This window comes from Alligator mississippiensis, chromosome 2 (assembly GCF_030867095.1).
Source record: "Alligator mississippiensis isolate rAllMis1 chromosome 2, rAllMis1, whole genome shotgun sequence".
Classification (NCBI taxonomy): Eukaryota; Metazoa; Chordata; order Crocodylia; family Alligatoridae; genus Alligator; species Alligator mississippiensis.
In genome coordinates, this window is record NC_081825.1 from 9,427,127 (window position 1) to 10,580,559 (window position 1,153,433).

General features: G+C 42.5%; 2 protein-coding genes and 1 pseudogene across 10 annotated transcripts; 1 reads left to right on the plus strand and 2 right to left on the minus strand.

Moving 5' to 3' along the window:
* The first annotated feature begins 5,556 nt into the window (after positions 1-5,556).
* On the plus strand, positions 5,557-890,403 carry CTNNA2 (catenin alpha 2). 9 transcript variants are annotated; one of them, XM_059721435.1, is made up of 20 exons: positions 13,801-13,904; positions 118,719-118,803; positions 137,726-137,832; positions 224,310-224,505; positions 280,122-280,288; positions 289,573-289,692; positions 293,937-294,203; positions 343,515-343,718; positions 697,083-697,163; positions 727,672-727,824; positions 790,621-790,713; positions 790,996-791,152; positions 797,850-798,050; positions 822,245-822,396; positions 832,013-832,126; positions 838,459-838,640; positions 843,475-843,580; positions 848,303-848,437; positions 868,065-868,208; positions 889,241-890,403. In XM_059721435.1, exons 3-20 carry the CDS (start codon positions 137,731-137,733, stop codon positions 889,526-889,528), a joined length of 2,862 nt encoding a protein of 953 aa, XP_059577418.1. In that variant the 5' UTR covers positions 13,801-13,904; positions 118,719-118,803; positions 137,726-137,730; the 3' UTR covers positions 889,529-890,403. The 9 variants fall into 9 exon arrangements, with proteins under 9 accessions (XP_059577420.1, XP_059577419.1, XP_059577417.1 ...); XM_059721437.1 differs by lacking the exons at positions 13,801-13,904; positions 118,719-118,803 and adding an exon at positions 5,557-5,623; XM_059721436.1 differs by lacking the exon at positions 118,719-118,803 and having other exon boundaries at positions 13,772-13,867.
* On the minus strand, positions 620,325-620,452 carry LOC132248909 (U4 spliceosomal RNA; annotated as a pseudogene).
* LRRTM1 (leucine rich repeat transmembrane neuronal 1) lies at positions 628,436-632,521 on the minus strand. Its single transcript, XM_006261037.4, has one exon. It carries the CDS (start codon positions 631,539-631,541, stop codon positions 629,976-629,978), a length of 1,566 nt encoding a protein of 521 aa, XP_006261099.1. The 5' UTR covers positions 631,542-632,521; the 3' UTR covers positions 628,436-629,975.
* Positions 890,404-1,153,433: the final 263,030 nt, after the last annotated feature.

Genomic DNA, 1,153,433 nt, shown 5'->3' on the forward strand with positions numbered 1-1,153,433 from the left:
CTCGAATAATGCATGCAAGAGTTCGCCTACTATATTTTCTTTGCTTCTCTTGTGTGTTCAAGATCTTTTTAAAGAAAGGCACCTGGGACTGCAGAAGCACTGACCCACTTTTGGGAAGAGATTATCTCTGTACATTGCCTCTGAGGCACTTACTGTATTTTTGGGCCGTTCAATAAAAAAATAAAAATTTATAGATGATAGATTCATAATAAATATAATACATTAACCTAAGTAGCTCATGGCAGCATGCCTGGGCTTACTAAGGCAGAACAGGATTTAGTCCTAACCTTGTATAATTTTTAGCTGACAGGTTTTGCTTCTATTGTTTGTGTGGCCTCTGCCTAATTCACTAGGTGTATGATCTTTAAAATATATTAATAAAATGGAATAAAGTATATATTTAAACTAACCTGGCAGCTTTTTGCAGAGATATATAGATTAAGAGTGCGAGAAGGAGTCAGGCTATTACTAATGTATTATTCTGGGGCTTGTCGAGTATCACATAATTATTCTTTTAATACTGGCCATCAACTCTCTTCCAGACCAAACTGGGTGGCAAATGAATCTCCCATTTTTGCTGTTTTTTTCTTTGTTGTCCGGACTTCGTTGTTCTTATCACTATATATCCTAATGGTTGCGTGCCACCCATGTCTGTGTCTGGTATATCAGATTACACTAATTCTAAGATGTCTTTCTATCACAACATAATTTTATACCTTTTGAAAAGCTGCATGGTTTAAAACAAGATTCTGCTATGTTGTAATTATGCCCATATAAACACCTAATCTTTCAAATTTCTCCACTGACAGACCCTGGTTTGTGAGTGAATTCATAAGGGCTCTGCATGGTTGCAGATCACAGAATCATAGAAAATGAGGGTTGAAGGGACCTCAGGAGGTCACATCTAGTTCAACCCCCTGCTCAAAACAGGACCATCCCTAATTAGATCATCCCAGCCAGGATTTTGACAAACCAGGCCTTAAAAACCTCCAAGGATGGAGATCCCACCACCTCTCTGAGTAACCTGTCCCAGTGCTCACCACCCTCCTAGCGAGAAAGTTTTTTTTTGGTAATATCCAACCTTAACCTCCATTGCTGTTCATCAGAGGTGGATGGCAGAGATCAGAGGTCATGATCAGAGCCTGTTTGTGTGTTCGGGACCTACAATATACTCTCACATGTTTGGCTATCAAAACCACAATTATCTAACATTTCTGTGGCAACTAAAATTTGCAATTTGGGGAGGTGACCCATCCCTCGCTCTGCGACTCTGAGAGTGGTGGGAAGAGCCTCTCTGTGACTCTCTGGTTGCTGTCACAGCAGCACTGGGGCCACACATGGCCTTGGTCTCTTTTATGTGGACAAGGAAAATAGGCATTTTAACTGCCTCTAATGCAGAGTATTCTGCCCCTTTTCGAAAAGAAAAAGGCTAATCACACTGACTCCTCTTGCTCTTCATTCCTTCTCTCCCTCCAATTTGTTCTTTTCTCTCTGCCCTTAGGCATGCCTCTTATTTGGCTATCTTCTCCTCTGGACATACTGCCTTGCTACTTGGCGCTTTTCCACCATTGAATACGTTGCCCGGCTGTTTTGTTCCCTTTTCTTCTCGACTTTCTTTTTTTTTTCCTGTTGGCTTGCAGCTCTATTCCCAGTACAAATAGGGAGCCAGAAATCACGTGACTTGTCAGTTCTTAACACAATACCAGCAAGGGCTTTGTCACCATGCTGTGGTCCTGGACCATGTTTTGGGATCCACTGAGATGCAAACAAAAGCAGGATACATTTTTAGCCAGCCTTGCATCATCTGATATTGCTAAAAATTCTAGACTAAAATCCAGAGTACTTTGGGTCAGATTCACCCCTGCTATAATTACTCGAGACAAAAAGATAACTATATCCTTGGTGTAACCCTTAGTCATCTAATCAGCTGCTAAACATAGTGGTCTATTGGCAGCAGTATAAAACCTTCAATTCATTATGTCAGACTTTTTTTACAGGGTAAGATGCACCTGTGATTTCTCACTTTTTATACTCCTGCCATCTACCCTCTTACTGCATATATGCCATTTAAGATGTTTCCTTAGGGAAAAAAAAGGTTAGTTTTGTTCTGTAACCAATCCATCCCTGTGGATTTTACTAAATGCCTTGTTGCACCTTACACCATGAGCTGCACAAATGTTGACTGGTGTTACTGCTAGCTCGAATTTGGGGTAGTCACACATTCAAGCCAGCAGGGGTCTATAGGACTGAAAGGTAAGAACCACTCTCCTCCCATTCTGGGCTTCTACCCAGCTTCTAGGGCTCCCCTCTGCTTACTTGTGGCTGCCTGTGCTGTCTGTCCCAGGGGAGCAGGCAGGAAAGGGTTAACCAGCTTGTCCGGAAGCCACTGCCAGGCTGTTGCTCTTCTCTGCTTTGCCCAGAGAGCAGCAGTGGTGGCTGGGCAGGCAGGTTAACCCTTCCCTACCTGTTCTCCTGGGACAGACTGCAGGGGCAGCCACAATGAGTGGTGGGGGGAGGCAGTGAGCAGGCATGTGGGGTGATAGGGAGGGCAGGAGGGCAGTACTGGGGTTGATCTGGGCCAGCAGGAGAGGGGAGGATGGGGTGTTTACACTGAGGTGTAGCCTAGAGTGGCTACATCTTATTGTAACGTGAGCTGGCCAGCATGCATCAGAAATGATCTTGCCCTGGAGCAGGGTAGCTTTGAGCTGCTTAATGTGTGCTTTAAATTGGGTTCAGGTGCTGATGTATGGACAATCCAGGTGCTAAAAGCTCCAGGGGCTGCCCAGGATTATCATGTAGATTCATAGATTGTAGAGTCAGAAGGGACCACAATGGATCATTGTGTCCGACCCCCTGCCCCTGCCAGAAAGGAGGACCGAGGTCAGATGACCACAGGCAGATGACTAGGAAACCTCCTCTTAAAGACCTTCAAGTTAGGTGATAGTACCACCTCTCTTGGATAGTACCACCTCTGTCCAGATTCTGGCCACCCTTACTGTAAAAAATGTCTTCCTAATGTCTAACCTAAATCTACTCTCCACTAGTTTGCACCCATTGTTCCTAGTTACTCCCTGGGGCGCTCTGGTAAATAGTGCATCACCAATTCCTTGTTGTCCTCCCTTGATAAACTTGTAGGCAGCTACAAGGTCTTCCTTCAACCGTCTCTTCTGAAGGCTGAAGAGATCCAGATCTTTCAACCACCCCTCGTAGGGTTTTTCACGGAGGCCACTAATCATGCAAGTGGCCCTCCTCTGAACCCACTCCAGATTCTCCGTGTCCCTCTTTAAGTGCCCAAAGCCCAAAGCATCTTACCACTGAAACCTGTCTCTGAAACTTGTAAAAAAAGAGGGCAACCTATTCTTGAATAGAGGGGACTCTAAAACTAGATATCTGGTCATTTTTTTCTGTTCACTGCATTCCCTTTGATTACTGGTTGTGTCAGCCAGCTGTACATGAAATTGGATGCTCAATGCCACTATTTACCTCATTCAGAAGGCAAGGCCGTGACACCTTAGAAACTAACTGGTCCAGAGGCATGAGCTTTTGTAGGCAAAAACCTACTTTGCAGGTTGTTGGCTAAGTAAGCTCATGCCTCTTTGTACCTCTTACAAGTTGACAAAATAGGTTGTTGCCTATGAAAGCTCATGCCTTAGTCTCTAAGGGCAATTTTACTTGTGCTCCAAGGGTGGAGAGCGGCTCTAATGAAAGTGTGCTTCAAAAGCTGCTGTAATTAAAGTACCATTGCACGTCCTGCATCATGTATCAGTGTTCCCGCACTTAAAAATGCCAGCAGGGGAGCTTGAACTAAAGCTTATTCAATGTGCTTTAGTTCAAGCACCCCCACCACCATTTTTGAGTGCAGGGACACTGATACATGAGATCCAGGAGACAATTGCCATGCTCCAGCAGACTCAATTAATCGAGAGCTGGAATTCCAGAGTGTCAGAGCAGCCTCCATGCTCATGTATAGGTGTCCTGTGGTGCCACCCTGCCCTACCCTCTGGCTGACTTCAGATTAACATGGAAAACCACCTGTGCATTTAGCTCATAGCGATGTTTTGGGAACAGAGGCTTATGAGTTTATGCTATAATGGCCCCTTATTAATTTATTTTTAAAACCCGATTAACTTTATGTCATTCCATTTGTATTACGGTGATAAAATGTTTTTCAATTGAAAAGTTTTCCCTTGGATGCAGACAAATCACAGTATAAAACAGGCTGTTATTAAACAATTTTAATACTGAGCACATTATATGGCTTCTGCGCACTGGCCAACAATGTGCCATTGAAATGCAACTGAATTCTTTCTTTGCACCTGATTTCTCTTCATAGCAGTAGCGAGCAGCTTTGATATTTTAGTGTGGGCTGGGCTGTTTTTTGGGTGGAAGAGAAGCGAGATTTACTGACACTACATATGCTATAGTGATAGGAATCTGGTCTGGAGTGCATCTGAGATTCCAGCTGGGGTCTGCAAAGAAAATATGATAATGTCATCATTATATTTTGCATCTTCTGAGTTTGTCTCAAACTTTTAACTCCATTTCGTGGACTGTGTTTTCATCTCCTGCTTGTGCTGCTTCTGTCTCCTTTCTTGAATCTTCCTTGACCTTTCTACTTTCATTTATAGCCTAGTGCTTCTCCAGGAAAAACTAAGCTCCGTCCTTTTCACAGTTCATGAAAGGCTGAATGGGATCCAAAATCATTTTCTCTAGTCTTCTTCCTTCTCTGCTGTAGATTATTAATGTCATTTGAGGCCCTCATGGGCTATTTTCAACACCTCGCTGGCTCAGGGGCAAGTGTATCATGAGAGATCTAGGATATGTCATCCTCTGGCACCGGCATATTCTAATTCTGTCAGCAAGGGAAAAAAAGAAAAGGAAATTAGTAGTATTTCACTGTGTGAATACAGACTCATCAAACCTCAAGACATACTTTGCACAAGCCACTATTAAATGTGCCATCTAGAAGAGTGTGTGCAATTTTGCTCACTCATGCTCAAGAAAAATGAACTCAGACTGGAACAATTACAGAAAACAGCTATGAGGATGAGGAGGAGAATGGAAAGCTTATTGTACAACAGAAGACTAGAAGAGCGTGGCTTGTTTAGACTAGCAAAACAAAGCGATACATTGGGAGAAGGGAGAGGTAAACACCAGGGAGGATAAAGAACCATTTAAGCTAAAGGACAATGCTGGCAGGAGAACAAAGAGGCATAAATTGCTTCGAATAAATTTAGAGTAGAAATGTGAAGGCTTCTAATGATCAAAGCAGTGAGTGTCGGGAACGGCCTTCTAGATGGAGAAGCGGGGGGTGGGGAGGGCAAATACGTAACTAATTTTAAGATGGGCTTTGATTGAGACCCATATGGTGTTCCTGCTCCCCTGAGCCACGTAAATGCAGAGAAAGAATAAATTCCAGGGACAAGCTAGACCCACGGGACAAAGAAACACCATCTAGCAAAAGCAGCCTTGGCTAGCTCTGCAGCAGGGACGAGCTGATTCAGCAGTTTGGACTCTGGATGTTCTCTTCTCTGTGCAGATTGACTGTGGTCTAGCCCCTTTCATCCCCTCCAGTCTACCAAGGTGTGAGTGGATATCTTATCGTCAGGTGGGAGAACTAAAGGTAACCATTTATGATGCTAGCTAAATCCTTGGTAAGCTGCTGGCTACATGCATTGGTATACCCCAATGAGCTACCTATGTTTGAGATGGACATAGATTGGGATTACATGAAGTACAAGAAATCTGTGGTTTTATACTTTACTTTTTTGTAGTGGAGTGCTCCCTATCTGATACCTTAAGGTACTTTCTTTGAAATAAAGCTTCCTAAAGATATGCGTTAATTTAGATTGTGGGCATACATAGGAGCGAGCCCCAACCATGAACCAAAGTGTCATTTTCTTAGGCATTGTGCAAACATAAAAATACAGTTCCCATCCCAAAGAGTGTCAGAGTATCAGAAAGGACAACAAATGGCTATAGCAATGTATGGGAAATAATGAGAAAATGCGTGTCCCCATGACAGTCAGTGGTTTGTGAATAGCAATTGCCTTTCTGTTAATTTCTTAATAGGCGACATGGCCCAAAAGAGTTTTTAGGAGGGATTTAAGGAGAATAATTCCATGCATTATCGGTAATTTTTGAGAGACAGTGGTGGTTAGAGAGAGGTTAAACCAGTTATTTAAGGCCATGTATAAAGCTGAAAGAGCCATTTGCATCCGGAAAGCCACAGTTCCCTAGTGTATTTTAACTTCCAGAAATATTGATGTACTATCTTAACAGTGGCATTTTTGTATTGCTGAATCTAATGTGTCAATGCGTATTGCATATTGTCTGACTATACTCCAGACTTCATGACCCCCATTTCCCCCTTCCAAATAGGAAGAGACGGTACATCTTCTATATATTGAGCATGTCTCAAAATTGAAGCACAGCTAACACCTACCCACGCGCACACACGTAAATGAAGAAGCTGGCATGAACAGAAGTCCAAAGTAGAAAAAAATGGCAAAACTATTGCTGTGGTTTTGAAAAGTAGTCATTAAAAAAGTGCTTAAATCACAGTCTCCAATGAAAGGCATGAATATGTTCAGTACTGTAGTATCAGGGAGGATTGATGGGAAATGCTGTAGCTTTCATGTTTCTCAAGTCAGCTTTCTAAAAGGAGTAAAGGTAGTTGCCCCATGTCTTTGTAATATAAAAAGAGGGGGTGGAGGTGTCCCCTGTGGTTTTTCAAAACAAACCACATCTGCTACTTGCCTTCAAGCTACCACAGACACAGAAGCCAGGGTAAGTCTCTGGCTGATCTGACTGACAGGTTCTTTAGAGCAAGAGAAGGCGGTCAGAGGAGGTGATTGAGGGCACAGACAGACAGGAGACCCTTAGCGACAGAACTCAGCTTGCATATGACTCCTCACACAATACCCAATTTAAATTATCCACAAGGTTTGAAAGTGTCATGCTGTGCTGCTCACGTTAATATGTATTTCTGAGTTTTTATAAATCAAGCTTCTTATTGCAAATGACAGACAAGAAATCTATTTTTTTTTATAACTAATCAAACATGGATGCCAGAAGTTACATACTTAAATCCATATGACAGCAAATAAATCTCTCTCTTAAAGCATTCAATATGTGCAGCAATCTAAAATGGATGTTTATGGTGCAACATGGATTTAGGTGCATAATTTTAAACAACCCAAGTTTTAAAATGGATTGCTTAATAACTGACAGTGCAAATAGCTCTGCGCTGCACTCACAGCTGTCTCTAGGGGTGTGTGGGGCCCAGGGCATGTCAGCCTGAATGGGGCGGGGGGCGGGGGCATGGTGTGTGGCGACTGCCCACAGAAGCTGGTGATGGTGTCGATGGGGGGGTGGGTGACAACTGTCCGCAGAAGTCACCAGCAGTGGGGCCCCGGCAGGGCCTGTATGGCACTGTCCGCAGGGCTCCCCCAAAGCGTGGGCCTGGTGCAAATGCCCCAATTTGCCCCTGCCCCCCCACACCTCCAGGGACAGCCTTGACTGCACATATGAAATCTTAAAGGTCTATTACGTTACATACTTCAGAAGCAATCATAAGCAGCTTCAGCCTATAGACCATAAATGAGAGATGGCAAATCTGCAGGATGCATGCCAGAAGTGGCATGGGCAGTCTCTATGTGTGGTATGCACAAATAGGGGAAGGGGAAGGGACCAGAAAGCAGAGCAGCATATCAGGCAGGGGAAAGGGATCAGAGTGGCACTCTGGGACAGTTCAGGGCTTCATTTGTCGTATGCCTGCCTAAAAGGTTGGCTCGCAATGGCATAAACAGTCTTAAATCCACCTAAGCCCGTACCATATAAATCCTCATAAAATGCTATGCTACCACCACACTGTCACTTAAAATAAATGCTTTGTATCAGTCCCATTTATTTCCTTCATATAGGTAAGCAGGAAGCACCACTCATAATGAGTAAGGGTTGTAGATCTGAACCATCAGTGCACAAATGCTACTGCCCAGGGCCAAATTCAGCAAAGTACTTCAACATATGTTTACCTTCATGAACACGCTTAAAAGTCTCTGTTGAGAAAAAGTCTTAAGAATATGCTTTAGTTCCATTTCCTTTAGTGGAACGAAACAAGTCACTTTTAGTCTACACTACAAAGTTATGCTGGCGTGCTTGTGTCATTTATGGGTATGAAACAATTAAATATTTATTTTGGTTTCTTCCTCATCTTGATTAAGCTATTTCTGTGATGGATTTCTGCCAGATAGGTCTCTGTCTTTTGGTGAGAGCTATGCCAGCAGAAAAATCCCTCCTGCCACCATATGCCATCTCTCCAGTAGAGGGCTTGGCTGGCACTGCCATAGCCAAGTGGCAGGAGCTTCTTAATGTAGGGAAGACCAAGCTTAAATGCGTTAAGTAGGTACTCACTTAAGGGGCCTCAAAAGTACAGAAACAGAGCATTTAAGCTATTTCTAGCAATCTCTTCCGCATTATAATCTTTTCTCAATTTTCTTATAAAAAGACATTTAGTAATTACGAATATTAAAAATTATTAAACGTGTACAGTTAAGTACTTGAAATTCGGGAATTACTAAAAATTAAGATTGTGCAGGCAACCTTAGCTTCACCCCTTGTGTGTGTGCATTGTACTGCACTTTTTAATTAGAAGATCACATATTATTATTTCCACAGGGGCCCTGCCTGAAACATACAGTGCAACAGGCTAGACAGTGTGCTGTGAATGAGGCGGCAGAATGATGAACATTTATATTTAGTAAGTTATTAGAACAGAAGATAACAGCTGCACTCGGTATCTTATCTGTTACTGCTGAATTTTAAAAAGCCTGTGAAAGTCATAAGTTAAACTAAATACTAATATTTAGTATTTCTTAATTCCATTAATGAGTCATTTGGAGAGGCCTGAATAGAACAGAGACATTTCCCTGCATCGTAGAAATGCGGTTTCATCTTGTAATGAAGACAGATTTACCTGTTTGAAATGTGTTCACAATTGTTTAACTTTGGAGATGCAATACGCCTGGTTTCAGTGCTAAGCCTGACACTGAGAGCAGCTGCACATCTGCCTAGAATATGGCTCTATATCAGTGATTCCCAACCAGGATGCCACGGCACACTGGGGTGCCTTGAGGTCCTTTCAAGGATGCCATTGGGTGCCATGAAATGTTAACAACTGTTTGGTTTACAAACATGATTCACAAGATAAACCCAGAGATTTCAAACTGAAACCTGTAGTTGTGGTCTTTCTAGTGTCTTTGCTATAGAAAAATTTGTTCTATAGTCTTGTTTATTGAGTTAAAAAGAGTGAAAACTAAGAACTGGCATTTTCCATGGGGTGCCTTGAGTCTAACCAGGGGTGTTTCAAGTCTAAAAAGGTTGAGAACCACTGGCCTATATAAACCCAATATAAACCATGGTCAGTAAGTACTCAGAACTAGAAGTATCGGGGTATTAGCAGCTCAGAAACGGACTAGCTCCCCTTACTTTCAGGGCTTTGAGTCGTCAGTTTCACGAATCTCAGAATCTTTGAAAATGAGGGGAGGGAGCAGCTGTGAAAATGACTGGCTCCTGTCACTTTCAAGGCCTCTAATAGTAGCCCTTTGACAGCTGCTTCCCCTTCATTGTTTCTTGCAGGCTTGCAAAGTAGACAGTCACAGTTACAATTAGTATGCATATGACAGGAGCACAATTAAGTTACAAAGTAAACAGTGGATGCAAAAGATGCTACGTGCATGCAGATAACAGATATCTGCATATAGGCACCGTTTGGGGACGGATATTGTTTTATGCAGTTAAGCAAATGACATAGATTTACTGGTTTGCAAGTAGGTTGCTTACACCCTATGTTTAAAATACGTGGAATCTTGTCTCTACTATACCAGGGAACCAAACCTCAGGAGTGTAAGATTTACCACATCTGACCATAGCCGTGGTCTATTTTGTTCATTATTCCGCCTCTAACAATTGGTAGTACTGCATGTTTTAGAAGACAGCACCAATTTGTATGTTAAGACAGCAGGTGAAGCATGTGGGCTTATTATCACTGTTTTTATCCTTTCTAGCCTAACTCTGAGGCTAGAATTTCTGTGGGTCTTTTTTTCTTCCTTAATGTCCATATCTTGCCCTATATCTAGGGACCTACCTAAGTAGCAGTGAGACAAAGGGTTTTTGTGGCCTGCTTGCGGCAGCCCTGCCTGTCACTGCTGATTGGCAGAGGGTGCCTTTGCTCAGTCTACCTCACAACCAGTTTTTTGGTTGATTTTGCAGGAAATCGTGATTAACGCTGGATTTCCTGGTGATCACGACAATGCTGTTTTTTTCCACAAAACCTGTGAAACGGTGATTTGTATCTTCCATAAAATGTTTCCAAGTTTAATTTCTCTAAACTCTTGGACCCATTAGGTTATGTTGTGGCAGTGAGTTTCACAGATTATGTCGCATTTCAAAGCAAACAAATAGACATGTGTTTCATTTCGCTAGGGTGCTCTCTTCCTCTTCTCGCTCATCAAACAATATTTCAAATATTTGCGTAAAGCCTCTTTAACACAGGGGACAGCATGTTGAGATCAGAAGATCTGATGGCAGTTGGCAATTCACTTCTCGCACTCCCTGGCAGGCCACATTTGGACCTAGGGGCTTGTGGCTGGCCAGCTCTGGAGCTAGTGGTGGAGCGAATGGCATAAGAAAACTGCAGGGGTTGATGCAGTTGCCCGCCCCCAATTTCTGGCCCTTAGGAGCTCCACAGGCCAGGTGACACAGCTCTGCAGGCCGTATGGCCCTCCTAGCTGATGAGTTCCCAAGTGTTTCACTGACGGGACAGATATGCAAACTCCAAAGCAACGCTTAGCAACTTATTTCAGTCTGGGGGTAACTGTGATAGCTTTACGGAGTTTAAGACAAGTTAAACAGCAATAAAAGAAGAGGGAGAAATAAGAGTAGTTTAAAACAAGGTAATACGTTAATGGGAGAAATAAATATCTAAAATCAAGTATTGGGCAGAAATCTCTTTTTGGGACCACATTCTTGCTGCTTTTCCAGATCTTTAGACTTCCTAATGGCATTCCAGTGTAATACTTACATGTGGCCTAGCCTTCAACTGTCTCTCTCTCCCTGGTTTATCTTTTTTATCAAATCTTGACATCATGTACCTAAAACTATGTGACCTGGTCCTTGATTTAGGATGTGACACGTTGAAAAAAACAGGAATATGGAACAGATTTTACCATATTATTTAGTTGAAACTAACAGACATTTCTGCATCCTAATTAATAGGAAAAGAGGTGTAGTGATAATCAGATTTATTTAATGTTTGTGATGCTCACTGGTTCACTCTAAAAGGGGTTGGTTTTATCATACACCTGGGGAAAGGTTTAACAATCAATTAGTCATGTAGTGCACTATAACTTACCCTATTTTATTCAGGCAACTTATTGCTGTAGCACCCATTGTGTGCTAGCTACTTCCGAACACTATGAAGAGATTTAATCTAAGAAAGATGGGGCAGACCAACGAAGGATGCGGGGGTAGAGATAATCTTCTCTGATTGCACAATATTTTGATTCTTTAAATGACCAAACTGTATGTCAAGGCTGGCCTCACTGATCATGCAAAGGGGGGCACAAAAGTATCATGGGATAAAGCAAAAAGAAAGGTATGGAGAGGCAGTTAGCCCTGAGCATGAAGACGCAAAGCTTGCAAAAGATATCAGGATAAACGCACTGTGTGTGGAGCTGCACAGGACACAGGCAGCAGGACAGCTCCAGGCAGAAGACCCGACAGCCCAAAGTTCAGACATTCAGTGCTAGTTGCAGGTCAATGCAACAGTGAATATGTTCCTCTGTGTTTGAAAAGTGTCTAGACTAGAAGATCGCTGGCATCAAGCTGGTAAGCCCAGGCTGCCCAGGTCTTGGGCCCTGGTTCTTTGGCTTCTTCTTAAAACTTACGGTACCTTGGACAGTGTTTAAAACTGTGCCATACTGTTTTCACAACAGAAGAGCTTGTCTCGTCTGGGCCTGTTATTTCTGATGCCCGTCGGGTGTGCAGAAGAGCAACATGTACGCAGTGCAGCGCATCTCTGTGCCAATGCAAGCAGCGCTGGGACTGTCGGGATGGCATCTGCCTCCCGCTGTCCTGTTCTGACTACAGGCCGCCAGCCATGATCTGCCCCTTGCAACTGCTGCCCTGGCGATGCTCTCTCCTTCATCCTGCTCCCGCCTGCCTTGCGCTGTGCTCCCTGCTGCCCCAATCAGTCCCTGGCTTGCCACCCTGCTGCGCTGGCCTCTGACAGGCTGCTCCTGTCCAACAGCTGCCTAAGCCCCGTCCTGCCCCTGCCCCTTCCTCTTGGAGCTGCTGGCTTTCCGACCCCAAAGCGCTCCTCCCCATCCCCCACCCAACCCTTGCCCTGGGGCCTGTTGCTGCCCCTCCTCCTCCCTTGACCCATATCAGTTGTTGCCCTTGCTCCAGGGTCCCCCACCCTGTGTGTGGCTAGTTACTGTCCCCTGCGACCATCCCCACCCCTGGCCCCTCCTTGCTGCTTCCCCTAACCCAGCCCCGCCTTCCTTCACTGTGCCATGCCCCGCCCACTCCATCACTGCCCCAGACCTTGCCCCATGCCCTGCCCCCTCCCTCTATGTGCCCCTGCCCCACCCTCTCCTCTGCCCCTTCCCTGTTGTTGCCCTTGGCTCCTCCCTCCCTGCCAGGACCCCTAGCCCAGACCCCGCCCCTCCCGGTAACTGCCCCCCAGCCCTGCCCCCTCCCTGTCAGTCACCCATGCTCCATCCCTTGCCCCTCCCCTCCCTCTAACTGCCCCTGCCCACCCCATCACCCCTATGCCCCACCCCATCCCTGTAATTCTCCCTCCCCCACCCTGTCAGCCCCATTCCCCGCCCCATCACTGCCCCACGCCCCACCCACTCTGTCACTGTCCCCTGCCCTGCCCCGTACCCCGCCCATCAGTGCCATGCCCACCCCCTGCCGCACCTGTTACCCCATGCCCCACCTCCTCTGTAACTGCCCCGACCACCTGTTACCCCCCATGCCCCACCCCCTCCAGTAACTGCCCCCGGCCCCACCCCTGTCAGCCCCTACCCTGCCTATCAGTGCCATGCCCCGCCCCCTCTGTAACTGTGCTTACCACCTGTCACCCCCATGCCCCGCCCCTAATGGTAACTGCCCCGCCCCAACTCTCACCCATGCCCTGCCCCTCCCTCAGTCACTGTCCCCTGCTGCACCTGCCCGTCAGTGCCATGCCCCCCTGCCCCACGTGTCACCCTATGCCCTGCCTCTTCCTGTACCTGCTCTCTGCCCCGCCCCCTTCCCCACCTATCACCCCATGCCCCGCCCCTTCCCATAACTACCCTGCCCCACCGGTCACACATGCCCCGCCCCAACACTGCCCCATACCCCACCCCCTTTGTCAGTGTCCCCTGTCCCACGTGTCACCTCATGCCCCGCCCCTCCTCGTCACTGCCCCGCCCCACCTTTCATCCCATGCCCCGCCCCAATGGTAATTGCCCCGCCCATCTGTCACCCCTGCCCCGCCCTCTGCCCCACGTGTCACCCCACGCCCCGCCCCTTACCTGCCCTCTGCCCCGCCCCCGTATCACGCCGCCCGTTGCCGCACCTGCGCACTGAGGCGCTGGCGGCCGTTAACGGCTCCACCGCCGCACACCCCGCGCCCGCCCGCGCAGGCGCGCTGCCTCCTCCCCGGCGGCGGCCGTGGGTCCCTCCCGAGGCGGAGGCGGGGCCGGCGGGGCGGGGAGGGGCCGCTCCGCTCCGCACCGCACCGCACCGCACCGCACCGCACACCCAGCCCGGGCTCCGCGCTGCCGGCGACGAGGCGGCGGCGGCGGCTGTGGCAGCGGTGAGAGATTGTGCATCCCCCCCGCGCCGCGACTGAGGTGAGGCCGGGCCACAGCATCCTCGCCCGCCCCATCCCCATCCCCATCCCCATCCCCGCCGCCGCCTCCCTGCCTCCATCCCCGCTCCCCTGCGTGCGCCGCCGCCTTTGTCCCGCCACCCTGCCCGGCACCGACCCCCGGCTCCTGCCTGCAGGATTTGGGCTCGGACCGAGGGCGGCGAGGGTCCGAGGAGGTGCGCGGCTCATCCCCACCCTCCCCGGGAGCGGATGCCTGCCAGCTCCATGTTCTTTTCCACCATCGCTTTTTCTCCTTTTTTTATTTATTTATTCCCCTTTCTTCTCCCATCCAACATCATTTGACCCCCCCCCCCCCGGCCTCCCCCCACACCCACCTCTGATTTCCAGCCTCTCCGATGGTCTCAGGAAGAAGCCACCAGGAAAAGAAAGCCACCTCTCTTAAACCCCCCCTTTCCCTTTAGGCCTCTGCCCCTTTCCCCAGCATTTCAAACCACCCGCTTCATCTCGGATTTGGACTCCAGCCGGAAAAGGTCCTCGGTCCCGTCCCAGCCTTGGCTTTGGAGTCGAGGAGCTAAAGTTTAAAACCCAGGCGGCGCGACTTGGGCTGTCTACCGGAGACCTTCAGGGCTAACGAGGCTTGTGGCGGGGGGAGGGGGGCAGTTACCGGTGGGAAGCGACCGACAACGTGTCCGTGGGCTGGGGACAGAGCTGGTTTGGACGAGGGGGGATTTCGGTCGTGCGCGGGGCGAATGCGCAGCGTTGTGTTTTGCAGGCGGCGGGTTTATTTTTGCAGCTTGGGTAGTTTGGGTTGTGCCAGGCGCATGGTATCGCAGGAAATGTCAGCGTGCAAAGAAAACGGGGAAGAAACTTCCCCGGGGAATATGTCTCATGCACCTGTTCTCGGAGCACGGGTGGATAGGGGCGTTGATGCGCCGGAGGCATAAGATGGTTTTTCTTTTCCTAAAGTGCTGGACCTATGAAGGTCTGTCTTGATGGGGTCCTTTGACCCCAGCTGACTTCCTGCCCCCTGTGCAGGGGGGCTGGACCGGGGGATCCTACCCTTCCAGCCCCAACGTCTATGAAATCTATGGGCAGGCATTTAAAATGCATCTTTATGTGCCTTTTCACTCTTCAGCTTCAATTCGGTGGCGTGTGAAGCATGTCTGTGATGGCTGCTTTTTGAGCAGTTTCCTCCTTTCCTCTTTTTCAAGCCAGCTCTAAGAAGTTTATTTCTACTTTGTCAGGGGAAAAAAAAAAAATGTGTGTTTAGCGTCCCTATTATTTTGGCATATAAAGATACTATAGGAACCGATGCAAAACTCTGTCAGTCAAAGGACTAGGAAAACCTGAACATTATGCCCTATCTTGGCATGAATTCCCTCGGAAATGTTAAGATCCTGTTAAATTGTCAAGATTACAGCAAATATAGTTAACGGTGTATTTTGGAGCAGAGTCCATGGAGTAGAGTAGATAAGTAATTTAAACCGGAATAGGCATAAATCTAGGCATGTGTCGGACGACAGGCTTTATTGGCTCTGTAGTTAGCTGTTACCTGAATGGTTAAAATGTCAAATTGTTATGATTCATGTATATATTTTGTGCCTTTATTTTTTTCCCCCCGTACTTTAATTGGAAGAAGAAACATGCAGATGAGCAGAGCTCCTAGAAATGTATGACAGTTAAGCTGATAAGATTGACTGAAATAGTTCATTTGTTTAGAGATTGTTTCGTAAAAACGTACCCCAAACTACGTAATAAGCAGTAATGCCATGAATGCATTCGGGTGATGACAAAAGCCACCAGAGTGCAGCTGCAGTGGCTCATCAGGGTCACTAGGACCCTGAGATGAAATTACAGACTTAATTTATGTGTATTTTTTGGAGGCTACTTTTTAACGTTAACACTGAAAGTGTATAGTGATCATGAGATGCCACAGTGCCACTGGCCACCACTAAAGTTCACAGATTCATGGGGTTTGCGGCCAAAAAGGACCACTAGATCATTTAGCCTGATCTTGTGTGTACCACAGGCCATTGACCTTTCACCAAGTTGCCCCTGAGCACAGTAACCTCTGTTTTGTGAGAACATCTTCCAGAAAGGCATCCGGTTTTGTTCTGAAGACACTTAACGAATGGAGAACCCATTAGTTCTCTTGGTGGTTTGTGCCAATGGTTAATCATTCTCTCTGTTAGAAATTTGCATCTTATTTCCAGTTTGAATTTGTCCTGTTTCAGCTCCCAGCCACTGGTTCTAGCTGTGTCTTTCTTCACTAGATTAAAGAGCCTTGTAGCACGGAGTATTTTCTCCCTACGGAGGTACTTGAACACTGTAATCTAGTCACCTCTCAGTTTTCTTTCAGAAAAGCCAGACAGATTGAGTTCTTCATGTTTCGCACTGTAAGGCATTTTTTTCACAACTTGAATAATTTTTCTGGCTCTTTTCTATATCGTCTCCAATTTTCCAATTATTTGCTAAAATGTGGACACCAGGACTAGAAAGCAGCATTCTAGCAGTACTTATTTTACCAATTTTGCAAGTAGCAGTAAAAACACTTCTCTCTTCCAGTCTGCTATTTATACATCCGTGGATCACTTTAACCCGTATTACATTATTTACATTTCCAGCTTGTGTTGAGTATTCCGTGTCTCCTGTGTCCTTTTCAGAATCAGTGCTTTCTAGGATATAGTCCCTCATTTCTGCAGCTATAGTTTACATACCTCGTTTCTCAATTTGTAAATTTGCCTTGTTATTTGCTTTATTAAAAATCATTGTGTTTGAATGGGACGATCTTACCAAGTGATCTAGATCATTTTGTGTAACTGGATTTATCCTCATAGTTATTTAGCATTTCACCAATTCTTATGTTGTTGTATCAATAACAACTTTTTATTTTATTTCTGAATCATTAGTAACATTTTGAATAATGTCTGGTCTAGTACTGATCTCTGCAGGATGGAGTTAGAAAAACACTGATTTAATGGTTTTCCATTGGCAACAACTTTGAGATGTTTGGTTAGCTAGTTTTTAATCCATTTACCATGTTCATTGTTGCTTTTGTATGGTGCTGATTTTTAATCAGAATGTCATGAAGTACTCAAATCTATCCAAAAGTCTAATGGTGTTACATCACTACAGCTACCTTTTACCTATCATACTTGTAGCCTTATCAAAGAATGACCTATTTTCCATAAGAACAATATTGACTGGAATTGATTATATTCCTAACCTTCTGTATTAATTGAATCTTGTATCAGTTTATCTATTCTTTGCCCAAGACTGAATTCAGGCTAACCTGGCTTTAGATAACTGGGTCATCGCATTACCCTTTTGAAGCTATAGCATTAGCACTCTTCCACACTTGTGGAGTTTCCCTGGTTATTCCAAAATTTATTAGAAAGTAAAGGAATAAGAGATATTGCCGACCTTAAAGGACTCTTAAGTACAAGTTACATTGGGCCTGCTGGTTTAAAAAGGTTTAGTGCCTAATAAATACATTTACTATTTTCTTAAGTACTGCTGGACCAAAGAGTAATTCCTACTTTTGATAAGGTACAAGTGTCTCATCTTGCTTATTTTAAAATGCAGAACAGAAATATTTATAGAGTATTTTCTGTACTGTTAGTAACAATATTACCATTTCTAACTGGCAGTATGCTTATACCACTATTAGGATTTATTTTGTTCCTGCTCTGTTTAAAACTCTCTTGATTGTCTGGCCAGTCATGGAGTCTTCTCTGATATTTTTAGCATCCCATATCAATTTTCTATGCTTGGGATGTTTTATTTATATCATTCCATCATCTTTTATCTCTGTTATGTTGTTTTGTTTTCTAATAGCTGTCTTCGTAGAACCTTCTTTTATTGCCAGATTATATTAGCTATGAAGTTACATGCAAGTGCTGCTTCCTGCCCATACCTCTTGGTTTTAATACATTTCTTCTATGTACATTGGCCTCAGTCACTCAGTTCATTATATTTAGAGAACTGAATGGATTTCTGCTGTTAGTGTAGCATATCTGGTGGGTTGATCAAAGATGATAGGTTATACCCTCATATATCCTACATCAAACAACCTTTTTGAAAGAATAACAAAATAAAGCATGTTGATTTTATGTTGGATTTTTAAATCTAAAAACAAAGGCACTGCAAGTATAAGCTCAGCAACAAAGAATGCAGACATTAGCTTAATACTTATTAAAACATTATTTGTATGACATTTTAGCACCCTGGGCTAAATACAGGCAGTCAAAAACCTTGAGGCTGAGATTAAACTAAAATGCAGAGATTAAACTGAGAAACAACTGGCCACGCATTTATGTTTGGTTCAGGAGATGCAGCCACATGCCTGCAGTGGCTCAGACCAGAAGCCAGGGGTTGCTAGAGCACACTTCTCTGGCACAGCCAGCATGGGCTGTGTGTTCGCTTCCTCTTCCTGCTGCCCTTGAGGTCTCTGGGATTTGCAGAAGCAGGACTGCAGAGCTGCTCATTACTTCTTCCTGCTTCCAGTTGCCTCTGGGTTTTGTAGTCCATGGTCACAGCCGGCAGTAAGTTTCAGTAGGTTTAGCAGGGCAGGGCAGGGTAGCTCTGTGCTTGGGGGAAACAGGGTTTAACTGGGAGGAGGGGGTGTCCCGCCCCGGCTCCAGACCCACCCCAGCCAGGGTTTGCTGGGTTGGGGAGGGCAGTCATTATCAGTAGACCCACCTCCCCCAAACTCTTCTCTGCTAGAACAGGCAGCATAGCCTAGCCCAGGCATGGAAACCATGCTGGGATGCTGAGAAGCACTGATTTAACTTAAACCAGGAAGGGGTCTGGGACAGAAGTTTCATAAACCGATTTGACCCATATCAGTCAAGTCTGATGCTACATTCATCCAGGTTTATGTTAAACCAGTCTCAGCCATTTTTGAAACTGTTTTATGTGTACTGAACTTCTGTTCTGTTACAGGTTTAAAGCAGTTTCTGATCACTTAAACCAGGTGATGTGAAACTTCTGTCCCTAGCCTTGGAGTCTAAATCAGGGTTGGGGCTCTGTACAGACAGGAACCCAGCTCTTGTCCCAGAGAGATGATTTAAGATGAGGCCAATAAGAAGGTATTACACAATAAAATATTAAGGTTATGTTAATACAGTTTAGTTATATGCACAGCTTGATAACTAAAGCCATATAATATCTGTTTTTTTTTTTTTGTTAGTAAGATATGAATAAAAAAATACCATCAGTTACTACTGCCCATGTTTGCTAAAATAAACTTTCTTTTTTGTGTACAGCTTTAGCAACCTGGCATATCTATCAATTGTTCAATTGCAAACCTTTGTGAGACTTTCTCTAAGGTTGCTTTCAACAGACACTTGTCCTGGTTCACAGGAGTTGTTACCATCTTCTGCCTTGAGCATTGTTAAAATGATGTAATGGATAGCTTAAATAGGACAGAACCATTTTAACATGATTGTAGAAAATGTGATTAGGAGGTTATCAACCTTAAATGTAGGATTTTGAAAAAGGGTGGTGAGATCAGGATCATCATGCCTTTTGGCTCTGGGGCTGGCAGGACGAGGCAGGTACTGCTGGATGCCCATCTGGCTTGGGAAGAGGGGCTAGGTAGCTCAGCTCTAACAGGATTGAGCCCTCAGCTCCCATGGGCAGCAGAAGCAGAGGAAGAATCGAAGGGGCATGTGACTATGCTACGTATACCTCTGGATTTGTCCTTGGTTGTGCTTGTACAGAGGACAGTCACCAAAACTTGGGTGATTAATAGGATGGAGTTTACAACTAACTTAATTGTTTTAGAACTCCTGGTGTCAATTCTTTTTCTAAAGTTTAAAATTTATTTTTACAAAAGTAGTCAGTGTTGTTTTAGTTGCCACTTTACAATGCTTTCTCTTAGTTAGAGTTGAATTAAGGCAGCATTTGTTTCCCATTGTTTTACTACATTATAGAAAATTTTGAGTGAGCCATGCAAGAAGGACTTTTAGAATTGGAAATCTCGTGGGATAGTTTGCTGCTATTATTTGAGTGGAATTCTTTACTATTTCTGAATGATTTCTATTGTCCAACATGTTTATTTGTTTTGACCATTTTTCCTGTTGTTTTTCCATGTGTTGTCAGACTCTTTGTCCTTGCATTGATCTTCTTGTTGGAGGGTTGAAAATGCTTTCCAAATATGAGGAGGTCTTGTCCCTGGTTTACAGCTGTGGAAGCCAAGGCACAAACCAGTTATGTGATTAGCTTATGCTCTTAATGGGAGTCAGTGGGAGAATCAATAATAATAATAATAATAATAATAATAATAAGTCTTTCCTAATAGTAAGTTGTGGCATGTGTTTTGATCAGATAGCACTCTAGTTTAAATAAATACAATGAGGCATTTCAGGAAGTTCAAATAAAGACCCAAGGAAATAAAATATTGCTAAATAGTGCTGCTTGAAATCCAGGCTTTCCATTTTAGAGGATGTAAGAAGTGAGGTTGCTATAGCTGCACAGACAGAAGAAAGTTTATTTGGCATGAAAGGTTGAAAGGAAAATGTCTTGCCAGCTGGAAATTTTGAAAAATTCCACGCACTTGTTGAAGCCTTTTGTCTCAAGTTGCGTGTCAGACAAAGCACTTTGGTCTTAGCAAAATGAATTGCTTCAAAATTTTTTTATCAGTGAGGCTGAGAAAAGCAAAGATGATAGGTTTCAGAAGACCCCTGGCTTCTGGTCTGATCATTTTAGTTTCATTCAACTGGTATTTTCAAGCAGAAAAATGTTGCATTAGACATTTTTGACCATCTCTAAGCTAATTATTGGCTACATGGTATCCTGATGCTCAAAAGAGGAATCGGTCAATATAGTTACAGACACTTGACCAAGGTTTTAAGATTTAATAGAGAATAGCATCCAGGTTTTTGGAGGTAAGAAAAATACCTGGCATTAACACATTCAAATTGTTTTACATGCATCAGCTAATTGGTAGATATTTAAGACCCTTTTGGCATCCGCCTGTAATTAGCAGTGGGACTGTAATGATTAAGTAAAGTGTAATCTCCATATTTTTCTTCCTCCACTTCTCTTTTTGTGTGTTTAGTCCCATTTTATGTTGCAAAGGGCTTAAAATGCACTGGAAAAATGAGGATGGGATGGTTTATAAATTTAAAAAGTCCAAACTTGCTTTTGAAAGCTATAAAACCTAGTGGCTTTTGATCAGTTAAGCACACAAGTCACTTTTCAAAAGTATTTTGAAATGTCACCCAAAATGATAAATTTGCCTCACGTTAAAGAATAACTTGACTTCTTAATTTTGTGCAGTGTTTTTTAAAACACCTGGTTATTTTCTGTTAAGCCAATTTTTTGTACAATACCAGATGTGTATTTATGGAAATACTAGCCAATTACCTGTCAAGAATGATGGGAGGGTGGGCAGGGATGGAGAGGTGCAACCCAGTGCCCTGCGCTGCCATCGCTCTGCCTCCAGGCCTGTGCACCCCCCCAGCCACTCCACCCTGCGGCGCTGCCACCTCCCAGGGCAGGGGGGGAAGCTTGCACATGGCAGCCACAGCCGCCATTCAGCGCCGCACGCTACCGACACTGCGCATCTGGCTGCGTGCGCAAACCCCCTTCCCCCCCCGATCTCCACCCTCCCTTCTGGCTCTTCTCAGGGCCCAATGACGCAGGTGGTGGCTGTGCCCCCCCCCTCCCCTTTCCAGTTCCCTCACCTCTCCTCTCTGCTGCCTTCCCCTCCCTGCCATTTTTTGTTGGGGTCTGATGGCAGCGAGGCTGGAGCCAGGGTGGGAGAGGCCAGTTCTGTGCCCCCAGCACCCTCGGCTGCTGCTGCCTCCAAGGAGCAGGGCTGGTGGTGGTGGGAACAACGTCAGCACTGACTGTTGGCCTCGGCCCCCACCCTCTGTCCCCTCTGCCCCCATTGTCATGGTGGCACTGCCAGCCTAGTTCGTCCCTGCCGTTGCCTGTTATGACTGATGGGAGGGTGGGTGGGGGAGGTGGTTGGGGACAGGGTGCTGCCACTTTGCCTCTGACCTCGTGCACCCCCCGAGGCCAGCACTACTGGCTTCATCCCCTGCTCCGTCCCTGCCATCATGGCAGCTCTCCGCTGTCCCAGTCTGCCCCTGCCATCCCCATCTGCATCCAAGGAGCAGGGGGGAGGGGGAGGGGGAGGGGGGCGAGGCTTCTCTCCCCTGCTCCGGCCCCTCAGTCCCTGCTGTCATGGCTGCCCTCCGCTGGGTGTGTCTGCTGTGCAGAGCTTTGTGATTGGTTGTTTCAGTCAGCATTGTGATTGGCTGCCGAGACAACCAGTCAGAGTGCAAATTAAGTGTTACGGACAGACAGACAGACAGACAAAGGCTTTTATTATATTAGAATGTAACAATTTACACTATTGCTCATCCAACGCATTAGGGCACCATTAAAGCTCTCAAATTTAGTGAGTCTTATAAAATGAACCAGTTGGTAACATTTTGCTTCTCATACTCTGAATTAGGAAATTGCTTCTGTTTGATAGCTTCTACCATCTTCATTCATTACTAAGATCTCTAGTCAAAGTAGTTTTCTCAGAATGTTGTAAAATTTGGGGAAAAATAGAAACTTTTTTTTGTTTCTATATTTATGCAAGTACATGTTACAAGTATATATTTTGTGTTTAAATAACATACATGGTATAAAGATACAATTTATATTTGTAACTTCAGAATATTTTTGTTTTTGTATTAAGATTTTTGTAGTAATTGGTATGATTTTCTATTGCATTACTAGGTCATCTTCTTGTCAAATATTTGTTATAACTAGATATTAAATTAGTAGCAAGTGAACTGTCACGGCTGAAGCAGTTCAAGAGCTTTATATTAACAGTAGTGCAGTGAAATTAATCCAAAAGAAATTTTAGTTAAGCATAGTAGTAATTGTGCCCTTTCCAGGGGAGTAATACTGACAGGTCTGCATATAATAAAACCTATTGAGAAGAAATAAAAAAAATATATATATATATTTGTAGTTCTAACTTGCTTGAATAATCTGAGGCAGACATTTATCTGATGAAATTTTTTGATGGTTGGCTGCTTTTGGAAGAGCTTTTGTTATTTGCCATTTCTTTTACCATCAGCTGTTCCCTTAATTTTAATACATCTCCTAATGTATCTTGTTGTTCTACACATTTTGTAAATTAATGTGTAACAGGCTGTTTTGAGTGATTTAAATACTTTTCACCCTTTAGGGTTTTGTTGAACATTTCTATCTTTCTGCTTTATGATACCAACAATTTGTCCTGTGATAAAGCATTCATTATTGACAAAAGCTCTGATTCTGCAATTCTTTGTGTGCAAGTTGTTAGCTGTGCCTTCGTGAAACACAGATGCATCAATCGAAGTCCACCTGAGCACAGTGATATGACTGCCAGCACTGAATTATCTGATGGGGCCAATGTTAACGCTTAAAATCTGTAAAAGGCCTTTGACATATAGATTGATCAAACCTAAATTATGTAACAAAATACATGGACAATCGTCTTTATATTGGAAAGAGAGCAACATTTTATGTTTAACTTCCTATTTGTAAATATTAGATTTTTTTTTTTTTTGGTCATATGGAACTATATTGATTGAGAGACTTCTAATACAGAATCCAATTCTGATTGGTTTATATCTTTGTAAATACTGAATAAATCTACTGAGACCAATGAAATTACTCCAGGTTTCATTGGAATAAAATGATATCAAATTGTGACCTGTGATGATTTTTTTTTTTTTTAATTTAGTTTCTGGAACAGTAATGTCTTTTTCTTTTCTTTTCTTTTCTTTTCTTTTCTTTTCTTTTTTTCAAAGAAAAAAGTAACTTGGGGAGTTTACTCTGTTATAACATGGCTAAATATGCCAGGCTGCTTTCTGCTACTGTGCTGGTTTCTGTTCACAGATTATAAAGCCAGAAGGGACTGTTGTGATCATTTAGCCTGACATTCTGTATAACACAGGCCTTAGGATTTCCCTGAATTAATTCCTGTTTGATTTGGAGCTTATCTTTCAGAAAAGCATCTAATCTTGATTTAAAAGCTTCCAGTGATGGAGAATCTCCTAATACTCTTGGTAAATTGTTCCAGTTGTAAGAATGTGTGCCTTATTTCTAATGTAGTCTAGCTTCAATTTCTAGTCACTGGACTTTGTTTTTTGTCTGCTAGACTGAAGAGACTTTTACTATCAATTTTTACCTACCATGTTGGTATTTAAAGTCTGATCAAGTCACCCCTTAACCTTCTTTCATTAAACTGAACAAATTAAGATCCTTGAGCTTTCATTATAAGGCCGGTTTTTCAGTCCTTTAATCAATTATTTGGATCTTCTCTGAATGCTCTCTATTTTTCATTGTGACTTTCAAATTGTAGATACCAGAACTCTACAGTTTTCCAGTAATGGTCACATTCCTAAATAAATACAGAAGAAATATGATCTCCTGACTTTGCTCTGCAGCCTGGGACAGGTGGAAATCAGAGAGGATCATGCTCAGCAGCAGAAGAAAGAACTAGAGTTTATCAGCTGGTTTGGTTATGCAAGAAGATTAAAGGCACTGGGATAAACTTTTGGAGGGGATAGGATGATAGAAAAGGGGAGTCCTGGCTCTCATGGCAGGGTGTGTTTTACATGGAGTTGCACTGCAGAGTGGCACACGTATGCTTACCTCATGCTCCTGGGGTTTTGCTGGTCCCTTTCTGTTGTTATAGGTGTCTGTCTTTTTTCCTTCCCTTCACCCCCGCCTTCGTTAGAAATAGTAGATTTTGGCCACAGATGAGACCTGGGATTCTGACTTGTGTACTGATGGTGCTGCTGGAACTTCAAAAAGATCCCAAGGGTTGTTGGCTAGATGGTCTTCTTTGTCTATTTAGTGGCCAGATATGGGATCAGGAAGGAATTTTACCCCATGGACAGGTCAGCAAGGACTGTAGGAGTTTTTGCCTTAGTTGGGGCAGGGGGTGGGACATATTCATCTTTCTTGGACGACTTGGGCCCATCCAGATGAGTGCGGTCATGCAATACGTGGCGTTGTAAACATGTTTGCAGTGCCACATATGGCACAGTCTAGAACTCTCCATGCTGCAAGGGCTCACTGCCCTGTATTTTTTCTTTCCATGGTGTTTTGTTTTTTTGACCCCTGGATATTCAGAGATGACCCTAGCCTGAATGAGGGGTTGGACTAAAAGGTTAACTTTTTGAGGTCCCTTCCAGCCTTGCTTTTCTTTGATTCTGTGATTCAACTCCCATTTAATATTTTTCTCTGTTTAATTGCTCAAGTACGACATTAACCTTTTTGGTTATGATATCGACTTAGGGAGTTTGAGCTCAGCAGATTATCCACCATGACCCCCAACAATGATCATTGCTTCCCTGAATATAGCTTTCGATCCTGTATGATTTTATGGGCACGTTCACACATGCAGGCACGAATGCTTCCAGCAGCTCAAATAGGAGCAGCACAAATTTGCGCTGAAAATTCTTGGGGCTTCGTGACACAGCACTGGTATGGGCATGGGACAAGGCTGCAGTACGGAAGTTGCTCTTGCAGGCATGGCTTCTGCCAGCAGGTCTTGTCCCATCCCATTTGGCTTGCTGGGTATGCAGGGTGCAATTTGTGGGGGAGATGTGGGCTTTTGGGGGGTTAGGGGTGTGGGGAGTGGGTGTGGGGTTTGTAGGGAGGGCTGGGGGGTTCATAGGTGGGTGTAGGGTTTGTAGGTGGAGCTGTGGGGTTTGGGCAGGGGTGGCTGTTTGGGAGGGGTGGGTCCCCTGCCTGCCCCCTGTATAGCCCACAGCCCAGCTCAGCAGCAGCAGCAGCTGTGGGGGTGGCCAGGGCCCACTCTTGGCAGAGCCCCACTGCAGTGTGGTGCAGCATGGCAAGGCCCTAGCTACCTGGTACCCTGCATTGCCTATACCACATCATGTGGGCCTGGCCCAGCCTGAGGGTGTACGCCTTCGGGCAGGACTGGGCCGCTTTTGATGTCACCCAGGGTCCTGGCACCACTCGCAGGGGCTGTACACACTTGAGCCAGCATGGGTCCTGTCTCCGTGGAGTCGACCTGAGGATGCAAAGCCCCTGCGAGCAGTGCCAGGGCCTTGGGTGACAGCAAAAGTGGCCCTGTCCTGCCCAAAGGTGTACACCTCCCGGGCCGGGGCTGTGTGGTCATAGAATGATAGGGCTGGATGGGACCCCAAAAGATCATTTGGTCTAGCCCCCTGCATGAGCAGGAAAGACTGCTGGGGTCAGACGACCCCAGCCAGGGGACCGTCCAGTCTTCTCTTGAAGACACCTCTAGGGTAGATGATTGCACCACCTCTGTGGGGAGCCTGTTCCATAGTCTGGACACCCTAATTGTAACAAAGTTTTTCCTAATATTCAGCCTGAAACTATCTTCCAGGGGTGATGTGGCACAGGGGGAGCTGGGTGCCAGGTGGCTGGGCTGGGCTGTGCTGTGCTGCGCTGCGTTGCATCATGGTGGGGGGGCAGGGAGGAGGCCCTGCCAGGAGCAGGCCCTGAGCACCCCCACGGCTGCTGCTGCTAGTGCAGAGAGGTTGTGGGCTATGCAGGAGGCAGGTGTGGGACCCACCCCTCCCAAGCAGTCCCTGCACCCTCACAGCCCCTCCCACCTCCTGTGCCTACTTACCTGGGACAGTGCCTAGATCTGGGCCACTGCTGCAACCTTGGCTCACTCCTGTTTGCCCCTCATGTTGAGGCAGCATGTTGGAGTACTGGGGCAAGAGGGAGCCAGAGAGACGTTCTTATCAGCTGCCAGTGTCTCTCTGGAGGACCCAGACTCCGGTTGCTTCAGGGCACACTACGGGACCATGCTCTGTGCCGCTTTTCTCCATCAGGTATATTTTTATTTATTTATTTTTTATACCTGGGTTTCCAGGTATCAAATTTGGAGCCCACGCTGCAAATATGTAGGACGGGGGACATTTGTTTGTTCCCAGCGTGCTTCTTGCAGCATCTCAAAGCAGTTTGAGATGCTACAAGAGGCATGTACACACTCGTCTGGATGTGCCTTGTGTGTCACTGTGTTAATGCATGCGTTTGCCTACTGCCAGTTTACCAAACAGTGTAGGTTTTTGCATTAGTGACTTTTTTCAATGCTTAATATTCCACCATCTTTGCATGCTTTTCATGCTTTATCAAGGTAATGATTTTTTTAAGGCCAAAAAATATCCATGTAGTATCAGGAGGCAGAGATACATAAGCTTTCAGAAGCAACAACACGCTTCATCGGATGCTAGAAATATAGCTGCTTAAGTCTGCCTTATTTCAGACCAACACGGCTAACTACCTCTCTCAGCTCATGTAGTAGTATCCCACTAGAATATGGTGACCGTATTTCCTGAGTCTCAAAACGGGATGCTCTGCTACCCCTCCACCACCTGCTAGCATGTTCAGCTCTCTGAGTTCTGGTCTTAGCAGGAAAACCTCCTCCCAGGTTGCATCCCCTTCAGATCACTGCCACCACTCCATTGGGCCAAATGATGGAGACAAAAATGTTCGTCTGGCCAAACTGACAAGAAACCGGTGTCATCTATTTGGAGCAGGATGGTTGGGAGACAGTCCTGGCAAAACCAGGATGCACAGTCACCTTGCATTTGTAACACACATGCTCAATGATATTTCTTTGTATGCGGTTACATTTTATAACCTGTGGATTAGCTAGTTTTTAGTCAATTTGGTATGTACCATGTTGAATTTCATATACTGCTTTTTTTAATGAAAATATCTTGCAGTAACAAGTCAAATGCCTTACAGACATCCGAGGGTGTTACATTGATGATACTGCTTTTATCAGCCAAACTTGTAAACTCATTTAAAAAACAAAACAAGATTTGACAGGATCTGTTTTTCAAGAGTCCAAGTTGAAATGTGTTAATTACATTCCAGTGCTTTAACTGTTTATTAATGGAATCCCCTATCTTAATTTTACTAGTCATAAATTTATAGGCTAACACGGTTATAATTATTTGGGTCATCCTTTTTACCCTTTTAAAAATTTTGGTGTTTTAGCTTTTCTCCCATCTTGTGGAACTTCCCCAGTATTACAAGACTAATTTAAAATCAACATTAATGGGTCAACATAGCTCTGTGGCCATCTCTTCTAAAACTTTTAGTTGAAGTATGCTAGATCTGCTTATTTATTCTTTTTTTTTATAATTTTTTTTAACTCTATTTTTAGCTGTTGTTTCTTACAACAACCTCAGTTAGTGTTCAGTGAAAAATACTGTATTATCATCATACGGTTTAACTGCAGCATCTGTTTTTCCCAAATACCAAATGGAAATATTTATTGAACTATTCTGTTTTGATGTTATGAACTATAACTTTAACATTTATCTCTAATAATGAACCAGTTAGGTTGTTATAGTGACTTTTCTTTCTAACGTGTTAAAAAATGAGAACAATAAAACTTCAACAAATCCCAGACTTTCACTCTCCTAGCCATTATTTTTTTTTCTTGTTGTACTTTTGCTCCTTTTACACATTTTCTACATCTGATTTACATCAGTTTTATCAGCTTTACCTTTTCATCCTTTGTTATAGAAATGTCATACATTTTTTTTTTTTTTATAGGTTCTTTTGCTTTTCCTCTAGTCAGGTTATTGGGTTTTTAGCAGAACAATCTACTTTGCTACTTATTTTTTAGCCAACATTTTTATTTTTTATTTTTTTTAGTCAGTTCTCAATTATTATTCACATTCTTTTTTCTGTTGATATTCTTTCAGTCAACTGACTTAGCTACTAACAGTTTTCAGTCTTGTGATATTGTCCTTTTTAAAGTGCTAAGTATTCATTTGGACTCTATTCTATATGTTGATAACGAAGTAATCAAACTTCAATGGAGTTTCTCTAAACTGTGTCTATAAATAAACATTTGGTCCAGTTCACTTAATCCTTTCAAATTCTGTATGTTTGTGTTTGTCTTTTAAACTCCTTTGAAAACCCAGAAGACTAATTGGAGAGTGTGTGTGTGTGTGTGTGTGTGTGTGGACTTGAAAATTGCAAGAGCATTTTAAATGAATGGGGTAATTTTTAAGTTTTTTGTAAAAAAAACAAACAAACAAACAAAAAAACCCCAACAACCTGAATTTGGGTTTTGGCCTAGGTTTTTCTGTAACAGATAGGCTAGGGAGAGACATTCAAAAAGCTGGGGCCTGAATTAATTCAAGATTTGCAGATTAGTTTAACCTGCCTAGATTGAACCAATTTGCAAGTGAACAGGCATTCAGGAAATGCAGCCACATGCCTGCAGTGGCTCAGGCCAGAAGCCGGGTGGCGCTAGAGCGTGGCCTTCAGCTTCAGGGAAGCTGTGCTGGGGCGGGGGCATGGCCAGGCCCTGGCAGTAGCCTGGAGTGAAGTGGCCAGAGTAGTGGTTTGATTTCCCCGTCCCTGTCCCACCAACATGTATCCAAGCCGGGGTCTGATTAGCACTCCCTCCTCGCTGCTGCAGGGGCAGGAGCACAGTCAGACACTGTCTGGCATGGCCCCCTGAGGCAGAGGGGGCAGGGAGAGGGTTTATTCCTCCCACCACCCCCTCTGGCCCCAGAGGGCCACAGCCAGGCTCTGCTAGCCCTGGTTGCCATCTCTGCTGATTTGCTCCCCATACGGGGCAAGAGGAGAGAGAAGCCCCCACCCTGTCCCCTCTGCCAGACACCACAGGGAGGGGGAAATAACCCCCTTCTATGCCCCCTTACCTAAGGGGGCCATGTTGGCTGGCCTCTGGCCATGCCCCTGGCCCTGCCACTGGAGCAGCAAGGGAGCAAGGACCCTACCAGGGGCAACAGCCCCTGTCACGGTGTCCCGGGAGTGGAAGACTCTTCCTGGACGAAGGCTACAATGGGGGGGGGGGGGCGGGCGGCGGGGAGGGGGACAGGCAGAGCTGCCACAGATAGAACGGCTGGAAGTTTTAGCCCCATGGCTTCTGCCTAGTGCCTGGAGGTCTGGCTCCAGCTCTGGTTGCTTTCCACCTGTCCCTGTGCCTCACAGGCTGCTCATCGTGCTGGGCGGGCAGAGTGGGCAGAAAGTAGCTAGAGCTCAAGCCAGAGCTCCAGGCACTGGGCAGAAGCCACGGGGCTAAAGCTTCCACCTTCCCACCCAGATCTGCACGGTGGGGCAGGAGCCAGAGCTGGAGGTGAGGGGAGCAGAGAAGTTCTGTTGAGTCTAGCCAGCATGTACCTTCCCTTCGCCTCCAACGGCTGCTGACCCCTCTCCCTGCTGTCTCTGCTGCGCTGTTCCCAGTGGTGAAGGTGGGTTGCTTCAGTCCAGGGCATGGAGGTCTGGCAGCTGGAGCTGGATCTCCATGCTCTGAGCAGAAACTGTTGGGCTAAAGCTACCCCCCCCCCCACCTGCTGCCTGGAGTGGTGCAGTAGGAGCAGGAGGGGGAATGGAAGTAGCTGCTGCAGGTGAGGGGAAGGTAGGTGCATGTTGGCTGGGCTCAGTGGGGCTGTTCTGCTTCCCTCACCTCCAGCTGTGGCTCCTGGTCCTGCCCTGCTGCATAGCACTGCTCTGCATGGGTGGAAGCTTTAGGCTGGCATCTTCTGCCCAGTACCTGCAGTTCTGGCTCCAGCTCTGTCTGCTTTCTTCCTGCTCCGTCAGCCTGCTGCAATGAGCAGCCCCTGTGGCAGGTGGAAAACAGCTGGAGCTTCAGTTTCATGTGCTAGGCAGAAGCCATGGGGTTAAAGCTTCCACTCGGACACCCAGAGCTGCGCAGGAGCAGCAGCTGGAGGCCAGGGAGTTAGAAGAGCTCCTCTGGCCCCAGCCAATGCACAGTCTGTGGTGTGGTTGCAGCCGGCAGGTGCTGCATAAGACGGGTGTGGCAGGGGCTGGAAGCTCCAGGCCCACTAGCCCCTTTGAACTGGCCTGGGCAGCTTGCTGCTGGGCCAACCACCACCCATGCTGCTAGAGTGGCAAGGGGGATGAATGCCTGATGGGTTGTTACACCTGAGGCAGGCAGACCTTGGTTACTGTACCCTGGTGGGAAAGGGGAGCAGGGAAATAAACCCCTTCCCTGCTCCCTTTGCCTCAGGGAGCCATGCTGGCTGGCATCTGGCCATACTCCCACCCCAGCTACAGAGTAGAGGGGCGGGGCCAGCCCTGCTTTCTGGAGCAGACTGCACAGCTCAGCCCTGGGCTGCAGAGTATGCTGGGATGCTGGGGGTCTCTGGTTTAACTTAAACCAGGAAAGGGGTCTAGGACAGAAATTGTATAAACTGGTTTGACCCTAATCAGTTAAGTCTGATACAGTATAACCTCATAAATCTGGTGTGCTCAGGACTGAGCACCTACCAGAAATTTGAAAACTCTGGATTTTTGAAAATGTAGTGGTTACCAGTCCCAGACTAACGGCCGCATGACTTAGCAGCAGTGCAGGGTGGTGGATGGCAGCAGCAACCTCTGCGTGCAAGCTTTCCCCCTCCATTGCTCCGGGACCAGCCGCTGCTACTCCCTGATCTAGTGTAGTTTTAAGAAGTGCTGGATTTTTGAGAATTTATGACGTTATACTGTATTACGTTCAACCAGGTTTATCTTAAATCAGTTTTGGCCATTTTGATACTGATTTATGTGCACTGAACTTCTGTTCTGTTACAGTTTCTGATCACTTAAACCGGTTTATTTGTAACTTCTGTCCCTAGCCTTAGTGGCCTTTCCAACCACTGTAGCAGAATAGGTGTTGTGTCCTTAAGGCTTCTGACATCATCATCCATATTAACAAGAAACGCGCAAAATCCTCGGGTGTTTGTCAGCTTTTCACTTTTAAAATGTATTTGTAATGAAGATTTTGCACATATTCCCTAAAATCATTCAAAGGTATTAACCTTTTGAGGACATATCATGTTTAATTTTAAAAAATGACTATTTAAAAACTGACGTGTACAGTTTCACATTGTGATTTCATGTTTGCTGCGTGTCCTTGATTTCCAGATCAAATTGTGTCACTTCACTGATCTTAAAAAAAACACAACCCATTTTTTTTTTTTTTTTTTTCAAAAAATTGTTAACATTGTAGACTCTGTCTAAGAGGTAGAAACCAAACTGAATTCTACATAGATTGTACATTTATCTCCAGTAATACTGCAGGCCAAATTTTTTTTTTTTTTGCTTGTGTATCCATGTTTCACTTGGGCTGCACATGCAGGCATAACTGAACAAAGACATTAGTTCATATTTGTATGTGCACTCTTTTGTGTAGCAGCTAAATGTTGTGCAGAAAATTTAGATTATATAGAAAACAGGTGAACTTTTTAAATTGGATGCACACAATTAGAATTGTAATTTTTTGTCTCGTAGTAAATTTTCATATCTTCTGATGTGTATGCGTGCACATCAGAGACTTATTCACCTACTGTAATGCTAGTTTATGCATTTCTTTAACTTTGAACACTGTTCAGTAAGATTTTTTTCAGCACCATTTTTACATAGTGTTTTTAAAAAAAAATGATAACTGAAATCCAGTCATTAAGCATTAAATTAAGGTTATTAGATGTGAAGGATCAATTTTATTTGCATTTGTTTAGCTTTATCCCATTGTATACTAAACATTTTAAAACTGGGAGAGTTCTTCCTCCTATCATATGTCTCCTATGTAATCCGCTAATCTGTCTGACGTTGTTAGACTTTAATAATATTTAAAGAAGTTACTTCAGTTTTGAGCTGAAACAAAAGAGAGATGATTTTAAGTGCAATATTTCAGTGAATAAGCACTACTAGTCTAGTTGTCAAATGTGTATTACCAAGAAATGCAGGTTATCAAACTTGGATTTCTTGGTAATACACGTCTTAATACACATTTGATTAGACGGGGAAAAAAGTATGCATTGGTAATGGGAGTAAATTTTAACAGCGCTTTAATATTTCCGATTTTATGGGTAAAGTTTACCTGTACATACTGGAAAAACTCTAAATTGTATTTAACACTGCATGTACCATTCATTTGCACAGCGCATATATTGTTATCAGATTTGCCTATCACTTTGGGGTGTGCTCATTTATTAGGGACACGTTTCTAGGGTCTTTGTAATTCTATCAATGTGCTGCTTGTGTTACTTGTGTTTTCTATATGGAGCTGTACCTCTCCCTTCTGCAAGTCCTCACCCCCAATGGAGCTATCTTGCAGGACTCGGTTTCAATGGGGCTGGGTTCCTCCAGCCACCAAATCTCTCTCTCTCTCACACACACACACACACACACACACACACACACACACACACACACGCGCGTGCGCGCGATACCCCTGACCCGGCTGGGTTGATCAGCATGTACAGGCTGATGCCCTCATATGCCAGGAATCAGTTCATTAAGGTAACAATAAAATGCAGCCAGACGCAAGCACGCAGGTAAGCAGAATACCTCTGAATCCGGCTGGGTGTCTAGCTGACACCCTCATGGGCCAGCATTCAGTTCATAAGGGCACGTCTGAGCCAAACTGGGTCAATCAGCCTGTACAAGCTGACTCCTTATGTGTTTCAAATGTCCCAATCTTTTGCCTTAATTGTCCTAGTAGTGGTAGCCTCTTGATGAGCAGACCCCACAGTATTTTTGGGCTTCACAGGGATTTTTAGCTTGGGTAAAAGAAGTGTTGCTGCAGAGCAAGTGGGGAAGGAGAAGTAGAGAAGGAAAAATATACCCAGTTACTATCAGTTTGACTATAGAAGTTATTTATTGCTGAGTATATGAAATGTATAATGGTACTAGTAATAATAGACATGCAAAGGAATAATCAAAACAATTACAATACTACCCTGGTTTCACTAAGTATTTGGGGAAACTTACCTTAAACTTAACTAATACAATTCAGGTTCAGAAATCTGTGCCTAGAGAGAAGAAGAGAAAGAGAGAGAGCGAGAGCTGGGGTCTCATCAGTCCAAGGCATTCGGCTTCCAGTGCTGACAGGTAAAGTTCTTAACATAACCCTTGTTTTGTCCAGCTTCTCAAGAACAACAGCAGGTGGTGTCAGAGAGATTTCGCTCTTGAAGCACACTTGTTTGATGATTATACAGATTTCTATACCTTTAGCCCAGCTTCTTCAAAGCATTAATTGTGTAAATAATTATCTTTTCTATTGATAAGGGGTTATCTGGTTTGGAACATCTCAAGAAAGTGATCAATAACCAGGAAAAACATAAGGTTAAGGAGTTACCAGACACTTAGGAGCCAGCTTGAAATTCTTATGGATAGCAGATATACTGGATGGGATACCTCATTGTTTCTTCTGAGATAGCTTGCAGTATCAGGGTTTTGTATTTTTACCTGTTGTGAATAGGCCTCAGTTTAGCATGAGTGTTCATAAACTTTGTGGGGAGGACTTCCACCAGTCATCCCGGGAAAAGTATGACATTTGTGGTCAGGACTCCAACAGGCTGGACGCTGTGATGAACCCTTTACCATTGTTCAAATGTTGCCCACATCCACTCTGACTCGGTCTCTTTGCCTCAGCATTCCCTAGCCCAGCAACCGAGTTTTAGTCAATCAAGTTTAATTAGACCTCCCATAGTGGAACCGGTGAATGTATGGCCCGAGATGCCTATTAAACTTTATTTCTGCTTTGTTCTGGTTAGGTGAGGGGTGTGGGGGTGGGGAATAGAAAAAGTCATTCATAAGTCCAGCAAGCTGGGGGCCAGGCCTCCCTCAGGAACACAGAGCTGACAGGTAACAATATGGTGATATAAATTGCATCATATTTTGTTAATGCTCCTGTTTGCAGGCTACACCCCACATGCATCTCCAGTACAGCTAGTCTGTGGACTACCCTACTTTAACAGCTTTGTAAACTGCCTTCTGTTTGTAAGGAGATCTTCTGAAAACGCCATGAAGCTAGTTTTGGGTTGAGCTGTCCCTCCAAATCTATATCCAGCGTAAGTGTGAAGTTGGATCGGCTTCAGCATACTTGGTTTATAATTTTTGGGCTTCTGAGAAGGATGCTGAATGTACTGACAATGCAAGCTTGTTCAGGTAGTCTCTCCGTAGCCTGAGTGCAGAATTTACTCTTTGTTGGTTGCCTGACACTCAGCCAGTGAAATTTTTTTTAAAAGCCTACACAACTCAAAGACATCCCTTTGGTTGAATTCACTTACTGAGTTCAGGATGAAGAGGAGGAAATCGATTGAGTTGAGACATTTTTTTTCTTCTGAGAACTTTTCTTAATCGCACGTGATTAGGGAGTGCTCTCAGTTTTCCTCTATACAATAGAGAAAATTGGTAGAATTTGAAATCCATTTGCTGAAGCCATTGCTTACCAGTGTGAAGGAACTTCACATACTTTGGTTATTGAGGGAGAGCTGTTCTGCTTTGTATAAATAATTGCATATTCACTGGGCCTGAGAGCGGCAGATTGACTAGCACTCTGGTTAGGGCACTTCCTTGTGACACGAAGACAAAAGTTCGTGTGTCCAAGAATTTTTTTTAGTATAAAAAGTGGAACAGCTCTAACAGGTAAGATTGAGATGGACCTAACCCAGAAGAGCCAGTTGTTTGGTAGACTGGGTATTTTCTTATTGGTTAGGAAGCTGAGGTCCAAGTCCCTGATGTGAATTAGGCAGAGTGGGGATTAAATTTGGGTCTCGTACCTCAGCAGTCAGGGCCTCGAGAAGACAGCCCAGCCTGTGCTGATTACCTTGTGGGCTACACCTGCCTGGGGCTTTGGCTGACCCCTTAATTATGGTCTTGGCCTCTTGATTTGCTGCTGGGAGAACAGCTCCCCATTTAGCTCCAGCTCTGGCAGTAGACTCCAGGCTAGCCAGAAGCAACCTGGTAATCTCTGCAATCTAATAATTCTGGTTTTCAAACTCTGCCCACTCTGTTCCTGGGCTCTGGCTTCCAGAGTTTCCCTTTGCTTTAGTAATTTAGGCTCTGATTCCTGAACTGCAGCCCAGATTTTGCTCCTGGATTTCTCCTGGATCTGGTATCTTTTTATCTGGATTTCTCCTGGATCTGGTATCTTTTTATCTTTCTCCTGACCCATGATTTGGCCTGTGTTTTGGACTTTGGCCCACCTCTGGTGGTGTAACCACATAGCCAGATCATCCACAAGATAGTCTACTCCAGTTCCTAGCCAGTCCGTGTTAGACCAGTGGTGCTCAGCCTTGCCCTAGAGCCTGTTGATCCCAGATTGGCCTTGCCAGACATCTTTGGACCCACAGATAAGGCAGTCATGGAAGAAAATCATCCTTGACTGGAGGATTGCTGGTGATGGCAATGGTGCTCAGCCTTTTGGCTCCATGAGCCAGATAAGTGGGGAAGGGGGGGGCACAGTCTGTGGGCTGGATTGGGGCCTGGCATCACCTGCCCTCTGCCCATATCACTGGGAATGGACTCTGGGACTTGGCACTGCCCTCTCCCACCCACTTGTGTTGGGATTGGTCCACAGAGGCCTGGCATTGCCCCCTCCCATCCCCACACACTGACTTTGGTCCTGGGAGACTGGTAACATCCTTTCCTATCTCCATGTGCTAGGATTGGTCCCTAGGGGCCTGGCGACATCCATTCTTGCCCCTGCATGTCAGGACTGGTCTCCAGGGCTGCCTCTCTCCCACTAGGACTGGTTCCTGGGGACCTAGCTTTACCTCCTCCCACCGCAGCATGCCAAGAGTGGGTCCCAGGGACCTGATGCCATCCCCTCCTTGCTTTCTACACCCAGGATTGGGTTCTGGGTCTTGGTGCTGCCCCTGCCCAGCCCTGTATGCTGAGATTGGGTACCTGATCCACTCTGCAGAACCTAGGGCTCCCCATGGGTCTGGAAATTTGACAGTGGGGGAGCAGGGCCACTGCTCCACTGCTGCCAAATCTCTAGACCCGTGGGGAGCTGCATGGGCTGGGTGACGCAGGGCCATGTGCTGTATCTGTGTTGTAGGCTGCATCTGTCCTGTGGACCAGAGGTTGCGCACCCCTGCACTAGACGATTTTCTGTATCTGTCTTCCTCTTGCTTTTCATGAAGAATTGCAGACGGTCTTTGTTTTATCTAAGTGAGAAATGGAAACAATTTTGAAATCACAATTTTTTTTTTCCACCTGCCCTTAACTTGGAGTGAGTGGTGGGGAAAAAATGGTTAGAAGAAAAATCTCTGCATTGGCTCGGCTATTTGAAACGTGGCTCAATTAGAAGTGCTGAAGGAAATAGCAAACTCATTCATATATTAAAAAAATCCAACTTTTTCTTAAATGGTCGGAAGAAAAGTTCTAAATACTAGGCCAAACTTCTTGCTGATTAAGTTAACCTCCTTTGTGGACATAAAAAGGCTTCTTTTCCCTTACAAAATCATCCTTGCCCCTCACATGTCTGGAATTAAATGAAATGCCAAGCATCCAAGTTACAGGGATGTGTTTGGTAGCTGTGTTGGTCTAAGACAAAAAGAACTGCAAAACTCCAGAACTCCTGGTTCAGAGATGATACCCGTTATTAAACCAAGTAGGAAAACACAAAGAAAATTAGCTTGCTTTGCAAGCTTTCAGGCGCACACACCCTTCCTCGGGCTCAGGGAAAATTAAAGATGGTAAAAATCACCATAAGTTCCCATGACATTTGTGCTGTATGTGCAGCTCCCACACTCATGGCCCCAGCACTTCCTGGAGAGTCCCGGGACCTGGAGGCAGGGGTGGGCAAGGCAGCTGGCTCTAGCGCATGGAGCTTCCCTCTAGTGGTGTGTGAGTGCGTGGGCCGCGTGTGCGCTGCACGGAGCCCCTGTGATAGAGGTGCCCTGGCCCGGGCTGTGCCCTCGACTGCATGTGCAGCTCTGGCTGGAGCTGTGTATCAGGCGACAGACAGTGCCTGCACTGGGTATGAGCAGTGGAAGGACTGGGCAGGGTACAGTTTTAGTGGGTGTTGTGGGCCCGATGAAAGTGCCTGGCGGGCCATATTTTGACCACCCCTATTTTAAGTCAAGAGCAGTAGGAAGAGATAGTGGAGATAAGCAACTTAAATATTCCATTTTTTTCAGAGAAAGATATATCTCTGCTACCTTGGAGTACTGTAGTGAGTTCCAGTTCTTCATTGTATGCAAGGATCTCTAAAATGAATTATTGCTGAGAATGTGGAAATAGATCCAGTTCAACTTGCTTCTTTGTATCCCACCTATTCTCCTAGTCAAACTCAAAGATCATGTGCTGCTAGTTTTCAGTGTATTCTGGGACATGTATTTCTCAACATTTGATTACAGTGTTTTATTTTTGTTCACCTTTTCAGGTTAGCATGGGGGTATTTGAAGAGAGAATCTTTTTCTGTCATGGTGGACAAAGTGATGTTAATCTGCCTTAATTGGCTTGTATTCAAATATGCAACAAAAAAAAAATGGTGCAAATGTATTATCATTCAAATAAACACAGCTGTGTTTTTCAGTGTGAACATGGAATACAGTACATGTTTAAATTGTTAAGAGGAAGAAGTGTCTGCAAAATTGATTTGAAATTCTTCTTTATTTTAATTAACTTAGCAGAAAAAAAACAGATCCTGCTTAGTAGTTTTAAGTATATGTATTATTTTTAAAGCATTTCTTAAGAGGTGGAGTTGTTTTTAGAAATGAATTCATTACAAGTCTCAAGCATTAAGCCTTAACAAAAGTAAGCGATGCATTTCTTAACTGGCAATAAATGCCTCTTACATGCTCATATTTCATATGAATCTAGAAGGAATACCATTTGAATGAGAATAATGGAAAATAAAATTAAAAAATTCTAATAGTTTTTCAGGGAAATATAACTTTTATCAATCTACACACCTATAATATCTTTTGCTGTGGTACCTGAATGCCAAAGTTAAAGACTATATTTTACTTCTTTTTGGAATTTGTTTTCCCTACCTCTGATAGGTTGTAATTTTATTTAATGTATAAATAGATATTATGTATATCTGATGAGAGAAACTTAGTCAAGGAAATTCGTGTTGCAGTGTAGTTCTGCACACAATGAAGTTTATGCTCGTTCTTACTGGTTCTTCTGAAAGTTTTCTATATGGTGCCAATTAGCTCATTATGGGTACACAGAATTAGCATTCTGGTAGACAGTAGCTGAAGTGGGAACTTATAGTTGTAGAGACAATTGATTTCTACAGCAAGCTGGGTCAATGTCATGGGGAGGTCTGAATGGGAAGGCAGATGCCTTATTCAGCTAGATTTTCTTCAGTAGCGTGGCAGTGTTGAAACCACAGCACCAGAGCTTCAAACATAACGTCCTGGGTTAAAAAGCAGCTAGGGTGCTGAGAGCTGCATCAGCTGTTTTTTTTTTTTTTTTAGGTTATTTAGGTTAATTATCAAACAAAATAAGTTGCAAATACATGGAGCACTTAAAACAGATAAGAACTTCTTAGTATGGGGCACATTGCAAATAAACTTACCTTTTTGATAGCTGGGGCTTTTTTTTCTTTCAAAATCAGTTTTTTGTAAATATTACATGAATATGCAGTGTTTTCTCATGTGCAATAATATTTACATTATTGAAAACAATGAGAATTTAAATTGATTGTTCTATAAAAAGTGTGAGCATTTTTTATCATCCAGTAGTACTAATCTAATAGGACCTGAGTTCAGTTGTGAACTGACTTAGGAACTTGTCTTAAATTTTCCTGGAGATTGAATTCTGCTCCTTCATGAAAGCCCTCTTAAATTCTTAACACTTACTATGTATGATCCCTGTTTTCAGTCTTGCCTGGGTTCATCCTCAGCTAGCTACTATTCAATCAGGTGCTGATCTCAGTTGTGTATTGAAAGCTAGATTTATTTATATCTGCTGTAATAGAAATGTAGCACTGGCTTTCCCATGCTATTAGCTCTTAATGTTGGGGATTGTTTCATTGGGATTCTCCTCCCATTAGTGGGGGTGTTGAATAAGAAGACATGGGACATCCCTATGGGATGGGACTCAGCAGCCATGAGTGTGGAGAAAGAGTTGTCCCTTTGGATGCTGTTGTATGCAAGACTTGGAGTATCCTTAATGATGAGTAGTAGTGTTGATAATCGGTCATACCAGCTGTTTTAAAGCAGCTAGAGCTAGGTAGATAAGGATGAATTTATTTCATGAATTTGTGAACAGGAGCTAGCAGCAGCATAAGTATAGTAAGGCAAGCGGGGCTTGGCCCTGGGTGCTGATTAGAAGGGCTGCCAGGTGCTTATTTAGAGGGGATACCCACAGCATCTTTCAGTGCTCTGGGACTTCCCTCTCCCTGGCTTCTAGTGTTGAACACTACCATTCCCACTTTCCTTGTTATCAGGCTTTACCTGTATTTGTACCTGGGGTGGTGAAATTGCTATTTGCCTCCTACAGATCTAGGCTTAGTTCTTTTGGTGGGTTTGCCTCTGTACTTCATCCTGGTCAGTAGTTTAATGAAGAAGCTGCAGCAGCAAGAGCCCTGGCACCTGTCAGGGATAATTAGATGGCTAGCTGCATTAGCTTGTTTGGTTAAAATGGGTTTTTAGTTGCTGGAGCTTGCAAAAATGATCACTTGTCACTTTTCTTTTTCTTTTTGGCATCTTCGCTAGCAGCGCAAAGTTTGCATTAAGTAATTTTGGAATTTGTTGGGGACACATGAAATGTTGAAGAAAACTGTGGCATTAGTTTCTTCTAATATGGGGGTGGGGGGAGCTCTGAATTTTATCTGGAAGTAAAGGAATAATCTGAAAGGGTTTGCATGGAAGTTGAAGAATCCATAATCCTGTTGTAATGCGGAGTCTGCATCCAGAGATTATTTTTGAGAAATCTTGGGAAGTATCAAGTTGTTAAATTTAGTCCCCATTAGAGCCAGGTGATTTTGGGCTTATGTGCTTATTTGAAAGAAGCTTAAGTAATGTAAAGGGATATTGTTATCTTTGAAGGAGAAAGGTTTGGACAGGATGGACATAATTTTTCTTAAAACAAAAATAATATTCCTCTGATATCTTGACAGTCAATTCCAACTTATTAACAAATGGTATGTTGATTGTATACATTTGAACTGTACATATTTCAACTCTTTAAAAACACATTTTATGATCTATATTAATCAAATTAGATAACTGCAGTGTTACATTTAACATAAATCTTAAGGTTTTTTTCAGATATTTCTTATAGTTCTTGATTATGTATTATTTTACTTCATGTGCTTAAGTTTTGCATTTTAAAAATACTGTTTTTTTTTTATTTTGCCTAATAAGCAAATTCAACAAAGTTTAATATAGTAGTAATAGAAGAGTAAAGTTGTAGTTGGGATGGTCCAGAAGTTATGCGAGAGTAAGGATTGTTTAGGGTAGTATCTTTTATTGGACTGACCGTGTAGTTGGAATAAACTTTCAACTGCAAGACATTCTTTGTCACATCTTAATATTGTAGGAAAGAGTACAGTAGATTTCAGGGTATATTAATTTTTAGACTATTTTCTCTTATAATCAGTATATAATCTCTTAATTTTATAAGCTGCATAGAGACATAAACAACCCCCCCCCCCAAAAAAAAAATAAAAAAAAAGAGCTTTACTTGAAAATTTGTATGCCCCCACACTGAACCCAGTGAATGCCCAGAAGTGGCATCACATTAGTTGGACCTGGCTTGCCCAACATCTGTATAAATTGGGCACTTTAGTGAATGAATCAGCTAGCTATTAGATAAAAGTGCCAAAAAGCTCTGCTGAAGTACCTGATCTATACAGGCACTGCAGAGCCAAGTTGAACTAATGTGCTGCCTTTTCCGGTAGAGCACATTTGGTGCCCCCCCCCCCCCTCCGTCTGTCAGCACTTGTACTGTCTAATGCTTGTGATACCATCTTTTTATGAGGAATACTTTTGATTTCACAAACATTGGTGATTTATAAAACCTAAATGATTGGACAGGAAGGGGGTAAACTTTGCACGCCCCCATGTGAAGCCCAGCAGATGCCTTGAAATTAAGGCTAGCGTGGCCTTCTTTTCCCACTTCAGAACTTCTGAGTGTGGACTTATAAACCTAGGGAAACAGCCCATGTTATAATCAATTGTATAACTAGTTAATGTTTTTAATATAGCTATTTTTATCAACAATGTTTTTCTGGAGTATTTCCTAGATAATATTGCCACCTGGATATACTGAAGCTATCTTGTCTTTAACTCTAGGTAGAGTGAAAGTGATTCATTTGCCAGAAGCGCTATATTTACTCGATTCCAAGGTGAGGGCTCCCCCACCCCACCCCCCGCCATATAATATGTGGGGGAGCCCTTTACCTTGGACTCAAGTCCAGTAGGTGCAGGTAGCTGCTGCAGCTCCAGCTCTGGCCCCACCCCAGGTAGGGGCTAGAGCTGCAGCTACTGCCTGTGCCCTGTTGCCTCTGCACCCCTTATCTCTTCTTCCTGCAGGCTTGTGCCCCCATTTCTCTTCTTCTCCATCCCTCCTTCACCTCATCTTCACCCCCCCCCCACTTCTGCCTCCTTGCAGCCATGTCCTCCCCACCCTTGTACCCTTGTTCGAGCACCAGTAGGCTCCATTCCCCACTCCAGTTTCAGTCTCAGAGCACAGCCCAGCCTGGCTGTACAGCAGTGGCTTGGAGCTAAGGGAGTCTGAGGCTGCGGGGAGAGGGAGGACAGAAGTAGCATGGGGGGATAGAGAGGGGCAGGCACGAAGGGGTATGAGTGTGGCAGAGGGCAAGCTGCCCGCCTCTCCCCTGCACTGCCTCCACATCAGCTCCTCCTACTGCCTGTCCCACTGTCATTGCTTTCCTTGCTGCAGTGGTGGTGGGGATGAATTTAAGATGATCCTCCAATAATTCGATTCTAGACATGGAAACTTGTAACAGGTTTATAAACTTTCTGTTTATAGAATCTAATTGTTGAGGGTCATCTTAAATTCAGGGTTGTCTTGGTATTGGATAAATACAGTAGTTTTGAGGAAGAGCCCTTTTGCTTTGTCTTTTGCACCTTGAGGAGACTTACTCAAAGGTAATGAGCTAGGTTAAGAATTGTGTCACTTTTAGCCATGTGGTGTCCATGAGAAACAGAGCACTGGATGTAGTATGAAATTATTGTTTTAGATGTGAAATTTGTGCAGGCTGTGAGTTTGTTTTGTGATGACCTTGAAATAGCACCAAGCATCTGACATATTCTGACAATTCCTACAAATCCTTCTTAGCTGAGTTTCTTTGTTACTTGTTGCTTCAGCATGCATCAGTGTGTTGCCCCCCTGAATTAGGAAACTGATTGTATTGCATCCGTCCTGCGTTCTTTGCTAGCTTTTTGGAAAGTAACTTGGTGACCTTACACAGACACAATATACAGTATACTTTTAAATCCTTTGTATTTCACACTTGCTTCTTGAGCCTTAACCTAGCAGGTATTTTTCTTTGCTGTGATATTGCCTCTGTCTTTTAGTGTCATCACAATCTTGTTAGGTCAATGGGTCTTTACTAGACCAGGTCCTGTGGTGTGGGACTTTTTCTCCTACATCCATTTATACCAAATGAGAAAAAACAATAACATCTTAAAAAAATTGTGTTAAGAATGACCACCATGAGCCCTGTATGTATTAGTCATACCTTTGTTCTGTATTTCCTTTAGTTTGTAAAGCAGTGGTCTCCAACTTTTTTTAAGTAGGAGATCACCTTTGGCATTTAAAAGCAACCCAAGATCTATTGTGTGCCGCTGCCAAGCCCCTCCCCCCTTCACTCCCCTGGCCCAGCGGGGAAGGGTGGCCAGATCGAGGCAGATGGAGAAAAAATTATTTGGGGGTGCACCTTCCCAGCAGGTAAATTCCACCCAGCCAGGGCACCATTCAACTTGCCCCTGCTCCTTCCTCTGCGGCACTGTCCCTCACCGTGGGAGCCTCGATCTAGCCCCTTCCCTCTCCCATGGACTGACCTGCTGGGCTGGGGCATGTGCGTGCATTCACGCGGTCACTCAACCCCCCCACCCCAGCCTCGGATCGACTCCAAGAGGCTCTGAGATCTACTGGTAGATTGAGATCCGCAGGTTGGTGACCACTGTTGTAAAGCATTGATTAGTCTTTAGAAGAGTCTTTAGTATTTTCTGATATTGGACAACATTCTGAGACGTTCTTGATTTGATGCTTTTTAAAAGCAAAATTACATGTATGGATAAATTATTCTTATTGAACAGTTTCTTTTTAAAACACAAACTGTTTTGGATTGCTATTCAGTGCTTTTTTTTCATCCTTATAGGACTGATGGGTTTTCTTTCTTTGTGCTTTGGATACAGGTTATGAGAAACCTTTTATGATTATTCTTTTCTTTGTTTTTTAAATTTATGCTGCTAAGCAGTTTCTTCCTACCGCTTCTTTTGGAGAGAAAGTAATGTTCTGCCTTCTGCACCTGTGGAAGGGAGAACGTTCCTTCTGAGGTCTCCTCAGACCCTTTTTCTAAGGAAGAAAATGATTACCTTTTCCTTCTACTCCTTTTTCCTTTAAGGAAAGGTTTGGAGAGAATGCTCACAATTCCTTGATCTTAATGCATCTCTTATATTCTTAGCTGTTGAAACAAATGCAGTGCTAAGTGTCAGAAATGAAAGGCTAGTCACATCTTGGTGTCTTCTTTTGTCTCACTTTGGGTATTATTTCTCATGCATGAAAGTAGGATGATATGGTTTTTCTATTGTTAAACTCTGGCCTATATTTTCCTCCATATCCCTGGTGCTTATTCAGGGGGTCTGGTTAGGTTCAGGCTTTGTAGTTCTGACCTTTGGGGAAACTGGCTGGTGGAGAACAGAGTCAGATTAAACAGCCAGGTTAAACCAACGTATTGTTTAATCTTAATAGTGGTAATAGGAATACCATGAGGGAGACCATTTCATAGCAACAAGCAGTCTAGTTGTATCTTACTAGAAGCTTGCCATTTTCTGATAGAAATCTAAAGTGGCCTAAGTTCTTCAAATACACCAGCAGGTCATGGGTGTCTGTCTGAACAGCTTCTTGGCAAAAGCTTCATGTCCTCTTGACCAAATGCTATTTTTTGTCATCTGAGTTCCATTGTTCTGTCAGCTCCTATACGTCTAGTTTCTGATGCCCATAGTTTTATAGGCCCGGTATAGGCAGTACCCTTTTACCAGGATAAGTGATTGGAAACCGGTCTATACCTGTAACAGAAAAGAAGTTTGGCGCACACAACCAGTTTATTCCCATAACAGAACAGAAATTTGGCGCACACAGGCTGGTTTAAAAATGGCAGAATCCAGTCTAAGGTTTGCTTCCCCTCCATCTCCCCTAAGGATGAATGTATGTTGTGTTCACTACCGAGCTAAACTATGCTGCTTACAGAAAACCGTGTAACTTAGGTTGATTCTGTCTTGGGCTTTTTGAATATCTGTGTCTAGCCTTAGTCTTGGGCAGAATTTGATCTGTTTTATTTAGGGATAGTGATTTACGTATAACACCTGCTCACGGCTCACTGGAAAGAGTCATGTCTCTAGTCATTGTTTACCTTTCTGGTACTTTTCCCAAAGGTCCTGCTGACTTAGTTCAGTCGAGTCATACACCACTCCAGTTATTAGAGAGTAGTTCAACATCCATCCTGTTTCAGCTGAGCTCCAGAAGTTGGCATCAGTACAGGCTGGAAACTGATTAGCTAAGAAGCAGCTCTGCAGAAAAGGACCTGGGGCTTATAGTGGACAATATCTTAATATGAGCCAACACTGTGCCCTTGTTGCAAAGAAGGCTAGTGGGCTAAGTGGGCTGCATTAGTAGGAGCATTGCCAGCAGATCGAGAGAAGTGATTCTTCCCCTCTATTCTGCACCGTTGGTCACATCTGGAGTACTGTGTCCAGTTTGGGCCCTACCTCCACTACAGAAAGGATGTAGACGAACTGGAGAGAGTTTAGTGGAGGACAGCGAACATGGTACAGGGGCTGGTGCATGTGACTTCTGAGGAGTGGCTGAGGGAACTGGGCTTATTTAGTCTAGAGCAGAGGAGACTGAGAAGGGATTTAATAGAAGCCTTCAACTTGAAGTGGGGTTCCGAAGAGGTTGGAGCTGGACTGTTCTCAGTGGTGACAGATAACAGGATAAGGAGCAATGGTCTCAAATTGCAGTAAGGGAAGTTTAGGTTAGATATTGGGGGGAAAAAACTTTCTCATGAGCAGGGTAGTAAAGCAGGTTACCCAGTGAAGTTGTGGAACCTCCACCCTTGGAGGTTTTTAAGACCCAAGTAGACAAAGACTTGGGTGGGATGATCTAGTTGGGGATGGTTGTGCTTTGAATAGGGACTTAGAAAAGATGACCTCCTGTGGTCCCTTCCAATGCTAATTTTCTATGATTTTACAATTCTAACCCCATGGCCATTCAGTGCTATAGGTAGCAAATTGGAACTACTATGGAGCTAGATGTTTTTGAGGCAGGTCTTGGGTTTCTAGATTAAGTATGGCTTCTATCAGCAAGAAACATGTTGTTCAGAGGTGAAGAAATTGAGGATCTTTCTTACCTTCGACTGTTTCTTGTTTCAGTTTACTTGTAGTAGTCCGTAGCTGAAGTGACCAGTTTTCTCAGCTTGTTTTTATCTACTGCTGTTTTCCACACTATATTCCTTCAGAGGTCAGCAGGGGTACATATGCGAGGGACAGATCTGAATTTTGACTTGGGAAATGAGGCCCATCCCTGTTCTCTCGAGACAAATGGGTTTTGTGTTCTGATAGTGTTAGAGTGAAGTTGTAGCTATGAAGATCCAGGAATTATGCAAGAGGCAAATATTTCTTAGGGTGATATATTTTATTGGGCTAATTAAATAGTTGGGATACAGTTAGACATGCTTCTGAATGCAAAACATTCTTCTTCAGGTCTGAGGAGTAAAAGCCAGCACAGTATTGTATTTGGAGGGGGTGGGGAGGAAGAGGGGGTGAGAGATCTCCAAGGATAGCAGGCAAACAATTAACAGAAAAGATGCTGATTACTGGGAGATCAATACCTATCAAAAAAGGATGAGGGTCATTATTTGCCCAGAGAGCCACTCAGGCTAAACCAAATTCAAATGGACATATTTTGTCAAGCACTCACGACTGATACCTCCTTAACTAACTTTAGCCATGATTATTTTAAACAGAGGGAAAGGCTAATTTCTGCGTCCACAGGGACCATTTAAAAGGCATTTGGATCTGAAGTGTAAAAGCTTGCAAACATAGGAAATTCCTTCTTTATGTTTCAAAAGATGCAGAGCTGAGCTATATCTTATATATTAAAATTTGAAGCAGTTATTGGCCTGAACTTAACCTCACATTTAAATTGGTGTAATCTGCCATTACACCAGTGTAAACAAGGAGTGGAGACACAAGTGTACATTTATTCAGATAATCTGGGAGAATTCTCCCAGGTTGTTCTCCTGGAAGAGAAACTTGCTCAGAGCTGTGTGTACAGACATTTGACTACTGAAGCCCTGAAGAGTGGAGAGCTTGCAGCTCTGACACTGTGCAGCTAGGGGGGAGCCCTGTGCGCACATCTCGGGGTGCTTTCTTAGTTTGCTGGGCAGATCTGATGGGCTAACCCAGACTGCTTATGGTCAGCCTGTGGAGTCAGCATGTACAGACGTTCACTCTCTCAGGAGAAACTATCCTGGAAGTGATATAACCCTGGTTGTTCCAAGGCTATTTTTCTCTTGGAGCAGCTATCTGAACTGTGGGAGAAAAACCCTGAACATCTGTATACTCATGATTTGTCCTGGGATGGCAGTAACTCTCCCAGGAGAAACTGAATGTGCAAGGCCAGTGTGAGATGAGAAGAGGAGCCAGAGTTGCAGTTAGCTGTATAACTTATTTACTTAAGTTATTTCTTATTAAGTAAAAAAAGTCTTATTTCTGGTGCTTCAACTATCTTTACCACCTAGGAGAATAGGAAAATAGGTCAGGAATGGACCACATGAGGTAATTTAGTTCAGCCTCCTGCTCAAGGCAGGATCATCCCTGATTAAACCACCCCACCTAAGTGTCCATTTAATCTGTTCCTGAAGATTTCTGGGATTGGAATCCAGGTATTTGAAGACTATTATCAAACCCCCCTCGCTCTTCTCCTTTCTAGACTAAATAACTGAATATATAGTTCTTTTAGACTTTCCTTAAGTTGTGTGTCTCAGGCCTCTTACCACTTTTTGTTGCTCTCCACTGGACCTTCCCCAATCTGTCCACATCCTTCCTGAAGTGTGGGGCCCAAAACTGGACACAGTACTCCAGGTGAGGCCTTAGTGGTACCAAATAGAGCAAATGATTCACTTCCCTTGACTTGCAAGAGGCACTCCTGGTTAGTACAATTCAATATGCTGTTGGTTTTTCTGCAGCAAGAGTACACTGTTGACTTCAATCAGCTTGTAGTCCGGTGTAAGCATCAGTTCCTTTTCTGCAGTACTTGCTGTCTAGCCATTCATTCCCCAGTCTGTATTTGTGCATGAGATTGTTCCATTCTAAGTGCAGGACTTTGCACTTGTTATTCTTGAATTTCAGCTGCTTCAGTTGATATCTAAGACGTCATACAAATGTACTGAAGAAGGAATTCAGACAGGCAGTAAATCGTGGTAAATTGCAGTGAAAGAACAAAGAAAGGTAGGAGTGAAATAACCTAGAAAAAGAAGAGCAGAGATGCTTTTCTGTTAGACTAGAGTCTACGGAAAACAAAAGGCAGTCAGTCTAGAACGTCAGTCAGTTTGAAAAGGGTCAGGATACATTGTGGAGAAGAAAGGCAGAATGCTAAATCAAGTGAGTTAAGTATTTTTTATCCCCAGTATTAATAGTAAAATTTTGGGGGTATTGTTTGAGATCTTGTTGTCAAGCCTGTTGTCAAGTTAAAACCCAGAAGGGCATAATGAAAGATTCAAGAACAGTTTTTCAAGTTTTCAATATATCACAATATGTTAAACTCACAAGGGGTGTTCTCTTTGAACATCAGCCAAGAATAGTGTATGCATTAACAAACCCCCAAATTAAGCATTTGAATGGGTATAAAGCCCTATGCAAATCATTTGATTTTTATTGCCTTTTTATACAGCTCTTGTCTTAAATGTTCTAGCTGTACAGTGAGCAACATCCTAGTTGAGTGAATATAGAAGTGCTATAAACTAGTGGCTATTTCCTTCCTTCTTTACTTAAAAGCTTTAAAAAGTGCCAGTTAACTTGGCAAAGTGTATTAATAATTGTCGTCATCATTTATCTGTTACTATGCAAACTACTGATGGATGAATCATGAACTACATATTGGCAGAGTGATGTTTTTATATAATATTCTTATCTTCCGTTTACCTTTGTCTTCAAATATTTTTTTATTTCTGCCTCTGTATTTATATGCTACTTTCTGGAAGCTCTCTAGTTCAGCCATTTTTCAAAAAATTGTATGATGAGGTATCTGTTTAGGATAAATATTGATCAGCTTGTGACTGGAATTCTTTTTATGATCTAGACCAGGGTGGCCAACCTGCAGCTCAGGAGCCATGTGTGGCTCTTCAGAAGTTAAAATGTGTCTTCAGAAGTTAATATGCAACCAAATAGAAGCTGGTTACTGTGTGCTTGCCCAGAGATTCAAGGAGACATGTATTTAACTTCTGAAGAGCCACATGTGGCTCCAGAGCCACAGGTTGGCCACCCGTGATCTAGACCATTTTTTGGGGGGGTTTTTTTAGTTACTTCTATAGTTGTTTGAAATAAAGTCTTCCTTTGCCATCACATTGCTTTTTGGTTGCCAAAATGGTTTTAATGAAATGTTTAAGTGTTGATTTTCATATTTGTTAATTTAAAAACTATTGTCTTGGCTTACTAGTAATAAAAATTTTTCATGACTTGAGACTCAGAGTCTGTTGAAGCTCTTTTATTATTAGCAACTTGTCAAAACATTTTGACAATGAAGCTTGACAGAAGTTTTGAAACACAAAGCTGGTAATGTGTATGAAATCCAAACTTTTACATATGCTGGAATAGCTTTTACTTTATATTTCAAAGTTTTGCATATCTCTTTGGTGATTCTGGCAAAAATTCTTTGTTTTCGATGCAAGTAATCAGTTCAGCTATCTGATTTGTATCTTGGTATGTTTTCTTATTTATTGTTATCATCTGTAATTGAGGATCCATCCTATTTGTGGTAAAACCCCATGAAAATGGTGATCCCTGCAATTCTGGCACAGAATTTTCAGGAAAAAATGAAGTCCTGAAAATAAAATGCTGGCTCGCCAATGAGAGCCAGTGGTTCTCAGGGATGTTGGGGCCTGGCTTCGCAGCCCATCATAAGGGGGGAAGCCATTGACATGAAGGGGAGGAGCAAAGATGGTGCCTCTCCATTGTTGATTGGCTCAGAGGGCTGCTCATCATGAAGCCAAGCCCCTCTTGGCCAATCAGTAGCATGCGGTAGAGCTGCTAGGGTCAGTCGGTGGTGGAAGGGGCAGGGTCCCATGAAAAGACTGTGAAGATGGTGCTGCAAGTGGCTTGTAATTTCCTCCCCACACCCCTCCCCTTGCCTCAGCAGGAATCAAGTAGATGCCTATCTATAAACTACCTACGGTAAAAATATATTTATATTATCTGAAATTATATTTGTTTGATGGAAAGAGGTTTTTTTTTTAATTTTTGTATTTTGTTACTAACTTTGTTCCAAACTTATCTATTTTCCTTTGTTCTCTTTTTTTTTTTTTTTTTTGTATAGATGGACTAAAATGTGATTTGAAAAGGTAAAGGGCTATTGTCAAAGTTAAATTATAGATGGAAAGAGAAAAGGTTGGGCGGTTGTTTTTTTACCTACTTGGAAAAACTGAGTTGGTGTTAGGAAAATTAGCAATTAAAAAAGATGTAATTCACTTTTCATTACTTACATTTATTACTACAGCAAAAGCTGTGCTATCTGGCACTTTATTAATCAGCATGTTCTATTAACTGGCATGCCGATTGAAGCAAAAGTAAAACCGAAAGTCTCACCGTGGCACTTCGGGTTTCATAGATTGCCACTTCACTATGGCCCAGGGAAAAAACAGCTTGCATGGGGCTCCACTTCCTGTCCCCCGGCACGCTGATGCCAGGGAGTGAAAGCCCTGGTGCACCAGATGTGGCAGGAGGGGCGGTGACCCGAACAGGCAAAGTTGCCTCTCGGGTAACCAGCATATTGGATTAACCGACGCTCCCCATTCCCCATGGATGCCAGTTAACACAGCTTTTACTGTATTAAATTAGTTTGAACCTTTAGCTGAAAATAAGTTTTTAACCAGTGAGTCATACACAGCAGTTTATTACAGATTTGTAGGACTAGATGAATGGTTTAGAGGGTATAATCCTATCATGGAGCCATACATAATATGGGATTTGTATGCTCTCTTTAGGTCTGTTGGCATGAGAGTGGTATGAGAGAAAGAGATTTGTAGCCTACCCGTGTCCTTTAATTACATCTTGAACTGTGAGCTGCACAAATGTTGATCAGTGTTAGTGTTGGCTCGAGTTTGGAGCATTCACACTTGCAGGCCAGGAGGAGCGTGGAAGACTGAAAGGTACGAATGCTACCCCCTTGCCCATTCTCGCCTCCCCCTTGCTCCTGAGTTCCCTCCTGCCTCTGCCTACTTGTAACTGCCCAGCTTTCTGTCCCAGGGGAGCAGGCAAGGAAGGGTTAACCTTACTGGGCTGCTTCTCTTGTGCTAAGCCCAGCCCAGAGAGTGGCAGAGGTTGGGCAGGCAGATTTAACCATTTCCTGCCTACTCCCCTGGAACACACAGCATGGGCAGGCACAAGTAAGTGGAGGTGGGGCACAGATGGCAGTGAGTGAAGACCTGGAGTGGTAAGGAGGGTAGGGGGGGACAGTGGGCCCAATCTGGGCTAGCAGGGAAGGGGGGCAGGTGTTTTGCACCAAGGTGTAGCCTAGATACAGTGGCTATATCTTAGAGGAACATGAGCTGGGTAGTAGGGATCAGAGATAATCCTGCCCTGCTGTAGTGTACCTTTCCACCACATAAGTGCTTAAAACCAGTTTCAGGTGTTAATGGGCAGACAGAGCTGGCCTTAGGGAAAATTGTGCCTTGGGTGAATTTGTATTTTGGTTTTCCCTTCCCCGTGTCAGTCGGGGGCAGAGGCTGGCGGTCAGGGGGGTGGGGCTCAGCCCTGCGGGAAGGCAGAGTGGCATAGTATGCCAGGCAGGCAAGTGGGCAGGCACTGCTGCCGTTGTGCAGGAGCAAGGTGGGTGTATTGAAGCAGGCACCACCCTGCCCACAAATGCCTGGCTTGGCTCCTCCTGAAGAGCAGCTGGAGGCAGGGGACGGGCTGGGCTGGGCACTGCTGCTGGGACAGGGTGGGGTGGAGGGAGAGCACTGCTGTGAGCATAGGCTGCTCACATGGGTGTGTGCATGCATGTGTAGTGTCCTCCTGACCATGGCACTCGCCCCTAAGGCCAGCTCTGCAGATGGTCCAGGGGTTAAGAGCCAGGAGCTGCCCACTGTGTAACAAGGCCTTCAGTTTCTGATATTTGGGCTCTTCTCAAGTTGGTTTTCTTCAACAGGAGTTCAGGACAAAGTTTCAGGCCAGTAGCATTGTTCTGTATTATCTCTGGGTGTTCAAGTCGACCACATATCTTTGCAGTTCCCAGGACAAGGCTGTGGAGGCATTCTATGCAAATTTGGATACGATCTGTTTGGTCACGTAGTCTCAAAAGACCAGTCTTCTTTTGAAAGGGGTCCTGGCTGCTAAGGGAATGTTTGATCCTATTTAAAGTGAATGGTATTTGAAGCACCCTCTTTCGAGTTCTAGGGAGAAGTACATTTCTGTACTTTTTTGCAAGAGGAGATTAGAGGCTGTTTGTATAAAGTTTCTGTACTTTATCTATCCATTTAAAACGCACTTGGCTTTGGCTCTTTATGACCAATTTCTCTTCCCTTTTTTGTGTTGACAGCCAGTAACAGGTAAGTTTCCTATAAGGACTACAAAGAATGAAGTACTGAAATGTCAGCCTTGAGTCTCGCCACTGAAATGCATGAACAACTCAGTTGTTGTTTTGAGAGGGGAAAATTGTTCAATATACTTAATAAAATAAAATTGCACCGTTCTTCTGGGTTTTGATGGTTTGCCTGGGGACACCACTAAACATGAACAACCTAAACATTTATAACTTTTTTTCAGTGCTACCTTAAAGAGCATGTTAGGTTTTCCATTACAATCCTATTTTCGGAGGCTTTATCAACTCTAATTTGCTCATTATGGGAACATTATATGGAAAATCTAAAGTTGAACCAATAAAGCTTTATCTACAGAAAAATTACTCTCAGAAGGGCTTTCAAAAAGACAGCTACTTAGCAAAAGTTGTGTTTAAAAAAAATTAAAATTCCTGCTCATGAACAGAAGCAAATTTCACACAGGGTATAGCATATTCTTAGAATGAGTGAAATTATTATGATTTCAGGATTCAAAAGTACTTTAAAAAATATTTTCTTTTGAATTTACTTAATTATGCATAAGTGCACAGACTCTAGGACAGTTAATCATATTAAATTTCAAATGAGCAACATGTAACCCCAAATATCATTTTGTGGATTTTAAGACCTCCAATTAAATATAAAAGTCCCTCTGCTGTTTTCTTTCAAGCTCACCTTTAAACATTGCAATTCCCTGACCGTTTTGCTGACGTCTAGTCATCTTTCCTTCATATCAGACATCTTCATATCTCTTTGCCTTTATATACAAATAATCATTTTCACAAATGTAGAAATATTTGGGCTACACAAGTGCTTTGATTTTTAATCTGGCATACAAGTTTGTATCCACCAGAAGTATTACTTCTTTGGGGGGGGGGGGGGGGGGAGGGGAACTAACCCTCTCCCACTGCCGCCTTCTCCCAACTTCCTTTCCCATTCCTTCCTCTCCCACACAAAACAAAACCAAAAAAGAAAATGATGGTCAATTCAGTGTTGTGACCCTTTTTTTTTTCTTCTTTTTTTCTTAAAGGTACTAGAAAGTAAAGGGGAATATAAATTAAAGTTACATTGATGCAAATGTAATCTCATTGATCTATAAGGATCAGGAGAGAATCCAATTCTCTCTCCTCCCCTTGTCCATCTGTACTTTTCTACAGTTTTATAATTATTTACTTTTATTATGGGAACCCTTATACTTTCTAGTTGTGTTTTTAGGACTGTACAAAGTTCGACCTCTAGCCGACAGAGTTTACAATATAACTTCTAAGACAAGAAACAACAACTATATACATGGAGTAAAGGAGAGATAAGCAGGGATCCTTGTTTTCTCTATTTAACAATCCAAACTTCTCTGATTTAAAAAAAAATAAAAAAATCCCAAGTTCTCCAATTACAAAACACCAAATCTGTTTGTTTGTTTTTTTTTCCATTAAACAGAAAGCTTTATTGATATATTTACAGTTTTAAAACAATTTGGAAGCCTACCAGTGCCTCAATCATTATAATAAAATAAATTCTCCATATCTATGTATTATGGCATTTGATTTTTTTTTTAATCAGGTGGAGTAAGCTCTGATTTTACATGTCCCCTTCGCTCGCTCAGACACAGGTCGAGCTGCAACTGTCCCCCACTCCCACTGCTTTGTGGTGCTGAGCAGCCCTAAAATGCTGGTGCCCCACCCCTGCCTGTGCCCCTCAGTCCTAATGCACAGACCCCTGGCCTTGCCAGTGTCCTTCATTCCTGACCCACTGCCCCCAGACCACAGCCCCCAGTGTGTAAGGAAGGGGGTGGATGTGTGGAGAAAGGGGGCTGTGGGCACATGTTGGGGGAGGTGGGAGGCACAGGCAATAAATTGTGGGGGGGTAAAGAGGGCACATGCCCTGCCAGGTTTCTGCACACACAGTGGGGAATGGGGCTACAGCCTGGCCAGACCACCTGTGTCTAGGAGCTGCCTCTGCCCCAGCTGGTGGGATCTGGCACAGGAGAATGTACCCTACCACCATTTTCCACCAAGGTGAAGTACCCCCTGCCTGCCTGGTAGCAGTGGGGGACACTACTCTGTGCCACCACCACACCTCACCTTGGTGGCCTTGGTGGTGCAGTATTCCCTCCTGTAGGGGAGCACCGATAGAGATTTTGGGGCCCGATACTGATGGCCAATTTTTAAGGAGGCATATTGGCCAATACTGATAGGATTTTTGATATGCAGTGTGGAAGCTTGAAGACCTGTGTACAGCTGGTAAGTCTGTTGTGGTGGAGGGGAAGGGAGAAGGGAAGGTTTGTGATGGGGCAGATCAAGGCCCCTGCAGTGAGAGAGGAGTGGGTCTGGGGCAGGGGCTGGGGCAGGCACTTCCCAGCCAGAGTGGGGTTGGGTTGCAGGATGGAGACACGGCTCATCCGGGGGGTGCAGGGAGGGGGGCGGCTTCCACCGCTGTGTCCACCCCAGGAGGCATGGGGGGCATGTACTCCCAGATCTGCATGGGGCAGGGTGGCTGCAGCTATGAGCTGGGACTGTGCCAGGGGTCTTCCCAGTGGGAGGGGCTGGCCCATACTGTACTTGGGGCGGGCAGTGGCAGCGCTGGGGGGGGGCGGGTGCTACCTGGAGGGCTGCAGCCACCCCAGAATTCACTGTAGTCCCCTCCCAGCCCTTGATTTGCCCCCCACTCCGCTTCCCTCCCCACTCCCCTTCCACCACAACAGACTTTCTGGCTCCACACAGCTCTTCAAGTTGCCAGGCTGTGCTCCCTGCCTTCATGCTCTGCTGCGGCTATGCGCGTGCACGAGCATTTATCGGCCAAATTATTGGCTACATCAGGCCGGTTTCTGATGCAGTAAATTTTCTTCATATCAGTGCTGATCCGATATAGGTGCATCTCTACCCTCTTGCACTGGGTCTTGCCTCATAAAAAATTACTCCAACATTACGCTCCCAGCTGGGTCATGAGGTGCTACAGGGATTTGGGAGCGGGGCTAAAGGGTCTGGGGGCGCAGGTGGTGTTCTCTTTGATCCCCCCAGTCTTGGGCTACGGGCTGAGGAGGGAGAGACGGATCCTGGTAGTTAACCAAAGACTGCAGCGCTGGTTATCCAGATGTAGAGTGAGGAGGATGCAGAGAGAGGGCCTAAGATGGTGCCTTGTGGAATCATCAGTAGCATTGGAGGAAGGAAGATGAGATGCCTTTTTTAAGGGCAGGAAACAGAAAAGAAAAGCAAACTCAGGGGGTGGGAAAGAAACAGCTGGTGTTGCTGAGCTGAGATTCAGTTAAGTTGAAGAAGAAGAAGAAGAGTGGTTTAGTTAAGAAGATGTCAGACAGGAATGAAGAAGGGAGGAAGAAAGAATGAATTTGTAGTGATGAAAGACTCTGTCCATGCTATTTGTACTAGAGATGTTCCTTAGTATCAGAGCAGGCATGTAGGAAGTGGATAGATAAATTGGGCCTAATCCTAGAGGCTGATGGTACAGACCTTGCAATAGCAGAGGGGGACAAAAGAGTTGAATGGAAGAAAGGTAGATGGTTGCTGAATGCAGAGGAAAGAGCAGGATGATAGACTGGAAGTTGCAGAAAGGCTGGATGACAGGCCAGGTGAGGGTGGAGCTGATTGGTAGCCTGAAAAAAACAGGCAATGGTTTAAGAGGACAGACTTGTGTGGAGGAGAGCAGGGGGGAGAGAGAGAATGATGCTTAATGAGGACCAAGATGAATGCATTATCATTTCTGGAGAGTAAACCCTGAATCAGAGTTGCAGCTTAAATGTAAATTTAGTCAGGTCAAGGAAACATGCAGCTTAGGGTCACTAACGTGGAAGCTATGGTTGCTGAGGATAAGTGTGGAGAGTGTGGGAAGGAGTCAAAATTGGAAAGGAAGGCTAATGTAGAAGAATTGAGTGAGTGATAAATGCTAGGAATATGGAAAGGAAGAGGAGAGAAATGTCAAATGAGCTCAAAGGAGGAGTAAGCATGGGAAGAGTGAAGAGATTGTTTGGAGTAGGAGAAGGCAACTTTCCCTATGGTCTGACTGAAGACGGAGAATAAGAGATGACTTTTTAAGAGGACACTTTTGTGGAGCCAGTGTAAAAACAAAAGTAGTTCAGGCCTGACAGGATGTGGAGGAGTTTGAAGGAGTAAGGTATGAAGAGTCTGTCTGCAGACTGAATGTTACAGAACCTGTGAAAGATGAGGTTTAGTGTGAGTTGAGGACTAGTGGTATGGGAGGAGTGGAGGTGATTTATGGCAACAGGTGTAGGGGATTAAAAGAGTGGGGATGGGCAAGAAGGACTAAGATTGCTTGTAACGGTCAACATAAGTACAGAGGAGTTGGAGGGGAGGGCCTTAGTGTTGGAAGAAGTGAGGATCCTGGGTAGAGATGCAAGGTATAACTGATGAGAACAAGCAATGTGGAGTTTATGGCTAGGGGCAGACTTTACATATAAACTGGTTTAAGATCATAAACTGGTTTAAATCTGTAACAGAACAGATGTTAACACCATCCCTGCCCCTCCCCCCACCCCGAGGGCCCTGCTGGATGGCATCTAGCCATGTCCTCATCCTGCTGCTACAGTGGGAGGAGACAGAGCCCTTGGTGGTGGGGGCAGCAGCCCCTGTCATAATGTCAGAGAGCACGAGTCCCTTCCTGCAGGGTGGACAGAGCTGTGGCAGGCTGCGTGCCGCAGCACTGAGCCCAGAGCTCTCCAAGCCCCCCGTAGTGCCGCTGTGGCCCACAGCAGCTTACCTTGCCCTGCAGCATGGTCCCCCCCGCCGGGAAGAGGCTCTGCTCAGGGAAACCGTGACAGTGGTTCCTGCCCCCATCGTGGTTGCTCCCCACTTTTCACTTCAGCGGCCAGGTGATACCACAGCCAGATGCTGCTGGCTGGGTGGATCCGGCCTGTGGAGGGCCTTTGTCTAGCCCCCAGCAGGTCCCTCAGTCCCACCAGGCTGAGGCGCCGCTCTCTGGGCACGCAGCTGGGCTGGTGCTACTCTGGTGGGACTGTCTTCCTTGGCAGGCTGGCCCCAGCAGCTCCTTTGCTGCTGCCGCTGGCCCCAGCCTCATGGTATAGGTGGGGACCAGTGCATGCAGCCCTCACCCCGTGCACTCTGTGCTGGCTCCAGGCTCGCCATCCAGGCTGAGCAACAGCAGCATGGGAGAAACTGCTGCTCAGCGCGGGGAGAAAAGTGGCCTCTCCCCTTCCTACTGCTGGTGCTTCATGGTGCAGCTGCCCAGAGCTGGCACTAGGCTGCCCTGTATCTTCGTTGCATCACTGCTGCATCTGGGCTGCCTTGTGGGGCAATGGTGGCACCAGAGCAGATGCAAAAGCGGTGGCACAAGGTGCGCAGGGCAAAAGTGGCCCCTCCCCCTCCCACTGTCGGTGCTTCCTGCTGCAGCTTAAACTAACCTGGACAGGTTGAATCAATTCAGGCTCTGGCTTTTAAATGTCTATCCCTTGCCCTGATGCTCTTGTATAGAAGAGGGAGATAGTGAGAGCCATATGCAAATAGCCGATGGACAAGTTTAGAAAATGATGTTCTAAATAGCTACTGAAAAAATCTAGTTTACTTACAGCAGTGCAATCATTATGACTTGCTAAATTATTTTGTTTTCTAGTGTTAAAGTATATGGCATGTTATTTAGATATATTATTAAAGTTACTTAGGCAAAAGAGACATTAACTGCCTTTTTGCATTGTACTTAGTTTTAGCTAAGTTGTTAAGAGTTATCTAATGTTGATGTACTGCTTCATTTATTAGGAGCATTTTAGAATTTACAGTCAAAGTCTGTTCTTTGAAAGCTGGAATTAAAAGGAGAATGTTATTTAGCATAAGCCCAGCTTCCAGTCAACCTTAAGGGCAGTGACACAGAACAAGATGGTTTGGGAGACTAGAGATAAAGATAAAATAGCATTAAGAAACTAACCAGTCTCATAGCAATCTCTTTCTTTCTTTCTAGATGCAATTTTTTTCCTGTTACTTAAGGAATGCATGCGTCTTCAAAGGCAATTTATTCTGAGAAAGGGTACCCTAAATTATTTTGTGCATGTTTATGGCAATGTCTTTATGAACCCCTATTGTATAAGGGAGGGGTGTCAGACTTACGAGCCCTGCAGGCCAGATGAGGTTTGCTAGTGCAGTCTGAGGGCCGTACCCCCTGTGCTGTATGCACAGTCTGTGGCACTGGGTTTAGCTTGCAAGCTGCATACAGCACATACTCTCTGGGGCTCACTGTGCACTCTGTGTGGACTGGACCCAGCGCTGCATGCAGCACAAGGGTTAGCCCAGGGTGTGGGCTGTGTGTGATGCCCGGCCAGACCAGCTCTGCACGCTGATTCCAGGACCAGTCCTGATTGGGCTATGCAGAGCCAGCACTCAGGACTGGTCCTGAAGGGTGCTGCATGCAGCCTATGGTGGACTGACTCCCTGTGTGGCATGATCAGGTCCAGTCCGGGGTGCATGTGGCATTAAGAGCCCCGTGCCCATTTACAGTTACCCCCACAGCTGGTTTCAGCCATTCCCGGGGCTGCTGCAGTAGGGTCTGTGGTAAGTGGGAACAAGCAGATCCCCAGGAGGCACAGGGTGCAGTGCAGCTTGTCCCTGCTCACCTCAGCCCCTGCTGCAGCAGCCTGCTGCCGGGCTGCCCTGGCGTTTGTGGGGGAAGGGGGAGTGGTGTGTGGCCGGACGCAGGGCGGGGGAACCTGGCACCGGTACCTGGTGGCCACTGCCTGGTTGCTCCTGGTGGCCTTGCCTGGCCCCTGGAAGGGGGAGTGGTGTGTGGCTGGGTGCAGCATTCTCCCTCCAAGCCCCCTCCCCCCCCCCAGTGGGGATCGCAGCTCCCAGCGTCTAGGACAGGGCTGCAGACAGAGCCACTGAGGTGCAGCTGGGACCCACCTGCCTTGGGAGTGATTCCTGCAGCCCCTCCTGCCCTGCCTGGGGTCAGAGCTGGAAGGCCCGTGCTCCCAGGCATCAGCTCCAGCCCCTGGCTGCTGCATGGCCACCCCCACCCTCCCTCACCCCCCCCCCCAATGATTGGTCATAAAACTTTGAACTGAAAAATGGGTGTAAATCAGTAAAAACCGAATAACTTCAGTAGAAAAATCCAGTAATTTACCAGTAAAAATTGGTAAAAACTGAAAATGCGGTATACTAAGCAAGTCCCAGGCCCAGTGTATGGAGCCAGTGTGCATGGACAGTCTGGTGGGATGTCACATGTAGTCTGTGCCCTGGACTGACCCCCTGTGCAGCATGCAGTGCTAGGGGGCAGGGCTATTGTATCCCATGTGATGGGCTAAGTCCAGAGACGTATGAGCTGGAGCATACAAATTTGTGGGCTGAATCCCGCCTGCAGCCTGCATGTTTGACACCACTTGTATAAGGCTACCTAATTAGTTTAGGTGAAGGGTTGAAAATTATTACCAGGTTTTCTTTTTTCAAGTTACTTGTTCTGCCAAACTTTTTGTGCCTTGTCAAAGACATACTAGTCTATTAAGTTCTCTTATCTGGGGCAAAAACCCTTACAAGGCAAGCAAGCCATTTCACCTGTGGTTGTGGAAGATGCAAGCACATCTCAGTGTTCATGTTCCTGTGGATTAAATGAGATTTTTTTCCATGAATCTGCAGAAGTAAAACTGTTAACTTTCAAAACTTAGACATCTGTGTCTATTATTACAGTTGAGTCACAGTAGGAAAGTCGTCCTTTTTGGAATATTTGGTCATTTTCATTAATACTTTCCTCCAGAGAAGAATGCACTGTTGTCTGTTTGGTACGTTAGTAGCCAATATTCACAAACTAGCAGGGATGAAGTTCAATTTGCTTGCGAAAGAAGGCCTTGCAAGTAGTGTTAACTTGGGTCTCCATGTTATGACTTATCTCTTCATCTAAGCACAAAACATTTTCATCTGATTTAAAACTTTTTTTTTAATTTTAATTTTTTGTAGTGCTTCCAACCTGGACTAGCAGACCTACGTGCAGCTGTAGGCAAGACATGGATGCTGTTTTTACTCATCCTGGTACTTGGTACACTTGGCCTCCATCCTCAGTCCAAAAAGACATCTGTTTCCTTTTTGTACCCTGTCTTCTCCCTCCATATGCCCCACAGGACAGATGAGGTTTTTCACAGTTAATGAAGAGAGTTTCACAGAGTAGCTAGGTTTACATCAGCATAAAAAACTATGAAATGTGCCTGCAAAAATCCTTATGACTTGCATGGCTGGTGGTTGCCTCAGTGGCTAGGGACAGACGTTCAGAAAGCTTGAGCCTGAATTGATGCAATCTTTGCAGGTGAGTCTAATCTGGCTAGGCTGAATCAGTTTGTAAGAGTACAGACATCCCAGAAATGCAGGCACATGCCTGCAGTGGCTCAGGCTAGGCACCGGGAGGCACTAGAGAAGCCCTCTCTTCCCTCTTACAGTGCTAAGCTGAGGGGGTGGGTCAGGCCCTAGCAGGATACTCTGATTATGGAGGGGTCCCCTTCCCCCCTTCTGACCAGCCCAGCAGGGAATTGATAACATGGTGTTTATCACCCCATTAAGAAAACAACAGAGGGACATTACCAGCTACCTGTTGGTTCTGCCTTTGTCCTGTCTTCCACAGCACAGACTGTAGCCAGCATGTGGTCTGCTACCTAATGCTGAGAGGTGTCTGTTAAAGCAGAAGGGACAGGGGATCCTGGCTTAGCAGGGAGTGGGGAGGAGAGGGGGAGAGCAGGGGGAAGACAGGCAGATGCCTACAGTCTGCTGAGCTCCAGCCAGGGAGCAGAGGGGAGGGACCAGCTCTGCTGTGGAGCAGAGAGCATGCCAGGATGCTGGGGAAGTCTGGTTTAACTTAAACCAGCATGGGGTCTGGGACAGACATTGCGTAAACCGGTTTGACCCAAGTCAGTTAAGTCTGATACTACATTCAACCAGATTTATCACAAACCAGTGTCAGCCATTTTCAAACTGGTTTATGTGCACTGAACACCTGTTCTGTTACAGGTTTAGACCAATTTCTGATCACTTAAACCGGTTGATGTGTAATATCTGTCCATAGCCAATAAGGACATCAGAGCATGGGAGAGTATAGATAGCACTTCAGTGTGACTTTACACACCTTGGCTGGACTGACTGAGGTTCGTAGACCTAGGTGCAATCAGTCAAGTTAATTCTGCAAGGAAAATGGTCTTGCAGGCTTTACCGTGCCAGGCAGCTGGTATTTGAAAGATGAAACTGTTGGTCAGTAAGAATGTTTTATTGCATCGACTTTTGTATAAGTCTATATATTTTTTTTGTTGAATAGCTGATCAGCAATTGTAGTAAGTGGCTGGCCTTTATTGAAATCTGGAAAGTTACAGTAGCAGTGTTTTACCAAATTTTATACTGCTGTCTGAAAAATGTTTTATTAAACTAAATGAAAATTCACATCGCCATGCTTTTTTGTAAAAATGTCATGCAGCTTGAACTTTTTTTGTTTTCATTTTCATTTCTTTTAAACTTCTAATTTTATTCCACAAAACTGAGACACCTTGGAGGCAATAAAAAAACAGTTTCTTCTTTTTTTTATAGAGAAATACATCAATTGTGCCTTATTTTATTCCCCCACAAAACCTGAAATTCTTTACAAGCATACTGCAGCTTACAGTTTAGGTGATATTATGGCAGTGTAGCTGGAAAACCTATTCCACTAGACACTTTTTGTTGCCATTTATTTTATGCTGCTTAATGGGAGAGAGAGTTCTTGAAAATCTTGTTCCTTTCAAGGACATCTCAACATTTCTGATCAATTACTATATTCAGTTTGTAGTTGAAAAGTGTACATAATGTACAAACAGCATGGGGAATAATGGATACAGTTAAAAGCATCTTTAACTATAATTGCTTAGTGATTTGTTGGATTGAAAAGTTGTTCCATTGTTTGTATCTTTTTCTAGAACAAATGCATAGTAACACAATGTGTTAAAAGTATTTTTTTTTCCCTTGTTCTCTTCTGTCTCTTTGTTATTAGGTTTGTTTATTTCAAACTCTTAAAGGTTCCAGTATGTATAATTCTTTAATTTGTACCAGGGGATCTATGCATAAACTGTTTTATTGAAGATGTGCTTGTATCAAATAGGGACCGTAGTTGAATTAGAATAAGTTAATATTCTTTGTTACCTTAAAAGAATAAAAAATGTCTTCAGTATTAAGGCAATTTATATCTGGGGTTCTAAATAAAAGAAAAAAAAATCTCCTACCAAATGTCTATTGCATGACAACATCTGCATGCCTGTGCCTGCTGTGTTGTAGCTATGATAAGGCTGCCTTTTCTGAACACTCTCAATACCATTGTATTGAACCTCACTCACTGAAGTGTGAAAAAACAGCTAAGTTCAACTATACAAGGTTCCCAAAAACAGTATTGACCAAACTACAGACCACCCATTGATGAAGCAAAGATGAAGGAAACCTTTTCCAAAGCTGCTTAAGAGCACTCTGGTTTCCAATTCTGGAAAACAAGTGAGAACCCATCAACTGTTCTCCAAAAAAATATCTATTCTGGTTTGCACTTTTGCTTTTATTTGTTGGATTCTTTCTTGAATAACTCCTAACACAAAATTATTTTGCCAACGGTGAGTTCTCTGAGGCCATAAATCCTAAAAGATGATTCAGGTTGCAACACATGATCAGAGATATGCTGGGTGCATTTACACAAGGTATTTACAGCGGAGGCTAATTAGCTCCTCAGTAAACATTGCGTGTCTACACGTATGACCCTATTAGGCTGGAGTAAACTAATTCACCCTGCAGCAGGATAGTGCTTGTAAATACTTCCTGTGGAGTTTTTTTACTCTGCAGCAGTTCATGTGTAGATGCAGATGTGGCTGGCTGGAGCATGAGGGTGCTTCACTGCAGGGTCTGCCTACTGGCCAGTAGGAGCACCCTCATGCCACAGCCAGCCCCTCCACAGTACATTGAGCTGGGTGGGAGCAGCCCTGGGCTGGCAAGCTGACCTGCCCCCGCCCCCGACCCACTGCTGGCCGGGGCTCCTGCAACCTGGCTCAATGTGCTGCTGTCCTGGGCACGTGTTCAAACGGTGCACCCAGGAGCAATAAACTTTGGAGCAATAAGCTCCTGAATTTAGTGCTTCACATAAATTGCATGTGTAGAGGCACCCACTGTTGATCAACTTGATTCTCTGTTTTAAGCAGCTACTGTGGCATTTTCTGCTTGTTGACAGGGCTGATCCAAGGGTAACTGGCGCCCTGGGTGAACTGTGTACCTCTGTGCCCCCATTGCTTCTAATACAGAGAAAAATTAGGATAAGGTTGCCAGCAGTGTGCTCTTCTCATAAGTCCGTTTGAGAGTTAAAGGTAAGAGTTGCGATTCTAGTGATCTTTCCTCTAAGATCTTTTCAGAGGTCTTTCTCCCCTTACCGAACCAAAGGTCTTAGACAAAGGTGGAGCCGTAGCTGGCCAGGGTTGTTATTTAGAATGATTCCTCTTGTTTTGTTCTGCATATCATTTGGTGCCCTAGGCAACTGCCTAGTTCAGCTAATGGTTGGACCCACCCTGTCTGTTGAACTTTTTACAGCTCTCTGCGGTATAGGCTCTAGCCGTGTTGATCTACGGACATAGGCAGACAAGGTTCTTTGGATAAATTTTATTTTAGTTGATCTAATAAAAGATATTCCATTTACCTAAAGAACTTTGTCTGCCTATAGCTCCTTGTAAGCTGACATATGGGCTACAACTTGCAAGCATTCCATTCAAGTCTCGCAGTAAATGTTATGTGCATATTTTTTCCACGTCTTGACATCTTCTCATGAGTGTTTCTTCAGTATCCACTACAGAAAGTTGACCTTAATTCAGCCTTCATTGTCTTGCAGATGTAGTGCTCTGATACTGGAATGCGCAGCTTGATTCATTTTGAAGAAGTGTGGCCCAGGATTTTTGTATATTTGCTCCAAACGATGTGAATACCATTGAACTGTTATAGCTCTGGATCTTGTTGAGGTAGTGCTTTGAAAGCTGGTGTGCGCAAATCTGGCAGATTTACTTTGCTACTATGGTGACATCCTTGGAAGTAGTCACCAGTTGACTTGCTAATAAAGTGTTGTAGTCTGCAGTACTGCTACAGTTAAAATTAACTGTGGGTGAGAGGGGATTTATTGACCAATGAGACTTGTTCAGTCACAACTTGGAAGCTTTATTAGGACATACAATAGCAAGGACTTATTTAGATCAATAAAGACCATACTTATATAGCTGTGGATTCGGGGAGAAAATAGGTCCTCTGGCCAGGCTTTTCTGTTCCCCTAGGGACTTGACCTTTGGAGAAGTCCAAAAAGTATACATCCAAATTTCCTTCCAGCCTATGCCTAATATTTATAGATGGCTTGTTTTACTATTCTAATGAATGATCGCTGATGGTTTTACTTAAATTTCTTTCTTCCACTGAAACTTTCAGAACTAGATTTTGGGGGGGGTCAAGAAAATGTCAATTAGTTGGGATTTATATCCCTGTGAAAGCAAGAGGAGCAAAAGGAAGGCTTCCTTATCTCCTTTGCCTTGCCACTGTGGAATTATTATTTTACATTGCTTTGCTATTCCTCCACCTGAGTTCAAGACAAGGCTACTTGGTTTTTATTGTTTATCGAAGGAGTCTAACAAAAACACATCTATTATAGCAACATAACTTCAATACACTTGGTTACATTAATCACTACTCCTAATTATTTTAAAATTAAGCTACTATATAGAATATTTGGATTATTTGATGCATGGTTCTTCCTTAAAGTGTTTTCTTTTCTGCTCTGTGCTCTGTTTGATTGTGTCTAATTAAATATATGAATGTCTTCCTTTGCTTTGCTAACAAGCTACATGCTGCATCTACGAAGGTTCATGTTACGGTCGCCCAGCACGAGCTTCTGAGACCTTTCTGCCTTAGCCACATTTCTACAGCTTAGGCCTAGACCTTCTTCAAAATGAGTGAGCCTGGCAACAGCACATAGCATTGCCTTACAGTACCAGCAAAATAATGATGCATCACCAGCGTCAAATACAGTGACTTTCAATGCAGGCTGTAGCACACATCTCAAACTGGTGATCTCTGGACAGAATTTTGTTGTGCAATTGCGATAGCCTCTAAACAGACATGAACCGTGTCTTCTCATCTTATGCACACTTCTTCTGTTCTTCTTTTCCTGTTTACATGATGATGCAATTTCATTATGTATCAAGCAGTCACTTTGTTAGAAGTTTTTTCCCCTATAAACTCTGAAAACCTATCTGCCTGGGTATTAACCTTTTTTGTCTAAAGATACATCTTTCAAAGGATTATGCTTAAAGTTTTTGATGATCCTAAGTAGTTAGTCTGCTGTTACATGGAAGAATATCTTGTAGCACTTTCTATAGGCTTTAGCTTACCTTAGAGGCAAAAGAGAAGAAAAATAGGCCCTATGTTGAAAACGGAAACACAGACTCCCCAATATCAAACAGAATTCATCACCTCTGCACAGACTTATTCCCCAAAGTTGTCAGTCCTCAGTACCTCTGAAAATCAGGTTACTCTTTATGCATCTAAACAGGGTTTGGAGTTGCTCAAGTTTAAGCTTTGAAAATGTTGGAATTTAGCATTCACAGTAGGGGATATTGCTGTTAAGTTACTTAGTCGAGTCTGTGTTATCTTCAGGATTGCACTTTAAGCAAAATTATTTTCTGTAAAATGGGTAGTAAGATGGATGTCATTGTTTTTGGTTTTTGTTTTCCCCTCCTATATTCTGAAATTTATTACGAATCGGGAGAAATTTCCAGAATTTATTTGGTTAGTATTGCGAAAGGCAGAACATTTTGTATGGGTCTAAATAAAGGGTGTTCATGCATGTATATTGAAATTCATTTTCTATGACTGTTCTATCAAACACTCTAGATTGCTCTGTAATACATAACAGGGAAGACGGGTCATTTATATTTTGCCAATTTTTGTCTCATCTAAAAGTTACTCTTTTCTCATTTCCCCCCTTCCCCCCCCCCCCCCCATTATAGTAAGTATTTAGGAACCACGAACATTTCTGACTTCCCATGAAAGGTTATTAGGCTGAAAGGGTTGAGAAAATTTGTCCTGCTCCAAGAATGGAAAAGGACAAAGCAGCATCCAAATTGATTCCCTTGAAGCTGATTAATGAATTGATTTTGGCAGACTTACTTCACAGTGGGAAAGATGTGCCAGAGATAGTTAAAGCATTTTGACTGGATCAATTGTTTAATCATGTCAGACATGAGCATCCTTGCTAGGGAGTATTAGGGAAGCTACCTGGATCTTGAGTTACACTCTACCATACATTGTAGAACTGATATTCAGACAGCTATGAATGTGATTGTTGTCCTACGATAATTAAAGGGGAGTGTTATATTTGTCTCAAATTTAGCTTCTAGAACTGCATAAGGAGTTCTCAAACTTTAAACTACTATTTTAGGTGGATGGGAGAGTACAGTTTTCATTATCTGATCACTTCCTTTTTTTCTAGGCTTAGATAGCTACCTAAATTCCCTTAGTGCACACATACATAAGTGACTGTCTGTTACATTCTTGGGTTTTACGGGGGTGTTCTTATATACGGCAGGTCTGGCTAACTGTTGTCCTGTATACGGTTGCTTGAATGGTTAACGTGCTGCTACCTCTCCCACTGTGGCATGGCAGGTGAAGGGTCTGTGGTGGGGGGCTACATGCTGCTGGTACAGTCCATGCAGGAGGGGGTAGGGATCACATGCTTTTGGTACTGGGACTATGTGCCATTGGCAAAGCCCACTCAGCTGTGTGTGGCCTGGCCAGAGTATGGTCCCTGGCAGTACCAAAATTGGGCAGTTTTGTATTACAAGATTTTTTAGAAAACAGCTTCACAAAAACAGTAACTGATACTAGTTTTGTAGCATGTGGTTGAAGCCTGAAGGAGGGTACACATGGGTCACGGTATCATGAGATGTCTTAGTGCTTTGTTCTCATTTTTTCTTTTTGCAAACCTAAGCTTCTGAACTGGTATTGGCAATCTAAAGTTAAGTATATTATTCGAGAGACCGTTGTCACTTAATATTTAGAATTATTCCATGTTTTTAAAGTCCAGTGTGTGAAGCTGCAATTATATGACATGTATTTGTGTGATCAGGGCCTAACAAATATTAGAATTATTATTATGGAAATCTCAAGTGTTGATTAAAACTCTCAAAAGAATTAAAGAGCCTGAAAGTAAAGTTTTTTTTTTTTTTTTTGGTTTTATTTTTTAAATAGTTCAGATTTACATCTTATTTATTGGAATTCTCATTTTTGAGATTTACCACCCTTTTACAGTGGAAAACTTAAAATATTAAGTTGAGTCCGTGATGGATGCAGAATAATGCTCAACAAGTTCCTTAAATAAACATATTTAAAACATGGCTCAATGTATTTATGTTCTAGAAGGGAGTGGGATTGTGTTTCCTTTGCTTTCAAGGACAACAGCTGTTACATTGAAATTAGTTCATGGTAAATTTTAATGCAGGGGTGCTCAACCCTTGGCCCATGGGCCAAATCCAGACTGCAGAGCCTCGAAATCTGGCCTGCAGGGCTCTCTGCAGGTCAGGAAATTTGGTGGCAGGGGGAGCAGTGTCAGTATTGCTACCCCTTCCCGCTACCAAAATTTGAAGCCTCCCAGGGTAGGGCAGGGCAGACCTGGCCCAGGACCTTGCCCCATGCACTGCCAGATCAGAGCCAGACCATGCCCACTCCCTGCCCCTGCCTTCCAGCCCCCTGAGTTGGGGCTGGGCTGTGTCCTCGTCATCCCATGGGGCTGAAACATGAACCCTTCTCTCCGCTTGGCCAGGTTGGGGCTGAACCATGCCCACTTCCTCCTTTATATTCAGGGTATGCCCCCTCTCCCTCTTCCTGTGCAGATGATTCGGGGCGGCCCACGCCCTCTCTGTCTTTCACCACAATGGGGGCCGGGCCAGGCCATACCCCCTTCTTACCACCTGGTCCAGTTGTGGCCATGCCATTTTTCTTCCTCTCAAGGGGCTGGGCCGTGCCCCCTTCCCCTGTAGGGCTAGACCAGGCCCAGATCATGGGCCCTCCCCACTGTGAGGCTAGGGTGGGACTGGCCCAAACCCCCCTTCCACCGTGTGGCTGGATCAGGGTCAGAATGACCCCTGCCCACCTCTGCACAGTCAGTTGGAGTCCTCTGTATCTGGCCCACAGAGGGATTGGGCACCGCCCATCTGGCCAGCCAGACAAAAAGATTGAGCACCATTGTTTTAATGTGCTAGGAAAAAAGCTGAATTGTTTGACTTGGACACTAGTGACATTTCAGTGGAGACTGTGGGGTTGGGGTCTGATAAAAGTGTAGGTGAGAGAGAGAAGGAGAGACAGACATCTGATTGATTAGACAAATTGTCAGCCACCCAGGGAGACAGGAGGGCTTTCTTTCCTGCAAATAATTCTGTTTAGGGAAGCATTCTATAAAACCCTTGGCTCTTTTCCATGTGGAGAATTATAGTTGCAGAGCTGATTTAAGAAGGATCACCTACAGAAGTCCCTGGGCCTGTTAAAAGAAAGATGTATGGAATATTTTGAATTCAGCAAAGGAATGATCTATGTTATAGAAAGCTATCGTGTGTGTGTGTGTGTGTGTGTGTGTGTGTGTGTGCATGCGTGCGTCTGCGTGCACATATTTCTTTGCTGATTTTAAAATAAAGCTTCAATATCCCAGCTGCTCAGGAGAAGAGGGAGTATGGCCTGGTCCTATGGGACATGTTGGGATCGGGCCATGCCCCCTCTGGCCAGACAGAGTGAAGGGCGCACGACCTGGCTCCCATCTGGCTGTTGGAGAGGGTGGGGGGACAGGGATGGGTCCAGGTCTGGCCCTGTCCTGCTCTGCCCTGCCCTGCGTGGCTTGGACTTTTGGCAGCGGGGAGGGGTGGCTGTTCTGCCACTGCTCTCCTGCCACCAAATTTCCTGACCCTTGGGGATCTGTGCAGGCCAGATCTTTTACATGCACCAGCCACATGTTATCCCCTACATGCACCAGCCACTAGAGAGGGTATTGTGCAACACTTTACTGGTTTAGATATTTGCTAGACACCTGAGTAATCTTGAGAATTCTAGGTTCTACCCTTTTCATAGGAAGGTGTGCAATCTAGTTGTTACAGGCAGCATGGTCAAATACAGAACTTTGGCTGTTTCTATAAAATTATGTGGGGGGAATGTGGGTGTATCTCACTCGGGGTTGAGGCCCTGCTTTGGGAATTGTGGCTTGGAAAGGTTTTCTTGTAACTGGATATAAGTGGCATTTGGGATTGGCGGGATTATTTATTCATGTATGGGTTTGGGCTGGGAGGCAGTGGTTGAGGATGGGGTCAGGGAATTGGGAGATCCCTGTTTCAGGGATGTGTTATCATAAGCCACTTTAAGACTTGTGCATAGGCCAGGATATAAATCTAAGAAATAAAAATTAAATTAACGAGACTTCTGTCATATTAAAGATGGGGATTTTGCCTGATTTCTAACTAAAGTGATCTGAGCAGATCGTCTGGGAACCCAGTTATAAAACAGGAGGTGGGGGGGTACGTGGAGAGAAATCAAACTTGCTAGCCCTCAAGGAAAGGAGTATAGCATACACATTAATAATGGCACATGGAAGTGACCATCCTGAGATTTCAGAAGCAGATCTTGTGCTAAGCTTGAAGTAATGATTTTCGTAGCCTTACAACCTGACTTTCACAGGGCCAATAAAAGGACGCCAACACTTTCTCTTTTAATATTGAGCTCCTCTTAGCCAATGTTGGAGATCCTTGATATTTTTCAAAAGAATGATGGTGAATAAATGCCATTAGGAAAGCAAATTATCTTTTTCTTATTTCCTGTCTTGAAAATAGCTTGATGTGCAACAAAGAACAAGCATGGAAGGTTTTTCACCCCAGGTGGCTGAAAATTGACAATTTCAGCAGGTTGAAACAAGGTGTTTTCAGGGATTATTATGCAAATTTAACTGTTAATGTTAACTCTGCCTTTGCACTGTGTGCAAATTTAATATACGAAGTGAGTGTTTATGTAAATAATAATAATGAGAGAGATGCTGCATATTTAAATTGCATCTATTATTCAGCTTGGATCCCCTCAAATCTTCTATTTCCACTAGTGCATTTACCTTGAGACTTATTCTACCGACCTCTTCTGATTTCAAATAAGAGCCTTAAAAACAAATCAACAATGTTTCCTTGCTCTTCTAAGTCTTGACAGGGAGAGCAAGTATAGTAGAAAGAAGCTGGAAAAATTGCCTGTGTCCTAGACACTGGGCCTTTAAGTAAATTTTTAGAAATAGTGAAACTTGGAGGATAAAAAATCCCGTAAGCCAAAAAATACCTTTGTGCTTTTCAGAAAATATATAAACCAATCTTTCAGATGGAACAAATTTTATCTTCTTTTGATTCTAATTGACTAGATATTTAAACCTTTTTCATACAGGGTGAAGCTTTATTATTACATGTTTGTATTATCATGCTACCCTGAGTACATGTACATCTTTAATTACCCATTGATTACAATACCAGGCTTCTTGCAACTGTAGGAAAGAGGAAACGGTTCCATATTTAACATGAACATAAAAATGTCAGCCTCATTTAAATGAATCGTATTCAGTAATTAATTGGGAGGAAAATTGATGCTTTTGTTTTAATTGTTTAATTGTTTAACTGGATAAGAATGCTAAAGGTGATTTTGTGCCATGCTGATACAAATTGGTGACGCACAAAAGCTAATCATTTTAGAAATAAAGGGAGATTGTTTTCCTCTGGTGCTTTTCTGTAGTGGGTACTTGAGACAATGGAATTGTGCGCTAAGAGTTTTCATATTGGATTTTGCTGTTGGGTAACGAACGTATGATCTTGCAAGTCTGGATAGTCTAGCAATTGGAGTGGGACTCCTTCCTTGGCAATGTCAGATTTTTCTTGAAATTATATTTTCCAGCATCTGTGTTTCCCTAATAATAAATATCCAAAGTAATGGTGATTCCTTATTTCTTCTGCTAGATTATTCTACAGTGTTTAGTAGAGGTCACTATGAGAAAGATGTCTTCAATTGTCACTTTTTAGTTTCATCCCTTTATTCTCTGTTATATTTCTGCCAGAGTGGATTAATTTTTAAAAAAAATCCAAGTGATTTAAATGACTGATTTTTTAGTTGTGATTTAAATAATTTTTAAATTGTTTTGCATTTGTGTTTTTTCTCTACTTTTCTCTTGTACTTTTCCATTAAAAAAGTGAATGACCTTTGGTTTGCAACACTTAAGGCACGCCAGTGTCTAAATAAGCCTAGGCAGTTAATACATTTGGTGCATGTGTGTGCTTACCAGATCTCTATATCGAAAATGTATTAATGCAGTAATACAGCTACATGAACCAGGGTGTGTTGGTTTTTTTGGTGGAGGGGTGGGGTGGGGTGGTTCTACCTTGCCTTCCTCAAAAGCACTAAGTGTTGGCTGTAGCCAAGGCTGGAGATTTTGACTGAGGTGTGCCAGTACTACTGCTGGGGCTAAAAACTCAAGGTTCCTGGCTTGAGGGTCTTGTCCCTTCACTTGGGGTCAGACCTATTGCCACATTTAGGGTCAGGAAGGCATTTTACCTTGTGGTCAGATTTGTACAGACTGTGGGGATTTTTGCCCTCTTTTGTAGCAGGAGGCATGGCCCTCCTCTTTAGATCTCTTGAGTGTATTTGAACAACCTTTACGGCAGCAGAACACTGACTGCTGCTGTGCCCGATTTACCCATGGCAGTTAGTGTGCTAGGCCTTGTGGGTGTGTGACAGGGTCTATTGTTTTAGTTTAGTAATAGGTTAGACCAGGATTTGTGTGGAATAACTTGGATAGGGATGCTGCTGCCTTGAGTAGGGGATTGGACTAGATGACCACTGGAGGTCTCTTCTAGCCCGCTTTTTCTATTATTCTATTATTTACTCATATTCTTAACATTTTATTATGTTAGAATATAGTGAACTTCTCTTAATTATTCAGTGATTTTGGGGGGGGGGAGTGTTGTTTATTCCTTGTGGTTGTGGCAAGCCTCCTGTGGATGAAAGCTGTAAGTCATTTAAAATACAGAAAGCCAGCATTTTAAATTTTTTCTATTGGTTTAATAAAATTGTTATAAGCGCTGCACAGGAGAAGAAAGGTTTGTCAAAACTTATTTTGCATATTAATTGAAGTGTTTTCAATAATTTAGTGCATTAAACTGACAGTTCTGGTCACCATACCCAAAGCTTTTATAACTGGTAGATCTCAGACTCTTGCATCTAGTTCTTAATTATAGACTAGAACAGGAAATACTTTCCTGGTATTTTTTAAATTCCCTTAGTGTCTCAACTTGAAATTAACTGGTTATTGAACTAAGCTGAAATGAAGAACATTTACCACGTTTTGTTAAGTGAAGGACTTGCCCAATGTACAAGATTACTTTCTTAAAATCAAGCTACTTTAATTGAATTTTAGGACACTACATTATTGCTTTTAGTTACAAAGGTATAAGATTTAGGAAGGGAACGGAGACAATCACTTACCCTATCCAGAATAAAGGTAGTCTGATTTGGTTATCCTCAGGTCCACAAATAGTGCCTTTTCTTAGGGGAACCTTAATCGAGTCAGTTATTTTTATAGAATCATAGGACTGGAAGGGACCTGAGGAGGTCTAGTTGAAATTGCTCAAGGCAATAAAACATAAATGTTTCTCTAACCTTTACTTAAACTTCCAGTGATACTAATTTCACAACCTTACCTGTCCCAGTGCTTCCATACCTTCATAACTGGAAACAGAAGCATAAGTAAAGGTGGGCAACTAGGGCCCACCTTTAGTTATGCTAAAGCCTGGTTGCAGGCTTAGAGGGGGGCACAGGAATGGCAGCCATTGGTAGTGTTAGTCTGAAGACGGGCAGAAAGCAGGGTAGAACACGGACTCGGACATGTGTCCTCTCTCTCTCGCTCTTTCTTATTTAGTTAGTTTATAAAAGGCAGGCAGGCTTTATATATGCATCATCTTGACTACAAATAGACTAAAATATATCTATACAGATCTATACATCTCTCTTTATAGATCTATATAGATCTGTAGTTATCCCTTAATTAGTTTATAAAGGTGCATATATAGATAAAGCCTACCTATTTCTACCTATCTGTAGATGCGCACAAGCTGTGAACGGTCTGTACAGCAGTGTACAGGATGGAATGAGTGACTGAAATACAAAAGGTAGAAGGGGAAGAAGGACAGTTTTGCGAGAAGCAAAGAACCCATAGGAACAAAGGCGTCGCAAAAAATAATCCAGGTCACTGGATAAGAATTTGCATTCCCTGTTTAAACCGTACTTAATGTAATCCAGCCTGTGGACTTCTTGTTCCACAATTTCCCATAAAAAACAGTTCTTAAAATTTTGCTGCCTGAGAGCAGCAATCCTGAGGTCTTCAATGGAGTGTCCAGGGAGGTTAGTGTTCGGACACAAACCTTCATGATTTTCTGCAGCTGATGTCAGATCATTGTTCATTCATTCTTGCACTTGGAGATCGCCTTATCTGTCTGATGGAGACAGCATTGTAAGCAGGTGACGGTGTAGGAGGCTGGCAGAGGTACAGGTGAATGAGCCTTGAATGTTGTACTCCTTGTTATTTCGTCTGGTAATGATGTGGTCTGTATTGATGTGGGAACGCAGGAGCCATTTGGGTCCACTGCAAGGCCTGGTGCCTTGGTGAAGATGGGAGGTTGAGAGATGCTGATTGAGGTTGTGGGAGTGGGGGGCTGCCTGTAAGCCAGGACAGGTCTGTCCCCATCTGACTACCTTGAAATGTTCACTGTTTTCCAGGTATTCTTTTGTCCTTATTTCAGGTTTGGTATTTTAGCAGGTTGGAGTCAGGTCTGAGTTTTGGCTTTTATTGAATTTGGCTGCATCAGTGGGCCCAGCTGCCACCACTGTTCTTGCTGCTCAAGGTGCAAAACCTGCTTGTTTTTCGTCTGATTAGGAAGAAGTTTCTAACTTGTTGCAGCTTAATTCCTTTCCTTCTAGTCTGCTACTGTGGCCCTGCAGAGGAGCACGCTCCGCCCATCTGCTAGTGCAGATTTTATTTGAAACCCAGGAATGCAGTGATGAAGCCAGGAAATGGAGAACTTGAATAAATGCCCATGATGGCACCCCTGAAGTGGCTTTACTATCACATTTTCAGGTGCGATATGTGGAAGCAGAAGGTTGATGCGTGTTCTTGAGAGCGGGTGCCCCTAGCAGCACTGGAGCGGCAGTGTAGACATACATTTAATCACATGCCATCCAACACCGGCAAAAATAGAAAAAGTGTCAAAATCTGGTTCTAGGTGTTTAACAAATAACTTCTTCTAGTTTAGTGGGTTGACTTTCTTGAAATCTTTAGTAACAGATACATTCTGGCTTCATACTGTGCATTTTTTTAATTTTAAAGGATTTCCGTAGTTTACATTTAGCTCTTCAGATTACTTGTCATAATTTGAAACTGGCTTATTTTTAAAAGACAAATGTATCTGATTTAAATTTAAAAGCTTTCTTTTAAAAAAACAACCCCACATTTTTATCACTACTAATTGTACCATGCTTAAAATATCTCCCAGTTTGGTTTTGGTGTTTTTGGGGGGTTTCTTCTTTTTGTTGTGTTTATTCCTTCCCTGGCCCACATCTACACACATTTTAGTGATATTTTATGTCTATCTTAATATTTTTAATAAATAAGTTCCTACAACATTTCATCATTTTTGTTGCTGTTTATTTACTTCCTTCCAATTTGTCATTATATACAGCTGGATGTTTCCCCCAGGCTGTGATGGAGCTGCTCACCCAGCCTTGACAGCTACCCTTCTTCCATCCCTCATTCCTCCCATGTCTCGGGGCAGCAAGTTTCCCCGCGGCTGGGATGGAACTGCCAGATGAGCTGGGACAGCTCTTCCCCACCCCACAGAGATCCAGGATTAGGCAAGCAGCAGTGTGCCTCTGCTGCCTGGGCTGACTGGGAGTGATTTGCTTCTAGTCAGCATCTACACATGCAATACAGGTACTAGAAAATGGTGCATTAGATTAATACACTGCACAGTAATTGCTATGCACATGTTGATGGTGATGTTTTACTGCACATTAGATTAGTCTAATGCGCAGTAAAGCATCTTGTGTAGATGCATCCTGTGTTGACAGTTTTCTGCTTGGCTATTTTATCAAGCAGTAGAATTTGAAAAGGTTCAGCCTGGCATACTGTTTTAGTTGGTCCAGGTAAGTAGTTTTTAGATATGGTCAAAACTTGTATTACTTTCAGGTTGTCTGAAAGTGAACTCCTGGTCTCTAAAGGTGTTACATTTTCAAAAGTGGCTTCTATATTTTATTTCAGAGGAATTGGATGCACTTCAGAGGAATTGGGGAATATAAATTAGTTTTAATTTTTGTGCTTCTAAGGTAGAATGAAGCTAGAAATTAATTATATTGATCATTAGCTCCAACAACATTTAAAAAATGTAATAAAAAGCTCTAATGTGATCTTACAAGAGAATATTGCTGATACATATCAGACTTTGATGCAATTTTTCACTTAGAAATAGGAAAATCCTTTTAATTTGCTTCAGTGACTGGGAGATCTCTGTAGATTAGAGAGTAAAAGAGAATATTCTGAAACAGATATCAAAGGCATAATGGGTGCTGACAGATGTGGAAACCCCCTCCCCCCCCCCCCCCCAGCACTTTAGTGGAAGAGGCATCATGTCAGTTTGACTTGGCTCCCCAGCAACTGTATAGCTCGCACACTTCAGCTGATTGAATTGGTCATTAGATAAAAGTACCAAAAAGCCCTCCTGGTGCATGTGAGCTATACAGACACTGGGTGAGCTGGGTCAAACTGACTCGGTGCCTTTTCTGGGCATGTGCTGTGCTCAGCGTGAGGGTGTGCTGACCTGAAAGTAAAGCACTGATTTTTTTATTTTTTTATTTATTTTTTTTTGTTTTTCCCCCCACGTCTATAAGTAGTCAATGTGACAGAGTTCCTTGTTTATTTTGAAAATAGGGCTAAGTATTTAATACAATGCAATGAAAATATACAGTCCTGTATTTTTATAAAATTAAGTCTTGGGATGGGAGACCAGATTTCCCTTTACCACTGTTCTATCCACTTCTGCCAGTGCAGCTGTGGGATGGTACTTAAATTCAAGCAAGTATTGTGTGCCTAGGTACAGATGTTCAAAAAGCCCGAGGCAGATCCGATCTAAGTTGCGTGATTTTTTTTGTAAGCAGCTTAGTTTAGATTGGTAGTGAACAGAATCCACGTTCACCCTTTGGTGGGAGGGGGAAAAACTTAGACTGGGTTCCAATCCCTTGCAGATCATGGGAAGAGTGCCATTACTTTTCAGAAATATATTAATGAAAAAACTACAGATTGGAGAGTTTTCCAAATGTATTAAGATCACTTCATTACACTGGAGGGGAGAGGAGGATGTAGGCATGGTTTGTGCCAGTGGAGACATGCTTTCATGTTCTTTTCCTATTGCAGACAAAAGACCAGCTGCTCAATTTCTTCCAGAAGTGTTCACCATAAAGGGTGATTTGGGAGAATCTTATTTCACAGCAGCTCTTTCTAGAAATACATGTGTGATGTCAAAGAAGAGAGGCTGAAACAAACTGAAAGTTTAAAAGATAAATAACCAGGCATGGGCTGTACATGTACAAAATTTCTGAAAGAACTCAGCTAACAAATCTCTGAGTGTCTAAGCAAAAAGATACAACATTAGAGGGTAGGAAATACTGTCCTAATATTTTAAAAGGGCTCTAGAGGTGAACTGGAGAAATTCTATTTGGACCCTGCTGTTCTTTTTCTTTATAATGATTCTAGCTAAAATATTTAATAAACTTTTATGGTAAAAAAAAAAAAAACAACATAAAATAAAAAAATCTGGCAGTAGGACAGTACTTTGCCAGGTTATGCATACAGGTATATAAATAAGGAAATGTTTAGCAAAATGAGTGATTAAGGTAGAATTCATTGGCCATTTCAAAGTAAGTGTGAGAGCAGGTACTACCATAAAAAGTGGATCTATTCTGTCCCTAGTTATTTATTTGTATTTCTATACCATAATAATTTTTTAAAGACAGATGTTGTAGTAGTCGATACTACTGGTAATCAGAATAATAGGAAAGTAGGGCTGGAAGGGACCTCATGAGGTCATCTAGCCCAGCTCCCTGCTCAAGGCAGGAACATCCCTGACTAAACCATCTCAGCAAAGTGTCTGTTTAACCTACTCTTGAAAATGTCCAGGGCTAGAGACCCCAGAGCTTCTCTTGGTAGTCTGTCCTAATACTTTACCACCCTCATAGTGAGACAGTTCTTTCAAATCTCCAACCTAAATTTCCTCTGTTTCTGTTTGCAGTCATTGCTCCTAGTCCTGTCCCCTCCAACCACAGAGAAAAGGCTCTGCTTCTATCCTATCTGTCATTTTCCTTCAGGTATTTGAAGACTTTCTTCATAAGTCATGTTTCTGAGGCCTCTAATCATTTTTGTTGCATCCTCAAATCTCACTCCAGATCTGTCCATATCTCTCTCCAAGTGTGGGGCCCAAAACAGGACAAAGTACTCCACGTGAGGACACAGTGGTGCCAAAGAGCAGCAGAATCATTTCCTTCGCAAATGAAATGCCTATTGATACAACCCAGTATATTGTTGCCTTTTTGCAGCAAGAGCATGCTCTTGGCTCCTATTCAGTTAATGGTATACTGTAACCTTTAGTTCTTTTTCTGTGGTACAGCAACCTAGGTAGTCATTCCTTAGTCTGTATTTGTACATGCAATTATGATGTCCCAAGGGAAGGACCTTACATGTGCCTGTTGAATTTAATCTGATGCATTATTTTTGGACCATTTCTACAGTTTCTCAGTGTCTGCAACTCCACCCAACATGGTGTCATCTGCAGATTTGCTAAATGCACACTCAATCCCATCGCCCAGATCATTAACAAAGATGTCAAACAACATTTTACTCGAGACAGACTCCTTGGTAACTACGGGTGCATCGATAAAGATTGTTTGGGCTGATACTGATGGCTGATTATTAATGAGCCATATCGGCTGATACTGATCCGATTGCCGACACGCAGCCTGGCAGCTTGAAGAGCAATGTTGGGCTGGTAAGTCTGTTTGGGGAGGGAAAGGGGTGCAGGGGGAGGGAAGGTGCATGGGGGGGGCAGATTGAGGTCCCCATACTGAGGGAGGGAGTGGGGCTGGGACAGAGGCAGGGGCAAGCACTGCCCAGCCCCAGTGGGGTGTGGGACAGAGCCATGGCTCATCTGGGTGGTGTGTGTGTGGCGGGGGTCAGCTCCCACCACTGCTTAACCCCCTGGGCATGTGCCCCCTGGACCTGTGCATGGGGCCAGGGTGGGCTGCCTGCTGCATGCTTGGGGCTGGGGCTGTGCCAGCCTCTTCCCAGTGGGGGCTGGGCCCCTGCTGTGCTGGGGTGGGAGGGGCAGGGGGTGGTGGCACTGGGAGGGGGTGTTTTGGGGGGGCTACAACCAGGCCCAGTCCCTGAACCTGAGTGCGTAGTAGCAGCCCATCTTTGCTCTGCGCACAGATTCAGTGCCCCATGTGCCTCCCCTGGGGGTGCACACAGCGGTGGGAGCCACCCCCATCTCCACTCTGTAGCTCTGTCTCACCCCATCCCGGCTGTGCAGTGCCTGCCCCACTCCCTCCTTCTAGCTAGCCTCAATCTGCCCCCCTCCTCCCCCTCATCTCTTTCCCCCCTACAGACTTACCAGCTGCATATTGCTCTCCAAGCTGCTGGGTTGGACTCCTGGCCATGTGCATGCTGCAGCTGCGCACATGCATGCCGCATTTATCAATGACATTGTCGGCCACATCCGCCAAATAAAGCCGATTTGCCTATTAATGTCAATTTTCCTTTTATCAGTACTGATATAATATAGACTAGTACTTGATACTTGCTCCCAATTATTCGTTGAATACAATTAGCAAAACAGTTATGTATCAACATTACAGTACTTTCATTGAGTCTGTACTTGCTTAGCCTGGTAATGATAATGTCAAGGGTGAGATCAAAATTCTACCTGTGAAACAAAAAAAAGAAAAAAAGATGCGCTTAGTCTGCTGGCTATAGAAAAGTCACAGTATACCTTGCCCCTCTCTACGTGGAAAGAAGACACAAAACTAGGAAGGCAAATATAAAGAATGAAAGTTTGCAAATGAAGCTTGCTTGCAGGGTAGTACTCCTCTTTTCTTTTAAGGGTCTGACTGAAATTCTAGTCAGGAATTTAAAATGCATTTAAGGCAGAAACGAAGAGAGATAATGATTGGCAGGCACTCCTTAAGGGTCACCTAGTCCATCATAATATATTATAACAGCTGTGATTTCATTGCATTTTAACCATATCATTAGATGATCTTGATTGCATCTCCTGTTTTAATTTTTTTGCTTAAATACCTTATTTACTCAAATACAAGATGAGCGTTGGGGAAACAAGCCCCTCATCCTATATTTGTATGCAAGGAAACCTCATTAAATACGTTGTCTATCATTAAACTGCTGCCAAAAGCAGCATGTGCTCAGCAATGCAAACCAGTTTTGAAGCTGATTAAAAGCAGACGATGCTGAGCATGACTATAAAACACAAGGCCCATATTGGGCAAACATACTGATGGAAATCTATCACAAGGATATGTTAGTGCAGCCCATCTGAATAAGATATGTGGTAGTGCCCATTGTGCATAGATAAATCCTTTTTTAAAGTCATGGGGAGTCACTACACTGAATATATTTTGACTTCCTCTTCACTCCCACAGCCGAGCTGTCCCTTTCTTTCCCATTTCCAGTGATTCTTGTTTCTTTGCTAGCCTTAACTATCTGATAAACATCACCAAGTGAGGCCCCAAACAGTTCACCCAGAATCTCTCTGTTGCTCCCTCTGTCAGCCTGTTGTATATGTTTAGTGGGGTGGGCTAATTAGTACAAGGATTCTTTGTAGGGGGGTATCTGGAGTATATACCCATATGAGCTGTGCTGAACTGTGGGGCCACCATGGCTTGAAAAGCTGTTGTTTCTGTTGGGGCTCAGCCCGGTGAACTTTATGTAAATCATGAGTGGTAAGGAATACTGAGAAGAGTGTTGGAGCAATGATGGAGCCTTGGTTAACTCCCATCTTTAGCTCCAAAGGATCTGTGATAGATTCATTATTGAGGATCATCATGGAGTAGGCCTAGAATGATGATAAATTTCAGTGGGCATCAAAGCACTTCTTTGTTGACAGATTTGAAGGCTTTCATAAGATCAAAGAAGGCCGTGTAGAGACGTTTATTATTCCCGTCAATTTCTCGTCATTTTTCCTGCAGCTGGTGAGCTGTGAAGATCATGTCAGTTGTGCCTTTTGATCCCCTAAACCCACACTGAGATTCCAGGAGGAGCTCTGCAGTAAATGGAAGGAGATGGTTTAGGAGGATTCTCACAGTGATCTCTTCTTTGGTGGCTTTCCTCACCTTATCAAGGGTTGGAGGGATTCTGAGATTGTCTCTGCTACCACCAGCAAGTTTCCAGTTGGTGAGGAGCTCAGTTACTGAATGGAAGGTAAGCTGTTTAATCTCAGCCAACTCCGAGCCAAAACCGAGACCACCCCGACCCCAATTATTGAGTTCCAGTATGCTGATGATGCTGTAGCATGTCGTCGCTGTGAAGCAGACCTTCAGGTAATGTTGTCGTCTTTACAGAGGCACGCAAGAAAATGGAACTGATGCTTAACATTCAGAAGGCTAAGATCCTTCAGCAAGAAGCTCTTAATGAATAGCCCCAGCTCCACTAATTCAGGTTTACAATGACGTTCTGGAGAACACTGAATATTTTCTGTACCTCGGGAGCTCTTTCTCACAAAAGGTTGACATGGACGGAGATATCAGTATCATCTCATATGTGCAAGTGCAGACGTTAGGCACCCAAGGAAATAAATATTCAAAGGTTGTGATATCAGATCCAAAACCAAGCTCATGGTTTATCAAGCAGCCATGATCCCCAGCTTACTATATGGAGCTGAGCCATAGATAACTTATAAGAGACATCTCAAGTCATTGGAGAAGTACCATCAATGCTGTCTGTGGAAGATCCTTCAAATCTAGTGGGAAGATAGATGCACCAACATTAGTGTCCTCTCAAGTATACACTGCGAGCATCGAGGCAATGATAATCCGACATCAACTTTGCTGGGTCGGCCATGTCATCTGGATGTCCCGCTTCCAGACTGCTGAAATAAATGTTATTCTCCTAGATCAGTCAAGGAGTATGCTTAAGAGGACTGCAGAGAAAGCACTTCAAAAATGTTCTCAACTTGAATAAATGGAACATCAACATCAGCTTGTGGGAAACTGTCACCCAGGACTACCTCAACTAGAGAAAGAGTCTGCTGCAAGGATCTCAGTATTTTGAAATTTACAATGACAGCATGAAATAGAAAAGTAGGAGTGACAAAGAACATGCCATGGACCAAATAAAGAATCCAGAGCCACCCACCTTGCACGGAAACATGTGCCTGAGATGCAACAGAGTCTGTTGATCTTGGATCAGCCTCATCGGCCATCTTTGGATCCAGAGATAGGACAGTCATGGAAGACGATCATCCTTGACTGTGAGGGTCTGTCAAAGAAGAAATCACGCGTCTTCTGGCTAAGTCTGTGTATACTTGTAGTAAATTGTTTGTGTACAAATTACTACAGGTACGTTTCAAGATCAGTGTTTTCAAATTTTCCCCTCGCTTCCATGTGCGCAGGAAGGGCTGGGTCTGATGGTAAGGAGAGGGGAAAGGGGCTACCAGGGAAAAAACTGGGGGAAGCAGAGACCAAAGGGCCAGCCTGACTACCCCATATATATTCTCTTTGCTGTAGCAGTGAGAGGGGGACAAATTCAAGGCAAATCTCCGATAATTAGATTCTGTACTTGGGAAATTATTACAAATGATGCATTTTTTTTAAAATCTAATTAATAGGGGGGTTGTCTTATATTCATGGTCATCTTATATTTGAGTAAATGTGGTACTATAATTGCTAATTTGAATGATTTCTAGTATTACATACAGTATGCATTGGAAAAGTCAACATATCTCCATTTTCTCTCACAGAAGAGGTTGTGAAATAACTTCTTTCCTCTCTCTTTTTTTTTTTAAATACTTCCCAAGGTTCACTCAGATGAGGCTATGATATAGCAGTATTTGACCTAACTATAACCTTTATGGCATGAGGGATTTATTTAAGATTCCTGTTATCTGCCTAATCAAACATTTAAGGGGCTAACTTTATTTGTGAAATCAACTTAAATGCAATTATGTCCTGAAAGATCTGGTCTTCCTTTTATAAAACTGAACAATGTATACCGAACAACTCCTAGCCTTTTAATCGGAAGGGATTCTAACATTATCCTGAAATTGTAATACCTGTATATTTTATAGTATTAAATCATCATTAAATAGAAAATGTAGCAAGAACCTTGCTAATTCAAAATTAAATAGTCCTTAAGCTAAGATACTGGCAATAAAGCCTCATGTCCTTTAAAGAAATATATTTGCTTTACCTGATCAATTATTTTACCTTAAGGGTAGATCATCAGCTGGCTGAAATCAAAGGAGCTATTACAATTTATATTGGCTGAAGAGCTATCCCCTACTGCATTTGCCAGTCTCCTTAGGGGCCTATGTCTGTATTTAATTTTTTTTTCTTTTTAATAGTAGATTTGCAGCAAGCAGTTTACTTTGTAGCAGCAGCCATGGTAATATATTTTTTTACTTTATGAGGCTAGAAGGCATCTTTTCATGGCTCACTATATGTACATCAAGCTTGTTCTACCAAATCCGCTAATTTTAAAGTTTGGCAATTAGCGTGTCCCTGGAGTCCAGTGTGACTAGGTTAATCTTTTGCTATCCATATAGCTTGTGCCAGGATCAAAATGAGACTTATTTTGTTTCCTTTTTATAGCCCGTTGTGGCTTGGTTCAGAATAACCTGGTATGTGCACCCTCTTCCCATATGAGCAAGCGAAGCATTCCAAGCTGGCAGAAGCTAGAGTTTTCTGCTTTTAAACAGTAGATGGCAAAGTTACCAATATTGAAGGATATCTCATTTATTGCTAATCTTGGATAGAGAGAGTGAGAGAGAGATTAAGATGTTTCTGAGATGATCTTAACATCCAGTGGAATATTCAGTTTCTGTTTTTTTGTTTCTACAAAATGCACGCTGGCACTCAGCATGGAGGAAAGAAAAGGATGGACTAATATAAGAATCATGAGTCCTGCAAATCTAAATAGAATAGAAAGTTGGTTTAGAAAGGCAGAGGAATATAACTGTTATGGTATATCTGACCATTAGTTCAAGAAGTTTAGTAACATGCCTCTGCTATTCTCTAGTTCCATCAGAGGATGATGAAAATAGCTTGCATGGCTAGTCGATCAAACCATACAGTGCTCAATAAGTAAGTGTGTGTTGAGAAGCGAGGGAGTCTAGTTTGGTCTGGCAATTTACGTGGTTTGCCCAAAAACATGAAGTGCGATATTGAAGTAAACTGTAAGGGGAACCAACCGAGATCTTTATCACCAGCAATACCAGATGGTAGAGTTTCTGCAGCCTGATATATAGCCTCGGTACGTTTGTAGATTGAAAGTTACAAAGGGAGAAAAAATCACTTGAACTCAGTTGGCTGCTACTCAATTATTTGTTTCTGGTCTAGTAAACACAGGTCCTGAAAGGCAAGTTATTTCTTTTCATTTGAGTGGAAGAAAGAAGAGAAAGGCCAAAAAGATTAGTGGGTTTTGGAGTCAAGAGGGGATAATAATGTTTTCTAGACTTTGAGCCTTTGGTCTTTACACATTTTCCACTGTGATGGGAAGGGGCATTTTAATTAGAGTGGCTCTTGGAATATGTAGTGTCGTGTATATTCAGTGTCCTGCACTTCAAAACGACAGTGGGGGTGCTTTAACTAAAGCTTGTTCAGTGAGCTTTACTTAAAGCACTCCCACCACCATTTTGAAGTGTGGGGTCACTGAATACACATGACATGGAGGCTGCTGGAGCATGCTAATTAGCATGCTCCAGCAGACTCAGTTGAGTCTAGTCCGATGCATGCTAGTTAGCACTCATCAGAGCAGAGGTCCAGCATTATGTATAGATGACCTTAGATTGACAGATGTTAGATACTTTCAGCCTGTCTTTCACTTTTTATATATGTGCTTGTGTATGTAATGACCCCAAAGTATTTGTAAAACAGTATTGTTTTTATTGTGGTTGTTTTTTGTGACCACAAATCATGTACTATCTTCCATGTTTCTATTCATGTACTATTTGCCGTGTTTTTCAATTGGGACATGACCCTGATAAGATGACCCTCCAGTATTTATTTAGATCAATGTATGGAAGCTTTATAAATTTGTTATAAATTGCCAGGTATAGAATCTAATTATTGGAGGTTTGCCTTGAATTATTCCCCTTTGCACAGCTACAGGTAGCCCCTTTGGTCTCTGCTTCCTCCCAGTTTTTTGTTTTTTTTTTCCCCTTAGGAGCCCCTTCCCTCTCTTCTGCTTCTGCCTGACCCAGCCATGTGCCAAGACTTAAGGGTGGGAGAGGGTATGCGGGTACAAGGGGTGAACACAGTGTGGGTCCAGCCTTGCAGCACCCGGATAGCCCTTGACTCCTGGCCCCCTTTCCCCTGCATCCCCTCGCCCAAGTCTCTGGCACATGACTGGATCAGGCAGAAGCCGTGCCAGCTGTGCCCATGTGGCCTGACCTGGCATGCAGGAATACAGCACAGCAACACATTTGTGGCACCCATGCCTCTACCAGGCCCCAGCCTGGCAGAGCCCAGATACCCTGGCGGTCCTGGCCCTCTTCACCCTGCAAGCTCTCATCTGCCAGCAGGGAGAACCTTACCTGAGCTTTGCCGCATAAGGGGTCCTGCTATCTAGTCTGCGTATGGTGGCAGGGTTGGAGTGGCACACAGACAGCCTCAACAGGCAGAAGCTTGGCCACAAGCTCAGCACTCCTTGCCTTGGAGGGTTCACTGGGGGCACAGGGGCAGGACAGAGTGGGCTGGGCTGCACTAGGGCGAGGAGCGGTGGCAGTGGCTGCTGCTTCTGCTGGTGGCTGGCATGGGGAAGGCAAAGGAGTAAGAGGTGCCAAAAGCCTGGGCAGCCATGGGTAGAATACAGTTCTCCTTCAAAGAAACAGCCATGAGCTGGATAGAATCATTTGGTGGGCTGGGCCTGGTCTGTGGGCCATCTTTTGCCCACCCCGGTCTACAAATATAGCACCTGTTACCATGCCTTTCTCAAATCCATCTTCTATATGTGCGGGCTGGGAGCGATCCAGGCCCTTTTTCGCGCCGCGCGGGCTGTGGCCAGCAGCCCGGGCACGCTGGGTCGGAGAAAACAGGTGGCACGCTAGAATTAGGCACGGACGCGTAATGGTTGATTCAAGATTGTTTACTTACACCGAAGATGGTCGCGGTGTAGGCTGGACTGTTTCCCAGGCACAGCTCCGATTAAATCCTCGTTTGAGGACTACGACAAGCTCGGGTCTCTCCCACGGAATTGTTGAGGCTCCGTGGATCCTTTTGCGCACAGGGAAAGGGATACGTCGAGGATTGCGAACGGCGACGGGGAGAGGCTAGAGGCTGATCAGACCCCTGTTGCCTGCTTGAAATGCGCTGGGTCCAATAGGCTCCGCAGCGCTTAGAGATCTTCACACAGCGTGAAGATCCCTCCTCCTGGTGTTCGTGGAGTCCTCCAACTTGGGCGGAAACCACTCAAGCTTTTTATACGGCTAGCAAGCCAGTCGCTAGCCGCCACGTGTGAATAATTTCACACAAGCCAGTAATGGGGCTCGAATTATCATACAGATGGTGGGAACTCTTTGCAACGAGCATTTAACTGCAAAGAAGAAATGCACACTGCAAAGAAAGCTACAAATTGGCGGGAAAATAATTCAGTGGTGCCAAAGCACACACAAAACAAAAATCACACCCTTGGGTTGTGACACTATATGCTGGGTGATGTTTAGTATTTGGCTAGTGCAGGACTTGCTTGGTCTAAATCTGGCTGGTTCTGGTATTACTTGTTATTTGATATGAGGTGGAAGTTGATTGAGAACAAGGTGCTCGTAAAGCTTAAAAAGGTGGCACAGAAATGACATTGGCCTTAATTTCTCTGGGCCAGAAACATCCTTCCCTGGCTTTAATAGAGCTGTTCCACAGGCCTGTCAACATAATTAAGGTACTCTAAGGGTTGATGATCCATTGTTAAAAAGGCATAATGTCCATTACTAGTTTGCAGGACCAAGTGTTTGATCTGCTCTGCATATGTCACCAAGTGTAGCTACTTTGCTATTCTTCAAGTGACTTATTCAGGGATCAGGTTCATCCATTGTGTAGGGCATGCTAAAATGATTTTCCTCCAGATCAGTTTGTTGTCTGATCTTTATTTTAAGCTGTTTATTCAAAGAACTACTGTTGAGCAGAAGTTTTTGAGCCACCTGGCTGGCTGTGATGCTGTGCTGTGCTGAGCTAGCATTTTCTTGCCTCATTTATCTTAGCCACTTATGGACAAAAATATTTCTACACAGCTAGAGAGAAACACATGCACAGTTTATATATTTAATTCACTAAACGATTGATCTCTATAAAAGACTTTTGCAACTTAGTATAATAAAATAATAACTTCAGTAAAAAGGAATAGATATGCAACTTGTGTGTGATGGAGAACATCTTATTAAGAAGTCACAATATGCAGGTTTTCATTGTGGGTCCAGAGAGGTTATCTGCCAACAGGAGAGAGATGAGATATGAACCTTAGGCTAAAAAGGCCCTGCTAAAATGGAGAACATTCATTACTTGTCTTTCATGTTGGGTCAAATCACAGTGCTAGATTTCTGCTGGAATGGATCAAGAATGACCATAAGAATATGGGGAAGGTTCTCAAGGATTTGAAAGCTTAGGTGGCTTCCATGGAAATATCCCACTCCCTAGAGAAGGAGGACAACAGATAGTTTAAGAATTAGTGCCTTTGGGAAGGTTTTGCGACGTTCAACAGAAAGACGACTGTGGAAGAAAAAGCAATAGTTTGGATGAAGTATACTGTGTTTTGGTTAAAACCACTTTGTGGGAGAATTTATAAAACGAATTTGACTAGGATATCTCTGGGGTCTGCTGTAGATCCCCAAGGATTCCATTTGAGGCATGTAGAGAGAGCTTTAATAAATAGAGCAAGCGAGAAGCACATTATGGGACTCTTAATGGAGAAAAAATGATACTCATAGTCGTAAGCCCATGTGTGCCTGGATCTGATAGCAATCACTTCTCTTCTTCTAAATAGTCCCTGAACCAACAAAAGAGTATGCAATATTAGATTTGCTTTTGGTAAACAGTGAGGACATTATAGAAATGTTTGGTTGTAGAAAACAACCTTAAATCAAATGATTGTTCACTTTAAATAGCAGGAAAAACAAAGCCAGATTCTGAAGGTTTTGGATTTTGAAAGGGCAAACGTTGATTAAACCTGGGCAACAATTGAAGAGTGTTAAGGAGCTGAATGTGGATGGGGCTTGCCAATGTTTTCAAGTTTAAATATGCAAAAAATTATCTGCATAAATGGAGCTTGTATCCAAAGCAAAAGGAAAATTTGAAAGGCAGGACTCCAGACTCATGAAAAATAAACAGAGAGCCTTGAAAAAGAACAGAGAAAGAGACTGATCAGAGAAAAAAGAAAGAAAAAAGCTGGAAATGTCAAAATGAAAGTTGAGAGAGATTTTGCAAAGAAATTAAAACAAATAATGAAAGATTCTTCAGCTATATAAATAAAAAGACATCAAGGATGAAGTGTGGATGATTGTAAAGATTCAAGATAACCTAAGAATGCCTCCAAAAGATAAATGAATACTTTGGCTCAGTTTTCAATAAAGACAATGAGTAAGGATTTCCGGAATTTGTGCTGGAAGCATGCGGCTCAGCGCCTCCTTTAATCTTCAAGTTTCCTCTATGCACTCCCCGGCTGATGCTCAGCAGAGGGGCCCGTTGCTTACTGCTCGCCACCTGTGCCTGATTGCCGAGAGGCAAAAACTGCAGTATATTTAAAACTGAGGTTTTTGCCTCCTGGCCCTCAGGTATGAGTGGCGAGCAAAAGGGCCCTTCTGTCAGTCAGCGGCAGGGTGGGTTGCAGAGGCAACTCTGAGATAAAAGAAGCTGCCGTGCACTTCCGGAGCAAATTTCAGAGATCCTTAACAATGACATCCCAGTCTACTGCACCTGGCAGCACAGTCTGGGGGGGGAGGTTAGCAGCTAGCAGTGGCAAAAGAACAGGTTAGGAACTATTTAAAAAAGTTGGATGTGTACAAATCCATGGGGCCAAACAGGATGTACCTGAAGGTACTAAGGGAGTTGACATATATGATTGCAGAGCCCCTGTCCATCATCTTTGAAAACTCATGACAATCAGGTGAGGTCCTGGACTATTGGAAAGGGGCAAATATAGTGCCCATATTTAAGAAAGGGAAAAAGGGGGATCCAGGGAACTGCAGACCAGTCAGCCTCACCTCAGTCCCTGGAAAAGACATGGAGCAAGGCCTCAAAGATTCCATTTCTAAGCACTTGCAGGAGAAAAAGTTGATTAGGAACAGTCGGCATGGATTCACCAGAGCAAATCATGCCTGATCAACCTGATCATCTTCTATGATGAGATGACTGGCTCTGTGGATGTGGGGAGACAAGTGGATGTGGTGTACCTTGACTTTAGCAAGGCTTTTGATATGGTCTCCCACAGCATTCTCACAGGCAAGCTAAGGAAATACAGGCTGGATGAATTGACTGTAAGGAGGATAGGAAGCCGGCTGAATTGTTGGGTTCAGAGGGTAGTAATCAGTGGCTCAGTGTCTAGTTGTCAGCCAGTGTCAAGTGGATTGCCCCAGGGGGTGGTCCTGGGGCTGGTTTTGTTCAATATCCTTATCAACAATTTGGGAGATGGCATAGAGTGCACTCTCAGCAAGTTTGCAAATGACACCAAACTGTGGGGAGTAGTAGATACAGTGGAGGATAGGGCTAGGATTCAGAGTGACCTAAGCAAATTAGAGGATTGAACTAAAAGAACACTCATGAGGTTCAATAAGGACACGTGCAAAGTCCTGCACTTGGTTGGTCTAATAAGATATCAAATTCACCCAAGGAATCTTGTCTGCCGAAGTCCTGCACTGAGCATGGAACAGTCCCACGCACCAGCACGGGCTGGGGGCTGACTGGCTGGGCAGCAGCTCTGACGAAACGGACCTGGGGGTTATAAGCTGAAAATGAGGCAGCAGTGTGCCCTTGTTGCCAAGAAGGCTAATGGCATCCTGGGCTGCATTGGTAGGAGCGTTGCCAGAAGATCAAGGGAAGTGATTATTCCCTTCTCTTCAGCACTTGTGAGGCCATATCTGAAGAACTGTGTCCAGTTTGGGCCCCCCATAACAGAAAGGATGTGGAGAAATTGGAGAGTCTAGTAGAGAGTAACAAAAACAGTGAGGGGGCACATGACTTATGAGGAGACGTTGAGGGAACTGGGTTTATTTCATATGGAGAAGAGACAGAGTGGGGATTGAATAGCAGCATTCAACTCCCTGCAAGGTGGGGGGGGGATGTTGAAAGAGGATGGAGCTGGATTGTTCTCAGTGGTGGCAGACGACAGAACAAGGAGCAATGGGCTCAAGTTGCAGCAAGGGAAGTTTAGGTTAGATATTAAGAAAACCTTTCTCACTAAGAGGGTAGTGAAGCACCGGAACAAGTTACCCAGAGAGGTTGTGGAATCTCTATCCTGGGAGGCTTTTAAGACCTGGCTACACAAAGCCTTGGCTGGAATGATGTGGTTGGGGCTGGTCCTGCTCTGAGCCGGGGGTTGGGTTAGATGACCTCCTGAGGTCCCTTCGAACCCTAATTTTCTATGATGCTATTATAAATAACAAGAGGCAGGTATGTAATGGGAATTTAGTGTATCAGAATGAAAGATACCACTTTCAAGTTGAAACCAAATCGGAGAACTTTAATGCACAAATGATGATAATCAGAATCTTAAACCTGGATTTTTGGAAGAATTGTTACTTGATGTTCAAAGTCCAATAGCGAGCTTTAATAAAGCTGACAAATTATGGTGGCACATTATGATATGTCACTATGCATAAATGGAAATGCAGTGCTTATAGTTAAGGAACAGTGGGCGGTTAAGTGATTTTAGGCATCTATAGTTAGGCTGACACATCTTTGACTTTAGAACAGTATTTGAAAGAAATAATACAAGATATGGAGGTAAATGGAAAATGGGATACAATGCAGTATAGATTTACCCTAGATCAGCAGTTCCCAAACTGTGGGTCAGGACCCCAAATGGGATCACAACATTAGCGGATGGGATCATGGGGGTGGGAGGATGTGTGTTGGGAGTAAGGTGTCATGCTGAGGAATTGGGGCCATACATGGTGTCATGCTGAAGAAAAGTTTGGGAAGCACTGCCCTAGATCATTGTAACCCAGGAATAGTCCACCTGTGTCACATGCCACAAGTGGCATGGACAATGCTGAGCCCTGAGCATCGGTGAGGACAAGCACCAGAATGGAGGCAGGGAGTGGAGTGCCTTGTGGAACAGTGTGGGTAGGATGCTGCCAAGATAAAGAGCTGTCAGGTGTCACTGGCAAGAGCCAAGTTAACCCGTCCCTGGCCTTGCATCTGCTGCTGAATTCAGGGCTTCGAATGCTCACTTGCCATATCAAACTAGAGCGGTTATGAGGTCAGGCAAGGGGAACTTAGCTTTTAGCAGTGACACCTCTTCTTGCAGTAGTATTCTGCTCTGGCTGTGCTCTGTATGGTTATGACCAAAGGCTCGAGTGGCTCTACACCCATTCCAGTTCCTCAGCGTGCAAAATCTTGTGGGTATGTGTGTATAGCGTATAGGGCAGGGATCAGTGTGGCACTTAGGAGGTGTTGGGGCTTAATTTATGGCATGCCTGCCAGAAAATGTTGGCCATTGCTGATCCAGAGTAATATGATACCTCTTCTCTAGTAAGTTAGTTTATAGTTATCTTAATTTATAGATAAGACCACTATGGTCTTATCTATAGAACACATTTATCGTACCATGTGAGAATTTACTGAATTGGAGAAAATGGAGATTATCACATAGAATTAAAGTTATGTAAAGATGAGTGAGAAAAGACAGTAGGTTGAGCTGAAAGGGGAACTGTCAAGTGGAGGAACATTATTAGAAGAATTCCGGAAGGATTGGTCATGAGACTGATCTAGTCTAATTTTTATTAATGACCTTGGCCCAAAAATTAAAAGTCTGCTAATGAATTTTGATGATGACACAAAATTGGGAGGCTTTGTAATACAGAGGAGGATTAGCATACTATTCAGGAAGGACTGAATGACCTTGGTGATTGGAGCAATAGTATGAAATGCAGTCATACAAAGTGCAAGTTCATGTACTTGGAAATGAATATTGGGCACCTTATTTAGAAATATCTGAGGGGTCATGTAAGTCAGTGACTGAGCCACCTGTGTGGTGTGGCCATGAGGCAATAAGGCAAAGATCATCTTCGAATGCATCAGGTAAAGAGTTTCCAGCAGAGGTAGAGTAGTATTTAAAACCATTCTTAAGGTCCAGGTAATATCTTACCTGAAATACTACTAAGATGATGAGAGGGATGGAAAACTTATTTAGTTGACTACAGCAGTCTAGCCCTTCCTCTGCCCACCCCCCTTTCCCAGTTAAATAATAAATCTAAGAGGAGGAGGATGTGATTGTGGAGGAGTAAACACAAGGGAAGGAAAAAACTTTTTCAATGTAAGGGCACTGTTGCCATAAGAACAAATAGGTAGAAGCTCGTGATAATATATTCAGGCTGGTATGATTGTAAACTGCATCTGACTGGAGGGCCTGGTGGCAATGTGGTGGGGCTAGTCCTTGCAGGGTAGCTCCTATAAAATACCACAACGTTTCAACTTCCAGAGGAAGCCAAATATAGGGTGCCTCACCCCACTGCCTTGTGGATACCCCTTGGTTGGAAATAGGTTAAAGGACTTTTCCCTGACAAATGTGTCCTCACTGAGGTGTTAGGCAATAGGCAGCAGTTCTTATTTGTTGGCTAGTGTGATTGCAGAGCCACGGGCCATCATCTTTGAAAACTCATGGTGATCGGGAAAGGTCCTGGATGACTGGAAAAGGGCAAGCATAGTGCTCATATTTAAGAAAGGGGAAAAAGGAGGATCCAGAGAACTACACACCAGTCAGCCTCACCTGAGTCCCTGGAAAAATTATGGAGCAGATCCTCAAGGAATCCATTTCTAATAGGGCTGTGTAAAGCTTCGGTTGCCAATTCGATTCAGAGGAGATTCGGCCCAACTTGGTATCCGGATCTCTGAATCCAAATCGAATCAGGAGACCAATTAACAGGTCTGAATTGAATCAGAAGCCTCTGAATTCATCTGGCACTGGTTTGGAGATTCAGCCATAGACTAAACAGGCAGCGTTCCTCACCACTCTGGACACAGCTGCCTCCAGCTGGTAAGTCTGTTGTGGAGGGGGAAGGAAAGGGGTGTGGGGGTCAGATGAACACCCCCATAGCGAGGGAGGGATTGGGGCTGAGGCTGGGACAAGTTGCCCAGCCATGGTGGAGGGGGAGTGGGGATTGAGGGAGGGGGGCTTCCGTCACTGTGCCGGCGGTCCGGGAAGGCATGGGAGAGCGGGTGTGTACCCCTGGATCTTTTCGGGGCAGGCTGGGTCAGGCTGCGCTCCAGGAGGCTAGCTCCCTTCCACCCGGAGCAAGCCGCTCCTGCATCATATTCCCCCCACCTCCTGTTATGGATGGGCAAGCGGCAGCAGGGCATAGCCCCCACTCCCAGTGCTGCTGTGCTCACATTAGCACTGGGAGCGGGTGTTATGCCCTACTGCTTCTTGCACAGCCGGTGCAGGGTGTGATCATGCACGGCTCTCCCTGGGCCAAAGGTCTAGCCTCCTGGAGCACAGCCTGGCCCAGCCCGCCCTGCACAGATCCAGAGGTACATATGTGCTGTCAGGCCCTCCCATACTGGAGACATGCAGCAGCATGCAGTGGCGGGAGACCCACACCCTCCTGCCGCAGCTGAGCAGCTTGCCCCAGCCCCAATCCTTCCCTTCATGTGGGGGCATTTATCTACCCTTCTGCTCACCACAACAGACTTACCAGCTGGAGGCAGCTGTGTCCAGTGTGGTGAGGACTACTGCCTGTTTAGTCTATGTCCAAATTGGCGCTGAATCTTTGGATCTAATTTGGCTGAATCAAATCAGGACAGTGATTCAAATCACTGATTTGAATCACCGTCCTTGCAAATCAGTTGAATCTGAATCCGAAGCTAATACCTGCCGCTTCTCACAGGCCTAATTTCTAAGTGCTTTGAGGAGAAAAAGGTGATCAGGAACAGTTGGTATGGATTTGCCAGAGGCAAGCCATGCATGACCAACCTGACTGCCTTCTGTGATAAGATAACTGGCTCTGTGGCTGCGGCAGTCCGGTGGAAGTGGTGTACCTAGATTTTAGCAAGGCTTTTGATAGGTTCCCACAACATTCTCTCAGGCAAGCTAAGGAAGTACGGGCTGGATGAATGGACTGTAAGGTTGATGGAGAACTGGCTGGAACATCAGGCTCAGAGTAGTAATCGTGGCTCAAGGTCTAATTGGCAGCTGATATCAGGTAGAGTGCCCCAGGGGTTGGTTTTGTTTAATGTCTTCATCAGTGACGTGGAAGATGGCATAGGGTGTATGCTCAGCAGGTTTGCAGATGACACCAAGCTGGGGGGAAATACGCTGGAGGGTCGGGCTAGGGTTCAGAGTGATCTAGACAAATTGGAGGATTCGGCCAAAAGGAATCTCATGAGGTTCAACAAGAACAAGTGCAAAGTCCGGCACTTAGGACTGAACAATCTGATGTACTGGTACAGGCTGGGGGCTGACTGGCTGGGCAGCAGCTCTGCAGAAAAGGACCTGGGGGGACAGTGGACAATAAGGTGAATATGAGCCAGCAGTGTGCGCTTGTTGCCAAGAAGGCGAATGGCATCCTGGGCTGCATTGGTAGGAGCGTTGCCAGTAGGTCAAGGGAAGTGATTATTTCTCTCTATTCAGCACTGGTGAGGTCACATCTGGAATCCTGTGTTAATATTTTCGGCCCACCAAGACAGAACGGACGTGGACAAATTGGAGAGTGTCCAGTGGAGGGCAACAAAAATGGTTAGGGGACATGACTCTTGAGAGAACTGGGTTTATTTAGTCTACAGAAGAGGAGACCGAGAGGGGACTTAATAACAGCCTTTAACTATGTGAAGTGGGGGTTCATAAGCGGGTGGAGCTGGACTGTTCTCAGTGGTGGCAGATGACAGAACAAGAAGCAATCAGCTCCAGTTGCAGCAAGGGAAGTTTAGGTTAGATATTAGGAAGAATTTTCTCACTAGGAGGGCAGTAAAACACTGGAACAGGGTTACCCAAAGAGGTGGGGGAAGCTCCATCCTTGGATGGTTTCAAAACCTAGCCAGACAAAGCTTTGACTGGGATGATCTAGTTAGGGCTGGTCCTGCTTTGAGCAGGGGGCTGGACTAGATGTGACCTCCTGAGGTCCCTTCCAACTCTGACTTTCTATGGTTCTCTCTGGCAGAAGTTACAACCAGTGAGATACTGAACATCTGGACTCAGTCTGGCTTTGGATTCTGTCTCAGTGGTTTAAAAGGGGGATGGTAGGTCTTGGAGGAACGGAGGCTGCCCATGCGCTTGCCTAGGTATACAAGTCGATGATCTTAGTGTGATGGTTGCAGGACTCCAAACCAGCAGTTTTATCAGACACCTGACTAGACCTCTTATGTAGAGTTTCAGTGGTTGTCTGCTATGTATAGACACTTTTGTACAACTCATGGACTAAAATTTTCATATGCAAAGCACCTTAGAATATGCAGGAAAAATTATTTTCTGGAGTTTTTGGTTGCGTTTCAGATACTTCTGTGACCTTGTAAAGCTTCCTTGGGTTCCCTGTATCTGGAATAATAGGACCTAAAAAGGACTTCCCGGGATTACTAGGAATAACGGCCACAAATTGTTAGAAGGTTCAGGCCGGACATCAGGAGACATTGCTTTACAGTTAGGGCTGTGAGGCTCTGGAATGGGCTCCCAAGTAAGGTGGTACTATCTCCTACTTTGGGGGTCTTCAAGAGGAGGCTGGACAGATATTTGGCTGGGGTGATATGACCCTGGCATCCATTCCTGCCCGGGGTGCGGTTGGACCTGATGATCTGTTTAGGTCCCTTCCGACCCCAAGTACTATGATACTATGACTGTGGACGCATGTGAATTTGGCCAACAATGACCTTGGTGATGGCCAGATTCACACGCCTCCACGGTCCTTTTGAAGTTCAAGTCCCCCATGCACTTTCTTTTTTACAGTGCTCTCATTTAGTGCTATCTGATCTTTATATGGTAGTCTCCTCAAGTTTTCTGTTGATTTTTATCAACTTAATTTTATGTTTATAATGGACTTATAAGTGATCAACTAGTGGTGAGTTGAGGTGAAAGAACAGGATGAAATGTCCATATGAATTTTCAGCTCTTGAATTTGTACCTACTTTTTTCTCCTTAATTTATTTTTGAGGGTAAAGTCCTACGGTTAAATTGGGCTTTCTCTATGCTTTTAATCAGTTAACATATTTTGTGGCCATTCAGTTGTAGTGGTACCATTAAAATAGGTTTGCATTGAAGGCTTTCATCCTTTAACATAATATTAAGTACCCTTTAATAACTTTAGTATCTGTTAAGTATATTCATTAAATCAGCACCTGCTATTTAATATAAAACGTATTTTACGTTGACATCATAGTTAGTTTCCTAGCAACAGAGTTCTCCAGCTGACCATTGTCATTTTCAAGGTGTCTATGTGCAGAATGTTTTCATTACCTTTAGTTTTTGTTTTCAGACTTAATGTTTTTCTTTGTATTAATCAGAGTTTGCATTAGAAGGACAGGAATTGATTAAAAGGAATTGAGTTCCATAATGTTGAGTTGCTATATTTAATTTAATTTTAAATCTGTTGTGATAAATTGCAATATCCTATGTAAACTAGTTCATGAAAAGAACATAACAGGACCTTTACATTTTTAGAAAGAGTAACAGGCTAGTACTTTTTAATTCTTAAACAGGTCTTGAGTTTCCTGTATCTGGGGTTCATGGCTTAAATCTATTGATATGGCTAGCTAAGTTATTAATAGAATTTTTCAAGGATTATATTATATGTATAGTCATCCTTTACACTACTCTTGTATGTATGTAAATGCTTGTGTGAAGGGCTGTTTTTGATGAATGTTACTATTTTAGGGAATGATAGTCTTAAGAGTAGGGATAGAGCCCAGATCTCTCTTCTCCTAAATGTGTGCCCCAACTGCTGCACCTCAATAAAACCCAGATGGATCCCATATTCTGGATGAGGAGTCCTAACCATTAATACATTAGCTAAACGGGGATGCCTTCAGCATCATCACTCATTCCCCATTGTTTTCTTTTTTTCAAAGGGACAACTTCAGCATCTAACTTCAAAAGAGGGTGTCAGGCTGTCAATCCATATATGATGGATGCCATTCCTGTAGGTGTTTAGGCCCTAGAGAGTGGAATAATTTCAGGGTGGAAACAGAGATCCCCTTTGTGCTACCACCAGATCTGGGTGTGGAGATGGAGGCAATGGGGATTCCCTTGACCTGCTGCACTGGGACATGATCTAACCCATGCCTCAGCATGGCAAAGAGGCACGAGGCAGTGAGGGACTCGGGGAATCTCCAGTTGAGAGAATCACGTTCCCTGTTGTCCTGCATAGGGGACCCAGTGCAGGACAATGGGTGACTTGTGTTTCATTGAGTAAAGCAAATCAATGGTGACAGGATGCAAGCTGCCATAGCTGATTCACTTTGGTATGGCAATGTCTGCTTTTACCCTAAAACACATCTGCCTCTTCAGTGGTCTCAAAATGCTAGGTTAGACAGCACCCCGTTTGGCATGTAAGTGCTTGTGAATTCCTTGTGGCCACACACATTTTCCTGATTTTGTTTTCAGTTGGGTAGTGAAGAAGCATGAAAGTGGACTTAAAATATTTAAATAAATATTAAAATAACCAATAACTGGTTGTTGCTAGTTTGCTGAGTTATCAAGACCATGTTTGTTAATACTTGCTACTGCTGTGGAAATGACCTAATTCCGTCATTCTCTAATTCAGTCATGTAACTACAGTTCTTTATTTTTCTATTAGGATTTCCCTGAGTGACTTATCCCATAATTTTTTGTACAAAATTATCTCCTAAGGTGTTAATATTTGTCTTTGCAAGGTAAAAGATGACCTCTGCTTAGAACATTATTATTTTCTTAAATAACATCAATGAATCATTCCTAAGTGCACAATAATAAGAAAGTTAATGATTTAAAACTTGGCAGCTGAATGAATGCATTTATGGTAGCTCTCTGTAGAAGTTAAAGAGCTATATTCTGCCCTTTAAAATCTTATACTTTTCTGGTTTCTGTGACTCTCCTCTTCTGGTTTTCCATTTCTCTTCCATAATTATGGCACAGTGTACTATGGCAGGGTTCACCTCTTCCATCTCCTTCAGCTGATGTCTCTCAAAGCTCTGATCTTAGGCTATAGGGAGAAGGGCAGGGAATTATTTATACAAACTCTTGCCCGCAAACACGACATCCAAAAGTCATCATACCCACAAGCGTTTTCCAGTTATCGGGTTCCTAATTGGAACATTATTTTTAACTTACCCCTCTTTTAGATGGACACTTCCATGCTTTGTTGAATTCTGCTGCTTCTGCTTTAGAGATTCAGCCTTTTCTGTCTCTGCCTGTTGCTAGTGCCCTTGTTAAAGCCATCATCTCATATCTGAACTGCTATAATTATTTTCTGCAGCCTTGACACCACTCACAATGCTCTCATCATGTCAGTTCAAAATGTTGTTGCTAGTATTATCTTTGTCTTAATGTTCTGACCCTTCTGTTTCTGTCTTTCCACTGGCATGCCATCTTCCATTGCATCAAGCACAAGTTATTTGTCTTAGCATTTGAGGGTATGTGTTGTTTTTCCTTCCTATCAGATCTGCTAATTTAGCAAATCACATAAATGCTATTTATACCAGGTTTATGGTCACTTCAAATTGTCAGTGGTATAAAGGGACTTTAATGTGAATGTGAATCAAGTCCTAGAATTTTATTTTATGTTTGCTAAAGTAGATTTTTTTTAGAATCAAGATGATTTATTTCTACAACAAAGACTTAGGGGCAACCAACATGGGTTCATTAGAGGCAGGTCCTGTCAGACCAACCTGGTGGCCTTCTATGACCAGGTCACCAAATCCTTGGATGCGGGTGTCACGGTGGATATAGTCTTTCTGGACTTTAGGAAGGCCTTCAACACAGTCTCTCTCACCCCATTCTCATTAAAAAAAACTAGGAGACTGTGGTGTCGATGCCTACACAGTCAGATGGGTCACTAACTGGCTGGAGGGCCGCACCCAGAGAGTGGTGGTGGACGGGTCCTATTCAACCTGGAGGGATATGGGCAGCGTGGTTCCCCAGGGCTTGGTCCTCCGGCCCGCACGGTTCAACATCTTCATCAGCGACTTGGACAAGAGTGTAAAAAGCACCTTGTTCAAATTTGCAGATGACACTAAGATGTGGGGAGAAGTGGGCACGCTAGAAGGAAGAAATAGGCTGCAATCAGATCTGGACAGGCTACAGGGGTAGGTGGATGAGAACAGGATGGGTTTCAACACTGACAAGTGCAGGGTACTGCACCTGGGGAGGAAGAACCAGCAGCAGACCTACATGCTGGGGAACTCCCTTCTCGTCAGTGCAAAGGCAGGGAAGGATCTTGGAGTCCTTATTGAGGCCAAAATGAACATGGGCTGACAGTGTGAGGATGCGGTCAGGAAGGCCAACCGCACCTTGTCATGCATCCACAGATGCATCTCAAGCAGGTCTAAGAAGGTGATACTCCCCCTGTATGCGACACTGGTCAGGCCGCAGTTGGAGTAATGCATCCAGTTCTGGGCGCTGCGTTTCAGGAGGCACGTGGACAACACGGAGAGGGTCCAGAGGAGGGCCACCCGCATGATCAGGGGTCAGCAGGGCAGGCCCTACGAGGAGAGGCCGAAGGACCTGAACCTGTTCAGCCTCCAAAAGTGAAGGCTGAGGGGGGATCCAGTGGCTGTTTACAAACTAGTCAGGGGGGACCAGCAGGCATTGGGAGAGTCCCTGTTCCCCTGAGCACTCCCAGGAGTGACAAGAAATAACTGTCACAAGTTGGCAGAGGGTAGATTCAGGCTAGATATCAGGAGGCGCTACTTCACTGTCAGGGCGGCTAGGATCTGGAGCCAACTTCCAAGAGAAGTGGTGCTGGCTCCTACCCTGGGGGTCTTTAAAAGGAGGCTGGATGAACACCTGGCCGGGGTCATTTGACCCCAGTATTCTTTCCTGCCATGGCAGGGGGTTGGACTTGATGATCTGCTCAGTTCCCTTCTGACCCTACCAACTATGAAGCTATGACTTAATTTAGCTGTATAAAATTAACCTCCCTACATTTCCACAATTATAAGTATTTTTCATCAACAAAACATCATGAACATATGCTTTATTTTATATTTATATATAGCTGCACATGCACACGCACTCCATTATATATTTCACTACCTTAACTAGGGTGTGTAAATATGTGTAGCTATTCTGTATTGTGCATACTTACAAAACACCTTTCGTACACGAGCCTATGAACTTCACTTCATAAACCTAAAAAAAAATGGACTCAATATAGACATTGGATTTATGACGCGTTACAACCTACCTGACATCTTATTCACCAGGAACCTTCCACACCTGAGCTTTTACACTATTTCCCCCCCCTTCCTCCCTACCCCTCCTTTTCTACCCTTTGTCTTCCTAATTTCCAGCTATTTACTTTTTCACAGACTGCCTCTTTTTTACCTTAGAAAACTACTACTGTGGAGTCTCCCTTACTTACCTTTGACTATTTTCTCCCTTCATTCCCCCCTCCCTTCCCTTTTCTACCTTTTGTTTTTGTAATTTCCACTTATTTGCATTCTCACTGACATCCCATCATACTTTTAGCTTCTTTCATTCCTTGGAGTCTCAGAATAGCAGAGTCTCCTATTGCCTGAAGAAGGGGGATTGCACCTGAAAGCTTGCAAAGAACTTTTTCCCAACTACTGGTTAATAAGATATCACATCTACCAATGAACCTTGCCTTCCTTAGACCAACATGCCTACAACCCAAAACCCAGTAAGCCTATTGTGGGTATTTATTGCTTTGCCATTAAGCTCACCAAGTCGCATCTTAAAGTATACGAAATCTAGTCCTGTATGTGAATAAAATACTTGACCTGTAGGAATTGCAGCACCTATGTTTTTATATGTCTGTCTCCTCTAGTGGAACTTGGAATCCTGTGTTAAGCTCCCTATGCCAGTGGTACTCAACCCCTTGTCCTGTAGGGAACACCCAGCTCCCAGCCTGGGTCACCTGGTTCATAGGGCTCCCAATGAGTCTGAAAATTTGATGGGGAAGCAATGACACTGCTCCCTTGCTGCCAAATTTCTCGACCCTGCGGGCCTGATCCTGGTGGGGGTGGTCCCAGGGCTGAATAGAGTTTCAAGGGACTAGAAAAGGACAGCATAGCCTCTGGGCCACTGTCTGGGCATGCGGGGCCAAGCAGATGCAGTTTAGGGCCTTATCTTATTGTGTGGGTTTTTATCCAGCCTGCGGGCTGGCCCTGCACTGCTCATCTGGTCCATGGGGTCAAAAGCTTGAGCACCACTGCCTTATGCCATGGACAAAACCAGGTGCCTCAGTATAAGGTCCACAAAGAATTCAGCAGCAGGCTGAAATGGAGCTTCTTAGGCTTTTCCTATGACTTATTTATGTGATAAGATAATGTCCTGTATTCCAGGAGCTACTTCAATACTTTCACCAGGGTCTGGTTTATATTTCTGTAAAATGCACAAACAATCTTTGGAGCAGGGATTGGTCTAACTAGTTTATGAGAATATTCTTTTCACTAGGTTGGAGGCTCAGGTTCCCATTTTTTGGCCCAGGGAAACTCAGGTTTTTTTGCTCAGTGGAATGGCTTCAGTAGGAAAGGTGGAGAAAATCCTACCCCAGTAGTCTCTAATCTGGTGGAGAGTACTTTTCAGGGGATTGAGAAATGAGTCTTTGATTCCCTTCAGGCAGAAAAGGGCCAGAAGTCCCACTTCTTGGACGAGTGCTGTAACCAACGAGCTATTGTATAAAGGCTGTTGTCTGCTTCATCTCTTCCTCTGGCCATGTTTTATGAGAAATTGGTGGCTGCTGTTGCCTTCTGCGTGGAGTCTGATGTGAAAGATGTATAATAGTAAACACGCTCTGAAAATGTCTGTCTGTCAGGCATATGTGAAGTGCCTAGTACTTGCTTCGGATTAGGATTTGACCGATTTGGGGGACAGTGATTCAGTTTGGTGATTTAAATCACTGTCCCGAATTCATTTGGCTGAATCAGCCAGACCCATCCCCTGCCTGCTCTCCCAGCCCCGACAATGGCTGCCCTGCCCACCCCAGCTCCCAGAACTTAGAAGGAAAAAAAAAAAAAAAAAGCTCCCGTTGTCCCATGCTGCATGTGGGGCTTTTCCCCCTGACCCCTTCCCCTGCTGTCTCAGTCCCACCCCACCCCACTATGGCTGCCCTGCCCACCTCAGCTCTGGCCATTTAAGAAAAAATCCCCCAAAACCCTGGACTCACCAGTTCCTGCCTGATGCAGGGTGACTCCCACTGCCCCCCACTACTGCCCCATGCCACATGTGGGGTTCTTTCATGAGCTCCCTGAAGCAGCCTCCGGGCTGCAGGAGCTGGTGAGCCTGGGGTTTTTTTTGTTTTTTTTTTTCCTTAAAGGGCTGGAGCTGTGGTGTGCAGGGTAGCCATGGGGGTGGGTGGTGGGGCTCATGCAGAGTTCCCCACATAGTGGGGAGGGGGGTGGGGATTGCCCCCTCCCCACCCAGCAGCACTTGGTGAGTCGGGGCCTTTTTTTAAAGCGCCTGGAGCTGGGGCGGCGGGGAGCAGGTAGGGGCCAGGGGGGCTGGCTGAGGTCCCCCCCATGGTCCCCATCCTGCTTCTCCAGCCCCCCCTCCCTTGCCCCCTACTTACCAGCTTTGAGTCAGGCTCCAGTTCCCTGCTGCAGTGGGTAGGGACTCCCTGAATCATTGATGCTTTCTGAATCTTTTCTTATTTGTCCCCTGATTCAGTTTGGATTTGGAGATTCGGACACCAAATAGGGCCAAATCTCCTCCAAATCGAATCAGCACCTGAAGCTTCACACAGCCCTACTGTCTGTATCAAGGTGTTCTGGGGAGAAAGGCAAAGGAGCAACTAGTTATGCAGCCTGATTGGATTTAGGATCTTAGGGCCTTGCTACCTATTAGACTTTGCATATCATAAAGAGTTAAAATGTGAGGATCTATGCATTCAAGAAGGAACACACATGCCAAATATGCTCCTACCATTGTAAAGTTAAACATTTGCACATGAGGAGTATCTCCAGGCTGTGTTAAGTAAGTTGTTAGGATCCAACCACTGCATGAGCCACTTCTGGTCATCCAGCATCCCAGGATGCAGTGTTCCTAAGCTCCCAACTTGTACGGATGATCTATATATTTGCCAGCACTCTACTGCCCAAGGGGCTGGTACTGGCCTGAAATCAACATCCCCACCTGTCCCCAGGGAATGACCCCACCTCTTCACTACTGCTCTGGGAGGATTTTAAATCATCCTGGGCTGCTTTGAAGCCCTTGTGGGATGGAAGACTGGGGAAGCAGCTTGGAGAACTCACCAGGGAGGTGCAGGGCAGGGGATGTACTGGCCTGGACAGTTGTGTGCCTGGAGCACTGGGCAGGCACAGTGAGGACTGGGGTAATGGCGAGGGGAGTGACATCCCAGCGGGGGCTGTGCATCACCTTGATTCCCTCAGCTGGCACATGTGTGGGTCCTGGCAGTGTATGTGTGTGCTCATGTGCACAGCCTGTATCCTGGGGTTGCATGAGCTAGGCAGGGAGACCCCCAAATTGCAGTTTGTGGTGCTGCACCAACCCCGTTACCTGCTTCTCCCCTCCTCCCTACCCTAGCCCAGGCACCAGGGGAAATGGGCCTTTTGCAAACATGCCCAAACTGAGAGAAGCCTCTGCAGGGCAGGCTGGTGAGATGAGCAGGCAGGTCTGTAGGAGACCCAGCCACAGGTCACCTCTGTATGCCCCTACTTCCTAATCTGCCTTGCCAGGTAGTCCCCATGTGTTATGGGCCTCAATTGCCTGGGCACTGGGCATGGAGAGTTAAGAAACACCTTAAGGGCAGGGGGTTGGATACCCTGGAGCTGGGGTCCCCTGATTGACAGCCTGGCTTGGCTAGTGGCTGGAGAGAGCAGCAGGAGTGCCCGGGAAACCTAGTCTGCAGCATGGCTGTTCCACATAACTGCTCAGATGCCTGCTCGCCAGCCCTCCAGCAGCACGTCAGAGCTCTGCAGCTCGGAGATCGTTGGAGCTCACAGTAACCATTAGTAAGTGACTGTTCAAACCTTGTACTAACTTTAGTACCACATAACATCGCACAGGGTTAGCATGTGCAAATTGTTATGTGTAACAACCCTGTCACTCTGAGGGCATCTATACGTGAGCAGCGAGGCTGCTCCAATGTGCTGTAATTTCAGCGCGTCGGAGCAGACTCGATTAATCCAATCTGCTGGAGCGTGGTAATTACTGCAGTTCAGCACACTCCAGCATCTCGTGTATCGGTGTCCCCACGCTGAAAAGTGGTGACGGGGGCACTTTAGTAAAGCTCATTCAACAAGTTGTAGTTAAAACCCCCCTGCTGCCATTTTTCAGTGTGGGGATGCTGATACATGAGATGCTTCAGGTATTTTAATTAGTGCAGCACTCAGAGCTGCTCTAATTAAAGCACCCCCCACCCCCTACTCTGGGAGCACATGTATAAATGCCCTGAGTGGCTCAGTCTTTTGGTCACACACACAAGCAATATTTCAGCTATCTGATCTGAGGCACTTCAGTGCTGAAAACAGGGAGGGCTGAAGAGCTGAGCTCGTCGAAGTTAGGTTGCAGCTGTGTGAAGAGTTTCAGGCCTGAGATTGTGAACTGGAGCGCCTAAATACAATAAATTTTCATTTAGGTGTGAAAACTCTCTATTTGTATCTGGCTCTAGCTGTTCAAAGGAGCTATAATTTTGGAGCAAACAGGTTTCACGTAGTTACTGATTGGATTATGGAGTATGTAGAAGGATTTTCTGTGTGATTCATCTTTATTGTTTTTCTCAGGATAAACTCCAGGTGGGGTGTGATAGGAGGAACAGGCTGCCTTGGGGGATAAAGTGGGGAGGGTGCAAGCATCTGGGGGGGGTGGTAACTGGTAGGGAAGATGGTCAGCAAGGGCTACAGGCACAAGGGGGGCAGGCAGGGGAGTGGCTGTCGGGGGGAGGGGACAGGGGTCAGGCCACTTGACTGCCATGCCAATACCCTCACCACTACCTCCCCTTTGCTGGACAAGTGAGGGGAACAAATTTAAGATGACCCTCCAAATTGGATTCCAGACATCGAAAATTATAAGAAACGTATACGTTTTTCCATGTCTAGAATCTAATTATTGGGTGTCCTCTTACATTTTAAATTGTCTTGGCTTTGAGTAAATACAGTAAATTCTTCTGATTGTGTTGCAGCTAGCCTATTTTCTACCATGCTTGATGTTGCCAGGTTAACAGTTGTTTCTTTTTGATTATTTTAGGTAACATTATTGTGGGCCACATGGTACTCTGGAGTGAATGAATTCTGGCTGTTGTACACTAGGCATTAAAAGGGCTATTTAAAAGCCTTTGCAAAATTGGGCAGAAATCTACAAATTAGCACTCAGTTAGCTTAATTATAGATTCTAACTTTTAACTCAGCTTGCTCCATGTATTTTTGGTGCAGAAAGTTAAAGCTTGATGTTACAAAATTAAATCTTAATCTTAAGTGTATGAAAACTAAATATCTGTATCTGTGTAACCTTACCTTGCACATTTCACATCAGTATTTCCCATTATTATTAGCATCTGGAATCATTTATGTAAATATTGGTCTCATCAGCAAATGTGCAGTTTTGCAGAGTTGACTAGTTTGAGTGTTTGTTTTTAATAATATTTTGAGTAACATCTTTAATCCTTTTAAGAAATGTTGTGAACTCTTAATAAACCCGTTTCACTTACCCCTGGCCAATATTAATGTTTTCCTTACCTTTATTTGTGTAATGTTACATATAATATTTGTTTGTAAATAAGCAAAGATAAGGAAAAGAGCCCTAACTAATTAAGGCATAGGTCCAAGAACAGAACATTTAAAGGAAACATGATATGAATTTCTGAACTGCAGTCTGCTTTCACAGTTGCTATGGAAATTCTTTGTTACTGTTTTTTGTGTGTGTGTGTGTGTGTGTGTGCATGCGCATGTGTGCATGCAATGAGGCATTTAAATGATCGAAGGGGTTATAGATGTAGTTGAAAAAATAAAGATGGCTAAATCAGATGGTGCGAAGATTCAAAATCATCTTCAAATTCTTTTTTTAGGTTACATAGCAATGTGTTGTTTGTATTTACATGATTTGGTCTGGAGTGGGGGTGGGGAGAATGACTGTGAGCTTCAATGCTACTCTTAACTGAAGATGATCGAAGTCCAAGTGAAAAATTCATATGTCATTCCCATCAGACTTCCATCTTGATTATAGTCCTGCCTTTCTAAAAGTCTAGGAGGATGGGTTCCTCCTGGCTATTTTGGCCTCAAGGTGGGGAGCGAGCAATAAAGTCCAGGTCTCCCTAGGTGGAGTACACTGCCAGTAGCTTTTCTCTCTCTCTCTTTTTTTTTTTAAACTGAGGCGGCTTTTTCTTGAATGCCTTCAATTTTCTTCACAAGTACTATGTTGTTGCATGGAGCTTTGGGATCTTAAGCCATTATTACTTTTCAAGGTCAAAAATAATGAATAGCCACGTTCTATTATAGATTAACTTTAGTGGTTGCTGGTTCCACGTATAGACCTAAACTGTTTGATGTTGGTGTTTCTTTCATTTAATATGGATTATTAAATGTGGATAAGTCATTGGAATCAGGGGAGGGTGTCCTGTGCAAACAGTTTCTTGTGACTGAAGAAGACAGGTCTGAATGAACATCTTTCACTTTTGGTTTTTGTCATGTAAGTGAAGGACTTTATTTCTGTTCCATAGATCTAAAACCCACTGTGTTCTCATTTTGACAGTCGGGAATGGCTGGTTGTTTATTATGACAGTATAATCCAGAGACTTTGATAGAGAAAATATACCTTGCAAATAATAAACTGCAGAAAAAGATTTATCTTAAAAAAAAAAAAAAAAAAAAATCCTTTATCGTTGTTAAAGATGGGAAGATTTTTGGTTGCTAGTCCAATGGAGGGGGGTGTATTTTAGAAATATTCTCTATGACTATCTACAAGTTTCCAAGAATATCTGAAGTTAACTATCTTAAAATAAGTGTCAAGAGAGAATGGCAAGGTGGGAGGGAGTAAAAGATAGGAGGTCCTTCAAAAATGACTAAAGGCCAGTCACACTTGAGAACTTTTTACATGGCCCCTTCCTAACTAAGTACACCATCATATAGGCCCTGAGCTGGGCCTCTTGAAACTAGCAGTGAAAATCACATTGGAACAGGGAGAATCTAAAATTATCATCTGCAAGGAAATACGTATCTTCATGAAACTGTGGATATGTGATATGTTCTTTTGGAGTGGAACCTTGACCTGTAGCGACAGTAATATTGCTGATGTGTAGTGTCAGTGATAGTAATTCAAATGTTAAATTAGATGAAATAACATTAGATACTTCCAAGTGAATGGAAATTGCAATCCTTATTTCTAACAAAGGATATGATAAAGATGGATAAGCTGTTAATTGGAGACTTGATTCTTACATTTCAGTTCCTAAGGTCACCAGAAAAAAAAATCTGACTAGTTTTTTGCAGTTTCTGTCTTGTTTCAGTAGTTACTTTTAATGCCTAAGTTCGGCTTTATAAAGTTTTTGAGTATAAGATGCATCTGTTGCGATGACAGAAATTGGATAGCTGAGCAAATTAATAATCATGCGTTATTTCATCTTTTTGTCGCTTGTTAAAACCTGGCCCTGGTCAATAAGAGCTGAGAATTATCTGAAAGCTGTTCTTGTTCATTGTGAAATCATTTTTTCAAGGCCAATTCTTAATGGACCAGTGTCCATGCTTAAACATACCCTTGCATAACTCCCTTACCAATATGCTTTTTGGAAAGATCAGAATGAATGCAAGCCCTTGAGTGTATGTTGATCTTCATTTTTATACCTTTTAATTTAGTGATTTTAGGTTCATGCATTGGCCAGTATGAAAAAAACTGTTTTCTGCAGAAATATTTACTTACTGATATTTATATTTGCTATGTGCTAAACAAAAAAACTCACCAATTTGATGCTCTGAGTTTCCATGACAAAATCATAATATAGATTTCTTCAAATAAATGTGAAATACTTTAGCCTCTAGGCTGCACCTTTGGGAAATTTCAAACTAATTTTAATAAGAAAAAATACACGAGTTAAATCTCTGGCAGTGGGGAGCGTTGTAATGCTGACACTATACACCCAATAAATAAATATCTTATTTAAATGCTGGTTGATGATAAAATTACAGTGGCTGCTAAGTTAAGTAGTTTTGTATTGTTTGCTAGAAACTTGATCTGAAATGTGATCATTATGGGATGTACTGGACTAAAGGGTTGAGATGGGAAGGATTCAAAGGGCAGTGCATTGACCACGATCACAAATGATGACCGTAAGGGAAAATAAAATTGGTGATTTTTTTTTTTTTGTCCTTACTTTATGGTGCCTGATAGAGGTTTGAAAGATTTGTTCAAACAACAAAAAACATGAATATCTTTGTATTAAAAATGTTGGTCTCGACTGTCCTGCAACTTTACAATAACCAGAGAACTCACTTTCTCGGCCATATATTTTCTGTGTCTGGCAGGAGCTTCATGAAACACAGCTTGTGACCCTGCCTCTGCTACTTCTGAGCCAAGTAGCGATATAGTCATGTCTGTGCAGTACCAAAGGGAGACTAGAATTTGAGTGGCAGTGGCATTTGATGCAAGTATGCTAATCAGTTTGCCCTACAATCTCACGTAGGTGACTGCTGGTCAGTGTGGAAAATTACACAGCAAGTTTTGAGGGTGCAGCTGTTGGGCAGGATACGTTTGGCATCTGGATGTAACCCTATGCGTATTAAGACATCACAAGAATGAACTGACTGAAAACTGAGGAAATGAGAGAACCCACAACCCTAGAGGAAATGAGACATTGAGCCAGTCTTACATACTCTTCTATTGTAACATGTTGGCTCCAATACTTAATGTACACTTGTATAGAAGACATATTTTGAGAGAAAATTCAACAAACTGTCTCCACTGTTCTGGAGCATATACATCTGTGTTTTGTGTCTGTGCACACCAAGGAGTTCCTTGAATTAACTGTGATGAAAATCAGATGAACTCTCTAACATTTTTGGCATTGTGTATATGTGCTTATATTTGTGTGTATATATTATTACAGTGTTTGTGTACCATAAGAAGCAGAAAAAGATAAAGATTGTATAGAAAATCTTGATAAGCCATCTTTTAAAACAAAAATGCATTGAAAATCATATCAGTAGCACAGAATAATTGCAGGTGTTAGGGTTGACTGGGGCGCATATAGACAGTCTGACCACGTTCAGATGATCGTGGCCATGCGGTATGTAGCACCACAAACACATCTGTGGCACCACATACTGCACATTCATCTGTTCTCTGTGCTGCAAGGAAGCAGCGTGGGGATGAGGGGGGGTTGACTACTGGATATCCAGGAGCCAAAAAAACTTGTACCAAAAATAAAACAAACGGTGGAGTTGGGCACACGGGAATAGTGCATGCCACTCAAAAGTGGAGCCAAGGTTAATAGGTATCAGTTTGTGTTCAGGATATTGAGACGAGGTTGAGGTTAGGGCAACCAGTTCATCAGGCCAGGAGGTCCAAGATAGGATCAGGAGCAATTGGGAATAAGAGCCAGAAGTAGGCAGGAGGGTTCAAGAGAGGCCTTCAAACCTGCAGATCACAAGGCAAGATTACAAAACCAAGATCAAAGTCAGTATCAAGGTCCAAAGTCAGTTCAGAAAAGTTCAGAGCAGGCTTGGGATACAGCAAGGCAGTTTGTTGCCCTGACAGCTGCTGTTTGCTCTGGCCTTTTAAGACATAAATAAGTGGGATAATCTTCCTGCGGCCCTTTAGGCTGGCTCATCCACATCTCTGATTACTCCCAGTTGAGGTCTGAAGTCAGATCTGCCCCAGATGGGCCTAGGCTCATTACAGCAGTTCCCAAACTTATAATATGACATGACTTTTGACAGTGCCATATTAACAGATAACTAATTACCAGAAGATCTCTTAGTGAAATCAAAATGGAAGGTTGCTGCATGATTTATCTAGGTCAGATATATGAAAAGGCTAGTTTAATACAAAGTATAAACTGCAATAAAAAACAGTCTTCACCAGCCATGTAGGCTTCAGATCCTCAATAGAACAAGAGTAAAAACTTCCATTGGGCAAACTCCCTTTCCCTTCACCAAGATTAGCGTCTCATCCTTAAATACTTCTGATATTGTTTCCTTTCGTACTGGTTAAGATGACCTCTTTAGGACCATACTGGAGAGCCTTGCTATTTCAAATAGCTTTTTATCTTCACAATACCCTGGCAATTTAGGAGAATTACTATTTTCATTTCATAGGTAGGAAACTGAAAAAGAAGACACATAAAATGACTTCTAAAAAGGTTATGCAGGGACTCTGTGGTTGAGCTGGATTTCAAGTTACCTCTCCCAAGTCTGCCCAGGTCCTGATCAATTAATCCCATCACAGAATAGCAGGGTGATTTTTCTAGGAAGCAGTCACCATCATTATTCCAAGGTTTTTTGTGCATCGAAAGAATTTAGTGAAATACATCACAAGCATCCACAACTGTCACTTTATTTAAAGGATTAGTTTACTGATTTAATCCACAGGAGAGGGAGCTGATTAGTGATGATACCAGCAGAATTATATAAATCACTTTGCTGTGAAGTAATAGCTATGATTGAAATTTAAAGGTATAATTGAAACTTGTATATTAGTGTGGAGGTTTTGTAGCAAAATAAATATACGTTCAGCTTGACATTTTCGGTATGTAGTCAGGTCTTACCTTGTTTTCCGTATTTCATGAAAGGAAGTATATCATTGCCCTAGTATGATCATATCTTCTCCCTTTAGTGAGAAGCAGCTTCTGCCCAGTCCTGTTAGAATTTTAAAAATTGTATAATGTGATCCAGGTTTGGAAATGTTTTGATGATGATCTGCATCCTTGGGTGTAAGGCGATCCTTATTTCTGAGCAATTGCTTTTTGGTAATGAATACTGAATTATGTTACATTTTGTCGTCTTATAATAAATGAGAATGAAATTCGTTGTACCCAAAACTTTTGTTCAGATGTATATTTGATGCTCTGGCTGTATTTGTCATAGTTATGGAAGGAAAGATAAACCAAAAAACAAACAAACCCCCAAACAGGTAAACTTATGTTGGAAAAAACTGACTTTTGCTGAAATGTTAAGGAAATAATTGAGTAATTTCTGTTACACAGCTCATGGCAAAGCTGAAGTGGTTTATATCACCAGAGTGAAATTGTTTGCTTCATCTTGGGGTTTTTTTGGCATTTGTTATTTCATGAATTCTGCAACTTCTTTCCTTCTTTCATAAAGCCTCAACAAGCAAAATTGTCCCTGTTGTCACGTAGGAATGAATAGCTTTTCATTTGCTCTTGCTAGGACTGGTGCTATTTTTTTATAGAGCTATTTTCCTTTCCACCAACTTCATATTCTAAACAAGTATTCATTAGGGAATCTTAAATGTAATTAGCTATACATAATCATAATTTATTTGGGGGCTTTTTAAAATGTACTGGGCACCTGCATTTTTACAAACTCACCACTGGATCCAAAGAGAAGTAGGCATGTTTGTCAAGCTCAGGCAAAAGAATATGAAAGCGTGCATTCTCTACGCACTAAGACTTTTGCCATTGGTACAAAGTGGAGTCTAATTTTTCCTAGTAAAATATGACCTGGAAGTAGTGCATTTGTGTGAATGTTTTCAAATGATCCTGTTGAGGTTTCTTATCTACATGTGATCAGAAACATATATTATGTTTAATAGAACCAGTAAGCCACAACTCATAACTTTCTGAGATGAGATATGAGGAGTGTAATTTCTTTGCAAAAGAACAAGAAGTCACCTTTTTTAATCAGGATTAATTTTAGAAGTGTGTGTTGCCAGCAGTGAAGAATGGCTGTATGTATGATTTATGTCATTTGTATTGTGTGTGTGTGTGTGTGTGTGTGTGTGTGTCTCAAAAACATGAGTACAAAGACCTGTTTACCTGTATTTAGGGTTGGCAGAATTTGATATTTATTTTTTAATCATTTTGATGGATAATATCAATGTCTATTTTTAAGCATCTATTTTTATGTTCATCTATTTAATTTTACAGGATTACATGAAATTATGGGGGTGGGGGCAGGCAAGTTATTAGTGACTATATTGTGAAAAATTAATGGTCACATGTCAAAATATATGAAGAAAATACCCATAAATGAGTGCATCATAGCTGCTTAAAATCATTCTGTTCTTTTGGTAGTACATTCATCAAAAATGTGAAAAAATTAAAAAAAAACAAAAAAAACACCCCTTGGATCTTGTGTTACAGTTAATGGAATGCATTCATTGCTAGATTCATCAGACTAATCCAGATTTTGAAAGCTCTCCAAATTTTGAGTTTGTCTTTATTGTAGTACAAAACACTGAGCTGTGCAAGTCTGTCCTCAGAGAGGCGTATGCGATGTTTGACTTGAACTTTTCTGAACAAACTGAATGATCTTTTCACAGTTATAGGCGTTGCGAGTGCATGTAATGCCTCACCAGATGCGACAGGGAGTGAGTGGGTCTCACTTTTCCAGTAATGAAGTGCTGTTATGTTGCTATCGCAGGGCATTTTGTGTGCCACGTATAAGTCAGTTGTGCTTGAACTCTTTTGCCTTGCAAGGGAAAATACGCAGAATATTTTCATAGTCACTGCAATTGTGTGGCATCTGAGCCTTGATAAATGGGTCAAACCCTTTACAGTTGGCAAAGATGGATCCTGATCCATGGACTCCGTCTGGTACATTGTGCGATATGGTTGCCTTCGGTTTGCTTTGAAATTCTGAAGCAGAGGCTTGCAGGGCAGATGAGAGGGGCTGGTGGTTAGAGCCCCGTCGCCTTGAGTTCCACCTTTTTCAAAGCATTATTTACATCAGCAGCAGCTTGCAGGTTGCAATTAAGCAGAGCATCAATGCAGTGGATCCGGGGTGCATTTGTTTCCATTTGGAAATGAACAGCGTGGTGTTTTTTTTTTTTCATCCCCCCCAAAAATGCACAAAGAAAAGGTAACTTGCAGTACAGCTCTCACTCATTTCCATCGTCTTCGCCCCTCCTGCATAGCTGTGCTGCCTTCTTTGAAGTGACTACGTCTGGTTCTTTTGTAAGAAGGTCTGTCGCCCTGTCTCAATGTGCACAAGTGTATTTGGGTGCAGGAAGCCAGGAAAGCCGGTGAGATTGCACAGTACATGGGGGCACATGCAAATCCAATCAACTTGCATTGTTGGCACAGACTCGAAAAAATGCTCGCCTTTGCTTGTTGGGTATGTTTAAATATTGCTGGAAAATGTACCACAAATCTGTTGATGTTATGGAACTCATCTGTTTTTAATGCAAGATCAGTGGCCACATGTAAAAGATGAGCAGTACATGGAATGTGCAGCAGATGTGGATGCATTTCTTTTAAGTCTTTCGCTACACGATGCATGTACTTTGTGGAGTCACTATTGATTGACGCACAGTTTTCCCTGTTAGGCCACACTCTCTCAACACATTGAATTTAAACTGACATGACCCCTGTGTTGTACTGAAGAGTAACAGAGGATTTTAATAGAACTTTATTTACAGATTTATTTTTATCACCGTAGAACACTGCAAGGGTGTTAATTGCCGGCTGTCCTGCAAGCTCGGGGGTTCATCAAGTACTAAAGAATTTCTCACCACTCAAACGTTCCTTAATCGCTGCTTGGTGGTGGGCGAAAACTTTAGGCAAGTATTTTTCTTCCACCTGATGTTGTTCTGGGCAAGTGCAAGCTTCTGGTGCATTTTTGTGAAGCAAAGCAAATAAATAGCTTGAATCCCAGGCTGCATTCATTGGAATTGCCTCCAAGCACACTGCACGTACCAGATCGTAAGGAAAATCTAACGCTGCTTCTTTCCATTGTCTCATTCTTCCCAAGCAGGCTTCCAGCCTAGCCTGTGTTGTCTTTGTTTCGCTTTCTTTTAATTTCAAATGAGTTTTACTGTTCAAATTTCATGAATGTGATCTGCCTGCTGGCAGGGTGGATTTGATTTAAATCGTGATCTAAATCACGATTTAAATTGCTGGTCAGGAAGCCTTGATTTAATTGTTGTTTTCTACAAAAAGTGCATTTTTATTGTTTAATATAACCTTAATACATATTATTCACAACTCAGAGATTAGATGTAGGTTTCATTTTTAGAAGGTACACATTATCCGTAGGGACCTACAAAATTAATGGCAGAGGGTGCGTGGCAGCTCGTTTAATTTCTCATGTTCCCCAGTGTGGCCCTGCCCCTTCCTTGATTGGGAGAGGGGCACACCGCTCCCTCATTGGCAGGGAAGCAAAAACCACAGTTTTAAACATGGCATGATTTTTGCCTCCCCACTGGGCAGCAACCGGCATCAGGGCTAGCAGGGCCCCTTAGCAAATCAGCAGTGTTTCAGCGCCATATTTCAAACCACAGTTTTCACCTCCCCACTGAACAAGAGGAAGCTGCGAGCGTGGCCTCTCCAATCAGTGGTGGAGCAGCACACGGGAGAACCTGCAGGATTAGAGCTGCAATGCACCCCACTTCTGCTGTGAATTCGGTAGGTCCCTAATTATACATGTTAAGTAGTGATTTATTTTGGTATTTTTTTCAGATTAATTTTGCAGGTACATCAGAGAACTGTGTTTTAATTTGATTATTTTATTTACCAAAGCTAATTGATGCAGATACTTGTGAAGTCACTCGTAGGTGAACTATCTCCAGTTCAGTAGATTAATCATGGATACTTGGGAGATATTTTTGCCATTCTGTATTAGGAGGGCAACAACAACTGCCACCAAAAACAACAGACATTTAAATTGTTTTATTTCACTAAAACAATAAGCTTATGTATTTTGCATATTTTTCTTCAACAACAAACATGTATAATTATTTTAGCAAAACTAGCATATGTCTTTTTGAATTTTTAACCATTTTAGTTATAAACGTTGAATTAAGTTTTTAACAAAAATTAAATAGATTATTGAAGCCAGGTCAACATGAGAAACTTAAAATACTGGGTTATGCAGCAAACTTGGTTTTCACATTCCTCTTCCTGTTTATTCATAGAGTGGAAAAGAAAGAAAAGCTTTCCAGCTTTTTCAGTTCCCAAGTGATTTCTCAATTTAGAATGAATTAGTCTAAAGGAAGAAGATATTCTTTCTACACCTTCAGAAGAAGCTACTGCTCTTAAAAGCTGGATTATCACTCCAGTAGTCTGATGGATCCAGTGGCTTTAAATGACTTCCACCAGGTCATTTGTGTGACTTTCTTTAAAACTTCACCAGCAAACGCACATTTTTCAATGGCTCATCCTTAGTCCTGAAATGTATTATAGTTGATATTATGGAGGGATGATTGCTGGATGCCCATATCATAGCCAGCTCCTCTTCTTCAGCAGTTAAGGATTGACTCTGGTACCGAGTATTGAGAATAATGGCAGGAAAACTAACCAGAGAGAGTGTTTGATCCATTCATTTTTTTTAATGCCTGTGATTTAATTCTGTCATGCCTATTTTTCTTTTCAAGGTCTCACTTAGTTTCTTCCAAATTTCAACAGCATCAACAATAAAACAGTGATTTTCCCTGCACTTTGTTCAAGGCTACAGAAATTGGCTTTGGGATAGTCGGCATACATTCTACATTTCTTTTTAGCCCAATGTTGAGAACTTTGGCTATGACAGTTCCATCTGTTTTGTCACAATTTTGTTCATAAATTGTCAACAGATTAGTCCAGTTCTCAATATATCGCTCAAAACCATCCACTACTGAGCTCCATTGCATGTCTTGTGCGAGAGTTAGTCTGGTTCCTCCTGCTTTCTTCAGAGCAGTTGCTTCCAAGTGGTTGTTACGGAAGTATTTTGCAATTTTAGTAACATTAACCTTTATTTCAGGAGCACTGAAGTCTTTGGCTAAGAGGTGCATCAAATGAGCACTGCAGCCATATGTTATTAGCTTGGGGCTTTCTTCACTTTCTTCTAGACTTCTCATCTTGGATACATTTGCAGCATTGTCTGTGACAAAGCTGTGCACTAGACATTTGGCTTTTTTACAGTTATAGCTTTTACTGCTACTACTTGTAACTATTCTGCTGTGTGTGTGTGTGTGTTTCCTGATGTATCAATTGTTTCTGTAAGGCAGACAGTCCCTTATTCTGTTGTCACACAAGCACATATTACTGAATCCTTGTGGACATTGCTCCACCTCATGAAGACTCAGGTTAACAGTTTTCCCCTCTAGACCCTTTGCACACTATTCAGTTTCTTTCTCATACACTGTATCCAGTGATTTGCTTGCTATATCTGCTCTGCTGGGTGGAGTGTATCCTGGTCGTAATGACTGAACCATGTCAATGAAGTGTGTGTTCTCAACCGTATGAAAAGGAGAGTTTGTTGCATAAACAAACCAAGTGATTTTTTGCATCAGTTTCCTCTTGCTGTAACCTACACATTCTTATTACAAACTTATCTATGGTTGTTTCTGAATGATGGAGATTTTTTTTTTCTTTTTGCTACAGGTGGTGTACTACGTGACGGGTGTAGGCTGTAGCCGTGTTGGTCTAAGGACCTAGGCAGACAAGGTTCCTTGGGTGAATCTGATATCTTTTATTAGACCAACTCAAATAGTTGGAGAATGGTTATTAAGCAAGCTTTCAGGTTCAAAAACCCTTCGTCAGGCTAAGGAAGTTTTAGCAGTTGGTGTGTGCTCTTCCTGGATGGAATGAAAAGTAAAGAAGCCAGAGGCTGGGCTGGGGAGTCAGTTGTCAGGCAGATTATAATATGTAAAAAATCCAATGTCTATATTTAGTCCATGATTTTTAATATCCAGGAGGTTGATGAAATGGAGCGCATAGGCTCGTTTCTGGGAAGTGTTGTATAAGTTTCCTTTGAGGATCAGGACTGAGAGATTGGAGAGAGAGTGGCCCTTCTGTGAGAAATGTGCCTCCACCGGTAATTGGTTATTTCTGTCTCTGATAGATTTCTGGTGTGCGTTCATTCTGGTGCACAGTTGTTTGGTCTCCTACGTATTTTCCATCAGGGCATTTGGTGCATTGAATGAGGTATATTATATTTCTGGAGGTGAAGCTGTAAGATCCATGAATCCTGATGGCTCTGTTGTGGGGTGTAGTAATAGTGGGGGTGGTGGAGATATGTTGGCAGGTTTTGCGTTTCTTGTCCTGGAACAGATTCTTTTGGTGTGTTCTGGGGTTGAGGAAGTTTGCTTCTGGGGATGAGGTTAGCGAAGTTCAGTGCTTGTTTGAAGGCTAGGATGGGTGGCTCTGGGAAGATCTTTTTAAGAATAGGGTCTCTTTCTAGTATGGGTTGCAATTGTTTGAGGATTTTTCGTACAGGTTCAAGGGAGGGGTGATATGTCATAACCAACGGTGTGCCATTTGGGGGGGGGGGAGGGGGTTCTGTCCTGCAGCAGTTCTTCACGTGGGATCCGGGTGGCTCTTTCAAACGTGTGATCTATCTCTCTGGAGGAGTGTCCTTGTTGGGTGAAAGCCTTTTTAAGATTGGTATGGTGGCAATCCAGGGTGTTCTCTTCTGTACAAATGTGCTGGTATCTGAGGGCTTGGCTGTATATCACAGCTTTTTTGGTGTGTTTAGGGTGATTGCTGGTTCTGTGCAGATATGTATGTTGCTCTGTGGGTTTCTTGTCATACTATGTGACATATATTTGGCTGGAACACTGGTATCATTAGCAGATAACCCTGAAACTGTAGACCGTGATGATGACATTGAAGATACAGGATTCTCCTGTATGTTGAGGATGGATCCTCCTGAACAAAAGAAGTCAGTGCAGTCACTATAGTACTGTTCTTTTAGTATTACTCATTGCACTGAGTACCAATTTAGAAGTGAAAATGTAAAAGGAAGATCTATTTCAGCCAGTATTTTATATCACAACCGCATTAAAAATATGATAGTTCCATAAAGTAACAACTATATTTTTGCTTAAATATTTTTATGAGAATTCAAGTAGTCCAGAAGTCCACCCAAAAGATATGGACAGGGAAGATGGGTAATGTTTAAGAGAGAAGTATGAACTAAGAAAGTTTACTAACCTGGAGATCCTGCATGTTCAGACATGTTTCATTCATCATCTTCAAAGCAGCTTCCTTCTGAGAAGAAGCACTTCTCATAATGGTGCTAAATTCGGGCAACCAGGCCTTGCATTTCTTTGTTGCACGGTTTAATTTTGTACGCATGCCTGATCTACCCACAGATAGATCAGCTTCATTAAAATATTTCCAAACAGGATCTCTCTTACGGCCTGGCAAGCCTGCTGCTATGATAATTTTCCCCTTCTGCCATACCATTTCCTCACTAGATCTCAAATCAATGGAGAGGCTAGACTTAGAAATGTATCCTTCAAGACTTCTGGAATATTCTGCTCAAAATGTTTCTCTTGTTTCTACTGACACTCCCTCCTTCCATTTATCTCCAGACTCTTCCTCCTTGCGCAGATCTACTCCACCCCCAGCACTCCTCTATTAATTTAACTTCTTGAAAACGTGCACTTTTAGAGAGAGGTAAGGACTTGACTCTGTTTACACAAACCTACAGAGAGACAATAGGGCTGTTGGGTAGGTAATCAAGTCTGTTGTGTCTCGTCTCATCTCCATAGACTACTGATAACAAAAATTTTATCTCTAAAAACACAAATCCACAGTTTGAAAGCTGAAACTAAGCAACATAGAGATGCTTAATGGGATCTTCTGCACTGAGCACTGAGTCCCATTGGGTAGAGTGGTTTTCTTTAATTTTTCTGAATATATAGAAGAGCCTCTGCAAACTCCATAAAATTGGGCCCATAACATAGTTTATCGCCTGCTGTGACCTATATATATAACTCTTCTAAAAAGGTTACATGACTATATTGTCTCAAATAGTATATAATTAGAAGTTATAATCCCCATTACTTGATGATATCTTTGAGCTTTTTACCTATCTTAAATTAAAACCATCTTTATATAGGTTTATTTTTTTTAAAGCATCTTAACAAAAAAAAGATGCAATTTGATTTAAAAAAAAATCTGATTTAAATAAAAAACATTGATTTTTATCCACCCTGCCTGTCAGGTGACTTTTGTCTTACAAATTGTGCAGCACAAACTCTCCTCATCTCCCTTGCCTGTCATTTTAACCACTTAAAATTCTAGGTGAGGGCATTCACTGCAGTATTCTTATATAGATTGTCTTTTGCTACCCAGTATTGAAATGAGACAAACCCCACTTAGTATTTTAGTGCAGTTCAACTGCCCAGTGTGACAAACATAACTATGTATAATATATGATCTTGCTTAGCTTTAACTGTACACTTGAATGATGCGCATCATAACTTATTCACAGCTCCGCCCCAGAGCAGTTCGTTATAGCCAGAGATGTAAATACTTGCTCCACTCATCACGTTTTCTATGCATTAGTGAACTCTAAGTTTTGAGGCATCATTTTTCTTAGGTCCCCTTTCTATAAATTTTGATTATTAATGGTGAAAATATTTTTAATCAGTCTGAAGTGAAATCGCTGTTTATCAATGTTTACTGATAAAAATTGAATCCTGACAAGCCTACCCATAGTATAATTAAATGGAGAGATACTGATGATGCATCTCATATGTTTTGATATTATAAAATTGTTTTAAAAGATTTTTATGCTCAAAATAAAGTTTGATCATGTATATACCTTTTTACAGAGACATTCAATTTAGAAGATCAAGTTAAAACAGGTTTTAAGTGTGTGTGTGTGTGTGTATGCAAAGAAAGCTTAAAGTGTGACTGTGTGTGTCTGTGTGTTTGTGTATCGGGAAGAACAGTTTGCAATTATTCCATAATTAAAAAAAAAAACCCCAACGATTATATCAATCACATCTATGCTACTTTGTACCCTAAACACTTTTTCATTTTTTTGTGAAGATAATTTTAGAAATATGTTTTAATCTGTTTTAGAGGCTCTTCATCCTCTTCCCCTGCCAAGAAGAGAATGAAGTAAACATTTTTTCAGTTAAAGTAACTTTAAGTGAGCCTTAAATAACAGAAAAAATACCTGAAGTGATTTGAAGTAACAATATTTGTTTCACTATAAGAATAATCTGAAGCTATGTGTTCAGTATGGTAAGACAATGCAGTAGAATGAAACCTGCACAGTAATTGGGTTCAGAGGACAGGGAATCTAGTAGTGTTTATATGCTTTAAATTTAAGCCTTTAAAAGGTGTTTTTTATTTTACTTTATTTATTTTTTTTAAGGAATGCAAGGAACATTAGAGCAAGGCCAACTGTGTATAAAATCCAAACTTTCCTGTTTTTCAGATGCTTAATGGCTTTCCTTGGTTAGCTTTCATATTACTAGAACTAGAGACATTGTGCCACCATGGGATGACCTTTTGTCTGATCAGAATAAACAAAGATCTTATTGGTTCCTTAGTTCTTCGGTGTTAAAAGGGACTAGAAATACTTTAAGAAGTAGTAAGGGAGTGAAAAAATAAATAGATGGGTGAAATAGGAGACAAGTCAGTTGTGTATGTGTACTCTTGACAGGAACTCAGGAGTGTATAGGAAGTCATCTGTATCTGCATTTTAACCCTGTTTGGGGGCAAAACTGCATCTGTCAAATGTTCTTTCTGCATTTTATATTTTTGTGTACACTTATTATAGGTTTCTAAAGAAAGATTTGACATAAAAATGCTGGTAAAAGTGGATGATGTTGTAAGCTGACTTAAAGTCAACCTAACACCCATTAATCCAGACTGGTTTACTCCCCTGATTTATATGGACAAATCTCTGGGTGGATACCATTGAACAGAGCAAACTGGAATTGCAACCATGAAGGTGCAGGCAAATGTTGAAAAAGGTGCATTAATTTGAGGCACCACGTCTAAAAGTTTATGATTTGCTGTCCTCTGGCCCATCCAGAGAAGGGAAAACAACATAACTTCATTGGCTATGTCAGCCAACAAATGTTACCACTGTGACCTGCTGAGTGATATTGAAGGAAGCCCACTGCTGTGAGGCACCTACCAGAGATGACATATTTTTGTTGTCCTCTGAACTCTTTCTAATCTTGACTTGGATACTCCAAAATCCGTGCAGTTTAAAATTACCTTTTTCTGTAAGGCCATGTATAGGTGCTCCCAGGATCGGAACTACAATTTTGCGGCTTGCTTTAAGTGGTATGATAGTAAATCAGGTGCTAATGGGTCCAGCAGGGGGAAGGAGGGCTAGTAGGTTCCTGTAGAGGAGGGGAGGGCAATTATTTTGGGTGGAGAGCCGCTTACCCAGTTTTGGCAGGCTGTGGAGGGCTGCATGGGTAGCCCTGCCCCTTGACAGGTGCCCCGCCCCCTGGTCACCATCTTGGGACCAATGTCCCAAGTTCTTGGTACCAGTGTCCCAGGGCCAGCACCGGTGGGGCCCAAAGCAGGGCGCAGGCTGGCAGGGGTCTGTGGAGCTGGGCTGGGCTGCACCAGCAGGGAGGGGGGAGCTCCATAGAGCCCCTGCCATTTGGGACCCTATACCCCTGCCGCCCTGCTCTAGGCCCCGCTGATGCTGGCCTTGGGGCACTGGTGTGGGCCCTGTGCTCCCACTGACTCCCCGCCCACTCACACCCAGTGCCCCCCAGCCCTGCAGTACAGGCAGGGGGTAGGGGGCAGTGCACAGCCCCGACCCCCTGCTTGCCAGCAGGGAAGGAGCTGGTGCTGAGTGCGGGGAAAAGTGACCCCTTGCCCACCCCATGGCTGGCGTTCCCTGCTGCAGGTGCTCACAGCCCATGCAGGGCTGTCTGGAGCAGGCACAGGCAGCCCCCAGTGGGCTGCAAGCAGCTGCAGTGTGGGGCACCTGCCACACAGTGAGTGAGGGGCCGCTCTTCCCTGTGCTCAGCACCAGCTTGTAACCTGGCCCCGCTGCCAGGCTGCAGCAGGGAGCGCGGGCCACAGGGCGGGCGAGGGGCTGCTTTTCTCTGTGCAGGGAAAGAGCCCAGGGAAAAGCTGAATGGGAGGGGAAAAGCGGCCCCGCCCCATGGCCAGCGCTCCCTGTTGCAGCCACTCGCAGCCCACACAGGGCTGTCTGGAGTGGGCACAGGCAGCCCTACATGGGCTGTGAGCAGCTGCAGAATAGGGCGCCAGCCACAGGGTGGGGAAGGGGCTGCTTCCGCGCCTGCACTCCTTCCCTGCCCGGGGTCCATCCCCCCCACTTGCCTGCGGTTCTGACGCGGGGCAGCCATGTGCTTCTGGCTGGGGGGTGGGGCCTGGCGGGCCCCACTTGTTGGAGCGTGCTGGGCTTCCCCTTGGTCCTACTGCCCTTGATTCCTGTATTTTGCCCACCCCTGCTGTAGAGGTTCATGGGGTGTGTAGACAGGGGCGTTCACAGGATCAGAGAGACTAGCAGGTCCATGGAGGGGTGTTGGCAGTTATCAGCAGGGATCCTGGTTTTCTCTTGTTTAAAAATTGCAGATTGTCCGATTAAAAAATCCACAATTCTCTGATTTAAAAAGCCCAAATCCATATTTTTCCGCAATTAAAACGAAATGTGCCTCTCTCTCTTGCTGTGTGTGTATATATATCAGTCAAACACAATGTTTTATTGATATATATTTACAGTTTTAAAGCAATTTGGAAGCTTACCAGTGCCTCAATTGTTATAATAAAATACATTCTAAATATCTAAATTTTATATTATACCCTCCTTGAGTAGAAGAATCACTTCCTTGATTTGCAAGCGACACTCCTGCTATTACATCCCAATATGTTACTGGCTTTTTTCCTAGCGTCGGCATATTTTTGATTTACTCTCTTTGAAGTCTGTTGCACACCTCCTACCCCAAGATGTTCTTAAGTACCGTAGTTTAGTGAATCACTTCTTGATTTATGTATTTGATTTTTCTGTCCGTATAGGACTTTGCATTTGACCTCCTAGAATTTCATTCAATTAATGTTGGATATTTTTTGTAGCTTATCAAGGTCATTCTGAATTGTAATCCTATCTTCCAAAATGCTGACCACTCCTTCCACCTTGGTGTCATCTGCAACTTTTTTTTTAAGTCTCTTCAATCCTGTCCTCCAAGTTCTTAATGAGGATATTAAGCAGTGGTGGACCCTGGGCAGATTTATACAATTTGGGGGAAGTTCAAGATCTTGGTCTTAAGCTGCCATCTCTCTGTCTCTCTCTCTCTGTCTCTCTCTCATATGGATATAGATAGATTAGAAACTACTTACTTTCATGAGTTCACCTCTCCTTGAATATCACTAATGCCGTAAGTGGTCTACCTACAAGTTACTAGATAAATACAACAGGCATAAAGCATAGCAGTGTGCTCCTTAGAGACCCAGCACATTCAGAAATGCATATGCTTTTGTAGGTGGTAGCCTGCTTTATCAGATGCTGTTGCTTATGAAAACTTATACATTTCTGAAATACTTGATCTCCCAGGCTGCATCCATATGAGTGTGAATATTTGTTTCCCCAGGGACAAGAAGCAGTGGTACACCTTGTGCCACTGCTACTTGTCCCCGGGAATGCCTGAGCCACACACCCTCTGGCATGCAGCAGGTTACTCCAGATGGGGTAAAGGAGGCTGGGGCCAGTACTGGGCTGTCCCCAGTAACCTTTACATGGGATCCTGGGGGCCTCCTGGATCTGCAGCACTGGTGATCCTGTTGTTTGGAGCCTGGCTGGCAGCCAGAGTGTGGATCTGGCCAGGCAGGCTCTGGCTTTGGTGGCATGCCTCACGTACGCTGCTCCGCTTTTTTGTGTGTGTGTTTGTTTTTTTTTAACCCTGGGATCCTGACTCCTTTTGCTGCTACCCCAAGATCTCCCCTGCACTGCTACCATGCAGTACAGAGAACAGCTGAATGTGCGGTAAGCATGTCTGCGACACCACATACTGCATGACCATGCTCATCTGGGCAGGGTGCAAGGTGCCAGTCTGCCCTATCTTCTGCCTCACTTCAGGATAACAGGGCAAACTACCTCTTTATAAATAACGGGGAGCAAAGGTTTCTCAATTTTCACAATGAATTAAGCTGTCCGGGCATGCCAAAAAGCAAATCTTGCTCTCTAATCATTTTAGGGGAACTGAGTGCCTGTAAGTAGAGGAGCTAAGACTGGAGGAGATTTTAGTGGGGTTCTGTTCTGTGATTGGGTAGAACATCTCCCCCTTCCCTTGCCCCTTTTGTGGGAACATTTAAAAAGGTAATCCTATAATGGGACATTTAGAGTAAAATAGTTTATCAATGAATCTTTTAGTTGTTAATGATATTTTTTTCATGTTTTGGGCATGGCTGTAGACCAGGGGCAGGCAAAATAAGGCCTGTGAGCCAGATCTGGCCTGCCAGGCCATTCTATGCAGCCCACAGGGCCTCTAAAATTTTTAGAAAATTAATATTTATCTGCTTCTGGCTGCCTGTCAAAGATGACAGGAGCCAGGGGCAGTAGGACCCAGGGGAAGCCAGCAGCAAGGCCCACCTGGCCCCCCCCCAACTGGAAGGCCGGTGCCTAACAGAGCCTTCTGGCCTGGGAACTTGGGGCTGCTCCTGCCTCTGTGCTGGAAAGGGAAACTCAGATAAGAACATGGGGGCAGGGGGGGCGGGCAGGGGAAGATTGTGGGCGCTCGCCCCAGTCCTTGGGACCAAGCCAGTTCGTGCTGAGTTCTGAAGTTGCAGTTTATGCAGCCAGGAGCCACAGGATGCCAGAATGGCTGGCAACAGGTAGAAAAGCAGGGAAATAGCAGTGTGCATGTGTCTGCAGGGAGGGAGGGACTGAGTGTGAGTGTGCAGAGAGAGGGAGGGTCAAGGGGTGTGTGTGTGTGTGTGTGTGTGTGTGTGTATTTGTAGGGCGAGTCCCACATGCACACCCTACCATACACTTGCACCCACACCCCACCTCTCATTGCAATACATGCAGACCTCACCCCACAGCTCCTCATATACCCCAGACACCCTCCCCCACACAACCCCCCACAAACTCCATACCTACCCACACCCCACATATCCACACACATACCCACATGCCTTCACATTTACTGTCCCAGAGAACCTCACACACACATCAATACCCTTCCCCACACCTCACACACCCACAGCTCCCCACAAACTTATACCCACCCCCCATTCCTTCCAGCCCCCCAAATATACAAGGATAAGACTTCATTTTAAGCTATTGCTCAATCACCTCTATGTACACTACGCAAACACGTGTCAATCAGGACAAAAATATTTTTTGAAATCAAATTAATGCATGTTGTAGATGTTTGCTTTTTAGAATAGAATTTGGTATTCTTCTGGTTCTGCAATGGCAAAACTGCTTGCTGAAAAGTACTTCTGTGGGCAAGGGGAAGGATTTCTGATGGAAAAGCTCAGGCATTAGGGGGCAGGACTTCTAGTCCAAAGTTGGTGACCAAGGAGTGGGGCACCTGTCAAGGGGCTGGCCTACACATGTGGCTTGCCAAAACTCAGTAAATGGCCCTCCAGTCAAAATAATTGCCTGCCCCCACTCTAAACTCTAGAGTTTAGGCACATTTATGGTCTGGGTCGAAGAAGCTTGCAGATTTTTTTTTTTTTTTCTTTTTAGTACTTTTAAATAAAGGCCAAGGGAATGAAGAGCTACATTTAAAAAACTGCTAGAGGAAGAAGGCTGATGGTGGTTCCCATATTATCCTGTTATCCAATATCCTTGAAGAGTACTTCAGAGTAAATTACTTTCAATCTTTCCTGTTGACACTGTTTCACTTTATACAGAATCTCTTAATTATTCATTGAAGCAGGGATTAGAAACCTGGTGTCCTAACTGTCCAGATATAGTGTCAAATAGTTTTTTCTGCCTTGATCTTGCATTTTTGTGAATAAACTTGGCCAATTGCATGCCCCAGGGCTTCACTTAAAAGATAATATGAATGAGCTCCCTCCTGGGAGAAATGTTGAGGTTGAAAACATCCATCTTCTGTGAGAGAGATTGGGCTAAGTAGCTTAATTAAGTAACCTCACTTCTACTGGTTGTCCTTCTAAAAATTGAGATACGTTACTGAAGCCTCTTTTCTGCAGTTAGATAGCCAGTTATTTTCACTTTTTAAAATAACTTTTTCATGTATAATTGGCTAGATTGTACAAGATAATGCTTATAAGTCTTCAAGTTGAGTTTATGGTCCTGGGTATGAATGATAAAACCCTAAGGTTGCCTATAGATGTGAAACGAGGCTGCTCGAATGCACTGTAATTACCGTGGTCCAGCAGACTCGTGTCATGTGTATCAGTGTCCCCGTGCTGGAAAATGGCGGCGGGGTGCTCATCAGAGTTTTAGTTAAAGGACTTTTGCCACCATTTTTCAGCACAGGATACATGTGATGCTCCAGGTGCTTTTAATTAGAGTAGCTCTCAAAGCTGCTGTAAAACACTCCCCCTCTCCCCACTCCCGGAGCACATGTATAAACATCCTAAATGTCCTGCAGTTGTTTTACCTATGCTGGCATGGCTGTAATCCATTGGGCCTGAGCTCTATCCTGCTTGTCATAAAAGAGAAGGGGAAACTGTTGTGGTGTTTCTTGTGAGGTCTTTGTGATTCTGGAACTTACTCCCCTCCAGCCATGGGATACTCTTGGTTTTGTATGCATATAGATGTCACAGGCCCCTACTTGTGTTTGGGAGGAAAATGTTTGCAGTTATAGTGGATGCACACGTGAAATAGTTAGCAGTGTCGACAGCCTCCACTGTTACTTAGAATGGAAAAAATAATCATATGAAAAATACAGACTGTTGCCATGCACAGATTGCCAGTAGATTTGTCAAAAACAATGGGCAAGATTTTATGAATGTAGCATTTAAAATTTGCTGATTACACCTGGGATTAAATGTATTTAAATTTAGCCATACTCTCCAGTTTTAGGTGGCCTTGTATGGAAAGCAGTTAAAACTTTCAAAGCATAAAAATGAAGATTATTGGGAGCTTAAAACAAAGTTGCTGTGATTGCTTTGGAACTACCGAGTAGCTCTTCAAATGATAGCGCACATTATCCTGATTCAGCTTTCTTTGGTAGAACCACTCATTTGGAATTACACTTCCCCTACCATGCTAGATATATTTAATGAAGCACGTTTGCTAAGAAACAAAACTGTGGACTATCAAGTCAAAGATCTTTACCTCTACCAACGATTTAGGAATATCAGAAAATAAATTAGTTGGGCTAGGTGACCTAATGCATCTTTTCCAGTTACTCTTCAGGATTCTGCAACCACTATTTTTACATTAGCTGGAGAGGTGAATAATTGTAAAAGACTGTTTGGGTTTGGGGGGGGGGGTGGAGGGAATTTTGGCTTGATGCATTGGAAATAAGCCAGTTTAGGCTTTATGAGCATGGGCTCACTACAGATAGGTTGGGTCAAAGAAATCTAATGTGTTCAAAGGAACAACAGATATAATGAAACTAGGACAGTGATGTAAGTTACCAGAATGTTGGTAAAGTCTGCAGGAACTTGCTTTACAGGAAGGTAGATGATGCGCAAGATGAGAAATCATGTAAGCTAGCAGGAGCATTCAGGAGGGTTATCATCAATGGCAGTAAATCCTCATAGAGTGAAATAACAACTGGGCTGCCACAGGGCTTTGTGCTGGAAACAATCCTGCTTAACATATTATCGATGGAGATGGAAAATGCAAATACTGTTTTTGCCTGGTATGAAAACTTACAAGTGGTACAAAATCAGGAGAGAGAGTTGCTACAGTAGCCAAAATAATGAAATTGTAGAAGCTTTTGGACTGGGCAGGTAGATAATTTTCATTACAGGAAAAATATATAGCATAGCTTTTGAGGCAGTAAGACCAAAAACCAAAACATCAATTAAATGTATTAAAGCTTAATGATATGCAAAAAGAGTGGAAGCAGAAAAGCTAGGGTTTTTGCTATGAACATGTTCCAAACAGAGGAATATATTGCTTTAAAAAAAGGTATGAGATTAAAGCTTAAAAAAATTAATCTGTTCCATATGCTTACACCTGGAACCTTTTGTGAAGTTTAGGTAGCTTAATTGAAAGGATATTTAGTTTCTAAAGAGAGCACAGAGAAGGAATGGTATTATGTGACTGGCTGATCTTATGTTATGGAAAGGCACGCTCATGAAAAATGCTATTATGTAGTAGAAGCCACAGGCAGAAGTGGGGCTGGTTCTTTTTAAAGTTTTCTAGTCTAAGAGTAGGCACTGTTGCATTTTTTTAAAGGAATAGACAGTATATTTTTCATCAGTAGAAACATGAGAAGTAAAGTGTAGGTTACATTTTAGGAAGGGCTTCTGAAGAGTTGTTAGAATTTGCAAGTTTTCTGTGCTATACTGGAAATGCACGCCTGGAAATGCATGACTAACCGGAAGGTAATCACCACTTACATACTACCTTGATAAATGCTCTGTAAATGTCAATACCAGTACCTAGATACTTTGAATAGCAAAGTATGATTTAGCTAATCAGGCTTGCTGAAAAACAGATGATCTCTTTTGGCAATGTGTGAATGTGAATTAGTTTTGGTTAATCACAAACATTTTATTTCTACTTACTTTAAAAAGAGCGAATATTGCCATTGTATTACCAGCAAGTGATGGGAAGGATTATGAGAAATGGTCCAGGCTGAGCAATACGGTGAATATATGAACATTTGCTACTTTGGAAAGTGAAATTTACAGCCCCGTTGCAGAGGAGATGCGTTCCTGAGAACGGGTAGGCAGCATTTCATGAGTTCACTCAATCTAGTGATTTTATTTCTGAATGGTGATCTGCACCAAGTGTCTGAGTTGAGCTCAGAGGTACTGGTTAGTAGTTGAGTCTCTTGGTATGGACTTCCCTCAGAAGCCAAGGGGAATGTAAAATGGTTGGTGGTCCAGAGTGACGTTTGCAAATGGTGTAAGGATGTGGTTGCCTTTCAGTGTTACTTATGCTTCGAAGTGATCAAGGTGCTTTTGAAAATGGGTTTTAAACCTGTAAGAAATGTTAAGTCTAGCTACTTAGCAGTAAGCGTATTAGTTTTGATTAAACGTTGCCATCTTGATAGTTCAAACATTGACACCTGGCAGTCCCATCCATCTGTCTTCCCCCTGCGCCCTGTGACAACATCAGGCTGAGCATCTCCTCTTGGCTTCTCACCAAATTACTACTCAGGGACCCAGGCACTATGTCCTTCAGTAATTATTATTATTATTATTATTTAAAGATCTTGGAGTCTGAACAGAGTCTAGGCACTCTAGCTGAATCTTGGGGTCCCTTGTGCATTTCTGATTTGTAGGCCTTCTATTTCCTGCTCCAGAGAGGTGGTCCAGTTGCCTGTCTCAGGGTTCAGCACCAATTCCGTTTTAGGTTTTGAGCTGCGCTGAATCAGCAGCTCCTACAGCCAGAAGGATTACCACCACCACTGCAGGTTGCAGAGTGAGGCAAGATGACCCACCTCCTCAGTAGCTTGTAATGTGCTAATCTACCCTGCCTTCCACCTCCTCGATCCAAATTCGGCTCATGAGTTATCTGTTTGACACCCATGCTTAAATTTAAAAAGGAAGGTTCATTCAGAAACTCTGCAAAGCTTGCATCTATTTCAGTGCATCTGACAGCTCGCAGCCATCATGTGAACAAGCTAGAAGGCTCATACCTTCAGAGAAAGTCTGGGACACAAACTCCTGGAGAACCTGTTTCTATTAGTTGGAGCTAGCTTATGGTCTAGGATGTTTATATTTAAATTTAAATATGATCATCCAACACAGAGGGGCACTTTAAGGAATATGTTTGTACAACCTAGGAGTTCTGTGGGAGTTTCTGAATTCTCTGTACATAATCTTTAACAGGCCTGAAAAAGATTATGTACAGAGAGTTCAGAAGCTCCGAGAGAACACCTGAGCCATACACTCGGGTCTCTCTTTGTGCAAATACGCTTATATGCAACGAACTCATTTATACCAGAAACTCTATTTGCGCGAGAAAAATTCGATCTTATGCGAAGAAGCATGCACTGCGGCTATGCCGTGATGTGAGTGAAGCATTGTGGGAGGGTGAATGAGGCAGCTATACGATGCCATCATGCACTTGCCTCAGTCTCGCATCGTCCATTGTTATGTGCGGTGCTATGCTACTTGCACTCGTATTGTGGTGCGTCTATTTGTCTTTATTATTGAATTAAGTGAAATATCATCTAGGGGACCCTCTAGTGCAACTTGTAACCCTGCCCCTTCTGAGCTAGCCATGAAGCAAAACAGGAGGCTGGTACGTATCCGTATTAATTAAATATAATAATGGATTCACTGTATGCAAATCCACTTTAGGCAAGGTTTTTTTGGAATGCAACCCTTGCATAAAGAGACACACGAGTGTACAAACATATTCCTTAAAGTGTCCCTCTGTGTTGGGTGATGGGGGGTGTTTTTGATTATTTTATTACTTTATGCGTAGGAAAAAAATCATATTAGAAAACTTTGGACATGTATAAATGTACTTTTTCTCAGACACACTGGAGATCCACTGCTTTGAAGCAGACTCGACTAATCGAGTTTGCTCCTCACGGGAGCAGACGCGCACCACGCTGCGCTGCTTACAGTCGTGTAAACAGTGAAATGTGTGTCAGCGCAGAGAAAATGGTGGTAGTGCATTTTTTTTAATGGAAGCACCTCCGAGGTGTTTTAGTTCGAAAGAGCACCACCACCGTTTTCTTTGCGCTGACCTGCATTTTGCCACTTTATAGAACTGCAAGTGTCGCTACACTGGGAGCTTTGAAAAGCACCCGGTGCTGCTTTGCTTGTACTTGTAAAAATGCCCATTATCAATAAATATGTCAGAAACTTGTTCAGACGAACAGAGACAAATTTTGCTCCAATATATCCTGTCCCTTATTTTAATTTCCCTTCTCAGGAAAGGTTATTCAGGCCTCCCATGTCAATTCCCATTATTTCCGCCAGATCTGCTGGAGGCTGTGCTGTGTCAGTGACTGATGATAGGCGCTCTTATCCACAGGGATTGTGTTTTCAATGGCCTCTTCGTTGTCATCTTGTTTTTGTCCTCTTCAATGTTAGCAGCTTTTCTTCTTTCTTTTTTCTCTCTTCCCCTTCATATGCCCGTGGTTTTACCACATCTAAGTTCCTCATTAACTCTTCACACCCTTACATTTCTGTATTTCCTTCTCCACCACATTCGTTGTTTTTTTTTTTTCCGTCCCTATCCTGACGAACAGAATCCAGTGGACTGGAAGTAGGACTAGGAACTGGGATTTTGTGAGTTCCCTTGCTGTTGCATTGAAATGTTGTATGGCTGTAGTCAAGTCACTTTTTTTCCCCCTGTAAATTGTAGTTTGTAATGGGGAACGTAAATTGATAAAATACAAGAGCCCTGATAAAGAGGAGTCACTAATCTTACAATAGTTTTCTATCAAAAATCATAAACGGACTGATCACTAGACACTTGGTCTGGAAACTTGCAGTATTAGTACTGGGTATTGGAGAGAGAAGAAACTGTGCATCAGAGAAGGGGTTTGCTTAAATCATCGAGGAGGGGGAGAGAAGGCACGACCAATTTTCATGGCTTGATCATGGCCTAAAGTTCTATTAATGTGGTCGTTTTGCAGTGGCCCCTCCCCTCAGCACTGATTGGCGGAGAGGCCGCATGGGAAGGATGGACAAGGGGGGTGGTTGCCATCTGGTCTACTGCCCTTTATGCTCCCCTGCCAGCCAGTACCTTCCCCTCCTGGCAGTGAGGACCGCTGGTTCCCACTGGGGGGACACCATTTAAATTTTATTAAGTTTTATTTTTTGTTGATTTTATTTTATTTTTTTTTTTTTACAGACAGTCGCCAATTAAGTAGGACCCCACTGACTAGATATGTTTAATATGTTCCAAATAATATTTTCAACAATTGCACTTTTTGTAAATTTGAGATATGGAGTTGCTCTAGGACCCATCATTGTCACAAAATACTGTAGCCATGAAGGCTGCACTTATTGAGAGATGAGTAATTGTCAGTGGTATGGAAGCAGAGCTATGGTTATTTAACTGTGCACTAGTGTACTTCCTAATTAAAAAACTGGCAGTATTCCTTTAGTATTTTTCTAAGTATGTTAGTGTTAATGTTGTGTCAGTAGCTGTGCATCTGCAACTCTGAATTAAATGTTTTTGCCTAGGACATTATCTTCTTATTTGCCTCACAGGACTGTTCAGGATTAATTTGTTCATATTTCCACTTCACTTTGAAAATTCAATTTACTTGATAAGGTCTAAGTGGTGTGTGTTTCCCCTTTCTCTTTTCTATCTCTCTTCTTACTCTCTTTCTGCTTTGTTCATTTCCCCCCCTGTATTTAACCCTCTTCCCTTTTTCTGTTACTCCCAAACCAACAAAAAGAATAACAAACCAGCAAAATATATAGACATGTTTCGCCTAACATTGTCTAATTGCAATCACTAATGCCACGTTAGGTGTACAGTTCTTTGTACTTACAGTGTTGCTACTAGGGTCATCCACCATGATGACTCGTTATCTAATCTTTAAAGCAGTGATTTGCAACCATAATGTTAGCAGTGTTAGATGTGCAAATGTGATTCACAGGAAAACCCCAGAGATTTCAGGTAGAAATCTTGAGTGTTAGAAACATCCTGACTTGTTGTGGTCTTTCTGAATTCTTTGCAACAAAAGAAATGCTTTATTATTTAAAAAAAAGAAAGAAAAGAAAATGGCAAAAAAATAAGAGGGGGGATTTTCTGAGGGGTGCCTTGAGTCTAAAAAGGCCAAGAACCACTGCTTTAAGAAAATCAAATGTGGGTTTCTTCCATCTTTCTCTGAGGATGCTCTGGGTGCTGTATACCCTCAGAAGTAAAATACTGAGGCAGATGCCACAGATCTTATACAGTCTGGCAATTCTTTTTCTAGGAAATACATATACAGTAAAAGCTCTGTTACCTGGCTTCCCCCGGGAATGGGGGATGCTGGTTAATCAAATATTCTGGTTAATCAAACATACACCGTCTGGTGCACTCTCCCGGCATCAGTGTGTTGGGGGACAGGGAGGGGAACCCTGCGCAGGCTGCTTTGCCCTGGGCCGTGGGCCAAAGAAGTGGCAAGACCTGTCCTCGCAGCGGTGGCGAAACCTGAAAGTGGTACTTTCTGTTTTGCTTTTGCCGTGTCCCTCGGATGCTGGTTAATAGAGTTTTCTGGCTAATAAAGTGCCAGTTAACACAGTTTTTGCTGTAATAATGTTTCCTTCGCAGATATTGCTTTAATATGGACAGCTAAATGGTATTTTTTTGTTTCACTTAAGTCCCTGTAAATAAATAAGATGAACTAGAATTTCAAATGCTTGATTTTGACCATTGAAATGGACTTTAAAGTGGATGTTAGTAGAACTTGGAAGGAAAAGCCATCTCCTCTGGATGAAAATGAAAATGTGTGTTGTGTTTCTTTCCTCGCTTCCAAGATCGAGAGGACAGAACCTTTTTATATTCAGAACAAGACCTGAAGATTTCTTAAAGCATTGTTGTCAACGGTGCCTGTTGCAATACAATTTTCTTCTTCTGATTGAAGTTGGTGTGAACCGCTTTGCCCATGCAGAGTTCTGTTCACAGAGTTCTGTTCTTGTGTCCATAAGCAGTAGGCTCTTTATTACCACAAATATGTTCAATCACCTTCCAAAATAAGAGTTTTAATTTAACTGACATTGTTCTTAACTGCCTTTCTCGTAGATTCATAGATTCATAGATGTTAGGGTCGGAAGGGACCTCAATAGATCATCGAGTCCGACCCCCTGCATAAGCAGGAAAGAGTGCTGGGTCTAGATGATCATGCTCACCTTTCCTATAGTGCAGGGGTGGGCAAAATAGATTTTAAAAGAAATATCTTCTGGAAGAAGTTGGACTATTTGAAGACTGCTCAAAAATATAGTTTGATTTGCAGGTGTTGAACTGGGTTGAAGGGGAAAATGGATTTCTTCCTTGTTTTATGTTTCAGAACCACTAAATCAAGTGGAGGAGAAATTCTGACAGATTCCTGGGATAGGAATGTACAGTAGGTGTCTGTCAAGTTGTGTGATGATTGAAAAATGTGGAGTTGCTTTTAAGATACGGACTACAATCATCTGTGCAAACGTTTCATCAAAAATATGGCGTCTAGACTATATTATATCTCTTTCACTGTTGACAACTTTCTGCAAGGCTCAAAGATGAAATAATGCTCTGCCAGTAGATAATAAAGAGGTGAAAAATAGTGAATAAGTTTGTCAGTGAAAGTTGATACTGAAAAATACATGTCCCCTCCAATAAGTATTTAGAAGTGTATCGGCCACAGCGCAGTTCAATGAAATCTATCCCGAATAACAAGCAGCATCATATACTTGTAAATGATAAATGTTGCCCTCCAAAAAACCTGACATAAGAAAGGCTGAGGTGGTATTTATCTAAACATAATCTCCATACAGTTTAAAAAAAAAAAAAGAGAGATTAAATTTATTAATAGCAGAAACCTCTAGAGCAAAACAGGCAGGAGATAGTAAGGTAATATGGGAAATGCTGGTGTTCTTTCTGCCTAAGTTCATCCCCCCCCCCCCATGATTGGTCTCGCTTTCTCTCTCTCTCATGAACATATATTTTTTGTGCGTTTAAATTAAAAAAACAAACAAACCAAGGTGTGATGATTTGCCATCATCCTCTACTATTAACTGATAATACAGAATATCCTGCTTGCTGTTCTTCTGACAGAAAACGAGGCAGAAGCCTGGCATTAGTTGTGGAGCTCTGAGGTTCTTGTGTTAAATACAGTCTTCAAGGCAGTATCTTTTGCTGCTTTGGGTAGAAGAGATAACAAAACATGATGAACAGCCTATTTCATGTTTGACTCTTTTATCAGCCTAGAATGAATGTGGTAGGAGTAGCAAGGAAGACTTTTTAATCTCTACAGATTATGCTTAAGCATGTAACTCCTATTCAGTCATTTATCATGCTGTGTTGTTACAGTGGCAATAATTAGTGAAAAACAATGACAGTGTGTTTGACTCAATGTTTGTATGTTTGTGTGGTTGGTTAAATGATCTGGCTTTGCAACAAATATAAGACGATCTCCTGCTCTATGGCAAGGCACAGATATTCCTTGTCTACGTGTTATGATTCATTAATTGTAGAGTTAAAGAGATTTTCTCCTCCCCTCCCACGTTGGTTATGATTCTAAGGAATTTTTCTTCTTTCTCAATCATTGTGGAGGTGAACAGCCTTCAATCTCAATCACTGAGGGCTGTTCATCACTTTAGGACTAGATCTGAGCATGGCATGTAAAAACCAGTGTTATTTGCATCAGTTGTGTGGACAGATGCAAATTATACCAGTGTTTGGATGGGCAGATGATCGGCCTTCCCCCACCCCAGAGAAGCCTCTGTACCAGATCAGTGAGGGCCAACCTTTTTGATAGGCATGTCACAAATTGGCCTACATCATCCCCAAGAGCCACTCTGATCCCCGTCTTCTGCCTGATTTGCTTTCTGCTTCCTGTCCTGTCTGCTGTTGTGCTTCCCCAATATGATGCGTGCCACAAACACAGGTTGCCTGTACTGCTTAAGGCATGTGCACTGTGATTTGGCAACTCCTGCACTACGTGGCAGGGTAATCGCTTCTTTACACTGAATTTTTTATTGGCATCTGCCAATATGGTTGGTAAATAATAGGCTATCAGTATTGGCCAAGAAAATCTTTATCAGTGCACCTATAATTTTTTACCATGTCATGATTTGACGAAGTTTGACTTGATTTTCTTTTCATGGTTTTCTTTTAATTTATTCATGTACACCCCCCCCCCCCCCCCAAGGCTCAGGATGACTTACTATACCAAAATCATAAAAAAAGATGAACTAACAAAATAATAATAACACTATTTCCCAAAGAATTATCCAAAGTTTAATTCTACCTGCTAAAAGCATGCCCAAATAAATTTCCAGGATTGATAACATAGTAGTTGACATATACGTATGTTATAACTGATTTGTTTTAAAATGCAAAGCGTTTTAAAGTACTGACATAAACTGTTTTTTTTGTGTGCTCCAGCAGCCTTCTGCATCACATGTATCAACATCCCGGCACTTAAAAATGGTGGCACATTGAATGAGCTTTAGTTCAAGTGCCTTCAACACCACTTTTAAGCACAGGGGGGACACTTTAAGTGGGGTACAGGCAAGCAGGGCAAGGGTGAATATGAGCTGCCTGCTGTGGGCTTGGGGCTCTCTGCCCTGCTGTCTTTGCCCTGGGAGCTCCGCACTGGCTATGCACCCCCTGCCTGCCCAGCAGCGGGGGACACAACTTGCGGGGGGCAGGGGGCTCTCTAGCAAAAGACAGCAGAGTGGAGAGCCTTGAGCCCATAATGAGCAGCCCACATCTGCCGTATGGAGAAATCGGGGGTGGGGGGGCACATGCCCCACCCCCCATGCCTCCCCCTATTGGGTGCACGGAGTGGTGAGGGGCTGCCCCCGGCCGTGCCTCCTGGACAAGCCACACATAGCTCCATCCAACTCGCCATCCTGGCCCCAGGTCCCATGCACTACCCTGGCTGGGCAGTGCCCTCATCCCCTATGCTTGCCCCTACCCCACTTCCTACCTCACCATGGGTCCTTGATTTATCCCGCCCCCTCTCTCCCACCCTTTTGTCTTCATATATTTATCTGCAGGGAGCTGCTCTCCACACTGCCCGACTGTATTCCTGGCCATGTTCATGCATGTGGCACATGCATGCAACACCCCCTGCATCTTGTTCCTGGCAGCCCCAAGCAGGACCCCTTGCAGGCTAGAATGCTGCCTGCCTGGAAAAGGAAACCCACCATTTCCTCAGGGAACCCAGGCATTTGGGGGCTCCAGCCCAGTGGGAGAGAGGGTACCCAGGTGTCCAGGGCCCTGGCCAGAAGGCATAATTATTGGTAAACATTGGTTACAACGGCCAAAAAAAAACTAGTAGCCAATAAAGTTGTTTCCCCTTTTATTGGTGCTGATCCAAGAGGCAACCGATATATCGGAGCACCTCTATAAAATAAATAAATAAAAATAGTTTTAAGCGTTGTGGGGTTCAAACCTTTCTGAATCATGTCTTTAAACTCTTTCTGAAATCCTGTATGTTATAAACTCTTTTTTAAATGAATGTTGAGATTTTCCTGTAATTGCCTGTTTTGAAGAGCTGGGGCTTTAAGGAATACTGAACACTGCAAGAATGATGATGAAATTGCAAGGGTTGGCAGCTCTGTAAATAGATTCAGTGTAGGCAGCATGACGAGTTTGTCATTAGGGATGGGGGTAGACACGCACTTTGTGAATGAGTTCAGATATTTTGTGAAATTGGCAGTGGGGCTGGGTACACATAGATATCACTATTTTGCAGGATTATCTGATACATATCTTGTGTGCATACAATATGTAAATAGCTCTCTATATGCTAATTAATTAAACAGTATATAAAACTATGCACAATTTTACAGGTTAACGTAATCTTGTCTATTTTAGGGAGTATGACTTCTGCAACTTCACCTATCATTTTAAAATGGGACCCCAAAAGTTTGGAAATCAGGACTCTTACAGTAGAGAGGCTATTGGAACCACTTGTTACACAGGTAAGTTGTGTTTTGTATATTAGTTATCTTCCATGTGATGCCATATCTAATCATAATACAAAAAATCTTAGCACTTTGTTAGTAGAGAAGTATGACACAAAAGCTCTACCATACCCTTTGTACTAAGCACTCTGCAAACATAAAGTTAGAGGCTCTTGTTTCAAAGAGTTCATAGTTAAGGAGAAAAATAACACAAAATAGTATTCCTTTTCCTTTATATGCACAATATAATATTTAAAAAATATATACAATATTTTTATTATGTTTATATATGACATAATTTATAGTAAAAATGGGTCTACTAGGGGTTACTGATATCTGTTACCCAAGCCATCGTATGTAAAGGATAGATCTTTGTGAGTGCTTTGAAAGATGCGTATACAGGCTTTTTTCTAAGAGTAATATTGGAAAGTCATAGCAAAGTATGGCTGGAAGGGACCCCATTAAGTCATCTAGTCCAGTCCTCTGCCCATAGTAGGGTCATCCCTGACTGTTGATGGATCCAGGATTTTGTAAAGGGGATGCCAGAGCAATGACCATTGCAGCAGGGGTGGCTGCAACCCTGTTTCCAGCCTCCCCTCCTCTCTCACCCCACCGGAACAGATGCTATGCCCTAAGAGCAGCAGCTAGGGACTCTTTTTAAAGTCCCAAATCAGATAAGAATCTTCCCTTTACCTCTGCCACTGTCTCCACCTGGCCCTAGGTCCTGCTCCAGCCAGGCTGCATGGAGAGTTGTATTCGGCTGGGGGCAGTGGCAGCAGTGGTGGGTGAGTTCCTCTCCCTGAGTCCTTGCGTGGTGTGACAGGGAACACCTGTAGGGACCAAGCTGGAAGAAGGAACCTGCCCACTACTGCTATCCAGAGATGAAGGGAATAAAAGAGTATGGGATGTTCTGCTGAGCATGAAGGGAGAAGGGAGGTGGGGGAATTCTTAAGTGGTTTGGGGATTTAAATGAAGTGCCTGGTTGCTCTTTCCATGGTATGAGCTGAAAGGGGTGTAATTGTGCCATTGTATTCCCTCTGGATCTACCCCTGTCCCAGACTCAATCATCCCAGCCAGGTGTTTGTCTAACCTATTCTTGAAAATTGTTTTTTTGCAGCTTGAGGCAGCTGTTCCAAAGGCTTATTTTAATTGATTTTATTGATTATTTTAAAAGCAATACAAAAATCAGAAATACATGTATGTCAGAAACAACAAGTAAGTAATAAAGGAGAAAAGAATGAAAAAGGAGGTGGGAAGAAGGAGGGATAGAAGAAGAAAGCAGTCTGCAAGGACTAATAATTAAGTTATTTAAATATTCCAAGAACACTTTCTAAATTGCACCAAACTTTTCAAAGTAGATAAGCTTGCTAAATATGACTTTCTCCATAGATGCCATCTGCACCATCTCTTTATACCAGATTTCAACCTTCAGGGATGCTCTACTTGTCCAATGCAAAGATATAGTCCTGTATTAACTAATGAAGCTCAGCCTGTTCCAGTGCTTAATTACCTTCATAGTCAGGAAATTCCTCCTAACTTCCATCCTAAATTTCCTTTGCTGCAGCTTAAGGCCATTGCTACAGCCACAGGAAAAATGTCTATCTGCATCCTCTTTATAATCACCCATCTGGTATTTGAAGATTGTCATCAAATTCCCCTTTGGTCTTCTCATCTCCAGATTACCATATTTACTCAAATATTAGACAGCCCTGAGTATAATTTGCCCCGTCCCCACCCAATAAGTAGATTCTATATATGGGAAATTTATAAATGTGTTTAATTGTCCAGGTATAGAATCTAATAACTGGATGTTTGCCTTGAATTTCCTCCCTCCCCCTACTACAGCATGGAAAATAAATCTGGGTGGGGAGGGGTCAGGTAGGCTCCTTGTGTTCTGCCTCCCCCAGCAACTTCTCCCTGCAGCCCCCTTCCATGTCCTTACTGTCAGACCCTGCTCTCCTTGAGCACATGGAAGTGAGGAGCAAATTCAAAAGTCCTGACCTTGAACTAAACATAGCTGTAGTAATTTGCATATAGTACTCATACACTTAGTTTATGCAGAATTGATGCATTTTACCTTTTTGAAATTCCTGCAGGTTTTAGCACAAGTACTCCATAAACCAACTCCCTTGGTATAGTGTGCTGCTACAGTGAAGTAACTGTTAAAAATAACTGTGCCACACGTACGGCACTGTACGGGTTATTACTGCACCGATATATAGTCTTTCCAAAAGGAAGAGGTCTGACACAGTATTGCACAAAAACTGTACCAAAAGAAAGTACTAAATCACAGCCCAGTAACATCATTGACATAGCAACACATGTAGATGTGCCCACTATGCATAATATTAGTCCAAAGTCAAAAGGCTCGTGATTTACCTTATCGTTCATTGGGCTGGACCCAGTGGAGTCGATGGCATTTCAAGCTTCTCAGTACGTGCGTGTTCTCCAGATACCCGCTCCACAAAGGACCCATGTGCTAATTAGCCCCTGCTCATGACTGGAACCTGGTGTTCTTGTCACAAGTCCTGGGATCCTCCAAAAACTGAGATGGAGATGCAGTGCAAGGCAACCTGATCTGGCTTCACCTCATGGATGGCGGGGGCCACACTAATACGTGACAGGCTGAGAGAGGGGACGACAGAGGGATTCTGGGTGAAATGTTTGGGGCCCTGTTTAGTGATGTTTGCCAGACATTTAAGGCTGGTGAAGAAATGGGACTCATTAGAAATGGGAAAGAAAGGCACTTCTCAGCTGTGGGAGTGAAGAGGAAGTCAAAATCTATGCAGTATAGTGGCTCCCCATGACTTGAAAAAGATTTGGCACTAAGGGGGACCATGCTCAATGGGCACTACTGTGTATCTTGTTCAGAGGTCCTGCGCTAACCTATCCTTGTGGCAGGTTCCTATCATTATGGTTGCCCAAGATTGGGCTATGTGTTTTATAGTCACGCTCAGTGTTGGCTCCATTTAGTCAACTTCAGAGCTGGTTTCTATTATTGAATGCATGCTGCTTTTGGTAGCAGTTTATGGTAGACAATGTATTTAACGAGGTTTCCTTGTATGTAAATGTAAGATGAGGGTCTTCTGTCTTCATGGTGATTGGGGAAGAAACCCTGTCTTGTATTCATGTAAAAATGGTAAATAATTGTAGTTCTTTATTTTTTTCCCTCGAAAGGCATGCTTCCCAAGCCTCTAGTCTCTTTTTGTCACACTGTTGGACTCTTTCCAGTCTGTCTACATCTTTTCTGAAGTGTTGAAATTAATATGAATACTATTTTGTACAATTCAAATAAAAATGGTGTTAAGTATTTTTTTAAATGATCTCCTTGTATGGCTCCCATATTGCTTGTTTCACATTACATCACTTACCAGTAAAATTTCTGCCACCAGAAAAGAGCTTGGCTCGTCTTCTATATGATGACAACAGGATTATACATTTTGTTTTCAAATTACAGTGGACATATTTACCTGGACTTATTCAACTCTGCTGAAGTTTTCAAAAGGTTGTTGGTTTTACTTTGTGTAGTCTGTTTTCTTGCTGACATGGAGGGTCAGTCAGAGTGGTCCAGCTGATGGTCTGAAACCGAGCAAAATTATATCATGATGCATTTGTGCAGTGAGAGGTTGACAGAAGGAAAGGGTGATGAGTCTTCCAAGGATGAATTTGCTGCTGCGGTTCCCCACGGTGACTATAGACAGTGTAAGATCGTTCAAGAGGGGAAAATTCGTGGTTGTTGGGAGGGTGGGTGGAGACCCCAGGGACGATTCAGATTTCCTGGGCAGTTGAGAGCAGCGATGGAGCTGGGATTTTCGGGGTTGCCTAAATGAAAATTGGTCTGTCTGGATTCAAGTTTGGCAACAGTTGTTTACATTAACATGAGTAAATAAATTACCATATCTAACTCGGTGACCATGGTTTCTGCAACAGTGAGGGATGACCTGCTTGAGGCCCTGAAATCAGCCACTAATAAGAAGAGTACAAGAACACGTATGAGTTTGTTTTTTTTTCACTTCTTGGCAACAAGGGCAAGGATGGAGGCAGTGCACAGCCCAGCTCCTGGAGGAGACAGTTTGTAAAGTTCAGATCCTTAAATAGTTCCTTTATTTCCCAAAGCCATAGATTTATTTATTTATTTATTGTTTTTTGTTAAAGATCAAAATAGAAAATTTGATTACCTAGTCAGCTCTCTGCAACATAGGACACAGAATTTTGCCTAGATGCTCAATATTGAGTCCAATAATTTGTATTTGATTTAACACACCTTTTCCAGAAAAGGAAACCTGTATTGATCTGAAGGCATCAAGAGGTGGAGAACCTGGAATTCCATTGGCAGGCTGTTCTTGTAGTTAACCACTCTTAATGTTTAAAAAGAAAGTGCATTATTTATAATTTAAATTAATCTGGCTTTAATTGATCAAGCAATTTTATACCTTTGTAGGGTTAAATATCCTGTTAGACCTGATACTTTTTTTCCATCTATCATGTTAAGTCACTTAATATTTTTTGTAAGCTAAAGAAGTAGAATCTAAGTCTTTCATTATAAGGCCATTTTCTAAATTTTCTAGCCTTCAACCTATTTTTGAGACTTTTGTTTTGTTTTGTTTTTTTATGGCTAATGCTGCTGGAATGCAAGAAGAATCTAGGCAAAGAACACTTAAAAAAACCCTACAACCCAAAACAGAAACATGTTTCAGAGAAATTCTTTGTGTCTCTGTGTCAACCAGTCTCCTATTCACTTGTACAAGTCATCTTGTGCAGTTTTGTTTCTGTGACATCTCATAGCTAATAATATGTCAGTCTTACAGAGTTCTAGTAGAAATGTTGAAATTGTATGGGAACCTTTATAAAATTGCAGGCCATTAATAGATCTCTCCCTGACGTTTGATAATGTAGTTCACATTTGATTCATTTGATGCCATGGGCTGTATAGGCAGACGTGCAGTCTATGCAGGGCAGAAGATTGTGTACATCCCTGTGTGGCCTACTGATGTGGGTGAAAATCAGTGATGGTTGGATACTGATCACTGACCTTTCAACATCCAGTTGTGATGGCAGCTGTATTTTGAAGACTCATTGAATACTTAGTCTGATACTGCTGCTGCTGGGCTGCTGAATATACCTTGAGCATAATGAAGACAGTGTATCTACATGTTAAACCATATAAACCTATTTTAGAAGACTCCTGGATTCTGTGAAGATAATGAAAAATGGCAAAGTGCCAGCTTCTGATTGCATGCCAGCAGATATCTAATGTAAGGTATATGAGCCCTATCTGACAGACTGCACCAGCTTTCCTCTTGAATCTGGGAGGTGAGAGTTGTTCCTCAAGACAACTTGAGGACCTTGATTAAGATCTTTTGGGGATGCAAATGTAATTACAATCTGTAGCAGAAAAGCAGTTTGAATGGAGAATTTTGTTTGTAAGTGATGAAATACAAGCCAGGATACCCGTAACCAACTGTTTGTGTGTATGCTGGGTGGCAAGCTCCCAGGGACCCTTCTTTATCTTAATTTATAATGGTTTCTAGTTGGTTATCAAACCTCCAAAATTTTGAATGATCCCAGCAGCATAAAATATTGGTGATCTCTATACTTGCTAAAATTTCTATACTGTTTAATTTGTTTATTAGCAACTTGGATGACGGGGTGAAAAGCACCCTGTTTAAATTTGCAGGCAACACCAAGATTTGGGGTGAGGTGGGCATGCTAGAAGGGAAGGACAGATTACAGCGGGACCTGGACAGGTTACAGAGGTGGGCAAATGAAAATAGGATGGGATTCAGTACTGACAAGTGCAGGGTGCTGGGCTTGGGCAGTAGGAACCAGCAGCATGCCTATAGGCTGGGGAACTCCCTTCCCGAAAGCATGGTGGCAGAAAGAGATTTTAGAGTTATTATTGACTCCAAGATGAACATGGGCCAACAATGCAAGGACACGGTCAGTAGGGCTAACTGTACCTTGTTGTGCATCCGCAGATGCATCACAAGCAGGGCCAAGGAGGTGATCCTCCCCCTCTATGTGACACTGGTCAGGCCGCAGTTGGAGTACTGTGTCCAGTTCTGGGCACTGCACTTCAGGAGGGATGTGGACAGCATGGAGAGGGTCCAAAGGAGGGCCACTTGCATGATCCAGGGACAGCGGGGCAAACCCTATGAGGAGAGGCTATGGGACCTGAACCCGTTCAGCCTGCGCAAGAGAAGGCTGAGGGGGGACCTGGTGGCCATCTATAAACTTACTAGGGGGGACCAGCGGGGTTTGGGAGAGACCTTGTTCCCCTGATCGCTTCCCGGAGTAACAAGGAATAACATCTATAAGTTGTTAGAGGGTAGGTTTAGATTAGACATTAGAAGGCACTACTTCACTGTCAGGGTGGCTAGGATCTGGAGCCAACTTCCAAGGGAAGTGGTGCAGCCAGCTGCCTTGGGGGTCTTTAAGAGGAGGCTTGATGTTTACCTAGCTGGGGTCATTTGGGCCAGTTTTCTCTCCTGCCCAGGGCAGGATGTCGGATTAGAAGATCTACAAGGTCCCTTCCAACCCTACATCTATGAATCTATGAATAAAAAGTGCAGTGTCTTCCAAAACTCTCAAGATATCTGGAAATGTAAATATAGTGTCATGGGAAGACAGTGTCATTATTTTAAGCCAAAATGTTCCCAGTCTTAAACTGGGCTCTCTTACTAATTACAGATCTCAGTCTTTTATACTCTCTTACCTCACTTGTTTGCTATTTGCTGAAACATAGCTGGAAACCATCTTTTTGTAAATTGTCCTAAATAAATGGACACTGAAGAAAACCATATGCATCCTGAAGGAGTGGCAGAGCTCAACTTGCCAACACTGATATCTGTTGACTGCATCTTACCCGTAGCCTGATACGGATGGGATATTGCAAGCAAAGTGGCTGTTCTTAGTTGTCTTGGTGGAACTTGGAGGCTTTGTCTAGGTTTTTAAGACACAGCTAGAAAAAGCCATGGTTGGGATGATCTAGTTTGAGCAGGTGGTTGGACTAGATGACCTCCCAAGGTCCCTTCGCAACCCTACTTTTCTATGATTTTATGATCTTATGGGAAAAATGATTTTAGAAGTTCTTGATTATATCCATTCTGTTACAGAGGTTGCTAGCTGTCAGATTTAGAGGAATGGATCTTGTGAAAGTAATTTTTTTCCTAAATGTATATGTCAAGAAGATTTCACATTAGTAGCAGCAGGTTTCTAGCACTATGTCTTGATATCGCAGTTGAAGTTTTCAGCATTAATATGAACTTGCTGCAATGATTTAATTTTTGTAGTCATTATGAATGACTGGCATTCACTGTCATTACCTTTCCAGAACTCTTAAAGTTGATTTATTACTTTTCAAAAAACCTTTTATGAAGAATACGAAAAATAGGAGAAAATACCAATCCGTGATAAATAAAGATGCTTAAAGCGTTAAACCTTATGAATACTCTTAACAGGGTGTGGCCATTAGCAGTCTATTTAAATTTTACTGTGCAGCTGAATTGATTACCCAAGTAGTGTGGTACAAGGAAGACTTAGCTGCATACAGATATTCATTTCTGCCAGAAGAAATCACTTCCAGTAGAAAAATAGCCTGCGAGCTAGACTGTACAGATAATCCTCCAGCCCGCAGCTGGAGCATTTTACAGGCAAGCTCCCCAGCCAGGGGCATTAATGGGTTATTCCCTGAGCCACTCCTGCCCTTATAGGAACTGGTTAATTAACAGCATGTCCTCTCCCCTGCCCAGAGGGAGCAGGCTGTCAAGTGGCAGTTGGCAGCTGCTGAAAAGTAGCAGCTGCCACAGCTAGCCCGGGAGGGTTCCTGCCCCAGGAGTGTGCCCTCCACCATCATCCTCCACCCAGGGATGGATTGGAGAGGGGCACTCTGCCATAGTGGGAAGCCCCCCCAGTTCTCCTCTGTTGGAGAATAGCTCTGCTCCGTTAATCCCTCCATGCTGACGCAGAGCAGTGCGGGGTGAGATTTGGAGTATTTTGCTGTGGTATAGCCTGGCACATGAGCCTGCCTTGCACAGTGCTGTTCTAGATCAGCTGGGGAGTGTGCATGGCAAGGGGAAGCCAGAGGGTCCAGGAGCCAGGCTGGGAAAAGCCTCTGCATGCCTGGCTCTCAGTCCCTCTGGCTGTCCCTTGTTCCCCCTTGAACTGCTCCAGCAAACCAGCAAAGTAAAAGCTGAATGTCTTTACCTGTCCTTAAATGAGCAATCTATTTAGAAAAGGGGGAAGAAAAAAAAAAAAAAAAGAAATCCACCTGTCTATAGAGCTTGCATTTTCTGCTCTGATATCTGAAGAACTATACTCTTTAGGCACCAGTAGTTGTACCTATGAAGGCTATATTGCTACCATAGTTAAGGTTGCATTCAGTTTTGCATTTAGGAACACAGGCCCTTTGTCTTCTATTAAAAGGACAACTTATCTGTCCCAAAAGTTCAGCGCAAATTATTTGTATTGAGCTTGAATTTTCTCAGGAGTTTCAAGAAAATTGGTTCATTGGTTTCTTATTTCCAAGTTAAAACTTACTATCCAAAAAAGTTGTTTTGTTACATAGTTAGTCCCCAACCTTAAGGGAGTGTGTTTTTCTGAAGCTGTGCAAAAGAGATACTAGGATCTGGACTGGGGCAGATTTAATGTTTTGTTGTAATATCTGTGTGGCAGTTGGTTCCAGTAGAGGTAAGGCTCTCTCTGGAGCAGAGGAGTAAAAGATAAGTCATGTAAGATTGGACACCTTAACTAGTTCCTTGGTAAGTGTGTTTGTTTTGTATTTTGCATATAAGTGAATTTTAACGCATGAACAGGAAAGGTTTTACTATTGATGTCCCCCAACAATTAAGTAAAAAAACAACAGTGTTATAAGATGCATTATATTTTTCTTTTAGAAACTATTAAACATTCAGTTAAACCAATTTGGCAACTCTGTAGATGGATCCTAAAATGAATCCCCATAGTATTACAGAACCACTGGCCATCTTGAAAAATGAAGTCTCAAATGGGACACACAAATGTCTTTCCATGTCTTCTATATTTAAACTATTTTCTTTTCTAACTTTAATTAAAAACCAGTTGTCAAATTACCTAAATGTTAAGTGCCCAATGATTGGTACCTTAAAATGCATTTAGGTACATAAATGCATGACTTGATTTTCAAAATGTATTGAGGAAAGAAAGCTGCCGCCATGGAATAAGATCCTTTTTTTATTTTGGTACTCATACTTGAACGTTTCGGCATGTTTTTTTAATGCACAAATTGCAAAATATTAGCGATGCCTCTTGAGGAATCTGGAAAAGTCATAACTAGCCCTTGGGGATCTAAAGGTAAAGGTCAAATTTTCAAAAAAAGAAAAGCCTACATTTAGATGCTGTGTCCATATTTAGGCACATTAATAATTGCCCTGATTTGCAAAAGTGCTGAGGATCCAGTAGCTGCCATTGAAGAGTAAAAAAAAAGAGCACTGAATTGACAGATGGATTTAAAAAAAGGGAAATAGCCCAAGAAAAATAGTGATTCATTGAGACATGGGAGTGGTATATTACAACTGAATTTTAAACTAGCTAATTATTCCAGAAGCTAAACTAAGGGTAACCTGTATGCTGATATAAAAGGAAAAAAGTACACCAAGGTTGTCTGAGCTGGAGGCAAAAAAACCCATTAACTGGTCATGACAGCGAATAAGAAATGACAGAACTGCATTTATACAAGGAAGCCCTGAACCAGCAGTCTAATTAAAGCTTTCCATAGCTGTCAAAGATCTGAGACGGAGAACTGGAACTTGCTGAAGTACCCGTGTTCCCATTGCTTGTCATCATATTGAAAAAACAACAGATGTGCTGTCACGTGCCTTTTGACTTTCACACTACTGCTACAATTAACTGAGACTTTCTAAGAAAAAAATGTAATTGAGAGGAATTTAGCAGACTTTTTATTCCCCAGAGGAAAAAAAAGGATTGAGTAGATTTATCTAGCAACTGTATCATTTTTTGTTGTTGTTCTCCATTTCATCCCAAAATGAAGGGCAAATATGTAATTTCTATATTCCAAAACGAAGGGCAAATATGTAATTTCTATATTTGTTTACCGGTTTGTTGTTTTGTTCTGGCTGCCATTTTTCTATCAAATGTCGTCATTACAAATCTTACGTCACTCTATAAAAAATAATTGAAAGTATTTCCTCAAGGAATAATGACCAAATTGAAGTTGTACAGACTTGGGGTATTGGCAGTCCTGGACAATAATTAAATAGGAATGGTGACTCTTACGGTGACACATCAGCTGTGTACAAATTCTAGCCACCCATGTTCAAGAAACAAGTGCAGAGAGGGGCAGTGAGGCCTGCTGGGGGAAGGAGGGGCCTCTGTTAGGAGAGAAGTCTTGAAGAGGTAGGCTTGTGCAGAGTAGTGAAACACAAGCTGAATTGCATCAGAAGAGTAAATCCCAGCAAAGCACAATAGATATTTAAGCTGAAAAACAGTGTTGTCACACATGGTATAAACTATTTCCAGATCCTCTCATTACACCTTTCTCGATACCTGTTTCCTGCATGAAGCTCCTCTGTAAGGTAGATTTAGCAGGGGACCCTAAAGGTGCAGTCAGAAGTTATGATTGTCATGTGATTGGTCCCTTGAAAGCACTGTCTAGCTATGCCCTTGTAGCAAGAAACCTTTTTTTTTTTTTGCCTGTCCTCCCCCACCACCTCCAATGTGAAGCCCCTCTATATGGCAAAAAGCCCCTTTTGCAGTATTTGCCCTCTTTTGGGGATGCTTTCTCTTCTACCTGTTCTTCCTTCCTCCTCCTTCTTCTTTTATTATATTATTGGTTTTATAGAATAAAGTGTACTTGTAAAAAAAATATAGTTTGTAGATGCTTTTATAGGTATAAAATAATATTCTGCATCAGTGTGTCCCCCTCCCCCCCACATTGTATTTGGTCTATTTGTTGTATGTGCCATGGCATTTCACCTTTTTATGTTTTATAGTCTATGCTTTTTAACTTTGTAACAAATGTACTTTATGTTTAAAAGTAAGTTGTACCATGTAACAATGTTAGCAAGGGTGGGAATCGAACCTCAGCTTCTCTGTATGGAGCAGGTCCCTTGAATGAACCTTGGTTGATTGCGTAACACAGTAGCTAGACAGGATAACAGGCTAACGAGTGGCACTTAACTTCTACCAAACTACAGACTAAGGAGAGGAAAGGATCAATACAGAGCCAGGAACTCCCTGAAACTTCACTGTTAAAGGTGCAGAAGCCCCGGTTTGAACTAATCACAGCAGTGAATTAATCAAACTTTATCAATGGACTCCCAAGACTGCATGTACCTGCAGACATGACCCCTGGGGCTGACAGCTACCATCCAGCAACCACCAAGGGGGACATCCCTCAAGGTCAATGATCCCTGGATTGGGTAAGCCTCAAAATTGGGGAGACACCAAAGTCTGCCAGAGAGGGATAAAAGGCAGTGAAGAATGACCCCCAGTGGCGCCCTCTCTGACCTGACCAGCACCCTTCCTGTCCAGCCAGAAGGACCAGCTGGCGACCCCCTTCTGAGGCAACATCGCACCGAAAGAAGCCTCGACTGGCCATTGACGGCAGATTCCAGTGCTTGGGGATAGGTATATCATGACAATGGTGCCTAGTGTTCATAGCTATCTGCTGTGAGTGTGCATGTGTGCATGAATGTGTGTGTGCTTGAGGAGATCATCCCCAAGGTTTATGATCTGACTTTTGCATCTATTTAATAAACAAGAATTTTATGATGATCCAGTGAGTTGGTCCTTTGTAGCCAACACCCTCATGCAGCCCAGCCCTGCTCCCAGTGTTGTCTTCAGAATGGGAAAGGAGAAGCAAGCAGAGGGAGCTCCATCTGGGGTTTTTTCAGCTGGCACTGGAGGGTGGGGTGGGTGGATAAGAGCCCCTCCCCTGAGGTGGGGGGTCTCCAATCCATCTCTAGTGCTGGATGAAAAAACCCAGTCTGAGCTCCCTCTGTTGCCTCCCCCTTCTCACATTCTGAAGACAGTGATAGGGCTGGGACAGGGGAGAGCTGTTGCAGACTTGCAGCTGCTCCAAATTGCAGGTGGGTCCCCCAACCCTTGGAACCCAACAGCAAATGTCTGTTGGGTCCAGAGCGATCACTGTAACTCATGGTGCTTCCTCCAAAGTGTCATGAGTTACAGTGCGGCGCTGCACCTTAGGAGAACAGCCAAGATGGTTTCCATCGATTTTGATTTCTTCTTGAAACATACTCCAACAGCTCTGAGGAGGTTTAGGGAAAGTTTTTTCCAGCCCCTTTAGACCCAATATGCGTGCATGAGGCAAACACCTGACTAGCAATATAGGATGACTTTTTAATGTTTGACAAAGTTACAAGCAACTGAAAAACAGGATGGGAAGTATTAGACTACTATAACTATACATGTTGCTTCTAGTGCCAGCTATATTTACTGTATTCTAACACAGCATTATAGTTGAAATATCAGATACATGAACAGAATAAAATTAAAATTACAATTCCAGTGCTTCTAGAAGGAACTTCTAAATTATGATATAGAAATAAATACCTTCTTTTGTATTCCAGAATACTGCCTCTGTGCAAGTATTTGAGCTCTATGTGCTGGATGGCCCTAATTTTTTTTTGGCTTTGAAAATAATATTCAGAACTAATTTTTTTGTTGATAGTACCAGTTAATTAGGGGTAATTGTTTTTAGAGTTAGATTTACAAAGCTGATTTAAAAAAAAAAAGAAAAGAAAGCTCCTATAATGCTAAATGAAAAAGTTTAGAATATTTTTCTTTCTAAGCTATTTTCTCAGCTTGGTGGAAAAGGAATTTCATGAATTCCTTCAGGATGTGTTGTGAATCTCATACTCAAAATTAAGCTAATAATTCATTGTTTGTATGCCAAGAATGATTTAATAGTACCACACCAACCTTTTCTCATGCTCAACAAAACAAGATGGAAAATGATCTGCCTGCTAACTCTCTGCACCAAGTTTTTATGTCAAATATATAAACTAAAATAGAATAGGATTTTGCCACATCATATTACATTTCTTGAACTAAAATATGGTAGCATGATTAATGGAAAATAGGCTTGGTCAAAGATATTTTATTGGATTATACTTTTGCTTTATAAATGAAACGCTGGTATAACACTTAGAAGTCTGTAAGATGTTTGACTTAGAATTGCATGCCATTCTGATTAAAAAAGCTGTACAAAATCAGTGTAGCACATATTAAGGGTTTAATAATGAGTGAACATGTAGATTACAATAAGTAATTGTAAATGAGGAATCATCACCCAATTACTGTTTCTTTCTTCTGTTCTTTCTTTTTTTTTTTTTTTTTTGCTCTAGTGGAGTCCTGTATTGATTTTTTTTTTTGAGCCCAGTTCTATTTAACATCTTTATTAATGCCCTAGATGTGGAAGAAAACTTAACCTGATTACTGATAGAGTTTGCTGCTATCACAGCTTGCAGGGTAGCATGACAAGCAGTGGGTGAGGCGCCTCCAGCCCTGGGTACTGATTTTAGATGAGATGCCAGCATGGCAGCCCCTGGGAAAGCACCACGGCAGCCCCTGTAGGCAGCAGCAGCAGCCTACGTTTCAGGGAGCTCAGCTGCAGCTGCCCCTATGTGTGGAAATCAGCATTTAGCCATCTCTCCTCCTGTCCCACTTTTCCCTCCCCAACACCAAAAACCCTAGTTACACCTCTGGATCTGTACAGAAAACTTGATGACTCCAGGAAGTTGGTGTCATTTGAACAATGTGTGTGTTCAGTATAGTAACATTCAAGATCAAATATATACAAAAATAATGTTGTAGGTGAGGCTTACTGGATAGTGACTTTTCTGCATCTTGGAAAGCAGCAACTCTTGAAGGGCATTTGGAGGTCATAGTGGATAACCAATGGAACATTAGTTCATGGTGCATTGCAGTGGTAAAGAAAACTAGTGTGATACTTGAATTGTCAAGCTGGGGAACATGAAGTAGTAGTGATATGATCTTGTTATATATCGGTGATAGTATCTTGTTATATGACATTAGTAAGCACATTGTTAGAATAACTCCTTGTTTGGTTATTCAGACTTGAAAAATGGTATTGATAACTTGGGAAGTGTTCTGAGTTTTTGAAAACCTTGTTTCTGTTGACGAATTGAAGCTTGATCTGTTCTGTGTATCTGTCTGCGCAGGGAAGTTAATTTGGATTAAGATAATGGGTTAATGAAAAATGGATTCATTCCCTATGTGGACCCTGCTGTTCTGGAATGTGTGTGAAATATGATGAAGCAGAATAAGGCTTTCTGATCTTGGATTTAATCTGGAATAGCGATTAAAATTGAAACAGGAAGTCTATCAGGAATGCTGATTCTGGAATGATTTTCCAGGTAGACAAACCCTAAGAGAAGGTTAAGACATAGTTTGGTCATGTTCTGTATACATTCTTGCTTAAACTGAAGAAGTCTCATAGAAAGGGTTTCTAAATTAAATAAAACAAGGTACAGTGGATGGAAGCAGAAGTTGGAAATTTAAGGAAAAATATTTAATGGCTACCAGAACGTTTATTTAGTTTTTGGGTAAGGTATTTAGCTATTGGAATAATTTATTTTGGATTGCATGGGATTGGTAGTCATCTAGAATCTTTAAATCGGAATTGGATATTTTTGTAAGAGACATGCTGTAACTTGCAAGTTTATTGAAGTGATATGGGAGTTGATGGGAGAAAACCTGTTATTAGGGGAGGGAAGACTAAAAGAGCATGTTGGTCATTTCCAGCCATACAATCTACAAATCAAGAGGCAAATAATACTGAAAAAAGTTAATCTCACTTTGCAGATCAGGCTCCTCAGAATCCCACATTCCATGAAATTAAATAGAGATATTTCCATTGGGTTTCAGGGTCTTTGGATAAAACTTAGATTAAGACTTGTAATGAGGATGAAGCTTGTGCTATAGCATGATATTACATTCTCATTTGCTTTATTGTTATTCACTGAATTAATTTGCTATATGACTTTGTATATTGTTTGTCTTTAAAAGCTAGAAAAACAACACATTCATTTGGATTAGTAAAAGAATAAAGCAATTACCCAATTTTATTTTAATCTTCATTAAATTAATATAGTTCTTTTTAATCCTTTGAAAAATAGTAAAGTTTTTTTTTCTCCATTCCACTTCAGTGGGCATACATCTACACTGAGCATTTGCTATGAATATTTTGAAATATGCACACACATTGCACAGTCCTTTGCTTCAGATTTTCCTGCGACTTACCAGGGAATATTTAGTTCTATTGTTGAATACACTTTCCTTTTTAAAATCAGATTTACATAATGTAAAGTTCTAAACATCTTTATTTGCTACCTGCAATGTTAATCTTTCTGAACAAATGCGGAGGGGCTAGACAAAGAGACAAAGACAAGTTCTACCTGGATGTGTTTAACTAAACATTACTTTTTACTCTGAAAATTATGGAAATGAAGTGCAGTTGAGACATTTTAAAGTGTTTGCCTTAACTGGTCAAAACTGTCATGGTATTTTCAGTCTCCCGTTTGCTAAAATCCCGGTAATAAACAGCTTCTGCAGCTTCATATAGGTTAAATGCAGACATTCAGGGAGGTTAGTGGGAAGTTAGCTTGTGTTAAAAATGGCCCCCCGATCTAAGGTAAGACAGTATCAGGGGTCTAGTGGGGGTCTGGGAGAACTAGCAGGATCAGGAGGGGATTGGGAGTCCATGAGAGGAGTGGGGGCAGGCAGGATCCATGGGAGTGATTACGGGGATGGGAAGGGCAAACAATCGACAGGAAGGATTGAGGGGCTGGCGGGATCTGCAGGAACAATCTGGAGGCAGGCGGGGTCTCTGATGGGTTGGTGGAGTCCTCAAATGTTTAATGGGATCAGGGAGGCTCAGAGAGTCCCGAGGGAGGCTTGAGGGGAACCAGGGGCTAGTTTTAGCACCCCACACGGGGACTCTAAACCCCCCATTCCTTCTGCCTTCCCCCCACAGATACTTACTTGCTTAGCTCCCAGCAGTGGTGAACACTGATAAATCCGGCACCCAAAGCAGCCTGTGAGGTGGGGCGTTTGGGGAGGGAGGTCAGGCTGGTCCATGAGAGGGCAGAGCAGTGAGGGGCTAGGGCAGGGGTGGGCAAAATGCGGCGCGGGGCACCTAACATTTTTTGGGTGCCCCGCGGGCTGGATAGAATGGCCTGGTGGGCCGCATCTGGCTCCCTCACCACCTGATCTTGGGTTATGTTCAGTTTCTCTTTCGTGAATAACTGTGCTGAAGAAACAGTCAAAAAGTTACTTTAGCAGTGTTGTGAAACTTTTAAACTTCTTTTTTTGGATGATGGAAATCACTGATCTATCTTACTCACTTTTATAGCCAAATATCAGTACCTGAATTTAAACTCTCTTTTATTTCCTTAAACCCCATCGTTTTACCAGCTATTTTGGTTCATGTTGTATAAATAAAATAAGCGAAATGCCAGTTGCTCAAATCTAATGCTTGGTGACAGTCAGTTTGTAAAATAAAAGTTTCTCAAGTAACCACCACAAGCAAAACAAAGAGGCTGTAACAGCTCCTACTGTTTTATGTAAATGCAAGCACGTACCCAGTGACTTTTCACTAAAATGTCTATTCTGGGTTGCACGTTTGCTTTATACTTAAGATTTTTTTCCTTAACTCCTTATGCCACATTTTTTGCCAACTGCGAATTCTATCAAGGCTTAAAGTTAAACATGCTCCAGGTTGTAACACAATCAACTACATCACACCCTTGATCAACTCTGTTCTCTATTTTGGGCAGCTGCCCTGGTATTTTCTTCCTGCTCATCCTCTTACAGCTCTCTGCAAGCTGTGACGTATGGATAACAGCTTCCAAGCAGCCCATTCAAGTACGTGGAGCTTTAGGCATTCATTTCTAGGTGTTGACATCCTCAGGAAATTTAGTTTTAGGCTCTTTTTTGTACCCACCCACCTGGTACCAGGCTATTTTTAGCTCCCCAGCCCCTCGCTGCTCCCCCTCCCCACGGACCAGCCAGACCTTCCTTCCCAAACTGCACAGTAAATCTAGCTTTAGGCATTCATTTCTAGGCATTGACATTGTCTCACCAAGTCCTCCTTCAGTGTCAACCAAAAAAAAATTACTATAACTTGGACTTTCATTGTCTTGCGGATATAGCGCTCCAATATTGCATTATCCAGCTCTGAATTTTGAAGCCATATGGCCCTGGTTTTCTTGGTGTCTGTCTGCTTACTTGAAATGCTCAGAACACCCTTCCACTGTTGTAGCTTCAAATCTTATTGAGGTAGTGCTCTGTGAGCTTGCTAGCTGGCAGGTAATTAGTTTCTCAGGGAAAGCTTGTGCAGGTAAATCTAGATGTACTTTGGCACTATGGCAACATACTTTGAAGTGCTCACCAGTTTTCTTGCTAATAGTCTTGTTCTGCATTACTGGCAAAATAACAATATATCACCAGTGTCAAATATGGTGACATTCGACGCACACTGAAGCATGAATTGGGGGGGAAAAAATGGTGATCTCTGTATAGAATTGTTGTGCAATTTTTACATAAGGTACATGCACATGAATAATATCCCTGGATCTTTCAGCTCTTCTTCTGTCCATGTTTTCTTGATTGTACAGTGCAATTCATTATTCATCAAGCAATTTTCTTTGTTTACATATCCAGCAATGGCATGCCTGTTGTGCTGATTTTTTGCAGCATCCTGTTAGAATTTGCCATCTGCATGACAGTGGATGTCCTGCCGGCATATTTTCTAGTTTTGATTTTCTGTTCCATTATTTTTCATGTGTATAGTAGAAATGAAAATAATATGCCTTTATAGATGCCAACATGCAGTAACTTAAGCAGTTACATAAAGCTTAAAAATAAAAATATAGTAGTTTTGAACAGCTATTTTTAGCTTAAATTGTTAAACAATAAAAAGACAAAAATACAAAGGAATTGCAGTTGCATGCGTTTGAAAGGCCTGTGCACAAAGCTTATTCCAACTAGGTGGCATTAGGGTGTTAGGTGAAAATCAACCTGACATCTGCTTTTCATGAAGTCTGAGTTCCTGTCAGCTTGCTTAAAGAGTTCATAGGTAGCCCATGTGGTCTTCATCCTGCACTGTGAATACTCAGGTGAAAAACAGAGAAGACCAGCATGGACAAATAGATTTACTGATTAAAAGGTCACACGCAAGCATCCAGCTAGGCAACAGTAAAAAAGTATAAGTGCTTTTATACTAATGCCAGAAATTTAAGATCCAGGCTGGGGAAACTTGACTACTTAGCAGTCATTAAAAATATTGATGTAATAGGTATCTCAGAAATGTGGTGGAATGGGGAAAATCAGTGGGATACTGTGGTACCGGCATACAAATAATATAGGAACGATAGAAGAGGTTAGACTGGTGGGGGAGTGGCACTCTAGATCAGACTGAATTGAATCAAATAGGGTAGATTTTTTAACTGATAAGATAGGTACCAGAGAATCTCTGTGGATAGAAATTCTGTGTTTAAAAAAAAGAAAAACGTACATCAGGGGCTATACTATTGACCCCCCAAGACCAGGATGGCAACAGCAAGCTAGGGTTGCAAAAGGAGTTGAGAGGACATGGCTGGGTCAATCTAACCTCAGGCCAGGATGCGGAGACGAAATTTTTTGACATTACAAAAGACTGCTTTGTGGGGCAATTAGTCTTGGAAACTACAAGAGGGAAGGACGTTCCTGACCTAGTTCTAAGTAGTGCACAGGTTTTGGTGCAAAGGGTAAGTGTTACTGAGTCACTATGCAATAGTGTCCACAATGCAATTGGGTTTGACATCTGTGTAGGAGGGGATATTAGAAGAAAATCTACAACAGTTGCCTTTAGTTTTGAAAAAGGAGAGGATACGAAAATGTGGAAGCTTTTTAGAAGTTGAAAGGGACCTCTAAGGAGGTAAAGAACTTGCAAACAGTTTAAGAACTCTGTATTCAGAGTTTTACAGATACAGAGCAAATGCATACTGCAAATCAAAAAGAAAAAGGCAAGCAGACCAAAAGACAGCCAATATGGTTTAACAGCAAACTTACAGAGGCAATGAATAGAAAAAAGGCTCTTTTCAAAGGTGGAAGTCAAATCCTAATGAGGAAAAAAAAGAGCACAAACCCTGGCAAATCAAATGTAAAACTATAATAAGACAAACTAAGAAAGAATTTGAGGGGGAACCTTGCTAGGAGCGTATCAAGTAACAATAAAAAAGTTATTTAAGTACATGAAGCTAAAGACCTACCAGAGGGTCTGTTGGGCCTTTGGATGGTCAGAGTGTAAAAAGACTGCTGAAGGGCAACAGGGCTGTTGCCAAGAAACTAAATATTCTTTGCATCTGTCTTTACCGTGGAAGATATTAGGAAGATTCCCTCACCAGATTCACTCCTGTCTGTGGACAAATCAGTGGAACTGATGACCCAAAATGTAGGTTTCAGTGGATGAAGTCATAGAGGAAATTGATAAACTAAAAAGTAGCAAGTCAGCTAATGGCATTCATCTTATGGTCCTGAAGGATCTGAGACCTGGAATTGCTAAACTGTTGTATGCAACCTATCACTGAAAACAGAGGACTGCCAAGGTGACTTCAATATTTAAAAAGGGCTCTAGAGAAGTCCCAGGGAACTGCTATCTTCTGTTCCTGGAAAGCTGGTAGAAACCATAATAAAAGAAAGATTTGTTCCATGTGTGGATGAACATGACTTATTGGGGAGAATCAGCATGGTTTTGTCAAAAATAAGTCATGCCTTGCTAACCCTACTTAGAGTTCTTTTGATAGTATCAATAAGCAGGTGATATAATGTATCTGGACTTCCAAAAAGCCTTTGATGAGGTCCCCCATCGAAGGCTCTTAATGAAGTTAAATAGTCATGGGATTACAGGGAAGGTCCACTTGCGGGTTAGACATTAGCTTAAGGATAATGTGAATATTAATGATTGGTTTTCAGGATGGAAAGAAGTCATCAGCAGGTCCCCCTGGGATTTTTGTTGGGACTGGTGCTATTTAACATATTCTCCAAATAAGGGGGTGAGTAATAAGGTGGCCAGGTTTGCAGATGGCACAAAATTATTTGAAGTGGTAAAGACCAAGGCAGACTGTAAGGAACTGCAGAAGTCTCTAGCACGATTGAGCAAATGGACAACTAAATGGAAGGTGAAATTCAATGTAGATAAGTGTAAAGTGATACACAGACAAAAATTCCCAAACTATGTTTACACTATGATGGGCTATACATTAGCTGTCACCATACAGGAAAGAGATCTGGGAGTCATTGTGGACAGTTTGCTAAAAACATTGGCTGAGCGCTTAGCAGCCATCAAATAGGCAAACACAATGTTAGGGGCTATTAAAATGGAATTGTAAACAATACAGAAAGTATCGTTATACCCTTTTATAAATCCATGGTGCATCCACACCTTGAATATTATGCCCAGTTTTGTTCCCCCTGCCTCAAAGAGTAGAGAAGGGCAGGAAAGATGATTAGTGGTATGGAGGGGCTTCCATATGAAGAGAGACCAAAGAGGCTAGGCCTATTTGGTTTAGAAAAGAGACACTTGAGGGGGTTGTGATAGGGATTTACAAAATAATAAATGGCAAAGAGAATGTATGCAGGGGTTTATATTTACTCTCTCGCAATACAAGAAGTAGGGATCACAAAATGAAACTAATTGGTAGTAAGTTTAAAACTAACTAAAATAAATCTTTTCGTACAGCGTGTAATTGAAGTGCAGAACTCATTGCCACAAGCTGTTGTGAAGCTGACAGTTTAAGGTTTTTGGAGGAAAGTTGTATCAGTACTTACTGAACATGGGAGTTAGGGGGACAGCCTCTGAATCAGAGATTCCTGGACCTTAAATGCTGGAGACTGGAAGTGGAAGAGGAACAGGAAATTCCTGGTCAGGCCCTGTTCACTCTCTCTTTCAATACACTTCTGCCACTGTGCGACACAGGATATTGGGTCAGATGGACCTATGGTCTGACCCAGTAAATGGCAGGTCCTGTGTTCTTAATAGTAGTAGTAGGCATCTATCTATCTGTGTCATGAGACAATAAAATTGTGCCAAGTGAAACATCAGCTCACTCAACATAATCTTTGCTTGGAAAATAAAGTGAAGCTGGAGTGACCTCTCCCATGTGCAGAAGCCTGGGTAATGTATATGGAGACACTGAGTTGCCTACACACCAGTGTCCCTCTCTTGCTGGTAGTTTGCTGGTTTAATCCAAAGGAAAGTCAGGTGCTAGTATGTTTGAAACCAGGTTGGCTGCAAGAGCTGCTGGAGCAAAGGAGAGCATATATTTATTCATTTATTAAGGCTCCACTCCTAGACTGGCTGTTGACCAGGGTTAAAGAGCCCAGTCTACCCTATCATGGAGTGAGTGGACTTCAGTTCTACAACCTTTTGGCTGCATTTCCTTTGCCAGGGATAAGACTAGTTTCCCCCTTTAGAGTGCTCTGCACAAAGCCATTGCACCATAGAGGTTGCCTAGTTATTTAACCACTGCCCAGTCTTCTCTTCCCCAAACTAAATAAACCCAGTTCCCTCAGCCTCTCAGAAGTCATGTGCCTCAGCCCCTGAACCATTTTTGTAACTGTCTGCTATACTCTCTCCAACTTGTTCGCATCTTTTCTAACCAAAGATAACCAGTTTTGAATGCCAAAGCTTCCACTCCCCTAGTGGAATTGGCTCAGAGACTTTCAGATAGAGGTATCTTTCCCAGCTTTCGTGACTGAATTTAGTTCCTTATTCACTTAACGTTGAGGAAGAACTGACTTTGGATGACTTTGGTTTTACATGGATTGAGGCTGAGTCCTCTTTTCATAGAGGTGGTGGTCTCCTCTGGGAATCAATGTTTGTACCTGTGTTAGTTAGTGATGAAAGTGAAGGTTGTGGCAACTGCAGATTTCCACATGATCACTTGTTAGTATTGAAGAAGAAGGGATGTAATAGATCTGTTATACTCAGCAGGTGAAGGACTTGGGAAGGAGGAGTTACCTCTATACCTCTTTAGGTCCTGCTCAGACTTATGATACAACCGGTTCCTGAAAACTGTGTCCTAAGTTGAAATGTCGTAACTGGGAACTGATTTTCCAGTAGGAATGTTATAAATGGGGGATTGGGTCCTGAACCAAGGCCCGATGCCCTATTTTCACCAGAAATAACCCAAAATTTTGTATCCAGTCAATTATAGATGAGTAACATAGCTACATTAATGTATTTATATTGTAAATAGCAATCATGTTGATTTGGAAGGACTTCTTTGAAATGACTGTGGACTTTTTGAAGGGCTCTTGGTTAGACTTTTTGAAGGGTTCTTGGCTGCAGGCTTTTCTGGAGTCTTGTCTGCTTTCTTAAAGAAGGTGTCCAAGGAAGTTTGGACAGATGATCTCTAGCGAGATGGGCAACTTAGCCAACTTGTTCGCTGGCGTGGCATGGTGTGGTTTCGGATTAAGCATTGTAAAGTCAAAACTCACATCAGAAAGCTGAAACAGGGTGTCAATTTATAAATGTCGTAGGTGGTGTCTGTTGCAACTCGAAACTTCTTAAGTTGAGGACTGCCTGTAAATAGGACTGTTGTTGTTCTGTGTTTCCTAGTACAATACACTGTAAACTGTTGCTGAGAAGAGGCCACCTTTTAGTGCCTGTCTGTTTATCTCTGCATAATTTTCTTCGTCTAAAGAGCAATTAAGAACATGGGATTGGGAGGGACTTTCCTGACCATTGATTCTAATATTCTACATTCTTAAGTGACCACTTATTCAAAACAGTACACAAGACTATCAACTTGGACTCCTCTAACACATCACAGCTGAGAAATATATCCTTGATTTTTCTTTCCTACAATATCGGATTGAAGGCCTTTTATGGTATTGATTTAAAATTGTTAGACCTGTAGTTGCCTTTGTTTTTCTCTCATTCTGCATGCAGTCACAGCATTTGATTTTATCTACCCATAAGGTATTATCATTGAATTAACTGTCATATTAATTGAATTCAGTGTGTCCTGCAAGAGTTATTCCATGTGTTGCTTCCCCCCCACCCCATATTTTGGGATGCTAATTACCTGGAGCCCTGATTTCATCCCGATTTTAAAAATCTTAAGTTTGGCCTTCATCTTGTGTTTGGTCATTTCTATTACTGTATCCTCATTTCCATCATTTTGTCCAACCTTGCAATTTCTGTTCTTTCTGAATTCTGTACTATGGGCCCTTGAGAGACATTTAAATAAAGGTGTGACAGGATCTGTTGCAGGATCCCAACAATTGCACTTTCTGCCATGGCCACATGTTCATGATGTGCTCCCTTGGCTGGAGGCCCCAGTCATCTGAGTGGGGCTACCAGCTGTGGGAACAGGGGAGCCCTGATCAGCTGAGTGGCCTCCCAGGATCTGAAGCACACGGGAGTTTTGAAAGGCTGCCAGGTGCTCCAGTGAGTGGGCACTGGCCTCACATTCAGTTAAGGGTCTGATAGGAACCAGCCACAAAGTTATTGCACAACATGTGTAATAAAACTTTGTGGCTTATCATGCCATAAATTGATTGAACATGTGGCCAGATCACTACTTAAGATGTGATTAGCCAGTTAATCGCACTGGAAGTGTAACGTTTGTCAGGGGCCATAGAAAGTAGCTCCCTTTACTGGTTCATCCTTTTTTCCATTAAAAAACCGTAACAGCCTCAGAACTTATACCAACTTGAAGATGAAAGCTTGTGTATTTTCAGTCAAGATTTATAAGGCTACCTCTGATTTGTAACGCTACTGCTGATTTTATGTAGTCTTGTCAGACACTCTTGAACAATGTTATTTCAGTTCTCCTTGAAAGCAGAAGGTATATTCCTTTTGGTCAGAAGTTTGATTTGTTTGTATAGATCAAGTTGTTGACTTTGTTGCTTTCAGGTTTGTTTTTTTAAATATTATTGTATCTTTATTATTTTTAGGGTTGTATTTTCCTTAGACTAGGAAACGTCCAAGACCTCAAATGATTGTGTCTCTGGACTGAGCTTGCCCAGCTTTTGCAACCAACATTTTCTGAAATGCTACAGCTTTCCAAATGCAGAGCTGTAGAGTGAGATGACATCTGCAAGGTTATTTTAGATTTTATTTAAATTCTTGCATGTGGAGACACTTGTTCCTGTCCCCTTTACTGCCACTGCAGTAAATGTACTTTGAAGAAGCATGAAGCCATAGCTCCCACTAGGAGCTGAAGATGACATTCTCCATGCACATACACACATGTATGCGCCCCTAATCTGAGCCATAAGCTGTACTTGAAGGAACTGTGAAGAACCATCAGGTTGTCAGTGGTTTCCAGAGAGACCTTGGGAAGCCACAGATATCAAGGTTCTGTTATTACTGGCAGTTTCAGGGAGGGCAGGGCCTCCTTAATTTTGAGCGGGGAGCAAACAAACCCAGCAGGCCCTGAAATGGTAAGGTGGGGGGGAGGGAAACAGATTTGAAGGAGCAGTAGCAACTTTAGAATGGTTTCTTGAGGCAGCCAGGTAGCTAGCTAGCCACCTAGGTGTGAAGGAATCCAGGGTATCCATATACACGGCATCCTACAACTTTGAAAAAAAAAAAAAAGAAGAAATGGTGAAAGGAACTCAAGGGTTGGTGCAAGGCAAGTGTGGATCAAAATGCAGGAAGAAAGATTTGAAGAGTGGGCAGGAGTCTGGGAATGTTCTCATTCAATGGGAATAGCAAGAAAAACCTACTTAGTTACTGTACATGCTCCAAACGTGATGTGATATCAAATTTTTACATCACAAGTATTGTTCACCAAAATCTTTAAAGGAAGTTTTCCTTTAGAAGAAGAAATTCTTCCCAGAAAATCATGACTACCTATCCCCAGCTAGTATTACTGACAAATATAGTAGGAGATAATTTATGCCTTGAAGATCTTATAAGCTTAAAAAACAAAACAAAAAAGAAACAAAGGTCAATGGAGGGGGGAATGCAGAGATGGATATCAAGTAAATTAATGAGGGTCAGAAAACATATTAACAGCAAAACTAGGACTGTAATTGTGCTCTTTTGGGCTTCCTGCCTCACATGCTGTCTCCTAGACTGGGGTGGGCAATTACTTGGGCTGGAGGGCTGCTTAATGAGTTTTGGTGAGCTATTGAGGGCCCTATGGGTATCCTTGCCCCCAACAGTTGCCCCACCTCCTAGTTGCCATCTTGGGACCAGAAGTGTCACCCCTAGCCCCCTGACCTTCATCACCAGAAGTCCCTCCCCTTGCCATTTTGGGCACTCTTTTTGGCAGTACTCCTTTTGGGAGGGAGGCTTTGCCATCCTGAAACTGGGGAAAAAACCCTGACAAATAATATACTAAACAAATCAAACTTTTATGGTATTTTTTTAAAATGTCATTTAAAAATATATTTTTCTCCCAATTGATGTGTATTTGCATAGTGTATGTAGAGGTGATTGCATAATAGTTCAAAATGGTCTTACTTTTGTATATTCTGTGTGGGGGTTAAGCGAGTGTATGTGCGAGCTGTGTGGTTGTGGAGAGGGTGTGGGTGGGTGTATGTGGGGTGTGAGTATGGTGAATAGGGTGTGGTGAAGGGTGGAGGTGTGTGGGATGATGTGGATATGGGAGCACCCCATAGTGATAGTGATAGTGTATGGGGGGCTGTGGGAGGGTGTAGGTGTGTTTGGGGGTATGGTGGAGAGTGGGGTGTATGGAATGGTGTTAGTGTGCATGTGTGGATATTGTGGGGGGTCTGAGAGTATGTGTGGATGTGTGTGGGGTTATGGTGCGGGGACTATGTGGGGGGGCTGTGGTTGGGTTGGGGGGTGTCTTGGGGTTATGGTGGGAGGTGGGGAGCCAGCCCTGCCGGTCCCATCTCAGCTGTGGCGTGCAGTTCCTGGCTGCAAGGCTGGTACCCATATGGCACAGCATGGGGCCAGTCCAGCCCAGCCTGGCACAACACGGTTCTGGCTGCAAGGCCAGGATTTATGTGGCATGGCACGGGGCCAGCGCATCCCGTTCAGCCAGGTGGACAGAGAGGGTGGAAGGTGGCTGGGAGCTGAAGCCAGAGCGCCATATGCTGGGCAGGAGCCTCCTGCTAAAGCGTCCTGCCCACCCATCCTGAGTGGCATGATGTGGCAGGAGCAGTGGCTGCCATAGCTGGAGGCAAGGGAGGCAGAACAGCCCTGGCAGCCCCAGCCGGCACACAGCTCGGTCCAGCACAGCGCAGTTCTGGCTGCTAGGGAACTTTACAGCTGGGAACTGCGCAGTGCAGCACAGAGTCAGCCTGGCTTGGCCCATCCTGGCAGAATGTGGTTTCCCACTGTAAGGCTGGGACCTACACAGCATGGCAAGGAGGGGGTGGGCTGGGCCGGGCCAGGCTGGCCCCGTGCCATGCTATATGGTTTCTGGCCTTGCAGCCAGAACTACATTGTGCTGGGCCAGGCTGCATGCTGATGGGGCTTTTCTACTTTGCCTTCAGCTGTGGCAGGGTGCAGCTGCACTGGGAACAACCCTGCCAGAAGCTGTGCGCGGGCTGGGGCTGGGGAAGTGCAGGCACAGGCTGCCTGGATGGGAGCAAGTGGGGCTCAACCCCATGTGGAGCATTGCATGGGCAGCCTCGGGCAGGATCCAACCAGTTGGCAGGCCATATTTTGCCTGCCCCTGTCCAAAACCACGTGTCCTTACACATGCACACTGTCCTACGAAGCAGTTCTATCCCCAATACCTTGCGTGTGATCGCTGGAACTCTAAGCATAAAAGTTAAAAATACAAGAATAAAGGCTTTAGCATTTATGCTTAGAGTCCCAGTGATCACATTCAGTTAAACTTTCCTATAATATAAAATTAACGTGTTCATCATTCAGACTCAAAATCTGATTAACAATTTTAACAGTTTAGTCTAAAAGTAGTCTGTTATTATGTAGTAAACAGTGTTCAATTTACTATAATGAGCATAGATTAAACCCAATGAAAATATAATAGACACTTAAAAAACACTTACCAATATACAAATAATAAAGCCCAAATGCAGTATGCTGCACATAAGAGAAATCTATGTAAAAAACCAAACCAAAATCAAAAAAATCCTTAAACCAACACCACCAACATGCATTACACTTACAAAATAATAATTTAGTGGAGGATGGATTGATTTATATCCAGGAAATTGAAAGCAATAAATATGCTCAACACCAAAAAGCCAATTCAATTTTATTTTCATGCCTAAAAGGAAAAAGAAATTATCTATTGAAAGAAGAGCCAAAAACACCTTTCTAAACTATATACATTGGATCAGAATGACAGGTTTTGTATATAAGGCCCTACTCCCACATTCATCTCTCTGCGTAGAGCGCTGCAAATCTGCAGAACAAACACTGCTATCTCCAACAGTGCTCAGTAAAAAGTATGCTTCTCTTCAACAGTAATTTATTTTATAAAATAGAATACATTTCCCCAGATGCTTCATTGTTGTTATTGAAAAAGTAGGAGTGTTACATGTCTGACTTGCTACAAATTAGAGAGCCATAAATATGGCAACTTGTAAAATTAAGCCAAAAATCAGAACTTTGGAAGTCATAAACCTTTTTCTTTCTTCCCTTTTTTTTTTAGTTTCAGTGCATTGAGGAATCGGTGCCTTAATGTGCTTGACTATTTTCTTTCAGGTTCTAATTGCATGCTGTTGTCGCACTGTTTATAATGCCTTTTGGCACACAGTGGTGAATGTTCCTAGTCTCCAACATTTCCCCAAAGTTTTAGTGCCTTCTGTTTCCTGCTAAATATTATAATAATCAAGTCAAACTCCACCCCCCCCTCCCCTTGATCCCTTTGTTCTGGTCTCTGATCCCAATTCACAGATTGTAAAAATAGAAAATGAGAGGGGCTTGGGTGGGGGGTAATAACAAAAATGTCAACCTACAACTGACAACAGAGGAGCTGGCCGGGGCAGTGACATGCAGACTGGTTTGTGAGGTGAGCTATCTAAGTTAGGTTACCAAGCCTTTGAAAAGAGGCTGTTAATCATTATAAAAGGGTTTCTATACCCTCAATAGCCCACCTCTTAGATCATGCTGAGTTCCAAAAAGACTGTTTTGTGAGAGAGTAGCTTTGGTATGCCTCAGTAAAGGCAGTGAAGGAGGGACTTGCTCGTCTCTCTCTTTAAGCAGCAAAGTAGATAAGGGTCAAATATGATGTACAATGCTGAGCTCTAAAGTCCTGATCCTACAAAGCATCTTTATCCTTATACACATGCATATTCCTTGCTGGATCAGAGGCGTGGTACTCAGCATCTCCCATGACTGAGCCCAGAGAGAGGTTTGCTTTCATAATATGAAAGCTGTTCAATTCCACTTTCTTTCTCTGTAAACTATGCTGAAGATGCCTTATCAAGTGTAATTTGTGAGAAAGATGTATCTGGATACATTAGACTAGAGGTTCTTAAACTGTGCTCTGTGGACCAACACTGGTCCACAAGCTTCATTTAGGTGGTCCGCAGAAAGGTTGCGGAGCAATCGGGAATATCTGTATTTGGTCGTGCACTTGATTTATTTTTAGTTTTATTAGTTTTATTAAGTGGTCCGCCGAGACCCTCATCAATTTTCAAGTGGTCTGAAAAAAAAAAAAAAAAAAAGTTTGAGAACCACTGCGTTAGACAAACCATTTCCCTTAGTTCCACTTTCTATTTTTAATAAATCTTGATTTTATTAAGATTATTGCTGAATGTATAATTTTATGAAGAAGTCTTGAGCAAAATTGTTAATGTCTGAGGAGAGGATCTGAAGCGAATAGGATTTATGGAACCTATATTCTATCCTCCCCTTAGCCTCAATGAAGGTGCCTCAACAAAGACCTCCCATCCCAGTGAGTTGCTGTGCCATTAAGTCACGGAAAATGAAGGAGTTTCCAACAAAAGGCCAAAAAAGGGCACAGAGTTTAGAGGTTTGTTGGTGACAGACACTGGACAGATGATTAGTTTACCTACCCTACAGTAACAAACTGATTCTTTGTCACAGTCTGCGGCGGCTCTGCCCGCCCCGCTCCTGCCCGCAATGCAGGCCCCCCCCAACAGGAAGAGGCTTGTGCTCTTGAGACACCATCACAGGGGCTGTTGCCCCATCAGGGTCCCTCCTCCCTCGCCAGTCCAGCAGTAGGGGAAGAAGCATGGCCGGAGGTTGGTTAGCATGGCCCACTTAGGTGAAGTGGGCAGGGAGGGGGTTTATTTCCCCCCTCCCTCCAGTGCCTGGCAAATGGGGCAGGGAGGGGGCTTATTCTGCTGCTTGCCTCATGCAGGGAGCAATAGGTGTAGGTGGCAGTCAGGGCTAGCAGTCCCTGACTGCAGTCCTCTGGGGGTAGAAGGGGGAATAAACCCCTTCCTTGCCCTCTTTGCCTCAGGGCCATGCCAGCTGCTGCCTGGCTGCACCCCTGCCCCTGCAACAGCAAAGGTGGGGGACCCTGACACAGGTTGCTTCACCCTGGCCAGAGAGACCACAGCTTGGGTCTGCCACTGAGACAGGAGGTGGAGGGGGGAATTAAACCCCTGTCTGTTCAGTTCATGCTGCTTCTGGGGCTGGCCATGCCCCTGCCACTGGAGCAGCAAGTAGAGAAATGCCTGGCAGAGACTGCTGCACCCCTGCTTGGCAGACCCTGGCTGGGGTCTGTGCTGGTGGGACAGGGGAGGGAGGGGGGAATACATTTCTTCCCTGCCACCTTTGCCTTGGAGCGGGGGGAGGAGGGCAGCATCTGGCCACACCCCTGCTCTATCCAGGGAGAAGAAGGGTGGGGCCAGCCATGTTCTGCTGGAGCAGAGTGCACAGCCCAGCCCAGGGCTGCAGAGCATGCTGGGACGCTGGGGGACTCTGGTTTAAATTAAACCAGGAAAGCGTCTGTGTCAGAAGTTGCATAAATAGGTTCGATCCTCAATCAGTTAAGTCTGATGCCACATTCAACTAGGTTTATCTCAAACCGGTTTTGGCCGTTTTGAAACTGGTTTATGTGCACCGAACTTTTGTTCTTTTAAGGGTTTAAACCAGTTTCTGCTCACTTAAACCAGTTCATGTGTAACTTCTGCCCCTAGCCCTGAAATTCAGCCGTGACTTATACAACATCCCCTGTGAGCGATGCTGCGTGGACCCCCCTGGGAGCTTCTTGGCAGCCTCGCTGGCCAGCCCCAGGGATTGCTGCCGCTGGATGCAGGAGGCTGCTGAAGGCAAAAGCAGTGAGGGCCCAATCTTGCTTTTGGTGGCACCTCTCTACCTGCCCTGTGGCTGGGGGTCAAGCTGCTGGCAAGCTGGGTAACCCCTGACCTCCAGGGGTGGCCAGTCCTTTCCTCCACTGTGGTGGTACCCCCAGACCCAGCTGGGCTAACTGCCAGCAGGCTGGGTGCTGCCCAAGCTCCCAGGGTCCTGATCCAACTTCCAGGAAGTCTGGCAGCATGCTGCCTCTCTCATGAGCCCACCCAGGCTTCCAGTGCCTCTCACCGAGCCAGGGTCGACTTATACAACAGAGCTACAAAAATTCTACCTTTTTTTAACCTGAATATGGGGTCAACTTGTATACTGTGTTGACCTATACACCATAAAATATGGTAATTCTTTTTAAGTTGCGCAAAAACAGAGGTGAAGGAAGAGAATAAGGAAGGGGCTCTCTTAAATGTTTCTTTTTCATTATTAAAGTGGTTAGAGCACTTCTTCATGGAGTGGTACACCCAGGTCCTAGACCCCACTCAGCCCCGTGGTGTTTAAACCTACCTCTTCTACTTCACAAGTAAGTACCTTAAATACTAGGCTATGAGTTTAGGTGTCTTCCATCCCTAATACTGAAGCTGGGTTCACTGAATGGCTACGAAGGGGGATGATACGTGCTGTTAGAGGGAGTGTGTCTCAATGAGGGTCTTGTTTCATGTTATATCATGAGCCAGACACAAGTTGATCAGCGTTAGTGCTAGCTCGAGTTTGGAGCAGTCGCACTTTCAGGCCAGCAGCGGCCCGGAGGATGGAAAGGTAAGAATTCCCTCACTCCCATTCCAGACTTCTGCCATGCCCTCCCCCCAGGGCTTGCCCGTCCTCTCCATTTGCTTGTGGCTGCCTATGCTGTCTCTCCCAGAAGAGCAGGCAGGGAAAGGTTAACCTGCCTTCCCAGACCCTGCTGCTGCAGGGCAGAGCCTGCCCAGAGAGCAGCAGCCAGGTAGGCAGGTTAACTCTTCCCTGCCCACTTCCCAGGACAGACCATGTGGGCAGCCACAAGTTAGTACCAGGGCAGCAGCCTGACTTCTCAGCGCAGGAGGGGAGATAGTTACTCTTCTCAGCCTTGGGGTTGAGGGGAGGGAAGAAGGAGGGAGAAGAGAAGCTGAAGTCCCCTGCCATGTCCCCTTCTCATCCTCTGGGCCAGGTGAGAGAGGGGCCTGGCTCCTAGCTCTGGGGGCAGAACCATGCCCCTCTTCTCGCTTCTGCCTCCCACACCCCCACCCCGCCAGCCTTCATCAGTCTGATGACTTAAACCAGTTTATGTGTAATGTCTGTCTCTAACTCTGAGGTCCCTTCCCACCCTAATATTTAATGATTCTAGGATTGTGTAGCCTAGAGTGGCTACTTCTTAGTCTAAAACAAATTGGATAGCACAGATCAGAGATGATCCGGCCTTGGAATAGCATAACTTTGAGCTGCATCGAGTGCTTAAAACTGGTTTCGGGTGTTAATGTGAAGACAATCCAGTTGTTAAGAGCTCCAGGAGCTGCCTAGAATTACTGCAGAACAAGGCCCCGAGATGGGCACTTCCTACCACTGGTTGCAGACAGGGACACTGGGAGTTGTAGATGCTGAGAAGCTGGGAGCTTAGGCTTTGAAACAAGAAGCTCCCAGACATTTCCTAGCCCATCAGGATGCTGCTGAGGCACAAGGAACCCCCGACACAGACCTCTGCAAGTGGGCTGCCACGAAGCAGGAACACTGCAAGCCCAGACTCTGTGACTCTGGATCACACCGGCTGCCAGAGCGCACCGTTTGCTCATACAGTCCACTGTAACCCCCGCGTCCTTTTCTGCAGTACTACAGTCTAGTCATTGATTCCCCTGTCTATACATGCATGCAGTTATCCTGCCCTAAATACAGGGCTTTGGGCGTGTCCTTACCGAATTTCATTTGATTGATTTCAGACCATTTCTCCAGTTTATCAAGGGCATTCTGAATCCTAGCCCTATCCTCCAGCCTGTCTGCAAGTTTATCCAACTTGGTGTCACGTGCCATTTTGCGAAGTTGGCATTCAGTCCCATCCTGCAAATCATTAATGATATCCAATGCCTGATCTTTCTTGTATTGTTTTTTTTTAAAGGAAACAGGGAAAGAAAGCTTGTGCCCCAAAAGGATGACAAGAATATTTTAAAGAGTATTCAAAACGTGTTTAACCAATGGAATTGCATCTGTGAACAGTGACAGGCTTGGCACTTATTCGAGATCCCTGAGTCTTCAGGTTTTTAAAGACAGACTATATAACTATCACGGATGTCACAGACTCACTGGGGAGTGGTACTGTAGACTCAGACTTGTGTATTTATACAAAGCATATGACATTACTGTGCCCTGTGCGTATAGTGGGGTGTATGGAAGAGACATGTTGTTTGGAAGGGTGCACAGGCTATGCCTGTATCTGCAAAAATATTCTGAACACGCTGCTGCTTCAGAGACGTGAAGGCCCACCTGGTCACTGCCCAGGAGAGGAAGAGAGAGAGATGTCTTTCCCTTTAAAAGGGACAAAGATTAATGACTAAAACTTTTACTATGGTACATTTGGGAAGGTATAACCTTACAGAATAATAGATGGTTAATTAAAACATTTGAAGCCATGCATTAAAGCTTAATCACTCTGTTCTATAGTGTGCACAGATATGCTTAATTTACTATGAAAATTTGAATAGATTAATATATGTCCTCTGAAAATAACTCAATATTCAGTAGTCATTTGGAATGCTGAATTGATTATGCTTCCACATGAATAGCTAGTAATAAAAGTACTTACTATTAGCATAAGAAGGTGCAATACATTTTCATTGTTTTAGAGAAACATGAAATGAATAGAGAAAATTAATTCCTGCTAGAAGATTTCATTTCTCTGAATTCTTTAATACAAGGGAGTGTAACTTAACCCCTTTGTGCAAGCAGATGGGGGGGCGGAGGGGGGGGGGGAGATTTAACATAGTCTCAGTTAAAAAAAAATTGATAGAAACTTCTCAAATCTAGAAAGCAGCAAAAAAGATCTGTAATAAACACAAATCAGTAAAAACTTACAGATTCTCTTGGAAGCAGTGCGAGTTTTCTAGTTTGATGCATTAATTCACAATAAGCAGTCAGAGTCACTTACCCCATGCAATGAAAATCACATTAAACTATTTCCAATCTCCAGCATGATGTCTATAGGTCTACATACAGCAAGTGAAAGCGTGTGGGGCTACCATAAATTTAAAGATACTGGGATGGACGAACTATATATATATATATATATATATATATATATATATATATATATATATATTTTTTTTTTTTTTTTTTTTTTTTTTCCTTAAAAAGATAAATGTAAACACCGTTATCTTTATTCAGGAATAGCTTAATTTTCAGTAGTTTACATTGTAATTTGTCCTTGAACTAGGAAACAGCCATTATGATTACTCTACCTTTAGAGCAAATTTGAGGGTAGCTCCTGAGAAACCGAGGCTGGTTTTAACTGTGTGGGAATGCTTTTTGTTTAGATTTGTTTCTGTTTTGCTTGTCTTTAGTAGACTGGTAGACAGACAAAGTAGCCAAGGGATTGGAATTTTAAGTTCAAAACCCTAATCAGTTGAAGTCCCACAACCCCAGGCTAGCTTTATTAAAAAGAAGATACTAAAACTGGGTCAGAATAACCCCCAAACCCTTGCTAGCAGCCACCAGAGGCTCTTTCCATCCAATTGTTAGTAATTTTGGCTGGAAAAGGAGAGAACTTTTCTTTCAGGTTGCCTTCCTGAAACAGCTTTTCCTTTTGTTTTAAAGCTATGTTACAGATCACTCAAGTGATAAGTGAGGAGCTTGATTTCAACTCCTACTCCAGTGATTCTCAACTAGGGTGCCATGGGGGGCTACTCCATATTATCATGCAAACACCTACACATGAGTCACAAGATAAACCAAAGATTTCAAATAGGAATCTGCAGTGTCAAATGTATTCTGACCTGTTGCAGTCTTTGAATTTCTTTACTTTTTTTCCCTAATCGAAATAGAGGATAAGAGCTGGCATTTTTGGCTCAGTGCCTTGCATCTAAAAAGGGGTACCCTGAATCTAACACGATGGAGAACCTCTATTGTAATCTCGTGTATACCAGAATGCAAGGGATGTTTTTATACATTTCCTCACGATCACATCTTGCACACCCATTTCTTCAAAATGTCTTGGGAATGGGGGGATATGATGGATTTAGGAGAAAAAACCTGACTGATCCTGAATGCTTGAACCCAATTATATAGCCCCAACCCTGCAAGAATTTTCACGATTACCCATCTCCTGGTTCGGAAACTGCTATATTGGGGGCGGCGGGGAATATCGATATTGATATCGATATCTATGCACTCAGCTGAGCTGGAGGCGCTTCAGTTAAATTTTCTACTTACTGCACAGACTGACCTTAATTCCCTGAATTCAAAATGCTTTTTTATTGAAATCTCACCTATTCACTACAAAGTAGGCCACTATAATTTAAATTTTACACCTACTGCTTTGAACAGCACATTTAAATATTTATTCTCCCTTGAACTACTAGCTCAGATTTAAACAGGGTTAGTTCACACGTTCATCCTTTTTGGCTATTTATATGGCATCAGCTCGAGTGTGTGTGTGTGTGTGTGTGTGTGTGTGTGTGTGTGTGTGTGTGTGTGTTACTGAGTTGGCCATTAAAAAAAGTGAAGCTGTTGACTTCCTTTGTGATTAAAAATGCATTTTTCCATACTCTCCTGCTCACCACAATGTTAGGATATTTCTAGGAGCTTGTATAGCCTGCTAGTGACCGCGATTACATTTTGTTTGTACATGATGGATTACAGGTGAACAGAAATGAACTATGTGGAAGCTTCCTACCTTCACTGCCTAGAGAATACTAATTTGTTAATGGGACCTTTTTTGATGCTGACTGTGCTTGTTCCCTAACACAACAGATTCTCTGTACAGGTTACAGACTGAGGCCTACAAAGGCACCTCAGACTTAAGGTCCAGCATGTTTAAAAGGACACGAATATTGTCACATCTTTGCTATTTGGATGCTTTATGCATTTTACATTAGGCAGATGATGGCTAAAAACAGGAATGATCGTGACAGCAGGGGCTGGAACACAGATGTCTCCTGTTCCCCCCATGCAGTCAAGCACCATAATCACTAGGCTATAGGATCAGGCTCCTTTTAGTCTGCATTACTGCCCCTCTGACCCCTTGACTTGCATTCAGCAGCTGAGTTTTGATAATAAAATCATCAATCTTAATCAAATTGGATTTTGATGAATCACTGTTGTTTTGAACACATACTAAATGTGTCATATGAATCATGCAGCTATTCTGATATTCCTCCTGTTGTTCTGTTTGGATGCCAAAAGGGCATTCACTGTATTGAGTGGGATTGTTTGTTTTTAGTGTATATTGGTTTGGTTTTACTTCTACATTTATTAGACAAGTGCATTTTTTCTGTATTATTTTCCCCATATTAAAATCCGTATGAATAGTGAAAGATGTGTTCTTTGCTTTTTAATTTTTGTTTCAGTAGGATCATTAGCTATGGCCTTTCACCATAGAGCAGATAAAACACCCATCCATGCTTTAGTACATGGAAACCCCCCAAGTGTCCCCTGTGCAGATTGTAATTGTTTTTTTTTTTTTTTTTTAAGGTCAGCTCTTCAAACCTCTGTCAAATTTCTTTCTACTTTTATGGATGAGTTCTCTGTTTCATAGAATGATCTGGGCCAGCTTTGAGAATAAACCTGTAAATAATTGGTTTCTGAAAGGTATTTTAATATGGTCACCTTATTCTTGTTCCCCAAGTTGTTGAACATTTTTACCATATTTACAAATAAAGAAAAGATTTCAGATGCAGTCCTGCATGAGCATTAAAGATGAGTCAATATTGTTAGGGGGTCCCTGGCCCACACCAAATTCATGAATTTAACAAATAACCTCCCCCCAGTGGCTGCTCTCTAAACTCAAACTATTCTTTAAGAATCAGAATTCTTTTCTCATGCATCCTTATTAGTATTGCAGATTCTGCGTGATCCATTTTTGAAGGAACAATGGCATAACCATAGGGCTGGTGGTGATGGAAAATATTTTTTCAATCTGTTCCCTTTCGTAATTGCAAGAGATGATGAAATTTTCAAAAGTGGTGCAGGAAACTAATAGCCACTGGTTGTCAAAATGATACAATATCTCAACTCATTTAAGCTTGGAGTTTAATTTAAGTCACCTTACAAGGTGGAACATAAGCAACAGTAATAAAGAGGAAAACCCTAACCCTAAGCTCCCCCCCTGCCCCCAAATATTCTGCGGCATAGAGATCAAAATAGGAACTGCTGCCCAGCACCTTCTCATTCATTGTTAGTAGTAGTTTGCAGTCCCCCTGTAAAGTGTAGGCTTAACGGACTCTGGGTATGAGCAGGCAGTCTTTTATAGCACTGAGAATTTTTGAGACATTTGTACCCTAGAAACCTTTCTGGGACAGGAAGCACTATAGGCATTGAGCATGCAGCTGCCCTCTCTTCCCAGCTCCCCATGCCTTTCTCAGACTGGGATGATTCTGGGGAAGGCATAGGGAGCAGTTGTTGCTCTACTCCTCCCGTTCCCAGAGGGGCAGAGAGAAACTCCCTCATTTCACCACAGATCAAGGACTTTCCTGGTGTCAACCGGGAAGGTCCTTCTCTCAGAAGGGGCAAATTTCCTTGAGGAGAAATTGAGTAAATGGTTGTATGCTCCAAGTTTCTACCAGGAAAGTGATGATTTTCCTGGTAGAGAAATTATACCTGTAAGTAGCCTTAGTCACCATGCATGTTTTACCCAGCTCCCTGGGACTCATGTGGACCCCAGGAAAGGTACATTAGGATAAGCCAACTAGGAGGAGGAAAATGAAACGATGAGTAAGTTATGTGTATATAAAAAAGAAATCCAGGTAGCTGATGAAGAGAAAACTCAAAGAGAATTTTTAAATCTAGTTCCAGTTTAAGTAGCTCAGGTGCTGGAGAACATGTTGCTTCCTTATTTTGTGTCTTTCCTTTTATTTTAAATGAGAGAAGAACTGCACTAGCAATAGAAATGTTGTTATCTATTGAAAAGGAAACCATTTCCTCCTTGTATCTTCATGGAATTGAAAAGTCTCATTTGTTGCTCTGATGAGGCTACATACAGCTCACAAGAGGGACATGGTTTATGGGATTGTTTGGCGAGCATTTGAGAGTACTTTGTAGTCCCAGAGTTAAACAGCGAAGCCCTTTATAATTCAGTTCTGTACCTATGTTCCTTTCTGTATTGTGAACAACACCTGGTGATCAGAGTAGATAAGGTATTTTTTTTTTTTTGTTTTATCTGAAAAGAAAAGGGAAACAAAAACTTTTATAAAAGTTCTCTCTCTCCTCTCAACAAAGCCACTTTATTTCTGCTTCAAAAAATCTGGAGTAACCAGTTAGGTTATGTAGATCTGTTGTCCTTTCAGCAGCAATATGCATCTTCTGACAAGGAGCTCTGGGTAGTAACCATTTAAGGTCGCATCATTGTCAATTGGCATATGATGCTTACTCATAACCAGGGATCTGGGTTTTCTGTTTCTCATGGAAAAAATGTGGATTTTCCTTTTTAACAGAGAACCCCCCCCCCCCCCCCCCGATTTTTCATTTTAAAGGAGAAGCACGTGGATTTTCCACTTTGCAAAGAACTCTCTGCAGATTGGTAGAGTTCCAGCCTGCAAGAGCTTCTTGCATAAAGGATGTAAAACCCTAAGCCCTGTTCTGAGGGGGGAGGGCGAAGGGGAAGGGGTGGGCCTGAGTCTCTCGAGTCAGCCAGGACTTGGCTCAGACTTACTTTTCCTCCTGGAGCCTTTGGAATAAATGGAGCTTACAGGGGGCTGGAGACCAGCTGGAGGCCCCCTCTGGTAAGGCTAGGGCTGGTGGTGGCCTTTGGGTTGGGGATGGGGGACACCAGGAGGGTCCTGTGGGTCAGGTGGGTGCAGGTGACTGCCAGCGCTGGGGGGAAAGGTTTGGGGCCAGGGTGTGGGTGGGGGCTGAGGGAGTGGGGAGATGTCTGTGAGTGCTCTCAGGCCAGCTTAGGAGAACCTGGGCACCATCCCCATGCCCTGCTGGGGGTGGGGTAGGCAGGCAGGTGCCTAGCAGTGTTGAATAGCTGGGGCATCATCCCTGCTGCCCGTTCCTGTGAGGTGACAGTGGCCATGGTGCAGTGCTACAGCTCAAGGGACTCCATGGCATGCTGTAGGCTAGGACAGGTGCCATGCTGCTGCTCCTGTCCATGCGCCATTGGGCCAGGTGGGCTCTGTGCTTCCATGTGGAGCTTCTAGGAGTCCAGTGGGAAGCTGCGTGCGGAGGCAAGCAGGAGCCCACCAGCCCGATGGTGTGCAACTCCGTGGCTCCATTTGTGGCTTCCCACTGGAGTGCCGGAAGCCCCATGTGGAGGGCCAGCCTGATGGTGCATGGACTAAGAGCCATGCACCATTGGGCTGGGCAGGAAGCCACAAATGGAGGCATGAAGTTGTGTGCCATCAGGCCAAGTGGGCTTCTACTTGCTTCCAGATGTGCCTTCTCATGGGGTGCTGGAGCCTCAGAGCCCGCCTGGCCTGATGGCATGCAGCTCCTGGTCCACATGCCATTGAGCCAAGCCAACTAGCTCTGTGCCTTCATGTGTGGCTTCCAGCACTTTAGTGAGAAGCTGCACATGGAGGAATGGAGTCCGACCAGCCTGATGGCATGCAACTTCCACCTGCAATGCCATGAACTGCCCATGCTGGCATGGAGCCAGCCTGGTCTCGTGCAAAGACAAGTGCCAGTGGGCTGAGCCGACACCATGTCAGCATGTGCAGGCCCTGAGACTCAGCCAGAGGCACAGGCCAGCAGGGGCTCTGCTGAGCTACCGGCAGTGGGGACTTTGCATCACAAACCCCAAACATATACCCAAAGCTGCCCACAAAACCCACGTATTTCCATAGCCACCTCCCCACAAACTGCACACCCCTCCCCCACATCATCCTGGTGCATAGGGGGGGATCTGCTGCCAGGAGGGAGCAAGTGAGGGGGTAGGGAAGGAGTGAGGGGCACTGCCAGGGGTGTGGGGGGGGGGGGGCTGTGGCTTGAGAGTGAGGGGAAAGGACACATCAGGGCTGCTCAGCACTACAAAGCAGGTTGGGGTGTGGTGATAGACAACCGCAGCTGGACCCGCATCCTGGTAAATGAGAGGGGGAACAGGAGCTCCGCTTTTTCCATTATGAAAACCCCAAATCAAATGCCAAAATACATAGGTATTTAGAATTTATTTTCTTACAGTGATTGAGGCACTGGTAGGCTTCCAAACTGCTTTAAAACTGTAATATGTCAGTAAAACATTGTGTTCAACTGATACCTGTGTGTGTGTGCGTGTGTGTGTGTGTGTGTATAGATAGATAGTGGCCTTCCATTTTAATAATGGATTTTGTGTTTTTAATCAGAGAATTTTCAGTTTTCAAACAAAGAAAACTAGGATCCCTGCTCATAATTAGGGCCTGGTTTAAATCTTGGACCCAACTTGCTAAATATCATGGCCTGATCATGGTGGGGGCCACCATTTTCATACCCAGATCATGTCTCCTCCCCCCCCCCCCCATTGGGTCAGGTTTAATTGTGGCAGCAGAGGCCTCTGATCACTGCTGTAAAGGCTCTCCCTTGTCTGGGCTTCAAACCCCAGCATCCCAATTTTCCCACCCAGAGGAGCAAACAGCCCCTCCCCTACCTATTTCAAGGGCTGTTGGCCAAGGCAGCCCCCAGGTGCCCCCCACCCTAATTTTCCTGCTCCATGGAGCAAACAGCCCCTCCTCTACTCATTCCCAAGCTCTCTCCTCCTCCTGTCCCTTTTGTAAACCCTTTCTCCCTCCCTCGGGCTGCTAGGCTTTTGTTGCTGGCTGGGGATTTCCCCAGAAAGTGTCCATATTGTGGCATTTCATTTCAAATCACAGGTTTTGTAAAAATCATTTAATTTCATGATTTTCATGAAAAATGCAAAATTGCAATTTAAACCAGGCCCTACTCATAACCTATGGTGACTCTGAGTACACAGAATAGGCCATTCTCAGAATTTGTTAAAATATGTGGTGCTCTGTGTATCGGTGCTTATTGTTGTCTACTTTGCCACTGGACATCAAGGAACACTAAATATCAGAGGGAAATGTTGCATCTTGATGTCTCTTCTTTGGCATGTGAAATAGTGGTGGTTACAGAAGGTGACCTAGTACAAGGCAGATAAGGTATTTGTCTGAGACAAAGGTGATTTATTATGTCACTAATTTATTATCCATATTGACCAGACCATTAAATGCAATGTTTTTGCAGGACCATTCATCTCATGTGATGGGCTTACGGCTCAGAAATTGGAAAGCTTTTCATTTACACACAAAATGGTTGAATTTGGGTAGTGTTTGTGAAGTGCTACATAGAAAGCTTATTTTCCCAGCCAGAATCAATGCATTTTCTCTTGATAGGTCTAAAGTAATATCAGAAATGGGTTACAGCGTACTTCCATAGCTTTAAAAACAGTAACGGAAGTTTTGAATTTTGGACACCAAAGAGGGAGCCCTTGAGTTTCTCTTTCTACCCAAAAGAGGTTTTTTCCCATATACTGTGCCTTACAGCAAAAGAAAAGATAAATTAAGGTTTGCCCTCTTAAGGTAAATTTTTGTACATTAACAAAGCTTTCCCTGGATCTCTTATTAGACTTCTTTCTTTTATAAAAGTTTAGCATAATAGTGTTGTGATGGAAATCTGACCTCTTTTTGCCTTGCTTCTAAAATGGCCAAAGGCAGAACTTTTCACATATGACAGATGAGCGTTCAGCTTGCATCTTGTGTTCAGAAAATGCCTTTGGCAGTTTGAAATGTATGGATCTTAAAAGAGATTTCCATCTTGCAAGCCATTGTTTTCAGGTGGTTTGTGGTGTAGGAGTAATGGTGTACAACAGCATATGCAGAAATATTCCAACAGGGTGCTGATTATCCTGTAGGCTTTTGCTAGTAATATTTTTTTTTCTTTAATGTTTGCATAGGTCCTAATCAGCATGTTAATCTATACTTTTTTAGACCCTGATTCTTTGACACACATGTGTATGCCTGTATTTAAACGGGGGTAGTCTGTTTGTGATTCACTAGACGCTTATTCCCTTACATTTATGAAAAGCTACTAAAAAACTTGAAGGCTGCATTCTTTGCAGGTCTTCTATTTTCTTGGGGCAGGGATTTGCTAAGTTTTACTTGAATCTTTGGGGGTCTGTTCTGTGGGTGCCGTCGGGGGGGCATTCCTGTTGACCTGCCATCCAGAGCTCATTTTGGCAGTTTTGCAGATATTGTTACCATAAAATGCCTGTGTGCCTTGGTTCTCTGGGGATGATATCATTTGCTCCCTTTCCTACAGATGGGAATATGTGGAATGAAATTACAAAGGCAACATACTAGTGGTTGCTCTGCAAATGTGTTGCCTTTTGCATAGTCACACTTTGCCTTCCTCACCAAAAAACCCCCAGTCCTATTTCCCCTCCTACCTCCCCCACCAGAAACTGAAGTCAAATGATTAGGAAATTAGAGAAAGAACTAGTGAATGGTTGGGACACTTTCCTCACTAGTCGAAAGTTACTTCAGAGGTTTGTAATTAAGTAAATATTGGTATTTTTCAAAAGAAAAGTGTCCACAGCCCTGAAGTCCCCCTCTGCCAACTGTCAAGTCCTTATTCCAAATCATGGAGATGCTACAATTCTTCAATAAAACAGCTGGCATATAAAAAAAAACAATGATCAAAACAACTCGTTTTTCCATAATTTTTTTTTGGAAATGGTTGAATGATTCTTGCCAAACAAAACAAACAAACAAAAAAAAAAGAAAACAAAAAAAACCCCAAAAAAATCAGCCTCAAGCAAGCATGGAGAATGGAAACTTACAGACTTGAACAAAATTTGTCAAAGTTGTAAGCAACCGAAACCAGTGTTTTTGTGTTGAGCAGCCTCAACCACCGGTGTCACTGTCTCTCGCACTTAAATTATTTTTTAATTATGAAAGATAGATTTAATAATCATGTAAATGCTACTTTTCTAATCCCAGACTGTTTGTGGTACTTTCATTTTTGCTATATGTCCTAATAATCTTCCTTAGCTTCAGATCTGAGATTTCCCGTAAAAGAATGTGGCAATTTTCTCTTATCCACTCCGTTCACGAAAGCACTTAATTTTGCTCTTAAATTGCATTGACTGAGCAATTGTTTAATGATAAGCTCATCCTCAACTGCTTGCTTTCCTGTGGGAAGTGCACTTTTCCAGTTGTCTACTTCTTTTTATTTTTGTTTCTGTTGCCATGTATGTTGAAAAAGCATCAAAACTGTTCCAGTTAACTCTCCCTTTCTCCTGTTGTTGTCAGGAATTAACATTAATCTTGGGGTTCTTTCTTTCTTCTAGGGTTATATGACAAAAAATAAGTTTGCAAGTAAATTCAGTATAAAATCAGAATTAAGCAAGGTCAAAAACAGATTTTATGGTGGCTAAGATTTCACGCTTAAAGCTTCTGCGGATGCTTCTAGTCTATTTTAAATCACATAAATTGTTAGAAAAGTGCTAAGGCTAAATGCAAAAATAAAATACATATTAAAATGGAGCAATGTTAAGTGCTGTCTGTGCTAAAGGAGTTTTATTGCTAAAAGAATATATCCACATTTTTTTTTTAATTGGGGTATTTTTTTCAGCACAACAGATGTTCAATCTTTAAGATTTAATTTTTCTTGATGTTAGGATAAAAAAATGACACTCTACCTCCATAATTAAATGTAAAGTAGAGATTACAAGAAAGTTATCAAAATCTGCTGCCACATAATAGATGTTCACTGGTGCACCCTAACACTAAATATTCCAGCTAAATATTCTACATTATTCATGCAGACCATTTTGGGCAGCCTCAGTAACAAAAGCAATAATAGATCCAGGCAAGCTTCTGACGGTTTGACAGCATCTCATTGGAGCTAAATGACCCAGCTGGTTTGCATCTCTTAAAACAAATTGGGAAAGTATGGGAGGAGGGTGGGCTTGGGTAGGTTTGTAATTACACTGGCATCTGCAAGGAGACAATTTCTCAACAGAAAGAATCTTATTAATTCTAATGATGGCTTTCTTTTGGTCTGCTAACATTACGGTGCTTCTTAAATTATATGAATGATCAACTTTGTTGCATGGTGGTCAACTGCTTTCAGGGTCAGGGAGGCTTGCAGGTGGCCAGCCTCATTCTGCAGCGGAGCTCTGCTAGAAAGTGTTTGGGGGTTGGTGGTTTTCTAGGTATCATATAATTGTATGGTGAACATCTGATTCCTACAAAGGCCTGACATGCTCAATTAAGTTGGGAGATCTTTTTGAAGTAGTCTAGCTTCTCTGAGTGTCCATGGAGTAAGTAGACGACCTGTAGGAGCACTGTCACAAAGGCTAAGGACAGACATTACACATAAACCGGTTTAAGTGATCAGAAACTGATTTAAAACTGTAACAGAACAGACATTCGGTGCACATAAACCAGTTTCAAAATGGCCAAAACCAGTTTGAGATAAACCTGGTCGAATGTACTATCAGACTTAACTGATTTGGCTCAAACCAGCTTATTGTTAGACCTTAGAGACAAAGCCCTTGAATTTTTCCTCATAAATCAGATCTTCTGTATGTTTCTGGAAATAATCAGGGGGCATAATCTGCCAGAAAGATGGTATAAGAGTCATAACAGGTTCTACTTCTGCTTTGCAATAGCTGTGTGTAGGGCTGGCACATTATTTCTGAGTTGTGTGAGGCAGGACCAGGCTCTTCACACCTCAAGTTGGTTATCTGTCCATAGTTTCATTTACTTGAATACCTGCCTTTAGAGTGTGGGGAAACAGCCATACTTGCTTTAAAATCAGACCAGAAAAGAAACAACAAAAATGTATTTATTAGGCATGAAACATAATTGGGTTGAGATGCTATTTTTAATTAAAGCATGGAAGAATTTTGGATCTACTGATTTTGTAGGGTTTCCATTGTTCCAGTAATTTCAACTTTTGCAAGTGAACACGTTAAGTTCTATATATATATATATATTTTTTTTTTTTCTTCCCCAGGCATAGTGACATGAGGTGGGTAGGTGGGTAAGTCTAATGATTACAATGAACTTGTACCCTTCCTGCACCTAAATAGGAAAATTAACCCTAACAATTTTATTTATCTGCCATGTGAAAATGGGTGCCTTGCCATTTTACAATGCAGGGTTAAACTGACTTGGAAAATGTGCTCAACCTGATGTATTTAGCTTTTCTACTCCAGTCTTAGAGATTTAAAAGAGGAAAAATACCTCATCTGTCAGGCATGTATGTTTTGTGTATCTTTTCCCCCACATCCACCACTGAAAATTCATCATAATTTTGACAATCTGTCAGTGCAGCCAGTCAAACTTATTCCTGTTAGAATTTCTTGGATATCCTGCTCACTGAACAAAGAATTATGTTTTAATTTGTTGTTTGATTATCCTCAAGCATTGTACCTAATACGTGACACCTCTTGGTCTTCAGATGCTGAGACTATATTTTAATCCTACAGTTTTGACAACGATCACAGTAATAACAAACTAAGTGCACAGCTAGTTTGCAGTCAGCAGAAGGTATGCGTGTTGTGAATTGGTCCTTGTACAATTCATTGTAACAAACGTTTGAGAACAAAAGTAGCTTGACAAAGTACAAAGATGTCATGGAAGGGGCAGAATGGCTTAGAGTAGGATGCTGTTTGCAACTTCTGTATAGTTCTGCAACGGTCAAAAATAGATCCTGAATTTGTTGACCTTTATAGCATGTTGCCAAGCTGATCTGTTCTCTCTACCTTGATTGTATTTTAAATGTCAAGTTGACCAAAGGGGATTGTCCTGAAGAAGTCCAGAGTTTACTTTATGAGAGGAAGAGGAAGTGCAAGATCATCAAATGGGTGTCTGAATGGTTCTTAGGCTTTGTCTACATATAGAACATTTGTGGGCACTCTTATTTCTGTTGGGGTGGCTCATTTTGGTTTAGCTTAAACACTTATTCGATGCATGATAATGAAAATGAGCACATCCACATGGAATGTGCTCTGGGTCTTGCACTGTAAATAAAGCAATTGGAAAACATCCTTTTGGTTCTGGTCTACTGACAAAAGGTTTGTAGTGTAGAAGTTGCCTTCTGCTTCCACAGGTTTACCTGTGTCCACATACACACCTATGCTAGGGACAGAAGATACACATAAACCGGAATCAGAAACTGGTTTAAACCTGTAACAGAACAGAAGCTCAATGCACATAAACCAGGTTGAAAATGGCTGAAACTGGTTTAAGATTATCCTGGTTGAATGTGGTATCAGATTTAACAGATTTGGGTTAACTTGTTTATGAAACTTCTGTCCCAAACCCCTTCCTGGTTCAAGTTAAATCAGTGTCCCCCAGCATCCCAGCATGCTTTCTAGCCCTGAGCTGGGCTATGTGCTTCAGAGGATCGGGTGCACTCAGAATTCCAGCCTGGGTATATCGAGTGGGATAGCAGTGTAAGTCCCCAACTTCTAGCCAGGGTGCACTTACCTTCTGTCATCTGAACTGCTTGCACTGAGATTGCACAGTGCTAGAAAATGAAGTTGTGTGTACACAGCCCAGTGAAATAATAATGTCACTCACTTTAAGCCAACAAAGCAGAACTTTCTAGTAAAGAGAGAGCCTACAGGAAGGCATAGCTTGAGATAAACTGCTGCAGCTCTGTCTGTAAACTACAGCTTAGGGTCTCTGTCTCTTTTCCCCTCCCCACATAACCTTCCTTCTCAGGCACCTAAGTGAAAGTTTTAAATTCTGCAGTGCGCATGTGAGCTATCCAGAGATATTTTGATAAAAGCCAAAGAAAAAGCATCAATCTTCTATCATAATAGATACTATCCATAATTAAAAATGAAGCTCTGATTTGCAACTGATATAAAAATCTCAGTCAAATTAAAATGGAGTGCTCAGAAAGTTATACTGGATAATGATTAGACTGTAAAATAGGAGCAGAGCTGCAGCAGAAGGTAAGTGGGGGGTGGGGGGGGGGGAATGGGGGCAGGCATTAGGCCTGTGTGAGTAGGGAAGTATTTGACTCGGATTTGGATTTAGCCAACTCGGAGGACAGTGATTTGATTTGGAGATTTGAATCGCTGTCCTGAATCCATTCGGCTGAATCAGCTTTGGAAGATTTGGTGCTGATTCAGAGAGATTTGGTGATTCGTATTGGCTGGGGAGAGTCAAGCACAGCAGGGTGGCTGCAGGTTGTTTTGTGACTCCTCCTGCTGTGCCTGCCTCTCCCTGGGTGCAGGGAGCTGTGGAAGAAGCCACCATTGCTGCCCTTCCTGACCCCATCCCCTCCCTGACCCAGCCTCCTGGCACTTAAAAAACAAAACAAAACAAAAAAAAAGCCATGCACTCACTGGTTGCAGGAGCAGTGATTGGGGCCCCTGAGCACTGGTCGAAGAACCCCCCCACATAGCATGGGGCAGTGGAGATCACCCCCCCCCCCGCCTGGCACCCACACAGCAGGTGCACCATGGCGCTGGTCTAGTGTAGCTCAGCAGGGTGTTGTACGCTGTCTAGGAACTGGGGCCACTCAGGCTGAGCAGTGCTGGGCTTTGGCTGACATGAGGACCTGCCTCACCTCCCGGGCAAGTCGAACTGGGGTCTGGGGAAATGAACCAGGAGCTGGGAAATCAAGCTGGGGGCTGGAGAATTGAACTGGTTCAGTTCTCCAGCCCCTGATTCGGTTCCCCAGCCCCCTGTTCGATTTGCCTAGCAGCTCTACGTGTCAGCTCTACGTGTCGGCTGGAGTCTAGCACCACTCAGCCCCAGCAGCCCCAGCTCCCAGACAGCATGCGGCACCCTGCCAAGCCCTGCTGCAACCGTGCCATGGGTCAGCTGCCACATGGGAGCCAAGCGGGTGGGTTGCAGTCCGCACTGTGCCCCACTAACCTGCACTGTGCAGGGAATAGGGAGTGCTCTGCCATCAGTGCCCAGAGGCCCCCAATCACCACTTCTGCAGCCGGTAAGTGCAGGGATTTTTTTTTTTTTTAAATAAAGTGCCAGGAGGCTGGGGCCGGGCAGGGGGTGGGGCCAGGCAGGGCAGCCATGAGGGTTTCTCCTGTGGCGACCCTGGCTGTACCTGCCTCTGTCCCAGTGGGGAGAGTTGTGGGGGCCCTGCCTTGCTGCTGCTTGCTCAGCCAGTGCGTGGGGATGTGATGCAGGCATGGCTCGCTTCGGGTAGCAGCAGGGCAAAGCCCCCACTCCCAGCGCTGCCGCGCCTGCATCAGCACTCGGATCCAGGGTGGGGGTGGGGGCTCTGCCCTGCTGCCACTTACCAGCCGGCATGGAGGGAGCACAGGATGCAGGCACAGCAGCTCTGGAACCGGGGGCTATGCCCTGCTACTGCTTGCCCACGCCTGCATCCTGCCCCCCCGCCCCCCCCCGCCCTGGCTGGGTAAGCAGCTGCAGGGCAGAGCCCCTGCTCCCAGCACTGTTGTGCCCCCCTGCCTCCCCCCCCCCCACCTAACGTGCCTTCCGCCCCAGCTGGGCACCTTGTCCCAGCCCCAGTCCCTGCCTCCCTCCTCTTCCAATCCCAACAGACTTACCAGCTAGAGGCAGCTGTTTCAGCTGCCTGTTTAGTCTATGGCCAAATCTCCGAATTGGCTGAATCTTTTTCTGAAGCTTTTCCAAATCAATTTGGATGCTTCAATTTGATTTGGAGCTTTTACTTGGCCTCCTGATTCGATTCAGATTCAGAGATTCAGTCCTCAAATTGGGCTGAATCTCCTCTGAATCAAATTGCCTACCAAAGCTTCGCACAGTCCTAGGAGACATAGGCATGGAGTGTGAGGGATAGGGGACAGGCTGCATGGGGGAGCGGGGTGGGGAAGGCAGGGAGGAGCGAGGCAGGCAGAGGTGCATGGTAGAGAAAAGGAGGATTTGGGTCAATGCACAGACTTTTAGATGCCAGACCAGGACATCCTCTCTTCTGTTTTTACTGAGAACACAAGAAAGAGTCATGCCAGCACAGGCCACGGTGTGGGTCATATCTCTGGAATTTTTACCACAAATTTCATATGCTGCTTTTTGTAGTGTTCATATGGGTGCATTTATTAACAAATGTCTTAAAATTCCTCCACGTTATGGTAGTATTTGGGCAATGTCATAGCCATGATGGTCCAGGATAAATGCAAGAGGTAAAGATATTTGTGAGGGATATCTTTTATTGGACAACTCTATAGTTGGGAGGTCTACAAACAAGCTTTTGTGTATGACAATACATTTCCTCATGTCTCTGAGGAAGTTCATCCAATAGAAGATATCACCCACAAAAACACTTGCTTCTTACCGTTTCTCACTTTTCTATGATTCTTTTGAGTAACAGCTCCTAAGAAACTGCCTAAGGCTGTAATGTTGTCCTAAGCAAATGGGCTTGACGGTACTAGATATATCTCTTAGGCTCTACTAACCCAAACAAACTGCAAAACATTGAGCAGTTATATGTTACATAACTAAATTTGGGGAACGTGGGGTATATATGTCTTGCAAAGGTGTCTGTTAGGAAGGTAAGTATGGGAGGGGGACCAAAAAACTCACCAAAATCTCCATGTTTCTTTCAGTAGTTTCCTAGTTTTGTTAGTACAGATGTAATTGTTGTAAAATTCAACATATATTTAGATAGTTTAAGACCAGATTTATCACCTAGTCTGAGCTCCTCCAGAAGTGGCCACAGAACCTCACTCCCATATATTTTACTGTTATTGCCATTTGATACATTTATTCATTGCTTGTGGCTGAATGAGTTCAAGCAGGTTGTTCCCACTTTCGGTTTCTTACGCATATCTACTTTGACACTTGTTCTTTCCTGCTACCTTCCACTTGCTGGTGGCCAGCTATATATTGGATCTCCTTTTTAAAGCTAACACCATTAAAAGGATCAAATCATCTGGCTCTGGTGGTGTCTTCACTCAGATAACTTGTATCTGTAGTACTGATCCTCACTCAGTAGAGGCAGAGGTTGATGGTAGATCAATGAATCAGACTGCCACCCCAAATTTGGGTCAGGATTATTTGGAAAGTTGGCCTAGGCCCTAATGATGGTGGCAAAGATGGAAGGAAGGGTTGTTCTTTCTCCAAGAAAAATAGCATTGCCTTATCATAAAAGACAAAGTAAAATCCAATAATCTGGTGGGCAGAGAAATGCCTTGTACTGTGGTGGTTATAAAGGTTTAGGCACCATATGCAATGGGATAATTAGATGCATTACTCATGATTTTGTTAAAACAAACAAAGTAAAAAAAGTGTTGCTTTTCATGCAACTACATCTATATGTGGAACGTGTGGGACAGAGGTAGTTGTTAGAATTAAGTGGGATGGTGCTGCTGCTCTGGAGGTTTCAACGGAAGAGCTGATCGGTGGCAGGCATGCAGAATTTGTTTCTGATGCCAACATTTTGTCTTGTTTTAAGAAGGAGCCAAGTAAAAGACATTTTGAGTTGGGCCAGCTATAAAAATGGATCTTTGGATAGGTTATTTCAATTACTGAACTCCACCCGCTTTGCCAGCTTACACTGCCAGAGGGGATAGAATTGTAAAATTTAATTCTGGGAATTTTTTATTAGGTAATGCCGTCTCTCTGTCTCTCTCTGTCTCTGCTAAAAACACTATTGCCCCCTCCTTTCTGCTACAGCAGTGGCACTTCTCAGCTTCCAGGTGTGTATTACAGTGGTGCTACTGTTTAGAACCTGGTGTTCCGTATATGAAATAATGCACTGAGACTTACTCAAAGGGATGCCATTTGCTAGCTTGAAATCTAGCCAATTAAAAAAAAAAAATCACCCCCTCAATGTGTCTTGAGTGTTTCAGAGAACTTTGCAATGGCACAGTTATATGCTATTTGATTAAAATATTTTTCTGTCCTTGTTGCTGTGAAAGACTCACAGAAATAACAATACCCTCCCCCTTTTAACCAAATTAATTGGCAAAAATCACCTATGCTCTGGGTAGAGGGCTAGATTTCACCTCCTCAACACTACACCCTCCTTACGTCCAGTCCAAATATTTGAGTTTTAGGCAGGTGGTGTGTTGGTTCTACTTGTGTTAGTTTAAGGACATAGGCAGACAAGATTCTTTGGATAAATGTGATATGTTTTACTAGACCAACTAAGTCGTTGGAAAAAATTGTTCTTTGCAAGGTTTTGGGCACAAACACCCTTCTTCAGGCATTGGGAGAGTCCACTGTTGTTTTGTGCTCTTCTGGATGGAATAGAAGCCAATATGCAAAATACAGGCCTGTGAAAATGCAGATGTGTGGCAGTGAGGATCAGAGGCCATAGGAGACAATAGGTGGGAGACAGGTAGCTTGTGGGGGGGGAAGGGTGGAAACGTTGACCTGGTGTTAGAAAGTAGCTGGTAAAGTGTAGAGGGGTTAACTGTGGTTATTGGATGGCAGGCAGGTTATAATGTGCCACCAATCCAATGTCTATATTTAGTCCATGATTTTTTGTATCCAGTAGATGTACGAAGTGAAGTTTGTAAGCTCATCTATGAAGTGGATGGGGTGGATTTCACCCAATGCTTTTGAGTTCACCAATAAAACACTGAAAAATGAGACAGAAAATATTTCCCTCATCTTTCTTGGTAGTTGATAGTATGCATGGTGACACATGTTCACGTTTAGTGAGAATCTCTCGCCAGTCTTTGTAATGCTTTTAAGATCTTTGATTGAAGAGTATGAAGGGGAAGATAGGCCTGTTGAAAGCCTCAGGGTGAAGGTAGGTAGGTTGGTAGGTGTCTGCTACAGCCTCCAAACCAAGAGGAGGTAGATGAAGCCTTCTTTAAACAATGTATGTAGCCTTCCAAACTTGGTTCTCATGGGGAACTGAAATGATTGGGATGTCCCCCACTCAGTCTTCTCTTCTCCAGACTAAATAAGCCCAGTGCCCTCAGCCTCTCCTCCTAAGTCAATCCTATACTTGGGATGGAATAACCATTGATTGGCACATACGGAGACTGGGGAGTTACTGGCTTGGTTGCAATACTGCAGAGAAGGACCTGGGTGTTACTGTGGACCATAGACTGGATATGAGCCAATGGTGTGCTCTTGTTGGGCAAAAAAAAAAAAGGAAGTCAACAACAGACTGGGTTGCATTAGGAATGCCACTTGCAAATCAAGAGAGAGGATTTTTCTTCCCTAGTCAACACAGGTGAGACCTCATACAGTATACTGTGTATGGTTTTGAGCCTCACACTTCAAGAAGGATATGGACAGTTTGAAAAGAATCTAGTGCAGGAGAGCAAAAATGATTAGGAGCCTTGGAGGCAAGACTTCTGAGGACAGGCTGGAAGAACCAGGGTTATTTAGCTTGGGGAACAGATGACTGATGGGGTTCTGATACCAGTCTTCAAATACCTGAACGGTGGTTATAGAGATGATGGAAACAGGGTTTTCTCTGTGACTGTAAGGAACCTGGGCTCAATGGTTTCAAGCTGCAGCAGGGGAAATTTGGGCTGGAGATTAAGAGGCCCTTTCTATGAGTGGACAGGCACTGGAACGGGCTACCTAGAAAAGTTGTGGAATCTCCATGCTTGGAAACCTTAAGAGCAGGTTAGACAGACACTTGGGTGGGATGAACTAGTCAGGGATGATCCAGCCTTGAGCAGGGGGCTAGACTAGATGAGCTTGTGAGGTCTCTTCCAGCTCTACGTCCCTATCGTCCTATGATTTTGTTTATATACAACATTAATTATGTCATTAATAAAGATGTTGAAAAGCACTGGTCCAAGCACGGACCCCTGTGGGACACTGCTGCCCATTTCTCGCTAGCACGAGACAGATCTATTCACTAGGACTCTCTGGGTCCTATCCTGCAGCCAGTTTCTCACCCACCTGACTGTTTTAATACTGAATATAAGTACAGTTGCAAAGTTGTATTAGTAGTATAGTTTTTGGATCTCAGTAAAGATCATTGGCAAGTTTTATGTAATGTATTTTAATTTGTGTGTTTACAAATAAAAAAAAAATCATGAAATGTTCTGTTCTACCACCATATCATGACACCGAGATCTTAATTTCTGTCTGTTAACAGTTTTTAGGTGATTGCTGAGAGCAAAAGGTGTTTGACGTGACTAAACTGATTTCTGAAGCTAATGAACAAATGCATTAGTTTATTGTATCTAAGTGGTATGGTTTAGTCTTGTTTTTTCATATTTGATCATCAAAACTGTGTTTGTCGAATCACAGAAGTTAGAAATGGAAAGAGTTATAAAAAGTGGTCTATTCCGGTTAGTTAAGGGATTTTATTTTATTTTAATTGTGGTATATTATTGGCATCGTTGTCTTGGAAAAGTATCTTCATTTTCCTTATTAGTTGGCATGTATTGATGCCAGAGGAAATGTTGATCCGGAGTACAGACTAATTTTTGTATTCTTAATAATATGTGTTTCATTTTGGATATATTATTGACTTGCAAAATTTGATGGTATTAATATTTTCTGGATTGCAATTTATTTAATCTGATATAGCAGATGAGATGAAGGACGATTAATTTATATTAAACAGCAGCAGTTAAAGATTTGTTATCAGAATAATTTTGATGTGACCTAGTGTTGTTTATTTCTGAAGTTACTCCAAGTAATAAATCTCCACTTGGGTGAAGTGTTCAACTGTTTGATCAACTGAGTTCACGTTTTTAATGATGTATAGGAGAATTGTGAGTGCAGTCTTTATGGTTATTTGAATTCTGACTGGCATTCTCGTTTAGAATCTCCAGTTAAGGATTATTGAAATCCTCTTATGCTATTTCAGTTAATGCAATATCTAAATCGTTGGGAGAAAAAATGAAGATAATGTAATAAAATAACAGTAACTCAATATTAAAGCCTTTCTTTTAGATGTGATATCCATTAATCCAGAAAACATTACATTATTATTTTGAGCATTAGCGACCCTCACTTTATTTATTTAGAAGGAAAAAAATATAGGCCCTATAAGAGGCAATTTCTTAGTATTTTTTTAAATAGGAATTTTGCCTGGAATAGGGTTAAAGAGATTCTATAGAAGTTAGGTTTTTTGTGTTGTGTTTGCAATATGTTAATAGCTTTTTTAAACTTTAAAGTTTGTTTTGGCTTTAAAGAAAGTGGTACTCTAAAAAATGAAGGTGTTTCAGAAGAAGCTAAGTGGCCTGTTTTCTGGCTTTCAGTGGGGTGTGTGTGTGGGGGGGCACTTTGGGGGGCTCAGTGTGGGCATGTATTTATGTAAATGTATTATTCCTGTAAATCAAGGGTGTCAAAATTCATATGAGCATATGGGCTGGATAAGTGGTGTGGGGCCAGTCCACAGGCCGGATGAATGGTGAGGCTGGGTCTGTAGGCCAGATTTATGCCCATGCCTCCCCCCACCCTACCCCACATGCACATGGTGCCTGCTTTGGCTGGTCCAAGGCTAGTAGGAAGGGGCCCAGCATCCCAAGTGCCTGGCTGTTCCTGGGAACAAGCTGCAGTGCCAGGCTTCTTCCAGTGGTGTTTCTGAGGCTCCGGTGCCTTGGCCCTCAGCCAGATGCTTAGCTGGTGACAGCTGCAACACTGGAATCCCACCGTGGCTTGGGTTAGAGCTGCAGTGCTGGAGGCACAGCACTGCATCTGGGTGAGAGCTGCAGTGCTGGAGCCCCAGCAGCACCACGGGAAGAAACCCAACACTTGGTCCTTGGCTGCTGTCTCAGACACATGCCACAATACTGGGCTTCCTCCTGGGGCTCTGGCACCATGACACCCACCTGGGCACTTGGGTGAGAGCCATGGAGGAAGCCTGGCACCGTGGCACGTTCCCAGGGCGGCAGCCAAGGGCCGAGTAAGAATAAGTCATGGTGGAGCTCAGGCTTCAATGCTGGGGGTCTTGTCCAGATCGCTGTCTGCATCATGCAACGGTCCCCCATTGCATCAAGTGTTGGGACAACAATCTGCAGACTAGATGACTTGACACTGCAGGCCCGTTCCAGCCCACGGGCCCTGTGCTTGACACCCCTGATGTAAGTAGCTTCATAAATAGGGCACCTCCGTGTCTTTTTCACCCCAGAGGCAGACGGCAGTCTATGTGGCATTCATAGTATATTGTGTTGGCAGTGAGACACTCAGAGTATTACACCACAAAGGTATGCACCTTGCAGAGCTTACAACTGGGCATGTTCTTTGGTTAAAGTAGTACAGTGTTCCCTCTTGTGGTGAAATGAAATAACTTCCTATCATGACCCAGACTTGCATCATTTGAGGGGTTTTTTTTTCTTTTTATATGAGAGAACTGAAAGAAATAAAGGCCCATGGCTCAACGAGATAAATTTACCTGTGGCTGAAAGTATTGATGGATAAATGAGCAAATCATGGGGGGAAAAAAAATGCTTTACTACTCTGGGAACAGTGGAAAAAAAATGTTAAAATGTGTCTCCATCTGCACCAACACACCTGTGTATTTTGCTTTCTTTTAACTTTGAGAGGTCTTTTGGGGCTGTCCTGGATACAGCACACAGTGGCTTCAGTTTGTCTTGGCTGAGCAAATGTGGATATGTTGAAATGCAACTCAAAAGAACTGAGAAAGATGTATTTATGTTACAGCCTTGTTGCACGTTATACTTAGTATGTGTTATGTGCACTTAAAATGTGAGTGTCCACACATTCAAGCAGTAATATACTTGCTAAGTACATTCATATTGTAGCAGAGTTAGGACTTTTCAGGGGAGGCATATCTCCAAATCATGTCGAGTAACGTGTCCAGCTGTCACCAGAACACAATTTGAGGTCCTCCACACAGGGGACAGGGTGACAGGTGGTGTGCCCAGGGTCTTGGGTTATGTCATGATTTGGATGTGATCTAGGGTGCCTCATGGCTTGGGGGTGCCTTTGGCCTCTTGGTTTGGTGAAGTGGCTAGTTTGCCAGGGTTGCAGTTGGTGCAGATTGCCCCCTCCCCTCCTGCCCCTGCAGTTTACCTAAAGTATGGTGGGGGCATGGTGTTCGCACAGTGCTAAGTCAGGGAGAATTGATGCTTAGGCTACAACAATTAGTCCATGGGCCAGTGGCCCAGTTATGGTTTAATGAGCCAGTTAAAATGTTCAGTGGCCTAGTTAAGGATTAATGGATCTCTTCACTTTGCATAATGGAAACACAATCTACCTGCCCCACTCCTGACCACCCCATATAGCAACAGCAACTCACCTTGCCCCCCTATCCAACCCCCTGCCTGGCCTGCCCAGCAGCAGCCAATCTCAGCCCTTCCACTCCCCTATCCCCAGGCCACCCAATCTTCCCTCTTCCTCTGTGGGTATCCTCTATGCATTGGGGCAGATTGGTGACTTTAAGGGGGCCACTTCCCCACGTCCCCAGGCCACAAGTATTGGTTACTGCCAGTTGAATTGCATGTGCTAGTCCCTAGGGGTGGGCTCTGTGGAGCTCCCACCCGCACAGGGATCCAACCCCCAGGACAGGTTTTCTGGGCATAAGCATACAAAAATACACATCTGAGGTCCTGCATTTCTCCTGACATTATGTATGCCCTGCATTCCCATCCCCTGAAAAGGTACTGTTGATATGGCTGGGAGCCAGCTGAGGGCAGGACCAGCCCTGGGGAATGCAGCGCATACATAATATGGGGAAAAATGCAGGAGCTCAAAAGCGCATAAGTAAAAGCCTTTGTGTATTTCTGTATGCTTATGCCCTGAAGAGCATCTTTCGGGGCTTAGGACAGTAGCTGCCTCCCTCATCACAGGGTTGAGGGCACAGCTGTTTCAGATGGTAGTGAAAGGGGGATTCTAGATCCCCCTCTCGAAGCATTCAGGTAGGGCATAGGATGAGCATCATTCCTCTGGGCAGAGTTTGGGGGAGGGGAAGAGGGATCCTGGTACAGGATGTGATGGATCTTTGCTTTTAGTTTTAGAAAGTCTGGCAGAGCTATGAAGCTGTACTGGAGGCGTAGGAATATTTCCAAAGCCTCATGCATATCTCATGGCATTGCCAGACTTAGCACAAGAAGGACAAACAAGTCCACCTGTTGTAACAAGTGATCCCTTCCATGACTCTGAGGCGTGGGCTGGCACAAGAGCTTGCAGAAGCAGCAGGATATATCTTGCAGGGTTGCCATCTACAGTCTCGAAAAGCTGCTGTGCACTAATGGGATGCTCTTGCCAGGGGGAGGTTGGGCAGAGAAATGGTGCCCTAAGACGGGGACAGTCAAGTTATTGGGGTGGGGGGGCATGGATAGCCAGTAATCCCTACTTGTCTATGGTGGGGGGACCTACCGGGGGGGGGGGCACAGCATGTAGTTTGTGGGTAGAGGGAGCCCAGCAGGTAGCTGATAGTAGCCAGCTGAGAGAGCACTTACTGTAACCTGGTTTATTCTCTTGTCTCACTTGCCTATGAAAATGGGCAGGACAAGAGGAGTCAGCTTTATTCTCATGCTATCTCAGAAGTTTGCAATAGATTCAAGGTTTGCTTGGCTGATGGTGCATGTTTTCTGTGCAGCTGTTTGTGTGTTTGCTGAAATCCCATTATATATCAATAAACATAATATCTCAGAAATGGAAACATAAGCAGCATAAGGTCATTTCTGCTTTCTGTTCTCTTTGGACTTCTCTCCAGTACGAGCAAGCTCATTTGACTCCAGTGCCGATGCTGCCCAAAGGCTATGAAGTTATGGGATATCCCTCTCAGATGTCCCATAGCTGAAAACATCGGCAGGACCACCAAGATCAAATGCTGGAGGACCTACATCATCCGTATGCCAAGCCACAACCACTGAGAGCTGGCCTTCAGCCTACGAGCACGGAGGAGCTGCTGAGAACTCTTCAGTGGACTTCTGCAGTTTAGGACTGCCAGTTACTGGAAATGGTACAGGGGTCAGGGCAAGGCTTAGAGAGGGTCCAGGAATTGCTCCTTCAGACCGAGGCATCCTTCCGGTCCACTGTGGAGTCATGCAGGTCCTTGCTGGCTACTGCTTTGGAGTCACAGAAGTCCTTCCTGCAAGGGTGGCTACTGCTGTAGAGGAATATCACTGCACCATAAGAATGAGGCACCAGGCCCCTGTAGCCATCTACCCTCTTTCACCTGACCAAAGGCAGTGGCACCAACCTTACACCAGCATGGGCGACCCTGGAGACGGGCGATCTCTGACCCATCCTCTACCATCCTTCTTTGGCTACCAACTACCACCAGGTGGTCAGTGGGAGCATGGGGAGGCTGGGCAGATGCATGGACTTTTGCTCATACTCCAGTTGCTCTGGTCATCCAGAGCCTTGCAGCCCCCAGTATGGCTGGATGCCAAGTGAGGAGTAGAGGTCTGAGCAGCAAGTCTGCAAAACTTCCTTGCAGGGGAAGGTCGTCCCTTCTCTGGGGTGACAGGAAAGGCCACTGCCCTCCCAGATGCCTGCACTCCAGCAGCAGGGCAGCAGCACCACACAAAAGTACCTGAACTTTGATGACAAGATGGGACGATGGACTACAGTGCAACTTGCCCCCAACCAACTCCCTAGCAGTGAGGAATTGGACTCTCCCATGGAGATGCAGCTATTTTGCTCCTTAGAGCTATCCGGCTCAGACTGGGGGGTCATGCTTCCATGCGATAGCACTCCCAGGGACCCTCCCAGCAACCAGGGAGACCAGTAGACAAGGATCTTGGTTCACCCAAAATGACCCCACGGCACCCTTAGCGCAGTTGCACAGTTGGTGCAGTTTGTGCACTTTCAGGTTTACTTTTATACAGTTATGAAATGAGCTCCTTGTATGCTTCCTGTCCAGACCTCAGTCCGAGTCATTCACAACTCCAACCACACAACGTACGTGCTTTGTTTTTTCCTCCCAGCCAGCACTTGTGAACTCCCAATTCAGGACTCCATGCCTCAGCTCCTACCTCCCAGCCAGATCTCGTGATCCCCCAACACAAAACTTTGTGGTGGTTTCCTCCTCCCAGCCACCACACAGCCTGGGCTTCAGCCAGGTACCATCCGAAGTTCTAGGGGCTTCCCCTTACGTGGGTCTGTCTGGAGTTCTCAGTGTCCATGAAGGCTTCACCGCTTGCCTTCATATATTGTTCCTCAGTGTGACGTCAAGGAAGACCCCCAGGGACTCCCTGTGTGCCATTAGGTATCCAGAGACATGTTCCAGCACCACCCATGAGCTGCTCAGCCAGCAATTGAAGAATTTATTTCTGGGATCCAGCTGACTGGTGTATGGCTTCATAAGCATGGGGAGGAGTGGGCAGTTCGCCAGTGATCAATGGGGTAGTGGTTACCCCCCCCCCCCCCCCGAGTACATAAAAGCACAGAGCACCTGTGGATTAGAGCAGACAGGGGAAAGATTTGCTCTTTTCTGCTGCTCACCATCTCCAGGAAGCTGCTGGAGTTGTGATCCCAGCTGCAAGTTAGTCAAGGAGGGATTGAAGATCCCAAGCCTGGCCTAAGAGGGATTGGAATTTGAATCCCCATTAAAACAGTTAATTGTCACTTTCCTGTGCCCTCCGCTGGTTTTGGCCACCATCAGAAATGTGCAAAATAACTGCTTCAGCAAAGCATGTTGGGAAGTCTGCTCACCTGTCCTATCGCAGTCGAGAGACAGCTGTGCAAGTTAAAGGTGATGATAAACGTTAGCGCATGCATTCTGACTTGAATACTGCATGACATTCCCCAGATTTAACACCTAGTATGTGTCCTGTGCAGCAAGGCCCCTACATGTTATGTAGCAGCCACTATTCCATTTTCTGTTCTAAAACAAAAAAGATTCTGTGGCTCTAAACCTCTAAACAGAAATGGTGAAAAGGCCTAAGATATGTGTGTTTGAAGCTCTGTTAAAGTCAAAGATTCTACCATATCTGTAGCTGTGGCATTGTCATTTGAAGATCTTGGAAAAGTTTCCCAACAAAATAGTTTTCTAATTTTTATTTGTTGGTACTATACCCAGTTGTTGGCATCTTCACCAGATCTTATCGGTTTTCATGAGTAAATAACAGGCAGAACCTATATTTTATACTAAGCATAAGCTGACTGCACAAAAAGGAATTACCTAATTATAGCCAAGATTGATATCTTAGAAGGAAAAGTCTTGTCAGTTTGGTGAAAGACAGATTTCTTTGATTAACATGTTTCTTAAAGCATTATACATAATAAAATAGAGGAATTGTGAGTATTTTATAATATTATCCCTTGGAAGAGGCTGATAATGGGGAGGGGAGAATGGCAAGAATAAGATATTAATGGAATTTGTTTTAAGCCAGTTTGTATAAGTAATGGTTAATGAGTTGAAAAGGGCTAAAACTGGAATACAAGAGCTTTGGTCAAGTAAATAGGTAAAAGATATTTGTCTGTCACGCTGCCTCCTTCAAAAATCATAAGGGATTGGAGCAGGGAAGGTCTTTTTGGGAAATGAATAATGGAAATAGGAGAAAAGATTGATTTAGAAGATAAAAGGAGAAAAGCTGGATGTATTTTTGTCTTTGAAATTTTATTTACATTAAAAGCATTGAACAGGTTTTTAAATAGGCCAATTAAGCAATCAGCTTTGTTCATAATCTGCTTTCACTGTGAGCAATTGTAAACCGGAAGTAACTATAGATTGCTTAATTTGCACAATTAAACACCTGCTTGTCTGCATACCTTGGGAAGAGCCAAGATTCATTAAAATTACTAACAAGGTGCTAAAAATATAACAGTGTAAAGCAAAATCTAATTTAATAACATAAGGGAAAACTTTTGGTTTTCTAAATAAAAGCACAGATTTTTTTTGATTTTTTTTTTTTTTTTTGTAATGCATGTTTATATACTCGTTTTTCTTGTTACTTGAAATGATCGTTGTCTCTACAGTTTCCAGTAGACAAGTATTTACAGTGCATTAGGGCACCACAAATGGCACTAATTGGTATCCTTGTTTTCAGGTGCAGCAAAAAGGTTGAACAGTTCATAATCACAGAACAACTGTCTCCCCCATCTGGGGATTCTCGTTAAGAAAGCCAACCATGGGTCAAGGGTAAAGCGTGTTGGCTGAGCAGCGTGGAGGATATTGCACTGCATATACAAACTAGGTGCAGGAAAAGGCATCCTGATATATTTTAGTGTGGCACAAATCCTATGAACAATACAGTTCTACACACTTGTTCTAAATAAAAGATGATGTTACTTGGTATAAAATAAGATGGATCTTATTCTAACTGAAAAAGCCAGAACTCACACTACCATATTTACTCGAACACAAGACAGCCCTGAGTATAAGATATATATCCTCCTCCCCAATTAATTCAGTTTTATAGATGGAAAAATTATAAATTTGTTATAATTTCCCAGGCATAGAATCTAATTAATGGAGGCTTGCCTTGAATTTTTCCTCCTCCCACTGCTACACGAGGCAAAATAAATCTGGGGTGGTCAGGTGGCCTCCTTTCCCTCCCCCCCTGAAACTCTTCTTCCTGCAGCCCTTCCCCTCCCTTTTACTGTCAGTCCCTGCTCTCTCTGAGCACATGGAAGTAAAGGTCAGATCTGAAAACACTGACTTTGAAATAAAAATGCCTTTCATAATGTGCATGTTGGCAAATTATTGTGGGCACCCATAGATTTAGTTCCTCCAGACAGATGCATTTTACCTTTTTTTTGGAAATAGCTGCAAGTTTTAGCACAGGTACTCCCATAAACACATTTAAGAACCACCTTTGTAGCTACTTATATATAGTACAAACTATGCATAATAGTAGTCCAAAACCAAAAGGCTCATGATTTGCCATATAGTTCATTTGGCTGAGCCCCAACAGATCCAACAGATTTCAAGCCATGGTGACCCCATAGGTCAGTGTGTCTGCTTAGTACGTGTGTACGTTCCAGATTACACCCCCGGCCACTTGCGCCGAAGAAGCCATGTGCTAATTAGCCCCCACTCATGGCTGGAACTTGGTGTTCCTGGCAAGAGTTCTGGGATCCTCCAAAATGTAAATGCAGATGAGGCACAGAGCAACTTGGTCCAGCGCCCCTTCATGCAGGGCAGAGCCACACTAATCATAAGTGACAGTCTGAGAGAGGATGGGACAGAGGGATTCTGGCTGAACTGTTTGGGGCCCCGTTTGGTGATGTATGTCAGACATTTAAGGCTGGTGAAGAAACAGGAATAATTAGAAATGGGAAAGAAAGGCACAGCTCAGCTGTTGGAGTAAAGAGGAAGTTGAAACGTATTCATTGTCATAGCTCATTGTAACTTAAAAAAGCAATGGTGCTGAAAGGGATTGAGCTTAATGGGCACTACCATATTTTGTATTTTGATGGGCTGCACTAATGTATCCTTGTGGTAGGTCCCATTGGTATGTTTGCCTGCTCCATGATAGTCTCAGTAACAGATCTATCACAGTTGGACTCTTGGAGGTTAAGATGGGAGTTAAGCAAGGCTCCATCATCACTCCATTACTCTTCTTGATATTCTTTCCTGTGATGCTACACCTGACCACCAAAAAGCTTCCAGTTTGATTGGAGCTAAACTACTGAATGGATGTTAAGCTGGTTAATTTCCACCGAGTCTGAGCCAAAACCAAGATCACCCTAACCCCAAGCATTGAACTCCAGTATGCTGACCATGCTGTAATCTGTGCTCACTCGGAAACAAACTTTCAGGCAATTGTATGCCTAGTAAACAAGACAAGAAAACAGAACTGATGCTTAACATTCAGAAGACTAAGATCCTCTAACAACAAGCTCTTAATGACAAGTCCCCACCTCCAGTATTTCAGATTTATTATGAGACCCTGGAAAATGTTAGGGTATTTCCTGTACCTCAGAAGCCATCTTTCACAGAAGGCTGACATCAATGAAGAAATCCAGCGTTGCCTCAAATATGCAAGTGCAGCCTTTGGACACCTGAGGAAATGGGCATTCAAAGATTGGGGCATCAGATCTGAAACCAAGTTCATGGTTTATCACGCATGTGTGATCCCCACCTTACTATATGGAGCTGAGACAAGGACAATGTGCAGGAGACATCTCAAGTCACTGGAGAAGTGCCATCAATGCTGCCTATGAAAGATCCTTCCAAACCACTGGGAAGATAGGTGCACCAACATTAGCCTCACTCACAAGAAAACACTACAAGCATCGAGTTGATGTTCACTTGATATCAAACTTCACTGGGCCAGCCATATCACCCAGCCATCCAACTCCAGACTCCTAACACAAGTTTTATTCTCCCAGCTGAGTCAAGGTGTACACTCAAGGGCAAAGAAAGCGCTACAAGGATGTCCTCAAGACCAACTTGAAAAAATGCAACATTAGCATCAACTTATGGGAGACTATTGCCCATGATGGCCCCAAATAGAAAAAGAGTCTGCTGTAAGGATCTCTTTACTTTGAAATGTTATGACAATGACTGTTCTTCTGTCTGCATGTGTTCAGAATGATTTTGACTTAATTCAGAAATAAAGGAAATGCATGCCCGCATACACGTGTGTGTCTGCACACTATTTGTACTATAAATTCAACACAATTAGGGCAGACTCAATTAAGTGTTTCACTGCCTTGTGCATGAACATGGTGCAGGTTCCTATGGCAGAATGCTTTGAGTTGTTCCTATGAGTGTAATGCTTCTCAGCTGATAATGGTTACTATTGGGATAGGGGTGAATGCTTATTGCCATCACTTTTGAGATCTGTGGCATGTTTTGGAGTGGTGGTGGGCAGCATGCTCAAGGTAACTTCACTGTCTCATTTCTGTTTGGTACATATAGAGTAGGAGTGGATAAAAGAAAAAGTATTTGGAGTGGGGTTGGTGAGATGTGCTTTTTGGTAGCATAGAAGTAGTCTAGATATGTTTAACCAGTCCATTCTCTAAACACAACATGGAGTTTAGGTTTTTTTTCATAGGCTATCCATTCTCTTGATTATCCTAGTAGCCCTTCTGCACCTGTTTCAGTTTAAGTTCGTGGGTAACACGAATTGTACACAATCATCGAATAATAGAAAATGTTTCAGATGAAGTCTTAGTGGAATCTTGTGCAGTGGTTATCTGCACTGTATGGCACTGGCTCGCCTGGAAATTCCTCTCCTGATAAATCTTCATATCACATTTGTCATGGTTGCATTGCCTTTGCAATTCATAGTCATTTTGTGCACCAGGTGCTTCTCTTAGTGTCATTCTCAACTGATAAGCTGCCAACTGATAGCAAATATTCTTGCTATTATTTCCAAAGTGCCTCATCTTACACTTTGTACGATTAAATTTAATTCCATTTATATTACTCTAGTCCTCAAGGTCATCAGTGTCTTGCTGTATAATATGTGACATCTCTTCTGTATTGATGATGGCACCTGACTTTGTGTCACTGGGAAATTGCATTAGGGCTTTTTTTTTTTGGCCAAGGCAATAAATGAAAATATGAAATAAAATAAATCTTAGAACCTATCTTGGAGGAAATTCAGTATTAACCTCCCTTTAGCATGATATTTTTTCATTTGGCACTATGGACAAGATCCTGTTTGCCTTCCATGTATGTAGGTGGCACATACCTAGTTGTGTAACTGCAGTTTCTGGCACGGCACCTAAGTATGATTTGGGATTCTGTTTCCCTACAGGGGAAAATAGAATCATACTGTGCATGTACCTGGTGGAGAAAGAAGGGGGGACAGTAGATTCTCCTACCTTTTAGCTCAGCCACGTAGTGGTTAGGGCACTTGCCCAAGGAGCAGGAGACCCAGACTGTAGGCCCCCTTCAGCCAGAGGAGTTTGAACCTGCATCTCTGGTTTCCCATGAAAGTGCTTTCACTGGCTGTGCATTGCCCAAACCCATTTCCAGCCATCTGCTTTGAAGCTAAACAACTGTACCTTGCATTTAATATTAATTGAATAAAATGAATTAACAGCTCTTCTCCATTAGGAGCAGGGGTCCAGATCTCGGGCTCCAATCTTCCAAGCCAGCACCCAACTCTGAGCCACACACCCTCTAGCTTGTACCCTCCCCCTGGCTCCACGTACCACCCTCTCTTGGCTGCCCTTTTTCCTTCTTATACCCTGCTAGCTGTGTCTTTTTCTTTGACTGTAATTTTGGGATTTAGCCAGGCATATGCATATACCTGGGTGAGTTTGCCTATGCAGCATTAGTGAGCGTGCAGCCCTAGTGATCATTCACAGTAAACTAGTTATCCAAGGCAATGGTGAATCTCAAATTGTGTCCAACTGCCAAAAAACTATGATTTAGGTATGTGAAGGGTAAATGGGATTTGTCCTTATGTTTCCCCTTTAGGCAGTCTCTCAGCCACTTATAACTCCTATAGTATTTCCTTTCTTATCTAGGTTAGTAATTCCTCAAGTAGTACCAGATCAAAGGGTTTACTGACATCCAGACACAGGAAAAAAATGATTTCATCTGTCTAGAAAAACAGTTTATTTTTTAATAAAGAAAGATGCCAGTTTCAGCTGGCACAATCTATACTGTATTTTCTCACATAACACATGTCCTCAAATAAAGCAAGCTCCTGGTGTTTGAAAGGCAGAATGAAGGGGGAAAAAAAAGTTTTCCCTGAATCCTGGGTGACAATAAGTCCTCTTGGAAACAGGAAGTATGGCATCCCAGGAGAGTCTGGCAGCAGGAATTTCCCGGTGCAGCAGGACAGCAACAAGCCTGGCCCCTAGCCCCTTGCAAGGGCAATGGCAAGACTATTACTTCTTTACTGTAAATCCTTTTATGTAAAAGTTCCTATGAATAATAAAGTGTTGTTTCCCCACCACAAGTCTCTTCAAGATCCTACAGACTGCATGCAGCAGGTTATTTGGGTCGTCAGCCCAAAGCTAATACCTTACCAGCTGCTGTGAGAGGGTTAACACTGGACTCTGCCCCTGCTCTTTGCAGCCTCCAGTGATCACGATTAAAGATCCACTTCCCGACTTAGGATATACATCCGACTTCTGGAGGGCAGAGTTTTGGGTTTTTTGGGTTTTTTTTTTATCGGGGTGGAGGGGGGAGGTATATGAAGCATGTGAATAAATATATTGTTTGGTAAACTGATGTTGCATTTTTCTTGCTGTCTTTAAGTTACACAGGACCATGCAGTGGTTTCCCAAGATAAACAACAGAAGCTTATTCTTATAGGATAAATAAATCCAGACCGGAGAAAATACTAGAAAATGTGCATTACAGAAAAAAAAGATTACATTTATTTTTCTATCTCTGATTTCTGGAGTTGCTAACCTAGTTTTAAAATGTGTCATCTGCGTGAAAGGTGGAAGAAACATTGGTTAAAGAGGTGGGAAATACAATGGGATAGGTTTAATTTTTTTCATGCAAGTTTGAAACTGCATTTGCTCAGCAAATTCCAGACCCTACCAGTGTCAAGGCAGACCACCAATGGTTTGGAGCAAACATAATTACCAGTGATTAAAAAAATTTAAAAAATAAAACAAAACCCCCCTCTGATGTTCGGTATGGGAAGGCTTGCGGGCCATGGAGATGCAGTATCCTTTTCTCTGGATTACTGTCCCATATAACTATTCTTCTACTAAAATAAATATAATGGACAAGAGTTTGAACAAGTAGAAGTACAACTTGCAGGTTTTTAGAACTTCTGGGGATTCTGTGAGAAAACACGATTCCTTTGGAAAATGAGGTTTTAGTGAAGCTTAAACTTTTTATGGGTGTGTTTCAGTTTGGAAGAAGCCGACCTCGGGGAGGGATGGAACTTCTGGTCAAAATGAGAGAAGATCCTAAATGCTCTAGTGTTCAAATCCATTCTCTGCATGGTATGAAACAGGGGTTTCATCTGGATCTTTCACATCCCAGGTGACTGCCTGAACCATAAGCCTGTTGTCTATTCTGGGGGATTTCATTGTTCCAGAATAGACAAGAGTTTATTTGAGTTTATAATAGTTTATCATGAATAATTTGTGACGGTCTTGAGTTCCCAATACAGAGCAAAGCTGAATGTTGAAACTCTGTTTTGTTTTGGGAAATGGGATTCCCATTTCCCAGCCAGCCATAATGTCCCTCTTTGATGAAACACACTTTTCTCAAAATCTTGAGGTTCCTGAAAAGCAATTCTTAGGGGGATAGCATTAGTATAATCAATATATCCATTAGTATATGAGGCAATAAGCTCATTCAAGTGGAAGGATGGCATTATGTTTGAAAGGAAAAAGGCCCTTGCACTAAAAGGTCAGGGCCACCTTGGTTCAGGTCAATGAATGTTTCCAGCTGCTCGGTGATATATGAATATTTGAGAAGAGTAGCACAATGTGCAACTATTTATATTTGGAGCTCAAGAAATGCTAGCTTTTGGAACAAGTGGTGTTTATTTTAAAATCGGGGGGTGGGGGAAGTAAAATGTTTTACAGAATACTAATAGCATGTCAGAGAGGCTCTTTTAAATGGATATTTTGCCTCTTGCAAATGGAATTTTACATAACGAGAATGTTAGAGCGATGTTGTAGCCACAATGATCCAGGAATTGTGTGAGGGGCAAGGGTTTAGGGGTTTGTTTGTTTTTTTTCTTTGAGGGTGATAAATTATTAGACCAACTGCATAGCTGGGATAAAGTTGGACAAGCAGCTTTTGAATGCAAGGTATCCAAATCTGAGGAGAAAAGCAATAACAAGGATGGTTAAGAACAGCGGATAGAGCTATGAAATTCAAATGGGGAGAAATCCGCAGGAGTGGCAGACAAACTATTAGCGAAAGAAAAGAAGCCTGATTGCTGGGAAATCAAGACCTATCAAAAGGGAGGGTGGCCATTATCACCTGTAGTGCGTACGAAGAACTTCAGGAATCAAGTAGATTATTGATTTTATGTCACACTATATTGGTGTTCAGTCCTTGGCTCCTGGTGTCCAGTCAGCTTATGAATTTTCGTTTCCAAGCTCTCTTTTTAAAGGGGTTTGGTAGATTTCCCTCAAGCATGAGGATAGCGGGGTCAGAAATCATCAAACGGCTACAGCTTATACTTGACATTGATCAGACCTTGAGAGAAATATTCCCAGCCCCTCTGCTCCTGGCCTTCAAACTACCCCGTAACCTTGCCCAATTCATCACCAGAAGTAAACTCCTGACATCAAGTGGGACACAGCCTTGCCCTAACAGCAGATGCTTAACCTGTCGACACATCTCCACGGCCACTGCAAACACCCTCTGCACTGAACCCATTGCAATCCATGGATTCTACGCATGCCTTTCCCAACATGTGATGCATCTGATCCAGTGAAACCAGATACCCGCATGGTAACTACCTGGGTGAAACTAAGGAGCAACTGTGCCGTTGGAATAAACTTGCACAGAAAAAATATAAAGGACAAAGGCACACATACGTCAGTAGGAACACATTTTTCACAGAACCACCACTCCCGTTCTGACTTCGCTGTCTGCCTGCTCAAGGGAAATCTACCAAATAGCGTTAAAAGGAGAGCTTGGGAACAAAAACTCATAATCCGGCAGCACATTAGAAACCAAGGGCTGAACACCAATATTGGTTTCTTAACGTACTATCTGTAATGTACCTGATTCCCCTTTTGATAGGCCTCAATCTCACAGTAATCGGGCTTCTTTTCTTCTGCTAATTGTTTGTCTGCCACTTCCTGGGAATATCTCCCCCCTCAAATTTCACACCATTCTTAAACATCACTGCCAGCTTTCCTCCTTGGACCTAAAGGAGAATGTCTTGCATTCAAAAGCTTCTTAAATTTTATCCAAACTATTAACATCTATATATATATAAACGTGTGTGTGTATGTGTGTGAGTATATATGTGTGTGTGTATGTATGTATGTGTGTAGGTATGTATGCGTCTGTGTGTATGCATGTGTGTGTGTGTGTATGTGTGAGTGTGTGTGTGTGTTTGTGTTTGTGTGTGTGTTTATGTGTGTGAGTGTGTGTGTGTGCGTGTGTGTGTATATATGGATGTGTATACATATATAAAATGAAGTGTATGTCTGCCTGCCTGTCTGTCTGTATGTTCACTTATAACTCGAGAATGGCTGATCCTATTTATTCTAAACCTTCCAAAATCACTGAATACCACCCGAAGAAAATTATAGGCAGGTTATTTTTACTTGACCCTTTTTGGGGGCTTCCATTGACTAGGATTACTTAATTTCTCAGATAACAAACCGGTACCACTCCATTTTGGATGCAGTGAATTCAGTTCAATTGTTATTATTATATTGACGTTTGCCTCTTTTTTTTTTTTTTTTGGCCCATGTTAAATATTAAATGTTAAATATATTGTAGTATGTTTTTTTTTAAAGAAACAATATTTTTGACCTAAATATGTTGTACTAAGTTCTTTGCAAATAAACAAAGACTGAAATTACAAAAAGAACAATTCAGATGAAGAACAGGTAATTCAGGTAGTAGTCCAATAAAAGATATCACCTGGAAATCTTTGCCTCTCATATACATGAGATGCTATAAACAAATACGGAATTAACTTCATAAAACAAATCTAAAACAAAGGTTGTTTTTTTCCCTCTAGTTTTATCTAGTAACAGCTTTAATTCCCTTTGCTTGCTAATCCATCTGTTTAGTAATTATTTAACTTTCAGCAGGTATGTCAAAGAGATGGCCCGCAGGGTGCATCCAGTCTGCAGAGCCCTATCATCCAGCCCCCAGTGCTGCCCATGGGTCTCAGAGTGACCCACAGACAGCATGCACATGCATCGGATTGCCCTGGTCGCTACACGCAGCTCCTGCTCCACCTTGGGTTCCAGAGCAGGCACCATGGCCTGAGAGTGATCACATACCACTCTGGGGCCAGGCTGATGTGAGCTCCAGGACACGCACTGGAATTTGGGGCTGGTCTGTGGGTCTGGTCCGCCCGTGGACTGGCCCTGTACCACTCATGTGTCCATTGCTGCCCAGATGAGTTTAATATGCCTGCTTTACAGTTATGATCTATATACCACACTTTCCCAGAACTTTCCTTTGCTGTTTTTGGAATTCTTTTAACCAGCCATAATTTTTCTTTCAGATTACTTTGGAAAAAAAAAATCATATTGTTAGTACGCTTTCATTCTGAACAAAATAATGGCAGCAGCCAGATAAACACTGCCAAAAGAATTTGACATTTATTTGATTAGAACCCACAAACGCTATTTGTGGCTCATTTGCTACATAGATTTATACATTTTTTTTCCTTAAAAACACTCAAACAAATCAGAAATGTTGAGTGCTTGTGTGAAAACGTATGTGTTTGCACAGCCATATCTGATCATCCATCTCCCCTTTGCATATATAATATAATTATAGTACATAATATATAATATAAAATATATTATCTGAACAAGGCACATTAAGAATATTATCCAGCTTGTCATTAATAATGCCACAACTAGGAGATAATGACAGTCGAGACCAGTGATTCACTAACAATGAATAGGTTGAAATATACTTGCGTAACAAGCTTATGAACGATTTTAAATACCTAGTTTGCTGCGATACGTGTCTGTGTTCAGATATCGGATAAAAACAAAGTCTCAACGTTTTATAACAGGTTTTCCAGCAGTCACTGTTAATTATATATTGAAAGCACCCCAGTGAGCCAAATTATACCCTCTAATGCACAGAGTTGTCATTGGTTCAGTAGGCAGGTACGTCTTAACTGAGTTCCCTGTACCTAAGGGATTAGTGGGCACAGGTGGTGTTATGCCAACTGTTGATTCCTGCAGTTCTGTACTCTGCTGGGGATTGTTTAGTCCACAGAGGTGGGAATGACTTTCTCTGAAATATTCTCAGACTGTGCATTAGCCCAATTACGGTGTGATCTAGCATTGTATCCTCCCACAACTTGCTCTGCAGTCCCCAAATTGCCTCCAGCATCAAGGGAATCCATGCTCCTTGAATCTTTCTCTCTTTGTTTGAAGGACTTTTACCTTTCCTCTTGTGCTGAAGTAACACAAAGAAGCTGTAATTGTGGGATGGTATTGAGCCGCTGATTTCATTGCAGTCGCTCTGGGCTGTTTAACAGGGATCTGCTAGAGCAGTGCGAAATGTCATTAAGAAAACGCGGTGCCATGGAAGTTTTGCCAGAGCTCATTAACAAACCAAAAAACACTTTAGATTTGCTAGTGGGATCTTGGGATAAGTATCAGGTGTAGGTTAGTATACAGTTTTTGTGAGGCGGATAGCTTCTGTTTGGACCAGAAACTTGAAGCTCTCTGTTTGGTATTAATAGTTGTTGTATGGGGTTTTAAAAATATACATAACTTGGTTTTTAAAGCAGTCTAGAGGTTTTAAGTATGTATCTTCCACTCATTTTAATAGATAGTATAGGTGTAAACTCCCCAGACCAGGGGTTGAGGCTTTGGGCCTCTGTTTACAAGCCAGCCCCCACTGCTGGCCACAGCCCCACAACCGCCTGCAGGCAGCAGACACTGGGAGGGGAATAAATAATAAAGGCGGGCACTAGGGCCCTGGGGATGCCTGCTTGGCTGCTTGTCAGAGCTGATTAGTTGAGTGCCTCGGTGCAGTGGAACTTTCCAGCACATGGCACAACGAGGCAGGGGAATTCTCGACGTGATGAAAAGCCTCGGCGTGGAGGAGTTCCCGCCGCGAGTATGCAAATGCGCATACTATAATTGGCCAGCTTTAAATTATTCCTACGTGGTGGCTGGCAATTGGCTCGCTAGCCGTATAAAAGGTTAGGGTCGTTTCCGCCCTAGCTGGAGAACTCCGCGCTTGTCCCGGAGTGGAACCTGACGGCCTGATCATCCGTCGACGACTCCCTGTCGCCAAATCATACGACGTACCCCCCGAATTTTGCATGCCCGAGTTTGAAAGATATCTTGTCGATTAAGAGCTCCTCGCTTGTTAGCTTCCCTGAACCCTCAAGTTTGAAGTCTACTATCTTCCTACGCTGTACATCCCGACAGTGTAAGTAAAGCCATCCTTGTTTCAACCAATACTCGTTTGTGCCTAACTCTGCTCCAGCGGTTACGAGTACCGATCTGCTGATTCTGGGTTTGTGGCCACAACCCAGCCGACCCTCCCGGGATTCCATCCATGATCCCCGCTCGGTCCCCACAGTGCTGTGGCTGGAGCTTGCTCCTGATTCCCTGAGCTGCCACAGGCTAGATCCGGCCCACAAGCCATAGGTTCCCGACACCTGCCTGAGATGGTTTTGGAAATTTCCAGTATGGAGTACCATTTCTTTCTTTACGTTAAACAATTCACATGAAATTATTAGCTATTACATGGCTCTGTGGAAATAAAGGAAAATCATACAGAAACTTAGTTTTAAAAAAATAATATGTACAAAATTAACTTCTGTCTGTTGGTCCTGGTTTTGGAAAGGAATGTTTCTCTTGCACATTTTCTGCTTCAAAGTGGTAGTTATGTTTTCTGAATAGCCGGTATCTTAAATGGAGGGATATGATTAGGCAGGGAACAGTTGAGAATTGGAAAGAAGTGAGGGTCAGAAGTGACAGTTTGTAACAGCAGTAGATATTATATCTTTTTAGCTTTTCAGTAAGTCGGGCCAAAGGTATTTTCAGTTGAGCTCCCAAAACTGAGGCATCCATATCTGTGGGCCTTTGAACTGTATGGCCTTAATCACATTATTTTTAGTCAGCCCAGTGGTATTGTGAGGTTTAATTATGGTCTGTAAAACACTTTTAGGGTTTTGAGTAAAGGTGCGACATACGAGTAAATTGCTGCATTTCCTGTGAATGTTATGTGGGTTTTTTTTTCTCAGCTATCTAATCTCCCTATGTCCTTTTGCATCTTTTTTTTTTTTAATTCTCATTCTCCAATTTAATACCTGTGAAGTTCAGAAGTGATTTCTTATACAGCTTTAATAATTATTGGATATAAACTTTACTATTGTTCCAACGATCTCTGCAGTACCTCACTGGACATATTTCTCCCATTTATACCCTGCTCCCTAGTTATTCCCTCATAATGGTCTGGTATATTATTGTTTGTCATGTGTAGTCCTTAGTCCAATTTAAGTCTATGTGACACAGCTTGTGTCTAAACCTTTATTTTCTTAGTAGGACCTTTCGGGCACTGTATCAAATGTTTTAGTAAGATCTATTATTTAAACACTAAACTAATGATTTAATTTAAAAAGGTCAGTTTGTCTGGGATGACTTACTCTATCTTTCAAAAAATGTTCTAGAGTTTTTAAATAGTGCTGTTACTCTTCCTCAACGATCAAATATAAAATTCCCTTTTCTCTATATCTATTGAACTGCACAATAGGAACATTTTTTTAAGACCTTTTTTGATGCCCTAAAGCAGTGACACTATCACGTATGTTTTCAGTTGGCTTTGGGTCACTTGTTTGAAAATAGAGATTTATAATCACACAAATATATGGGCAAAGGAGGGCACAGGAAATCTAGCTCGTGCCAGTTTCAGTAAGTCCGTGACAATTCCTGGGAACCAAAATAGAAGGAAGAGCAAGACTGGGAATGCTTATAGGCTGTGATACCCAAATTCGTAGGCTAAGCAAAAATAATAAGAATAATTGCTAGGTCTGTGCTCAAATCTTAGAAATGCAACCACCTCCTTGGGGAAACCCTGAGCAGATATATAGTTCCTCCGGTCACCTCTTAAGTAGACGGTATTTGAGTTGGTGACAATTACATGCACTCATCTGTGCCTGCGCTTTCAGTATCATTTCCACCATGTGGCACTTACTGAGATTTCCTTGGAAATTGGACTTGCAAATGCATCTGAGCTTTTCAGACCTAATGCTGCACACAGAGGTTTCTCATCGGCTCCTAGTTCTTGCATTTGACAGTCCTTATCATGCTAATTACTTCTTAAATCAGACTAGTGCTCGGCATTAGACTGCATCACTCTTTATTTATTGCTTGTTAGTTTAGCTACAGTATGTATACAGCATCGTGCAAAACATGTAAGAGGATAAAAAAAAGGAACATGAATTATATATGTAAAGGATTCTCTTGCTAAAGGTAGTGTCAAGATGTATTTTTTAGGTTGAAATCATGGTACAGTATTTTCTCCTGTTATCCTTAAGGCACATACCTAACTGTCAAGCTTTATTCAGAATACATAAAACCGTAACTCTGCAAGGTAATAACGTTAATGTTCTGTTTTGTTCAACTGAACAGAGCATTTAAGTCACTGGGAATATGCAAAAGCTTACATGTTTATTATTAAAAATTAAAAAAAGTAAATATGAATATAGGCACCTAAATATTTGCTGAAGCAGGGTTGTAGGTGGTAACATTAATATCATCATTTTTTTTATCCTTATTTTTGTGGAAATAGACTTCTAATGAATTTCATGTAACATACAGCTGACATTAGACAGGCAACAGTTATGGCGACCAGACATTTTTTTTTAATGACCCAGGATGGCGACTGCAAGCGTTATAATGAAACTTGCTGAGCGCTAAGTGGAATCGGGTATCCATTTAAAATGGGTATTATAGCGAAATAGCACTAAGCAAAACAGCGTTAAGTGGGCTTTTGCTTCCCAAGTTGATACCTGGAAGCAGATGTTTCATCCACACTTAATTACTCCTATTTGTGCAGTTATTTGGGTGTCATTGGCATTCATATTGACTGCATCCATTTTTTGTTTTTTTTTTAAATCCTTCAGCCTTTAATTCTCCTGTAAGGAAGTAACTTGTATCCAGGATAAATTTGTCCTTTGTAGAAAGTACGTTTGTTGATATGAGGCCAACATTATATGTTAAAATGTGTAAGTCAAAAGACTGCCATGTCCTGTCATTCCTTTCATGGACCTTTTGGTTCTTTGTTGGTCACTTATTTTAAGTGATTGTTCTGGCTACTTGAATAAGAATGTAGCCAGATTGATCTTCTGTAAGAAAAACAGCAGCAGCATGTACAAATCAAGTGACGGTCATCTAAGATAAGTTTGTTCTTTTATGAATTGTCATCATTTCAAGCCAGCTTCATTTGATGACTCCTTTCTTTTCGTTATTTTTATCATTATTTATGATATAACCTACAGGTCCCAACTGAAAATGGGGCCTGCTATTTTAGGCATTGCACAAACTCCTATTTGGAACAGTCCCTAAGGAAAGAGCTTATACTTCTACATGCCAGGGTGGAGACAAAACCGAGGCATAAGAAGACGTGACCAGCCCACACATACACGGATGTTCAGTATCAAAACTGGGAAAATAGCCCAAGCTTCCTGACTTCTGTTCGGTTTCCTGACCACCAGAGCACATGATTGCAAGGGGCTTTTCCAGTGTACATTGAGAAGTCAAATATAGCGTAGCCCAGGTAACTTGGGTATATGCTCCCCTTCTCCAATTGAAGGGGATTGTTAGCTGGCAGGTGTGCTGTGGGGTGGGAACTGCAGACCGCTCAGTTTTTCTCCGTCCCTATAGAACCAGGCCAGGACAGTCAGGGGACTTAACTGTATACACATTTATTTACATTAACTTATCACAAGGGAAAGGAACATGGATACAAACATATGTACAATGTATACATATATTTATAAGATATCTAAACCAGTAACAAACAATACCCTCTGGGTAAATGACATGAAACCTTATACCAGTGTTCCAGATACAGGTAAGTCACAGGTAAGTATCTGATCGGAAACAGATAAACCCCAAAGATAAACTCAATCCTGAGGGGAAACCCCAATGCCCTTGGGCTTTTTTCAAGCCCTACAAAGAAGCTGGTAACTTTGGGGGGGGGGGGGTTCAGTGGGACCTCCCCTTTCAGGAGCCCTTGACTAACCAGTGGGGAGGACTCCCCCTCCCCTGTGGGGATCCTCTTTTCCCTGCAACTCACGGCCCCCAGGCCTGGAGAGTGGTCTTCGTCCTCTGTGCCAGGCTGCTCTCTCGCCTGCAGTGGGCTTCAGGGGGGTTGCTGTCCCCTGGAACAGGGCTCTGCTATGCAGGGCTTGGCACTGCCAGCTGGCTCAGTAGCCCGATCACCATCTGGCTCTCTGGACTCAACCTTTTGCTATGGGTCAGAGGCCTGGGTTGCCTCGTGTAGCACCAGGCTTGGTCCGCTCCTGTACCCTCCTTGCAGCGCCTCCTGCACCGAGCTCCCAGCCTTGTTTCGGGGTTTGAGGACCTGAGCTGCCCAAGTGCTCCAAAGGTCCCACTCTGTGCACCGTCCTGTGCACTGTGTCTCTGGCTGGCTGCCTGCCAGAGGCTGCAGACCTGATCTGCCTCACGCAGCTCCCAGGGTCTGGATGCTGTGTGCCATGCTGCACGTCCACCGTTCCCTGCCAATGGAAGTCTTCAGGGGCGCTTCTGGGCTACTGCTTCGCCCTGCTGAGCAGCGCTCCTCAGCTCTTCTAAGCCCCGCTCTTCTCTCTTCTCACTCCTGGACATGCTTCCCTCATGCTGGGCACGCAGCTCCTTTTTTATGCTCTAGGGCTCCGCCCCTGAAGTCTTTTGGACCTGAGTGTTGCAGTCTTCAATCAGGTCCACGGGGGAGGGGGGGAGGAAGGGACTCCTCTCCCCCTCCCCTTCCCTTAGGAAAGGGGCATGTCCGAACTCCTCTTGCTGCCTCCTGATTGGGGGATGAGCTCCACCAATCAAAACAGCAAGATTTCAAGCCTGAGACTCAACCCAAGCTGCAAAAGGCAAGCCTGCTACATTAGCATACTTCTCGGTTTACTTCCACCTCATCGTGCCGGGTGTCCGAGGAGGTGGAAGGCTGTTGGGAGCTGGAGCCCCACATGCTAGGGCAGGAGTCACTTGACTGCAGCTTCCCCGTCCCTGGCAGAGCATGTAGTGCATGACACACTGCTTCCCCATGCTACCTGCTACCCAGAGTGTCACAGCAAGGGCAAGACGAGGAGGAGGAGGAGCCACGGGAGTTGTGGGGGGGAGGGGGAAGCCAAGTAGTACCTGGGTGGCTGCTGCAGCAGCGGCAGCAGCCCTGCCAAGCAACTGTGCATGTTAGCTGGAGCTGGGGCCAGGGCAGTGCTGTTGGTGGGTGTGAGCTGGAGTGTGGTGCAGGCTGCCCCAGGCAGGAGTGGGTGGGGCTTGTCCACAGGCGGAGCGCTGCAGGGCCAGCCATGGCCTGGATAGTGGGGGTGGACTGCACCTGCACCAGACAAGCTGCACCAGATAAGCTGCTGCATTCATCCCCCAGCTCCCGGCTGGCTTCTAGGACCTAGCACGCAGACAGCCCCTCTCGCATACACCCCCTCCCCAGCACAAACATCCCACACTCCCTCCACACACCCCCTCCCATCCTACACAATGTACAAGAGTAAGGCTTGACAAAAGTCATGACAAAGTGATGACAAAAAATATTTCTTCAATAAAATTAAAATATGTTATAGTAGATGTTTAATTTTTTTTTTTTAGTATATGATTTTTTAAATATATAATTTGTTAAAGTAATACCCTCTGAAAGATTTTGGAGTCCCTTGTGATTCAGTGGTAGAATCCTTGTCTGCTTCACAGGAGACCTGGGTTCAATTCTTGGACACTTGTACAACTATAGCCATGGAGGCACCAAATGTCTGGACTCCATTTGGCCTATGGATTTTGTCTCAATGGCCTAAAAGGGGCATGGAAGGTCTGGATAGCTGCTGGTCCTCCATACTCCTGTCTGGCATATGCAATGAAGGTCTGGATGACCTCTCATGCATACTCTGTGATCCAGTAGAATCGATGGTTGCCATATCATTGGAAGTCTGAAAGATTTTTTTGTTCAGCCCTTGACAGCTCACCAAAACTTGTTAAGTGGCCCACCAGCTGAAATAATTGCCCAACCCTGTGCTACATGCACACTGGATAAGCACAGGATTTACCTAACTGCATAACCCAAAGCGGATGGAGCTGGACAGTGGTTATTAGGAAACAGTTTCTGACTAGGAGCGTAGTAAAGCATTGGAACACGCTGCACAGAGAGGTTGTAGACTCTCCATCTTTGGAGGTTTTTAAGACCCAGCTAGACAAAACTCTGGCTGCGATTATTTAGTTTGGGATGGTCCTGCTTTTGAGCAGGGGGCTGTGCTAGATATGACCTGAGGTCCCTTCCAACCCTCATTTTTGATCATACGGTTCTATAACAAATGATGATTACTTAAATGTCTCTAAGACCCCTGGCAGACATTACCAGTTAATCACGACTTCAGTACTAATCTGGCTACACTTTAATGCAATGAATGGCATGATAAAACAAGGGATAAGCCCTCAAGTTTACATATATTCTGTGTAATAACTTTGTGACTGGTTCCCATCACATCTTAAATTGCAGCCAGGAGGCTGCTCCGATGCACTTTAATTACAGCTTGTTGGAGCAGACTTAATCAAGTGAGTTGGAGCAAGATAATTATCGCACTCCAGCCAGCCTCTGCACCTTGTGTATCAGCATCCCCATGCTTCAAATGGCGGCGGAGGAACTTTAACTAAAGCTTATTCAACAAGCTTTAAAATAAAGCGCCCCTGCTACCATTTTGAATGTTGGGGACGCTGATACACGAGACGCTCCAGGCACTTTAATTTGAGTGGCTCTAAGAGCTGTTCTAATTAAAGCACCCCCTCTCGCTCCATGAAGCCGGTTTAAAAATGCCCATTAGACTCTTATGTGCCTGTGGCTGGGAGTGGCAGCTCATTGAGGCTCTCTGGGTCAATGCAAATGACATTACTTTTTGTTCTCAAGCGGTTATCATCCTGGGTGTGCATGTCTATGTGTCTGTGTGTGTGTGTGTGTATACACTAGCAACTGCTTGGTTTTGCTTTGCTAATGCAGTATAACCTCATAAATCTGGCTTTCAAAATTCCACAATTCTTAAAAATTTGGCACTTTTCAAAAATACACTACATTGGGGAGTAGCAACGGGCGGTCCTGGAGCAGCAACCGCATGTGGAGCAGTGGCATGGCGTGGTGGATGGTGGCGGGAGCCGCTGCGTGCAAGACTCTCCCTCTGCATCCAGGTGGGTGCGGGGTAGCAGCAGGCGGTCCCAAAGCAGCAGCCACACATGGAGTGGCGGTGCAGGGTGGTGGATGGCGGCAGCAGCTGCCACATGCAAACTTCCCCCTCTGCATCAGGCAGCTGGGCACCGCCTGTTGCACTCACCCTGCTGTCCTTGCCCTGCCCCAGCCCTGACGTTGGTGGAGGAAGAAGCTTGCCACTGCCATCCAGCATCCTGCGCCACTGCTCCATGTGCAGCTGCTGCTCCAGGACTGCCCACCGCTACTCCTCCTCCCCCCAACTTAATGAAAACCCCTCTCCTAAGGATTCTTTAAAAAATCTGGAATTATAAATTTTCCAGCAGGTGCCAGGTCCCAAGGATGACGGATTTATGAAGTTATACTGTAGTCGGATGTTGCTAGGTCACATCTTCTGTATTTGTAACTATTTTCTGCCTGTTTGAAATTTGTAAGCAATTCTGTAAAAGTTACCAGTCATTACAGATGTATTAGAGACAGACAGAGAGAGAGAAACCATGAGATAAATTTAGCAAGTGTTATGGAAATCTGTGTCTTATCTGATGTTCGAGGATATGTGGGTCTTTGCTACGTGACAAGTGAGGGGCGTACTTTTTACTTGTAGTAAAGTGCTAAAAATTCTCATTTGGACATAACAATTAAAATCATGATCTAAAACAAGTCAGTCCATGTCCATATCCCTGTAAAGTAAAAAGACAGCCCATGTATCAGACCCGAGTAGAAAGCAGTATTCACAATAAGCAGTGCTATCTTTTGAACTGTTGCAGCTCGGAGATTGTTAAGGATCTATTAGGGTTTGATGCTTAAAAAGCATATCATCTCCCTCCTCCCTTTCTTCCATTTCTCTCTTATTTCCTTTTTTGGCACATTGAAATTTCTTTTTTGTTTTGCTTTATTATAATTGGGAGATATTCTGTATTCATAGTTTTGTAGCTGAAAGTGGGAAAGGAGGCACTGGGAGGTGGGGGAGGCAGTAAGGGGCTTGTGGCAGCAGTGCAGGGCTCCTACTTCAGGGATTCCAGCTCCAAATTCTCCAAACCTTTCTTCTCCCCTTTTTCTTTTGAGCAGAAAGATAGAAGAAGATTAGGGCTGGAGCACTTTGCAGTGGTGAGCAGCATTAGGAATGAGACCCAGTGGCTGGACACCTAGTAGCCTCTCCACCTAGCTCTCCCTCCCTTACCTGTGGGGGCACTGGGTGGGGAGGGTAGCAGGATACTGGGATTCTGGAGCACTTATTTGGCTCTGGGCACACACAGAAAAAAGTTGAAATGCTTCGAAATATCTCATTTTCGAGAGGTAGCATTTGGAGCCTTTCGGCCTCTTTCAGAACGTTTCAGAAGGCATATCCGTTTGTCCAGCTGGCCCTTGGAAACCTTGCAGAGGTGTTTGAAACATTTCAGTTGTTCTCTCTGTTCATGCGTTTCAGAGAGAACACGTCTTAAAACAATTAACAAACTTATACCTTTCCCTGGCGTATCAGACATTTCCTGCCTTTCTCATGGAAACCATGGACGGTCAGAAATATTTTAGGCCCTTTGCAAGGTCTTTGTCTTGGTCTTGTGCCCCCCCATTTTTCTTAGGAAAGTGTCTCTCTCCAGACTGTGGATGTTATTTTATATTGTTCAGTTCTGTTTCTCTACAAAGCCTTGTGAACCAGGTCGAATCCATCTGTACTTTGTACCCTAAGGGAGTTGAGACAAAATCTCAAATGGTTTATTGTCTGCATTGTTCCAATATAGGGGATGTGTATCCATTGCTTCCCCAGGGTATGTCTGAGCTTGAATACAGATCAATGACTGCAGTACAGGTAAGTGTACAGTGCAAGGTTTAATAAAGCTAGCAAGTATAAGAATAGAAGAGGAGACATGGTGGGACAGGCTTCAGAGTGGCTGTGCAATTCCATCAGGGACCTGCTGTACATACTCCGTTTTCTGACCTGTGCTGAAGACCATGTTGCTATTGTTACCCTTCTGGTTAGATTAAAGCAAGCACAGATCTGCCTACCTGTTACAAGAGTGCCTCCTGATAGTGCAGGCCCAATAGTAGCAACTTCAGTTTGCTGCCAGAAGTATTCCGTATCTGTTGAGCCAGGAATACAATTACTAGTACATCAGACAGATGCACATAATAGTTATAAGTTTTACTGAACTTACAGGTTCAGTTAAATTTTATTGAAACCTTTGGGAATCACCACTACCCTTCATTTTTAAGATGACTATGACAAATCGTTATTTTTCTTTTTAGAAGTAGGGAGTAGCAGTCACCAAACCTCAAACGCAGATGTGGCTCTGTTCAAAAGCAGACAAAGGCAAGTTGTTCAGGAGTTTCAAACGATCTGGGTGGAGAGCTTTGCTAAATAATGTTTGGGAACTGTGTGCGCATACACACCGGAAGCAGTTTAGTTTGAAAAGCTGGGAAAGAAATAGAAATACAGAAGAAAGCTGTGGCTCAACCTGAAGAAGTACTGATGGGGTGGCCCAGAGGAATGACTGAAGAGGCTTGGTTTGTTGAGCAGGAAACATGTCTATGTTCCTTTTGATTCCTCCTGAAAAGAAGAAGGCACACATTCACAAAGATGTACATCTAGATGAAGTCTAGTACATCAAAAACATCACGCTCATCATCAGTTTCTTCTAAGTAGAATAACCTGTAGTGTCACACCATTTTTTGCAACAGAGATCAATTGGATTTATCTGTCATTCTTATACTCTTGTTTTTAAGAGTTTGGTGTATATAGGATAGTTCACATTTTTCAAAACAAAGGTTTGAAAAAATAAATTGAGGGCAAACAGTTAAGGAGGTATTCGTGGAATATCTAGCAATTGCAACTCTGTCACAGCAAATACCTGAATTTACTGATAGCATCTAATGTATCTCACACTACACTTAAAATGGTATATGCATGAATATATATGGTTAAAGGAAGAGAAACAAGGAATTGAAACATCTGTGAATGATTCATCTTAGTACCACATTGTTGAAAATTGATCACATCTTAAAGGTTAGTATACTGTGTGAAACCCCTTGCTCCCAATTAGTAATCGCAAACAAACAGAACTAAAGGGTTTTTACTCTGGAAAAAATGCCTCTAGACATGACATAATGAAACACTTTTTCTATGGGTTTCTTATATTCATATCAAATCTTCCTGAGCTCAGGAGAGGAATGCTGATGTGACATTTATTCTCACCTGAGCCTAGGCTTTTTGTGTTTTAGGTTGGTCACTGCGTATAATTAGCGGAGTTGGTTTTAGCACACTCCACATTTCTTGACCGTCCTTAGCTTCCAAGGCTAGAAAAAAAAAAAAGACCTGCGTACCCCCGTGTGAGAAGAAAATACCACCTGTGCTTTATAAAATGATGATGACATGATCCTTTTTTCCATTGGGGGATCTCCCTACTTGGCTCACCATGGTGTCTTTTAAGGTTAGAGTGCACAGGTGGCATACCATAATGGAGGCCAATCTTTTCAAGTACAAACCCTTCTGACTAAATCAAGTTGGGTTCTCATTAACTTTGCCTCATCACAAATCCTGAAGCTTCACTTTCACCTGTGTAGTTCCATTAGCTATAATGTTCTCAGTGGCAATTGTGTGATCCCATTACAAACACACAGAGGGTGCAGCTATGATTGGAACTTAATAAGCAATTTGATTAGTGTAGCATATTGGCTGAAATTCATATAATCCTAATTTAGGTGTTTATTACTTAATTACTTGATTAAAGGAGCAGATGTGTCTACAAATGCATACAGAGGGTAGATCTGTTTTATTTAAGATGGTGCTGGTTTTGTACAGTGATGTTTCAGAGCTCAAATTGGACTTCCATATTCTGTTTACTAAAGAGTTTTCCCACTGTTTCCAAATATAATACATGAAGTAAAGAAGTAATTTGTCAGATGCAAGAGAGGCATTTTCTAGTTTATAAGGAAAATATTGAGAGTCAAAAAGTAGAGGATTTAATTCATTTTTCTCTTGAGGCTGACTGTTTGCTGTTCTGATTAAGGTATTTGGATTAGTGATATAAACATACTCAGTGCTGTGAGTAACCAGTGGGTTCTGTTGCTTTCAAGTGTACTCTGGGCTGAGTATGTTATTGTGAAAATTAATAAAAGATAGAAGAAAGTTAATTTTAATATATACAGGTATTCTATTAAGATCATTGTTTTATTATGAATATGTAGTGATCTTGCCTAAAAATATAATTTGGGATTAGTGCTCTATAGGTGCCTGTACACACCATGGGTTTTAATCCTCATTAAATCAAATAGGTTTATAAAAGTTAAACAGGTTTATTTTGGAGCATTGCATCAGTGTTTGCACACACTAGGGTTTTGAACGAACTAAGTCTGGTCCCCAACTGGTGCCACAGGAGAGTGGGACAGTCACGCTGCCCTCTCCTCGGCTCAGGGGCCCCCCACCCCATGCCCTGCCTTGTAATAGTGGGAGCAGGGAGAGCCAGGAGATGGCACAAGAAGAAAAAAATCAGAAGCGATTCAAAGGGATGATCTACAAAAAAAGTCAGTGCCATCTGGTGGACAAAGAGGCTTATTACACATCATTGAGTGCCTTTGTGTTTGAACGCAATGAATCCGTGGACTCAATGCTTTAATTTGGAGCGAGTCAAACTAAATCATGTCTGAGGACTTTTACTTTAATGCACCAGAAAGACTCTTAAAGCATCCAGAAAACCTGCTTGTGCGGTCATGCCGTTACAGCGCAAAAAAGGGCAAAAAGCGGGCATGTACAAAGGCCTGTCTTGCCAAATGCTAGCCTAGAAACAGGAAGAGATGGTATCTGCCCCAAAGACCTGATATTCTAATTTGAAACAAGGTACAACTTGCAAGTGAAATAAACCATGGGGTGCATAATGATAAAAAAGATCTCATGGTAACATATGTATATAGTATTGTATTGTAGGCCAGGGATTGTATAAAATCAGGACAAGAAGATGGTTCCTACATCTTATAATTTAAGTATTATAGAGTAATTTTATGCAGAATGTGACTATTTGCAACTCCTTTGATAGTTTGCTTTTGTTCTTATCAATAAATAGAATCAGGATGTCACTGCTTCAAACCTGTTCTTCATTGCTGGCTAGGTGTTGAGCAAACGCAGGTGTAGAAGACATATAACGGAAGAAAAGTAACCTTACTGTTTAGTTTGGGAAGAATGCATATGAGAGAATGTGGAAATATTTTTCATAATTAAGTTGTGAACGCTAATATATTTTAATTTCCATAATCTATGTAAATGTTAGCATTTAACCATTTCAAGGGTTTATCCTTATTTTAAGATTGATCTTAAAGAGTTCCATATTAACTGTAACCCAGGAGATTAGATAGGACCAGAATACTACTACGGGTTCCTCTCAAGTCGCAGAGGAGTGCACTCCTTACCAGGCTATAGAAGCACATCTTGTCTTGCTTGCTAACTTTCTGTCCTGTGACTCTTGTATTTTGGTTGCCTACTGGATCAATTTTGGCAGGAGAGATGGAGAGTACCTTCAGCCTAGTCCAGCTCAACTCATAAAATAATGTTATGGCACTTTTCTGGGAAGTGGGATATGGGAGTTCAAAATCTATCAGAATAAGAAGGGTCTAGAACCCAAGTCTCTCATGTCCTGAGTGCTCCTACCACTATGTTGCTAGGCAAAAGTTGGTGTCCTCCACCGGTTGGGTATGCTCAGTGTACATTTAACAGACTGAGTCCCTTGGGAGATTTAGATGCCAGAAAACCTAGTTTGTGAATCTCAAATAGTCAAAGGTAGGATTCACATGCGGATACACACATCTCATAGTCAGGACTGTGTGGGTTTGCAGAACTAAGGAAAGGCATGCAAAGCTGTATTAATTGAAACAAAAATATTAATAGTACTTTTTACTTTGCATATTTTTTGTGGCACAACCTGCATCTTCCTTTGTATAGCTAACACTTTTGGACAATTGCAGTATAAGTAATTACATTTATCAACTCAGAAACTTGGGGCTCCTATACACATGCAGAAAGGCTGCTCCAACGTGCTGATCAGTTGAGTTGCTGGAGTGTGGTAATTTAGTTTAAATGTGGAGTGCTTTAAACTAAAGCTTGTTTGACAGGCTTTAGTTCAACCTGCCCTGCCACCATTTTTCAGTGTGGGGACGCTGATACACGTGACACTCTGGTTTGCTTTTAATTAGTGCGGCTCTCAGAGCTGTGCTAATTAAAACACACCTCCCAGAGCACACTTGTTACTTTTTTGACTGCTACTAACCTCTGTTATGCACAGTTTTATTTACTGCCTTTCTTGGTCTTGTATCATTGAATTTTGTCTCTTGCGCTATTTTAATTATGCTGCCTTTTTAAATTGATCTCTATCTCATGATCTCTTTGCTTGTTAATACTGGCCAACCTGACTAGATATGGATCAGGGTCAGAAAAGGGAGAGCCTCTGCTCCATATTAATTACTTGTACAATCTAGGTGTCTGGGACATGCTTGCAAATGCAAATCCATATGCACAGCACATCTGTAGATCAGGCAGTGTTTATAGTAGAAAAATATTGGCACTTACAGATGATGTGACCATCCATTTGAAGCAAGTGATTAATGCCTAATTATCAATGTAAATAACCACCTGCACAAAATGGGGTATGACAGGGTTGGCAGCAGTTCTGCAGGAAAGAATCAGCAGTTCTGCAGGGAGTTCTAGTGGATCGCAGACTGAACGTGATTTAACAATGTCACACGGTGTGAATAAAGCAGTCCCGGTAGCATGAATAAACAGGAGTCTTATATGACACATAAAGTATCCATTAACTAGTCTAACTCAGCTAGAGAACTGTTTCTACTTTTCAGCACTGCACTTCATGAAAGATGTGGATCAGTGGGAGAGAGTCCAGAGAGTAACAAAAATTAAAACTGGAGAAAGCATTTGAAAGAATGGAAGAACTGGAATGAGTTATTTTAGCGAGGAGAAGGGTGAGGAAGGACATGATAATAGCCATCAGATACATAAAAGGTAGCTGTTTTCCAAATATGTAAAAAGAACGTTTATAAATTATTCTCGATGTTCCCTGGGGACTGAATGAGAAATAATAGGCTTAAATCACAACAGGAGGGATTTAGGTATGACGTTGCGGAGTGGGAAAGGGAATCTAGCTGGAAGGATAGTTAGGCACTAAAACAGCTTACTTAGGGAGGTTAATAATCCTCCATCTCTGTTTATAAGTACGGGGTAGGCAGGGGTAGTTAACCTGCAGCCTGCGTGGCACAAGTGACATGGGCAGCCTCGTGAACGGCGCATAGCAGACCAGGGAGGGGACAAGTGGCACAGCAACATATAGGGCAGGAAGCAAAAGTAGCACAACAGACCAGGCAAGGGAACTCAGGGCAAGGAAGCAAGTATAGTAGCAGACTGGGCAGGGTAAGGGGATCGGAATGGCACTTGGAGATGGTGCAGGACTAATTTGTGGTACACCTGCCAAATTAAGATATATTGTATCCCACTGGAACAAGGTATAGCTAGGGTTACCACACATCCCAGTTTGGCTGAGATGCTTCAGGATTCTGTAGCCCTTTCCCGGCCGGTTGGTCAACAGTCCTGGGCTGCATTCAGGTGGGGAAGCGGAGTGGCATGGTGTGCCAGGCCGGCCTTTGGGCAGGCACTGCTACTCCTGTGCAGGATCAAGGATGTGCCACATGTGGGCAGGGTGGCACCTGCTCCATTTCACCCATCTTGCTCCCACACAACAGTAGTGGTGCCTGCCTTGCTGCCTGCCTGGCTAAGCATGCTGCTTCACCTCCCACTCCAGCCTGGGACTTTTGACCAAGTGGCCGGGACCGGCCTACAGAAATCTGGAGTGTCCCGGCCAAACCGGGATGTATGGTCACCTTAGGTATAGACAGGTGACGGACGCATGGTCACCCTAGGTATATTAACACCTGCGTTAATATGAAAGGATTCTGATAGAAGCCGTTATGATACAACTGTTTATAGCTGCATGATTCTGTAGTGATACAAGTGCAGCAAACACTGCACTTTTAGCCCTGGTTCATTCACAAAGCTGGACAATTTAGCTAACTTGCATCACTACAGGGTCATGCAGACATAGCAGAGCATAGCAGTTGATGAATGCTCCTAAGTAGTAGATCCCCCCTCCCTTTTCATAGAAGTTAAATGTATATTTGTCCATGCTCATGAACCAACACCTATCATTAGTGGTTCTGAAGTAGTTGATCCTGTCTTGGGACAAGGGACATGGGCTAGGTGTCTTCTTGAGGGTCTCTTCAGTTTTGTTTCAAGAAGCTATGATAATATTGTGTTAACTTGAAAACCATTTCTTTCCTCTCTTTTCCAAAGGTGACAACCCTTGTTAATACAAGCAATAAAGGGCCATCTGGTAAAAAGAAAGGTCGATCAAAAAAGGCTCATGTGTTGGCTGCTTCAGTAGAGCAAGCCACTCAAAACTTCTTGGAGAAAGGAGATCAAATTGCTAAGGAGAGCCAGGATCTCAAGGAGGAATTGGTCGCTGCTGTAGAGGATGTACGCAAACAAGGTATGTTGAATGAAGCTGTCCCGATTTATTACATTTGATACATTATTGGATCTCTTCCAGAACTAATGTGCCAGCTGCTCCCTGAATAATAATGTGATGAAAATTACGTATAAACTGTATATTGCATTGTATTTTCAGTGTTAACCCTGTTGTTTATGTAGCACTAGCCATGGAAGTGATGACTGTTTCACCAGCTCCATTGACTCAGGAAATGGGAAGCTCCAGCCCTGCTGTCTTGAATTCCTGGTGCTGATGCAAAATCACAAGGCTCACTTGTGCTTCAGCTACTTCTTTATTTTGTGGTGCAGTGGACTGCCTTTGTAATGAAAATTAGGCAGGAAAAAGTTTGCAGCTAGCCTGTGAAGAACAGCTTCAGGAAAAAAAATGCATAATGTATTTATAATCAGTGTTTTGCGAGGGGAAAAATGAACAGTTAATTATTGATCCAGCGTTTCAGTGTTTATAGAAATCTTTGCATTTTAAGTATCTCATTTACAAAGTACACAGCCTTAAGGTACAATACTGTTAACAATATTAAACCAAAGGGCTTCGCTATAAGCTGGTGATTTAATTCATGTTAAGGTTGGCTTGCACATTGTGTAGGTGAAAGTGGTAACTTCAATACAATATGCAAACTACTTATCTAGCAAGCATCTTTCACAATGGCATGTGAAAATGAAATTTCTTTTCATGACAGTAGTAATGGTTTTGCAAAGTTTAGCATATACAGTTAGTATTGTAGGAAGCCTGCTTTCAAATAAACAACAACAATAGCGATTTGAATTTCAGAAATAATCTTGGATCTGGTCTAAGAATTCGCTTGGAGAACGTAATGTGCATGGCAGTTCTTTCCATTTCTGATATTTTATTGGCAGGATGACCGGGTGGGGGATGTACAGGAATGGGTTTGTAGTAAATATCCGTCCTGATGTTTCACATTTATTGACTTTGATTATAGTTATCCCCTTTACTGGCAGCATAATTAAGGGCATGTCAGTTTGCTCCATTGTAAATCCTATAATCTAAAGATACCATCTGCCAGGATGCTCAGTCCTGGGACTTAGTACAAGACTGGCTGAACTCCAGCTGGGATTTTCAAAGGAGCCTGAAAGAGTTGGGTGAACGGTTCTTAGTTCATTGCAATGTGTGTTAGGTGTTAGCACTCTCATCTTCAGTTGGTAAGAAATTGTTCCCAGAGGGCAGTGGCATTAGGATATCCCCCTCTTCGCCTTGTGCCTTCCCCAGATGACTTACAAGTGCTGTCCTCTGCGTGGTTTACCTGGTTCCTTCTTGAGACCTCCTGCGCCTACAACTATCTGAACACTGTTTCTCTGGTGGATCTCCATTCTACCTACTTGGACAGATTGTATTCCTTATGTGCAACTGTCATGCCTTAATATGAATGTGATAATATTTTACATATATTTTAGACTTTTCTCTTGCACGGCATTTTAATGACCTTGGTATTGTTGCTTGATGCTCTGGTATTCAACAGTATAATTTGTCAGCTACTCCGGTCCTTAGATATTAGATACTGCACTTATTCTTTGTATATTGGCATCTCATCCAGTATTTCAGTACTGCCTTCTGTGCCCTTGCTGCCTCTGAATATCTTCATGTGGGTATATCCCTTCGGTGTTTTATCATTCATTTTTTCTTGCTTTTTCGTAGACTCCTTGATCCTGCTTAGAACAATCCACATAGTCTATTTCAATATCTGAGCTCCTTATTCAGCTTGCTTTTTCATTAGCATCTTATGTTAGTCAGTGCTAATTAATTTGTAAATCCACGCTTTGTAAAGTTAAAGGCACCTGAGAGGAATGCCTTTTCCTTGATGATTAGTTTTCTGGCTGGTGCGTGCGTTTAAATTGGTCATGGGACACAACTCTCTGGAAAGGCATAAATGCTTTTGTAAAAGATAAGGAGAATGAATATGAGCAGAAATTTTAAACAGTAGAACGTGTGATTATTTAGACATCTATATTTAGTTAAGATACAAGGGGATTTCCTCCCATAGGAATGGAATGGCTTATGGATCTGCACAGGATGTGCTTGTCAATATGTGAGCAGGAGACATCCATGTGCAGCTATTAGCACTCTGGCACATGAGCCAGTCTAACTCTGGTGAAGTGTGAACCGATATGTTTAGCTAGATGACATAAATGGATGGAATAACGATCTCGGGGTGTGTTTTGCAAGAATACTGCAAGTGGATTTCCTGGCTAAATTCCAGCTTGGATAATTACACTGTCAACCTAAAAGCTTCCCCTGCAGTTTCAATTGAGCAGGGTATTCTTTGTTTCCTGTCCTAAATTGCTGTATGCTGTCAAACGTTGTTATAAACAGCTGTTGCACTTCATCTGAATGAGGGCTGCTCTTCACTGCTGGATGAAGTAATTGTAGTATGTAGTTTGAAAAATACTGAGAGTCCCATCTGGATGAAAAAGACTATACAAATGTAAGGTCATTACTACTGTAACAGAGTGGAAACAGTAATAAGATTTTTTTTTCCTACTGCAATGAAAAGGAAAAATACCCTGATGATCAACACTTCCAGTTTAAGAAGTCAAGGGTCTTTGAGAACAGCTCTCCTAGAAACACGGAGCGGGGACTTCGTTTGGGAAACATTATACTCACAGAATTACTCCCCAAACCCCCACGACAAACTCTACTTGTTTATAAACCTAACAGTCAGCTGGTTTTTGATTTACCCATTGATTTACCAACAGGTTTAATAGGCCAGAAAGTAAACTAACTTGTAGTTACTATACAGATGTATTTGAGGAGTCTGCCTGTATAGCCTTGGAGGGCAGGGTCAATGCGTACCTTTATAGACTAAATAATATATATATAAATCTAGCACAAGCTTTTCTGAATTCAAGTTTACTTCATCAGACACTGTGAAAGGACTGCATAAAACCAGAGTATAAGACAGAGAGAGACATTAGAATACAAAAGACAAGGGAGGGAGGAGGGAGAGTGGGGAGGAGGGTCGTGCTAGGAGAAAAACTAGCAAATGATCAGTAAAACCATAGGAACAAAGAGGATCACAAAAGCTCATCCAGGTAATGAAATAAAAATCTGTTGTCCCTGTTTAAACCGTACTTAACACATTCCTCTTTGTGGATGATTTCTTGTTCTGCAGTTTCCCATTCAAACTGGTTTTTAATCCTCTTGATAGTTTCCCCCCCCCATGAACAGCACTCCCGAGATCAGCGATGGTGTGTCCAGAGAAGTTGAAGCGTTTGCTACGGGCTTTCTTGTCTTTCTGCAGCTGATGTCAAATTTGGTGTTCGCTCATTCGTTCTTACATGTAGAGGTTGCCTGGTCTGTCCAGTGTAGACAGCAAAGGGCCATTATAAGCAGGTGATGGCATATGTGATGTTGGTAGAGTTGTGGGTGAATGAACCTTCAATGTTGTACTCCTTGTCATCAGGCCAAGAGCAGCAGATTAACTCAGTTTGTTAGAGCATGGTGCTAATAGTGCCAAGGTCTCAGGGTCAGTCTTTATATGGGACCTTCATATGGGACCTCATATGGTAAGCCTTTCCTACCTCAGGTAGGGAGTTGGACCGAATGACCTCTTGAGGTTCCTTCCAGCCTTACTTTTCGACGATGAGATGACACAGCAGACATTTGGGTCCCTTGTATAATAATCTTGTGCATTGTGTTGGAGATCAGGGTTGACTTCTATGACAATACCACAATATGTGCAAAAATGATATGAAGTCATTCAACATCAGCATAGAAAGCTGGGAGGAGTGCACAGAGTCCCATTTGGTCTAGAGCGAACATCTGGCACTGGGTGCAGCTCAGCTTGAAGCAGCTTTGATCCATAGGATGGAAGCAAAGTGAGAAAGGAGAAAGCAGTATGCTGTAAATTTGGACTCCAGCTCAGACGACATGTGGATCTGTGAAACTTGAAACAAGCTGCATCACTTTTGAATTGGGCTTATCAGCCACAAATGGATCCATCAGGCATCTGACTAGACCTCCTACATGTATACCATGATCCAGAGGATTGACAGTTGCCTACACCTGTGGTGGAAGCTATTATTACTGTTGAATTTCACTCTGTACTCTATGAATCGCATGCTGTCAGAGCTATGAAAGGAATCTCTGAGAACCAGAACACAGGGCTAATAGATCTTGATAGTTCCCATTCAAAAGGGAGCAACAATATGTTTGGATAACTGAAGATGAAGGAGACAAGTCTATCTTCATGTACAGGGCATGGGCTTGGAGCCATGGGCTTTCCCAGAAGCAGAACAAAGAAATTAAATGTTAATGCTAGTTCTTAAAATCCACAGAAAATAAGGGAGAAACTCAGAAGAACTCCCAAGTAGTAGGAAGCTTGGTCAGTGGAAGGGGCAGGCAAGTGTGCATTTGCAGTAGATAGATGTATCTGATTTAACTGCTACCAAGGAAATAAAAAACTCTGCAGAAGAAGGGAGAAGCGTTGAGCGGAGGGCGAAGGACAGAGGGGGAGGGAGAGAGCAAGAGCAAGCAAGTGAGCTCTGCTTCAGTTGTCATGTCTCTCTAAAGGGTTGCACTGCAAACTCAGAGTGCCCACAAGGTGTAAGACCTTTAGGAAAGGGTGTACTTAAGTTACAGGAGCCAGGTACAGGCATGACACTTCTACCAGTATAAATGAATGGAAACTGGTCTAGACCTGTAACAGAACAGAAGTTTAGCACATGTAGACCGATTTAAAAAATGGCAGAACCCAATCTAAGGTTTTCCCCCACCGGCAGTCATGGGTAAAGTTTATGAAAAATGTAACTAGTTAAAGTTAAGAGTTAGCAGCCTTTAAAATTAACTTGAGTTAAGTTAAAAGTTAAGTATTTCCACTTTCAACTAGTTAACAGGTAAGTTAAAAAGAGGAACTAGTTAGAAGTTAAGTTGATTCGTGAGAAATGTGTGAAACACGGTGAATTGCCTCTTAGCATCATTTTTCATTTTCAAATGCAATGAGTGGGTTTCTTTTCCATAAGCCCAGAGAAGCACACTCATTTTCTCAGCACTCACCCTGCTTTACCTGAAAACAATGTTGTACTTGTCATACAGTTTTCAGAATAACAATTTACCAATACCTATGCAATGTTAAATCCTTCTCACCCTCTCCATGTGAAGTACTTTGTAAAAGTCAATGCATCATACAGGTACACCAGAATAACAGAAAGGAGATATTCATAGCCAGGTGACAGATGAAAGCTGTTTCCACAAAAAAAACCCTCTGTTCTTACCATTTTTATTGCTCAAAAGGTAACAAAAGGGTATGAAATACATCTGAATTAGGAATAATGAAAGTGTCTGAAAATCAGAATTAGATTGAAATGAGAAAATCAGTTTAAATGAGAAAAAGGATGTTCAGGTGCATAGCAGAAACTGTTTAAACATGCTTATTGAACTTCAGCAAAAGCTGCATTTCAAAATTTACATCTGACAATTTTCCTCTTCTGTCTTGCAAAATTAAGCCCCCACTACTGAATAATTGCTCTATGTGGGCCGATGAGGGAATGCTTGTTCCCTCTCCTGCAGCCAACTGGGTGCCCTGTTGGCAGTGTGGAGAGCAGAGCCCTGCAGGTAAGTCTGTGGAAGGAAAGGGGCATTGCAGAGGGAAGGGACATGGGTGTAGATCAAGGGCCCTAATGGTGAGGGAGGGAAAGGGGCAGGGGCTGGGGGCGCTGCCCAGTCAGGGTGGCGAATGGGACCCAGGGGTGGGGAGTGGGATGGAGCCATGGGCAGCTCACCCAGGGGGTGTGGGCGGGTGAGAAGTGAGGGTACTTTCCTGCCACTGCGCACATCTCTAGGGGAGGTAGTTGGGCCTGTGCCCTCCAAATTTGCGTGCAGTTCTCAGACAGATGAGGGCTGCTCACTGCAGGCTTGGGGCTCTTCACCCTCCTGCCTTTGACCTGAGAGCTTCATGCTGGCTACATGTGCCCTGCCCACCTGGCAGCGATGGCAGTGGCGCGTTCTGCTTCCTGCTGCGTGGGTAGGTGACACGTGGCCAGCGCACGGCTCCCAGAGCACAGGCAGCAGGGCGGAGATCCCCAAGCCCTCAGCAAGCAGACCACATCTGCCCGAGTCCTGCGCCAGTCTGGTTAAAAGCATTCCTATGCTTAAAAATGATGGCAGCGGTGCTTGAAGTAAAGCTCATGAGCTTTAGTACAAGCACCCCTACAACCATTTTTAAGCTCCAGGACACTGGTCCACTGGATAAGCCACCTGTGGCTCCATCCCGCTCAGTGCCCCGGCCCTGGGATCCCATTCACCCCCCTGTCTGGGCAGCGCACCCAGCCCCTCCCTCAGTCCCTCCATCACCATGGGGGCCTCAGTTTGGACCCCATGTGCCCTTCCCTCCCCCACACTGCTTCCCCTCCACGAACCTACCAGCAGGGCGCTGCTGTCCACGCTGCCTGGCTGCATCCCTATAAATTGGTTTTTGGATTGGTATCGGCTGATGTGCCCGGTGAATAATTGGCTATCGGTATCGGCCAAGAAAATCTTTATTGGTGCACCCCTAGTTTTTCTTAAGCACTTACAAGATGTGACTTCATGTGGTGTCTAGAACATGTCATGAACTATTATCATTTCCACTGACTTACTCCTGGACATGGAATATGACATTTTGTCAGTCAGGTTTTTTGAAATTCAGATTTTTTTTTAAGCCAGTTAAACTCTTCCCCTCAAGTCTGAATAATACAAAATACTACTTCTCATTGCTCTCCATATCTTTTTGCTATCAAGCATCAAATAGTTAGCAAACAATTAAAGAACAATGTGATCCTTCTTAATTATCATTTTAACCTTTTAAAAAAATCTTTTATGCTACTAGGTGAAACATGAGATCAGTTTATTTTTAAATAAACTGTTTATAATGCAGTTAGTATCGATAAGCCATTTCTTCTCTTTTCCAGACACTGAATAACACTCTAAAGACTTGCCAAACTTTAAATAATGTATTCCAAAAAATGTTGTTATTTAACTGAAGTATTTTCATTAAAATATGAGTTGAAATGTCACAAAAAAAAATCAAAAATATACAAATCGATCTTCGATACTTCCCGGTTCTTTTTATACGTACTATACTTTCTATGGAAAAGTGAATTGGAATGGTATCTTTTAGGTGATCAGGATTAATTGCTAAAATATATAAATTCATTTAGTATTGTCATGTAAAGAAAGAACTAACTTTGTTTAAATGTCCCTATGGCTGAAGTATCACTACTAATTTTAAGAAAAGTCAGAAATTGGAAAGTGACTGCAATAAAATTCTGCCAGGTGTGGAATTTGACATTAAGATTAGTTGCTAATGGATGTCTGATGCAGCTTTCACAGATAAAAGATAAAACATAATTTCCACAGGTCCACTTCCACAGAGATTTCAATAGGATCAGATTGTATAGGCAAAATGTTTATGATGTGTAACGACACATTTTCACAGGAGTCTGAACTTTATATCTTATAACCAAGAGATTGAAAAGAGCTATTAAATAACATGGTGAGAGTCTTCCACATCTCGATAGAGCACTTACTTCTTGGGGTAATATTGGTTTATTTATTTGGAATTGTTCTTATGCCATCTAAAAAGGAAAAAAAAAAGTGAACCCATCTCTATGCTCTATGGACATATCAAGTAATTTAGAAGTACACGTCAAGAAATCACAATATATAACATGCACAACTTAAGTGCAGTAATACTATTTATTATAATCCATGATTAGGAAAAATAGAAACAAATGCTGTGCTGTATTTCATAGTTCACCACTGGTACAATATTATTTTGAACCAAGGTGAAGAGAAATATTCCAAAACCATGGAGCATTCATAGGAAATGAATTGCTTTTCCAATTTATGATAATAGTGCATAAGCTTTTAGTTAAAGTACAGCAAAAGGAGTAATGTAGTTTGAGTGTGTGCGTGTGCATGTGCGTGCATGCAGAGCAGGGTCTTTCCTGAGGTCAAGCTGCCATTCCCTCATATTGGAAACTACCCAATTGCCTGTCAAGAATGACGGGAGGGGTGGGTGGGGCCGAAGCAGTACCAACCAACACCCTGCACTGCTGCCGCTCTGCCTCTGGCCCCATGGGCTTCCCCCTCGCCCCAGTCCAGCTCCATGTGCCCCCCCCCCCCCTGTCCACCCAGTCTGGCCCCTCAGTCCCCACTGTAATAGGGAGGGGGTGGGGATGGAGCCCTGCATCCGGCCCCATCCCTGCTTCTCATCCGGCCCCGTTCCCCCCTGGTCCACCCTATCCCCCCACTGTGTCAGGTCCGGGCCCATTTCCCCCTGTCCCCATCCCTGTTCCCATCCCCCTCTGCCTCCAAGGAGCAGCACCAGGGAGGGGGATGAGGCCAGCACCGCTGCCCTTGCCCACCTGCCCTGGCCCTGCTGGGCGATGGCAGCACTTCTGTCTGTGCAGAGCACTCTGGTTGTTTCAGTAAGCATTGTGATTGGCTGCCGAGACAACCAATCAGAGTGCGAATAAAGTGTTATGGCCAGACAGACTAAAGCTTTTATAATATTAGAATTCCTGCTAGTTCTCGTGCTTCAGAGATACCCATGCCCTTCTTGAAGTCTGCTTTTAAAAAATACCAGTACAACACCTCAATTGTTATTTTACTTCCAAAACAAGTCTTTCCCCAATTCTACCATTGTTTTAATCCATGTTATGGGTTCTACAGTTCTTTTCCAAAATGCAGGTATTGCTTTGTGTCACATCCTCAGGCACCTCTTCTTAAGACTTCTGCTCCCATCCCCAACTGTTGGTAGCACGAGCTAGGACTTTCCACTTGTTTGGTATGGAAAGCCCCTGCTGAGGTTTTCCCTACTTCAGGTCTCCTTCCTAATCCTTTTCCCCTCTAACTTAAGTGGGCTCCCCTTAAGCTGCCTCAAAGTGCATCATTTGATAGCCTGATCTGGTGATTTGTCAGGCACGATGATCAAAATACAGATGACCGTGTCTGTCATATGCATCCTCTCCAGTTGTCGTATTCGTTGTCTCTGCATGTTTTACACGTTGTGTGGGTCAGGCTATAGGATGCAGGACTTCCATCCCCTTCTGAATGAAAACTACTTGTGTGCTGCAGTTCTTGATGCTCTTTCCTTTGCTACGCTTCCTTTGGCTCTACATAAGAATTTTTCAAGCAGCCTTCTAACACATAAGTATACTCTTTTAAGAATAGAGAGAGAAAAATGAATTTTCAAACCAAAGAAACTGTGCATTACATGCTTGGTCTCCTACACTAAAAACTGAAGCTGTCTAGGTATACTAGATTTCACGTGTGCCTGCCCTGTGCACTGAATATAGTGTTGAGTTACCCGTGCTACTGCAGCTACTGAAAATAGTCTAGTCACAGTAGAACAGATCTTTCATACTTCTGAGCAGGGAAAATTAACTAATATAAAATTTCTTGAAACTCCTCCTATGCTGGTTTTGGAACCTGAGCTAGCTCATGTGTTCCCACACTACGTGCAGCATGCATTTATTTTCATAGAAGTTTTCTCTCTTTTTTTTTTTTTCCCCTCCCTTTTTGACTCTCAGTATGTCACTTTTTTTACAGACAGTATCCCAGAAACAAACTCTGGCCTCTGTCTGCAGGATTTTATTGCTCTCTTCACCTTACTTGGTTGTATCTTGTCAGTTCCTTTTCATGGCTTTACAAAACCTGTTATCTTACATGCCCTCATTTGCAGCGAAATGCTCTTAGATGTTCTGTTTTCTTCTTTCGTGTACTCTCCTCTTGATTCTTATGTCTCCATCAAGGACTATTTTCCCAGAAGTACTTTTCTGTGATGGTCCCGTATTGGAAACCCAGTACATTGCAATTTCATTTACACCTTCTCTATTTCACACGATTACTTAGTGAAAGTACACATGCACCTTGAAATAGTTTGCATCTCTTGCAAGAAGTCTCTGTGATGTTAGTGAATGCATCTGGGGCAAAATAACCTCAAGTATATGTACACCATGCTGGGTTTTGAACTAGATGTTATGACTCGGGAAAGAGGCCTTGTAGACAGTTCTCTAAAATCATCAGCTCAGTGTGCAGTAGCAACTAAAAACAGATAAAATATTGAGCTTTATTAAGAAGGGAGCTGGAAGCAAAAAGGAGAACATTATTGTGCCCTTATCCAAATCCATGGTGTGCTCACACCTTGAATACTGCATAAAGTTATGGTCTCCGCATCTCAAAAAGGATGTAGTAGACTTAGAAAAGGTACAGAGATGGGAAACCAAAATGATCAGGGGCCTGAAGCACTTGTCATACAGGGAGACCCAAAAGGCTTGGACTCTTCAATTTGGAAAGGAAAAGACTTGAGGGGAAATATGATAGAGCTCTATAAAATCATGAAGGGTGTGGACTGTGTGGGCTAGATCTAGGGGGTAACCACTGAAATTAGTAGGAGACAGGTTTAAATCAAATAAGAGAAAGTACTTTTTATGCACTACGTAGTTAACGTGTGGAATTCATTGCCACAGGAGGTGGCAGAAGCAAAAAGCTTAATTGGGTTCAAAAGGGAATAGACAAATTTGTGGATGATAGACTTATTAATGGCTGTTGATTGGGACAGTTGCAGATGTTTCCTGTGGCATCTCTAAACCAATACCAGTGGATGCCAGAGAGGGTACTGAATAAATCACTCTAGAGCTATCTGGTTCAATGCTCTCCCTCTCTTCTATAGCATCCACCCATACCACTACTGGGGGTAGGATACTGGAGTAGATGGACCATTGGTCTGAACCTGTATGGCACTTCTTATATTCTTATTTTCTGTTCCCACTTTCTAATGTGCAAAGTCCAGCTGTGTCCTGGAACCAACACTGTTCTGTCAGGATGGTGAAAAATATTTTCTTGTCTCAGGGCAATGACAAGCTCTTGTAATATGCAATATGCCAATAGTTTTGCTTAACAGCGAGTCTCACAAAAAAATAAGTGATGTATAAACCAAGTTCATGTTACCATCTTATGTTATGACACTTATGTTCTTAATTTTCTTTCCAATATTTACTGCACAATTTTCTAAACAGTTTCAGATCATTCTAATAAGGAGACATTGGATGCATGTTTTCCCTTTTCCCCAGTCCTTCGTTATTTCTTATTGACTTGAATTTCTTTATGACCTCTTGACAAGTGCCAAACATGTTATCATATCGGCTCAGATGAGAGTCCCAGGACAAATTCTTATATGCAATAACTAGGCTTTGTCCAAAACATATGGGAAGTGACGCAAGAGGAAAAGAGGGAAGCACTATGCTATTCTGTTTGCAGTTATTAAATGGTGAAATATCACCACTATGTGTACATCTTGGTGTTGGTGCTTAGTTTTCAAGAATATAAACAGAGTTCCTAAGATAATTATTTTGAAGTCAAACCCTGTAGTTTAATTGACTTGTTACCAGCTGCTTAAAGCAGTGCACTGAATACAATCCTGGTACTGTGAAGTGCTGCATCCCCTCACTTAGAAGATTAGAATTCAGCGCGCGTCATGTTTCTGTGGCGCATAGAACACAGTCGAATACACTTGAGTGAAAGGTATAAAGTAAAATGACATTGCGGTGTAGCAATTCAGATGACAGAATGAGAGGAAAGGGATACAACACAAAAGGAGATGGAACGAAAAGGGAGACAGGCACTGAGTAAACAACACAAATAATGGAGTGTAGTTCTGAAACAGCAATCATATTTAAGGTTGTTTTGTATTGGGCTTGGAACTTATGAGTGTGATTTTATTTTCCATGCAGTCTCAGGATTGTGCTTGTAATGTATGCATTGAAGTGAGAGGTGTTATTCGCTGTAGTTCAGAAACAAATGTTTCTAAGGGACTGATGATGTATGTTGGTTGATTCTTTCTTGTGTATTTCTCTGGTGTATACTGGTGTATTTCTTGTGTATTTCTGGAACTGTTGGAGACAGCCCATTTATCCTCTGAGTTAAGAGGTCTGTAGGAAATATGAGGTGATCCTGCAGGGCACCGAGGGACCCATCTGCCATTCGGACATCCTAGCCCATGAGGTCTGCTGTCTCCCTGGGGCCCGCATCTGGAATGTTGCGGAGAGGATCTCTTAGCTTGTCCGGCCTGCCGACCACTACCCTATGCTCCTCATCCATGTGGGCACGAATGATTCAGCCAAGAGTAATCCAGACCGGGTCATGAATGACTACATGGCTCTTGGGCCTGGACTCAAAGGGTAGGGGGACCAGATAGTCTTTTTCTCTGTGCTCCCAGTTGTGGGCCATAGACCTAGGAGAGAAGGATGCATTGAAGAAGTGAATCGACAACTCTGGCAGTGGTGCTATAGAGATGGCTTCGGTTTCTTCGACCACAGTGCACGCTTCAGGGAAAGAGACCTCTTGGGAAGGAACAGCATCCACCTCATGCGGAGGTGTAAGCCCCTGTTCTCAGCCAGGATGGCCAGTCTTCTAGATAGAGCTTTAAACTAGGGGGATGGGGAAACACTGACTGGAGTGTGCCCAGGGACTGGCACACAAGAAAGCTCCAAAGTTGGGGACACTAGGAGAGGCATTCTTGCAAGACCTGAGGGAATGGTTTTCCCTCATTGTGACAGGAAATCGAGGGTCTCAAATGGAGGACTTAGGTGCCTGCACACTAATGCCAGGAGCAGGAGGAGCTAGCCCTTCTACTCTCCAATGGGTATTACGATCAAGTAGGGATTACTGAGACCTGGTGGGACTCCTCACATGATTGGAATGTAACCGTAGAGGGCTACACCCTGCACAGAAGAGACTGAGTAGGGAAGAAAGGTGGAAGTGTAGCTCTCTATGTGAGGAAGCAGTATATCTTCTTGGAGGCCAACATCTGCTCCAAAGAAGAGTGGCTCAAAACCCTCTGGGTCAAAGTATGGGAAATGGGGGCGGTGAGAGAGACCTATCTGTAGGTATATACTACAGACCACCAAACCAAGGGGAGTAACTTGATCTAGAATTCCCTCAAGAACTGGCAGAGGCCATGTGTGCACGGGACATAGTAATCATGGGTGTCTTAAATTATTCAGACATCTCTTGGGAGGACCACTTGGTTAAGTCGGATCGGTCGTGTTGCTTCCTGACTTGTATTGAAGAGCTCTGCCTGAGTCGGGAAGTGCACAGGCCGACCATAGGTAACGTTCTCCTAGACTTGGTCTTGGCCAAAGGAGATGATCTGGTGAGTGACTTCAATGTAGAGGGCAGCCTGGACAACAGCGACCACGAAACCATCATGCTCGCTGTCTGTCACAAGGCAGGTGAATCAGCTACCAGGGTTGAAGTTTTGGACTTCAAAAAATGTGAATTTCATCAGGCTCAGGGCAAAAGCAGGGGAAGGGTGCTGGACTAGGGACTGAAGGTGAAAAGGGTGCATGAAGAGTGGTTGTTCCTCAAGAATACAATCCTGAAAGTGCAAAAGAAGTCCATTCCCATGCAGAAGAAAGGTAGCAGAAGGGCTGGTAAGCCCTCTTGGCTTAATAGGGATATCATGGTCCTTTTGAAAAACAAGAAAGAGGTGTACAAACAATGGAAGCTTGGGAGAGTCCCCAAGGAGGACTATACAACAATAGCCCACACGTGTAGGGAGCAGATTAGAAAGGCTAAGTTAGCGACTGAATTTAAGCTGGCAACAGAAATCAAGGACAGGAAGTCCTTCTTTAGGTATGTAGGGAACAGGAGAAAGACAAATGGAAGTGTGGGGCCATTGCTTAACAACAGGACAGCTGTTTATAGAATCATAGAATCGTAGAAGCAGGGTCAGAAGGGACCTTGTAGATCTTCAAGTCTAGAAATTGTACTAGATAAGGTTCAGAAAGGGAATAGTGGGAATGACAACCTTCCAACTGTTGATGTTGAGCTGGTGCATGATCAGTTAGAAAAGTTAGGCATTTATAAGTGAGCAGGACCTGATGAACTTCATCCGAGAGTGCTGAAGGAACTGGCTGAAGTAATTGTGGGACCTCTGGCAAAACTCTTCCACAACTCATGGTGCTGGGGGGAGGTCCTTGAGGACTGGAAGAGGGCCATTGGTGTGCCCATCTTCAAGCCGGGGAGGAGAGAGGGCCCAGGCAACTAGAGGCCAATTAGCCTAACTTCTATCCCAGGGAAAATCCTGGAAAAATTAATCAAGGAGTCTACGTGTGATAGGCTTGTAGAAGGTTGGATTCTTAATGACAGCCAGCATGCCTTCATCACGGGCAGGTCTTGTCTTGCCAGTCTCATCTTCTATGACCAGGTAACTTGCCACCTGTTCAACGGAGAGGAGGTCGACATTGTATACCTAGACTTGAAAAAGTATCCCATGATGTTCTCACAGGAAAATTGGAGGATTGCGGGCTTAACTGCTTGACATTTAGGTGGGTAGGACCCAGAGAGTTCTAATGAACAGATTTGTGTTGTCCTGGTGAGAAATGGCCAGTGGTGCCCCTGAAGGGTCCGTGACTGGTCCAGTGCTTTACAATAACTTTATAATAACTTTATCAATGATTTGGATGTGGGGGTGAAAAGCTCACTGGTCAAGTTCCCGGACGACATCAAGTTATGGGGAGCATGGTCATGCTTGAAAATAGGCTACAGATACAGGCGGACCTAGTCAGCTGGCAAGCTGGGCAGATCAGAATCAGATGAAGTTCAACATTGAGAAGTGTAAAGTGCTCCATCTGGGAACGAACAATTCCCAACATACTTACAGGCTCGGTGGCACCAAACTGACTAGCACCACGACTGAAGGGGACCTAGGGCTGATAATAGATCATAGTACGAATATGAGCTGGCAGTGCTCTAGCATGGATCAACTGATGCATCTCCAGCGAAGTCGAGGAGGTGAGTCTTCCGCTTTACTCAGCATTGGTGAGACCGCAGTTGGAGTACTGCATCCAGTTCTGGGTGCCACACTTCAAGAAGGATGTGGAAAAGCTTGAGGGAGTCCAGACAAGGGCCACCTGTATGATCAGAGACTTGCATGGCAAGCCATGCAGGGAAAGACTGAGGGACCTGGGACTCTTCAGTGTAAAAAAGAGAAAGCTGAGAGGGGACTTGGTAGCAGCTTACCACTACATCAGGGGTGTACATGAACAACTGTTCACCAGGGCACCCCTGGGGAAGACCAGGAGTAATGGCCACAAACTTCTGGAAGACTGCTTTAGGCTTAACACTAGGAAAAACTTCTAACTAGGGTGTCCAGATTATCAAATAAGTTCCCCGCAGAGGTGGTGCAGTCACCTACCCTGGAAATCTTCAAGAGGAGACTAGACAGTCACCTTGCTGGGGTCACCTGACCCCAGTTGTCTTTCCTGCCTAATGCAGGGGTGCTGGACCCGATGATCTTGTGAGGTCCCTTCCATCCCCTCACAATGTATGAACCTACAAATCTATAAAGGGGCATGCAAATGTGGGACAGCCATGGTTTTACTGATGCTGTGACCATGCTAGAGGATTTCATAACTAGAGGTTTTCACAATTTGTAGATTCTGCCCTTCAAGCACATTGTGTCCAAGGTGACTCTTTGCATTCCTGCCTCTTGCTTCCCCTAACCCCCAAACAAACCCTCCCCCCGCCAAAAACAAAACGGTGCACCACCCTTTGTCCATCTATTTCAGGGACTTAACCGCCAACTTACTCAAGACCCCCTTCCTTGTGCTATGAGCTCTGTAGATCACTTATGCCTGCCTTTGTCGCATGCCCAAGGCTTTGTGTCCCCCTCCCTTTGTACCATTTTCCACATTCTCCTCCACCCCAACACCAGCGAGACTCCTCATGGCTTATTCTGCCCTTCTTCAAGATGCCCGGGATGTGGTGTTTCCCTGGCTCGGGTCTCTGTACCTTTGCGTACTGGACAAGCCCCTGCATCTTTGTTTTCCCCTTTGCATTTCTATTGCCCACCAATGCTTTGAATCTTTCCTTTTTTCTCTTCTTTCCCATTTGGGGTTTGTTCCATTCACCTCCTCTCAAATTTTTTTTGTGCTTCTATCTTTCTGTTTGAGGTCCTTGACTACTCCCCCTGTGTCTTCTGCTGAGCCCACGGTTTCCCTCTCTCCATTTCTATTCTGGGTCCGTGCTTCTCCGATCACCGCTCACTATCTCTGTGCTCCTTTAGAAGGTCCCTGCTCAGATCCCCTTGGAAAGAACCATTCCTTTCCCTTTCCTTTTTGCTTCCTCCCTCGTGTTTGTGCCCTTGCTTCTGTCATCGTCTCTGCCATTTCTCTGGTCCTTGCTCTCTTGTCCTTTCTCTCCTTAGGCTCCTGCTCCCCTCCCTTTCAATATAAACCACATGCACACGCTGAATTGAGTCAGTGCCTCTGATACTCTTGGTTAGTAAAGAGATGCCACTGTCGGCAGCACTAGGCAGTTTCTGGGGACCCTGATTTTCCTAAGAATCAATCTTTTTCTGGTGTTCTGATTTGCCTCAAAACCAAGAAGCTTGTACCCATATATAAGTAGAGCATCCCCAGGAATTTTGGAATTGATTACGTTACATTTCAGGGTTATCATGCTGAAAACATTAAACAGCTTAGAGTTAATTGCATTATCTCTAACTTGGCTTGGCCAATAAGAATTCAGCCAGTGTATCTGCACACTCATTTTCTGCATTGGGTCTTCAACATTTTTCCTAACTTATCATTTGTGGCAGGTGAATTGCTTCATCGGAGTAGTTCAGTGGAAGCTACACAAAGTCTTGTCACATTATAGCTACTACTTGTGAAGGTGGGGAAAAAAAACAGAGACGAGGAATCTTTTTAGAGAGGTGGCAGCGATGTGGTATTATGTAATCCAGCTCACATATCATCCAGCTATGGGACTCGAAATGAGAAGCTGCTCATTTATAATGGAGTATTCTAAGGTGCCACTCACTGTGATGCCTAAGCACTGGGTATTGGACCAAAAGCTCATTATTTGTCTTAGCTTGAAGCATGTTTCTTGTGCCTAAAGACCTTGGGAGTAGAATCAGGAATTGAATTGTATCAGAAGGAATGAGTCTAGTAAGTATTTAAAGGAGAACTGTTGATGTTCTCAAATTAAAATAAAAAATTAAACCCCCCCCCAAAAAAACCCCACCCCAACAAACATATTATTACCTTTTAAATCTTTTTTTTTTGTTTTCTTTTTAAATTTTTTTTTAGTAAATCAACTCATTGCTGCTTATCTTGAGTTAATGGCTAAAGGAATTCCTTCCTAGGAAATTTACCTAATCTTTCTACTTAGACAAAGTTGTTCTTTCTAGTTTATATCTAAGATCTTTAACCATGGTAACTGTGCATCCCTTCATGTATTTACAAAGAAATAATCACACCTCTCTCTTCCTCCTAGAACTAGGAACAAACTGCTTACTAGTGTCTGTGTCTGGAAAAACCATTTTTCCGGGGAATCGTTGTCAACATTTTTGTTTTTTACTTCTAGTTTTGAGTATATTGAGCACTGTGGCCATTCTTACCGTATTTAGGGTGACTTGTGGACCTGCTCCTGTGAAAATTCCTTTCGCTGTACTTGAATCTCTTCCATTTGCTGATATTTTCCATTTTTCCCTAGCCAGGGTTAAAAATAACTATTTCTCTGTGATCGCTTCTCTTCTGGCTATGTCCAATCCAATGGAGTGCTTCGACTATCAAGGCAAAGGCCTCCAATTCAGTTGTATTCACTGGGGAGTCAGTGCTGCTCTGGTATGAACACCGGCCATCTCTTTTCATTAAAAAAATATTCATAACCTATTTTTTATGGTTATGATAAAAAATAAATTTGGATATGACTTCAATTGTTGTTCGTGTTTGCTCTACTCATTCTCAGAAATATTGTACAATGGATGTCACTCTATGCAAATGTTCTATTGTTAGGTCTTTCAGACTCTGTTCAAATCCATTAATTATCTTTTAGCTCGTAGAGACTATAGCTTCTGAAATGCATTCAAGTTCGGATTCCAAGATGATATAAAGTACTTGTGTTGAATGAATAGGCATTGCACAGAATCTCAAGGAGTTGTTGTGCGGATAATAGATTTCCCTTTTAGTTATAAGAACAAAATAGCGCTGCTTAAACAATAAACATGAGAAGAGATTGCTCCGAGATGAGGGGAAATGAAGAACCGAGGACCTTCAGGACCCAAGGAAAGCACTGCTTTATTCTCATGCAAGCTTTCAGCTATTTATAATTAAATCCACAGACCTATTATCTCATAAGTCCTTTGTCGTATCACAGAAATCACTCACTGCTAGAGGATTATGGTCCTAACTTTAAAGTTTTGGTCCGTTTTGAAGAAACGGACCAAAATGGAACAGGAAACTTGATTCAACTTGCCAGACAGATATGATATGGAATAATGAGATAAGGCTCCAGACCAAAGTTAGTCATGACCTAAAAAGATACAGCCAATATACCTGATTGTAGAAGATTTGGTCTGAATTGCAGCCAGGCATGGGACTATTTATAGTTGAGATTTTTTTTTCATATTGTTCTGGGTTGGTTTTTGCTTAAACCTGTTACGTTTATGGAGCCATGACAGTGGGTGGTAAGAAAGGTCTCGCTGAACGCTATTTGAAAGAAAGGTCTTTGATAACACTGGCAGATTCTGACAGCCAAAAAACCCACTTAAAATGGGATACATGTTACGGTGTCTTACAATTGGTTGGTTAATTGTCTAATTACCTGGAGACCAGCTACATGTGCAAAGTACCTATCACACCGTAAAAGCACCAACCAGCTATAGAGTTAGACCTTGAAAATGTGGACTAATTTTATAGCTGGTTGCTATCAAGCTTTAATTTGCATGTGTAGCAGGGTCTCCTCTGTGGCTGGAAGCCCTGTCAGCTGAGAGGACTCTTAGCTCCAGCAGCTGCCACTCTGGGTCCCGGTAATGTGGGGACGTGGCATCCTGCAGCTCGGGCATGAGTCTGGGCAGCCAGGGAGTGTGGCTGTCCCAGGGGTACATGAAACATGTTCCCTGCAGGGCTGAAGGATCGTGGCAGCCGTGATTCCCCAGCCCAAGGGGTACATAAGGCATCCTGTGGCCATGAGCCCCTTAACTGAGGGGGCTCCTAGGAGCTCGCTTCTTGCTAGTGCAGAGGAAGCCTGGGATCGGGCTCCCCCTGCACTGGCAATGAGGCACGATGGATCTAATGCATGATCCCACAATCACACCTCCTGCTTTGCATGTGTGACATGGCAGGTCATGATCCAACGATGACTGCATTTCAAGGGATATGAGATTGCTTTCAATTGTCTTCAAGATAGGTCTCCACAACTGAACTGAACCTCTGAACCACAATGCTAGCAAACATGCAGTGTTCTCCAGTTACAATGCATCTATGATTGCTGGATCCAATTCGGTAATCTTTAGCCTTGGAAGCAAAATTCTTTAAAAATCTAGTTTTTCCCAATGAAGGAATACTGAATTTGGACCAGAGTTTTAAGCCTTAAAAAGGATCCTAACTAGGGCTGGGCAAAAATATCAATGAATAGGAAAAAAAAAATCTTTAGTTTTAATAGACTTGAAACCGCTTATGAATTTAAGTTGAACATGGGGAGTAACTTCAGCTGAAGAAAAACCAAATTCTGGCAGGGATTTAGGCACACAAAATGGAAAAAGAGCTGCTAGGGAAGTTGCTCTCCTTTATGTCAGGTATCCCAGTGGCTGGGACACTCTTGTGGCATTTGGGCAGTCTGGATGCAAGTAGTCTGTTAGCCTGATTCAGAGTAGCAATTTGAACTAAAATCCCCAACCCCAGAATATATAATATATATATTCTAGAGGTCAGTGGTTAGATCAGTGATTTATATATATATGTGTGTGTGTGTATCGATCTGAAAAAAAATCTATTTTTGGCACAGCCTGGTAGCAAAGTATATGTTTAAAAATGTATTGATAATCCATTTATGTGTATCTTGACTTATATCCTCACTTTAATGCTCTATATAACTTCAGCTTTTCCTGCTTGTTTGTTGTACTATCTTACTGTTTTGCAGGGATGCCAGGCCTAGTGCACCAGTATTACATAGAAGCAGCTCTACTCCTTTTGCATGATTTCTCTTAAACCAGAGCAAAGGGATTCCATGATTAGGGACTTGAGTCTAGAGACTGGCTGTGAAGCTACAAAGATGGGTTAGCTAGGTCAAGAGCTAATTAATCAGATCCTCTCTATTTCAGCTTTGAATGCTAGGTAGGGGGAAGAGACTCCAATTTCCTGTCTCATGCTCATGCAGTTTTTTTCTTTTCTTTTTCCTTGTTTTTACCTGAAACGATAGGATCCTTGTGGTATGAAAAAACACGGAGCCCTTAACAAGAACATCTAGGTGCCATGTAAAGTTTTTAAACTAAACAAGTACCATTTTCCCAAGTTCTTTGATCCAGCAGTGGGAAGGAGGCCGAGTGATGGTGATGGAGCTGGGAGGGGCAGGCAGCGGGGGCATTGCTCTGGCAGTACACCAGGTATGGATGCATCCTGCTCCATGTGGCACATACAAGACTCAGCTCTGTGGGTGATTCCTTTTTATCTCCGTGAGTGAAAAGACTGACAGCCTCTCTGGCTGAGCCAGAAGGCAACCCTTCATTTGAAGAATACTTGCTGTAAAGTATACAAAAAGATATTCTGGAAAAGGGAAATAACTTCTCTACTTGATCACTGATTTTTTTTCTTGCATTTCTTAGACTGCAGGATACCAACTGAACATCAGTGAATATGTGAAGCTTGAAGTAGAGTAATTTGTAATTGTTTACATGGAAACATATTGATTGATATAATTACATAGAAAATTCAGTTTGGACTTGCTGAGTAAGTATTGCAGGATAGGTGATAAGCTATATTAAATTTCATGGGATCAGTTGGTTTAAATTGTCCGTTTAAGTGAAAAAGTCAATGCCAGACTTTATCACAGGCCTCCCTTAAGGCAGCAGTTTGAACTTGACAAGGGTTGAACAAATATCCTCCTATATTTGAAAGGATCAGATACCAGAAAGATAAGTGCTCTATGAAGCATAGCTACAGAAACTGGCTGCCACAAGTAAATATCTGAGTGGAAAATTCCTTTGTTTCCTTCCTCCTTCACATTTTTGTGTTTAAATTACAGTTAACAGCATCAGGTGAAGATCTTACTAGGCTGTTCCCACCATCCCCCTCCAAAAAAGAAAAGATAAACCTTGATTTTTTGGTCTTTTAAGTATCTACAGGACATAAACAGCATAGCTATAAATAAGAAAAATGTTATCCTTATAATTTAGAAGAGAAAAAAAACTGCACGTTCAGAGGTGTTACCTAAGGGATGAATTTGACTCACAGTTTTACAAGAAACCAAAGGCTCGATGATTATGTGCAGGTGCATTTTCTTTGTCTACTACGCCGTGTATTAATGAAATGTCATTACATTTATTCCTAGAAGATGTTGTGGGCTTGTTTGTTTTAGTTTCAACAAAACATTTCCTGGAATAAATGCATTTTCATGCATACAGTTAGAAAGCAATAACACAAGGAAGAAAACCTTGAAAATATAATAAAAGAAGCACAGTAACAGAAAAAAGAAAGCAGCCAAATGGAACAAGCCTTAGAATCCAGGCTATAGTCAGCTCGCTGCAAGGTCCCGTATATATTTATCTCTTTGTTTCTTCCATCTAGTTGAGTACCTCAATTCCCCAGGGGTTGTGCATTGACTATTTAGAGTCCAGAGCCAAAAAAGAAAAAAAAAAAAGAGAGAAACTTTCATGGAGGCAATTAACTCAGAATTGCTATAGGAATATGAAATACATCTTCCCAAAGGTTGCTTAGTAAGCACGCTCTGTTCTTCAGCATTTCTTTTTCATAATCTTGTTTGTGTCCCCCCGTTCTCTTCAGCTGGCTTGCAAAAAGATCTTATTTAACATTTCCTGGAGCATTAACTATTCCTACCTTTATAATTATGACAGCTTTCTTAACTTCTTATGTTATCAGACATAAAACATGTATTTTGACATTTTCTTTTATGTTAACATTTAAACATGCTTCTTTTCTGAGTAAGACTTTTTATACCTAATACTAGACTGTGCAGTCACATTTTTTTGAGTAACGGTGTAGACTTGATGTCCATCCTCCTTCTACCCTGTTGTTTTATTATGCTATCTTTCCAATCAACAATTGGGTGAAAAGTGATGATAAACTTCAGAAGAGGGACCAGGTCTTATATTTACTATGAGGAATTTAGATGTTGGGGCTTTAAAACGTGAAATAATGACTACATGTTACTGGTTCAGGGATTCTGATTCCTTATTCTCTCTAAATAAAAAGGATGGGAATATCTCTTGCAGCTCAAAACCTATACCAGTGCTTCCCAGCCTTTTCAGACCATGGACAGGCGGACCAGCCTACTGCGTATAAGAAAGGGTTGGCTGCCAGTCCACAGTATGCCGATCACTTCTGGTCCAGCAGCCAACCCTCCTGCGAACTGCCAGCCAAGCCTTCCTGGCCCGGTATCGGGAACCTCTGGTCTATGCCATGAAAGCATTGTGCTAATGTGTGCTATCGTTAAGTGTAGCATGACATTTTTGCATACATGGTACCTTAACTTGGATGCAATCTAGTTGCCTTATCAGCATACCTGATACTATACTAAAATGACTTGATGACATCCCTTTTGGGGTGTAGAGTGCACAGTTCATCACTGCACTACCCACTGGCATGATCATTTTGATGATGTGGATGCCGCATGTGCTCATAAATGCTTTTCCTGTGTTTGACTTAAATATTTCTGAGATACCTATCATATTGATACCTTATTTTTTTCTGAGGTTTATAGTGTTTGCAGAACTAGGATATCGACAGGTAGTCACATGTAGTGCTATAAAGTCACTCAGCACTTTGTAGCACTACAAAAATATAGTGCTCTGGGAGCATATAGGCATTCCAGCGCCCTGGCTGGAGAGCTACAGTGATCTCCAAGTCAAGCTCTCCAGCCAGAGAGTGATAGGGGGCTACTGCTTGGGTCCCTTTGGCCCTCAGGGGAGTTCACTCTCTGACCTGCTGGGATGAGGGCAGGCTATGAATGATCACTTGGCAGCTGCTGCCAAAGACTGACCCCCACAGCCTCCAGGGGTGGCAGGGTGAGGAGAACTGTTTCCCTTCCCCCCACCCCTACACACACACCTGATAGTGCTTCTGCCATTGCCAGAGCCCCAACACCTCTTGAGCCAGCACTCTTGGTCATAGCAGAGTCTCAGCAGGGCTCCCTAACAGCTTGCCCTTGGGTGGGCTGCCAGGGAGTCAGCTACTCTGCCTCCCTCCTCTTTGGAGAGAGGTAGAGAGAGAACAGGACACTGTGGGTTGCTGGGGTCCGAGATATCCGTGTAGCACTAAGAGTAACTAGACAGGTGTCAAATGTAGCACTACAAAACCAAGCAATTTCTCTTTGAGGAGTTGGACTTTGTCCACTTTCACCAACTTTCTGGTGCCACGAACAGCTGGAACACTGAGGATTTAGTGCTACAGTTTTAACACCTGTCCATGGTGCTAGTTTGACTTGATGGTTGTTCTTCCAGATGATTTAATTCTGGGGGCTTTTCCTTAATGGAATTTCAAGTTAAATCCACTAGGAACATGAACCCACTCCTCATAGGAAACCCCCCAAACCACTGGGCTACTGAGTCAGGCTTCTTCTTTCTGGTCCCATGACTCCTGCACTTCTGGCTTCACAATGGCCCACCTTCAGTTAGAGCCTGGTGGCTAGGCAATTTTAACCAGTGGACTTATGGAAAAGATGGGCAGCACTATTGCTGTTTTTGAGTTGAACTCAATGTCAGTGTGAGTTGGACATACTCAGGGTATGTTACATGAATTGGGTCCCTCTCACAGCTTAGGCACTTACGCAGTCAAACAAAATTCCTTACAAGCATTCCCAGAAATCCAGTGCCATGCAAGCACCCAGGGAATGTCAAAGTCCAAATAAGAAACACTGCCTGTATTTTAAGAGTGCAGTAGGTTTGTGGAGCTAGGCCAGTCATAATAGCTCTTTTGAAGCTTTCACACTTACCTTCAGTGAAAGTCTCCATAATTTTGGTTGCAAGTGTTAAAGACAACAACAGCAATCCCATTGAAAGGAAAATCCTGGTATATCCTTAACCATGAAGTCACTAGCTGCATTTCCAACAGGGTGCATTTAATTTTCCAGTTGACATCATTTCTGTTTCACCTGTGGCTTTTTTTATTCCAAGGATCTATTTGCTTTTTTTTTTTTGTTTCTTCTTCCCTTCTCTCTCCCTCCTGTCCCATATGTCATTTTTCTCTCCACTTCTGGCAACTCAGTGTTATGTTTCCATAAGTATCTCTTCTAAATTAAGTTGGAAGCCAATAATGTTAAAAGGAGCTCACAAACCCAAGAAATTTGTGTGTTCTCATTTTTAGGCAAAACAAGTTTGCTTATGCTGAATAGAGTTATAAAGCAACTGATTATTCTTCATTTTTAATGTAGTAATTACAGTGTCATGCTACTGCTTTACTGGATCATGTTATTTTTCTACTTTCTATTTTCTAATTTCTATATTTTTCATTTCAAAACTATTTCTTACTTTCTGTTTTCTTCTGTGCACTTTTAACTTCCAGTTGTATTTTGAATATGTTCTTAGGAAGTGAACAAGGATGGACAACGAAAGCAAAATAAAAACCTTTACTGTTTTTGACAGCTGCCTGCTTCCTTTGAATCCTGGATCTGTCATTCTTGCCTTTGGTGCCTTGAAACTTCTCAAGCTATATTCAAAAGAATTTCATTTTATTATTTTCTACTTACTGCTTCTTGAGCATAGTCTCCTGTGTTCTGCAGTGAAACTTTCATGTATAACAGAGTTCTAATCTGTGCAATCCTTTACCGCATTTTATATTCTGTCATTGTATAATCCAATAGCAAGCACTGTTTACCTCTTGAATGTCCCAGACTAATATGCTCTGATCTCTAGTTCCTGATGCTCCTCTGTGAAAAAGACTTACTTAATGGAGCAGGGAGTCAGTGGGACGCTGCACCGGGAGACGAGCACAGTGTAAGTGAAACCCTGGCAGGCGGAGCTGCTGCGGACGAAGATCAAAGAGAAAAAAAGTGGACGAGCTGGAAGGAGCCGGGAACAGCTCCTGCATCAGCTTGGGCATGTTTTATGCATGTATGCTGGGGCTAATTGGCTGGCCGGACATCCGGGGCTGGGATAAAAGGCCTGGCAGAAGACCAGCAGGGGGGACCGGAAGTGGAGCCCTGAGCTGGTCCAGAGGGACTAGAGCACACATGCGGTTCCAGGGAGGGGACCTGGTGGGTACCCCAGGAGAGGGTTGCCCCAAGAATCCATGGCCAGTGAGAGCTTGAAGAGCCACCCATGGAGTCAGCATGGACAGCACCTGGTGCTGATGAAGACTGGAGCTCTGTGGGGCCCAGTTACACTGCAAGTGGGACGTAGGTGACAAACAGCCAAGCCCAGGGAAGAGGCGATGCACTGGGGAATAGGACAGTGCCAAGGAGGGACTCCACAGAGGGAGAGAAAGAGAGCCGCAGGAGACGGTTGGGGAAGGAACAGCACCACTCGACTGTGGCCATCAGAACCTGCGAGCTCGAGCGCTGAGAAAATCCAGGTCATCACCCTCGATGACATGAGCGGCAACATCATGGTTGGCGGTAGGCAGGGTGTAGGGGAGGCAGAGCCCCACAAAGGAAGAGTGGAAGGAGTGACCAAGGGAAGGCACCGGGGGGTAACGAACATCGTCCTTCCGATTCGAACAAAACGATTATCAAAGACGTGGCAGGTGACGCCCCTGGGGGACCGCCCCAAAGTCGCTTGGTAACCAGAACGTCCATCCCAAAAAGCCAAAGCAAGGCTCGAGAGAAATCCACACGCACGATGTTCAGGGGAGAGACATGGGAGATTACATCCTCCAGTTTTGGTCTCCCTTGGTTCATTTAACACTTAGGTCCAAAAGTACTTCTGAGGGCCTTGTTGCACAATGATTTGGGGTGGATCCTGGAGCTCTTAACCCCTGGATTCTCCTCACATTAACACTTGAAACTAGTTTTAGCAAGGTGGCTTAGAGTTATGTGGCTTAAAGTTATGCCGCTGCAGGGAAGGATTCTCTCTGATCTGTGTTGCCCAGCTCATGTTACAGTAAGGTGCAACCAGTCTTACTTGTGGCTGCTCTTGGTGTCTGTCCTGGGGAAGCAAGCGGGGGAGGGTTAACTTGCCTGCCAGGCTGTGGCTGGTGTTGCTCTCTGGGCTGGCTCAGCTTAGAGAAGAGCAGTAGCTGGGCAGTCAGGTTAACCCATGCCTGCTCCCCCCGGACAGAGAGTACAGGGAGCCACTAGTAAGTGGGAGGGGGACTCTGAAGGGCAGGGGGGGGGGTGGCCCTGGGGACAGGGAGGGAACTTGGGGAGCCTTGGGGCGGGCAGAGGTGGGAGGCAAGTCCAGAATGGGAAAGGCGGGGGTTCTTACCTTTCAGTCCTCCAGGCCCCTGCTGGCCTGAGATGTGACTGCTCCAAACTCGAGGCAGCACTAACACTGATCAACATTTGTGCGGCTCACAATGTAAAATGTAACAAGGCCCTGACTGCTGTGGATAAACTCTGGAAGGAGGGAATCCTGCAGTTTCTTTAGGAACTGGCATTGTTTCTGTAGAGATTATTTGGGAGTTCGGTGAAATCTTATGACTAAAATTTCCACTTGTTCATGATTTCACTTTTGCGTCATGCTATAAAAATATTTCCCAATCTAATTTTGAAACTCCTCTGGAAGTCTTCTGCAATAACTATGGATTGTCTTGTCTTCTGTACATTATTTATATGCTTCAATAACTTCCAGTCCACTGACCAAAATGTATGTCCATCTCTCTCTGCAGAAATAGCATCAGTTATTCTCATCAATAATGCCAGCACTCTCTGACTTAATTTTATCTATCACATCCATAAACTGTATACTTTGGGGGTTTTAAATCCCTGCTCATTTTATTAAATTAATTCATGTTTTTGTTACCTGATATGGTAGCATTTCCCTGGACACATACCTAGTATGCTTCTAATTCAACAATCTTATTATATTTCTTGCTTACAGAAGCAGTTTCCATATGCTTGTCAGTTATTCATCTTTGATTTTTCTCCTTCTTGTTTATGTGTGGCATGTCACAACACTTTGTATGTACATGGGTCCACTTACTTATAAATCAGTTTGCATCCCTATCAATAATACAATTAAGTAGTCACAGTAATTATTGTGTATTTGATACTGTTAATTTATTTTCCTTTAAAAATGGCAATGTTGGAATAGAAAAATGTATTTTAGAAAAGATATTTTAGTAAATAATTTATATAGTATTCTGTCTACATACTGAACTCTGTAACTAATATTTTAATTAATTGGCAGTATACCCTTGTTACATTGGAGCCTTACATTGGTGCAAATGCCCTATTGCTTAACTTTTGTGCTTCAGAGGACATGTGAAACTTATTTTTGGTTTACAAGCTTGGTTGCATTATATCACATGTGAAAATTTCTGTGGAAAGGGAGAGAGGGTTACAGAATATGTACTGTACATTCTTTATTTTTTTTTCTTTTACTTGCAGTGTATTTTGAAACTGCATATTTCAGATCCCTGAACACCTGTATTATTTATCTGTTTCCAGGTGTTTCTGTCTTTGGCAGCTTCCTCCCAGGTATTTTACTCAGAACCACAAACTCAGATGGCATTTCAGTGCATCTTTGTAATGCAACCATAATCTACCAATGTAATGTGCTTCTAGTAATATTTTACTATAAAAAGGTTGGCTTCATAATTTTGGATTTTCTTATTTTCACAAGATGTCTAGTTGACCAACATTGGGACTTGATCAAGAAGCTCTCAATACCACTTATTTGACATTTATATGTTGATTAAGCTGCCTGATGTGCTAAGTCTGTTGTTAGGACTAGAAATACAGACTAAATGAAAGTACTGTAAGATGGATATATAACTGGTTGGATCATCATGCTCATCAAGTAGTCAGCAATGACTCAATGTTTATTTGGGACGAAGAATTAAGTGGCATTCCCCAGAGGTCTGTTCTCAGTCTGATATTGTTCACATCTTCATTAATGATCTGGACAATGGCTTTCAGTGTGCGCTAGGCAAATTTGAGAATGACACCACACTGCAGAATTGCAGACACTCTGTAGAGCAGGACTAAGATCCAAAATGACCTGGATAGATTAGAGAAATGGTCTGCAATCAATCATGTGAGAATCAGCAAAGACAAGTGCAAAGTCATTCTCTTAGGACTGAATAATTGCATGCACACATGTAGACTGGGGAATGATTGGCTAAGCTGCAATACAAAAATGATTAGTGGTCTGGGAAGCAAGACTCTTGAGGAAAAGCTGAAAGAACTAGGGCTGTTTAATTTGGAGAAGAGAGACTAAAGGGAAATTTGACAAGTAGGGACCTACTTAATTCACAGAGGCTGCCTCTGGATTTCACGATCCCGGTGCAGTGTTGGGTGCCATTTTCACGGTGAAGTGTGGCAGAAGCCCCCCCTCCCCACCCTCCTCCACACACCCACACACACACGCACACACCCTCTGGCTTAGGGGCCCGAGAATTCCTGCTCCTTCCTGGAGATTGACAGGTGGCCATCTGTCAGTCTCCAGGGAAAGGTGGGACTTCCAGGGCCCCTCAGCCAATCAGAGATGTGTGGGTGTCTGCCACACTGTGCTATGAAAATTTCTGCAGCTTCTTTCTATCACCTTAGGACTTGACTACCCTGAATTATATGGTTTTGTCTGCAGACTTGGAGATTTGAAAGTTCGCTACAACTCCTGTCATAACGAAGCCAGTCGCATATCTCTGCTTCATTCTCCTGCTGCTAAGCATGGCCCTTTCCAATATGCACTTGCTCAAGGCTGTGGAGCTCCCATACTGCTCGTGCATTTGCTTGGCTGTCAGAAATTAAACCAGCTGTTGCTTGACTCTGCTGCTGGGACTCTACCTGCTGAAATTTCACCTGAATGCATATTTTGCTTCAGGTGTGATCTGACTAGCATTTTGCAGCACTCATAAAACATCATGATCCTGACACCCTTGAGAGCTCATTGCCAAGCAGTAACATACAGGTTTCCCTTGATTTATGCTGTACGTGTGTTCCTGGAGAATGGCTCATAAATTGAATTCTCGTAAAGCGACCCACTTTACAATGTAACAAATAGGGATAGGTTCCCATGGTGGGGCGGGAGGGAGGGAGAGAGTGAGGCTGGGACTAGTTAAGGGGTGGGAGGAGGGGTGTCGCTCCCAGGGCTGCACAACGCAGCAAAGCAGAGGGAACAGAGCGGCACTCACCCCAGCCCCGGCTGCAGCGGTGGCTGGGCTGCACCATGCTCCGCCTGTCCCCACTCACCTCTGCTCCTGGGCTGCGCCATGCCTTGGTGCAGGCAGCTGGTGTCGGCTGCTCCCGGGGCCACTGCAGCCAGGGCTGGGGTGAGTGGGACCACAACCCTTTCCTCTCCCCCAATAGACTTACCTGCTTGGGCGGGTGCAGGGAGGGCATCCATGCTGATCGCATAAGAGCAAATTTACCTTGCATATAATGAATTTTGGGTCTAAATACGCTCGTTGCATAAGAGTGACATCACATATAAAGAACCCGTATAAATCAAGGGAAACATGTAATTGAACATTGCTGCTTTTGGGGTGCAGGTACATCCATGTTTTCTATATAGCAGCCTGTTGTGAAATGGTCTTGATAATGATAAGGTCGTTTTCTGCATATGTAGAGAGGAAACACTATTTGAATTAACCTTTCTGACGACACGGTGATCAGTAATTTTGCCCCCTGGTATGTGATCACAGCTTAAGTCCCAAGATGATTGAGTGTGTTGCTGTGAGGTACTGTGTGGATGACATTGGTTAAATCTTCATAGTATGCCCCTTTGATCTTGCCTGCGTAAGGCATGGTTGGAAGAGTTGCAGTAACAGCTGTTACACAACAATTTTCTGTGATGTGCAAGATCATTGTTCTGTCATTCATGTCTTTGGAGTAGATTGCTTAGTTTGTGTGATGGCGTATGAATGGCCGATATTGGGAAATGGGAACATCCCAATATTGAGACAAGCTGGGGTGAGAGAAGAGAGTCCTTCTGTAGTTGGAAGTGCTCTCTTCCTTACAGAAGTGTCGGTTCTCTTCTGCAGGAAAATCCTTGAATGAGTGTATTGTAGATTTTTTGTGCAAGGAGACAGGCATTTCTTCCAATACAAATGTAATATAAAAGGATATATAGACAGATGTTATATTATGTTGTTTCTTTTTCTTTTTTTTTGGCTCTGAAGCAAAACACATGTGATACCATTTGGTGATAATTAATGACTACATTGAAATATTCATAGAAACATATTATCCACAGCTTACTGACCTTTATTCCTTTGATAATAATATTCTTTCTGCCCCCAAATCCTACTGCAATTTTTTCGCTTGGTGCTTAAACTACTGTGTTTTATATTCCTGCGCTGTGTTAAACAGATTTCATGTTCCATCAGCAGTGAATGTATTTAGGTGGAAGGCCAAGGTTTCCTTCGGTGTATAAACAGTAATTTATAATTCTGTAAACTACAGGACTTTGAGGCAGGAAAAGGGCATTGTACAACATTATTGCTTTTGTCCTGGCACACGTTCTGTTAGCACATGGTTCTTATGAAAAAAACGGATATCCATCTGATTATCCTTATAATTATGCAGAACATGTTTAGTGGGGGGATCAATGGATTGAAGAGTCTGTCTTATGAAAGGAGACTAAAAGGTCAATTTTTTTAGCTTAGCAAAATGAATGTTGAGAGGTGATATGATTGCATTCTTAATACATCAGAGAGTAAACAAGGAGGGATTTAAGCTAAAGGACAATGTTGGCAAGAAAACAAATGGGCATCAACTAGTCATGATTAAATTAAGTGGAGAAATTAGAAGGTCTGGGACAGCCAAAGAGTATGTGAAGGAGAGGAAGGGCCCCACCACCACAACCCAGCACACAACTTGTTTAAGATAGAAGTTGGTCTGTTTATGAATGGGGTCATATGAAGTGATGATTGCCTTTAATAGTAAGGGGCTGGGCTCAGTAAATTAGGAGGTCCATTTCAGAGTCGTGCTCCTGTCCTGCATACAGATATCGCTGTGGCAGGATAATAAGGATCATGTGCAATATTTGAAACCATTATTTGAGGCCTGTCACGTTCTTATTAAAAAAAATCCCTCCAGGTTACTCTACTATCACAAACATCTCAGGTTCTCCCCTCCTATCCCACTTTTTTTTCTTTTTCTTTTTCTTTTTCTCTGTTTCTTTTTCTCCCCTCTCCTGCCTGTGCCCCATTCTTTATTTGCTGCAGTTTTCCTCTCTCTTTTCCCAATGTAACATAATCCTTTCTTGTGAATTTCCACGTTGATAACCCTCTTCTGTCCTATAAGTGTATGTTTATACAGCCCAATGTAGTGCAACATAGAGACAGCCAAAACAGCTTGTGTAACAGAAGCATACTATCTATGGTAGCCTGGGGCTTTATGCATAGTTCATTACCCTGCTGAGAAAAGTGCATTGTATTCCTTCCTCACCCCTTTTCCTTGCTGGTAGTCAACTGCTATTTCTACTGTTATCATGTCTCTCAGTGTGCTGATTGTTGTATTTAGCTGTATTAGTCTGAATTCAAGTAGAAGGTAGGGTAGGTTTGCACCATATAGACAAATCACAGTGTCTTTGTCTGTGTAGCACAAGCTTTCATGAGCTGAAGCTCATTTAATCAAATGGTCAGACGAGCATGGCTGTGACTGTCTCTGCTCATGGATGGCACCATGCCCAGGTGAATGAGATGGACTGCAATCGGTCTTAACATGCTTTTTGTCTGATACCTTTGCCTAGATAGCTCATAGGTGGGCGTCCTTTGGTCAATAAATACGCATTGATTGTGAATTTTTGTATTCCAAAACAGACAAAGTTCTTTGGGTTAATCTGTTATCTCTTATTAGACCAACTCAGATAGTTGGAAAAAAATCTTCTTTACAAGGAAATGTTTAATAAGAGCTTGAACTAATGAGAGATCTGTTTGTTTTAGTGATGGGGTGATACATGCTATGTAAACCCCTGCTGACTCCCTCGCTGACCAGTGAGGGGGGGAAACCGCTCCCTAATCAGAGCCTTGTGTTGGGGGCTGGCCATGCCTCCCTCAGCTCAGCATTATAGACGGGAAGGGAGGGCTGCTGTAGCGACCCCCAGCTTTTAGCCTGAGCCACTGCAGGCATGTGCCTGCATTTTCTCAGTCCAGAGGGCATGTCTGTATTGTTACAAACTGATTCAGCCTAGGCAGGTTAGAGTAGCCTGCAAACATTGAATCAATTCAGGCTCAGGCTTTTTGAATGTCTGTCCCTAACCCCCATGTCCTTAGACCAGCACAGCTACAACCCACACCCCTGTATTCCAGAACAAACTGTTTTTTCTCAGATGATGCTCCACTGATTGCTAAATGTTTTGATTCATACATCAGGATCTATTTTAACATTATAAAATGAAAGTATCTGTATACGTCTTTACATCAAATGTTGCAGTTTTGAAACATTTATCTATTATGCATCATTAAACTGGGAAGCGTTGTAAACACTCTGGAGGATAGAAACAGATAGGATCATGATAGATTGGAGAGCTGGGCTAATAGAATACAGTTCGACATAGACGCATGGAAGGTGCTACACCAAGGGAAGATTGCACAAACACAGAATGAGAAATAACTGGCTGGGCAGTAGCATTGCTACGAAGGCTCTGGGGGTTTTGGTGGACTGCAGACTCAACTTGAATCAGCAGTGCAATTCAGCTGCAAAAAGGTCAAATGTAATTTTGGATTGCATCAACAGGAGTAATAGCAGTCTACTTGGTACGCACTAGGCCTCATCTAGAGAACTGTGTGCAATTCTGGGCTTCTTGCTTGAAGAAGGATGTGGAGAAGCTGGAGAGTGCAGCAAAACAAAGGAAGGGGTTGGAAGTCAAGCCACATGAAGGAAGGTTGATAGAGCTAATTATGTTTAGCTTGGAGAAAAGGAGATTAAGGGGGGACATGATAACAGTTTTTAAATGCTTGAAAGGTTGGCATAAAGAAGAGGGAGAGCAACTCTACTTTGTCCCAGAGGGCAGGACAGAAAGCAATGATTTAAAATTGCAGCAGAGCAGATTTAGGCTAGGCAGAGACATTCACAAAGCCCGAGGCAGAATCAATTTAAGTTACGCGGTTTTGCATAAGTGGCGTAGGTTAGATCAGTAGTGAACGGAGCACGCATTCGCCCTGTGGTGGGGGTGGCAAATCTTAGACCAGGTTCCACCTGTCTGCATGCTGAGCTTCTGTTCTGTTATGGGTATAGATCAGTTTTGTGCGCCAAACTTCTTTTCTGTTAGAGGTACCAGTTTCCAATCACTTATACCAGTAAAAGTGTAAATCCACACTGGAGTCTCCTGATCATATTACCTCTATGGAGCACTCCAACATTAGCTCAACACATGTTTAGGTACTGCAATCTAGAGATGCTCCTTGCTGGAGAATGTGTAACTTTACTATGCTACAATGGCACTTAGCAGAAGCTTTACTGCATTCATGCTTGGACACTAGCGTTGCACGTGCTATTAGCACTTGCTAAGTGGAACATGTAACAATACCCCATAGATGTACTAGCAGGAACTGCTATTTTGAATGTTAAACACCTCAAATGACCACGTAGAATGAACTGCTGCAGTCTTAGCCTGTACTTAAACAAACGCTTGCTGGAAAACATTATCTTGGCATCATTAGCAGACCGCCAAAGGGGGAGAGTTCTGTAGCCTTTATTCCTGCACTGAAAAAAAGACTCTCCCTCCATTCCTCAAAAGTTCAGACTTGGGGCCTGTTAGCTGGAGCACCTCACTTGATCTCAACTTTTGCAATGGAAGATAAAGCAGGATGGAGGCAATTCAGTATGACATGGGGCTGGTATACATTAGCATTTTGAACTGTGCCTGCAAAAGATGAGAAATCGGTGCAGCTGCCTAAAGGAACAGGTATAATGTAGTCACTAACTTACTTGACTAAACAGGATGTATAAGCTTCTTTAAAAAGCAAAATGAAAGTAACATTCCAAATGATAAAATCTGAATCTCCTTAATGTAGGTCACTACAGTAGATTTAATATAGTACTACTTTTTGTATTCATATTATGCATGCTGGTATATCTGCATGCTTTTCAGGCATTGTGCTTTATATAGGTTATACATTTCACTGGTTTATTAATCATAGTTCACATTCTCATTCATGAATTGTTATGCAGGGACATTTTAAAGGGCTTAAATGTAAGATGTGAACTGGCTAGATAGATCTTCTATTAAAAGTTCTTTTGCCTTAATTTATTGGAGTTATTTTGATTCATATGTGACTTTTCTCGAAATGAACACTACCATGCTATTGAATCATTAAAAAAAAGTGCTTTTCTCATCAGATACCATATATTTTGAACAATCCCCTTGTATTGATTGAGTTTTTTTAGATAAATGTAACTATGCAGGATTAATTAAAAGCGGCAGTAGTTTGCAGCAATTACTCTTGCCATTATTTTATTGTACTCTCACAATTATGCGCTAAGAGATCTCCTCCTTGAGGATTCTCTCTGATATCTTGTCATGTTCTGTAGGACTCAGCTTGGTGATTTCAAATTTATTTTTCTCGTTTGCATAATGGGTCTCATACCCATTCTTACTGCTGGTATGTCTCATGTCTTGAGCTTATGATTGGAGGCTTTTTCCTTTAGCAGTGCCCACAAAGTGTCTTCTGCTTCCTGCCCTATCTACGCTGTGTCTCAGCTACTCTTAATCTCCTGGATGAAAAAGACTGCTGTTGGCTTGCTTGCTGTGGCTCATGCTCACCTTCCCCTACCCCCAAAGCTTTCCCCCTTTTTTATCCCCAGGAGTCTTCCCTCCATTTGTCTTATAAAATGTGCTGGGAAAAAGCCTGCTGGTCCTGGGGCTAGGCTTGGCACCATTTTGCTGCCCCTCCCACAAGTCTTTTTGCTTCGAAGCCACAGCCGTTTGGGAGTGACACTCCTCTATTTCAGTTTTTCCCCTTTAAATGAGTTTACTTATGTCAGGTTCATGTCTTCCTATTATTTCTGGCTTTCAAAATCCAGTGCAGCAGAGTATTCCCAGCCTCTGATGGTGCAATATTTCTTCTGCTTAGGAGGTATCTCACACCCCTGGAAAACATGCCATTTAGTAGTTATTCAGGGCTAGGATTTGCAAAGAAAGACATGGCTAAGCCGATGTTGTGAATACCTGATCCTGAGACCTCAAGTGACAGAGCTTCCCACTCAATGTATATGGCAGTTGTGATGAAAAGCTCCTTGTATTTCAGGGCTCTCCCAAAAGGAAAGCCCTTGAGGGACAAGGAGCTTTTAGGCTCCATAGGTGTGTAGATGTGTTACAAAAGTAGTTATGTTTTTTCAGGACTCAAGCTGGATGGAAAGAATTGCAGGTAAAGACTTGGATTTTGGGTTTCTGATTTTGGATTGCCATTTACACATCAATAGGATCAACTGGATCTTGACAGTTGAATCAATTTTTGAGCTCCTAAAATTTATTTAAGGAAAAAAAAACCTCCTTGCTATTTTGTTGTTGTTTCCCATTTGTATGTGACATGAGTGACATTTTATTTAACAAAAAGAACAGAATACAGACTATGTCCTTGACTGATTAGGCTGCGTTTTGGATACGAGATGACTCAATGGACACAAAGGCACATGACATAATGCAAAAGGGAAAAGATGCAGGTTCCCCAGAGTAAGTTATTTATTTCATGGGTGCACAGCATTTTCTCCTTTTTAATTAAAGAAGAATTTGGAAGGTCGCTGTGACAGTATGAGTCATTGTTGGAAAGCGTGTGCAAAAATTACTGATCTCATTTATTTGCAGTGGTAGAACACAGTGAGCCTGATAAAATGGGGGCAAGGGGTAAACTGCCTTTCCAAATCACTACACCTGTTGAGTAGGAGCACAAGTAGCTCCCATCCCTAAAAGTTAATGAAACATTTGGTTGCCCATTAGTAGCTAATTATGCTGCATACTGCAAAAGGAAATGATTGGTTCTTCATTTCCTGTCTTCAGTTTGATTCTGAGTCCCTTTTAGAAGATACACAACTTATGCTTCCATAAAACACAACTTATTGGTGGTAACTGGTTTAAATGTAATGGTGTTTGATTTTCAGGAGATCAGACTGGATTATTTAAGAGTCCATTATATTTCTGGAATGTACTGAATTCTGGGAGCTAAGAGGGACACACATTTAGAGAAGTCACTCAGTGACAAAAGCTCCAACGTGCAGAAAAATGAGTGATGGAGATGGAAAACAAGAGATGTGAGGAACCTACCTATTAGAAAGGGATTTAAGGGGAAGAGGCAGTGGGGATGAAGTCTTCAACGAAAAAGGAACTGCTGCATCCTGAGTACTGTGTATGATAATTACCTTGCATTAATACTGTGCCTTTCATCAGGGAAGCTCCTAGAGTACTTTCTCCAAATATCACCAACTGATTATACTGTTTCCATAACAGGCTTTCTTCATTCACCTCTGAAATACATTTGTTATTTTCATGAAATGTCATAGCTGTTTAACAGTGCACAACAAACACAACATGACAGTTTAGGATAAGAAATGAATAATTATATATGATTCAAACTGGAAGAAGAATCTAGTTTCAAGAAAATACTCACCTGACTGCAATACTTGAACTAACATCTCCACAATTAGAAAAGTTGCATTGGAGTTGTCAATAACCACGAGTGGTCAGGATTAAATTATTACAACTCTTCAGACTAAAAAGACAATATTACATCTTCCACTACGCCTAACCACCACACTAGATCATGCAATCTTGGTTCCATACTGACTTTGATAAAAAAAAAAAAAAAATGATGTGGAAGATTATTTTAATCTAATAATCATTAAGATTAGGTGGGGTCTAGCTTGATCCTTCCTTATGTTTTACGTTTTGGTGGATTAAGGCTATAGAGGTTAACAGTGCAGATATTTGCATCCTCTGTTTTTATACATTCCATAATGGAAGAAATAAGGACAGCAAATATTATTTTAATGCATCTCACATAAATATAATAGCAATGATGGGTTCCTACATTCCAGCATATAACCACTTAAGATACATGTTTTGTTTTGTTTTTTCATATCAAACCTGCAACTCTCTTTTATCAAACCTGAAACTGTCCTTATAGGCTGGTGATAATGAATCTCTTGATCTAATTATACATAATAACTAAACTAAAATAGCTGTTCAGTATCTCTAAATATTGAACATTTTTACTAGATGCCACATCTCATTGCCCTGGATATATAGATATAGACCCAGGGGATGCAACTTAATTAGGTCACAATTTTAATCATTTTTTTCTCATCTAAAAACTATTGAACAGAAACTTGTACAGTGTAGATTATCATTGTTCCTATTATAATTATATTTTAAGCAAAACCTTCATCATTCATGGAGGATTTCCATCAACACATCCAGTGTTGGTTCTTTTCCTGTTATTGTGATCCTAACATTTTCCTTGCATTCCTTCCCTGCTGAATAAGTATGATAACTTAGCCTTAGCTAACAGAAAATTCTGAGTTACTCCATTCTGAACAGCAGGCATTCCCTTAAAGGCAAAGGATTTTGCATAAGGGATATATGGAAAAGGACACTTACACAAAGTCCGGCCCAGCTTTATGTCCCTCTAATGTATCTGTCCATTGGGAATTTGCCCAATCCTATGGTATTTAGATGCATGGATGACTGAAAACAGCACATTTTACAATATTTTTTTTTCACCTTATGTCCATAGACCATTCTATGTTCTCCCTTTTTTCCTTCTTCCCTGGTGTTAAAGTCTCCAACTATCAAGAATCAGAGGAGCAAAGGGTCTTTGTACTGCTCTTTATCCCCTGTGTGCAGGGAATGAGGGGATGGGACAGCTTACTGATTAATAACTACTCTTTTCTGATATGAAATAAACCATTTTATGTTGCTAGATTGGTTTTGATCCAGTCTCATTTTACATGTATATAAAATATAAATATAAATTACATATATAAAAATACACACACACACAGGGTGTTTATAAAGTCCTTGTGCGAATTTAAAATTTAATAACTCTGCACAACTTTAATAACTTTGCATGTACACATGATAGAAGCAAACTGTATGTGGTGATTGAAAGCATAATTCATTAAGTTTTAACAGAATACAGCTAACATTTCCAGACTTCAACATAACCACCATCTTTCATGATACATCATTCAATCTGATTTTCCAACTCATAAAAAAAATGTTTTTACCAGTTGCTGCTGAGTGATTTCATGAATTGCATATGTGATCCTTACCCTATGCATAGCTTACACTATGCTAAAAGATGTAATGAATTACGCTTTCAATCGCTGTTACAGTTTGCTTCTATCAAGTGTATATCCAAAGTAATTAATGTTTAAAGTTGCGCAAGGACTTTATAAAGTGTGTACGTGAACATACATATAGACCTTGGCACAAAAAGTAAAGAGGATGCTAATTCACTTAACTGATGACACAAAGTGAGGGAATTGATTACGTGGGAGGACCAAAGTATTACTCTAAAAGAAGTGGTGACTTTAAGGACTTGAATAATATAAATGAGATGGAAAACAATAGTACAAAATGCCAGGTTATCCACTGAAGGACTTAATAATAAATTCTACCACAATTGGTGGGCTTATCCTGTGAACATGGTAGAATAGTAGATATATTTGAATGTGTTAGTTAATCACAAAATGATTTTGAGCAGCCATGAAAAATGACAAACTCCTAGGATATATCGGATGAGATACTTCCAGTAGGAAAAAAGTATGCAATAATACCATTACAGGAAGCACTTGTGAAACCTCATCTGAAAAATCATACAATTCCAAAATACATAGATTCATTTAAATAGTAAAAGGTGCAAAGGAAAACAACTGGAAGAAGGAAAATAGAGAGCCTATCTTACGAAAGGCGACTGGAAGAATAATGTGGAAACCAAAATGTGTTGGCTGTCTACAGGTTCCCCATAGAAGTAAACATGGGAATAGAGAAGAAGCTGTGTAAACACGAAAGCATTGCTATCACAAGCACAAAGCTAGCCATGAACAAATTTACGATGGAAATTAGAAAAGGCTTCTAACTGTCAGAGAAGTGAGGGTCTGGAATAGCTTTCCAACAGTAGTGGGAATAAAAAGACTGCTGATAAAATGGGGGTCTGTTTATGCAAGGGATGATATGATGTGGTTGTTTATGATAACTGGGACCTAGGAGGTGCCTTCTGGTCCTGTGTTCCAAATACTGACTCAGTTTTCATGGTCATTCATTCATGGACTCCAAGATGAACATGAGTTGTCAGTGTGATGAAATCATCAGCAAAGCTAACTGCACTTTATCATGCATCGGCAGATGCATGACAAATAGAGCCAAGGAGGTGATACTTCCCCTCTGGGTGGCATTGGTCAGACCACAGTTGGAGTACTGTGTCCAGTTCCGGTCACCACACTTCAAGAAGGATGTGGATAACCTTAAGAAGGTCCAGAGGAAGCCACTTGTATGGTTAAGGGTTTGCAGGCCAAGCCCTATGAGGAGAGACTGAGGGACCTAGACCTCTTCAGCCTCCACAAGAGAAAGCTGAGAGGTGACCTTGTGGCTGCCTGCAAATTTATTAGTGGGATACAGCAAGGGATCAGAGATGCTCTGTTCACCAGGGCGCCTCTTGGGGTAACAAGGAACAATAGGTCACAAACTGACAGACAGCAGATTTAGGCTAGACATTAGGAAAAACTTCATCACGGTAAGGGTGACCAAAATTTGGAATGGGCTTCCAAGGGAGGTGGTGCTCTCCCCTAACTTGGGGGTCTTTAAGAGAAGACTGGATGGGCATCTGGCTGAGGTCATCTGACCCCAGCACTCTTTCCTGCCCATGCAGGGGGTTGGACTTGATGATCTGCTGATGTCCCTTCTGACCCTAGCATCTATGAATAGTCAGATAAGTGTTTTTCTGAATGAATCATAGAAAATTAGGGTTGGAAGTGACCTCACAAGGTCATCTAGTCCAACCCCCTGCTCCAAGCAGGACCAGCCCCAACTAGACCATCCCAGCCAAGGCTTTGTGAAGCAGGGTCTTAAAAACCTTCACAGATAAATGGAGGTGATTATGAAATCACCTTTTTCAATGAAAAAAAGGATCACTGAAACGTTTTTAACAAATCCTGACTTCATTCTGAGAACGAAGGTCTGACCCTTCACTGTAGTAGCCATTCCTCAGATATGTATATTGTCAGCCACATTAATATGTTGCTACATATAGCTATAGGTAAGGATAGTCTCTTGTATACTTTTCAGAATTATAACCAAGACAACTGACTTTCCAGTTAACAACTTTTAATTAGTACATCATTGCTATTTTTAGTATGGTTTAATCAGGCTGCTAATTAATTTTAGATTAGTTGGCATTAACACAGTTTCACTTCTTTTGTTTGTATATGTTTTATGCTTGCTGCTTAGTTCAGAAATACATAAAACTGGAAAATTCTCCCCTAGACATGAGGGGCTGGGACAAAATACAAAATACCTGCGGTAAATGACTGAGTCAGCACGCTGACCCACCCAGTAGTGCTCTATAGACATGCCATCTAGTCCTCAGAGAACTGGTACCCAGCAAGGAACATTATTGGTTTTGAAAGCAAGGTTGACTTACTCATTGTATATTTCTTTTGATAGGCGCTTTGGGTTCCAGAATTTGGAGGGTTGGGAAGAGGCCAACTGGTCAGGCTGCATGTTGACCAGTTCCTCATAAGTCTGTATTTTGCTCAGCTAGAAAGTCTCCTTACTGCTTTGTGAAAGTTTCATAAATTGCTGTTCTTTTACAACTAGAAAAAAACTCGAATTTGGGGGGACAGACCTTTAAGTCCATTCTTTGAATGTATCTACCTAAGCCTGAGTTTGAGTTAGTTGTGTATTTCTACCCAAACCCATTCTGTAAATTATTCTTCATGCAGTGGACTTAGCAGCTAGGCAGTGTAATGTATAGGGTTTGGGCCATGGTTGTTGGTTATATAACAAAAGGAGAATAACATGAGACTGGAATCTGAATAATAGTGTATTCCTGAAACTGCTAACAACATACATATAGGTTTTGAAAATATCCATTATTTAATTTGTTGTAAATATTTATTATTCAAACACAGTTTAACTGGATGCATATGGGAGAATCCAGTGCCTAATTGACAAGATCCAAGAGTAAAAATTCATGTTATGTTTTTAAATTTAAAATTAGCACATCAAATCTATAATAAGAATAAATAAACTCTGTTAGTCACCAGTTTTCAGTGTCACCAACATAAAGAGCAGACATCTAGCTAGTGATTAAATTGAATTTAGGTCATGACCATGGGTTCTTTTCTTATCTCTAACACTTACTTGTTGTGCTGCCTGGGTCAAATTACCTACACATTTTTTTTTATGAGTGACAAACATTTTGGTGTGCTGACCTGAGGCTCCTTGGACATGGTTTTCAAAGGTACTAGTCATCCCTGTCTCCTTTTACTTCAGTAGCATGTGGTCAGCATGGCTGAAAACAAACATGGCTCTAGTAGGGTATCCTGAGGAAGCATCTGTTTCTTTTTGTTTTAATCATTGGCTTTATCTCTCTTTTTAGTCTATAAAATGTGGGTCACATATTGTAAAGAATACCATGCTGTTTAATTAAAAATCCATGCAGTGCTTGGGCCTGCCAGTGCTTGAGACACCCAATTTAAGATTTAGATCTCAACCTCCTCCCTCCCCCCATCAGCTACCATCTAATCTTGGAGACACCTCCAGTTGGTAGCTGACTAAAGATCTACAGGTACATAAAATTCTGCTTCTTGAGAAGGTCTCTGGCATTAGACTGCTCAGTACTGTTGCGGCAACTTCTTGCCTAATCCCTGATTGGATCTGAAACTAAACTCAGAAATCAATTTCCCTTTGTGCACTTAAATGACAGTGTTCCACCTACATACCTGGAGGTTTTTGGCCCTCTCTTTGTACTATGCATACACACACTGAGCATGCACAGTAGGCTATGCAGTAGCTGGGGGACAAAGTACCCTCCCATGTTCTAGCCCTTGTAGCCGGGCACTTGCCAAGGAAGCAGGAAACATGAGGTATGAAGCAGGACCATGCCCTCAGGGTGGTCATGATGCTCTCTGGTGGCCACGTGGCTCCTGCCTTCTCACTCCAGCTCCTTGGGGAACCCATCCTTCTCCTTACCTGCCCTGCTTATTGATATGATTATGATGTTAAGGAAAGCTGCCCCAGGATCCCAGAATGAGCCCTTAAACTCTGTCTGGCTGGTACCCTTGTACCCAACTGGCCTCAGTGTCACTCCTTGGGCTCTAGGTTGTGGCCCTCTGGCTCTATCAGTGCCTCAGGGCACCAGTTGTTTTAGGGGCGATATTTGTCACAGATGTCTCTCCAGATTTTCTCATGCTGGCTTGTATGGGCCTTGACCCACTGGTTACTCTAGCTGAGACTCCTAAGCCTGGGTCTACGTGCAGTGGCCTGGCTTCTCAGTCCCAGCCTCATCCTGCACTCATGAGCTCTGGGCCCCTGGTTCCTGTCTCATTAGCTCTGGACCAGCCCTCAGAGCCTCTCACCCCAGGCCAGATTGCCCTCACTGTCTCAACCCTTGGCCTTCTGGGTCTCTGACCTCAGGCTGGGCTGCTTGATGTTGAGTGTCCTACCAGGCACTCCTCTGTGGTCTCCACACCTCTAGCCTGGATCTTTACTCCCTATGGAAAAGAAACCTACTTTCCCACTGCACTCTTGAGAAGGATTTAGATAATGCCTTTTCTGCGGCACAGCTGTTAGAGCATAATGCTATGAAGTCAAAGAGATGTTGGCCATTTTTGTGTATATAATTGCGTATGTGCCCAGCCAGTGAGCATGACCCTGTGCTCTGATGATGCTCAGTGTACATGTGCCTGCTTGTGCATTCTCAATGCAGAAGTAATAGAGTTATAAGTGCATGTGCCCAAAACATTAGTAATGCAGCTAGAAAGCTGTTATTTGGACAAACAAAGGGAAACAGAATTCTGCCCCAAGTGATCCTCTGCCCTTCTTTCCTAAGGAGGTCAACCTGGTAGACATGCACAGAGAACGTGTACCAGATTTGGAGCCATAGTAAATAAATAAATAAGTAAATAACCCAGCGTGTTGGCTATCATTTACCTTCAAAATGCAGCTCAGGAGGAAGTGGCTTTACTTTTATTAATAGCTAAATAGGTTGAGGTAGGATGTAGGAAACTTGGGTTTAATTCCCTCATCCATCTGGGCAGTTTCAAACCTACATTTTCTATCTTTCAGAAAGTGACTGTAGACTCTACCCCCAGTGTAGGCCTAGAAGGGACTTGGAGAAGCCCAGGCCTCCAGGCCTGCATTTTAACCTCTGTGCTTAGCACAAGCTGCTAACTTAGAATAAGTAATAAGGCTTGGTGTATGTTGTATATGAAACCTGCTCCCATTGAAAAGAAGTAGTTCAGAAAACCCGTGTTCGGTAAAGAAGACGTTTGGAAAGACCCTGTCTGGTGCCCACAAAGAAAGCAAGAAATTGGCTACTAAATTGAGCAAATTTAGCTTGGGCAAAGAAGAACAATTAGTTGCAAAACCTACTCCTACCTAAACATGGAAAATTACTTAAGAATGGAAAATCCCAGCTAAGACCAGCCAAACAAGTCCATACATGGAGAGCAAAAGCAAGTTTATTAATACCCATTAGAAGGATGGCTTAAGCTAATTACATACTGAGGAATGCTGTACAGTATAACCTCATAAATATGGCGTGCTTGGGACCAAGCACCTACTGGAAACTTGAAAATGCTAGATTTTTTAAACTGGTACAGTAGCTGGCCATGGAGCGGCAAAGGAGGGGTGAGGGTAGTGGCAGCTGGTCCCAGAGCAGCGGCCACATGCAAAGTGGCAGCAGCAGCTGCCATGTGTTAACTTCCCCTTCTGTTTCTGGGAGGGTGGGGGAGAGCGGTGGCTGGTCCCGGATGAGCAGGGGGAAATACCGGATGTTTGATAATTCCGGATTTTTGATAGTTCCGGATTTATGAGGTTATACTGTAGCGATAAGATATATAAGAAAGAAGAAAAGAACCCCATCTTGGAACACAATCCTGAAAGATGCGGTCATCGATCCAAGACTCTACCCTGTGCAAAACTCAGATGTTTTGGGAGATCTGGCCAAGACTGCTGGCCTGATGACCCACTGATGTTGCGTTCATAATACCTTGGGCAATGAGCATGCTGTATTGTTTTGACTAACTGCAGTGATACAGTTATAACTGTTGAGGTTGTTTTGCTTTTGATTTAGAATTGGAACTGTGAGGGTTTAGTAAGCTTGCATATGATTAAGAGCAACCATGTCTTAGTCTCCATACCTGGTACAAGACCCATAATAGCATCATCGGATGTAACACCAACCATTCCTGTTGAGAGAGAAAGGTGGGGGGAGAGGTTCTCTGTAGAAGTGGTTAGGCCACTTGCCCAGCACCAGGGGAGAGGGAGTGGGAGGTTCTGTGTACAACAGTTTAGGGCATTTAACACTTGCATTCCACTTCCTACATCAGGGACGGCTGGTTTGTTTTCCTGTAATTGGTACTGTAAAATGTACAATGTTTCCTATATGCTAAATTAAGTGGCTGCTGATTTTAATGAATCTAGTCTGGAAGATTCACGCATTGTACAGGGAATCAAGGTGCCCAACTCAGGGCTGTGAGTTCTCCCACAGAGGCCAGGGACCCAAAGTTAGGCAGTGTGACACTGAATACTAAAGGCACTTATTCTGTAGATCTTGGCCTCTGCCAATTAGAGAGAGTTGTGTTGTCTTTAGGAATTTTTATTTATTCCTCAAGAGCTTTTTTGTGGATACCTAACCAATTCTTTATTGGAAAATAAATACTAATCCCACCCCAAACCATTGGAATCTTTTTTGCATATGCTTAGACAATAGATTCTCTAGTTAGCACCCAAGGTACATTGCACACAAATTACACTAACAGTAATTAGGCCTAATAGTGGCATGATAAGGGAAGGAAACCCTAGTGGGAATTGTTCAGAGTGAATGCCAGAGTCTTTCCTATGCTGTTTGCATTGGTTTTGAGGAAGTTACATCATTTGGGATTTCTTTGAATGTAGTTTTAATGATCATTAAAGAAATGGAAATAAGGTTTGACTGCACAATTAGAAACCCCTCTCCCATGAGCCTCTCCACTGGGGACAAACTAAGAACAAACTGAAAATCTTTTTTGCAGTAGTGATCAGTGTGTTAATATAAAGTCTGATTGCAAATAGCATTAATTTCTGGAGTGATTAAGGGATACAAAAACAAAACAAATTATGTGGCTGCGAACTAACTCTGAGCAAGTTATTTGAAACAGTAACTGGATTATGGCGCTTCATTGCACCTCTTAGGTCAAGTAATGGTCTACACTACAACCAAAACCCAGTCATGGTATCTTGTTGCATCACTGGAACCATTACAGCTTGAGTCAGAGTAATGATTAGCTCAATGTTGTATAGTTGGGCTAAATAATCGTACAACACTTTGAGGTCCTTAAAATTCACAAGGATTTTTGTTAGTAGTATGGGTCACTGATCCTTCCTCTCAACTTTTATTTTTTTAATCCGTTGTTTTTTTTCACACTGCCCTCCCTCTTGTTCCCATTTCTTGGCTTGAGAAGGAAGGTCCTAATCCAGTCATGTCTCAGCTGACCTTTTTGAGACTGTGATGTTATGACCATATTTACGTGAGAGAGCTTAAACTGATAATAAAGAACTGTTTTTGTTATTGCCCATAATAGCTCATCAGTTCATAATGCATTTTCAGATTACCACTTTATGCCCACGTTACTATTGCAAAAGACTTGTAACTGTATTTTCTCAGTGATCATACAAAATTAGGTTCCTTGAAATCAATGGGCTTTCCTGTGTGAGTGTAAAGTTACTCGCATTTATAAGAGTTTGCAGTCACCTTCTTCAGCAATTCCTCGCAGTCAAAGATGATTATCTTCCACGATCGTCATATACACGAGTCTAAAGATGGCTGACAAGGCCAGTCTGGGATTCACAGACTGTTGCAACTTGGACATGTTTTCTTTCAGAGTGGGTGACTTCACATTCCTGATTCAGTCCATGAAACTCTGTTTCTGCCTCTCCTGCTTTTCCATCTCCTGTTGTCATCATGCAGTTTCAGAATACTGAGATCCTTGCAGCAGACTTCCTTCATTTGGGGTGGTCTTGGGCAATAGTCTCCCATGAGTTGATGTTGATGTTGCATTTTTCCCAAATCGGTGTTGAGGACTTCCTTCAAGAACTTTCTTTGCCCTCCTCCTGCGTGTACGCCTTGACGGAGCTGGAAGAATAGAACTTGCTTCAGGACTCTGAAATCAGACATCTGGATGACATGGCCAGCCCAGCAAAGTTGATGTCAGATGGTCATCGCCTTTATTTGTGGTGTTTACTTGCGAGAGGATGCTAATGTCGGATGTAAAACCAACCATCTGTGCGTGCATGTCTGTATTCAAAGGATCTTTTGCAGGCAGCATTGATGGTGCTTCTCCAGTGACTTGAGGTGTCTCCTGTACGTTTTCCACATCTCAGAGCTGGGGATCACAGCTGCTTGAAAACCATGAGCTTGGTTTCGGATCTGATGTTGCAGTCTTTGAACACCAGTTTCCTCAGGTGCCTGAAGGCTGCTCTTGCACATTTGACGCAATGTTGGATTTCTGCATCAGTATCAGCCTTACATGAGAGATGGCTTCTGAGTTACAGGAAATGCTCAGTGTTCTCCAGAGTCTCACCATGAATCTGAATTACCGGAGCTGGGGACTGCTTATTATGCTGCTTATTGGCTTGTTGGAGGACCTTAGCCTTCTGAATGTCAGTCCCATTTTCTTGTATGCTTCAGTAAAGCCGCTGATGATTGCCTGAAGATCTGCTTCTGAGTGAGCACAGACTATAATATCATCACCGTACTGGAGCTCAGTGAGCTTTCCTGTGTGTGTGTAAAATTGCCCACATTTATAAGTTTTACAGTAATTAACTTGACAAAGGAATTAAATGCCTCCCCATTTGTGGATATTCAGAATCACATACTGTTTTCTTCCTCACTGTAGGAGTATCCTCCATTTCTTTAGGAGGAGGCAATATATTAAACTAGTAATAATAAAAAAAGGTGTTGTTAGATCTTGATTCAGTAATCTTCTACATTTGCAATTAAAAATGTAATTATTTCCATTCTGGAAATGATAATGGATGATCAGTTTCATAAAAGAATTGACTTGCACAGCTTTAAAAAAAACACAAAACTCAGGTTCGCATCTGCTTGAAATGTGTGGCCTATCATCTTTGATTTTGTTCCGGTAAAAATAAATTAAACATTCTAAAACAGCTATCTTACATTGATATCCTTCTTGACGCCTGAAAAATGTAATTTCAAATTTGTTTTTTGATTCATGAAATAGACAAGCTTAAAGCTTAAGAATTGAAAAATAATTTTCTAACTTCATACTGGAACTGAATATAAAAATAAAATGGGTGTTGCATATTATTGTAAAGAATACCATGCTGTTTAATTAAAAATCCATGCATTGCTTTGGCCTGCCAGTGTGCTTGAGGCACCCAATTGAAGCATTAGATTGCAACCTCCTCCCTCCCCTCAAAATGTCTTTTTCTTTGTTTTTTTTTAAACCTACTTGGTTATATTTGGGATAATTTATCTCCATCAAATCTTATTTTCCTCTGTGCTGTTTTAATGGGAATTGTTGTAGAGCATACTATTAAATTTTCAGAAGTGAATTTATGGATGGATTGTATGGATTCTGCTTTTCATAAGCATCAACACAATTGATCAGGGTTTTAGCTGTTTGCAGGGAATTTGATGATTAATCTTTTTTTTTCCCCCAAAGCCAACATTAGCCCTCAATATGTATTATAATATGCAATCTTTGTGATCTCGGCAATGACATTTGAGGTCAGCATTTCAAATAGATTTTGGAATGATTGGGTTTCTTCTGTGGCAAAAACTGATTAAAATGTTTAAAGCTTGTTAACTTCTATGAGCATTTAAAGCTTGATTCCAACATCAGGTACAGGCTTCTGTTTCTTTGTCTTTAAAACTATATTATTGTGCAAGTGACCCTTTAAGACATAACCGTAGAATATTATACTATAGATTATTTATTATTTGTTTAATCATGCACATAGCAAAGTATACCATTTAAAACTGATTTGGCAGAACTCTATGATGAAAGGGGGGGGTGTGATTTTTTTCCCCCCATGCTGAGCCCAGCTCATTCCCCACAGGCGAGCGCGGGGTCAGGGATGCACGCTATGCTGAAGTCCACTGTCACTTTGTCACTTTTGGGTAATTTAATTTGTCATGGTAATACTATATTACTAGTTCTCTCTTGGTTTCTGTTTATGCAAGAAGGCATATCCCAATGTTGGTTTACCTTTCTCTTCTAAAGATTTCAAGTATCTTAATTCTTTTTTTTTTCCAAATCTTTTTAAAAGCAAGCTTTTTAAAATCTGCCTCTGGCCAGTGGTAACACCAATCTTCCCGGCTCTCGGTGTGGGTGGCACCCAGCACCAGTTCCAGCCAGCAGCGGCAGACTTCTCTCATCCGGCACACAGATCCAGGGGCCTGCACCTGCAGGTGGAAGCTGGCACAGCCCCACAGCCCTCCCGGGGGTGTAGGCCTCCAGATCTGCATGCTGAGTGACAGGAGGCTGCCGCTGCTGACAAGTATCATGAGTTTTGCTTTGAACAGTTTGAGGTTCAGTTTCCCAGAAGCCTCAGCACCTATTTCCTTCATGTCCTCAGAAGGGGCTACCATCCCTGCAATTTTTATCTGAATCAGGCAAGAAATGACAGAGTTTTAGGCATTTTCATGATTCCCCATGATAACCTATGGGCAAAATGTCGCAACACGTTGAAACAGCAAAACAGGTTGACGAAATGAAACGGAACAGTGCTTCAAAATGAAGTGATGAAATGAAACACTGTCTCTTTGAAATGGCGAAACAGAATTTGAGAGGAAATGGTGCTGTTTTGCACAGCCCTATTATTCAGTTTATTTTACAATGAGTTCCTGTCATTTTTCCCTGCCTCGATACTTTATGTTGATCTAAAGCAGACTATGTATATGTATGAAACAGAGTCTATGAGTTGCTTCTTTTCTGTAAAATGTTGTGCCCAATTATGAAGCTATTCAGATGTCTTTTGTTAGTAATAAGAATAATGAGTGTCTTGCCTCTTTATTTCAGCTGGAGTCCTCCGTACATGTTCCGTTCTTCTGTCCTTGTCATTCCTCCTTTTCTGTCTAAGCTGGACGATTTGTCATTCTGTCATTGTTGTCATCTTCTCCTCTTATCACCATACCAACTTCTTCTATGGCCTTAACTCCTGTACTCCAAGTCCCATCTTAAAACTTTATTTCTCACAGTGCATACAGATAATACAATAGTACTTGTACTTAAAGATATATTCTTCAGTAGTCTGTCAGTTGTTTAAAATACTTCTGGCACTTAAACATCCTTTGTTTTTATTATTAAGTATTCTTCAGGCACTAAACCAAGCAAATGCCCTTACAAGCTTAAAATTAGTTTCTTGAAACATAGACTTATAGAAAATTATGGTTGGAAGGGTAGAACTCATTGTTAAAGCTTAACAAATAATAACACTGTAGTCTGCTTCCTGCAGGCTGAATGTTTTGAGTGTCTGAAAATGTCCACTGGGAGCAGCAACTATAATGAAATCAAAGGAGATTTGGAATGGCTGGAAAGACTAGATGATAGGAACATGGCAGGAATGGTTATGAAAGGATTTGTATGGCTCAAAATCTATAAATACTAGTACTACGAGAAGAGAAGCAGACCTGGATACCTGCACATAAAGAATTAAGCAGAGAGATCAGGAAAAATAGAAGATCATGTACTTGAGGGGGATAATTGGAATAGGAACTGGTAAAGAAGTTAGGTATCTATGGGAGGTTTATGGAGCAGAGAGTGGACTTCAGGGTCTTTAAAGAAGTGGTGGCTTCTACAGTGATTGTTTACAGTTTGTAGTTGATAGCTTTAGGTATATGGGCATATCTTCTCAAAAGATGGTGTCAAACCATTGATGAAAAAGTGGAAGCCATCAGCAGGGTGCCCCCTCCAACAGACAAATAAAGCCTTCAGAGATTCCTTGGAAGCATTCAGTACTTGGCGCAGTACATTCTGCATGAGTCCAGCCTGACGGCTTCACTGAGAGCACTTCTCAGGAATGATGTTATTTGTCAATGGGGACCCAAGCATCAGGAAGCCCTGTATAAGCTCTGTGCTCAGGTACTTTAACCCAGCAGACCAGCTGGAAATCCAAGCTGACATGTCCAAAGATGGCCTAGCAGCATGGCTGTTTCAGCAGAAGCAGCCAATTGCATGTGCTTCGAGGGCTCTAACACAATCTGAGAGAATTTATGCTCAGATTGAAAAAGAACTTCTGGCAATTGTCTTTGCCATGATGAAGTTCCACCAATATGTGTATGGCACCCAGGTAAGGGTCCAGTTGGACCACAAACCCCTGGAAGTGATTTTTGGGAAGCCCATAGGAAAGGCTCCAGCATGGCTACAGAGGATGCTGTTGCAGCTCCAAAAATATGGCATCCAGATTCTCAATATCAAAGGCAAAGACATGTTAGTGGCTAACACACTTTCTAGAGCCACAGCATTCATTCCTCCTCCTGAACCTGATCTTTTCCACTCAGAAAAGGTAGCTCATGGTCTGACTGAAACGGAACTGCTCGGTGCGGTGGCCGGTTACTCTAGCAGTTACCGGAGCACATGAAGGCTGACAGGGAACTAAAAGCCCTTTGAGCTCAGCATCTTAATGGATGGCTGAGCAGGCCAAAACAAATCAGACCTGAACGTAAAGCCTTACTGGCCTCTCAGAGACCACATCCAGATTCAGGATGAATTTGTTATGATCGGGCCAAAAATAATCATTCCACTCAGTGCGAGGACTGACATGTTGACATTGCTTCGCTTGCCCGATCAAGGAATATAAAGGTCAAAAGTGTGAGCTTGAGAGATCATGTATTGGCCTCAGATGAATGCCCACATCAAGCAATGGATTGCAAATTGCACACCTTGTCAAGAGCTCCAATCCAGTACTCAGAAAGAGCCCATGATCTTGCATGAGATCCCAGACCTGCCTTGGCTAAAACTGGCAGCGGGCATTTTTGACCTACAGGGAAAGTCTTATTTGATAATAGTCAACTTTTACTCCAAGTACCCTGAAGTTTTGCACCTGCCCAACAAGACAGCCGGCATGGTAATAACCAAAATGAAGTCTGTATTTGCTCACCATGGTATACCTAAAGAAATTGTTTGTGAACACGTGCCATTTGCAAGTCACATGATGAAACACTTTTCAACTGACTGGGGCATAACCATAACCCATTTTAGTCCGGGTTCTCCACAATCCAATGGTCAGGCTGAACGCAAGGTTCAGACCATCAAATCAATATTTAAGAAGACTTTGCAGGATGGTTCAGATCTATATCTGGCTTTACTCAATCTTAGGAACACGCCCATTACCAGTCTTGAGTATGATCCAGTGTAGCTTCCAATGTGGAGACTTTTGTGCAGTACCCTCACTGCTACAATGGCAGTGCAAACTCCTAGACTAACGTTGAATGCATCCCACACATTGTGGAACCTTCAAAGGTGCCAAAACATGCACTATGAACGCACGGCTGCATTCTTGCCACCTCTACGAGAGGGGGAGAAAGTAAGGTTGCAAACAAGTACAGGTCCATTACGGCAAAAACAGATGAATGTGGGAAAATTGTCTTTGCCATGATGAAGTTCCACCAATATGTGTATGGCACCCAGGTAAGGGTCCAGTTGGACCACAAACCCCTGGAAGTGATTTTTGGGAAGCCCATAGGAAAGGCTTTCCTACGTGGTAAAACCCCCCAGCGGTAATGTCTGCAGGAGAAACTGAAGACACTTAAGGAAAGATTACTCATCAGTACCAGCAGAACAAGTTGATGCGCCTCAAGAGACAGCAGCAGAACAAGCATCAAAAGTAAAACCAGACCACCAAGAGCAAGAATTTTGTTACATTTCAGAGAATCCACCAGTATGCACAGAGACACCCGATGGCAGTATGCAGACTAAGAGTGGACGTGTGGTGAAGTTCCCTGTGAAGTACAAGGACTATGTAATGGGATAGCGATAAAGGCTAGACCCCATCAGTGAGCCAAGTGCTAGCAATCTCTGGCTCCATGATTCCGAAATGTTCCGAGTTAAAGTAGCAACCGATGAACATTCAACTTCTTAAGAGGGAGCTCCCAGAGTAAAGAAAGGGGATGTGGTATATGGAATGTACCTTTAAGGGGCCTTCGGTGGAACATTCCAGTCTTTCCCCCTGATGCCCTGTGGGCATGGTTTGTTGGTGGTGAGTTGTTGTTCTCCCCAGGACTTGTTTCAGGATAGTATCATGCTCCTCTTCGGTAGCTGCCACAATGAGCATGTCGATTATATGGATTCCTGGAATGTCACCAAAGCACTCATGATTCTTCTGTTGGAATACTTCACTAGCCAACTAATATGAAAGGGAAGGTGGTTCAAGTGGGACCGTCCCTATGGGGTGTTAAAGGTACACAGCTCTGCCGATTCCTTGTACAGTTTGACTTGCCAGTAGCCGTCCTTTTCATCAAGAATGATGATCAGTTTTTACCTGACAAGCTCTTTTGCACAGCCTCTACAGTGGGAATAGAACAGTTCTGCCTCAGTACTGCCTTGTTGAGGTCTCGTGGGTCTAAATAAAACCATAGTGAACCATCCTTCTGGTGTGTGATCACAAGGCTATTGACCCAGTGTGTGGGCTTAGTCACCTTTGTGATGACTCTCATAGCTTCCAGCATTTTGAGGGTGGGCTTCAGTTTACCTAGGGTTGCAGAGGGAATTTTTCTACACCCATGCACCACCGGTGGTACTGCCGGGTCAACATAGATGTGGTGGGTGAAATTGGCCCAATCCTTTGAAAACGTCTCGGTATAATTTAAGAAGGTCCACCTTGGAATGGATCTGGCAATACCTGCAACCATGGACTCGTCTTATGAGGTCTAAGGTGGTGCATGTCACCCTACCAAGTATTGATTGGTCACTATTGTTGGTTATGTAAAAAGTTAAATTGGATTCATTAGCACCAGCTTTGCAGTGTGCAATGATTGCACCTTTTGGTTGGATGTTCACTGCCAAATATAACTAATGTAATATGATTTTGAGTCTTGCATACTTTTCCTTGCAAAGCCTCTGCTACCTCTACTGGAGTAGTGTTTGCTTCTGCTCCAGTATCTAACTTAAAATAAACTGGCAAGCCAGAAATCATCACTGTGCTATACCAAGCATTCTGGTTATCAAAGATCTGTGAGTGCTGCTTTGCAGATATTGCGCCCATATATAGGGTACTGACCATGAACAGAACAGCATGTGCCCCCGGAGGCTGGGGGGACAGAGACCACCCACAGCCGGCGACGGTGATGGCGGGGGTGGGGGCATGGTTGTGGCGAGCGGGGGCCACCCGCAAGCAGCTGTAGTGATGTTGGCAGTGAGGGCAGGCCAAGCAGGGACCAGCAGTCTCAGCAGTGGAGGGTGGGTGGTGAGTGGTGAACGGAGAATGCCCGCAGCCACTGGCGGCCATGTCAGGAACAAGGCAGGGGTGCAGGGGGCACTGCTCGCAAAAGCTGGCAGCAGCTTTGGTGGTGGCCAGTCTTGGCGGCGGGGCGGGGCATGTGTCCCCCCACATGTCACCTATGGTACTGACTCCTTGTGCAGACTTTGGAGCCTCTCCCTTGGATTTGCGCATCTTTGTAAAGTGTTTCCCTCCAGAGCATTTGTAACAAGTTTTTCCAAAAGCTGGGCAGGATCTAGGTGTGTGTGCTCTTCCACACCATTTGCAAACTTTGCCCTTTGCACCTTGGTGGCCCTCCTGTAGAGCAAATTTCACTGGTGGTTGCTTTGCTTTTGCAAAGTGCACTGGCACTTTGCTTTTGCTCAGCTGTATGTACACTTGCTTCTGCAGACGTAACAGGAACCTGAGCACTTGTGAGAGCCTTTGCTCTGCAGATGTCCACAGCCTGTGCTAGGGTGAGGGAGGGGTTTTCCAGAAGCCTTTCCTTGAGTTTGCAGTCAGTTATGCCGAAGACAATTTTGTCTCTCAACAAACATCCTCAGCAGATCCAAATTTACAACACTGTGATCTACTTCTGAGCTCTGTAACAAAATCATCTATTCCTGCAACCTCATTGTATCCAAGTTGCCACAACTGACGCCTTTCAAAGACAGGGTTTTTTTCTGAGTTCCCAATACTCCTTGAACGCAGCAAGCACCTCTGTAAGGGTTTTGTTATTAGGGTCTGCAAGCGCCCCTTGCACCTTGTTGTAGATTTCTAGGGCTTTATCCCCAATGCAATGAAGCACGACTGCAATTTATAATGCTCTGCCTCTTCCTCAGCCTTTGTGATTGCAAGGTATAATCGTAGCTTCTGTTCCCATCTTCTCCAGTTCTCCCCAAGGTTTCCAGTGAACGACAATGCTGGTGGAGGTTTGAAACTCTCCGTTTTGTTTTTTTTTTTCTTTTGCGTGAAAGCTGTAACCCCCTTAATCAGGCTGCTGGTGACTCCACGGAGAGGCAAGTCACTTTGGACACGATATAGTGTTTGCCCTTGGCCACTGGGTTCCTGGGATGGGGCACTCACTCGGACCTCCGTGCTTTTGGGGTTCTGTCCTCAGTCACCGTTCAGCGGAGACAGCGGGAGGGGTAAACAGCTTTATCTTTAATAGGAACAGGATTCGGCAACGCGCACACACACACAGCTTGCAGAGAGAACAACCACAACCCACCACCCACAGAGTGTACCCACGGGGCATCGGGGAGAAAGATGGCACCGTTCCACTGCAGGCCCCTTAAAGGTCCACTCCATATACCACAAGGTCCCCTTTACAGGGAAGGAAGCTACAATAGTAGTAGATTAAAAAGTTTGTTTATGGGAAGGGTTTATGAATCTTTGTTTTGAGTAGACTTTAATGAGTTGCCTGACCGGCTATCTGTATCCAAGTGGGTGGTGTTTATATTTTTATGTTGCCAATAGCTACTTTTTTAACCTGGAACTGAATATCCCTGCAGATGGCTATTCAGCAGCCTCTCTTGGTAGCTTGTTTTTGCTGTCTAATTTTTCTTACAGGTGTCTTGAATAGGCACAAAAGAGATGTCTACAAAAGAAGGAAAACGCAGTAGGGAATGCATTATGTGTCGGGGAAGTTACTGCATAGCCCGATGAACATGCATGATACCTTATGGAGCTCATTGTGTTTGACCTTCTCATCCCAGGCAATTTTGAGTTTGGCAAACACGTTTTGTGAAAACCTCTTCAGGAAAGAAAGAAACAAACAAAACCTGAAATTCTTCCTAACAGCGGCTAATTGGTTCAGCAAAGTATTTACATTTTCCAGGGAGGTGGGATATTCAAAAGCTTTTTGTGTAATTGCATTTCTTTACTTGCGTTATAGGTGAAACTATGAGAATTGCCTCTTCCGAATTTGCTGATGATCCCTGCTCTTCAGTGAAACGAGGCACCATGGTGCGGGCTGCCCGAGCCTTGCTTTCTGCTGTCACCCGCCTGCTCATCTTGGCTGATATGGCTGATGTCATGAGGCTTTTATCCCATCTGAAAATTGTATGAATGTTTGCACTTCTTCAGTGTTTTGCAAGTCAAAGCTACGAATAGGGGGAACAAAATTAAGTGTCATATGTCCTCTGCCTTCACGTTAGATATAGCCGCTTGTGAAACTTTAAGCTACATGCTGTAATTGCATTTTTAGTTTAATAGCTTTGGTTTCCAAGTGTCAATCAATTAAAGTTTTGCAGACTCTTAAATGCAGCACTGCTAAGGTTTCTAGTGACTGAACTAATAATGTTATTAGGTATCGTGCTGGTCTAAAAGCCACATTTATTTAACTCACTATGAAATGTATTCAGATGGTTTAGTAAGACACCGTGGTTGTAGACTATTGCTATCTTGTGGCAGAGCTCAAGTACTGCAGTTTTATTTTTACCTTTTTTATTCTGTCCGAGTACATGACAGCTGAATCTCTCACAAGGTTAGAACTCTGGGGCTAGAAACCATGCAAATGCATAATGAGTTTTCAACGGTGAAAAATATAACAGGAGGGAATTTTATATTAGCAAATCATTGACTGGAATTTTTTTGCTGGGCTTTTGCTGCTGCCTTTTCACCATCCCATACAGGCATATGAGAAAACACTTTGTTTTCTCTTTCTTACTCTGTGATGCAGAACAACATCCATTGAATATTAAAAACCTGCAAAACATTAAAAATGTTTAATTTTTGATTAAATTACTAAAAGAATGTTTAAAAAAAACATTTTTTTTGAAAACTGTAGCTATTATCTTGTTAAAGGTATGCCAGAATTATTGGCATTGCAGTGAGATTGTTCAGACAAGCTTAAACATTGTGAAAGTAGACTTGATAATGAAAGATGGCAGGTGCTTTGCTCTATAGATACCAGTGAGAACTTCTGTAACGAATGCGGATCCCAGTAAAATGTGAGCACGTCGCTCCATGCGCAGCATAAGCAATGCTCCTCTCGAACATGCTTGCAAGGTTTTGTTTTGAGTTTTTGGGTTGGTTTTTTTTCCAATTTAGCAGTCAATCCAGTTCTAATTCAAATCATTTTTTGTCAGTGGAGATTTTTAAAACTATAATGTTTTTAATAATGGATCTAAAGGCAATAGATGTAAATGAATATTATAGTAAATATTCTTACTTAGACTGCTTCACAGGTGCAGAAGAGAAAATGTCATATCTGATCAGATTCCTTCTCTGGATAAGTCCCTTTTTTGAATACACAATTTAGAGGAGCATTGTCTAAATGCTCTGTTGTAAGTGTTTAATAATTTCTTATATCATTTTTGGCATGGTGTGTTCTCCAGGCCTGCCTGTAATAATTTAGTCTGTAGCCTTTGCAATTCATTGAATAATTTTATTTTTAAACAGCTGCTCCCCCCTGTTTTATTTATTACTATTTTTGCCTTCAGGGATTTTTTGTCAAAATTCTGTTCAGACACTTAAAAGTGTAACTACTTTTAAATGTGATTGATTCTAATAGATTTGAAAGAACACCTGTGACTTCCACTCTCCATTCAACAGCGGTACAGTGTAAAATATTCAAACCATTTAATTTAATATTATTTCTTCTAATTTTTTTCTAAAACATTAAATGTCTGAAACTAAAATAGAAAAAAAGTGTTAAAAATACCAAAGATTAACAGCAGTAATTGTCACATACAGAACAGTATTTGCATTAAATGACAGAATCATGTGCAAAGACCAATTTACCATATATAATGATTTAAACTTAAGGAATTCTGAGAAAAAAATAATGAGCTCAAATCTCCCTGCATTGTCAAAGTTCAGAGAGGTGATTTATGCAACAGGGGTTCTAAAATGTTCTGTAATCAGGTTCATATAAAGCATGTCAAGGCAGTGAGTTGCATATAGACTTGATGGGGAATATTGCATTTTAATACGTTTGTTACTGTGGATGTAGGTAGTTGCTTTCCGCAGCAATCATTAATCATGTTATTCTTTTCAGTATTAGAATTACTAATGGTGGTTAATACTATAATAACATTTGTTTAAAATGTATGAGGATGTATATGTGTGTGTTTGTGTATATATAGTTTTATGATTTTACCATTAATTATCATCATCTAGTATCAAACGTGACTGTAACAGTAGTGGTTTGGGTCTCTGTGCTTTATATCCTTACATGACTTATGTGAGCAATTTACACTTTTAACAAAAAAGCACACTCTTTTTCTTAATTTGTTCCCTCCTAAATTGAATTTGAGGTGTAAAAGCCATAGTGCATTTTGACATGCATTTATGTGTATATGAAATACACGTGGCTGAAATTAATTTGCAAGAGCATAATCTAAACCCATTTCTGGGCATATATTGATTATACTGGTAGTTGCAGCAAAAACAGTCATGTCTTAAGATAGTAGTAAAGTAGGGCTGGAAGGGACCTCCCAAGATCATTTAGTTCATCCCTCCTGCTCAAGGCAGGACCATCTCCAAGTAGACCATCCCAACCAAGTGTCCATCCAACCTGCTCGTGAAAATTTCCAAGGATGGAGAGTCCACAGCTTGTCTCTGTAGCCTGTTCCAATGCTTAACTAGCCTCACAGTCAGAAAGTTCTTCCTAATCTCCACCCTAATTTTTCTTGGCTGCATATCCAGGCCGTTGCTCCTAGTCCTGTCCCCTGTGACCATAGCAAATAGTTTATCTCCATCCTCTCTATAATTGTCCATTGTGTCTCTTATCAAATACAGGCCTGTAATATTTTTGTTGCCTTCCAGTGTGCTCTTTTCAATCTATCTACACCCTTATTGAAGTGTGGGACCCCAGACTGGACACAGCACTCCAAGTGAGGCCTCAGCAGGGCTGAAGAGAGCAGAAGAATCACTTCCCCTGATTTACAAGTGACACCTACAATTGCCCAGTATGCTATTGGTTATTTTGCAAAAAAGACATATACCATTACCTCATATTCAGTTTATCATCTATTGTAATCCCCAAGTTCTTCTCTGCAGTACTGCAGCCTAACCAGTCATTCTCCGATCTGTATTTGTTTGTACAATTATTTGATCCTAAGTACAGGACATTGCACTTCTCCTTGTTAACCTATTTGAATTAAAAAGGCCATGGGCCCAGCCCACTAAAAATCGGGGGCTGCCACTGATTGGGCAGCCAGAGCCTTTAAAAATTCAACTGATTATGGGGGACAAATCATAAGAAAATAGGGTGTGCACATGCAGGGTCAAAGGGCCAAAACAAGTGCTCCCTGGGGGGACACCGAGCAGAGCACGCCAGACAGCGCCCACTGGCCCTTGAACTCAGCTAGAGTGACTTCCCCTTGTTGAATTTCATCTGATTGACTTTGGACCATTTTTCTGGTCTATTCAGGTCATTCTAGATTCTAACCCTACCCTCCAGAAAATCTGCAATTTCACCAAACTTAGTGTCATCCGCAAGCTTGATAAGCGTGCACTCAAACTCAGCATCCCAATCATTTATGTGCATTTTGAACAGTACCAGACCCAGGACAGACTCTTGGGGAACCCTACTTGATACCTCTTCCCAACTAGATGTTGAGCCATTGATGACAACTGGATCATCATGTTCAACGAGTAATGTATCCACCTTACCGTACCTTTATCTAGTCTGTATTTCCTTAGCTTGTTAATAAGAATGTTATGAGAAATTGTGTCAAAAGCCTTGCTGAAGTTAAGGTATATCACACTGCTTTCCCCCATCTGCAAAGCCTGTCACCTTATTGTCCTAGAGCGAAATCAGGTAGGTCAGGCATTTCTTGTTCTTGGTGAATCTGAGCTAGCTGGTCCTGATTACCTTGTTCTCCTCCAGGTGCTTCACATCAACTCCTTGAAGACCTGCTTTATCATCTTTCCAGATATAAAGGTCAGACTGAGTCATCTGTAATTCCCCAGATCCCTCTTCTTCCTTTTCTTAAAGCTGGGCACTATATTTGCCCCTCTCCAATCATCAGGGATCTCACTTGTCCTTCATGAATGCTCAAAGAGGATAACTAATGGCTTTGTGGTTACCCATGCCAATTCCTTTGGTACGCTAAATTACACCCCATCCAACCCTGCCAACTTGAAATTGGATCTGTTAGGAAATGGATCCATTAGGATCTATAGTGGCACTCTAGTCTCCCTATAACAACAATAATATTTCAAACTACTTTAAATAATTTATGGATCATTAATAGGAAGAGCATCCAAAACCTGCACTAATGGCAAATGACTGCTTGTATGTTTTCTTTTAGTGTATTTTTTTAAATTCAGACTTTCAGAAATAGTTCCTGCAAGTTTAGTCTCCAAAAAATAGATTCATCCACCCAAATAAGATGCCTGATTGTATATGTGTTGGTTATCAAGGTAAATTAGTAGTATCTCTAAGCAGGGCTGATTCTGTCTCCAAAATCTATTAATAATTTCTGTGTACCATTTTAAAATACTTTCTTTATATTTTCCCCCTCCTGTTATTAATATTCACAGAAGTGAGCATGCCCTGTTCTGTGGCAGCTATTCACCTTATTAACCACGCTACACTTTAAATAAGCTTCTTCTGATTTAATTTAGGGCATTATTATATGTTCAACTTTAAATACATGTTAAGAGCTCATTAAACCAGGAGTGTCCACACATTAGGGCAAGGAAACACATGCTAAGGGTCCTCTGAGCAGCTCAGAGATAATTCTCTTCCATCATGTGACTGCTGCACACGCCCAAAACTAGTTGGGAGTGGTCTCCCAGTGAGGTACTGCTCCCACTCACTCTGTCTTTCCCCACAGTGGCAGTGAGGGAGGACCTAAAGATAACAATTGCCCCTCCCTTCCTATTCTGGACTCTACCTGCCCCCCAGGACTCCCCTCTACCCTCAGGGCTTGCCCCTGCCTTGCCACCCCCCATGTCCCCTGGCTTACCTGCATAGCTAGTGCTGTCCTAGGGCAGCGGGCAGTGAAAAGAAACCCACCTGCCCAGCCACTCTCCCTGCCACCCCTCACCCCCTGGGCTGCTACTGCTCTCTGGGCTGAGCAAGCAGAGTTCTTCCTCCCTGCTTGCTCTGCTGTGATAGTGCTGGGAATGGCTGGGGGTGGTAAGGTGTGGGGAGGGTGGGCCCAGTTTGAGCTGGGGGGGGGGGGGGGAGAAGTAGCCACTGCAGTGGGCCTGATGCAAGAGGTGGGGGGACCACTGTCTCCACCAATGGCCTGGATTAAGCCAGCATCTCCTGAACTCAAATCCCTGTTTACCACCTCCCCGCCTCAGCTCCCAGTTCACCTATAGCTCCCAGCACTGTCCTGGCAGAAAGGGAACTTCTGGTGCTGCTGCCACACTCTGGGCTGGACTCGGCCTGGAGAGCAGCAGCAGCCTGGCAGTGGCAGTGATAGTGGCAGCAGTCAGGCAGGTGGCTTCCCCTTTTGCTGCCTGCTCCCCTGAGACAAGCTAGCAGTGCAAGTGAGCCAGGGGACATGGGGGTGTGGGTGACCTGGGAGGGCCAGAGGGCAGAAGGAGAGCCTTGATGGTCAGAGAGGGAGTCATGGGTTTGGGTGGAATGGGAGGACAGTGGCCAGCTACATCTTGGTTTGTGGATCAGGGGGTGGAGGGGGAGCTGGACTTGGAGGGGGTGCCGGGGCAGCAGGGATCCACTCAGGTCAGGCAGGGGCTGGCAAACCTGATAGGCTCCTGTAAGCTTATGTCTGCCTGCAAGCTGTGCCGTTCACTGTAACCCTGAGAGCAAAAACAGAGCCAGCGTGGCTCCTACACATGCCCGTGTTCGCCAGCCCTTTAGGGACAGGTCAGAGAGCAGTACATAGTACAGGGGGGAATTAACCTTAAACCTGATCATTTTAACACCCATTAAAATTAACATGTGTTAAGTGTAACATGTAGACTAAGGCAGACAAGGTTCCTTGGGTGAATTTGATATCTTTTATTAGACCAACCCAAATGGTTGGAGAATAGTTATTAAGCAAGCTTTCGGGTTCAAAAACCCTTCATCAGGCTAAGGAAGCTTCAGCAGTTGGTGCGTGCTCTTCCTGGACTTTTCATCCCATCCAGGAAGGAACTTTGTCTGCCTATATCCTTAGACCAACATGGCTACAACCTAAACCCCTGCAACATGTAGACTAAGCCACTCACCGTGAGTTTTTGTCAGTCTGTGGCACTGGGACAGAGAGTATATGTCATAGTGAACAAAAATGCTAAAAAAATCTCACAAAAGCTTAGCACAAATGTGGAAAAAAAGGGATTGTGATTTTGATTTAAATATTTTCCATTTTGCAATAAAATGCTCTTAAACCATATAATATTTAAATGGTCTCAACTTGTCTAAGACAATATAAGCATACACATGGTGTACAGAGATAGAGAAGACAATATGTGGGGGGAAGGGGAGATGAATATGGTCAATATCTTTGGAATTCAGGCCTCCAGTGTAGCATCTGGAAGAATTTAAAACAGGATTGCCCAGTCTCCGACCCATAGAATCATAGAAAATGGGGGTTGGAAGGGACCTCAGGAAGTCAAATCTAGTCCAACCCCTTGCTCAAAGAAGGACCATCCAACTAGATCCTGGTCCAGCCAACGCTTTGTCTATCTGAGTCTTAAAAACCTCCAAGGATGGAGATTCCACAGCCTCTCTGGGTAGTCTGTTTGATGCTTTACTGCCCTCCTAGTGAGAACATTTTTCATAATATCTAACCTAAACTTCCCTTTCTCCAACTTGAGACCATTGCTCCTTGTTCTGTCATCTGTCACCACTGAAAACAGACCAGCTCCATCTTTTTTGAACCCCACTTCAGGGAGTTGAAGGCTGCTATTAAATCCCCCCTCAGTCTTCTCTTCTCTATACTAAATAAGCCCAGTTCCCTCAGCCTCTCCTCAGAAGTCACGTTGCCCAGCCCTCATCATTTTCACCATCCTCCATTGGACTCTCTCCAATTTTTCCACATCCTTTCTGCAGTGGGGAGCCCAAAACTGAACATAGCACTCAAGATGTGGCCTCACCAGCACTGAATAGAGGGGAAGAATCACTTCTCTTGATCTGCTGGCAACGCTTCTGCTAATGTCACTAGCCTTGTTGGCAACAAGGACACACTGTTGGCTCATATTCAGCTTATTGTCCACTAACCCCCAGGTCCTTTTCTGTAGTCCCCAGCCTGTAGCGGTACATGGGATTGCTCCTTCCTAAATACAACACTTTGCACTTCTCCTTATTGAAACTCATGAAATTTCTGTTGGTTTGATTCTTCAATTTGTCTAGCTCTCTGAATCATAGCCCTACCCTCCAGCATATCTACTACTCCCTACAACTTGATATCATCTGCAAACTTGTTGAGGATACACTTCATCCCATCTTCCAAGTCATTGATGTGGCCTGAGAAGCTATGCCATTCAGCCCGGAGGGGATCCCCACAGATTTGGTGAAAGCTCTTTGTGGATGGGTGCAGTCCTACCTTCAACCGCTTTTGTGCAGCAGGATCAGGGTTAGGCCATCCCCCCCACCCATCCAGATGGTGCTGGGTTTCTTCCTGTCCCAGTTTTCCTGTCCCCAATCAAGGCCCACTCACCATTGCATGTCTGTATCGGGGCCAGGCTGCTCCCCACCCTCCTGCATCTGGATCAGGGCCACTCCTCCCCCCCCCCCCCCCCATTCATCAAGGTTGGAGTCAGGCTGCTTGCCACCCCCCTGCACATCCAGAATGTGGCTACTCTGCCCCCATGCCTCCTCCCCATACATCAGGCTTGGGGCCAGGCTGCTACCTGTCTCCCCTGCACCCAGGTTAGGGTTGCCCCCATACACAGGGGGATTGGGCCCCCATCTTTCTAGCCCCATGTGCTGGATCAAGCCCACCAGCCAGATCCCATCTGGTCCATGGAGTGAGCAGGTTGGCCACCACCACTTTAAAACAAACCAAAACATTGTATGAAAGAAGGGTCTTTTGATGAAAATGTCTTCTTATGTGTACACAAGCACACACTTTTTTCCTTAGCCATGATTATCCGGGAGATCATTACCCTGCAACAATTAGCTATGGGCTTTTTCATAAGTGTCCTTTAAACCAGCTTAAGAAGTTTTTCATTAGAATGCAAGAAACAATATGTAAATAAGATGCTGACATTATATAAAAAAAAAAAAGTAAATAAAAGATACTGTCCTCAGAGCAGAAAGTTAAGCTGCACAAGAATAGAAATGAGTCCAAGTTTTGTGCATGTCAAAGCTATCGTGTTCTCATTGTAAACAATTTAGCATCTTCTGCTGATCATTAATATATTAAATTGAGGTGGATGCACAGGAGGAATGCATTAGATAATGCAGTGCTTTTTTCATACTGTGTTTCTCTTATGTTATGGCAATTGTTAAGTTTGGATTGGACCACTTCAGTTCTGTTTGTGGATAGGTGATACATGTGTGCCAGGAGAAACACCTTTCTTTCAGCCAAAAAAGTGTGTACAGCTGTTCAAGAATTTCACTTCTCTAGCACATGAATTCCACTGCTCATGGAAAAAAACAAATGTTATTTTATTTGTTAGGTGAATAAACCATTGCAATTGTTTTATGAGAATTGTAATGATGCATAACTTTTATATTGGATACCTAGTGAACTTCCATTATAGCTTTATTAAGTTCACTAAGTGACAAATCTATGGCTTTCATATCTTTGCCTGTTTTGCTGCAACAGAACTGAGTAATTATAGAGAAATTTCTATTGCCCTTCTGTCAGGTTCTGCCCTCCATTAAAAGAAAGGTCGTACAACACATTTGATAAACATACAAGATTAGAAAATTAAATCCCAGCCATATTATTACCCTACAGCTACTCTATTCTGTTTCGTATCTGCTCTTTTTTGTGTGTATTTTGCAAAGATCTGAAATCAGTCAGCTATGGAATATAGGGTAAATTCACATTTAAGTTCATTTATTTAGTTATTTTTTTCTTTTGATTTTTCTTTCTAAGCTATGGTTAGTTTTATTTTTCACATAATACCGACATAATATATACATTAAGGAAAATCTGTCCACTTTTTCTATCTGAAAAATACAGTTATTAAGCATTTAATCTGTTAAATCCATCCAAGTAAGGGAATGCCTGTAGTAATGCCTCTCATGTGAATTATATATGATAATGGAATATATATAAAGGGAAATTATGCAAAACAACATTAAACACGTCTTTGTATTAGCTTTATGAAACCAAATAAAGTCATTGAAACTGCTCTAGAGTTACTGTACACATGCAACCGAGAGGCAAGGGTGGCAAAGAGAAACTCTACTGACAATATCAAGTTTGAAAAGTAATAGAAATGGATGGACTAAAACTCTAACATATTTCATATATAAATTCTAGGTAGAAGAAGCATTGGAAGCTGTCAAAAATGCAACAAATGAACAAGACCTAGCAAATCGCTTTAAAGAATTTGGGAAAGAGATGGTGAAACTTAATTATGTAGCTGCTAGAAGACAACAGGTGGGTAAATTGTGAACCAGTGGTTGAAAAATTCAGTTATAGAAAATGATGTGATTTTTATTAAGTTTGATGACATTGTTTTTACTTTCTTTTTTGCTTTGTATTATAAAATTGGCCAAGAACTGCTATATTTATTATTCCTGTTTATTTTTGAAGGCATGGTTTTGTTTTGTTTTCCTGAAAGCTGGCAGTATTTTAGAGGGAAATCTTAAAAGAGAAGCAAAAGAAAAAAAAAAATCTCCAAACCACAGTGGAAGGGAGTATAAGAAAGCCAATGATATGGGCTCTTAAATTCATATCCAGGCAACCAAATTAAAAGAAAAATGCTGAACACCCACCAGTTGCCTCTGAATTTGGATAGGTTACTGATTTAAGTCAGAGGATTCCCTCCACCCCTGAAAAAATAGGCTATTTATGTAGATGCCTAAATATGGATTTAATAGCCTAAATTGTACATGCCTATTTTGGAAATTGTTGGGCTTACTGGTTACAAAGAAAAAAAAAAAACTTATGTGCACAAAGATCTCTATTAATCTAGTGTAATGTAGGCCCTTCCAATTGACAAAGACCTAGTATCTAAACTTGTTTTCTTTCATAAACTGGGAGAGGGGGATGAGCCAGACATCTCTCACACACACCCACCCACCCACCCACCCCCCGGTATAAAGAGAGAGGCAGGGCTTTTCTAGGCTAATATCTTTTATTGGACTTATTGCATGGTTGGAATAAAGTCAGACAAGCTTTCAAATGCAATGATTTCTTCATCAGGTCTGAAGAAGGGAGCAAGCACAGACTGTAGAGTAGAGAGAAGAGCTATGAAATTGGAGACAGAAGGGAAATTCCCAGGGGTAGCAGACAAGCAATTAGTAGAAGAAAAGAAGCTGAATACGGGGAGATCAAGACCTATAGGAAGGGAGGAGGGTCATTAATACTTGTCCAGTGTAGGAAGAAATTCAGGAATCCGTGTGTCATAAAATCAATATCTGTGTTCAGTTCTTGTTTCTTAGTGTCCAGCCAGCTTATGAGCATTTGTTCCCAAGTTTGCCTTTTAAAGGTGTTTGGTTGATTTCCCTACAGTGTGAGGAGAGTGAGGTCAGACGGGGATTGGTTTTTCTGTGAAAAACGTGCTCCAGCTGACACGCGTGTGTCTCTGTCCTTTATATTTCTTTTTTGGGAGTACATTTTGCTAGATAGTTGCTGTCTGGTTTCACCCACTTAGTTGCCGTGATAGCATTCGGTGAATTGAATCAGATGTATCAAATTTAGGGAAAGGCATGTGTGGGTGCTGAAAGACATTCAGGTGCTTTGCATAAAGCATCATGAGTTAGTGTCCCCCGTCCCCCCCAAACCCAACAGACGTTTGCTGGGGGGGTGGGGGGATGGAGGGATGGATCGAGCCTACTTGTACTGACCACCCTAGCCAGCAAGCAGGGGTGCTGGCCAGAGCCGTCCCTCTACCCAGCCCCATCTCTCCCTCCCAGCTCCAGGGCTGTTAGCAGAGAGGGTGTGAAGGGAGCAGCAGTACCTGAGGTATTGGCAGAATCTGGGCTAGGCCTCCAAGGCAAGAGGGCTCTGATCCACCCCGCTCCCCATTTCAGTTCAGGCCAGACTTGCCCTGCTGGAATAATTTACCCTCAAGGTAACACAAGTTCCCTAAAGCACTCTGAATTGGAGTGCCTTAATCTGTTACCTGATTAGAGGAGGGTTAATTTTTTGCGTGATCAGTCATTTTTTAGAAGCACTCTGCAGCTATGTATGTGTGTTAGGTCACAGCTGTAGAGCGCTATCAGAGGCCAGATCGCACGAAAAATGTCACTTCTGTCTGCACCCTGTAGGATCCATGGATTCTGATGGGTTCATTTTGGGCGGTATTGGTTTTAGTAGCAATGAAGATGTGCTGGCAGGTTAAACAATTATTGTTAAGGCAAGGCTGTGCCCCTTTTGATGTCTGTTGATCAGTTGGGAATTTGCTTTTGATGATGAGTTGGGTAAGGTTAGGGCATATCTGAAAGCCACGAAGGAGGTGGTGGCCCACCCCATTCAATGGCCTCTGAATCATGTGACATGCTAAGAGAAAGGGTGACAGTCTCTGTCATTTAGCTCGAAGTTTGATGATGTTTGCCAGACATTTAATGCTGCTGAAGAAAAAGGAATAATTGGAAATGGGAAAGAAAGGCACAGTTCAGCTGTGGGAGTGAAGAAGTTGAAATATATTTGATATAGTGGTTCACCATGACTTGAAACAGTGTTGGTGCAGAGGGGGACTGAGCACAATGGGCTCTATACCTTATTCAGATGGGTTGCACTAGTCTGCTTTTGTTTTTGTTTTTTCCTTTGGCTTGATCCTTCAGCCTTTTGGCTAGGGACAAGTGACACTAGAGGGCATCTGAACTTGGGGCCTACACATAGAATACCTGCCATAGATTTGGGAGCATCAAAAGCCCCAGGACGATGAGTCTGGGAGGTAGGACACTTGATGGTGGCAGTACCCTGTGGACTTGAATGAGTGAGCTCTGCTCAGTCAAGGGCATTTGGAACCGATTTGGCTAATTTGGCCTGAGACTAAATTTTAAAAAAAAGTAGGTTCCCATCAGCATTTTTGGCACCAGAGGAGGGTGTCAGAGCTTGCTCTGGCCTCTCTAAGTGTTGGCCTGGTATTGCAGTAGCTCCAGGCCCAGTACTTGTTCCCTCCTGGGGGAGAAAGTACCCATTTTTTTAAGGGACACGCACAGACACAAAAGGTTCCCATCACTGTGTTTGCCAGATACGGGCTGTGTGTTTTATGGCATACTCAGCATGGGCTGCATTCAGTCAACTTCATAGTTGGTTTCCATGACTGAGCACAAACTGCTTCAAGCAGCAGTTTAATGATAGACAGTGTATTTAATGATGGGGTTTGCTGGTATGCGAATAAGATGAAGGGTTTTTTTCCCCATCCTAACTGGGGAAAAAAAAATTGTCTTATATTCGAGAAAATACAGTATTTAATCTCCTACTGGGCCACGCAGCAGCCAACCGGACTCTGAAATGCGACACTTCCCCTTCTGTTTTGTTCACCCACATACCTTATTTTTGCAGTACATCAATACTGAATTTGGCGAACATTAACCTTTCTCAATCAATACATAAGCAATATTATTTTATGCATTCAGACATTTCTTTTGTGCAGATACAGTGAGTAACACTGAAAAAATCTTGCGCCCCCAGTTTGGATAACACTCCTGGAATATCGTACATATGCATGAGCTACAAACTCTTGTCATTGTAAGAAACAGAATGGACTTTTGTTTAAAACATGGAAAAACACAAACAAATTACTTATCTTCTGTGTACTCCAGTGATCCTAGCTTTAAAATGGAGCTTATAATGTTTTCTTTCCTTATGTAATTATTGTTATACTGACTTCATTAATATTTGTAAGACATTCAGAAAAGAGTGTGATGAGTACCATAAACATGTAAATGAATCAGTGAATGGAATGATAAGAAAACATTGTCAAATTAGTCTGTAAACATGAGATAATGAACAACGGGTGTTTTAATATACAGGACAATAGGAGGAAATGGCCAAAGAGCTTTAAAAACATAAGCATCTTGGGGATATTATAAAAAGCCAGTGCATCTTGTGGAGACCAATAATAAAAAGCTCACCAAGAGCATTTCTTTAAAAAGTCAGAATAAAAACATTACAAATTAAAAAATAAACATGAAAATAATGATGAAAATAGCAAGTGAAGAGAATGTGCAAAATATGGATGAGCTAGAAATATGTTTGCAGTCAAAAACAAAAGGAAAGAAACCATCTGTGCTGGTGACATGAAGAAACAGAGTGCTCATAAGAAAGTATTACTCTTTGCAGCGGCAGTTTTGCATTCAGGGTACTTTCATGGAAGCAGCAGTGTGGATCAAATCAATCAGGAAGGCCTCTTTTGAAGCTCATATTTTTATCTGGTGCTAGATTTTGACTGATAGTAATGAACCAATTGATTGAAGTATAGAGACATTGAGCAAAAAATGACAAGTGTAATTGCAGTGGACACAGGAGAAACAGGCATCCATGCTGGAGGTTGTCCCCTTCCAAACTTATGGACCATTCTTCATGGGGTACATGGTAAATCGTTGTAGATGCCATTGCTGGAGAGCTACAGGATACAGAAAGCCCTATTTATGAGGTTTTAAAAATGAACTTTTTAACATTTTAAATCTTCACTATATAATCATAAGACAATTGCTGTGTTTGTACAGGAGCTGAAAGATCCTCACTGTAGAGATGAGATGGCTGCTGCCCGAGGTGCTCTGAAGAAGAATGCCACCATGTTGTACACGGCGTCTCAAGCGTTTCTCCGCCACCCTGATGTAGCCGCCACTAGAGCCAACCGAGACTACGTCTTCAAGCAAGTACAAGAGGCCATTGCTGGCATCTCTAATGCTGCGCAGGCCACTTCACCCACTGATGAGAACAAGGGTCACACTGGCATCGGGGAACTTGCTGCAGCACTAAATGAATTTGATGTAAGTACCAGAAGCGTGTGCAAAATGGCAATCCTGTGCCATTCAAGCAACGTTTCAAGAGGACTTATACTTGCCTTTTGAAAAAAAAAAAAAATAAAGGTTAGACTACAGCCAGGAAAATGGAAGTGATGAAACGTTGATAATGAGAAATAACTTCTACTGTTAGTGAACTCTAGACATCCAGGCCACTGTTTGTGTTCTTGTCCTGTAGCTGTGACAAGGACAAAAGATGTCTTTCTTTTTCTGCCTCAGCATCAGCTGAATTTTATCCAGCAAGGCTGAGGTGATTAATCTGGTTTCTTTCTTCTGTTAAAGAGTTCAGGTTTAATTCATGCTGAGGAGCTTTTATTTAGTTTGAAAGGTTAGAGCCGATTTAGGATGGTTTGGCTGGCATCGCAGGGACAAAATCATAGCGTGGAGATACAGATGTATTCTCTTCTCCAGAATGTGGATGGAACGGAGTCCAACCTCTGTTCACTGGTTGCCCCTCATGCCCAGTCACGGCTTACAGGGAGGTTTGAGGACAGGACTGCCGCTGCTCGCCTTTGTGCAGCCAAGACGCCGCTGCCTTTAAACAGATCATGATGAGGACTGTGCTCTCAGAAGTTGCCCTTGGCATTAACAGCTTTGTCATTTCCTGCCTAGTTAGTGCAACTTTTGTCCACATCATTTTTTTAAAGCATGCTATTTAGAAGGTGGGACAGCTTTAGCTGCAGAGTAGGATCTGTTTCCTTTCAATTCTGGCTTTAAGCTGTGGGTTTATTAAAGAACTTGCTTAGGAAACTTCATCCTTTCACTTCGGTGACTGAGCAGTGGGATGCAAGCATTTGCCACCACCTGACTACACTGTATATCCCTTTGTAGTTAAAGTTGAAGGGGGAAGCAGTGGAGAGGCATCATGTCACAAAGTGTGACTGCCCACCTTTTCAAAGGACCGGGCTGCCACTTTGTAATTGTGCTCTGCTGTCTCCTTGTTTTACATAGGAAAGAAGAGGAGCTGAGAGAGTAAGGGATTTCCAGGATCTAGGGGGATGGAGGGAGAGAGGGGTCAGTAGACAAGAGTGTGTAGGAGGAGGGGAAAAGGAACTACAGAATGAGATTATGTGGAGAAGCAGAGGAAGAAGGAAGCAGGGCGAGTGTGTCATTAGGAGAAAAACAGATTGGGGCGAAGGCACAGGAGGGTCTGTGCTTACTAAAAATGGGAAACTTGCTAAACGTCAAGTGCTTCATCCAAATCATTATTGAAGACGTTAAACAATAGCCGACCCAGGGCAGACCCCCAGGGAACCCCACTTGATAACTCCTTCCCAAGACATTGAGCCATTGATGACTGATCTTTGGAGCACGATGATCCAACTAGTTTTGTATCCACTTTCTGGTACTTTTGTCTAGTCTCCATGTCCTTAGTTTGTTAATAAGAATATCATGGGGGACTGTCAAAAGCCTTGCTAACGTTAAGGTATATCACATCCACTGCTTTTTCTCTGTCTACTAAGCCTATCGCTTTATCATAGAAGGAAATCAGATAGTTCAGGCATGACTTGCTCTTAGTGAATTCATGCTGGTTGTTTGTGTTCACCTTGTGTTATCTTCCACACATTTCATAATAGATTCCTTGATGACCCACTGCTCCATGATCTTTCCAGGTACTGATGTCAAACTGATTTGTCTGTAATTCCTGAGATCCTTCTCCTGCCATTTCTTAAAGAGGGGCATTATATTTGCCCTTTCCATCCCAGGACCTCACCTCACCTCTATGAGGTCTCAAAGACAATAGCCAGTGCCTCTGAAATGACCTCAGCTAAATTCCTTAATTACCCTAGAGTAGTGGTTTTCAACCTTTTTTATTTGTGGACCCCTAAGAATTTTTAAACGGAGGCGTGGACTCCTTTGAATTGTAAGTGTGGGTATTCAAATACGTTTGATTGATCATAGCCATCTTTTGTGGCCCCCTTAGGCATAGCCTGTGGACCCCTAGGTGTCCACAGATCACAGGTTGAAAACCACTGCCCTAGGGTGTTTTTCATCCAGTGCTTCTGACTTGAAAGCATATAGCTTCTCTAAGTAATCCCCAAGCTATATTTTGCCACTACTCCAGGTTGTTTGTCTTCTTCCTAATCTTTGCGACTTGCCTTGCACATTATCTGATAGCTGCCTCTGTTTGTGAAGACTAAAAAAAACAAATCAAATACTTCATCCTTGTCTGCATCATCCATACCTAGTTTGCCTTCTATATTCGTTAAGGGACCTATGGTTTCTTTGATCTTCCTTGTACTTTTGACATGCTAGTAGGATCCCTTTTTATTGTTTTTTATATCCCTTGCCAGTTGCATCTGAAATTGTGCCTTGGCCTTCCTAATTTGCTCCCTACATACCAGTGCAAGATTCTTATATTCTTCCCTAGTCCTGTGAATGAGTTTCCACTTTTTAAAGGATTTCTTTTTAGGTTTCACTCACTGAAGAGAGTGCTGCCTAGCCAGGCTCATCTCTTTTTGCACTTCCCATTCTTCTGTCACATTGGGGATAGCTCTTGCTCCTGCACTCTTGATATGGTCTCCTTAAAGTACAGCCAGCAATTCTGGATGCCTTTATCTCTTCATACCCTCCCAAGGGAATCCTGCTTACCTGTTCTCTGAGTTTGTCGAAGTCTGCTTTTCCATAGTCCAACATCTTTATCCTGCTGCTGTCCTTTCTTCCTCCACTTAGGATCTTGAACTCTTAGCATTTCATGATCACTGTTACCCATGTTACTTTTTGCCTTTACATTCTCAGCTAATTTATTCTCTGTTTGTAAGCAGTAGGTTGAAAAGAAACCGCACCCCACCCCATATGTTATAGTATGTAGTGGCACGTTTACATCTTTGTATTTTTTTTTCCATAGGACTGCTGTCTCCATGTATAGAATTGAATGGACTGCAGCCTGAGGGTGAATCAGAGTTGTACATAGTACCCCTGTCTCACATAGAAGGTGTTTAGTGAACGTGGCACAGAAGTGGGAAAATGGTTAAGAAATCAGAATACCCCCTCACAGAGTTAGATTTTATCCCTATCTCTGACGCAGCATTCCCATTAGATGCAAATCAAATCACTCAAGCCAAAAAATGTCACCGTTGGCCATAAACTATTTCTCTTTTTATGATTGCTCAATGCGAGGCAGCAGGAGACAGATTTGAATAAATATAAAGTGCTGGTGACTGATATTTGTTGGAACTGTGCTTTGAACATATAACACATCATAAAAATGTTAAGTAGTTTGAAAAACCTACACTGAAGTGTCTTGGCTTGCACATAAAACTCAGACACTCTTACGCAATTCTGGCCTTAACATTTATTTGCCTCTCATCCAGAAATATATGGGCCCTACTATAAGTAGTAGCATGGATTCTCCCGTATATATCTGGGCAGCTTCAAATTTCTTGTCATGACATTACCTTCCAATATTATCTATCAGTCTAACAGGATTATGAAGATCTCTCTTTTCTGCCACAGATCTGTTTCAATATCCAGATGTGACCCTGTAGGTCAACTGCAGACTCCCAAGACTGCTCCTATTGAACCTTTTTATCTCTTCCCCAGAGTATGTTGATGCAAATAGATTCTGTTTTATCCATGCTCTCTCTTCTAGTTTTTTTTGCAGTCTATCACATCATCAGTGCACCATGTTACCACACCACCTTTTCCCGTACATCTCTTTCATCATCTGAAATATTCTGCATAATCTCTTGTACCCATGTACCATGTGTACCAGTGCCAGACTGCTATTCCACTATGTTTGTGTAATGCCTGTGATGTTCAGTTTCACATGCCCTATCTGTAAGGACCTCTCGAATTCATGATTGTGTGATTTTTTTATGGAAGCTGCGAATTTGGGCGGACTCCACAAAAAAGGACGGGCTCCATGATTTCAGCAGGCTTGCTGCAAAAAAACCCCCAAAATATATATATCCCCAAAACCAAGCTGCAAGCAGAGAAAAGGGTAGGAACCCCTGCAGTCCTGAAGCACGGGGCAGGGGAGGGAGGAGAGGGAGCAAATCAGAGGCTGAGCCTGTGACGTAGGGTCAGTCCAGGATCCAGTCTGGGGTAGTCAAGGAAGCAGGAGGGTTTTGGCGCCAGCTTTTAAAGCACCCACAGCTATGCTGGTATAGCATGCTGCAGCCTGAGAAGGATTCCTCAGCATGCCCACTGAGAAGAAATACTCCTAGACAGCCAAATACTGGACCGTGGAAGGCAGTATCCTGCAGGGACCTTGCACACAGATGGAGACAGACTGTTCTGTACTACCTGCAAAGTAATTCTGGATATATAGAGAAAAGAAGGTGTGAGGGGAGGGGGGGAGTGTTCCTGCATACCTCCCAGCATGGCCTCTGTCTATGCAGTGGCTGATTGTCAGCAGCAGCAGGGGAGGGGTGGCTTCAGCTGTGCTTGCTCGGTTCTGGTGGGGCCAGAGCTGGGTCAGAGTGGCAGAGTGTCCTCTGCTCCCCACACCCATCTGTGCCATTGCCCAGTTTGGCTGACGCAGACAGGCAGGAGCTGGAGCTGCGTGAGGCTGCCAGCAGAGCTGGGCAGCACTGGAGGGGAATGGGGGAGTGGAGGCCATCTATACTGCGGGCCAGGTCCCAGTCTCCCCCAAACCCAGTCAAGCACAGCTGGGGGTGTTGGGGGGGTTGTCACAGTGGTGGGCCTCTGCTCCCTCCTCTTCTGCCCTCCGCCACTGCTCTGCTCAGCAGTCTCACAGATGGCAGGAGCTGGGACTGAGAGCTGCACAGCCCTGGGGGAAGGGAGCAGACACCCGTGCCCTACTGGCCTGCCCCCAGACTAAGCAAGCAAAGCTGGGGGTACCCACTTGGTGAGAGGGGCTTAGCTCCTCCACCCCTCCCCAATGCTGCATGGCTCTGCCCAGCTCCTGCCATTTCTGTTACAGCCCAGAGGCAGGGCCACCCAGCACTTGACTGGAGCAGATGAGTGCAGTTGAGGCTAGTATGCTGCCCTGTGGGAGGGTGCTGCAAAGGTACCTGGGATGCCAGCAGACTGTGACCTAAGTTGAGTTGGGAAGGGATCTGGTACAGAGGTTTGATAGCCCGGTCTAACCTAAACAAATTGGGCATTTATAGATGTGCTCCGGGAGGCAGGGGATGAGGGGCCTGGCGCTTTAATTAAGCACAGCTCTGAGGGCCGCACTAATTAAAGTGCCCAGATCATTATGTGTATCAGTGTCCCCGTGATAAAACATGGTGGGGGCGGCCCATCAGTGACTGGTGTCTCCTGAGACTGGGGAGGGCACAGTTTGTGGGTGGCGGTGATAGGGTGGCGAGCAGCAGTCACCCACAGAAGCCAGTGGGGTGTGGGGGGGTGGGTGGCGAACAGAGACTTTGCACAGAAGTCAGCAGCGGGGGGTGAACAGCGACCACCCACAGAAGCCGGCGGTGGTAGGGTGGCAAGCAGTGGCTGCCTGCAGATGCTGGTGATGGTGGTGGTGTGGCGAGTGGCGACTGCCCGCAGAAGCCGGCAGCAGCCAATCTCAGGGATGGCACGTGCTCCCCTGTGCCCCCCCCACCAGTCATCTATGGTGGGACGCTTTGAACTAAAGCTCGTCAAATGAGTTTTAGATAAAATGCCATTTTTCAGTGCAGGACACTGATACACATGACGCTGGAGTCTGCTGGAGCGCAATAATTACCATGCACTGGCAAGCTTGATTAATTGAGTCTGCTCTGACGTGCTGTAATGACAGCATGTCGGAGCAGCCTCCCTGCACATGTACAGGAGCCCATTATGTCTGATTTAATTTTATTAGTAGATGTTAAGAGTTATGAACCAAAAAGATGACAAAGCCAGTAGGGAAATACTGAGCACCTGACCGAGGGACTAACATAAGAGGGATGGGGGTGAGGAGGGGATTGCAACTAGGTTACAGAAAATACAGTGTTAGCCAACTAAGCCCGGAGGTGCGGGAAGGGGTGGGAGGGTGTTCGTGACGCTGAGAGTGAAAGAAGATAGATGCACACAAACTCGTACAATGGACCACGATGGTGGAGGGAGTAGGTTAAAGGTCCATTAAAGGTCTATCCATTAAAGATCTACATCCATTAAAGGTCTATCTTATACCATGTTCTGCCATTTTTAAACAGGTCTGTGTGCTGAACTTCTTTTCTGTTACAGATTTAGACCTCTTTACGTGTAATTTATGTATGTAGCCAAATTGAGAGTACAGGTCTTCAAGAGGTTTGTGGGGAAAAAAACCAACATTGATTCTGCCACAAACTGTTAGCTGTTTTGAACAGCACCTTTGCCCACATGTAGCCTCTGTTCATGGCATCACAGTATCCCACTTTTCTCTGCTTTCACTCTCACCCTCCAATGGGGAGGCAGGGAAGGACAATGGATGGCTCCCTGATAGCCTGCTCATTGAAAGGGAAGGGATTTTAATATACTTTTGCTTCTCTGATCTAGGCACACCTTCACTAAACTTATGAACTACTTTAATAGGAGAAGGAATCTGTGTTGAGAGTAAAAAGAGTTTTGTTGTTGAGACTTCAAGTTTAAAGGGCTGTTTTTTTTTTCCCTAAGTGATTTGTATTTTTTTCCTCATCTTGGTACTTGGTTGCTTGTGCATTAAGTGCCAGTTTGGATTTTAAAGTAAATTACAATTGTAGAATTGATATTGATACTCTTGGGAATAGTCAGTTATATAATAGGTCTTGACTTCCTGAATCCTAATATTTTGATTTTGCTATAATATATGTTAATAAAGGGCACAAACTCTTGAAAGTGTCAGAACACTTACAAACCTTTATAATTGTTTGCATTCATTACTGCCAGCGTAGGGCTGCATCATTAATACAACAAGAAGAGCTTTGAAAATATGTAAAAGAGAAGATCATCCCTGGCAAATAAAGGAGCTTTTTTTATAGCCTGCATTAATACCAATTTCAGAAAGAGCGTGACATTGGCAGATGAAATACCTAATTTAGGTACTACAAGACCAACATTGAAAAGTCTGACCATCGAGTATTAAAAGGAATATTTTTTATCTACAAAAACTCATTGTGCTGAATAAATAAATCTTATTTGTACTGATCGCAGTAATTATGGTTTTTCTTCTTGAATATCTTGACATTAAAGAATATGGTGATATTTTAAGAGTTGCACCCTGTCAGACTGCATGACAGGTGAAGTAGTATGGGTCACATCAGGCTCCCTCATTTTGGATGGCCTGTCAGACTATCTCAGAAAACCATCAGTGATATTATATTCCACCTCCTCCTCCTGACCTCATCAGTTGTAATAAAGAGACCACATGCTCCAGTTAGTAATAAGGACTTTTCAGGACGTATTGTTCCAACCAATGCTAGACACTAACATCATTCCCCCTCTAGGTTTGGGGCTAGCCAAGTTTATCTGTTGAACATTGCATCAGCCTAAAATATGGTCCTTAGCTCAGTGGAAAGTATTCGGCAGAAGCATAGCAAATAGGGTTGGTGTCCTGGGCAAACACTGTGGGAGAGCCGGGGGTCGGGAGGGTGCTGGAAGGGCTTGGGTTCTGACAGTCAGGAGGGAGGGCAGGGAATCGGCATGCAGCAGTCTTACCTATGCCAGGGACTCAAAAACACCCCTGGTGGTTGCAGCTGCCACCACATGGTCTGCCTTAACCCACTGTTACCTTGAAAGCATGCAGTTGCCACTACAAGAGCTGTGCTATAGGACTGCTTTCGCTGCTAGGACATGGACTTCGTGGGAGTGGGGGAAATGCTGACTTCCTTCTAAAGTTAGCTCTGGCTTGCCCACCCTTTGTTATGCTGCTGCTATTCAGGGTTCCCAGGCTCCTTTTATACATTGGTCAAAACAGCTTTGTTTACAACGTACACATCCTAGTTGTCTCCAATCACTAACTGTGTTTGTGACATTATTCTATACTGGGCGGGCAGAATACAGTCCATTGCCCAAATCTGGCCTACCAAGCAATTTCATCTAGGCCGCGGGTGCCCACCAACTAATTGTACCCCACCCAGCCCACGTTCCTCGCTCCCTTATGTGCGGAAGTGCCCGGCCCGGCCCAGCCCAGCCAGCACACAGCTTCTGCACGGAGCTGCTGCTGTCACTGCTGCACCTGCTGGGGGACCTGCTCGGCTTCCCCAGTATCCAGTGGCTTCTGCTCATCTCTCTGCTGCAGCACTCGCTCCAGGCCTCTGCATGCTTTCAAATGCACTGACCACTGGATCCAGCAACCCGTGCTCTACTGTGTCCTGCACATACATTTCCTAATTCCTTTGACAGTTGACAACTAGGTCTCTTAATGGTAAGAATCCATAAAAATGATCAGTGTTTGATCTGGTTGTTCTTTGGAGTTTCATCCCATGTGGCATAGACGGCCTAAAGTTTGAAATGGATTAGAATCATATGATGCTTATCTGTTTCAAACTGATGCTGCTACCTGCATCTGGAAAAGACTGCTGCTGTTCAATGCAAAAAAGAGTCATTGTGCTTAGCGGGCATGTCTACATGTTCATTAATGCACCTTCGTTACTGCGCAGTTAGCAGTTAGTTAACTGAATGCACGGTAACTAGAGTTACTGCGCAGTAGCACCAGTACATGGTTATTTTGTGACGCCCACTGTGCATTAGCCTAATAGTGCAAAGGTAGGCTGTTAGCATGGTTAATAACTGCTACACTACTGTGCAGTGTTATTAGGCTAATGCGGAGTAAATGTCTTGTGTAGACACACCCAGTAACAGGGAATCCATCCATACTTGGGACAGAGAAAGACTATTCAGGTCATCTGATAAGCTCCCTAGCCTTTTTTATAGAAATATCCAGACACCATTCCTATTTCAGGTCATTATTTTTTTCACACTTTTGCATAGTATTGGAAGTGTCAGAGATTCAGTGTGACAAAGTAGTATAGCGGTATCAGAGTCTATTTTATATACACTTATGAATATATAGATATGGTCTGTCTCCATGAAGCGTATCTTCCTGATTTTAAGAAGGAAGATATTTTCTTACATCCATTTTACTTAGGACCCAAAAACCTATTTGAATATAATATAGTTTCGCCAGCTTTTAGCCTTTTTTCTGTTTCATCTGACTGCTTAGCTGTCAAAAAACCCCAAACTTAGATTGTCGTGTTCCCGCAGCAAAGCCATCATTCTCCATGTTCTTAGGGCTAAGTGTGGGTGAGACTCTGAGAAGTTTCTAAAATCACTTCTGTGCTAAACAGACAAAACAGAGCAGTATAACTGCAACATGAGGCCCAAGGGGATAGAAAGAGAACGTTTGATCCTCCTTATTACAGGAAGCTATACCTTCAGCAAACGAAAAGAAGACTATAACCTTTGAGTAATTATCTTGCTGAGTAATTAGCATTGATATGTTAATTCTCTATCACCTGTGTTAAAACTTGAATGATTGATATCTTGGCATTTAATCTTAAATATACACTGAAGGATCTTTTATTGTAGGATAAACAAATCATTCTTCCCTGCAACAGAAGTACGAAGGAGGCATACATAACATGGCAGGTGAAGCTGCGTTTGCTTTTGCTGCAGCAAATTTCTCTGGCACCAAGCATAAGTTCAACTTGCAAATAGCTGCATTTTTAAATAATTTTAGTGCTTTGTGAATCAAAATATTATATTATTTTAAGTATGTTGCATCTGTCTTAAATACTTCTTCCTTAAATATGTTTCATGTGGCTGTCATCGTCATAGTCTATAGTGATTTGATTGTGTACTTCAGTGAAACAATTGCTTCTGAACAATTAGCAATTACTTTCATCTTTGGAGAAAAGCTATATATCGCTGGTCTTTGGAAATATTTTTAATGGGCGGTAAGAATATAGGAATCTATTTTGTTAGACCAGGAAACCGGAAAATATTTTCACTTTCAGAATTCTTCTGAATTGTGTAGAATACAATAGTATGTCTATATGTGTATTCACTTAACATAAGTATTCGGGCTCTTATTTTCTACAAGGCAATTTCACTATTATTTGGGAATTGATATTTAACTATCATAAATTCTGTTTCTCTAGATTCTTGCTATGACTAGACAGACACATTTTGCCTACATATAATTACATTTTCCCCCCTTTCAATTCGCAGTTCGTTAAAGAAAAATAGATAGGAGGGGGAAATGGCTAATAAATGCACAATATAAATGCTTTTTTACTCAGATGCATACCTTTTTAATTGTTCTAGTCCAGTTACTTGTGCCTCTTATTGTTGTCTAACATTCAGTTCTTTTTAAGTTGTATAGGAAGTTGTCAATCATTCACCATGTAGGCAGAAATATTCCCACCTGGGTATTCAGGCAGTTTTAAAGAAATGTCTAAAATTGTTGTCATTTACAAAAAAAAAATGCCTTGCATCAGAAGGAGATGAGCCACAATGTGGGTGCAGGGAATGGGAGATGGGGAGAATCTGGGATGTGGGTAAGGAATAGGAGAGCAAAAGTGAGGTTACAGGATACGGGACCGAATGCGTTCCCACCCAGAACACTAAATTGATTTTAAGGGTTCTTAGTATCTACTTTGTTTGGCTATTGATGAATATCTGAATGAGACGGTGGCAAAGTGCATACCTTTTTCAGAGTTAATGGCTGATACATGCAGAGCATAAAGACCAACTACTGTTGGCACTGTTATTTTATTGGCTGAAGTGGCATAAATCTATATTGCGCATCTCATTGCGTGAACCCCAGTATTGACTTGAGTCAGGTATCTGCATGGTTTCGTATGATACTATTTTCATTAGTTTCAAGGTTTTAGTAGTAATAACTTACAACCAAAATATACCTTACAACCAAGTAATAACTTAAAACCAAAATATTAACGTTGCAAATTCAAACGTTTTTAAGTTACAAAATATCACAGTTGTGGTGGTCTGCAAAGCCTTATTTTGGGCCCTTTTATATTTGCATGTACTACAATCTTCAGTTACGTATCACCGTAGTATGGCAGGATCACATACAACAGAAAGGACAGCGATATGGCAAAGTTGAATGTCACCCTAGGGAAATGGATTTTATCCATGCCTCTGCTACAGATTAATGTGCAATGCTGGGCAAGTCCCACAAATCAGCATTTCCACAGAAGCCCATTTACTATGCGTTCCTCATTTTCTGCTTGAGACTCTAGGGTCTCATTTGCCGAAGTGTTAAACATGAATGCAACTGTAATTCATGAGAGTGCTTTTTGAAATACACAATGCTATAAAATGTTAATTACTCTGTTAATTTAGACTTTGAGTAGCTCACTAAGATGCAGAAAATTGGGTAATATTTTTGATAATTTTGATTTTCATATCAGGGCCTCACAGGGGCATGTAGAGATCTATCCATCAGTCTGTAAATACGTAAGAGTCTGGAAGTGAATGGGGGGTGGTGCTCAGGAAGAAATGAATAATTCAGCATTCTGTGCATGGCTTGGATGACATGCAGTAAAAATGGTGGAACTCTACACTTAATGACGCAGCTTTAAATAAAAATGTTAAATTAATCCTGTGCACTGAACAACTTGGGGGTCTACTAGAATAAATAGTATTTGAGCATGCAATTAAACTCTTCATATTTAGCATGTTTTGAAAAATATTCAGATAATCTTTATTCCTTCATTTCCTAATTTTTGAACATTTGATTTTTTTTCAGTGTTACCATTTTATACTGAAGGTTTTTTCTTAATCGTTTTTTAAATAAAGAAAGGGGAAATAAGCATTGTAAGTAGAAGAAGTACTAATAGTTTTTATTTAAAAAAAATAGAGACCTGTCCAAAGGAAATGATCATTGTTACAGTGTTCATTGTATACATCTTAGTTTGAAATGGAAAGGGCCTATTATATCTTAATTACATAATGCATCAGGGATATTGTGGTGCTTTTTTCTTGTCTGTCTATTTACTGTAACCCTCAGATGCTGATTGAATACAGTTGTCCTCTGCATTTCCCTTTTAACATAGTGAAAATATCAGAAATGCCTAGAGTCTGTCTTTTGTCATGTGCCTTTTGTGGTCAAGATTGACAATTCCGTAATGGAAATAATTTAGTCAGGCAAATTGGATATACAGATAACTATATAAGTCTATGCAGTTTTTGTCACAAATGTTGTAACTCTGATCAACATTGAGCTGGTCTGCTGCCAGTAATGTAAACACATCTTTTACACGGCTTATTATTCCTGTCCAATATTATTCCTGCTGGTCAAAGAGCTCAAAAGAGGTAAGAGCTAAGATCCAGTAGGATCTTAGGATGTTGCTGAAGTGCTTTGGGGGACTTATGCTTCCTCTTCCTGTACTCCAGTTCACTATATAGGGGCTTTTTTTTGCATTTATGCATCATTCATCTGTCATATGGCTGGCCCATCATAGCTGTATCTTCACTGTTGGTCCCTCTCTGAACATGCAGTCAGCATGTGGCCAGACACTGTTATTAGCCATCTAGTCATAGTGCCTTCCTCAGAGCAGGATGTAAAGGTGCTTGTGATGGAACTTCTCCAGCTCATGAGTTTGCCTTCTCTATAATGTCCAAAGTTGTTACCACTAACACCAGAATAGTAAGCATGCCAGATGTGTATAACTCATTAATTTGGAGGAAGCTTGATCCAGTGCTGATTCTCTACATGATTAGCCTGCCAAAGGTCATGTTAGCTTTCTGGATGTGAGAGACTACCTTCTCTGCGTTGCTTTCACAGTCCTTTATAACATTTCCAAGGTAAGTGCACATGAATGACTGGACATTCAGTTCCACTTATAAATATGGAAAGGGCAATATACTTTTTTCCAAGACCTGCATGACACAATCTCACTTTTCTTAAACTAATGGTTAGTGCAAAGTTGGTTGCAGAAGCAGCAAACCAGTTTGTAAACAGCTCAAGATCTAACCCATGGTGGACTATCACTGCATAATGAACAGGAGACAGGAATTCCCACAGTCCATTTGGAAACATTAGACACAGCATACGGTCAGAAAAGTTTGTACAAACCTTTTAAAGTATAGAAGTGAATCCGAATGTCGTGAGTTGCCTAGTCTACTATAGTTACACAAAACTGAAGCAAATTGGATTGCCCTTGAGACATATCCTTGTTTTTGACACTTCTTGTCATATGGAAGCAGTTGGAAAGATCATTGTAAAAGTTTACTCTGTCATGCCAACTGTCATGGAGGTGTCTTAAGATTGATAGAAAAGAGTCTCTCTTTAAGGGTTAAAGCTGCAGGTTAGCTCATTGTGTCAAAGGCTTTCATAACATTAATAAAAGCCACATAGAGGTTGAGATTTTGTTCTCAGCACTTTGGGTTTGCCAAGCAGTGAAAATAGTCTGCTGCTTACTAGTTTTCTGTAATCTGCATTGTGATTCTGGGAGTTCTCCTTCTACAAGGTGCAGTAGTAACCAACTGAAGGGAATATGAGATGGCATTTTGGCATCCATGGCCAGCAGAGAATCCCCCCCACTCTCCTAGGATTTGATCTTGGGAATGATTATGTCTTTTACGTCTTGTGGGATGATCCCTCCAAAATGACAGAAGAGTTGGTGCAGTGTGAAACAATATCCTGTCATGATTAGGTGCCTTTCTCTCTTTTCTGGATGACATTGTAGTATCAACCTCTTGTCTGATTGGGGGTTGACCCAAGACAATGACAGGCTTCTTTAGGATCACAGGAAAGTAGGGCTCTCAGGGACCTCACAAGGTAATCTAGTCCAACTCCCTGCTCAAGACTAGACCATCCCAATCAAGTGTCTATGCAATCTGCCCTTGAAACTTCCGAAGATAGAGTTTTACACCTTTATCTAGGTAGTCCATTCCAACTTAACCACCCTCAGAGTCAGACAGTTCCTATTAATCTTCATCCTAAATGTTTCCTGCTGAAACTTGAGGCCTTTGCTTTCTAATCCTCTCCTGTGTGGTCACAGAGCACAGCCCATCTCCAGCTTCTCTGTAATCACCCTTCAGGTATTTGAAGACTGTTATCAAATGCCCTCACAGTCTTCTCTTCTCCAGGAAAAAAAAAAAAGTTCTTTCAGCCTTTCCTCAAAAGTCTTGCCTCCCAGGCGCCTAATTAATTATTTTTGTTGCAGAATTTCAGTCTAACACATTTCCAGTGACAACTATTTTGGCATTGGGCATCAACTGTTGATCCCTGTGATACTTTATGCCTTTGCTGTCTATGATCAGCCCATTTCCATCTCTGCATCTGATGGGTGATGTTGTTGGGTCATAAATCACCTTCAATCTGGCATAGAGCATGTATATATAATGAGTAATAGCATATGCCTGCAATATGTCAGCCTTGGTGTTCTACCAGATATCTTTCATTTACTATAACCTGATTTGGATTTCATGGCAAACCTACTTATAAGCCCGCTTTTTGGCCATTCAATCCAGGTGACCTAGATGTACACCTCATTGTCATCAAACCAGTGCAGGTGTTTTGTGGGAAAAAAAGCAACATCTGTTTGCTTGCAATCATGGCACAGAACATTTAATAGTTTTGCTGTTTTTTTTCTCAATGCTGATATCATCAGAAAGCCTGTTGGTAGCAGAAGCTTTATACACAACACTTTACAACTCTTAAATCTGTTAATTTTCCATGCCCAACCTCTACAATTATTTTTTGGCTGTTATGCAACATTTGGGGCTGATGTCTAGAGATATTTTTGAGCAAATCACACAGTAGTCCATCCTAAAGTTGACACCATGCCTGCTGGAAGTTATTTTGATATCACTGAAGTACCTCTATTGCATGATGATATAGTCAGCAAGGTGCCATTGGTGAGATATTGTATGTCCAACAAAACATGAGACCAGGCTATGGCATCCCTACTTACAGGCATGTTGAAGTCTACAAGCACAAGAAGCTTGTCAGATTTGAGGGTAAAATTAAGCTTCCTGTAGCAGGTTTCTCATTCTTCTTCAAGGCTCATCATAGTTGGTTCATCGGGATTTATGATGGTTATATATTTCCCTCATACAAAGAGATGCGCACATTTTTCACTCAATCATTTGTGCTCGTTGGCAGATGGTCCATATTGGTGAGTGACAGTTAAGTATTGCAAATTCATCATAAAGAACAAATGCTGGCCATTCAGTCCAGGTAACCTGGATGTTCATTTCATTGCTGTCAAATCGGTCTAGGCATTATCTGAGTGCTCTCAATAGAAGAAAATATAACCTGCACAGTTGTCCTTTGGCTAGCCCAAGTTTCACTCAATATAGTTATATGAACTCCATACTGAGCCAGCTTCCTGGTAACTGATGGCGTTCTTTGCCCTGGCCAGCAGGCATTAGCTTGTCTACTAACATATGGCATAGTAACAGTGAATAATTCCCTTATGCCTTGTATAATACTTAATACTGAGTGTACTGGTTGGTATATATCATGATGATTAATCCTTTCTGCGGCATTTTTTCTGGCTACAAAGAAAGGTACTGTATATGCCACCAGTTGTATTAAATAACACGATTCATTTCAATGGATCCTTTGTAGCTGATAGTCTTTTAAAACTGATTGTTTAATCTTAAAATGAAAAAGGATCCTGTTTTGTATCTGGTACATGTCCTAAACAGTAGCATGCACACAATTAACAGAAGAAAATAAGCTGATTACTGGGTGATCAAGGCCTATCAGAAGGATGGAAGGTCAGTCTCACTTTTCCTGTGTGGAAAGGATTCAGGAGTTGGGTAAAATATAATATGCCTGATATGAATATAATATAATTATAATATTAATAATTAATCACTATAATATAAACCTGATATTAATGCTTGGCTCTTAGTGTCCAGCCAGTTTATGAGTTTTTGTTCCAAAGTTCTCCTTCTAAAAGTGTTGGGTAGATTTCCCTTGAGCACAAGGATGGTGGAGTCAGAGAGGGAGAAATTGTTCTGAGAAATATGCTCCTAATTTGCGGTGGTGGGTTGTGTTTGCATGTCTGTCCTTCATTTTTTTTTTTTTTTTTTTTTCTGTGAGACCTCATTCTGGTGCATAGTTGCTGTTTAGTTTTACCCACATATTTTCCATGCGGACACTTGGTGTGTTGGATCATGTATATCACCTTGGGGGAAGGCATGTGTAGGACCCATGGATTCTGATGGTTTTGTTATGGGAGGTGTTGATTGCTGTGCTAGTGGAGATGTGCTAGTGGAGTTAAGCAGTTCATATTACTAGGAAGGAGTCTAACGGCATTTTTACATGTGCTCTGGAAGGCGCAGAGGGGTACTTTAATGAGCAAGCTGCACAAATTAAAAATGCCTGAGCGTCATGTGCATCAGTGTCCCCTTGCTGACACATGGTGGCGGGGCACTTTGAACTAAAGCTCATCCAATGGCCCCGCCGCCATGTTTCAGCACGGGGACGCTGATACACGTGACGTGGCAGGCTGCTGGAGCATGTTCCAGATTAATCAAGTCTGCTCCAACATGCTGGATTTCCAGCACATTGGAGCCAGCTCCTTGAATGATCCCAGTACCTACAAAGATCAGAGAACAGGTCCTCAAAGAATCTATTTTGAAGCATGTGGAGGAGAACAAGTTGATCAGGAAGAGCCAGCATGGATTCACCAAGAACATGTCATGCCTGGCCAACCTGATTGCCTTCTATGATAAGGTGACAGGCTTTGTGGGTGTGGGGGAGAGCTGTGGATGTGATGTACCTTGGCTTTTGACACTATCTCACAACACTCTCATTAGCAAGCTATGGAAATACAGACTAGATGAAAGGATGTGGACAAATTGGAGAGAGTCCAGCAGAGAGCGACAAAAATAATTCGAGGCTTGGGAAGCAGGACTTAAGTGGAAAGGCTAAAAGAGCTAGGGTTATTTTGTCTAATTTTTTGTAATCCTGGTCCATATTAGCCCTTCTACCACCACTTCTCTGTATCACACCTTTATTAAATTGTGTGAGGAAATGCAATGGACTCTTGATCAAATGTGGACCAAATTAAGCCACCTGTATCACTTTGCTTTTAAGACAGGCAACCTGGCTGGGAACTAGGAGATGGCTCTGACTCTCATATATTTTCCTAGTAGCAAAGGCTGGAGCAAAAAAATAACTTTGGGTTACGCCCTACACATTTCTACGAGAAGAAGAGGATTGAAGTATTGTCAAACTATGCAGCGTTCTTTTGGGAGAAAGAATGGGATTGCAAACTGGAAGATAAAGTAATTCAGAATTTCCAGCACACCCATCATAAGTGAAAGCTTGTCATTTGAGAGCACACTTCTTATTACAGGAAGCCAGCTGCCAGATAAAATGATTGGACATTAGCCTACATACTCGTATAATAAAGCAGTCATGAATGTACAGTATTACCAGACTAACTGAAAATTTGGAGTACAATTGATACCACAGTCATATTATGCTTTTTTGGGGTGTGAGATTCACTTGGCTTTTGGCAGAGGGGTGGGGAAGAGAACGAATATTTGCAGGGTTAGTCATCACAGTAGGACTTAAATGGAGAGAAAGACTTGACATGCGGCTAATGAAAAATGCATGTCAAAGCACAAAGAATATAATGGTACACTGGGAGCGAATGTGTTTATTCTAGAAGTTGGATTAGTCACAATATAAAACAAAAGTGCCCGTTACAAGAGGTGCAGCATTATCCATAAAAGTGACCATTTCCCAGAAGTTTATCATCAGTGCAAATCGCAAATTAAAAAAAACAAGCAACTAGAATATAGAGTTATGCCGATAGCTCTGCTGGATCTCAGTATATTTGTAAGCAAACATTTCACAGTAAATTGGCTTGTGACACTAGAAATAAATGAACTGAAAGAGAATTTTAAAAGAAGAACTGGATCAGTATGCAATGGGTCTCAAAATGCAAGATAAAACAAGAGACTTCAAATAGGAGGCAACCATGTTAAAAACATTCTGACCTGTTGTGGTTTCCCAAATGCTTTTTAACAAAAGAATTGCTCTATTTTTTCTGTAATAATAATAATAGTAGTAATAATAAAAGAAACAGGTGAAAATTAAGAGCTGGTATTTTCTAAAGGGTGCCTTGAATCTAATGAGGGGTTACTTGAGTCTAAGGCGGCTGAGGACCACTGGTCTGGATGATAGTGTCTGAACAACAAAATCAATGTGTGAACTCCCGTGAGTAGTTAAAGACATATAGAAGTAAGGCTGGAGAGAACCTCCGGAGATCATCTAGTCCAACTAGTGATCGAACCTGTGACCTTGGTGTTAACTTGATCAGATTAACATACAATCTGACATACAGTTTTCCTAATGCAGATGTCAAAAGACTGCTTTAAGCAGCACTGCCCTGTACTAACACTATAAACAAGTTAAGGAGAGCAGTTGGCAAGGTCATGCCTAAACTTCAAAGTGCAAATATTTTCGATTCTCAGTGGGGGATAGTAGTGTTTCCATGGACAACTTGACAGAAGATATAAAACTCTCCATTTGCAAATTCTTGTGAGCAGTGAATGATTAAGTGATGTACCCTCAATCATCTGTGGCAGAATGACTTCCCATGAGATAATAGCCTATGCAGGGGGTCAGACTTGATGATCTATTGAGGTCCCTTCCGACCCTAACATCTATGAATAGAAAGCCAAGAAGTTGGCTACATTTAAAACAAACTAACAAATGCAAGTTCGCCTTTGTGTGGATGATGATACATCCGGAGGAACAGCAAAACACAATGAAAGATACTGGGCAAGGCATATGAACTCTGTTTCAGGGTTTAATCTGTCCTCTAACTGAGGAAGTTGGGGGTGAGAAAGAAACTTCCTTCTTACTTTTATGAACACGTTGCTCCATGAATACCGGTTTCCAGGTTTCTTGAGCCTCTCTCTCCCTTGAGCATCTGGTGCTGGCTGGTGTCAAAAACCAGGTGTCTACTCCAGACTGATTGGTGGTTTCAGGGCCTGTGTCCCAATAATTAACATATCTTCAGGAGTCTGAACTGGGTAGAAGCAATTGTCCATGACCTTGTGATGGTGACAGTATGATTGTGATGAACAACACAGTGCTTTTGCAGTGTTTTATAGAATGCCTAAGACCCATAGTTTGAAGTAAAAATTCTGTCCTAGGATGCTGAACATCATACTGCTCCCCACTTTTTCTAATTCATTTTAGTTGACTTTGGTTACCTGTTTAAGGGTGCATCTACACATGAGCTTTACTGTGGAGTTGACTAAATTGCTTCATAATAAATTGTCACTCTCTACATGTGCGCTGGTATTAGGGCACAGTAAGTTAATTAACTCTGCCATAGGATAGTACTGTCAAGTACAGTACTATCCTATGGCAAAGTAATGATGTTCACTGAAACACATGTGCACACATAAAAATGCATGTGAAATGACACCATTATTTGGAGCCTGGGGCTGCCCCCCTTCCTCCCTTCACTGAGCCTGCTTCCAGCCCTGGGCAGCTTTGCACCAGCAAACTGATGCGGTCCTGGGTGCGCATGCAGATACTGTGTTCAGGAGCAGCTGACTGGTGCAAACTGCGCCGGAGTTTATCACATCACCTGAATGGCACATGTAGATGCACTGTGAAAGGGCTCTTTTGCAGTCACTAGGTATGTCTACGCAAGATGCTAACGTCACAGTAGAGTAATTTTACTGTGTATTAGTGCGGCTGGCCAAAACTCTGCTAATGTGTGGCAGAATTAATCTACTGTGCATTCATGTCATATAAAAAAATGTTTGCCTGCACTAATACGCAGTAGGGCCGATTACGGCTCATTAAGTTTAGTACTTGTAATTAGTACTTGTAATGGGGAAGGTGACAGTGGGTGTATGTACACATTCATTAATGCAGCTTAATTACAGGTACTAATTACTTTGCCATAGGATAGTACTGTCAAGGACAGTACTTTCTTATAGAGGAGTTACTTAATTTCATGTTCCCTAACAGCAGCACACGTGTAGACAGGACACTTTACTGTGGAGTGAATTACGGCACATTAAATATAATACCTGTAATTATATTAAGTACCTGTATTTACAGGTACTGAACTTAATGCACCATAATTAGGGCACATTCATGAACATGTAGATGCGCCCACTGATACCTTCCCCATTTGAGCTCAGAACATCCTCAGCCTCTTATGTATTTGTTCGGGACGTGTCTAGATGAGGTGCTTAACTGTGCAGTAGCGTGGTTTACTGTGAAGTAAGCTGTGAAGTATTCATGTGCAAATACACGTGCATATGCTTACTCCATGGTAAATCTCGCTAATCGCAAGTAAATTTGCTGCAAATGCAAGTAGCAAATTTACTTTTGGCTAGTAACATTGCGGTAGTGCTCATGTAGACAACTGACAGGGAGCAAATCTGCTCCTGGTCAGACATCCAGCATGGGGCAGAGGATTGCTCCCTGCCCTGGGGATTTGCCTGCTGCCTGGGTGGGCTCCACCACCAGAGCTGGGGTGGGGACCATGTCCCCCTGCCCTGGCAGCCAAGCCCCTGGTTCTGAGATTGCAATCAGGGAGTAGGGGCTGGGAAATCCTTATCTCCCATCCCCTGTTCCACCATCCTGATCAGGGAGTGGGGAGCTGGGAGATCCTCCCCAGCTTGTTCACCGAGCTCTGCATTTGCGGAGCTGAGCAGGGAGCAAGCTTGCCAGCCTGTTCCCCACCCAGCTCCATGCTCATGGAGCGGAGCAGGGAAAAAGCTCCCCAGCCTGTTCTCCACCCAGCTTCACACTTGTGGAGCTGAGCAGGGAGCAGATTCCCCAGCCTCTGCCCCACATACAGGGAGGGGGCTGGAAACTGTCCTGGTCATGGGCAGGTCCCAGCCCCATGCTTCAGTTGGGTAATTGAGGCACAGGGCTTGGAAAGAGCTGCAGGGATGGGATAGGTCCCAGCTCCCTGCACTGATCTGCTGGTGGGGCAGTTAGCAGTGTATCGGGGCAAACGTTGTCTCCTCCCTGGGGAACATTGTCCCTTCACCGGCAGCAAGCAGCCCCTGGGGGCTGGGTGTAGCGTGCCAGATCTGGTCAGAAGACACCCGTCTCCTGGCCTGGTGCTCCCTGCCAGCCTGGGCTAGCACCCAGGGGGGCCTAGAGCTCCCCTTGGTGGCAGCAGGGGCCCATTGCAGGGCCAGTTTGCTGTCATTAGCAGCAAGTCTGCTCCTACTTCCCTGCATGTGTAGACGCCTTCTGGGAAGCATTTACTCATGAGTAAACTGATGCCAGATTAAATCTATGAGTAGACATGGCAAGAGTTGCCTATTCTGTCCTCTCTACCCTTAAATAAGCAGGGTGAGGCTTCTAAATGAACCAGCTCAGCTGTTTAGATGCTGGTGGTATTTCTAAAGCAGAGTTGCGAGACAGGCTGTTTCCTCCTTGCCATTTTGAAAAGCCACTGTCATGTCCCATTCTCCTTGGCTGCTACTGACAGGCTGCTCTGCAGGCAGAGGAAAGCAGGAGCTCAGCCCAAGTGCAGAATGTCATAAGCAGAATTGGAGCTGTCTAGAAGAGGTGCATTTTATGTTATACTGCAAAGTGCTTTTGTGAGCTCAAGTCAAACCCAGTCCTGAATGTCTCTCTCTCTCTCTGGGTTATTTAATGGGCAGTGTCAGTAGTTATGTAGTAGCCATTTTGATGCCTTATTTTTAGTTACATGTTTTAATTGCACTTTTTCTTTTTAATAAGGGAGAGGATAGTATAATGGTAGCTATTTGAAGTCAGTGCATACTGAACATAGCTCTGCAGCATAAAACTAACCTTCTGTTACCTGTATCATGTTTACAAGGCTAGAGAAAATGAAACAAAACAGGCTGTTGTCCACCAGCACTCCCACCATGCACTCCTGTTGCACAGAAACCTCTGCCGAATTTAATTTGTGATAAAAGGCCGCCATCTAGTGGATCTTTGAATAACTTTCTCCTATGTATTATGACATTTCTAATTCCTAGTTAGTTAATGCTATAGCAAGAATGAGTTGATTTGAAAAAATATTTGCTTATCGTATCTTAATCTGTTTTATGGAGACAGAAAGATCAATACTACAGACACATCCATTTACTATTTTACAGTACAGCCATCCTGTATCGTTTCATATTGCATCCATTTCTTGCATGGGGGTAGAAGACTACACCCCTAAGATTTTACACATAAGACATTATGGGTGAAATGCAGATTTTACCCATAAGACACTCCATATGCCATGTGAAATAATCCAAAATCATTTTTAGGTCATATCAACAATAGACAGATCAAAGAAAGCTAGAGCTAAAACTAAAATGTATTTTAAAACAATGTATTTAAGGGTGCTTCTCCCTCACTACTCAATGTTGGTGAGGCCACAGCCAGAGTACTGTGTCCGGTTCTGGGCACCACACTTCAGGAAGGATGTGGATAAGCTCGAGAGGGTACAAAGAAGGGCTACCCATATGATTAGGGGCCTGGAGGATAGGCCCTATGAGGAGAGACTCTGGGAACTGGGCCTGTTCAGTCTGAGTAAGAGAAGACTGAGAGGTGATTTGATAGCCGCCTACAAGTACGTTAGGGGTAAGCATCAAGATCTAGAGGAGCAACTCTTCAGGAAGGTACCTCAAGGGAGGATGAGGATCAATGGGCACAAGCTAATAGAGGAGATATTTGTCTGGACATAACGAAGAACTTTTTTTCTGTAAGGGTTGCCAGAATCAGGAACACACTCCCAGCGCAGGTGGTGCAGTCGCCATCCTTGGCGGTGTTCAAGATGAGGTTGGATAAGCACTTCGTTGAGCTCATTTGAAACCCAATAATTTCTTGCCCATGTCAGGGGACCAGACTTGATGATCTTGTAGGTCCCTTCTGGTCCTTAGATTCTATGATTTAATAATAATATAAGAAGTCAAAGTGGTAAATCATTAAGTAGATTAAAATATCATTACAGGACATATATCAAAACATCATGCAGGGCAAATATGGCTATTGATTGACTGTGATTAGCATTTTTATATTATATGTATTTATGTTTGTTTTTTTTTCTATAAATACCCCTATTCCCATTGGAGTTTTTCTTTTAGTGGTTCAAGAAATGTACAAGACGCAAGAATTTTTATATGTCTTTTAGTGGACCAACCATAACAGAATGTCTCACAGTCTTATGGGAATACTGTCCCATTTTACAGTTAAAGAGCTAATATGTGCACTGCCCAAATCCAGTGTCATGTAGGTATCAGACTTGGCACTAAATTAGCTGGTTCAAGTATTGGAAGAAGTATAGATGTGTCACTTTGGCGTGTGCCTGGGGTAATTCTTCGGGTAAATTACCCTTCTCACTTGTTACAGCCAAGCGCCAGGAACGGGATGTTTAAAGCTAGCCTGGGTATCTCTTTGTGGTATTGCATTGAGCTCTGTAGACATGCCCCCTAGGCAGTCTGTGATGGAACAAATGAATTCACTCAGTTCTTTTTTTTTTTTTTTTTTGCTCAGATGCAATAAGCTTTTGTTGCTACTTTATGCACCCCAAATGGTTATAACAATTAACTTAATATAACACCCTCCATTAGTATTTTAACATCTATTTATGAATGTATACCCTGAATTTATCAGGAGGGTTAAGAATAAGCATGACAAGGTTCTTTAGGTAGATGCGATATCTTTTATTAGACCAAGAAATAGTTAGAATTTAGCTGGTAAAATGCAGACAGGTTACCTAGGGTTATTAGATAGACGTTGGATTTATGACCCGCCTGCCATGTGATAACCCCAGGTGACCTCTCTAATTTTACCAGCTACAATCTCTCACCAGTTCTGGTGCCCCCACCTCTCTCTCACCTGTTGTCTCCCATTCTCTCAGATCCTCACTGCATTTTCACAGACCTGCATTTTCCATGTTGGCTTCTATTCTAACCCAGGAGAGCAATCAAACACCAACAGATTCTCCTTATGCCTGAAGAAGGGTGTTTGTGCCTGAATGTTTGCAAACAGCAATTTTTCAAACTATTTAGTTCATCTAATAAAAGAGATCACCTCTACCCAAAGAACCTTGTCTGCCTATGTCCTTAGACCAACACGACTACAACCAACAACCCTAAAGAATAATCCTGTGCATTTTGATGGGATGTATTCATACACAGCACAAAATGAAGGAAGTCATAATTAAAAAATGACGTGCTGAGAGATTGGACATAAGAGCTCATCCCTTTCTATCTCTTGCACGTGGAATTGAGGAGGATAGACTGCAATGGAATTCGTCTTTTTTAAAATTTAAAAACAGACATAAAAGCTTCAACCTCTCATGTTGCAGAGGTATACGTTGCAGCCGTGTTTCATAGTTTCATAGATGTTAGGGGCTGGGAGGGACCTTACAGATCATCAGGTCCAGCCTCCCTGCACTTGGGCAGAAAAGACTGCTGGGATCAGATGACCCCAGCAAGATGGGTGTCAAGATGCTTTTTGAAGATCGCCAGGGTGGGTGACTCTACCACCTCCCAGGGAGCCTGTTCCAAACCCTCAGCATTCAACTTGTAAAGAAGTTTTTCCTTATGTCTAGTCTGAAAGGATCCTCAATCAGCTAGTGCTTATTATTTCTTGTCCTCCCCTGGGGGGCCTTGGTGAACAGATGCTCCCCCAGGCCCTGATGTATGCCCTTGATATACTTACTGGCTGCCACCAGTCCCTTCTGAGTCTTCTCTTTTCCAGGCTGAACAGTCCCAAGTCTTTCAGCCTCTCCTTGTATGACCTGGTCTCTGGGCCTCCAATCATGTGCATGGCCCTCCTTTGGACTTTCTTGAGCTTCTCTGCATCCTTCCTGAAGTGTGGTGCTCAGAACCAGACGCAGAACTCCCGCCGAGATCTCACCAAGGCCAACTAGAGAGGGAGGATGACATCTTTGGCCTTGCTCAAGATGCCTTGGTTAAGCAGGCCAGTGTTTGATTAGCTCTGCCAGCTACAGCATTGTGTCGGTGGCTTGTGTTCATTTTGTTGTCTATCACGACACCCAGGTCTCATTCAGATGTGCTAACAAACTGCTGAGCCTGTAAGTGTGTTGTGGATTATTTCTCCCCAGCTTTGCATTTCTCTGTAATAAATGCCATCTGATTGAGGTCCACCCAACTCAAATAGTTGGATAAATTCTTTTTTGCAAATTTTCGGGTACAAATACCCTTCGTATTTGTACCTGAAAGCTTGCAAAGAAGATTTTTTTTCCAACTATTTGAGTTGGTCTAATAAAAGATATTGGATTTATCCAAGGAATCTTGTCAGCCACTCATAACACTCCATGAATTGTCAATTTAATTTAATAGATCTTGCTGGTTCCTTTTTCTCCTTGCTTGGAGAAATATTACTTCATGCAACACCTGTTGTGATAAGATAAACAGCATAGTAGAAGAGCCACTGCTGACAAGGGATTAAATGCTTAACAATAAGTAATATCATATGAATCTAGACTTCAAGACAAAAATGTCACATTTTTCAGCTCCAGATTCCATTCAGAATTTGAATTGTCTAGGGATGTGAAAATGCCAATTTTCTCCCCTGTTTTCTTTATGGACACTTGCATATAGCAGAGGATTGCTCCTACCATTTTACTCTCACATTTAGGGGATATTGGATCACATTTAGGGGATATTGGATCAGAACATTAACCTTTCTGCCAGAACAACAGACTTTTAAATCTGGAGCACTATATTTTTTTTTTTTTCCATTAGTGTGCATGCAGTTCTCTGGCAAGCAGATATTTATTTTTGCATGCTTAATAATATTAGGTCTCAGACTGTCCTGAAAACTGCAAGTCTCCATTTTTCCCCTGACTTGTTTGACAGGCACTATTAAACCTTGTCTTCACCTTGGTTAGGGATACGGTTTAGTCCATCTGATAGTATTTATCTGCTTAGAAAGTAGAATCTGGATTTTTCAAAGGGTTAGGTTCTCTATCCCCCTGCAAAGATGTGGTCTGGTGAACTAGCTGCGGGGCAGATGCAGCCACAGGAAACAGCTATTCAGGACTGTCTACGAGCAAAATACGAGTGGAGAAGCAGTGCGCTTTGAAGGAGGGACCCTCGGCAGACAGCTGCTCTTTAGCTTGGTACCAACAGGGTGCATCTACGTGTGCGCATAACTGTGCAGTAGACTAATTGGCTGTGGTGTAAAGTGTCACAGTCTACACTTGCAATGCTATTAGACCGCAGCAAATTAATTTTTGCCACCATAAGGTAGTACTGTCAGGGATAGCACTATCTTACAGCAGCAAAATATCTGTGCCTAAATGCACGTGTAAGCGCTGACCTAGGTGTAAATTGGACCTGGTGAGCCTAAACAGTGGGGCCAGCCCCCTGCTTGCTGCCTAGCCACACGGCTCCACTCTTTGGGTACTCTCATGCCCCAGGCAGCCCCTCCACTGCCCGGCGCTGCGACCCAGAGCCTGTGGCTGATACCCTGAGCCTGCTGCCAGCCTGGGGCCACTGCCCTGGCTCAAACTGCTGCAGGGCCAGGCCCACATGTAGGTGCTGCACCTGGCAGCTGTTAACTCCGGCACAAACTGTGCTGGAATTTATCATGCCACACTAATTGAACATGTAGGTGCACCCACTATGAGCTAAGCAGGTTGTGAGACACGTGTATGTGAAAATTTGGGTTACACTGTACCTTGCTCATCCCCATGATTTTGGTTGTTCTATTATGCATTCCATCCATAGACAGTCTTTCAACCTACAAATGTGTTTGGTCATATTAAAGAATGACCATATCACAGGTGTCCTACAAAAACAAGGGCACAGCCCCCTTTTTTGTGTTCCTTTGTGACACGGAAGAAAAGATTGAAAGATTTCTTGTCATCATGAGTAGGGGTTGGGCCTGGAGGTTTTGGGAGCAATAGATGGGGAAGCAGGAGTTGTGGAGAAGGAGTGCAATCTAAATCTTCAATGTGTCGATTGAGGAGTCTATGGGTTATTGTATTGTCATGTAATTGTCTGAGTCTTTGTTGATAGGATGATATATAAGGGGGACTTCAGTCACCTTGATGTCTGCTGGTAGGGCAATACAGCAGGGCATAAACAAGCTAGGAAGCTTTTGGAGAGCATTGGAAACAACTTCCTGGTGCCAGAGAGACCGGCTAGGATCCAGTTTTGGGCCCCCCAATACAGAAGGGTCATGGACAAATTGGAGAGAGTCCAACAGAGGACAGTAATGGTTAGGGGACTGGGGAACATGACTGATGAAGAGAGGCTGAGGGAACGGGGCTTATTTAGTCTTGAAAACAGAAGACTGAGAGGGGATTGAGTAGCAGCCTTCAGCTCCCTGCAGGGTGGGTCCAAAGAGGATGGAGCTGGGCTGTTCTCAGTGGGGGCAGACAACAGGACAAGGAGCAATGGGCTCAAGCTGCAGCACGGGAAGTTCAGGTTGGGTATTAGGAAAACCTTTCTCGTTAGGAGGGTGGTGAAGCTTTGCAATGGGTTACCTAGAGGTGTGGTGGAACCTCCATCCTTTGAGGTTTTTAAGACCTGGCTTGACAAAGCCCTTGTTGGGATGATCTACTTGGGGCTGGTCCTGCTTTGAACAGGGGTTGGACTAGATGTGACCTCCTGAGGTCCCTTCCAATGCTCATTTTCTATGATTCTGTGATAATTCTTAATAATAGCTATAATGATGTTAATGATGATGATAATCTGCAGAATTTAGAGAAGATTAGACTCCTAATGTATGTTTGTACCAAGAAGGAGGGGGGGAGTAGAGAATAATATAAGAGGAAAAACAATATCACAGAAATGGGACATGCCTTGTCTGAGAAGGCAGTTTAACATCCCGTTTTTGCTACCATTCGCAGAGCTTGAAATGTACTTAAACAGATTTTTTTTTTAAATATGTAGTATTGAATCTGTATGCCATTTGCCATTAGGCCAGAACAAACTGAAATTCTGAAATTCCTTTGGATTAGTTTCTAAAGGATTAGGTAGGTTCTGTTTCAATTCCCTTTAAATTGATAATGGAAGGGGTGTTTTTCTGGGTTGTTTGGGTTTTTTTTTAAAGGAACGTGGAAAACAAAATGACCGTATAGACTTATTTAATGGAACTATTTGGCATTATATGTTGTATAAAAAGACACTTGATACACGCCTGGAAGAAAACAATTTCCATATGTTCTGTGCATAAAAAAAGGAATGAGTAGGAGGGAAATCTAGTGACTTCTAAGTGGTATTATTCTGACTTGCTTTTTTGTGACTTGGATATCTACATTCTAGTATACCATTCTGGATCTGGCCTTCTGTGGCTATGGTAACACAATACATTTGTAGGGGTATGCAGCTACTTTTCTTTTTTGTTTTACCTGAATCGAAACTGAAAATTATGAGGCTTTTTAATTTTTTAAAACCTCAGAAATGAAAAAGCATTCAGATATTTAGTATGAAATGTGAGATGCTGTTTTCCGTTTGGGGTGGAGGGGAGTTTACAGTACTTGTTACCAAAAAAAACAACAGATTTGATTCTTTAAATAGAATATGAAATGGTGCTATAATTAAGTGCCTTTGTTCTTGAAACCTTCTTGATTCCTTTTTTCTTTCCCAGAAGATAAATACATTTGACTAACTATACCCATATTAAAACAGGATTTTACCAAGAGTTTAACAGTTTATAAATAAGTCTCCAAACCACAGTACTTAAATTATTATTACTATTTTTTTGGACTGTGCTTCAAAAATGAAACCCAAAAAATCTCATCTACATTTAGTACATCACCAAAGATGTCTTTTACACTAATCTATATTCAACAGTAAGAAAGCTTGAAACAATTATGACCCAAATTATGGTGTCAGATTTTGATTTATGACTTGAATGTTTGTTGATTAATTACAAATGCAAATGAATGAGAACTCTTTACATTAGTCATTCACTAACTGGCTGTCAACTGTTGATGGAAAGTTTAGAGATGCCCTTTTAACAGTTTTAAGGCATTTTAATAAGAGTTGCTGTCATATAAACCATTTTATTTCTTTCTAAGAGAGGTTATTTTAACTTTAGTAGCTGTACAGCATTAAATCCATGGTACATGGAACAAAAAATGCTTTCTGTTATCACATGTCCCAGCACCACCCAGCACCACCTGGGGTGATGAGGAACAATGGTACTAAGCCGATGGAGAATAGGTTTAGGTTAGAGATCAGAAGGCAATATTTTACAGTTAGGGTGGCCAAAATCTGGAACCAACTTCCCAGGGAAGTGGTCCTCGCCCCTACCTTGGGCAAATGCAAGAGGAAGTTGGACGATCACCTGCCTGGGGTCTTGTGAACCCAGCATTCATTCCTGCCTGTGGCAGGGGGTCAGGCTAGGTGATCTGTTCAGGTCCCTCCTGACCCTAGCTACTATGATACTATGTGTCGAAGTTGTTTCAGGAGCAAAAAAAAGTTCTCCTGGAAAGCGTAAGAGTACAGTAATGACCTTTTTTTTAGAAAATAGATTTTAGAGTCTTATCACAGGGCAAGACTGGCCCTTATTGTTTCAGGCTGCTTTGTTGGGCAAACATTACAATAGAAAAAGGGGATATGTTAGCCCAGGGGTGGGCAAAATTCAGCCCCATTGATCCTAGCGTTACTCCCTGTTGGTACTTTCTTTGAAAGTGGAACAAAATTAAACAAAAAAACGAAACATCAACAACAAAAACAATGCAACAAAGATTCTAGTTCAAGGGCGGGCAATTATTTGGGCCCGAGGGCCATATAGGGAGTTTTGATGAGCTGTTGTGGGCTGGGTCAGCACCCACCCACCCTGCAACAACTCACTAAAATTCCCTATGGGGCTTTGGACAGGTGGAAAGCAGTGTTCAGGAGCGGGGTGGGTGGGTGAAGCCAAAATCATGGTGTGGAGCTGCATGCCCTGCCCTGTGGGGGGCTGTGTGTGCTGGCTGGGGCCGGGGCCTGGGCCAGTGGTACTGTTTTGCTCCCTTTGCTTGCTGCAGCAGCTCCTCCTTCTGCTTCTACACCTGCTGGGCCAATCTTGGCGGGTGGGGTAGAAGCTTCAGCTGAGCGGCTCCTGCCCCAGTGCACAGGGTTCTGCCTCCAGCTCCTGGCTGCCTTCCAGCCGCTCTGCCTGCCCACAGGTGTCTGCTTATTGCGCTGGGTGGGCAGAGAGGGTGGAGGGGAGCCGGGAACAGGAACCAGAGCCCTGCATGCTGAGGCAGCAGCCACCCAGCTGAGAATCTCCCCCACTCAGAGTGGTGCAGCAGGGGCAGGAGGAGGAGCTGCAGCTGGAGGCAGAGGGAGCAGAACAGCCCTGCTGGCCTGGGCCCTGGCCAGCGCATGCAGCTTCCAGCAGAGCTGTTCCAGGTGTGGCTTCAGCTGGCTGGTTACTGCTCTGCTCCCTTTGCCTCCAGCAGCAGCTCCTCTTCCCACTCCTGTCCATACTGTGCTACTCTGAGCAGGCGGGTGGAGGTGGGGAAACTTTGCCTGGGTGGCTCCCGTTGGAGGCAAAGGGAGCAGAGCAGCATTAGGAACAGCCCCGTTGCAAGCTGCATGTGGTGGTTGGGACCCGGGCCGGCGGGCACAGGTGGGAGCACATTGTGGGCTGGCCTGGCTGGAGCAGATGGGGCTTGTCCCCATACAGAGGGCCACTGGAGCAGCTGTGGGTCAGAGCCAGTCGTATGGTGGGCCAGATCTGCCCACGAGTCATATTTTCCTTGCTCCTGTTCTAGTTACTTGGTTATAAAAACACTTTCTTCCTGCCCTTTAGGGAATGTCTCCAATTAAGAAGTTTTTGATAACCACCTGTTTTTACATGGCAAACTTGCAAAATGTTTGTCTCTTAATGTCAGTGTGTCTTGTGCTTCTAGTGTAGGTGGCTTGCTTTCTTCCTCTGTCTCTCTTTCATTCTGTCTTTCAGGATGGGACAAATGGGAATTAAGCTATTTGATGGTTGCTGGGTACTGTGTCCATAGAGTGATGTACTTTAGCTCATCTTTCAAGTAGCTGCATTCTTTCTAGAGTCATCTTGTTTGTGATTATGGATATCTAGCTCATTTCCAACCTTCACCCATAGTACCACAACTCAGACTCACCCTAGTTCATCTCTCACTGTCTAGCTACTTTTTTTAATCTTGGATGTAGTACAGATACTGGGCTTGTGGCTTTGGTCAATGATCTTTGCCTAGAGCCAGTAGTTCTCAACCTTTCTAGAATCCAAGTATCTCTCCGCAACTTTTGTGAATTAAGCAGCACTCCATTTCAAAACCTAATCTATTTGCCACAGTGCTTACCTCCTTGCGTAGGGACTGGGCAAGGGAGCAGCCAGTCAGGGAGAGCCCAAGCCTGTCATTATCTGCTTATTCTTCATGCCTGCTCATCTCCCCAGAGTTTCTGCCATACTCTTCAAAAGATCTCATAGAGTAATAGGTTCACAGATGCTAGGATTGGAAGGGACCTCAACAGATCCTTGAGTCTGACCCCCTGCCAAGAGCACGGCACCCCAAGGTGTCCCAACACCCTGGTTGAAAATCACGGCCCTGGAGTTTGACTGGGGAAAGTGTGCCCCACTGATCTTACTAAATCATTCAGTGGCTTTTGATGTACTTAACCATGAGGTCCTGATAAGGTGCTTACGTGCCTTGGATAGTTTCAAATTGGTTCTACTCTTTTCTAGCAGGGACGTCCCAGAGGATGGTGATAGGCGAGTCCTTGTTATCTCCTTGGGAACTTTTCCTAGAGCTGCTTCTTATTGGCCCTCCTGTTCAATGTGTCTGTGAGGTCTTAGGGTTAGGTTGTGAGGAGATCTGGAGTGAGATCCCATCAGTATGCTAATGAAACTCAGCTCTGACCCTGGCCCCAAGGTCTCAGTCTTTTGCCAGTGCCTGGATGTACGTTGGAGGCTGTATGTGGGTGAACTAATTAACACTGAATCCAGAGAAGGAAGAGGTGATGATGATGGGTAGCCTGGTTGAATTGGTGAGATTTGGAAATGATCATTGATGTGGTTCAGCCTCCCCTTGATACACAGATTTGTAGCCTTGGGGAGCTTCCTGATCCTGTTCTGCACCTACATCTGTCAGGCCTCCAAGCCTGCTTAGTGAAAATATATGGGAGGTCATAACAAACATGCACGACAGTTGTTCCTCACCTCTGGAGTTCCCTCCCCTTCTCCCCTTTGAGGCTCACTGGAGCCTGGGCCTGGGCATCTTTCAAAAGTCCTGGAAGACCTTCCTGTTTGGCAAGCAGTTAACTAACAAAGCTGGGCTGAGATATGATTGAGGGTATTTCTCTGTTTTATGCCATTATCTAGGTCAATTTGTTTTCTTGTTACTCTCCTGTTTTTTATGATATTCTGTCCTCGTATTGTAAGTCATCCCAGGCCTTTGTTGGAAAGGGTGGCATATGGAGGAATGACTAAGTAGATATATATATATATGTATGTATATATATGTGTGTGCGTGCGTGTGTATGTCTGTGTGTGTATATATAGATATATATATATATAATTTGTCCAGCTTTTACAACAGTAAAGAAGGCTCAATCATATGTGACATTTTAGTAATACTAAGTTGATATACAAATCGACCTTTCTACACAGATGCTCTTGCACGTTGTTGAATGGGCTTTTTGCAAGAATTATCTTTCTTTTTACTACTTTCCACTGTTTTTTGTCTATTATCAGATTCTCTACATATACCTATTTGTTTGGTCAACTGCTTGGTTATTGGGACATGTACATTGCTGATCTTGTAATGTACCTACTTTCATTACTTTGCTTTTGTTTTTGTTTTTTTTTTGCCTAAGTCTTGCGGGTGTTATTCAAGGTACCGATTTTTTTTCTGAAATGTATTAGTCTAAGCTAGTACAATTAGCTTGTCAGCATAACTTATGTTGTTGATACAAACTCGATTCAGATACTCTTTTGGGACTCTTGCAAATTTTCTAGTATTATGTCTTCTGCATATATATTTGATTGTTTATGGAATTAGAATGTAATTATGGTTATTTTTTCTGTTACAGTACTTGAATGCTTATTCCCATTGCAACCAAACCAGCTTTGTTTTGTTTTGTTTTGTTTTTTACCAACTGGAGCACTTATGGGTTACTAGTACGTTCAAGAATATGTATTGGGTTGTCACGTTAAAGTTACGAAAAATCTTTTCAAAGTTAGTAAACTGCAAATAAAGACATCCTTTTATCTAGGACAGTGTTTCTCAACCTGTGGGTTACAACCCAAAAAGTGGGTCACAGGACTATATGAAAGGGTCGTGAACAAACTTTAAAAGCGGATCAACAAACTTTAAAAACGGATTCTCCATGCAAGGAGTAAAATGTGAGGAACTGTGGCTTTTCCATTGCAGGCTGGCAGAGTTCCAGTGTGCGAGGGGCTGCTTGGGACTCCCCATGACCCACCCCCCACCTCACACACCCACCCCCTGCCCCACACACTGGGGGTTTAGGGCCTGGGGGTGGGAGGGCAGCTGGGTGGAAGTGAGGGGCACTGGGTCAGAACTGGCCATTGATGTTTACAAATGGGTCCTGGTACAAAAAAGGTTGAGAACCACTGATCTAGAACAACTTGTCCTGTTGCCTCAGGCTATAAAAAATGCCCTGTTGAAAAGGCCATACCCTCCAGTGATAGGCTTCAAGTGCCTTTACTGCCTTGATGAATTCCACGTTCTGCACGTGGAACAGGTTCCATGTTTATTTTGCAGGTGGGTCACATCTTGGACCCTGAAAGACGGGGAGGAGAGCCTCCAGGTTTATATGCTTTGTAAGTCCACAAAGCCTGTTTCAGAATAGTGTAAGACCACTCTCCATGCTCAAGTGAGGCTCAGTGGTGGCATCTCCCTCCTGAAGACAGTCTTCATCATTGGCTTTGATAGAGGTTGGCTTTTGATAAGCGATTTCAAGGATGAGACTTGGGCTCATCCAAGAAATATCTCCCTTTGTCTTTTTCCTGAGATATAATTGGCCCCAAGTGGTTTCTCTTGGAACTCAGAGGCACTTTGGTACCAGTGATTCAGTGCTGGGACATTGGTCTAAGGAAGAGACACTCTTGACACAGCAAAGCAACAGAAGCCTTCCAAAGAGCCTTTGATACTAACTGCTGTTCTGTTGGCACTGAAACAGGTAGAGACCATCCTGGCACTGAGGCCCCTGCTGTCAGTGTCTGCAACACTGCTGGACAAGGGATTAACCAAAGGCATTCTGCCCCTATTCTACCCTAACATCAAGTGACCCATCTGCTCATTAGTAGAACCAGTAGATATACTGGTTCTTTAGGCCTTGGAGTTGCCACTATTTTAAGTTTACAAAGATGTATTGATTTATATAATAAAATAAAAAGTAATGATAAATGATCCAAAAAATGTAAAATGTTTGGATGAAATATCACTTGCTCACGTAACCTTGTAATTTTCTCATTATTGCCTGTTCACTGTCTCTTTGGTTACACTCATTCGTTGCTTGCAAACATTAAAAAAAAAAAAATTGAATCAGCTTTATCTAAAAGTGCCAAAAAGCGCTGCTGAAGCATTCAGCCTATACAGGCACTGCAGAACCAGGGTGAAGTAACTCACTGCTGTTTCTGGTAAAGCACGTTTTTTGGGTTTTTTTTTTCTTCTGTTTGTTTGTTTTAATGTTTGCAAGCAGCTATCTTGTCCTAACTGAGGTTGTACATGCTCTATGAATGAGACAGTGGGCTTATTCACTACATTTGAGCAGTCAAGGGATTGACAGGGGCCAGTCATGCTTCTTAAATTCAAAGAGCAATGGGACAGGTTTCATAGATTTCATACATTTTTAGGGTTGGGATGGACCTCAGTAGATCATCAAGTCCGACCCGCTGCCCTGGGAAGGAAAGAGCGCTGGAGTCAGATGACCCCGGCCTGGTGCTTGTTAAGTCTCCTCTTAAAGATCCCAAAGGTAGGGGAGAGCACCACCTCCCTTGGCAGCCCATTCCAGATTCTGGTAACCCTCACCGTAAAGAAGTTCTTCCTGATGTCCAGTCTAAATCTGCTCTCTGTCAGTTTGTGGCCATTATTTCTAGTTACCCCAAGGGGCATACTGGTAAAGAGAGTATCTCCTATTCTTTGTGCCCCACTGCCCCCGATGAATTTGTAGATGGCCACAAGATCATCTCTCATCCTTCTGTTGTGGAGGCTGAAGTGATCCAGGTCCCTCAATCTCTCCTCATAGGGCCTTACCTGCAGGCCCCTAACCATATGAGTAACCCTCCTCTGGACCCTCTCAAAGTTATCCACATCCCTCTTATCCACAGCCCCCAAAATTGGATTCTGTACTTTAGCTGCGGCCTTACCAATGTTGTGTAGAGAGGAAGTATCACCTCCTTAGACCTGTTTGTGATGCACCTGCTAATGCAAGATAGAGTTCATGACATTGATGACCCATGTTCATTTTGGAGTTGGCTGTGACTCCCTTTCTGCCACTGTGCTACTTGCAGGGAGGCGGTGGAGACAGATTCTAATCTGTATGTGTGTTGGCAATTCTTTCTCTCTAGGTGCAGCAGTTTGCACTTATCTTTGTTAAACTGCATCCTATTCTGTTCTGCCCACTTTTCTGACCTGTCCAAGTCCACCTGAATCCATTCCTTGCCCACCACTGTGTTTACTTTGCCCCATAATTTGGTGTCATCCACAAATTTGGACAGAATGCTCTCCACACCCTCATCCAAGTCAATGATGAAGATATTGAACATCACTGGTTCAGGGACTGAAACTTGTGGGACTCCACTGCCCACATCTTTCTAGGCCAATACTGACCCATCCACCACCACTCTCTGGGTAGATCCCATAAACCAATTCAACACCCACCTGGCTGTGTAATCATCTATGACACAGCCACTTAGTTTATTTATGAGAATGGGATGAGACACCTTATTGGAGGCCTTTTTAAAATCCAAGTAAATGACATCTACTTTGACTCCTGCATCTAAGCATTTTTTGACCTGGTCATAAAAACAAACAAGGTTAGTCAGGCAGGATCTACCTGCTATGTATCCATGCTGTTTGTCTTTCAGCATTATTTTTCCTGCTGGACTCCCATAAATGTGATCCTTAATAATTTTTTCAAAGGTTTTCCCAAGGAGAGAGGTGAGATTAACCAGCCTATAGTTATCCGAATTCTCCTTCCTCCCTTTCTTGAAAATAGGGACCACATTGGCCCTTTTCTACTCTTCTGGGACCTGTTCTAGTGCTACGAGTGCTCAAACAGTCTTGTCAGTGGGTCTTCTATGACACTGGCTAATTCCCTCAGCACCCTTGGATGAAGATCATCTGGCCCTGCTGACTTAAACACATCCAGCCCCTCCAAGTGACCTTTCACTAGGTTGGCGCTAACTGTTGGTGGGCTGCTATCCCTCTTTTGCCTGTCTGTAATCCAACTGGGTGATATGTCTTTATCCATGTTCAGGAAAATAGATGCAAAAAAACTCATTGAAGAGTTCAGCTTTGTCTTTCCTATCTGTCACTAATTGCCCTGGTCTGACCTGTAGGGGTCCTATGCTGCCCTGCACCTTCCTTTTATTTCCTATATACCTGAAGAAGGACTTTTTGTTGTCTTCAATTTTTGTTGCCAGCCTAAGTTCCGTTTCTGCTTTGGCCTTTCTAATTGCCTCCCTGCAAGTGCGGGTCAAGTAGGTGTACTCCTCCTTGGTGGCTACCCACTTCTTCCACAGTCTTTATTCCTCTTTTTTCACCCCTAGGCTTTCCTGAATTTCCCTTTCTCTCATGCTAATAATATAAGGCCTTTGCTTCACTAAAACATCACCCTTTCTTTCACTCCCTTGCTTCTCCTGATACCGGGCAGCACATCTAACACATTTTTCAAGGCACATCTTATCATTTTAAGTTCATTTTATGCTACAAAGTGAAGTTGGCAAGCTGAAGAATCAGTCTTTGTCTTATCTGTGTGCACAGTGGCAAGCAATATTGGGTTCACTAAGGGAATCCTGATTATTTATTAACATCATCATCATCTAATATTTCAGTCCTGTACACAACAGCCATCACCAATTTCTATTGGTTGCTGTTATACACTCTTATAAATGATTTGGGATATTAAGCATCATAAAATACATTTGCAAATCCCGGGTTGTCACTCTATCTGTTAAAGAGACACTGTGATACATTTGTTTCTACACCTCCTAAATCTTTCCTCACGTAGTTAATTTATTATTTTCAGTTCTGTGTTCAAATTTCATCCATGAGCCTTTCTTTTTTAGGAGTTGGGAACCATTGAAGAGGCTATTTTTCACCCCATCCTATATGTAATCAGTTTGTCAGAATTGTCTCTATGATTTTGTTTGTTTTTTACTGATTTTTTTTTTACTGATTATCCCCCCCCCCCCTCACTGATTGCTTCCTCTCAAAACATAAATGTATTTAACAGCTGACTGGTGTTCAGCAGTACCCCCACTTACCCTTGCTCTGGCCCCAGCTCTGTCCTGGGGCACAGAGCATAGCTGCACTCCAGCCCTAGCTGGGCCCAATAGCAGCAGCATTGGTGGCATAGCAGCTCTGGCCCCAGCTCCAGGGCGTCTCTCCAGGTGCTGCTGCTGCGATAAAGTCAGAGCACAGACATGCTCTGTGCCTCAGCTTGGAGCAGAGTTGGAGCCTGCTGGCATTGGAGCAAGGGAAGCAGGTGGGGGAGGCAGACAGGGCAGGCTTGGTGGTAGGTGGAGGGTTGGGGGTTGGGGCAAGGAGCTGGAGGCTGGTGGGGGAAGGGGTCAGTATGTGCCAGGGAGTTTCAGGAGGCAACATGTTGGGGCCTAGGATCAGGTGCCAAGCTGCTTGACTTTCCTGCCCTACACCAGTCTCTACCACCTGCCCAATAAACATCCTCTTGCACCACTTGCTCCCCTGCCAGAGCTTTCCCCACTGGAGCAGTAAAGGGGATACATTTAAGATGACCATTCAATAATTAGATTCTAGACATGCACAATTATAACAAGTTTATACATTTTCCATGTATAGCATCTGTTTATTGGGGGGGGGGGGGGACTTTAATTCAGGATCATCTTGGTTTCAGATAAGTATGGAAATATAATTTTCTTGTGGAAAAGTGGTATTATAGGCATGAGAGGTGTTTGCAGTGGAAAATCCTCTAGTTTCTATTAGGGAATACTTCATGTGCTAATTTGTGCTAAGTGCATGCTTAAATCCATCTTTTTTAAGATAAAGTGGAACATGTTCTGAAAAAAGAAAGATCATTATGTTTGTAACTTATTTCCTATTGTTTGCTTACAGTTTTAAGATGGCAGTTCCTTCTTTGCATTTTCCCTATTGATGTAATGAGCTAAATAAAGAAGTAAAGTCAATTTTACTTTGTTAATTCTTAACGGTATGTAAATTTTTGTGAACAAACCTAGAACATTTGACAAGGGCACTAGTGAAATGCATACTTAAGGAATTAACATATGAGTGGCAATCACAATCACATAAGTATGCATAGTTACATCTCTTAAATCAGTTGTGATTTAGTTTCTCTCAAAATTGAACTGCTTGCTTTGACGTACATGCTAGAAGATGCATGTGAAGTACTATTTCACATTCCAGATAATAGTACAGTACCTATAGTTGTGCAACATCAGCAGTTATTGGACCTGAAAGTGTGTGGCATTTGGTTGAAATTGTTTAATTGTTCTTTCCTCTCTATTAAGCAATGAATCTTCGCTAGGTTCCTGACACCTCTCAGTGTTTGCTGTCATTTCTTGGCTACCCATTTATTTAGATTTTATGCTGTCCCAGGGAAATAAAAAAAAAAAAAAAAAATCCATCTGATATGAAATCCTCTCACTGAATTTAATAGCAAAATTGCTTTTGACTTCAATGGGGTATAGATTTCACACTTTATTTTCATATTATATGATGTTAACTGCCCTACAGGAAATAAACTTTTAGCTTCATCAAAGCATTATGCTGTTGTAAGGAGGAGTTTTAACTGTGGAGTTCATTTTGTGCTTCTATAATAATATAGATATGGATTTTAGTATGTATTTTGGTATTGTTTGGTGTCTTCATTTTAGTTGACCTATACTTGGACAGTGGGTTACATAAAATGGTGATTTACCGAGTACTGTGAAAATTAAAATACTTCATTGCAACATAGCAAGATTGAACATTTCTAACTATCTCTGTCATGGAGTAGCAGTTTAAATTGTCTTTTTTTTAAGTCTGTCCCTTTGATTCTTGTTTCATTACTCATTTTCTTTTAAGGGTTAGGTGCTAACTATGTAGCAATGACAATATAACATCTTGAATACAATGTAAATCTGAAACCTATTTGTTAGATCCCAACCACATTTTATTGACAACAGGTGGCATTGGTAGTGTGTTGCTAGGAAGGAATACAGAATGGATCTTCATTTGCAACTGTCACTTCAAACTATAAAGAGACTAAAATAAGTCAGAAAATAAAATTCCTTGGTGAATTAAAAAACAACAACATGTAGCATTGTCTCATGCAATACATTCTTATTACCATCATATAGGCAAGATGTGCAGTAGGCTAACAGGTTTATCTCCTAAACTAAAAATCAAGATATGCACTGTGCAATAAAAAAATATTGGAGATTAAAGAAAAGTGTTAAATGTGGTTATACAGGAAGGTATGTAATTTTTTTTTTAAACAAATACTCTTTCCCATTGGAATAAGCATTTTTCTCTTTCTTGTACCTTATTTGAGTGAATCCTTCTATTTTACTCTCACTATTTTTGGTTCACTCAATTTTTAGGAGTTATTTAGTTAAACAGTCAAGTTCTAAAGACATTTCCTGTCTCCGCAATTCGATAAAATCTAATCAATTTCAATCGCTGTCTCATTTCTTTCATGGATGATTTGTTTTCTCCCGTATCTAAGACTTGGCATCAAGAAAATTTCAAAATATTCCCTTCTGGTTTTACATACCGTGTAACAGCTAACAAATAGGGTTTGGGGGAGAAGGTGAAAATGGCCTGAAAGGAAAACTCTGATAAACAACTTCACTTTTTTCAGTCATTGAATACTGGAAGGCACTGCTTGCTCTTCTGAATGGAGGGGCCAACTTCTGCATCCAGACCATAACTTTGTTTGAGCTTTAACAGTATGACCACTATATCACCCCACACATGCCTGTCACTTGCTAGTTAAGGCTTTTTCTTTGCAGATGTGAGATTTGCGTTCTGATCCCTTCAAATAGAGGAGGGATTAGAACTCAGATCTCCCACATATTGGAGAAGTTCTCTAACCTCTGAGGTGCTGGAGGAAGAGAGGGGACTCCTTTTCTACTTCCAGCCATTTTGTGATTCTTACCAGTCATTTTCTTTTGCTCCTGCTGGTAAATGTTTCTTTTCAGTTGAAACAAAATATTTCATTCAATATGAATTAATATTCTCATTTCATGAGATGAAACCCCCCCCCACCCAGCTTTTTGTTATGGTAAACCAAATTGGCTATTGATTTAGTTTAATCTGAACTGTTTTTTTAGATTCTGTTCTTGAGATCTATCTATCTATCTATCTATCTATCTATCTATCTATCTATCTATCTATCTATCTATCTATCTATCGTGATACATATATATAGATATAGATCTCTCTATATAAATCTCTCTATATAAATATATCTTTATGTCTCAAGAACAGAATCTAAAAATATCTCTATATATCTATGTATAGATGGGGGCATGAAAGAGATGTTTAGCTAGTGGAAGCAGGGGGAAAACACCAAGGAGGCATACACCACCCTGGTGCACTATTGCAGGGAGTCAGTTAGGCAGGCCAAGGCAGGACTGGAGCTTAGGCTGGCTACAACAATCAAAGACAATAAAAAATCCATCTACAGATACATAGCGAGCAAAAGGAAAGCACAGAGTAACATAGGGCCCCTGCAATCAAGTCAGTGTGTGGTTGACGCAGAGAAAAAGGCAGAGCTCTTCAATGAGATCTTCACTTCAGTATCCCTTAAGACTGACCAAGACAGTCCCCCCACCTTGAGCATAGACAGATGTCCAAAAGGCACCAGACCACCAAAGGTTAGTGTTGACTTAGTTAAAGAGCACTTGGAAGGGCTGGATGGGTACAAATCAGCCATTCCGGATGACCTCCATGCACAGGTGCTGAAGAAATTGGCCAGTGTCGTTGCTGACCCTTTGGCATGGCTGTATGAGCTCTCATGGTTCTCCGGACAGGTCCCTGAGGACTGAAAAATACCAACATGGTGCCCATTTTTAAGAAGGGAAGAAGGGAGGAGCCGGGTAACTTTAGGCAAGTCAGTCTTACCTCTATTCCTGGGAAAATACTAGAAAAAGTGATCAAAGATAGTATTTGTGACAGTCAAGCAGGGGAAACAATGCTGAAAGGAAACCAGCACGGGTTCGTCACAGGTAGATCCTGCTTGACAAACCTTATAGCCTTTTATGACCAGGTCACATACTGCCTTGACACAGGAGTGGAGGCCGATGTGATCTATCTGGATTTTAGGAAGGCCTTCGACACAGTTTTGTACCCTATTCCCTTAGGGAAGCTAACGGGCTGTGGAGTGGATGCCTGTACAGTTGGGTGGGTGGCTAACTGGCTTAGGGACTGCACCCAGAGAGTGGTGGTGGACGGGTCATTCTCGGCCTAGAAGGAGGTGGGCAGTGGAGTCCTGAAGGGTTCGGTCCTTGGGCCGGTGTTATTTAATATCTTCATCAGTGATTTGGATGAGGGTGTGGTGAGCACCCTCTCCAAGTTCATGGATGATACCAAATTATGAGACAAAGTGAATACACCAGAGGGCAGGTAGCAGTTACAGGCCAACCTAGATAGGTTAGATCAATGGGCAGAACGTAATAGGATGCAATTCAACAAAGATAAATGTAAAGTACTCCACCTAGGAAGTAGGAATCCCCAGCACACCTACAGGTTGGGGGATGTCTCCTCAGCAGCTCAGAGGCTGAGAGAGATCTTGGAGTCATGGTTGACTTCAAGATGAACATGAGCCAGCAGTGTAACGAGCCCATCAACAAAGCCAATCGCGCCTAGTCGTGTATTAGCAAATGCATGACCAACAGGTCGAGGGAGGTGATGCTCCCCCTGTAATGCAGCATTAGTTAGGCTGCAGTTAGAGTACTGTGTCTAGTTTTGGGTGCTGCACTTCAAGAGGGACACGGAGGATCTGGAGAGGGTTCAGAGGAGGGCCACTCACATGATTAGTGGTCTCTGTGAAAGACCCTATGAGGAGAGGTTGAGAGATGTCGATCTCTTCAGCCTATACAAAAGATGGCTGAGGGGTGACCTTGTAGCTGCCTATAAATTTATCAGGGGAGGACAGCAGGGAATTGGGGATGCGCTGTTTACCAGAGTGCCCCAGGGAGTAACTAGGAATAATGGGTCCAAACTAGTGGAGAGTAGGTTAGACATTAGGAATACATTTTTTACAACAAGGGTGGCCAGAGTCTGGAATGGGCTTCCAAGAGAGGTGGTCTTATCACCTAACCTGGAGGTCTTCAAGAGGAGACTTGACAATCACCTGGCTGGGGTCATCTGACCTTGGTCCTTTTTCCTGCCAGGGGCAGAGGTTCGGACATGATGATCCATTGGGTCCCTTCCGACTCTATAATTTATGAATCTATGAATCTATTTCTATAGATATACCTATAGATAGATATGTACAATAGTGCCTGAAATGGAAAAAAAAAAAAAAATCATTTTAGACAGACAGACAGACAGACGGATCATGACAAGGATTTTACGTTTGCATCAAACTGTCAGTTTTCAGAATCATTTCTGACAGTTCTCGGCCTTGCTAGGCAGTTTTGGCCATTTTATATTAGACATTCATTGGATAAAATCAGAAATAATCCTGGCAGTGGGGGCCAGAACCCAGGATTTGCTGCTCCCTGGTGATTGCATTGCTTACTATCATGCAGAGCAATGCTCTGTTTTGCTGTTTCACCTTCCAGCTTCAAGACACTTGTATTCCTTTGTGCCTGTTTGCCTAGTTTCAACAGGTGGGGTGCAGAGTGCCTTTGCTTGGACTTTTCTTTAGCTTCCAGATTAAGGTATTCTTCTGAGAGGTCAAAGATGTGTGTTCAAATCCCCTGAGGCTTAGACTCCAGATCAATGACTTCCAGATCATTACCATACCATTTTAGCACACTGTTGGTCAGACTGGGCTGTTTCTGTACATTCTCGGAAGCCTAAAGTTAGGTGTCTTTATTCCAGGCCAGACTGAAAGTCCCAAATGAATTTAGGTGCCTATCTGCAACTTGAAGTTTGTGGAGCATAGTTGATCTGAATTGTTCTTTGTGACTTAAGTCACATTCTGCCCAAGTCCTGCAGAGGTGCCTGTCTTACTGATCTTGACCTGCTCAGTCTCTTTGTACCTCATTTCCGATCTGCAGATATGATGCAATAGCCTTTCCCTACGTCATGGGATGTAGTGAAAGTAAAAGCATTAAAGACACCGTGGCATTAGGTTCTATTGTCATATAGATGATTGTAATCTTAGTGTGATGGACCTTGCCTCAAATGGTAAAGTAGGACTGTGTTCTGAGAAAACACGGAGGAGGAAGATGAGGAAAAAAGAGACGATGGATTGTGTATTGTTTTCTGTTTTTGGAAAAAGTTGAGGGACAAGGAAGGAGAGCATAACTATGGGAAAGGAAAGATGGAGGACCTCAGGATGGGAAATGGAGTTTCTATATGCATATCTTTGCCTGTAAGTCATGGTTAAAACTTACTAGAACTGAATATTTCCCCACAAAAATCTGTGTTAGTGTTGAGATAAAGGAGCAAAGATGGACAGTTTATCTTGTATAAAATTGAAGCGAGTAAGATGAGGAACACCCTCAGCTTCTCTTCAGTCATCATGTCCTTCTCTTAATCTCAGAAACTCAGCGATGCCTCCTACTTCCTACAGATCTGCAGTCTCATCCCAGGAAACCAACATGCATCTTTAACTTTGTCCTTAAGTATATCACAGGAGGATACTAATCAATACAGCTTTCATTTATGTAACTCCTCATCAATAAATTAAGTGACTGCGGCATTGATGCCTGCACAATTGGATGGGTAAAAAATTGGCTGATGGGGGGCACCCAGAGAGTAGTGGTGGACGGGTTGTACTCAACCTGGTGAGATGTGAGCAGTGGGGTACCCCAGGGCTCGGTCCTCAGGCCCACACTGTTTAACATAGATTCATAAATTCATAGATGTTAGGGTCGGAAGGGACCTCAATAGATCATCGAGTCCGACCCCCTGCATAAGCAGGAAAGAGTGCTGGGTCTAGATGACCCCAGCTAGATACTCATCTAACCTCCTCTTGAAGACCCCCAGGGTAGGGGAGAGCACCACCTCCCTTGGGAGCCTGTTCCACACCTTGGCCACTCGAACTGTGAAGAAGTTCTTCCTAATGTCCAATCTAAATCTGCTGTCTGCTAGCTTGTGGCCATTATTTCTTATAACCCCCGGGGGCGCCTTGGTGAATAAAACCTCACCAATTCCCTTCTGTGCCCCCGTGATGAACTTATAGGCAGCCACAAGTTCGCCTCTCAACCTTCTCTTGCGGAGGCTGAAAAGGTCCAGTTTCTCTAGTCTCTCTTTGTAGGGCTTGGTCTGGAAGCCCTTAAACATACGAGTGGCCCTTCTCTGGACCCTCTCCAGGTTATCCGCATCCCTCTTGAAGTGCGGCGCCCAGAATTGCATGCAGTACTCCAACTGCAGTCTGACCAGCGCCCGATAGAGGGGAAGTATCACCTCCTTGGATCTATTCGTCATGCATCTGCTGATGCACGATAAAGTTCCATTGGCTTTTCTGATGGCTTCATCACACTGCCAACTCATGTTCATCTTGGAGTCCACTAGGACTCCAAGATCCCTTTCCACTTCCGTGCCACCCAGCAGGTCATTCCCAAGGCTGTAGGTGTGCTGGACATTTTTCCTCCCTAGGTGCAGCACTTTGCATTTCTCCTTGTTGAACTGCATCCTGTTGTTTTCTGCCCACTTGTCCAACCTGTCCAGGTCTGCTTGTAGTTGTTCCCTGCCCTCCGGCGTGTCCACATATTGCCATAGCTTTGTGTCATCTGCAAACTTGGACAGAGTACACTTCACTCCCTCGTCCAAGTCGCTGATGAAGACTTTAAAGAGTATCGGTCCAAGGACTGAGCCCTGCGGGACCCCACTGCCCATACCCTTCCAGGTCCAAACCGACCCATCCACCATGACTCTCTGGGTGCGACCCTCCAGCCAATTTGCCACCCAACATCTTCATCAGCAACTTGGACGAGGGGGTGGAAAGCACACTGTCCAAGTTTGCTGATGACACTAAGATGTGGGGCGAGGTGGACACACTTGAAAGGAGAGAGAGGCTGCAACTAGGTTTAGACAGACTACAAAAGTGGGCAGACGTGACTAGGATGGAGTTCAACGTAGACAAATGCAGGGTGCTGCACCTTGGGAGAAGGAATCCACAGCACACATGCAGGCTGGGGAGTTCCCTTCTTGAAAGCACAGAGGCAGAAAGGGATCTCCAAGATGAACATGAGCTGCCAATGCCAGAGCTCAGCCAGCAAGGCCAGCCAGACCTTGTCATGCATCCAAAGGTGCATCTCAAGCCGGTCCAGAGAGGTGATATGCTCCCTCTATGCGACTTTGGTCAGGCCGCAGTTGGAGTACTACGTCCAGTACTGGGAGCTGCACTTCAAAAGGGATGTGGCCAGCCTGGAGAAGGTTCAGAGGAGGGCCACCCTGTTGGTGAGAGGGCAGCCGGACAGGCCCTACGAGGAGAGACTGAAGGACTTGAACCTGTTCAGCCTCAGCAGGAGGAGGCTGAGGGGGGACCTGGTGGCTTCCTACAAGCTCATCAGGGGGGATCAACAGCAAATAGGCAGAGCTCTTTTCTCCCCAGCACCACCTGGGGTGACAAGGAACAATGGTTGTGAGCTGATGGAGAATAGGTTTAGGTTGGAGATCAGAAGGCAATATTTTACAGTTAGGGTGGCCAAAATCTGGAACCAACTTCCCAGGGAGGTGGTCCTCACTCCTACCTTGGGCATATTCAAGAGGAGGTTGGATGATCACGTGTCTGTGGTCTTGTGAACCAGCATTCATTCCTGCCTGTGGCAGGGGGTCAGGCTAGATGATCTGTTCAGGTCCCTCCTGACCCTAGCTACTATGATACTATGAATTTAAATGTAAAGTTTTAGAACAGGTGCTAACAACATAGATCATCCATTCAAGCATCCCCCCCTCCCCCTCTCCTGTTATATTTAGAAAGACTCATCTTGTAGCTGCCATCTAGAGTTAGATGCCATTATGCAAACTAATACAAATCCACATACAGAAGTAAATGGCTTGTAATTTTATGAAAGCTGCACTAACCTTATATTATTCATCAAAACAAATGAAGCAATGGCCAGTAAACCCAATCAGAAGAACAAATTCCTAACTGTGAAATTAAGCTGGCACAACCAGATTCACATAAGCTGCATTTCTTGGGACACTTAAAATTAACAAGAGCATCAATTTAATTGTTGGCACAATCCATTAGATATCCAAATTCTGTCATTTGAATCCCTAATTAAATGCTGCACGTATAACTGATTGAGGGCACAGGAAGTAGAAGTGAAAACTTGGAGTCTGATTTGCAAACCGAGACCCCCTTGCATAAAAATTTGGATGCAGAGTTCTTTTGTTTAATAGTGTAAGACTATTCCTCAAAACCAAATATGCTTAACTCATCATTTAATGTACTCTGTAGTGAAGTTCATGTAGATCTTTAGTACTGTAAAGGGCTGCAACTGAGGGTGTAGATACATGACAGAATTACTACAGAGATTACCCCAGATTTTATTCTACATTAAATTTATAGTAAGGAATGGCCTCACTATTAGAGCACCTGGCCACTAGGTGGCAAGGGAACCGGTTTGCACTGAGCAAATGGCTACCCTAGAATGGAAATAACAATGGCAGAACAGACAGTATATACAGATCTGTGTAACTTCCTCTGGGGTTGATATACATCTGACTTCTTCAGAAGCAACTTTACAACAGGAAACAGTGTAAACGCTGTCCCAGGAGTAAATTGCACCCATGCAGCAGGGGGCCAACCACTGCCTGCCACCTGGCCACACAGCTCCACTCTTTAGGCACTCCCAGGCCCCAGCCAGCCCCTCCACTGCCCAATGCCATGACCTGGAATCCGGGGCTGACCCCATGAGCCTGCTGCTAGCCCAGGGCTGCTCCGATCCAGCTCAAATTGCTGCGGTCCCAGCCACAGGTCCAGACATTGCATCTGGGAGCTGTTAACTCTGACAAAAACTGCGCCGGGGTTTATTGCATCCTACAAATAGCATGTATCAATACATCCAGTATGTTAGGAATAATCTAGAGCAGAGGTGTTAAATTCACCCGGGGCCCCAGCCCAGATCCAGACCACAGGGACTCCTTGTGGGCTGCATCCACTTTGGAGTGGTGGTGGTAGCTGTGGCCACTGTGGAGGCAGTGGGGCAAACAGCCACTGGCCACGCCACTGTGGGACAACTGAGGGCTGTGTCGAACAGTCCTTGCTTGTCCCCATGCTGCTGATGGTCATATCCATTGGGGCTGCAGGGCCCCAGATTCTGTGGCAGGACCTTGCCAACCACTGGTCCCACCCCCCAAACTCCACGGCTTACCGATGGCCCAGAACGCTGAATGGCGCAGCGCCGCAGGCTGTATGTTTGACACTTCTGCTCTAGTATAAATATACCATACGTCTGCACCCTGAGGTTGAATTAGGACCTTATTGAGCTAGCTGATGTAGAAAGACGAAACGAGTTAAATCCCTTACTCAACGAGCTTACAATCTAAATAGAAAAGATATACAAAGGATGGGAGAAAGGCATTATTTTACTTGTATGGAAGAAAGCAGACTTATGAAAAACAAAATATGTCAACATGCTTTATGATTTTTGCTCAGGAAAAAGAATCTTAATATTTAAAACAACACTCAATGCCTAGGAGCTAGCTTACATAAGTAAATTATGTGTACACAGTAGAGGAAAACATGTTTAAGGATCGAAGGGATATATTCAGATTGCATGCAACCAGTGTTGTTGTTCACAGATTACTAATTGATAGCTGTGAAAATAATGAAGAATATATGTTTTGCCCTGACAGTGGAACTACATTGAATTATAGCAATCCTGAAAACAGAGAGGGCCCATTCATTGAATGTATACGTGCAAGGTAGCCTTTTTGGATAGAATCAGCTTTATTAAATCAGTTTTTAATTTGCTACATCATTTTTTTGTTTTTATAATTAAGACTATAAAGTATCAGATTCAACTGATTTTTGAAAGAAAGGGGAACTGTTATGGGCTTGTTTTTTTGTGGATAATGTGCTGTAGGTATGAAGCCTGTGGAGAAAATGAGCAATTTTCAGCTATTCCTCGCTTAATGTTGTCATGTTCTTGAAAAATGCGACTTTAAGCAAAATGATGTTAAACAAATCCAGTTTCCCTGTAAGATTTAATGTAAATGGGGGGAGAGGGGGCAGGTTCCAGGGAATTTTTTTTTTGCGAGAAAAAAAATATAATTATACAGTATTAATTTTAAATAATTTTAAACAAACAATTTAATACTATCTTTTGCTGGGTGTTTTGGACTCATAATGCTAGGTGATACAATCACAATGAGTTAGAAACGTTCAAGGAACGCGTGTACAGACACAACACAAACAACAATGGCTGCCACACTGAAGCGGGAGCAGCACTTGGCTTAGGTCACATAGTTACATACCTACCAGCAAGCGGTGGCCAAACAACGTTGCAACTGAACATTGCATGACTTTAAAATGAATACGTTTTCTAATAGATCAGCAACATAATAACGAAACAACATTCACTGGGACAACGGTAAGTGAGGAGTACCAGTATAACGTTTTCTGACAAGAACACACAAAATGGGATTCAATGAGACCAGAAGGAAGTTTAAGAAATGATACATTCAGAGTCATAACTGCATGATTGTTACAGTTTAGGTCCAGTTCGTAGCTCTGGGCAGGATGAAGTGGAGGAGAGAGCGGGTGGGAAGAGACACAGACCAAAAACAAAAGGCTTCATAAGAGTCTATATATTATTAGTCTTCAATTCTTTTCTTCAATTATTAGTCTTCAACTATGCTTTAAGGGTCACCTTCTCTTTTTTAGGCAACTGAAATACACATTTGAAAACTATCTGCTGAGATGGTTCTTTCCAACAGCGTAGTTAAAAAAAATGCATGTTATCGAGTCCTTTAAAACATGTTATTAAAGATGCAGAATTTCATAGATACCAGTTATTTCAGTAAGTTAAAGTCATCTGGGAATTTGGCAGGTGACTAATTTATTTATCCAGTAGGGAAGATAAAAAGATGTATGAAAGCTTTGGAATAAAAAGGATATATTTAAAAAAAATAAAAAGCAGAAACCAAGGTATGCTCTTAATTTTCCTATTGATGTTTTGTCTTTCAGAACAAGATTATTTTAGACCCCATGACTTTCAGTGAGGCCAGATTCAGACCATCTCTTGAAGAAAGGTTGGAGAGCATTATCAGTGGAGCGGCACTGATGGCAGATTCTTCCTGCACACGTGATGACCGCCGGGAGAGAATTGTAGCCGAGTGCAATGCTGTCCGACAAGCCCTGCAGGACCTGCTTAGCGAATATATGAATAATGTAAGTTATATGCTGTTTTTAGTCTTTCCCTTCTCAGAGGATTATTAACCTGTTCAATAGCTCTTCTTAAAGGCTTAAATGCTTAGTAAAACACTAATGTTCTGATATAACGGGAGTCCAAGAAAATCAAGGGAGCTGCTTAAATACTTTGGCGCGTTCAACATTTTCATGTTTTAGGATCCTTTTACAATGGTTTGATAAAATTAAATATATTCAAGAGAACATTTTGCTCTGAAAGAAAATGTCACAAGATCTCCCTCAATACTACTCTGCATTGGGGTCTTGTATTTCTTCTTAACTAGGAGATACCCCACACGTTTTTGCAGTGTTTCTGATGAGATAATATACTGTGAAATAGGTATAAAACTGCTGGTGGCAAGCAAAGTGGGAATATGGATAAGTCAAATGAATGCCCCCTAGAAACCTTTTTTTCTAAAGGAAAACGAGTACATATAGTGTGTTGCATTATTCATCGTTGTACAGAAATAGTCATTTCGGGTGATATTAAAGTTGTGTGTAAAAAAGTTTACATGAAGTGCCTCCAGGTTTGCATGTGGGAGGAACTGGTTAAGCCATGAAGGATCTTTGTTTGCTAACAGTTTAATTGGAGCTATTAACTGCAAGTATGCAGCTTCCATGAAGCTGGTGAGTAATGTCTAGCACTGCTGCTTTGCACACAATGAAAAATGTATATTTTTAGAAATCTTAAATACAGCAAAGTGTGTAGGATTGGGGGGGGGGGGAAAGTGTTCTGAACGGTATACATACACCCTGCAGTTTGTTTTGTGCGCATAAGCTCTCCTTTAAATGATCTTCCGCAGAAAATAATTTCTGCCTAGGGGTGCCTATCGCGAATAATTTTGGAGCTATTGATTCTCAGGAGGCACTAATAGTCACTGATAAGTGGTAACAGAGATGACACTAGTAGTCAAACAGCATTTAAAAAAAATATAACTAATTCCTGTAAACATATTTTGAATGTGGTGATAGCTGCTTCGGACAGGTAAAGGTGATGCATATTTCTTCAGGCCTCTAAACCTCTACCTCTGAGTTTTCAAATCTGGTTTCCTCTCTTTTTAACCATGCGATATATGATTTGCAATGTTTCCAAATAGGTATCTTGAGGATTGAAGGCACCCAAAAATATTTTGTAGAATGAGTGTTTTACTCTATCCTCTGCTATCCATCTTCCGTTGATTTTAGAATCCAAGCAGTATGTTGGGAAATTGTAATCTGATTTTCTTTTTTTTAAATCTCCAAATCCCATACACGTTGTAAAAGAATGTTTGTAGATGAAGGGTATTAGTATTTCTATTTCTGACACAGTTAATATGCAGTAACAAAAATGTAAAATCTGTCTTCTAGTGGTTGTATAGCTTAGACCATTGACATTCAGTTTTTACTTGTTTCGCTTCATTAAAAGTGAGCAGCTTCAAGAAAGAGCAGGAGCGCTAGGTCTAGAATTATGACGCAGAAATGGTTTGCTGTTTTTTTTAAGTGACAGTTGAAATGCTCTAAATGACAAGGAAATTGGTGCTGTTTTATTTTGAGGTGAAAGCCTTAAGGGACGGAGTTAAGGAACAGATGGCGATTATGTGAAATGTATCTTTTTTGGATTACTGTCCATAGGATCTTGTAGAATTATTACATGTAGATATAAGCTCTAAATGGTCTTTATAGAAATTGTTTGAGAACGGATGGATTGTTGCTTTCTGTTTCTTTGGAGCATCTCCTTATATTTCTTTTTTCAAATGTACAGAGCTTTGTGATGGGAAAATGCATTTTCCCTCCATCAGAAGCATTATTTCTGCCACCACTTTCAGATAAATTAGAGGGATCTTTACAGGTTAAATAATTGCACATATTTATGAACAGATTGCAATGGTTAATATGGCTTCAGGATTTCCCTTAAATGAACAGTGGAGTGATCTGTTTTTCACTTTGCATGGGGTATTTGAAAGGTTGATCTGATTAAATTACCCTCCCGATTTTTCCGTGACCCTAATAGCACAATAGGACTCTAACACCCACAACTTTGATTTAATTTTCTCCCTGTGTTTCTTAAAGAATATAATCAAATAAGAACAATGTCACAGATACTGCATAACCATCTTTTTAACAACAACAACAACAAAGCATGTCTCAGTTAATTGAAAGTAATATTTCAGATTTTAAATCCATGAGCCTAGAAGTTGAGAAATGTATACAAATGCATCTATTCTTTTCCTAGTTCTTGTTTCTTTAAGGTAGAATGAATGCATCTGCCGACATTGTCGTCTATTTTGGAGCTTAACCTTTATCTTGACGTCTTTGTTTGTTTAAATCAACATTTCAGCAAAATGTAAATGAATTTGCAAAACATTCCTCTCTCTCTGTCTTTCGTACCATGGGGAAGTGGAAAAATGTGAGAGGTGAGACTGCTTTTGATAGGAGCTCTGGGCAATGGAATAAATAATTCACGTGACCCTTCCATTTCACAGGATCAGTGGCTTCTCTTTCTTACCACCATTTGACACTCCTGCTCAAGGCTTTGGGAGGCAACAAATGATCCCTCCTGGTTGATTTGTGTTTCTGGTGCTTGGCAGCCCTTGGCACATCGTTGCCTGCCTAGGGGTTTCCTCTGGCAGTAGAAGAGTGGAACCTTCCATGGTTCATATGCCGCGTTTAAAATGAGCCCCTGAATCCATGCATTGAAACGGGTCGTAAGGTGGAATCTTTTACAGTTATTATTATCCTTTGGAATAGGTTTTATAGAAAGGGAACCACGTCATAAAATCAGAGAGAAGTAGAGCTGCTCAGAGGTCATCTAGTCCAACCCCCTACCTTGTCAGGATCATCTTTATCAAACCATCCTATAAAAATCCTTTGTCTAACCTGTTAGCAAAAGGACAGTCAACCCTGACACAACCATATGATGTAACACCCTAACCTGCCACAGGTAGAGCAGGGGTACCACAGCAGGCAATGTCCTGTTGCTGCATAGCTTATTAAAATATGCTTGAGAGATCCAAGGAAGAGGGGTCTCCCCTCAAATCCATACCAGTCTGGGGATAGGGTAAAATTCTTTCCTGATTTAAATAGGGATATTGGTTTGACCCTGATGCCGTCAGAGTATCCAGTTACCCCGTCGCCCTCCATTGTATTCCCCAAATCTGAAAGATTTTTTAGCCCTACTAATAACCCGGTCATCTGTAATATAACTATGTGGAAGCCTTCTTAGTCTTCCACACTCTTTTGCCCTATAAAGCTACCACTTGTTCTCAACTTTTGATTGCCTATCAACACAGGATATTAAAGCATCTAATTCTCATTTTCTGCATATCTAAAAATGCATCATTTAAGGGAATTGAGCTATAGAAAGTGGGACGTTCCAGAAACATTTTTTTTTCACTTAAATGCAGGAAATATGGTTGATTTGGCCCCAAAATACAGCAATATTTTAAGAAGATGCTGCACTGAGTCAAAATTAGAATGGGCAGCAAAAGGCACTTGTACTTGCTGACAGAACCAAACAGAACAAAAAAGAAGTGATAGAATTGAAAATGGATGGACTCTCAAGACTGTCAGGTTTCATATTTAATGGCTCTAGTGAGCTCTTATTTAAAAGAGGGGGGGGAAGAAGTCTTGCGCAATCCTTTTGAGAAGTGGCTCTGAAGCAGACAAGGTTAATCTATATGACAACGAACAGTAAATTACATTCATGAGACAGCACAATGTCCATAGCTGTCCCGAACTCTGCAATCAGTGATTGGTGACAGAGGTTGACTGCTGAGTCATCAGGATTGTCTGATTTAGTTACGGCAGCCTAGACAGGACAATCTATCAACTGATCTAAGTATTGCGTTGCTAGCTTTTCAAGGAATATTTGGAAAAGCAAGCCTGTGTTGAAGTGGTATATTGTGCTGGAAGACTGAAATACTGCACCAAGCTATTTCACATTTCATTTTGTTCTTTTAGAGGACACGTGAACTCAGGTTTATTTCCTGCCCTCTAAGAAGCTACTTGGAGACAAAATGGTTGGGACTGGATAAGAGCAACCTCTGTCTTTTTTAAATACCAATACCTTAACTTAATAGTTAGCGATTTTTAATGCTGCTCTTACAGTGATTCATCTGTGAGATAAAATGAAACTTTACTAACTGATTCAATACTGTTTTATGGGAACTGAAATGTGCACATCTTGAAGACACACAGTTTTCTCAGAAGAACACTGATTTTATTGGGTGACAAAAAGCAGTTTTCCTTTTCTTCATATGATTATCACAGTGGCGGAGTCACTGAAAGTATGATAATAAAATAATTTTCCTCAGGGTGGGGTATGATAGAAGTGTACTTCCTTCCTGTAGACATCTGCAAATGTGCCTTTGGTCAAATTTGTGGCTTGCTAAGCATCTGATTTTTGGGAATCAAGCTTTTGCTCTGTAAGAAAGATAAATATTACTTCTTTGTCTCTCTGTGTTACTTCTCAGTTCATGTAGTGTCACAGAAACGTGCACGTGCATACACATGCGCGCGCACACACACAGAGTTGGAGTTCTTTCAAACGGGAAATGTTTCACCAAGGCAGCAGCTGATACGTTCTTCTGGTTGTGTGTGAACAAGCTAAGAACAATTGAAAAGGAGCAACGTTACTCTTAACTCCAACCCTAGATGAAGGAACATTAAAGTTAGAGTGGTGTTGCTACTTTTGAATTTGTCTCAGCTCCCGCACAACAATTAGGATGGACCATTTTCTGCCTGGGTGAATGTTCTCCTTCTGATGGGGCTCCAAGCAGTCTAATATCCATCCTTTGAATATCTTCCCTTTCCTCAACTAAACATAACTTAAGAGTCTATATCCCCTATCCAGAACAGTCAGACCTCAGCCACAGTACAAGTAGTTGATTTTCTTGTCTTTGCTTGGTAAATGGCATCAGGACATGATATAGTGACTGATATATTCAGTAACTATCACCTGTATGATATTACTGTTTAGCTGCTTACCGTTTTACAAATTAAAGAAAATAAAACATTAGAGAATCCAGGTGGTCCTGCCATTTTGGGAAGTTCAGGATTACATCTTCAGTCCTTGTATCTTGTCTTTATTTTTTCAAGGCCATTGTATGATGTAGGTGTCTTCCATAAGCACAATTCAAAATAGGGAAGCCCTGTAGAAAAGAGTTGTAATACTTGGATTGCAAATAACAGACAGAGAAACAATCTCCCCTAGTTTGGGCTTTGGTAGCCACACCTTGGTGCACAATTCTGATGAGTTTATTTAGCACCATGCTCAAATAGAGCATCTGCTTGACAACGAGCCTGAAATATTTATTGACTTAATATCTGAGACAGAACATCTTTTTTCTGCAACATGCTACTACTACCGTGTCTACAGAAGTGTGGGGATGTCCGTTTGGGTGAACTTCTTAGGTATGCTCTTTAGGTTCTCAGATTAATTTAATTTCAAAACAGATTATTGTATTCCGATCACTATTTAAAATCCCCATTATGGTGATTGTGATGGCTGTGTTTAATAGGAATCTTTGGTGATGGAGAATCTTTCTAAGCACTGGGGAGATCCTTCATTGAGGTTTGACCATTTATTGTCACCACAGCCCAAGAGGTAAAATGAGCCTGGATTTTGCTTAGTTGCAGTTAACATCCAGCACCACTGTATAAAATGCCTTTTATGGTCCAATTTCTATTTCTGGATAGAAATAGAAGCAGAAAAATAAATCCGACCGCTCTGGAACCCTTGAAACATGACCTCATGGGTACCTGTACACGTGCAGGGAGGCTGCTCCAATGCACTGTAATTACACGCACCCCTGCCACCATTTTGAAGTGTGAGGATGCTGATATACGAGATTCAGAGATGCTATAATTACAATGCATTGGAGTAGACTTGATTAATCATCTAGTCTGCTTGAGTGTACTAATTAGCGTGCTCCACCCAGCCTCCATGTCTCATGTATCGGTGTCCCTGTGCTTCAAAATGGCAGCAGGGACACTTTAACTAAAGCTGGAGCTAAAGTTCAATGAGCTATAGTTAAAGCATCCCTGCTGCCATTTTGAAGTGTGGGGATGCTGATATACAAGACACTGTGGGCGCTTTAATTAGAACGGCTCTCGGAGTTACTCTAATTAAAATTCTCCCCTCTGCCTATGAAGCACATATAAAAATGCCCATGAATTCCTGAAATTGGAAATCTTGCAGAGAAAATTTGAAAATTGTAAAGCAAAGAAAGGTACAACCAACAACATTGTGGGGAAACAGGAATGGCAGCTATGATCTGATTACCTCTGGAAGAAGAAACAACCGATTTTATTTATTTATTTATTTATTTTGGCGTTATCTCCAAAACTTGCCATTTGCATGTGTGATTCCCATCTCTGCATCTTGACTTTCTTAAGGGGATTAACACAGCTGTAGTCTTTGAATCCTCATAATTTTCACAATGGTGTTTTGCTTTTCTTAAATCAGGAAAGTCCCTGGTTCACTAAATATGTACCTCAAATGATACCTGTACACCTTCTGTTTTCCTTTCACTCTTGTCCTTGCTTCTTTTTCCCCCTGCAGAACTCCCAGACCTCTGTTTTTGCTAGCCACGGTCACACATCCATAGTCTGTCACCCAACCCAGGAAATATTCCACTAGCTGTATGTCTAGCCTTTTCACTGGCAACCCAGTGAAACCAAACCCAAGCTGTGTCTCTAGTCAGCAAGGTTGAACAAAATGGGTGTGCTACAATCAGACCATACTGGTTTCATAGTACAATGAGGCTGTGTTTACTGAACATTGACTGCACAGGTGAAAATTGCTTCTGTGCCATTGGTTGTGATCATGGCCTTCCTAATCATAATGTGTGGAACGGTTCTCAGTGAGACCCAGCTATGCCAGAATGGCTGCTTTAAAAGTTCTTCACTGCCACTAAAGGGGCAATCCATTGCCCTTATGGCTCTCTTGAGACTCTTTCAGCAGGCTTGTTTCCAGATGTTCAACTGTTGCAAATATAACTCAGGACTATTTCCTTGTTCCATTTTGGCCAGCAACCAAGTCCCTGGGAGTTCAACAGAGTCTTTAAGCTGATTGCTACACTTAGTATGTCTATAGGTGCTGTCTATTGCTATCTCAGTTACTACACATGGAATGGCTATGTGACCTGCTTATACTTGTACTTACTTCATTAACCCAACTACCACATTAGCTTATACTAGTTAATATTTTTTTAATCCATATAACACTTCTAATCAAACACAAAATACTACAATTACTAGCCCCTGCCCCTTTTTTAGCCAGAATAAATCTTTATCAGCATATTTTTAAATAAGTGATAAATAAATGTCAGAAGAAGAAACAATCAACAAAACATACCCATAGTTAAGTGTTTCCAGACTCTGTTTCACCTAGCACCAGGTTGTGAACATTGATTTTTCCACTTTTACCTTTTCCCCAGAACACCTGTGGAAAGGTAAGAGAAGGAAAGAAAAAACACAAAGTGAACTCTTTGTTTTCTGGGGGTTGAAAGGTATTTTATCTTGTCACTTTATAAATTGCTTCTAATATTACCCAGAAAGGGTGTTGCACAAATTTTACATCCCTAAACTGAGAAGCAAGCATTTCAAACAATCAAAATGCTTCATGTGCACGCACACAACTAGCATTATCATTAATCCTGGTAAGAGTTAATATGCAGAGAAAAGGGATGTTCAGCGAAACCTATTAATTTATAAATGCAGTTGTGTGTGTGACTATCTCCTCATAAAAGCAGAATACCAAGCTTGCATGCTGTTTACAATTTCTGGCATCTCCTCTAGGTGCCACTACACTATATATAAACTGCCATAATATCCTTTTCAGAACATATGACTTGTTAAATAGAGCTAAAGGTGCTGCAAATCATTGAGTCTCTCCTGAGAGATTTCTTTCTTCTTCATTTTTATCCCTCCCTTGACCTCTTATTTATCTTCTCAGGCTCTATATTATTTTTGTTTGTTTTTAGCCTCATTCTGCTTAAACAATATTCCTTTTCAGCTGGTTTGACATAGCTACTCACAGAAGATGAAAACTGTTTGTTTTCACACACTATTAAATACAGTACACAGTTATAATTTAACTTGTCAAATGGATTGAGGTAATACTATTCATTGGCACTCATTTTTAAGAAACAGAAAGAACAACCAAGGGATACCTAGCTCCTTCAGGATACCTTCTCTCTTAACCTTTTATCTTTTTTGCCACTTAGGCTCCAGTACAGCAGAGTTCTTATATATAATTTTGAAATTAAGTGTCTGCTGAATTTCTAGTGGTACACTTGAAATTAAATGTGACATCATATCATATTGTGTCACCCCCCATATCTCCGTAATTATGTAATATAACCCAAATGGAAGCAAAATGTTTTGTAGGTATCACACACAGTAATCAAGAGTCTTACGCTATTTTACTAAAGCTGCAATAATCTGGGAGAATTCTCCCAGATTTGTTCTCCCGGTAGAAAAAAGAAACCTTACCCAGAGCCATGTATACAGACATCTGAATACTGAGGCCCTGAAGAGTGGTGTGTTTGCACTGCTGATACTTTCTAGTTAGAGTATGCATACATGTCACATGCTCTGCAGGCTTCCTCAGTCTGCCTAGTGACAGATGGCAGCAGTGCATAAGGCAGCTCTGACTGACCCACAACCCACTACTATGAGTCAAAGCTACGATATAATATATTTGGATCATCTAGTTTAAGGCCTTTTGCTCTGTTTAATTGGCTCTCATTAGTGGTATAGTTGAACATGATGATTGCTCAATACTAGTGGCCTTGACCAGTAGAATTTATTCTACCTCCCCATGCTGCTGCTAAGAATACTTAAGCACATAGTATCATATAGTGAGTCCAGATCCTGCACATGTTGTTGTGATGTCTCAGTCACTGAACATGTCTCAAACCTGTAGCAGCCTCCATGGCTCTTATTCAGTCATGTCATCTCCTTCTCTCTTTACCCCAATGAGCACTCCTAAATATTTAATAGCACTAGACAAATAGTGGGATTTGTTTTGGTTGGTTTTCAAGCTAACAAGATCTTGGTGAAAAAAAATATTTTTTGGAAAGGAAATGGAAATTAATATATTTGGGTCTTTTTAGTGAAACAAACAGATAAATGCTTGAGTCAACTCCAAATGTTTCATTCAACCCACAATTAGGGTCACCATATATCCTAGGAAAACTTGGACATTCCTGGCTTCTATAGTCCAGTCCTTGCCACTTGCCATATGCAGGTGAGGCAGTACTTGCTCCAGTCTACCCACCTTGTTCTTGCACAGAAGCAGTGGTGCCTGCCCAGTTACCTGCCTGGAGCACCATGCCACTCTGCCTCCCTGCTAAGCTCCACTCCTAGACTTTTGACCAACCCATCAGGACTAGACTATGGAAGTCAGGATTGTGTGTTGCCCAGGAAGTATGGTTATCTTACCCAGAATAAAGTATTTTATTTCAGTTTGTGGTATTTGTGCCTTTGTCTTACCTTATAATTTCAGTTTCAAAATTTAAAAAAAAATGAAAGGAAAACATTGATATTTTCAAAACAAAGTGTTTAACAAGAATCATTTTAGAAAAATCCCTTTTATGGCAAAACTACTAAGTTTTCAAAATTGAAAATGTTCTTTTCCACCAAAAATACTTAGATTTATTGTTTATCCTGATAATCATTGTTCTCCTTCTCAAAGTCACTGAAGTCAAACCCAACAAAGATACAGGTTGTTGAATAAAACATAGGATTGGACAACATTGCATCTTTCCATAAATTTCATTGTCTCCTATTTATGTTGCTCCTCTACTTTTTTTTTTTTCCAGTTTATTTCAAAAATAAGAATCTGAATCATGTATTTATTTTTGGTTGCTCTTAATCCAGTACATTAAAGTAGTAATGACTTCACGAACCCTATATCAAATATACATAAGACATTAGAAGTTTGTGCTGCAATGATAATTGCTGTATTTAAAGTAAATGGACATGTTGCCATTTAAAGTTATCTTTTTACTTGAGTGTACAATATCTATGAACTGTCCTTCAATCTTTTGAGTATCTATGGGGTATTAATTTGTTATTATATAGCTTAGGTGTTGGGTGCACAACAAAAGTATCTAAAATATTTTTGGAAGTATATTAAAAGCTATGACTGTGCTGCCTGTGCAATAAGCCTGGGAGTGCTGCCAAAGAGTGTGACCCACCCACTTGTTTCTGATTAACATACACAAAGTCCCAGAAATTTGGCAGTGTTGCCAATTCCATGTGTCCCAGTGTGCCTGCCCTCAGCTCAGGGCATGATTCTTAACAATGCACCCAAGCTCATCGTGAAGGTGAGGTGGACATGCCAAAATCAAAATATGCCTGCTGGAATTAGTGAGCTTTTAAACCTTAAGGGTAAGTACAGACATTTGGGGAGGTTAGATCAAGTTAAAAATAGCCACCTGATCTACAGTAAGTTGGGATGGGTGGGGCTAGCAGGGGGGTTGTGGGAATCAGAGGGGGCAAGCAGGCCTGGGGAAAATTGTGAGGGTCCATAGGGGAATGGGGAACAGGCAGAGGCCACAGAGGAATTGTGGGGGGAGTAAGCAGGATCTTCAGGAGGGATTGGGGGGGGGGGAAACAGGATCTGTGGGAGCGATCGGGGGAGATTAGGGGTACAGATGGCATCTGTAGGAGAATCAGGGGGGCAGGCAGGGCCCACAGGGGGTTGGTGGGGTCCAGGAGGGTTTGGTGAGATCAGGGATAAGTGCACATCAATCCAGGTCTATCTTAGACCGGATTCTGCCATTTTTAGACTAGTCTGTGTACACTGAACTTCTGTATAGTTTGTACATAGATCCAGCTAACTAATGACCTAAAAGTAAGGTCCACATCGGGGTGGACTAAGCTAGATTGGGTGGCCATTTTTAATGTGATCTAACTTTCTTCCCCTAACCCCATTGAACGTCTGTGCTTAGCCTAAATGTGTATCTTGACAAATGCCCCATACTGTTTTCTGTAACTTTAAGATTTTTTGGTATAACAGGAGCTTAATTTCACAACATGCAAAAATAAAACCAAATAAGGATGCCCATTCCAAAATAAAAACAACCAACGAGGAAAGAATAAAAAAAAATCTTCCAAGCAGTAGCGGAAAACTAGTGGAAGTTTTTGAGTCAATTGTGTACCTTCTGAAGGTGGACAGATAGGCTTTGTCCCTAGTGATAGTTTGCAATATGAGTGTTCAGAGGCAGAGAGTGCATATACACATGCACTTTACTGCCAAGTTGACTAATTAGCTCTGCTGCAAAGTGTCACGGATACATGAGTGCTGGTATTAGGATGCAGTAAGGCTTGGGGGGGGTCAACCACATGGCTCCACAGTTTTGCCACCCTTGTGCCCTATGCAGCTTCTCTGCTGCCTGACACTGCCATCCGGACCCTGGGGCTGACCGTCTGAGCTAGCTGCCAATCTGGGGCTGAAAGTACTGCTGTCTCAGGCACATGTGTAGATCCTGTGCCCAGGAGCAGTGCACTCCGGTGCAAACTGCTCTGTCGTTCATCACATATTAATTGCACATGTAGATGCACCCAGAATGTAGGTCATTATTAACAGTATGCTTTGTAGTTCTTATATTATCTGATTTAGGAGTTAAATTTATACCACTTCCACTGTGCTCTCAGAACGTGAGCTACTACAGTCGCTTTGAAGTTGTTAGCTGCAGTTAATCCGTTGCAAGCATGTTATGATTTTTTCCTTTAGGTACAAAATTAGCGGTAATCCAAAAGTGGGGGTGGAAGTGAGAGTAAAAATAGTGATGTTATTAGGGGTGTATTTGCTTCTAGGTTACATATAAAGGTCAAAATATAGGCAGGTCATTTTATATAGGTTACCAATGCCTTGACACATCGTATCACACAAATATTAACACATCATATGTATAGTATGTCTATGATGCACGTATAAACACATCAGTAGTATTTATGAGGTCTTAACCTATTTTAGCTGTTCAAACTATAAAGTTATGTGTAGGAGTAAAGTTGCTTTATGTACATGACAATGGTGAGTTTTAGTCATTCAGAAATACATTTTCAACGTAGAATCTAAGGACTACGTAGTGCTACTCTTGTTCTTTGGTTTTATTTATTTTATTTAATATTAAGTTTATTGATGGTATAAAAGTATAACCACTTTTAGGAGCTTGGATTAATGGTTTTAGATGTCCAGAAGAGGGCACACTTGCATACCACAAGTGTGGCCTGCATAATTAAAAGATCTGTATTCTGATGCCATATATCAGTAATAAAAGGAAATTTAATAATAAACAAAATGGAGACCTATTTTTATTAGATACAGGCTCTTTAACAAGACACTAGATTCAAAAGGTTTGTGAAGGCAAGTAAATTATTTTGATTCTGTATGCAATAACCACATAAACAATAGAGTAAAAGATCATGTGTTAAAACCCACTTGCATTTTAGAAAATTACTGATATTCTGATTTTACTGTTATTGATTTTTTCACGCCAGAAATTATCTTTTTTTTTTTTTTTTCTGGTTTATTGTTAATCAGGGAAAATAGCACACATGTACTGAAATAAATAGAGTAGACACTGTATAGAGCACAGATCAACTTACAAGTTGCCTTCTACTGCACTAATCATATGATAAAATGAAAAGCCATATAGCACAATTTCATTACACTGCATGGAATTTTGCTGTCTGACCTGTCATATCATCTTGTGATTTACTGATTGCAGTGGAGTTTCTTTGACAGACCGTATCTTGTGATTACAACAGAATAACTTGTCAGTTGAAACTCAGTGTCACTCCTTGCAGAGCAGTATGTTCTATGAACATAGTAATACATGTAATTTGTTTGAACTGACAAATGAAAGGGGGGAAAAATCACCTCTGGTGTAATCAATTAATAACGTTTTTCATACCGTTAGAACGCTGGATTATTCTCTGATCGGCAGCTTGTATTTTACTTTATTCTTGGATTTTTAACATTGACTACTTCTCATAAAAAATATGGAACGAGTCATCTCAGACATTACACTAAGCAAAATAAAAATGTTTATGTCTTATCTCTTAGCATATCAGGATATCAGTGAGAAATACAGTAGTTGGTGCCACAAAAGTACCAACTTCGAGAATTTATTTTATGACATATATAATTTTAAGAAAATTCTTTGTTACTCATATAGCCAAAAAAAAAAAAAAAAAGATTTTGAGTCAGTTTCTCTGTTGACCTGAGATGAATCTTTAGAAAATGTTTAATGGACAAAGGAGTAATTTTGTTAGCTTTATAAAGTAACGTACAGTTAAGGTTTAATATATATTGACCATCTATTAATGCAGTACATAAATTGCAGTATGTGATGCCCCTCCTTCAAATAACTTTGTGAAGACCTCTCTCCCCAAATTAAGTTCCACTCAAATCTTTACATAATAAAATGGTAGCAAATCACAATTAAAGTCTACAGGAGCATCTTCTAAAGGGGATCAGTGTTAAAGGCTGTGAATGAAAGATCCAGGGTCTTAGGAGTCTATGTCACGGGCAAGTCATATACTAGAAGTAAAAAACAATCACTTTATGCCAGATCCTGTGCTTATGTAATCTCCAAAATATCGTTTACTTTTGTGGTGCTCCTCCTGTTACGCTTTTGTGGTGCTCCTCTTGTTACACATCCCAGCTTCACAGCCAACACTGAGAGGTACAACTACCTCCCTATGATTTTCCATTCATCCTTATGACTGGAATAGATCAGGCAGAAGGCAGGATGTATTTGCATTTTATAGATTAATGAAACTGGATAAAGTAAACCTGTTGCTTATGAAGGTTTATGCTATGGATCTCTGATTTAGTTAGTCTATGAGGTGTAAATCTATCCTGCCTTCTGCCTCACTTAATGCTAACATGGCTAAGTACCTCTCGGCATAGGACATTGCATAGCTCAGTATGGACTAAGTCCTCAGCTGGTGTAAATATTCCTAATCCCTTCAATTCCAGTGGAGCAATTCCCATTTGTACTACCAAAGGATCGGCTTAAGTTAATAACATAACTTGATTTTTGCAGTATCATAAAATATTTGTTCTTCAGTGTAAAATCAAAGAGCCCCAAAAGAGAGTTCTGTAGCTTTAAATGAACACCGATCATATTTTTTTAAAGCATTATCTACAGTACCTTGGGGCACAATGTGTAGTAATGTAGTTACTACAAGACTGTCAGATTCATTGCCAAATAGTATTTGAACGCAGGGATCAGATAAATTAGATTTTAATTGGGTTTTAAGGCTAAGCTGAATAAGTAGATAAGGTAGAATTAACCAGAGACATATTAATGTAATGAAACCCTTGGTTCTCTTAGGCTATTGTAATAAAGACCATGCAATCTATTGTTGATAAGAGATGTCATGGAAGAGCTGAAAAATATTGACAGTGATAGGTAGGGTGAACAGTGACATCTAATATAATCTCATTTTGAACACTGGAAACCCAAGAAACTGGACAAAATTGCGTTAGTTATATTTTATTATAGCATTTTGAAGGGGAAAAAGCTAAACAAAATTGAGTTTTCCAAGCTGATGAGACCACTCAGGCTGAGAATTTACCAATTGTTGTATATTTTTTTGTTTTTCCTTTTTTCCTTCCCCCTCAAAGAGTAGAAGAGAAATTTTGGCCCATTGTGAAAAGCTGGTAACGTTATCCTGTTTATTTCACTTCTTTTTAACAAGCTTATGATGTTTTTACAGTGCAGAATTTAATTTTCATTGCAGACATGACCTTTTTCCTAATAACTTAATTATATCTTTCATTTGGCTTTTGTGTAGACTTATTCAAATGATTGGAATTTGAATAAGGTTATAAAATCCAAGTACTCAACTTGTATCTTATTCCATTACTTTGTCTTAAAATATATGTTACCTGTTAAAGCTGAACAATATTTTGAATGACTGGGGACCTAGTAGTTCAAACCTTTATCTGAATAATCTGTTATATAATTTTAAGCATGAACTACGTCCATGAATGCATCCTGTGTTTGCAGTGGGTGCTCGGTCATTTATATTCAACTTATTATACTTATTTTTGTAACAAAACAATTAAGTTAGCATTAAAAAACTGTTATGAGTAAAAGAGAGAATACAACTCAGCTATTAAGGTCATGGCCAGATGAGTCAGGCTGTGTGGTACGTGGCGCTGCAAATACATATGCGGTGCCACATACCACACATTTAGATGTTCTCCATGATGCAAAGGTGCACTTCCCATGTATGTGCTGCTCTGCTTTTTTTTTTCCCATGGGTTTTTTTACCCCTGGATATCCCACAGAAAAAACAAAGAAACAGAGCAGCGCAAGCATGGGCGGTGTGTGCCACTCAAAAGTGGAGCCACGCCACCTGGAGCTACTCCGGCTGCCAGCCAGGGTCCATGCAGCAAAATTGTCACTGCTACAGCCCTGGGAGACCCCCAGGATCCCCAGTAAGGCTGCTAGGGCCAGCCCAGTGCTGGCCCCAGCATCCCCTAGCCCACGTGAGGTAACTTGCCATGAACCGAAGCACGTGTGGTATGGGCATTCCCTGGGGACAAGTAGCAGTGAATGTAATGTAAGCACAAAAGATATTGGGGAGGGGGTCGGACCTTCACTGTTCCTTATAAAAGTATAGAAGTATAATTCACTCTAGAACTTATAGGACTGTAAAACGTAAAGTAGAATTTAGAACTTATAAAGTTGGGATTGAATCTGCAGATGGAGCATATAAGCAGGCTTTTGTGTTTGAAGAGCCCAGCTTATGTCCAGTTGTGGGACCAGGACCTGTGTGCCAAGTCCTATGAAGCTGGGTGTCCTGAGCTCCCAGTTGGAGTGGAGGCTGCTCATCACATCCTGAGAATATTCAGACTTCGAGCTAGCAAGCTATTTAAGCAGATATCTAACATTAATCTTGTAAAGGGTCTCACTGAAGCCAATGAGTCTAGTCATATGAGTATAAATTAGGCATATGCTTACCTACATATCTCAGCTGAGGTCTAAGGTTCTTGTGTGAACAGCTGTTTTGATTCCTGATCCTGTAAACGTTTGTTGTGTGAATATCTCTTACACGAGGAATCCAAATGACTTTTCAGGAATTAACTCATAATTCCACAAATTTATTTAGCCAAATATTTTAGAGTTAAAATATGAATACATAACAATACATAAATGGGCTAAGGTACAGAATTTGCCAGCATTGTAAACTTTGCAATCAAACTCTAGTGCAGGAAAGTTAAAATAATGACCCCTTTTCTCATGAATGTATTGCATTATTGTTGTTTCCCCAGATAATCCATATTGACTTTATACGAGTGGAAATCTTAGTTCTGTATTCACTGTTCTTGGCATATGTTACAAAAATAAAAATAAATAATATGTTTAATTGATAGTAGTAAGTTAAAAAAATGTTTGAAAAGTAAACTTATAAAGAGCCACATTCAACCATTTGTAGATGTACCAGACAATAAAACGTTAAGGCTCATTAGCTTGGAATGACCCAGCTGTGTTTTATGCATAGGGGTCATTTCTTTACTAATGAGCCACTAAGCCAGATGGCTAACCCCACAGTAGTCTAACTGCATTAGTGTGATTTAGATCTTTAGGCAAATTACTTTTATTTTTTTAATAAGAGCAGCCAGTGGCTCTGTTGAGGGGCAGCTTTATTAGAAATGTGCAAAACAACGTACTTTGCCTTTAAAAGACATATGGCTAGGAGAATCTGTCCTTTTTTTTTATTTACACCAGTTTCTAATATAGTTGCAAATATGCATAATGATCCAAGTTGTTACATACCACCTACACTATAGATGTGTTTGGGGGAGAAAACATTTTTGACTTCTCCCTATATTACATTTAGTTTGAACAGATAATCTAATAAAACCCATTCACATTGCCTCTTTTGCCTTAGTATTGATGTGCATTTATGAATACTTAAAAGTCAGTCGCTAATAATTCTTTCTGGGTGAGTTATAAGCAGGACATTGTGATGGTTTATTAGAAGTACTGATTCGAGTCAGATATCTGAAACAGAAATACGGAGGAAAACCATATCTCTTCCATTCAAGCATATATTCTAAACCCTATGAACAGTATGTTTCAGTTAGTTGATGACTGCCGGTTATTAAGTGATGTCTTCTGAAATTTGCATCGATATTTGTTATAGTTTATTTTCAGTAGGCATTGTTACTAGATTTGCCTGTCACTTTGGGGTGTGCTCATTTATTAGGGGTACATTTCTGGTGGTCTCTGTAATTCTATCAATGTGCTGCTTGTGCTACTTGTGTTTCTATATGGAGCTGTATCTCTCCCTTCTGCAAGTCCTCACCCGCAATGGAGCTATCTTGCAGGACTCAGTTTCAATGGAGCTGGGATCCTCCAACCACCGAATCAGTCAAACACATATATGTGCACACACCCAGATTAACAGGATACGCCTGAGCCAGGCTGGGTTATTTAGCATTGACAGGCTAATACCCTTATCTGCCTTGAACTTAGTTCATCAGGGCAACAATAAAATGCAGTCAGACACAAGCACCCAGGTTAACAGAGTGCATCTGGGTCAGGCCGGACTATTCAGCATTGACAAGCTGACACCCTTATGTGCCTTGAATTCAGTTCATCCCTTATTTCAGCAGGACAATAATAAATGCAATTAGCCACACAGGCAGACAAGGTTCCTTCGGTGAATTTGATATTGTTTATTAGACCAACCCAAATGGTTGGAGAATAGTTATTAAGCAAGCTTTCGGGTTCAAAAACCACACATACACACACACTAACCGAGTCTGTCTGAGCAGGCTGGGTCTGATCAGCACTTTCAGCTGATACCCTCATGCGCCTCAAAACTCAGCACGTCCCAATCTCATGTCACAGTGGTCCTAGTAGTAACTCCTGTGATGAGCAGACCCCACTGTAGTATTGGGCATTACAGGGATCTTTGGCTTAGGTAAAAGAAGTGTTGCTGCAGAGCAAATGAGGAGGTCAAAGGGAAGGAAGAGTAAGTAAGGTTCAGAGAGAGAGTATAGCAACCAGCTTGACCATAGAAGTTATTTATTGCCAAGTATATGAAATTATGATGATACCAGTAGTAATAGCCATACAAGAATGACAAATAAAACAATTACAGTATTACATAGTTTCAATTAGGTATTTGGGGAAGTCTAGCTCAAGTTTGATCAGAAAAAGTCAGGTTTAGAAAGTTGTGCATGGAGTTAGAAAGCAAAGTTAGGATCGTAGAGTCAGAGAGAGGGAGAGAGTTGGGGTCTCACCACTCAGCGAAGCTGGAACCACTCGAGGTTCCCAGGTGCTTGGTGGATCTTACAGACACGCAGAGCCCTCAGCATGATCAATGGAGGGATCGCACGCAAAAAAGGAGTGGAGCTGGTGCAGCTTTTGGATCCAAGCACCAGGACAGAAACTTGAGCTTGGGTTGGGTTTTTTGTAGAGAACTAGCAAGGGAACTCAAGGGAGAACACGCGGTTTGTTTATGAGTACAGGATGGCTCATATGCTGGATAACAGGAGCTGATCACCCCTGGCTATGGGTGGCATTACTCTGGGGGAGCTCACCATACAGACAGGCAGATTCAGTGTTTTGGGTACCAATCAGGAGTCATTACTAGAGTTGGTCTGAAAACTGCTGAGCTGGATGTGTGTGCAGATGTGGGTTGATTAGCATATGGAGCAGGGATCCCCCATCATGCAGTGCTCACCTGCTTCTCTGGTCCCAGAGTTCAGTGCGGTCCTTGCCTTGGAATCCTGGTTCTCCATCCTGACTGCTAATGGAGGTGCTTTCCTGTCCCATCTCCCATGTAAATGAGTTGCCATCCGGTTCCATCTCTGATGTAAATGAGACCAGGGAAGTTTCTTCACTCTTACACCCTTGTCTGGAGGGATTTAGGTGCGTCTCCTCCTGCATCTTCACTGCCTTTTGTAAGTCCTTCCTCTAATCTCTAATCAGTTCTTGTTCAGCTGGTGTGGTGGGGTGGGGTGAGTCCTTCAGGAGTCAGACAGGCTGCATACTGTGCCAGGGTTCCTCAAGAACACAGAGCTGAGAGGTAACAGCGCGTCTGTCATTGGTGGATCATTTTTGAAAGCTTTTAATGGGGGAGGTTGAATGAAGAGAGGTTCATCATTTAGGGCTCAAGGAGAGATTGGAAGTAAGTGAGGGAAAAGGCTACTAAGAAAAAGGTCTAGGGATGCCAGGAGGGTAATTACACAAAACCTGATGTGAGCAAAGACATCAGTGACTTTCCAATTTTTTTTTTTTTTTTTTTTTTTTTTTTTTTTTGTAGATGTCCTAATTCAGACATAGTTTTGGGCGGGGGGAGATGCCTTAAATATATGCCATTCACTGAAGATCTCATGAAATATTTTTTTGAAAGGCAAAAGTGTTAATGCCATTGTGTTTTTCAAGAAAAACTCAGATTTGTGTAATTGCATTCTATCTAAATTTCCTTTTGTGCCTTCTATTGGATTTTTTTACCGGATTGCTTATAAAAGTCATTTATGAAAGTCATTGCTTATAAAAGTCATAAAATAGTCTTTTAGAATGATTGCCATTGCCCGCCACAGACATGACCTGGGTTCCTGGTTTTCTCTGATTAAATGATGATTAAAAAAAAAACAACAAAACAAATCCCTAATTTTCAGATATTAAAAGTAACCCAAAAGCCATGTTTTTCCATGCTTAAAATGAAACATCACTAATATACAGCTATATATACCTGGAGATGGCTGTATATGTAGGAGTAATGCATGATTCCTTCATATTCATTCTGGATTGCTTCTGCAGAAGAAAATGTTGCATATTAAGAACTGATTATTATTTATAGCTGTTTTAAAACCTTATTGGGCAAAAATAATATAGACAATATTGGATTGAGTTGCAGTTTTGTTTGTGAAAAGACTGTAGCAACTAGCCTCAAAATTATATGCTTATGAACCAAACAAGAAGTGATAAGCAGAGTTTCTGTATCACTTTAGAAGTGTTAAGCAACAAGGGTTTTCTGGACAGTGGGCCCAGAGTAAAGAAGTACTCATTACATATATGATTGCATTCCAACTACTTGAGTTGACCTAATAAAAGATCATCAAATTTACCCAAAGAACCTTGTCTGTCATTGCATATAATACATGCCATGGAACTGGAAATAAGCTTGGAGATATGGGGCCAGATTATGCATGCCAGATATTTTACATGGACAGGTTCTTCTATGGCCTGGGGCCCTTCGAAACCCTGCAAGGGCCTCACTGCACAATCCAGGGTATACGATAGGAAGGACGGCTACAGACTTGAAAAGTTTAAATAGAAAAATGTTCTTTCTTAGCACGCAGCATAGTTTAGATCAGTAGTGAACAGAACACATATTCACCCTGTTGTTGTGGGTGGAGCCGGGGCAAATCTTTGGGTATCACCATTTTTAAACCAGTCTATGTGTGCTGAACTTCTGTTCTGTTACAGGTATAGACTGCTTTCCTATCACTTATTCTGGTAAGTGTAATGTCTGTACCTGGCCAAAGGTATAACTCCCTGCATGAATGCAGAACCCTGTTTCTAAACCAGACAAATGCTCTAAACTGGACTATTTCTGAAAACTGATAATGAAGGAGATTCCATAACTTCCATGAATACCTTATTCTATCACCCTGCGGTTATGACTGTAAGGAAGTGATTTTTTGGGTTTTTTTTCTGAAATTAATTTAAATCTGTTTTGCTGCAGTTAAAACCCATTGCTTCATTTCCTGCCCTCTGCAGTTGTTCTTTTTTTTTTTTTTTTATGGCAGCTTCACAAACCTCTAAAAATGATTGTCATCTATTCTTCCACCTTCATCTTTGCCTCACAGTAGAGGTGATCATGGGAGGCTTTTACTTTGTTTTAATTTTTTGAGGAGGGCATAGTACTGATAGACTTGAAACTGCTATTTTAATAAATTAAGTGGGAAATTCCTCAGAAATATTTGTCTAGCTTAGATTCCAAAGTAAATTAAAACACACATGAGAAGTTAGAGGAGCAATATCAGTTAATTAGTGGATCCTTACTTTGTGATTCCAGCCACAGCAGGATTTAATTTATTTTTCATACAAGTTGCAAGTCTAAAACAGCCTTGAGATTTGATTTGGATTTACAAGGACAATTCAAACATTTGTGCAGTTCCCTTATGAGGTTAAGACTGTTGTATCTGCTATTTTGAAAATCACTTGACGGAAAAAAAAAAAGTTAAAAGTCCACTTACATTTCAGCGAAGCTCTGACAGTGTTCAAGGGTCTGTCCACAGGCCTGAAGTTGCAGAATTCAGGCCTGAGCTAGACAGAGAACGAATGAGTGACTTGGGGTGTTTTTGAAGAGGAAGAAAGGCAATGTCTAAGGCCACAATCCTCAATCTTTTTAGATACCAGGTATCCCTCAGAAAATACCAGCTCTTAGTTTTCACTTGTTTTTTTTGAGTATAGAAAAATAATAGAGCAATTCTTCTGCTTCCAATAACTCAGAGAGGCCACAGGAGGACAAAATGTTTTTAACATTTGAGGGCGCATCCCAATGAGCGTGCACATGTGGTTTGCAGTGCCTCAAACCCATTTGAGGAGCTGCAGGCCACATGCGCACACATGAACTCATTCACTGTGCGGCTAATTTGCAACACGGTGGAAATATTGACTGGGAGATCCTGGTGAAAAAAGTGGCATGGTGCATGTTGCGGCGGCGTGCACCACAGGAAACCAGAGCCTGGCCAGCCAGAGCCATGCTGTGGCTGCTGGCCAGGCTCTGAGTGGCCAGCTCAGTGCTGCTGCTGCCCCGGGAGTCCCCCAGAAGCCCAGGTAAGTCTCCTGCAGCCTCCCTTTCCTGACCTGGGTCTATTTGCCATGCATACGCACAGGGATATGCCTGGGTTCAAATGGCAACTAGGTGCTGCTGCTGTTTGTCCCATGGGAAACATATGCCCTTGCACGTTGAGATGCACCCTAAAAGTTCCTACTTGAAATCTCCAGGTTTATCTTGTAAATCATGTTTGCACACCTAACAGTACTAACACTGTGCGGCCTCCTGCTACACCACAAAATGAATCTCAAAGCATCCCGGGATGTTACGGCTCTCTGGCTGAGAATCACTGGTGTAAGGAAAGGGAACTGAGATTCTGGTTTGTGAGCATGCATATGATTGTTATAGTCACGAGCTGATAACCCAACAACAAAATAATTCAAAGTTTTGTTTTTACTTGGCCATATCTACTTATGTCTGCTTATCCTCAAGCATAGAAGTGCTTGAAGGATTACCTGACCAGAGATTGGTGATCAAAGCAAGTAAAAGGAGGCTGTTTTGTTGGGGGGTTTTTGCAAGAATGTTTATTTCTCAGATTAAATCATACTTTTCAACTAAGGATTTGACTATAGGGAAGATTCTGTGTTGATACGCCCGTCTTTGACCAAAGTCTTTTAAAATAATTTACTCAGTGGTTTGGGGTATTTTTCTCTTGTCTTTTGTTTTATTTTGTTTGGGGCAGGGAGGCTTAGTTTAGTGTTAAGCTAGAAAACACCATTGTTTTCACACTCACTTTTGAGTGAATTCTTACTACAGCATGTTTGAATTTCTAAGAAACTTTTAATTGGAAATGTCATTCTAGTCTCTGTAAATAATATATGTATCTGTTTTATTATGTTTATTTATTTTATTTCCAGACTAATGGAGTAACAAAACAAGTCAAACTATGCGATTATATTACTATGAAAAATAAGCGGCTTTCTATGCAATGAAGTTTCATTTTTGCCGCTTATGTAAGCAAAGTTGTAATAGCAAAATGATAGAGCATCATATGCTGAATACATTTTATTTGTTATTAACGGATTTAAAATGACAAATAGTTTCCCTCTTGTAAAATTCATATTGAATCTCTTGAGAATTCAGTAGTACTGTAAATGTAATTTGCAGTTCTTTACAATTATAGTTTAAATAGACCAAGTCTAAAGGGAGTCTGCCAATTTGAGTTTCAAATTTGCATCACTTAAAATCCAATCAGACCAACTGTTCAGATTTTTATTAGATATGAAATACATGAATGGGTTCAAGGCCACACTGTGTATAGCAGATACACATCCGATTTTACAGCATGGATTATCTAAGAAACTACTGTAGCATGTGGTTCGACCTTCAGCCTACAAAGATTGCTTACTGACTTCTTGAATTGTTACCATATTAAACCCTTCGATTTTCAGTAACCAGTGTTTTATAGGCCAGCAGATTGCCTTTGATTTTGGGAATTTGCAGTAACATATTGAGTTTAACAGATTTATGCAGGAACGTAAAACAAAAATAGTGTAGCAGGCGCTCAGAATTTTAGAACACAAGGGCATTAAGCTTGCAGATGGCTCATACAGATAATGACATTGAATAATTTAGCCGTGGAAGGTAATCTGTTTTTGACAGAATGCATTAACATTTAGCCAACGCATACAGGTGTTTGGGTAGTGCTGTGCCTGTATCTAAGGGAGACTTTAGTAATGATTTGCGGTTCAGTGTTTTGATCTCTATAAACACGCTTTAGTTAAGTATATACTTAAAAGAAAAATAGGAGGATGTATTCAGAACATGCTGAGATAAATGTAAGAGTACTTTCAATATTGCAGTTTTTAACTGATTTCTTACTATGTACTTCCTTTGGTTATTGGTATAATGTGGGAGTGAAGGAAAGATGTTGTTCAATGTTTTGATTAAAAGTATATATTCATTACAGTGCAGCTTAGAAAACCTGTAGGTATTAAAAAGGTTAGTGATTAGAAATAGTACCTCTTGTTTTTCTCTCTCTCATATCAACGCATGGGTTCTAACCTTTTCAAATCACTGGTGTCCTTCGAATTTTCAGTTTTTCATTCTAGATACCACGTGCTTTTTATTTTTTTAAAATAGCAACAACATCTTAAAAATATAGCAGCCCCAATGATGTTTTTCTGGCAGAGAAGCTTGGAGAGAGACATTTTGAGCGGTAATGCCTCTATTTTCCTTTAAAGGAGCTACCAGGAGTTGCTTGTGCAACTGCCCACATGGCACTCTGGAGCTCCGCTGGGTCAAGGAATGAGCTGTTAGTATTTACATATACCCACATGACCCCACAACATGCCCATTTATGTTTGCTAAACTTCCAATAAAACTCTATCATCTTGACCATTAATAGTTATTTGGGCGATAATGTTTTCAGACTCTTCATGATAGGTAATACCTGTATTTACTAAAAGTAAGTATAATTTATCAAAGTTAATACAAATCATTTAAATTCTAATGATGGTGTTCAGATTTACCACTTCATTTTTAATAGAACCCATGGTTAGAGTTTAGGATCAAAATCTGCTCATTGTTGCTGATATGAGTAGTGGTAGAGTAATAACACCCTATACCGGATTTATTGAAGTTTACAGCCGATAAAGTGAGAACAAAATTTTAACCTAAGTTCTGGGGGAAGGTGAAAACACTGTACTGCATACCTGAAAAATCCTATGTGGTAGATCCTTCTTGACAAATGTTAGAGTACTATGCGTGTATGTGAAAATATGAATATAGACCTAAGTATGAGGCCCAGTCAGAAAGTAAGGGTTTTTTTTTTTTTTTTCTTCTCAGGCAAATATTATTGAAAATATTGAATTTATACAGAAAATATGTACATCATCACTGTACACACAGCTATTTTTCAGCATAGTCTCCTTCTTCCACTGGTGAACTAAGGCATGAATCCTGATGATGTAAAAGTCCTTGTCCTTATTGCTCAGTCTGCCTCACTTCACTGTCATCCTGACAGTGCCACCTGATAGTCCATCCTTCCTCTGGAGCTGGAGCAGCTGGAGTACTGCATCCAGTTCTGGGCTCCACAATTCAAGAAGGATGTGGAGAAGCGTGACAGAGTCCAGAGGAGAGCCACGTGCTTGATCAGAGGACAAGAGAATAGGCCTTATGAAGAAAGGCTGAGAGTCATAGGACTCTTCAGCCTGGAAAAACACAGGCTCAGGGGTGACCTGGTGGTAGCCTATAAGTACATTAGGGTTGTTCATCAGGATCTGGGGGAACACCGGTTCACCAGAGTGCCCCGAGAGATGACAAGTTCCAGTGGTCACAAACTTCTCCAAGACCCTTTTAGGCTGGACATAAGGAAAAACTTCTTTACTGTCTGAGTCCCCAAGGCCTAGAATAGACTCCCATAGAGGTGGTGCAAGCAACTACTCTGGACTCCTTTCAGAAGTGCTTGGACACTTATCTTGCAGGGATCCTTTGACCCTAGCTGACTTCCTGCCCTTGGGGCAGGGGGATGGACTCAATGATCTTCTGAGGTTCCTTCCAGCCCTAATGTCTATGAAATCTATGAAGTCTTTTAGGGTGTGTGGAGGATGGGGAGGTACAGTTCATCCAAACAATTAAGTTAATTTTTTGGTGCACAAGCTGGTGTGTAGGTGAGTGTTGTCATGCAGAAGAAGCACCTTGAACATGTCTCTGTTGGGTTGGACTCTTTGCATGCAATGTTTCAGTTTCTGCAGGCCTCTGAGTTTGCTGTGGCCCCTTCTGGCAAGATGTTAACAAGAACACCCTCCATGTCTATGGCTTGTTTACGGGATGAAAACTAAGAGGCATTACTTTCTGACTGAACCACAAATATCACAGGCCTAGATCAATCTTAGTGTGTTAAAGATTTTGTTTTGGTTTGGGCACTTTTAGTTTTCGTCTTCCTAACATGTAGATGAAAACACCTTGCACCTCTTGCTATCATTCCAGTGTAATGCGTTCAGTAGAGAGAAGCAATCAGATGCCTATAGATACATTTATGTTGTCCTCATTTCAAACCTCAATTAGCTGTGGTGGTAGAAGAAGAAAGATGGAGATCCAGAAATGGCTACAAAAAGAACTGCCTGCCAGGAACAAACTACTATAGGTCTCCATTGCACTGATATCAAGCTTGTGGTAGAGCCAAACCCAAACAGTCTCATAAGTAACAAAAGGAGAAGAGAAGGGAGAGCAATTCTGGAGTTATCCATGGGACATTTTTCAAAACTTTGAGTAGAATTCTCATTTCACCAGGCATATCATTTTCTCTGATCTGAGAAGAGAATAAATATGGCTTACACCAACTTTATCCTCTCTTGCAGGTTTTCTTGAACATACTGATTCCTTTAGCCTGAGACAATTTAAGGATCTTATTGTCAAGGTTCTTCCATACTTCCTGTGACCTCTCTCCAGAGTACAGGTCAATAGGTTGGCTACTGGTGTTGAATAAAAGGGCTAGCTATTGGCTCTGTAGTGGAAAACAGAAGTACAAATATGAATCCATGTCATAGATGTGGAATTCCCTGGGAACCATTCCCTTTCTCTTCTTTTGCCTTCTGTAATGCCTCTTTGGGGTCCGTCTACTGGTGGCCCCACCCGCCTGTTATGGGCTAACTGCCTGCCTTTTTGCCTGCCATGCCTTTTTGTTAATTGATTAATAGACGTAATTAAGTGGGAGGCTGCCCATTTGCTTCTCCAATGCCAGGGGGCGCTATCTGCACCTCTGTTCCTCCCCTACATGGCAGCCCAAGCCTCGCAGATGGAACTGACGTTGTTTGGTCTAGGCCTTATTATAATTTGGTTCCCTGGGCTCTCTGCTGCCCTGTCTCATGCTGTGCCCTCCCTGGCACTCGGGCTCTCTGCAGCCCTGTCTCCTGCTGCGCCTTTCCTGGCGCTCGGGCTCTCCGCAGCCCTGTCTCACTCCACACCTCACTGGCGCTTGGGCTTTCCACAGCCCTGCAAAGTGCTGCACCCTCTCTGGTGCTGGGGTCGGTGCACCCCAAAAGCTGCACCCTCTCTGGTGCTGGGGTCCCCACACTACCGTGAGTCCCTATGAGGCCTCCTCCTTCCCCTAATAGCCTCACCCAAACCACTGGTCTTAAACAACAAACAAAACACAAGCCCCTGGGCTACAACATAAATCCAAGCTGCCCACCTATAACATCATTCAAACCTTACCGGGGAATACTCCATCCCTCAACAGTGTCAGAAGCTGCTCTGACAGTCAGGCCTCTCCCCTTTGGTTGCTGTAGTAGAGGTCCTTCTCCCTTGGTTGCTGGCAGGGAACTGCCATCCTGGCCTCAGGCCTGGGGTTTATATGTGAACCAGGCCCTGCCCCTTCTGGTCAACTGAGCGCTGGCAGGTGTGGGCCGCTAGCTCACTCTGGTTGCCCTGGTAACCAACAGCTGGGGCTTCCCACTCACTGCTAGGGCTCTTCCCTTAACAGTTTACACTCTTTATAGGAACTAGGTACCTAAGTGCTCTGCGACACCTTCTTTAGCTAGATACAAGCTTTCTTTAGGGGCCAGCAAATCCTTTCCCCATCTTCAACAGTCAGCCAGCATCCATAAGCATAAGTTCCCCCAAGCCACACAAATGATGATGATGATGATGATGACAGAACTAACGCTGAGCTTTCTTCAGCGATAAATGTGGGATTCTTTCCATATAATGATGTTTTTTTTAATAAGCTATAAGTATTATGTTTAGAAAAAGCACATTTGATGACATCAATGTGTTTCAACAATGAAGACTTCAAGATTTGATTCTGCCCCTGCACAAGTATTCACCTATAAAAACAAAAAATGACATACTTTGGGGAAACTGCTTTTCTAGAGCCAAGAAAGAAAAACAAAAATCTGTTTTTTTTTTCTTTCCAAATAGGGGAAAATTTACAATTAACAAAAGAAAATTTTAAAGTGCAACCAGAGACTGCTACACTTTAACCTGACATACACGGTCTTTCAACCCCTCCCTTAGACAGCTGTGGTCTTTGATGCCAGCCACACTTCAGTATCACAAAGTGACAGGAAAAGGTTGTGTTTCATATCCCAATTGTCAACCCTTCTTCTGCTTCCTTTCAGCTGGGGCCTCCATACATTATGTTGCAGGTAAAGCTTGTCAGTTGCATGTCATGAAATCTTGAAAGGAGTCAGAGAAATGAAAATGACTCTACAAAGAATAATATAGACATCAGGATCAAAAAGTAGAATGGCAAAACTTGTTCTGCATTTTTAAAAACTCTTTTAAAGGCCATTTAGAAAGCCAGAGGTTTGTTGTTGTTTTGTTGTTTTTTTTCTTCTGGAAAAGAGATGTTAATTAAATTAAAATTATGAACAAGCCTTCGTACTTTCACTTTCCTCTTTTAAATCTTTTAGTTGAAATAAGAAAGTGCGTTAAAATAAGAATTTAGCTTGATTTATTATAATTTGCATAATACATATAATCACAGAAATAATTATTTTCATCATGAAAGATATTGCACTGCTTTGTGCACTTTATTCATTCCCCCGCCCCGCCCCCTAAGCAGTGTTATCAGCAAACTATGTAAGTGTTTACCATAGTAATTAAAAAGTCTGTACCCAAATGAACACAGAAAGGAAGACTATATTAACTGTAGCTGCAACTTGACCAGGCCATCAGTGTTAATACTGCATGAGAGAAGCTCATTTTATGCAATTTTTATGTCATTTGCATAAAAATCCAGAAGTTTAGACTCAGGAAAATTAGTCCAGCATTTTCAATCTCTTGGATGGCCCTTTAAATGAAGTTGGTTTACCTCCATCTATGACTGATCAGCCCAGATGGGATCATTTTGAGGGCAATTCAGGTGGCAGACTGCAGGTCACCTTGTCTTCAGATTAATAAAAAGAGTTTGCAAGATAGGGAGATGAACAAAGAATGGGACAAAACCCAATACAGTTTTATATATACAATACAAAGTAAAAAGTTGTACATCTAAAAATGTGTTTGTTTGTTTTTTAATAAGGAGGGGGCCATGTAACCCATGGGAGAGAGGATGAGTGGGGGGGACTTGGGTGTATTGGTCAATAATAGGCTGAATATGAACTGCTGGTTTGCTGCAGCAGTGAAAATGGACAAGGCAATTCTTCAGTGTAGTAGACACAGCACTTTTAGTAGCGATGGGAAAGTATAGTAGATCCTGGATAATTTGTAGGTGTAGGCTCCTTAGTCCTTGCAAAGATTAGTATTTCAAATCAACTGGGGATACAGACAACCACATCAGGCAGCTGTGCCAGACTGCTGAGGTGCTTGGGCTGAGTGGAAAAGCAGTGCCCTTAGGAGCAGAAGTCATATTAAGCATCTGTGCCCATTCTTTACTTGGCAACCTGCTGCAAATTAAGCAGGTTGTGAACCATATGAGCATGAACAGTCAGAATACAAACAGTCCATGTTCTCAGGTGCTAATACACTATACAAGGCATTGTAAGGCTCCTTTTGGAACACTGTGTGCTGTTCTGGTTGCCTTGGTTTAAAATATTGCTTTAAAGCGGAAGAAGGGTGGAGAACAGCTACTAGGAAGGTTAGGAGAACGGATAATCTGTTTTATGAAAGGGGGTTACAAGAGGTTAATTTGTCTAACATAGCAAGCCAAAGGTTAAGAGGGTATATTATTATTCTTTCTAACTACATGCACAGGGTGGATATTAGGAAGAGAGGTTAATTATTTAAGTTAAAGGACTTTAAAAAAAAGTGAAATAAATTGAAGCTGGTGACAAGTAAATTTAGACTGGCCATTAGAGAGAGGCTTCTAACCATTAGAACAGGGAAGCTTTGGAAGATCCTTCCAAAATAAAAGGTGAGAACAATGTGTGGCATGCACACGAGGCAGCGCTGCTATGCAGAGCCAACCACCTCACTGTGCCAGCCCCAAAACCTCACTTTGGGAGTCTCCCTCGGAGCCTACAGCCAACTGTCCCGCTTCCTGGAGAACACCCACAAGCCTGGGGTAAGACTGCCACCACCCGGGCACTGGTCTCTGGTAGGGCTTTGTGCAGCCTGGGGCACACAGACCCTGTGAACCTTGGGGGTGCTTTGTGCACAGTAATATGTCTGTGTGCTGCTTTCAACGTGCAGCATCTCAAGATAGCATCAGGTAGAATTTGAGGGAAACTAAAAAGACAAACTCCGCTCGCCAGGCTGGGAGCTGGAGGCTTCCTCCCTGTCTCTCTCTCCACAGTAGAACAGCAAGGCTAGCGGTAACCCGGCACCTTTATTGATCAGAGAGCGAGGGGCCGGAGGGGTAGAACAAGGAAGTCAGAATACACTTTGAGCAAACATAACCACTTGAATCTCACAAGGTCTGACTGTGTGACCCTTTTAAAACACAACTGGCCTAGACATAATTCCTAACTCCTAGCTAGTTTCCAGGTTTTGTACTTACAGGACATCTCCAGGCAGCAGCCTAGAGAATTTGCTTGCTGCTTTCAGAATGCCTGCCGGAAGGAAGAGAGAGCTCCTTCCCATCCCCGTAGGAATTTATCTGGCCAGGTTTTCTGCTTGACTAGACTGAACAAAGAAGTAAGCAGGGAGGGAGGGCGGGGGTCACCTGGGATGATCCAAGACAGGGGCAGAGAGAGAGGGTGGGGGGGTTTCTTGACACAAGGCATCTAAATTGCTCCAAGGTGCAGCTTGATGTATTAGTATAATGTTATAGGTTAGGGACATGCTTTGGAGGCTAATTAGGGTACGGCAGATGCATGTTTGAGTACCTGGTATCCCGCTGAAGAGCTGATACGGTCCACCTCTGAAGGAGATGTCTGTAAAGTCCATGCTTCAGGACTTGTGCCATCCCCTGTTGGGGCCGGAGAGAATTCCTGGATAAACATTGTACACGAGTTCCTGTAATACCGTCTTGTTTGCAGTGAATCGCATTACCTCTATGAGCCTCCTTTATGCTTCCTTTTTATGACTATGAAAACATGTAAGTGTTGCCACATTTTATTGTGGAGAGCAAATTGAATTAATATGAATGAATAGGTACACACAAATGAGTTTTTAAAGAAACTGACTTTTTATTTTGTGTGTATTTCTGCTTAACGTGTTTGAGGTGTTTATGATCTCACTCAAGTATCAAACTGAGACACTGCCATCGGATTTCCCTGACTGGTTTAAACTAAGCAACATACCTTGAACTTTGGGCAACTGAAAAAGGAATCCTTGTAATAAACTAATTGCAATTCAGACGTAGAGTTGAAAAAAGTTCTTTTTGAAAAAATGCAACCAGAAATATGTTTTTTTTACCAAAAATATAAGTGGTCTGCCTCACATAATATTTGTTATCAGAGAGGCCAAATTCAGTGGATACATTATGAACACTAATTGCAAATAAAGAATATTTCCTTAGAGAGAGAATGAGCGTATGTGTGTGTGCGTGCGTGCGTGTTTGCACAAACATGCATATGTATGAGCACTTAAAAGCAATATATTAATCCAAACTAATCTCTTCACTTTTAAATCAGTGTTTGGCATCATGTAACTTATTTAAGTTCTGGTTATGTATAGTAAAGCCAAATGTACTGGAAGATTCTGGGATTCTCTTTTGGTAGTCTGGGGGTGTGTGTGTGTGTGTGTACATGCTCTTTGTGGGAGGTGGGGATGTGAGATTTTTTTGTGAGGAATTTTGTAGAAAGTTAAAGGCCACCATCCAACTCTTATACGTTAAACAAGGAGTACTCCCAAAATACATATTCACCTTTTATTTATAGTGCTTTGTAATTGAATCTTATAAACCAGGAAAGCTGGTTTATATTCTGTTCTTGGTGGAAGTTGCTTCTTTATTACTGAAGATAGATTTAATTTCATTCCCATCAGCTGGTGTTGCACTTCAGTTATTATGGTGCCAATGGGTGTAATGAAATGTCACTGTGCTGCAATACTACAGTAAGAAAAAGCATTGCAAAATCAATATGACAGTTAGGATCTTTCTGGCCTTTATAACCCTTATGCTTTATTTTATAGAAGGAGCTAGAGGTAACTTTATTAAGGCTTCCTGCCACCTCCCCAGTTTTCAATCGCATATAATGTTGACAAACTTTAAACATTTGGGCTCCAATTTTCCATGCTTGATCTTCACTTCAGAATCAGTTGTTTTGGAAAATGTGAGTAAAGGTGGTGCCAGCTGTTTCTTTCCGATGCATAGGAAATAAGATATGGATAGCTGGAGTGAGTTTACCCCAGCAGAAAGCAACTTTTATTAAACTGAGTCCCAACACTGTGGGCTTAAAGTTATTCTCCATGATGACTATCAGAGGTGGTGACTTGGATTCACTCACCATATAACACAAGAAGGTATAGGGGTGGGCGTGGGAGGACTTGTAGACACACAGCTTTACCCTCAGGAGTACTCAACTAGGCATTCAGTCTGGGGGAGACTTCATTCCAGACTGGTTTTCCTCCTGGTTCGATGCTAAGGATTAATCCAGGAAGTGGTTATTCACTTGTTCTGCCCATCAGCACTGAGCATCAACTGCAGGTTACAGCAGAGAGATGAGGGGGCAGGTTGGTCTATTTATTTCTTCTCCCATCTCCATTATCCTAACTAATCAGCCAAACATCCATCTGGATAAGGAGGAGGTAAAAATAAATAAATAAAATAAATTAAAAAAAAAGAATCCATTGGCTCTATTCATCCCTGGGAAGGCCTCACCTGGAGTATTGTCTCCAGTTTTGGGTACCGTACTTCAAGAAGGTTGTGGACAGTTTGAAAGAGTCCAGCACAGAGCAACAAAAATTATTAGTGGCCTGGGAGGAACAGCTTATGAGAAAAGGCTGAAAGAAGAGGGTTTTTAGTTTGGAAGGGAGAAAACCATGGTGGGATTTGATAAGTCTTCAGATACCTGAAGGGTAATTACAGAAGAGATAAAGATGGGTTTTTCTCTGTGGCCATAGGGGACAGGGCTAGGGATAATATTCCCAAGCTTCAGTAGGAGAGATTCAGATTGGAGAGTAAGAGGAACTTTGAACGTGGTCAGGGACTGGGACAGGCTACCTAGAGAAATTGTGCAATTTCCGTTCTTGGAAGTTTTCAAAAGCAGGTTAGACAGACACTTGGCTGGGATGGTTTAGTCAGGGACGATCCTACCTTGAGCAGTGTGCTGGATGACTTGTGAGCTAAAGGAGACGCACTTCCCAGCAAAACCTTTATTTTCAGAAGGTGCCTGACACAAGATCCAATTGGCTTCTGAAAACTCCTTGGTATCTGGGTGATCATCTCCTTTCAGAGGAAGATGCACAACTTTTCTCAACTGGTCCCTTTTTCCCTTGCACGCAGTTCTCATTGCCATGATGAGTCTTTCCAAATGTATTTTTGCTGCCTTTCAATTAGGTTTGGCCAACTTATGAGTAATGGGCTGTGGGGGTCACTATTTGTATACGAACACATGAACTTACTTGTTTCTTCATTTCCTGGACTTTCCAACTGTTGCCATTCTAAGACAAAAGTGCCCAAATTAACTTCCATGGCTAAAAGTGATCCAGAATTGCCCCCGCAGAATTAAGATGAAGGGGAGGGATATTTGAGGGTCAGTCAGAAAATAATGCCTCCTATTTTTACTCAGAAAAATATTATTGAAAAAAATACTAATCTTGCACAGAAAGTGCATATGACCTCACTTAATCTTGTCTTCACATTTTTGTGAAACCAAGCCTGAAGACTCACAAGACTATTTTGTTTCAAAAGATCATTTGTAGAAACGTATTGTAGTTAGCATTTGTATGCTGATTTTCACCTGAAAATCTCAGATTGGTTTATAAAGTTGGATAAGTATAATTTCTCATTTTACAGATGGGTAAATGCATCACAGAGAGATTTTAACTTGCCCAAGGTCAACCAGCAGCTTACTAGCAGAACAGGGAACACAACCAAAGTCCTCTCTTCTAATTGCTAAAAGCTAATCTCTAAAAAATTATTCCCTGAATATGTTATGAACATTATTATGAAATATAGAAGGCAGAATTCACTAATACCTGCAAAGTAGCTGAGATACCATTCAAAGTTTCAGATCAACAGCTTTGCAAATACACATGAATAAAAGTAGTGATGTTCTGTGTGAATATAATTTACATTGATAACTTGATAATCCTCTGATCTAAAAAGTATTTAATGACACTTATGTTTATGCTGCAACAACTAGGGACTTTTTTGACTATTAAACCCACTTCTACTTCATTTAGCAGCTAATATTAATAAGTTCAAAACAATTCTGGAGATAAAGACAGAGAGATGCGGTAGTTTAGAAATGTGTCCTGCCATCAAATTTGTGCATTTTTGGCCAGGTGTCTAATATGTACAATTATTCTGGCACTCCTTTTAAATATTATTTTCTTGTGGTTAAGTCAGAAGGTCATGTGAATGGAGACTAAAGATAAATACACAGCTGTTTCTTAGCCACTTACAATGACATTTCTAAAAAATTCAGCAATATAGAGTGTTCATTATACCTATGCCTTGTCCCCAAGACGTTGAAAGGCACTGAAGATAAATCCATTGGACTTATAAAATAAATAGACTGGCATTGAAGATTTAAGATAAAAAATAATGATGGTGACATGATAACAACTTATATTAGTCACAGAATTATAATGGCCTAGGGAAATCTGCCAAACAAGAAATCGTATTATTGGTTGCCTGTCATTTTCAATAAACATGACTACTTGTGTTTACTGGGCAGCATTTTGATATTCGCTGGATCACAACTGATTAAGTAAAAAATAGACTAAAGTAGGCCACTGTTAGTGAAATTGCACTAGTTGTCTATGAACTTACTATAAAGCATTTTGCAGTCTTACCATCTAACTTTATTTTTATACTAAGTTCTCTACAACTGTTTTAGTAAGGTGAGATGATTGCTATTTCATAGAAACATAGTGCATGAGACAAGAATACACCTTGGAAGTAAATTCCCATTGTTAGTTTTATTCTAAGGATATTCAAATGTTGTGGAGATACAAGGTAATTTGCATTTTAGTTAGCCCACTAAAGTATCTTAACTTCACACTTAACCCACATTTAAATGCCTGCACATGCCTACTGGTACATATTTATTTAATGGCATGATGGGATCTGCCCCCCAGTATCACCAGTCTCACCTCCTGCCATGCTGCACACGTGCAGTCTTGGGATGGGGATCAGATCCCAACAGCACCATTACTACTTGCCAGTGCATGCTCCCAGGATCCCCCTGCACTAGCAAGCGGAAAGCTAGGTGCCTGCAGCCCCCCATGAATCCATGTGGTCCCAGAGCTGGGACCAGTGATGAGCTGGTTGTCAGTCTCAGCCTGGGATATACTTCACAGGAGCCAGTCTGAGACTCCGATGTAATCCTGGACTAGGACCAACAATTAGCTGGTTGTCAGTCTCAACCCCAGGACCAGGCTGGAGAGCCAGTTTGAGACTCAGGTGCAGACCCAGGGCAAGGACCCACAATTGATAGCACCACCCTGAGGCCATTCCTAGAACCCCATGATGCCTCTGGCACCAGGCTTCATGGTGGGGACCCTACCACGCGTTCAATTTAGAGCACTTTGAAGAGCAACCATAACAACGTTACACGTATTGTGGAATAATTTTGTGGCAGGTTTCCCATTTTGTGGCACAATTAAGTGTGGCTGGGTTATTCAACCCCCCCCCCCCCCCCCTTTAACAGATTAGTTGCATCTTAAGTGTAATATCTATCAGGGGCTTATGAAACCATTTTCAATTGAAAAGTGATTTTTAATCAGTGTTCTTGAAATGTATACATTTCTGGTTGAAGTAACCTTATTAAAAAAAAAAATCAAAACAAAGCAACTACCTTCCCCCCCAAAAAACAAAATCAAGACAAAAAATATTCAAAGTAAATCTGGTATAAATTGGAACAACTGAACAATGTGAAACCAAAATACAGAGTTGAGGAACAGTCTTCTGATCCTTATTTATATTCTTCTTAACAGAGCACTAATTGGATGTTTGTCTCTTTTATCTTCATTTTTCTCAACTTCTGTATCTTTTCAGGAAACTAAACCTTACTTTTTAACTTTCAGATATTTTTAGCTTTCTCAATCTTGGCTCCGAATGCATGTGAAAAATCCAACATGTTTAATGCTATATTTATCACACTGTTGCTGAGAAATAGGGTGAGCTGAGAGAGCATTTAACTAATTTTGCTATAGTTGCATAGTGCCATACATTGTTTTAATTGAGAAACCTTACTTATACTTATATTTAGAAATATTTGAAGTTTGCCTCAGCTACTTTAAAAACTGTAGTTAAAAAAATGATTTGTTAAAAGAGACCTGAATTGCATTACCAGAGCTGTCAAGGTTTTTTATTCACAATATTCCTTGCACTATCTAAGTGGGAAAATATGTTTACTGTATAAGGGTACTGTCAGAATCAATAGCTTGATTTGTTAATGGCCTACACTGATTTACGCTGGTGAAAATGCAGCAAGGATGCTACGGGCAAAGTTCCTTGGAAGTGGAGAATGGTTTTGGCCAACATGAAGACCACTCTCAGGATGGGGTTGTCCTTCATGGGTTTAAGTCAACTAATTAAATCAGTTAGAGAGAAGCACAATAACTCTACATTAGGGGTTGGGGCATTCACCTGAGAAGAATGAAACCTGGTGTCTAGTTTCTTCTCCACTAAATCTGTCATAATTTGATATTAAGCTTTGAATGGTACAGGGACTAGGAGGCAGGACGACTCCTCTCCAGGTGAGGCCCTTTACCACTGGGCTTATAGACTCCAGCTTACTCTCTTCCTGGCCCAAGGAGTAGTTCTTTTAAGCAAGGCAAAGTTTCAATAGGAGCCAACTACTCTATAGTGCACCCTATAATAAATGCCTGATATTAAGTCATCTTAACTTTCCTGAGCATCTCTGTGGAGAGAAGACCTTACAAAAACAGTGGTAGTGTAGTGGGCAAATCAGGGCCAGTATCTCCAATGTGTGTCAAAATTTACATAATCAGAAATGTGACCTCATTAGTAGCCATCCCCTTGGCAGTTTTATTAGACAAGACATATGAGACTAAATATACAGACCACCACAAGGAATTTTCCTCACGTGCTTAGGGTGACAAGAGTTCTTGCTTTCTTATGACGTTGGTGAGATTAATACTTCTGTGTTTCCCTTAGCTCTCTTGTGCTCCTTGTTTGACCAAACCTTACTTGACCTCTGTTGATCCAGATACGCAGTCACGGAAATGAGTGGTTACTTTCTCACTGACACGTGGCCAGATTACACACATTTTACTGCAATATATTACAGTCATTTGTATTTCTCTTCATGTTTTCTTCCTTGTCTTTTCCTGTTAATGTTGTAGATATAAAAAAAGAACAACACATATGTCCATATAGTTGTTTTTTTATAGATAATCTAAAAGGAGACCAGCCAACCAACTACATTCTCTCAGTGCTAGAAACATTGAGAATGCTGACTTTTCCCTATCATAATTTCTAATGGTTATGTTAATAAATTTAAAAAAATAAATACATTATACATAGTCAGGAATACGTGTCTCTGACATACATTGGACATACTGTTCACACCTCCTTTATTTCATGTAGAAGGTTTATATAGTCTAAGTTTACTATTGTATGTTAAAAAAACATTCTGTTTTCCCTTAATTGTCATTAGTGTAATAACATATATACATATTTGCAACAACAGTGAAGTGAATCCAAACGTCTATAGTCATTAAGCAGTTTGCTGTTAAAAGTTACCTTTCTAATGATACTTTTTCCCCCCCTGAAGTATAACCTAAGGGATGTGAAATATAAATTGAACTGGCATAGCTTTTACAGAGAATCTGCTTTTGGTTAGAGAAGCAATCTGCTTTGGAACAGTTTAAACAGGTCCTTGGTTCTAATTTAATGATGGATCACTAAAATTAACATAGGTTTTAGTCATATTGTCAGCCATTTAATTTTATGCAGAAAAAACCTGTTCTAACAACAATAAAAGCTACTGTGGAACCATTTCCCTACTCGTCTATTTGAGTACTAAAATTGTGTATTTCATTAGTAAATAAAATTGTTTTCAGCAATTAAGCATTTAAGTGGTTAAGTTTGCAATGTTTAATAAAAGAAGCACAAAACCGTTTATAGTGACTTACAGAGAGTGATGTGTCTATGAAGACATTCAAAAAGAAAGTCTCTCAGCAGTAGGGCTCCTGCAGCTATGCCTATTGCCACCCCCAAAAAACAAGCAGGCCATAACCACGTAGATTGGCCTGAATTGAGATGTGCAGTGAAATGCTTCTCTTTTTTTTCTGCCTCACAGGCAGGAAGAATGAATGAGAATTTGCTCATCATTGCTCACTGGATAGAAATCTCATTTTCAGTCCTGGGGGAGTCGTTTCTACTGAAGGCTCTAATCATAAACCCATAAGTGTTATTATTTCTTTAATTTGTCTTTGTTGTTAAGGTGATGGCGCCAGTGGTAAATAGTGATAAATGTCATGTCACAACTCGCCATCTTCTCATTACTGAAGTCAGTGGGAGGTTTATAGGAATATTCCTCAAGATTATTTATTTGTTTGTTTTAGTTTGGCTTTCTTCGTGAAAACGTTTTCGAAATCTAATGGTACCTTTGCACTTCTTGCAAAGATCAAGACGACAAAATCAAAGCCATAATCAATGACTGGTTTTGAACAAAATCTTTTGATGGTATGCGTAGGTAGAGGATGCTCGGAGTCCCTTTTTTTCCTACTTCTTTTAGGGAACATGTGGAGAATGGAAGTACACGTGCTCCTTTAACATGATCGTAATATTCGCAACTTGGCATTAAGACAATGGATATAATAAAATTTTATGTGTCATGGCTTTAGCTGGAGGCCAGTATGAATCAGGAAGGATTATTTATTTATTTAAATGTCATTGATGCCTAATTAGGCATCTAGTTTGGTTTTTGTGTGCTTTTGTTCCTCTTCACCACCAGGTGCCTTAGAAGCACTGGAGATTGTTTCTGGTGGGAGATGTTACAGTGAGCAGCATGCATTAGTGCTCTGGGGTGCTACAGATAATCCTCTTGAGTCTGGCTGATACATATTCCTTACAGATATGAAGTCATGCTGCCATGATTTAGTGAATCTCTCTGGATCCTGTGTCATGTAGGAACCCTCACTTTTCCAACCTGCCAAACCCACGTTGTAGTAGAAAAGTTATTACTTTCATGCTCTCTCTCTTTCTCATTTCCATGTCTTCATGCTATCTCTCTCTTCCTCTCCTCCTCCCTCCCCCAGTCTCACAGGCCTTAGAGGCCTGTAACCACCTTCCATCACCTCCTACCTTGCTCATTCTCCTTCCACCTTGTCACATCTTTGCCTATCCCTTCCAGATCAGTTTTTTACATTATCTTCCCATCATTGCCTTGGTCTACCTCGAGATTTGAGACCCTTCACCTCAGCTTCCAAATGTTCCTCGCATGCCTTCTCTCAACAGTTCTTGTGATCTGCCCCGGGCATTTCATTACCTGCACTCTTACCTTGTGAAGGTCATTGGTTATGCCTTCTGTATTTTCTTGTACCAAATATTTTCCTGAGCACATTGTTTTCAAACAATTGCACTTGCTTTTGTCAGCATCTGGGATCCATGTCCGTATAAGAAGATAGATTGAACATTGTGCTATAAAGGTAGATTTTAAAGTTTCTTGAGATTTTCTTGTTGCCATCCATGCTCAAGAGGCTGATACAAGCACTGTAAATTCTTGCCTTGTGTTCTTCAGATATCTGATTGTCATCAGTGGTTATTGCTTCTAAATATTTAAATTTTTCTCCATTTTCCACATTGTCATCCCTGTCTTATCTTTGTGTCTTAGAGTTTGGATAATGTCTCTCCCAGCTATATAGTTTGTCCAATAAAATATATTACCAAAGATCTTGTTTTCTGAACATAGGAAGGCCCTTAGGGACTCCCAAGGGGAAGGTGATCTAGAATATAAGTGGATTTTTGACAAATACATTTATTTACTTAGTGGTCCATGAATTCATAGTCTTTATTCTTGAAGTAAACCCACCTGTGTGTTTATAAACAGCAAGCAATGCCTTTCTTTATCTGTATGAATAGTTGCTTACCCTTATCATTAGCGTTTTCAAGAGTAACATGTAAATCAGAGGGTTCATTTGGAAGAATTAGGACTGGCCTATGAGGGCAAGCAACGGGTGCCAGCTCCAAGAAGTAGTACTCCGATGGATGTTCTGCATGCTAAGTTCATACCTAGTTATTTCCCAAGATAAGTTCCTGGGCTAGTACATTACCCCAGGAAATTCCCCATTTGCTGGGTCTCCTAAGGGTAGTCCAGGAATGGTTCAATATGAGGTACTGAGTCAGTTTTGGAGTTGGCTTCCTTTCTAGGATGGGGCATGGCATTGGTGATCTTTAGGGGGTGCAAACAGGTGCATGTGCACCTCCTGAGATTGGCCTCCAGAAGTGGGGGCACTGGAAGAAGCATCAGCATGCACCCCCCTGCCCCAAGGGAAGCCCCAGTGGCGAAACCGGAAGTGCTGGTGGAAGTGCCACTGGTACTTCTGGTTTTTCCACTGGCTCGGCGATGGGCTTCTGGGAGACTCCCCCCCACTTGAGTTGGTGATCTGGTGTCCCCAGACTCGGGAGGCACCAGCTGCCCACGGGGCATGGGTTTTTTGCTGTGGTTGCCTGGGCACATCACATCTGGCTAATTTTCTGCTCCTGCAAGGACCTAAAGTTTTTTGTAGTGCCTGGATTATTTTTTTCTGTTCTCCCCTCCCTCTCCTCCTCCCCCCCCCCCCCAAATCTCTGGTGCACATTTGATTTCTTCAGGCTGTGAATCCAGTCATCAAGACTATGATGCCTGCACGTAAGACGTAGCCTCTTTTCACCATCCAGATAGCACTCTCTGCAAACTCAGGTGACTCTTGAGTTTTTTTTCCTTAAAATACTCTTTAGCAAAATGTCAGACAAAATCATTTCACTGTCCTCCCATGCTGTCACACCTTGCTTGAAACTAATGAAGAAGCCTACCATCCTTTACTATAAATCTCTCACACCCTTATGGAGATACCTGACAACATCACAGCTAGATCTGATAAAGTGCCTGATGCTTGAAGAAACAGGCCCTCCTGCCATGAGCACTTTTCACAAACAAAAATGAAGGAGACTCATCCCCGCACAGCTCTAGGCACTGATCCTAGCAGCACCTTACACTACTGTCCCTTACCCAGATCCTCCTGTCCCAGCTAACTCCGAGAAGAGATGAACTGCTAAGCTAAGAATAGGCAGTCAAAAAGCCTGAACCTGAATTGATTCAGTCTTTGCAGGTTAGTCTAAACTGTGTAGATTGAACCGTGAAGCAAGTGAAAAGACTTTCACTTTTGATTCTGGAAATGCAGCCACAGGCCTGCAGTGGCCCAGGCGAGGAGTTGGAGGGCACTAGAGCATACCTCCCTGCTGGGCTGGAGCAGACAGCTTGAGCCAAGGCTAGCCCTCCCACCCTGTGAGAGGGGATTTGCAGGGAGGTGCAAAGCATCCTGGGATGCTGGGGAACTGTGAGTTAACTTGAATGTGGAGGAGATCTGAGTCAAAAGTTCAATACGCTGATTTTACTTAAATCCAATTAAGTCTGATACTACATCCATCCAGGTTAATCTTAAACCAGTTTTGGCCATTTGGAAAGCAGTTTATGTGCACTGAACTTCTGTTTGTTGCAGATTTGAATTGATTTCCAATCACTTGTGCCAGTTTATATGTGATTACTTTCCTTAGCCCTAAAGATATGAGACATCATGCTAAAAGTTATGTAATGTTTATAATACTAAATTAAAAGTGGAAATATTGCTGGGCTTACCCTTGTAACTTCAGCACAGTCGGGGGAGCTTGACATCCATTTTGGTAGACTCTGGCTACACGTACAGTGGCTCCATGGTGTTCTTGCAGGGGGATATCCTTAAGTATACCTCACCTGTCCACTCCCATTTTCCCATTCAGTATGCCAAACATAGAAATGAAATGAAGAAATGATCCAGGGTTTCCCATAGACATACAGATACACTGGAGATAGAGGTCTTGACAACATTGAGGTTGGCCACTCACAAGGTACAACAAACAACTCCCCCCCCCACCCCCCTCCTCCAAGGACACTGTCACAGTTCCCCAGCCCTAAGCTTTTCACCACCGTAACACAATTCTTTTGAAGAGGTGTTACTTGGACCTAAAGCTATTTTGCCTATTCCTTCAAAAATAAATGCATACACATTTTCCAGGCCATAATCTGAATGGGTTAGCTTGTTTGCACTGGGCTTTGCTTGTTAGTGGAATCCGTGGCTGATATGCCTCATTTATCAGCCAAGTATGGCAAGATTCTGAGAGAGATTTTTGTCATTTACCACTGTCAAGATGATATATTTTCTTATATTCTGGGTACCATAAGAGCTTGATTTGCACATATTTTGCAGGGTGAACACGTAGCAATAAATGATACAAGACCAAGTAAACATGGAAGTATAACAAGCTTGCATTTTCAAAGATAAAAAAGGGAAGCAGTTGGGAATTTTTTAAAGGTCTGATAATTTGCAAGGAATATATTCATTTATTCACATTACTTATAGGCAACTATGCTAGAGAATACTGTCACTCCCTCAAGAATTTAGCAACTGATCATTTAGAGAAACAAGATAGGCACAAATGATACTTTAAGCTAATACTCCATACTCACAGTGGTAAAATGTTAAAATAAATAAATAAAATATAAAGGATTTTTTTTTTTAAAGGTAGAGTAGTATTGAAAAGCTTCACAGGAGAGTTGAGATTAAGGAGAAATCTGAATGAAGAGAGGAAAAGTAACTTAGATTACAAAGACAAGGACAGGGAAATCTTATCTTTATGGAATATGGAAGAATACGGGAAGCTGAGAATGAAAACAATGCCTTTGTATTTTCTTACATATGCTATAAAGTTGGATCAACTCTTACTTGAAAACCTGTTATTGTTGTGGGGTTTTTTTTAATAGCAAGACTGAACTAAAGCAGATTTCTTGAAAAAGCATGCTTTTCATTTTATAAACCTAGTCATAAACATATTTAATATTTGTCTTTTTATATTCATGGAAAAGTTGCACAGGATGCGTTGCTCTAGAATGCCAGGATGTAAAAGATAAAACATCCCTCTCTCATCTTTACAAAATAAATATATAAAAAAATTGTAATCTCATATTAAAGGAAACTGGGGAAAAGAGGGTAAACTTGATGGAATCAAGAAGCAGGTATGTATGTTCACAGTATAGCTCAGTAGAGAAGAACGGTAGATGGGTGTGCTAGTTTAGAAAAGAAAAATGGAATGGACTTTCTATAGATGTGGAGATATGTTTCAATTCTTATGTGAACCATACCTTTGAACTGAAAGCGTCTTTACATCTTTTGACAGCTGCCTATGATCAACATATAACTAAATCAATGTAGATGGGCTGCTATCTACCTAAAAGGATCCTTATACTTAACTTCTTAAGTCTCATAAGACGCTACAGAAGTAAGCCCGCCTGTTGCCGTTCAATGCATTTATCAACTGACTGATTCAGTTCTTGAAAATAAATCTAAACATTACATTTCATGATATTTATCACTAGTCACAAGCAGTACTTTCATTAATGTTCTAGACTACTACAGCAGTTCCCAAACTTTTTGGACGAGCACACCATCTTCAGCCCTCAGGATTTTTCACGAACCACAATGCATGTTCCTCATAAAACAAAATGAAAACACTAAGGGTCTTACAGATGAAAATAAAGTCTTAGATTTGCTAAGTTAAAATTCTCAAGATACCATATATTGAGTAATATTAAATAATTTCATGGTGCTGCTTCAATAAAACCGTTAAGTCCATGTTGAGTTTGAATTGATAAAAGTTGTCTCAAATCTAGGTTCACATGAAGCTTATTTTGGTGCTTTGTTTTGTGCTACAAAGCATAGGAAATCCATTCTCAACTATCTGGTGGAAAATGGCATCAGAGGTGTAATTGCTCAGGTACTTGGTTATATTTTCTTTCAAAACAGTAATATGAAAGAATTATCGCATGGATAGTCCACTAATTGGTCCCCTTCTTTTGATTTACCAATGTAAATGCAAAGGTTAAGAATGAGCAAGGATATGGGAAGTAAAAGCAATAGCAGCAATGCTCAAGCATCAAGAAGGAGAGCTCCAATATGGGTAGAGGAAATACTTTTTCCCTCAAGAAAGTGTGCAAGAAAATTATTTTTCTTTTTTCTTTTTGTTTTTCTTCTCACTTATAAAAAAATAGCTGAGCCCAAATATTACATGAAATTTGACTTTTACAATCTGTGGGCTGGTGTTACAGTTTCCGTGCTAATGCATGGAAGTAAAAGTTTATGGCCAGGGGTTGAAATTAGGTTGAAAACCATTTTGTTTCTATCGCTTATTAATATTTAAAGGCACATTCTGCAGGATCTCAGGGGATCTGTGTATCTTGAACACTTTGGAGGGTGCACACTTCATGCTACTTGCAGCAGCATTTCATTTCATTGTGCATTTCAGAAGTGGACTTTGGAGAAATTGTTCCCTGGGTTTTGAAATAGAGATTGTGAAGATAAAATGACTTCCACTTACTGTGTTAACTACTGACCGTTATGACCTGGGACCCGTTGGGATCTGTTGGAACCTATTGGCTTAAGTTTCGTGCCCACGGAGTGGTGGTGGATGGTCTGGTATTGACCTTGAAAGATGTGGGCAATGAGGTCTGCCAAGGCTCAGTCCTTGGGCTGGTACTATTCAATATCTTCATCTGTGACCTGGATGAGGGCGTGGAAAGCACTCTGTCCAAATTCACAGAAGACACCAAACTTTGGGGCGAAGCAAATACCGAATTCAGGTGGACCTGGACAGGTTAGAGAAGTGGACAGAGAACAATAGGATGCAGTTCAACAAGGACAAGTGCAAGGTGCTGCACCTAGGGAGAGGGAATCACCAGCACACCTATAGGCTGGGGGATGACCTCAGCAGCACAGCAGCAAAAAGAGATCTCGAAGTAGTTGTTGACTCCAAGATGAATACGAGTCATCAGTGTGACAAAGTAATTAGCAGAGCTTGACCGATCTGAGCGGTCGCAAAGCTTCCTCTCGTGCGTGGATTACCTCTACCTGACTCAAGAAGTCTATGGGCCAACGAGAGGCAAAGCGCTGCTCGACCTGGTGCTGGCTACTGGGGAGGACCTAGTCGGCGACCTAGTGATCGATGGGAAGCTGGGTGACAGCGACCACGAGCTGATCACCTTCACCATCCGCCGAAAAGCTGGCAAGTCAGTCAGCAACACGCAAGTCCTTGACTTCAGGAAAGCCGACTTTGACAAGCTCAGGAGGCTTGTCAGTGAGGCCCTAAGGGACTGTGACCACAGGGAGAGGGGAGTTAAAGAAGAGTAGTTGCTCCTCAAGGGAGCGATCCTCAATGCACAAACTAAGTCTATTCCATCTCGGAGGAAAGGCAGCAAGAGGGCACAGCAGCCCCCCTGGCTCTCCAGGGACCTAGCAGACCTCCTGAGGCTAAAAAGAAAGGCCTACAAAGGATGGAGGATGGGAGTCACCTCCAAGGAGGATTATTCCGCACTGGTCCAGTCCTGTAGGGAGCAAACCAGGAAAGCCAAGGCTGCAACTGAACTCCAGCTAGCTTTGAGCATCAAGGACAATAAAAAGTCCTTTTTCAGATACTTGGGGAGCCGGAGGAAAAGCAGGGGCAACGTTGGACCCCTGCTGAACCAGATGGGGCAACTGACAACTGACGCCCAGGAAAAAGCCAATCTATTAAATAGGTACTTTGCATCGGTCTTTCATCAGCCCCATGGGACGCCCATGCCCGCTACAGGGCCGGGAAGTCCGGGTGAGGGTGATCCCCTGCCCTCCATTAATGCTGACTTTGTGAAGGAACATCTTGAGAAGCTGGATACCTTCAAGTCAGCCGGCCCTGACAATCTTCACCCCAGGGTACTCAAGGAGCTGGCGAGTATCATAGCCCAGCCTCTAGCGCGGATCTTTGAAAACTCTTGGCGCTCTGGTGTAGTGCCCGAAGACTGGAAGAAGGTCAACGTGGTGCCTATCTTCAAGAAAGGGAGGAAAGTGGATCCGGCTAACTATAGGCCCATCAGCCTGACTTCTATCCCGGGGAAGATCTTAGAAAAGTTTATTAAGGAGGCCATCCTTAATGGACTGGCCAACGCCAACATCTTAAGGGATAGCCAGCACGGGTTTGTTGCGGGTAGGTCTTGCTTGACCAATCTCATTTCCTTCTATGACCAGGTGACCTATCACCTGAACAAGGGAGATGAGATTGATGTCATATATTTTGACTTCAAAAAAGCTTTCGATCTGGTGTCCCATGATCGTCTCTTGGAGAAACTGGCCAATTGTCGCCTTGGGTCCCCCACGATCCACTGGCTGGAAAATTGGCTCCAGGGTCGGACCCAGAGGGTAGTAATTGATGGAAGTCACTCATCGTGGTGTCCTGTGCCCAGTGGGGTCCCCCGGGGCTCTGTCCTTGGACCCATACTGTTCAACATCTTCATTAATGATGTGGACACTGGAGTCAGAAGCGGACTGGCCAAGTTCTACGATGACACCAAACTTTGGGGCAAACCATCCACACCAGAAGACAGGCGGATGATCCAGGCTGACCTGGACAGGCTCAGCAAGTGGGCGGATGAGAATCTGATGGTGTTCAACGCCGATAAATGCAAGGTTCTCCACCTTGGGAAAAAAAAACCCGCAGCATCCTTATAGGCTCGGCAGTGCTATGTTGGCTAGCACTATGGAAGAAAGAGACTTGGGGGTCATCATTGACCAGAAGATGAATATGAGCCTGCAATGTGATGCTGCGGCTAGTAAAGCGACCAAAATGCTGGCTTGCATCCATAGATGCTTCTCAAGCAAATCCCGGGACGTCATTCTCCCCCTGTACTTGGCCTTAGTGAGGCCGCAGCTGGAGTACTGCGTCCAGTTTTGGACTCCACAATTCAAAAAGGATGTGGAGAAGCTTGAGAGAGTCCAGAGAAGAGCCACGCGCATGATCAGAGGTCAGGGAAGCAGACCCTACGATGACAGGCTGAGAGCCCTGGGGCTCTTTAGCCTGGAAAAGCGCAGGCTCAGGGGTGATCTGATGGCCACCTACAAGTTTATCAAGGGTGACCACCAGTATCTGGGGGAACGTTTGTTCACCAGAGCGCCCCAAGGGATGACGAGGACGAATGGTCACAAACTACTACAAGATTGTTTCAGGCTGGACATAAGGAAGAATTTCTTTACTGTCCGAGCCCCCAAGGTCTGGAACAGCCTGCCACCGGAGGTTGTTCTAGCGCCTTCATTGAACACCTTCAAGATGAAACTGGATGCTTATCTTGCTGGGATCCTATGACCCCAGCTGACGTCCTGCCCTTTGGGCGGGGGGCTGGACTCGATGATCTTCCGAGGTCCCTTCCAGCCCTAATGTCTATGAAATCTATGAAATCTAGTTGTTGACTCCAAGATGAATACGAGTCATCAATGTGACAAAGTAATTAGCAGAGCTTGCTGCACTTTGTCATGCTTTAGTAAGTGCATCACGAGCAGGCACTGGGAGGTGATGCTTCCCCTCTATGCAGCACTGGTCAGGCCACAGCTAGAGTACTGCATCCAATTCTGGGCATCGCAATTCAAGAAGGAGGTGGACAACCTTGAGAGGGTCCAGAGGAGGGCCACTTGTATGGTTAGAGGACTGCAGGGAAGGCCCTGTGTGAAAAGGCTAAGGGACCTGGACCTTTTCAGCCTCCATAAGAGAAAGCTGAGGGGGGAACTTGTGGCAGTATACAAATTCACTGGGGGGCGGGGATGGGGGAGCAGGGCAGCAGTGAATAGGAGATGCTCTGTTTACCAGAGCACCCCTTGGAATAACCAGAAACAATGGCCACAAGCTGATAGAGAGTAGATTTAGGTTGGATATCAGAAAGAACTTCACAGTAAGGGTTGCCAGAATCTGGAATGGGCTTCCAAGGGAGGTGGTGCTCTCCCCTACCTTGGGGGTCTTCAAGAAGAGACTGGACAAGTACCTGGCTGGGGTCACATGACCCCAGCACTTTTTCCTGCCACTGGCAGGGGGTCAGACTTGATGATCCATTGAGGTCCCTTCCAGCTTAGCATCTATAAATCTATGGAAAGGAGACCATGGAGCTGCACTGTAGCCAGTGCGGTTCCCGTGCGTGCGGGACTTGTGTAATCCACAGATCAGCTGAGGACTGTATACCATGATCCCATGAGTGGGTTAATTCATTTCCTGTTATATGAGGTTTAGGCTACAAGATTCACTGCCATTCAGCTATCATCTAATGGTCCTTGTAGATAGAAAGCACATCTTTTTTTCTTTTAGATGGACTAATGACTGATGTAGACAAAGGACTGAAGTGATAAGTCTTAGTCCAAAATTCCAGATGGGCATCACTACATATGCACAGATACCTTTGCGGTTTGCTAGACTCTGTATTCACGTATGTGCGTGTGCGCCACATTCATTCCAACTAGCAGTGCCATTGAAATACAAATTTGACATAAATCATGTTCACTTGTTCACAGCTGGTGATTAATCTGCCCAATATTGTGTTTACCTGGTTTATTCTAATGTGTATCCTTCATATCTTTTCTCTGATGCTGTGTGCGAACACCATTGAGCATCTCTCCTTGTGTACTCAGAAATAGAAAAAGCTAGAGTACATGGGTTGCCGAAACTTTGCAAAATGACTGCTTTCTTTTGTCATCTCTCTCTCCCCTCTTGTCATAGTTCCTGCTCTTGGTTTGTCTGTTATTTTGATGTACTGTATTCAGAAATCTGAAACATAAATCTAACCACTTTTATATCTTATCTTCAGCTGTGGTCAAACACTACTTCCTCCCTTATACTCGCACATTATTGACACTTAACTTTTTTTCTTGTCATCTCTGTCTTTCATTTGACACTTCATATGTGAAATTTTAAAGCAGACTGAACAAAATGCTATGAATATTTTATCGGGGTCTTCTTTGCAGTGGCAAAGGGATCAGTGTGGCATATAAATATATTTTCTTTTCCTGTTTCTGATATCAACCATTCCCTCTGTCTTTTGACTTATTGAATTGTAAACTGTTACATTAAAAAAAAAAAAATTAAATATTTTAATGAATTAACTATTGTGTTCTTTACAAAAGTGTGACATGACATTGCTTTTTATTTTTGGACAGCTTTTGATTCTGGCACGAAGAATGCTCACCATTTTATGACACGCACTACAATAAAACAGCAATGTGAAGGACCCTGTAGACTGCATATGGCTTTCCTATATTTCATCTATAGAGTTATATTAAATGGAGCTGAACTCTGATTCTTAAAATTGTTGCTATCATTTTGTGAGATACATGCACTATTTTTGAAAAATTGTCCTCATAGGGATTTTGGTCCTGATACTGAATGAGCTGATTTCATAGTCAAACTTTTTAAAACTGTTTTAACTCATCCAAAAAAGCTTTTAAATGGGAAATTTAACATGAAAGGCTAGGGTATTCATAAGGAACACCCTAATATACTCAGAACTAAATGTGAATGCTATCAGGAAAATATAAAATGTTCATGTTTAATATGATTCGATCTGCTTTTATCATGAAGGATGCCAGAACAGTTGATTGCAAGTTCAATCTTAAGTGTTTAGAATTTTAATGAGTTTTTTGCTATCTGATCTGAACTTCATTGTTAGTCATTTATAAGAAGCTCAGGGATACTGAGCCATGCTCAAATATTTCCTGTTCTTAACGAAGTCGGTACAGATTTCCATTTTATTGTAACTGAAGTTTGTAGCCACATCCATACTAGAGTTAGTCATAACTTTTTAAACAGGGCCTTTTCCAAAAAGGCAGTATCCTGGTTTCTCTACCGGTTTATGGACTAGCATGGAGTGGACCTGGGCCATAGCAAAAAAGCACTGTTGTAGTACCCCAAAATCTTACACATATGACCGGTCGTTATCCAAGTGATTCAATCCCCTAAATTTCCATGGATCTATTTGTGTACATAAGGGTTTGTAAGAATGAGCTCTGTATAATGGCTTAGGTAAAACTGCACTTGGGTTTGTTATTGTTTTTAACATTAGCCTATTCTGTAAAATAGTTTTGAACGCAGCCTTTTGGTAGCACTTAGTGTATATGGGAAGGGTTATGTTTAACTGTGATTCAAGCAAACACATCTTATATTCTAGTGCAGATGGCATCCTAATTGTTTCTAAATACAGCGTAATAAGGCGGCATCAGTATCCACAACGCATGGTTGTGCAAAAATATGAGCAGTTTATATCACTTTAACCCATGATACACATAATCTCACTAAAATGAAAGAAACCATAAAATATGCCCACAGTGCAAACACCTGCATGGCAGAATTTTCACACGGAGCATCAAATGTTTCTGCATAGATGCTTTTTTTTTTTGGCCAGGGATATTGATTTTTATAAATAGTGGTTGTTGAAATCTTAAATGTTCAGTGTTTGTTCATCACCTTCTGCACCCATCAGCAGTTCTCAGTATTCAGATAGTTTATTCATTCATGCTTTTGCAGCATTAGATACTCAAAGACTTTCCAAAGCTGCTGAACACCCCGTGGCTCTAATCTGCTAATTTGTGGTCCTCCTCTCGCATCCATTCCCACCTTTGTGTCAGGACATAGAAGAGATACAATAGCTGGTTGAGGTGTGGCACAATCATTCCGAACGTAACCTGTGTGTGACACGGGGCATGCTTAGGGCCCAGTCCCAGGTCAGCCCGCCCACCAGTCTCTATGGGGCAATCTACCCTGTCTCACCTGCCATGACTTTGCAGTTCCCATAAACAGATATTAAATGCGGGAGACTGCTCATTACCTGCCCCAATTCTGGGGGGACTGTCTGCGGCTCCGACCTTCCCTACACTGCAACCCATGCCTCGCAGATGGCATCCACATGATGCAATCATAACCAGCACCACGACTGGTGCTCCCAGGTCTCACAGAGACTCTCACTCCCTTCTTGGAGCAGTAGGTCTTACTTTCGTCCCACACTTGGTCTCCTTGCAGCGGAGGACTTACCAGGGTCAGGACTTGCCCTTAACTCTCTGTCTCAGCCCCCTACTCAGCCTCTGGCCCAAACTATGGCCTCAGGCATCCACAACCCTGCCTTGGCCTCTGCTCCACACATGGGGTGCCTACTACACCCCCTCTAGGGCCTCTATACTATGCCCCACCCTGGGGTCTTCTCATCTTCATGATTGTGTGTGCATGGGACTGGCCTTTGTGCTGCCTTTCAGTCTTATTCCCAGTTCAGCTCTACTCAACACACCCCTGGGACTGCCCTTCAGGCCCACTTCTCATTCAGCCCTACTCAGCCCCTCTCATGCACAGCTCTTCAGGCCTACTCCTGTTCAGCCCTTCTTTGTGTGGAGCCACAGACTATGCTCTTTACACTACCCCCTCTGGGGTCTCCGGGATCTCGCATCCCTGCTGGGCTCACGTGGCACTCTGCTTGCCATGCCTGGCCCCACTACTCCCACTCCCCAGGGTCTTACACCCCACTCATGGGCTCAGGTGGCCACAGCTGTGCCTCGTCCCATTACTGCCTCCAAGGATGATCCGAAGATGGGGGCTGGGGTTAACACGCCCCTCCTTGCCTTTCACCGGGGAGGTAACTGGCCTGGCATTTCCTGGGGACTCCTGCACCACCAGGAGTGGCACTAGGCCACCCTTCCCAGCAGGGTGCAATTTTAGATCATGCCCAGGACCAAGAGCCTCTAGCTCCTACTTGCTAGCTGTTCCATGCAGCTTAACTAGGTGGTGTTTCTGCCTGGCTGGCAGCAGCAAACTTTTGTGTTTTTATAGGCAGCCAGTGTTCTAAAATGGCTGCTGCAATCAAACGCTTGCTGGCTGCCTGACTCAGCCCTTAAAGTGGCAGGCACTGCAAGTGCACTGCCGCACTGTGCTTTAAAGGTTCAGCTGAGCCCCTCTTGTATACCAGTGCAGTTCGTCGGACAACTTTCAAGGAAGGAGTTGGCTTGAGGAGAATTCAAGTTCTATAAATCTGTACTTTTTAACTTGCTGCCCATGTCAGTAGATGAGGGTAAGGCCATAAATCATATGAACTCTGATTTTTTTTAAAATTTTCATTATCATTATTATTATTATTGCCTCCAGATAATTTTCCTTTGTGAGATGGAAGGACCATCACCACACAGTATTTTAATTACATATTCATTTTTCTGAAAATGTTATCAGTGAGGTGACATCTGCAAAGCATGTACATCTTCTGATCTTCTGTAGTTTGCCATTTTGGCAATAAGCTAAGTATTATTTTTATAATAAGTTATTTCAGTCGACTTGCCAATTACATATTTTGATATCATTATCCTTCTATTCTTTTTTTTTCTCATCTGGTTGCTTAAAATTATTTCCATCCGGCTCTTCTGCTGCAGTTCTTCTGTTGGCTTGCAGGCGTATGGTACATATGTGTTGCAGAAATGACACAATCAGCACCTGGGAGTGGGGAAGAAGAGTAGTGAATAGGAGACCCAGGTTCCAGCCCCTCCCTCCCAACTACCAGGCAAAGGTATATGAATCTATATCTTTCATTTCTCAGCAGATTGCTTGCCTAAAAGGGATCTGGATTTAGGACTTAGAGTCCCAATATATGCACACACATGCAAGCCAGTAGAAGAACTGTGGAGAAAGTATGCCATGCTCTTTTCCCCCTTGTAATAATTTTGCATTTCTAAATGATGCCAAAGGAAAGCATACAGGCAATGGAAAGCTTGGTAGGAGCAATCAGGAAATAGCAAGAACTTCCAAAAATGAAAGACCAAGGAAGCTCTGGGCCCAATGTTAAATAGCAGAGTGATGGAGAGTGAAGCAAGTGGAAAGAGCAGGGTTTGAGAAAAAGGGCATACGCACTTCCTCCCAAAGGGAAGAAGGGGCAGACCGAGAGGGTGCTGTAGCCTACTGGAAATGGATGCTCTGAAAGTTGCCTACAGTGGTAAGAGTTTTGGTCCCATGAGTTTCTATATTTTTTAAAGACAGTACAAAGTCATCTTGGTAGTCACTGGTTCTGTCAGTGAGTGGCAAAATTCTCATCCATGTCACTGAGATCAAGATTTCATTCTCTCTCTAACATGTAGACAACTGCAGGTGACACATTTTTCCAAGTTCAGAGAGTTCATGTGATTTGCAGCACCCCATGTACTGGTGAGTTCACTATAGTGTTCTCCAGAATATAGTACATTATTGACTTTTAATGAAAATAGATAATAAAATTATGTTAATCTAGTCTTAATTGGTTAATAGGGAATATGTAATTTTATGTATGTGTCTTAGAAGACTGGACTTTTTGATCAACATTTTTGGTTGATTAGGATTATGGATTTTTTTAAAGGTCTAAGTAATTAAAGCAAATAGAGATACTTAGAGTTCTTACTATTATTTGGATGCTTTGCTTTGAATTCATGCTATGGTTTTAATTTTTCTTGTTCCTTTTGTTCTGTAAATGGCTTTAAGTTCAATCGCTGTGTCAGTGAGAGGTAGTACTGCACTTTGTCAAACAAGAACATCTTCTGCAACTAAAACTAAAATTCAGTGATTTTCAGCAGACATTCTGAAAATAATAAAGTAATTTATCTTCACTAAGGGATGACAATCAAGTCTGGAAGGTGAGAAAAAAACAAGTCCATTTCTACTTCAATTTTTTTTTTTAAAAGATAATGTAGAAAGAACAGCATTTGTAACAATTTGCATTAAATTCACTAGAAAAAGTATTTTTTGGTACCTTTTTGTCGAGACCACAGTAATGGACCAAATTACCTTATTGTAGAATGCTAGAAACAGTTTAAATCATTTCCTAATTTGGAGAGTATGGTATTTGCACTTTAGATGCTTTTGATGGTTTCAAGTAAAAAGTTAGAACTATTGCATTATTAATGTAAAAAAAAAGTCTGACAATTTTAAGCCTTTTTTTGTGGTTAATACAGATTTTTGCACACACTTCAATGTTGATCTGATGAATACAGTCATAGATTCATAAATGCTAGGGTTGGAAGGGACCTCAAAGGATCATCGAGTCCGACCCCCTGCCATTGGCAGGAAAAAGTGCTGGGGTCATGTGACCCCAGCCAGGTGCAGTCTGTTAAGTATTGATTGAAAATGTGCCTGCTGTTTGTTACTTTTCTTGAGATCTCTGCTGCTCAGCTGTAACCCAAGAAAATTTGGTTTTAGATTGGTTTTCTAGCTTTATCTTGGTTTTATCTGTTTAAAAATCACAAATTCTCTGATTTAAAAAGCCAAAAGACCGCGATTAAAATGAAATGCCACTCTGTGTGTGTGTGTGTGTGTGTGTGTGTGTGTGTCACTTGAACACACTATTTTATTGATATATTTACAATTTTAAAGTGATTTTGGAAGCCTAGCAGTGCCTCGGTCACTATAATTAAGTAAATTCTAAATACCTATAAATTTTGGAGTTTGATTTTGGGTTTTTCATCATGGAAAATCAGAGCTCAAGCTCCCTCTGCCCCTTTCACTCAGCAAGATGTGGGTTCAATTGTGGCCATCCCATACCACTGCTTTGTGGCACTGAGCAGCCCTGACATGCTGGTCCCATTGCCCCTCATTCCCAACCCACAGCCCCCTGGGCCCTGTTGGTGCCTCTCCCCACCCACATCCCCCAGCACTGCCAGAGGGGGTCCCCAGCTGTCAGGGACTTGGGTCCACAGCCCCCTGACCCCCCAGTAGCATCTGACTCCCAGCTGCTGCCAGCAGGGGATGACAGCTGTTGTGGCAGAACAGAGTCTGGCTCCCCCTCCCGCATGGGTGGCATGGCTGGATCAGGGCCCACGTAGGGTGATACGGGCTGCCCACTGTGGGCCTGGGCTCCCTGCCCTGCTGCCCTCCCCCTGGGGCCTTTACAGCCCAGTGGGCAGGATCTGGCAGGGCAGAGCAGGGCAGGGAGGCTTGGGCCACTGCTGGGAGCTTCTCACTGCCACGGTGAGGTGCCCCCAGCCCACCCAGTAGCAGTGAGGGGCACAACTCCACACCACCACCCCTGCTGTGGGCAGAGGGCACTTTGCCATAGCTGCGTGGGGCTCCCAGCGGCAGCACAAGCCTCCCCTGCCCCACTGTCCTGCCACACCAGGTCCCAGCCGCTGGGCCATGGAGTCCCTGAGGACACGGAAGCATGGTGGGGGGCCCAAGCCCACAGCTGTTCCTCACCCCATGCACAAATCTGGGGGGCGTGTGCTCCCAGGCTACCCGGGAGTGTACACAGTGATGGGGAGCCTTCCCCCCCCTGCCCCCTATAGAAGCCTCCCATGGTCTTGTCCCAATCTCTGCTGGGGCCCTGCAGCCTCATATTCCAGCTGTGGGCCCCAAGCCCCATGCATTGCCCAGGCTGGGCAGCAGTCCCAGCCCTGCCCAACTCCTTCCCTCACTATGGGGGCCTCCATCCCCCCCCCGCCCCAATTTATCTACGTGATCTACTCACCAGGACGCCTGGCGACTGTGCATGTGTGTGTGTGCACATGGCACCCCCAGCCTGATCGCCCTCCTCCCACTCCCCTCCACCCCTTGCAGGCTGGAACTCTGCTGGCCTGCAAGGAAAAACCCACTGTTTCTCGTGTTTTTCTCCTGTCAATGAGAAAATCTTGTTTTTTCTCCTTAAAATATGAAAATCCACATTTTACCATGTTTTTCCATTGCAAACAGAAAACCTGGATCCCCAGGTATCAGGGATAGATTTTCTTTGACAAACCCCTCAGGATAATTCCCCAGGTTAATTCATGCTGTTTGCTACTTGTAATATATAATATATAATTGTATAATTATAATTCTTTAGTAGTACAGCACAATAGTGCTTGTTCCTGATTATGCCTTCTTCATGTGACTTAAACTCTAGTCAGGTTTGTGATCTGCATAGTATTATTGTCATTTTTTTTTGTTTTGTTTTTTCCTCCCCCTGAATTACCTATATAGGAATTTTAAAATCTTTTATAACTATACATTATTATGAACATTATTTTATTCAGAGGTCATTAATTTCTTCAGAGGCATTGAGGCAACACTACAGAAGTTGGAGGAGTAGATGGCATCAAAAAAGGGAAGATTTTTCTAGAAAACATAGGGAATTCTCCTTTCATCCTATGTTCCCTGCGGTATTGCACAATCATAAAAGAACTTGGACCAGATGCTAGCAAACAACTAGCTAAACCTTTTTGTTTATATTGATTGAGGGGTATCTTTTTAACATTTCCTCCTGCATAGAGAAATCACTCTTTTTTTTTTTAACAGCACAGTAAGTGCCGTTGCAGGATACAGCTAATTCTCAAAAACAGTGGTCCGAACAGATACATTTGCCAGCTTTTCTCTGAATAAAAACTCTTGAAAATCAGGCTCAACATAATTCATTTCAGTGTGTGTACACGTACACATGCACGTGTGTATAAAGGTTTAATGCATATCTGTATATATGCATATATTAACTGCAGTTTACTAGAACATTTTCTAGACTTATGAAGTTTTGATTTACAAGACTCTTTCATTGCATGTTTAGTTTAAGTTGAAGTGACTTAGCCATTCGATATTTTTATGTTTTTAACATAATAAATAATATAAAACAAAACACTTGCTGAGTGACTTTTCGAATCAAATACAAAAATATCTTCCAAATTGAACAGAAGACAATAGAACAATAGAAGATGATAGACAGTATTAAACAATATCAAATATAGTTTGAAAAACAAACCAGATTGAACCGATGTTGCCCCAAATGCTTATTTTTGGAGATCATCTGCTTAGATGTCCCTGAAGTTGGCAGTTGGTAGAGGAAAGTACTCTTTGCAATTTCAGAGATGTTCAGTAATCAAGTGTGTTGTATTCCAACTTGCACAGCAAACATCTTGATAAACTCCACCATTAAAAGATGACTCGACCAAATAAAAAAAAAAGTCATCTTGCACAAGCAGTGCTAATGTAGGACATTCAGTGGCATGAGGAGGGAATGGTCTGAGTTCCCCAACAAGGGAGTGCTCAGTAAACCAATAAACTGGAAAGGCCTAAAGGAAAGCAATTTGTCTTTCATGATTCTAAGGGCAATGACCTGTCAGTAAGACCTCAAAAGTGGAGGGAGTTTAAAATAAGGAGAAAGGGGCACCCAGGTGTTTAAGACTTCAAATGGGTTATGGAGGTCTTCCTAGAAGAAGGAAAGAATTTATGGACTAGAATATTTTATACATCAATTGATAATGCATTGCACAGATTTAAAAGGGGATGTTGTATCCACACATACGTTGCATGCACAATAAAATGCTAAACTAAATCCATGGGGAATGGTAAAACCCTTCATGGACTGGGATGTTTCAAGAGCTGTTTGTAAAGGAAAATAGATACTTAACTAATGATTATACCCCCAACTTACAACTCTTTTTTTATCACTGGTTTGGAATGCTAATTTCACCTGTTACTTTCAAAAGCACCACAATTAGCAGACAACTATAGCTGTTTTCACAACAGATGGATCATAAGCAAGGCCTGATGGGAACCCATTGCTAACTTACTATCTTATCACTAACTCTCTTTGGTAGTTTTAAGGACCCCTTTTGTTCTGTCAAGCAAACATCATGGGCAGCAGAGAAAGCTAACACAGATTTCTACTTGTGTTAATGGAAAAAAAAGGAACGTGCTGCTCTTAACTAGGCAGTATCTTGGGTTTATAGCAGTTAACTAGTGCCTTCATTAATGCTAAATCCTTAATCAAATATGATTGTGCTTACAGTGGCAGAAATTGCTCTTACAGTTCTTTTGTCTGATTACATCACTTGCTACATTAAGTTCATTAGGGCTATTAAGCAATGAATAAAGGCCAAGGGAAATGAACTGTTTTTAATGAATGGTGAATAGTACTGAGACCATTTTTTTGAATAAGAATGGTAATAAACTATGAATTAACTTTGTGAAAATCTGTTAAAGTATCTGTAGTTTTGGTGTTTTATTCAAGTTCATGGACCCTTAATGGGAAAAAATAATGTAGGATAAATGCTTTTCAAAACCACCTAAATTTTGTTTTTCTTCTGTCAGATTTCTAACCTAGAGAAATAAGTGGATATCCAGTCTTCTGGGCACCTGTTTAATAGATTTAAAATTATAACACAAAAAGAAGACTGCCCATAAATATAACTGATTTAACATACCCACGTGTCAATAGGAGAAAGAAATAGGCAGTCCTTGGACTTATGACACAATTGGTTCCTGAAAACCATGTCTTAAGTTGAAACGTTGTAACTTGGAACTGATTTTCCCATAGGAAACAATGCTATTAATGAGGGATTGGTTCCTGAACGAAGGCCTGATACTGTATTTTCACCAGACATAACCCAGAATTTTGTACTCAGTCAATTATAGATGAGTAATATAGCTACATTAATGTTTTTATATTGTGAATAGCAATCTTACTGATTTCAAAAGACTTCTGTGAGGTGACTTTGCTGGACTTCTTGAAGGGCTCTTGGTTGGATTTTTGAAGGGTTCTTGGCTGGAGTCTTCTCAGGAGTCTTGGCTGCAGTTTTTTATAGAGTCTTGTCTGCTTTCTTAAAGAAAGTGTCCAATGAAGTTTAGACAGATATTCTCCAGGGAGGTGGGTGACACAGCAAACTTTTTTGCTAGCATGGCATGGCATTGGCTCAAGTGTTGTAAAGTCAAAATTGATGTCAGAAAGTTGAAACAGGGTGTCAATTTATAAATGTCGTGAATGCAAAATGTTGTAACTCAAAATTTTGGATGTCAAGGGCTGCCTGTAGAGGAAAAAACTCTTGGCTGCTGAGGAGAACCAAAAGAGTTGCTTCTCCTCCAAAAGAATGCCCTAATGGTAGCATTTTTTTCAGTTCTATAGAGGGATCTCCGGTTGATTACTACTGCTGATCTTCCCTGTAGTGATGTGTAACTTGGAGACAGATCCCAAACCATATCTGGTGTAATATATTATAGCTCTAGAAGTCATGAGTAGTGCCTTAGATTCTGCCTATAAGGATATCAGAGTCTAGTACAAATCACAATGACCTTTCCAAGTCTTAATTCAATCAGGTCCATTAATGTCATGTTTGCCATTTGCTACTGTTTCCATACTGCAGAGTCCTAAAGTAAGCTATGTTGCACTTCTCCGTAGCCACTCAATTGCCGTTCCAAGTGAGAGAAGTGCCAGTATTTCTTCTTTATGAGATTACTTTAATGCACTATGAGATTGTCCGTGTGTGTGTGTGTGTATTCATAGATGTTAGTATGTATATACTATATGTATGTATATACATATACATGTATGTATATGTATATATGTGTGTGAATATATATGTGTGTGTGTGAGTGTATCCATTCTTACTTGACTTTCAATTTTTATGGAGTGGTTTATCATGCCTCTTTTTCTTCATAATCTCAGTGCCTGAATAATAGCAGTCATCATTGTCTTAGTCCTTCCCTGTAATTTCAGCTGATCTCAGGTCTTGTCAACCTCTTTCCGTAGGTAAAATCAGGTAAAAAATGGGAACATATTAAATAAAAAGGAATAAATCATGTTTGCAGTATCTGCTAACTGCAGGATCCCTGAGCCTTGGCATTTGCTGTTATTAAAGCAGATTTCTTAACATGATTGCTTAATAACCTTTTATGGAGTAGCTTCCCCAACACATCTCAGAGGCACAGCCTTCCCAGTACTCAGGGGAGGAGGTTTGCCCTTTACAAACCTATTAAAAAGGATTACAGCAAAACTATTTAATGGTGGTTTTATAGTAATTTCTCTCACCTCATATAATGTTTAACTAGTGCCTCAGGGAAAAAGTTTAAACTCAGTCACCTAAAGGTAGACTCCAAACTCTGTATTTTTATTTGTGCACCAAAGTAAATGTGGACTGGCTCTCAGCAGGGCTGAACATCTTCAGTTTTCACTGACTGCACGGGGTTGCATGAGCAGATGCCAGTGCAATCAAGGGCCAGCAGAGGGACCAGATTTTGATTTTGTTTCCATTTGGCAAGTATCTCACATGCCGTAGGTGCTCCCTAAAATAAAATTATAACTACCTATTATTGCTGTCACCATCATCATTATTGTTTATCATCAGTATTGTTGTTATTATCATTTCTGCATACACTTATTTGTCATGGATTTTGATTAGATTCTTTTGTTCTCTTTTAAGTGCAATTCCAAACATGAAATAATCCCATTTCTCAATTACTGGCATTCTCAGGTTGTCTCAGAGCTTTACCCTTGAAATGATAAGCTCCGGTTTATGTTATGAAGAGCAGAACTGTTGAGACACCCAAGTAAGTTGTGCTTCCTTAAGCACAGGTATAATCAGCGGGACAGATCCAGCTCTACTTTTAGGCTTTTCATTGGCCCTTACGTATTGTCACCTTGCTGGGGTCACCTAACCCCCAGTTATCTTTCCTGCTTGGTGCAGGGGGCTGAACCCTATGATCTTCCAAGGTCCCTTCTGGCCTTACAATCTGTGAATTTATGATCCTGTATCACCCAGGTTAAGTCCATGGAAAACTATATATGCATCTAGTTTTGTAATGTGCCTCCATTTTGGTCTTTAATACTTACCAGAAAAGTTACAAAAAAAGAGGTGAGGTGAGGACCAACTCACTTTTTCCCAAGTAGCCAAGTTGTTAGGCTCAAGAAGTAAGAAACAGTTGTTTTGTGTCTACCCCCCTTCCTCCCAAAGGCTATTTTACATACCAAATATAAACAGTATTAGGAACAGAGAAAAGAACCTAGAGTTTCCTTCTCCTTCCCAGGGAAAAACCTTTCTCACTGAGCTGTAAGCGGGTTAGTGAGCCTGCTGCCTATTTTAGCTTGGCTCTTCAGCAGGTCCTTTAAATGCCTTGGTTTGGTAAATGTGCTGCCTGGCTTTACTTCAAAAAGGCTCTCTAGCCAGTCCTTTTTAATAAAAATTCAGTCCTTGCTTACAGAATCAAACAAACCAGAACCAGAATAAAACAAATGAAATGATTGCCCTTCTTAGGGCAGGGTAAGAGGTCCTTTTCTCTGGCTTCTTCCTGGCATCAAGCTTATATGGCTTTCAGGTCATCCTGCTTATGGACTACTTTTCCCCCTTACCTCTAGATCCCTGCTTGCTTCCTAGGGTTTTTGACAGTTTGGCCTCAGGTGTTGCAGCTCACGCTTCCTGCAGGTACTGAATAGCATAATCCACAAATATCAGGATGACATGGCACCAATCGGTATTGGGTTCTAAAGGCCCAATGATCACTATTTCAACTTGCTCAAATGGTGTAGCCACCAAGGACAATGGTCATGGGATCACCAGCTGGCACTCAAGGTCACAGTAATCTTTAATGTCCTGGGAAACCCTGGGCCAGAAGAGTTTGGAGGGTACCCTTTCCTGGATTGATTGCGAGAGAGCCTACCCATGGGATATAGCGTGTCACTTTCAGAATTTATAATTATTATATATCAGGTGGGTTGCTAAGTAAAAGGGGCTCTCATTTCCTCTCCCTGCTCCAGTGTTTGAAAAAAATAAAGAAGTCCTTCCCCTGTACTCAGTGACTTAGGGACCAAAGTATAGGAAAGAGTTTTGGGCTACAACTTCAACCTTACAGATTGATGTAAGTCTGGGAAATGCAGAAAGTCTTTTTTCATGATTTCCTCTTACATGGCCCCTGGTCTGTTATGCCTAATCCTCCCTAACTATTATTTATGGATTATCCTCCCAATCTATTATATACCAAATTTAAGCATATTTTGTCTGAATTGTATCTTGGGGGGCCTGGAGCCTCGAAGTTACTTTTGGCTAAGCTGAGTATCACAAGGCCCTGGGTGAATGTAACCTTAAGTGGCTTACAGAAGTCCCACAAGAAGCTTATGGCAGACCAGGAACTCCTGACTGTTTAGTTCAAAATCTCCAGCTTCCTTATCTCTTTGCCAAAAGGGATGGAATTCAGCAAAGAAAAGTGCAAAGAGAAGGAACCAGCAACAGACCTATAGGCTGGGGAACACCCTTCTTGTCAACACAGTGGCAGAAAGGGATCTTAAAGTTATTGTTGACTTCAGGATGAACATGAGCTGCCAATGCGAGGAAGCGGTTAGTAAGGCTAACCACACCTTGTCGTGCATCTACAGATGCATCACAAGCAGGTCCAGGGAGGTGATCCTTTCCCTATATGCAGCGTTGGTCAGGCCACAGTTGGAGTACTGCATCCAGTTCTGGGCACCGCACTTCAAGAGGGATGTGGCTAGCATTGAGAGGGTCCAGAGGAGGGCCACTAGCATGGTCAAGGGGCAGTGGGGCAGGCCCTACAGAGAGAGGCTAAAGGGCCGGAACCTATTCAGCCTCCACAAGAGAAGGCTGAGAGGGGATCTGGTGGCTGTTTACAAACTCACCGGGGGGACCAGCGAGAATTGGGGGAGACTCTGTTCCCCTGTGCACCACCCAGGGTTACTAGGAATAATGGCCACACATTGTTAGAGAGAAGGTTCAGGCTGGACATCGGGAGACATTACTTTACATTTAGGGCTGCCAGGCTCTAGAATAGGCTCCAAAGTGAGGTGATACTCTCTCCTACCTTGGGGGTCTTCAAGAGGAGACTGGACAGATATTTGGCTGGGATGATACGGTCCTGGCATCCCGTTCCTGTCCGGGGCAAGAGGTCGGACCTGATGATCTGTTTAGGTCCTTTCCGACCGTAAGTACTATGATACTATGAAAAGCTATACTGTCTCCTCCTTATTTGCTTGAATCATCATTTTTATCCATCAATCTACGTGTTGCATTTCCATGCATTCATTACAGATATATATTTATCTGGGTAGGAAGAGCCTTCACCATAACTACATGATGGGCAGTGTTTCACTGGCTGGCACAGCATCTGAATGGGACTTGGGGGTCATGATCACCCAGAAGATGAACATGAGCCAACAGTGTGCCAGCAGAGCAGTTAGAGCTCTGGTGTGCATCAGCCAATGCATTGTCAATAGATCTAGAGAGGTGCTTCTCCCTCTCTATTTGGCATTGGTAAGGCCACAGCTGGAGTACTGTGTTGGGTTCTGCTTCAGGAAGGATGCGGTTAAGCTTGAGAGGGTACAAAGAAGGGCTACCCATATGATTAGGGGCCTGGAGGACAGGCCCTATGAGGAGAGACTCTGGGAACTGGGCCTGTTCAGTCTGAGTAAGAGAAGACTGAGAGGTGATTTGATAGCCGCCTACAAGTACGTTAGGAGTGGGCATCAAGATCTAGGGGAGCAACTCTTCAGGAAGGCACCTCAAAAGAGGATGAAAACCAATGGGCGCAAACTAAGAGAGGGAAAATTTAGGCTGGACATAAAATAAAACTTTTTTTTTTTTTCCATAAGTGTTACCAGAATCTGGAACACACTCCCAGCAATCTACATCCTTGGAGGTGTTCAAGATGAGGCTGGATAAGCACCTTGTTGAGTTCGTTCAAGCCCAATAACTTTCTGCCCATGATCTTGCAGGTCCCTTCCAGTCCTTCGATTCTATGATTCTATGAATTCCCAGCTTCCTACAAGAGCGCTCCAGGTATCAGGTGCCTGGCCGAAGAATTTAGGTTACTTGAATTTAGGTATGAGCAAAATGACTAGTTGGACTAGGGAGATTTCTGACCAGTTTCTTGGAACACCACCCCTGTGCAAAAATCTAGGGCAATTCAAACGTACAATTAAAAGAATGTCGTATTCTCAGTGCATGCAGGAAGAATGAGATAGCAGTAGTTATTTCCAGTTTGATTGGAAGTCTATTGTAGTTTTCCCTTCACCTTAATGGGACTCAGACTGGGCAATGATGCTCATCCAACATTATATATTTGTATAATTGAGTATATGTGAATATTATTTATTCAGCATGATCAAGTTTGGTAATTCATTCTGACATAATGTTTTTTTTTTTTCCTAATGTAAGGCATATAGATATAGATATCTATATATATAGATTTATATATAGATGCATATCTATATATTTATATCTATATATCTATATCTGGCATAATAGTATTTCACCTATTTCTGTGCAGTAGCTTTGCCTCTAATAGAGATTTACCTAGTAGGGGCATATGTAATTACCTTACACGGTAGGAAGACATGCTCTTTGGATCCATTTAATGGACACTATATGCACTATTAATGAAGTAGATGATGTACAACAAGCAATATTTCATTATTAAATCCGCTTTTGAGTTTACAAGTTGTGTAAGGGTGTATGAGGTGCCTTCTAACTGACAAGCTCTGTATGAAAAAATAACAGTACACTTTATAAGTATTGCTAAGTGCTGTCCAAGAAAAAAAAAATGGCAGTTTAAAACTCTTTAAAAACATACACAGTAATTATGCATTGTTGCAAATGAAATATTCACATTATTTAAAAAAGAATTTTATTATTTGTAATAGTTCTTCATTTATTGTCTCTTTATCCAAGTTTGCCTATGGACTTTTTGATCCCATCACATGGACAGAAAAGCGAGATGGCTGACATGTTTTCTTTCATATATGTGGTCTGTGTTAGATCCTTACCAAGGATTGTCGAGGACTAGATTTGTAGTTTATGGGTGCAAACAAGCATTTTCTGCACTCAGTCTAGCTTTAGACACCTTGCTTAAATCTGTCTAAACCTAGACTGGCAGTGGACTGTGCATTCATTTGCCACTGTAAGAAGTGGCACAGGCATCCTGAGATAAGTCATTCAGAACTGGCAGAAGGCTTGGTGTATTCGGAAGGTGGGAGGGTACTTGTGTGTCTGCAGGGGTGGTGGGGGAAAGAGGAGTTGGTGGGTCTGCAGGTGAGGGGAGGGGTTGTCTGGTTGGAGGGAGAGGAGGAGTTTCCTGGACTACAAATAGCCCGTTTAGGGTTGTGGAGGTAGGAATAGCATAGCAGGTGTTCACTAGATAAGATTAACCCTTTTTTAGATCAAGTTCACCTGTTCTCGATCTAAATTAGTACACTTCCTCAGGTAAATGAACTTAGATTGGCCATGCCATTTTTTAATCCTATTTAAACCCTCAGAACACCTTCATGAATTAGTATTTAGATCAGGGGCTGGCAATTAATTTGGGCAGAGGGCTGCTTACAGAGTTTTGCTAAGCTGTCAAGGGCCACATGGGTAGTCCCACCCCCCAGTCACCATCTTGGGATCAGAAGCCCAAGACCTTTGCCCCAGCCTTTGCCACTAGAATTCCCTTCCCTTGCACCCGGGAGTGCTCCTCTCAGCAAGGGGTTTTGCCATTTCAGAACCAGAAAAATACCAAATTATATTCTAAAAATCAAACATCTACAATGTTCATTAATGTGATTTAAAAAATATTTCTGTCCTGATTTACATGCACTTGTGTAGTGTACACAGAGGTGATTGCACAATAGCTGAAAATGAACTCTTACTCCTGTATACTGTGGCGGCGGTGGGGGAATGGGGGGTATAGGTTTGTATGGGGCTGTGGCTGTGTGAGTATGTGGGGTGTGAGAGCGGGTGTGTGTAGGGATTTTGTGGAGGGAGAGATGTGAGAGTGTGCGGGTGGGGTGAGGGAGCATGTGGTTGTGCTTGGATAGGTGGGGTGTGGGTGGGTATGAAGTTTGTGGGGCGTTGTGTGTGGGGGAGTGTGACTGGGGTATGTGGGGGGTGTGGTCTGCATGTATGGCAGGATGTGCTTGTGGGGCTTGTCCTATAAACACACAATACATACAGGCACACTCTCTGTGCCTCCCAAACTACACATACACTCTCTCTCTCTCTCTCTCTCTTTCTTTCCCCCGCTTACTGCATGCACCCACCCACACACACCATCCCACTCCTGGTCCCGGGGTACCAGTGCAGCCCTGTGCTCCCTCAGTCTGGCAATGCAGCCTGGCACCATGTGGTGCTGGAGATCAGCTGGTGTGCAGGGAAGCAGTGAAAGCCAGGGCAGGCAGAGGCTTCCGGTTGTGGGGGAGAGAGGGCTTGGGGCGGGGTGGTGTGGGGCCGGGCTGGCCTTGTTGCTGGCTTCTGCTGGCTCCCCCTGGTTCCTACTTCCCCTGGCTCTTGTGAACTTTGACAGGTAACCAGGAGCAGATAAATATTATTTTTCTAAATTTTTCAGGGGCCCTGCAGGCCAAATACAATGGCGTGGCAGGTCGGGTCCAGCCCATGGGCTGTATTTTGCACACCCCTGATTTAGATTGACATAACCCAAGTTAGGTCTATCTAAATCTAATATTTGGATGTACCTCGCCATTACCCAAGACTGGGAAACTGTACCGATACACATGGTTAAACTATTTGAATATTAGGTCCCTAAATGAACAGGTTGATTTTAAAAGACTGAAACCAGTTGGAGCGATGGGCACTGAGTATTTGAAAATCTGGTCACTTGCTGAATATAAAAATAGTCTTGGCTCCAATAGTTTGGAATAAAGGTATAGCGATGTAGTGCTTCCTTATCTTTTGGGGAGGCTATCTGGTTATATGACAATTCACTTGGAAGGGATGACTCAGTGATTATTTGGTTGTTGTTAGCGGTACTTGCCCTGAACAAGTAATGAAACAGTGCATTATAAATATATTTTTTTTATTCCAGTTTCCTGGGATTATATTTAATAGTTCTAAAGGCCTGATTCTGTCATCTTTATTCTACAGTGACAGCTTGTGATGCAGACATTGTTAATTGGTGTGGGCCTACATGCAGGATGTGGACCTACTCAATGTGCGAACATGTCAGAATCGGAGCCTCGGTGTCTAATTTTACAGAAGGTTTAACTTTTCATATTCCCCATTTGTTTCTTTTCTTCTTCCAAGTGCTGAACCAGCATTCTGGAAATCTCTTCCCCAGGAGCTGCCTTCTGGTTTCAGAGAGAAGGAACAGATGTAAATTTTTGAACTGCTTGTTCTACACGCTGCAGACACGGCTGCCCGAATACAGTGAAAGTTGTGATTTAAAAGGTGGACTGAGTTGCATAGCATTTGGCATTTCCCCAGTCATCTAACTCCTGTTTCATTAGCAGTGAAACATCAACTGTTTTTCATGTGCAAAGCAATTCCACGAGACGTGCGGGTTTGATAAGTGAAGTCATATACATAGTAGGATTTGTTCATGTATGCAGGATATGCTTACACTCATTCTTTTAATAACTGTTCCTATTTATGAGATGTAGTTAAATATTTTAAGGTACCACAATGATGGACACTTTAAATATATAGAGGCAAACAAAATAACAAATAACAGAAATGTAATTTCTCTCTCATAAGCAACCTTTTTTCACCAGTGCAGGTTTGCTAAAAATGAAAACAAATGCACATCTTCACCAATGGTACTTTTGCTTGTTTGGGAGATTTTAGAAATATTCTTAGGATGGGTAACTAATCCCTTTCTCTGAAAATCAAAGCTTCTGTTTGCCTGGGGCGTTAAAGCTTAAATTAGTCTTGCAACGGAAGGCTTCAACATTAGCTAGCACTACACGGTAATTGCATAACTTAGTTTTTCTGATTTGTTTTAATGTTGTTGGGTTGTTTTTCATCTTTCCATACGAGGTACTAATAGGCATGCAGATCAGTAGACTTGCCATGGCTATATATCCCTCAAACGCACACTATAATTAAACAAATTCATTATCTTGGGATAATGTATATATCTGGAGTTTTTTTATGTACTCCTCTTTTAGGCTCTGGGTACGGACATACACAAATTGAGCTATCAACACTGCAAAACTGGAAACCCATCGCAACAAAATCTCCCTAGTCTCTTCATCTTACAAAGGAATTAAAATTTCCCCATCAACAGGTCTTCTTGCTTCACATTCCCATAGCTTCCATGGGCTAGAGGCTGTGTAGAATCAGTAAACCCCACAGTCTTTATCCAGGCAAAACTTTCACTAAGTGTGGACTATTTTAGAGGAGTGGTATAACTGAGGGGTGGCACAAAAGTAGCACTTGCCACCGATGGTCCATCCGCAGCCACTGCCACCCAAGGCACAGAAGTGTCCAGTTATGTCTTTTGCTTCAGAGCCTTTCCTTCAGCTGTGAATATACAGAATCACTCTACCTCACCTGTGCCTCTGCTCTGGAGCAGTCAAAGGCTGGTCTGTCTTCATATAATTAAGTCCACCATCCTTCTTTCAGTTTTATGCAAAACCACTCTACACAACGTGATATATAGCGGGAACCATTACAGTCTGTGGCACTAAATGGTTTGCCAATTTTGCCATTTCCTTATCTTCCATCCATATAGTATATAACTTCCACTTCCCCTGGGATCATCCAGGGTTGTAGATGTGAGGTCATTTTTTCCCTTAGTTCAAAGAAAGTTTATACAAATACAGATTACAAATTCTTAAGAACAGGATGTTTCTTCCTAAATTTGTGAAAGTACTTAGGACTTCTGAGTGCTACTGGAGTACAGATATTAATTAATGTTAATTCAAAGGGGGTAGGCAGAGGATTCTAATAGAAAATATTTCAGCAGCCCCAAAATAAAGCATATAAAACATGGATATTTTATTTCTATAATTGGTACCCCAAATGAAATGCAGCAAGTGCATACACATGCACACGCACACAAAAGTAAAATTTACACTTGATTCTCTATCATTCTGAAGCTGAAGATTTTATTTTCAGTCTTGTACTGATTGATCTCGCTTTCTGGTGTAACATCAAGTTCTAGTTAATAAGGTTTTGACCAAATAACAATAAAACTCGATCTTTTCCTTCTTTGTCTGATCCTGTATCTTGTCCCTTTTTTTCCAATTGAATTAAGATAGTATTAAGCTCATCAACAGTCCCTCACAGTTGCAGATGGTAGTCTTCCATGATTGCTTTATCTTTTAGTCCGAAGATGGCTGATGAGGTCGATCTGGGATCAAAAGAGTCTGTTGGAACTCGGGCACGTGTTGCTGTGTGGGGTGGGTGGCTCTGGATTCTTGATTTGGTCCGTGACACAGTTTCTGCCATTCCCGCTTTTCCATCTTCTGTTGTCATCATAAGGTTTCAAAGCAATGAGATCCTTGCAGCAGACTTTTCTTCCATTTGGGGTAGTCCTGGGTGACAGTCTGCCATGAGCTGATGGATGTTACATTTTTTTCAAGTTGGCCTTGAGGACCAACTCAAGGTCCTCAAGTTTTAAAATTAATTAGAAAGAAACGGATGCATCTTTAATTACCTTCTGCAGTAGGTGTGAGAGTACATAGCTAGTAATCATAGTCATTATACCTAATGTTGTGATATTAAATTGCTGACCCTATCAGTGGGCAGAAATATTCAGGTTCAATAGCATCTTATGTGTAGTTGAGAGGTTCTAATTATTGTCTTCTCTGAATGACATGTAATGACCTTTGTGCCCTGAAATGTCTTGCTCACAACTAAGAAATAACAAGTGCTTTCATCAAAATGTGATGAATGTCCAGACATCACCATTTGGGAAATAACTACTAGCATCAGCTGGGGGATACAGAATAATTGCCACTCAAGTATATTTCTGTCTAGGGTTTCCTTCCCAAGTTCATCGCTCTCTTCTACAGAAAGAGATTTCTTCTGTCCACAGATTCCTAAACTGGTGTTCACTCTGAGCAGATGCCTCATTATCTCCATGTTCCATGCAGTTTTGGGGAAGGTTTCAGTGATAGAGAATTTAACAAGAAAAGCTTCCTTAGACAATCCCTTGTCTGAGGATGTTCCCAAACATATATAGTTATATAAAATATAAATGTATCCTTAAATCCTCATCTTTTGCCAAGTTTGATCTAATTCCAGTAACTTCCACATGCCGGTACTCTCTTTGACAAATAACAGCTAGGACCAAACCTTGTGAGTTGTCTGCAATTCTTTCAATTTTTTTTTTCCTCCCAAGGCGGGCAGCCAACTTGATGAGGCTATAACGTGATACATTAAACGAGAAGGGAGATAATAATACCACTATGCTCAGTGCCTGTTAGACTTCAGCTCAAGTACTCTGCACAAGACTGGGCTGTGCAATTTAGGGATATGACCATGTTCACATGACATGCTTTAGGTTTAAGCGGCTTGTTTTGAGCTGCCTACCCTAAACTGAGAGTGGCACATCCAGGTGTTAGCCGCTGCTGGGAGTAGCATGGGGAGTCCAAAGTTAAGTAACTTGGGGCAGAGGGGCTGGTGGGTCTGTAGGGTCCATGGTGGGGGTGGGGGCATTGCCTGATTCAGGGAGGCGTAATCGGGCTAAAAAGAGCCCAGTTGAAGAATAAAAAGAGAACAGCCCTGGGTCTGGGGCAAGTGGCTGGGCTTTCTCAGTTCCAGGGCTATGCTGTGAATGTGTGCAGGCATAGACTAGACTGATTCAGTTTAGATAGGGTCAATGCAGGTCAATTTAAAGTTATTTCATCTCAGGAGGGTGAACTAACTAATATTGGATGTGCCAGTTTTAGGGTGGTTTAACCCCTGTAAACACCTGCACACCTGGGGTAGGTCCTACTAAATGTAACATTTGTACATACTCTGAGAAGGATATGGAAAAACTGGAGATGACATCTTCTGGTTTTAACGTCTATAAATTGATATGCTTACTGGAAGGTAAATGTTGGATGTATCCTAAACTCTTTTTCTATTTCAATACTCCTAATAAACTGTTGTTTGGTTGGGGGGGGGGGGTTCCCCACTTCATAGATGAGCGGCAGTACTGTTGTCCGCCTATGTCATTCTGGGTCTGCGGCATTAGCTTTATTGTCTGGTGTTCCTTCCTGATTCCTCTACCCAAAAACAATATATTTTCCTTCCTTTTCAGTAGTATACCACCCTCTTGTATCTATAAACCAATTTATGGCAACATATAGCATTTTAGAAACCTCTAGCTTAGTTGTTGGGAACAGATGTTGTTTACTATGATTCCTTCCATTTAGAAGCCATGCGCACTAGAGATGTATAGTATTAATTTAAGGCTTAATATGTAAGTAATTGGATTAGGCAATTCAATACACATGTACACAACTACTGATTCCCTTCACTCGGTAGTTTTCTATATATACGAGAGAGGGGAGTACCAAGCAGAAGGAATCAAAGCCTATGTATATTGAATTACATATCTCATTACTTACATATTAAGCCTTAAATTGTTACTTCACTGGTTTATTTTTATCCAGTTTTGCTCTACACTTCAAACATGATGATGTGTGCCTTTATATTATCACTTCATTTTAACTCTTGCTTTTTTAATGAAATGAATGTATTGTTTTAAAATATCTTTAACATGTTTTTCTTTGCCATGTCCTAAAGGTCTTGCCAATATTGAAACAATTATTATGTTCTAACAGATAAATTGTTCTTTAAATGGTTTCTTTCCCCATAGAGTTGATAGTACTTTTTGATGCATAGTGAAATTTTGGAAACCTGAAAGCTAATACTAGTTTGGGGTTCACAAAATGAGTTTGTTGCATTAATCTAAAAGGGAGATCTTCACATTACCCAATCATTATAAAAACTACACTTTCTGTATTTTACTGTGGGTTGGATAAATTGTTACGGGACACTGCAGTAGATAGAACATCATGATAGGTTTTATTTCCAGCGGAGCTGTGAGACAGTTTTGTATTCAAGAGTTTATAATTGGTGGTAATCTGATGCCACATACTTTATACGTGCATAGTGTCTAATTTTGTCTTTTATTTGAGGAGTCATGAGAGAGTTGGAAAATTGAAATAGGCCTGATAATATAATTTCAGGTAGGTCAAAAGGAGAAATGCTAAAATTTGTTGGGGAAAAAATGTTGTCTCTCTCTCATGCCTGGGATGAATATGTAAAGGATATTGTGACACAGTGATGCATGCTACGTGTGATTCCACATTGCCATAGCAACATGGCAACATAGCATCCACGGGCAAGAGCCATCATGCCACAGCTACATCACCGTGGCAACACACTTCCTCCTTATAGTGTGTTGTTATGGCAAAGTAGCAACTAAAAATAACCGTGTAGTGTGTGCATGGCGCAGTATGAGCTGTTACTGTGTCTTCATTTAGTACTTCCAAAAGGAAGTACTAAATGACGGCGCAGTAACAAAGGCACCATAGGGACATGTGTAGACCCACCCAGTGAGCCACAAAGACACAAAAGCAGCAGCACCCCTAAGAATTAAGGTTGAAAAAAACAGAGTTCAGTGGAAGTCGGGTATCTGTTGACATAGGTAGGAAGAAAATGTAAATAACGTTATATCTTTAATAAATCATTCAGATGAATATATGTATAAATATAGTCTATATTCTTTATGTATGATTTGTTATAATAAATGGGCAGAAGGCAGAAGGGGCTATTGTTGGGATGGGTACCCACAGTGTTGTCATCCTGTAATCAGAAAACCAACCCCACCAAAGCAAAGAAATGGGCCATTAACTTGAGGAATGCCCCAAGAAGGAAAGACATTTCTAGAGGATTTGTAAATTTATCAGCAATGCTGATGGCGAGTTGGGGGGAGGACTGAATTTTTTCATTGGGTTTGGCTTATTCCAGGCTTTGGGAGGGTTCAAGTCCCCACCGGTCCTGGCTGGCAGGAGGTTTGCTGCAGCCAGGTGAAGGGTGAGAAACACAATTTGTCCTGTTTTGTCTTCAAAGTTTATGGTCACTTTTTCTTGTATAATTCTTTTTTCCCATATAATAAATCCTTTTGTCATTTCATCTCTTTACCGATTGCCTACAGGAAAGCATGATCTCTGGGCTAGTGATGTTCCCGTTCTATGGAAATGGGGATATAAAATTCTTTTACAGCCCAAGGTTGTGAAAGCTGGCAGGATTCCTCTGCTGTAGCTGTGGAGTCCAGTAAGAGCAGAAGAACCGAGGCTTGTTATCCTTGTCTATTCATTTCTTGGTATCCTTGTCTATTAAGACCGTGGTGCTATCCCAGGACAAACCTTGGCCTGTTCCTTAGGAGAAGCAACAGGACAGCAGAGAGAATCTTGGGGTGCTGGGCATATATAATAAGTGAATTTGAGACACCCACCATCTAATTCCTCCCGCTCTTGTCTGTCCTCTCTTCTTCCTGAGAATTTATGTTTTTAGTAGGATTAAAGTTGGGAAAGCTATATCAGAAATTTCCAGGTATATTTTGTTGAACTTTTATCAGTGATGACGGTGTTATCTTCTCTTCCGTCTTCAGCCTCGCCTGGGTTAGTGTTTCCAGTTTGGGGCCCCACACCTCAAGAAGGCTGTGGACAAACTGGAAAGAGTTCAGTTTAGAGTGACAGAAATGGATAGAGGTCTGGAAAGCAAGACTTATAAGGAGAGGCTGAAAGCTAGGGCTGTTTCATTTCGAGAAGAGAAAACTCAGCGGGGGATTTGATAAACATCTTAAAATACTTGGAGGGCGATTGTAGGGAGTCTGAATATAGGGTATTTTCTGTGGCTGTAGGGGACAGGACTATGAGCAATGGATTCTAGCTGCAGCAAAGGACATTTAGGTTGGAGATTTATGGGAGCTCCTGACTGATGTTGCTCAAGCATTGGAATAGATTACCTAGAGAAGCTGTGGCATCTCCATCCTTGGGCTTTTTTAATACCAGTTTAGACAGATACTTGGTTGGGATGGTCTAGCCAGGGCCAGTCCAGACTTGAGTAGGAGTCTGGACTAGTTGATGACGCAAGTTCCCTTCCAGACAATTTTTCCTATGATCCTACAGTGCTAGGAGCTGCACCGAGCAGCTGCCGTTTCAGAGGTGAAATAGGTAAATGGAAGTAGCAGCTTTTCAACACAGTGGTGTTCACAGCAGCTTGGGATAGCTTAGGGTTACACCTGAACAATGGTGAAAACTCTGTTTTAAAGGAAAATAATATAGCAAAGGGTTTTTGGGTTTTTTTTTTTTAATGTGACTTACTAGAAACAGACCATCAAGAAAGAGACGCTGCATAGCAGATGCATAGCAGGAAGGAAAACAAAATATGTTTAAATTCTTTAATCAGCTTTTACTAATGATAAATATAATTAAAATGCATGTGTGGGAAATTCAATGTTATGGCTACTATTTGTGCTTTCCCTGTGGAAGATGTCTTTTTTATATTATTTATGATGCAGTTGGTAAATAGAATAACTGTTAGCCAGTATTTTTCTTGAATAGTATCATAGATGCTAAGCAGTAAGTTTACTTGGTGCTGTTGAATCACCAAGAGATGTACTGCATTTATTCTTGAGTGTCCTTTCTCCCTGACAATTCTGTGGTTTGTAGTCCCAATAATCATTGGAAGTATTTTTAATGTTACCTATTTTTTTTATCAGCTTACTTATACATGCTGCATATGGGCATTCAGAGCAGAGTACATGGCACCCACTTTTTTTTTTGTCATTCATTTCTTTGAGGATGGATTATCATTGCATGCAATTTTCTTTCGATGGACAAACTTGCACGAAGCGAGGTTATTTCGAGGCTGTTTATTGTGGTGCTTGCTTTTGAATTCCCAAGTGCCCAGATGCCATAATCATGAGCATATAAAAGCCCGTAAATTAACCGGCATATATTTGGTTACCATTACTTTTAATAAAGTAGAGCAGGGGACCAGAAATTAATAGACATGCTTTTTTTGGAAGCAAGAGTTGTCAGGAGACAGTCCTTTGGGGGAGCATAGCACGAGGAGGGTTTAGCAAAGTGTTATGCTGAAATTTTAACAAGTTTGGTGTAAACAAGAGCCTGGGCGTACTCAGTTTTCATTGCCCTGTCTATATTTAATCAAGCAATGTAAATATGCAGATGTGTTTATTTTCTGTTGATCATGACACTATTTTTTTTAAATTTATTTTTAAGTGTTAGATAAGTAATGCATCATACCAATATGGTTTTGAATATTTGAAGAAGCCTTGTTTGGAAGAATCCAATGATATTTTAAAATACGGTAGTGTTTTATGCATCTTGTATTATGTATAAAAATGCATCTTTACAAACTAGTGTTTTTTGCATCTTCTTATCGACTGTTTAAGTGTAGTGCCTGAAGTAGACGTGAGATTAGAGGCATGTAGTATTATATGCAAAACAAAGCAGCTGGTAGCTTATTTAAAAATACCATTATAAATTCTTTGGGCTGGGGGAAATGTTAGATGCAGGTCTTGACGCAAACAACAGCAACAAGTTAACTTTATTGCCATGGAGCCTTTTCAGTCCCGTGTTTTGCGGGGCTTTACAACGGTGACCATATAAACATTGCAACACTACTGTCACATCAGTCAAGCAAGTTCTTATTTTGCAGAGATGGAAATGCAGCCATGAAGTAGCCAAGCAAATTGCTGGCATCACACACAGGAAGTCTGGCACAGAATGGATTAGAAAGATTCCTGGCTTCAGCTCTTTCAGGATACAAGCGTACAAGGAAAGGCATTTCCAACCCCAGCTGTTTGAAGGATGTATGGGAAAGGCCCAATGCATTGTTTCACGTGTTGCGAGGGTGTGTAACAAGGTGCGAAACCAATACGGCTACAACCTGGATACCAGAAAACTAAAAGACATTTTAGGTTTAATACCACAAAAAAAAAAAAATAAAATCCTAACAATAGTATCTATTAGAATGCAGAATAATCTTCTAAAGAAATTAATTTCAGCCTCCTTGTTTAAAACCACTATTGTGGAAAAAAAAAATCAGTAGCTATTATAGGAAATACACGTACATTGGCGAGATATGAATTAAGAACTTAATATGCCCCTTCCATTTCTATTGTCTGTGATATTTATGTGTTTTGGGGACCTTGGTAACTTGCCTGTTTGTCTTTTAATTAGAACTAGCAAATATACATATACTGAAGATTTTACACTCTCTCCACACTTTGTAGGGTTCACCTCTGAGCCTGAGTTAAACAGTAGGGGTGGAAGGGCACTAGAACATACTAATTATCAATCTATGTTTTTGGAACGGTGAAATTATTTCTGAATGTAATGAACCTCAGCAGCTTGGTTCAATGATGTTGGAATGTATTTGGCTGCCAGTTGTTAAATGAGCCTTTATTTTCTAAGAGTGGGAGAAGAACATTCAGCAGAAGAGGGAACAGATGATGTTTATTTTAAATAGGCAAATTAAACTGTCACAAATATCATTAAGGTTAATTTCTTAATAGACAAACTTCTCATGATTTCTGTCGGAGCAGGTTTGAACCTGTTCGTTTTTTGCTTTTTTTTTTCCTTGACAAGAAAGCGTAACAGAGAAATTCAAGGGACTTTCCTAAATGCAAATTGGGGATGGCCCCATTATTCTTTGCATTTTTTTTTTTTAATCAGTCTCCATTTGCAGCTCTGATCATCTCTTCTCAATTCAATTTAGTATAAGAAGGTATCAGGATATAAAACTTAGAAAAATGTATTTGCGAAAGCCATAGCATTTAACACTTATTTTCTTTCTATTGAAATATTCAGACAGTTTGCTCCTTGGGAAACATAGGCCTGATCCTTTCAATGTCCTGAGAACACATTGGCCAAAACAGTAATTTTCACCCAGGATTTTTTTTTTTTTTTCTCCCCTGTCTGTCAGTCCCTTTTGCCCTGAAATCATCCATCTTGGGCATTTCATGCCTTTTATGCTTGGTACTGATGTCATCCTGTCTATCTGGTAGGGTGGTGAGTGGGACTTATGTTATACACAACGGATTGACAACTGAGTTGTTTAAGACTGAAACTTCCTAGCCACAGTAAGGCAATGGTTGGAAGGTTGCCTTTCTTTACTGACTGTCAGTACTCAATCTCCTTCTGGCAGATGCCTACTTTTCACATGGGATTTTGGATGCCATTGGCTTCTTTTATAATGCCTCTTCTTCTGCTTGCTTACATGGGTGCAAAACACCACTCAGTATGCCTATGTGTTTTGCTGTCCCTGTGCTTGCTATTGCTGCTTGCTTTGTGGAAATTGGTGGAATGATGTTCATGGGTAAAGCAAGCCAGATGTGGCCTGTATTCCTTTTGCAATGTAAAAGAAAAATGGTTTTCAGCTAACATCTAAAGAAAGCAAGTAAGCTGGGAGGAAAGGAGGGATGATGGACCTCCACACTTGGAAGAGTAGGAAGACAGAAAAATGAATGTAGAGATATTGGGAGAGCAAAGCAAGTGGGGAAGGGATTAAAATGGTGCTGTCCATAGGTTTATCAAGTCTGTACTATATTGTAACCAGCAAAGCATGGTTGCCAAGTCCTCTGGACTAGAAGATGAATCTTTCTTTTTGAAACTCAGGACAGATGAACCATGTGTATGTGCGCGTGCCAAATTGGGAAATAGCTATATGATTTTTTATGGTTATTGTGCCTACCTTTGTTTTTAATGGATTACTTGCTCTGGGATGAGATTAAAATGCTTTTTAGAGGAACTGAAATGCAAAACAGTGTGCAAGGCAAGTAATATTTCCATAAACAACAAGAAGAAGGCTGTAAAGAAGATACCTGCTTGGTGCTACGCAGGTTATATAGGTGTTGCCAAAGCCAAGAAGAGAAAGTTCAAGAATTCCCACTGAACAACTTCCCCCTCCAGGCAGAGGATGAACAGATTGTCGCAGACAGAGAAATCCTGTCTTTGGAGGACAGACTGTCTTTGGAGAAATCCTAGGTGAGAAAAGATGAATGATTGTCTCTGTTCTTTGGACCCACATTGTGAAGGCTGTGGTCCCAGCAGTTGGGTGACCATACGGGACAATATGAAATCCAGGACACTGCCCGCCCACCCCCACTCCCACCTGCCTCTCAGATCAATAGTCCTGCTGCAGGCAGGGGCTGGGGCAGGCTGTCCCCTTCTAGCTCTGCTATTACTATTCAGGCAGCTAAGGGAGCCAATGGCTAATTAATGACCCATTGTTCTTTAATTCACAGGTGTTAGCAATCATCTCCCCTTTTAAAGGTCATTCCACCAATCAAGCTTACTTATTTTAGGGCAGCAGCTTTGCTATCTGCTAGGGTTTTCTATTTCACAGCTCATGCCACTCTGCCTCCTCACCTCCTACCCCATGCCCGGGATGCTCCTTTTAATTTTCAGTGGTTGGCCAGGACCAGTCACCCCAAATCATTAACGAATAAATACTACTGTATTCAAAAAAGCTGTTTCTCCTTTGCTGTGAACTTACTCTCTTACCAACTCCTGGAGAAAATTGATGCACAGGTACCTAATGCTCTTGTGGTTGGTAAATATGGATACTGCAGGCAAGAATCCCAGTTTAAGACTGATAGAACCACATTGTTTCTGATAAAGTATGTTGTTACATGCCTACCTACCTACCTATGAAAGGACATTCCTCCCTGAACCATTTTGCCTGTAAGGTACCACCCCACACCCTTAGATTCAGGAGGGCCCATGAAAGGGCTCCAAAGCACTGGCGCAGCTTCCAAAACCCATTTGATGCATTTCCAATCAGATTTTGACCCAGGTTTTTTTGTGTGATGTGTATGTGATGTGTTTACACCGAAGAGTAATTTGGTATATGCAAATCACCCTCCTTCTCGCCCCCTCCCACTTTTTTCCTCTTTTAAAGGGGTGCATAACTGTCATCTAGTGCTGTAGTTGCAAAGAGCAATGTGAAAATAGAGGCAGAGTGTTCAGATTATGAGAGTTATGAAGTAGATATAAAACATGTGATAAATGAATTTACTGTGATAAATAGCAGTATGCTTATTTTTTTTCTGGAAATAATTCAAGAAATATAATATATTGTTTCTTGACCTCTCTGGCACATGTATCCCAACATATTAGTAGCAGATAATGATTTTTTGTGTGTTTGTTTGCTTTATTACTCAACTCAGTAGGTTAATTGAGTAAGTGGTCTTAGACATGGGATAAAAATATATCATTACAAAGTCTAATAGGCTTACGATTATTGGTTTATTACAGTGTGACCGCTTAATCATGTCATCAAAACTTATATCAGAAATACTGAATGTTTTCTATGTTAATTGAGCAGTATGGGATCTTTGTAGGTTGAAACATAGTTAAAACATTTGTTGCCTGGTGACCATTTGGCTTATCAAAACAACAACCACAAACAATTAGCAAGTGTGTTTAATCTGAAGATTTTAAGATTACTTTTTTCAATGATTATTCATTTTAATTTGTAACAACAGAAATCCAGAGATTTTTTTTCTATAGCTTGACTGAAAAATAAAGGTAAGCAAGAGAGAAGAAAAGCAAGGGAAAAAAAAAAAACCCATAGTGTGAACTGTTCTAGCTACTAGCTTAGTCTGTATTGAATATCTGCAGCAAACAAAATGAAACCAAACCAAACCAAACAAAGAAAAACAACAAAAAAACAAGATTTTAGGCACTTAAGTTTGAAAATGGAGGCATGAGATAAAGAGAAAATAATTATGGAAAAGCCCCTGGGATGAATGATTCATGCTTTGTCTTGATGTTCAAAATGGAAAAAAAAAAAATGGTAGGGACCAGAGATTGACGGGTGTCAAATCAACACGATATGCATTCATTTTCAGTTTGTATATTAGAAGCATTATATATATCAATTTAAGGCATTTTCTTTGATCTGAAACGTAATGTTTTAGTCTTGTAGCCATTAAGCACCTTATAAAATCTTTCTTTTCTTTTTTTTTAAGAATTTAAATGAGGAAAGCAAAATTGTTTCAAAATGCGAAGTTGGCAGATTTACTTAAGAAAAAGATGAGACAAAATGTTTTGTCATTAAAAAAGAACTTTTAAAATGTTGATGTAACATCCTTGATCATTTTGAAAGTCCTATCCAACCATTGTTTTACAAAAACAAAGTATACACTGAATCTGACCAGAATTAATTTAGTCTCCCCATTCTCCTGCTATTTTTATTAATTTAGTCTCCTCCCCGCTTCTGCTATTTTTAGGCAAATTTTGTATTTGGTTTTCTGAAGTGTGGGGTGAGGGGGAGGAGGGAGTAGACTGATTACCAAACACACTGTTTTGGTTTTTTCAATCACATCTATTTTTTGCATAATACAGTATACTTTACCTTAAATATGCATTTTGTGTGCAGAGTCTGGAGTGTCTTTCATCAGTAAAATGCTCTAGATTCAGAAATCTTTGATTCAGCTGAGCCACGATGTACCCATGCTGTTTACTTCTGTTAATCAGCAGTTACAATTTAAATATTCTCAGCTACATTTTTAGTGCCCCCTCCAGACTCTTGAATTGCAGTATATTGGGAAATCAATGTCAACCTCTTTTACCAGGTCTTTGCTTTCGCCTTATTTTGACTTTTCTAACTTATAACTTTCAGTACAAAGATCAGTCCAACTTGTGCCTCCATAACACAAGGGGTTTACTGGCAGAGATGTACAACACAATTCAGAGGTCACCCAGATGTCTAAATCCTCAGCATAAACTAGTAACTCATATAGGTTGTATTCCACTGCCAGTTACCCTTTGTGTAGATCCAGGCAGATTTCAATGGATAAGCATGTTATCCCTATATATTAATTTTCCAAATATTTTTTTTTACACAGTAGATATGGACCTGTCATTCAGGGAATGTTTAAACGTTTGCAAACATGGGCTTAGAAAATAAATATTAGCTATTAAATATTAGCTATTAAAGCTACATCATTAATAGCATATTGGCTTACATTAACTCTTAAACAGTTCCCTGAGGCATTTACATTTCCCCCCCTGATTTTAAAATCTGTGTAAAAGGTGGGGGAATATTTAATCTTTTCTACTGCTGTCATTTCCATGGAAACCCTAAAAGTGAAAAAAAAATGTAGGAAAAAGATGAAAAGGTAAAGACAAAGAAATAGAAACAGAGAGAAAAAGACAGACATAATTCTTCACTGATATGTTTGGTTAGTGTTTTGGCTGCAAAAATTGGACTGCCACTGGAAACACTGCATTTGTCTGCAATACAGCTTAGCAGGGTTAATTTAGCTGAACATGAGAACGACTTACCTGGTCAGTATAAATACCCCACTTTTTAATAACCGGTCTTGATTTCATTGTGTTTTAGTTCTTCGATTGGAAAAGTAGAAGTTAGAGACCTATGAGGGCTGCTTCACCCTCCATGGAAAATGTGCTCTGAATTCTTCATGTGGGTTTCGATGCGTGTGTCTGTATATGCTTTTTGGGACAGAAGTTCTTGAACAATGTACATAAGCCTCTCAAATGCAGATCCCACTTTAAACTAGATTTAAATTTAATCTCAATATTTTTGATAATTCATTGCCTCTGCTGTTCTCTCCTGCCATGTGTGCCATATCCAATTCTCAGTCTGCCCAGCTGGCCTAACTATACTTGTCATCTTCTCAGTCACTGTACCCAATCCCTCCCCCTTCCTCTCTTTCACCCTGCTGTCACTGTTACAACGGTGTCTTTTAGCTTTATAGTTGTAAATGATTGAAACATAAAAGTGCCAGTAAGTGATGCTCATGCATTGCTGGTTTCTTTTGTACAGCCATTTACATGAGTTCTTAATCATTATTTTTATACCTAGACCATCTCAAGGGGGAAATTGAGATTTCCTCCAAACACCACCTGTTTTACCTCCCCTGGTTAAGAGATGGTTGTGACACAGCAGTGAGACATTTCTGATTCTTCTATATACGTTGAAGCTTTTTCCAGGAAGCTCTTCTGCATCGGGTAAGCAGACAGGGATGATCCTGTCTTGAGCAGGGTGCTGAACTAAATGACCTCCTAAGGTCACTCCAGCCCTACTTGTCTATGATTCTCTGATTCACCTTTGCCACTTAAAGAAACTCTGGGGACATATGAAAAATAGGATCGGTCTTGATATTGTGACACCATTAGAGACATGGTCCCAGAGGGTTGGAGAATGGTAGTTTCTGAGACAGTGCAGAGGTACAGGATCTTTTCATGCATAGCCCTTTCCTCACAGTTTCTATGAGATTTGTTGAGATGTGGAAGTGAATTCATTTTTGCAGAGGGAGAGAGTGAACATAAAACAGTGTCCACTGGATAGAAGTGTTATAGCTGTTATGGTCCAGGGAATATGTGAGAATCAAGATTTGTTTGCTAATGCCTTTTATTGAACCAGCTTTATAGCTGGGAGAGATGGTAGATGAGTTTTCAGGGATAGAATACTCATCCTTAGATTTGTCCCTAATGAATAAAATGTTTCCTGGGAATTTCACAGGGCCTTTGCTTTTTGGACCTGCTCCTATACATATTTGGCAGAGTCCTTTAAATAGATGATACTGTGTGTTGCTAAGCAATGTTCATCATCCTGAGCTGTTCTAGACGCAATGATTGCCTGATAGTTTGGGGCTATATTAGTCAGTGGATTTACTACACTGAAATTTGTTTTATTTTATTTGGCTTCAGGAATCCAATCGTTAAAAGTGCAAGAGCTGAAGAGCAAAAGTCCTCTGGGGAATGAGGAGGGGCAAGGTGCATGTGAACTCAGATAAAAACCCACCAGTGGTTAATGTATATTTTATGCTGTTCCTGCCCCTTCATGTTTCTTGATCAAATCAGGATGTAATAAGGGGACCGAGCTAGTGCGCGTGTACAGTTGCCTTAAAATCTGCAGAGTTTTTATGTAGCATACATTGTTACACAGGGGTGTCTGACCCAAGTAAAATTGATTTTCCTTGCCTCATATGCTTTATGTTAAGTGTTGGAAGAGATGTTGGGAAGCTGCCTGCTCATATCACTTGAGGATTCTCCAGTTTCAGGAATGCACTTAAATTAGATTGTGCTTTAAAGTTGCCGCATTTCACTTTTAGTTGAGGTCCATTCTCTTCTGTTTTCGGATGCAAATGAGTGGTGCTTATTTTTTTTTTTTTTACAGAGTGACATTATCAGTTCCTAACGGCAGATTGTCGTACTTCTCTGATGCTGGAGAAACCGGCTCAGCTGTTAAGCAGGCCACCGTGGTGTAAGGCTTTTGTGGCCAACCTGTAGCACGGGCAGCCTCTGTGTGTGGCAGGAGGCAGAGCGGGGCGGGGGTACAGCACAGCAGCACAAATGACCAAAAGCAGCAGAACAGCAGGTTAGGCAGGGGCTAGAAAGGAGAACAGATGGGAGAGGTGAAGAGGGTTACAGTAGTGCTTGGGAAGAGTGCGGGGCTAATTTGTGGCATGCCTACCAAAAATGTTGGGGTAGGGTAAATTACATTGTAAGAAGAGCCTGCCTCTGAGCATGGCCATGGTGCCCCGCTCATGGGCACACTAATCCTGCCACTACCCACTCCAGTGTCTCACACTCCTGCCCTTGCCTCGCCTGTTATGCCTTTTTTATAATAAATATAAATTTGGAAGGCTAGCCACAGAGTACCAGAATGAGCCTTATGTGCTTTCACTCAGGTGGACTCAGTCCAGCCCAATATTTGTCTTGAGCCAAGGCATTGCTCTTCCCAGTGGACCTCAGGCACCTTGCTCTCTTAATCCTATCCCTGCCTTGATTTAGGCCTCCCTAAACCCTAAGCCTGCTAAGAGAGCTCAGTGCTTCTGGCACCCCTCCCGTGGCTTTTCCAGGCTACTACCTCCTGTACGCCAAAAATGTCAACCACCTTCACAGCCTCCTACCTCCACTTAAGCTACACGCATGTTTCACAGGTAAACAGAAACCTAAATACACAGCTAAAACAACTAACCTATCTTGATCCACTCAACATGGAACAGATCCTTCTTCATCCCTACCAGTTGGCTCCCACCAGTTCGATGGGATCTGTAGATCTCTACAGAGTTCCTCCCCCTAGCAAAATGAGGGCCAGAAGGACTCCCTGGTGGCCCTGGATCCAAGTGAATATACTCACTGACTCCACCTCCCTTCGAGTCACCTGTGTCTTACCTCTTTGTTATCTAGTATTCAGGCTTGCCTCTCCACTGCCTATCTCCCTGTCAGCAGGTTCACAGCTTTGCTTCTCCATGAGCACTGTTTGCACTGTCTTGCAGCCAAGCCGGCTTCTCTGTAAGCTGCCCTTTTGCAGCCACTTAGCTCTGCTGCTTGGATTTACTCTCATTAACAGGGGTTGTTAATTTACCCAATTATCAGCAGCCTGAGCTTTATGGCTGATATCTCTGCCAGCTGCATCCCCTAGCCTGTCCTCTGCAACACTGCTCTTGTACACTCCATCAACAGGAGAAGGGGCCCACTGTTGCAATTAGCTAGAAAAAAATGTACAAGATCAAGATTTTTGCAGTCATTTTATTGTTGACCTCCTTGTAGGTTGTTTATACACATTCAGATGATTTGGGAGAATTCTGCCAGGTTTCTGATACCAAAACTTACCCAGAGATCATTGAACATCTATGTGAATGCTGAATCTTCGAGGACCAGAGAGCTGGCAAAGCTGATGCTGTGCAGCCAGGGCCCCTGTGCACACTTCTCAGCATGTTCTGCAGGCTCCTTCAGCCTGCCTGGTTACAGATCGCAGCAGTGCACAGTCCTGACTGGCTGATACAGACTTCTCAGGATCAGCCTGTTGTCTCCCTGCAGCACAAAGTGGGGGTTGTGAAGGCATGTGTTCTTCTCTCTGTTAAGTTGTGGAAGTAGAGTACAGCCTTAGTGACACATTAGCTTCCTGGGGAGCTGGGGGCCATGCACCCTGGGATGCTAGAGGACTATATGTGGCTTCTCAGAAGGGAATATGTACAGACATGTGCTTTTGTGGGAGCACTTTAACCCTGATTGTTCCTGGGTTATCCCTACCTTCTCCCCCCCCTTCCCCCTCACCCCACCTCACCGAGTGACTACTTTTGCTCTGGAAGAAAAAAATCAGGAATATCTCTACTCTCCAGTTTTCTACTGGGAGATCAGCAATTCTCCCAGTAGAAACTGAATGTCTGTTTGTTGGTATAGTTGTCAAACTAGGAGTAATAGTTCAATCACTAATGCTGTAGCTTTTAATCAACGTATTTTGACTGCCTAAGTAGACTAAAGGAAAAGTGCTGAACTAGACACTTCTGGCTTGATGTTTTTCAGTAAGTGTTTCTTGTATATAGGGATAACTTTTTAAAGTGTGATTGAGAAAATGAGTTGGGTTTGTTTTCATTCCTGTCTCTCCACGTTAGCTAATACTTATAAGGGGAGAAAAACAACTTAGGCTCTAAAGAACTGTAGGCCGATTGCATCAATGCAACACACTGTTGCCTTTATTTATTTATTTATTGCTTTTAGAGGATCTTTTGGAAGTCATTTGTGAGTTTTTAAAGATATGACTTCTTTTTAGGCTGACAGTTTGGCTTCAAACAAGATGTCTCCAAATGCAACCTCTTGTGTCGGTAGTGGAAGGGAGATAATTATAACTGCCTATACCACAACCAGCCTTCTACTTTCACTGCTCAGACATCTATATCCCAGACTTTTACCTAGGCTGCTTAAACCCAGGCCCCTACCAAGTTTATATTCTTCCAAAGCTTTTAACTTTAGACCCTGATCACAGGACAGCACTGAGGAACAGCTGCAAAAAGAAGCCTGTTTCTGTTGCATGCCAGGTTTTTGAAGTGGCTCCTTGCCAGTGAATCCAATCACTTGATTTGCCTCAGTTCCCCACAAAAGAGGGCTTCTACAGACCCATCATTCCAGCTGTACTTGCTAAGGTGAGTCTCACTTCCTATAGTACGCAATCATTGTTCTTCCTGAAATTTAGCTCCTGCTGTGATGGTGAATATTCTGAATGTCTTAGCAAAACAGTTGCTGATACAATGCTGCCTATTTACTGCATGTAACATGGTTTGGGCTTCTGTCATGAGTAGCCTTGCAAGGAATACATAAAGCTGTAGCCTCGCCATGGTTTTGGAGTGGGAAGAGAAGGAAAAAGTCTTCCACAGTACTCTCCAGTTGTGGGGCATTTATGGACATGCTCTGGGAGGCAAAGGGGGGAATAATTTAATTAAGAGCGCTGGGAGCATCACATGTATTAGCATCCCTGCACTGAAAAATGGCAACGGGGCACTTTGAACTAAAGCTCGTCGAACAACCTATAGTTTAAAGCACCGTAGTCACCATTTTTCAGCACAGGGACACTGACACATGTGATGCTGGAGTCCGCTGAAACATGGTAATTACCATGCTCCTGCAGACTCGATTATTTAAGTCTGCTCTGATGCACTGTAATTACAGTATATTGGAGCAGCCTCCCTGCACAAGTTAAAGAGCCCTAGGAGACTACACAGTAGAATGCATAGTTTCAGCTTGCTGCTTGCCTCTCCCTTTTCCACCTCCTCCTAACTGTTGTACACCCTTCACAAAGCCAGACTTCATACTTACAAATACTTATTATTCAGCAATTTCACAGTTACTGTAACTGGAAACTTGAAAAATGTCACTTCAACTAGAAATGAGGAACGGAATAAGAGATTATAAGAGATTTTTCCATCTTACCACATGGCTTTCAGAAGAAACATCCTAAACTAGATGATAAACGAACCAACTTTTGTACAGCAATTTAGTGTAATTTAATGGATTCTCCCTCTAAAACAAGAAATCCCCTTGGAAGGCAGATGGACGCAGGAATAACATTTGTAATGCACACAATACCTCTTGTTGATTACCCTGGTTTTGTTCTTGTCTATTTCAGTCAAGAAAAAAAAAAATGTTAATATTGTGACTGTTAGTAACAAGGAAACTTTCAATTTTGTGCATTAGCATTATAGATACTAATGAGCCATTTAATAGTGGACACGTGCTACTGACTCAGAGATGATTAATCAGTCCTTTTTCTCTCCTTGTTGAATAATTATTTTTCTTAAAAAAAAATAAAAATCCTACAATCTAGTCAACCATTTCACCCACGCAAACATTTTCACTTGTGTTACTATGGCAGCATTCTTCTTTGGCTGTAATTGCTTGAGTTGTCTGCTTCCTTAGGAATTACTTAAACAATCAGAATTTTTTTTTTTTATGTTAACATGAAAAAATGGGGGTTTTGTTTATTTCTTCCCCTAAAGATCCAGATTGTGGCCTGTTTACACACTGAACACCTGCACCTACGTAAATGCAAGTCTTTTAAAAGTTAACACATGGAATTGAACAATGTATTAACCATTATAATTGCATGCCAGCTTGTTTTTAGGTTGTATGTTCACAGTTATTTGTGGTATGAGACCAGCCTGTGTGTCATGTGTCAGATTGGGGAGGGGACAAGGCAGCACATCAGCAGATAGACAACGAGGCAGAAAGCAAAGCAACAGAATCGGCAGGGAACAAAGCAGAAAGCAGAGCAGCAGTTCAGGCAGGAAGCACAGGAAAGGAAGCAGAAAGCAGAGCAGAAACTTGGGCAGAGGAAGGGGATCAGAGTCGTACTTGGGGAAGGTGTGGGACTAATTCATTGCATCCCCGCCAAAGTGGTTCCCCCACCCCCCGGTATGAGATATGGATAACAAAAGAGGGTGGAAGGCAGGTTGCTATCCTGAAAGACCAAATCTGTTCACAAGAACAGAACTGTTGACGTGTTGAAAACTGGAGATGTGCGTCAGAGCCTGGGTATAAGGGTTGGGGTTTTTTTTCCACATTCTTTTTTTTTATATTTGCGTACTTCTTAATCTGCTTGATGTAAGCTAAAATAGAGAATTATATGCTGGGAAATCCAAAGATCATGAGTCAGTCTTCCTTTATAAATGTAAAACCATGGTTTATCCTTATAGTAGTCACAATTCTTTGTAGTGTAAGTATGTATGTACATATTTTGTAGCACATTCAGGGAAGCATTGCTAGATACTCAAATGCTATGCTTCCTCCCCATTCTCTTTACTGTGTCCATGCTCTGACTCTGGAATACAAAGGGCAAGGAGGAAAGCTATTTCAGGAGGCGGGAGACTGCCTTTCTCAGCTTTCTATCAGCAATGACTTCCCCTGTACAGGAGGAATTCCCCTTTGCCTCTTTCCAAATTACTGTGTAACAAAAAGTGCCTTTAATATGACAATAGTTACATCTCACTTGAGAACTGTTTTATTTCTGATAATTAGGAGAATAATCAATATCTTCTGTATATATAGAAACTCAGATAACAAGAAGTGTCACCATAGTTTATTTTTTTAAGTGCCTACTATTGTTCACCACTGTGAATATGAATTCCTGAATCATCTTTGTGAAGAACAAGTATAAAATGCAATGCTAATTGAAGTATCTTATCTGGTGTATGCATAGCTGAAGTAGTTATCCTCAGTTAGGGAAGCATTGTTGCCTATTGGACCACGACTCCAGGGCTAGGGACAGACATTCAAAAAGCCTGAACCTGAGTTGATTCAATCTTTGCAGGTTAGTCTAACCTGCCTAGATTGAACTGGTTTGCAACTGCATAGACATTTCCTCTGGACTGAAGAAATGCAGGCAGATACCTGCAGTGGCTCAGGCTAGAAGCCAGGGGGGCACAGAGCAACCCTCCCTTTCTTCCACAGTGCTGAGCTGAGGGGCAGAGGGGGTGGCCAGGTCCCACCCTGCAGGATGCTTTGATTAGGGAGGGGTGTAAACCCCAACCCTGCCTGCACAGTCCCAGGCTTTTCTCCACTTGCTGCTCATGGGGCAGGAGTGTTGCCAAATCCCAGGCCCCTTCTAGCACTCTGAGGCAAAGAGGGGGTATGCAGTGTATGCATCTGTTTATAGTACTGAGATTTTTAATCTCCCTCACCCTGCTTTTTCATACAGTCTGCAAACCTCACAGGGCTGCAAACCAGCAGGGAGGTGATGAAACCAGCTGGGGGCTGATCACACAGTGTTTACCAGTCCATCAACAAAACAAAGTCTCTCTCATTCATTCAAGCTCTAAGGGAGGAATGGAGGGACATTACCAGCTGGCCTGTTGATTAGCTCCAAAAACCCCTAAGTGGACACTGTTCTGTCTGCCTGTCCCAGTGAAATTGGAGACCAACACACAGCCACCTCTCAGCATTAGCTAGCATACCACATGCCTAGTAGGGCTGTGTAAAACTGCACTGCTCCATTTCAATTTGCATTTCGAGGTTTCGATGGAACAGCGTTTCATTTCAAATTGTGTTTTGATTCAAAACCTCTGTTCCATTTCGTCTCGTCGAAACAGTGACACTGTTTCAGTGCTGTTTCGACATTTTCACTCATAGGTGATAATGGGGAAGCTCGAAACAGCCTCTTTCATCTGGCAGGCAGATTGGGGGCCCACAACCCCAAGAGGGCTGCAGGGGCTGTGCCAGTTCTCCCAGGGTTGTGGGCCTTCAATCTGCCTGCCAGATGAGGGAGGGAAGCCAGGTGCCGTGACCTTGGACCAGTGAGCTGGGAAAGGGAACTGAGCCCAATTGCTCAGTTCCCCTCCCCAGTGCTGCAATCAATCAGGCTGGGGAAGGGAACTGAGCCTGATCACTCAGTTCCCCTCCCCAGCACTGTGACCAGGCTGGAGAAGGACTCAGCCCAGCTGAGCTGAGTTCACCTCCCCAGCCCTATGATCAGGCTGGGAAAGGGAACTGAGCCCAGCTGAGCTGAGTTCCCCTCCCCAGCCTGAATGCAGTGCTGGGGAGGAGAACTCAGTTCAGCTGGGCTGAGTTCCTTTCCCCAGCCTGGTCACAGTGCTGGGGAGGGGAACTGAGTGATCAGGCTTAGTTCCCTTCCCCAAACCAATGGATTGCAGCTCTGGGGAGGAGAACTGAGTGATCAGGTTCAGTTCCCTTTCCCAGCCCCATCAATCATAGCACTGGGATAGGGAATTCAGTGGCCGGGCTCTGTTCCCTTCCCCAGCCCAATGGATCACAGTGCTGGGGAGGGGAACTGAGTTATTTGTCAAAGGGAAAAAAGTGATGTTGAATTCTCTGTGTAGTACGTTAATGAAAAGTGTTATGGAAGAGCTAGGTATTATTGTAATCATACTCTAAGAAAACAGCATGAATTTTATGCATCGCCCATAAATGTGAGCCATCTATTAGTTTTTGACTATCATGTGAAGTGTTTAAATTTCAGTAAAGCCTACATTGTTTCCTAATATTATCAGAAAGTTAGGGCCTAAAATACTTGCCCCAGTGATAGAAACAGACACTTTGTCATGACGTTGAGCCAAGACATCCACAAATAGTGGAGTTCTGTACCACATATTATATTTCAGATTTGGGCATGTGTTAAATCTTAATTAGCCATTGCAAACTCATAATAAGTTCGATTGCCACAATTAAAGCTATTTGATCACATCAACTTGGAACATTTTCTGTAATATGATTAAAATTGTGTTGGGATGCATTCAGCAGTTTTACACTTCAATAATATACAATATGGAAAGAAAACCTGGCAGCAGACTGATGAATTCAATGTTGCATGCAGGAATACAAAGTAAGCACAATTACAGTGCTTCAAAACTAGTGGGCAAGTAATGCACTTCAACAAATTTTTGTGTTTGCTTAGTCTTCAAAACAAATTTTACTGAAGTAAGTTGCAGCTCTTCAAAGGTTATTTTAATATTGTTCCCTTTATAGCTGTTCAAAGGCAAGGCTGCATAATTTACCATTTGTATGTAAACACATTTTAAATAAGGTTTTAACCTGAGACCCTGCCACCACTCTAATGCATCTCTTTTGTTGCTACTGTCCTTTCCCTGTCCTCTCCTTTTTCTTCAAAACCATAGTGTTGGCTTTGACTGCTGTGACTTTTGCTCCTATATCTCTAATCTTTGATCTCTTGCAAGTTTTCCTTTATATATATATATATATATATATATATATATATATATATATTCATTTTTAGATATAATACCAAAAATCAGGAAAACATAAATAGCAACTATAGGTGTAAAACCAAACTGTCCCCCCAAACAGTAAGAAATGCAAAGGGGGTGAAAAAAGACAAAAAAGGAGGAGGGAAAGGGAACGAAAAGAGAAGTGTTCACTGAGCAATAATCTAGCAACCAACATGTTCCAAGAATTCCTTCCGAATTGCACCAAACATTTTGGATCAGTTAAGCCTGCTAAACCACTTGATGCAACTGTATATATTGCCATTCAACTGTTTCATGAAGGTTAAATTTGCCATGTAACTCGGAAAAGGATTTAATACAATTTCCTACTGGAAGCCATTCTACATGTACAATGCCCATATCCATCCATTTTTTCTACGTCAGGTTGTAGAACCATACTTCAAAAAGGGATTGTGCCAAATAGAGGTCTTCCAGTGTAATGAAGGATGAAACTTCATTACAATTACCAGATTTTTCCAAGCTTCTCAAACTGCAAAAATTGTACGGATTGGAGAGTTATTTAGAAAGATGTTGATAAGTTGAGCATATGACAGTTGGTAAAGGAAAGGCAAACTTAAGTGTTTGGTTTTTTTTTTCCAATTTCCACCCCATACAGCAGTTTTCTTTTATATCAGATATCCAGTTCCTAGCCTGATTTCAAAGAAGGCATTCTGATATTGTCAAAGGTTTGGAAGATGAAAGCCACCCATTTCAATTGGCAATTGCATCTTTTTCTAAGTAAAGTTGAGTCCTGAGCCTCCACGGAAACCTGTTGAACATTTGATTGATTTTAACAAAATAGGATTAGGGGATTACAACAGATAGATTATATAGCAGGTAAATTAGGCAATGTAAAACATTCATTTTAAAATATTAATATGCCCCAACAAGGGCATTCCCTAACAACTGCTCCATTTGTTCAGATCCTATGATATCACATCCAGAATTTTCTTAAACGTATTGGTCCCCTCCAGTCCAGTTGCACCCTTCTTCAGAAACCACCCTTACTGATGTCACAGAGGATCCACCTATTTTTAACTTGAAAATGTGCTTCTCTTGTTCTCAACCATCTTGGCATCTCAGCTGCCTTTGACACTCTTGGCCAGTCTGTCCTTCTCCATTGTCTTTTATCTTCTGGTAAAAATATTGAGAAGAGTTGACAGAGAGGATGGGACTTTGAACACAACCTTGAAAGATGCCAACAGGCAGAGGACAGAGAGGGAACGATGACCCATAAAACGATACTTAAAGAGCAGCCAACAGGCAAATCACAGTGTTTCAGAAGCCCCTTCTTTTATCTACATCATTCTGGAGCATGCAGATCTCTTTTTATCTTAATTTCTCAGGCTGAGCTCTTCTATTCTTCTACGGTTTGCTCCTTCATAATAATACCCTTTATGTTTTCTTTTCCTTTCAATTTTTTTTTTTTCACAGTCCCATCTTCTCTCCTTCTGTATCCTGATTATTTCTTTGTTATTACTCCAACTACTATTTTGACTGCTGTGCCTTCTCCCATTCTGGAATCCTTTAATTGATTTGTAGTGTCATACTTCATCAAAATAAATGTAATTTATCTCATCTAATGAGGACTACATAATTATGTCTCCACCTACATTTCTGCTGCCATTTCCATCTCCTCCCTTCCCCCTTGGTTTACTTATCTTCTCCTTCAGCCCCTGACTGCTTCTAAAACCTTCTTGTTTTCATCTACCAAGGTGTGAATGGGTCTATTATTTAAAATACTTTCTTACAGTAAGCTCTCCCTCCTTTTTGTAAGCCCTCCTGTTTTTTTTTTTTTCCTCATTATCAGTAATTTGTATAAGCATCTTTTTCTGTACTGTTGTATTGTTTGTCTTCAGTTACTGAGATAGTAGGTACAATGCATGTTTAATTTTCACCGTGCATGTGCGTTTATGACACTATATAATTATATCAAAAGCTGTAGATTTATTTTAGGATAAAAAAATGTGATAGGATACTTCCTGAGCCCTTTAACTGAAGCTTTGGATCAGTTTAACAGATGTCGCCATATGTAGCAGGAAAAAACAGTTGATTTTCATTTAAAGAATGTTATTGACTCTTTTTTCAGATATTGGGCCAAGTTCTTCAATTAGCTATAGAAGTATAAATCTAACTCTATTGAAATCTGGAGGTGTCCGTGGATATGCTGTCATGGCAATTTCTTTTAAATTTGAATCTAAAAAAAGAAAAGATGCTACACTGTCAATATTAGAAATGTGTCGTTTTGCGTTATGGAGGCAGAGTCTCAGTTGTAAGAGAATGACACAAGTGCCTGGTTATGGAAGCAAGGTTACTATATCAAATGGTTTGCAAAACCTAATGTATGCAAATCTATAATACAGATAAAATTATAATGATAGATATGAGAGAAAACGTACGTAAACCTGAAAAAGATCGGATACAATTATAGAACAAGGTCAATGTATTTGTTTGTAGCCCACAGTATAAAATTAAGATAGCTAAGCATCTTCACCAAAAGTTTGAAAACTTCCATTCTCAGATCCACATATCTATAATACTGTCCTTGGCGGCTTACGAAACCTCCCTCTTTTGAAAAATGTTTGCCCTTGCAAAGCTGGATGGTGTCCCATGTATTGCTACACTGAACTAGCTTAAGCATAAATAAAACATTATAATATAGTGAAGAAAAACTTCCTGCCTCATTTACATTGTCAAGGAGAGCCTTATAAAAAGACCAACATGCTAAAAGATCACAATTTTATAAATTTAAATTAAAAAAAAATAAAAGGAATAAATGAAGGAATAGAGTGAAAGTGATGTACAGAGTGAAGAGTGGCATGTAGGTGGTGAGATCAGTCATGAGCCACGTTGTAATCTAGCTGGCAGATCACTAGGGGGCTAGGGACAGACATTAAAAAATCCTGAGGCTGAATTGATTCAATCTTTGCAGGTTAGTCTAACCTGGCTAAACTAAACTGGTTTCTAACCAGACAGATATCCCACACATGCCGGCACATGTCTGCAGTGGCTCAAGCTAGAAACCGGAGGGTGCTAGAGCAGCCCTCCCTTCACTGCTACAGTGCTGAGCTGAAGGGGGCATGGCCAGGCCCTGACAAGACTCTGTGATTAGGGAGGATCCCCTCCCCCTTCCCCTGATCATCCCAGCAAGGAATTGATAACAGTGTTTATCACCCCTAACACAGTGTTTATCACCCCATCAGAAAACAGCCTCTGTCCATTAATTCAAGCTCTTCTTAAACAACTTTTCCAAGGAAGGAACTTGTCTCTCACAGCACAGACCATAGCCAGCATGTGGTCTGCTAGCTAATGCTGAGAGGTGTCTGTGAAAGTCAGAGGGGACAGGGGACCACTGCTTAGTGGGGAGGGGGAGGGGGGAAACCAGTCAGATGCCTGCAGTCTCTTCCAGAGCTCCAGCCAGGCAGCAGATGGGTGGGGCCAGCCCTGCTGTGGAGCAGAGATCCCCACCCATCCCAGAGAGCATGAAGGGGTTCGGGGGGAGTCTAATTTAACTTAAACAAGCAAGGGATCTGTGGCAGACATTGCATAAGCCGGTTTTACCTGAATCAGTTAAGTTTGATACTACAGGTTTATCTCACACCAGTTTCTGCCATTTTCAGACTGGTTTATCACACTGAACATCTGTTCTTTTATAGGTTTAAACCAATTTCTGGTCACTTAAACCAGTTTATATGTAATGTCTGTCCCTAGCCCTGATCACAGCCAAGGTACCATTGTGAATAATTCAAGCCCGAGGCTCGAGGAATTCTGTTAGCTCAGCTTTCAGTCCAAAATACAGAATCTTTCACTTCTGAGAGATACACGCCCCTTTCTAGCTTGTCTTCCTGGGCAAACAGCTGAATAAGTGCTCTCCGCTCATGCAGAGATCATATCCACCCCAAAGACATATAAAAATGCATTTGGATTTTAGAGTGCACTGGGAGTGTAGAAGTGGTGTCAATTCAAATTAAATCCAGCAGCAGCAGTGTGGGGAGAGTTAATTAATCAATATTAGCTAATTGCACAGCAATGTACATCTAGCAGTAAAATACACAGACACTACCTCCAGAATGAAGCTCCAGCCACTTTCCTAAATTTATGTTTGATGGAAAACATAGCTGCAAAAGGAAGAAAAAAAAAATGACTAGCGCTTAGATTTTCCACAGATTAGACTGATAGGTATGGTAGGGGAAGTCCTCAATGCCAGTATTCAATCCATTTAGAGCCAAAGGGGAAACTTTTAAAAGTCAATAGCAAGCTGGGATTTGGTTGGTCAGGAGAAGCGGGGGAACTACAGTACGCTGCCAGGAAAATCTATGGCGAATCAACTCTGGAAAATTACCATCCCACCATCATGTCACCCTCTATAATTAGGCAGGGGCAGGCAGCAAGTGATGAGAAGAGGTAACTGAGTCATTCAAGCAGATTTACTGTTTCTAACACAATTAAGGCCATTGATTAGAGAATTCCTTAATTGTTTCCCAAAGTTTTTAGACCATTTTATTATTCATTTTCTTCTGCAGATGTGTGACTTCTCCTTTGCTCTCCCCCAGCTGTTTATGTCCCATAATTCTCTTTTCCTGCTTAAATGTTCTGCCTCTATTTTGTTTATTTTCAATAGGAAACTTGCATTTGGCTCTGTACATGAAACAAAAGTTAATTTCAAAATAATTATCAATAACAATAGCAGTTTCTCACCGATGGGTGCAGCTCTTGAGTTGCCAGATGACACAATGACTTTAGAAGGTACAATTAAAACTGAAAGCAGCAGAAGGTCACTATTATTTCTTATTCCATTTATTTGCTACATTTTAAATTCTTCTTTTTGGGTTATCCTTTAAAATGTCAATGAAATGAACTTGCTTGCCGCAGGAATATTCAATTTATAAAGGCACACATTTTTCAGAGTCATATTAAATTATTTGTCCTGGACCAGAAATGCAGCCTTATTTATTATAAACAAAAGAAACAAAGGAAAAGGAAAGCATAATGGAATATGTTGGTAATTCATAGTTAACATATGTGTGTGGGATTTTTTTTTCTTTTAATTATTATTGGTTTTGTGTTAAAAAGTCTTCTGATTGGATAACAAGTTTCAAACATCATAAGAGGCTATGATATATTTTACCAATACCACTTTATGTCCACTCCTGTTTAATGTTTTATTTTGAGTTCAAGGTTTTTTATGAAATATAGATTCAAGCACTTGTATAAAAATTGCCATCTCACATGTTACAATCAAGACCTTGTCTGTCATTTTGTTCACTACAAACTTTTATTAACCCTGGAGTGAATTTAGTGTTCAGTTATGACTATGGGCTACCTGACATGTTGTATATAACTGAAATGGAAAGCATTTGATATATAGTTGGAGGGTAATAGACTTCTCTCACCCAGACTGATAAGTCATTACTAGCACTTACATCCAATAAATCAGAGTTTGTTCCTAGACTGCATTGGGGGGATTGATTTTATTTATTTATTTTAATTTTTATAAAGCTCTGGTCAGCCTCGTGCTACTATATGACAGATTTAAAAGTGAAAAAAAATAAGAAAGTTGCCAGAATTATTCTAACCTTAACATCAACATTAGTGCATGTGTAACCCTAACCCAAAATGTAATATATAATAACTAGGGCTATTACAAAAAATAAATAAATAAAACAAAAGGTGAGTGGGGCACAAAAATGACACCATTTTTATTTGTGTGTTTGTTTTCTTACAGGAAATGATGGGGGAGGCTAGTGGCAAATGCTGTGTTTCTGTTAAAGAAATAGTAACACAGAAAATAGGCCTAGAAGGGACCTTGAGAAGTCATCTACTCTACTTCCTTGCTTCAAGAAAAGATCAAATACCTAAAGCAGATATGGTCTAACTTGCTTTTATTTAAAAACAAACAAAAAATGATGAACATTTTTTCACCTCTTATAATAAGAAAGGCAGTGTGGTATTTTTTTCCAACTACTTAACCTAAACTTTTCTACTGCGGTTTAAGCTCATAACTTCTTGTACTTCTTGGGAGGGTGAAACTATGAAACTTAACATATACATTCCATTTGCTTTAACACGGTATTGAATACTATCTTTGTCCAACAAGGTTCTTTGGGTGAATCTGGTATCCTTTATTAGTCCAACTTAAATAGTTGGAAAACAATTATTAAGCAAGCTCTTGGGTTCAAAACCCTTCACCAGGCTAAGGAAGTTTCAGCAGTTGGTGTGTGCTCTTCCTGGATGGAATAAAAAGTAAAGAAGCCAGAGGCTGGGCTGGTATGCATACAAGATACATATATCTTTGTCCAACTACATACATAGTTAAAAGTCCACCAAGGCGAATAGACAAGGTTCTTTGGGTAAATGTGATATCTTTTATAAGATCAACTAAATAGTTGGAAAAAAAAATGTTCTTTGCAAGCTTTCAAGCACAAGCACCTTTGTTCAGGCATAGGGAAAGCCTGCTGGTGTTATGTGTTTTCCATAGTAGAATAGAAGCCAATATGCAAAATGTAGGTCGGTGAAAATGCAAATGCGTGGCAGTGCGGATCAGAGGCCATGGGAGACAGGGTGGGAGACAGGTCAGTGGAGGGGTGGCGGTGGGGGGTCAGCAGTGGGGGAGGGGGCAGGAGTGTTGACCTGATGGCAGAATGTAGCTGGTAAAATGCAGACAGGTTACCTGGGGTTATTGGGTGGCAGGCAGGTTGTAATGTGCCATAAATCCAATGGTAATATTTAGTCTGTGATGTTTGGTATTCAGTAGATATATGAAATGAAGTTCGTGGGCTGGGCTTTTTGAATGTCTGTACTTAGCCTAAGTGAGAATCAGGAAGAAAGCCACTAAAAATACAAATATTTACTCCAGCCACAAATTACCACTTATACTAGTTTCTATTACTTCTGATAAATTGACTGTTTACAAGACACATATATGCATGCAAAATAAGTTTCATTGTTTTTGAGTGGAAAAATAAGCAGGCATTAGAGGCAGATGAGTTAGAAAAGATTTTCTTAACCTTTTTAAACCAAGAAAAAAGCAGAAAAAAAAGTTATTAAAAGAAAGTAAGGATTTATGGCATAATCAGGAGTAAGATTCATATACAGAATTATATGAGGTAAGGGGGGAAATTATATACCTACAGCCAAACTACAAAAGAGTCTTTTCTGTGGCTATCCCATCCTCTGCCAACCACACTATTGACTCCAACACAGGAAGTTTTAAGCAAGCCACTGGTTCCTCCAAATAGGATAAATCTTCACCAGTATGTTTGCTGCAAGGGGTCTGTGTTCATTGTATACATTATTTTTCTTGCATGGGCTATATAAGCATGATTAAGATTGTCTCCTTCCCCTTCCTCATTCCCCTGCCCTTACCCAACCATTCCTGGGAGGACAGAAATGAATTGGACTTTATACACGTTGCTAACATATAGAAATACTGATGTCTGTTTTATAGAAAGGAAAGGGACCCTCAGTTTAGGATGGGCTCTAGGGCAAACCTCCTAATTGCAGATCCATTATCAGTCAAAATTTAATTAGTGGGGTTTCCCCCTTACAGTGGTGTGGCATTTTCTTTATTAAAAAAAAAACAAAAACAAAAACAAACAATTAGCTTTTTTTGTATAGTGTTTTGTGATTTGACAGAGATTAATAAGTTAAGAGAAAAAAAAATTGTAGACAAAGCGTTGGGCTTCTATCTTGTGGAAATGAATATGGGATAAGTTAGGCAACACAGCTTTATTAACCTAAGATGGATATTTAGAGAATTTCTTAGCATTTTCATTGAATTGAGGAGACCAAGATCAAATCAAAGTCTCTTGCAGCCATAGAAATACCATGCAGCAAGGTTATGCTGATGCTACATAGTTGGTTATCTATCAATGACCTTTAGAGGGCAATACTACATAGCTGATTATCTATCAGTGATCTATCCATGAGACTTAGGTTTAGCTGAATAGTATTGACAGATCAGGATGGATCAGTTTAATTTGTTTTTCATACATTTTGCTAACTACACTCTGAATTGGATTCTTGGAAAGTTTAGGTATAATGTTGGGAGAAAATATCTGAGAAGGAATAGAAAACTTTCAACTATAAGCGCACACAGCTTAATTTTAGGCACTTTCTCTAAAAAGGTTATTGCTGTTTTAACAATTCAACTAAAAGGGGATATCAGGGTGCAGGGGGGAAGTAGATGGATTTCGGGGTCTTCTACTTCATCAAAATGATGGGATGAGTCAGAGAAAGTGGAAGCATAATAGAGTTTTGTTATAGGAAGGAAAGATGGTGGAGTCTTGGAAGGAAGATTACATGGGATGAGTGGATTGTCATTGGATAAGAAACAGAGGTATCATGTCACTGAAGGACAATATATGGGGAGTTCTGGGCAACAAAAATGTTAAATGAATGCAGAGCCTTATCATTAAGGTATTAAGCAAATAATAACTTGGTACATGCCATTTAAACAGTTAACAAAGACATGGCCTCTGCTCTGAATTATGAGCTAAATTTTTTAGGTAAGATGCCCAAAAAGCGAATGGAAATAATAGGAAGGGAGCAGTGGTGGTGGCTAACAAGTTTTGAACTGTTAAAGTCATGGGACTATGAACCTATGAACAAATTATTATATTTACTATATGTAATAAACATACAATCCTTACTTTCTTTGCTTCTGGCATGGTAAACTAACCCAAACTAAGTCTATGCTGCCACAGCTATACTGTTTTGGAATCAGAGCTAGCTCATTTAAAGCTAGGTTAGGTATCTCACTCTATTCAGTCTAAAGTGAAGAAATAACCGTGCTGACTCTGTGAAGTGGGGAGAATTAGAGTGGGCCAGGGTAGAATAAAGGGCTGGGGGCTACCTGTTTGTTCAGATCTGGAAAAAAAATATAATGTCAGATGTTTTGGGTCCTGTGCCCCTCCTCTCCCCGTCACCCTAGGTGTGCCCTCACCACCCAGCTGAAGAGGACTTAGTAGCTAGGAACATGATTTAGATAGCCTTTTCTTTCAAGTCCCAACTTATTATTGCAAATGCTATGAAGATAGCATGGTCTTTATTCTCTTCCATGTAGACTTTGCACATCTCTCCTTCAAATGCTTTGATCTTTATTTTCAAACCGTCCCATTATTTTTGGGTGGCCAACGTAGTATACCTGACCTTGATTTTCAGAGGTAAACAAACCCATTCATTCTGCTGACTTTGGGAAGATATGGGTGGACTATCATTGCTAAAAAGGGAACATTAATGATTCAAGTTGGGAACCCAATCAATGGTTCAAGTTGGAAACCCAAAATTAGTAGGTAGTTTTATTGAAGATAAATAAATAAATAGCCACCTTCTCCACTGGTTCACATTTGGAGTTTCTGTTAGATAGGTTACTTCTTTCTCTAAAACTGTCAAATAAAGATATAATTTCTAAAAAAAAAAAAAAAAAAAAAAAAAAAAAAAAAAAAAAAAAAAAAAAATCCAAAACCCACAATGCCTGCTCCCCCTCCTCATATTTCAAGCACATCAGCCACCATAGAACGTACATAGAGGTCCACTGACAGTAACATTTTGGAGTCTGCATTTTATTTTTAATAACCAAACATGCTAATTAGGTATCCAGCTTTCACAGAAACATTTCATTAAATCAAGTTCTTAAACTGTTATAGATTTGCAGAAATGAACCAACCTTGTCTTGTTATATATTGTCAAACCATGACATATCATGGCATGAAACATTAAAAAAGACATTTGTCCTATCACAAAAGACATTTTGCCATTTTGAATGATGTAAGTAGAAAAGCTGTTAAAATCTTGACATTCATTAGAAAAGAAAGTGGATGTGCCATAGGAGGGGGAAGAGATGACAGTTTAACTCACAGATTTTGTCAGAACTTGCTCATTAAGGAGGTGTGCGATGCAACTAAAATGTAAAGAAGAAAAACATTAAAAACTGCTATTATGGAGGGGATGTTCTTGCTTCGGGCTATTGACAGCGGACAGTTCTTTCTTTCCTTCTTTAAAACTGTCCTTTGGAAGGATTATTATGAGTCAGGACAGTTTGTTAATCTCATAGTTTGAAGACAGACTTGTATGAAAGTGTAGACATTGATGCGATATACTATTTTTCTTTAGTGTCACACATGTGCGTTGTCCAGTATAAACCGGATTTCTGTATAAGTATTGCTCCAGCCTCTCGCTGAGAAAATACCTCACTAGCCATTAAATACTTTCTCCCTTTTGTTTGGAGGATATCATCAAAGCCTATTTAATTTTTAATTTCAATTAATAATTATTTGTGTAATTGACTACTACCATGACTTTGAGTTTCCAAGCCAGCTAGCGTTACAGAATGTTCATTAATTCCAACAATAAAACAAAGATCTCTTTAAAAAAAAAAAAAATTAAAAATGAACATTCACACTGAATTATCTGCTGAGAGAACAGTTAATTTTACCCAAGTGCCCTTTTTATTGCAGAGGAGAACCAATGCAGCCCTGTAGTTAACTCCCCAGCCTCTCACTCCAGAGTTGCCAGTGTGAAAGCCAGGCAGGAGCTTTGTCCCACTGCTCCCTCTGCTTGAATCCCAGACATAAGCGGTGGGGGAAAATACTATTTGGGGGGGTTGAGCCCACCTGCCCACGACCCTCCTCCTCCCCCCCCCCTCCCAGAGGTCCGGTGCGCGGTATTGTTGTACAGCGTGGCTGCATGCTGAGCGGGGCTGGGTGCTGTGGGATGGTAGTACTGTGGTGGTGCTGCTATAACCAGCCCCTGCCAAAAGGTTTTTTTTGGGGGGGAGGCTAGGCCCACTTAGCCCCAGCCTTCCACCACCTATGCTCCCAGATGCGGGGAGCTGAATGCGGGAGTGGCACTACCCCCTTCCTTCACTGCTGCCACTCTGCTAGGCTGCCGGAGTGGCAATTTAAAAGCTGGCAGGGCTAGGACCCAGGGAGGCTTTACCCAAGTGCACCTGCTGAGGGAGCAGTGCTGTGAGCCCTGAGTGTGAGAAGCTTTCGTTTCAGGGCCAGGAGGAGCGGAGCAGAGAAGAGGGGTTGTTGCAGACTGAGTGTCTGTACCGCTTTCCCTCTTGGACTCATTCTGAGCAGTGTAAATTTTCTACCACTAGCAATGAACATTTGGACATGGACTTTGCAAACAGATGACTTTACTTTCCTATCTTTTGGGTGCTGCAGTTACCAGTTGGCCCTTATGGGCATGTCTTTACAAGTGGAAACATGCATTTCCCCAAGGACAAATAGCAGCAGCACAGGTGCTACTTATCCCCGAGCATGCCCCTGCACGCATGCTCTGGCAAGTGGTAAGTTGGGGTAGAGGAGGCTGGGCTGGCTCCACCAACCTTACCTGGAGTACTGGGGGCCTTCTGGGGCTGCAGCAGTGATGATCTGGGTGCTCAGAGCCAGGCTGGCAGTTGGATCGTGGCTCTGGCTGACCAGGTTCTAGTTTTGGGTGGCATGTGCGGCAGCCATGTGCACCACTCTGCTTTTTTTCTGCCCTTTTTCTTAGATACTGTGACTTCCAATGGATGGATCTACATGTGCTGCTTGCATTTTGTGGCACCCCACAAGGCTATGAGGTGCCGAAAACCTCATGTTCCCTTTCGTATGGATGCAGCCTCTAAGGCTATAAATCCAGGTCAGGCTGTGTTAAATGAAATGGTGTTTTATTAGTATTTGCAGAGATATGCATATATATGCATGCTATATATGTTATCTGCATACATATTTATATTTAGCTTTTTAGGTATGTCCAAAAGGATACTATAGAAAGCATCCTGATAACATATTAAGTCCTTGTTCATTTTTAGCAGTGTGGCATTGCTGCAGTAACTCTGTGTGATGTCTCACTGGGCTCCGAGGCGTGTTCAGCAATGCTGCTCCGACACGCTGTAATTACAGTGTGCTGGAGCAGACTCGATTAATCGAGTAGAGTCTGCTGGCTGGAGCGTAGTAATTACCGCACTTCAGCAGACTCCAGCGTCATGTGTATCAATGTCCCTGTGCTGAAAATGGCAGCGGGGGCCGCTTTAACTAAAGCTTGTTCGATGAGCTTTAGTTAAAGCACCCCCATTGCCATTTTTCAGTGCAGGGATGCTCAGGGATGTGACCCTCCAGGCGCTTTAATTAAAGCAGCTCTCAGAGCCACTCTAATAAAAGCACCCACACCCCTGCCCCGGAGCACGTGTATAAAAACCCACTAGTACAATGAATATACTTTACCATGTGTATTGAGTGAGCCCATAAAGCTTTCCTATTTTGTTCACTTTACTCAATACACTATTGTTAGGTGACATAGCAGAGATACAAAATTATACATCTAATTGAATTTGATTATTCCTATGTATTCCAAAAAGAAAAAAAAATAATCTTAAGTAAGCTAATTGATGCTTCTTATTCTGATTGGTTTAAGTTTACATCAGCACTTGGGTCTTTCCAAAATGGATTTCCCTACTTCAGATTAATCTTACTATGTAAGGCATAGGCTTAGGTTGTTGATTTAACTGGTTCCCGAAAGTCTAATTAGTTCAGCAGTTCTGTTTTTTACATGCTGTGTAGCACTTGTAAAAATATACAGGCCTTGTATGGTACTTACCGCAGAATAGTAAGATTTTAAAAAAGAAATATAAGAACATGATTATTTAAATCCTCATTATGTGCGCATAAGGTAAAAATGTTATTGGACATACAGCATACCAGTTCTCATAATTTCTTCTTTAAAAGAAAGCATGCATCTAAACTGACAGAGTACCATGGATGAAAAGCTGTGCATCATCATTAGGCTAACTTCACATGATTTTTGAAAACCACACCATTCAGGGAAATTGCAAATCGCATCCCTGCTGATCTAGTGATGCAAACTTCTTAAAGGGTAAAATAATCTAGACCAACATTTTTACACTCGCGGCACCCCTCAGAAAATTCTGTCTCCTGGTTCTCACTCATTTTTTGCCTATAGAAAAATAGTAGAATAATTTTTCTGTTGCAAAGAATTCAGACCACAGCAGGTCAGAATGTTTTTGACACTATAGATTCCTTTTTTGAAATGTCTGGGTTTATCTTGTGAATCCTGCATAGGTGCTTGTATACCTAAGGGTGCTAAAATTGAGCAGCACTCTTAAAAGGATCTTGTGGCATCAGAGGAGCATAAATTGTCCTGCATCACTCTGCCCTGTATCCAGCGAGGGGCAGTTGCCGCAAAGTGAGATTTTACATTAGTTGCACTACTCTAGGTCAGGCTTCTAGAGTCCCAAAGGAAGCGTAGATCAAATGTAGACATGTGTCTTCATTACGGAGCTTCTTCCCCCACAGTATGGACTCCATCACTTGCTCCCTTTCTGTTCTTCCCCCTGTTTCACAGCATACCTGTGTCACCGAGCCCTGCTTTTAGAGTGAATAGATTGCATCGTGCATTTCAAATTGTTTTATGATGCATTGTTGACATTTTGTTCAGAAATAGTAAACCAGAATCAATCTTTTAAGGTAATGATTGCCTGGGGCAATGGACACTTTTTCTTTTTTTCCCCATTCCTTTGAAACATTGCCTATACAAATAATTATGTTTAACAGGAATCACCTTATTACTGCTTTTCCCCTTCAGAGGAAGATTGAAAAAATGCCATCTTTGGTTCCCTGTTCTTTTTCAATTCTTCAGCCCTGAGGAAGGGCATTTGTGATACCTGAAAATGTGATCATAGTTATCCAGTGGCATAGGGACGGGGAGCGGGGGGCATGCCCCCGGGTGCCGGCCTGGGGTGGGCACCATTCAAGCCCTCCAGGGGGTACTCAGTCCCCTGGCAGCACTTCTGGTTTCACTAGCACTTCCAGGCTTGGCGTTCGGCCACTGGGGGACCCTCCCCCACTCAGTGATCGGCCTCCGAGGGATGCCCCCTCCCCCCACTCAGCAATCGGCTGTGGGGGTCGCAAATATAAGCATTGGTCCCTGGGTGCCAGAGACCTGTGCTATGCCACTGTAGTTATCCCAATTATATGGTTGGTTCAATAAAAGATATCACAAAAAAATCCTTGCTTCTCAACATTTTCGGAACCATCGTGGCTACATCAACACTCTAGCCCTAATGAACATTTTGCCATTTCTCCGTGGTCTTTCCTCTTATGTTATTATAAAGCTCTGTTAATTTTAAATTCTTGCTGACTTCTAGCAAATGTCATAACTTGCAGAATGAACTCCAATGGATGTCCCTGTGTTCTTACAGATAAGACACTCCCTGTCTAGAGGACATGCAGAACTCCCTGCCTGAAGGATGGGTGAGGGTTTTATAAGGGACCTTATCAAAACTTTTTAAAATCCTGAGTAAATTGATTCTACTAGGTTGGCTTATCTTCCATTTTATTAACTCCTTCCAAGAAGCCTGGCAGATTAGGGAGAAACAATTTTTCTTAGTAGAAATTGTGGTGGTTTGACCCTACCATCATATACTTATCCAAGCGCACAGCCCTTAATTGTGCTCTCAGTCAATTCCCCTGGTACCATATCTTGTAAACAAAAGAATTCAATTTACAACATCCCCATTCCATCATGCCCAGCGTCCTGGTTGTCAGGTCTTATGTCGACATTGTCTTAATTACTCATGGCGGTTGTTATTTCCACCCTCCCTTTTATCATTGTCATGGTGGTCATAATACTGTCACATTATAAATAAAGTTAGCTCTTGGCTTTTCATCTTGATTATTGCAAAATAATGTCTCTAAGGAAGGACTTTTAGGTTGTTGGAGCCCCCAAAAATAGTATTCAATTATAGCCCTTGGGATGTACAGGAAAACGTGTACTGAAGATTCAGTTCTTGATTTTGTATTCTAAAGTGAAGTTATCAGAAGAATTCAGCGCTGACCAATGCACCTCATCAGTATGCTGGGTGGACTGTCTCAAGGGTAGAAGCTAGTTTAGTCTTTGTACAAAGGTCATGGTGTTCTATAGTATTCAGGACTAAGCTCCACAACTTGTATTCATCTTTTACATAGTGTCCTCTTATTGATACTGTCAAGTAGCATTACTTAAACAGCAAGCCAACACACTGATTTTCCTAATGTCCTGAAGCATTTTTTTAAAATATAGACTGCGTTGTCTTGTACTGCTCTTAGAATGGTGGAGGATCAACCCCAGTGATTGTCTACTGGGGTTAGTCCCTATTTGTTCCAGATTTAAAGCAAATTGTTTACAACTAGGCTTTATATTTATCGGACTGTATCTATTTTTACTAGAAGTCTTTGCTACTTTCTCTTTTGACTGACTGCAAACTGTTTTCTGCCAGGCTAGTTTCACAGAGCAGCTGCCTGTGATAATCAAACCCATGGCCTCTCGGGAGATGTATTGAAAAATAAATAAAATAAAGCTTGTTAATTGCAACATCTATCCCAAATGACCATGTGCAGAAGCTGTTTCCCTCAAGGGGCAACAATTCAGAAAGTTATGAATACCCCAAACCAGGTATGTAAAATAAATCTGCTAATTATGCTGGTAATTAGTGTTGGGAGTAGGACAGTTCAATTGAGATGGTTGCTGCTTGCCATTTCCAAACTGTTCTTAGTTTTAGCAATATTTATATTATTTGTGTCTAGATATAAAAAAAAAGAAAAGAAAGAAAACAACAAGCACCCCCCCCCCCTGAAAAAAACCCCAACCAAACCCACAACCTTCGAAATAGTTAACAAAAAAGGAGAGAGAGAAAATGTGTGGTAGTGAGGTAGCGTATCTACAAGGTTGTGACATTATTATTTTTGGGGCACATATGCTTTGATAGTCACCATTGGACTATGTTTATTAGGTCTCTCGTTCTCGATGCCAGAGCCTCTTTCCATCGTAGTCTTCATGTTGATAACAGTTTTAAAGTATAATCCTTGATCTTATTTATGTATATGAATTAATCAAGATGGTCACCACACTGTAGGTGGTTTTAGTGCAGAAACTGAGTGGTAAAATATTTGTTATTTTATGTTGTAACTTTGTAAGTCCTGTGAGAGAGAAATTCCAGTGACTCTGCCTTGTAAAAAAAGAGAATAAACCTGTACAATTTTGCTTTTAAAGCAATCCAAGCATAAACCTTTAAGTGTTTCCAGACTATGATTTGTATTAAACCTGACTGCAATTAAGCTATCTAAAATTGGTACACCAGAAACTGGCTTTTTTATATGAACTTGATAACTGAACAGGATGACTATTATACAGTATATTTAAAAAATAAATAGCATAAATCAGAGATCCACATAATACAGATACATATAATGCAAAATATTTTATGTGTATATTACTGCCTTCAAAGACACAGGGAATGTAAGCAATAAAACCAGTACATTCATATTTTAAACATTGTTAAGCTTAGTGGTGTGGATATCAGATGCTTAAAGAAAAGAACCTTAATAAAAACTATATTTTCAATTATATGATCCACAACAAATAGGCTTCAGCTGAGTTTTTATTTAGCAATTTGTGTTTGATGTTTGCACTAGAGATGTTACCCAGTTACATTTTATTACACCTTTCAAATAAATTGTTAGGGAAGATTGGGAAGTAAAGCTGTTGATTTGTAGCACCTCATAAACTAATGATTTGTAAACTTTGAATAATGAATATTTGAATGAAGAGGAAAAAAGGTTTTGTAGTTGAGAGTATGCAAATCTTCCAAAAGAAAGAAATATGGGAACATGGCTTCTTCTTGTAATCATTCCATTTTTAAAAACGTTCCGTACTTTACATAGCTGTTGTTTTTCTCATCCTTGATACTTCAGTCTTATAATATATTAGTCAAAGGCAGAACACAAATGGTATTTTTTTCCTCATTGAAATGTAACCTGGAAAAAGTGAATTTCCATTTTGTGTTTAGTGACATACCTGCTATCTGGCAGGTTGCTCGTGGGTTTTTTGTTTGGTTTGGTTTGAGTTGAGAGATTCTATATTGAAAATACAGTTTATTGAACGAAAAAATGTAAACCGTGTTTTGGAACACATTTGACATATTTTATTTTCAAGGTTAAAGTAGTGAATATATGTACATGGCTGTCCAAAGGTGTGACTGCAGCATGCCTGGAGATAACCAGGCTAGTTTTAAACTCAGAGAGCTATGACAGCCCTAGGTTTAAGATCCTGAACTCGCTGTATACTTGGAGGAGGGGCAGCCCGTGCCACTGTAGCTATACTCCCAAGCTAGTTAGTTTCCATAAGCTACCATGACACAATCCAACCTGGGGATGTCCATTTTACATGATCTTAATCCTTAAAGAAATAAATAAATAGACTGAAAAATTAACCACTGAATAGAGTTGGCCTTTGGAACATTCCAGCTTTTCATCAAAAACTTGAAAACTGGAACTTTGGGCCCAAACAGAAGAATTTCCAGTTTCTGATGCAAGAAAAGAAAAAAAGTGGAAATCAGACAGTTGCCTCTGGAGGGTGGGAGTAGGGAATCTGTTTTTGGGAAGGAGAAGGTGAAAAAAAAAAAAAAAAAAAAGAACAGGTCTTCTATTAAACTACTTCTGCCAGGGGAGGTCTGCCCAGTGAAGTACTGTAGTACAGAAATCAGAAAGTGGGGCCTAATCTCAATCGTATTCATACTAGAATAGAACATGGCTGTAACCTGGTATGAAGAAGTTGAGCATTTTGCACCACTTATTCAACCATCTCTTCTAACTATCATTTACATGTGCTTTTGTCGGGCTGTAGAAACAGTCCATCCACCCTGGTCTGGTGGGGAGAGGCACGCTGATACAGAATCACTCAGATGATCTGCTTGGTGTTTGTAGAATAAATCTAAGAGGAAAATATAGAGGATTAAAGGGCAGGAACTCATGCTATGGGGAAAAAAAAAAAAGCTATTGATTTGAATGTATGCTGGCACAAGTATAAAATGCCATGCAATAATTTATTTTATTTATTTTTTGGCCCTTCTGTAATATCCTTAAAACATCAATGAGGTGATGATACAATAAAATACATTGTTTACCATAAGAAAATTTTACTTACTTGTTAAAAGTAATTGGTCCAGTTACTAGAACTGAGCATGTCATACATGTTTTAAGCTTAAACATCAGGAATGTAAGAGGGAATACAGGGAAGTTGGCAAGGGTGCCCTGTGTACTAGATTCACCAATGTTCAGTTCATATTTTGAGAATGATTATATTTTAACGTGCCATTATCATTATCAGTAGTCTGTCCAAAACCACAAATGAAGTCACTGCCAGATGCAAAATTAGAATCCAGGTATTCCTAGCTCCCCATCTGGAGTTGGATCACTAGAGCAATATTCACTCTGAAACAGTTTAAAAAATATTGCAAAATATATTTGAATATGACCTGAAAATGTGACCTGAAGAAAAATATCCTGCATTTGAAACCATGTAGTTAGTCCAATAAAAGATCACCCACAAAAACCCTGGCCTGTCTCCCAGATAAGCTAACTTAAAACTCCGTATTAGAAACTTAATAAAAGGTTATTGTGTAGGTGGCTAATTTATCAAATTGGTTTCTGTTTTGGCTTTGTCTTTTTTTGCCTGCAACTTGTTATTTTACTTCCTTGTTTCAGATGTTTTTTTTTTTTTTTATTTCCACTGGATTTGCTAACCATATTTATTGTTTCTTTTGATGCCAGTATTTTTGTGTTAAACTTTAGTTAATTTTTGCCTGGGACTGGTCTATGAGTAATACTAAGGCTGTGCTACAGCAGTAATGTGTGCTGCAAAAACAGTCTGGATGTGCCCCTGGCTATGCCGGCTCCATGTGGATGCCAGCTCTGGGTAGTTGAATGGGGTCCCAGGTGCACCAGTTTCTCATGGCTGGATTGGGCCTCCAGGCCGAGCCAGCCAGGCCGGCACGATGTTCTGGAGCCCTAGTCCCAACCAGATGGGCCCCATGCACTGGGATGTGAGCCCTGGCTGGGCTGGCCCTATGCTGCTGGATCAGGCTCATGGACTCCATCCAGCCTGTGGACTGATGAGTGAAGTGTACCATCACTTTTGATTCCGAGAAAAGGTGTACGCCAGGTATGAAAAGTCTGAGAAGCCCTGGAATAAAGGAATATGAGAAAAGTTCTGAAAAACCAAAGCAAAATAACCTTTAATTTTTCTTTCAGTATTTTACACATGCATTTTCCAGTTCTTATGCCCTAGAATGGCGTAGATATAGATGAATGGCACAGACAGATAATTTAATGTGTAATAGGGTACTATATTGAAAGTAACTTCAAAGCTATGATTAAACATACTTATAATAATTAGGTTCAAAGTATTCTAATTTCTAGTAGTGTTTGAAGAATTCAGCATTTAATGAAGTAAAATAAATTACACACCACTTTGTTCAATGAATAAGCACTTCTTCTCTTCTAACTACCATTTATCAGCAGTTCTTGTCACTGGAAAACTTCTCAACACTTCTTTAAATATAGATGCTCAATCCCAAACACACTCCTAATTTTTCCCTCTGACACGCAGATACAATGAGCTTGATTATAACAACTTCATTAGATTATCATAAAAAAAATAAACACCTTGCTTCAAAATTAGAGTTTAGTCTAGCTAAAAGAACTTTTCCAGCCCATGCCCAACAATATATTACCAGGACTCTAGCCACTATCTATTGAAGAGGGGAAAAAAATGTCACGAGACTCCCATTACAATGTCCTTGAACTTTTTAATAGAAATTTTGAAGACATATAGACATTGCAGTTTATTTTACCATACTTTTCTAATGTGGGGAAACATATGTGCAATATGCATTTCTCATTGTTAGTGGCAGTCTAGACAAAATCTGAGGGGTGGAGGAGAGAGATTGAATAAAGGCCAAATCGCAATGTCTGCACAGAATAGGACTTTACCAGTAACTCACCTGATATAATTCAGGCTACACTTGGTATAAGGGACTGCTTAGTGTATGGCATGCTAGCCTTAAGGAATTAGAGATTTCCAAATGTTGAAAGAATTTAAATGTAAAATATGCAAAGCCTAATTGCACACGCTTAGAAGAAGCAAACACTCATGGAAACTGCAGTTATTCATCAGGCCAAAATAGGAGGTTCGTGAGAAAATAAACTAGCAGCCACTCAGAATAGAAAGTGTTCCCTGATAATCCTAAAAGCTGTATTTAGAACCACTGTTCATTAAATGGGACTTACGCACATGCTTTTTCTGAATCAAGGCCTAAATCATTTGCCTAAATAGCTGAATCTGATTTTTTGAGTCCCAGTCTACTGTTTTAACCCCAAGACCGTTCTTTCTCCCAAAATGACAAATCATATTACAGCCTGTTCCCAAGCCCCAAGGCTAAGTACAGACAGTCAAAAAGCACAAGGCTGAATCGATTCAGTCTTTGCAGGTTAGTCTAAGCTGTGAAGATTAAACTGAGAAACAACTGGACACACATTTACCTTTGATTCAGGGATAGCAGCCACATCCCTGCAGTGGCTTGAGCCAGGCACCAGGGGGTGATAGAGCTTGGCTCTGTAGCAGTTCATCTTCCTGCTGCCCCCTAGGTCTCTGGGATTTGCAGTCCATCATTACAGAAGTCCCTGCAGGACTCTGCAAGGTCGTTCATCACTTCCTCTTCCTGCTTTCAAGTGCCTCTGGGATTTGTAGTCCACAGCCACAGCCAGCATAAATTTAGTAGGGCAGGACATCTCTGTGCTCAGGGGAAGGGAGGTTTAACCCCCTCTCCCTGGCCCCAGACCCCAGCCAGGATTTGCCTGGAGCAGGGGCATTTCCTGTCTCTCTTCCCCCCAACCTTTCTCTGCTGGAACAGACAGCACATCCCAAGGCTGCAAAGCATGATGGGATGCTGGGGGACTGTGATTTAACTTGAACCAGGAAGGGGTCTGGGACACAAGTTTCATAAATTGGTTTGACCCAAATCGGTCAAGTCTGATCCATTCAGCCATGTTTATCTTGAACCCGTTTCAGCCATTTTGAAACTGGTTTATGTGCGCTGAGCTTCTGTTATCTTACAGGTTTAAACCAGTTTCTGATCACTTAAACTGGTGTATGTATAACTGCTGTCCCTAGCCCAAGAAGTTAGTGAAAATGACTCCTTGCCTCAGTTCTTTAATTATTTGTCTGGACAGGAGGATTAGATTGCCAAAATGGCAATACTAACATATTCTCCTTTTGTATTTAATTTGGTAATTCCTTTTACTGTTCCAAAATTGTGACGTGTGTGTGTTTCTGTTTAGAGATTTATATCCATGTATGTGTTTAGAGATTTAGAGAGTCAAACTCAAGTCTCCCTGCTAAAATATACATTTTGAGTTTACATGATCATCCATGAGCAATATCTGTACCCAGTCCTGGGTCATTTACCTTAAATAATACAATTGGAAGATGAATTTTGCCTGGAGGAAATATAATTTCATTATGTATCACTGTACAAGAGAGTCTGCTGAAATGCTGTAATAGTATTAATAATGACAAAAAAACATTGAAAAATTAATTCAGTAGGAATCTTTTTGAGAAACAATATAACTTATTTATCACTAAAGGACTATTGCATATCGAAATGAGTTTTGCATGCACTTCTAAAATGTTGTTTTCCTCTTAAACCCCTGGGTAACTGGAGCCAATTTTTAAACAAGTTTCCTCATTAATTTTCAATTTGTAATGTATGTTGTACAGGAACATTTTAAATCACTTGAGAATGGTTCATTATAGATTTATCTCATGTGACCTAATATGTCATTGATTATAATGAAATGAACACACACATACACAACTTACTAAATATAGGGATTTTTTTCCCCCCTTGCAAAATAGAAAGAATAAGTGGAGATGATATTGCAGTTAGGAGACAAGCCAGCCAACCCAGGACATTAAAAATTAAAGGAAACACACTGTCTTTATTTCCTTTAATGTCATTCTTTTTTGATTCTGCCATGTAGGTTATTAATCAGAGACATCCAAATGCAGGGCTTGCTGTTTGTTTCTGCATCTGCATTTAGACGTATGCAAATACATATATCTAGAACCAACACAAGTTTATTATAATTACACCAAAAAAAAATGAAAAGTCTTGTTCTTTAGCCACATTGTCAAATGAGCACACAGAGGATTAGTGCGTAGTGTGGTGAACAAAAATGTGCACTTTTCTTTCAGTTCCTGGTCTGACAAGAGCCCTTAGTTAGAAATACTGAGTTCCCCCTTTGCACGGGGGATGTGGCACTCTTCCTTGGATCTCTCGAGTGTATTTTAACAGCCCTTCCAGCAGCAGGACACTGACCGCTGTTGTCCCCCAGCTTTCCCTGGGACAGGTTAGGGTGCTGTGCCTTGTAGTTCCACGACGGGGTTGATTGTGTAGTTTTAGTAATAGGTTAGACAAGGATTTGTTTGGGATGCTTTGCATAGGGATGATCCTACCTCATCCAGAGATCACTTCCAGCCCTCCTTTTTTACGTTGCCTAGAGGCATTTTAAACTCAAGCTAACAACCATTTGTTACGGTCCGATTTTTATCCAGTATTTGATAAAGCATTTTGTTGGTTTTTCCCAGCTGACTAAATATTAGATCTTGAGCTACCTTGCAGCATTTGCTCGTGACAGCTCCTGTGAATGAGAGTTGAAAACTGGATCTCCAGTTTAAGTGTTATGCTGTTACATAGTCCGTTCAGTAAGTGATGTATGAGTCTTTCCCTTAATATTTTAATGGCATCTTTAGAAGCCTTTAGCTTGGTTGGTCTTAAAAAATTTTTTCTTAAAATGAAAAATTGAAAGCGCCTTTTTCTCTGAGTCATAATGGCTCTGAAAGCAAATTTTACAGCTGTTCAAAAATAGTACATTGTCTGCAGCATATCAACACCTGAATTACAAACTAGGCGGTGATGAAACAAATTAATCTGGCTGTGCCTTTTAATTGCTTTGTTTGGAAAATAAGTGCAAAGCTATGTCATAAGCTATCGCTTTGCTTTTAATAAGGAAGTCTCTAGACAGGTGTATGTTTTTTTTCCTCCAAAAATGCTGATTGTACAGTTTTTCTGTGGAAATGGATAGGTCACACGCACACGATTTAAAAACTTTTGCATTAACATGTCTTTATCCCGTATTTGCAAGGATTTTATTTCCTTTTTTTTTTTTTCCAAACAAGTTTAAATTATTTTTGTGAAAGCCAATGTGGCTTTCGCTCTATTTGGATGGGTGAGTTGAGTCATAGCCTTTATTTGCGGAGGACAGCAGCCCAGATGAGCAAAGTGAGAGAGAAAATAAAATGTTTCGAGAACAACGCCAGTGTTATGTACAGCCATGAAGCCTTCCTAGGACAGAGCCTTCCCTCGTTACATGTTTATGCAAAAGCTCAGCAAACTTTTTTCCTCCCTCTCCAGGTTTTATACTTTTGTGAGGTTTCCTTTCCAAAGGGGTGTTAACCTAAGTTATAAGGAACAAAGATAATAGGGAAAGAGCGAATGCCTGTCTTCTTTCTATGCGCACAACTTTGCTAGAGGGGTGTGTGTGTGTGTATGTGTATTCTGATCTGGAATGAGTTAAACTCCCTATCTATTTTGTGGTTTCATTGGCTTGTGATGGGATACTTGATAGAATTTATATAACTTTCTTTTATACTAAAAATGAACTAAAAAAAGACATGCGCATTGAATAATGGGCACGGAGGTCAAAGTAGAAAGGCATTGCAGCCTAAAGAAATGCTTTAAAATGGTCTTTTCCAGGTGATGTGAATATAGTCAGCTCTGGTCACCCACTTTTTTTTTCCCTTGTGTTTAGTGGAATTGTCCGTAATAAGGGTAAATATTTCTCCTATGATAGAAAGACCTGTCTTGTGGCTTGATCCAAGACAATAGAAAGAACTCCCCCAAAAAGTTAACACCATCACAAGCCTCACCACCTTCTGCTCTGAATGCAAGGCGCATGTCTTTAGCATAAACATGCACATGCATGTGTGTGCGTGCGTGCATGTGTGCATGTGTATATATGTATATACATATTTTAAATTGGGTACATTGTGGGCGTTGTTAAAAAAGTCTAGAACTAATTAACAAAATGAAAAACAAGATGTTCCATGATGTTCGCTTCCCTCTTTGGGAGCGGATGGGACAGCAAAGCACATGCAACAGATGTTGGCTGTCACTTACTGCACTACTGGAAGGCAGTCGGTTAGACACTGTGGTGATGAACACTTGACAAGAATCAGTATAGAATAGAAAAACACATGGGTTTTTCTTCTATTCCTGCTTGCTGTAGCCAACCTATTCACAGTCACCAGGCATGTGAGTCTTTGGGATGTTCAAATATTCTGTATTAAAACCATATCCTTAGGCTCGCTTGCTGTGACAGCTTTGGTTACCCATTACCTGGATTAGCTTTTGTAACCCCTTTGTTCCTATGGGGTTTTTGTTTTTTTTGCTTGCTTGCCTCTCAGCACTGCCCCCCGCCTTCCTCTCTCTCCTCCCTCCCCACCTTTTGTATTCAAATCACTGCCTCCCCCTTATGTACTGCTGCATGTTCATCCTTTAACAGCATCTGCTGAACCGAGCTCGAGTTCACAAAAGCTTGTGCTCTGTATATCTCTTAGTTAGTCTATAAATTACATCTCTTCCCTGCCTTCAGCACTGGTTATGCCCGTGACAGATTCTAAAAACTCAAATCCTCCCACCATATTCAGCACTGGGGAGTGCCAAATGTTCTGCATGGCCTGGATTTATTTTGAAAGCAGGCTTTCAAAAGGCTTCAGGACCCACCCACATCTCACCCCTTCTCCCCACCAAGTTGTGTTCTAAATGCGGGTGTTAAAACTTCCTAATTTCTTTGTTTCTAGGCTTATAGACTGGGTACAGACATTACACTTTTACCGGTGTCAGTGATCAGAAATTGGTCTGTAGCCATAACAGAACAGGAGTTCAGAAGATATAGACTGGTTTAAAAAGGGCAGAACCCGGTCCAAGATTTGCGCCCCTGACCAAAGGGCGAATGTGCGGTCTGTTCGCTACTGATCTAAAATACGCCGCTTACAGAAAGCTGCAAAACTTAGGTTGATTCTTTCTTGGGCGTTTTCAATGCCTGTACCTAGCCAGAGGCTTCAAATTTCCCATTAGATCACACAACAGCCATGCTAGCGAGGCACTTTCTGCTTTTGTGATGGCATTCAAGGGTTGTCGATCTATGGGGCTGGGAAATGGGCAGTTTATTCAAGTTATGCCCTGATTTGGTATCAATACAGCTGTTGGTTAGGAAAGAACTGGCTGGCCGTACCATTCGTGCTGTGAAGGATAAAATCAGCCTTCCTCCAAAAAGTGGGGGGCGACTCTTCCACTCCTTTCAACCTTTTCTGTTACTGTTATACCTGTAAGGCTAATGTAACTTGTACAGGGGGTATAAGGACCTGGATCTGTGGTTGGTGTCTCAGTCTCTGTCCTCATGTCTGTACCTTGCCTGATAAAATGGCCAAGAGCTGATGCTTCAGAGCAAGACAAATAGGGAAAAAAAAAAAAACAGGACAGCTGAACCTGTCCATTTGTGTGCAGGTCCGGTCTCGGGGAATAAGAAGTCCTTCCTGACTCTGCATCAGTCACTTACTGCCTAGAGGCAAGAGAGTTGATTATGTTAATCTTTGCATGCATTAAAGGTGAAAGAAGGTGGTTTGGTTGGTTTGTCTGTTATGTCTTTTCATTATTTCAGGTTTGTTTCTATTTGGAGTGCGGGTGTGCAGGGGTTTTGTTCACTTGCTTTTTTTTTTTTTTTTTGCTTTGCTCTCTTCGGTTCACCAAAACAAGCAAGATGCTTCTTGCACCGGGCAGTTTTTAAAATATTAAAAAAACCCCCACAGATGAATTGCTTAGGGAGCATTTGTCAACGTTAATAACCAGTAAAGGTGTTAGCCTCTCTAATTACAGAAAAAAAGATATCTGACCTCTCTGCAGATCTGCTTTAAATAATCAGATAACCGTTAAAAAAATGATTACCTTGGTTCACTATTCCACTTGACCTTGGACATTTGTATAATCACCAGCACAAAGAAACTCAGACATACTGAATTAATAAAGGGACTGGTGGCAAAAGTGAGTGCCTTTGCCTTTATCCAGTACTCTGTGCTGTGACTCTTTTAGCAATCTGGCTTTTTGAGGTGAAAAGACATAGAAGGCTCAAAAACAATAGGCCATAAATGGCATATGGGCATTAATAATTAAATTTATTATATGTTCATGAGAAAATAGAATATCCACTACAGCAATTCCTAATGATATTTTCCACGGATCATATAAAACAATGAATTTCAAGTTCAACCATTTATGCTAAACAAGGTTAAAATGGCTAAAAGGCTGACTATATTTAAATGTGCTATAAAGAAATGAAAAGCCTCCAGCAATCCATAAAATATCATCCTTCAGTTCCGAATGCAATGCCTATTACCACTGAAAGGTTTAGTTAATCATAAGGCAATAACTAAATATGCAGGTCTGTTGTAATTGCTAATAGGCACTGTATAACTGTGGGTTCCCCATTTTTAATTCCGCCGCTTTCTATTCCTTTAGCCAGAAATAAAGTTCCTTCATGCTTTCCATAGTTAATGTAATCTGCACCATTCTTTTTACTTCATTTATTTAATTTAGAACTAAATTGTCTAATTATTGTTGGTGTGCAGTGCCCAGTATTTAGTTTATTAAAAGCAAAATGTTATATCCATTTACTTTGCTTATCTAAACATTTGTAAATAATTAACAATAAAATGTGTTTACTTTTATACGTTTCATCCTAGTATTGAGTTGAATTAACCCCCCTGACATCTGGATTTTGCTGATGCACAGTAAAACACGTTTTTGCATTCTTACCAAGTTCCAGCACCACAGACACATCAATTTTTATTTTCCTGGCGCATGGCTAGGGGTTAATGCAGGTAACTCCCATTAATAGCAGTGCTGGCTGTGTACTGCTATTCCCCCCATGCCCAAGTGAAAGAATACAAATGTTAAATGCTCATTATTTTGTATGTGGCATGTGGCAGTGGGTGTGTTTGCGTGTTGTTCATATGTTTGAAAAAAAGGTCATGGGATAAGTCCAGTGGTGGTGACGATTTTTGCCGTGATTAGTGTGAAAAACAATAGGAGTCTAAGTCAGATAACTCGGTGATCTCTCGTGGAACAGGCTACTGTCACACAGGGATTTGCACAGTACTGTCACTTCTAATAGACGTTGCAATGGTACAAGGAATGATTGCGTTGTCTTGCGTAGCGGTCCTGAAGATTGCAATAATTTGTGTCATCACTCCCTGGGTGCCCACTTAATTACATGCAACTAATGAAGCACCCAGGAAACAATGGACTCTTGTTCAGCAAAGCACAGAAATAACCAGGGATGCCACAACTGCAAAGTCCCACCCAGGGGTGCCAGGGATGCCAGTCCTTCCCTGTATCTCGCACATCAGCCTCTTACCCCGGGCCAAACAGCAAGGAGAAGCAGGGCCCTTCTTTGTTAGTTCTGGAAGTAGGACAGGATTGGGTTTACCTCTCTGCTCCTCTGTTTCTTATTAAACACTAGTCATTGGCTTGGTAGATGAGCAATAAAGCACTCCTTTCCTTTGTAAGATTTCTGGGTGTAAAAGCAAGAGATCCCTGATGAGGCTCGCTGCAATCTTGATAGATGTTCTGTTCATTTCTGTTCGGTTGTGGCTTGAAATTTCATTCTGAGCATCCGGGGCTGTCAGTTTTACGAAGCTCGAACTGCATTAGGTTTCCTTTCTGATGGTTTGATAGTTATCTTTGCAAGTGTAAATGCCAAACCTTTTGGTTTTTTGATTTTTTTTAAACAAAAGCTAAGATACTGAAGGAGCTCCTGGCCCTCATCTGGTCAAACTCCCTACAGATCCTGTGATTTGTTAAGCCAAAGACATAGAAATGCACATGATCAAGGTATTCCCACTTTTTCTTCCATTTGGAATTCTAGCAGGAGGGATAAGAGAACGATGAGAAAACATTGATTCCATTTTCTGGATGGGTGCACACTGGACGTGATGATGAACTCATAAAATATAGTGCCACAAAGAGCATGACTGTAAGCTTTGCAGATAATGAAGCATAAAATCAGATAAGAGGAGATGACAAAATGTACTAAAAGGTGTTTTCTCTGGGTGTTCGTGAGAAGGGTGTTTTAAGGTAGATTATGCAGTATTTCTCACCTCTATGGAGGATCACAGTGGGGATGATGATAAAAAAGTCACCAGTTACAGAACCAGGTGGCTAATATACAGTCAAAAATGAATTGAAGCATGCTAAGTTTTATGTAATACAAAATTAAAGATCAAATAGCTAGATGGAAGCATCCATCACCAGGTAATGAGGTCCCACTTCTTGGAGCAATAAAATGTGCTGTTCCAGTATGCGGAACTTCCTTTTGATTAGAGTGCGGCCTTGTAACGATTGGGCAAGAAATAGCTGTAGTTGTCATGGTAAAGACACTAAGGCAGGACTATGCATTTCAGCAGTGACAGGATTGAAAGAAGGGTCAGGATAGGCACATTTACAATTAAGGAAATCTGAAAGGGAAGGGGAAACAACTTAGAGTAAGTGGATGCCACATATTGATCTGATGCAAACATCGTTATTAAAGCAGATGTATATGCCATATCAACAAGACATTCAGACAGTACAGTTATACATGGATGTTATTGCATGTACAGTTATTGCATGTTGTGAATACATAACGTGACAAAGAGGAAACTGAACAGAAAGGGAATATTTAAAAGGAACGACTTAGTAATGTAAAAATGAAGTTACTGTGTTGTCTATACCTCTAAAGGCGAAGAGCAGACGGAGAGTGGGAACAGCAAGAGAACATGATTAATCCTTAACAGTAAACTTGCTTGTCATTCTGAACCTCTTGAAGAGCAACATTGTGTCAGATGCCAAGTTTGAACAAAATTAATTATAAAAAATGTACCTGCTTTTCAGGCTGGAAGTTCTGCTGAAGAAGGCAAGAAAACCTACTCAGTACTGATGCCTGATCACAAGGAAATTCTTCCTCTGCTTTTGTGCATAAATTGGATGGTTAAAAGAAGACATCTAGTTTTCTTAGTTCACTGGCTTTGATTTCTCAACAACCAAGAAGGAAAGTAAAATTATTTAAGAAAAAAGAAAAAGGAGGGGGAGGGGGTGAGATGAAGGAGGCAAGGGACTGGAACAAGTGTTTGAAAGGACCATACCGCCTTTGTATGATTGTGAACTTTTACATCGATTTGGCTGCTAACATTGTTCTCATTGGAGTTTTCTGCAGGAAAACAAATTTAACAGGGGCCAGATTGTCATAATTTTTAGTTCTTGTCAGGGTGCTGTAATATGATTTAGTAATCTTTCATCAAAACATCATAGCACAACACACCTCATGTTGTCACTATCACCAAAAAGTGCAGCATAGCCAAGCGATGCTTCCGGGTGTTACCCTGTGAGATTGTCCATGATAAAACAAGAGAACTGGGGATGGCTAGAAGTGATTACATTTAGAGCTTTAGGAACTGACAGGCATAGCACAGGGGCAAACATGCATGACCCCTTAATCTCCTAGGCGCTGCGCTAACTTCGATGATGTTACAATTTGTCCTATTTTTAAAGTACCTTTCTCTCCCCTTGTTATTAGCATGTGAAAGAACCATGTAAGCAACAGATAAAACAGATCTGATTCTGCAACCCTATTCTGGTATTTCATAGTATTTTGTAAATATTTACAGTGAGCTCAGTTGGATTACTCATGTAAGTACTATTCAGTGTTCTTAGGTTGTGCTTTCAGGTCCAAAACTGCCATCAAATCCACAGGGTAAACACTGGAAAATAGAGAGCTAGATTCCTTTTTCTCTAATCTCTTCCCAGTAGTGGCTTGGAGTGTTGCAAAGGACCTCAGTAGGCAATATCTTTTATTGGACGAACTGCATGGTTGCAGTAGACTTAGACAAGATGTCAGGTATCACAGTAGGGGTACCTGACAGCTCGCCTAAGACCAGATACAGATATTACACTTTTCTGGGGTAAGTGATTGGAAATCGATCTATACCCATAATGGAACAGAAGTTTGGTGCGCACAGACTGGTCTAAAATAGATAGACCTGAATCAATATGCACCCAAATCTAATCGATCTAGCGTAGACCAGTAAGTGGAAATTCAGTACCAGTTCCTCTGTTCAAGTTAAGTCAGTATCCTCTGGCATCCCATCCTCCTTTGTGACATGCCTCCCTTAGTGGGAGGTGTGCTCATGCTCAGGTCACACTTGGTTGCTCCAAGCTCTCCCACAACCGAAGTAGCAAAGCCCTGCCTCCTTCCTCTGGCCATCTGTCAGCCACAGGCAGGTAGCAGGGGCAGGGGAAAAGTGAGGCATCTGTGTCCCCTACATAAGTCCCTGGACTAGGCACCCCATCACAGAGCACCCCACAATGTACACATAGACCTGACACTGATGCCCCTGGAAACTGCAGGACTAAGTGAGATATGGCCAGCTACCTCCATGTGTTGCCCTGTGGGGTCATGCCAACTCTCAGGATCTCAATATCACACTGTTAGGAGGGTATGACACAATTGCACATATACAAACACACAAATCAATTAGATGCATGCACACACATACACACACACACACACACACACTACCAGCTCAGGCACATACACATCCAAACCAGCCTAGGAACATGCATACCTATCACCAGTTCAAGCACATACACACTAAAAATTAGCCAAAATTCAATTGTCAATACCTGCACACTCGGTACATATAATCCACCTACACATAAGTAAGTTCCTAATTTGGATGGTACGGTATGTGTGTGCTTGGGGTACCTGGGATACTTGGGGGAAGGTTCAGGTGAGAGAGACAGGGAGAAAGAGAGTGTTAAAGTGTAGGGAGTGAAAGTTTCTAGAACCAGAATTAGAACTGGTGGACTAGAGAGAAGCTGGCTGAGGAACTGAGGCTTGGGTTTACTTAAGATGAACCCAACTGTGGCTTTCCCATTTTTAATTCCATTTAAGATCAAGTGCCCCAGGATTACTTGAGGTCACTGGTGCATGGGAGGGAAAAAAAGGAGAAGCCTGGTGGCAAGGAGGAGACAGCCAGGAAAGAGAGAGAGACAGAAACCTAGTTTTGGAGGTGGCAGTGAGCCAGAAGCAGGAGAGGGAGAAATGAGACAGAAGTTAGAGGGGTGAGGAGCAGAGATTTGAGAAGGGCTGAACCGTAGTAAAGCAAAACCCAACTCGGGTCCAAATAACAAGTTTATTAAACCGATAATATGCTACACAGCCCCGTGAAGTTATTGGTTCACACACACACACACACACACACACACACACACACACACACACACACACACACACACACACACACACACACTCTCTCTCTCTCTCTCTCTCTCTCTCTCTCTCTCTCTCTCTCTCATAATGGCAGCAGGAGAAAGAGACTCAGTGGAAGGGCTGGAGTCCAGGTGGGGAAGAGAAGCAGAGTCCAAGTCCTTGGTTGAAGAGAAGGTCTTGGGTGATAGCTATCAATCCAGGCTGGAAAGGGGTCTTTGTCCAGTAGGTGTTGTCCAGAGGGGGGGTTGCTGGCAGGGCCTCTGGGTGGATAGGTGGTGTGGCATGGTGCTGGTCCAGATGGAGAGGGCATCCCAAGGAGTCAGTCTTCACTGCCTCTTTTTATGGGGCAGACTACCTCTGATGTCCTGTGGGGAGGGCCTGTCCAGGTAATGTCAGTCCTGTCCCAGAGGGCTCCAGGTATTCTTACTGAGCATGTGCAGCCTGGCACAATGGTGGGTTGCCTCATCTTTTGTTTCTTGAATGCTTAGGGTGGTTCCAAGGGCTGGGTCTTTGGGACAGGTATTGGTGTTGATGGTTCTGTCATTCAGACGGAGCTATTTCTAGACCTACTGCCATTGTCTCTCAAGCACCCTCATTCATCCCCATTTATTCAGGAACCAAAATATATAACAGGGGTAGGTGTGAGTTATGAGTTACACAACTAGGCCTGGGGACAGGATGTTGAGTTGACAAACAAAATGGAAACTTAACACGACTTATGCTAACTTACATATATAGGCCTAAATCATATAGTACCAGTAAGACTGTAATATAAAACAGTAAAAAGCAGTATAAACATAATAATTATACAATATAAAGAAGGAGAAAAAACAAAACAAATACAACTTGCTACCAAAATAAAATGCTGAAGCTTATTTTATGTCTTAGCTAACTTGTACTTATCTATAGGGAATAGAGAGGGAAAGAAAAAGTCAGAAATGGTTGAGGAAGGGGAGGGAATGCATTTTAAAAGACAAAAAAAAAAAAGAAAAACTGGGGGTTTTGCTACACATGTTGCAGGTAGAAGACACTAGAAATTTTCAGCCTGGGGCATAAGGCATTTCCAGAATCATGGGGTGTCTGCTGGAATCCCCTGGAAAGTTTAAGGTTGTGGGGCTGGCCTGACCAGTGGAGCAGGGGCCACACCCAGGGGAAGTGAGACCCACACCTTCCCATTTCTTTTCCTCCTTCCAGCCTTTCTTTCATTCTTCTATCCACCCTCACAGTTAGACCCCATGGCCACCACTGTAGACCATGAATGACCCCATCTCATTCTCCTCCATGACCCAACCCCAGTTAAACAACTGGAAGTATGGGGAGATGAGGGATCTCATTGCAATCTGGGGTAAGGGGGAGAGTCAGCAGCAGCTCCAGAAAGGGCACTGCAACAGGACTGTTTTCACCACATTGTCCAGTAGATGTGCCCACAGGGTCACAAAAGGGACTAGGAGCAGTGCCACACCAAGACCAAATGGATGCAGATGCAGTATAAGTATGGAGACAGACCATGTCCTTCTATGAGTAGCTGTCCTGCTTCCTCACTAAGAACAGGGCCATCAAAACCCCACACACCTACAGCACCATGGGGGTGGGGAGGAGTAGGAGTTGGAGGAGTCATTGACAGGGACCTCACTGGAGGAGGCACACAGGGAGGCCCCAAAACCATGGGGCAATTGGGTAGCCAGAAGCATGTCCCCAGGAGCCACAGGACAAGAGGACAGCTACTGATCCCACTCCACAAGGAGTCCCTCATTGGTACTGGTCCCCACATCATCACAGGATATGGGAGCCAAGGTGCACCTGCAGCTGGACCTTAGCTTCCTTGTCATCTTCTCAGGCATGGTCAAGAGTAGGAAGCATGGCACACAGGAGCAGGGGAAAGCAATAGAAATTGGGACCCAGGACCTGGAGTCCAAGCTCATGCTCTCCAAATCACAGGAGCCCTCCCCCTACCCCAGGTCCTCAATCTCATAGACTTCAGCTGAGCACACAGGCCCTGGGATACCATTCACACTGTTGCCAAGTGTATTCTGGACCCACTCCTCCGACACCTTGAGCCCCCCTGCCAGACGCATAGAGCACCCCACCCCCAACCAGTGCAATGACTGCTGTGGAAGCACAATCCACATGACTGGTCAACAGCCCTTCAACACTTCTGCTGACAAGTCATGCCATGAACAAAGATGTCTTGCAGCCTGGAAGGTACAGTTTACCTCCACTCCATGCAGCCATGATGGGGACCCAGGTCCCAGGAATAACAAAGAGCCAATGTGGGGGGGAGGGTGTGGGAGAAAGGAGGAGGAGGAGGAAGTCCTGCAGCCTCTGCAGGCCATCCCTACAGTCACAGTCCTTTCAGTCAATTGTGGCTGAGAAGCCCCAAAGGGATTGGCAGGGGGAAGTTCAGGGATGGAGGGGTGTTGAGGGATGGTGATTCACTCCAGCATCACTGCTCACATTGTGGGACCCCAGGCTGCTAAGTACTTGAGAGGTTTCTGTCTTTCTGCACTGGGCAGACCAGTCACCCCCCTCCTCTTCCCTTCACCCCACTCCCTCCCATCCTGGAGTTCAGCTGAGGCACCAAGCTGCAGAGCTGGCAGATTTATGGACAGGGTTCTGGACTACTTTGCATCCACCTATGACACCCCTGACTAGTGCCAGCACTGCCTCCCATTGAGAGCCCTTAGACCTCTTGGCTGGCAGTTGTAGGAGAGGCTGCCCCCCAACCCCCCATGCCCTGCCCTGCCCTGCCTCACTTCAGCGACTCTTTCCTGGGGTGACAGGAACAGGGGTCCACAGGAGGGACCCCTGGATGTTGGGTTGGGGGAAACACTCCCCACTATGCCTGGTGGGGGAACCTGGGACAGGGGGAATGGCCCAAGGGAGTCAGTGATCCATGGTCCAGGGAGGCAGAAAGGCACTAGATGGGGCCTGCTCCAGTGGGTCAGGGGAACAGGAAGAGGTGGCCTGGGCCCCAATGCCAAGGCTGTCAGGGACACCATTCCCCTCTTAGAGCTGAATCACAGCCCTGCAGCCCCAGCAGTCGCCCCATGTACTTATGTCCCCAGAGTGGTTCCAGGCCTGTTCCAAAGGGGTGCAGCAGTGCTTAGAGTGGGGGGAGGGGGGGGAAGGGAAAGTGCAGCCCACCAGGCCAAGCTATTGTTGGAAATGCATCTGACACCAGAGCCTGTTGGCCCCAACTCATCCACCTGCCAACCTGCAGGCCCAGGGTGGGAGCTCTTCCCCTTCCCACAATCCACCTCCTGGCCCAGGTCCTGCTGTGGGAGAGCAGCATGGGCTTGGCAGGGATCGGCAGTCCCTGGGTTTGGATCTTCTGCGTGACATGAGCCCCAGGCATGGCTGAGGGTCACAGGAGGTCCCCTAAGGGTGAGATTAGGTCCAAGAGGTGGGGGCTGAAGGGGTTGTTAGAGGGAATTAAGGGTGCCATGGGGTAGAGCCAGGAATGCATGACTCTGGCCCTGCAGTTGCCTCCCGCCACCACCTCTGCTCCTGCCCCACAGTCCTCAGGCAGACAGTGGGTCCAGGATCACCCATCTGTCCAGCTCCTACACAGAGAAGTCCTTAGACTTCACTCTCGAGTCTGGGAATTAATGTGCTGGATCTATACCCCGCTATACTGTGCCTCTTCTCCAAGGTTTTGTGTTTGTTGATTTCAGCCCCTGTGGTATTCCCCCTGGCCCCAACCTCTTCCCCTTTCCCCGTCCTAACCAGGGTCTTTTACCCCTTTCACAAACCTCCCCCATCCCATCCAAAGGTTTGCTGGTTTGTGTTAATTGTGAAGAGGAACCAAGTTGAGACACAGGCAACATTCAACAGATTTTCTATATGAAAAACAGGAACAGTTTGATCCTGCCCTCTCCTTGCACTATGCCTCCTCTGCTCAGGCTTCATGGAAGACCTCCCCCTGGTCTTGCAGATGTTGTGGAGGACACATGTAGCAATGATTACTTGTGTCAGGTTCTCCTCATCCACATTTGAGGTGTGTTCTGAGAGCCCACCAGTGCACCTTGAGGCACCCAAAGGCACACTCGACCATCGTGTGCCACTTGCTCAGGCAGTAGTTGTAGTGTTCCTTCTGTCAGTCAGCTGCCCCCAGTAGGGCTTCATCAGTCAGAGCATGAAGGGGTAGGCTGGGTCCCTGATGATGTGGGGTGGGAGAGGGTTGATGAAATTGGGAACCCCAGGAGTATAGCACTCATCCTCCATCAGCCTGGGGAGCAGACAATTGCATAAGATGTGGGTATTGTGGGCAGTGTCTGCCCAGTTGGCGAAGAGGTGGGTGAAGCAGCCCTGATGGCTGACAGTGCCCTGCAGGATGATGGAGAAGTTGCCCTTGCAATTGAATGCCTGGGTGGCTTGTGGTGAGCAAAGGATGTTGATGTGGGTACCATCCATGGCTCCCACACAGCTGTGGAAACTCACACAGCAGAAGCTGGTGACCACCTCCTTTGGGTTGATGAAGTAGATGTAACTGTTAGACCCTGACCCCATTGTCAGGGTCTAATGTAAACCATTGGCCATGATGTCCTGGATGAACAGGCACACCTCTCAGGTGGCCTCTCCAGCCATGGTCTTGCCCATTTCAAACTGTTTGGCAACCTAGGGGTAACTGTTGGGGGTGGCCAGCTTCATGACAGCAGTAGCCACCTGCTTATCTGGAGTGAGGGGTGGCCACATGCAAACATCCTCACAAGCAATGTGGGGGGCCAGTTGGATGGCAATGTCTATGAAGGTGGCCCAGCACTTGCACAAGGTCTGGAGCTGCTTTCCATTGTCCCATGTGCCCAAAGCGACGCACTCCCAGTAGCTGGTGCCGGTGGCAGGAGCCCAGAACCAGTTTTCAACTGTCTGGAGGTATTGCTGGAGCCCCCCAGTATCCATGGTATCCTGGGTGGATATGTGAATGTCAGTGGCCCAGTCTAGGATGCTTGGTGGGTACAGGATGCATTAGATGGCCTTGCCTGGGGCTGTCAGCTGCTGGTTCAGAAGCATGAAGGCATGTGCCATGGTAACCCACTGTTGCATCACGTCTAGGTCAGCGCATGTGATGTCTTGCAGGCTCTGGTGAGAATCACACATGGTGACAAGCAGGACATGCCTCAACTCCTGGATCTCTGTGCTTCAGTGCAGCAGTGGGATGCCATGGCAGGATGTGAGCAGGTTGGGACACAGAGTCACGTGCAAGTCATGATGAATGGCATTTGCTCTGGGGCTCTTCTGGAAGCCCAGAGCCAGGCATGGGGGAGGGTCCACAATGATGCAGCAGGGGGTTGGGGGCATGATTCCCCATGCCTGGCAGTCAGTCAGGGGTGGCCTGGATGCTCTGCTGCACTTGGCAGTCTCCTACAGCCCAGGGAGCTCATGGGGCATGCTGGGAGGCGTGCAGAAGCACTCCTCACCTGTAGACCTTGCTTAGTTCAGGCAGCCTGTGTGCATCCCCACGAAAGGGCAAGCATGTATACTGTTCACTACTGATCTAACCTAGGCCGCTTACAGAAAATGGCCTAACTTAGAACGAATCTGCCTCAGGCTTTTTCAGTGTCTGTACTTAGCCTAACTCTATCCCAGATGAAATAAGATATCACCCATTAAAAAAATCTTCTTTCTCACATACTTCCCGGACCATCGTGGCCATAACATCACTACAAAACTACCAATAGGGGGCAAAACATTTTCAAATAGAAATGTGAGTTTTAACTTGAAAGCATCCCCTAAACCCTGAAGTTTTTAGTTTGACTTTTTTATACGTCCTGCAGATCACCTTGAATAGCAAGAGAGACTGTCTGCAGTGCTTAGCTCATAACTGACCATTTCTCATGCTAGCAAATGTCAAGGATAATAAACAAAGGCCAGTGCTATATCTTTATGTGACAAAGGTATGTTCAGATCCAATTGTAGAGCTGTCTGTCTTAATGACCCCTGCCTGGCTCCACTCACTAGAGAATGTGAGAAAACAGTGACTTAGTGCACTTCCTGAGGAAATAGGGATATGTGCAACAAAAATGAAACACATAATTGCGGGTGTGAATCAAAAGAAATTGAACTGCCTGCTGCATTGCCAACAAATATGAAGGGCTAAGGACCATCGTTGGACTCTGAGCAAATGAATTCCAGCCTTGCTCTCTGTTTAGCTGCCCACATTGCTGTGTAATTCAGAGTCAACTACTGTGCCAAAAGCTATACTGGTCTAATAAAATATATTGCATTATTTACCTTGCCTGCTTTTAAGTGGCAGAAATTTATGAAGACCATTTCTAATCTCCAGATTCATGGATATGTACTTACCTATATTGTTTTTCCCAAGAGGCCAACTGCAAAGTTTTGAAAGTTTGTATAGCAGAGGCTGAAGTTAGACTGAAAGAAGTGTGCAAGGAGACTACCAACAGCTTGTTCTCTATTCATCTTTCTCATCATTGTGGGGAGGATATAGAGTGGATGGACTTTTCTAGTTCAGGAAGAAAAAGAGAGTGAATTGATTGGGAAGAGATGCCTGGAAGGGAAAACTTTCAATCCCAAAAGTCCCATGCAGCAGCAACATTGTTTCAAGAGGTAACTAGTTGAAAATCTGTCTCTAGTACACTTCTTTTGTCTTGCTGTGATTCTTTACAAGGGAGTCGAACTGCTGTCTCATTAGGTTCTCATGTCTAAGGAGATGCTGTAAGTTTGAGAGGGGATGGAGGGGGCAAATGGCCTCATATAGATACAGCCCAAAGCAGATATCATACGAGCAATGCCTGAAAAACCTTTACTGTGCCCGCTACCCATGGCACTTGCTCATGAGGATGCCCTGTCACAGACACAAAGCATAAATACAAGTGGGAAAAAAGGAAATTGAAGCATGTGCTTGATGTACCTGTTACAATTTTGCAAATATTTTGGAGAGATTTCTGATTTTTTTTTAAACCCTTTGGGACTATTATTTATTGCTGTGCCTCTAAAGCCAGGTTCTTCCTGTCTCATATATTACAGGCCTGTAAGGGGTAAACAAATCAAAGTGACTAAGATTTTAAAAAGTACTTCTAGAAAATCTGTCATTTTAGATTCACTCAGGCCTAAAAGAGAGATCTCCATCACTTCTGGGGCTGCAGTACTGTTTCCCTTTCGCTACAGGGTACAGCTCCTGTAAATATGCAAGGTGTTCCAGTCCAAAAACATGACCTATACATTGTAAAACAGATATGGGGTCAGAACTGGGTTGTTTTTTGAACAGATATAATTTGAGATCACAGGAGAGAGAGAAGACCTATTTTAGGGATACATTTTACCTTACCAGCCATGACAGGTTGATTAAAAAACAAATATCTAGCTGCTGTTTGAAGCTGCTCAGACATTCTGAATATTAAAGCAAGAAAGAATAATGAGTAGAGGGCAGGCAAGACTGTCAGAGATGCTTCAAAAATGTATTGATCATAAATCTCTGACATGTATCACCATCATATGTGGAAGTGTGTTTATGTGCTCACACAGGCATGCATGGAGGCAAACAACTTCGTCATACAGCTTATACTAAAAATACAAACACGACATCAATTCCTAGTCAACCTAATGTCCAGTTTTCCCTATAGTGTAAACTATGCCACTCTAAAACTTTGTTGCAGAATCTTTAATGTAAATGGCCTTAAAGTGCTGCTTTCATTTGCAATGTCACACTCCTACCCTGGACTGAAAAAGAATTAAGAGGTAGTGACTGAGCTGAGACATTTTCAGTAGAGGTTATGGCACAAGGAGAATCTTGGCTACATATAAATGTTTTCTGCACTTGGTTTAGGTTTAGGTGGTATACGTTAAGCCACCTAAATCTAATCCAGGTGCAGTTTATAGCCCGAGGTAAGTAATTTGGGGTGGAGAGAGGGGCTGCTGGGTTCGTGGGGTGGGGAAGGGTGGCGGGTCCTGGGGGGGGGGGGGGCATTGGTAGATCTGGGGGGTTGGCCTGCAGATAGGAGGGTGTTGCCCAGTCTGGGGGGATAGTCAGGGAGCTAAAAATCACCCTTCCATTTTGGGAGGGTAGGAACAGTGCAGCCCTGGGGCTATGGTAAGTGGCTGGGCTTTCCCGACCCCAGGTTTGTGCTGTGAATGTGTGCAGGCATTCACTAGATCGGACTGACCCTGTATCCATCTCGAATTAGTTCACCTCCTGAAGTGAACAAACTTAGATTGAGCGCGTTGTTTTTTGGGGGCAACTTAAGCCCTGTGAGTGCCTGCACAACTGGGCATTTAGATCCACCCAATCTTGTTGGGGTCGATATAAATATAACACCTGTACATACCTTTTGGTTCCAAACATAAAGGAGTGCACCTGGGTGTGGCCTTTCATTGTCCTTTTCACCTAGTTTCACCTAATCTGGTCCTTGATTTATGTCATGATGCCCAAGAACCTATGCAAGTCTGAAGCACAGCTGCGTTTCCAAATAGTAAATTATTTGCCTGACCAACTGCAGGCACTTAGAAGCTCTGTGGAACAGGTCTGTTCACTGCGGCCAACTTTCTGTCTTGGAAGCAGGGCCACTGACAGTGCCAATGCTAATACTGAAGTCTTTGTGTCTTAAACATCTGTGGCACTTTTACATGTGCCCTGGGAGTGGGGGAGATGGGGAGGAGGCAGCACTTTAATTAGAGTGGTTCCGAGAGCTGCTTTTATTAGAGTGCCACCGCGTCTTGTGTATCAGCATCCCTGCACTTACAAATGGTGGTGGGAATGCTTCAATGAACGCTTATTCAATGAGCTTTAGTTCAAGTGCCCTCCACCACCATTCTTAAGTGCGGGGACGCTGACACACAAGTGGAAGGAGGCTGCTGGAGTGTGGACTCAATTGACAACTGCAAACTCTAGGACCATCTCCCTAGGGTCAATACTTGGGAAGCTGCCATGTATAATGAGTTCTCCCACCTCACTCCCCCACCATTAACAACACTGTTTTGTTCATGTATTTTTATAAGACAACTATGTGGCTAACTATGCTTGTTTCTTCAAGATGATACACCTTGTACCTTGTCCACCTGACTGAACGCAGCTATAAGACAGACAGGTCAAAAGAATATAAGGACATAGGAATGGTCACAGAGGGTCAGACCAAAGGTTCATTTTTCCTTCTATTCTGTTTTCAACAACAGAAACTACCGGGAGCTTTGGAGGAAGAGTATATAAAAAGCAGGGCATGTGTAGAGCGAGCTATCCCATGTGAGACCCTCTCAAGTTTTCCATTGCTATCTTAATTGTATTTTGGTATTGGGGCTATTTCCCTGAATGATGCATGTGCCTGCAGCATTCTGCTCTTTTGAATAGAGGCATACATTGAAACATTACTTGTTAGAGTGTGGTCCTATAGTTTGGAATATATCAGGAAGAATAAAAACATATCTACCTAAAAGTAGAGTTGTTTGTAATTTTAAAATGGGATTTAAATGAGACTCAATTCTCACTATCTCTGGGGGGTTTTTTTGCCTGGAGACTGTTGGCCTTTTCTTATGTTGTGATCATTTTTTTAGCATTGGTAAAAGAAAATATAAAGGTGGAATCTGAAATTTGTTTTTTTTTTTAAAGATACAAAAGTCCAAAGAGATACAGAGGTCCAAAGAGATACCAAAGGTCTCAGAAATAAGTTCATTTTAGTTCTCAATGCATGCACGCACACACACACATACACACACACACATGTGCACACGCGCACATGCACACACAGAGAGTTATTTATGATAACATCATAGCTTATTTTCACAAAGGCAAACCAAATGAATGGGCACATTCTTCATGCTACATCTTCTTTCCAGGGTTGCCTGTATATATAGTTATTTAATATATCCTTACCATCCCTGATCTTGGGAAGACATGTTAGGTGCTGGGGATAGTGGAGGATGAGAGTGGTGGTACAGTGGAAGTGAAGGCTGTGGAGAAGCAGGAGGGCTTGGGAGGACAAAGAGTTGAGCAAGGAGCAGGTACGGGCATATACAAGGATCCAGGGCTGGGAGAAGGCTTGCAGAGAGTTAAAGCAACAAAATGTCAGCAGTTGCTGCTGCCTGGGGGAAATGACACAGCTGCACCATGCCACTACAGAGCCAAATCCAGAACTGGGCCCAGATCTGTAAAGGCATTGAGTTGCCTAAGTAAATGAGAAAGAGACAGCTAATTAGGAGTTGGGTGCCCAAATATCACTTTAAATGTAAGCCTGAAAGACCAAGCTTCTGCTGCAAAGCCCACAGAGCTAACAAGCACAGTGCAATTCCATCACCCTCCCTATTTACTCTTATAATTTAAACAAGTACATATTCACAAGTTATCAGCATCCTTTGGCATAGCCCACATATCCTTGCCTGTTCCTTGTCTCTCCCTTAGACTATAGGTTGTTTGGGATAGAAACTATGGGTGTCTATATGTGTGCTTCGGGGGGAGGGGGGAGCTTTAATTAGAGCAGTGCCTGTAATGTCACATGTATTCAGCATCCCATGCTTCAAAATGGTGGCAGGGGTACTTTAACTAAAGCTAATTCAACAAACTTTAGTTAAAGCACCCCCACTGCCATTTTGAAACACAGGGTCACTGAATACATGTGACGCGGAGGCTGCTGGAGCACGCTAATTAGCACGCTCCAGCAGCAATCACAGCAGACTCGATTAATCAAGTTTGCTCCAATGCATGCTAATTATCACGCATTGGAGCAGAGGTCTGTCACATGTCTAAGTGCCCCATGTTACTAGGCAGAGCAGAACACAGGTAGGCAACATGAATATTAGTTTCATGAGGAACAGCTCTACCCATTAATGGCTGTCTCTAATCCTCATTTTCTGAGCCACTTATCCCCATGAGCTATTTTCATGTGACTGTACAAATAGCATTTGAGGCACAGGTTTGGTGGCAAACACGGTTTAAAATAGTAAATGTAGAAATGTAAGAGAAGGCCCCACCCCTTTTGCAATTGACAGGAACCCAAGGAACGGATTTAGCTTCCTTTGGGGATAGGTGTCAAATTCTGGGCGCTGAAATATATCCAGCTGCTAGCAGTGTGGGTGGGTCATAACCAAGCTGAACTGAGAGGGATGCAAAGAGAGAGGGAAGTAATATGAAATGAAGAGATGTTGAATTTAGAAGTAGATCTTTTGGTGCCTTTTTTTTTTTGGTGATACTTTTGGTGAATCTGAAAGTTAATGGGCTGGTAAGGGGGGGAGGATAGCGTGAAAACGTGAAAGGATTTTAATGTAAAAATAATATGACACATCACTGCTATTCTCACTTTCCTTTTATTTTCCCATCCTACTCCTGTGTTTCTTGTTTAAGTCCAGTGATTCATTTTTATGTCTGTTGGTTCCAAGATTGTTAGTGCCAGTACTGATTTTTTTTTATTTTTTATTTTTTTAAGAAGGCATTTTATTGCTATGACACAGAGAGTGTTGATCCTGGAAGGAGGAAGTGCCCCCCACTCCCCGCCGATCTCATAGAACCATTAAAAAAAAAAGGCTGAAAGGGGCATCAAGGACATGTAGTCCAGTAGAGCTCAGCCTTTTACAGTGGTGGGCCAGGTGCTTGTGATGCAGCTAGATCTCAGTCTACCACTCCCCTCCACGCTTCCTATCCTTCCTTCTCAATAGGTTATCATAATCTTGCACCATTAATGTTGTCTCTTTAAGGTTCAACAAGAACTCCTGGGTTCCTTTTCCCATTAGATTCCCTCTCCCATAGGGTGCTGCCTTCCTGTTTCCCGAGTTGATGACAGTCCACTTTTCTTATGTCTTATTTATTTTTCTTTCCCCTTCTTTCCTTTCCCTTTGAGACTGAACTCTTTCTTCAGAAGGAAAAGTAAATGTGCACCTTTGTAGACTAAATCAGAGATGTATAAAGCAGAAGCTTGCATGAGCTGAAATTCATTTAATCAGGTGCTATGAAAGAGTATGCACAGGGCAGTGTATCATTTTGTTATCACTGTTATCCAAGCTGTCTTCTACCTTCAGATTCTCAAACAATTCCTCTCTATTATTCCACAGCAGATTCAAGAAGAGCTTTTCCGTAGTTAGTTTTTTGTTTTTTTTTTCCCACCATCTGTATCAAAAGTTATCCCTAGTAAAATCCAAACACTTGCTGAGCAGTCTGTGCATTGCTGCATTACTATCACTGGAAACTTATATTTAGTTATCTTTTTACCTGTTCTGTCATTTTATTGTTTTTTTTTTTTCTTTTCACTCTCTACTTAGATTTTCTTTCTTTTCTCTTTCTTCTCTACTTCCTCCTCTTCTTCTTCTTCCTTCTGGCTGGATAGAGTCACCTATGTAGTTCCCACAGTCACTACTCTCTTATGCGGTTTGGGTGGGGGAAGGAAGGGCTCCAGACTTTTAGATTAGGGAAGGAAGTTGCACATAAGCCAACGTAAGGGCTCAGACACTGGTTCAAATCTTTAACACAACAGAAGTCCAGTGCACATAAACCACTTTCAAAATGACCAAAGCCCGTTTAAGATAAACCTGAGTGGATGTAGTATCAGACTTAACTGATTTAGGTGAAATCGGTTTCTTGAACTTCTGTCTCAGATCCCTTTCAGATTCAAGTTAACTCATGGTCCCCCAGCATCACAGGATGCCTTGCATCTCCCCAACAACATCCTCTTCCCCCCTTGCAGGGTGGGCAAGCCTTGATCCAAACTGTCTGTTCCAGCCAAGCAGGGAGGCATGCTGTAGCACACCCCAGCTTCTGGCCTGGGCCACTGCAGGCATGTGGCTGCATTTCTGGCACAAAAAGTGAACGTCTTTTTCTTGCTCATCCATTCAATTTACGCAGCTTAGACTAATCTGCAAAGCTTGCAAACACTCAGCTTCAGGCTTTTTGACTGTCTGTACTTAGCCCTACTAACAATAACAGAAGAGGACAAAGAAAGTAAACAAGTTAACAAAAGAATAGATAGTGTGAGGTAGAGAAGGGAAAGTGGAGAGCTAGAATTAACAGAGGAGGAAGAGGCAATTACAGAGAAAGGTATAATTTTCCTTGGTTTTAAACCTCAGCTCTGGCTGATTTTTTCATACATTGGGAAAAAAAAAATCTGTAGAGGGAACATTGCCCACAACCATGCTTATTAGCAGTAAAGAGGCGAGATACTGTAGGGCAATGCTGTTGCACGTTGCCATGAAAAAAAATGCAGGAGTGGGATGAGCAGTGTGACATGAAATATGAGAACACTATAATCTCAAATGATACTGCAAACTATGCTATGTAGACTCATGCAAGCAGAAGCCAGCCTTAAAAATTACTACATACCTAAGGTCTCTTGTGGAAAAATACAGTATCAGGCTGACAGCCTAGTGATAGCAATTTAAATTGCATCTGTGTGCTCACTAACAGCTTGTATTTCTCTATAACCAGGGCAGTGGGGCAAGGCAGGGTGTGGAAGAGGGGGAAGGAATGGTGATTGGAACAGCAGGGCAGCAAAGAAGTTAATAACTCCCTGAAGATGTGTGAATAAGAAATGGTGCTTGTTACCATGCATAGTCTTGCATTCAAAGTACTAATCAACATTAAAAATGCAATCTAAATAATACAATAATCATCTCACAGTGTCATGGTATGCTATGTTTTAACCCTGCATATGGCGGCACTATATTTACCTATTCATAGGGATGTTTTTTCCCCTGTATTTTGGAAATAACATCTCTATCCCAGATACTACTGCATATCAATTCCAGGCTTTTTCTTATCAATTCCAGGCTTCTGCTAAGTGATTTAAGTGTGAAGCAGAGTAGGGGGTACATTTCCAGTGGAAACAAGGGGTAGTCACCCAGGGGGAATGTACAAGTATAGCCCATATTTGTAGAGAGAGGATATGGAGGGCAAGGGTGGTGGCCGAGGTCAGGTTGGTGACCAAGGTCAAGGACAATAAGTCCTTTAGGTATACAGGGAGCAGGAGGAAGACTAAGGGAAGTGTGGTCTCCCATGACATCCTTATAAAAACAAAACAAAACTGAGGGATCATGGATTGGCAGAGTCTATGGTCAGGTGGGTTGGGAATAGGCTAAGGTGTCAAACCCAGAGAGTGTTAGTGGACAGGCCATTGGATTTATGACACATTATAGCCTGCCTAATATCTGACTCCCCAGGTACCGCTCCATTATTTACAAGTTACATTCATTCTCCTCCCCTCCCCACCACCCCAGCCTGTCTCTCACCCACCGACTCCTCAATTTATATCTTCACTGACTGGCTTTCTTGCATGCACACCAGCCTCTGGCTTCTTTACTATTAATTCCATCGAGGAAGAGCACAGACCAACTACAGATGCTTCCTCAGCCTGACAAAGGGTATTTATACCTAAAAGCTTGCAAAGAAGAATTTTTCCAAATATTTTAGTTGATCTAATAAAATATATCAATTTCACTCAAAGAACCCTGTCTGCCTGTGCCCTTAGACTAACACAGCTACGACCAGGTCTGTATCATCTTGGAGGGAGTTGGCCAATGGTGTGCTATAGGGTTTGGTTCTTGCCCCCATGCTGTTCAACATCTTTATCAATTATTTAGATGGGGAAAGCATGCTGGCCAAGTTTGTGGATGATACTAAGTTATGGGGAAAAGCGGTCACGCTAGGGGATGGGATGCAAATCCAAGTGGACCTGAACAAGCTGCAAAGGTGGGTGGAGCAGAACTAGTTGCAGTTCAATAAAGATAAATGCAGAGTGCTTCATGTGGGGAGAATAACCAGCAACATGAACATAGATTTGGAGGAGATGTCCTGGCCAGCATGATGAAAGAGACCTTGGGGTTATGGTTGATCACAGGATGAACATAAGTCACCAGTGCGACGCTGTAGTCAACAGAACTATGCATTAGCTGATGCATTGCAAGCAGGGCTAAGGAAGTGATACTTCCTCTCTACTCGGTGCTGGTGAGACCCCAGCTAGAGTACTGTGTCCAGTTCTGGGCACTGCACTGAAAAAAAAGATGTAGAGAATCTTGCAAGGGTCCAGAGAAGGGCCATAAGAATGATTAAAGGGCCTGGAGGACAAACCTTATGAGGAAAGACTGAGGGATCTGGGACTATTCAGTAAAGGGAAGAGAAGAGTGAGGGGGGACCTGGTGGCCATCTATAAGTATGTAAGGTGTGAATATTGGGAGCTGGGAGAAAAACTGTTCATTAGGGCATCCCAGGGTAGGACAAGGAGCCATGGCCATAAACTGTTAGAGAATGGTTTCAGGTTAGATGTAAGGAACAATTGTTTACAGTAAGCATGGCTAGAATCTGTAATAGACTTCCTAAGGAGGTGGTGCAGTCCCCAACCTTGGAAGTCTTCAAGAGGAGACTGGATGGACACCTTGCTGGGATCATTTGATCTTAGCACTATTTGATTTCAGTATGCTGATGCTGGCCAGGCACAGGCATTATACTTTTAATGCTATGAAGGCACAGACAGAAGTGACAATTTTGGGACAGTAAGACCCAATCTGGCCCCTTAAGGCACTCTACAGCTCTAATCAATCATAAGTGCACATCTGCAGAGCACTTTAAAAGGGCCTGATCCTGTGAAAATCTGATCCCCCCCCCACCCCTCCATTATATGAGGGTTCAGATGACAGCACTCTAAAGCAGAGTGCCTTCAATAACTTCTGTCTGCACTTGACGGGAGCAGAGTTCGGCTGACAGAGCTATTTTCAGAATGGGAGGGAGAAGGGAACGGATTACAGGGAGCTTGTTTTGGAGAGATGCAGCCTGTCTCCCTGGATGGGCTTCTACTCTGCCAACCCAACAGCTAACATCTTTTGGGTCAGGAGGAGCAGTGTAGCTCATGGCACTTTCTTTGAAGCACCATGAGTTACTCCCAGGAGCAGCACTTTTGTCTGTACCATTTGTGATTGGAAACTGGTCTATACCTATAACAGAACAGAAGTTTGGCACACATAGATTAGTTTAAAAAAGGTGGAACCTGGTCTAAGTTTTTCTACCCTCACACACCCCCGCCTCTCTCCCCCCGCAACAAAAGGTGGATGTGTGTTCTGTTTGCTACATATCTAAACTACACCACTTTCAGAAAACTGCATAACTTAGATTGACTCTGCCTCAGACTTTTTGAATCTCTGTACCTAGCCCACAAGTACCTAGCCAGTCAGTACATAGGGTGCAAGAAGCAGGGGAATTTAAAAGAGGTATGAAGGATAGGGCAGGGAGACAAAAATAGGAGAATAAATTACCATAGAGATCAGTGAGGAGATCGTTGGAGAGGAGAAAAACAATCCAGTTGGGAAGTAATGGGAAATGGCCTAGAACATATTGGAGGTCAGAAAGATAACCTGTCACCTGGACCAAGAAAAGAAGAACTATAAGAAAAGATGGTACAAGTTTGGAATGGGCATGGGAAGGAACATCTCAGCCTTTGCTAAACTGGCAACTGGCAATCTGAAACCTGAGCAGAGGAGTCAGCACAACGTAATCACATAGGACGCAGGCAGAAGTGCAGCTCCCTGCTGTAACTAAGAATACATTGCAGGAAATGTTCTGAGTTACAACAATCCCCCAGACCAAACAGAAGTTCACTGTTGGTTCTGGGGGGAGGGGAATCTAGCTGCTGGCTGGAAGCCTGCAGCCAGTTTTCCCTAGCAATGGCCCCTCTTCTCTCCCAGCTGGCACAGTTTTCAGAGCGGGAGGAGGGAAGGGGAGCAGAGTGACCTTGTTCTAAGGGTTCTCCAGCCAGCGCTGGAGGGTGGGGGGAATTGTATTAGAGTGTCTCCCTCCCCCCCAACACACACACACACACTTCAGGGGGCTCCAGTACACCTGCCCCACTCTCCAGCAGGGGGTAAAATAACCCCAAACTAAACTCCCTCTGCTTCCTTTCCCACCTCCCATTCTGAAAAATGCTTGAGGCTGGGAGGCAGTGCAGAAGATACTGTGTTTTGAAACATATTCATTTGACTCCTCATACAATGGGGGTTCCGATTTTTTCCTGATCAGCCATTTTTAAGCAGTCTGCAGCCATGCACTTGTTTGGTCATGGCTATAGACAAGTTTCTGTGGCCAGATTAGGCGAACATCGTCACTTCTGTCGGCGCCCATAGGGTGCTGACAGATGTGGGGAAAAAACAAAACAAAACAGCCCTTTACTGGAAAAGTCATCATGTCAGTTTGACCTGGCTCTCCAGCATCTTGTATAGTTCACACACCTCAGCAGGGCATTTTGGCACTCTTGTCTAATAGATAATTGAGTCAGAGATTAGATAAAAGTGTCAAAAAGCCCCACTGAAGTGTGTGAGCTATACAGATGCTGGGCAAGCCAGATCAGACTGATGTGGTGCCTCTTCTGGGCATGCGCCCACCACTCGGTGGGGGGCGGGGGTGCACCAAGCTGCAAGTAAAACACTCTTTTGAGTTTTTTCTACATCTGTAAGCAGCCATAATTTCTAGGCCGTGGATTTTTCTTTTACTTTCTTTTTGTGACAGACTCTAACACAACCAAGTTTTCTTTTTGAGGTGACAAAATAAACAGTGACATTTGTCTCTGTTTTATGGCTTTGGCCAGTTTCAATAAGCACATAAAGGAGACACCAAATTTAAAAGAAAACAGTGTTTAAGCACTTTATCTTACGCTTGTTTTTATTTGTTTTCTTTTGCCTCCCCGCCCCAAACAAGAAGCATGCAATCAGTATTGTATATTATATTCCAAGATGGCAGGATGATTTCATACAGATAAGTAGTAAATGGATTCTGGAGGTTTGTTCACTTATTAATTATTTTATTTTTTTGTATGCTGGCAGCTAAAGGCACCACTGATCCCACAACTGGGGATTACTGGGCTTGGGCACTGCTTGTGCTAGGGCGATCCATATGCAGCCCATAAGGGGTTAAAATTGGAGCCTGGAGGGCTTGCCGATGCAGCTGGCATAGCCATTGGTCACACGGCTCCAGAACACAGGATGAACGCCCCCGTTGCTCGCACCCACCCCTCCTTTTCTCCCAGAGAATTTTGGGGTATTGGTTACTGCTGGCTGCTTAAATCAGTGGTAAGGGAAAAGGAGAGATGAGCGGTGGCAGCATTCAACCCCCTGGAGCTGTGCCAAGAGACGACATTATTTTGTGTTGTAGAACACAGATAATAATCTTAACTTACAAAAAGAAAAAAAGAACAAGTGCCCAGGAATCAGAAGCTAGGAAGGATCAGTACAGATACCATATTGTGATTAAGAGGTTAGCTGTGCTAGTCTGAAGTCTAGCAGAAGCTAGGGCAGGGGGACACCTTGGAGACTAACTGGTTTCAAGAGAGATGAGCTTTTGTAGTCAACAACCTACTTTGGCAGATGCACATAGCAGTGCTGTGCTGTGTGCCTGCACCTGAGGCTTTGGCTAGTGCCACCATCTCATCTCTTTCTTACAGTCTCTTGGATCACACACAGAGGCAGATTGCCACCTTCTGCACAGGTTGCCATTAGCGGTTTCACAGCAGCTTAGCCGTGCCCTCTGTGATGAGACTCCTGGGCCAGCTCCGCACATGGCTCTAAAAAGTACCATCTCGACTAAGCTTGGGGCTCTGAAATCCCAGTTGGCCACCCACCTTCTTATATCTAAGATGGAGAGCCAGAGAATATGCTCCGGTTTTGAACCCTGCTGCCCATCATTATTAATAATTCATTTTACTGTAGGTTATGCTAGTCGGTGTTTTCATTTAGGAACGTGGGAATTATCATGCTGTGTTAGACCAACAGTCTTTCAAGTGCGGTGTTCCAGCTCAGCCTTGACCAGCAGTAGCTTCCTTAAGGGCTCTCCATTTTTAGGCTTTATCACCTTAATGATTACATTCCTTAGAGAAAATTCAGAAGTACTTTAGGAATCTGATAAACAGCAAATTAGTTGCTATATTTTCATGACTTTTGATCTGCACTGTAAAAGAACAGCTATTGCCTAAGAACTTGGTTTTGCTTAGCATAATGTTTTCTCACTAGAGAGTTTGGTGGGGTGGGGGGCAGCTAGAAATGCAGTGGTGTTCATACCAACTCTTTACTTAACTGTGAAAACAGGTTGATCTAAGAAACAGTCATGAGTACTCATAAATATTAGTGTTTCATCTAGCTAGCACACTGGCTTGGTAAAGGCACTGCACACTCTCTCACACAAGGGTCAGGCCTGTCTATGAGGACTGTATATATAGACCTGAGATTGCTAAAGGCCATGCATAGGACAAAGGCACTGAATGGAAGACATGGTGTGGGAAGTTTAAAGTGTTATAAATTTGACTGGTTTAGTTTTGTACAGCATGCTCATAACCTGATTCATTATAGTTGATATTTGATATTAAAAGTGAATTTGGGCTTGAGAGAGGGGAAGTTCTGAAAGCAGATGTGAGCTGTGCTTGAGAGTGCTTGGAATCACTGAGGCGGGACTCAGGATTCCCGTGGTGTCTTTCCACGCCAACATCTCATTTGCTTTTTTACACTGAGTAAGACCTCCTTGGCTTGTTTTCTCCCTGACACTAAACCCTCTCCAGAATAATTATGATTTCCTTGTTAGGTTTCATTAATATTTGTAAAAAAGTTTGATTCTTCCAGATTTAAAAAATCTATATTGTATCAGCTGTGTATATAATACAACTGCATGCGTGTATGACATAAAAACCCTACATTAGAAATATAGTAAGGATGTGAAGCCAAACCCTCAAAAGTTATTGACTCCTGAGGCTTGCTAAGCAGCTTTAATTCACATAGCATCTGAGGAAGTAGGCTGCAGCCTATGAAAGCTCATGCGTCTGAACAAATTAGTCTATCAGTTGTTCTGCCTTCTACCACACTCCTCATAGTGAGCATGCTTTATGTCATGATCTTTAATTACATTGCATACTGGGGGAGGGGGGTTTCCAGGGCCCCTGTCTCATTCTGTGCTCTTCCACAAAGTCCCGGATAATTTGTCTTTGTTCAGTAATCCTGGTCTGCCCCCCACTCTTGCTTCCAATTCTCTTTCCCCTCCTTCTGTCAGCCTCTTCTTCCTCCCCCTTCTCCATTCCCCAACTCCTCGAGGTTTCTTGTGTAATCTACTTGTTTCTTCTCTTCTTCCCATCACACTTTTGTTTTCTCTGGTCCTTGAACAGAATGATTTCTCTTTACTTTCAGTTCCCATGTCTGTGCTCAGACCCAACTTCCTTGCAGTATCCCAGCAATTGCAGGGACCATCCAACTCAGTCCTGTGCTGGATTGTGTTCATTGCAGATGAGATTTTTATTCTCTTCTAAATGAAAGACCCAGGGATCGTAAGAAATGCTTCCTGAACCAAAGACGTGTGGTCATTTGGCTTATTGATGCATGCCATGCAAGTCTGTTGACTGCGCTGGGGCTACAAGTGAAAATTGCTCAAGTTTCAGCTTGGTGGTATGGACGTTGTTCTGAAGATACAGGTTTTTACTAAAAATATGATAAAGGTAGCTAATCCATCTCCTCAGTGCAGCTAGTTTGTATGCTTACGTGCGTATGGTATGAAAGATACTCTACAACGACACTGCAGCATTTGTAGCAATGTGCAAGTATTTGAAAATATCTGCAATCCACCTGTTTATTCTGTGATGAAGACCATTACAACAAACACATACTTGGAGTCTGGTTGGAGATTTGCAAAGACCTTTCTTCCCAGAAGGTGCCAACAGAAAAGATAACTTAGAATTTTACAGCTCTTGTCTAAACTGATAGAAAGAAGTCTACAAAGACTGATGCTTCAGCATTGGCCTCATACAGACATCCAGGTTCTCCTGAGAGATAATCCCCATTTTGTGCTGCAGGGAAATATAGGCTGACAATGGGCAGTCTGGATCAGCCAATCAGGGCTGCCCTATGCACTGCTGAGATCTGTCACCAGGCTGACTAAGAAAGCCTGCAGAGCATGCTGAGATGAATGCAGTATAAAGGTCTTTATAGGGAAAAGGGAGGTGTAATCCTTCCCTCAGAAAATGCTGCATCTGCTCTAGCTAAGAGCCATAGACCTAAAGAACTCTCTTGATGGAAAGCAGAAAGCACTACAGCTGTAGATGTTACAGTAACCTCTTAGATTGAAGCAGTGGTCCTCTTTCCTTGTCCACTGAATTGTACACATGCAATAAGAATTGCAAACACATTATTTTGATAATGCAGGGTTTCTGCCTTTCTATTAAATTGTTCTACCTTAGTAATGGAGAAACGATTAGGATTTGTGTGTTTGCACATGATGGAGCTTCCTCTCACACATTGTCATGGTGGATAGACCTTTCAGGTATTATTCAAGGAAGTCAGTGAGGCTTTTTGTGGCCAATGGGGCTGAAGGATCAGGCCCTTAGAAAGTTAAAGAACAAATGAGATGCCAGATGTGATGTTTGACACTCTCTCTCTCTTTTTTTGTTTTTTGTTTTGAAGTCAGAAAAAAAAATACTGTTAACTTTGAAGACATAGCCAGGAATACTACTTGCAATTGTGAAATATTAATAAGTTCTCTAGAAGTGTGTTTGTACGAGGTAACTTGTGAATGGCATTAAAATGATTAAGGCCAACACATAAAGTATTCAGATGTGTTTAACTTCATTGTCTACTTTCCTACGTCCAGGATGAAGATTGTCTTGCATTTGAAAGCTTGTCTAATTTTGTCCCAGCTACATAGTTGGTCCAATAAAACATGTCACCCTAAGAAATTCTTGCCTCTCACATATATTAGAAATCTTCCTTACAAATACTATCCTTTCAATATGATCTTAAAACCCCCCCCCCCCAAAAAAACCAAAAAAAACCCAAAAAACATGATATACACTGAACTGTATATTTTGGTCCCAGATTTTATTAACAATTAAATTTAATTCTCAAGCTTAAAATTTAGCTATATAGCAAGACAAGGATGGTGTTTGTCTGAAAAATAAATAGCACTTAAGAACTGATGCAGACTCCTAAAATGCCTAAAAGCACACAGTGTCTAAATGCTTTCAGGCATATGAATAGGGAATTTTTTTTCCATGCACTCAATGTTTGCAAACAAAGTAATATTAATGTGCTCTTCTGGGCTCAACTGTCTCTAAACCACTCTAATGTTACTTAGCGGGTGCAAATATGCTGCACTTGTGTGTGCTGTTGACATGGTTTGACTGTTGAGAGGGAATTAACTGCCAGAGCTGCTGAGCTGGAGGCTGTTTCACTTACTCTGCTGGTAGGTCCACAAGGAATCCAGTCTAATGTTGAATGTGCAGATGGTGAGGATTAGGTGTAAAAGGCTATAAAAATGAAATGCAGCTGGGTCCAATGAAGTTCATTATGAATCTCTGGTATATTTTTTTTTTTTTCCCCTAGCTACTGGATAACTCTAAAATATGCAGTGAGAGATGGTATGCTATTGATTTGGCATTGCATTATTGACAGAGGGACCTTGCTCAAAAGCAGAATATAGTGGAGAACTGCATTGTCAAAAAGGACTTGAGTTAGTTAAACTTCAGCCAATTTAAGTTTCTCATGTAACCCTCTTCTTGAGATAATTCACCTCCTGGAGCTCTGCCCTGGGCCCTACCAAAATACCACATTTGATGATGTAGTTTGACCCCATCATGCTTGGAGTCAAAGGTGGAAACAGAATATATGAGAAACCGCTGCTGGGACCAGTCATAATTGTACAGATAGTAGCGGCTGTCATGCAGCAGCAGCAATAGCTCAATAACAACAGCGTCAATAAAAAATCACAGTCTCGGAGTCTGGTGTCATGGTCTCGGAGTTGATAATCGTTCAGCTTGAGCTCAGAGTCAGTCAGATCCTTAGAGGATAAAGCATTGTTGCAATCTAGAAGATGACTTCAAAACAGCAGCTTTTTGGAGACTTGTGGACAATGATGAAATGCCGAAGGCATTGAGGTGGCTCACCAGAGTCTTGGGCAGAGTCTCCAGACTTCCCTTTCCTTGTGCTCGTTCTAATTTCATCCTTAGGTCTTATTACTGAACTTTTCTTTTTCTTTGTCTGCCACATATTCATCCCAAAGGAAGAGCAGTGTCTATGATAGAGGTTCATGGTGTTACGATTGTGATGTTTCCTGCGTCAGTATGTTGGGCGGGGGGCAGGGTTATACATTTATTTTTATGTCAGTATATTTATTCTTCACTTAACATTTAAGTAGGCTCTTAGCCTTTTAGAAGTCGTCGGCACCGTTCTTAAGAATTGTCACCTATTTTCCATGCAGCAGTAATAATAATGCGTATCTGTTATTATCAATAGATATCAATCGTCACAAGAGAAGTCCCAATGGATCTTTACTGTATCAGTTTCTATTACCAAATCAGGTTTGTGCCACCAGCATTGTTCAAGGCCTCTGGAGATGATGTTGGCCCAAATGAAGGACACTGACTCCTTGGCTATACTTTTCTCAGTACCCACCTTATGCAGCCTTTTAACAACTACTGATAATGGTCATTATAGTTGCAGCTCACATGTTCCATTTTCTATATTTGTTTATATATGTTTGCAAAAAAAAAATGCTCTCTGGTCCAGTTTGTGTGATGGAATTGGTGCTACACGGCAATATTATGATCTTTAGTTAACACTTTTAAGTGGGCTCTTCTTAGCCATGTAGAAGCCTTCATCATCATTCTTAAGCATTTCCACCTGTTTTCTGTGCAGCAGCAGTAATAATAATGCCAATCTCTTATTAACAAGAGCTATCTGAGCTCATTACAAAGGAGAGCAGAATATTTATTACTATTTTATAGATGGGGAAACTAAAGGACAGATAGCGGAAATGTTTCGCCCAAGGTCTCTCAAAAGACTTGTGGTAGAACTGCAAATAGTACCCAAATCTGCTGAGTTTCTGTTCAGCAGCTTCTGCTCGACTGGTGGTAATGGTGGGGAGAGCAGATTTCTGAATCAACAGTCCTTTGGACCAATGATAAACCAAGCTGAACATTTCCCAGCAATTTAACAGGGGAAGGGGTAACCTGACCGGGGGAAGGGAAGGGAAAGAGGGTTCATTTTTGGTGAGGAGACAAGAAATTGTTTAATTGTTAGCGCCTGTCAATTTTTGGTTAATAGTAGCCCGTTTCTTCTTCAGATTATATTCCCAGTAAATTTCCCCTTCAAGTTCATTCCCATTTGTAGTGTTATTCATCTTCTGGGCTTTGCTGTATTTACACTGTTGTTACCTGTATCCTGAGCTTTGTATTCCCTATAAGCACGCAGTATTTCTATTGATATCTCAAAGGAAAGTGACCCTTGTACACTGGACAAAGTGAAGAGTCACTTTGAGTGGAGGTATTAAGTGCAAGAGAAAGGACCCCAAACATCCAAGGGAAGGCAAGAAGCTACTCAGCTATTTGGTTATACCAAGCATGCAGGACAGAAGGAAGAGGCCTAAGCAGAAAGGTCAGACTCACCCAGCAAAATATGTGCCTCTGTACAGTAATTTTGGAGATATGATGAATATCATCTTCAGGTTTTGGAGCTATCTGTAGGTAGAAGCTATAAATTTATTAAATTATGTATTCAAATAATCAGTAGTATCAGGGACATCTATTCCTAAGTCTTTACTTTTGAATTGTTCTATTATTTTACTTTATTTTATTTTATTTTTTTAAAGATTCAGTAGTAAGGTGTCAGGACATTGTTCTCTGCAGGCTTGATTGTTCAAAGATTAAACCATAGTATGGCTACAATAGGAATGTAGTAGGCAAAGTCATAGGCCTTGATCCTATGACTTTGACTGTTATGATCCTATTTGTCTGTACATCCTGTGCTCAAGTAAAGGGAATAAAGAAACAGGAAAACAGAAAACAAAATTTTAAATCATAGCAATCCCATACACTGTTGTTTTATTTTGTTTTTCTCTCTTTTTTTTCCTTCACATAAAGTATTCTTCAGAAGCTTAAGGATAACAGGTGTCAGTAACAGTTTTGTGTATTCAGTATGTATGCTAAAATCGGGCCAAAGAAAGCGTGTGGCAACATGTAATTTTATGGAATCATCACTGACTGTTACCAGCATACCTGCAGCTAAGGTCAGCACTTCCATTACAAGTCATTGTTTTTACAGGTTTATAACAAAGCAGCAAAGTACCTCTCTAGAATAAAACTTCTCTTATAAAGCCATGACAAGAGAACATGTTTTGTCTTTTTATTAAATGAATTTGTTGAAGGGTGCAAAAATTAGTGCTTAGTAGTTACACACACACACACACACACACACACACAAAATATTTTCTGTTCTTATTTAAAAAGAAGCACATGTACACGTGCTTTTGTAATGGAAGCTATTGATCATAAAGACTAGGGATAGACATTCCACATAAACCAGTTTAAGTGATCAGAAACTGTTTTAAACCTGTAACAGAGCATAAGTTCAGTGCACATAAACTGGTTTCAAAATGGCCTAAACCGGTTTAAGATAAACTTGGCTGAATGTAATATCAGACCTAATTGATTTGGGTCAAACCGGTTTATGCAACGTCTGTCCCAGACCCCTTGCTGGTTTAAGTTAAGTCAAACTCCCCCAGCATCCCGGCATGCTCTCTGGGCTGGACAGGGCTCTCTGCTCCACAGCAGGGCTGGCCCCACCCCTCTGCTCCCTGGCTGGAGCTGTGGCAAAGACTGCAGGAATCTACCTGGCTTCCTCCTGCTCCCGCCCCACGCACCACTCCCTGCTAAGTCAGGATTTCCCCATCCCCTCTGCCTTATACAGACACCCCTTAGCATTAGCTAGCAGACCACATGCTGGCTACAGTCCATGCTGTGGAAGACAGGACAAAAACAGAATCAACAGGTAAAGTCCCTCTGTTGTTTTCTTAATGGGGTGATAAATACTGAGTTAGGGGTGATAAACACTGTTATCAAATCCCTGCTGGGGTGGTTGGTGGGGGGGCAGGGGGGAAGGCTCCCTAATTAGTGTCCTGTCGGGGCCTGGCTACGCCCCTCTCAGCTCAGCAACGTGGAAGGGAAGGGAGGGCTGCTCTAGTGCCCCTTGGCTTCTAGCCCGAGCCACTGCAGGCATGTGCCTTGGATTTCTGGGATGTCTGTATGGTTACAAACTTATGATTCAGCCTAACCAGGTTAGACTAACCTGCAAAGATTGAATCAATTCAGTCTCAGGCTTTTTGAATGTCTGTCCCTAGCCAAAAAGTGTTCCAGATTAACAGCCTAGTAAATAGCAACTTCTATCCACAGAACAGATGCAACAGTGTAGATAGCAATAATGTAGGGCACTTTTCTATGTTAATCAGTGACTTTCTCTCCAGACTTTTCAGGAGGGTATAGTTTGGAAATGTTTGAGGCACAATATTGATGAAAGCAAAATTTCCCTCTCTACTTCCCCACTCCTCCCTGCATTTTCCTTTAATTTAATATGGCAAATTAAAAGGAGTTAAAAATTGATTCCTATGATTAATGTTTCTTCAGCCGTAGCCCTGGTGATGGTTCATCCCTGGGGATGGTTCATACATTTTTTTTAAAGTTCAGTCGGATTTCTCTTTAGCCAGGTTATCATTTCTGCAACTGTATCGTCTGTAACAGTGAGTATGACAAGTATACACAAAATCAGAATCAGGCTTCAAGTCTTCCTTGTATATCTAGATTCATTGTCTCCCTCTTTCCCCTTGCTTTTGAGGCAGCAAAAGGAAGAGCAGGCATTTTCTCATTTGCGTTGTTTGTTGCGAACATTGTGAAGTCTGCAGAATTGGAAGTAATATAAGAATAATGGTAGTTTCACTAAGGCATAGAATACAAATGTGGCTGTGTTACAGCTGGTAAAACCATTTGGGAACTGCTATTCCCTACCTTATGAGTCAAAATGGTAACCTGGCTAGATTTATATGAATGATGAATCAATCAATTAAGCTTGTGTTCGTATGCTCATGTTGGGAAATATGTGTTCATATGTGAAACTGGAATTATTCGGGCAAATTTGTAAGATTTTGTATTCCCTAACTTAGAGTAAGCATCCTGCATTTCTAAAAGGGTACCAACAGAAGAGAACCAATACATTTAGAATGAATATCTCTCTTCCCTTCCCATCTTTAAAGCAGTTGATTTTGTCCACTTAAGTCCTATTCCTGTCAACAAGAACTGTATTATAAAACTCTGAAATGTGTTGCAAATGCGATTTTTGGGTCATCTAGTTCTGCCAAGTCATCTATTGCAGCCTGAGTAGTACTTTTGGACTTAATCACATTTTATTCTTTGTTATAAAATAAACCAAGTTACGGTGTTCCTTTGAAGAACTATTAGAAGTCCTAGAAAAAAATTCTCCCTAAATTTACGGGCCACACAGAATAGTTGGCAAACTGGAACTGTGGAATCACACAGAAATATTCCAGCTGTTATTTTAATTGAATGAGAACTTTAACGAGCACAGTGCGGTTTATGGATAACCCTAGCTTCTTGCCCCATTAGATTGACAGCATTTCATTTTACCATCAAATTTACCAAACTGTTGTTTTCTTCCCTGTGATATTCCCTTATTATAGGTTCTGCAGGAGTAGGGGAATGCAATTGATATGCAGTCAAATTGCTCCTGACAGAGAGATTTTAAAAGGTTTTAGAGTGGATGTAAAGGGGGAAGTTTTGTCTTCATAGAGTCTGCTTAGCTCATCTGTCTGCATTAAGTATCTAACAGTTACACTGAGCAGATACGACATTTTAAACAAGAGTAAGCGTTGCTTAACTTTCTAATGTCATTCTTGGGAGATGCAGAGTTGAAGATCCCCCTCCCCCCCCAAACACACTACTTGTATCGTTCCATCACAACACTTTAAATTTATGAAAAATAAAACAGGATATCCATTCTTAATAGCTGGTTTTCAGTGTTTTATGTTGCTTTACAGAGATGGAAGCCTTCCTGCTTTAGCATCTGGAGTGAAAGCATTATAACTCTTTGCAGCTTGCTTGGGTATTGATATTTGCCCTAGGCTGTGATAAAAGGAACATAGGACTAGAAGAATTATTCTGGGTCATTGAGTCCTGTCCCTTGCTATCACTTGCAATGACTCCATGTAATCCGTAGCATGAATTTGTCAATTAAAACTAGTGGGGTTTTGACCCCACTACTCCTTCTGGAAGTGTGTCCCAGGATCTCACTTCTCAGAAGCTTAAAAACCTTCATAACTACCACACTCATCTTTTCCCACTTTTTTTCTTGTGCCAACATCGCCCTTGTTCTTCATTTTTTTTTGTCTGTCCCTGGTGTTTGCCCAGTCAGAAACACAAGGAATTCTTTTTTCTGCCGTTTAGCTCAGGATATATCTGATTCATTCCCAGACCTGAGGATGGGCAATTTGTGTCCAAAAAACTTGTCTGGTAATGTTTCCCAACAATAAAAGATATTGCCAAACAAATCCTGCTTCTCACAAGTAGCCAGTGATATTTTTTGAGATAAAAATTATGCCAGTTCTCCTTTTAGCCTTCTCTTTGCTAGTCCAAATAATCCTCTTTTAGTTTCCCCTCATGAGACTCTCCATTTCCTTGATCATTCTGGTAATCCTTCTTTACATCTTTCCAGCCCATCTTGCTTGAAAATGGATTACTAGAATTGTGCACAGTGCTCTAGATAAGGTCTAACCAGTGCCATGATTAATTCTATTAATACTTCTCTATCTCTATTGGAAACACCTCCCCTGATGCATCTCATAATTGCATGGTGGCTCATCATGTGAATCTGTGATGAACTAATATACCCAAAATCTTCTCCTCCTCCATCACTTCCAAATGATAAGCTCATAGTATATAACACAAATTCTTGGGCTAAGTGCATTAACTTGTACTTTCTGCTCTTAAGTTATATCTAGTTTTATTCTGTCACGGTCATCCAGTTATCTTGGTCGTTCAGTTTATTTTGAGTAGTAGTATAATCCCCCTGTGTTTTGACATTTCCTCCCAATTTTATATCAGCAAATGATTTAGCCCACTTCTATTGTTTATGCAAAGGTTGTTAATGAAGGTATCACAGCTGAACCTGAATTATTCATATCAGGGTGTCTTGCAACCTGCTTAATTTGCAGCAGGTTCCCAACTGAAGAACGAGCCATGCTGTTGTTAGCTGCAGCTTTTACTTCAAAGAGATGCTTCTCCACTCAGGTGGAGCACTGCAGTCATCCCACACAGCTGTCCTCTATGGCTGTACAGAGCCATGGTTGGTTTGCAAATCCCTATCTTCACCTGGAGCTAACCTAATCTAACAAATTATTGTACTACTGTAAATAAAAAAAATCTGTTCCCAAACTCTCCACTAAGGGACTCCACAACTAACCTACCTCCTGGCATGTTAGGTACCCACAGAGTTTGCAGCATATCAAAATGATGTGAATGGGCTACATATTACTGTACTTTTATTTATCCCATCCCCTTTACAATGAAGTTTATTATACTAAAAGCAAGTGATGTTTCTCCTACTTATTTCCCTCTATGTAATGCCTCTTCATGAGAGGAAAATAATACCTAGGGACTGCTGATATGTATACAGATATCTGGAAAAAAATAATATATTCTATGTTCATTAACACATAATTATAATAAGCACAGATTATAGAAGTAAATATGCTAATGTTAATTAATGAAATAACATGAATATTTAATTTCCAAGTTGTGTCAAACTTCTGGACCGAGGCTGAGGAAATGGTACTGTTATTTTTGCTGCAGGATCCTTGTCCCTCTCCACTCCTCTCCTCTGGGTGAGATGCATGGAATGGTACCTGTAACCTAGGGGTGGTCAAAATGCAGCCGGGGGGGGGGGGGGGGGCGGATGCGGCCTGCCAGACCATTCTTTCCAGCCTGCGGGGTCCCTAAAAAATTTAGAAAATTAATATTTATTTGCCCCTGGCTGCCTATCTTGTGGCCCTCGATGAATTGCCAAAATTCAGTAAGTGATCCTCTGTCCAAAAAAATTGCCTGCCCCTGCTGTAACAGCAACTGAGATCAGGATACAAATAATGTGTGCAGTAGATGAAAGGAGGAGCTGGACCATCCAGTGCATTCTTCTTTAATAAAGTAATGGTGTCAGCAATCTGAGTCAGGTAGCCGCACCCAACTCACACTACCTCATCCTACTGGTAACTTGTGGCAGCACCCTCTAACCCTTCTTCAGTATTGCTCCCCTACCCAGACTCTGCACAACTCTTATCCCCTATCTGCACTGAAGAAGGCTGGGGGTGGAACACTGGCCTCCTGTCTTGTGAACTGGGGGTCATCTTCCTACTTTCTACCCTGTCTGGGTGCTTTGCATTCAGATTTCTAGATTTGTGCCTTATTGCCTGAACTTATACATTGGAATGAGAAGAGGGTGGGCATCATCATGGATAAACTATGTTACTTTGAACTCTGTTAACACAGAGGACAATGTGGGAAGAGGTCTCCTTTTTTCCAGCTCCTCCTCTAACTAGCAGACCAGTTTGCCTCTAGCAGTGTAAATGTATGAAAGTATCTATTTTCTACTCAGTAGGTGCATCTACATGTGCACTTTACTGTGGAGTAGATTAATTAGCTCTGCAGTACAGCATCACCATCTATACATGTGCTGGTATTAGGGCACAGTAAACCAATTAACTCTGCCAAGTTAAGTCGGGAACTTAATTACTCCACCATAATGTCTTACTGTGGAGTAATTAAGTGTGAAAAAAGTCACGATGGTGACCAAGGCTGGCTGGGGCACAAGGGTGCTGAAGTGTGAGGGCTGCCTGCTGGCTAGACACATGGCTGTGCAGGTTCTGCAGCCTCATGACACAGCCAGCCGCTCCAGCACCCAAGCCCACTGCCAAACCAGGGTTGCTCCGACCCAGCTCAAACTGCTGCTGTCCTGGGTATACGTGTAGATGGTGGACTTGGGAGCAGTTGACTCCAGCTGAAACAGCTCTGGAGTTTATTAACTCACCTTAATTGCACATGTAGATGCACCCAGTATGAAGAATCCAGACACTTGCTTGTTGTTGACTTTGAAATTGCTATAATCTAGAGGCGGCAAATTATTTTGTGTGGAGGGCCACTTAGCAAGTTTTGTCAAGCTGTCAGGGGCTGCATGGGTAACCCTGCCCCTTGACAGGTGCCCTGCCCCCTAGTTGCCATCTTGGGACCCAAAGTCCCATGCCTAACCTCTGAGCCTTGCCACCAGAAGTCCATCCCCTTGATCCTGGAAGTACTCCTTCACTCCTTCAGAGAAGAGGGTTTGCTATCTTAGAACTGGAAAAAAGCAAATTATGTACTAAAAATCAAATACCCATAATATTATATTTTAATTCAATTACAAAATATATTTTTGTCCTGATATGTGTGTCTTTGTGCTTTATATGTAAAAGTGATTGCATAATAACTCAAAATGCATTCTTACTCTTGTATAGTGTGTGGGGTGTGCAGGGGTGTCGGGGGGGTATGGGTGAGTGGGCGAGTGTAGGGTTTGTGGGGAGGTGTGTGTGTGTGTGGCATTTGTGGGATGTGTGACTGTGTCTGGAGGAGGGTGTGGCTGTGGGGTTTGCAGGAAAGGTTGCAAGTGAGGAGCCAGCTGGGACCTTTCTGCCCAAAGCCTTGTGGCCACGTTTGCACTCCAGCAGCTCCTGCTGCCACCAGGAGGCTGGGGGCTTCCAGGGAAAGGCCTGTCAGGCTCAGGGGGCCAGCGCAAGGATCTCCTGGAGCCAGTGGGGGTGGCACAAGCTGGTGGGGATGTGGCCCAGGATGCAGGAAGCCCAGGGAGGTGGTGGAGAACTTGCATCACACACCACAGGCTTGGGGTGGTAAAGGCCTGGCTGCCCCTCCCATGGGTGGCCCAGGGTTTGCCACCACCCTGGGGGGGCCTGGGCCCCCCCTCCCCACCCTGCAGGGGCCTGGAGGCCTGGCAGCAGTTTGCCCACCAACCCTGGGACAGGTGGGGAGACTGCACCAGGAGCCAGAGCAGAGCCATGGCTGCTTTTCTGCTTCAGAAGCTCCTGCAGCTTCCAGGAGGGCAGGGGCCCCAGAAAAGCCCCTGGCTGGCCCCCTTTTCCTCTCGCGTACCCACGCCATGTCTTGGCACGAAGCTGCGGCTTCTCACCACACTGCTGCTCTGTCCCCTGCAACTTAATGCCAAAGCTGGGGTTTTCAGGTACGTGTCTATCCTGTAAGTCTGCCGTCGCCTGTGAGCCCCTGCCTTGGGGTCTTCTTCGGGGCCTCTCACCACGGAGCTCCTTGCCCGCGTCTCTCACTTTGCAAGTGCCCAAAGGCAACTTCTGGTGGGTCTTCTCCACTTCTTATCCCTCCTTCTGGAGCCTCATTGGCTCCAGAAGGCATGGTGTGTCTCTTCCCGGCCGTGTTAACCATCTTCAGCTGGCAACCCCTCTTAGTAACAGAGTTGCAGCCAGGACTCTGTTACACAGATGAGTGAAGCCACGTGGGATGTGGTGCCACAGACCTGTCTGTAGTACCACACACCACAAATTCAGGTGTTCCCCGCACTGCAAGGTAGCAATGCAGGGGGATTTTTTGACCTGAGGAGATCCTGGGATCACAAAAACCTTCATGAAAATGTGGGATGGCGCACACAGATGCAGCACATGCTGCCGAAAATTGGAGCCTGGCTGGCTGGAGCCATGCTCTACTAGCTGGCCAGGATCTGAGTGGCAGGAACACCATGGCTGCAGCTCCCTGAGGCCCCTAGAATTCTGGGTAAGGCTACTGGGGTCAGCACAGTTGCTGGCCCAGCCTCCCCTACCCCACCAGGTGTAACCTGTTGCTTGCCAGGTGTGTGGCACAGTTCCCCTCGGGACAAGTAGCATGAGGTGTGCCTCTGCTTCTTGTCTCCAGGGAACCAAATGTCCACTCTCCTGTGGACATGGCCATTGATTTTCCAGCCTTCAATTTGGCCCTAATACTCAAAAACACGTTTCACCCATTAGGGCCTAATTCAAGGCTAAAGATTCAGTTACCTTTTTTTATTAAAATGTAAAGTTTCTTTATACTATTGGTTAAATCAGCTTTATGTTGCTTGAAGCAGTCTAATATTTAAGTGGTACACAAATGGCACATATGAAATCTATTGGATGTGTACATGATGCTAATATGGTGCTTATTACCATTATCTGCTTTATTCCTTCTCCATTAACTTGATTAATATTATGCAATATGAAATAGAATAGCCATTTTTCCTGTTTTCTGTTCTGCTCAGTGGCACTACATGACTAATGAGAGTTCTTTTTTTCATCAAACACGTTTGTATCACAAGATCTGAATGTACTGTACTAACTTAATAGCAGCAATACTGTTAACAATAAGGTTGATCCTATGAGGCACAGCCAAACTTGTGAAAATTGAAAGAGTTCTCAGCAACTCCAAATACACGGTTATCTAAAATCAGGCTCAGGATAAATAAGCAAGACCATGGACTCATATGACCAATGTATAGAAAATTATGGATATGGGCACTTAGAATGCAGAAGTAATGTGATCTCCTATTCATCTCCAACCCAGTCCTTCAGTCTCCTCTTTTCTAGCCTAAGAAAACCTAATTCCCTCCATCTTTCCTCAAGGATCATGTTTTCTGAACCTCTAATTCTATTTGTTGTTCTGTTCTCTATTCTTTCTAAGTAGGCTGCATGTTTAAGAAATATGGTACCCAACACTGGATTCAGTTCTCTGACCGAGGGTGCCTATAGACATGCAGGACACCTGCTCCAATGTGCTGTAATTACAGCACATTGGAACAGACTCAATTAATCGACTCTGCTGGAGTGCACTAATCAGCATGCTCTAGAACAGGGGCGGGCAATTATTTTGGGCAGAGGGCCGCTTACTGTTTTGGCAAGCCATCGAGGGCCACATAACAGGCAGCCAAAGGCAGATAAATATTAATTATCTACATTTTTTAGGGGCCCCACAGGCCAGATGGAATGACCTGGTGGGCCACATCTGGCCCCTGGGCCGCATTTTGCCCACCCCTGCTCTAGAAGCCTTGGCATCTCATGTATTCAGCATCCCCATGCTTCAAAATGATGGCTGGGCACTTTCACTAAAGTTGGTTGGACAAGCTTTACTTAAAGAGCCCTTACTGCCATCTTGAAGCAGTGGACACTGAATTCATGAGATGCTGTGGGCACTTTAATCTGAGCTCTAATTAAAGTGCTCATTGCTTGAACTTGTGTAAAGATGCGTTGAGTGTTTCACCATTTTTTTTCATTTTCAGTCACCTTCTCTTATCTTTGGCTTCCCTAATCCTCTGAGTATGTTTAGTTGGCTTCCAGTGTCACTTAAATGGTGGGTTTCTGACATCCCAGCCCTGTGACATTCCATTTCATAGAAGTAGCCCATTCTTGTACAAGAAAGAAAGAGGAGACAGCTTTAGGATTCTTGACTCTATAGGTGGGGCTTTTATCTGTTTGTTTATTCCTCATGTCTATCTTTTTCAGTAATCACTAAAAAAAAAAAAAAAGATCTAATTTATATAATTTGAGAATTATAGGAAATACACTGGGCGAAAGAGAGAATAACTACAAACAAGTGTTGAGCACAGCTTGCAAGGTCATACACTGCCGATAATTTGTGAGCTTGTGGTTACATACAATACAGAAAATTGCTTCTTATTCCTCTGTGCTTTGCAGACTGTTTTTGTACTCCCAGTCATCAATAATTTTGTTTTATTTGATATCTATAAATCTCAAGTAATCAAATCGAGGCATGAAATGAAAGGCGCATCAGAAGTTAGGTCCTTTATGGGGAAAAGCATAAATATACTTAACTAGGAAATAAATAAGCATAAATATACTTAACTAGGGAATAACTGACATAAGTGGGAAAGACAATATATGAACTATATTTGTGCAGGGCATTTTAATAAACAGAAGTATCCTTGCATTTGCCTGTTAAGGGTTTGTCTATCTCAGCTAAAAGCTAGGAAGACAAGTCTTTCAAATCACGCCTCTGGAACATATCTGTGTAACTGTTAGCATTTTAACTTTTCCCCGTCTCAGTTTCATCATCTGTAAAATGGAGAAAATATTTATCTCAGAAGTAAAATGGGACTTAATTATTTTGGCAAGTGGTGTGCAATCAAATAGTGGAATTTACTATAAAAATACAAAGTATTATAATTCATTGTTGTGTTATCCTAGGCCTGTCACGTTCCAAGCTAGGGCGCAGACTTACGTGAACAAAGTCAGCAACAACTAAATTGAAAAATATCTAACTGACTCTGCCTTCAGCCTTCCCATCTCGTCTCTCCTGTTCTACTATATATTCTCCAAATATTTGACTTGAAAATTTTATGTGGAACTCCATTTGTTTTATGCCTCTTTCATCAGTTGCCTTGAGCATTTCAGGCTATTTGTTTGTGTGCCCAGGCCTGAAAAATTGCCATCTTTGCTTATGTCCTTTCACAGGTGAAAGGATCTGGGCATTAACCAACTGTGAAAAAATTTCTATCATGGGCTATTTTAGCAAGATCTAAAATGCTAAATGTGGGAGCCTCCAGTTCTTGGTAGAATGAATTTTCCATCTCCTCTGCTTAGCAGAGAAGTGATTCCAGGGGCACCATTAAACTATATGGAGATTTTTAAAACCACCCTCGCTTGGGCAGTTGCATCGCCTTGTAGCCAAGCTGTTTTCATGTGTTTCAGAGTTCCCGGAGTGAGTTACGAGTGCAAGTGCTTCTCCTGATCCATTTAGTAATCATGAGAGAAGAGACCCCTTCAAATATAAACTGACATCCAAAATGTTTTGTTCTTTTTGGACTGCCGCAGGCCAGTTAAGTGGAGGAATTTTTATCTCTGCTTAGGATTTTTCTTCTTACTCTCATAGCAGTTTCAGTCCGGTGGACTAAAGGCAAATGGCAATGAAAAGAGGTATATCTCACCTGGTGTGAAATCCTTCATTTTCAGGATCCTTTATTGTACCACCCTTAGGGTCTTCACTATCTTCCTGGCACCACAGGACTGTCTACATCAATAAGGACCTGTAAGGAACCATGTTTCTTCACATTGGTCACAGGGCTTAAAGCAGAAGAGAAAAAGCTAACTAAAAATAGGGCGACTGTTTTCATTTTCCCCAAGCCCTCCTCAGAAATGCTGGCAAGGAGGCCAGGGAGAGCTGAACAAAGCTGAACCCTATCAGTGTTCCAACACATCAGTGTCCTCCAACCATTTTACTTGTAAGGGATCCATTTATATCCACTTCCAACAACAGGACTCTTGGTGTTTCTGTGTTTGGTGTGCTAAGTTTTCAAAGTGCATTTACTGAACATGGAGTAGGTAACCTTCCAATTCAGAACAAATATGATTTCCCAGGAAAAAAAAAAAGACTAAGGAACATGATGCTAAATGAAGAACTAAGGGTGATAGTGAATGGCATGTTAGCTATTAAATTGTCCTGGGATGGTGGAAAATGAAGTCATTAGGATAAATCCTGCCAGTATTAAATCAACTGATTTTTGGCATTGATGTCAGATGAGCTAGGATTTCACCCAGTATGATTTGGGGCTGTATAGAAAAAGGTATCAGAGGATGGGGAAATTGGATAGTTCACCTTCAAAACATGGGAGATCATGCAAGGAATGCTGTAAACATGGCATCCAGTTATGGGATGCTTCATACCTGGAGGTCAAATGAGCTGAACAGATTCAAGAGCAGCCCATGAAAATGACAATAGTATTGAAGTGAAAAGTAACCCAAGGCATGAACTCAAGAAATCATAGAAAAATAGGGCTGGAAGGGACCTCATGAGCACACATCTAGTCCAACCCCCTGCTCAAAGCAGGCCCAGCCCCAACTACATCATCCCAGCCAAGGCTTTGTCTAGCCAAGTCTTAAAAACCTCCAAGGATGGAAATTCCACCACCTCTCTGGGGAGCCTGTTCCAGTGTTTCTCTACCCTCCTAGTGAGAGAGTTTTTCCTTATATCCAACTTAAACATCCCTTGTTGCAGGTTGAGCCCATTGCTCCTTGTCCTGCCATCTGCCACCACTGAAAAGAGTCCAGCTCCATCCTCTTTGCAACCGCCCTGCAGGTAGTTAAAGGCTGCTGTCAAATCCCTGCCCCCCCCCCCACTCTTCTCTTCTGCAGACTAAATAAACCCAGTTCCCTCAGCGTGTCCTCAGAAGTCATGTGCCCCAGCCGCTGAACCATTTTTGTTGCTCCCCACTGGACTCTCACCAATTTGTCCATATCCTTTCTATAATGGGGTCCCCAAAACTGGATACCTTACTCCAGACTCACAAGTGTAAAGCAGAGTGGAATAATTACTTCCCTTGATCTTCTGGCAATGTTTCTACTATGCAGCCTAGTGTGCTGGTTGCTTTCTTGGCAACAAAGGCACACTGCTGACTCATATCCTCTTATTGTCCACTGTAACCTCCAGGTCCTTTTTTTGCAGAGCTGCTACTTAGCCAATCAGTCCCCAAGCTGTAGCATGGGGTGGTGCATGGGATTCTTCCGTCCTAAGTGGAGGACTTTGCACTTGTCCTTGTTGAACCTCATGAGATTTCTTTTGGCCCAATGCTCTAATTTGTCTAGGTCATTCTGAATCCTAGCCCTACCCTCCAGTGTATCTACACTACACCCCCCAGCTTGGTGTCATCTGCAAACTTGTTGAGGTTGCACTCCTTACCATCGTCCTGGCCCTCAACTTGGAAGAGTCATCCTCCAGGGAGTCCATGTTGTGGCAGCAGTAGCACAGCTTTGTTCCCCATCCCCTGGCAAACCTAGTTTAAAGCCCTCTTCACTAGGTTAGTGAGCCTATCTGCAAAGATGCTCTTTCTTCTCTTCATCAGGTGGATTCCAGCTTTTCCTAGCAAGCCTTCTTCTTGGAACAACATATGCAGTGATCTTAAAAGATTAAAGGATCAGCTACACTAAAATACGCTTTTTTTTTTTTTTTTTTTTTGCTTTTCCTTTAAAAAAAAATATTTTAAGACTATTTTAACTCAAATGCAAGGTTACAAGGAAAAGAACGGAATTGTTTTACGAAGAAAAACATGTGCCTTGTTATACTTCATACCTGCACAGGGTCCTGGGACAGTCTGGGCATGTGTAAAACCCAGCGTTCAGCACTTTCCCTTGAAGGACTTTTTTTTACCTTTGAAGGTTACATTTTAAACAAAGATCCACCAAGAGTTCAGAAGAGACAATGGAAACCAACATTATTTGCCCAGTAAACAGTGGGGAGTGATTTGCATTGTGACCACTTGTCTTGAAGTGCGACGCTGATACAAGAATGCCCAGCTAAATTCAATCATAACAGAAAAATAGAAAAAGAAAAACTTCAATCTGTAGTAGGTTTGTTTGCCTAATAACCAGATATCAATGTCCAGCTTAATCTGCAGTAGCAAAGTTTTGGATGTCCGCACGTTCCATTATCTTTAAGAGAAGCGCACAGTTTCTCTGTCTTCCCTGGTTCATAAGTGAACCACTCATGCTTTTCTAGAAAAACACATGGGCCCAATCTTTAACATTTTGAATGAGAAAGAAAGGTTTTGTTTTAGTGGCGGTAGGTAATAGCATAACAAGGGCTGGTTGAATAGCACTAGCCCTGGCCCTCAACTTGGAGGAGGCATCTTCCAGGGAGCCCATGTTGTGGCAGCTGTGGCAGCCCCATGCCACAGCTGGAGCCAAGAGCTGCTGGGTGTAGGGACTCTGTGCTACCTTTTTATCAGCTGCTTTTTCAGCAGCAGCAAATGTCAAGGCAGGCAGCCTGTTCAGTAGCACCAGCAGCCAGGGTCTTTGAGTCTCCGTTACAAGTAAGATTCCCACACTCCCCTCCTTCCCTATGCTCTGTATCCACTCCTCTCCAACGCTTAGCGTTTCCCCTCCCTTGACCCACTCGCACAGTTTTACCCAGGGTGCAAAGCTAGGCAGTTAAATGTCTCTGAGGCAGCTTCTGTGAGTGACAAGCCTCCTCCTGCCTTCATAGCCAGGTCTCTGCAAAGCCACCTTCTCATTAAGCAGCCTGAATGAGCTGCCTTCTCCTAGGGCTGCGAGATATAATGGGCTTCCTGCCCTCACCCTGCCCTCTCATCAGAATTAATCTATCCACTTACATCCTTTCGTCATAGACGGAGAAGTGATGATGTCAGGTGACCATGTTTAATTTGCTTAATAAGGCTCTTGATTTCATTTACGCAGGACAGTTTAAGCCACTGCTGTGCAGCTATTAAAGCTATAATGACTTAAAACAACATCAACAGCAACAAGAAAAGAACAGCTAATAAATACCAAAATTGTATTGCTTGGATGAGCAAATTAGAGCCAGAGCACTTAACCGTTTTGAGGATATGCCATGCAAGAAATATACTTAATCAAGGCTCTTGCTGAAACTTCTCTCGGTAACTTCTGATTCAGCACCCAGTTAGGAACATGAAAGCACTCCACTGATTTGAACAGGTGCCAGACCAGGCCCCCATTCTTGATCTTCCTGTTTTCTGTTCACACTCATTCCTCTTTCAAAACCTTCCATCACAGAAGACTTCCCCCTCCCCATAGTGCGCAGGGTCAGGGGGAGAGCTAGAGGGAACTTGCCAGAATCGCTGCTTAATTACCTGCAATGGACAATGTAGTCTTGGGTTTTTAATAAGTCTCCAAAGTTTTCAGTAGAAGTTCACCAGGCATTTGGACATAGTTTGAGACATTAAAGCTATGTACAGACATGCAAAAAGCCTGAGGTTGAATCGATCAAACTTACATGGGTTTCTGTACCCAGTGTAGGTTAGTTTAGGAGTGAACAGAACAGACGTTCACCCTTTGGCGGGAGGAGGAAGGGCCATGCAAGCTGCCTGCACTGGCTGAGGCCAGCAGATCACGGTGCTCCTGCATGCCTTCCAGGGGGCTTCCCGGACTGCCGGAGACTGCCAAATGCAGCCCCCCTACCCCATCATGATCAGCTACAGACATGTCAGCTGCAATCAAGCAGTGGAGGCATCTGTGGTCGCCCATCTCCTGCAGCTTGGTCATGCTCCCTGGGGCTGCACCTGCTCACAGGGGGCATCTGGGTGGGCTCCCACACAACACCCAGGGACCCCCATGCCTCCCTGCCCCACATGTGGGCATAACTCCAACTGGGCTGCAAGGCACAGTCAAGAATCCCTTCCTCACCCCGTGGGACTCATGGTAGTGCACCTCCCTGCAAGGAGGGGTGGGTAGTGGAGGGGATGCAAAGGCACCTGGGTTGCTGGCAGACAGCGACCTAACATGAATCAATAGGGGATCTGGTAGAGAAGATAATTTCCCTGGTCTAACCTAAATCTATTAAACTTGAGTACATGTCAATCCAGGTCTATCTTAGACTGGGTTCTTCTGTTTTTAAACCAGTCTACGTGCACTACATTTCTTTATGGTTACGGGTTTAAATTGCTTTCCAAGCACTTATGCTAGTAAAAGTGTAATGTCTGTACCTGGCCTAAATAAGATGGGCAAATAAGGAGAAGAAATGTATGAGAAACTATTAGAATGTGAAACAGGGTGAGATCACTAAAGATGAATATACCTCCTCTGCTCGTGCTTGTAGGGAGGCAGTTAGACGGGCCAAAGCTACCATGGAGGTGAGGATGGCAACCCAAGTAAAAGACAACAAGAAATTGTTTTTTTAGATATATTGGGAGTAAAAGGAAGGCCCAGGGAGGAATAGGACCCCTGCTAAATGGGCAGAAACAATTGGTGACAGATAGGGGGGACAAGGCTGAACTCCTCAACGAGTTCTTTGCCTCAGTGTTCCTAAGCGAGGGGCACGACAAGTCTCTCACTGGGGTTGTAGAGAGGCAGCAGCAAGGCGCCAGACTTCCATACGTAGATCCTGAGGTGGTGGAGAGTCACTTGGAAGAACTGGATGCCTTTAAGTTGGCAGGCCCGGATGGGCTCCATCCGAGGGTGCTGAAGGCACTGGCCGACATCATTGCAGAGCCACTGGCGGGAATATTCGAATGCTCGTGGCGCACGGGCCAAGTCCCGGAGGACTGGAAAAGGGCTGACGTGGTCCCCATTTTCAAAAAGGGGAGGAAGGAGGACCCGGGCAACTATAGGCCGGTCAGTCTCACCTCCATCCTTGGTAAAGTATTTGAAAAAATTATCAAGGCTCACATTTGTGAGAGCCCGGCAGGGCAAATTATGCTGAGGGGAAACCAGCATGGGTTTGTGGCGGGCAGATCGTGCCTGACCAACCTAGTCTCTTTCTATGACCAGGTTACAAAACGCCTGGACACAGGAGGAGGGGTGGATGTCGTATACTTAGACTTCAGGAAGGCCTTCGATATGGTATCCCACCCCATACTGGTGAACAAGTTAAGAGGCTGTGATGTGGATGACTGCACAGTCCGGTGGGTGGCGAATTGGCTAGAGGGTCGCACCCAAAGAGTCATGGTAGATGGGTCGGTCTCGACCTGGAAGGGTGTGGGCAGTGGGGTCCCGCAGGGTTTGGTCCTTGGACCGATACTCTTTAATGTCTTCATCAGTGACTTGGACGTGGGAGTGAAATGTATTCTGTCCAAGTTTGCAGATGACACAAAGCTATGGGGAGAAGTGGACACGCCGGAGGGCAGGGAACAGCTGCAGGCAGACCTGGATAGGTTGGACAAGTGGGCAGAAAACAACAGGATACAGTTCAACAAGGAGAAATGCAAAGTGCTGCACCTAGGGAGGAAAAATGTCCAGCACACCTACAGCCTAGGGAATGACCTGCTGGGTGGCACAGAGGTGGAAAGGGATCTCGGAGTCCTAGTGGACTCCAAGATGAACATGAGCCGGCAGTGTGAAGAAGCCATCAGAAAAGCCAATGGCACTTTATCGTGCATCAGCAGATGCATGACGAATAGGTCCAGGGAGGTGATACTTCCCCTCTATAGGGCGCTGGTCAGACCGCAGTTGGAGTACTGCGTGCAATTCTGGGCGCCACACTTCAAGAAGGATGCGGATAACCTGGAGAGGGTCCAGAGAAGGGCAACTCGTATGGTCAAGGGCCTGCAGACCAAGTCCTACGAGGAGAGACTAGAGAAACTGGACCTTTTCAGCCTCCGCAAGAGAAGGTTGAGAGGCGACCTTGTAGCTGCCTATAAGTTCATCACGGGGGCACAGAAGGGAATTGGTGAGGATTTATTCACCAAGGCGCCCCCGGGGGTTACAAGAAACAATGGCCACAAGCTAGCAGAGAGCAGATTTAGACTGGACATAAGAAATAACTTCTTCACAGTTCGAGTGACCAAGGTCTGGAACGGGCTCCCAAGGGAGGTGGTGCTCTCCCGTACCCTGGGGGTCTTCAAGAGGAGGTTAGACAAGTATCTAGCTGGGGTCATCTAGACCCAGCACTCTTTCCTGCTTATGCAGGGGGTCGGACTTGATGATCTATTGAGGTCCCTTCCGACCCTAACATCTATGAATCTATGAATCTTTCTAAGAAATGCTAATTAAAATATAACAACAATTGCTGCCTCTGTGGAGCTTGACGTGCACTGTGACTTCAAGTTGTTTTTAATAAACTCAGTAGAAACTAATAGTTTGGGCATGGAGGCGAGGGGGAGATAAGCAAGAATAAAATACAGATTTAAATGTGAAGTTGACTCTAGAACAGATGACTCATGCTTTAATCTATATGCAAGTAATTATACACTAGAAATTCAGGATGCTGGCTCTGGACTTATAAAAAGCAAAGCACCATAGGAAGTTTTATCTTCTAGCTAATATTATGGGTAATACAAAGATTTCTTAACACTGCTAATGAAGAAGTGGGGAGAAAAATCATTGCTATTTCAAGTATCTCTTTCTTTTCTCTCTCCCTTTTTTTTTTTTTACATTTTGTTAAAGATGTAATCAATGTGCATTTAATGTGTTCGCATTCACTAAATTATTTTGCTCTCTCCTGATATTTCCCATCAAGGATGTTGATCACCTTTCCTACATTTCTTTGTGCTGTCTGAGATAATGCAAATGCCTGTTTACAAGGCAGTACAAACATTTTTGGCAATCCCTCTGTTCTGTAATAGGTGGGAAAGACACAGCGACAAAGAGAAAATTCTCAAAGGAGATCTGATGGATCTCAATTCTTTTTGTTCTCCCTTTTAAGTCACCTGTAAGTAACTTGCAGCCATGCTGAGCGCAGCATCTGTGATTTTAAAGACATTTGGTCATCAAAAAAAATAAGAAAAAAAAAAAAAGATTTTATTAGGATTTTGTACAGATATAGATATGTTTAGAAAGACTGATGCCAGTACATGTCAACCTGCTCCCTGCTAGAGAAGTCAAATTAGTGGGAGGCTAAAAATGTTCATTCTCCATTCCCCCCCCGCCCCCCATGGGTGTTGTTTTCTTTTTTTCCAACCTAGTTTCCTTTTCTTTTTTCCCTTTTTTTGTTTGTTTGCTTGGTTTTTTTGGGGTTTTTTGGTTTGTTTGTTTTTTTGAGGGGGGCAGAGAGGAGGGGGAAGGATTCCTTCAAAAAATACTCAGCTTTCAGGCTGCACTCAGAAAAATCAGATTATCACATGGTATATCACAAATCTAATTTTCCGAAGCCTGTTTTTTTTCCTCTCTGGTATGTCACAGTGAGGGTATACTGATTCCATAACCTGACATGGCCACCCCACATTGGCTTGTCCATTCAGTGGGACAGTGGAGTGGGCAGAATGGGGTTGGGGCTAGTTTGAAACTCTCATTGCCTATGGCTCTGTGCTTCCTTCCCTCTTTCTCATGCATGATAATGAGTGATCTTCGGATGGTAGGAGGTAAGACAAGGAATTACCACCATTCTGCCCCTTTATGTACTCCCTAGTTGTCATGATGGGGAAGATCCCATTTTTGCGTCAGGATGCCATTCCTTCCTGAACTAACCCTCTCTAGTATCTCCTCCATGCCTTCATGCCCCTAGCTTTATACAGCATCACTGGTGGATTAAATGAGTCTTAATCCCGAGGGGAGACCTCGTAGCCACCTATAAATTCATCAAGGGAGGACAACAGGGAATTGGTGATGTGCTATTACCAGAGCGCCCCAGGGAGTAACTAGGAATAATGGGTGCAAACTGGTAGAGAGTAGCTTTAGGTTAGACATTAGGAAGATTTTTTTTTTTTTTTTTTTACAGTAAGGGTGGCCAGAATCTGGATGGGCTTCCAAGAGAGGTGGTGCTATCACATAACTTGGAGGTCTTCAAGAGGAGGCTAGATAGTCACCTGGCTGTGGTCATCTGACCTTGGTCCTCTCCTGCTAGGGGCAAGGGATCAGCCACGATGATCCATTGTGGTCCCTTCTGACTCCACAATCTATGAATCTTCTTCCTGTGTCATGGGCAAGTGAGCTGGAGAGGGCTGCAGGCATGCCCAGAGGAGCTTATTTCTCTTTCATGAATGTAAAGACCAGGCAGACTATCCAAGTCCTTGTGGATTCTGCACGGTGTTGGAGTCCTGGGCCTGGATTTCACCTTCACTGTTCAGGTACCTGTATCCTATGAGATGGACACTGTATCCAGGTACCTTTACTAGAGAAGAGGCAAGTAAAATACTCTGAATTAGTATGGTATGTTGCATTATATATATAATATAATCAGTATATATCAAAGTGTATGGGGTATTATTATATCAAGATTTTCTGCATAAGCCAGACACTTAATCCTGTAAGAAAAGAAACCCTTAAGGCAAAAACACTTCTGAAGGAGATATTCAACATTTGCCCTCCAGCAGCAAGTCTCTTCTTTTCTTTTCTTTTTTCCCCCACAAGAATTGCACAAAGTAATTATGAAGCCCAAAGCAATTAGAGGCCTATAATAGCTTTAGGACAAATCCTTAATATACCACTTTAATGGAAAGAACCTAGAAGCTGTTGAGACAAATGATTAATGCATCAAAAATTATCTTAAGACTATTTTAAATATCGACAGTATGTTTTGCTTGTAGCTAAAGCTGTGTAACAACCTGGATTATCATGGAAACAATTAGATTATACAAAATGGTCTGTGGCTTGAACCAGTGGCTGTTTCTTTAAACAAACAGTTACGTGGCTTTCTGTTTCCACCTGTTTTATGTTCCTGCCTGCTCAAGAAAACTATTTCAATTTATATAAATCAGTTTAGATACTGATTTTGTTAACCTGGTGAAATCCCCTTCTAGGAACACTCTCATTTTGGATTAAGGTTGGTTAATATTAGGCTATCTTGACTCCTTATCAATATAAGCTATATCAGTGTAAGGTGCCCTTCACCTAGGATACGTATATTTGGACAAGGTGGTTGCGTTTAACTAAATTTGTTTCTAAGCTAAGTTAGATAAATGGATACAATTTTTCCCGACCTTATAGATGTGGGGAATTACAGTGGTATTTAATATTAACAGCTGACTCATCCGACAAGGTTTTATTGTTGCTGTTTTGTGTGTGTATGTGTTTCGCTTTCTTGATTTGGTTTGTTCCTTTCTTCCATGTGAGACTAAGGAAATCCGTTTAAAGGCTGTTTCAGGCTTCTCTATTAAAACTTGGGTACTTATCGAGCCTTCTAGGTGTGGTAATACATGAGCAGGAATTACTATTTATTACCCTGATTACCAATGCCTAGGATTTCAGACCAAGGTAAATGGTAGAGAACCATGGACAAGTTATCGAGGTCCTTTAAAGCTTGTTTTGTTTTGTTTCATAAATCTCCCCACTGGCTTACTTTCTTGACTTCACCATTGATTTTATCTCCTGACATCTCTGGATTCTTTTTGGGGGGTTGGAATACTTCCTATGCCCCCAAAAGGTAAAACAGCTACAGTTAGGTTTGAGTTACAGCTATGCTGTTTAGATTATGGATATGGGTTGAGAAGTCACCATTGACTTGCGAACCAAAGGAGAGCTGGAAGACCAGCTGTGATTGTTGATTCACAGATCTACCTAGACTAAAACACTTCTGGGCTCAGCTGAAGAGCATTTTTCAGAGGTGAGAAAGTGAGGTTGCTGCTGGGTGATGTTGTCTCTTCTTTTTTAATACAGTGAGCACTGGACTTCCAAATCCACTATCTTTCCTCTGCGCTTTTTGAACTGCATTATTCCCCTTGACCCTGATAAATGACCGAAGTGTATTACCAATGATTGTAACGGCCATATTTAGTCAGGGTAGCTGACTCTCAGATTCCAGAAATACCTGGATTCAATCTTTGTATTTAATTAAGGGATTTGTACTATGTTAATATGTATGCATGTAACCATACCTTTTACAATGCTTTATCTTTACAGTGCAGTTTGCAATACTGAAAGAGTAAGCGTCCACAATTATAATTCTTCATAATTGTTTGGGTCTCTTTTGGGTTCAGGAATAAATTGCACAGCCTATGAGACCTGTTAATGCATGTCTTTAATGTAAATTGCCTCTTATACATTCAAACTTGGAAACATATATACCTTCAGTGCTGCATAGAGCAGGATTTATTTAGTTCACTGAAAGTGAAAAAAAAATCCTGCCACACACCAGGAGAAGTCTTATGTCAGCTCAACGCCTTTGTATCTAAGCACTTTGTGTCATCTGACTCAGGCCTGTCCTGGGACATGTGCTCTTTCTCTCCTCCTCCTAGTGCAATTGTGTGTTATGTTTTCACAGGCAAACTTCTATGTTACTTTGTGCACAAGCTTCACTTTTGCCAGAAGAGTGGAGAAGAGATTTGGTAGTTTTGCAATATCCTGACTACTGGGAACATGGTATAACACTACAGCATTCTGTACTAGGCAGTGCTTCCAAAAGGCTGATGGCTCCCAGGCCAGGTATATTTTAGGAGTGGGGAGAAGCAAGTTATATAAGTGGCAAAGGGACAGTGTACCCTGTGATTCTTGAGGCCGCCTTCCAGGCTTTAGTTTTACATTCAGTAGGCTGGCAAGCGAACATGACGTTGTCTCAGTCAAGCTGTTATCTTACACAAGGACATAGACAGAAGTGACAGTTTTCACCTGATCTGGCCAAAGAAGGTGGTCTATAGCCATGACCAAACACAAGTGCATGGCTGCAGACAGCTTAAAAATGGCTGACATGTATCCTATGATTCCTGAGAATACTGGACATCCCGGTGGAGATGGGTGAGAGCAATTTTTTCACTCTGATAACATGATCCCAGTAAGTCTTTGGTTGAAGGTTTTTGTTTGTGTTTCTTGTGGTAGGAAAAAAAACACATTTCATTTGAGGAATTGCCTCTAGAATCTGAAGAGCGGCCAGCTAGGCGAATAATAAACTACTGTATGTATTTAACTCCAAGACAAGGGATTTTTCCCTAGTCACCATGGAGGGCGGGGGTGAGGGGGGGATCATCTTAGATTTGAGTACCTGCCCAGAAGGCTCAGTTCCAGCTTTGGCCGTAGGCTCGAGACTGAGGCCCAGGCTGAACTGCCACACCCCCAAGGCGAGCATGGCTTATAGAGAGGGAGGGGGCATATGGTGGAGGAGGGAGGGTGCACAGGGCAGGCCATGATTTCTGCTCCCTCCACCCCCTGCTGCTTATCTTGGGCTCTGTCTCCAATTCCTTTGGCCCTAGTCTGGCTGGGTGCACAGCTGCTGTTGCTTCTCTGTAGCCACTGCCACTGTTGACTGCCTGGCACCAGAGCTGCAATCCAAAAGGCACAGTACAGGATGTGACAGGGGCCAAGCAGCAGGGGGTCAAGCACAGGACCAGTGGGGAGGAGAGAAGCAGGCAGGCAGGCAGTCAGGGGACAGAGAGTAGGCATAGGTAGCAGGGGGACAGGCACAGTCATGAAGGGGCAAGTGGGAGGGAAAACAGGCCGTAGCAGCAGACACAGTCATGAGAGGGCAATAGGAACATGGCAGGGGGTGGGGGTTAGTAGCAGTTGGGGCAGGTATCTGGGGGGCCAAGTAGCAGTGGGGCTGGCAGCATGGGGGCAGGGAGAGGCACAGAGGGTACGTGGCATGAAGATATGTAGCAAGGAGGCAGGAAGTTGGGAGTAGGGGACAAAGCACAGGCACAGGGGGAAAGGAGGCAAGCAGAGAAGCAAAGGATAGGTATCTGGCCCCTTTGTCCTCTGCTGCTGATTTGGGAGGCAAATCAGGGGCAAATTTAAGATGACCTTCCAGTAATTAGATTCTGTACATGGAAAATTATAACAAATTTATAAATTTCCCATGCAAACAATCTAGTTATGGGGGGGGGGGGGCGGGCATCTTAAATTTGAAGTCATCTTGGATTGGGGTAAATAAGACATTTCGCATGAAACAAATAGTTATGTACAGGACAAAAGTTGTATTTGCTGTGAACGTGTGTGAAGTGTGTTTATTGATGATGATACTCCTAGAAGGATTTAACTGGTTTTAGGGTAATGGTTTAGCATTTGGTTTAGATTTGCGTTTATTATATATATAGATATATAGATATATCTATATAGATATATCTATCTATCTCACATTATTGAAAGATTTGGCTGATAAACAAATATGAATTCAAAGGCCTGTGCATATGGCATCCAGTATTGGATTAGAAAAGATTCCTTTAGTGGCACGACAGTAGGTTGAAAAGCAAAGTTAATATGACTTTGTTAATATGTTAACTGAGTACAAAGCATCCAGTTGACATTCGGGGAGATATGAGACAGTTAATCCACCCTTTAGGTGGATCATTATTAAAAATTCAAAAACAGCTTCTGCAGTCATGGAGGGGTCAGTTTTTGACCCTTTTTGAATCAAATAGAGAACAGCTTGAGGGGGAAGAGGGACTAATTAAAATGAAGTCTCCAAGCCTTATCAGCTGTCTGTGGTAGGCAGCTGCAGAACTTGAAAAATTGCTTTCCACTGCCCAGCCAAATTCTGGTTATTTGCTTGGTTGGATGAGGAAAGTATCCATGACCTTCAGCCATGTGGAAGGCCACAAATCGTGGTGAAGAGAGATCCAAAACCAATGGTCGGGATGGGAGAAAGGGCTGGCTGGCTTTGAATTTATGAAGAGAAACAGTGCAAATCTTTGTTCCGGAACAATGAAAAGTCTGTGGGGAAGATGGCAATAGGCAGAAAAAAAAATGTTTTTGTGTCTGAAGCATAACTATTAAAAAAAAGTCTGTACTGAAGGTGCTGGGCCAATACATTAAAAAATATATATGTATCCAAAAATAGGAATAAAGCACACAGATGCAAACAAGTGTTAATGAATGACAGTAGCACTGCCTGGAGAAAGCTAAGGGCTGTGACATCTTGTTAGTACTGACTGGGTTGCTCTTACCATTAGTCAATTTAGAAGACTGGATGGGCAGAAAATTGATCGCCAGGTTCAGTGACACTGCAGTAGTATTATATAAGTAACAACTTGTGGTGTTAATACATGAAAGACATTGGGTGTAGGGACTTTTTCCTGTCTGCTCTGGGAAGTGTCAGCATTTTTCCTTTTGTGTGTGTCTTTTATATAGCCAAATATGATGGATAATACAACTACATCTGCCTTCCCAGATCAACAGGCTGTCCACTCTGGCATGAACTTATTCATAGTAGTTTTTTGCCCCTTGCAATAATATCCTGCTTTAGAAATTGAGCCAGGACAAAGAATCACTCAGGAATATTTAGTGTGCAATTTCTATTTTATGTGTTTGGTAGTGAAAAACACAGTGACTGGTGTTTCCTGTGTTTAATTACAGCAATAATTAACGTCCTGTAGATGTGCAGTACAGAAAGCTAATACCATTTTTAAAAGTCCATTTTGGTCTTTAGAAGAAAGCCTCTGCTTTTTCAGAAAACATCTCAGCAACTCATAATATGAGACATTCTTTCCTAGCACTTGATTAACTTTTCTGTAGCAACAATTCATATACCTTGTGGGGAGTTGCCTGCCTTGCTTCAGAAAATGTGAGCCCTATATTATATTATATTATAGTATACTGTATTACCATATTTTATCACATACAACATGCCTCAGACTATAATGCACACCTTGTTTTTGAAAGGTAGAATAAAGAAAGACCTTTCCTTGTAGTAAGTAGCTGAGTAGCAGCAGCAAGAGTGTTGAGCCTGCTTATTGTTTTGCTCCCTGTGGGTCCCTAGAGATCTTACTTTTGTTCTCAGCCAGTAAGCAGCAGATCTTACTTTTACCATATTTCTCACATATAATGCACAGTCCAATTTCCAGCATTTTGGCAGGTGGGGGGATATGCTGTATGTGATAAATACAGCATATTGTATATTATACCTGAAAATCAGAGGTGTAACTATTCTGAAGCAAGGATGCATCTATATACCTGTTTTATATATTTATAGCTATAGCAATATATAGCTATATCTATACACACAAAATTTGGCAACTGTACTTATAATCAAGCATTAATTACCATAATAAATTATTTGTTCTCATATTTATAAATATATATTATATATAGCGGGTAAGTATATCTATGCCCCTGCTTCAAAAAAGTGTAAGCCCCTAATTTACCAATCCAATGTAATATAAGCATGACTATATCCATGAAATGGCCCCTGAAATATGAAACATTACTGTATAATTTCAATATTTATATAGTATAATCTCATTTGTATGTGCAAAATGGCAGTGCTGTCTGATGGCTAGAAAATGATATTTAGTTTTGCTTTTGGAAATTGGCTTGTAGATAAAGTAGATCCGCAGGGGAATGGCAAGGGTTGTTTGGTTTCGAAAAGCCTGTTTGTGACAAAGTTTCTTTCAAGGCCCCCGTGTCTGGAGCAAATGCACAGGCTGGGTAAATTGAAGACATACGCCACACTGCTCCATAACATGAGATAAAGGACTGTGCTGCTTTGGCAAGGTCACAGCGAACAGCTCAAGAGTCCTTGGAATTTCAGGTTTTGGTGGATGAACCAAATTAAGACACCGGTAAATAACCAAATTAAGATATGTGCATATGATGGGTTTGTGGAACATAGGAATATGCTGACAGAACAGAATGTGGATAATATGATGACCACAGGGGGACCAATCAACGATGCTCAGGAATGAAGAGTCATCAGATAAGAAAAAGAACACAAAAGGAGGGATTTCAAAGCAGCCAAGGATCCCCAAGGGGGGGACCCAATGGCACCATGGACAGAGGGCACACCACTAGTCCATCTCACCCACCTCGATGGGGTGGGGGGTGGCTCTTGGCCTTCAATCTCCAGGCTGCTGACATCTGACATTCAAGAAAGAAACATAGGGTACAGCTTGCATGCTGGATAGAGGTACCTTTGGGAGGGGTAATTTTGTTTGCCTTGTCTGCATTATTCTTATCTGCTGTCACTGTGTATCAGCACAATTTGCCTATTATTAAATGGAGAAGTCATGGTTGGTCTGAGGGTTTGGGTCCACCCAGAACAGGGTATCTAGGTCATAAATCCAGTGCCAACACTGTCATGACTTGCAGTTTGCCAAGTGCTTGGAAGGCAGCTGCTTACAGGTAAGATCCCATTTTCCCAAAGTAGGAAATGCATATCATTCCTGTTTTGCCTTACATGCGAGTTAAAGTTATTGGACAGGATTGCTTCCTTGGGGCAAGAAGTGTTATTGTAAAGAAAGGGTCTAGGTTGCTAGAGCTTCCATTCAAGATCTGTGGGGGAAGTAAAGAAGAAACCAAATATGGGAACCTGACAAGTGTTACTTGATCAAAATATGGGCTTTGGAATTCCACCAGTGCCCTTCTGTTCTTCCAGTGGTGTTGACTTGTATGACCCCTAGCACTTTTAGGAGCTTGGTGTCCTTGGGTCATTTCAGCAACTTGCTTCCTGTTAAGGACTCTGCTTTAGTAAATTGGTTGCACCCAGCATCACACTATAATAGGTTCTTTTCAATGCTGCTTCATATTAGTGGACTTTAATTCAGAGTAATCAGCACCCATTCATTGTTTTCAGTAACCTTTTTATCATCAGTGGTGTGTGTTTCTGTAGATATATGGGAGTATAATTTTTTAATCTTCTTGTGCTGTGATTTATGTGCATAACTTTCCAAGCATTGAGAGTAGAATGTATGCTTTGGTGTTCATGGTAAACTGTTATTTAATATTAGGGATGCTCCAGTAGCATTTTAAAAATATTGTGTTAAGACACTGAATAATCAGTAATGGATGCTCTCCTTATCTAGTTCAGCAGTATGTAAAAGTATTTTCTAATATTTATCTGGATAAGCTGAGCTGTTATAAGGAAACTATTTGTATCACCTGTCCTTTGTCGTTAAATCACTCTTTCTTTTTCAATGCTTGTTTCATGGAAGTCCTTTCATAGTATCTGATGAAGTAAGCAGTTGCTTATGAAAGCTTGTGCTATATCTATATATACATTTTGATTAGTCTATAAGGTGCAAATCTGCCCTGCCTTCTCCTTGAGTTCAAACTAACGTGGCTAACTAGGTATCACTTTACCTAACCAAAAGAGGGAACAGCTGTAAAAAGCAGAGTTCAATTTATTTTAGAAAGGGGTTTCAGGGAGGAAAGCATGTATTTAGTTTGCATGTGTGTTTATGGGAACATATACACGTGATGGACCTCTGCTCATTAGCACACCCAATAAATCGAGTCTGTTGGAGCATGCTAATTAACGTGCTCCAGCAGCCTCCACATCACATGTATTCTGTAGCCCCGCTTTTCAAAATGGCAGTGGGGACACTTTATGTAAAGCTCGTTGAATGAGCTTTATTACGGTGCCTCACCACTGTTTTGAAGCACAGGATGCTGAATACCCATGATGCTGCTGGCACTTTAATTAGAGCGGATCTCAGAGCTGTTCTAATTAAACAGTGTGTGCCAACAGAACATCCCTCTTGAAGTGTGGCGCCCAGAATTGCACGCAGTACTCCAACTGCGGTCTGACCAGCGCCCGATAGAGGGGAAGTATCACCTCCTTGGATCTGTTCATGTGTGTGTAAAGAAGCAGAAGTATGCCGTGCAGTTTATATTTTCTTGGGTGGTTTTATTAATGTATTATGATGCCATGGGATGTCACCCTGAGTAGTTGGCCATGTTTCAGGTATTTATATTTTCTAAATACCTGTGGTGATGTGGAAATAATCAAGATTAGAAATGCTTTCATTTGAAGGGCCCCTCATCTTCTGTTGGCAACTAACTGTACTCTTTTCTTTTGCCTGTTTCTAGCAGCTGGCTTGTATTTCTTCTCAAAGCCACTATGGGAATTTAATCCCACACCCCATCTATCTAGGAGGTACATATCGATATTCTCCTACTGATGCATGGTGTCACAGTATAGGGCCAGCTGCAAAGGAAATCTAATAGGTTTGTGTGAGAGAACTGGCTTTTTCTTTGCTTTTTTTTTTTTTTTACAGCAGGCATTGAACACAATGCATTTGCATATACTTTTTATTTGTCTTCAGACGTTGTAGCCAGCTATTTCACCAGTAGCATCTGCCTGGGACCTGTTAAGATTCCTAAGTGCTCATAATGAAAAATAGATGCCTGATTATTGCTTTTTCCTCCTTCTCATGGAAAGAAGGTGCTGAGTTTATTATCTCTCCGTTTGAAGGAAGGGTTCCCTGAGTTTCTAGTTCCTGCAGAAAGATTCAGTTGCACTTGCAAGTAGGGAGGAGTGGGCCTATTCATTTGTTTGGTTTTTAGATTGGTATCCTAATGGGAAAGGCTCAGAGCACTCAACAGGAAACCCACAGATAGGAAACATCAGTAGATTTCCCAACCAATACCCCCCAAACTAGGAAACTCAAGCTCTCCCCAACTACTGTCTCCCTGCCTAAACCCCCATACAAGCAAACTCTCTGGCCAATGCAGACCTTGCTTCCCAACTTCCATTTACATCCAGATATCAGAAACTTGTTCCTAATTCACTCGCCTCTAGAGGAGATGCCTCCACTCCCCAACATGCTCCATGACCCTAAAACAAAATGCATTAACTCCTATCAGGTTGCCTTTCTGCAGCATCAGCCCAAAGAGGCTTGTTGGCTTTGTAGGGCCTGCAGGCTGGCCAGGTCCTTCTCCCTCCTTTCCGGTGCTCAACGTGGTGGCTCAGCTGGACCCCAGCCCTTCTGAAAAGGGAAGAGGGGTTGGGAGTGATGGCAGCATTTTGGCCCAAGGTTGCTGAAGAACTGTTGCTCATTGTGAACTCTTGCTCATATAAAGTAACAGTGCATTTCTGTGTGGCATTTTCAGCTGAGGGTTCCCTCTCCCACCCTTGCATTCTTTTATCCAGTCCCTGTACCTAACTCTTATTTTGCTGTCTAGTGCCATTCGACTAATACAAGTCAGGGACACACAAAAAAAGATTTTACCCATATGCAATTTGAAAGTGAAGTGAATGTGTAGGTATGGGTATGTGTAGGAGGTAAAATGGATTTTTAAAACTCCATATTAGGAATGGGGAAAACATTTTGATAGTTTAATTAAAGCATTAGGTTAAATATTCCTATCAATGCATTTTTACTAGCTGCAGAGAATAAACAGACTTTATCGTCTCACTTTTATGTTTGTAATTTTTGTAAGCAACATTTTTGTAAGGATTTTAAATCCCCTACAGTGAGGCCACAGTTATACAACTGAATCACATTTAGCTTATATTTTTAATCTGATTTTGACCCCTTGACTCATATCTAAAATTCTACTAAAAGCAGTTTACAAGCACAAGGAGCATGTGAATGGAAAGGTGTGACACTCATTGGATAAAATTAGTTTGGGTAACAGGAATATTTAGTTGGTTATCAACATATTAAAGTAATCTAATATCTGTTCAAACCTGAAGTGTAATTTAGGAGTTGTTGATGTGACTCAGTAATATCTTGGTAAAATAAAGTTAATGTGTCCCCCTTTCCTGTCCACCCCCCCCAGCTCTCCCACCCCACCCTACTTTCTCAAATAGAATATGTAAATTATTCTCTCTTAATATTTCAGTTTGGCAGTACAAGCCATCTGTTCTCTCCAGGGACGGCAGAGTAGAGATTGGACTTTCAAAACAGTTTGAATGAGGAGAAGGAAGTGGCTTTGTGGATAAGCACAGGAACAGCTTTCCTTTCATGAGCATTGTGTTAACTGTTTTTCAATGACTCAAGATGGGTGAAATAGAATCAAAATGATGTGCCTAAACCTACTCACGTGCCTAATAGGTGAAATATGAGCTGGCCCTAAGTGTACATGCATGGGAGAAAGAATGAGTTAGACCTAATCCTTACATTACACTTGTTATCCAGGATACCTAGACCTTAGGTCCACATGAGTAGGAATAAGAAGGACTTCTTGTCTGGTCATTCCCTCTTCAGATCAAAATAGGAGTGTGCTGGAGAAAAGCAAGGGGTTAGAGAAGTCTAAGCTTCATACTATTTAGCCCCTGGGCAATAATTTGATCTTGGTATGAGCCAGTAGTAAAGTAATACCTCTAAGGAGCAAATGGAAGCAGGGGAAGAATTATACAGCAATACACCTGTGAGCCATATCGCTTTCTGGTGATACTCCTAATAAGTTCAGTTTATGTTGTATTTTTGCTCTGGTCTGTGCCTGATTCTTTGATTCATAGATTCATAGATGTTAGGATCAGAAGGGACCTCAATAGGTCATCGAGTCTGACCCCCTGCATAGGCCGGAAAGAGTGCTGGGTTTAGATGACCCCAGCTAGATACTCATCTAACCTCCTCTTGAAGACCCCCAGGGTAGGGGAGAGCACCACCTCCCTTGGGAGCCCGTTCCAGACCTTGGCCACTCGAACTGTGAAGAAGTTCTTCCTAATGTCCAGTCTAAATCTGCTCTCTGCTAGCTTGTGGCCATTGTTTCTTGTAACCCCCAGGGGCGCCTTGGTGAGTAAAACCTCACCAATTCCCTTCTGTGCCCCCGTGATGAACTTATAGGCAGCTACAAGGTCTCCTCTCAACCTTCTCCTGCAGAGGCTGAAGAGGTCCAGGTGCCCTAGTCTCTCCTCATAGGGCTTGGCCTGCAGGCCCTTAACCATATGAGTGGCCCTTCTCTGGACCCTCTCCAGGTTATCCACATCCCTCTTGAAGTGCGGTGCCCAAAACTGCACGCAGTATTCCAACTGCGGTCTGACCAGCGCCCGATAGAGGGGAAGTATCACCTCCTTGGATCTGTTCGTCATGCATCTGCTGATGCACGATAAAGTGCCATTGGCTTTTCTGATGACTTCGTCACACTGCCGACTCATGTTCATCTTGGTCCACTAGGACTCCAAGATCCCTTTCCACTTCTGTGCCACCCAGCAGGTCATTCCCTAGGCTGTAGGTGTGCTGGACATTTTTCCTCCCTAGGTGCAGCACTTTGCATTTCTCCTTGTTGAACTGCATTCTGTTGTTTTCTGCCCATATGTCCAACCTGTCTAGGTCTGCTTGTAGTTGTTCCCTGCCCTCCAGTGTGTCCACTTCTCCCCACATTTTTGTGTCATCCGCAAACTTGGACCGAGTACACTTCACTCCCTCAGTGATGTCACAGTCTACTTCAAGTATAGAGCCCTTTCTACTCTAGAGTTTCCTGGCACTAGCTGTCATAAATAAATACTTTTGTGCCTGAAATGCTTGAGCATGTGTTGTGTCGTGGTCGAAAATGAGCTTGCCTACATGTGTGCTTTAATGCACATTAGCCTATTTTAATGCTCACACAGAAAAGGTGTGCTTTTGCTGATGCACATTAAAATAGGCTAATGCACCTTTTTCTAGTACCTCACAATGGAGGTACTAAATTTAATGCACATTAGCAAAAACGCATTAATGAATGTGTAGCTGCGACCAATGTGTTTGGAAGGACGTGTTTCTTAAACAAGTGAAGGCACTTTTAATACAGGAGGAAAAATCGGGGGGGGGGGGGAATTTACAAAGCGGGATCTTTTACTTTATGAAGTGTACTTACCACCTATGTCCTCTAAAACATGTATAGAGATTTTGAATAAACTTAGAGCATCCTAAGTAGGGATAGGTCAGTCTAAGTGCCAAACTGTACATATGTATGGGAAGTTTAGATCAGGCAAGATAAGGCTGGCCCAATATAACTTAGTTCACTTAAGGAAGTGCACGACATAGATCGGGCTAACCTGTGCCTGATCTAACCAAACGTGTACATGCCACTTGCCCCAGCCCCAGGGCTGCGCTTTTCCTGCTCCCACCCCCAACAATGCTATTTTTAACCCTCCTACCCTCCATCTGTGGACGGGCAACACTTCCTCCCGACCTTCTAGTCCCTTCCAAAACCACTTGGCTGTCCCCCTACCCCACCATTGATTACATTACCTGTATGTGGCTCCCAGCACCATAAATATCTGTGCAAGTGGGGACATGCTCTTTGATCATGTGGCTTAAAGTAAGCTGTGTGATCATAGATTGGGTCCCACAAACATGTGCATGTGCCCTTTGGCAGGTCTTAGAGAGTTTATAATACTGCTGACCCACCCAAGACTAGCTTGCTTACATCTGTGAATCTTAGAGAGTCTACTGGTGAAAGGTTACTTTTAACCGAACAGGCTCTTAATGAGCCCTACATGATCATATCTTTAAATTTTTTATTGAATGGTGTATGCTTGAATAGATGTTATGCTTTGTATGTCTATTTCTATTGTAAAACTGATCTATTTATCCTTTGTTTTAGGTTTTATATAATTTAAAGTTCTTTGAGAAAAATATAAGCCCAATGCCTTCTGAGTGGTCTGGAGAAATATAGCTTAAATCCATGGACTTTTCTACTCTTTAAATACACATAGTCATTCAAAAAGATCAATGGCTACAGTTTACAGAAGTTACAAATTCATCGGTGAAGGGAGCAAAGATAGTATATTTTATGAAACTAGATAGGGTTCAGGGAACTTAAAAGCTCCTCTGGTATAGCTGACAGAATGTGTGACTTCAGTTTGAAAAATAGCTAAAATTGATTTTTTATCAGAGTGATAAAATGAAATAGGGAAGGTTAAAAGAGTATTATATGAGGAAGTGCTGGCTTTGATGGGTGACTGGAAGGTGGCTTGTTGGTCATAGGCAGCAATCACTATGAAGTCATGGTGCATATTATGAATGATTGATGGACAGTTTCTGGACCCCATATTTGGATAATGGGCAACACAGGGAGGAGTAGGACTGTTTGGTGCCCTGGTTTTGTATCATTAATAACAGATGCCTTTACTTTCTAATGTCAATGTTTAATAACCCCATCAATTTATCATTCAAAAATAATGCAGTTACAAATGAATGGATATTTATTCATAATTCTGTCTAAATGTTCATGTAAAAGTCTCAACTGTGTGCATGCATATACATATTATGTATAGCACAGTTGAGAAACAAAATAGTTGGCAGCAAGTTGGGGTACTCACTGCTTGAGGTCTTCTCAGCATTATCAGAAATGTTGGTAGTTTTACATCTGTTGTCTCTGAAAAGTGCCAGAAAATCTGCCTAAGTTATAATGTGGGAGGAAGGAGGGTTTGTTTGTTTTTTTTTCCTTTTTTAAAATGTATGTGTGTGTGTATAGTTCTGAAAAAAAAATGGATACAGTAGGAGACATTGCTGACCAAACAATAATTTGTTACATTTTATTTTCACTGTATAACAAACTGTTGCTAGAATATAAGAATCCAGCCTATAACTCATTTTCCTATTTGCTCTGTCCATACTTTGCACAGAAATAAACTTCTGCTGCTTTGTATTATTATTATTTTTTTATTTTATTTTATTTTATTTTATTTTTTTGCAGAAGTGATTTGACTGTTAGGCCTTCATGTTCCTAAGTTAAAACATTACATGGATATATCAGTGAGATTTTTAAGACTTTTAACATTTATGGTATCTACCTCTACTGAAAATAGTGCTGCATATTTTTCTTTTTTTTGCCTGAGCACAATGTGTGGTCATGCTTACTGAAGAAGGTGGCTGTTAAACAAGATAATTCATTTTATCTAAAGGTATAGATCCAGCCACGTTTAGCAGTGCAGCTAGTGAGATCATGGTATGCCTGTGTATCAAAATGAATGTCATGTTTTATTATTATTGTAGTATTTGTGTAGACTTGTATCAGGAGTAGAAATAGCTCGTGTTGAGTTCACTGGTGATTAAAATAAACATCAACAACAAAGGTACGCTAAAGCTTGTACAGAACCACTCGAGAGAAGTAGTGTGCTCATCCTCCAATTTGTTAGATTCATTAGTCTTACACTTTCACATCTACAATGTGACAAATCAGAGGCACATTTAGCCCTCAACCTACGCTTTGGGTATGCCTGAAATAAGGCTATGAATGCATTGTAACAAAATTGTGCTGACCTACAAACTTCCATTCATCATTGTGCTAAAAAATCAGGAATAAACCTCTGAAAGCTTTCTTCAGGGGAGAAAAAAAACAAACAAAAAACAATGTAGAATTTGGAATATAGCGCCTATGATACAAATGAGACGTTCAATTTAATTCAGGGCAGTTCAGCGATACACATATATAGCTTGCTGCTTTGACCGAGCTCACTCTTGAGCTCTGGGATGCAAAGAAGTAGAAATCTGATCAGTGGAAAAAGTATTCAAATATGAAAGCAGGACAAATTTAGGAAATGGAATTCAAGATACCCAAGTAACCTGACAAAGTAGGTTGTTGCCTATGAAAGCTCATGCCTCTCAACCAGTTACCCTCGAAGGTGCCCCCTGCCCTCCCTTCTGTCAGATTTCAGACCAACATGGCTAACCATTTCTGGGAAAAATCTTGGTACTCCAGTTCCACAGAAAAACTGGACTTTTACATTTTTGTTTGTCCTACAACTGGCTTTGATCTTTTCCTATTTCTCTACCTCCATAATTTTCTGTGGGAGTGGATTACTTTCCTTCCTATCTCTCTGGGGATTTGTGAATGTCAATATATCAATGTTTGTGAGGAACTTGAGGATTTATTTTATTAACTAGGAAAAAAGCTTGAGTAAAAGACTACAACATACAGTTGCAATTTCCTACATGCACCCTTCCCTTCTGCTCATCATTAGCTGAAAGTCTCTTTGAATCTCATCACTCTAGCACAGGCGTCTATCACTCGAGTGAAAGGATTACCTACAATAGAGAGAACCAGGAGTAAACTAATTCTAGCTGGATGAGCCAAACAAAAAAAGTCGCACAGTGAAACTGAAATGTATACAGGTAGTCCTCAGACTTACGACACAATCGGTTCCTGAAAACCACTTCTTAAGTTGAAACGTTGTAACTCGGAACCGTTTTTCCCATAGGAAACAGTGTTGTAAATTGGTTCCTGAACCAAGGCCTGATACCCTATTTTCACCAAAAATATCCCAGAATTTTTTACTCAATCAATTATAGATGGGTAACATAGCTGCATTAATATCTTTATATTGTAAATAGCAATCATATTGATTTGGCAGGACTTCTTTGAGGTGACTTTGCTGGACTTTTTTGAAGGGCACTTGGTTGGACTTTTTGAAGGGTTCTCGGCTGGAGTATTCTCAGTAGGGCTGTGCAAAATGTTGCCGGCTGTTTCATCTTGACGCTGTTTCGACTCCTTTTGAGCTCAAAACAGAGAAATCGAAATGAAACAAAGGGCTTTGAAACAACCTCAAAATGAAATGAGGCCGGTTGAAACATCTCAAAAGTTTCAAAATGTTTCAAGTTTCCAAGCTCAAGCTGGGCTTGCCTGCAAGGAAACAGAAAGTAGGGAGAGGGAGGGGAGAGAAGGGGGAAGGACTGCTCTCATATTGACTGTGTAGCTGGCCAGTGACTCATCCTTCTCTGAGGTCCCTTCCAATCCCAGTGCTCTGGGGGAGGGATGGAAAGACAGCATAAAAGGCAGCCTTGTTTGAATTGGCCTGCGTTCTGTTCCCCATGTCACAAGTTTTGCTTGTCAGCAGGCTGAGGTGCAGTTTCCCAGAAACCCCTGAACCTATCTCCTTGAAAACTGGCAGGCTTCATGACCTCAGCAGCGCCTACCATCCCTGCAAGTTTCATCCAAATCAAGCAGAAACCGACAAGGTTATAAGCAGTTTCATGCTTCCCCATTATAGCCTATGGCTGAAACGTCGAAACAGCGAAACAGTTTTGACGAAACAAAATCGAACGGTGGTTTCAAAATGAAACCCTGCCCCATTGAAACAGCAAAATGGAAGTCGAAATGAAACAGTGCTGTTTCACACACCCCTATTTCTCAGGAGTCTTGGCTGCAGGTTTTGCTGGAGTCTTTTCTGCTTTCTTAAAGAAAGTGTCCAAGGAAGTTTGGACAGGTGATCTCCAGGGAGATGGGCAACGCAGTGAACTTGTTCGCTGGCATGCCGTTGCATCGGATCAGGCATTGTAAAGGTGAAACTGATGTCAGAAAGTTGAAACAGGGTGTCAATTTATAAATGTTGCATGTAAGTGTGAAACATTGTATCTCAAAATGTTGTAAGTCGAAGACTGCCTGTATAGCCATGAAGATCCTTATTTTATAGACTCAAGAGTATATAGAGGTATACAGAAAAATAAACATGGATGAACACTTTGATTTTTATTATGTTAGACGAGGAAAATGTTGATAGTCTAATTAATCCTAGGTATAATCATTATCTGGGTGTGTTGGAATGAAAGGGTAGTTGTGAAACTGTTTTCCCCCCTTTTCCCTCTCTGTTACCTTGATATGTATTTATTTTCTCTTTCCCTGTGTTGTTCTCCTGCTTTTTTCAGTCTGATATTATGGAGGGTGGGATTTAGATACTCAAATGGTAACAAGCCAAATTAAAATGTTGTCAAAATAGGGATATTATTAGTTACCAAGAACACTTTGGATATGTACATACCTTACATTTAGATCAAACTAACCAAGGCTAGATTGATCTAAATGGTCAAGCAGACAGGCCATTAGCAGGGCTTCAGCAGTGCTCAAAATGGTGCTCTATCTCCCACTCAGAGGTGAACTAACTTTGGATCAGCCTGGGATAACCCAATCTAAAATTAATTAACCCATCCTAACCAATGACTATATTCATTCTCAGCACAGCCCTGGGGCTGGGAAAGCTTAGCCATTTATATCCCCGGGGCTGTCCTGCTCCGTGATTGGGCTATTCTTGTGTGTGCATGGACGTCTGCATGAGGTTATGGACAGCTTCAACAAGCATGGAAAAGAAATAAAACTCCTATCTTTTTAAGGCCATTTTCTCAGGGTTGACTTTATTATCCACAGAATATATATTGATTGTTCAGGGTCTGAAATGGCAGCTGCCATAATTTAAAGCAGTCCGGGGTCACCAGGTGCAACCGAACTGGCTGGGGAACATGCAAAATGGATAGCACATCCTCTCATTGCTCCTGTATGCCCCCATCAGACACTTTTTGCAGAAAGCACTGAGTCCTGTTCAACTTATGAACTTGGCCATAAGTTATATGAAGATTCCTCTTTGTTTGGGACTTGTCAGCTACTCATTTAGGGCAAGTTTCTACAATCTGGTAAGAAGTGGGGCAGCAAAACTAGATGGAAGAATTGAGTAGTTCTATCATAACCTGGGAATTTGTGAGTTGGAAGGGTGATTGTTTCTGTGACTTCTGTGACGTCAGCCCCTTTATACTTTGGTGCACATTAGTAGCGTAAACTGAGTAAGTTCTACTTAGACTAGTTTCTTAGTTGTTCTTCTGGGGGTTTCCCCACAGGTTTTCTCTGTATAGCTCAAATCATGGTTGCATGCTGCTCCATTACTTAGTAAGTACATCAATAACTCCTGGTGGAAGACTCTTTCTTGTAGGATCAGTGTGTTCTTGCTTGTCTTGCTTTTTTCTTTTCTGACTGTTTCTGTGTTGCAGGTACCCAATTGAAAGATTCAGTTGCAGCCCTTTTTACTAATACCCTTGTAAGAAATAAGAACCTTTTGTCTTTACCCATCAGAATGATAAGCTCTTCATTACAGCTACTGAGATCCTCGGCTAGCTTACATCAGTGCAACTACACTAATTTTAGTAGAGCTATATAGGTTTACAATGGCTGAAGACTGGGTATTCTTCTTCAAATACCATCCTCAGATTACTCTGGCACACAGGTGACCTCTCTATGGACCAGAAAAGCAAAGTTGGATTCTTGGCCCAGAAACAAAGAATGTTTGGGGTTTTTTTTTTAAAGAGTACATCTTCCTCTTTAAAAGTAAAATCTGTTTTGTGGGTGGCCTGTTAGTAGGTTTTGTGGAAGAAGAGTGATTTGCAAAGGGCTTTGGCATATTTCAGGTGATGGCTGTTTATGCATTGGTTATGGGAGGCCATTCTATTATGAGTTGCTAAGTGCCTAGGGTTGCAAAGAGAACAAGTATTTTCATATTAGAGTTTAGATTTGCCATATTATAGGGAATGTGCAGGATAATTCTTAGAGAGTCTGTAAAAAAGAACCAAAGTAAGTAGCGGTTGCCTTAATACATCCTGGGTGGGTGTGGAGCACAGGAGAGAAAACTTAAGATGGCACTGAGTTTGCAAACTAGGCTTTTGGGATACAAGTGGTATTAATGACAGTGGCTGTGTGGGGAAGGATAAGGGAAGGCTCTTTGTTTGTTTGTTTTCTTCGATTGAAAAAAAATAGCATTTCACATTTCGTGTATATATTTAGTTCTCCTTTGTGCTCTAACTCTTCCTTTTTCAAAGGTGTGATTGCAATGTGTAGGGGGCTGGAACTTTTTGAACGGGTTCGTTGTTCAGCCTCAGAAGAATTGCTATCGGTGGGGGTGCCCCCAACCGGCCGTGTCAATCTGAAGCTGGGCAATAAAACTGACATACCTTCAGAAAATATAACCTTTCTATTGAAGTGTAATAACAGTATAACGGTTTGTCAGAGCATGCTATCAAGGTTAGATAGAACATTCAGGCTGGAGTTAATAATATCATGTGTTGGAAGCATAAATGTGTTGAGGTCTGAGATACCTGGGGAATGGCTAAAATCATGCCCATCTTAATAAAATTGGGAAAACAAAGAGAACCCAGGGAATTATAGGCCAGTTAGTCTGATTCAATTCCTATGAGTTTATTAGATCATTTATAAAACAATCATTTTATAAATATCTGGAAAATGAGGGATAATCACAAGCATCCAAAATGGATTTGTTAAGAACAAGCTATGCCAAATCAATTTGATTTCCCCTTTTGATGGGGTGCAATTTTGGTGGCTAAGGAGAATGTGATGGACATAATAAACCTGGGATTTAATACAGCATTTGACACTATCCTATATGCCATTCTTATAAGTAAACTGGAGAAGTGTGGACTATATATAATTACCGCCAGGCAGATACATAATTGCTTGAATAACCTCAAGCACACAGTAACTATAAATGGATCGATATCAGAATGGCATGAGGTCTCAGCTCGGCTTTCACAGGGGCCTTTTCTGGGTCCAGTGCTGTTTAACATTTTTATTAACAGCTCGGATGCAGGGATAGAGAATACACTGATCAGATTTTCAGACAACTCAAAACTGGAAAAGGTTGCAAACAGCTTTGGATGATAGGATTACATTTCAGAGGGATCTTGATGAATGGGAAAGTTGGGCTATAGATGTCAAACTTAGCAAAGACAAATGCAAGTTGCTATACTTAGAGAAGTTAAAACAAATGCATATACAGGATGGGGGCAAGTTGGCCGGGCAGTAGCAGTGCTGGCTAGGTTTCAGCTGAAGCACTGTGTCCAGTTTTGTGCGCTGTCTTTTGAGAAGGACATAGACATACTGGAAAGGGTCCATATGGGAGAGATGAAGATGATAAAGTGGGTCAGACTGAAAGCTATACAAGGAAAGGTTGAGGGGAATATAGGAACATTTAATTTGGAGAAAAGGAGATTAAGGGGTAAGGAGTGGTAGAGGCTGGGGGAAACATGATAACAGTTATTAAATATTGGTAAGGCTACCAGAAAGAAGATGGAGGAACATCGTTCCTCTATGCGAGAGGGGGGCAAGATACACCCTAATGGGCTTAATCAAATTTGCATGAGATCTCAGGGGAAAACAAAAACCTTCCTAGCTCTACTATGGAACAAATTGGCTTGAGAAAGTATAGACTCACTCCATTAGCGCTTTTCAAGAAAGTGCTGGATAGATGCTTTTATTTCCTTCGGGGATGGTTTTGGGCTAGCACATCCCGCGTCTCTCCAAGGGCTAGGATCCCAACCTTAGGGTGCTATGGAAATTACCTGGTACCACTGAAAATCAGATGCCCGGGCAAACCAGCAACAGAGGCTCATACATTGACATCTCTCAGCTCAGATACAATGATAATAGTAGTTACCTCAAAGTCATGTATTACTAGAAGGCCATCCCTTGATCTTGATCTTTTCTTATTTATCAATCTCCTCTCTTCTGACTGAAACAAGCCATCATAATACGAGTGAAAACTGAATCTGTACAGCAAGGCCGGACACAGGCATGGGCAAACCGGGCGGCTACCTGGGGCCCAGACAGAAAGGGGGGCGGAAAATGGTAATTTTGAAAATTATTATTATCGTTATCTTTGCCAAAGGGGGGGCCCGATACTAAAAGTTCACCCGGGGCCACCAGGCATCCAGATGCGGTGCTGCTGTACTGTTATATGTAACAGATCCTGTAACAGCACCCTCCACTCAGTAGCAAACGCCACGATTATTCTTGTTTAGTGCCTATACCTGTTGTCTATACCTTCCATTTGAGGCTCTGATGCACTGCAGTGTCACGTTAAACAACATTAAAGATAACAGTGGCAGTTTCTAATGATGAGAAGTACATCAGAAACACTGTGATTAATCCAACTGCCCCTAGCCTATCAGGTGAAACCAGAGCATCCCATTTCCCTGGTACAGCCTAATCATTTTTATAGGTGAAGTCAGCCATCAGTGGCTTCCTGGGGAAAATAACATCAGCTGTCTCCATTACATTAGTTATTGGAGGTATGTTAATAAGTCATGAAATTAGGTGCCATCTTCCACTTAAGGGAATGGATTGCAAGGAACACGTGTCTAGACACTGGTTCAGCCTCTGGCTTCCTGTATGACTTGGGACAGGAAAGATATCTGTCACATCCCCTGCACTCACAAGGAAAACCAATCCTACCTGTGCCCACTCACACATGCCAGCCCAGGAAATAATTCAGTGAAGTTTCTCTGGGGACACCTCTCTTGAGTGATCTGTCTGGCATGTTTGAGAGCGGTTGCAGAAAGTGCCTCCTGTCTCCTCCATGCAAACTGGAGTAGACAGGTGGGCACATTGCAGAGCGCCGTTCCCCAGTAGTGCCAAGGACTGTGTAGATAATCTCTGCACATGCCAGTTCCTCACCTGGAAAATGGAGATATTAATATTTTGTCCGCACCCAGTCCACTCACCGTGGTAATTAAACTTCAGAGAGGCATTTCTGTGATGGAATCGGTAGGCACACCATACTTGAGGGACAGCATGATCACAGCAGAAAAACTGGATCATGTGAGATTAATACACAGATGCTTGTATTGCTAAGCGTAGTTGCATTTTTAAATATTAATCCCCACAAATGGTGCTGCAAATGTAAACCTGGCAAATCACTTCTTCTCAGGCTGTCTGACTCGGGCCAGAAGAAAATGGTAATCAGTGATCCAATACATTTACCATCACTCATTCATTTGTCGAGAGGTGAAATGGTGTTTTTCTCCCCTTTTTTCTCAATCTTCTCTTTTTACCCTTCTATGAACTCTCAGTACCTCATCTGTTTCAAGTACAGATGAAGGTCAATTGGAGATCTTATATGCTGAATTAAATGTCTTAATAAGGCACTTCATGCCTATCAGTGAAATGAGTCAAGTGCTTGATTTGCCATTGAGTTTGCCTTTAAAATAAATTGTGAAAGGGTGGTAAAAAGGCAGCTAGCTAGATCTTTCGAAGGAAGCAATTCACAACATATCTATTGTTAAGTAAGAAAGAATTATGGGAGAAAAGGGAAAGAGAGAGAGAGAGATAAGACTGTAGAAAACATAAAGTATCATTTCTTGAAGAAAAATGGGAAGAAATGAATGTGCGCAGGTTTTCCCATAGAATATCCAGAACAGGATTTCAAAATTATTCAAGTACTTAGAGACCTTAATGGTGAATCTGATATACAATAATACCCACGCTGGTAAAAACATTCACCAATATTTCTATTTATAAACAGTATTTTTTTAAGTTTACCCAGAGTATTTTAGGTAGCTGTATTCAAGGAATCATGATTTTAGTGACATTATTAAAAGAGGATACTTATTCTATATAGCGTGTTGGCAGTATTTTCCCTTAAAAGAAAAATCAGCAGACTTGTGTTACCAGGATTGAACCCTGCTGAAAAATGTGTTCTGCCTACTCTTTGATACATGTGGTTTTATCCAACCAGACAGAAGGGTAGTGGGAGAGTGTAGGTTGAATAGTCCTTGGGGAGAAATCCTGAGAATATGGCGTTTTGTACTGTTACCTTTTGAGATCCTTTATAAATAAAACCAAACCTAGGTAGGGAATAAGTTTTGGTACTTTACTGATACACTTGCACTTGCGTGCATTATATTTGCAGCCGAGTGGAGAATTTTCTTGCTGGCAAGAAGGGTCAGACAATTTCCACATAGGAGGCTCTCTTCTGCACTGATCCATGATTTCACCAAACCTTGTTTGTGAATAGGTAGGTGCAGTTTTTGGTCCAAACCTCAGTGTAGTCTGATGTTAGGATCTCCCCACCTCTCCACAGTTTGTCAGCATATCTGTTTTAGACTTGAACGACCAATGTTAGAATCAGTGCCTCTCGCCAGATTAAGAGTGACGTATGGGCAAGGCTGTGAGCCACTGACCTGTGTGCAAAGGAGGCCTGTATTTAAGGAAGTCGAAGCAGAAAACCAAGTCCGTTTTTCTCACATCTGATGAATGTCAGGGAGTCATGATAGCTTTAAACATAAGTGTTAAGAGGTGAAAGATGCGGGAGCGGTAATTGGTGAAAGGTTCTTTGATGGTTTTGACTTTTACATCTCAATGCCTCCATAGTTTGCTGGAGTCCAATACTAAATGCCAGCCTGGGACCTTGAAAGTATACACTACTGTCAGTTATAATGAGAGTTGGGTTTCTAATGAAGATTAATGCAGATCAGTGTGGAATCAAGGCACACAATGCTACATCCAGGGACATAAAGACTGACACACTTAAACAAGTACAAGGAAGCATTTACATTGTAATGAAAGCCTGGATTCTGCCCTTCAGATACTGTGTATCTAATTTTCTCTGCCACTGACAGCATATAGGAGGAAATATAGATGAGGTCTTATGTGTCAGCGTGGTAGGGAAAGGTATGCATAGAATCACAGGGTTGGAAGGGCGATTTTCTCCAGTTCTGTATTTGTGGATTTGTTGCTTTTTTCCTTGTTTCCCTTTATTGAATTTGTTGCCTGTGGCCTCATTTTCTAATTTATCAAGGTCCCTCAGAAATTTAATCTTAACCTACGAAGGTTTGCTACTTCTCCCAGTTTTGCATTGTCTACAAATTGGATCTCATGCTCCCTTTTCCTGTGACCACACCATTAATAAAAATGTTAAATGATATTAAATGCCAGCCTGAGACTTTGAAAGTATAAACTGCTGTCAATTATACGGGACCTGGAACAGTCCCCAGTGCAAACCCACTTGTGAACTGCCGGACGGACCATTGTCCTGGGGGAGGAGGGAACATGGAGGTGTGCAGGGGTGGATCTAGAGGGGGTGCAGTGTTGTGCACCCCTGTTTCTGACCATGCCATAGGAGCAGGAGCCAGGGACTTAAGTCCCAAGTAAAATAAGAATTCCACCTGTCCCTTCCCCCCCCCCCATGCTCAGAGGCATGTCCCCGTCCCTACCCTCCGTCATTGGGTGTTAGTGTAGTCATTGCTGCTGTCCCTGTAAGGTATCATTGATGTGATTTCACCGGCTGTTTTGTTTCAATGCTCTTTCAACTCGTTTCGAGCTCAAAACAGCGAAATCAAAATGAAACGAAGGGCTTCGAAACAGCCTCAAAATGAAACGAGGCCAGTAAAAATGTTTCAAAAGTTTCAAAAGGTTTCTAGTTTTCAAGCTCAAGCTGGGCTTGCCTGCAGGGAAACAGAAAGTAGGGAGAGGGAGGGGAGAGAGGGGGGAAGGACTTTTCTCATATTGACGGTGTAGCTGGTCAGTGCCTGTGATCCTTCCCTGAGGTCCCTTCCAATCCCAGTGCTCTAGGGGAGGGATGGAAAAACAGCATAAAAGGCAGCTTTGTTTGAACTGGCCTGCTTTCTGTTACCCATGTCACAAGTTTTGCTTGTCAGCAGGCTGAGGTGCAGTTTCCCAGAAACCCCTGTACCTCTAAATCGGGCAAGAACTGACAAATTTATAGGCAGTTTCATGCTTCCCCAATAAAGCCTGTGGTCAAAACATCAAAACAGCGTCAAAACAGCGAAACAGTTTCAACAAAACGAAATGGAACAGTTGTTTCAAAATGAAATGAAACTCGAAACAAAATACAGTCCCATTGAAATGGAAGTTGAAATGAAACGGTGCTGTTTTGCACAGCCCTAACAGCCAGGGGATCCCGTTATTAATCTTGTCATAAAAAACAACCAGAGGCTCGGTTCAGTGGCAAAGATTTGGCTAAGTTTATTATCTATAAGCACAGCCCTAACACATTTTGCCCTAACAAGTATATCATACCAGACATTAGTACCTGTGACAAGATAATCAGCACAACACCATGCAGGCTCTCCTAGGCCAGTACAAAGTTCCCTTGCTTTCCATTTCTCCTTCTATACAATGATCCGAACAAATGACCTAGAATAGTCCATTTGTATCTTGAACATCTCCAACTGTCCTATACCGTGGACTTGTTTCATATCCCAACCCTGGGTGTTCCTATGCCAGCCTTATCATCCTGGTGCTGGACTATCCTACGCCGTGTACCATCATCTCCTCCTCCCATCTGTTGGTAGGAATGCAGATCTGGCCCACATGCTAAGTTTTGTTGATGCAAGAGTTCATGCATTGGTCAGGTTTGCTGATCAGGGCTACTTTGGTTAATGCTTTATGTGAGTATTGTATATATTGATCAATGTTCTAGTGAGCCCTAAAAGCCTGCATCCTCTACCCTATCATTCCCCCCATCCCCTACCTGCCACTATTAGGATCCACACTGTCTTGGGGGCAAGGGAAGTTTCTGCCTACTCCAGCTAGGTTGTGCAGGGGCTGGGCTCAGCCTGGGACCCTGGCAGCGGCCAGAAAGGCACCTTCCCTTTCCCTGCCTGTTCTTCCCAGGTGTTTCCCACCACTGCAGGAGCGGACACAGGGAGGGGGACCAAGCCCTGCTTCCACTGCTGCAATTGTGGGTGAGTGCACCCTTGTACAGCCTGGTTGGAGTGGGACAGGAGCTCCCCTCCTCCCCAGGACAGTATAGACACCACCAGTGAGGAATGTGAGCAGTGGGAGAGGGGAAGGGATCTGCCTCCAAGTGTGGAGAGCAAGGGAGAGGTGTGGGTTTCTTACCTTCTGTAGGTCGCTGGCTGCTGCTCCTGCAACATGGTCTGCCCACCCCAGTAGGGAGGTGAGGGGGAGAAGGCTGGGAGCAGGGGTACAACCACCCCTGCGGCACTAATCTTTGCAACTGCCCCCTCTCCTCTGTAAAATCCTGGATCAATTTCTGGAGGTGGGCATTTCCTAGGGGCCATAAAGACATTTTGTAGGAGTCGCTTTACAGCTGTGAATTTGTATATCCAGCACTAGCCTTCCTTGCTACTGTGAAGATAGACTGGGAGTCTACTGCAAGTAGCCTCTCCTTCCAAAGATCTCTGAAGCAGCAAATCCTAATGACAAACACCCATATTTTGCTAGGGTTGCCATAATTACACAGTGGTTCCCCCCCCCCCCCTTCTGTTAGTCCCCAGCTCATTTTTATGAAAGTCAAAGACACTTAATTTAAAAATGAGGGTTGCTTATTTTTAAATATCTGGTATTAATGCTGTGCATGGCTCTGAACTCAAACTTGCACAGACCATTTTCGATTTCACCCTCTGCGTGAAAAAAAATTCCCAGCGGACGTCTGCTCTTCTTGAAATGTCAAGAAAGGGTCCAATTTGCACCTCAAAGAAATCTGTCTGCAGGGCTCCATGTCACTGAAGATATTTTCTACTATAATACCCACTGGCTGACACAGTAGCAGATGGCTACAGTCACTGGTTACTGTTATTTCTGGCAGTGATGAGGCATAAAATAGGGAAGGTTTGGGATTTTTTTTTTTTTTGGTTTGCTTGTTTTGTTTTTTTGGGGGGAGAGGGGGGGGTATTGGAAAGGGATAGTGTCACCTCATTACCTTGCAGGTATCTCCTCTTCTGTAATTTAGAATTAATTGGTCCAAGTTTTGCATGATCACTGCAATATCTTCCAATTGGTTTTTCTTAGTACTGGATCCAACGGGGATTCAAAACTTTAGATTCTTTGCCTTCTGTGATACACCTGATAACTGCAGGCAGAGATGGACGTTATGAAAGTGGCAGTCAGATAATAGGAGCTTTGGTAAAATATAGATTTGTGCACGAATACTTTCATGGTGTGAAAAAAAAGCAAAAAAAAAACAACCCCAAAACTTAAAAATGATGTGCTTAGAAGCATCTCCTATTCTCCATGGACACACACATGTGCAAACACCCACGCAGCAAAATCAAGATTTTTGTTCTGTGATTCTTTTAATTAAACTTGTCAACAGTAGCTCTTAGTTACTGGGGGGGGGGGGGGTTGCAGATCTTGGCATTGTTAGTTGTTAATTAGAATAGCTAGGCTAAATAATGTTTTAGAATTATTTTCATGATGCCTTTGTGCTGCTTTATGACTCTAGTAAAGGAATGTTATGATTCAGCAGAGAGTACTTGCAAATCCCAGACCGTATGAAATATCCTATATTTTAAACCAGCCTGTTTCTCCTTCTTGTATTTTCCATAGGCAATTGAAATGTTAAACAAAAAGTAGAAAAGAATATTAAGGAATTAAATTTCTGGCAAATCAAGAAGCCAGTTTGTCTTTCAGTGCTGACCTGCAAATTACTGTATGTAAATCTTGTCAAAAGAACAAAGCATTTGGGGGGGCACTTTAATGGTATTTAAACCCCATAAAACAAACAAAAGAAAAAGGTCCCTTTAGACTCTTTTTTAAAAGCACTTTTGGAAAATTACAGCTAAGATGAGATAAATGCAGCTTCACATTTAAATTAAGATGATTTTTAGGCTACTAATCTTGTTTACTGTTTAGCAATTTTCATTCAAGTCGAGACAGTACAATTAGTGTCATCAGCCCATTGCTATTTCTCCTTGCTTTGTGACTGTATTTGCTGCTGTTAAGATAAGACTACTCAAGTGTAAAGTATAAGTCAAGATAATAAATTATTAAAGGTAGCATACATCAACAAGTACTACCAGTGCATACTGATGAGCTGGACTTCCCTTCAGATACTGCATCTCCACTACCTACATTCAGAGACTACGTGTCTCATTAAAACATTTGGCTAACTTAAGTCTCAATTTTCACATGGAGACAAATTTATTTTTCAATGCTGTTTTTACAGGTGTATTTTATCTTAACCAAATGATTAAAAATACCAGTATATTCTCCAAACTCTGAATATTTATATCCTGGGTATTAAAAATATAAAAGGCATCTCACTTATAATAGATTTTCTTTGCACTGCTACTGGGAGCATTGCTGTTGTTGGCTAGTCAGACATTTCATGGGGGCAGGGGAGTTTTGTGAAGGGAGATGCCCTATGTTCGTCTCATCAAGGAGAACAGCCATCCCTAGAGGAGGCTGGCAGCATACAATGCTAAGGTAAAGGAAGATGGATATAGTCTGGATGTTTTTGGGGTGTCAGCATTTTCTTTAGGTGGATTTCAGGCATTGTAAGATCTTGTTGGTCCTCCTGGCAGACCAGAACATAGAATGCTACCAGTTCCTGTATTTGCAACAGAAAGTCTTAGTCTTATATATGAGCTCATATAGATGACCTTAGTCGTATATATGAGCAATTTCCTTCTCACTCCAGAATGCATTAAGGACATTGCTAACTTGAGTGTAACAACCAGATGACATTTCCTCCATGCATTTTCTAGAGATTTCCCATTTTTTTTCCTGGTAACACCCTCTGGGAGATCCTCCATCTGTGAAGCAACGTACTAGAGCTTTGTTTAGGCCAGTGGTTGCTAATTTACCATTGAGCCCTAGCAATTCCTCTTAGTTATTCCTTTTAGCAGTGTTGATGGCAAGTGAGTTTCTTGATAGCTAAAGTGCCTTTGGGTACGTCTGCATTGCTTCCATAGCATTTTCAGGAGCTCTCCTCCTTGAGTATGCCCTTCCTGCCCACTTCCATGCTAAATGCAATGAAGTGGGAAAGCTGCCCAGAAGGTGTCTCTCAGCTGTTCCCGAGCTCTCTTTCTCCACTGTCCTTGAAAGCACCAGTCAGGAGCACCTCCAGAGTAGGTCCTCTGCCTTGTTTCCTAATTAAGTGTGTGTGCAACAAGAGAAGGTGGGCAGGCCTTGCTGGAGAGGGGCTTCCCTGTTAATGCTATGAAAGTTGTGTCAGCTGGCTTTGTGTCTTCCCAGTAGCATTGTACTTCCTGAGCAGCCCCTTTCACAGGGCTTCCTCTTTCAAGAATTTTTAGGTTGCTGTGACAGTTATGTTCAAGGAAGAGCAGGTGAAGACCGAACAGGAAGGCGTGCATTAATAGGAGCAGTGCCAGCAGTTCCATTACTGAGTCTTCTCCCTCCTCTAGTCAGCACTGGGGAGGCCACATCTGGAGTCCTGTGTCCAGTTTATGGCCCCTCACTACAGAAAGGATGTGGACAAGTTGGAGAGAGTCCAGTGGAGGGTAACAGAAGTGGTTCAGGGGCTGGGGGACATGACTTATGAGGATAGGCTGAGGAAACTGGGCTTATTCAGTCTGGAGAAGAGAAGCCTGAGAGGGGATTGAATAGCAGCCTTCAACTCCCTGCAGGGGGGCTGCAAAGAGGATGGAGCTGGACTGTTCTTAGTGGGGGCAGATGACAGGACAAGGAGCAACAGGCTCAACTTGCAGCAAGGGAAGTTTAGGTTGAATATTAGGAAGAACTGCCTCACTAGGAGGGAAGAAAAGCACTGGAATGGGTTAGCCAGAGAGGTGGTAGTCTCCATCCTTGGAGGTTTTTAAGACCCGGCTGATCAAAGCCTTGGCTGGGATGATGCAGTTGGGGCTGGTCCTGCTTGGAGCAGGGGGTTGGACTAGATGTGACCTCTCGAGGTTCCTTCCTTCCAACCCTCATTGTCTATGATTCAATGATCAGACCAGAACCATTACTTCTAGGCCTGTGGTGACTATTTTTCCATGCCGTAGATTATAAGAAATCAGCTCATGCAGGGCACCAGAGGAGGATATTGCTTTGTATTCTCTAGCTCCGTACTCTGGCATCCTTTTACCGACCTGCTTGTGTTTGTGGTGGCTGCAGGGAACCTGACTGGAAGTGGCTTGTATTCACACCTCGGCCTCCTTGTGCCTCGTTCCTTCCTGGCCAGTAGAGTTGGAGCCATTGCTTCTCAGAGAAATGTGTTTTCTCCTACTCCTCCACCCCCTACCTCCCACACTATGGTGCAAGCATGTGTCTTTATGTATTTAGGAAGGAAGGAAGGAAGGAAGGCAGACAGGCCGGTCATGAAAAAAATGAGTATGGGGGGGAAAAAGTCAACAAAAGAAAGATACAGGAGGTTACTTCTAGATGTGCATACAAAATTAATGGGAAGTCAAGTGTCAAAACGTGGAAATAAATGTGCAGACTGCCTGAAGAAATCGTATATAAATATATACAGATTAAACATATATTTATTTAGTTGGTCTAATAAAAGATATCACATTTGCCCAAAGAACCTTGTCTGCATATATAAATATAGAAATACAAGTATGCATGTACAACAGACAGTGAATTGAGCCAGAAATATAAAAAAGTCTCTGCCAGAAGAGTTTATGGCTATGTCGCCATTCAGCAAGGCATTTAAACACAAGCCTGTCCTTTAGCCCGTGAGTAATCCCATTGACTACAATGGAGTTGCACTGGCAGACAAGGTTCTTTGGGTAAATCTGATATCTTTTATTAAACTAACTCAACAGTTGGAAAATTCTTCTTAGCAAGCTTTTGGGGACAAATGCCCCTTGTCAGGCTGAGGAGGCACCGGCAGATGGTCTGTGCTCTTCCTGGATGGAGTAGTAAAGCCAGTATCTATGCATGAAAGCCAGCCAGTGAAAATATAAATTGAGATGGTCAGTAGGTGAGAGACAGGTTGGGGGTGGGGAAGGGGAAATGAATGTAGCTGTAGCCAAAGGGTGGGAGACAGAAGGGTGTGGGGGAAGGGAATGAGAATAGCTGGTAAAAAGTGAAGGGTTGACCTGGGGAGTCAGATGTCAGGCAGGTTATAATGTGTTATAAATCCAATGTCTATGTGTAGTGCATGATTTTTTGTATCCAGTAGGTTGATGAAGTGAAGTACATACTAGGGTTACCATATTACCAGTATCAAAAAAAAGGACACCTGTGGGGTGGGTGGGGAGAGAAGAGGGGGAAGGCAGGGAGAAGAAAGGAGGGTATATGATTGCGGGGGTGGGGAGCAGTGATATGCCTGTGCCCTGCCTCTGCCCCTCACTCCTAAGCCATAGCTCCCCATCCTGCTGCTGCCTTCACTCCTGGTCCACAGCCCCGTGCCCCCCAGCCCTGCCAGTGCCCTTCACTCCTGACCTGCAGCCCCAGCTCTGCCGATGCCCCTTATTCCTGACCCACAGTCCCCAAGCCTCCCCAGCCCTGCTGCCCACTCAGCTTGCACGCCAGTGCACGCACATATGCACACGCACACTCTCTCTCTGTCTCTGTTTTTCTGGCTCTCTTACCTGCGAGCAGCTGCTGGGCCTGCGCACAGAGCATGTGATCCCCCAACAGCCAATGACCCTGCCCCGCTGCTCCCAACTCCAAGCAGCCAAGCTGGAAGTGCCTAGAAAAAGCCAGAGGCAGAGGAAAAAACCCAGACATTTGCTTGCACTTTAAAAACCCAGCTGGAAAGGAGGACAGGGGGCCAAAAAAGAGGACATGTCCAGGAAAACCCGGAAGTATGGTAACCCTACTGATAGGCTCATCTGTGAAAGGAGTTTTGTAAATTCCCCTTGATGATTAGAAATGAGAGATTGGAGAGAGAGTGGCTGTCTTGTGAGAAGCGGGCACCCACAGGTACTTGGGTAGTCCTGTCTTTGATAGATTTCCAGTGTCATTCATTGTGGGGCGCAGTTGTTGTTGGGTTTCTCCTACATGTTTTCCATCAGGGCATTTGATGCACTGAATGCGATATAACACTTTTGGAGGTGCAGGTGGAAGATGCGGGAATGCTGATGGCTCTGTTGCGAGGTGTAGTAATTGCGGGGGTGGTGGAGATATGTTGGCAGGTTTTACATTTCTTGTCCTGGCATGCTCTGAAGCTATTTTGGGCCATAGGAAGTTTGCTTTTGACGCTGAAGTTGGCTAGGTTCAGTGTTTGTTTAAAGGCTAGGCTGGGCGGTTCTCGGAAGATCTCTTTGAGAATTGGATCTCCTTCTAGTATGGGTTGCAATTGTTTGAGGATTTTCTGTATAGGTTCCAGGGAGGGGTGATATGTCAGAACCAGTATTGTGCGATTCATGGTGGGGGGGCGTGGTTTCTTCTGTACTGCAGTTCTTCACGTGGTATCCAGGTGGCTCTTTCAAAAGTGTGATTTATCTCCCTGGAAGAATGTCCTAGTTGAGCGATGGCTATTTTGATCTTTTGAGATTTGGGAGGTAGTGATCATAGGTGCTATCAGTGCAAATTTGGTGGTATCAGAGGGTTTGGCTGTGTAGTACAGCTTTCATGGTGTGCTTAGGGTGATTACTGGTTCTATTCAAATATGTATGTTGGTCTATGGGTTTCTTGTATATGGTGGTTTGTACTGTACACTCACAATGAAGCACCTCACTGATTCAAAAGCCCAGGCACAAGATAGTATTAAGATCTCTGTCCGTGTACACATACCTCTTATTTGTTTGCATGTATTCATGCGTGCACAATTGTATCCATACACATCCAGAATAGGAGGAGGGAGAGAGATCCCTGTTACAGAAGTCCCTTTCTGTATTGTAGTGAAGCAACTCTGGTTGTGGTGGTCTTTACTCTGGCTAATAAAGCCACTTGTGAAGAGCTATTTGTTTAGGTTTATAATGGAGAGAGATTTTGGATTTTGGGGGGCCCCAGGAATCCCAGGAGAGATTGCCCCAAAGCTGCTAGAAAGGTCTCACCCTTGCCCTCCCTCTTCACAAATTAGTAGCTCAATTTTCCTTTTGTGCAGCTCAGAGGATAACTGCTGAGGCTGCCTGCACCTGGCAGCCCAGTCCTTTGGTAGGGAGAAGAAAGCTTAGAAATTGTCGTGGCTCCACTGCACAGCTTGTCAGATTAACTGGTATTTCAAAGACTCCACAGTTCTTAACTGTTTAATTAGATAGACTCTAGCAATATTTTATACCAGTACAACTGAAGGATTGTTTTTTATTTAATTAATTAACTTATTTATGTTTAATTACCCTGGCTGTGACTGTCCCCACATGCATTTCAAAACTTTTCTTTGCATAATAGAATAGCTCCAGCTGTAAACCTTCGAAGGTGAAAGTCACCAGCCACACGTGTGTCCAGCTTGAGCTGGAGTGCAGAAAGTGCCCATCACAGGGAGCAACGGAGGTCATCAGAGAGGAAAGGACTAACTCTGAAGCCTCCTTAGGAAATGAGGAGTCCCTGTTCTCCTTTCCTTGAAATCCCAACAAACAAAAGCAGCAATGGTCAGTACTTTTCACATCTCGGAGGGCGATCAAGGCCCAAACAATCCTGAAATCCAGACCAAAGGAAGAAAACTTGAGTAGTCGCTTCAGTGTTGAAAATGACTGGGGAATTTTCCTCACCTTCTTCTTGAAATATTCCCAGTGAGCAGGTGGGGAAGGAAAATAGTGAACTCGAAGTGACTTGGACGTACACACTGGCTAGGGTGGCCACTGGCGCATCCCCAAAATACAGGACATCCCTTTGGTGAGAGCGCTTTCAAAAATGGGTACAGCACTTTAAATTAACCATTATTAAATGAGGGATTAAATTTGAAGTGCTATATTTTACAGCAAGTTAGCAACTTACAGGTCCTTAAATAACTTCTGTATGCTGGTCAAATTTCTGACCAGTGGAGAAGCCCCAGAAAGCTGCAGAGCACCACCTGCCCCCTAGCCTACAAAGTGCAGGGAGGTTCAGATCACCCCCCCCCCCCAAACACTGCACTTCTGTCATGTTTAAGAATGCTGTAATTTTATGGTGCTACAAAACATGCTCTAAATTACAGTGCTGTAAAATGTGCATGGAGCACTTCTGTACTCAACAATGTTGACAGCATTGAAATGGTAACATCTCAGCCCCAGACTAGGAATGCAAATGAAATAGGTTGATCCTCTGAGATTTGTGTCATCTTTGATGGGTGGAAGTCTCACAAGATCTTTAGAAACTTCAACTCTCTTGAACCAAAGCAAATTACAGCGCAGACTGTTTGTAGTTTAGGATCTCACCTGGAAAAGAAATAAAAAAAAATCTAGCAATAGGAGGGAAACAGACAGGTAACACTTGTTTTTTAATTATTCATTGTTTCTGTTTTTCAAGACAAAAAGCATGTATGCTTGGGTTGGCGCTTTACAAGTCACCCCGAGCAAGGGACAGCACGCACTTGTGTTGTCTTTGGAGCAAAGTGAATGATAAAATTACTCCTGTCTCTCCTTGCTCCCTAAATGAAATAAGCTGTGCTATGTGTGGAACTAGGATTTTGAAACAGGATGTGCAGGGGCATCACCACATAAGACACCATATTTTTTCTCCAATTAAAAAGAAACTAGAAGTTTTTCAAGTTTGCTGGGAGCCCAGGGCTATATTATTCCATTTCAGATGCAAGCAAAAACAGGTGTGTATGACTCTTATCATGCCCCCATGAATGCACTGCATCCTGCACAGACTCATCACCATCAAACCCCAGCCCTCTAACCCCTCAGCATCCCCCTCCCCTACCCCTCTGAGCATCCAAACCTCACAGCAGCCCCTCTCAGCCTCTGGGCTCCCCACCCCCACCATTCCTATTGCCTTCAATCCCCAACCCCAATCCTATTTCAGCCAGGTAACTCCCATCACACCCCTAAACCCCATCTACCCCTTACACCCTATAACCCCTATATCACTGCATCCCCTCCTTGCACCTCACACTTTTCTCCAGGGCCACCTACCCCAGAAAGCCCCTTGGTACCTCTTTGTCTCACTTCTGCAACTCCCTCCTGCCTCTGACTAATGTGCCATCACCACCAGATAGCAGGACCTGCCTTCAACCCTCTCATCCCAGTCTCTGATTTGTTGTGGGTTTGAATCCCTGGGAACAAACCCACCGAGTACAGCTTCCAGATTCCTAGGTACCAGGACACCTTTATGGGGAGCAGAGAAATATTACCAGGATAATTGTAAAAGAAACAATAACTTGATTAATGGAAGTTCAAGGGTTGTTGACACCGATGGAGTGAAGAGCTGAAATCAAGTAGATGATGATGAACCACCAAGTCAACGGACCCCCTCAGCCCACCTGAACAGAGAAACAGAGATGCAGCTTTCCCTGTGGCAATTTGTTTTAAACCTTGAGTGGAGCAGAAATCAAGTGGGGGTCCATCTGCACCACCCCGTCCCCCTCTGTACCCATCCCTAAGCAGCACAGCCCTGCACATGAACCCTGATTCTGCTACAGCTCAGCTGCAGCAATGTGTGGTTCAGCATGTTGCAGGTGCGGAGTCAGGACTCTTATAAGAAGTGGAAACTTGGACAAATAAATGGGGAGGGGTGTAAGAGCATTGCTTGGGCATGCAGGGATGAGGTCATGAAGGCCAAAGTGCACTGGAGGTGCAGCTAGCAAGGGACAAGAAGTACGCAATGCCTTTTTCACCTTGGTCTTCACAGGCAAGGTTAGCTCCCAGACTGCTGAACCAGGCAGCACAGTTTGGGGAGGAAGTGAGCAGTCAGCAGCGGTGAAAGAACAGTCTAGAGGCTGTTTGTAAAAGCTGAACACATACACGTTGGGGCCAGATGGGATTCACCTGAGGGTCCTGAGGGAGTCAGATGAGCCACTGCCCATCATGTCTGAAAACTCATGGCTGTCAGGAGAGGTCCCAGATGACTGGAAAAGGGCAAAGCTCCATGGGGCTGGTGGAGCCGGTCAGAGCACAGCCCTGGCTCTCCCCCACCTCCCACCACCAGGCTGCAAACCAAGAGTCTTTACCAGCCTCATGGAGCTCATCCCGGCAGTGGTAGGTGGGAGAGCCAGTGGCAGAGCTACTTGGAGCACAGCCCTGGCCAGTGGCTCTCTTCTGCCTCCCACCACCAGACTCAGCTCTGTGGGGCTGGTGGAGCCGCTTGGAGTGCAGCCTGGTGGCAGGAGGTGGGGGAGAGCCAGGGCTGCACTCCAACCAGCTCCGCCAGCCCCACGGAGCTTAGCCCAGCAGTGGGAGGTGGGGGAGAGCCAGGGCTGTGCTCCAGTCAGCTCCACCAGCCCCACGGAGCTGAGCCCGGCAGTGGGAGGTGGGAGAGAGTCAGGGCTGTGCTCCAACCAGCTCCACCAGCCCCACAGAGCTTAGCCCAGCAGCAGGAGGCAGGGGAGACCCAGGGTTGTGCTCTACCTCCTGCCGCTGGACTGAGCTCTGTGTGGCTGGCGGAGCCGGACGGTGGGCAGCCCTGGCTCTCCCCCACCTACCACCACTGGGTGTATTCTGAGCGGCTTCGCCAGCCCCATGGAGCTGAACCTGGCGGCAGGAGGTGGGGGAGAGCCACTGGCCAGGGCTGCACTCTGAGCGGCTCTGCCCCTGGCGCTCCCACCTCCTCCAGCTGCCGGGCTGAGCTCCGTGGGGCTGGCAGAGCTCCTTGGAGTGCAGCCCAGCGGCGGGAGGTGGGGAGAGGCAGGGCTGCACTCTGACTGGCTCTGCCAGGCCCACAGAGCTCAACCTGCCCTCCCAGCACTGCCAGGCTCCTCCCGGGGGGTGTGGGCCCCTAGATCTGCACATGGGATGACAGGAGGCTGCCGCGGTGGCTTAGGGCCAGCTGCAGCACCAGTCTTCCCGGTGCTTGGCACAGGCTGCGCCCAACGCTGGTTCCAGGTGGCAGTGGCAGCCTACTGGCATCCCACGTGCAGATCCAGGGGCCCGCACCCCTGGCAGAAGTCTGGCACAGCCCTGCATCCTCCTGGGGGTGCAGACACCCAGATCTGCAACTGGGATGACAGGAGGCTGCCGCCGCTGGCCAATGAAATGAGTTTTGCTTGTCAGCACCTTGAGATGCAGTTTCCCAGAAACCCCTGCACCTATCTCTTTGAAACTTGGCAGGCATCATGCCCTGAGAAGGAGCTACCATCCTTGTAATTTCCATCTGAATCAGGCTAGAAATGACAAAGGTATAGGTATTTTCATGATTCCCCATTATAACCTATGGGCGTAATGTTGAAACATGTCGAAACAGCGAAACAGTTTTGACTAAACAATATGGAACAGCGGTTTGGAAATGAAATGAAATGATGACACGAAACACTTTCCCTTTGAAATGGTGAAACACAAGTCAAAACAAAGCGGTGCTGTTTCGCACAGCCCTAGTGACTGGTTCTATGGATGTGGGGAGACAAGTGGGTGTGGTGTACCTTGATTTTAGCAAGCCTTTTGGTATGTTCCCACAACAGTCTTGCAAGCAAGCTGAGAAAGTATGGGATGGATGAATGGACTGTAAGGTGCATAGAAAACTGGCTGGAGCATCGAGCTCAGAGGGTAGAAAGCAATGGCTCGATGTCTAGTTGGCAGCCGGTATCAAGTGGAGTGCCCCATGGGTCGGTCCTGGGGCTGGTTTTGTTCAATGTTTTCATCAGTGGCCTGAAAGATGGCATAGAGAGCACCCTCAGAAAGTTTGCAGATGACACCAAGCTGAGGGAAGTAGTAGTTACGCTGGAGGTTAGGCATAGGATTCAGAGTGACCTAGACAAATTGGAGGATTGGGTCACAAGGAATCTCATGAGGTTCAACAAGGACAAGTGCAAAGTCCTGCACTTAGGACCGAACAGTCCCATGCACCAGTACGGGCTGGGGGCTGAGTGGCTGGGCAGCAGCTCTGCAGAAAAGAGCCTGGGGGTTACAGTGGACAATGAGCTGAATATGAGCCGTCAGTGTGCCCTTGTTGCCAAAAAGGCTAATGACATACTGGGCTGCATTGGCAGGAGCGTTGCCAGCAGATCAAGGGAAGTGATAATTCCTCTCTATTCAGCACTGGGGAGGCCACATCCGGAGTACTGTGTTCAGTTTTGGGCCCCCCGCTACAGAAAGGATATGGACAAATTGGAGAGAGTCCAGCTTGGGGCAACAAAAATGCTTCGGGGGCTGGGGGACATGTCTTATGAGGAGAGGCTGAGGGAACTGGGTTTATTTAGTCTGGAGAAGAGAAGACAGAGGGGATTTAAAAGGAGCCTTCAGCAACCTGCAGGGGGTTTCAAAGAGGATGGAGCTGGACTGTTCTCAGTGGTGGCAGATGACAGAACAAGGAGCAATGGGCTCAAGTTGCAGCAAGGGACATTGAGGTTAGATATTAGGAAGTATTTTCTCACTAGGAAGGTAGTAAAACACTGGAACAGGTTACCCAGAGAGGTTGTGAATGTACCATCCTCAGAGGTTTTTAAGACCCAGCTAGACAAAACCTTGGCTGGGATGATCTAGTTGGGGATGGCCTTGTCTTGAGCAGGGAGTTGGACTAGATATGACCTCCCAAGGTCCCTTCCAGCCCTACTTTTCTATGCTTCTATGACTCTGACAGATACCGAGGTGGGAGGGGGTCCGCTGGTACTCTGATTGTTGGGAATCTTCATTTGGTGATTGCTAAAATTTTACTCCTGCCCTTTCCCAACACACCATGCCCAGGTGAATTACTCTTGCCATTTAAAAATGAAGTGGGTATAAACAATAAAGCAGAAAATGCATCAAGTCAATATTCTACATTAATGAATCATTGGTATTCTTCAGGTGTCACCTTTAATTGAAATGGCAAATTCCTTAAGCAAGTATTTCTACCCACTCCCATCCCTTGCTCACCCAAAAGCTGGCTGCTTTCCTTTTTGCACTACTTATTCCCTTGGGGGATCCACCGAACGGGCTGCCCTTATTCCTCTGCATAGCAGGCATTGCTGGGGTCACGATCTGGCTCGTAGCTTTTTTCCATGAATTGATGCTGTTTTCAGAGATTAATTGTAGCATCACTGTAGGTTGTTCGTTCCATCTTCCTGCAAATTCACGATTGTTCTCTACAGAAATTTGTCTAGTCTAGTTTTAAAAGTCTAAGAGAAGACATTTCAGTCATTTCCCTTGGGATACTATTCTGCTTCTAAATATATCTCAGTGGCAGCAATTTTAAGGTTTTAAACTGTTCCCTAAACATTGCCATTTAAAAAAAAAAAATCTTTTCTTTTTTTTTTTTCTGCTGGGATTGATTAGCATTACAGTTAGCAATGGAGCTGTCCTGGATATGAATTTTAAGAAATGCTTTAATAAGTCATTATTAACTTGTTTGTGCATGTATGATACAATCCTTGTCTGCGGGAGTTCAAACTTTGTCACTGACTTCAAGAGAATCAGAATGTCACACAAAGGCCGGGTATGGACGTTACACTTTTGCCGTGTAAAACGGCAATGTTTAATTATCATCAAATGTTGTATTGTTGTGTTTGCAACTTTACAACTTATACCTACTTTGTTTTCAAGTGGCATAATTAATAGCCAGGAGAGTGTGTTACGTGGGGGCGGGAGTTGCATCTCAGTAATCACCAGCTGAAATTTTCCAGCAATCAGACTGCCAAGTTTGGGAGGGAGGGCAGTCTGAGATCTGGGCAGAATCCCATTTTGTCTGTTTTCAATCAAAGGTTTCCCTAGGGTTTTCCTCTTGAATTATGATTCCAGTTCATTTAAAATATGTGTATTGTTATGATGTAAACACATAGCCATTTTTAATTTCACAGCACTTAAATTATAAATCTGCCTCTGAGTGAAGGAGTCTTATATTCTTATGCCTGCCTGCCACCAAAGGAACAGCGAAAGCATCATGCTAAGCTAAATAACACCACCAAAGAAACCCGCCCTGAAATCAGTTTGGCATTCAAAACAAGCATGACTGACACTACCCATTGAATCAATCAACATTTTAAATCTTCCAAGTGGGTGGAGGAACAGTAGCCTTGCTTTTCAGATTGCTTCCAGCACTCACACTGACACCGTTTGGGACAAGCGCCAGTCTTCTGGAAAGGTTTAAGCTCAAAACAAATTGACTCTATTCAAATGGTTTGAAGCGGTGGTGTATTTTATTTTAACTTGGATTCTTGTTCGAAATTGATGGAATCAGGTGCTCTGCCAAAACCAATAAGGTTTCGCAGTTTCCGCAGCAGTTAGATTTGACAGGAGATTTATCACTATGCCACCACTACACTGTTCTCAGATTTCCATTATTCAAGTGTAATCTCCTTTCCATAAGTGGGTGCACTGTGGTCCCTATGACAAAATGGGCATTTGCCAGTTGATACTATTGTCCTAGCCTATTCCAGGTAACTTATGGCGAAAGCACATGATCTCTCACATACCACACTGCGATCATTGTAAGTTGATTTTTTTTTTTATAATGTCCATTTTTGATTGTTTTATTTCCCCAGAATATTTTGGTGGGCACTTTGGTTCTGATGCAGCGAAGCATTTATTTAACAAAGATGCAAATAACCCCAGGGGATGCATATGATAAAATGCTGTACTGGATCTAGATCTAAATGCACACCTTCATGGGAAAAAATGATTACCAAATATTGTAAGTGCATTATACACTTTGGTGCAATGGTGTTCACTGTGAATATTAACTGTGTTGCCAATCAAGGAATGAAATAAAAGAGAAAATCAGCTCCAGTAAATCAGGCAAGGAGCATTAAGGTTTGCTGCAAAAGGTTTCACAAGACACATTCTCAGGAATATGCATCTCAGGTGCTTTTAATTTCTGATGTCTAATCCAAATACTGTGCACGCCTGAAATGAAGGTGTGTCCCCTTGCATTTGAATTATGTGGTAAGATCAACATGAATCTGCAGCAGGTTTTTTCCACCTAAAATAATGCAGTTGCGACTTAGACGAAAGACTGCACACCTGCTGCTGCCAAAAAGAAAATGTTATTTGCGGAAATGCATTTGCTAGAACATTTCTGATCATTTCTCTGGCTGATAATGTGTATATGGCAACATGTAGTAGTCGTCTCTTGTAACAAGTAGAATATCTCTGACCAGGCTGGAGAGCTGGTTCTGATGTCTGATGATACGGGTTTGCAAGGCCTCATTAGCAGCAAACCATCGGTATTTGGCCCACAGAATGCGGTCTGTGAGTAGATGGTTGAAAACTGTCTCCGAACAGAAAAACATCAATAAAGGACATGTTCTCAACTGGAGAGAGACAGAATGGACAAACTAAGCATTAGATTACATTAAAAGTTGGTTTTGCTGCATTTCCCAACATGAGATGCAAACACAGCTGTGATCTGCAGGTGTGGATTAACCCACCAGATTAAAAACAATTGACCTGAAGCTGAAGACAGCCAATATTGAACCCTAGAGAATTTACTACATTGGAGAGAAGGGAGGAACTCATGCTCCCAATTAGATCTGCACAGGGGAGGGGTCAGTGATTGCATGGGGAAGGGAAGAAGTGGAAGAGCCGAAGGGAATATGACTCATCTCTGTTCTGATAGAGGTTCCTAAGGGTAAGAATAGATGTCTGGTTTGCCCTGGGTCTGTTTGTCCTAGGCTTTGTCTACATCAAAATATGTGTGCGCGTTGGAGCAAGAGGGACATGACACTAGTCCTTTACACCAGCAGCTGGAATGGCAATTAACTCAATTAGCCCAGGAAAAATTGTTTCTTTGGGCATTTCACCAGTACTTGAAGTGGGACAATGGGCCTGTCTCTGTAGGATCCCGGAATAAAAGTCTTTGTCCTGAGAGAAGTCCAACATCTGTTTGCAGCCAGGCTTTTACCTTCTGTGATCCCACTTCATGCTGGGGATCTATCTTCAGACGTATTTTATTGCCTTGAGCTATTCCTTGCTCCAAACTACTTCCTTTGGGTTTTATTGTAGAAGGAGCAGGCATTCAGCCTAGGATGCAGTGAAATGAAGTGTATCTCATTTACTGAAACGGTGCCTAATTTCTCTATTGTTAAAGCACAAAATTAAATTCTCTGCAGCTAGGCAGTTTTGCATAATTACCACCATTTTTCTTTGAGGGGAAAAAAATAATGCTATTTACATTAAGGACCAGACAGTGACACTTCAAGAGTAGAAGAGTAAGATTCGGCTTCTCTGGAGTCAGAGCACTTGACAAGTTCACACCCGCATTTCAACTCTGAAGTCATTCAACCCTTAAAGGACTGTTTACAAGACCTAGGATGTCTAGAACTGGATATGAAACCATGCTACTAAATCTTAGATCTAGCAAAGGTATCTGATAGTATCTGTAAGTAAAACAATATTCCCGGTCGGGGGTTGGTAGAAGCAGCATAAGTGTCCACTCATACAATGTTTAGCCTTTTCTTTGAAAATTCAAAGTATTTTTTTGCTGGGGTTTGGTTTTGGAGGAAGGGGTTCATTTTTGTTTTGCTTGTCCCCTGGTGAGGAATTTTTATTTCTTTCTTTATTTTTTTTTACATTTGATGTCATTCTTTTATCTTCTGCTTTTTTATTATTATTATTATTATTTATCGAGAGGATGGTAGGACGTTGTAAAATGGTACGTCTTACATATGTCAAGAAAACGTTCAATAAATAATTGCCGAGGGGAACCTCTGGCACTTGAGACTAGATTGGTTAAATCAGATGGCAGGATATACCAATGTGGATTATTAATACCGTAAATGTGACTTCTTCTACGAGGGCAGTTTAAACCCTGGGCTGTAAAAGACCAGCGTACCAACGTGGGAGGGGGTGCATGACCCTGGTGAAGATTCGAGAGCTACGCTGATGGACTGTCTCTGAATCGTCACATGGAAAAAACAGCCAGGCAAGGTGCATCCAACAGCATGCATAAGCGCCGATTAAAAGATCTAAAGTTCTTTAAATGTTGGGAGACAAAGAGAGTGGAATACAGTGGGAACATAGGCTGCCAGATAGGAGATAAATAGCAGATTGTGAAAAGAAATGTGTGCAGGGAGTACTTTTTATCTCGTGCAATAATTCTATGTATTGAAAAGGAGACAGGAAAAGGTTTTCAGACCCACTAGGGCTTTTATGTTGTAGTAGGTGAGAATAGAAAAGACAAATTGATTCTTCACAGGTACAAAAAAAAAACACAACAAAAAACATACAAATCCCTTCAATGCCACAGAATTAACAGCAAAGCAGAGCTGCTCTATCCCTGTTTCTGTCTCATCGTGGTATTTTAAAGTATTGATATAAAAAGCAAACGTTTTAGAGGGGAAGAGGTGGGGGAAACAAGTTTTTAGTTGTATTGCAAATCATGGGCAGGATACAACCAGAGTTGTGTTAGGGGGAGTCCTTCTACTGATTTTGGATCACACCCATAAGACTCTACACACACCCATGATTCATGCTAAAAAGTACTATGCATTTAATAGGCAATCTTTAGCCAATCTGGAAGGTTGTGTGTGTGTTTTACCCTTTCTAAGGACCATCACAGGAAACCGTATATCTCTTATTAAACCCCACTGAATAATCTATAAAAACTTACAGAAGTAAAAGAATCTATATTTATAAAAACCTACAGAAATAAAATAATCTATATTTAGGCATTTAAATAAACATCCTCATGTTTGATGGGCCTGATCATCCCCACCTCCCATTCTCTTCACAGGGACTCCTGGTGCTGATAAATCAAGCAGGATTTGTCCTATTGCACAGAACATAAAAGAGGGAAATGAATGTTCTGAAAATTAATCAGCATAGTAAATTCTGCCCCTGCTTCTACATGTTTTGGCTCATATCCCTCTTTAGACAGACAAAGGGCACTTGCACGGCTAAAGTCAGCCACATAAGTGACATACCGGGCCATTTATATGGATTTTAGATTCTACTTGTCCTGGAAAGATGGGTACTCCAGGCTAATAGACCAGTAGTTTCATAGACTTCATAGACATTAGGGCTGGAAGGGACCTCGGAAGATCATCGAGTCCAGTCCCCTGCCCAAAGGACAGGAAGTCAGCAAGGGTCATCGGATCCCAGCAAGATAGTTAGGGCACTTGCCCGTGGATTAGGAAATCCAGGTTCTTGGTCCCTTTAAGCTAGAGTGGGGGTTGAGCCTACTTCTCTCATTTCTAGAAAATGTCCCTGCCATTAGGGTAGGGGCTAGTCATGGCAGCTAGGGAGGGTGATAGGAAAAAAGAGAACATATAAGAGGGACTTCTCTTGCAGGCAAGGGGCTTGAGTTTTGACCCCTTTTCTGTGTTTTTCCCACTCTTCAACAGAGGCAGAATCCATCCCATTTCATTCAACGATTATTAAATGCCAAATGCGGGAACAAGAGCAGGGCATTGCCCATCTCATTGACACACAGTCCCTATGGCTTGCACTTCTTGTGCCATATATCTTCCTCTCTTGGACCAGCCTCAGCAGGAGGAGTGAAGGGTGATCTTGATCATGTCTGACTTATGACCTAGTAATTTAGGAGGATTGATTGGATTTAGGAGGTATAGATTCAAATTCTTCCTCTTCATAGATGCCTCCATCCTCCAGTTTCTGAGCAAACAACCCAAGTGTTAGGCTAAAAGGTGGGAGGACTCTCCTGTTCAGCTTCCTCAAACTTACATGCCTTCCCAAGGAGAGCAAATCCATCATTTTTATAAGTGGCCAGAAATGTCATTTGTACAATTAGCTATCTGCATAAGTGCTATTACCTGTCAAAAGGTGGAGTTGGATTTGGACTGTAGTGTCTTTAAATACACAGTGCCAAGTATGCCAAAAGGCTGCAACCAAAATAAGTGTTTCCACATTTTCAGCAAATATTTTCATTTGGTATAACAAATAGTTAGCTGTTACTGGGCAATAAAACAAAATGTGTTTTATTTACTTGTTTTATAGTTACTCTTAACATTACAATGGTGAGAATAAGAAACTACAGAGCTTTCCCCCTAAGGATTTGAAACAGCATTAATTATCTGAGCTTCACATCTCTTATAAAAAATAGCTTACTCATAGTGGTTACCCTTTTTTTTTTCTGGTGAGTAAACTGAAATACTTAGTAATCAAGTGGCTTTGACTAGGCCTTAGTGAAAGTCAGCAAGAGAGCCAGATTCGAAAGCCAGGACTCCTAAGATATGGTTCATTTTAAATGATAGGCCTGCCACATAAAGCTATGCTCCTAGTGTGTTTTGTTAGGGTTTATTATTTTCCTCCTATTATCATTTATTAGAAAATAGAAGCTGTAGCATGCAACACAATAAACCTGTCCAGTTTTTTTTTTTTTCCAGTGGACAGCCAACTTGATGTTTTAACCTTCGGATGTGCCTTAGCATGCACATTGCTGAAAACATTTGCATCTGATTACAAATGACGAGGCTACCGATCTGATGGCCGTAAAAATGAAGGTTTTTTTGTTGAGAGAGGCAAGTTCGTTGTTGTATTTTTTTATGCGGAGGTGTACAAGCTCCTTCAGCATCTGGGGGGGGGGGGGGGGGACGGGAGCAGTGTGTTGACCTGTGGAGACTAGAGAAGGGTCAGGCGAGGGGATAGGAGGGAGAATGATGTCTTGCCTGCCCCACTGTCCCTGCAGCAAAGGCAGCTCCTATTGCTGCTTCTACAGCTGCAGCAGTATCGGATGTGGCAGCAGCAGCCCCGGGGAGCTGTCCCTGGTACCCTATTCACCGCCCTCCCCTCCTACATATGCTTCTGGGTGTGGAGTTGCAACAGCCCACCTCTGTTACCCCTGCTTTGGCAAAGACTCCTGGGGAGCATTTTGACACCCCCTCTATAGTGCTCAGGGCTGGAGCACCACTTGCCCCTCCCCTCCCCAGTTTTACTACTGACCAAATATATAGTTAGGGGAGAGATTAGACAGCTTTCAGATGCTAGGATCCCTGAGAAAGAACAGCAGCAAGCTAAGCTAAGTAACAGAGGAAAAGGAGGTCTGTGTTTAACTCCATGGAAGTGCAAACACGCTGCTTAAAGGACTGGAGGAGCGCTTTAATCTAGGGGTGAAGAGATGTTATCAAGAGTGGTTATAAAATGAAAGAAATGCTGTAGACTAGGCCATCTAGTTAGTGAAAAGCAAAGCCATTCAAGTGGTTGAAGAAAAAAACAAAACGGTCTGAGTCCTTCGTGGTCTGTAATTTTTTTACAAGTAAACTGCAGGCTTGTATTTATTTCCACTTTAGATGTGCATAATTATATGTAATCCAACAGGCATAGATATACGCGCACATATTCGTGTACACAAATGCATTATTTATACACATACTATATATAATTTATATTTCTATTTGACCTCACCACTGCTTATTCCGGTACACACAACTACAACTGTCAACCCCTGTATGGAATAAAAACATGCACCAATAGCAGGCAGATTCTTATATAAAATGAGATCTAAATTGGAGGTATAAATTAGTTCCCACTCTATTGAGTTATTGTTTTTATTAAAATATATGTTTGCATTTGTTTAGATGCTGGTTAAGAAAAATGGTATGCTCTGTAGGGGAAAATATTGATTTGTTGGAAAATTTGATTTGTAGTCGGCCTTCTGAGACAATATATGGGGGTGGGGAGGGGGGTAAAAAGAAGTGTGTCAGCAGAGATGGGGAAGCCGAGGAAAAATCCCTGTTATGATGCAAATTGAAGGAATATGTTCTCAACTTTATGATGCTTATAAATGTTGTTCAGCTTCTGTCAATGTCACTGAAGCCATTAGGATATCACTTCAAAAAGTTCAGTCGTTTAAAAATCAACTGAGCTGTTATTTATGGATATGCATTAGCAAAGAAGAAATATTACACCATTGCCAAGGGTGACTGCCATCTCGTATGGATTCCTATCAGCACATTCATTACCTTTAACAGAGTCACTCCTATTCTACTGATTTGTAAAATTTAAGGAAAACAAAAAAGGCTATTGTGATGTTTTAGTCTCACTTCTGCCATAGCATGTAACATAGATGTTCACCCAATAATTCCTGCATCACGCCCAACAACTGGTGATTGAAACAGAACAAACCTGTTTGAAAAGACATGTAGTCTTGATGTAAGAGTCCAGATGACAGTGAATCCACTACATCTCTAGGTAGACTGTTTCAATGGTTAACTACCCTTGAATACCCCTAATTTCCACTGTAAATGAGTCTAGCTTCTGCTTCTAGAAATTAAATCTTGTAGTCCTCCACTATCAGCTTCCTTATATCAAATGAATAGCTCAGAATCTCGATTGATATCTCTCCTTTTCCTTGGTGGGTCATGTCATTCCATGGCGATCTCGTTGAGATCCTGCTTTGAGCAGGGGGTTGGATGAGATGACCTCCCGAGGTCCCTTCCAACCCTCATTTCTTACGATTCTCTGATTCTACATGAATGAATTAAATTCTTTCTGCAATGAAAAAGGCCTACAGAAGGAGCAGCATACTATTTAATTCTGTGTATGGCCTTGCAACATGAGCAGGGAGTGTATATAGTGCAGGCCCCTTCATTTGAATATTTTTTTTACAGCAAATATAAACATCTACAACATGCTGCATGAAAAGTTTGTAAGTTATCAGGGAATATCATCTGGCTATGAAATGTATTGAACTCTGCGACCATAGGTATCCTCTGTCACAAATAATGTCCTTATTCTGTTCTGTATGTACATAGCAACTCTCACTAGTGTTAATCACCTGGTTGTACCCACTGAATCAAGTGTCATCAAGTAATATCTATTTGGGCAACTTTTGCCCACTTTGTGTAGGATTTATTTTATCAAAATTGTTCCCTGCTGAGTTCAATAGGTATCAGCCAGGATCCTTACTAGCAAACACTCAATACTTTGGTAATCTGCTACACCAGAAATGTGAGAGAAGCATAGTAGTTAGTACATGTTCATGAGCACTAATGAGGCTAGCAAGATTTCAGCAGTTAAGTGACGCTGCTGTCAATGATTATGAAAAAAATGAAATATTTTTCATAAAATGCCCTCTTCTGTAAGGAGGATATTCTTAATAGAAATAACACTATATTTTAAGTTACCATATTTCACTGTGTATAAGTCGAGGCTTGAAGTTCAATTTTTGACTCTTAAAATTCAACCTCAACTTACACACCGTATCACCATCCCCTGTGAGTGGCACTGGGCTCGGCGCTCGGCTGGTGCAGCCCCATCCCCTGTGAGCAGTGTTGGTGTGGCCCAGGCAGCACTGCTCACAGGAGGTGGGGCCACACCAGCTGTGTGCTGAGCCCAACACTGCTCACGGGGGACAGGGAAGGTGATGGGGCTGGGCTCAGTGCTCGACCGGTGTGGCCCCATCCCCTGCGACCGCACCAGCACTGCTTGTAGGGCACGGGGCCACAGCAGCCAAGCACAGAGCCTGGTGCTGCTTGCAGGGGTGAAACCATGCCAGCCAAGCACTGAGCCCAGCCCCGTCCCCTGTGAAAGGCACTGGGCTCAATGCTTGGTGCTCGGCAGCACAGCTTCCAGCAGACAAGGCCAAGCTCTGTGCTTGGTTGACACGGCTCCCATTCCCAGGGAACCCAGTGCTGCTCATGGGACAGGGGAGGGGACAGGGCCGGGCTCAGCGCTCGGCTTGCATGCCCTCATCCCCTGTGAGCAGCACCGGCAATGCTGCTCAAAGGGAATGGGGCCGAGTGCTGAGCCCAGTCAAGCTCAGCCCCGTCCCCATTCCCTGAGAGCAATGCCAGGCTTGGCTCTGCTTGCAGGGCCAGGGCCAGGCTCAGTGCTGGTTGGGGATGCACCGCTAGTGGGGGACAGGGACAGGTTCAGCACTTGGATGGTATGGCTCCATCCCCTGCAAGCAGCTCCAGCAGCACCGCTCATGGGGCATGGGGCCGTGCCAGCTGAGCCCCAATCCCGGCCCTGACTTATACACTGTGCCTATGAAAATCCTTAGCTTTAAAATCAGAAAACGGGGTCGACCTATACACCGTGTCAACCTATACACTATGAAATAGGGTAATCTAATTGTTTTTAGTATAATTGAATGGTAAATTTGTTACATACTGCTGCTGCTTAATTCTACCAGTATTCCTGGAAAAGACGGGCAATACAAGGATCCAACTGGCCTGAAGTCTGACAGGGTCAGTGTTTTCCAACTTCATAGCATTTTGTAGGGTCGGCTTAGGAGTGGGGTAGGCAAGCTGATAGGAAATCAGACACTTTTCGAAAACAACTCTGCCTAGCCAACTGGGTTGCATTAGAACCTGCCTGAATTTTCACTTCCTTTCCTTCAATGACTATATTCTGATTAAGAAAAAAAAAAAGCCTGACATGCTCAAAGTTGAACCTTTGTGCCCCTTTCTTTCCTTCCTATTAAATAAACAGCCAATGGATAAACAGTGCTATAGAAGCACTCATAGTATTGTTTTATTTAGTTTTAGTAGTTTAAGTGGCTTTACTTATTACTTCTGTCCTTGGTTAAACGTATATAGTTCTTTGACGTCAGCGGGAGTTGTATCGTGAGGACAAATTGAGCCTTAGGTTGCTTCTGTTTTGTTTCTGTTTGCTTGCTGGTTTTTTTTTTAATCGTTAGCAATCAATGGAAAGCTTCCTTTATCTAAACATTGCAAAAAATTGTTGCTTGCTTGTTTTAACTGAGATAAATTAGTAAGATAGTCAGGATGCAAGCTTTTAGTATGCTTCTGAAGAGCATTAAAATAAAGATCCCATCACCTGTAGAAATAAATGTATAAAATAGTTCTGACAAAAGTAATGCAAAACTCTAAAACTCTTGATTCAGAGGTAATACCTTTTATTAGGCCAATTAAGAAATAGCAAAAAAAAATCTTTCTTTGCAAGCTTTTGGACACACACGCCTTCCTTCAGGCTGAGAGAATATTAAAGATGGTAAAAGTCCCCATAGATACAAAATAAACTTCATTTTGCACAGAGGAGGCTGAAGATGACTGTCTGGGTCCACAATAGTTCCTTTGTGTAACTTGCTTTTTGATGTGCAGATAAGGCAGGATTTCTTCCCTGGTGATGGCAGAAAGGCATAGAGGTGTAGAAATCTTTCTTTGTTGTTTAGCAGTGAAGTTTATAAATGCAAAAGTCAAAAGTCCAAAAGTTTATCGTTCCATCTGTCAAAAGTAATACATTTTAAAGGAAGAAGTAGGTCATTCTAATTCTAATTAATATATATTTAATATAAATATAAACTAGGTAGCTGTAATGTAAGTCTAAACATATATAGGTCCATGGTCAGGTGGGTTGGGAACTGACTAAGGGGACAAACTCAGAGATGGGTCTGTATTGTCTTGGTGGGATGTAACTAGTGGTGTCCCATAGGGTTTGGTTCTTGGCCCTGTGCTGTTCAACATCTTTATCAATGATTTAGATGAGGATGTGGAAAGCATGTTGGCCAAGTTTGTGGGTGATACTAAGTTATGGGAAAAAGTGGTCATGCTAGGGGATAGGATATGGATCCAAGCAGACTGGGACAAGCTGGAAAGGTGGGTAGAGCAGAACTGGACACAGTTCAATAAGGATAAATGCAGAGTGCTTCATCTGGGGAGAAGGAACCAGTGACATGAATATAGGTTAGGAGGAGATGCCCTGGCCAGCATGATGGCTAAAAGGGACCTTGGGGTTATGGTTGATCACAGGATGAACATGAGCCACCAGCATTACACTGTAGTCAACAAAACTAATAGCATACTGGGATGCATTAGCCAATGTGTCGTGAGCCGGGTTAAGGAAGTGATACTTCCTCTTGACTCCGCATTGATGAGACCCCAGCTGGAGTACTGTGTCCAGTTCTGGGTGCCACACTTTAAAAAAGATGTGGACAATCTTACAAGGGTCCAGAGAAGGGCCACAAGAATGATTAAGGTCCTGGGGGACAAACCTTATGAGGAAAGACTAAGGGATCTGGGACCATTTGGCCTGGGGAAGAGAAGACTGACGTGGGGACTTGGTGGCCATCTGCAAGCCTGTAAGGGATGAATATTGGGAACTGGGAGGAAAACTGTTCACTAGGACACCCCAGAGGAGGACAAGGAGCAATGGTCATAAAGTGCTAGAGGACGGTTTCAGGTTGGATGTAAGGAAGAACTTCTTTACAGTAAGGGTGACCATAATCTGAAATAAACTTCCCAAGCAGTCTCCAACCTTGGAAGTCTTCAAGAGGAGTCTGGACAGACACCTTGCTGGGATCATTTGATCTCAGCTGTATCCCTGCCCAGAGCAAGAATATGCAGACAATTAACTGGTCAATTGACAATATTTGACTGGTCAATTATCTGGCTTGCCAACTCTCATGTGTGCTTATACGAATATTTTTCAGTAGTGTTTGTCAAACATCTCTTATATTTGATGACCCCAGTGCTACTACCAAATAGTACTACCAAGTCCTGTTTTGTTTTGTTTTTAATTTTCTGGTCCCATGGTTATTTCCCCGGATAAAGTTACAATCTAGTTGTGTTACTTTTCTTACACAATAAATAAGTGGACTGCTAGGGTCGAGACTACATAGTTTGATTTCTGAGACAACAGCAGGCAGTGCCATCTTTGAAGAAAGGAATATTGTGAAAAATCAATTGCAGAAATTGTTTCTGATATTTTTCTTAGTTGTAGAACCACCAGGCTGGCTAAAACAAGCTCATGCTCGTTCTCACTAGCCATTGCATTTTATGAAGCACTGACTCCAGCATGAACATTTAAGGCTCCATTTTGCTCTTAAAAAGAACTTCAAGCACCTCGTCATTAAAGAAATCAGGGTTCTGTTCTGCCTTTCGGAGCCTCCACGTATTATTACTGAATCCTTATAATTGCCTTTCAGAACTGTCTTAATCCGACATTCGGTCATCTTGAGTTTCTCTCATTGACAAGATAATGTGTTCGCAGATGAGCTTATTACCAGATATTCTCACAACAGGACATTCTTGTTAAATGTCCTCTCAAAGATTAGTAATACTGGATCTTTTCAGGAACTAGATTAAAAGCTATGTAATTAATATTCTTGTGTCTGTATATTCCATCAATTTAAGATAAGTGCTGTACTTTGCAATCAGAATCTCTTATTACGGAAAAAAAATATATTTATCATATGCAGTAGTGGAAGTAGAGCAAAATCTCTTCCAGGAGTGGAACCAGAACAAAATATTCTGCATTGATGGACTGGTTATGAAGCTGTTTAATATAATAGTGTTGTAATATGCTGCTTTATGTACTTTCATGAGACTGGTTCAAGCAAATGCCACCCACAGGTCATTTGTTAATTGAAGTTTCAGAACATATAGCTAATTTATATTTCCAGGCACTAGTGATATTGGAAATGGCATATTTTATTCAGGTGACACAGATAAATCTACATAGCCACCTGAGATAGTAAAAATGCATCCTTCATTTTGAGTAAGAAAGAGAGTACTGAACAAAGAAAACTACCAAGGAAGACTGATTTTTCTTTCCTAACATAATGAGAAATGCCTGTACAGCCAACAGCTACTTTTAGCTGTTAAGAACCTCCCTGATGAAGAATTATATTTAATCAACATAACCTGTGGCTTCAAATTTGGGAGGTCACAAGTAGGCCTTCCATCTTTTGCTCCATGAAATATTACTCCTTTTCACACTGAACAAGAAAAGACTGCTAATGGCACCAATTAAGAGATGTGAAGGTCATGTACAGCTCTCTCTAGTATTTTAGATCAGTAAGAAGGAAGCAGCTAAATGTATGATACATAACTATAGTCATTTATACGGAACTGTATGTGAGGAGATTGAGTGGGTATGACTTAAAAATAAGGTGAAATAATGATCAGATGCAGTTTGTCCAACAACACCCTAAACCTCACCCAAAAATCAAATGATTTGTAAAGCGTGCAAGTGTACACAAATGTAAGAACGGGGTTTTGGTTGATCTGGCTAGTGTTTAAGCCACCAGTGGTGGGCCCGAGACAGGGGTAAAGTCCAAAGCACAAGCCAGATCAGGGGCCAGGAATCAGAAATCCAGGAGTAGATTCCAAGTCACAGGCTGAGTTGAGGTTCTGGAGTCCGAGACTAAATTAATAGATCCAAGAGGAACTCTGAGGAGTGAAATAAGTGTTGGGGACTGGGATGTGAGCTTTTAAAGGCAAGGCCCATATTGCAGTACTATGTCCAGGCAAAGACTTAGGGCATTTTTAGATGTATGAGCGATGCAGCACCAGGCGCTTTTGAAAGCACCCAGTGCTGTGTCACATACATTTGTAGACATGGTGAAATGCACATCAGTGCTGAGAAAATGGCAGCGGTGCACTTTTGAATGAAAACACATTGAAGGTGTTTTAGTTCAAAAGTGCACCACCTCCATTCTCCCAGTGCTGACGTGCATTTCTCCATTTACACAAATGCATTTAATGCAGCACTGGTGCATTAGCTTGCGTGCAGAGAAGACTTGATTAATCGAGCGTGCTCCAACATGCTGGATCTCTGGCATGTTACAGCATGAAAAGTTATGTGTATAAATGCCCTGAGGTATTTGTTCCTGACTCCCATGTGCTTTCTGGCTTCACTTATCAGCTTCTGATTCTGGTTTTGACTCCCAGTTTTCTGGGAACTAGGCCCTTGGACTTCACCTGTGTATGAGGTGATGGTCTCCAGCTACTCATCTATTACTGACATCAACATTTAGTAGGTTCAGCAATCATTTCCCTCAGGTCCGCTCTGGTAATCCTCTCTGGTCCTTTGGTCTCTGGTTTTCTGACCGTGCTTGGCTCTGTTTCTAGACTCTGGCTTCTTGGATTTCCCCTTGGGTCTGGTAACTCTGTCTCTGACTCCTGAACCTTGACTCAGTCTGGGACTCAGACTCTTCCCTTGGATTTTTCCCCTAGATCTGTGTGATAAGGGGGCCGTCACGAGGCTAGCAACAACTTTGGCCTGCCTACCTGTCTAGGGCAGCCTGGCCTGTCTTTCCTGCCATGACTTAATGAATAAAAGAGGATGTCATTATGCGGGAGACTACCCGTTAAGTGCCCTGATGCCTAGGGTGTTATACACAACTCTGACCTCCCCTATACCATGTCCCATGCCTCGCACATGGCATCCAAAATAAGCACTCTGCCACAATCTGATGACTAAGTATCTGATCCTAACCCTGATTTAGCCTGTTTTGGACTTCAACCCTGTTTCTGGCTGTCCTCTGGGGAGTCAACCACTAGACTATACCACCCACACCTCAGTCCTTACAGCTTGGCTGGTCTACAGCCTACTGCCACCAGTCATTTTAAATGAGCAGTACTGGGCTACTGATTGGCTCTCCTCAGCAGCCAATCAGTAGCCCAGACTAGCTGGAATTATTAGCCATGGTAGGGCTGCCAGACAGGGGTGACCGATAAGACTGGGCTGGGCTGCCTGTTATGGCCCCTGACAGTATATAATATATACAGGGCACTTTTACATGAGACTCTTGTATTAACAAGTACTAAATAAATGCTCGGTAACCAGAGTTACTGCACAGTAGCATCAGCGAACATCTTTTAGGTGACGCCCTACTGTACAGTAGTCTAATAATACTGTGCAGTAGAGTGTTAGCACTGGTGTGCTGGGATGCACCACTGGATAGTATTTCTTGGCTACTGTGCAGTCAGTGTCTCGTGTAGACACAGCCAGAGAAAGATAAAGTATATCTACCTGCTTTAAAACTGCATCAGTGACAGAGCAGCCATCTTGTATGCAAGCCAAGAAAGGAATTATGATGGGCTTTCTTGATTTGTCTTTTGCAATCATTACTCTGGGCTAAATCTGACTGTCTGATGCCACATGAGCAATCCCCACACATAATTTAATGGAAGTATGTGAATAAAATGAGCCAATCAGATAAAGTTACAATGAAAAATCCATTGCTGAGCCTCTTCTTTTGCCAGGTATTATTGTTGTTGTTACTATCATTATTCTTATTCTTATTATTTCAGACTATACCCTGTGATCTTCATTTATCCTTCACAAAACTGTTGATTTCTTTATATTCCCATTGACCCAGGTTTTGGCATGTAGAGAGGAAAGACTCTAGTAGTTCATCCAATTTATTAATTTCACTAGGATATAGTCCACACATAATGATGAGCTGTTAATGAACATTAGCTCTGGAGTGTCAGCCATGACCACATCTTCAGTGGCTGAGATAAACATCTTATCCTGTTGTATTTATAACATTCATTTTATTCATTTAAACATCTTTTTTTATTATTATTATTTTCAAAGCCGTCTCCATCCATTTGGTTACTCTTAAGGTATCTTGGTAGGATTCTGCATTCTTGCTACCATTCTGCATTAGTAATTCCATTTTCTTGGGTGATCATAGGAGATGTTCTTAGCTGGGGATTCAAAGTCTCTCTCTCACATGTCCAGGCCCAGCAGAGTGTAACTGGTGATAGCACAACCCCTTCTTCTGTCAGTCTCTATGTGTTAAAAGCCACTTTATTTTACCACCACAACTCTATGGATTTGTTAGCATTGTTTCCCCTCTGCCCTCCCAAATTTATGGCTTCATAGAGTAGGGACAAAGCATGATCTTCACATCACTCACTCACCCTCCCTTTCTTGATTAACCAATAGCTAAAACCCTAGTTGCTGATGAAAACCTATCTCCATCAGTGGAGCAGTTTTGAAAGGAGGTAAAAAGTATAAGGCTGTGCAGGTGGAGAAGACAGACCAGGAGTAGCTAGCAAATAGCAAAATTTCTAGGGAAGGAATTAGCTTGTTTAGTGGAATACTCAGACCATTAAAAAGGAAAGAGGATCATTAACATCTGTGGGGTGAAGAACAATGAGCCATTAAGTGAATTGATTCTCTCAGCTGCCTGAATAGAAATGCCACTGCTGCTTCTGGGCAGTTGGTTTTGGAGCAGAAATCAAAATGGGATGCTTCAATTTAAGCATAAAAGCCCCCCAAAAACCCAGTTCCCTCACATAAGACATGCGCCCCACGTTTGGGGAGTTGATTTTTGGGAAAATAGCCTGTGCAGTATATAAGAAAATATGGTAGGTGTCTCTTGTGATGCATGCCTGGTTGTCTTGGCATTTAATCAAAATGAGCATGGCACAGTCATGTACAGATGTCCAGGTTGCATTGCTGCTTCTCCACAAGTAGTTCTCCAGCAAGAGCACACAGCCTGGCTGTCTGAGCTTGGGAATGATAAACAATAACCTTACAGATGCACCCAGCCATGTCGTAGGATAAAGTGTTAGCACATTTTATCCTTTTTACATCAGAGGGTCTTGAAGCTAGACAGTGGGTACATCTGTAGGATCCAGGGACAAAAGACTTCCTTCTATGACAAATGGGACATCTGTTTACAGCCTTAAAATGAAAGTAGTTTAGGGGAAATAATTGAAAACTGAAGGAAGGAAAGTAGAGAAAGAGGAACAAGAGGAAAACTGTTAATGATAGTCCATTTTTCCTGTCTGTAGAGACTTCAGTCGATGAGTTTTCTGCGAGGCTGACTTAAAATTGGCAGCCAGTGACATACTTCATTCATTTTGGGTTTCTGACTCTGATGTAAACTCTTACTATTCAGAAACAGGCAGCATGGTCTTTTAAGCCAAGACCCTGAGCAGGATTTTCAAAGACATTTGGCACTGTTGTATATCTGTTACCACTGACGCTACTGCTAAGATGCCTATTAGGTCATTTTACGGCACTGTTATGTTATGTTATGTAATGTATAGAGAAGATGCATCCACATTATCGTACATTTGGTATTTGAAGCAACAAGTAGATATATAGAATCATAGAAAATTAGGGTTGGAAGGGATCTCAGGAGGTCACATCTATTCCGACCCAGTGCTCAAAGCAGAACTATCCCCAAATATGTGATGCAACAGACCATTATATGCATACTAAGCAATTACATATTGCATGGCTACTCCAAGCAGAATTGCCTGTTTTTCCAAAACCGAAATGAACAAGTTAGTACATAATGAAAGGAAGAATCAAATGTAGAAAAGGAAAGACATTCTATCATAATAAATTACTAAGCCTTCTATTCTACACAATCTTTAATAATGGTAATGGTAATATTTCCCATAGTTTCCAACATAGTAGAATGGTACAAATGAATTGACAAGTGAGAGCGACTATATTTTGCGTGGAGAAAGCTTTTGTTTCATTGTTATTATAAGATTCAGTTTACTAATTATCATGTTCAAAAGTCATCTTCATGCAGAAAATGTTGAAAGAGATTTGGCTGAGCATGAAACAATGCGGTTTCCGCGTGTAACCTCTAACATACTCAAATGCTCATGTCACGAAGTTCTGATCAGTCATGCTAATTGGATCAGTCCAAAGTAGTTACTTCTTATAGTAAGCGTGGCAGTGACCACCGTGCTTAAGTTTTCACAATAGCTCCTATCTTGACTCTCGGTTAATACTTTTTGAAACATTGATTTTTTATTTCCAGTGGAAATTTTTGTGTTTCATCTCTACCCATGATATTATTATCTGTTTACTTAATTCTCCCTTTTTTTTTTTAAGTCCCTACTGTGCCCAAGATGCTCTGTGAGACACAAAACACAGATAGTCACTGCTCCAGCCTCCCTGCAGTTTAAGCAACAAGGATGCACAAAGCTAGGTTCTCAGTTGGTCAAAGTTAGTATAATATAAATTCATGACCTTTGAGCTATGATAATCACTAGTCGAACTCCATGTAAAAAGAGCTAAATTGTTTGTCCTGACTATTCCTAGTAGAAGCTTCTTGCAGAGCCTGGTGATTAGGTGTCTTATTTTGATTTCTAATCTAAATGTATTTGCGGATGGTTCATGTACATTGGTTCTCATCCATTATCTAACATAGTTCTTTCTCCTTTCCGGTATTCATCGTGCTTAGCAAACAGTGAGCATATCACCTCTCAGCCTTACTTTGCTAGGTTCCTGCGGGCTCCTCTGATGTGATAGACTGTCTATTCCCTGGTCATTCTAGGTACATGCTTTACCGTTTTCTGTTAAGAGTTCATCTCCCATGAACACGGGCAACTTGACTTGTATCAGTGCCCTAGCTGAGGTTGTGCAAGTGCCATGGATAATGGTGTTAGCACTTCCCTATCTCAGTGGGAGAATACTTCAACTGAAGCATGCTAGACTTGCTTTTGCTCTTTCATATGTTGGCTTCAGAACACGCTGCTGTCTCTGAATAACTTTATAGATGTCGAGTAGCTCTCGTTTTGAAGTTACCAGTTTACCACAGCTGCTCATCCAGTAAATTAAAACCAATCTTCCAACTGCACTGTTCTTGATGCCACTGCCAGAAAATTCAGAAGTGAGAGACAAATTAGCAGCCTTTCAGCCACCGCAGAGGCAATATTATTTCAAACCTGCCAAGCCTCTGCTTCCACTTAGTGCTACTACTGCAATCTAGTCACAAAGAGTATTGCAGAAAAACATCAGGGAACAGGCTTGTTGTTGTCTCCTCTTCCCTTAGAAATGTGTGTGTGTGTGCATGCACACGTGTCTGTGTTTGTGTGTATAAATGAGGACAGTGTGACTCATTGGCAAAGTTTTATTTCCAGTTGTTAAAAGAAGTGCATTTTTCTTTTTCTTTACTAGCAGTATCAGCTCAGTTTAAAGAATAAAATACCTGTTGACATAGATAAAATAAGAAGTGGTATCTGTGCATTCAGGAAACATAGTATCTATAAGCTTGAGAAATAAGAGGATCTAAATACCATGAATGCCTGATATATATAAAAAAAAAAAAAAAAGAAAAGAAAATGCTAGCCTGAGAGACGTTATGATCCAGTAGTTTCATACTGTATATAGAAATATAGTGATAGATGACACCTAGTGGTGTTTAAGTTTAATTGCAAGTATGAAGGCAACTGGGAGACTGGAAGACAGAGGAGCACAGCAGCTTTCACTGCTTCTGCTTGGATTTCCAGAGCCACCAGAAATTAGTTCCTGCTCACAATGAGGGCCAATAATCACGAAACTCTTCTATGAAGAGAGGGATTAGGAAGCGATTTCAAGTGATCAGGATAGGTCAGGATTAGGAATTCCCAGTTTCATGCTAGATGTAGTACTTAGCGTTTCAGAGTTGCTATTATAGAGCTGTTTTAGAAGAAAACAAAAAAACTGAGGGGGGGGGGCGTGTTCCTGATGAAGAGCAGTAGCCACATAGTGGGCACATCTACATGACTCGTTTACTGCAGAGTAGACTAATTAGCACCTGAGTAAACCTCTCACCTCTATACATGCAGCCCTTTTAGGCCACAGGAAACTAATAAACTCTGCAGCAATATAGTACTTGTAAATGCAAGCACTATCTTGCTGCCTAGTTTTTTACTCTGCATCAGTGCACATGTAGACACTGATGGAGCTGGCTGGGGCACAAGGGTGCTTTAGTGTTGGGGGCTGCCTGCCAACTAGCCCTGCACTGGAGCATCCTCATTCCCCAGCCTGCCCCTTTACAGCATGCTGAGCCAGATTGGAGCAGCCCCAGACACGGTCCTGGGCATGTGTAAACTTGGTGCCCAGGAGCAATAAACTCTGCTGCAGACTGCACCAGAGTTTATTCAGTTACATTAATAGCACGTGTAGATACACCCACTGTATAGTACTGATTTGACTGAACCTTTAATTCTTAGAAAAGTCAGACATGCCATATAAGAAAAATGTGTAGGGCAGAGAAGGGAAAGAAGGCTCCATTTATATCCATCTGTCTGGAGAGAGTTGAGCATGCAAAAGATGCATCTAAAGTGAAAAACAGGCAGAGGCGCTGCTTATATTTTATCTTCACTGTCCATCTTTCATGGATACCATGTGTGGAGGCCAACTTTAATTTTATTAGATCTCCATAGGAGTCACAGATGGTGTAAACTGAATCGGCTTGATCCTAATGCAGGTTATACCCATTCACTTTGTGGACTGAGTTAATCAAATCTCAACATTATAGTGGAGTGGGATTTGCTACTGGTTTATTTCACTGTAACTTCAGCCCGACGAGACTAACCTCTGGGGGCCAACACCCTGCCTTGTACATAAAAGTGGACTGTAGGGATTGTTCATTTTCCACATAAATGGCTCAAAAATAGGACTGATGTCCTTATTTCCACCTCACCCAATGACATTCATTCCTAAGGTTAAAGATGCACACCACACGTATAACATACTACGGGCACTTAAAATGCAAGTGTGCACATGGTAAAGTTTGTTTGACTCATGCTAAGTGCCCAAGGAGCATCTCATAGTTATGTCACTTCAGGCAAGGGTTAACTCCGGGCTGTGCTACCTAACTCGTGTTGAGGTAAAATCAGTCTGCTCCACAGATAAAACAAGCAACCTGCAGTCCTCTGGGATCCCAAGATGCACTGCTTCTAGCCCCTGCCCAAGAGGGATAGAACCCCGGGGCGCATCCAGAAAAGCACATTTGCAGCCCCACGTACCGCACAGCCTGGTGTTCCCCACGCTGCGCGGGCACACTGCCTGAGTGTGCGCTGCACCAGGTTTTTTTTCTGAATTTTTTCTGGATATCCAGGGGCCAAAAAAAAAAAAAACATAGGGGAAAAAAATAGAGCAATGCACGCTCAGCCAGCGTGCGCTGCTGAAAAGTGGAGCCAGGCCACCCGGAGCCGCACGCCACTGTCAGCTGGGCTCCACATGGCAGAATTGCCATGGCTGCAGCCCCAGAAGGACCCCAGGTAAGGCTGGTGGGGCCAGCCCAGTATTTGCCCCAACCTCCCCTACCCCACCCAGGCCAACTTGCTGTGCACCAAAGCGTGCGTGTCACAGGCATTCTCTGGGGACAAGAAGCAGTGGCTCAAGGTGCACTCCCGCTACTCGGGAGAACCAAACGTCCATGCACATCTGGACATGCTCCTGGTGTCCTGGCTCCTGGCCACACTCCTACTCACCAGCCCTCTAGTGGCAAGTCAGAGCTAAGCAGACGAGAAACGGTACGGACCCTCAACCTATAACTGCTCACAGCACATTGCACCTTTAACACGGCTTAATATTCCACAGATTTAGTATGGTCCAAGCGTAACCTGTAAGTTCACCCTAACATTAACCGCAGTTGAAGGCCAGATCTTCCCACACTGCCCAAGCAAAAAACCAAAACAGAACTATCAAAAAAAACTTTGCAGTAGGGAACTTAGGGGCAGTCTGAGTTGCAAAGCTTAATTTGCTAATTATAGATTAATTATAGGTGCACTGCAGAATTTTCATAGTAAATTTGAACAAGTAAATTGTATCCCTTTGTGATTCGGAAATGGCTTCTCATTGTGCGCCTCTCCATTATGTACTCAAGCCCCATAAAGGAGCCAATTTAAAATGGGAACTCAGACAAGAAACAGTAACTCTGGTTCAGTAGTATGAAGCAACTGTAATACGTTTATTGGATTAAATTTCTAAAATCTAGGCAAACTTCTCCCCGCTATGCACCTTTGCCAGCATTTAAATGTGAAACCAATCAAAAGTAAAGCCAGCAATGATTACTCACCGCTCCTCTAAAAATAGAGCACAGGAAAGCAATCATCATGTCTTGTACTGTGATGCTACCGCCGAGTTTGAAATACACTAAAGACACCTTTTCCTTGGATGAGCGACATTCGGGTGCCTGCCTCACAGGGGTGTGATATTCAGGCTGTAGGCTTGTTTGCCCAGAGATGTCTGCATGCAGTAATCGAACACGTGAATTTACAGCACAGTGGTTGTTACAGGATAATTCTTTGTATGGATATTCTGGTGCAAGGGGGCCTGCCCCACTTTTAAGATGGAGAGAAACTGCCTACACAAAGGCACTTTGCATGCGCACAAATGGGTAGACGTGTGGCGCTATCATGGGATAGCTAGCATACTATAAATCCATATCCAGGATACCGAACACTGACTTTCCTGTGTCAACGCACTCAGCTATGGGTAAGAAAGATCTATTTGAGTGAAATCAACTGATTAAGATTTTGCTGGGCCAGACAGTCTTCAGGACAGATGTTATATGCCTGTCTACCATTTTGACCGCAGACAAAGTTCTGCTGTGGGCAAAGGCATCGGACTCCCTTGATGTCCTGCTGTTGTGTGATTCCTGAAATTGTGTTCATTTTTCTCCTTCCTTGAAGACCACAAAGCAACAGTAAGCACTATCTTCATTTTGATGCTTTTGCTTTCAAACAAGGCAGTTGACTTGACCTGAACAAATCTTGCAGTATAGTTAAAATATGTGTATATGCAAATATATCCATGTAGACCTCTTTGGCCTCGGTCACATCACACAACTATCCAGGAGTATTTATGCTAATTTTCTTTCTAGCTGAAACAAGTAGGAGTCTGGGCTTTGACATCAGTGAGATCAGTGGGTTCCCAGTGATTCACAAGATTAGGCCTAGACAGTAAGCTGTAAAATTGGGCTTTTGTGTGTAAACCTAGCAAATCTCTCCAATAAAGTTGGGGTTTCAACCTTTACATAAAGCTTTTTACCTCGCATGACCCAGTATCACACAGCCACTAGAAAAGTACCTGAAGAGTAGTGCTGTGGAGATCCAACTTGTTTGCCCATTGGCGATTTCTAAAGGCTAACAAAAAAAGCCCTTCTGCAGGCACTGCTTTCCCACTGGCCCCTGAACAGTCCCAATTTGGGTTGTATTGATTGTGATCATCTAACACAGAGGTGGGCAATTATTTCAACTGGAAGGCCACTTAATTAATTTAGTGAGCTGTTGTGGGTACACTCAAAATCTTTTACAAGATATCATTCTAACAAATTATAAATCGTAATTCTAAAAAAAGAAATCGTATACTAAAAATCAAACATCTACTATAACATTTTAATTTTATTTTAAAAATATTTTTGTTTTGATGTTTTTTAAAGTAGTGTATATATAGATGATTGCATAATAGCTCAGAATAAAGTCTTATTTTGTGTGGGGGGGGGTGTATGGAGGGGGCTATAGGCTATGTCCTGAGAGCCAGTCAGAGCGGGGCAGGGGAGGTAGGGATGTGGGGCAAGGGGTGCATGCAACAGAGCTGGCCTGGGCAATGCAGGTGCATTCTGCCCCCCATCTGGTCCACAACTGCCCATGCAGGTCCTGCTCTGCAGGGGAACAAGCCCCTCCAACTGGCAGCCCATACCATGCGACCACCTGCACCTGCTGGCCCTGATCCCTGCCAGCATGCATAGCTTCCCAGCAGGGTTGCTTTTCATAAGGCTGCAGCTGCCTGGGTGCTACTTGGCACCTTCTCCTCCTTCTGCCCCTGCAGTGACACTCCAGGTGGGATGAAAGCTGCAGCCAGGTGCAGTTAGGTGCTCGGCTGCTTTCCACCCACTCAGTCTCCCACAGGCAGCTGCTCATTGCATTGGGAAAGCAGAGTGGGTGGAAAGTGGCCAAGAGCTAGAGCCAGAGTCCTGCACACTGGGGCATAAGCCATCTGACTGTAGCTTCCCCCCAACCTGGAGCAGCACAGCAGGGGCAGGTTCCTCCTACTGCACCAGGAGTACCCCCACCAGGAAAGTATACAATATACAGTGTCTGGGGCCAGGGCCAGGGCCAAGATTGGATGCAGGTGGGAGCATGGCATGGGCTGCCCCAGGTGGCAGCGAGTGGGGCTCAGCCCTATGCGGAGCACCACAGGGGCAGCCTTGGGCTGGATCCAATCAATTGATGGGTGCCCACCCGTGGGCTGGAGTCAATTAGTTGGTAGGCTGGATCCATCTCACAGGGTGTGTTTTGCCTACCCCGATACAACACTTCCTGCTGTAGGTAAACATAATCCAGCCTGAGATTTCTCTTTACTTCACGCTTGCTCAGAGTCAGACCTTCCTTGACTAAGCATTTCAAGATAGAGCATGTAATGAATATTTATAAGGTCGTTATGTTGTACCTAAGAGATATGTCTTGTTGAGAGGACCTAAAAGCTGTTGGGTGAACAGACTAGAAAGTGGATTTCTTGTATGTGGACTGGCTGAGATAAACCAACCTGCCGAGTTAAAATAAAATTAAACATCTTGTTACACTATGAACCACTCTCAAAAATTAATCTACAACAACCCACATAGCACTAAGGGCTTAAATACTTTATTAACCAAACTGGTGTTCATAGCCTCCTTTTTTTTCAGGATCTAGGAAGGCCTTGTATCAATTTATCATTCCCACATACTGTGCTTGTAGTCATAAATCTTTTTCGCCTGGGTTTTTGAGCGTTGAGAACAGGCGGATGTCTCTGCATTTATTTGTGTTTTATACACACAAAATCAAAGGCTTTAATGTCCCACAAAATTCCTATATGTTGTACAGAGGCATAATACGGTAGCACACGTATGATATGAGTAATAACGCTGTCCTGTGTTTAACATTGCAGAAAGGAAATTGCAGTATTTCAGAGTTAAGTCTAGTTACATCAATCAGCTGTGATCTTTGGAAGCTGCCCTGTTAAATATTGGTGGTCAGACAGGCCTCTATGCTGTATTGCTTCTTTTTTTCCAATGAAATATTGATTTTCTTTTTTTGCATTACGTGCTACAGCAGTCCTCCTAGACAGAACGGGGCAGCAGCGATGTGGCATTGGCTGGTCTACTAGGGAAAAACGCATGCTAGGCAGAGAATAGAAAAAAGCAGGAGGGGAAGCTGGAGAGTGTAAAATGCTGGGTATGCAAAGAAGCAAAGAGCAGATACAAGAAAGACATTTGTCAAAACAGCTAAAGGGGGGATCCCTCCAGGGGGAATTTATGATACTAACCCAAACAACCCAACACTACAAAAAGGCACGTTGGATTTGATTTCTAAATGCTGGTTGCATCTTCCATAGATATATTGAAATCATCTCTCTCATTACCATGTTAACCTGGAATTCCCTTCCCGCCCCTCATGGGCAATAGAGGTTAGGAAATGGAGATACTTTTCTGAAGCTTTGTTTTTATCATGAGATTCTTAAGGCTGAAGCATCTGCAGCCCTGCATTCAAGATGAAGATATTTCATAAAACCATAGGTGGCTGCTTTAGCATCGCCCTGGTATATTTACTGTGAATGGCTGCTTTAGAAATAGTCTGTGCAACCTGCCTTTATTGTGGTGTTTGGTTTAGTTTTGTTTCTGCTGTCATAGAAGAGGGAAAAATGAACAGCTCAGCCTTAAAATATAAAAAGGTACGTAGTGGTGAGTGTTCCATTGCTGTTGTTTAAATGTCTTTTGAAACAAATATATTACTTCTCCGAGCAGTTGTAAAATGAACATTAACTGTAAAACTGAGCCTAGATAATCAGATAGTAAAAGAAGTAAGTTTGCTAGCCCAGAATTTATCTTGCTCATCTTTGTGTGGTATCAGGAAAATGGAAAAAGAAGAAATTGTTAGAGTAAATCAGTTTTAATAAAATGTTGTAGATAATATAAATAAGCAGGAATTCACACTATTGGTGAATGACTTTAAGGGCATGTCCAAATGAGAACGGCCATGCAGTATGTGATGCTGCAAACACGTTTGCAGTGCCATATACCTCACAGTCTGGAGTTCTCCGAGCTGCATGAGCACGTTACCCGAGCGTGTGCTGCTCCATTTTTTTTTCCGTGGTTTCTTTTTTATTTATTTTTTTAACACTGGATATCCAGGGGTTAAAAACAACTGTGGTAAAAAAACCCAAAGCAGCGCACGCTCGGGCAGCATGCGGTGCTAAAAAGTGGAGCCGGGCTGCTTGGAGCTACGCTGTGGCTGCCGGGCAGGCTCCACGCAGCAGGGTCACCGTGGCTGCAGCTCCAGCAGGCCCCCAGGACTCTAGATAAGGCTTCTGGGGCCAGCACTGTGCTGCCTCCAGCCTCCCCTATGCCACCTAGGACAACTTGCTGCATGCTAAAGTGTGCATAGCACTGGTGTTCCCCCGGGACAAGCAGCGGCAGCGCAAGGTGCGCCGCCACTACTTCTCTCCGGGGAACGAAGCATCTATGCACATCTGGACACGTCCTAAGAGATTAAAATGAGATAAATTAAATAGTAGAAAGTCACAAATTATGAATGGAGGGATGGGAGTATTCAGTAATCATGAAGAGTACATAAACCATTTATATCTGCTCCTCCCACCAATAGAATTGCTAATTTGGTAAGAAACTTATCTGGAGTCAACTGACATCATCAAGACTCTTCTCAGGGACTACAGTTGGGTTTGGATGAGTGGCTAAGAGCCTTCAGGTAGAAAGCAGGGTACATTTGCACCTTTTAGACTAACTAAATCACAGATGTAGAGGGCTTACTTCATCAGACACTGTGATGCCCTTTGCAATGTCTGATGAAGCGACCCCTCTCCTTACAAAAGTATCTCTGATTTAGTTAGTCTGTAAAGTGAAAATCTAACCTGCCTTCTGCCTGACTGCTGACTAAAGTGGCTACCTTCCTCTCCAAGGTCCTTCAGCCACCTTATGGCTAAGATCCTTCACCTTTGCACTCATATCAGTAATCCATTGGCTTCAGCGGAGAGCTGTCTCATGCTGTCTTCTGTCACAGTTGTTATTTGCTTTCACAGAATTGTATATTCAGAGACATTGAGGTCAAAAAGGACTATTATGCTGATCTCCTCTGACCTTTGGTATTATCTTGATGAAATAATTTCACCCAGTAATTTCTGCATCAAATTCACAGTTTCTGGCTAAGCTGGAACATCTATTTAGAAAGATGTCTAGTTTAAAGAATTAAAGCAATGGAAAGTAAACCACACCATTAAATTAATTGTTCCAGTGCATTGTATCCTCATCTTGAAGTAAAGTTTTTACCTTCCAATTTTGTAGATTTGGCATGGATCTGTTCATGCCTTTGCCTGCTAAGTTAGACACTGACCCTATAAAAAACTTACGCATGAGCTTTACTTAACTTTTACTAATACGAGTAGCTTCATTGAAATTAGCCTTGCTTTTAAGTGTTTATAATATGGTGGCCTTAAAGAATCCTTTCTACCCATATTGTGTGCTGCATATACAGCCCAAATTTTGTTGATTTTTCTGCCCCCTCCCCGCACATTACCCAAAGTATGTTTTACGGTTTCTTCAAAGCCCTCCTAATGTTCCCTCTTTATGTGGTTTCCCCAAGAAGTGAATTATATAAAACAAAAGGAGTTCTGTCTTAATATAAACTGTGATTCCCAACATGCACTGTCTGTACAACGTGTATCTTTAGACTGTAAGCACTTTAGGGTATTTCTATAGTGTCACATTGTAGCTGCAACAACCTGCATGAAACTTGAGAGAGGATCATAGGTTGCAGGAGCAAAGAGTTTGGAAAAAGCAACAAGAAGTCAGTCAGTATGCCCATGATAACTGCAGCTGTCGCACTGCCATTAATAGTTGTCTTGTAAAGAACCTGTTTAGTTTTTACCAGCTTGGAGACCTTTCATATCATTGCCTTTTCATGGCACATAAAATTGGATGGCAATGGTCAGTATAAGGAGAAGCACCCCAAGAAGGAGAGGCAAACAAAACTCCTAAATAAGAGGCAAACAAAATAGTATCTAGAAAGAGCGCAGACAGAAAGCATGGAGTAAAATGAGTCTATGGGACTTCTAGCTTCCAAGAAAAGAAAGTATGAAAACAATAGACGTAAGTTTTGGATTTGTGTCCACAGTCCGCAATAAAATATTGAGGGAAAAAATTAAGGTCAGCTTTTTAAATATTTAATTGGCAAAAAGAAAGAAGGAGTGAATAAGTAAAACTCTGGACCCAGAAATAACACCCAAAACACCAGAACAGTTGATAAGAGAGTTAGGAGGACTGAGAATGACGATGGAAGGATACCGTCTTTTACCTGAAACTGTGAAGCAGATAAGGATATACTGTAGATACTTACGTTGCAGAGCTGTGAACTCAAGCAACCATATGTAACTTTGAGATGTTAATTAAAGGCAAGACCTTCTGAAGGAAATGTGGATCTAACTTACAGGAGAGTTTGTTGATACAAATCTAATCCTAGAGAACTGCCTCCGAACAGGAAGGGCAGCTGAACTTTGCAAGGAATTGATCACAGGAAGCCTACCACTGGCCATAATAAGTCAACAGGCAAAATTATTGGTCAACATTGCCTAGATATTATTGGCAAAGGAAAAACAGACTGGATAAGACCCATACGTGGCAACACTGGGCCATCACCATGCATTTATAATCACCTAAGGTAAAGAAAGTTGGGCTGGAGAACCAAGACTCTTCTTCTAGGATGGTCAATCTGGTCCCGCTTAATGAACCATATGATAGAAATGGGAAAAGGGACTAGTCACCACTGAAGTGAAGCACTGGTCATATGAAATAGTTACAGAGTCAGCACAGGTGTGACAATGAAACCAAAACCAGCTACAGCATATACCCAGCACATCCAGACATAAAGGCTGGGTTCAGGAGAACCTGAAAAGCTGGCTGGATAATTGGGAGCAGTACACAGAGCCAACGGAACAAAGACGGCAAGTCCAAACCCAGCTGTGAAAGCACAAATAAAAAGAAGATGGGTTAAAAAGCCCATCTAAAGAATATTGAGGCCTGAGAGGCTGCCAGGTGATGGTGGTGAAGACCACATTCTTTGGGTGGGTTAGTACTGATAACTTCTGGCCCCAGCAAGTCAGAAAAGTAGGATATAAGACCAATAGGCATGCTTAAGGAGGTTTCTCAGATAATCCTCATCTGTTTGTCCATAATGCTCATGGAGCACTGTTTGATTGTCTCTAAACAACCAATCAGAGTGCTCCTCAGAGACAGGAGGTGATGTTGGCAGAGGTCATAGAGTAAGGGGGAGAGGCCAGCTAGCCTCTTCCCACCACCCCGCAGCCCTGCTCCTTGGAACTGGTAGCAGTATGGGGTGCTGGTGGAGGGGGACAGATGCAGAATGGTTGGGGGGGAGGGATGTACGGGGATGGACATGGGGTGGAGGGGTGGCACGCAGCTGGATGTAGAGCAGCGGCAGTGCAGGGCAGTGGGTCGTGGCGCTTAGTCCCCTCCCCCCTGTCATTCTTGACGGGCAATCTGCTAGTATACTAATATGTATGTAATGGAGGGAGGGAGATGTATGTAATAGAAAGGAAGGATTTGGCAAGATAAGTAGGAAGCTGCTGAATGTGCACGTGGTTGGAATGCTAGCACAGTTTCATTCTTAAAAAAAACAAAATACCAAGTTTACTTTTAAAAGCATGGTATCACCCAGCATGCTATACACAGAGAACTAGGTGCTTCAATTAAAAATTAATAGACTTTTTTTCCTGGGGGAGGATGAAAGGAGGGAATTTTCTGGTCTCATTTTGGTGAAATTTGATCCCTTTAGGTCTGTGTGATTTGGGCATTTTCAAAGCAAGTCAGTGTCAGAACCCACGTCCTGACTCTCATCTTTGTGTTCTCAGGCCTTAGTTGAAGGCCAGTCATGTTACTAGGAGCCACCCAATGTCTCCAGTGGACTTTGGTTCGGGTCCATAATGATTATAACCTGCTAGATTCTCGGTGAAAGTACGGTGAGGAAGGAAAGCGGCTGGTATAGTTTGATAAATAATATACACAGCAAGCACATCCTAACTGTCTACTTTTATGTTTGACAGACTCCTGGACATATTACATTTTTTCCATTTTTTGAGTCTAAAACAAACAGAAAATTAAAAACCAAGTAAAAGATTTTCCACACTGCTGAACCTTGAAAAATGTTTTATACTTGACTTCCTGTTGTGAATTCATTACCTGAGAAGATTGTTTAGGTTCGGAAAGCTGTCACATCTAATGCAGAGAATTTTCCCCTTTCCCTCTCTTTAACTTACTGTGAATGTTATGCAAAAGATGCTTTGCTTAGAATTATGGCGTTGCCAGCCTCATTTAACTCCAGGCACTTAATTTACCTTATTACCATTTTTATTAAGTTTCATCATTATCGTGTATATGTAGCTTATACTGGTTGGGCTTCTCAGTTTTGGCTAAGCATTTCTGTAATAGTCAGAGATTTTCAACACTTTTTCATACTGGATTGAACAGGTAAACTTTTCAGGTATTCTAATGCATGCATAATTGGCAGAAGAGTCGAATAAGGTATGGCACACTGGGTGCATCTACATGTTCATTAACGTGGCATAGTTACTGTGCATTTAGTTTAGTACTTCTTTAATGAAGGACTCATTGAATGTATAGTCACTACACACTACATTTACTGTGCAGTAGCACTGGCACATGGGTTTTTTTTGTGATGGTTACTGTACAGTGCCCTAATAACACTGCTCAGTAGTTTATTTGCATGTTTTTTATGGTGCAGTGGTATTAGGGTACCACGCAGTAAACATCTCATGTAGATGTGCCCACTGGCACTGAACTTTCTTCCAATTTCAAAATCACATTTCTATCACCCGATGAAATGATATGCTAGAAAGAAAAATGGTGTGTAGACCACAGGACCAGTATTTGATTTCAGGCTTTTATGCACCAGTACTCCAGTGGGAAATGATCTTGATACGATGCTGTTTTGCAGTTTAACCTGAGACAGCATAAGGGTTGTAAATTGCCATAACTGATGTTTACTCTTGTTTGCTACTGAAAATGGGTGGGTAAATTTTAGTGTGCATTTATGATAGCATATTGATTGGGACACTGAAGGTCAGAGGTACAGATGAAATGGCTCTCTTTTTAAAAGTGATATAGTAAAATGGTAAATGAAAAAAATGTGAAAATACAGTGGCATGAAGAATACTTAATAGAGAAATGCAGTACTTGTATGCAGAATTTTAAAATGTGAAATAAAGTGAAAGTTTAGGAAATACAGTTCAGCTGCACTCCTTTTCAACATCTGGCATTATAAAAATTATATATTTATTAAGTTAATGGTTTTTGAACATAACAAATGCATAGCTGATTGAAATTTTTAACTTCTCCTATACTGTTAGGAATTTAAGCTCATGCTGTATGCTTTTCAGAAGATATTCCCCCCTTAATTTTTAACATGTCCTTCAGTGTCATCTAGACTCTGGATGCCACAAGATAAATTAAAGAGTTTCACATAGGAAATACACAAGGGAACAAAAGTTTTATTTTTATACAGAGCTGTTACAATCCTGTTCATTTACAGGGTGAAACTCAATTTGCAAAATATTAAATTCTTGAATTCCATTTATTTAGACTATATCAGCTGTATCAAATTCTCAGCCTAGCAAATGTACTAGAGTAGAAATAGTGTACCCTACTTCCTTTGAGATCTTGAACAGAAAGTCCACAGTCACTTTGCTTATAATTTCATAGTTTTATAGTTGGTAGGGTCAGAAGGGACCTGAGCAGATCATCGAGTCCGACCCCCTGCCATGAGCAGGAAAGAATGCTGGGGTCAAACAGCCCTGGCTAGGTGATTATCTAGCCTCCTTTTGAAAACCCCCAGGGTAGGAGCCAGCACCACTTCCCTGGGAAGTTGGTTCCAGATCCTAGCCGCCCTGACTGTGAAGTAGCGCCTCCTGATGTCTAGCCTGAACCTACTCTCCGTCAACTTATGGCCATTATTCCTTGTTACTCCCAGTAGTGCTTGGGGCAATGGGGACTCTCCTATTGCCTGCTGGTCTCCCTTGGCCAGTTTATAGACAGCCAGCAGATCCCCTCTCAGCCTTCTCTTGTGGGGGCTGAACAGGTTCAGGTCTCGTAGCCTCTCCTTGTAGGGCCTGCCCTGCTGTCCCCTGATCATGCAAGTGGCCCTCCTCTGGACCCTCTCCATGCTGTCCACATCCCTCCTGAAGTGCAGTGCCCAGAACTGGACGCAGTACTCCAGTTGCAGCTGGGCCAATGTCATATAAAGGGGCAGGATCACCTCCTTGGACCTGCTCGTGATGCATCTGTGGATGCATGACAAGGTACGGTTAGCCTTCCTGACTGCATCCCCATATTGGCGGCCTGTGTTCATCTTGGAGTCTATAATGACTCCAAGATCCTTTTCTGCCTCTGTGCTGACGAGAGAGGAATTCCCCAGCCTGTAGGTATGCAGCTGGTTCTTCCTTCCCAGGTGCAGTACCCTGCACTTGTCAGTATTGAATCCCATCCTATTCTCATCTGCCCACCCCTGTAACCTGCCCAGATCTAAATGCAACCTGTCTCTCCCTTCTAGCATGCCCACTTCTCCCCACATCTTAGTGTCATCTGAGAATTTGAACAAGGTGCTTTTCACCCCCTCGTCCAAGTTGCTGATGAAGATGTTGAACAGTGCAGGCCTGAGGACCGAGCCCTGGGGGACCCCACTGCCCACATCCCTCCAGGTCGAAGATGACCTATCCACCACTACTCTCTGGGTGCGGTCCTCCAACCAATTGGCGACCCATCTGTGCAGGGATCGACACCACAATCTCCTAATTTTTTTAATGAGAATGGGGTGAGAGACAGTGTAGCATTGTTGTAAAGCTAGACATTGTGAGAAATAGTGTTTGTGATAAGATATGTATCCAAAAAGGAAGGTTTGTGTCCAATGTAACATAGCTTACTGCAAGAAATAGTTTAGTTCCGGCTTTATTAGGAGTATCTGCTTCTCTTTTTAACTGGATGAAGAATTGTTCATCTAATGCTAACTAAATTTATCGTCTAATTTAGTCACAGATATTGCTATTTGTTTATACTCTAATAGTGCCTAGAGAGCAATCTGAATTAGGAGTCCATTGTCATAGTTATTCTACAAATATAAAATATCCTGGCCTGGATGAGCTTTCAATTTAAATATGCAAGATGGGAGACATTGCAGGAAAGCGATATAAAATCATAAGGCATGACTAGTATACTAGTCTGTAGTGGTCAGCAAACATTTTAATTTTATTATTTTAAATGTATTTTTGATTGAAGTAAAGGGATTGTTAGTGGGAGATTAACAAACAGAAAGGAAGGGGAAAGATGCATTGAATTTGGGATGTTGAAGTTAAAAGAGGAGAAAGCATCAAGAGTGGGTGGAGTGAGGAAACAGTGCAGGAGAAAATAGCCAGTCCGCATGGGAGAAAATGATTCCCAATAGTGGTTTAAAATACCAGTCCATTTTAACCCACTTTATGTGTGCTAGTAACAGTTTCTGTGATACACCCGTGGGAGCTCTCAGAAATGTTTCCCAGACCACAGAATTTGTATTATGGCATTCAGCTCCTTCAAGTTTTCAACGTATTGTTTAATCTAAACTAATATAATCTTTATCACTATTACAATTGTGCTGGACAGACAACATCATACTTTCTTTCAGTCAATACAGAATGGAGATACACTGTATTTTAACTTTCATGTGAATCCCATTATTTTTTTCTGTTAGCACTGATATATTCTTCCACCACTGGACGTCTTTCACCACAGCCTTGAGAAAGAAAATGAGATTCAACTCCCAGATTTAATTTACCCTAAATCACTGTTTGTTTATATGCAGGATACTCATTTCCCTCAGGATTATATCCACATCTGGTTATCACTCTCCTTTTATGTTTAAAATTAGATATTATCTCAGCCTAAATCAATGATTTCTAGCAAGTGTGAAATCCACATTATTTAGGGTATTTCATCCCACACAAGCTTAAATGGGGAAGATATATCTAGGTCTGAGGTTTAAGTGTATTATAGATTAATTAAATCAGTTTATAATTTGGGTTATATACAAGACTCTCAGTTTGGTTGTCATCCAACTGCTTTTGTATTTTTTGTTTATGTTGGCAGTTTTGAAATGTCTATGTTAAAAAAGCTTGCATGTGCATTTATGGATCTAGAAATGTGTATTAATTATTGTTGCTAATCAAGATCAATTAGGGATCAATGTAGGGCTCCCTTCCTTCCACACTCTTGAGCTAGTGGGACCCCACTCACATCTTCACAAAACACAGTACTGAGGCTGGAGGGATGGTGCCACAAGACATGCTGTTTAAGGTAGTGGTGAGCCCAGGTGACATGGTGGGAAGCAAGCCAAAGAGCTCTCCCCCACAACCCAGCCCGATTATGTGAGTGGCAACATAAACCAAGGAGCTGTTCACTTCTCATCAGCTGAAAAAGGGCAGAGGTGGCCTAAGGGACCTGATTATGTTTCCATCATGCCCAACTCTTGGGTTCTCCGGTAAGCTAGGAAAGAGGGAAGATCTAATCTTCTTGTACAGACAATAAATTAATTTTGTCCAGTTATACTAAAACTGGGATATATGATGGAAACTTAGAGGCCCCACAGCCCCCAGAAAAAGCTGAAATGGTGGCTGCTTCTCAGGAAAGTCCTTCTGAAGAACGCTCAAAAGCTGGCCACACAGCTCTGGGTATGGCTCCATGGCGGCAGTGGGAGCTTTTGGAGGCAGAGGCAGTCACCGCCGGCAGCGTGGTGGTGGCCAGGCCTCCAGGTAAGCGGCAGCGCCGCACGCAGACTCAAGCCCCGCCCCCCTCCCCACCCGCCTATAGTTGAATTTGCGCAAGTTAAATGTGCGTATGATGCGACATGCCTGTATTTCCCTTTATTCCCTATTGACCTAGTTCCTTTCCCCATACAATGAACATATAGCGTATCACATGTTTTTGGTATCTTATTTGTTGTTGTAAATTCTTTACTTTCTGCTTTGGAGGGCAACTCACAAATTCTCCTTGGTGTTTAAGATTCCTGCCTCATTCTTCTGCCAGAGGAAATTAAGGATCCTTATTTACTGGCTCAGTATGAAAGGTTCTGACATTTTGATTCACAGTAGCACGCTCACTGAGCTTCCCTAGAATGCCTGAAGTATGCCAAGAACTTGAGCATGTTTGACCTTTTCCCCCCCAGTACCTAATATCTGCATTTTAACCATTTAATATTTTCTTCTGTTTTCTTCAGATTACATTCTTCAAAATCTTTGAATGAGATATATATGTGAGTGAGTCTATATATACATACTAATGATATAATAATTTTGTGTTAAAGTTTATAAATTCATGTCAATTGAGAGATGGCATTTTCCCTATATATATATATAGAGAGAGAGAGAGAGATCTCTATATATACAGAGAGCGATCTCTCTCTCTCTCTATATATATATAGGAAAAATGCCATCTCTCAATATGAGACCTCTATATATAGAGAAAGAGAGAGAGAGAGAGAGATCTATATATCCCTATATATCTCTCTCCCTAAATATATATATTTCCCTATATATATAGGGAAAATGCCATCTATATGCCAACTATATATATATATATATATATATATATATATATATATATATATGTGTGTGTGTGTATATATGTGTGTGTGTGTGTGTGTGTGTATATATATGTGTGTGTGTGCATATGTGTGTGTATATATATAATATGTATATATAATAATGATATCCTAATTTTGTGTGTGTATATATATATATATATATATGGAAAATGCCATTTCTCAATTGACATGAATTTACAACCTTTAACACAAAATTATGATAGCATTAGTATCATAAGTAGAATGATAAATCAGCATTACTCAATCTTTGGATTTCATGTTCATTTAGCAAACAGAAATCAATTTAGTCTCCAGGTTAAAAACATTATAATTAAGAAGTAAAGTCACTTAGCTTATTAAGACAATATTAATATGAATGTAGTTTCAATAGCAATAGGGGAAATTATTTTTAACAATATAATGTAGCATGTTTCCCTTGATGGTTGTTTCATTAGAGTATACTCTTTGGCCTCTTAATATATTCAGCTTTTAATAAAAGTAACCAACTGGTTCCTTTAGTTATGCTTCGCTTTATAATGTGGCTGGGTAGTATAGACATTTCCAAGTGGATATATATATATATTTTTTTAAATGAGGTTGGTTGGAAAACAACATTTTCCCATCATGAAAAATGTACAGTGTTTCAGAAATGTCCATTCCACTGTGAAGTAAAAGAAGTGAGAGTCTCACCTAACAGCTAATCTACTGTGGGGTAGGTGTCACTGTGCGATACCTAGCCCATAATAGCTTAGCTGTTAGGTCATCCAGGGATGAGAGTAACTCCAGTTCAAGTCTTTGTTGTACCTAGTTTGGAGTAGTGTTGGGTATTTGACTAGTCAAATAAAGTTCAGTTAACTGATTGTCAAATATTGGTAAAAAAGTATTTAAAAATTGCAATAGAAAAACACAGAACACAGCAAACACACAAATTTTCCATTAAGAAAGGTATCAAAAAACAATGAAAAATCGTGTTTCTGTCAAGAAAACTACAAAAAAATAGGGGTTGTTTTTGTTTTGTTTTGTTTTTTGGTAAAATTGCAATAATCTTTGATCAGTGAAAAATATGCAGTCAATTGACAATGTTTGACTGGTCAATTGACTAGCTTGCCGACCCAAGCGTGGAGTATGGCATTAAACCTAGGTTTCCTACATCATGGGTTTGCTTACTTAGTACCAGACTCACCTGGTGAGTCACTCTCACCAGGTAACGAGAGTCCACTTTTTGTCAAGAATTAAATATTTTTTGGATGAGAGAGAAGGGGACTACCACTCCACCCTGCTCTACGTATCGCTTTCTCTCTGAAGATTTCTTTCGGGATCCCACAGTCCTTCCTGACAACAAGTTTGGGCTTGATGAATCAGCATTTTCTGGTGTTGTGGGGGGGGGGAAATTTGATCAGAAAATCCTGACCAGCCCAATCAATAGCTAAACTTCCCCACACCCATGTACAAACATACTCGCAAACCCTATGTAGGGCTGATAGGAAGGATGATGAAAATAGGCAAGAGCCCGTTGATTGCTGATTTATCATTCTGCTTATGATACTAACGGTATCATAATTTTGTGTTAAAGGTTGTAATTTCATGTCTATTGAAAAATTGTGTTTTCCCTATATAGATATAGATATGGAAATATGGAAAATATATATAAACACAAAATTAGGATATCATTATTACACACACACACACATATATATGGGAACTCCTGAATATGCAAACTCTCCACTCTAGACTTTTAGCAGAGTTGGGATGGAGCCATTGGCTTCATGTAGCTGAGCTGCCCATTGACCTTATAGACTTGTTCTGATGCCAGGCACTGGACGGGGTGGGGGGAATAGATTCCTTTCCCTGTGGAATTTACTTGGATCCTTGGCTTTGGCGTGGTAATGGTGAAAGGGCTGTATGCATGATGGAGTAGATTGCCAGATCTACCCACAACTGAATTAACCTAGGTATAGAATGGAGCCACAAAGATTTGAATGCAGCTTCCTGATTTGGGGGCAAATATAGATTCCTCCACCTTTTTCTTCCTGAAGCCCTCCCTAGCATGCTATACAAACACTGAAGCCCATCTGTGCCACTCCCTGCATGGGGGAGGACCATTCCAGCTCCCCAACCTGCCTGCACGGCCCTGGGTGCAGCAGGTGGGGTTTGCTGGTGGGTAGCCCTGGGGCCACATTCACCTGAGCAGCAGCATTGTACAGTCTCACCTGCCTGGAAAATGGGGGTAGTGGAGCCAGGTGTGGTGGTCCCAGCCCTTCCTTGGGACTTGCCTCAGCCCTGGGGAGCCGAGGTGGCTCCTAATCATGCTGGGCCAAGCTGGGCTGGGCGGACCCCCTGGAACCTGCTTGTGGCCCCCCAGGTGGTGCGAACCCCAGCTGAGAATCGCTGGATTAAAACATACTCTCTTCCTGGGAACAATTAAGGAGATAACATTAGCTAGGCCAAAATAGGAATGTGAGAGGCCCAATCTGGGAAGAAATCATTGGTGTTTTTACTCCTTTTTTCCAAGCAGGAGTATGGAGGCGGGCTACTTTGTCCCCTATCATAGATTACAAGTGCTTCGGACCAGGTATCATTTCCTCACTTCTGTACAGGGCCTAATGCATTGTGGGCAGTAGAGAAAAGTTATTAATAAGAGCACTAACAAGTTAGGCTATGAACTCAGGATAAAGTTTTGTCCTGCAGATCTTTTACCAGATATAATGAGTAGATTAAGATCATTCATTAGCTCGAGTTGCACATGGGCACTCTGATTTTACTGTTTTACACTGCTTCCTATACTAATTAATCCTAAATGAGCACCATATATACCCTGTAACTAATTATGCAATGCTGATGGCTTTTTTTCCTGCTTGATTTAATTATTTTGTTTATTGTGGCAATAAGATTAATGTGTAACCAGCATATACATTAAATGCAAAAACAAAAACAACTCCCTTTGTGGTTTCAAAGTGAAAATTACAAAAAGTAAAAAAATTCCAGTTTCCATAGGATTATCAAATCAGCATTGTGCATGTGTTTTGCACACCTAATTATATACATTTATAACAGATGCAGTATTCTTTCAGGCTACATATTAACCAGGAAAATGAGAATAAGTATATTAACTTGTGATACAGCTGAGTTAAAGTGCATCCTAAAAACATAATGCCTGTGTTTTCTTACTTGTTATGAATGTCAGGTGCATAATCTTAATTCTACAGTAACAGAATTTTACATAATTAAAAAAAAAGCGAGGGTAAATTTTGTTTGCACTTAGCAATATGAATGTTTGATATTTCTTGCTACTCTGAAATTTGCTTCTTATTGCTGCAAGTGAGATTCAAAAAGGCAGAATTCCTGCTTTCCTCTCACTGTGGACAGTATGTTCCCAATTTTCAAAGAACAACCTGGAATCCACAACATTTTTGAATTCACTAGAAATTGTACAACAGCGTGATATCTTTTATTGGACCAACTGCATAGTCGGGATAGAGTTAGACTAACTCTTGGACGCAAGACGTTCTTCTTCAGATTGAAGGAGTATAAGCCAGCACAGAACAAACAATATATCAGTTATATATGATCATTGCCCGTGCAGGGGGATCTGATTCTCAATCCCACAATCACGCCTCCTACTATGTATGGGTGGCATGACAGGAAGCGTGATTGTTGAGGTCGCCCATCAGATCCCATTACACCTCATTTGTAACGTCCATCAGTGGCTTTGTCTTCAAAGAAAATCTCTACAAAACCTTTACAAGACATGAGTGGGACTAGAAGTTAACCTTACTGATGCTCCCTAACCCCTGCACTTCATAGGTAAGAGGACCACACTTAACACGTTTTTGTTGCACCTGCTATTTAGCTCAGCTGTGTCTCAGAGGCCTGAGGTGGTGCACCGCAATACCCAAACCCTTGCCAACCATACCGCTCTATCAGTACAAGAGACCACCAACAAGAATTCTTGCCATTCGTATTGTTTTTACAACTTTGCTAAATGTGTTTGACAAATGCAGTTATAATCTCCTTCCTAAAAGGTGTTCCATCAGTAGCTTGTCTGCTGTATCCTAAGATTGCATTTCTCTCTTACGCAGTCATATCACAATGATGGTTCATAGCTATCCTGTCATCAACTATTTCACCCAGGTTATTTTCCTCCTCAGCTGTTTCCAAATTGAGTTACTGGTTTGTTGGGGAGAATTCGTGTTGTTAGCGCCTTAAGTACTGGGCCTTTCGTTTTTAAATGTCAGATGTCTTCCTACTTGTATTATGGCAGCCTTCAAGTTACTTCAGTTCTTCACATAAGATATTAAAATGCTCTTCGCCTTGGGCGACACTTGGTTCAAATCTCATCAGTGCATGCCTCCTTTATGAAGCAAAGTCATTAATAAAAATATCAAATGGGAGTAGGACTTGAGCGCAAATTCATAATGGAGGACATTGGTTCGCTCAAGTAGAGTCTACTTGTACTTTTTCTAAGGATCACAACAAGAGATTTTCTTGTCCAAAATCTTGCCCCTAGGAAGATGTCTTTAATGTGAATTCTGTTATAAAGTCAGTTCTTTGAAGCTGGTATCATTCTCTTCCCCTCCTTTTTGTTCTCTCCATTTATTATAAATGCATCTCCCCACTTCCCCTCACTGTCCTCTTCTTTTCTTCACTTTCTTCTCCCTTTTTTTTACTGTCTACTATCATCCACCTTCCCAAGATTGTCTGACACTTCAATAATCTCTACTTTGATAGTGTCCCTGCCATAGCAACAAGAAGCATTCAGCAAGTATTTCTCTCTTATACATTATATTATACCTTGCTCATTCTGTTAATGCATGGCATGTAATATGATCTTATATAGTTTTCATAATAATATACTAACATAGTTTAAATTGTTCCCCTTTGTGAATCTACCGTGTCAGATGGTTTCAGTTGGTAGAGATTTGGCCCGGCACCTTGCCCTGTGCATTTGCTGATAAATACTATTAAATGACATATATATGCGTGCACTTGCATATATTTTTAAACAATAAATTGCTTATGGTGGTGTAGCCTCTTTCAAACAACAGCCACAAGATAGTGAAAAACTATAATGTGATTTTTTTCATAGACAGGGATGACCTTGTACCTCAAGAATGAAGAGACTGAAGGAAATGCAACATGGTGTGTGCAAACTCATCTCTTTTGAGATCAGAATATTTCTTGATTACTATGATCTCTACTTCAGCCCTTTCAGCCCTCTTATATTTTTTACAGATTCATCTGAATTAATTCATTTGTCATTTCAAGGGAAAAGGTTGTTCTGTTTTTCTACACTGATTTGGCTGCAGATGTAGTAAAGGGTCTTTTACTTTTTGTTGTCAATGAGTGGTTTGGTGGCCTGGGAATGAACAGGGAATCACAGTGCTGAAAAAAGTATATTTATATCTTTCTTCTTTACATAAAAGAAAGTCTGTAAAGCCAAATCTTATATAAACCCCACAAAAAGTGGAGGTAAATCAGTATTTTTATGTTGAAATACTACTTCTTTATATGCTCACCAAAGGTAAACTGACTAAAAGAGACAAATGACTTGCTTCCCAATAGTGTGACATGATTGATATAGTTTCTATCACAGTTTTTTTGGAACTTCAGCTTGCTTTGATCTTTTAGTTACATATTTGTATATTGTATTATGCTACCACCGTATAAAGATGAGTGTGTGGTTCTGGCAGATTATCTAAACCAGGAAGTTTCACTTCAGGGAACAATGCACTGAAATTGCCTCTCTCGAATAAAATAAAATTAAAAAAAACAAAAACCCCAGTGCCTGGTCTGAACATGTCCTTCCCTAGGCATGGGGAATCACAGATGTGGGACAGTTTTCCCCAGCATCCATGATGGAATTGCTTTCATATTTAAAATGAAACCTGTGCCAGTGTATTGATAATTGTACAGAAGAGTTGGTAATTGTTGCTGCAACAATTCAGCCAAGTATTTTAAGTGTATGTCTAAATCCCATTGAGTGCATGCTTTAAGTACATGCTTAATGCTAAGCACATGTTGGTATACTTTCCTAATTAGGACTTCTTCCAGCAAAGAGTAGTTGCAATTTGTTATGTCTGATGATATTTAATGAGAAATAGTATGTTAACTGGAATGAGGCTTGCAGTGCAATAAAAAAAAACTACACAAAAACAGTGGAGTAGAATCAACATGGTAGATTACTGTCCACAGTCCCCTGCTGTTATGAGCCTCTAGCAAAATTTAGCCTTGTGTAGGGGAAAAAAACCCCACTGATTGGTTATCTGGCTTGCCTGCTCAGCTCCTGTGATAAAGCAGACAGCATCCTCTGCCCATCCTCAGCAACTTGAAACCAGTGTCAAAGCAGGGGAGGGAATCCTGTTTGTTCGCACACAGAACCTGTGGGCCTATGCCCACTTAGAAACTCTCTTGGTTGCTAGAGGAGGGGCATTAAACATATAACTATTTGAGTACTGGGAACAAATGAGAAAAAAGGGGATGGGAACACAAGTCAAAGGTTAACAATGATGGTTTCAAGGAAGGACACCAAGTAGTGAACACTATCCAGCGCCCACTGCCCCTTGAACAAGTCTAAGGAGACTCAGGGTGCAGACCAGTGAAACTGCCCGTAAATGTTCATGGTAGAGTAATAGCAAATCAGCTCCACGATTGCTTGGGTTGCCCCCAGCTACAGCCTCCTCTGCAGGTCTGGTACAGGGAAGGTTTGGCCCGAGCCAGGAGGAGGTTGCTCAGGAGGTCCCAGTCCTTGGTGTGACCATGGATAGGGAGTGCACCAAAGAAAAGGTGTGGGGAGAATTGCAGCCAGAACCTCAGGAGGAAGTTCCTGAGGTGGCAGTGGAAAGGCTTCAGGCTGGTGTACTCAAGGTAGTCATATATCCAAGTGTCTCACTGCTGTTAGAAAGGGAAGATGTTGAGAATGTCAGTGAAGATCACCAGACGCATGCCCTTGAAGATGGCTTTGTGTAGGATCCACCAACTTAAGTCTCCATCCACTAAGTCTGCAGAATCCCCCAGCCCTCCAGATCTTTTCTTCGGGGCCCCTGACTCAGTGGTCCCCATGGCACTCCCCACCTCAGCAGGCTTGGGAAACAAAGCTATTCTGCTTCTGACCAGTCCATCATTGCCATCTCAATGTGGGCATGCATCATCATCCTGTCCTCACATTCTGCCTAGATTCCAAGTGGTGGAACATGCTTCGCAAATGCAAGGGTCTCTGGTGGGCCAGCCTGTCTTCCACCCTGATCCCTTGAGCCACCAGGGACTTAAGTTGGTGGCTCCTTCATGAAGCCAAGGGCATCTCTGTCACTAGCACCACCTTCTGTACAGGAGCCTCTTCAGGGTCTGAAGGCAGAAAGCGTAAATCTGTCTGGGGATGCAGGCTTGTCCATCTTCACACAAAGGGAGACTCAAGATATTTGCAGAGACTTAAGTACCCATCTCTGAAGACTGGCCCAGTTCCCTGGTGGGGCAAGATGGCTGGGGAATAGGTAGACCCCCTAGGTAGAACAGCAAGCTTGTGCTCCATTGGCCATCTTGGAGTGTGGGTGGGAGTGAGTCCACCTGCCTCCTGTCACCCATTGTCAGGCCAGAGGTCTTGTCCCAGTTGACCCATGCACAGAGGAGACCAATGAGTAGATCCACCTATGCCAGGTCACCTGGGTCCTGGATGGTGAGGAGCACATGAACAGCATATGCCAAAAGGCCCACTCTCGACCAGGTCCCTGAGCACTAACCCAGTTATCTTTTTGTGCAAGAGGCAGAGGAAGGGCTCAGGGTGACACTGTAGAGCTGGCCTGACAACAGAGAGTCTTGACATACTCCCTGCCCGAGGGCATGGTCTCTTTAGGGACAGGATTGATTTGGAGGCTGGATGGCAGAAGTCACTTGTGGACAGGAAATCAGTATATAAACAGATAATAGCTCCTGCAGTAGGTCTGGAATTACTTCTTTTTTCTGAATAAATGTGGGAGAATGGGTCATTCTCAGTGTCATACACATCCACGCAGAGCCAGCGGGGATGGAGAAGGGAGTCCAAAAGCCCCGTTAAATATATTATATAATGTCTTTCCTCGTTAAATATATTATATAATGTCTTTAAATATGTTTGCATTTTGTTCTTTTTGCTGCATAACATTACTTTTGAACCTTTGCTGTTGACACTATTGTGTTATACTATGCATTTGGAGGAAAATTCTCTCAAGTGGGATTAATGCTAAGGTAGAACTAACTGTTCCAGTCTAGATCATCAGCTGATATAAAGCAGCATAAAGTGATTGAAGTTAGCAAGACTGCACCACTTTACATCAGCGAGGATTGGATCTGTGGAGTTTGATTGACACCCTTGTAATTCCATTAACTTAATTGGGGTAGTTCTGGTTCACTTGATTGTGAGATAAGGATCAGGTTCATTTGATTCAGGATGCTGCTTTTTAAATCACATTCACTTATTTTCTGAATCTCATTTGTTCAGTTTGTTGCCTCCGAACAGCAGTTTTCTGTGTTTCATAATTGTGGTAATGTTCTTAAATTTGTCCTCAAATTATCAATATTTTAAAAAGTTCACTAAAGTCAATCTCACCAGATACAGTACATTATCTGGCTTTTCCTTAATTTTGTAATGCACTCGATATGTATATGTGCATGTGAACGCGCACACATACACACACCTTCATTTTACATTCTGGAACAAGATACTCAGTTGATTTGCTAGATGGAAAATGGAAGCCTCATTGGATAATTTTCTGTTATTTAGTATTTTTCTTTAAACTGCTGGTTCACCCTCTGCAGCTGCCTTGCGTTTTATAGGTGCAGTAAATTTGATGACCATCAAGGGTCGTTAAACAATATACTGTGATAAAAATAGTTTCCTGTGCTGACATTAGATGTTTTCTAAAACTGGCTCCATAAATTACACCAACAAAAAACTATTTAAACCCTTTTCAGAAGTCTGAACGGTCAAGTTAATGTGAATATTCAAAAGCAGGAAAGAGAGTAAAAATATTCTGTATACAAATTATGCCCCTGACTTTCCATCATTACTCATGTGAGTAGTCCTTGGCCTTACAAGTATGTCTGTTTAAAGAGAGGGGGCTTTTCATGTAAGTGTTGCTGGATTGAACCATATGCCTGAAACAATGTTGTTCAATATATTTGTGATAAATTCTTGTGCAATCCTAATATCTCACCAAGATTCAAAATTGTTAGTACACATTTCAGGCTTCAGGAATTGATGTGATGCTTAAATGAATCAGAGCTGTTAGCAGATGCTGATATTTGGGAGGACATTTCCTGCATTGAAATGGTTATAGAAGCACACAGTGTGAAGAGAAGCAGCTATAAAAATGAGTTTGATTTTAATGGTAGACTTTAAATAGAATAATTTAAATAAGAGTTAAACATTCCATTATCTTGATCATATAGGTCAAGGAGTTGTATAAGAGTTAGTATGCTGGGAAATACTGACAATTTCAGTAGTAGAAAAAAAATTGGTGGAAAAAAATCCTTGTGAGTCTGAGGAGAAAATACAATAGAGAGAAGAATATTTAAAGGCAAGGCAGTGTAGGGGAATGATAATCAAGTATATCCTGGCAGGAAAGGTCATTCAAAGAAACAATGGCTTGATTAGTCAGCTAATCAAAGGAATCAGGAAGGCTTTTCTCTCTGGCAGTTTTATCTACTATTGTTCCTAAACTTCACTTAAAGCCATATAGTGTCTGCTAATAAAAGTGTAGTAATTACATGAGCACACCTTCCCCCCCCCCCCCACCTAGATAGATAGATAGATAGATAGATAGATAGATAGATAGATAGATAGATAGATAGATAGATAGATAGATAGATAGATATGGTCATCAAATATATATCTGTATCTCTAGATCTATATCTGCATATAGATCTAGAGTTATAGATGTATATCTCTAGAGAATAATGGAAAAATCAAGTGAATGGGATTGTAAAGAGTGAATCTTGCTAATCAGACATTTTTTTGAATACATTAATAAGGGTGGGATTTTCAAAGGACATGAAGGGAATTCTAGCCTTCAATATAATTTTAATGCCTAACAACAAAAATGCCTTTGAAAATACCAAGCTAAAACATTAGTGGGTGAAGGGAATAAAGTAGAATATATATGCCCTTTGTTTTTAGTAAAATGCTTGATACTGTGTCACGTAATATTTCACCTGAAAATACCATGCCAAATGACTAGTGTAGGAATGCTATGTGAGATAATATGGAAATTAGAATGAATCAAGAACAATCACTGCCATCAGTGCCTTGCCCTCTTCATTATATACCAGAATCTCTGATTAAGCCATGAACTTTATCAATAATCACTTTGTTTTCTTCTGTATCACTGATAAAAAATGTCAATTAACCTAGGTATAAACACTGATACTTGTGTGGTCCCACAAAAAACACATGCTCAGTGATGATTGCCCACCTATATTTTGGTACTTATCAGTTAACCAGTTTTTAATCCTTTTTTATATATGCCCTGTCGATTTTACATTGTTTCAGTTTCTTATTTAAATTTCATTTGGTACCAAGTCAAGTGTCTGATAGAAATCAAGGCAGAAAGCAGAGTAGATTTGTACCTTTATAGACTAGGTAAATCAGAGATTATAAAAACAGGTCTTATATCATCAGATGCTATGAAGGGACTGCAGTAAGCAGAGCTGCTAAATAGGATATGAAGGGTAGTAAAGGGGAAAGATATAGGAGGGAGCAGTGCTGAGAGAGAGAAGCTGGGTAGGAGAGAAAAAAAACAAAGCAATTAACCCACTGAGTGACATACAGCTTTTAAAAACTAACCCAGGTAATGGGATAAAAATCCATAGTCTTGGTTTAGAGGATACGTTACACCACCAGCCTATACATGATTTCTTGTTCTGCAATTTCCCATTCAAGTTTGTTTTTATAGTTTTATTATCTAAGAACAGCCAGTCTTCAGGCCAACACTTGAATGTCTGGAGAGGCTAAAGTGTTCTGTCGCAGTCATGTCTTTGTTTCTGGGATAGATGTGAGATCAGTGTTCATTCATTCTTACATGTAGGGATCAGCATAGATAACAGAGGGGCACTATGAGCAGGTGTATGACATGGGTGGAGGTGCAGTTAAATGAACTTCTGATGCTGTAATCCATGGTATTTGTTTGTCATTGTTCTTGCCCGGGATCTCAAAGACATCTGCATCACCTTAGCTATGCTAGGAGTGGACGGTTGCTGAAGCAATTACCAACTCATGTGCTTGGTTATTTCACTGAAACTGGCTCCCAAATGATGGCTTCAGTAGAAGCAATGCCAATGGAAGATCAAAGTTGGAGGGCTCAGGGACCCAATCAGGCAAGACCACTTCCATTAGTGCTTCAAGAAAAACCTGGAAAATTCCAATCAATAGCAATGTCAGTAGCACTTGGAGTGCCTTGAAGTCGACTGACATGAGTGCCTGTGAATAGACACTTGGATTATCTGCCAGGAAACATCAAGACTGGCTTGATAAGAATGACTAGAAGATCCAAGAGTTGATCAACTGCAAGGTCAAGGTATTTTTTGCTTGGCAGAACATCAACTTTAAGCAAACTAAACTGAATCTCCAGCAAGTCAAAGCAGAGGTCCAAAGCAGGACCCACAATATGAAGAACAGATGGTTAGAAGATAAGGTGAAGGAGATTCAACATCTCGCTGACATCCAGGATATGTACTTTTTTTTTCCAGTGCCACCAAAACCATCCACAGTCTGAGCACTTGGGGACCAACCCCCTTGAGGCGTAAAGATAATGGAGACCTGATCAAGGAATGGGGAGCCATCCCCACCCCTTGAAAGGACTATTTTGAAGACCTTCTCAATTGAGACTCTATTGCAGATGAGAGTGCTCTCAACTCCAGCCTGCAACACCCAGTCAAAGATGATCTCTGAATCCCTCCAACCCTTGACGTAATGAAGAAAGCCATTGAGCAGATGAATAATGACAAGGCATCTAGAGTGGAGGAAATCCCCATGGAAAACTTTAAGCAAGGCAGAGAAGAGCTCACATCATAGCTCCATGCCCTCGTCTTAAGGATTTAGAATGAGGAGGAAATCCCAGATGTACTTCAGAGTCGCATGATTGTGACAATCTTCAAGAAAGGAGACAAGTCCAACTGGAAATTACACAGAGATTGTCTTGCTGCCCACTACAGGAAAGATCATTGCAAGAAACCTCCTAAACCATCTCCTTCCACTTGCTGAAGAGCTTCTATAACCATAGTGAGGTTTAAGGACATCAAGAAGTACAACAGCCAAGATCTTTACAGGTTGCCAGCTGCAGGAAAAATGCCAGGAACAGTATAAACCTCTCTACATGGCCTTCTTTGACCTAGCAAAAAACTTCAACTCTGTTAACTGAGAAGCATTGTGGAGGATCCTTCTGAAGTTTGACTGCCAACCAAAATTCATCACCATTCTTTGCCTGCTCTATGACGATATGTGAGTGATGGTTTTCAGTAATGGATCTATTACAGGTTTCTTTGAGATTAAGATAGGAGTTAAGCAAGGCTTCATCATCACTCCAACACTCTTCACAATATTCCTTACCATGATTTGGCTTCTGGCCACCAAAAAAGTTTCCAGTTGGAGTAAAGATAAACTACTGATTGCATGGTAAACTGTTTAATCTCCACCAACTCTGAGCCAAAACCAAGATCACCCTAACCTCAATCATTGAGCCCTATATGCTGATGATGCTGTAATCTGTGCTCATTCAGAGGCAGGTTTTCAGGCAATTGCCAATGTCTTTACCATGGCATACAAGAAAATGAGACTGATGCTTAATATTCAGAAGCCTAAGGTCTTCCATCAATAAGTTCTTAATGGGTAGTCCCAAACTCCAATCATTCAGATTCATGGTGAGACTCTTGATAAAGTTGAGTATTTTCCATACATCAGAAACCACCTCTTGCAGAAGGCTAATATTGATAAAGAAATTCACCATCACCTCAAATGTGCAGGTGCAGCCTTTGGACTTCTGAGGAAATGGTGTCTGAAGATAACGGCATCCTATCTGAAACCAAGCTCATAGTTTATTAGTTATGATCCCCACCTTACTGTTTGGAGCTGAGACATGGGCAATGTATAGGAGATACCTCAAGTCAGTGGAGAAGTATCATCAATGCTACCTGTGGAAGTTCCTTTCAATCCAGTGGGAAGATAGATGCACCAACAGTAGTGTCCTCTCACAAGCAAATACCATGAACATTGAGGCAATGATCATCTGACATCAACTCCCCTGGGCCAGCCGTGAAATCCTGATGTCCAACTCCAGACTCCTAAAGCAAGTTTTATTCTCCCAGCTCTGTCAAGGCATATGCTGCAGAGGAGAGCAGAGAAAGGACAGCTTCAAGGCCAACTTGAAAAAAGGCAACATTGACATCAACTCGTATCACCCAGAACCACTCCAAATGAAGGAAGAGTCTGCTGCGAAGATCTCAGTACTTTGAAATCTCACAATGACAGGAGGAGACAGAAAAGCAGAAGCGGTAGAAAAAATGTTTTATGAACCAGATCAAGAATCTGGAGCCATCCACTTTGCATGGAAATACAGCAAATGAGGTTGGGAGGATGCCCGTGAGCCAGGACAATTTTGTCCCCATGCCTGCCTTGAGATGGTCATCATTTTTCAGGACTGTTGGACATCATTAGTGTTGTGTTTGAGGTGTCTGGGCTGTAGGTGACAACCAGAGGAATTCTGTTGCTCTTGTCTCAGGGTTTGATATGGTCAAAGCATGGTTTGAGACTGGCTATATTAATTTGGGCTTCAGTTTTTGGACTGTAATGTAATTATTGGAATCTCTGCTCCACATCCTAAAGGTATGTATCCCAATCAATGTGATCAGAGTACATATAGTTGTAACATAGAACTTTTCTGTCGACAATGGATCTAGCGATGTGCTTAGCATGAGAGCTTCCACTGTGGAGGTGCTGGGAAGAGTATTCCAGAGTCAGCTTGATGTATGGGGGGAAGTTTTTAAAAGTCCTGATGTAAATTCTCAAAACCTTCTCCTTCCAAAAACTTATGCTATACATCTCTTATCTAGTTAGTCCGTAAAGGTGCAGGTCTACCCCACCTTCTTCCTAACCTCAGACTAGCACAGTTAACTACCTCTCTCTTACAGAAGTCTAAATATATTTAATCAGTGTTATTACCTTTATCCATAACCACTGCAGTCTCAAAAATAATTAAATCAGTTTGACAAAGCATTTCCATAAACCTATGTTTAAAACTCTTGGATACAAGTTATCCAGAACTTCTGATTCTTTTTTTAATGTCTACTTTTAGTACAGGTTTCCCTCACTAACCGTGGGGATTAGGTTTCTGAAAGTTCCTGTGGTTGGCATAACCATGTTTGGCAAAACCAGCAGGGTTGGGGGAGAAGGGGCTGTGGATAGAGCGTGAGGGGCACCAACAAGGGTTTGGGTGCTGGGAGGTGGGGAGTGATAGGCATCAGCAGGGCCAGGGAGGCCGGGGGTGGTATTTTCAAACTGTATCCCTCTTCCCCTCCCCTGCCTTTCTCTGAAGCGTGGATACTCAAAACCGTGGTTGGCAAGGGAAACCTGTATCTGCTATTTACATTTTTCCTTTTAGTACTTTCAAAAAAGTAATGGAAAGTATTTCAGAATAATCATTATCTAACTTTTTTCTAAACACACAATAGAAATATTATTGAACAATCCTTCCTTCAGTTATTATTGATGATATAATGGATTAATTTGTACTTTGTCATTTTTACTACTGATAGCTTCAACATCCATAGAATAATAAAAGATCTGATCGTTCAGCTTCTCCCAGAAGTAATCCTACAGTTGGGTTCCTTCAGACACAAATTTTGTTTAAAAAGAGAAAAAAAGAGGACTATTAGCAGGTCAAAACTCATACTTAAAAACTACTATTTATAATATCTTTTAATATTAATAATGATTTTAGTAAATCCATCTTGATTTCCACATGCCCTGATGGTTTTTTTTTTGTTGTTGTTCTTTATGCATCTTAATGAAGAAATATGCTTGCATGAAGACTATAGCAATAGAAGTCCAAAGTACTCTTATGTACCACAAATATCGTCGGCCCCAATTAATGAATTACTTTGAAGCATGCATCTCACTTTGGGCCTAATCTTACATTCAGTAATGTCAGTGGAATCTTTACATTTACTTCAATGGGCTTTGAATCAAGTCTTTAAGAAACATGAAGGCAAATCGTTAGGCTTGCAGTTAGAGTCTGAAGCTCCACCCAGAATACTCGTCAACTCCTATAAACACTGCTCCTGGTCATCTGACCCTTTACAAACAGACGGGTCATTAACACTGCTGGGCATAACATGAACCCAGATATGCTCTGCATAATCCCAAACTGAATGTGTGCTGTCCTTAAAAGCTTTCTGCATTATACCTTGTCTCTCCAACAGTTCCATCCTTAACTGTGATTAGTTTCACAAAGCTCCGTAATTTGTCAAATCATGGGCCCTTACAGTTTTCGCCGTTTCAGGATACAGATTAACGTGACATGTAGGAATACAGTCTCTAATCCTGCAAATAGCTCCAGTGAGACTACTTACAGTTGTAAAATTAAACACTTGGTAAGTGGTGGAACGATTGGGACCTTGGAAGGAAGTGCTAGAAGGAATGGTGGAAAGTCGTTACAGCTGAAAATAAATGGGGTTTTGAAGTTTTATGGTGGAGGTGTTGAGAAGGATATTGACAGAGATTAATTGTAAGCCTCTTCCAAGTATATAACGTTTAGAAAAGAAAAGGGACTGTTGTTCTGATGTTCCCAAGTTGTTCCTCTTTTTGTGCTTTGTCCACGGTTCTTCAGTGCTTGGGTTGTTGCATCCAAATATATATTCACAGCTGCACAATAAGTGCCCTGCATGTTTGTGCATGTGTGAGTATAGAGAGAGATGAATTCCTGTACACGTGTGTGAAGAGAGCTAATTTTGGAGCTAGAGTAACTTATATTTGTTGCAATAATATTTTAATTGCCCAAGAGAAAAAGGAGAGTCTGCATGTTTGCAAATCTTGTGTGTGTGGTAGGGGAACTTAGAGTTGACTGGATAAGCTTCCAAATCAATACAGCAATGAAGTAAAATCTTCTATCAGCTGAGTTGAATTACAGATGAAAAATAATGTGGTTACAGTGGGATTCACATCTAAACTGGTTTCCATTTAGGATTACTGGCTTTGTGGCATGAGTGGGTCAGGTGTATGTTTTGTTTTTATATCTTGAATCAACTATTGGACCATGTGGTATCATATTTTATAAAAAGACATGACTAAAAGCCACTTCATTTTAATATTTAAAACTAGCTTTTGCTCATGGAGCAGTATAGGCATATGTGCCTTCCATCCTGATAGCTATTGCAAGGTAAAGCTATCAAAATTTGAAGGTAATTTCCAGCTTTGTAGGCATGTTCCAAGATGGTCTGTGTTTGTTTCTGTAAGTCTTGTCATCATATTCTTTCTATTATGGATAAGAAGGGGAAAAAAAAGGAGGTAGGACAGGCATTATTTGTCAAAAGCTCTTTTGCTCTAACTTGGCTTCATTGCCTCTCTTCCTTCAAGAAAGAAAATTGAACACATTTTTCATACATCTTCTCACTACAGTGGGCCATTCCACCCTTCAGAACAAAAGGGCAAAAAACAGCCTTGCAGAAAGAAAGGGCTAAAAGGCCACTCATATAATTGAGGTAAGTGTGGCTGCAACAAGTCCTTCTTCCTTTGGTTCTCTAAATTGAGTTCCTAATAATTTGCTATATAACAGTTTGGAAAGTACTCAGTTATTATCTTTGGTAGGCCTAAAGTCCCTTAAAAGGTCAGTATTACCAGGTATTTTCATCCTGCCAGGAAAAAAAACAAAACATAAAGGACTAAATATTAATTCTTTGTCTAAACAACAATTGTGGGGGACATGATAATTATACGTATGTATATAATAATACACATATCATAACAACAATATGATAACTATTTGTTGATAGTAATTGAACAATGAAAACCTTGTACTTGATAAATAGTAATTGAAAAGCAAAGATAGTAGGGAAAATGGGGAATAATTTATGTCAGGTATGTAATTGTTTGGTTAGTGCTACATAATTTTATGGAGACCAATAAAATGCAGGAAAAGTTTAAGGCTGAATAGCAGAAAGTAGTCTTAAGGTTGAAGGACTTAAGCCTCAGTGAGATATTTAGAAGAAGCCCTGTGATAGTGTAGTCTAGGTAAAATGTGTTAGTGTTGATGGTACGGGATCTGATCCCTCTTCAATCTTCCATTGAAATAAATGACAAGGTTTCCAGAGACTTCACTGAGACTTGAGTCAGGCCCTAAATGACTCCACGAGTCCTAATGATTATGACAACTAGGCACATCAGTTCAGGCGTATCAAATAAACATACCTCCTGCTAAGGCTTCCCATAAAGTCTCTCTCCTCACCATCCATCCCTGAAATGCAAAGGTGAAGCAAATCTTATTTACTTATTGCAGTTCTGATCTAATGAAGAAAAATAAGCCTCAGATCAGCCTCTACCTCCTCAGATCAGAATAATTCGAGGACTGTTACTTGTGATTAAATCAACTTCTTCATTAAAATTATGTTAAATTATCTAGACAGATGCAGTCCTTCCAAATTCTTCTGGACTGGAATTAAGGCTTTCTCTCGATGCTGAGGAACTAGACAGATTTCCATGTACCCCTGCTGAATTAGGGAAAGAGGATCTCATAAATTTAGGGACAATGAATTTATCTGACCTTTTTTTTTATTAGATATTACTAAAACACTCTACTCCAAAAAGCAAGTAAGCAATCAAAAAGACAAAAACATCTCAGTAGAATGATGTTTTTTTCCAAAGGTTGCCATTGCTTCATCAATTTCTTTGAAAGGTAATGTATCTTCCTCTAATACTTCAGAGAAAGATAAAAATTGGTCTACGGAATGAGCTGGAATTCTTTTCTTGAGGGCTAGGCATGTTGTTTGTCACCCAAGCCTTGTTAGTCTGGCTGCAAGATAGGTCAAAAGGAAAAGGCTATATTATTAAAAACTATATAAAGATTCCAGAAAGAAATGGGTTGCTTCCTTTCTGCAGAAGCACTTTTCTTTGATGAGACTTCAGATTTCTTTGGAACATTTGCCAAAACTGTGACTGGTAAAAAGCCATAGTAAGACTCTGCATAAGACTTATTATTTTGAGAAAGTCTAGACACAGTAATGATGACATCCTGTTTATTTATTAATCAACAGGAAGAGAAAAGAACTACCACCTATACCCTTGCTCTAGGGACTTTTTTTTCTTTTTCTTTTTTCTTTTCTTCTCTTAAAGACCATCTCTCCATATTTTTTTCTCTTGGTGACCATAAAACAGAACACATCTTGCTGCCTATAAAAGTGTCGTCATTAAACTTTGTTAAGAGGCCTCAAGAGAAAGGATCATTAGGTGGATGGGGGAAAGCACTGGATGAATGGGTTGAATGACTTTGTTGTATGAACTTGAAGCCTCTGGGTGAAATCCTGCTCCCCTTGAAGTCTGCGGGAATTCCAGACATCATAAAAGAAATATATTTTCACAACTGATATTAATGGAGAAAAAGTAGGAATATGGCATACCGTAACATGAAGGTTGTTTCAGAAATAGGGTCATGACAAAAGAAGCCCAGGAATGTGAGAAAGAAAGGAGTCATGAGGCTACTACTTTTGGCCCAGCAAAGTGGAAGGGCAAAGCTAGATATAACTAGATGGGAGAGCTGGTTCTTAAAACTGATAGGAAGGGAGATAGTGGCAACATTAGTGCTGAATCCCAGATGAGGACAAATGAATGGAAAGCGGCAGTAGTCTAGAGAAAAAACAGCCAAGGAATAAACAAGTATTTTAGCAAAGGGAACAGTGTGGAAATACTGTTTGTGTGTGCTGGAGGAAGAAGCAGCAGGATTTGTTGACATCTTGGGCATAAGGGTTTGAAAACAACCCCAAAACTCAGAAGAGCTCCAAGGTTGCAGACCTAGGTGGCAGGGAATATGAAGTTTTGTGAATAGCTATATAGAAAGCCAGACAAACTGGGAAGAACATGGGAGAGTTTTTGAGAGTAGCTCAGTAACTCCATTTATTAATCTAAGTGCCGATCTGTGCAGATACCTGGGGAAGTTGGATAGAGCAAAAAGTGGGCAGCCTGATATATCTTAGTTCATCTGGCGAGCCTGAGGTTTTCCTACCCCTCCAACCATGACTGCACTGTTTTTAGCCTCCCAATCCATTACCCCTAGGAAGACGACCACCGCTGCTCCATGCACCCACGACCAGCCAGCCCTCCCCCACCCGATCCTGCCAGCCCCTCCCCCCTGGGCCCTCCAAAAGCCCTGCAGACCCACCAGCACCCTCCCAGGCCTGTGTGGTCTTCCTTACACTCTGACTTACATCAGGTTCGGCTTCCAGCACCAGCAAATCTGTTCCAGACATGCTCCTAGTCAACGATTACACAGTTTAAAGCAAGCCATGTGATTGTAGGTCAGGTATGGCAAATGCCTGCAGGTATCCTAAATGTGCAGCTCTGATTCGGATGCACAAGTTCCAAGGAGGAGTGGGAGCTCACACATCCCCCTTTACCTTGCATTTCCTACTGGCTTAACTGTAGGGGCCTCTTTTCTCAGTCCCTGTGCAATCTGAATCACCGTTGGGAACTACCTAGGCGTCCCCATTCACTGTACAGAAAGTTGAGGCATCTAACTCTGTTGATTTTGATCATCCTTGTGATGCAAGCACCTCATTTTTAACTGCTGCATTCCCAAAATGGAGGTTTGTGATGAGGTTGGCTCAAATCTTCCCCAGTTCCCTTGCTTAGGGGTGAGTTTCCAAATGCAAAACTCTGCCCCAATCTTGCAAAGATCTTTGCTTGTGCTTAACTTTAGGCAACCAAGTAGGTTAATTAAAATCAAAGTGTTTACTCGCATGCGTAACATCAAATGCATGCATGTTTGGGCCCATGATGTTTACTAACTAGCAACGAAACAATCACTAAATCTCTTACATAAGGAGAAAATGTATGCACATTATTTCCTTTAGTGGGTATCTTGGTGGGAGGAACTTAAGAAGACTTGCAGTTACATGAGGTTTTATTTATCATCCCCTGATAGGACTATGCTAATGTGTGCAGTAAGTGTAGCTTTATAAAACAGGAGGATGTGTTCCAGCTACATGATTAAAATTAATCTATATTAGTGCATAATGTTTTATGAACTGGGAGGAATGTATGAACATCTATCTACATAGTAAGCTTGAGAGGTAAAGTTAGGTGTTTTAGAGTCAGCTTACATTATTAGCCCTAATTTGAAGATGGGGTGATGCTGGAAAGGGTGTCAAAGTAGTTTTGAGGATGTGAGTTTGAGCCTGAATCTCAAACAGTCTGCAGTGACCTGTGATCAAACCAGCTGTGTATGAGCACCTGGCCACTTGGACTGAGGGATCAAAGTCAATTAGGTGAATACTATACTCCTTGCTCCTTTATGTGCCATTGGCTACAGAAGCTTGCATGTCTTACCCACTCTAGCCCAATGGGCTCAGATGAATCTTTGACCTGGTGAGATAGTAACCTCTGTTTTATGAAACTTCTTATTTTTCTGCATCAAAATATTTGAAAGGAAAATCAATCAAACAAAAAGTAGAGAAACCCTGAACTATGATGAAATAATAGTCACCTCATGACATCATGTTCAAGTAATAAAGCATGAGTGCTCCGTTTTGTCTTAACCCTCTTCCTTCTGCAACCCGTGGAAATTTAACATTAACCTCTGGATGAACAGTATTAGGTCAGTCCTGAGCATTATAAATCCCCCCATGATAGTAGATAGCTTTTGTATCAGAAGATGTATATGGGAATACTGTACTTAGACTTATATAGAAAAACAGAAAGAGAAGCATATGTATGTGTGATGTTGTTTATATTAATACTTGTTATAAACTTTTTGCAACCAATATTTGAGTGCCTGATTAGACTTAGATGGGCATATACACCTTGTAATGGGCTTTGGTAATTAGCTACTGGAGATGGCTCAGTAGCAAACACCCATAAAAATTATTGACTTCTACATGTCATCTTTAGGGTGCAGGTTAGTTGTTCCATGGAAATTACCTTAATCCAATTTATTGACTTCATTACAAATCAGTTTGCATGCTGTCAAGCACTGTCTACTATATATTTTACATTGGTTTGTAAGCAGCTTTAGCTATTTGTAGCTAGTGATGAACTGGTTTAGCTAATATAAATTGATGGGATGAAAGTAATTGAGAAAAGTCATAATCTTACAGTTGAGAATATTATATGTTCATGTAGTTCTTAGCCAGCAATATGACATGGATAATTATTTGAGAACACCCAAATCCATCCAGTGTAATAAATAGATTACAATACCAAGGATTCCTATTTTTTTTTAAATAAAGACTAGTTCACTATAGGCAATTGAAAAAGTATTTATTTTTGTGTAATAATAGAGGAAATTGATGATGAACATTTATAGCCTTTTACATTTACTCCTTAATGTGCATTTGCTATAGCAACATTTTCAGAGATTTGTCAGTTATAAAAGCAAAAGGGATGCTGTGATCATCTTTTCTGATTTCCAGTAAAATACAGGCTATAGGACTTCCTGAACTAATTTCTGCTCACTTATAATGTATTTTTTAGGAGAGGAAAAGCATCCAGTCTTGATTCTAAAATTCTAGTGATGGTAAGTCCATCAGAGCACTTGCAAGTTTAAAAAAAAAGTTAGGCCTAAATTCTAATCTAGTATCAACTTCCAGCATTTGCATGTTATTATACCTATGTCTAACAACATTGAAGACTACTCTACTTTTCCATTTCAGTCTCTAGTATCAGTGCTTGAAAACTGTGATCCAAACACTTATGAGCCTTTTTATTAAGCTAAATAAGTTTTGTATAACTTGCAGCATGCAGGACACATATACACGAGATGCTACGGCAGTGTACTACTGTGGCATAACTCATTGCTATGGTGCAATAGCACTACTGGGCACGAACCATGACGGTGATTGCACAGAAATAATGAGCTACTGCACAGTAGTGTCTAAAAAAATGCCCTGCAGCAATCGTACTGTGCAGTAATCGTACTTGCTTGGTTAAGTAAGTACTAAATGACTGTGCAGTAACAACTGTGCAGTCCACTGCTCATGTAGATATGGCCATGGTGACGGAGATTCCCCAAACCTCCAAACTAACCTGTTTCTATTTTTATATATGTTTATAGTTATTTGACTTAGGGTTTTATTTAGTTTTTCCTCTGATATCTAGCCTGATTCTCCCTTACTTCGAAATAACCTGATTACTTCTTGTCCTGCCATGGGTCAACAAGAAAAACAGTTGATTGCTGTCTTATTAATAACTTATTTCAGGACTGTTTTCATTCCACTGTACCCTAGTTGTCTCTTTCATAGGGTCAACAAAGCCACCATTCGGGGGAGGGAGTCCCATTGTAGACCGTGAATTATCTTACCCGTCACATCATTTTTGTTGCACTCACTATTTTTCTACTCTTGGAAACATGCTTGTGGCTGTTTTCTTAACTCTCTTTACTTTATCAATGTCCTGTTTTTCAAATTGGGGACCCCAGGACTGTATCCAGTATTGTAACAGCTGTCTCCATATCTATTACAATAGCATTAGCGATCCAAAGAGCTCCTTATCTAGGTCTTTCGAAATTCTTGGATGCAAGTTTTCCAGACTTGTTGGTTTAAACATGTCTTACTTCAAAATCATCTATTTAACATCCTCTGTCATTGCTGTTCAAATGGGAAGTACTTCACGAGCATTACACGATATGAATACATTTGGCTTTTTCCTAAATAGAGAATGAAAAATTCTATCTATATGACACATATCTTTGAAACTCCAAGTAACTTTCCTTTTTTAATTGCAAGGTTTTCTAGGATCCAGGAAATCAAATAGTGTGAGCGTGTGATGTTCTGTGGGCTCAGGGGATACTTTTGTGGATTCTACTAAATCTGGAAATTGTTATAATGAAGATGATAGGCAGACCTGAGCAACTGATAATGTGAAAAGTAATGATATTATTATACTTAGTATACAGTGAGCTTAAGTATATATTTATTGTTGCAATGCATAGCCATCAGCAGGAATAAAGTATAGAATGCTTGTGAATATACAGAACCTTTCTACTAATCTTTTAGTCAGTTTAAAAGGAAAATACCCAATTAGCTTTCATTTAGCCACTAGATGGTCAGGTGGCAAAACACCTGATATAAATGGCAATGGTGCATGGAATTCTTTAATCTTTTGTAATGTTAGGCAAAGTCTTTTTTTTTTTTCGGCTTAGCTATAGCTATAGCTAGTTACAGCTAAGTAAGTAAGTGAAGGTGTACTTTTTCAGCGCATATGCTGTTCTGTGTTAAATCCACACGTGGCACTTATAGTTTAAGTTTTGAAAGTTCTGAACCTAATCACTTATATTCACAAGTAACCAGAAATGTCCTTGGATTGGAAGGGTTACAATATCAACAGATAAGTGAAACGCATCTAGACTAGCTAAGCGACATATCTCAAATTGATCAAAATGTCACCCCTCATTATGGAGGCACAAACAATTGTATTTGGTTATTCTATATCCACACTGTATTAATTCAAAAACTCTTAATGCTACAAACAGTCAGCCCCAGCCTGAGAAATGTACCATCAATGGTTAGAATCCTCTTCCTTTCTTTTTTGTGTGTTGTAAGTTAAGTGGAGGTGACCTGTAAAGGTGAAATTGGACGGCATCGTATATAGAGAGACTATAGCGATGGGCAAGAATAAAAGATTATTATCAAGGTTCACCCAACCCTTGATAAAGTGATGTGTCCAACAAATATTATCTTCCCTTTTGCCCTTCTAGAAATACCCTGGTATAGTAAGGACTATCAACACAGTTCTGTCACCACGAGAAGTGAAATATGCCTCAGACCTCATAACTCATGAGATAACAGTCACTTCATGACACTTATCTAATTTTCAATCACTTACCTCACTATGCCTTCCTATACTAAATCAAGAATGTGACCAGCTATGTGACTTGAATCAGCAACTGCCTGGGACAGCGCCATCCCTGTCATTGTCCTCATAAGATTGTTCATCGTAGGGTCTCTTTGCTTAGAATATAATTGGCTCACTCAAAGCTTTTTTGTGCGTGTGTAGGGGATCATTGGAATTTGTCCAAATCCCATCTCCCAGGATTTTTATATAAAAATAATGTACAACGTGATATGTGATCCATGTTTTTGAGGAAAGAACTCCTACACTTTAAGTTGGATGCAAACGGCAACTTCTCCCTGACCCATCTTTGATTAATGCTAAACTAAGTAATGAATCAATACCAAGCATGGAAAAAGCAGTTCAGTAATATCACCCATCTCAATATTGGTAATATATGCAAGATTGGGAGACTAGTACTGAATTAAGTCTCGGACTTTTAATGCTTCAATAACTACAATTTTAGCCACCAAGATGCGAGACCTTTGTCTGTGAACACCTCTACCTTTCGGTAAAGACAGTGCAAACAAGAACATATAGGTTAATGAAGGTTTGTTCCAAACACCAATCAATTATTGCCTTGTTTCCTGTGTCAGTTGTTGCAGTGACTGAAGAACCTTTGATTATTGAGTCAGGCATTTTGGGGATCCCAAAATCTCCTGGTTTTTATTGTGTACTTCTATTTGTTGTAACTCAAGCAATACAGTCAATAGGATAATATAAAGGGCATCCCAACAAAACATGGCTTAGAGTCCTAACCAAATATTTAAGAAACCTATTTTTTTCTTTACATATATATGCCTATATCTGTTATCTCTCTTATTTACATTTAAATTGTTGTGTTGCTATTATAATGGGCTCAGAAAAAAATGACTAAAAAGTACCATCTCTTTCCATTCAAGAATGGGGAAATACTGTATTTTCTCATATACCACGTGGCCCCCAATAAGACATACACTTTTTGGGGGGGTGGGGGGAAGAATGAAGAAAAAAAGTGTGTTATTTCCCCCCGCAGAGTTATGACTGCATACCGCCCCCTTCAGCTCACTTGCCATCCCTTTCCTGCTCTGACAAATCCTACAGTTTTAACCTCTTTATAGCTGAATTGTCAGCATCTCTTGGCTGCTCAGCCGAAAGGTGAAATTGTAGCTGCTGCTGAAGACTGGACATGGGTAGATTTAGGATTTTGAAAAGAGTTAAAAATGGTCTTCAGGGCTGTGAAAAAGGAGAAGAGAGACCAGGAGTAACTAACAGAAGAGAATTGCTGAAAAGATGATAGCTTGATGGAACATGGAACATCTAGCCCATTAGAAAAGAGAGTTATTAACACCTGTGGAATGAAGAGCAATTAGCAGGAGTCAGGCAGATTATAATAATCCATGAAGACGTGTGTGCTACTTGCATAGAAATGCCCGTATTGCTGTCTGGCAGATGGTTTTAAACCTTGGGTGGAACAGGAATCAAAAGGGGGTGCAACCACAGCACTGCACCCGGAATTGCCCTGGTGTATTCTGCCCCTTCTTCCATGCAGCTGCTGGAGGGAAAAGCAGGATAAAGATGCACCACCCATTTTACAGCATCTCAATACATCTATTCTGGGCTGAAAAATGTATTTCCCTGCTTAAGACACCCATCCCAATTCTGGAAGGCAATTTTTTGGGGGGGAAAAGGTGGGTGTGGTATGTGTGTAAATACAGAATTGTTCTTGCCTATGTAAGCGTCTTTAGGCTTTCTGGTACTGGTTTCTCAGGAATGTTATACTACATTCCTTGGGGTGTGTGCATCTGCCATGGAAATGTCAAAATGGGCAGAAGATTTTGGTTGAAGAGTTTTCAGTTATATAGAGCTATCAACATTTTAATTACCTTTCAAATAATCTGGAAGACTGCTTTTCAGGCTACATCAACAGTGTAGATGAGAAATAAGAGTTTAGATGAGAAATATTCGAGCAGGGCGTGCTCTGTTGGACAATACTTACTAGAAACCATATATTTATTGTAACCGTTCCACCACATCTCTATGTTTATAACTTAGGAATGTCTGGAACTATTTTGTATTGTAATTAAATGCTTTAAGTCTTCTAATATGCAGGTTCCTTAATTTTGTATTTTTCTTTAACATATCAGTCTGTGCTTAACTATAAATAATAAACTGCTTAGTTCATACATATCAATAAGAACGCCTGTTAGAAGTGAGAGATTGTTTGCTTGATACCAACAAGTACTTTGGAGAACATCAAATCCCTTGACAGATGAGTGTTGCCACAAGGATTTATTTTCTTCAGGCTTTAACTAAAATAGCTTCAGTTGCATTTTGCTATTTAAGGATATTGAAGTAGAAGGTTATAGCAAAATGATTTACAGATAGTAATTGCATTTCCTAGCTTACCTATTTCCATAAATGAGATCACAGCTTCAATCTATAGTTGGGTCTTAAGCACAACAGTGTCAATATTTGTCTATTCATCAGTCGAAATAGAATGTGGCCTTCTTTTGTTTCTGAAATATGTATATATTTAAAACTTTTATAACACACGCTAGCTTTGTGGGTTTTTTTTTTTTTTTTTTTTAATATAACGTGTACAGAGACATGTTTCCACTTTGTTGTTAGGAGAGAGAAGGATTTGCATTTTAGAAGCATTGTAGGAGTCATTGTAAAGGTAAACGTTCCCATACTGTATTTTGCCTGCAGAAATTGGCAACCCACAACAGATGAGTCAGAGTGAAAAAAAATATCCAGTCCTACATAGTATCTTGAAGTGGAATCTTAATTGAGTCTTCTTTAGAGGTAGAAGCCGCACTTTCACCTGCATCTGGAATTTGACCTATTTGATTAGATAAACCTGTGTTAGATTGCAAGGAACTAGAGTAAGAGGACACCTTAATCCGAGTTTGCCCTTCCATCCTAGGGATCTTAAAGAGCTCGACAACTATTAATAGTGTCACAACATCCTGGGGTAAGATAAGCAACTTTTTAGCTCATTTGGCTGATGGTGAACTGAAGACCATAGAGGTTAAGCAACTTACACAAGGCTGTTTAGCAAGTTAATTGTGGAACCAGAGATAGGATCCAGTCCAGCAGCGTGTTTAAGTGTGTACCTCATTCTCGGCACAAGAAGATTATAGGACTGTTATGCTAAAAATTACATCGGCACTTCAAGGATGTTGCTGAGTCTCAGGCAGCTTCCAGTCCTGTGCTGGAACCAGCTGAGTGCAACTCAACCAAAATGGTAACATTAGTTCCTAAACATGAAACATTTGTGATTAAGTGTGTGTGGGAGGGGGAAAGAGGAGGTGTTATTTCCTAATTAATAGGCTGAAAATTCCTTGCCAGTTCTCCATCGTTTTCCTTGTACACAGACCATTTAATGAGCGAACTCTCCTTTCCCACCTGCCTCATACTGCCGCTTGCTTCTCAGAATCGTTCCTGCGGTAAGGGCCCTATGAATCCTCAGTGGGCTACAAACCACAGATTGAGAGCTGTTGCTTTATCTATTTAATGGCATCGCTATTTAAGACACTTTAAATGGCTCTTAATTACACAGTCTCCTTGGTATCTACAATGGTCTTCTAGCCAAAACAAGCACTTTAATCAAAAATACCAGTCAATATTATTTGCATGGTAATTGCTTAGCAGTGGCTATTAAATCAGTGTTTTTGGCTTAGCTGTGCAACAGCAGAAGCAGAGCTATTAATGCACTAGGACAATGAACAGCTTTTTCTCTCTCTTCTTTTTTTTGAATGTATTGGTGTTCTCCCCAAAGCCATAAACAGTCTGCCATTTGGGTGCACACTATATGGGGGTATGTTGCATGTCACTGGGGTAGGCAGGAGCATGAATGGTGAAGATGCACATTTTGGGGTGACGGAGCCAGGGCTTAGAACTGGTGGAAACATTCCCACGGATTTTAATAGGACCTGGATCAGCTCCTAATTGAGAGCATGCCGAAGGCGATGGCTGTCTCATGATGGGAAGGGTTTGTTATTTCTATGCAGACCTGTTAGTGGGCATCATAAAAGGAGTATTTCTGTAAGGGAGGGGAAACTATCAGCAGCATCTTCACAGACATCCCTTACAGTTGAGCAAGGTTGCATGCCTCCCTCCACTTGGCCATAGCCCTGCACTGATTTCAGTGGAAGTGCTGAGTATACACCAGGATCTTGGGCTATAATTGAGGAAAGTGTTTGGTTTTAATGAACATAAGTAATCCCGTTGACTTCAATAGTATTACTCACACACTTAAAGTCATGTCTGGGCTTCCTGTATTGTGGCCCCTAATGCATATCTTGTTCAGAAACTTTTCTAGGTATTTGAAATATATACTCTTGAATATTTTTCAGAGTGATTAACACAATGCCATTAACTATGGTAAGCAAAAAAAAGTATTAGCTGGTATATAAATGCATATGCAAAAGTAAAAGCTTTAGGTTGACATTTAAAATTTATTTTTAAACAATGATTAGATCTGATCAAATAATAATCCTTGAATAAATAATCCAACATTGTTAGTCATTTCTAATAATTAGTTAGGAAAAAAGTCTGGAAGGGACCCTCCTGGGTCCTCCAAACTAATCTGGATACAATGCTAACACATTTCTGTTAATATATGTGCAGTTCTCCTGCAGTTTCATTTTATATTTTAAATAGGTTTGTAGGGGGGAAAAATGGGTATTCGGAAATATTTTACCTTCATTTCAATTCTTATCAGAGAGGGAAACAACCAGAAAAGAGCCTTTAGTTAATAAGCTTAAGGATGATTTTTATGTTTTTTTTCTTTAAGCATCTGTTTGTTTTATGTTTTTTTCTAAGACGCCTTCAAATTAAAGCTCTGTGCCTAAAATATATTTTTAATAAAAAATGCCGCAATTAAATAGTATTAAAATAAAGATATTACATACATATTCAATATGTTTTTAGTGCTGGTTTCTTCACAGGATCCACTGTAATTTATAGACTGAGTATAATGAATTATTAGTCATATGTAACTGTCAGTTGATAATTTGGATACTTTGAGCTCCACAGTTTTGGAAAGTAGTTCAGCTTATGAAGAATGAAAAAATATACCATTCCATCTGTTAGCCATGCCAATTGGCACAGAATCATTTGGGGCATAATTATGCGCTTGGCAAGAGTTTCAAAAAATGTTATTTCTAAAGTTTTAATCCCCACACATGCTTTATTCTATGGTTGCATGTCTCTGTTAATGTAACTAGCACCCGTTCTCTGTTTACTGCATTGCAATAGAATGAGTTGTACTTGCTTCACACTGTATTGCTTAGGAATGACCAGCATAGGGACCAAGGCATTGGAAGAAATGATAATGAGCTAAATAACCATAATTTAATATGCAGAAATACAGACTGCTGATAGCATAAGTAGCACATCACATGCTTATTCCTCTAGCCTTTCTGGGAAGGAGCTGAGAGAGGTTTGGGCAACCATAGCTGGAATACTCTTCATGCATGCTGTTTTACAGACTTGTGATATTTGAATCATAGAATCATAGAACATTAAGGTTGGAAGGGATCTCAGGAAGTCACATCTAGTCCAACCCCATGCTCAAAGCAGGACCAGCCACAACTACATCATCCCAGCCAGGGATTATTCTAGCTGGGTTTTGAAAATCTTACCCAGATATGTGAAGATAACATCACATCTCTGGGTAACCGGTTCCAGCATTTTACTACTCTCCTAGTGAGAAAATTCTCCCTAACATCTAACCTAAACTTCCCTTGTTGCTCCTTGTTCTGTCATGTGCCTCCACTGAGAACAATCTAGCTACATCCTTAAACTCCCCTTCAAGTAGTTGAAAGCTGCTATTAAATCACCTCTCAGTCTTCTCTTCTCTAGACTAAGCCCAGTTCCCTCAGTCTTTCCTCATAAGTCATGTCCCTCACCCCCCTCACCATTTTTGTTGCCCTTCTCTGGGCTGTCTTCAAGTTGTCCACATCCTTTCTGTAGTGTGGGGCCCAAAACTGAACAAAGTACTCCAGATGTGGCCTCACACATGCTGAATAGAAAGGAATAATCACTTCCCTTGACCTACTGACAACACACCCACTAATGCAGCCCAGTATGCCATTATCCTTCTTGGCTAAGGACAGACATTCAAAAAGCCTAGGCCTGGATTGATTCAATCTTTGCAGGTTAGTCTAACGTGGCTAGGCTAAATCACTTTGTAACTGCACAGACATCCCAGACATGCAGGCAGATGCCTGCAGTGGCTCAGGCTAGAAGTTGGGGGGTGCTAAAGCAGCCCTCCCTTCCTTCCACAGTGCTGAGCTGAGGGGGGCATGGCCAGGCTCTGGCAGAATTAGGGGGGAGTTCCTCCCCTCCCTGCATTTATCAACTCTGTTATCAGCATTTGTCACCCCACCTGAAAACAAACAGCCTCTCTTATTAGTTCAGGCTCTTCTTAAACAAAGAAGGAACAGAGGGACATTACCAGCTGAGCTGTTGATTAGCTCCAAAAAGCCCTAAGCTGACATTGCTGTCTGCCACAGCACAGACCATAGGCAACATGTTGTCTGTCTGCTAGCTAATGCTGAGGTGTCTATGTAAGGCAGAGGAGACGGGGATCCCTGCTTAGCAGGGAGTGGTGGTGGGGAGGGGTGGGGGAAGGAGGAAAGAGCAGGAGGCAGCCAGGCAGATGCTGCCGTGCCTGCAAGTCTCTGCTGGAGCTGCAGCCAGTAAGCATAGGGAGGGGCCAGCTGTGCTGTGGAGAAGAGAGCCACACCCAGCCCAGAGAGCATGTCAGGATGCAGCGGAAGTTTGATTTAATTTAAACCAGCAAGGGGTCTGGGACAGACATTGCATAAACTGGTTTGACTCAAATCAGTTAAGTCTGATACTACATTCAACCAGGTTTATCTCCAACTGGTTTTAGCCATTTTCAAACTGGTTTACGTACACTGAACATCTGTTCTGTTACAGGTTTAAACCAGTTTCTGATCACTTAAACCAGTTTACGTGTAATGTCCGACCATAGCTGTTGGCAACAAGGGCACACTGCTGGCACATATTCAGCTTACAATCCACTGTAACCCTCAGGTCCTTTTCTTCAGCACTGTTGCCCAGCCAGTCACTCTCAGCCTGTCCCGATACATGGGATTGTTCTGTTCTAAGTGCAGAACTTTGCACTTGTCCTTGCTGAACCTCATGTGATTCCTTTTGGCTTAATTTGTCTACGTCACTCTGAATCTTAGCCCTACCCTCCAGCATATCTACTACTCCCTCTTGCTGTAACCTGCAAACTTGCTGAGGGTGCACTCTATGCCATCTTCCAGGTTGTTGATGAAGACATTGAACAAAACCAGCCCCAAGACTGACCCCTGGGGCACTCCACTTATGAACTGCTAACTAGACATTGAGCCATTGATTACTACTCTCTGAGCCTGATGCTGCAGCCAGTTTTCTTTCCACCTTACAGTCCATTCATCCAGCCCATCCTTCTTTAGCTTGCCTTCTAGAATGCTGTGGGAAAATGTATCAAAAGCCTTGCTAAAATCAAGGTATAGCCAAGTCCATAGACTTCCTGTACACTGGAAATTTTATTTCCTGTTCTACCTTCCGATCCTCCTTCCTTAGACCTTCAGAGAGACTAGGGTAAGGGGGGATGACAAGTTACTTTTTAACATTAAGGTTCTCTCTTATTTTTCCGTGCTGAAATGGAGGAATACATTTAAATGGTTTGTTAGGCTACGTATTACATAATCTTCAGTGTTTGGAGCAGATAGAGAGGATAGCCCAATATGGCAAATAAAAGACTTTGTATCAAGGGTTGCAGACATTCATTTCTGAGTATTAAAACTGTGAAATACACAAAAGTTTCATGAAAGGTATATGTACCTTTCAGGGCATTCTAACTTCTCCTTTGATCCTATGCAGCGGAATCAAGGGGAGTTTGAAATAACAAACTGAACGGTATGCTAGATTTGCAGACTAAATACCTTTCCCTGTAAAATATAAAACGGTGGTTCAAAGGACATGTTCCATTTTTTTGTCCATGAATTTTACAAAAGGTCTCATAAGATGTTCAGAATCGCAGACTGAAAGGAAAAGTGTGGGTTTTTTATAATAAAAAAGGATTTATGTTTTGAAATGGTTTACTTCCATGTGGTAGAGCTTTGTCATTACATGTTGTAGGGTTTGGGAAGAAAGCATCTTTCATTTTAATTCTTTGCATGATTAAAGGCATTCAATTACCATTCAATTTAATTAAATAGCTTTTATGATTTAATTTTAGTGAAGGGAAAAATGATCATCCATTAAAATTATGATTGAATGATGATTTTTTTTTTATTATTATGGTGGTAGATAACAGGAAAGAACCTTTGAGATAAGTTTCGTAATAAAAAAAATCCTTCTGGTAGTCTGTAAAACGTGTTATCTGTAATGAAAAAGGGGTTGTTGATATTGTTAATTAATAAGTGATGAATTAGTCTGGAACCTGACACTTAATTTACCCCGGTAATGGCACTCTGGGAAATCATTGAGTATATTAGACTGTCACTCTGAATAAGAAGCCCCCTGTTCTGAAATGTGTAAAATGCTATAGCTTTTCAGATGAAAATCTGAGTTGGGACTTCATCTACTCTGAGGACAAGCCAAAGGGAAGACTATTTTATTTCTTGATATAGCCAGAAAAGAGAAACTAAAACTGTATCTCACTATTTTTAAATGGTTTGCTGCTAGTTTCTTAAGAGATAGTATAAATTAGACCAATAAATGCATTTTGAGTGAAATTTGTAGGCAGTCTAAAGTCAATTATTATTTTTATTTCATTTAGAAAGAGGCATGATGAGTTTTGTTTTGTTCTGTATTTAAAAAAAAAAAATAGTTTTGTTCAGTTGGCAGACTAGGATAATGTACCATTCAGGCACTTCATGAGCTTGAAACAGATGTTCCCCCTATACTTAAATCCTACCCAATGCTCACATGCACCAAGTCACACCCCACACATGAACATCAAGTTATTTTGGTGTTCTGATAGTCCCGTGTGTAGGTCGTTGTGAAAGAAAGGCCTTATATCTTCTTAGTGGATCAGAGAAGCTTTCTTCTTTCTACAATGGTCTTTAGAATCAATTTTACGTGAGTTTATCCATAAATCTATCCTCCTTATACTGCTCTATCACCATGGTACCTGAGTGCCTTTCTCTCATTTGCTTCATGGTTTCTAAAATTCCTTATGTTTTTCTTTAAACCCTGCCTTGACACAGCCTGTTGTAAATACAACCGTGGTTTGAAATTGCAACAGAAAAGGAAAGATTCTTAAGCCTTTCCTGAGTGGAGGGGTACAGGTCAATTCACTGGATGTAGGAGGGGACAGTGGCTGATGTCTTCGTGAAAATACAATCGGGGGGGTGGGGGGGGAGAGATTTCTGGTTTCTGAATATTGTTAAATAAGACAGAACTATCTTCCTGAAAAAGCTGAAGCTTGTGTTTGTTTCTGGAAGATTAAAAATGAAGAGTCTTAACTACTATGTAATTTCTTCAGTTTTAGTGGAACAAATTAATAAGAAGTTAGCATGCAGAGCATAAAAGCCCATTTAATCTGCTGTTACGCTATTACAGAGCACATCAGAGAATGGGGCTAGACACCCTGGAGACCAGTGGTTCTCAACCTTTCTCGATTTGAGGCATCCCTGCCTAGACTCGAGGCACCCCTCTGAAAACGTCAGCACTTAGTTTTGAGCCTTTTTTTTGGACTGTAGAAAAATACTAGAGCAATTCTTCTGTTGCACAGAACTCAGACTACACCAGGTCAGAACATTTTTAATATTATGGATTCCTGTGTGAAAACTCTGATTTTTGTCTCATGAATCATGTTTGCACACCTAATGGTGCTAACACTGGGTACACACGGGTGGTACATTTAGATCAGTGGTCTCCAACCTTTTTAAGGAGGAGATCACCTTTGGCATTTAAAAGCAACCCAAGATCTACTGTGTGCCGCCTCCTCCCTCCTCTCCCCCCCCCCCCCGGGGGAGGGAAGTGTGGGCACAGATCGAGGCAGAGCAAAAAAAAATTATTTGAGGGCACACTTCCCCAGCAGGTAAATCCCACCTGGCTGGGGCTTCACTCAACTTACCCCTGCTCCTGCCTCTATCCTCACTGGAGCCCCACTTAACTTACTCCCTGGTCCTGCCTCTATCCCACTGTCCCTCACCGCAGGGGCCTTGATCTAGCCCCCGCCTCTTCCCTCCCCCACAGACTGACCTGCTAGGCTGGGGTGCATGCGTGCATGCATGCAGGCACTTAGCCCCCGACCCCAGCCTTGGATCGACTCCAGGAGGCTCCAAAATCTACCACAAGAGGCTCCAAGATCTCCCGGTGGATCGAGATTGACTGGTTGGTTACCACTGATTTAGATTGATCTAAACAGGGTTAGGTTTATGTAAATGGCTGATCATGTAGGTGTTCAGGAGATTTCATTCATTCCAAAAAAGGTGCCCCAATCTAAATTAATGCATCTCCTGAGGTGGACTAATTTATATTGAGAAAGGGTTAACCCAGTCTAGGAAAGGGTTAGCCTAATGTCCTGAATACCGCTATCCCTTTGCAGTGCTAACTGCTAATCCCACTCCCCCTACCTGAGCAATCCCTCCCCATAGACCTGGTAGCCCTTCCCCTGACATGCCAAACCCTCCCTCCCCCTGGCAAACCTGCTAGCCCCCCTACTCTCACCTGCCCCTTCCCTTACTTCAAGTTCCCTGCATTGAGCCACCCACTCTGCTCCCAGCAAATGTGGCTTGTGAAAAGTCTGAGTAGTTTTGTTGGTGGAAAGGCAACGTGCCTAAGGCATGGTCTGAGCATTTCTGATGGATGTACCCTTGGAATAGTTATAGCAAGAGCTCATCTTGCAGAATAAGCTGCAGAAATGTTTCCCCTGGTGATGTATAACTCTAACTCCCATCCCAGAGTAGCTGCCTTATCCCTCATATATCTATATATTTTTTTCCCTGCCTAATATTTTCATTATGTACATGGGAATGATTGGTGATCTCATCTTTTATAAAAATATCAAATGTCTCATCATTTTTTATTTAATTCCTATTGTGTTGTTTCTTGTTTGGATGGTTTTTGTTTGCCTTCTGGTTTTTTTTTCTCCCATCAGGACTGCCTTGTGGCAGTGAGTTCCACTGGGTATTTTTTTCCTATTTACTTTTTGCACTGTGGCAGAACCCCTGCACTAGGTACCATATAAATATAACAAAAAAGTGGATTTTAACATATAAGTAATAAGACTAGAAGCAACAAAGGGATCCAAAAAAGTTTAGGGAATACAGTGTAACAATAGTATTATACTAAGCCTGAAAGGCAGTGGTCAATTATGCTTTGCATGGGGAATAAAAGTGTTTTATTTTATCGGTATCCAATTTATTGCCTTTTATTTTCATGGCTTTTTTTTCCCGGTTTTATAATAACCTCTATGTAGACTGGCCACTAGAGGGGGAACGGATACACACTTTGCAAGCGTGATACATAAATAGCTCTTCTCTCTCTCCCCCTCTTTCTCTCTCCGGTCTCTCTCTCTATAGAAACTTTCCCTGTCTCATCATTTTAGCCACCAGTAGCTTAACCCCATCTGTTATCTTCTTTTCTGAGATGGGAGGAGCAGAACTGAAGACAGTATTGCAAGTGAGGACATACCACTGACACATACGTATATGCATATAAGCATTATAATATATTTGAAGTTATCTGTGCATCTTTAAATGTTGTTACCCTTATTTTGGCCACGCTAACCAGAGGTTTTCATTGAGCTTTGCAAAATGATGCACAGGTCCTTTTATAGAACTATTACCGATAATTTAAAAGTCAGTAGTGTGGATATGTACAATTTCCTTACTCCCTCCCATGTGCATGTGACGTTGCATTTGACAACACTGAACTGTGATAATTTTACCTATTTCCATGTCTTGTTAAAGCCTCTTTACAAAAGATTGCAGTCTTTACTGCTTTGAACTAACCTGAATATTTTGTCACTTGAAAGTTGTACCACTTTTCTGGTCATTCTCATTTCCAGATCATTGACAGGAAAAGTTTTCAACTAGCAATGATCATGCCCCAGTTCAGCCTCATAGACTATGATACTGCCACTGCTACTAAACAACACTGGTCCTAACACTGAACGTTAGGGCGCTTCGCTGTTAACCTTGTTTGCTGTGTTTGAAACGGTTTATTCTTGCTCTTGGACTGCTTTCTAATCTATGACAGTATGCTACCTCTCACTTACTATTTCATTTCATAAACAGCTTCTCCTGAAGGACCTTATCAAAAGTTGGGGTTTTTTAAAGTTCAAATCTATTAGAGTTTCTTTTACATATCATTACACTGCTTGCATAAAAAGAACAGGTGCTATTTTTCTGTCTGTTGGCACTATAGCTAATTGTAGTGCAAGGTTGCATATTTTCCATTAAATTAGCCAATTTATTAATAAGTCTAGTTAGAATGGTTTTTATATATGCTGTGCAGGCCTTAGGTAGTTGTCACTGCACAGCTATTTGTTCATTTTAAATCCTCTTCTTCTGATACCCAAATTGCTGACAGTGCCTCATATTTATTCCTTGGACTGAAGAGGTTTGGGATAGATTTGAATTTGCAAATTCGTATTAGGGTTGGTCATCCTGGCCTTATTCACTTAGCTCTTCAGTTGGGAATTGTCATTAACAGCTGCGGTATCAGTTTCTACATTGCTAATGAACAGTGACAGGTTAGGGCCAGGTTGGTCTATGAAACAAGAAAACAAGACCAGAAAAAAGAAGGGATTAAAAAAAAAAAGTAAGTAAATTAGGATGAAGTTTTAAGGATATGCCCTAATACTCTCCTAAAAAGAATCTAATAAAAGGTCCACCGTTTGGGGTGGAGACAGCTAAGCTATTCATCAGATCAGGTCAGCTGTGTTTTATGACACAACACCCCTAAGAAGAGTCCAATGATGTAGAAACAGGGCAGCTCCACTGGGTTGCAAGCCACCAAACAAGATAATTCCCTTTATAGTTCAACTTCAAATAACCTATTTTTTTCCTTGACTATTTATATCTTTCTGTTATCCTTGTCCCATGTGAGCTTTCTCCTTATTTCCCTATGAGCTTCCCTCCCCTGCCAAACCCGTTTTTACTGGTCATCAAGTTACATGCCTGTTGTTTTTTTTTTTTCCTCTGTTATGCATGGACAGTCCTATTTGTATGACATTATTGGGTATTAGAGAGCCATTAGCTCGCAGCAGCCCCGTTAACCTTAGTATGCCTTCATTCCCGGCACACCACAATCCCCTCAATATAAATCTCCTTTTTTGGTCTTATAAATTGCTGTAATCAAGGAAATAAATAAAGGAATGTGTGGGCATGACTTCAGAAGAAACACAGTAGGTGTCTACATTAGGATGGATGCTTGCAAAAGAGTACCAGTATTTTATCTTGCAGGCAGCAAATTCTGGTCTTATTACATGTATATTAAATAGCATGAAGACACAACCTTCTGCATCGGACAGAAGGGTAGCTTGGAACAGGGTAGCTCTACGGGTTTTTTAAAGTAGGAAAATATAAGTTAGGTCCTTAAGGCTGACCTCAAGGAGTTGTGGTTTCCTCTGTGCCAATACTGATTGCTTTCTGCTTTTAATGATGTGTTTGGGTGGATGTCATGTCCCCTGATGCGTGCCATCCCCTTAATGGACATCTATCATGTTCTGCATCTTTTTTGGGATGGCTAATCTGCTGGGGGCATCGTCTACTTCTGTCAGTCAACCGTCTCAAGTGAATTTACTTCCTCAATATTGCTGTGCATAGTTTACCTGTTAGCGGTGAATCCAGTATGGATTTGAACAAACTGCTACAAGTCTGAGCAGTCCCACAAACGCTCTTTGTTTGGTTTTCCCGTATTAAGTAGGGTCACTTTAATTCCTGCTACCCATTACCTTTCTCTGTACCATTTCCTTATTTTGGGTTATGTAATCTTTGGGAGATGAGGTCTTCCCCTTACCTTTTCATCTTACTTCTGATAGGAATAGGAGACGTATTATATTTCTGTCATCTTTGCCAGTTTTCTGGCCTTTTTGGACGAGTTTACGCTGCACTATGTCTCCTTTGGCATTCCTTCCCCTATTGACATAAAATCAGGTTTTAAAAAAATGCATGCAGTGTATTGGATTGTTATCATTCTGCAGTGAGCTAATCCAAATGTCATTAAAACACCTGGATGAATAGTACGGGCCATTGTTACTGTGGTGATTTATAAGGGAAGCAGAAATGCCTCGTATTAAGGTTTGAGATCACAGATCTGAGCTGCTGCAGCTGCTGGAGTAAAGGAACGGTGTCCAATACAATATGACATTTACATGAAGTTGAGGTACACGTTTGACATTCAGTGGCCTCTTTAGCACAGGATTGAGAACCTTTTAGCAGCAGCCTCAAATTTATGTTTGCTGTTGGAAAATTGCTTTGGGAAATGATCTGGATCAGAGAAGTAAATTTTCTGTCAAGATAAACTTTAGTAGCGAGCCAAGATTTTTTAAAAAAAGCGAATCCCTAGGTGTTTTATCTCATTTTTATTAACATTCTTTAATATTTACCAGAGTCTCTCTTAGCGAGCCAAACTGTCAGCAGAAGCATTGAACTACAGAGACAGATTCAGGTTTACTCTAGAGGGCTTACTTTAGCTCTAGTCTTGCAAACAGGAACCATTGATAGCAGATGTGCTTCAAAGAGCTGGCAGCTGCTGAAAGAATAAAAACCTCTGGAATCCAATAACTGGGCACTATCCTTGCAGTTTAGTGTTGGATTTTCAGATCCGATCCCCCCCCCCCCCGCCCTTTTTGATTCTCACGCTGCTTCATAATTTCTGGGAATGAAAATACACAGGGGAAAAAAATTAGGGGAAATAAAAATAGAGCAGGCTTAAAACAAACAGAAGGAAGGTCTGTGCTTCATAAAACTGTTTCTAATCCGAATCCCACATCTATTAGCAAGTTGTCTGCCTGCACCTCTTGCTAACCATCAGAGCACCGGAGTGTATGCTACAATGAGTCTTTTTCTTGGCTGCCTTGAGTACCTTAATTGGATTACCCTTTCCACCATCCATTTAATACACTCGGGGATATTTCTTATCAGAGACATTATTTAACAAACAAGATGAGGTCCTTTATTAAAGTGCGGCAATAGCTACTGGCAGTTACTAGAAAGGAGAATGATATGCCGTGAGAGGAGCAGAGCAAAAAGTGTAGCAGTTGGAGATACAGGTCGTGCGACTAATGATGCCACCCAATCATAAAATAAAATCATCTGTATTAAAGATGGAGCCTAGATTACACTGCAGTTTGGTACTCACCTGCCACTTTCAGTTTCTGGGATTCATCTCTTGACTTATGTTGCAGATGGAAACGGTCACAACTGCATAGCCCTATACCTCCCTTGGTGATGCCTGCTTTGCATGGCTAGGATCTGGACAGTATTCCTAGCTTGGACCACTGCCAGTCATCCCTTTTTTCCAGAAGCACTGAGACTCACATATATTTCTGTAAAGTAAACGTTGGTTCTTTACCTCTCTCATGCATAGCTGCTACACATTTGAACTCAGAATCCATTCATGGCAATGTGCTGCATTTAAGTAGATCCCTCCCCACCATGTTGTTTTCCCCCTTCCTTCTTGACTTTGAAATTACAGTGATAGGAATGATCAGGACTAAAGAGGGAACATAAGAAGAGCAATTGGTTTAAGGACTAATTAATTGTGTCTGAATGCCAGCAAGTTACATTATCTTTATAATAATAATAATAATAAAATGCTTTGCTTGCAGAGTAATATGGATTTCCCTGCAAACACATTCACTGGAAAGCAGACACACTGCGATAAAATTACAGTGCTCCTCAGCATTCAGCTGGGATCCTTACAGCCACCCACCCAATTACAGTTGTGGTCCTGCCAGCACAAACTAGATTGTAGCTTTGTTTCATTATTTTTTGTGGGCATCCTCTTTTTATTTTATTTTATTTTTCTTGACAACTTGAGAAGTGCACAACACTTACCCCCTTTCTTTTATCATGTCTTTCTGCTGTAGCAAAGTCTGATGGACAGTCCACGTGGGTCTTTGCAGGGTTTGGATTGGTTGATTTTTATTTAATGACTACTCCAGATGGCTGTTTTTAAGAGCTGAATGATTGTGTTGCATGTCTGAAAGGTTAACCTTTTAGAGTACTGGCATTTCCCCCACTGCCAGCCACATTCAGGCTTGGGAAGGTATGCATGAATGTCCAGAATAACGAGATGGTAAACCTGTTGACACTAGGTGGGTCTGGACAGGTCACGAATCTTAAAAGAGCAATTGATAACAAGACATGGGAAAATAACTAATATGTTTGTAGTAATAGTTGTGACCACAGCTGCTGAACATGAGAGATATTGCATACAGTTCATGCAAGAATTGTTGAGTCTTAGCTGCAAATATGAGGCTGATTAAAGTGCTGGGAAATCAAGCTGTTTGGGGTATGAGTATTTCAATGTCTAGATGCTCTCTACAGCTAAGAAGTCCAACCAACAAAGATCCAGGAGGTTCATGATGTTGGAAGTCGGGTACCACAGTTCTTGGTTTGGACTCCCTTAAAAATGGGACACACATATAGGAACATGCATGTGGGTGGGTGTGTAATAGAGTGTGTGTACCTGGGGGACAGTCTTGGACTCCCTGTGTTTTTCCTGCCACGACTTTAGCACAAAACGTAAAATCACTGAAAAAAAAATCTTACTTACCTTGTATGCCTGTTTAGCCCCTCTGCCTTCCCACCTAGTCTTCTCTCTCCTTTCATTATGTCCCCACATTCTTCCTTTCTATCCTGCTATACAGCAAATCTACATTTTCCGTAGCACCCTCTTTTAGCAGAGCCTTCTCATCTCTGCTTACACATTCTGCATAACTCTCCTTTCTCCACCCACCTCAGCCTTGGATTATTCATTTCTAGTCCTGCTTTTTCATGTTTTCTTTTAACCTGATTTAGTCCTCCTTACTTCAGTCTTTTTTTCCCCTTGTCTTGTCTCTTTCTCCTTTCCCTCATTTCCTCCTTCTTTTTTTTTTTTAATTTGAATACATTTTAGCACTAGCAATAAGCTTGCTAATTAAATACTGCTTCCCATTTGCTTTTCTGAATGCCATCTGATATAACTGTTCTTTTTCTTAATTCGGTAAATCCTTTTGCTACCAAAGTAAAATGAGACCAGGGGGGGAAAAAAAAGGAAAAGAAACAAATTTAGTACATCTGGAAAGCAAATGCTAAGCTTTTTTTTTTATCAGAACTGAAGAAAATGATCCAATATATGCATGTCAAGGTCCCTCAGTACCCTGACCATAAAACGTTACAAGACGCATTAAACTGTACATAGTATGCTTAGGTATCATTAATGACCTTTCCTTAACAGAAATAAGCAAGGAAATTGAGAGTACTATCTGGGATCTCATCATCACTTTAAATTTTGGTGCCTAAATTTTGGTGCACATATGGTATAACAGATCACCCACTTTGTATACACCCCTGCAGTACCTAAGCTCAATGGGTAAAGGATGGAGCTTACAGTCTGAAGACAGAATTTCTTTGTATTTATATATTCAGCCCAGAAACAGAATATAGTACAGTAGCATGGATTCTCTGATTTCATATCACTTTTTTGCAATAGTACAGGAATGAAGAGAGGGGGAAGAAAAACAGGAAGAAAAATAATTCATCCCTCATATACATTCAGAGCATACACAGCAACAGTCCCTTCATTACTGGGTCCACTGTGAGTGTGCATTGAGGTTTGGAGCAAGAGACTTTATATTAAGGATCCATAACACTGATCGTGTATTAACAAGCCTCATAAAAGGTAGTTTTCATGCTTGCCTTCCACCATGCCTTCTAGTTGAAAATGCATAGAAGAATAGCTTTTGCTAATTCCCTGGGTGTTCAAAGGGAGATTGAGTTTTACTGAGTGGAAGATAAAAAGGGCATTTATAACCCTTTGACCTCCCCCAAAGTATCTACCAAATAAGAAAGTGTGTGTCAAATTTATTCCAGAACTATATTTTTATAGCTGTGTCAAAGATTTCAGAAAAGGGAACCACAATTGAAACACTGGCATCTTTCTGGGCAGTTAGGTGAATCTGATACCTGAAAGGTATGATGACAAGTTAGAGCTTTTTTTCCCCCTGCAATTGCTATATGTATGCTATAAATGTAGTAGGGTGGAAACACACCAATGCAAGCTGCCTGGAAGCAGGATGGAAATAGCTGGATTGATGTTAGCTGGATTGAAGCACAAGAAATGCTTTGTCTTCGCATTTGAAATATTCATGTGTTTCTCACATTAAGTTTCATAACAGATGTGAGCAGTCTGTAGAATACCACCGTGGCATGGTACAGCATCACTGTGATGGCAAGGGGCCATAATAGCAGTTAGTAGGGACCCTGAAAGGATACACACAGGTGTCCTTTGGGGAGCCTGACATACTTGTCTCGTGATTGTATGACTCTCATTTGTCTGTTTAGAAAGGGATAGTTTGTAAAGTTGGTCTTTTTCAATATTTGAAAGTTTAATAAATGCCATCCTGCGTATAGTGAGACCATCCATCATCCTGCTATGGGAAGCAAGTCAGTGGTAGTCACTACTCTTCTTTAGGGGAAATGGCAGCAGTAAATAATGAGATTAACTCTTGCTGTAAAAGTGCTGCACCTTTTAACAATCAGATTCGCCCGTTTTAGTTTGCTTAAACTGTCAATGCAAGATGCATGAAGCAACGCAAGGTGAATAAATCACAAAGATGGAATTGCTCAAGTCTCTCAAAACCTCGTTGGATATTGCTAACACCAACAGACAGCCTGAATAATTCTGGAGGAGTGTGCAGTCACTTGTGTGCAAGAAAACGCAGAAGACACGCATGCTAAAAATACAAAGAAATACAACCACGAGATGTATGTTCGTCTGCATCCGTTTTGCAATGGGTTTTACAGTTACCAAAACACCAAGCACATAAATGAACTCTGGAGAAAAAAAAATGATTATACCAACACTCTTTATAGCAACAGGGATCACTGAGGAAGTCAAGTCAGTCGAATGTGTTTTTACATATATAGATAGCACTTAGCATTCTTGGTGTAGTCTTTGACACATTCCAGTAACTGGTTTAAACCGATCTCTGTGTGTGGGATGACGGTGCTACATTTGGATTTGAGGAATGTGTGGCAGTGTTCAAAGTTTGAGAGCCAGATGCTTCAGCCCTTCCCTAGGAACCTCCCCCCCCCCCCCCCATTGCACTCTGGTTTTCATGAGTAAAGAATATGAGTTGTGGCCTTGAATTAACTCTAAGGGAGTATATGCTCTTAAAATGAGCAAACTTGAAAACAAGCAAGGGATGCTTTCCTGTTACCATCACTGCTGGACTCATTTATGTATACTGAGCCACTGGTGTCAATGGGAGTTTTGCCATTGGCTACCGTGGTGAAAGGATCAGGTTTGACACGTCATGGCACAGAAAGAGAAATCCACTTTTGCTCACAAACGAGCTATAATGATGTTAGCAAATATTGAAACAGTGGGCAGATTATAGGTGCCTTCAAAATAAAAGTATTGCATGTTAGGTTTAAAATTTGCAGTGAAGAAAAAAAAAAAACAACCCCCACAACAAAATCAAAATCCTGTGCCAATGCAGAATATCTTGGGTTTCACTTAGAGCAGTCTCCCTAAATCAAAAAATGTGGTTACAGCATGTCAGCATCCTGTATATTCTTAATGTGAGATGTGGATTTGTAAAATGTAAAATTTTCCCAAGTAGAGGGGGAAAAAAAATAAGTTTGAGCTGTCCTAAGGAGGTGCTCATCTAACACAGAAACAAAATCATGTATGAAATGATTAGCTAAGATGAAGATGATGGTATAATCAGCTACTTTTTCAGAACAACATGGATTGATTCATGCTTGGTCTACATTTACAGGCATGGTTTCGCCTGTTAAGGGTGATGCTACCTCTACCCCTTTTTTAACAGCTAAGTTGCCATATAAGAATGTGCTTCTTCTGGGGCATTTTCTGCTGTTGCTGGTAAGCCCAGCATGAAGAAATATGTACAAAGTATATAAATTTTACAAAATCCTTCACGTGTAACAGTTTATTAGAATGGTATGCTATATAAAGGAAGTTTCAGAAGATGCACTGCTGGATGCTAGAAAAAACATAACAGCCTCATTTTCATCGACACGAGTGGAGTTGTTCAAAAGAGCAATCAGTAGGTTGGTCACATACTGGCGTGAAAAAGCCCAAATACAGGAAAAGCAAGCATTTAGAGAAGGGCAGTAAAATAAAGCAGCAGTGGGACTCTGCACAAACAAGTATGTGCATATCAGTACTGTCTGTGTCAAGAATTAGTGGGAGAGGGATCATACACTATTTTTTCTCCCCTCTGCACATATCTTTGGAGGAGAGGTTGTTTGTGAAAGATGCCCTGCGATGGACGTGAATGACAGGCTAGGCATTCACAGCAAGAACAGGATTTTCTAAGTTTGCTATAGTACCAGAAGTCTGCTCTAATCCCCCTCTGCCTAAGGTGGCTGCAGTATTACACCCAAGGTTTTACTCTTGAAACACACAGAGCTTTCACTACTGAAAATTGGATGGCTGCCTCCTCAGTCCTTTCATCACTGCTCTACAGTGCACACAACAATGGTTTCTTTGCTTTTAGCATATTGCACAAGAGCAGGGAAGTGGGAAATGCTAGGAGATTTAGAGTAAAGCCCTTAAAATTATTTCTTTGCAAGGAAAATGATAAAGTAGCACTTTTTTTTTTTTTTAGGCAGTGTTTCAGTATTATTCTTTTTTTTAGGAGACTGCAATGTGGTTCATTTAGATACGGAACGTACTAATGAGCTATGCTGCATTTTTGTGGTTCTCAAAGCAACTTCCAAGTGAGCTGTCTTTAAAAATCCTCAGAAATATTCCCCTAGTGACACGGCTGGGACTTCAGCCTTTCTCAGGGGCATCGGCCCCTTCTTCTAGTGATACACAGTCCCAGGTAGCACATTTAACAAAAATATAATTTCAGTGTCATGCTTTTTTTTTTTTTTTTAATCTTCAGCATCATGATATAAGTGAATGTGTCATAATTACAATGTGAAGCCAGCTGGTGAATGTTACTCGCTCTGTTTTATGTGGCTTCCTTGCTGCTAGCCTTCCCATTTCAACACTGTATACGAAGAGGAGAGAGGTTAAACTGTTGCATTTTGTATACAGGGAGCAACTCATGTAATATACACCAGTCTGTAAAAACTGTAAATGCTATTTTTTTTTATTTTAAACAGATTTGTTTTGTTTTTTGTTTTTGTTTTTTTTTTAGTTTACAAAAATCAATAATTGGTACCTTTTTTTTTACACTCTCAGATTCCTGAATATTGACAGATCTTCAAAGGGAGTATTACCATATGAAATTTCAAGATTGACTGTCCTGAAGATTTTTAAGACACAATAAAGCTAAAATATCAAGTCTTTTTTTAGACAGATCCTTGTACAATTTCAGCAAAGAAGTGCATCAGAAATCATCAGAAAAGCACATTAAACCCCCCATCCAACTGTCTCTCTGCCCATTGTTATTTGGTTGCACACTGTTTAGATCCCCAATGAAAATCACACCTCGCATTCCCTTGCTGGCTGCTGGTGACAGGAACAAGATCCATATTCATTAATGATCACCAGGGCTCCTTCAATGTGGTTGGGTTTGTAATCAACATAATACTCCTGGGCCGACATGGCAGCCATTTGATGCATGGTCTGTTTCTGCTTCTGCTTTCTGCGCTGTGTCACAAAGCACTGTCTTAGTTGCCTTAGGCTGGCTGGGAAACACTTCCATGACACATACAACACTAAAACCACTATGAGAAAAGAGAAAATCAGCGCCATGGTCCCTGTCACCACCTTGTGAATCTGCACAGCATTCTCAGTGTTTTCACTGGGCATAGTTACGGTTATGGCATCTGTCGTTCTTTCCCCTTCGGTATCCTGCACGTCGTATATTGTCGTGGCAGGGCTATAACTCAGCACTTGGTCACTGTTGTTTGTTACTGCCGAGAAGGTGTTAACACTTGTTGGGTCTGCTGCGTCTTCGCACAAGTGAAAAGCATACACTGCATCTAAAACATCCTCGCCCTGCGCGTACTCAGGGGTGGCACAGAGCAGGTTGCTGTCGTAGCGACCCTTGAAGTTGCTCAGCCAGGAGGCCAAGGCGCAAACGTTGCGGCTGCAATCCCAGGTGTTTGCAGAAAGGCTGATGCTAGTGAGTGATTTCCAGGAGTTGAGGATTCTCGGGTCGATGTAGGTTAGCCGGTTGGAGTCCAGCTGCAGTGATTGGAGGTGAGGTATGCTTTCAAAAACATGAGGCTCCATGTATTCAATCTCATTGCCAGAGAGATCCATTTTCTCGAGTTTCCATATCCAGTCCAAGGTATTAACTACAATAGTGACTTTATTCCTTCGGAGGCAGAGAGAATGCAGCGAAATGAGCCTTGGAAAGTGGGCAAAATTCACCTTCACCAAATCATTGTGCTCGAGGTGCAGTTCAGTGAGTTTAAACAAGCCTGCAAAAGAGTTTCGAGCCAGGCTTTTCAACTGATTGTATCCTATGTCTAGAAACTTCAGACTGCGACAGTCCTGGAAAATTCTCACTGGCACAAACTTGATGGCGTTTGACCGCATGTGCAAAGTTGTTAGCTTTCTCAGTCCGTGAAACAGGTCTGGTTCCAAAGACTGCAGGTTATTATATGATAAATCCACACTGCGCAAGTTTGGCATGGGTCGGAAAGTGGTGTTGGGCAGTTGGGTGATTTTGTTGGAACTCAGGGTGAGTTCTTTAACTCTCCGCAATTTTTGAAAGGCATTCCCCTCCACTGAGCAAATGTGATTGTGATCCAGATAGAGCCACGTGAGCTGCATTAACCCTGTGAACTGTCCATCATGCAGCTCTGAAAGGCTGTTGTACCGCAGAGACAAGCCCATCATGCCCGACAGGTTGCGAGGCATCTCTGTAAGATTCAATGATTCACAGTACAAAAGCCTGCCCTCACACCGACATAGCTGTGGACACCCACTATTCACGGCTGGAAGCATTTTAAAAAAGATACCCAGCGTACACAATATCAACCCTGGGGGCTTCCTCAGCAGCCAGTTTAAACAGAGACCAATAAGAAGGAAATCCATTAGCAAGAATATTTCCAAATAGGCTCGAGAATGTCCATTGAATCTTTTTCAAATTCTACATCATATTTTATTTAAAGGGGGAAAAAAAGACACAGAGCCAAACATTTCACTTTACAGCATGCAGAGGCTGTGCAGCATTAAAGTTCACAGGCATTCAAAGGTAAAAGGATAGTGATTATGTTCATGTTAAATGCTGCAACAAAGAAAAGAAATCTTTCTTCATGAAAGAATTTAATTAAAAAGTGTCTTACCCACCCTTTTCCAGAGAGTGACAACCTCCATTCAGTTGCTTCCTTTGTGTTTGGACTAATTATATGCAGAGCTAAAAAAGACCCCTCTGTGCTACAAATTCAGTCCCTTTCAATGTTGTGCAAAGCTGGCAAGCTCACAATGTCTTACTTTGCTTCTGCTCAAAGAGCTGAAGGGTTGTCCAGCTAGCTTTTTAGCTGACTTCTAGGACCTGCAAGTTTCAGAACTATGTGCATGAGCTTGATCTTCTCCTTCTCCCTCTGTCCTTTTCTCTGCGGTTAATACTGTGGCGTGAAAAAAACTCCAAACTCTGTCCTAACGACTCCACAGGATTTGACAATCTGTTTAATGTCCATCATTGGAAACGACCATTGACCGGCACAACCTTTACTCCATAGAGAAATTCATTCACTGACCGGCTAAGGATAGCTTTATTTCCCATTCTTTGTTCGGTTTGCTTGTTAGGTGATGCTTAGAGCAGAGAGAGAGACAGCGAGAATCCCTTCCCTTCAGCTGAGCAGTATGTTGCTAGAGCATGCAGAGGCACCTAGTGCTCACTGAGTGTCGTAGGCTACTCATGATTCTACGCCTGCACTGTGCATCTCAGACATGGGCAGATTGAAAAGGGGTGGGCATAAAACCAACATTTTAGTGAACCAGTAAAGTAATATATGTTCTTTGATGAAATGGAAAATACTTTAAGCCTATCTCTCCATTTCTCTCTCTCTCTCTCTCTCCCACACACACACACACACACACACACCATCATCATCATCAGCAAGGCATTTCTAAGTAGGAAGCTATACAATTATATTTCTCCCCCCCCCCCCTTTGTTTAAACTGTCTGAATACATATGGCATATAAGGATTAGATCGGGAGTGTGGCGGGGGAGGGGGAATTTGCCTTCTTATTTGGAGGGTGAGCATAGAAAAAAATATCGTCTTGGCTGTCTTTCTAGGTTTGAAAAGCAGAATCCGATCCCCAGAACGATTTCCCGGGAACGTGTTTTCATTCGGACCCTCTCTAAACGGCGCTTGCTTGGGAATGCTGTGCATTCTCTCTCAGAAATGCAGTCGGAGCTCTGTAAATATGAATGTCTATATTCATACACGCTTTAATTACATTTGGCTCTTTACCGCCCTGCATATTTTTTTTTATATGTACAGCACATGCTTTTCCTAATGGCTTTTTTTTTTTTTTTTTTTTTGCAGTATAGGCTATGGCATACAAAACTATTATTCTTGCAGCATAAAGAATGCTGTGATTTTTGAATGAAGTCAGCCTGAGGGTTACCCCATCAGTGTGTCTGTGGTGGGGGAGAGAGAGGGGGTTTAGAACCCAATTAGGTTAATAAGTTGTCCAAATTGTTCCATGCAGCAAGAAATCCTTTCCTGGTATATATATATATATATTTTTTTTTTTGTAACTCGTTAGCTATAGAAAAGGCTACTGACAAGGAGCTATCTGTGTAATCTTTGCTGCCCAAGAAATACACAGAAGCACTGTCAGGAAAATGTTGGCCATCTTTTTCTGTTATGAAATACCATCAAACGTCTGGGTGCTGGAGAATGCTATCAGAACTGACAACTCTGGGCTCAGTGTCTGGGTGTTAATTCTGCATAAGGAAATTTGACATGGGAACACGAGTCTTGCAAAAGAAAGCACTGATCTCCCATTGAAGTTACCATTGATTATTACATGGGGGGGGGGGGGAGCTGCTTTGGTTTTTGCTGCAGTTGTCTCGAACTAATGTGTTTTCAGGTATTTGATAAAGTAGTACAAGGGACTCTTTCTACTCGGTGGATCAGAGTGTGATTGGCTGGTTTGAGTGTAGCTCAAGGAATGCAGTAATTTGATGCAGTAAAAAATCATCTAGCAAGGGACATCCCAGAAAACTTAGACGACCTCCTCCCACCTCGCCTCACCTCAAAATTGTAAGAACAAACACGAGCGTATGAGTGAATCATTGCAGACATAGTTGTTCAGAAAAGCCTTCTCAAATAGATGGAAATGTTAAAATACCTCGATGGCGGTCTCAGAACTAGGAATGAAGAAATCTTTATCCTCCGGGTTCAGTTTATTCCAGTGTACATATGCATTGAATTGTAATGTGAGACGTTGGGTTACCTAAATGTGAAGTGCTTGTGCTGGTTAGACCTTTCATGTGCTTTTTTTTTTCATTTGGGAAGGAATATGAAACACATTGCTCTTCCCCCATGTTCCTTTCCAGTGGTAGCAATGCACCACCAATGCCTTTTGCTCCCCAGCACACTAACACAGTGGGCCAAGGGATAAGAAGAAGGTTAAGGGAAGCAGACAAGGAGGCTATAGAAGTCATGCTCCAGGGTATCTTCAGGGTTCCTGTACTGAGTATTTGATGAAGTCAAGAGCAAAAATGGAGGAATTGGGCCTTTACGAGCACTGCGTGAAATGCTTAGTCACAGACCCACGGATGTGCGTGGACTAGGATGGTAATGCTCTTGTCCACTGAAAAATTTGGGACAGATCTTCCAAAATTCAGCTATCATTGCAAGCGAGGTCAGCCAGCTCCATGTGTCAAAGGATGATCAAAATAATGTCAGTGACAGGTTTGCTACACATTTCTACTACATTTCTCTGGCTGAGGTGAACTCCTGGCTAGACACTATTGTGATATGCCCAACTCCTCCTCTGCCACCTCCTCCTGGCATAATTAGGAGAGGTATTATGCAGAGGGTGCGGCCCAGCTTCAGCCTGCCATTCCTGCATTGGCGCATAGTCTATTAAGGCTCCTAGTCTCGTGCGGTAAATAGAGGAGACTACAGCAGATTGATATAACGGTGGCCCAAAGACTGCTTTTCAGACTTAGAGAGCCAGAGTCAGCTCCCCAGCCACCCTCCATCCCACTGTTGCAAACAGAAGTCTGTTGCAGGAAAGAATTTGTCCTTGTATCTCTAAAGTGCTTTTATAAAAAGAAGGCAATTCATTCTAAGTTTGTGAAAGTGCAATATATATTGCTGCAGCATTGAGGCAACAGGTTGGCTAAATCCAAGAAGGATGGAATGTGGGTTAGAAAAAATAAAGTTGGGTGAATATGTGGCTGGTTGTGTGACTGTAAGCTTGGGTCTCATATACTTCCTAAACTTTTAAAAATTGTACCTTTTTATTGTAATGAGACTGGAAATCCACTTTCAGCATAATTGTTCTGCAAATGGCTTAATTTCCACTGTCTAAGCTGTTATCACAGCCAAACTGTTAAGTTTACACATTTTCTAAAGTTTCAGACCCTCTAGCAAATCTCTATAAATTAGCAGATTTAAATTAGCTTTATTAAAATGGAGCTATTATGAGACATTTTAAGAAGCACAAATTCCTTTTATATGTATTTAAAGGAGACTGATTAAATCAGTGCAAAGTAGGTCACCATAAATAAAGATTTAGAAAAGTTCAGCTAAGAAAGTACATATAGAACCAGCACAGAAGTGGAAATCGCTGGGATTCCAGTGCAATGGTTCCCAAACTGTTGAAGCTGCCAAAAGCAAAAAAAAATGGTCTGTTGGTAATATATTTTACTTTATATTTTTAGTTATAGGCTTCACTCTAACATTATTTATTCCATTTTAGTTCCAGTATCTCTGCATACTCATTAAATCCATGCATTATGTATTATCATCATTTATGCTCAAACTTTTAGTAGCCCAAATCTGCACTTCGTGGCATTGACGTCAGAAGGGTTACACTGACAAACGAAAGATCAGAATTTGGCTCCCAAGCTCTAAACGTTGGGGTACCCTTTGTTGCATTTATCTGGAAAATGAGCAAACTCAACAATATGTGAGATACTCTTCAACTGACTGTAAAATAATTGTTGTCTTATTCCATACATTTAGAATCCCAATAATGTATTTATTGCTTCTGGTATTTTCTAAGGTGTTTCTATCAGTGTAAAAAAGAAATAGGAATTTGAGTGGTGATTTTAATTTCTCTCTCCGGCTAGTCACGGACAAACTCAAACCTTGATCTTTACACTGTAGTCTTTAATTTTCAAGTGCAGTGAACCATGGCATTTCTTATAAAGGAAACATTTAAAAACAGAAAAGGAAAGAAAAAGACATGACTTCAAGGGTAGCAAATTAAATCTGTTATTTCTCTAATATTTACATCTTGGATACTCCTGGCATTTGGTAGACTGTCTCCTCTAAATAGGATTTAGAATTGCAGCTGATAAGGAGTGGATGAGCTACATAATATGGCCCTTTTAGTAGATACACAAATATAACACACAAGCTTTTGGCCAAAATGGCCCTAGCTTTTCAAGGTGTTGAAGTAATAGTGATAACTACCATTAATTTTTCTGCCTCTTATCGGTATAGAATAGACACATTGGATGTGTTACTATCTTTAAGCATTAGATATTCTCATGTAACTCACCCTATTTATTTTGACAATGTGATAAATACACTTGTATCATTGCATGCAGGCATGCTGTTGTCATCACCAGCTATGCTCAATAGCAGCTAGTCACGTGTAGCCGTATAAAGTCTGCCATGGAGGTGACCTACATGCAAAATCGTCAGTGTATGTTTTTAAGATAATATATCAACAGCGAGACAAAGTCCCTCACATTCATTCATTAACAGTGTAATATTCTTATAAACTCAGAAACTACTGACTCCCTGCATGCTGGTAAAATAGCCTTATGGATTTCTGATTGCAAAGTGGAATCCATAGTCAGTCCAGTTCTTTTGGAAAATTGAGCTGCATTACAGTCATGGCAACCATGATAACATGGTTTTAATTTAACGGTACATTATTAAAGCACCTACCATACACAAAGAAATTGAATTACAAGCAATTTAGGCGGTTCTGGCAACCTCCTAGGTTACGTCTAGACTAGAATTTGTGGTCTTGTTGTAATTTGAATTAATTGATTTTCAATTAACTCTAGGTAACTAACCTTTCTTGATATTCTTTGGATTGTCTTGGAACAAAGTGTCAAGATTAGCATTTCTGAAGGGTTTAGTTAACTATATTTAATTGAAAATCAATTAATTCCACCTTCAGAAATGTTTGTCCAGACATTTCTTAAATGTTTGTTCCAAGACACTCCAAAGCCTTTCTGTAGGTGTTAGTTGACTAGCCGGAAAGGATTTCCCACTAATTTATGTCAGAACAGGACCACAGCCTAATCTAGAAATACTGTGGGGTTTCTTGTCCCCACTTATATTTGACCATGAGCATGTAACACATTTCAAAATGTTAACTGCTTATATTTATACCACATGCTAAATGGTCTTTACAACATATTAATTTTAGCACAACTCCTAGCATAGAATGTATACTACATGCTAAATGGTCTTTAAGACACATTAATTTTAGCACAACTCCTAGCATGGAGAGAATTTAAGGCTTTGTTTTACTGCAAAAAGATATGCTTGTGCATTGAGAAATCTAATTCAACATAGTTGTGTCATTGTAAAACTCTAGTGAAGACAAGACACTGTAGCTTTTACTTTGGCATGGCTAGTTTAATTGCATTCTAGATGGGATTATTGGTTTGATTTATTATTGGGCAGATCGACACTATAAAGTTTTGCCAGTACAACTGTCAGTTAGGGGTCTGAAATACTACCCCCTCACCCCAAACAACATAGCTCTGCTGGCAAACTACCTACGTGAATGTGACATACTGGCAAATGGTGCCATTTACTGGTACAGCTTGTATTATGTGGAGAGCTCTTTTGACTACACCAACTGCTATAAACTGTTTCTCCATCAGCAGCTTTTGTGGGTATAGGTATATTGATATCGCTTTATTGGCAAGGTTTTTGTAGTGGAGACTTGTTACATGCAGATTATAATTAGATGTCTTGTTTTTACTAGAATAGTATATATAAGTTGCTGCCTTAATGTAAAGCGGCCCACTTTTTGAAGCAACAACAATGCCTACATGACAACAATCACTGCTCAGATTAGCACCACGGACGAATGAATGGATTAAAAATTGTAAAATAAGTTTTCAGAAACCTGGGACGGCTTTCTTTTCATTTAACCAACACTATGACATTGTTTTGGCTGAATGGCATTGCAAGGAGTTGTGTGCGTTCTGATATGGATGCATATGCGCGTGCATTTTTTAATCTTTCTGCATGCTTCTTTCTTAGCTGCCTAATTCATAGCTCACTGGAGTCATGTGAGAAATCGCACCATACCTCCTTGATTTGCCTTTAACGTTTTCATATTGCAGTGCTAAAGACAAAAAAGAAAGGTGCATTAGAATCAAAGCTTTTTACTTCTCACCTGTATTAGAGGAAATTATGTGAACTTTGCAGTGAATTCTATAAATAGCTATAAAGATAGTGCAATGTTATAAAACCTCTATCTGAGAGATGGATCTTGGACAAAGGAGCACCTTATTTCCTTAGGAGACCTAAAGTGCTCCAAGGTCAATTTCTCAAATAGAGGTTTTGCAGATCGCAAACACATTTTTCAGCTCCCGTTCATTACTTTGTCATAATACATATGTATGCATAGGAGGAAACCACGGATTATAGTTTGGAGGAAAAATACTGATAAGAGCTGTAATGTTTACTTTAGATCTGTCTAATCATTATCGGGTATCCCTCACACTGGCTTATTCTGAATCTTTACTTTTGATGTAAACTGGAAAGATCACAGTTTATTTGGATCTACTCCATATTTTGTGCAGAATTAGTAGAAGGCTTCCTACTCCTCTCTACAGGAAAGCAACCAAAGAGAAAAGCCTATTTTTTCAGGACATTTTGTATGTGTTCAGAATTCTAGACAACCATTTTTAAAGAACACTTGGCTCACTTGTACTCTTTTTTTGTAGTGCAAATTAATTATAATCTGACAAGAGAGTGCTTGATTTTCCTCTTCAGATTTGGGGCAGAGCCAAATTTTTATTAGCGAGAGCTTCTAAATCAAAACCAGTGGTCAATATCTGTGAAACGTCCTGTAGCTCAAACTGTATTGAAGATTTTCCCCATTAGTCATAGCTTTTTGTCTTTGAAAAAGGTGCTTATGTATTTAAACGTATACGCTGTGTTATATATGATGAGACTATGGACGGTGGAAAAATGATAACCATTTTGTTTTCATGATTACATCACACCATTCCATATGATGTGATCCTGTGACAATAGCCACTCCTAGAGATGTAGGAAAGCATTGTGTGAAGCTGAAAACACTTGAAGTGTGCATGTCTTGAATTTTCAGTATATCTCCACTCATCCAGACCCACTGACTGGGAGTCCACTCCACAGAGCACACCGCCCTTAGCAATTGATCTTCCTTCCCCATGGCCCACATGGCTGGAAAGAGAAGGAGCTTCCAAGTGTTCCCAGTGGGATACTTCAGCAGAACCCTGCTGACATCACAGTCTATGCTATTTAACTGTACTCTGTACGATTTATGAAGGATTTCTTTGATTGGCTATAATCCTCTCCAAGGGCCTAAAGAAGAGAGAGGGTCCATCTGGGGTGTAGGAAGGTAGGGGACAAGAAGTGATTGAGTCAATTAAATTAATCATTGGGGATTATGCCAGCTGGGGACAGAAGGGTAGCTAGAATGGCAGATGGGCATAATTTATATACTTAAGAAATTGGAATCAGCAATCATTAAGAGGAGGGGGCATTTGAGGATAGTTAACATTTAAGAAGAAAAAAAATAATCCATGCCCTTGTTATCACCCTGTTTGTTTTGTCTGTGAATCACTGTCTTTGTGTGTTGTACATATTACTCTTCATTGTCTTATTTAGTTATTTATTTATTTTAGTTGCAGTCTCGTCAGGGCAGTGTCTGTCTCCTAATATGTTCATATTGAGCTTAGCATGACTGGGGGTCTTTGTGACTTGCTTTGTCACAAACGTGGAGTGTCTTGTGTTTTTCTGGGAAGGGGTGGGGGAATGGGAGGAATCGGCAAACAAAGTTTATCTAAAACTTAATCTGGAAAGTGCCAGTTAGGTTTTCTGATGTGCCAAGTCGCGCAGTGTTTCTTCAGGTCGTTCCATTAGCTGAGCCTAGCCTCTGTACTGAGGTCGGTCAGCAGAAGTCACTTTTACTTGTCTTCACAGACTTATTGAATATTGGAGGAGATATGCTGCCAAAACACGTTAAGAGGGGTAGAGAAGATGGCATGCCAAGAGCTACAGACAGCAGATGTGGTTAGAAAAAAAAAATAGTACTTCTATCTTCTGCCTTCACAGCTTAATATCCTCAAAAGTGATTATTATGAAAGTCTATGTGAGGAAGAACGAAAACCATGGAAGAGGTGTGATAGAGGTCTCTCTAGACTGGATAAGCATCCAGGATTTAGGATATTTACCTGAAACAAGTTCAGCTCTGAATTTTTCGAGATGATCTTTTGACAGTTCCTTTTTGCTGCTGCTGTTTTTCAAATACATGTTTTTAAGATATTTTGCCTGCTTTCCCACATGATGTCATGTATTTACTTGAGGCATTGTTGCTGGTTTTTAATTTTAATTCCACTGGCCTTTCAACCTCAAAGCAGGACAAGAATTACTTTAAAGGGGAAAAGACAATACTATGTTGTACTTGAGCAGGGGAAACTTGGGAAGCATAGCGTTCTCCATACCTACGTAGGCTAGGAATTCAAGTCTAAACCATTTCAGATTTTCCTATATTTAGTTTTTTATATGAAAACTAAGAAGGAAATACTCCACAAATATGATCATCTCTTTGTAGGTGCAAATATATACAAATATATACAATATACAATATATACCCTATTTTGGAAGTAACTGACGTGTTGCAGTTCCTGCATGATCATAATTTAATAAATGTTATTAAATCTACTAGCAAGTGGATCACGTGACTTAGTGTACAGCACAGAGCTTGCTAAGGTCACACGCTTTGCTGAGCCCTAATTAGAGTGAATGATAGTTAGGAACTAAGTTGAGAAGTCACTGGGGCTTCTTCACTGGTGACGGTTTTATTTTGTTGGAGCAAAGGAGCAGTAGGGACAGCAATAGGCTGAAAGCACCTTTTTCTCAGTGTTCACCTTCCCTTGGTTCCTAGGTATCAGCCATGTGCACAACGGATTTCTTATAATTTATCCATTTAAACTAACATCAGAAAACTTATTACTCATTCAAATGAATAATTTCAAACCTTTCAACCATCTACTCCTCTAACATTCCCCCATCAGGAACATCCATAAATACTTCCCTTCCTCCATTACAAAAATAGTCTTTCAAGAGCTGTAAACTAATGGGCTACGTACAGACATTCAAAAAGTGTGAGCCTGAATTGATTCAATCATTGCAGGTTAGTCTAACCTGTGTAGACTTAACTGGCAAGCAAGTAAATAGACATTCACTTTTGATTCTAGAAATGCAGCCACATCCCTGAAGTGGCTCAGGCCAGGAGCCGGGGGTGCTAGAGCAAGCCCTCCCTTCCCTTCCACAGTGGAAACTGAGATGAGGGGGAAGGGGCATGGCCAGACCCCTGAGTATAATTGGGGAGCGGTTTAAACCCTCTGGCCTCCAGGGACCTCAGCTGGGGTGTGCCTGGAGGGGAGGGGAGAAGCGGCCCTCGCCAGGCTTTTGGACTTTGGGGGAGGGAGCATAGCCAGACACAGACCCCCCCGGGCTAGATGCCAGCCCAGCAGGGCACCCTACAGCAAAGAGGACAGAGAGGGCATTTATTCCTGCCCCCCCCTCCCCTCTCCCCCCGAGGGACCCCAACCTGGGTGTGTCTGGCTGAGATGGAGCAGCCCCCGTCAGGATCCCCACCCTCATCGCTCCAGTGGCAGGGGTGGGGGCATGGCCAGATGTCGGCCCAGCATGGCCTCTGTAGCAAAGTGAGAAGGGAAGAGGTTTATTCCTCCCTCCCTCCCCTCTCCTACTGGGGAACTGCAGCTGGGTCTGCCAACTTTGGCTGCCACCTCTGCTGCTCATCCCCAGCCAGGTAGTCCCCAACTGGGGTTCCCTGGTGGGAGAGAGGAGAGAGGGAGCAATAAATCCCCTCCAACACCATTTATCTCAGGGGATGGTGCTGGCTGCCAAGCCCCTGCCCCTGCCATTGGAATGGCAAGATGGGGAGGAATTCTGATAGGGGCAGCAGCCCCTGTCATGGTGTCCTGGGGAACACAAGCCTCTTCCTGGTGGTGGGGCTGCCTTATGGGTAGGAGTCAGGCAAGCAGAGCTGCTGCAGCCTGTGTATGGCAGGTGGTGGTGAGGCTGGGAGGTGTGCCTACATGGCTAAGCTTAATTTTGGGGTGACCATAGCTCCCCAAGCTCTCTCTAATGGTGCCACCACCACTAACCCTGCGCAGGCTACAGCAGCTCTGCCCACCCACCCCCCTGCAGTGCAGCACAGACCCCCACCAGGAAGAGGCTTGCACTCCCTGAGACTCTATGACAGGGGCTGCTGCCCCTGTCAGGGTCCCCTCCCCCCCCATTGCTCCAGAGGCAAGGGCTGGGGCATGGGCAGATGCTAGCCGGAATGGCCCCTTGAGGTGAAGGGGGCAGGGAGGGGGTTTATTCTTCCCTCCCTCCCCTCTCCCACCAGGGAACCCCAGTCCCTCCCTTCTCCCAGTTGGCTGGACGGCTGCACCCAGAGAGTCATGGTGGATGGGTCATTTTTGGCCTGGAGGGATGTGGGCAGTGGGGTCCCCCAGGGCTCGGTCCTTGGGCCTGCACTGTTCAACATCTTCATCAGCAACTTGGAGGAGGGGGTGGAAAGCACCTTGTTCAAATTTGCAGATGACACTAAGATGTGGGGAGAAGTGGGCATGCTAGAAGGGAGGGACAGGCTGCAATTGGATCTGAACAGGTTACAGGGGTGGGCGGATGAGAATAAGATGGGATTCAATACTGACAAGTGCAAGGTACTGCACCTAGGGAGAAAGAACCAGCAGCACACTTACAGGCTTGGGAATTCCCTTCTCGTCAGCACAGAAGCAGAAAAGGATCTTGGAGTCACTATAGACTCCAAGATGAACATGGCCCACCAATGTGGGGATGAAGTCAGGAAGGCTAACTGCACGTTGTCATGCATCCGCAGATGCATCACGAGCAGGTCCAAGGAGGGGATCCTCCCCGTCTATGCGACACTGGTCAAGCCGTGGTTGGAGTACTGCATTCAGTTCTATGTGCCGCACTTCAGGAGGGATGTGGACAACATTGAGAGGGTCCAGAGGAGGGACACCTGCAGGATCAGGGGGGAGCAGGGCAGGCCCTACGAGGAGAGGCTACGAGACCTGAACCTGTTCAGCCTCCACAAGAGAAGGCTGAGAGGGCATCTGATGGCCGTCTATAAACTGGCCAAGGGAGACCAGCAGGCATGGGAGAGTCCCTGCTCCCCCAAGCACTACTGGGAGTAACAAGGAATAATGGCCATAAGTTGATGGAGAGTAGATTCAGGCTAGATGTCAGGAGGCACTACTTCACAATCAGGGTGTCTAGGATCTGGAAGCAACTTCCAAGGGAAGAGGTGCTCATTTTTACTCTGGGGGGGTCTTCAAAAGAAGGCTGGATAGACACCTAGCCAGGGTCATTTGACCCCAGCATTCTTCCCTGCTATGGCAGGGGGTCGGACTTGATGATCTGCTCAGGTCCCTTCCAACCCTGCCAACTATGAAACTATGCCTCAGGGAGCTATGCTGGGCTGGGGTCTGGCCACACCCTTTCCCCCAACCCTGCTCCAGCTAGAGAGTAGAAGGATAGGGCCAGCCTTGCTGTCTGGAGCAGACAGCACAGCCCAGCCCAGCCCAGGGCTGCAAAATATCTGGGATACTGGGGGACTGTGATTTAACATAAACCAGGAAATGGTCTGGAACAGAAATTCCATAAACCAGTTTGACCTGAATCAGTTAAGTCTGATACTACATTCACCCAGGTTCATCTTAAACCTGCTTCAGCCATTTTGAAACTGGTTTGTGCACTGAACGTCTGTTACCGATTTAAACCAGTTCCTGATCACTTAAACTGTTTTGTGTAACCTCTGCCCCTAGCCATGATGGGCAACTAATTCTCTGTCATCAGAACCCTCACTTGCATATGCCAAAGGTTCACTCATCTCTCTTGTTCTGCTCATTATCTTTATGTAGTCACCAGAGAAATTCTGAGACCCCAACAGCTTAAACTCCAGGAGTATATAGTATGTAATTTATACACACACACACACACACACACACACACACACACACACACACACACACTTTTCCCATTATACTCTTGCAGTGGCTCCCAATCTCTTTTTACTGCAACCCTAAATCTGGGTTGCAACCCCCACCCCCACCGCCGACTTACTCATGTCCAGTGGTGTCAGCAGAGCCCAGGCCAGGCCAGGATCATGGGGGGCAGCAGTGGTGAGAGCCACATGGACCGAACACCAGGAGAGCCCTGCAGGCAGGAGGGGTGGAGCGAGGGATGGACCCCCTGTGACCCTGATTTGGGTCATGCCCTAAGTTTGGGAGCCACTGCTTTAACAGCTATATTTGATTAATAAATATTACTTGTATATCTGTCCTCAAATCATTAAGTTTGCCTGGAGCCCCTTCTAGCTTTCTTCTTGACACTAGACATTTACACAGCTTCAGTTACAAAAACAAAACAAAACAATTGACAAATGGTGGTGGCTAGAAACATATGCCTTGTGTTGGGATTTCCTGGCCTTTATCCTACAAGTAGTTGTAACCTTCAGTTTTGAAAGTGACAGTACAACATCTCTCATCTTGAAAATATCAGATTTGTCACGGCTACAACTGATAAACAGGGCATTAGCCTCCTTCCTCAGTAGCATTGACTTCCAAGAATACATCAGCACCTAATACTGCTTTTTTTGCTAGCATCCTTTTCAACAAGAAGTCAAACATAAAGTCTCAGGATATCCTTTTTCATACCTTATAGCTGCTTAGGAAGCCCCAATTCCTTTTTTCAAACTGAGTTATGAGCCTAAGTATCACTGAATTTCTTTGGAACTTCTGCTCCTAATTTTCTAAGTCACTTTTGAAAATGTTACCGTCAATCCTTATTTTTAAAAACATTTTTTTTTTTTTTACTTTGGGATGGGTTTATGATAAATAATCCACTGCTCATAAAAGGAGGTCATAGTGTGTGCATGTGTGAAACCAAACCACCACCCACAACACACAGACGTCCTTTTTACTTTCAAAAAGAATTAGTAAAAGGGCTTATTTGGGCAAAATTGCTGCTGGCACCTTGACCAGTTCTTCACTAGCCTAGTCTTCTAGGCTAGGGATGGACATTACACACAAACTGGTTTAAGTGATCAGAAATGGGTTTAAACCTGTAACAGAACAGACATTCAGTGCACATAAACCAATTTGAAAATGGCTGAAACTGGTTTGAGGTAAACCTTGTTGAATGTAGTATCAGACTTAACTGATTTGGCTCAAACCAGTTTATGCAATGTCTGTCCCAGTTTAAGTTAAACCAGAGTCCCCCAGCATCCCATATCCTTTGCAACCCTAGGTGAGGCTCTGCTCCCTGCTCCAGCCCAGCAGGGCTTGCCCCGCCCCTCTGCTCCCTAGCTGGAGCTCCAGCAGAGATTGCAGATACAGTGGCATCTCCCTGACTTTCTCCTGCCTCCCTTACCCCCGGCCACACAAGCAGGGATCCCCCCCCTCACCTCTCAACATTAACTATCATACCACATGCTGGCTACAGTCTATGCTGTGAGAGACAGGGCAAAGGCAGACAGAACAGTGTTGGCTTAAGGCTTTTTGGAGCTAATCAACAGGTAGCTGGTAATGAATGTCCCTCCATTCCTTCCTTGGAAGAAGTTAAGAAGAGCTTGAACTAAACAGAGAGGCTTTTGTTTTGTTTGGGCTGATAAATGCTAACAACTCCCTATGTTACTCCCTGCAGTGTAACTCAATGCTCTGTTACCAACTCCTTGCTTGCTCTCTCACTGGTCAGGAGTGGGGAACCCCTTCCTAATCAGAGCATCCTGCCAGAGCCTGGCCATGCCCTCCTCAGTTCAGTACTGTAGAAGGGAAGGGAGGGCTGCTCTAGCACCCCCTGGCTTCTAGCCTGAGATACTGCAGGCATGTGCCTGCATTTCTTCAATCCAGAGGGGATGTCTGAATGGTTACAAACTGGTTCAACCTAGGCAGGTTAGGCAAACCTGCAAAGATTGAATCAATTCAGACTTTTTGAATGTTTGTCCCTAGCCCTAGTCTACATCTTTTAGGACAATTAGTCAGTTGACCTCAATTTATAAAGCATTTGTGTGTACACTAACATCTGCAAGAAAGTGATTAGATTTATGAAAATGAACGGGCCAAATCCTGCCATCGTTACTCTTTTATTCTGATTAGATTTCCAATTATGTATGTATTATGTAGGTTGTTATCCTTTTCTGGTAGATGAAAATAATGGACACTATGCCTTTAAAAAAGTTATTTATTGATTGGCTTCTGCCATTTTGCCTGGAGACTAGGGCGAAAAATAAATTGGATCCTTTCAGGGACTGTTAGAGAAATACATCATTTTTCATAATGTTTGATGACTTGCTAACAGTACTTGCTTTACTTAAAACTGCAATTAAGGATCACCCTCTGGTCAAAAGAAAAACATGAGAAAAATGTGACTCAAAACTCAGCAGAAAAATTTCTCAGGCCCCTTGGGACTAACTCCAGCAAATATGCAGCCCAGTGTTTTGCAGAGAAATGCTCCTTTGTTTCTGAACTTCATTAATCATAACAGCGATAGTTTACATGTCAGATACTTTGATCCTGTCACTTCATATAAATGAAACGTACTAATAAGCATATTCTGTAAATGCTAAAATATAAAATGTGTTGTTATTTTTTTTCTTTTAAGGAGATGGCTCGTGGCTTTGGTCTTTCCCTTTTGAGGCGTGATGCGGTCATTAGTGTCAGCTGCTCTTGCTAATTTTTAGTGTCCATCCAGATGACTGCACCCAATTGCTGGCTTGTTGGAACTGGTGTAATTTTCCCCTCAGCATTTTGTGCCTGTTTTAGATGCACTAATCAAAAATTCAGATACATTCATCATGTGAACTGAAGTACTTCTGTGCTGTACTTTCTGCTTCCCTTACTCTTCTCATCTGTGTGGGAAAGGTCTCTTTTGTCTCAGGAACACTTTGTTATATGAAGTGGCTTGTGAAAATATTTTATTGAAAAGCTTTGAGTGGCATGCTATCTATTAGACGAGACATCTAAGAAACAATTTCCACTAAGGATCTTATTTGAATAGAAAAGAATAAGAACTTCTTTTTTTTCTTCTTGTACATGAAGATGTTGCATGCGATTACAAATGCACAAAAGACGGTTGAGCAACTGTGCCTAATGATAAAGCACATCTACAACTTTGCTAACCTTAAATATCTCATCAACTAAGGATTTGTCGTAAAGTTCCTTTACATTATAGATTAATAATAAATCAACAAGTCCACGATGATAAGGGACTCATGTCCAAAGCATGCATCATTGCCTTCTTTACAGCTTCTTTTATTACTTTCTGTTTGTGCAGCTTGGAAAAAAAAATAGAATAAGCCAGACTGATATGAAGTGGTAAAGATAATCTTTTACAGGGTATGGATAAAAGACTTAAACAAATACGATCATTTTTAGTGCAGGCTCCTCATGTATTTTCTGAATTATTCAAAAACTGTCACTGGAGAATAATTCCTTCTCTTTGGAGAATCCCTTTATAATTTTTTTTATAATTCTGTGGTGGCATGGCAATATTGTACGAATATACAAACTATTATTTTGACTAATGATATTACTGCAGGATTTTCTTGTGTGTCAGTTGTCATTCTTTGCACATTCCAGTAGATGGCAACTCCAGTCTTGTCATTTGATCTCCATTCAAACTAGAAATATTATGTTTTCCCCCCCCTCCCGCCCACTGCATCTCATCTATATAAACAGCTGAGGTTTCATAGAAATGTGATCTGATTTCATTTTTATTGGAATCACCTGCTAGCATCTGATTTTTAGACCAACCAGTCAAAATAAACCCACCCCAGAATTATAAATTGCATCAGGATTCCTCGGCCATCTTTGTTTTAAATAATAAGACGTGGCATAAAACAAGGATTGATGCTGGAAACTTTTTTATGTGAATTACATGAATTAGCTGGTTGCAAGCATAACAGACCAGATCCTTTCTATTTGAGGATTTGACTGCAAAGCATATTTTCCCTTCTGCTATGTTAAAGTGGATGAATTTACCCAGTGCAAAGTAAATACTTGATTCAGCCTACAGAAAAGGTGCAACTTAAAAGTAGTTTAAAACAACTCTTCTTATAAACATCTCGTGATGCTGGGCCCGGTTTTGACCACAGTGATACTAGCATAAATCTAGATGAACGTGGCTGACTTGGATGGGACAACTCCCAGCACAATACAGATCAAAATCTGGCCCTTTGTCCCTCTTCTGCTGACAGAATTGCTGTACCCAGACACTGCTGCTTTGCTTTTTTTTTTCATCTTTTTCCTCAGCTGTGTCACCAACATATTAAAATAGGAACATTTTGCTCAATTTTCCCCCACTGACTTTCATGACTCTTAAATACTTGCCTGCAGAAGTTGAAGAAATAAAGAAAACATCGTTCTATGAATGAATGCCAGAGATAAACAGGCACGAAAAATTGTCTTTGCTCCGCCTGGGCTGGAGACTAATGATCATAACAATCAGACAAAGGATGCTTTCTGTATCTCTCTGTATTGAGACTGTTGTTTAATTTTGAAGTCACTTCCTCTGTCTAAGAGGGTTTTATTTTCTAACTGATGATTGAAAAGAGGACGGGGAGGGGAAAGTTTTTAAGTTCAGTCGTTGTTTATGACATATAGACCGAACCTTGAAGAACAAAGTTGTTCATCTGTGTCTTTGTATTTACCTACACTAGCGGTAGGTAGCTGTAATAGTTATATCAGAAACGTCCCAGCTGCAGTCTAGACTTGAGCATCCGTGGTGTAATGTGATGGTAGATAAAATGATCATAGATAGAAGTAAACCTTTTATTATTTATTTAAGAGGGAAACCTTTTATTATTTAAAATAACACAATTTTGTAATGCTGATTCATTTTAAGCCCTTTTTTTTTCATACTCTCCCTTGTACTGCTTTGGCAAAATCCTGGGTTGTCTACCCAAACTTGATTACTATGAGGATATTTTTTATTTTGCAGACACAGTAAAATAAATTATGCTCATCTAGGACAAGCAGAATATTGGTCCATTTAAGCCTGACTGAGTTTTATGTAACAAATTAGTGAGCAAGGTAATTAAATCTCTTTTGGATGTCTGTTCATCTCTGAAAAGAATCCTAAGAACCTTAGAAAAGGGACTTTTGGGTTATATACAGGTCCTGGGTCTATTGCAGCTAAGTGGCTTGTTTCTCATTATCGCATTTAGTGCTACAGAAACGACTCCACCAGAGTCTTTATTAAAACTTGCTTAAGGCTAGCATTTTCCCTCGGGTCAATAATGAGTTTAGAGGAATGGATGCTGAAGCTGGATTTGTTCTAGCTACTGGAGTGAATTATGTCTCATCGGGGCCCCCAGGCTAGTATTTCAAATTTGCCACAAGGTACTTCATCAAAAATCCTATCCCGGTGTTGAAACAGCCATGTGCCTGTAGTAGCAAATGCATTTTAAGATCTTTTTTCTAAGTTATGCCGCTATATATTTTTCTGCACTAAGAGCCCATTAAGTTGCCACACACACCAATGCAGAATGCATTTCAGAAATGTATCCTTAAGATGTCATGCACTGATGAGGCGTTTGACAGCTATGTCTGCTTAAAATGCACAGCACAAACAAAACATCCAGCTGAACTTTCTGCTTTGGTCCTTTTCGTGCTAATAGCCATTAAAACCCTACAGCTCTTTTTGGTTGTTTGAGCACAGTGCTTACGGAAATGGTAGAATGCAAATACCATTCCCCGCTGCAAATCCTTACTCCTAACAAGTCCTGGTGAAGTCGGTGTGAGTATGTTGTATGAGTGCATGCTCATATGGGTAAAGGTTTCTGTAATGCGGGGTTTTCCTAATGAGGAAAAAAGCTGCATTTTGTAAAACCTTTTAAACTGTCTTTTTTTTTTTTTTTTTTTGCAGAAGGAAAAAAAATGGAGTTAAAATACTGTACTTTCAGATCCTTATTAATCTAGCCAAAATGGTAGTTGTAATCATTAATGCTAATAATTGGCACTTCTGTTGGTAACCTTGATTTAAAATAATCGTTTTCAGTGTACAAGGTGTAACCCTGACATATATGTAGTATCATCTTATCTAACAAGGCGGCTTGGCCTTTTAAGAGGAGCAGGGAGCCCTGGGGTGGGACCCCAGCTGTTGGTGATTATGTGGCAGTTAGAAACCCAAAGTGAGAAAGAGCAAGCAGCTTGAGTTGGGAAAGGCTAGGAGGCAAACTCAAACCCAAAGGAGCTTGTTTCTAGGAAGGGCTAGAGATAGCAATCTCTATCCTGTTACCTAGAGAAAGGCACAAGGTTTGCTTTGCTTGCTTGGTTGCTTGGGTCATGCGCTATTATTTCGGTTATCAACCATTGTTTGGAGCGGTGGAGGGATCCATTAGAAGGCATTTAGAAGGCATGGCAGCAGGCACACCCACTTGCTTATACCTTGTCACTCAGGTTTGCAGCCTTGGAGTGCCCCCAATTCTTCTGCTGTACCTGGATATTCAGGTGACAGTGAGGGGGGTGCCTTTCACCCACTCCGTCCCGTGAGAAGTCTGCAAACCTTTCCCCCCCCCCAGATTCTGATCTAACCAATATCATCCATGCCTTTTTAACCCCAAGGCTAGACAGTATATAGTAATGCACTCTACATGAATCTGCCCTCAGCAGCTGATGCAGAACTTGCTGGCTTGCCTTCTGATAAGGGTAGCTCATTAGGAGCACATAATGCCAGTCCTCCAACATCTGCATTGGCTCCCTGTAGTTTTTTCTGATACAATTCAATGTGTAGTTTCTACCTATAAAGCCCTAAATGGCCTGGAACCTGCATACCTATAGGACCGTTTACTCCCCTTTGCCCCATCACAATTCCTAACATCAGCCAAGAGCAACCTCCTGCAAATGCCATCGGTGCACCAAGTCTGTTTGCCAAAAAATGTGTATCAGGTCATTCTCCGCAGTTGCTTCCTCAAGAGGGGGAAGAACATCCAAGAACATCCTCCCTCTTGAGGATGGCAGAACCTGATCCTGGATGTTTTTTGGAAGTACTACAAGACCTTTCTGCTTGGGCATGGATTTAGCAACCAAAACTAGGCCAAGTTGTTATTTAGTGGGTCTTTTAATGTTGTTTTATTGTCTTGTTTTGCCTTATTTATGCTAATTTCCCCTTTAAGTTGTTCTGTTTCCCTTGCCATAAGCTGCCCTGAGCCTTTCTTGGGAAGGGTGTCATATAAATCACAATTTATTTATTTTTTTATTAACATGTCTTATAAAATTAAATGCTCCATGGGAGGTAAAGGGAGTTTGCCATTAATGTGTTTCCATAGTGGAATAATTGGCATGTGGGAATTTGGTTTTTCAGTGTCAGAAAATAAATGTTTAGCTTAATTTGGGGCTGGACTCAATGATCTCCTGAGGCCCATTCCAGCCCTAATGTCTATGAAATCTATGAAGTCTATGAACTTTCTTGGATAGCTTACATGCACACAGGGACTCAATTTTTTATTCTGTTCTTTCTTGCTCTCCTGTTGTCCCCTAAATACTATATTCTGATTTTTTTTTCCACACACAGAATATCTTTTCTAAAACCTTAATCAAAATAGGAAAATCATTGAACTTTAACCAGTATACATGGTAGCCTTATATTTATTATACATAATGGCATTTACATATGCAATAAAACTTTCCTTAAGACCATTTTCACTTTTATGAAAATGGTCTTCCTATCACTTTCTCTCTAATGTATCATTTTCAAATATTTTTCTTAATATTCTTTTTACTGTGATATCTACCATATGCCACATTTCTAAATCTGTATTCCAGAGCAAACGTTCCACTTATTTCTTTATGAGACATAGAATATATCAACTTAGCCAGACTAGAATTGCATTTATTCCCTTGTGCGTGCATGCACATGCATATATGTATATGTATATGTGTGTGTCTGGCTAAGTTGGTCTATTCTGTGAGTGTGGGGGGGAGGAAGTAAAGTATTTTTTATCATCATGGTGATAGGTATAATGCTAAGTTTTCATGACGATTTCTTAGGATCAAACAGTGTTTCACATTATTTTGTTTCCCTCTTTCTCGTATTTAAAAACTAACCTTCATATACATTCACAATTGAGGGAACTTAATCAAAATACCAGTATGCACAACCCAATTCTCATAGTCTATATTTGATCCCTAGAAATGAAATGCATAAATAATATAGCAATGCATGTCACTTGGTCAATTTGTAATGCATAATCTTTGCATACCCTAGTTCCATTTAACTGGTCTTTACAGTCATGGTAGTCTAATATTGTGAATCAATAAAATAAGGGAACTTCTTTCTTTTAGGTGTTCAGTTGTGGGGAGAAAGCCCATAGGCTATGAAGAAATGCCTCAGGCCATTTGATTTTAGGTGTTTAATAAAATCAAGTGTTTAGTTTAAGGGTTTTAGAGTTGATTAAGTATTTTATCCACAGCACCCTTTCATTTTAACAGGAGTTCCATGGCTAAATCTCTTGGTCATCTTTAAAAGCATTTTCCTTTTGGCAAAAGGGGGAAAATAAAGTTGTAGCTTCCCAACGGGCAGAATGTAGGAAGTCATGTCCAGATCCTCAAAGAGTATTCACCATCTTTCAAGCACTTAACAACTACACTGGAAACTTTTCTCAGATAATTGGGTATCTCTATGGAGAGAAGATTAAGTGACTCTCAAGTGTCTGTCCTGTGGTTTTGTTCTTGTTGTTTTACACCAAAAAAAAAAAATCCATAATGCTTCAGCATCATACTGCATGTGTGATTCTTGGACAAGAAATTGGACAAGATGGGGGCATAAGGGAAATCTTTGCCATTAGGCAATTAAAGAGGCTTTTTGTATCATTCGTGGTTATATCAAGGGATTACTTTAGTTTAAAGTATCCAGGTAGACTTTTGGGGGCGGGTTGGGGGGTGCGGAGATGTCAAGCTGAGAAGCAGCTCATCAGATTGTTATCATTATCGTTATCTATGGCTAACAATGAAGGCAAACAACATTTACAGTTTAGAGGATAATAGCTTCTGCAGTTTCTGTGCCTAGGTTTTAAGTGAACTATAGATAGTTTCCAGAATAAAAGAAGAATTCTAAAATGTAGATGGAAATACCTACTAGATCTTAAAAGGGAGGAGGAATGGAACTACCCACCACATTAAAAAGGTGCTGACCCCATGGACTCTTAGGGCTTTGTTACACATTACACTATAAAGTGCAAAATTGTTAATCAGCTTAGCGCTATCTTGGAGTTTGGAGCAGTCACACTTTTAGTCTAGAAACTTTTGAGTGCACCCCTACCTGCATAGCTATGACTTGCCAGTAGAAGGCTGATGAGCAGGGAAGTCCCTTCCAACCTGACTTCTCTATGCTTTGGCCACCCCTTGCCCACCTCATCAACAGCATCCTAGATTGCAGGGATAGGAGGGAGGTGGTGGGGTCCCCTTGAGAAAGGCTGACTGACTCTGTGGGGGGATCTTTGGGGATGTCCCTGCCCACCCTGCTCCCAACTTCGATGTCAGAGCTGCAGTGCCAGGAGTCTGCAAGTGGGGAGCCCCAGGATCTGGCTGCCCTAGGGGGGGAAGCTTTTTGGGGGGAGGATCACAGGATCGGGTTCCAGCAAAGCAAGCAGCAGGGGGAGGTTTCCTTAAATTGAGGGGTGGGGCTGAAATTGGAGCTGGTCTGGTCCCTGCTCCATGCCCAGTGCTTGGCAAATCCCAGTGCCCAGCTCTCGTGTAAAACCCAAACCACAGACAGCGAGTGGGGCAGGGTGAAGATGCTGCCCGGTGCTGGAGTTTGGATCTTCCCTGTTTCCAAGCCCCATCTATCCCTCGCTCCCAGCACAGCCTGAACCTTTGGATTATCTTCTCTACAGATACTCCCGCTAAGCTTGCTCCCTCCATCTCTGCTTCTGCCCAGACTCTCCAAGCCACAGCAGTGCCTTTATAAAAAGCTGTGCTTTCATTTGCCTGTAGCCAAAGAAACAGGAGCTCTGCAAACATGCAGCTTTGGGTCCAGCTCCTGCCCCATTCAAGCTCCCTTCCTAATCTGCAGTCATCGGCACTCCTGATGAGCTGCCCAGTGCTGGCACTCAGCTCTCTCTCTGTCCTGGAGACAACCGCGATCACCTTCCAGCCACAGTGTTCAGCTCTTAACGTGGTTGCCAGGGGTGGGGAGTTGCTGCCTAGGACCACGTCCCTGCGCTAAGGGTGCTCACTTGTTTGGAACTGACCTGGACTTGTCATATCCCACAGGGAGATCTGATAGTCACCTAATAGCCAATCACCTTGGGTAAAAGCAAAAAGCCGCAGCAGCAGCAGGAGGACAAGACCTTGTTTAATTCTGGCTTTCCCAGATCCCTCCCTTCCTCCTGTGGGGAGATTCTTCACTTTTGCCAGAAAAATAACACCTCCTACCTTTGGTATAGGATGAAAAAAACCGCAACAGATGGGAATAGTGTTAGCAGAAGCAGCCGGGGGTCCAAGAGCCCACAGTAAAGGAGGATCTGGGAGGGGCTACTGCATTCTGGGATGCTGGAGGACTTTATCTTGGATGGAGCAGCTATAGGGAGTGGCCATACCTTAATGGAATAGGAGCAAGTTTATGCGGATTAGAGATAATCTGCCCTGGAGTGGCATAACTTTAAACTGAATAATGAGAGCTTTAAAGGTGTTAACGTGCAGCCAATCCAGGGGTTAAGAGCTTCAGAAGCCACCTAAAATGACCATGTAACAAGGCCCTTATGCAACTGCGAGCCCAGTTTTTGGCATTAGAACTGCACCTTCTAAAGACCCCAAATACTAAGCAACCAATTAAAATGGCAATTCATCCTAGCACACCAAACTTTGTTTTAAATAGCATATTTTTAAAACAAAATTCAGGATGTGGCTGCATCTTAAGACAAATTAAAAATGGTATCCATGTTTTTTGCAGTGGAAAGAAACATGTTTTTCTTCACTTTATAATTCCAAATACTTAGAAAGAGGCAATACTACTTTCAGATGATTTCCCCATGTGCTGGACATAAATCTGGGATCTCTAATCTACCCAAACTGTGTGTAAAAGCTCATGGAGTTAAACAGCAACACATTTGAGGAGGTTCATAAACATACATTATTTCAATGAAGATTTGGAATAAATTATATCCTTTAGGCTGCCTGTCCTTAAATGGTAGCCTTCCAACCCTTCAGACAGCAGTTGACACACATGCAGAATACTTTAAAATCTAGAGACTATACAAAGTGGTATTAATTGGCCATAGCAGAAGTGGAGTCTTTACAATTTTTCAAGTAGAACTTTTTTCAGAGGTAGCAGCGTAGCTAAAGTAAGGGGGGCAGAAAGGTAATAAATAGCAGCTACTGCTGCTGCCCTTTATGCCATGACACCCAGGATACAAAGCTGCCCTGTTATTCCTCTACTCACAAAATTACAGGCAGTCCTTGGACTTAGGATACAATTGGTTCCTGAAAACCACGTCTTAAGTCGAAACGTTGTAACTTGGAACCAATTTCTCATAAGACATGGGAGATTGGTTCCTGAACCAAGGCCTGATACCCTATTTTCACCAAAAATACCTCAGAATTTTGTACTCTATCAATTATAGATGAGTAACATAGCTATATTAATGTATTTATATCGTAAATAGCAATCATATTGATTTGGAAGGACTTCTGTGAGGTGACTTTGCTGGACTTTTTGAAGGGCGCTTGGTTGGACTCTTTGAAGGGTTTTTGGCTGCAGTCTTCTCAGGAGTCTTGGCTGCAGGCTTTTCTGGAGTCTTGTCTGCTTTCTGAAAGAAAGTGTCCAAGGAATTTTGGACAGACGTTCTCCAGGGAGACGAGCGATGCAGCGAACTTGCTTGCTGGCGTGGCGTCACGTCGGATCAAGCGTTGTAAGTCAAAACCGATGTCATAAAGTTGAAACAGGGTGTCAATTTATAAATGTTGTGAGTACAAAACATTGCAACTCGAAATGTTGTAAGTGAGGATTGCCTGTACACTAAAGACTCTTGTTTTGCTTTGCTTATATGTTTGTCTATGGGCACACACAGAAATGACAGTTATATATATAAAATGTTGCAAAATTGTGTGTGTGGATGTGTATAAACACGTGCACACACACATGCATACACATACTCATACATGGGGGTGTGTGTGTGTGCGCGCGTGTTTATATACATCCACACACGCAAACAATTTTTGCAATATTTCCCCTCAGAGTATTTCAGTGAAACTGAGGTTCATGGGAAATAATGTATTATATTACTTTTTTCAATTTATCTGTCATTTGTCCAGTATTATAAACTGACTGAAAGACTCCTCTGGCCCTAACTATGATAGTGTTTGAACACTTTTAACTTTACTTATCTTTACAACAACGGTGATGGGTAGAGAAGCATTTTTACCCCAGGCCATGCAATGTTATGGCATAGGTGTGAACTGAACCCGTCTGCCCCAGACTGGAACATACATTTTGTATAGCAGTATTTAAAACACACAACCCTATGCTTGTCCCCCAACTATAATGATTCAAGTCTTCACATCTACAATTGTACAATAAAGATAAATCACTAAATTCAGAGGCCAGGTACAGACATTTTACTGGTATAAGTGATCAGAAACCAGTCTATACCTGTAACAGACCAGAAGTTTGGCACACACAACTGGTCTATCTACCCATAACTGAACAGAAGTTTGGCATACTTAAACTGGTTCAAAAATGGTGTAACCAGGTCTAATATATAAGTGTGTGTGTAGGCCAAAAGGGCAAATGTATGTCCTGTTTCCTACCAATCTAAACTATGCCACTTATGGAAAACCACATAACTTAAATCGATTCCACCTCAGGCCTTCTGAACATCTGCACCTAATCAGAGGGAAAATGACAACTTGTCTCGGACTTTGAGTCTGAGTTTTCTTTCTTATCAGGTTCCTTTGTTTGTAATCTTCTTTGCAGAGGGGTGCTATAAAATATGATCTGTTACTCTTCTGTACACAGTACTCAAAACCTCAGCACACGCAATTCCCCCATTTTCCTAAGCCTTACTAGTTTTCCACTGCACACAGTGAGACAATTGCAATAGGTTCCAGAGAAAGACCTCTACCTCCACCTACTCTGGACACTTTTAAGAAACATTTGGGCGCTTATCTCACTGGTATCCTTTAACTCCCGCTGACTTCCTGCCCCTGGGGCAGGGGGCTGGACCCGATGATCTTCAGAAGTCCCTTCCAGCCCTAATGTCTATGAATCTATGAAACCGTGTGGCTTTGTAACAGGTTGGTAGTTTCTCAGACACTGGAGATGCAGGGATCCTGCTGAATTGTGGTGGTGTCAAAAACATGCACTAGATCTATCAAGATCTAGATGCATAAAGATCTATATATTATTCTGAGTCACGCAGGTTAACACAGCCCTAGTTAACTCCAATCTAGTATCATTAAAGGGGTTAGGAGGGCATTTTTAAGCCAAAGAAAGCTAGGAGTAAAGACAGGGCAACTGTAGGCATAGCCCAGCCTGAAGAGAACACAACAGCTGAAGTTTGAATACTGGCATTGTCATTTATGTTACCATGAATTTAAAGGTTAGGAAGGAACTAAGTTAGGACTTTACATGATTTTGCATGAATACCTTCATTTGAGTAGAGTATGGGCTATGCCTGCTTACAACCCCCTCCTTTAACATCACCTTTTTGATAGGGAAAAGGTTTCTTTTCCACCTGCTTGGCTGTCACCCTTTAGGAAGGAAGAGTCTGTTGCACAGTAATGCATTTTCTTCTTCCTCTCCAAAAAGCACTTTGCACAGCAGGTCCCTGCTCTTAACCAACCCCAAATGGAATCGTATTGATGGAAGCTGGCATAATAACTGCAAATCAGCAGTATTAACACAGGCATTGCTGGCAACTCCCATAACATTTTTCCTCAAAAAATTCTGATGACAGAGGTAAGTTCTCAGCTGGCCAAAGCTGAATGTCTGTGCATGAATGCCTGAGTTGAGGCTGGCATTAAGATACTGAAAATTCAGAAAGCTGAAAAAGAGAATAAAGTAGAAACTAACATTTTGTAAAGCAGAGAGAGTGAGAAGGGAGGGAAATGATTTGGAGATAATTTAGTGTTGATAAGAGAGATTTGGAATAATTTAGTGTTGAATGGCAATACTCTTTATAAAAAAAAACAAATCAGAAAGATTTAAATTAGTTTTGGAGGTCTAAAAGAACAAATTGTTTGAGATCAAGAAATACAATATTAAAGCAAAGGAAGAACCTTTTGCATTTAAAACTACAGAAGAGAGGAAGAAAGATTTATCAGGTTGGTAATATTGACAAAAGAAGATTGACTTGGCTTCAGATGCAAAAAAATATATTTATGCCTTCTCTGTAACTATCTGGAGTTGGCAAATGTAGGAGAAAAATGTGTGCACTGTAAATGATTTAAGCACTGAGATTAGTATTATTATTGGGTCAGAACCCGTGACAGCCATCTACAAAGAACATTTATGTAACGAGCAGGGACAAACTCTGTGCTAGAGTCTTAGTGGGAGGCAGGTCATGGTTTCAAGAGTGGGGGGGGGGGGGGGACATGTGGTTCCTCCAATAGGGTGGTCACCATAGAGGACATTCTGGTTTTCTGCTACTCTGTCCTTTGTCCTCTATTGACACGAAACCCAACGTTTTCATGTCCTCTATTTCTCTCTTCAAGAGACATAAAGGTGTTGGGTTTCATACCAATAGAGGACAGAGGACAACCGGACTGTCTGTCCTCTGTGATGGTCACCCTATCCTTGAGTGGGGAGGGGGAGGGAGAGGTACAGGAGTCTTACCCCAAATAGTCCCTGATAGCTGCTGCTGCTGCCACTGCCACATGCTCTCCTTACTTTGGCTCTTGCTCTTAGATCAGCAGCAGCCAGCACTGGCTGCTGATGCAAGATCAATGCTATGGAATTGGTCTTACTTCCAGTCACAGGCTCTGGATGGGTGGAGGATGATTTGGCACCTTTCCTAACAAGGAGCCTGGAGCCGGTGCCCCTCTCACCAAAACCCTAGTTAAGCTACTGACAAAGAACCAGAAGCAATGGGATTATTTGCTAAGCAACGATACCGTTTAATGTAAGCATGACATAATTTCACTTTAAAGTGGTTACCATGGAGAAGATTGCTAATTAAGCCAACATGGTGCTGAGGTTTTGGTGGGTTGCCTAAAGATTTGGGATAGTTGAGTGTGTCATTAAAATTTAAAAACCTCTCACCGCAAAGATATTTCACAGGTTTGGACAAAAAAAGGATAATAATAGTGAGGGCATTTATAACGTGAAATTAAAATGGAATTTACATTAAACTCTTGCTTGTGATTGTAAATGTGACAGTATTGAATGGTTTGGGTTTTGAATGGTTGCTATATACTAAGAGGGAGATACTATTCCCCTAACTAGGCACATAAATGGGCTTAGGCACCTAAAAGCCTTTCTATTCCACCCTGCTCAAGTCCCTGGAAAACAGTTAATGACAAAATTGACTCTTCCGCTAAGCTTCTTGCTGCTTTTTTGTGACACAGCATAAGGGGTAAACTGAAGGTACATGACAAAAGTGGGTGTGCTCATGGATTTCCAGAACTTTGAGAGGGTGGAATTGAATCACACTTAGCCCCCACCTACACGTTATAGGTATTGTGCAATGAACTGGTTATTTGTGCCATTAACTGAGCTGGTAGCTATCCAGTTTTAATTTGCTGTAGCAGGGTCTCCCCTGCAGCTTGGAGCCCCATCAGCTGACCTGGCTCCCAGCTGGGGCATGCCCAAACCCATCAGGTGAGCTACCCCAGCCTTAGGGGCTCTCCACATGCCCCAGGAACTGGGAGATTGCAATGAGATCTATGTCCACTTATATGCCTAATGACTGGAATAGAATCTGTCTGTATACTGCACTTCAATCAAGCACCTTTAGTCTTTTGAAACTAAATGAATCTTATAAGCCAAATCCAGACATGCGGGCACATGCAGTTTGTGGCACTGCACCACAAATTGCACATGTTGCATGTTAACCCATGTCTGATGCTGCTAATTTGCAGCGCTGGGGCAAACTTTGCTACTGGGATTTCCTAGTAGCAGACCCCTCCCCTCCTTAAAAAGCAGTGCAAAGCGTGCGAATGTGGTGGGAGCCTGGACAAACTAGGACGGACAAACTCCACATGCACTGAGTCCTCACACTGAGGCTGGGGGGCAGCGTGCCTTGATGTGAGGGAGCAGGCAGCTGGCTGCTGTCTTGTTTCTGTGTGCCTCAGTCTTGAGGCGCACTGTGCCCTAGCTAGCCAGGGACTGACTGACTGGGGTGCAGGATGCCTCCAATGTGGGGGTTTCGCAGCATGCAGAGATGGGGGATCAGGCATCCCAGTATTGCCTGCTCCCCCATCTCCACATGCTGCTCCCCAGCCAATCCCCCTGTAGCACATGGAGCAGCAGGACACTGTGTTCTGCTGCTAAGTGCATGCTCAGGGGCGTGCACTGCAGCACAAAGTAGCAGCACTAATGTGTGCTGCTGCAAACACACTCCCCTTCTCGTGTGGATGCAGCCATGAGGTTCAATAAAGAGAAATGTAAAGTCCTTCACATAGGATGAAGCATTCCCATGCACCAGTACAGGCCAGGGACTGACTGGCTAAGGAGCAGGTCTGCAGAAAAGGACTTGGGGGTTACATTGGGCATTAAGCTGAATATGAGCAAACAATGTGCCCTTATTGTAAAGAAGTCCAACAGTATACTGCCCTGGATTTGTAGGAGCATTGCCAGCAGGTCAAGGAGAGTGATTCTTCCCCTCTCTTTGGCACTTTCTATAACAGAAAAAGGAGCAGTGATCTCAAATTGCAGCAAGGGAAGTTTAAGTTAGATATTAGGAAAATCTTTAATACTAGAAGGGTATAAAACACTGGAACAGGTTACCCAGAGAGCTTGTAAACTATCCATCCTCGGAGTTTTTTAAGACCTGGCTAGACAAAGTCTTGGCTGGGATGACCTAGTTGGGGCGGGTCCTGCTTTGAGCAGGGAGTTGGACTAGATGACCTCCTGAGGTCCCTTCCAACCCTCGTTTTCTATAACTCAGTGATACCATGAATTGATTAAAGTTACAGTATGTACCACATCAGATTCTTCTTGGTAAGAGGGGATGACCATTTATATTAAAAGAAATAGTTAATTTAAGTTAAAAAAAAGGACATATATATATAGAAACCTATTTGTAGAGCTAGAAAACCAAGCTAGAAGTCCATTTTAGTTGCTGTTGGAAAAGCTGTGTTGAACTGATTTAATGTTTCTTCATGATTGCCGCAGAACCCATGAGAAGTTCACAGATGCAGGAAAGGTTACATGATGCCCTAAAGAAATTGTCCTAAACAGTATAGTTTGGTGGAAAAAAAGAAGGAATTCTATTTTTTTTTCCTGCAGAAATATATTAATTCTTTCTGTTATAAAGAGATGTCATTTAAAATGTTGGAAATATATTTGTTTGTCCTTTAACAGCTATAAATGTTATATTTTTAATATGCTTTCAGTTAAAATGAAATAATTGGAAAACATATTGCTACTGTTATGTTTATTAATATTACAGTATGATTTGGTGCTGAAATTCATTGATATGCTTTTATATAATTATCTCAAAATTTGGTTAAACATGCAAACAAATTTTTACTTGCATTTCTCAGTGAACATAGAGGGTTTTAAGTTGTCTTTTTTTCTTTATCATTGTATCTGTCATATGCACACCCCCAAAATTACTTGTTCTCACTTAAAGTGAAAAGCTAGAATTCACTTCCACAATAAAGAGTGTTCACACCCAGCCTTGGCTAGTGTTGGAGTCTGCCTTTAAGAATGAGATTTCTTTTGTCCTCTATTGTGAGAGATGAGAAGTCAAGGTCTCACCTCAATTTACTTAACCTAAATGAAATGGAAAAGACAAGAGCAGAGGCCCCTGACTCAGGCTGGGTGACTTTTTCAATTGAGGTAGTTGACAGTAGTTTTCTTCAAGTATCCCAACAACACCAAGAGGCATCTTGTGTTGTTTGTTCAGGCCAGGGACAGACATTACACATAAGTGGTCTAAGTTATTGGAAATTGATCTAAACCTGTGCATAAGACAAGGCTTGTCCAACATACGGCCCGTGGGCTGCCATGTGGCCCTCCAAGCTGTTTTCTAAGACCCGACGTGCTGCGACAGGAAATGAAAGTAAAAACTGTACTTTCATTTTGGGGGGGTGATGTGATACCGCTTCCTGTGAGGTCTTTGAATATGACTCACCAGCCCACTGGGTGATAAAAAATTCATGATCCGGCCCCACGTTCAAAAAGGTTGGACCCCCCCTGACATAGACCAACCTAAAATTGGCAGAACCCAGTCAAAGATAGACTTGGTTTGATGTGAATTCAAATCTAATCAATTTAGGTTAGACCAGTGAATCAAACTACTGTACCAGATGTTCTACTGATTCAAGTTAGATTGCTGTCCTCCAGCATCCCAGCTTCCTTTGTGGCCCCCTGCTACTCCCCCCCTTCCAGGGAGGCATGCGCTTTGGCTGCTCCAGCCAAGAGCCTAGCAAGCCAAGCGCCCAGAGTCAACCCAGCACAGACCCTCTCCCCAGCCTCACATCCTGCTTCTAGCCATTTGTCAGCTTCAGGCAGGCAGCAAAGGGAGATAGGAGTCTTCTGTGTCTCCTCCACAAGCCCTGGGACTTGGGCCCCCACGTCCCCAGGCCATGCCCCAACACCCCATCATGAAACACCCCACAATGTACACACACACCTGATGCTGAGGCCAGGAGAACCCCCATGCTCAGGCACAGCCCCATGGAACCTGACCCTAGCTCAGGGCTGACGCATAGGGGGTGCGTGCAGGTGCACGTGCACCGCCCGAGTGTGGTGGTGCAGCCCCTACAAAAAGGTGGCACCTGTGGGCGGTCACCTCTCACCACCCCACTGCCGACACCACTGGCAGCATCTGTGGGTGGTCCGCAATTGCTACTGGCTGCCATCGATGCTGCTGGCAGCGTCTGCAGCTGGTCACCACCCCCTGATTGGTGCTCACCACCAACAGCACTGGTGGCATCTGCAGGAGCTCCATGCTTACCACCGCTGCCGTGTTCCCGCCATTGCTACCACACTCCTGCCGCTTCCAGTGCAGCCATGTCCCCCCAGCTGCCGGGGCACATGTCATTCATGCCCTAGCTTCTGCACACCCAGCCAGGGATTCCCATGCCCCTGTGCTTGAGCACAGCCCCATAGAGCCAAACTCTGGTTCCCACACACTACATCTCAAAGGCCAGAAACAGGTACCCTGGCACCTGGACCCCAGCATGGGCCGTCCAAGCAGTAGCCGGTGCAGACCATTCACCTCTGGTGGGTCAGGGTGGCAAGGAGCAAGACATCTGTTCTATGCCTGCACAGAGGCAATCCTATGACCTCTGCAGCTCAGCCACTGCTCACAAGTACCCAGACCATGGGCATATGGGGTGCTGCAAGGCTTTTTTGCCCTGCATCTACAAGGTCCTGGAATACTAGGGTGGGGAGAGGTATGGAGGCATGTACTTAGCCTCAGTGTCCCTTGGAACAAAAGCAGTTCATGACTTCAGTCTCTTTTGTGGGTCTGTGTGTGTGACTTGTGTTGGGAGAAGTGAGAGAGCATATTTGGGAGTAGGGATCATTGGGTAGGAAACAACACAGTTGGATTTACAAAACCAGCACTCTCTAGGAAATCACATTGTCTTCTTGAAATGAATATGAAATGTCTACCTTATTTTACTTCACTGGGTCTACTGCTGTGTCTTGTGGAGCCTATGAAACCCCAAGCAGGCTTAGTGGCTTTTTAGACACAGATTTATGTAAAGAGAAGGAAAGCCCATTGCCAAAGGGGCCAATGGGAATTATTCGTATTTTGATATAATAAAAGTGTCTTCTAATCCTAGGCTGGGTGGCAATCAGAGATTCTTTATATAAAAGGAGGAAAAGCAAGCAATAATGATTAAAATGCAAATAATAAGAAACAAGTCTGAGTGACTTTTTCATATGTGGAGGATAAGACTGAAAGCGCATGTGTGTATATTATAGGCTCCTTGACCTTCAAACAGTTGTCCAAATAATTACTTTACGTGGTAGCCCATTATTACCCTCTTTCTCAATACCATCCCTGCCCTCACCTCATCTATCATCTTGTTTTTTCTGTTTAGTTTAATTAGAATATATGCTTTGGTGGGGGGAAGGGAAGGGGCTGTGTCTATCTGAGTGGTTATACAATGTCTAGCACAATGAGATTCTGGATGTGAGCAGAACCTACGGGTACTAATCTAATGTGCATGTCTAAAGGTTTGCCTGTACATGCATACGCATTAGAAAATAGCTCATACTTTTGCTGGTACCATATTTTGTCACATACGTGTGCCTTCCATTCCTCCCCCTCCCCCCTATCAGCACCCAAAAATTAAGGTGCATGTTTTAAGCAGGGAAGCTGTTTTCTTCACAGGAAAAGAAGCCCTCCTTGGGACGCTATGTGAGTTCAGCAAACTGCAGGGGTGCAATCTTGTGTTAACCCTCTCACATCCAAAGGTATTGGCTGAGTACTGTAGCTTTTGCTCAAAGCAGCAAGTGAACTGTTGCTAGTATCTTATTGAGGTTTGTGGTGTGGAAACAACACTTTATTCACAGGTGCTGATCATTAGCAGTTTTGCCACTGCCCTTTGTAACCTTGTGTAATCCTCTTGGGAACATGGAGTGTCCGGGAAGTGTGGCATCAAAGGACGGTCTTGATGCTATGCTTCCTGCATGCTTTGTGTTCCCAGGAGGACTTATTCTTTGTCACACAGTCAGCCGTAACTCAGAAAAAACTTTTTTTCTATATTTTATCTTCCAAAAACAAGAGTGTTTGTGTATGTGTGTGTTGTGGGGGGGGGGGGGGGGGAGGGTGCATTTTACACAAGGTAATATGGTATTTATTAACTTCCCAGAAGCAATAAATTAGAGGCTGGAGAGGCAGTAAGGGGCTTATGATCACAAAAGAAAGAAATGTGACGACATCCCACCTTTAATTTTATTTCTATTATGGCTCAGCGTATTTGAGGTTCTTTCCCTTAAAGTCAAAGCTCTGTGTGCATCAGGTAGACTACATTAGAATTTGCAGAGAATCACTTGAAAACATGATGTGGAAAGTCTGTAAAAACTAGAAGGCAACTAAGCATGCAACACATGCTTAAGAAAAAAGAGCGTATTCGTTTTATAGAAATCTGTGCTTTTGTTAACCTACTGTAGGAGTTTAAATCTTTTGCTTGACAGTATTTTGCACTGCAGTAATTCCATGGCTTCCCCATTAGGGGTTGTGTCCTTTCTGTGGTAGATGCTGTTCCTAGGTGTTATATGCATGACGTATTGTCCAGGAACGCACTCTAAATCAGTAGTTTTAGAGTTCCAAGGAGAGAATTTAGAAACATGTAAAAGATGCATTACTCGTCAAAATGTGTTCAAATTATCCCAATACATATATCTGGTGTGTTTGGGGATCGAGAGATGATTTCATCCTCTGGAAGTTGCCAATCCAACACCCATCCTGAGTATTACATTATCATAAAATAAAATAAAATAAAAAAATCTCACTCATAAAATATCTCAATTAATGGCTAGTCAGTTAAAGTATCATTTAGCCACATGATCATGCTCAGATATTATGATTCATAGATGCTAGGGTTGGAAGGGACCTCAATAGATCACCGAGTCCGACCCCCTGCATAAGCAGGAAAGAGTGCTGGGTCTAGATGACCCCAGCTAGATGCCTATCTAAACTCCTCTTGAAGACCCCCAGGGTAGGGGAGAGCACCACCTCCCTTGGGAGCCCGTTCCAGACCCTGGCCACTCTAACTGTGAAGAAGTTCTTCCTAATGTCCAATCTAAATCTGCTCTCTGCTAGCTTGTGGCCATTGTTTCTTGTAACCCCCGGTGGCACCTTGGTGAATGAAACCTCACCAATTCCCTTCTGTGCCCCCATGATGAACGTATAGGCAGCCACAAGGTCGCCTCTCAACCTTCTCTTGCGGAGGCTGAAGAGGTCCAGGTGCCCTAGTCTCTCCTCATAGGGCTTGGCCTGCAAGCCCTTAACCATACGAGTGGCCCTTCTCTGGACCCTCTCCAGGTTATCCACATCCCTCTTGAAGTGCGGCGCCCAAAATTGCACGCAGTACTCCAACTGTGATCTGACCAGCGCCCAATAGAGGGGAAGTATCACCTCCTTGGACCTATTCGTCATGCATCTGCTGATGCTCAATAAAGTGACATTAGCTTTTCTGATGGCTTCGTCACACTGCCGACTCATGTTCATCTTGGAGTCCACTAGGACTCCAAGATCCCTTTCTGCTTCCATGCCACCAAGCAGGTCATTCCCTAGGCTGTAGGTGTGCTGGACATTTTTCCTCCCTAGGTGCAGCACTTTGCATTTCTCCTTGTTGAATTGCATTCTGTTGTTTTCTGCCCACTTGTCCAACCTGTCCAGGTCTGCCTGCAGCTGTTCCCTGCCCTCTGGTGTATCCACTTCTCCCCACATTTTTGTGTCATCCGCAAACTTGGACAGAGTACACCTCACTCCCTCGTCCAAGTCACTGATGAGTCGTCAGTGTGATGAAGCCATCAGAAAAGCTAATGGCACTTTATCGTACATCATACAATGAAGAGTATCGGTCCTAGGACCGAGCCCTGCGGGACTCCACTGCCCACACCCTTCCAGGTCGAAACCGACCCATCCACCATGATTCTCTGGGTGCGAACCTCCAGCCAATTCGCCACCCACCGGACTGTGTAGTCATCCAAGTCACAGCCTCTTAACTTGTTCACCAGTATGGGGTGGGATACCGTATCAAAGGCCTTCCTGAAGTCCAAGTATATGACATCAACCCCTACTCCTGTGTCCAGCCGTTTTGTAACCTGGTCATAAAAAGAGACTAGATTGGTCAGGCATGATCTGCCTGCTATGAACTCATGCTGGTTTCCCCTCAGCATAATTTTTCCTGCTGGGCTCTCGCAAATGTGAGCCTTGATAATTTTTTGATGATGATTGACGTATTAAAAAATACATGGACAGGTTAACGTTAAAGTTGTTCATTTCCTAAATAAGTATTTGGAGATCATCTTGAAGAAGCAATTTAGTTACCTCTCAGTTTCTGAAGAAGCACAAAGTTGAGCTTGTTTTCAGTACACTCGTCAAAGATATTCCTATATCTGAATACTGATTTTTACAGTGTAGTGTTCTGTCAAATACAATACGCTTGTCAGGTTGAATAATTTACATCGTGTAACCTTGCAAGAAAGCACTAAAATAACATTTATTCTTGCCTATATTTTAGGTAGATATATACCACTCAAGTTAAGACTAGGGATATTGATTGCCTAAATCCACATTCTCACTGACTGATTGATCTTTTTAATGATTTCATTGCTTCGCACCAATACTCAAGCAAGTGAAACTGGTAATTTGTTACATAAACACTCACCATCTCTGCACCCTTTATGGTCCAGCATCTAGATGCATATCAAATGCTATTTGTGGACAACTTGCTAAACTATTAATGTAAATAGCTGGACTTTCTGTTTTCTAGCCAAGAAAATTGAGCAACAGAGTTCTTTAATTGTAATCATCCAGATTAAGCTAGAAAGCCATTGAAAGAAATGTCAGTGCACACAAAATGTTGATGGGTTTTTAGATTATGGAAGACTGATAGCTAAGAAATACTTTCCAATGTGTTTCAAATTGTCATGCTTACTGTAGCCTTTTCTTTTGGCAATATAGTGTATAAACTTCATGTAGCACAGAGTGGTTGCTGCATCGTTAAAGACGTTAGATTCCCAGCTTTACTATTTTGTGTGTTTCTGTGTTTTTCTGTGAGGTTCTCCAAATGCTCACAGATATGTTGTAACCTGGTTAGCAGCCTGAGTCCGTGAGCTTTCAGAAATCACTGAAAATTTCTGTTGACTGTAGTAAACTTTGAATTGGGTCCAAAGTGTTCAAAAAATCATGCCTTTTATTCTTCATGGAGGGGGACATGCACTCAGTTTTTCTGCTGCCAAGCTTTCTGCCAACGCAAATCTACTCAGTCTACATAGGCTACATATCCCTGTTCTCTCTGAGAAGCACCATGAACATACCTGTCGTTTTATATGCAACGCTCACTAAGTGATATACATATGTGCAAGCCTTACTTACAATATTTTTAAAACAAAATTTTAAAAGTAACAATAAAACAGGTCAACCTGATACATCAACTCAGTATTCAAAATAGCACAATTTAAATGGTGATATTTTTGGTATTCTCCATCAAAAAGCCACATGAGTATGAGGTGCTGCACTATTGCTTCCTTCCTGACAGACACTATTTAATTAGTTTACCGAGTAGGAATGCCAAGAAATTTTATTTTTTCATTTCCAAACATCTGAATAACATCTCAGCTCCTCTCTTTCCAACATTTCTTGGGGTCTTCCTTTTATTATGAAACAAAACATTGTAGTTTGACCAGTTACACTAAATACACTTCCCTTTGGGACTTCCCATAACATTGTTAAATTCCCTGTTAGCTCCATCTGAATAATAAATTCTTCCTACCCAAGTTTTTCCTACAATTCCAACTGCAAAAAATATTCACTAGTGTTGTTTCTGAACACCTGGATAATCTGCATGCTGCTATTAAATTATATCCTCACTTGTATTATGAGGCTGCTGAAATATCTAGGAATATTCAAAAACTCCTATATTAATGTAGTCAGTAGCTTTTCTTCCATCTCTAAACACTTCTGCAATATAGCCAGGGTCCCACCCAGAGGTGTAAGAGCCAGGGTCTGTGGCCTGGTTGACAGGGGAAGCTACAGCGGCTGGATCAGGTGCAGTGGCTGGGGCAGCTGATCCAGCTGCTGCAACAGCTGCTTTTCATGCTCCCTCTCTAAGTGGGAACCTGGGCTGGTGCCCCAGTCACTATACACTTAGAGGGGAATCATGAATGCTATTTGCCTATAGACAATCCTGATCCTGCTCACTGTGCACTGGACAAGGCAGGGGTCCCAGGGGGAAAAAAGCAATTGTGTAAGTAAAGATTGTGCCACAATGTGCACATATTATGGGGGCCAAATCAAGGTTGCACAGACAGCCATACTGGTATTTTGTAAACTTTTAGTGCTTTAATCTGCATCTTCATCAATCTTGTGTCATCTGTTTTCATTATGTAATATGTGAATAGAGGATAAAAAAAAAAAAAAAAGAACATGGTGAATGGCTTAAGCATAGTATACCAAACTGAATCTTTAAATAATGGAAATATTAAATATTTCCATCAAGAACTGGTGCAGTACGCAGATGGTTGAGTGAAAGGGTGAAATGCATTAGCTTCACATTTCCTTTGGTTTGGGCTATTTAATTTTGATTTATTTTGATTATCCAGAAGTGAAATACAATGGGCTGAAATGATAAAAGCCCCATTTTATGAAATGATAATCTCAAAATACATCCTACCTGCCCTCCAGCTTGCTTCTTGTCATGTGATGAAGTCTAGAGTTATTTGAGATGAAAAATAGCCTTTTGTGGCAAAGCCTCGTTCTTTTGCATGCTATTGCAATTTGTTTCTGATGTCAAAAGTGTATGTTGCTAAGAACACAGTGGCATTAGAAGGAGATGACTTTGCTATGAGAAACTATTTGTCTTTTTAACTGCCCTGAGATCCATCAGTCAACAAGAATACTGGCCCAGTCAGTCATGCTGCTGTCCTCATTTTTAAAAACTGCTCTAAAACCCCCACTTAAAATTTGTGCTCTTTAACTAAAGTCTTAGATGAGCGATGGTTACACTTCTCTTGATTTAGTTAGCTACCTACAAAGTGAAATTTTATCCTTGAGTTAAAGGCACCGTTCAATGTAAGGCAGAATATTTCTATTGCTGCCATTGAGGCCACCACATTTAAAAAACGAATGAATTAAAATGTTCTTTTCCTTTTAACTGTTAGTTCTGCTAAAACCGTTATGTAAAAAAATGTAATTTAGTTGCATTAGTGTTTCCACCAAATTTTACCATAGCAACCAAGAGTGCTCTCATGCCAGTGATAGAGCAGGAGTAGAAGCATAATAATTAAATCATAGGCTGATATCTCGGGACATTCTGAATCAGCCAAGCTCTTTGAAATCAATGAGATATACTGGTACTTAGGATTTGATCAGTATGTACTAGAGACAATGGCAATCACCAGCAAGCAAAAGTAATAACTTCATAGACCACTGAGGTTATGCTGTCCAAATAAAGACTGGATTACAGTGGGCAGGGACTGCAGGCATTAGAAGGGGCAAAAAGTATGTTGAGTTCTGGGGGCAATGCAGGTTTAAGGATTGGTCTTGGTACAGGTTTGTAAGTGAATCTCTGCATTTGCGGCATGGGAGGTTCTTTTATCTACTGGACTCCAGGACTCTGGTCTTTAACGTCTTAGCTAGGGAGAGACATTCAAAAAGCCTGAACCTAAATTTATTCAATCTTTGTAGGTTAGTCTAACCTTCCTAGGCTGAACCAGTTTGTAACCATATAGACATCCCAGAAATGCAGGCACATGCCTGCAGTGGCTCAGCCTAGAAGCTGGGCGTGCACTAGAGCAGCCCTCTCTTCCTTTTCTCAGTGCTGAGCTGAGGGTGTGTGTGGCCAGATCCTGGCAGGATGCTCTGATTAGGGAGCAGTCCCCTCCCCCCCCCCACTGTTCTTGGCCAGTGAAGGAGCCAGCATGGAGTCACACAGCATTTACTTACAGAGCAGGGCATTACACAGGGAGTTGTTAGTATTTATCATCCCAACAAAACCAAACAACATTTCTCTCATTAGTTCAAACTCTTAAACAGCTTTTTCCGAGCAAGGAGCGGAGGGACATTAGCTCCTGTTGATTAGCTCCAAAAAGCCCTAAGGGGATACTGTCCTGTCTGCCTTTGTCCTGTGTGCCTTACACAGACACCTCTCAGCATTAGCTAGCAGACCACATGCTGACTATGGTCTGTGTGGGAGTGGGTGGCAGGGGGCGCTGCTTGAGTAGGGAGTGGTGTGGGGGGGATGGGGCAGGGAGAAGCTGGGCAGTCCCTGCCGTCTCCGCAGAAGCTCAGCCAGGGAGCAGACGGGAGGGGCCAGCACTGATCCCTGGAGCAGAGAGTCCCACCCAGAGCTGCAAAGCATCTGGGATGCTGGGGGACTCTGGTTTAAGTTAAACCAGGAAGGGGTCTGGGAGAGACATTGCATAAACTGGTTTGACCCAAATCAGTTAAGTTTGATACTACATTCAACCAGGTTTATCTCAAAATGGTTCCTGCCATTTTCAAACTGGTGTATGTGCACTGAACATCTGTTCTGTTACAGGTTTAAACCAATTTCTTATCACTTAAACTGGTTGACATGTAATGTCTGTCCCTAGCCCTTAAGTAGCCCAGACACATATTTCTTCCTCCCTTCTCTCGCTTCCCCAGAATACTTTCATGCAGAAAACTGAATAAACATCAATATACAATTAGCTAAGAGTAAAAAGAACATTTTAACTTTGTTGTAATGTGCTTCTTATCAAGAGTCAATGAATAAAATGAATGCACATCCGCAAGAGTAATGGGAAAAGAATAGAAATGTTTTTTTTAAATTTTTGCTATGTTCGCTAATGGTGATGTCCACTACATCATGTGTATTTTAAGTTAGCAGGTGCTGTGCAGATGGGGGGCAGGCGGATTGCAGAAATGAAACTAATTTCTCTGTTAAAGCTCTGTTTGTCTGTCTGTCTGTTTGTTTGTTTAGTTTAAAATTAGGTCCATAATTGAATATATACATTTTCATGCAGTTGGATGTTTTGGCATTTAGGTTGACATCCTGCCAAGAAATGGATGTCTGTGCACACAAAGGGGTCTATTCAACATTAGGACTTTTACCAGACAGGAATTTCCTGGGCATATACACATGGAAGTGCTCTTTTTTCATGTGTTATTCTGTTCATAGATTTGGGTGTGGGAATTTAAAAAACATCTCTGCATTAGCCTAATTCTACTTCCCCTGAAATCTGTAGAAGAACTTTCAGGACTTTCCATGAGGGCTGTTTTAGGCTAATGCTTAACTTTGAATATATCTCTAAATGCCTCATTTTTAGAAGAGTATTAAGCAGACAGTACTTTATCATTAAAACAATGTGGCTGCTCTTCCAGCTTGAGGTAACAATTTCTGCTCCCAGAGGACAAACTATGAACGGTATTGCTTCAGCAGAGAAAGGTCTACAATATGTAGTGACAGGTGTGCTCTACATAGTTAGAGACTGCTTTGCAAAATCCATTAAAAAATACCACCAATTTACATGCCTTTGTTTTCTGAAGTTCTTTCAAAGGTCAAATCTGGAGAATTGTTCCAGGATATGAGCCAAAATGGATTTTCTTTGTTATTGGGTTGTTCCAAAGTTTTGATCTTTCTCATAAACAGGTCACTAAACAACTAAGTATGTTATAGACTTAATAGTCAGAATTTATCTCCTGGTGCCTCTGATATTATTGAACATCTGTTTGATATTTAATCTACAAAAATAATTTTCTTATCTCTTTGGGATAGCTCTCTCTAATGGATATTGTGCCCAAAATACTCCAGTATATGTTGGTATTTACATTGATGAAAAGGTCATTGACTGAAATGTTTTCTTTAAATTGTGCCACTAAGCCCTGAACTCAGATGGACACTTCTTAGCACAATTTTCTAACTCTGCATTTTGAATCAGGGTTGCAATCCGCATACGGTCTGCCTAACAATTTTAGTGTGCATGAAAATAACCTTATAATTGACAGCAGCATTTTAATAAGTCTGTATCCACAAGTTATTGCAACCAATTTGTGCTGCTTTTGTCCTCCAGAATCTTCTTTCCCCCCCCCCCCATCTCATTTGCATTTGTCCTCTGACCCTTGCTTTGTAGCTGGTAATAAACCTGACTGCCTTATTTACACTTAAAAAAAAATACACTTGTTGGTATAAATTATATTTTCATGGCACATCACTGCCACTTTTGCATCCAGACAATAGTTTAAGAAAAAAAACTCTCTGATGTGTTGTCTGTGTTGCGCACTGAATTCTCATCTTCGTTATAGAAATGACCTGTCCTGTCATTAATGCTGGTTGTCAGTTCACCCACTGGTGCTCACCCTGGTTTAACTGCAAGTGAAGAAATATATAACAAGTGGGTCGGCAATGTTTTTGGCTAGAGTGCCAAAAACACCCCATCCCTGACGCACGCCACGATTTGGTGTGCCAGGGGCAGATCACGGGGGAGCTGTGAGGGGCTTGATCCTTGTTGCTGGCAGCAGATGCACATGCGCCTCCAGGTGGACAGTAGAGGAGGGTCCAGGGTTGTGCTGCTCCAGTCCCTTCCCTACACCCCAAGCTGTGTGTGCACAGAGCTGGTGCCAGGGCTCCAGAGCCTGGTACAGCTGTTTGCAGCCTGCCTGCCACCACCTGCAGCTGCCCAGAGTCAAGGCCAGCTGTGGTAGGCAGCCAGGGGACTGAAAACAGCTGCACCAGGCTCCAGAGCTCCAGCTGGGGTCCATGGCAGTGATAGGTGCACATGCACCGCTGGGGGGATGGCAGAGGAGGGGCCTGGGGCAGCCCAACCCCAGCTCCTCCCTCACCATCTGCCCAGAGATGCACTTAAAGCTGCTGCCACCATAGCAGCCTCTCAGCTGCAGCCTACCAGGGCTCTGGGTAGCTACTGTCAGCCACAGAGCCTGGGTTAATTGCAGCAGGTTTTGCAGCCTCCTGCAAGCAGGTCAGACTCTGTGGCCGGTGGCAGCTGCCCAGAGCCCTTGCTGGCTGTGGCATGCTGAGCAAAATGGCTTCATATGTCATCCTCTGACATGCATTTTGGGGATTGCCGACCCCTCAGATAACCTGTATTTAGCCCTGTTTTACACTTTTGTACCTCTTAACTTTCCTGAAGTGGCTAAATCTCTGAAATGAGTAGAGATTGTATGCCCATCATGTATCAGCTAATAAAGCAAGGAAGTTGTCTCTTCCAGCATGGCGTTGGGACAGTAGCAATTTAGTTTTTTAACCTCTGTCTACTTCTCTACCATTGGGGTAGGGACTGTTTCTTACTCTTTGTCCAGGAAGTTCTCAGAATTGAATGGGCATTGCCCTAAACCAAGGGTGTCAGGATGGTTTGGCGCCCTGGACCAGATCCAGTCTGCTGGGCTCCTTTCAGGCCAAGTGTAGACCCATTTTCTATAGCAGTGAGTAGCAGCGGTAGTAGGGCAAGTGGTGTCAAGGAGCTGTGTGAGTTAACACACCTGTCACTTGCCCCCCGCCATCAAAATGTATCCCAAATGGGACTCCCTGGATTTCGGTGAAAGACTCTGCCCCTGCTTGCCTCACCCTCGAAATTCCCAGCCCCCTCCACGATCCTGCAGGCCAGATGACATGACTCCTTGGGCAAGATCTGGCCTATGGGTCATATGGTTGAAACCCATGTCGTAGACAAATACTTCTAATATACCTTTCCTGAGAGCCCTCAAGGACAGCACCCCTTTCCTTCTGGGGACATTAGTGAAACATGACTCATCTAATATACATGACAGAACAAATGACAAAATATATCCCAGATTGCCTAGCTGAGTCATTGGGTTGTTCTCCTATGCAAAAATATAACAACAAAATAAAGTTCTCCTTTCTTTACTTCCTCTTCCAAGAAAAAAGTAGATTGATTACTGTGTAAAACTACAGAGGTAATATGCATTGTGGCACTGTTTTGATAAAGGATATTTGCTACCCACTTTACACTTTAGAGTAATTGCTTTGCACAGCACAGCCCCTTCTATTCATGGTAACTTTTACTTAGTAATTTGCTTAATAGTTATGCAGTGAAAAGCACCATGCCGTGTGGAAAGGTACAGAGCTTCTCCTTGCAAGGGCCTTCTTTTATTTTCTGAAATTACTTCCTGCATTTGGTCAGCTCAACTGGAATTGCTGCATCTGTGTAAAGCCAATTGGTATATTAAGGGAAAGGTCTCTAATCATAATCTGAGAGAGGCAGCATTGTTCTTGCAAAATGAGTTTGGGGTCAGGCCTGGAGGTTACTGAATTCAATTCCCCTCTCAGTGACATACTGACAGGAAGACCCTGGGTAAGTTGTTGAACACCTGTAATTCTTCCTGTTTTATTGAAACAGCAGGTTATAATGGAAACACCTTTTCAAACATAATATTATGATCCACTCCCACTGGAAATTATAAAGTACTGTGTATGTGAAATGGAATAATATGCCACAGGAAGTAGAATGACTCTTCAGTACAAAATTAATAAGCAGTCCTGAGACTAGGGTCTGGAACTGAGGTCTTGGTTCCTACATGCATTGTCATCTGAACCCCAATCGGCCACAAAGTGATTTAGAGGTATAGGTTGTAGCTGTGTTGGTTTAAGGACGTAGGCAGATAAGGTTGCTTGGGTAAATCTGATATCTTTTATTAGACCTACTCAAAGAGCTGGAAAAATTCTTCTCTGCAAGCTTTTGGGTCTAAGTACTCTTCATCAGGCTGAGAAAGCATCTGCAGTTGGTGTGTGCTCTTCCTGGATTGAATGGATAGTAAACAAGGTAGAGGCTGGTCTGCAGGCAAGGCAGTCAGCGAAGATGTAAATTGAGGAGTTGGTGGGAGAGAGACAGATTGGGGTGGGGAAGGAAGGGGAATTAATGTATCTGGTAAGTAGTGGAGAAGTACCTGGGGAGTCGGATGTCAGGCAGGTTATAATGTGTCATAAATCCAATGTCTATGTTTAGTCCATGATTTTTTGTATCCAGGAGGTTGATGAAGTGAAGGTCATAGGCTTGTCTGTGAAAGGAGTTTTGTAAATTCCCTTTGAGGATTAGAACTGAGACATTAGAGAGAGAGTGTTTTTTTTCTAAGAAATGTGCCCCCACCGGTAATCGCGTATTCTTGTCTTTGATAGATTTTCGGTGTGCGTTCATTCTGGTGTGCAGTCGTTGTTTGGTTTCCCCTACATATTTTCCATCAGGGCATTTGGTGCACTGGATGAGATGTATTACATTTCTGGAGGTGCGGCTGTAAGATCCAGGCACGCTGGTAGTTCTGTTGTGGAGTGGTGGAGATATATTGGCAGGTTTTACATTTCTTGTCCTGGCCTGGTCTGGATCCATTTGGTGTGTTTTGGGCCATAGGAAGCTTGCTTCTGGTGATGAGGTTAGCGAGGTTTGGTGATTGTTTGAAGGCTAGGATGATTGGTTCTGGGAAGGTATCTTTAAGAAATGGGTCTTCTTCTAGGATGGGTTGCAGTTTTTTGAGGATTTTCCATATAGGGTCCAGGGAGGGGTGATATGTCATAACCAGCGGTGTGCAATTCATTTGGGTTTTCTTTCCGTAGTGCAGCAATTCTTCACATGGTATCTGGGTGACTCTCAAAAGCACGATCTATCTCTCTGGAGGATTGTCCGTGTGAGGTGGTGATCATACGTGTTCGCATCTGTGCAAATTCAGTGATATCTGAGGGCTTGGCTGTACCTTACAGCTTTCTCGGTGTGTTTAGGGTGATTGCTGGTTGTGCGCAGATATGTATGTTGGTCTGCATGCGCCGCAGTGCCGAGTGCTTTTCAAAGCACCCGCTGCTGCAGCACGTGCAGGTGTACAAATGCCTTAAGGCCCTTTTGAAGACTGCACACATTTTGTCTTACTAAATGAATTTTCAGAAGCGTCTTAGTGACTTCGCAGCACAGGCTGAGAATTCCAATGACGCGGAAAAGATCTAGGAACCGATCAGTTACAGGATGTTAATGAGATTGAAACATGTAACTCCCCTTAGGCTCTTTTGGAAAACCAATCAATTACATGTCATTAATGACAGAACTAAGTTGGCCGCACTTAACAGCTCTTTTAACCTTGTGGCAAGTTTTGCCAGGGAGCCTTATTTCTCATTCTGGTATGATTTCATGTGATAGTCTAGTTAGAGGCCTTTGTGGCAGTGATGAACTCTGATCTACAAAAGATGATTGTTTTGCTTTTAACCCCTTTCACTTAAGGTTTAGCCTTAGGAGGAATATGTACCCGGTGAAACACTAAAAATAGCCACCCGGCTTTCTCACTTTTAACTTAAAAAGGGCAGAAAGTAAAATGTTTTATTACTATTATGTTTTTGCTCATCTCCTGCAGGTTTTACTGTTCCCCTTTTCATTCCGTGTGATACAAGGTGAAATACAAAGCCTTCTAACATGCATAATACCATTTTTTGTCAAACAGAGCAAAGTTAACTTATTCATAGTGCACAGGCAGCATAATGTGACACTTGGCATCTGACAGCAGCAGCAGGTTGTGTAGGAATATGAGCTTTGTGGAAGAAGCAGCTCATTACATATTGACTTTTTTAGTCACTGGTGCACGTGCCATGTCTGTTTTGCATCCTGGTTGCATCGGTACCTCTATCCTTGTCCTCCTCAAGGTGCAGGCATCTATGTGATAATGCAGAACTACCCTCTAAACCATGAATCAGGCATTATTCATTCATTATTTTTCATCAATATAAGCCAAGTGAGTGTAAAATGGTACTACCGGTGTGAAAATAGGTGTTCAAATTGAAAGATAAGTCCTTAGTTTTTCATGTTTCTTGGTGAAGTCAAGAGAACCTCGTCTGCTGTGTGGGATGAGTCAGCAGCATAGTGCTGCAAGGCAGGGACATAAGATCTCAAGAAAGTAATACAAATCTTCTTTCTTGGTGGAGGGTGGCAGCCTTTATTCTTTCCAATAAAAGTCCTACCAGACTTTTGTTATTTTGATGAAGGATCCAGATAGCCTGGATAACATGCATTCTGCCTGCCTATGTGCTGTTCCAAGCTGAGGACACAGCCTTTGGCACAATACTTTTATTTACAGTATGTCCCATTTTGGCAGTTAGGATCCTGTGCAATAATTCACAACAAATGAATTTCAAGACTACTTTTAATTATGGAATCAGAGAAATGTAGGATGAGAAGACCATTACATGATAAATGCCATCTTCTTACAGCTACAAAGAAGACAACAAAGAGGGGAGGTGGATGCTGTGTCTAAAAAAACAGCAGAGGGAATATTAATCATAACAAAAAATGTCTTTGAAAAACACATTTGTATTGCTTAGAAGTGGGGAAGGAGGGTTGAGATCAGAGTCAAGTGGAAGTGCAGATCACACCGCAGTTCTCACTGTGGTAGTGGTATTATGACCCAGCAGTTAACACGATGATAGACTCCTTAAGTCATAAGTTGTTTTAGGACACAAGTACCCACCTGGATGAAGCTCACAAAAGAGCTGTTCCTTTCACATTCAGAGGTCCCCTGAATTCAGTGGAAGTTTTGGGTGTGCCCAAATGGAGCGCAGAGGAAAGGGAGGCACCAGAGTGGTGGATGGGAGAGGGTGTCAAAAGGGACCACCTCCTGCCCAGGGAGCGGAGGTATCTTTTCCTGTGTCCTGGCTGGAAGGGGCTCTGCACAGTGGTCCTCAGTCTTCCAGGCTGCAGCCGCTTCCAGTCCGCAGTTTGCTGGTCCATGGCATAGAAAGGTTGGGAACGGCTATTTTAGGGCCCCACACTGTCATAATCCAGCCCTGCCTGCGGCCGCTGCTCCTGCTGCAGGCAGATTACCGAGGGGCTGCCATTCTGCCACCCCCAAGTTGGTGCCTGGGGCTGGTGCCCCCGCACCTAACCAAGGTATGCTTCTGTATCAGCATATACAGCATTCAAAGTCTTTTTTAAGCTGAAAGCAGTGGGAAAAATTATTCTAGCATTCGTGGCAACTGGTTCAAATGTTCTATGTAGCGTGCTTGAGTTAATATTTCAGTAAAAACCTTCCGCCTCCCCCTTGTCCTGTGTTTATTTTACTTAGATTAAAAACCTAAAAGCTGAATGAGCAATTGGGGTTAGAAGGTTTAATTGTGTATGTACATATGTATTTTGGCCAAATGCGAACATAAAAAGCAAGACAAAAATTGGAGTCTACAAGGAAATATAAGTCCTTTAATTAGTGCATAGATTAAAAACATTTTTTATTCATTATTACTTTACTATGCCTTTTACAAAAGCGCCTTTTTCTCGTACAGCATTTTAATAAAGATTGTTGATGAGAATGTCATATAATCAGTGACTTTCTCCCGTTCTTTTCTGTAGCTATCCCAAATGGACCTTTTGCTGTTTGGCGCTGGCTTTTACACAAACGCCCTGTATTTGTCTTTCACTTCCTCTAATTAAACTGACAAGTAATTTGAATTGATATCACTTAGCACATTGATTTGAGGAGGTGACAGGAATAGACTGGAGCATTTCTACATGGAAACATGGAGAGCCAATCATTTCCTATTGCATGCCTTGGAATGTTTCTTCCTTGGGCTTAATTAGACCCAGTTCTTTTCTTTTTCTCTTTTTTACATTTCATCTGCTTCTATCTCTTTGCTGATGGCCTAGAGAGAAATAGTCAGGTACAAAGAATCATCCAGTACTTAATAGTGATCCATTATTTACATTAGTTAGGACAAAGTCAATTTTTTTTTTCCAGGCTTTCCTCCATCTCCATTAATTCAAAATGATAGCTAAAGTTACAGTATGTGCCCAATTAATTCTCACACAAATTGTTTGTTTGCAGGTGGGGTTTCCACTGGAGATGTGCCAGATTGGAAAGGCTCACTGCCAAACACACAAGTCGCTGCACTCAGAAACTTTGATGCATGCACTAACCCAGTATTATGTAGGCAGTACAGTACTGCCAAGTAGTATATTAGCGATAGAAAGTTGCAATGACTTCAGTGTTAGTAAGTCCACATAAAACCAAATCATTTAAGAATATTATTTCTATGCAATCTGCAGTTAAAAGTGGCCAGAAGGATGGGTGGGCCGACAAAGAAAGAAAGCACTTAATTTTGTGTTGTAAACAAGCTTGCAACTTCCAGAATTAAGATACTTTTGCCTTGACACTGGATTTCAGTTTACGTGTATATTCCACTCATTGATGCACAGTTATTTGGTGGGTTATAAAGAAGAACGCCTAGGCTTAGCACAGATATTCAAAAAGCCCATGGAAAAAGTGTTCTAACTATCATGCTTTACTTAAAGTGCTATAAGTTAGAGCACTTTCAAACTGAACACAAGTTTGCTGTTCAGTGGCAGGGGGGGGCTCACACTGCTTGAGGCCAGCAGGTAGGGGAAGCACTCACATGCCTCCCAGCATGTGGAGTCCCCAGGCTGCTGGAGACTTGTCAAATAGGCAAGCCATCTTTGATTGGTTGCCTGGCATGGCGGGTGGGGGCAATCCCAACCTTACTGCTCTGTCAGTGACAGGAATCACAGAATCACAGAGAAGTGGGACTAGAAGAGAACTCCAACCTGGACTTGGGATGCCTGGGGTCAGGATCTAGATCCCATCTGCTGCATGCCAGTGGGGTGAGGCTGGGTACCAGCATCTCCCTGGAGCCACAATGGGGGCTGGAGGTGCCTGTCCCACCTGGATCTAACATAGATTGGGGGTGAGGAACAGAGAGGTGCAGGGCAGGATGTCTCAGGGCCAGGCTGGACATAGACATACACACACCTGCACACACACCCACTAGCCCTGCACTCTACTGAATGCCAGTGGCAGCAGCTCCACTCCCTGCCCTGCCGAGCCATGACTCCACTTGGGGCCAGGCTGGAGACCCATGAGCACGCAGTCATGTGCACATATTCCTCCTCCACCTCCCAAGCTCCTCTCCCTTCAGAGAGCCAACCAGAGCAGCAGTATGGGGCTGCACCACTTTACATGGTGCCTGAAACTCTGTCAGGAGAGTAGAAAAGGAGCTCCCCTGCCATGGGGGGGGGGGGGGAGGCAGCCAGGCCCCCACCTGGATCTGAGCTGAGAAACTGATAAAGTCCACCCAGAGGGGGGCTCCTTTCCCCCAGCTGTGCCACTTGTTGCTGCACCCAGAACTATAGTGGGGTCGAAAAGAAGATCACCTGCCAGGCAGCCCTCCCACGCCTGCAGCTTTCTGGCTTGCCTTTTGGTGGGGGCTAAGGTAGGCCTGCCTGGCAAGGGGGGGCTCCTTGTCCTCCCCTCCCTCACCAGAGTTCTTGATGCAGCAAAAAGTGTTGCAGTCCTGTGCTGCCACTCCTGGCTGCAGCCGGGAAAAAGGACCCCCCCCCCCCCGAGCTGGGCTGTGGTGTGCTGTGGGCTTAGGGTGGCTGCGGGAACAGAAACCCGTTTGACCACCCCTCCATCCCCTGGCTGTGCTGCAGCTCACAGCTGTGCTGGAGGAGGACATAGGGCTGGGATCTGTGACTATCACTGATGTGAGAGGACTGTCATGATAGCTGAGAGTGCTGGGCTGGCCCAGCACTCAGATAGAGCAGATGAGCTCTGCTTGAGGCAAACTAGCCACCCTGAGAGCGGCCCCGTGATGCCTGCAAATATGACCTAGCTTAATGCCTGATGGGATGTGACACAGACTTTCAAAAAAGCACTGTAACCTAAAGCGCTTTAGTCTGATAGCACATCCATTGAGGGTTATATTAGAGTATGATCCATTTTTCAAGCACTCTGTAAGCTCAGAACATCTGTTCTGTTACAGCTTTGGAGTGCTTTCTGTGTGCTTATAGTGCGATAGGTGTAACATCTGTCCCTAGCCTGATTGCTCAGGGTTGCCCAAGGAATGGAAATAAAGTAAGAAAAGAAACTGAAATGCCATATCAGGCATAATCTTCAGACTGTGTGGCATAATCAGCTGTTCTGTATAGTCTGAAGAGAGGGTGGGGCTTGCTTAATAATTCAAAGAGAAATTTCACCAATTTTTTTCAGAAAGTGTAACAGATAATTCAGTGAGTGAGACTCATAGTTTCATAGTTATAGTTATTAGGGTCGGAAGGGACCTGTTAAATCATTGAGTCTGACCCCCTGCCCTGGGCAGGAAAGAGCGCTGGGATCAGGTGACCCCAGCCAGGTGTCTGTCCAATCTCCTTTCGATTATTTCCAAGGAAGGGGGCAACACCACTTCCCTTGGAAGCCTATTCCATATTTTGGTGACCCTCGCTGTAAAGAACTTTTTCCTGATGTCCATCCTGAATTTCAGTTTCATAGTTGGTAGGGCAAGAAGGGACCTGAGCAGATCATCAAGTCCGACCCCCTGCCATAGCAGGAAAGAGTTCTGGGGTCAAATGACCCCGGCAAGGTGTTCATCCAGCCTCCTTTTAAATACTCTCAGGGTAGGATCCAGCACCACTTCTCTTGGGAGTTGGTTCCAGATCCTAGCCGCCCTGACAGTGGAGTAGCGGCTCCTGATGTCTAGCCTGGATTTGTTCTTTTTTAACTTGTGTCCATTGTTTCTAGGTACCCTGTCACCCTGGTAAACATCATATCCCCCACTTCCTGCTGACCCCCCAGTGAGTTTGTAGATGACCACAAGATCACCTCTCAGGCTCCTCTTGTGGAGGCTAAAGAGGCTCAAGTCTCCCAATTGGTCCAGATAGGGTTTTTCCTGTAGGCCTTTAACTAGATGGGTGGCACTCCTCTGAACCCTTTCCAGGTTATCCACATTGCTTCTGAAGTGCGGCAACCAAAACTGGACACAGTACTCCAGCTTCGGCCTGACCAGTGCCGCATAGAGGGGAAGTATCAGTTCCCTGGACCTGTTTGTGATGCACCTACTTATGCAAGAAAGAGTGCTGTTAGCTTTACTTATTACCTCATCACATTGGTGAGAAATGTTCATTTTGGAGTCAATTATGACTCTGAGATCCCTTTCTGCAGTTGTGCTGCTTAGAATAGTCCCGCCCAGAGTATAGGGGTACTAATGCTTCTTCTTCCCCAAGTGCAACACATGACACTTATCCTTGTTAAACTTCATCCTATTCTCTTCTGCCCACCTCCCCAGTCTCTCCAAATCTGCTTGGATTTGCTCCCTGCCCTCTAGTGTGTTTACCTCCCCACATAGTTTTGTTTCATCAGCAAACTTGGACAGGGTGCTTACTACTCCCTTATCCAAGTCACTAATGAAAATATTGAATAGTACCGGTCCCAGGACAGAGCCTTGGGAGACTCCACTGCCTACATTTCTCCACATAGAAATGACCCATCTACCACCACTCTTTGGGTGAGTCCCATAAGCCATTTTTCCACCCACCAGACTGTGTAATAATCTACATTCCAGTTTTTTAGTTTATTTATAAGAATTGGGTGTAACACTGTGTCAAAGGCCTTTTAAAGTCTAAGTAAACAACATCTACCTCTTTTCCCTCATCCAACCATTGTGTGACCCAAAATGTCATTGGTCATAATGACAATGTCAATGGTCATAAAATGAAACTAGGTTGGTCAGGCAGGATCTGCCTGCTATGAACCCATGCTGATTGCCCCTTAGCATTACTTTACCCACTGTTCCCCCACAAATGTGATCTTTGACTGTTTTCTCAAAGGTCTTGCCAAGAATAGAGGTGAGGCTAACCGGCCTATAGTTACCTGGTTCCTCCTTCCTCCCCTTCTTGAAAATAGAAACTACACTGGCCCTTTTCCAGTCCTCTGGGACTTGTTCTGAGCACCACGAGTGCTTGAATAGTTGTGCCACTGGGTCTGCTATGACTCCAGCTAATGCCCCAGTACTCTAGGGTGAAGATCATCAGGGCCTGTTGACTTAAATACTAACAGGGTCATTCTAACAGCATGGTACTGAGATCCTGGCCAGTCATGATCACCAAAAGTCCTATGCCATTTTTTGTTAGAAGTAGGAGTGGTACTCCAAATATTTTGACCAGCCATCAATAAATGAAGTCTATCTAATTTATTCTTCCCTTTAGAATTTAAATACAAATGGTGTTGGTCACAACTTGCTCTAACAGTTGAACTTAGGCTCTGTGCTCCATTAAGTACACCAAGAAATGTCCTTCTACTGCTGTTTTCTTTCCTGCCTTAAAGCTTATTAATAACACTGTCAGTAGTTAGGTATGTAAAATGCTAGAAAAATCTTAAAAAGTGTGAAGTTCAGTTAATAATATTCACTAAATAATTATGAATCAGTTATTAACAACATGATTACAGCTGTTATTATTATGTGGTTGTAGAATCTAATTTTCTTAGGTTGTAGTTTTTGTATTTCATTGTGGTTTACATAGCTCTCTTTCCAGGTATTCAGGGGATAAAACGGACATGTGCTAACTGTCTCTTCCATTTTCCTCAAATTATCTAAGATGAGAAGATAGAGCATTAAAGTGATTTAAAAATCAGCTTGCAATTCACAGCTGGGAAGCAGTTGGTTCTTAAATTAGGAGTTTGTAGTGGACAGTTTTTAAAAGGATGGCTATGAGGAAATTAGAATAATTTAGCTTCCTACAGTAAATGACTCTGACCTCCGAGGAGAAAGCATGTGCAAGTTTTAATTTCAGAGATGGGTGGGCAGGTCCTCATCTGGCATATATTATCATAGCACCATTGAGATCAACAGAGCTAGGATCATTTACAAAAATAAAGGCTTGTCTCCAGGAGCCTAATTTTTATGTGCCATTTTGGGACACCTGACACTCTCTACCTCACCAAAGTTGTACGCTCTTAACAGTCTGTCCTTTTGGCCCCATGAATCTTGCCTTCCTTTCTACATAGGGACCAGGCTTCAGGAGATGTGGATAGTACTGTCTCTTTGTCCTGTTTCTTGGTGGTTCAGGTTTGAGTCCCCTTAGACTAAGCAGGGCATAGAGCTTGTGTCTTCCACTTCCTAAGCAGGCGCTGTAACCACAAAGCTATTATGTAGAAGGTCGGGGAGCTCCAGGGGATTTAGGTACCTCTCTACCCAGTGTTTTTCTTCAAATTAGGCCTAGGCAGGAGCAAAGTGCCCAGCTGCTGAAGCCAAAGCAATTATGAGCATGTGCAGAGATAGATATGAAGGCAGCTGGAGAATATTCAGGACAAATTAGGAGGCATCTAGTGAGTTCAGCTGACTGCAGAATTAAGCAACTACTGAGCAAGATTTTTAGCTTGCAGTGTTGACTTAAGTTTGACTTAAACCCTGGTATTGCCCAAATTTTGACTTAAGCCCTGGTATTGCCAAAGTCGTTTGCTTAGCGTAACTTCCCAAACCATCTAAGTTAGGTGATGCATCTCGTTCCAATTAAAATCAGTGGGAGCTGGAAGCCTTCGCTTGGGTGATTCTCCATATTTTTCAAAACTTCCATATCTTTAAAAACTCAAACCTTCTTACTAGCAAGGAAGGGATCAGAGCTCTGTACTCACACACAAGGTATCATTAAGAATCAATAGCTCTGAGGACACAGCAACCTGAAATTAGTGGGTAGTCATAACGTTATCTAAGCCACTTTGAAAATCCATCTCGGCATTCGCCTTGCTGACTTGCAGCGGCTGATGGCATGCTGTGTAGGGAAACATTTTATTGTATTTGGATTAGATTACCACAATTTGTTCTGCACTTGAAGACCACTCAGAAGCTTTAAGTAGTGCAAGAGGTCACAGATCTTTTATTTAACCGTGTTTGTTTGATACATTTCAGGGGCATTTTTCAGCAACTCCCATCTTCCAATCTAGAATTGCATATAACAAGTAACACTGTGTAAATTAAGAGCGAGGTCTGCTGGTAAGATGTGTAATATTTTGAGATCCTTTATGGTATGAAAATTACAACATAGGGAAAACTAATAATTATTGTTTTTACTGAGTCACAAACAAATATCACATATATTAGCTGATGATATTAGTCAAATATTAACATCTGTTTAGTTGTGTTCAGTATCAAATTAATGATTAAAAATTGGGGAAAAATGGTTTTGGATTTTTAATAATGTTTTCTTTCTTTTTTTTTTTCTGTTTTTTTGTGTTATTGTTTGGGGTTTTTCCCCCTCTTCATTTGAAACCTCCTTTTTTGCTTACTTCTGATTTGATTTTAAAATGGTTGAATGGTGTTTACTGGTATGGAGAATAATATGGCTCTGGAATAATATTTGGACTAATAAGACTTTTCACACTTGACAGAATTTTACAGAATGTTATAATACACAGTACAGCCATGCACAATTGGGTATACACTGTATACTTAATGAATCATTTCATTCAAGAATCCAAATGCACACGAATTTTAAGCATCAGGCAACAACAGCACAAATATTAAGGTTTTTTTTTCCTATAATTTTGTTAGGAATCCTCATATGCCAACGTGTGGTACCTGGTACCTGTTGTCTTTTAAGAATGATTACTGTTGTGCAGCACCTAGCGCAGTCCAGCCCCAAGTTGCCTATGGTATTTAAGTCCACCAAAATCAATGTCAAGATTTCTTAAAGCCTAATAGGCAGTTTTCCGGTATAAATAATAATAATTACGCATCATATAAAACAACAACAAGCAACATCAAGAAGAAACCTATCAAAGCAAAACAGTCCACTGCACAAACAATGTTCCCCCTGGTGAGAGGATGAGAAAGAGAACAAATTATTTGTGACATGTTAATAATGTCACTTAATGCACCGATGGAAAATGCTCAGATTTTATAGTGATGTGGGCTGCTTAAGATTATATTGAATATAATATATGATTATTGTTCATGCATTTATGTTTATGTGTTTGGACATACAAGCCTAAGCTTTATTCAGCTGTTTGATATATAGCAAACTGGGGAGTACACCTAATCAAGCAGCCTTATTTCTTGAAATGCTTAACACCATTTACATACGTTGAAGTTTCATTATTGCTGTAGTTGAGTTATAGAAATCTGCTTGTCGCTCTCTGGCTCGTATTTTCTGCATGAGTTATGTAATTTACGTGTATATGAATATGTAAAAGATTGAAATGTGTCTATAGCACTACAGGTATATGCAGATTTCTCTACTTCAACTATAAACACACTGGTAAATGTACCTTTTTCAGAAAATACTGCACATGCGCACGCACGCACGCACACACACATTTATATCTACCTATATCAGGGGTGTGCAATTATTGTGGCTGGAAGGCCACTGGGTACACAGGCCTCCCCGTATAGAAGCTGTTAAGGGCCACAAGGGTACACCCCTTGTCAAACTAAACCCCACTGCTTGACAGATACCTTGCTACCTGGTTGCCCTCTTGCGACCAGAAGTCCCATCCCCTGACCTTGGCCACTGGAAGTCCCTCCCCTTGCCCTGGAAGTCTCATTTTGGGAGAGGGGTTTGCTGGAAGTCCCACCCTATCACAAGATTCATGATGTAAGAAAGCCCACTCACCCACTGCCAAACCTTGCTCTGCTCACCACCATGTTGGTCCCATAATCTCCTGCCCCCATCACACGGTCCATGACATTAGAAGGTCCACCTCTTGACTGGGAAACACTGCCCCTCCACAGGGCCCACCCTCATGGTGCATGGCCTGGCCCTGAGGCCCCAAATTTCCACCTTAATGATCATGAGGCACAGACACAGCTTAGCAGGTAGTGAGGGGTTGTGAGCCCTCTAACAACCTGCCCCATCACCCTCAATCAATCAGTGGGGGTTTCAGGGGCATCAGACCTCCCCAAAAACAGTGCCAAACTGATCAATTCAAAGGGCGCGCACATAAAATCTTTCAGAAGAAATCATTTTAACAAAGTATAGATAAAAACAAAGTATATACTAAAAATCAAACACCTACTATAACAGTATAATTTTATTTCAAAAAATATTATTGTCCTGATTTGTGTGCATTTGAGTAGTGTGTAGAGGCAATTTCATAATAGATCAAAACAGTTTTACTCCTGTACATTGTGTGTGTGTGGGGGGGGGAGTAGAAGGATGTGTGTGTGCAGGGGGGTGGTATGTGTTTGGGGGGCAGGTGTGTTTGGGGGGCAGGTGTGTTTGATGGGGTTTGTGGCAGGACATGTGGTTGGGGTGTGGGTGTATGTGGGCTGGGGTGGGGGTTCCTGGCTCGGGGTAGCAGGGGAAGAAGGAAGGGCAGGAGATGCATGCAGTAGAGCTTGCCTGGGAGGTGGAGGTGTGGCTGCTCCCTGGCACTCCACATGGGGCTGAGCCACACCTGCTCCCACCCAAGCCAATCCATGTCTTCCTGCCATGGCTGAGATCCTGCCTGCAACTTCCCCAGCTCCAGCAGAGTGGGTGTAAGATATCTGGGAGCTGGAACTGGAGCCCTACATGGTAAAGCAGGAACTCCTGGCTGCAGCTTCCCCCCTGCCCACTACCATTTCCGTTCCTTCCACTGCCGCTTCCCCTCCCTGGCCCCAGACCTGGCCCCAGCCCAGCCAGTGCACACAGCTTCCTGGCAAGGCCACCATGCACCCACTCAGCATCTTGCAAGTGGTTGCTGGTCACACCTGGTGGACAAAATGGGTGGAAGGCAGCTGGGAGCTGGAGCTTGAGCCCTGCACACTTCCCCTCCACAAGCGGCTGCTTCCCCTCCTTATCTGCAGAGCACTACAGCAGGGACAGGAGGAGGAGCCACTGGAGGTCTCCAGCCGGATAGCATGTGCACAGGCCTAGGCTGGGGCCCTCCAGCAGGTGAGGGCGGAAGTGCAGTGCACGCTGCTCCAGGTAGGCTCAGCCCCATGTGGAGTGCAGCAGGGGCAGTTGCAGCTCAGATGCAATTAATTGGTGGGTGCCTGCCTCTGAGCTGGATCCAATTATCTGGTGGGTCAGATCCGGCCTGTGGGCTGTATTTTGCTCACATCTTATCTATATAGATATGATGTATGATACTGCATGCATATAATATTTATAATATATTTATAAAATATATGAAGTGTGTCTGTGAGATATATGCAAACAATAATGCAATGATAAGGTATGCAACCACCATTATTTATTTAATTATAGACAGACAGACAGAAAGTTTATGTGGTTAATTAAGTTGGGATGTGATTAAATGACCTCTTGAGGTGCTTTTGAACCCTAATTTTCTATTATTTTGTTCTCTGTTCATGTTCCTGAAATATCAATGTGTTCTGCTCATAGTTTACATAACTTCCATTACCTTTATTTATCTTGCATGGCAAAAGCAAAGATGCTTCTAATTCATTTTTGTGATGTTGGATATAGTGATCTAATTCATGCTATTTACATGACCTTGAAACCAATTATACTACAAAGATAAAAATATTTCATATTACTGAAAACCTATGAAGTCATTTGTTTAGTTTGAAAAGAATTTCTAGTTGATGAACAACTCTCCAATGAACAACATTATTGAATTGGCATTCATCATAGAGAATCCCTGACAATACTATGGCTAGGGACAGACGTTACATATAAACTGGGTTTAAGTGATCAGAAACTGGTTTAAACCTGTAACAGAAAATATGTTCAGTGTGCATAAAACAGTTTGAGAGCGGCTGAACCCAGTTTGAGATAAATCTGGTTGAATGTAGTATCAGACTAAACTGATTTGGGTCAAACCATTTTATGCAATGTCTGTCCCAGACCCCTTGCTGGTTTAATTTAAACCAGACTCCCCCAGTATCCTGGCACCCTCTCTGGGCTGGGAGGGGCTCTCCCCTCTGCTCCATGGCTGGAGATAGGCAGAGACTGCAGGTGTCTGCCTGGCTTCTCCCTGCTCTCCACCTCCTATCCCCACTCCCGGCTAAGCAGAGATTTCCTTGTCCCCTCTGCCTTACACAGACACCTCTCAGCATTAGCTAGCAGACCACATGCTGGTTATGGTCTGTGCTGTGACAAAGGCAGAATCAATAGGTAGCTGGTAATATCCCTCTGTTGTTTTCCTAATGGGGTGATAAACACTGAGTTAGGGCTGGTAAACACTGTGTTATCAATTCCCTACTGGGCTGGGTAGAAGTGGGGAGGGAGGGAACCCTTCCCTAATCAGAGTGTCCTGCTGCGGCCTGTCCATGCCTCCCTCAGCTCAGTATTGTGGAAGGGACGGGAGGGCTACTCTAGCACCCTCCCCCAGCTTCTAGCCTGAGCTACTGCATGTGCCTGCATTTCTGGGATATCTGTGCAATTACAGACTAATTTAGCCTAGACAGGTTAGACTAACCTACAAAGATTGAATCAATTCAGGCTCAGGCTTTTTGAATGTCTGTCCTTAGCCTACAGGTCAGAGTTAGACTGCAAGGAGGCAATATTGTTTGCATATAGTAATCATTCTGTCTCATCCTTGATGCTCTTTTATTCAACTGAAACCGCCTTCTTCTGTGTAAACTCTTCTAAATAAACAAGAGTATTAACCATAAAAGACTGAGTTAAAAGATTCCCAAGTGACACTTCTTTCTTATTTATGCAAAGCCTTCCTCTCCTTTCTCCTCACTTTCCTCACCTCCCCTTGATCATGGAAATAGGCATGTGGCATACAAATCAATGAGATGAATCACTAACAAAACTGGATCTGACTTAGGATGGAATACAGATGAGAGCAAACTCTCAGATTCATTCTGTGTTTGAGAGTAAATGTCCAAAAATGAAAACATTTTCTGGTGCAGCTTCAAAGTATGAGTGAAATCCTAATGCTGTTTAAATCACTGGCTTGAATGATTTGAACGGAACCAGGGATTCAAACTGACCCCTTGTTTTGAAGAGTTAATAAGTAGGAGGCATCTGATATCTTTGGGTAGAATAATTTTAGAGACGAGTGAAAGGTTTTTGCTTTAACTGAAATTGGGGAGAGTACACGATTGAATGAAACAGAGCTTTCTAAGAGCTGGATATAAATGTGGACCTTTTTTCCCAATGTCAAGTTTCACTTGGGCTTTAAACTGTTGCTTGTGTGTGGTTTTGATCCCGCACTCCCAACTCTTTGTAGGGACCTTAGCAAATTGAAATGTTGACACGTATTGTGAATGTTGTCCCTGTATGTTATTGTCCCAGGCACAGTTTTAATTGAGTTTAGCTTTTTTCCAGTCACAAAAGTTGGTAGCTCTACTGAAAATGATTCTTGTGTGAAGCTCTCCTGCATCATTATCACTGAAGATCTGTTCCTATTCTGATGTAGATAATCAGATTAACATTGCTTTGTAGACTGTTGATTTGCAAAATATATACACATTCTTCCTATAAATATCTAAATTAGCCAATAAAGTTTTTCTGTCATGTTTAAGTCGAGATTTTCTTTTTCTTTCTTGCTTCATCAACTTTATCTATAATGTTTTAATTTATGCTAATTGGGTATTCTGAACAGTTTATCAATAAGGCTAACCAACAAAATAAAACATTCCCTGACCAGTTTTGCCAGCTGATTTTCCAATCCCATTGAAATTCAGACTCTGCCTTTATCTGCTTGGATAGATGATATTTTTTTTTTCCTGGCCCCTAATTAGTCTGCTTTAATTGTCATTAGCTGAATATGCTTTGGTTTGTCTGGCCCCATCTTCCCACTTTAAAGTGCTACCATTCCATATATTTGTTTAAACAATCTTTCCTCTTAGTACTGCATTTCAGTTTATCACTTTATAAAGAGTTAGTGAATACAACCCCCATTTTTAAAGAATGATGTTGTTCAACACTGAAAAGAAAATATTAGGACTTATATTTTTTTGAATAGTAATTTATACCTTAATAAAACTCTGTGATATTGAAGTTCTGAATAAAGTGTAAGTAATGGAGCCATCTACCTGGGTGATGATGGAAAAAATAAAAGTATTTTAAGGTACAGTAGCTTTTGGATCAATAGATAATCTTTCCACCTGTCTCCTGTAGGCTAAATGACTGGATAAATGACAATGAGGATGTCATGGACATGCAACAAGTAATACATTACTAGTCCGAGCTCTTCTCGCTGCTTTGGCTTTTACTTATATCAATGAAAATGGTCTAGAGGAGTCCAAGTGTGAGGAAACAATGGCATCTTCTTTTACCTTCCTGATCAGAGGTTTTTGTAGGCTTCTATATACAACTTCATAAAGGAAAATGAGGACAGTTCCTTCAGTGCTTTTATTTCAAGCTCTTTCTGTTCGTTAACTGTAGAAACTGGTGGTTTTTGTCTTCGAACATCGTAGGACAGTCACTGCAGCCAGTTTAGTGCTCGTCCAAACTAACATCCAGTAGCATAAAGAGGGTTGGGTGACCAGGGTACCAGACCCAGGCACACACTCAGTTGGGGTAGTGGCAGGGAGCTCAATAACCACTGCCACAGCTAGCCTGACCACTGCTGCCCAGGGTGTTACAAGGCTGCTTCCTTCATGCCTTTTTGTGCATACATTACTATCTACTATATGCTGGTATCCATTACCACAATATCTAAGCACCTCCTGTAATAAAAAGAACTATGTGAAGATTCAAAAAGGGTTTTTTTTCTGAATTTAAGTTCATAGGAAAGGAGGGCTGGAAGGGACCATACAAAGTCATCCAGTTTAGCCCTTTTCTCAAAGCAGGGTCACCCCTGACTAAACCGTCCCAGTCTGTCTAACCTGGGCTTGAAAATTTCCAGTCTGTGGATGGCAATTCCACAAACTTCTCTAGGTGGCTTGTTCCAATGCTTAACCACCTTCATAGTCAGAAAGCTCTTCCGAACCTCCAGCCTAAATTTCCTCTTTGAATATTCACATTTTGTATGTAATGTTATGCGAAACCAAGAGAAGAATTCTTCTGTAATTCTTCTGATGAGCCTCATTTCTCAAGCCTGATAGTTTGAAATAATCTACAGTCATCAGGTCTTTGTGTTGAATGGCCTGGAGCCCGTTCCTCTTCATCATATCTCCCTTGTCTAGGGTTGCAGAAGACCTTCTGTAAAAGCCTAACAAGGTGCTCAGGCTGGCCAGGGCGGGGGGGGGGGAGGGGGGCTTCACTCCTGAGCTGGTGTGGAGCAGGAATGGTCTCAAAAGCTGTGAAAATATTTTTAAGGAGAGCATTTGGTTTAGTTATTACTATATTCTCATGAATAGCTTATTAAAAAAGACATTTTTCAAAACATAAATATTACTTAAGGTTAGAAGACCACAGTTTAATGTAGGGTTGAATTTTTTACTATATGGTCCCCTTCTTTAATAGTGTATTGTTTCTGAGTATTTGTTGGATTGTCTATGCTAAGTAAGTGGCAGCACTATATTAGCCTAGATCTGGTTCTGTGGCCATTTGACTTTTTACTTACAATTTTTTCTTAATTTATGGAGCAAGAGATTTATTTTTCTTTTTATTTATTTATTTTTATTTATTTATAATCTCCTTTATGGCTCAAGAAATATTTCTGACTATTCTTGAGAGGAAAAATACTGAATATAACCAGAGGGCCGCATACTTCATTGCGTATGTAGGCCAAGCTGTATGTGTTGTTCAGCTTTTAAGTGCAAGTGGCTTTTCAGACTTATGGACCATTTGAGAAGGTATCTGGAGGGCAAAGGATCTTAGATTGGCTATGCCAGGAAAATGATAATGTAGCTGTGCAGACTGAGGCTCTGACAGTAATGGAAAACCCGTCTTCAGCTAGTAGGCTCCACAGAAGCAAAACTATAGAAACCCATTGACAGTGGCCCATCCTAGTAGGCTAGGAAGAAATCAGGCAGGGAGGGAAATCTGAAGATTTGGGTAGGAGTAACATTGACTTTCATGCTGGTGTGAAAAATCTCATCTTGGAAAAACACTATGTAAAGAGTTAAACTTGTATTAATGGATGCCATGTACCTGAGACTGTTAAAATTGATGGGAATGTTCCCCCAGTTACTTCCATCCCTTCCTCCTCCTTACAAAGGTCTCCATGCTGGTAACTCTGTGTACCCTCCTTTTTTTTCCCTACCTCCACAGAGGTTCTTTGCACCCTCCTTTCCTTTCACCCCCATGCCTGTGTTTTTCCCACTCCAAAATTATCTTTCTTTCCCTTGGACTAAAAAGGATAAATAGAGAAATTAAATAGGATCTCACTTTGCACAGCTAAAACCTTCGAAGTATCTATTTCCTTCTATCCCTTCCAGGAAAAGTCTCCCATGGACCAATTTTGAAATATAAGAGTATTTAAAGACTTTTAACTTATAAATAAACTTTAATAAACATATTTTCAGCAGAAAACAGATGGCATTTGAAAGAGCTGCCCGAAGCTATATGACATCATATGCCATATTATTTATTTTTCAATAATAATGTCTATTAAATGTGTTCCTCTTCCCTTTTTGAAATTGCTCAGTGAAGGGGCTTTTATAGCCATTTGCAAATGTAAAAAAGTAATGCCTGCTTTAGAAGTCGTGTTTTGATATTATGATGATGTATGTTGAGGCTGAATACCGCACAGAAATACTCTGTGTGAGCAGGCATATTAGACATCAGAACACTTTCTAAAGAGACATACAACACTGAACGATAAAGGACCTGGGCTAACTGCAAAAAGGGTCTTCATAGATTACCTTCAGAGAATTCCCAGCTTCCTATTTAGAGCAGCTTTATGGCCCTTGTAATGGGTGTCTATTTTAAGTATTTGATCCTTGATCCTCTATGTCAATGATGAATAAAAAATGAACATGCCCTGCTCAGAACTAGCCCAGCAATGTTCATCACTTGCTTTGTTTGACTATTATAAAGATTCTTCCCTATGTGGCTTTAAATTCTATTTGTTTGCTTCTTACTTACAGTTTGCTAATATTCAGTGTAATTTGAATTTTGCAGAGGCTCTTTTTACATAATAATGTGGTATTAACCTTGCCCCAGCAATTCATGCATTAAAACATTTCATATGGTCAGGCTCCTGCTTTCATTCTGTGAGCAGAACTTAACCATATAGTGTCTGGGTGAAGGCTAAGAAAATCCTAAACAGCGTTCCATAAGCAGTTGCTTGAAAAAAGAAAGGAAAGAGTCATTGAACATGAATGTCACTAAGATCCCCTGTAACATGCTAATTGCAGCATAAATGGCAAGGGTATTACTCACACATCCAACTGAAAGTGCCATAAAATGGCAAACCAGCCATAAAAATGTTTTGTGTATAATGGCTGGTTTGTATGGTGCCTTAAACTGAACATTTTGCAGGTCTGATCTTGGGATGGATAATTAGCTCTAGTTCTGGGACTGCACCGGAGTCTCAAACTGCTGTGGTCCTGGGGCCAGAGCCAACAATCAGCTGATTGTCAGTCCTGGCCCCGGACCTGAAGGCACCCAGCTTTCACTTGCCAATACAAGGGGAGCCTGAGATTATGGTCATGCTCCCAGCTTCCCTCCAGCACTGGAAAGTAGAAAGGACACAACAGGGATCTGATCCCTGGCTGACTTTCCTTTTCCTTGGTGGGTCATGTCATTCCATGGTGATCTAGTTGGGGATGGTCTTGCTTTGAGCAGGGTGTTGGACTAGATGTGACCTCCTGAGATCTCTTCCAACCCTAATTTTCTATGATCCCAAAATTGTGCTTCCTGCCATGAACCTGTGGTATGTTTGGAGGCACAATTTTAGGATTGAGGATCAGATTCTATGACCCCTTTAAGTGAACATGTGCCAGGGGTGTATGAATCATCAAGGGTCTATGGATCATCAATGCAAACATCTCACAATACCTTTAAGAAAGTAATTGTTTTTTTTCCCTGATAGTATGCCTTTGCATTCTCACTTACGCTAGTAATCTGGTGATATGTTGGTGTGTTATCTACATCTCATTTGACAATCCCTATTCCCACATTCTGGATTTATTTTGGTCCCTGCATAAATGGCTCATTGTATTGTCACACACAGTTTGAGAAAATATAGACTGACTATGCACAAATACAACAGCTGTTTTGGGGCTCTCACACAGGGAAATGAGGATATCCCAGATCTTAAAGCTTGAGCTGTTATAGCTTGAGCCAAAGAGCTAAGCTTCTGTGAATTGGGGGCTATATGAATTCATGTGCTCAATGGAGCCCTTATAGGTGTAGTACACATACCCTAATAGGTAACACAGACTTACCCTGCTGTAACATAGCAAGTTTTTTCTGACCCCAGTCTCCTGCACAGGCATAGACTATTCACTTCATTTGCTTAATAATTTATTCTTTTTCAAATCCAAAGAGTAAAATTGTATTCAATTTTAGTTCTAAGGGCATTTGGTGTTTCAGTGTTTGAGCTCCTCGACTGAATAAATTGGGAAGGATTTACAAATTCCTAAGTGTTCATAAACACATCGAGCCATATATCATAATTAAAATCATGCACAGCAATACAATTCATGCCTTCGTTCAGATAAATGATTAAATCAGAAGATTAGGAAAAGGGTCAGTCTCCAAAGTGGCCATGTAAAGCTGATATCACAGTGCTTTGTATCTGAGAGATCATTATAGAAAGTCTAGGCGTAAAGAACCTTTAAAAGTGATTTTTTCACGAGACCTCAGAAACATGCTCTCAGGCTCTATTGGAAGTACAGAATCATTGATAATCATATGCAAGCAATAGATCTAAATATGCATATTTCAAAACACAATTGGTAAAAGAAATAGGATTGTAAAGAAGGGCTGAAGAGAGTCTTGATAAAAAACTATTGAACAAATTCTGATACAATAAGAAATTTAACAGATCTTTAGAGAGGCCGTCTTCTCTTAAAAGAAAGCTAAGGCAGCTGACAGAACCACTTAAAGCATTTCATACCTTGCAACCTTAAACCATGTCATTCCCTCTTCCCCCTCCATTGGCTCTGAACTGCAACCCCCTCCCTCCCTATTTTTTTTCCCAAATTTCATTGAGGATCTTTGCTTTGAGACTTTCTGCAGGAGAAAGTGTTTTAAGTGGAAGTCTCTTTTATACTGCACCTAATGCCTGCCAATATGATTCTTGTTACAGATTAAAAACCATTTTCCTTCTGTCCTCAAGCTGTTTTGCTGCTTATTATCATGTTTAACATACCCAGTGCCTGGCAGGACAGAGATTAGAAATTCTTAATATTCATTTTATAGCGTGAGGTCTTGCCAGAATTTTGGAGCGTGGACTATATAGGACGTGAACATAATGTATCAGAGCAAAAGTTCTGAACAATCCAGTAAGCCACCCTAATATCCCTTTTATCCTTTTATAATTTATTTTAAAATAATATGCTGTACTCAGCAGTGTCCCGTTAATAACGTGGTTGAAAACTTACATTGAATAGAAACCTCGATTTTTTTTTTTTTTTTTTGCCATGATGGATGCAAACAATATAGAAAGAGATTTGTTGTATGTATATGTGCATTTAATGAATCCTTCTTTTCATATCTTTGCTCTGTTTTAAAACCGGTATATTTGGACTATTTCTTTTCTAACTCTAGTTATGTATTTTTTAATAGACTGGGAGGAAGGAGAAGGGAGACCCACTGAACATTGCCATTGACAAGATGACCAAAAAGACAAGAGACCTACGACGGCAGGTATGCTGTGTTCATCCTAATGCAGGTCAAGTAAACAGTTGCACTTCATGCTCACAGTGTCATTGGTAGAATTATAAATATGCACAATCTGATTGAGATGTGTTACTACGTTGTAATTAACAGCAGCCAAAATGATTAACTGAGGCACATAGCCTGAATTATCTAGTGTTCCTTGGTTCTGAGATGGTGGAAAAATACACTAGGATATAGTTATCTACAACCAAAGGCCTCCATACCTGCAAACACCGACATGTGTTTATTTTAGCTCATATGGACAGTGGCATTGAAGTAAATGAAACTCATCATCTGATTTAATTTACCGTATTCTATCAAATTTATATAGCTTTGAATTTAACATGCATCCAAATTTTCTGACATTCAATTTCAGAAACTAATAAAGCACCACGCAAAGACATTTTCAAGGATCTATTTTTTCCCCCTTTTAACTCAAACTTAAGACACAGGTTGTATTTAGAATATTTTATTTAAAAAACTGCATTATACTGAAAGGAATACAGTAGCACATGTGTTGGCTTTTGAAGATCTCAGTTCTGTGACAGTGTGTGGCTAGAATACTGTCAAAGTGGACAAACCAGCAAATCAGAAAATAGTTCTGGCCATAATATGCAAATATACACATCTATCTATGTATTAGTTCCCAGTAGAAGTAACGTGGCTTTTAGATATGCTGGGCAGCCAGAGTTATATGCAGATGTTAGTGCTCATTTCCTGTGAAATTCAGGTCTTTATTTTAGATACTTAACTTCTGACAAGCAATTTTGAAAATATTGGTTTCAATGCAGGTTGTTATCCTTTAATAATAAAAATATTGCAGTGGACCACAGGTAACATGAGTCATCATCGTGAGTTTTGCAAACAAGCTAATGTTACCTATATTGCTAAAATAATGAGAGCAGAAAGATGCTGGGCTCCAAATTTGAGGGACCCCAAGCTGCCAGAGTGGGGTTCATGCTTTGGCCTTGTACAGACATTCACTTTCTCCTGGGAGATGTACTGCTCTCCCAGGAGAAACCATGAGTGTACAGATGTTCAGGCTTTTTCCTAGGGTAAAAACGGTCACTGCAGGAAAAAAAAAATAACCTGGGAACAACCAGCCTTGAATCAGTTCCAGGAGAATTTCTCCTGGGAGGATGAATGTCTGCACATGTGCCTTCTCTCAAAAGAGAACATAGTCCTCCAGCATGCCTTCCCTCCTCCATAGGAAGCCAGTGTGTTCTTTAGTGGACTCTGCTATACCAGTAGTGAGCAGAACACATTCTCTTTACAGTTTCCATGTAGTGCTTCTTGGAAACACAAGCTGACCATGGGCAGTCTGGGTCAGCTAAGCAAGGCTGCCCTATGCACTGCTGCCGTCTGTCATCAGGCAGACTAAGGGAGCCAGCAGAGCACCCTGAGGTGTGTGCACAGCCCCACCGGCTGCAGTGCCAGCACTGCAAGCTGTCCATTCTTCAGAGCTTCTGCATTCCAGTGTCAGTACATATAGCTCTGGGTAAATTTCTCTACCAGGGAAACAAACCTGGGAGAATTCTCCCAAATTATTTGCATGTGTGTATATAGGCTATGCGTTGCCTCCTACACTGTTTTCCTTGCTTGACAGAAGTTTCAGGTCAGTATGAGTTGTTCTTCTGTATGTAGCTCCCAGTAGCTGCTATATTGTCCTGGGTCAAGTTCCATTCCCAGACCTACCTGACTCTGTAAAAATGGCACTTACTGGTCACATCTAGTCTGTGTATATATTCAGCCTCATGTATGCTGCCTTTAATCCCAAAAATGGTCTAGAACTATTTGCAAAAGAAATGTAAAACACACATGCAAACATTTATAGGGTTGGATCCAAAGTCTGTAATATTTTCATGGGCGTTTTATTGTTTTTAGTCCTGAAGAGTTCATTGCTTATTTGGATTTTGGCATCAGCCAACACCCCTAGTGAAAGTCAGGGCTGTACAGATACATGGGACAATAGCATCTGCATCCCTAAGAGTTTATATGTCAATTATACGCCACCACTTCCAACAGTGAATTCTGTTTCATCTTGTGCATCATCAATGGACTGTGTATCAATCTCCAGTTCAGTGCATTGAACTAAACCTTTTTTTAATCAATGGTGTATCAGGGGAGTCACTGTGAAAATAATTTGATTCCAGATTTGATAGGATTTGTCCCGTAGATACTTTATGATGGGCAATGAGATTCAAGGAGAAATGAACCAATTGAGACTAGATAGCTGGCAGTTTGCCATCCTTTACTTGTGAACAGCTAACTTTAGAAGTGGACACTCTTTTGAGAGGGAGAGAGAGAGAGAAAGAGAGAGCAAACATGGAAGCCCATAATGCCATTTTTAGAGAATTGATTTTTAAAACAATATGACATGCAAACTTCTTGCCCATGTACTCCTCAAGCTCATTGTTGCTGCCATAAACTGGGCAGTCTACAAAATGCATTTGTAACCAGGAATGAGAAGGGTTATCTTCCATCTGGCAGACAGGCTGCCTTCCTAAGCTTCACTGATCTTTCTTTTTCTTCAGATTGCACTGCTCAGTTCTGCCTTTTATTTCAATTGCACAAAGGAGCACATGCAGGCATGCAAAGTGGTTGTGGTTAGGGCATATGGCACAAAAAAAATCCATCTCATGATTTATAGCAGTATTAGTTTTGCCTTTTTGATGGAATTACATATTTATAACCGTCACTTAGGATCTCTTGTGTATTTGCTAAGTATTATGGAGATCTAATAATGGACCTTCAGATCTACTGTCAGTCAGATGAATATCAAATCAACTCAGTGTGAATGAGTGCATGGATGCATGCACGTCAGATCAGCCCACTGCTTGCTGCTACCACTGACTTTGGCTTGAACTATTTGGGAAACGTGCAGTGTTCACAGGCTGATAACACATCATGCCAATTGGCAGGCTTTATTTTTTATTTTATTTTTTTTTTGCTCTCGCCTGCACATCATCCTAAAAGAACAAAAATAAAACAAAAAACAGAAAAAACCCCAAACAACACAAAACTCCAGCATCAAAACCAAAAAATCCTTCACGGTGTGCTACAGAAGGCAATAACAATCACAGCAGCAGGGTGTTCTCTGCTGCCAGTTATTTTGTTTGTATGTTTTATCTAGTTAGAAAAAAAAATACTAACACTATAGTTTAAATACTACAAGTAATCACAAAACAGCATGGGCGTGCGGTCATTAAAACATTGCAACTTGGTAGTGACATTGAAGCAAAGATAAGCAGGAAGGACACACCAAAGAATTTGGCTTATACAAAGCCTGGATGCACAGTGAAGCCCAACATGGTCTATAGATCATTTGGAGTCAGGTTAGTAGTATGCCAGCTGTTCTGGTGTCACTACCACTGGTGTCCCACCTGTTACTGCTGCTGCCTCCTGTCACCGCTATCAGAGTCTCTGTCCCACAGATGCTGTTCCACTCTATCAGTTTGTATCAGACAGGCCACTTCTCTTTGAGTTCCAGTAACCAACCCACTAATTTCCACCATGAAGGACTAAATAGAAGATCTGATGTCTTTACTGATATTAGTATTAGCACCATAGTCTATCAGCAATGTTCTGCTTAGTACATGTAAAATACAGGACTCTTCCTACATGTTTTCTCTCTCAATATGTATAGGGTGACCATAATAATTTTAGGGAAGTCCAGGATGAGAGGGGCACCCCACATATATGTGCACCCAAGCTGTTTGTGTGGCTGAGGGCAGGGCTGGAAAAGCTGTCAAAATATGCTGGGGAGTGTGCTGTCTTTGTCATCAGAGCTGGCACTGTGGGCTGGGACCAGGGGTGGGGTGCCAGCCACGCTGGGGGTGCTGTGTGGGTTCTGTCTGCCCCACACTGACTGACAGTTCTGGCCCTGTCCTGGCATCTGTGGCTGCATCCTGGCCAGGTGCCCCCAGGCTGGGCTGGGTCAGGCTAGCCTCATTGCAACCCTCATCAGAGGAGCCCAACCTGGCCTAGCTGTGCCCTGCCCTAACCAGGGAGGAGGGGTGCAAGACTGGGGCTGGCTGCGTCCACCCAGCCCAGGGGTGCACAGCCAGGAAGCAGCTGCAGGTGACACAGCTGTAAGTCGGTGCAGAGCAGAGAGAGCCCACACAATGCTCCCAGACTGGCCAGCACCCCCAGCCCAGTCAGCACCCTGCCTGTACCCCCAGCCTACAGCCCTGGCAGCTCCCAGGAGCGGAGCCAGATGGGACAGTGTGGCACATGCATTCATACAGCCCCGAACCCACAGCTCCAAGGCTCACAAAAATCCAGGAAATGTGCTTAAATTTTCTCCAATAGCTAGGATACTGACACAGCCTATAAAATCTGGGACTGTCCTCGCCAATCTGGGACATATGGTCACCCTACTTATCTGCCAGTTCTGATGGTACACACTCCTAAAGAAGTGGAAACATTTTCCTTAGTGATGTTCAATCTGTGGCTTGAGAGGCACTGACATACAAATTTTTCAGGATACTAACCTACCCTGATGGCTGTGTGTAGACAAAATGAGAGGCGTGTATACACGACACTTTAAAGCAGGCTGAATGCTTTTGCACTGCTTTAATGGTGGCAGTGTTTGCATGCCTCAGCGGCATATTGCGCATTAATTCCAGCCGATGTAGAAAATTCAGTGGTGCAATGCACCTTATATAACTTACAGTGCAACAAATTAAAACTTATTTTAGTTTGCTGCCCCTACAGCAACGAAGTGAAGCACCAGGCTCCATGCAGCAATGTGGCTCTGTAAGAAGCTGTGCAGGCAGCCTGGCAGCATCCTGGGAAAGCAGGCTCCACCCAAGAAAAGTGGTGAGCCTGATCTCCCCACATCCCCCCGGAGCCTGCCTGCCTGAGCTGCACGGGGGCCTGGTGCTTCCCCCTGCAGCTGCAGTACGCCCCGGGACCACCCAAGCCGGGTGACTGCGGGCAGGTGCCGCCTGAGGGTGAGGGGGGGTGTGCCTCTGCCACGGAGGGAAGCACCAGCACCCCCCCACAGTCCAGGGACCGCTCCAAGCCAGAAGCTTGCCATCCCCTCCCCACTGGAGAGGTAGGTAAGTCAGCGAGATGTGCGCATGACACAGGGGTTTAATGAGCTCTAAATTGAAACAGTGTTTTTTTAAAACCCACAGCTTCAATTCAGGGCCCTCATTTCATCTACACAGGCTCTATGATACTTGTAGATTCAAATTAAAATCATGGACTATAATTGCCAAGAGTAAAGCCAGTAGGAAAAAGTTTGATGGACCCATTTCCTATTAAACAATGTCATTCCATCAGGATTTTAAAAGCTTCACAAAATTATGTTGATGTCTCTAAAATTTCATTAAAAAAATACTTTAAAAAATTCAGTCAATGTTGATTGGTCCCATTTTGACATTTTTTTGCAATGATATGTTTCAGTATTTTTTATTGAGAAGACTTATGTATTTTTACTTTATATTATCTGTTAGAAATGCAATATAAAACTAAAACTAAAATAAAACATTTCCGTTTTGTTCAAATGAAAAGTTTTTATCTATCCTAAATATTTTTTTCCAGAATTTCCTTTCATGGAAATTCCAGGTTTAATTTTTCAGTCTGCATTTAAAAAAAAAAATGGAAATCTTGCATTCTTTCACAGACTAAATAAACCTTTTTGTGCTCCACAGAGGTTTAGTTGATAAGATTTTGTTGTGAAAAATAAATAAATAAATAGAAATAGGAATTGTGACTTCCCACATTAAGAATAGCTAAGTTTATAATTTCAGTTTTTAATCTCTTTAGTCTACAAGAAAACCGCCAATTAGGTTTCTGTTCTTCTTTCTTTTATTTTTTGTAAGTTAATAATTTCTGTAATAAGTCAAAGCAATGTTGCTGTTATCTACCCCTCATATGCAATATCATTTCTTTCTTTCTTTTTTTTTTTTTTTTGGCTAACCAACAGTTGTTTAGTGACCCATAAGAAATTAGCTATTGGCTTACATCCAGTTCCTACTGGGAAGGTATCCACAAACAAATAAAATTCACCATTACAAATGGGATTGCTTTGATTTCTTATTGGTAGTTTCAGCAGAGAAGTCTATAATTGAATAGACATTGTTGTTACTAATGGTCTTATTTTCAATTGGAAAACACAACTGTTAATTAGGATTTGGTGCTTAATCATCAGTATCGGGGGGGGGGGGGTTCATTCTTTCCAAGTTCTAAGCATAAAGATGACACAATGAGAATCAAGGTTTATTGCAGTGCAAGAAAAGTATATGGGATTGGATTATCAGACATTTTTTCCTGTCTCCTTTTGTGGTATTGAGCAAATCTGTTAAGCAGTGCTTTCATTTCCATCTGTAAAGATAACGACATTTCCTTTTCCCTACATGTATTTACATTGTAATATCTTTTCTGCAGCTTCCTTCTTATTACACATATGTCCTGTCCTTATCACACTGGGACCCTGGTCTTGGCTGGAGTCCATAGTCACTACTATAATAGAAATGAATACCCAGGACTTGTAGACCTAGGGCTGGGGGCTGGCAGGCTTATTATAGTTGCAACCTGTACTTGCCATGTTACAGCACCATCAAAGGATAGATGTGATTTCTCTGGAGGGAAAGCAATGCCATCTGCTGTCCCCACCACATCCTGGTGCTGCTGCTGCTGTTGCATCTTCTATGAAAATGGCTTTTCCAGCAAATTTTTCAAGCCCCTTGGCAACCATCTAGTGATTATGGGAGTAGGATATTGAGGTCTGGAAGCTGTTAGTTATGAACTGGCATAAAAGCAGCAGTTATAAGAAGGTCATCTAGTACTTAGATGAGGCAGGACTATGATTCAGAAGCTGTAGCCATGACTGAGCAGCCCTCTTCAGGATCCACTCTGCTCACCCAGCATAAGGAAGGGACAGAAAAGGGGAGGGGGCTAGAAAAGGTGCCCTCAACATAGCCTGTCTACCTTCTTCCTGACTGAATAACTGCATCCGGTGGGGTCACCTTTACTGCGGTTGAAATCAGTGAAGAGACGCAATCAATTTAGGGACCTGGAACATGTGGACCTTCATGGACAATCCTAATAGTGAGTAGCCTGAGGGCCGCACTCTTGTTGATGACAGTGTTCTTAACTGCATCCCACACCACCCAGTCAGATACAATCTTGGAATCCCTCCAACCCTTGACTAGGTGAGGAAAGCCACCAAGCAGATCAAGGAAACAAGGCATCTGGAACTGATGGAATCCCCACTGAAATCTTCAAGCAAGGAGGGAGAGGAGCTCACATCACAGCTCCATGTCTGCATCTAAAGGACTTGGAATGATGAGGAAATCCAAGATGACCTCGGGGGCACCATGATTGTGACAATCTTCAAGAAAGAAGACAAGTCCAACTGTGGAAATTACAGAGGGATCGCCTTGCTGTCCACCACAGGAAAGATTGTTGTGAGAACCTCCTGAACTTTCTCCTTCCACTTGCTAAAGAGCTCTTTCTGGAATCCCAGTGTGAGCTTAGCTCATCAAGAGACATAACTGACATGATCTTCACAGATCACCAGCTGCAGGAAAAATGTTAGAAACAACATAAACCTCTCTACATAGACTTCTTTAAGCCTTCAAATCTGTCAGCTGAGAAGCATTGTGGAGGATCCTTCTGAAGTATGGCTGCACACTGAAATTCATCACCATTCTTTGCCTGCTTTGTGATGGTATGCCAGTGATGGTTCTCAGTAATGGATCTATCACAAGTCCCTTTGAGGGTAAGATAGGAGTGAAGCAAGGCTGAATCATTGCTCCAACACTCTTTTCTCAATATTTCTTGCCATGATGTTACATCTAACCATGAACGAGCTTTCAGTCAAAGTCAAGCTAAACTACCAAATGGATGGTATGCTGTTTAATCTCTGCTGACTCCAAGCCAAAACCGAGACCACCCCAACCTCAATCATCGAGCTCCAGTACACTCCAGTAATGATGCTGTAATTTGTGCTCACTTAGAAGCAGACTTTCAGGTGATCATCAACGTCCTTAGTAAGGGATACAAGAAAATGGGACTGATGCTTAAACATTCAGAAGACTGAGGTCCTCCATGAACAAGCTCATAATGAGCAGTCCCCAGCTGTGGTATTTCAGATTCACAGTGAGACTCTAGAGAACACTGAGTATTTCCTCAGAAGCCATCTTTTGCAGAAGGCTAACATTGACAAAGAAATCCAGCATCATCTCAAATGTGCAAGTGCAGCCTTTAAACACTTGAACAAACAGGTGTTCCAGGATTGTGACATCATATCCAAAACCAAGCTCATGCTTGCACATGCCCCAATTGGCACAGAGTCTGTCAATCCTGGATCAGCCATGTCAGTGATATTCAGATCCACAGATAAGACATTTATGGAAGACAGCCATCCTTAACTATGAGGGATCGCTGACAATGATAAATAAATAATGTCCCTTTTCCCAGGACATGATCTTGAAATAGGTAGTGGAATGCTTTTTATTGCCCTCTTAATCTGCTCTTAAGATGAAACTTAGGGTGCAGACAGAAGTACAGCCCCCTGTGCTAACTCATGGCACTTCAGAGAAAGTGCCATGAGTTGAACCAATCCTCCTGACCCAGCATAAGTAATGAAAAAGCTCTGGTGTCATATGGTGTGTACCCAAGCCCTTAGGCTTTCTTGCAGGTGGCATATCTAATCAGCTTTCCTTGTCAACATTTGAAAAGTTGAAATCAGCCTAATATGTTCTTTCATTTTCTTGCAATCAAGATGTTAGCTGTTGGGTGGAGAGGATGGGGGATTGAGCTCCAATTTGTACCTCATCCAGAGAGCTCTGAAGGTGTCTCTGCAGCCTCTTCCCCTAGTCCTGTGATCCCTTCTCCTGGTTTCCTGGTGCTGTCTCAGCATGGGAGGGGGAGAAGGAAAGGGAGCGAGGTCCATTCTGGTGTTTCCCCAGTCTGCGCTGGAATGGAGAGGGGTGTGGATAGGAGCCTCCCACCTGGGACGGCCTCCACTCCACTCACCCCACCCCGTAGCACTGGCTGAGCAACCCCCAGAATGAGTTCCCTCCACTTCTTTCCCACCCCTCTCATCCTGAAAACAGCACTGGGGGCAGGGCTGGACTGCACCAGCCTAGCTATGCTCCCAGTGTGTGCAGACACGTAATGAGGGTTCAGATTGTCATGGGATTGGGCCCTTTTAAAGTGCTCTGAAGCTGTGCGCTTGTGTTTGCTCATAGCTGTAGAATGCTTTCAGAGGCCAGATCAGGCAAAAATTGACACTTCTGTGTGTGCCCTTAGAGCCTGGAAACATGATGCATTTGCACTAGTGTAACTGACCTTTGCACACTGTAACCAAAGAGCAAACAGGTAATGCAAGTCCCTGTACCAAGGTAACTTTACCTGATCTGGTGTATAATTACCCCTGGAAGACTCGGGGATACAAATTACACTAGCATAAGTTACACTAGTATAAGTGTTATGTGTTCACAGCTTACTCATGAACAGGTGTTGGTCCAAAGCAAAAGGGCTGTAATTAGCTTCCCTAATACCTACTGGCATAGCAAGGTAGTAGCCACCTACAGTCTGCTTCCTGGGTGATAAACTGTGTGTTTGTCTTCTCCAGATCCAGGTGTAATTTACCTTGGTATTCATCGGGGTGTCAAACTCGCCTTGCCCCCAGGCTGGATCTGAACCACGGGGCTCCTTACAATGGCCACTATGCTGGCAGTGGTTCAGGCAGCCATAGGCTAGGCAGCTGCTTGATGCTTCAGGAGCATGCAAGTAACTGCAGGCTAGGTGGCCTGTCACTCGCACTCTGCCACTGAGGGCCATGGTCCCCACTGCCCCAGATTATGTGGCATACCCCACCCATTGCTAACCACACTCCCAAATTAGCTGGCCCACGGATAACTCTGTGGGCCAGCGGGAGCAGCTCTGTGGTCCATATTTTTGAAAGCTTTGCTATGTATAAGTAATGCAGAATGCTCTGGTGTAACTTGATGTGTCCCCCAGCCCTCAGGTTTTCTTGCAGGTGGCATATCTAATCAACTTACCTTGTCAAAATTTGAAAAGTTGAAATTAGCCTAACACTTTCCCACTTTTTCTTGTAATCAAGATCTTTTGAGGCAGTTCTAGCAGCTTTCCTTAGCCCACGTTGCTTTTCTTCCTACCCAGACAAGTGAATGTCCTTTTTCGTGCTATGACTTTGCCAACTCAAAAAAAAAAAAACCTAATCAAACATGGGTTTAGTTAGTATTTGGCTATAAAATTTCCAAATAAATACTTGCATGCTGGTAGTGGCTATTGTGTTGTTGATGGTGGTTCTGAATGTGACAAGAAGCAAGTTCCTGACCACTCAATGTCCTCTAGCTTTTTAAAAATAATTATGGTCTAATCTAATTTAGGGTCTTTGACAATAATGACCAAAACCAAGCAAAACTTTTCTGGTGCTCAGACTGCCTTTTCAGCATTCCCAAAGGAAACCTCCAACAAGCTAGCACTATTGAGTAACATGATGATCACTCTGCTGGAGATAGCCTCCCATTTTTCTTCACTCTGCTTTTGGAGATGTTACAGGAAGCATTTTATACCTATTAGGGTGCGTTGGGATCCTTCATTCTGAAAGGTAGTATGTAAATATTGTCACTGTTATCATGCCCTCATAGTAATCAAGAATATTTGTGTCCCAGTAGGGGTTGTAATGATAGAAGCTATCATTTAGAGACCCTGCCTAAGTAAGAAGATTACAGAGGTTGAGAATTGGGAGATGGCCCCTAAGAGAACTTGAGCCAATCGCATGGGATGTGCAGATGACTGCATAATAAGCACCTTTTGTCATAAAATTGGCAGGTCGACTCAATATGTGAGTAGGTCTGTTTCTGTTGCTGATGAATCCTTTTCCTTTACATGCTTTTTCTGCCTAAGGGAATGCAGTTGCTGTTCAAAACATCATATACCTTCTTTAAGTTGACATCCCTTTGCTATCTATTTCAGACTACAAGCACAAGCAAGTTAGCTGGCAGATTGCAGTCAACTGGGTATACCTTTAGGGTATCCTTTTCATGCATCCACACTTCTTCTTCCCTAGTTAACTATATAGGATGTCTTCGGCCTCTGTGCAATGTCCATTCAGCACATTTGGCTCATACTATATAAGCATATTTTGATATTATTCATTAATACATCTCAATATCATTGGTATACTCACTAATTAGTTTCCTGTTTCAATCCTATAGATCAACTTACACAACATTGTTCAAGCTATTCTTTGGCCCTTTTAGTCCTGGCACTTAGGAGATGCCTTATATCATTTGGTGCCACTTAGGTAAAGTTGTTTTGCTACCGCTTATGAATTCTATTTCAAAAAAGAAAAAGCACAGCACTTTGAAATCTTTTGAAAATGTATATGAATTCTAGAGACTTTCCTGGAATAGAAATATTAGCCATGCTATTAGGCAAAGGGAACACCTAAAACTGACTGTTTTCTCTGGTTTCATGCCTTCTAAACCCATATAATATAAGTTGTATTATTGGCAGACACTTACATAATGTTTCAGTCTATGATATTAAATCTCTGTGTTTCTAGGAGCTTGTATGGCTTCTTTAAACATAGTAGCTGAGTACTTTACAGATATCAGAATTCCCGTACAAATTTGGGAACTATTAGCTTCGTCGTCATATTATAGGCACGGATTTGAAACACAGAGGGTGCGTCTACACATTCATTAATGTGCAGTGTTACTGCACATTTTAGTTTAGTACTTTCTTAATGAAGTACTAACTAAATGTGCAGTAACTAGAGGTACTGCACAGTAGTGCCAGTGCATGGCTTTTTTGTGATGCTTACTGCATGGTAGCATATTAGTATGGTTTTTGACTGGCACGCTACTACACAGTGTTACCTGCGCAGTAAGCGTCTCATGTAGAGCTGCCCAGAGAGATCAGATGACTTGTCCAGAGCCACACAGGGAGTCTTTGGCAGCCAGGAATTAAACCTTGATCTCCTTAATCTACTGCATGATAGTCCAGGGGTTGGCAACCCCGGCACATGTGCTGAGAATGGCACGCAAGGCCATTTTGCTCGGCACGCCACGGCCAGCCCCAGCTCTGGATAGCTACTGCCAGCGATGGAGCCTGGGCTGCTCCCAGCAGGGGTTGCAGCATCCCAGCTGGCTGCTGGGAGCAGCCCGGGCTCCTGGCCAGCAGGAGCTACTCAGAGCCGGGGCCAGCAGCAGCTGGGATGCTGCAAACAGCTGTGCCAAACTCCACAGCTCTGACATCAGCCCCATGCTGGTTGTGACTGCGCATGCATGGAGCTGATGCTGGAGCTGTGGAGCCCAATGCAGCTGTTTGCAGCCTGCCTGCTGCTTGCTGCAGCTGCCCGGAGCCCAGGCTGGCTACAAACAGCTGCGCCGGGCTCTGGAGCCCAGTCACCAGCTCTGTGCCAGAAGCGGGGTAGAGACTGGGGTTGCACTGCCTCAGGCCCCTCCCCCACTGACCACTCCATGGCATGCATGCATGCGCCGGTACAGACCTAATGCCTGGGTGCAGCTGTTTGCATACTCCCGTCTGCAGCTGGCCGCGGCTCTGAGTAGCTGTTGCCAGCTGGGAGATCGGGCTACTCCCAGAAGGCAGCTGGGACTCTGCAAGCCCTGCTGGGAGCAAACTGAGCTCCAACAGCTACCCAGAGCTGGGGTAGCTGCTGACAGCCACAGAGCCTGGGCTGGGAGGCAGGGGCTTTGGGTGGGGGGCAAGGGGCAGCAGAGCTGGGGGGCACAGGGCAGCAGAACTTGGGGGCAGGGGCTTTGGGTGGGGGGCAAGGGGCAGCAGGGCTGGTGGGCAGAGGCAGCAGAGCTGGGGGGTATGGGTTTTGGGTGGGGGGCAAGGAACAGCAGGGCTGGGGGGGAACAGGGCAGCAGGGCTGGGGAGCAGGGGCTTTGAGTGGGGGCAAAGAGAACAAACAGGGCATGCTACCATGTACCCCCCTGCCCTCATTTTGCTTTTCTGGCATGCTGGCACTCCGGCATCTTCCAAGGTAGGCATTGTGGTGTTTTTTGGCACTCCAGCCAAAAAATGTTGCCTATCCCTGTGATAGTCCTTTATCTGCCTTAAGATACTTTACCAGAAGAATAAGAATAATCCATGAGAAAAAAAGGCAGAAAAGTAAAGCTGCAGTATTCAAGAGTAGCCTCTAATGGTGAAGTTGCTTTAACTCGGAGGTATGCCAATTAAAAAAAAAATTCCTGAGCTGTCATGTGTTCAAGTGAATCTAATGGGTCCTGCCAGTGCTAAATATCTTTAAAAAAATCAACCCAAAATCCAGGTTCTTAAAGGAAGCTACACACATTAAGAATCAGACTCCCAGTGAACTTGAAGGATGTTAGATATCTAACTCCCATTATGTCCTTTGAAAATCGGAGCCTGGGTGTCTAGTATAAGCACTTTTAATTATTTGAGCCTAAGTGATTTGCTCAAAGTCTGCAGCAAGTGAACACTGAAGGAGTAGATTTATGTCTGCTAAGGTTATGAAAGCAAACTCTTTCCCTCTCATTACTGCAAGCTCAAGATTTTGAAGTATTCTTTGTTGCAAGCAAGAGGGCACTGGTTATAGTTATAAATCCTGAAGGCGGGCTTACTAATTCATGATTTTTATCATTTAAAGGGAAAAAGACAGAGAGGTTGCTACAGACCTTACCAAACTGACAGGGCATTATAAGGATTCAGTAGTTAGTTACAAACTACTTTGAAAATTCGGTACTTCTTACGTAAGTACTAAGTAATAATGAAATATGCACAAGGTCTTGCAAAATAAAAATCAGATTTTCGATGAGCATTTACTAGCAGAGGAAAAGTTGATGTGATGCAAAGTCAGGTTACAGTCAGCTTGAAGCTGAATAAGAAAAGGGCCATTTGACCCTCTCTTGCTAAGTTTGCATTGTATTACCAAAGACAAAGCATCTGTCACCCCTAAGAGATTTTGCAGCGTGGGTGGTATTGCCTCATCCTGTTACACCGGGCCACCTTCTGCCAATTGAAAGTGAACCATCTGTGAATCAACTTGAATATGACTTTGATCCTAAAGCAACTTTCAACATCATTAAAAACTGCTCACCTTCTTCCTTGAAGTTTAATACATTATCTTTTCAGCTGTGATGAGTTGGGTGCTCAAGGCGGTGGAAGTCAGGAAGCATCCTCTGCAAAACTGCCTGTCGCATGGTGACCCAGGGATATTTCTCTGAGAGCAGTGCATGTTTATTTCATGCATATGTTTAATATCTGCAGACTGCTATTGCATTTGAATGAGACATTTATTAGATCAGTTGCTATAAACCGTATTGGCGTATCGGCATTTTCAAGTGACACCAGGTTATGTTTGGAATACAAAGGCCCAATTCGATTAAGGAATTTGTTCCATCAGCACCCAGTAGGGTGGCCACTGGTCCCATTTTATACTGGATCATCCTGTTTTAAAACCTTTGTCCCCTGTCCATTTCTAAATGAGCAATGTACTGCAAAAAGTCCTGTTTCTCAGTTCATTGGTAGAGATATGTGTCAGTCATCTGTCCTTGTGATTTTATTGGCTGTGCCTAGAGGTAGGGTGGTACACAGCCAGGAGGAGCAGGATTCGGAGCCAGCCAGGGAGGAATGGAAGGAGGGCGGTGGCCTTTTTGTGGTGGCCTCACTTCTTGCTGCTGATTGGCTGAGGAACCGGTAGCCCCACCCCTCACTGCTGATTGGCCAAGGGGGCTGATGGTTGCCACTCCCCCCCTGCCTCACCAAGGGGATGCCCTATATTTTGGAGATGGGTCAGTGGCCAGCCCAGCTCCCACAAAAGTCACTGCCAGCACTGAAGATGGTGGGAGCTAAGGGCACTCACCACTTTACAGGACTGGACTTAGAAAGCTGTGTGTTTCTGGCCTACTATCTGGAACCAGATTTACCATTTAATAGAACCAATCATGCATTTACTTTTAAGAAAAGGTACTTTAAAGAGATGTCTAAATATCTGATCTCAATATTAGAGGCCATGGGATGTTTTTTAAATTTCATTTAATGGCAATTTGGACTTGAGCTTAAAAGGCTTATTTGAATGCCTGCATTTTTGTGTTCTCTCTCTCAAAACGTATTTCTTCTCGTTGTTTATCACTGTGACATTGAGCTTTTATGGCACTCTAAAGTGCTTCAGAGGAAATGGAGAGTGTTTTAATACTGCTGATTTACTCTTTCGGGTCTGCAATAATTTCCTTGCTGCCTAATTATAAGGCTCAGCTTAATTTACTCTACACATAATGTTTACTGATGCACATATGGCACCATATTTCAGAAGACTATACCCATATCAGGTAGTTTTGTGTAAGGCCAGAGTTGGTGACAATTGAATCAAATGAAGAACATTTTTGGAACTTGATCTGGAACATAATATTCATGAGAGATTATTTTCCAACGACAAAATCTAGAGTAAAGTAGCCACAGTTAGCCTTGCCTTCTGAATTCTCAGCAAAGGCTTTGACTTGAAACAGTTAACTTTTGTTTTTTGTTACTGCATGATGCTGTGAGCACAGATGGACAAGGTTTCAGAGTGACATACAAGGACTTATGTACAAAAGTTCAATAGTAAATGTACCTGGTATGTCTTGGTCCTCGCATATATTTTCCCCATACACTGAGTTCTATTAAAAGCTCAACAGTGACTACCTCAACTATCTGTCATAACTCCGGAAACCTCTCACCCTTAGATTAAAATGTAACATGCCTCTGCAATTACTGTAGAGGGCTAAATATATTTTTAATTTTTTTAAATAATGCCTTTTTTAATGGGAGGGGAAAAAAAACTAAAGGAAGTGAAAAATGGTGAAGTTTTCTTTTCAAAACCAAGTTATGACAGGCACTTTCTATTGAAGTGCTTTTAATTTATATAAAAAAAGAAACTTAAGCTGACTTTTTAGGATGAAAATGAACTGTTCACATATAAGTGAAGGAAATGTATAGCAGGTAAGTGTATAAGGATGAAGTACCAAATGCCTCCAGAAAAGGTCTGGAGTTCCTAAAACAGGACTTAGGGGCCTAAAGAAAAAAATTGTGGTCCAAAGACCCCTATCCCATGGTAGCCTAATCCTGGAGAGGCTTAAACTCTCTCCAGGCTTCCCTTTTGGAAATGAGTGTTTCCATGATGCCTCTGCGTGTGCCCAGAATATACCTGATCTGAACAGCTTGGCACCTTGCTCCCGAATAAACTGCTCTTGGATCTAGAAACTAGGCAGAGCGGTGCCTAAGTCCCCAGAGAAGCCTGATCCAGTAGGTGTTTTTGGAGGATGTCACACACACGTTGACAACATTGAGTTGAGCACATTACAGCAATACAGCAGCTGCATTCAGAACCAGGGAGAATATAGGGTACCAACCCCAGATTTTATATATAATATCCTAGCGCTTAGAACACTTCCCCTGCAGACCCAGAATTCAAGGCCCTCCTCAATCTGAAGGGATTCAAACCCATATTTCCCACTTCCCAAGAGTGCTCAGACTACTAGATTCATAGTTTCATAGTTTGTAGGGTCGGAAGGGACCTGAGCGGATCATCAAGTCTGACCCCCTGCCATGACAGGAAAGAGTACTGGGGTCAAATGACCCCAGCAAGGTGTTCATCTAACCTCCTCTTAGAGACCCTCAGGGTAGGAGCCAGCACCACTTCGCTTGGAAGCTGGTTCCAGATCCTAGCCGCCCTGACAGTGAAGTAAGCCTCCTGATATCTAGTCTGAATCTGCCCGCTACCAGCTTGTGATTTATTTCTTGCCACTCCTGGTAGTGCTTGAGGGAACAGGGACTCCCCCAATGCCTGCTGGTCCCCTCTGACTAGTTTGTAAACGACCACTAGATCCCCCCTCAGCCTTCTCTTGTGGAGGCTGAACAGGTTCAGGTCCTGTAGCCTCTCCTCGTAGGGCCTGCCCTGCTGCCCCTGGATCATGCAAGTGGCCCTCCTCTGGGCCCTCTTCATATTGTCTGCATCCCTCCTGAAGTGCGGCACCCAGACCTAGACGCAGTACTCCAACTGTGGCCTGACCAGTGCCGCATAGAGGGGGAGGAACTCCTTCTTGGGCCTGCCAGAGATGCATCTGTGGATGCACGACAAGGTGCGGTTGGCCTTCGTGACCATGTCCCCACACTGTCAGCCCATGTTCATTTTGGCATCAATAATGACTCCAAGATCCTTTTCTGCCTCTACACTGACAAGAAGGGAGTTCCCCCTTCCCAGACTAGGCAGCAGGCTAATCTAGATGATGGCACCCTTTCCAACTCCTATTGAAACTGGGCTACTGAGCAATCAGGAATGCCAGAGTCTCAGAGTCAGAGGACTAGAAAGAAAGCAAGTAAGGTCAGTGGGTGGAGGGGACCCTTCATCCTAATGATCAGAGGATTCAGCTGCGAGACTAGAAATCTAGATTCCAGTCCCTCTTCAGAAGATTGTGAATGCAATCTTCTCATTATGCAGGGGCTATTTTTGAACCGCCCCGTTGTGGTGTCTGCCTTTCCCTGTGCATTGTATAAGAAACCTAAACACCTAATTTGGCAGTTTGGATTTCATGCTGGACGTAGCCATGCCTAATTTTTTTGGCACTCATGTCCATGCCTGGACTGACTCTTAAGAGCCAAATGGTGGTAGTGGTGGTGTTTGTGGATATTACAACTGCTTAATGCCCCATTGTAATAGATATTGCACAAACATTTAGGGGAAGACAGCCTCCATATAAAGAGCTTTATACCCTCCTCTCAGCTGTCATTCAAAAAAGGATGGGGAGTAAAATAGGGGGTGAGCCAATGCACAACTTACCTTTCAAACTAGATTTTAGGTCAGGGTGCTTTAAACTGACAACTAGCTCACCCTTAATTCTACATATGCTCTCATTCTAGTGCAAATATCTTGAAATCACTACCATCACCTGTTCTTATGCATGTGGAAATCTAGGGAGCTTTAAGTTCTGTTAATAGATGGTAAGAGGAAAATCAAAGAAAAGCAGGACAGGTAATAAGGCCACTGGCAATGATCTGAGATTGGCCCTGCACCCCCTGGAAGCACCAGCCACAAAACCAGAAGTGCCGGTGGAAGTGTACTTCTGGTTTCACTGCTGGGGGACACCCCCCCCCCCCCTCCAGTGGGTGTCTCCCATCAGTGATCTGGTGTCCCCTTCCCAGACTTGGGAGACACCAGTCACCCATGAACAAGACTATGTTCTTCAGTTTTAAATCTGACTGTTTAAAAACCTGCAGGGTTGCTTAATTGGCCACCGAAAAGTCCAAGAATCTCTGTACACAGGGCTATGAAATGGGACCAGAGACTTCCCCTAGGACTGGTGCAGATGTTTGTAGGAGCACACAATGGCGTTCAGAAAGGGTTGCCACAACCCCATTTCTCTCTTGCAATATCAGTATTTATACTTTGACCACTATTTGGGGCTGGAATAGGGATTTTATAGATGATAGTAACCATTACCATTGGTGACAAATGATAATGAACCTAAGTTAGGGGTTCGTCTCAAGATCATGTGGAGGCTGACACTAATTCAGCTTGGCAGTTGGCTTTTGCAGGGAAACCCCATGTCACACACCCACAACACTGAGGCACTGGTGAGCCATCTAAGCTTGCCCACATTGCTGCTTTTTAGAAACATGCAACATGCTCAACATCATCTCCATGATTCATAATATGGGCCATAACTTCATAGTTATGGGAATATCTCCTGGATGATGCCCTTCCCTTGTTGGATACGTTAAGCTCCTGATGGCAGTAATAAAAGTTGCTTTCAAGGAAAATACGATAGGGAAGTATTTCTCATTCTTTTTAGCTTACTTAAATGCACTTTAACAGCAGAAAACAGTGGGAGTTAGAAGCACATGACCAGCCAGAATGGCCAAAATGGCCAAAAACCAACAGAAATAAATCTTGGACTCATGGTGATAGTGGGCCATTTTAGGAACCATTGACCTATAGTAGTCCGTCATATTTTACAGTGCCTACTGTAGTATAATTTAGCAACAAAGGACTTCTAACTGCTGACATCTTTAATTATTAAAGATTATTTCACAGCTTTCTTTTTCAGATTTGTTGTAATGTTTTAATCCTGGGCATGGTGCACATTAATTATATGTATACAATGCACGCACCCCAGAAATCTGTGTACTTGAATAATAAATATTGTATATATTTGCTGTTGGAATTACAGTGCTTCATGGTTGTGGCTGTCAGTGAAATGCAATGTGCATTGCATGAGCTTCTTATCCATCCTGCATAAGCCTTCTCTGGACCAAGTTATAGCTCTTCTGTTCTTGTCACTCAGGCTTGCAATCTCAGTGACATATTTGACACATTATTGTCATTGTCCTCCCTCCTTTCTGAACCTTTGTAAATCATATCACTTTTTCCTTGGTGACATCCTTGTACAATCCTTCTTTTCTCTCTGCCGCCACTTTTAAAACCCAGATTTATGTCTTGGTCATCTGTCATTTTGATTATAGTAACTTTCACTTTTTGGCCTTCCATGTTCTCACCCCTTCTACCCTGGATCATCAAAAAAATGCATAAGTTAAAATCATCATATCCCATCATTTCAACCAAATTGTTCCTTTGCACAAAGTACAGGAATTGCTCTCTTCCCACTCTGTATGCATTTCAAACGCCTAGTCCTTGTGTTCAAAGTACTGGTCAGATTGTCGCTATCTATATTCATCTCAATTTTTCCTCACCAACTCTCCTGTACTTTATTCATTACTCATTCTCTTCTCCTTACTGTTCTGTTTCTTCCCTTATTATTATATTATTATCTGTCTTATGATAGTGCTTAGGAATTCTGATCAGGACTGGTACTTTATTGTGCCATCCACCATACCAAAATTAGGAGACAGTTTCAGCCAAGAATAGCTTACAATGCTTGTTCCTTTGCTTTTTACACATGGGTGAAATTTCCAATAGCATCTTAGTCACTTCTGGGTCACTTGCTTAATTGATTTTAGATTCCTTAGTGTCTAAGCCAGTTCTAACAAATGTCATAGATTTCGTAGACATTAGAGCTAGAAGGGACCTGGAAGATCATCAAGTCCAGCCCTCTGCCCCAGGGGCAGGAAGTCAGCTAGAGTCAGAGGATCCCAGAAAGATAAGCATCCAAGCATTTCTTGAATGAGTCCAGAGTAGGTGCCTGCACCACTTCTGGAGGGAGTCTATTCCAGGTCTTGGGTCTCGGACCATAAAGCAATTTTTTCTTATGTCCAGCCTAAAATGTTCTTGTAGGAGTTTATGACCGTTGGTCCTTGTTTTTCCTTGGGGCACTCTGGTGAACAGATGTTCTCCCAGATCTTGATGTACACCTCTTATGTACTTGTAAGCAGTCACCAGGTCCCCCCTGAGCCAGCCGTTTTCCAGACTGAAGAGTCCCATGGCTCTCAGCCTCTCTTCATAAGGCCTGTTCTTTTGCCCTCTGATCATGTGTGTGGCTCTCCTCTGGCCTCTCTAAAGCTTCTCAACATCCTTCTTGAATTGTGGAGCCCAGAATTGAATGCAGTACTCCAGCTGCGGCCTCACCAAGGCCGAGTACAGCAGGAGGATAACATCCTGAGATTTACTTGAGAAGCATCTGTAGATGCAAGTCAGGGTTTTGTTTGCTTTACCATCTGCAACATCGCATTGGTGGCTCATGTTCATCTTGTGGTCAGTCATGACCCCCAAGTCCTTTTCAGCAGTGGTGCTAGCAAGCGTAGCACTGCCACGCCTATAAGGTTGTTGTTTTTTTCTCGAGGTGGAGTACCTTACATTTATTGGTACTGAATGTCATCAGGTTTGTGTCCGCCCACTTACTAAGTTTATCCAAGTCAGCCTGGATCACTAGCCTGTCCTCAGGTGTGGATGCTATGCCCCAAAGTTTAGTGTCATCGGTGAACTTAGCCAGTGCACTTCTGACACCAATATCCCCATCATTGATAAAGATGTTAAAGAGAACAGGGAACCATGGGGGGTCACCACTGGTCACAGAGTGCCCTAATGAATTGCTGCCATTGACCACTGTTCTCTGGGTCCAACCTTGGAGCCAATTTCCCAGCCATCGGACTGTGGTGTAGCCGTGGCCACAGTTGGCCAATTTTTCCATGAGGAGGTCATGGGACACCAGATCAAAGGTCAAGATCAAGCTGATTGGCCTGTAATTCCCAGGATCTACTTTCCACCTTTTCTTAAAGATGGGTACCACATTGGCCTTCTTACAGTCTTCAGGTACTTCACCTGAGCACCACAAGTTTTTGTATATTTTTGCCAATGTTTGGGCTATGACACCTGCTAGCTCCTTGGGTACCCTAGGGTGAAATCTGTCAGGACCAGCTGACTTGAAGATGTCCAGCCTCTCAAGGTGATCCTTTACTAAATCAACACCGATGCTGGGTATAACTATACCCTCACCCTCGCCACCCCGCGTCCCATTGGACTGATGAAACACCAACGTCTAGTGGCTGCCTACAAGCTCATCAGGGGAGATCAACAGCAAATAGGTAGATCCCTTTTCTCCCCAGCACCACCTGGGGTGACAAGGAACAATGGTAATAAGCTGATGGAAAATAGGTTTAGGTTAGAGATCAGAAGGCAATATTTTACAGTTAGGGTGACCAAAATCTGGAACCAACTTCCCAGGGAAGTGGTCCTCGCCCCTACCTTGGGCAAATTCATGAAGAGGTTGGATGATTGCCTGTCTGGGGTCTTGTGAACCCAGCATTCATTCCTGCCTGTGGCAGGGGGTCAGGCTAGATGATCTGTTCAGGTCCCTCCTGACCCTAGCTACTATGAAAGTATGACGTGAAGTCCCCATTAAGCAGGTTGGCCTTTTCCTGGGTGTCAGTTATCAGCTGTCCCGTTTGGTTCAGCAGGGGTCCAATGTTACCCTTGCTTTTTTTCTGACTCCCTACATATCTGAAAAAGTACTTGTTGTTATCCTTGATGTATGAAGCCAGATGGAGCTTGGTTGCAACCTTGGCTTTCCTAATCCACTTCCCACAAGTACGGACCAGTGCTGAGTACTCTTCATATATATATATATATGAGATAAAGGCACTTAGTCACTTAGAATCATAGAAAATTAAGCTTGGAAGGGACCCCAGGAGGTCATCTAGTCCAACCCCTTGCTCAAAGCAGGACCATACCCAACTAGATCAACCAAGCCAAGGATTTGTCTAATTGGGTCTTAAAACCCTCCAAGGATGGAGCTTCCACCACCTATTTGGGTAACCTGTTCCCTTTGAGTGCTTTCCTTAAAGCACCTCAAAGCACCCTTTAAGTGCTTTCCTACCCTCCTAGTGAGAAAGTTTTCCTAATATCTAACCTAAACTTTCTGGAACGAACTTGAGCCACCACTGAGAACAGCCCAGCTCCATCCTCTTTGCAACCCCACTTCAGATAGCTGAAGGCTGCTATTAAATCTCCCCTCAGTCTTCTCTTCTCCAGACTAAATAAGCCCAGTTCCCTCAACCTGTCCTCATAAGTCATGTGCCCCAGCCCCCTCACCATTTTAATTACCCCCTGCTGGACTCTCTCCAATTTGTCCACATCCTTTCTGTAGTGGGGGGCCCCAAACTGAACACAGTACTTCAGATATGGCCTCCCCAGTGCTGAATAGAGGGGAAGAATCTCCTGGCAGTGCTCCTTCTATTGCAGCCCAAGATGCCATTAGCCTTCTTGGCAACAAGGGTACACTGTTGGCTCATATTCAGGTTATTATGCACTGTAACCACAGGTCCTTTTCTGCAAAGCTGCTGTCTAGCCAGTCGGTACCCAGCCTGTACTGGTATTATTCCGTCCTTAAGTGCAGCACTTCGCACTTCTCCTTACCGAACCTCATGAGATTTCTTTTAGTCTAACCCTCCATTTTTTCTAGGTCTCTAAATCCTAGCCCTACCCTCCGGTGTATCTATTACTGCCCCCATCTTGGTGTCATTTGCAGACTTGCAGACTTGCTGAGTCATTTATGAAGATATTGAACAAAACCAGCCCCCGGACCAACCCCTGGGGCACTCTACTTGATGCCAGCTGCCAACTAAACATTGAGCTATTGTTTATTACCCTTCGAGCCCAATGATTCAGCCAGTTTTCTATCCACCTTACAGTCCATTCATCCCACCTGTACTTCCTTAGCTTGCCTGAGAGAATGTTGTGGGAGGCTTGAGACTAGTGTATCAAAAACCTTGCTAAAGTTAAGGTATGTCCTGTCCACTGCTCTCCCCACATCCACAAAGCCAGTGATCTCATCATACAAGGCAATTGCTAAGACCCTTTTGAGACGTTTCCCCTGGTACTTCACTGCTGGCAAACACTAGTACTTCTCATCTGCATTCCCTCTTTCAAATTGGTATAAAAAAACTTACTACTTGTAGTTGCTTTCCATAAGTATTCAGAGCCCATTTTGCTTTGTAGGCACAAGTCATATTAAGGAAAGAGAAGTAAACAAGCACAAAATCATACACATAAGCACATGAGAAAACACATCTTCAGAGTTTTTTCTTTTAGTAACATTCTTTCCTAAGCACATTTCCCTTTATGCTAAAATGCAATGGATTTTGCAATTAAGGTATGAGAGCAAAGGCTTCAAATGCTCAGCTTTATAGGGGAAAGATTAGTGTATTAACACCTGGGTCTACAAAAATAATATTTCTAAAAGAGTGCAATTGTGCACGCAGTACTTTTCCAGAGCTATGGAGTGTGAAGTGAGCTGCCCCATTTAGGGCCCTGTTTGTGAGGTTTCTGGTCCCTTCCTAATCTTTGGGATAGAAAAGATTGAAATGACAGCTGGAGAGGGTCTTTCTTAACTCATGGGACATGAATGAGGCTAGTGTTTCAAGAGTCCCATGGGAGCATCTGAAAACCTGGATCACCACTGAAGTGAAACAAGCTACGGGAATAGTATCTAGAAAAGAAAGAAAGCCTGCCATGGATCTGTGCTCCAAATCATCTTGGGTATGTCTTGAAGCTTGTGTGTTGTCTAGAGAGGGTGGGAGAAACCTTGGGAAATATTGCAATCCACATTTCAGAACTTCCTCTGTGCTTATAATTCACCCTTTCTGCATTTAGATATTAATTTCTTCTTGATTATAGTGTTTCACAAGCTTCTGGTGGCCACTGTATTGTACTTGAAAATTAAATACCTCTTAATATTGCTGAAGATGCATGGGATTGAGGAGACATGTTCTTGAAATGCTTGTTTCCACCTGTCCCAGTGAATATGCTCTTGCAGTTACCCAAGCTTAACAACCTGTGGTGTTTTAGCAGTTTATAGCATACAAGGAGTGTTAAAAGGAAAATGGTGAACGTAGTGATATGTGATATAGTTACAAACAAAGGGTTAGTAAACTTTTCTTCCAGATAGCTTTATACTGCCAGTCTTTATAAAGTTTAACAATCTGTTAGAGCCATTAATCTCCTGCTGTGGCATTACCTTCTAGTGTCAGGATTAGACATTTAATTCTCTACATGACTGTAAGTAGTGCAGAAACAGTTGGTTCTAAAACTGTTATATAGCCATGAAAAACATCAGTGTGGCGGGCAGTTTAACCTCTTTGAGTGCAATTACAGCTGTGAATCAACAATGATAAAACAGATTCAGCTAGTGCTTATAGCGGTAGATCCCTCAGCTCTGAACAGCAGTAACTGACTTTGCACCAGAAACTGGCTAAATTGTGACTGTATTAGGTGGGAAATAACATCTTCCTAATAGTAGATTTTTTATCCCTTGAAAAGAATATTTGCAGGCTTTGAAGTTTACTTATCACAGTGCTTGTCTGACATAATGTTTTTCCCATAATTTGAGGGGTTTTTTTTAATGTAGCACTTTATTTTAGTAACAAAGATCTTCATTTGAATGCCACCCTGGATTTAGCAACCGGCACTTTCTCATGCAATTAATATAGAACACCCTCATTTTAAATCAGAACACCCTCATTTTAAATCCTCCCTCGGCTTAAAGCTGCAGGGGAAAGAGTTTAATAGACACCGTGGCTTCTAAGTGATAATATGCAGTACCATAGGGGAAGCTGCGGGAAGTGCAACAAAGAATCCAGTGCATCCATAGATGAACTTGTTTTTAAGCAATTTTCTAATAATGTTACCAAGTAACTTTTATATAAGCTGTCACTTTCTATTTATTTTAAATTCACGGGAGGAGAGGGTGGATTTGAAGGGTTTGTATTTGTTTTTGTTTTCTTTTGAAATAATGGCGTCAGTATGAAACATTAAAGACTATGGATGCATGAACATCACTTTGGCTTAACTTTGTTGTAGTACATAGGGGAAAATACAGGATTAGCTTTCCAGCCATTATTTACATTGATGAATAGCCCTAATTGGATAAAATAGACTGGTAGTGCTGAGCTAATACCTTTAAATGTCTTGTCTTGTGCAATTAATATTACCTTGTCATGCATCCATTTAAGCTATTGGAAGAATGCCATATGTTCATACTCCTGTCACATTTAACAAATGATTTTGTCAAGTTGTTCTTTATAGGCACAGTTGATGGATAGCTAAATTTGTGGTCTCTTGAATATGTAAAAACTCTTAACTATACCTTTCAACTTGAAGGCAAGGGCATTTGAACATTCAAATAATCAGTTTCTAAAGAAATTATGATGTCTGTTTACATGAGGGGTCAGAAATTTGTTACTGACATGTAGGAATAATGTGGTGCAAAAACTACAGAGAACATTTACTTATTATGCATTTATCAAATCAGCTTTGAATAGTTTGAGATAAACTACTAAATTCAGATTGTCTCATAGTTCAACTCTTGTGACTCTAGACTTCGCTCTAGTCGGAAATAAGGTGTCACTCACTGTTACTAGATTTTCTATTAACACTGATAAGACCCAAATTGTTGTTTATCTGATGATCTTCTCTGTCTCGTCAACTTCAGATGTCTGGTTTAAGAACGGAATTACTTGACATTATCAATGAAAATGAGCTACATCTTTAGGCATTCTTACAGGAGTAATGTGATCTGACAGGAGAGCATCATGGGATAATCAGAATTGCAATATGTAATAATGCATAGTAAAATTGCATTGTCCAGTAAATGAAAATTAAAAGCCTTTATGATATGGTTATGTCCACAGTTAAAAGGTTAACCCAATACAATACGTTACAGTGTTGCTTTTCTTAAATAAGTATATTGCTAAAAACTGACAGTAGGGTGTGTTGGCATTCTTAGATAAGCACACAGATCTAGATTTTTTTTAAGGCATTTTGGTGCTTAAAGAGTCAAATAGGTGACTAGAAGGAATTTTAAAGGGTTGGGCACTTCAGAGCATATCACAAAGTGCTTATTTGCTTCTTTATTCCCCAAAATAGTTTTGAGAGCCTGATGTATAGTGACTAGAAACCTTTAAGCTTCATAACACAATGTAGATATCATGATGCCATACAGCATCTCAAGCTATTTCATGTCCTGTTTTATATGCTTTCACAATATTTTAGTGTAACTCTTCTGCCAGGCACTGGTCGGCAGCAACAAGGGCTGCGTTCAATGTTGAGGTCTAAACATGTTACCTTGTCTCAAGCCCCCACCCAGACCTCCTGGGAGACACTAAATAAATTACTAGGGTGCCCCACATAAACAAAACCCCCTCCTCGTAAGCGGTGTAAACACAGAGAACAAATTTATTACAAAAAAATAAAGGCAAAGAAAATGAAGAAAAATACTAAATACAATTTAAAACATTAGCAACTACAAGGCATGCTTCAGAGATTGCACTGTCTTGGGGAGGCTTCACCCACGCCCAGGCAGTCTGGGACTCAGGGCTCACCCAAAAGGCAGTTACAGGAACTTGCACCATTATATTGCCCTTCAGAAATTGACTGGAGATGGGTGGGGGGCTTTACTGGAGAGTAGGGGTGTGCAAAACAGGCCATATTTGATTCAGATTTCGATTTGGCCCGAAATGGGGACAGTAATTTGATTTGTTGATTCGGATTACTGTCCCTGATTAAATAAGGCTGAATCCGAATCTGAAGATGTGATGCTGATTCAGAAAATCAGCGATTCGGCCATAGACACAGCTTTAATTTTTTTTTTACATACCTCAAGGTACCAGGTGCGGCTCATGAACACTGATGGTGAGGCAGATGGAGCATCCCACAGAAGCATGGGGGGGGAGGGGGCATGTGCTTGGCAGCGAACCCGGAAGTGGACCAGAAGTACTTCCAATCTACTTCTGGGTCCGCCGCCAAGGACTTGGGGGCTCCCCTGTGCTCCCCTGGCTTGGCAATTGATTGCAGGGGGACCCCAATTCCCCCTTGGGCCCCCTCTGAGACCCAGGAGGCACCAGTCACTGAGGGTGTGGGGGTCCCCCCTGCATGCTCCCCAACAGACCTGGAAATGGACTGGAAGTGCTTCTGGTCCACTTCCAGGTCTCCTGCCAAGCATTCTGGGGAGCCCCACATGCTCCTCTGGGATGCTCTATCTACCCCACCATCGCAGCATTCATGAGCCACCTGGTACCTTGAGGTATGTGGAAAAAACATTAAAGCTGTGTCTATATCAGAATTGCTGAATCTTTCCAAATCTCTCCAATTCTATTCGGAGGGTTCCGATTCGATTCGGAGAGATTAAAGGGTCTCCTGATTTGATTCAGATACAGAGATTCGGCCACTGAATCAGGCAAAATCTCTACCAAATCGAATCGGGGACCGAAGCTTCGCACAGCCCTATTGGAGAGTCCTTTGAGCTGCTCCTTGGGTTTACTGGGCTGCAAGAAGCTTCTAGAGAGCATGGGTCCATCTGTGTTGCAAGGAGCCCCTTGTTGCTCTGGACTGTAGGGCAATCCCCACTTCCATGTGGTCACCGCGAGGAGTTAACTGCAGCTCCAGACATCATGCTGCACCCCTTAATTCCTAGTTCCCATCCCAGCTCTGCTGGACAGAAACTGCAAGAAGAAAACTTTGAAGGAGAAGTCAGGCCTAAACTGCACTGGGGCCTGAACATATAACTGGGGTTCAGCCATGTACTAGGCTGAAACACCATAGCTGTAGAAACAGCGGGGGGGGGGGGGGGGAGAAGGCCCAGGCCTGTGGCTGTGGCCGTCCAGTCTCAGCTATATTTCATGCTGAGATGATACAGTTACTGATCAGAGGGGGCCAGGTCCTTGTAGGCAGTAACTGGCAGGACCCATTGCTGGGCACTTTGCTTCAGTGATTAACACCCCCGTGGTATCAATCCCACTTAAGAAAAAAAAATGAAAGGAGGAAATAGGAGTCTCAGACTCAAAAACACTATCTGAGGCTTTTCCTTTAAATAGTGTTTCCTTTAAATAGTGTCCCTCTATCTGAGGCTTTTCCTTTAAACAGTGTTTGCTTGCCTCTCCAGTGAAGAGGTAGAGAGACCCTTGCCCCCATGGAGAGCAGGTTTTCTGGCTCCCAATGTAGCTGTGCAGCTCTCAGCAGGCAGATGAATAAGAGCCCTAGGAGAAAGAGAGAGAGAACCATAGTGAGTGGTTCTTACATACCTGGTGTGACATCACCCAAGCCTTGTCCAATCAGGGAGGGCCACACTTCAGTCTTTCTCCCCACCAGTCTGCCTGAAGAATCCCTTGCTTCCTCTGCCCAGTGAAGCCAGAGGCCTTGACATATTTCCCCCCAGGTAGAGGCCCCAACTTGCCGTGTGCTGAGCACATGGTCAGAACAACAAGGGCCATCTTGCCTATATCAAAACACAGTTGTACTACCCAGTGTGTGTGGGGGTATTGCATTAGTATATTAGATATAATTATAATTGCATTAATATTGCCATAGGGACTGACAGCCCAAGTCAGGGACTAGCAAGCCATTGTGCTAGCTGCTGTACAAATGCAGAATTTGCAAGCCAAGCATAAAATACGAGACAGTAAATGGATACAAGCAGATGGATGATGGAGTCCAAGGAAAGAATGTGATTGTACTGGCCAACAACATAGGTGGTGGCGTCAATGCATCAGTGCCTTACTTCCCTCAAGTTTTTTTCTTATATATTTTTAATTATTATTTTCATGTAATTAGTACTTTGGAAGAACCTTCTTCATGGTGGAAGTGGAAATGTTTAGTAAATAGTACCTGATTTTGTTGATAGGTTAAATTTTAATAATAATTTAGACAAACGAAACACTAATTTTTCGTAAAAATTATTTTGCATTGCTAATGGTGGTTTCCCGCCCCCCTCCCCCAATAATAAGGAAGGAGTATGTAGTCAGCAGCAAGATTTGATTTACAGTTTGTCTTTAGAAAAACAGAGCAAATAGCCAATATCATTGAAGTCATCTTAGATCATTTGTTTTACTGCAGCTAACAGTATCATAATTATTGATGCAGTTTTATACAGTGATGACACTTCAGTTAAATAACTCTTTCTAGTGTGAATTGCAAAATTGAATGATTACTTTAATGACCTTCAGTCTAGCTAAAAGATATATGCCGTAATGAGACTAATGTCTAGTTAGAACCTCGGGCTAGATGGCTCCTAGCCTGGTTGCTTTGACTGTGCAGTTTTTCATTTTTAATAACAATTATACCCAAAGCTTAAGGAAATATGCTCAAATATGTCACACTATCAGATCTCCAGGAAGAATTATTTAAGATTTCAATCATCATTTTGGTCATCTCAAATCTCAGAACCGTTTGGCATTGATTACTAGTTAGAAGAATAGTGAAGGGGACGCTAGTGATCTTATAGCAACATTTTTTCAAACATCTGTTTATGAAAGAACAGGTATTTACTCTTCAATAGCTTGTGTTTTTTTTCATTTGAAATACACTGGTGGTATGCTCGTTAACCCTGCCGGTGACAGATTTTCAGATTGTCCATACTAGAGATACTTCCTAATGAAAATAAAGCAAGATGCATATGCTGTACAGTACCAATTATTGCTAAATATACTAGGTGCATGCCTTCCATGAGTCCTGGACATACACTGGCTAAGACATTTTTTTTAAATAGTTACATAAAGTAAAGTCCCCCAATCAGTGATCAGAGTCCTCTATTAAAAGTAGGGGGCAATATCATCTCTCGTCAGTGTGCAATCATTCAGGTGATTATTGTTTGTCCACCTAGGTCAGGGGTGGGGAAAATGCGGCCTGCCAGGCCATTCTATCCGGCCCATGGGGCCCCTAAAAATTTTAGAAAATTAATATATATCTACCCCTGGCTGCCTGTCATGCAGCCCTTGATGGCTTGCTGAAACTCAATAAGCTGCTCTCTGCCCGAAATAATTGCTCGCCCCTGACCTAGGTTGTCCCGTTCAAGATGCTGGCATTAAGTGTGTTAGCAAGGTCTTTACACAAGCGTTAGAGTTGCAGAACCTTTTCTTAAGATTTTGTTATGGGTATTTAAGTGCTTTTTATGCATCCATAATGACTTCAAAAATGGTGTACAATAATGTGAGAGATGACACATTCACTCTTCGGTGTAAGTAGCTGATCGCTATGCTGGAAATGTTGTATTGATAAATCTTCAGGTCTTTACAGCTCCGCTTTCTTTTCTCACAGCTACGGAAGGCTGTGATGGATCATATATCCGACTCATTCCTGGAGACCAATGTTCCATTACTGGTTCTTATTGAGGCTGCGAAGAGTGGTAATGAAAAAGAAGTGAAAGAATATGCACAAGTCTTCCGTGAACATGCCAACAAGTTAGTTGAGGTAAGTCGTATTACTGACAGATAGAGTCTATTTTTTGTGTGTGTGTGTGTGTGTGTGTGTGTAGAAGATGAGAGTAATGATAAATGGGCTGAAAGGATATAGTGGCTTCTCTGTCTCAACCGGAGTTAAGCAGTTTAGGGCTTTTACATCTAGTAATTATTTGGAAACCTGATGATTTGTAAAAATAGCTTGCAGAAACAGGCCTTGTGCTTTACTGTAAGATTAAACCATTTGAACACGTGCTAAGTGGTATTTCCTGTATCCTGTTTATAATGACATGAGCAACAATAAGTGGGTTTTAGTCGAACATCCTCATCAGTGCAGTATAACAGATCATGCAGGTGTAAAGCCAACTAGGTGCTTATCGTGCTGTATCCAGTTGACTGATTAGAGAACAGATTCTTATTAGACTGTCTAGCTAAAGTTGTGAAAGTGGAATATAAAATAATCTAAAATCATCTCCTCACTGTATCTGTATAGACACAGATATACACCCCCATTTTCTCAGTTTTACTCATCTTTCTATATATACATAAAATAAAATGGCAGCAAACTATAATTGGCTTTAAGGGAAGTACTGAAATGGTTTTCTTTTGCTTCCTGAAACTTAGCCATTCAAGTTACAATGAAAATAAAATACAATGATTAAGCCTGGTTGATCATCGAATGTGGTTTAACCAATTGATCATGTTTACTCACTCAAGTTTTTCTCCACAACAGATTAAGAACTGTTAAAAAAATATTAGCATTTCTTGAATGTACAAATACAGTTCACTGATTTTATGTTTGATATTATTACACGGGGTTATTAACTTCTCTTTACTAGCACTGTTTAGAAGTCTGTGGAGCTCCTCAGAAACATCTTTTATTGCTATTCATGCTACATCTATTTTAATTAACATTAAAACAGAATGATCCCAGGAAGGTGCTGATCTGTGAAGGAATTTAGGGGTTATGTTTCTAAAAGGTTTCAGTTTGGAGAGAAAAGCTTTTGGGCCAGAGTCTGATTTCAGTTACATTGGCTTAAATCTAGAGTTATCCATACTATAATTGATAAAATGGAAGTGGGGCCAAATCTAATAAGGGATTTAGTCATTTCAAGCAGAATTTAGGAACCTGTTTCCACAACTGTAATCCCGAAACCCCCGCATTCAGTGGTTACCAGCCTTGAAAGTGCCTAACTCCCTAGGCACTTTCCTGTTTGGCATCAAAGATTCCTAGACACATAGGACCAGGTTTTATTTCATCTAGTAAGCATCTGCTTAAGTGAACTTATTCCAAGCTGCCCAACTTAACACTCCAAACAGATGGCTTTGGGACCACATTCTGATTTCAGTTATACCTGTGTCATATAATAAAAGATAAGTTGCTCCTCTCCACCTATATTCAAGCCTGACAATTAGGCAGGTTTAGAGAAGTCCATAACATGCACTTCAGCCATTGTCTTAGGCTCTCTTTCTCTTTCTGGGGAGTCATATTATGTGTATGTATGTAGAAATAAATAAGCACACGTATACCTGTGCCTGTGCACACACATGTGAACATACACGTGTGCTCACACATATGTTTTAGAGTATTTTTCCCCATTCAGGGAACTGAGAAAGTGATTTTTTTTACATTCAGTTTTTGTAAATTCTTGGGACAGATTGTTAGCAAATCCCGGGTCTGTATTATCATAAGAAATGTAAACTGCAAGAACTCATAGATTTGGAATCATGGTTTACTGCTCATGAGTGCTAGTATTTTCAGTTAAAATGTTTTAATCATTTCTACTTCAAGAGGTACAACAGGTGTCATAGCAGCCAAGCTACTGATGTTTCCTCTGTCAGTCATTTGGCAAAAAAAAATAGGTCATAGAATCATAGAAGTAGGGTCGGAAGGGACCTTGTAGATCTTCAAGTCTGACCCCCTGCCCGGGCAGGAGGAAAACTGGGCTCAATTGACCCCAGTCAGGTAGGCATCAAAGCCGCTTCTTAAAGACCCCCAGGGTAGGAGCCAGCACCACTTGCCTTGGAAGGGTGATAGGTCATAGTGCTGACCTATCACATTTCTACAATGTGATTTAAAGAAGATGTGTTGATGATCATGCTCAAATGATTAAGAACTAAAAATTCTTTCATAGGCAAAACGCCAGACCCACTGGCTGGTATAGGCAGGCAATGCTCTATTCAAGTCACTGGAGATGTCCCTCTGTTTACATTAGAGAGCCATTTGGTACCGCAAATCCAAATACAATAGAGAATCAGTACATTCTGTCTGTAACTGGAGGTCTTGATCCTTGAGCTTCTTATTAAGCTTGGTAGGAGGCCTCGGAGCTTTTTAATAGCTCTTTATTTAGGGGCAATTTTTACCATTTTGAAAATTCCACTGCATAAATATGATACATCTATAGATACTTGACCAGAGAGACATAGTTAGCCACGTTAGTCTGAAGTCAAGTAGACATTAGAGTAGATTTGCACCTTATAGACTACCTAAAGTGTATTGTGTGCTGTGAAAGGACATGCAGAAAACAACAGGTCCAAGGACATATATAGTTTGGATGTGCGCCATAACTCTTCAAAGATAGATGTTGCAAGAACTGTCCCCATATGAATTATCTTCTCCATTGATGTTTTATAACATGCATTGCATGCTTATTTAGACCTAGTTTGCTCATTTCTGTCACCCCATGTCTTAGGGGTTTTTTTACTACATTTGGGAATAATAAGCACAAAAGAAGTATTCCTCACTTCTTTTGCACTGTTAATGACCACTTTACTAACTGAGTAGTTTTACCTAACAATTAATATTCTAGTAGAATGTGGTAGTCCTCTACTTTATTATTACATAATATGCATACTAAGTTTCCTAAATATTTGCCCTACTTTGGTGCTACTTCATTTTTTCCAAATCACTTGACAGCGTGTCATTGAATACAAAAAGGAATTCTGCATCTATCCTGCTTAGATATGTTGGAAAACCCTTTGAGGCATCTCTGTGTGCCTTCAGATAAATAATTTTGAACGTGTAGCCTGATTTAGAAGCAGTGGTGATGCGTAGTAGGTGCACAGGGGTGCATGTGGACCCCCCAAGAGCACTGGTCTACCCCCTACTCCAAAGGTGATTTAGGTACTTGGGAGCATAAGTCTGAGGGAAGGATGATGGCATAGGGATTTCTAAGTGCCTAATTGATCTTTAAGGTCCCCCCTTAGGCAATGTAGCATCTAAATTATCATGTTCCTGGCTCTAGGAAGGGAATCCTGATCAATACGGCTAGACACCTACAGTGCCTATACACTAAAAAGAAAGATGCATATGTCTCTTAAAACCAGACAGTGTGCTAGAGGTGATATCTTTTATTAGACCAGCTAGACAGTTGCAAAAAAACCCAACCTTTATTTGCAAGTTTTCAGGCACACATGCCCTTCCTCAGGCATAGGAGAATTCAAAGAGTGTAACATTTCTCCCAGGTAGAAATGAAAATTCATATTGTACAGTAGAGCTGAAGGGTGGTATAATTTCCACAGGTTGGAAAAGTTCATTTTATGCAAATTAGGCTTGGATAAAAGTTGCAGCAATCTGTTTACCTCAAAGATGACTGATGGCAAGCTGCATTTTGAATTAAGCTTCTTTCTTGTTATGATGGCTCATAGTTCACAAGAGAATTGGTGATGGAAAGATTCTCCTGGGCAAGGAGTTTCGGTTGTGTTGAGGTTGCTCTGTAAGTATGCAAATTTGGCTCAAAACAAAAGGCTGGAGCAGCAGTGTCAGCTTCCACGTCTCAAGGGATTGAATTTTGCTTCCTTCTTGTAAAATTGTGACGTTTTCATTTCAAAATGGCTAGTTATGAAATCTGCAATTTTTCATGGATAAAAGTTGTAGCTGTGTTGATCTAAAATCACAAGCAGTCAGTGTGCTAGAGGCCATATCTTTTATTAGACCAAATAGACAGTTGAATAAAAAAAAAATCTCTATTTGTAAGCTTTCAGGCACACACGCCTATTCCATCACCAATTCCCCTGTGAAGTATGAAACATCGTAACAAGAAAGAAGCATAATTAACATCCTGCTTGCCATCAGAAACCTTTGAGGGAAATAGACTGCTCAAACTTTTATCCGAGCTTAATTTGCACAAAATGAACTTTTCCAACCAGGAGAAATTACACCACTCTCCAGCTCTCCTGTGTAATATTAATTTTCATTTCAACCTGGGAGAAATTTTGTGATCTTTGCATTCTCCTACGAATGAGGAAGGGCATGTGCACCTGAAAGCTTGTAAATAAAGATTTTTTTTCTTTTTGCAACAGTCTAGTTTGTCTAATAAAAGATATCACCTCTAGCACACTGACTGCTTGTAATTTTAGACTAACACGGCTACAACCTTTGTCCCTGATGTCTCTTAGGGGCATTTAAAGTAGCCCGGAAACTCAGAAGGGATATGCCTACAATGAGCCAATGGGAAATTTTAAGTGCAGGGGTACATCTAAACTCTGACTGTTCTTCGAAGCCTAGGCACTAGACTCAACTGTCCATAGGTAAGTGTATTCATCCAGGAAGCTGAAGCGTTGTGTCCTAGGTCTTCTTGTTCTTGGGGAATTCAGATATCTGCTTCTCAAGAGAGTGCCCTAAGCCAATAAAGAGAGTGTTACATGATGAACCCGTGGTTATTACATTCCCCTGAGAATTCTGGGTTCTTGTCCCAGTTGCCATGATGGACTACAGACTTTTTACAGTTTACATTTCATTGCTGAAAAACAGATGTGAGCTGCAACCAAGCTTAGATAGGAGTGAGATGCAAAGCAGGGGTGGAGGCCTGGATTGCCTCTGAGTTTATTAATTCTAGAGATCCTTTCAGGCCAAAATGGAGGCATCTAATAGGTCTAAATACCTAACCAGTGAGATACGTTACGATTGCTTTTTGTGATTTACACACCTACATTTTGTCTAAATCCTGGTTAGCTCCTACAAGGTCAATTAAAAGCTTTGAAAATGAGGCTCAGGCTTATAAATTACTTATGTGCTTCTGGAAATTTCATATATAATGACTGAAAGGCAGTAATCTCCTGAGTTTTATTCAAAGCCTGAAGTATGTCCTTGGAAAGTCCTTTAAACTCTGTCTAGTTTTCCTCATTTATAGCATAAGGAGAATAAATAGTAATAATAATAATAATAATAATACCTGCCTCAAAGAGAAGTTTAAATGATTAATTTGGCTGTACTTATTTGATGCTTTGTAAGTTGCATCTAAAAAATCACTAGAGAAGAGGTAGCTAATTATTTTTTTTATTCTTTGTTCTTTCTGGTTAACTGTTAGTCCTCTGTGGTTTCAATCACGCATTGATTATTTATCATAATGCTGCTCACAGTAACTTGTCCAATGCACATAGTTTTCCCAAGAGATTCAATTCAATAGCTGGCTTACTCAAGAACAGAATGTCAACCTGTTTAGTCATGTACAATGTGCCCCATTCGCTTGCATCACTGTTCTCTAATACCTTTGTAAATACAAACCAGAGGGACACATTCTAATCTCAGTTACCAGGTGTATTTTAGCAGATTTACTCTGAATTGTATGTATTTATTATTTAGCTTTATATGCAGCTCCTCCCAAAAAGGCTGAGGGCAGCTAAAAGAAAAAAAAAAAAGTATTATAGAAGCAGAATAAAATATTAAAATGAGAATAAAAACCCCTCCCCCTGCTCCCAAAAATCAAATTTGGAAGCAATCTACCTCACCTATTGCTGCTCCCCTTTCTCTGGCTGAGTGTCCCTCCCTGCCCAATCCAGCCTTGTTTCCCAACCTGCATTCAATATCTCCATAAAAGAAAAAAAAAAAAACAGTTCACCCTCACTGTATTCCCTCTCTTCTCTTCCAAGCTCTGCCCCCAGTCTCACACAAGGGATACCATATATCTCTACTATCCCTTCTAAACTGGTCCCCAAATCCATTTGTTGACCCCTTCTCCACAAGGAAAACCTATTGTCCCATTCAACAGAAAATACATTTAAAAAATCACACCCCATCTCTGTCCCCAACCAAGACCAACACCAAAGGGTACCCTTGAGCATCATCTGCCCTAGGACAGCCCACAGTTCCCTTTAAAGCCACAGCCCTTAAAGGAGACTGAGACCTTCTGTTTTCAGCTTGGCAGACAAATGTGGTTTTTCCACTCAGCCTCCCAACCCTTCCCCTCTTCCAGGGTCAGTGACCACAACCAGAGTGGGATAGGGAGACAGTGAAGTTGTAAGCAGCTGCTGCCACCCTAGGGGCTGCTGCAGTTGATGTGGTGCCTTTGTCACACCTTGTAACACGGAGTAGATTCTGTGCCCCAGTGTATAGAAAGGATAGATGTATGATGTAAATTCAGTGGTTGCATTTCCAAGATAACAAAAAAGAAGTAATTACTGTAATTTTTACATCTGAATTTTGTTGAGTGTGTGTGTAATGTGAATGGAAGAGGCAGCACAAAAATCAATCTCATCCGTGTCTCTGTCATGACTTGGAAGCACAGTGATTAGCACTGAGGGGGTAAGCCAATCTCTGCTCACACTTAGTCTTTGAGCTCCCTGACAGGACTGTCCATAAGCAGCAAGGTGGTTAATCTGAAGTCAGACAGATGGTAGAGCAGGGTGGCACATTAGGTTGAGGTTACATATTTCAGTTAGCATGTGCTAACTCTAAACTGTGTTGGACAGTATTGAAGTTAGAACGCGTTGTGACCAGTTGCATGTACAGGGTTAATACCATCTCTAATGTGCCCTGCTCTGACCTGCAGCTAGCTGGCTGATGAGCAGGAGTGTGGCTATGGGCTCCAAGTCTTCTCCATACCTGCCCTAGTCTCTGGCTCTCTAGCTGCCCTCTGGAAGCTGATATAAAGTTTATAAGCTCCATCACTGGGGTCCACTACCCCAGATTGTCCCCTATTGGTCCCCTGGCACCCTAGATTAGTCCATCATTCCAGATCACCCCGTGGTGACCTGGCAGCTCCCCATGGGGAAAGGAAGGCAGGGGGGAGTTGGCAGGGCATAAGGAGCTGCCAGATAGCTGCAGGAGGGGGTCGATGAGGCTCAGCTGCTCCCCACTTGCCCATATTGAGCCTGTACTTGCCCCACTGGGTCTCACAGAAGCCTGGCACCTCCTTATCCCTCACTCTTCTTCCCCACCTGGAAACCTTCTTGGTGTTGCAGGGCCTCATATAGGCACAAGGGGAATTTCCAGGCCCACCAGCAGCTGCTTGGGAGCAGCTCATCTACCTTCCTCCTCTTTGCTCGTGCTCCCCTTCTCTTGTCTCTCTCTCTCTTCCCCATCTACTCCGGCTCATCTTCCCCACTCCACTCCTGCCTTCCCTCCTTTTCCCTGATCCCCTGTTCCCCCTCTCTCTGCACCCCTTGACTTTTCCTACCTCCTTCTCACTCACATGCTGCCCAACTGTGCCCAGCTGTCAGGCTGGGGCTGTAGAGTCCAAGTGGGAGCACTGCCTCCTGGAATGGCGGCGAACAGGAACTTGGTCATTTCATCTCCATGGAACAGCCAGAAGTTCAAGTAAATTGTGCTGGGTAGCAAGGCTCAGAGATAAACCTCACTTGAAGTGGCATAACTTTAAGATGCCTGGAGGATCCTTAACAGTTGTTGATGATCTTGAATTTGTAATTTTTCACATTTTAAGTGCCTTTTAAGTGGTCTAATCTGAACATGTAACCTAACCATCCAAAACTAAGTGGCTCAGAGAGGTATAAGCTTTCATAGGAGCAACCTAATTCATCAGATAGTATGAATGGCCTAGCAAAAAGAAAGTGCTTTGTACAGAAAGAAAAGGGATGAGGGAGGAGACACTGCTAAGAAAGGTTCAAAGTGGCTGCATTTACATGTGCCTATTTACTGCAAAGTAACCAAAATTACTGCACTGTACAGGTGCGCTTCTATGTGTGTATGCCTGTATTGTACAATAAATATGGTGACTTATGCCGATTTGAGCATAAATTTGATACATGCGTGATGCCTGATTAGTTACTGCATCATAATGCACATGTAGATGCCTTATTGCACAGTAACTTGAGTCCCAAGTTAGTCTACACACAGCATTAATGCACTTTAACACCTGCGCATGTAGATGCCGGCCTGTTCCGACTTACTGTGCGGTAACTTACTGTGCAGAAATTTTTGGCAGGCATAAATGCACATCTAGACATGCCCAATGAGTTTATTAGGTCATGTTGAGATGAACTAGGCAGTTAGCATTGAGGTACACTGGAGTTAACAGCTAGTGCAGGTAATGGAATACAAATCCACAGTTCTTGCTGATACCATGGTTAACAATTAGGGCTGTGTGAAGCTTCGATCGCTGATTCGATTTGGCAGAGATTCGGCCTGATTTGGTGGTAGAACGCCCAAATCTGAATTGAATCAAGAGACCCTTTAATCTCTCTGAATTGAATTGGAGAGATTCGGAAAAATTCGATGATTTGGACATAGACGCAGCTTTAAATGTTTTGGGTTTTTTTACATACCTCAAGGTACCAAGCAGCTCGTGAATGCTGAGTTGGTGGGGCAGATGGAGCATCCTACAAAAGTGCGGGGAGAGGGAGGGGGGCTCCCCAGCACACTCAGAAGCGGACCAGAAGCACTTCTAGTCTACTTCTGGGTCCACCGGGGAGCATGCAGGAGGGCCTCTACACCCCATGCAGTTTGGCAACTGGCACCTCCTGGGTCTACGGGGGCACCCAGCATCCCCCTGCAGCCAACTGTTGACCTGGGGAGGTACAGGGGGGAGCCCTACAGCACGCTCCCCGGTGGACCCAGAAGTGGACCAGAAGTGCCTCTGATCTACTTCCGGGTTCGCCACTGAGCACGAATCTGAATCAAATACGGCCTGTTTTGCACACCCCTATTAATAATCGAGTCCATGGAATATTTCTTGTTCTGCAATCTTGTTCCCAAGTTATTTTTTAAAGATTTTTATTGTTGGTGTTTAAAGACAGCTACTTTAAGGTAAGGGAGATTAGTTTGTTCTGCCACGGGCTTTTTCACGTTCCTGAAATTGATGCTGAATCGGTGTCCATTCATTTTGTTCTGTTGGCATATTGTAAGGTTGTAGATGAATGAGCTTTCTGAACCAGGAGATGGCAGGAGCCAGTGAATGAGCCCTGGATGCTATAATTTCTGTTGTTTAGCCCAGTGATGCTGTGGTATGTATTAATAAGGGGGCATAGTAATCATCTGAGACCATAACAACGGTTGGTGAGGATTGGCAGTCTGCAAGATGCTGTTTGATCTTTGAGGGCTGCCTGCAAGCTCATCCCCTAAGCCTACCTTGCAATGGTCATAATTTTACGGGAGGGACTGGAGACCATTAATGATGTGCCTTGATTGTCCAAGATGAGGGTTGGAAGTGAGCATTACCATAGCGATTCTGCTCTCCTTGTCACAGGGTTGGTATCTGGAAGTTGGGGCTGAGTCTGGCTATGTTTTGGGATTGTGTTGTAAGTGTAGAAAATCCTGTTTTATACCTGTGAAGTGTATATCCCCATTCAGGAGGATCAGAGCAGACATAATTGTAATGTAGAGCTTGTACACGATGGATACAGTGGTGTGCTTGCTGTGAAAGCTGGTGGTGTAGAAGTAGCTGCAGTAGTGGGTGGTTGCCAATGCAGTGTGGTTACAATGTGACCATTACAATATCCATGTGGTATCCAGGAAATGAATTTCCTGTATCAATAAGCTTGTCAGCTAGTGACAACTATTGGTTTTGTGGTTTGGATGCACATTCACTAAGAACCATAGAGTGAATAGTAATTTTAAATAATACAGGGCTGTAGGAGAGTAGACCTGGAATGGACTAATAAAGTAATCTAGTCCAGTCCTCTGCTTGAGACAGCATACATTTTGACTAAATCATCCCAGCCAAGTGTTTGGCTAATCTGCTCTTGAAAACTTCCAGGGATAGAAATACCGCAGTTTCACTAGGTAGCCTGTTGCTATGCTTGACCACCCTCATAGCCAGAAAGTTCCTTCTAATCTCCGGCCTAAATTTCCCTTGCTGAAACTTGAAGCCATTCCTCCTATTTCTATCTGTTACAGCCACAGACAAAAATCTATTTTCACCTTATCTCTAGTTGCTTTTCAAGTATTTGAAAACTGTTATCAAGCCCCTCTTCTTCCCTCTGTCTTCTCTTGTGCAGACTAAATAACCTTAGGTTGTTCAGCCTTACCCTTATAAGTCATGCTTTCCAGACCTTAAATAATCTTTCTTGCTCTGATCTGGGCTCTTTTCAAGCTGTCCACATACTTCTTGAAGTGGGGCATACAAAAGTGAACAGTTCCATGTTAGGTCAAACCAGTGATGAATCGAAAGGAAGAGTCACTTCCCCTGATTTGTAAGTGGCATTCCTATTAATACAGCCCACTACGCTGTTGGCCTTTTTGTGTAACAAGAGTATGCTGTTGGCTCACATTCAATTTATAGTTTACTGTAACCCCCAGGTTCTCCTTTGCGGTACTACAGATTATCCAGTCAGAAGGTCATCTAGTCCAATCCTCTGCTCAAAGCAGGGCCAGCCCCAATGATATCATCCCAGCCAAGGCTTTTTCAAGCCCAACCCAAGTGCAGGACTTTGTCCTTGTCCTTGTTAAATCTCATCTGATTGATTGATTGATTGATTGATTGATTGATTAAAGACCATTTTCCCAGTCTCGCCACATCATTCTGTATCCTAGCCCCACCCTCATGAATGTCTGCAACTCTACCAACTTTGTGTTGTCCTCAAATTTGCTAATAGTGCACTCAATCCAAATCATTAATGAATATGTTGAACAATACCCGATCCAGAACAAACCTCTGAGGAGCCCCATTTGACACCTCCTCTCAACTAGACGTTGAACCACTGAGGACTACTCGTTGAGCACAATGATCCAACTAGTTATGTATCCACATTACAGTACTTTCATCTAGTCTGTGTTTTCTTAGCTTATTAACAAGAATTTCATGGGAGACAGTGGCAAAAGCCTTGCGAAAGTCAAGGTATTTCACATCTACCTCTCTCCCCACCCATCCACAGAGCCTGTCACTTTATCATAGAAGAAAATCAGGTTGGTCATACATGACTTGCTCTGGGTGAATCCATGCTGGCTGTTCCTGATCATCTTGATCTCCTTTAGTTGCGTCAAAATTAATTCCTTGACAATCTGCTCGATGATCTTTCCAGGTATCAAGGCTGACTGGTGTGTAATTCTCCAGATCCTTCTCTTTCCTTTTCTTAAAAATGGAAACCATAGTTTCCCTTTTTTAATCATGCAAGAATTCACCCCAAATTAGAACCATTATGCATTAGAATGTGCATCATGAACAGGTCTAAGGAGGTGATACGTCCCCTCTATGCGGCATTGGTAAGATCGCAGCTGGTCCAGTTCTGGGCACCGCACTTCAAGAGGGATGTAGATAACCTTGAGAGGGTCCTGAGGAGGGCTACTCATATGATTAAGGGCCTGCAGGTAAGATCCTATGAAGAGAGATTGTGGGACCTGAATTTCTTTAGCCTCTACAAAAGAAGGCTGAGAGGGGAGCTTGTGGCCATCTGCAAATTCATTGGGGGGTAGGGGAGCAAGGAATAGGGAATACTCTATTTACCAGGGTGCCCCTTGGGGTTACTAGGAACAACGGCCATAAACTGACGGAGAGCAGATTTAGATTAGACATTAGAAAACATTTATTTACAGTGAGGGTTTCCAAAATCTGGAATGGGCTTCCAAGGGAGGTGGTGCTCTCCCCTACCTTGGAGGTCTTTAAGAGGAGGCTAGACAAGCACCTAGCTGAGGTCATCTGACCCCCGTGCTCTTTGCTGCCCAGGGCAAGGGGTCAGACTTGATCTACTGAGGTCCCTTCTGACCCTAAAAAATTACGAAATCTATGAGAACCCCTAAAAGGCAAAGGTATCTTTCAGGGACTATGGACACAGCTGCGTATGAAAGAAAAATGCAGAGATTAAAGGCTCCTTCCAATAATTAATTGCTTCACCCAGTTGAAGTATCATGAGTAAAAGAAACACCTACTTCCTAAACATTCAGTAGCTTCATTGTATGTTTTCAAATGCAGCTGTTTAAAAAATCTGAAATACATAAAGGGAGCTTTTAAAATGCCCAGTTCTCCAGAAGACAACAGCTGAGCTTATTGTTTGTTAGCTTAACTAAGGGGGAGTCACCAGGGCGCCAGTCTTGGGTGCTGAATTAGGAGGGGAACAAAAATAGCAGTTCTTGCAGCTGCTCTCCTGACCAGTACACAACCATCAGCAGCCCAGCTATGGCTGGTGCCATGTGAACTGCCATTGCCTCTGGCACAGAAATGCCAAATTATGCCCCTCTTGTTTGGCTGAAGTGTGGGGGAGAAATGCAGCTGGATTAATAGCTTGCATATAATACCAGAGGTATAACCTGATGTTCAGAGTCACATTATATATATATCCCATTCCTCAAAAAATATATATAATTGAAATGTCAAATGACCCATAACCAAGATGTCACAAGCTCTACTCTACATTGCATTATAGAGGCTTGTTCTTACCTTTTGTCATTTGGTCTTTAATGTTTGAAGGGAAGAAATAACTTAATGGATTGAGTTCAACAAACTTGTCATTGACCTGACAAGAGGATGCAGAGAATCTTTGTTAAATGGATCTAAGTGGTTTTCTTTTTTTTTTTTTTAATGGAAAGAAAGTCCTATGCTTGTATGTTACTTTTCTGATGAGAGGTTTTGCTACAATAAGTATTTCCTTTACAGTGGAAAATTAAGGACATTGCCAAATAGTCAAGAATTTTGGGTATGTGTGGGGTCTGAATAGCGTGAGATTGATTTTCCCCTAAAATGGAGCACAGTAGGAATAATATATAAGGATGCTGATAGAAGTGAAAATTCTTTTCCCAATTCTTAAAAGATTGACATATTAGTTTCACATTCATGATCCATCTATTGTCAATGGCATTAATTTCTTAATGTTGGGGATCAAAAGTTCCCATTTGTAATATAAGCTCAAGAGTTTCTGAATGGAAAGGGTTAAAGTGTCTTAAAATTATCATTCAGAGATCAGTGAACTGAAATCAGTTGTATTATGCTGCCCTGCAATTTCCTTTTAACAATTTTTTGAATATCACCATGCAGAGGAACTTTTATTTTTAGCTGTTTAAAATTTGGTGCTGCATCGCTTCCCAGTTAAATAAAGTCCTTCCAAAAGACAGAGTGTCCTCCCTACTTTGCATGCATTAATTTTATGAAGGGTTTTATGAAGCCCACATGTATCTATCAGTTTCCTTTGATACAAACTTAAAGATTTCTAGGGATGTCCAAAATAATCAAAGTCATCTACTAAGAGTGCTTGCTGGTAGCAGAGCTGTATTAGACTATGGTTTATGGTGATTAAAATTTGATATAGTGCAGACAAATCAATAGAATCACAAGGTTGGATGGTAATTTGCAGCAGATGGAACCAAAGAACAGCATTTCTATTTCTGTTTTATAGTTATTTTATAGTCTCTTTGTCTATTAGGCTTAGAGTTGTCTTTATTAACATCCTCCTCAACATCAAGTTGTTGTTTTCAAAAATTTTCTTTTTTTTTTTTTTGCAATGTCAGACAAAAATCTTTTTTCTCCTTGTGAAGATGCCATGAATGCTGCCTTTCACTGGCTGTGAGATACCTTGTTTGCACAATTTAGTGTCCCATGCTATGTCATAAATATGGAAACATGATTGCAAGCTGGAAAGAGGAAAAAACATTGCTAATGGATGAGGTGCAAATTGAACAATTAGATCTATTCAATAATTCTTGTTAGATTTAGGAAAAAAAGAGGAAAATATAACACTGTTAAACATCAATGAAGTTACCCTGGGTTTATACCATTACAACTGAACTGGGATTTAGCCTCACATTGTTTTTATTTTGGCACTGAAATATATTTTTGGCATTGATTATATACAAAAGAAAAGACTGGATCTCCTAGAAGTTAAAGAGCATGCCATCTGTCATTAGAAAGTCTATACTCACATTCAGCTTTACAACTTAATCATGGGGTCAAGTTCTTAATAGGTGTAAATATGTATGAATCTGACATCAATGGAACGATGTCAATTAACCACGGCAGAGAATGTGACCAGAAAATGGGGCTACTAGTGATCTCCACAGAGGAAATATATACAAGTATGTTGGACTTGTGCTTCCATTAGAATTGTATGAATTAACAAGGATAAACTCACTTCGGATGCTCACTTAAACTGTACCTGCCACCCATCAAGTTGAAGTGAAAAGACGGTGTGGCTTATTTATTTCTGGAATATTGATTATTTAACAAAGACCGTGTCCTTAGTATGGACACATACTGACCCAATGTGCAGATACTGACCCTATGTGACATGTTCTTTTGTCTTCTATTTAAGTATTCATGTAGCACCTGTCACCGTGTTGTCTTAAGTATCTGAGCACCTCAGCCTATTTTATGCCAGGTAATGAAGAGAAGGCATAAGTATGCTTTGCAAGCTTTTGTACCCCTTCAAGGAAAATAAATACCTGCCTGAGGTTTCCTCTATACAGACTGATGTGATTTGTTTTTTGTTTCGGGGTTGTTGGGGTTTTTTTTGTTTTTGTTTGGGGGGGGTGTATTTCTTATTTTACTTGACATTTGAACTAGTACAGATGAGGACTTATATGCTAAAGGTGTTAATCGTTGATTCTGATCAAGCAGCATTTAGAAGGTCACAGAATACTTTAATTCAAGCCCTTCAAGTTGAGAGGTTGTATTTAAAATTAAAGCTTCAAGCTAGCATCCTGTCCTAGTATTTCATCTGTTCAGATTTCCATCTTGGACCTTTTCTTTCTGGGTTGGCAACAGATGCTCTCAATTACTATTCAACATCAACAAAGAGACTGTTACACTTCAGCAGCTCTAATTTGTTGTACTTACTTGCAATGAGAGTATGAAAAGCTCTTGTGCTCTCCAGAGGCATTTCTCCCAGCCCTTGGTGCAACCAAGCCAAATAAGCCAAGCCAAACAAGTTTATCATCTCCATCTTGGGGGTATCTAAGTGCTTGTGTCCACGATAGAGGGTCTTCCATGAAATATTAAAAAAAGCAAAATAAATAAATGAACAAAAGATCCCCCCAAATCAACTCCCCCCTTCCTTTCCATCCATCGAGCCACTGAGCTCTTCTCAAAGCAGACTCTTATGTACCTACTTACAACTGACTACATCCCACTTGTAGGCTGCTGCTATATTTATATCTATGGGAATTTACAGACCTTTCATCTTCTACCTTTTAGACTAGTGGTTCTCAGCCTTGTTAAGCTCGGGGCACCCGCCACAGCTTTTTTGCCAGAATCCTGATGGAGAATCATTGTCTTGCTGCCTTAGCTTACCTGAATGGCTCTAACCAGGGTGCTGCTGTCACTACTCCAGGTCAAAGTTGCCCACACACCTCATACACAGCCAGCTCAGGCTGCATTAGGGTTACCTAATCAGCTCAGAACAGGCAAGTGTGCCCCATTTGTGCTGCAGCCCTTCCCAATCCAGCCGCACATGCCTTTCCTAGAAGTGGGGCTGCACAGGGCAGCTCCATCTAGCAGTGGAGGTGGTGCAGCAGCCTGGGGCTTGATGCCTCTGATGATGCCACAGCCAAGGGCAATTGTCCCTCACACCTCTATTGGAGGAGGCACACGTGGGACCAGATGTGGCAGGAGCAGTGTATTCACCTGCAGTTAGGGATGTTAGATTAACTCAGTGGAGGCAGGATTCCCTTTTTCTGCTGCAGCTGCTTCCCAGTTCATTCCCAGCATGCCTTCTGGAAATGAAGGACCATAGAAAAGTTTTGCTTGGCAGGTATCATTGCAGCCCAGAGTGCTGGGACACCTTGTTGGAGAACTGCCGGTTAAAAAAGCAAAGTACCATGGCGGGGCACGAGAGGATGTACAGGAAGAATTGATGTTTTGTGACCTCTTAAGCTCCTGGGTGACTGTGAGTGAGATCCTTTATCAATTCAACTTGTTAAATAAACAATGTTTACATTGTAAAGACTATCTTTAACTGAGAATTTGCACTGATTTCTGCCAGCCTTGATCTGCCTGAGGCCCATGGGGTAAGAAAGTCTGCCAAGGGGGAGGTTTCAGTTGCAGAAATTGGCTGCCATAGCCTCTCTGTAGTGAGTCACTGCTGCAGAAAAGTGGATAATGCTGGCTGAAGAGAGGTAGGAATTGGGGATGAAGAGCATGGACAAGCACTGTTTGAACACATCCCTCAGCGTTTTCTGTTGGCACAGCTCCTAGGAAGCTCAGGAATCCAGAGCTGGCTCAAGAAGGTGTAATTATACCTCCCAGTACTAGCTGCGATGAATAGATCCCTGTGCATCCAAAATGCTGTGTTTGTTGTATACTACACGCACCCTACCCACTCCAAAACAGGGATGCGTGTCTTCAGACTAGAGGCACGGAGTCGGTGTAAGAGGGCTGGTTCTTCTTTTCCTTTTCATCCCACACATGGAGGGCAGGGGCAGAATCCAGTTGTTAGCAGCTGGTATGTTTTATCCCTTTCAAAGCTGAATTGGAACATGGGCAGAACGTAATCTTCAGCTCACTCAACTTCCTTTTCCTGCTCCGAAAAAAACCCCACAAGTCAATTCAAGTCTGACAGGATTAAAAAAATAGTTTTTGCTTAAGCAGTAAAGGGACAGTGAGTTAACTGAAGACTAGGATCTGCCCCTGCTCCATGCAGCCATAACTCTGCAAAAAGTCTTTAAGTGTATTCTTTGGGGGTGCATGGTACGTGAGACAATACAGTACGCTCCTCATAATACACAAGCCGTGGACTAGGGGACACTGCTGCTTATTTGCTTCTCTTCCCCCCTTTCTTTATTCATTAGTGGGTGAAAAGTTGCTAATGTCTCAAATAAATACTGGCTGTGTTCAAGCATAATTGTACACCTCCTGGAAGGCTGAAAATGTAAGTGATAAGAGCAAATAATTGAGCACAGCCTCAAAAAGTAATGAGCTTTAATTGTCCATTTGCCTCTCCTAGAGTGGCAGGAGAAGGAAAATGTTTGTCTTCTGTATCTACACCCTCACTCCCTGGAGGATAAGAGAGTGAAAAGGGAGCGAGATCGCAGCAAAATTCCCTCCATCGGCTGCTTGGATCTCTTATTTAGGTCCTTGCAAATTCTAAAGCAATTGCTAGTCCTGTTATCTGATTTCCCATAGGTCACCTTACAACATTGAATGATTAAACTGTTTCATTAGGTGTGATTTATGATTTTGTTTATCTAAAAAGTGAAAATAGTTTTCTACAAATAAAAATATATATTTAACTAGACCCCGTCCCCCTCAACCCCCCACACACATTAAGTTATACTATTTCATAAGTCTTTTAATTTTTTTATATAATGTTAGGTTATGAGATGCTATTTGCATCAGCTTGTTTTATTTTTGTTTTACATTCCTTACGGAAGAATGTTTCTGAATTAATTTCCTAATATATCTCAGTAAGCTGTAATATTTTCTCCTGATAATTAGTTTCAACCATGTCTGTTGTTTACTATGACGATAAGAAAGGTGTTGAAGCCCAATTGCTCCCTTTTTTACCATAGAATACATTTATGTTTATTTAATGTTTGGTAATGAATAACACCTGCGTGGTGGGAAGCATTTTTCAGTTGTATTGTACACCTGTTGCATATTATTTGTACAGTACAAATTTCCCAACTGCAATGACACCCAAGTGTTATGAAACCCTTGTACATGCTGGGTGGGTGGTGCAGTCCCTCTCATAGCAAGCTGGGTGATTTAGACCTTGCTAATAATACAATCAAGGGCACCTGGCCCCATTCTAAATTATTGATTTTATGTACCACTGAATTAATGAAAACTCTGCCTACCCAGTGGTTGAATTCACAACCTCATTACACTAAAGTGCCATAGAGTGTGTTCACTGGCACTCGTCTAACCCTAAGATTTCTACAGCAGAGTAATTTAGACAGGCCCAGTATGTGAGCTTTCCAGTAAAAGAGGTTTGCCCGAAGCCTATGTGTCATTTTACTTAGAAGTTGAGACATTTAATCTCCTCCCTCTCTATTATCCATCTTGCCATATTTTACACCAAGGAGGAATAATGGAAGCAGAATCTCTTGCATCTGAGGCAGATCTGAGCCATCCTTCATTAACCTTTTGTCAGCTCAAGGAGGCAAACTTGTGAGTAGAGGGGCTACTTTCAAGCTGTCAAGATCAATGCAACTATGTAGTTGGTCTAATAAAAGATAGCACCTCTACCAAGAGTTTGGATTGCTTTTGCCTGTAGACCAACACGGCTACAACCTGTATCCCTGAAATATAAATCCCTGACATCTGTGCGATGACATGGTCTAAATTTCCTAGCTGTCGGACTGCCCACCCTCCCCTTGGCAGGTGGAAATCAGGAGCAGAAGGGCTATAGTTTACTTGCCTTTAGTGGCAGGTGCATTTTCTTCACAGGTATGCTTTTTTTCCAAATTTGGAGGAAGCATGAACGTGTCACCTGTCAGCCAGTCAAGCTACCAGTAGCACCATTACTGCAAGTGTTCTGCAATAACCATGTTACAATACTGGCAGCCTAATAGGAAATTACCTGTAATTCTTACACAGAGCAAGGGTGGTAAATCAAAGGTGGCGTGCAAGAGGATCATCAGGTGATGATTAAGTTTTGGGGATGAAGGACAGAGGAGATTTGAAGTCTTTATCCAGACAGAAGTTACACTTAATAGTCTCCTCAACTTAACCTACCCCTAGGTAGGATGCTGGCTGCAAGGTATAGTGACACTACCACTCGTCAGCAAGAAGATCAGGCATTAGCAGAGGTGAGTCTAAAGGAGAGGCTATGTGTCTTGTAGCTTAACGCCATTCACAGTACCTAGGTGGTATAACTGCAGGAAGCCTGCTCATCGCTGGCAACCCAGTGGATGTGTGAGAGTCTAGTAGGGCTCGATAATATAAGCACTACCACCAGTGTACAGCCCTCGCCTGTTCCCTGAGTGCATCTATACCTGCCTTAGTATTGTGACAACTTTGGTACTTTTTTTTTTCTTTTTTGAAAGAGTCAGAACTTATTTCCTTCTATCTCTTTTAGTCTCTTTATTTCATGGGGTTGTTTCCAATACATTGTTTAAGACAGACACCATCTCAGCTTTCTAGTCTCTAACTATGGACTCTAAAGGGGATCCATACTTTTGAAAAGAGGGGAAGCTACTCACCTGTACTTGTAGCTTTTCAGTAGTATTCTCCAGAGAACCAGTTCCTTGTGCAATTCCTTGTGAGAGTAGATACGAACACTGTATTTAAAAAGAACTGCATCATTTTCATCTCCAATGCTGCGCTCTAGCCACCGCTGGAGATTTTGCTGGTGTTTCTTTAAGAGGAACACTTCCCAGTGTTTTCCCAGCTTTTTACGTTCAGCTTTGTTTCAGCTGCCTATCAAGATGCTTGATTTTTTAGTTCCGTATAAAGTCTTTAGACTCCTTTTTTTATTGAAATCTAGCAGCGTTGTTATTTAACTGTATTGTTTTTCAAGTGGTGGGAAAGATGACATCTTTTTCCATTTATGCACCTTAGATTATCCTTTAGGGAAGTTGAGTCTAACAAGGACAAATCACTCTGTCTTATAACATGATATTTAGGATGGAAATAAGGTGTATAAGTGGGCATAAAGGAATTAAATTAAACAATGGGATTTAGGCTCCTATTCCAGAGGTACAAGCAGGTAGTAGATGAAGCAAATGCTTAATGAAGCAATATGCCATATTTCCTTGCATACCACATGCCTCCAAATAAAGTACACACCTTGCTTGGGGAAGGCAGAATGAAGAAAAAAAGTTTTGGGGTTTGTTTGTTTTTCAGTTATAGTTGACTTCAGACAGCAGGGGATCCTGACCACATGGCTGAATTCTGATTGGCACTACTCAGCCAGAAGCTGCTGTGGAGGGGGCAGGTTGTGAAAGTGTTAAAAATGTAACTCTGACCCTAAAAGGTGAACTGTACCTCCTCCCTCCCTGCAGCTGGCAGGGAGAGAAGCACAGCAGCCATTTTACAGCATCTTTGTACTTTCATTCTTCTGCTCTAGCGTAGAAAATCAGCCTTCATTTTTAAGACGTGAGCCCCACTTTTGCAGGGCCAATTTTTGGGAAACGGGCACGTATGGCATTTGAGTAGACATGGTAATACAGAACATCACATAAGTGCTGCATGATCAGTATAGACGGAATATTTCTTGGAAGTCATATTACTGATGAAGGGTGGAAATGAGCTTATTTGGGATTTAGACAGCTATTTCAGACATGTACAATCATGTAATAGAAAATACTGAGTGGCTGGGAGACAGAATGATGATGCAAAGTGATAAGTCAGTTTGAGGAGACTAAAGGAGCCGGAGGACTTAGAGGGAAACACAGTGGCAGTAACAGCTGTATTTTTTGGCACTTACGCAGAGTTTATATTGTCTTTACATTTGTGTAGCATTTTTTTGCCCTGTTCTTCCTTTCTGAGCATGGTCTAAAGGCTACAGTATGCACAGGTAGGCTTTGGCAGTGAATTGGACTATAGTGATGCAATTGGAATACAATGTTTCATTCCAAGTTTCATTTCATTTTGAAAGAACTGTTCCGTTTCATTTTGTTGAAACTATTTCATTGTTTTGATGCTGTTTCAACATTTTGCCCATAGGCTATTATGGGGAAGCACGAAACTGCCTATACCTTTGTCATTTTTGGGCAGATGGGATGAAAACAGCGGGGATGGTAGCCCCTTCTGCGGGCATGAAGCCTGCCAAGTTGCAAGGAGATAGGTGCAGGGGTTTCTGGGAAACTGCACCTAAAAGTCTTGAAAGCAAAATACGTGTCACTTACAAGTGTGAAGGCACAGGGGGCGGGGTGAAAGCAGCAAGTAGCCCCTGCTGAGGCCACAAAGCCTGCCAAGTTTCAAGGAGATAGGTATAGGGGGTTCTGGGAAACTGCATCTCAAGCTGCTGACAAGCAAAACTCGTGACATGTGTGACTATGTATGTGTGTTGAGACTTGCCCTCACTAGTGCTGGGGCCTCTACAGGACATGCTAGTGTGCTCCAATGAGGACTCCACCCCTACAGCCTCATCCCGGTCCACCACTTTAAATGATGACAGGTAAAATAATAACTTAGTGAGGAGCAGCACAGTAGCACCGGCAGCATCTCAGGCAGCCAAACTGACTTCGAAACTTTCAAAACATTTCGACTGCCCTCATTTCATCTCGAGGCTGTTTCAAACCCTTCATTTCATTTTGATTTCACTATTTCAAGCTCAAAACGAGTCAAAACAGCATCTAAATGAAACAGCCGGTGAAATTTCGCATAGCCCTTGTGAGTTGTAGTCCAAATTGAGTCAGCAGGGCCGCTCCCCCTGCTGTCACACATTCATGTTACAGTGCATTATATTCAGTTCACACAGTATATTACACTGTAGAGAACCAGGAGGAAAGGAAGGCAGACAGTATATTGCTCAGTGAGAGAGACATTGCTTTGCAAGAGGAGAGGGGTCCTATTCCTCCATGGCTTTTCTGCACTTTGCAGTCAATAATGTTGGGGTAAAATGGATAAATGCCAGCACTTGGGGACAGAGGGCAGGGCCAAAACCCAAGGACTCTCCCCTCCTGGGTGTGTTTTTCTTACTGAGACAGAACTTCCGTTAATTTATTCATGTTTCAAATCCAGTAGCTGCTTTTGGACTAGTACATACCTTTCAGAAAATAAACATGAAATCTTGATTTCCCCATTTGTAGTGAGGAATAATCTACCATGGAACTTGGTAAATTGCTCCAGTGGTTAAATACTGTCACTGTTAAAACACTGGTACCATATTTCTAATCTAAATTTATCTAGCTTAAAATTTCCACCTATTGCATGTTGTTACAATTTTGTCTGTTCAACTGGAGAGCCCTTTATTACCAAATATGTGTTCAGTCCTCTAAGTACATATATACTGTGAGCAAATCATACCCCTTAACTTTCTCTTTCCTAATCTATGTAGATTGAGCTGTTTGAGTCTCTTACTACAAAATGTGTCTTGAATCCCTTAAACATTATTACGATACCTCTTCAAATCCTCTCCAGTTTTTCAGCAACTTGAGTACGGCTGACATCCATTAAAAATCCCCACTATTTTTTACCATTTGCTAAAGTATTATCCCTATACATAGATGTTCCTTGGATTTAAATGGATGATCTTACCCAACAAATGTGATGTTCAAGGGAAATGTTTTAAGAAACACTACATTCAATTAACATAAAAGTATTCATTATAATGTTGATATGAGTAATCATTATGCAGCACTGGTATATTGGAGGTACACCACATTTGAAACACCTCAGCAATCCATTTTGTGGAGTAGTCAATCAGAAATTAATTGGTAAATAGAGTTGGATTATGATCTTTCTCATGCCCATGCTACACCAGTGTAATTGTTACTAGGCCTGTGCAAAGTGGCTAGTATTTGCTTTGGATTCGGGTTCGGCTGATTGGAGGGACAGTGATTTGATTCAGTGATTCAAATCACTGTCCGAAATTGATTCAGCTGAATCTGATTCAGAGATTTGGTCACTGCTGAATTGGCTGAAGCTCCAAATCAAACAGGCCCCATCCCCTGCCCACTCTTCCAGCTCCATCAATGGCTGCCCTGCCCAGCCCCAGCTCCTCTCTCTTTGGGAAAAAAAAAAGAAAAAAAAAAGAAAGCCCTGCACTCAACGGCTCCTGCCAGGTGGGGTGAGGAGGGTGGGGCATGACTATCTGCACTGCCCCGCACTGCATGGGGGACTCTATGATGAGGCACCCATCCCCCATTTGAGATCTCAGCCCCAGCTCCCAGCTCTTAAAAAAAAAAAAAGCTCCCACTCACTGGCTGCTGCCGGGCAGGGATGGGCAATCCCTGCTGTCCCACTCTGCATGAGGGGCTCTGCCATGAGACCTCAGAAACCCCAATGGCTGCTGCAGCAGCCAGTGAGTGCAAGGCTTTTATTGTTTGTTTCTTTTTAAAGAACCAGGAGCTGGGGCCGAGCAGGGTAGCCATGGAGGGGAGGGTCTGGGAGAGCAGGCAGAGGTCAGGGGGTTCATGGCATAGTCCCCCGCTCAGCACAGGGCAGTGGGGGGCAGCAGGAATCGCCCCCCCCCAAAAAAAACTGGCAGCATCTGGTGAGTGCAGAGCTTTTTTTTTTTTTTTTAAACATGCTGGGAGCTGAGGTCAGGTAGGGCAGACATGGGGGGGTTTGGGAGAGTGGTAAGGGGCAGAGGGTACTTAGGGGGGCTGGGGGATCAGGCAGGGGATGGGGCCTGGCAGGGGTCCCCCATGATCCCCACCCTCTTCCAGCCCTCCCCTTCCCCACCTCCTACTTACAAACACAGAGTCTGGGTCCAGCTCCTTGCACCAGCAAGTAGGGACTACCTAAAACTCAGAAGCTCTCCGAATCTTTTCCGAACTGATTCAGAGAGCTTTGAATCAATTCGGACCTTTTTATCGGTCTCCTGGTTCAGTTCAGATTCGGCCACCAAATCGGGCTGAATCTCCTCCAAATCAAGTTAGTACCTGAAGCTTCACACAGCCCTAATTGTTACATGAAGGGAAGACAAAGTCTAATTGTGACAAACTGCTGGAAGACCATTTTAGACTGGACATAAGGAAAAACTTCTTTACTGTCTGAGTCTCCAGAGTCTGGAATTGACTCCCCCGCAGAAGTGGTGCAAGCAGCTACTCTGGATACCTTTAAAAAATGCTTGGATGTTTATCTTGCTGGGATGATCTGATCCCCGCTGACTTCCTGCCCCTTGGGCAGGGGGCTGGACCCAATGATCTCACAAGGTCCCTTCCAACCGTAATGTCTGTGAAATCTATAATTCTATTGACTCTAGCAGAATTAGTGAGATAATATTGATGCTTCACTTCTTTAATTTCCTTATTTTGCACGTTCATGATTTTGACTGTAATGTCCTTCAGAACTGAATTTGAGGTCACCCTTTAGAGAAGAGCATCGTGCTACAGAATATTGAGCAAAAACAGATCACCTGACCAATCCCTGTCTCTTTTCAGCTGAGAGTAGATGTATGATTTCTGAAATCCTTGGCTTTGGCTTTAAAACATCAGTTGCTTGACTATATTCTGTGATTCTTTTCATAAAAATTGATCGCTAACACTTGCAATAAAAACAGCCTGGCTTAGCCAGGATATCATTAAACAGTTAATCTTTTTTTCTATCATTTTTGTGAACACAATAAGAACCTGCTTGTAGTACTTTATTAATCTCTTAAAAACTAGCAGTTATTTTTTTCATTAATTTCATATAGCTGTTTGTTTCATTTATCCAGTACAACATATATTCAAACAAACAGACTTAAGGTAACTGTAGGAAACCTTAATTCCTATGTCCTGACCTTTGTGCAGCTTTCCTTAGTTGCAGCTCCCTTAGAGATGAATTTGTAATTGTAGTTCGATTCTGAAAATATGCCTACATTCTACAGATTCCTTTATTTGAACAAGAAGGTCTTGCCCCTAAGTACTGACCAGTCCATGCAATTCGACAAGTGACAGCATAATGCAAGCTAATGTTGCGTTCATGGTTATATGAGAAAATAAAATCAAACCCTTAATAGTAATACAGAGCATAATTCCCACTAAGCCATAATACAACACAAAAATAAATGGTTATATTAGATTGTTAAATACCCTTTCCCATCACTAATTAACTACTAACCTATAATGCAAGATGGTCAGGCCCTTCAAGAAGTCCTAGTCCGTCAGCCTTATTCATGCCAATGAGACTGTCACCTTATGGTCACACACTTGCTCCTCTTTGAATTGCATCTTACTTTGACTCCCATAACATCCATCCTAGCATGAACCCGCATATCATCAGTATAATTTGAGTCACTTTGTAACATTAGCATTTCATACTGCTGCACAGCTGATAAGTTGAAATATCAAGGAAGGTTACTATAGCTGAGTGATGGCCTGAAAGAGCTTCCAGTCTGAAAGACTGCCAAGTCTAAGCAACGTGACTGCACTCAGAAGTTAGGATCGCTGACAGTTTTGGGAACGATTGCACAAACAAATATTTGTGCCCAGGAACTTGGATGGGCAACTTCATAAGTAAAGAAACATACAGGGGGATTGGATGGCTCAGGACTTTCACTAGGATACTGAGGCATGCACTGTTTAGTAACCTGCCAGTTTAGTAGCAGCTGGAAGTTGTTAACATCTAATGCTATCTGATGGTCTAAATGAGATGAGCTCAGCTGAGCTCACTGAAGCTGGTTTCACTTCAGTTTAAATGAATAGCTCTTTGCAGCACAGATACAACTGCCATAATTTTATTCATGCTGGTCTTATGTTTCAGTTCCTACAGCCTTCTACTGAAAATGACTGGCTACCTGCCCCCAAACTTCTGAATTGTGTTGGATCCACATGTGAGAAGCAAGGGTTTCTTGGTGCTATCTTTTATTGTGCCAACTGTATAGTTAGGAGAGATGTCAGATAAGCTTTTGGGCACAAAGCGAGGGCTTACTGAACATCTCTCAACTATAGAGTCGGTCCATTAAAAACCTCACTAAAAAAGCCTTGCTTCTCATATATTTCCTGAACTATCACAGCTATAAGAACACACCAACCAACTACTTGGATTCACATGTAAGATTCATTATTCTCTAATTGGCCTCTTCCTTTACTCACAGCAGAGAGGTCTGGAACTGAATGAATAATGAGACAGATATAGCCTCTTGCCTCTAGAGGAGATTTCCAGAGTTTCAAATTGTTAATGGGAGACACTGTGGGAAAATTTGTTCTGTTGTTATCCAGGCTGTACCTGTAAATACAGATAGAGCGATCAGTTCAAACTCACAACCTCCCTCTCCTAGAAAATAATAAGTAAAACATTTAACTTACTACTAGGGTTGGGTATTTGACCAGGCAAGTAAAGTTCAGTCAATTGGTTGGTCAAATATAGTAAAAAAATGGCCAATACAGTCAAATAATACACAGGAAAAAAACCCACAATTTTTACATTAAATAACAATAAAAAATAATTTCTGTTGAGAAAACTGCAATATATATATATTAACGCCCCATAAAATAGCTATAAACTTTGAGTGGCCAAAAAATATGTAGTCAATTGACTGGTCAATGCCAGTCCTGCTTACTACCACCAGTGCTTTCTGGTCTTTGCAAATGTAGTTCATTGTTTTATTTCAAAAGTACATTTCCTTAGACACTTAAAGCCAGCTTTTATCCCACCTATTGAGGGGCAAAGTGGAGTAAGGCACCTAAATGAAATGTTTTTCCACACTGTTTCAAATCTCTGAAAAAAAATCAGTGAATACTTATGTAACATGTTGCCACTGACCCTTAGGATTTAAATTGCAAAAAAGCTGCAGTGGAGGAGGGGGACCCACACACCTACTACATTAGCAGTTTTTCAGGGACTAAAGAAGGGTAGAATAGAAGCAAATGTTGGTACCCAAGTCCACTTACTCAGGTAAGAGGTGGAGTAGGATTGTCTATTTAGGGTGGCAGTACAGTGCACGATAAGTATCAGGTTTCAATACGAAGCCCTTTTGTCAGATTCTGCAGTGCAAAAAACCAAGTTATCCAGTTTTAGTATGAAATATTATTGGATTTGTCATGCTCAGATAATTAAAAAAAATGAATGGATTTTCTTCAAAGTTCCAGAAAGATTCGCCTACAGGCTAACACCAAGCATGAGAAATTTCAGCCCAAGGGCGACTGTTTGAGAGTTAAGTTATAAGCAGCTGAGAAAAAGGTTTTAGAATGAAAGTGCCTTCTCAACCCTAAGTGCAGTGTCACGGTAGAGTGGTTATAAATGCTAAGTCAAATTGTTTCGCTGATCCTGAAGTGGCTCTAAGACTTCAGAAGTTTAGGAAAAGAAATCCGACCAACTGCAGTTCCTTTAAAACAGCTATATTTATGTTTTGAAATACTTGCTTTAGAAGCAAGAAAGATTCGAGATGTGCCAATGTCCGTATCTTGCTCAATCACAAGAAATGCATCATGAAAGACGTGTCCACCCCTGACTTTTAACTGATGATTGGTGACTCACGGGAATGGGAAGTCCCCCAAGTCATTATCAATATGCCATGGACAAAAATGAGGCCATTGTCTTAAGACAGGATTATTATCTTTCTTTTTATCACAGGGAAAGATCCCAAACGTTGTGCCCATTTTTCCTGGCATATCACATTACAGGGCTATATAAAATGAGCCCCTTTCGAGAACCTCTCTCCACACTTGTGCCTTTAGTCTTTTTGAGGTTACTTTTTTCCAGAGTTTTCTCTTCGATAACATGTGTCTATGATTATTTATGTTTGTATCTCTGTATTAAGGAGAAAAAATCCTTTCCATTTGCAGATAAGCAGAGCAGTATATCTAGCCTGCTGTTTATGAGTCAAGCAGGTACTGAAAGGTGTTCTGGAGTTTAGTTTTGTCTGTGCGCAAGAAAGACGCTTGATTTTTCAAACATTCAAGCTGTGGTGCTATCTGAATGGGCTGTTTTATATATATATGAAAAACAGTTGTCTTAAATGCAGGAGAGGGGAGGGGAGGGGAGAGGAGAGAAAAGGAGGAGAAGGGGAGGAACAATACTAGGCATTCACTGCCTGGAGATATTCCATAATGAAAGATGACATTGAGAAAAGTATATTAAGGAAGTGCTTCCTTGGGGGAACATGATATGGGGAAAAGGGAGAAGGGTGCAAATATTAAATGATAACTTTCCTTTGGGCTGATGATCTAATATGATCATTTTCATCACTTAGCACAATTTACTTACGGGACATGGAAATGGAGATGATTTGGGGATCTCTCTGATATTGCATTTCAAACTGAATTACAGTGCCGATGATTTTGATGATCTGCTGACTTTCAGAACACTGAAACCAAAAATCCCATGTCCTCTTAATACTAATCGGCTAACCAATAAAACCAAGTATTCAAGTACAAACAGAAGAGAAGATTATAATGTTGCATATCTCCGTAGTCTACACAAGAAAGATGGAAATGGGAAGTAGTGATGAAGGGGTACTGTTACAGATCAAAACTACTCATTTGTAGTGAGCTAGAAGAATTAGAAAGAAGGAGTATTATCGATGGACAGGACATTGGCATTGAGAAACTGGAAAGCCCAATTTTCAGCACTCCCCAGTAACCAAAGTGTAAGCTTGTAATTCTCTCTCTTCCTTAGTTTTCATGTGTGTGAAACTGTGATGCCAACAACCCATCCATCCTGTAGAAATGTCAGAAGCTTAAATAACATTTATAAACCACAGGCTTCCTCACATGAAAGATGCTACATATATGAAAACTGTTAATAAAACTTAGTTGTGACACCTGATTTGCAAAGCCTAATAGATGCATATATTAATGCCAGGAATCATTAATTAATTGCATCTGATCCTTCAATTGATCACAGCATGGGTCAGTTCTTCCATTTCTTATACACTCTGTATTTAATTAAAACATGATCAAAATAAGTCTTCCAAGATGAGTTGTATGCTCTCTGAATTCATAGTTTTGCCACCAGGTAAAGTCTGCCTCTTCCTCTACCCAGCTCCTGCCACCTTCTTTTGGATTAGAGGGAAACTACCATCCCATTGCTTTCTGAGTCGCACCATCTATTTTCATCTCAGAAAGTCACTATCAATCCTGATAGCAGTTTTGCCAGGTGAAAAGACATATAGGGAATGAGATGGCGAAAAGCAGTAGGAGAGTCTGGAATGCAATGTGCAAATACTTTTTTTGCCCTTAAATTTTGCATTGCCTCTATCTTTCTCCCCTTCTTTTCCAAAAAAAAAAAACCAACCCCAAAACAAAACAAAAAACCCCAACCAAGCAAAAAAAAAAAAAAACCCTACTAGAAATGTTCCTGACTGTGACCAAAACTCTATCAGCTTTAACTTTTAACTATCAGCTTTAACTTGTCTTGATAGAATATTTTGAGTTCTGCCCATAGAGTTTTCCATCCCCTTTCCCATTCTTCAATCTGCTGATTTTTAAAAAGATATAAAAGTATATCCATTATGAAATATTATTGAATCATTGAAAATATAGAAAAGTATTTATTAAGTATTGTATAAAAACACAAATTTAGCAGCCATTGGCAGAATTCTTCTGTGTTTATATACATCATGCTCAGAATAGAATATACAATAACCCTCCTGGTATTTTTTTGGGATAAATTTAGCTTATCATCTGTTCCCCAGATCACTTTCATAGGTGTTAATTAATTTCTCTTTTCCAGATGAACTATTTCCAAGAACTTCAAAACAAGACAGTACATTGCTTTTACTGCTACTACTTATTTAGTATTTTTGAACCAACAGCATGTTTGGCATTGCACATGCCACAGATAGAGGTATGCCGTGATCCTTAGCCAGTCTAAATAGCCATAGATCTTTTGGCTTTCAGTAGAGCCATGCCAATTTGCACCAGCTGAGAAATAAGCCTATGATTTCTACCATGACTAAAGTCCGTAGAGTTACACTGGTTACAAAAGTTGAGCATTTGGACAATGATGGTTGCCCCATGTACCATGACTTCCAATATATTCTCCTTCATAATAGCCCCTGGCTCTCTGCAGTACTTTTAATCAGTAGATCTCAAAATGTTTTACAGAAGAGGTCAGTAGCTTTATCCCCATTTTACAGATAGGAAAACTAAGAGACAACGAGATGAAGTGACTTGCTGCTGAAGGCCAAGTAGCAGGCCAGTAGCAGAGGTCAGAGACCAACTCAGCTCTCCTGACCACTCGCTCAGTACTCTAGCTCCTGTGCTGTGATACCATTGCTTCATTACTAAAGATTTATTAGCTGGATTTTGGTGCTCTGGTCATTTTATTAAAGATTAACCTTTTTCCTCTATATTTGAAGGGCTTTGACTGATATTTAGCTGTTTGCAAAGAGGTTGAGCCAGTTATCTGGTTACATTGCTCAGCCTGTTGTTCCCACCCCACCCCACATTTTGCAATTATATAGTCAAATGTAATAAAACATGCAAAGGGAGATGATGAGTGGTTTTAATTGGCTTTAAACATGTCTACACAGGATGACACGATTCAGTTCAGTATGCCCCTGGTGAAGGGTTTCTTCCACACAGACTCTGCTATGTCCTGGGTTAGATTTTCTGCTTTTCCTCACAACAGCTCAGCAATCTTCTTTCTCAGGTTGTGCCATCTAACCTTCAGGTGTCGGGGATTTCATTTTGCTTTTTCAGTGTCTCCAGCTTTTCTGCATTCAAGAGATAATGTGCCTGCAATCCTGTAATAACCTTCTGCTGAGAATGCATACCCCTTTTTTTTAGTAAGAACCTACACCTTATAATAGACGTGATAAGGTCAGAAGATATTCTATGATGTGCAGTCTGTACAGAAAACTCAAGAGTATGAAGAACCGCAACTGGTGAGAAAACACCCAGCTGAAAATCTGTTCCATGTGTCCAGAAGAGAATTACAGATTCATAGGGAAGTAGGCATGGAAGGGACCTCAGATGTCATCTAAACTAACTCTCTGGTCATGGGAAGATCATTCCTAGTTAAACCATCTGTCACAGGATGGGGTCCTGAAGGATGGCCGTGAACTCCCCAAGGCCCCCTTACCGTGCTAAAGTTGTCCCAATGGGCACACTCTATTCTTGCCCACCATGTCTTTGATGGAATGATTAATAGAGAGGCTGCCTTTAAGTCCTCTTGGACACAGTCTTCATTGATTCTCTGGACCCCATGGGTTTTCGGACTTCTGGTGTGTCCTGCTCTGAAACAGATGTCACAATGAGTGTTTCAGGGCACCCTAGTCTAATGGGCTATGCGTGGCTCCAACCACCCCTTTACCACGCCCCAAGCCTCACAGATGGTACCGATGTTATCTGGTCTAGGCTTTGTTGTAATTTGGCCCCCTTGTCCTCCCTGGGCTCTCTACAGCCCTGTCTCGCTCTGCGCCTCACTGGTGCCTGGGTCGGTGCACCCCACATGCCGCTCCCTCTCTGGTACTGGGGTTGGTGCATCCCAAATGCCATGCAGTCTCTGGCACCAGGGTCTCCACGCTGCTGTGGGCCCCCAATGAGGCCTCCTCCTTCCCCTAATAGCCTCACCCAAACCACCGGTCTTATGCAACAACAAACAAAACACAAGCCCCTGGGCTATAGCATAAATTCAAGCCACCCAGCTATAACATCATTTGAGCCACACCGGGGTGCTCCGTCCCTCAACAGTATCAGAAACTGTACCTGCAGTCAGGCCTCTCCCCTTTGCTTGCTCTGGGAGAGCTCCTTCCCCCTTGGCTGCTGGTAGGGAACTACCTTCCTGGCCTCAGCCCTGGGTTTTATATATGAGCCAGGCCCCGCCCCTTCCGGCCAGACCCTGCCCCTTCCAATTAAATACTTAGAAGGGAATAACCCTTTCTTGTTCTCTCATTCAAACTAAAAATATATATAACATCCTGTAGCCAGCCACTGCTTATGGTCAGTGCTGTTAGACTCATTCAAAAGAATACTGTACCTGTCAAAATGCTTCTCATTCTTTGTTATGCATTGAAAGCTATCTTGGCACATAATGCTAAACAGCAGATGGGACAGAGAATGCCCTGGCTTACTAGACATTAAGTATTTAAATTTCAAACTGTAATTATTATTCATAAAACCAAATATATTTCCAAGAATTACTTGCCCTGTAGATCAAGCCAAAGAGTTCATGAGCCCATAATTACACTTAATAATGGGGTCATTTTTCAGAACAGTTACATGGGAATGAAAATTATTTCCATTGACTTTAATGAAGACAATAAGGGTGAAAGCCATGAACTGCATTGAAAACCTAGGCCCTTCCTTTTCTAGGAGTGGGGTGGCAAAGGGAACGGTTCAGGTTACTAACCACTACACTTGGTAGCATTTGTGAAATTATACTCCTCCGTTTTCTGAAAGGAGACTGGGTGCTTCAGGAAATCAGTCAGAGAAATCTTGCTGAAATGATGCCAAATAATAGACAAATGTTATTTTATGATCTTTATTGTTCACTTTTTTTGCTTTCTTATTCAGTGATTTTTTTTTCTCCTGCTTCTCTTATATTTTACCTTAAAGCAAGGAGCGGGGAAAAAATAACCCAATTTTTTTTTCTGTCTTTCCTTTTTTTTATTTTTGTTGAAGACGAGACAGGCCTATTAAAGAATCTAATTCCTTCTAAACTCTAAATCAGCTTAGCAGTGCCTAGAGTTTAAGGACAGATGCTGCAAGCACTTTTTGTAACTTGAGCCTCGTGCGTAATCCAATTGATTTACAAGGGCCTAATTGTCATGGGTCCGTGGTTCGCTATACCTTTGACCTTGCACTCAGTCTCTGATACTATTCCAAGTGACAGGCACAGAGTCTGCCTTTTTTTCTTGGATAGCAGACTACTTTGAATAACACTGCTTTTATACTGGGTCACCAGATTACAGTACTTTTTCTTTTTTTCTTTTCTTTTTTTTCAACTGTACTCTTAATACCTGCAAAATACCTGTTGGGTGCCTGTGCGTTCTTAAGAAAAAGTTGTAATGACTTTATAGAGTCTCTTCCAAACAAAGTATAATTGATCCATCCATACTAACACAACACAGAGAGAGAAAGGGCTAAAACAAAAATGTCTTGCACATATTGTCCCACATCCTTATTGACCTATTAGACCCCAGATGTACTTGGGACAATCTTATTCAATCCAGCTCAAGGCCCTAAAAAGAACATTCACATGTCTACTCCTGCAATGCACATTTATCGTAGCCTTAAGATAAAGTCACAAAAAGCAGTGAGAAGGGAAAGATGTCTACAGCCAATTTCTCCTTTTTCTGCAGATGTATAAAAACACCCAGGTAGCAGAAAACATGATAGTAATCAAATAGGAAGATCTATATGACACATTACCAAAAAAATTATATTAAGGGTTCCCAAATGGAATTTGTGGGGTCTTCATGAATATTTATGAATGATGTAGCTGCCAAACCTGCAAAACGCTTTACGTATGTCCTTATTCCCATGAGTAGCAATATGGGACTCAGTTAGGTATGTGCTTAACTGCTCTGCTGCATTGATTCATAAGAATATGTTTCTCTTTCTCTGCTTGAGAGAGCTTCATGGGCAGTTTACTTGCTTGAAACTGTTTTTAAATATTTTAACTTGGCCTCTTTACTCCATGCTTGTTCTGTATTGGAAGAGAAGAAAACAACTTATGCAACTATATAATAAGAGTATGGTTCATTGTAATTGTTTAAGAAGGGGGATGGAAATCTATATTTTTGCTTGCCATACCCATTCTCTGTAGCTTTCCCACCGTGGATTTTGTTATTCTTTTATCGTTCCTGCTTGCCCTTTTCTTCCCAAGTATAATAAATAAAACAAGCTCCTATGTGCTCTTCTCTGTATCCCATATTGTAATTATGGCATTTTTGTTGTTGTAATATTGATTTGAAAAACTTGCCTATGTTCTTGTGTATAAAGTAATGGAAATCTAAGTCTTACAAGAGGGAGTTGTTTAATTTTTATCGAGATGATTTATAGAGAGCTTTTGTGAGAGAAATATAAAGGAATAGTGGATGTTGTGATCAGAAATTCTCCTTCCATCAGCAACCCAATAGGAAAGTTTGTAATACATTTAGAACTATCTTTTTTCTCCTCTTACTAAGCATTCCCACAAAAGGGCTGGTGGCCCAGTTAGTTTTTTGCACAGCAGTATGAAGAAGTATCGCAATTAATTGCCAACAATTATTACTGCTGTTATTTTGCTTTCTGTACCTGTTTACAATAGACCTGTGCTGCAGAATATTGAATTGAAGATCCAAATTGTCCTCTCAGATCCCCATGCTGCAGCTTGGCTCTTAACACCACTCTCCTGTTTATCTTACACATCTCAGGAGAGCAGAACATTGGAGTTGACTATTGTCATGAGGATGGGTGAGGAGAGGAGGCTGGCTGTAAAGTCAACAGAGTAAGCCCAGTGAAAGGCTGAGACTGCAGTTCTGCAGCGCTGACACAGGTGCTCTGCGGTTCAAACATCGGTCCTGCTGCCAACATGCAATACCAATAGGACACTGGTGGAGAAAGGGGATGTGGCCAGAGACCTTGATGTTATGCCAGCCCTTGGCTGCATTTTTTTTTTCAGCTCTGATTCTTTTCATTCTCTTTATAAATTAGTGATGCTTTTGAGTGATTTTCCCATTAGGAAATTGCCTGCCCAAACAGGACTGGGATCACGGAAGTACACAATAGTGTTGTAAGCTGCTTTGACATGAGTATCTGACTTCTGCTTGGTACAATTTGGTCATATCCAGGCATCTTGGTTTTCTCTGATTTAAAAAAAAAAATCCCCAATTTTCAGTTAACCCCCCCCCCCTTCCACATTTTTCTGATTTAAAGGAAACACCACTTACAGCTAGCTAGCTAGATAGATAGATAGATAGGATATCCTATCTATGTATAGGATAGATATCTATAGGATAGGATATTCTATCTATCTATCTATCTATCTATCTATCTATCTATCTAATTAGTGGTATTTCATTTAAATCACAGAAAAATGTGGATTTGGGGTTACTTATAGATGCATACATTAGTGGTGTTTCATTTGAAACGTGTGGATTTGGGGTTACTTTTTGAACTGAAAAGTGGAAACTTTTTTAAATCAAAGAAAACCAGGATCTCTGGTCATATCAGAGGTTGTGGTCCCTAAGGGTTGCGTGCAGTATGCTCAGTCTAACTAGATATCAAATAACTAGTGTGTCAACATTCCCATCTACTGTAGGCGTCACTACATGTAATCAGGGCTATCTGTCTTATGGTTTAAAATAAGTATGTACACAGTTCCCATTGACTTGAATAGCTTCATCTCTTTTAGTAGAAGCTTCTGTTCTGTTTTTTAATTTGATCTCTGTGCCAATAGTTCTCATTTCCTAGACTCAAAATCTGTATTTTTCACTGTAGATTATCCCTTGTCACCTGTCAGAGCTAGCCTTGATTAGAACTGTCCAGAAGGTCTAATTTCTCCTTTAGTTTAATCATATATACATTTTCACTCTTTGCAATTTCTGGATTTAAGTAATGTAAGTCAGGCTGTTTAAACAACACCCTAGCATTCACCGCAACATGAATCTAAACTCTGAAAAGTCTTCTTCTTAAAGCATGCATAGAGTTACCATTTTATTTCAGACACACACACCTTCAGGCAGGGAGGAACTAGTGGGAGGTAGGTATCATCTTAAGGGATGGACAGGTATTAATTTCCTATCATGTTTAATAAGGTAATCATCCCCTATCCTGAGCACCTTGCGAGAACTTCAAGCAAGCTTTCTTCTTTGAAACAAATTTCCACTTGTACAATAAAATTAGTAGAGGACTGCACACGATGAAAATGTTCATAATGGTCATTGCATTGGTCTGCTGCCCTTCATATGGGCTGATTTTTTCCCGCTTTAATTTTTTTTTTATGTTGTTATCTTCAAATGATTCTTTCATACATAGCCTGTGCTGTGCAAGATGAGATACAGAGCTGGGCAAAATGGCTACATAGCTTCACCTATTTTGCTAAGTGTTACTAAGCAGCATAGTGACATGCATTTTATCATGATAATAACAAATCTGAAGAGTTTATAAAATGCCTGAAAAGCTCAACATTTCAGGTAATTCATGGTAATTGCTTGATAAATATACTTGTGACTAGTAGGTGATGATGAAATATGCCAGGACAGCACAGCAGAATGTCAGTTTAAAGGAAGATAGGTAGAAATTTGCAGTGAGAAAAACCTCCTGTTCAAATATGAGACAGCTCATAGAATGGTGTTGGCAACATCAAGAGAATAGAAAAAAGATACTGAAGAAAAAGCACGCGGGTGGCAATTGGAGGCAGCAACATTATTTGTATTGGGATCAGGTGGGCTAATCCAAAGGCAGTCCCTACAAAGTGAATCCAGTGCAGTTGCACAGAAAAACAGTCTTCACCTAAACACTCAAAAAAACAAATGCAAATAGTGAATGTTAAATCACTAAAACACATGACCAAATTGTTAATGGTTTGATTTATTACAATAAGGCCAAAGCAATTAGGTGTTAAAATGAATTTGATATGGCATGCACATTTTAAACTAGAGATTGGTGTAGTTTTTCATGTATAAAGTGTATTCAACCAGTTTTAAGTCAACCACACACATTTTCAAAATGATGCTGATTTGGTGAATATTTTCAAAAAGGAAAACAATGTCAAAAATGTTTAAATTTTTCACGTGCATTGACATTTTGAGTCTATAAGTTTATCTAAATTTAAATATTAAATATATATATATCTAAGCAATAGGAAGCCCTTCATTCAACCCACACATTGAATTTTTTTAGGTGTTTTTTGATTTGGTGCAGAAAACAAAAATAATTGTCGTCAGTTCACCTGTTTTCATTGTTGATATTGCTGCTGCTGTTTGGCCACCAAACGCAAACTCAATTTGCAGACCTCGATCTTTGAAATGTGTTGCATTTAGACATAGTTTTGCCTGTTTGGCATAGTTTGCATATTTGTATTCCCTTATTCATTACTAAGGAATTTGCCTGAATCTATAATACTGGTTATACATTTCTAATAAAACCACACACACAGAAAAACCCAACACTTTGCTAATAATGGTCTGAGGTAATACACAATAATAGGTTAATTCAGTCTATTGGATCACAGCTCAAATTGTGGTCCTGAAGCCTTAGGTCTCTTACTGAATGAATGGCACTTTTTGCAAGAATGATTAGTGCTAGCTCTACTGTCCAGGCTCAAGTGCATTTGGATAAAATACATTCTGCTTTCTTCAATTCCCACTCAGTTTTGCTTAGTTCAGGTGTTCCTTACTTCCTTTCTTAAAAGGTAGCATAAAATTATTGCATTTTTAGAAAAATGGATGCTATGTTCAACAGTCCAGGTAGTTGCATTTCAGCAATTAAGATGTTCAGCTATCATAGTTATAGAACTCTATGCAAATCTTAAGGGCATAAAAGCAATGCCTACACAATATGTATGGTGTGTGAACTGCTTTGTAACAACAGACAGTGTAAAGATAATAAATACTATGACCTGCAACAATTCTTCATATAATTTTAATACCCACATTATTCAGTGATTGCTAGAAACACAGCAGATGATACAAGGAGACAATTTCTCATACGTCTATCCCAACTTTTATGTTTTTATATGGAATACAATTAAGGGAGGTGCCATAAAAAGTCAAAAGAAAGTGCAAAATTCTTATATTTTGCAGTAATTGATACTAATTCACAAGGGAAAACCTGTAAAATTACAGATTCCATTCAGCTGAGGATACATTCATTCATTCTTTATTAAAATGAATGCAGAAGGAAATTATAATGATTAGACAAGTACAATGTAATGTTACAGTAACATTAGGGCGATACAATACACTTTCAAAGATAAAAAATTGTGAGGAAAGATCCTGATCTGGATCTTTTTCTGCCTCTTAAACAGCTAGGCAGTACATTGGTGGTTTTCAGGCATCCAAGTTTCATCTTATTCTACCTTGCTTGAGTCCCTGGAAAGCTGTTAGTCTGTCTACTTTTGTAACCCATCTTCATCTTGAGTTCAAGATACCTAAGTCACAAAAAACAAGGATGACCTCCCACCTTTTCTCTAATAACCAAATAGTTAGGGCGCTTTCCCAAAGAAGCAAGATTCCTCGGTGTGAGGTTCAGTTCAACCTGAGAGGGCTTGAATCCAAATCTTGCTCAGGTCGGAGGGGAGGGTATCCTTCATCCCTTCTGTGGAAGCTGGACCACTGGATAGAAGGGAAATCAAGATTTTTAATGCAAGAGGGGGACATGTAAAGCGAACTCCCAAGAGAAGAGCACTCCCCTGGGATTGAAGGGCCCCTTGGTTCCCATGTCTGCTCCTAATGCTGTCTACACATTCTTTTCAAAGGCCATTTACTAAAGGATGGTGGCAGCAGTTGTGGTGCCTGGCTCCCTTTACATGCCTGAATCCCGTTATGGCCTGTACAAGAAATCTAGGAAACAAACCAGGGGTCTGGATCCAATTGCAAAGATCAGGCACTTGAAGATCAACCACTGCAGCATCTTTAGCCACCTAAGTTCCTGTTTTAACTTAGTCGTTGAACTGATATTTTTCAAAAGAGCCTAAAAAGCTGGGTATTGAATTCACGTTGATTTTAACTCTTTTCAGCTCCATCAAAAGCCATAGTCTTACTTTCTGACTGCTTGGGTTTGTCCATCTGTATAATGAAAACAGTGCCTAACTCTCAGATTGCTATGAAGCTAATTTTACAAATCCCTCTATTCCATTGATGATGCTGGGTGAAAGACCTAAAGTATTTCCTTTGCTATGCAAAATTAGTTTGAAGCTGTAATATTAAAGATGGGGGGGGGGGAGGAGGGCGACACAGGGGGGCAGCATTCGCTCCCATTTGCTATAATTTTCAGAATTATCTCTTGGGGAAAAAAAAGTAAGACCTCATCAGAAACTTATTTTCTGTTACTTTGTTCATCTTTGAGAGTATGTTTTTGTGATATAAATGACAGATCCCTCAGAGGGGAGAGGTGAGGTTTCATTGTTAAGCTGAAATGTTCTCCAAAAATTAGACCAGTTAATTATATACCATCCACCTTGTTATGGTGGACTGAAGATTTGTGCTCGTTAAGGAGGAAAATTGCTTGATAGCACCAGCCATGCTATCAGTGCTTATTACAGGAAGATGATTATCTTGGTTAATTTGAAAATGGCCTTTATACCAGCAGGCAAAAGCAGAGAGAAAAAAACCCCTTTGTCACACAAATCTTCACAAATTGTTCTCAACTTGGATAGAATATTTTTTTATTTCGGTCATGTCAGGCTAGGAGGTTTTTAATTGACTTATCTACAGGTTTACATGCTGAAGTAACAGGTTTCTCATAATTAGATTAGAGGAAATGAAAAGGATTTTTTTAAAGTCATTTTGAAAATAAAGAACTGTTGGGCTTGGTTCTCAATTGTGCCTAGTCTGTATTAGACAGGTTAGGGAAGGAAGGGCAGATCCAGATGGGGTACAGTGGTATGGTATGGTCACACCACCCTTTAGGACCATGCCATGAGAGTAGCACCTGGGGACTAATTTTTAAGTCCTCAGAGCAGGTAAGATTTCCCTTCCATGCTCAGCAATATGTGCCCTTCCCTCCCTTCCTGCACCCCGTTCACCTCTGACCATGGCAGGGATGAGGGGAGCTCCAGGGCCTCTTTTGCCCCGCTCTAACTGGGCTTCACTGGGAGCCAGACTCAGTTGGGGGCACCAGCAGTAGAGGGGCTCCTTCTCCCTGCCCAACTCCTCAGATGTTCCTCACTTGCTTGGGAGCAGGTGTGGGGAGAGGTAAGACATGCTCCCATTACCCCACTGGATCCACCCATGGACACAGTTGAGGGAGGTTTACAACCACCCCATTTTAATGTTTTTCCACACTGGTCCTAGCCTCAGCATAGTTTAGTTCAGAGCACCTCTAAGCTATAGTGGGTTTGGTGATCAATAGAAAACAACAGCACTCTGGCTAGGTCTCCTTCCTTCCAACTCTGACTCCTCCCTGGATATCAGGGCAATGTAGAAGCCAGCTATTCCTGGTTTGTATCTCACAAGTATGCTTCCATAACTATATGCTTTTCCGATCTTCAACTCATGAAAGCTTGTGCTATTTCTATTTATATATTTCTCAAGTGCGGTTAGTCTATGGGGTGCAAATTTACCTTTCCCTCCACCAACACTAGGCTCCACTGGAGATGCCAGAGAAAGATCTGTTGTCTAAAACGCTGTTTTTGCAGGATCCCAAGCTCTGGTTATATTTACTTTGACTGTTATATCCATAGCTCTCCCCAGAATTAATAGGTTACACTATCTTGCTTGGTAAATATTGGAGAGTGCAATTTTTATCTATCCCTCAGTTCTCTTGAGCAGTATAGCAAGTCTAGAACACCTGAGGCTCACTAGTTGGCAGACTGTAATAAAAACCAGTCTTGCCAGTCAACACCTTATAGTTCTGCTCTTTCATTGTGCCCCAGACACTACATTTTGTTCACCCTATGACACAAAAGCTTGAATATACAGGTCGTGTTGCTTTCTGCATCAGGGAATCCCAGGGTTTGTTACAACACGGTGCAGCTATTGGTTGGAGGTAGATACGAGCACCAGTGAGCTTAAGAATGAGTGAACATAAACTTAAATTAGACCAAGAGATTTTGGCTACCATTTCACACTCGCCTTGGACAAGTGTAAAGTGCATCCAAAGTGCCAGGCATCTGAAGAGCAGAGGCAGTACGATGACATGGTGACGGCAAAGGTATTTTTTGCTGAGAGCTTCCATCTTTGAGAATACCAGATTCCATTACTGCCATTGCTACTTGAAGGGCAGCACATTGAGGACCGATCTGAACACTTTTGAACGTGCTTTTTAAAGGGTCTGGAATCCTTGGCAGAAGAAAATACCAGTAGTATTGCAAGCTGTCCTTTCCAGCTTTGCCTTCTCCACAGGTTTTTATTAGAGTTATGTGACATTTTTGGCATCTTAATGCATGATCATGCATATTTTGATATATATATCATGTATACATTTGGATAGGCTTGCCTGAACAGAAACTGATTCTTTTTCTGATGAGCACTGCAAGCGGTGTTGGAATTTGTCAGACTCTGCCAACAGCAAATCCGATGCAAATTCATATGTAATCTATTGACCACAGCAAAGTGAATTTGCAGTTGCATCTGTGTGGCAAACCATAGCCCTTTGTCCTCACTAGTGTTATTCAAAATATTTTTTTTCTTCGGCGGGGTGCTAGCTGGTGGAATTGAACTTTCTTCCATTCCTGTAGGAGAATTTAACGTTTCTCAGAGTACTAAACATTAGCATTCTTGCAGAAATCAGGTGAATTCAAGCAGAACCCTGGGGCTAGGGACAGAAACTGCACATAAACTGGTTTAAGCGATCAGAAACTGATTTAAACCTATAACACGACAGAAGTTCAGTGCACATAAACCAGTTTCAAAATGGTCGAAACCACTTTAAGATAAACGTGGTTGAATGTAGCAGCAGACTTAACTGATTGAGGTCAAACCAGTTTATGGAACTTGTGTTCCAGACCCCTTCCTGGTTTAAGTTACATTAGTGTCCCCACCATGCTTTTTAGCCCTGGGCTGGGCTGGGCTGTCTGCTCCAGAAAGCAGGGCTGGCCCTGCCCCTCTGCTGTCTAGTCAAGCAGGGGTGGGGCATGGCCAGACTCCACCTGCTATGGCCCCCTGAGGCGAAGGGGGTTGGGAGGAGTTTTATTCCTCACATCCTCCCCTCTCCCTCTCCACCCTTGGGACCCCAGCTGGGGTCTGCCTGGCCAGGGTGGACCAGTCTTTATCAAGATCCCTCCCTCTTCACCACTCCAGGAGTAGGAGCATGACCAGATGCCAGCCAGGATGCCCCCCTAAGACAAAGGGGATAGAGAGGGGGTTTATTCCTCGCCTCTCCCCCCCAAGAGACTGTAGCTGGGGTCTGCCAGTCTGCATCTGGCCATGCCCCTGCTGCTGGAGCACCGAGAGTGGGGGACCCTGACAGGGGATGCTACGCTTCGACCAGGCAGACCCCAGCTGGGGTCTGGGAATAGCCTTTCAGCATACATTCAGTCATTTCTTACCCAGTTTTCTTTAAATAAACCTCAGGCATCGAGTGTGACCTTTTCTTGGAATATGAGTTATTATATTTCTCTAAAATTGAAACAGGGCCACACAATAGTAACCAATCTGAATAATACAGCTGAGCCAAAAATGTGCATCAACATCTTCTCAACGGTATTTTGTTGCATTTCCATGTGAAATCTCCTTTTTCTATGCCTTCGGAAGGGCTCTCAGTTACGGATCACAGAAAGATCTTTAGGGTTTCAGTGTTTTTCAGTGATAACCTGAAAGCTGTCAAACCCAAGTTTCTACTGTTTCAGGTTTTCAGGCAAAAATCTTTTTGACCGGCTCTGTCACACACACACACACACACACACACACACCCACCCACCCTGTTTTCAAGGCTCTTGACAAAGGAACCGAACAAGCTCAGGACCAAAGTGCACAGGGTGAGATCTGATGTCGCACTGGAGCAATGATATATACTTCGTTGTTTTTATACGGTGCTTTTCTCATCAGTTTACTCTGCAGTAGGTAGCAGATTTATGATACAATGTAAAGATAATTGAGTACCACTTGACAACAAAGGGATGCTTTGGATCGGAGCAGCCAAGGGGTGATTGCCATTCTGTTGACTCGGAGGTGAACTCGGCCTCCCCGTGTTCACACAAGCACTCTTAGCATTCCCGCTGAGCTTGATTCCCTTGTTGCTCAAATTGGTGAAAAACAAGACAAACTCCCCTGAAGCCTGTGGCTTCCGCCTCCATAAAACCAGTGAGATGAGAATTGGGCTCTCTTTGATGTCACCGTCAAGTCTGTAAAATTTCCAGGAGACAAAAAAAACAAGGGGAACCAAAAGCAAAGCATCACAATCCTATTCAGACTATGAAAATTCAGGTTGCAGCGCCTTGTAATGCCGTTTGGGAATCCCTGTCGGTGGGATGAAACCCCATCACGCGCTTAGTTCAGCCGCACAGAGCACTCCTGCTGTTTGCTCACCTGCCCCTTTAGCTGGCAGTCGGTTGTCATCATGGCAGCTGCCAAGGGATTTAGAGAGCTAAAAAAATAATGGAGAGAAAGTAAAGATTAAAAAAAAAAAAAAAGCTTCAGTTCCTTGACAGTGAAAAAATATGTGTATATAACAGCTGGAGCAAGAAATATTTACCTGAGCCCTTGGCTTATTGTTATTCAGGCTCCATTCTAATGCAGTTTCTTCCTGTTCGATATCAGTTTATAAAACTGTGTAACATGTTCACTGACCCCAGATAACTAAATAAATCCCAGTCTGTACCTGGATGAATAAATCCTGGTTTATAGTAGTACAAATACATGCTACAGATTAATCCTATGAATTCAGAATAAATTAACCATTAAATCCAGGTATTTTAGCTGAATCAAAAAAAAAAAAAAAGGGAAGGATCAGTCTAATTTTTCTTATAATGCATTATTCATTATCTTTGGTGGCAATGCTTTTATTATATACAGCCCAGGAACTGCTCTTCGGTGTCGGTTCACTTCTAAAGAAATGAAAATGAAGCAGCATTTTAAGCACAGCTCTTTAGATTCTAAAATTAATTTCCATCCTTTCTGTGACAGCCACAATTTGTTGACCATCAGGTGTTTTATACGATGTATCTGTACAAGCAGGTTCACAACCAGAGCTGGTCCAGGCCCACTGTCATAAGTGCAGAAGTGGTGCTAAGCATCAGCTGAGGATCGAGCCTGCAGGCTTTTTCTGACATGCGGTGCAGTGTCGAGGAGGTTTCCTAGCTTAGGGTTTGAGTGTAGATGGGTTTTTAATATTAAGTTGACATGATGCCATGGATAATATTATTGCACCCAACGTGTGGATATGTCTTGTCCATGCACCTGAAAAGATGTTTTTTTAAAAACGTTGCAAAAGGAAGTAAGATTGCGGTGCTCACACTTTAAATGGCTGCTACCCTGTTATATGAGTTCACTGGTCCTGTTTCCCACAGTGAGGCTAAGAAGCACCTTTTAGTCCACTCAAACCTTTTTCAGTTTGATCACCATATATTTTATGCCACACAACACAAACAGTCAGTGGGTCAAGAATTTCATTACACCTGCCCCCGGAGTACTTTATCTTTTGCTGGGGTGCCTAAGGTTCCAGATGGCTTAGAGGAAAGACGAGGATAATAATACAACAATCAGATCACAGGAATGAGAATTTCACACGTTTGTTAGGAAAATTCCTTGCTAAAAAAATAAAAGAGCCTTCAAAGGGATTTTTAACTAACTTTTTTTCCCCTTTGGTCTTTCATGTGCATGAGAATATTGTAAAGGCCCAGGTAAGAGTGGGAATTTGATTTACAAAATGAAAATATTTGGACTTGACAAACTGTCTTTTGTAGTGCTCTTTGAAAGGCACGTGGAAATGTGACAGGGAGAAGGGATTTTTAGCTGCTTCTTTAAGATATTAGTGGTATTTTGCATCAATGTGTAACTTTTCACAATAAGTACCATTTTTGTGATTTTTTAATGGGTTAAAGCTTCCTGGATTTGTTAAAAATCATGTTAGAATGGTCCCCTAGGAAGCAAAGAGCCTTTACTGCTTTTGCAGCATGTACAGATTTATTCAGCTCATTTCATGCAGGCACAAAATCGAGCAACTCACAATCCAGTTTTTGCTTCTATCTCGCAAGGAGACTGCCAGCGAAAAGTGTGTAGGGGACGAGGAAACAAAGCAAGGAATTTGCGTTGTTCCAATTGGTTTTGGTATCAGTACTTTTAATAGTAATTTTCTTAAAGCGTCAGCCTAGTGAGGTGCATGTACTTTTAGTACTTAAAATACCAATGGAAATAGTGAAGCTGATGTAGTCTGAATGCACTAGCTTTTGCAGACAGGGCTCTTTTACTTCCTATCGGTGGCACGGTGACCTTCTACCACCACGAGCATATTCTTTTCCTTAGCAAAGTGATGATTGCACCTTGTGCCCTGCCCTCTTTGTTGGTATCTCAGTAGTCCTTTAAAACCAGCCTTTTGCTCATACTGCTCAAATCAAAATGCTTATTTCATCTTCTAATGGTTTTGTATTTAAAAAATATGCTAGCTAGTTAAAATATATTAGCATTGTCCTTTATTGCAGAGACTTTCAGAACGCGGAGTTTATTTTAAATTAACACAATCTTCACAACTTTGTTTTTTTTAACTATTTTCAACATTTTTTTTTACTATTAAGAATTTTAAGTATAGAATTATAGAAGAATAGAGTTTGGGTATAGAAGTATAGAGTTTAGATTTCTTTTTGTTATATTTTGCTTTGTTTTCTTCACAGAATGTGTGCTTTACTGTTTAATGGGTACTATTTAAAATCACAGAACCATAGAGCTGGGAGTTAGCTCAGGATAATCTGATCCAGAGACGTCAAACTCGCCTTGTGCCCCAGGCCAGATCCAGACCATGGAGCTCCTTGTAGGCTGGATCCAGGCCAGGGCATGAACTAAAAATAGCTAGTTCCTTCAACCTTTATATAGTTTACTTTCTGACCTCTTTATCATCTTTGGCATTTGCTTCTGGAATCTCTCCAATTTCTCTACATCCTTCCTAAAATATGAGTCACAAAACTGGACACAGTACTCTAGCTGAGGCCTAACCCCTGTTGAGTAGAGTGGTACTATCATTTCTCATGTCTTGTATACAATGCTTGTTTTAATCCAGTCCAAATGTGATGCTTTTTTTTATGTTTTGCTTTTTTTTCCTTTCTTTTTTTTTGCAGCATCATTAAAGTACTTAAAGTCCTTTTGGCTTTGGAATATACCATAACCCCAAATTGTTCTCTGTTTGCTACTCCTAGGCCAGTTAGCCCCCGCTTTGTTTCTTCTTTTCTAAGTACAGCACCTATCATTTGTCTTTGTTGAATTTCATTTTGTGGCCAGCAACTCTTCTCCAATTTATCAAGATCCCTTTGAATTTTAATCCTGTCCTCCACAACATTTGCAATCCATCCCATGTTGTGTCATTTGTGGATTTTATCAGGACACTTTCTATTCCTTTATCCAAATCATTAATCAACATTTCAAGCAGCATGGGACTCAGGGCAGACCTCTATGGAATTTCACTTAAGACCTTCTGCCATTCTGCCATTTACTTGTGATTATTCAATCAATTATGTATCTGTCTCTTGGTAATTCTATCTTGCCCACATTTCTTCATCTTATATAAATGGTATCTCCTGAATCTCATTCAGACCAGGAGAAATCAGGTGTAGACATAGAACCCGTCTTCCTTTTCCTTGTTCCAGGTAGTATAACAACAGGGTTTCCTCTAACAAAGTGGAGTAATCTAAGAAACAGAAGAGGAGAGTTTTTCCATTCATTTTCATAAAAAGCAGTCCAGATTCTGGAATCCAAACTGTAGCACATGGAAGAGGAAATACAGGATAAGCTTTTCACTCCATATTTTTTAGGCATGTTCAGTGAAGGCATTTGGGTGCTAGGCATTGAGGCAGAAACACCTCACAGAAGGAAAAAGGAATAGGAGAGAAAGGTCAGAGAAAATGCAAGGTTCAAAGCTAGACACTGGCACATTTAGTCTCAGTGGATATCATCAGGGTGGAATGAGCGCCCTGGTTAAGACCAAAACCCTTGACCAGACAAGCGGAAGTTTTCTCTAATGCCTCCAAGGAGAAAGAAAAGTTGTTCTACCTACCTAAATAACGGATGTCCTATAATATGCATTTATTCCTAAGGAGGGACAAAAATATTCTAAAAAGACTCCATGGACAGGAGAATGGATTTATCTTTGAGTGAAATTATGACACAAACTGAGTAGGACTAAGATCTTTGGAAGCTACCACTTACTTCTGTTGAAAAAAAAATTAGGGTTGACTATTGTTTTACATGGCTAAACAAGGATCAGGGGCTTGTAAGAGGGAGCCCTGAGAAGAATGCACTAGCATTTTTCATTAGATGTGTCCCTGTGTTCCCATTACTCCTTGGCTCTATTTCCTTACTGGATCAACAGTCCAAAGAAAAAGCATAGAAAATGTCTGGATGATGATCCATCTTTTGATGAAGAATAGGTTTGTAATGAAGACAAAGTTATCATGCCCCATTTTCATATCTGGGATCCAGAATGAGAAGAGCTAATGCAAGATATCCATGGTAGAAAAATCCAAAAAGGAAAGAAAGCACAATATCACTTTTAGTTCGGTGTATTAGCACTTCACTAAGAATGTCGGTTTTCTGTATCAACGTACCACAGTGGTCCACACTCCAAGCCAGTCCAGTTTAATCTTCCTTCTGCTGCTACCCAGCAGAATCCCCTAATGCATCCAACATGACAGATCAAAGGCAGAAACCAGTTCCTTTTAGTGGTGGTTGAAGGAGGACAGAATTTCAAGGGTCATCAAACGTGCAAACCAGACTGGACCAAGTTGTGGGGAGTAGTAGATATGCTGGAAGGTAGGGCTAGGATTCAAAGTGACCTAGATAAATTGGAGGATTGGGCCAAAAGGAATCTCATGAGGCTTAACAAGGACAAGTGCAAAGTCCTTCACTTAGGACTGAAAAATCCCATGCACCAGTACAGGTTGGGGGCTGAGTGGCTGGGTAGCAGCTCTGCAGAAAAGGACCTGGGGGTGACAGTGGACAATAAGCTGAATATGAGCCAACAGTGTGTCCTTGTTGCCAAGAAGGCTAACGGCATACTGGGCTGCATTGGTAGGTGTTTTGCCAGTAGGTCCAGAGAAGTGATTATTCCCCTCTGTTTGGCACTGGTGAGGCCACGTCTGGAGTACTGTGTTCAGTTTTGGGCCCCCTACTACAGAAAGGGTTTGGACAAATTGGAGGGAGTCCAGCAGAGGAAGACAAAAATGGTTAATGTGATGGGGCACATGACTTATTAGGACAGGCTGAGGGAACTGAGCTCATTTAGTCTAGAGAAGAAGAGACTGAAAGGGGATTTAATAGCAGCCTTCAACTCCCTGAAGCAGGGTTACAAAGAGGATGGAGGTAGACCATTCTCAGTGGTGGCAGATGACAGAATGAGGAACAATACATAAACGATGCATGCCTCCGGCAGGATGGCAGGAGTGCAGCAGCAGTGAGCGCAGAGCTCCCACAGACAGGGGACAGGGGTGGCAGCGCCGGCAGCAGCCAGCGGTGATTGCGGTCTGCCCACAGATGCTGCTGGTGGTGTCGGCAGGGGGGGGCGAGCAGCAACCACCCACACATGTCACTGACTGTGTCAGTGGTGCCTTTTTGTAGGGGGTGCACCACCACGCTCAGGGGGTGCACATGCACCCACCTGCACACTCTACACTTCACCCCTGGAGCAATGGTCTCAAGTTGCAGCAAGGGAAGTTTAGGTTAGATATTAGGAAGGATTTTTTCACTAGGAGGGTAGTTAAACGCTGAAACAGGCTACCCAGAGAAGTGGTGGAAACTCCATTCTTGGAGGTTTTCAAAACCTGGCTAGAAAAAGCTTTGGCTGGGATGATCTAGTTGGGGTTGGTCCTGATTTGAGCAGGGGTTGGACTCGATGACCTCCCGAGGACCCTTCCAACCCTAACTTTCCATGATTCCATTATAGTAATAAGATGCTACCTGAGAATGTCCCTGCAGAAACCAGGTCAAAGTGACCTGGGGGTAAACACAGCCTGAGCTGACGGAAACTATGAACTACCTGAAATGGACTCACTTATACAGCAACCATGTTCAGAGTTTCAAAATCAAGTCCTGTAAGAAGGTGTGGGACTTGCAGACTAGGCTTCAAAGACATTGATGATGGCAGAATGAAGGAGCTGCTGCTTGTGCTGAACCTTTTTTCTATGAGTAAAGAGAAGAATTAATTTTCCAAGACTGTTAATCTGTGTCTTTTCACAAACCTTTCTTCCCTCAGAATTATTTTAAAATAGGAAGGGAGAACAAAGCATAACACAACATTGGATCCTATCTGAGCTGTAATGCTTCTGCGTTTGCAGCTATTGCATTGGATCACCCATTCCTTCCACTTAAACCCCTATAGCTATTCAGATTCTTGACTTTTGTAGCAGATAGGGATTTTGTTCCAGTTTGATGTTAAGCCATACATTGCTGAAAGCATTAATTTCACTGCTGGTATTAGCACATCATTACAAAAACTGCATTTGTGTGTATGTGCGTGTTGAATTATTATTACTTTTTTTTGAAGAGTCAAAGAGAAAAATAAAAACAGAGCTCTTTGTGACAGTCGGAAAATAATCCCAATTATGTGCAAATGGTTTTATGTATTTATGAGCTAATAATGATCCTTTGCAAACGTAATCAGCTTTCATGCATAGAACTGCAAATGTATGAGGTTTGGGATGAAATGTAAGGCTAAATCAGCAATATTGTTCCAGTTATAGTCTTTAATCAGATAAACCATATGGCTCAGTTTACTGCTAAAATGAAAATTTGTGCATTTTTGTTAGTACTGTAATAAAGATTAAACTCTAGTGAAAAACAGAAGAACGCAATCTTTAATTTAGAGATGATATAATTTAGGGATATGAATTCCAACGTGTTTAATAACTAATACTGCTGCAGTATCCAAAGACTGTAAGGTTTTGCATATTCCTTTCCCCCCATAATGTCTGTTCTGTGCTGTTCAAAAACTGGGGGGGGGGGGAGTTTTTCTTTCCTATCAAGAAAATAATTCAAATATACTTATTTTACTTTTCCTCTTACTAATGGCATGTATTTTTAGAAGTCTCCTTCCTTTTTTTGGCACCATATCAATTTGAATACAGCCATTGCCCTTTTCTTGAGTTTCTACCCAAATCAGGGAAAAGGCAGGTCAGGGTGGCACCTTTGTGATTCACTTAGTCTCAAAGGTGCCACTAATATGGCTAACTACTAGGGCTATGTGAAATTTCACCAAGTGTTTCATTTTGAAGCTGTTTTGATGTGTTTTGAGCTTGAAACAGTGAAATAGAAATGAAACAAAAAGCCTCAAAACAGCTTTGAAATGAAATGAGGGCACTCAAAACATTTTGAAAGTTTTCAAAAATTTTGAATTTTGAAGCAGTCCGGTGGCGGGAGGCAGGGGAGATCCAGGGTTGCGCTCTGAGTGGCTCCACCAGCCCCATGGAGCTCAGTCTGGCAGGGGGTCTCCACATCTCCCACCACCAGGCTGAGCTCCATGGGGCTGCGAAGCCAGTTAGAGCGCAGCCTGGCAGCAGGAGGTGGGGAGAGCCAGGGCTGCGCTTCACTTCCTACCTCCGGGCTAAGCTCCATGGGGCTCCAGAGCCAGTTGGAGTGCAGCCCGGTGGCGGGAGGCAGGGAGAGCCAGGGCTGCCCTCTGATTGGCTCTCCCAGCCCTACAGAGCTCAACCTGCCCTCCCAGCACTGCCAGACTCCTCCCAGAAGTGCAGGCCCCCAGATCTGGGTGCTGGATGACAGGTGGCTGCCGCTGCTGCCTAGGGCCAACAGCAGTAGCAATATTTCTGGGTGCTGGGTGCGGGCTATGCCCAGCACCAGTACCAGGCAGCAGTGGCAGCCTCCTCTTTCCAGCACACAGATCTGGGGCCTTTTCCCCCCAGGAGGAGTCCAGCACAGCCCCGCAGCCCTCCCAGGGGTGCGGGCCCCGGGACCTGCATGCCAGATGAGAGGAGGCTGCTGCTGCCGGCAAGCGTCACGAGTTTTGATTTGAATAGTTTGAGGTGCAGTTTCCCAGAAATCACTGCACTTATCTCCTTGAAACCTGGCAAGCTTCATGCCCTCAGAAGGGGCTACCATCCCTGTAACTTTCACCTGTATCAGGCAAGTAATGACAAAGTTTTAGGCATTTTCATGATTCCCCATTATAGCCTATGGGCAAAACGTCCAAACGCGTCGAAACAGCAAAAGAGTTTCAATGAAACGAAATGGAACAGTGCTTCGAAACGAAACAAAACAATGACATGAAACACTTTCCCTTTGAAACAGGAAAACAGACATTGAAACGAAACAATGGTGTTTCGCACAGCCCTACTAACTACCACTCCATACACATCACGTGGGTAAATCACAAAATGAAAACAATTTTGTATCCAGACAGAGGAGACCGACTTGATGCTCCTTTCATAATTAGAATTTGTTCTTTGAGCTTTCTTCTGGCTTTTGGTCTCACCTCATCTAAATCTGGATACAGAAGAAGGGCAAAAACTCAGGGGCCCATTAACTCAATATTGATCTTTCATAATATTGGGTATGGAAAAATAATCCATCCCTGGCTGCTTCCTCACTAAGAAAGTTGGTGGTCTTCATTTGCTTTGTAGCCTGGTGTCCTCATTACAGAAACCACCATCAGAAAAGAAGAATGCCACCACAGTGTAAGAAAGGCCAGCTGTTTTAGTGGATGTGAAGAATAAGCTTCCTCCCTCTCACTAGGTACAAGCTATCTCATTTTGTAAGGGTTGGAGCCCATTATGGAGCAAAGGGTGGAGAAAGTGTGCAATACTGTTGTCTTCTTTCCTTTTTCTGAGTCTAGATAGCGAGCTTTAATTTTTATTGCTGTCAAACCAGCATGGCATAACTTTAAAACAACTTTTAAGCAACACTACACAGGAATGGGATGCACATCTTTCTGTGCAATATGTTTCTTCTCTTGGCTCTAAAAAAAAATCTTCTAATATTTAAAATCTCCCCCAACTCACCATCACCTCCTCTGAAGAAGTGATCAAAATATTTTAAAAAAATAAATAAATAACATAGTTCTCAATGCTTTTGACAAAGTTAACTTTTGCTTTGCCTTCACGGTGCTACAGTAAATGTGGAAAATAATTGATGACAAGTTTTAATGACAGTTGCCTTGACTACACTTGCTCAAAAGATTTCATATATAAGTCGCTCATTGTGTTTTCTCTTTTGTTGGAACACCATTGAAAGAAAGTCCTTTGGTCTTTTTCATATGCTTTTAAACATAAAAGTTGCTTGTGGTTAGGCTTTCTGTTCTATGGGGGTGCGCATGTGTTTTATATATCGAGGCTGTACCTACCTGTTGTTTGTTCAGTGCTTTCTTATTATGAAAAAATAAAGAGAACATTTTGGGAAGGGTGGGGGGGAAATTAAAATCTCACTCACAAATTGAACAGAAAAACAACTCAATGCTGCTAAGAAAGGTAAAAGGAGATGGATGTGCCCATTTATCTCTGACCTTCACAGAAAGAATTCTGTTGGTTAGGCACTATAAATTTCCTCCCGGAGAATGGAAGCACATAAATGTGCACCATCAGGATGTAAAAAACATTTATACCCGTAACTCAGATGATAAATCAATCAAATTAAGTTCTAGCTATCACTGCTGAGACTCATTTCCCATCAATCCCATCAGGTGAAGTACCCCTTAAGATATAATGATTGGTAAAGGTGTGGGTTTGGTTATCTGTCCTCCAGTAGGTAGCACTTTACTTCTCAAATGGTCCCATTGAAATGAATGGTATGGAGGGTAGAATCTGGCCTGAAATGCATGCTTTTTCTGCCCTAGCCATACTCCATGAGGGGCTGGTGCATGCTGCACGTGGTCTGCAGACTGTACCAAGCACTGCAGTCTCTCCACAGAAGGCCATCCCCGTCCAGCCCTCAAACTGGCTCGGGGAAGCTCATCTGGCCCTGCTCTAACCTCTCACAGGAGCTGGGAAAATGAGAAGACCCAGAAGAAAAGTGAAGCCCAAGGGTTAGGCTGAAAAGGCCACACTCAGAAGTTTTGCTAAGATGCTTATGTAATACCATGCAGGGCCCAATTAAGTGTTTTCGACGCGCATGTATATGTGCGTGCACAGAATTAGATCCAAGATGTTGCAATGGGGGGTGCAGGAGCAATGATCAGCTCTGCAAGAGGGCTGCATCCCTCTCTCCCAGCCCTCTCTTTATGCCCCCTACAAAGGTGGGCAGACTGTACCATGGGAACCCCATTCAGGGACTTTTTTTAAGACCCCAAAGCAGGTAAAAATCCCCCCCCCTCTTCCTCTACCTATGGCTGCCACTGTCTCTACTGGCCTGGGGACAGGAGAGCTCCAGAGTCATTCCAGCTAGGCGATGTAGGGACTGGGCTTAGCCAGGGACTGTGGTGGTGGTGGCAGGTGGGCAGATGGATTCACTCCCCCTACGCCTGCTCTGGGGCAACATGCAGGAGGACCAGGGAGGAAGAAGGAAGCTGCCTGTCTATCTCCCACTGCCACCAACAGCAGCAGGGGAGAGAAGGGGGCATGGAAAAAGGGGAGGGGATAGGGAGGGAAGGGGAGATAACTTGCCTCTAAGCACAAAGGAAAAGGAAGTAGGGGATTCTTACCTTTGGGGCTTAAAAAAGTCCCTGGCTGCTGCTCCTGCCAGGAAGGGAGGTGTGGCTGTGTCACTGCACCCTATCTGGATCTGTCCCTGTTGTATGGGTGTAGGAGGGAGAAAGTGCATCCTTTTCCACTGTTAGGTCAATAGATTTGTATCCTGCTTAAACCCCTCAAATGTGACCATCTTTCAGTCGCTTGCATGTTCTGATCAATAAAAGACAAGTTCCTGCCCTGCAGATCCTACAGTGTAAGATACAGCAGCAGTAAGACTGAGCATGGTAATGTGAAAAGAATGAGACTGGGAAAAAAACAGTCGGTTAGGTGAGATGGTTACATGTATAAATGGCTAGGATTAGCTTCTCTTTCAGTTGCACGCACGGCTTTTTGGAAAGGCGTTTTGCTCATTTAAAATATGATAATAAATTAATAATTTGAGCCATCCAAGTGCAACAGAAAAGGGTGGAGTAGAGAACAAGGATGGGGAACTACTCTGAAGATGCAAGTTTTAAAGAGGGATCTGAGGATGTGGTTCAGATGGCAGCCACACAACCTAAGTAATATTAATTCAGATGAAATAGCAAATGCGTTTTTAGTATCTAACGAAGATTTATTGTTTTGCAAAAGGGGTTGATGTTACTAGTACTGGCTTTTTAAAACCATCTTGCAGCAAAGTACTTAAGGACATGGGAAGGTTTGATTATTTTTATTATGGCGCACTAATTTGGGATCTTAATTCAGTATGGTATGTAAGCACATTTGTCATTTTAAGCATATGAGTAGCCTCATTGAAGCCCATAGAATTCCTCAAAGCCTTCAAATTAAGAAAGTTCATAGAAACCTAAATCAAGTAACACATTCATTTATGGTAATAGTCAAAGCTACTAAACATGTAATTTTCACAGAGCTCATTCGACAAAAACCTTTATTTGGAAAGGTCACACAACCTGTTTCTACATAGGACAGCTGATTCAGCTGTGAAAAACCTGGCTTGTGGAAGGTCATAAAAAATTGTTAAGTTGCAGAAAGATGGAGAGGGATTATGCAGAGGAAATGTGCTCCTCTTCCTTTGTCCCGCAGAGCTCGGTGCGTTCAAATGTTTTTATGACAGTCCTGTGAAAAAGCACATGAAGGAGGTAACTAGAGATGACATCAGAACAGGCAAATCCCACCTGAAAGCCAATACTAGTAAGAAACTGGATCTGAAAACAGAAAGATAAGCAAATGTATTCCTTTATTGGTTAGAACTGGGATAAGGGGTCAAGTTTTTTAGCAGGTGTGCTGCAAATTAGCCCCAAGCCCGCACCAAATACCGCTCTGATCCCCTCCATCCACTACTCTGCTTTCTGCTTCTTGGAAGATAGGCAAATGTATTCCTTCATTGGTTAGAACTGGCGTAAAAGGGGTCAAGCTTTTTAGCAGGTGTGCCGCAAATTAGCCCCACACCCTCACCGAGTACCGCTCTGATCCCCTCCATCCGCTACTTTGCTTTCTGCTTCTTGCCATGTGCCCACTGCCTTATCTCCTGCTCTGCTTTCTGCTTCCTTCCCTATCTGCTGCTGTGCTTTCTGTCCCCTCCCTGATCTGCCATGTGCTGCACTTGGAGGCTACCCATGGTACATGTGGCACTTGTGCCTCAGATGGCCACTGCTGATTTAGAAGATGCCAGGTACTCTTTGATCCTCATCCATATTGCTACTTTTGCCCAGAAGAAGTTGCATAGGATTATTGTGGGCTCAGCCATTAGTAACCGCCTCCCCTGCTTCACCATATTTTTTAATGAAATAGTTCTATGAGTGAACGGGTAACTTCAAGTATAGAGCTGGAAATGTGCAACGATTTAAGCTCACAAATAAATACAGTTAGTGGTCTCAACTACCGCTTTAGGCAATTAAGGTGTTTCCATCTGTTTTGTGCAGGAGGACCCCTAAAAAATACTTTAACATAAATACGCAAGGACCATTTTGGAAATGTGCTCTGAGATTTTTTAATAACATCCACCATCGTAAAGACCAGTATTTAATATAACATGAGTCTGCTTTGATTCAGCATTGTGAGGAAACGTCCTCAACGGAGCTAACCTGGCAGGGCTCAAGCCATACATATTTATACCAGCTGAGCTTGAAGTTTTCAGTCAAGGGCCAGTCAAAATTCAAGTCAGTGTTCCTTGTAGCATTTTTATAAGAGCTCTTTTAAGGGTTTGTCTTTTTTTTTTTTTTTTCCTCAGGCAAGAGAGAGGTTGACATAGCAAAAAACTCTGATTATCAAACAATATGATGTTTTACCAGCCATGGATATTTTTCAACACAGAACTATACCATATGTTAAAAGACTTACACGTCCATGAAAAAATGGCCATCTGGAACTGCATGTTAAGTATTCATATGCACATATGTACCCTACACTTGCCAGATTTAGAGGTCAATTTTCCTGGTCCAATAGCTTTTGAAGCTAGACCTAGGTTTTCTCGAGCAGGCAACTGCAGGCATGTTTATCCCTGTTGGGACTCCTCAGTGTGATGCTTTAAGAGAAGCTAATCACATTTCTTGTAAAGGAAAACAGGACTTCAGTACTTGCTCAGAAATCAAATCATTATATTTTACTAGGATCAGACAGAATACAATAACCACTGCACACATTTCACATCCCATGCCATTTGCTGTGATGTTTATAACAAAACCTGGATCACATACTTTGCACTTTTGAAAATATTAAAATGGAAGTATTTTCACTGTTTCGTTTGGAAATGTGCCCTGGTTTCCAGATTTTTGAGTGGACCAGCATTGGAAATACTAAAATGCTGCAAGAAAGTGGGGCAGGGCCTGTTTTCATTATATTGCTTCAAAATCCAGTCATCCGAGATGAGGATTTTCAAATTCTGAATTGAACCTTAGTGAGTGCTGGGTGTCTAATCCTCTTAAGCTCTTTTGAAAACCCCAGCCTAACGCTGTTGAGTTTGTAGTGGTGTAACCCCAATCAGCATTGTTTTAAACTCAGCCAAAACCAGAAAATACATGAAATCTCATAAGACACTGAGATTCTTCCAAGTAAAATCTTATGAGAGGCAATCCTTATGGAAGAGCTAGCGATTACACCCACTGGGATCAATGAGTTTAAGTGATCATTTGCATTTGATAGCAGCAACATGAACAATATGGGCTAGTTTGTCTGCTCCTTCAAGCACAAACATAGCTGTTAATGTACATCTTCAGTACCATATCATTTTCCATGGTCCTGATACCCTCTGAGTTCACTGTTGATGTCTAGTCCAGTCATCAGCATATACACTGAAGCTCTACTCCTACAAGCAGATGGACTTTGGGCCTTTTTAGAAGCCCCACTGAAGTTTAAAAGTCAGCCTGTGCAGAGCTTATTGCAAGATTAGGGCCTACATCATAGTATTTTTTCATCTATATATTAAGCTTTCCAAAGAAGTGTTCATTTGTATTGCACTTGTCTAAATATTCTCCAATTTGTCAACATCTTATTACTCAAGTGCCCAAAATTGTATGGCAGACAAGGTTCCTTGGGTGAATCTGATATCTTTTATTAGACCAACCTAAATAGTTGGAGAATAGTTATTAAGCAAGCTTTCGGGTCCAAAAACCCTTCATCAGGCTAAGGAAGTTTCAGCAGTTGGTGTGTGCTCTTCCTGGATGGAATGAAAAGTAAAGAAGCCAGGGGCTGTGCTGGGGAGTCAGTTGTCAGGCAGATTATAATGTGTCAAAAATCCAATGCTTATATTTAGTCCATGATTTTTAGTATCCAGGAGGCTAATGAAATGGAGTTCATAGGCTCATCTCTGGGAAGTGTTGTGTAAGTTTCCCTTGAGGATCAGGACTGAGAGATTGGAGAGAGAGTGGCCCTCCCGTGAGAAATGTGCCCCCACCGGTAATTGGGTGTTTCTGTCTTTGATGGATTTCCGGTGTGCGTTCATTCTGGTGCGCAGTTGTTGTTTGGTCTCTCCTACATATCTTCCATCAGGGCATTTGGTGCATTGGATGAGGTATTGTCTCCTATGTGGATCTGTGCTCCTTGCTTGTTGTCTACAACACGTGTTTCTGTAGTTGCCATCCCCATTACTATAGCGCCCAGGGCTTGTGTGTACTGTCTGCTGTGGGCAAGTACCAAAATTGTCTTGTAAAAGTGGTAGAAATAGGCCTGGGGATCAGTACAGCCGAGGTCTTGGGACGTATCCCAATTTGTAAAGTGGGTTATGCGAATTCGAGCTATGCGCCGTTTTCCAGGAACACATGTACAGCATAAAGCAAGGGAAACCTGTACAGTAAACTTAACATGTCTGGGAGTGGCTCCTTCAAGCATGCTGCACTGCTCTGTGAGTGCTGCCTTCTTTCCCAGAAACAGCATATCTGTGTCCACCCTGAGCAGGGCAGCTTAGGAATGGACTGCTGGGGCCCATAGTCAACAGTGCTAATTAGCCCATGGAAAACACCACACATATGTGGTTATACTGCTTCTGGTTTATAATGCAGCCTGCCTGAAGCAGCACGGCATGCTTGAAGACATCACTGTAGGGATCCATAAAATCATCATATAGGGCAGCAGTTCTGAACTGTCGGTACATGTACCCCCAGGGGGTACGTGAAACCTTATCAGGGGGTACATGAGATATATTTCATACATTGTCTAACACAGTCGAAGGGCTTAAAAAAATTAATTTTCCATTGAAAGGGGGTACGTGAAGTCTCACTCTGAGACCAAAGGGTACATTGACTGAAAAAGGTTCAGAACCACTAATATAGGGCATTTATACACATGCTCTAGGAGTGTGTGTGTGGGGGGGGAGGGGAGCACTTTAATTAGAGTGGCTCTTGGAGCCACTCTAATTAAAGCACCCGGAGGATCACAGGTATCAGTGTCACCACACTGAAAAATGGTGGCGTGTGTGCTTTAATGAAAGCTCATTTGATAAGCTTTAGTTAAACCACCCCACCACTATTTTTCAGCACAGAGACGCTGATACACATGACGTTGGAGACTCAATTAATCGAGTCTGCTCTGATGCACTGTAATTACAGCACATTGGAGCAACCTCGCTGCACGTGTATAGGTGTCCATAGGTATGGATTTAGTGTCTGTGCGCCACAGTATCCCATCTGTAAAATGGACAGAATAACACTTCTCTATCTCACAGAAATATTGTCAGGATTAGTACATTAGCAGATTGTGAAGGGCTCAGACACTGTGATAGTGGGGACTAAGAAAGAGAGATGAATGACTGCTCAGACAGAAAATTGTCTGTTAAAATTCTTTGGTCTCTCATGGTAAAGAAATAGTTGCCTATCAATTTTCTTTTCCCAAATCTTTAAGAGAAACTAGATCAGCTTAAGGGAATGGGAATTTTAGGCAGAATGCAGGCCCGGATTCTACTTACAAAATCAACAGTTAAGTATATTATATCCCTCTACCTTTGAACCATTGCACAGTTACTGGGGGACCAGTATCAGCCAAGATTTTTCTCCACGCTGCTGCCTTCACTCAGTCTATATTGGGAGGAGAGAATCGTGTAAATTGGCTATGGTACCCAGTACTCTTTGTGTGTATCCCCCACTCCCCTGCCTTGTATCAGGTTACTTAGTGCTGGAAAACTCTTGGGGCTAAAAAAACAGAAAAGTTCAATGTTACTGAACTGATCCTGCATATACTTTCCATGTGAGTCACTGGCCGGTGGAACTATTTGTATGGTAAAAGTTACCTACCTGAGTCTACACAGGGCTGGAGTCCAAGCGCACAGTGCAGCTGATGGCGAGGGAGTGCAGAGGTGTTTCTGAACCCTCATTCTACATCTGCTGAGCCAGTGGCTGGTCATTATGCTTGTGAGACTCGTGGGATCAGGATGCAATGGTGTCGAGCTCGTGATACTGGTTTTATACCTGCTAATGACTTTTCTATGCTCCTTTAGAACTGGTCTGAGGCTCATAAGAGTCAATCTGATGGTGCAAAAGTAGTTCAGAGGGGCTAAGGTTTTGGACTGTGGTGTTTATTGAAACAGCTGAGTAATATTTATTGAGCTCCACATGCGTTTCAGAGGTGATTCACAGTTCATTGATTTGTTTACTTATAATTTATTCATTTATTTGAGTACTCGAGGCTCTCCACCGCAATCTTAATACCAAACGTAGAACCTTTGAGGCAGTCAATGAATACAGTACGTCCAATTAATGTAGTAATCTGCTCAGACGATGAAAAAAAAATGAAAAACAGCAGCAATCCTGCTACTTTCACATCCCATCCACCAACCTCTTCCTCAAATGCCCATATGGAAAGATGATCTCAAGCCCAGTTTGAAGGTTATTAGATCTAGGCCTTGGAAAAACAAGGGGAAAAATGGTATTTTGAAGCCAAGAGACTGCACTGAGATTAGATTGCCCTACCAGCAGTGTCCTCTCATGTCTTGCATGGCAGATTATATCTTGTAGGTTGTCATCTGAGCCAAATCCCCAATGTGAAAATTTGACCCTGTTTAATGGGAATTTGCCATTGATTTCAGGAAAAAAGCTAGGTGTACAGCTTATATCTCTCCTAATTTTTCCAGTATTTCCAAGACTATAACCTACTTTTCATGGATGGCATTCTGTCCTTTCAAACACTTTGTCATAATACCTTGCACAGCAGGTGATGACTTCTCCTTTGGGTGTGTATATAAGGAGCTATAGGAAGACCACTGTTCTTCCAGCAAACTTTGACACTGTATTTGATATTTTGAAACAGTGTTTGAGATGGACTTGTCATGTATTGCAGAGACTTGACAAAGTGCCAGTTGTTGAGCAAAGCATACTAACTATTTCACTGTAATTTTAAAACTATCTAGAGCTGAAGCTATTAATCTGTGGATGCGGTACATTAAAAGGAGTCCTATTAACATTAAATAACCTACCTGTGCATTTTTTGTCCTTCACAATATGTATTGTTATGAAATATGAGCGTGCAGAAAAAGGATTTCTATGTACCTCTAAAGAACTCTTCTCTCCTATTATAATAATATCATTTAAAAACCACGTTGCATCTCAGTCAATACAAAGTTAATGAAATGTTACATTATTTAGGGGTTTAGTGTGCTGAAATCTGGGCTGGTGCTTGAAACCACACTTCAATAATAGCATTAAAAATGCTTTGGGTTTTTTTTGCAAGTCCAATCAAATAATTTCTATTTCATGTCAGGCTTCAGAAGCTCATTTTTAGGTGGCGCAACAAATTCTCTTATGATTAGCTAGTGCTAAATTGTAATTTATACTACCTGTGTAAGTTTTGTTTACTGCTGCATAGGTATTTCACTCAATTAGTCAGATTCTCAGTTGGGGTAAATTAGTTTAGCTTGATTAAAGTCAATTGAACAATGCTGATTTATATCAGCTGCTGATATGGCACAGTATTTGTGCAAGATGTAAAGAAGTGCATGGAAGCAGTTTCTATTACAGATTCTAGTTCAGACATCAACAAATTTACATCCTGGATAGATCGCTATCCTGCTTCTAGGATGCATATTAAATATGTTCACTGATTACACTTGCATTCTCTTTGACACTGATATTTATGCCTGATGCAACATTCTGGACCCTAACCTATTTACCTTGGATTTTCCAAAGAAAAAAAGGAAAAAAAAGAAAAGACAATAAGTTCTTTCAGGATGACTGAGGATAATCCTGTACAAGACAAGATGCTGTACAGTATCCAAATATTATCTCATCAGGTAACATCACAAGCATGGTTAATATAGAGAAAAAAGAACCAAGTTTCATTCTCAGTGTCTGTACAGTAAGAAGAGACTGCTCCCAGTAGAATCAAGGAGATCAGGCCAGCTTGGTAGTTTTATTGCCATTTCAAGACACCTATTATGGTCCTATTAAAGTGGCTTTCCATTCTATATCGCTGGTACCTGAGAGAAAGTAAGATATATAGGGCACTTTGAGCCTTAGGACAGTTCTTTCATCTTGATAATCATAAAATGAAAAGAAAATCCAAAGGATGACTTACAGTACAAGGAACCCGATTTCTGCTGAACTTAACCTTGTTTGCTAGTATTTAAGGTCTGTAATCCTGCAGTGCATTTTAAAATTGGATCATCTAAATTTTCACTCGTGCTACTGCATTCTAATTACTATCCGGTGTAGCTTTTGTTTCCTATGAAGATTAAAGGGTACCGTTTGATGTATGCAAAAGAAGTGACTACAGAAAATAGCAAATTAGTCGGGAGATGTCAGCTTAAGAGAACATTTTTGACATAAGTGCTGTAAGGCTGTTAACAAACAGACTAACTCATTTGTCTCACCATGAAATGAAAATCAGAATCACAACATTTTGATAAAATCTTGACTGGTTAAGACTCTTTCAAGCCTCAGGTACTTTCCTTCTACAGGTTTCAACATGGTGAAACATTCCAGCCACGTTTTAAATCACCACGAAGCGAAATGGGTTCTGTGAGGAACAGATGGATTAGGGCTAATATGATGATGTGTGCTGGAGATGGGAACAGATTAATAACAGGGGAGACTGGAGGAAATTCAGAAAGATGGGGGTATATGGACTAATTCATGAATCGTTTCCAACTGGTAGCTGTGCCTCGAGGCAGAATGAATAATAGCACGGCAGCCTATTTAAACATTGATACATTTGTTTTAATGTAGATTAAAATTAAGAACTATGTGTTTTGGTGAAGTTTTAATAAATACTGTCCTTGTTATTTAAAACAAATGTGCTTGCAATGTTGAGCATTATTTTTCTGTCATGGCTTCCTGTTTTACTGAGTTGGGCTAGCATCCCACCCTTGGAACAAAACTTTCAGAAGTGGATTTTTTTGGAAGTGGGTTCTGGGTGCATTAGCGAAATGGATCTTATATCTGCTTATATCCAAACTGTATGACCACAGTTGTTTCAGTGGTTGAGGGAAGGTATGGCTGGCTGTTCTGTGCATAGGTGCCCCTATAATTTTCTCTTTCCTTCCTTTCTCGAAACACTCCTTAGCATTTTATTGGATCAAGACTGTCCCTTTGCCAGATCGGTTCAGCACAGCCCAGACAGCAATCCAGAACCCTGAATAAGATATCAATATTGACTCCTCCGCAGTGTAGCTTTTAACAAAGTCATTACACTTCATGATTCTACATTGCCATATGGTTACTGATACATACCTTATTCTTGGGCGAGCCATTGTATTGGATGAAATAAGTAGTACTATTTCAAGAGCAAGATGCTCCTGAATGAGTGTAAGGGCACCGGACTCTGAAATCCATGGAAGTAATCAAAGAGTAAAAAAAGTCTCAGTCTGAATAAGGCCGTCAGAGTCATACTTGTGGTTAGCAAACCAGAAATCTGTGTGTTAGGATCTTTGAGCCCCTTCAGTATGGCACAGCCCTGAGAAAACAGCTTAGCCTGATTGCTATTATTCAAAACTGATATGGTTAATAAAAGGAAAGAGCAAGTGAGAGAGGAAAAAAAGTCTAGATAATTGTTTTGATACTTAAACCGTCTCCCGAGAAGTCGTACCGGGAGTGTAATTTACAAACTACAGCACAAGATAAAAGTACTTGGCAGCGAAGAACATTTTTAAAAATATCTTAATACCAGAGATGGCTGCTTTTTGGGTTGCTAGAAAGGAAATGATCCACACGGGTGCCTGCTCAACGGCAGAACACAATGCTGTTTGCTGCTTCTTGTGCACCGTTCCATAGTTTTGCATTACAGTCAGTGCAATAAAAGATATTAAAAGACCGTTGCTCCTTGCATATTTCCTGGACCCTCACAGCTACAACAACACTGCAATACCGGTCCCTAACTTCAGGCAGTGTTCAGTAAAAAATGTCCCATTTGCCTGAAATCTGATTCTCATTCTGCTGCCTTAATTGCAGGTTGCAAATCTGGCCTGCTCAATCTCCAATAACGAAGAAGGTGTGAAGCTAGTTCGGATGGCGGCCACCCAGATTGATAGTCTGTGTCCACAGGTAGGCACAATTAATTCTGAAAAGTACTTGAGGACTGTTAAAGAAGCGTTAAGGAGCACAAGCTACTTGACATTATATGAAGTTTATAGCCTTGCCTTTTTCACTGGATTGTTGACAGTCTTGCACAAACTGTGAAAAATACATCAGTACGTTGAGACTTGAGTAACGAGCAAAATGAAAGTAGCCACACTACTGTGTTTTTAATGGAGTCTTTAATCAATTTGTTCTTTCCCTTGAGAAAAGTTGTGCTAATTCTTAGTAACAACTGTTCCTAAATAATAGGTAATAAATGCTGCACTCACATTGGCTGCGAGACCCCAGAGCAAAGTAGCTCAGGACAACATGGACGTCTTTAAAGATCAGTGGGAGAAACAAGTGCGAGTTCTGACCGAGGCTGTCGACGACATCACTTCTGTGGACGACTTCCTCTCCGTCTCAGGTACTGGCGTTAAAGGAGCCCCCTAAAAATAAACGGAGAAATTAAAGTAATGGTCATAGCAGGGAGAAGTTTGAATTACTGGAGCTATTCATGCATTATTCCATACAATTGGAATAGTGGGCCGCTCCACTCAATGGGAACTAATGATTCCTGCTAATTAATCCATAATGAGAAGGGTTAGCTCTTCAGCTCCCAAAGACAGCACTGTGCATGTGTTTCTATCTTCAGGGAGTTGTTTTGCTTTTCAAATCAAACAACAACAATTAATCCCCCCACCCCATGTTATGGCTAAAACAACTGTATGTAAATATATATATATATGTGGCAAGATTCCATGCAATCTGTAGGTGCTAATATTCACTGGCTAATATGTGAAACCACAATGAATTTGGCATACCTTTCCTCTACAAAGAAAGCCTGGACAGGCCGCTGGCTGAAAAATCTGGGCTTCAGCTCTGCTTTGAAACCTTCAGTTAAAGATACATCATCTGTCTGTAACTGAGGACATTAGAGAGATGAGATCAGGGTTCTTCAGTTCAATGCATTCACTTTGTGCCAGTCAGGTATCACAAAGTAGGCTGTTTCTGGCTAGAAATGACCAGAAGAGAGTTCACTTAAGAAGGGTAACTCTCCAAAAAGTGGAAACCTAACAAAAACAGCTACTGTACCAGCTGCCCCATACCTGCCTTGGCTGCCCTAGCTCACGTAAGGGCTGGGACAGCACTAAATGAGGTAGTCATAAGCCACGTCTACACGAGATGCTGACTATGCAGTCATTACTGCGCAGTCATTTAGTAGTACCAATACAAGCATAAGCATGAACAAGTACTAAATGACTGCACAGTAACCGGGGTTACTGCAGAGTAGCATCACTGAATGGCTTTTAGATGACACTGACTGCACGATAACTCGTTACTACTGCGCAACGCAATCACACTTCCTGCCACATGATGCTACCGCACAATAGTAACAAGCTACTGTTTAGTCAACGTCTCGTGTAGACATGGCCATAATCGGTTATTGATAAATTCTCTTAACCTTTCCCAAGGAGAACTCGGGTGTAGAGGTGGAGCAAGTCTAGAAAAAACCTGTTAGATTATTAAACCCATTGCCTTATAGTATAATATTTCTTCCTTTGCCCTATTAAGCAGAGATAGCACCGTCATACTTTATTTTTGTCAGCTAAACCATTAGAGTAGTTCCACAAAAATGAGGTAAAGTTATTCCTCACCCATAGTTGACCAGGAGAAGGACCACGATCCTTTTCCAATCATGTTCCCGAAGAGATACATCTGCACTCTACCACAGATGTATTAGGAGGTAAAGGTACAATCTAGCCTTAAGTAGTAATTTTGCAGCAAAATGCTAGGTTTACATGGCTGAATTCCTCTTAAAGATATAGTGAAGTTTTGGCTGTTGCCAATGAGACCTAGAACTCTTGTTGAGGCCTGAAGCAGCTAGACCAAGGGGCAAAGATTTAGTTGTATTTTGTCTTGGTCCATTTTGAGTTCCCCCTGTGAATAAAATCAAATACCAAGAAAGGGGTAAGTTTTTACTTTCTCCAGCTTGTATTGACTGCCTACACGTCTCTTGCTTACCCTTTTGTGTATAAAAAGACAATGAGAGTCAACTTAGAAAAAAAGAGGAAGGAAATGCTTATTTTATACGGACCCTCCTCTTGTTTCCAAATGAAAAGAAAATCCTGGTTATATCATAAATTAGCTCTTTGGCCTTTCTGAATATTTGCAGATGCGACATCATCAGAGCTGAACTCTGATGAGACTGAGCGTTTGAATGTATATTTTCTCTTTCCAGATTTAAACTAGAAATAAATACCATTAAAGAACTAGGATGGCTTCATGACTCACTGGCATCACTGTATGAAGTTATAATTTAAAGTGCACGTTTTTAAAAAATGTAAAAAAAATAAAAAATAAAATCGAGTGGCTTATTCATCGTTAGAAAACATCCCTTAATTTCCTTCCTTCCTTTCCTGCCTTTTTATTTCCATTCGTTCTTTTTTTCATCTGTTTGGTTACATCATGTTATTACTGGTAAAAAGGGAAATGGCTTGGTTCAGCCTGATTACACCACACAATTCAATGCCAGCGCTGGAGAGGTTATTTCAAGCCGTGACAAGAAAATGAACACAAACTGTCAGAAAGCATGCTGCTTCCGAACCTGGTAGAGCACGCATTTTGATTTGACACTTGGAGCAGGGAACACCTCCTGACAGACCTACCTCTACAAATAATAGACAGATCAAGCTGTACTCTACAGATACAGTCCACAGACTGCTGCGCTTCTGAGCTCAGGGGTTTCAGCCGTCCGACTGATTGTTTATTTCTTTTCTCCATTTGCATTGTAAAAATGTCCAAGGTGTCATTTAGAGGGACATTTTTTTTTAATTAATTCTTTTGCTTGCAATACATTTTTTGAGAACAGGCTTGAGTTACAAAATTTAAATCTAAATTTTAACTTTCCCAGGAGGTGCACATTTATTTAGCTTAGTTTCTTCAGTTTCTATTGAAAACGGCATAGCATCCTGCACTGTCTAGAGACCGCTGCACTGTTAGCAATAAGCTCTGATGTCTTGGCTCTCCTAAATAAACAATACTTTATTTTTGTCAGTAAAACCATTAGAGCATTAAAAACAGGTTGGTGATTGGTTAATTCTTGGCAGCAAAATGGCACACCTTTATCACTCCATGTCACAATTGCTGGTGCATTTTATCAGTACACTGGCTACATTTTATCAGTACACTGACTACCAGAAGGCAGTTGGGACTAATTTGAATCAGTCTCTTTACAGATCAGATACATTGCCCATTCATATTTCTGGAAGTATTTTTCCTCAGGCAAAATTTGAGCCTGCTGTGCAGAACAAAATGGGTAAAAAAGAAAGAGAAAAAAATTAGCAAAGCATTTTTTTAAATGTGCATGGGGGTTTTTTTGTTGTTTTTTTTTAAAGAGACTTTCCCTTTGAAATGATCCTGGATCACAGCACCAGAGAATTTCATTTCTCATTCAGAAATGCTACCGTCTGAAATATAACATTGTTAACATTTCTGGAACAGCCAAATGATCTAACCCTGGGGTTTTCAACAATGAACAGGACCTTGTCAGTTTATTTTTGTAGCCTGGGTATAGTTAACAAAAGCAGTTGCTTAAATGATCAGTGAGGGTATATTTATTACGGCATTTTACTACAAAAGACATCATTTTATTTTAGGCTCAGTAGTGTCCTACTTAGGAGAAAGGTAAGTTTCAGTTGAAATCAGTTACTTTTTCCAGTGAGATTAGCCGAATGTAAAACTCAGGTCATTACTTTTATTGTTGAAATGACTCTTTGAATTGTCCTGAGTGGAGAAAAATGCTGCTTGAACTTCTGAAAGTCTGCTTCAGTTTGCCACAGTATCTGTATGTGATAGCGCCCATTGCAAGTACACATTATATTCCAATAGATAAGCATAATATGTATTTCTTTACTGCAGTATATAAAGAGTGAGGACCAGATTCTCAGCTGGTTTGATTTGTTGTGGCTCCATTAAGTTCAGAGAGCGACACTGATTCACAGTAATTGAGAATTTTGCATCTTATCTATAGTTGTTATATCATGTTTCTCTCAGTTGCTTAGGTACACGTTCCTAATCATATCAGCTTCACACTGCTATTCCTGGTGTTGCTACCAGCAATTAAACATAAGATCTAGGGACAGAAATTACACAAACCAGCATAAGTGATTAGAAACTGGTTCAAATCAGTAACAAAACAGTAGTTCAGTGCACATAAACTGCTTTTGAAATAGCTGAAACTGGCTTAAGATATACCTGGTTGGATGTAGTATCAGACTTAACTGATTTAAGTTAAATTGATTTATTGAACTTCTGTCCCAGATCCCCTCCAGATTCAAGTTAACTCACAGTCCCCCAACATCCCAGGATGCTTTGCACCTCTCCTACAAGCCCTCCCCTCTCCCTTGCAGGGTGGGCGGGCTAGGCTTGACCCAAGCTGTCTGCTTCAGCCAAACAGGGAGGCATGCTCCAGCAGTCCCCGGCTTCTGGCCAGGGTCACTGCAGGAATGTGGCTATATTTCCAGAATCAAAAGTAAATGTCTGTTCACTTGCTTTTTGGTTCAATCTGCTCCGCTTAGACTAACCTGCAAAGATTGAATCAATCATCCTTAGGCTTTTTGACTGTCTGTACTTAGCCCAGGGGATGAGCGGCTTACTCCTACTATTCCTGCCTTTTGCACGTTGCTTCCACATTCCTTTCTGAATTGGTTTGAACCCTTTTCTTGATTCTCAGTGCCATGAAGTTTACACCGGGTGCATTTACACATGCTATTAATGTGAATGAATAAGCTCCAGTGCAATGCACGATAGAGTTTATTGCTTCTGGGTGTGCTGTTTGCATGGGCACCCAAGTAAAGCTGCTGTAGGATAGTACGTGTGCTGGGCAGTAGGATGCTATGGCAGCATTTATTTGTTTATTGCAGCCTAATAGTGCTGCATGTGTAGATGCTGACATTTTACTGTGGAGCTAATTAGTCAACTCCACAGTAAACATCTCATGTAGACGCACCCACAGACTAGCTCTTAGTCCTTTATTCTTCTGCTAATTCCACATAGAGAAGACAAGAGGAACTTCTTAACGCTCTATCCAAATTCTTTACCGCCTTTGTCACAAAAGGCTTTGCAGTGAGCGGTGATGGAGATAGTGGGAAATAATTGTGTAAAAGGTAAAAAAAAAAAAAAAAAAAAAAGATATTTACAAAACAAAGTGAAACGGTAAATGAGAGCTAAACCCTGAGCCATGTATTCACCCTAAAGAGCTCTGAAGTAAATTCTTGATGTGAGTGAAGTCAGTGGCAAAATAACCACTGATTTCTCTAAAAACAGCATTTCATCCAGGATTCCTAACGCCAGTGCTACAGGATAAATTGCTGTACTGACAGGATCTCTTATGAAGATACAGGAGTGCAGGCAAGACAGTGGACAAAGTAGGTTCTCAGCTGTAGTGCTGTCTCATACTATCTACTGAGCCTGTGCACACCCTCTACACTGGACCAGATTTCAGCCATTATCTCTCTACAGTAGGATTTTCAATGGTTCATTGTAGAGAGTCAGACTCCCAGGTTCCATTGGCATTCACTAGGAATTGGTTCCCTAATTCCTGTAGTCACCTTTGCAATTTGCATCCTAAATATTTTCAAATATAAGTAACCTAATCCAAAAAATTACTAACTGCTTTTCAAAGGAGTGTGCATAGCCATTACAGGCTATATACTCCATGTTGATTTGCAATTATTTTAGTAACTCGTTTAACAACACATGAAGAGTTCTTACTTAAAGTTAAGGTGAATGTTTCTAAAAAGTTCCTTTGGCAACATTTGGAATCCCAAGTGCCCTATTTGTTCTTGGAATATCTGTTGAATTAGCTGTGTCCCTTAACTATCATCCTGGAGAGACCATATTTAGCATTGGAAGGGCAGTTTTGTTTTAGTAGTACATTTATACGTTAGCCCATTCTACTGAGATTGCCAAGAGTGGGATTTAGGAGTTCAGGTATTATGAAGTTACACGTTACACTTAGACCATACTAAATTTGTGGAATGTTACGTGGTCTTAAACTTAGCACATGCTGTGAGCAGTCACATGTTAAGTGTTAATACCATGTCTTGCCTGTGTGGCTCTGACTTGTCACTAGAAGGCTAGTGTTTAAGGGTGTGACTATGAGTCAGGACACCTGGGCTGTATTCCTGCTCAGGGGAAGAGAAAGGGGGATGAGGAGGCTGGGAGTAGTGCATCCTGTGATACTGAGAGACTGCATATTGGTCATTTAATTTCTGTGGAGCAAACTGAAGTTACCCTGACATGAGCTGGGTAGCACAGCCCAGAGGTAACCCTTACCTGAAGTGGCATAACTTTGAGACAATCAGAGTCATTTAGTATGAGTCAACAAGCTTTAGCATGCATAGACTCATTTTTTAAGTGCTCTTAGTATGTCTAAGTTTAACATGCAACTTCCCCTTTAGTTAATGCCAATTAAGTAGATTAATTTTTTTTGCAGGTAAAACCTAATTAATCTGATTAACAGAGAACAAGTTAGTAAACAGTCATCACTCTGTAATTAATTGTGGTCATTATGGATCTAGATCCAAATTCAAAACAGTGATATGGGCATCATGGTTTACTGGCATATAAAAAAGTTTCCTCAAAGTAAGCTAGGGTGTGAACTTAGAGTGCTTAAGCTTCTCTGTAGCAGCTGCCTGTATGTGTGCTCTTACCCCTTGCCAAATACAAGCGAGCTTGCCCCTCAGATTTGCCCTGAAGGAGAAGAGCCCACAAAGACAGTTTATGCAGTCCAGATGATGCACTGTAAATTCCTGTTCTAGCTAACCCACAAGGCATGAACCCAAATTCGTATTTTCTATCCTTACAAAAAGAGACGGTATATTATTTTACAAAATGGCCTAAAATGAGTTAGTGGTAACATAATAATAAATTCTTGTGTCTCCGTCAGTACTGCAAGGAAAACTTGCCATCCTCCAGCCCAATGATTTTTAAAAAATGTTTTATGTTTTACATGAAAAAAAAAATATTAGGACAAACAGATTGTTCTCTATGGATCAATGGCTGCTATATACAAAAGGACATTGTCTATGAACTGAACATGATGTGTGTTTTGTCTGCAGAAAACCATATTCTGGAGGATGTGAATAAATGTGTGATAGCTCTTCAAGAGGGGGATGTTGATACCCTGGACAGAACTGCAGGTGCAATCCGGGGCCGTGCAGCCAGAGTTATTCACATCATTAATGCTGAGATGGAAAACTATGAGACTGGAGTTTATACCGAGAAGGTATTGGAAGCTACAAAATTGCTCTCTGAGACTGGTAAGCTTATTCAAAATAATCTTTCTGAAAGATCACCTTTCTTACCATTTCAGATTTATATTTTCAAGATGGGCATTCGTGCTCTCCAAATGAATGATGTGACTACTGAATAAGTGACTACACATGAGATTATTTTGTTCTCTGCTTCATGCTCATGCACAAGTCATGTTAACCAGAGCAGTATGCAAGAAGAAACTCAGTAATCCATTATCTATAGTTTGCTCCATCAAAGCAAAGGGTAATAGGTTCAGTTTCTTTGTACATATCACAGGGAAGCAAATGATCCACACTTTTTCTATTATCTCCAAACTTTGTTGTATATATTAAGTATATTTCTTTCAAAACTTTTCATATGTCTTTTCTGAGAGGGCAGAGGGAAAATTGTCAAAGTTCTTGCTACTAAGGGGTGGGAATAATAACATGTCTTATTTACATTTAGGAGTAAACTTTAGCCAATGATCGTTGTGGGTGGATCTGCTTGTTAGTGAATAAACTACTTACCTGCCTGTTAGTGAAAAAGTGCATACCTCAAAACAAAATAATGAAGAGAGACATCATTGACAGGTAGCCTTTTTATGATATCTTTTATTGGAATAATTGTGTAGTGGGAGAGGTATCAAGGAGACTTCTTCAGGTCTCAAGGTGTCCTTAGGTCTCAGGTGACCTGAAGAAGGACACCTGACTCCCAAAAGCTTGTCCAGGAGCTGTCCCAGCTATACAGTCAGTTCAATAAAACATCTCACAAAAAAGATTTGCCTTTCAACCAAGGTTCCCTCTAAGGTGCACACATGCGCGGCCGCCCACAAAAGTGGAGGCGCACAGCCTTTTCATGGCCGAGCACCAGGAGAGGCTGGGGTGGGGGGCTGGCGTGGGCTGCGCCGGCTCCAGGGAAGTGCTCCGCTCCCCCGCATCAGGACTGGGGAGTGGAGCTCTTCCCCAGAGCCAGCAGAGCCCATGCTAGCCACCTGCCCCAGCCTCCATCCCTGCCTTGCCTTATTTTGGGGAGGAGCTGCTGTCTGCCCAAGTGAGGCTTCACTGGCCCCAGGACACTGCTCCGCTCCCCTGCATCGGCTCAGGGAGTGAGGAGGCATGTGGCATCAGGGCCGGGGAGTGGAGCAGTGTCCCGGACCTGGCAGAGCCTCACTGGGGCAGGCAGTGGCTCCTCCCTGAGATGAGGCAAGGCAGGGATGGAGGCGGGGCAGGTGGCTGGTGCAGGCTCCGCCAACTCCAGGGAAGTGCTCCACTCCCCAGCCCTGATGCGGGGGAGCAGAGCACTTCCCCAGAGCTGGGGAGCCTGCCCCAGGCTCTGGCTCCAGCCCCTGGTCCCCGGCTCCGGCTCCAGCCCCTCGCCCCCATCTCCTGGCTCCCAGCTCCAGCCTCTGGCCCCAGCCCCTGGCCCTTAGCCCCAGCCTCCAGGCCCTGGCCCCAGCCACCAGCTCCAGCCTCTGGCCTCATGTCCTATCCCCTGGCTCCTGGCATCCGGCACCAGCCTCTGGCCCCTGGCCCCAGCCCCCACCATCCGGCCCCAGCTCCAGCCTCCAGCTCCTGGCCTCCAGCCCCCAGCCCCCTTCGATAAGTGTTCCACGCTGGACCAAGGCGGTGCCCTCAAAGACCAAGGCAGCGCACTCACGGACCACTTCTCCTTAGAGGGAACATTGCTCTCAACATTTGCCGGGCCATCATGGCTACAACAACACTTCAACCATACAAAAAAAACACAGTGACATGTTTTAAGAAAAATACAGGAAAAATGCCTCCAAATAACACAGTTCATTATGGAACCTCATATTCTTTTTTGCAAAACCTCAGCGTTAACAGCATGGTTTGATGAAGCTACGTTTGAACAACTGAAAAATCACTGCATCATTTTAGAAGTGCTTCATAATAGAGATAGCTAGGAAGAAAGAAAAATAGAGAATCACTTTTTTTAGCCTTGCCCTCACAAATGTATTGACTGCAGCAACTCACCTAGGCTTTACATTCATTGGGACATATGCACTTGTGACAGTTAACCAATAAGAAATTAAAAAGCATGTAACAGCGGATAACATAAGCAAATGTAATATCTCTATAAATCAAATATATTGGTCCACGCAAGCGATACAGCATTCTTATCACTGGTAACATTCACAATCTATAATTCAGGTTACAAAGCAAACTAACAAACTATTGTGATTCACACATTGTAATTCCGTATTGGTTTATTGAGCATAGTGAACATATTCTGATGACAGCAGTCACAGCTGGTCTCCTTTGACCCCTCCATGAGCAAAATCAGGAAATTCTTTTCCCTACAGTTTTCAGTGTCATGAATTGGAGATTACAGATGGATGGATTACAGATGGATTTTAACCAGAAAGTTGCATCTCCTCACAACTTGTAAAATTCCTTTTCCACAAGCTGCTTGTCTTAAACTGTTCAGGGCTGTTTCAAAGAAGAATTTGGCAACTGGGAGCATATGTGGTATGTTGTGTAACATACATTGCCATCTAGCCCTGCTTCTCTTGCAGCCCTTAAATTTCTCTCTTGGTCATGTTACTTTTGGCTAAACCCCAAGAGAACCACTATTTGCTCCAAAATATCTTTGGAGGTGCTGGAATGTCACACTCTCATCCCAGGGTGCATCCATTGGAAAATTTGGAGGAGTTCTTAGTAAAGGAAGTACCGATGATTAGAGAATGATTATTATAATCCTATTTATTACAGAATCAATAAAAGATCAAGTAGATGACTAATTACATCTTTGCTGTCCAAATGCAATTTGTTAATAAAATAGTATAAACTATAGCAGCAAACTGTAGCCATCATGGGGTCACATGAGGAAGATCTGATCTGTCCAATTTGACAGGTCAGTCGATATAAATTCACAAACTGCTGAAACAGTGTATAATAGACATTTATTAAACTCTTCATTAATTAAAGGATGGATTTTGAAGGGTCCTTTTTATCACCATGAATTCATCGCTAAATAAAAATAATTAATTTTCTGACATTATTATGCTAAAATTTCTGAGCCAACATTAAGTATAATTTTTGCCTCTTCATTTTTCATTGAACCTATTTATAATGATAAGAACACAATAAACTGGACCTAGAGTAAGCACATTAAATACTTACATTGCATATTTGATGTGCTCTTTAATAAAACCTGAATTATAGTGAAGTGCTAACAGCTTTGTAGTGCATACTTGACCAAGCCTTTGTATGAGGATCACAAGCAAATATTTAGTAACAACAATCCAGATTACAGTTGTTTCAATTTAAATCACATACTGAAGTCCATTCTGGGATATATATTTTAGGTATTTACATGCCCCATGCCCAACGCTAGCATTGGAACATTTAATTATCTTTAATGTATGTAGTCTTAAAAAGCTTGCATGAGCTGTGGAAGTGGCAGTATTCCCCATTTTGCAGATAGAGAGCTGAGGTCCATATCCTTGGTGATATTTAGGTATCTAACTCCTATTGAAATCATTGAAATTCAAGTACCTCAATACCTTGCCTCTGAGGACTGAGGCCTATGTGATTTCTCAAAGATCACATAGGAAGTCTATGGCTGAGTAAGGAATTTAATTATTAAAATGGTGCTCAGTCATTTAAATACTAAGTTAGCACCCTAACTGCAGCCTCCCAAAAATGGAAACCCATTGAAATTCCCTTTTCACAATTTGTGTGCCTTATAGACAACATCATGGAGGAAAACTAAACTAATAATCAGGTAACTAGCACTTTGCCCTTAACAGATGTAATGATATGTGTCAGTAGATCTTGATGAATTTCTATGGCATTATCATCCTTAATCTGCACAGGATGAAACTGAACTCCAAAGAGGTGAAGGGACTTGGCCAGGGCCACATTTTGAATCAGTGCTAGAGCTGGAAGTTGGGACTTAGGTCTTCAGTCCTTTAGGACCATAGAAAAGTTGGACCAGAAAGGGTCTTTTGATGTCATCTAGTCCAGGCCCTGCTCAAGGCAGAATCATCCTTGACTAAACCACTGCAGCCAAGTGTCTGATTGACATGCTCTTGGAAATTAGTAGATATGGAGAGTCCACAATTTCTCTAGGTGGCCTGTTCTAAAGTGTAACAGAACACCCTTTAGAGTGTCACTTTAAGGGCTGGAGTAGGGAGCTGCCAGGTGGCTAATGAGAGTGGCCATTTTGGAGAGCAGACGTTTTGGGAGAGCTCTGTTATAAGAGCAGAGCATTTTTTAGATCAGCAAGTTGACAGTAACATCACCTAGTGGAGCTCCTGTTCCAGGAATATCTCAGAGGTAAGGGTGAGGCTATGCGGAAGGAGGAGGCCTCATTGGTCCTGGTCATGACCTAAAACTGCACCCTGCTGAGATAGGGAGGTCTGGTGGTCCTGCCTGTGGTGTGGCAGGGCCATATAAATACCAGGACCAAGAACCACACTGGTATAAGGCAGGTCAGGGTGCCTAAACCCCTGCCCCCACCTTTGGGTGGGTTACCTTGAGAGCTAAAGGGGGCCAGACACACTTTGTGAAGCACCTGAGCCTGTAGGGGTGCAAGACCCTGGGCCCTGAGAGTGACAGGGTGGAGTAGTGGGGTCAGTTAAGCTGAGGGAGGAGTGGCTGAGTCCCAAGTGGGTGTTTGACCCTGGGCCCCAGTAGGAGGTGCGGTGTGCTTGCCCAAAGGGGCGGGAGTAAGGAATGGCCCAATGAAGGGCTAGGGCTGAGAGAGCCCAGAGTGGGGTGAATTAGCAGTCACTGCCCAAATGAGGGTCACAAAGGACCTAAAAGGCTGGGCCAGAGCTGTCTGAACTATGAGTGGACAAGCCTGAGGATCTCTCTGGAGTCGAGCGGTGGTAGTATGGCCTGGATAGGCAGCATGTAAGAGGCCCTTATGAGACGGGGGCAGAGTGTAAGAGGCCCTTGTGAGAGGGGGCAGACAGAGAGAGGCCCAAGTAGGGCAGTATGTGAACAGCCTTACAAGGGACTATGTTCAAGATACCTGTAAGCCGGAGCTGTTTGTTTATGGCATGACATCAGCGAGGCATGGGACACATGTAGGGTTCATAGGAATATGTATAGATTACCTGTCATCATTTGGGGCACATAAAGGACAGCTTCCCACCTATTTGACATCATAATAATTTACAAACAAGACATGGCAGGAGAGCAAGGCGGGCGGTTTGCCCAAAGGCAAGGGTGAGGCTGGTATCAGGCCTGGAAGGTGCCTTTGTCACATAAAGCTAGACCGCCCTCATAGTCAGAAAGTTCCTTCTAATCTCCAATTTAAATTGCCTTTGCTGTAGACTGAGACCATTTTTTCCTAGTCCTGTCTCCTGTGGCTACAATCCCATCCTCTCTATAATTGCCCTATAGATATTTGAAAACTGTTATCAAATTCCCCCTCAGTCTTCATTTCTACAGGCTGAAAGAACTAGGTTATTTGGTCTTTCTTCATAAGCCATGCATCTCAGGTCTCTGATCGTTTTTATAGCTTCCTTAGATTCGCTCCAATATGACTATATCTTCCTTGAAGTGTGAGGCCCAAAACTTGACCTACTTCAGTACTCCAAATCACTTCCTTTGATTTTCATCGGTTACTTGCGTTAATACATTATGGTTTCAGTTCTTTTTGAAGCCAAAGGATGCTGTTGGCTCATATTCATCTTATGATCTACTGTAATCTTCAGTTCCTTTTATGCAGTACTGCAGCCTAACAGTCATTCCCCAACTTGTATTTGTGCATGCAGTTATTCCATCCTACTTACAGGACTTTCCACCTTGTCCTTGTTGAATTTTATCTGATTGATTGCAGACCATTTCTCCAGTTCCTCCAGGTCATTCTGGATCCTAACCCCACCCACCAGAGGGACTTGGTCATTTCATGGTCATGCAAGTTACCTTCTACCTGTATATTTTCAACCAATTCTTCCCAGTTTGTGAGCAGAAAGTTGAGATGAGATTCTCCCCTAGCTGACCTGTTTAACATCTATATTATCCATAGTGCACTCCAGAAATTTGCTGGACTGCTTTTGCACTGCTGTGTTTCCCTCCCAATAGATGTCACAGTAATTAAAGTTCCCCATGAGAACCAGGTGCTGTGATTTCAAAGCATCTGTCAGTTGCTTAAAGTAGGCCTCATCCACCTTTTCCTCTTGCTTTGGTGCCGTATAGCAGATGCTCACTATGACATCTCCCCCCCTCCCGCTTTACCCCCTATAATCTTTACCCAGAGGCTTTCAAGAGGCCTACCTTTCCCTTTGTGGTGCAACTCAGAACATGTGTACGTCTGCTTTATAAGGGCAGCACCTGCTCCTTTTCTCTCCTAATTATCCTGCATGAACAAGTAATACTCATCCATAACAGTAGCCCAATCATGTGAACTATCTTATTACTAAGTTGCAAGGCACTATTTCCCAATTACTTCATAGCCTTTTGAAGATACTGGGCCCAGTAGTAGAACTGGAGGGTAGGGAGAGCAACTGGGGCAGCAACCCTGAGTACCACCTTTAATAGAGAGAGCACAGAAATAGCTTCTCCCACCACTGATTGGGCCTGATCCTCAGTAGCTGTGAACCAGCATAGCCTTACTGACAATCAGCTATGCTGAGGTATAAGAATGGAGCAATAGACTTACAGATACAGAGTTGATTGAGGCCATGTTCCATCATCAGTGAAAGCAACCCTGGTGACGTCATGGAAGTTGCCCCCCATGTTCACAAAATAAGATTTGGATACCTCACCCTTACCTAAGGATCCGTTGCCTATATAGATTGCTTTTGAATACAGGGGGACTGGATTCACAAGCCCAGGAGGTCCCTTCTAGTCCTAGATTCCTATGCTCTTTAACTCACAGTCCACTCCTTCCTTTCCCATCAGTATTATTTTCTCTCTTGGAATTTGTGGTTTTGTTTAATTTTTCTACAATTTTCCCAATTATGTTTAGTAAACTGATCATATATAAACCGCTGTGCTTGTTGGGACCAGTCCTGATTATATTTAGCATGTTAATATCTGTGATATTAAGCACGAACTAATGACATTTTTTTTTAATTCATTAAAAAAAGGCATATTTTCATTTCCCTTTAAAAGCAGGTGCTTGATTTCTACTTTGTGAAATGCATGGAAATTGAAGGGAAAATCTAGAAACCACAAAGTCTAAGGAGCATCTTGGAAGTATAAAAGCAACATTTTTAGGGATTTCAGTGGGTGTTAATTGTATCCTCAAATGAGAAAACAGTGCCAGAGGGTTTGGTTTGGTTTCTTTTTGTTCTGTGCAACATTCTATGACAAAGCATAATTTTAGTTTTCAAACTATCCCCTGTATAGTTAGAGCTGCACTGTTATTACAAATAGATACAAATAGGTTGTAAGGAATAATCTGAATAACTTCAAAACCTCTCTCAGGTACACTTGACTTGGTGAGATTGTGCTAATATTTTTTCACATCCATGCCACTAATTGCTTCTGGGTGTAGCTAACAGTTGTCTGGTGGCTATTGGCAATGGAGTAAAAAATAATGTTTTATGTTATTTTTCATATATTTGACATTTCTTCTTAATACACTGTTGTATTATTATCTATTTTTTGTACAGTGCAATGAAATTGGATAGTCAAGGAAACAAAAATGCAATGAAACTGTGCTGAAGAAATTAAAATCTAAACAGAGACACAGACCACAGAATGGGAAATGCTAGGAGAGAAAGGTGGATTTCCATTTGGATATGAGTATAGAAAGGCTGTGAGATTCTCTTAAGAATAGTTTAAAGGAGCCAAATATAGCCCTAGGAGAGTTGGTACGACATCTAAGGTGCCCCAAGTAGCCCTGGGACTGACTTGACTTGACTTGAATCTAGCTCGCAGAAAAGCCAATGGAAAAAATGGCATTGATCTGAAACAAGCAATAGAAAACTTAGCTAAATACTGATAGGTCAGCTTTACCAATTAGGCCGTGGAAACAGGGGAAGATTCAGAATATATAGAACAGTGATTCTCAGCTTTTTTAGTCTTGAGGCATCCCTCATTTGGACTAAAGGCATCCCTTGTTAGACTGTAGGCACTCCTTGCAACCTGGCAGCTTTAGCTTTCACTAATTTTTTGACTATGGAAAAATAATAGAGTAATTTTTTTTCTGTTGTAGAAAACTCAGAAAGACCCCAACAGATTATTCTTTATAACCCAATGGATTCTGATTTGATCTTATTTGGTTTATCGTGTGACTCACGTTTGTAGACTTAACAGTGCTAACATTTTGTGGCATCCCATGGCACCTCTGAAAGGATCACAAGCAACCGTGGTCGAGAATCAGCAGTATAGTCAGATGTAGCAATTGTATCAATATCAAAGGATATAGATACAAGTTGTTATGATGCATATGTTACATCTGTATCACTTTGAAGCAAAACAGCTATAGTAAAAGTACTCTAACTTTAACCCTGTTTCACCTAAGATCAAAGTTATGAGGTCACTTGTATTACTACAGGCTCATCTGGACATGATATTTAGGCCCCTCTACACATTATAAGAATCGCACAATTAACTGGTTGATTCTGCAATTATCTTGAGACCAGCTACATATGCAAAGTACCTATCCCACCATAAAAAGCTCTAAACAGCTATAAAGTTGGACCTTGAAAATGTGTACTTACTTTGTACCTGGTTGCTACCGAGCTCTAATTTGCACATGTAGCAGGCTCTCCCCTATGGTTGGGAGCCCTGTCATCTGAAGGGGATCCCAGCCACAGGGTTGTACCATGCCCAGCCAGGTCTGGGAGTCCCACAACTGAGGGGATTCGCAGCCCCAATAGCTGCTAACTTTGGGTCCTGGCAGCTCTGGGATCTCCCAATTATAGGGGTTTCATGCACCACTGGGAGATCATGACAGCTGCCGTCTTCCAGCCCCAGGCATTTCACATACTCCGGAGGTTAGGACATTGCAGCAGCTGTGGTCTTCCAGCCCTGGGGGTTTTATGCACCACCAAGGGTGGGAGATCCCAGCAGCTGTGCCTCCCACCTGAGGGGGCTCGCCGTAGGAGCTTGCTTCTTGCCAGAGCCAATCCTGGACTCCCCCTGCACCAGCAATAAAGTGTGATGGGATCTAATTTGTGATCTCATAGTCACACTGCCTACCACTCATTAGATCCCATTGCACCTTTACCTGCACATGTAGAGAGTTTCTAAGACTATAATAGCTCCTCTGTGCTCCTGAGCTGCAGCTTTCTTTCCCTTTAAAGCAGCTAAAATTTGTTTTTTCCTACCCTGAAATAAGTAAAGGGAATCATGTGGAGAAAGGCTATATGAGAAACAGGGAATAAGATTGGGTGTAATATTAAATGAGCTCAAAGATATAACCTGGAACAAAACTGCGCAATGCTTTTGAGGCCAGGGGACTAAACTGACTGTGGAAGAACAAGGGAAGCTTTTGCAGAGATTAAAGAAAAAGAGGATGGACAAAGAGGAAGGCAGAGAACATGGAACTCAGACAGGCAGGAATTAGAGCAAGTCAGGGAAGTCTTTTTTTTTCCTTTATCCAGTGAAAATTTTCTAGAGTTCAAACATTTTGTTATTACATATTGGATGAGACCAAGACTTTCTGAAGGATGAAACCAGAGATTTTTCAACTGTTACAGAACAGCTAATAGTCTAGCGGTAAAGACATTTACCTGGGATGTGGGGGGAAAAAAAAATGAAATATTTATGTCAGAGCAGGGAGATGAATCACAGCATCCCATAAGTGCTCTAGCAGGTTATTGGCTTTAGTTTTCTTTTCCTCAATTTGAATGGAATTCCATTCCATCTTTGTCAAAACTCGTACGCGCTTTCTCACAGAAACTTTCAGTTTAACAAATTGTCTTGGAATGAAAATACGGTTTCATCAAAACAGCCCCACTCTGCTCTACAAAAATAAAAGTATGTTATAAAGACAGATTTATCAGTATTGCTAGAGATGGAAAGGCATTTTTTTTTAAGATACATCACTAGGGAGAGAAAGTCAGTTTGATATCCTACATTTCTAGCTATGAGGGCAGAAGAAGAGCAAAGCTTCAAAGGTGATGAGAAGATGGGCTAACGAGGATGGTGGGGTTTGTCAGCATTGACAAAGGATAGGAGAAGCTGAGAGAGGAAGGAAAATGAGTTCAGTCTTAGATGGGATAGTGAAAGCATGACAGAAGGCAGAGCTTCAAAATACTAGGATGGAGAATAGTTGAAAGTGCTGAGTATTAAGGTTTGGATTTGGATGACTTTCAGTTGGGTATGTTTCAACTTAGGAATTCCAGGAGAAAAAAACCCGAGAAGTTTAAATGAGCAAAAGGCTCTGATTCAGCAAAACATTTCAGCACACTCTTAAAGTGTTTTGCAGGATTGTGACTTAAATATCCAGACAGCCCCATGTGGAATAAAAATATCCAATTTATCTCTACCAAAAGCCGTTACACAAAAGGACTTTGTGATTTCCAACGTCCTACATATATTAAAAACAAAAAACAGAAAAGGTCTGTTCTGATCCAAAGCATTATTCACCAGAGACAGACTTACTTCAATGCTAGGAGAAAGAGAATGGAAAACCATTCAAAATCAAGTTATAACACAGTGAATAAAAAACCTAGGAGATGAATCAATCACTCAGCATGGCATCTGTAAGTTTAAATCATACTTTCCTTATCTGTTACAATTTTTGACAAGTTTAAAAAAATAAAATTTAGTACAAAAATGTACTATGAAAGAAAAATGAGAGGATAAAATTAAGTTTATTTAGATTTTTTAAATGCTTTAAATAAAGTTGTTTGTGAGGTGCTGCTTGGGAAACTGGTCATTCTGTGGTGAGAGTAGAGGCCTTTGATAGATTAAGAATTGTGAAATGATGGAGGCGAGGAATGAATGGCCAATTCTCAGCATGGAAAAAGAGATCAATCCTGTGATGCTCCAGGGGTCCTTGCTGTAGTTGGAGTTGTATAATATTAATAGGTGCATTGCGACAAAGCAAAAATATCGCTGAAAGAAACACAACTCCCATGGCTGTCTACACAAGGGAAGACTTTTCAGAAGAGTGCATGCGAAGGGGATTTTCATAGATTCATAGATGCTACAGTTGGAAGGGACCTCAACAGATCATCAAGTCCGACCCCCTGTCTAGGCAGGAAAGAGCGCTGGGGTCAGATGACCCCAGCCAGATGCCGATTCAGCCTTCTCTTGAAGACCCCCCAAGGTAGAGGAGAGCACCACCTCCCTTGGAAGCCCATTCCAAATTTTGGCCACCCTTATTCCATTTCACAAGATAAAAGAAACCATTTAAACAACTTATGTCCAAAGTGATTGGTTCTGAGCGGGGTGAACCTCTCAGAAGAAATATGTAGGCATCATTGTGGGCAACTCAGTAAAAATATTAGCTTGGTACACAAGAACAGTCAGTATAAGATATTAGGCTATATGCTAGGGAAGATATTCCTTCAGTATCCTGAAGACCACTTTCAGTTTTGATCACCACAGCTCAAAGAACTAGTAGAAATAGAAAAAGTTTGAGATAAGGGTGACAAAATGATTAAGGACATATAGAGACACCAAAGGGAAATTAAATGTAGGGAGAGATGAAAAAGATGAGATTGAACAGGAGGAGAGTAAGAGGTGACATAACAGGCAGACAAACTAATGAATGGCTGAATAATACAACAGAAATATATATTTGCATATGCTTTTATTATATCATTGTTTTGCAAATCCTTCCCCAAAATTTTATCCAAAAGTCTAAAGTGCCATTCAGAATCTGGATACAGTTGCTGAATCAAAGAAGAGTTTAGCCCCAGATTTTTGAGAAAATATAGGTGGAAAGTGCAATTCTAGAAAATATAGATAGAAAATGCAGTGAAGATGAAGTAGCACAAGAAAACTATTTGGTAAAATATAACCGTGAGCTATACCTTTACCTTTTTTAAATAAAGATGTTATCTCCCTGCATCACACATGCTCTCTATCTTAAGTTGAAGGCAGGATTGGCACACTGTTATACTTTTGGTTATATAAACCAGATGGAGCAAGCCCAGTGTGACAACATTATTTTGTCACCTATATTTTAGGAAGATCTGAAATTGATATTTGTAGTGTGTTACCTCAAAGGGAGTTCTGTTATATTTAGTAGTTGTAATATTTCTAGTGCAGTGTGCCTGAGGAGTGTGTACGCATGCATGTGTATAAGTTTATATCTCTACTGCACTTAGTGTAGTGTAAAGAGATCAGAGCTAGTTTTAAACTAGGTAGCTTGGTACTGGTAGTAGACCAGCTGCAACAGCACAGAGATCAGTGCATACATATTGAGCATTTCCTTGATCACAGGATAGACACATGCTGAGGGATACAGCTGTGAAGCCTTAATTTGGTCTTCCAGTTCATAGGCATTTGTAATACAGTCTTTAATTGCATGAGCTTGTGGCATATTTTCCAGTGGACCTCTTCTTCAATGCACAGAATGGGCAGGACCCAAAGAAATGAATCAGGAATTCACGGGGCCCAAGCGTTATGTGTTGAACAGTTTGCAAGGTGTATAGAAAATGAGACAGGGAAGAGAAAAGATAAACTCATAGTTTAAGGCAGTTGTTGAAGTGGATTTTATCCTTGAATCTGCCACAAAATGTATGTCTATGCTTATAGTTAAACAGACTATAGCCTTTTCCCATTCACCATCCTCACTGATCCTGGAAGTTGTGCTGAACTTCTTAGTATAAAGTTACTGTTCACTTCCTAGTCTGCTCCTTTCTTCAGTGTGTGTGAAGCCTACCCACATGCTCCATGCCGGAAACATATAGGGCACCTGTACACATGCTAGACATCTGCTCCAACATATGCTAATTAGTGCACGTCTGTTCAGCATCCCCTTTCTGCAAAGTGGCAGCAGGCGTGCTTTAACTAAAGCTCATTGAACAAACTTCAGTTCAAGCACTCCCACTGCCATATTGAAGCACAAGATGCTGAATTCACATAATTCAGTGGGTGCTTTAATTAGAGTGACTCTCAGAGATGCTCTAATTAAAGCACCTCCCCCACATGTATAGATGCCCATGACATCTGCTAGCTGAAATCCTACAATTTCCTGTTCCTGACTTCCAGCTGTTTTGACCCTTACCCTTCATCTCTCTACTACTCTAAGTATATGTAAATCAGAATGCTCATCTTATTTATTATAGAGAAAGAGGCTGACCACAAACTCTGGATTCAGAAATAAATCTGATTTTTTCTAAGTAGGTCTTAGGCTGCTTTTTAGAAGAGCTTTGCTTCACAAATAAGACTCTCAGTGTGGATTACTTTGATGAAGGCTATAATATGGGTGAAGTTAGCTCATATGGCTCAAGTTGACCGAGGGTGACATGTAGGTTGACCCTAAATATCAGTGGAGGCAACCAAAAATTCCTGCGTGATGCTGGGACAGTCATTTAAATCAGATGAGACTTTCCTTTTATGAGTGACAAGTTTGAGACACATGGGGTTTAATTTTCCAAAGTGCTAAGCACTCAAAAGTGCAGCTAAAGTCAGTACTCTGTACTCTGAATGCATGAAGTGCCATGAAATGGTAAATACACTATTTAAAAAAAAAATCCAGAAGAAACAGAACAAAAATAAACAGGGCTATGGCATCAGGTTGCTGAACTGAGGTTGATATAGGCAGCATTTCCCAACTGGCAGGGGCTTGTTTTTGCAATTGAAATTGTTCTATTCATATATCTTTGTATACCTTTTGTCAAAGGTGTGTAGTTCAATTTAGCTACAGGTACACAGGAGGGGAATATTTAAAGGCACTGCGGTGACTTGGATACAAAATTCCTATTAATTTTAAGTTGGCATTGGGCATGTATACATGTGTGCTTTAATGCATGATAGGTTATTTTACTGCGTATTAAAGTGTCACGTAAAAATGTGACGTTACAGCAAAGCATAGTAAAATCTATTGCGCATTAAGCGTCACTTAAAAAGCATGGCAATGAGCTACTGCATAATGTGCATTAATTTAGCACCTCGGGGTGCCTGTATATGAGCGGGGAAGCTGCTCCGACATGCTGTAATTACAGAGCATTGGAGCAGACTCGATTAATCGTGTCTGCTGGAATGTGGTAATTACCGTGCTCTAGCAGCTTCCTACATCTCTAGTATCAGCATTCCCACACTTCAAAATGGCAGTGGGGGTGCCATATCTAACGCTCATTTAATGAGCTTTAGATAAATTACCCCATTGCTATTTTGAAATGCAGGGACAGTGATACAAGAGACACTCTGGGCGCTTTAAGTAGAGCAGTTCTCAGAGCTGCTCTAATTAAAGCACTTCCCCACCACTCTCAGAGTATGTGTATAAAGGACCTCACAGGGAGAAACTAAATTGAATGCGCATTAGTAAAGGTGCATTAATGCATGTGTAGACATGTCCATTGAGTGTCTGAGTCCGTTTAAAAATCTCCGTCATAATAAATTGATTTGTATATTGAATGAAAATCCCTGAGACCATCATTCTTATCTTTAAGAAAGCATGTGAATCATATCTGATTCATATCTGATCAAATCTGCATGTCTGAAAAGCAGTTTAGCCCTGTGACAAGCTGTGGTACAATATTATGGCGAAAAGCATATTCTTTTTAATTACCCACATAATGAACTTGACTGAAAATTTTGATAATTATGCTCTTATTGTGTCTTTCTTCTGTATAAACCTTATATGAAAGGTTCTGACAAGGAGGTTACAGTCCTTATAGAACTAGACATTGACAAACATTTCAAGCTAAATAAGATGTCATGTTCAATTCTTTATTCATTCCTCAAGGTAAATTGAGAAACTGTGCCATCTTTTACACAGCAGGTCCGTTATCCCACAGGGATTATTTTGGAAATACCTGTTTAAAATACTTAAATTTCCCTATAGACTATGTCCTTTCCTCAGGTAAGCGAATTAAGACCCTGATAAACACTAATCAGACAAGAAAATACTGTATTGTGAATTAACATGGTGTTTTTACTATACCTTTTGTAGTCATATAATCCCATCTAAATCTGGATAGTTCCACAAAATACAATTTATTAGGCAGTACATCATTTTTGAAACATTGCTATTTTAATTTCTTCCTCTTCCTCTTTGTTTGTAACCCCATCAATCATCCTAAATAATTCCTTTCCACCTAAGAGGCGTGTGCAAGTGTGGTGTCCTATACACATATAAATCCTTTCTAGGGACTTCCCAGTTATCTTTCACTTTTAACAGCACAGCTATGCCATTTGTCTGTGTTTAGAGCCTCAGGAGGAATTACCTGTGTTATGTTTCGAAGAATCAAACATAGGGAGGATGATTTCATGGGAAGCCCAAGCTCAAATGCCTGTCCACCACAGACTTTTCTCAAATTACTTAGGTTCAGATCCTCCAAAGTATTTAGATGTCTAATTCCATGGTTTGTACTGGGACCAAGATGCTTCTATACCTTTGGGGATCTAGACCTTAGATTCTTTAAGTCTGAATATTCCCACCTTTAAATGGTAACATATAAACTGCTTTAGCCTCTAACCCATTGTGAGGATCAATAGATGGAGAAGCACCCTCTTCAATCGGTTGACTCTCACAGTGAGCTAGGGGGCGTGGAATATTATCTGAATTTCTCAGATAGTGTGGCAGTGGGAGCATATAAATATCAAAGATGCCTAAAGGTTGCTTCAGTACCATTTATTCTGAAAATATATGTTGTTTTAATTATATAAAAATAAGGGTTCAATCAAAGTTCATGTGTTCTGCTCTTGAATAGCAACACTATTATGTGACTTTGTGAGTGCTCATGTGGTATGTTATTGACAATGTATCAATAAATGAATCTAAATTAATATTTGCTACCATGTTTGTAAACAAGAAATATAAAAATGTTCAGGTCAGCCCTATGGAAGAAGCATTAAGGGTACTTATACACATGCAGGGAGCCTGCTCTGATGCGCTGGAAATCCAGTGCATTGGAGTAGTCTCAATTAATCTGGAAATCCAGTGCATCGGGGCAGACTTGATTAATCGAGTCTACTGGAGCACATAAATTGATATGCTCTGGTAGCCTCTCACATATGTGTCTGCAGTGCAGTGCATCTTTGTACTGATAAAATGGCAGTCATGTGCTTTGAACTAAAACACGTTCAATGTGCTTTACTTCAAAGCACCCCGCTGCCATTTTCTCAGCACAGGGATGTGCTGTACGATTGATACATGTGATGCGTGAGCACTTTTAATTAGCGCAGCATTGAAAACACATGTAAAAATACCCTAAATTTCTACCATTTGATCAAGAAACATGATAGCTGTACACTAACTTTAAGGCGCCGGTAATGTTGAATGAAAACTCGAAATGTGGGAATTACATAGTAAAAATACAATTTCAATAAGGCAGGAGAACCAAATATTCTTGCAGTGAAATAAATTAATCCATATTGCCCTTGCATTTTGATGGCATACATGTAGCAAAATAAACAGAGGTTTTTGAATTTGCTTGAAAGAGAAAAGAAGGAATAAAGCCCATATACAAGTCTATTAAACATGGCTTCATAAATGTAGCTGAGGGAACTTTACGTTTTGCATTTCCTAACTTTTCTTTTTTAACTGTAAAATATGAAAATTAAGAGGTTTGTGTGTACATTTGGCTGACTTTACTTTGGAGAGCCCTGGAAATCAGTCTCATCTTTATAGAAACATTTAAACCCACTAGATCAACTGCCAAGCACTACAACTTCCAGTATTCCTATTAACTCGATCCTACAAATATTTACACAGGCTTAACTTTATATGTGTAAATAGACCTATTGCTATCAAATATGTTTGTGTGCTTACAAATTAAATACATGTGTAAATGTTTGTAAGCTTGTAGCATGAAGCAGAATCCAAGATCTCACCTCTCCAGAGCTCTAGGAAAAATCAGATTAATCTCTGAATTCAGAGTTTGTGGTCAGCCTCTTTCTGTTTAATAAATACGGTGAACCAACTCCTTGACCTACTTATGAACTTCACATGTTCACATGAACACTTTGTATTTGAAATTTTGGTTCTAGTTGTTGTCTGTACACTGGAAAATCCCATTCTGCACAGATGCGGGATGGACAGTGTGGAATATGTCATTTTTTGAGAGCAACAAAGATATGTACCCATCATAAATCACTGCCACAGTTTTTTTTAAGTATAGTCCAGAAGTCTTCCCTGAAGAATAATGGATTTTTTTTACTCAGTTTCCAAAAATGTTATGGTGCGAAGTGAACATGTATGCTTACAAAAACAATAAGGAACAGTTTAGTGGTATAAGGTATTTTTTCATGCTTGTTCAACCAAAAGCAAGTATATATTGATAAGTGCAATATGGCAAACAAGCCATGTGTAATATAATTTACCATTGCATTGTACAGTGAAAAAAGAACATAAAGTATGTGTGCAACAGAGGTGGGAAACTGCGTTAGGATGAAGTCAGGCAGGAGGTAAGGCAGTAGAGCCTTAGAGATTAGTCAGTTCAGAGAGGCGTGAACTTCTTTGGGCTGTATACAGACATTTAGGAAGGTGAAGCTGCATTAAAAATAGCCACCCTAATCTAAGGTAAGTCAGGATGAGGGATTTGGAGGGACCAAGGGAGGCAATAGGCTCTTTAGGGGGATCAGAGGGGCAGCTAGAGTCTACAGGAGGGATTGGGGAAGCAGATGGAGGGACTTTATCCCCCACCCCGAGTCCAGGGTCTATTTTTACCTCCATGACCTCCCCACCCCTTCAGTGCACCTACGCCATCCCAGGCACACCTGCCCCCACCCCATCCCAGCTTACTTCCTTGCCTCCCAGCATTGGTGAACATATATAAAACTGGCACTGGGAGTGGCTTGTGGGATGGGGGATGGGTCTGGGTGGGAGCTGTTCATTTGGGAATGGGGAGAGGGCTAGGTGGCTCAAAACAGCCCAGTGTCAGGGAAGGGATAGGAAAGGTTCATTGGGAACCGTACAGAAGTTCAGTTAGATCAGTCTTACCAGAGCCAATCAAAATTAGGGGTATACTTAACTTAGATCAGAGTGACCATTTTTAGACTGATCTAACTGCCCTGAACTTCTGTATAGTTCACATGTAGATCCACCTAAGTAGTGTAAAGTCTGCACCTAACCTCTCCGAATGTCTTGACGCAGCCTTAGGCAACAACCTACATTGTCAGATGCTAAAAGAAGACTGGAAGAAAGAAAAACTTCTACATAGAGGGGAAGGGATGGGGAGAGGGGACACTGCTAAGAAAGTCAGTAATCATTTGAGATTAGTAAAGCTGTTAACACTTTGATGGACACCAGAGTTAACAGCTAGCTTGGATAATGGTATAAGAAACCATGGTCCCTGTTGATATGATGGTTAATACAATGCAGTCTGTTTGTGACCGCCGCCCTCCACACCCCAATTCTGTGTTCCATGTGATTTATAATATTTTCTTATATTATAAGCGTGGCTATTCTGAAGTCAGTGATGGAAAATACTGGGCAAGAGCCAGATATAGGATTTTGAAAAATGGGATGCATATGGTGTGGTATCACATATAACACAATACATATTTTTCTCTCATTAAAGAGAAACTAGAAGCTTTACTATTAGGCTAGGGCTTAACGCTATGTTATTCAGTGTAAGTGCAAAGCAAAAACAAATATAACTATTGGTACGTGCATGAATTTGCTAGATTATTTATTAAATTAAACACAACAGACTAGGCAAAAATAGTCAAAAAATATTGTGTCATTAGTCCTGTAGAAATTACAGTTAAATGTACATCTCTTATTCAGATTTGCAAAACAAAATCTAGTCTTCTTGAGCATCTTGACAGTGCCTCTAATACTTCACTGTCAGTCATTTCTACACCTAATTTAATATTACTATTCCTGAGTGAAGGCTTTTAGCTAGAGCTAAAAACAATCTGAAGGGCTTTGAAATAGGAGACAAACATTACTGAAAATGACTAACAGATGCCAGTATTGCAGACGAAAGAATAGCTTGAATAGTGGAACATCAAGACCTTTAAAAAAGTGAGAGGGTCATTAACACCAGTACTGTAGAGTGGGGAGAGATTAGCAGGAATTAGGGAGGTGATAATGAGCCATGAATTCAGTTGACTTTATCAGGCTGCCCAAATAGAAATGCCACAGCCCCACAGAGGGAGTTGGGGGAGCTTTTTGTTTCTGTTGTTTTTAATCTTTGTGTAGAGCAGGAATTAAAGGGCAAGGGGTAGGGAGGGTTCAGCTGCACCACTGCACCTCCTCTCTTCCCCCCCCCCCCCCGGATCCTCCCCAGTCCACAGAGATTACAGTGTTCTGCCATGGGCTTTTTGCTTTTTTCTGGAACTGATGATAAGATTTTGTGTGAGAGAATAATAGTTGATAGTAAAGGCTAGATTCTGGCAAGATCCTGCAAGCATCAACTGGGTGAGAAGGTGCAAGGACAGTTTCCCACACCACAGGACTTGCCGTTCCCACAATTGTAATTCTTGTGCTATCCTGGGAAAAGGATTCCTTTAGGCTAATGCCTCCCACACAGGCCTTTAAACCCTGATGGCGACAAAAGCTAGAGTGTTGCGGTATCAACCAAGCTAACGAAAACTGGCTCTTCACCCCTTCTAGTGGCTAAAAGTTTATAACTACTGCTTGTGGCTCATAGCTCATGGCCTGAAATCACAGCTATAGCTACACCTGCAGTAATGAACTGGAAAGGATTAGCTATTGGCCCTAAATTCTCAAGCTTCTGCATGTAGACAGATGGGCCCTTCACACGTGACTAAAAGGGCACGGGCCCTTAGGTTGCATGCAACAATAGCTTGTTATTAAATGCTTACCATAATGCTTTCGCCATACATGATGCACAAGAATTAGGGATTTCCAAAATTGTGCTGGAAGTACCCCCTACAGCAGTTCCTTTAATGCTTTTCATTTTGCTGCTTGCCAGTCCTGTCCCTGATTGGTGGAAGGGCCCCGCCAAATGGGCCATTTGCCACTGATCACCAGGAAAGCAAAAAACTGTGGTTTTAAATATGCCACAGTTTTTGCTTTCGTGGGGATCAGTGGCAAGTGGCCCAGCCGGTGAGGCCCCTCCACCAGCCCCAGGGGAGCAGGGGCAAGCGATGAAATGAAAAACATTAAAGGAGCCACTGTGGGGGGCACTTCCGGCATGATGTCTGGAGATCCCTAACACTAATACATCTTATTGCAGTATATCAGTAAAATAATGTGCGAGTTTCAAACTCGCTTAAAAAAAAATGTAATATGAAGTTTATCTGGGGTGAGAAGTGTTTCTTACCATATAAACGTACAGGCTGTTGTACTGAATAAAGTGAATGCAGCTGCTTTTAAACATTTTAAGTATATATTTCCATGATACCAGAGAAGCAGTCATGATTTATCAAGTAAATAATCCCTTAAAATATTCCAAGGTTATATTCTCGTTTGAAGATCCCCCATGCCTAAGGCTACAATTTCACCCAATCTGCTTATGACCAGGCTAGCAGAAAATATACAGTACAGAGCTTTTTTTTCTCCTTTTCGTTCTTTAATTTCCATACATTTGAGTGTGTAGATCAAGTCAAAATTTAGGACAAAAATAAATATCGCACAACTACAAAGTCTACTATTGATAAATATAAATTGCAACATATATTACTAACAGGGAGAAGAATTGCAATCAGGAAAGAAAGTAATAAAGAGCCACATGTGGAATCTCTTGAGGAAAAAAAAATCCCATCTATTTGATCTGTTAGGCCATAGATTAATATCCTTAAGGAAGTAGGAAATGTCCCATCATTTGATTCACTTAAAACTGACCTAGAATTAGCTTTTAGATATGCAGTAGAGAAGACTCCTACATTGCACTTGATGAATTCCGAGAATCACATGGGAAGATGCAAAATTAACTATTAGTTTCTAAACCTATTGTCATCTTTGTTGCTATCCTCTGCATTTTCTCTATGTTCTTCATGCTTTTCTTAAAGCATGGTGCTTAGTGCTGGATACAGTATCCCAAACTTAGACCTCTGTATCACCAAGTGCTGCAAAATATAATTTCTATATATGTCTTATCTACTCTACTTTTGTTAATACACCCCAGAATTAGATTTTTTTCCCAATTATAATGTAAGTCCTTTTCTTTAGCATTGTTTCCTAGTCACCTGTTTCCCAGATTCGATTTTTTTTCTTCTTAAGTGTAGTTCTTTGCACTTATTTTCATTGATCTTCATCTTACCTCTTTTAAACTATTTCTTCAATTTCTCAAGATCTTTGTGATTCTAATTCTGTCTGCAAAAGTGCTTGTGATTCTTCCCAGCTGGGTGTCAGCCATAAATGTTGTAAGTGGACTCTTGATTTCATTATCCAAGTCGTTAGTAAAAATCTTGAATAGGCATATATGCCGAATGCACCCAGTAATGACCTCATTTGATATGTCCTCTCAGTTTGGCAGTGAACTCTCGATGGCTACTGTTTGAGTATGGTTTTTCAACCTGTTGTTCACCCCATTTATAGTAATTTAATCAAGGTAATTTTTCTGAGTTTCATTTATAAGAGTGCCATGTCTTTTAAAATTAAGATATATCACATCAACAACTTTGTCCTGACCAGTTATCCTGTATTAAATGGGTGTGATATGGTTTGTTCTTGACAATTCCATTTTGTCTTATCTTTTTTGTAGTCCTCTAGCTGCAAATTGATTGTTTAATAATTTGCTCATATGTCGGTTGCAGTTAATGTTAATCGTGTTTAGCATCTGGTCACAACTAACTGTTTTGTGAAGACTGAAGCAAAATGAACATTTCTGTCCGCTTCGTCATCTAATGTTTGCTCACTTTCGACTTTGGGCCTACAATGCTTCTTTTCTTTGCTTCTTCAATTACCTTTTCATATTACCTTTTAGTTGCAACTCATTTGCATCCTACGTTTTGTCCTTTTGTCCTTACATATTGATGTTCTTGTTATATATTCATTATTCACAATATGTTCTTTTCCCCGTTTTTTCTATGATAATTATGTCATCAAGGAGCCTTTATAGAAGCATTACTATACTTTTTATTTGTCTTTGCATAATAATAGTTTGTTTCTGTGCCTTTAATATTAACGCTTTTTGAAAATGTCCAGCTCTTCTGAACTCATTTCTCCCTTAGACTTCCTTCCTGTGGGATCTTACCTATCAATTCCCTGATCTTCCTGAAGTAGGCTTTTTTCTTTTGTTTTAATTCACTGTCGTTACCCCTTTTCTTGGAATCACCAACATGTTTTCACCCAAACCACCTCCCTTTTTTTCAGATGTGCGTCTGATTTCTAAAATAGCTGCTCCCTGATTACCTGATCCACTAAAAAAACCCAACAAGTTGTCCTCAATGCATGCCAAGAACTCATTGGACACGTCTTCTCCTGTCCTGATTTATATGTATTAAAGAAAGCTCCACTATCCTCTTACATAATATATATGTAAAAGAACAGTGTTTTAAGAGAATAAATGGTGTTTTTAATAGATTTATTCCTTTAACAGCCTGTACTATAGTGAGTCATGTCTAATGAATAACGCCTAATTTAAGAGTTTGATCATGCCAAACTCGGATGGAAATAAATACGTCAAATCATGCATAAAGCTCAGAAATAGAAAGGGCGAGGCTTCTGTTGCTGTCAGTTAGCGTTCTAATCAGGAGATATTCTTTTTTCATAGTTTTTTAGGCTTTTTCAGTTAAAATTGATATTAACATATTTAAATACATTTTCCATCAAGTAATGTTATTGTATTAAGAAACACTAGTTCCAGAGGCAAGAATTTTTGTGGGTAATGTCTCTTATTGCACCATCTGTATGGTTGTATATATTTCCAAAGGAAACAAAAAAGGGACAAAAAGGACATATGTCTATACACTGCAGCAATGAGGTTGTGTCGGGTAAAATTTCTGTTGCTACTGATGGGAGCTTCTTTTTTATACACCCTGAAGGACTCAGCTTCAGGAGAGAGTGGGGAAAATAGCAGGGTAGGATGATACAAAACTAAAATAATAAGGAAAAGCACTGAATTTGATTGCAAGTTCTTTGGGGCAGAAACTATCTTTTTGCTCAATGTCAGTGGGGCCCTGGTACCTAACCAGGGCTTCTGTATAGTGAATAATAAACAGCAGCAATTATGGAAATGTAGGAAAAGAGAGCCAGATATCTATAAACCCATTCCTTAAATCCTGATAGAGCCTACTGACTCAATGGGGACTATCTTCAACAACCCTTTGGTCATGCATTGTTTATATTAATTCTGTAGTGTATAAGACTCTGGTACTGCGAATAGTTATACATCTGCTTTCCTTTAAATATTAGAGTAGCCTCCTTGAAGTCAACAGGACTGCGTGTTTGCAGGATTTAGCTTTAGTTCATTAAGAATTTGATTCTGGGAATATTTATTACTCGGCATTGTGGTAATTACTGTAGCTTCAAAGGGATTGTTTAGGAAATTTTACAAGAAAGGATCCTAAGATTTTACAGTTACTCCACTAACAAAAGCTATAGAAATGCCTGCAAACGACTAAACCAAATAAACATTATTTTCATTTATGCATTCATAAAGCATACGTAGACAACAGTCAATAATATTTGCAGCTGTTTATAGCTAGCTTGCACATTATCCACATTTCTGTAATGAGGAATCAAGGCTCTCTTATCTACCTTTCCAAATAGCATTTACCAGATTTTTGCATCTGAAAAATGCTCTGCCTTTTTATGTTTGTTTTTTTAATTCACTAGCAGTAAAGACTGTAGCTGATTAGTTCATATAAATTAATCAGAATGATGATTAAACGGTGCTTTGGTCATTTTATCAATAATTTTCTTATCTCTATGGTATGCATTTCAAGTTGTGATTTGCTAGAAATACTTTGTCATTTACTGACACTCCAGATAACCTAGATTTTTTTTTTTTTTTAAAGAAAAATCTTAAAAGTGAATCTTACTTCATGAAAAACATTGTAAATGCTTTGTCATGTAATGTGAGGTAAATACATGAAGGCAATTGTTGGGTTTTTTTTTCCTTTGACAAAATATGGCAGAAAACTGCACGTATCTAGTGAGCACAAATCCAGTCGGTAAACCTTCCTGAGCCTTGAAACTGTGACAGCAGCGTGTCCCATGCCTGCTGGAAAGCATTTATGCCCAGGGGCAGGGGAAAATATACATGAAAGAAGGTCTGTAATCTTACTGCCTTTCATTTTGTTTAATCTAGTTATGCCACGTTTTGCTGAACAAGTTGAGGTTGCCATTGAAGCTTTGAGTGCGAATGTCCCACAGCCATTTGAAGAGAATGAATTCATAGATGCTTCCCGCTTGGTTTATGATGGAGTTCGTGACATCAGGAAAGCTGTTCTGATGATAAGGGTATGTAAGGCACCTGGGAAATAAAAGTGGGGGCTTAAAGGAAAGTATCGTAGAAGATGAGAGGACTATAAAAGCTGCGTGGTACCGACATTGCTTCTTAATCAGCCGGAATAGTTTAACATGGAAGAAAATGTAGAACGTGGAATGACAGTGTGTGGCAGCAGCAAGATGTTTTAAGCAAAGAGATTCAGATGTTTTCATGCCTGTAAGTGAATGCAAAATGTATCAAAAATTCAGATGTGGCAGAGTTTGCATGTATAGCTTCTACAAACAACCATCCGTGCACATGAATCACAATCCATTACTATGTGCTGTTTTACTCCCCTCTACAACAGAGGTTGACATTGGATAGGGCTTAGTTCTCTGTAAGTTAATGAGAAGCACCAACATTATTTTTATTAAGGGTGAGTACAGACATTCAAAAAACCTGAAGTGGATGGAACCGATTCAATCAACCCAGGTTTCTCTGAGCTGCATAGACTGAACCAGGAGTGACCAGAATGATATTGGGTTGGAGGAGGCATGCAGATGCTTTGACTGGCCAAGCCAGAAGGCAGGAGCCACTCTCGCATGGCTCCTGATGGGGCCAGCCCCACCCCACCTGCCAGCGGCCTTGTCAGCAGCAGTGGGACACCCCGCCAAATGTACTTGCTCGGATCTAGGGGACTGGGGTCAGGCCCATGGGGCAGGGGCTCTGTTACTCCCTACCCTCCACCACTGCCTAACTTGGCAAGCATAAGCTGGGACTAAGACCATGTCAGGACTGTTAGCTGAGCTGCTCAGTGCTGGGAGTGGGGAGTGAAAACCTCTGCCCCACAGGCCAGGACCCAGCCTCCCCTGACCCAAGCAAGCACAGCTGGGGGGGAACCTGCACTCCCCCACCTTTCCCCCTGCCCTGCCTGGCTTGGCTGACATGGGCTGGCATGAGAAGGGCTTAGAGCCTTGCAGGAGTAGGGCTTAGAGCCGTGCAGGCTGGCAGCTGACCCCAGCAGTGTGTGGGGATGATGGGGAGCAGAGCCCCCACTCCCAGCTGTGCTTGTTTGGGTCTGGAGAGGCTGGGGCCAGGCCGGCGGGGTGGGGGCTTCTGCTCCCCCACCCCCAGCACTGAGAGGCATCCTGGTGTGGCTCTCATCCCTGACTTCTGCCTCCCCATGTCAGCCAAGCAAGGCAGCAGTGGTGGGGAGTGGGGGAGCAAAGCCCCCACCCTGCAGGCCCAGCCCCTACTGTCCCAGGCCCAAGCAAGCACACCTGGAGGATAGGGGGGGCTTTGGTCCCCATCATTCCCTCATGCTGGCTGGCTCAGCTGACAGCCCAAGCAGTTCTAAGCCCTTCTTCTGTCTTGCCTGCCTATATCAGGGTGGGGGGAAGGTTGGGGGAGTGCAGGCTGCCGCCAGATGTGCTTGCTCGGGTCTGTGGGGCTGGGGCTAGTCCTGCAGGGTGAGAGCTTCTGCAGGTGGTGGGCAGGGAGGAGCAGAGCCCCCACCCCGTAGACCCAGCCCCAGTCCTCCCAGCCCTAAGCAAGCACAACTGGGGAGGGTCTACATTTCCCCACCCTGCCTAGCATGACTGACATAGCTAGGCAGGAGCAGGACTGAGACCTGTGCGGCTTGTCAGCCAAGCCAGGCGTGCCACGGGGTGGGGAGCAGAGGCCTCTGCCCCATAGCCCAGCCCCCTGTAGACCAGAGCAAGCACAGTTGTGGGGTCTCCGCTCCTCTGCTCCTTCCTCCCTCACTTCTACTGGCAGGCACAGGCAGGACACAGGGCTAGGGAGCAGAGGTTTTGCTTCCTCATCAGTGTGACAGCCTTTGGTGGGGTTGGCCTGGCTCTGCAGAACAGAGAGCATGGGCATGCAAAGGATCATGGGATGCTGGTGGTCAATAAGGTAATTTGAGAAGGGAGGGGATCTGGGACAGAAGTTTGATGGACTGGTTTAATCTAAATCACTTAAGTCTAATAATGCATCCATACAGGTCTATCTTAAACTAGTTTCAACCATTTTGAAACCAGCTTATTTGCATTTAACTTCTGTTCCGTTACAGGCTTAAATCAGTTCCTGATCACTTAAACCAATTTGCATGATGTCGGTCCCTAGCTTAATTGTCTAAGAGGTAATTTGATCATTGCAGGTGAAAAGTCTATTACAGTAGAAATAGTTCCTCATTAGTGTAATTGTTCTATTAAGATCTTGACTACTGGTGTGGAGTGTTATCTTCTTAGTGTATGTATGATGTCCATGTTATGAGTTAAGTATTATTAACATCTAAATTAAGAAATAAATTAACATACTCCTTATTGAAAGGGATGGTTTTGAATTTTTTGGGGGTAATGAAAACATCATTCTAAATTTGACTAATCATCTAATTCAGTTTGCTCAGACATCCTTTTGTTGTTGTTTTTTTAATAATGAGCTAAATAACACGAACCTTGGAGTCAGTCTCTGTCTTAGTTCCCATTGTCATCCTGAAACAAAACTTGAAAGACTTGGTCCTGAGTTGCTGAAGCTAAGGGGAACTTTAACTTCTTAGCTCCCAGACTAGGCCAGGTGAAAGTCACCTATAAAGAGAACAACAGATTCCTATGAAGAATCTTAAAACATAAAAAGCAAGTTTCCCCTATTTAGATAACTGGTAGTCCCGAAACAACCACCATCCCTTTAAGTAGATTTCATGCAGCTGTCAACTATGAAATTGTGCTTCTGAGTAAGCAAATAATGTGGAAATATTTGAAAAGATTCAGGGGCAGTCAGATCACTTTAAAATGGTTTTCTTCTCTCCCATTTCTTCCTGTCACCAGATATCATTTCATGCATGTATTTAGACCCCCAATTTTATATTTGTCATGTATGGGATCTAGTGGCTGGTGCAAAGCCCAGATGGTTGGGGAAATAAAGTTGTGGAAGAAATTCTTCTTCCTCCAAGCCATTGAGCCTCAGATGCATGTATCACCCTGCCAGATAGGAGTGAAATGACAAGATCCTCATATTAAAGGATCTTCCAGTTCACCTGTGCCTATGCTTTTTCCCCTCTCTAATATAAGCTGCCACAGATCAACCTTTCAGCTGTTCCCCTTGCTCAAAGCCCTGGCTTACAGCATCTCCCCTTATAAAACAGAACAACATCTAGCGTGTTGTCAGGGGAACTTCCATTTGCATGCAAGAGAAAGCTAGATTTTCCCCTTACCTCTAAAATCCTCTGTAATTCTGGAGACTCATTCCATTTTTCTCCACCCTTATTACCCTGCAATCATCTGAACCTTATTAAGCTAAACAGTATTCAGGCCCCATGAGATCTAGATTGGCGATGCACAGGGGTGCATGCAGATTCACCCCCTGAGATAGGCCGTGCACCCACTGGAAGCACCAGCTGCAAAACCGGAAGTGCACTTCTGGTTTCACCGCTGGCTTAGTGATCGGCTGCTGGGGGACCTCCCCCCCACCCCCGTCGATAATCTGCTGCCCCACCCCATACTCGGGAAGCACTGGTCACCCATGCTAGGAAGATATCCCAAGTTATGTTTTTCATTGTATCATTCTGCCACTTTTAGTTTTTTTTCATGTAATCTGAACTGGTGAATTCTGCAGAGCAGCATTATGAGGCTAAAACAATATTTTCAAGGAATTAACCAGGATATAGAAACTGACCCAAGAAGGCAAAGCTCATGCTCATTTTGCCAGAGAAGAGACAGGTGAATGCATGGATGCTGGTCAGTGCTCTTGCAAGTTCTGTAGGGCAGCTAAAGTACATAAATTTGCACGATGAGTATTTGCCTTTGTCTTATTAATAGCTATCAAAAGTTTGAGGTCAAAAGTCATGTCAAGAGAGCAACTTATGGGGCTGGTATGGTTAAGGTCATGTCAGTTCCTGTAGCCAGTGGCATGCAAGGAAAAAATGCAGCTAACATTATATTTGACCATCTTTGACTCCTTTGCCTGAATGACCAGGTACCCATTTTCGGGTGAGAGCAGCCTTTGGTATAAATGACAGCAGAGCTCTCCACATTCCTGGGGAGAGTAGTAGGATCCCTTAAGCAGTCTGCCACTGTACCTCTGCCGATAGTTATAGTGGGTATTGAACGTCAGACAGAAATTTGAGGTCTGGTGTTGACAATGTCCGTGTAACCTACCCATCTACAAGGCAGGAGACATTGACTTCATTAAATGATACCAGGAAGTAGCAGTGCTGATTCTTCTACTTTGACTTGATTGAGACTCACCAAGGAAGATTAGTATATGAATAATTAGTATATGAATTAGTATATGATTAGTATATGATAATTATCATCATCAGTCAGAGGATGAGACCACCCATAAGGTTGCTAGCAGAAAAAGTGGGATTTTTCTTGTCAATTAACTTTTCCTTTTCAGACCAAACAGATGAATCCTAAATGAGCTCCAGGATCCCAAATGAATCTTGCAGTGCACGTCAATGAAAAGTTGTGGGGTGTTGCTTTAAAAAACACTCTCTGACATATTCCTAACTGATGACGCAGTAACGTTCACGCAATCTATGCTTTAAATTTTCTCTTGGTATTAAAATTACTTGTAATCTTGTTGGAGCTTCTGTCAGAAAAAAAATTATCACCCCACAATAATTGTTCAGGAGCACGTCACAGATGATTGAGTTTATCTCTGATGTTCGTTTGAGTCCATGGAGGAAACGAGCCCCATTCTTTTAAGCTTGTTTTTCCTAATATTATTATTACTTTTAATAAGCTAAAGAAAGGGAAAGACAATTCTTATTTCTTCATTTTTTAGCTTTACTATCCCTTTGGAAGAGAAAAGATGATCATTATAGTGTTGGGAAATAAGAATATGATCTGTACAGGAAAAAAAATCCATTTCCAAGCTTGAAAAAGCATAGTATACAATTATATAAGCTAAAATTAAGATGGAAAATAATAAGTTAATTATGTCATCTTTTGTATTACTGGCTGGGGGCCTGTTACACACTGGGGTTTTTTTCCACAACTGCTTATTAGATTTTCCCAGTTATTCAAGCAAAACCCACTATACAATTAGCAACTATCACAGTGGCATCTTTAGTCATTTTTATTTGGCCAGGAGGGTTAATTTTTTCCCTTTCGGATGCAGACTTTCTTATTATCATCAATGGTTTTGCCACCTCAAGATAATATTACTCAAGTGTGCTTGGCATGCTGTTGCTTCTCATATCCACTTGGAAACTTGAGCTGATGGAGAACTCAATCATCTGCTTGAGGCCCTGTATAGCTTACAAGCATATTAGAGCTGTGCTCTCTGATCCACGCTGACTGCTTGCAGGTTTCCAAGTTGAATTTAAGGTGCTGGGTTTGACCTATACAGCTCTAAAAAGCCGAAGACCAACTGTGAGACTTCCTCTCTGTCCTTTCCAATCAGGCTGTGTTGCAATCAGCTGAGTGACTCAATCTGCAGCTGCCTCAGCATAAAAGAGAAGAGGTTACTAGCAACCCATTTTCTGTGCGGCCCTTTTGATTATAGAGCATCTTGGTCTAAAATGGCTCAGGTTTGACCAGAAGGGGAAACTGCAATGCTAATTTGTCATTATGATGATTATGGTCAATCACTGTGTTTATTTTCCCTATTTTTGGGGCAGCAGGAAGAAGTCTACGAATGGTTTCTTAGTACTAGGAGAATAGAGGAATTTCTTTCATTCTTTTTTCTCTCTTATGAAGAGGGTTAGATTGGCTTGTTGGAGGTAAACCAGTGGTGGGTTTGTTAACATAATTGCATTTTTTTTAAGCCCACAGATGCATACAAATCTTTTGCATTTGGGAAACATATTTAAATGAATTAAATGAAAAACAAATATCCCTTTTTAATTTTACTCTTCCTACCAGCTTGCATGGCTGTCATGGAAGTTAGAACAGCTATTTTGGTGAAAGATACTTTGCTTCTAGCACGCTCTTAATTGTATCGCACAAAGATCTAACAAGACCCAAAGGCTAGATGGTGAAATAAGACCAATTTAAGTTAGAAATAAGGTACACATGTTTAAGAATGAGAGTAATTAGTCGTTGGACCAATTTACCAAGGATTGCATCACTGGGAAATTTTAAAACAGAATTGGATTTTTTTGTCCCTAGAAGATATGCACTAATTGAAGCCCAGCAATTGGATTTGCAGCAGTAATTAACCCAGGGATATCCTATTATTTGTGTAATCCAGGCAGTCAGCATGTACCCTTTTGGTGACTGTGAATATCAAGAATGACTTATCTATTCTTTCAGTTTCTATGACATTTCTATGAATTTCAGTAACCTAGTTAGATCTCTCCCCCCTTAGTTCCATGCTGAATGGACTTTGGCTTGGAAACTGTCCTGTATGGGAAAAAAAGAAAGATTGTTGTAGGGGTTATTTGGTCCATGCAGCCATAAGTTCAAATCCTCGTGGAATTGAGTCCTTTATTCTTCCAATTTATATAATTTATGTCCCAGACTTTATTTTGTTGTCTTAGAGACTAGCTTCTAAAAAGCCAGGTCCTGTCTGCTGTGCATGGGCATTAAAGATTCTATGATACGCTTCATAAGACCTGGCCTCTGGAATGGAAATGCTTTGAAAGTAATGGTAACTCTGATATAAAAAATGGCTTACATTCCTTTACTCTGTCTCCAAGCAAACTGAAAAGCTAATTCTCATTCAGTTGCATCCCTAAGGAGACAGGCTGGGGGAAAGTAGTGCTGCTATAGTAAATAATAGCTTGGCGAACCGAGATAGGATTTTGTTAGTCCCAAATTTTCGGAAGTATTGAAGTGTTTGAGTGATGTTGCAGCTGTCATGGTCCAGGGATTCTACGAGAGGCCAGGATTTTTGGCGGGTAATATCTTTTACTGGACCAACTGCATGATTGGCATAAAGTCAGACATGCTTTCAAATGCAAGGTAGTCTTCATCTGGGGTGACCTGGTCCAGTAAAAGATAACACCACCCCCAAAAATGCTTGCGTCTTGCAGAAGTACATCTGCACCTTTTGCACCTGCATGAATTTGCATGTATGCACTTGGGTATCTTCAGAAATGCTTGTTTAAAAGGTAGGAATTAAACCATGCAATAGCTGCTGTGGGTCTTAATTCAGGAAAGGAAACTATTCCAGCAGCAAATGAGGACATTTAATTCCTGTGAAAATCAGTCGTAGAAAACTAGGTGGATGTGTAAATCCAGTGTGGGGTTAAGTATGATTTGTGCCAAAAGCAGACGTATACTTATTCCTCAAGCATGACTCTTAACGTGTCCCTCGTTTTGTACAATTCAGTCTGTTAAGCTGAACACCTAACCCAGATGTGCGGTTGTCTGTCTTCAAATGACTGGTGGTTTATAAGACAGCAAATGTCAAACACTGAAGGAACAGCTGTGCTTTGTTTTAGAAGGTTTTCCTGGGAATAAACCGTGTAAATGCAGAGCTGTCTGCCTCGTTCACAGGCTACCTCTGTTTATGTCATTTGTACCTAATCTTTTGAATGTTATCCCTGGCAGTTCTCTCAAGGCTAGGTTGTAACAGCCTTCACTCGGCTGCTTAGGGAAGTAATGAGACACCATTATTACCCCGTTGTGGTTTACCAGCCCCCAGAACAAGGGGTGAGCGGGTGAAGAAATGGTCCCTGGCACAGATGTGCATCCCTACTTTGCTCCTAGAGAAGAGCCTCTCTGCACCACCACTGCCATAATGAGGACAGTTTTTTTTAAAGTCACCTCTAGCCCTTGCGCAGTTAAGCATGGGGAATAAAGTGCTTAAAGAAAAGTGGACAACCAGATATGGGGATGTTTTAATGATAGGTAGCAGTCAGCAGCTTTCCCGGTGTTAGAAGAGAGAAGACAATCTAATTTTTTTCACCTCCACTTTCTCTCTTGTCTAACCTGTTATATGCACTATTTGTATATGTATCCCTTCAGTGATTCTGCCCGAGTTTCATTACCATACTGTCATACTTTGTTATTTTTCCCTTCAGTGCTCAGTGTCAAAACAGGCATTTAACTCGCACTGTTTGAGCCAAATGAAGATGGCTCAGTTTTCCCTTCTACCTCAAGTGCATATAACCATGTAACCCATAAAGCAGCTGATGTTTCCTGTATAGACAGTGACATGCACTTTATGTTGAAAATCAAGCTCCGCTCTAAATAGAGTCAAAGGGCTCTCAACTTTAAGTTTGAGGGTTTGGACCAGTTCCTAGAGAACAAGCATCCACAAAGCAAAACTGTAACGACAAGTGGCAATCGTTATCACCTCTGCTTCTGACAGTGCCCGCAAGCAAGGTATGTGAATACAGACACTTTCTCCCATAGAAAAAGGCTGTCCAGAGGAAGGTTGAGGCATTTGAATGGGGCCATGAGGAGTTTTTATATTGCTCACGTCTGCATGTCTTTGTTCTTTCTCACCATCATTGTGGTTGTCACTGTTAGCTGTTGTCTTACAGTAATGCTGGGTCACTAACTAGGAGCCTATCATAGTTTCATAGTAGGTAGGGTCAGAAGAGACCCTCGCAGATCATCAAGTCCAGCTCCCTGCCATGGCAGGAAAAATTACTGGGGTCAGTACTTAGACGTTATGCAAACACTGAACAAAAGTGCAGCCCCCTCCCTAGGGCGCTTGTGGTTTGAATGGATTTTATCTCTCTATTGTGAACCATGTCATATTAAACATGTTATTAAATACTGATATTGTCAGCCTAATAATATAGTGATATATAGTCATTAATGGTTTGGGGTTGGGTTTTTTTGGGGGGGAGGGGGGGGTTAATATCCAGTGCAGACATGTGAAGATAATACATTAATAAATAGCATGCTTAGTCGCCACCAATCTAACTCAATGCCAACATGAACTGAACATATGCAACTGTAATGTGACCTCATCGGCTGTTTCACAGAATCCCCCAAAGTCACCATGGCACTTCTACCCAGCTGTACCCAGTATTAATTCCCTACCAAGAGAGAAACGTTGGGCCTTGCAACATACTTTGAACCTTGTGACCAACCTGGGAAAGAGACAACTTCCAGAAACCTGGAGCAAAATTGAGGTTTCTTTCTGTATCCAGCTGGGCAGCATACGCTTTATACTTGCTTTAAAAACAGCTGACAACATAATTTACATTTTCTTGCAGGGGGAATCTCCCGTTGTCTTTGGGGACAGCTCTTTTTTGTCTTATTTTGTATTTTATATTTGCCTGTTGGTTACTTTTTCTGAGATACTTACTTTCTATCTTAAGGATTGTGCAGTGGTTCAAGCAATATAACAGCATTGGTCTCCTTGTATAGACTAGAGTCGTATTATTTTGAAATATAGCATTCCTGTTGCAAATGCAGCCAAAGAATATTCGTTCTTGAAACGGCATTCATCACGCTAACAGAGTTAAGAAAAATCGCAGCAAGGTGATGATGAATGCCATTTGTAAAAGAAACCATAGTTGAAACAAGTTAATTTTTAGGATGATTCAATTTCAGATCCTGACTGCCTAGGCAGACAAGTTAATTTAAAAGAAAAAAGAAACAGCATTGCCTGGGCAGGTAGTCGATGAAATAAGAACTTACTGTACATCGGAGTTTGTCTTTATCCTTTATAAGCCTGTCACATCATACTCTTTCTTTCTCTCTCTCTCTTTCCTTGCACTTTCTCTTTCTTTCTTTCCAGACCCCCGAAGAGTTAGAAGATGATTCAGACTTTGAACAGGAAGATTACGATGTCCGCAGCCGAACGAGTGTTCAGACTGAAGATGACCAGCTTATTGCTGGGCAGAGTGCAAGGGTGAGCATAAAATCCAAGTACTCCGTTTACTCTGTATCTAGCTCCAAATGCAAAGTTATGCCTCTGAAAGCAGATTTAGTGATTTGAAATCTTCAGGGTCATGTCAGAAAGTCTGGGAGGCAATTTTGTTTTGCAGGCTTCAAAATTTAAAGACATTTCGTGTTCATCATAGTACGAAAGTGCCGGGTTTATTAAATGGTTCTACCAGGATTCTGTGATATCTTGCATCAACCATTCACTCAAAAGCCAACCCCAGAGCAGGAGGCAATGCATACATAGAATATACTGTAGCTGTGAGAGCGTTCAGTAAATTAAAAAAAAAATCCTTTAGGGCACAAAGTGTAGTGCCAAGAGAAGTCTTACATTAGTCATGTTTCCCTGCGTGCTGAGTTGTCGGAGAGAGCTGGTTAAGGTGCTGAGTAGTCCCTATAATTTAAGTATAATTGAAGACATTTGCTACTGAGTCAATGCAATTTTACCAGTGTAATTATATCATGATAGAATAGAGGCATTGTGATTTGTGACCTTAACTTATGCATGGGGATTGCACATTAAGCTGGCAAGGTGCTTCAAGGGTCAGAGATGCCGGAGAAATGAAGTTTGTTGACCGTCCAGATTATGTCAATCTCTGATTAATGTTTACCTTGTGCTAAGTAGGCTGCTCAACTCAGATCAGACAGCAACAGGATACCATGTTGCTAGCAATCGACAACGTGAAAATATATTTGACTTCCAAGCCGGTTACAAATCACACACTCGCCCTCACCCCCTCATCCTTCTCCCTTTCATTCTGCTACTGAAGTAGTGGAGAGATGCTGTGAAAATCTGAGACATCCCTGTAGTTTTTCATGAATATTGTGTGCACCTCGGGGTCTTTGTTTTGGATGGGATGCATGATATTTAGCCTCAGATTAAAAGTTGACTGTTATGGTCACCGAGGTGGAAAGACAATTCACTGGCCTCCTAAGGAAAATCTAAGTCCGTATTTGGGGTTGATCCTCACTGCCAAGCATTTGCATTTTCACACCTGCATTTTGCATATTGGCTTCCAGGAGAGCACACAAATACCAACAGACTCTCCCATGCCTGAAGAAGGGTGTTTGTGCCTGAAAGCTTGCAAAGAACAATTTTTCCAACTATTTAGTTGGTCTAATAAAAGATATCACATCTACCCAAAGAGCTTTGTCAGTCAGTATTTGTGAAGAGGTGACTCCCAACTCCAGCCATGGTGACATACCTATTTTGTCAGGATAACTACCTCATCAAAAGATACCCAATGAATAAAAGGACCTGTTATGCAGACTTGGAAGAGGAATGGTACACTGTAGGTGCCACAAATTTACTGTCAGAAACTATAGCAAGCAGACTGTACTTTGGTCACAAGGGGAGATATAGGGCCAGCTACAGAAGACCTTACAGATGTAGGCTCAGAGGAGATGTAGTATCCTCCCTATGAGTCTGAGAAAGCTGTATAAGAAAGACAGAATATGCATAGATCTCTGATTTGTTTTAAATCCCTTTCTTCAGGTGCAGTGAACAGTTTAGCAAAAAACCCCAAAAAACATACTTTGTTTCAGGGATGCTGCTTCTGTGTCACTGCATATTATTACTGTCCACAGGCTCCCAAAGAGAATTCTTGTAAGCACCTAGTCCATTGACCCAGCAGGATATCATGTCTAATAACCAGAATGGGCAAAACTGGGAATAACCCAGTTTGGACAAGTCAGAGCACAAAATCCCATTTCAGGGGCTTGCCCCTTGGAAAGGGACTGGAAAATTATGCCAGAAGGGGCAGGTGCCCCAGGAACCATCATAAATGTGTCTTGGAGGTATTTTAATCCTTTAACGCACAGGAAAGAACCCTTAATGTATGGAGAAAGACTGCTGACTGAAATAAACACAAGTGTAAAATGTTCCTGATGAAGCTCAGTTCATTCATATTCCGCTTTTAATCTTCTCTTGCCTAAATCTGGGACTATGGCATCACACGGTTCTTTCAGTAATCAAAATGAGACTAAAAAAAGACGAGATTATAAATAAACACCTAAGTAGGGACAAGAGCATTTTTTTAAGTACTCGTTCCAGCTATAGGGGCTGACGAATCTGAAACCCAGTGGTTGCTGCTGCTGTTGAACCTATAGCCCTTAGCTCCACTGTGCTAGGCACTAAAATACAAGTTAACCCCCTCCCCAAACAAAAAAAGGTCCTGCCCCAAAGAGAATACGATGGGAGTGGAGGGGGCAAAATAAGGCCTACAGACTGGATCCAGCCCACAGAGGGATGTTGACCAGTACACAACTGTGCTCCATGTCCCAGCAACCCCAGTACAAGTGGTTCCTTCTGGCTGCCACTTCCGGATCCAGTGCCACTGCCCAGGCACCCACACCCACACTGGACAGGGCGTGCAGTTGGGTGGCTGGGATGGGGCCATGGCCAGCAGGGAGCTGCATGGAGCGAATGGGCTGGTCGGGCCAGGGAGACCCCAGGATTTTGGGACAGTGACAGAGCAGTGCCGGGGCTTGGGCCAAGTCACAATCCACTGCCCACACACCCCTCTCACCCTAGATGCAGGCCTTCACCCTAGATGCAGCTCCCTGCCCCGCTACAGAGCCTGCTAACGTGGCTCCCTGCTGGTCTCCATGAAGACCCTGAGATCTTGGAGCTGCAACAGTGCGGGGCCGGGGAAGAGCTGCAATGCACATCCCGCACAGACTTAGGGGGTGGATCCCTGCTGTGCCCTGGCCCCAAGCCCACACTGTCACCACCATGGAATCCCTCTGTGGGCCATATTTTGCCACCCCTGGATTATAGTCTAAGGGTGCCTGTAGATATGTGGGACGTCTGCTCTGCCGTACTGTAATTACAACGCATCAGAGCAGACTTGATTAACTGAGTTTGCTAGAGCGCGCCTCAGCATCTCATGTATTCAGTGTCCCCGCACTTCAGAATGGCAGTGGGGACACTTTAACTAAAGCTTATTGAACGAGCTTTAGTTAAAGAGCACCTGATGCTCTTTTGAACCATGGGATGCTAAATACATGAGATGTTGCAGGCTCTTTAATTAGAGCAGCTCCTGAGAGCTGCTCTAATTAAAGCCACCCCCTCCATCTCCAGAAAGTGTGTAAATAGCTGACCATAGATGTCCCTCTCAGCCCTCTGCCTATATATCCCTGCTCCATAAAAGCTATTAGCATTTGACTGGAAATGAAACTTAAATACATGAACTTTATTTGCTAGTAGATAGAGCTCTGGAAGAATGCAAGAGCAATGGAAATAGTTTTAAAGTTATAAAATACTGGTGTTGATGTGTGTGCTAGTTCTTCTCAATCTCTTATATGGCACCAGATATCAACTTCGTAATCTATGAGCCACTGGCTGGTATTATTGCTCAATTTGCAGATTCCATCTGCCTCATCTGGGCATTTGCAAAGATTGCAGCTTCTGATTAAGTGCTGCTCTGTTGCTGGGTTGTTGGTTGAAGCCATGTTGGTCTAAGGACATAAGCAGGCAAGGTTATTTGGGTAGATGTGATATCTTTTATTAGAGCAGCTGAGTAGTTGGGACAATGTTCTTTGCAAGCTTTTGGGTGCAGTCACCCATCTTCAGTCATAGGAAGTCTATGCTGGCCTGAGACTCCAAGGAATGATCCCGCCTCACTTTTAACTTCTCTCATTCCTTGGAGACTCAGACCAGCAGAGACTCCCTATGCCTCATGAAGGGTGGCTGCACCCAAAAGCTTGCTAAGAATTTTTTTTCCAACTACTCAGTTGGTCTAATAAAGAATATTGCATCTACTTAGAGAACCTGGCCTGTTCTATTTGTTGGACACCTCATTCACATAGGGGATCCAAGATCCAAGATGTGGATCTTGTGAAGTGTTGTTTTGAAGTGTCTTTATCCAGATCTCAGTCTGTTTAGCTTGACCCATGGTTGTCTGTCAAGCTTGTGCCCAATGGGGGCCTCATTTGGTGTTGGTATAAAATGCTGTATGAATAGATCTGACCTTTCCCAGCAGTTGGCTCACTCCATTGCTGTCCTTAGGTTTGGTTCAGTATCCTCAGTCTCTTCCAGGAGCTTCTGGGCTCCATGTATAAATGGTTTATGACTCTTAGCCCTCCATCCATTTGGGTCCTCAGTTAACAGTTGATGGAGCAGGTGATTTTTGTCATCTCTTGCTTCTGTTGGCAGTAATGATGTTAAGGTCTGTCTTCTTGTAGCACTTGATCAAATGTCCAAGAGTACAGGAAGTACATCTGTGTGCGCGTGTGAGTTGTACAGCCTGTTAAGAGTCTCAGTGCACTGTTAAGTACAGTGTCAAACTTTTTAGTATGACAACTTGTGGACCATACAGGAGCACGATATTCTACTGGGTTATATATTATTGCAAGTGTGGTGGTTCTGAGCACTTTGAAGGTGGCACCCCATGTCATGCTGGCTGAACATCTTAAGGCAAGTACCCGTGCACAGGCTTTACTGCTCACTAGTTAAACTGCCATAAATGACAGAAACCACACTGAAGTAATGCAGATTGGCCTTAATATCTTTCTGGTCATACAGAACTTTAATGTCACATGCCTCCTCTAATTAGTTTAAATTAATTCTTCTGTTCTAGTGTGAGATATATATTTATATTTATATTATTTATTAATTTGACTTACATTGCATTTTTCGGTGGAAAGACTAATGTGTTAACATTTGAAACTGCTGAGTTACATTGATAAGTCCTAATTAAAACTCATGTGTTGAATTTTAATTTGATTAACTTGCAAATTCCTCATTTTCTGATCTACTGTTTATAGATAACCTTTTTTAATTTCAGTTTTGGAAAAGGTCAATTATGAATTTTTAAAAGCCAAGAGCAGTTTAAGAATATGTAGAGAAAGACTTCAGCTGATTGAAAGTGACATAAACAAGAAAAAATGTAATGACACTTAAATATATGTCACACCCCATTAAATACATAATGTGGGCTTCAGAACCCTGAAGCCAAGTAGTATCTCAGCTTGGAAATCATTGTTGGAAGTGGCCAATTGATCTTCAGAAGCAATTATTATAATTTTGCAATTTTTTGTAACTTTATTTTTGCTTTGTTGATAATGTCGCGGCAAATTAGAATCAACCTGTTTAGTGCCATTTTGCATATCATCCCAAAACCAATTAAACCACTAAACATTATTGAAAGGTATGTTCCTTTCTGTTTATATTAAGCGTATTCCCCCACACATCATTGCTTATTTCCATGTTGGAGTCAGAGAAAGCTGCATCGGATCTGGCTAATGGCGCGGCTGAGAGAGATGTGAATGATAGCCAGGACGTGATAGCACTCTTTCAAATATTTGAAAGGCTGCCATAAAGAAGACTGAGAAACATAGTTCTCCCTTGCCACAGGGGCTGGGGACTTGAAACTGCATCACAGAAGATTAGATCTAAATCCCTGGAAAAAATGCCGTCACTGTAAGACTTATCGGCCACTGGAATACTTTGCCTAAGAAGGCTGTGGCTTCTTCTTTGGCAGTTTTCAAGTGGAAGCTGAATTTGTCTGTGATGGGTTAGGAATAGCACATCCTGTATTTTTGCTGGAAGTTGACTAGATGGTCCTTTCCAACCTTCCAATTATACCACTGAAAATTAGCAAACCTCTAGGTCTACGGGTTCGGTTTCCTTTTGTTCTGTCTAAAGGTTAAGCAGCGATGACAATTCCTGTCTTTCCATTTGACTGTAGTGGCTTCTGCCGACTCTCTTATCACATTCTGGTTTCATAGGTGTACAGTCTTTAAATATCCAGAGGCTTAACAGAACTATAAAAAGGCCTTTATTCTAGAAATAGCTGATGTATCGAAACCCAGTTTTGGACCAAGGTCTTACCTGCATATTCTTTTATTTGAAAACATTTTAATAATGAGAATTTCTTCCAGTAAAATGTTCACTGAAGACCATCGCTAATAGGCAGCCTGCTTTAAGAGACCATCCTGAAGCTTGCCCTGAAGCTTCCACTTCAGTTTTCCTTGAAACTGATGGTAGGTAACCTGATCCACTTAAGAGTTTTCCTTGTTGGGGCCAGACCCTCAGGGTAAACCGGTATAATTCAGCTGTGAAATGAGTGGAGTTATTGTGATGTACATCAATGGAGGATCTGCTGCTACATCTTGTAGAGCTGGGATGGCTCCTTGTCTACCACGTTGTATGGAGTTAGGGATTTGTGAAATGTATTTGGTGTTATATGACAGGGACGGTCCTTCCAGGGAAGCTATGTCTATGAGCCAGGGTTCTGAGGAACTCAAATAGCATCTCGCTTCTGTTGTTAATGTGCGCTTTCTTTACGTTTCACCCAGGCTATCATGGCTCAACTCCCCCAGGAGGAGAAGGCCAAGATTGCAGAGCAGGTAGAGATATTCCATCAAGAAAAAAGTAAACTGGATGCTGAGGTGGCTAAGTGGGATGACAGTGGCAATGACATCATTGTCTTGGCAAAGCAGATGTGCATGATTATGATGGAAATGACAGATTTTACCAGGTAAGGACCAAAGACTTTGTGCAGAGGGCTTCTTCCCAAACATTTATTTTTATGTTGATGAATTTTTGGACGACTGAGTGTATTTACTGTGTTTAGGTAATGTATCTAGTTCAGTCCTCATGCTGTATCTATAATCTCTGCGCCATTATTTTGACATAAAGGTGCTCTGCATTGTTGTTTAAAAAGCATTCACCATTAAGGTCCTGATGTTGCAAAGCATTTACGCGTAAGCTTAACTTGGCACACGTGGCTAGTTCCAGTGAAATCAGTGGCAGAGGCATTTTATTACTCACTAGCAAGCCAAAACATAAAACTAACATTTTTTTTATAGCTCAGTCTCCTTAACAATGTGTTTCTTTTGGGGCAGAAAGCCAGTTAAAGTACAGATACAACTGAACTAGCCACTTCATATTAAATATGTCATCTTTAGTTTCAACACAAGTGGCACAGCAATGATACTTGCGGCCACAGACTCTCAAAAGCTATTTCAAATGGTATTGGTCTAGGTGAATGTATCTCCTCGCACTCTCACAATTTATGTTAATAAAAAATAACGACAGAACTTCCATTTTGAAGACTAAATTTTTACAACCCTCCCCCTCTACCCAGCCCCCCCCCCAACCAAACACTATCGTTTTAGCTAGTATTCACCTTCATCAGGACTTGTCAGTGAGCACGACTCTTTTTCTTTCTTTAATTTCCATCTCCTCTCTCCAAAGTCACCTTACTCATTTCTAATTACAGTGCATCAAAAAGTAATTCATTAATGATACCATTTAAACAAATTCTAGCCTTTACGTCAGTGGCTTACTGTCATACAAGTTTTTGAATACAAATTTTGTTTAAATCCAGGCACATTGTTAATCACACCAGGGAGACGGTGTTATATGGGTCTTTGAATTACACATTACCATGATCAATTAAAGCCAATATATCCATTTTTCTTACTAATAAAGCTTTGAAAAGCAGAAATGGCATTAATCAAATGATGATGAAATACGACTGGATAAAAATCATCACATTTTTCTTGTGGTATGTAAAAACCAGGCATCCAGTTATTTGTTTAGTTGAATCTTCTGTCACGTTTCTTATTCTGTCTTAGCTGTTGATATGCTTTCGTGACTAGAGCTTTCCCCCCAAATTCAGTAGCAATGATTGCTGCATCAAGTCTTTTCTGTATACATTTGTGTGCACATACTCTTATTCAATGTATAACATGAATATATATGCATACACCTGACTTATTTGCATTCACAATCACAAGTATTTTCACTTATGAATTAAGTATGTATAGGTCTTTGAACGTCTGACCTATGACAGTTAGCCTTCACTTCAAAAAGTTATCATCATACAACTTTCTGAATAAATAAAGATCATAAACATTTTTTTTTTAGTCCAGATTTCTCACTTAACTGTCCTAAAACAGAATGAAAAATAGTTTTCTTGCTTCATCTTTGCTTAGCGGTAGCATTCACCAGTGTTGTCTACCTAATGCTTGGCATAAATCATCATAGTGCAACCTCCTCCAGTGAAGGCCCCTGTGGAGAGGAGATCTGGCCAGAATCTGGGATTGGATTGTTCTTGGTCAATACTTACCTTTTAGTATCTGTGTCCATATTGTATCATCATAAATCTCTGGCCAGTAAGTGCTGTAGCGATTAATCCTACTTTTAGAAAATGAATTACTGATGCAGTGCTCCAGTTCTTGCAGGCTTGGGGACTACGTGGTCCACCAGATCCTTCCCAGGGCTGGTCATTTGAATATTTTTTGCCACATGACTGCAACTCTGAAAAAAAAAATGTAATCTAAGTCTTCCCTTTCATTTTCCTGAGGCAGAAGAATCATCTTCTGGGTATCCTTTCCCAACTGTATGTCCAGAACCCTTGCCTAAGGTTTGTGGCAGGAAAGAAAAATCTCTTTCTGCCATACTTCAGAAGCATGGAAAGAATATTCCTTTGTACTTGCATCTCTGTCCATTTGGCCCTGAAGCAGAGTAAAAGTGCAGGGGAAAAGGGTGTTATCTTAGTAACTTCTGCAATGGACTGGAATATGAATGTTTCTTTACAATTTGCTGGGCTAGTTTTGAATACATTATTATGCTTCAAGTTGCAAGTCTGGTAATCAGATTTTTCTGGCATCAAAAGAACAGAAATAATGTGAGACTGAGAGCAACCTTACTGTCATGTTTGAGGTAAATTAAAAATAAAAAATTCAAAGTGGACCTTTCTGTCTCTATCTGCATTAGATTTAATAAAAACGCCTTTAATATATTCCATTAAAATCAAAACTAAACAAAACCCTTCATACCTCCTTGGTCTACAGTGACCTCAGCAATGTTAAAATAGAATAACTTCCCAAATATGTGCAGCGTGTGACAGTCAGATGTGCGGATCTGTTGATATAATGGATAGAAAAGCATATGAGGTTGGTGTTAAGGTTCTTAGGGTCCAAGTCTGATGAAGATGTGATATATATTATGCTTTGGTATCCATTTGAGATGGAAATTAAATCTTACGGAATGTTCCATTGTGTTTTTCACAGCACTGTAGGTAATACGAAGATGAAAAAATGCCCATTTCCCCCCCTTACAGTCAAATTACCATACTTTCCATGTTCTTCATAGAGAGAACGTATTCTGCTGCAATGTTACTTATCTGTAAATGTTGGTTGTGTGTGCAGATGCACACTAAAGTTGTATTTTATTGCTGGAGCAATAGCAATTAAAACAGCTGTCATAATGCCAATTTATTGTCCAGACAGTTTGAATTTTATAATCTGAGTGATAGTATTTATTCACATTATAAGTTGCTATTTATTTCTGGTTGTTCATAAACAGTCTTATGACTCGGTGGATGCCATTTTTAATTACCCTTTGACTCAAGCAAGCTTTTGGCAAGTTTATAACAATAAGACATGTACAGTGTTGTTCAGGTACAGCATACACAGTATTTAAAAAGGAGAAAAATAAGGTTTCTAGGGTAAGGTAATGTCTTTTATTGAATGGATGCATGTAGTTGAGACAGATAAGAAAATGATCAGGTTTCAAACAGTCACAATCCAAGCTAAATAAACTTTGCTTCTCTCATATCCCTGGAACATCACAGCTACAACACCTCTCTTACATGTTAGATGTTGGAATCTGCTACATAAAATGGAAACATCTCAATGTGAAGAAAAAAGAAAGCAAACTAAACAATCCACCTACTTTGAAAGTGTATACGCAGGAAATCTAATTTTTACTTACTTTGGGCTTTTTCCCCCAGATATGAGGATAGCTACATGAAGCTGGAAGGCATGCCTGTTATTTCTCTCAGCTATTAAAATTTGTCCAATAAATACAGTTATCTTTAAAATCATGGCTTCTCTCGTATCTCTGGTCCTCACATACCATACCCACGTGCTTTCTCAAACCTGACAGATGTTGCTGCTAATGTTTCATTTGAGCTCGGGGGTCAATAAAAGCCCTAAGAATATAAAGTGAAACAAAGCATAAAATCACCTGATTTTCCATCAGAAGGATGAGGAGTTGTGTTTTAGGGCACAGACACAAGTGCGACTCCCCGCTGCAACGGAGAATGCTTTGCAGGAAGCACTCTGAGTTGCAACGACCCCACGGACCCATCAGAAGTTCATTCTTGGTTCTTAAGGGAGGGGAATCTTGCTGCTGGCTGGGAGTCTGCAGCCGATTTCCCCTAGCAATGGCTCCTTCTCCAGCCAGCCCAATGCCAGCCCATGCTGTTTGCAGACTGGGAGGGGGGAAAGGGAGCAGAAGGAGCTAGTTCTAGGGGGTCCCCAGCTGGCACTGGAGGGTGAGGTGGAGGAAACCCTCTCCACGCTCTAGTGGGGGCTGAGACTGAACTCCCTCAGCTTCCTTTTGCCCCCTGCCGTTCTGAAAAGAGCTTGGAGGCTGGGAGGCAGCGCACGCACAAGTTACAGAAGACGCTCTGTTTTGAAACATCTTTATATGACCCCTCATGTAATGAGAGTTCAGATTTTTGCCCAGTCCGCCATTTTTAACTGGTCTGCAGCCATGCACTTGTGTTTGGTCATGGCTATAAATCACTTTCTGTGGCCAGATCAGGCGAAAATTGTCACTTCTGTCTGCACCCTTATATATAGCTTGAATGCAAACATACAAAAGTACCTGTTCCCTTGAAACTGAGGGATGTTCACGAACATTATTGAACCTTTTTTAATAAATTTGATATGAGTTTGAGTCAGAAATAAAATGAGGGAAGTCTGCATTGGCTCAGATGCTTTCCTTCCTTTTGTATACGTTTTGGTAAATGTATTTATTAGAATGTGCGTTTCTTACAACATCTTACAAATACCAAAAGAGATAGACCAGTAGTAAGGATAAAGAGAAATCAAGCAAGATTTAAGCATAGAAGGATTACGCTTCAAGTAGTTTAGCTGTTTTTTGTCAGAAATCTAAGGAAAGAGATTTTCTAACGTGACATTCCTGCACTTGGCAGACTTAGTGTTAAGCACTGGTCTGGGAATAACATAATTTAAGAAAAAAGTTTTGGATTTGAGCTGGGCCCGCTTCTTAATGAGCACTTAAAAATGCACATACTATTAAACGTTGTTCATGTGCTGGAAGGCACTATCAAACTAAACTGCTAGTGAGGCATTTTATATGTGAAAGGAAATACAGCAGACCCATTTCTTAATCAAGCCGTACTATAATAAGTAGTTAAAAGGTGAAGTTGCAGTAAATTAGGTAGGCATTCCTAGTACAGTTCTAAAAAATCAAATACTGAGCTAGGACACTAAAACTGTTTGCTTTCATGATTTAATTAGATTGCAGCATAATTATATTGTATTTTACAGAGGTAAAGGCCCATTGAAGAATACATCTGATGTCATTAATGCAGCCAAGAAGATTGCAGAAGCAGGCTCTAGGATGGACAAATTGGCACGAGCTGTAGCTGATCAGGTAATGTTGTAAACAAATAAAAAATTAATATGACTCAAGACAATCAGTGGCACTTTGCAGGGGAAGTATCAAAACATTTTTTGTTGCCAAAGGATTTTTTGCACGAAGTCCCTTGCTAAGTAATCTGATCTAGAGATGGTAAGCAGGCTGTTTCTACAGAAACAGGCAGCTTGGTAAAATCTTTGTCAATTGAGTGAGACTGATATTACACCCTTTAATTCACTGGTTGAGAAGTTAAAACTATTAAATAATAGCAGAATCAGCTCTCATGGATGAGAATACCATGCAAAGCAGAAATAGACCAACCTCCAAACTGTTAACTCTTCCTAAAATCAGATAACATACACTCTCCTCAATTTGATGTGTTTGTCTTTTAGGCTATAAATTAGTCTACAAACTCTAGAAGGCCCTGCCTTCTACTATAACATGGTATCTCTAGCCTATAAAAAAAAAAAATGCATGCTACAAATGCTGAGTTTGCAGACCTTTACCATAGATCTGATGTCCTGAGCAAGATAAGAGCGCAGAGAAGGAAATGGGCAGGGCATATCGTAAGGACTGCCAAGAGAAGGCTTGTGAGTCAGATTTTGGAAGCTGAAGTGGAGGGTATCAGACATCGAGGCAGACTAAGGCAAAAATGGGGAGATAATATAAAAACTGACCTGGAAGGGATAGGCCAAGATGCAACAAGGTGGAAGGAGATTGTTCAAGCGAGGAGGAGACAGCAAGCTTCAGTTAAGGCGGGTATGGACCTGTGAAACCAGAAGGAGACAAATGAGGATCCCACTAGAAAGCTGCTGAATACAATTATTAAAAGGTGATGTGTGTTGTAGTTTCTCTAGGCCACACTCTCTGCAAGCACTAGGGGCTCTTTGCATTGTGCCATCTTTTCAAATTCCCAGTATGTCATCTCTTGCTTTCCTCATTCCAGTGGAAAGTCATTGTGCCGTGGTCTCTGGTCCTCTGACCAGGGTGTTTTGTCCTCCTTTCCATGCCCACGACTCCATGTCCTCTCCCATTCCGCTCTCCATCGTGTGTCAGGAGCTCAGGATGTGACATATCAACCTTCCCCAAATATTTCCTGCTGTGCCAGTGCCCCTAAATGTTCCCTCTTCCTCCTTCCCACCACCATTCGTATTGCTTTTTGTTCTGCTTGTAAAATAAGTCACTCGAGATGTCAACATTTAAAATTGTATGGTAAGGGCAGGTATGGTTGGAGTAGTGTGAATGGTTTTGGGGAGCAGTGTTAATGGCCTCTATTAACTGGGGCTTTGATCTGTAAACACCAGTGATGGTTGCAGCTGTGGGTTCTGCCCCCCATGTGAAAAGGTGGTTCTTTGGTTTTCCTTTCTCATTTTTTTTTTTTAAATAAAGCAAATACATTTCTTCCCACATATGCAGAACATTCTCTAAAATTTGGGGGTTTATTGCTAAGCTACTTAAAAGCTGTCATAATAAAGGCAGAGAACAGCCAAATGATTGAGTGTATGGCTTTGCAAGGCTGTTTGTTTTTTTTTTTTTTTTGCCCTAAAAAAATTACCTATTTTCTGTTATTTCAAGGCATTCTTAGTCAATAACATGCCCTGATATTTTTATCCTGATCTCTTACACAGCAACTCAGAAAAGCAGTAACCATAAGCGGGCTCTTTCTTTGATTTAGGTTTTCGAGTTGTTGTTTTTTCTTTTTCTTTTGCCATCCTTATTCTGGAATAATTGAACAATAAGGTAGGAATGGAGTGTTATAATCTTTTCTACAAAATGAAAAAGATGTATTGGCTTAGCTAGACAACTTTCATATTAGTACAGGATTTTTTTTCCCCCTGTACAGTGTATACTGCTTCATCCAATCCAATTTTGAACAACTCAGGGAACAGGACTTCCATCACTTCCCTTGGGAGATTATTTTGCAGACTAATACTTTCCACATTTCAGAAGATGTTCCTGATATTCAGCCTAATTTTTCTTAATCCTGTTATATTGCTTCCTGTGGTTCTTCTATTATATTATCTGTCTACCTATATATAAAGGCATCAAATAAAAAAAAAAATGAGGACCAAATTTCAAATATGGATGCCTATAGCTAAATGCATATTTGTATGTTTAAGCAACTAAAAATGACTCCTCCTCTTGCTGCAAAATTGATTCTCTCTCTTTTGCTCAAATGATCTTATTTATGAGATTCTCCAGGAATGGCATTTGCCTTTAGAGGGATTTAGTGAGAGGAAGAAAAGAATAAACAAGCTGGTTAAATCAAAAACTTGAAGCTATTTGTGAGGGTTTTTTTTTGTTGTTTTAAATGATTTGATTACATTTAATTTCTCCCATGTTTACTTTTTTGCAAGTTTACTTAACACTAAACCTCATTTCTTGTTTCCTGGAATACAAGCAGGTAAAACTAAGCTCTTGAAACACAACCTTCATCCCAAAGTGCAATTAATGTTATAGTTGTAGATCCTTAACAACAAGAACATCCCCAGGTCCCCTACACTGTCCCTATAGCACTGGATAATATGAAAGAAAGTAACCCTTTTTAGATACCAAAGTATGGACATTTGTTTCTAATTGTCTACTGTCCAGCCAAGGTAGAAGCTGGATCATCTCCTCCTTTGATTAAGTCTATTGGTAGGGAATATAAAAGGATAAAAGTTCTTCCACAATTATTTGCTATCTCAATTCTGAATTTCAGCTCTCCTTCCTCCCTCCATTTGAAATGAGAAAGTCTACTGGTCATAGGAATTTTAACTTCTGGTGGAAATGGCACCAGATGTCTAGGCCAGGGTAGCTGAGGCAGAGTTGGAAGGAGTTTTGGTGGTATATCTTGTGGCTCGTTCCACCCACTTTGCCCATTCACACCTTATAACGTTTTCTGTGTGTTTGGGGAAATCCACCCAATATGTTAGCGAAGTTCCCACTGTGGAAACAGCTGTTAAGGAACATTAAGGAACATTTGCAAAATATTTCAGTTTTCACACTTGGTGCTTTTACAGATGGAAGAAATTAAAGGAACAAAAAATCAACTAGGAAAACCCATTCTGTTTAAAGAACACGGGCTTGAGTTCTGTTTTAATCTTTGTTTCTCCAGAAGGACGAGGCATACAACCTTTAAAATACACACGTTAAGAGACCGGTGTGAGAATTAGGTGCTTGTTTTAATGCTTTGGCCTTAATGATATTTTACAGAACTTTAGAGACATACATGCAATATAAACTTTTTATGGACCGTTGCATTTTTAATTACTGTTCCAGTGAGAGAGATCTTCTGTTTTAATTTGTTCCAAGGTACTTGTCTTTAAAGCCTTGTCAGCTCTCTGGTGGTATCACTTTAAAGTTCATTTCTTTCAGTTCATAAGCCTCAAGAGGAGACTAAATAGTACTGTATTAAATTGTCAGAGGTAGGGACTAGAAGTCTCTTGGGAATTCACTCTTCAAACGTGGCAACTGAGAGAAAGACAAAGTAGCATTATCATTAATATAGAACAGATTAAACCTAGCAGCCTCAGTGAGCTCCTAGCCCTTGTTTATCGATAGAGGTAAAAGGAAAAGGAGCAAACAGGTGCTGCTTTCAGGGTTATAGGCTACAGCGCATATATCCAGTCCTCCTGTTTTACTGCCGAGTGCATTGTAAAAATATTACTCCTGTGCCTTATTTGTCATAGATAAAGTAGGTCTTTAAGTCAATAATTGTGGAGCCATTAGGCTGCGAATGTTTAATTTTATCATACTTAGCTTAGGTGCTATGACGTTATTTTGTCAACATGGAAAATCGAATATGGACCGTTTAATGCCCTAAAGAAGCATGTTCGATAGTCATTGAATCTTTGATCTCTATAGAAATGTATACAGACAACATTGGAAGGCAGGCTTTGTTGTGTAGCCCTGACAAGTGGTTATTGGACACATGCTATTAGGAGTGAGGCCTTTCCGCTGGGTTTCATTTGGGTGAATTATAGAGGCCTCTAATCTGGAGGCTTGACTTGGAATATTAACTACCTCTATGCTGTTTATTATGCTGTTGATATTGTTGGGGATGGTACAGTTTCTATTAAGGATTTATTTCAATGGACAATAAATAAATTGCACTTAGGTCTTCTCCAGCTATATTGATTATGAAACCTTCACTGAGCCTAGTTAGTTTGTCCCGGGGTAATTTCTATCCACACACATTTGATATGCAGAATGTGTCAGAATGGTACGGTACTATATAGATCGCCTTCCTGTAGTAGCAAGAAGCATCACTTAGACATTCAAGGGGACCAAATAATTTCATTTCCTTCATATTAAGAGCTGCAAACTTGAAAGCATCTCCTGAAAGAGTCTGTGACATGGTGCTCATATTACCATAAATAATTTCCTTCCAGCATAGATGGACTAGAGCAGTATGCATCAGTAGACTCCTGCATTTAGCGCGAACTGAATGATGTCCTAGGGAACAACTTCGGAGATTATTTTGTTTCCTTTACAGTTCATCAGGTAACTGACAAAATGATTTATTTTTATAAAGAGGCTGTGTGCATTTTCATCTTTTAATTCATGAGATTCAGGCTAAAGAAGAGGTAAAGAATGTGCTTTCAGCTTTCATCAAATGTCTTATTGAAGGGTTAAGAGAAATGGCTGCTTCTAATCTGACAAACATTGCTACTATTTCCTTTGATTGCCTTTGTATAGGGATCCAATACCCTGAGCTAAATTAATCAAGTTTTCTTTTGCTTTTTCCCCTTTCAGTGCCCTGATTCAGCTTGCAAGCAGGATTTGTTAGCCTATCTCCAACGCATTGCCCTCTATTGCCACCAGCTCAACATATGCAGCAAGGTGAAGGCAGAAGTCCAGAACCTGGGAGGAGAACTTATTGTGTCAGGGGTAAGCTGGTATTCATATTTAGCGGTTTATGTTTCTCATTGTAGCACTTGCAAGGGAGCGTTTTTGGTGACAATAATGTAAAAGACAAAAAAACATAGTGATTCATAAAGCAGGCTTTTTAAAAATGTTATCACCATTATTCCAGACCTTACAATAACTTATGTAGAGCAATTTGATTTTCCAATTACCCTTTGTTTACACTAACCTTATAAAATCTTCATTCTTCCAAAAGAAAAGCTATTTTGTAGTCTAGAAACTCATTGCCAAGCTGTGAATATTATAATTATTTGGAGCTTTTGTATATTTGCTCATTATAAATCTACTTTCCTTTGTTAGTACTAGTAATTTCCTTCCTCTGTGCAGGAGCCAGCACTACTCCGTATGAAGTGCATATTGTTAAGATGGTCACAACTAATAGGATTTCATTCACTTGGGTTCCAAAGCATGCTAGGTTTAGCAAAAACTTTGGAAGGCCAGCCATTTTTTAAATGCATGTTCTGTTTCCAAATACAGATGCCAAACCTAACAAGGACTTCTATATCCTCCCACTCAATTACCTCAGGGGTTTTCTTTTTAATGAAAACACAGTTTTACCTACAATAAACCAATTTTTGTCCAAAACACAGGCATAGAGATAGTCAGCTTATAATTCATATCTTTGCTATATTTTTAAGACACTTTCTTCTTCCCTTCACCTCACCTTGAGCCATCTGTCTCTGTGAGACCCATAGACAAGTACTACCAACTGTTGCTTTTCATGACTTCTATGTTTTCCATTGTACTATCCACTCTATTTTGGCACAGTCATACTTTGGTCACACTCTAAAAAAAATTTAAAAAAATTGGATTGTAGCCCAAATCCTATTCCACATATTAGGTACCTAAATTTCTAATTGCATTGCTAATTCCACCCTGCTTAGATCCCTGAAAAACTTGATGTGCCGAGTTCTGAAATATACCTTCCTAACGGCTTTGAGCACCTAAGCTACAAGTGGTGGGGTCATCTTTTGACCAATAGTGGTTAAGTCACTTGCCTAGGTAGCTGGAAACTCTGGGAATTTTTGCATGTGTGCCAAAGTCAAATGAGCTTTAGTTAAAGCACCCCCACTGCCATTTTGAAATGCATGGATGCTAATACATGAGATGCAGAGGCTACTGGAGATGTGCTAATTAGCACGTTCCAGCAGACTCAGTTAATCAAGTCTGCTCTGACACACTGTAATTATAGCATGTTGGAGCAGCCTTCTTGCATGGGTACAGGCACCCTTAAGCTCTAGGCTTTGCTAAACTTGAGGATATAGGAACCAATATACCCTACTTCCCAGTAAACTGCCTTAACCACCCAGCTAAATGCTAAGTATAAAAGATATCAAATTCACCCAAGGAACCTTGTAAGCATAACAGAGGGCATTTTTCCATCCCTTCTGTTCAAGCTGGCCCATTTAGCAAAATATAATATTCCTGGGGGTCCAGAGGAGATCATGAAAAAGAAGCATCTGTTTTGATAGAGATATCCCAGTGGGGAGGGGTCTTCACTGGGAAGCAGGGAGTCCTGGGATTTGCTCTTAATATTGTTTATGCATTTTGTTTTGAATATTTGTTGGATACAATGCATGAACAGCACTAGCAGTAGGGAGCAGAGCCTAGAGCTTTCTTCTTATCAGAGGTGGGCCATTCTTATGAGGCTTCCTATTCAGGTTCTCTCTAGTTTTATGATTCTTTGCATTCCTTTCCACCCAGTGGCCCAGCTCCAAGATGAAGGATGAAGAATGTGCTTTCATAGTCTGTAGATTTCGGCACTATTTTCAGGCACAGCAGATGTGTGTTTAAACCTTGTCAGGTTGAGCAGCATGTATAACCCAGGTCTCCCATTTCCTGCAGAAGTGCCCTGCCTACTAGGCTACTGGGCAGATGTGGGTGGCTGACTAGACTGGACCATCTCTTGATCCCCCATCCCTTCCCACCCCCAGGCTCTCAGAGCCACTCTGATTAAAACATCAGCAGCATCTCATGTATCAGTGTCCCGCGCCTCCCCCAAAGTTAGGGAAATATTAGGCATGTAGGGAAGTATTCAATTCAGATTCAGCCAATTTGGAAGACAGTGGTTTGATTTAGAGATTCAAATCACTGTCCTGAATTTATTCGGTGCTGATGTGGAGAGATTCAGTGATTCGTATCAGCCGGGAAGAGGCAGGCACAGCTGGGTGGCTGCAGGTTCTCCCATGGCTCCTCTGGCTGTGCCTGCCTCTCCCTGGGTGGGGGAAGCTGTGGGAGAAGCCCTCATGGCTGTCCTGCCCCATCCCCTGCCCGACCCTAGGTCCTGGCACTTAAAAAAAAAATTAAAAAAAAAAAGGCCCCACACTCACTGGCTTCAGCAGGGGTTGTGGGGCCTCTTGGCAGAGTCTCCCCCTCCCCCCCACACAGCCCCCACTCCCCAATCACCCCGCCACTCGGCCCTGCCCCTGAAGGCCCCCCTGTTTGGTCCCAGCAGTCCAGAAAGAAAAAAAAAACCCAAAACAGCACTCGCCAGCAGTACCAGCAGCTGTGCAGGCTCTGGGACCACTTGGCAGATCGCTGCCATGCAGCTCCTGCTCCCTGATCTTCTCCCTCAAGCCAAGCCCCAGCCCTGATGGCTGCCCTGCCTGGCCCCAGCATCCCGGCAATTAAAAAAAAAAAAAGCCCTGCACTTACCAGCTGCAGCAGTGGTGATTGGGGCTTCTGGGTGCTCATGGCAGAGCCCCTCCATGTAGCATGGGGCAGTGGAGGGCAGTGGGTATCTCCCCTCCCTTTGGCACCCACACAGCAGCTGCCCCAGTGTGCAGGTGCAGCACCGCGTGCTGGCTGGGAGCTGGAGTTGCTTGGCTGAGTTCTGCTGGGCTCTGGCTGACTGCTGGAGCTGCCCCAGCTCCCAGACAGCATGCAGTGCCCTGCTGAGCTGTGCTGCACCTGTGTGGAAGGTGTGGGATGCGGGTTCAGCAGTGCTGGGAGCGGGGGCTCTGCCCTACTGCCACTTGCCCCCTTCCTCCTGGAGTGAACTGTGCCCGTATCCCACTCTCCCCCATTTCATCTACTGGGCAAGCAGAGCCCCCGCTTGCAGTGCTGCTGTGCCCGCATTCCCCCCTTGCCCCACTCCCCGAGTAACACTCCCCCCAACCCTGGCTGGGGAGTTTGTCCCAGCCCCAGGCGCAATCCCTCCCTCCCCGTGCCCCTTCCCTACCCACTCCACCAATCTCAACATACTTGCAGCTGTCAGCTGGCTATTTAGTGTATGGCCAAATCTCTGAATCTGCCAAATCATTTCTGAATCTTTTTCTGAATTGATTCGGATGCTTCAAATCAATTTGGAGCTTTTACTTGGTCTTCCGATTCGATTTGGATTTGGAGATTTGGTCCCCAAATCGAGCCGAATCTCCTCCGAGTTGAATCAGCTACCAAAGCTTTGCACAGCCCTAGGAAATATATAATGTGCAGTCTGGAGGTATCTGCTCACATGCTCTGGAGGTATATGAGGAAGTCTGATGAGAGAATGGGAGAGAGATGTATTTCATGACAAAAAAAACAGATCACTTGCATGAGACAAGTCAAATTTTTGGGTGGGTGGTTATACAGGCTTAGATGTCTAGTAGGTGGAACTGGATCTGAGGCTACGTGTATACAGATAAATAATGTTACTCCATGTGCATATCACAATGTCCACTATATTCCACTATCCCCATTGTATTTAATATAATAGTAATTTATAAAAACAGAGGCACTTAAAACAAGATAGTTTGAAAAAGTCAACCCTCACTGTTTAAACCTAAACAAGTATGATGACTGTTGTGATTAAACTGGACTCTTCAGTTAATCCAGGGGTGTGAAAGATATGGCCTGCAGGCTAGAAGCTGCCCATGGCGTCACATCATCCATCCCCTAGTGCTGTCCCCACATAGGACCAGTCCTCCCATGTTACCCCTCATGCTGGATCCAGTGCCTGTGATGCCCACTCTGGCCAATCCAGGACTGTGCCACACATACCACCCACTCTGGCTGGTCTGGAACACAAGTCGAATCTGTGTAGCTCAGTTTCCTGAGTGGGCCCCGCATGTAGTAGCATCCCAGATTGAGTGAGAGAGTGCTGGATTTGGCTTGTCATGGGTGAGGGGGCTCTGTGCACCCCTGCGCGCCAGATCTGGCATCCACTTTGGCTGGTTCAGGTTGTGCCACATGCAGCGCCCACCCCAGCTAGTCAGTAACCCATGCTGCGTGTGGCATGCACCCCAGACCTCTTGGAGTAGTTGCTGCATATTGCTCACGTCCCAAACCAGCCAGAGCAGACACTGCATGTGGTGTAGTCCTGAACTGCCCAAAGCAAGCACCTGCAGGTCCTGGATCGGGCATGAGTAGAGTGGGGCAGAGAGGAGTCTGTGGGCCTGTTCTGGCCCATGGACTGTTCCCACACCACACCTCTGGCCTAGAGGGCCAAATGAGTTTGACACCTCTGATTTAATCCATACAACTCCAGTTAAATCAGTGGGCCTGCCCAGAGCTAACTGAGATCAGAATATATGCCCTAATTTTATAATACATACATACATACATGCATATACATATAGATACATACTATATATATACACACACAAAAACTCATGATTTTGCAAAGTGTAGTAGGAGGTCATAAGAGTTGTCCAGGCTTATTTGGAAACACGATTCTAAAATCATGCATACAAACCTACAAGCAGACTTTGCAAATATACTGTTTCTTTGCCTCTTTTGCAGAGGTCTCTTCCTCTTGACATATGTACAAAGTATTGTAATTTTTAAATCTTGATCTTCCCACAGCAATGAAAATATCCTTCCATTGTCTTGGTATTACCCAAGTAATCTTCTGTTATATCACTGCCAACTCCACTGCACATCAGATGCTTTAGGCCTTTTCTTACTTGCTGCCATTTGGGTCTCCCTTCTCATTCCCATTTAATTTTGACACTCCTTTATCTATAACAGTCACATGATTCAGTGCTTATATCATCTGGCTTTTGTACTTTTGTTTGCTTCTGTTTCAACTCTTTTTACTACACATGGATGTAGAATGGGACATTGTGGATATCTAGCATCTGTTTATTATTGGAACGTCACCATTTGCTGTGAAATTTAAGTGGCCAAATTGCTTGACTTCTTCATTTCCAGTCTGGCATTGTTAGCATCTGCTGCTTCCCAGGCATCATCACCATTGTCTTTTTATTTTTTTTTTTTTTTTGCATTCAGCTGTAGTCAAAAGCTGTACTATCTTCATCTAATCAAATTATTATTTACTTGACTCCAAAGTCTCATTGTTCATGGCATCAACAAAGATGGCTTCTTCAATTGTTGCTTCACCCTGGGCTTAATGGAGATCATGCAGAGAGTTGAGCTGTTGTGCATCCCTTTTTGAGAACTATATCTTAAAGCTTGCCACAGCAAAATAATGCAAAGCCTTTCTGGTAGCACAGGACATGCCATATATCTTAAGGGTTCTGGATACTGTATGCTTCTTTGCCATCTTCAGGACTATCCAGGGTTCTGGAATCCAATTCCACATCTACATTTATAGCCTGCTTGTCCACTTGTCACTTCTGCTTCCATCCTGTTCTTCATTCTCTCTTGGATAGCCAATTGCAAATAAATAGCACTTTATTTGCATGAAAAAGAAAGACCATTGTTTGGCAACCTGCATACAGTACGTACAGTGAGATTAAAAATACAGTGGAAATCTGAAGTTCATGCTTCCGAAAACTTTGACAATAGCAGGATAATCACAGTGAATGCATTATATCAGATATTTTCTGTACTATAATAGCCACCTTAGTATTTGACATTTACCACATTTTGAAGGGATGGAACATAGTATATTTCTGTATTTTCAAGACATCATCATATAATTCAGTATTTTTTTTTCAAAGCTGGAAATTCAGATATATATGTAAAACTATTCTGGTGAACATAGCCTCTGCTTGAATTTCTGCTGTATTAGGAATATTACTCCATATTTTTTTAAGAAAATGAATATGTGCTTGTGTGTGTGTGCATATGTATGTCTGTGTGCATGTGTGTGTGCAGTCATATGAAAATAAATGTATAAAAATCCAAATTGAACTTAAGGCAAATGTGTAATCTGTTCCTCAGTTACTACATCCCTGTTCTGGCATGGAAAATGTGTTGCAACAACTAAAAAATACAATGTATGCCTGAAACAACTTAAAAAATACAGTGTATGCCTTCTGGCAAAAGTGATATTTCTTTATAGTCTCCAGAAGGCAATAACGCAATTGAGTTTACAATCCATCTTAAACTCACAGTCAGTCTCTCTGACTTTGTTCCTCTGTATATTAATGTGACATTGTATGTTATGTATGAACATTTATTTTTTCTTTTTATCATAATTTGCCTGCACATAGGCTGATGAATATATAAAAACCAAAGAAAATGAGCTTTTCAACATTCCTGAAAAGGAAATCGTTTCAATAAGAGCAAAGACTGCTTTGACTCCCTTGCCCCATCCCTTTTCCCCCTAGTTTCATTTCCCTCTTTCTTCCACTCATTTGTTCCCAACAAGATTCCTGCCTACAAGTCAGTGAGTCTCTTTTCCCCAGGTAAATCTCAGGTGCCAGATCTTCAGCTAGTGTAAATTGGCATTCTGTTAATCTCAGTGGAAGGAGGTTGATTTACCACAGCTGATGACCCCACTCTATATATGTGTGTTCACATTAGGCGCCTTTTAGTTCCTATGACTTCAGTTTTGCAATTTGGGAAAGAAAAAAAAAAAACCTGGATAGCTGTTCTGTAGCTAAGACCCTCATTAATCCACATACATGGTAAGGTAGTGGGGAAAGCAAAAAGAGAGGAAAAAACAAATAATAATAGCGGGAAAGAGGAGGAGCAATTGAGAGGCCTAAAAATATTTTTAGATAGCTTCTAAACACCTTGGGTGAAATCTTGGCCCTATTAAAGTCAACGGCAAAAACCCCATTGACTGAAATTCCATCCTTTGCCTTGGTTTTGTTTGTGCCCCCTATATTATTGCAATTTAAATTATGAATATCTAATTAAAACTCCTGTGCAAGAATAACTCAAGGTACTTCCTGTTAAGCCATGGTAACACTATTCCAAAGCAGTGAACAGATTAATTTCAGAATTGGTTTCCTTTGCCTATGCCCTCATAGCGCGTTCAATACCGAGGTATGGTTATTTGTTTCGTCAATAGGAAAGCACACTTCAATTGGCTAGAGTACTATCAGGCACTGAGCATGGGCTACTCCCATTGAACTAAATAGCTGTTAGAGGTACCATACTTACTCACATACCATATACACACATACAAATCAACCCTCCCAATTTGGAGGGCATGTCTTAAGCAGGGGCACTGCTTTTTTCTTCACTGGAATAGTTGCACAAGAAAATAGAAGCAGGGAAATGCTGCTGCAAGATGGCTGCCATGTTTTTCCCAGGAGATGACATGGAGTTCACCTTAGGCAGAACTGTGATTAGTTTCAAAGAGCTGCAATATTTACCTACTCATAGAGCCACTGCAGTCAGGATTTCCTGATTCAGCATTCATCCATGGCTGGAGAATATCTGCTTTTCTTCATTCAGCCTTCCCCAAACAAGGTGTGTGTCTCATTTGGGGGGCGGGAGGGGAGTGATATGTGAGACAATATGGTACTCATTGGGTGCATCTACATGTGCCCCTGACTGCGCAGTCGGTTCTGCACAGTCACATAGTGCTAAATGACTGCACAGTTCCCCTCGGTACTGCATAGTAGCAGCAGCATCACAGTTAGTGGCCACTGATGCTACGCTGCCATAGCTCATTGCTCTGGCAGTGTAGCATCTCATGTAGATGTGCCCATTGCTTTCTAAATGTTAATGCATTGCTGCTGCTGTTGCTGCAAACAGGTGTGAGCCATGAAGTTTTGATCCAAATCAGAATTCAGACGTCCTCAAAGTTTGGGATGGTACTTTCTCAATGGTCCAGATTGACTCTATATAGACATATAACTAAGACAAAAGAGATCTGTGTATGTGTTTGTTAGCATAGGCGCCAGCTCTGTTCTGTTCATAGAATCAAATTAACTAATTATGAATTTTGGTTCTGAGTTTTGTGTTTCTTTCTATTTCTTCTTGTCAGTACCTTATTGTCCAACCTTGTTATGTACAGTACTTTAATCCTTTCATTAAAAAAAAAATCAGTATTATGTGCAAAGAAGACAGTGTGAGGAAAGAAAGATTTGATAAAATGACAAGACTGTCACCTCTCTTTCATTTGGGATTGTCAGAGGTCCTACTATCTTATTTTCTAGCCATTAGCTGAGTAAGTTTTAAAACTGAATTTAAATATAAATGGAAGTATAATGCTTTCTTGAGGCATCTGTGAGCTAGACATTTTGGACTGTTGTTCTCAGATTTTTCAGTGAAAGAAAACTGAGTGAAAATACATAGTTTTTCAAGCAGTGTGATTTAAAAAAAAAAAATCCTCCCATCTGCTTTTGTTAAAATACAACAATAATTTCCCTCTGGTTGTGAATAGTGGTGGTTGGTAATAAGAGCCCTACCTTCTGTTTAAATAACACGTAGTGTAGGAGAAGCAACTAAACTAGGGTTTGTTATCCTTTCTAGATAATACTCATTTTTATGGAACCCAAAAGTGCATTAGGGCGTGTATAGACGAAAGCGGGGGGTGCTAAACTGAAGCAGTGGTTTTTAAAAAACACCACTTCAATTTAGGGCTGCTTAAAAACCTGTGTCGTGCACACCCCTCCACTGACTTACCTGCCTCTCTGGCAGGGAGGGGAGGGGAGGGGAGGGCAAGCTGCTGGTGGGTGGAGCAGTCCCTGGGCTGTGGGGGGGCAGGGGTTGGTGCTTCCCTCTGCAGCAGTGGTGGCACCTGCCCACAGGCACCTGGTTTGCCCAGTCCCGTGGGGCACCGCAGCTGTGGAGAGAAGCACCAGCCCCCCTATGCAGCTCAGGGAGGCAGGCAGGCTCCAGGGAGGACAAAAAAAAAAAAAGATCAGGCTTACCACTTTTCTCAAGCAGAGCCGACTTTCCCAGGCTGCTGCCAGGCTGCCTGCAGGGCTTCCTGCAGAGCCACGGAGCTGCACAGAGCCCAGAGCTTCGCTCTGCAGTTGTAGGGGCAGCAAACTAAAACTCCTCAAAAGAGTTTTAGTTTTCTGTGTCCCAAGTTGTTTAAGGCTCATTACTCCGCTGAATTTCCTACAGCAGCTAGAATTAATGCTCAATACGCCACTGAGGCGTGCAAACACCGACACCATTAAAGCGGTGCAAAACCATTTATCTCACTTTAAAGTGTGGTGCATACATGCCCCTCGTTTTGTCTACACGTGGCTTTAGGTGCTTCCGGGAGAAACCATGCAGCACTATAGCCTTATTGAATAATGGGGATGTATGCAAAAAGAGACAAAGGGTGATTGTCAGACAAAGGGTGTAGGGAGGATGAAAGGTGGACAAGCATCCCAATAGAAGACTGTGCAGATGCTTAGAAATAACTGGATTTTAGATTGTGGGTATTTGTTTTTTATTTGGGGACTTTTTTATTTCCAAGTCACTATATGTTTTTTGTCTCTTGCTTTGCATGGTTTGTTTTTTTTAACATAAGTGTTTGGGTTCAGAACAGTTGAAGGGAAGTTGAAGTTTGGTTTGAACCTTTGATATTGAAGTGGGTTAAAATGACAGGGAGTGGATGGTGGAAGTAAGAGTGGATGGAAGCTGAGGAATAAAGAGGAGAAGAAAAGGAAAAATCCCAATGAATAACAGGGTAGGGGAGAGGTATACAGCTGTGGTTGCCAAGAGCTGTGAGATCAAGGTGGGACTAACAGGACAACTGCAGTAGAGTAATCAAGAAGGAAAAAAAAAAGAAAAGGATCCAGCTTTAATTTCTAAAGCTGACATTGTGATTGGAAACACCTCCTAGGAAAGGAAAGGCAGGAGAGGTGGGGACCTAAAGACATAGGTCGGTGTTACAGGTTACCTAAAACCATCATAAAGGCACTTAAAATGGGAGTATTCACCCATTAGAGGGTGTCAGCGTGTGCTAAGTACCCTCTAAACGTTTGAAAGTTATGCCACTTCAGGTGAGGGTTTGATCTGTTTTACCTAGGTCATTCCATGTTATTATTAGTCAACTCCAGGGACATAAAACATGCTATTTTCATACCTCCAGCATCCCAGGATGCAGCATTCCCAGCTCTTCCCATTGATTTGGCCCCTGGGCACACTTTGAGCCTTTCTGAACTCATTTGCCCTGCGGGGTGGTGCTGGCCCCAAGCCAACACTCCCGCCACCCACGGGGGTGCAGCCCCCTGCACACCCTGATCACTCTGAGCACCTAAGTGCATCACACCCATTGCTGCTTGCTCTAGCACCCCTGTGCAAACAGCAACAGCAATCCTACTGGCTATCTCCATGAAGAAAATGATGCAGAGAATGGAAGCCATTCTCAGCTGGGTCTCAGCTCTGCCCCAGTGTGGCATGCATGTAGCAGGCCTGCTGGGTTTCGGCTCTACCCTAGTAGAAGTGATAACCCAGTGCCTGCCCTGGTGTGGCCCACAGTGAGCCTGCTAAGTCTCAGCTCTGCTCTGGTGTGGTAACTAACCCAACCCCTTCTCCCCCACCAATCCAATCCCCATTCCATGAATGACAATCAAGATTTTGGTCCTTTAAAAAAAGTCATTTTTTAATTCACTTCTTTTTCTTTACTTCTCCTACCTGCCCATTCTCTTCCAATGGGTTATTTTTTTTATTTTTTTTAGATTTCTTCCCTCCGTGGCTGGCTGCAGAGTGAAGGAACCCACCGCCCCCATGGTGTTTTTTCCACCTCTGAGCTGCATGCCACCCTCCCTGCCCCTCTCCCACCCCAGACGACAGAGAAGCCCAAGCTTCTCCCCATGCTCCTGGCCCTCTAGCAGCAAGTCACAGTTGTGAAGGTCCAAGATAACATTAAGTGTTAACCTGTGACTGCTCTGACACTGTGCTAACATGACGAGGGTCTTATATTCCACAGAGCTAGAACGTTTGAAATGTAACCTCTAACAGCACCCAGAGATGTATCCCACATGTTTAGCTGTAGCTAACACTGCCTGCTTTAGACGAAATGACCATATCAGATGCATAAGGTCATTCAAATAAGCCTGTCTGAATGGAGATGTATGTAAGTTATTCGATGTGTGTGTGTGTGTATCTGTGTAGTCAAAACTATCAAAGGTCTGCCTAAGCCAAACAGCTCATTTGACTGGCTTGGTTACAACACACCAGTTTCTATAGGTAGAAGCATGCAAGGGAGGTATATGGCTACCATAACATGCAGCTGCCTTTGTCTTGCAACTCAGTTCAAAGATGCAGTCTTGGAATAAGCCCAAATCAGGGCTTAAGCTCATACTTTTGGAGATGAAGCTTGGGGTCTTAATCACCCAGCTAGCACACTTCATGTATATATGGAGAAATGGATACATAGGAGTTATTTAAAATTCTCGAAAATGTGTTTTCTATTAAGTTTATGGCATGTATAGGGCACATGATGGAATAACATAATGGTTTTATCAGCCTTCACTTGGAATGAACTGTTTGTCTTAGCTGCTCATGACTAATGCAGATATCCCCAGCCCAAGCTTTATTCTAGAGCACACCGACCCATAAATATATGAAATAAGGAATACATGCTGATGTGGTGTAAAGATCCTATCGGGCTGATATTGGGTCACTTTCATTACTCACAAAGGAGGATGGCACAAATGAGTTATGCAGGCTATCCAAAGCGACTGCAGATAAAACCTTTATGCTGTACAATCATGAACTCCGTGTATACTGCGCGCTTTACAGAAATACTGATTCAGACATTTCTGTGAGCTTAAAACAACAGAATCTCTCTTTTTTGCAGCTGTAAAGCCAGGTGTCCTAGTTACAGAATGTCAAAAGAAAGAGCTCAAAGAGGAACAGGGAAATGACCATTAATATGTTTGAAATGCCTCTAAAACAGACCTAACATAGCTTTTTTAACTATACCAGTGTCCCACCCTTAATCCATAACCTTAGGCTCTTCCAGAGCTACCAGCAAGTATGGGATTCTGCAGGAAACCTGAGAAATTTCTATTACTGTTTCTAGCTCCATGGGTTAGAGCTAGGCATTGGACTGAGCAAATAGTAATCATCATCTTGAGTCTTTAGCAAGAACAGTATAACACAAGGGTGGCCAACCTGCATCAGGCACACAGGCAGCCTCTATGTATTGCATGCAGCAGATTGGGAAAGGGACAAGCAGCACAATGACAGATAGGGAAGAATAGCAGCAAGTTGGGCAGGGAATAAAGGGAAAGAAGAAAAAAAAAAAGCACAGATCAGCCTCAGAGCACAGCCCTGGAAGCAGAAAGCAGAGCAGAAGATTGCACAGATTGGGCAAGGGGAAGGGAGTAGAGTAGCACTTGGGGAGAGTGTGGGGCTAATTTGTGGCGCACCTACCAAAAAGGCCAGCTCCCACTGATATAGAAGAGTGAAAATAAAATCCACATTAGAGTGACAGGGAGAGGCCATGTGGATAGCTTGATTTTTATTATGATTTTTATGATGGCCTTCTAAGGCTGCAGGACTCATCAGTAGGATGAATCAAGGTGGAGAAATCAAAGGCATATAATAAATGCAGTTTAAAACATGGCTACATAATTTATGGCATGGCTATTGTCACCAGTTGGAATTTCACTGGCACAGCTGTATTTTGTAACAAGGCTTCAAAAGAGCATGCCCTTTAAAGCCAATGGGGCAGATTTAACTTAGTGGACTAAACAAAATGTACATGCAATTTTGGAGTTTAATTAGGCTGTGAACAGAAGTAGCTTTCAACTGCTGTAAAGGCGAGAGAGAATTGCCCCTTGGGAAAGGGTATGAGCTCTTAGGATGCAACTGTTATGCCAGCATGCTCCTATACTGGTATAAGAGAGCTACATGACTGGAGCTTTAACCCAAAGGGAACAGTATTGCTATATTTGTTTCCTATGTCCACACCCAAATTCAGAGAAAGCTATCCGAATGGCCCTGTCTCACTGAGCTGCAAAACAATTTGTGTGCTTTCATTTTGGCCCCAAACAGAACCTAAAGTTAAGCTTCTCAACATACTCATTAGCAATCCAGTTTGAGAAACTGGGCATTTAAGTCCTGCCTAAACTTCATTGTGATTCAGACAGCAGTGGGAAAGTATCTAAATTCCACCTAAATCCCCATTATTTTGGCACCCAACAAAGCCAGCCTAAATCAGCACTGATTTTGCTTCAAAGTACCGCATACGTAGTCCCACCTTATTGAGTGAATGGTGTTCACTAGTGCTCACTTTTTGCACAAAATCCTGGTGTAAAGGAGGGAGATCTGAATTCTAGCCTCTCCACAGCCTAAAGGATCGAAACACACATCTTCCATTCTCCAGCAAAATACCACAATCACCAGACTATTGATGGATCTGAGCGGGAGAGCCCTCCACTCCTTTCCCTGGAGCTAGGCCATCATGTAGTTAAGAATGCAAGATTCATGTAACTAGGGGCACTTTTACACATGCTTAAGAGGTGTGTGTGTGGCGGGGGGGTGATGCTTTAATTAGAGCGGTTCGAGGATCCGCTCTAATTAAATCATCGCGACCTCTCGTGCATCAGCATCCCCATGTTTCAAAGTGGCAGTGGATGTGCTTAAACCAAAGCTTGTTGGATGAGCTGTAGATAAAGTGCCCCCACTGCCATTTTGAAACACGGGGATGCTGATACACGAGACGCTGGAGGCTGCTGCAGCCGGTAATTGCTGCACCCCAGCAGACTTGATTAATTGAGTCTGCTTTGATGTGCTGTAATTACAGTGTGTTGGAGCAGCCTCCATGCTCATGTACAGGCACCCTAGAAGAATAAGAAAGGTGGTGACTGATCTTGTAGTCTGTGCATTGAACTGGGAAAGGGAAAACTAAATTCTGACCCTTGGTTTCAGGACAATCTGTTTAAAAAACACAACAGAAATAACTCTGAGAGCAAAGACTAAAATGTTGCCAGCTGAGTGCCTTCATCACTGGATAATAGATTCATGTTTGCTTGTCTTCTAGTCCAGTGAATCTTGAACTGCACATTGGCTCACCTTCAACAGTAGGGATGGATGGTCGACAGTTTTTTCCTGTTGTTACTGAGTAGGAATAAATGATACAGCTTCCTGATTCTCAAGCCCTTGGCCCTGCAGTTGGAGCAGCCTAGATGCTACTCTAACTTACTGTGGAGCTAAAAATTGTTGTAGACTAGCAGAGCTCCACACTGCAGTAACCGTGCACCCTCTTTTCTCTATCATGCTCTCTTCTCTGGGAGCTGAGTTCAACCAGGCCTGTAACAGTTAAAAATTCCCTTTGCACAGATCAGAAGGTAGGATGGACAAATTTATGCTATTTCTTTAAGCCTGACTGCCGTGAGATAACATGATTAGCTAAACAGCATTTATTTTCCATGCTTAGAAAAGTGACAGACCTGGCTCTGGGTAAGCACATATTTAGCACAGCAGTGGAAATAGTATTGCTAGATTACTTTAACATTGAAACTTAACAGTGCACCCACTAGCTCTACCTATTATTTAACTTCTAATTTGGATAGTAGTGAGACTTAATCTCCCTTCCAAAGTATTGCCAAGCAAGGTTCTTTCTGGTATAAAGAAATAACAGTTTCCTTGTAGATGTCTCCATCTTCTTCCTGGCACCTTGAGTTGTAGATGAATGCTACACACAGGGTGCACCTACACAAGGCACTAACTGCTCACTGGTCTAATTCTACTGGACAGTAGTATGCAGGGTAAAAGCTGTCCTAATACGCTACTGCGCAGTAGTATTAGGCTATAGCACAGTTAGCATCTCTAAAAAGTGACGTACTGGCACTACTGTGCAGTAGCGCCAGTTACTGTGCATTGATTTAATACTTGGTTATACAAGTGCTAAACTTACTGAGCAGTAACTACAGCCAGTAATGAACATGTAGATCTGTTGCACCTACACACCCCCCTAAAGACATACCCTCAAGGAGAAACTTCACATAGCTTTTCCCAACCTGAGCAGGATTAATCAGAAATGCCAAGTGAAAATACTTTTAGTAGTTTATAAAAATCTCAGCGAAACACACAGTTTTACTGTTTATAGTTTATAAAAATCTCAGTAATTCCATTAAACATACAACATAGTAATAACCTTTGGGGAAAAAAGGAAGCAATTCAGACTTTGCAAGTTGCAAAATTGCCCGGTGTGTCATACCTTTGAAGTAATTTTTTCCATGCTGCAGGTGCAGTCTGAAACATCTTATTTAGGAACTTTATAGTAGAAAAAGAAATCTTTGTCTGTTCTCTACATCACACCATTAGTCTTGAATTATAAAGCAAGTGTGTATAGCAGAAGCCAAATTTTTTATCATCAATTTAGCACGTGAATGTGGAAGTGATCCATTGAAAATAAGTATCTAGTCTTCTAAAAATGGTATTTTCTATCAGTAAAATATTGTTAAAGCATGTTCTGCACATTTACTAATTCATCTTCAAATGTTAACTAATTTATCATCCAAACATCCCGAGTCCAAGTAGTAGCATCTCAGTTTTATGGGCAGCAAAATGAAGTAGGACGTTCAGATGATTTGCCCAGAGTGTCATGAATGTGTTATGTGTCACTCTCCAATGTCATATATAGGATGTTATCTGGCTATTCCTTGGATAGGATGTGCAATATTTTGAATTAATATCATTATCCATTCATAAATACCAATTTAATCCACTTCAAGAAGAGCAACTCTTTTCAGGGCTAATCTCTACATTTGGAGCTCCAGCGATCTTCGTCAACCTGGCATCTTGACATACTCTGATCTGATCTTACTTTCTAAGTTGTCATTTCAGTTTTTCAAAGCGGATCCGTTTTTACCTTCCATAGGTGGTCCATGAATGGATCTATTTATTGTTATTCCCAGGCTGCCAATTTCTTTCTTCTACAGTCTTGACAGAGAGCAATTATACTTTATATTGGTGGCAGCTACCAGTACCTGATAGGAACCTATTCATTTACTAACTGTATTGTTTCATCAGACAGATCTTGGTTATGAAACGAAACCCGGACAAATCCATTTCTTGGTCACAAGACATTTAGATGCGCGACATCGGGTCATTACAAATTTACTTTTTTATTCTCTTATTTAAATCCTTTGGATAATAGCCATTCTTGTGCTTTTATGCCACCCCATGCCACTTAAAAATGATTTTGCAGCCTAAAAACTCTCATCAAGTGCCTCCTGATATTCAACCTTGGTTTTTTGCTCACATCTATTCATTTGCTTCTAATTCTATTCCTTTGAAATGACTTGAACCGACTATTCTTTCTTCTGAAATAAATTGTGTCCTGCAAGTTGATAGTTTTATTATCTGTCCCTTAGTTTATGACCTAGTCCATTGATATGTGTGTCAGTTTACATCCTCCCCACCCCTTATAGTTTGCTGCCCTCTGATTTTCTTCTACTTTGTCAAGAACCACCTTTTTGGTATAACCAGTGCTGATAAGTAATACCCTCTCAGATCATCTATAATCTAATGAAATCTAATATTTTTTCTAATCTAATCTAGCTAGCTGTTTATACTATATAAAAATAGCATTTGGCTGCCTCATTTTTATTTTTACATTGTTACTGGAGAATGTCTTGGGCCATTTCCAATCACCAAAAAGATATTTGCTGTGCTATTATATTTACTCGACTATAAAATGACCTTGAATATGATGGCCCCCAATACTTAGATTCTATTCTTTAAAAAAACATAATTTTGTTATAATTTTCTAGGGATATAGTCTAAGTATTGGAGGGTTGTCTTGAATCCCACCTACCCCCTCCCCCTCACTGCTACAGTAGGACAAGCAGTGGCTGAGGGGGTCTTGCTGTCTGCCCAACCCACTCCTTCCCCTTCAGCTTTCCTGCACCCATTGCCACCTATACCTCCCCACCTCCAGTTCCTCATAGCCTCTGCCCTCCCCTACTCTCCGAGTCTCTGCCTCTTCTCTCCTCCCCACTCCCGCTCTCCAGGCTCTACCTCTTCTCCTTCTTACTGTCAGATGCTGCTCAGGTTGCTCCATCCTAAAGCCCAGCATGTGAATGCTCAACCCTTGCCTGGCCATGCAGCAGTGTTGGTGCTGGTTAACTGACCTTAAGGGGGAGGGAAGGGGAGGGACAGGACAGGGCAGGGGTAAAAGCTGCATAGGGGAAGCAGAAACAGGTGCAGGAGACTGCTGTAGATCTGAATCTGGCTCCAACATGGCGCCCAGAGTCAGAGCCACAGCAGCCCCCCTCCACTTTGAATGCAAATATAAGATGAGGGGTTTTTTTCCCCATGATGATTGCAGTGGGGAGGCTCATCTTATATTCGAGTAAATACGGTATTTCCATTTACAGTAAGAATTCCTGCAGGTGACAACTTGCTTCTCTCCAGTGGATCCGTTTTTATAACTGCAGCTACAGTTGCCTTAACTTCCACTTCCCAGAGGCACGTGCTTTTGGCCTTACTGTGCCAGCTTCCTCCAGACTTCCTGAGACGTTCTGGGGCTCCCTGCAGAGTGCCATGTGTGCTCCTACCACATCCGGCAGCAACAACCTTGTGTCAAAACATAGGATCTTTTAAGGGGTGCCTTGATTGGATTGTACCAAGCACATTTAACCTCAAAAACCTTTAAAAGATCAATTTCCCCTCTCCATTTAGGAGATAAATGGAAAATCCTATTAGTTAGGGAAAACAATTCAGCCATATGATGTCAGCAGACCATGGCCCAGATCAGGGTCCGGTGGGTATAGCACAAATGAATCCTGTTATAAAAGGAAGAAACGTTCTTGCCCCCCTCCCCCACTTTAAACCTATGGATAGCATGAAAACATGAATGTGTAACCAGGAATCAGTAAGACTTTTAAATCACAGAACTATCGTTGCTTTGCATTGCTCATATGCAGCCTAGTGTTGCACCGGGCTCTTCAATTCACATTTCACCTCTGATAGTAACAGTAGCTCTTCTTTTACTAGCCAGATTTCAGGAACAGGTCACAATCGTTTTTCTTCCTTCTTTCCTTCTTCCTCTTCCTTCCTTCCTTTCCTCATTTCCTCTCTCCCTCCCTCCCTTTCTTCCACATGTACTTTGATTTTTAAACATTACAAATGTACTGTTTTTAAGTAGCATCTTCAAATACAATGAAAGATATTCCAATTAGGAAGAAACATCCTCAACTTCTGCTGTTAGAGGAAATGACTAGTGCAAGACAGGAATCAAAAAGACTTTCTTTGTCCTATATCAGAAGCGGGGAGTGCAAAACAAAAAACAACACAAGGGGAACAGTTATTCACATTAATTGGTAAAACTGAAAAATAATCATGGGTAGATTACAATGGTCATGATCCTTGTAGCAAAAGAAAGCCTAGGGGACCATGTCAGTGTTAATACAGTGTACCATTATAAGCATTAAGGAGATTTATTGAGTGTTCATTTTGCACTTCCATAAACAAAAGGAGTAGATAGTACAACTTGACAGCTTGCTTGTGGCTAAAAGTCCCCGCATCTGTAAGCAGTACGAGAGTAAATTTAGTTGAATTAGTCCATGGTAAATATACTCATCATTTAGCTGGGATACCTAATTAAATTAATAAAAAATCAAAACACCACTGGATAATATGCATGATTATTTATACTGTGAAACATTCTTTCTAGAGAATTTGGAAAGTGAATTTCCATTTACAGTGAATTAGAATGAATGTCCCCATTTATAAAATCCAATTCTGCTGATAGGGAAGTTGTCCCTACAAGAGCCGGCTTCAGTTTGCAAGGCTGTCATTGTGTATAATTCCTAAGCTAAAATGATAGCCTCCGAGCCTTTCACCTCTGTGTAATTTTGCTGATACTTTATGGAACCTGAAAGTGTGCTTTGTAAATAAGTATTGGCCCAGATTTGTTACCGTTTCCCTCACTTGCTCTCTGAGTACAGTGGGGCAATTCTCATCTTCAGCGTGAGAAAATCACAACTTGTCCTGACCACCGTGGTTGGACTTCCATAAATGCTGGTGAAGTTGCCATGCCCTCCAGTCTGATTTCTCTCAAGGATTAGACATGATGGTTGGCTCTTCTTTTACTTGCTTATGTACTAAATTGAACTTGGGTGACTGTTGGTCCCTGATGTTGCCACTGTTTACAGTCACATTTGTTTTTTATAATTAAAAAAATAAAATACCCGACAAGAAATGTTACTTTTAAACCCAATTCCAAAATGCCCTTGGCCCAATCCAATGTGATAATCTTTTAACCAGATAGCCTTTCTTCCCCCTTTGGTTTTCCTCATTTGACACTATGATTTACCCTCTTCCCTATTAGCAAGCCATTTGGTTTTGGTTTTTTTGTTTTGTTTTGTTTTACCTGTGCTAATGGAGCAAATGAGAGAAATCATCACACACCAGGGTCACTCGGCTTGGAAGAGTCCCTGTTTCCTTTACCAAGCATAGCTCCTTCAGCACACGTTTTTCTCCTCTCCTCCCCTCTGCGCTAGGGTACCATATTTCTCTTGCTCTCTCTCACTCTCTCTTTTCTGTATCTCTCGGAAATCAGACTGGAGTTCAGAGCACTTTCACTACCTTTTATGAGGTAGAGTGTGATGTCATAGATGGGGTCAGGGCTAGTCAACTTTCTACTCACCTACCCACCTGTGCTGAGGGAGCTACACTTGAGAACGGAAGCAGTGATTCCTCTATGGTGAGTAAACCGTGTTTCTAATCTCTACCTTTATATACATGCTCTGCTTAGTTTTGCTGGGGGAGGGAAAAGTTTGGGTATTTTTTATTTTTTTTTTAAGTGCAGAGCTCATACAAAATCAGTTGCATGCTTCTTTTCTAAACTTTAAAGGATTTTTTCCCTATCCCAAAATATTATGCACAGCTGCTATGAGCTGTTAAAACACAGCACCTTCTTCTTCAGGAGAGGTCATATTTGAGTGATGATTAAGGTGGCCTTTCTAAAATATTTTGCATATCCATTTAAGAGTGAGTTCCTGGGCCCTCTGAAATCAGATGCTAAACTTCCATTGTCTTCAGTGATTCAGGAGCAGGCATGTGCTTTGTGAAGTGCTTGGGTGCTAATTTATAAAGGGAGAAGGTATCATTATTCCTGCATTGATCATTAACTGCAGATGTATCTATTTTTCCAGGACAGACGCACTGTTTCTTTGTTCCATAGCTGCTATCTCAATTTTGTTTTCTGTCTAATCTTAAACATGCATGTTCCAAAATGTTGATCCCATGTCATTTCTTAATGATCTTTTTTTTCCTCCAAATTAAAAAAAAAGGGAAACACTAACCATCAACTCTAAGAACAAATGAGGTAATTAAGATTTAGATGCCAACTGATAAAATTTGAAATTGAAAGTCAGATTTTTTTTTTCTTGTCCACACCGCTGTAAATAAAAGATATAGCAGGGTGATCTGAGACGGGATTTCTTGGATTTTCTCGGTATGGCTTGCAGTCTACATTAAACATGCATTTAAACATAGATGTTGTGCTTAAGCACACTTAACATTTGCTTTTCTTTTTCTTCTCCTTGGATTCTGGCACTGCTGCCTGGCTTTTCGAAAACTCTCAGCATTTTAGGAAGACAAGATGGACTGTACCGATCTTTTCTCTTTGTTCTGCCTCTTGGGTACCTATTAAAGCTGTCAAGATGTCAGAACTCTCATACTAAAGGGCAGAAAAAGGGTCACGTGAAGACTTTGGCCTCTGGGGACGGCAGAGATTTTGCTGTTCTTGTTCATTTAAAGCTCCTTACCAGCCCTGTGTGGGGCCTTGTCATATCACAATGAAAGGTACTAAAAGGCAGTAATGCATACTCTATAAATCAAAAGACAAAAGAACATGATCACAGCCTTTCGACTTAAGTGTTCTTTGGTCTGATTGATGGCATGCATTTTTTTTTCAGATGACTTTATGGCTGCGAGGAGCGGGGTGTAGGACACAGAGCCTTTCATCGTTACTGGCCCATATGGGACATAGGTTAGCAATGGCAGAAAGTCATTGCCACCTGGGGATGGCTTGGTGGCCTTTCTGAGAATGAACAGGCAGTCTCAATGAAATTCCTGAAGGACTGGGGTTCACTTTACCAAAACAACAACATCTCTACTAAGTGTCTGCCTTGATGCCAAAAAAAAGAGTATACGTGATTTTAGCCTTCTCCTCTAGTGTTGGGAGGATTAGAGGAAGGTGCATTGGTGAGGGATCTGGAATTATTGCTGTTTTGTATTTATTCTGACATTCAGCAACGAAGTAGAGTTTCCAAGACTGCTTCAGCAAAGGTATTTGGGGGTTCATTTTTTAAGGCAAAGGCTTGGAGGTAAATATTTAATCCAGTGTTCGGCTTGCACTGGTTAGCATATATGGTGTGCGCACACAGCTATACTTTCATGATGCAGGAGACTGAAGTCTTTATTTATCCACATCATTCATATATTATAAAGAGTAGTGCACCATTGCTCCGACTGCATCAATCATGAGAAAGCATTGGCTGGGAGCATTATAAGAAGTGCGATATAGGGCGGGAGAGGAGAATCCAGGACCCAGATGTATTTCCTTAGAATAGGATTATATCCAGACTTCTGGACAGATCTTGGGTGAAAGCTAGGTTCACCTATACCCACTCCCTAGTCTAGCCAGCTAGAAATCTCCCTTCTGACTGAACCAGAGGGTTTCAATCTGCTAGACAACCTCCAAGCACATCTACTGCACACTAATGGCACCAAATTCACTACAAAGTTCTCACAGTCATTTTTACTCATAAATGATAGTGGTTTTGCCACTTCCCTTATTCTATACTGTAACCCACTGGTTAGAGCACTCAGCCAGGAACTAGGATAGCTAGTGGCTTAAAGCCCTTCTCATCAAAGGTAGATTCAAACCTACATCTTTCACTTCTGTGGAAAATGCCTCAACCATCTGACTCATGAATGGTCCTGTAGAACAACAAGGAAGGGACAGCATGACTTTTTAACTTAGGGAACTCAGCTAAGAAAAAGCAACCCTATGTCCTAGTCCATGCTTCTGGCACTGTTGATGCATTTCATATTAGAAGTCAATAGTTAAGAAATAGAAATAATCCTGTTTTTAGGAGGAATGCAGAGCTCATTCTCCCAGGCTTCAATCAGGCTCCCTATTTCTCATTCTTTTGTCCCCGGGACTTTTTCAAACCTTTCTACCCATGATCCCAGCTTCAATCACCATTTTGGGGTCATTTGAGTAGAGGGATCAAGTGTGCAGAGATGTTGGCTCTCCAAATATATCTTCTAGGAAGGGCAATAGGGAAGAGGTATCTGGGTTGCTGAAAGCTATTCAAAATAATATGGTCATTCCTAATAAAAAATTGCAGTCCATACTAGCCTAGGCCTAGGTTTGACCTAGCAGCCAAAGAATGAAAGGCTAAATAGCTTATTATTAATCCATCAAGATAGCCAGTTCTCCAGTTCAGTTATTTTAATGGCAAATATGATAAAGACAATAAATGTTAGTAGTACGAGGTACTTACATTCCACATGGCTTTGGATGAAATATTTTATTCTGTCATTTGCAATATTTAGGTTTTTGGTATTTGTGCATACTTAAAGTAAAAAAATATTGCAGTCTCATTTTTCTGCTGATCTTATTTACTGGGTAATATGAACATCAGGAATGTAGGAAGCTGAGCAGCTTGCACTTGTTCTGTGAATGAGTGAAGCCTTCCCAAAACATTTTATGAATTGAAAATTACAGCATAATTTATTTAAAGAAGGCTCACACCGCATTTGTCACAGATCAGTTTGGCACATGCTTTGCCTCCAGAACCAAAAAATTACTCAAATATATTCATACTTGTATGAGCAAGCAGGTAAACACATAAATCACATGAAGCATCCTTAGCACATAATGCTAAGATCTGTGTAATATATTATGTCTTATATAACTTCATCTGCATGGATGTGTGCACCGTATAACTGTAATTAAGGGCATTCCCCACAATTTCTAAATCCTGGACTTATTCCAGTCCAGCTTCTTCTCTTTTTCCTTATGTAGGAAGTGAAATGTGCCACCTGTTTGAAAACTGTCAGCTGGCAGATGGATGCTCATCATTTTGCCCTCAGTTGCAATGGTTTTAGAGTGGTATAACATCATTGACATCCAGAGAGTTACTCTTGATTTATCCCTACTTAAGTGAAAGGAAAGACAAACTTATATCACATAACAATTCAAGTGAATCCTTCATGTTGATTTAAATCACATTCCTTTTAAAGCACATCCTTTCCTTATGTGAGCCATCAAACAAAATGTTAAGCACTACTTGGCTGAATCCCAGTGGTCAGAAGAACCAGGAAGGAGGCCATGATGCTCTTTGCACCCTAGGTTTTTATCTATGGGAGAGTCCCTTTCCAGAGACGCCAGTGATTCTATTCAGTCGCTTGCCATTCTCACCCTCAAAATTAATAATGTTCTTCTGTATACTATTGTGTCTAATCTATGGATCTCGACCCACATTACAATTGTAGCATCACAAAACCCATGGCACAAACAAATATCATTTTTATTCTCATTTTACAAATGATAGCACTGAGCCATTAGGAGGACAAATTACATGTGCAAAGCCTTATACTAATTTAAAGGCAAAAAAGATATATGGAATCATCCTTCCCATAACAAAAGGGTTCCTAGGAGCTCCCATCTGAAACTGATAGCCCTGCAAAGGGAGCTTGCAGTGACAGCAATAAGAGGATGCTGCATAAAGCATCTGAAGGTGCCCAAGTGTGCTAAAGACTGAATGGAATATCTTGGTCTGAGATCCCGAGTTTTTTTTCTGATCTCACTGTGATTGTTAGTTACTTAGATCCAATCGTTTTCATGATGTGGAACTTTTGTTCCATTTTACAAAGATTGGCCAATTTAATAATTGTAGCATCTGCTGAATAAGCTAATATTATCCTCCTCGTATACTTGGGGAGACAAAGAGGTTAAGGACAACTTCAAAGATATGCACTACTCTTATTTGCCCTGATTGTGGGCCTATTTAATTAGAGAAATCATATTCTGATTTTTTTTCCCAGAAACTTTGAGCTTAGGCAGCTTTCATGTATTTAAATTAGAACTGTGGATATACACTCGATCTAAAAACCAGCCTTCAGTTTTGGTTTTTACATGCAGAATCCCCCATATATGTCAGGCATTTTAAAAAAAATGGTCTAACTGGGCGCGTCTACACAAGCTGCTACTGTGCAGTGGTTACTTCATATTTATTTAGTACTTTTACAAGCAAATAATAAATGTATAGCTACGCAGTAGCACTGGCAAACACCTTTTAAGTGATGCTGCTGCTCAGTAGCCTAATATTACTGCTCAGTAGCATCTCGGCACAGTTTTTGCTATGCAATGCTATTCTGCAGTAGTATCAGGCTACTGTGCAGTTAGTGTCTCAGGTAGATGCACCCACTGGCTAGGGACAGACATTCAAAAAGCCTGAGCCGGAATTGATTAAATCTTTGCAGTTTAGTCTAACCTGGCTAGGCTAAACTGGTTTGTAACTGGACAGACATTCTCTCTGGACTGAGGAAATGCAGGCATGTGCCTGCAGTGTCTCAGGCTAGAAGCTGGGGGACACTAGAGCAGCCCTCCCTTTCTTCCACAGTACTTAGCTGAGGGAGGCATGTCCAGACCCTGACAAGACTCTCTGATTAGGGAGGTCTGCCTGTACCATCCCAGGCTTTTCCCCACTCGCTGCTCAAGGGGCAGGAGTGTTGCCAGACTTTGGCCCCCAGCTAACACTTTGAGGCAAGGAGCGGGGTGTGCAATGCATGCATCTGTTGATGATACGGAGCTTTTCAATCTGTCTCCCTGCTTCTTTATACTGTCTGCAGCAAGCTGACAGGTGAGCAAGCCAGCAAGGGGCATTGATAACAGTGTTTATCACCTCATCAGCAAAACAATAGCCTCTCTCCATTAGTTCAGCTCTTCTTAAACAGCTTACCAGGTGACCTGTTGATTAGCTCCAAACAGCCCTAAGTGGTCACTCTTCTGTCTGCCTGTCCCAGTGAAATTGGAGACACACACACAGACACCTCTCAGCATCAGCTAACATACCACATGCTTGGGGTCCATGGAGCTGGGTTCCATGCTGTGGGAGACAGGAGGGAGGGAGGTGGGGATCCTTGCTTGCCCAGCAAGCAGCAAGCTTGGGTGTGGGGGTGGGGAGGGGCAGGGGGAAGCCAGGCAGACCCTGCTGTGCCTGCAAGTCTCTGCCGGAGCTCCAGCCAGGGAGCAGAGGGGAGGGGCCAGTCCTGTTGTGAATCAGAGAGCCCTGCCCAAGCCAGAGAGGGATGCCGGGCTGCTGGGGGTGTCTGGTTTATCTTAAACCAGCAAGGGGTCTGGGACAGACATTGCATAACCCAGTTGGAGCCAAATCAGTTAAACCTGGTTGAATGTAGTATCAGATTTATTTCAAACTGTTTTCAGCCATTTTCAAACTGGTTTATGTGCAGTGAACATCTGTTCTGTTACAGGTTTAAACTAGTTTCTGATCGCTTAAACCAGTTTATGTGTAATGTCTGTCCCTAGCCATTGTGTTGGCCAAAGCTGAGAAGAAACTCAAATTAGATTGCAGTGGTCCCCACATCTAGACCAATGGGGACAACTGCTGTGTCTGTATCATCTTAATGCACTTCCATTTTTTGAGGCCAGACATATAGCTGGATTTTGACTAACAGAAGAAGTGGCTCAGACCCCTGAGAAGGTGCTCAAGTCCCATCAGAACTTGCTTAGGGAGCTCTGCTCCTACAGTCCTGAATGATTCTTGGATTCTTCCCAATACCAAAGGAAACAGAGGCCTGCTTTTGACAGACTGTATATACCAGTTCTAGACAACTGTAGAGAGAACCATGAATAGCAGACAATCCTTTGGCTAGATCAAGGCTATCTTCATAAAGAAAAATGCTAGAGGCTTCTATTTTATTTCAACCTCGTTTTAAAGTAAAGGCTGAGATTAGCCCTGCAGCATTTCTAGGTCACTTCTAAATTGGAAAAAAGGATTGGAGACAGGTTGCATTATTCTGCGTATGCAGAGGAATGATTATCCTAAGGATAATGGTATGGAAAATCTTTAAAGCGTATGAATCACTCAGAATATATTGTAAGGACCTGTGTCGTTAGAGTAAGACTCTTTCTAAAATGCTGATTCTCAAAATACACCTTTGAGCAAAGGAATTATGCTGTCCTAAAATATAACAGCTAATTGCTGAATGAAATAGTATAGGACCAGCCAACTGTGATGAGATGCTAAATATCGGTAGTTCCTATGTGGTGAGTATTATCTATCAGCACGTAATAACTGACCTTTGAGGTAAACATTGGCTGCATGGAGGATCATACACTTAGAGACAAAGACTTGCAAACATTTGGACATGAAACTGGTATGTTGAGCTCTAGTACGACTTGTGTACATGGTTACTTGAGTACATAAGCATTTGCAGAAGTAATCATGGGTGATGAAAATGTCTCTTTGGTTTCAAAACTAGCTTCAATCCTGCTCAACTAAAGGCATAAAATATATGAGATTACATTTGTGAATTCACAGTAATAAGAAGTACTTTATAATTTCATCTCCTTTTTCTTTATTGCTTTTTTCTTATTTCTTTTTTCCCTTATTTATGAGAATCACTGAAGAATTTAATAATTTTTGTTTTTGGTTTCAATTTATTTGCAAAATATTCCCCAGTTCCTAGCCAATTCTGGTAATGGTTCTAATGGCCAACCGTAACTAGACCTACACAAACAATGGAGAAATATATATTCAAAAATAATGTACTCACCACCTGATCCGCGTCAGGGAGAGAACTGGGAAAACTGCTTACTAAGGGTTATTTCACCATTCATTTTGCTGATAAAATAAAACAAGTGTTTGTGAATAATATGTTTCAATCAAAATCTTGGCATTTGCCAAATACCTTTTTTATTAAATAACATGAGGCTAAATTTTTCATTGGTGTGTCTTTACTGAGAGGCTGAATAGGGTCTATAAGCTGACAGATTAGCATATTGATTTGAATGCATTCCCTACTCCTGCAAACAAGGCTTATTGACTTTCTGCCTTGAGTGTGGACTCAATCCTACAACGTGATGAAGGACTGAGCCAGAGTAATTTGATACCAAAAGGGATTTTCCCATTGATTGGGCTGTGGGTCAAGCCTCAAATATCTTCCGGTCCCTTTGAGTTTGGGGCAAATGGAGGGCACACCGCATCTCACAAGTGATTAGCATCTTACAGAATTGAATCCAGTACTAACTTTTGCGTGCTGCTATGTTTAATATGAGATCCAAAATCTTAGTGGAGAACACAGAAGCACTGTATCAGTACAGAAGCAATGAACTGTTGTCCTACCAGTATCTGCCATTCAGCAAGCCTGTTTTGTCCTATTCGTTTCTGGGCTTCATTTGATTTATCGTTTTGATACTCTTCCCTAAGAAAAACAACTTTACATCTATGGCACAGATATCCTCAAACTGGTTGTTGGCCTGGGCAAGGGCAGCCTCAGGTATCTGAACTTAGTTGAAAAAAAGGATTTGCTTCCAAGTGCAACAAATCCTTTCAGTTGACATGTACGCATATATTGTTCTCATATCTTCACAAAGAATGGAAGTTGGACAATCACCCTTTTTATAATATATGCTGAAAAGCTGCACTGCCCTTTTCTGTCGTTCCAGTAGAATGAGTAGGGGTAACTGTGGATAACACAGACTTCTGAAAAGAAACCTGTCCATTTATATGCTTTATTGATGCTGTTGTGCCAAAAGTCAAATATGTTTTGTGCATCTTGATCACACTGCTTGACCATGATTGCGAAGCAGTCAACCAACCTGACACAGTTGTCCTTCCCATTCAAATAATGAAAAGCAACATATACTGACTTTTGGGTTCCTTTGCCTGTTCTCCGGATATATAAGAAAAATTTTGAAGTGGTACTCAGGCCAAGATAAAATAGTGAAGAGTGACAGTTCTGGGATTTTACCTAGGATCTTAGCCCCTAGTTTTTACTTATGATCTATCATGCCACATTCAAAAGTGTGACTTCCCTTTGTATATTTATGGGTGTAAACAGACTTTGCCAAATGAAGTGAATCAACTATGTGAAAATGTGTCCAGCTGATCTGCTTCATTGGGTGAAATGGATATTGCCCATTGTCCTGCAGGGTGAGGCCTGAGAGTCCAGGGCCTAATTATGTGGAACAATGCCATAAATTGGGGAGCCCTACTAGCAAAGGAGTGCCTGGAGAATCCTAGGGGTTTCCTCATTTCCAGAGACATGCCTCCTGTCCAGGTATTTGTGTCTGCAAATGGGGAAACCCTGGATTTCCTAGTTTGTAGAGAAACGTGACCTGGGCATCCCAAATGGGGGAACCCAGGCAGGTGCTCCTGTGACTTCAGCGACCCAATTCTGCATGTCCTAGGAATGGGAATAGAAATGGGAAAGGGTAGTTGGAGAGTGCAGGCAGCTCTGGGCTACCCATGCTCTCCCACTTTAAAGCAATTAGCCATGCACCTCAAAATAGCAATATAAGTTAAATCACCTATGTTGTGGTGACAAACTTGGGGCATTTGTTGCGCAGTAAGAGGCCTAGATGTCTCTTTGCTTGGCCTTTGTGCCGTTGTAACTATTTTTATAATGGTACAAAGACAAAATCCTATGTGACATATAAATCACAGCATGAAACTTTATTGACTTGTTATTTGGCTTGCTATTGGATACCTGAGAGACCTCTTGTTCTGAGCTTTTACAGTGTTCATGCTGACAGTGTGTCTTCTGTCTCAGCTTGAGATCACAGGATTTCTTTTATGGCCTTGGAGTTATTCCACATATTGTTTGACTGAGCCCATACTGACAAATGCATTCTGCGGTGCATCTTTTTGGTGGGATTTTATCTTCTCTTCCAAGGTGGGAGCAGGCTTTTACTTCAAATCAAATGTGGCAAGGCCTATTTCTTTTTTGTAATCCACAAAGACTGACAGCCCCAAATGAGTAGCAGAGTAGTGTGAAAGGTTGGATGTGGAAGAGAAAGTAAGAGAACAAGTCGTAGGAGACTCATTTCACAACATATTATGAATGTCATGAAAAATGTTTGCACTTTTATGCCATGTCTACAGATAAAGCAAGTAAAATGCAATATCTGCAAATGAAATCCTGGCCCAATGAATTCAGTGGCAATGCTCCATTGACTTCACAGGACCCGGGTTTTCACTCTTGTTATAGGGAACTGGTCCAGATTATAGGAATTCTGATTAACCTAAATTGTCCTAATTGAATAACACAGTTTCAGTTTTTCTAGCTCTGGTTATATGAAAGATCACATGTCATGCTATGTGCTTCTCTAATGTCTAAACATGAATTTGAGGCTTCTTGTTTCTATTCAGTAAGTTAAAAATATTCAGGACTTGTAAAATGAAGTTTTCTATTAAGGCCTGTGACCTATAATTTCCTCATCTTCACATTTTCTCAGAAGTATCTTGAAGATTACTGGGCTCAGAAGATATTTTTCTTTCATTTATTTTTGGGTTAGTTTCCCTCTTTTGGTATCATAAATTTACTTTATTAAGATAACTTAACCTTGCAAAAGATGCCTACCTGTCACAGCGATAAGACCTTTACAAATCCTTAGAATAAATTCTATCAGATGGGGGAGTAGCATTATTTATTGTTCGTATGTCAGTGGCATCCGTGATGTCTGCCTCCTATATACATCAATAAATGAAATGCAGCAAAAGTCCAATAGTTTAGTCAGATAGATCTAAACAAATAGGTCTTATAAGCAGAAAGTCAGAAATAAAGGTTATGAAAGTCAGTATGACCTCTGACAATCCTATCATTTTAAAAGATGTGAGAATTGTGGTTGAATTTAGTTTTTCTTGACAGCACCTTGCGTAAATCTGGTGAGTACATCTGCACAATCTCAATTCTAGGGCTTCAACCAAGCACTGCTTTTTGGAAGTGCATAAGAATATGGATGTCAAGCACCATCATTATCACCACAAGGCTCCAAAAGTTTAGTAACGATGAAATGGAATCCTTTGCCTTGTGCACCTGATGATGAGGAGTGTATTGGATTGGATTAGATTAGTTTTTGTGAGGGCCATTATGAACCAGGACTCCATTGTGTTAGGTGCTGGGGGTCTTGGGATAGATGGGGTTGAGAATATCCCACTCATGCCCTGCTCTGTGAAGTTCACTGGTATGCTCTGGACATGCACATTCAACAATGGGACTGCTTGTGTATCGTCCCACATAGATGCTCTTAGGGGTCAATCCCCCCCAACTCCGTAGGACTCATGTGGGAGGGCCATACTCAGATTGGTCCTTTCTGGGATGTGCTTCAGCCACAGTGTACACGAGCTGTATCCATCCTGAGATGGATTAAAGATAGTATAGGATCTGTGATAACATGTTCCCAAAATGAATCATAATGATCTGTAATATAATGGTATTATTATCTCATTATATTTGATAGGTTGACTTTGTACTTTTTCTTGCATAATTATTTTTAATGTGGATAGAAAACACACAGTTCTCCAGGTAGTCAAACTAGTTGAAGAAACACAGTCTAGTCCTCACCCATATCTCTAACCTCACTGCCATTCACTCAAGTTTAAAATCTCAGAATATTTCTAATTGGTAAGAGACCACTGAACTGACCATACAAAGATCCATGTCTCCCCCTCCTGTAGAATTTATGGCAGATGCATGGAAGAAAGGACTATCTTTAATAGTCAGGATATATCAAGATGGAAAGAAGCCAATAATACTTGCATAGAAAGAACTGGGCACCATTAAAACTCAGTTGCTTCCAGTTGGCTTATGTTCTATATATCCGTTTCAAGTGTTAAAATATGTACTCTCATCATAGCTCATTCAAAGGATAAATGCTGACAATTTGGAACATTGGTCGTTGACATAAAAATGGCATTTTTGAAGCAATTTCCAAAATTTCATCTGGAATGTAATTACTACTAATGGGTTATTTCTAAAGCACATGAATCAGATTTTCTGACCTACAGTTACAGGTCTTACCATTTATAAACTTTGTAATTCTGCAGCACCAGAAAATTTACAATGTGACCCAATCCTGCATTTGCGGGGACATGGTTTAGATGATTCATTAAGCCAGAAGCTAAGCTGCTGTTATTTCCTTAACTGTTGAAATCTGTTTCTTTTATACTGACAAAGAACCTGGCCAGTTACTAGATTGTCCATTACCAGATTCTGTAGATTTCAATGTAAATTACAGTGAATCGAATGGATTCTAGATTCAACAAGATATTTAAGAACACACTTCTTATATACTTGTATTTTTCTATATTGTCATAGTAAAACTGGTCACCAACTAAGTTTATAACATAAATCATTTTAAGTGGCAATGATTCCTGTTATATAGAACAAGTACCCATAGTTTTTGGTACATTTGTCTGTTTCCTGCTGTGGTAAGAGAAATCATAGGATCATGGGAAAGTAGGCTGGAAGGGACCTGATAAGGCCATCTAGTTCAGTCCTCTGCTCAAGGCAGGATCATCTCTGACTAAAACATCCCTGCCAAGTGTCTGTCTAACATGCTTTTGAAAGTTTTCAACCATAGAGACTCCATAACTTTTCTAGGTGGCCTGTTCCAATACTTGACCACCTTAATAATCCAAAAGGTCCTCCTGATCCCCAACCTAAATTTCCTCTACCAGAGCTTGAGGGTATTGCTCCTAGTCCTATCCCTTGTAGCTACGGGGAAAAAAAAAACCATGCCCATCCTCTATAGTCACCCTTCAGGTGTTTGAAGACTGTTAGCAAATCCCGCCTCAGTCTTCTCTTCTCTTCTCTTCTCTTCTCTTCTCTTCTCTTCTCTTCTCTTCTCTTCTCTTCTCTACGCTAAATAACCCTAGTTCTTTCAGATTGTATTATAAGCAATATTAAAACGGCAGAATTTGTTAAATATAACTAGGCCTGCTTGGGAGTCCCTGTGGTTTACTTACCTATAATTGAAAAAATGCAAATGAGGACAATTAATCAGTAGATTGGCCAGCTATGAAACAACTATGTACCTGAATGAATTAAAAATCCAACATGTCCAGAGCAGTAAGTTAATTACAATCCAATGAGAAAATAGCAAGGAAAAAGGGAATATACCCTGTTTTCTCAAGCTAATCATAACGCCTTTTTTAATACCAATGTCATGGCCACGTGCCAACTTGGGTAATGACAGTTTGCTTATCTCCAATACATTATCATACACGTCCAACTTGATATTGCATTTTTCTTTTTTTCTAATGCTAAACCCAGACTCAGCACAACACTTAAGCTCATATATAAACTGAATTGCAGAATTAGGACATTAAACTGTTTTGTAATGTTCCTCTTAAACAGCAGCTTTTGAGTGGTAGACAAAGAAGTTCCTGTGCTGACTGTCATTCATACATACATATAAAATGCAGGAAAGACCCTAGGGAATGGACAATGATAGTGCATTGTGCATTAAAGGTATATAGGGCTAGGACACTTTCCTTTAGACGGTGCTTGTAGCAAGAAATCTTTCATAAAGTCCACTGCCCCAGGCAAAGCCTTGGGAGACACTGATCCTCAATAATTCCTCTGAGCCACAGTTTCTCAGCTGTTTCCTTTCTGCTCCCAGAAGCCACTAATTTGCTGGTCTGTAGCAATAGATATTACTCCTTTCCACAGGAGTAGGATCTAAGGCTCCATTGCTTTATGTTCCTTCCTTGTCACAAACTTCCAGAGGGGAAGAAACATATGCTTAGCACTACTTACTCCTCTGCACCCATAGCACAAGTCCAAATTGCCCAAATAGGGGCCTAAGAAAGTTCATCCTCTCATTTCCTTGGTATGCAGTTCAAGTCTCCATCTAGTCCTTAGGCCTCCTCTACATACTACATTTATGTTGTGATTAATGTGTTAATCATATCATAAATGGCAGGGATGCTACATATGCACCCGATTTAAGACACCATAAAATAGTGAGCAAAGCATCCGTAAAAATGTTTTATGTAAATGTATAATGCAGAACATTATATAACATATCTGCATTACATGTAAAATATTTTTATAGTTCGTTTGTATGGTGCCTTAAAGTGAACATGTAGCAGGTTGTCAGCTCTAGCCAGAGACCACACTAGGGTCTCAAACTTGAGGTCCAGGGTTAGAGCCACAGTCAACTGATTGTCATTTCCAGCCAGGGACCATACCAGCCTCAGTGCAATCAGGAGCCAGTGCTGATGGTCAGCTGATTGTTGGCCCCAACCCTAGACCTGCAGGTACCAGCTTTCCAATTCCCAGTGCAAAGGAAGCCTGGCATCATGATCCTGGGCTCTCCCTGTACTGGCAGGTAAAAAGGGCATGGCTAGGATCTGATCCCCAATTCCAATACCGTGCCACCTGCCATGAACATGTGGCACAGCAGGAGGTTTAATTTTTAACATCATGGATCAGATCCCATCGGGCCTTTAAATACACATGTGCCAGGGCCCTTTGTGCCCTTTTAGTTTAGTTTGCTATATGATGGTTGTAGGCATTTCTGCAATATTTAAAATGCATTAATAAAATCCCATATCTCCCCCAAAAGCCCCAAAACACCAGTCGTGTGAAGTCAACCTGAGTAAACAGTGCTCGTCAATAGTTGTTGTTGTTATTATTGATATTAGAGACCTTAAGAACAGGAGGGGCCAATGTTGTGATGTGACCTTCTGCATAACACAGACCTGATTTACTGCCTGCTTCAAGTCCCTGAATGGTGCTTGAACTAGGGGAAATATTATTAAGAAGAGTCTTGGGGAGGAGGGGGAGGGAAGAGGGGGAAGGTCCACTGGTGGAAGATTTACAACACTTAACTTACCCCAATGCTTGATTCCTTTAAGTCCTAAGTATTTGCAGCTCATTTTAAGTCTGCAGTTGTCTAGTTTCAGTTTCCAGCCATTGGGGCTTGGTCTGCTTGACTGAGAAGCCAAATATTATCAGATTTATTTTGCTCATATTGACATAGCATGTCGAATGGTATTAACTAAATACCCCTCCTCTAAGTCTTTATTAATAGGATCCCATATAAGCGGCTGCATATTTGTATCCAGGAACAGTGTTCAGCTAACTGGCCTATAATTACTTGGGGCTGTCTGTTAACCCTTTTAAAACTTTGGAATCATACTAGCATTTTTTCAATGCTGTGGAGGTCTCCAGCCTTGTAGGATTTACTAAATCAACATTAACGATCTAGAAATGTCCCCAGGAAGCTCCTTTAAAACTTTCAGACTAACCACACTATATTGTGAGCCAGTGGAAGCAAAGAGGAGCATTGCATTGAAAAAGCCACTTGGACTGTCTAAGGTTTGGGCTCTTTTTCTTCCCCATCTCCATCCTTTGTCCTTGTGTAAATGGAAGTGTACCTGCTGGAAATGAAACGTTAACCTATTTAAAATTGTGGCATTATTTTTTTCCCCATCATGGCTATCATACACGTGAGAAGAAAATCTATTTTTTCATATTACTGGGGTGGGAAATAGTAGTGTTTCATCCCTTCCTTTCCTCCACCTGCAATCGTTTTGTAATCATTGCTTATTTTATTCAGGCACCTTTGATTATGTTGTATATGCTATAATAGTGAAAAACCCATGCTGCCTGAGACACTGAAGGTTCTGCCTATATTGCAGGGGAAATGTAGCTCAGCTTATGAGCAGATCAAACAGTTCCTCAAAGCCTTATGGGTTCTTTTCAACCTGCAATTATCTTGTTGGCAGATAATAGGCTCTGCTGCTCCAGCTTTCTAACCTAGCATTCATTAATTGCAAAGTTAGCTTGTAGCAAAATCTTTTTTTTCCCCCCCTTCCTGAATGATTTGTGCCTTCTTTTGAGTAGATCGCTGTTTTAACCTGAATAAATGACCAGGCTTTAATGGAGTGCTTCCAAGTTTCTTTAAAGATTGTGCTTCCTACCCTACCGCTCCTTGATGCTGAAGTTTTATGGTATAATAATTTAAGTTTATCTTTTATGACTTAGAGGGCTTTTTCCTTAAATGGAAGGAAACGTATTTATAAAGAGATCTAAGTAGCAGAATTCTATTACTTGTATAGCTTGTCAAATACTGTGTTAGCTGTTATCACAAAAAGACTACTGTCGCATTTGTAATTCCCTAACCATCGCTAGGGAGTGGAGCTTGCTTTCTATACTGCACTGGTGTTCCTTTTATTTGAAATGTTAATTCCCCCTTTTTGATTATTAACATTACATACATTTGGAAACGGGTGTATGTTTCAATGCCCAGATTGTGTAAGAAATTAACACGCCGTGGTACTGATTCACTGTTGTCTCATTCCAGCTTTATGTCACGGGAACTCTGCTGATTTCAAAACAACAGCTTCAAATTGAAGCAACACAGTGGTGCATCATGGCCTAAATGTTAATTGAAGTGATGCTCATTCCGTTAAATTCTTCTTCACTGAGCCAAAACGCAGGCAAGGACTTGGAGGCAATAAGGAAATCGTTGGAAGGGCTTAGGTAGCCAAATTGGATACAAGGGACAGTTATCAGCAGGTTTGAAGAACATTTGAAGCCTAATAATATTATGCATTTTTTTTATGCCTCTTCGCAGCTTTCAGAGCTCGGAGGCATATTACAATGTAAATAAATATTAATACCAACAACCGAACACACTCCTAGGTCACATATGAGTGTTCATTTCTAGTGGTGGAAAATGTCTGCTCGGCACTGGGAGCTGAGCTGGCGGACCAGTACTTCAAGCCCCCTGCCAGCTCTTCTCACCAGAGTCCTTGGCCTGAGGAGCCGGTGCGGGGCTTTGTCCTGCTGCTGCAGTCCCCTTAAGGGCAGGAGGACTGCTTTCCCCAAGCTGGGATCCCCCCACCAGTCCTGGACAGGAGCAAGGAACAGGACAGAAGGGGCAGCTGCAGCCTGAACGCTTGTACTGGTCTCTCTCTCAGAATCATTTCTAGCAGTGGAAATTGTCCCTGGTTACAAATGAACGATGGTACATGGCCCTAGGTTAGGACTGGTGAAGACGAGCTGCCATTATCTACTTTATGAATGAGCTGAAAAGAAAGGAGAAATAATTAAAAAGGAAAAAAAGAAAAAGAAATTCCTAGAGGTGTGTCCCAATGAGTGCCCAATGTGCAGGGGCATGCGTTTCCCATGGGAAAAATAGCAGTGGCACATGTCTATGCCACTATATGTCTCCAGGCATGTTCCTCCATGTGTGCTCTGGCACACGGCAAATTGACCTGGATGGGGTAGGGGAGGCTGGGGCCAGCACCTGTGCTGGTCCCAGCAGCTTTACCTGGGGTCCTGGGGGCCTCCCAGGGCAGCAGCAGTGCCAGACTGTGGCCACCAGCCTGCCAGCCAGAGCATGGCTCTGGGTGGCCAAGCTCCATTTCTGGCAGCACATGGCCACGCTGCTTTTTTTAGCATTGTTTTATTTTTATTTTTTTGGCACTGGGATCTTCTGTTGTCCAATAAAAATGCTGTGCTGAAAATTAGCTGTGCGGCAAATGGGTGCATGTGCACCGCAAACTGCACATGCTCACTTGTCAGGATGCACCCTGCATATGCAAATGTTTCTGTTGATCTCTGTGAAATTAGTTACTTGCTTAAAGTTGCACTAAATGATTGTAAGACCAAGGTTTTAATGCTAATTGAAGAGTCATTTCAATTACCCAAGTTTCCAAATGCTTCCCTTACTCCCTCTGTGCTTTAGTTAAACCCTATGGGGAAAAGGCCATAATTAGCCTTTCCTCGATGAAGTGTTGTTTTTTAATCCTTTATCTTAAAGGAATCCATAAGAATGCAAAATATATGATCAGTACAGTTGCTTTATTCACATTAATTATGAAGAAAATGCTCTTTGATTACATAACTATATAAGCTCTATCAATAAACTGACATGTCAAAAAGCTATTTCACAATGAATAATGTTTGAGTGTGAACCTCAATAGTAAATTCAGATATCCTAATTTAATAGAGTATGATCTGTTGTTTGCCAACGAACATATAGATTACATTATAAATCATGCAACAGTGTGACTATAGAATAACATTGTACACAATGGCATTTCACTGCTGTCTATTGAACCAGCATGGGCATGCCATTATAACATTACTATCCATCTTTAAACTTAGTTTCTTTTGCTAAAGGAAAATATAAATTAGATCTGCGGAGGAAAAAATAACACTTCGATCTGGGGATTAAAAATTACTAATTTTGGACTATGATATGAATTCATTAAAATTCTTATGTATGTTCAAATAATTTGGAGTACAATTTTTTTTTTTCTATAGGGGGTGGGACTCATGTTCTTCCTATTTGGGAAAGTGCAGCTATCTGTTTATCAACAAGCTGTCACACTTGGCATGTCTTAAAATCTACAGGGATCCTTGGTACTTGAATTTAAGGCTAACAATTTTAGATTATGAAATCACAGAAATGTTGATTGGGAATATGCTGGTATATACTGAAGAAATGAAGACATACTTACTCTACATTTTGTTACTTGGGAATCCATTTTAGCATAATGTGCAGACAGGAAGTGAAGTAAGAGACTGCTTCCAGATGCCAGGCATACATCCTATTTTAGACACGTATGAGCATCAAGGTCAAACTTAGCTTTTGCATGCAGAAGACCTCGAGGAAGTACTGTTTACTACTACAGAAGAATGCTGTCATCTTGATTTTGGTGCTTACCCTTTGATCCTTCAGGCCACCAGGAAAGACATATCAGCGGAAACAACCTGTTACAAAATAAAAAAATATAAGTGATCTGTAACCGTGAGAAAGAATTGGTATTCTGCAGCAAGGCTTTTACAAAATCTCCATCACGTTGGACCTTTTCAATGACAAAGCCTTGACTTTCAGTTTGATCCCACAGCCTAGTAGGGTCAGTGCAAGTTCTTAATTCGGATTCTAAAATGCACGTATGGGGCATTAGCCACAAAAGATAAGACAGTGGGAGGCATAGGGGCATGCCTCCTTGACGGCATTAGTCATAAAAGATAAGAAACTGGGAGGCATCCAGAACCCAAAATACAATTCAGCAGCAGTCTAAAAAGGCCCCATCAGCCTTAAATAGTAAGTTCAGGGGGTCGCAAACATAGAAAAAAAATGGAAAATATCCCCTTACATTGGAAATAAAGAGTGAAGTGAGCCTTCTCTCTGAAATTCAGCAAGGTTATAGTTCATACACATGCAGGGAGAAAAAAGGTCTATTGTCATGAGATAGTAGAGTACAGGTAGAAACTATTCTCTGGTATTTGAGATAGTATTATATAGAGATCATCCTACTAAAATTTCAGAATCTAGATGTTGTGTAGAGACTACTGGGCTGAATTCTGACGAGCCCTTTTTCTGCAGAAAAATAGAGCAAATACCATAGCACTCTCCTTTCTCCTCCTCCCAGTGAAGGATGCAAGGTATGACTCACTGCTGGCAGAGAGGCATCCTTTTTTTACCTACATTATCTTGATAATAGGAGAACTAAAGTAGGACTAAAGAGAAACTGTTGCATAATATTGCATCTGTTGTGTGCCCGATGAGCCTGAAAACACTGGTATTTTCATGGAAAAATAAGCCAATTGGTATGATAGGACTGAATGGTTTTGTAAAAAGGAACTTATCAAGCTTTCTCCATAGTTTTGAAAAGAACCTTCTGCACATGCTACCATGGGTTGCTATTCACTGAAGCATTTACAGCCATGTTTGTAGAGATGTAACAACACAGAGAGGCACCCATGGCACTGCCTGGTGATCTAGAAGATTAGGGTTCAGTTCCCTCTAAGGGAGGTAGGGTTAGACCCTGACTTTTACATGTCTTGAGCAAGGGTATTAATTGCTAGGCTAATAGCTAAAGGTGGGCACCATCATGAGTCAAACAGTCACTAATCATGGCTGTTTCCTGGCTATAACTTTGGAGAGGCTTTTACAACATGTTTTGTGCATCCACAATAAGACAATTACAACAGTGAGTAAATGGGATTAAAAGCCTTGGTGATCTTATTGAATCACAGTAGGATGAGCTTAGCCATCTAGGGCAAAAATAGAGATGTGTAAAGAATTAGAATTGTTTTAGCAGTGTTTAAGGTGCGATGCATGATGAAGCAGAAACTCATTTCATGGCCTAAATGGCTTACATGCCATTTAAATAGCAAAGCAGAGGAGTGGTATTTGGCTTCAAACTCATTTCTGATGGTGTTTAGCTGTCTAGCTCCCATTTGAATCTTGGGAGTTTAGCATCTAGCCATTGTTTAAAAATATCACTGTTTTCCTAAATGCATTCTGAAAATCTGGTCCTTACACTCGTATGCAATTTAAACATGTGATTAAATCCCACTGACCTAATGTCTCATTGGTTTAAATGTAAGCTTAATTTCAATGGCATCACTAGGACTTAATTAAATGCTTTAAATTGTTCAGTTAGGATCCTTTTCCCTCAGCAGTTGGGGTGGCACAACCGTGGGCTTCATTCTAGGCCTTGGTTATTTTCTGCTCTGCACTTCAGCATTTGGCATCTTCAGATCCCTGCTGCATCGTTCAGTAATTCTGTTTTACCTCTTCATGTGTAGTCTGCTTCTAGGAGACCAGCTTCTCTGTAGGAGAAATGCAGGAAATGATGAAGCAAGGAGTATAGTCAGCTAATTCATCAATAGGAACATTAAAAATTTTCCTATAATAAACTTACAGATAACTCTTTCATTCTCCTGAGTTTTGAGGATTTTATAATCTCTTTAATCAGGGGGACTGGTGCCACATTAGTCAGGGGAGACACGACCAGTCAGTGACCCGGGCGGGGGGGGATGGTCCCCTGTGGCCAATCTCACCGACTCGGGGCGGGGGGTGGTTCCCTGCAGCCAATCTCACCAACTTGGGGCGGTGCCAACCCGTAAGCGGCCGTGGCACTTCTGGAAGTGGCTACAGCACTTCATCTGGTGCTCCTACTCCCTGGCTGGCAATCGCAGGGGGTGCACCAGTGCTTCTGCCTGCCCCCCCTACCTGTCACCTATGTGGGTAGCACGGCCTGTCAGGAGGTGCACCAGCGCTATCAGGCAGTGCGTGTGAACCCCCTATGCATCACCACTGCTTTAAATCCTTTCAGGTGTGGGAATCCATAAAGAATTCAGTGTTGTCCTATTGACATCAGTGGGTGTTGTGCCTTTGGCTTACTGGGAATAAGGGACGTACTTAGCCGTGTTAATCTGAAGTCAAGTAGAAGACAGGGTAAATTTTCACTTTCTAGATAAACCAAAGTAGATATATGAGGGAAACAGACTGCTTAGGAAAAATTTATCCAACCTGTTTTGCTTTCCTTCACAGCTAAAAGTAATTTTTCTTTCCTGTACATTTTATGTAAAAGATTACTTTTGAGGAAAATGATGCAATCAAATTTTCATCGACAGTAAAAAAAAAACAAAAACCAACCAGTTTGGTTTTTTGTTTCCACTGGTTTGTAAAGTTAAAGGGACGGCTTTTCTTTACCAGGCAATATAATTCAGCGCAAATTAATACTGAGCTGCACCTGGCCGTGATGTGCTAGAAACCAGGTGGGCATTCTGTAGGGAGAATGTCTTGTTTGTATCATGGTCTGTTTGCCTCCTTCAAGAAAAAATACTCGTCAGGTCTAAGAATATGCATATATACTTTCTGGGAGAAAATCTTGGAATAATCTTGTCACATTTGATTCTCTTTTCTAATCACAGCTGGACAGCGCTACATCCCTCATCCAGGCAGCTAAAAATCTGATGAATGCTGTGGTCCTTACTGTGAAAGCATCATATGTGGCTTCCACTAAATATCAGAAGGTCTATGGTACAGCTGCAGTGAACTCACCTGTTGTATCTTGGAAGATGAAGGCCCCTGAGAAGAAGCCCTTAGTAAAGAGAGAAAAGCCAGAAGAATATCAGACAAGAGTGAGGCGAGGTTCCCAGAAGAAACATATTTCCCCAGTACAGGCTTTAAGTGAATTTAAAGCTATGGATTCCTTCTAAAACAGTAGGCTTTACCAGGAAGGGTTTTATATTCTTTTTGTATGCATACCTGCCGACTTGTATGCGTCTGGCATGGGGATAAACTAATGAAGCAGTGTCAATTTGCATGCAACCTAAGACTCTATTAAATAATTAACAACCTGTAACCCCCAAATTTAGAGCCTTCTGTTCTGATGTTAAATGGAGGTAGCCCAAGCTTACGTTTTGTAACTGTAGCATAAAATTGGCCAAAGAATTTGCATCACAAGTGTTGGGGTAAATAATAAACTAAAGTCTGAAAGCGAAATTTTATGCATGCAAGAAACATTAGGTTGGCAGGTATATTAAGTGAAAAACTGGAAGTGTAATGGTAGACCATAAAGCTTGTATTGCTTCTGTTACAGTGCAAAAACGTACTAGCCAATATGCTTAAATGTGTGGCCCAATAATTAAACAATTTAACTTTTGAATCATGTTCATTATAGTATGTGAATTTTTAACAAGGGTAAAAAACCGATTTCATCTTAAACCTGCTTCTTTTAACCCATGTTTTGTTCTTTATGTTCTAGTAGTGTTATGACTATGCTCATGTTTCAATTAATCCCATTAATATGAATAAATTTTACTTTTGCCAATTAAATTCCTTATGGTGGAGTATGAAGCACAATATGGTGATTGACATTGCCTTTTATATTATTATGATTATGATTATGATTATTATGATTATTATTATTACTAGAAATAGAAGACCTGGTGGTGGAATGTTTAGAGACACGGAAGTTGAAAGTGTGAGAATTTAGAGGCAACCATGTTAAGTGTAGCTTGGATTACAGGTATCTAACATACCATTGTAACCACTAACTCTCAATAAACTCATTTAACCTTGGAATCCTAAATTTGACTTCTGTCTTTTAATCCATAGACCTTATGCCTCGAGATGGAAAACAGTTTGTTTTGCCATCATATTAGCACGCTGGGAAAGGAATGACTGGATTATATTTGCGTTCTATAAGCAGAATGAGTCAAATCCTGTCATAGGGCGTGGATGTGAGACAAATTTTGTAACCATTAGGTTGGACACCTTCTTGTTCCCTTGGTAGGAAACAAACAGTACAGATGCCCTCAAATAGATTCTGCCATCTGATATGGAGATGTGCTGGGTTACTTTAAAAGCAACTTCAAATTTGTTCATTTGTTTTATGTTTGGAAAGCACAATCTAATTTTGTTTCACAAAATTTTGCTGCGCTCCTCTGATCATTTAGGCCTGCTGGGTCATATATCTCTGTATAAGCCACTCTTTACTGAAAATCACAGTATAGCATTTACTTTTATTTGCTTTAAACCTTCATTCTTGGCATTAATTGTGTTATCGCTATGAGAAGGCTTTGCTTCATTGGAACATAGGGCTATGAGTGCCAATGTATTTTTGCTGTAATTATTTTTTTATTCCCAAGAACTTAATAGAGTATTCATGGCTTCCCTTGGGATAGCATGAGATCAAGTATAAATTTATCTGGGGAAAAGTGAGATACAGCATACGTGACATTTAGTGTCTTTACAGCATTTTGAGAATGAGTTAATATGCTTGTCCTGGATACATTAATTATACCTGTATAATTGTCTATCAGACTGTCAGGATGAAAAATGTAATGATAGCATTATTTTTACCCCTCTTAAATAGACTGAACATTGTACTATCAGCCACACCAGAAGTAGGGTTAAGAAGCCTCTGAAGAATTGTTGTTGTTATTTAATTTATTTGCATTGTGATAGTAAGTAATCGTCCCTAGTCAGGTTTTGACCCCTAGTCTGGTAAGTGTAGTACAGACATACTGGAGGAGATAGCCTCTGTTTCTGAAAAGCTTGCATCAGAAACAAGTTACAATAATTATGGTACTTAGTACTTTATGTACAACCATAGATCCTGTAGCCATTCTCTGACTGTTAAGTCGGGGTCTTAATATCCAGTCATGAGCACACACACCACTGAATAACAGGAATGCTCCAATGGCACCTTTCCAGGACTGGGTGTAATCATAATGGCATCTCACATTGGTAGCATAACTATGGTGGGGTGACGACTGTGGCAGTAGCCCCAGGCACTGACTTGGGGACAGAAGGGGGCAGAAAAATAGCATCTACTTCTGCAGGGGGGGCAGAAAAATAGCATCTACTTCTGCAGGCGCACAATCATGCCTTCAGCACAATGGCCATCTGAAGTCGCTACTGCCTCCATATATCACAGCTACCCCAGGCACCCAGCTGACTTGTTATGCTTCTGGTATTAGTGGTGTACCTTCTAGTCATGTTGCTCTGCATTTGGACAATGTAAACCATTACCTGCTATGTTTCTGTGCCTAGTCTGAACTGTAATTAATTGTAAGCCAGTTAAGAAAATGGTAAACATGTCTCCTAATTTTAAATATTTCCCCAACTGTGGCTCAAAGTAGCATTTCCAAATGGATGACATTGTTTTCCTTTTTAATTAATACATTATGCAAAATTTTCTTCTGAGATACATTTTCCTAAGTAGGAGTCAACAAATCCACGCAGCCGCATAAATTGTTACTCAAAAAAGGGATACAGTAAAGACCTGTTCAACATTTCAAAACGAAAGACAATTAATAGTCTCAGGTATTAAATGATTCAATTGTATAACAGTCCAAGGAAAGATAATTGTTTAAACAGCCAGTGGAACGTTTCTAATTCAGTCTTTTCATATCATAATCCCAATACCAGAGAAGTAAAATGCTGTAACGTTCCTTGGACTTGAACATGGGCTGTTTTCGGGGGGGAGGGGAGCGTTGTTTTTAAATAACGATTTGCTTCTGGCAGGTGAACATGCTACAAATCTCTGGATTGAAGAACAGTGTCATTCTCTGGCACTCATCCCTGAATTGGATTCTGTTTTTGGCAGGAATAAAAAGTAATTGTGTGGTCCTCCCATGCTGTGGTCACTGTTGTTGTTGTTATTCAGATGCCAGAATGTGTGTTTTCTCCACGGGAGATCAAAAACCCACCCCACGAGAGTGACCTGTATGCTACTTCCAGCAAAGGCAATTTTTTTCTGAGCTGTCCTCCTAAAGAGAATGCTGCAGAGAAGGCTTTGACTTGCTTCCCATCTTTATGAAGCTGAAGAAAAAGTACTAACTAAATGATTATATTTTATAATTTTCCTCTTTGACAAATGTAACGAATGTCAGTTTCTGACTCATAAACCTGCTAATAAAAAAAAATGTTTTTGAAGGACCTTTAGTCGCAAACTGAGATGTATTTTCAACCCTGGCTTTTTCCAAGAGTAGGGGGAGGATTTTTTTTTTTTCCTAAACCAAATAGATGTTCTAAGTCAGCTGGTGGTTAATGGGATAGAGCACAAAGGGTATATTGACACCACAGTTGCAGAGAGCTCAGTCGCAGCACCAAGGCCGTGTCCCACCCACATATAGAAATGTGTTCTTCAGCACAGTGTCAGGAGTAACCCCAGAATGTCCTCACCACTTCATTAATGGGGCTGATGCCCACAGTGTGGGAGCGGTGTTGGGGGGGCTTGGTGCCTTGGCAGTAAGAATGATCTCTCCACTGCCATGATGTAGAGGACTACTGGGGACATATCCACAAGTTCTTCAAGAGGTGCACATCAAGGAAAGGGAAGATGTCTTTTGCATAGGAATATAGGCCCCAATTCAGCAATACACCTACTACCTAGTGTGCGGGCCGGGCCCCGATCCCGCCGCCAAGTGCAAGTCGGGAGGGGCGATCCGCGGCCCGCCTTTGCGCACGCGGGCTGTGGCCAGCAGCCCAGGCACATGGGGTCGGAGAAAACCGGTGGCGAGCTAGAATTAGTCACAAACACAAACTGTTTCACGGCAATTCTTTCCCATGGAGTTGTTTAGGCTCCGCGGGTTCGAAAATTGAGTTTACAGGAAAGGGATATGTCTTGGATTGCGCTCGGCGATGGGGAGAGGCTAGAGGCGGTTCGTTCTTTTGTTTCCCCTCCGGAGTAGTTAAAGCTCTCTGGGTCCCGTTGTTAAGCCTCTATTGCCTGCTTAAGAAAAAGCGTTGGGTCCGTGAGGATCCGTAGCGCTTAGAGATCTTCACACAGCGTGAAGTCTCCTCCTCCTGGTGTTCGTGGAGTCCTCCAACTTGGGCGGAAACCACTCAAGCCTTTTGTACGGCTAGCAAGCCAATAGCTAGCCGCCACGTGTGCCTACATTTGGAACTGGCCAATAATGTGGCGCGAATCCAAATACAAATGGCGGGAACTCCTTTGCAACGTGCATCACTAGTATGCAGCAAAGAAATGTACCCTGCAAAGAAGCTGTAATTTGGCGGGAAATCCCCCGTTGCACCAGAGTTCTCTCCCGCAGCAGAGAACTCTATCGTGCAAAGAAAGTTACAATTTAGGCGGGAACAATAATTTAGCAGTGCTGAAGCACACACAAACAAAAACCACAACTTTGGGTTGTGACATTTAGTAAATACTTACCTTGACGTACCTAAGGGCATGTCTTCATGTACATTTATGTGCTCCGAAACTTAAAGTGCTTTTATTTAAGGCACATTAAGGCTATTTAGGTACTCATCTACACATAGCTGCACTAATACACATTAAGGCCCATTAAATGTAGTCTGGCATAGCTAAGTTGCATTAGCACATGTATAGCTAATGAGCATTATGCATCTACACGTAGGCTAATGCAATTTAGCTATGCCAGGTTAAATTTGGTACTTGCTTTACGTAGGTATCAAATTTAAATGGGATTAGCCTAAAATTGCCATTTTAAAGGTGCATTAAGGGCACATACGGGTGGACATGCCCCCTTAATGCATCTTAAAAATGGTGATTTTAGGCTAATCCCACTTAAAAGGGCCACATGTAGACAAGCCCTAGGGGACTTAAGCAAACTTCTAAGCATATGAGTGCTTTGCTGAACCAGGATGACATTATTCAAGTGCTTAAAGGTAAGCACATGATTAAATACTTTGCTAGATCAGGTCAGTAATAAGTAAAGCGGGGAGGTAAAGGAAAGCTTGACTTTGGTCGAATCGCAAATTAATGGCAAGCTCCTATATTGTAAAATGTTGTTATAAGCTATTTCTATAGTTACCGTGCACAGTGCTACCATGCAATAGCTCTGCAGAGTGCTGCCTTAAGCCATGTAAAAAAAAAAAAAAATCATAGTTTCCAGAGACCCACAGTTTGAATACTTTAAAAGCAGAGCAGGCAAATTTCTGGAAATATGCTACAGATGACAAACCAATGTAATATCTGGCAGTAACATGGCCTAGATATTGTTTATATCAAATGTGTTTGTTGCTATGAATAACATGGGCCAGCAATGGGAAAATATTTTCTTGCTGAAAAAGGGGTTCTTCAAAAGCAAAAGCTTTTGCTTTACACTTTTTTTTTTCTTCTTCCCCAATGGGAAATGTCAAAAAGAACCAAAAGTTATGCTTAGTTTCTAATTGTGTTTTTAAAATTAATTGAGTTATTTTGCTTTGTTGAGGGGGGTGGGGAGTAAAACAAAGTAAAAAATCTATTATAATTTTAATGAAAACTTTTCATCCAAAACAAAGAAACCAAATTATTTGTTTCATTCCATTCAGAAGCTTCCTATGAAAAGCCAAAAAAAGCCAGGTTGTGGGGGGAGTTGTCTTTTAAATGGCTCTTTCTTTCTCATCAAAGTAAATCACTGCTAATGGTCTAAGTCTAGGAGTGGTTCTTTATCTACCGTATTTACTTGAATCCAAGATAACTTTAAATATAAATTTGTTATAATTTTCCATGTATAAAATCTAATTACTGGAGCATCATCTTAAATTCATGTTCCCTCCTCCCTTCTGCTGCAGTGGGGAAAGCAATGGAGGGGTGGGGGAGGGCAGGTGGAGGGGATTTCAAGCAGCCTGATCCCCCTTCCTCATGTCCCCTACCTCCTATCGTCCCCACCACTTGCCCTTCTTGCCACCCTCCCAGTACTTGTACCATCTCATGTCACCCTGATTTGTAGTTCCTGCACCCCCGTGGTGCCCTCAGCCACATGCCCCACCTCTGCTTGCCCTTGTCTGCTGCCTGTCTCTGGTGCTGCCACTTATGACCCTGCCACTAGCTCCAGCTCCAGCTCTGTGCATGGTGGCTCTGGCCCTGCCCAGCCAGGCAACAGTGGGTGCAACAATAGCAGCTCCAGTCGCACCAACAGATCAGGTCGATGCCAAAGCTGGGGCTGGAGCTGCCACCCCTTCCACTGCTGCCTGGATGGGCAGGGTCTGGAGTCACTATGCAAGAAATGGGGATGGAGATAGAGCTGGAACTGTGCCTGAGGGCAAGCAGTTAGGGGAACATGGGGGGCAGAAGCAGCACCCAGAGGCAGGCAGCAGCTGCAGCTCTGACTTCAACCCAAAGCTCAGGTTGGGGCCAGAGGTGGAGCCACAGCAGATGTCTGCCCCCAAGCCTTGTACACAGACCCAAGGTTAGAGGCTTTTTCCTAAACCTAAATAGGGAAAAAAAGACTATATCTTGGATGTGAGTAAAGGCAACACAGTCTTTTGATAAAAAGTGCATCAAAGGTCAACACCCTTCCCCCTCTCCCCGCCCCCCCCCGCCCCCAAATATCTAGTCTAAGCCAAAGGCAATCTTCATAGAGTTGCTGCATTATATTTAACCAAGGCATTATCAGTACTTCGCTATTGCCTGGTATCTTCCAGCCTGATTCAAAACCTTTATCTACCTTTGTTTTAGTCACTTAAGTATATGGGCTAGGTACAGACATTCAAAAAGTCCAAGCAGTAAGCAGCATAGTTGAGATGAGTAGCAAACAGAACACACATTTGCACTTTGGTGGCGGGGGTTGTGCAAATGCTAGACTGGATTCTGCCATTTTAAACCAGTCTGTGTGTGCTGAACTTCTGTTATGGATATAGACTGGTTTTCCAACCACTTATACTGATAAAAGTGTAATGTTTGTACCTGGCTGTGAAGATGTATTTAAGTGTGTTCACTGACTTAAATATTCATTTCAAGTTAAGCACATGCAAGTTGTTAAACTGGGCTTTTAGGAAGTGGAACCTGGCTTGCTGATGTTCACATTTCCTGTCTGAATGACCTCTTGCTTGTACTGGCCACAGCTTTCAACTTTTTCTTTTGTGACAATCCTTCATGACTCAAGGAATACCAACCAATGGGGGGGAATCTGTCAACTTGATGAAAGCTTTATGTGGCTGAAATATTGCATTCTCCTCTGCTAGTCATATTCCTAAAGCAACAAATATTTAATTGTTTGAGGTAAGCTGCCATTCTCTTGGAACTGTCCGCTACAGTGGGGGTTTGGTGTTATAACCCAATATTAGTTCATCGCCTAAGGTAAAATTTTTAAAGGTTCAAAAATATTTGTTAGGTTCTAAGTGTTAATAGACCTGGAAATAGAAATATTTTTGAAAAGTCAGAATTTTCCATGGCTGAACTCACTCCCTCCATCCCAGATTCCTGGAAGTAGGAGCCTGAAGTGAGGACAAATACAATGATGGTGGTGTTTCAAGGCTTCAAAGGACCATGGCATTTGGATCATAAGTACATAAGAAGTGTGATGTGTGTCGAACCAATGGTCCAGCTAGCGCAGTATCCTGTGTCCAAGAGTCGCAGTAGTGGGTGCTTTAGAGGGATAGCATATGAACAGGTTATATCTACAGTGATTTATTCCCTGTCATAATTCCCTGGCATCCACCTCCATTGGTTTAGAGATGCCAGAGGATACACCTGTGACTCTTCTGTTTAATATCTGTTAAAGGATCCATGGACTTGTCTAGTCCCTTTTTGAACCCAGCTATACTCTCTCTACCACCTCCTGTGGTAATAAAGTGAACTGTGCATTGCATTAAAAACAGGTAATTTAATTTTGTTAATTTTACATCTGTTTCCTGCTAATTTCAGTGGATGGCCCCTAATTCTAGTAATCTGTAATTGGTGAATAAAAATTCCATATCCACTTTATCTGTACCATTCATGATTTTATAGATGTCTATCATAGTCCTTCTCAGCCTTTCTCCATTCCAAAGAGAAAGAAGCTAGAAAAATGTTTCTAGCTACAAAGATGAGATGCTCATCTAAAAAGATATTTCTGATCCAGCTTATACCTGAACTTTTACAGTACTGGGTGAGCTTCTGCAGCATATGTATGTAGGAAGTCCAATTTAGATGCTGATAATGATTCTGTTTGGCCTTGAAAATCTCCAAATGAATCTATAACTGAGATTATGCAATGAATGCAATATAACACCACAGTAGTAGCTCAGATATGCTATAGCTAGGGATTTGGCTACTGAGAGAAAAATACTAGGCCTATGTAAAGTGTCTAGTATTCACTTTAGATTTGGATTCAGCTGATTTGGGGGACAATGACTCAGTCTAGTGATTCAAATCACTGTCCTGAATCAATTCAGCCAAACTTGATTCAGAGATTTGGCTGCTGCTGAATCAGCTGAATCTCCGAATCACACAGGCCTCATCCTCCACCCATTCTCCCAGCCCTGGCAATGGCTGTCCCGCCTGCCCCAGCTCCCGGCTCTTTGAAAAAAAAAAGCTGTGACTCACCGGGTACTGCTTGGCGGGGGTGATCCCTGCTGCCCCCTCTGCCCCACACCACATGGCGGGGATCTGCCATTAGCCCCTCAACCCTTGTTCACTGTCCCAGCCCCTCCATGGTTACCCTGCCCACCCCAACTCTGGCCCTTTAAAAAAAAGCCCTGACTTACCAGCTGCTGCCCCATGGGGGTGGGGGTGATCCCTGCTGCCCCACGCTGCCCTGTGGTTTGAAGGGGGATCTTCCATGAGCCCCCAGAAGCCCCAAGGCCACTGCACGAGCTGGTGAGTCTAGAGGGTGTTTTTTGTTTTTTTTCTTAAAGGGCCTGAGCTGGGGCAGGCAGGACAGCCATGGGGGTGGGTGGGAGAGTGGGCAGGGGTCAGGGGGCTCATGGCAGAGTCCCCCACGTAGCATGGGACAGTGGGGGACAGCAGGGACCTCCCCCCCGCCCAGCAGCACCCAGTGAGTGGGGGCTTTTTTATAGCGTCGGGAGCTGGTGTGGGTGTGGCAGCCATGGTGGGGAGCTGGTGGCGGTCAGAAGGCACTGGGGGAGGCTGGAGGAGCAGGCAGGGGATAGGGCCTGGTGGGGGTCCCCCCATAGTCCCCTCCCCCCCTCCTCTAGCCTTCCCTCCTGTGCCCCCTACTTACCAGTTCAGAGTCCAGGTCCAGCTCCCTGCTGCAGTGGGCATGGTCTGCCTGGATCACCAAAACTCTCTGAATCTTTCCTGAATCAATTCGGAGAGCTCTGAATCGATTTGGACCTTTTAATTGGTCCACTAATTCAATTTAGATCTGGAGATTTGGCCACCAAATTGGGCCAAATCTCCTCCAAAATACTCATACATAGGTTATTCTCTAAACACATCTCTGGTGCGATTGTTGCTCTAATCTCTTTGGGAATTTTTTGTTGCTGGTTCCAGAACTTGTTTTTTGGGAAATGTTTAGCTAATGATATAATAAGTCATCTTCAGATGGTTCTGGTAACAGATTTAGAAGTCTCTAGTTTAGAAGCTGTAGCCAGTACTAGTATGTAGATAGAGTATCTTTGATTTTACCTGCAGCTTTGCATGAAGTGAATTAATTTTTTTTAAAGAACTACACAGATCCTGAGACCTCAAGGAAGAACTAACATTTAACCCTCATGGAGGAATAAACTAGGACTTTTATACCTGGCTAAGGTCTGTGTAAATACTTCTGTTCCTCTCTGTTCAATTTATCTCATTCAGAGGGGGCTTTAAAGTTACCATATGCTCAGCTAACAAGTACAACTAACCTCTTACAGACCTATTTATTTGGTACCATGAAGTAAAGACAGTCCATGGACAAATAGAACAGCTGTAGCATTTCAAGTAGCTTAAAAAAGCACTTTAAAAAGGTGAAAAAACACTATAACAAAGTGAAAAAGCACTATAAAAAGTGGAGGAAAAGTGACACATAGTACTGTACCCCTAAAATCACCCTGAGATAAATAAAAAATAACTCTGGATAAAACAGGAATGCTTCTGAAGAACTTCATTGTAGAGCATTTCTCAGAAGAAATACTGTGTGAGTGCAACAGTGGCTGACATCAATGCTGGGGCCAGAGTGAAGATCCTTGAAGGCACAGTACATGAAGGCTTGTGATGGCAGTTGGATCTTGTGTGCATGGCAGGTGAGGTGCATTTATTATTCTTATGAATCATTTCAAGGAGTCCACTGACCTGCATTTTATTGCTTACTCTATGCTGTCCAATGACAGTAATGAGCCTAACAAGGTGCTTGCCCAAGCCCCAGACCACGAGTACCCCCAAGAGAGTCCTACAGAGTCTTTCTACCTATTTATGACTGCTGAGAAGATATGCCAGCCATCTGGCCAGGGCAGGACAGATCAGGTGGCACCAACATCAGGCAGAACCAGCTGATAATTCTCTATCATCTTGACTTCCCTGCCCTCATCCTCTCAGTTGCCTGGGGCCCTGCTACTTGAAGGGCAACCCATACAGCTTGCTGGTGACTACAAATTTACTCATCCTGGCAACATCACTAACCCTTTCCTTCCCTTTGAACTGCCATAGGCACCCAGAGCCCTGATTTGTGCTAGGCCCAAGGCATGATCATGCAAAGTTCATATGCAGGGAGTTTATGAAGCAGTAGATCCAAAAGCCAGGGAGGTGCTACCCTCTCCTTGGTTATTCAGAGCATGAAACACTAAAAAAGTATATTGTGAGCTATTGCACCGTGTTTTGATTGTTGGTTCCATTCAGAGGCCAATGGCAGAAGAGCATTCACCCCAGCTATGCACTATGGGGACAGGAAAAGGCCACATTTGTCTTGGTGGAGGGGTGGGGGGAACAAATGAGGCCACACTGGAAACTTTTTTTTTGGCCATTAGGAGACTGTTGTTTCTGGCTTTCAGCTGATGAGTCCCAAAGTTAATGGCAATTTATATTATCACTCAGCTGTGTCTCTTTGTAGGAGTTAACAAAGACCTTTGCTACGTCCCCTCCTCCTTCCTGGACAGTGATGGTGAATTCAGCATTCCACACCCATAGACCACCCATGATTGGCAGATTTTCCAGCATGGACCTGTGGGCTGCAAGAACATGGGAGATCATGTCCCCTACACCACCCGTTGCTTATTCTTGTACTCCCTTTCCCTCGTGAGACCCACCTGCATTTGGAGTAGTGGTGCTCCAACCTCTGACAGGCTATACCCTCCCAGCCCCCAGAGCTCAGCCATATCTCCTATCATCTTGTTTTGCATCTCCTGCTCTTGTCTTTCCCCAGGCCCAGCTGTGGGAACAGAGCTGCTTCTACCTTTCCTGAGCCTATTGCTGGCCAACAGGTCCCTCCTGACCTCAGTGCCTACTTCCACACTACCTGTGTTCTCATTACCTTGCTTCCCTCTATAGTGACCCTGGGAACACAGCTGTTTGCCTGTCACCCCATCCCTCTCTCTCAGCCCACAGGCCTCAGGGAATTTGTAAATTTTCCTTGGAAATGAAGAGGAGACCTTTTAGCCTAAGTAAAGTTTCTGTTTGCAAATCAAAGCAAAGTCAAGCACTGCAGGTAGAATAATAAGGGGAGAAGAAGTTTTTAAAAAGTCACTGCTGCTTGTGGTACCAATGTAACTCTACCTGTCTCACCCTGACTAGTCATCTATTTTTAATTTAGGTCTAAATCATTTCAGAAATGCAAACCACAATAGGAAATTGCACACATCTCAGATACTATCTACTGTCCTCAGGCCCCTGTCCCTTCCCACATTCCCCACACTGGTGGCTCATGTGAAAAAAAGAAAAACTGATAGACTGGGATGCTTTCCATTTTTTAGATAAGATAGCTAATACATGGAGTCTGTCCTTTAAGGAGCTTCTCCTCTGCCAGCTGCTGTTTTAAATCATGTGGGGGAAAGGTGGTAAGCTCAAATATGGAAGCATTCAGGGAGGCGGTGATTGGGTCCTGGATCTTCACTGGCAGCAGCAGGTGTGCAACAGCTGAGTGCCCCAGCCAGGGTTGCCAATTGTCTAGCCATATAAAAAGGTTTAAAATGCTTGTCTATTGGGTCTGTAAAACTGGAACTGTATGTAAAAACCTAAGAAACCAAGAGCTTGTTTGAGGATGCATCATCAGAATGAGACTGGAATCGCATGTTGATGGACAGAGAGAGCAGAATAGTGGCACTTTGTGTCTGAGCAGGAGCACAGCTCAGTGCACTGAAGGGATTTCACCCTTAGGGCTTTGTTAACATGGCTAAGTCCCCTCTTCCTTCCTGGAACCTCTGTATCCCCTTCTTCCCACTTCAAAACACATGGTGCCACTGTGTCCCATCAGCTGTTGCCTACCTGTAATGATGGCTTGCCTTGAAGGTAGCAGGGCTGTGTCACTCTGGGTGGGATGGGAGGAGGGAGGGGAGAGGGTTGGTGTCTGTGAGATGGAACTGTGAGGCTAAGAGAGGGTGGAATTGGTGAGGCTGAGATCTGTGCCAGGATGGGTGGGGCAAGGGACAGGGTCAGTTTGGTATGGGATTGGTCCAGCTTGGGGGAAGAAAGCGTAGGATTGAGTAGGGGACCTATGGTGTGGGGGCAGCACAGTGTAAAAACATTGCTGCAGTCAAATAAGACTATTCATAAACTCATCATCACTTGTGTTAGTGTCATGTATAAATATGTCAGCTAAGAGAATAATCTTAAAAGAGTAGATAATACTATTGCTAAGAAAGCAAAAGTAGGCAGAATGTTTGCATTTCAGTCTGCTTGGACTACGGAGAGTGAATTCAAAGAATGGATTTGCAAAGAGAAGGAAAGGAAAGCAAAATACAGCCCGTGTAATTTACTATAGCACATGACAGCATACGAGAAGTATGCCTACTAGTAGTGCAAAAAATGCCAGCATATTCTAGGTGAGGATGTCTCCATTTTGGATTATGCAGTTTTTGGCCAAGGCCAAGAATACAGATGGTTACTCATGACAAAAAGGTAACAAAATGTGAACTGAAACTGGCAAATTTTCTCACAAGAAACAACTAAAGAATTTGCTATTAAGTCTGATGGATGACACTTCTGAAAAAAATGTTGCAGGTTGGCTGGCATTGAGAGGGTCCAGAGGGGGCCACTCACATGGTCAAGGGGCAGTGGGGCAGGCCCTACGAAGAGAAGCTAAAGGGCCTGAACCTATTCAGCCTTCACAAGAGAAGGTTGAGAGGGGATCTGGTGGCCATTTACAAACTGACAAGGAGGGACCAGTGGGAATTGGGGGAGATTCTGTTCCCCCGGGCACCTCCCAGGGTTACAAGGAATAACAGCCACAAATTGTTAGAGAGAAAATTCAGGCTGGACGTCAAGAGGCATTGCTTTACAGTTAGGGCTGCCAGGCTCTGGAATGGGCTCGCAAGTGAGGTGGTACTGTCTCCCATCTTGGGGGTTTTCAAGACGAGGTTGGACAGGTATTTGGCTGCGGTGATATGATCCCAGCATCCATTCCTGCCCAGGGCAGGGGGTCAGACTTGATGATCTGTTTAGGTCCCTTCTGACCCTAAGTACTATGATACTATGATACTAGGATCCAAGTTCCATTTTTTTCCCCACACACAGGTCTCTCCCTTACATATTCAGGTCAATCCCTAGTACTGCTGGAGGTCATTTACCAGATGTTCTCTCATGAGAATGCCCTGACATTTGTGATGCTCAGGAAAGCCAGTCTCTGGTACTTGGTAGTGACCGGTGATACTCTGGACCTCCACTTCTCAGGTGTCTGAAAAGATCTTGCCTCTGGTCTCAAAGACAGTATGTATTACACAGGCTAGAATGATCATGGCAGGTTGGAGATAGAAGCAACAAATCTACACTGCAACCAAATACTCCTTATCACATCACAAGATCCATGAACAGCACGTGCCCCAGCAGCTGTGGGGGGCACAGATGCACTGGTGGGAGCCCGCCGGTAGTAAGCATGAAGCTCCCACAGACACCACCAGCATTGTCAGTGGTGGGCATTGACCAGAGGTTGGCGACCACCCGTGGGCACCATCAGCTGTGGCCATTGGTGATCGTGGACTGCCTGCAGATGCCCCCAGCAGTGCTGGTGGTGAGGTGGCAAATGGCGACTGCCCGCAGGTGCCACCAACAATGTCGGCAGTGCCTGTTTGCAGGGGGTGTGCCACCATGGTCAGGGGGTTAACATGCACCCGCGTGCACCCCCTACGCATCGCTCCTGACAAGATCAAATAAATGCTCAACCTGGTAGGCAAATGTCTTTTATTTTAATGAACAAACAGCCTTCACAAATCCCATTTAGGACCTAATTCAATGAAGCATGTGCATCTCTTTAAAGACACACATAATTCTCATTCATTTCAATAGGATCAGCTGATGCATATGTTAAAATTAATCACATTCTTAAGTGCTTTACTGAATTAAAGATTAATGCCAGGGTGTGCTACAGTTTATGGAATAGGTATGGCAGGAAAGGACAACAAGCTAACATCAGCCCACTTTGTCCATCATTTTAAAAAGAGATCTACCAAGGAGGAAAAGTTATACCTGCTTATCCTGGAATTATTTCATTTCATATTGTTTCATTTATTCATATTTTCATTTATCTTGTAATGATTTTATTTATTTCATTTTATTAAATTATTTCATATGTTCTTTCTCTTCTTTCAGCTACACACACAAACACCATTCATTTTGCGGTGCATTTTATTCCCGTTGCCAGACTAGTTAAGGAAATCTTACAGAAAAGGTTGTATTTCCAACCTTTATCTTCCAACAGGGAAAGAAGGTTGAGATTTAAAAAAAAAAAAAAAAGTCTAGTGATATAAGCACCCGGTTTGAGCCATTTTAAAAAGACCTGACTTTCAGAAAGTGATTAGTATCCATCCTCTGAAAAGCCTGTAAAACAAATCAAATTTGATACCCTAAACCTCAGGCGTCCAACACCACTGGTTATTTTTGAAAATTGAGCTTCTCATCAGGAAATCCACAGAATTAGCTGAATAGGAGGCATAGTTCAGCTTTAGATATTGTAGTAAGACTAAAGCTATGTCAAAATGGCTTTGGTATTTCATCAACAAATCCTTCGCTTCTGTATGTCAGTTAGAACATTTCATGGGTGGCATTAAAAGATTTGAAACTAATAATAAAACACAGGGTATGTTGGTCATTGCTGGGCTAGTGCTAATTGCCTGACCCAGGAGAGAGCAATCAATTTTAGTACTCCTATGCCAACAGTGGCCAACACCTGATGCTTCAGAGGGCAGCAAAAATAAAAACAGCAATGCTCCTTGCCATTTGAACTGTGCAGAAATTTGTCTTGGCACCTGTGTCAATCAGCTTACTCCCCGCAGCACGACATTTAATTACTCTTTTCTCAGCATGTAGAGCTGCAACAGTTATTATAGCTCATAAAAAAAAAAAATCACCTGATTTATTTTTTAACTTGACTAGTTACTGAAAAAATAATCATTTCTATCCCTACCACTACTTGCTGCGTAGCTCAATATTAATGGAATGTCTATAGAGAAAAAATTATTATAAGCTCCCAAGTCATTGGCATTTTCCCTACTGAAGAAAATAAATTGCATTAGAGCTAGAACCCTGCTTCTTGCTTTTTTTTTTTCTTTTCATTATCTTTCCATATAGTTTTTCCTCCTTCATCTTATCCATCTTAGTTGTTCTTCCTCTTTTACAAATATTGCCTAAACCTTTTTCTCTTTGGTGGAGAGCAGTGACAGTGCAAATGTAAATACCACGCTCACAGAGAGCATTTAAAGAGATGGGAATGGAGGAATGCCTCAAGACAGTAGAGTATCCGGGTAACTATTTCACTCATTAAAGTTCCAGGGCTGAAATCTAAGTTTCACAAAATCAGAGGAACCAATTATCTGACTCCTGAATGAATGAAGAAAAAAAGGCTTTATAACACATTTCTAAAGGAAAGTGTCTCAAAGCCATTATATTGCATACCTGGAAAACTTTCCACTGAAACTTCTGGAAAAATGATATTGACGGACTGGTTCCTACTTAGCATCTCACTGAGATACTCAGGAACAGACCCTGGGATTTAAAGGGGAATGGACATGGGTAGAGGTGCACCGATACATCTGTCCAATATCAGATTGGCACCGATATAAAGAACATTTTCTGTATCAGAAATTGGCCCAATGCAACCTATAATTTGTCTGATAAATGCCCATGCATGTACGCAGCCACAGCGCAGCATGTAGGCAGTGAGGAGCAGAGCTGGCAGCATGGAAAGCTGCATACAGCTGGTAAGTTTGGTGTGGTGCAAAGGGAGGGGGCAGGGGTGTAGGGGTGCAGATCAAGGCTGCCATGGTGAGGTAGGGTGTAGGTTTGGGGTTGGGGTTGAGGCTGGGGCAGGGGCTGGGGCAGCCGGGGTGGGGTGGATGCAGGGCAGAGTAGTGACTCGTCGGGTCCGGGCACGGGAAGGGTGGGGGTGACTCCAGCCACTGCACGCAGCTTGTCCAGTGCTCATCTGGTGGCTCCCACTGCTGTTCCTGCTGCTCATCCAGGAAGGCATGGGGGGGGGGCGTGTGCCCCCGGATCTGTGCAGGTTGGGGTGGGCAGGTTGGGGCCGAGCTCTTCCTAGCCAGGCAGAGCCAGGGGAACACACTGCCCCCCTGTGTCCACCCAGACAATCGACAGGAGTAGCAGTGGGAACCACCACCACACTTCCCGCTCCCCCCTGACAAGCCACACCACCATCCCATGCCGGCCTGAATCCCAGACCAAAGCTGCAGCCCACCCCACACTGCGTATATTTGCGGGACACACAGATGATCCACTTGTAGCTCTGTCCCATACCACTCCCTGCCCTGGCTGGTCAGCCCCAGCCCCAGCCCCAGCCCCAGCCCCTCCCTCACTGCAGGGGCCTTGATCTGCCCCCCACACTTCTTCCCTCCCATTCCACCACAGCAGACTCACCAGCTGGATGCAACTCTTCAAGCTGAAGAGCTGCATATCAGAAATTGAATCAGTATTGGCCAATATGCCTCCTTAAAAATCGGCTATCAGTATCGTCCCCAAAAATCTCTATCAGTACACCCCTAGACATGGGTCCTGCTGCTGAAATCCTATTTCAACTACTTCCTTTGGTAGTGATGGGTATTAGGAGGCAAAAAAACTGGTTTATGTCTTAGATATCAGGAAATCAAGCAGTAGTGTAACAAGGGATGAGCAACCAGGTATGCCAGCCCCTTGTATCCTCTTAGAGGGTGTGAAAGAATAGCAGCTGTTGTTACTCACAGCCCAACCAATGCCACTGCATCAGCCAGCCCAGCCTCTGATGCCACCACTGCTGCCACTGACACCCAGGGCATATACCCTAGTAGTTGATGCCTTTGAAACCAAGGCAAAGTCCATTAAGATAAGAGACCAGAGGGCCTTGAAGACAACTTATAAAACTGGTCAAGAAATGTTAATCACTTACATAGTGCTTTCCAGTTGTACATATCAAAGCACTTGACAAAGTGAGTAACCCCACATGAACAATATGAGGAAGAGATCTAAGTGACTGGTTTGAAGTCAAATATTGAGTTAGTGGCATGGTCAAGAATAGAATCCATTTAATTTTCACTCCAGTGCCCAGTCCGCAAGGAAGCATCGTGTCCCTACTTCCTGTAAGTCAATTTACAAGAAGTGAAAATAACTTGACTGTGAGTTTAAATGTGTACTTCTCCTGTTGTAGCCCTCCTACATCCATCTTTATGAGAAAAGTAGGCATGAGTGTCAAGTCAAGTCAGTCCCAAGGCCACTGTGACCATTGGGGCACCTCAGATGCTGTTGCAGCATTGGTGATTCTTTGGGCAAAATGACCTGGTAGCACCCATCTCTTCTCCAGGTATGGATGGCCACTGGCTGGCAGAGAGCTCATCTGCCCTTTGACAGGAAATGTTTTTAGTTCTGCTCAGTGTCCATGCACCCTCCTCACCCATGGTAGCCCAGCTGGGGGCACTGGTTTAGTCACCGACAACCCAACCATGGGATACGCTGCACTGGTTTACATGGTACCAGATAATAAACAAAGAGAGGCCTGGCCTGACAGAATGGATGGATGGGTCTTTATCAAATAGCATCTTTAGTCCAGAGAAGGCATGGGGAGGAATCAAGGTCTTCTCCATTTTGTCTCTGATGCGCAGTAAGGAATACTTCCACTTCTCACAGGTGCATTACCAGTATATATTTTTAATTTAACAATATCTTAAAATAAGAATCACATTGACTTCATTTGTGCAAGGAAAGTAGGACTGAAGATGCAAGGTAGCACCCATTACCTTGATTTACTTCACTGAGCTTCAGCCTAACATCTCCATAGTAAACTTTGACCAGCTAAAATAAGGTAAAATGTTAAGCCTTTGCCTTATATGTGATCCAGCTCTGACCTACCCTTGCCCGCTCTTCCTAATCCAGAATAAGAAGTTTAGTCAGACAATCTAGTATATTCTTCTTTCAAGTAATCAATTAGGGTATGTGTGGGCTAAGGGGAGGAGCTGAGAGGATGCCTATGGGTTGAGAGGATAATGCTCATCAATTAGAATCATAGAATCATTGAAAATTAGGGTTGGAAGGGACCACAGGAAGTCATCTAGTCCAACCCCCTATGCATAGCAGGACCAAACCCAACTATAGTCAGCCAAAGCTTTGTCTAGTCTGGTCTTAAAAACCTCCAAGGATGGAGATTCCATAACCTCTATGGGTAACCTCTCCCAGTGCTTTCCTATCCTTCAAGTAAGAAAGTTTTTCCTAATATCTAACCTAAACTTCCCCTGCTACAACTTGAGACTATTGCTCCTTGCTCTGCCCATATACTTTCTGTAGTGTGGGGGAGGAGTGGGTCCAAAATTGGACACAGGACTCCAGATGTGGCCTCACCAGTGCCAAACAGAGGGCTACTCACTTCCCTCGATCTGCTGGCAACCTCCTACCAATGCAACTCAGTATGCTATTAGCCACCTCCTGAACAAAGAAACACTGTTGGTGCATATTCAGCTTATTGTCCACTGAAACCCCCAGGTCCTTTTCTGCAGAGCTGCTGCTTAGCCAGTCGGTCCCCAGCCTGTACTGGTGCATGGATTGTTCTATCCTAAGTGCAGGATTTTACACTTGTCCTTATTGAACCCCATGAGACTTCTTTTTGTTCGATTCTCCAATTTGTTTAGGTCACTCTGAATCCCAAGACTACCCTCCAGTATATCTACTACTCTCCACAGCTTGGTGTCATCTGCAAACTTGCTGAAGGTGCACTCCATCCCATCTTCCAGGTCATTAATGAAGATACTGAAGAAAATCAGCCCAAAAGCCAGCCCCTGGGACACTCCACCTGACACTGATACCTAGCTAAACACTGAGCCATTGATTACTACTCTCTGAGCCCAACAATCCAGTCAGTTTTCTATTCACCTTACAGCCCTTTTGTCTAACACACAATTCCTTAGCTTGCTTGCAAGAATGGTGTGTGAGGCCGTATCAAAATCCTTGCTAAAGTCAAGGTATATCATGTCTACTGCTCTCCCCAGATTCGCAGAACCAGTCATCTTGTCGTAGAAGGCAATCAGGTTGGTCAGGCATGACTTGCCCTTGGTGAATCTATGCTGACTGTTCCTGATCACCTTCTTTTCCAAGTGCTGACAGAAATTCTGACAGGCACAAGGATCAAAGAAACCTTCTCATTAAGAGTTGGGTTGTTTTGTATTTATTTGAGGCATGTGCCAAAGGGGGTGGAATGGTAAGATGTATTCACTTTTTAAAGATTTTTACAAATGATAAAACATTGCACAACAAATAATTTGTGCCAACACACTCAAACAGCACAAATAGTATAATTATCTTCCTAGTTACATTCACTTCACTGTGGACATAGCCTGTTGCAACTCTGTTTCTATCTACTTTTTCCATACTTCTATTATGAAGGTGGGTTTATTTACGAGTTAGATTTATAGTAGCTTTTCCCCAGGCTCTTTATTATATCATATTCTCCTTAACTAATTGTTTAAAGGCAGTGCCATCCATCTCTATTGTTTCCATACAAATCTCCCCTCAATTATAATGATATATATAAATCAGTAATTTATGCCGGTTTGTTAAAGTACTATTAATGGTAGAAAAATTTGTGCAATTTGAGTGGGCTGGCAAACATTATTTGTTGTGCCATGTCTTAACATTTCTAAAATTCTTTAAAAAGTGAATCTACCATACCATTCCATCTTTTTTGGCAGACATACCTAATAAATACAAAACAAACCAGTTCTTAATGAAAAAGTCTCTTTGATCCTTCTGCCTGTCAGAATTGATAAGCATTATCCCCTCAACCCATGGGCATCCTCTCAGCTCATCCCCTTAAACTATACATACCTTAATTACTGACTTTGAAACAAGAATTTGCTAGATCTGTCTGACTAAACTTCTTTTTCTGGATTAGGAAGAGTGGCCAAGGGTAGATCAGACCCCAGGATCTTGGGGTGGTGACAACGTGGGGCTGGTTCGGAGCAGAGCCATGGTCTGTTCCCTACATGCCTCTGCCTGTGGAACCTGTGCCTATCACCGGGGTGTGTGGGCAGCAAATCACAGTTTTGCCCTGGTCCTGACCCATGCTGTCACCACCCATGACCCTGCCCCATGATCTCAGCCTCACCCACCCCTCCCACTCCTAAACACTGCTCCCAGCCCACCCAGTCTCAATCCATATAGGGAATTTTGGTGAGTTGTTGCACGGGGGGAGGATGCTGACCTGGCCCGTGACACCTCAACAAAACTCCCTATGTGGCTTGTGGGCCCAAATAATTCCTCTCACTTGAGCTAAAAGATAGCTGAGTTTAGCTAATCTCAACCTCTTCTCTAATCTAGGCAATACAAAGCAAAAAGCCAGTTCCAGAATCATGGGCAAGACTGAGCAAATGGCTGGCAATTGCTTCCTTGTAGGAAGCTAATATCTTGCTTCATCTAAGACATTATCCAGTAACACCTTGAATGACCCTCCCATATGCTGTTCCCTCCCCTCCAAACTTTGTCACTTGATATAGAATTGACTTTTTAAAAGCACTTAGTAAAGCTGTTCCAAAGATGGCTATTTGCTATGTCACTTACTATGAAAAAAATTCTGATCCTGTGGATGGTTTGTTAATAGACCGTGTGGACAAGCAGAATACCATGGCTTTGTGGGGTACTAAGTTAGCTTATGACTATGCCAGCCTCATCAAGACTTACTGTTTTATTATGGCTGAGTAGAGAAGGGAGGATATAAAATAAACATGCTAGAGCTGTTATGGGAATACCTTAAAGAGTATCTTGCACAGTGTAATGCTGCAAGATGGCCTTCATTTCCTCTGGCCAGGAGGTACCTTTGTTTAGAAGCTACTCTTTCCATTAAATTTAATTACTTCCCCTGGGGCTCCCATGGTAAATGTGTGCTTACTGAATGAAAGGTGGTTTCTCTTTAGAACTGTGTGGTAAAGGTATGGTTGCTGGTACGGGGGATTTTTAAATTAAGATCTTTACTGTGTGGGCCAGGTTATTCCAAGGGTGATGCTAAGGGCTTCAAAAGCAGATTATTAGATATGGCTGAACTGCATAGCAAAATACACCCATTGTAACATTTCAAAGGCTATTCATGGTGGGCAACCTGTTTTCACAGCAGTCTGGCTGGAAACAATGAGTTAAGAGAGCCTGCTCATTTCAAAGTTATTCTAATTCATTTTTGACAAATATTTTAGGTTGCAGGAAAGTTTTTTGTTTTCCTCTTTTCAGCCAAGTTGTTTCTTATTCAGGGCATATTTGCTACATTATTAATTCAATCATGCTGGGTATCTTCCTTCCTAATTTTTAGCCTTTGCATTCTTCTCACTTGCTTTGACACCTTGAGATTTTCAGCTTGTGTTCACAGCTATGGGGAAACTGCTAGTTCCAGGGTTTTAAAAAATCTTTTGTGTGTCACATCTCAAGGTTTGCCACACATCTCAAGGTGTTCAAAAGGCAGCAGCAGTCTTTGATTACAAGGTCATATAGTGCTATCTCACTGCGCATAGATCCCAAACAGCCCTTTTACTATTTGGGTCTGGCCAGACTATCTGGTGAATTTGACCCCCTGACATTCTCCTTGGCCACATGCTTTGGGACAGGGAGAAGAAAGAAGATGGGGATACTACCATGCAAAGATTTCCCAATGCAGGGGAAATCTTTGAGGTCTGGATTTTCTATCATTGAAGTGGTGGCCAGTCTAGCCTATTGCCTCTAACTGCCCATATTCTTCTCCAGTTTGGGGTAAATGGAAGATGAATTTCCAGAATGATATTGTCCAAGCCCTCCTCCCCCCACTTTTTCAGTAACAAAATGACCCTGAAGAGTCACACCCTTCTTTGTGGTGAGACCCTATTCATTTAGAACAGTCCACAAGTGTTTAAGTTGGTAGTCAACTGGGATCCAGGAAATTTTTGGAGAGGCTTGGGGACAACTTCCTGGTGCAAGTGCTGGAGCAGCCAACTAGGGGCCATGCTCTTTTTAACCTGCTGCTCACTAACAGGGAAGAATTGGTGGCTGTACTTTAAAGAAAGCTTACTGAGAGTGAAGGAACAAATCATCCTGATGTGCAGGAAGACTAGCAAGTCTAGCCAGAAGACAAGCTTGGCTTAGCAGGGAACTCTTCAGTAAGCTAAGTCACAAAAAAGAAGCTTATAAGAATTGGAAACATGGACAAACAACTAGGGAGATGTATAAGAGTATCACTCGGGCATTCAGGGATGAAGTCAGGAAGGCCAAAGTACAATTTGAGAAGCAGCTAGCAAGAGATGTGAAGGGTAACAAGAAGGGTTTCTACAAGTATGACAGCAACTGGAAGAGGATCAGGGAAAGTGTGGGTCCCTTACTGAATGGGGAGGCAACCTAATGACAGATGATGCAAAGGCTGAAGTGATCAGTGCCTTTTTCACCTCAGTCTTCACAGGCAAGGTCAGCTCCCAGAGTACTGCACCAAGCAGCAGAATTTGGGGAGGAGGCTAGTAGCCAACTGTGGCAAAAGAAGCAATTAGGGACTACTTAGAAAAGATGGACATATACAAGTCTATGGGTCAGATGAGATGCACCCAAGGATGCTGAGAGAGTCCACCATTATGACTGTAGAGCCACTGCCCATCATCTTTGAAAACTCAAGGTGATTGGGAGAGGCCTCAGACAATTGGAAAAGGGCAAATATAGTGCCCAACTTTTAAAAAGGGAAAAAGGAGGATCCAGGGAACTACAGAGAGGTCAGCCTCACCTCAGTCCCTGAAAAAGCATGGACCAGGTCCTCAAGCACATGGAGGAGGTTCTAAGCAGTTGGAGGAGAAGAAGGTAATTAGGAACAGTCAGCATGGATTCACCAAGGGCAAATCATGCCTGACCAACCAGATGTCCTTCTATGATGAGACGACTGGCTCTGTGGATGTGGGGAGACCAGTGGATGTGGTATACCTTGATCTTAGCAAGGCTTTTGATATGGTCTCCCATAACATTCCTGCAGGGAAGCTAAGGAAGTACAGGTTGGATACATGGACTGTAAGGTGGATAGAAAACTGGCTGGATAATCAGGCTCAACAGGTAGGGTGTGTCCACACATGCAGGCACATGTGCCTGCAACAGCTCAAATAAAAGTGGTTACAAATTTGTGCTGGGGATTTTTGCCTCAATGCATATGCCCAGACATGCACTTTGGTGGGACAAGTTGTGCCACTTAGGGCAAAAAACCTTCCCCAGCTCTGCCCAGTTCTGCAGCCAGGGGGAGCTAGAGCCCAGAGCTAGGACTTCTTTTTCATCCCAGCAGTATAAAAAGCTGCCCTGGCGAGCAGCTCAGGGAGCTTCTGAGGCTCAGCCAGTTGGTATCTGTGGACACTAACCTAGAGTGGCCCTTGCACCCTCTAACCACTGCATAAGTTTAGCAGTGGGGCTGCTGCCTGGCTGTGACCTGCTGCCACCTGCAACAGCATCTGTCCCCTTGGACCTGCAGCCCAATGGCTGCCCCCCTTCCAGACCCATATGGGGTGCCCCACTCTGCCATCTGGGCAGCTACTGCCCAGAATATGTACTTTTTGTGGTGGCCCACTTTGAACTGTCAAAATGTGTCCTCCTGGCCCCAAATGGGGGCCACAGGTGACAGGCCAAGCAGCCCGGAGCTGCCCAAAGGTGCATGGCTCCACATCAAGCCAGGCTGAGCCCATGATGAGATGGGGCACAGGCAGTACCAGGTGGCTGGGGCTGCACCATTCTGCCTGGTGCCATGGGGGGGTTTCCCAGGAGGGCCCAGAGCATCCCGATGGAGGCTGCTGCTGTGGGGGGGGGGCGGCATGGAGAGTGGGCTGTGGGTTATGCTGGGGGCAGGCAGGAGATCCACCCGTCCTGAGCAGCCCCCCCCCCCACCCACCGTCCTCTGGTTCCAGTCCCTCTCACCCTGAAGTCCCTTATTTACCTGGGATGGAGCCTGGTGGCATCAGGCTGCAGGCTGCCCCATATTCAGAGGCAGCATGCTGAAGCACTGGGGCAAGGGGCAACGAAAGAGATGCTCTGGTCGGCTACCAGAGTGTCTCTTTGGAGGACCCCAGCCTCTGGTTGCCTGCCCAGAAGATGGCACAGAGTGCACCGTCAGTGTGTTTGCAGATGACACCAAGCTGGGGGTGAGTAGTAGATATATTGGAGAGTAGGGTTAGGATTCAGAGAGACCTAGACAAATTGGAAGATTGGACCAAAAATATCTCATGAGGTTCAGTAAGAACAAGGGCAAAGTCCTGCACTTAGGAGAGAGCAATCCCATGCACCAGTACAGGCTGGGGGCTGACTGTCTAAGCAGCAGCTTTGCAGAAAAGGATTTGGGGGTTACAGTGAACAATAAGCTGAATATGTGCACACAATGTGCCCTTGCTGTGAAGAAGGCTAATGGCATCCTGGGCTGCATTGGTAGGAGCGTTGCCAGCAGGTCAAGGAAAGTGATTCTTCCCCTCTGTTTTGCACTGGTGAGGCTACATCTGGAGTCTTGTGTCCAGTTTTGGGCCCCCTTTACGGAAAAAATATGGTCAAATTGGAAAGAGTCCAGAGGTGGGCAATGAAAATGGTTCAGGGGCTGGGGCACGTGACTTATGAGGAGAGGCTGAGGGAACTGGGCTTATTTTGTCTGGAGAAGAGAAGACTGAGAGGAGATTGAATAGCAGGCTTCAACAGCTGAAGGGTGGTTATAAAGAGGACAGAGCTGGACTGTTCTCAGTGGTGGCAGATGACAGAACAAGGAGAAATGGGCTCAAGTTGCAGCAAGGGAAGTTGAGGTTAAATATTTGGAAAAACTTTCTTGCTAGAAGGGTAGTAAAACACTGGAAGGGTTACCTAGAGAGATGGTGGAATCTCCATCCTTGGAGGTTTTCAAGAACAGCCTAGACAAAACCTTAGCTGGGACAATATAATTGGGGCTGGTATTGCTTTGAGTAGGGGGTTGGACTAAATGACCTCTTGAGGTCCGTTCCAACCCTAATTTTCTATGATTCTATAATTTTCTTGGAAGAAGACCTTCAGGTTTCAGGCCCTGTGAAAGGGAGGTAGATACCCTTTCCACTGATTACATCATCTTTGATTCACCTGCAAGAGAGGAAAAAGGGCAAAGGAAGTGCTAAGCAGAGAAGAAGGGATCTGCTCTATCATTTTTTATGCTGACTTATAGCTATAATGCTGTGAGTTAAGTAGGTTGTCTTCAAAAAGCAGATATTCTGAGTGTGCATTATCTAGACACATAAAAGACCTTGATAGTCAGCTTTTGTCTGTGAAAAGCTAATGAGCATTGGTAAGTTGTCATTGGATCTGTCATGACCCAAAGGGTATGATTTTGTGTGTGCTTCGGCACTGCAGAATTATTTCCTGCCACATGGACCTTTCTTTGCACAGTGCAATTCTCAGCTGCAGAGAGAAAACCCCGGTGCAAAGGAGTTCCTGCCACCCATATGTAAATTTGTTTCCCACTATTGGCTATTTCTAAATTATTCCTACGTGGCGGCTAGCAATTGGCTTGCTAGCCATATAAGAGGCTTGAGCAGTTTACGCCCAATTTGAAGGAGGAGGACTTCACATCCATCTCGTGAAGAACTCTAAGCACGCTGTGGAGCCTAACAAACTCCGCGTGTGCCTTAGAGGAGGATACAGGGGCCTGATCAACCTCTAGCCTCTCCCCGTCGCCGCACGATCCCTCGACGTACCCCACCTTGCGCGCTTTCGTGGAGAGTCACCTTTCGGACTCTCATTTCAGACGGTCCATGGAGCCTAGCAAACTCCGTGAGTGGTATCCAGAGCTCTGTTCGAGTTTGTTTTGTGGAGCCTAGCAAACTCCACGTGTGTTTTTTTTGTAACTGCAACTCAAGAAAGTTTTCCTGCCTGCACCGTGACCACCTACGGTATAAGTAAAATAATCTTTAATCAACCTCTTTGCGTCAGTGCCTAATTCTAGTTCGCTGTGCCGACCTTTTCCCCGGCCCACGTGCCCGGGCTGTTGGCCACAGCCCCTTGCCCCCGACATGGCGACAAGGACGGGATACGTGGAAAGCACGATAGAACTAGAATTAGTTGAGAACTGCCTTTGGCGAAGTGGGAAATGCGACGTAGCAAGCGTCGTGGAACTGGAGGTGCATATTGCTTACCACCAGGCGGGCAGAACGGGTGAAAGGTTTATCAGCGGATGCCTTTCACTGAAGGGAGAAGAGGGAGCTTCCGAAGACGGAGCCCCAAGAGAGAGGGAAGTGTATCTTCACCCCGCGGCATTCAGGTGTATGATGAATGATGAGCGGGTCCTGTTTAGGCCCCTCGACACTGTGTCCCTCACCAGAGTCAGCCCGGCAGGCGCAGTAAACCCGACCCTCACCCGGGAGTGTGCCCATTGCCTAAGATGTGCTCGGGAGATTGAGGAACCGGTGCTGATCGACCGGTTCGCTCCCTTTATGCTGGTGTCTAGGTTGAGGGGTCGCGAGCTTCCATCTGAGCTCTGCGAAGATCTGGAGACGGAGGAATGCGCCACAGATGAGAGGGTAATCCCGAGATACAACAAAGGGGGAGTGTTAGCTGCAACTTTCCGTACAGTAACTGATTTAATGCAGAAAAATTTAAGTTTGAAAGCCCAGCTGCGTATGGCCGTTCAAGCAGTCAAAGAGGTGGCTGCGAAAGAAAATCTTGAGACGCTACGCCAAGATGGCGCCGAGCAAGAGGGAGACCGCGTGGAAGAACCGGAAGAGAAGGGTGGAGCTTCGGAGGAACTCACGAGAGTTCGGCCGGCGACCCCGCCCACCGACGCAACGTCGCTTCCGGTGACCACGCCTTCTTGCCGACGGAAGGGAGAATTGAGCAGAGGAGTGCATCCGCCCCTCCTGCCTGAAGCAATAACAGCAGCAATGACTCCCAAAGTAACAGATCAGCCTGTAGCAACAACCAGCCGAGTTGCTACTGCCTATTACGCTCGCACCAGAACTGAACTGCAGGATTTGTGCAGAGAATCAAGAATCCAACCTGAAGAAACTCTAGCTGTATGGTTGGGACGTTTAGTCATGGAACTTGGGTCCGACCTGCTGAACCAGGAAGAAGCAAGCTTCTTGGTCAGACAAGCTTCGTGGAGTAGAGGACATGTCACTGATATCGACATGGTAGCGGTTAACGTTCGCTGGCCTATTCCACTGCCAGAGCTTGTTGCAGGACTGATTGGTCAAAAAGCCCATGCATGGCATGACGGACAGCCAGAACATACCGGCGCAGAGCAACTCATGCTAACAATTATCGGAGTCTCGTACTGTGCCTGGAACCCCAGAGCATGTGCACTAGGACTGACATCACTCCAGCGAATAAGACCATGGCCTCACCGTCATCTACAAAATCCTGGAACCATTCCAGTGACCATTCACAATATAGATAGTTGTCTTTGGTTTATGGATGAAAGAACATCGCTGTCCTCCGGATTCTGCTTAACCCAATGGTTAACCAACCTGTGAGTAATCTTCTTCGTCAATTGTCACGACTGCGTATCCTGATGGAGCCAAGATTATCTAGTGATTGGGAACGTCGACACCTGACCAAGGCTCGAGGCGCAAGACATTGTGAATCTGATCTTCCATCATTGCCACAGAGAACACCAGAGGAGTGATACAGGTTTGGATTTCTCCTACAGCGTTCTGGACTCAATAAGCGGCAACTTCGGATTTTAGGGGACGCAGGCCAATGGCAACTAGCCTATGAGTTAGGTTTTCATTATTTGGAAGAGCTAGACGATGGCTCCTCGACGATTTCATCCAGTTGATCATGCAAGAGAGAGTTGGCTCCACTCTAGCCATGTTTAAACACCTGTAAAATATGTTTTGGGGAAGTGGTAGTGAGTTTAACTAACCGCCCTATTGCGTGCGGGTTTTTGTAAATATTAGTGAACTATTTTAAGAGAATTCTTTTCACAGATCCGGAACTCAGAGTGCGTGGCGGAGAGAAGCCCCAAGAAGGATAACATCATCGGCAGAAGTGAGGGCTTGACGCGCGACTTCGCCATGACGCCCACTGAAGCCCTGATTGTGCAATTTATTGTTATGAATCTGGTTATGTGTGTATGTATTTGTGCCGGCTATTATTTAATTTGATCCCTGGAGGACGAACTTCTTATGTTAGCTGATTTTGTGTTTACCCATTTAGTTCAATGACCCGTTATAAGAGCTACTGGTGACCCGAGTGACCAGCATGTGGTATAATTCAGCTGTGCCTTCAGCAAGGGGGGGATGTCATGACCCAAAGGGTATGATTTTGTGTGTGCTTCGGCACTGCAGAATTATTTCCCGCCACATGGACCTTTCTTTGCACAGTGCAATTCTCAGTTGCATAGAGAAAACCCCAGTGCAAAGGAGTTCCCGCCACCCATATGTAAATTTGTTTCCCACTATTGGCTGTTTCTAAATTATTCCTACGTGGTGGCTAGCGATTGGCTTGCTAGCCGTATAAGAGGCTTGAGCAGTTTCCGCCCAAGTTGGAGGAGGAGGACTTCACATCCATCTCGTGAAGAACTATAAGCACGCTGTGGAGCCTAACAAACTCCGCGCGTGCCTTAAAGGAGGATACAGGGGCCTGATCAACCTCTAGCCTCTCCCCATTGCCGCACGATCCCTCAACGTACCCCACCCTGCGCGTTTTCGTGGAGAGTCACCTTTTGGACTCTCATTTTGGACGGTCCACAGAGCCTAGCAAACTCCGTGAGTGGTATCCAGAGCTCTGTTCGAGTTTGTTTTGTGGAGCCTAACAAACTCCATGTGTGTTTTTTTTTGTAACTGCAACTCAAGAAAGTTTTCCTGCCTGCACCGCGACCACCTACGGTGTAAGTAAAATAATCTTTAATCAACCTCTTCGCGTCAGTGCCTAATTCTAGTTTGCTGTGCCGACCTGTTCCCCGGCCCACGTGCCCGGGCTGCTGGCCATGGCCCCTCGGCCCCGACAGGATCTTCAATAACTTTATTACTCATCTGCTCAAGGAAGAACTGTTCTGTTGGGTTTTTTTGCTTTTTGGGTGTTTTTTTGTATATGTGTTTTTATTGCATTTCTGTCACAATAGCATAGAGTTGAGTTTGAAAAGGAATTTCCTTTGAAGTACTTTAGTGGCATTTGAAAGTGCGTATGCATATATAGCCCTGCCCTCTGTTGCCTTCCTAAGCTCCTGAGCATCATCAAGTCCTTACACGTTGGAATATGGGGAACAGTGTGGTTTCATGGGTCATATTCAGAAGAATACAAAATCAAGAATTATGTCAAACAGGGCTGTGTTTTAGCTTTGACGCTTTTTGGGATTCTCTTTGCTGTTCTATTTATATATGCATTGAGTGGCTCTTCAGAAGGAGTACACCTTTAAAGTAGATCCTATTAGAAACTCTTTAACCCCACTTGTCTCAAAGTGAAAACAAGCACCCAATACATTTTGTCTGTGAAATGCTCTTTGTCAACAACGCAGTAATTGTTAGTCATTCAGAAGCAGGAATCCTAAGTCTTATGGATTGCTTCACTCATACTTGTGATAATTTTGGTCTGACAATCAGCCTAAAGAAGACAGTAGTTATGGATCAACAAGTTGACCACTCTCCTGAAGATAGAATAAATGATGAAATCCTGAAACTGGTTGAAAAATTCACTGACTTGGGCTCCACCATCTTGCAAAATCTTGGTTTGGAAGACAAAATTAATGCTTGCGTCAGAAAGGCAAGCAACTCCATGGCCAAACTTCAAAAGAGAGTGTGGAAAAAGGAGCGCTCACTTGACAAAGACATTCATCTACAGTGTTTGCATGCTTAGTTCTATATTGTATGGCAGTGAAACATGGACTCATTCTATGAAGGGAGAAAGAAAACTGAACAGTTTTCATCTTTGATGTCTCTGCCATATCCTGGGCATAATATGGTGTGACAAAATCTCCAACTTCTCTCTTCTGGAACAGGCCAAGACACCCAGTATGTTTGTGCTCCTGAGACAGAGATGCCTCCATTGGTAAGGACAAGGGAATCATGAGAGTGATGGATGAATCCCTAAGGACATACTCTACAGTGAGCTGGCCACTGGCAAATGACAATTTGGACAGCCCAAACTCTGTTTCGTTGTAGAGCACAAAAAACCTTCATGAGCTACACATTGATGGCCAATGCTGGGAATCAGTTGATTCATAGCGCTGTGAGTGCAATGGTTCTGTGAAGCAGGGCCTATGTAACTTTGAAATGGAGAGGCTCAATGATGAGATAAAGAAGAGGCATCAGAGGCAGGCAAGATAAGATGGTACTTATCATGATGGTGCAAGCTTAACCGAGTTTGTACGTGAAACTTGTCAGACAGTCTGCTTGTTGCATGTCATACTCCTCAGTCACTCAAGAAGCTGTGGTGGTACCCGGTAACCCACCAAAGGAACAAACTCCATGGTTTCTCAAGACCAGTGGCTGCCAAAGGAAAGGCATTCATACCTAACATAGAGACACTCATTTAGGTCAGCAGGCTTCTGCTTTGACAAAAGGAGGATGTCAGCACTACCCCCCCTTCATGCACACGTGACAATCTGGGTGCTCAGATTGTTCAGTCATAACAATCATGACATTCCTGCATGACCATGGTTGTGGCACCACAAGGGGATAAGCAATAGTTTTGCATGAGCCTCAAAATGTTTGGGGGTTTATTTCTGGTCAGAGAGTCATCCAAGTGTTTAGACGCTTGTCCATACTTACTGAATATACAAAATATGGCTGAAGTGCTATAGAGATAGGATTTCTTGCGGAAGAAGAAACAATCCCTCCCCTCCCCACCCTGCAAAAAAGGGGTTAGGTGGGGTGGGGGGGGTATTACCTAAATCTTCACAACCCTCTCAAAAGGATCTGATTTAAAGTTGGCAGAGTTGGGAGTTGTGGAGTCGAGAAAGAGAGAATGTTTATCTAGACTAATTTATCCATTCTGAGGAAATAGTCAAATTTTCTACTGGAATCAGCGCTTCTATCAGAATCAAGGAGACCTGGATAAACTATTGACCCATTTCATGTCATTGGGCAAGTCATTTCATCATTTTGCTGCTTCTCCCCCCAATCAATTTTCCCCCTCAACTCATAGATTCATAGATGTTAGGGTCGGAAGGGACCTCAATAGATCATCGAGTCCGACCCCCTGCATAGGCAGGAAAGAGTGCTGGGTCTAGATGACCCCAGCTAGATAGTTATCCAACCTCCTCTTGAAGACCCCCAGGGTAGGGGAGAGCACCACCTCCCTTGGGAGCCCGTTCCAGACCTTGGCCACTCAAACTGTGAAGAAGTTCTTCCTAATGTCCAGTCTAAATCTGCTCTCTGCTAGCTTGTGGCCATTGTTTCTTGTAACCCCCAGGGGCGCCTTGGTGAACAAATCCTCACCAATTCCCTTCTGTGCCCCCGTGATGAACTTATAGGCAGCCACAAGGTCGCCTCTCAACCTTCTCTTGCGGAGGCTGAAAAGGTCCAGTTTCTCTAGTCTCTCCTTGTAGGGCTTGGTCTGCAGGCCCTTAACCATACGAGTGGCCCTTCTCTGGACCCTCTCCAGGTTATCTGCATCCCTCTTGAATAGTGGCACCCAGAATTGCACACAGTACTCCAGCTGCAGTCTGACCAGCGCCCAATAGAGGGGAAGTATCACTTCCTTGGACCTATTCGTCAGCATCTGCTGATGCACGATAAAGTGCCATTGGCTTTTCTGATGGCTTCATCATACTGTTGAGTCATGTTCATCTTAGAGTCCACTAGGACTCCAAGATCCCTTTCCACTTCCGTGCCACCAAGCAGGTCATTCCCTAGGCTGTAGGTGTGCTGGACATTTTTCCTCCCTAGGTGCAGCACTTTGCATTTCTCCTTGTTGAACTGCATTCTGTTGTTTTCTGCCTACTTGTCCAACCTATCCAGGTCTGCCTGCAGCTGTTCCCTGCCCTCCGGCGTGTCCACTTCTCCCCATAGCTTTGTGTCATCTGCAGACTTGGACAGAGTACACTTCACTCCCTCGTCCAAGTCACTGATGAAGACATTAAAGAGTATCGGTCCAAGGACTGAGCCCTGTGGGACCCCACTGCCCACACCCTTCCAGGTCAAATCTGACCCATCCACCACGACTCTCTGGGTACGACCCTCTAGCCAATTCACCACCCACCGGACTGTGTAGTCATCCAAGTCACAGCCTCTTAACTTGTTCACCAGTATGGGGTGGGATACCATATCGAAGGCCTTCCTGAAGTCTATGTATATGACATCCACCCCTCCTGTGTCCAGGCATTTTGTAACCTGGTCATAAAAAGAGACTAGATTGGTCAGGCACGATCTGCCTGCCACAAACCCGTGCTGGTTTCCCCTCAGCATAATTTGTCCTGCCGGGCTCTCACATATGTGAGCCTTTATAATTTTTTCAAAGACTTTGCCAAGGATGGAGGTGAGACTGACTGGCCTATAGTTGCCCGGGTCCTCCTTCCTCCCCTTCTTGAAAATGGGGACCACATTGGCCCTTTTCCAGTCCTCCGGGACTTGGCCCGTGTGCCACGAGCATTCGAATATTCCCGCCAGTGGCTCTGCAACTATGTCAGCCAGTGCCTTCATCACCCTTGGATAGAGCTCATCCGGGCCTGCCGACTTAAAGGCATCCAGTTCTTCCAAGTGACTCTGCACCATCTCAGGGTTTACACATGGAAGTCTGGCGCCTTGCTGCTGCCTCTCTACAATCCCATTGAGAGACTTGTCCTGCCCCTCACTTAGGAACACTGAGGCAAAGAACTCATTGAGGGATTCAGCCATGTCCCCCCTATCCGTCACCATCTCATTTATCTTTTGTGCAGAATCTGTCTCTCACTATAGGTGTAGCCACATGAACAAGTTATCGTGAGGTGAAAGGTGCATGGATTTAGTACATGACATCTGCTCCATAGTAATGGCTTGTATGGATGATCTTGCCCATGGTAAATGAATGCTAATCTGGGTAATTTAGCTCTGGGTGAAACTGGAATAAACTACCCCAGAACAGCTTTCATGTACTTAGGTGTGCTGTTCTGCGGTATGCAGAGTGTTTTCTTGGGTGATATCTGGGTGTTGTTTTGGTCTACAGGTTACTGGAGCCCATGTGTTCTGGGAGGCTGGTACTAGCAAGCCGTCTTCCAGATTCCAAAGGCAATGCAGAAAAAACACCCTGCATCTGTTTTCAATGGTGAAAGCTCAGAAAGATTTGTCATCCTTGGGCTGTGTACCAGTTGGTCTGATTAGTGGTCCATCCAACTTAGTGAAGCTTGTCCATGACAAGTACAGATGCCATACATTATTCACCCTCACCAAGCTCTCTACAAGGCTCGGGTCTCTCAACCCCTGTATTTACATTGTGTGCCACCCTCCATATCTCATGCCAATTGTTATCTCTTTCTCTGTCGAGATGTTCATTTCTACTTGTTCTGTTTGCAAAATTTACCTACCTGCACTTTGCTTCTTGTTATATCTGTCTCATTAGTCAGTTCTTACTTTTTACATTTGTCCTTGAGGTTTTCTACTGCTGTTTTAGTGCTCCCTTCTTTGAATCAGTGTCTTTTTGCTCATTATTTTGGTTTTATTTATTTATTTTTATTGCATCATCCACAGGCCATGAGGCCCGCTATTCCCATACAACACAGTAGTTCGCTATAGCCTAATACAACTACAGCCTAGCACAACTTGAACTCCTACATAGTATGAGAGCTTGTATGTGGATATTTCCTAAGGAACAGCTGCTACCTGGTAAATCCCACCACATGTACCTCATAATGACTTGTTCATGTGGCCATACCCTATATATTTGTTCAAGGCCTTGTATAAAAGGCTACTTATTTGGCTTCTGATCCCAAGTAGAAAATGTAGACACTGATTTAACTTTAAACAATATTGATCAGAAGTTGCTAAGTGGCCTGATCCTGAATTAACAATATACTTAAGTAAAACTTCCATTAACTGAATAAAGATTTCAGTAATTGCTATGCAAGGTCCCTTAGACACAATTAATACTGTATTAAAGTCCATACATTGATAGATATGAAGCAAATGGAGAATGGCCAACACTGAAGCTCTGTATTATAGCTCATGCTGCAGAATTTTATCAGGAGGACAGACATATCATATAAGAAGGTGTGGACAAAGACATGTCATTCTTAATTTTACTGAGATGCTGTTAGGAAATCATATATCATTTTATATTATGAACCTTTTACAAACGTGGGTCTTTCATGCCCTATGTGGTAGGCATTAAAATAACTTGGATCCCCCTTATATATATAAAAAATGAACTGGATAGCACTTCAAATGCTCTCTCCTAGACACAAATCTTATATAATTAGTGACACAATGGCCCTTCATTTATAAATAATGTTTGATTATAATACCTTGATCCTGATTTACCATCTTGTTTTTACATATTTATTCTAGTTACCAGTAGTGATCAGACCCAGATTTAAATTGGTATTAGCATGGGCTATTGAGTAGTGAGATCTCATGTTTTTTTCTTTAATGGAGTCAAAACTAGAAATGACAGCTTACTATCATTTTTAATATTCCATTGTGGGTTTAATTGAACTCTTTAGTGAAACTTAAAATAGTGGCTCACATATTTTATGTAATTTTCTGAATTTGTACCACTCATAAATTCTGGTAATACTAAGCAACACAAACTGCCTTTGGGGGACGATGGCAGTCAGGCATACCTTATGTCCTAGCTGCCACCTGCGGAGGGTTCGGGGATTGAGAGTGTGGTTGGGGGTAGAAAGGTAAGAAAGATTTAGTGACTTAACAAAAACACAACTACGCATAGTAACGAAACAAGCAATGACAGACAAAAGCAATTCGCGTCGGCAACTTATCGGCAGTCCCCTCTGTTGCCTGATACACAGCAAGCTTCTCTTTCCACAAAGTTCAGCGAAGTCAGGTGTCCCCAAACAGCACTGTCCAAAGGGTACTGGGAAGAACCCTGGAATGCAGTCCTTGGGCTCCTCGCTGTCCATGGGCCCAGTGATCCAGGCAACAGATAACTAATCCTTTTCACAGAGCTGTATCTTCCTTCTGAATGGTTTCCAGATATTCTGCTAATTTATAGCTTCTGAATGATACTGATAATGTATGACCACTCAGATTCCTTTTACTTGAACTGTCCTTAGACTGACCAGTTAGCAGTACAAGCCTTGCATTCCTTTGATAAGGTAATTTTAACTGTGTCACAGGGCCTCACTACTTCTAGGCTTTGCTAAATTTACTAGGCCTTACTTTATACAAGGCATCACTACATCTTAAACTTGAATTAGGCTTTTAGCAACAACATATACCTTAGTATCTAAACCAACACAGAAAAACACTTGGTATAATCTTCATAGAGCCTTCAGCAAGCACCTTTATCACACAGACACACTTTTCAGCTGTCATACCTTAGAGCAGCCTTGAGTCTGATCTATATTGTGCAAGCGGTTGAACAGGTTTCAGAATCAAGGGGGTATGAAAAAAATACGGTGCTTGAGAAGGGAAGCTGGATGCAAAGGAGTCATTGGAAGTTCTTTAATTGTAGGGCTCTTTCTATATTCGTTTGGTCCCTGGCAGAAGTTAAAGCATCCAAAGCCATTCATATAATGAAATGAGGGATTCCTGGTCTGCAAGGGATTTCAGTATTATTTTCCTCTGGCCACATCCTCATAGCTGCAAGGAAGAGACACAGTAGAATCAATTACGCCAATTTGGAACATCCTATGCCACTAGACTCAGAAGCCAGTTAAATTGGATTTACTCCATTATTAGAGCAGTCCTATGAGTTACCCGTTGTCTATGGAATATAACCCAACTGACTTGATTTAGGCCAACCCAAGAACAAGCTAAATTAGGCCTGCAGTTTCTTAATATAGTCATGCATCCAAATTTAGACTTCAGGTATACTGGTGTAACGGTCAGATTTACACTAACAGAACCGACAGCTGAATATGGACTGGTGCATCCTTAAACTTCTGTTAATGGACTAGACCAGCAGAATCTGAGAATTACGGTGTCTTTAAAAAAGAAATAAAATGAAGAGAAAAAGAATGACTCCAGTACTAAACAGCCTAAAGTTTCCAGTGAACTTCTAACGCATTGAAGCTGCTGGAAACGATATTTACTTGATGGACTCTCACCAAGTGTTCAAAATAATAAGATCCTATCAAATAACTTACCGAAGCACCAGGACAACGTTGTGTTAATAATTGATGGCTCGTGGTTGAATATGAGCAACTTCGCTACAGCGGTCCACGCGTCTGTATCTTTTTGTTGTTACACTGCAGATTTGCCGTGAATGCTGGCTTTTGTTCAAAGAGATTTTTCTACGTGTATTTTGGGAAGGAAAAAAAAAAGATGCAGCTAATAGGGAGCCTGGATGTTTCAGCTTGTTTGTAACGCTTAGAATGAAGCCAAAATTCCTCATTGCTAATCAATGCGTGCCCAAGATAAATGCTGCATATTTATCAAGATATCTAAGAAACAGAATAACTTGGAATGGCTGGAGTTAAATGTCAACTTTGGGAAGTATTTATATTCACCTCTGTAGGGAATAAAGACAACTTGAATTTCAGAAGCAACAGGGTTTCTCTACTTTTTAATGTTGCAGGGCAAAATGAGAAGCCCTCTCACCATTTCTTATATCTCCAGAGCAATTAATGTGAGGATGCTTTAAGGCTCAGTTCAGGGAACAGCCTTCCACAACCCCAATCTCTCTCCATCTAACAAATTACAAGGCACATCAAACACCGGCTAGCCACTCATTTTTCCTGGAGGAAAACAAGGGATAAGATATTATTCAAATGCTTCACTATATCTCTTGGGTTAACCCATCACATTTGCCATAGAAAGGAGGAATAAATTTGGAATCAGATTCTCAGAGCTTTTGACAGTTTATTTTATGAATATATATCTAACTCTATAGCATCCTGTTTTCCAGGTCTGTCTGATGGAAAGTGCATTGCAGTGGTCACCCAGAGTAACACCTGATCAATCCCATGTTAAAATAAATGCAGGGAGATAAATGTTAAAAAAAAACAACAATACACATATAGTGCTTGATTCATCTCAATTAGACAGGGCTGGAAAACAGTAAGCCTTCACTGTGAAAAAAATTATTTTCAGTTACTTGTTTCAAATGGCAGTTCCAGTCATTTTGATTAATAGATTATTGGACCAGAAAAGGCTTTGGTGTTCATCTAGATTCAACTCCTGTATAAAAGACCATCTAATTTCACCTCTTTGGTTCAGCCCTGATTCAATTCGGTTGGAAGCATATTTATTCTTTTTTTTTTAAAGGAAGCGGTCTTTTTTTTTTTTTTTAATCCAGTAATGGAGAATCCATCCCAACTCTACCGTCTAATTAATCTCTAAGTTAAAAGTTTGCACCTTTTTATCTGAATTTGTCTAACTTTAACTGCCAGTCACTGGCTCTTGCTATCTCTTGGTTTGCTAAATTGAAATGCCCTTTATTATCAATTTCTGTTCCCCGTATAGATAGTTAACAGACTAATTAATCATTCTCCAAGTGTCTCTAAAGCTCTACAGATTTTGCTCATTAAGGCTTTTATACCATGCATGTTTGTGATTCTGTTAATCATTCTTTTGGCCCTTTTTTAAGCTCCCTTCAATTTTTCAATGTCCTCCTTAGACACAGGAGCTAGACAGTCTACTCAAATAATAGTTGCATGAATGCCAAAAACAGAGGTAATGTAACATCCCTACCCTTACTCAATATTGCCCTGTTGATAAATCCACTGATCGTATTAACCCTTTTAGGTACAGCATCACATTGGGAGCTTTTGTCCAGCTAATTATTCACCATGATTTCCAAATGTTTTTTAATCACGGCTTTCTAGCATAAAATTACTTATCCAGTGAGGTCTTCATTCTCTGTTCCTTAAAAGATTTTTTACATTTGTCTCTAGTAAAATATGTATGATTTGCTTGCTCCCAGGTTACCAAGTAATCCAGATCACTCTGTATCAAAGATATATACTCTTCAATGGGTATGTCTACACATGCATATTAATGCAACACAATAAATCCCATCCAGCATTTATCATTGCTCCTGGGCATTTCCATGTGCACCTGGAACCGCAGTATGTTGAGCCAGGTTGGAGCAGCCCTGGCTGGCAGGGGGCCTGGTGAGTCAGCCTGCCAGTCTGGGGCTGCTCAGTGTGCTGCAGAGGGGCTGGCTGGAGCACAAGGATGCATCATGCCCCCAGTCAGCCACATCAGCATTTACACGTGTGGTGCTGTGGAGTAAAAAACTCTGCAGCAGGATAGTACTAGTATTTCCAACTACTACTCTGCTTCCTAATGTATTACTTTATGCCAGCCTAACACTTCTGCACATGTAGACACCAAGACATTTACTGTGGAGCTAATTAGGAAGCTCCACAGTAAACATCTTGTGTAGACATGGCCAGTATTTACTAGGCCCCAAATATTTAGGTCAACTACAAACTTGATCAGCAATAATAGTATGTTTTCTTCCTTCTTATCAATTATAGTATTCAAGAGGGTACTGTCAAGAATTAATCCATGCAGGACCCTGCTAAAACACTTACCTGCTCAAGGTTGTTTCCCCATTTCCAATGATATTTTGATTGTTGTCATTTAATCAGTTTTTAATCCATTAAATCAGTGCCATGTTTATTTTGCATTGGTTCAGTTTCTGCATTGAGAAGTATGTGGTACCGAGGGCAAATATTTGACAGAAATCTAAATCTGCTACAATGATGCTGTTACATTTTATGAATCAACTGAAATTGTAACTTTGTTTAAAAAGAGGACCTGCTTTCAGAAGCTAGTGTTAATTGACAATAATTATATTACCTTTCTTTCATTCTTTATATATTGAGTCCCAATACCCAGCCATTCTTTTTCTCCGGATCAGTGTCAGGCTGATGGACTTGTAATAACTTTTACCCTTTTTAGATATTGGCACAATGTTAGCTTGACATGTATGGGTGCTATATGATGACACATAATGCATTTTCTTTATTTTAATTTTAATTTCTTAATATTTGAGGACATTATACACTCGATTTTTTTCTTAGAAGTACATTATTAACATTGCAAAGTGCAGCATCCAACATTGCACATGCCACTATTGAGGCAATCTGAACAACCTTAACTAATCTCTCTTGTGGAGGTGCCTTATGAAAGAGTCTTTAATTGTGGGATCAGCTCTTATTTCTTCCACAGGACACCTGTCTCAGTCAGCATATGGGACTGATCTCCTCTGGGGCACTGACACTGCTGCTTCCACCCAAGTTGCTCAGGCATTGAGTTATGTTTCTGGAAAAAGGATATTCTGCTAGTTGATGCAGTTAAATGTTGCCATATGGAATCAGATTCTATTCCTGCCTTCACCTCAGATTTCTTATGTGACACTAAGCAAGTCATTTAAACCAGGGGGGTTACAATCATTTCACTTTCTGGGCTGGATGAGTGGCATGGGGCCACTCATGACCAGATCAAGCCAATGGATCCACCTCCTCCTCCCTGCTAGATACAGGAAATACAGTGCCAGCTCCGGGATCTGCACTACATGTGGTGCCCACCCTGGCCAGCCTAGGACTATGCTGCATAGGGTGCCCATTCCAGTTGATTCTGCACCACATGTGCAGTATACACCCCAGACCACCAGAATGGGTACTGCATGTGGCACAATCTGAGATCCACACTACACAGGTTCAGATCTGTGCTTTGTGGATCTTGCAGATGACTCTACATGTGATCTGGTGCATGTTGTATGTGTCAGCTCAGACCCAGGGGTGGCACTGGTGCCAACCTGGGTATTACCTGCAGTTAATAAATTTTACCCAGGTCCTGGGTAAAACTGAACCCTGCTGGGGTTTGGGATCACTGTGGTGGGGCTGCTTGTGGTGGAGCTGCCCCTAGAAAGTGCCACCAGGGTCAAACCCCAGGGAAGGGTGAATCTGGTGCACCCTAAAACCACAGCCTGCACTGCCTTGTGGATTACCCCTTGTTGGGGAAAGGGTAGGGGAGCTGACCCCAAAATTAAAGTAAGGACAGGGATAGACCATTGACCAGAGTGGACGGCTACACCTGGCTCCCTATGGAAAGTCCTCTCTGGTGGATCAGGCAGTCGAGCAGATATGCTCGTCTCTCCAGCTATGGAGGCAGATGGCAAGAGCTGTGTAGACAGTGTAAGGTATAACAAGGCCCTATGATGGTACCTCTGCTTAAATTTCAAATACTCTCTGGGATTTACATTCTACCTGCCAAACCATAACAAGATGTTTGGATGCACGCACGCTCCAAGTGTTGGCATCTCAATGATTACCTCATCATCAGGAGAAGAGACACACAGGATGTCAGAGTGACAAAGGCCACGAGAAGTGCAGGATGCTGGACTGACCACAGGCTCATAGTCTCTAAGCTGAATATTTGGATACATCCTAGTAGATGACCACAAGGCAAAAAAAAGCACCCCAAAAGCTCAGTGTCTCCAAACTGAAACAGGAGAATGTGAAACAGGCATTTTTTGAAGAACTGCACAGCCAGCTAGTAACAATTGGGGTAAACTCAAATAACATCAAGGAAAATTGGGCATTCTTCAGAAACTCTGTCTACTCAGCTGTATCCAATACTCTCAGTCCCACCACATGTAAACAGCAAGATTGGTTTGATGAAAATGATACTAACACAGGGAGACTACTGAACAAGAAACATCAGCCCCATAAGGCCTACTCAGTACAGCACTTCAACATCTCCATTTCACGTGGGCTGTCTAAGGAAACGGATTAGGATGAGATGTCAAGACAAGATCCCAGACATGTAGGTTCTTACTCAGACAGGCATTCCAAGCATCCACACTTTGTTGATGAAATCAAAGTTGAGATGGGCAGGCCATGCCACCAGGATGCCCCTGACAGCGATTGTAAAAGCACTTTCAGGGAGGTCAGAAGAAATGCTTCAAGGACTCCCTCAAGTCATCCCTGAAACATTTCAGCATTAACCTGAAGTCCTGGGAAGATCTCGCTCATAATTGTTCCACCTGGTGAAGCCTTATCCATAATGGAGCTACTATCTATGAGCAGAGACGAACTGCTGATCCAGAGCAGAAGTGTAAACAGCGCAAATCTTGCAACAGCAGCATCTCCTTTGTTCATCAAGCAACCCAAAGTGGCCTCTCTTGCTCAGTGCGCCATGGACAGTTCAAAGCATGAATTGGCCTGATCAGCCACACACGTTTTCAAAGAAACCAAACCAAAAATGATGTTATGACCATCTTTGAATTCAAAGGACAAACAACAACATGGGCTATATCTTTGACACTCTTGATTTAAACCAAACTTGACCAAAGTGAAGGGAGTTTCTCTTTTACTGGGTTTTCCTGGATCCTGGTTTGTTTCAGGACTGAGTACTTGCTACTGCAACTTAAAACAGTATAAATATAACACTTGAATAAATAAAAGTGACCTGATGGTAAGCAAGCTGAGAAAGTAGGTTCTAGGTGTTTCCAACTGGGCTTTCAAAATCAGTAGATCCATTTGAACTTAACCTCTCTCTGGCTTAATGGGCTCTGTCTAAAATGGGAAGCATACTGCCTCCCCTCGAAGGTAAATTCTTAAGGGAAATTAATTCATATTTGTGAAGCAAATGGTTCCTGTAGTAACTAACTGATGTATACCATAGTGATGAGCACTATGGAAATGCCTAATGGTAAGTTAATTACTGTCTTCAGAGCCATGTCTGAATATCTTGCCATACAGCATTGTTCACTGAATAATGCTAATTCCAACATGATTAAATCAATATGCGTCATTATACTGTAATAGGGATGGCTGAGAATTTTCCCAGGAAATATTTTTTTAACAGAAAATGGCTTATTTTTTTTTTTTTTTGGATCAAGTGGAAATATTCCCAAAGATCTGTCTATTTTTTTCCATAATTCATAATACCTGTGAAACAAGTACTCAGAACAACTTGACAAAAACATGTTATGGTTTTAAACTGAAAAGATTAATTTTTCTCCTTGGATCTTATTTTTAAAAATCCCTTAGAACATGACAAGAATTAAGCTTCAATTTATAAAGGGAAAGCCTAAGCAACTAAATCCCTAGACTGAAATAAATCAAAACAACATTTGAAAACGTATAATCAAACCCTCTCCCCAAACCCTTTGTTCTATCTTGAAATGAGGATCCATATTGGCAATCTTCCTACTAGCTTACTAGATCTTGATCCTCACCGCCTTTGTAAGTGCCTCAAAAGCTAACTGACCTATAGGCAGGCAAATGTTAACAGCTGGATTGTGTCACTCTGCATCACATTGAGTAGCTCTGTGTACTGCTTGCAGAGTAAAGCACTACTGAAGATGAGTAATGTTGGCAAAAATGATCTCTAACACGACTACCTGATATCCTTTCAAGAGAGGCCCAAGAAATGTCATGACTAATTGGAAAAGCTTTACTTTGAAATTAGCATTTGCTGAGTAGTTTAATAAATCAGCTTGGTATGAAAAAGTAACTGCAATTACTTGCTCTGTTACATAATTCCCAGGAAACCTCAATCAGATATCACAGCATTCTCCCAAGAGAGTTAATTTTGCATTCCACCTCCCCAGAACGGCTTGTTCTTTTTCGAGATGGTCTCGTTCCATCTCTATCCCCCATCTGTTCCACCTCCGCCTTCTACCCTGCCTAATCCCTGGTACATTTTTTATTTTTATTTTATTATTGTCCTTCATTTTAAAGAATCAATATCAATTTTGGAGCTGAGCCTTCAGACTACTGAAGACCACTGCAAGCTAAAGAGTACTCTCAAATTCCATTAGCTTGAGCTCCTTGGTTTCAATTTAATTTAATGATCTACCCATGTTCCTATATTAGTTCTTATCAGCACTAGGACAGTTCAGGACTCCCTAAGCTCACTGTGCATCTACAAGATTCAACCCCACATAAACAAACTGTATGCAAAGTCCTATAAAGGAATCCCGATTTTTTGTCACTTCTCCTTAAAGGACTTCAGAAATTCTATTTTAGTGACTGATGCTTGGTTCAGATGGTAAAAGTTCATTGGCAGATACACCCATGGAAAGCTGAGTGTGAACACCGAGGAGCTGTCAGTGTAGGATAAGGTTTCAGCTGATACAATATCATTTAGCTTTCACAGCGGACATAAGCCAGGTGCCATGCTTAGGAGGAGTGGTAACCTCCAGTTACTGTTGCACTGCCGGCACGATTATGTGGCTATATTGCCTGCTGGGTTTTTTTCTCCTCTTGCCGCTGTTCCCCCCCCAAAAAAATATTTGGCACGTGGGGTGACCTAGTGCTGCACCCTAGTTGCTACTAGTTGCAGTTGCTACTATTTTAGCAACTGCACCCATACACACAGGTTGGTCAGTTGAGTTCCCAGCCAAGCTGTGATATTATGTGTCATGGCTTGACATTGACTTGTGAAGAATTCACTCAAGCCCCAACTCTGCAGGTTAACTCTGCCCGTCAAAGCAATTATGCATGTGCATCACTTCAGTGGGACTCCAGTAGAAGGGCTTTGTTGAGTGGGGACAGACTGTGGCATTCAAGCCAGAGCAAATTCTTTGCATGAGACTTAAATAGCTTGACCTGGCATCCATTGCATTTAAGCACGTGCTTAAATACTTTCCTAAATTGGCTTTTCAGATGTGTGAAAGTGTCAAAACCTAATCCCTTTACACCAGGTCAGAGGTCTCTACCACTAATGCTTTTAATTTGAAAACACTTCATTCCCAGAGTGTTCCCTCTGTAACTGCCAGCATCTTATCAGTGTCCAAACCATTACAGAAAAAGAATGGCACTTAAACTAGATAGATACAGCAGGCAGTTAAATGGAAGGAAACTTAAAGCTGCTTATTTTTTTATTTTATTGGCATTTCTGATGTGTGTAAAATTACTATAATATAAAGTGATTTAACCATAGTCTTTGGTTGGGACAGTGCTAAAACAGAGATTTTAAATGGATGGCCTTCTTATAATCACAGACAGTTATAAAGAAGGGCAGAAATGTTGCTTACCTTATAAATAGGTCAACTGGGGAAAAGCTGATAAGAGGGGAAAAAAATCGATATAGGTGACATGAGTGGGAAAGTCAGCAACACTAAGAGCTACATTCTCAAATGTCCTTTAACAACATGTTTTGCCTGTGTGGTTTTATAATTGTTTGCACTGTTTTTGTGAGACAACAAAATTCCAGTTTTACTAAGAAAAGTTTATGACCTTTCATTACAGCTTTAAATTTCCATTAAGTGGCCATTTCTTTAACTCTCAGGACATCTGGTGCATACACATTTTGACCAGAGAAAATGCTTTATCCAGTCATGAAAATTAAGCTGTCAAGAGGAAAGAAACAATAGATTGTTTTCTTCCATTTTTCATCAGTGCAGGAGCGAGAATGTGGAGAATCTGGATCACCCAGAAGAAAGTGTGCCGGTGTGGGGAGAGGCAAAAGGGTTTTGTCTATGTGGTTTTTAGATCATTTGAACATTTTTTGTCTGGGGAGTCAGGCAAAAATAAAACATGAACAGATGCAATACAATGTGGGGGGAAATACACCATTTTAATTGTGCTGTTGTAAGATAAGCAGTAGTAATTAGACTTGCAAAAGAAAACGAGAGAATCTAAAAAGAATAGCTTTGCTTTGTAGAATCCATAAGCAGGCCTCGGAAGAAGGGAATGATTTATCATCTGCTAAGGCGTCTCAACTATTGTATAATCCACGTATGTCCTGCGGAAATGTGTTATTATCTAATGTTCTTTGGGGAGATACAAAAGTGTTGAAATAATTGAGTGATCTCTGCAGACAGATTCAGGCCTTCTACAACGGAAGCCACACGGTTTGGTGGGAGAGGAGAACTCATAATAGCAGCTATTTTCTTCCCCAACGTCCTGTGCTAAGAGGGAAGTTCATCTGAAAAGAAGAAGTGGTAAAGATTCATGTCCTACAAGTGTAGTTTGGAATAAGTCTTTATTTGGGGTCCAACAGGGAAAGGTCTGCGGTGTCAAGAATAACAATGGGGAAATGTAGACAGCAAGAACGGGTGACCCAAGTTCATCAACGAAATGAGATGTATCTGAATCCTGACAATCAAGTGGGGTTCCCTGTTGGATCTTTTCAAGTAGGATGATTCTCTGAATTATTGTTCTCTAGTAAGAAAACTGTTCCAAAAAGACAAAGAAAAGAATGAGCTTGTCTTTTCAATATAGTTGCTAAGGCATCCACCTGGGAAAGGGGTCAGTCAGCCAGGATTCAATAAGACGGATGGGCTGGTGACATAAGAGGAAGAATGCTGTATGTTGCATGTAAGTGGACTTCCTTTTTCTTAAAGGAAAATCTGAAACACTGAAATTTGCTCCTACCAATCCACTAGACTTTCTTTTCCTTTCTCTCCAAGCACAGGGAGACATTCCTTGCGGTTAGGGGTTCTTATTCTGCATGAAGTAGGACAGTACTGTAATGAGGACTGCCACTGAGTATTGCAGTCAGACCTCCTTTTCTGGCCCCACTGAGCCTGTGTTTTAGGCAGGTGAGGTTCTGTGTGAAGAAGTCTGATTTCTGACACCAGCATTTTTATGCCATTTGCCTTATGTGTCTGTAATGCAAAATGCACAAATAGCATCACCCGCGAAGGCTCACTACACCCCTACTCTCTCCACCAGCACCGCCAAAATGATCCCCCAGGTCAAGGCGTTCAGGCAGATAGGGCATATATACACATGATCTGGAGGGTGGGGAGCATGACACTTTAATCAAAGCAGCTCTGAGTGCCCCTCTAATTAAAGCACCCAGAGCATCGTGTGTATCAGAGTCTCCATGCTGAAAACTTTTTCAACGTGGGGACACTGATTCAAGTAATGCTGGAGCATGGTAATTACCTGATTAATCGAGTCTGCTCTGACACACTGTAATTACAGCGCATCAGAGCAGCCTAGGTGCACATGTATAGGCACCCATAAAGAACGAAAAACCCCAACATTTTATCCTGGAACAGTAGATGAGCCCCTGCAGCCCCTTAGGCCCACTGACCGCTAGCAGCTACTTAACTGAGGGATGGGGTCCCAGTTACCAACTTCCTTTCAATTAGGGAGTGTCTTTAAATTATGACTTTTATCACTACAGCTTGCCTCTTAACAATAAATACAAATGTAAATTAACACCAAGATCAATTCACATTCATCAACAGAAGATACTAGCATTTCACTCTGGAGTAAGTCTATACTTCTCACTTTTCTATTCCCCCTTGTCTGCAGTTCTTTCAGCAGAAAGTCTTTGAAGAAGACTTTCACTTTTTTCTTAGATTAGTGAAGTATCAGATCCAGTTTCTGACTTGCTTTTGCTGTGAAGCTTTTCCTCCAAGTCTTGATAGATTTGGGTTCTTACAGTGGGATCTAGTTGACTTGCAATTTTTGCACCTCTGCTTCTGCACATAGCACAAAGTTCATTAGTAAGAGACCACTGAGATGGATGTCCTCTTTCTGCATGATAGTATCTGCATTTGTGTCCATAGGTAATTGCTTCCCATAAGGACATGGTTGCTGCTTATGTTTCTTCCTAAGATGATTGTCCCGATTTGGGCCATGATGGCCAAGAGGATCATCCAAATGTTGTACCTTCTTGTACTACAAGCACACAGTTAACTAGATTCAGTTCCTCATAAGCTACCAGAACTAAAATTGGTGTAGATACCATAGTGAATGGAAATTTTGTATACTCTGTTTTTATATCGGAAGTTAGTGATGCATCTTGCTTTCACTGCTCTATTTGTTCCTGAATAGCCAGCTCTTTTGATGTTTGTTGGATTCAGCTTCAGTCTCAATTTCAATTTTCCATATTCATGCTCTGGTGCATTAAGCTGAGCTACTGGGCACAGACAGAAGTGACCATTTTTGCCAACCTGGCCACAGAAAGCCGTTTAGAGCCGTGACCAAACACAAGTGCATGGCTGCAGACAACTTCAAAACTAGCTGATTGGGTGAAAATCTGACCCCTTGTTTCATGAGGGGTCAGATGAAGACATTTCAAAATGGAGCATCCTGCCAGCTTCCAGCTGTTTTGAATGAGCTCCCTCTGCTCCCTTTCTCCCCGCACCCGTCCCATTCTGAAAATTTTGCAGCTTCACAGGGAGCAGAGGCCATTGCTAAGGGAAACCAGCTGGAGGCTCGCAGCCAGCAGCTAGGTTCCCCTTCCCCCTGAACCAACAGTGAACTTCTGTTTGTTCCAGGGGATCCTTATAACTCAGAGCACTTCCTGCAAAGTGTTCTCAGTTGCAGCGGGGAGCTACACTTCTGTCTGCACCCCCAGTGTCTCATTTGATTGAAGTTCCTTTAATTTCTGCTACCAAAATCCAGTCTTTATAATTGATTTTGCTTGGTTCTACCACATCTAGAAAAAAAACCCTCTTCCAGTGTATACCATTTACATTCCCAGGCCTCCTCTTCTCCTTTCCTTGTTTTCTACCCATTTGTCTTCCTAATTTCCAGCTATTCACTTTTTCACAGACTGCCTCTGTTCTACCTTGAAGAACTCAACTATAGTAGAGTCTCCCTTATTTAAATTGGCATTACTTCCCCTTGTTTCCCCCCTCCCTTCCCTTTTCTCCCCATTGTTTTCCTAATTTCCACCTATTTAAATTCTCACTGACATCCACTCATACTTTTAGCTTCTTCCATTCCTTGAAGATCTCAGAACTGCAGAGTCTCCCCCTGCCTGAAGAAGGGGGCTTGTGCCCAAAAGCTTCCAAAGAACTTTCTTTCAACTACATAGTTGGTCTAATAAAAGATATCACATCCATCCAAAGAAGCTTGCCTACTCAGCTGCACGCACTTGAGGGTTATATGTTTGGGATCTGCAACATCTAGCAAAAATGGTTCCTGCTGTCGCATTTAAAATAGAGTGTTCCATGTGCAGCAAAGTGTTTTGGGTCATGTTGCTTCCTACGACTGTTGCATAAGCTCTCTCTTCCTGTACATTTGCCTTGACAATGGAAAAGTCCACACTATGGCTGACTTCTTACCAGTAGAAAAGTCTACCTTGTGAGTTGGCTTTTTTTGGCCACGTGCTTTCATGCATACTGAATGGATAATCTTTTTCGATGTGTGTTCAGTGCTGCAGCCTCAGTCTTCAGCATCAGTTTCTGCTGCCCATCACAATTGAATGCTGTTTTCTAGGGACAAGTCTCCCTCGCACAGTATTTTTGTTGTTGTTGTTGTTAAGCAAATGTCTGCAATGTCACAAATAATCTTATCCATGAGCAATGTTTTGAACTTTTGCTCAACCATTCTTTCAGCAATTGAGTCGGACAAAGAATGCTTGTTGTGCAGCCATGCTTCGCACTTTGTTGCTCAACATATGCTCTGAATACAGCACAATCTGGTAAGGTTAATTTCTAAATAAGCATCTGCAATGGCAGTTGTCAAAATAACTGGCGACAAAGACCAGGCTTTTGCTTTTGACTTGCCTCCAAAGATTTGGCATTGGAAATGAACTACAAAAAGGGGGGTTGATGCTGTTATTTCTGTAAAGAATGTGCAAAGTGATTCTTCTGAATAGACTGGAATGGCCTCGGTTGCAAAATGTGATTTCCCATTTCATATTGCAAAATCAGTCCATCTGTGGATCAGATTGTGCACTAAATTCTGCAGTACATTTGAACAGGGCAAATGGGGTGAGAGGAATTTCAACATATATTTATGCTTTGATAAAATGTCCTTCAGACACCATTGTGATAGGCAGGATGGATGGAGGTGCCTTTCAAAATGAGACGCAACAGAACATCGCATTGTTTATTCCCCTCTATGATGAATCAACAGGATGTTTCTTGCCATCACATTGGTTACGTTGCTAGCGTGTTCTGCTCCTTTTACAACCTTGGGTCAGTCTTGTCCATTTAGATTATAAAGGGGCCTCCTCCTCCTCTTTGTTCATTGCCTATTACATTGGGACCCATTGTGGGTTGACCCTGAGGCAATTCTTTAATAAACATAGTGAACAACAATAGACACAGATCTTTATTCTAAACATGCTTATATCCTTGTAAATCAGTAACTATTCTAATACCAAAGGGATATAAGACAGTTAACCAAGAAGGGAATAATATGACCTGAAGTGCACTTTACATAACTGACATAATAGACCAAACCATAGCAAACCTTTTAGCTTGAGAATTTCTGGATCTTTTTGGCACTGAAGTGAATTAGTAAGCTCATCATTTAGAAGTTTCCATTCCAAAATAGAATGCAATCTAAAATATAAATGCCAGAGAGTATTTGAAATTTAAGCAGAGGTACCATCATAGGACCTTGTTATACCTTACGCTGTGAGCCACACAACATGTTGATGGGTGTTTGTGCTAGCTTGAGTTTGGAGGAGTCACACATTCAGGCCAGCAAGGGCCTGGAGGACTGAAATGGTAAGAATCTGCCTTTTCCTCCGCTACCTTTTATGACTTACCCCCTGCCTGTCAGGGTCCCACCCACCCCCACCCTCCGGGCACTACTTACTTGTGGCTGTCTCCACTGTCTGTCCCAGAGGAGCAGGCAGGGAAGAGTTAACCTGCTTGCCCACATGCCTTGGCTGCTGCTCTCTGGGCCAGCAGGGAGCTGTTGCTGCTCTCTGGGCTCTCTACTGGGCCAGAGAGCAGCAGTGGGTGTAACAACAGGGCAGGCAGGTTAACCCTTCCCTGCCTGCTCCCCTGGGACAGACAGTGTGGGAAGCCACAAGTGGAGAGGGGACAGAGGAGCAGTGAGTGGGGATCTGGGGTGCTGGGGGGGGGGGGTCAGGGGGAGAGGGTTAGTGGGCCTGATCCAGTCCAGAAGGTGAGGGGTAGTGGGTGGGGTGTTTACACTAAGTTGTAGCCTAGAGCTGGGGTCCCCAGATAATCCTGCCTGGGAGTGGCATAACTTTGAGCTGCATAACAAGTGTTTAAAACTCTTTCAGGTTAATGTGTGGACAGTCCAGGTGTTAAGAGCTCTAGGAACCACCCATAATTACCATGCAACAAGTCCCATACTGAGGAAGTTGCCCACCTATGTCCAAAGAGAAGAATGAAATAGGAGGACTGGCTTCTTTCTGCAGAAGATCTGACAGAGCCAGGGTGAAGGATGTGCCTATATGTGGCATTGAGGGTGAGTAAGGTGGTTAGACTGGACCCTCTCACTCTGTAACTCTAAGATTCCCCCTGACTGGGGGAAATAGGGGATCTTACTGATGAATAATATGAATCTTAACCAGAGTTGCCAAGAGTAGAGATGCAGAAGAAAGAGGAACAAACAGAGTACAGCTAGGCACACCCCACTCTTGTGTAGTGTTGTGCACTCTACCAGCTTCTCAGTTGTACGCTTTGCTGATACCTCTCTATCATGGAAAAGCTATTTTTATGTATGTTCTGCCTAAAAAAAATGATAAGCCTAAACTTTAGAATTGGTGTTGCTCATTTTGAATTGTTTTGTATTTAGTGTCCAACCCCAAAATGTTTCCCTGAAAATCATCTGGTATTTTGACATATATTGATAAATCCTATTTAGGTAGTTCTTTAGATGTGGGGTGAATTTACTCACAGCAGTGTATGCATCCTTATCCTTGGGGGTCTTTAAGAGAAGGCTGGATAGGCATTTGGCTGGGGGATTGTGACCACAGTGCTCTTTCCTGCCTAGATAGGAGGTCAGACTTGATGATCTGTTGAGGTCCCTTCCGACCCTAGCATCTAGGAATCCTATAGAAACTGTTGTGTTGCAGTGAGATACCACACTGGCATATCACATCACTTTGCTGGCCACTTGGGTTGGTGACTATCTACTATCAAACAAATATTGTTCTTTACTTTTCCAGCTTCAGGTAGGGATCTCACCTTCCTTCTATGCATATGTGTCTTATGCATGCTTCTAATTCCTCACTGGTCATGCCTCTTACAGAGTTATGCCCCTGAACAGTGATCCTGTGGTATACTGAGCTCTTAGAAGAGGAATTTTATTTTTCAGCTTTATCTAGCAATAACAGCACAGGTAAACCAGCTTATATTGCAAGAAATGCTGAATAAGGGGTCCAAAAGACACTCTCCAATGCTTTCATAGGGCAAAATTGCTTCATCTGCACTGTACAAGTTGTCCAGTGAAGTACAATTTGATTGTAAAGAAAGAGAGCATAATTTGCCATTACTATACCATTACTCTATTGGATGTTCTCTTTTATTCACAGACAGTGAACTTTGCTATCACAGAGTGCCGATATTGCCGGTAAACCTAACTTCACAGAAATACAGAACTGCCTTCACTTACAGTCAGAGCTGAAGGATGAACCTGAACCACAAGCACAGACCTAGCAAAGGGGATAAGTATTAGTAAGCATGAAGCAATATATTATAATATATCCTTAATAAGGTTATGGGGAGCTTAACGTGCCGTATTACTGTATAGATGGTGATAACTTTTCTGCTCTGGAGCTTTTAAGCCCCATTCCTCAAGAATCAAGGGGAAGAGACTGAAAAAAACCCCTTCATTCCATTTAGTAATATGTAGACACAGAAACACATAAGATCCACATAATCCCTGGGTGGAAAAGTTTCATTTGCCATTGCAGAGAGCAGTCCAGACTTTCTAAATATCTTTATGTCATAAATCTTGTCATACAAATAATGGTGAACTTTCACAGTGATCAACCAGGACTTGCACCATCATGCAGAAGTACCCTTTTTGTGGAAAAAAAACTCAGGTCTATTAGAAGTAAAGAATAGGTATCATTAATGTCCTCAGTACAGTTAATGACCTTGAGGGAAAATCCCTTAATAGCTGGGCATTGCTTAATCTTATGAATTAGGAGGATACCATCTTTTGGATGACAGTGCACATCTTCATTACAAGACTCTGATGTCTGATTTACTGATACCAAAATGGTTAGCAACTGAATGATATCAACTATGGGGGTTGGTTGTACAGTTTAAATTATCCAGGTGCCTCTCTGCACACAGGGAAGATCCCAGGTAAACGTTTCTCCACTGTAGCATGCAGAAGTGTAGAAAAATGTCTTTTGACATCCTAAAATCCTCATTGCCTCTTGTCTGCAATGCTTTCTTGTCCCCAGCTATGAAGCTGAGCTCTAAAAATGGCAATCTAATAAGTGAAAAGATCGAATAACTGTTTTCTTTCTCTTTCTCCTGTTTTTATAGCCTTATTATCCAGGGTCTGAAGGGTATATCATGACTTCCGATATTCTACCAGAACTCTGTTTTCATTCCTCACCCTGAGGATCCCAGCCCTTTCCTCCATGCTACCTGATAATGTTTTGGAAAAAAGTGCCAGCTCACAGAAACAAGGACAATGATGACATAAACCAAGAAGAATCATAGGTATCATTGTTCGAGTCTCAACTGCAGAATCCCATTGTTTTTCAGCATGCAGCATTACAAATGCAGAACACCGATCACATAGCTTTGGAACAATACAAGTGGGATGCCTGACAAAAGGAGTGCTTATTTCCAATCATTACTGTGCTGTAGGACTGCAAAGATACAAAGCAACAATATCTGGCTCACAGAACAAAAAATGCAGCCTGAATATACTGCCTGCAGAACATGTAATATTGGTACATAAAACCTACAAACAAGTTTTAGGTATGGACATATCTAAAAGAAATGACTTTTATAGTCCTGCCTTCATTGGAGAAGCTTCCTGGACCAGTAAAGTGAATCCCATAATCAAGACAGCATATAGCCTTACAGGATTCTTGAAAACACACCCTGGACATATGGAACAAACTTTCTTTTCAGACAAACCCATTCTCAGGGAAGATTCTTGGGAGAAACTCCCAACTCTCCTCCTACTCTAGAAACCAGAGCAACACTGTCACTCACTCCTCTTCATTGGAGAAGAAAGAAACTCAGCGGGGCGATAACAGGCCACTTATCTTAGCAAACAACACAGGTTGGAGGAAAAGAGTTTTGCTGGAGCAACGGGGTGCACCTGGATGAGGCAGCTGCAAGGACCCAGTTAATTTGGGCAAGCTTCAACCAGCAGCTATACTTTTGAGCTTCCCCTAATGCTTGACTTAAAGTCATAAGAAATGAGATGCACTGATCTGCTATTTACCTTTAATCTCCATTTGAGGAGCTTGGAAGCATTTCTAATATTTATCCTGTCCCCCTCAGGTCTTGGTTTTTTGTTTTTTTTTAAGCAACATTGGTGAGGTTGATTCACAAATTCAATTTGCATTTTACTTTGTTTTAATGATTAAATCATCAGAATTTTTTTCAGACTGACTATTAGTGTGGTCTCTAATACAGCCTTTTTCTATCATCTTGATTTCCTTAATCTTTCTAGTTCCCAGCATCTTAAAAAAACAAACACACTGTAATGGGGCCCCTACCCCATTACTTGAAAGGATATGTACAGCTATTTTTTCCTCCTTCATCCCTTTCCTCTCTTTTGTGTGTTTGCCAGTGTGTCCTTTCCCTGGTAGAGGTCCCTTCTCCCTGGTTTCCTGGTTACATGGTTTTGATCCCTGCTTTCCTCTTGCTTCCTTCCACTTCATCACTGTGTCTCTTCTGCCTGCACTCTGATGATGGCCCATGAAGCACACTCACAGGCAGGGGAGCCTGAAGCAAGACAGCCGATGAGTCCAGGTGCAGGTGGAGCCTAATGACTCAGGGCGGGGAAGTACCGCAAGCACTTTCTGTTTCGATTTCCTTTCTCCTTGAAAGCTGCCACCAAGGGGACATTCCTTGGACCCCATGCAAGACATTCCTTTGAACTGAGACCGGTGCTTGCATTCTGTAGCTTGCATTTTCTCCTGCAGGTTTTGGGTCTAGGGGAGGCAGAAACCACTGAAAGGGGGTGGCTGGGGATGCCCTCAGCTTAAAATTGCTCTGAGTGGACAGAGGATAAGGACTAGAGTGTGTTCTGTGACCAAATGAAGCTGAGCTTGCCTGAACCGTAACCAGAGGGTTAACATATGCTTGGTGGCTACATGAGGCTGAGCTTGCCTGGACTGCAAAGCAGGAGGTGGCAGGGGAAAAACAAGACTCAAGCCCCTACCTCCCTATGTATTAGATATTGTGGGTGTTGGCATTGGTGACACATAGGGGGTGCACTCAGGTGCATGTGCACCCCTGAGATCGGTGGTGCACCCCCTGAAAGAAGCACTGCTACTGCTGCTGGTGACACCTGTGGGCAGTCACCGCTTGCCACATCCCCCCTTTGTTGCTGACACCGCCAGCGACATCTGCAGGCAGTCACCGATTGCTGCTGACCACCGCTGCTACTACTAGCAGCATCTTCAAGTAGTCACCGACTGCCAGTCAGCACTCACCACACCGCCCCCCACTACTAACACTGTCATGGCCACCTGCAGGAGCTCCCTGCTCACCGCTGCCACACCCCCACCATCGCCGCCAACTGTGGGCAGTCACCGTGCCCCCCCAGTCTCCAGGGCATTCATCTTTCATAGGTGTTGGACTCTGAGGTCATGGGGTGTGACTGAACAGTGGACCCCAAGCTAGAAGGCTCAGTGAGAGTAAAATTGAGATGAGGCCAGGGGGAGCCTCAGATCAGATGGGAACCACTGCTTCAAAAATGTTCCTTGCCCTCTGAACAGCCTCCCCTATTAATTTTAACATCAAGGTGTGGTGGGTAAGACTACTGAATAGGGGAGAAACTGAAGGTAGTAGCAGGTCTGTAGCGGCATTTGTAAGGGGCCTACACACACCCATACAAAAATGAAAGAACAGTTTTCAACTATTTATGTGCTATCACTGATATGAGAAACAATCTATATAAAACTAACTGTACTTTCCTGATGTTTGCCAAATAATCACAAGTCAATTCTATCATAGTATCATAGTACTTAGGGTCAGAAGGGACCTAAACAGATCATCAGGTCTGACCCCCTGCCCTGGGCAGGAATGGGTGCGGGGATCATATCACCCCAGTCAAATATCTGTCCAGTCTCCTCTTGAAGACCCCCAAGGTAGGGGAGAGCACCACCTCCTTTGGGAGCCCATTCCAGAGCCTGGCAGCCCTAACTGTAAAGTAATGTCTCACAAAGCTATGGGGAGAAGTGGACACGCCGGAGGGCAGGGAACAGCTGCAGGCAGACCTGGATAGGCTGGACAAGTGGGCAGAAAACAACAGGATGCAGTTCAACAAGGAGAAATGCAAAGTGCTGCACCTAGGGAGGAAAAATGTCCAGCACACCTACAGCCTAGGGAATGACCTGCTGGGTGGCACGGAGGTGGAAAGGGATCTTGGAGTCCTAGTGGACTCCAAGTTGAACATGAGCCGGCAGTGTGACGAAGCCATCAGAAAAGCCAATGGCACTTTATCGTGCATCAGCAGATGCATGACAAATAGGTCCAGGGAGGTGATACTTCCCCTCTCTAGGGCGTTGGTCAGACCGCAGTTGGAGTACTGCGTGCAATTCTGGGTGCCACACTTCAAGAAGGATGCGGATAACCTGGAGAGGGTACAGCGAAGGGCAACTCGTATGGTCAAGGGCCTGCAGACCAAGCCCTACGAGGAGAGACTAGAGAAACTGGACCTTTTCAGCCTCCGCAAGAGAAGGTTGAGAGGCGACCTTGTGGCTGCCTATAAGTTCATCACGGGGGCACAGAAGGGAATTGGTGAGGATTTATTCACCAAGGCGCCCCCGGGGGTTACAAGAAACAATGGCCACAAGCTAGCAGAGAGCAGATTTAGACTGGACATTAGGAAGAACTTCTTCACAGTTCGAGTGGCCAAGGTCTGGAACGGGCTCCCAAGGGAGGTGGTGCTCTCCCCTACCCTGGGGGTCTTCAAGAGGAGGTTAGACGAGTATCTAGCTGGGGTCATCTAGACCCAGCACTCTTTCCTGCTTATGCAGGGGGTCGGACTTGATGATCTATTGAGGTCCCTTCCGACCCTAACATCTATGAATCTATGAATCTATGATGTCCAGCCTGAACCGTCTCTCTAACAATTTGTGGTCGTTATTCCTAGTAACCCCGGGTGGTGCCTGGGGGAAAAGAGCCTCCCTCAATTCCTGCTGCCCCCCCCGGTGAGTTTGTAAATGGCCACCAGATCCCCTTTCAGTCTTCTCTTGTGGGGGCTGAATAGGCTCGGGCCCTTTAGCCTCTCTTCATAGGGACTGTCCCGCTGCCCCTTGACCATGCGAGTGGCCCTCCTCTGGACCTTCTCAATGCTAGCCACATCCCTCTTGAAGTGCAGCATCCAGAACTGGATGCAGTACTCCAACTGTGGCCTGACCATTGCTGCATAGAGGGGAAGGATCACCTCCCTGGACCTGCTTGTGCTGCATTTATAGATGCATGACAAGGTGTGGTTAGCCTTACTGACCACTTCCTCCCATTGGCGGCTCATGTTCATCCTGGAGTCAATAATGACTCCAAGATCCCTCTCTGCCGCTGTGTAGACAAAAAGGGTGTTCCCCAGCCTATAGGTGTGTTGCTGCTTCCTTCTCCCTAGATGCAGTATTTTGCACTTGTCTGTCTTGAACTCCATCCTATTCTTATTCATCCACCTCTGTAACCTGTCTAGGTCTAGCTGGATTCTGTCCCTCCCCTCCAGTGTGCCCACCTTGCCCCACAACTTGGTGTTATCAGCAAATTTAGAGAGCGTGTATTCCACGCCCACATCCAGATCGCTGATAAAGATGTTGAACGGTATAGGCCCCAGGACCGAGCCCTATTCTATTTTGCAAAAATGAATTTTTGCACCTCCAAATAACTTGTAAGCTATGGAACTTGTTTGCAAATCTGATTGCAATCTTAACTTCTGAGGAATATACAAAAAAGTATGAAGAACATGGAACAAGGACTTGAGCTGGAGAAGATAAGTAGATGAATGAAGCATTCAGCTAGGAATGAGGAGATGTGAGGTTTTGTTTTGTTTTTTCCCTTGGGTCTCCTACTGGCCTGTTGACTGGCCTGTCACAAAACTTTAAGTCTATGTTTCCCTTCCTACTCTGACTATTCAGGCTGCTTGGTCTTCAGAGAAGTCTATTACCGTGTCATAGCTAAATGTCACCCTTGCACTTAGTACACCGGAATCCTGATGTTGATGACATTTTCCAAGTGCTGTTATAATATAATTCATAATAAAAGCAATAATAGAAAATAAATGAGTGGGGTCTAGGTGGGAGATATATTTTTGTAAGTCCAGTAAATGTTCTGGTCTGAAATGACAATGATGTCAAAAACAGGAAAAGCCGACAATGTGACAATATTTCAATGTTCTTTAGGAAGGAATAATTTTGTTTAATTCATAATCATTGTTGCAATCAATTCAATTATATAGGTAAGCTCCCATAACACAACCATTTCAATAGCTAACAAGAGGCAGAGCTGAAATACCAGCATCCCCAACAGGAGACAATTTTCTCTTCTGATGGAAAAACTCTGTTTGGAGAGGTTTCAGATCTGCATGATCAGTGTGAAATTGAAATTACTCCAAATGATTTTGATGAGCAAAAGTCTTCACAGATGATCTGTTTGATGTAAATGAAAGAGAGGAAACAGTGATATGGGAACAAATGAAAGCCTTGAAAACAGGGCAGGGAAAATTCTGAGACTTTTTTGACTACTCACCATAAATATATGTGATTGCTTAAAAGGATGTACAAAGAGAAGAAAGTGAGCAGAGTTAGGGATATGCACAGGGTTTATACTTAGTACAATGCAAGAAGTGATCAATGGTAAAAGATGATGATGATGTTTGACAGCATATCAGTAGTTGAAATATTAGTTTCTACCTTACTACCTATCTTTAATTAAGTTAAAATTATAACAGATATATTATAATTATAAAACATGGAACCTTCCATACCATCTGCAACTCACAATGAAAGTTCTGCCTCCACTTCTACTGCGCAGTCTTATAAGCTATTCAGGATGCCAGATAAGCAGACCCATCTAAATTCGCCATTTTCTTCTTAATATTTATTTGGCTTAAAGTAGCACCTAGTAGATTCAGCTAAAATCAGGGATCCACGATGTGAGGCAATATACAATCACATCTTGTTATTTCTACTTTGATTCAATACTTAGTGCTATATAGTTAAAACCTGAGACTCAATGGGTGTGTCTACATGTGTGCTTTAATGCGCAGTAGCCGATTTTAGTGCACATAAAAAACCATGCTAATACACTAATGTGCAGTAAAATTAGGCTACTGTGCATTAAACGCCACTAAAAAAGCATGTGCTTTTGCTACTGTGCATTAGGGCAGCTAAATGTGCATTTATTTAGTATCACTCATTAGAGGTGCTAAAATTTAATGTTCAGTAGCACAAGCACATTAATGAATGTGTCAACATGCTTAATCTGTCTCTCTCTCTCTTTTTCTCTAGACTACCATGGGGCAATCACCATGCATGCATGCATACATACATATATCTATGTACACTCATGCACACACCACCTGGTAGTAGTTTGAAATGGTAGCATGCAATGATATTGAATGTTTCCATATATGCTCCTTAACTTTTATGTAGGAATTTACAGCATATGATTTGGCTCTGATTGGAGTCAGCATGAGACTGAAACATCTGTTTTTAGCACCATTATTTATCAACATAGCACACCGCTTTGGTCTTATCTCTTGTCTTTGTAATGTAAGGTCACACCTTGAAAAACTACGATAAATCTTCTGGTGCTTTTGTGTCATTTTCAGCTTAATTTGACAGGGTAAGACTTCAAAAAGAAGTTTCCTGCTAGGTCGTGCAACTATAAAATAGGTATAAATGCTGCTAAGTAGATCACAGGGCTTGCTAACAGAGCTGCTATTAGATTAGTCCTGAGTAAGGAGCAGTGCAAAGTTTTATATTGCCTAAGAACAGACTTGAGGATGAACTATTAACTGCTGAGTGATGGCTTGTGGTCCTTGTTTCTCCCTTGCTTCAGGGGGAAAATGTGCCCACCCTATACTTGGCATCTCAGGGAAAATATCCTCTCATGGTGGCTCAGCTCCATTGGCTGATACACTGGAGGATGAAGTCAAAGCTCAACCCACTTCTAGCCTTTTCACTCTCCTTTGGCGGCGGGGAGTGGGGAGAAGAAATAGCTGCTCCAGATAAACACAGATTCACAGACAATGCAAGAGATTATGTTTTAGCAGAGTGTACAGACACTGCTAATATGGGCCAGTAGGTCTTTGGGGAGAATATTTGCATAGTTAGACTCTTGAGAAAAACAAACGCATCACAATTGGTCAGTTTAAAAAGGGAACCCATCCCATTAATTTTCTAAGGCAAGATCCAAAGCTCTTTGAAATAAGCAGAAAAGCTTCTGTAGACTTTAGATCAGACCCTTAATGTCTGGGTACATTCAAGGAAAAGCTGCTAAATTCCTTGGGATGAATTTCCGTAACATGAAGCACTTAACTCAAGCTGTGAGCTCTTGGGAGAGAAAACAGATTGAGGAATATGTGTGTCCTGACAAGCGCGGATGTGCAGGGGCATGTGTTTCCCATGGGACAAATATCAGCGGTTCATATTTGTGCCACTGCTATTTGTCCCCGGCATGCCTTTGCATGTGCACTCCAGCTTGTGGCTAAATGAGCTGGGTGGGTTAGGGGAGGCTGGGGCCAGCACCTGTATTGGCCCCAGCAGCTTTACCTGAGGTCCTGGGGGCCTTCTGGCACAGCAGTGGCACTGAATTGGATGCTTGGAGCCTGGCCAGCAGCTAGAGTATGGCTCTGACTGGCCAGGCTCTGTTTCTGGTGGTGCACGCTGCTGCTGCTGGGTGTTTTTTTTAATAGTGGGTTTTTTTTGATACCAGGATCTCCTGGTGTCAAATTTTGGCACCATGCTGCTAATTAGCAGGACGGCAAATGGGTGTATGTGCTCCATATGTGGCTTACAGTGTTTTAAATGGCTTTGAGGTGCTGCAAACCACACATGGCACAAGCACACCTTTTCAACATGCTGCATATTTGAAACCGGAAGATCCCAGTGCCAAAAAAATAAAACTGCAAAAAAAAGCAGCGCGGCATATGCGGCAGCAGTGTGAGCCACCAGAAATGGAGCGTGGGCAGTCAGAGCCATGTTTTTTGCTGCTGGCTGGGCTTCATGCAGCTGGATCAGTGCCACTGCTTCCCTGGGAGGCCCCAGGACCCCAGGTAAGGCAGCTGGGGTCAGCACAGGTGCAGGTGTCGCGGTGGAAGTAGTCTTTCTGGACTTTAGGAAGGCCTTCGACACTGTCTCTTGCCCCATTCTCTTAAAAAAAAAAAATTAGGCAACTGTGGCATCAATGCCTACACAGTGATATGGGTCACAAGTTGGCTAGAGGGCTGCACCCAGAGAGTGGTGGTAGACAGGTCCTATTTGACCTGGAGGGATGTGGGCAGTGGGGTCCCCCAGAGCTCGGTTCTCAGGCCCGCACTGTTCAACATCTTCATCAGCGACTTGGACAAGGGGGTGAAAAGCAGCTTGTTCAAGTTCGCGGGTGACACTAAGATGTGGGGAGAGATGGGCATGTTAGAAGGGAGGGACAGGCTACATCTAGATCTGGACAGGTTACAGGGTTGGGCAGATGAGAACAGGATGGGTTTCAACACTGAGAAGTGCAAGGTGCTGCACCTGGGGAGGAAGAACCAGCAGCAGACCTACAGGCTGGGGAACTCCCTTCTCATCAGTGCAGAGGCAGAAAAGGATCTTGGAGTCATTATTTATTCTAAGAGGGACATGGGCTGCCAATGTGAGGACGCGGTCAGAAAGGCTAACTGCACCTTGTCATGCATCCACCGGTGCATCATGAGCAGGTCCAAGGAGGTGATCCTCCCCCTCTATGAGACATTGGTCAGGCTGCAGTTGGAGTACTGCGTCCCGTTCTGGGCGCCGCACTTCAGGGGGGATATGGATATATAAATTTACCAAGGAGGACCAGCGGGGAATGGGAAAGACCCTGTTCCCCTGAGCACTACCAGGAGTAACTAGGAACAAAGGCTATAAGTCAGTTCAGAGTAGGTTCAGGCTGGACACTAGAAGGTAGTACTTCACAGACAGGGTGGCTAGGATCTGGAACCAACTTCCTATGGAAGTGGTGCTCGCTCCTACCCTGGGAGTCTTCAAAAGGAGGCTGTATAATCATTGTGCCAGGGTCATTTGACCCCAGCATTCTTTCCTGCCCATGGCAGGGGGTCGGACTTGATGATCTGCTCAGGTCGCTTCCAACCGTAACAACTATGAAACTATGAAACCATACCAACCATGAAACTATGAAACCATGCTCCTTGAACTCACAGAGCTCAGGGGCTAGCTCCAAAATCGGTGTGGGGGGCAGGTAGAAGAAAGGAGATGCATAGGTCTTTTTCCCTATGGAAGAATGATCAACAGATCATACACACTGGTGGCAGGGACATATCCTGAATCCTTTAATAGGATGCATCACACAGCCATGATTCAGATATAAAAGTTGAAATCTTGGGTCCAATGAGTAAAGCAATGCTGCTACTGTAGGCAAATCAGTGTCACTGCTTGTATGTTTAAAATTCTGTATATGGGTAACTGCTATGCTGGACTTGTGTCAATGTTCTGAGCAACCCCTCTGCAAATGGCATAGGCTGTATCCTTGCCATCTAGAAAACAGCAAGCATACAAAGAAACCCGATAAGACACCTTTTGGGTCCAAAACTTTGGGTACTTTTAAACACACAAGACCTAGCTAGATGTATACATTGCTGCTTTGTTACACCACAATCAGCCAGTAGAAGACAAGGAAGCCACCTATAAAACTCTTGAAATATTTAAAAGTGTAAGGCTGAACCCCTATGTGTTACAGTGTAAACGTGCATTCTCCCTCTTGCATTGCCACAGGAAGAAGTCATAATTTGTCCCATTAATTTTGGCCAATCTTAATAAATCATTTTTTATAGAAAAAGTGAATGCATATCTCTCTCTGATCTGAACAACACCTTTTCACTGCTGCAATTTAGAGATGATTCAGGAAAATACCTGTCCTCTCTGCACTCTAAAATCCTGCCCCCCATCAGACCTTAAACATACTTAATCATATCCCAAGGAAAAAATAGCCATGTGAATTTTACTGTTGAGTAAGGAGGCAAGTTCCAGATGTCTTGACTAAGGTCTGTCTGAACTTTCCCAACTTTTTTCAGAACAGGATCAGAGTTATTATTAACTTATTAGGCAGATAAGGAAAAATAAGATTCACTGCTGAATGTTTATAGGACATGTCACAGTTCAGAGTTCAGCCTGTGTAACAGCAATATTTTCTCTCTGTTCACTTATTGTAGGTTTTCTTCACTCTTTGGATCCTTATTACTTACAGGAAGAGACTTTTAACCCTGTATTACCAAATATCTATCTATCTACCTATCCTCTTCACTCTTCACCCAGAAAAGTCAGAATTTACCATTTAGTACCAACCGAGTCACCAGTGCATCTCTAGAATTACCCAAATTATAGATTTTTCACTTTGGTTCCAGGTGACCTTAAATAATTTAAAAAAAAAAGAGAGAGAAAAAAATAATCCTGCTGAAATGAATATCTATCTATCTATCTATCTATCTATCTATCTATCTATCTATCTATCTATCTATCTATGCTTCCTTTTTAAAAATAAAGCTTGAATAAAGTATATTCTTTTATTAGTAGGATGACTTCCCTGCCCTTCACTATGTTGTTGTTTGGCTATGAATATTAAGTAAAGACAATGTTTAAAACTAATTAAAAAATTTTGGTTTGAACCAAATACTTGACTTTAAAAACAAAATCTATCTTACTTTTTCTGCTGTAATAACTTAAGATATTTCACACAGGTTTGTGAACAGTTTGGTCAAACCAAATCTGAATTTTTTTTTTTTTTGGCAAATAAAAAATTTGAAAAATGTTGGCCACCTCTACTTATCTAACATAAGTCACCACATAGACATCAGTAAGTATAGGTGGATTAAAGCCTCTATCCTGAAGATGACATGTTCATCTTTTGCATACCGTCTCCTAAACCATCTAGCTCTTTCCTTCCTTCCCTCCTCAGGCCATTAGAATTGAAAGTGAAATCCTGGTCCCATTTGGTAGGTAAGACATTCAAAAAGCCCAAGGCAGAATCGATTTAAGTTAGTCGGTTTTCTATAGACAGCATAGTTTAGATCACTAGCAAACATAACACACATTTGCCCTTTGGTGCTGGGCACAAATCTAGACTGGGTTCCACAATTTTAAAACCAGTCTGTGCACTGAACTTCTGTTCTGTTATCAGTATAGACTGGTTTCTGATTACTTATATTGGTAAAAGTATAATGCCTGTACTTGGCCATTGAAGTCAATTGTAAAACTCTCATTGACAGCAGTGTGGCTAGAATTTTATCCTAAAACAGTAAAGCTCTTTATAAGCAGAAGACTTAGAATGGCATGGGTCTGTATCACTAAGGTCAAGCAAGAAGAAGTAACTTTTGAAGACAGTTAAGAACTTGAAACTGTTATATGCAGATAAAGCTCAGGGCTACACAAGAACAATTGCTTGAATCTGTTTATATCTAGTTGAAGGTGGCATCAAATTTCTCTCTCTTAGAAACATGTGTGAAGATAGAACTGACAGAATCCATCTCTGAATCAAAGCAAATTATATGTACTGACAAACTAAATTATTCAATATATAATAAAACATAGATATTTAATATCAAGAGTTAGAATTCATAGCTGTTAAAACAAACAACATTTCATATATATAATTAGAAGTATGGTGTCTATATTTACATACACATATGCACACTATATATATATATAGGTAAGTGTGTGCATGTATGTGTCTGTAAATACATTAGACACCATATATATAAAAGAAGGATGCCTATATATAAAATAATGTCATGCTTGCACTGGTTGAAACAATGCATAACTGACAATATAATTATGTAAAGCAATAAGCATAAGGTGATAATTATAGTTTCATAGTTTCTAGGGCCGGAAGGGACCTGAACAGATCAGCAAGTCCAACTCCCTGCCCTGGGCAGGAACAAGTGCTGGGATCATAATACCCCAGCCAGATATCTATCCAACGTGCTCTTGAAGACCCCCAAGGTAGGAGAAAGAACCACCTCCCTTGGGAGCTCATTCCAGAGCCTGGTAGCCCTAGCCATAAAGTAATGCCTCCTGATATCAAGCCTGAACCTGCTCTCAATCAATCTGTGGCTGTTATTCCTCGTTATCTCAGGTGGTTCCTGGGGGAACAGAGCCTCACCTATTTTCTGCTGGTTCTCCCTGGTGAGTTTATAGACAGCCACCAGATGCCTTCTCAGTCTTCTCTTGTGGAGGCTGAATAGATTCCTTTAGTCTGTCTTTGTAAGGCCTGGCCTGCTGTCCCCTGACCATGCGAGTGGCCCTCCTCTGGACCCTCTCAAGGTTAGTCACATCCCTCTTGAAGTGTGGAGCCCAAAATTGGACATAGTACTCCAACTGCGGCCGCATAGAGGGGAAGGATCACCTCCCTGGATCTGCTTGTGATGCATCTGTAGATGCACGACAAGGTGCAGTTAGCCTTACTGACCGCTTCCTCGCATTGGCGGCTTATGTCCATCCAGGAGTCAACAATGACTCCAAGATGCCTTTCAGCCACTGTGTTGTTGAGAAGGGTGTTCCCCAGCCTATAGGTGTGTTGCAGGTTCCTTCTCCCTAGATGCAATATCTTGCACTTCTCTGTGTCGACTTCCATCCTATTCTCATCCGTCCACCTCTGTAACCTGTCTAGATCTAGTTGGATTCTGTCCCTCCCCTCCAGCGTGCCCACTTTTCCCCACATCTTTGTGTCATCAGAGAATTTGGACAGCGTGCTTTCCACTCCCACCTCCAAGTCACTGATAAATATGTTGAATAGCACAAGCCTGAGGACTGAGCCCTGGGGAACTCCACGGCCCGCATTCCTCCAAGTCAAAAATGACCCATCCACTACCACTCTTTGGGTGCAACCATTGAGCCAATTTGCCACCCATCTGACTGTGTAGGCATCAATGGCACAGTTGCCAAGTATTTTTATGAGAATGGTGTGAGAAACAGTGTCAAAGGCCTTCTTGAAGTCCAGGTAGGTGACATCCACCTCAATACACACATCCAAGGACTTTGTGACCTGGTTGTAAAAGAAAGCCAGGTTATTCAGGCAGGATCTGCCAGCAATGAACCTGTGTTGGTTGTCCCTGAGCATTACCTCCCATACTGGGCCCCCGCAGATAAGTTCCTTGATAATTTTCTCAAAGGTCTTCTCAAGGACCGAGGTGAGGCTAACTGGCCTATAGTTATCCGTGTCTTCCTTTCTCCCCTTCTTGTAAATGGGGACTACACTGGCCCTTTTCCAGTCCTCTGGGATCTGGCCAGAGCACTATGAGTGCTCATACAAGTGTGCCAGGGGCCTTGTTATGGCCTCCGCCAATACCATCAGTACCTTCAGATGAAGAGCATCCGGAGCTGCTGATTTTTACATGTCCAGCCCCTCCAAGAGTTCCCTAACTAGACCATCCCTAGTTTAAAGTTTGCCATACAAGATTAACTAACCTGGAAAAGAAAACATGTTTACCTTTTGGGGAGAGACGTAACCCATCCCACCCTAGGATGACTCCTGTGTGGAAGCTTGGGTTGTGGTCGAAGAATCCAAAGCCCACATGGGAACACCAGCTCTGAAGCTGCCAATTGACCTCTTTGATGCAGGCCTCATGGCACCGTCTGCATCTGCTCACTGGAAGAACAGATGAGAAAACCACCTGTGCTCCCATCTCCTTAAGCTTGGCCCCCAGAGCCTTCTGATCTCTCGTGGTGCAGTCCAGACTACTCCCGGCCGTGTCATTAGTGCCCACATGGATGAGGACCAAAGGGTAGTAATCAGAGGGCAGGATGAGGTCCAGGATCATCACCGTGATTTCCTGAATCTGAGGCAGGCAGCAAACCTCACATGCCATGGGATCTGGGCAACAGATGGGTCCCTCTGTTCCTCTTAGGAGGGAGTTACCCATGACAAGGACCCGGTGTCTCTTCCTCTGAGTGTTCCAGCATTGCTCAGTCTGCACCATGTGTGGAATGGTATCGGCTCCTCTGGAGTCATCCTCACCTGCCTCCTCCTCCGATTACTAATTTTGTTTATTATTTTCAGTCCTAGATAAAAATTAAATAGATTTTTAAGAGAGAGGAGCTGTTCATCCTATTACATGTCTTAACTGAAAGGTGCAGTTAAAGTTGTTTGAGTACCTTAGGTCAGCATTTCATGCTGTTGCATACTTGGATATTTCTATTGCAATTTTCTTCTGAATATCATTATTTTATAATGAGCACTTTTGAGAAAATTCTTTGAGATAATATTTGTGTAAATCTTGTTTTATCCTTAAGTTAATTATGCATGCTCTGTGCCTTAACTCCTGTTAAAGTTTTTTGGTTTTTCTTCTTGTTTTGGGGATGCAGTGTTCACTGTTTACTGGAACCTTGTTTAACAGAATCAGTTGTATATGAAACCTAAAAATCAAAGAACAAAAGCATTGTATTCCTGACATTTTTTGACACTTATTATTATATTGCTTAACAGAATCAGAAATGGTATTAGCCTTAAAATCTGAACATTAACTCTGTAAGTATAAGCTTTTTTTCCTGGTAGCTATTAGATTCAAGTCTACATGTATCTATACCCACGTCACAGCTAATTTGTTATGCAGTGGATGATGCTTATTGAACTTGTCTCACCATAGTTTCTGTATGGGCTTTACTTAACCCTCTTATTATAATCTCTGGTTATTAAAATAAAAAATACTCTGCCCAATGTGATTATAATAACTGGTATACATTGCATAATAAAACAGAAGTATTAAAGTGAATCACAAGGGATATGTGCCCATTGAGTAACCACTTGAGTTTATTATTGTGATTTCTATTGATGCTCCCAGTTGGTTGCATGACACTGAATACTGAACTCATTTCTAAAAGGCCACATGTAGATTGATTTCTGTGCTGGTGCAGAGTGATTTGAAGTCAGGATTGCAGGTATCAGTTGTAAACACTTTCAGGCAGTGATTTATGTCTTTTTTCTTTTCTTTTTTTTTTTTTTTTGCATACTGTAAAATGCCCTCCAAACTTTTGGGCACCATGTAATTCTAATAATGGTAATAATTTTAATGTAATGCAAACATTGAAGTGACAGACTTCTTGGAAATATCTGACAAATGAATTGAGATCCTTCTGGAAACCTCAGCTTTTCTCCACTAAGACTGTGGTATAGTCTTAGATCAGTGCATATTGAATTTATGTTATATCTTATGGGAGAAAAGATAAGATTCCTGTATCCATTTCTCATGGTCTTCCAGGAAAAAACAGTTACAAGACCCACTCAGGATATACCACTGCATTGTCCTGATCACATTTAGAGTCCAACCTGTTCATTTCCAGAACCAAACCAAGTGTTTACTAATCTACACTCTGGGCTTTATCTTTGACTGTAACTGCTACTGATAAGAGAGATTGACTAATGATGTCTGAACTGCCAGGAGACAGCTGGAGGATTCTTTCAGCCTGTTAACTGCCAGGTAGGAGGGGAAATGTCACATGACCTTTCTTTAGCCTTGCTTAATTATCTGGCTATGCATCCAACATTGCTTCCATTTTGTTTCCACCACAGTTCTTCATCTTCGTTGTATCGTGAAACTTGGAAGCCAAAGAAAGAAATGAAAAAGCAATAATGTACCCACCTCCAAAATTTTCTGCCTTCTCAGTTTGCTCGTATTCCTCTTTTTGCTAGTTTCCCTCACTGTAACTTTCAGGATGCCAATATTTCAAATATTTCAAGCTAAAATGAAAGTTTCATAGTCAGGACAAAAGCTCGAATCTCTAGGAGATGTCACTAAACCTACTCTTGTTGTAGTCTCTCTCTCCAATTTTTCCTTTCATATTCACATACACCTATAAAGGTATTTAAAACACATGCTTAACTTTAAGCACGAGACTAGTTTCACTACAGTTGGCGTGTCTGAAATACTTGGCTGATGCTGGATACAGTATGAATAGATCAGTGTGTATCCTTTAGCTCTTGCAAAAAGGATATATGCTTTTCCATTATCTACAAAATGTGACAGTCAGCTATTTGGGCATGTAATAGTTGGGTATATACCACTAATGAGGAAAAGTCCAGAGTAAACTCCTGAAGGGTTAGATTCTTATCATATTTTTTTAGACTGTTCTAATGATCTATAATGGAAATATTTGTTTTTGTTGGGAGAGCCCCAAACTAAGTAACCGATGCCAAACAATTATTGTAAATTATCTTTCAGTTATTTATTTTTTTAATTAGAAAATTCCAAATTTGGCTAATCCTGGTATTATGGGTTTCTATGTTGTAGTTTTTAATATTTCCCTATACAGTGTAAAGAAGGGCAGGGTTTTTTACCCCCTAAATAGTGTGGAGGGCGGGGGGCACAGAAAAAGGCAGATTTACAATAAATTAAAGTACATGTGAATTCAGGTTTAATAGTATGGCAAAAACTTTTTGAAAAAACCCAAAACGCTTTGAAGAAGGTCAAAATGATTTCCAGGGTCTTGGTTGTAGCTGTGTTGGTCTAGGGACAAAGGCAGACAAGGTTCTTTGGGTAGATGTGATATCTTTTACTAGCCCAACTAAATAGTTGGAAAACTTGTTCTTTGCAAGCTTTTGGGCACAAACAGCCTTCTTCAGGCATAAGGAGAGTCTGCTGGTGTTTATGTGCTCTACAGGATGGAATAGAAGCCATTATGAAAAATGCAGGTCTATGAAAATGCAAATGAATGGCAGTGAGGATCAGAGGCCATGGGAAATAATATGTATGAGACAGGTTGTGGGGGGGTTAGGAGAAGGGGGCTGGGTAAAATGTGGAAAGCATACCTGGGGTTATTGGATGACAGGCAAGTTATTATGTGCCATAAATCCAATATCTACATTTAGTCCATGATTTTTTTTGTATCCAGTAGATTAATGAAGTGAAATTTGTAGGCTTGCCTATGAAAGGTGTTTTGTAAATTCCTTTTCATGATTAGAACTGATAGACTGGAGAGAGAGTGGTTGTCTTGTAAGAAGTTGGCACCCATAGGTAATTGGGTATTTTTTTCTTTGATAGATTTTTGGTGTGCATTCCTTCTGGTACACAATTGTTTGGTTTCTCCTACATAATTTCCATCAGAACATTTAGCGCGCTAGATAAGATGTATACTATTTCTGGAGGTGCAGGTGTAAGATCCAGGAATGGTGATGGTTCTGTTGTGGGCTGTAGTAATTGTAGGGGTGGTAGAGATTTGTTGTCAGGTTTTACATTTGTTGTCCTGGCATGGTCTGGATCCATTTGGTGCATTTTGGGCCATAGGAAGTCTGCTTCTGGTGATGAGAATGATGAGATTTGGTGATTGTTTAAAGACTAGAGTAGGTGGTTCTGGAAAGATCTCTTTAAGAATTGGGTCTCCTTTTAGTGTGGGTTGCAATTGTTTGAGAATTCTCCATATAGATTCTGTTGGCTTAAAAAAATTATAATTAAAGGTTTGCTTTTTGGGAATTGGCTTGTGTGTCTTTATACATGTATGAATATGCATTAGAATGATTTAGCATGGGCAGCAGGGGTTAATTGATTTCTAAAAAGCCTGGGTCACACGCACAGTTTCACTCAGTCTTTGAAGCAGACATGCTGTCTAACACACCAAGGCAAACGGATTCACACAGCTGTGAAACTGGGGGCATGTACCGTACTGTTTGTAGCAGTGCACCTTTGGTGCCTGCCACTTTAATGGCTGGAGGCAGGCAGTCAGCAGGTGCTTGATTAGGGTGGGCATTTTATGACCCAGTACTTACCGGGTGAGGCAGCAGTTTGCTGCCGGCCGCCAAGAGAGAAACATCAGCTGGCTGAGCTATGGCTCAGGAACATCTTGGAGGCAAGAGCAGAAGCTAGGGGCTGGTTTGGAGGCTCCTGGTCCTGGGCATAACCTAAAACTGCACCCTGCCAGGTAAGAGGGGTCTAGCAGGGCTGTCTGTGGTGGGACAGCCCCCAAGAAATACCAGGCCAGTTACTCCCTCTGGTGAAAGATGGGTAGGAATGCCTTAACCTTGGCCCCCACCATCTAGTGGGCAGTGGTGGGAGTAGTGGAGCAGTGGAGCCAAGTACGCCTAGTAGTAGGCACCTGAGCCCAGCAGGGATGAAGGATCTTGGAGGCCCTGGAGCGGACAGTGTTGTTGTGAAGGGTTATTGTGACGACCTGCACACAGTATGGTGCAAAAGGGGCACTTGAAGGACTGCATGTGTTGGGTGCAGAGTACGGCCACTGAGGGAGGCTTGAAGGCTGCATCACGGTGGTACTGAGTAGGGCAGCAAGGGCTGCCTAAAGGACAGTACATGGAACAAGCCCCATGGATGACAGCAGAGTCAAGGGGTCTGGTGAGGGGCTCAGGGTAGTCAGCCTGATATTTAACATAAGTTCAGGCCACAAAGAGTAGGCGACCTCGACGGAACTGGAGAGCTGTGTGTGTCTGACCAGAGTGCAAGTAGTGAAAACCAATGACCCAAAAGGGGCTGCTCAAAGGGAGTAAGGGCAGTGGAGTGAGGCCCAGTAATGGGCAGTATGCTACAGGCCCCTGTGAAAGTGGGGTGGTTTGAGTGTGAGTGTGAATGAAGCCTAATGGTGGACTAAATTTGCCCCAGCCTTAGACCAGGGAGCAATTGTAATTTGGATGCCATCTTCAAGGCATGGGCCATGGTGAAGGGAAGGTTCAGAGCTGGGAATAGCACCTCCTAGCATCAGGGTAGTGTAAGGGCAGCCTCCCACTTAATAAATCATGTTAACATTCAAGTGGTGGTAGGCAAGTCAGGGCAGACAGCCCTAGGCAGGTGGGCGGGCCGATTTGAGATCTGGCCTTGTGTTTGTCCCCTTGTCACATTGCTGCAAAGCATGAGATAAAGGTGGCACCAGCTAGCAAGGCTTCAGAGTGGGGGGGAGAGAGGGGGCTGAGTCCTGGTTTTCAGGGTACAGACCAAATTAGGAGATGACTCAGAAAGACCGAATTAGTATGTGTACATTTGATGAGCTACGTGGAAGTGTGAAAAATACGGAGAGACCATCCAGCAACAGCCATGGATCAAGAGTCATCAGGAGGGAAAGAGAATACAAAAACAGAGACTTGAGTGTAACAAAGGGTCCCCCCTCCCTATCCCTTCTCCACCTCATCCCTCCCCATCCTTTTCCTCCCTGAGAGTGGCTTCAAGAGAGAGCCCGGGTTAGGGGTCCCTGAAAAGGGTCCCTCCCCACCCTTCTCCTCCTCCCTGTCCCCTTCCGTGTTTCCAGGAGGGTCCCCAAGGCAACCATGGACAGAGGGCACACTGCCAACCCATCTCATCCACCCCACTGGAGGGCAGGGGTTAGGGGCGGGGGTCAGCATCCCTTCTCCAGGCTGCTGACATGCTGACATCTGATGGCTAAGAGCAGTGGTCTCCAGTCTCTTTAATTACAAGATCACTTTTTGTATTAAAGTGCAACTCACGATCTACTGTGCACCACTCCTCCACCCTGCCCAGCAGGTTAGTCTGTGGGAGAGGGAAGGGGGGCAGATCGAGGCCCTGTGGTGAGGGAGGAAGTGGGGCAGAGTCAGGTATCCAGGAGGCATGCAGGGTGGCTCCCGCTGCTGCACACACCCTGGCGGAGGCCCAGAGGGCACATGCCCACCCAATCTTTGCGTGGGACAGAGGCGGCTGCTTTTGTGCCCTGGACTTTGTGCCCTGAGTCCCACTGCAGCTGCTCCAGGAGCAGCACGGTGCCATGGGCATCCCACCACCAGGCAGGCAAGGGGGTGTGGCTCAGTCCAGTGGCAGGATGCACATGGCCTGGGCTCCGATCTTCCCACCACCCAGCCTGACCAGGGCCCCACTCACCCGCTGGAAGGGGGTGTGGCAGGGCACAGAGGGGGATTGTCCCATTCAGCCATCCCTGGTGGCAGGGGGCATAGCTCAGCTTAGTGGCGGGACACACGTGGCATCACACCACTCCCAGAGCAGCTGCAACTGACAAAGCATTTATTTGCACAGCTCTGCTGCAGTTATTATGTGGGGAGTTAAAATTTGGTTAGTAGGGAGCATATCTATATGTGCAATTAATGCAAAGCAATAAACATATCATATTGGAATTGATTGCTCCTGGGCACTGAGTTTACACATGCGCCTGTAACTACAGCACACTGAGCCTCGCAGGGAGCCTGGGAGGGGTCAGCCTGGCATCTTGGGGATGCTCCGACCTAGCTGAACGTATGGTGGAGGTGCTGGCTGGGTCATGAGCGTGCTCCAATGTGGGGCTAGATGGCAAGCAGCCCTGAACTGTAGCACCCTCATGCCCCAGCCAGCCCTGTAAGCATCTACATGTGCATTGCTGGGCAGTAAATAATGCCTCCACAGGATAGTACTTTATTTACAAGTACAATCCTGTGGGACATATATTAGCTTACTATGGTCTAATATGGCTGCACATGTAGAGATGGAGACATTACTGCAGAGCTAATTAAGCAGCTCCACAGTAAACATCTCTTGCAGATGTGCCCAGGGATGCCTGACTTTGTAAAGACTAGCATTTCACTATGCCCAGATTCAGGCAAAAAAACCCCCCAAAACCTCCCATTAATGTCAGCGGGATCTTTTCTTAAGTAAGGGTATGTTGGTTTAGTGGATGTGATTATGTGTTAGTCTAATAACTGTCCTCAGTGACCATATCAGTTTGAGATTGACATTGCAAGGGCATCTTTAGTTCAGATAATGGAGGTCCAGAGGCAGTGACAGATAATGGCCATTAACAGACAATGCCACCAACCTAAGTGGCTATGCTAGAAAGGGACATGCCAGCTGCTGCAGCTGTGGCAGCTGGGCTGACAGTACTGGCTGCTGTTCAAGAGACCCCCTCTAAGTGGGTGCCTGGGGCTTGTGCCTGGTCACCCATTGTTCATTAAACTGTGGTGGAGGCTTGTCACTTTGGTTATGAGAGTGATTCCATTTGCAATTATGTGGCCAAGTTCCATAAGGACTTTGGGGCGGATTATCTGTTCATTACCACGTTTGCAAATTATTCATTCAGAAAATCAGGGCAGACATTTTCATGAAAGTTGCATTGAGGATGGGCTTACTGGAGTTGTCTTCCCAATGCTCAAGTTCAGACTTCTGAATTACAGGGAAAAAAAATTGACTAGTATTGGTTATTGTCCCTTCATACAATTGGAGAAAACTAATTTGATCTTGTATCAGAATTTCTTATTTCCCATAAGAGCCAATAAATGACATCTATCTAATTTGCTGCTTATATTTTGTACATGTCGCTTATTTGAAAAAAAAAAATGATTGGAACTCATTTGACTGTTGAATAAGATTCACATCAGTAAATATAGTGGCTCTATTAGCATTAGCTAAACCTCTGAGCCACAAAATACATTTTGTTTCATTTTATTTGTGGAAGAATAGCACAATTATTTTGTGAATAATTAACTCCTCAATTTAGTCACAATTACATCCTGTTATAATAATTAAAATTACACCCTGCTATTTAGATTATTTGAACAGAATAATGATTTCTGAGCCTAAGATTTAATTAGATGATTTTTTTTTTGTCCTTAACCACAGAAAATAAGATTAGCTGTGCACTGACACTTCAGTCCTCATCCAGCTCAGTAAATTGTCCAAAAATATGAGCAATAGAATGCCAGGGGTCAGAATTCAAAGATAATTTGTGATTTCTGTCTCTTGATTTGGGGAGCAAATATTTCCATTAGGCAAATACTATTCAGAGGAATGTAGGAATCTTCTTTCTGGATCAGACTGATGCTTCATCTAGTTCATTTCCTGTCCCTGACACTGGTCAGTACCAGTTACTTCAAAGGAAGGTGCAAGAAACTGCATTCTAAGCAGTTATGCTGCATCAAGGAAAAATTCCTCCTAAAGACCTATTAATTAAAGCAGGGCTGCTCAACTGGCAGTTCACAGGATACACACAACTCTGGCAGCTGCCAGACTCACACCTAGCTGCTATTAATCCAAGCTGACCATCCAGTCTCCTCTTGAAGATTTCCAGGGTAGGTGATTGAACCAGCTTTGGAGGGAGCTTATTCCACAGCCTGGACACCCTGACTACGAAGAAGTTTTTTCTGTTGTTGAGCCTGAATTCGTCTTCCAGGAGTTTGTGGCCATCACTCCTGGTTTTCCCTTCAGGCACCCTGGTGAACAGTTGCTCACTGAGCCCCTGGTGTACTCCGCTAGTATAGTGGTAAGCTGCTACCAGGTCCCCTTTCAACCTTTTCTTCAGGCTGAAGGGTCCCTCAGCCTTGCCTCACATGGCTTGCCGTGTAAGGCTCTGATCATACAGGTGGCTCTTCTTTGGATTCTCTCAAGCTTGTCCATGTCCTTTTGTGGTGCCCAGAACTGGACACAGTACTCCAGCTGTGGTCTCACCAGTGCTGAGTAGAGCGGAAGAATCATCTCCTTGGTTTTGCTGGAGGTGCATCGATTGATGCATGCCAGAGTATTATTTGCCCTACTGGCTACAGCATTGCACTACAGGCTCATATTCATGCTGTGATGAAGTGCAGTGTAGCATGGGGGCATGGAGAGGAGCAGCAGGGGGTTCAGGGAGCAGCAGGGAACATGTAGTCCCTGGGGCCCATGGCCCCTGGCCCGTTAGAAGTTGGACAGCCCTGACATAGAGCTTGACTTTCATAGATTCATAGATGCCTGGTTTGGAAGGGACCTCAACAGATCATTGAGTCCAACCCTCTGCCTGGGCAGGAAAGAGTGCTGGGTCAGATGACCCCAGCCAGATACCTATCCACCCTTCTCTTAAAGACCCCCAAGGTAGGGGAGAGTACCACCTCCCTTGGAAGCCCATTCCAAATTTTGGCCACCCTTAACCCTTGACATGTTCCTAATATGTGAAGATTTTTATCCCTTCCAAGACTGTTGCCTTTTATATATGCATCTGAGGGTGTTTCAGAAACTAATAGCAGAAATGGCTGACCATATCTTCAACAGTGGGAAGCTGCAAGCAGCTGTGAACACTGATGGTGGTGTTGAATGCACCCATTATTTATGACTCCATTGAGAAGGTATTTAACAGCCTTAGTGGCTCCTGTACTTAGGAGATAACAATATTCTTAAGCTCCCTGCTCAACTGCTGCCTAAACCAGTAGCCACCCAAAGTCACAGTACACCTATACTTCTACCATAATGAATTAGGACCAGGGCTGTTAACAAGTGACTGTGTCTCAGGTACTCCAGTTCCAACTTAAACCATGATGGGAATGACTGCTTGCCAGTAAGCAATGCCACTGTGTTGCTGGGGGAAAGAAGGCATGTAGAGGTTTAATAACATGTGTGTATGTGGCTTCAAGGCCATATAGGAAGTCATCAACAAAGCAAAACCTCAGAACTCTCAGCTCTCCATTCTGCATGGATTTTGGGATCATACAGGAACCAAAAGGGACATGATACTCAGGCCATTTGAACCTGAGCTGTGCAGACACTGTACATAAGCAACATTTTCACTGGGAAAAGGAAGGGGTTGGAATTTGAAAGGCTATTATTTGGCCAAAGATGTGTATTAAAGGATTAAAAACAGATCTACCTTGAGAAAATCCAGCGTTCTGCATCAGTAACTTCAATGTGTCGTCAGGCACAGTCACTAGTTTAGTAATCTAAGTGCTGCAATGTACTTTAGTGTCCTTTCAGACTTTAAAGCCCTTTTCTGCACACATTTATTGTGTTTCTGCACATATTTGTATGCATAATTAAGTAATGCATTTAAAAATAATGGAAGAAAATGTAAAAAAATAATGTTGTATCTCTTGCTTTTTAATACATGAACTAGAATAAGGAAACCTAAGATATTATAAATATGTTTGCAGTTCTTTAAGCCTAGCCATTGTTATGAATGATCTGAAATTTACTTTGTAAATATCCAACCATCTGTACTACATAAAAAGCAGAATCTGGTAATACTGCATTATCAATTAGTGCTTCATAAAATGTTTATCTTTAGCAACTTGCACATGAAGGCAAGTCTTGTGGTTTGATAGGGACTCCAGTTTTAATTTCTGGATCCACTACAAGTGTTGTATATGATCTTAAAAAGTTGTGTGCTCTTTCTGTGCCTTAGATGCTCATCTGTAAAATATGAATAATAATACTCACTTGGCTCAGAGTGTTGAGAGGATAATCTTATTACATGTGTGCAGTTCAGATATTACAGTGACATAAGGTATGAGATAGGCTCATCTTTATTCTGTACAGTCACGACCTTAATCTCTTTCCTCTTTAGACAAGCTTTGGAGTTCTCTAGAATTAGGATCCTAGGAAAGTTGTCCAAACCCCTGCTCAAAAGAGGATCCTCCCGCACTAAACCTCCTGCAGAGGTCTATCCAACATGCTCTTGAAAATTTCTGTGGATGGGGATTGTTCACTTTGTTCCAGTTTTGAATCATGGTAGTAGCTTGTAATAGCCATGGCGTCATTGCAGGACTTGACATCTTGTCAGAAGTGGTTATTGTGGTGGCACAGTAGGGGGGTGCTACTGTGCAGAGACACCCACTGCACTGTGCCAGGCCCAAAACCATGCTTTGGGAGTCTCCCCTGGGGAGCCTACAGCCCCTTCCTGGAGAACACCCGCAAGCCTGGAGTAACGCTGCCACCACCTGGATACTGGTCTCTGGTAGGCTCTGTGCAGCCTGGGGCACACAGACCCTGTAAGCCTTGGGGGTGCTTTGCCCATAATGATAGTTTGGGGTGCTTCTGTCAACCCAAAGCATCCAAAGATAGCCTCAGGTACCAGAGAAAATAAAAAGTCAAGCCCAACTTCACTGGCCAAGCAAAAGAAGTAAAAGGCCTGCCTCTCCCCAAAAATCCACAGTCAGGCATGCTGTAACCCAATACCTTATTGATCAGAGAGGAAGGGGGGTGGGGAGGGTGGAACAAGGAAGTCAGAATACCCTTTGAGCAAACAAAAGTAAATTGAGCCTTTGAAGATATTGGATGCAAAGATCCTTTTAAAACACGATTGCCTGTATTTATTTCTAGATGAATCATCCACACTGCACCTGGAGATACATTGCTTGTGGCTTTTTAAAATGCCTGCTGGAGAAAGAGGAAGACCCTCCCCTCCCCCTGGGAATTCTATCTGGCCAGGTCACCTGATTGACCAGCCAGTACCAAGAAGAACCCCAGGAGATACAGGGCTCACCTGGTTTGTCCCAAGTGAGTGTCAAAGAGAGGGGGATTCATTCACAGTTATCATTCAGAAGCTATACTTTATTGCAATTAAACCTATATGATGATGATGATGATAATGCGTGATCACTTGTGAACTAGTAAAATTGTCTTCCAAGTATCTTAATAGTGAGTCCGCATGTGGCTCCATAGCCCAATTCTAGATCCACATGTCTTGTTGCAGTGAGGACAGGTGTTTTCAGGATGGTGTGTTGCTGCATTGGATGTTCTGATGTTTTTTTGCCTGTTCCTCTTTTCCTGTTTTGCTTGTCGATGTGCTGTTTCAAAGTGTAGAGGCCCCTCCCAAAGAGCCTCCCTCCATTTTGGTTGGTCCCAAGCAAAGATCTCCCAAGTGTTGAAGTTGATGTTATACCTCTTCATGTTTGCCTTCAGGGTGTCTTTGAAGCTCATTTTTTGCCCTCCGCTATTTCACTCATATAATATGAGGTTAAAAGGGTTAAAACAGCATCACAGTCTGAAGGAAGAAGGTTTGTGGGGGTTTTTTAATTGCACTTCCAACCTGGCACCAGCATTCAATGAAGGAGCTGCAAGAAAGTTTTAACCAGAGGTATTTGGTGATACTAATTGATACTAAATCTTCAGGCGAGGTTAGCTAATCTCTTGCTGCTTGAGAGTTTGGTAGGCCTGTGTGATGGACAGTGGGATTCAGCACCAATAATGCCTGCCCCACATTTGAAAGAGCCAGTGTATCCTGAAAGACTGGTTTCCTTGGGAATTTTATCTGCTTGTTTAATGCTGAGTTTAGCCGAAAGCCCAGTTCTGACAGGTCTGCCATGTTTAAAGGAGTTGCTCCAGCCCTGAAAGACTTAATATCTGCTGAACTTGTAGACCACACAGGGACCTGCCCCTGCCTGGAAGCATTTGAGCTAGGGAGCTTACACTAGTACCTGCATGGATCGGTTTAGCCTGGACGCTTAGCTGATGTGAAGACCTGTTCTAATTCCTGTGGGGTTTAAATGAGAGAGAATGACTCCAAAATAATCTATGGGGTCTTCTAATCTAAATTTATTTCAACTTCTATTGGAACTTTTAACTTAAAAAAAAATCTATTAATCTTCCCCCCCTCCCACCCTTTTTAATATTCCTGTGTGCGCTGCCTATTTCTCCTTGATGGCAGCTGAGCCTCTAACCCTCAGTTCAAATGTGATAGATTGCTGTGACAGGTTGACAGCGCTGTGCCAGCGTGACTCATAAGTAATTGCCATGCACCTCCATATGGAGTCCAAGCACCTGAAAACAGGATGAGTCAGCAGAAGAGCTTTGTATTGCTCTGGCATGCCAGATCCTTAAGCTGGATTTCTTGTGTTGCAAATTGCAGTTTCAACATGATTGCTAGAATGTTTCTGCTCAAAAGCTCCCCCCAAATTCTGTCTGTGCTAAATGTGCCCAGAGCTGTAATTGCAGGGAAAGTCTCCTGTGTGTTGTGTCTGTATCCAAGAACCAGAAATGAGATCAGGGAGACTGATTGATTATTCTCTCTACGCATCTTTCCTACTTGCTGAAAGGACCAGACTGATGTATAGGAGAGAAAGTTTCAAAAGTGAGCAGCGGGTGGGTGTCTTGGACTGAAGGAGGGATTAGAAGGGTGGAAGGGGGTGAGAGGAAGAGAGTATAGGACTGTTTGGACAAAGGTACTCGGACTGTGTTGAGAAGCTTGGGCAGTGGAAAGTAGAATGAAGTAGGCTGGTGGAAAAATGGTGAGATCAATTAACAGAGACATGGCAAAAGGATTTCTTTTTGGAGGGTGGAAGAAGGTGGACACAAACTAAAGCAAAGATGGAAATGACACAAATTAAAGCATTTTCCCCTGCAGAGCCTGGAATGGAAGCCAGCAGGACTTGTGCATTGTGTTGTTCCATTGTCCACAGCAACTACCTGTGAAATCAACTGGAGAAGTGCCCTGTTCCCCCTCTAGCATTGGTGTACATGAAGGTTGACAACCTACTTATCCTTCAATTACAGTGCTATTGGATGTCAATATGATACCATGTAGAGCTGTGGAAAACAGGCCCTATTCAATTCAGATTCAGATTTAGCCTGAATCGGTGACAGTGATTCAACCTGTTGATTCAGATCGCTGTCCCTGATTCGATTCAACCGAATCTCATGATTCGATGCTGATTCTGTGAATCAGCAATTCAGACACAGGCACAGCTTTAAAAGTGTTTTCTATGTCCGTTGAGGCAGCAGCGTAGCTCGTGATCACTGCAGTGCTGGGGCGGATGCAGCATCCCACAGGAGCACGGAGGGCTCTCCAGCATGCTTGGCAGTAAACCTGGACCACTTCTGGGTTTTCCGGGTAGCGAGCTGGGGGGCCTCTCTGTGCCTCCACGGCTCAGCAATCCTGCACAGGGGGCCCCTGGGTGATCCACAAGACCCAGGAGGCAGCAGTCACTGAGCTGGGGAGGCATGGGGGGGGGCAGCATGCTCCCTGGTGGATCCAGAAGTGCTTCTGTTCCACTTCCAGGTCTGCTGCTGAGTGAGCTGGGGAGCCCTCCATGCTTCTTTGGGACTCTCCATCTGCCCCAGCATCACAGCGTTCAGAGCCCCTGCTACCTAGAGGTATGCAGAAAAAAACATTTAAAGCTGTATCTACGTCCAAATCTCTCCAAATCGATTCAGAGGGTTCCAAATTGATTCAGAGAGATTAAAGCATCCTGTGATTCAGTTTGGATATGGCCACTGAACTGGGACAAATCTCTGCAGAATCAAATCAGGAAGGCCTTCAATATGGTATCCCACCCCATACTGGTGAACAAGTTAAGAGGCTGTGACTTAGATGACTACACAGTCTGATGGGTGGCGAATTGGCTAGAGGGTCATACCCAGAGAGTCATAGTGGATGGGTCAGTATCGACCTGGAAGGGTGTGGGCAGTGGGGTCCCGCAGGGCTCGGTCCTTGGACTGATACTCTTCAATGTCTTCATCAGCGACTTGGATGAGGGAGTAAAGTGTACTCTGTCCAAGTTTGCGGATGACACAAAACTGTGGGGGGAAATGGACACGCCGGAGGGCAGGGAACAACTACAAGCAGACCTGGACAGGTTGGACATATGGGCGGAAAACAACAGAATGCAATTCAACAAGGAGAAATGCAAAGTGCTGCACCTAGGGAGGAAAAATGTCCAGCATACCTACTGCCTAGGGAATGACCTGCTTGGTGGCACGGAAGTGGAAAGGGATCTTGGAGTCCTAGTGGACTCCAAGATGAACATGAGTTGTCAGTGTGACAAAGCCATCAGAAAAGCCAATGGCACTTTATCGTGCATCAGCAGATGCATGACGAACAGAACCAAGGAGGTGATACTTCCCCTCTATCGGGCGCTGGTCAGACCGCAGTTGGAGTACTGCGTGCAATTTTGGGCACCGCACTTCAAGAGGGATGTGGATAACCTGGAGAGGGTCCAGAGAAGGGCAACTCGTATGGTCAAGGGCTTGCAGGCCAAGCCCTATGAGGAGAGACTAGGGCACCTGGACCTTTTCAGCCTCCGCAAGAGAAGGCTGAGAGGCGAACTTGTAGCTGCCTATAAGTTCATCACGGGGGCACAGAAGGGAATTGGTGAGGTTTTACTCACCAAGGCGCCCCCAGGGATTACAAGAAATAATGGCCACAAGCTAGCAGAGAGCAGATCTAGATTGGACATTAGGAGGAACTTCTTCACAGTTAGTGTGGCCAAAGACTGGAATGGGCTCCCAAGGGAGGTGGTGCTCTCCCCTACCCTGGGGGTCTTCAAGAGGAGGTTAGATAGGCATCTAGCTGGGGTCATCTAGACCCAGCACTCTTTCCTGCCTATGCAGGGGGTCGGACTCGATGATCTATTGAGGTTGCTTCTGACCCTAACATCTATGAATCTATCTATGAAATCAGGGATCAAAGCTTTGCATGGCCCTAATACCATGTTCTGAAATTTCTAGGCTTGTTTAGTGGGGAAGGTGTATTACTACTTATTTTTGCTGTTTAAAAATAAAAAGAACATAGAAACTCGTACCCCAAATTATTATGTTAAACACTAATAAGTTTTCAAAGCCAAGCCCTTCAAGTTAGGAAATGCTAGAGTTAAGGGAGCTTGTGTAATGCTAATTTAGTCTTCATGTGTCTATGCAATTTGAGAGTCTCTGCATGGTTACATGCTTGCTTTCCTGCTGGACCCCCACCTCATTCAGTGCATGGGAAGAACTTGTTCTGGAGGTGAATTAGAGTTGTGTGGTGAAGGTGGTTAAATGAAGGACCCCTGCCTCGCTCGTGTCAGGGTGGTGGTAGAAGGTATATCGTGAATGAGATAAGGGAGCAAAACTGTTGTCTCCTGGTTCAGCAAGACCGATGCTGTCCTGATGAGCTGCACAGAACATTTGTGATTCTGGGCAAGGCTTTTACATCAAACATTTCATAGGTGGCCACTTCTGTGTGGTCCCCAATGCCTGAGTTGAAATCTTGAGTCCCACTGAGCTGAGCACTTCTGTAATGGAAGCTGTGCTTTGACTATTCAAAGCCTAGTGAGACACAAAGTATTCTGAATAAGTCAAAGTGGGTACTCCAATCTTGCTGAAGCCATTGGCCTTAATCTCCTGTGTTTCAGTTCCCTATCTGTTTAAACAGTAACCAAACAAACTGCAAAAATCCTCCCTGCCTCTTCATCATATAGGGATGCTTTAAAATGATTTAATTAATGAATGTTTGTGCTATATTTTGGTTGCTATAGTGATGAGCACACAAGAACAGTCCCTTAGAAAATCTTAATAATTTGTTCAGAAGGGGCAAGTTGAAAATGTAGCAAACAAGGTGTAAGGCTACCCATTGAACAGGGAAGATTAAAACCAAAATATTAAGTAGAGATGTTGGAAGCGAATGCCACCTGTTCTGTGCGTCAAAGGAAGGAGGAGACCTATGGTCAGCATAGCATGGTCACGCAAATTAAGGAACGTCTGTCTTTGAATGCATACGTACGAGGAAGTGACTTTCCTAATTTGTGTGTACTTGACTTTGCAACTTTATATGATGTTCTTTTAGCATCTTCTGTGTGTGATATAAATGCATTAGCAATCAAGTTTGCTATGGCTGGTTATAAAATATTTGACGCTTTATGTTGGTGTTTAGGCTGCCCTGTATTATGGCTTTGTAAGAATTCCTTGAATGCCCGTGCATAAATAGCAGGGAATGATGTATTGTTTTCCCAGATGTTTTATTTACTATGCGTGCCGAGTAAGTATCAGTCAAGTGAATCAATAAACACTGAATGCATTAGCTGTTGTATAAATAATATGAATCTAGTAACCACTCATGCTGTATTATCTGAGGCTTCAACCTTCCTGACTGCATTCATTTCTCTTTTGCTTATGTACTATGCATGCATACCGTGACTGCAAAGAAATTCTGTCCTGGGAACACACAGGGTTTGGCATGTTTTAAGTGAGGGTGCAGATGTACATAGAAAACCTCTTCCTTTCTGGTTTCTTTAACCTTTCTCTAGTCTCTCTGATTATAATATAGAACAATCATGATTATTGCCCTGCTATTTTGATGGGATCATTTCCTTTTTTTTCTTTTTTTTCCTATTCCTTCGCTGATTTGATAGCAGCTGTGAAAAGATCAAAACTCTAGCTTTTGCCTGAGCAGTCAGGGAGGATGGAGTGAGCTGAAGACTAGACTCTGCCCCTACTTGATGTGGTCAGCTTTTGGCCATGACTCTGGAAGAATATCTTTTTTTTCCTTCGTTGTGCCTTCCCAGAGAGAACAAGGTGAGTGTCTTTATTTGGGGGCATGTGGTATGTGAGAAAATACGATTGATTTAACTGCATTAGATTTAAGATCTTTGCCCTGAATTCAAAAGAGGGTTGTTCCTCAGCCTTTGCTTCCATCTGCTGCCTCAGCCTGTGGTTTTGATTGGGTTTTTTTTACCTTTTCTCAACCCAATCCCTGAACCACTACCCTGAACTGCCTCCTGGCTCTATTTAGAAGAAGGTGTGGTCCACTACAGCTGGCACTTGAAAATGAATGGATTAATTAGGCTATGTCAATAAGGTTAATTTAAGGTTTTTGAAGTTCATTGGTGGGAGAAGAAACCCAATAAAAATGCCTCCACCTTCATTTGTCAATCCTTTTTTATTTTTTTTTTTACATACGCCATAGTCCAACAACTTCTGGTGATATGTCTGCTGTGGAGGGGGAGAGATCAAATTTAAGGATGTGATGAACACGTGATGGCACAGACAAGGAACCTGAGTTTTATACACCAAAAGACTTGTTGCTGCATGCCCTTCCCTTCAGTATGAAGTTACATTTCTGAGATCATTTCAGGGCAAGGTATATGTGCATATATTATGAGGCTGGTGCATCTTTTTTTTCAAAAAAAAAGAATGACAGTGTGAGAGGGCAATGGTCAATGCAGATGGGACTCCTGCTGAGTGTCTGTCCAAGTGAAGCAGAAAATAGATGGGTTGTTTTGGGTTAATTTACAGTCCTTTTCTGGAGGGGCAAAGTAATCAAAAATAACGTGAAATGGCAGAGTCTCAAGGTTGCATGCCTTCATGCAGTGTAAGGCTTTTTGAACACCAGAATAGTACATCTCTCTGGTATTTTTCTTTCCCTGTTTTCACTCAGCAAAGCATCCTCTAATGTGCAACCTCCATTACTATCCTATCTGATCACATCAGATAGGATAGTATTTTTAATGTATTACTTCTCACAGTACCCCTCTGGGGTACAAAAGTGTTAATATCCTCATTTTGCAGATAGGGAAATGAAGCTTGGGTAGGCTTTATGACTTGCTCAAGTCCTGCAGGGGAGACAAACTGAACCTGTTTCCCCCCAGAATAAAGGTCACGGACCCAAACTAGTCTTCCCTTCCTCTGTCCTAGAGGAGCCTAACATTTCCAAATACAGACAAGGCTCAACACCAAGTGCACTAACACCCATCAGCATGTGTGTGGCTCACAGTGTAACATGTAACAAGGTTACTCTGAACTGTAGGAGTGGTGCCCATCTATTGAGATTCACACCCTGTTGAAGCTGTTCCAAAGAAATGGAGGCAAAGGGGAAGTCACGGACAAACATATATTTTAGATATTTCAAAAGGGGATGGGGGAGTTTCATAGTTTCATAGTTTGTAGGGTCGGAAGGGACCTGAGCAGATCACCAAGTCTGACCCCCTGCCGCAGCAGGAAAAAATACTGGGATCAGACGACCCCAGCAAGGTGTTCATCTAATCTCCTCTTAAAGACCCCCAGGGTAGGACCCAGCACCACTTCACTTGGAAGTTGGTTTCAGGTCCTAGCCGCCCTCACTGTGAAGTAGTGCCTCCTGATGTCTAGTCTGAGTTGCTGGGAAGTATCTGTTACACAAAGGCATTAGTGTTTACTGTACATTTTTCTTTGCTTTTGGTTCAGGACTACAAATGGAGGTAAATCCCGGAGTCCTTATGCATTCTTATGGGATTGTGAATGGCACTAATTCCCCCTTCCACCATAATAGAAGGCCAAAACCCCCCATCATTTCTATCGTACACAGTTGACAATTTTTTGTTCAAGTGTGGATATTTTCTTAGTTCTCCCTTTACCCGTTCAGTTTTTCATAAATTAATTTCCTCAGATACCATTTAATGTTTAGCAGACCAGTCAAAGCCTCAATAATGTAGCAAATAATCAAAACTTTTTTCCTGGTGATTTACTAATTTATGCTGAGATTTTATTCATTTTAAATAATACATATCCATTTTACATCATTCTAATCTACTCTTGATTATATTCCATTATTTGGACACCTCCATAAATTACTGTCAATTTATTATGATCATATTATGATTTCTCGGAGATTAGACAGTCAGTCAAATGGCTGGGTTTGCCTGAGAGGGCTGAATAGTTGATTGTTTTTGCTTGTCCTTTGACCATTATACAGACTAGGAAATTAGTCTTTAAAAGGCAGACCAGTAACTTGTGTAGAAACAAGCTTCATGTCTCTCTTGTGGTGGTGATTTCTCTTCTTTGGGGATTATTTATCTCTCGGGTTCTTTAATATGTTAGTCGGTGTATTGTTCAGGTGTAATATCAGAGAATCCCGTACTTGGATGCATTAAGGAAAGTTACTAAGAATAATCTCTTGGCTATTGCCGTATTGTAGAGCTCTGTGTCCACTGTGAATTGATCAGTTTTTCCTGTGAAATCAAAATAGGAACCCAGAATTATGCTGGTGTGAATTCGGGCCACACAAATTAACCTGGAAAGTATTTATTTTTTCCGCACCCATCTCCATCCTATCTGTTCCTAAACTCCACACCGAACTGCTCAACATTTTCTCCAGTGCTTTCTTTCCTTGTTTCAGGTGACTTGAGCTCTGTAGCTTGTCCTTGTTTCATTGTGCAATCAATCCTTTATGTAACAGGAAATATTTCTTTCTTGTATAAACTCAGAATCATAGTCTTAAATAGTTAGTGTTGGGGTAACACTATGTAGATTTTTGGGCAGCATTGGATCTGCAGCTGAATAAAGGCATGACCTTTGGCCTAGTGAAGCTGCTGACCACAAGGCAGAATGATAGCTAAGCCAGCCATTTGCTTATGCTAAGTAACCCTCTTAATTGTGTCAACCATTTTCTATAAAAAGCAGCAAGTAAGTCAGTGTGCTGTGAACCAGCTACAGTGAGGAATGAGATAAGATACAGGGGCCCAAAAAAGGTGTAAGATGGTACGACCTGGGACAGAAAAACAGATTGGAATGTAGAAGATAACATGTAACCGAGATGAACATATGCAAAGGGTGAATGGTGATTGGTAAAGAACCCCCAAAGTCCGCCCATTGACCGAAGAAGTTGGGTGAAGGCCTCAGATAAGCACTCATAGCAAAAAGACATGTAAATAAATGAAATGCATAGGAAATTCCATGCTAATGAAGCAAACAGTAAACAGAGGCGGAGCTTGAGATAGGAGCAGGAACGAAGGTGGTGTGAATGTTAATGAACCTGAACTAAAGTGTATAAATGTGAAAAAAACTATTGTTTGAGGCTGCTGCCCATGTTCATAGACTGGGCATCTGTGAGGGAGCTCACCCGAAGCTCACCTGTCTCCATTCTAAATAACGCTGTTGCAAGCAATGTGTGCAAGTAGTGTTTGCTCCTTTGTTGCTCTGGCTAATGAGTAAGAGGACCCATGAGTGGTTGGATCGTTGTTTCCCTAGTCGTTAGGCACTGTTGTTTTCCTACTTGTTAAGAGTCGGGGTCTAACCGTTAGTGGTAATGTTATGCTGATAGCATTCTGGAAAATAGTGTGGTAAGTTTAAGAGTAGATATCCCTAGGGTGGTATACCTTCTCATTCGGAAAGAAACTGGATGTTGAATTGGGCCTGTTAGCAATTAAACAAAATCTGGTCAAACACTGATTTACCTCTTTGAAAGGAGAACAGAAATTACCCACACCTATTTTTGATATTATATACTATTCCAAGTCAAAATCATTTACTTATGCCCACATGACATTCCTGATTTAGAGTAGGATTTTTCAGAAGCTCTGTAGGCACATAGGAACTCAAGTTCTTGTTGACCATCAATATACTCATGCTGCTAGACTTGTTTCTGAGACTCTCACCTTTACTGTTCAGTCCTACAAGTTGCTGGGCACTTCTGTGAGGCAGGAAATGCCCTAGTTTGCACTGATTTCAATGGGGTAGAAGTGTCCAAGGATCAACTCTTCACCTGCCTATGTCACTGCTAGCGGTGTAGTTGGATACACCAGGGCTAGGATGTACTGTGTTCTGTGCATTCCCCAGTGAAGCCAGGGTTGAACTGGCCTATGTATTTTAGAACTGTCTAATGCGTCCTTCCTTACATATGGAAAGGACATAAGGATTGTACATGTAAGGAAGTGTGCTTTCACTGGTGAAGAAAAACTATATTAAACCTAGTAGCTCCAGGTGCATCTGTGGAGGTAATCATATTCGATCACGCCATATTCATTGTGCAAGTTACAAGTGTTGATATCAGTAACTCTATATCTTTGGGAATTGAGTTGTGTAATTTTGATATAATGGAAGTAACTACAGCAAACAAAGTGGAGAAAAAAAGTGCATGTGCTCTGAGAAGATACTTGGAATGCCATAAATCTTTTACTGTGCAATATATATATATCAAGGAAAGGGTGAGTTGGGTTTTAATACAGCTGAGTGGGTAGATTCAGTATGTTCTTGCCACATGCTTGCATCTTCTTCTTCCCTCTCTTGCCCCATCTAAATGGGGTTGCTGTTGCAGATCCTGGCTTTCTACCAGCTTCAGGAATACCTATCTTTTTTTTCCAACTCCTTCTCTTTTATGTCACTATCAACTATATCTCTCCACCTCATCTTCAGTCTTCCTCTTCCTTTTCTCTCTAGTAGTGCCATTCTGGTTACTATTTTTCCCATGTATTCTTCTGGACTCCTTTGAATGCACCCATACGATGCCAGTCTTCTCTCTTTTACTTTCCTAGATGCCTCCACTACCTTCCCCTGTCATCTGATGTAAGTATTCCTCACTTTATTCATTTTTGTCACTCCATACATCCATTGGAACATTCTAATCGTTGTCACATTGTCTCCTTCTTTGAGTTTTCTTCAGGGGCCATGTCTCCACTCTGTAAAATAGTGGTGGATGCACATGTCTTGTAGACTTTCCTCTTCAACTTCACTGATACTCTCCTGTTGCCCATTTCCAGCTTGTCCACCCAGCTGTTATTGAATGGTTCAATTCTTCATCTAACTCAGCATTCTGCTGAACGGTTGACTCCAGATACTTGAACTTGCCAACTTTTTGAACATGTTTCTTATTGGTTGTCAAATTTCTAACACCAGTTACTTGGGAGAAATCACTGTGCATATATTCCATTCGGGAATATATGCTTGCATGCATTGTTGAATTAAGGTGGTTTTCTTAATCAATGAGGCAATTGCAAGTAACTGGAAGGATGTTTTCCTGCTGTGCCAAGTGATTTTCATGTACTTAACCCATGCACACCATTGAGTTACTGAGATCCTGCTCTTGGTCCAGTCAGCTATTTACAATGAGCTTGATACTTTGATCATGATTCAGGGAAGCATGACTGCTTAGGATTGTGCTTAGTTTTGGTAGGATCGTAGCATGCGCTTTAAATGTAAGCAAGTAATAAAGAGCTTCTTGTACTCGGGCACATCCTTTTGTTTTACACTGTTATAGTTTCATTGACTAAAACTGTGCTACTCATGATTTCCACCCATGCAAAAGAGAGGGTTTCAGTATCAACATTTGTATTTGTGTCCATTCATTTATAGGAAAATATGATCACTTGCACAAAGTATTCTGATACTGTTAATCCTCTTGATAGCATGGTCTAAATGTGAAACAGGACTTCCAAGAAATAAGTGATGTTATTTGTGTGGCTTATTCTTTATATCCAGTAAGTCTCATTCCATAAGGTTTGCCAAAGAGGAAGAGCTGCACCTTGTTTGGAACTGCCTTCGTGTTTGCAGCAGACAGTTTAGGATAGGAGCACAGATGTACAGTTCAGTTTGCTTATTGTACTTTGTGTAAGAGATCCAAGAGATTAGCCAGTGGTCCAAAACTGCAAAAAAAGCATTACTATTTTCAGCAGAAAAAAGGGTTTCTCCTTTTAGTGGAGCTACACTTTTAAAAACATTTTCATATTATCTTATTTCTGAGTAGAAAACATGGTTGAAGAAAGGTGGGAAGGCACGAAAGTAAAAGGAAAAGGTTGTAAAATAACCCCAGAAAGCATGTACCAATTTATTCAAAAGTGACTTCAACAAAGTAACAAGAAATCTATATTACCAAAGAAGAACAGAAGAATTTTTGTAGAAAATGCACCTTGATAAAAGGGAAGAAAATTGGAAAGTAATGAGCCTAAGCATAAAGTTTAATTACATGAACCAACATAGGATGAGAGCCTGGAGATAATGAGATTTTTTTTTTTTTAATGACACTGACATGAATATAAGAACTTTAATTCAATTTCATTTGTGGCGATAGTTGGTACTAGGGAGAAAAATGGCCATAATAGAATAGTTTCTCCTAAAATTCTAGCACTGCTTGTAATCTCAAAATCAGGGAGACCAACATGCCTGTTCTATTCTTCTTTTCAAAAATGAGTAAAACATAAACCTGAGTTAGTTTTGAGGTGGTGATTTGGGAGGATTCTTTTGGGTTTTCTTAAGGAAATTATTGCCTGTGTGTGTGGCAGAAGGCCACCTCTGTTTCTCCCCAAAAACTCTGCTCTGTGGCAATTTGGTTAGGATGGGCCCTGCAGAGGGTATACACCTTACCCTATCTCTTTAGGTAACCTGAGCTGGATACATTCCTGAGGGAGGGGGAAACTGCTCCCTCTGCCTACGTGACAGGCATCACGTACCTGCGTGAGGGGCTTGGGCTCCCTGGGGAGCTAGAGACTGCCAGTCTGCCCAGCAACCAGTGATGCATTTCACATTGGTTGGCTGACAGCCAACAGGTGCTGGCCTCCATTGGACCAGTTAAATTAGGTCATAAGGGCTATATAAGTGAAGGACTGCCCAGGAGGGGGGCAGCAGCCATGAGGAAAAACTCAGAGAGGGAGAGGAGCTGAGCCATCTGAAACTTGCTCTCTCTCTCAAAACTCATGATCAAGGAACTGTCCGCCTCCAGAGGGAATCTCCACCTGCTTCTGGATGACACTTGTAAGTAAGCTACCTGAGATGTAACTAGATATATAGCTTGCAGTAACTCGGATGCGTTACCAAAGGCTACTCTAGCCACCCTGTTTGCTCTATGGGATTTTTCTGATGCTAGTCAACTCTGTACCTTAGTCCAATCCTACCCCTTGTAACCAGTAACATTCTCCTTTGTACCTAGCATGGGAGGCTTATTGGGAGTGGGTCTAAATTATGCCTTAGGGTCCCCTTGATATGGCTGACTAAGGGAGACCACTACTTGTGCTTCCGACTGAGCGAAGCATCCCAAGTTCTTAAAGTGAGTCAAGTACTCTCAAGGGCTACTAGGCCTGTGTTTCCCACAGGGTGCATAGCCAAAATCAAGCCCATCTCTGGGTGGTGGCAGTTCTACCCCCAGGCTAGTGGATGCGCTCCAAGAAGGGGGTCGGCCAGATGTGAGGTGCCCCCAGGGAGGCACTCGGAGTCTGGAAGGTGGTTGGGTGCAGTGAGGTGGGTGGATCAACACAGGAGCACCCCTGACACACTACAGTGTGAATGCAAGAACCTAGACTTAATGGCGCAGGTGGCACCTTCCAGTCCCTTGTTTTACTATACGATACCTGGAAGGGTCACCTAAACCTTGATGAATTTAAAGAAGGGTATATTGCATGGAGGTAGAATAAAAACTAAACTCGATGCTTGGCTTGTAGACACATTGTCAGACTAAGCAATGCATCAATCAAGAAGCTATAGGAACTGGAAGCCTGAGAGTGACCTTGACCTCTCCTAGTAGGACTCCTTTCATTTGTATTCCAGGTCATAATGACATGTTGCAAATGCTTTAGTGATCACACAAACCAGAAAGTGCAGCTTGTCTAAGGGCCAGACTTGCAAGGTGCTATGCATTATTCTAATATTTTAAGATCTCTTTGTAATATTCTTCTGATCTGTGTGGAGCTCTGAACAACAATTTAATAACTTCTGGGAATGTTACTGTGCTGTTTCTTTTTGCCAAATAAAAGAAATTAAGCACACGGGGAAAATGGGGGGGGGGGGGGAGGGAATAAATTCTCTTTTTTGTTTTTTTGTTTTTGTTTTTCAAACTTCATTGATATTTGAAAAATGTTTACAAACTCTAATATTAAAGACTCATGACAAAGCAGCTTCTCAGTCAGTTCTTTCCTGTTTATCATAATGCTTCATTTACTTTTGTTCTGTTACTCTGCATTTCCCATGCCCGTGTATGTGTCCAAGCCAATCTGAAGCAAATTTGTCAAATTTCGAGAGACATTGAATCAAATGTTAAAATCAAAATGTGCTGCAACTACCATCATTTTCCCTATCTACTCATTTTATAAGTTGAATGCAGGGGCAGGAGGAAGAGAAGAAGCAAGCAAACATTATTCTACCTATAGCTGTTCTGTACTGGGTTTTTGATGCTTTCATTTAGCATTTGATGAAGTGAGCCCATGCCCATGAAAATGTATGCATCTCTGACTCAGTTATATCAAGTGCACTCTATCTTGCCTTCTGCCTGACTTCAAACCAACTTAGGTAACTACTTTTCCTTTTCTTTATGTGGGTTAAATAACGTTGTACTAATGATCAGACATTATTACTGCTAAGATAAAATGATGAGTGTAATGGTCAGTTTTGGGTTGTTTTTTTTTTTTAATAGTAGCACAAGGATCCCAGCCATGATCAGTGACCCCCACTCTGTTCTTGACCTAGAACAAAAGAGATGTCTGATCCCTGAGCAGCTAACACTATACCATGGAAAACGAGGCTTTTTTTTTTAGCTGCCTGTCTTTTGATCAATTTCCATTAATACTAAACAAATATTTGGGAGCCCAAGTTTATTAGTTCGGTCTTCAACATCTGGGCCTAAAAGCTCTATTCTTTGTTCTTATTGTCATGGCCTTTTCCTAATAAACCATTAGAAACATGTTGTGTGAATTTTGTTCTTTGGAGCCAAGTCATTTGTATTGTGTGTTACACTGTCTGCACTGTAGCACGTTGAAGGTAAGTATTGATGGGAATATAATAAGTTTTTAAAAGAACTGTCAGACTTTGGAGAGGGAGAAGCTCAAGACAGATGAGATAAGGACAAAAAGTCACTTATAGAAACTTCATGGAACAGCAGAAAGAGCCCTAAAGTGTTATGGATAGAGGACCATTAGCAACTTTTGCTGCTTTATGCTGCGAGTGAAGAGAAGTGGTTTAACATGAGAGAAAAAAAACTTCACCTCAGAGACCCAGACAGAAACAAATCACATGTTGTACCTGAGAGGAGGAGATGAGTTGTTACAGGTTAACTTCATTTTGTGAAACTTTAGATGGTATTTTTCACCTGTGGCAATGGGTCACCTATAGTTATGAATCCCTGTGAAATAAATGATGGTAGCATCCATGATGAAGAACTTGCAGGACTCAGCTGAGGATAGATTAATTGGAGACAGCAGTTTAAATGCCATGGTGTTGAATAGTTGCTCATAGGTATAAAATAACCTTCTATATTTTTATTTTGCCATCCCATACATAGGGCTTGATCCTGTAGCCCTTCCTTCTTACAGTAGTGCTGTTGCTCTAATGAGCTTGCTATAATCTTTGGAACTGATACTTGTTGCTTATGGAAAACTAGGTTCCCTACTGAGTGCTGAAGCATGGGAGGACCTAGCTTTATAGAAACCTGTTTATGTGTTTAAAATTTTGTCTACTTTTATAGAAAACTTTGGCCACACAAATTATAACTTTAAAGGTTTTTAGGTAGAGACCTGAAGGTTGTTTTTTTTAAGGTTATATTTGTAGTGGGCTAAAATAGAAATAAATACAATAACATCCAGGGGTACTACGGTTTGTATGCAGTTTGACTATATTGGAATTTATTTTTACACATGATAATAAAATAATTCCTTCTAGCTCACTATTAGGTGCCCTACAGGAGCAAAATGGTTATAGGTGGTCTCATACAGGTCCAGAGGCATAAATCTTGAGCCTCGCACCAGGAACAATGTTTTACGCTGCTTCTACTGGGTGCAACTGTAAATGAGTATCTGGTCATTTGGGTTGGGGTCAGAGATGACCAGACATGACACTATTCACATGATCTCCTTGCATTCCATTAGCTATAGAGACTTGTGTGCTTTAACAATGCTAGCTAAATAAGTCACCAGAATTAGGATAGACCTTTGACATATATTGTGGTTGGCCATGAAAGGGCGGGCAGGGGAGTGTGTATGACATCAGCTGTCTTGTCTAACACTGGGAGCTTATAGAATTAAATGCACAAGTCTCTACAGTCTGAACTAAGAAGTTAGGATCTCAGGTGGACAGCTGTTGGCATGGGTGGTTCTAAACTTTTGGAAAGGAGGGATGGTGAGGTGCATATAAAACATCACATTTTCTCCAGTTCAAAATAAACTAGAAGCTTTACTAGTATACTAGGGTCCAAGAGCTGTATTACACACTTTCAGATGGAAGCAAAAAAAATATGACTTCATTGGAATGGGTTAAACAGTCTGCAGGGCTCTGAAATAGGAACTTCATTAGCAGGAGCAGCTAACAGGCAGAAGAACTGTAGAACAAATGATAGCTCGATTGGTGGAAGGTCAAGACCTTTAAAAAGGAGAGGGGTGTTAACACCTGGGGAATGAAAAGTTCAGAAGGAATCTGGTAGAGGTAGAGCTGGGACAGGTAAAATACAGCCCACAGGCCAGATCTAGCCCACCAAGCACTTTCATCCATCCCACAGCACCCCGCAGTGAATTGCATCCCACTCAACCCTTACGCCCATGAGGGTGAGAGCGAGATGCCGACATGTACACAGCCCCAAATATACCATAGTGTCTTGCTCCCACCCTTGTGGGTGGAAGGGCTTGGGCCTGCCAGTGTGCAGCCTTTACATGGGGCTGCTTCAGCCACTGCTGCAGCCCATGGACATCTGCACCACTTCCACAGTCACCTGTTGGCTCCAGGCAGCAGGTAGGGAAGCAGTAAGGGCAGGGCTGCAACTGGGCAGGAGTGCAGAGTGTGGGGCTGGGCCTGTGCCCAGGGGGTGGCAGCAGCACAGAGCTCGGATGGGCAGCATGTAGGTGTGAGGGAGGGTGGGGGGGGGGGTTGGGGAGCCTCCACTACATTCCCCATATGGTGTGCAGCCCTGGCAGGTGGTAGCAGCAGCAGGCAGTGTGCTCAGGGTACAGGTTCCCTGCAGGGTGTGGCTCTGGCCAGTGCTGGACATCTTACTGAGGAGTGCAACGTCTACTGGGCCGGTGCTCCCTGCCATTCATGTGCAGCCCCTCGCACAGCACAGGAGGGAAGCCCCATGTGCTGGAGCTGGCTGCTTTCCCTGCTGAGATTGTGCAGCACCAGAGAGAAGCCCCCTGCACTGGAGGCAGCTGGGTGTCTGTGCCCTGAGCACCCCACTTGCTGCTGCACCATAGGAGGAGTATAGGGGGTCCCCACACCCCACATCACATCCCACACACCCATACCTTCCACCACAATCCCCACATGTATGCAACTCCCCAACATACCCTATGCCCCCCTACACAGCCACACCCATTCACAATCCTCCCCCACACAGCCCACATGCTACCACACCCCCACACCCTACTATATCCCCCCCCCCCATTACAAAGCTAAGAATTTATTTTTGAGTAACTATGCAATCACCTCTATATACACTATGCAGGCACAAATCATGGCAAAAATATTTTTGTAATAAAATTAAAATATGTTTTAGTAGGTATTTGACTTTTAGTGTATGAGCCAACTTTTAGTGTATTTGTTTGGGGTTTTTTTGGTTCTAAGATGGAACCCACTCCCCACCCCCCCAGGAGTATTTCGGGGGGGGGGGGGCAATGGGAGAGACTTTCACTGGCAAAGGTCAGGGGTTAGGGGTGGGATTTGCAGTCCCAACATGGTGACAAGGGGGCAGGGAAACTGTCAAGGGGTGGGACTACCCATGCAGCCCTCAACAGCTCATCAAAACTCATTAAGTGGCCCTCCACCCAAAATAATTGCCCACCCCAAGGTAGAGTGTAATAAGCCATGAAGTCAATTAACTTCCTCAGCACTGACTGAGCAGAAGTGCTGCTGCCAGTGCCGGGCAATTGGTTTTAAACTTTGGATGGGCCAGAAAATGAAGGAGAGGTTCAAGTGTACCCTGCCTCCCTCAGACCTGCATCTGACTTTTGGAGGCTCACATCCTCCAAGATCTAACCAGTGGGTTAGATGTAGTGAGCCATAGACCCTTTCACAATGAGGTTTTTTCAAAGGTGTGCAAGAAGTACTCTGTCTGTACCCCTTTGGCCATTCACTTCCCTCTATAAAGGAAGTGGAGAAGATGTAGTTGTAGATTTGACTTTTTTGCTCATCTGATATAGCACAAGGCTCAGTCCCTGGAGCAGGCATCTTCACCCTATGGCCAGTGTGGGCTAGTGGTTAAATGCTTAAAGTTGTCCTCAGACTAGTTGGTTTGAAGTACAGAAGTACGGAGGAATTTGGTGACCCAGAACTAGGTTAGAAAAGCGAAAGATCAAGCGTGTAGCAGAAGAGTTTTGTCAAATCTGGGAAGAGGGGGTGGATGCAGCATCAATATATCATTGTGCAGCATGTGGTCTAGCCCTATTTCAAAGGCACTAAGGAAAGCAATACATCATCAGCTGACTGTTGAATGTTTGCAGTGTCTCCTGTGTTATATTGCATGACCCCCAAAGCTGCTGACTTGTGCTGTCCTGAGCTGCTGTTTTTCCCCAGTCAACCTGTTTCATAGTGGCAGTTTAAAAGTTGAGGAATAATTCAGATTTAACCTGAACTTGAGTTCCAAGGCTTAGAGATACTCAAAGTCTGGAGTTAACCAAAGGTTGTTCTCCTAAAATTCAGAAAGTAATACAGTGTATGCATGATGGAAAAAAAAAAAAAGGTTCACTGACACACTGAAGGAGGATGCTGGTGGGGAGCCAGGGTGCTAAATGTGCATCACTGGCTTACAAGAATCTGAGTGTTCTTTCTCTGGAGAGCAAAGACTCCTGTCTCATATTTTTCCCTCCTCCCCATTGGAAAGAAGCAGGATGTGATTGACTGCTGGCAGAGAGGCTTCTTTCTTTTATTTTGTTTTTCACAGAGTCCAAAGAGTCTGTATTGCACAGACTCTAAAATACATTCTGTATTGTTGGCTTTTGTGCATATGTTTGCCTTTTTTTTATTAGGGCTGTCAACTGTCAGGGTTAATGTGTGCAATTAATGCAAGAACCAATTAATGTGTTCATTTTTTTTAACGTGGTAATTGTGGACATGGTTTTGGAACCTGTGCCCAGGACCACAGACTTGGGCCACCCAGTGGGGCAGCGGTGGCACTGCAGAGGAGCCAGAGGGCAGCCCTGGCACAGTCTCCAGGCTGCTGCAGCAAGAAGGCAGACACACGCATGCATGCACATGCACACACACTGCAGGCTGGAGCTCTGCACCCTGATGCCTTTGCCCTGGGAGCCATATGGGACCATGTTGTGCCTTCTGCTGCCAGGTGGTGCAAGGGTGCGCAGCACAGCCAATGTGTGGCTCCCAGGCCAAAGGCATCAGGGCACAGAGCACCAGACCTCAGTGGGAAGCCTGCCTCTGCCCCACACAAATCTGTGGGGCACATACCCAACCTTGCTTGACCTGAGGGGTGGCTGTGAGCAGTGGTAGACAGCCACCCCCTCATGCCCCTGGATAAGCCTCCTGCACCTTGGTACCATTCACCTCTGCCTCTGCCCCACTCCTTCCCTCACTGTGGGGGCCTTGATATCCTCCTCCCCAGCCCCCACACGTTCACAAATTCTCCCCATACATACATATCACACACCCATCCTCAACCGTACAAAGTTCCTCCATAATTTTGTGGTTTTAGCTGTGTGATTAAAATTGTGATTAATTGTGACTATTTTTTTTTAATCCCACATCTAATCACTATTAATTTTTTAATAGTTTGACAGCCCTACTTTTTAATCATTCTTTTATACATTTCTGTGTTAAATGTATTACCTAAAAAACCAAAACCAAAACCTGGGGCAGCTGGATACTGAAATAGGAAGGATCTCATATTTTTTAATCTTGAAACTGATATGGAAAGTGGAGTGGAACTGAAAAAGAAAATGTAACTAAGCATTGCATCTGACATAGTCCCTATAAAACTGAAAATACTGATATTTTATGGGACAATTAAATCAGTTGGTCTGATGAAATAAGTATGACTTTGGAGACCCAAGCTTATAGATAACTCTAGAAGTCATGGTTGATCCATAGCTTTCCAATCAGGCCCTTGGGCTTTTTAAAACTCCTACTAGATACATATATAACCTCTAGAAATCTGACCCTTAAGGCTGTACTTTCACTGTGCTTAAATATCATTGACTGACTTGAAGTCCTTTTGCTTTAATGGATAGCAGTTTTATGCATGTGCTTCATCAGGCTCCTTCCCTTGGTCAATTTTCTAATGATCATATGGGCCAATTGTGGTCTTAATTCTCCAGTGGGCTGTGATTTGTGCTTTGGCTTACAGGATCTTTAGATGCCTGCTGCACTATTACATTGTGCCATCTATTTACATCCTTCATGGTCTGCCCCTTTTCCTGCAACCCCTCGTTAGTCTGAAAAGCCGACTCTTAGTAAGTATCATCCACTATGTGGTCGATGTAGCCAAATGGTTGCATGCTACTTCTGTATTGATTAATTTTTCTTCATACGTTAATCCCCTTCCCGATGCAGTCTCATCTGCTGACCACAAATAGCCACATCTCCAAAGCCAGTACTTGTTCCATATTTCTTGAAGGTCCATATCTCTGCTGCATTGAGCAGAAGTAAGAATATGTATGTCTGGAGTGGCTAGAGGTTGTGCCTAGGAAGATTTCCTTCTTTTTCCATGTTGGCTTCTGGTCACTCAATACTGTTTGGAGTAGCTCTACAATCCTTCCAATTTCCTTGGAGCAATTAGCCCACGTGATGATGCTTCATAGATAGAAGAAACTGTCCATTTTATTGTTGCTTAGTCCAGTATCCATATGGTTATTTTCCTTTCTCTTCCAGAAGATCATTGTCTTCAGTTTTGTCCAGACTGATATGTAGCCCAAATCATGTTGATGTCCTTGCTATATACCATTACTCCAAGGTCTTTGTCCATCACAACCCCATCTATCAGTCAAGGCAGATCAGAAAAATGCTAGGAGATGACAGGTTGCCTCATTTGTCATCAGTCATCTTCTTGATCCAGTCACTTAGCTTAGACAAGGAGTGAGCAGGATGGTTTCTCAAGCATTTAGCTGGGGGGGGGGGGGTTGTTTTATGTTAATTCAAAATCAAATATTTTTAATCAAGTGGTGGTTGTCTTAGGTGTTCTGGACAATGTGCAGCCACCAGTTCCAGCTGGCAGGGTGGGCCCACAGGTGGCAGGGTGGGAGCCCCAAGAGCTCGTGGATGGCATCGGTGATGGTTTCCAATTGTGCATCATTGGCATCCCTGCTGGGGTCCAGGCATCAGGGCAGGGGTTGGGCAGTAGTAGCACAGTGGCAGTGAGGTGGAGCAGCCATTGCATAGTGGGCACAGATTCTGGTGACAGTTGGAGAGGGCTTTGCCAGCTTGCTGGAGACTGCTCCAGGCCAGAAACACAGATGGCCATGGAGCACTGTGCAGGACTGGCTTTTAAGGAGGGTCCCTGGCTGCACTCACTTGTGGCTGGAGCCTCCAGCTCTCCCTGGGTGCTGTAGTGGGGTGGTGCATGGCTGGAGGAGGCCAGAAGCAGGCTAGTGCCATGAGGAGCAAATCTGTTCCCAGATAGCCACATGTGTAGATGCCTGTCTAGGGTGGTCTTACTGCACAGTAAATTACTGTGCAGTAAACCCATATAGCACTAATTGAATGTGTAGATGTGCCCTTTGACCAGTATAAATATTCCTTATCAGCTACAATATCACTAATGACAGTCCCAACTCTATTTTACAGCAGAACTTAATGATGTAGGCATTTCCCCAAACTGCTTGGCCAGGATCAGGAGCTTTTACCTGACCTAGTCATTCCTTTGCTTGAAACCTTTGTTCTCAGTGGGAATTAATCTAACTTTTGAAAAGTCAATGTAATTAAGAGCAAGACAGCTCATTCTACTGGAAGAAATGTTAGTTGCCTGCATTACATTTAAATAGGCTGGCTAATTATTGCAATTGTTTCTCTGACGCAGTCAAAAGTCTCTCTCATTTTTAAAGCCTTTTCTGTATGGTTTCCCCACACACGCTATTTCTCCTGTTCATAATGTTAAAAAAGGAATGAAATGCCAGATTGTTGAATCATCAGGGAAAATAACCTTGCTGGCAAGATGAAATATGGAAACTAACCACATCTCCACTTATGAATGTAGAAAATGAAAACTGGTTTTGAACTTTGTAGGATAAGAAGAAGTACTTCAGGAGCAGTGGTTTTAGCAGTCTTCGACATTTCCTGAGAAGAGTGCAAAATAATTGTTTTACTCTGATCAGTCTATTTTTTTTTTAACTGCAAATGATTTGCTTAATTCAACTCAGCAGTACATCTTATATTAATGACTTACACTTATGAAGTGTAAATGAACTTTCCTCTTGAAGTGCTCTTATAAAGTTAACAAACTTTCTATACAAACTCTTTGTAAAGGAACATTTAACCCATTGCTGACATACCTGCTCTGGTATGAAATGTATCAATGGGTTAATTTTTCCCAACAGCCCTTTACAAGAGTAGAGGGCAGGAAGTAGAAAAGAAAGGTGGTGGTGGTAGGTGGGGGAATAAAACATGATGTGGAAAATGATTAACCATGTTTGAATTTGCTATTTTCTTCTTGTTCCATTAAGATGCTAGATATATCACTTTGATTGTTGGGCCTCTATAGGATATCCTAGATGAGAGCATATTTGAGAGACGGAAATTGTTCTAAACAAAATAGCACCTGTTATGTGTAATGATGGGCCTTTGCTGTGAATTAAGGAAACACTGTCATATCTTAACTTCCAAGATGTAATCAGAGTTGGACTTAGGTACAAATGAGATCTCTCTCGCCTTCAGCTGAGACAGTTCAATAAATCTCCCATCAAGGGTTTCATGACTTATGAAGTCTTTGCTTTTACTTCTGCTTTTGATCCTATTCAAGCTTGCATTCTCCACTTACAGCAAAGTTATGCACTCATACTTTTAATTTTTTAATTTTTATTTTTTTTTATTATTTCACTCTTATCCATCTACCCATCCATACAGATGGAAACTCCTTGCCAATGGGATCCCAAGTTTCTGGCTGCTTTCCCTCTGAATCTCTCCTCTTTCCCCATTTACTGGAGGGAAAAAAGTAGAAGAGGAGTGGGGGCTGGAGAGCCTGGCTTTTGGTGGCAGTGGTGGGGGTAAGCAAGGGTCTGTTGGGGGTCCCAGTGGGAGGATGCAGGGGTCCTAATGGAGACCCAGCAGCACCCCAGGACCTGGAGTGGTACCTGACAGTTGGGAGGCTGTCACCCAGTTTTCCAGGCTGTCTACCACACTTTCCTTTGGGAGGGGGTAGAGCAGAGCACTATTGGATTCTGGGAGTCTATGTAGTCTCTGTCCCCAAGGACATGTAAAAAAAAAGTAAAATGCTTGAAAATGCTACCTCATTGAAAGGTACATTTTTGGAGTGCCTCAGCCAGTTTTGGAACATTTCAAAGGACATGTGCATTTGTACAACTAATTTGCTAATGAAATGTTCTTTTGCTTTAAAAATGAATTGACTTGGGCAGGAGAATTAGGAGGGCTGGTGGGTCAAAGGGCTATGGTAGACAGAACCCTGAATAGACTTAACTAGGTGAAGTACAAGTTTTCCATTTAGAATTTTTCTTCCCCAAAAGTCCTATAAAAAAAACTGGTGATGGTTTAATTATGGGCCCTGGAAGCACCAAATCATAGAATCATAGGATCATAGAAGTCGGGTCGGAAGGGACCTTGTAGATCTTCAAGTCTGACCCCCTGTGTGGGCAGGAAGAAAACTGGGCTCAATTGACCCCAGTCAGGTAGACATCAAGATGCTTCTTAAAGACCCCGAGGGTAGGAGTCATCACCACTTCCCTTGTAAGCTGGTTCCAGATCCTAGCTGCCCTGACTGTGAAGTAGTTCTTGCGGATGTCTAATCTAAACCTACTCTCCAACAACTTGTGGCCATTATTCCTTGTTATCCCAGGGGGCGCTAGGGGAAACAAGGTCTCCCCCAAACCCTTCTGGTCCCCCCTAGTGAGTTTATAGATGGTCACCAGGTCCCCCCTCAGCCTTCTCTTGTGAAGCCTGAACAGGTTCAGGTCCCATAGCCTCTCAATGTAGGGTCTGCCCTGCTGTCCCCGGATCATGCGGGTGGCCCTCCTCTGGACCCTCTCAATATTGTCCACATCCCTCTTGAAGTGGGGTGCCCAGAACTGGACACAGTACTCCAGCTGTGGCCTGACCAGTGTCGCGTAGAGGGGGAGGATCACCTCCTTGGCCCTACTTGAGATGCACCTGTGGATGCACGATAAGGTCCGGTTAGCCCTGCCGACTGTGACCTTGCATTGTCGGCCCATGTTCATCTTGGAGTCAATGATGACTCCAACATCCCTTTCTGCCTCCGTGCTCTCAAGAAGGGAGTTTCCCATCTTATAAGTGTGCTGCCGGTTACTACTGCCCAAGTGCAGCACCCTGCACTTGTCAGTATTGAAACGCATCCTGTTTTTGTTAGCCCACTCCTGCAACCTATTCAGGTCTTCTGTAGTCTTTTCCTCCCTACTGACATGCCCACCTCCCTCCAAATTTTGGTATCATCAGCAAATTTGAACAGGTTGCTTTTCACTCCGTCATCCAAATCACTGATAAAGAAATTGAACAGTGTGGGCCCAAGGACTGAGCCTTGGGGGACTCTGCTGCCCACTGCCCCCCAGGTCGAATATGACCCGTCCACCACCACCCTCTGAGTACGACCCTTCAGCCAATTTGCAATCCACCTCAAAGTTGTGGGGATTTGCAATCCACCTCAAAATGACCTCAAAGTTGCTACGAAAAGAAGCAGGTGCTCATTTTAAACAAACGTAATAGCTTACACACTTAGGAAATAGCAGAGAACTCTGCCAGCCTGCTAAGCCATACAGAGCCTCTTCTCTCTCTCTTTTGCTGATTCAAATCCAGTTCTAATTGCAGTGTTCAATTGTCATTGGTATCATCTATGGACGTAGTTCTACTCCCACTGAAGTTGACAGAAACCTATCCTTTTTTGTTCTTCAAATAGTATAGGCCACATACAATGATTTCATTCATTAACACAGCGTTTTTGTTAATGATGAGTTTTGATTGCCCTGTGCATATTTTGTGCCCTTCCAGAACATAAAGATCAGTGACAGTCAAACTTCTGAAAACTAAGACCATGTGTAGACAAAACGAGACGTGTGTGTGCACGACACTTTAAAGTGGGCTAAATGCTAGGTGGTAGTCATACGTCATATCACAGACTTGGGCAAGCAGGTTTCTGTGGATGACTGTCATATGCCACTGATAGGTCTATAAATAAGCACCTGTTATCTATCCCTTTCTCAGATCCATCTTTTATTTTCTGGATGATGCTTAGTATTTGGCTAGTGCTGGACATGCCTGGTTTAAATCTGGCTTGTTCTGATATTAAATTTTATTTGATATGAGGTAAAAGGCAATTGAGAATAAGGTGTTCATAAAGCTTATAAAGATGACCTACAAGTGACACTGGCCTAAAGTTCTCTGGGCCAGAGGAATCCTTTCCTGGCTTTAATAGAGTTATTACATGGATTTGTTGCTACAGTTCAGGTATTCTAAGAGTTGATGAGCACTTGCTAAAAAGGTGTGATAATCATAACTTGGTGGCTGGACCAAAGCATTTGATCTGCTCCATGCATATGCCATTGAGTCCAGCTGCTTTGCCATTCTTCAAGTGATTTATTCCAGTGTCAAGTTCATCCATTGTGTATGGCACGCTAAATTGATTATTCTCCAGATCAGTTTGCCATCTAATCCTTATTTTAGGCTGCTTGGCTGTGATGCGGTATTGCTGTACTTTTTTTGGTTTGTTAGTCAGCTTGGGAATGGTAAACCATGGTTTCCTGCTAGTGTGGGTCATATCTATTCCTTCGATCAATTTTTTCCATTTCCATCGCCTTTCTTCTTGGAGCTTGTTAGGGCTGTCTGTGCCACAATAGTGTCGCCTGGGAGAGGATCTCTTTGAAACATTTGCTCGTATTTTTTGTATTTGGCTGCTAGAATGGGAGTAATCACTGGTGTTCTGCATCCTTGAGGTATATACCTCTTGGAGGCTTTGTGCAGTGCATTCACAAAGAGCTCATGGTTATCTGAGACTGGTAGATGTGTGTCACTTTTTTTGTTGTTGAGGTCTTCAGAAAAGCCTCTCCAGCCTGCTTTCTTAAAATTGAAGAGTTTACATATTGGTGCCATGTTTGGAGTTATGGCTGCTGTGACACTAATAGTGATTGGTCTGTGCTGTGTGTGGGGAATGTGTTCCAACACGTCTTTTTTGCACATAACTTCTATATTGCTGTCAAGAAAGGCAAGGTCTGGATTATAGCTTCATTTCCACCAGGAGCTAGTCAAAGACCCAGGTAGCTTTCAGTTGTGGCTCAGGCTGAGGCAATATACCTCATCCCACATCTCGACCAAGTTGCCATTCTCATAATTTCCGCTATAACCCCATGTGACCAATTAAAGCACCAATGATCACGTGCTTTTTTGTGGTCTAGGTGTCCTGTCCTCACAAAGGTGACACACTTTCCTGGAGGCTTATAAATGGATGCCATTGAGATGTCGCCCATATCAATGGTGAAAATTTTAGTGTCATTTTGTTCTGTCATTGACATTGTGTTGATAATGAGCTCTGGTTTTACAAAGATAGTGCTGCCGTATTTCTTGTGCTGCCTTCCAATAGCTAATCTCATCCCAGGGAGCAATGGCCTTTGCTATTTGGCCTTCTGTGCATCTCCTGGAGACTGGAGACAGAGCACATAACCATTGTAGTCAGTGCAAATCCTGGAAAGAATGTCCTGTTTACAGAGATGACTCTCAATGCTGGCCCTGAAGAAGGCCCATGATTATGACACAGCAAGTCAACCTGTTGCAAGCTAGAGGTTTGCATTATATACATCTGAGATTTGCTGATAACATGGTATTTAGAAGATTTGTTGGAATATTACAGGGGTTGTGATGTGAATGCTGAGGAGGAGAACTAACTTTAGACTGTCCTGGGTTAATCCAGCTGAACAAAAGTGTGCACATATTCACAGAATTGTCTCAAGTTGCCCCAGCCCAGGGTTGTGATGTTTTAACCCCACGCACCAGTCCCCTACCCCTGCCACCCTTCAACCCTTCCACCTTCTATTAACTTACCTCCAGGTGCCCAGGTGAACATGTGCATAAAGCTGAACCTGCATGCCAGCTCAATGTAAGCCACCTAACCTGAGTGATCTGAATACTTGTTTGTACCCTTTGGGCAAGTCCACACATGCAGGCACATGCAGTTGCAGCAGCTTAAATAAGAGTGGCACAAATTTGTGCTGAGGATTTTTGCCTAGGCATACATGCCTGAACATACACTATGGTGTGGGGCAAGTTGTGCCACTTGCCTGTCCCCAAACCCCTACCCCCTGCAGCATGCAGCCTCTGGAGCTGGCAGCAGCAGCCAGCTGGGCAGTCAGGGCAGTCATGGCACACTGTAGGCACAGCCCCCTGGCTGTGCATCAATGCCTCACCATCATGGAGAATGGGCCCGACATGACCGGGCCCAGCTTGCCCCGCTAGCATGCACCTTTGCACAGGAGGTGTTGGCAAAAGCCATCCTGGTCCTGTCCAAAGGTGCTGTAGTTGGGTGGGTTAGGTCGGGTCAGGCCAGGCCCCTTCTCTGTGCACAGACCACAGGTGAGGCAGTGCTGCAGCAGGCACAGCCCAGCGGGCTGCTGTTGCCAGTACCAGGGGCTGTGTGCTGCGGGGGGGGGGGGGAAGGGTGGGTGTGTTGTGGCCTCCCCCCTCTAACCTTCCCACAAACCCCACATCCCCCCACCCCTGCCACTCCCCACACACCCTGCCAGAAACCACAATCCCCAACACCAGTCCCTGCTTACCTGGGACAGCATCTGGGCCCGGGTCATGCCACAGCCTTGCCCCGCTCCTGTTTGCCCCACACACTAACGCAGCTTGCTGGGGCAGCAGGAGCACCATAGAGACTCTCTGGCTGGATGCCAGAGCATTTCTGGAGGACTTGGGCTTTGCTTGCCTCAGGGCATACTGCAGAACCATGCCTTGTGCTGCTTTTTTCCTGGGCGTTGTTTTTTTTTTTTGATACCTGGAAATCCAGGTATCAAATTTAGAGCCCGTGCTGCAAATATGCAGTGCGGGGAACATTTTTTCATTCTTAGTGTGCCTTTTGCAGTGTCTCAAACTGGTCTGGGATGTCGTCACAGTCACGTGCGTGCTTGTCTGGATGCGCCCTTTAAGAGTGTGTGATTATAAAATGGAGGGTGCAGAATTGTTGAGTTTTGGGGGTTGGGGAGGATATTGAGTATAGAACAGATGCAATTAACCCTTGTTCAATCCAGGTCACCCAACAACTGTCTTTGTTTTGTGCAATAGTAGTTACCCGGTGCTCTAATACCTGATGGGTGCATGCTCCCTGTAAGGAATAGTTTTGCTGCTGCCATAAGTCAGAGTAGCTGCAATGCAATCTTGTTTTTTTAAAGCAGGCTGAGGAGCTGACCCCAAGTCTTTTTAAATGTGTTCAGATTTAGGTCTGAATTTAGTCATGGTTGCTGTGGGATGCTGCATATAAGTGTTTTTAGAAAAAAAATGCGGTGTGGACTTGGGGAGGAGCGAATGCTGAACACCAGCAGCCTACATCACAGTACAATAAGTTGAAGTAACCAAGTCTGGAAATTTTAGCCTTGGCTCCTATTTTCTTCTTATTTTGTAATGTGACCAAAAAATGATTGTTTATCATTGCAAAATGTCTTGATGCCTTTGGAAAAGTATTACTTTTGTGCCCAGAAAGGATTATATGTTTGTTTTTATGTTAGTTGGCAGTACTGGGGCATTCCAGCTTCTTAGCAAATAAGCTGCCAACAAAGAACTTTTGCATTCAGTCATGTTACAACACTTCCCAGTCCTACAATCCTGGTGGCTTGCATTTAATTTGTGGGTTTTTTTCCCCTTCCCTTTTATGTCCCAAAGTGTAAATTGCTTCCAGCCAGTCTACAAGATTTCTCTCCTTTAACAGTATAGAGGAAGATGAGCTACTCTCAGCACTGAGATTGGTCCTAGAATAAGTAATATTTCAGAAATGCTGATATAGTGCTGCAGGGAGTACACTCAACAAAGATTCATATCCCATAACTCTAGTTAGTCTATCAGCACCTCGGTCATTATCTCCTGGGCCACAAATCTTGGGGTAAGCTTCAAGGTCAGCTACTACTATTTCTGAAATCTATGGATTTGAGGAATACATAATTGGTTGTCAACCTTTAGTTCTTCGTTATATTTTTAAAGGGGAGGAGCTTTAATTTAGTGTTTTGTGGAGTGCTGAAATATAATGGGGAGAGAAGCCATTATAGGCTCTATACAGATAGAGCGTGTTTTACATCATGGGAAATAAAATCTTAATAATGATTCATAGACAAATTGGACACAGTAACCCACATATGTTGGGGTCCGTAGAAGTTTTTATGCTGAAATTTTTATAGTCGTACACTCTGAATTTAATGGGATGATGTTAAATCAAGATGCGTTGAGCAATCTGATTCAGATTTCTTTATCAGTCAGTCCAAGAGAGATATCCTTGGTTAATGTACTTGTACTTCATATAAATAATTAAGTTTCCTGTTGTAGCGCATAAGCACCATCTCTCCACAGAACAGTATCTACATTCTTGAGGTTATAGCCTAAACATTTCACAAAGCATATATATGCAGATGGTGTTTTACAGTAAGGATTTATGATAGAGCCACCTTTTTTTTCCCCACACAAAGGCCTGCCAATCTTCTCATCAGTGCATGATGTACTATTTTCCTACTGATTTCCTGACATAAGTTGTGTTTATCTCTATTGCCCAACTACAGGGAAACCTCATATGGATAGAGAGTATTAAATACACGGTGCATTAGGAAAGGCAGGGGAGATGAGAATTGAGCTACAATTTATTAAAATACCTAGGCCTGATGGTGGTTTATTTATTTATTTTTAAAATACTGTTAGGCATGCAAGTTGACTTAGATACTTAAAGTATGATTCCTTTTTACCCTGCTTGGCACCTTGAAAAACTGTTAAGTACAAATCATAGGTAGGTCCTCTTCAGTCAATCAATTACTTAACTATATTCAGACTTATTTTTACAACAAAACCATTAAAGGGTAAGGACACACACACACACACACACACACACACACACACATATATATATATGTATATATATATATATATATAATCTATGTGCAAATTTACAAAACAATAAACCCTATTATATATATATATGTATACAGATATACACACCCAGTTATCATTTAAAATGCAGATAAACAATAGAACAAACCAGACCAAAGGATATTGATTGGGCAACGTTATAACTCTATTCATATACAGACTATTATTTCAAATTATTCATCTAAACTGTAAGGCACAGTCCACAAATATAATCAGCAGTCCTTAGACTACCTGGGTGCTCTCCAGGGCAGGGGCCCCACTCCCAAGATACTACTATAGGAAAGGAGGTGGAGGGAAGGAAAAAGGAGAGGAAGACCCTGAAGACTCCTAAGCTCCCCCGCTATCACCCAGGACTGGCCCATGTATTGCCCCTTCGCAGCCCTTGGAGGGTCCCTCCCCTGTGGGGACCCTCTCTCCAGGGTAACTTACTACTCCACAGTCCTGGAGGGTTACCTCTTGTTCTCCAGGTCAAGCTCTGTTCCCCGCTGGGTTTTCCTGCCACCTGACTCTGCTGCTGCTGTCCTGGCTTAGGGCCACATGCACTGCTGTGTGTAGTGGGCACTTCGCCTTATGCTAGGGGTTGGAGGCCTGGACAACCTTGTGCAGCACTGGGGCTCAGTCTGTTCCCGGACCCTCTAGGCAGTGTCATCTGCACTGAGCTGCTGCCCGGTGTCAGCAACTGTAGACCCGAGCCGCCTCATGCAGCTCCCAGGGTCTGGACACCGTGTGCCATGCTGCACATCGAGAGCCTAACTGCTGGAGCCGTGCCATGGTCCGGGCTGCTAGAAGTCTTCAGGGGCTCTTCCTGGGCTACTGCTGAGCCCTGCTGAGCAGCTCTTCTCAGCTCATCTAAGCCCTGCTCTTCTCTATTCTCTGTCCGCGATGCATCTGCCCCTTGTGCTGGGCACCCAGCTCCTTTTATATGCTCCAGGGCTCCACCCCTGAAGTCTTCCAGACCTGACAGTCTGCAGTCTTCAATCAGGTCCGGGGGAGTTCTTCTCCCCCTCCCCTCAGGAAAGGGGCATGATGTTATTTCTCTTGCTGCCTTCTGATTGGTGGATGGGTTCCACCAATCAAAACAGCAGGATCTCAAGCCTGGGACTCAACCGAAGTTCTGAAAGGTAAGCCTGCTACAGATATAATAATGGAATTTCAGGGACCTGAACAGGTGGAATAGAATTGCACTTAGGAGCTTATGTCTGTTTAGATGCTCAATAGGTAGGATAGGATCTGTCCCTGGTGTGTATATAAGTATGTAGTTAGGAACTCTTTTATTATCTTGTTTTTATCCTTACAATATTACAAAGATAAAATTGCAATTGACAATTTTATGACAATTGTCAATTGTCATAGGGGCAGTTTATGACAAAGTGATGGTACGCTCTGTTGTCAGCATGGAAATTGGATTGTTTTGGTTCTCTTCCTACCTCTGTATTATTAGTATTACAAGCTACCTATCTGAAATAGGCATGGCCATGGTCCGTGTGCATAAGTTTACTGCCCTAAAGGATGGCAGTGTTTGTCTCAATTGTTTCTGTGTCTGTGTTTTGGCAAAACCCATGACGATTATTCTCATATTTCTAGCTTTAGAAAGTCAAATTGTCATCTGCCTTGATTGCTTTTCTTTAGGAGCTAGATTATTTGCCCTTTTTAATGTTAATGATAATGTAATATATACCTTTACCTGGTTAGTATTTTAACAGAGACAAGGATTGTTGATGGTCCAGCCTTCACTCACTGCAGGGGTCCCTATTTTGTGGAGCTTTTGCCTCTCCCCACTCCATTTCTTATGTAGTGTCAACATTAAGACATTAGCTTCACCAAAAACTGCCAAGCATTTCTTAAGGATTCAACATGTAATCTAGTAATTACAATAATTTGCACTTAAGTGCCTTTTTTATAAAAATCTCAAAGAGTTCTCTGAATATTGGCTAAATATTTTATTGCACTATTATGCTCTATTTTTTTATCCCTCATGCTTAAGTAAGTAAGACCAGGCAGAGAGAAGTTAGGATTTTTATTTCAACCTCAGGTCTAAAAACTTTGCAAAATCTAAGTCTTATTTAACAGCATGAACAAACTCCCAGCCATGAGTGACTGGTGCTTCCTGAATCGGAGGTGGGGGGCACCTGCAGAAGCCGGTGACTGCAGCGGCCCTATCAGGGGAGGCACCAGCCCTACCTACAGCATCAGTGTCAGTCGTCGGGGGGGCACCGGCCACGTTGAGGGGGGCACACGCACCCCTGTGCACCTCTTACCAGTCACCTATGCTCCCATCTAAAACAAATAGGGACCATAGACTTCAAAGAAAATTGGATGAAGCTGATGTCCTGAGGGGCCAGGCCAACTCTCAGGATTTCAAAATTGTGCTGTTAGACAGGAGGGTGTGATACAATTGCACAAAAAGCAAGCAGGCACATCCACACACACACTAGGTGCCTACACACAACTACCAACTCAGGCACAAAGACACTATACACACCAAAAATTAGACAAAAATCAGTTGTCAATACCCACACACTCAATACACATATATGGATCGCTAATTCATCTATCACACACACAATGATCTATATATGTATATACATATACATATTTGCCAGTTCACACACACACCACCCACCTACACATACACACAGGTGAGTTCTTAACTTGGGTAGTGTGGTGTGTATGTGTGTGCTTGGGGTACTTGGGGTACCTAGGGTGCTTGGTGACTATGGGAAGGGGAATCAAGGGTCAAAGATTTCCAGAAGGAGGTGAAGGACGGAGATGGATGGGGTTTAAGATGAGAGAGGGAAAAATTGTTAGACCCTGACTCCATGCAGTGCCCAATGACTAGGGAGATGACAGTCCAATTACCCGTGAATCCTGTTACTCATTAGCTGGAGCAGAGCAGGGAGCAAACACCAGCACACATGGCTCGCAATAGCTTTATTCAGAATGGACACAGCTTTGGGTGAGCTCCCTCACCGACAGAATATGGGGAGCAGCCCTGAACAACAGTTCTTTCCAATATTTCTACACTTTGGTTTATACATATTAACATTTACCCTGCCTTGTTCCACCTCTGGTTCCACCCATTTTTCCTCCCATCTCAAGCTCCACCTCTGTTTACTGTTGGCTTCTACACCAATCACTATTCTCCTTTTTGCATATGTTCATCTCGGATTCTGTTACCAATTACGTGTTGGTTTTCACATTCCAGTCTGTTTTTCTGTCTCACGTTGTACCATCTTCCACCCTTTTTGGACCCTGTATCTTATCTTGTTCCTCACTGTAGCTGGTTCACAGCACACAGATTCACACAGATTCACGTGCTGCTTTTTCCTCAGAAAATGGTTGACACAGTTACAAAGATTACTTAACATAAGCAAATGGCTGGCTTAGCTATCTTTCTGCCTTGTGGTCAGCAACTTTGCTAGGCCACAGGTCATACCTTTTATTCAGCTGCAAATCCAGTGCTCTCTACTAATCTAAGTTATTGTCACCCTAACAAAAATAAGAGAGTGAAAGTGCGACGAGTGAAAGTTGACGGGGCTGGGATTAGAACTGTCAGACTGGAGGGGAGAGGAGGTTACTTAAGGTCAAGTGCCCCAGGGTTATTTGGGGTCATCTGGTGCCAGGGTGGAAGCAAGGGCGAAGCCCAGTGGCAAGGAGGAGACAGCCAGGAAACAGAGAGGCAGAAAGCTGGGAGATAGCTAGGAAATCAAGGAGGAGGGTCGGGAGGTCAATAAGACAAAAACCCAGCTAGGAGTTTCAAAATAACAGGTTTATTAAACAGACAACACAATACACTGCCCCACAAAGTTATTGGTTCCTACACACACACAAGCACTCACATACACACCCACACAATGGTAGCAGGAGAGAAAAAGGCTTGGTGGAGAGATTGAAGTCAAGGTGTGTAGGGACAGAGTCCAGGTCCTTTGCTTCGGAAAGGAAGGTGGGTGATAGCTACCTATCCTGGGCTGTGAGTTGATCCTCAATGGCCTGTCAGGGTCTCCTCCAGCAAGGTGTTGTTCAGAGCGGGTCACTGGCAGGGCCTCTGGGTGGGTAGGTGGCATTGTGTAGTGCTGGTCCAGATGGAGAGGGTGTGCCATCAAGTCTGTCTTCATTACTCCTTTTTTATAGGGGCAGACCTTCTATGACCCTAGTGGCAGGGGCATGCTCAGGCAAGGGTCAGCCCTCGTGTACTGAGCATGTGCACTATAGGCAAGGACGTGCAGGCTGATTTCTGTAGCGTCTTTGTCTTTCAAATGCTGGGTCTGTGGTTCCTGGGTGAGTCATTGGAAGGCAATGATCTGGTTGTTGAGCTGGTGGTTCAGTCATTGAGTTGATTATTCAGTAGAGGTCTGCTACCATTGTATCTCAAGCACCCTCATTCATCCTCATTCATTCAGGAACCAATTTACATGATACTGGTTAGACATGAGTCATAGGGTACGCCTGGGCAGAGGACACAAGATGGAAACTTGACATACAAAAAGGACACTTGACATAACTTGACAGTACTTGTGCTAACTTACACCTGTAAGCCTAAATCATACAGTATCAATAGTTAAAACAGTAAAAATCAGTAAAACAGTATAAACATAATAATTATACAATATAAAACAGTGGACCAAAGGAGAGGGGGAAAAAAAAACCTTGCTACAAAAATGCTAAAGCTTATCCTATGTCTTAACTTACTCATATTTATCTATAGGGAATAGCGAGGGAGAGAAAAAGTCAGAAATAGTTCAGGAAGGGAAGGAATGCATTTCAAAATTAAAAAAAAAAGAAAAACTTGGGGTTTTGCTACAAAGTCTGGAGATTTTTAGCTAAAATAATGGTACTTTCTTTACTTTTCCATTCAGCACAATTCAATAATGTGAAGTTAGCACAACAATGACACTTTGATTTACAGAGGCTCATAGCAAGTAAAGCGACTGTATGAGTAAACAATTGTTCATCTTCTTTCATGTAAAGAAGATAAACCAGTTGCCCATTAATTAATAAAACCTAAGGTGTGTTTGGTGCTTGGGTGGGTGACTGCCAAACCCCCCCCCCCAAATAACACTTGTGGTGATGGTAATTCAAGAGGGAAAGCACAAAGTTGATGGACGTTTCTTCCAAAAGACAAAAAAACCCACAAAAAACCCTCAAAACAACCAAGTTCTTGACTTGCCATGGTTGTAAAAATCCCACATCTTGTTTCCCAAAAGCAGCAGGATTAGACTTCATGTTCTAACTAAGTTCCACCTGTCTAAATTCCTTTACTATTTCACATAGTTTGGTATGTGTGTAATATATTGTTTATCCCCCTCCTTTTCCTCACTCCATTGACCTCAGTGTTTGATATCATTCTGTATGGCCATTTTACATCATCAGAGGTGTGGCTGGAGATTGGTAGACAAGTGGTCATCATGAAATTAGGATCTCTGTCCCATTCATCTGCCTTGTGCTGAGGAATCGCCTTTGTACATAAGTATCCACTGGTGGCATAACAAATGGACGAGGCTGCCAATGCCCCATGACCTCTAGTAGTCCCTGGCTTATAAAACTGGGTTATCAGAGCTTTGGGTTACTGGATATAACTTAGAGAAGCCCACAACTCTTTTAAGTTTGAGGCTGGGATGGTCCTTGGTTTGCCTGCAGTATTAAGGTGCCACAAATATGGCCACTCTTGACCTTCCTCCCGAACCCTTGGCTAAACGGAGAATATGTTGACAGCAGCTGAGGAACAAGCCCTTTAGAGCCAAAGTTGGCAAGTGCTTATACATACAACTTATTTGTTGTCAACAGTCTGCATAAAGTCAGGAATTTATAGCTAGGGATGTCAGTCTGAGCTTTCCCTCTACCCCCACTTTTTTGGTGGGGGCGGGGGCAGGGTGGGGATTTAAAAACAAACCTTTCATGTGCAAGCTCCAACCACCTTGAGGTTAGTTAAAAAACCAACCTGAAGGGCAATGCCGTTGGTATATTGCTTCCCTTAAGCAGTAGCACAATCGATTGCTATCACCTGCAGGCACTGTGTGATACCTCGGTCCACTTACACTTCTTAAAAGGGTAGCTGCAGAAAGAAGGACCTACCTTGCTTATTTGTCTCCAACAGGTTTTGAGCAGGTCAGGCAAGAAGCCAAGCAAAGAGAATGTGTGTGCCTGCTCGTCCAGTGCAAAAATGCTTCTGGAAAGGGCCAACGAGTAACTCGATAAACCCCAAGCAATAAATGCCTGGATCACGAGTTTATTAATAATTTTTAAGGCTGTGGCACAATATCTCTTTAGACATTCCAGCTTAAGGCAATTTAACCGATCAGAAATTATTCGAATCACTGTCAGACAAGGATAACCATAGGCAGTCAAAGGGCTGCATCTTCTCTGATGTGACCCTTAATCATTGCAAATAAAAGTCACTGCCCTTGATTAACATCGCACTTCTGATTCTGGTACCCAGTGATCGCGTTGATCATGGATTCAAATGAGCTGGAAACTGCTATTTTTATTTTGTTCCCTGTATACAGTACCTGTGAAAATAGAAGGAAGATTAAGATGGAGAGGAAAAATATGAGGTCACATTCATGGATCATTTTATGTCCCCTACTGAATAAGAAGCTAAGGAAGAAAGCTCCTGAATTTTTTAAGGGGATGGAGGAAAAAGTATTTTCATGGTCAAGTGTTCAGAAGACAGGAAATGGCAAACCTAAGGGTGCATGAACAATACTGATTCCATTCCCTTGTGCATAAATATTGCACTCAGTCTCTGTATTCCTTTTCTACTTAACTTCCCCCCTCCAAAAATTGTATTGTCATTTTTACAACTTAAATGGAAGTTTGCCATCTCGTTTTTCGTGGACTGTAGAGTGCCTGGGAAACCTTTATACAGAAAAGGTTTCTCACCTTTAGCTATAGTGGAAATCATGCTGTGATAAGTTATCTAAGTTAAAAAAAATGTGCTTGCAGTTTTCAGAAAAATACCAGTTTCCAACACCTTTCCTACTCTTGAAAATGCATTTTTGAGCTAATGTATGCCATTACTCATTTCCATCTCTTGCCTCTCTCTTGACTCACTTTTTGATAAAATAAGCAAATCTGAGTCCCAGTCTTTAGTCTTAATCTTGCCTAAGAGCACGAGCTTAAACTAGATGATCTCTCAAAGTCCTTTCCAGCTGTACACTTCTAGGACTCTATTTTTAATGTATCCATTCATACAAATCTTAATGTGCTTTCTAGTTCCTTCCACATCCACTCATTGTCCCTGAAGTTCATTCATTAAAACATAAAACAAAGATGTATGATAAATACTATGCATTTAGGTTTAGTAACTAACTTTCTTGTTTCAGTCAGATATTGGTGTCCTATGTTGCCAAACCAGTGACTGCACACTAGGGGAGAATTTGCCAAATGAACATAGGAGTCTATACAGCCTCCATTAACATGAAGTGGGAGGATCATCACAAAGATGCCAGTATCCTCACCAACATTAACACCATCAGTATGGAAACACTGATTATTCAACATCAACTGTGGTGGACAGGGCACCATGTGCGCATGCCTGATGTACGTTCACCAAAACAACTGCTATGCTGCCAACTCAGACAAGAACAAAGGACATGTGGGGACCAGAGGAAATGTTTCAAGGACACTGTCAATGTGAACATTAAGGAGAGTGTCATTGACACCACAAATTGGGAAAAACTAGCCCCGGGACAGGCTAGTTGCCTGGCTAGTCTTGGTCAGGCTACGTGGCAATGCCCCATGATAGAAGGTACATCTTTCTTTGAGAAAAAAACATTTCACCTTGGAGGCAGAAAAATGACAGGAACAGAAGGAAAGGAAAAAAATTGAGAAATTTGTGGTCTGACCCTCCTTTAGCTACCACCTGTGGCATTTCCCAGAGAGTCTGTGGCTCTAGGATCAGCTGCCTTAGCCATCAACAGACTCTTTTATAGCCCTTTACTTGACCTGTGGGAGTGATCATCCTCATCTGTGAGGGATTGCTGCTGATGACGCTGTGCCTAAGAGTACAATGGTAAAAAAACTCCCCGCTTGCTTGCTCCTGCTCTGTGCACGCTAACTCTTCAGAATTTAGCAATGTCGGCAGTTTAGAGCAGCCACAAGTATGTGCCCAGATCCAGTCTTAGGCTCTTCAGTTCAGACATGCTTAGAGCCTCTCTAAGGAGCCTACCTTGCTTCATTTGTTTCATATTGCTGAAGTGAGTTGGGAGGCCATGCTTCATCCCAAGTGTGGGAAAATTGGTTCCAGGCTTTAACTGGGCTTGGAGTAGGGATAAGCCCTTTCTGCCTAATTTCCCAGTTCTGGACAGGATAACAGAATTGTAACAAAGTAGTTCACAGTTTATGGTGCACCAAGATTTATAGTGCAAAGATAATTTAGGTACCCAATAGTTCCTAGCTGGGAGAACACTCTTAGCGTGTGACTAATATTCTGATTAGTTAGTAAATGCAGCTGTCCATCTACCTGTATGTTAACTGAGGAATGAACTAACAAAAGTACCTATGCACATAAACTATGTAGTTTAGGGAAACTTTGGATTTGTCTGTGCTTGCAGCCATCTCCTCTGCCTGTCCTGATCGCATGGCTTAGCGTGAATAAAGTTAATCTGGTTATACACACTATGCCTGTCTACTTGAACCATGTTGCAGTAGGAGCTGACAGCCCCTTTGGAATAATAATACCTACCTTCCCTTTTTTTAACACCAAAACACCTTTGTAAGTTTGGCTTCCTGAATTATTTGGGGCTTTGGTTAGGTGGGCAATTATCTTACGGTAACATCCACGATGGAGACAGCAGCAATGTTCATTCCACATCAAGGGTAATTTTGTTTTACCTCCTTCATGACTTGCCCATCAGGTGCAATGGATAAACTAAGTAGAGATTACTTACAAAGAAATGTGCATGACTTTTTCATCATGTAAAAAAGCAAAACAAAAACCCTCTACCTGCCTTCTAACTGTGTGATCAAACCAAAAGAAGCAGCTTTTTGTTTGGATGAATCTGAATTAAGGCATATTATATTGACAACATTTCCTAAAAACTTCCTGGATTTCATCCTCTCTCATGGCAAAAAAACCTAAAAAAAAAAAAAACCCTTTAAAAATTTTTTTAAATCTATTTAATTTTTGAATTTCAGGTTATGCAGCGAGGCATGCTCTTAAACTAGAAGCATGTACAGTACTATGTAGATCTGGATACAGTGCACCACAGCCACCACTTACTCTAATTTGGTTCGGGTGAACTGAGCTATTCAACATGACAAGAAGGAGCTGGCTCTGTGCTCCCATTGGTTTTGAACTGGGATCAGACTGAAATAAGCTTTGAAGGGAGTTTTTTTTTTTCACTGGCAGACCTATATTTTCTTTGGTGCTTAGCCAAAAAACCCCTAAAAAACCTATCTGCTTCCAGGACTGCCTTACTGTCCTGCTGAAGACCAGCATTAATCGTTAACACTGCTTTGAGCCACGTCTTTTTTAAAGGAAGCGTAGGAAATTGGTGTGCCTTGTTGGCTGTTAGGGAAAACAATTCTGGCTGTGCATCTTACATGAAACCTGTTTACATTGTTAATCCTCTCCTCTTAAAACCTCTACAAAGCAAATGCAGCTTTCTTGTAGCTCAGATATGAGTTTAATCTCAGAAGCAGGAAGAATTAGGATCTGATTTATTGTATTCCAGTGACTTTTGAGTGCAACATCCATTCCAAACTTGTCTCTCTTCTTTATCCCTCCCACCTCACCCTTCTCCCCTCCGGCAGCTTTTAAATGTTTCCTGGACATTAACTCCAGATAACTTTTCAGCTGTGTAACTTTGTTCACAGTGCATTTGATGCTAACCTTCCATCTTTGCAGGCAAGGCTGTCCTTCTAGCTTTCATTAATAAGGTGTCACTGCTCATGCCACTCTGTATCTTTGTGGTGAGACCTAAAGATCGCCTCATTTGTCCAAAATGCTGTAACCTGCATGCTTAAGCTTCTAATAAATTTGTAGCAATTTCCTGACTGTTTGGGCTCATTCCAAATTACTTTCCCCAAAGTTACCTTTTCCTTTCCCAGGCCCAACTCCAAGCAAAGGAGAATAAGGGAACGAAAATTACAACTCAAGAGAGTTGCTTCTAGGTCAGAATGACTCAGAGGCGTGCAGGCTTTCACTGAGAAATGGAGACTTTCTTTGAAATAGAAGAATAACTGGAGATGGCAGTAAGGGCAATTCCTTTACATCAGAAAGGTCAGGCTCAAGAGCTGCTAACATGGCAAACTTCTGAGACCTCATATTTGGTGCAATACTACAGACAGCAACATGAGAAATTGGAGGAATCTATAAATATTGCTGTGATGTCAAGCCAGCTATACCTTCCTTATATAAACCAAAATTTCCATTTTTCAGTAGTGACTAGAATATTCTGTCCAAAATGCACACAGATCAGAGGCCATGATGTAACAAAGACAGCAGAGCAACGATGGCTATTACATGGCTACACTAGCTGGGACATTATAGGATAAGCACTAACCAAGATATGAGAATCAAAAAGTGAGAATCTTTTCTGCGTTGTTTTATACCTGGTGTAGAAGAAACTTTGGACTGCAACAGAGGAGCTTGTTTATACCAGGTCTTATCCATATGCTTGTTAACTGGTGCTGGCTGCATCTCAATATGAAAACCTGTGTGAACCAGCAATTTGCATTGATGTGCACATTATTTGTGTCTAATTGGCTAATCGTTTAAACTCCATACAATGTGTAAATAACCATAGCTGTTAAACTGAAAGTCTAAATTCATCTGTGTATATTATTTTAGTCTTATTTGCAGGGGTGGCACTTGGTGTAATGCCTTGCTGAATCAAGAGCAAAATTTGCCCTGGGTGAAGGGCTGGCACAAGAAACGGCCAGCTAACTTTGCGAGCCAAATGCTTTCTAATGCTCACATCCAAAGGATGACTTACCTTTTTAAAGTAGTTTCTCTAAATCTGTGAGAGCTTATGATGTGACTGGGACTTGAATGAATTGGTTACCAGTCAGGGAAATAGTGTGTCCCCCTGATATGTATTTGGGAGACAAAGCCTGAAAGGCAAAGCAAAAGGAAGCACCTGGTTGCGATTGAGACCCATTTCTGAACTTCTGTCTTCCTCCTTGCTTGAATGAAAGTAACAATAAAATTGGTATCTTGAATACATGGAGAAAGAAGTTAGCTGCTCTTCTCTTCCCAAAGAGTGTTAAAATTCAGCTTGTTAAAATGTGGCCTGCTTTGATAGGACATCTATAACGGATGTTCCTTTATATGGATGCAACAATATCGTCATACACAGGTGCCAGCGTAGTAAGGTTCAGATTTCCGTGCACCAGGAGGAGGAAGCTGTTCTGTGATGACCTTTTTCCTGTGGTTTCATCCAGGAAATGATGTGGCTTAAAGCTAAAGGTAGTCATTCAAGAATGTGTACATGCTCACATTCCAACAGACACCCCTATAGGAAGAGTCCATTTTGTGAATGCTTCTTCTTTGGCAACAAGTTAAAAAAAATGTTTTTTAAAATCCATTTTCAGCAAAAAAACATGCAACATTTCAAAGGGGAAGACAATCTTTTGTGGAAGCTGCATTTGGCAGCCCCAGACATGTTGTTCATTATGAATTCAATGAAAATACTATACTGCCATTTTGAAAACATTCTTGTTTTTACAAAGTTCTACCTTTACGCTGGTTGAAAGCATAAATGACACGTATAAGAAACAGCCATCAGTTGACTATTAGTATGTTCTTCGTAGCAGGCAGTTATAGAATCATAGAGGTTAGGGGCCGGAAGGGACCTCACAAGATCATCAGGTCCAGCCCCCTGCTCTTAGACAGGAAACAAAAGACTGCTTGGGTCAGATGGCCCCAGCAAGGTGTGTGTCCAGTCATCTTTTGAAGATCTCCAGGATAGTTGACTGTACCACCTCTGGCGGGGACTTTGTTCCAGACTCTGGACACTTGAACCATAAAGAAGTTTTTCCTTATGTCCAATCTGAAGTGACCTTCTAGCAGTTTATGTCCATTATTCCTTGACTTCCCCTGGGGTGCTTTGGTGAAGAAATGCGCTCCCAGCCCCTGATTGCCTCTTTTATATATAGGCTGCAACCAAGCCCCGCTAAATCTTCTCTTCTCCAGGCTGAACAGTCCCATGTCCCTCAGCCTCTTCTCATATGGCCTGCTCTCCAGGTCTCTAATCATACGTGTGGTCCTCCTTTGGACTCTCTTAAGCTTCCCCACATCCTTCTTGAAGTGCGGTGCCCAGAAGTGGACGCAGAATTCCAGCTGCAGCCTCACCAATGCTGAGTAGAGTGGGAGGATGACATCCTTAGTCTTGCTTGAGATGCATTGGTTGATGCATGCCAGTGTATTGTTTTCTCTGCTGACTACACTGTCACACTGGTGGCTCATGTTCATTCTGTGGTCAATCATGACCCCCAGGTCTCTTTCAGTTGTGATGCTAGGTAGTGTAGCACTGCCAAGCCTGTAAATGTGTTGTGGATTATTTCTCCCCAGATGGAGCACTTTACATTTCTCAGTGTTATACATCAGCAGGTTTTGATCTGTCCACCTTACAAGCCTTTCCAAGTCAGGCTGTATTCCCAGACTGTCTTCCAGAGTGACTGCACTCTCCCATAACTTGATGTCATCCATGAACTTTGCCAGTATGTTTTTCACACCCGTAACCAAATCATTGAACCCTAAGGGACACCACTCATCACCATGTTGACTTATGCCATGTCGATTCAGTTTTCTGTATTAACACTCTCTGGGTCTGACCTTGGAGCCAGTTTCCTAGTCACCAGACAGTTAAGTTGTTGAGGCCTCAATTTGCCAATTTTACCTTGAGGGCATCCTGTGAGACCAAGTCAAAGGCCTTTTTAAAATCCAAATATATGACATCAACCTCATCTCCTTTATCCAGGTGTCGAGTTGCTGGATCGTAGAAGGAGATGAGGTTGATCAGGCATGACTTCCCTGCAATGAAGCCATGTTGACTGTCTTTTAGAATACTGCCTTCTGTTAGCCTATCAATGATGGATTCTTTGATAAGTTTTTCCAGGATTTTTTCAGGGATTGAGGTCAGATTGATTGACCTATAATTCCCTGATTCCTCCTTCCTTCCTTTCTTGAAGTTAGGCAACACATTGGCCCTTTTCCAGTCTTCGGGGACCTTTCCCGAGCACCATGAGTTCTCAAATAGCCTTGCCACTGTTGTGCAATGATGTCGGCCAGTTTGTTCAGCACTCTTGGGTGTAGTTCATCTAGTCTTGCTGACTTGTAGATCTCCAGCCTCTCTAGATATTTCCTCATGCGATCTTCACTAATTATCGGTGGTTGATCACACCCACTTTGATCATCTTGTATCTGGTCAGGCAGGCTGACACCCTTAGTCTGGTGGAATACCAATGCAAAGTATTCATTTAGGAGTTTGTTTTTTTCCTAAGTGTTAGTTATCAGCTGTCCCATTGCATTCAGTAAGGGTCCTATGGTTCCCTTACTTTTTCTCTCCAACTTCCTATGTATCTAAAGAAAGACTTTTTTTATTGTCCTTGAGTTCTGCTGCCAGTTTCAATTTGGTTTCTGCCTTTGGTTTTCTAATCCTCTCCCTACAGGTGTGGGCCATTCCTGTATATTCTTTCTTGGGGGTAATTCCCAGCTTCCATGTCTTATAAGCTTCTATTTTTGTTTTCAGGCATGTCCATGACTTCCCTATTGAACCAAGGGGGTCTCTCAGCACTTTTGCTACCTTTCTTATGAACAGGAATGGACTTCCCTTGTGCTCCAAGGATCACATCTTTGAAGAATGACCACCTCGCCCACCAATCTCCTAAGTTTGTAGAAGTCCATTTTCTTAAAATCAAGGATTTCTACCTTACTGACTGATTTCTCTGTCTTACGATGGATGGAGAAAGTGATTGTCTCATGGTCACTGTTGCTTAGATTACCCTCAATCCTCAGGTTACTCACTAGATTGTCCCCTTTGACCAGAACCAAATCCAGGAATGCCTTACCCATGGTTGGCCTGTAGACTTCTGGAGTAAGATAAAGTTCCTCAATGCAAGTGAGTAAGCTATGTGACTGATCAGATATTGCGTAGTGCTCTTCCCGTGAGATGTCTGGGTAATTGAAATCACCCATGATGACCATATTCCATAAGCAAGCAGCCTCTGCCAGTTATCTGGAGAATTCCAGATCAAGCTCCTCTTCTTGGTTCAGAGGTTTGTGATATATATAATCTTGCATCTGTTTTCTCTTTTCTTTTTCTTAAATTAGCCTTATTCATTTAATTTTTTAAGCATTATTTTGAGCCAAGCGCTCAATGGTGTTTCAAAGGGGTCAGTAATGGCTTACCACTCCTCCTGTTGAAGTTAGAAGCATGACTATAGGCCAGCACTTAAGCATTTTTGAAAATCTCTCCTGAACTGTTGGGAGTCTTGTGTGTCCAATTTATATAATAGAGTAATTTACAGTGCACATAGCTTATTCCCATATGAGCGTGTATAAGAACATTAAATTGAACAGAGGGTCTGTTTTTCAAATTCCTGGCAGTCAGAAGCTGCTGACAAATGTGTTTGTGAAATTGAATTTCTAAATTTGTAGTTGCAAGACATGTTTTTGGCTCCTCTGACAGCATTCTCCATGGCTGCAGAAACTATCCATAGTTACCATGACTGTAAAAATGGGCCTTTATGTATGGAGATTTCATATTTGCAATTGCTGGAATGACTCATGCAAATTGAGCCCAAAATTGTGCAGAATTGTTTCATCACCTTTGAAATAATAAGCAGTGAAACCTAAGTTCAGAATATTTAGTCACTTTTCAAGAGTTCCTTATCATTCACGTCCTGCTTTTTAGAAACACTTGCGACATTAAAGATTAATGCCCAGCTTTGGATATCAATCTGCTGCTTACAATGGAAAATCCACAACCTAAAGAAAAAAGAAGCCAGACTATACAGTGGCATCTTCCTAATGCTATGAATGAAATATGACATCATCCCAAGGAGACTCATCTGCAACCCTCTAGCTAACATGCATAACTCATGTATGCAACACAACTATGCAGAACTTCTGAAAAACTGAGAAACCATCTTACAGATTCATAGATTGTAGAGTCGGAAGGGACCACAATGGATCATCGTGTCTGACCCACTGCCCCGGCAAGAAAGAGGACAGAGGTCAGATAACCCCAGCCAGGTGACTATCTAGCCTCCTCTTGAAGACCTCCAAGGTAGGTGATAGCACCACCTCTCTTGGAAGCCCATTCCAGATCCTGGCCACCCTTACTGTGAAAAATGTCTTCCTAATATCTAACCTAAATCCACTCTCAACTAGTTTACACCCATTATTCCTAGTCACTCCCTGGGACGCCTTAGTAAACAGCGCTTCCCCTATTCCCCGTTGACCTCCCCTAATAAATTTATAGGCAGCCACAAGATCTCCCCTCAGCCATCTCTTGTGAAGGCTGAAGAGATTCATCTCTCTCAACCTCCCCCTGAAGGGTCTATCACGAAGGCCACTAATCATGCGAGTGGCCCTCCTCTGGACCCTCTCGAGATTCCCCACGTCCCTCTTGAAGTGTGGCGCCCAAACCTGGACACAGTACTCCAACTGCAGCCTGACCAGTGCCGCATAGAGGGGGAGCATCACCTCCTTTGATCTATTAGTCATGCACCTGCTAATGCATGACAAGGTGCGATTGGCCTTGTTGATGGACTCGTTACACTGCTGGCTCATGTTCATCTTGGAGTCAGTTATGACTCCAAGATCCCTCTCTGCCTCCAAGCTGTTGAGAAGGACTCTCCCCAACCTATAGGTGTGCTGGGGGTTTCTCCTTCCCAGGTGGAGTATCTTACATTTATCTTTATTAAAGTGCATCCTATTTCTCTCTGCCCATTGATCCAACCTGTCCAGGTTGGCCTGAATCTGCTCCCTGCCCTCTGGTGTACTAACTTTGCCCCATAACTTGGTATCATCAGCGAGATATGCTCTCCACGCCCTCGTCCAAATAACTAATGAAGATATTGAATCATATCGGTCCGAGGACTGAACCCTGAATGACCCCACTGCCCACCTCCCTCCAGGCCGAGAAGGAACCATCCACCACCACTCTCTGGGTGCGGTCCTTAAGCCAGTTGGCCACCCACCTGACCATGTAGACATCTTCTTCACGTAACCTACTCCAAACGGGATCAAGTTTAAATAGGGCATACTTAAGCTACTAAACTGGGATACTAAACTGGAGATATACCTAACTACTATGCAGCAGACTGAAATGTCTTACCCAAAGTATCTGATGACAGCTATTCAAAATAAGAAGCTAGACTTAGCTATCATGACAAGAAACACCTTGCAGGTAGTACATCAGGATCACAGGAGAGAATCAAGGCAACAGCACCCAGAATCACATCATTAAATTGTCACAACAGCGCCAAACTACTATGAAATATCTGTACTCCCCAATGGCCTGAATTTCTGCCCAGAGAAACAACCTGACAAGTTACTAATATGTGGAGAATTAGAAGAATTTGTCCCAAGACTTTGCTTGAAGGAATACTTCTACAACCAGGAAGGTTGTAGAAAGGGTGGGGGTGGGAGGGGCAGTTCCATAACCCCCTTCCCCAGCCCCTCCTAGACTTACAACCCTTATGCCACAATTGAAAAAAACCTAACAATAATAAAACAGGATTGGATACCTCCATGCACTGGACTACTACATCAACTGTTTCAGGGAGAAAGCTAACAGTGAAGTCCTCAACAAAAGCCAGGATCACAATGAGCTTGCTCCCTTGGGGAAAGAAATCAAAGTCCCTAAATAATAACAATAAAATACTAATCAAACCAGCAGACAAACATGAATCTATAGTTATCTTTAACTGTCAAGAGTACATCAATGAGGCCAATGGACAGCTTTGAAACCAAATACTATAAAATGGGAATTTGGAGAGGACCCCACACCAATATTTGCTCTGGCACTGGATAAACATTACTAAAACATTCCCACACCAACTTCAGGAAAAAGTACTTCTACCAACTCTAAAAGTACTTATCACTCAAAAAGCAAGTTTTTTCTACAAGACTTAAAAGTAGTCTTCAATAGAAATCTGAACACCAACCGCCTGAGAAGGCCATACTTGCAACCATGGATCTCATTAGCCTGTACAATAACACCCCATACCATAGCTGCCTGCCTGAAATAGCTTCAAGAACACGGACTACACTCAGATATGCAACATTTTGCACAAAGCATCCACTTCATCCTTACCCACAACAACTTCACTTTGTTGATTGATGGCCACTTCCTCCAAACCAGGGCACAGTTGTTGGCACAAAGAAAATGCCTCAAAATGCCAGAATATTTATGAACTAGCTGGAGGAGGAATTGCTGGAGAACTGCATCATCAAAACTTCACTATACCTGCATTACATAGAAGATATTTTCATCATCTGATCTAAACATCTAGGCTCACTTATTGGCTTCCACTACAGGTTTAACAACTGTCACCCCATGATCAAACATTTTGGAATAGTTCTACGCAAGGGGTGGACAAAATATGGCCCACGGGACACATCCGGCCCACCAGGCACTTTCATCCAGCCTGCGGTACTCATCAATGAATTTTAGCTGGCTCAGCTCTTCTGCCTAGGAGGGTAGGAACAAGGCTCCCATGTATACAACCCACCCCAACATACTCTATTGCACCCCTTGGGCTTCTAGGTGGGGCTACTGCTCTCACTGCTGTAGCTATTGGGAGACCTGCTCAGCTTCCACTGCATTCTGCTCACTCTGGATACCAGGTAGGGAAGCGGTGGGAGCAGGAGCTTGGGAGCAGAGCTGCAGCTGTGTGGGAGTGTGGAGCTTAGGGCTGGGACTGGTGGCATCACAGAGCCTGCGCCCATGGGGTTGGTGGAAGTGCAGAGCTTGGGTGGGCAAGATGTAGGTGTAAGGGAGGGTCGGGGGGGGACCCCCATGGTGCCTAGCTCCAGCAGGTTGTGGCAGCAGCAGGTGTGGGCACTTGGGGAGCTTGTGCCTGGTGATTGCGCTAGTGCCTAGTGGTGCATGGCTCCAACCAGTGCAAGGGGCACAGCTCCCACCCGGCCATCTCTATTGGTGGCACTCCCAACAGTGCATGTGCAGCCCCTGCATTCATGTGGCATGGGAGGGAAATCCTGTGCATTGGAGCCAGCTGTATTCCCTGCCCCTGGACCTGCACGGCATAGGGTAGGGAGCACAGCTGGCTCCAGTGTGTGGGGCTTCCCCCCCATGCTGCGTGAGTGTGGGGACTGTGCATGCTACTTGGATTTACTGTACAGTAAAAGCAAGAGGATTTTTGGAGGGGGTGATATCTTTTATTGGACCTGTTGCATGGTTGGAATAAAACTATACAAGCTCTTGAATGCAAGACATTTTCTCTTTCTCAGGTCTGAGGAAGGAAGCAAGCCCAGGAAATCTAAAGAGGTGAGATTAGAGCTGTGAAATTGGAGAGAGGAGACAAATTCCCAGGGGCAGAAGACAAACAATTAGCAGAAGAAAAGAAGCTGAATTGCTGGGAGATCAAGACAACTCAAGAGGAACAAGGGTCATTAACACCTGTTGTATTTAGAAAAAAAGTTCAGAAATCAGATTATAGTGTGTTAAAGAATCAATATTGGTTTTCAGTCCTTGGTTCTTAATGTTCAGCCACCTTATGAATTTTTGTTCCCATCTTCTCCTTTTAAAAGGTGTCTGGTAGATTTTCCTCAAGTACAAGGATAGTGAGGCCAGAAAGGGAGTGTTTGTTCTGTGAAAAAATGTGCTCCTACTGACGTATGTGCCTCTGTATCCTTCATATTTTTTTTTCTGAGAGTGTTCATTCTGGTACATAGTTGCTGTCTGATTGCACCCACATAAATACCATGAAGGCATTTGGTGCATTGGACCACATGTATAATGTTTTGGGAAAGGCATCTGTAGGATCCATAGATTCTGATGGATTTGTTGCATGGGTGTTGATTGCAGTAGCAGTGGAGATGTGCTGATAGCTTAAACATCTCTTGCTAAGGTAAGGCTGTATCCCATTTGATACCTGTTGAGCAGTGTGGAGTTTGCTTCTAACACGGAGTTGGGCAATGTGACAAAAGTAAAGCATAGTTATCGATGGATTATGCTTAAACAGGTGGGATATATCAAGAAAGGGTCTTTAGTTCTGGCTAGAGTATGGCATTATTCAGTCTTTTTGTGTTAATGGCCTGAATAACAGAATGGAGAGTATTTTTTAAATTTTGTAGATACTAACCTGGCAGAGGCGGTGGGAGGGATGTTTGGGAAGAGGGACTTGCAAGCACTCCAGAGGACAGGATTAGACTTCTAAATGAACTTGGTAAACTGGTTAAATGGCTTGAAGTAAATAGGATGCAATTCAATAATGACAAAAGCAAGGTTACTTCAGTTAGATAGGAGTAAGCCATGTCACAAATATAAAATGGGAAATCATTCTCTAGGCCGCCGTTCTGCAGGAAAGGATATTAGAGTTGCAGTAGATCCAAGCCCAACATGAGTAAAGATGTCATAATTTGGGCAAATAACGCAAATATTATACAAATATATTTAATCACGTGTCCCTAAGATACATGTAGAAATCATTTCAGTCTACCTGTTCCTGGTAAGGCTGCAGCTGGAGTTCTCTCTTTCATTTTGGGCACCAAATTACAGAAGAAAGATGTAGACCAATTGGAGTGTGTCTAGAGGAGAGTAGTGAAAATTATCAGAGGCACAGAAATTGTAATATATAAGGAACAATGGAAAGATCTTGGTTTATTTGTCCTTGAGGAGAGAAGAGCTTGAGGCAAGGATATGGTAACATATATGTGCAAAGTTGCAACAAACAGGAAGATTATAAACTGTTCTTCTCTGCTGGAGAGAGGACAAGAATCAGTGGATTTAAATTGCAGCAGAAAAAATTTAGATTAGACGTTAGGAAAAAAAAATATCTGTAAGGCTACATCATGTTGTAATAATTTATCAAGGCAGGTTATGCCTTCATCTTCTGAACCTTTTCAGAACACGGTAAACAAAAACCTGTCTGAGGTCTTCACCCAGCCTTGCTTTCTATTATTTCTATTTTTATCCTGATTAACTATCTGCCTTTTGTTTATGGCTTTTGTTCAGCTTTCGGGGAGGGGAGAGGAACAAAACAACAACAACAAAAATGCAAAAGTAAGATTCTCTATTGACGTTTCTTTAACATTTTGTTCTATTCCACTTGACATTATGATGCCAGTGAGTGGGTAACTACTGAAGTGTGATGTTAAATTGGTGATTCGTTATTACGGCCAGGAGTAATAGAATTAATCAGTCATAAATTCACAGGTAACCGGCTTTGCTTTTGTGCATTGTAGGTTTCACGCGGGTCTAAGCTTTTCTTTTCTCCCGTAATGATAATTTTGCAATGAGGTTTGGGATCATAATTATTTTTGCAGAGGTGATAGGCAGAATAATGTCCTTCTATTTTGTTAATGCACCACTTTGTGAAAGAGAAAAGAAATTTAAACCGATTGGTCTGGGCAACAGCTTTCTGGAATTATTATAGTTGCAGAACAGGTTAGAGATGGGCCCCAAGAAAGTGCCTAAGATGAACGCAGAAGAGGAGAGAGAAATTGCTTTCAAGAGGTATTCTCTGCCATTATAAACACTGACCACTATATTCTAATCCTTAATTTTTCATTATATCAAAAAATGATTACATCAAGTGCACAGAGAGTGGTAGATTGAACAAGGATGGAGCTTGGGGAAGGAATATTTTTGTCATGTTCAGTCATTCAAAAGAGATCAGTGACTCCTTCCCACCATGCTGATAAATTTATCAAATCATCTACTTCAGTGACTACTTCTGGCTTACATAAGAAAGCCTATGTTGACTGCAATTAAAAAAAAAAAATGTATGAGAGAGAGAGGACTTTTAAAAGTGCCCTCGCAGCTTCCTAGATTTCAAGTGGAGCAAAATACTTGAGTTTGTCATCTAATATTGGTTTCTTATAATAGACAAAATGCAAAGACTGAGATATTCATGAATTACTCTTAGCCATCAATAGGAAGTTTGACAAATGTTAATGTATGATAATGGCGATGAGTCCCTCTCTCTCAGTGGGGAAAGTCTAAGTGTCAAAATGCAGTTTTCTGCCTAAGATGGGTTTTGGAAAAGGGAAAGAAATTGGGAACTTAAGTACCACTGTGCAGTTAAACCTTCTCGCTAGTGTGCTTGGACTAAGGAAAATATGGCTCAGGGCATCAGCTATGGACCGTTGATTATAGATTTGTGTAAGGACCATGTTACGTTCATGGGTTTTTTGGTTTTTTTTTGTTTTGTTTTAATTAAAATACCTTTTATTTGTTTAGATGGAAACAGCACCCCTTCTTTCAAATTACATTAATTACATTTGCTGAAATCCAACATTGTGGAATTACTCCATTACATAGGACCTAACTCTTCCAGTAGTTCCCGGGATGCCTATGAGGCTGGGTATGACTTGTAAGATGCCACTGAAGAAGTGGAGAGGAAGAGTGGCAGAATCAGGCAAAGAAGATCTTTCAAACCACAGATCAGGTAAGCAGTCAAGCTAATCCTGTCTTGCCGTGACTAAACCGCAGGTTTTTCTCATTAACTTTAATTACCCATTTGGTGATTAATACATCCCTGCAGGGAAGGTGCTGTTAATATATTCTTTAATAGTAGGGCAGTTGGCATTAAACCACTGTGATCGCTTAACTGTTGTCACTGAGACACGGGAGGCTTAGTCTGTGACACAACTGGCCAACACGCTGGGGATTGGGTAGGGGCCTTTGGAGCTGGAGACATGCGTTCCTACAACTTGAGAGAAGAAGCAGACTGATGCATTTAGGTGCTGTAATAATTCAAATTCTCTGCCGCCTGGCACAGACAGGGACTTGTAACATGCCATTGCCACTGGATTATGCTTGAAGTCTGAGCCCAGTAGGAATTCTACTGTCTGGCCTGGCCTGCTCGGCCTCCCAGTCAACACCACTCATTTTTTGAGGCTGTCGTTGCTGATTGTGAAACTATTTTTCCTCTGGGTGATGACAAGGGAAGTTTAAATCTTGAACCACCACAATTAGCCTTTCTTATAACAGTAAATCCCAGAGCTGAACAGAAACCATTGACATTGAATTAGCATATTTTAATGCCTACACCTATATTTATTAAACACTTTATTATATATCACCATTTACAGTACATCTTTTAGGTTTGCCTAAGGGATATGTGCATGCAACATGCAATAGGGCATCAATGCTTCCATGCTAGAGGTTCCAATCGAGTTGGCTAGACTATTCTCATCAACAAGCCCATACTATCAGCCACACAGTATTTGACCTGAAAAGATTATGATGTAAATGGATAATACGTATGTGGGGTGAGAGGAGAATAGAGTTTACGGTTATGCAAGAGGTCAAGAACCAAGCAAGTCACAGAACCCAAATTCTTGAGTTGGAGCATAATGCTCTCTCTCTGGGACTATACCCGCCCCATCTAAACACATCTTTATCTAAGATGGTGACAGGGGGTGTGTGTGTGTGTTTTTGTTTCTTTTTTTCATTTCCCCTATATTTAAAAGAATACTATTGCATTTATACCCTAACTTCCATATTCTCCACACTGTGTGAACTTAAGAAATTCCTGGAGTCAATGGAATGTGTTAACACTGTGCAAATTTCCGGCAAGGCCTCTCTTAACATTAGGTCAAATCCCACTTGGTCCTTGAAACTTGTTAATTTTGAGTTGCAGCAACTTGTTTAATAACTCTGCCTCATTGATCCTGAAATTATCTAGGATTTCTAGATGCTGACAACACCAGACATCCTGCTTTAAGTGGTCTCGCTTGCAAGTATTTCAGCACACGGATTAATTTAATATTTAAAACCTTTAAAAAATTATTTCCCAGTGACTACACTTTTTCCGTTTCGTCATTTTGGGTTTTTTTAAGGACGATGCCTCTTTTGCAATACTTGAGCATCTGTTGGGAGACTTTGAGCCTGAGTTGTTTTTTTGTTCTTCCACCATTCTGGGAAGATCTTTACACTAGTGTATGAAGGACAAAAGTAGGAGCCGAATCAAACTCCTTTTGGATACCTGTAGCTTGTTCATTTTGGGGGTGAGGCTCTAAAAGGGCATTTGTAAATCATTTGTTTGATAATTTGTCTGTACATTTAGATCCTGCCCAGAATGAAAAGGCTGCATAAGCAGTACCAGTCCATGAGTAGTTCTGGGAAGAATAACTTCTCAGGCTGTCCGTTGAGGAACAGGTTCTTCCTGTTACAAAGGGTGAAGGAGATGAGGATATTATTTTGCTGACCTGTGCGAGCAGCAAATTACCAGTGTGTCATTTGATAGTCAGTCTGTGTGCAAGACAGGGGAATGAAAGTCAAGAGTACCCAACTGCACAGAGTTTGGGGGAGTAAGCAGGATCTGAGTAGGCACTTACTCTTCCGCACACTCTTCCACCATTGGTTGTGCTGGGAACAAGGTCCTTGTGAGTATATTACTTAAATTGCAATCCAGTCTTGCAACTTTTTTTCCTTTAAATCCTTTTAGATTACTTTTTAGGATGTGTATAGGATTTTTTTCTGGAATATTTCCTAAGACAAGACTGCGGCCATGATAGCGGCACTACTAGTCCTTTGGCACCAACAACTAGCTTGTTCTGAAATCTTTATGGCTACTAATGATCTGGGTGGGGTGAGACAAGGGAAAATTAATATGTTTCATATCAGTGGCTTTGCTATCTGGGAAAATTGGGAAACCTGAAGTTATTCTTGATATCTGTTCTCCATCTAACCGCTGGTTGGGTGGGGTTGGGTCATTTTGATTTTGTGTTTTGTTTTTTCTGTTTTTGGTTTCGTGCTTACTTTCTCCTGTAAGCACTGCCCTAATCCTTTCATGGCACCGTCCAAACCATAGCTCCTCCATGAGGGCCAGCCACCTGCTAGTTACTGAACTCACTGGCATCAATGACAAGATGCTGTTCTTCGTGGAATGGGATTATAAATTTCTATTGACATATAAGAACAGACCCAAGGAGCCAAATTTTGCAGTCCTGGTACTTATGCTGTAGCTCCCAGCATGAGTATTTTTATTTACATATGAAATGAAACAAATTGGCAAAAGATGAGTCCAGTATTCAAAGGCTAAATTTTACTGACCTGTGGGATGGTGTGGGCAATTATTTGGGCCCACAGGCCACATAGAGAGATTTTGTGAGCTGTTGTGGGCTAGGTCAACGCTCCCCCCTCCCTCTAACAGCTCACCAAAACTTCCTAAGCAGCTCCACCCCATTTGCCTGCCCATGCAGGTCCTGGCTGGTCTCCATGGAAGCCCAAAGATTGTGATGCAATGACAGTGCAGGGCTGGGGCATGAGGCAGAGACACAATCTGCTGCCTGCATGTCCCCACCTGAAGAATTGGTATCCATCACAAGTGCATGTGGGCAGCAGATCACAGCTCTGCTCCATGCTTGGCCAGGATGGGGCTATGGGTGGGTAGGGAACAACATCCAGGAGCAGAACAGGTGGGTGGGTAGGGCCAGGGCTGGGATCACGGGGCCATGGCCCCATGCTGTCACCACCCCGTGATCCTGGCGTCTCTATGGAGTCCAGCCAGGGTCTGTGCAGGCAGGGCACACAGCCAGTTGGACGAGATGGGACCATTGGTCAGGGAGGTTCATCTGGGAGCAGGTCCAGGGCCTTGGGTGATGGCAGCAAGGCACTGGGGCTGGGGAAGAGCCATCATCTGCTCTGCCTATGGAACCTATGCCTGTCACAGGGGCATGCAGGGAGCTGATCGCGGCTCTGCCCCAGCCCTGACCCCCTCATTGTCACCACCCCATAATCCTGCTCCATGATCCCAGCCTCACCCACTAGTCCTTCTCCTGAATAACTCTCCCCACCCACTCGTGGCCCCATTCTATCCACCTGGCCATATGTCCTGCCTGCACAGGTCTGGCCTCTGGCGGTGGTGGGGCAGGCTTGCCGGGGTGCCCAGGCAGCAAGTCCAGATCTGATGGTGGCGGCAGCTGAAAGGATCCACAACTACCAGGAAAGAAGTCTGGCTGCCGTGCTGCCCCAGCCCCAGGGGCAGCAGGACTGGCTGAACGTGCCATGGCCCAGGTTGCCCCCTGCATGTGAATTGGGCAGGACCGAGGGACCTGCCACACGCTGGACAAAAATCTCTTGGCGGGTTGGATCTACTGTATTTTTCCCACTCCTGCTGTAAACTATGCATTATGAGAGAGGAAGGTCCAGATTTAGATCTTTTGAGTAAAGCATTCAATTGCAACCATCCCGTCCCCTGCCACCAAAAATAAACAAAGGAGAAAAACTGCCAGATTTAAACCTCAGGCAGTCAAAGCTATAGAAGCATCATCATTGTCTTCAGTAGAATGCAGGATGAGACCTTTCACACACTGATGATTAGGTAGTTGTATTGTTTGTTGGGATGATAGATTGAAAGGATTTCTTTGCATGGGGATTGTTCTGGCAAGGAAAGGTTAAAGGCTGGATTGTAAAGGGGCTGGGTATGGCCTAGAGAGAGAACTTGGGGAGGTGGAATGTGCACATTCTTGTGTGAGAGCCTGCAGCTTGCTGGGGTCCATCGAAGCCTGCAGGTGTGAAGCCCCAGAGAGTGGAGATGGGGAAGGAGTCTACCACATGGGGACTGCATAGGTAGACCATATGGAAATCCTGAAAATCCAGGACATTATCTGGGAAATCTGTGACACTGCCCCCCCCCCCCCACGCACACACACATACTGTCATAAGTCAGTGGGGGCAGGACTGCATGCTAGGTAGGTGGCAGTGCCTATCTACTTGCCCACAAGTTGTTCCATGCCGCCCCGACTCCTGGCCAGACTGTGCCCTGTACCCCTGCATTGCTGGGATACCCATTATAATTCCCAACAGCCAGCCAGGACCAGCCTCTGAAATCCAGGACTATCCTGGCTAAATCAGGACATATGGTCACCCTAGGACTGCAGCAGAGAAGCCTGGAGCAGTGCAAGCTGAGACCTCTGGGGGCAAGGAACAGTTCACTCTAGAGACAGTTAGAGCTCTACTCTGCCACTGGAACCAGCTGTGGACTGGGAAGTAATCCATAACCAGGTCTGAACATGTTAGGAGATAGTGGGCATATCTACATGTGCAACTAATGCGGAGCAATAAACTATGGCATATATTGCACTGGAGTTTATTGCTCCCAGGCACACCGTTTACAAGTGTGCCCAGGACTACAGCATGGTGAGCTGGGTTGGAGTAGCCCCGGCTGGCAGGAGACTCCAGGGTCAGTTTGCCAGCTTGGGGCTGCTCCATCCTGGCTCAGCATGCTGTAGAAGGGCCGGCTGGGGCACGAGGATGTTCCAGTGTGGGCCTAGCTGAAGCACTGAAGCACCCTTGTGCCCCAGCCAGGCCCATCAGCATCTGCATATGAGGCGCTGAGGACTAAAAAACTCCATAGCAGAAATGGTGCTTATATTTGCAAGTACTTATCTGCTGCAGAGTTAATTAGTTTCCTCTGTCCTAACAGCACTACATGTGCAGATGCGAGATGTTTACTGTGGAGCTAACCAGGCAGCCCCTCATTAAACATCTTGTGTACATGCACCCACTGTGTTTTAAACCTTTTTATGTTCAGCCTTCCCCAGTTCTGCCTGTGGTAGTGTTTTCTCTACTTATTAAAGTTGGGAGTTTTTAAATCCTAAATTTAGCTGTCCTGTAATTGAGGATCTCACCTCACAGGGAGTTTGTATTCTCACAGCCTTGGCTAACATGGGGTCCCATCACACACAGATATGAACCAGAGACCTACCAAGGATCCCTTATAGATGCTGTGAGGCACCCTGAGCTCCCTACTTGCCCATTTAATTGATTTAACATTTGTCATTGTCCTGTGATACAAATGCTGACTTTGTTAAGGGAAGACTTTCACTTTTTGACTTTTTTCTGTAGATGCTAATACTGTGTGGAGAGTATACTTAGTAAAAATCCAAATTAGTCACTTCTGCAAGAAATTTTATATTAATTGTGCAATTATTTTATTTTATATTGCCAGTAAAATGTATAAAGTACTTCAATTACAGTTTTTAGGAAAAAAAAATCAAGTCAACTACTACTACTTCACTTGAATATTCATTTATGACATAATTTGTCACTTGACATTTTGAGACTGCAGGTATTTTTGTAGCATACTTAATAGGTACAAAACAATACTGAACTGCTTTCTCTATAGCTGAGATTTGAAATATTAAGAAACCTGTATAATTTTATTTCCTTCACCTTGCCATGAGTCCATAACAGTAATTGTTGAGAACAAAAATCTATAGGACAGAGAAGGAGATTGTTAATTGTAATCAAACAAAATGTCCAATCAAAGGTACTTACAACCCTCTCTTACATGTATAGCATTCGTATAGTTTTAATCTATTATTTCTAGTGCAGTGATGATTAGAAGCTTAAATGAGATTGAGGCCCTGTTGTGTTAAGCAGTCTATAGAGACAGTTCCTTCCTATCATTTAAATAAGATGGGCACATGATCTAATTTTACAAATGAAGTACCGAGGCACAAAAGTCAGCAAGTCCTTCATCCAGAGATGCACAGAAAGTCTGTAGCAAAAACAAAAGTTGTACCTGTATCTGAGGTGTCGGTTGTAGCTGTCTTGGTCGAAGAACACAAGCAGACAGGGTTCTTTGGGTAAAGATGATATCTTTTATTAGACTGACTAAATAAAGAAGGGTGTTTGTACCCGAAAGCTTGCAAAGGACAATTTACCCAACTATTTAGTTGGTCTAATAAAAGATATCACCTTTACTCAAAGAACCTTGTCTACCTATATCTGAGAAATTGAAGATTACAAGATTGTATCTAGTGTTTTTTAATGATAAAGCCTTGAGTTCACAAAGCATGGTATGAAGTGGGGTCTCCCAGGAGTCTGTCCTAGGTCTGATATTTAATATTGTCCTTAATGATTTGGAAGATGGGATTGAATGCAATGTTGATGACACCAGCATAACACTGCAAACAACCTGGAGGGTATGATTGGGATCCAGAATGACTTTAGCAAGCTGGAGTAATAGTCTCAATTTAATCAAATGATATTCAATAAGGACAAGTGCAAAGATCTGTGCTTGGGATGGAAGAGGCACGTGCATAAACAGGGACTGGGGAATGACTGATGAGGCTGCAACATTACAGAAAAGACCCTTTGGGTAACTGTGGACTATACGTTGAATATAAGCTAACCATGTGCTCTTGCAAAAAAAGGCCTATATCATACTGGACTGAATTAATAGGAATGTCATCTGCAAACCAAAAGAAGTTATTCTTCCACTATTTTTGACACTGGTAAGGAGTCCCATGTCCAGTTCTGGGTACCACGCTTTTAAGAAAATCTGTCTACAACTTTCTTGAAGTCCAGCAGAGCACTAGAGTTTAGATTAGTCCAGCAGAAATGAGAGGTCTGGGAAATGTGATTTGTGAGGAAAAGATGAATGACCTGGGATTATTTAAGCTGGAGAGGACTAAGTGGAGGAAGGCGGGATTTTAATAATCGTCTTTAAACATCTGAAGAGTGGTTATACAGAGGGTGGAGAAAGACTATTCCCTGTGGCTGCAGGGGACAGGACAAGAATCAATGGTGACAAATTGCAGCAAGGGAAATTTAGGTTGGGGGGAAGAAAAAAAAGAACACGCTTGCTTATCTTCAGAGCCCTCCATGTTTTCTGTAATTGACTCCCTCTTGCTCCTTTCACCTCGCCAACTTGCATGGCCTCGGCTGACAGGCAGCTAGAGACCACACTGTCTCCAATTTACATTTTCTAATCAATAGAGTATGTGGATCTCCAAAATCATTATTAACATGCATTTAATAAATAACGGTTAATTTTCAGCTCACATTTATGGCTGCTTATTGAAGTGGAAACTCTCTTGTGTGTGCAAAACGGCTTATACAAAAGTCTTTGCATTGCATAACTGCTCCACATTTCCCTTCCATTTCAAGAGTTCTTACATATAAAATGGGCACTTCCTAAGGTGCTTCAAATAAAGCCTTTTGTATTAGGCACTGCAGAGAGGACATATCTCCTCTCCTGAACAGCGCTGCACTTTATACTTTAGTTTCTGCAGCTGCTTTTGCTTCAGGACGCCCATGCAAACTTGTTCAATTGAATTCTAGCTAGCTACCAAAGAAATGCAGGAGACAACCAGACATGCAAGACAAAGCTAAGTATGCTTTCTAGGTAATCTGAACAAACATAGTTCATTAGATGGTTCAGTGAATAGCTGCAAGAAAAGAGTAACTGTATAAACAAGAAAAAGTCAGACTAGCAGGAAGGCTCATGAAGAGTTTCACTGGGATACAATAATAATCAACTATAATTAACTGGATACAGGAATAGAGTGTATGGATCAAATCTGCAGATTGCATCTCTGGGAGAGGTTGCAAACACTTAGAAGGACAGGCTTGAAATTCAAAAAGATTTTGATAATTACTGAACTCTGCTCCAGACAACAAAAGACAACTCTGCAAATTGTTTTGTACTCTTGGCACCATGTTTCAAGCTGGAATTAGTTCCCGCAGTATGCTGGTGGTATCCTTTTTCCATGTGGTCTGCATGCAAGCAGTCTGTGAGACTGCTTTCTGTGCTGCTGCATTTGCTGCAATTAGTGCATATTCTCCCTGAAGACCTCTATGCAGTAGAAGGAATGACCCCAGGTTTGATTTCATGGGGAAGGCTCAGCCAGGTTTATCATCTGCAAAACATATACTGACCAATGCACTTGACCATAAGATTACAAGGTGTTAGCCTTGGATGCTTGCAGTAAGATAATATGCACTGTTCAAATGTTGTCTTGTAAGCCTAGTACAGTTTTCCAGGGTTTCTAGTTCCCCTATTATCCAGTGATCACAACAAATAGCATTAATAGCATAATAGCATACCCTCCTTTTCTTTGCATTTAACAAAGCATACTGCAAGATTCTCCTGCTTACAGGACCCATCGTCTGTCCTCTTACGCATCCTATCATTATCTTGTATGTTTTAGACAATCCAATACCAGCGTTATCAGTTAACCTTGTGATGAGTCTGTACAATTGAATTGCGCATACATACTGCAGCTTAAATTTATGGAAGTAGCTTGTATGTCAGTTGTGGCTCCAATGAAGCCTACTGTGCTCAGTGCTTCATCAGAGCATTTATGTCAATAGTATATATAGTCTAGCTCCTGTGAGGCCTTACTGTTGGCTGCGATAGATTGCAAATGCAATGGCAGCTTCCTTTAAAGAACGTGCAAGAGTTTAGTTAATTCAAATATGACCAATCAGTACAGTGGGTCTTGTATAATCTGTTTGAAACCATTTTTTTTCTATTCCCACACAGCCAGTTCCAAATTTGCAGCACATCAGAAACAGATAATTTATAGTAGAATCGTAGGAGATGTCTGGGACCGAACAGGATGTTTTGGCACTGGAGTAAGGGGACATTTGGGGACTTCTTGCTCCGAGGAGCAGATAAAGGCACATTTGGGAGAGTGAGGAAAATGCATTATTTTTATTCTGTTAAAATGGCTATCAGAAAAACAGTATCAATATGAGACGTGTTTTGTCATTAGTAACATCATATTTAACACCCAGTGTGATTAATAATACTACTCCACATGGGATAAGAGTTAGGAATTTTGGCTCCTTGCAGGCTTGGGAAGAAGACGGTGCTTTTGTTATACTTGGTTCATGTTTTCAGTGTATTCTCTGAAACAATAAGGAATAGAAACATGTTTTTTTTTCCTTTGCCTTTGGGGCCCAGCCAAATAAATGGAAGCTTGGATTATGAAGATTAACCTGCAGAAAGGCAAGGACACTTTGGCTGCCAAGTTGTGAAGTACGTGGGTTGAGGTTTCGGCATAACTTTGTGTGTTAAAGTGAAGAAATAAACAGCTTATAGTGGTGGAAAGAGCATTATTTCTTGCCTGTGTGTGCACGTGTGCTCTCATGCACTCTTTCACCTTTATGTGTTAGTACATGATTTTTGAAGAATATGGTCGGGAAGGGTAGTGGATTGAGCCACACTGTAAATTGCAGAGCTTTTATGTTATTGTGGAATGCTGTCATAATCCTGTAAGAGGAAAAAATGTTTAAATACTCAACCTCTAGTCAGTGAGATACTTTTGGTCTACATAAGCATTTTAGAGTTAGGTCCAAAGTGACCCACACAATTTCTTTAGAAATATGAATCCTCTAGTCAGTTTTAAAAGGCTTATTTTATTTGAAGACATAATGCATTAGGATATGGAATCAAAGATGTCTGCTATAAAGATTTTTACCTGTTCAACACAGTTGAAATCTTGCAAAACTCGGCCCCTGGGCTCCCTTAGGTTTTATGCTTTTCTATTTTAGTCCTCATAATCAGGAGATTAAATGAAGGGGTACATTTCCTGAGCCAGTCTGTATTTTCATTGTTTAATGGAAAATAAAACAAAATGTATTTTTTATGATAACATTGGATAATACAGTGCAATGACTAGATAAGTAGGTTAGAGGGGTCCCATATCAAAGCTATGATATCAAGGATATAAAAATTACTTGGAGTAAAACTGGGAGAACCTGACTGCAATAAGTGCCCTTTTGTGCTAGATATAATATACACTAGCCTCCATAGTAAGAGACAGTTCCTGCACTAAAAAAATTATAGTCCAAACAGAATACAGAACAGCATTGTTATTTTTGTTTTCATGTGGAGTTGAATTACAGGGAGGTTATCTAAGATCATAGAAGGATTTGGAAGCACACTCTTGGTTCAGTTCCTTGCATATAAGGCCATTGTTCCTTCTTAAAATCCAAGTGGGATTTTTTGTTTTGTTTTTTTGGGGTTTTTTTTTAAAGAGGATCAGTAAGAAATTCTTTTTTGAACAAGTTGCACAAAAATGTGAACTCATACTCACCTTAATTAATTTAAATTCCTACCAATAGTTCCTTCCACAAGGCCACTAACTTGTGGTTGACTGACATCATATTTTGTATCTTGATTCTTGATTTAGAGCCCAAGTGGTGGAGCTTGGTGGCTTGATGACTGTTTCAATAGTTGGGATCCTCGCAGTCAAAAACTGCACCTTATTTTCTCTCTGACTCTAGCTCCAACTTCCAGTCTCTGTGTCATCTTGACCTATTGGACCAAGTACCTGTTTAGATATTAGATTTTTTTTCTCCCAACGAGTTACTTGTTGACTGCAGTCAGCTGACCCTGACCCATGATTTGTTAGAACATATTCTGAAATTAAAGATTGAGGGATTCACAATTGTGGGAGGGGAGGCAAAAGCCGCCCTCTTAATATGTCCCGAGATCCCGCTTGACGAGCCCTGGTACTCACTGCAGGGGCCGGGATGAGCAGCAAAGGGGGAAAGATGCCGATACAGGCTCGGTGGCTCTGCAGCAGTCTGAGTCTGCAGATTGGTGACCCCTGGGTGCGGAGCCTGGGAGCAGCACGGGCTGCTCAAAAGGCAGCTGGGGAGATACCCAGCTGCTGAGGAGGAGAGGCGGAGGCTGCCATGGCTAGCACAAGAGCTGAGCATGGAGCAGCAGGATGCCAGCATGGAGACTCTGATGGCAGAGTCAAGTGGAGGGAGGCAGAACACCGGCAGGGAAGAGCGGGACACTGGCAGGGAACCACTAGCTGTGGAACCTGGCAGGAACGGCGGAGCGGGCCTCAGGGTGAGAAATCCCACCAGCCAACAGGGCCACCCAACAGGAAAGACCCCAGGGCAGAGCTCAAGGAGACAGAGTTGGCCAGAGAGGCACGGTAGGGAGACAGAGGTGGTCCCCACCATCACAGAAGAAAGTCAAGCCCTGCAGGAGCAGCTGGGAAACCTGGTGGAGAAGGGCAGTGAGCAACGCCAAGACTTAGTGGGCAGCTGGGCAAGGAAAGAGAGCTGAGTGACAGCTGGTCTGGCACGCGGTGGGGAAGGCACAACTACCAGGTGGTGGTGGGAGCAGGAGTGATTAGCTCCCAAAGTCAGCGCCCCCCACTTTTGAAGAGAGTAAGTGGAGGAATCAACATCAAGTCTTCCAGGCTCCTTAAGGAGGCAGAAGGGTCCAGGAAACCAGAGTCCCCTATATTTCGATGACAGACAAGTGGTGCCTTCACAGGGAGTGAAGGGCCTTGTGGAATTATTGTTAACCCAGACTGAGGTATGTTTAGCTGGTCTGCAGGTTGGCCTGAAAATTAAGGACCAGCCCCATGGAGATTTTGAGGACTGAACACCCTAACCTGCTTGGGGCAGGCCTCGGAGGGAGGGGGGGGCGGTGAAGAGAGATCAACCTGGGGAAAAGATCCAAGGAATCTGAACCCTCCAGGCCATGGATGTGGTAAGGGTGAGGTAAAGGGGAGGTTTGGAACCCCATGAAGAAAGATCCAGGGCGGTGACCCCACTGGGCCCACTGTCAGGAACTGCCTCCCCATCCATCAACATCAAAGTCATGGGAGGAGAGTAGGGGCAGTGCTTCAGAACCATCTAGGTGGCCCTTAGGGTGTGGTCCCACCCTGACATCGCTGGGGAGGAAGGCACTGGCCAAGAAGGTGCCAAAGCCATACAATACCTACCTACAACAACTTGGTGCATTGGCCAGGAATGACAAACCTGCCTCAGGGCTTGAACAGACGATGGAGGCACAGGCCAGACCCCAAGCAGGAATGGACACTGTACAGCAGACCTTAAACCTTGTGGCACAGATCTTCCAGCAACAACAACAGCAAATGAACTGACAAATGGCTTTGGATGAGCAAATGCTGAAGCAACAGGAGCTGATGAGTTGGAGCATGGTGGACTTGAGAATCCCAAAAATGATGGTGGAGGATGACCCCGAAGCTTTCCTAGACAACTTTGAATGGGCCACATTGGCTGCAGGTCTGGAGAAGTCGAGATGGACAGGGTGCTGTTTCTGTGCCCCTCCCAGGCTGCCTATAGATCAATGTCTTGGCTTGCCACCCAAGACTATGATCAGGCAAAGGAATAGATCCTGTACTGCCTAAATATCACTCCAGAGCAGTATCGTCAGATGTTTCAGGCTAGGAAAAAGAAAGAGGATAAGCCCCCCCCCCCCCCCGTCCCGGGTCCTTCTCTAGAAGCTGAAGGATCTACAAGAACAGTGGATCCAATGGAAGTGGAAAGGGATCTTGGAGTCCTAGTGGACTCCAAGATGAACATGAGTCGGCAGCGTGATGAAGCCATCAGAAAAGCTAATGGCACTTTATCGTGCATCAGCAGATGCATGATGAATAGATCCAAAGAGGTGATACTTCCCCTCTATCGGGCGCTGGTCAGACCGCAGTTGGAGTACTGCATGCAATTCTGTGCACTGCACTTGAAGAGGGATGCGGATAACCTGGAGAGGGTCCAGAGAAGGGCCACTCGTATGGTTAAGGGCTTGCAGGCCAAGCCCTATGAGGAGAGACTAGAGAACCTGGATCTTTTCAGCCTCTGCAAGAGAAGGTTGAGAGGCGACCTTGTGGCTGCCTATAAGTTCATCACGGGGGCACAGAAGGGAATTGGTGAGGATTTATTCACCAAGGTGCCCCCGGGGGTTACAAGAAATAATGGCCACAAGCTAGCAGAGAGCAGATTTAGACTGGACATTAGGAAGAACTTCTTCACAGTTAGAGTGGCCAAGGTCTGGAACACGCTCCCAAGGGAGGTGGTGCTCTCCCCTACACTGGGGGTCTTCAAGAGGAGGTTGGATATTCATCTAGCTGGGGTCATCTAGACCCAGCACTCTTTCCTGCCTATGCAGGGGGTTGGACTGGATGATCTATTGAGGTCCCTTCCGACCCTAACATCTATGACTCTATGAACGGACACAGTTATCCTGAGAGGAAGTCATTGGCGTCTTCTTGTTGGAGCAGTTCTTGGTGGATCTGGAAGAGGATACCCAGAGGTGGGTGCCGCACACATCGCCCCAAGACAGCACAGGAAGCACTGCAGCTGGTGGAGGACTTTGATTGTGTGCAAAGTAAGCTACTTCATGAGAGAGGAGATAAGAGTGGGACAGTGGCAGGTACTAGGCCTAGTGAGAAGAAGGGAGGCCAAAGAGATAGCCGAGGCAGCCACCCTTTGTTGTCCGATTCCGACCCAGTAGAAATGATGGACTGTAGCCTGGGAAATACCGCAGAAGCAGTCTCCCAAGATAAACCCACAGTGATGGCCATGGTGGCAGGAAGGGCCATCCGCACCATTCTCGATACATGATGCAATCAGACACTAGTCCGAGCAGGTCTGGTACCATGAGAGGAGGGGGCAGAGTACAACCCTATCAAGATGCTCTGCTTGCACGGGCAGGTTTCAGTATACCCCAGGCAGAGAATTCGATTGAGTGTACAAGGAGTCACTAGGGTGATACTGGTGAGGATAGCAGCAGATCTACCCTACCCAGCAGACCTACCCTACCCAATGGTCCTCGACTGGGACTGGCCATGCTCCGGTGATGTACACAGGAGGACACACGTCGGCGGGACCTATTGATTCCCCCTTTACTATTCACCATTAGGGAAGCACCCCAGACCTCGCTGGGCTTAGCCCCATTTGAATTGGTTTTGAGACATACCCTGAGAGGCCTGTTAGATATCATGAGGAAGGACAGGAGAGCACAGAGGGAGGAGGAAACTCCCTGTCCCAATACACGCAAGCACTGAAGGAGCGGCTGCAAAAGGCAAACTGAATGGCTAGAGATAATCTTAGGGAAGCCCAGGGACACCAAAAGCAGAGATATGACAAGAGTATGGGACAACGCGAGTTTCAGGTAGGGCAGAGGGTTCTAGGGTGCTAATACCTAGCTCAATAAGTAAGTTCCTTACCTGCTGGAAGAGCCCTTTCCAGATTATCCGGAGGGTTGGGCCCATACATTATGAGGTGCTGTGGCCTGGACATAAAAGGGAGAAGCAAATTTTTCACATCAACCTACTCAAACTGTGGCGGGAACCAGAGGAACTGTTAGCTATGCCAATTCCTGAGGAGGAAGAGCTAGGGAGGCCCTTAGGTGAAACGGCAGGAAGGGGAGTCTCTGTAGGCCAAAACCTGACAATGGAGCAGAGGCAGCAAATGTTAAAGATAGTGCAGGATTTTTCAGACGCGTTCAGTGAGGTCCCTGGAAAGGCCTGAGGCACATTCCACAAGATTGTGACACCGGAAGGGGCCATAGTAAGGGAAAGATGGAGGCGCATACCATACCACAGGTGTCCAGTCATCAAGGAAGAAATAAGGAAAATGGTGGAACAGGGGATTATTCAAGAGTCCAGGAGCCCCTGGCACAGCCTGATAGTTATGGTTCCTAAGGCGGACGGCACCTTGTGGTTGTGTATTGATTTCCGCAACCTTAACGCAGTAACCCAGTTTGATGCCTTCCCCATGCCGCAGGTGGAAGAGTTACTGGAAAGGGTAAGACAGGCACGATTTATATCCATGTTTGTCCTAGCCACGGGGTATTGGCAAATACCCCTGCGGTGGTAAGACCAAGCGAAGACCGTGTTCAGAACTCCATGGGGCCTGTATGAGTTTTGCAGGATGCCCTTTGGCCTCAGCAGGCCTGCAGCATCCTTTCAGAGGTTAATCGATTGGGTACTGGCACCCCACCACCGATACACAGCTGCGCATATCGATGACATCATGGTGTATACCAAAACATGGAATCAACATCTAGAGGCAGTCTGGGCTGGCCTACAAGATTTGAGGCAGGCCGGCCTGACGGCCCACCCTAAGAAGCGCACGCTTGGCCAGTTAGAGACAAAGTACCTTGGATTCTTGGTTGGACAAGGCCACATCAAACCTTTGACCGATAAAGTGGATGCCATACAGAGGTACCTTATCCCACAAACAAAGAAGCAGATGTGGGCATTTCTAAGTCTCGCCAGTTATTATGTGGATGTGGATCTAGGTGGCCCTAGGGTGTGGTCCCACCCTGGGGGGGAAGGCGCCAGCCAAGAAGGTGCCAAAGCCATATAATACCTACCAACAACAACAATTCATTTTAATCAAGAGCTTATGTACTGGAAGTCGAGCCAAGGCCACTTTTACATGTGTCCCCGTGCCTTCTGATTGGAACACATCAGAGCAGCCTCAATTAATTGAGCCTCAATTAATCGGAGCAGCTTCAGCTAATCACAACACTTCAGCGTGTTGCAGCATCTTGTGTATTCAGCACCCTGGATTTCAAAATGGTGGCAGGGGCATTTTAACTAAAGCTCATTAGACAAACTTTAGTTAAAGCACTCCCACAGCCATTTTGAAACATGGGAGATTGAATACACGAGACACTGTAGGCACTTGAATTAGAGCAGGTCCTGAGATCTGCTCTAATTAAAATGCCACCCCAGAGCACGTGTATAGGCACCCCAGAACTTCACTCTTTCTGAAGCTAAAAGACCTCAAACTCCTTCAGATGAAAGACAGTCTTAGAGGCGTGTGCGTGTTCGGCTGAGTGATTTCTGATTTTCTTTAGTTTGGCTTCTTAATCTGGTTTTTACTGAATATTGATTTCAGTTCACTGCCTTTTTGGAAGAACTGTACCAAAGATTATCTTTCAATAGACTCCAAGCATGAGTGGCTTAATAAAAAGTCTCTCATCTTATTAAAGGTTTATATTCTTATAACAGGCTCACTTTCTTTCATAACACATTGGCTAATACTGAAAATGGCTCTTCCTGAAGATAAGTGTCTCTTAACCCTTTAGCTACTACCCACTCTCACATTCAAAACCCATTTTCCTCTTCTATCAAATAAGGCAGTTATATCTTTGAATTCAGCCGATTTGGATCTAGCCTCAAGTGTGTGACTTACTAGTTCCCCTCTAGGGCCTATTAAAAAAATTACAGCCAACTGGGGCTTTACCTTGCTAAAAAGGTTTCAGGGTAAATTTAAACTCTTTGGACAAGACTCGCTGCAGGAGAACTTTGTGCTGCACTATAAAATATTCAGCTTCGGAGAAGATCTCTCTAATAATAGGGATTTTTCAGCTGCACTCGGTGTAAGAACTCTTTTTAATATGTATCCCTGCTCCCCGTAAAGCAAAGAAAAGTGCAAGCAAACTATGTGTGTGGCTCGGATATTTCCTAACTTTGAGGGCCATTTATAGCACCTTAATTTAGAGCAGCCAGCTTTACTTCAGGAGGCAGGGATTGCAAAGAGGGGGCATTACAACTCTTCTCACCCATGTGACTAGACTCCAGGATCTGGGATCCCCTTCATCTAGCAACACAAATGAAAATATCAGTACTAGAGTCAGAAATTCTTTCCCACCCCTTTGTTGGCAGCGGCATGTTTGCAGCTTGGCAATAATCACTTTGGTCTTGGGCAGGGCTAAAACTTAAAACTCATCCCTCTCATCACAGTACCCCGTTGGCTGGCTTAAGTAACTTCTTACTCGGAGGTTGCATTTGCACGAGGCACTGTTTGGGGATGCTACTGTGCAGTAGCTCTGGTTATTGTGCAGACATTTAGTATGCAAGTACTAAATGCCTGCACAGTAAGAATTAAACTGTACTATACTATAGCTCCCTATACATTTTATATAGTTGGGGGAAATCTTGTCAGACTGTAATGGGGGGATGGTGGAAGTGGACAGAGAATGAGGGAAAGTAATTAACTAGCATTCAGTTCACTCATCCTGCTGATCTTGTGTGGTTTAAATGAGTAGCATACATGAAAGCATTGTAATTAGAACAAGGGATTTTCATAACAATATTTGATCAATCTCCACAGTTACAGCTAATTGAAGTCTCTGCATATTTTAGTGTTGGCACTGGGATATGATGAGCATGTAATGACAACTCTTGGACTGCTCAGTTACAGGTTTTGGACTCTAAAAGGGTGAGATATGACTTGTTGGGCCAAAAGTCCCAGGGGCAAAATCCACCGAAGGACTTGTATGCCTAAGTGGGGATTAAGGATGTCAGTTCCAAGACTGTGATCCCTGAAAGCCCCTGCGATTGAAATGGCTCAATGAATAATGTATCTTGAGAAGCAGGAGATACTAGACTGGGTGCAGTGGTGTACTCATGGAGCAGTAACGTTTGGGTATCTGTGCTAGCCTGGGGATTCAAACATGACACTGTATAAAATTCCGTAGGCACCTACATTTCTGCTTCTGTGCATGCTTCATCTAGGCAGAAATGAGAAGGTTTCTAGTTCTTTTTTTTATGCCTGATCCCTGCTGGGATCATCAGACTAGTATTCTCCCACCTAAGTTTCCTGATAGTGATTTGGTAGACACCATATGAGAATGTTGAACATTATGCTGACTGCATCAAGCACTGCACAAACCACGGCATCCAGGCTGTTTTCATTCAGAAAGCACATTGCCGGGGTTGATGCTCACCCCATCTAGCTTTAGGAATTAAAGCTAGTGGGAGATCTGGGTTCCATATCCTCCTCAATCTGAGAGGGGTCAAACCCATGTTTTTCACTATACAAGGAAGTGTAGCGAAGGAGATGAGGGTAGTGTCTACTTCTCTTGGTGAAGTTGTGCTACGGCACAAGAAAGGATTAAAGGTTCACTGGGCCAGAGAATGGGAGTATGACTCTTCAGCCCAGTGATGGGGGTTCTTACCTGAAAGAGAACATCTGGGCTCTGATCCCTGCTCTAAGGATTGGCAATTAAAAAGTCACTGGATAAAATTCAGAAACAGTATTGAAGGCAGAGACTTCTATTCACATCCCTAAGAGCTCTAGACACTTTAGTAGTGGATTGAAGGGAAGGGCCCTGCCACCACCAGTGGCTTGGTTTTAAAAAGTGATCTGTATTGCCTTTTGATATGGTCATTATAGGCTCGGATTGCAGAATATGCTTCTGGGCTGTGAATCCCTTTCTCACATAAGCATTACCTGAAGCTTGGGAATCTCAGGGGTAGGATTTAAGTCACTTTGTTGGTTAGTTTAGACATCTCTCCACTCAGAGTGCTGGCTGCTGTGAATCCCACTTTGAGGCATCTGTATCTCCCCACTTGCATTGTCTACAGATTTTAAGGGGCCTGATTTGGGTCTATATAGATTCTACCCTGGGTGCCAAGTGCCTAAACATTACATGTTAAAATAGTAGTATCACTATGCCTCCTTGTGTCACATATCACTATGTCTCCTTGTAAATCTAATCCTACTTGCATTAACTTGGAGACTGCATTAGTCCTAAACTTGAAGTGTGGATTAGCCACTAGAGTGTGACAGAGTCCTGGATTATGACCAAATATATTCCAGAAAAAATATGGCACTATCCATCCTGTTCTTCGGGGCCTTGCAGAATATAGTTTCATAAAATTACACTGGGACACTGAATTCTAACAAAGATCACAACTATATGTAGCAAAGTGCATCAACTGGGAATTGTCTTGGAAGCCTGCTGGGCATAGCTTATTAAGACCTAAGAATATATGTTTCTAAGAAACGAATAATAGACAATTTAGCCGCTTGAAAATCCAGTCCCCAAAAGAGATGTATTAAGAGTTTTAATGTAGAATCCTAAATTAATTTAGCTAAAGTAATTATGTCTCACAACTATTTCACATATGTGAAGTAATCTGAAGGGGTAAGAAAGAAAGAGAATGAATTTCTTCATATCTAGCTTGAACTTTATCAAATTTGGACCTGTCCAGTCGATTCATTATCTATAAAAGAAAGGATATACTAATGAGGATTGACGTTGATGTGCCATTTAAACACAAATGGGCTAAAATTGCCTGTGATACAAGACTTTACCACATGCAGTCTGAACCCTGGTGACTCTATTGTCTTCAGTATAATTACCCCAGTGATGAATCTAAGTCATCATGAATCAGAGTCGCTCTCTTAATTTGAAGGCGGGGGAGATATGCACCTATGCAGACTAATTAAATAAGACTATAGATGGTGACTTAATTCATCAAGTTGTGGAAATTGTGAAATTGGATATTTTCCATGAAATTGGGCTATGTCAGCAAAATCTGCAACACCCCCCCCCCCCAAAAAAAAAAAACAAACCAAAAAAACCAACCCAACATGCTGGTTCTCCAGTGGAAGCCAGCAAACCCCATGGCCACAGAGGTTGCCAGCATGAAGGGAAGCAGCCAAGATGGCTGTGCCTCCTGCCCCTGCTGCTGATTGGCTAAGGGCTGCCTGGCATGCAACCCCACCCCTCTCAACAAATCAGCATCAAGGGGCACGTGTGCACTTGTCTGGACATGCACTATGAGTCCATTAGGTGTTATTCTCGAACTGTTAGAACTGTTAAATCCTCCACCTACCAAAGCAACTGATAAGCCAAAACAGCCTGCTGCCACTTCAATTAGATGACTTCAATCCCTGAGGCATAATCAGAGGCAAATAGCTGTCCAGCCCAAGTACTTAAAGGACTATGTTATCTAGCAGGGAGGGTGTTATGTATTGAGTGTTTTGCATGGGGGGATGTGAACATGTGTGCATACTCACTACCACCAATCCACAGGGCTATTCTATGTTGCTGCCTGATACTTATGCTTGAAGAATATTCAATTAAGCTTTTTGTTTGTATGCTAAAGCTGATTGCCCCTTGCTCCCAAACAAGCCCCTGCAATACACAAAATGTGGCATTCATGTTGGATTTGCTTGCATATTACAAAATGACATTCATATCACTACCTTACATATTCATTACTTCACCTTCTCTTTGATGACCTGGATGACTGTTATCTTGCCACCCTACTGCATGGTAAAGACTGCTGAAAGATCATTCTCTTTATTTCTCTTACCATATCTCCTTGTTTTATCTACAAGTTCTGCCTTTCTCTACAACATCAAACACAATGGCTTGTTAGCTCTTTGGAGGCCTTTCCTGGTTCATTCCCTTTGAACCTATAACCTTTTAGTAATTCTAGTAGTAATTCAATTTTTCCACTTTTTTATTTCTATTCTAGTATTGTAGAGGATTTATAAGCACAAAGAGGGTCTAGGTAAATTGAGTACATGTTGCACTGTGAGTACTTCCACCCTGCTCTAAATCATAGTCTAAATTAATCTGCATATTGTTTTCACAAGTTTATTTAATTTATTTTTTTTTTGTCTACTAAGACATTTACAGAGCATATTGTCCTCAAAGGCTCAGTATTTTAAAGAAGGTCAGATATTTTATTTTCTTGACCCTGTTCCATATTCCCTATCCTCTGTAATAGTCATAAATCTGCTTTGTCTGGTTGCCATTTCTTCTGCGTCTAATTATGATACTTCCTTTAACCATTCTTGAATGGTATGGGGTAGTTCATTTCACATTTGTAGTCCCTCTGAATGTAACATCTGGAAAAGTGCTTAAAGGAGTTTTGTTTAGAGATGAACAAAATATTTGTAAAGAAAAAAAATCTTTCTTTTGGGTTTTCAGATCTTTACAGGCTGAAAGCAGGCTTTTAAAAATGTTTGCTAGTAGGGGTATTATGAGAAAAATGCTTCCCTGTATTTTTGGATTTCCAGTAGGTGTTATTTCCAGTCTTAGTGATAACATTGGTTCTGGTTTCCCATTTGGCTGAGACTTTCTTCTCTGGTCAGGAGTGGCAGCCATTTTCAATTATTTCCTGGATCAACCAGATTATGACTGGCTTTAATGTAGCCCCACAGCAAGGGGAAACAAAGCCTTTCCCCCTGCTATGCTCCTTTGTGTGGCTGCCCTGAACATGCGTGTTGGGAGGATGAAACAGAGAAGCAGGGACTAAAACTCATACTGTACCACATTGGAAGAGAGATGGCTCATCATACTCTTGGCTTTTCTGCCAAGGCTGCTCCCACTGTCTGTGTTAGTCACTTGGATTAACTTGGTGCAAGAGCATGAATGTGCTTTACCTATGAAAAGACTGTAGCCTATTCTCCATACCAACTTTATGAACAGGCAAGTAATGTCCTGGGCCATTGAATCCAGTTCTTTTCTATCCATATAATTGTATTCATCATGTAACAAGGTCAATTTAAAACTGGTATGGTTTATTGCCCACCAAAATCCTATTTATTACCAGGTTCAAACATGTTCCCTTTTTGGATTTGTATGTAGATCAAACCTAATACATTGCTTCTAGGTTTGTTTGTTTGTTTTTAATTGTTAATAGAGTTTAAATGACCTCAGTTTTGCTGCTGTAACTATTTTATTCAACTTCTATGCTAGCTGGCCATACCATTTAGATAGGCTTGTTTCTGGAAGAAGTATATTTAAAATGGTACCCAACCGAGGAGAACACGTTAGAAGTGTCTCACAGTAAGAAGTGACCATTATGACCACGTAATGTACCTGTATGCATAGCATAGGCCAAGGATATATTGGGCTATGTTCTAATTCAGATCCTAATGCAGTCTTTGTCCCCAACAATATAGAATCATGTGAATAATCTCCAGTAGATGACTTGAGTTAGCATTGAATAGCTTCCATCACTTCATTTGGGAAACTATTCTAGGGTGGCAAGGATTATTTTAGTGAATAACCCTTGCCACTTGAGATTCAGCCAGCATTTTTTTCTTTGGCTTAATTTCTACCATTACTCAAAAGGGTTATTTCATTTTTGCCACCTTAAAAACTTCCCTTCCTTTCCTGGTGTTTAATCCTTAAATTCATGGAAATAGCTATCATATCCCCCTTGGAAAGACAAGGCAGAGGTGGACAGCAAGGCAATTCCTCTGTCATTTCCACAGTTGGATTTGTCTCCTTTCTTGAAGACTGTCACAGTTATGGTGTCCCTGAGGTCATCTGGAATTTACTCCTCATTCCAAATGTTTAAGATGAGAGCATAGAGCTGTGATGTGAGCTCCTCTCCCCACTGCAACAAGATTTTGGTGAGGATTCCATCACCTTCAGGTGTATTGTTGTTCTTCATCTGTTTGATGGCTTTCCTCACCTTGTCAAGGGTTGGAGGGATTCAGAGATCATATCTAACTGGGTGCTTGGGTGCCATGGGATGGAGTTTAGAACATGAATATCAGCAACAGAGTCTCTAATGAGAAGGCCTTCAAAATGCTCCATCCAATGAGTGTTGATGGCTCCCCTGTCCTTGATGAGGTCTCCTCCATCTTTAGGTCTCTAGGGGATTGGTCCCTGAGGCTAAATACAGACAATCAAAAAAAGCCTGAGGTTGAATTTATTCAATCTTTGCAGGTTAGTTTAAGTTACATAGACTTAGCTGATAAGCAGGTGAACAGATATTCACTTTTGTTTCCAAAAATTCAGCCATATGCTTGCAGCGGCCCAGGCCAGAAGCCAGTGGGGCACTAGGACACGTCTCCCTGCTTGGCTGGAGCAAACAGCTTTGGCCAAGGCTAGCCTGCCTACCCTGCAGGGGAGGAGGGGAGAGGGGAGTGGTGGCAGGGGAGGTACAAATCATCTTAGGATGCTGGGGGACTGCGAGTTAACTTGAATCTGTAGGGGATCTGGGACAGAAGTTCAACAAACCAATTTAACTTACATCAGTTAAGTCTGATACTACATCCATCCCGGTTTATCTTAAATCTGTTTCAGCAATGTTGAAAGCATTTTATGTGCACTGAACTTCTGTTGTTACAGATTTGAACTGGTTTCCAATCACTTATTCCAGTTTATCTCTGATTTCTGTACCTAGCCTGAGGGCTCACACCATAGATGGCACTATTCCCCTTAGTCATCCTTTGACCACACTGTGCATAATTAGTTATTTTAATCGTTCCTAATAATGCTTCATTTTATGAAAAGGTTGCAATACATTTATTATCAAGTGCACTTTCTTTTAAGTCAGCAAAACCAAGCCATGTCCTAAAAGAACCCATGTGTCTGAGCAGCCTGATGCATTTCCTGTGCCAATTTTTAAATTGGCAGTAGGGCAGGTAACAAAGTTGTACATAATGATACTTAAGCTGGAATCACTGTTTTCATTAAGTATAGGTATGTATGCTTTGTACTATACTTGGATTGAGAAGCAATAAGAGATGACTACTAATATGGTATTTACTTCTTATTTTTTCCAGGAAAGATGATTGCTTTAACTAAGTTCAGTGGTAGGGTAGGCTAACCACCTGTCCCTAATTGGGTGGGACAGTCCCGGAATGGAATCATCAAGTCCCAGTTCTGGGCTGCATGAATCTGGGGCAGCATTTGTCATGGATGTTCAGCGTCATGCAGGGATCAGGGTTTCCTCTTGCAGGCGGGCAGAGTACCAGCTTGCAAGGGGACACAGGGGGAACCACATGCACGTGTGCAGGTGCACACATGTACATTGCCAGGGAAGAGCTGGGCAGCATGGGGAGCAACTCCCTGCAGGTATGTCTATGGGGCAGGGCGGCAGATCAAGGCCCCATGATGAGCAAGGGAGTGGGGCAGGGATTGGGGCTGGGAGTGCTGCCCAGCCAGGGTGGTGTATGGGGCACTGATGTGGGGAAGAGACAGCCATGGATGGCTCATCCAGGGGATGGCTCCCCACTGCTGCATGAATCCCTCCAGGGAGGGGGGCATGTGCCCCCCCGGATTAGCGTGCAGGGTGAAGATGGATGAGGGTTGCCCGATGTGGGATTGAGGCTTCTTGCCCTGCTGTCTTTCCCTCAGGAGCCCTGCACCACAATGGCGAAGCACCCCCTTCTTTCCTGGCAGCAAAAGGGGTGGTGGCTGTGTGAAGTTGTGCCCCCGCTGCTGTCGAGTGGGCAGGGGGCACACAGCTGGTGTGGGGCTCCTGTGTGGAGGGCAGCAGGGTCAGGAGCCCCAAACCCAGGCAGCCCACATCCGTCCCCATCCCGCTCGGCTCTGCTCCAACTATGCCATGGGTGGGCGGGGGGGAGATTGCAGCTGGTGGGCAGGCGGGTGGTGGGGCACATGTCCCACCTTTACATTTTAAAAAGGTGGTCATCTTAGGGTAGGCGCTATAATGGACTGCAAACTATAGTGCATCGTTTCTAGAACTGTCCATTTATTTTAATGGAGCAGGGCAGCATCTGACCATAGGATTGAAATACAACGTGTCATTTACCTGAACATACAATGATATCTATGAGCCATAGAAAGGCTAGTAGTTAGAATACAACATATTCATTTATATTATATTTGTTTGATAGGGAAGATTTAGAAATAAACAGGAAGGTAGTGCCCTGATATTGGTACATGTATGATTCCCAATAATTTCAGTTCATAACCCACATGAATGTTTCCTTTTTATTTTTCAAATCATGTTGATTCAACCCTATGTCTCTGCAACCCAGGCCTGTGTCAGTTCAGGGTAAGACCAGGGTTAAGACAGTTTAGGATTAAGACAGCCCTCCAGCATAGAGGGTATAGACCTGGGGACCTTTCAGATTTTCTAACTTGCCTTCATGTATCCATGGTCTATAACTTCCTGGGTCTGGTCTGGTTTGTTCTCTTACAAATGGACAGTTATATTGATCTTTTATCAGTCTCTTGGGACCTCAACTGACCTCTCTGAGTTTTCAAATAATGGCTGTGCAACTCTCTGAGTAAATTTTTTGTGTACAATATGATAAATATAATCTGAAAAGCCAATTGCTCATCAAGCATGATGGGAGTGGGGGACAGAACAGGGATGGAGCGCTGGCACCCAACAGCCCGTGCCGCCACTCATCCCAGGCATGGGGTGGGGGATGGGAAGCCTGCACGCAGTGGCCACTGCTGCCACCCACTGGCTTGCACTGCCGCCACTGCGTGTCTGGCTGCGTGCAACCCCCTCCCTGCTCTGTGTCCGGCCCCATTCATCCCCCCACCTCCCCTGCTCCATGTGCAGCCCCGTGGCCCCTGCTGCTCCACATTCAGGCCCGTGGCACCTCGTCTCCCCACCCCCACATCCACAGGGTTCGCTCTGCTGAAGTCATGCCCTGCCCATCATTCTTGAAGGGTATTTCTTCCTCTGCCTCTAGCACAGTGGCTCCCTCCCTCCTGCCTACCTCTACCTCCACCTCCTCCCTCCAGAGCAGTGGGACTTCCCCCACCTCCCTGCCTGAGGTGGCAGGGGTGACTCTCTCTTCCCTGCCCACCTCTGCCTCCTCCCCTGGAGCAGCTACAACCGCCTCCCTGCCTCTGGCTCCCTGCCGGAGGTGGCAGTGGTGGCAGCTCTCTTCCCCTCACCTGCCTGCCCCTTTGGAGCAGTGGGGCTTGCAACCACCTCCCTGCCTGAGGCAGCAGCAGTGGTGGTGGTGTTGGTGGCTCCCTCCCCACTGCCCGCCTCTGCCTCCACCTCCACCTGTTCCCTGGAGCAGTGGGGCTTGCAACCACCTCCCCATCTGAGGCGGTGGCAGCAGAGGCGGAGGCGGCTTCCCCCCCCCGCCCGCCTGCCTCAATATCCTCCCCTGGAGCAGCAGGCCTTCCAACCGTCTCCCTACTTGAGGTTACGGTGGCTCTCCTTTCCTGAGGAGGTGGAGCCCTTGCAGCCAATCACCGCCAGCACACATGCACAGTTCTCCAAAAGCATTATGGATAGACACACAGACTAAGCCCTGTATTATATTAGAATGCTTTTAATTTGAAAATATCTAGTTTATCTAAGCAATGTATATGGTAACCTGTTCATTCAAACACCAGACTATAATCTACTCCACTGCACTGATGAGTAACTGTTTGTATTGTATTAATTACCTCTTTAATTTTTTTGAAGCGTGGTGTAAAAACAAAGGAGGGGGGGCAGTAAACACTTCGATCTTCTCTGCATCATGAAATGTTATCTTCCCCTTCCATTCAATAAGGCATTTACATTTTTCTTGAGCTTCCTCTTATTATACCCTGTGCTCATCTTTAGTAACACTTCTTGTGAGATTTTTTTCTCCTTTATGTTTCAAGACATTGAACAGTTCACTTGTTTAGCAAAACTGGTCTCTCACTGCACTTCCTATTCTTCCTTCAAAGCAAGATACTATGATCTTTTACCTTTAATATTGTGTCTTTAAGGTATAATCTGCTGTCCTGAAATTTTTCCTTTAGATTTGCCTCTCATGGGATCCTGCTTACCAACTCTCACATTCAGTGTATGTGAAAGCCTGCTTTTCTGAAGTCTGGTCTTTTTTCTCTGTTGCCCTCTTTTTTCCCATCCTTTCCTTAGCATTACCTGATCACTGACACTCAACTTGCCTTTTGCCTTCAGGTTCTCAGTTTTTCCCTACTAGTAAGCAGAAAATTGAAATGAACTTCCTCCCCTATTTGATTCTTCCTCAGCTGAACTGAAAAGTTGATCCTAATACACTCCAAGAACTCATTCAAATGTCTATTAATTGCTGGGAGGGCAACTCAGATTTGGTAAATGGGATTATTGGATAACTCGCATAATTTTGATGCTATTTTTTTTTCTTGCAACCTTGTTAAGTTTCCTGGTTATTGCTTCTTCTTCTTTTTCCTTTATTCAGGTTGCCTTCATATTTCTTTTTCTAACTTATCTCCACACTTCTGTCTTCATCCTCCACTGACCTTCTTTATAGCCTTCCTTGCTAGGTTAGTGAACCTATATTCAGAGATGCCCTTTTACTTCTCTTTTTCAGATGGAGCCCATTTCTGCTTAGCAGGTCTTCCTAGAATAACTCCCAAGGACAAAGAAGCCAAATTTTTGTAGACCATACTGTCTGAACTGGTTCAGTATTCAAAATTAATCTACCTGGTCTTTTGCTTTTTAGTAGAAGTATTGATAAGAGCATGCCTTGAGCACCTGTCATCTTTGCCATCATTCAAATAACCCTGTAGCCCCTTCGAATCTGCTCCAGGTCACCCTTGGAAGTATGATCAGAGCTCATATCAATAAACAGTGTCATGTAAGAGTTCAAGGACTGGATGAACCATAGCAAATCAACATTTCAGCTTCTGACCCCTGGCTGACTTCTTGAGACAATTTTTCTAGTTGGCAGATGGATTCCTCCTTCTCCCAGAGAAAACAATCACCAGCTGGTACCACTCTTTATATCCTTGTGGGATAGCTTCTGGATTGTTCTTTTTCTTTATCTCATATTTTTTTTCTTCTGTGGTCTTGGAGGTCTCATGGATGCTTCTGAGCCTGGTCACCGCCTCCAGCAGCTCCTTTATCTGTTTTCTGACAGAATCTACCATTCCCCACAAAGGCAGGCCAGGACCTGTGTGGAAGATTTGTAAGTCTGAAACCCGATGTGGACAAAGTTCGCGGAGGCATTGGCAGATGAAGAGGTAGCAATGGTTTTGGTTTTTACATTATGTCATCCATTGATTAAAATGTTGCTTCATTTGTACCTCTTAGAACAACAACAAAACAATACTTTTCCTTCTATTATGTTGCAGAAACTTGGCAAAATTACTCAAACAGTGGAATGCAAAAAAGTTACTCTTCCCTCTCCCTCCACCCCAAAACTTGTTAGTTCTGTGTTGGTGTCCTAGCCTCTTCATCTCACCACATCAGACACCATTAGGATGACAACAAAAGCCAGGCCACAAATCCCAAACCAAAATATATATTTTTTATCTTGCTGTAATACAGTGATTCTCAACCAGAGTGATAAGGTACTTTGGGATGCTGTGAGATCCTTTTAATGGTGTTGGTGTTGGATGGTGCTGTGCAATATTAACTCTTGGTGTTACCTACATGGGATTCATAAGATTAAACCCAGAGATTTCAAATAGGAATCCATGGTGTCAAAAGCATTTTGACCTCTTTTGGTCTTTCTGAGCAATTTGCAACCATAGCGTTGGTCTATTATTTTTCTATGGTTGAAAGAACCATGTGAACACTAAGAGCTGATACTTTTCTGAGCATGCTTGAGTCTAACAAGTGGTTCATTTTATCTAAAAAGGCTGAGAAACACTGCCATCTCTTATTGGAATATGACTATTTAATTGGGCAATTTAGATCACTCTAACATTAACTTATTCTCCTCATTGTTTATTACCTCATTAATGTTTGTCATCTGTGTGACAGGGCTGAGCTTTCATGCCCGGTAGAAGCACCGGCCTACCACCTGCCTATGGGAAGCCACCCACCTCACTCTTCTGCCATGCCTTGATGTAATAGTATTGAGGGGTTAATTAGGCAAGAGGCTGCCCATTTTGACCCTTGATGTTTAGGGGGGTACCTGCAGCTCCATTCCAGCCCTACACTGCGACCCAAACCTCACAGATGGCATCCCAGACAGCTGACTCAGCCATACCCTTCACCCCATTAGCTGTAGTCCCCTCTCTGGGACCTTTGGCCTCCCCCTTAGGCCCTGGCCCTGTCTCAGGCCAGTTGGGATCCTGAGCCTCTTGCTCTCTGGGTATCCCTTGCAGTGGGCCACCTTAGCCCTTTGACCCCCACTTTGGGTCTTGGTCTCCCCCAGCATGGACCAGTCGAGGTCCCTTAGATCAGGTCTAAGCTGCATACCCATCCACAGGGTTCAGCGATCCCCCGTTTCTGGCTCAGGTGCTTTGCAAAGTGTGCCTGGCCCCATGGGATCACACACCCCAGCAAGCTCAGGTGCTTCAAAAAGCTTACCTGGCTTTCCCTGCATTATATAAACCACCTGAAGGTAGGGGCTGAGGTTAAGGTGCCCCGATCCACATTACACTGGGGAAGCGATCACTTCTGGCATTTATATAGGGACTGCTGCACCACCAGTATCCCCACCAGTCGTTCCTGCCCCACGAGGGTGCATGCAGTTTTAGGTCATGCCCAGGACCAATGAGGCCTCCAAGCCATCCCCATAGCCTCACGCTTACTTCCAAGGTGTTCTTGGCAAAGCTCAGCAGGGAGGCATTTCTCTTCTGCTGGCTATTCATGAACTGCCCTTGGCTCAGGGAGCTGGGCCTTAAAACAGCCTCCCTCATGTAGCACCTACACCCCCCACCCCCAGCCCAGTCCTTAAAGTGGCAGGGACTACCCATGTCCTGCCACAGTCTGCAAACTTTAAGAGCAAAGATTTTAACGTTTTTTAGATTGCTGGTATGTATGAGGCACACAGCATCAAGAGCCAGTCCTGAAGGAACCCTGTTCAAAACAGCCCTGCTTGCTGATATTTTTCCATTAACAACAATGTTTTGAAATCTGTCAGTGACATCATTATTAATCTATCTAATTTGTGCCCTTTTAATGTCATATAATTAAGGTTAGTCAAAATGTATGGTACTAAGTCAAATGATTTGAAGAAACCCAAACTTAGTTTATCAGCACAGTTACCTTTTATTAACAAGAATTGTAACCTTGTCATTTTTTTGTTTGTTTCTTTGACAAGACCTATTTTCTACAACATGATGTTGACTGGTATTAATTATATTTTCAGCCTCTACTCTTTGCCAGTGGAGTCCCAAGTTAATCATTAGGAACCAGTCTACCAACTTTAAAATTGCTCTGTGCTGGTGTTCCTTAAGTGAAAAGAATTGTAAGGCAAATGGTAAAAGGAAAGCATATTGGCTGCTGATTTCTATAAGATGGTATTTTTCTTTCCATCATTAATAATCTGTATCTACATGTAGTGTTTGGTTTGTTTGTTGTATTTTAAACATATCACTTGATTTGGGGGCTTTCTGGAACTTTCTGCCCCCCCCCAAGAGAATTTTCTCTTTTCTGTGCATTTATAGTGTGTTCCTAACTAGAATGCCAGACAATAAGTCAGTGTAAATTCTGCCTTGTTCATTATTCATTATCCTTGCCATTGCTGATGGTGACAAATGTCATTAGTTTAATGACCATAGTTATCCATTGTCATAATTAAGGGAGATCATTTGAATGAATCTGAATGTAACATTGGTTAATACATCAAATTAAGAAAAGATGTCATAGCCAGGCACACAACATCACCCATCATTTGTACAGATGAGTCAATAAATTAAACAAATCCTTCTTATTTATATGACAGTGTGGTCCTGCTAAAGATCCTTAGGGACAATGAGAAAGGGCATCAGATAGTCTTGTTCCATGAATTCCCCTCATTATTGTGATGACTTCTTGAGCTGGACCCTGCCTCTCTCATGTGCTTTACCCATAAGGGTTTGTGCTCATTACAACATGCATCTTTACCGGCGTGTATGCACCTTTCAGGAATGGAGCGTTAGGCATGTCCAGCACTTGTTACTCTCTAGAGACTACAAGCTAGTTTTCCTGAAGTGAATACATTCTCCCTTAATTCATGTGACAAATATCTGTCTCTGCAGTAGGAGATCACCAATTTTGTTCTGTAGGTAAGATGATGGCTGTTTTGCATGGGTTCCCCAGACACTTAGGGCACCTATTCATGTGCCGGATATCTGCTTTGATGCATGCTAATTATCACTCATCAGAATAGACTCAATTAATTGAGTCTACTGGAGCATTCTAATGAACATGCTCCAGCAGCCTCCATGTCATGCCTATTCAGTGTCCCTGCACTTAATTAAAGCTCATTGAATTCGCTTTAGTTCAAGTGCCCCTGCTGCCATTTTGAAGTACGGAACTCTGAATACATGTGACTCTGAAGGTGATTGAATTAGATAAGTTCTCAGAGCTGCTTTAATTAATGTGCCCCTCCCCCCACACCTGGAACATATGTATAGGTGCCCTTAAGGAGTTTCCCCCCTACTGCTCATAAAACAGCCATGGGGTGACAGAGTAATGGCATCCATTCTCTACACTAATGTTTGAAAAGATAGATGACAGTAGGTACATGATTTACTGAATAGTACACAGTGTCTGGAATAAAATGAACTAAGGAATACTGAGTGGAAGAATGGACCCATTAAAAACTCTACCAGAGTAAAGCTATGTCATGTTTCTGGAGACTTTTAAACATTGTTTCCTTCTGTATCTGCAAGCAATGGGAGCCAAAAAAGGAGGCATAAAGTATTTTTATGTCTGTTAATAGCCTGTTTTGATATACTTGCTGGTTTAAATTCATTTCAGTGAACTTGAGAAGAGGGGGTTAGAAATGTGAAATGGAAATGTGAAAAATGTTGAACTTCTTGGAAAAAATTAAACATGAGGGCTATGGTATTTTCTTGCATATATCATCCCCCCCCCCCCATAAAATATGGACCTTGTTTTTGAAAGGCAGAACGAAGAAAAACAGATCCGTCCTTTAAAATACTGGTAAAAGTGGTAATTTCTGGGGGGTGGGGCGGGAAGCACAGGCAGCTGCAGCTGGGGGAAGCAAAACTTTGTAGCTGCTCTGTTAACCCCTTAGCTGCAAGATGCCATGGACGCTGTTGGCTGGGCCAAGCTGCCCAGCCCCTGCTCCATGATCCAGCTGAGCTGGGTAGGCAGCCAGCTTCTGCCAGGGAAAAGAGAGGGTGGCCACACCTGGCAGCTAGGGAGTGCCACGTGCTCACCGTGCTGCCCTGTTGTATATCATGTGCAAAAATACTTTCTTTCTTTCAGTAGAGGGTCAAGCTGTGGAAGCTGCTGTTATATGTCATATTTCCTCACTTCAGTCCTCATAGTTTCATAGTAGCTAGGGTCAGGAGGGACCTGAACAGATCATCTAGCCTGACCCCCTGCCACAGGCAGGAATGAATGCTGGGTTCACAAGACCCCAGACAGATGATCATCCAACCTCCTCTTGAATTTGCCCAAGGTAGGGGTGAGGACCACTTCCCTGGGAAGTTGGTTCCAGATTTTAGCCACCCTAACTGTAAAATATTGCCTTCTGATCTCTAACCTAAACCTAGTCTCCATCAGCGTATTACCATTGTTCCTTGTCACCCCAAGCGGGTGGCTCTCCTCTGAACCCTCTCCAGGCTGGCCACATCCCTCCTGAAGTGCGGCGCCCAGTACTGGACGCAGTACTCCACCTGCAGCCTGACCAGTCACATAGAGGGGGAGCATCACTTCTCTGGACTGGCTTGAGATGCACCTTTGGATGCATGACAAGGTATGGCTGGCTTTGCTGGCTGCAGTCTGGCATTGACGGCTCATGTTCATCTTGGAGTCAATAATGACTCCAAGATCCCTTTCCTCTTCTTTGCTTTCAAGAAGGGAACTCCCCAGCCTGTATGTATGCTGTGGATTCCTTCTCCCAAGGTGCAGCACCCTGAATTTGTCTACAGTGAACCCCATCCTATTCTCATCTGCCCACTTTTGTAGTCTGTCTAAATCTAGTTGCAGCCTCTCTCTCCCTTCAAGTGTGTCCACCTCGCCCCACATCTTAGTGTCATCAGCAAACTTGGACAGCGTGCTTTCCACCCCCTCGTCCAAGTCACTGATGAAGATGTTAAACAGTGCAGGCCCGAGGACTGAGCCCTGAGGTACCCCACTGCTCACATCTCACCTGGTTGAGTACAACCCATCCACTACTAATTTTTTACCCATCCAGCTGTACAGGCATCAATGCCACAGTCGCTTAATTTATTGATGAGGATCGGGTGAGAGACAGTGTCAAACGCCTTCTTAAAGTCTAGGAAGACTATGTCCACAGCAACACCATCATCCAAGGATTTATTTATTTGGTCATAGAAGGCAATCAGGTTGGTCTGGCAGGATCTGCCTTTGATGAACCCATGCTGATTGCCCCTGAGCATGATCTCTCCTTCAGGCCCCCCACAGATGTGCTCCTTGATGATCCTCTCCAAGAGCTTCCCAAGCACTGAGGTGAGGCTTACAGGTCTATAATTACTTGGGTCCTCCTTCCTCCCCTTCTTGAAAATAGGGACCACATTAGCCAGTTTCCAATCCCCTGGCACCTGGCCAGATGACCACGAATGCTCATACAGCTGGGCCAAGGGCTCCACGATGACTCCAGCTAGCTCCCTCAACACCCTTGGGTGGAGGGCATCTGGACCTGAAGATTTAATTTCCTCCATTTCTAGCATTTGATTTTTTAGAAAAAGTTGCATGGTGTATAGAAGAATATAGGGTATGTTTTTATATACAATTACAAAAAAAAAAAAGGTGAAGAATTTTTTAATACAAAATTGGCTTTCCAAGCTTAGACCAATTTAAGTGGGGGATGCTAATTGAGTCAGTGGTGAGAGACCAGGTGGAATCAGGCATCTAGGATGGAATATGCAGACTTCTGGAAAACCCAGAATTAACCCTCAAAAAAGCAATGACTTGCCAGGCAAATGGCTGAAGTTAAGAGAGGCAAGATAGCTGTATAGGTGCCCAAGTTCCTCCTTATGATGTCCACAGTGTCTGAACAATAACTGATTCAGGGAGGCACGAGCTGTTGTAAGCACCAACTTACATCAGCAGATATGGATGTCACAGAGGATTTGAAGTTCTACACAAACAGAGATCTAAGACAAAGTCAGGGTTCACAAAAGATAATACCTATAGCTGCAAACACTGTGGGCATATCTACATGAGACATTTGCTGTGCAGTTGCCTCACTAACTGTGCAGTAGACACCTCAGCATCTACGCATGCACCCCTATTAGGGCGTACAAAACTAATAAACCCTGCAGCAGGTAAATACAAGCTACCTACTGCAGCATCTTTTGGTATGCAGTAGTCCACGTGTAGATGCTGAGCCCTCTGGCTGGGGCATGATGGGGTTGCCTGCTGGTTAGTCCTCGATAGAAGCACCCTTGTGCCCCAGCCATCCCCTACGCAGCACATTGAATGTAGGCAGAACAGCCCTAGGCTGATCCCCTGCCAGCTGAGGCTGCTTTGACCCAGCAAAATGTGCTGTGCTCTGGGCACACATGCAGGAGTGTGCCTGGCAGCAATAACCTCCAAAGCGATAACCTCTGGTCCTTATTGCTGCATGTTAATTGACCAGTGTAGACATACCCGTGTGAAAAGCACCTATAAGCTAAGACGATGCATGGCAGTTGGAAAAAAGAAAAAAGGTGCAAGAACTGAAATGGATGACGTGGAAATGTACACTGTGTACAAAATGTACAAAGAGGATGCCAATAGCACCAGGAGATCAGAGAAATATTTTATGGGAGTAATAGACCAGGACTGCAGCAGCAGAAGAAAGGACTATGAACTGTAACCAAATAGCCCATCTATTCATTTTTAACTTGGCCTTAGGGACACAAGCCACAATGATGCCAGAAACAGTGATATTAATGAATTTACAGCAACTTGGAAAAGATACCATTTGTAGGAGTATCGGGGAAACATACCCACTATTTGACTAAAACATGTTCAGCCCCTAGCCTTGTCTGGATGATACACTCATTGGAGTGGCAGAGGACCAAAATAAGAGTTGAAAGTTGTTTTTCTGAGACTAGGGAAGCTCTCCACTAGAACACAGACTAGAAATGTAACACCTCAACTGTCTCATGAGTCATGTCTATGGCAATGTTCCTTTTGCCCTAAGGCAGCAGCTAATTAGATGAGCTACGTGGGCTTGGAGTTATAGAAGGAAGAGAAGAACCAACAGGATAGATAGATTTTGATCATCATTGGGTGTGGGATGAGGGGATAGCAAAATACCTTTTGCTTTTGTATAGACCACCAAGAATTAAATGTCAACATGGGAACATTTCCCCTATTTACAAGGGGAGGAATTCTTGGTGGGAGAGTTGATGCCAAATACACTGCCACATTTAACATGTCATCAGGGTTTCATCAAGTGCTTTTGGAAGAGCACCGCACGTGATTGTGCACATCTAATATCTCATTTGGCAGACTTTGTTTCCTTAGGCTGCCATTTGGGCTGTGTTGTGGTAGCCAAGGAGCTTCAGAAGAAAATACAACAAATTTTTGATATCAGCAAGGAAACTAAGGTCTACATAGGCAAAGATGTTTTGATCTGGGGAAGAAATAGTATAAAAGCAAAACAAGAAACCCCCAGCAGCTTTGGAAATAATAATAACTGTAGGACTAAAGCTATCCAAACAAAAATGTTATTTCCATTACATGAATTTTACATACCTGACAGAGAAATGTAAAAAGCAAAATGTACAAATAGATCATAGTAAGCTTGAAATAATCACTGACATGCCTATTGCAACAGACAAAGGAAGGGTATACAAATTCTTTGGAACGATGGACCTAAAAGAGAAATGCACAGCTAGCCTAGCTGGACAAACCATCAGCCTACAAGTGCGTACTCTGAAAAGATGAACGTGGGGTGCTAATAGAGAATCCAAGAAACCTACATTGTTAACCCTAATGTACCATGACAGAAAGTGTGGTGCAAAGTGGACCAGAGACCCTTTCCAAAATGGGTCTGGGCACCCCCCGAATAATTGTCCTACAATTGTCTGACAACAATGTGAGCGATGTTCTCGGACAAACCTGCAGGTCCTCTGGACAGTGCAGTACACATCAGAGGCTAACAGAACAGCTAGTTTAATTCACAGATTAGTCATGTTTGAAATGAGGTATTATCCTCATATTTGAAATGAGGTATTATGTTGTTATTGATGTTGTCTACTCAGTGGAGATATGTGTACCACACTCTTAAGAGGCTCTGGCATGATCCAGCTTGGAATGATTTATGATATTATGCAGGTGCTAGTGTTAAGCAGTTAAGCTGATCGGATTGAACTCCTGACAATGAATGCAGCCGTTGGCTCTGAGTGACACTGCATTCACGACTGTGGGATCTAAGCATAAGTTAAGGCCTGGTATTTACTAAAGTGGGGCCTGGAGCAAAATCTGTGAATCAAACTCCCACAGACCAAGACCTGGTTCATATCTATATGTAATGGGCTATCTGAACACCCATGAACATGTTGTCTCTACTTTTAACGTTTTTTTGAAGGGCAAAAAAAACCGGGAAGTGGTTTGATGATGCTTATCTGGATTGGTACCTGGTAAATGATTAAAACTTTGGGTTCTCAGCATGTATGTAATCCATTACATGACATGGACACACAGTAAAGAAAAGGAAGATATCAGTAAATAAAGATACAATACCCGTGGTCTATGGCAACAGTGCAGTTGTTCATGATCTCCTGAAAAAAAAGGCCTGTGAGCAATTTAAAACATTAGAATGAGGCCTATTCGTCTTTGACTAATGCAATTTAACCAGTTAACTGCGCTTTAAGTTTACAGTTCCTTAGAGATGTCTATTGTTACAATTCAACCACTCAGATACACTCTTCTTCCTAGGTCCTTGCTCCCTCCATCCTAACGGCTCTGTGGATAGATGCATACAGACTGTCTGCTCATTTTCCCTCTGAGGTTTTCAAGAACACACGCTATATTTCTTACCACTTGGGATTTATCTGTGCTGGATGCTGATGGTAACCTGTTACCTAACAAACTCTGGATGCAGGCTGAGTGTTGGTGTAAGGAGGGGGAGAGGATAGAGAAGGTGGGAGCACAAGGGAGGATGGATCATCTGAAGAAGAATGGAAAAATGAGAAATGAAGATAGGAAGGGAGGGAGATGTTTGATTTGAGGAAAAGTGGAAGCTGTTAGGAAGCATGTGGGGGTAAAATGGGCCTTGTGGTTAGGGAATTTGAGCTTAGCGGGGTCACGTCTACATGAGATGTATACTGAGGAGTTGATTATTTATCTTGGCAGTAAATGTCTGGGCATTTACACATGCAGGCCAATTAGGCTGGAGTAAACTAATTAACTCCACAGCAGGATAGTATCGTATTTGGAAATACTATCCTCCTCTGAACTTTTTTACACTGCAGCAGCTCACATGTAGACACTGCCCCAGGTGGCTGGGGCACAAGGATGCCAGCCAGGGCTGCTCTGACCCAGCTCAACACGCTGTGGTCCTGGGTGCACATTCAAACGGCATGCCCAGGAGCAATAAACTCCAGCACGATACGCACTCAGGTTTATTGTTTTCATTAAGTGCAGGTGTAGATGTCTCCAGGAGACTTAGACTCAGGCATTGACCTCCCCCAGCTTCCCTTATGATTCTGGCCAGCTATTTCCTCTCTCTTCTCTGTAAAATGCAAGCCGTGCTCCCCTATCTTACTAAGGTGTTGCAAGGATAAATGTGTTCATGGTGGTAAGATGTTCAGATACTACAATAATAATGGGAAAGCAGCAGGTGAAGAACAAATGGGAAGAAGCAGCTGGGAGACAGTAGGCTCAGATACCACACTGAAGGATTTATTCATGGGTTTGAAGGGAAGACTGGCAGGTTAGTGCATCTCCTGTGACACAAGTCCTTTTTTTCTGGGAAATCTCACATCCAAATGTTAACCAGGCTGTGATTTTGTTTGGCTTTGTGAGATCTGATGAGATCAGACTCATGTGGCAGAGCTGCAGACTAATTGGCTACTCTGCTCTTACATTTACTGACACGAGGGAAAATGTCTGAAGTTTTGCAGTTCTGATTTAAGACTGAGCCTTTGAGGTAAAACCAAAAAAAAAAAAAAAAGCCTGACAGTGAAGAGTGCAGTAAGGTCTGAAATATTAAAAATTATGCCCTTCAGGACTGAGAAATTCTGAGCAGTAGTCCTTTTTATTTCTTCGGGACATGCATTCACTTTTTAAATTTATTAAGGGTTGTCAGCAAATCAATGGACAGTTAGTCCCACTGATTGGGACTGATAAACTGTAAAGAGTTTTGGGTTCCTCCAGGAATATTTTTTTTTCCTTAAGTAATAGGAACAACTTCATGAGAACATTTTCACCCTCAAGGACAGAATACATAATTGTGTTCACGAAGTGCATCTATCGCAATAGGGAAAAAATGTCCTTGCAAGTATTAAATGTGAGATATAGAGAATGAAAACTTACAGATTAAAGCCTACGCTACCTTCACGTCTCACCTGTTAGATCTAGGCTTTCCTTGTAACTTGAAGCCAAAGACTCCTAATGCGAGATCCAGCGTTCAGCCATTTTATAGATCCCACAGATTCTCAAGCCAGGCAAATACTGAATGAGGGCTGTATATGTCATATATCCAGCAAAGGAAGTAAAAAATATATATATTAAAAAAATGCTTATGTCAGCAAACAAGTCATTTGCTTTCTCCTCTTTGACAGATGAATAACTGAGAAAGGCATACCCACGTAAGTGACCCATGGCTGTAGCCGGCTTAGGGTTATGAAATGTTTTTATCATGCTATTACAACCAAAATGTCACACGAAGCACTATGTACTGGACAGAAGAGCTCCTTTCTGTTACAGTATGTGTCTTGTACTGTACCTGTGCCTGCACTGTATACTACTTCTAAGATACAATTGCTCCCCTGAAGAGGTTACCATCTGCCTAGACAAGACGGACAAGCAACAAAGGAAAGGAATCATTAGCATCCTGATTTTACAATGGTAATTGCAGCTGTGTAGATAATATGGGTTCGTTCTTGTTTTTGGTTTTATTTTCTTTTTTAACCTCTACCTGAACTGAAAATCCAAATTGTGGGGATTTTTTGTTTTTTGCTTTTTTGGAGTTGATGCAAAAAGCCTTTTTTCCCCCTGATTTGCTCAGTGAACAAACAAACCACTGCAAACTGATAACCACTGCAAACTGCTCAGTTGACCCAGAATTAACCGTGCCATTTGGTACTTTTTGAAATTTAAATGTAGGGAGTGTTCAAGATGGTTCTTTTTTGGCAATGAGAACAATCACAGCTGTTTCATTTAAAAAAAAAACAAAACGGTGACATGAAATATTTCAACATGCAATGGCATTTTTCAATCAAGAAATTACTTGCAAAAAATAAAAAAAAATCATATAGCTCTAACAGTGACACAAAGTTTAAATGACTTATCAAGGTCAAAAAGATAGGCCTGAATTTATCTTCCCCAAGGCCTTTTCTGAAAAAAAAAACTCAGTCCTCTCTTAGCTGCCTAGACCTTTATTTAGATACATCTGGTAGATACAGGATTGCCCTGATGAGACAGAGGGTAGAAAATCCTCTTCTGGAATTCAGGTGGATTGGCTTTAGGTACAGATATAAAAGATTTGGTTGGTAAAAGAGAATATATCACTGAACACTGATACTATACAGTGGTTTTCAACTAAAATAGAATGACACTGATTAATGAGGCAAAATGTTAAACTGCAACATTGAGACTAAAAAATACACTTAAAAAAGTAGATTCTAAGTCCTATCCACAACATCTGATGGTCACCAGTTACTCTCAGCCGCGGTTTATTACATTAAAAAATCGAGTAGCTTCTGTCACCAATTACTTCAAATACATTCTTTGTTACTAGATTTTAGTTGTCAGAACCTCCAAAGTTATTTCAAGGTACTGAGCCAAGTCCCGATCTGATAAACTAGCATAAAACCAGAGTAAGTATGTTAAAAGGCAGTGCATTTACTGTGGATTTACACCAGTTTAATTTTAATCCAATTGTTTTAGCTTTGCAACAATGTAAGTGAGAGGCAGTCTGCTCCCCTCTAATATTTAGTAAAATCTAATCTTCCTGTGACACTAGCTATGAAACTAGGAACTCAACTGTTATCACTTGGATTTGTGAATACAGATGTATTGCAAGAATTTGAGCATAGGTGGCCCTAGATTGACATTTGGCAGCTGGACTTCTCATCTTACTCTAAAGTCATTTGGCAAATCTTTCTGTCTTCGTGAGCACGTCTACACATGTGATGAATGTGTACAAATACAATCCAGAGCACATAGCCCCAGAGATTATTTGTGTGCAGTCAGAGCAGCCTGGGCTGGCAGGGGATCCGGTTAGTTAACCTGCTAGTCCAGGGCTGCTAAGACTAGGCTCCACGTGCTGTGGAGTGGCTGGCTGGGGCAGGATGCTTCAGCATTGGGACAGCCTGCCAGCTAGCCCCATACTAAAGTAACCTCGTGCCTCAGGGCTGGCTGCTTTGACAGGGCTTCATGTGCTGCGGAGGACCTGGCTGGGGCACGAGGGTGCTTTAGCAGTGGCGACGCATAGGGGGTGCATGGCGTGCTTTAGCATGGGGCTGCCCGCTGGGTAGTCCCACACTGAAGCACCCTGTGCCCCAGCCAGCCAGGGCAGCATCTACACGTGTGCTGCTGCACACAAAAAAACTCTGCAGCAGGTTAGGACTCGTATTTACATGTCCTAACCGTCTGGGGACTTCATTAGTTTCATGTACCCTAATAGGTGTGCATGTGTAGACACTGAATCATTTACTCCACAATTAATTAGTCAGTTGTCCAGTAAACATCTCATGTAGACATGCCCTTTGTCTATCAAAATCCTATAGATGATGTGACCTTATCTGGGAAAGAATGTGCAAATATTCAGTTTTGAGCACAGTATGCCATTTTCACTGCTGACTTTATTATAGGAAAAAGAAGAAATACCAAGGAAATGGATTCATATTATTGAGACTGGATGTTTCCATGATAGACCATGTGTATATCACCATTGTCTTGAAAGCTGTAACTCTTAGTGGGTTCACTGGGAGTTATTGGTGCTAATTGTATCTGAAGTCAAGGCACTCATATTCAGCGTTATAGTTTGGTGTCGGGAGTCTTGAGTGTAGCTAACAGAGTCCTGAGTTCTATTCTGATCTCTGATAGGGACTTGCCTCTAAATCTTGGCTAAGCCATCTATAAAATGGAGCCTTATGATGACTTGTTTTCAGAGGGGCTTGTAAATCTTCATTAATGTTTGTGAAGAATGTCGAGATCCTTGGTGAAATACCTTATAAAGTAAAAACAAAAATGTGCAGAGCTCAGGTGAAAGTTGCTGCTACTTTGACCAGTGTGTGTTTATGTTGTAGCTCATGCAGTATTCATACTATGGTCTGTGTTTTAGAGCCCACAGCAAGGAAAGCTATCTGCTTCAATCTGTTTACAAACACTACTGCTATTTCTGTTCCCCAGAAGTGCCAGTTAAAATAATGGAGAAACATAAGCTAGGTATTATTATTATTATTGGTTTGGTAGGGAATTGTCTTGCATATAGTCATAGGAAAGTAGGGCTGAAAGGCACTTTATGAAGTCTTCGAGTCCAGCCCCTGGCTCAAGGCAGAGTAGTCATCCTTCACTAAATTACCCCATGACTAAAGCAAAAGGTGGGAATTGTGAACATGGTGGCAATGAGGGAAGAAAAGATGTAAAGGACACACACACATACACACAGAGATGAATTTCTTATGATTAATTCTACAATGGAAAATGTAGATGAGGCTCTAGAAATGAACTGCAATATTATAGGGATGCTCAAAATTGGAATTAATGTTAGATTGCAGTTTCCATTTAGTAGGATTAAAGATTTAGATTGCTGCAGTGCAATAGAGCAGGGAGGTGAATCAAACCTTGTAGCCGAGGCATGGGAGAGGAACATGTGAGATGTGGTTTAAGTTTCTGCCTCTGATACACATTTCCTGTACAAGTTAGGTAAGTTACTCAATAGCTCCCCACGTGTAAAACAAAAATGATACGGTTTGTCTTGTATATCCAAGCTGTAATGTGTCTTTTTCTATGTCTAAGTAATATCCTGTGCAGTGGGGCTCCACCCTTGGGTTGGGCATCAACAGAGTACCTCACTACAAAGACCATTAAACACAATTTCCACTACAAGGAATGTGTTTACTGTGGCAAAACAACTTTTATTTAATCAGCTCAAATGACTGGTAAAAAAAAAGAAGTCATTTTCCCCACTTAGGCCTAGGGTGTCTGCATGTTCTGGTTTGGCCTGGAGAATCTTGGATTTCATAGGCCATCCTAGCTGTTCAGCTAAAATTGAAGCAAAAGTCCTGGTTTGGTGGCATCACCTCACCCACACATACCCGTGTGGCTGCTCGGTTTGGGCTGGCAGAGCCTGGGGCTGCTTCCCACTGGGTCCAACCTCTGCATGCAAGGGATGGAGCTTGGCTGCAGGCCTCTGTGCTGTCCCACCCTAGCCCACTCTGCCATCAGGGATCCTGGGAGCCATGGGGCTGGGGGTGAGGGGTATATATGCACACACACACACGTGTGGACATGTGTAGGGTTGGGGTCATGTGTATGCATGCGTGTGTGTGTGTGTGGGGTCAGGGGGTATTAGGTATTATGCATTAGGCCTGTGCTAAGTGGCTAGTATTCACTTAGGATTCAGCCAATTTGGGGGACAGCGATTCAATATGGTGATTCGAATCACTGTCCTGAATCGACTCGGCTGAATTTGAATCAGAGATTTGACTGCTGCTGAATTGGCTGAAACTCTGAATCAAACAGGCCCCATCCCCTGCCCACTTTCCCAGCTCTGTCAATGGCTGCCCCACCACAGCGTCCTGGCTCTTTAAAAAAAAAAGTCCCACACTCACTGGCTGCTGCCAAGCAGGTGGGCAATCCCCGCTGCACCCCACTGCCCCACGGTGTATGGGGGGTTCTTCCTTGAGTCCCCAGAAGTCCGGCTGCTGCAACAGCTGATGAGTGTGAGGCTTTGTTTTGTTTATTTTCAAAGAACAAGGAGCTAGGGCCAGGCGGGGCAGACATGGTGGGGACTGGGAGAGTGGGTGGGGGTTGGGGAGCACTCAGGGGGGCTGGACGAGTAGGCAGGAGATGGGGCTTGGTGGGGGTCCCCTCATGGTTCCCTCTGCCTTCCTCCACACCGTCCCCCTGCCCCCTACTTACCAGCATGGAGTCCAGGTCCAGCTCCCTGTGGTGGTGAGCGGGGACTGCCCGAATCTTCGGAACTCTCCGAAACTCTCCAAATCTTTTCCGAATTGATTCGGACCTTTTTATTATTCTCCTATTTTGATTTGGATTTGGAGATTCAGCCACCAAATTGGGCTGAATCTCCTCCAAATCGAAACAGCACCCGAAGCTTTGCACAGACCTAGCGTGCATGTGTATATTTGTGTCTGTGTGTGTGTGTGGTCCTCTCCCAACTCAGAGTTCCTTCCAAATAATATTGTCACCCTACTTAGGCCGTAATTCCAAATGTAGATTTAAAAACTTTGCATTGGTATAAAGTTTGGAACTTCTACCTCCAGCATCTTGGCATGTTCTAGTCTTGTACTCTGTCTGGCTGTTCAGTTATTTGCAGCATTCTTGGCATCATGGTATCAGTATTCACGTCTGAAACATTAGCTCAGCCAGTTATAGGAATGAGTTCAGTGATAACATTTGTATTTTGATACAGCCCTTGCAAAATTTGGGAGTGTTTTGGTTTTGCAGCTTTTGCTGAAGGCTCTTCCTTCAGCTTCTTTTGATTGGTGTTGTCAGCTTACCTCAATGCCATTTGAAACTTCTTGAGACAACTTACCCAGAGCTCTGTGGAAGTTGCTTGTTGAACTCTCAGCATGTGCTCCTTGAGCACTTTTGAGTGACAGACTGTAGACATGTTGCTGAAGTGGTTCTGTCAGTAAAAATGAAATTGTGAACAAGAAGTTGCTCTTAGCACTTAAAATAAGTTACATGCCCAGTGACATTTGTGTTTGAAGAGTGACTGTGAAATGATCTTTGTAACGGCTGTTCCCTTTCAAATAAGGGACCTCATGCTGACACTCATATCTTGCCGTTCTCCTGGCCTGAATGAAAAGAATTCAGGAGTGATGAGTTTAATGCCAGGTTTAGTGAAGAGGTCTCCAAATTTTTTGTGCTCTTCTTCATGGCCCAGTCTCTAAATGGGTTTCTTCATTCTTTTTCTCATTCTATACAAGCATTCAATCTTGTACAGTTGCAGACAGATTTATCATGCCACCACCTCATTTGATGCTAATTGGGATTATATGCATCCCACATGGTACATTTTCATAGATTTCAGAGATTTCTAGAGTCGGAAGGGACCTGGTAGATCATCAGGTCCAACCCCCTGCTCCAGGCAGGAAAGAGTGCTGGGTTTAGGTAACCTCGGCCAGATGCCTGTCTAATCTCCTCTTGAACATCTTCAGGAGAGGGGAAAGCACCACCTCCCTTGGAAGCCCATTCCATATTTTGGCAACCCTCACCATAAATAATTTCTTCCTTATGTCCAATCTAAATCTGTTCTCCTTCAGTTTGTGGCCATTATTTCTGGTAACCCTGAGGGGCGCCCTGGTAAACAGAGTGTCTCCTATTCCCTGCTGCCCCCCCCCCCCCCCCCGATGAGTTTGTAGTCAGCCACAAGATCGCCTCTCAGCCTTCTCTTGTGGAGGCTGAAGAGATTCAGGTCCTTCAGTCTGTCTTCATAGGGTCTTACTTTCAGGCCCTCACCATATGAGTAGCCCTCTTCTGAACCCTCTCAAGGTTGTCCACATCCCTCTTGAAGTGCGGCACCCAAAACTGGACGCAGTACTCCATCTGAGGCCTCACCCATGCCACATAGAGGGGAAGTATCACTTCCCTAGACCTGCTTGTGATACTCCTGCTGATGCAAGAAAGAGTGCGGTGAGCTTTGCTTATTACCTCATCACACTGGCGACTCCTGTTCATTTTTGTGTCAACCAGGACTCCTAGATCTCTTTCCACTGTTGTGGTGCTCAGAGTGGTACCTCCCAGTCGATAGGTGTGTTGGAGAGTTTTTCTCCCCAGGTGCAGCACCTTGTATTTATCCTTGTTAAATTGCAACCTATTCTGATCTGCCCACTTCCCCAGTCTGTTCAAATTTGCCTGAATTTGCTCCCTGCCCTCCAGTGTGTTTACTAGGCCCCCTAGTTAGTTTCATCTCCGAATTTGGACAAGGTGCTTTCAACACTTTCATCCAAATCCCTGATGAAGATATTAAACAGTACTAGTCCAAGGACAGAGCCTTGGGGGACACCACTGCCCACATCCCTCCAGGGAGAAACGGCCCCATCCACCACCGCTCTCTGGGTGTGTCCCATAAGCTAGTTTTTCACACACCTTACTGTGAAAAAATCCACATCACAGCTACTCAGTTTCCTTGTAAGAATTGGGTGTGACACTGTGTCAAAAGCCTTTTTAAAATCCAGGTAAATAATCTCTACTTCCTCCCCTTCATCTAAGCACTTTGTGACCTGGTTATTAAAAAGAGCAGGTTAGTCAGGCAGGATCTGCCTGCTATAAACCTGTGCTGGTTGTCCCTTACCATTGTGTTACATGCTGACCTCCTGCAAATGTGATCCTTTATGATTTTTTCTAAGGTCTTGCTGAGAATAGAGGTGAGGCTAACTGGCCTATAATTACCCAGGTCCTCCTTCCTCCCCTTCTTGAAGATAGGAACCACATTAGCTCTATTCCAGTTCTCTGGGACCTGTCCCAAGTGCCATGAGTGCTCAAACAGCTGCGCCAGTGGTTCTGCTATGTCATCAGCAAATTCCTTTAGTACCCTTGGGTGAAGAGAGGCTCACCGACTTAAATACGTCCAACCCTTCCAAGTGCCCCTTCACTAGGTCAGTGCTAACTGTTGGTGGATTGGTATTGCTCTCACTCCAGACTAAAGGCTCATTGAGAGGTGCATTTGTATCCGTGTCCAGAAAAACAGAAGCACAGCAATTATTAAAGAGCTCCACTTTTTCCATACTATCAGTTACGAGTTGCCCTAGTCCGTTCTGTAGTGGCCCTATGATACCCTGTGCCTTCTTCCTGCTCCCTATGTACTTAAAGAAGGTCTTTTTGTTATCCTTAATCTTTGTTGCCAACTTGAGTTCTGTAACTGCTTTGGTCTTTCTCACTGCTTCCCTACAAGCATGAGCCAAGTAGGTATACTCCTCCTTGATGGCTGCCCCTTGCTTCCACAGCCTGTAGACTTCTTTTTTTCCTCTGAAGGCTCTCTTGGATTTCCTTCCTCAGTCAAGGAAGTGTTTTGGCTCTTTTGCCTCCCTTTGTGTGTACTGGGATGGTGTTCCTCTGGGCCTGTAGGATGAGTCGCTTGAGGAACTCCCACCCTTGTTGGACCCACATCTCACAGATGTGATTACCCCTCAGTCCCACCCTAACCAATCTTCTAAGCTCATTGAATTTGGCCTTATGGAAGTCTAGCACTACTGCCCTACTATTTATCTTTCCCACCTTATGCTGGATAGTGAATCCTATCAACTGGTGGTCATGACCACCTAGGTTACATTGTACCTGTAGCTCCTCCACCAAGTCCTCCCCTGAGGTCAGCACCAAGTCAAGTAAGACATCTCCCCTAGTGGGACTGCATACCTCCTGGGTCAGGTTCAGGTTTTGTATGCAGGTTAAGAACCTACGTGAATGGGCAGGCCTGGCCAACTGCTCCTCCCAGCAGATGTCAGGGTAATTTAGGTCACCTATGGCAACTAGGTCTTTTGAGCATGCTGCCTTTGAGGGCTGTTTCAAGAATTATAGGTCTAACTCTTCCCCCTGGTCTCCCAGAGCCTTGTAGTCAGCCATGACCCATCCCATGCATTAAAAAGTGAATTGTTGATAAAATTGGATAGGTAATAGTGGGGTAACATCAGTTAGTTTGGTTTGTTTTTCCCCTTTTGGAGTCCTTCAAGAATCAGTTATCAGCCCAAATCTATTCAATATGTAAGACACACTTCAACCACAGGGGACTGGTAAGCAGTGATTCTAAATAAGTCCTGTTGGACACCACAGATAACCACATAAATCTAGACTCTGCAAGAGTGCACTGAGAACATCCTTGGATATATAAAATGGCAGAATATTGCATTGGGGTAGGCAAGTTATATTACCTCACAATTACTGAAGTCATTATTGGAACACTAGGTTAATTTCTGATGTCCACAGCTTGAAGTTGGATATTGCTCAGAGAAGAGTTACAAAAATGATCCATGGAAAAATTATATATAAAACACGATTAACATAAAAGGGTATTGATGTAATTTAGTTTATCAAAAAGAATGTTGAAATGATGTGATCAGGGTGTAGATATACTTATATGTAAAGACAATATAGGATGCTGGAGGTCTCCTAATTGAGTACCAGTGGAATCCCTGTATCCAATAACTGTAAGTTAGAAAAGCCTTGCTGGAAATAAAAAAGTAGACCGCTATTTTTTTTTAACATAAGAATAATTAGATTACAAATCTTATGTTAAATTCTTAATCATGTGAAGTCTTTACAGTCAGAATGGATCACTTTGTATGACTTCTTAGGAGAGGCTGAGGGAGCTGGGCTTAATCAAGTTAGAAAAGAGAAGACTGAGGGAGTATTTGATAGTAGTCTTCAGCTACCTGAATGGTGGTTACAAAAAAGATGGAGCTAGACTGGTCTCAGTGGTGGCAAATGACAGTACAAGGAGCAATGGCCTCAAGTTGCTGCAAGGGAAGTTTAGGTTAGATATTAGGAAAAACTTTCTCACAAGGGTAGCAAAGCCTTACCCAGAGAGGTGGTGGAATCTCCATCCTTGGATGTTTTTAAGACCCAGCCATACAAAGCTTTGGCTGAAATGGGGATGGTCCTGCTTTGAGCAGGGGGCTGGACTAGATGTGACCTCCTGGGGTCCCTTCCAACCCTACTTTTCTATGATTCTTTAAAAATACTATTTTCTAATTCAATCAAAAGGTATTGGGCTTGATGCAGTAAAGATTAAACTGGTAACTGCCTAACCTAGCCAATAGGAAATGTTTAGGATAGAGGTCAAAGTTTGGTGATCTTCTATTCTGCCATGTTTACAGCACTGTAGTTTTCAATGTGGGAAATAATGCTTTGATTTCACCTTCTGCATAAGAACGGAGGTCCAACTAAATGACCTCATGGTATGTCTACATGGTATGATGCAGAGCACATGGTATGCTGCAGAGCTGGCTGTGGACATGAAAGTTCGATGCTGGAGTCCAAATAATATAATAGCACTGGCATGCAAAACACCTGAGCTTTCTCCACACATCCTTCTGCAGAACTATAGTCACATCGGCACAGCATTGTGACTGAGGTTAGTAGGCCTTGCTTCTTTCTTCTATAAATATAATTGATGATAGCTATGAAAATAAAAAATACAATCAGAAATATAATCTAATCACTAGTAAAATGAACTTTTGTGTTATTACTGAAGCCAATTTTATTAGTCCAGGTGCATGGCCTCATTGTTTGCAGCTCTGGAGCTAGAGCACGCAGGACTCGCTTGGAAATCTCCATGTGATTTTGCCTTTGGAGGCCTCTGCTGTGCTTTGAATCTGTTTACAACAGTTAGGGATCTGACCTTCTACTTCTCATGTGCTTTTGCAAAAAATTAATAAAATTTGCTTTTTGAAATGTTTTTCCAGTTCGCAACCAGACCTTCTATACCATGTGTCTTCCTACCCGATAACTATGATCCTTATTGTTTTGATAAATTAAATCTGAAGCTTGCTTTTAAAATAGCACCTGTATGAGGCATTTTCAGCCCACCAGAAAGAAGGCCTATATTTATATTCTTTATGAAAAAATTCATAATATATAATTAAGCTGTTTTTGAATGTTCCATTAATGAACCATCTGCAGGTATGAAGTTGAACATCTGTACTTAAAAAGTGGCCACCTGTTACAGTCTAGCGATTCTGACGCTGAATCAATTTAGACAAACTAAGTTCATTATCACTGAGACTCTGCAATTCTTGCGATCTGTCATTTCCATGACATTTATTATTTTATGATATCCTACCAAATGGCTAAAGTACAGCAATGCCTCATTTACCACATTACTTTCAAAAGTACTCACAAAAACTTGAGCAGTCTTTTCTAATGTTGTTTCTCTTTTGGCTGGTTCAGGGGTGAGGAAGGGGGCATTGAGGGAGAGATTGTTACATATAGAATAGGCTGAGCTCCCTGTAGGCACCTGGGGTTTCCCACATCTATCTGTTTCCTCTTTCTTCCCCCAGTCCTTCCCATGACTTAAGTTACCCTCATTGTTAAAGTTTTTTTCTTTCTACCTGGGAATAAAGAAGACAATCAGGGTATCAAAATTTTAAACTCTCTTGCAGCCATTGACACAGCTGATCAGGGATGTTAATGGTTCTCATCAACTTTTTTTGACCTATAGAAAACTCTATGCTTGATTAAAGCTTCTGGGTCTTCCAGCCAGATGCTGGGGGCCCTGAGATGTATTACTTCAGTAAAGACCAGCTAACAACACTTTTTCCTGAGTTGTACTTCCTTGGAGGGTATTAGAGGGGGAGTCATTCTTTTTTTTCCACCTTCAAGTCTTCACAATTTAGCTATATCGTTTCCCTAACTCAATACTTTCACTTTGTTTTCTTCTTCACTGGGGAGAATGAAAATGCTGTTTGTCCCATAAAATGTCCCCTTTTTGTGGTAGCGTTGGAGTGATGTTATAGCCATATTGTAGCCATGATGGGCCAGAAAATATGGAACTGGCAAGGATTCATGTGTTTGTTATCTTTTATTTGACCAAGTGCATGGTTGGAGTAGATTTAGCCAAGCTTCAGATGACCTGAAGAATGTACTGCATTCAAAAGCTTACCTCTGTTTGTCCCAATCACTCAGTTGGTCCAATAAATGATAGCACCCACAACACTCTTTGACTTCTTTTTTTCAGGAGAGGGTGGTCTAGATTCAAATTCTTGCCCCACATTGGCCACCTATAATCCAAGGTACAGGAAGGGTGATGTGTTAGCTAAGTTATCAAGTATGATCCTTGAATCTATAAGCAGGGCAATATCAAGCAGTAGTGTGGGGGTATTATTATAAGGGCTCCTTTATTAACCGGTATGCTGAGATCCACAGTTATTTCTGCGTTTTAAAACAAAATGAAAATAAAAGAGATAAAAAAATGAAAAGACGTTCAATCCTTTCAGATTAGTAAGAAGAATGTTTAATGAGTTGCTCAACTTCTTTGTAAGTTTACTAAAGCGGGGAAATTTAATGGTCAAGGGCTCTTTAGTCCAGCAGACAAAGGCACAGTATGACATAATGCCTCAAAGCTGCAGTTAGATAAAACCAGACTAGACTGTATGTATGAATTTTTAGAGGTGAACATAATTAGGTATTACTTGTTATGTGGAGAAGTTTCTAACATTCATCATCTTTTAAATCAAGCATGAATGTCTTTCTAAAAGGTGTACTTTAGCTCAACCAGAAGTTATTAATTTAAGGGAGGAATTGTTTGATAAAAATCTCTGGCCTGGGTTATGCAGGACATGAAAGTAATTATCATAATTATGCCTTGAGGTCTGGGTCAGCATAAGGAACATAGGCCTTGTGACCTTATCTGTTGTGGGCTTAAATGGGTTTTCAACAGTCTGTTGACCTTGGGCTGACCCACTGCACCAGGGGCAGGCAGACTTATATCTACCACTTCCATGGTTTTCTGTATATCTCTGTTTTAAAATGCATCTTTCCCCTGCAGAGGATGAATGTGTTTGTTTGTTTTGATACGTACTGAAGGCACTAGGGAAACAACTTCTGTTTTCCGACAGGAATAAAGCTTAAGGCCCTGATCCTGTTCTGCGTAGGCGGCCACCTGATCAAGAACTTCACATCGTCCTTCAGTAGAGTGATCTTATTGTACCCAAGAAGCTGTATGTCACTCACATTTTCTCAGTGGGCAGTCCTAGACACCTTCAAAATGTGTAAGCACCAAGATGGGAGTCATTTACACGTAGCCAATAGGAAATGCTAGGTGCATTCATATGTATGAATAGCCAGCTTTAAGGCAACTTATCCAGAGCTGTACTTTGCACACCCATGGGTGAGTCTACGTGTCACCCTATGGTGAAGTAGCAATGTGCTACATTGCCGTATGGCACACTATGGTAATATAGCAATCACATCAGTCCACGTGTGGTTGGCAGCTATGTATGTTTTAACGTGCCACTATGGCAATGTACTGGTGAAATCTAACTATGCACTGCACACATGGATGGTACAGTCTGGACAGTTTAGTATTTCCAAAAGGAAGTACAAAAACATGGCAATGTGTAGACATGCCCTATGTCATCTTAGGATCCTACTTCATCTGGGAGGGAACTAACCCAGAAAAGGAGAGACCTGGATCCACTCCCTGCTCCAAGAATTGCTTAAGGATAATTCATTAAACCAGGGGTATTAAACATGCAGCAGGTCTGTGGGACCCATGGAGGAGGCAGAAATTCAGGGATAGGGCTTGCTACCAAAACCTGAGGTATTGGACCCCCTTTGCAGAAGCATGATGGCTATGGAGGTTGAGTGACAGCTCCCTGACATCTGTCACCCGACCACCACTGCTACCCCTGGATCCAGCCTGGGAGAAGCCCTGAAGTCTGGATTCAGTCCAGGGAGATGGATGAATTTTACACCCCCACGTTAAACAGTTATTGGAGAAAATGCATAAATATTACCAGAGGTGGAACCCAGGTCATACCTCCCTCCAAAGTGAATACCATAACATCTGAACTGGGAGTTAGGGATGATTTAACCTGCTTAGTTCTTTTGTAAATCTGGTCCTAGATCACCTGCATCCCTGATTTAAAGGAACCTTGAGCTGGATTTACCTGGGATCTACCTCCTCCCCCCACGCAGCTTCTAAAATTGGGGATTGTAGAAAGAGACAAATTAAAATAGGACACAGAAAATCAAATGTGAAGTATTTTTTATCTATTATTGACATTTAAAAAGTGCAAATCTATAATGGGAAAGTTCATTCTCCCATCTGTCCCTCAAATGATCATATATTTGCTGATATTTTTAAATAAAAAGTCTCATGGAAGAAGTGGTTGTTAAGAGGTTTTGGGTTTTTTTTCTTTCCTCTTTAAGAATCAAACTAATGAATCACTCTTCAGTTCCTTTTCCTCTCATTTTCTTTCCTCCAAAGAGTAATGAAGCTACTTATTTCAAGTTTTAGTCATTTTTTTTTTCAAGTATGAGGCTTTCCCTTTGCATGTTCTGTAATACAGAGGAGTTAGTAGTGAATAGTATTTTTTAGGGTACACATAGAAATAACAATTGTGTGATTATCAAAGAATACTGCTGTAAACTGTTACAATGCAATTGTTACCTCTGCGTGATTCTGTAGCAATACAAGTGTAGCAAAACTGCTCCAATGGGAACCATTTCAGAGTTGAATTTAGGGGCCTTGTTACATGTTGCACTTTGAGCTGCTCAAATGTTGACAGGTGTTACTTGAGCTTGAAGTAGTCACACTTTGAGGCAAAAAACCTTCTCTGACTGTCCCTTACCAGTCCCTCTGTGAGTTGCCACTCACTACATGGCAGGTGAGCCAGAACAGGCTTTTATCCCTGCTCTAGGTAGGGGCGGGGGGTGAGAGGTGGGTTGAGGCGGGAGGGAACATGAAGCCGGGAGACAGAGTTAATGAGATGGAGGTAAGTAATGAAATAGGGGGTGGAAAGGAATTGGGGGTGGGGAAAGGGTGGTGAAATGAAGCAAGTCAGCCACTGAAGGATGAAATAAAAAGTAGTAAAAATAATAATAATAAAAAAGTTATAAAGAGGAAAGAAATTAAAGAAGGTCTCTTGTTTTAATAAATTGGAATTTGGGTCTGGGGCATGGTGGGGGGTGTTTGTGTTTCCCAGGGTGGCTGGGTGGTGGGAGAAGTGAGGGAAGGCACTTTTGAGGGAGATACTGTCCCTGTCCTGGGAAGGAAACCCCAGGCTCATGGGGTAACCCCCCCCCCCTTAGTTATCCCCCACCTCACCTAACTAGATTGTACTCCTTTACCCATCAGTGCCCTGCAACCTGGCTAGCTGGCACATGTTCTGCAGACTATTTGCACAGGGTTACACCCCTTGGAGATGGGGTGGTCACAGTCCCAGGGATGGGAGGGGGAGTTGGCTTGGTGCTAGGACTGCCCCCTGGACAGTAGAGTTCAGGGGGTGGAAATTTTGCCCATAAAGAACAAGAGGATGGGGAGGGGGACAGTGCATCCTGGGATGCTGGAAGACTGCAATTTGGGCAGCTGATCTGTGGGAAATGGCCACATAGTAATGGAACAGAAACTGGGTAATACAGATCAGAGATGAACCTGCCCTGAAGGGACATAACTTTAAGCCACATAAAGTGTGGTTAAAACAGGTTTCAGGTGTTAAAGTGTGGATAATCCAGGAATTAAGAGCTCGAGAGCTGCCTAAAACTAATGCATAACAAGGCCTTAACATAATTTTTTAAGTTAACTAGTTATGGCTAAATCCATATGCTCTAGCTAGGCTCAAGTCAAGCTCCTTTCTACTTTTTTTTTTCACTGGTCCTATGAATTGAAGTATTCGATGAGAAACAGAGCACCTTCCACAGATGGGACTAGGGCCCTCCCTGGAATTGTTGATGAACTGGTATGAAAAAAGATGTTGAAAGAAAGGTATGATTCCCCTCCTCTCCCTACTCATATTTTGCAAGAAAGTGCTTGGATGCCTACCTTCAAGAGTTCAATGCTGATAATCTGTTATGTGTGGTACTTCTGGTACTGCCGGTTAAGGCACCCAAAGCTTGGAGAGGGGGCAGGGTCCTACCCCCTCTTTAAGATTTAGGTGCCCTATCTTATTCTCTGTTTTAGGTGTTTTCTGTTGGCTAGATTAGGCAGTTTTGAGGTTAATTGTTCCTCCTGTAGAGCCTATACTGGGGTGTCACCCTCTGCTCATGCTTGTTCATCTGAGACTTTGACCGTAAATTGTTTACAGCAGGGACCGGCTGTCTATATTTGCACAGTGGCCTTTCTATTGATTTCTTTGGAGCTTCTCTCGATTCCCACTAGCATTCAGAAACTAGCAGTTGACTTTCATCACAAGTGGGCTTGATTTAAATGTAGAAGTTACAAATGAAATAGGGCTATTCCCACTGGGTTTTCCTGACTTTAATTCCATTTCTTTTAATCTATCAACATATTTTAAACCGTATGGTTGGTATTAGCTAGAACAGGAATTCATTTCTGATGTCCTTGAGTTCTATCCATTGGCAAGACAGTTATCAAGACACACTAAAAATGACTGCATATTTTCTCAGTCTGTTTTTCTGAAAAATATTCTGCGGGTATTTATAACCAAGGCAAATGTGCTGCAACTGAAATGTTGAAACCTTCTATTGGAAATCATTTTTGAAAACTGTATTTTTCCAGTGGCAATAACACATTTTAACATCTGCTGTATGCGTTAAGCACCTTGCTGGAGTGTATGGATTTAGCCATAACTAGGCACTTAATAATCCCAATGCCTCCATCAACTGTTGTATTATATGTGAAATTCTTCAAGGAGTGGAAGGTACGGTGTATCATAATGTATTTAGTAAATGGCAACTACAAACCTATAGAACGATATATAGAAAAATATAAAAAATAACTCTCAGGGGTAGGAAGTTATTGAACTATAGAAGCAGTCTAAAATCAAATACAGAAGTGGAAAATATACTGTGAGAAATAAGCCTGAGTATCCAGACAAATGGATCAGACAATGGCTATAAAATGTCTGCAGTGTGGACAAATTCATCAGTAGACTTTCATCATTCATGCTTTGCTCTGGTGATACAAATCAGCAATATCGGTTAAGTGAGGCTTAATGGCTGATATGCATTTCTGAAGTAGCTCAAAGCTTTTTGAACATACTGGTGAGTCTGAAGCAATCAGGGCTCATAGTAGAGGTGATATCTTTTATTAGACCAAGAAGTTTTTTGCCAAAAAAAATCTTTAATTACAAGTTTTTGAGCACCAACACCCTTCAGCAGGCATCAGAGAAAAGACGGTAAAAAGTTTTCCTGAGTAGAGATGAAAGAGATTGAATTTTAGCTGATTTTTAAAAAATGAAATCTTCATAATTTCCCAAGCAGGAAGCAACTGTGATCACCTGGAACCTGAGATGCAGGTGGTCCTGGTACAGCATCTTTGCCACTCTAATAAGGTTTATCAGAACTTTATAACTTATTTAATTGTTTTCAAGCTGAAATCAGGAAAGAAAGAACAAGAAATAATTAAAAGAAATCTGATTTTGCTTTTTTGTTGTTGTTTTTTTGCTTTGTTTGCCCACACTTATGAAAAAGGTGGAAAACCCTAACCCTAACCCTTTATTGAAAACCTTTATGAAGCAAGGATGCAGCACCTTTTTTTTTTTTTTTTCCTGGTCACAATAGGTTTAGACAAAACATGTAGATGAATTCAGTACTTGGCACCAGAAATTCATCTAGAGTTAGTTGGCATCTCGGTCTTGCTGCCATTGATCACTGATGGCACAGCTTTCAGTATAGTGTGACCTAGAATATGAGAGATCAGAATGGCCTTGCAAAACTTAGTATCGAGACACAGTACTAAATCCTATTTAGCATTATGCACCTCAATGGCACGCATGCAGCTGCATAACGATTGCTTCTTGGCACTTACACATAGTTCAGGATTTTATTTTACCCAGTTGGGGGTGTAGCTTAATAGTCGAGCAATTGGGGCATTTCCCAGGGTGTAGAGACCCAGATTCTAGTGGAAGTGTGAACGTATCTCCTGTATTTCAGCAAAGTGCTCCAAGAATTACCACAGGCCACATGCTGCCCAGAGCTCTCTCCAGCCCTCCTCTTGGAGCTGGCCTGTTGCTGCTTGTATTCAATGTTTTGTATAAAATTAATAAAAAACACTGGAAAAGTTTCTGCCCCACTGGGAATGGGGAGCCCAAACCATAATGCAGGACTCCCTCGCTTCCAGGGCAGCATCACTGAGTCACACCCCCCCTGGCCTGTACCCCTCACATAGCTCCCTCCTTTGGCTATCCAATGAGACATTTAGATGCATAAAACAAATTCAAATGTGGACCCATGTACCTGCTGCTTCACTTCATTGCTATTGCAGCTTAGCATCCCCTTCAGATCTAGCCAGCTGCACTAGGCAGCACACAAGAACTGGGCTACAGCCACAACCCCACCCTACCAATTTTTGAGAGCAATGTATTCCTTTGATTGCAAGGAAATAGTATTCCTAGTCCTTTCTCCAGAAATGAGGCTATAACTCTAACTGGCTCTTATGGTAAAAACAGACATTGCAAAACTAAGAAGATCAGTTGCAGAGGGATATGGCTGTCCATAGCTGATCCAATTTTGGGGTGAAACGCGCATCACCAGGTGACCTGTGCAGGACAAAAAGCAACATAGTTCTCCTTTCTTGGGGATTCCCCGTGTCCCTCACTGGCCTGCACCTCCTTACCACCTTGTGTTTCCTTGCCACCAAATGAAGCATGGGAGATGAGGCATTAAGGGTAGCCCTCTATCCCCATATTGGGGCAAAGGGTGCTTACTTTGTTGGACGGGGCCCTGGAATAAAGAGAGAGCCACACCTGTTTCTTCTCAAAAGAAGCACTTTATTGAAAAACCAAACATAAATTGAACTAGCATTCAGATCAGGCAATGCAATGGAATTGCAAAAACATACACCTGGGAGGACGGGAACAGGCCAGCTCCCTGGCACACTGAGCTCTTGTTCAGTTCTTCCAACAATGCAAGTCTGTGATTATCTCAGTTTTCCAACCACCTATATACAAGTATTAGTGACATGCATTAATCTGCAACCTGATTGGGTATATGCTAATGAAAAGGATTGATCATGAAGACCCCTTCTCAACTAAGTGAAGAATTTATGACAAACACTTAACAACTGTTTAACTATGATGACCTCAGATGGTATCAGTTAGGATTCTACTCTTAAAGGTGAATGCTATTCCTTATGGTAATGGGTTTTAGTTGCTTTGTTTGTGTGACTATAGTAAAACATGTAAGTCAGTGCTCTCTTGCTACATCATGAAGAACATGGAATCTGGCTTTGCAAGCCTGTCTCTCTACAAGGTTACCCACAGTTCATTCCAAACTTTATATAATGGAAGATGTGTGCAAGGTGGAGTCACTTACCCCAAGACCTCTGTGTTTCCTACACCCCATGCTTTCCACACACTGGGACCCAGGTCCTGCATTAACACACGCTTCATGCAAGGGCACAGGTCAGTAAGGGTACAAGCATGGAAACACAAGGTATCAGGAATTACCTGGGTTTGACACTGCCCCGCATCTCCTTGCTGGGACCCAGGCAGACCTATGCCTACACCTGAAGCATGGGTCAGTGCAGGACTCAGCATGAAGGCAGAGGTCCTGCTATGGAGGCATGGGGCATTGGAGATTCCTTGGGTCTTGTGCCTTTTCACCGGGACCCATTTTGACTTTCTTTATTTACAGAGATGCACCCCTGGAGATCCTGGGGAAAGCTAGGCAAGGTGCACCTGGGACTTGAGGGGCCTGATCCTGCACAGAAATTCCCAAAGTGTAAAGTTTTGGGTCCCTTAAGCTGCTGCCTGGGGTGGCTGGAGAGCAAATAGATGTCCACTGTAATAAAGCAGCACTGCTTTACACTATCTTTTGTCGCAGCCATCAATGCGTCACAACAAAGATTTGGGAGATCTATTTGTTCACCATTTGTGCCACTATAAAAATGTTTATGGTGGCACAAATACATCAGACAATGTCTGTTTCAACCCTTATGTAACCTCTTTATACCTATATACAAGGGCAGGTAAAATCTAGCCCTTGTAAGCATGCCATCTGGTCCTTTACTCATGTGCCAGTATAACTTGCTGTCTAGTACAGGCAGACTTGAAAGGTTTTTAGTGTGTGGCAAGTTCTGCCATACTATATAACATGTTGATTTCAATATTAACATATGTCAGGGAGAGATGTAATTAATTAATTTAAAGTGAGATCAGAGCAACAGGTTTACACAGCTGCTACCAAATATGTTACCATCCTTTGTCATAGATCATGAATCCACTAGAAATTTGACATACTTCTAGTTATGCCTAATTCAGAGCGACAAATGGCTACTGAACTGAGAAGCATTCAGTACCCTAATGGGCAATTCTTTATCTAAATAAAAATATCTGCAATTCTTATTTAAAACGTCTCCCTGGTAAGAGAGTTTGAAATAACAGATTAGGCTGTTAGTACTCTCTGAAAGAACAATATCAACTTGCAAAGGAGTAGGTTAAAATCAAGCTAGGAGTCAAAGAGCTTTCGGGCTTATCTACACGTGTATTTACATGCTTTAGCTAATGCGCATTAAATCTAGTACCTCCAGGTATTTTTACACATGCAAGTGCCCACAACTGCGACACTTGCAGTTGTATAAGCAGTTAAATACATGTCGGCACTGAGAAAATGGTGGTGACGCACTTTTGAACTAAAATATGTCAGAGTTGCTTTAGTTCAAAGGTGCGACACCACCATTTTCTGTGAGCTGACGCACATATCATTGCTTATACAACTGCACGTGGCTCAGTGCCTCAGCTCAAGTCTGCTCCAAAGCAGTGGCTCTCTGGCACACTGCAAGACAAAAAACTATGTGTATCAATGCCCTCCATTGTGAGGTACTAGGAAAATGCTCATTAGCCTGTCTTAATGCACATTAACTAAAGAGCACAGTTACTAAATGACTCTTAATGTGCATTAGCCTATTTTAATATTCATTAACTAACTAGCACAGGCATTTTTACCCATGTAAGCACCACAGCGCTGGGTGCTCTGAAAAGTGCCCAGCACTGCGCCGCTTCCAGTTGTATAAGTGGGGAAATATGCATCAGCACTTGGAAAATGGTGGCACATGCTTTTGAACTAAAACACATAGAAGGAGTTTTAGTTTAAAAGCGCACTGCCACCATTTTCTGTGGACTGACATGCATTTTGCCACTTAAACAACTTCGTGTGGCGCAGAGCAGTTTGCATCAGCTCACGTGTGGAGCAGACTCGATTAATTAAAGTGGGCTGTTTTTAAGGTCATAGTCCAGTGTCCACTGAAGTCTACAGAAGTCTCTTACCCTTCAACAAAAAAAGAGATAAAGCCTATTGGGCCATATCCTCAACATCTAGATAGATGCCTAATTCCTAATCAGTGGGAGTTGGGCATCTAAATACTTTTCAGACTCTGGGCTGTACTGTCGATAGAGAAACAGATGATGCCCTTTAGGAGCCCACATCTGAAAACAGGAGTTAAGTCAACAAGATCTAGTCCATGCAGAACTCTTCTCAGAATGAGAATAGGATTCCTATACGAGGTGGTACATGTATGTAAAGTTGTAGGGAAAAGTGTATTATGCTATCATGTAATTAAAGACTAATGGGAGGTGTATACGCAGTGCACCAGCATTAAGAGTACTCATGCAATCTTAATTTTAGAGTGTTCCTGAGCTCTTAACCTTGCAACTGTAATAGTCTCTCTACCTGCTTCTCTAACATGTAATTATTCAAACCAATGAAATGATGATTAGGAAAGTCAAACATTTTGTGGCTCCAGATTTGCTCTGAACGTTTCAGATCAGGAATGCATCAATCTGTTAAAAAAGCAGTTACTAAATGATGCCCCAGGTGCTTATGATAGATCTTCCCGTGTTTGCAAGTAGCTACTTATCATTTTAAAAACTTTTATATTGTAAGTCCTTCTTGAAAATCCTATCTTCAATAGCTCAGAGGAAAAGAATCCTTTCCACATCGTTCCACTAAAATGTGAATGTGGATAAAAATAGGCACCTGGGAAACATTCAGTTGCGTATTCATTCACTTTTGCATATGCTGTGTTCTTATTTAGTCGGAAGAAAATAGCCAACATTCATATTTATATAATGAAAATATGTTTGTGACAGAGAGTCATACAGTTCCTGTGTGGTGGTGGTAGATTTTGCAAAGGCGATCATGATAGCTACTATTTCTCAATCAATAGTGACATGAAATTTAGGAACAATGAGTGCCCTTAAAGTTCTTCCCTTTTCTAGTGGTATTTTATATTTTAAGTAGAGGGGGAATTTCTGTAGATGTCAATACTGTTAAAAGTGAAATAGATTTGAAGTTCACTCAGTCATCCTGAGAGACAAAGAGGATCTAATAATATGTTTGAGCAACGTCCAATACAATGGGTCTCTGATCCATGGCAGTGCAAAGAATAATGATCTTTGACACATTTTTATTTCACTTGATATCTATTATTTATGCTGAAAAAATTACTCTGCCATTCACCAGCTTTGTTATTGGCATTTAATCAATGCCTCTCCTAATATTTAAAAAAGAGTAGCTGTGTATACTCACATTTTACATGCAGCATTTCATTTAAAAATAGTTAGCTACTTAACTGATAGCAGCAGGATACTCCTCAAGAGCGCACACCAACTGCAGATGCTTCCTCAGCCTGACAAAGGGTTTTTAAAGTTTGCTAAGAAAACTGTTTTCAACAATTTAAGTTGGTCTAATAAAAGAGCTCAGATTCACCCAAAGAACCTTGTCTGCCTGTGTCCTTAGACCAACGCGTCTACAACCTACACCCCTGTGGTTAAAGAGCACTGACTGGTGTTCAAAAGACTGGGGCTCAGTTCCTTCCTTCATCGCAAGCTTTTGCTCTGGTCTTCAGCAATGTTCTTAATTTCTCTGTGCTTCAGTTCACTGTCTACAACAGGCAACATAATTGTGTCGTCTTCTAGCTATTTATTCCATCTTGTTTATTTGGAGTGTGAGGTTTTTTTGAGGCAAGAACTGCCTTTTACTGCAGGCATGTAAATCACCTGCCAGATCAGGGCTCCAGTCTTCATTGAGGTGCCTGAATCTTACTGCAACATAAATGATAAGAACAAGAAGTATTTGTTTGGCATAGACAGATTGCAAGGATTTCATTTATGTACATTTCTTAGCTATATTCACTGCAGCTAGATCCTCCCTCTCACCCACCCACCTCCCCACATTTACCTTTGTGATCTCTTGCAAATACTTGTACTGGTTTACCGTAGAAATTGGCAGGAGGAATAATACGAATGATAGGCTATTAGACCAAGCTTCAAATCAGGGATAGCATTAAGCATATTGTATTCTTTTCTTTCATAAAACTGTATTAGCAAAGAGTCAATTATTAACTATGCTACTTGATTTATTTCAGCGTTTTGAATGTATTCGGGGTCAATGCATTTAGGGGTTTTTTAATTATTATTTCAAGTGAAAATTAGGTTCTTAGAGGGTAAGTAGATTATAATAGATCCCAGCTCCTGGGCCTATACTCCGCCATGTCACAAGGATTTATTATAACTCCCATCTTCACAGAATAAGAATTACAAGCAATTTTCTTTCTTTGTTAACAAGATTAAATGTGGTTCAATAGGTATGTTCAGTGTAATATCTTTGGTGCTGACGGCCTTCTCAAAGATCCTGTTCTTCAGCTACAGCAATGGAGTTCCTTCATCTATTTTTGGTCTTTTCTAAGTTAAAGTCACATTTCTTGTGAGGAGGGTGAAGTTTGCAGGGCATCCCTTATGAAAACATTAAAATTTGCTATCCCAGTGAAATCTCACTGACTCATCACACAAAAGAAGAATCTGTAGGACAGTGTATTTACACCTGACCTAAGCAGGTAAGGTATCTGCCAGGAAGAGGAGAAAAAAAACTGAGAATGCTACATTTGCTGTTGAAACAGAAATTCAGAATGCAAATAATCTCAACAATGGTTAAGCATACACTGGTATGGAATTGGTCAGTGTGGCAGAGCACCTTTGTGGTGCTTGCAACAAGACAGGGGCTGCAGTAGGCTGGGGCAGAGCCCAGCAGGGAAGGCAGCCAGGTGAAGCCCCCCAGATCTCATCCTAAGGGGGGAGGTGTGTGGCGGAGCACCTTTGGGGTGATTGCTACTTTAGGGCTCTCACAGGCTTTGAGGGGAGCCTGCTTGGAGAAGCAGCAGGGGAAATATCCCCCACATTCCATTTAAAGGGGAAGGTGTGTGGTAGGGCACTGTTGGTGGCCATTTTAGAGCTCTGGCTGCCCATATAAACAGGGCAGTTCACTGTTGGCAGCCCAGGCAGCAACATTGCCTGGCTGCAAGGGTGCTGGTATCATCCTGGAGATAAGGTAGGAGCTGTAGGGGATGGTTTAGGAGGCTCCTGGTCCTGGATATGACCTAAAACTGCACCCTACCAGGAGTGAGTGACCTGTTGGGGCAGGTAGGGGTGCCTTAATCCTAGCCCTCACCTTTGGGTGGGTTTGTGTAACACTGGAGGCAGTTGGGACCAGGCACAGCTACGGCCACCTGAGCCCTGTGGGGTGCAAGACCCTGAGGGGGGAGAGTGGGGGCCAGACATGGCTGAGGCCACCTAAGCCTTGTGAGGGGGTAGAACCCCGAGGAAAGATAGTTGGGGTCAGGCACAGCTATGGCCACCTGAGCCCACTGGGGAGGGAAGCCCTGTGGCCCCAAGTGAGGGGGCGGAGATCTGGAGCCCCAAGTAAGGAGGTGGTGGGGAGCCCCGAGTGAGGGGAGTAGGCCAAGGTATGTCTTTAGATGCCTGAGGCTGAAGTTTGGGCCAGAGGCCAAGTAAAGGGGGCTCAGCCCAATAGAGAGGGGTGAGTCCTGACCCCGGTAAGTCCTCCACTGCTGGGAGGCTGAGTGTGGGTCAAAGGCAAGATCTAAAGTGAGCATAATGACATGCTGCTCCAGGGGGAGAGTGAGAGTCTCCAAGAGACCCTGGAACACCTGTCTTGGTGTGAGGTACCCTAGCTCCCACAACCAGGTTGGTTAACCCCTAGTAGGGCCAGAAGGTGGACTCAGGAGTGCGAGTGGGGCTAGAGGCTCAGAGGCTTGAGGTAGAATACCCTCAACTGGTCAGTGCTGGGGCCAGGACCAGAACGGTCAAAAGTGTCTAAGGGCTAAGAGGGCCTGGGGTCCTGACTGGCCTTGGAGGTGAGGCCAGGGCCTCTGTGGCCAAAGGTTCTGGGGGGACCAAACCCGAGAGAGGAAATAGTTTCAGGGAGGAGCGAGGCAGCCTGAATGAAGGCAGGGTATGCCGCTGGAATGGAGGGATCTTAGAGGGGTCCTTATAGGAGGATTCTGAGGTCCCGTGTGAGATCAAAAGTTGGATACCATCTGCGAGGCATGGGTTGCAGTGTAGGGGAGGTACGGAGCCACAGATAGCACCCCCTGGCATTGGGGCACAAATGGGCAGCCTCCTGCCTTAATTAACATCTTAATTAAGAACCAGGCGTGGCAGGAGAGTCAGGTGGGGGGTGTGCCCAAAGGCAAGTGGGGAACCTAGCACTGTGGCTAAGTGGGGAGCCCCACTTTGCCACAGTCGGTGATTAAATCAGATCTTTGCAACTGTAAAAGTTCTAGTTTTTAACCTCCTGGTTTCATAAGATGAAGCAAAATCAAAACAATGTGTTTTATTAATTGATTTGCTTCCTTCAGATTTGAGCTGTGGCTATCTGTTCAGGTATTTGTTATATATCAGCAACATTCGCTTTCTGTGAATTGAAGTAAATACTGGAAAAAAGCAAAGAGAGGAAGCTGTTGTGGCTACAATTGTTGTTCTTGGTAAAGTGTAGATTTAGGCCTTGTCTACTCTTGGGATTTCAGGCACTGGCAGCCACATAATAGTGGAATCCAGTTTACTAACAGAAAGGCTGAGATGGAACATTTCTATGAAGTGTGATGTGCGTCAATGCAGATTATAGCTTTGGTGCTCTATAGTAAGAGTTTGTCTTTCTTCAGTTGCATTAGTGTTGACTGGTTGTGAGGTATATGGGTATCTGCTGAAGGAGAGGCAAAGTCCAAAGGGCCAATCATGGGTGGATCTAGGATTTTGAAAAGGCAGGTGCAGACTGTGAGGTGTATTATCACATATAACACAACACACATTTTTCTCCAAATTAAAATAAACTAATCAGCTAGGGGCATGGGGCTATATTATTCAGCTTAAGATTGAAGCAAAAACAAAAAATAACTTTATTGGAATGTGCATTAATTGGCTATATCATGTATTATGTATCAAAATACTACAAACCAGGCAAAAAATTATCAAAACATATTGTTTCATTAGTGCAGCAGTCATTATAATTAAATATACATGTCTTTTTTTTTTCAGATTCATAAAGCAAAATCTAGCCCTCTTGAGCATCTTGATAGATTCAATGCTTTGCTGAAAAATATTTCTACACTGAAGTTGATGTTCACCCGAGTTAAGGTTTCCATACCTGAGTTAATGTTTTTAGCTACAGTTAAAAACAGCCTTCAAGGCTGTGAAAAAGGAACTAGAGAAACAGCTAACAGACAGCAGAATTGCAGAAGAGAGGATAGCTTGACTAGTGGATCATCACAACCATGTAAAAGGAAAAAGGGTCGTTAACACGTATGGAATGAAGAGATTTTAGAAAGAACCAGGTAGATTACAATGAGCCATTGACTCCCTCACTTCTGCTTGAATAGAAATGCTGCTGCCACTGGCAGGTAGTTGGTTTTAAACTTTGGCTGGAGCAGAAATCAAAGAGGGGTACAATTGCACTCCTTCTCTTCCCCCCTACCCCCACCCTTGATCCACCTCTCAAGCAATTTTTTCCTGGTTCTTGCATAACTGTGAAGTGGAAAAGGAAAAATCGCAGTCTACAGGCCTGATGAAGACACATGCTGCTCTTTTCATGCAAGTTTGCCTGTTGTTCGGCTGTCAGTAGAGAGCAGAGGAAGATTAAAAATGGGGAATAGAGAAAGAGAGCGTTTGCCCATCTAGAAAAGCCTAGGTTAGTCACTCATTACCCAGTATTTGGGGGGTTGATTTGTTTTGCAAAACATCAGGATAGGGCTATAAACTGACCTGGGACTTCAACTTTTACTTTTCTTCCCTGGCTGGTGAGTCCATGCACCTGAAAGTAGCTGAGTTGGCAAGAATCCAGAGAGTGTCTGGGGGGTTTAATTGAAATTCATACATTTGTAGCAAACTTTTCAATTCTGATGAATGGGTCTTTTCAGATGGGAATGTGTTGTGTTGGAAAAACTCCCCTCAGCTCAGTTTGGGAACATGGGATTCTGATTTTGATTAATTCTTATTCTGTAAACTACTTAAGCAGAGGCATAAGTCATTTGCTGAATCAGGGTCCAAATCCAATAGGACTCTATGCTAGTGATTCAGACTAACCTGTAGAATTTCATAGAAAATGAAATCTTTCTGTAGGGGTTTTTAAACAAGCCTTTAGAATTTGACAGAAAACTAATACTTCTGCAGTTGAATTCCATATAGTCCTGAAACCTCACAGTACTACCTGCTTTGCAAAACAGATGTTACTTTATGCAACAGGTCCTCGATATCATTCACCTATCTAGTCAGAAAAAAATACTGTGTAGAAAGGGAGGCAGCCCATGGGTCCAGCTCTGTACTTGGAGTCCAAGTTAAATCAGAATTAGATGCTCCATCTTCTAAAACTCCGAGCTAAATTCTGATGCCAAAGGCATTGACTTCAGTGAAGGTATCTTGAATCTCACCATCTGTGGATCTAAATTTCTGTCTTCAGGTTAAAAGAATTATCTTGTAAGCATCCAACAACTTATGATGGATTTATTTCAGTTTGAAATGGGATCCTCAAAGAAAAATGCATGTTATTGCTTGACAGCAACACGTGTGTGTGTATGCAATCCAGGTCATCATTTATGTATAGAAAAGTAGGTGTCCAGATGTTGGATAAAATGATTTTTCCTATGTCGCTGAAGATTTAATTCACAGAGTCTGTAGGCTCAGAAAAGGTATCTGCATTGAGTACTGCCAGCATGTCTGGTGCTTGGCAAATATAGGACAAGATGATTTTGCTCTCTGAAGGAGAAGGCTAATGAGACTGATGATGCCCGAGAAGGATTTTCAAAGAGAAGAAACCATAGGGAAGAAAAATTGCAGAAGGCATACCGTGCAAGGAAACAGGGCCAGAAAACGTCATGGGCAAACCGACCAGCCGCCTGGGGCCCAGGCAGAAAGGGGGCCCAACAACAGTAATTTTAAAATTATTATTATTATTATTATCTCTGGCGAAGGGAGGCCCAATACTAAAAGTTCACCCAGGGCCACCAGGAGTCTAGGTATGGTGCTGGAAGGAAAGTTACTCAGATCAGCCGGCCTTTGATTTCGAGGACATTAATGTGCATACAGAGAATTCGTATGATGGAGTTTGGAGTCAGATTTAGTCTCTCCAGAGTTCAAAAGGAGGAGAAGGCAGAAGAATAGGTAGAGATAATCCTTTTAACACTTCCCCACGATGTTTTGTTTGTTTGGGTTTTTTTTTTTTTTTTTTTGATGACCCTGGAATGCTCTATAGCTAAGAAGAACATTATTATGTCTTGGTTAGCAGTAGAGGCAATAGTGTTTCTTTGCTCTTATACAACAGGACTATTAATGTGTCCATCTCTATCTGATGAGAAGAAGACGGACAGCCAAACATCATCTAGGCATGGATGGTGAGAGTGCTGTTGTGCTTTCCCTCAGTGAAAATATTCTAAAGATGGTGACTGGGGTAAGAGACTCAGCTGAGAGCCGACCAGATAAAAGAATGCTTTCACCCCTCTCGGATCGCATCAACACCCCTTTCTCTCAACCCTCTGTGCTGCATCTAATTACAATCCATCTCTATATGAAGAAATTATTCCAGTGTTTCATGAAGGCAATAGCTCCCTCCAGGGAATCATGGATCTATAATAAATGTGCCTTATCCATTTGAAGTCACATAAAGATAAACCAAAGAAAGACACTCCTATTCATAATAGGCTGCACCAAATTTGTTATGAAATAGTTATTGTGGGATAGTTATCCTGGAATATGTCTGCCATTCATTTTCGCTCTACAAACAAATCCTTATATGTGTGCAAATGCCATCCTTTAAGTAACAATATTTGAGGCCATCAGATCATCTATTATGATGTAGAAGGAAGCAATTTCTATTCATTAACCTAAGGAAATTGTCTGCATTTCAAACTAACCATACTTCTATGCTGTACTTTGTTCTGAAGAACTTGACTAATTGGCCTGACCCCTTAGAAAAAGAAAGAAAGAAAGAAAACCAGTGAGGTAGTGTAGACAGTGTTCAGTATGACCATGTCTTGAAGAGTGATATTTTTAAGCGAGGGCTTGACCATAGCATGTTTGAAGGTGATTGCAAGCTTCCTTTCACACGGCCCCAGGGAAGCTGGCAATGGACTTTAAATAATTCACATGCTAAAATGCAGCTAGGGAGCTTATAGTCAATAAAGCTGCTAGTTTTTTACAGTAGTTTATGACTGAGTCTGAGTATATTAATTCAAAGCTGCTGGAAGCCAAACACCTCATGCTCTCATTCTGCTGAGGTGCAAATGTAAGATACTATACGGGCCCTGGCCCACCAGAGTAGGACATCATAAAGCCGGTTGTGCAGAAAACTTAAATAAGAATTGGGATCCATTTCTTTAGCATCAATAACGCTGACTATATCTCTCATGTGATGAGCTGACTCTTCTGATATGAATAACTTTGAGTAGAAAAAGTGTGATAGCACAAGGCCTGTGTGGGTTGGGAAATAAATTTAGGTCTGTAATGAGGGACAGTTGAGTTATGTGCCAAATATATCAGCTGTTAAAAACATTTTCTCGACACCAAAAAAGCAAAGGTTGCGAAATGTTTTCCATTAGCACTATTTCTCTCTCTTCAGTTTGTCAATGCCTATTTTTACTTCTAAGGAAATTGTGGATTCACTTTGGTTAAAAAAAAAACAAAAAAAAGTATCATCTGCAAATAACATGAAAGGTTTTCAATAGTACCCGGAACTATGTTTCTCTGGGCTATGATTCAGGGATAATGAAATCCAGCTCTGATCAGGCAGCTATGATCTTAAAAGAAAAATGATTTTTTTCTCAGTGACACACAAAGGACGTACCACACACCTTTGTTAACATGATTACAAACAGTTATTTTGCTTTGAATTAAAACTAATATCCTGTTGGTGTCTATTATGTTGTTTCAGTTTTATTTCACTAATGCATAGTAATAGAACTTATGGTTAATTCAAGTGGATGCTTAAAGGCAGATAGCCTGATAGTGTCTGATTCTCCACGGTCTGACATATTATGGAAACCTTAACGTCTGTAATGCACAGCAAGGTTGAAACAGCAACGTTTCCTGCCAACTTTGCAGTCTATTCAGCTGTAAGGGGCAAGACCTGTCTCCTTTGATATCAGTGTTGGGAAGTTCTTGGCCTCTTGGACTTCCTCTGGCCATGAGTTCCACACTCCAGTTAAACTGTGTATTTTAGCATATTTTAAATTAAGTGACACTACTTGGGGATATCAGATAATCTAACAATTAGGGAGGATGTGTTTTCTATCCGTTATCCTGAGAAGAGTGCCTGTGTTTCAGACTAATACCTTTGTCCTGAAGAATTTGACTGAGTGGGCTGACCCCTAAAAAAGCAAGCAAGCAAGAGGTGAGGGGGTCTTTGCAGTGGTGGCACATTGACAGTAAGTGCCTTAACCTCCCTGCTTTACATGTGGCAAGTTAAATGGTGTTTTTCAGGTTTTAGTAATTATATCTAGTAATTGAGAGCATTCCCAGAGTTTCTGAAAACAGGTTAGGCAAACACTTATCTAGGAAAGGTTCAGACAGGGATAGTCCTGCCTTGAGAAGGGTGTTGGACTAGATGACCTCCTGAAGTCCTTTGCCCTATATTTCTGTGATTTTTATATGTAAAAAAATACGTTTTCATCAGGGTTTTTAAAATATTTTGTTGCTACTCTGTTTTTTGATTTCATTGCATGTCTCTTTGTCCTTGCCGTACAGGAAAGTACCTTACCTTTTCTCACCGTTTTCCATTCATGACCCCTTGCCTCTCTCTCCAACATTGCAATAGGAAAGTAGGAGAGAGGAGATTGTACATTAAACTTTAGTCTGGAAGTTAAGTTCTCATTTGTTGGAACTTGTCTTGAGACATGCTGGGAAATTCCCAGAAACAGAGGAATGTGGGTGCCGACTATTTTAACAGGCATCCTAAAACTTCCGAATCATTGCAACATTGACTTGGCACAATTTTGGATCTTCAACTCAACTGTGGCAAAGGGTGAGAGGACTTTTGGCAGCCGGGCTTATGATTCAGTCATTCAGACAGAAGGAGCACAGGTGATGGGTTCTGCAAACTAACTATATCTAGAGCCCTGTGTGATGTTGGTGAATGCCAGTTTTACTAGCCTGCCTTCCTCACTAGAGAGAGGTCTACCTTAATAAGGGATATAGGGAAGGCTGTCTAGTGAGAGGTGTTAACAGATGGAACACACAATGCAGCCAAGCTCAACCCAGACAACCCCAGGTATTCTCAAGACAGCATTTGCCTTGCTGGAGATGCCATTATCAGGAAGGGTGGGCAGGACCTTCTGTAAAAGCGTATAGGATAGCCTGCTGTCTTCTCAGGTCAGCAAGAGAATCCTTTGATGATGAGTCATGTTGGCATTACATGACAGCTGGAGGACTGCAACCAGTTCTGGGTGCCACACTTCAGGAAGGATGTGGAGAAGCTCGAGGGAGTCCAAGGGAGGGCCACACACATGATTAGAAGCCTAGAGACCAGGTCATATGAGGAGAGGCTGAAAGACTTGCGACTGTTCAGCCTGGAGAAGAAAAGACTCAGAGGGGATTTGGTGGAAACCGGTAAGTATATCAAGGGATACATCAGGGCCTGGGGAAGCATCTGTTCACCAAGGCCTCCAAGGGGAGGACAAGAAATAGTGGACAGAAACTGATTGAAGATTGCTTCAGGGCAGACAGAGGGAAAAACTGCTTTACAAGTCAAGTGCCGAGGGTTTGGAACAAGGGTTGACTGTACCCAGAGCAGGTACAGACACCCACCCTGGTGATCTTCAAAAAGCATCTTGATGCCCACCTTGCTGCAGTTATCTGATCCCAGCAGTCTTTCCTGCCCAAGTGCAGGGGGGCTGGACCCGATGATTTTTAAGGTCCCTTCCTGCCCCTAACAACTGTGAAACTATGACACTAGATCAGGCACTATTCCACAGATCTTGGAAGACTTTAGGGGTCTGGGAAGAAAGCTGAAGATTTTTCTTCCTTCCCTTTCAGTGCAAAAAGAACAAAAAGGCAGAAAATACTGCAAGTGAACAGTTTGATCATCAGTATAACCGGGAAGTTTCTTGTTTACTGGATTATTAAGCACTCACTATAAGGGAAGAAACAATATAATTTTTGGTGGCCAGGAGTAGAGGGATGAAAATGCTAATTCAGAGACCTTTAAACCAACCATGATCAGGTGCTCCTGTGTTTTAGCTGATATAAGTGAGTGTTTAAAGCACTCACCCAGGTTCTAAGGTTCATGTCTACCAGAGTGGCATTGAACCTGCATCTCTCTCACTGCCCTGCTTAAATAACCATATCACTGGTAAGGCATTACCCAAGCCCTTCTCTGGTGCTCCTTTTGAAGCTGGCAGGAAGCAAGCAACCCAAAGGGTTTGTATCTCAATGAGATGACTGCTAGTTTAGACTGCTCAAGCCCTGGCTTTGAGCCTTGCTTCTAGTAGGTCAGAAACTTCCCCAACTTCCACTACCCTCCATCCATTTTATCCAATGACTATGAAATGCACTGGGCAGGGGCTCAGCTTCAAAGGAGCTGCAGAGTCTGGTCCAGGTCTGTGGCATGTAGGTTAGCTGGTAAGTGGCATAGACTATTCAGAATCAGGGGCCCTCAAATGCTTATGGATTAAAGGTCTTAACAATTACCAGGTGACTGTGATTAGCAGGTGGTTGTGATCTGGTTGTGCTCGCTTCTGCAGATCGAATATAGCACCAGCCATTAACATGTATATTTGGATTTCAGAGGGGCCAGTTCTGCAAATCATAAAGTAATTTTTGGTGTAACTGGCTGGGAAGATTGCATTTAGACTGAGAAATATTCATAGGAAATGAGAATAGCTGAAGACATTTTACAAGATGCCCAAAAGGCAGTCTTCCAAAGATACCGAACAAAAATAAAGCTAGAAGACCTCTATTTAAGAGGGCAGGTGAAAATAATGCTAAAAGACAAAAAATGCTAGCAGATGAAGGAAAAAGAGGAAACAAATATACACCAGTGTTACAAATCAATAATGTATGTGAACTATCTTTGGCCAGTAGGGTTAGATGCCAGGTTCTGGGCCTAATCCCAGTGTGAGCGCCTGGGATGGGATGGTGCCAGGCTGCTGGGACCCAATCTCAGCATGTTGGGGTAGGAGAGGATAGTTCCAAGCTTCCTTATTCAACTTGCAAAAAGTAAGTTGAGAGGTGAATTGATAATTGTGTGTACATGCTAACACAGGGACGAGATATAGCAGCGTGACTTCTAGTCATCATTATGGCCAGCCCCCAAGGGATCTGACCATTGAAAATACCTTCTCAGTTGCAAGTACTGCAGGCTGCAAAATCCCATCTGTCTGCATGTATGTGCAATATTTCATTCCACCTCATGTGAGAGTTGAGTTATTGTGTGACTGGTAGTAGCAGGAGGACCTCCATCAGAATCAGTGCTCCATTGTGCTAGGCTATAGAGACAGGTCTAAAATGTGAACGCCTACCCAGACATGCATTGTTCTGCCAATACCTACAGTGGGATGGCTGCTTCTGCTTGACATGAATCCTGTATGTGCTTGTACTAGTTGTTTTTTTTTTTTTATCATGTACTGAATACCTCTTCCTGAGCACTCTTCATTCCTGCTGAATTCAACAGAGGTGATCCAACACCTCCTAGCAGGCCTTTGGCATCTTTAGGGAATGAGCTGTCAGTATTTAAAAGTGCCTTAGAATAGAAATACCATGTGAGCGCTGTCAGTCTCATTTTTCAGAGGTGGGTGAGCGCAGAACTCCCACTTCAGAGGGTTAGGGATGTCGAATACTTCTGAACAGTAGGCCCAAAACATTGTATCACTTGTGCATGGAACTTTAGAAATATATTATTTTGGTTTCTTTACTTGCAGCAGAAGATACTACTGAAGACCAAAGGAGTCGGATAGAGACCCTTGTCAAAAATCTTGCTATTGATATTTAGCTTAAGAATTTATCAGCCCATTTTTTTTTTTCTCCAAATTAGATATTTTGGGAGGGAAAAAAAAAAATCTTGCCTAACATGATGCGATATGCACTGTCTTACTTCTCTTTTTCAGAGCACTTTCTCCTTGCTTTAATTTTGATGGATGTACTAGACCAGGTATCTCTCTGAAACCTCCCTTCTTGTTAATTGACCCTGCTGTGTTTTTCATTCTAGATATTTAAAACCCGTCTTTCAGCTTCCTTAGAGGAAATCTTCATTCATAGGGGAATTGAAATGGTGTGACTTGTATTTAATTAGTAGGGGAATATTTTTGAAAAGGTTATGGCGCACCCATGATGTCAATCATGTCATTGTCATAGCACTGCAGGGCTTTCAATTGGATATTTCAGATTTCTCCAAATTCATTTTTTTTTTGCCTTTCTGATGGTTGTTTTTTTTTGTTTTTCTATTTTTTTAAGATAGAAAGAGAGACTGGTTTCAAAGTGTGTTACAGCAAATGCTAAGAAGCACTGGCAGTACAGCATTCTCTCTCCTGAGTTACTCTTTATGCAAAGCAGACCTGATGGAAGAACAGCAATTTGGCAGCCTGTAATAGCAGTCTAAAATAACTGTATTGGAGTAATGACTGGTAGAATTGTGTGAATCATGTTTTTCTATGCCACAGACAGGTGACTATGTAATTCCCCACCCCTACAAAAAATTAATAGCTTGCATGTACTTCACACTAAAAGAAAACTTGTATGCCATGAAAAAAGGAATAATATTGATTGTCAAAAATAAAACAAGAGTTGCCAAGCAGGCCTAACCCCTAGTCAAACATAAAAGCTTTTTGACTGGCATGTGAGCTTGAGTCACACCTATCTCATTAATGAATATTGTTGTTTAAACACTACCAGCCCCTTGCAGTTTGGCAGCATTCTCGTTGACTCATTTAAATTATTTTCCCATTAAAATAAAATCAGAATGATTCTGTTGTGTGCAGTCCTTTTTCCAGAGAGCGACTAGATAAAACTTTTTAGTCCTGAGTGCATAGCCAAAGTATGTATAGCTATTTTTTTGTAAGCACTGGTCTTTTTTTTCCCCCTCCTACATCTATCCACTAATATTGGCATATTCAAAGGCACCAAAGAGAGAGAGAGAGAGATTCAGACCCAACTGCAAATTAATGAGTGGGATACCTCATTCCTTGAGACACTTTTAATAACTCCTGCTTATGATGTAGAACAGATTTAACTCCCTTCCATTTCTTTTACTGCTTCACAGCAAGGGATCCCTTTCTGTTTAAGCCAGCCTTCGACCATACAGTACTTAGAGATCTCACCTCTCAAGTGGAATAGGATCGCACATGGTTTTATGATAGCATGGCAAATATTGTTGCCCAACAATTTAAGGGCTGAGGAGGAGGTGGGACACCTTCCAAACTTTACTGAGACATGGCACATCTGCCCAATTTGATCCAAGTAGCAATTTTATTGCAAGTGTACTTTTAAATACGATGGCAAGATTAAGGTATTCCACATGCCATAGTGACTTCTCACCACATGTAGCCTTGATTCCTGTTGGGGGTCATCCACTGAGATGGCCATCCCCGATGGCTTCACTTGGGAAGTGCAGCTGCTTAACAGCAGTCAGGAGCTCATTGGCTTTCAAAGACCTACTTTTTTGGGACTTATTTTAAATGTTTTCTGTAACCAGGCTCCCTGAGCTGTCCGTCAATCAGGAATGGCTATTCACAGGTTGCTTGCATGATCCATGCATGTTCAGGTATACATTGTTAGCAAAGTGCATTGACAGCCATTCCTGTGAGATTACATGGCAGATTTTCCCTGTATGACTTGTTTTGCTTCAAACTGTCCTCTATCCCTAGGTAAAACACCTGCCTTTTATTATTTCCTATTTTGAACTGGCTGTCCTTGAAGAATATCTGCCATTTGCTTGCCAATTGGAACTGCTGCCTGTCCTTGAAGATAAGCTGAAATCTGTTATATATACACAGATATATGACTGCAAAACTACGTGCCTTGCTTGCTTCAAGCTAACGGTGTCTATAGCACAAGAAGTTTGAGAGCTATCTTAGCTACTGGTTTTTTAGCACTTTTGAGGCCCACACTGTCATCAACATATCCTTAAATCATGTATCCCTTTAAGGGAGCTCTACTGTTGTAACCTGCCAATGCCAGCACAGCTGGCTCTTGTGTTAAAACCTTGCGCAGTCTATGCTGAAGCCCTTTTAAAAGAATGGTATCAAAGCTTGCTTATGTAAGCCTGATGTAGCTTACACGTGCCCCAAAATATTTAACCATGTAATATGTTTCATGACAGAGGGCTCATGGCTCTGTCAATCTGGCATACCTTTATGGCCTTCATGGAGTTACTCCAAACCCGCACCAATGTAACAGAAGTCAGTATCTACTACCCAGTAATCTAATTCTGAGCTCATATAAACTAAAGCATATGGAAAATGTGACCCCAATTCTCACCTTCCTGGTAAAAGGTCAAATTCACTGGCTTTAATGGAACTCCTTCTGATTTTTGCGATGCACAACTGATACCTGAACTCAGTCACTGGCCAACCTTGTAGTGAATGGAGTTGCAAGGATATAGAAGCAGTGAGCAATCAGAATCAGGCATGAAGAGACCAAATACAGTCACCGTTATATGCTCTGTAATAGTTTATGTACTGCATTGGGAGAAGGAATGCTAACCAAATCGCATGAATTAATCAAAAAGACTAAAAAGGGGAAACCATCTGGTACTCAATAGTGCTATATTATGACTAGGGATGTATTTGGTAGCCGTGTTGAAATGCAAAATTTAGAACTCTTGGTTCAGAGATGATACCTTTTATATCAATATTGTGACTATACATTCAGGCCTGATTCACTCGTGTATAACCTCAGTTCCATGATGTTGTTGAAAGTAATATTGTTACAATGGTGTGAAGCTAGAGGAAATATGGCAACATATCTTTATTCCCTATTCCCAGTGACAGACTATTGATCGTTTCTTTGCTAATCATTGCTGTGATTATAGATGATAACTCTTCCTTTTCTAACGCATGCTTATTTAAGGTATAAAATTATTAATATGGCTATAAGCAATAGCCGTCCCCAACCAACTCAGAGTTATGGCTCCTCTTATCCCATGCAGATAGATCTACCCCTCTTGCTTCTAGTGGCTTACTGCATGTGTGTGAGTATTTCGTGGGGGGAAAGGGAGAGTTTGTGCATTTGTGTTTTGCACAATATTTTCTAAAGGCAGAAATCTTCAATCCAACAATTGCTGGAGGAAGTTACTTCCTTAGCACTTAGGGTTCTAAATTTATTGCCGAGCATAGGGGTTGAATAGATTTTTTTTTTTTTAAGGGCCTGGCAATTATCTTGCTTAGGGAAATTGTGCTGGCTCAGTTCTTCATTTAGCTTCTAGCCAGAGGCAGTTCAGGCTTGAGAGCTGTTTCAGGATGCTTTCCACCCGCACTGCGGCTGCTTAGACTTGCGGGAAAGTAGAAAGGAGCATGACATGCTGAGAAAGGGATTCCTCTCCATCTATCCTTACCCCTCACCTAGTTTTCTGGGGGCCTGTCCCCACTCAGCTCTTGAGCTGACTCATGCAGCTGTGAAAGAAGAGACTAAAGTTATTTTCCAAGCCTTGAACTAGTCTGTTGGTGGGGTGATACCAGGACACAACTTGAGAAAACATATGGAGCATATACCAAGAGGAAGAAGAAGGATGGGCACAAGGGGGAATAAGTATCTTGCTTTATTTAGAGTGCAGATTGTATTCCAGCCTCCTTTACCAACTGATCTGATAACCGCCTGCTCTGCAGAAGCCCCAAAAGAAGCTAAAATATAAAGCTAATTTCCAATTATTGAATTTGCCTTCATGCTCCCCCCCAATCCCGCCAACTGTAAGAATTAGACATGCTGCCCTTCCCTCCCTGGCATAAAAGGAAACTAATGATGTACCTTTTATCAGGGCTTGCTGAGGTGAGCAGAAGCTGGCAGGTGACTGAACCACCCTTCCTGAGTTTCACAGAAGCCAAAGGACCCAGGCACCTGAGGATTTTCACAACCAATCTGAGCGTTTCGGCCAATGAATTGTGTCGATACAAGCCATCGTTCCCTAAAATGCCCCATGGATGGAACCCCTGGTGTCAAGTGTTTGCCATTATTTAAAATAATCATCTTTTAAGCAGGTCACAGCATTTGGCTGTGAACCAAGCCTTCCCTTGTTAGCTATTGCTTTTGTTTTATGCATTCATCTATTTTTTTTTTTTTTTTTACTTTCCAAATGTGATCACTTTCTCACCTTCTGCTCCTGCTTTATAGGTGTGCTGCCTGGCATTTGATCCTGAACTTGACATTTCATTTGCAACTTAATTTCCATACTTTTTTCTCGCACCTCTCCCCCTGCCAATAAAACATTTCAACACATTTCCAATGTGCTGCATGCATCTAAGAATGTGGAACAGCCTGCTTTTTCACAGGGGCCTTTTCTTCATGCATCTACTGCTACAGTTTAATCTGTTCCCTGCTTTTTGCATCTCTTTCTTTCTTCCTGTGTCTCTGAGACATACATTTCCCTTCCTACATGGGATGCAAACCGAACACAAAAAATCAAAGTCAGCAGCAAGGCTGAGGCTGTTAAAACCAGTGTGTGCTGTATTGATTTGCTGCAATTTCCAGGGAGGCAACAGCAAACATTTGATCATTGACTGTACTGTGTGTTCTTCTCAAGTCACTTTGGCAGTCTTGTAGTGCAGTCAGTCTCTGCTTAGCTTGGCACTGCATGCCATGCTTTTTCATTTCTTAGTGTCTGTGTTTCAGTTGGTTCAAAAAAAAAATCAGCTGCTTCGGCATAAAATACAACAAGGGCGGAGTTAAAAGTTCTTTTCTATGGATCTTGTATAGCCCTGTTGCCATAGCATCTGAGTGGCTCAGTTTTTAACGTAATTTATCCTTGGAACACCTCTGTAATGTAATTTTTTATTTTCCATTTTACAGGTGGAGAGCTGATGCATGGAGACCGTTACTACTTCCAGAGTAATTAAGACACCAAATTCCCATTGTTGTCATTCAGCCACGAAGCCTATCACAAACACCTCCACTTCATAAAGAAGGGGAAGGAAGCAAAACGTTCCAGATCTACATGCTTCAACAAGAACCCTACAATCTACGGTAATACCATCAATCTGTCCAGTCATACTTTCAGCCTGGCTGAGGTGTCTGTACAACTGCATGATCTTTTCTTTTGCCCCGCTACTCCATTCAATATGGTACAAATGTGAGAAGACCCTGAGCCTTTTTTAAGAAAATCTTTCCATGACATGAAGCCATGCAAGGATCAACCCTTCTCAGACCCAACGCCTGCACAGCACTGGGGAAAGGATGCCTCCTTGACTTCACCTGAAGGTTGAAACCCTTCTGGACCTGTACATAAACTGTTTCTTCTTCCACGCCCATGCTGCAATTGTAACAGAAGCATTGTTGTTTTCTTTGGCAACTCCAGTCGAGAAAATGGAGATCCATGTTCCACCTTAAACCAACCCTGATTACTATCATGCAACAGGCTGATAAGGGGGATGTTGCTATAGTCACAAACAAATCATCATACATACAAGTAGCAGAGACACAACTTTCCAACACAGTTTTACACACTTCTGGCCAAACACCCTATAGAACAATACTAGAGGGAACTGTACAACATCTAAAAGACACCACCTTTGGAAACAAAGGAGAGGATTTGTGCATCCACCCCTTAGGGACCTAGGTCATGGACCTTTTACCTATTACCCAAGATTAAAAAACCTGGCAACCCAGGGTACCATACTGTCTCTGGCATTGGCACAATCACAGAGGGAGGTTCTGGCTATCTTGACTCTATCATATTCCCATGCACCACTGGAGCAGCCAGATATTTGAGGAACATCACACATTTTCTAAAGAAACTAGGCTTCATTGACAAGCTTCCAGCAAATGTTGTATTAATTACCGTGGATGTCACATCTCTTCAGTCTAACTTCTCCCCTCCCTTCTCCTTTCCCTTTCTCCCACTTTCCCTATTCTTTATGTCTAAATTACTTTTTTTTTCCTATTTATTACCCATGGTCTCTGCAAATCCATTAATAGCATCTGACAAAGTAGGTTGTCACCTACTTTGAGGATATGGCCTTGAGTGACTTACACAAAGTAACACCAGAAGCACTTGCCAAAATAGGGACCTAAACTCCAATCCCCACGTCCCACGTTCTTCCCATTGAATCATAGAAAATTAGGGGTGGAAGGGATCGCAGGAGGTCACATTTAGTCCAACCCCTTGCTCAAAGCAGGACCAGCCCCAATTCGGTCATTCCAGCCAGGGCTTTGTTGAGACAGGCCTTAAAAGCCTCCAAGGATGGAGATTCCACTACCTCTTTAGGTAACTTATTCCAGTGCTACACCACCCTCCTAGTGAGAAAGTTTTCCCCAATAGCCAACCTAAACCTTCCTTGTTGCAACTTGAGCCCGTTGCTCCTTGTTCTGTCATCTGTCACCGCTGGGAACAGTCCAGATCCATCCCCTTTGGAACCCCGCTTCAGGTAGTTAAAGGCTGCTATCAAATCCCCACTCAGCCTTCTCTTCTCTGAATAAAATAAACCCAGTTCTCTCAGCATCTCAGAAGTCATGTGCCCCAGCCCCTGAACTGAATTTGTGTTGCTCTCTGCTGGACTCTCTCAAACTTGTCTACATCTTCTCTATAGTGGGGGGACCCAGTACTCCAGATGTGGCCTCACAAGTTCAGAATGGAGCAGAATAATCACTTCCCTTGATCTGCTAGCAATGCTCCTACCAGTGCAGCCCAGTATACTGTTAGCTTTCTTGGCAACAAAGGCACACTGCTGACTCATATCCATCTTATTGTCTTCTGTAACTGCAACAGCCAGAACCAGAGGAATTAATAAGCAATAAATATGTGCTTCTTGGAGGCATTTGGTATTTTGCCTAAACAGGTAATATTAGTTAATATAAGCTTGTAAGTTTGTGTACTGCAAATGTAACTTGTCTGTCATAAGTTTAACCAAAATGATAAATTAACTGTTTGTGGAACTGACTGGGCCCCATAGTCCAAACTGTAGCTGTGAAATTAGGTGACCTAACCGTTTCTGCTCAGGGTTCAGCTTCAGCGATAAAAAACTGGATCCAACTGCCTGGCACACCCAACACATTCCAGGAAAGCATGTCCCAAGAAAGCATATTCAAATGAAACCTAAAAGGGGTTGGGGGTTTAGACGGAGCAATGTCAATTTCAAACCTAAAGGTGCTGCATCATAATTTGCTTATTGGATAAACCTGAGTTTGGGTAGTAAACTTTTATGATAATTTTTAACACCTTTCAATCCCATAGAGTAACAGCTAGAGGGTAACATTGTGAGCGGCTCTAAAGCCAACATATTAGCATAAAACTAGGTATAAAAAGTGCGTACATCAGGTGATCAGCAGGAAGGAGGAAACAGAACGATCACTGCTGTTCCACGCCCGGAACCCGGACTCCCAGTGTAAGTGAGGGTTGGATCCTGATCAAGGGAACTTCACCAGTAACCCTCTGACAGCATTGATCAGGGATGCCTGACTTCGCTGGAATCACTTGACACGTACCTGGCATTGCGGGACTATCGATAAGTTGCCAACCCATGTCTGTCTATCTGTTGTTTTGAACAAGCCCAGTGGCTAATACCCTCGCAGTACCCCGCTGGCCTACGACAGGATTGCTCTATCTGTTGTTAATATCTGTTATTATTATTTACTATTAGCTCTTTAATACTGCATTATCTGCTTATCGCATTTATCTTTCTGTTAACTGTTGTGTGTGTGTAAGCTATAATAAATTTGCCTTTACTTCACTCCTAACTTTGCCTCCTCGATCCGAAACTGAATCAAACAGCCCAGTTGGCCTGTGATAAAACTGATATGCTCACAGTGCCCAGCTGGTATGTGACATGTAACCTCCAAGTCCTTTCTTGCAGACCTGCTGCTTAGCCAGGCAGTCCCCAGTGTGTCATACTGGACCATCCATTCTCTTCTCAGACACCAAAAAATGAAAGAACAATTCAGAAAGCAAGGATATGTAACTCTGCCTCACAGCGTATTGCCTATTGAAAAGACATCAACAACAAGTCTCAGAAAAGCACAAGCTGCTTACTTTTTTAAAATTAAATCTCTAAACACTGTCATTAAGAAGAAACGTTCTACATCCCACTTCTCAGTCACTTTGGCTTATTTATTTATTTGTTCTATTTATTTGTTGCATCCTGTTTCCATTCTTCATTTTGAATAGGACTGGGTTTGATTGGAAACTTTCTTGGGTCATCAACTCCTACAAAACACGAGGTGGACTTCGCGTACAATGTAAATAATAATGATTACTTCCTGGGAAGATGAACTATTTTGACACAGTGCTGCAGGGGAAGCTGACTTTTTCTTTTCATTTTTTTCTGACTCCTGATTCATCTGCCTGCTGCTCCTATGCTCCTCTAAACAAATCCATAGCTTAAAAAAGAAATCAATAGTACTTTCTGTGGTTTAGGGAAGTTGGCCTTGATTAATATGCTTTTCTTTTGTAATGGGCTAAGGCAACTTGAAGCATGAAGAGTGACTTTACCTAGAGCTTTCTTGGTCTGGTTTAATGTCTGTTGAACTTGATAGAAAGACTGCCTTTCACTTCATTGGGCATTGGATCATATCTATAATGACCCAGTGGCTGGCTAAAGGGCTATGGAAAAACTCAGGTCTCCTACTTACTGAACCTGTCCCCTCTTCATTGGGCTGTGGTGCCTGCTTGCAGATTCTCACACATCAGAGGAGCTGGAAGGCATGACACACATGATGAGACAGATAGGCTTCTCCATCTGGATATCAGCCTTGGGAGAAGTGGAGCAAGGAAGAAGCGAGGACCTCAGTAACTTCACAATCTTCAGACAAATCTGTTCATCCTTGTAAACATAGTCCCTTTTCTTTGGTGCAGTGATAACCACTGCAGGGATGACCAAGAACCAGTGCTACCTATTGCTACATAGGCTGCCAATCTAGGGTTACTTGGGTTAAAAGAGGATGGATATATTTTCCAGGAAGTTGGTGAAAAATATCCCCCATAATAATCAGAATGGAATGCTCTACTCTTATAAGCTAAACATTAGTACATTTATTACTCTGCAAAATTATTATGAGAAAGCTGCAATAATTGTTATTAATCAATCCATTAAAGGTAATGGTGCATGATACCTATTGCCTTAAAAATGGGTTTTAATGGCACAGAGTCTATCCACATCTTTTATGCATTGAAGACCACATCCTTTTGCAGTGATAGAGTAGTTCAGAAATTAAATTCTCAGGGGATGAGCTCTCCCTGAGAGATGACTGCATTACCACTGATTTATATGAATAAATACATGGAACAATAGCTCAAAACAAACATTTTTTTTTTTTCTGTAGCAAATATAATTATCCAACAGAGTTTGTCATAGAGAGTAGTTGTCTTTCATTTATGGCATGGGATGAGTGCCAAAAATATACTCATGATGAATGTTTAGAGCCTGTTCTATTTGCCTTGTATAAATATAGGCAGCTAGTGGAAGGACTTCCCAGTGGTCAAGAGGATAGCTTAGTAATTGAATTACTTAGGTTCTCAAATCCCCACCCAGTCAAAGACTTGGGTAACTTGCATAAATGACATGCTCTCTCTGTACCTCTTTTCCCCCTGTATGTAAATTGGGGACAATAGCACTTCCCTAGTGCACAGGAGTATGCTGAGATTAAACATGCTGAAGCCTGTGAGATGCTCAGGTTCTGTGCTAAAGGGGAACATGCAAGCACTGTAAGAAGATACTTTCCTGGACTTACTCTTTTCACAAGTAGGAATCAGATATGGACCTCCCTGTATCTCTAATGAGTGAATGGGCATTCCCCTCTCTCCTCAGTGCTGTGCCTTAAAATCATAGAATCATAGAAAATGAGGGCTGGAAGGAGTCGCATCTAATCCAACCCCCTGCTCAAAGTAGGACCAGCCCCAACCAGGTCATTCCAGCCAAGGCTTTGTATAACTGTGTCTTAAAAACCTCGAAGGATGGAGAGTCCACAACCTCTCTGGGTAACCTGTTCCAGTGTTTTACTACCCTCCTCCTGATAAAGTTTTTCCTAATATCTAACCTAAATTTCCCTTGCGGGAACTCGAGAGCATTGCTCCTTGTTCTGTCGTCTGCCACCACTGAGAACAGTCCAGCTTCATCCTCTTTGCAACCACCCTTCAGGTAGTTGGAGGCTATTATTAAATCTCCCTTCAGTTTTCTCTTTTCCAGACTGAACAAGCTTGGTTCTCTCAGCCTGTCCTCAGAAGTCATGTGCCCCAGCCCCCGAACCATTTTCATTGCTCTCTACTGGACGCTCTCCAATTTGTCCACATCCTTTCTCTAGTGTGGGGCCCAAAACTGAATGCAGTACTTCAGATGTGGTCTCACCAGTGCCAAATAGAGGGGAATAATCACTTCTCTTGATCTACTGGCACCATTCCTACTAATGCAGCCCAGTATGCCACTAGCTTGCTTTGCAACAACGGCACACTATTGACTCATATTCACCTTATTGCCCACTGTTACCCCCAGGTTATTGCTCACTGTAACCCTTTTTCTGCAGAGCTGCTGCTTAGCCAGCCAGTCAGAATTGAGCCTTTCAATCTTTATTGTTCTTCCTTCTGGTATTTAATCCTTTGGGTGTTCTAAATTCTTATATAGAGATAGACTTTAGTTTCAATCAAGAGCTGAACTGCATTTACTTCTGCACATGGTTTAATGACTTCTGATCCTGAACACATACTTTCCTAAATCTTTTTATATTTTAATTTAAGGATATCAACTGGCAAATATACTTGGTATTAATCTTGTATTTCTACATAAAATATGGATTCTAGTTCTCCTGCATTCTCAAGCCTATATTTATTTTTTTGCATAGTCTGAGTGAAATCATTTAATTTGTTTAAAGATGTTCATAATAGAACAGCTAAAGCTTCAGTGTTCCAGGCACATGTTATTTGTACATAAAAATATGACATTTTGGAAGATTTTATACATACTTTGGTTTTGGGTATGAGTGTAAACTGTATCTTATCAGAGGGTCTGGTGGCAATCTGGCAAAGCTACTGATGGTGGGGTAGCTTCTATAAAATACCAGAATGTTGCAACCTCCTCTAGAGTAAAGTGACTTTAGGATGCCTCAAAACCCTAGCCCACACTGCCTTGTGGGTGCTCCTTGGCTGGAGAAAGGCTAAGGAAAATCACCCTGACAGAAACACGCCCTTGATGAGACATTGTGCAGTCAATAGCTGTTCTTATCTGTTGCTCTCTGGCAGAAGCTACAGCCATTGAGGCACTGAATACCTGGATTCAGTCAGACCATTGGATTCTGTCTCAATGGTCTAAGGGCAGAATGGTAGGTCTCGAGCAGCCTCCACTTCTCCATACTCTTGCCTAGCCATACATGTCAAAGGTCTTGGTGTTATGGTCGTACATCTCTTACGTGTACACCATGATCCAGAGGATCAACAGTTGTCCTACATACATATTTAGCTGGCATTTAGAACACAATTCTTAGTTTTGGCTTACTACTAGAGCAGTGTAAACTTTTTTTAAATTAAAAAAAATCAGCAAAAACATTCGCTTAAGGTCAATCAAAATTCATTTCATCAGAAAAAAATGAGGACAAAAAGTTTGGGGTCAATCCAATACATTTTATTTTTGGGGCTTTGCATGATTTATTACATTGAGGTTAAGCTATTGACAGAAAAATTCTAACTGGAGACACTGAATTATTTTGTTTAGAAAACATTCTGGTTTTTTCCCCATATGTTGACCAAAACAACTCAAATATTTACATGAATTCAGGAAATGTTTTGGCTGATCCTCTTTTCGCCTAAAACATTTTTGACTGAAAAGTTCACTCATCTCTACAAGAACAGCTCATACTTTAGCTGAATTGTTTTGTTCCATATGTATCCTGTGGAAGGCAATTGGTCCAGAAGCGGCAACATGTGCTACTCTCCCATAATATGGTCCTCTTCTATTCAAGTTTTTTAAAGTACCTATTACTTCACTGTATAATGATTCATTGTAATAAGGTGCTCAGTGTTTTATTGTTGAAGGTTGTTATGATGGTGAAAAATATACTCAGTGGTCGCGTATACACAAGGCGCTTACTAAGCATTAGCTTAATAAAACTGTGCAGTAGTGTGGTAGTTAAAAACCGTGCTAATAGCTTACATCACAGTGTTGTTAGGCTAATGCACAATAAGTGTCACAAAATAACTGTTCACCGGTGCTACTGTGCAGTACTGCACATTTAGTTAGTAATGTATTAAGGAAGTACTAAACTAAATGTGCAGTATCTAAGGCACATTAATGAATGTGTAGATGCACCCTGTGTCTTGTATAATTGACCCTTGTATGGAAGTTGTGGTCTACTGAAAGAAAATCTATAAACATATATTTAATTCTGTACCAAACCATACCTTGATACTGTGGTAATCTGAGAAATAATAGCCGCCATAGGAAAGTGTGTCAGCTTCCATTTTATCTGTTTTTGAACTGATGAGTCAGAGCTACTATAGCTTAAAGTAAAGACCAAGCCTCTTCTGACTGATCACGTTCAGTGAAAGACCTGTAATATGTAAAGTAGTGGGATACATCCACATGATCACACACGTGTGTTTCCCTGGGGACTAATAGCAGCAGCACATATTTCTGCCACTGTTACTTGTTCCCAGGGAACATCCCTGCACACATGCTCTGGTACATGGCAAATTGCCCCGGGTGGGGTAGAGGACGGTGTGGCCAGCCCAGGTGCTCAGCAGCAATCTGGTTGTTTGGAGTCTGGCTGGAAGCAAGAGCATGGCTTTGGCTGGCCAGGCTCCAGTTTTGAGGAAATGCACACTGTGGTCACATGTGCCACCTTGCTTTTTTTGTTGCAAATTTTTTAGATATCAGGATCTTTTTAGTATCTAAATTTGCCACTGCACCACAAATATGCAATGCGGTGAATGGATCCATGTGCGCTGTGTGCATTTCTGGGTGCCTCAAAAGGCTTTGAGGCACCCAGGTCAGACTCCACGTACCCACTCGTGTGGACCCAGCCATGGGTTCAGCAATTCTGAGAGCTTTAAACAACTAAAGGTTTGGACTAATTAACTTCTATTGATCTAAAAGTAAGGAGGGAATCATTACATCTAAGCTGATCCACACTCCATAGTAACTTTCATGTGTCCTCTGTAGCTTGTTGTAGGTGGAAATTAAACTGTGATAAACTGTTGTTTCATTCAAAGGTTAAACTCTACCAGATTTGCTTCCACTTACCATGGGATAGAGTGAAGCCAAGAAACAGTTACCCAACCTCATCTAGGTTCATAGTTGGTAGGGTTGGAAGGGAACTGAGCACATCATCAAGTCCAACCCCCTGCCATGGCAGGAAAGAATGCTGGGGTCAAACGACACCTGCTAGGTGTTCATCCAGCCTCCTTTTGAAGACCCCCAGGGTAGGAGCCAGCACCACTTCTCTTGGAAGTTGGTTCCAGATCCTAGCTGCCCTGACAGTGAAGTAGCGCCTCCTGATATCTAGCCTGAATCTACTCTCTGTCAGCTTGTGACCATTATTTCTTGTCACTCCTGGTAGTTCTTGGGGGAACAGGGACTCCCCCAATACCTGCTGGTCCCCCCTGACTAGTTTGTAAACAGCCAGCAGATCCCCCCTCAGCCTTCTCTTGTGGAGGCTGGACAGGTTCAGGTCCTGTAGCCTCTCCTCATAGGGCCTGACCTGCTGACCCCTGATCATGTGGGTGGCCCTCCTCTGTACCCTCTCCATGCTGTCCACACCCCTCCTGAAGGGTGGTGCCAAGAACTGGATGCAGTACTCCAACTGCGGCCTGACCAGTGCTGCATAGAGGGGGAGAATCACCTCCTTGGACCTGCTTGAGATGCATCTGTGAATGTATGACAAGGTATGGTTGGCCTTCCTGACCATGTCCCCACACTGTTGGCCCATGTTCATTTTGGCATCAATAATGACTCCAAGATCCTTTTCTGCCTCTGTGCTAATGAGAAAGGAGTTCCCCAGCCTCTAGGTATGCTGCTGGTTCTTCCTCCCCAGGTGCAGCACCTTGCACTTCTCAGTGTTGAAACCCATCCTGTTCTCATTCGCCCACCCCTGTAACTTGTCTAGGTCCAATTGCAGCCTATTCCTTCCTTCTAGCATGCCCACTTCCCCCCACATCTTAGTGTCATCTGCAAATTTGAACAAGGTGCTTTTTACCCCCTTGTCCAAGTCGCTGATGAAGATTTTGAACAGTGCGGGCCCGAGGACTGAGCCCTGGGGAACCCCACTGCCCACATCCCTCCAGGTCGAATAAGACCCATCCACCACCACTCTCTGGGTGTGGCCCTTCAGCCAATTAGTGATCCATCTGACTGTGTAGGTATCAATGCCACAGTCTCCTAGTATTTTAATGAGAATGGAGTGGGAGACAGTGTCAAAGGCCTTCCTAAAGTCCAGAAAGACTATGTCCACTGCTACACCTGCATCCAAGGATTTTGTGACCTGGTCATAGACGGCCACCAGGTTGGTCTGACAGGACCTGCCTTGAATGAACCCATGTTGGTTGCCCCTAAGCATAATCTCCCCTGCTGGCCCCTCGCGGGCATGCGCCAGGATAATTCTCTCAAAAAGTTTACCCAGGACTGAGGTAAGACTAACTGGCCTATAGTTTCCTGGGTTCTCCTTCCTCCCTTTTTTCAAAATGGGAACTACAATGGCCCCTTTCCAGTCCTCTGACACAATGCCAGAGCACCATGAGTGCTCGTAAAGGCATGCCAGGGGTCCCGCAATGACCTCTGCCAGTTCCCTCAGCACTCTGGGGTGGAGATCTTCAGGACCTGCTGATTTAAATACATCCAGTCCCTCCAGAAGTTCCCTGACTAGGTCCTCTCTGACTCTAGGCCTGGGTGTGCCTCTCCAGTGTGTGGCAAGTCCCTACCCCCTTTTAATTCATCCTGACTTGTTTGTCTGTCGCTAAATTATTTTCCTAAAGTGATGTGACTAAGCCAGAGAGAATTAGTAGAGTGGGGGGAGTTCTAATGACCTATTTCAGTAGGTGGCAAAGCAAAGAATAGATGACTAAAAAGTAAGTTAAGACTGTATAAAAGCTAAAACAGGAATGGAATTAGGAATAAACTGTTCTTTTCATTAGGCAAGCTAGTGATTATCATTAGTGATTTTTCTCAACGTAAATGTATATTGCGAATGTAAAACAGCATATTTTTCCTCCAAAAAGAGGGGAAAATGTAGACCATTTATACTTTTAATAATGTGAATGTGTTTTTCAACACAGCTCTATTGAGCAGAAAAATCACGCAGTGAAAAATAATCACAACCATTACTTCACATTGACAAATATCTGAATGGTGCTCCAAGACTCCCATCAAACATCTTCCTATTAAGAATTAATAGAGCTCCTGAAAATTATTCAAAATGGGAAACTTACTACCGGGTACTATCACACATCCTTACATTTGTCAGTATATTCTATCTTTGTGCAAAATAAACACAGACGAATCTCAAGCTTTTTCAAATTTCCCCTTATTTTCAGAATCTTTCCACCCACCAGTTCCCCATTCAAAATATTTAAAAAGGCACCTACTCTGATCTTCAAACGTGGTGAAGCGAGTTAGGTATCTTGCTCTTACTAAAAGTAATGGGATCATTCATATATTTTAAGTCAGTGCTTTGCAGAATCAGAGCTTTATGTATTTACTTAATTAATTAGAGGTAATGTGATTCTGCAAAATAGCAGTTAAGACATTCACCTGTCATAAGTGGGCACTGTTCTGGTCCCTGCTCCTAAACTAAAGCATACAGTTAAAGTCACTGGGATTTGGACACATGCTTAAAGCAAGCAGTTAACTTGATGAATCAGGAACTGTGGCTGGCAATCCCAGCAAGTAAGGCAAAGGCCAAATGAATGAAGAGACAAACTAGGTACCCACCATTTGATGTATTCCACCAGGACAGGACAGGACAGGACAGCAGAAGAGGGACATTGACAGGGAAATATAAAGAAGTTTGGATTGCAGCAGCTTGTTCCATTGGGAAACAGATCCTCAGTTCTATTTTATGAGACTATCATTAGCAAGAGCCCAAAAATGCCCAGCTGTCTTACAAGAAGAACGTTCATTGATCCCAGTGGGAGCTCTGCATACAAAATACCCTTAGAGTAGATTTGTAAATTATTTTTATTTAAGTCTTTTCAAGTTATTTATTCAAGTATCTGCAATGAGTGGAAAGAGACTGGGAAGTCCAGGTTTTGGTTTGAGAAGATGTCACTTCTTGGATTTTGATTTTTCAAAATGTTATCCATCAAAGTTTAGATTTGCAAACAGAAGACTAAAAACTGAGTCCTTTTCTAACTGAATAAGTGACACACTTAGTCACAACATCCACATTTGGGTTTGATTCACCTCTCTGTGCCTTCATCCAAATTAGAGATTAAAAAAATAAGACCTGTGTCTTCTCCATCCAGCTGCTATTCAAGGATGATACAGAGAACCCAAGATGCTACCATCCAACAAGCTACATGTTCATTTGTCAGATCAGCTTCATGGCCCTAAAGCAATAACCTGTGCCTACTCTTCTGGTTGATCCATATGCTCTCTCAAAAGGAGAGTCATATCTTTCTTTAAAAGTGTGTAGTGTGTGTGTGTTTGTGGGGGGCTGGGGTAATGTAAACTCAACCTTTTTCTAGTGTCTGCTCATGACATTTTGGCTGAATTAACTGCTTGAGGTCTAATGATCACTTCTGACCCACAGAACAGCACAGGGCAGTCTTCTGGCCTTTTTCTTTTCTTCAATTTTCACCTGTAGGAAACATCCAAGGAAGTCGAAGGTCAGTGTCCATGGCCTATTCATTATTTGGTCTCTACAAGACTGTCAACAGGAAAGCCAATTAATGCCACTTATGGTCGTACTTCTGTGGTATGGGAATAATTGTTCACTGGAAACTACACTGCTCTCTAGAACACCAGTTGAGCCACTGATGAGTCACACTCATTTACAACTGATGAGTTAAAGGGTAAAAGGCTTCATATCCTTGTTCACGATCCCAAGCACCTCCCAGTCCTCCTCAACAACACCTTCCTAGCAGTGTGCTGGATCTTCATAATACAGTGTGTCCCAGAGGTAATCCTTCTCAAACAGATTGTACTTGTCATACAGCTTTACATCTGCTCAGTACTGAGACAACACAAATAAAAATCATGCCAAAGCTAACAATAAGACAATTGTGAACAGTTAGAAACAAGTAGACACAAAGGCAAAAAAAAGAACGAAATGAAGGATTTGGCCACTCTGCTTGTCAACTATTCAGACTTAGTTTTATTTGTAAAAGCAAGAATCTATGGGCATTTTTACATATGGATGCATTGCAGCGCCAGGTGCTTTGGAAAGCACCCAGTGCTGCAATGCATGCAGGTATATAAGCAGCAAAATGAGCGTCCGCACTGAGAACATGGTGGCGGCGCACTTTTGAACTAAAACACCTCAGAGGTGCTTTAGATCAAAAACGCACTGCCACTATTTTCTGTGCGCTGACATGCATTTTGACGGTTATAAAACTGCACGTGGCACAGTGCAGTTCATCTCAGCTCACGTGCAGAACAGAGTCAATTAATCGAGTCTGCTCGGAAGTAGCAAATCTCTGCCGTGTTGCTCGAAAAAAGCACGTGTATAAATGCTCTATTATTTGTGTTCCTAAGCCACTTACATCACTGAGGGCTTTGTTACAGGTTACCATAAAAGCATGTAAAACAAGAGGGTATTAAACTGGCATAAGTATCCTCTAAATGTTTAAAGATAAGCCGATTCAAAGGAGGTTTATCTTGGGAACGTTTTACTCATGCCAGTCCAGGGTATTGTTAGAATGGTATGGGGAGGTAAAACCCTTTAATTTCTTTCCTCCAGCATCCCAGGATGCACAGCTAACAACTGCTCTGCCTGGTCCTACCCACCCAAACTCTAGAGGTTTTTCTCTACCTAACAGCAAGTACTCTGAGGGGCTTAATTGCAGAGAGACCATGGAGCTGGGGAAGCTCAGTCACCAGGGCTCTCTGCTAGGAAGCTCAGTTTCAAATGGCATTTTTACATGTTAGTGCCGCAGTGCTGGGGGCTTCGAAAAGTGCCTGGTGCTGTGATGCTTGCAATTGTATAAGCAGTGAAATGTGCAGAGCTGAGAAAGTGGCTGCAGTTCACATTTGAACTAAAATACCGAGAAGGTGCATTAGTTCAAAAGTGCATCATGGCTATTTTCTGCATGCTGACATGCATTTCGGTGCTTAAACAATTGCATGCGACGTGGCGCAGTGTGCATCAGCTTGCATGCAGAGCAGACTTTATTAATGGGGTCTGCTCTGAAGCGGTGGATCTCCAGTCTGTTGCGGGACAAAAATCTATGTGCCTACATGCCCAAAGAGACCAGCAAGAGCAGAGAAACTGGGCTTCCTCTGGGCTCTCTGGTCTCACCAAGCTGTAGAGACTCCATGTTGAGAGCATGGCCAACATGGCTGGGCCAGATCAATTGTTTCCCTGGGGCTCTCTTCAGGGAAATCTTCAGATCAATTCTGCCAACTGAGAACCCAGAATTCCCTTCTGATGTAAAATGGCCACCCCCTACTGGAGAAGTGGTCCTGTTGTTTGGACAGCTATTTCTGTCCTCATCAGCTGTTGTAATATTTATTAATAAAGTTTATTAATTTTTAGATACTAACTAGCTCTGATTTCCAGACTGAGCCAAATACAATGATCATTAATGGGTTGATTGCTCTTGTTTGATTTATCTCATATGTATTAGTTTTGAGGATGAAATGTAGACATTTGTAATTAGGAGTACTAAGGAATTTAACAACTAGATTTTGTAAAAAAAACAATCTTTGATTAGACCTATATTTTTCTTTCTGTTTACGCTTTGCCTGACTAAGATTTCTGTTTAATATTTGTGACAGTTAAATCATGTACTGCTACTATCTCATCTCCACCTTATTTTAACAGCTTTTATTGTTAGGGTTTTCTAGTCCAAGGGCCACAAAGAGAATTAGGCACCATGAATTGGGGTGTTGTGCCAGATGACTTGTACTTCACCCTTGGAGGAACCCATGGTCCTGAATTGGGGATCTAGACTGAATGCAAAATGTATGAGTTAGGCATCTCAGGGTGGGATCTAGAAAAAAACAAGCACAGTGAGCAGAGAGCCATCTCAGCTAGCCAATAGAAAACTGAGGGTAGGGGTATGGCTTTAGAAAGGGGCAAGGCCCCACATTGAAGTACTGACCTAGGCACCTCTGTTTTTCCTACGTACGGATGTTATTGCAGCTGCCCACCAAGGGTAGTTAGTGAGGACAAGGAACATGATACATGGCTTTATTATAAAATGTATGTATGTGGAGGTTACCATAGAAATATTGCATCTTAAATTAAATTGCCAGGCATTTCATTTCTCTAAGTCCCACCCCTCCTCTCCAAATTAATCACAACATCACTTTCTGCATATTCTTTATTATACCATTCTACCTACTTACTTACAACTTTACAGCTCATCTTATGACAAATGGCTAAATACTGGTTAATTACTTAGGTCTTGCCTTAGGTTTTAGGCTTAAGCCCTACTAATGCCAAGCCCATTATTCTTTGCCCTTTTATCTTACATTCAGTATAGCTTCTTATATGCCTAAAGCACTTTAGCAAGCTGTGAACAAGGAATAACCTCTAAATCTCAGCCTTCTCCAGATTTTAAAGTTCAATGACTCTGTCCACTCAGGATTCACAACACTGAACTTTCCCCTAAAAGCCTTTTCTAGTTCAGTGGATAGAGTACTCACCCAACCTGGGTTCAATTTTTCCCTCTGACTCTAGGATATTCCAAATTACATATTCTCCCTCCCTCAGGGAGTGCCATAAATACTAGGCCATTCTGGGTGGATGCACTTTATCCATTCTGTTGAATCTGTGCCACTTTGAATGGAACTGTTAGATTGATTGGGTTGGAGAACGAAAGCAGGCATATGAAAAAAAAGTGAGCATCTTTAGTCGTATGATTAGGGCATTCATCTGTGAAAGAGCAGTTCTGGAAACCATTCCATAATCTAAAGACTATTCATGTATTAGATGTGTTGGATGGCAGTCCAAGTGAGAGAAGACACTCAGGCTGCATCCACACAAGCGTGGACGTTTGGTTCCCCAGGGACAACTAGCAGCAGCACACTTTGAGCCTGGCTGGCAGCTGGAGTGTGGTTCTGGGCAGCCAGGCTCTGGTTTTGAGTGGTGTGCGCTGCCTCTGTGTGTGATGCTCTACTGTTTATTTTTTGCTTGCTTGTACTTAATTTTTGACCATGGATATCCAGGAGTTAGCCCTATCCCCCCCTGCCATACCCTTCTGCCCCCGTGCTGCTCCTTTGCAGTGTGGAGAACAGCTGAATGTGCGGTATGTAACCACAGATGTGTCTGCGGCGTCACATACTGCATAGCCACGCTCGTCTGGATGAGGCCACAAAGTTACCTCTGAAATGTTTCTTAACTGGACTTGGATCACCAGAAGTCAACATAAGTAAGAAGACTCGATTGTATGATAGTTATATGGATATGAATTTGAGTTTGTCCTATAGACTTGTATTTTAATCCAAGGGAGTTTTTAAAGAGCATTTCTTTCTTTCATTGCTAGCAAGAGCCAATGGCAGTCAGCAGTCTGTCACATACCCCATCTTGTTTCTCTGGCAAGTGATTCTTAAATTCCAGTGATATTTTGTGTGATATTTGGTCCCCCACTTGGTGGGGACCAGCAGAAGGAAAGAAAAATAATAGATTGAATATGAATTAAAAGTGTGCAATGGATCTTGTCCTGTGTGGGGTTTTTTTGTCCCACTAGTCCTAGTATCATAAATGGGACTAGCTGTATGAGAAAACACTACTGCAACGAAAGAGTGCTGGCAAATTCCCCTCCAAAATCTTGATTCTGTTGTTCAAGCAGCATTGATTTCTTTCCCAAATCTACTTCAGTGTGCACATAATGAAAGTTTTGATTAGTTGGTGGGATTTTTCATGCTCCAACTCTATTGATCATCCATTATCCATGGAGTGTAAAATACTTCTCAGGTGGCATGAGTATATCATATATAGTACATTATGGGTGCATCTACACACACATTAATGTGCATTAGCCTAATTTAATGCACTTCAAGGGTGCATGTCTACATGTGCACACCCTTAATGTCCATTTAAAATGGTGAATTTAGGTGCAACTAGGTAAAGTGCATTAATGGATGTGTAGACATGACCCAGCACTAACTTTAGTCCTGGGTCTGCCCAGCTACTAGGGGGCCAGCCTGAGCCCAGGCCCAGGGCTCCTGGCTGTCCTCCTCTGGGCTGGGATGCTTTCTGGCAGCCCCTAGCTGTAAGCTATAAAATCCTGCAGCCATTTTGTGCCCTGGGGCACATTGCACAGGAGCCTGGAGGAGCCTGTTCACTCTCTAGGAACCCGGCAGGCTCTGTGTCCTCCCCTGGGCAGGCCACAGGGTCTCTGCCTGACCTGTCCCCCTCCAGAGCTGTTGCTTGCCAACAGGTGAATTCTGCAAAGGGCTGCAGCTTGCTGCACCCTTTGCCCCACCCTGAGGTCCCCCCAGTGCTGCTGCCTGGCTGGCTCTGCCAGCAGAGCCAACACCTGCTTTCTGCTGCTTCTCACCCCCAACTGTCTCCTGTGCTTGCAGATCCTGTGGTGAAGTGCCTATGCTATGTGGCTCCCTGTCCTTGGCTGTGCCCCTGCATTGGGTGCTGCTGTCAGCAATGCAGGGATAGCTGTGTGGGTGCCCAAATAGCAAGTGTGGGATGACCATGTCATCATCCTCCACCCCATCGAGCCCTGACTGCCTGTGTCCGCACACCTGTGCCAACTGCCAGGGCCCTCAACTGGACTTGGGAGGAGGTGTGTGACTTTGTGGTGCTCTGGGGCTGTGCTGATGTGCAGAGGCAATTTTCATGGGACAGGGCCTTAAACACACACATTTCTGAGGCCCTTACAGGTGGGATGCAGGATCAAGGGCACTCTCAGTTGGCACAGCAGTGCCCATGTAAAGATCATGGTCTTGTAGGCACAGTGGATGGCTGTGACTGACTTCAGTCATCAGTTTCATCATGCCTAAAAGTACATGCTCTTTATGCAGGAGCTGACCCTCATTTTAACACCCTGGGAGACAGGCCTCACCCCTGCAAGTGTCACCAGCAGGGGTGGCCTGCCCAAGCTCCTGTCCTGCCCTCATGGACCTCAGGCCTTCAGCACCCCACCCCATCCTCCTCTCCAGCTGCTGGGAGCCCTGCCAAGTTGCTACCTTAGTCTTGGCACAGCCTCAGACCCTAGCACAAGGAGCAGCAAACTCCACCATAACTGGCCACTAGCAGCACCACATTCTCCCATGAGAGAATGGGGGCTGACTGGGCATTGGCCTGCTGTGCATCATGGGCTGTGAACTGTGAGTGCAGCCAGATGCCATTGCCAACAGGGAGGCCTGCTCTGAGCTGCCAGCTTTGTCAGCCCTGGGCACATGGTAAGTCCTGCAAAGGGGGACAGCTCTATCAATCCCCACCCTGCCCCTGCCCCTGCTTCTGGCCCCACTCCCTGCCTGGCCACCTGCAGTCCACTGGACCCAGGTCTGTCCCCCGCCCAACAGCATGCAGAGAGGTGGGACACATTTCAGAACTTTATTGAGCAATCTGTGCCCATGCAGGTGGGTGGGCCTGAGCCTCTCACATGCCAAAGAAGGTATCGATGCCAGTGGTAATGTTCTCCTTAGCGGTGGCGGGCAGGGACATGTGGTGCTGGTGCCTTCCAGGCAGTGGTGGAAGTTGCAGGGCAGCCCAGGCTTGCCTCCATTCTGCCATAGCTCAGGGACCCAAAACAGGAAGATAGGTGTGCCCAGGGTACCAGAAGGATCAGCAACAGCAGGGCATAGTGGCTTGAGCACCCTTCAGCCTACACAAACAGCTCATCACTAACCACCTGGGGCACACAGAGAAAGGACATGCTCAAGGCACAGCAATGGTGCAAGGAGGGGCTGGTGCCAGAGAGGCCTCCTGTGGAGAGGGTGGACATGCATCCAGCCCCTCGCCCCAGTTGTCCAGGAGCCCCACATGCCCCGAGACTGGCCACCATGGGCTAGGAAATATGAACCAGAGTGGTTGGCTTCAGGGGGAGAGGAAAGAAGTGGGGTCTGGTGCTGCAGCAGCAGGTGCTCCCACCAGCTTGATCTTGCCTGCCCTAGGAAGGGGGTGGGGAAAGCAGGCTGCCTACACCCAGCACCCAGTGGTCTGCCAGCCCCAGGAAAGCAAGGAGGGATGGGGGGGGGGGCTCAGCTGCTGGCCACCAGGGCCCAGGTCTTCCCACCTGACTTACCATAGTCCCTGGGCACCTGTGCACATCCGACCCCTGATTTGAGGCCAGGCACAGCATGGCCCCTGATGCAGAGCATCTTACATCTGAAATGTTGCAAACTCTCACAAAAGACTTCTGTCTCTTGGCTCTGCAGGGCCAACATCTGGACACCAGAGAGAGACCACCAGCTTCAACAGATATGCTGCCTTAGGGTCACTGCCACCCACCACTGAAGCAGTCTGGATATGCTGGCTGTGGCAGCAGCACACCAGGGACTGGACACTGCTGCTCTAGAAGCTGGTGGTGGTGGTGGAGGAGCAGGAGCTGCGGGAGCAGGCCTGGCAGGTGGAGGACATCACACAGGTGGAGGTATGGGACCGGGCACAATGGGACCACTGGGCCATGTGGAGGCCCTGAAGTAGAAGTACCTGAAGCAGCTCCAGCAGCAGGGGGATGCCAACTGCCAGGCCATGGAGACCCTTCTTGCCCTAATGGCTGTGTACATGTCTTCTACTTTCTGTCCCCCACCCATGGCCCTACAGGGCCCTGGGGTTCAACTGGAGGCCCTGCAGCAGGCCCCTGCCTGGCTCTGGGAGGAAGTCCTTTGGCACCTCCTGCCTGCCAGACCCTCTGGCCTAGCCCCTGCCCCACCCTCTGGCCTGGCCCCTGCCCCAGCCCTGCCACCATCCACCTGGGCCTGGCCCCGGTGCTTTCCCTCATACCATGTGGCCAAAGATCCAGCCTTGCAAGAGTCCGCCACTCACTGGGGTTTCCATGGCCCCCAGACCCATGGGGGAACATCCAGGGGTTGGGGTGCTGGGTACCTGCCCAGGGCTCTGCCCCTTAGCTCCCCTCCCCTCCCCACAGCCAGCCACTCTCGACTTGACCAGCCAAAATATTGTAAATAGTTTTCAACATGTATATAGTTTGCTTCATGTATATAATTTGCCTCTTGTAAGTGGTTTTTTAAGTGTTGGTAGGTGGGAAGGGTGGTAGAGGGGCACTATTTGTGGAGGGGGAGGATTGTGAGGGCAATGCATTTTTTTTTGTTTCACCCATATGTGTATCCTGAGACTGTCCAGGGGGTGGGCAGGGGGCAGGGGGTGTGTGGGCAGTGGGGCAGGTGGGCTGGAGTGGGGAGTACAGGCAGAAGGGGTTGGGCAGGGCTTCCCACAGCCACTGCCCTATGCTCCACTGGTGGATGCATGACTGTCCTGGGGGGGAGGGGCTACTGGGGCCAGCAGGGCTACCACCATACCAGCAGCAGCACAGGGCACTGTTCATCACTGGCAGGAGCTGGGATGGAGCAGTCGGGTGCTGGATGCCACTGGCAGGGGTGGGGGTAGGGACAGGGGCAGCCCTGGGGTGGGGCAACCAGGTGGGCAGGGAGGGAGCTGGTGCATGCTGCCTCTGTGCTGGGCACATGGCTCCTGGGCAGGGAAGGGGCTGCCTAGAGATCAGAGCTACCAAAATGGTTGCCAAGTGCTGGCAGCTGACTCTGGCTTCAACATGGCTGCCAAGTGCTGGCACCGGTGTCCACAGGGACACATGGCAGGGTTGAAATGACTTGGGACTAACCTTAGTGTCAAGTGCACTAAGTTTAGTTCCAAGTCTTCTGCATGTGTAGGCACTTGCCAGAAAGTGCTTAATGCACATTAGGTTAATGCGCATTAAATGTACTTGCACTTATTTGCATGTGCAGCTGTGCCCTATGAATCCTGTACCGTGGGTTGGGATACTATGTTGTAATCTACACATTTCTTGAATGTGTTTCATTCCTGGTACTTTGTATTTGTGGAGAGAGAGAGCAGGCACCTTCCACCTTTTTGAAATTTTAGAATTCCTTTATAGGCATTCATTTTGTGTAACGTATTTATTCGAAACTGAAGAAGCTGGGTTCTCCCCCTACCATTGACTTGCAGATCAAGCTTTGGTCCCACTGTTGAGTGTTCAAATATGTTTTTAGAGTGTCCATTTCTGGAGAAAAGAAGATACAGCATTAAACCAGTCTAAGAACTATTCATTATTTTTCATAATATTGTCGCTTGTGCCAAGTCTTAGTATAATTTTCAAGAGTTTTAGAATTTTTGCTATTTAGTTGTCAAGCAGAGTATTTTTATTCCAAATGCTCCAATTATATTCATAAATACTTTTCCTGTCAACTTGACAAACTGGTTTGCTCTCCGCTAAACAAGCAAAATTACAGCAGTAATTAGAATTGTTTTGATTCCTCACTAGTTACCGAACAGATGCACTTCAGGTTATTTTCTGTATATGTAACAATGATGTCTAAGGGAAAGGGTTTTAAGTTCAAAACCACCAAAGAATTCAAATAAAAGCTGAATTGCAACTTGACTTTTAGGCTGTAAAGGTGCAAATGCAGAAGGACATTGCCTAAAGAATGGAGAGAGAGAAAGAGATGGTTTGGTCCATTATGTAAGGCGCCGTACTGTGACTTAAGAATTGTAGGTTCTGTTGTTTTGTTGGCCAGTGTCCTTCTCTATGATCTTGGGCAAGGTGCTCTTCTCTCTACATTTCAATTTCCCCTCCTGTGACATGGCCATCTCCCATGCCACAGCAGTAGAGAAGCCTGTTCATTTTAACTCAGGCATAGAGGGCATGTCATACAGGCAGCAGCATATTGAAGTAAGACCAGATTTGCCAAAGTGCCATTGCTGTCATAGGGAGACCTCCATCTATCTGCCTGTCCAAGATACAGATGCAGTTTCTTTCTTTTCATCTTTGTTAACAGACTAACTGAAATAATATGTTCCTAAAGGACAAAGACAGTACAGGTTCTCTCTGAAGAAAAACTGCCACACTTTCATCAACAAGGGCTTTGTGTTCTATGTTGTTACGGTGTATAGCAAAATACAAACCTGGCCCGGATTGGTGTCCTATGCTAATACAAATAATAATAGTACCAACAATAGCACCTTACGGAGAAGTAATTTGTTAATGTTCAGAGTCTCTCCATGCTGTCCTTTTCACCACTTCGTTCTGTTCTCTATGCCACTAGCCACATGCTCTGACTTTCAGAAATAAACAGCATCTGCAGTACCAGAAAGCCTGTAGGATTAAGTACTTGGTTGTTACACACCTTACACACCTGTGTGAAACAGAGACAGCCTCTGGATTAGCAAATACAGTAAAGAGTCAGGACAGGCAGATACAAGAGCTGTTTTCCCCAGATATCCATCAATAGCTTTGCAGCCCTTGCTGAAACCTTTAGGTCAACAGTGATAAAGTCAAAGTCCACCAGGCTATCCTGAAGTGATATACCAGTTTTAAAGTGCAGCTGCTGCTGTTGCACTCTTCCGTGACTGCATGGTACACTCGCTTCCTTAGCCTGACGAAGGGTTTTTGAACCTGAAATCTTGCTTAATAATTGTTTTCCAACTATTTAAGTTGGTCTAATAAAAGATCTCAAATTCATGCAAAGAACCTTGTCTGGTACACTCACTGGTATTTGAAACAAGGCCCTGCCAATTGCAATGTGATACATCATCAGTTCATCATTGCTTTCAGTACTTCGTCTCCAAATCCCTTGGGCAAAAACACAAGCTATTAAATCTGGAGCCCCTGTATGTGGCCACAAAATAATGTACCCATTCATACATTTCTGACTAAGTGTGGAAGCTGGGTACTGGCCCATTGAAAGCAGATGAAGGCAGAGCCTGAGTCATATCCTATCTGCGAGAATTTGTGAGTGCCCAAATTATTATGGGCCATTATCCTTTATTGGCATCTCAGTGATAGCAAAGGAATACAGAGATTAGAGCCTTCTGTTTTTAAGCATCTCAGTCAGGTCCAAGAAGGAAGAACGGGACCTACAGAAAGCAGCAGAAAGATTGCAAATTCTCTCCAAACCATTGTTAGAGGACAGCAAAGGAAGTAAGGATGTGAAGCAAGAATTCCTCCTCTTAAAAGCTGCAGTGAGCAGTGATAAAGAGAGGCTAAGCATGCTCAGGGCAATGATGACACATGGGAATGTTCCAGGGAGAAGGTCATCTAACTCTTTTGAAGGAGTTGATCAGACTCTGGGCTACAGGTGTTGACTTGGCAATTCTGTCAAATCTTCTATTGAATCAGGGAAGTGAAGTAATACCTGCAGAAGAAGAAGGATAGCCTGCAATATGCAGAGCCCAAGAGGTTTTCATTGAGAACTGAATACAGAACATCTGGTGGGACCTTTTCAGTGATTTTTAGTATGTTGGGAGAGGCTAGAGATAGGTTGTTCTTGGAGTGCAGTGAGGGGCGGGGTATTGTTGGATTTATAAGATCTCAAAGCATCAGAAACTGAGGCTAGATGACAGTGGGCTGGGTTTGTGTTTGAACTGAACCAAAACAAAGCTTTTTGACTATGGTTGTCTGTGGGTTGTTCCATGATGAGGCTTTTGGGGATGATGTTTCAGTTATGATCATAACTACAAAGGACAAAGAAACTCCATGTCTGCCCCTCAGAGTTACAAGGGAATCTCAGCAGCCCTCAGCCTTCATTAAAATGAAAGCCATGTAGCTGAGTGAGAAGAGTAGGCTGACCTTCCCCTGTTTACAAGGTCTTCACAATAGGCAGGTAAGGGCAAATGTAAAGTATTAGAGTTTGACTTCTGGGAGGGAGGCCAGGTGGGCAGTAAGACCTGAGAGGTGGGGGAATCCCAGGAGGAAATAGAACCACTTGGCAAGTTTTCTATCATCTTCCAAAGGGCAAAGGTTTTACATCAGTGACTACTTCCTCTCTCTTTGCACTAGAGTTGGATGTATTTCTGAGCCATGGAATAAATTGCCATGATGATGGGGAGGCTTTGTTTACTAGTCTGTGAGTGAAGACTAAATACCTTCTGGTGAGAATGGCCTGTACATATCTGGCCAAGGAACATGGCAGCCTGGAGTCTAGAACTATGGTTGTGTTTTATCAGTTTATTTCTATTTTTATTTTCTTATTTCAGTGCCTTTGAAGCATCATAATCAAGAACAAAAGGGCACTATGTTGCAGTTAACATATGACACACCATCAAAATGTGGCCTTAGAGTCAGCAGTTAGGATGAATGCATTTGGTCAAGAATACCACGCAGGAGAGGGAACCAGTTCGTGATGTAGGATTTGCATTTTGTTACAGTGGCCAAGAAGGCTCTGGTGTAATTAAAGCTCTTGAGGATCACAGTGTGGGTGTGAAACCAAATGAAGTAGCAACAGAACTTCTGGGCCAAGCTATGAACACCATCCAATTTCACATGACCTATGAGAAACACCCTTCACATGAAGCGGAGGCACTGCATACAGCAGGACATGTATGAAAAATAGCTGCAGGTACTGCTTTTGTCACATTTATCATGATGTATGAGGCCTCAAAATCAGTAGTGATGGTGGGGATTTATCTGCTCTTCTATGGCAGCCCTCAATCTATTCAGTATGTTAATGTCAGGGTGTTGCTTCTGTAAGCTACAACAGCGTTTCCCAACCTTTTTCATCTCATGGCACACTTACATGGGTTCTTCCATCCCACGGGGCACTGGCTGAACATGGGTCAGGGGGCAGGGAGCTGGCTGTGGAGTGGGGGGTAGGGTGTGGCTGAATGTGGAGCGATGGCAATGCAGGGTGGTGATGGTAGCACTGGCTAGAGCCATGCCCTGCTGGGAGCCATGCCCCCCAAGATCCCGCAGCACACCTGGTAATGTTCGATGGCACACCAGTGTGCCGCGGCACACCAGTTGGGAAATGCTGAGCTACACATGTATAGTCCTGTGTCCTGATGCATTGCACTCCTGTTCCTAATGATGAACTTGTGTTCCATAACAGATGTACCATCAGTGGAGCCCCATATGTAGTTACTGATACCATCCCACAGCTCTGCAGTCAGACACAGTGATTTTTTTTTTTTCCAATTGAATTGCTCCTTTGCCAAAAAAACTGTAGTTTCAGGTGACCAAAATGATTTGCAAATTGAGGCTGATTTCAGTAAATAGTTTCAGCTAAGAAAAGGAGTGGATGATTTTCTTTTGAAATCTTTGAAGTTCAGTGTTTTAGAATAATGTTTCATCCTAAAATTCAGAACAGTGAATTAAAGAGGAAGATCCTCAAAACTAAACAGAACTTTTAATTTGTTCCAAAATGAAATATTCTTTGGTCTTTTCCTCTTCCACATCTTTTTGGCCACTGAAGCAATAGATCAGTTATTTTCATAGTCCCACTCTCAAATGCAGTCTTCATTGCAGTTTGGTAGACTCACACAGATAGTCTGGGTATTTATAGACATTCTCTGGGGGGGAGGAAGAGCCACTCTTATTAAAGCCCCCAGAGTTTCACGGGTATCAGCATCCCCACACTGCAAAATGGTGGTGGGAATGCTTTAACTAAAGCTTGTCAAATGAACTTTAGTTAAAGTGCCCCCACTGCCATTTTTCATCATGGGGATGCTGATATACATGATGCTGGAGTCTACTGGAGCACAGTAATTACCACACTTCAGTGGACTCGATGAATTGAGTGCAATACGCTGTAATTAGAGTGCATCGGAACAGCCTCGGTGCACATGTATAGGCACTCTCTGAGTCCAAGCCCAACTCTTTTAGCCACGGGCAAGTTACTTCACAGCAGCAGACCAGTGGAGGCCCATCTGTAAAGGACGATGCTTGCTTGGCACCTGCTACCACAGACCAGAAACATCTACCAAATGCAGACAGCTTCACTCTCTAGGTGGGAACAGGACTGAAGGTTAAAAATGTCAGCATCTTTGCATGGGTAACAGACAGCAATAGAACACAGGAGGATTTTTGGCCCATATCTAAATAGTCCTGGCAAATATTTGCTCTCTGAATCAATGTAACAACAGGCTTTTGGTGGTCAGTTCAGAAGAGGGCTTGCTTGTGTCTCAGCTAACACTGTGCCTCTTAGCTAGGGACAGAAGTTACACATAAACTGGTTTAAAGTAGCATAAGCTGGTTTAAACTTGTAACAGAAAAGAAGTTCAGTGCACATAAACCAGTTTGAAAATGGCCAAAATTGGTTTGAGATAAACATGGTGAAATGTAGTATCAGACTTGACTGATTGAGGTCAAACTGGTTAATGGAACTTCTGTCCCAGACCCCTTCCTGGTTTTAGTTAAATCAGAGTCCCTCAGCATCCCATCATGCTCTGCAGCCTTGGGCTTGGTTGTGCTGTCTGCTCCAATGGAAAAGGGCTGGTCCCACCCCTCTAGCCAGAGCAGGGGCAGGGGCATGGCCAGACACTGCCTCCGCATGGTGAAGGGGGCAGGGAAGTGGCTTATTCTTATTCTTTAGGGACCCAGCTCCTGAGCGAGATGCACGGGTGTAAGCCTGCTGCACCCCCGTGAGCCTAGGAACCCCTGGGAAGAGACCCCAGGATCCCCAGGACCCCTGATGAGCCCCGCCTGCCCACAGGTAAGCAGGGGCCCATGGTGGGAGGGACTTAGCCAGCTGGGAGTGGTCTGAGTGGAGCCGAGGAGGGTCACTCCCCCCCAGCTTCTACTTGGTCAAGCCCCCCAGGGAGCCACGAAACTGGGCTGCCGGCATGCGAGCCAGGTTAGGGAGGGGCACTCACCTGTCCCATCCTTCAGTGCGGGGGAGGGGCCCCCCTTAACCCCCCAAGAACAGTGCAGCACCGGCCGGCCCTTCTGCACATGTGCACAGTTTAAAAAGGGCCCAGTAATGGTAGAAGCCACATTAGGGACCCAGCTCCAGAGTGAGATGTGCAAGTGTAAGTCTGCTGTGCACCCATGAGCCCAAGGACCCCCAGGAAGAGATCCCAGGACCTCCAGGGCCACTGACAAGCCCTGGCCTGCCTGAAGGTAAGCAGGGGCTGTGGTGGGAGGGACATAGCCAGCTGGGAGTGGGATAAGTGGAGTCAAGGAGGGTCATGTTCCTCCCCTGGCTCCTACTTCACCCAGCCCCCCAGAGAGCTGCATGACCGGAGCCTTGCAAACAGGCCATGCAAACAGGCATGCTTCTGGGCCTGGCATGTGAGTTAGCATGGCGTTTGCACAGGAGGGTGAGCGGGAGGGCTTGAGGCCCTTCCTGTGAGCCCCCTAGTGTAGACAGTCCCAGCTGCAGCCAGCCTACCAGCAGCATGATGTGTATGGGCATGTGCCACACCCTGAGGGTCCCCTTGAGGTCTGCACCCCCCCCACCCCCACCGCCCACTGGCTCCTCAGAGGCCTCCACCCAGACGTAGCCCATGGGTCCGGGCTTCACACAAACAGAGCTTCTGGCTTTCGGCTGCAGGGGATGCCTGTCACTTTTTTAGGCTCTGGGGTCTGGGAGCATGGCCACCTCCCCATGTGAGGTCTGCTCCCTTTTGGATTCTCTGGTGTGCCAGTTGGAGGAGTTCCAGGCTACAGTCCCAAGACTGTGAGCCATCAGGGATGGTCAGCAGGAGATAGACTCCTACTGCCTGGCCCTTCTCCCCCAGGAGGCAGAGGGTAGACCACAGTCATGTTCCAGGACAAGGGAGAACTAGAGGACCTCCCATGCTGTCCAGCCAAGGCGTTGGACCAAGGTGGTCAAGGGCCCCAAGGCCCACCGCACCAAGGTCCCCACCCTGCTGGAGCTTTGCAACAGGTATGAACCTCTTGCAGCCCCAGCAGAGCCTTCCAAGCTGCCAGCTCCTGCAGGCAACACGGGCTTAACTGTAGCTACTGGCCCTGCTCTCCCTAAGACAAAATGCAAAGTGTCTGTTGTGGGAGACTCCATCCTGAGAACTCCTGGTTGAGGGGGCCTGAAGGGGCAATCTGCCACCCCAAACCCTTAGCTTGGGAAGTCTGCTGTTTCCTGGGAGCCCATATCTGAGACATTGCAGAGAAGATCCCTGAGCTCCTCCAACCCACTGACTACTTCCCTATGCTCCTCATCCATGTGGGCACAAATGACACTGCTTGGAGTGCTCCCAGCCAGGTCATGAAGTAATACAGGGATTTGGGAGCAGGGCTTAAGGGGTTGTGGACGCAGGTGGTGTTTTCATTGATCCTCCCAGTTTTGGGCTATGGGCTGAGAAGAGAGAGGAGGATCGAGGTAGTAAACCAAAGACTGTGGCAGTGGTGTCATCAGGAAGGCTTTGGTTTCCATGACCACAGTCTGCTCTGTGGTGAGAGAGGCAGTGAGCTGCTGGGAAGGGATGGCCTCCACCTCTCTCTGCTGAGGAGGAGGCTCTTCTCAGCTAGACTGACCTGCTCCACCAGGCTTTAAACTAAGCCCACAGGGGGATGGGGGGGGTGGGGCTACCACCACTGCTGGCCCGCTGAGCAACCCTTGCAAAGCCAGCAGACCAAGGCACTTAAGGGAGCCCACCCCTCCCCAGCCCTGGAGTGAGCTGTGGGCAAGGCAAGGGCCCCCAAAGGGACACTTTCCTACCTGTACACAAATGCTAGGAGCTTGGAGAATAAACAGGAGGAACTTGTCCTCCTGCTTAACACAAATAACTATGATGTCATAGGGATAACGGAGACCTGGTGGGACTCTACCCATAACTGGGACACAGGTATAGACAGCTATAACCTCTACAGGAGGGATCAAGTGGACAAAAGGGGTGGGGGTGTAGCTTGCTATGTCAAGGAAAGCTATGCGTCCCTGCAAGCCTACATTGGTGCCCAGGGTGGATGACTGGAGACCCTCTGGGTTAAAATCCATGGGAAACACAGGACAGAGGGCACAATGTTGGGACTCTACTATAGACCTCCTGCTCAGGATCAAGGGCTTAACCAGGAGTTCACCAGGGAATTGGCTGAGGTTGCAACTACCCACACATCTTGTGGGAAGAGTACTCAGCCAAATCCCAGCGGTTGCAAAGACTTCTCTCATGCATGGATGAGCTGTATCTGATGCAAGAAGTCAACAGGATGATAAGAGGTAAAGCACTGCTTGACCTGGTTCTGGCAATGGGGGGGGGGGTGGGGGGGCGTGACCTAATCACTTACTTAACGATTGAAGGGAAGCTGGGTGACAGCAACCATGAGCTGATCACCTTCACCATCCATCGTAAAGCTGGCAAGTCAGTCAGCAATACAGAAGTCCTTCACTTCAGGAAAGCTGACTTTGACAAGCTCAGGAGGCTTGTCGGTGAGGCCCTAAGGGAACACGACCCCAAGGGGAGGGGAGTTCAGGACGAGTGGTTGCTCCTCGAGGGAGTGATCCTCGATGCACAAGCTAAGGCTATTCCGTCTCGGAGGAAAGGCAGCAAAAGGGCACAGTGGTCCCCTTGGCTCTGCAGAGAACTAGCAGACCTCCTGTATATAAAAAGAAAGACCTACAATGGATGGAGGATTGGATCCCCCCACAAGGAGGAATATTCTGCACTGGTCCAGACCTGCAAGGAGTGAACCAGGAAAGCCAAGGCTGTGACTTATCTCCAACTAGCTACAAGTATCAAGGACAATAAAAAGTCCTTTTTTAGATATGTGGGGAGCTGGAGGAGAAGCAAGAGGAACATTGGACCCCTGCTAAACCAGATGGGACAACCGACAACTGACACCCAGGAAAAAGCCAACTTGCTAATTGAGTACTTTGCATCAGTCTTTCACCAGTCCCATGGGACACCCCTGCCCATTATGGGTCAGGGAGGCCTGGGTAAGGGAGATTCCTTACCCCTCTTCAATGCTGACCTCATGAAGGAACACCTTGAGAGGCTGGATACCTTCAAGTCAGCTGGCCCTGACAGTTTACACCCCAGGGTACTCAAGGAACCGGCGAGCATCATAGCTCAGCCCCTGGCATGGATCTTCGAGAGCTCCTGGTGCTCTGGTGAAATGCCTGAAGATTGGAAGAAGGCCAATATGATGCCTATCTTCAAGAAAGGGAGGAAAGTGGATCTGGCAAAGTAGAGGCCAACAGCCTGACCTCTATCCTAGGGAAGGTCTTAGAAAAGATTATCAAAGAGACCATTCTTAACAGACTGGCCAATGGCAACATCCTGAGGGATAGCCAGCACGGATTTGTTGTGGGTAGGTCTTGCTTGACCAATCTTATTTCTTTGTACAACCAAGTGACCTATCACCTGGACAAGAGAGAAGAGATTGTTGTCATATATCTTGACTTTAAAAAGGCCTTTGATCTGGTATCCCATGATCACCTCTTAGCAAAACTGGCTAACTACAGCCTTGGCCTCACCACAATCAACTGGCTGGGGAATTGGCTCCGTGGTAGGACCCAGATGGCGGTGGTTGACAAAAGTCAATAGTCATGGTGCCTTGTGACCAGTGTGGTCCCCCAAGACTCTGTCCTTGGGAATATACTATTTAACATCTTCGTTAATGATGTGGACGTTGGTATCAGAAGTAGACTGGCCAAGTTCGCCAATGACACCAAACTCTGGGGTAAAGCGTCCACACCTGAGGACAGGAGGGTGATCCAGTTTGACCTTGACAGGCTCAGGAAACAGGAGGATGAGAACTTGATGGTGTTTAACACTGAAAAATGCAAGGTTCTCCACCTTGGGATGTAAAACTTCAGCATCCTTATAGCCTTGGCAGTGCTATGCTTGCTAGCACTATGGACAAAAGGGACTTGGGGGTCATGATTGACAACAAGATGATCATGAACCTTCAATGTGATACTGCTGCTAGTAAAGCAAACAAAATGCTGGCTTGCATCCATAAATGCTTCTCAAGCAAACCCCCGGTCGTCATTCTCCCATTGTACTCAGCCTTGGTGAGGCCGCACCTGGAGTACTGCATCCAGTTTTGGGCTCCACAATTCAAAAAGGACATGGAGAAGCTTAGAGGGTGCAGAGGAGAGCCACACACATGATCAGAGGTCAGGAAAACAGACTTTATGGAGAGAGGCTGAGAGCCAAGGGACTCTTCAGCCTGGAAAAGCACAGGCTCCGGGGTGATCTGGTGGCCACCTATAGGTTTATCGGGGGTGCTTACCAGGATCTGGGGGAATGAGTGTTCACCAGAGTGCCCCAAGGTATGACAAGGTCGAAAAGTCACAAACTCCTCCATGACCGTTTCAGGCTGGACATAAGGAAGAACATTTTTCCTGTCCGAGCCCCCAAGGTTTGGAATAGATTGCCACTGGAGGTGGTTCAAGCACCTACTTTGAACACCTTCAAGAGACATTTGGATGTTTATCTTATTGGGATCCTATGATCCCTGCTGACTTCCTGCCCCTGGGGCAGGGGGCTGGACTAGATGATCTTCCGAGGTCCCTCCCAGTCTTAATGTCTATGAAATCTATGAAATCTCCGCTCCCTCCCCTGTCCCACCAGTACAGACCCCAGCTGAGCTCTTCCAGGAAGGGGCAAAACAGCCTTTCTCTGTCATTTTGCTGAACTCACTGCTCGAGTGGTGGGGGCATGGCCAGTCCTGGCACCAGCCTCAAAGAATGGGGAACAGAGGAGGGGTTAATTCCTCGCTACCTGCCCTGTCCCACGGGTGTGCTGGCGTCTGTCTGTCTGGGGCGGAGCAGGCCATGTCAGGGTGCCTCCATCTTGCTGCTGTAGCATCAGGGATAGGGGCATGGCTAGACCCCAGCCAGCGTGGCCCCTGAGGCAAAGGGGGCAGGGAGGGGGTGTATTCCTCCACTCCCCTCCCTTCCCTCTCCCCCTGAGGAACTGCAGCTGGGGTCTGCCTGGCTGGGGCACAGCAGCCCCTGTCAAGCATTTCCCTCCCTCCAGCCCCACACCGCTGGAGTGTCAGAGGTTGTGGTTACCCCAACAGCAACCTCAAATGAATTGGAATCCCTCCCTCCTTTGTCCCATCAGCATGGACCCTAGCTGGGGTCTGCCTGGTTGTGGCACAGGGTCACTCCCCACTTGGTGCTCCAGGTGCAGGGGTAGAGGCGAGGCCAGGCACTGGCCAGCATGGTACTCTGAGGTGAAGGAGGCAGGAAGGGTCAGCCAGCCCTGGGCAAGCCTCCACCACTCAGCCCTGGGCAGGTAGACCCCTGTTGGTAGTCCCCAAGGGGGAGAAAGGAGGAAGTGCGGAGAATAAATCCCATCCCTGCCCACTTCATCTCAGAGGGCCATACCAGGCTGGCACCTGGCCACCCCACCACCCCTGCTGCTGCAGCAGCAAAGTTGGGGGACCCTGACACAAGCTGCTCCACCCTGACCATACAGACCCCAGCACACTGGTTGGGACAGGGGGGAGGGGGGAATTAAACCCCCTCTGCCCCCCATTTTTTGAGGCTGGTGCTGGGGCTGGCCATGCCTCCGCCACTCAAGTGGCAAGGGGAAAGGGTGGGAAATGCCTGGCAAGGGCTGCTTCCCCCTCCAGGCACACCCCACTGGGGTCCCTGCAGGCTGGGAAGTGGGGGGGGGGGGGGAGGTTTAAACATCACCCGAATCATACTCAGCCTGCCGGGGCCTGGCCACATTCCCCGCCCCAGCTGAGTTTTCCTCCAGCCGAGGGCTTGCTCTAATGCTAATGCTCTAATCCGGGCTCTGGCCGGAGCCACTGCAGACATGTGCCTGCATTTCTGGTATCAAAAGTAAATGTCTATTCACTTGCAAATCAGTTCAAGCTACATAGTTTAGATCAGCCTGCAGAGATTGAACTGATTTAGGCTCCAGTTTTTTTGAATGTCTGTATTTAGCCCTTGAGCTGTCTCCCATTGAATTATGATCTGGAGTCTGTCCCTGCTTAGTTTGCAAGATCTGATCTGATCGCTGCTTAAAGGGCTCCTGTTTTGTTTGCTTGTTTGCAGTTGTTTGTGAGACTGAACCTTAGGTAAGGATTTCAGTGTAGATCTGTGAAAGCTTTATGCTTCACTTTAATAGCTATCTGATAGCATATAGCACTTCTCAACTTGACCATTGTAAACATGTTTCCTAGAGACGGGGTCCCTGGAAAGCTCCCTTTTAATTTACAGTAAAGCTGCTGTTACAGATCAAAAAGCATGAGGTGACAGGAACAGGGAAAGGAAAGAAGCCTTCTACTCCGACTGCTTCTGGTTTTATTCTTAACGCTGTAAAATACATAGATTAATATTGATTAAATCTAAGAATTTCTGGTTTGTTTTGCTCAGGTATAAATCTCTGTAGATCAGTCATGGATACCATGCTGGTTTTTTTTTTCCCCCCTTTGCAATTGCCTTAAAAACAGGTTGCCCAGAATTTGCTTTCTTTGGCAGCTTGCACAGCATGCATTTCAAAGTAAGCTAGAGATACGGTTGCACAGGAGATGTCAAATTGCTCTTCAGGAAATCTCCTGCATCAACTGTTGCTAGAATGGACTGCGGGAAATATATGCTACAAGCAGTTACAACACTAACCTAGTCCTGGCTCACAAAGCCTGCCTGAGCACTGAGGAAGAATGGCTGACTCTTCCCTTTTCAAATCTTTGCAATATATTTCTGGCCAGTGGGAGTCGCATTAAAAATTATTCTCTGTGTATTTTTGCAGATATTAAACAGCCAGTAAAGCGCATCAGAAGGAAAGATGGAAAAAACGAGTGTTTATAGCAAGTGAGTAGTTGCTATCTAATTCAGTCATGGTCTAGCTATGATCCTATTTTAAGACTGTTCGCCCATGAGGGATGTCTCTGCTGGTACTACTCTTTTTTTTTTTCTCTGTTGGAATTAATCAGAGAGGCGCAAATTCAACAACAACTTATACACTCAGTGCTCCAGTGGGTTAATTGCCTCAGTCACACCCCGTGAATTCCCTTTGACCATTACTGTACGGATTTTAGAGAGGGACCCCAAACCTTTACACGGCGTCTCTCAGTACCCCTCAAGTTCAGCTTATAGCGGGGGTAAGTCCCTGGTTTCACAGATTTGGAGACCCAATGATCTTGGGGCTGGACCCAATGATCTGTAAAGTTCCTTCCAGCCCCTAATAACTATAAAACTCTCTCTGTGATGCCTCAGAAGTTGGGTTCCTGAAGGGGACCGTACCTCTTTAATGGAAAGAGTACATACAACCAGAAGTGGCATTCAGACAGCCTGTCTGAATTAAGACAGCATTTACTGGTTAACTGCAGCACAGCAGGCAGAGTCCTTGTATTCTTGGACTGGGTCAGACATAAGCAGAGTCCTTATCAGTCAGCCCTGCTGACCCTGCCTGTGGCTGTCCATGTGTGTCACCCTTTCTAAGCCAGGTTCCTATGCTGGTTCTGTCCCACTTACCCTTGTAGGCTGCTAAATCAAAGAATTCATACCTGCAAAATTCAGGTACGCTCTACCTAGTGCTTCTTTTCAATGGCTGAATTGGGGACAGAGTGCTCCCACCAGCTGGTTCCCAGGGAATGAGGGCAATTTAAAATGAGTGAAATGTCCTTGCCCTTAGGCTTACTCTTAGCAAACAGAAGACAGTGAGAGGGCACCAATGCTGTTTCTTAAACATCAAGAGACAATGGTTGTAAGCACAAGCTCTACAGCCTAATACAGAGAGCAGCAGCGTTGCTTGTGGGATAACACTGCTTTCTTTATGCTAATGCACTTCCTGATTTAGCGTTAAAGGAAAGTGACTCTTTCCCTTGTCATATGGCATACTGTATGTGATTAATATGGGCAGAAGCATTCTAGGGACATAAGCTACATTGTCAGTGGCTTTGCATTGACTTGTTGCTCAAATTCCTATTGAACCAACTGATATCCTGTTAGTATTCAGGCGGACTCTCTCATTGTGCAAACTGTAAGCTTGAGTAATCATTTAGACAACGCAATGCTAGAGCATCTAAATATCCAAATTTAACTCTGCCTGGTTCCCTCCCCACAATTTCTACCTTGTGCATCTGAATTTTTCACACATTTGTACTTAATGAACAAATTGCTCTCAGAATAACATTATGGGGAGAAACACATATAATATATTACTGACAAACACAGCCTCATGCCTCTGGCTGCATTGATAGTAAATAAAAGTTCAGGAGCCAATAAGTGACATTACTCAAACAAGTATGGAAATCTAGCCAGGTAATTGTGATGTTTCTCTGTACTAAATTATACTTTATTTTTTTCCCTTCTGGCAGACCCATAGTTGAAATACAAAATGCTTCCCTTATTTATTAGGAGGTAAGCAGCTGCAGATGTGATAACTTAATCAAAAACAAATAGGGACCATTCCCTCCTTCCTATCTCTGTGTGTGTTTTAATATTGGGTCTGATTTATGGTATATTGTAATTTTTTTTTTCATTTGCAAAGCTGTTTCATGGAGGAGCTCGTAGGACCAGTGTCTCCATTTGCACTCAGATGAGGGTTCGCTTTATGAGCAGAATGGTAACAACCACACAAATCTCACTTTACTATGTGTACTTTACTAGGGTTATAAAAGAAGGAAGTACAGAAGAGGCCATGGTAGATGCATACCAGTAGAAGTTAATGTTGGTGAGATAAGGCTTTTTTTACTATCACTTTGCTCTGCCTAAAGAGGGCTCCTTCAAACTACTGAGAAAAAAAAAAAACAACAACTACTCATAGTCCAGAGAACACAGACTTCACAGTGGAAGTTGAGGGGTTTCAATGAAGCGTGAAAGGGGCTGAGCAAAGCAACTTGTAAGAGCGTTTTAATCAAAGTAGAAAAATCTAGACATAAAAACAATTGGAGTTTGAGGTCCTATGCAAAACAAAACAGAAACCAGTCCTGCATTCCAGTATTTATGTCAGCAACATGTAGTTGCAGAGGACACTTCCATTAAAGCAATGCTACACACGTGCTTAATATTGTCATCTCAAGTGTCCTAGTTAGTCATGATGCCACGCACAGCCATACAGGAGACTGAGGGACTCCAGGTGCAATACATTCTCTTAACTGGAAAAGATAGTGTGTTTTGCACCTGGGAGTGCTCTGGGTATATCACACATAGCTAAATTAGGACAAGCAAAGAGTATCTTGTGGCTGCTCCATAGGAACATAAGATTAGAAGGTGGCTCTTGGGTCCAGTCCAATCCCCTGCATTCACAGTCAATCACCTACCCTGAGAAACTTTATAATCACCACTTTAAACCCTCATGCACAACTGCAAGGTGCAATGCCCCGAGCAGCAAAAACACCTTATAAAGAGGCCATTGGTGAAAGCAGGGAGATGAAGTCAGACTCATTACCAAGGCCCTGCTATTCCAATTCCACTTTATTTACAAGGAAGTGATTGGTTAACTACATTGACTTGGGCTTTGGTGGTACTGAAGCTTTAGAAGGAGCTGGTCAGGGAAGAAAGTTGATCGCTCTAGATGAAAATGAGAGAATAGACTTGATAATGGGAGTAAGGATATGATATATCAAAACTCTAATGAGCCTAGTGAAACTAAACATTAAGGTAAAGATGTAGCTTATATTGGACGTATCTAGTGCTTGGAAATAATCGAATAATCCTTGTTTTTCTCCAATATGCACTGGGTTTCAGCTAAACCAGGAGCTGCCTCTTGTTATAATTTCAAGTTGCAGTCAGACACATGGATTGGTCCTTAGGACCTGGCATGATGAAGTTCTCAGCATTTTGGAGAGGTACAGAGTACCCTTATCAGCCTCTTAAAAACCATACAAACACTTGGCTCAGGCTGGTGAGCAACTGAAAAGCTTGAGGGAGTCTAGCGTTGTGCATGCATTGCAATGCTTTTAAAAAGTAAGAGTCTGGCTTGGGCATTGAGAGTGGAAAGCTTCCTCTTGATCAAAAATAGCAAGATACTCAAATGTTGAGAGGTGAGGTCCATATTGACCATTTCTGAAAGCGTGAAAGGGTACCATTTAGGAATAACTGCATTTGTGTTTTTACCTGATCTAGACTTACTGTCCTGTAGGAGCTACATGGAGACTACTATACTCACTTCAGATTGGCCATTGATTGGTCATCAAACAACGGAAGGAATCTTGTGTCCCAGTACTGGCTAGGACTATTTTATGACAATGGGCATATAATGTCACCTCTTTGTAAAATAGGGATGATATTTCTCCAGCATCACTCGGGAGAGAATATAGCTGGTTATTTATTGAAATCTTGTAAATTGAAGATGAAAAAGAGTCCTATATAATCGCACAAAAATATCCTATTTGCCTAAAAGTTTGATAGGCACAACAGCAAAAACTACCTTAAGAACAAACAAAATATTAATAATACTGTTATAGAAAGGTATTTTTATAGAGTGTATACATGTACAAATGGAGTTTAATTTAAATAACAGGCATGAATTGAATTCAGATTAAATAGAGTGTTTTTAGCTTAGTATAGCACACATGTATGAGAACCTAAAAGGCATACATCTTGAGAATGACAACTGAAAACGTTGCATTTTTAGCCGGAATAAATAGAATTTTCTTCCACTCCATTAATTTGTGCATAATGTAGAGAAGGAACGTTTACTTCTCTTCCTTTCCTCTTTATGGCAGGTGCGAGACATAATACCGACATTCTGACACAAAGATTTGTTTGCAAAGGCTTAGAAATATTTATTTCAGGGAAGAGAAATGCACCTGTGAAAGATGCAGGGATGTCTTAGTCATTTATTCTTCTTAGTACTTTTCTTTATGCAGTACATAAAAACCAACCAATGTCTCTTTGGGGGGAGATAGAGGAAGCTGGAATACGGTGTAAAAAGGTTACTAGAATATTTTAGTGTTGCTACTTGCAGGCCTTCTCCAACATTATGGTTATGGGAATCATGCAGCAATTGCTGTTTAAATTCTAACAAGTTTTACAAATGACTATATAACTCCATATGAATGTATTCATACAGATTAAATAAATCTGTGCTTTTGAACACTTATTAAGTGTACCCTTCTCTTTGATAAAATGTGGCTTGCGTCATATGTGGCCTGTGTCCTATGGATACACATGATTTCATTCATAAAACATTATTCTTATATGGTACTACTAGATTATTGAACAGATTGCTTTTATGCTTAGGCAGTGATCTTTCTCCTGGCCATTGTAGAAAGAAATCTTGACCTCTTTTAAATTTATATGAGTTTAGGCCTTTAGTTTAAATTGAGCCAGGATTTCATTCATGATGTAATCCGGCTATCCTTGGACAGCTATCTGGGGCAACATTTTGAGGATCTCTTGCCCATATACATAGTGGACAACCATCAGTTAGACCTTCTGTTATTTACAACTACCTTTTTGGTGATAGAGTTGTTGCAGATAATCATCAGATACTTTAAGTTTCCCTTCCCAGTTTAGATTCGAGGAATCCCAGGAGAACAAAAATACTTGTGTTTTTTTTCTTATTTGATCACATTTTTCCTTTGAAACCTTTTGTAGCTAAACTCCTGCTGGGGAAGTTATGTGGTTGCTAAAAGTTTAAAATATAAATGTTAAAGTTCAAAGTTCTGGAGATTAACATCTTGTGAACATGCCAACAAAACTTGGGCCTGAATTTCAATCTGGCTTTTGGGGGATTCTGTTATACAAAATAAAAGGCAGATCAGCTACATAACCTCAGTTTACAGGTCATATGAGTGCTTGTCCTGAAAAGGTTCAGAATTATTATTTACTTTTAAACCAATATGGCTTAAATGATGTACCTTACTTTGTCAGGGTTTAATAGGTAGACATGCATTCAAATTTGCATTTAAATGAAAATGTGTGTGTGATATTGTTGTCCTTTAATGCTTTGGAAATCTGAGCTAAAGAAGTGCAGCTTCCTACACTGGGGGGAGGGAGCGTGGGGGGTGGCGGAGAATCTACACGTGCTCTTTATTTCTGAGTTGACTAATTAGCTCTATGGTAAAGCATCACAGTCTACACACGCATATTAGGGTGCAGTAAACAAATTAATTCTGCCATAGGGTAGTACTGTCAGGGACAGTACTATCTTACGAGGGAGTGCTTTACTGCCCTGAGTTTTTGGTTGTAGCTGTATTGGTCTAAGGCAGCAGTTCCCAATCTGTGGTATGGGTACCACGAGTGGTATGCAGACAACTTGTCAGCAGTATGTTTTAATAGATTTATTATAATTACTTTATCTGATGAAAATTTGCTGGTGGTACTTAAGGTTGTATCATTTTCAATTGGTGGTGCACAATGTGTCAGAGTTTGGGAACTGCTGGTTTAAGGACATAGGCAGGCCAGGTTCTATGGGTAGATGTGATATCTTTTATTAGACCAGCTGCATAGTTGGAAAAAAGTTTTTGGCAAGCTTTCAGGTGCAATCACCCTTCTTCAGCAGAGACTCCCTATACCTGAAGAAGGGTGATTGTGCCCAAAAGCTTGCAAAGAATTTTTTTCCAATTACTCAGTTGGTCTATTAAAAAAATACCACATCTACCCAAGTAACCTGGCCTTACTGGACTGAAATACAACGTAGATGCTGGCTAGGACTGTTAATTGTACCTAGTTAGCCAGCCAGCCAGGGGTTTGCTCTGCTCCAGCTCAAATTGCTGCTGTCCCTGATTCATGTGTAGATGCTGCACCCAGGAGCAGTTGACTCCAGTGTGAATTGCACCAGAATTTATTGTGTTATATTAATTTCATGTGTAGCTGCACCCTGTCTAGTAGAAAAGAAAAACACCATATCAAACTTCAGGTGTTTTCACTCCTACTTTGGTGGAGAGGTGACAGGTAGGAGTTATACCCAAGTTTTGGACTGGTATAAAATAACTTCTGGTGACAAAAAGTAATCTGTATTGTCTTTTATTTTTCTTATTTACTTATTTTAGTTTTCCTCCCACGGAAATTCCCCTAGGTAAGAAATGATTCCTCCAAAATACCTGGGAACCTGTGGGAAGTAACTTCAAATGAAGCACTGTGAGAATTTTTCTTTGTATACTTTAACCTAACACATTATAAGGAGGTTGTTATTGTTAGAGTAAAACATGCTTTTTGTTTCAATTTATAGACTTCTTTACATTCATATTCCTGTATCCTAAAAGACCATAATGTAGAACATAAACAGAAAGCACACAAAGCACAAAATGTATATTGGATTCATTTGTGTCAGAATTACAATAAAACGAGGAAATATATTCCACCTAGATGCTGTTTTTGTTTTTTATTTATAAAGGTTATAGTCTCATTCTATGTTCATTAGCATACTGGTTGCAAAATTGTGGGGATACAACCTGTTGAGCAGAAGAGAAGAATACAACATCAAAATCTAGGATATACATAAGTATCCTATAGACACTCGTAGATGCAGGGATTTTATTTCTAAAAATATATAAATATCTTAAGGCAAATCTCTGCTGCTTTGCCTTCAGTCTGTCATTACATGTTGCTTTATATCTTTTCCCTTTGTGCTGCTTATTTGGTAACATTTCCCATTATTCCCTGCATATGGAACAAAGAAGCTTAAGTCCATGTTCAGTGGGCGCGTCTACATGAGAAGCTACTGCGCTATAGCTCGTTGCTTAGGTAGAGTAACATTGGCGGGCAGTAACTGTGACATAATGCTGCTGTGCATTAGTAATGAGCTGCTGGGCAGTAGCTCATTGCTACTGTGCATTACCATCTGAAAAAAAACCTGTGTGGGGACCCTACTGCGCAGTAACATCAGTAAATGTGCAGTCATTTAGTGCTTATGCAAGTACTAAACGACTGCACAGTAACAACTGTGCAGCCCGCCGCTTGTGTAAATGCACTCAATATGCACAACTTTAGGTGCACCATTTCCTGTGAATGTTATATAATGCTATGCATTTCCTAAACCAAAGCAGAATGTATTGAGCCAGAGTCCATTATTTGTTGACATGGAGAAAGAGCTGCTTTATCAATAAAATTGCCTGACAATGGTGAAATGGAGAGAGAATATCGGAAATTGCCCAGGACTGATGTAAGTAGCTTCATTGCTATCACTGCAAGTCATTTTAGACTTTTCTTTCTTTTCAACTAAGGTAAAATAAAATAAAATAAAATAAAATACCAGGGAAACAAACCAAAGGTCCCTTACCGTGGAATCACTCTTTCTGGAACTCTCTTAAGGACCCGATAAATTTTGTTACAATGTTGATCGAATGGTCATAGTTTAGTGCAATGTAATTTCTTCACAGTTTACAGTGTGAGGTTTATTGGTGCTTACTGAAAGATGTGCTTTGTTTCTGTGAGCAGTGTCCAGCAAGCAACAATACAATGCATCTTAATAAACTCTCTCCTGAGAAAATAAATAGCATGCTGAGACTTCCATTAAGAACTGATGCAAAACATTTTGTGATGAGGTTCACAATTGCAGCCGCTCAAGGAATATACGTAAACCACAAGCTGTAGTTCTGAAAAACACCTTGTGGTTTCAGCTAACAGCCTCCTGCTGCGTGTATGGCGGGGCGGGGGAGAAGAAGGAGCGCTATGCTTGTTTACTGCTGATCATAGAAATTAATAATGGATAGTGTGACTATACATTATTTACTGGTTTTGATCTTTCATAACACAAACCTTTTGAGGTCACTAACACTATTTTTTATTTAACGTCCACCATGCAGAAACCAGAAAACAAATATGAACTGAAGAAGTTACCTTTAGATTAGTTATAGAATTACTAACTACCAAGCAAGCGGACTATAGAGGCCAGCATTTCAGAATAACCTGAGTATTTGATCAGGTAGGTATTCAAAGAATTAAATACCATTACCATAATAGGACTAGGGATGTAAATATCCTTAAAAAAATTGTGTAACTTCCTCTAATTATACCGGTTGAACAATTAACCGATAGCACAGTAGCTCAGAGACAGCTGCTGCTGGGAGCCCTTTAACTGGGGGGGAGGAGGCAAGCCTAGCCAGACAACACATCTCACTGAAGCCCTACACTGGGAGGGAGGGAGCACTAATTGTGAATGAATAGCTAATTGTTTAATTGATAAATCATTAGGCTGCTGGCTGTTTTCCTTTTAGGCTATGGGTATTAGTCCCCCTTGCTCCTACCTCCCTCCTGTTTCTTGTTGGAGCACCACATGGCTTCCCTTCCCTGCCAGACTGCACCCTCCCAGAGCTAAAAGATAACAAGTAAGCTAACGGGCTATCCCTGCACTTACCTGTTAAATGGTTAATCATTTAATCTTTCACATCCCTACACAGGATCCCTTCATCCTTGAAATGTAGGATACTTGCATTCTGTTGGTAGGTTAAAAAAGTCACAAATATTTGTAAAGCTTAGTTAACTCTATTTTGCTAAGCTGGGCTGGTGGCTATTCTTGTACCCCTTCTAGGCTGGTGCCTGGGGTTAGTGCCCCACTACCTGCACCTAGCTACCTTACTGATAGCTGGAGTAGATGGGCTGCATTCAGTAATGCGAGCTCTCATGACAAAATCATGAGACTCCTGATTTCCAAGACAAATTAACTCTGACTCATGATCTCCTGATAGAGAGCTCAAATCTTGTTTTGTTTTGTTTTGTTTTTTCCTTTTGGCACATGTAGAGAGTGCCATGCTGGTAAGTCTGTGAAGGGGAAGGGGCAGGGGTGGGGGAGAGGGAAAGGGCCAGGGGGGCAGATCAAGGCCCCCATGATGAAGGAGGGAGTGTGGTAGGGGCTGGGGTGAATGGAGCCCTGGGGTTAGGGAAGGTATAGGGGGTGTGTGCCCCCCCAGATGTGTGTGGGGTAGAGGCAGGCTGCTCGCTTCAGGCTGGGGCTTTGCACCCTGCTGCCTTTTCCCCTGGGAACTACACACACACTCTTCAAAATAGCATCTCATGATTTACATCCCAAATCTCTTGATTTTTAAGCGTTTGTCTCATGATTTTTGACACGGCGGGCTTGGCAATTCTGTGCATTCCGTTAGGATAATTTCACTACCCATCAGTCCAGTATTAGTATGCTCACTACTGAAGTTTGGAAAAATAGTAAACTGCATGAGGGATGGGGAAAAAAACACCAATAGTTCCAATTTTAGCAGTAGACAACACAGCAAACTGAGCACATTATCTTTAGAGATCAGCAAATAGAAAAGTGTGTGGGGGTGGGGGTAGGAGGAGGGCAAGGTTAATTTTCCTTGCTTAGCGTTCAAACCCGCATCAGGATGTTTGCTTAAAAGAATCCCCCCTCCCCATTGTGTTTGGGTTCAGTGAACAATACAACATTTACATTTGCATTGCTGATTTAGAGGAATTTAGCTCTCTCTGAAAAGACTGTTTTAAGGGCCTTTTTCACAGCAAGGAATCTACTGATTCACAGTAAAAAAGGTTTTCTAGAACAAGCCGCTCTGACTTGTATACTACACTTGGACAGTTATTGAAGGATCTGAACTGCTACCCAGCAGGTTATTGGGTATATAAAATCACATTTTGCTCAAGAGAAATGGGAATTATCTATTTAGTGCCCAAAAGAATTCCAAAATTGTACAAATGTATTCAAACTTGCAGGCTACTATACATGTGAACTGTAGTCTGCTATTGGATTCTGTCAAAACCATTGCAAACCAGCGTAGGGCTGATACTGCTAAGTATTAATGATGTTTCTCTATCAGTTGAGCTTTTGCAACAAGAATATCAGTTTTCTATCCTTGCTATGGCTGAGAGGTTCCAAATAAGTGGTGTGTGGTGTAGTGATAAAGCTGAAGCTTCAGCCACAAACTTGCTACGATATCATTTTATAAGAGCTCATAGGGTAAATTGGAGCTGCTGTGTACTCTTTTTTTTGAGATACAGAAATTTGTAGATGTGCAGTGGGGCTGAAAGGAAACAAATAATTAAGCAGCGGAACTCATTGCCTCAAGACAGCTTTGAGGTAAAGGGATTAGCAGGAAAACAATTACATTTAGACATGTAGATGGATGATGATATCCTCACTTCACACGCGTATTATTCTTTAGCTGTCTTATTTTAAGTGCCATCGATTGTCGCTAAACAATAGCTTAAAAATCTGAAGGCTGGGGAAACCCCCACTGTTCCTCCCCACAACATTTTTAACTAAAATGTTCATAAAAGTAGGACATCGATTTACTTTTGCTGATGAAATAACACGTCCATCAGGGGCCTGGTCTGGTAAACAGGTCTGCCCAACTGAGAATGACACAGGTCTCCTGGCTGGTGAGACATGGATTAATTGACAAGACTGGAAGCAGCTGTGGCTCATTAGCCTCCTAGCCTGAGCATTTGTAAGGGAAGTGAAATAAATTGCTAGGCAAAAAGGAGAATGCCAGTGGTGTCCTTAATACTCTTTTTTCTACCCCCTCAAACATACACACTCTTCTATCCATTTTATAGCCTGTCTTGTAAAGCTTTAATTGGGAAAGGAGGAGGAGGAACAACAGAAGAGAGTGTTTGCTAATTGTACCTGCTGCATTAACTATTAACATGCAGGCAATCAAAGACAGCCCTGCCACAGTAACTGCTTGCTTTCCTGCCTTCCTGACCAGACAACAAAGCATTTCCAAAGGCCCTGCCCCAGATTCACAATGGCATTTAGCTTAAAAAGAGATTACTAAGGTTACCATGTGTCTGGGAACACCCGGACATCGTCCTCTTTTTTGGCCCCCTGTCCTCTTGTATGGGTGGGTTTTTAAAATGCCAGCAAATGCCTGGGTTTTTGCTTTGCCTCACTTTGCTGGGCTGGCTGCTTGGGGCTGGGAGGGGCAGGCAAGGTGATTGGCTGTTGGGGGGTCACGTGTTCTGCAGGTGGGGCCTCAGAAAATGTGTGCATGTGTGTGTGCATGCAGCAGCTGCATGGGTAGCAGGGCTTGGGGGGCAGGGGACTGTGGGTCAGGAGTGAGGGGCATGGCAGGGCAGGGGACTGCAGGTCAGGAGTGAGGGGCATTGGCAGGGCTGGGGGGGAGGGGGTTGTGGGTTGGGAGTGAAGGGCACTGGCAGAGCTGCGGGATCAGGGGCTTAGGAGTGAGGGCCAGAGGCAGGGCACAGGCATATCACTGCCCTCCCCCCAATCATATACCCCTCTGCCTCCCCACTGCCATTCCCTGCCTCTCCCTCCCCCACCCCACAGGTGTCCTCTTTTTTGATCCTGGAAATATGGTAACCCTATTATCGACTTCTCCTTTACATGTTAAAATCTAGAACTTAAATCCACAGCATCTGTTGCCTAGGCCAGAGGGTACCTACATTTCCAACGCTAACATTTCCTCGATGCCTAAAGTTTTAATGTTTTCAGACGTGCCTGAGTCTGAAAATGCGGAGAAACCAGGCATTATACTTAAGCCCTATCGGGATCAGAGTCAGGTGCTCCTTCAGCTCTCAGCCTCGAGTACTAAGTCTAGTACGTTCTCAGAGTACACCTGCTACACAAAACAACAGCTGGGTGCGCTGGCCCCAGTTTTGTTGTTGTTGGATTTTTTTAATCCAATAGTTTTGGTGTTTAGAGCAAACTCACAAGATACAGGACAGCTTGGTTCCAATGACTTCCTCTGCCTGCGGGCATAGGAACCCGTAGCTCCCACCTGTCATGTGAGAGCTCTGAACCACCAGCTACAAATTTATACGTATGCTCTCTAGGCATGGGCAGATGTAGTAATTGCATTGCTATCCAAGGACACCGAGTCAAGCTGCTACAATGCAGCTGTTATATCTGCATGACTCATTAGCGATACAGGTGTAGAAAGACTGCTCCAACTTCAACCTTGTTCTGCAGTTATCCAGTGTCAAGGTTAAGAAGATTTAGCTTGCTACAGGATCACTAACTGTGTAATAGATGCTACTCAGCAGCTTCCCCCTTCTGTTCTGAAGTATCTGAAATATATGTTTGCCCATGACTTCCCCTTTGCCTCCATTTCTTTGGAACAGCTTCAACAGGACGTGGATCTCAATAGATGGGCACCACTCCTACAGATCAGAGTAACCTTGTTACACGTTACACTGGGAGGCACACACATGCTGATGGCTGTTAGTTCTGCCTAGTGTTTGGAGCAAGTCACACGTTCAGGCTAGCAAGGGCCTGGAGGATTGAAAGGTAAGAATCCCCCCTGAGCCTCTGCCCCCCTCTTCCTCTTCCAGGCTTCCTCCCTGTCTCTTGCCTCCCTTCACCCCTGGGACATTACTTACTTGTGGTTACTTTCCCTGTCTGTCCCAAGGGAGCAGGCAGGGAAGGGTTAAACTGGCAGTGGCTGCTGCTGCTCATCTGGCAGCAGCACTAGTGGCCAGGCAGGCAGTTTAACCCTTCCCTGACTGCTCCCCTGAGACAGTGTGGGAAACCACAAGTAAGTGGGTGGGGGAAGGCAGTGTGTGGGGATCTGTGGTGCTGTGGGGGGCAGTGGGCCTGATCTGGGTCGGCAGTAGAGGAAGGGTAATGGGGTGTTTTACACTTGGGTATAGTGTAGAGTGGCTACACCTTAGTCTAACATGAGCTGGGTACCACAGATCTGAGATAATCCTGTCCCAGGGCAGTGTCACTTTGAGCCTCAGATTGAGTGTTTAAAACCAGTTTCAGGTGTTAATGTGTGGACAACTCAGGGATTAAGAGCTCCAGAAGCTGCCCAAAATTACCAGGTAACAAGGCCCTAAGGAGCTTAAAGTCCAGAGAGGAATTGGCCAAGACTATTTGTTTGTAGGTACAAGGAGGAAGGAAATCTTGGGAAGCAATTTCAAACTGTTGCTTTGTTCGGGAAGCAAAAATGAACTTCCCTGACACTGCAGAGTGAACACTATGAAAGCATCCTCCTAATATGCATCTTGTATATGCACTTCTACACTTCTAGTTTCTATCTAGCACACGTGATGAACTAATAAAAAAAAGGGGATGTTCTTGACCTCACTATACGTAACATGTGCTGGGAGTCTTGAGAAAAATAACTCCTTGTAAAATTTCTAGCCTAATTTAAAAGACCTGAAAAAAAATATTTTGCCTTGGCTTCGGTATGCACCTGAATTACAGAGTGCTTTGGAGTATAATACTTTTATGGTGTCCTCAGTCTGGGCTTCTTAAAATCTTTATAGCATTGATGAATTCACCCTCACAACCTACCTGAAGGAAGTGCGTTTTCTTTACTCTATTTTACAGATGGCACCTGCTGCGGTTCAGCGGTTAAGAACACAATCTGGCACAGTGCTAAAGGCCCTCAACTCCCACTGACTTCAGTGGAAATGGAATAGGCTTGGCAGTTTCTGGAGCTGAACTCTGAAGACCAACATTTCAGAAAAGCTCAGGGTCAGAGCTCCCAAACTTCAGCTTCCAGTTGGCTGAGTTCTTTTACAAACTTGTGAATACTGAGTTTGTTTAAAAAAAAAAAAAAGTGATCTAAGGCATCAGGGGCATAGGTTGTAGCCATGTTGGTCTAAGGACATAGGCAGACGAGGTTCTTTGGGTAAATCTGGTATCTTTTATTAGACCAACTCAAATAGTTAGTTAGAAAAATATTCTTTGCAAGCTTTTGGGCTCTCACACCCTTTGCCTGGCTAATTTACCATTCATTCCATTCAGAAGAGCATAACCAACTGCAGATGCTTCGTCACCCTGACAAAGGATGTTTGTGCCCGAAAGCTTGCAAAGAAGATTTTTTTTCCAACTATTTGAGCCGGTCTAATAAAAGATATCAGATTTACCCAAAGAACCTTGTCTGCCTATGGTCTAAGGCATTGCCCCCAGGAATGCAACAAGTTTGGGATAGAACTGGACATTGAATCCAGACATCTGGATTCCTTTTCTTGTATCTCCAGTAAGAAGAACAGCCTTTTCATGTGTTTTTTTCCAAACCAAACCTTCAGCCCAGCCCTAGAAAAACACCCACGGAGAGGTGATTAAAGGAGAACAGTGAGAAGAACAGCATGTTTTGTTTAATTCTGTCTCTTCATGCTGATATCAAAACAATGTGAAAACATACATCAACAAAATCTGTTTGGTGGAGAGGAATGATTAGCATATAACTAGCTGGAAAGCTACCTATTCATCAAGAGGTTGATTAAAGGAATTCTATTTCTATGTGGGGACCCTTCGTTGCTAAAATTGAAAAATGAGGAGCAAAGCTGCTATTGATGGAGATTATATTTCTGTCTTTACTTGATTATAACTTTTGTATGTGTGCGGATATGAATTGTAGTAGTCGGAATGGTCCCTGGGAGTTTGAATGCATTTCCTTCAAAAATTATTGCCTGGTATAAAACTAATTTATGGGTTTTTGATGCTTTTTAAATGAGGATTTCAAAGCATGTACATTTTAAATCTCAATACTGCAGTGTGGTAAACTAACATTATTCCAATGTATAGATCTGTAAACCAAGGCCCTGAGAGATTAAGTCGGATATAATCACTTAGGATCATTGTGGAGCTGGAGAAATACCTGTAAATCTTTGCTTGTGCATCCTTGTTCAAAGATATCAGTTCCTTCTAAAAGGATCTGCATTATCTCAGATGCAAGACTGGTCCTAAATATTGATGGTACCACAGGGAGTTGGGACTCTACTGGGCAGGGCATGTGTAAACTCATGCAATGACATGTCCCCTTCCCTCAAACATTTCTAAGCTAAGTTCCTATTCTGCATCATGATCTGCTTACATGGTCTATGCACATATTCAGGAGTTCAACTGAAATCCAGTGTGTGTCCAAAACCAAAACTGGGCATGAAGAAAATTCAGTTTAGAGTTACCATATTTGTGCACATATGCCTCTTCCTCCAAAATCAGCCTGCTAAAATTGGACTTCATGTATTAAGGAGGGAAGTGGACTTTCTGTCCAGGATAGAAACATCCTGCCCTCACGTCTGCTTCTCGGGGCAGGTATTGTGGTGTTACGTTTTGGGCAGATGATGGAGTCAGTTGAATTAATGGCTTATTGTGCTCCACTCCACGAGTGTTAACCACTGCCTGTCTTTTCATAATGATCTTGATGTTCTGTTAATCAAGCTAACCTTTCCCAGGGCAACTTTACTGTCTGCTAGCTGCTTCTGATCTCTCTTCTATTATCCCACAGTTTAAGCAGGAAAAGTTGGTGAGTCATCTGAAAAGCAGGCTCTGCCCCTGTTCTCTAGAGACACAATTCCAGAATTTTTTTTTCTTCATTCTGGCTTTCAAAAAACAAGTTGCATATTATATTCTGACATGGGTTGTATATGAGAAAATGTGGTGCTTTGCTTCTGTGATTTCAACTCACTCTGTGGTCAATTTTAGCTTGGTCAATCCTTCCATGATAGCAGAAGTATATCAGATAGTTATACTCACTGGAAGCCTAGGAGCTGCAGGCACACCAAAAATAGCTAGTTCTTGTTGATAACTACAGGTCTCTCTCATGGGCTTTCAGGCTAACTTGAAAACATACTTTTATTGCTTTCTTTAGATTTCTATTTCTGCAAACCAGTCAACTTCGTTATCAGCTGATCCTGTCACTCTAACCTGTCCCCCACCAAGTTTTCTTTCATATTCCTATCTTTTGGCCATTTCAGGTGCTGGGTTAAAACATTTGCTAGCATAAATTCCATTTATACAGTGCTCCTCACTGATGCCTCAGATCTGGAAAATGATAATGAGGAATAACAAGGTAAAAATGAAACAATGTCTGAAAGGGGCACAGATGAGACTTGAAAGTCAAAGGCTCATAGGCTGGCTGCTAACACAATATAACACAAAGTTGAGCTGGATCGGACACTGATCTTCTGTCCCATGAAATCTTAGGACATTACTGAAATGTTCGCATTCTGTATAGGGATGAAACTAAGACCTTCCTACATTTTTTTTTTCTCCTAAAAAAACAAGATAGTGAGTGTTACTCCCAGAATAACCATAAGGTTAGTGGTTAGGGCACTCACTGGGGAGTGCATGATTTGATCTGGGGATACTCTGTCCCTCAAGTAAGTGTGCCAACCACCACACTATTGGTGATTTTGGCTGGGTCACTGGTTTATCTTGGAAGATTCTATCTTAGAAAATGAAATCTTTCTATACAGAAATCTAAGAAATCTTTCTATACAGTCTCATTGAAACTAATCTCTTCCTATGAAACGGTTTTGTTGGAAAACTCTTGCCTGGCTGTATACTGAAGATGTATCCTGGGTATAACACAAAAGGGAGAAGGGGGAAAAAAATGCAAGGGGCAGGGTCTTACGAGGTCTGAGAGAGAAAACAAAATAGGAAACATGAGAAAAGGAGATCTCTTGAACTGATCTTTTATGAATGTAGATTTAGGAAGGGAAGCTCTCATGCCCTCTTCCCCACACCTTCAGCTTTTGTACATGCTCAGCTTTTATACATTTAAGCATGTCCTTAAGCATACCTTCCATAGGAAACTTTTGTGCACCCTATATTTTGGGTAATATTGTTCTAAATGTTAAACTTACTGATTTACATCTGCCTCCATTGATTGGAAACTTGTTTTCCTAGTTGCATGTGTAGCAGTTGCATTGTCTCATATGTCCTTTCCCTGTACTATTCAGTCCCATCTTTCTATCCTAAAGCTATTGTTACACGAGCTTAATTTTTATAGCACATATACATATAATCCTTTGTCTCAGGCTTTTTTTTTTTTTTTAAACGTTTAATCTCCTTTTAAGTGGTTCCTACTTTTGAAACGTTTAGTTACAGATTGTCATAATGAATCAATGCCATGCTGTCTTTGTTTAGGAAATTATTGAATGTGGCATATATAGACTTGCCAGATCACATTTTTTAAAGTAATCATATATTTTTAGCAATTAAGTTCTTAAGCAAAACACAATTCCAGGAATATTGTTCAGATCTGTGGGTGAGATTTTGAGGAAGAAGAGAAACAATTTTTACTGGACTGGCCTATTTTATGCTCTTAAGGATACCAGCATATTTTGACGTAGGTTAAACTACAGCATATTTGTACAACTGAAATTTTCTACTTGGTCCCCTGATGTCATTTATAGGAGGTAAGACAGGAAATCATTCTGAGTGAAGAATCATAAAGAATATGGAAATAAAATGCTTAATGGTTTCCCTACACTTTTCTATTGCTACAAACACACATTTCTGGCATTAGGATAAAATTCCTCAGTCCTTATGTAGAGGTATTATGCGCCCACAGCTCATTGACACCACTTCTAAAATCTAGACCAGGTCGATATATGTTCAAATATAAATTGAGTTGTCTGCCTTTTGGTGTTTTTAGCCTTGAGAAACTGTGGCCAGAAACCACATTTCTCCATAAAAACAGAGGGAGTTAGGATCCTTATAGGCTTTGGTCTAACATCAAGGAACCCAAACCTTTACTCTCAGAAATACCAGTAATATCAGTGAAACAATATGTTCCATTGAGTGAGAATTGAAGCCTAAGTCACATACAGTGAAATTGGTTGGCAATCATGAAATGACCCAACATGTGCAGTGGACAATTAATCCTTCCAGCCCATCTCAGTTGCTGTCAGGGTTGCGCTGTTTGCAGCCATGGAACTGACAAGGGTCTGTCAATTTCAAGGCTTCTATGGCCCTTGCCACAGGTTACACTGATGACACCATTAACCGATGAATCGTGTCTTAAATTGTGACCTAGTCACATGTTCAATCAATTTATGGCATGATAAAATGAGAAATGAACCACAAAGTTAATCCACAAAAAATGTGTAGTAACTTTGTGGCTTGTTCATATCATGCCATAAATTGTTATTAGATCTAATGCTGCCATGCATGTGTGACATGTCAGGGGTGCAATTGTATGGATTACACAAAAGATCCTATTATGGCTTTATCTGAGCATCTGATGGGCCTATTAGAAGCAAAATATTCTGAGTGACAAGAAGACAAGACTTAATGAGATGCAAACAGATGAGACCAATCTACTGAGGACAATGAATCACTACATTTGGTGGCACGCTTGTTAAGTGGTACCTTTTAATATTCAGGGATCTATTTTGTAGTGTTTTAATATTGAAATTGGTGAGATCTGTCAAATGGTTAGTGCTTTTGCTTAATATGTATGGTTGGCTGTCTTATACTTGGGTATCTTTACTTATTTATACTGCAGTTGTGTAGGAAAGGATTTCAGGATCAGGCCATTTAGTTTTGGTTTTGGTTTTGCACTCTGCGATACACTTAGAAAAAGTCAGCACCCAGTGATTATGATAGTTGGTTACCAGCTGCCTTTGATACCCTCCTTGAAACAGATTTATAGATGGATATTTCCTTCTATTCCTTGTATTAAACTTAGACACAATTGTCACTCTTATTTCTATTCCTGTCCAGTTTAGCCCATGTTTTTCTCTCTCTCCTCTGTTATTCTTTTTATTATGGTAAAACCCAGGACTTCATTGTACTATGTGCACTAACAATCAAGGGATGACATCGTTGGAGCAGACACTGTACTTGAAGAGTATGACAAGAGATGTCAAGTGAACAAAAAGAAATGAGAGAATATTACATTTGTCACAGTTGGTTTTACTACAAGAAGCGCCAGTCTCCATATATTCACCATCTAGCCAAAGGACTGTTATGTACTCACTATTTACATGTTTTCAGCATAACTGGATTTATCATGAATGCACAAGTAAAGACAGGTATCACCAATTATATCTAAACCAACACCACCTACCTGTTACCTTTATGTTCCATTTTACCTTTCTGTACAATTTCCTTTCATCTGGCAAGATTAGAAAGCAAAGGGGAGGAAAAATGGTCTTTGATGGCTGATATATCTAAGTAATTGAGTCTGGTATAAAAATTATGGTGGATATGCCTGTGATTGATTAGATCATGTTGTTCTTACTGTATTTGGAAATGAAAATGTAGGAAGAGGAGAATTTCAATAGCAAAGTGGAAGTGGTTGTCATCAGGATTAATGTTAAATGATCATTCATGTCTGCCATATCTCACACTGTTTTCTTTAGTGGAATTTTAATAATGTAGGCTTTATTGTGCATTATGGTGATAAGATCCAGTCAATATTTAGTTGAGCTGGTTAATCTGCAAGAGCTAATTCAAAATGTACCTATTACATTGGGAAATCTGTTGTGTTAGAGTTTCAAAATATCTTATTTTTTTCCATTGGTAATTGATCCCCTTCCTGTCCCTTTATTCTTGCTCTTGATTTACTCTTTGTAATTATCCCGTTATAATGGAAATGGAGGATATTTTACTGGTTTGTAAATACAAGCATTTTCACAACATAATTGTATAGATCAGTTGATCTATGAAAACAAAATTACTCTTATTATTTTCCGTTGTTAAATATTCCTATGGAAATGTACAATAAATAACATTCAAGTGATATGATAAATATAAATTCCAGCCTATATAATCTTGTCCTAGAGAGATAATTTCCCTCTGTAAACATTTTAATTTTTTGTCAATTAGTCTTCCAATCAAATATAATTATTTTATATTCATCCCAGGCGATCTCGCATCACTATGCAAACAGGAATTACTTCCTGTTGCCACTGAAATTTAACCACCTCTGTAGTTGAGTGTGGCAGCTACTTTACTGGGCTTGACTATGCAGTGCAGCTGTTGAAAACAGAAACTGAATATGAATTATAGCTGGGCAAATGAAGCCAAAAATAGTCAACACATATTCACTTTCTTAAATTAATTTGATGTTTGTGTGTGATGACCATTATTTTCAAATTCAAATAATGATCCTCAGAACTGAAGTGTTAGCTTCCACACCTTGAGCTAATCTGTTTGATATAGTCCCTAATGTCACTTTCATGACTATACTACTGTAGACTAGGGACAGGAATGACAGTATAAGTGACTGGAAACCAGTCTAAACCTGTAACAGAACAGAAGTTAAGTACACATAGACTGGGTTCAGCTATTTTGAAATCAGTCTAAGATACACCTGGATGGATGTAGTATCAGATTTAATCAGTTTACATTAGTAAGGTTTTCCCTGCCCCAGCCCAGGCAGCCCTCTAAGGTATGGGGCTTCTCCTACATGGGTACAAATGCCTGCCTCAGGGGTGCCAGCACAGGGATGGGGGTTGGCTCCTTCCCTCCTCCATGCAGACCAGGGATTTGCATGGGGTGGGGCTGAGTAGCCTATCCAGCCATATGGGGGTGGGGGGGATCACCCATGGCACAAGGCTTTCCACAACTGGGCAGACTAGGACTCAAGGGGACCCCAAACTTGGGCAGTCTCTGAGGTATTGGGATTCCCCCACATGGGTAGAACCTGGGCTTGGGGGAGCCTGTACCAGAAGAGGGAGACTCTACCCCCACCCCCATACAGGAGAACATCAGAGGGCTGTGGGGAGAGGGTGTGCCAGGTAGCCAATCAAGATGTCCTCCACTTCCCTGGGCTTTGCAATGTTCAGCAGATTGGGAGTCGTGCTTAAATGTCCCCTGCCTTTTGACCTAGGCCAGTGCAGGCTTCTTTCTTCCTTTCCCAAAGGAGTAGTGAACATATCAGTCCAATCTATGCAGTTTAGAGACACCTGCAAAGATTGGATCGATTCTGCCTCAGGCTTTTTGACTCGGTACTTAGCCACAGCGTCTTCCAATAATGCATTAAGCAATGTGACTAACATGTCTTGGAACTAAATCCTGTAGCTGGCTGTGGCAGCAGATTCATATACTCTGTTGATCAGGCACAGCGGGGAATGCAAAACACATTTTAAACAGTGGCTTACATCTGTTCACACCGTTCTTGTTCTTCCTTTCTGTACACATTCTACCAATAACATTTTACTGAATTGGGTGTACATAGCAAATGAAATTCAAAGTCCCACATATAAGAGTCCACAGAAGGTGAAACTTAAATTTGCACAGTAAGCCATCCCCTTACTGTGGGAAGGCCTTCTTCCAAAAATCAAGAGAGAAGGCTTACAGTAGGATTTCAAATCAAACATGATGAGTAACTAATGTTTAATCTCAAATATTCAAAATCAGTACCTAGGGTAAAATGGTGGAAAAGGATAATTATAGAATACATTCAAATGGAATCCAATCCAATATCCATTACAGGTAACAGAAAGCTGTTTTGGAGCTGGATTGGTGTTCCTGGCCTTGATTCATCATGGTATTCAATCCCATATATATTACCACTGACTTCAGTGAAACTAACTATGTGTTGGAAGTCATGCAGATGTTTAAGGAGCATGATGAATAGGGTCCATAATGAATTCAGTTGAAGAAACTATAGCTCATGTACATAAAAACTATAGACTAAATTTACAGAATAAATTATTTTCAAATTACACTGTCAAGTTAATATCCTTATTAAAACATAATAGAGGGGAAATATGATGTAGCTATTTGCAATTGAAGGATGTTTAATTTTGTGACCTAGGAAGCCCCATGAAGTCATATGGGTTGTGCTTCTAATTACTGAACTATATTCTTTGAAGTACACTCAGATTAGGGGCCTGGTTTTCTACAAATAAAATAATAAAGCAACTGTTCGGTAAAATAGTCTATCCAAAAAAATCACCCTTAGCATCGCTACACACTCTACTCCCATGTTCAGCATTGCTGTTTCAATTCCTTGCAGAGCCAGGATGGGATTGATTGAACCATGAATGCGTGTTCCTCGAAAGCCCAATGCTGCTTTTTCTTGGAGGTCTTTCCCTCAAACCTGATCTTGCTTAGTTCAGGAAAGTCAATGAGGGCCAGAACACAGTGATATGACTCTAGACATTTAAGGAGATGAAGAATCTGGACCATGAGGGGTTGGCTTCTACTACCCCCCCTCCCTTATTCATATTAATTAGGCTCTTCCTTTAGAAGCAATCCCATTAACAGTCCTCTGGGCCTCTGTGCAGGGTGAGTGCAAAGCGTGGCATAATTTGGCATATATTTTTCACCGGTTGCTAATTTGGAAACTTTCCTGCAGAACGGTACATCTACTGTAAATGCGGGTAAGGCTGAATGTATTCTGCTAGGTATATATTGGTACCTGTAGATTTTTAAGTATTGTAGAATGAATAACAAGTAAAGATGCACAATGACTGGGAAGTGGAAATGCTTAGTTAAAATTAGGTAATGAGAATAAATTAAGGAGTTGGCAGAGAAGCAACAAACTCTCTCAATACTTTAATTTTCATTTAAAGAACCATTCTTCTCTGATTCTAAACACTTGCTTACTTTAACATTTAGCACTTTAAAGTTTTATGTCTCTATTCAAGCAATGTGCCTATTTCCAGGTAGCTCATTAGACAAATCATTTTTATTTAAAAAAATGTAAAATGTGCAGTAATGTCATTGGAAACATTTCAGTTCCATTAACGGTATTGACTTCATCATGAATGGAAGTAATCCAATTTCAGATTATGATATAAACTAAAAAATATTGCCTTTTTGTCTGTTGCTGTCATGATGGTTAAGGGTCTGTCAAACTTTCTATTCTAATCCCTTAAATTCATCACTTTATAACATAGACACAAAAAAGGGGAAAAAAGAGGGATGGGGAAACAAACTAAAGCTTCAAGTTGAAATGTAACATCCAAGATCAAAAAAAGATTTCTCCCAAAGAAATGCATACTTCCTTGCTAACTTCCCAGAAGCCTACATCTGAATGATGCTGCTCTGCTTTAACACCAGTATAGTGCCTATGAATACTGGCATAAAATGCAAATAATCCAGTGATGAATTTGGCTCTGTGGCTGCTTATTTTCTTTTCCTTGTACAGTAAGGAAAGAAGATGAACAAATGTAAGCTCTGAAGAAAAGATCTGTTGTGAGACAAGTTAAATGGCCTGATACTGATTCCACTTATTTTTTTAAATAACTTTATTACCCTCAAAACCTGTTATAATGAGTGCAAGTGAGAGAAGAATTTGGACCAAGGGAAATGAAATTCCTTTGGAGTCCTCCATACCCTGATTTGCTAAACTATAGTATTAATGACAATAGAATTATACTTTGTTTTCAGCTTTCCAACATTAATCTGCCTATGCTTTGAATTTTGGCTTAGCTAAAGCCAATAAAAAACTTAATTCAAGCAGATAGCCCCACCCATACATCTGATTTTCCCCATTGTTTTGGCCCTTATATGTTCATCAAGACCTACGTGGGGTGAGAATGAAATCATGTGTCATGTACTGTTCAGAGATGTCAACACAAACGAACCAGAAGAATGGAAAATTAAATTCTGCATCTTAAATCCTTACCTAATTTTTCCATAACTCAGCCCTTTTGCCATGTCAGATTTAATATTTGGACATGAGTAAGATATCTATATTTTCAAGTATATCTATCTCCACTTCAGCTGTTGGCCCTCCCTCTGTTTTGAACAACCTTACCTCAGTGGCCATAACTCTGTTTTCTCTCCAATCTTTATTAACGGTCAAATTTGCAAATGTTTCCTGGAGGGAGATTCTGAATCATCTTGCTTCAAGGCACTCAAGGGATATGGCTCTCTCATATCCATAATAGCCTTTCTCTGTGTCCCCAGTATTTACAGAGGAAAAGTCTGTAGCCCTCCTACTACCCAGAGCAGCACAGGTAGTGATACTTGACTTACAGCTAATCTTTACGAACTTCAATTTTTTGGGTCTCGCCTACTTGGAATAACCCCAGAAGACAAGAGCCAAAAACTACTTCTCTGATTAGATCTGTAATGAGTAGCTGCTGATAAAATCCTGGTTTATGCGACCAGAGACAGGGAGACATGCTATTTCACTTCCATGACCATTTAGCTATGGCTTGTATAGTTATGATTTGTGTGGCTATTTAGTTCTCTTACACTTCCAGTGTGGAGCTAACACAAAGCTAGCGTTCTCCAGAGCTGCAGTCTGTTTCAACCTGTAGAACTAGTCATTTAAATGGGAAACACTTACACGCCCCAAGAATCCTTGGTTACCCAGGAGGCATATGATTTTCCATTCATTTCAACTGGGGAAATTTTACCTCCACTAAGATTCATTTCTCTGGTTGGAATTTGACTTCTGTTAACTTCACAAGGCATGCGTGCCTTAGCATGGCATCTGATCTGAGCAGATAGGTATGTACGCAGACGATTGCAATATCCCTAACAAACCGTATGTGTCCTAGTGGTTGAACACTTGCCCAAGACCTGGGATACGTGAATTATATTTTGGCAAGAAAGGATAAAATCTGGCTCAATGGAGGTGTATGAATTCGAATGAAAGGAGAGTTAGGTCTCAATGATCTGAAGGCAAAGTGATCCCCAATCATTATAACTTCCTTTGTAAGGTGGGTGCCTACTGAGAGATGTCAGAGAAGAGGGATTTCGGGAGTACTTTAACAGAGAAGAGAGTCAGCTGGTATCCAATAAGATGGGGTCTTGACAGAATCTGCGTGGGCTCCACCCGCCCCACAATAGTGAAGTCCAAAACCTTGACATTTGCTCCAACCAGTCCACCAGACTTCCTTTTCTTCTCTTCAAATACAGACATGGACTCCTTCATGATAGGGATATGGGCCATACTGTCCCAATAAGCCATACCTACACGAAGAAATACTGTAATGAGGATGGGAAGATATTAGAAGACTTTCTAAATACTGCAGTCAAGATATTAATTTCAGCTAATGAAGGAAGGGATGAAACATATTTATTGACTACTCCTATGGTGCTCAGCTTCAGCATCAAGGTTTTCTAAGTCCTACCTGGCCTGTGGCAGGACATTGTCTTTTGGTGTGGG

Bases quoted from the DNA above. Each gene is read 5' to 3' on its own strand.
- CTNNA2 (XM_059721437.1), top strand. From the start codon at position 137,731: ATGACTTCTGCAACTTCACCTATCATTTTAAAATGGGACCCCAAAAGT. The intron at 280,289-289,572 runs GTATGAATGTTT...TATAAATTCTAG, and splicing joins TTTTATCCCATCTGAAAATT to GTAGAAGAAGCATTGGAAGC. The intron at 343,719-697,082 runs GTAAGTTATATG...ATTTTTTAATAG, and splicing joins TTAGCGAATATATGAATAAT to ACTGGGAGGAAGGAGAAGGG.
- LRRTM1 (XM_006261037.4), bottom strand. From the start codon at position 631,541: ATGGATTTCCTTCTTATTGGTCTCTGTTTAAACTGGCTGCTGAGGAAG.